The sequence below is a fragment of the Pleurodeles waltl genome, chromosome 6, assembly GCF_031143425.1.
Source record: "Pleurodeles waltl isolate 20211129_DDA chromosome 6, aPleWal1.hap1.20221129, whole genome shotgun sequence".
In the NCBI taxonomy this organism is placed as follows: domain Eukaryota; kingdom Metazoa; phylum Chordata; class Amphibia; order Caudata; family Salamandridae; genus Pleurodeles; species Pleurodeles waltl.
In genome coordinates, this window is record NC_090445.1 from 825,459,881 (window position 1) to 826,516,399 (window position 1,056,519).

A 1,056,519-nucleotide genomic window follows, 5' to 3' on the forward strand; every position below is an offset into this window, starting at 1 on the left:
AATAATAAGGGAAAATCTATGTTAATAAACACAGCAGTCACTGTAAAGAAATTTTGATCAACAAACATTTTTGCCCTGGACTTTACTGACCTGACCATTACTTCTAAATTACCATCACAGACTGATATGTTCACTATGTTACAAGTTGTTCTGACATTTGAAGCCCAAAAGTCCACTCCACTGGCCTCCATGTTCTTCCATGGGCCTTATTGAAGCAGACTTCCCCTGGCGTTGTTTGGATTCTTCAGCCGTGCTAACAGCCATGATCGGTTAGGATAAGTTTAGTCACCTATATGAAAGTAAAAAAATATAGTGAGCAAAATATTTCGTCCCATTTTACTTTCCTAAACTATGATTAAAGCAAATGGTCCTCATGTCATATTGTACTTAACATCAAGCCAGGCCCTTCCAGGTCCAAATTGTGACATTTATGGGGGTATGGTTCTTAGTTTATTGAAATATTGAAACATAAAATTTCACAGCCAAAAGTCACAATTTAAAAAAACTAAAGTTGAAATCCCTAATACAAACAGTTTGCTGAGTCTTTCGGAAATTCGTCCACAGAAATTGCAGTGCACCACTATTTAAATAACAAAAATTCTAAATCATATAAATACGTAAGTAATTAATGTGAGCTTTAAACAGTTCAGTATTAGAGTTAGTTAAAATTAAAACCTTATAAAAAGAAGGAAACCCTTTCTACTGAAGGCTGGGAAAATGCCTATATATAAAACTTCACAGATAAAACATTGTGTAAACATTGATGATGGTAGAAATAAAAATGTAATTTTCGAACTGTTGAGACAAGACAAGTATGTAAAACTTACGGCTTCAGGCTGTGTGGTAAAAACAGCTATGAACTGCATATACATATCAAATATAAAAGCCGTATAAATAGACAGTGCAATCTTAGAAATTTGGTTTAAATGGAGCCATATAAAACCATTCCTTCCATGTGCAAAACTTCGCAGAAAAATCATTAAATGAGCATGGATGATAATACTATAATATAGTAGAGAGTTTCTTTTTCTAGTCTATGAGACTGGTACAATATCCCTGAGCAAAGGAGCGCAAAACAAGAGCTTGTTACTTAAGCATACCACCCCAACTGCTATAAAAACTCTTTCCCATTAAATCCCAAAATTCTTATTCTGTGCAGTTCCCTCCCAGTGCTATGAGGGCCCTACGGCATATGGACCGGGCAGCTGACAGTTATTTAGTAACTGCCCTTACTACCAATGTAGATGTATCATTTTTAAAAATTCTGTAAGCATTGGCATAGTCATATCAAAACAAGGTTTTGCAAAGTGGGATGATCCATTTTTTCCTAGGGATCTTATATAAAAGGCAGAAGAAAAGAAGGTGTTCTTTTTTTTCTACACATTATTTGCACAATTTGCATTAGTTACCTTCAGAGCTGTTTGACGACCATCGGGCAGTAAAGGTATTAACAGGTAGAGTACTGTATCTAAACTGGAGGAATATGGAGTGAGCATAGGCCGGTATTGTCAGATCAAAAAATTGTTTAGCACATGGCTCCTGATTGACAGGCAAAAATTCTGATGTTAGTCGTCCCGCGCCACTCCTATGGGAGATCTGTTTATTTACCTTACCCCAATATTTCTGCTTAATAAGCGTAGCAGCATTGGTTGGGATTGAATCGGGTTTCCCCCCAAACTGGAGGGAACCCAGTTCAACCAAAACAGATTTCATTACCCTTAGCCATCTAACCTTATCCCAACTGCTTGAGTACCCTAATAAGTCTTTGACTGCCTCCCGAAAAGGTTCCAGTTCCTCTGTCTTCCAGAGATGGATCCATTATAAGGGAGGCTTCAGGGCCGCATGATCTTCAATATTGTTCATCCCAAGATCTAATCTAAGGGGTATTAGTGGAGTGCTCTTCCCCATCATGGCTATGTATCTGATGAAATTATTTTCTGTGACTTGTGGAATATTCTGCTGTCCATTAAAGCCCCACAATTCTGCCCATATAGGTCAGCTCCCCTAACCTGGCCTTTATACATTTTTACAATAGGGTTTAATGGGGGTCTAACTACAGCTTTAGCTTTACAGCCCAGGGTCCCCCTCTATGACAAATAATATGGGCACTTTTACTAATGTGTGTATCCCATCTGCTGGGGACAATCAATCTGATCCCTAAATAGTCGATCTCATTAACTTTTTCTAATTTAATAGAGTTCATTGTTATACTGACATTCACTTTCTTCTTTCCCTGGCAGTAGATCATCCATTTTCTTTTACCTACATTGACCTCCAGGTCATAGTCTTTGCAAAATAGGCAAAATTTATCGACTAAGTTTTGTAATCCCATAGGCGATTTTGCCATGATAATGGTATCATCTGCATAAAGCAACCCTGGAAGTTTTTGACCAGCCAACCCCGGTGAATCATTCTTGCAGCTGTTTAAATACTTGCTGCAATTATTTAAATACAGAAGAAAGAGGGTGGGGGCAAGAACACGGCCTTGCCGCACTCCTCTCTCAATGATGACTGGGTCTGTCAGTTCACTGTCCGTGCCACATCTGATACGGGCAAAAGTACCTTCGTGAAGTAGGGCTATTAGACTCAAGAGTCCACTAGGAGCTCCCACTTTCAATGTCTGCCACAACTTATATCTGGGAACCAGGTTGAAGGCTGCACGGAGATCAATGAAGGCAACATATAAGTTTCTGCCATTGATATCCACCATCTTCCATCTGATTGCTGCTAACCTCATTATTTTATTTATTGTACTGACTGCAAGCCTAAGTCCTGGCTGCAAAATAGAAATAGCCCCACTCTCTTCAATCCACTCCTCCAGGTGAACCAGGATCTACTTCGCAAACTTTTTTTGGAGGTTGTCTTAAAGGTTTATAGGCTGATAATTGGATGGATCACTGGGATTTCCCTTCTTGTAAAGGGGGACTATTTCTGCTCCGTTCCATGTATAGGGAACTTGCACGCCTGCAGCCATTGCAATACAGATCTTATTTGGGTAGGGTGCCCCGATGTCAGTGTTTGATTTATAGAAGTCACCTGGTATTTTGTCAAGCCCGGGGGCTTTGCCCCACTTGAGGGATGCAATTGCTGCCCTACTCTCAGCTAAGGGAAACTTAGTTGGGGATACACTCTCTTCCCTGTTAATATTCTGCGCCATTGAGTTTAGTTCATCTCTCCCTGAGTAGAGTGAACTAAAGTGTTTGACCCATACATCGGGAAGAATTGATGCTCCAAGTGGAGGCTGGGATTCACCACTTTCATTCGAGATCACTTTCCAAAACTTGCAGGCATCTTTATTTCTTACAGCCTCTGAAACGGCTGTCCAACGCTTCTCTTCCCAACTTCTCCGTACCTTATATAACTCCAACCTATAGTTCTTCCTCAATTGTTTAAATGGGTCTCTTATCCCCCTTCTGAGATCCCTCAATAGCTTGTTCTTAGCTTCTCTACATGATCTATTGTACCACCTATCACTACGCTTGGTTCTCATTCTGCCTGCAGCTTCTTTAATGTATAATTCTTTCAGGCAATCAAATAGTTTTGAATGTCCAACCAGTATCCTTCCCTCATCCTGCCCAAGTTGGAGCATAAGTTCCATTTGGTCTGCCAGTAGTCTGTTTATGGTTGAAGTGGTACATGGGGAGGAATTAATAGTTTCCCACTTAACATTCCGTTTATTATTTGTCATAGTGAGATGCCGGTCAAAATCCCTAGAAACAGGGGCCCCAATTACAGGTAGCAAACTTCTGATGGTAAGTATCAATGGGTCATTATCACTTTCCTCGTGGTCCTCTACCACCCTGTCTACCATATGTCACCACAAATGTATATCTAGTAAGATGTAGTCAATATGACTCCTATATGCTCCTCCTCTAAATATAGGAGAGGGATATACATCTGAGCGAGAGCACCCATTGCATGCACGAAGACTGTGGGCTAGCATAATATTAACAATTTGACGTGCCGCCCTACTCAATCTATGACCTTTGCTCTTTGGTCATTGCAGGATGCCCCATAGACTATCCTCTTCTTGATAGAGCTGCTGCGCCAATGGGTAAGGCTCAAAGGTGGCATTAAAGTCCCCGGCAATCAGGATATAATTGGTACTATATCTACTAACTAAAATATTTTCCAAACCCCTCAATAACTTCAGATTCACAACTTTTACCCACGCTCTTGCTATAGATGTTTACCAGTAATAGTGATTGTTCTCTTGTTCTCTGAGGGTGGACAGAAGTAAGCCATGTTGATCAGCACAACCCATATCCAATTCTCTCACTTGGCACTTGAGGGAGCAACTAATCCAAATAAGTAAATCCCCCAAAGGTCTTCCAGAGGACACCCTGCTTGCTGGGACCCAGTAACGCTTGAATCCAGGTCTATGCATGGGCTCCATGGCGCAAGTTTCCTGAAATAGACAAAACATATGTTCATCTATAAAAAAAGAAACATTCTGGGGTTCCAGCCCGGCTAGATTCCAACTAATGACCTTGGCTGGTGTCTCAGCCAATATTTGTGATGGGGTCTGCGTTAAACCCACTAAAGTTAAGTTTCCAATCGATTCTGCCTCTGGGCTACCGCCTCAGCGCGTCTCTGTGCCTGGGCGCATCAGGCATGCCAAGGGCTACCATCAACTCCCTGGAGGTCTCTGCTCAGCCCCAATTTTGAGTCAACCTACCTCTGATAATGTGCATGAGGTCTGCCAACACTCGATCTGTTGGAAAACGGGATCTCTACTTTGGGCACAGGAGTCTGGGTATGGTACAGTTCTGTAGTACAAATGAATCATGTGTTGACCCTGGGAAACAGGGACACACACTTGAGATGTACAAATCAGGTAAGCTGACTACCTGCACATTAATTGAATGGACGTTCTTCCGATTGCAAGAGACATGCGTGTTGTGGCACAAAGGCAATATGTGTGGCATGAATTGCTCCAACTACATGTAGGATGCCACCCAAAGCATAAAAATCTCCCTTCACATTGGCAAAATCCTGATGTCGTGGAAACTGGATGAAGCTGTTGATGTGTCTCATTATTGAAGAAAGGTCTTCTTGTAGCACATCACTAAAAGTTAGTTGTGACATGCCTCCAGATACTGCCAGAGTGTACTGGAAAGATCCAGTGGCCAGCCACAAAATGAAGTGCTGCAATGATTTTCATTATTGGTGTTATTGCTGTTGTATTCCTATTGTGAGGCAGAAGATCAGGCTCCAGCTGGTGACATAAATCCAGAATAGTTTCCCTATTCAATCTGTATTTTTTATGATGTTCCTTTCCTCCATGGTGGCAAGTCCTGGAAAAGGTCTGAGGATTTGAGGCTGTCGTCTTCTACCCCTGCCTATGTTCATATGTCTGCAATTAAGAAAAGGCAAAAGCCTGATTTAGAGTTTGGCAGATGGGGTTACTTCGTCACAAATGTGGCAGATATCCTGTCTGCCGTATTTCAATGTCATTATATTCTATGGACATTGTAATACAGCGCACGGGATATCCATCACATTTGTGACAGAGTAACCCATCCGTCAAACTATAAATCAGGCCCAAAGTATCACTTAAAACGGTCCTACAATATGTTGATAATCAACACACATCTCAAGTCTTTTTAACAATACATATATGTACACATCAATTACTAGTGATTTTGTAACTTAGTATAACATTTTTTGACATGTCATTTTTTTTTATGTGTAAATGATACATTAGAAAGAACTTCAAATGGATATGAGAGTCAAGGTCGTACATGCACAGGGGGCTATCATAGGAATAAACAAAACTATGACCAATTGGTTTCTGAGAATGTGCCCTACATGCATGAGATAATGATAATAAAGAAGCATAGTTTGAGAGCTTTGAAGCAGGCGAAATCTAAAAACGTGGAAAAATGTACTTTGATCAATGTTCATGATCAGTTCTATTTACACAGATATATGAAAACAGTTGTATCTGTAATTTCAGTATCATCTGGAGCAGGGTAAGGGGACAATGGCCACGTAGGTAGGGAAGCAGCTGGCCACTGTGGCTCTGTGCTGAGACCACTGACACCGAGGGACTCAGTGGCATGAAGGAATGAGGGGACTTGTACAGAGGCCACAAGCTCCAGTACATCATCTTCAGAGGCTTCCACAGAAGACCAGTACCTAGTGGTAGTGGACCCTACTGCAACTTTACCACCAGAATCCTTGTCTGCCTCCCAGAGATCCATCTCCACCCTCCCTCTTGCTTCCCCACCTCTTAGTTGGCAAAATCCACCCCCCTAAAAGGGGTGGTGTCTCCTTTGCTGCAGGTACCTTCCCCCTAACCCCCAGCTGCGCTGAGTGAGGAGGCTACTGACCTCCTACAAAACATCTCTTTAGGCCAGACTGCACATCTGAATGCCATCCAGGGGCTTGGTTGCCAGATGCAACAAATGGTGCTTACATGGAAGGCATTCAAAGTGCTATGTCTGGCCTACACAGGGGTGACCCCTCCGTTATGGCAGAGGAGCATCACCCCACTGCTGAAAACAGAAAAATAAAGGGATAATAACAGCATTTCATTATCCCTTTATTTTTCTGCTTTCGTAGGGCAGGATGGGGCCAACATCCTCCACGTCAACAATTGGAGGAGGACTGGTGGTGCACTTCTAAGTGTGCATGTCAGTTTGGCCACCTGTCTGAGACAGCAAAATTGACATGCGCACTTAGAACTCTCCAACTGGCTGTGTTGCACAGCCAGGTGGAGACCAAGAGCAGTGTCCCACTTCCTCCCTGAGCAGCATTTTTGCCCGCTCAGACTAGTCCCAGCCCTTCTTTCATGCTGTATAGCAGCATGAAAGAAGCATATGGATTGGGTGAGGAGGGATGAAGATGATGTTAGGCGGCTGGAGCGGCGGAATATGGAGGCAGCAGGTAAGTTTTTTTTTTTTTTTGCACCCCATGCTCTTCATGCTGCCCCCGCCACCACCTCTTCCTGGCAGCAGCCGCTACTGGGCCTACCAAGCTAATTTCAAGGTCTACCCTCCTCACCGACTGCAGCCTTCCAACAATCCCAACCTTGTGCCCCACCTCCTGCCCCATCCCTATCCCAATTCTCCAGTCCTGTCCAAAGCACACTCACTCCTTTGCATGCACCCACTCCAGCACACACAAGCAGCACGTCCACACATAAACACAAAAACAGCAAAAACACATGCATGTACACAAACAACATACAGACACCACACCCACCACTACAAGCATACCCACAGACTCCACATCCACATGCACAGCCACCACAGCACACACATGCACCACCACCACCAGCACACCTGCAAATACCACATCCACCAACACACCTACATGCACCACCACACCTGCAGACACCACACCCAACACCACACCCACCTGTACAGTCACCACCACACCCACATACACCACCACATCTGCAAGCACCAAAACAACACCCAGCACCTCAACAGCACACCCATCCACACACACACACATATACATTAGACACAACACCCACTAGACACAAACGCCCACACTCACCTGAACATAGACCCAGGAAAAAACACATACCCAAACGTACACCAGATACACCAGACCCACAGGCAACTGCACCCTTAACAAACACACACACATCAGCCACTGCCACTCCCTCTACCTCCCAACTCCCTGCCAACCATCCTACCCATTTTACCAAAGAAAAACTTTTATTTGCCCTGGCCTTGACCCTTTCCACATCCCAAACCACCCCTCCCAAATGTAAACCCACCCATTTCAAACTCCAAACCACCCCTCCCAAACTCACCCCTTCTAAAACCAGGCCCACAACTCCCAAACCCACTCCTCTCAAAACCAAGCCCACCCCTCATAAACCGAATCCCCCTTCCAAGTAAGATCGTTGAGGTGCCTGCTCTGTGCCCAATTGATGCCCTTTCCTTAGGAGGTTGTACTTGGCAGTGCAATTAGGAGAAAGGTTCTGGGCCTGTAGCACACAGCTCATCAGCTGGACTCCTTGGACTATTTTTCCACAATTTAATTTGTCTATATATATATATATATATATATATATATATATATATAAATATTTGAGAGAATTATCTCATTGTTCAATTAAAATGTATGTTATATCCAATACCTTTGTCCTGGCATTAAATTGTGGTTAATAGTAATTGTTTGCCGATGTTATTTATGCAAATGTGTGTGAGAGGTACTTAATCTAATTTCTGACAGTGACATCCAGAGGTTTTATTTTTTATATATTTATTTGGTGCATACATTAGTCTTGTAAATTTGTGATGGACTTGTTAATTTTGGTTCAATCATTCATCATGTTACTGGACAGATACCCTACAATTATAAATGTTACTATTTTTGTAACTTGAGAATGTACGTGTGTTTATTTTAACACAATGGCCCTCATTACAACCCTGGCGGTGGGTGTTAAAGCGGCGGTAATACCGCAAACAGTCTGGCGGAAAAAAAATGGGATTACGACTGTGGGGGAAACCGCCAACATAGACAGCCACTTTAACACTCTGACCACCACGGTGGTAGAAACAAACAGCGCGGCAGACACCGCCAACAGACAGGCAGAAGACAATGTACCGCCCACCCTATCACAAGATGCCAATCCGCTACCTTTTCCGGGGCGGAACCAACGCTAACAAAAACACGGCGGAAACAGTACACAGAAGGGAAAACACTCACCTCTCCACACCTCACGAGGAACCAGGACGCCATGGAGCCCGAATTGCAGATACTGCCGATAATTGTCTTCTTTCTCTTCTATCAGGAGCACCAATGACGGCGGCGATGACCACAGTGAGTACTGCACCTACAATACAGGGGAGGGGGGAGGGAAAAGAGAGTGACACACACGCAACACCCCCACCCACAACACCATACACACAAATACATGCAGTTACAGTACACATACACCCCCCCACCCCCGGTAGAACGCAAGGACAAAAGGAATCGATTTGAACGAATGTAATCATGTGAAATCTCATTATCAAAGTTCAAAATCCAGTAAACACAATTATGTACACCAACTACACAAGTCCGGATGGTGCACCAATCATTGTCCATGGACCACTGGGCCCAAAATGCATGGGCGAAGCCCACACATGACACCTGACTGGAAACGGAGAGAACACTGCAGGGGCATCAGCTCAAAATGAAACAGGCACCTCAGGGGAAGGGGGGCACCTCAGGCAGATGAACGCACGACGCCACTGCTGCACGAGAGGGCTCCATGCACATTGCTGTATCCTGGGGAGTGCAAAGCCACAGTCTCTCAAGTCTCTCCTGTGGGTGGTTTGCCCATGGCTTTATCCTGGGGAGTGCAAAGCCACAGTCTCTCAATTCTCTCCAGTGGGTGGTTTGCCCACTGCTTTATCCTGGGGAGTGCAAAGCCACAGTCCCTCAAGTCTCTCCAGTGGGTGATTTGCCCACTGCTTTGTCCTGGGGAGTTCAAAGCCACAGTCTCTCAAGTGGATGCCTTTCTCCACTGGTTCTGGAGGGGGCTTGGTGCCCAGAGTGCCTCATCCTGCCAAGGACTGAGGTAGTGGATACCTTTCTCCACTGGTTCTGGAGGGGGCTTGGTGCCCAGAGTGCTTCATCCTGCCAAGGACTGAGGTAGAGGATGTATCTCTCCACTGGTTCTGGAGAGGGCTTGGTGCCCAGAGTGCTTCATCCTCCCAAGGACTGAGGTAGTGGATGCCTTTCTCCACTGGTTCTGGAGGGTGCTTGGTGCCCAGAGTGCTCCACGTGCAGTGTGGCCGGTACAATTCCCTCACCTGGGTGTGTGTGCCACAAGATTGCCGAGGTACAGGTAGCATGATACGCTACGGAGGCTGCGACATACCCCACACTGCTGCGGCTTTGCATTCCACCTGCAGGTGACAACTGTGATGACAGTAATGCTTCATGGAAGCTGTCCAGGGTCCTGAAACTCACCACCAGCCTCGGACGACTGACCACTTGGGATGGTAGGCATGTCTGCGGTGGTCCCACTGTCCGAGGATGTCACGGGCTGCTGGCGGTGCTTGCGGCGGTGTCAGTCGTGGCGGTGCTTGTGGCGGTGTCAGTCATGGCGGTGCTGGCTGTGGGGTCCATCGTGACGGTGCTGGCTGTGGGAGGGTGTGGCGGCGGTGCTGGCTGCGGGGTCTGTGGCGCCGGTGCTGGTGGCGGCGGTGCTGGCAGCGGGGTCTGTGGCGGCGGTGCTGGCGGCAGGGTCTGTGCCGGCGGCGCTGGCGGCGGGGTCTGTGGTGGCGGCGCTGGCGGCGGGGTCTGTGGTGGCGGGGCATGTGTCAGCACCTGCTGAGGGAGAAAGCTTGATGTCTTCTGCAGCTTCGAAAAGGCTGCCCACTGGGGAAGAGGCTGGGGACTGTCGCATCAGCTGTAGACTTCCCCGAGGTGGTGCAGGTGGCGGTGCAGGTGGTGGTGCTCGCCGCCGTACAGGTTGGGGTGGATAGAAGGTGTGACACTGGTCCGTCAGTCTGTGCCACCATGCCCTCTCCTGACCTGTCCTTCAGTTTTTGGCCCTTCCCCACCTTTGATGGTGGCGCAGTTGTCTTGCCACTATCCCCTTTCGTTTTCGCTGACCCCTTGGTGGCAGGTGTTTTTGGCTTCTCCCTCCGGGATGTGGGCACCTTTTTAACCTTGGCAGGTGGCGGAATGTCCTTGCCCTCGCTCTGTGGCACACTGGCAGCCTTGATGGTTGGCGCACTCCATGACCCTGCAGTTGCTGGCACCACTGTGCCCTGGGATATGGTGGCTGAGGTGGTGGGCTGGGACCTTGAAAGCCTGGCCCTAGGGGAAGGACGGGGGGATGTAGGGAAGAGGTCAATGTTAGCCAGGAAAAGTTTTTAGACACACTGGGACGGGTAGATGGAGGGGGTTTGGGAGAGGAGGAAGAGGTAGTAGTTGTAGGAGGTGTACGTCTGCTGAATTTGGGTGAAGGTGCATGGGCTGGAGGCTGTTGTGAGGTGGATGGCTGTTGGGTGGGTGTGTCCCTGCGTTTGTGTATTTTGGGAGGAGGGCTTACTGACACACTGGAAGAGGACACTGGGGATGTGTGAATGGTAGTGGGGGTGGTGAGTGCATGTGAGCGGTGTGTGGTGATGGGCGTGCTGGTGATGGAGGTAGTGGCTGAGGATGTAGTGCATTCAGGTGTGAGTGGAGACGAGACTAGGAGGGAGGCATGGAGGAGGGGGACACAGTGGAGGAAGTGGATGTTGGTATGTGTGCATGGGTATGATGCTTGTGTGAGTGCCTGTGGGATGTGTGGTGCTTATGTTTGCCTGAGCCACTCTTGTGTGTTGATGTGTGTGCATGCTGGTCTGATGGTGTGCTTGGGATAGGCTGAGGTACAGGGGATTGGGTCTGGGTGGAGGAGGTTGGAGGGAGGAGGCTGGACACAGGGACAATGGCTGCCATCAGTGCTGAGGACAGAGCCTGAAATGCACTCTGTTGGGCTGCCTACCCAGAATGAATGCCCTCCAGGTATGCATTTGTTTGTTGCAAATGCCTCTCAACACCCTGGATGGCATTCAGAATGGTAGACTGCCCAACAGTGAGAGATCTCGGGAGGTCAATAGCCTCCTCACTGAGGGCAGCAGGGCTAACTGGGGCAGGGGGTGAGGTGCCTGGGGCGAAGGAGATGCCTACCCTTCTGGGTGAGCGGGCACAGGACACACGCTGAGGGGCTGCTGGGAGGGCGGTGCAGGTAGGGGGGGGTGGCGGCTGTACCTGCTGATGCGGTGGGCACAGAGGGGCTCGCCACCGCAAGGGAGCTCCCATCAGAGGAGGAGTCGCTGTCGCTGGTCTCTGCTCCTGTCCCCGCCGTGAAGCTCCCCTCGCCCTCCCTCCCACTGGTGGCTTCAGACTCTGTTGCTTCACCCTTCAGGGCCAAGTGGGATGAAGCTCCCTCCTGCTCCGGTGCCAATGCTCCTCCGCCTGATGATGCTATTGCACACAAGAACAGCGAGACCACAAAAAGGGGAGGAAGACAGAAGAAAGACATGTTAAGTGCATGCAACACCACTACCGTTGGCGGACAGAACAGACAGTGAGCAGTCCTCTGCACTACGCCATGCACTTATAGTTCCTAAATTAATCATATTCCCATGGGGTACGAGGCCTAAGCCCAATTGCTGCACACCTGGAGGTCACAGGAGCCTGACTAGGTGTAGATTGCTCTAACCACTAGTGGGGTAGGGATGCCACATAGCCTCCCTCGCAAGGGACCTTGACTACCAAGATCGCCCTGGCCTAGGGGTACCCACTGCCCACCTCCCCTGCTCACACACCTCGTAATGCGTGCAAAGTCAGCTGAATGAGAGTGTACTCACCCCCTTGTGGCTGCTGTGATGCCCTCAAGCACCCATCCAACTCCAGATACGCCACCTCCAGGATCCGGAACATCAGGGGGGTCATGGTGCGACGGGCACCCCTCCCACGTTGGGAGGCCATCCCCAGCTGGGCCTCCGCCATCTTCTTGCTCCAGCAGCACAGGTCCTTCCATCTTTTACGGCAGTGGGTGCTCCATCTGTGGTGGACCCCCAGGGTCCGGACGTCCTTGCCGATGGCACGCCAAATACCCTTCTTCTGATGGGCGCTCAACTAGAAGAATGGTACAGGGGAAAGGACATTACTTACCCGTCCAGACTGTCATACTCATTGCCCCCAGTTCCCACCCTTGCCCTGACACACATACAATCCCCATCCGCACAAGCGGGCCTCAGCCCCCCCATGTATCTTCCATCCACACCACTCAAAACAGGCATTGCCCATGCAGCATGCTCACACTGTACTCACCTGTTTGTCTGGAGAACTGTACAGTTGCGTTTACTGGGGGAGGACCCCATCCACTAGTTTCTCCAACTCCTCCGAAATGAAGGCAGGAGCCCTTTCCCCAGACACATGAGCCATTGTCGCTTCCAGACTGAGGTCACAGCAGCAGTTGCAGTGTAGGTCCTCTCCTGTTGAAGGTCAGGTATCAAGTGAGTGAACAGACAGAAAATGGCGGTCACGTCCGCGGCGGTGCGTACCGTCACCACCAGCATACATCGTTATTGGCTCCTCGGACCCATAGGGCCCAATGATAACCAATGCAGAATTTCGCCGCGGTCTTTGACCGCCCACCGCGATGGTGTACAATGCCAGCGCAGTTACCTCCCCTTGTCCCACCTTACAGGTCAGACAGCCGCCATTTCAGGGGGCCACCTGGCATTAATAATAACTGCGTCACACCTATGTAGGCCTGTAATACTCACAGTTACAGGCACATTGCGGATTAATAAATTTGTGCAAATTACATTTTGGGATATCTCAGTGTTGGCTGACTCTCTGCTCACTGTTCTCGTCCATAGAGCACGTCTGCTGGGGCAGGTGATGAGATGGCGGCATCCTCCGGTGTACAGACCGCTGGTGGACCTGACGACAATGGAAGAGAGACACATAATAGTCACATACAGACTTGATCGTGCAACAAACCAGTAACTGTGTGCCCAGTTGGAGCCAGACCTGATGTCAGCTATCCGCCATCCCACTGGGATACCCCCTCTAGTGCAGGTCGTGTCAGCACTCCATTTCCTGGCAAGTGGTTCCTTTCAAACAACAGTGGCCATTGCATCAGGGATGACCCAGCCAATGTTCTCTAACGTGTTGTTCAGAGTGTTGTCTGCCCTGCTGAAACACATGCGCAGCTACATCGTGTTCCCTCAGGTGGAGGATTTGCCTACAGTGAAAGGTGACTTCTATGCCCTGGGACATATCCCCAACATCATTGGTGCCATTGATGGGACACATGTGGCATTGGTACCCCCCGAGGAGTGAACAGGTGTACAGAAACAGGAAGAGCTACCATTCTATGAAGGTGCAGATGCTGTGTTTGTCAGACCAGTACATCTCCCATGTGAATGCCAAGTTTCCTGGCTCAGTGCATGACACCTACATTTTGAGGAATAGCAGCATCCCTTATGTGATGGGGCAACTCCAGAGGCACAGTGTGTGGCTAATAGGTGAGGCCAATACAGTGTGAATAGGTGTCTGGGTATGGGGTTGTCCCTAAGGGTTAGTGTGTGTCTAACAGTTGTCCCTCGATATTTGCGGGTGACTCTGGTTACCCCAACCTGTCATGGCTACTGACCACAGTGAGGAATCCGAGGACAAGGGCAGAGGAACGCTACAATGAGGCACATGGGCGAACTAGGAGGGTGATCAAACGGATCTTCGGCCTCCTGAAGGCCAGATTCCGGTGCCTCCATATGACAGGTTGTTCCCTCTACTACTCACCAAAGAACGTGTGCCAGATAATCGTGGCCTGCTGTATGTTGCACAACCTGGCTTTGCGACGGCAGGTGCCTTTTCTGCAGGAGGATGGGCCAGCTGGTGGTCTGGTGGCAGCTGTGGAGCCTGTGAACAGTAAAGAAGAGGAGACAGAAGAAGAGGATACCGACAACCAAAACAACATAATCATGCAATACTTCCAGTGAGACACAGGTAAGAAGATGTCACTGCCTCCCACATCTCATACAATTTCTGGAGCTAGTATAAGTCTGTCATTTTCACTCAGTGTATGGACCCTGACTTGTCACTTTGCCTTTCTAATTCACAGATGTGGGTCCCACCTTGTGCCCTCTGCTATATTTACTCCAGGCCTACAGCTGTGTTACATCAGTATGTGCACAAGTAAATTGACATTGCTATATTCCATGGGTATTGCAATTAAACATTTGTGAAAGCACAGACTGACTCTAGATTGTTTTGTGATTGAAATGTGTTTATTTCTGTGCTAATAAGTGGAGGGGGTTGTAAAATGGGCTGGGGTGATGGTGGAGGAATGTCCATGGCAGAGTCCAGTCTATTTGTTTCACAGGTGCATTGTCCAAAGGGGCATAGGAAGTGGAGCAATGGTAGTTGAAGGATGGACAGGGTGACATAGTGGGACAGAAGGGTGACATTCAGGGGGGGGTCTCATTTCCTGGCTGGGGTCTTGGCAATGTTCTCTGTCTTGTTCCTGGATCTCAGGGACCGTTTGCGGGGTGGTTCTCCATCTGCAGGGGGTGGGGTGCTGGTGTTGTGTTCCTGTGGCAGTGCCTCCTGTCCACTAGCGCCGGCAGAGGTGGAGGGCTGTTCATCATCCAGGCTAGTGTCAGGGGCCCCTTGTTGTGGCACTGTGTCCCTCCTGGTTCTGAGAAGGTCTGCCAGCACCCCTGCAATGGTGACCAGGGTGTTGTTAATGGACTTCAAGTCCTCCCTGATCCCAAGGTAGTGTTCCTCCTGTAGCCGCTGGGTCTCCTGAAACTTGGCCAGTACCGTTGCCATCGTCTCCTGGTAATGATGGTAAGCTCCCATGATGTTGGAGAGTGCCTTGTGGAGAGTGGGTTCCCTGGGCCTGTCTTCGCCCTGTCGCACAGCAGTCCTCCCAGTTCCCTATTTTCCTGTGCCTCTGTCCCCTGAACCATGTGCCCACTGCCCCCAGGTCCCTGATCGTCCTATGTTAGTGCGGTTGCCTGGGTTCCCTGTAGTGGTGGACACACTGCTGATTGACGTGTCCTGGGGACAGAGGGATGGCCCGCTGGGTGGGTGCTGTGCTGGTGTTTCCTGCAGGGGGAGGTTCAGTGGTGGTTTGGGACTGTGTCAAGGGAACCGACTGTCCCGAGGTCCCTGGTGGGCCGGGCTGGTCATCTTGATCCAGTTGTGCAGAGCTGCTGCCTTCACTGTGGGTCTCTTCTGTGGGGGAGACTGGCTATGTCTGGCACCTCCTTCTGGTGACGTTGGGTAGGGGTCGTGTAGGGGTGTAAAGGCATGATTATTGCATCTGTGTGTGCCATTGTGTGCAATGGGTGAGTGACCCTGTACTCCAGTGCTTGCATTCTTGGCTTGGTCCTTGTGTAATAGTTGGTTTGGGGTCTGTGTGGGTATCTGTAGTGGACATGCTTTGGTGATGGGTATCCATGCTTTGGTGTTGCATGCAGGACTTGGTATTGGGATGGCTGGGTTGTGATAGTGGGGCATATGTGAGGTGTTGGAGTGATGGGGGTGAGGGTGAGGGTGTGGGGGATATGATAATAAAGATTTGCCTTACCAGAGTCCAGTCCTCCTGCTACTCCTGTGAGGCCCTCAGGATGCAGTATTGCCAAGACTTGCTCCTCCCATGTTGTTAGTTGTGGGGGAGGAGGTGGTGGTCCACCGCCAGTCCTCTGTACAGCAATCTGGTGTCTGGAGACCACGAAACGCACCTTCCCCCGTAGGTCGTTCCACGTCTTCCTGATGTCATCCCGTGTTCTCGGATGCTGTCCCACTGCGTTGACCCTGTCGACAATTCTGCGCCATAGCTCCATCTTCCTTGCAATGGAGGTGTGCTGCACCTGTGATCCGAATAGTTGTGGCTCTACCCGGACGATTTCCTCCACCATGACCCTGAGCTCCTCCTCAGAGAACCTGGGGTGTCGTTGAGGTGCCATGATGAGGTGTGGGTGATGTGTTTGGAGGTGTGTGTTGTGATGTGTGAGGGGATGTGTTGGTGTGTGTTGTTTGAGGTGCGTGGATGTTGTGTAAGTGATGGTGTTGTGTGTCTGTGGATGCTGGTGTTGTTTTAGGTAGTGTCTCCCTCTGGCCTGCTTTCAAATTTCTGGTAGTAAGGGTTTGTGGGTAATGTGGGTGTGTGTTTTATAGTGTTGTGAGTATGTGGGTGTGGTGTGTGTATGTGTATCAGGTGTGTGTATTTTGAATTGTCCAATGTGGTTGTGTTTTGTATATGTATGTGTATTTTGGGCGCGGCAGTGTGTACCGCCAATGGATTACTGCGGTTGAAAGACCGCCGCGTTGATTTGTGGATCATGATAGTGTGGGCGTATTCCTGTTGGCGTGACGGTGGAGGTTTTGTTATCGCCAGTTTATCGCTGACCTTTGGTGTGGCGGTCTTGTATGGGTGTCTGTATTATGGCGGATTCCGAGCTGTGGGTCGTAATAGCTGTAGCGGAATTCCACGGCCGCAGCGGTATGTTTGCGGTCTTCTGCACAGCGGTAAGCAGCATTTACCGCCAGGGTTGTAATTAGGGCCAATGTGTTAATAATATACACATGCATTACACAGGTAAAAGGAACCTTTAGATTTAAATGACATCTAATGTTAATAGAAATTGCACAAATCAGGGAGACGTGTGGCCTTAACACATCTCTGACATGTTTTAAGTTTAGATATAACATTGGGTGTACATTATGTGTATACCCACTGGTTGCATTGAGTAGTGCATTTACTACATTATATTGGATTTATGTAGTTCCAATGATATGTACTATTTATGTATACGATATGGTAGTTTAGGGAAAACGATTACACAAACCTGTATGAACATATTTGCATTTAGGGATAGATGCAACTTTTTGTGTTGGTGTCCATTGGCATGTAGGCAGTTAGTACCAGATTGGTGAGTGTTAATGATATATTGAGGTGTGTTTTTTACATTTTTCTAACTACCCCATTAAACACATATGCATTTCACATTGTTTGGAAGTATTTTTAAACATGCACGAGTCCAGAGTTCATGTACACTGACAATTTCCAGTATGTTAGGATAAACAGTCACTTACCTTTGATTCCGGTGACGAAGGGGTTGACTTTGGTCTTGGTCCAGTAGCAGCAACAAAGGTAGGACTTGTACGATCAGGTTCATGGTGGCAGAAATGGATTGCACTTATGTCCTTCTCATTCTGCCAACTCAGGTGTGGAGGTTTAGCTGCCACAGTTACGTTGGCAGGAAGGAACATCATGATTTGGCCGGCAGTAAAAGTGACTGGAGTCCCACTGCCAGCCGCTATTGCCTATGGCAGCCTCGATGTGGGTGTACAATCCTGGCAGTGACGGAGGTTCATCAAGAGACTTTCGGCTATGGATCCGCCAACATCTAAATAGAGTGGGCAGACTTCCAAGTTGTTGGACAGAAAATCCGATGGAAAATCAACGGCGGGACCAATTCCGCCAAGATCTAAATCAAGCCCTTAGTCATTGTTCTTTCCTAATACACATTTTTCAGCTGTAAGCCCAGCTCAAGAGGTGCATACTATCCACAAATCATGCTTTGTAATATTTATACAAACAACTAGCACTGACTTTTTATTTCCAAGATTGATCAGAACCCGTATTTGGTGAAACAAAGTTGTAAAAACATGATTTCAGAAGACAATTCGCTTCTGCTTCTTCTCAACTGTTATGTCACACTAAATTACTGTCCACAGGTCTAAGCATGGCCATCCATCCAAGGAGGTGGGCATAATTCGAAGAGGGTCTCAGCCACAACCATAAAATCCATCACCATCTGCATCAGGGAGCAGTAAATTCTTCCTGCAACAGTGGGTGGTGCCCTTGTGAGTGCACCAATGACCTGCCTGGAGAGCTCAGATGCAAGCCGAGCCTCTGCTGATCAAGGGCTCTGCTACGAGCAGCAAGTAGGGGGATGCAGCATGGTGCTGCGGAGAGGGGCCAACTGCATTGTAGTGGTAGGAACAGAGCAGCAGACACCAGATTGTGGGTCCCCCGGGATTGATCTGATAAGTGAATGAAGAGCAGTCCAGGAGACTTATTGAATCTTGCCTGAATTGGGGCCTAATATCCAGGATTCAACTGGGATTGTCCTTGGGGGTTCAGGCGTGCAGTTGTACTGAAGCTGCCCACGGGTGGCCGAAGCAAGTGGATCAACTCAGAGGGAGCCTGATGGCTCTCAGCTGAACTTTGCCTGCCATCAGGCACTCCCTCTTCATCTCTGCCTCTGGGTACCAGATTCTTGGGGTCTCCTGGTCTGTGTGATCCTGGGATTGACTACAACAGGGCCCTGAAAGAGCCCACCAAAACCAGGTGGAACTCTGGTGTCCAGGCTTGGCTGCTAGTGCTAGGCACAAAGACAGAGGCGAGCTTGGGGAAATAAGAGGACTGTAAACATAAGCATGCAAAGCATCTACAGTGCCCTTGGAGGAAGTGATGGTGGCAGTAACAATTTGTAAGTGTCCTGTCAATACAGCAATCCAAGATGGAGAGACTCTCACTAGCAACTTCCAGCTAGGCCCTTCAGTGTGATAGCTGTAGTGTGTTGCATGATTTAGAACAGAACCTTTCTGGCTCTCCAAGGACTTTGTATGTATGATGTAAATGCTATAAAGAATGTATGAAAGCTTGCTTTAAGATGCTGGGGAAGATGCTACAACTGGTGACAAACTAGGGGACAAGTAACCGAAGAAGAAAGTGCTCTCCTGGAGAGTTTGCTGTGGCCCAAGCAAACTGCTTGTCCATGCCACGTGTGTCTTCGTCGAAGTGCTAAGTCGATGGCTGGTGTATGTGGAGTCAAAGTGCAACTCCAGCGGATGTGAAGCGTGTGAATGGAATGAAGGCTTCACGAAAAAGTCTACACATCGTTGGTCAGGAAATTGCAACCAAGATACTACAAAAAAGGTACCACGCTGCAACACAAAATAAAGTTATACAATATAAGGAGTGTTAACGCTGAAGGCGGATTCAACCAGGTTTACAAAGTACAGTTACAAACAGTTATCAGATATCAAATAGTGCTCGCTGACAGAATAAGGAAACATACTGCTATTACTCTTACCTGTGTCTTGATAAGTGGGGCATTACAACCTCAGCACTGGGCGAGGAGACCCAAGAAAGCACTGGAGCTATGCTTACTGAGCTGTCCAATCTCTGAAGCAGCACACCATCAAAGCTGCCAGGTGGAAGCTCAGAACAACTCCAGAGGTCTCTATGAGTGACAGGCCTCAATTGGAGACTAAGAAGAAGGTAAAAACTACAAAGGCTGTCCTAGATGACCCAGAGGCTGAAACATCATTGGGCCTCTGTGATGATGCAGATTCCCAGGGCCAGTTGACAGCGTTTGACAGAGCTCCACCCTCGACGTCATCCACTCCCATGAACAGTTATACTGCTGCTGCCTTCCTCAAACCACCACCACCATTCAAAACTGCCACAAAATACATATATATTGGCAATAGGTGGACTGCATGGATAGAGACATTTGAAGATTTCATTGATGGATTTGAAGAGACTGGTAACAGGAAGATTATTAAATTCTTGCTGGTTATGGTGTGAAAGAAGTAATTAAGAAAAAGAAATGCCGATAACTGACAAGGAAGTCACATACCATTAGATTAAGAATGCGTTAAATCACAAGTTTAATCAGGTACACAATGTTGGCTATGAAAAATATGTTTTCAATCAAGAAGGTCAAAGAGTTGGTTGAAACAATTCATGAATTCATGGAAAGACTCAACACACTCATCAAACACTGTAAGTTCAATTAATTTACTGATGAAGAAGCTATGCATCTTAGAGTTATTGATTGATGTTTGTCCGATTCATTCAGAGAGAAACTCTTAATCTGGAGCGAGTGATGATGGCTGCCAGATCTGAGGAACGTGCTGAAAAACAAGCTGCCGCCAGGGAGGCCGGAGGAGCCCAAAGTGAGTCAGTCATGAGTGTGAAAAGTAATGTAAAACAAAAGTCTGAAGGACACAAAATGATGTCTACACACAAAAAGTTGTTTCAGATGTGGGTTTGCATTTCCACATGAAGGAAAGTGTCCCGCCATTGGTCAGACATGCAAAGGCTGAGGTGAGGAGAACCATTTGTGACAATGTGTAGAGTGAAGGAAAAAGGAAGTGCGTCACAGCACGAGGACAAAATGGAAATTGGAATGTTCCAGAAGCAATGTTAAACGTGCGCCCCCGAGGCCAAGCGGCTACATCATTTGGGGCAAATAGATACTAAATGAAGTTGTCTAAATCATCATCAAATAGTTCTTCAGCCTCAATAATAAGTGAAAGTGAAGAAGGTGATTGTGCCATATCAATGCTGATCTCAGAAATATGTGCACAATGTTGGACTGGTTGCCTGCGAGGCGAAAAGTCAGTCAAAGAAAAGTCAACATGTCAAAATAAAGAAATCATACAGTGTCCAAGATTAATAAATATTTGTTCAATATCTCTAATTATTGATAGTGGTGTTTCAATAAATATAATGCCTGAAGACAAATACAATGAACTGTCTTCATTACCGGGGCTCACGCCATGAAAGACTGAAGTATTCACTTGGGCTGCATCGACACCCAGGAAGAGTAAATGTTAATTTATGGCGACAGTGAAACAGAGGAAACCAAAAGTGCAAGCACTGATTCATGTACCTCAACGCAGAGCGGCAAGTGCCTGCTTGCTCAGTTTCAACACGGCTGCTGATGTGAGACTGATTTCAGTGAATTAAAACATGGATGATCACCACAAAATAGTGTCAATTCTCTTCATTGTTTCATGGTTTAGGAAAGTTGATGACTATGAAAGTAACGCTGCATATTAATGAGGATGTTCATCATGTTGCTCAGAGACATAAACAAGTTCCTTTTCATTCACAAGAAGCTGTTGAAAAAGAAGTTGAGTCATTACTTAAGTATCATGACGTTATTGAACATTCCACTGGTCCAACAACCTGGGTTTCTCCAATCGTAGTAGTGCCTAAAAAGGACCATAAAGGAGCTGTGTGCATATGAGTTAACATGTGCTAAGTGGACAAAGTGATTGGACGACAGTGACATCCAGGTCCGCACATGCGGACATGATTACACAATTGAATAGTGCCAACATATTTTCTTGACTTGATTTGAATAAAGGTTATCATCTGAACAATAGGAAAGCTGCAAATATATTGCAACCTTTGCTACACATATTGTTTTGTTTAGATACAAGAGACTTAGGCTGATATTTAACAAAAATGACACACAACAGCGCTAGCACAGTTTTGCGTCAAAAATATTACAGCTAGCTAACGCCATTCCGTAGCGCCATATGTATAAAATGACGCACAATGAGGCTAAGGAATGGTAAGTGTAAAAATAAATTACTCTAACCTTTGCGACATGCCATAAGTAAAAAAGATGCTAATGCTGCAAAAGTGGCTTTAGCACGAATAGCGGCATGTTTGGCAGACCAGAAGAGACCCCAGAGAGATCCTAATCAGCCCAGTACCAGCCAGGAGGGACCAGCAAAGTCCCATGAGAAGGAGAAGATGAAGCGTAAGTGCCACTTTAGTGAGAATGACATCTTGGTCAGAGAGGTGATGGAGCACCAACATCACCTCCAAAGTGCCAATAGGTAGGAGAAATGCTATATGGCAAGCAATAGTAGATAAAGTCAACAGCGTGGCAGAGGTGAAAGGACTGTCACTGATCCCTGATTGTAAGAAGCGCTGGCACGATTGCAAGCGCAGAACAAAGGAGAAACTGATGAGAAACCACAAGGTAGCACTGCAGACTGGAGGTGGAAGTCTTGCACCCCAAGAAGAACTGGATGAGCTGGAGGAGATGGCGGCAGCAGTCATCCTGGAGGAGCTGGTCACTGGAATCGCAGGACAGGACAGCGCAGACTACTAAGAACTACCACAAATGCCTGGTAAGTTGCAGGGGGGACTATCTGGAAACTTACAAATGGCAGAAGGGGGAGTCACATAGGACCCACAGAATGTATGCAAAAGGGTTGCATCAGGACACATAGGGCCAGAATAAAAAGGCCTCATTGCCACTGGAACCTCACTTTTAGTGACGCTCTGGTGACGCTATGCACTCCGGAATATACACCACGTGGTGTTAAGCTACTTACTGTGGCTTAACACCAACCTTGTAAATATGGCCCCTACACATGCAGCACTTTGCCTTGAAGGGGTGTGCAATCAGTGTGGCCATGGCTATGCCACAACAACACCTATTGCATATTGTTGTTGCCCCAGATCCAAGACTGCATGTTAACCCCAGGCTGTGACTAAAGTCAACACCACCACAGGGGTGGTGTTCGGATGGCGCAGCAAGGCAAAATGCTTTCCTTCCTCCTTGTGTCATTGCCCTTCTTATGTGTGCTGACACCTTGCTGCATATAAACAATCTATCCCCTCAACGCAGGCACCCTTACACTATGGTACAAGGATGCCTGCGTTGGTGCAGGGATCTTAATTCTGCGCAAATGCAGGGGGGAACACAGGGGTGAGCCATAGTACTGTAAATGCAGCGCATCCCTGCATTTCAAAAGTGGTGCAGAGTGGTGCAGCAATTTTGCCAATGCATCGAGCTGCGCCACTTTAGAGAAAATCAGGGCCTCAGTGTTTAACATGTCCTATGCCACTCACACAGGGTGGCCGAACAACTCTCACACACCTCCATGCACAATTTAGGAATGGGCACAAAAGTGAACATATACAACATATGGGGCATGTCTGTGATCATCATTTGTGCTTCTGTACAAGTAACTTCAATTTCACCATGTAACAAGGCTACCTGTGTTGTGGGAATGGTTGGCATTGTGCATAAAGGAACACCTTCATGTGTAAGAACAGGCACAAGTGGTATTAATGTTGCACTATGGGCACAATGTCACTAGCCCGTAATGCAGCAGTACCATCATACAAATAGTTGCCAATGTGGTTCCAAGCTGCCCATTCCCCTCATGCCACATTAACAAACTCTCAAAATGCATGCATTGATCCACATTGTACATCCTTACACCAAAATATGCCTGTGGCAGATATGCTGTATGCAAGGAAATGTCCCTAATGTAGGGAGGGACGAACTTAATGGGGCTGACAATCCATAAAGCTTGCACAGTGCCAATTAATTAGCACATGAATGGGCCCTGCTAAAGGCAGATGACAAAGTTACACAAGCATTGTAAGCAAAGAACCTCCCTGTGCTTTGCTGGACTAGTGCCATCATTCATGGTGCCAATGAAGTACGAAACCAAAATAATGACAACACTCATGACACTATTGTGGGAATGTCCACCATGGTGAATAGGAGTGTAAACGATGTGCTACCATGGTGCCAGTGGCTGGGCAAGGAGCTTGCAAGGCATATGGTGGTGTGGGATTGATGCACAAAATACTTTGAAAGGTTGCCCATGTGTGATGCACAATGCAACACATAATAAACAACTACAACCTGAGGACTATAAAATGTCACTGACCCACCCGTAGCAAGTAAATGATGAGCCATGTCAACAGCCACTACAGTCATAGATTGACATTTCACTATCCCATTCCAGAGAATGATGCCTTACCTTGTGCCAAACTGCCTGTCCTGGATTTTACAGATGGCATGGATGACCAGCTGCCGACCATCAATGAAGAGACTTTCCAGGATGTCCTAGGTTCCTACCAGACACCACCTCTAGTCGCAGGGAGGACACACAGTGTTGCGGGGTGTCCACATGAAACACCCAACTACCAACACATAGCACCACCAGTCCTGCCACAGCCCTAGACTCTGAGGATCCAGACATCACCTTTCCGAGGACAGTGGTAGGAGTCCAGCGGGAGCTGGCACAGCAGATACAGGTTGGGATGGAGACCATGGCAGGCAGCCTAGAGAGAGTGCAGAGGTGCCTCTGTCCAAATAAAGACAACTCTGCTGCCATCAGAGGCACCCACTCTCCGCAATGTGGACTCCAGCAGTCCCTGGCCAACATAGCTGCTGTCATGAGGCAGAGGCTTCAACAATTGTCCTCCCAAAGTGGCAGCAGCATGATAGATAATGGGCTGGGGGGTGATACAAAATGCCCTGGAGTCCATACAGCGGGAAGTGGCCTCCTCCAGGGACAACATGGCTGCCTAACACCATGATGTAGCTGAGAAATCAGCAGTTCCTTCTTCCTGCAGTGATGTCTTATGTGTTCCCACAAATGGCAGCTGCCGGGACCACATCTGCCACATGGACAGTGTCTCCTTAGTTCAGTGCTTGAGATCATGCCAGTGTTGTGACAACTGGCAATGTGCCCTCTTCACTCAACCACTGTTGACTTATCTACCATGGACTGTCATTGTCTTAATTCCTGCCTATTGCCAATTTGGACACCTCCTCACTAATGCACACTTCTCCTACCAAGTCTCATGACATTTCCCTCACCCTTGGACTCTGAATGTACATGAAATGGCTCAGGACCTCTCATGGGGTCAGGGAACTGGATATTGTACTGCATTGGAAAATAAACTTGCACATGTAAATACATCTCCATATTCATATGTAACATGCCATGTTGTACTGTGATCCATCGACTCATCTAAGTGTATGCATTGTCTGACGCAATGTCCATGAGAACAGAACCTAATTACATGTGTGGCTTACTGTCAGGCATAAAGCCACACACTAGGACTCTAACATGAAAAAGGGAACTGATAGTGTTGTGGACTACAACCAAATTACAAAGCCTTAAAAGCATGTATTGAACAGATAGCCATGCAAATTGACATATGGCATGTATGGGTCAGAACTCAAGTGTCTGGAATGTTCCCTGATGATAGCACTAGTACAAGAACTATGTGTGGAACAGAAGAGGCAAAATTGATCAATGATGGGCAGCTGCCAGTGTGCCAGGATACATACCCCCAATAAGGTGGAGTAAAATGTGCTGCACTTTACAAGAATAATTGTGACAGACCTCAGCGATGACAGTTGATGTTCCATTCTTACCTGTCAAAGATGTTGTATACATACACAATGTGATTGTCAGGAACAGAGAATGAAAAATGTTTTGAGTAACTGATGTCATATTGCAGCCAGACCAGACAGCTACTTGGTCATAGGGGATACACATAGGCCCTCATTACGACCCTGGCAGTCCGAAGACCGGCAGGACCAAGGTGGCGGTCTCACTGCCGACTGGCCAGCGATGAAGACTGCCAAATTACGAGTTTGTCAGTTTGGCTGAAGCCAAACCACCAATACCCTGCCCGTCCCACCGCTTTTCTATGGTCCGCCAGGCTGGAGGCCAGCATTTTTCTGGTGGTCACACCCCCAGAAAAAGGTGGTGTTGTATCCTTGCGACAGGAATCTGCATTCCTGCCGCCAGGATACACTCCCACACACGTCCACATACCTGCACACATGCACCCACATTCTCCCACACACAAACAACCCCCACTCACCCAGGCACTTGCGTCATACACCCCGATTCACACTGACATACACACACAAATACCGCACTCATGCACGCATTCACTCCCCCTGCCTCCAGCGCATACATACATTCACACCCTCCAGCACATACAAACATTCACAACCCCCTCCCCAGCGCATATAAACATTCACACCACCCTCACCCCTGCACCGCATACAGGCAGTCACCTGCTCTCACCGATTACTCACACAAACACGCACCCCCTTCCCTGTCCACTCACACAAACACTCACCCCTCTCTATCCACTTACATGCACACGCATACACGCACTCACCCCTTCCATCTGCTCAATCGCACTCACGCGCTCAATCGCCCACACCTGCACACATGCACTCCAGCACTCACCCCATCCACAAACACTCACTCAGCCCACACCCCAACCACACTCACACACCCCCTCACATTCTCCACAATCACTCACATACGCAGACACGCACCCACAACCCCCCTTACCCCACATTCACAACATTCACATATGCACTCACACACGCAGACATGCATTGTCAGACGATCCACTCACTTCGTCCGTCAAGAAGGTTGTCCAGGAGGGGACAGGTCCCTGCATTTCCAACGCCGGCAGCGCCTCGCCATCAGGATATCGCCACGCCATATTAGGGTCGTAATACGGTGTGCGGTATCTTTTTGGCTTGGTGATGCCGGCGGTGGAACTGCCTCTTCACTGCAGACTGCCAGCACGACTGGTGTCAGAATTCCACCCGATTTCGGAAATCCAAAATCCAAAATCAGTCATAATAGGACGGTCTTCAGACCGCCAGCACTGGTCTTTTGGTGCACGCGGCTTCAGCGGTCTTACGAAAAGACCGCCGAAGTCATAATGAGGGCCATGGTCATACATGTAAATCAACACAGAAAGCATACTCTAAGGCATTCCTCTAACTTGGCCAGTGCACACATGAGAAAACCCAGACACTCAATCATCATGGAAACCTAATTGTCTACAACTAACAGGATTTATTGGTACTTAAAAACAACCACTTATAGAAACCTAAACTAACCACTATCCTACACTAAGCTAACCTATACTAACTTATCTAAACTTACCCCTACAGTTATCTATCTTAATATAAACATATCTTATACATGTAACGCCACACACTAAACATCGCCCTCCCAGGCCCCTTAAGAGACAAGATCCGAGTAGGACAGCATAAACTAAAGCTACACATATAATAACTTAACCTATATTCTCAACAAATATATTTTTTTGTAATTTTTCTTATGTTTTTTACTTTTTTTTTTTTTTTTAAATCAGTGTCCCACACATAACCCCCCACCCAACCCCGTAAAACAAAAAATGAAACTAAAACGCACTCCCCAACTATACTTACTCTATCCTAAAACTAACCTAATCTATGCTATCTCAACTATTACTACCCACCTAATACCCACTAAAACTAAATACAAAATACAACAGGAGAAGGGAAGGAACTGAGAGGCTGTTGATGTCCTGGATTAAAGCTTCTTCAGCTTCTTTTTTACAATATTTTAAGAGTTTGAAATTGCGAGCATTGTCCTGCTCCAGTCTGTCCAACCTGGCCATAATAACTGCCATGTCCCTCCTCATGTCCGCCTCAAATCTGGAGGATGTAGATGCTGCAGGTGGCTGTTGTAGTACTTGTGTTGCCATTGGTTCTGTGGACGTGGAGGGAGTTGGACCAGCTGAGGCACCCCTGACCCTTGATGTGGTGCTGAATATGCTCTACCCTGTTGCGGCCTGTTTAGGAGGTCCCCATGTGGGAAGGCAAGCCAAACCCCTGTTGACTTCTCCCGCCGATATCTCCTGGACATCTTCCTGTACCCTGCTTGTGAGGTAAATTGGACTAGTTCCTCCTTGTGCCACATTTGCATCATCATACTTGTGAGGATCAAGTGGCCCAACAAGTCCCAAATCCCTGTGCCATAGTCACAAGTTGGCACAATGCATGGATTCCACCACTTTGAAACCCTTTGTGCTACATTATGCCTTGGCCAGGCATCATAAATGCAAGGTGGGGTTCACCTGCTAGGGGGGGCAGGAAAAATGGCACTGGGAATTCTCATAGATTCCAATACATCATTTATGTTTCCTTTGGTTAACACCTGCTCGCAGGCGTTACGAGGGGGCACACCATTGTTTACAATGTGCCCCTATGTAAAGTTCAGGGTTACTGCCAATATCATTTGCCCTAAGCCTGAACAGTGCATCTATATAGTCTACAGATTTGTACCTATTGCCCCCTACCATGTGGCATGGTGTGCAAACTTTCTTATGTGGCGCAGACATGGTGGCGATAAGGGTGCCCTGAGGGGCACAGGAAGAGTGTTGTGCACAAGGTGCAGTAACGGTTTACCTTATTATTGAACTACCTGTCCACATGCATGTTTTACATGCCCTACATACCAGGTAAACACTCACCATCCACATTCTATACACATGTGATGTGACCAAGTTCACTCACAATTGTCATGATGAGTAGATCATGTAGGTTAATCTGCACACTTCTTGCTTGCTACAATCCGTAGACACATCCCACATCCATCAGGAGCAGAACTGAAATCTCAATGTGTACTCAAATCACTGTTGGTCAGCACAATAAGGCTCCTTGCATGGCTGCTTCCTCGCTTCATTTCAGAAGAGTAGTGAGGCACTGGTAGTGCAAGTGTCTCTTTGATAAGCCTCCTAGAGACCTCAACCCATGTACATAAATTGTACCATGCCATGTGTAAATCAAAGCAACGTGTGGCACATGGTGCTATAACATGTACTGTGACAAATATGTTGGCAACAGGTGTGCTAATCAGATAAACAGCACCTCTGACACATATCTTGACTGACATCACTGTGGATGTGGGCCTGCTTTCCTTTCGCTAACACCCACAATTCCATAGCAGCACACGTTGGCACTTGTGCAACAATCAACTTAATCAACATCCTCAACATTGCATCAGACATGATGTCAATACCCATACTCAGATGATGTTATCTTATTGGTCACACATACCATTTTAACATTGCATTACACACATCATACCCTCTCACACACCCTGGAATGACATATGTGATGCACAAGGTGACCTTTACTGGCTGAATTGGGGTCTTCAAACTGGGACACCTCTCCAATTGTGTAGGGTGGTGGTCTACCTGCAAGACATGACAGGAACACATAGCTTTGTGATTTTTTCTAACATTTATGAGCAGAGACAATTGTTACACTGTCAACTTGTTTAGCTGAGTAAGCCAGTCAACTTTGTGTTAGGAATGAACAACTGCCAACCATTACAATTCTGTCTGTAAGACAAAGGGCCAGATTAAAGAGGCCCTGGCACCACCAGAGCGTCTCTTTCCGTGACGCTCCTGTGGTGCTATTCACTGCATATGTACAAGGAGCTGTTATGTCACTTTTTGTAGCATAATGCCTCCATGCACATATGGGGCAGCATGACATGGTAGTCTGCGACAGAGGGGTATGCAATAGTTGTTGCAGTGGCCGTCCCAATGTAACACCCATAGCTTTTGACACTGCCCCAGATTTACAAGACATCGTACTTACTGCCAGCACCAAAAGAGTAACAATATCCCTGGGGTGGTGTTAGCATGGCAAAGAGGTGAGGAATGCTTTAATACCTCCTTATTTCTTGCTTCTAATATGTGAGCGCCATTTGAAGGCACACTCAGAAGAGGTAAAATGCCATGGATGTTTGGTTATGTGCAGGTAGGCATCCCTTTCTGCACATTTGCAATCTAAAATAACGGATGATTTGGCACTATTATGTGGCCTACATTCTGCAGCACACATAGAAGTGGCATTGTAGAATGTTTATGTCAAGGAAGTGATACCTTCCTGCACATAAACACTCCCTTCAACACAGACACACTTGTATTGTGGTTCAAGTATGCCTGCATTAACGCTGGCTGCTGAGTTAAGTGCTGGTGCAGACGCAGATGCAGGCCTGCCCTGTACTCTAGGAAATACGGGGCAGGCCTTTGTTAAAAATTCAGCACTGCACAGTGCTGCTGATGGTGGCACAGCACTGCACTGCACCTGTTTCTCACATATGTGGCTCATAGTTATCACAAAAGAACATGCACAGATTTGGGTGGCAGATATATGTACATGTTTCAGATGACTGTACGACGAAACAACAACTTCAAACACAACTACTGCCTTAACAACGAGGTCGGAACACCGACCTCGTTGCTACTACTAATGATTTTACCACGAATGCCTTAACAACGATATTTCGTTGTATAGGCATTCCTGATAAAATCATTAGCAATAGGCACCATTCACCCTACATCCCTCACCCCACCCCCCCAACCCCACCCCAAAACCTAAAACCCTCTGACCCCCCACCCACTCCCCAAAACCAAAAACGCCCCACCCCCCCAACCCCACCCCAAAACTTAAAACCCCCTGACCCCCACCCACTTCCCAAAACCAAAAACGCCCCACCCCCCCAAAACCTAAAACCCCCTGACCCCCCACCCACTCCCCAAAACTAAAAACGCCCCACCCCCCCAACCCCACCCTAAAACCTAAAACCCTCTGACTCCCACCCACTCCCCAAAACCAAAAACGCCCCACCCCCCCAACCCCACCCCAAAACCTAAAACCCCCACCCACTCCCCAAAACCAAAAATGCCCCACCCCCCAACCCCACCCTAAAACCTAAAACCCCCTGACCCCCCACCCACTCCCAAAAACCAAAAACGCCCCACCCCCCAACCCCACCCTAAAACCTAAAACCCCCTGACCCCCCACCCACTCAACCCCACCCCAAAACCTAAAACCCCCTGACCCCCCACCCCCTCCCCAAAACCTAAACCCACCACTTACCTTCGCCAACTCACTTCTTTGTACCTTAACCACGCATGTTCGTTGTTCAGAACATACGTAGTTAAGGCACACAAAAAACGGAGTCGTGGTTAAAAAAAGCGTTGTTGCGCTTTCGTTAACCACGACTTTAGAAAAAAAAAGTCGTAAAAAGGATGTTCCCCGTTTCAGATACATATTTTTAACATTATGGGGGGACAGGATACTGTCCATTGGCTAAAGCTTTGACTCTTGTAGTTAATCTATGTGAAGAGCAGGCAACCACTCAGATGCGTGCCAGTTTTCAATCCCATAGCACCAACACATACCTCCATCACATGTGCCATATGTAACATGTGGCACACCACAGCGGATGTCAAGACACTGATGTTGGGAACCCTGTCAGTATGGTTGCATGTGTAGCACCATACATGAATATGCTACACCTGCAAAGTGGAAATTGGCTTTTTGATGACAAGGGAATAGTCAGGTAATCAACCAGCAGTAGGCAGAAATATAAGTTGACTCCAATAAAGGAACAGTGTAATCAAGTTAATGTTAAGGCTATATTTTTTGGGTGCCACCTATGGCAGGAATACACAGCTTGCATACCTCAAGCCTGGGTCTGCCATCATGTGGCACAAGCCTTTCACACTGCCACAATGCTTGCACTTGTCAAAAATTGACAAATGGTTAGGTAGTAGTGGCGTCCTTTGGCAAATTCACCTTCAAAAAATTAGACACAGATGTTGCATCATGAGGCAATCACTCCCTCTTACATTTGTGTAACAGTCATGTTACTCTGCACATACATGACTCCCGGCGCACATACATGACTCCTGGCATACACACACCCTTGACTGACAATCCTCCTGTGTCATGTTTCCCATCACTTTAACATTACTTACCCCATTTACACACTTGTAATGACCATGATGGACATGTAATTTTGTGCTTAGAAAACATGTACCCTTGCACCTTTGCACATATGTGTCTGATATTTGACAATTTATTGTGTACATGTGATACACAATGTACACAAAGAGGAATGTGTAATTTGTCTCCAACCGGTACATTGCTAAAGCTCTCTTGAATGCCGTTTGGTTTCGGCACTAAACATCCTGTCCTGACCCTTGACAAAACATGCTGCAGTCAACCTCATGTCCTCCTGTCATGAACATGAGTATGTTGCAATGCAAAAGGGGTACTTACCAACTGGTCCACCAATCTGAATCACCAAGTGATCCAAGAAATCTCCCTCTCGCGCAATTAGGTCTGCCCACCGGCGATTGAGTTGGTGCTCCATCAGCACGACACCAAAGATCCTTCATATGTGGTAGAGCACCTTGTCCCACCACAGCTTCCGTGCCTCCGTTGGGTAGCCCTGGATGACCCGCCCACCCATATTCAACATCATGGGGAGGTAGTGCTTCACCAAATAGATGAAACCTCCCAGTTCATCTCCACTCATGCGTTGGGCTCACCCCTTACCCAACATATTGCATTTTCCCTCCACTGCAAATATATTACCCCCAAAAATTATTTAACACTACCCCACTGTGGTGGGGGATCGGCAGTACAGAGGACTCTGGGTCGTAAGTAGAGTGCAAAAAGAGGTTTATTGTATAATGAAAGTTGATGTAATAAATAGAACTGAGTGAAGGATGATGACGGACCCGTTCGGTTAATTTCTTCTTCTTCTTCTCTTGTCTCTGGCCTGTGTCTTCCCTAGGTCTCCTGATGGTGTCAGCTCTCGGGACCTCCCAGGTGGAACCGGAAACATAAAACACAGCAGGAAAACGAAGGTAAGTGGTTTTCCGTATTCTGGGGTAGTTGGTGTATAGTCATGCTGGGGGGGGGGGGAAATTGTGGAAGAAAGGGGTAGGTGTGGTTATAGATAGCCCGGTAGTGAGTTTGTGTCAGGGTAGGGATATTAGTGACAAGCAATCTCTCGGTAGTGCTGGCCCACGTAGTGCTTTTCTTTATGTCTTTTCCCCTCTGTAGCTCCCTTCACACATGCTCTCCTTCCGCCCACCCCTCCGTTCCTCCTCCTCCTCCCCCTTGCGTTCTATAGATTAAACAGGGTTTTCCCTGTCCTTGTAACAAGGACTGTACCTTCTTAAGTCACAACCCTCCAGGGTCGTGGCGGCAAGTGCTCGTCTCCGGGTTTCGGCTCCCTCCTTCTGCACGTCCCTTCCGGCCTTGAGGGTTGTCTGTTTCCTTCTTCTCTGGTCGCGGCGTCTCCTTCTCGTCCTCTCTCGGCGGCGTCCTCCGGGAGAATTCCTCTCTCTCTTTTCCCGAGTCCGTCTTCCTTTTTAGTGAGGGAATCCGGAAATCAGCCTCGTGCGCGTCTGTAGGCGTCCCCATGTTTCCATGGGAACGCGTGAGCCCTTCAGCTGCGGCGCGCGAGAGGTGCCAGCCTGAGGCGGTGGTAGGCGTGGTCGAGGAGACCCGTCTACACTCCCCATCCCATGATCGGGACTGGTAGAGGACCGAAGAATCTGGGAACAGTGAAAGATAGTCAGCAGGGCCCTGTTGGGAGCCAGGAATGTGGCGGACCTGAAAGGTAAAAGGTTGGAGCTCCAGAAACCATCGTAACACCCTGGAATTTGTGTCTTTATGGGAGGCCAACCAGGTCAATGGGGCATGATCCGTGTAGAGGATGAAGGGTCGTCCTAGGAGATAATACCTCAAACTTTCTACAGCCCACTTAATAGCCAGGCACTCCTTCTCAATAGCGGGGTAGTGACATTCCCTAGGAAGCAGTTTCCTACTTATAAAAACAATGGGATGTTCATATTGTTCACTGTCGGGTTGAGTGAGAACCGCCCCTAAACCGACGTTGGAAGCGTCCGTATATAAGTGGAAGGACTTGGAGAAGTCCGGACATTTAAGGACGGGTTTGGTTGTGAGGGACTGTTTCAACTGATCAAAGCTGAGGAGTTGTGAGTTGTTGAATAAGGGTAGTTGGGAGGAGTACTGTTTTTTTAAGAGGTCAGTGAGAGGGGAGGCAATCGTAGAGTACTGAGGGATGAACCTCCGATAGTACCCCACCAATCCTAAAAAGGACCGCAGTTCCTTCTTTGTTTTGGGTACCGGTACTTTCATTATGGCCTCGACTTTATCTTTCTGTGGTCGCAGAATCCCATTACCAATAAGGTAACCGAGATAAGCGATTTGGGTGTTCCCTAAGATACATTTTTTTGGGTTGGCCGTAAGGCCAGCCTCTTTTAAGGCGTGGAACACAGTCTCGAGATGGTGAAGATGTTCAGACCAGGAGTCACTAAAAATCACAATGTCATCTAGGTAAGCCGCCGCATGCGCTTGGAACGGTTTTAAGAGCCGGTCCATTAGGTGTTAAATTGTGGCGGGTGCCCCGTGGAGACCGAAGGGAAGGACAGTAAACTGATACAGGCCGGACTGAGTTGCAAAGGCTGTCTTTTCCTTGTCTGCAGCGGCGAGGGGGATTTGCCAGTACCCTTTCGTTAAATCTAGGGTCGACATGTAACGGGCACTTCCTAACTTCTCTAATACATCGTCTACTCGGGGAATGGGATATGTGTCAAAGAGGGATAAGTCATTTAACTTACGGAAGTCGATGCAAAACCGAACAGACCCATCTGGCTTAGGAACTAGAACCACCGGGGAGCACCAGGGGCTTGTGGATGGCTCGATAACCCTTAAGGCTAGCATTTTCTTTACTTCTTCTTCAATAAGGTGTTTTCGTGCTTCGGGAATTCTGTAGGGTCGTAGACGAACGGTTTTGCCTTCTGGTGTTCTGATACAGTGTTGGATCAATGTGGTTCTACCTGGTTTCCCAGAAAACAATAGGGAATGTTGATGTAACAGGGTGTATAGTTGGACTTTCTTGGGTTCTGTGAGGGACTCATTTATACATGGACTTTCCCATTGGTCTTCTGTCTCGTTGGGATATAGGTCCATCTCTAAACCAGGGGTTGGGGTGATTAAGAAGCCAGAAGCAGAAATATTGGGGTTGTCATCCGGTGTTTCCCATTTTTTAAGTAAATTGACATGGTATATTTGTGTCCTTTTTTGGTGTTGATTTATTTCAATAAGATATGTGACAGGGGAGACTGCTTTTATTACTCTGTAGGGTCCTTGCCATCTAGCTAACAATTTATTTTCGGAGGTAGGTCGCATTAGCAGGACCTGGTCATTAGGGTCAAAGGACCGCAACTTGGTCCCCTGGTCATAATAAGCCTTTTGTTTAGTCTGTGCTTTTTCTAGGTGTTTCCGTACATCTTCCCAGACCGTGTGTAGGTGATATTTCAGTTTATTGACATACTCTAACAGAGGTTTTTCCTCCTCCCCCTCTTCTTCCCACCTTTCTGCCCCCATATCAAGCAAATTACGGGGCTGTCTCCCGAACACTAACTCGAAAGGACTGTGTCCCGTGGAGGATTGTTCATGAGTCCGGATGGCATAGAGAACCAGAGGGAGTTTCTGATCCCAGTCCCTTCCGGAGTCTTCCACCGTTTTCCTCAGCACATTTTTAATGGTGCGGTTATAGCGTTCTACTAGACCATCAGTTTGAGGGTGGTATACGGAGGTCTTTATCTGGGTGATCCCTAGTATTTTGCAAATCTGTTTCATAAGGGAGGACATAAATGGAGTACCTTGGTCTGTTAGGATCTCCTGGGGAAATCCGACCCTGGAGAAGAAGTTTATCATGGCTTGGGCCACTACCTTAGTGGTCATGCTGGACAAAGAGATCGCCTCAGGGTATCTGGTAGCGTAGTCTACCAGAACTAGTATGTAGGTGTGGCCCTTGGAGGAGGGTAATAAGGGTCCTACTAGATCCATACCCACGCGACTGAAGGGGATCTCAATAATGGGCAAGGGTTGTAAAGGGGCCTTCCTCAGGGCTCCTGGTTCTATTAATTGACACCTTGGGCACTGTGTGCAATATTTTCTAATGTGAGCATACACCCCTGGCCAATAGAATCTGCTTAACAAATATTCCTCAGTCTTTTTCTCGACATAACCCGGCTGGTTATGGGCTAAAAATAGGACCTGATTCCGATAAGGCTCCGGTACCACTAGTTGTTTCTTCTCTCCGTAGGCGGATGAAGTGATTCTATACAAAAGGTTCTTATGGATTAGAAAATAAGGACCCACCTCTTTTGTGGACTCCGTTTTGGCGTTTTCCCACGCGTGAGAGAGAGTGGGGTCCTCTTGTTGGCTAGCTCTAAAAGAGAGGGTGGTATTGTCGCTGCTGGCTACTACTTTCTCAGGTAATGGTTCAGTCCTTGAAGTCTGGTACTTGTGCTTCTCCTGTCTTTTCTCCCTTCTCGACAGTTTAGTGCGAACTGGGGAGCTCTCAATGTGACTGTTGGAAAAGGGTGCTTCCGACCACCAATCAGAAGATAGCCCCTGTTTTTTTATTTTTTCTAAAAGAGCAGTGAAGTGGATATAATCTGTACCAATGACACAGTCTTCAACCAATCTGTCCATAACCCCTACAGGAAGGAAGTCATGAAATTCTCTCCACTCTACCCTGATCAATGCTAGCAGATAATTCTCCTTATCCCCATGAATGCAACAGATGGTAACCCACTGACTCGGGTCGGATCAGTTTGATTTACGAGGTTGCTACGTATTACGGACAGGCTACAGCCCGAATCAATTAGCGCTTCTACTGGGGTTCCATTTACTTTGATGATCTGTTTGAACTTATGATGCCCTCTTCCAGTGCACAGTACCCTGCCCCGGGTGACCCCTATTTCCATAGGTTCTACCCGGTCACCTTTTCTGGGACACACTCTCGCAATGTGTTCCCACACCTCACAGCTAAAACATTGTGGCTGTTGCATGGGGTTTGTTTCTCCGGGTCTGTGAGTTCCTGGCTCTTCTACTGATCGTCGAGGAAGATATTTGAAAGTACCCATGGGAGGTTTGACACTATTTCGGGGACCTAAAGTCTTGACGTCAATGGATCTGTGATACGCACAGGCTAGGTCTACGGCTAGTTCTGTGTCTATCTTGGGGTGTTGTCTTATCCAGTTCCTTGTACTGCCTGGGAGGGAATCCAGTTATTGTTCAAAGATAACCGCTTTAATGATATCTTCTCTGTCGGTTCCTAATGGACCCAGTCATTTTAGTCCCAAGTCTTTTACCCTGAAATAGAATGTGCGGGGGTCCTCACTCTGTCCCCATTTTACCTTTCGGAACTTCATCCTATAATATTCAGAATCGGGACCCACTCTTTCCAAAATACTACTCTTGATATCTTTGTAAGGAGTAGTACCCCCGGGATTCGCGGCCTGGTATGCAGTCTGAAGGATGCCCGTCAGGAGTGGGGCAACATACTGTCCCCAATGCTTTTCCGCCCATTGGGTTGAGGAGGCCACACGTTCGAAATTTGTGAAGAAGGAATCAGGGTCCTCTCCTTCTTGAAATCTTTGTAGGACTGAGCTCGGGACATTAGGGTGTACCTTACTTGCTGCGATAGTGTCTGTTAATTTCTGGAGTGCAGTCTCATGCACCATCCTCCCGGTCCTCTTTTGCTTCCCTTCGATGCGCCTCCCATACCAATTGGAGGTGTCGTTGGTCTTCCGCCAACTGCTTGATCATATCTTCCAGCGTAGGCTTCTCCCCATCCTGTGTACCTCGTTGTACCGCCTAGGCTGTTTTCATCCCACTTCTGACACCACTGTGGTGGGGGATCGGCGGTACAGAGGACTCTGGGTCGTAAGTAGAGTGCAAAAAGAGGTTTATTGTATAATGAAAGTTGATGTAATAAATAGAATTGAGTGAAGGATGATGATGGACCGTTCGGTTAATTTCTTCTTCTTCTTCTCTTGTCTCTGGCCTGTGTCTTCCCTAGGTCTCCTGATGGTGTCAGCTCTCAGGACCTCCCAGGGGAACCGGAAACATAAAACACAGCAGGAAAACGAAGGTAAGTGGTTTTCGGTATTCTGGGGTAGTTGGTGTATAGTCATGCAGGGGGGGGGAATTGTGGAAGAAAGGGGTATGTGTGGTTATAGATAGCCCGGTAGTGAGTTTGTGTCAGGGTAAGGATATTAGTGACAAGCAATCTCTCGGTAGTGCTGGCCCACGTAGTGCTTTTCTTTATGTCTTTTCCCCTCTGTGGCTCCCTTCACACATGCTCTCCTTCCGCCCTCCCACCCGTTCCTCCTCCTCCTCCTCCTTGCGTTCTATAGATTAAACGGGGTTTTCCCTGTCCTTGTAACAAGGACCGTACCTTGTTAAGCCACGACCCTCCAGGGTCGTGGCGGCAAGTGCTCGTCTCCGGGTTTCGGCTCCCTCCTTCTGCGCGTCCCTCCCAGCCTTGAGGGTTGTCTGTTTCCTTCTTCTCTGGTCGCGGCGTCTCCTTCTCGTCCTCTCTCGGCGGCGTCCTCCGGGAGAATTCCTCTCTCTCTTTTCCCGAGTCCATCTTCCTTTTTAGTGAGGGAATCCGGAAACCAGCCCCGCGCGCGTCTGTAGGCGTCCCCATGTTTCCATGGGAACGCATGAGCCCTTCAGCTGCGGCGCGCGAGAGGCACCAGCCCGAGGCGGTGGTAGGCGTGGTCGAGGAGACCCGTCTACACCCACCTAACCCCAAATACCCCAACAGGCTACGTTACCCCAAGACAAACACCCGACAAAACAAATACTAAGACAAGACAAAAATACTACACAAAACGTCCAAAAATGACCAAATTGACAGGACAGCAACAGGACACAGCATAAAGATTGTAAAGTAAAAGTGAAAGTGAAATCACTGTACCATGTTTGCAGCAAGGAAATTATGTTTCATCACTTCCTGGGCGTGTGCATCACGCTTTCTGATATGCGTGTTTTTTTTGACACATGACGGTCACACGTGTTTAATTTTTTCAATTAATGCTGACAAGGCCTTGTCAACGAGCAATTGATGCGCAGGGGCCAGGCGTCATTTTCTTGATTCGCGATGTATCTAGAATTGCTGCTTGCGTCAAAAGTTTTGACGCATAACGGGAATGCATGGATTTTGTAGGAAAGGCTGACCGTGCACCCAGATTCACATTCCTTGTTCCAAAAGCTATGCATCTATGTAGTCAGTATGTTATGGCTGCGTGTGTGTGCATGTGCATTCATATATGTGACAGTAACATCAGAATGTCTTGTCATATGTTTGTATGTGTGTCTGATGTATGTGATGACTGTTACCATTTGCATATGTGCATGTAGACATTTTCCACATATATGTTACCACATGTGTACTGGGAGTGTACGTATGTGATGTAACACATATTTGTGGGTCTACAACATTGTCATGTCTGATTGCCAAATCTAGGTTTAACAACACCGATTTAGATATGATGTGCTATGTCCAATACATGTTTATGCATGTGATACCCTTGATAAATTGTACACAAAGGATGATGTGGACTACAGTTGGGTTGATTTCACGTAACCCATGGCAATGTGAGTGCGTTTGTGTCCTCACTGTGGTGTGTTGTATAGTTCAGGGTTCATGATGCTATGCGACAGGCATAACATATGGTTCTCCATGCATAGATGATGCAGGGGATGCTGCAGTGATATGTGTCAATGAAGGTCGGTATGTGACGTGTGTGGAAATATATGTTTTGTGTATTATCTATAATGGTTGCTAAAGCAATGTGTTCATGGAATATGACACCTCCAAAATCTATCTTTCAGCATGGACATATGTTGGCCATTGTTTCATGGCTGTGTATTCATATGTGTGCCACCTATGTGGGAACATATCTGAAGGTCATATAAGTCTATGTATGATCATGTTATATGTATCCATTTACATTAGTTGAAAGTTGACTTTTGTGCATACTCCAATACACAAGACCAAGCCTGAGCCATTGAAGTGGCACATGTGTGCAGAGAATTCAGACATATGTGTGAAAGGCTCACACTTGGTACATACAATGGACCAAAACATGTTTTTTTGACTGTTACATACAATGGCACACAACTGTATTGCAAAGTTGCTGTCTGGCAATGATGGAATTCTAGTCATCATTGCTCCTGTGGCACTTTGTGTGCCATGGTTGCATGTATTGACGCAGGTTGATAGTGCTCCATTCAGCTCAGTCCACTGTGCACAAGCAGCAGACCCCTGACTGTGTCAAGAGTCAATGTAACCTCAGCAGGGGAGTTGGGGGGGTAGGGCGGGGATCTACCTTCATCATGATTGCTCTTCAGCAGCGCATTGTGCAGTTCCCTGCAGACAGATACCTGCACAAATGTGATCCCATGGCCTGGCATGTTTTGTTTCCTTTGGGGTACTTGATGTCAGGCTTGCCATATCATTTACAGGGGACTGGCTGCTTGTTTGTGTAGGACATGTCTCATCATTTGGCATGGTTTGACACAAATGGTTATACATTGTTTGGATTTTCCATGTGATGTTTGGTTAAGGCATTTATATCTTGTGTAACTCGCTTATGTTTTGTGACTCAGGGGACAGATAATGTCATCTCTCACTGCCTTCTGTCACAATAGTATGCAATGGGCAAGTACATAGTTGTTGTTGTTGCCAACATTATTGGGTTATGTACTAACCTAGATATTCTCTGTGAATATATGTCTGGTGATCACATTGTAACATTGTTGTGTTGTACAGTCAGTATTGGTCTATGTGTGTTCCTTCTCCAACAGCAACGGCATATCTTGTTTGGAATGGATTTGGTCCTACATTGCTGGCATTCTTTAGGCTGCTTACCCTTTGTACACATCCTCTACTGCAACATTGTCCCATCATACATGGACAGGATGGTACATGTGACTTGTGTACTTTGTAGATGAACACTACTGGCTAGGCGATAGTATCCTTCCCATTCCCAGGCTTTGCTAGATTCCATGACTTACACACACACATGACAGTACATCAGCCAAAGCACTTGTGTAGCATCAGAGTGTCCTCCCCATGCTGTATCTCTGAGTGTCTGAGGGAGTCTCTCCGCTGTTCTTCCACATCCTTTGGTGTAAATGTGCATGCATTCATATCTGCATTCCACAACCTATGTCACTTTCCCCATGAGTGTATCTTGTTAGTGTGTGGAGTCATCTCAACTATGATTATATGAAATGTCACATGCAATTTTGGATGGGTCTCTGACATGTTTGGACATTGCCAGACTTACATGAACATCCCACACAGGATTGGCTGTGGGAGACCTAGACATTTTAGGGTTTTGGTCCCAGTATGTCACTTTCTCTTGGTCAGACATGTGTCATTGAGAGGTATGTTTTCATAAGTAAAGAGGGATAGTGTCATGCAGACTATATTGGGTTACCTTGCAGACACAAACCAACAATTGTAGGTAATCGCTAACCCTTTCCTACCTAGGCCATACACCAGTACAGCAGTCTTCACATGTATTTCCAGATTAGCTGCAGGCATATGTGAAGACAATACAATTGGTTGACGTGTCTAAGAACGTACATTGGAAGTGCTACAGACTATGCCTATATTCCAGCCACTTACCTTCTCTACAACAAAGGGATTGGGATACAAGTTATTTGTCCACATGTCAATGTAATACCAAGAAATGTTAAGGGCTAATAGACAACATGAGTCCCCCATTGTTGGATGTCCATCCTTTACAAACTTCACATACCCCATTGTATGATTATGCCATGGCAATGGGGACACCTCCTCAAATCTCATAGGGACAGTTCTATATTGGCCATACCAATTGCCTGAATGGGATGTCACCCTCACATGAAGTTTACAACTGTTTCAGGACACAGGTAACTAGGCCCTGTAACTAATACGTCAGCCACAATTTTGCACATTGAGCAGATCCATTTACATGGGAGTGGTCTGACACCTCAGAGCTACATTAAACACTGATTGGATGATTGGACCTGGGGACAGTAGGTGGGAAGGATGATACAGCAGCTTATAGACATATGTATGGCTGGGTAGAGTCACACATTTGGCTCAGTCACATGTGCATATCTACATGCAGTTATACATTTTGCTGGACACAGGTGATCAACATGTTTCACCTCCTCCACTAGCTTTTCCATCTCTTCAGGGATGAAGGCAGGGGCCCTATCACCTGCAGGACGTGGCATGATAGCTTCCAGCCACAGCAGCTCAGGTCGTGGAGGTCTATCTGGCAGCAGTGTCAGGAGTCAAGTGAGCAATACTGCAGAAGATGGCGGTCACGGCGGCCACGTATATGACCATTACTGCTGGCGGACATCGCCATTAGCCCAAGTCCACCAAAGGCAGCAATATCTTCCAATGGCAAATTACACTGCGGTTGTTACCGCCTACCACCATGACGACTTTCGCCGGTAGACTTAGGTCACTTCCACCTATCCAGTACAGTAGGTCAGGCGCCTGCTATTTTGAGCACATTTCATGTATGGAAGTGTTTCCTAATCTGCGTCATTGACTTAACCCTCTACTGTGCTGTACATCTGTATGTACTGCCCTCATGTTTAGGTGACATATTATGCATATGTACTGTGAAAGCTGTGTTGCTTGAGGACATGGGGTGATAGCTATGTACAGCTATTCAGAGGTTCCTATTTGTTGAAAATTTTCAATGAAGTCCCACAATATGTGAGAATTATGTATAACAGATTAGTCTTACACACATTGACAGTTACAGTTGTTTCATAAGTTCTATCCCATTGCTATAGTTGACAGCGTGCACCAAGGAGGATGTAATCAGATGCATAGCTATGCTGTACTGTATATGCCAGATGTAGTAGCCATCCTCTATAGCTGTTAGGTGTCAGGAATGTAATTAGCTGTACATGATGTGTGCACTCTGCACTTCTCATACTATGTTTACTTTATTCACATAGTTATTCTGTCATGAGGAGAGTAAGACAGCCACCAGTGTACTGTCCACTAGTAGACATGCACACCATGGAGGAAGGCATGTCATTCAGACATATCGTCTAAATTGTCATACCATCAGTAATTAGTTGGAGCCAGATCTGATGTCTGCCATTCACAATCCCTATAGCATACCTCCCATCGTTCAAGTCTTGTCAGTGCCACACTTCCTGGCCACTGGCTCCTTTCAGAATACAGTGGCTCTAACAGCAGGGTTGTCTCAGCCCATGTTCAGTCTGTTTTGAAGGATGTACTGTGTGCATTGTTGAAACACCTGAACAGCTATATCAGGTTTCCCACCGAGCAGATTTGGCCTATGTGAAGGCAGACTTTTATGAGATGGGACTCATTCTACATGTGGTAGGAGCCATTTATGGTACACATGTAGCCTTGGTCCATCCAAGTGCAAATGAACAGGTGATTAGGAACAGATAAAAACTACCATTCAATCAACATTCAGGTGGTGTGTCTGGTAGACCAGTGCACCTCACAAGTCACAGCCAAGTATCCAGGTTCTGTGCATGATTCCTTCATCATGCGAAACAGAAATGTCCCACTGCTAATGACACAATCCTACACAGAGAGGGCCTGGCTGGTTCGTAAGTTACCATTAAACTGTGTGTTTGTGATTTTTGTCTCCTGCCATCACAATATAACATGTCACACATACATGTTTGTGTTGTTTTCACATTGTGATCACAGATGACTTTGGCTATCCAAACTGCCCTTGGCTATTGACACCAGTGAGGTACCCAACCATGCCAGGGGAAGTTAGCTACAATGAGGCCCACGAGAGGACAAGGCGTTTAGTTGAGTATACTTTTGGGCTCCTGAAAGCTAGATTTAGGTGCCTGGACTTATCTGGAGGAGCCCTCCTCTATTTGCTCCACAAGGTATGTCAAATAATAGTTGCCTGCTACATGCTCCACAATCTAGCCCTGAGACGTCAGATACCATTGATAGTAGATGAGGGGGAGGCAGCTAAACCTGTGGGTGGAAATGCTGATATGTCAAGTGATGAAGAGCCAGAGGAAGATGAAGCAAGTGACTCTAGGGCAGATCTCATCAATCCGTACTTCAACTGACACAAAGGTATGTGATGTAACCTATTGTTGTGATGTAAATGTACAACCAGATGTAGATGGCTGGCATCACACCTTTCTTCCTTTATATGTGGGGGTGTAATGAGCTCCAATGCCTATGAGTGAGTTGCGAATGCAGACTGAAAGTCTGTATTGTGTACAGGTCAGATTGCTCTCCATTCTCATGTATTATTACAGGGGATGCTAACTTACACTTCTGGAAATGACTTCTCAGATGTGAGGTAGGTTTTGTGCAATGACCTATCCTCTTTCCCTTTCACTCACAGATTTGCCTTGATCCTGTTTGGCTCTGCAACCTTGACTTGTGGAATACTGTGTCAAAAGCAAATGGGAATTGCTGACAGACATGAGAAGTGTTCACGACAGATACCTGGTAATATCAGTTTTGTTTAAGTAGGGTGAAACCTTGATTGTTTAACTGTCATAGAACTGGGGTGGAAAATGCTTTATCCATTTATTTCACCTGTGGGGTAGAGAAGGATGTCAAATGGTGTATTGTGTATCTGGAGAATTGTCTGGCACATGTGTAAAGGTTCGATCATAGCCTCTTGCTTCACAATGGGTAGAGTACTTTGTGACCGCCATTGGACCTAGCTGTCATTTTGTTCATACTTTGCAGTCCAAGGTGCATGTCACTGTAGACTGATACAGGTGATTGACAATCCTACAGGTATGGGACCAATGTTAGTGCATGGTTTCAGTACTGGGTACCTCAGTTATAATCTTTGTATGTTCCATGTGATATGTGATTTAGAAGCTATGGTATGGGTATGTGAAGACCCTATACCAAGTGATACAGAGGACCTATCAGTGTGCCCCTGCTTTGTAGGTTGATTACCATGAGCCTGACATCTGCATCCTGTGCATTTGCATTATATGACATAATTGCGTACATCCTGATGGTACTCTCAGTCGTGCTCTATGTGCTGATTGCAATACTAACTATAAATTTGTGCAGAACTGGATTTCAACCTCTTTGACATCTGTCCTGTTATATTTCTATTGTAATAAGTCACCTGCTGATAGAGTTTCCATTTGATGTCCATTAAAATCGCTGTTCGATACAGGGGGGCATGACCACACCAGAGTTGGCATGCATAACTATTGTACCTGGGTTATAAAGGACACATACATAGGACCTGTGTTTAAGTGAGATTTATTGTGCATATCAAAAGGAAAGCTGTAACAAAGATACCAATATGAATAAGCACAACAGTGATGGGTGAAGTCATGGTGGATGATTTAATGAGGGTAGCTGCTACACCAGTTGGTAACACAAGTCCAGTGTCCTTGTACCATGTGAAAATGGAGTTAGGTTTCAGAACAGTCAACAGGGTGTATCTGTGGTACACAAGGGGGACTAATCAGGTGAGGTTCACTTCCTAGCAGTGGGGTTAGTCTTGGCATCTGCTCTTCCTGGATGTCTGGGTGGTCATGCACATTTATGGGGAGGTTCTTCAACTACAGAGGGAGTGCCTGAGGCATGACCTCCCCTGGCAGGGCCTCCATTCCACTAGCAGCTGCAGATGTTAAAGGGGCATATGTTACATTGCTAGTGGAAGGGACCAGATGTTGTGTACAAAAACTCATCAGGGTGGTATTGATGTCCCTCAGCACCCCTGCAATGGTAATCATGTGGGGAGTTTGAGCCTGCCACTGCTGCATGATGTCTTGGTGGTGGTCCCTCTGCAGCCCTTGATTTCCCCCAACATAGTGATGATTTGGCCCATCCTGTTTTGGGAACTTTAGTAGGCTCCCAGGACTTGGGGGATGGTTTCCTGGTCATTTATGAAGGCCCATCCTCTGGGTCCTGAAGGAGAGGTCGGTATAGGCGCACAGAGAGCGCCCACCTTTGATGCAAGTCTGACTATAAGGGGACGCTCCCTCTCCAGGATACCAGAGGCTATTAGCCTCCAGTGTTAGGGTCCTCCCCAGGTATTCCCTTGGTTAAGGTAGGCCCTTCCTCACCCCCTTTTTCTACTGTGATTATTTCTGCAGCGTGTAATAAGCATTTGCAACAGGGATCCAACGCCCTGATGAATGCCCAGAGACCCTCCATAGCTCAATCATAAGGGCAGAAACATGTCGGCTACTTCTTTTAGATAGGTGACCTTGTGAGTCATTGTTCTCACACTGGTTCCCCACTTCTTTTAATCACACCACACAGAACCTTCTATTAAACTCACCCGGGTATCTGAGTAGGTGTTTTTATTCCCATAGCATAGCTGGATCCCCTCTTTCCAGAAATCAAATTAATTTACGCACTCCCTCCTGTTCTTTTAACAGTGAGGTTGAGTCCGCCCAGGTGGTATTATCCTACCTGGGTGGGGCTAGGTGGTCATATGATGAAGCATGACACTATATAGTGTGTGAGACCACCTAGCCCGTAAAGGAAATCCCCCTCTACAGACCCCATACCACCCCACAATCCATCCACATTTTACCTTTAGTCGAGGTACAAGATTGGTCTAGTGTCGCAACTGGCACACTATCAATCTACTTATAGTTGCCAGAACCCCGTACTCTCTTTTGTGATTTGGCCCATCCTCTGGCCCACAGCATCCCTCCCAAGCACCCTTCCGCCACATGTCTGTGTGCCTGGCACAGTGTGCCCACTCCCACTGGTTACAAGTCCATCATTGTCAGGGGTGGCAAAGTTAGACTCAGCTACCTGTTTTGTGGGGCACACAATAGATGATGCAGTCCTTGGGACACAGGTATGGGGGCGAATGGTTGCCTGTGACGTCGATGCAACAGGGTTGATAGGAGATGATGTGGGCAGGGTGAGGCTGAGAGTCATTGACTGACCAGGGGTCCCAAATAGGCCAGGTTGTTCGTCAATGGTCCCCCTTCATCCTGTGGGGGACCAACAGTCTCAGGAATCTTCTCCATGGTGGCAATAGCAAGGTTAACTGTGGAGGTTAGAATATGTGTTTTGTTGCATTTGTGTGAGATGCAGACAGTGGCTTAACATGATTTCCCACAATGACATTGATAGCTGCTGCACAGCATACCTTTGTTGTACATACAAGTCTGTGACTTGATTTCCATACTACACGTTGAGAGTTTTATACTAGGTTGGTACAGATTGCACTGCAGATGGGATTTTATATTATCTGATTATTGACATGACTGTTCACCTCTTTTACCTAGTAAATAGTCAGGCTTGCTAGATGTCATACATTAAAGCTGCACAATGCACAATGGTGTCCTAATGCGAACACAGTATGTGAGTATGCAAGGGAAATTGTCCTGTATCTAAATTTTGTGCATGTGCATTGACTCAGCCATCTGACTTTCCAGACCAGGTCAGTCTATTTGTGGCTTGGGATATTTGATCCGTGGCCTTTGGGAATGGTCACTCAGCTGTAGGAGTGCTTTGCTTTGGTTGCTATTGTGAGTGTGCCATTGCATTGCTGTCATTGCCATGTACTGTCCCTCACTAGAACAATCTAGATGGTGTAGCTAGTAATTTAGTTGTACATGCATTACATGTGATGTGTTGGGCACATTCCATGTTTTCACAATGATAGGTTAATGTATTCTGGGAGTCATAATAATATGTTTAGACAGTAGCTAACGTGCCATTTCCAAAGGCTGTGAGGGTAGTTGGGCTCAGTGGAGAAGTGGCATGCCAGGGAGGGGCATTAGGTGATTTGGCGAGAGGTGTAGTAGGTAAAATAGTTAATTAGGGTGGGTTTAGGTGGTGAGGGAGCATGCAGGACAAGACAATTGTGTGACATAAATGTTGTGGGTACTTACCAGACTCCAGTCCCCCAGGTATGCCTGTCAGGCCCTTAGGATGCAGTATGTCCAAGACATTCTCCTCCCATGATGTGAAAGTATGGGGAGGAAGTGGGGGGCCACCACCAGTCTTCTGTACGGCTAGCTGGTTCCTGGATGCCATAGAACGTACCTTCTCCCTTAAGTTGTTCCACCTCTTCCTCACTTGTGCATGGATGACTACCTACAGAATTGACCCTGTTGACTATTATTTGTCAAAACTCAATTTTCCTGACAATAGATGTTTGTTAGGCCTGTCCTTAGAACAGGCATAGCTCTACCCTTATTATTTCATCCACCATTACTCTCTACTCTTCATCAGTGAAACATGGGTGTCTTTGTGGGGACATGGTAATGGTTGTGTAGACGGTGTATGGGTGCAGTGTTGGTTAATTGATGAGGTGTGGGTGCTGCGATGTGAGTTGGCGACTGTTGTAACGGATTGTGTGTGCTAGTGATGTGTGTATTGTGAATGTTGTGCTAATGTGGGGTGTGTGCTGAGTGAAATGTGTATGTGTGCCTATAGTATACAAGTACAAATTATTTTCTTTTTTGGTTTCTCGGTGTATGTGTATGGCATTCTGGATGCAAAGGATTGTGGGTTGTGTAGGAATATGTTATAAACTGGTGTGAGTAGGTGTGTCTGGTGTTTGGATTTGTGTCAGATGTGGGGTATTCAAACTATCCAATGTGGTGTTGTGTTCTGACAGAAGTGAGTTGCGACCACCGGATTTCGGATCGGCAATGGTTTTTCACCATGGAAGAACCGCTGTGGTGATTTGTGGATCATAAATTCGTGCATGGTATTTTATCGGGCTGGTGGTGGAACCGCCTCTTTTTTGTCCTCCAGTGTCCTGGCGGTTTGGGAAATTTGGATGTTTTTGACAGACTTCACAGTCTGACTCTTAATACGGCAGTCGGATTACCGCCAACATGGTAGTCTTTCAGTGCCCGCCACTGCGGCAGTCTTCCCAAAAGACCGCCAAAGTCGTAATGAGGTCCAATATGTGGTAACTATACAAAAGAGTTGACCCCAGACATAGCAAGGGTCCGTCCGGCTAACCTTGAAACCTGCTGGAATTAAGAAAACGCACCTGACACCCATTTGTGTCTATTGGCTACAGTAGCCACCTGCCGCGACATGGAAGTGTGGGATTATAGGTACATTCCTGAACCCAAGAATGTAGTTCTTCCTCTGTGACATTTAGGAAATTTGCCAATCCGTGAATTAACTGGTGTGGGGATACTTGGTGCATTAATTTCCTTTATTTTTGCTAACCCTGGGAAGGATGTTTGCTGAAACGTGACATTTAAAAATATAATTTGTACAGGAATAAGCCATGCTCTAAACAAAGCTTCCCTACCCTAAATTTGCTAGTCTTGCATTCCCCATACACTTTTCACATTGATAGCGCTCTTCCAGTATTCATAACCTTGTACAGCAAGTCGGGAAACAAAAGTAACTGAATAGATTATTTGGTGTCAGTTAGCAAAACTTGTCGCATCTTGGAAGGTGGTAGTTTCAAATAATATGACTGCATTTGTAGTGTCATGTCCAGAAAAGTATGCAAGGTTGTCTACAGATAATAGTGTCCCCAGATAGTAATGTCCCCAATGGCTGTTACAGAACATTTGCCCATAATTCGCTGTGTTCATGTACACATCATCACTTTCAAATACAGTGTAATCCTGCAGCTCACCAAGCACTGAATCAACATTTGAACATCCCAGTCATCAGAAACAACACCAGGTCTAATTACATCAGTCATTGAAATTTTGAAGACATATGGAGTTTGTATATCCTCAATAGGCCCATATATCAAAGGGAACTTTATCCAAAACAATTGCATCTGGAATTGGCACTTCTGAAATGTTCAAGTCTCTTCAGACCTTATGGGGGTCATTCTGACTCCCACCGGGCGCGGTCACCGCGCGCCCGGCGGGAGCCGCCAAAATACCGTACCGCGGTCGGAAGACCGCGGGGGGTATTTTGAGTTTTCCCCTGGGCTGGCGGGCGGCCTCCAAAAGGCCGCCCGCCAGCCCAGGGGAAAATGACCTTCCCACCATGAAGCCGGCTCGTAATCGAGCCGGCGGAGTGGGAAGGTGCGACGGGTGCTACTGCACCCGTCGCGTATTTCACTGTCTGCTATGCAGACAGTGAAATACAAGCGGGGCCCTCTTACGGGGGCCCCTGCAGTGCCCATGCCATTGGCATGGGCACTGCAGGGGCCCCCAGGGGCCCCGCGACACCCCCTACCGCCATCCTGTTCCTGGCGGGCGAACCGCCAGGAACAGGATGGCGGTAGGGGGTGTCAGAATCCCCAAGGCGGCGCAGCATGCTGCGCCACCTTGGAGGATTCTGGCGGGCAGCGGAAAACCGGCGGGAGACCGCCGGTTTTCCTGCACTGACCGCGGCCAAAGCGCCGCGGTCAGAATGCCCTGCGGGGCACCGCCGGTCTGTCGGCGGTGCTCCCGCCGACCCTGGCCCCGGCGGTCTGAGACCGCCGGGGTCAGAATGACCCCCTATGTGAGGAAACATAGGGTGTTAAAACGTCATCCACGGGCTGGACAGAAGAGCGTTCAGGAAGATAATGACAATTTATCAGGAGAAAGAAAACAGTCACTAAACCAATCCATAACAGAAAGGCAAGTATTGTCAGAAATACCCACAGATAGTACCATGGATAACCCGAATAGTTATTTCTAAGCCATATGTAGAGTGTACGTGTCTTTTAAACAGTTTTGGTTGCAGATGTAGATTAAGCTGTAGAAAAATCATCAAGGTCGATGAAATAACCAGAAGCAGTCTCTGCAAACACAGGAGCCGGTGCAATGCTGGTGGATGGAATCACTCCGCATGGAGGTTCATTGTAGACGGTGTCGTCCGTTTGCGTTGCATTGGAGTAGGAAACAGCCACATCTTGGACAGTTCTGTCAGGTGTAAGGGATCACACGGTCTAGGGCCCGCCCCCTACCATTGCTTCCACCAGTACTTCTTCGCGTATTTGCAGTACCGTTTTGATGCCTCCCTTAATTGTTCCCTCATGTGCTAAGTAAGTCCTAGACATCACCCTTGTGGCAGAGCTCATGTGGCTGCAGGGTCAGGTCGATGGTGGTTGCGCTGTCATTATCTTTGTCATATACTGATTTCTAATGCAGTTTCATGAGGAAACTACAGATTCCAGTGTCTCTTGGGCGACGGCCATCTTGGGGTGTGGCAGGCCTATAAATACCAGCCACACCCTGCCACACGTGCTCACTATTTTGAGGACTTCGACCGAGGAGCAGCTGAGGCATATTGAACTCTCTGTGCTACAAACATTTACGAGTAGGTGGTACTCGCAGCAGTAAGGTTAAAAGACGGGGTCTTTCCTTGTGAGTTCAGAGACCGGCATTTATACTAGGATACAATTGTATCTACCCTTTGTCTACTATCGGGAACTTCGACGAAGTAGTGGATGCAGTTGACAGTTTTGATATTGTAACATATTTAAAGGTAAAGACTAATTCTACAAATCATTGAACATTGTATCAGAGATCTTTTCTAGCCTCCTTTTTAAACACTGTTGCGCATAACTACAAAAAAACTCAACATTACAGGAAAGAGACAGCGCACGTTTAACAATTTCACTTTGAGAACTGTTTAATGATATAAGTAAGTGCGCAAAACACATGAGTTAGACATATGTATGGATTTCTGACATTTTGTGTTGGCTCTCTTTGTTTAAGAGTCTCAATAGACATATTTTTCGTTGATACCAAATGAACCTTTGTTGGCACATTCGAAGTCTTTGCGCTTTTTGGGCGGTTTGATATTGTGTTTGCTCAAATTGATCTGCGCCATTGAGACCTTGGAATCCCATGTCTCTTGAAAGGTTTAGTCTCCGCAGATATTAAGACATTTTGGTCCTCATTACAACCCTGGCGGTCGGTGTTAAAGCGGCAGTAACACCGCCAACAGGCCTGCGGAAAAAAATTGAATTACTACCAAGGCGGAAACCGCAAACATAGACAGCCACTTTAACACTCCGACCGCCACGGCGGTAGAAAGAAACAGCGCGGCGGTCACCGCCAACAGACAGGCGGAAGGCAATGCACCGCCCACCCTATCGTAAGATGCCAATCCACTACCTTTTCCGGGGCGGAACCAATGTGATCAAAAACACGGCGGAAACAGTACACAGAAGGGGAAATCACTCACCTCTCCACACCCCACGAGGAACCAGGACGCCATGGAGCCAGAAATTCACATCCTGCCAGCGATCGTCTTCCTGCTCTGCTATCAGGAGCTCCAGAGACGGTGGCGCCGACCACGGTGAGTACTGCACCTACAACACAGGGGAGGAGGAAGGAAAAGAGAGTGACACACACGCAACACGCAACACCCCCACCTCCACTCCCACCCACAACACCATACACACAAATACATGCTGCAACATTACATATACACCCCCCCTTCAATAACGCAAGGACAAAAGGAATTGATTTGAACGATTGTAATCAATGAAAATCCAGTAGTCAACTATAAATACAGTATATACAATTATGTACACCAACTACACAAGTCCGGATAGTGCACAAATCATTGTCCGTGGACCACTGGGCCCAAAATGCATGGGCGAGGCCCACACTCAATACCTGACTCCAAACGGAGAGAACACTGGAGGGGCATAAGATGGAAAATAAACAGGCATCTCAGGGGATGGGGCACCTCAGCCTGATGAACGCACAACGCCACTGCTCCACGAGGGGGCTCCATGCCCAATGATGTATCCTGGGGAGTGCAAAGCCACAGTCTCTCAAGTCTCTCAAGTGGGTGGTTTGCCCACTGCATTATCCAGGAGAGTGCAAAGCCACAGTCTCTCAAGTCTTTTCAGTGGGTGGGTTGCCCACTGCTGCATCCTGGGGAGTGCAAAGCCACAGTCTCTCAAGTCTTTTCAGTGGGTGGGTTGCCCACTGCTGCATCCTGGGGAGTGCCAAGCCACAATATCACAAGTGGATGCCTTTCTCTACTGGTTCTGGAGGGGGCTTTGTGCCCAGAGTGCTCCATCCTGCCAAGGACTGAGGTAGTGGATGCCTTTCTCCACTGGTTCTGGAGGGGGATTGGTGCCCAGTGTGCTTCATCTTGCCAAGGACTGAGGTAGTGGATGTGATACTCCACTGGCTCTGGAGGGGGCTTGGTGCCCAGAGTGCTTCATCCTGCCTAGGACTGAGGTAGTGTATGCCTTTCTCCACTGGTTCTGGAGGGGGCTTTGTGCCCATAGTGCTTCATCCTGCCAAGGACTTAGGTAGTGGATGCCTTTCTCCACTGGCTCTGGAGGGGGCTTTGTGCCCAGAGTGTTTCATCCTGCCAAGGACTGAGGTAGTGGATGTGATATTCCACTGGTTCTGGAGGGGGCTTGGTGCCCACAGTGCTTCATCCTGCCAAGGACTGAGGTAGTGGATGCCTTTCTCCACTGGCTCGGAGGGGGCTTGGTGCCCACAATGCTTCATCCTGCCAAGGCCTGAGGTAGTGGATGCCTTTCTCTACTGGTTCTGGAGGGGGCTTGGTGCCCAGAGTGCTTCATCAGTGCACGTGAGCGGTGTGTGGTGATGGGCGTGCTGGTGATGGAGGTAGTGGCTGAAGATGTAGTGCATGCAGGTGTGAGTGGAGACGAGATTGGGAGGGAGGAGGGAGACGTGGAGAAGGGGGACACAGTGGAGGCAGTGGATGTTAGTATGTCTGCATGAGTATGATGCTTGTGTGAGTGCCTGTGGGATGTGTGGTGCTTATGTTTGCCTGAGCCAACCTTGCGTGTTGAGGTGTGTACATGCTGGTCTGATGGTGTGCTTGGGATAGGCTGAGGTACAGGGGATTGGGTCTGGGTGGAGGAAGTTGGAGGGGGAGGCTGGACACAGGGACAATTGCTGCCATCAGTGCTAAGGCCAGAGCCTGAAATGCTCTCTGTTGGGCTGCCTGGCCAGAATGAATGCCCTCCAGGTATGCATTTGTTTGTTGCAAATGCCTCTCAACACCCTGGATGGCATTCAGAATGGTAGGATGACCAACAGTGAGGGATCTCAGGAGGTCAATAGCCTCCTCACTGAGGGCAGCAGGGCTGACTGGGGCAGGGCCTGAGGTGCCTGGGGCGAAGGAGATCCCCACCCTCCTGGGTGAGCGGGCACGGACACACACTGAGGGGCTGCTGGGAGGGCGGTGCTGGTAGGGGGGTTGGCAGCTGTACCTGTTGATGTGGGGGCACAGAGGGGGCCGCCACCGCAAGGGAGCTCCCATCAGAGGAGGAGTCGCTGTCGCTGCTGTCACCTCCTGTCCCTGCCGTGGAGCTCCCCTCGCCCTCCGTCCCACTGGTAGCTTCTGACTCCGTTGTTTCGCCCTCCAGGGCCAAGTTGGATGCAGCTCCCTCCTGCTCCGGGGCCAATGCTCCTCTGCCAGATGATGCTATTGCACACAAGAACAGGGAGACCACAAAAAGGGGGGGGGGAGACAGAAGAAAGACATGTTCAGTGCATGCAATACCACTACCGTTGGCGGACACTACAGACACAGCAGACCTCAGCACTACGCCATGCACTAACAGTTCCTAGATTATTCACAAGGCCATGGGGTACAAGGCCTATGCCCGATTGCTGCACACATTGAAGTCACAGGAGCCTGACTAGGTGTAGATGGCTCTTCCACTTCTAGGGTTGGGGTGCCACATAGCCTGCCTCACAAGGGACCTTGCCTACCAACTTCGCCCTGGCCTAGGGGAACCCACTGCCCACCACCCCCACCCAGACACCTCGTAATGCACGCAGAGTCAGATGAATGTGCCTGTACTCACCCCCTTGTGGCTGCTGTGATGCCCTCAAGCGCCCATCCAACTCCGGGTACGCCACTGCCAGGATCCGGAACATCAGGGGGTCATGGCGCGACAGGCACCCCTCCCATGTTGGGAGGCCATCCCGAGCTGGGCCTCCGTTGTCTTCTTGCTCCAGCGGCGAATGTCCTCCCATCTTTTACGGCAGTGGGTGCTCCGTCTTTGGTGGACCCCCAGGGTCCAGACTTCCTTGGCGATGGCACGCCAAATATCCTTCTTCTGGTGGGTGCTGACCTAGAGGAATAGTACAGGGGAAAAGTTAAATCTTTCGCCGTCCAGACCATCATAGAAATTGGCCCCACGTTCCCACATTTGCCCTGACGCACAGACACTCACCTTCCGCTCATGCAGGGCACAGTCCCCCCCCCAGGTATCTTCCATCCATACCACTCCAAACAGCCATTGCCCATGCAGCATGCTCACACTGTACTCACCTGTTTGTCTGGAGGACCGTAGAGTAGCGTGTAGTGGGGGAGGACCCCATCCACTAACTTCTCCAACTCCTCCGCAGTGAAGGCAGGGGCCCTTTCCCCAGACACATGAGCCATCGTCGCTTCCAGCCTGAGGTCACAGCAGCACTTGCAGTGTAGGTCCTCTCCTGTTGAAGGTCAGGTATCAAGTGAGTAAACAGACAGAAAATGGCGGTCACGTCCGCGGTGGTGCGTACCGTCACTGCCGATGTACATCGTCATTGGCTCCACGGACCCATATGGTCCAATGTTAACCAATGCAGGATTGCCTACCGCGACGGTGTAGAACGCCAGCGCAGTTACCTCATATCCCCTTGTCCCAGCTTACAGGTCAGGAAGCCTCCATTTCAGGGGGCCACATGGCAATAATAATTACTGCGCCACACCTATGTAGGCCTTACATACACACAGTAACAGGCACATTGCGGATTAATAAATGTGCGCTAATGACAATTTGTGATACCTCAGTGTTGGCTGACTCTTTGCTCGCTGTTCTCGTCCATATGGCACATCCGCTGGGGCAGGTGAGAAGATGGTGGCATCCTCCAGTGTACAGACCGCTGGTGGACATGTCGACAATGGAAGAGAGACACGAAATAGTCACCTACAGACTTGATTGTGCAACAATCCATGAACTATGTGCCCAGTTGGAGCCAGACCTGGTGTCAGCTATCCGCCATCCCACAGGGATCCCCCCTCTAGTGCAGGTCCTGTCAGTACTCCATTACCTGGCAAGTTGGTCTTTTCAAACAACAGTGGCCATTGCATCAGGGATGTCCCAGCCAATGTTTCTCTAACGTGCTGTCCAGAGTGTTGTCTGCCCTGCTGAAACACATGCGCAGCTACATCGTTTTCCCTCAGGTTGAGGATTTGCCTACAGTGAAAGGTGACTTCTATGCCCTGGGACATATCCCCAACATCATTGGTGCCATTGATGGGACACATGAGGCCTTGGTACCCCCCGCAGGAGTGAACAGGTGTACAGAAACAGGAAGAGCTACCATTCAATGAATGTGCAGATGGTGTGTTTGGCCGACCAGTACATCTCTCATGTGAATGCCAAGTTTCCTGGCTCAGTGCATGACGCTTACATTCTGAGGAATAGCAGCATCCCTTATGTGATGGGCCAACTTCAGAGGCACTGTGTGTGGCTAATAGGTGAGGACAAAGAGCCTATACCCTGTGAATAGTTGTCTAGGTCTGGGGTTGTCCCTACGGGTCAGTGTGTGTCTAACAGTTGTCCCTCGACATTTGCAGGTGACTCTGGTTACCCCAACCTGTCATGGCAACTGACCGCAGTGAGAACTCTCAGGAAAAGGGCAGAGGAACGCTACAATGAAGCACATGGGCGTACTAGGAGGATTATAGAAAGAATCTTAGGCCTCCTGAAGGCCAGGTTCCGGTGCCTCCATATGACAGGTGGTTCTCTCTACTACTCACCAAAGAAGGTGTGGCCTATATGCTGTATGCTGCACAACCTGGCTTTGCGATGACAGGTGCCTTTTCTGCAGGAGGATGGTCCAGCTGGAGGTCTTGTGGCAGCTGTGGAGCCTGGGGACAGTGAAGAAGCGGAGGCAGAAGAAGAGGATATCGACAACAGAAACAACGTTATCCAGCAATACTTCCAGTGAGACACAGGAAAGAAGATATCACTGCCTCACACATCTCATACTATTGTTTGAACTATCATGAGCCTGTCACTTTCACCCAGTGTATGGACCCTGACGTGCCACTTTGCCTTTCCATTTCACAGATGTGGGTCCCACTGTGTGACCTCTGCTATATTTCTTCATGGACTACAGCTGTGTTACCTCAGTATGTTGACAATAATTTTGACATTGCTATATTCCATAGTTATTGTAAATACACATTTATGAAAGCACAGACTGACTCCAGATTGTTTTGTGATTGATGTGTGTTTATTTTTGTGCAAATAAGTGGAGGGGGGTGTAAAATGGTCAGGGGTGATGGTGGAGAAATGTCCATGGCAGAGTCCAGTCTATTTGTTTCACAGGTGCATTGTCCAAAGGGGCATGGGCAGTGGAGCTAGGGCAGTTTAAGGATGGACAGGGTGACAAAGTGGGACAGAAGGATGACATTCAGGGGGGTCTAATTTCCTGGCGGGGGTCTTGGCAATGTTCTCTGTCTTGTTCCTGGATCTCAGGGACCATTTGCGGGGTGGCTCTCCATCTGCAGGGGGTGGAGTGCTGGTGTTGTGGTCCTGTGGCGGTGCCTCCCGTCCACTAGCGCCGGCGGAGGTGGTGGGCTGTTCTTCATCCAGGCTAGTGTCAGGGGCCCCTTGTTGTGCCACAGTGTCCCTCCTGGTGTTGACAAGGTCCTGCAGCACCCCTACAATGGTGACCAGGTTGGTGTTGATGGTCTTGAGTTCCTCCCTGATCCCCAGATAGTGTTCCTCCTGCAGCCACTGGGTCTCCTGAAAGTTGGCCAGTACCGTTGCCATCGTCTCCTGGGAATTATGGTACGTTCCCATGATGTTGGAGAGGGCCTCGTGGAGAGTGGGTTCCCTGGGCCAGTCCTCCCCCTGTCGCACAGCAGTCCTCCCAGTTCCCTGTTTTCCTGTGCCTCTGTCCCTTGAACCGTGTGCCCACTGCAACTGCCCCCAGGTCCCTGATTTACTTGGGGTGGTGGGTTTGCCTGGGTTCCCTGTCATGGTGGACAAAATGCTGCTTGATGTTTCCTGGGGACAGAGGGATGGGCCCGCTGGGTGGGTGCTGTGGTGGAGTTTCCTGAGGGGGGAGGCTCTGTGGTGGCTTGTGCCAGTGTCAGGGGAACCGACTGTCCCAAGGTCCCAGAGGGGCAGAGCTGGTCATCTTGATCCAGTTGTAGAGAGCTGCTATCATCACTGTGGACCTCTTTTGTGGGGGGAGTGGACATGTCTGGAACCTCCTGTCCAGTGACGTTGGGTAGGGGTCCTGCAGGGGTGTAAAGGCATGATTATTGCATCTGTGTGTGCCATCGTGTGCAATGGGTGAGTGACCCTGTACTCCAGTGCTTGCATTCATGTCTCTGTCCTTTTGTGATATTTGGTTGGGGGTCTGTGTGAGTATCTGTAGTGGACATGCTTTGGTGATGGGTGTCCATGCATTGGTGTTGCATGCAGGGCTTGGTGTTGGGATGGGTGGTTTGTGATAGTGGGACATATGTGAGGTGTTGGAGTGATGAGGGTGAGGGTGGGGGTATTTGATGGCATGCAGGTAGGGTGGGGGATATAACAGGTAAGAGTTGACTTACCAGAGTCTATTCCTCCTGCTACTCCTGCGAGGCCCTCAGGATGCAGTATTGCCAAGACTTGGTCCTCCCATGTTGTTAGTTGTGGGGGAGAATCTGGGGGTCCACCGCCAGTCCTCTGTACTGCAATCTGGTGTCTTGAGACCACGGAACACACCTTCCCCTGTAGGTCGTTCCACCTCTTCCTGATGTCATCCCGTGTTCTTGGATGCTGTCCCACTGCGTTGACCCTGTCAACGATTCTGCGCCATAGCTCCATCTTCCTTGCAATGGAGGTGTGCTGCACCTGTGATCCGAATAGCTGTGGCTCTACCCGGACGATTTCCTCCACCATGACCCTGAGCTCCTCCTCAGAGAACCTGGGGTGTTGTTGTGATGCCATGATTTGGTGTGGGTGATGTGTGGGGTGGTGTGTGTTGTGATGTGTGAGGGGATGTGTTTGTGTGTTGTCTGAAGTACGTGGATGTTGCGTGAGTGATGATGTTGTGTGTCTGTGGATGCTAGTGTTGTTTCTGGTGGTGTCTCTCTCTGGCCTTCTTTCGCAATTTTGGTAGTAGGGTTTGTGGGTGATGTGGGTGTGTGCTTTATATTGTATTGGGTGTCTGGGATCGGTGTGTGTATATGTATCAGGTGTGTGTATTTCTAATTGTCCAATGTGGTTGTGTTTTGTACATGTGTGTGTATTTTGAACGCGGCGGTGTGAACCGCCAATGGAATACCGCAGTTGAAAGACCGCCACGCGGATTTGTGTGTCGTGATAGTGTGGGCGTATTCCTGTTGGCGCGACGGTGGAGGTTTTGTTATCGCCAGTGTATCACTGACCTTTGGTGTGGCAGACTTGTGTGGGTGTCTGGATTTTGGCAGATTCCGAACTGTGGGTCGTAATAGCTGTAGTGGAATTCCGCCGCCGCAGCGGTGTGTTGGTGGTCTTCTGCACAGCGGTAAGCGGGATTTACCACCAGGGTTGTAATGAGGGACTTTGTCTGGGATTGTGACAGTTATTATTCTAACGTGGTTAAATGTGAATTGTCTTAACATTCTTGTTTTTCAGAACTCCTTCCCAGCAGTTCCCCTTCCTAATTTCCCTTCCCCTCATCTAGCACCTCCAAAACTCAGCACTATAACAGCATTCTGAGTTGGGGTTGCCGGGAGGTGGGCCCCTTGTTCAGCAACGTGCAGATCCAGAGGAAAGGGCATTGTGACAAGTTCTTCCCATTGAGGTGGCGACAGGAATCAGCAGAAACTCAATTTCCGCCCTCCCTATGCTTGAGGAGGCATTTGTAGCATTGTTGCATTGCTGGTACATTCAGAAGTGTTTGTTGTTTCTTTGAAGAGGTACATCCTGTTGGATAGTGAGAAGGGACCGGGGACTACCCAAGGGACTCCTGGGTCTACTGTGCACATGGTGCAATTTACTGTTGTCAATGGAGACAAATCTGTGTTCCCTTTGAAACCAGGCAGTGTTGGTAGGATGCCAGTTCTGGTGCCTTGCATTCCCAGGACTGGAACCGGTGCTCTGTAAGATAGGTCAAATTCCTTCTTCACAGCAATCTTCTCACAAACCAGATTTCCAATTTTAGGAATCAAGCCTGTAGAAGTTGTTGGCAAATCCCTTATTCCTAAGTTAACAGCACTGGCAGATGAATTATCATCACAAAATTGCTGAAGCACCTGTAAGACAGTGAGATGTTCATTTATGTCAAAAGGTGTGTCTGCTGCCACCATACCAGGGCCATATAGAACTGGGACATTCATAGGTATTCCAAAGACGACCTCTTAAGGAGTGCTTCCTCCCAAGGACCGTCTTGGCAGATTATTCAGTGCTCTCTGGACCCCATATAGGTGATGAAGCCAACTACGGCCTGAACCTAATACTCTAGCTATTAAGAACTTCTTTAGATCTTGATTACCCCTCTCCACGACCGAATTACCCTTGGGATGGTAGGGTGAGGAGTAATGGAGTTCAACGCCTTTTGTCCTCATGGTGTCCCTGAGTGCCTTAGAGGCAAAGGCAGGGCCCTGGTCCAAATGGAATGCTGCAACCGCAAATGTGCCGATAAAGATCAGCAAGTCTTTTCTAACAGTTTGAGCATCAGCCGACCTCTGTGGCCAGACCCCCAGGAATCGAGAACAAGAATCAACAGCTACTATGATGTATTTGTATGCACCATCAGGTTGTAAGGGACCACAATGGTCCAGGTATACACATTGTAGTGGCCTGTTGGACACTAAGAGGGATTTCTGCAGTGGGTCTTTGACGTTCTAGCCCTTTATTTGCTGGCAAATGTCACAGTAAAGGAAATATTGCTTGGTCTGTTTCTATAAACCCGGCAACCAGAAGCATTTTCGCAAGAGTGTTATTGTGGCCCTGACACCAGCATGAGCGGATGCAACACTTTCATGCGCTGCTTTGATGAGATCTAATCTCTGGTCTTGGTGGGGGATCACTCAATCTCCAACTCCAGGAATTGTTGCAAAGTCAACATTCTGTGCACTGATACGGTAAAAATACTTAATAGGGTATGCTTTTGAAAGAGGCTTGCCTTCAGCTGAAGCTCTCACGGCAGCCAGAATTTCATTATCCATTCTCGTGTGAGAACGACTCACTGCAGCAAATGAAGCCGTAGCTACTGCTGATTTTGCCACTTCATCAGCCAAAGTGTTTCCAATAACATGTATTCCTACTCGTTGGTGACCCAGTGTATGGACTACATCAGCCTCTGGCAGCTTATCCTTAAGATCATCCACCGTCCCCCACAAAGGTCTGTGTTTTATGGTGTTCCCTTTTGAATCTCTGAACCCGTTCAATCGCCAATGATTAAGATAATCATTGTGGGACTGGACATAGTAGTACAAATCACACACGATCAATGTGAGGTGTCCTGGATCTGTATGTTATAGTGCTAGGATAAGAGCTTTATGTTTAGCCAATTGTGTATTGTGAGGGTGGAATACATCATCCTTCATCACTCCGCTCACAGCTGCGCAATCGGCTGAGTAATGATGTTAAGTACTTACAGCTGGTTGTGCTGAACCATCAGTGTAAATCACAGTTTGGTGTCTATCAAGTGGCAAAATGTTAAGAGGTGTGGGGTACTCCTGTTCGTACTGGAAAAATTCTTGTTTGTGAAGTTTTGGGTCAAAGATGTAATCAACATCAGCGGCAGTCAGGGAGGTTGTCCATTAAATCCAGCGTGGATGTAACGCTTTAGCATTAGGAACGCTAGCTTTGGTGACAGCCTCTAAGGCTGGCACCAGGGTAACAGCAATAATACGTTTCCCCTGAGCAAGTAGCCTCTCCTTAATGACAGCCATCTGTACAGCAGTTATCAGTTTTTCTGCGGGTGCAAAGCATTGTTCTGCATTAGAGTACAAGTGTGATTTGTATGCTATGGGCACAGTGTGTAATGCTATCTGTATTTACCCACTGATTCCATCTTAACCACTGACTCTATTTTGTGCTTAGCTTAGCTTCAAATGCCGTCACAGCGGTGGCACAGGTATTTTTAAACACACAGCTTATTAACCTGTTTTTGCTTTTCTTACCAGGGAAAGGAACATGACATGGGGGATGCAACGCTAATAAGAGTGTACAAGGATGAGAATGTTTATAGCAGGGAAGGGTACGGCTCTGACTTGGAAATAAATCCTGGGATCTGGCCAATTCTTTGCCTGTTTTTCAACACTGACCAGTACAGCCAGCGCTTAAATTTCACAACTCACTCGAAGGGAGAGGGTCTACCAGAACCTTCCTCTTAAGTTTGTTTAAAGTATGTAAGGTGGGGAAGCTTGGTGCTGAGGAAGAGGTTGGACACACTGCTCAAGAAACTTAGAGTCCCATTGGGGAAATTCCTCCTGTCTCAGCTGTTCCAGGTTCCACAGCTTGACGTTGGCAAAGACAAGGATGATGTTGGATTCGATCCCCATGGTGATACATTTTTAATTCTTAATCATCTAGCTTTACTGTGTGCATGGATAAATATATATCTATTCACTGCATACATATTCATTATTGATATTTTGCATTTTCTCTGATTATTATTATTCAACTGCTGTGATTATTTTAGTAGCTGCACATGTTTTGCTGCATTCAAATTAAATACTCACGTTAATATTTTTGTATACTTATGTTTGAACGTTGGGAAGTGCCTGAATAAATTAATTACTCAGTCGTTCCCTTTTAGTTTGAAGCAAAGCAGAACACCGTGTCACCTTCATTAAAGATGATGTAGGTCAACCCAATGGCACCAGCAATTATTCTGATGACCAAATTTGTTTTGTTGTGTGAAAGTGTTTTGCTTATAGCGGTCATGCTGCAATCCTCTAAGGATGCACGTGTGCTCAACTGCCCAGTGTCTGCTTGAAAAAAACTCGGCAAAGTAAATAATAGAGTGGTTTTATGTGTTGTGCCTAATCTGTAATGTAAGCTCTGCCAAAGTTAAAGAAACCAAGTAAAGACTGAAGTTTCTTTCTTGACAGTGTTTGGTGATTGGAGTTGAGCACCTTTTTCTAAAAGGTGTTGGGCCAGACTCTTGCCCATTTGATAGCTCATATTCCAGGAACAATACACTGAGAAAGGCCATTTTAGTTTTCCTAAAATTGAATTTGTAGCCACGGGCTGTGAAAGTTAGAACGATCCGATCGACCCCAGCAAGATGATTGTTGAGGTTATCAGCAGGGAGATAGATGCTATCCACATAGGACAATGCCTCTGAATCAATACCATGCAATATTGATGTTACACGGGCTGAGAACAACCCTGGGCTGTTCTTGTAGGCTTGGGGCAAACAACAGAAGCGTTTTTGTGGCCACATGAGAATGCACTCAGGTCCCGACTTTCATGTGCTAAGTTCTGGGTGTAAAAAATATTGGAAATATCCAAGGTTGTTTTGTATTTTTTATGCACTATATTGTTAATTAGTGCACTGCTGTGTGAATTTTGTATTTCAAATGTGTGTGTGTGAGACTGTTTAAGTGTCTGTAGTCTAAGACTATCCTATATGAATGTTTTGGTTTTGCAACGGGGGATAACGGGTTATTTATTAAAGTTCAGGGTTCTATTACTCCATGGTACTCAAGCTGAGTAAAGATCTCTCTCACTGGAGATATTGTGGCTGAGGGTGGGGTGTAGACATAATGGATATTACATGGTAGGGGGAATCTATCCCACCCTATGTGGTTGTGTTAAAGCCCAGTCAACAGCATAGGCTTCTTTTACCGGTTCTGGAACAAGATCTGAGAAAGAAGGCAAAATTACATCTTTTCCATGTGGTAGCTTACGGACGTTTTCGAGTGGCCAGTCTCTTACTGCCAACAGGATATCACAGTCAAGCTAATCTCAGAAAGTACACTGCCTCTGGATATTTAAATCATAAATCCTGTCCGGTGGGAGAACGCGCCCGTCAGCAGTCTTGACTAAAAGAAAGTCATTAGTTGCTGTCACATCCAGATGATTTTTCAGACTCTAGCGACATATTGTGACTTCTGCCATGCTGTCCAGCAGGGTCACTGCCCATGTCTTGTTCTTCAACAATGTTCTCAAGTTTGCTGGCATGTTTAATTAAAATTGCTGCCACCTTTTTCTTTTTAAATTGTGGCTTTTGTTGTGGAGTCTTGTCTTCTTTCTTGTCTGAAGATGGCTGTAAGTCTTTCTTTTGTTTCACGTAATCAGGATGTTGCTCTGACCAGCCTACTCTTTCACTATGTCTATCCGGTGTGTCCTGAAAGGAACGAGAGGGACGTGAATCCGTTTATCTGTCAGGAGCCTTTATATTTTCTCAATTTCTGAGATTATGGGGGTCATTCTGACCCCGGCGGTCGGCGGGAGCACCGCCGACAGGCCGGCGGTGCCCCGCAGGGCATTCTGACCGCGGTGGTTCGGCCGCGGTCAGATGCGGAAAACCGGCGGTCTCCCGCCGGTTTTCCGCTGCCCGTGTGAATCCTCCATGGCGGCGGACCGCGCTCCGCCGCCATGGGGATTCTGACACCCCCTACCGCCATCCTGTTCCTGACGGGTCTCCCGCCAGGAACAGGATGGCGGTAGGGGGTGCCGCGGGGCCCCTGGGGGACCCTGCAGTGCCCATGCCTATGGCATGGGCACTGCAGGGACCCCGTAAGAGGGCCCCACTATGTGTTTCAGTGTCTGCTATGCAGACACTGAACTACGCGACGGGTGCCACTGCACCCGTCGCACATACCCACTCCGCCGGCTCCATTCGGAGCCGGCTTCCTCGTGGGGAGGGGTTTCCCGCTGGGCTGGCGGGCGGCCTTCTGGCGGTCGCCCGCCAGCCCAGCGGGAAAGCCTGAATGGCCTCCGTGGTCTTTCGACCGCGGGCGGCCATATGGCGGTTCCCGCGAGGCGGGCGGCTACCGCCGCCCGCCTCAATCAGAATCACCCCCTATATCTCCTTTCAGAGTTTTCCGGATGTGGTGAATCTGCTCTCTGACTTCATCTGTCTTTATTTTGTTTTTGCTTATCCTAGAGCTTTTTAGGACCATCTTGTGCTTGTTTAGTACTGTCCTTAGGGGTGGTACTCTGAATGTCAGTTCTTTTCAGCTTGACTCCCAAACTATCCGGTCCTATTCTAGTATAGGTGTTGGAAATAATATTCGGTAGCTGACGCTCCTGTTCCAACTGTTGAATCTCTTGGTGCCAACACAACCACTTCCCCTTTAATGTTACTGAGTATGATTGAGGAGACTTTGTTGACATTATGCATCAGTTTCAACCCTAAACCCAGGGCTGGAGCAGCCCTGTGCTCGTTTAGAATTTGTTTTAACACTTCCGGCAAGTTCGCAAGTGTCGAGGTACCATGTGTGGTAGTGTATATTGCAGCGAAGACTGTACCCCATGTGGTGTAGTCGTTCACTGAGGGAACCATTCCGAATGGCAAGCACATTGTGATAATTCTATGCTTTTACTGTGGTCCCGTATTGGGAAACACAGCTTCCAGCTGATTCTTTTTTTGTGCTATCCAGAAACGGTAGTTTCTCGTTCTGTTGGCAACTGGCTCATGATAGAATGTCCTGTTGGTGGGTTAATCCCAGTAACAGACAATTGATATCCAGTTGGTCTTGGTGGTGCTGCGCCCTGGTGTCATGTTCAAAGTTCACAATACAAACTGAATACATTTTCTATATATTGCTACTAGTTAATTGTAAAGATTGCACAGATCAGCTGCCTGCATGTTTTGTACACCTGGAGGTGGTATATACGTGGCAAACATTGGCCGCGTTGCTTTGTCATTACTTAAGGGACCTAATCTCACGAGTTGTATTACATGTGGTAGGGTGCCATTAAACCTTGATAGGTAATCGGTATTTCAAGATACTGGTAAGCGTTGTACCATTGTGGTACATTCGCTCTTTTATATGTGTTAAATGTGAATGTTGAAGGGTCTTCCTCAGGAAAGGTGACCCCAGAATAGAATGTTTCTGTTTGATAACCTTCATTGGCTTCCACTATGAATGTAACATCCCTGCTTTCATCTTTCAAGCCATGGGCTATTAGATGTAGGGTTAATGCATGTCTAGCATTTTCTGGACTATCTATGACGTGAGCCACGTTGGATAATGGGTAAAGAGATGAAACACCAAATAGGGAGAATGTTCTTGTAAGAGTTCAAGCTTCAACAACCTACAACCTAGTTAGGTGCTCCCTGTTCAGCTGAGGAGGATCAGCCCCAAGACCACAGACGTCTCCGTACAATGGTACTCAGGGTACCTGCTGTGTGCGACAGAGATACCCAGGATATCTGTAAATTAGTGCTACAATACCATCATAGGTAGCGCCATGTCATAGCTGGACTCTCGCTCCTATGAGAGACAGCTGGTTTAGGGATGACAGCACTTTTGTTTGTAGGCGACTAGGCCATTCCTATAACAAGTTACAACTGTCAGCCCAACCCTCCGGGCTCACAAGCAGTACCTCACTAAAAACCCAAACAGTAAAAGGTGATTTCTGGCAGCCCTACGCATGAACTCTAGAGTGAGACATTCTCAGGGGAGTAGAGGTGGAACAGAAGTTATCCTTTTCTCATGTTAGCAATTAGTCTCAGTCACACACAGGCAATAAAGGAGATGCAGGAGAGTTTTCAATATATTTATTAAAAAGTCTGCAATCTACGATAAAATGCATGAGCTGCAATAATTAGGATAATGCATAAAAAAAGAAGCATAATTGAAATGATGGGAGCCTTGAATACAAGGACCCCCACCATTTTGCAATAAACATGGAATCTAAAATCCCTACCATAGAGAACCTAATCCCTAGCCTCACAAGAACTACGTATGATAAACCTAATCTGCCAGTACCATGTCCATGAGAAGCGCCCCCAACCCTTGTTACCTTGGAAGGAGTTGAGACTCCTCGGTGACACAAGGCTAGGTCTGCATCAAGGCGACGTGCAGCATCTCGTAGGAATCACTCTGATAACCTTGTCTGTGTGAGATGTATTTATACAGATCTTGTAGGATCCCTGACGAAGGTATGTTCCCAAACAACAGATAAGAGGGCAGGCTTGTGGTGGCAATTATGTGAACAATTCCCACCAAAAGTACATTATGTTCCTGTTACATGTAAGTGGAAAAATGACATGATGTGAATACCTACGTACATCACTTAATTTTGACGCTGATAGTAATGCCTTCACAGTTACACTGATAACGTAAATCAAAACATTGCATTAACTCTAAACAAGGGCAGCCATTTAAAGAAATAATAAAATAAATAGGCTAAGTAGGTTAAAAGTTACTAGGTGACGGGGGCACAGGCCTGCAGGCAAGAAGGCTAAGCTAAACTCCTGAGACCAATTAAAACTTAACAGGATCCACTACAGTACTTAGTTCTTTCGTCAATCCCTTTGGCCCTTGTTCTGGCTAAATCACAGATAACACATTCAAAATCATCTCCTTTCTCATTAGTTGTTGGAGGTGGACGAGGGGTAGCCATCATTCTTGTAAGGGGATGGGCACTGGGTATGGTTTTCATCGCTTTCTCAGAAGCCTTGGATTCTTGTTGTGATTCACTGGTTTCTGCTATTTTTTGACAATTTTTTTCCAGGCTTTTTTTTTTTTTTCTTTACATTGTACATGACTTGCAGCACTTGTTGTTACAATGATAAACTATTTGATCGTCTTCACCCATCAGTTTTAATCTTTGGTGAACGTTGTCATGCCGTATTTCTGCACCATCTCGAATGCTCTTCTGAACCGTTGTAGTTGATGTTAGCTTCTGTTTCAGATTAGCTTGGCATTTGACACATTTTTCTTTGTTGAAGAAGTCCTCAGATTTTGTAATTAGCAACACTCTGTCAGGAGGTAAAGATCCTCTGCTACCACCCGCTTTGCTCATGTTTACGAATTTGAATCAACTGAAAACCTGAAACAAAACCATAATTGCCAATATGATGACTAAAATACATCATTATAGAGCCGCCATTTTGGAAAATGGCGGAAGGGTTGCTCTGAGGAGTTAGTTTCTGTCTCCATAAGACTACTTGACACCTAAAACCTATGTTTTGACACCAAAATGAAGTAGATAGATCTCATGGTTCCTAAAATATTACATCATCATTGCAACACATGTGCAATTTTAAAAAATGTTGTCCAGAAAACAATCAGCCCGGATTAGCAATGTCTACTCAGGCTAAATTACTTCTCTAGTGATACAAAAACACAAATCAAAAATGAATATCTCAGGACAACAATTTTTTACAAACTTATATCAAGTGACCAGGACTATGGCCCTCATTCCGACCCTGACCGCCAGGGCCGCGGGCAAAGGAAGCACCGCCAACAGGCTGGCGGTGCTTCAGTGCCCATTCCGACCGCGGCTGTAAAGCAGACAGTGAAAAGCGCGACGGGTGCAACTGCACCCGTCGCACACCTGCAACACCGCCGGCTCCATTCGGAGCCGGCTTCTGTGTTGCAGGCCCTTTCCCGCTGGGCCGGCGGGCGCTTCCTTGGCGGGCACCCGCCGGCCCAGCGGGAAAGTCAGAATGGCCCCGTGGTCTTTTGACCGCAGAGCGGCCAATTGGCGGTTCCCGCTTGGCACAACTTGGAATGAGGGCCTATGTATACAGTAGTAAGGGTGACTAAGCTTCAAGAGGTGGAACTACAGGCCCTGGGCCCATAGTTTCAAGAAGAAAAGGTGGGAGGGCCTCCACCTAAAGGATCAGATTCATCTCAGATGGTGGACTGCTGTAAGAGCAGATAGTGTACAATAAGGGAGAGGTCGGGGTCGCAGGCGAATGGTGGTTAACTATACCTGGTGAGAGCTGGAAGGAGGGGTAAGAGGAAGAATTTAATTTACCTTTATACCAGACAGTATATCACAACATCATGACAAAGTGAAAAGCACATATAAACAGGTTACTCTAGTTCAGGCAACAACAGGTAGATTCATATATATGAGTGTATCTGCGTTTGTGGAGTCACACTTGGTGAAGTCACTGGCCCCGTTGCATGTCGTCGGAGGGGAGAGTTTAATTGTCTGTGGTAAAAATGTGCACACCTTTGTTATCGTCTATCTAGACTATGTTGGTTCACATGGTGACGGCCACCTGTAAAGCCCGACGTTTGTTTTCTATGATCTGTTCCAAATTTGGGGGTGTCATTGGAGATGATCATGGTGCAGACTTTGTTTGAGGCTTACTCCACCACTTCAGGCTTGGTTTATGGGGAGAGGAGGTTTGGGCAGGGCGGTGTTGAGCGGTTGTGCCATAATGTTGGTCTGCTCAGTCCCAGGCATCTTTGGGACCAATAAAGTAGTGAGAAGTGCCTTCAAATAGAACTTTGAGACGTGCCGGGAACAGGAGCAAGTATTGGACTCCTAGTTGTCATAGGTATTGTTTGATTTCCAGAAAAGAGGCTTGTTGCCACTGCACTGCCCTGGTGTAATCTGGGAACGACATAACCATTTTGTCCTTGACCCGAAGTGGGCCATTATGGTGAGCTGCCCAGAAGAGGGCATCCCGGTCCTTGAAAGGGAGCCGTTTCGCCAGCATCGGATGTGTGGAGGCTGCCTGACTGGTACACAGTACGCTCTCTCCAATGTGAAGAAAAGGATGAGGTCTGAACTTGGAGTAAATTATTTGAACCAGTTTTCCAGGTATGCAATGGGGTCCTGGCCCTCCACTCCCTAAGGCAGCCCCAATATCCTCATGTTGCTCCTCTGAGAGCAACTTTCAAGATCCTCTGCCCTTTTCTCCAGGCAGTGGACTCGCTCCTGTAAATCTCAGAGAGCGCACTTGTTGTCAGTCACAGTGGGTTGCAGGGTAACCATAGTTTCCTTGCATTCTGCAGCTTTATTTGAAAATTTACCATGGTCATCACGGAGGAAACTGAGCTCAGTAGCGAACGCATTGAGTTGTGTCTCTACGGAGATGCAGGAATGTTCAATGTAGGCCAACACTTGGTCTAACTTGTCAGGTTGGGAAGTTGCTGAAGCAACAAAAAAGAAACAATCAATAATACATTTGCAAAAAAAATAGAGCCCCAACTGCACATACGCACCAATGAATCAGATATCAAATACATAATAAAATACTCAATGATTTATATATGCAAACCTCAGTAAAAGCAATCCCACAATGGTATCTTAAAACCTACAATTAAAAAAATAACCGGACCTCCACAAACCAGAACCCCATGTAATATATAATAAACAGGGGCGTCCACGGTGCTCAAGGTCATAAAGTGCTTTAGTGCATTGAATGATCTTAAGTTATCAACCAACAAAGATCAAAACCCATGATACAAAGTTTAAGCTCAACAACTCAACAACATTGGTACAAACCCAGATGTGGCAAGAGCGGGTGAGAATTTCAAACATAGTTATGCACTGCTTGCAGTGCCCCTAAATTTGGTCTGAGCAACTTGAATAAATTTGGTCAGTAAAACATTCAACATTGAGTTTGCAGGATCCAAAGACATAATAATAGCCTGCCGACAGGAGCAGATCCCCAATTTATTCCACTTACTCCGAAGCAGAGATCCACACTCCTTAAGCAGGGCTGGACACAAACAAACCACATGTTCAATTGTTTCTTCCCAACAGCCACAACCCCTGCACATCACCCCCTCCTCCGGAGTTAACCATCATGTGGGTAGATGTTTCAGAAAACCCCAATCGCCCATCCTTAAGGCCAAAAATGCCTCTTTCAGACAAAACCCGTATGAACAAGAACGATAGCCAGCTGGAGTACCTGGCTTAAATTAATTAATTACCAACCAGGCATGCTTGCATTTGGCAAGGAGGGTACGATCCGAATGGTACGAGTGTAACTGTATAGTCTTTTTAACACCCAGTTTGAAAACAGAATGGCAAGGGTTACTTGCCCAGAGGTCCTCGGCTTTCAATCGCCATTTACAATCAGCCAGAAAATGAAAATGAGACCCCTTTTTTTCCAGCCACAGAACTGCCTCCAAACTCCCTTCCTTGGCCCGGCGTAACTTATGACAAAGCTTCAAGAAGGTGCCAGCACCTACTGCCTGCTGATCCAAAAGCCCAAATTCCAACCGCACCTGCGCAGGAGAAGCAAGATGTGGTACGTGGAAAACTCTCTTGTAAATCTTATTAACCAGCCTATTTAATAAACAAGAGCCTTTACCCGCTCAATTTCCTGTCCATAAGTCGATGAAGGGATAATCTTTGCTCTCATAACTTCCATTAGGGGGAGGAGATTCGGCCCCTTTAGAGCTTTAAATACTTTAGAAAAGGCCACCTGAAGAGCCACAGCTTTAAGTTCCATCTCCTTCCTATGCTTAACAAAACCACCCCTAGAGTTGAAATGCACCCCTAGATACTTATACGACTGGTCTGAAACGAGTTTACTACTCTTGTAGTACCAACTAATTCCCAATTGCTTTTTTCCACCGAAGGAGACCACTTTGGTTTTGAGCAGGTTAACTTCTAATTGATTCACAAGTGTAAAAGATGCAAGTTGGTTAAGCAGTCATTGAAGGCCAATCTTGCTATAACTGAACATTGCCAGATCATAAGCATAGAGCAAGTGGCTGAGCCTAAGACCACCAGTCCTATTTGAACAGCACCTGTGGAAGACCGGTGGGATCTGGGGCTCCATTTCGCTTTGCCTAGAAATTATACGGAGGAGATGAGGTTGTACAAGGGTCTTCTCTTCAAGAGGGGGAAACACAAACACTGCAGACTGAGAACAAGGCTTGACTGCAACAGCTGTGGGGCAGTGGCGTTCCTGGAGTGGCAGTTGGTGGGGCTGTGCCATTTGTAGGGGGCCCGTGGTGGATGAGCAGAGTCTGTCCATGATGTGAGGAGGACCACAGATAAGACAGAGATGAATGTGTTAGGTCAATCCTACAATTCCAGAGGGGGGAGCCTCTATCTATGTATGTCAGACAGGTTAGCAACTCCTCAGCGTCTTGATGGAGTTGTTAATTACGGGGATGGGTGATATCTCCCTTCCCCTGGGGGCGTGATTGTGAGGCACCTGAGGGGAACCCTCCTCCTTTTCTATTGGAATCAAAGTAAACTGGCTGGGGAAGGGCATCCTGAAGGGTTTACCAGTGGCGAGGAGAAGCTGAGCGATGCTGACTCCTGGAGAAGCACCCCTGTGCGTCCCGATCTGAATGCTGATGTAAGGTGGGGTGTTAGGCTGCGTGTCTATATCGTGGAGCTCCAACAAGGGTCTCTGAGGTGGGTCCGGGTGGTCAGTGCAAGACATTCCCCCCACGCACACAAATCTGAGTGCAGAACTGGGGTTGGGAGGTTGGGAGATTGGACGAGGTGTTGGGTAAGATGATGCATATTAGCTGTTGGCAAGGAGCAGGCTGCTGTAGGGTCCTCAATGTCCCAATGTGCACCAAGAAGCGCCTGAGACTCGTGAAGAGTGTGTTTAAATGGGGTACAATGGCTCAAGCTCCACGTGCTGGTGTTTCCAAATCAAGTGGGCCTCCCACGCGTACATCGATGAGTGTGGCGATGCAAAGGGGGGATGAGATGAGGCTTTACATAGGCCCAGGAGGTTGCTGCGGGCCCCGGCACAGGTGAAGTTGCGAGGAACAAGTGTTTCAATTCAGCTAGGCTCCCAGGTTCGACTGAGGCAAAGTTGCAGCCGAGAGGGGAGCAAGGATCGATTTTTCACAGGTCTCCTAGGACCTTGGTGCGCAGTGGGGAGGGCCCTCGATGAGGGGTCGAGGACCACCAGGGTGCAAGGCTTGCTGTTATGCTTCAACCGCTAGGAGCAGGAGCCTCCGGTGTAGACAGGCCCCCTCATGCACCCCAATGAGAGTGCTGATGCAGGGATGGAGAGAAGGCCCAGGTTGTGAGTTCAGGGGGCCGGATAGGCTGTAGTGCGGGCCGGGTGGTGGAGGTAGGCGCTATAGCTCACCTGGAGTCTCTGTGTGTGGGGTAGACAAGGTCCGTAGTGTGTCTCAGCTGCTGAAGCTGAAGTGGCGATCACAGCCTGCGGTGCTCCTGGAATTCCCAACTGATAAGGCAATATGTGGCAGTGTCATGTTTGCCCAGGTCAGGCCACTGTGCTGGTGCGATGTCCCCTCATGCGCACTGATCAGAGAGTTGAGATAAGGGGGAAAGAGAATAGGCAACTCGTGGCAGTATCTTTCTCATCCAAGGCTGTTTACCTCATCAGTGTTCTGCCCCCTCGTGTGCATCTACCAAGGCGCTGAGACGAGGGTTGAGGAGATTCGATGTGTAAGCTTGGGAAGTTGGTAGCCGGCCTACAGCAAGGCGAGGACGTCAGGAGACAGATGCCACATATAAAAGCCCCCTCATGGTCCACTCAGGAACACCAGATGCATTGGGCTCCACAAAAACATTGCTCAAGGGCTACAGTAGCTGCTGGAGGGATCTAGGCCGTGGCGCTTCCCCTGTGAGTCTGGGCCGGAGAGAAGTCTGCCTCGAGCACAGTGCATAGGAGCTTGGATCTCACCTCAAGAGCCCCGGTGAGGAAGGGCAGGGGTGCCGACGTGCTGTAGCCCCTAGTGGTCTGTAAATGTAGGCCCACGTCCAGGTGGTAGATGATTTGCAGGCCGGCATGCAGAGCCTCAGAGGTTTACATCTGCCATCTTGGCTGGCCTACCCATGTCCTCGGAAGCAAGTGTGTTTTCCTAATTGTGAAGGTTAATTAGCCAAATTACGGCATAATGTAAACCTGATGAATTTCTATTGTTGGATTTTCTATGGGAGGGATGGTAAAATGGGCCTATTTTCTTTTCTTCTCTCTTTAGGACTAACGTCACGGTGGGACCACCAGGACCCTCAGGGAAACCGGAGAAGAATGTGGTAAGTATACTGTTGGCATTATTAGTTTTCTACTCTCCCTTCACCGTGACACCCGTAAGTAGACAATAGAATGTGATCCACACATGACTGCTTAAATCACCTCACCACCCTGTAGTGTGGTAATAATCATTTTAAATTATACCAGGAAGTGATGAACTTGAAGACACTTCCTGAAAACTTTGGGAGAAACAAAAGAAGAAGAGGATAAATATAGAGTAAAAAGTAAGAGCTTATAACTTTGCTCAAAAGTTTTTTTTTCCGGTATCTTTTTTGTCACAATAGGAGCACATACACCAAGTGGGCCTTATCGTGAAGTTTAAACAAGTAAATCACATGTCAAGGATATCGTGCATGTTATAAAACAAACCTCCATCTGTTTTGTGTAACTCCCATAAGTACCTGCCCCATGAGGCCGCTCCCCAGAAAAACCTAACCCCTACACATTAGGGCATCCCCACCCTTCACGGGACACTCCCTGCTCTGCCACAACAATCCTGAGTTGTGGACGGCATGTAGGTATCTCCTGGCGGCGTCCACCAGTCCTCCGTCAACATCTACGGACCGTCTTTGGCGTTGTCCGGTTCCTCCTCTTCTGATTCGGCCACCCGGCTCCTACTTTCCTCCGTCTGGTCTGATGGGGCTCCCTTAGGTGCCTGGGCTGGTCCACTTGCGAAGTTCTGCTGCTCTGTGGCATCCGCTAGGGAGTCTGCTGCTGTGCACCGGCTTCCTTCTTCCGCTTACTTTTCTTGGAATTACTCCACCCCTAAGGATCTCAAAGAGAGAGTTCTTCTTCAGTTTGCGTGATCCGATTCCTCAATCCAGCCCCTTACCTCCTTTAATGGCCTTCTTTTCTTTCCTTTTAAGGTTCTGATGGTATTCCGGGGACCGCGAGGAAGGATCACAGCATAATCAGCAGGTACCTTTGATCACTGGAGAGCGGATCTCTTACAGCCACCCAGAGACTGCTTCCTCCCTTCCTTCTAAAGGTGCTGAGGCATATTAGTGATCACCTTTGCCATGATCCCCCCTTTTTTTGCCGTGACCCTCCCTTTCTATATCTCCGGAAGATCTGATATCTATGTCCTTGCTATGACAATCCATTGGGGCTGCCCCCTTTCCTCTTCCCTTTCACCACCTCTCTGCTCCCGCATGGATGATTGGCCATGGTGCTTGCTCGTGATACCTATCTGTCACTGGTGATCTCTTTGGACCAAGTTATGGGTGGGGGAGTTGGTATTATTGGGATGGTTTACTGGTTATGTTGCGGTTTGAGCATACTGTAGGGGCGGCTCCTTTGCTATGGCAAGGGAGCGTCACCCCACTGGCCAAGAGCCAGGAGATTAAAAATAAAATGATAGTTGCACTATTGTTTTATTTTTCATCTGCTGGCTCAGCCAGCAGTACAGGGAAGGGTGGGGCAGGGCAAAGGTAGGTGGGAGGGGGTAGGAGGAGAGAGTGTGCACCTAAATGCGCATGTGTGTTTGGCCTGCCATCTCAGGCCGGCCAAACACACAAGTGCACTTAGGTTTCTCCACCCATGTTGTGTTTAACAGTCGAACTGGAGAAACTGCAGAGTCCCCAGAGCACTGTCTGGGTGGCAATGACTGCCACTCAGCCAATCCTGATGCTGCTTCCATGCTATGTTTAGCATGAAAGTAGCACGAGGATTGATGGGGAGCCTATACTGGTGCCCCAGGGAATGCTGGGACACCAAATGGAGGGAAGAGGAGCGCGAGGCGGCAGGAAACGGAGACTGTGGTAAGGTAAGTTTATTTTATTTTGTATCTCCCCCCCCCCCATCTCTGTTCCCTCCCCTCTCCCACTCCCCTTGAAATTTGAGGTGGCCACCACTGCATACTGTGTTGTGTGATGCAGTGTCAAGGGATCACGGACATTGTACAGTTTCTTTTTTCACCTGTCTGGGGTGCACATTGACTTCCCTGGCTGGTATAACTGGTATAAAAGTCATTGTGCTATGGTGGGAATATACAATTTGTGAATGTGCCACTGTCTATTGATTTTCAAGGAAAGTGTCTATAAAATGTGTTTAAAAAAATGTGTGAGTGTTCTTTGCAGTGTGTGTGAAGTAAAACTGGATGTATTACGGCTGTTGCAATATTCTAAAGATGTTGAACTTAATTTGATTAGAATAAATCTGCAGGAAGGATCGCTACACAGTAAGAACCTTAAAAGTGTTCTCCATTTGTGTTCCCAGGTTGCTTGCGATGTGAGTGTTGAAGTAGATTTGATTTTCCAAAATAATAAATGTATGCCTCCTAGAGGTATTTATGAACAGTTACTCAAAGTGTGCTATGCTGTTCACATGGGTATGTCTGAACTTAAGAATTACAGTGTAGTCATTACTGGTGGCCAGGAAATTGATGTTGAGGTAGACTGTATAGTTAGACAGTGATAGATCTGTTCTGCTGCCGAAAGGGGATGTAAATCAGAAGCTTCACCTATCAAAATATCCAACGGCGCAGGTTTGCATGGCAATAAGTAGGACAGGATGTTGCAGGCCCTTTTAAGAATCTTCCAGCCAATATCTAATATACAATTTACAATTGTTCTGATTGATTACCATTCGAAACAGCCAGAAGTTATATTTGTAGAAAGAGTAACCACCTCAGCTGTGTTGGAATTTGTGATGTATGTATTTAGTAGAGAGGGATTTCCAGAAATTCTGGTTGCAGATAATGGAGTTCAATTTATGTCATCCGAAATGTTTAGATTCTTGCTTGTGCGTAGTATCAAACATGTCAAGACAGAGCAGTATGATCCCCAATATAATGGCCATGGGGAGTACTTAAAAGAGACTATCCATTGCTGGTACTTTAAAGAGAGTATCCATTTCGCCATAGTTGAAAAAATATATTTCATCCTAGCCCTGTATGAAAAGCTTTGGGCCTGTAGAATCACTCCGCATTTTGCCGCTGGAGTATCTCTATTTTGTGTTGTTGAAAGTAAAGCAATATACTTCACGTGCTTGTCATTGGTGGTTTAAAACAAAATTTAACATGAGTGAACCCCCACTTGACAATATTGACCTCAAGAAAGTTAGAAAAAAACTCACCGATAAACAACCCACTTCTTAATTAAGTATGATTATTTACATGATGTTGCATGTTCTAAACTTAATGTTGGTGACTAGGTCAGAAATCGATTGCCCAAGTGAGTGGAAGAGGGTAAGAACCAATTTTTCAAGCATATGAAAGTGGTCGAGACCAACAATGGGAGTGTAATCTCCCAAGACGGTTAGTATTGGAGCTTTAAGAGATTGTCTAAATGTAAGGGACATCTAACCCCTATTAACTTGCAACAAAATGATGGAAATAAGTGCTGTGACAGTAGTGATTGTGATTACATGAATGTGTTTGATGCACCAGGCCCAGCATTATAGCAATGTCATGGCTGAACTTTCTTATGTTAACCAAACAGTTCCTGTAGGCAACTGCAGAGATATTGTTGCTAAAAGGGTAAAGAACTATCCAAGGTCCAGAATGTCATCCGGGAAGGTTGTATTTGATAATTAGTACTCATGTTGATTTATCTTGTGTTAAAGGATGGGGATGTGTTCTATGTGGAATGTTCCATTGTTCTTTGTCTATATTCCCTTACCTTTTCCCTTCCCCACTCACGCATCTCCCATTATTTGGTCTGTTCTTGCATAGAACATGTAATTATGTAAGTTTAATAGGTGACAATTGGGGTATTCGTTGAGATGCTGACCTCATTTACAGTAGCAGAATATAATCTGTAATACCTTTTAACTTGTGGGGCAAGATTTTTTTGCTTCTAATAATTTCCATCAAAAAATAAATATTACAAAGCAATGTGAAACAAACAAATTGAAATTGAAACAGTTGAAATTCTCACCCTAAAAAAAGGCTATTGTATACCTGTTTCGTGGGCTTCATGGAGGCTTTCTACAACATAAACAGAAATAATCTTTGGAGAAAGCTAGCAAGCTGGAACATTCCATCTAAATTGCTATGGGCCATACAACTATTATACTTAAACACATAGACAGTGGCGTAATAAACCGTGATGGGTGGACTTCAATATATGCTGAAGGGGCTCCCCACACGCATATCAGTAGGGGTGGCTATGTGAGCCCCTCCAATACGGGTAAGCCTGGGGGCCTCTCTGTCGCCCCTGCCCATGTGTTAGAGTCATACTCGGTTTGAAACAAGGTTGTCAAAAGTAATAACTAAGAAGGGTCTTACGCAAGGATGGGTCCTTGCCCCAGTGCTTTTTAACCTCTTTATTTCAGATCCTACCACACATCCGGACGAAGCCAAATCTCACCCACCGAGCCGGAGCCAACAACAGGTGTCCTCTCTGCAATATGCGGGTGATGTTGTCCTTATGAACATGATAGAACTAGGCCCGCAGAGGCTGTTAAATAAACTACACAATTACAGCATAGAAAACGAACTGACTGTCAATCTTACAAAAACTCAGGTTGTGGTTTTTGGAAGTATAATTAATAAGAAAAGCAGTTAGTCCCTAGGCGGAAACCCCATCTTCAGAAGTATAAACTACAAATACATTGGGTCTGGCCACAAGACTGCATGTTCCATTGCCTGCACATAAACTCAACAAAGCCAGGGATCGCTTCCCTGATCACAGCATTCCAATCCCTACAACATAAACTCCACACCCCAACTCTGTTCCCGCTTTTAACAGTTATAAAGTTAAGTTAATTTCAACAATTGCCTTTGGAATGGAAGCTTTCCCTGAAAAATATGGCTCCTTCTTGAATGTGGAACAAAGTAAGGTTTTCTGTCTCTTATTTCACCTTCCACAAAGTGCATCGCTGTTGCAGATCCGTTTGAGATTTGGTCTCATTAATCAATTCATAGCACAAAAATGTTCATTATTAAAGTACGTCATTACTGAGAATGTCTAACCAGGGAACACTGAGATCTCAGATATGGAAAGAAATACAAGTAGGCAGGGAGACAAATTCAAATAGCTGGGCACTGGCGTTTCAGACAGCAATGAAGGACCTAAATGAAATACAGATGTGGGAACAGCCCTACCTCATAGTTCTTTTAAAACAGCCCTTGTTAAACAAATATAGAGGATCTCATGGAGCAGGGACAAACAAATGTTTAGTAAAAGAAGCCATGCATGGATGTCTATCAACCTTTCTCATCAGGAATATGTAACAGCTTTACTTTAAATGCTTCTGTAAAATCAAGCTGCTCCATCTACGACTTGTTTTTTTTCTACAATTGATTAGTGCCCAAAATGGCACCCTTCGCCCAAATAACTAAGTGTAAGCTGTGTCATCAACAAGAAGAATCCCTAACATCCTATTGATATGCCCTGTTCTACTCACAGAACATAAGACCCCTATCTTTAATCAACACTGCATAAGGTCCTGCCGCCATGCTCTACTTTTCTGCTTGAAAGGAGCTTTCCCCCAAGCGGATGCATCTTTCATAAAATTCACGCTAAGGGCAAATAAACTGCTACCTGCTGAGGGGTCAAGCATATCATAAACCCTAAATGTGCACCTTCATTGCATGGTCTGCACATTCACTTTCACCTTTTCAACACTATCTGTGTAATTTATTTTGGAGCAATGTCACATGATGTGGTGATGTATGTCAAAAAGCACCAAAACGCCTCTCTATGATCTCAGACTTTTTATTGGTTTTATATCAATTATCCATTTTTATAGGGTTAGCGGCTTCTGGTGCCTCACTTTTTACTCTTTTTAACAATTTTGAAACTTTGAAAATTCTAATTATTATGATATGTTGTATAATATTTGATTGTGGGTGGAACACGGGCAGGCCAAGCACTATTGGTCACAGCCACTACGGTGGCCAAACGAGATATAGCGTCCAACTAGAGAGTTCTTGAGCCTCCCACGTTAATCCAGTGGCGATATGGGGTAGACTAGTGTGCCCAACAAGAGAAGCCGGTGTATGAGACAAGGGGGTGCCCTGCCAAATATACCAAGATATGGAGCAAGTGGTTAGGGGGCCTCCGGAGTGATCCCGTAGTGGGTAATCCGTTGCTACATGGACCCTCTGCTTACTCAGAAAGCCACCATGGGTGCTACTGTGTGCTTTATTGATGACAGTGATTATGACATGATGTTTGATATGGATGCGACTTTTTGCATTGCGTTGAAATCAATAAAAGTTGTTTAACAAAAATGTTTATGATTTTCACTAATCGAAATAAACATAGTTACTTAACAAATGAAATCGAGATATAATGGGCACAGGCAGTCTAGTTCTCACAGACGCGCTGCTCACTGAAGAGCAAAAGGGAGAAATCACGACTATAGTGTAACGACGGAACAACGTGACTAAGAAGAAAAGGATTCGGATTAAATAGCGAAAACATATCATGACGCGTTTTAATTCAGAAATTCACATTTACCTGTAGAACTAACGGTCTCTCGGCTTTTTCTGGCAACGCACCTGTCATCCCTCGATTACATTCGTATTTCTCACTAGATGAGCACTAAATGCACGAAAATTGTATTATTAAGTGTATAAATGCTAACTTTAATAGCAGGAGTCTACAGCATGCAGAAACGCTTGGGTAAAACTGTAATTTTGTAGCTTTTCAAATGTGATTACTGAAGACCAACACTCTACCTATAAATTAAAAAAAAAAAGTGAGAGCGTCTCTCCTCAGATACTCTCTCGCGCCACCTTTCATCTCGCTCTCATTAGCCTGGCCCACTCGCGGCAGCCTCGACCAATCGGAAGGCAGGGCGAGCCGAACTCACCTGTCACTCCGAGAACCAGCTGTCAGCGGAGTGGGCGGAGCGCGAGTGCGCCCCCTCCGCGCTCACGTGACGTGCGCGCTGTCGCTAGGTCGTTCCCTGTGATGGGAACTAGTCGCCACTGCACCGCTGCCTGCTCTGAACATGGCGGCCCTGGCGCTGCTCGTGCTCTCCTGCCTGGCCAGCTTAGCTCGCGGTGAGAACAGCAGCGGTAGCAGCAGCCCGGAGACCGTCATCATAGGACTCCGGCTGGAGGACACCGACGACGTGTCGTACATGGAGAACGGCGCGCTGCGGGTGAGCGAGCGCACCCGGGTGAAGCTGCGCGTCTACGGGCTAAACATCAACAACGAGACGTGGTCCCGCATTGCCTTCACAGAGCACGAGCGGAGCTGGCCAGCAGGCTCCAGTCCTGGGGTTGGGGAGGCGGTGCTGCAGCCCTGCGGCATCCGCACCTCGGACATCATCATCCTGCCCTCCATCGTGCTGCACCGCAGTACCTCGGGCATCGTGGAGATCGACATCAAGCCCTTGCGCAAGACTGAGAAGAGCAAGTCTTACTACCTGTGTACTTCACTCGCCGCCCCGCCGGGGGCAGCGACCGGACCCGGACCCCAGCCCTGGACAGAGACCACCTGGGTGTACCACGATGGCGAGGACACCAAAGTGATCGTGGGCGAGGAGAAGAAGTTTTTACTACCCTTCTGGCTTCAGGTCATCTTCATTGGGTTGCTACTGCTGCTGTCCGGAATGTTTAGCGGCTTGAACCTGGGCCTGATGGCTCTGGACCCCATGGAGTTGCGCATTGTACAGAATTGTGGCACTGAAAAGGAAAAGAACTATGCCAAGCGTATTGAGCCAGTGCGCCGACAGGGCAACTACCTGCTCTGCTCTCTTCTTCTCGGCAACGTGCTGGTAAACACAACTCTCACCATCCTGCTTGATGACATTGCTGGCTCGGGTCTGGTGGCTGTGGTAGTCTCCACCATTGGCATTGTCATCTTTGGCGAGATTGTGCCACAGGCCATCTGCTCGCGACATGGCCTGGCCGTGGGAGCCAACACCATCTTCTTAACCAAGTTCTTCATGATGATGACCTTCCCGGCCTCTTTCCCGGTCAGCAAACTTTTGGACTGTGTGTTGGGCCAGGAGATTGGCACCGTATACAACCGTGAGAAATTGCTGGAAATGCTGCGTGTGACCGACCCATACAACGACTTGGTCAAGGAGGAGCTGAACATTATCCAGGGTGCCTTGGAACTGCGCACCAAGACAGTAGAGGATGTCATGACTCCTCTCCGTGACTGCTTTATGATCGCTGGAGATGGTGTGCTCGACTTCAATGCCATGTCTGAAATAATGGAGAGCGGCTACACTCGCATTCCGGTGTACGAGGGCGAACGTTCAAACATTGTGGACCTGCTCTTCGTCAAGGACTTGGCATTTGTGGACCCCGATGACTGCACGCCACTCAAGACCATCACCCGCTTCTACAACCACCCACTGCACTTCGTCTTCAACGACACCAAGCTTGATGCCATGCTGGAGGAGTTCAAGAAAGGTGGGCTTCTGCTTTCTGTTCTCCTTTGTGCTGATGGAACTAGTAGGCCTGGCCTGACTGTTTTTGATTAACTCGAAACACGCACATTTTCAGGTGAATCTGAGTTGTCTGAATCTTCCAAACTTTTTAAAGTTTGAGCCTGTGGTCCAAAGTAATGGTGGAGTGAGCATTTATATTAGTTATTAAGCCCCTGCCAAGGAGGTCAGACCTGATGGGATTCCTGCACTGCATGGTTTGAGTTGAGCGAAGTGATAATCCTCCTCAGAAAAATACAGAATCTATAAATAGTCTTAATCCTTGGTAAAGTATAAAAAGCTCACGGTTGCTGTGTTTAGGCGTAAAATGTGCAATACACGCACAATCCAAAGCATTCTCTGAACTTGACTTGCTATTTGAGCATAGTTATCACACCAAACATATATCTGTCATACCAGAACTCCTCTTCGGAGGCAGCTGTGCGCTTTAGACATTGTTTTGGTATTATATAATCTTTAAATTAATAAGAACATTCTCAGAATAGGTACTGTTCCGTAAACAATGTGTAGCATGCATACGATTTTGACTTTTTCAGAACACAGCGGTTTTCCTAGAATTGCCTTGTTTAGCACTAAAAAGTAATTCACAAAAGCATAAATCTAATTATGGCTGCACGTTAAGCCTGCGGTGTAGCATTTCATGCACACTCTAGAGTTGTCTATGAAGATCGCATTCTGTTTATAGTTATGCGCACTGAACCCGCACAAACTATCTTGAACACACTCATTGAATTTGACAGTAACAGCACAGCTTCGCTCATTTCACCTCTCATTGTGGACATAGGAAAAAGTATTTTCCATAACAGTGGGCACGTGGGTAGTCCTCACTAATGCACATCGTGCTCAGGAACTACCAAGTTAGCATACACAGTGCAATGTGCTCTCTTTCCCGAATATTGCTTTATTTCCTAGAGTGATGTTCATGGTTAGCATTCCTGTAGACAGTGCACATAATTCCCACAGGAGCCTGGGGTCCAATATTTAAAATTTCTCGTGTCTGGTAGACGGACTTGAAGTCGCAGTGTGCCGGCATTGTAGTAGGAATGAATGATTGATACTGTAGGTCCCTTGTCTCAACTCTTTCCGATGCATGCTGTTAAGGCGCCCTGGTTGAAGAGGCGAGCTTTTGGAGTGTTGGTGTTCGTCTCTGACCTCTGCAGACTGCAGTCGCCAGCCCATGAACGACTATTTTAGAGCTACTTGATTTTTATAGCTGGTTTGACCTCTGCATACTTGCATCGTCTATGAATAACGTATTTATATCGCTTTTGTTGTTTGTTGCTGGTTTGATTTCTGCACGCTGTGATTATTTACCTGCCCTAGAATGGTCTGCTTATATCTATTTTTTTTTTTAACTAAACTTACCGCCACACACGTGGCTTGTTCCATGAATGGTTTGTTACTAGTTTGATCTCAGCACACTGTGATCGCCTGCAGATTAATGGCTAGTTTAAATTGTCCTTGTCTTTGATATTAGTATGATTTGCACGCAGACTGCCTGCTAGTAAATGGTTCATTTAGGTCGCTTTTATTTGTCGGTTGCTTGTTTGATCTGTGCACACTGCGACCACCTGCCCTTGACTGGTTCATTTATGTGGCTTTTGTTTGATACTCGTTTGAACACTGCTCACACTGTGATAACCCGCCAATGAATATCCCACTCGGATGAATGCAGGTATCCGCTGCCTCACCGATCTTCGCTGATGGGCGAGCACTGTGATCGCGGTCAGGTGCAGGGACAGGGCAGCCTGCAGGAGCCGGAATACTTCGGCTGACCCCTTGCTCGGCCCTTGACAGACACGTCTCTATTACATCTGCTCGGTTCGGCCCCCGGGCTGATTTGCCGTATCTCGGAGAGCCTCAGAATGCATGCTGTTGCACCAGCTCGTCCTGCTCCTCTCCCTCCAGGGCACTTGCTGGTCTAGGGAGGACTACCTCTGTCCATGCTGGTTTGGTGGAGTGTGGGTGGAAATTGACCATTCATGGTTTGATCTTCCCGATTAGATTCCAAGATAAAAATACCCGTCGGACTAGATAAGCACTGCCTTCTGAACCCGCCTTGTACCCTGTTATATTTTAATGATTTACCAATAAAGAACCTGATAGGTTTGGTTTACAACCGTTCAGTGAATGTCGGCATTGACTGTGTTCCTTTCAGTTGCAACCAGCCAGCTTCAACTGCTTTCAGTTAAGCTGCTTTAAATACCTGCGAAAGCTGCATTCAGCTAGGCCAATCCCACAGACCTGCCTCCCGGGGAATGTGAATCCAGCGCTCCGACTAAGTCAAGTGTCTTAATTAATATAGGAGCACGCCCCTGGGTGTGCAAACTTGCCGAGAACAGGAGGCATCTCCCGTGAATGTGGACGGCCTCCTAATGGGACAGGGCCCGTGCTTTAAATATTGCCTCTCGGTGGGAGCAAGGAGCAGTCGATGTACAGTCTGAATAGACTAAGTGCCGTCGTGGACATTCTGTCTTCCAGAGGGTGCAACTATGAGTTTATCTGCACTGCCAGATTAAAACTGGGTCTCATAGATTATGTACTGCTTCAGAATGGAAGTAGGTATCAGTTTATGCTGGTTTAGAAAGGAGCAGGAGTTATTCTCATTCATACTCGGTATATAATCCGTGAGATTTGTTTTCATTCCAGCACTTTAGGCATATATACACTGTTTATGAATGCTAGTAAATTGTGTATTGAATATAATGTCTCCGATAAGGAGGAGATATCCGTTTGTAATCTGTAATTGATTAGGAGTATATCTCACAGATTACACACTGGCTCTGAATGGGAGCAGGGCTAACCATAACACCCTCTGAATCACAGTAATTATCTGTTTGTATATGGTGTCTGAACGGGAGTATGTGTTCTAAATTATATGTGTTCTAAATTATATACTGCCTCTGAAAGTTAGCAAGTATTTATGGCGCAGGTCGCACATAATATATACTGACTCTGAATACCAGAAGGTATCCTTTTATGTATTGCTTCTGGGCAAGAGCAGTTCTCATACTGTACATGATTCACGAGAGCAGCTGTCTTTTTTAATTGAGTTTACCAGACAGCACAAGTTGTCTGCTTGCAAAATACTTATTGTGAGTTTATAGTATGCTTAGAGCCCACCCGTTGCTTTCCATTGGTTGGTTTTATTGTCACTCTCATTTGATTGCCTCTTATTCAGTAACCTAAATTCCTTTTCTTGTATTTGTCTCTCCCCCAGAGCATAGCATTTTTACACTCCTTTCGATTGTCTGACTTGTATCTTTCAACTGCTCACATTAAAATAACTTTTTTTTTTTTTTCTTTTTCATTCAGCACACCATGGGAGTTGACATGTTTTCTAGGTCTCTCCCTCGTGTGCTGCTTCTGCGTTAAATAGCTCCCACTCTGTGTTGTTCTCCATCCTTCACAGCTTGTCTGTAAAACCACAATAGTAGGGATATGGCTGAAAAACAGTCCTAAAGCGTTGTTCTTGTTTTATCCCCCGCATTCCACTTATTGCATGAGAGCACAGGCTTTGACACAGAATGGCTTTTTAGGAACCGGGGAAGTGCCATCTGTTGCACTCACTCTGCGGGTGCCTAAGGCAGAAGGTGGACTCGGTTAGACAGTTCTCCTGTAGGCTGTAAGTCTGTTTCCTGGGCTGATACAGAGGAGTAAATGGCTACAACCTGTGGGGAATAAATTAGGCTTAGCTAAGCATTTCTCTTTATATTCTTTAACTTCATTTTATAAAATTTCTGTTCAGTTCCTGAGTGAAAAATATTTGAGAATTAAATATGTTGTTCATAAAGATTGAAAACCTTTACATGTCGTATACGGCGTGAACTTCCATAAGATATGTTTGCTTTTCCTCCAGTATTTTGAAATGTTTTCTTCTTGTTTTGTTTCAAACAAAACAAGCAAACATTGCCAAAGCCAACAGCTCGCACTCAAGTTAATAATGTGAGACCTATTGGTTTTGCCAATGCTTGTTATATACAATGTCACATTTGTAACATTTCACATATTATACTGTCTTGCTGAGCGCATATATCAATTTATATACTATCTGTGAGTGGGATTACGTCTTTTAAGGTATTATCTCTGAATGGAAGTGTCATAGTTTATATCCCATCTTTCTAAAGGAGCTCAATGTATGTATTGTTTTTCAGATGGGAGGAATTCTTCCAGAATATAAACTACCCCAGAATGTCAGCAGATATTGAACACTTTTATTTACCTATTTCAAAAGGAAATATGTCATACACTGGACCAGATGGGAACTTGTCTTGCAATGTATTCTGCTGTCTCACAAGAGCTAACCTCGTATAGTTTTTGTACTGACTTCTGTCTGAAAACCAGGAAGCGATTAGTGGGAATGCTTGAGTCAGCACTTATTAGCAATTAGGAATTCCATTGGGTAGCATTACTATCCATTGATGTTATCCTGTTTGCGCAGTTAGAAGACCGGGCAAGTTAGTCTTGACCCAGTGCAAAGGAGCTGTCCGTGCACATTGCTAGACCCTGTTCCATGACGTACGAGAACCCAGGGAATACCAGACGAATGTCAGTCGTATTGACAATCACTTTGTTTGTCGCATTGAGACTCTTAGTGGGAGGGCCATATCTAGACATCTGTCCTTAGTTTGTGGTTCGTTAAGGACTGACATTTAACCAAGTAGTTGAGGCTCATCAAGGTCAAATACTTCTGGGGTTACTTGACTTTCAATGTACAGGCCTAACTTCCCAGACTGCACTGTTGCTTTTGGGGTGGAGCCTAAGCATATTTGTATATAGTTAGTTCCTTTCTGTAAACACTCAAAATAGAACGTTGCCTAGAGTGATGCTCAATAATTAAGAGAAGTTGGGTCGGATATTTTCATGCATCACTTTTTTTTGCTTTATATATGGGTGACTCACGTATAGTGTATGTAACCTAGTCTGTAAGCAGAACTTTAACAAATTATGTATGTTGGCTCATAGTTGAGGAAGCCTCAAATTTATATATGGAGTTCTGTACGTATAACACTCACTTAGTTTCATCTGCTGGCTCAATTGTCATTAATTAGCTTCTAGTTTACATACTAGCTCTTGTATGCGCAAGTCTTGAGCAATTTGTGAAATAGCTTGTGAGCAAGACCCAGATTATTCATATCCTGCCTCATACGTTCAGTTGCAGACCTCAGGTAATTGTATATACTGTCTCATGTGTAAGCTGACATCATAGTATTAAATACTGGTTCAATAATATTGCATGCATGAGCCAACCTCGGAGAAATTATGAAATAGTTAATCGGTGAACAAGACCCAAGTAGTTTACGGGCCTCTGGGGTGGCAAGCCTTGCAAAATAGAGTTCATGCTCAGTTTGAAAGCTTGCATTAGAGTTTATCCACTGCCTGGGAATAGGAGGAAACGTATAAGTCTCATACTTTATCCATGGGCTCTGAATAGACACTGGACTAAAATAGTTCCTTATCGAGTCAGATAGGGGCAACTAGAAAATCATTTGCTTATTGTTTTGAAATAAGTGAATGCCACAGACTGGAACATCCATATTCCAGCCTTATTTTTAGGTTATCATGGAAAGTATATAGTAATAACAAAGACTGTGATAACCACTTTACTGCAGAAAAAGCTTCAACCTTGTACCAGAAGATAGTTAGTGACTCTTATCTGACTATCCTAGCAGATCTAATCGGATCCAATGCTATGCACTTGCAACAAAAGAAACGTGTTGTTTGTGCATGGTGTATTAGAATGTATGTGGTAGGGGGTTTGAACTATGTTTTTGTTTCAAAAATATGATATCGTGATTGGTTCCTGGGGTTATCCTTGACTTGCCATTATCCGTTAATGTAAAGAAGCAAAATATCTCGTCTGTTTACTACAAACTAGAGGGTGTTGGAAAGTGCAAGCTGCTATTTTTTTTAAGCGTGTCATTATTAGATATGCAAACTCGTTGGAGCAGGAAGCATCAAACTCGCTTTTCTTTTAGGACACCTTTTTGTACTTGGTGGAAAAGACCTACAGATAAATCTGTGTGTCATTTTCTTCCCATCAAAGTGATTTATGCTACTTGTCCAGAAACTGAATTATTTTGTACATTATTGCAACTTTTCTAGTTGACATTAGAGTTGCCTTTGCCATTTGAGTTCCACCGTACACTAAAATCTCCTGTACATGGTCGTGCAGTGTTGTGCCTTGTAAGGACAACAGTAGTGTCTTAACCTTAGTTTCTGAGTGCCTCTGTCGTGTCTTTAAACGGGAGCAGGTATCTTTGTGGGCATGGTTTCTGAATGGTGCAAGCGTCAAAGAACACATTCTGTGTCTGAATGGGAGCTGATGTCACAGATTACATACTGGCTCTGAAAATTATGAGGTATCGGTTCAAATGCGGTTTATAAAAGGAAGAAGGTGTCGCAGATTATGTACTGCGTGAACAGAGACCAGGTATTGGATTTAACACTGCATATGAACAGGGCATGTGTCACAGATAACACAGATAACTTGGTCCAGGATGGCAGGGTTCCTTTTTTTTTTTTTTAACCCTTGAGACAGGTATATGTAAGAGATCTTTTTATGTATGGCTTCCCTTTTACTCCTCTGCTACTGTGTAGCAGTTGAAAGCAGGGCCATATGATTTTGGGGGACATACATAACATAAAATAATAGATGAGTGAGCAGTGAATTACACAGATGTTTTTCACCTCTGGGTCCTCCGTGACATCATCAACAACTCGATTTTCAATATTGTTGTCTTTGATGTTACTTGAAACCTCTTGGTGAAAAATATCCACGTAATTCACTGTTATCGATCTATAATTCTAAATACTGTGAATGAGAGGAGGTGTCACTCTATGTACTTTGTTTGGATGAGTAGATCTCACAGATTATACACTTATCTTAATGGGAGCAAATATTCATTTATATTCTGCGTCCTAAAGAGATTTAGTCTCCTAGTTTACTGAATGTGTCTGAATTGCTGTACGTTCTATCGTTTATGTGCAGTTTTTGTACGGGGGCACATACCAGTTTATATGCCGCCTCTGAATACAAGTAAGTCCCGTAGTATGATAAAACTTTCTCTAAAGGAGAACACATATAATTTATATAAAATATATGAACGAGACCATATCTATAGTGTCTCTGGATGAAAGCAGGCATCAATGTATATACTATCTCTGAATATGACTCATAATGTATATACTGTCTTTAAGAGCCAACAGGTGTCATTTTATATACTGTAGCTTAATCAGAGCGGTCCTCAGAGACTATATAAACTGTCTCTGAATAGAAGCAGGGATAACATTTTAACATGCCTTATAAATTATATTAGAACATTGGACTGTTGTGAGCAGCATTGAAGACAGCAGAGTGACTCGGGGTTAATAGTGGCTTGTATAGGTCTTCTGTTTCAATATTCCAGAATAGGTCTTTCTGTTTTTCAATTTTTCAATTCAGAACATTATACCCTTAGTGGGTGTAATGTTCTTATAGCCCTTTTGCCTCAAGCTATACCAGATGCTAAAGGCCCTTTCCTGTTTTATATGCCCTCACCTGCGCCTCAGCTCTGTAACTCTGGTTCAGAAACCTTTACAACTAGTATATAGCCCTCAGCAGCAGGTCATATACAGTTTTTGAATGGGAGCAAATCATTTATATGCTCTAGGAGTGGGATTTAGTTTAATAATTTATATACTGTGTTTGAACCTGAGAAGGTTAAACTGTCTCTGAATGAGAGCAGGTATCATAGATTTATATCTGGTGTCTAAAGGCCAACACGTCTAGTAGTTTGCTTTCTCCTAATACTTGAGCTCTCTAGGATTGTAGCAGATCTCAGATACTCTCTATATCTGCTTGTGAATCTACAGAGATTGAGAGAACCTTTGTTATTACACGAACTGGGGCCTAAATAAACCAAGGCCTGCTATACAGCTTTTGTGTTGATGATTGGGTTTGTTATTTTTTGACTCCCATATTTCACTAATGAACAATAGTTCTCACATCTGTTATAATCAAATCGATTTGTTTTTTATATACTTTGTCCTTGAGTGGAAGTGTTTCCAAACTACATGCAGCAAATATTTTAGTTATTTATATTTTCTGTGCAGAGAGGCTCAAATTAGATTTCAGGGAGATTTCAAAAGTTGAGCACTTTGGTGGGACCACCTCTCATGTACTTTAGGAAATTACTCATCAGAGTCTATAAACTTTGTGAATGAGGTCTGGTCAGTCAGTGACTTTGCACCTGTGATGTGTGTGACCCCGCTCCCTGGTTTCCCAGATAATGACTGTGTCGCCTGCTGCATTAGCTTAGATCAGCACTGGGAGAAGGCACTTTGCACCCTCTGTATCTAAGGAGAAAAGGGCCAGAGTTCAAAGATCATGTGATTCAGGGAAAGCAGTAATCTTCTAGGATTTGGTGTAGTGATGGGGCGCAGGGGCAGAATATGAGACCTACATTAGCTTGTTTCTATAATACAGAATCCCTTCATATGTTATGCGTCATGTTTAAGATCAAACATAAAAGAATGTTGAGCATTTGTTATTGTTTATACTGCAGCTTCTCTTTAGCCTGACAAAAAAACAAGGCACTTCTAAAGTTAATTATCAATTCTAGTGTGACCTTAATGGTCATATTACTTACTGTAGATATGCCTGCATCACATAAAGATTCTGATTACCCCAGAAGAAGAACAGGCCCATCTGAAAACAGCAATCAGCAGAGGTGAAATGTGGACTCGCACTTGTAGGTTTCTACTCCAGGGTATGGTTCGTGGTAGTTGGATCCCTCTTAATATGAAGGCTTGCAAACGTTTGGTCTTCTGTGTAATTTAAGTGCTGTACACATCACTAAAAAACTAAAGCTACTTGCTATGGTTAAGTTGTGTCTTTGGGTGTTTGTATTAACACTCATTGTTCCTTTGTCCGATCTTCCTCTTCCAGTCCTTGTGTACATTATGTAGGGACTGGGACAGGGAGAAAATATATTGAAGATTGCCCATTGAAGAGTCTCAAATTCAATCAGTACAGACTTTGACTCCCCCTCCCGCTCATGTTGTGCTTCAGTTTTTGGGCCATATTGTGGTCCAAAAAGTAAAGGTGGTGCTTGAGTCTTTTATCAATATTTCAATTCTGTTATTTGAATCTAACACTTAGTAACTTAATTGTTTTTTATGTCTAAAAAAGGATATGGTAAAAAGAGACGGTTTCTACCCAGTTGTTGCTCATTTAGGGCCAGATGTATCAAAGGGTTTTACCCATTGTGTGTCAATGGGAAAATGCTTTGATACATATGGCCCTTAGTTTTTAGTTTAGGGGTTATTTTAAATTTAGATAGCCAGCTTTCGAAATCTACTTTCCCTTAAAGAAATGCACAAATGTAAAAGTTAGTCTAATGAACTACTACCTGACCGAGGAACACATTACACAAGCAGACACATAATATCAGTTTCTGGAGTCTTACTGCCGTTTGTGCTGCTGATCGCTGAACCTTCTGCTTCAGAGGCAGGTATTGGTTTCACTGGTCTGACACTTCAATAGGTAACTTCCTGTGTGACCTCTGTGGCATTGTGTTGAAAACTTAAACATTGAGCAGTGTTTTTTGATAAAATTTCCTCTTCGCAGGTTCATTATTGTGTGCTATGTTGGTTTATTTTGGGGTATATTTTAAAATGATTTTACTGTTCGGACTACATTGTTATTACTAGTGGTCCTGCTATTACTTGTAGCTAGGGAGAAAGTGAGTCAAAGCCAATGTAAAACAAGCATTGGTAATGCCAATAGGCCTAGCTTTAGAGCAATGCAGTAAGGTAATGTGAAGCGTTACAAGTAGATAGTGTGGGAGTGGATGTGTATTTGTGTGGAAGCAAAGATCAGAAGAATAATATTTGTGCATGTTAAAAAGTTGGATGACAGTTGAACTATCAAGCTAGATCTAAAAATCCATGAAGGTTAATGGCTTCCCTCCTCCTATTTGTGCTGCTGACAGAGAAAAACGCCATAAAATATATCATTATCTAAGACACTTTAATATTACATTGTCATGTGTATGTCTATGAAAGTTCAACCTCGGGCAGCTGGATTTAAAAAAAACAAAATGATCACAGCTGTGTAGAGGGCAACCATTTTTTTTGTGGAAGCAAACAACCTCTGCCCATCAAAACGTACTTCTGGCTTCCAACGTATGAGTGGAGATGAAGCCCTTCTTCTGGTGATTATCACATAATTGGCAATAGCTGTCCTGTCAAGCCAGACCTTAAATATATCAAAAGTCATGTCTACATTAATCATAGCTCCACTGTGGAGAGTGAGAGATAACCAAGTACGTACGCATGCCTGTGATAAACCGCACAAGTGCAAAACTGCAAGGAAGAGGTTTGAGTGCATGCAACATGGTGAACTACTGCACCTATAAAGCCCATTCTTTGTGACAAAATGAAACTTGTCTAATTGATTGCATTAACTGATAGCCGTTTGGTGAAAATGAAGAAAAGGTTGCATTAACTGTTGAAAAAAAGTGAAAGAAACTGCACTTCATTAAAAGAGGATCACCAGTGTTTTATTACCAAATAGTTGACTACGAAGTTGATAACATGAGCTAAGCTAGGTTTCAATTTCTGTCTGATGAATACGCAGCTGTGTGCGGGGAGTCATTGCATTCTGAGGCAGTGTCTTCTTTGACAGGAGCTTTTTTAATCTATAATTTGATTATTTTCCTATCTATCAAATCCTTGATTCAGCTCTTTGCTATTGGTTCTTAAACAGCAGGAACGTACCTTGGGAGCAGCGCTGTTCTGTACACGAGGTGGGGATAGGGGAAAGAACAGGATCATATGTCTCTAGCTCAGTTCCTACTATACACCTCTTTCTTCAGTCTGCAATCCGTGTACATTTCGCCTTCATGTCTCTTGGCTCTTGTACTCTTTCATTTTTTTGTTACCTGATAATGTTTCTACCACCCACTTCTTCCAGTGCTTCCGTTCTATTGTGGGTCATGGTAAACAAAGAGCATCACAATTATTTTTTATTTATTGTATGCTTAATACAGTTCGAAATGTCACTTTGCTGTTACTTCTTAATACTAGCCTACTAGAAGGTTGTCAGACCGGTGTAAATTTGAGTTTGCAGGCGAAGTATACTCTGATTGCTCAGGCAAGGTGTCTTGCGGTGCTTAAGTTTCAGATGGCGTGAATTACCAAGTGAGTAGGTGAGGGACTTGTGTTGGAGAGGGCGGTTTTTCATAGGGGAACAGTAGCTCCAAACTGGTTAGCTGTTTAAAGAAGCACACAAAAACATCACTGCCCTCACCCCAAGGACCACTTGTCCCATGACCAGAAAACCTTTTAAAATTGTCACTTACCTCTTTGTAAATGTAATGGTGGGCTATGTTTGATGATCTGACAAAGGTGGCCGAGACCGATTTATTTTCAGATCTTTTTTTGTTAAAGACATAGTTCTGAGGAAAAAATGGCACAGTGGACATGAGCTACAAGTGAGAGACTTAAATATCCGACATCTAACAGCAAAAGTCCATAATATCTAAACAGCTTCAGTCATAAAGCATTCACTGCCATTCATCTCCAGGGTGGGTCACAGTAGGCCTGTAGGCCAGAGGACGGGGAATGTTACAAGCCAGACAAAATCAGCACAAAGAAAACATACATTGGCACAGCCAGTAGATCTTGCCCATGAGAGATCTATTGGCTTTGTTAATGTTTTTGTAGTCATGTTATGCAGCAGTGCATCCACTGTGCAACAAGGCTGAAAGTAAAGAAAATAAAAGAGCCATGGCACGGTCAACTGTGGCCCAAACATAGTGTTTTATTTTAGTACACTCAGCCTTTTTGTGTGAAAGATAGTTAAAAAAGCGCTATATAATGCAGCAGGGCTCCACATCACTGCATTTTCTTTTTTTTAAATTTTAGCCATGTGCACAGCAGCTCCTTTAAAGAGAATATGGCAAGTCGGATCACAGGATGTTTTATGCCTGAAGTTAGTCTGGCTATTAAAACATTAAATTAACTTGTCTAATGTAACTGGTTCTCATCTAAAGTGCCCCAATACTTTCTGGTCGGGTTGAGTTTGCGCTATATAAAAATGCCAAAAAAAGAAGTAGTACCTCAATCACAATTGATGTACAGTAATTAAGTAAAATCAGTCTGTACTTGGTCCATACTCCACACAAAGACAAGAAAATTACGCAGTAAATAAAATCTTGCATTTGCTGCCGAATTAGAAGGCAGCAAAGAAGCGTGATTAACGATGCCAATGAATGGTAAGTATTGGGCTGTTAAAAGCCCCCTTTTAGAGTTTTTTTCTTTTCTTTTTTTCTTCTTCATCATGTACAGTAGATCTTTACAAAACAACAGCGCATTGCCGCTGCCAGCAGGCTCGACCCAAAAAGAAAACACCTTCTCCACAGAACTGAATTATCTCCCACCTACATATTTCCTCTTGAAGGAGAACCCTAGTCCAGTAGTTATCATGCCCACCCACTCTTCAACCTCCTTTTTAAAAATCTGCACTAATACGCAGCAGCGGCCAGTAATATATTAAAGGGGTAGTTTGAGCGAAGTGCCCCACCGCATCAAAAAAAGTGAAAACGGCACAAAAGCATACACAATAAAAACACAAGCATGCATTATAGTAAAATTAAAAATAAAATAGTTGTACATACCCAGGCTGTATTGTCCTCTGTGTGCATCCTAATCTCCAACCGGCACGACTGGAAGCAGCAACTTCCCTAAGCAATCCTGACGCTGCTCTCATGCTGGTAGCCAGCATGAGAGCAATACCAGGATTGAATGGAGTGGGCTTGCCAGACGCTCTTTCATGCCCTTTTGGCCTGTGCTTGGTCTCCACCCAACTGTCCAAGGCAGCCGGGTGAAAAGCTTCAAAGTGCACATGTGAATTTGGCCGGCGCAAGTCTGCCGGCCAAACTCACTTGTGCACTTTGCAGTGTCTGGCCAGCACTGCTGTAGTCCTCTGCAAAAAGAAGACACGCCCCTTATTGCTCCAGGGCAGGCTGATGGCTGCGGCACGCTATCTAAAAAATAAAATGGCAATTAAATCATATAATTGCCATTTTATTCTTCATTTTTAGCGTGGCTCACAGCAGGGGGTGAGGGTGGTGGTGTGTGTGTGGGTGAGACACTCCATCCTCAAGGACCGCCCTCAAGGGAAAAAATACTGCTGCCAATACACTCCAAAGCCATCTGGTAGAGTGCTCTGCTGGAAGACCCTTCATAAATTTCCTGTCCGACTCCACCTGTGAGAAAAGAAATTACTTCCACTCCTATTCCATTTTTCAGCCAAACAGGGAAGCCATCAAGTTCTGTGATAAATCTCACTGCCAGTCTGTGTTTTAGTTCCATAAGAGCATGCTTCCCTGTAAGTGTTTTAGAGTGCAGGTCAAGGAAAAGCAAAAGTCTCAAACCTCTAAGCATGTTTCTCATTTTCAATAGTAGCTCATAGTATGTGTCCCCTCCATTCAGCAGCATGGGAGGTGACCAGCACAGTATCTCCTCTAGTCAGATTATTCCCTTTGTATATCCCGGTAATCTAGTCACATCCATCACCACCTGCTGCACTCTCTCTATCACCGGGTATAGCAGGTCACAGATAATTTTATACATTTCTTCCCGGAGAGATTCCTCCAGAATCTACTTGGGGACATCCATCACTTATATCAGGAGCCCAGTGTGTAAATTATCCAGGTATTCAAGATAAGTAGCAGAACACTACCACAGATCTAAAAGTCTCTAAGCCTTCTATAGCTAAAAAATACTCTGCTGCTTTTAATCCACTCCCTAGTGCCTTCTGTTCTTTCTCCATGCCTACCATTTTATTTGCAAGTTTCTCCAGTGCTCGATGTTATTTCAGACCTCATTTCTGAAATACTGCGTAGAAGTGTGCACTCGCCTGGGGTTACAGTCTGTTCGTTATCTGTTTCAGTTAGGACCTCTCTTTTGCCCATTCACCTCTCCTCTAGGTCCAAACAAGTCCTCAATTTTTTGCCATCTTATTCACCACAGTGTATTTGGACGGAAGCCCTAGAAAAGCAATTGCAGTGGTTTTTGGTGAAGTCCTGCACTCATCCCTGTGGAAACATCCAACCCACTTTCTCATCCCTTTTTAATTTTAAGAAGTCTTCAGTGATGTAATATGTGAGGTCATGAGCAGTGCATGAGAGGGAAGGAAGTTATCGTTTTTTTGACTGACTTATAACTGGTGTATCTCATAGGTTTGTGTGTGTTTTTTTTTTTTTTTATGTTAGCTGATGTACCGTTCCAAAACCTAAATATAGTATCACTTTAAACTTTGTTTTATTTGGTGAATTTTGGTGTTTTTTTTAATCATATGTTAAATTGGAATTAACAGCCAAACTTTTGCATGCAGCCCATCCTTACTACATATGGCTGAAGCCCTTGCGTGGTAGGTGTTGACCACAGGGCCAGGCCTTCTGCCATCCTCTGTGCCCCACCACTCACATGTGACTACCTTCCACTTTAAATGCCCAAATGTATTGTATTATTCTGCTCATAGCTAATATAAATAACCCCAATGTGATTAGAGTAGCTGTTAGAAATGGGGTCTCTAGTTGGCAGTCAGTTTGCACCCTGTCCAAGTAGGGACCCTCACTCTAGTCTGGATAAGAGAGATACCCGCTCAGATAACCCCTGCTCACCCCCTTGATAGCTTGGCACGAGCAGTCAGGCTTATCTCAGAAGCAATGTGTAAAGCATTTGCATATAACACACAGTAACACAGTGAAAACACTACAAAAGGACACCACACCAGTTTTAGAAAAATAGCCAATATTTATCTATTTAAAACAAGACCAAATACGTTAAAAACCCAACATACAGTAACAAAAATATGAATTCTACAAGATTTACTCAAAAATACAGTTCCTTGAAGTAGATAGCTCCACCTGGGGCTATCACGGCGTTGTGATCAACAAAACCAACAGTTCAGGCCGGCCGCGGCGTTGCGTGCCAGCTACGGTATCGGGAAGACCCACAAACAGAACCTTGGATTTGCAAGGTGTCGTGATCCTCGCGGTGCGCTCCAGAGAGCGGCCTCGCTGACGTGGCGGTGTCAGTTCCGGAGTCGGTGCAGGAGTCGTCGGGCCCTTGAGGTCACATGCGTTGCGGATCAAACTCCAGGCTGATGAAGTCAGGTGTGCCGGCGTGGATGGCGTCAGGGCTGCGGTGCGAAGCGTGACGATGTGACATGTGGTGCCTGCAGGTCACGATGCATGCAGCGACTCGGTGACGGCATCCAGCGGCGTCGGTGAGACCAGGGTTGCGATGTGAAGCGGAGCGGTGTGAAGTGTGGTGTCCACAGGTCACGGTGCAGGCAGCGACGTCATTGTTGCTGAAGCGCTGTCGTCGGTAGGCCCAGGCCAGCGGTGAAGTACGGGACAGTGCTTCGTGACCCTCACGAGCGGTGTCCACAGGCCACGGTGCAGGCAGGATGCCTGGTGACGACACAGGAGTCAATGATGCTGGTGCTGGTGGACCGGGGCTGCAGTGTGGAACGGGACGGTGCTTCGTGTACCTCACGAGTGGTGTCCATAGGCCTCGGTGCAGGCAGAGGTGCCGGTGCCAGCAGGAGCGTCGTCGTCAGGGATGCCCAGGATGTGGTGTGAGCAGGCGATGCCGGAATGCGGGACCCACAGGTCACGGTGCGAGCAGCGGCTCAGTGAAGTCGTCCGATGACGGTGTCGGTGAGACCAGGGTCGCGGTGCGAAGCGGGGCAATGTGACTCCGTGCAGCGTCGGCAGGTCACGGTGCAGGCCATCGGCGTCGTTGGTGGCGTTGCAGTGGTTTCTCCTCTTGAGCAGTACAAAACACACAGTTCACAGTGCTGCAGGTCGAGGAAACTGAAGTCGTTGGTGCCCCTGACACTTCCAACAGCAGGCAAGCTCTACTCCAAGCCCTTGGAGAACTTTCTCAGGCAGGACACACAGCAAAGTTCACCCTTTGCACTCTTTTCACGCAGAAGCAGCAACTGCAGGCCAGTCCAGCAAAGCAACACAGCAAAGGGAACTGTACTCCTCCTCCTCCAGCTCTTCAGCTCTTCTCCTTAGCAGAGGTTTCTCTTGATTCCAGAAAGATTCTAAAAGTCTGGGGTTTTGGGTCTTCTTCTTATACCCAGTTCTGCCTTTGAAGTTGGCAAACTTCAAAGCAAAGTCTCAAGTGTTTGCAAGATCCTTCCTTGGCCAGGCCCCAGACACTCACCAGGGGGTCGGAGACGACATTCTGTGATGGCAGGCACAGTCCTTTCAGGTGTCATCAACATTAGATACCTATTGGGGTACCACCATGTAGAGTGGAATCCCATGCAGAGTCTACATGAGGGACTATGTGCATGTAAAACAGTGAATGATGACTGTGCTTTATGGATAGTTGAGCCCTCTCCAGCAGTCACATGAGAGGTACAATGCAAACAGTAACAATGAGAGAGGTCACCATAAAGTCTGTGAGCTTGATGTATTTTCTTTATGGATAGTTGTGCCTTGTCTAGTTGCCACGTAAGAGATACAACGCAAGCAGGAACAATAAAAGAGGTCAACACAAAGTATGAGCCTGGATTATAAGAATGAGATCACAATCCACTTGCTGCCGCCTAGCCAATTACAGCTTCTGTGACTGGAAATGGAATTACAGTAACCAGCCAGGTCACATGACTCCACTGGACCTATCCCAGGTTCACATAATCGTACGTCCAAACCATTCCTACCTGTACCTTTTAAGAGCACTTGCCTATGGTCCTATTTATAAGTTGGGCATAACCGTGTGGGGTTTTTACTATACTATCTACCACATGTGGTAAATACTTTTACCCCAGGGTAAGATATTTAACACTTGTGATAAAAACTTCTTGCTCCAACTGTTTTTTTTATTTTTTTTTATTGACATGTTTTTGACACATAGAAATTACCATAGAAATGATAGCATACCATATTCAAACATCATATAATGGTGTATAAATGTACAGACCTATTTCTCCTTGTGGGACAATCATATATTTATTTTATTAAACGTTTTTTTTAATTGGTTTTACATTTCATACCTTCAAAACACGTTTTTTCAATGCAGTCACTACACAGCAAAGCTTTCAGCTGGTGTTTAAACATCATTAACAGCATTGCAATAAGCCACATATCTGACAGGCATCACTAACCCCCTTCAGTAGCTTTCATCATCATATTGCAGCAAAAGTTTCAACAGAACTGTGACACAAATTTTCAGTTGAATTTCACCACTATGTAGCCAGTGATCAGTAAACCTTGTTCTGAATTTCCATCAATCCCTTAAAAGCTAATTCAATATTTTATTGCCATGTCGGCACACCTCTCACAATGTTGTGGCAAGTTCTAGCCCTAGGTTGGTAGGTGTTCCCTGGGGGCACCCTCTTCTCGCTCACTGAGTGCTGCCAGCTATTCATTCTGTTTGCCAGCTATTGGCAATCTACGCATGCCCCTTTCCCCTTCCACCCTCAAGGCTGTTTCCTCAGCTATCGCCCATTTTTCAAATTCTGCCTTCCATCTGTTATGCAAGTGGAGGTATGCTCCGATGTCCTCCAGTGCATTGCTTTAGGCCGCTTAGATGTTAACTAATTCAACTATAAATCTGGAGCTGGTTTTCTGTGCCTGTAGCCTAGGGTACTAGCATACATGCCCCAGATTTTGAAGATTTATATGGTTCATCAATTGCTCCAGGTCTGTTACTACCTGGTGCCAGATGTCCACTATAATTGGGCAGTCCCAGACCCTATGTATGTAATCTTTATCAACCAAGGAGTACACAGGGTAGGCTTAATTAACGGTCCTGATAATTACGTTTAGCTTGTGTGGTTTCAGGTGTGTGATATGGAGGTAATTTATGAGTGTACCTAAACCTGGAGTTCCTGGACACCTGATTTGGGTAGTGAATGATATCAGTCCATTCCTTTCCCACCATTTCCCTGCCCATTAGCTCTTCCCATATAGTTTTTGGCTTGTCGATATAGGCCGTAATCCTAGAGAGTAAGGATTTGTATAACCAAGAGACCAGCCTTTGTCCACCTTCAAATGTGATTAAAGTCTGCAGGATATCATGTTTAGGGAGCTCCACTTGTCCTTCCTCCCACGTTGTGTGTATTGTGCGGGCGAGTGCACCATAAATCAGAAACTGCGATTCCGTCAGCTTCAAAGCTGTGCAACTCCCAATTACTGTAACAGTCCAAAATTGTGAAGAGTCCTATATCTGTCCACTTCTCCAGCCTCCAAGCCTTATGATACCCTCCCCTGGAAGTCAGAAAACTCACTAGTGGAAATGGACAGACACATAGCTGTCGTGTCTGGGTTTCCTTAACCACCTTTTTCCAGTTCTGCAATGCAATATTGAGCAGTCTGGGGCACCCAGACGTACTTACCTTTGTCCCTAACATTATTGCAATTAAGGTTTCCCTCAGTCTCAGCCTTCCTGACTGAGGCATGTCTTCCTGTCTCATGCCATGTAACCACCTGGCCTCCCACTGTAGCTGTGCTGCAGCGTAGTCGAACTCAACATCTGGAATTCCCAACCCACTGTCTCCAGAACGCCGTTGTAAAAGGAGGAGTGGGATTCTCTGCCTTCCTCCATCTCAAATAATTTCCCTCAAAAGTGTATTCTTATCCCTAAACCAGGATTGAGGTATTCGGATCGTCAGATTTGCAAAGTATAAAACTTGAGGGAGCATTATCATTTTAGTCAGTACTACTCTGGCCATAAGAAGGTGATACAGCACGCACCAGAACGCAACAGTGGTATTTAGTTATCTCAGTGCATTCCCCAGGTTATCATCTTTAATGCACTTATCAGCATGGTAGACCTTGCCTCCCAGGTGTGTCAGTATCATGGGTTCCCATTTAATACCTGTCCCTGCCACTGTCTGCAGTGCACTGCTAAACTAGCTTTTCTTAGAAATGTGCATGTCTTGTCCCAGTTAGCATACAATCCTGATGCCGCCCTATACTCTTTCAGCATCTGTTCACCCCCACCACTCTGGTGTCTGCATCCCTGATGTAACGGAGCGTATCATCTGTGTGCAGTGCAATACTGTGGTCTCCATCCTCAAAGGTATATCTCTCCCTTTGTGTGTGTGTGTATGTGCCTCTCTCTCACTCTCTCTTTCGCCCTCTCCCTCCCCCTACTCCTCCCCCTCTTCCTACTCCTCCCCCTCTTCCTGTCCCTCCCTCCCCCCTGCCAGTTCGGCAAATGGTTTTGAGTGCCAAAGCAAACAACATGAGCGAAAGTGAGAAGTGAGTAACCCTGACTGGTGCCCACGGTGATCTTGATAAAATCTGAGATACATTGGCCAGTACTCACTCTGGCCCATGCCCCAGCATAAAGAAGCATCAACCACATTTCCCAACCTGTGCCTATATTCATGCGTTTCATAGTTGACTGGAAAACAGCATACAAAAAGTCATTGCTGTTTCCACAGCATCTGCCTGTGCCTGCACTGCATGTTTTCAAGAAGGTCGTCTATTTGACGTTATAGTTAGGTTCTGAATTTGTTAGGTTCTGAATTTACACGCACAAAACCATAGAATTTCAGCTGTTATGGATAGTTATTTCAAGTAACTATAACTCGTACCCTTAGCTAACTATAACTCCCACTCCCACCATGCACACTTTTCTCATCAATAATTTTATTACAAATATTGCAGTGGTAATCTTATTGATGCCATAGAAGGTATCACGAATCATGTAATATGTTGGGTAACAAGCTATGCATAGCATGGGCACAAGTTATATTTACCCTAGGTCCCGAGTTATAGTTACTTGAAATAACTCTAATGATAACAGCTGAATTTCTCCGGTTTTGTGGGTGTGAAAGCAGAACTTACCTATTACATTCCTGGAACCTTTGTTTTTTTCAGTGAAATTCTAAGGTTTTTTCAACTACTAATTCCTAGCAAACCAGGCTGATTAGGGATTTCATTTCTAGGTTTCCCTTTTGGATAGGAAATTACCAGAGCATTCATTTTATGTCTCCGTGATGCGAGAGCTGTGCAAAGCTTTGTTTCAAGCAACACTTTTACTGTGCTTACCACCCGAATCTTCAGGGAATATAACAATTTTCAACTCTACTTAGGAAAACGAAATAGCTAAGATTTGTGCTGAGGTTTGGCTCAAGTGAACGGACACCCTCCTCCTAGCACTCCCAATCATCGACATCCACAACCAAAGGACTAAGTAAAGTGTGTATGAAATAGTAATGGTCTGAACTGTGCTGCTACTATCAAAGCCCCCATGCCCTCACTATGCAATGACTTGATCCTAAATGATAGTGCCCTCCATTAATGCAAACCTATTTGCTGCCTCTACAGCATCTGTTTTCATGACTGAGCTGCCTTACCTGTATGTCTGACCGAAGTGTGACACAATCTGCAGCCAAGGGTTTGGGTCCATGTGAAAACTCATCAATGGAAACCCACCCTCAACCACTGTTGGTGCGGTCACTTCCAAGACCTGCTTACCATAAACACAGGCATACCATCCAACTGCAAGAAAACCAACAAATCTAGAAGATCTAATCTTGCTGTTGCCTCTGCACCCGTGAGCCAAGTCTCCCGAATACATTGTAATCCTACTTCTGTTAACATCTGTACTTCATAAGCCCAGGAAGTAGCATCTGTGACCAACTTTTCTCTTCTCAACAGGATGCAGCCCCTCCTCCTCCCCAAAGTTACCACCTCTGGCTTCTTGATTTCTCAATGCATCTGGCTAACCTTTGTTGCTAGCCTTTGTGTCTGGTTCACTATCTGACTCTGTTTACAAGGACAAGATGACAGTTGCCAAGAGATCAACGGCACCCTGCCTTCCACCCACCCTCAAGATTGTCAACCTTTGTAGAGCAAGTACACATTTTTGCACTTCCTAGAGCAATACCAACAGCCCGCCAATCTTTTTAACTAGTGGATTTGTGTCCATTTCCCCACTGACACGCAATGGGTCTTACTCACAGTTCCCATTTCTTTTGACAGAGAAGAACAATGCCTCAAAATAAACCTGCTTGGGCACTTGCCTCGTGAAGCCTGCAAGGGCTTCTATCACTATCCCCTTAATATCCATGACTTTTGTCTTCCTAATCAAGATACCATGGCCCTTCCTATCTTGCTTGCTGACACTGCTGATGGAATGACTTGTGAAACTCAAAATGGCAGCATATATTTAGGCCACTGTGATTTTAATTTGTTTCTTGCAGCCTGATCTGTAATTGAACCTGACCCTTACTATTTTAACTTGCAAACAACTAAACACGACTATTGCTAATAGGAATAGTCTGGAGAAACTCCCTTCTGACAGGAAAATATAAGAATTAGCTGTTTTAGTAACGTGCAGTTCGTACTGGCTATTGCCTTCAAATGAATTAGTTTTGAGTTGCATCATAGTTATAATATAAATTTAAATCCATGATATAGGCAGACAATTCCCAAATATTGTTACCTATATATGTGTTTGTACACAGTTTTGTTTCATAATGTTAAATGTAGATTTTCCTAGTTTATGACGGAAAGTCTTAATTTTATTAAAGACACGGAGGCGAGTATTATGCGTTTCTCTTCTCGCTTTATTAACACAGCAGTCAAGAAAGAAACTACAAATCCCATGTGGCTAACCTAGAGAGCCAATAGGATTAGAAACGTAGTACATAATATGTTAACCAATAGGAACACCCTCGTGCCATTATGATGTCACTTGACTGCAAGCAGCCCTCTTTTCTTGCGAATGAAGTCAATTGTTGAATAATAACGGAAATAGAGAACATAGAATAAACAAAGCCATCAGGAAAGCAAAAACGTCTGAAGAAATATCCAAAATCCTACAAAGGAAGGAATGCTCCAATAAATCGGGAGAATACGATCCCATGCTTGTGATGAAAGAAGCCTTCCCAAGGTGTGAAGAAATCGTACTAGGACCCTGGTTGAGCGGCTGGAACTGGTGCTAGAAGAAAGGGAGAGAGAAAAACAGTGTTTAAACTAGAGGCGGGATAATACTCGCCTCCGTGTCTTTAATAAAATTAAGACTTTCCGTCATAAACTAGGAAAATCTACATTTTATGACAAGACCGGAGGCTCCTATTATGCGAGTTTAAAGCATATTAATTACATTTAATGAAACATCGTCAACAGGTTTGCAATAAAATACTCTGAAGGTATTGTCATTAGACCAGTCTGCAGATTTCAGAATATCCTCTAAACGGGAGCCTGCCCAAAAGGCTTTGGAGGCCATAGCCCCTCTGGTAGAATGGGCACCAAAACTGGAAATATCGATACCCGCTAGGGACATAATCCACCTGACCCAACGAGCTAAGGTGGCAGATGAAACCGGGTGATAGGGTTTCCTAAAGGAGATAAGAAGTTGGGAGGAGGATGTTCTCAAATCTGCAGTTTTCTGTTCATAAACTTTAAGACATTGGCCCACACATAATTTGGGATGCTGTGGGAAGTAAGGATAAAAAACTGACGATAAACTGGTCTTTGTACGTCGTACAACCGAAAATAGCACTCCCGTAGGGGTGAACTGTCGGTTGGAGACGTCCAAAGCCTTTACATCTGATAAACGTTTAATGGAAACTAGACACAGTAACATTGTTAACTTAGCAGATAACATCTTTAGAGAAAGGAAAGGATTATCCGGTAAAGAAATCAGAAATTTTAGAACAATATTAACGTCCCATAATTGGTTATATTTAGGTAAAGGAGGTTTGGAAAATTTTACTCCCTTTAATAATCTGGACACCAGCGGATGTTCGCCTATCGGTTTCCCATTGACATGTATATGGTTAGAAGAGATAGCTGACCTATAAAGGTTGATAGTACGGAAAGCTTTACCTTTACTGGCTTCTGCGGCCAAGAAATTAACAACAAAGATTACATCTGCTGAAAAGGGATCAAGATGCCTTCCCAAACACCAGCCGTCCCATAAAGACCAGGCTGACTTGTAGGCTTTTTTGGTACCAGGGGCCCAGGAGTTTGAGATATACTGGGAAGCTTCTGACGAAATGATAGGGAAAGGTTGGGAATTCCTGAGATCTTCCAAGCGGATAGAGTAAGAATGTTGTCCACAATGAGGGGATGAGGACGCAGGAGAGGGTCCAACAGTAATTCTGGGAAGGACGGAATTAACAATGGAAAATCCACTGATAGTTCCAGAAGGGACGGAAACCATACTTGGGATTGCCAAAACGGAACAATGAGAATAAGAGAAGCATGTTGACGTCTGGCATGAGCTAGGGCCCTGTTGATCATGATAAAGGGGGGAAAGGCATAATTGAGGGAATGAGACCAATCCTGTAAGAAGGCATCTGATGCCAAGGCTAAGGGATCTGGGCACCAACTGTAAAATTGGGGAAGTTGAGTGTTCAGTCGAGATGCGAACAGGTCTATCGAGAACGGACCCCATAACGAATGAATCTTGTGAAAAATTGAAGGGTGAATTCTCCAATCGCTGGAGTCTCGTAGATGACGAGAATGCCAGTCTGCGACCGAAATGAGAGCTCCTGGAAGGTATTCTGCCTGTACCGAAAGATGGTTTGAAAGGCAAAATTCCCCAAAACTCTTGGCCAAATCCGCTAGAGGTTTGGATTTTGTGCCTCCAAGATGATTTATGTATCTTACTGCAGAAAAATTGTCCATCCTGAGGAGTATTGCACAGTGCACTTTGTGCTTTGCCAGGCTTCTGATTGCAAAGGAGCCGGCAAGCATCTCTAAACAATTGATATGCAATTTGGACTCCTCGGAAGACCATGTACCTCCAGTCGAGATGGGACCACACCGTGCCCCCCAGCCTAGACGACTTGCATCGGATTCTAACACAAGATCTGGGGCTGATGGAAAGATACTTTTCCCGTTCCAGGCATCCAAATGGTCTATCCACCATTGAAGCTCTGTGCGGGACTCCATGTCTAAGGGAATGAGGTCGGAGTACGCTAGACCCTTCCTCAAGTGTTGAATCTTTAGTCTTTGAAGAGAGCGATAGTGAAGGGGACCTGGAAAAATTGCCTGAATGGAAGAGGACAGCAGGCCTACGATTCGAGCCAAAGTCCTGAGAGAGATAAGAGAACTGCGAAGGACTTGTAGAATCTCTGACTTTATGGATCTTATTTTTGCCGAAGGAAGAAGCAGAGTGGCTGATATGGAATTGATTTGAAATCCCAAGAACTCTATGGTTTGGGAAGGCACTAGGAGAGATTTTTCTCTGTTTATTATGAAACCCAGGTTCTCTAGAAGTGAGCAGGTTGTTTGTAAGTGTAGAAGGAGAGTCTGAGGAGCTTGACTTAAAATTAGGATGTCGTCTAAGTAAATTAAGAGCCTTATGCCCTGGGACCTTAGGAAAGCCACGACAGGCTTCAGGAGCTTGGTGAAGAACCCAGGGGCGGAAGATAGCCCGAAGGGTAGAGAAGTAAAGTGATAAGTTTGGTCGAGCCAGTAGAACTGAAGGAATTTCCTGGAGTCTGGATGAATAGGAACCACTAAATAGGCGTCCTGCAGATCCAGTCTGACCATCCAGTCGTTTTGAAGGAGTATATCTCTGAGGTGGAGAATTGTTTCCATTTTGAAATGTCTGTATACTACAAATCGATTGAAATGTTTTAGATTGATGACTGGACGCATCTTTTTGTTCTTCTTTTGAACAAGGAAAATTGGGCTGGTAAATCCCAAAGGATGGGGTTGGGCAATAGAGATTGCTTGTTTTTGCAAAAGAGAGTTTACTTCGAGAGATATTAGGTGGGTCATTTCTATGGAAAAATGGGTAAGAGGAATGGAGAACGTTTGCACTGGGGTAGAATAAAGATCTATCATGTAACCTTGTACAGTATTTAGTACCCACACATCCGCAGTAATTGTTAACCAATTTGAAAGAAAATGGAAGATGCGACCCCCTGTTGGAAAGGAACCAACTTAGGGGCTAACCTGTTGGATTGGCGGTCTTATTGTGTCTGAAGGATCTGGCACGATAACCTCTGCTGCGCTGGGGATAGAATTGCGGTCTGAAGTCTTGTTGGTAAGAACCGTAGTACCCTCTGGAGCCTTGGATGGTGTTACCTCGGCCGGTAAAGCGGCCCCTGCCTCTACCGGCCCTGGCAAAAACACGTTGGCTGAACATTTTTCTCATGGACTGTTGTGCTTTGTCCAAAGAAGTAAAGGTGGCAACATATTTGCTGAGGTCTTTGATGAATGAGTCCCCAAATAGTTGTCCCTCAGTGTGAATCTGAGGTTGAACCGTAGCCAAGTTGATTAATTTAGGGTCTAAATTTATAAGGAGACCCTTCCGTCTCTTGTGTATTAGGGAAGCGTTAGCATTGCCCAGAAGACAAAAACAACGTTGGATCCACAAAGAAAGTTCTTCTGGATCTAAGAAACTACCATCCAGTCTAGCCGTTTCAACCATGTCAAAAATTCTGGTAAGTGGACCAATGACGTCCAACAGTTTGTCCTGACAGGACGACCATGCTTTGTCTACCCTTTGCGAGGGTCTTTGCCCTGCTTGTTGAAAAAGGTCAGCATCTGTTGGTCGATGGAAGGGGTAGAAGTAGCCTTATGTGGAAGCACGGGGTGAGGGCATTCTGATTTGAGTTTAGCTCTGGTTTGCTTGTCAAGGGGAGAAAATAATTTTTGAGCCACGTAACGCCCAACATGGTCGGCAGGGAACCATTCCGTGGAATTGGGACGGAGTATGTGGGAAGGGTCAAACATGGGGAATCCTTCAGCATCAAAGAGAGTAGGGGAAACATAGGGGACTCTAGGCTTCTTATGAGGGGGAGGTGAAAAAGAATCGGTATCATCTTTATCAGATACCACGTAATCGGAATCCGCATCAGGGATATCATCATCTGAGTCAGGAGTAGATGCAGAGGGTATGGGTAGGGAAATATTGCGTTGTTTTGCTGTCCGTTTTAGGGAAAGTTTAGGAACCATATTATTATACTCCTTGGTAGGAGCCTTGTGAGGAACCGCGTCCTCTGTCATATGTGAGGTAAACTCACTCTCCATTTGAGTCGAACCCGTAGGGTTGACAGGCTGGCGTTGACTGCATTCCCCGCAGACTGGGCCGAAGATTTTGATAATAAATTAGAAAAATTTGACTCTAAATTTTTTGATAGTTTTTGCATGGATGGCGCCATAGCCTGTTGAACAGAACTCTTTATAAAATTTCGAAGTTCATTTCTAATATCCTCAATATCATTGGGCACACCTTGTTCCGCAGAGGAAATATTAGATTCCATATTAAGATTTATCTTTTTTAAAATTCAAATAAGGAGAACAACTCCTGAGAAAAAAAAAAACAGTTGAAGTTAATGGAAATTGTCTTGAAAAAAGGATATAGACAACCGGGGGTTAACAAAGTAGGAAAAAAATCAATTGAGCTATGGTAACCAAAATCCCTCCTATCGGAGGGCGGGCCCAAAGGAGGTGTTGTCAAACGAAGGGAAATACCTGCTTGCGTTGAAGGAATGGCTGTGGCAGGTAATTTGAAGCCGGAGCACATAAATTATAGTGGCCTCCTCGCGTCAGAAAGAAAACCGAGTGACGGTTATTCTCCAGACGCGAGGAAGAGCCAGAGCGCGTTGCGCGCGCAGCGCGCTTGAAAACCGCTTAATCTCCTGCCTCGGAACGGTTTAGTCGCCGCCCGAGAGCAGGAAAAAACGGACGCCAGCGCGAGGAAGCGCAGGATAAACAGTGCGGCAAACTTGCCGTCTACATAACAATATACAGGTTATAAGAATAATACCATAAATACCACATATTATCATAAACCGTTTTACAATGTTAGAGGAAATAAAAAGTGAACTTATCCTTGACTGCAGCAGCAAGAAAAGAGAGCTGCTTGCAGTCAAGTGACATCATAATGGCACGAGGGTGTTCCTATTGGTTAACATATTATGTACTACGTTTCTAATCCCATTGGCTCTCTAGGTTAGCCACATGGGATTTGTAGTTTCTTTCTTGACTGCTGTGTTAATAAAGCGAGAAGAGAAACGCATAATAGGAGCCTCCGGTCTTCTCATAAAATCTAGAGTTAAAGTACAATCAGCAAAAACTCATTCAATAATATTATAAACATTGGTTTGCATTATAGTAAAAGATATAGGCCTTTGTCAATATTGAGCCTCTTTGGAAATAAAGTACAAGGTGATATGATTGGCTTCCGTTTGGGGTAGTTTCTACTTTGTGTTAACATCTCAAGGGTTTTCGAAATCCTGCAGATCGCTACAAAAAAGTGGCACTTCTGCTAAGTAAATCTCCGAAATGTATTACCATTGCCTACTAGTCATATGCACAGTCTACGGCACCTAGAGATTAAGCTATCCTAATTTCAGTTGGAGAGTCATATTTCCTACACACATCACATTGTATTATACATTGATATAGATATATATATATAAAACGTAGAATTTATGAAGGAGTTTTATCTTGATACTACCAGTCAATTCTATGTTATGTGTATGTGTTACTGTAGCAGAGACATGACTATGTACACATTTGAATTAGCCCGTATCAGATAGCCAATTGTCTTGTTGCTGCATTTGGCTGAATACACTTGTTCTGAGCTTGTCTGTCAAATTAGTTGCTATAGAGAAGGTTTTAGTATGACCTGTAAGTTAGGCCTCTGCATGGCCATGTGTAACAACTCTGTAGATCCTAGTGCTTCTCGTTTATCTGTTCCAATTTCTTCCCCTGGTAATTAATTGGCTCAGCAGCCTCATGGTATCATTCGATGCCTTCTCAGTTTGTTCAGAGACCTCTCTAATGAGCTTGGATCATACAGTCTCATATGAAAAAGGTAGTTTGCATTCTTTTTATTTATTTCATTCTCTGTAATGATGTTTAGCTCCCACAAATTTCACAGAAGATATGGTATCACTTGTTTGTTGTAGGAGGCAACTTTCCATGTGAAGAAAAGAATCAGAGGGAGCTGATTTTCTGTAACAGGAAGTACTGATCAAGTTACCAATAATCTTAATGAACAGGTGACTTTAATAAAAGTATGGGTTTCCCAAAATCCAAATGAATTCTCATTTGGATCTGCAATGTATTATTTGACTATTTCAGAACAAGAAGACCATATAACAGGTCTTTGTACTGGATCCAAATTTGTAGACTTGTTAAATACATAGCTAAGTTTGAACTGCTCACATGGGTCTTCTCAAAATAACTACTGGCATATTTGCATAAGATTGGGCAAATAAAAAGCCTGTTACAGTTCCACCTCAATTGAACAAAAAGTCTACTTTGAATAGGAAGACGTTTTGTTGAATTATGAACCTTGCTATTTGTATACATGTCTTTTTGTGTTTGAGGAACAATACTGACAGGGTTGACATTCCGGATCCATCAATGAAGCAAGAGCACACCCACTGCCTTATCTTCCTCAGTTTTTTGATTTCCAGTCTGAAGCTACAGCGTATAACTTGTTTTTTATAATCTGCTTCATGCCACACTTCTGCTATTTTTAAGCACTGTAGAAAACAAATGTTACAGTTACGCAGTTATAGTATTCAATTTACTGACCTTTGGTAGGATGGAAAGCTGAGACGGCCTTGCCGGGATTCAGACTCATGATCTGCTGATCATTGCTTTGTTGCAACTGCAAACATTCTGATTGAGCTATCACTTCAGCGAAGGCTGCTGGTAAGCTTAATATATTCCGAAACTCTTAGTCGCCAGGTATGGTACCAGAGATGACTGTTTATAGTACTTCAGGTCTTTATTATTACGTAGTCATGCAGCTGAAGTTACTGAAAAGCTATGAGCTTTAGTGTCCTGTCCTTTTTGCATAGGTGTTTGATGATGTGTGCTCCTAATGCAGGATGCTATTCAGTGGAGTCAAGTGCATATCAAGGATGCTGGGCAATAGATTCTTTCTCAGCTCTGTAGAAGAAACAGGAAGAGCCTCAGTGGTAGACCTGAAATCAGCAAAGCATGGTCTGTTGCAGCCAGGACGCCTTCATTGCTTGCATAGCATGAGCCCTGAATCTGAATTTGGTATCCATGTAGAAGATCGGGTCTTGGCATTATTGACAAGCCAAAGAGAAAAGTTATCAAGATTCATCTAAGACAGACAACCTTGTAACTGATGTTTGTAGTCACATCTCCAATATTTCTGAAAAAGTAGGACTAAATTTGCAGAAAGTTATGATTAGTGTTTGAATTGGGGAACCTGTGGCTCGTGGCATCAATATAACTTATTAATATAGTCATTTTCCAGCGTTTTTCATAAGTATTGTAAAACCTTCTTTTCTTCACAGTTTTAAATTGGTCCTTGTATCTGTCTTTTGCTGTGTGAAATATGGAACATTTGTATTTGAGTGTTGTAGATACCATGAATCCATCAGTTGTTGTCACAGTGAGCTTATTGTACACATTTCTTGGAGTGTTGTATGGTTTTGAGGTATTACCATCCTCTATATGCTAGCTACATTGGTAGCCCCGATCAGTAAGGATGGGCGTGCTGTGCAGTCATAGTCATTGCTGAACTGTTCTAGTAGGCACCTTTTTTAAACCTTCACTATCTCCTGCATGATAGTGCTGCAGTTTATATTCCACGTCTGCTGGCAATAGTCACAGGGACCTGTCACGTTAGCAGTTTCCTGCACAATAAGCACCTTCGTTTTTCAAGGAATGCATTCACAAACAGCACCTATCTTCATTTTTATTTTGTATTACACAGTACTTGAACCAAATAATATTAAAGCTACATTTTCAGCCACATGATCTCTCCTTGCTTTAGCTGGCATCTTGCTTAGGGCTGTAACATGCACAGCATGTTGGAAACCCAGGTGTTGTGTTGTGTTGTGTTGTGTTGTGATGAAAGACTGTGGCCATGCGGCCAATACCGACCTTGTCCAGGTAAGTAAAATTCTATTTACTGCGTTTCTTCTTTCAGCATGTACAAAGAGGAGGTACTTGAAATTATGAAATACAGACGGAGCTTTGTATTCCTAAATCTCAAAATACAGAGTGCATAACAATTTAGTAAATAAAAAACATCTCAGTTTGCCCACAACTTCTACGTTTAGAGGTGGTCAGATGTCTCCTAGTTATGGAAAACCTTCCATTCTTTGGCCTGCACTCATGAGAATTGAAAAGTTGCCTTTTGCTTCGATAATATATGCATGGACCCCCTAAACATCCAAAACATAAAACATTTGACCATATTTGTTCCCCAGAGCTGTTCCTCATAGTGGCGATATTAACCTCTTAAACCTGAACACATTCCATGTTAGGTAGTCTATCATTCTGTCTACCTCTGGTGCATCACAGACCTATTTTCGCTCAGTGTACTTCAGCTTTTTTTACTTTGGAAAAAATAAAGCACGCTTTTAAGCAGGTACTTCCAAAAACAGGAGTTAATTGTCATGTCAATTATTGAGGGCAGAAGGGTTATTCCACGCAGTGACTTGTAATTAGAATGCAGCTAGTCTAGTCTTCAGATTACTCACTTCGTTTTCTTTCTGTTGCAGGAGAATTAAAACCCCATTTCTACAGATAATCCCATTAGGATGTTTCCAAAAACTTTCAGACCCACAGCGAGCAGCCTCTACTGAAACAGCACCATCTTGACAGTTCAGAATTTCCTGCCATTGTCTGGTGGCTGTGTTTTCAATGGAAGTTGGTCTCTGCTGCATGACTACGTTTTAGATAGTCTTACAGGGCCAGACTGGGAACCAGGTGCAGCCCTGGCAAAAATGTTTAAACCAGCCCTGCTCCCTTCCTCACTTTCTCATCTCTCTCCTCAGCCCACCCCTTGGCCTGCTGTAATTACCTGGGGAAGCTGGAAAAAGTGAAAGAGGTGCCAGCAGTGGCCACCTACCCCGAAAACCAGCCTCTAAAAGTTTCAACCCAGGCAGATGTTAAAAAAAACACACAGGTAGCATGAACCTGTAATTTCAAGTAGGGTAGTTTGCAGAAGGAAGATGATTGAAACCATCCTCCTTTCACAGTAGGTGACATGACTTATAGGCTGCTGAGCTGTTTCCAAAGGAAAGGGTTGTCATTGGTTTGCCACTACCAGGCACGTCCAACATTTTTGCTTTGTAGTAATGGCTTATGTTGAGCCCCCCATACCTCGTTTTAAAAACGTTTGAGACAGTGGTGTGCAACTGTAGTTATATTGATTGATTTTCTTTCATTATTTGGTTTTCTATATTTATCTCTAATTAAAATCTTCTCACTGAGAACAAAGACACCGAGGGACAGAAAACAAGGTATCTCCATTATCTCAGCCTGCTCCCATAGGATGTTACGAAATCTCCACCTTCCCGTTCGTGACCTTATCTTTTATGAATTGTTGTCACTTTTTTGTCACATTAATTTAACCAATAATGCAAGTATACGAATGTTCTTTTTTGTGAACCTAAAAGCCGGGACTGCAAAGGCGGGGCCCTAATGACATGGAACTGATCTAGTCACCTCCGGGTTATCTCTTTCAGGCTGGGTGGACAAAGACTGGATGCTATTTACAGAATATGGAAATGACGTCTGATACGCCTTCCCAAAACATGAGGTTGTTTAGTATATTTTTGCTTTTGAAAGGGTAGAATGAAAAAAAATAAGTTAGACCGCTTTTGCTATTCCACAATATTTAATTAACGAGAAAGCTGGTCTCTGTACGATGTAATTTACCCTTGAGTCCATCGTCACATGCAGGGCAGTGAAAAATGAACCCGTTTCATGTTGATGCTCACGTGCGCCCTACAATTTCCCCGATGGAAAGATAAGGGAATCTTGACGAGCGTGGTGGCACTTAAGTTTCGCCGCGCAGAATTATAGTTTTCTTTTGCTTTTTTGTGTGGTGCTTGACTCTTGTGAGGTAACGGTTTGCTCCGTTTTCGAATACAACACTTTAGGGAGTTGCTACAACATTAATTGCGAGTGCTTGGTGCCTTTAGGGTACATGTTGTGTAGCTGGGCGGGACATTAGCAAGTAGGTCACCGGAATGTTTTATGTACACTTATTTTGTCATCTATGCAAATGGTCAAATTCCAAGAGCCCAGCTCCCCCTATCGCCAGCAAGCATCGCGAACCTGCAGAAAATTACTCTCAGCTGGCACTGATTGCAAGTGTGAAAACCGCGCGCACAGATCGACGCGATAACTTTGCTTGTTTTCCTCTGAGAAACTAATTGCAAAGATAATCAGTAACCGGGGCTTATCTGCCCCCCTCCCTCGCGCCGATCTCCGCACAGGAAATTGAGAAGGTGTTCCGGACGGTCTTTCCTTTTGCAGGTCGGCTCCGTCGCTTGTTGCCCACTCAGGGTTTAAAGTTTGAAATTGAGTCGACATAACGGCGCATTTTTTTTTTGTTGCAAAATTTCTATGATTTATTATATTATTTTCAGAACGTTGATCGGGTGTTTGAGTAGACTAAAGGCCTTACAAATGTGAATCATGCATGTTGTTCGAAAGTGACAGGCATAGTAACAGGCATAGTTGACTTAAAACCGCAGTAGGGCATGTACACAACTCTGTACTTACCCTGACCTGCTGCACATGCATTCCTATCACGTCAGTATACTACAGGTCGTCTCCTGCTGGAATATGCTGTGAACTCCTCCCCTCCGGATAGCAGGGTCATGCGTTCTTTTCATATGTCCCGAAATATGAATTTTGAAGTGTGACTGTTACGATTCTGATTCTTGCCTTTAGACTTATGATAGCCTGACCATATTATGCATTGCTGTACGCCGTTGTATTACCCATGTTAACTTGGATAGAGGAAAAACTTTTTTCAAAAGAAACAAGCATAGTTATTGCCCTTTTCACCTCTAACGCGAGAAATAGTGACATTCTTGAAACACAGTTACGCAGGACCCGGGCTTGTCTGGTTCTGACTGCACTGTCCAGACTTTAAAAAAAAAACAGCCCTTCTTCACCTGGACACTACTTCGAGTCCTGGGCTTTCCCTTCACAGATCACTGAATCAAGACTACATCGCTGATGGTGCACTTGTTTGTTAAATCAAAGCTTAGTATTAGGAAAACTGTTGTTCAGATAACGATGAGTCTTGGGTGTAACACAACATTTATGGAATGAAGCCTCACTAACTCGCAGCACATGTAGAGTATGTTTAATAGCAGTGAACGTTTTTATGACACGCAGAACCTACACAGCTTGGGTAACATTAAGCAGAGAAAGTAGCCACAACATCTAGCACATAGTACATCACTGGCACAAACCAGGGAAGTGTCTTGCATCTTCGAACTTCAATATTGAATCATGTAAAAGTGAGTAAAACAATGTGAAAAGGGCATCGGGAGGGGGACTGTAGTGTGGTTGAGATGGGGACAAAATGTAACCCCTTCGCTGCCAGGCCTTTTCCCCCTCCTGTGTCAGGCCTTTTTCTGCCTATTTGGAATAGTTCTCGCTTAGGCCCTCATAACTTTTTGTCCACATAAGCTACCCACGCCAAATTTGCTTCCTTTTTTTCCAACATCCTAGGGATTCTAGAGGTACCCAGACTTTGTGGGTTCCCCTGAAGGAGACCAAGAAATTAGCCAAAATACAGTGAAAATTTAGTTTTTTTAAAACAAAAATTGGAAAAAAGGGCTGCAGAAGAAGGCTTGTGTTTTTCCCCTGAAATTGGCATCAACAAAGGGTTTGCATTGCTAAAATCACCAGCTTCCCAGCTTTCAGGAACAGGCAGACTTGAATCAGAAAACCCAATTTTTGAACACAATTTTGGCATTTTACTGGGACATACCCCATTTTTACGATTTTGTGTGCTTTCAGCCTCCTTCCAGTCAGTGACAGAAATGGGTGTGAAACCAGTGCTGGATCCCAGAAACCTAAACATAGCTGAAAAGTAGACAAACTTCTGAATTCAGCAATGGGTAACTTGTGTAGATCCTACAAGGGTTTCCTATAGAAAATAACAACTGAAATAAAAAAATATTGAAATTGAGGTATAAAAAACAGCCATTTTTCTCTACGTTTTACTCTGTAACCTTTTCCTGCGATGTCAGATTTTTTAAAGCAATATACCGTTAAGTCTGCTGGACTCTTCTGGTTGCAGGGATATATAGGGCTTGTAGGTTCATCAAGAATCCTAGGTACCCAGAGCCAATAAATGAGCTGCACCTTGCAATGGGTTTTCATTCCATACCGGGTATACAGCAATTCATTTGCTGAAATATAAAGAGTCAAAAATAGGTATCAAGAAAACCTTTGTATTTCCAAAATGGGCACAAGATAAGGTGTTGAGGAGCAGTGGTTATTTTCACATCTCTGAATTCTGGGGTGCCCATACTAGCATGTGAATTACAGGGCATTTCTCAAATAGACGTCTTTTTTACACACTGTCTTATATTTGGAAGGAAAAAATGTAGAGAAAGACAAGGGGCAATAACACTTGTTTTGCTATTCTATGTTCCCCCCCAAGTCTCCCGATAAAAATGGTACCTCACTTGTGGGTGTAGGCCTAGTGCCCGCAGCAGGAAATGCCCCAAAACACAAAGTGGACACATCACATTTTCTCAAAGAAAATAAAGGTGTTTTTTGCAAAGTGCCTACCTGTGGATTTTGGCCTCTAGCTCAGCCGCCACCTAGGGAAACCTACCAAACCTGTGCATTTTTGAAAACTAGAGACCTAAAGGAATCCAAGACAGGGTGGATTGTCGGGCTCTCACCAGGTTCTGTTACCCAGAATCCTTTGCAAACCTCAAAATGTGGCTAAAAAAAAGACTTTTTCCTCACATTTCAGTGACAGAAAGTTCTGGAATCTGAGAGAAGCCACAAATCTCCTTCCACCCAGCATTCCCCCCAAGTCTCCAGATAAAAATGGTACCTCACTTGTGTGGGTAGGCCTATTGCCCGCAACAGGAAATGCCCCAAAGCACTATTTGGACACATCAAAATTATCAAATAGAAAACTACCTGTTTTTGCGGGGGCACCTGCGTTTTTGGTCCTGGGCTCAGCAGCCATCTAGGGAAACCTACCAAACCCAGACATTTCTGAAAACTAGACACCAGAGGGAGTCAAGGGAGGTCTGACTTGCATGGATCCCCCACTATTTTCGTACCCAGAATCCTCAGCAAACTGCAAATTTAGCTAAAAAATCAAAATTTCCCCACATTTCTGTGTGTGATCACTGCACTGGGACAATTTTCCTACCACCCAACGTTCCCCTCAGTCTCCTGGTAAAAATGATACCTCACTTGTTTAGGTGGGCCAAGTGTTTGTGGCAGGAAAAAGCCAAAAACACGTCCAAATTGAGGGGGAACCAAAGTGGGTCCAAAAGGGCAGTTTGAAAAAAAACATTTTTAGGCTGACCAGTGCAGCAGAAATTTTATCGGTATAGATGAGACAATGCTGGGTGGTAGGAATTTTGTGGATCACTGCAGATTCCGGAAGGTTCCATCACAAAGATGTGGGAAAAATGTGTGCTTTCCAGCAAAGTTGCAGGTTTGCAGGGCATTGTGGGTAAGGAAATGGTGCGGTGTGCATGTGAAGCACACCACCCTGGAATCAACTAGATGTTTAGTTTTCAGATGTGTCTTGGTCTTGTGGATATTTGCACATAGCAGCGTCCCAAAGTAAAAAAAAAAGTGCAGCCCTCACCATTCCAAGTGGGACGATTTTGAAAGTTACCAAGCTCTAATGGCCTAAATGTAAAACAAAAACCAAAAATAATCAAATGTCCTCTTGCTTGCCATGGGATAAGATATTTTAGTGTGCGGGGGAGAGCTGAAAGACTGTTAGCCCCTTCAGTTCGGGTGGGGGCATAACCAGGCCCATACTGGTTGGTAGCCACCAGGTCCCCACTATTTTATTTTTTTATTCCCTGGCATCTAGTAGACTTTCTTTCCCCCTGGGGTGTGGATCAGGGTAATTGCCCAATCTGCCCACTGGTGGGAAGAACAACTTTGGCCCCATTTATTTGGGGTGGGGGTATGGCCATACCCCCAACCTCTTATTTTGAAAACAAAATCTTCCTTGGTCTCTGGTGGGCTTTCTGCCGCCCTTGGGGGCAGATGGGCCTTCCAAAATAGGCCAGTCTGCCCCCAAGGGGGGCAGTTATGGCCAACAGTAATGTGCCCCCATGGTGAGAGACCCTTGCCCAAGGGGCTGCCCCCACCAAACAAAACACACACATATATACACACCAATCCATGATGTCTAGAGGTTTCTGCCTAACAAAAATATGGCCTAAATACAATTTGCCCCCCAGGGGAGTGACCCTTGTCTAAGGGGTCGCACCCCATACATAAAAACATAAGGTAAATAAAAAAATATATATATCCTTGGTGTCTAGAGGTTTCTGCCCCCCCCGGGGGCAGATCCCCCTATTTATATTAGGCCGATCTGCTCCAGTGGGGGCAAAAAAGGCCTAAAAATATTTCCCCCCCTCCCCCCCCCCGGGAGTGGCCCTTGCTAAAGGGGCCGCTCCCCATATGCGTTAGTTTAAAAAAAAAAAAAAATCCCAGGTGTCTTGTGGTTTCTGCCCCCGGGGAGAATGGCCTAATAATAATTTGCCCCCCAGCTCCCCCCCAACCCCCGGAGCAACCCTTGCCTAAGGGGTTGCTCCCGAAACATAAAAAAATAAAAGTAAACCAAAAAAAAATGTATCCCTGGTATCTAGTGGTTTTCTGTCCCCGGGGGGGGGAGGAGGGGGGGGGGAGTAATGGCCTAGAAATAAATTGCCCCAGAGGAGCGGCCCTTGCCCAAGGGGCCGCTCCCCTTACTTGAAATAGCCCACACAAAAAAATATTCCCTGGTGTCTAGTGGTTTCTGCCCCATCGCAATGCTGATCTGCCCCCAGGGGGTGCAGAAATGGCCTAATAATAATTTGACCCCCTTCCCCCCCCACCCCCCCCCCCCGGAGCGACCCTTCCCCAAACATAAAAAAATAAAAGTAAACAAAAAAAAAATGATCCCTGGTGTCTAGTGGTTTTCTTACCCCCCGCCGGGGCAGTAATGGCCTAGAAATAATTTGCCCCCCGAGGAGCAGCCCTTGCCCAAGGGGCCGCTCCCCTTACTTGAAATAGCTGACACAAAAAAATATTCCCTAGTGTCTAGTGGTTTCTGCCCCCCCCCCCAGGGGCAGATCGCAAGGCCGATCTGCCCCCAGGGAGTGCAGAAATGGTCTAATAATGATTTGCCCCCACCCGGAACGACCCTTGCCCAAGGGGTCGCTCGCCAAACATAAAAAAAATAAAAGTAAACAAAAAAAATTATCCCTGGTGTCTGGTGCATTTCTGTTGCCCGAATGCTCAGAGAAGCCTTTCCTCTCCTTTCAGGCTTCTCTGCCCCTCCACGTGATCGGAGGAGAAATACTTTGCATTTCTCCTTCGATCGGGCGCTGGAGGGAAGGCCTCTGATGAGGTCAGCGTGCAAAAGCGCGCTGACGTCATCAAACGCCACAGGGGGTTTACGGGGGGAGGGCGGGGATGGAAGGGGAAGCGATTCCCCTTCCATCCCTGCCCAGTGGAGGGGTGTGCCTGGCTAGCGCTCCCTCCAGGTGCCCATAGCAGGACGCAGTGATCTCGTCCAAGGCACTGGGAAACCGGCGACTTGGACGAGATTACCTCATCCAAGGAACACAACAGGTTAAACTGGTTGAACAGGGGGCATAGTTAAAAATAATAATAAAAAAAATATATATATAAATCTGAAGAAGGACGCAAGTCGGTCAGCCCCAACGCGGCAGGCTGTAACAGGGTCGCAAACCCTTATGAATTCAACAAATTACTTCTTCAAAAAGAAGACAATGTTACAGCCACTGGTGTCACAATAAAAAAAAATGAATTTTATCAGGCAGAACAAACAAAAACAGCAAATACAAACTCTCTAACGCGTTTCAGGAGACATGGCTCCCTTGCTCACAGAGACATTCTCAGCCCCATTTCCCTCTCCATTTTACATAATACCCTGAGCATCAACATAAAAAACGGACTATATTTCATACATGCACTGAAGGCCGCCATATTTAAATATGTTTCTACTACCAAGGATATAACCTCATTTTCCACACCTAATCCACCATATTTTTTTAAACTCAATCCTTTATGTGTACTTTAACTTCCTATAATAATTGTAAACAATTTACTTTTTATGTATTTTCAAATTGAAAAATTATTTCAAATTACAACAGTTCCATAATATTTTACCTAAATGATCATACCTCTTGTAGTATCAATGGACTTCCTCCTAATCATACCGTTAATATAATCCTTGGATTCTATCAGTATAATAGCTCTTTTGCTTTTATGTACTCAATCTGACTTCCTGTCAAGAAATAGAAATGGGGAAACATTAATAATATCATGACCATACATAAATCATATGATAATTACAAATACTAAATAAAAAAACTAATGTTGGTTTCACGACAAGTTAATGCAGATGTACAGATAGTTCTTCATCCTTATTCATTCCTATGGGATTCATTGTATTACATTTGATAATCAGCCTTGATTCTAATTTTCTCAAATCCAAAGTCCTATTACCACCCCTCACTCTCATTGTGATCCTATCAAGAACCATAAATTGTAATTTATTTACATTTTTGTCATGATATTCCTTGAAATGTCTTGCCACAGGATATGACTTGTCTTCGTTCCTAATTGCTCTCATGTGTTCCAGAATACGTTTTTTTGCCATGTGTATTGTACTACCAATGTAGAATTTATTACATGGGCATTTTAAAGCATAAATACAGTAATCCGATACGCATGAAACATGCTTTCTTATTATGAAAGGTTTTAGTGTCCCCGGAAAGTTCACCTCCTTACAATTGAAACTGTATTTACCAAGAAGAGGTTTCAGAGATTTAAAGGAAGGTCCAACAGGAGTACAGACAAGGGGTCAATCATCAATGAAGTAACGCAGAAAATGACAGTTGTCAATCTCTCTAAGAGAAATATCTCTGATACAGAACATGAAGTATTAGCATTGGGTCTATCGGTTTGTCCAGTTATGCAATTTGATTATACACAAAGTCGTATTGATTTTTCTCATTTTGTGAGAAAATTAAAATTGAAAAATAGGTTTGAAACCAAATTGAAGGATGGAAGTAAAAGTAGTACCACCAGTGGCTGTAACATTGTCTTCTTTTTGAAGAAGTAATTTGTTGAATATATATATATATATATATATGTCTATCTATATATATATCTATTGGAGTTGTAAGATGTATACAGCGCCGTAAGGCCTTGGCTAAATAAGTGTAAAATGAAAATGACATACATCAACAGTGCTTCACGTCTGAAATATCCAGTTTCTTTTGCATCTTTCAAAAGCTTACAGGGAAGCTTACTAGAGTCCAACCATCGATTTAGGTTGTTGCATTACTCCTGGTTCATAAAGCCTACAGTACACTGTCAGAATCATTGGTTGATCTCATCAGTGTATGCCTCCACGTTCATAGGAGGATGCCGGCACTTTTGCCATACTAAACTGAATACTTACTGGTTGGCTGAATATTGATTGTCATCTTGTTTGACAAGAAGGACCACCAGACCTTATTGCACTATACCCATAGTCAGTTATCAACTAACCGTCCTCAGATTCACTGTAGCATAGGCTATCTTTCTGTTTTAAAATAGCCTGGAAAAATTTGGTGATGAAACGTGTGCTGTATCTGATGGTATGTAAAACTAGCGGGGAAACTTATCAACTCATAACACTGCCACTTGAATGTATTGTGTATACGTAACATGTATACAATTATCATTGAATAGAAGATACAGTAATTGATGTTATACACAATAATAAAGAATCCTCTTTATGTTCAGACAAAACAACTCTTGCATTGTGTTGTGCCTACCATCTCTCCCACCTTACTCATTCGTCACTTACAGACCTTAGAAATAGGGGATTTGACTTTAAAATTACTAGAATCTTTTCTGTCTGATATAGCCTAGATGGTGATTTTAGATGAATTTAGATCTGATCCTTTTTCCTTACCTCGTAGGGTGCCTCGGGGGTCTTCCTTGAGCCCAGTGTTGTTTAATCTTTACATCTCTCCTCTGTCCACACATATCCACTCCTTTTAAACTGCAGGTAGTGTCATATGCTGATAACACACTTGTCATCATACCCATTTCGAAGGAGGTTGATGCCGCAGCAGCCAATTTTAAGAGCTGCAAGGAGGCGGTGGCTTCAGGAATGAGCAAAAACTGCCTCAAGTTTAATGGCGAAAAAACTGAGGTGTCGATCTTTGGAAGTCTTTCACCAACCTGGAGTCAGAATTGGTGGCCCCAGGGCTTAGGAATGTTGCCCATCAAAGTCAGCAAAAAACCTACAAGTCATTTTCGACAGCGATCTATCCTTTGACCAACAGGATAGCCACATTGTGGCTACCTGTTTCTAGATTATTAGGTCTTTGCGGAATATAATTCCTTATATTCCTGTGACAGCTCAGAAAAAAGGGTCCTTGCTTTAATTTAGTCCGGAACCGACTGCAGCAATGCCCTTTGTGTAAGCAAACAAGACCATTCTGGCTAAACTCCAAAGTGGCAAGGCTGACATTTAGTATCCCAAAATATATGTCTATGTCTAACTAATTATGTAAACTCCACTGGCTCACCATTCAGAATCAAGTTACTTTTACGGCTGTGTATTGTGCACAAAGCACTGTATGGTGTCCTCAGTTGGGGGGGAAGGGGGGGGATTAAAACTGTTCCAATGGTACTCACTGTGCAGGTCTCTCAGATCGACAACTCAGAACTTTGTTTTCATCCCCAAAGTGTAGAGGAAGTGATAGAGGTGTTTTCAGTGGCTGCTGTGAAAATCTGGAACTCCCTTCCCCGTCATCTCGTCAAGATTAACTTGTATTTGCCGTTTACAAAAGCATTAAAAATCTGGCCTTTCTCCTTCTAGCTACTCAGCTTGGGGAGGGGCTCATGTCAGATTTTTTTATAGCCTTCCATTCGGTCTTCTTTGGACGGTAGATTTGTCAGGTAATGGATCAGGCTACCTTAGTGTTTGTACGTAGCATCTTGACGCCTTCGGGCTTTGTTGCGTTCTATAAATTTCATTTTATTTCTTTCTTTTCATTCATTCATTCATTTTATTATTGCCTTACTTTCTGTGCTCCAACCATTGTTATTTCCTATCAGCAATGTCCTTGCCATCAACCCTAGTACACTTACTAGTTGAAAATGTGTAGCCAGATATAGCATAAGCTAGACTGGGCTCTTGTTTATCTTGTGCACTATACTTTTAACCACTGTTACTTAGGTATTTGTGGTTAACTAGTGCCCCAATACCTTTGTGATAGTTTAAGTAATTTCAACAATGTTATTGGTTTAATGTAATCAGTGATGTCATTGAATATATCATTCAACTTGTCATGAGTGATGTAATATTTGAGGTCATAAGCAGTGCAACATGGGACACAAGTAATAGTTTGGTAAACTATAAATGAAGTATTTCAGTGTTTTGGGGGTTCTTCAATGTTAGCTTGTTCTCATTCCTACACCTAACTGTAACATTACTTTAACTTTACAGTGAAAACATATGTATGTATATATGCTTTGGTTACTCAGCCATATGGTGACAGCCAATGGATATCAAGAACCAAAGTGCAAGGTTGAAACTCAGTAGCTATACGTAAGTAATTCAAAACTCAACAGAGCAAGAACAGAAAGGGTTTCCACACATCATTAGTCCCTTTTTGCAGTGCCCTGAAGAAATTTAGCCTGAGCGACCCCAATAAATTTAGTCAGCAGAACATTCAGTATTGTATTCCTAGGGTCCAAAGACATAATGACAGCCTGCCAACAGGAACGAGCCCCCAGTTCATTCCACTTATTCCGCAATAGGGATCTGCGCTCCTGAAGCAAAGAAGGACACATGGAGACCATGTGTTCAAGGGAATCTTCCCACTGCCACAGCCCCTACACGTAACGCCCACCCCAAGGCAAACCGCCATGAGTGTAAATGCTTCAAAAAACCCCAATCGCCCATCCTGAAAGCCATAAATCTCTCTTTCAAATGGATGCCATAAGAACAAGAGAGATATCCGGCTTGAATACCTGGCTGAAATGAATTGATGACCGCCCAGGCGTGCTTACGTTTAGCGAGAAAGGCTCGATCAGAATGGTCAGACCAGAGCTGAGTACATATTTTAATGCCCAATTTAAAAAGGGGTTGAGAAGGGTTATTGGCCCAAAGACCGTCAACACTTAGTAGCCATCTACAATCAGTCAAAAAGCGGTAGAAGGACCCTTTTACCTCAGTCGCACAACCCAGGTGTCTGTATGTAATTCTATAATTACTCCCAAGAGCACAGCTGAAATTCCAATGTTACGTAGTTTAACCCACAGGGAGCTCCTTGCAACCCGATCAAAGGCTGCCTTAAAATCCACTAAGCAGCAATGCAACAGAGAGCCTGATAAAGTTGCCTTATCCGTCAAAATAGACAGGGCAAATCATTTCATGGATGTACCTGATGAGTACAGAAAACCCAGTTTGGGAAACAGGAATTAGGCCCTTCGACTCAGCCCAAGTTCAAAGATCTTCTAGCAGATGCCTAGCATAAAACTTAAATAACACACACACATGGGGGATGAGAGGAAATAATTCCTTGTCCAACCTCCCAATGAGTAAACCAATAACATACAAAGAACAAGGAATTAGAGTGGAGACCACAGAAATGATCCCACCAGCTAGAGATACAGCATATTAATTTTGAAAAAACTGCCCTCACCCACTAATAGGGGCATGCATGATCATAGGGCAATGCTAACACATTCCCACGCTAGCCAACGTAAGGAATGGAGCACAAGGGAGGGGAATATAATTAACATAAAACGACAAACGGGGATCAAACACATATGGGACACCTCACTCATATAGTTAAAGCTATCTCAAGTGATATCATACTCAATCTTTATTCTGAGATTCACTGTATAGGATTAAAAGAAATCAAAGACATGGTGATGAAATGGGGACATAATCACCCCTACACCCCAAATATCTGTTCAAAGGTCAGCATGTTTTGGCCGTTTCCATCGCCCATAAAGGTCTCTCGACTTTCATCAGGACCATCAATCCTCTCAATATTTCATACCCTACCTGTAGTGCACTCAATTCATGATCAATAATGCCTTTGGGTTCAATTGTCCCCCTTTCTTTTAGTACACTCACACTCCGGATTACCTACAAGGGAATATAAAGACACACATTAAAAATTTGCACAGAGCCTACTTAATCTACACCTTGCCTCTTGCTCCATCATACTGTTAAATTTGTACCCATGTGCCCTTAATCCCATCATAGTACATGCACTCCATGCTCAGTTTTATCCTGAACCGGGAATTATTGATACAAGTTTTTTGCAACAGCATCTTTCTCATCACCCCAAATCGTGACCCCGGTATCAGGTTTCTCAATATGTGTGAGCAGATACACTTACCAAGTTATCATTGTCAACCTCCAAAACTGGAGTTCGGTGGGAGCACATCCCTGTTTAAGTCACACACTAGATGAAAGCACAGGTAGATGTTAACAGGTATTCTTAAAAATTCATCCCCACCTCCTTAATTCCCAGAGGGTTTTGAGCTCTCCCTCTGTTGAAATGCCGGCCCCCATCCCCGCTCACCTCATCAAGGGACCGGTGCTGCCAATCTGCCAAACGCAACTCCGTGTAGGTCACAGAGCTGTTCACTGTTCCTCTTCTTATTTCCCTTTCCAGGTCCAGGTGATCGTGCCTTGCCTACAAAATGCTAGACTGTTCTGCCTCTGCGTAACCATAAGCGTCTGCCATATTGGAAGAATGTTATTTGTCCTCTTTTTCCCGTCCTAGTGAGCGCGTAATGCCTGCCGGCAATCAGAATAATCTGCCACTTATATCAGTCTGTGTTAATCAACGTCCACCCTGTTAAAGGGATTTAGTTCTTCCCTCTTCCACGAGCAAATGATCACGTGTTCTAAAAAGAACTGCTCGAATACTCTAATGTGTTTCTGTGAGGGTTCGCCATATTGGAAGTGCAAGGGCAAATCCATTACACAATGGTGGGGGCTATCTCAATGGATTATTTACCGCGATCAACATCTACCATATCGCGCAACTTGACGAAATTCACTGAATACCCTTTATACTAAAGTACAAATATCGCATATATTACAGCATCTGGGGACGCAGAGATCTATAAACATAAAGATATATGCGAATAGTCCTAGGTTGTGTATTCTGCACAATACTGTGTTCCCTGATGGTCGCCATATTGATCTCAGCAGAAAGCATCAGTAGTCCCAGTCTAGCTAGCCATGTGAGTGGCCTCTCTTACTATGATCAGGTAGTTCTAATTCTATAATTTACTTCATGATATCTCGCATACACCAACATTAGTGGGTATGCTAATTGGAATTATTGGAATTGGAATTATTTATACCACTTATGGTTATGGCATCAAACGCATATGTAAAACGCATGCCATTACGATATAATCCCAAGACCTGATGTGTTGAATAGGGTGACTTTCTTTGAGGTGCATGGTTTATTTCTAATTATTTATTTGATTTTTATTTGTAAGGACAGTCCCTGGGTCAGGGACTTACTGGTGGTTATAAAGAACAGGACCTTCAAGTGCTTCGGAGGTGTCCTGAAACAAGTTCGTATTTAAGTCCCCAGTTACCAGATAGTCAGCATGTGGATGATTCTCAGCTAAGTCACCTAAGATCTGCATTGGGCAGGATAGCTTCCCTTTTTTTTCCTTGGTACCTGGGGCAATATAAACATTGATCACAATGAGGGTGTGCCGTGCACTCCAGTTATAGATCTTAATTACCTGGACTCAATTCTCATCCCAAAGCAGTGGCGTAATAGGACCTTGTAATTTAACAGTGACATAAGTAGGTAACTCCCCCACCCCAAAAGCGCAGCCGCTTTTCTTCTTTCTTTAGTCAGATTTCCAGACTTCCAGAAACCCCGACAACAGGCAGCTGACCTCAGCCCATGTTTTTAGCAAAGTAATTGTATCATAACAGTTTAAAAAGGACATTTAGTGGGCTGATTCAAACTAAGGAACAACCCCATTAATATTCTAAGAGCATAAGGACAAACGTTCAGACTTTAACACAGAGGGCACCTCCCGCGGTGGTAATTCGGGTCGTCTATGTAGAAGAGCAGATGGCAATCCATCTGGACCAGATGGCAATCCATTTGTACCCCAGTTGATTACCAGCACCAGTCCTTCCTATACAGGTAAAAGTACTGGTGCTACCCTTAGCACCTTTCAAAATTTGAAAATGGCTTCAGCTCAGGGAGAGGATTTAAACTAGAAGGATCAGATAGAAACGCAGGATAACCAGGAATCTTAAGGGGGATAATCGTAATGCCCCAGGAATGGAGTGTGTCTTTTCTAGCGAGGATTGACTGCGCTAAAGTAGCAGAAGCCCTGACCATGAGCCCATTTGTGGCAGAAATTCGATAGAAACTATGTCACCAGATCCAATGTCACTCAGTTCTGTGATGGCTTTGAAAAGTCCTAAAATATTCCCTCTATTCAGAATGCCATGGGCACCCCTTGAACGATATTCCGGTATAAAGAGTAGTTTGGTAGTTATACATTTGAGTGGAGTCCTTGGAGAGTGTAATGGCGGCCTTAGATGAGACTGGACCATAAAGCTGGAAGAGCCTAAGGGAGTCTCTAGCCCTGTCACTGAGGCCTCAGTGGAAGGGTCTGATGACGAAGTAGTGGTGGGGGTGGGGGGGGGGGGGGGTGGGGGGGTGGGGACTGACTTCCTGGACTCTTAAGGGGCATCCCAAGGGGAAAGGGGGCTCTCAGATCCACAAAATTACAGCTAGCGGAGTCATGGAACACCAAAGGATTTGATAATGTAACTCTGATGCCCACGGAGCCATTCACTCCCGAGCTTGTAACAGTAGGAACAGGAAGACTGTCAGCTTTGCCTTTCTTGGCCTGACCAGATAGTTTTCTAGGAGGAGTTCGGTCTCCTTTGGTAGCAACACTGATCAATGGATCATGCACAGGTTCACTAGGTAGCAATAGGCCATCCTGATTATTCATTAAAGAATTAGACAACGGGATCGATGAAAATGTAATGCCAGTTATGGTGAAATGACGAACCACAAGAATTAGTCATTTGTACATTGCATCAGAACCCTAAGATGGCTTTTATCCGATCATATTATGTGCATTGTTGATTTAGATACTTTACACGGAAAATGTTTATAGAAAACAATTATTTAAACACTGACTTCAATGTTTGGTTGCCTCTAGTAAAAGAAAGAAATACTATTTATGTTCAGAAAGGGAGTCTTCAGTGAAGTTATGTTTTTGGTGTGCTAACTGGCATGTCCTGTCCAATGTTGGCTCAGCTAGCAATGGGTCCTGATTGGAATTAAAATTAGCAGATTGGGTTCATCTTTCAAGAAAATGATCCAAATGAAACTAGGGGCTGCTGTGAAGCCCAGCAGAGTGTTTATTGCAGTTCATCTTGCAGCGTTCGGCTAACTATGGGTCTGGGTTGCATTTAGAATGTTAAGGTGACTAATTAAACAATGGGCAATGCTAAAGCTCTGCAAAGTCAACCATTAATAGTTCATAGGTACCATTGGAAAAATGGGTTTGTATATTAGTGTGAAGTGCAGTAGAGCCCCTATAAAGAGAGAATATACATAAAGGATGATATATTGGAATATATTGCAGTTGAGGGTTTCTGGTGACATCATAAATGATGAGAATGGAAACTAGTTTCTAAAGGTGTATTGAAGCTGGGCTTAGCAATTTAAACAAATATTACATGCTACTGGTTGTATATTTTATGTAACGTATTTCCAACTGGTTGTGCTTTTTTTTGTAAGATGTTTATTTTAGTTGTCATGAAAACAATGGCATTTTCAAACGTGCTAATGTTTATTGAATACGGTGAAATACAGGAGTATACAATTTTAGCTGTAGTAAATAGGAGGGGAAATAGTTGCATAGTTAAAACTGCAAAGTGTTAGAGAAAACAAGCTTTGTTGTATTCATGAATTCATTCTGTCTATAGAAATCAACACGGTACAGTTTAAATTGTGCCCTGCTTGCAATTAGAATGTTCCGTTTTCATATAAACACCTGTTTAAACAGGCATTGGTTGAAATCAGTGTTCAGCTAACAATGGGCCTCAATTACAATCTGAATATGTTTTGTTATATAGAGGTTTCTAATTAAACAGCAAGCAGTGGAGAAGCTTCATAGAGTAATTGGGGTTATCTTTATGCAAATTGACTCTTATTCTTAAGGGCAAATTCACAGGCTTCATTGAAATATCATCCTATGCCTGTGTAAAATGAGTGTCTACACCAGTGTGTTTAAAAATGTATACATATATATTAATAATGCCATGTCAGCACTAATGTGTCCCAATACCACATTGTAAACTGTACTAATAAACTGTGCATTGCAAATGTATTACTATAGTGCAGAGGGCAAATTCTATGTTATTATTACAGTATAGTGAAATGTGCAAAAAAGAAAGCACTGATTAGTGCCTTACAGATTGCACTTTACAGTACAGTACACAGGGAAGCAAGTCTCCTAACTTTCAAAAGCCAGCTTCAGTGCGACTTTCCCACGCTACCCACATTTATCGTCTTGCTTCATCGTTTTGGTTAAAAGCATTTTTTTCAAACAAAAGCACTTTAAAAATGAGATTCCTTGCCAAAACTACCTAGATGTGTGAGTTGTAATACGCTCTATATTGCCATTGTTGAGAGTGGGGATGAGCATCATGATTCACTCAACGGATTGGCACTTTTAGGTCATGGCCCTTTCCTATGCTCAACATTAGTAATAATATTTTGTACTCTAAATACCTGCATAAATGCTGTGTGTAGATTGGAACACGGTATTTTTTATTTTGAGGGAGGAGTGAGGGTTTATGAGATATGAAGCCTCCAATAGGAGCAGGGTCAAGGCTGATTTGCGAATACCTAGGTCCAAACTGTGGTCTGGTTTGAGGGCCCAAGTAATTACCAGTGGCTAAGATCAGTTAAAGCATCCAGCTTTCACTTTTGTTGTTTACTTCAGTTTTTGTGTATTTTAGTGGACCATGCTGCATTTCCCTCAACTGTGGTAATAAACAAGCTATTACTCTCAGCAGATCTGTATACATTCTTTATGCTGTGCTTTTCTTTAATGTGCAGTAGGTATAAACATAAGTACAAGCACCAGCTAATTTCAGAGACCCAGTGTGAACCATTGAAGATTGAGTGTGGTGGTCCAGATAAAGCAATCATGCTATAATCGCAACACGCAATGTGACCTTTACACAGTAGTTATAAATGTCAGAATAAATATATATATATATATATATCACCTACTAGGTAGTTATAGTTAGGACCTAGTTTCCATAGAAAAAAGTTTTTTGACCTGCCTATTTCTTTGGCAGTGTTTTGATGAATCTCCACAAAATTTTCTAAAGTTGCAGGATGATCCAATAGGCGGGGGACAAGAAAAAGGAGGGGGGTCAAATAAAAGTGCATTTTCATTGTTAATTCCCATAGAGTCTTTAGACAAACCTGCAGCCCGAACCACTGGACGGAATTACACCAAATTTTGGGGAAAAGTAGCTCTTGATTTGGAAAGTGTCCTTTTTAGGTTGAGCGTAGCAGTGCGCAAGCGCTGCTTTTCTCTACATGTTGTAGTCTATTCTGTGGGCTTTAACCATCCCCATCTCAGGACCATCACTTTCATTGGTTCCTAGGCATGCCTTTCAAAAAACCTCTTCCCTTAATGCCATTAGTAAATGCTTTACATTTGTTCCACCTTGAGGCTCTTTTGTTACGCCTTGTAGACTAACCCTGTTACATGTATTATTGCACGACTGCCGATATACTTTAGCGTGGGCAAACTACATTTTTCTTTTGTCTCTCCCCCCCCCCCCTCCTCCGCTGCCCATGGCGGCTATGGCGCTTTGAAGTTTCATACAGCGCAAACTCGCTCGGCGGTATTGGAGCGCTTTGCATGACTACCAGTTCCGTCACACTGTTACCAAATTGGAGTCATTTCAATTTTGCTTTTGTCTCTTCCCTTCGTGCTCCATGGCAGCCATGGCAATTTCAAGTGTGAACTCGATCGGAGGTATTGGAGTGCTGCATTTGTATGTACACACAGGCTTTCTACCGATAAGCAATTCAGCCTTTTTTTCTTTGCATCATCGAATGCGGACTTAGTTTAAAGCAGCAGTGTGACTTAACTACAGGGAGTGCAGAATTATTAGGCAAATGAGTATTTTGACCACATCATCCTCTTTATGCATGTTGTCTTACTCCAAGCTGTATAGGCTCGAAAGCCTACTACCAATTAAGCATATTCGGTGATGTGCATCTCTGTAATGAGAAGGGGTGTGGTCTAATGGCATCAACACCCTATATCAGGTGTGCATAATTATTAGGCAACTTCCTTTCCTTTGGCAAAATGGGTCAAAAGAAGGACTTGACAGGCTCAGAAAAGCCAAAAATTGTGAGATATCTTGCAGAGGGATGCAGCACTCTTAAAATTGCAAAGCTTCTGAAGCGTGATCATCGAACAATCAAGCGTTTCATTCAAAATAGTCAACAGGGTCGCAAGAAGCGTGTGGAAAAACCAAGGCGCAAAATAACTGCCCATGAACTGAGAAAAGTCAAGCGTGCAGCTGCCACGATGCCACTTGCCACCAGTTTGGCCATATTTCAGAGCTGCAACATCACTGGAGTGCCCAAAAGCACAAGGTGTGCAATACTCAGAGACATGGCCAAGGTAAGAAAGGCTGAAAGATGACCACCACTGTGAGAAGGTAGCCTCTTTCTAGCCTTGTTACCCCCACTTTTGGCCTGTTTGTGAGTGTATGTCAGGGTGTTTGTCACTGTTTTCACTGTCTCACTGGGATCCTGATAGCCAGGCCTCAGTGCTCATAGTGAAAACACTATGTTTTCAGTATGGTTGTTATGTGTCACTGGGATCCTGCTGGTCAGGACCCCAGTGCTCATAGGTTTGTGGCCTATATGTATGTGTCACTGGGACCCTGTCACACAGGGACCCAGTGCTCATAGGTGTGCATGTATATGTTCCCTGTGTGGTGCCTAACTGTCTCACTGAGGCTCTGCTAACCAGAACCTCAGTGGTTATGCTCTCTCATTACTTTCAAATTGTCACTGACAGGCTAGTGACCATTTTTACCAATTCACATTGGCTTACTGGAACACCCTTATAATCCCCTAGTATATGGTACTGAGGTACCCAGGCTATTGGGGTTCCAGGAGATCCCTATGGGCTGCAGCATTTCTTTTGCCACCCATAGGGAGCTCTGACAATTCTTACACAGGCCTGCCACTGCAGCCTGAGTGAAATAACGTCCACGTTATTTCACAGCCATTTTACACTGCACTTAAGTAACTTATAAGTCACCTATATGTCTAACCTTTACCTGGTAAAGGTTAGGTGCAAAGTTACTTAGTGTGAGGGCACCCTGGCACTAGCCAAGGTGCCCCCACATTGTTCAGAGCCAATTCACTGAACTTTGTGAGTGCGGGGACACCATTACACGCGTGCACTACATATAGGTCACTACCTATATGTAGCTTCACCATGGTAACTCCGAATATGGCCATGTAACATGTCTATGATCATGGAATTGCCCCCTCTATGCCATCCTGGCATTGTTGGTACAATTCCATGATCCCAGTGGTCTGTAGCACAGACCCTGGTACTGCCAAACTGCCCTTCCTGGGGTTTCTCTGCAGCTGCTGCTGCTGCCAACCCCTCAGACAGGCATCTGCCCTCCTGGGGTCCAGCCAGGCCTGGCCCAGGATGGCAGAACAAAGAACTTCCTCTGAGAGAGGGTGTAACACCCTCTCCCTTTGGAAAATGGTGTGAAGGCAGGGGAGGAGTAGCCTCCCCCAGCCTCTGGAAATGCTTTGTTGGGCACAGAGGTGCCCAATTCTGCATAAGCCAGTCTACACCGGTTCAGGGACCCCTTAGCCCCTGCTCTGGCGCGAAACTGGACAAAGGAAAGGGGAGTGACCACTCCCCTGACCTGCACCTCCCCTGGGAGGTGTCCAGAGCTCCTCCAGTGTGCTCCAGACCTCTGCCATCTTGGAAACAGAGGTGCTGCTGGCACACTGGACTGCTCTGAGTGGCCAGTGCCACCAGGTGACGTCAGAGACTCCTTGTGATAGGCTCCTTCAGGTGTTAGTAGCCTTTCCTCTCTCCTAGGTAGCCAAACCCTCTTTTCTGGCTATTTAGGGTCTCTGTCTCTGGGGAAACTTTAGATAACGAATGCATGAGCTCAGCCGAGTTCCTCTGCATCTCCCTCTTCACCTTCTGATAAGGAATCGACCGCTGACCGCGCTGGAAGCCTGCAAACCTGCAACATAGTAGCAAAGACGACTACTGCAACTCTGTAACGCTGATCCTGCCGCCTTCTCGACTGTTTTCCTGCTTGTGCATGCTGTGGGGGTAGTCTGCCTCCTCTCTGCACCAGAAGCTCCGAAGAAATCTCCCGTGGGTCGACGGAATCTTCCCCCTGCAACCGCAGGCACCAAAAAGCTGCATCTCCGGTCCCTTGGGTCTCCTCTCAGCACGACAAGCGAGGTCCCTCGAATCCAGTGACACCGTCCAAGTGACCCCCACAGTCCAGTGACTCTTCAGCCCAAGTTTGGTGGAGGTAAGTCCTTGCCTCACCTCGCTGGGCTGCATTGCTGGGAACCGCGACTTTGCAAGCTTCTCCGGCCCCTGTGCACTTCCGGCGGAAATCCTTCGTGCACAGCCAAGCCTGGGTCCACGGCACTCTAACCTGCATTGCACGACTTTCTAAGTTGGTCTCCGGCGACGTGGGACTCCTTTGTGCAACTTCGGCGAGCACCGTTTCACGCATCCTCGTAGTGCCTGTTTCTGGCACTTCTCCGGGTGCTACCTGCTTCAGTGAGGGCTCCTTGTCTTGCTCGACGTCCCCTCTCTCTGCAGGTCCAATTTGCGACCTCCTGGTCCCTCCTGGGCCCCAGCAGCGTCCAAAAACGCCAAACGCACGATTTGCGTGTAGCAAGGCTTGTTGGCGTCCATCCGGCGGGAAAACACTTCTGCACGACTCTCCAAGGCGTGGGGGATCCATCCTCCAAAGGGGAAGTCTCTAGCCCTTGTCGTTCCTGCAGTATTCACAGTTCTTCAGCCTAGTAAGAGCTTCTTTGCACCAACCGCTGGCATTTCTTGGGCATCTGCCCATCTCCGAGCTGCTTGTGACTTTTGGACTTGGTCCCCTTGCTCCACAGGTACCTTCAGACAGGAATCCATCGTTGTTGCATTGCTGATTTGTGTTTTCCTTGCATTCTCCCTCTAACACGACTATTTTGTCCTTAGGGGAACTTTGGTGCACTTTGCACTCACTTTTCAGGGTCTTGGGGAGGGTTATTTTTCTAACTCTCACTATTTTCTAATAGTCCCAGCGACCCTCTACAAGGTCACATAGGTTTGGGGTCCATTCGTGGTTCGCATTCCACTTCTGGAGTATATGGTTTGTGTTGCCCCTATCCCTATGTTTCCCCATTGCATCCTATTGTAACTATACATTGTTTGCACTGTTTTCTAAGACTATACTGCATATTTTTGCTATTGTGTATATATATCTTGTGTATATTTCCTATCCTCTCACTGAGGGTACACTCTAAGATACTTTGGCATATTGTCATAAAAATAAAGTACCTTTATTTTTAGTATAACTGTGTATTGTGTTTTCTTATGATATTGTGCATATGACACTAAGTGGTACTGTAGTAGCTTCACACGTCTCCTAGTTCAGCCTAAGCTGCTCTGCTAAGCTACCATTATCTATCAGCCTAAGCTGCTAGACACCCTATACACTAATAAGGGATAACTGGGCCTGGTGCAAGGTGCAAGTACCCCTTGGTACTCACTACAAGCCAGTCCAGCCTCCTACATTGGTTGTGCAGCGGTGGGATAAGTGCTTGAGACTACTTACCACTCTTGTCATTGTACTTTTCATAAGAGAAAAATATACAAAACAAGGTCAGTGTATATACACATAGCCAAAAAGTTTTGCATTTCCTCTTTTCACTCTTTTCTAAGTGCTGAAAAGTACTTCTAAACTTTCAAAAAGTTCTTAAAAGTTTAAAAAGTTTTTTTCTGTCTTTCCAAAAAGTTCTGGAAACTTTTTTCTCTTTTTCTATCACTTTAACTCTCTCAAAAAAATGTCTGGCACAGGAAAAAATGTTGAACTGTCCAAACTTGCATATGATCACCTTAGCTGGAAAGGAGCAAGGAGTCTCTGCATAGAGAGAGGTTTGAGTGTAGGGAAGAATCCTTCCTTAGAACTGTTAATTAATATGCTTAGAGTACAGGATAAGGCCATAAGTGCCCAATCTGTAGAAAAAGTAGCTAATGGTTCTCAATCTGATCCAGGGACTCCCCCAGGAAAAGGTTCAGGAAAGAAACTTCTCAGTCTGCCCATTACTAGACAGTCTAGCATAGTTGGTACAGAGGTTGAATCACACCATACTAATGGTGTGCTCTCACATTATACTGGTAGCCAAGCTGTTAGGGTGCCCTCTGTAAGGGACAGGTCTCCTTCTGTTCATTCCCATCATACCTCTGTATCTAGAAATGTCCCTCCCACCCACCCTGATGACAGATTGTTAGAAAGGGAGCTCAATAGATTGAGAGTGGAACAAACCAGACTGAAGCTCAAGAAGCAACAGCTGGATTTGGATAGACAGTCTTTAGAAGTAGAGAGGGAAAGACAGAAGTTGGGTTTAGATACCCATGGTGGCAGCAGCAGTATTCCCCATAGTCATCCTGCAAAAGAGCATGATTCCAGGAATCTGCACAAGATAGTTCCCCCTTATAAGGAGGGGGATGACATTAACAAGTGGTTTGCTGCACTTGAGAGGGCATGTGTTGTACAGGATGTCCCTCAAAGGCAGTGGGCTGCTATCCTATGGCTATCATTTAGTGGAAAAGGTAGGGATAGGCTCCTTACTGTGAAAGAAAATGATGCCAATAATTTTACAGTTCTTAAGAATGCACTCCTGGATGGTTATGGCTTAACCACTGAACAGTACAGGATAAAGTTCAGAGAGACCAAAAAGGAGTCTTCACAAGACTGGGTTGATTTCATTGACCATTCAGTGAAGGCCTTGGAGGGGTGGTTACATGGCAGTAAAGTTACTGATTATGAAAGCCTGTATAACACAATCCTGAGAGAGCATATACTTAATAATTGTGTGTCTGATTTGTTGCACCAGTACCTGGTAGACTCTGATCTGACCTCTCCCCAAGAATTGGGAAAGAAGGCAGACAAATGGGTCAGAACAAGGGTGAACAGAAAAGTTCATACAGGGGGTGACAAAGATGGCAATAAGAAGAAAGATGGTGAAAAATCTCAAGATAAGCATGGGGATAAGGGTAAAACCAAAGATCCCACTTCAAATCTTAAACACTCTTCAGAGGGTGGGGATAAAACAAATTCTTCCTCTTCTTCCCAACCTGCACACATTAAAAAGCCTTGGTGCTTTGTGTGTACAAACAGAGGCCATAGGCCAGGGGATAAGTCCTGTCCAGGTAAACCCCCTGAGCCTACCACCACTAATACATCAAGCTCTAGTGCCCCTAGCAGTAGTGGTACTAGTGGTGGGACTGCTGGCAACAGTCAAGCAAAGGGTGTAGTTGGGTTCACTTATGGGTCCATAGTGGAAACTGATGTAATCAGTCCCAAGACAGTTTCTGTCACACCTAGTGGCATTGGCCTTGCCACACTGGCTGCTTGTCCCCTTACAATGGATAAGTACAGGCAGACAGTTTCAATAAATGGTGTTGAGGCCTTGGCCTACAGGGACACAGGTGCCAGTTTCACTTTGGTGACTGAAAACCTAGTGCCTCCTGAACAACACATCATTGGACAACAGTATAAGATTATTGATGTCCATAACTCCACTAAGTTTCTTCCCTTAGCTATAATTCAGTTTAGTTGGGGTGGAGTTACTGGCCCTAAGCAGGTGGTGGTATCACCTAGCTTACCTGTAGAGTGTCTCTTAGGTAATGACCTAGAGGCCTCAGGTTGGGCTGATGTAGAGTTTTATGCCCATGCAGCCATGCTGGGCATCCCTGAGGAATTGTTCCCTCTCATTTCAAGTGAAATGAAAAAGCAAAGGAGAGAAGGCCTGAAAACTCAGGATCCCTCTCCATCAACAGGTAAAAAGGGTATCACAGTATCCCCTAACCACCCTACCATTCAGGATACTATTCCTGTGGTGGGAGAAACCTCTCCTAGGGTGGCACCTGTTCCAAGGGAATCATCAGCTGGCAAAGCTGGACTCCCTGAGGTAGAAGTACCTCTCTGTGGGATAACTAACATTGGTGAGAAAAAGAGCACCATTTTAGTTAACATGGAGCATCCCTCCAACCCTCCCAGAGAAACTTTAGTGCAGAAACTCTGCACTGCCTCACAACACTTAGGACAGCATCCCTGCCCTAGTGTGGAGCTGATAGGACAGCATCCCTGCCCTGCTCCAACTCAAGAGAAACAGCATCCCTGTTCTCTCTTCCAGCCAGATGGACAAAGTTTTTGCCCAGCTATGGCTTTTCTGAGACAGCATCCCTGTCTGGCATTTCCATCACTACAAATAGGTTCAGTGGACAATTCCCACTGCTCTAAACTAAAACTTACTGATAGAAACTCTGAAAATACATCTTCACATTGTTGCTTAGCTAAAAAACTTCAAACAGGGTGGTTTACATCCCCACAGGGAAGTAACCATATAGTGGATGATAAAGGGAGTAACCAGTCTATTGCAGAGCTACTCTCTACTTATCACCACTTAGACAATAAAGTCTCAACTGGCCAAGGTTAGCCTTATTGTCCTTCGTTTGGGGGGGGGTTGTGTGAGAAGGTAGCCTCTTTCTAGCCTTGTTACCCCCACTTTTGGCCTGTTTGTGAGTGTATGTCAGGGTGTTTGTCACTGTTTTCACTGTCTCACTGGGATCCTGATAGCCAGGCCTCAGTGCTCATAGTGAAAACACTATGTTTTCAGTATGGTTGTTATGTGTCACTGGGATCCTGCTGGTCAGGACCCCAGTGCTCATAGGTTTGTGGCCTATATGTATGTGTCACTGGGACCCTGTCACACAGGGACCCAGTGCTCATAGGTGTGCATGTATATGTTCCCTGTGTGGTGCCTAACTGTCTCACTGAGGCTCTGCTAACCAGAACCTCAGTGGTTATGCTCTCTCATTACTTTCAAATTGTCACTGACAGGCTAGTGACCATTTTTACCAATTCACATTGGCTTACTGGAACACCCTTATAATCCCCTAGTATATGGTACTGAGGTACCCAGGGTATTGGGGTTCCAGGAGATCCCTATGGGCTGCAGCATTTCTTTTGCCACCCATAGGGAGCTCTGACAATTCTTACACAGGCCTGCCACTGCAGCCTGAGTGAAATAACGTCCACGTTATTTCACAGCCATTTTACACTGCACTTAAGTAACTTATAAGTCACCTATATGTCTAACCTTTACCTGGTAAAGGTTAGGTGCAAAGTTACTTAGTGTGAGGGCACCCTGGCACTAGCCAAGGTGCCCCCACATTGTTCAGAGCCAATTCACTGAACTTTGTGAGTGCGGGGACACCATTACACGCGTGCACTACATATAGGTCACTACCTATATGTAGCTTCACCATGGTAACTCCGAATATGGCCATGTAACATGTCTATGATCATGGAATTGCCCCCTCTATGCCATCCTGGCATTGTTGGTACAATTCCATGATCCCAGTGGTCTGTAGCACAGACCCTGGTACTGCCAAACTGCCCTTCCTGGGGTTTCTCTGCAGCTGCTGCTGCTGCCAACCCCTCAGACAGGCATCTGCCCTCCTGGGGTCCAGCCAGGCCTGGCCCAGGATGGCAGAACAAAGAACTTCCTCTGAGAGAGGGTGTAACACCCTCTCCCTTTGGAAAATGGTGTGAAGGCAGGGGAGGAGTAGCCTCCCCCAGCCTCTGGAAATGCTTTGTTGGGCACAGAGGTGCCCAATTCTGCATAAGCCAGTCTACACCGGTTCAGGGACCCCTTAGCCCCTGCTCTGGCGCGAAACTGGACAAAGGAAAGGGGAGTGACCACTCCCCTGACCTGCACCTCCCCTGGGAGGTGTCCAGAGCTCCTCCAGTGTGCTCCAGACCTCTGCCATCTTGGAAACAGAGGTGCTGCTGGCACACTGGACTGCTCTGAGTGGCCAGTGCCACCAGGTGACGTCAGAGACTCCTTGTGATAGGCTCCTTCAGGTGTTAGTAGCCTTTCCTCTCTCCTAGGTAGCCAAACCCTCTTTTCTGGCTATTTAGGGTCTCTGTCTCTGGGGAAACTTTAGATAACGAATGCATGAGCTCAGCCGAGTTCCTCTGCATCTCCCTCTTCACCTTCTGATAAGGAATCGACCGCTGACCGCGCTGGAAGCCTGCAAACCTGCAACATAGTAGCAAAGACGACTACTGCAACTCTGTAACGCTGATCCTGCCGCCTTCTCGACTGTTTTCCTGCTTGTGCATGCTGTGGGGGTAGTCTGCCTCCTCTCTGCACCAGAAGCTCCGAAGAAATCTCCCGTGGGTCGACGGAATCTTCCCCCTGCAACCGCAGGCACCAAAAAGCTGCATCTCCGGTCCCTTGGGTCTCCTCTCAGCACGACAAGCGAGGTCCCTCGAATCCAGCGACACCGTCCAAGTGACCCCCACAGTCCAGTGACTCTTCAGCCCAAGTTTGGTGGAGGTAAGTCCTTGCCTCACCTCGCTGGGCTGCATTGCTGGGAACCGCGACTTTGCAAGCTTCTCCGGCCCCTGTGCACTTCCGGCGGAAATCCTTCGTGCACAGCCAAGCCTGGGTCCACGGCACTCTAACCTGCATTGCACGACTTTCTAAGTTGGTCTCCGGCGACGTGGGACTCCTTTGTGCAACTTCGGCGAGCACCGTTTCACGCATCCTCGTAGTGCCTGTTTCTGGCACTTCTCCGGGTGCTACCTGCTTCAGTGAGGGCTCCTTGTCTTGCTCGACGTCCCCTCTCTCTGCAGGTCCAATTTGCGACCTCCTGGTCCCTCCTGGGCCCCAGCAGCGTCCAAAAACGCCAAACGCACGATTTGCGTGTAGCAAGGCTTGTTGGCGTCCATCCGGCGGGAAAACACTTCTGCACGACTCTCCAAGGCGTGGGGGATCCATCCTCCAAAGGGGAAGTCTCTAGCCCTTGTCGTTCCTGCAGTATTCACAGTTCTTCAGCCTAGTAAGAGCTTCTTTGCACCAACCGCTGGCATTTCTTGGGCATCTGCCCATCTCCGAGCTGCTTGTGACTTTTGGACTTGGTCCCCTTGCTCCACAGGTACCTTCAGACAGGAATCCATCGTTGTTGCATTGCTGATTTGTGTTTTCCTTGCATTCTCCCTCTAACACGACTATTTTGTCCTTAGGGGAACTTTGGTGCACTTTGCACTCACTTTTCAGGGTCTTGGGGAGGGTTATTTTTCTAACTCTCACTATTTTCTAATAGTCCCAGCGACCCTCTACAAGGTCACATAGGTTTGGGGTCCATTCGTGGTTCGCATTCCACTTCTGGAGTATATGGTTTGTGTTGCCCCTATCCCTATGTTTCCCCATTGCATCCTATTGTAACTATACATTGTTTGCACTGTTTTCTAAGACTATACTGCATATTTTTGCTATTGTGTATATATATCTTGTGTATATTTCCTATCCTCTCACTGAGGGTACACTCTAAGATACTTTGGCATATTGTCATAAAAATAAAGTACCTTTATTTTTAGTATAACTGTGTATTGTGTTTTCTTATGATATTGTGCATATGACACTAAGTGGTACTGTAGTAGCTTCACACGTCTCCTAGTTCAGCCTAAGCTGCTCTGCTAAGCTACCATTATCTATCAGCCTAAGCTGCTAGACACCCTATACACTAATAAGGGATAACTGGGCCTGGTGCAAGGTGCAAGTACCCCTTGGTACTCACTACAAGCCAGTCCAGCCTCCTACAACCACTGAACAAGACACACAAGCTGAAACGTCAAGACTGGGCCAAGAAATATCTCAAGACTGATTTTTCTAAGGTTTTATGGACTGATGAAATGAGAGTGAGTCTTGATGGGCCAGATGGATGGGCCCGTGGCTGGATTGGTAAAGGGCAGAGAGCTCCAGTCCGACTCAGACACCAGCAAGGTGGAGGTGGAGTACTGGTTTGGGCTGGTATCATCAAAGATGAGCTTGTGGGGCCTTTTCGGGTTGAGGATGGAGTCAAGCTCAACTCCCAGTCCTACTGCCAGTTCCTGGAAGACACCTTCTTCAAGCAGTGGTACAGGAAGAAGTCTGCATCCTTCAAGAAAAACATGATTTTCATGCAGGACAATGCTCCATCACACGCGTCCAAGTACTCCACAGCGTGGCTGGCAAGAAAGGGTATAAAAGAAGGAAATCTAATGACATGGCCTCCTTGTTCACCTGATCTGAACCCCATTGAGAACCTGTGGTCCATCATCAAATGTGAGATTTACAAGGAGGGAAAACAGTACACCTCTCTGAACAGTGTCTGGGAGGCTGTGGTTGCTGCTGCACGCAATGTTGATGGTGAACAGATCAAAACACTGACAGAATCCATGGATGGCAGGCTTTTGAGTGTTCTTGCAAAGAAAGGTGGCTATATTGGTCACTGATTTGTTTTTGTTTTGTTTTTGAATGTCAGAAATGTATATTTGTGAATGTTGAGATGTTATATTGGTTTCACTGGTAATAATAAATAATTGAAATGGGTATATATTTGTTTTTTGTTAAGTTGCCTAATAATTATGCACAGTAATAGTCACCTGCACACACAGATATCCCCCTAACATAGCTAAAACTAAAAACAAACTAAAAACTACTTCCAAAAATATTCAGCTTTGATATTAATTAGTTTTTTGGGTTCATTGAGAACATGGTTGTTGTTCAATAATAAAATTAATCCTCAAAAATACAACTTGCCTAATAATTCTGCACTCCCTGTATACCTGTTTTTTAAACCAATAGTCTAACCCGAAGAATACATTAACTCAGTTTGTATGCATTTTCTACTATTCTTCACTTTTCTAACGTTGTTTCCTGAATGTCTCAGACAAGCAGCTAGAAATACAGGGCTATCTCCTCCTCACCATGGAGAAGAGATTTGCTAGCCATGGCCATTTGCTGAGAAACAGTTTTCTCAGTTCTAGGACAGAATTCCCCCATCACCAACAGGCTGTGCCAAAAACCTAGTTGGTAGAACACCCAGTCGACTATTCCTCACTAAAATGGTGTTAATGGATGGAGCGCCCATGTCCGAGATCAGGCTCAAACATTGGTGCAATGTTTAACTGAATATAACTTTCTCCTCTTCAGAGAAATATAGATGATGGTATCCATAGCTCTTAATCACTTTAGACCTAATTAACAAGGTAATTAGATCTAATCTGTACTTCCATCGTGACATATAATTCGCCTGCCCACAAAGATGATCTTGATCTCATTCAGGTGCAAGAGGCTCAACAAATTGGTGCCTGTAGTTACGTTCGGAGCTGTTACCTGCTTTGTATTGACAACATTTCTCTGAAAATGCCAGACATTACTCACGTTAAAAATAAATTACAAGAAAATGATACTAAAAACAACCTAAGAAATGTTCAATTCAGAAGAGAGGAAGAGAAAGTGAAAATCACCGTAGAGGAGAAGAAAGTGCTTTTAGCTCAAGAGCGGAGCTTGAAGGAGTTGGATCTATAGATCAGGTCAAGCACAGATAGTGGCAGCAGTTCTCCGGTGCGGTCTGAGGGGAAGGTACATATACCCAAGGATGTGGTGAAGGATTTTGTTATGGGGGATGACATAGAACAGTGGTTCAGGAGTTATGAGGTAGCCCTGAGGATGAACAAGGTCCCTGAGACAGATTGAGGGGGAGGCCTCTGGAACTACTTCTCAGCTGAGGGAAGGGACACCTTATTGGCATTTGATCTAGAGAATCAGATGAGGTACCCTGCCATGAAAGAAGCCCGTACCAGGAGGTATGGTCTCACCCCAGAAAGTTACTGGGTAAAGTTTAAGGAGAGTGCTAAACTTGGTTCTCAGGCTTTGGTGGAGTATGTTGATTCCTTCTGCAGAGGACTGGATGGTTGGGTAAAGTGCAGCGAGGTAAGAGACTATCGGGGGCTGTACAATTTGATTGCATGGTAGCACTTGTCTAGTCGTTGCTTTCCATCGCTGCGTCAGCACTTGATTGACAGCAAGCTTACTGACCCCAGGAAGCTTGCAAAGGAGGTCGACCCCTGGCTCAGCAGGAGGTCCCAAAAGAAGTTGTATGTGGAAGACTCAGCCAAGAGTTGACAGGGTCCCCAACCAAAGAAGGAGGAGGTCAATGGAGACACAGACAGGGCTTAGAATAAGGGGAGAAAATAAGGTTCCTAGGTCCCTTCTGACAGGAAAGAGGGAGGTCGGGTGGGAGGTGGCTCAGAGTGACCCATTTTCAACCCCGATGCTTTGAGTGTTCCCAGCTAGGACGCAAGAAAGGGGACTCTGTCTGTCCTAAAAAAAAAAAAAACACTAGTGGCCCCTCTACAGGGTTGGCCATTGTGGCCTTAGGAGGAGGTAATCCCCAAGGGCAGGTCATAGACCATGCTGGTATTTCCTTTAGTCAGTTGGGTGTTGAACTCAGCGAGTGAGTTGGTGATCCCAGAGGGTGGGAGTCATCACTTCCTCCATGTGAAATTGGAGGGGGTCCCAGTCACTGCTCGGGACACCAGGGCCAGGTAGACCATGGTTATGGAAAGGCTAGTTTCCCCAGAGCAGTACACCGGTCAGGTGTGTAGAGCGGCTCCAACCCATGGGCAGTAGTTTTTCTGCCCTATGGCTCTGGTATCCCTAGAGTTTGGTGGGGAGGTGACCCAGAGAAGGGTCATAGTTAGTCCCCAGATGCCTGTAGACTGCATCCAGGGGAATGAGTTGCCCCCAGTGCCAGGGCAACTGGGAGGGGCGGCTGCCAAAGGCACTCTAACAGTTTAGTTTTCTGACGGTACCACTCCAAAGCGGAAGGTACAGGACTCCAGCAAGAGGGTCGGGAGGAAGGAGAGCCAACCCCTGTCCTCTGCTCAGCCTGAGGGTACAGACCCCAGCTTGAGTGACCAATCTCAGGATACCACCTCTGAACTGGTGGGTGGGGAAGTGGAAAAACAGTGCAAGGCAGATGTGGCCATTGCCCCCAAATTTTCAAAACCACAGAGAATAGAGACCTTGGGATGGCCTGGGGCCAGGCTCTTGACACTGACTGCTGTCAGTGGCCTCTGTTGGTTGTTGTCCTTGTGGTCAGAGTTTTCCCTGGGTGGGGACCAAAGTTAGACCCCATAGGTGGACTGGGCCAGATCATACTGTTGGCTATGGTAGTACTGTATGCCTGCTGGGATCAGTCTGTGAGCAAGGTAAGGTTAAGTGCTGCGCAGATGGAGTCCACAGATGAAGAGATGGGTTCCCCCTGCGTTAGTTCAGTGGGCTCTGAGAGTGTAGCCAGAGGGATCCACCTGGGTTCAGAGAGGCGTAGAACTTGCAAGAGCCTCTGCAGTGATGGGCCACTGTCCAGGTTCTACCACCCTAATCAGGGAAGTCCAGAAAGGTATTGATTGGCCTACCTTTGCTTTAGGCTGGGAGGGGGTTGTGTTGGAAAAGGCCCTTTTTGCATGGTTATCCCCAGCCTTTTTGCTTCTGACCTGTTTTTGATCCTGTGCTGAATTTCGTTTATGCTGGATTTAGGACTCTGGGCACTTTATCGCTGCTGGCCAGTGCTAAAGTGCAAGTGCTCTCTGTCTAAATTGTATTGGTGATTGGTTTATTCATGATTGGCATATTTGATTTACAAGTAAGTCGTTAGTATAGTGCACCATATGTGCCTAGAGCCTATAAATCAAATGCTACTAATGGCCTGCAGAACTGATTGTGCCACCCACATGAGTAGCCCTGTAAACATATCTCAGACCTGCCACTGCAGTGTCTGCGTGTGCAGTTTTAAACTGCCAGTTTCGACCTGGCAAGCGCACTCACTTGCCAGGCCAAAACCTTTCCATTGAATACATGTAAGTCACCCCTACGGTAGGCCCCAGGCAGCCCCATGGGCAGGGTTCAGTGTATTTGAAAAATATGGCATATACTGGTGTGTTACATGTCCTGATAGTAAAATACTGCTAAATTCGAGTTTCACTATTGCAAGGACTCTCTCTCCCATTGAGTAACATTGGGATTGCCTTGAAATACATTTTAACAGTAATTACCGATAGGGAGCACATAGAGATGTGGAGTTTGGGGTCTCTGAAATCACAATGTAAAAATATATCTTTTGGTGAAGTTGTTTTGTGTATTGTAAGTTTGAAAATGCCACTTTTAGAAAGTGGGCATTTTCTTGCATAACTGTTCTGTGTTTCTGCCTGTCTGTGGAAGAGACGTCTGGGTCAGAATGACAGTTGAGCTGTTTAGAGTGAATTCACAGACAGTCACAGAAAGGGAGCTGGGGTGTACCCTGCATATCCTGATGGGTCTTCCTGAGATAGAGTGGTGAGAGGAGCTGACACTTGGACCTGAATAAGGCTGTGCTTGTCCTTACACAAAGCAGTCTCCAACCCCCGGAGTGTATCTAGGGCCAGGGCAGGAAAGGAAGGGTCTTGTGCACTACAAAGACTTTTCTTTGAAGTTTGCCTACTTCAAAGGAAGCAATGGGTATAAGTACTGGACCTCTGACTCCACTTAGTTAGAATCCTTCTGATGGATACACCTACTTGTGGATTCCTCACCTTATCAATTCTTCCAATGCGCCAGCATTCGACTGCAACTTTCTTCCCAGCTCTTCATGTCGACGAGGATGTCACAATTGCACTGCTCCACACCCGACTCCGTCTGACATAATTGTGGCAATAAGAAGTCCTCGCTGACGTCAGTTCCCTTTTTTCTGGGCCTTCAAAGCTAACGGTTTTTCCTGGCTCTCGAACAGCTACTGTTTCGAAGGTGTTCTTTGTTTTACTAGCTAAAATGTCTCTGCCAAAGGAATCAGGTTTTAAGCCTTATCATGAGTGCGGGGGTCAAATGTTAGTCACAGATCCTCATGAGGACTGCTTGTGGTGCCTATGTTCGGTGCGTTATGGCCCTGAAATCGGTCAATGCTACCTGTGTGCTGGGGAGGTATGTTCATGCCCTGATGGACACGGCAAGAGCTGTGGTGCCAAGCTTGCCTCAGGATGTGCAGGGGCAGTTTGATGAGCTCCTTTTGGACACTCAAGCAGCACCCAAGCAGATTATCTAGTCGGTCTGGATACAGACTGTTTAGTGGCCAGGGCAGTGGGCACTTCGGTGGCGACCAGGAGGCATGCGTGGCTTAGGTCTTCTGGCTTTTCCACGGACATTCAAACAACTTTGTTGGACCTTCCATTTGATGGCGAGAAGTTGTTTGGGTCCAGGGCTGACTCTGCTTTGGAACATTTTAAAGACAGCAGGGCTACTGCAAGATCCTTGGGGCTTCAGGCTTCAGCATCCACACCCTTTAGATCCTTTCAGAGGTTTAGGGGGTTTGGCCGTGGATCCTCTTTTCGTGGAAGGTCACAGTCCAACACCCAACAGCCTGCCAACCCTCTCTGTAGGTCAATTAGAGGGTGGGGGACAGTTAGAACACGAGGAGCCACCAAGCAGCATCCTGCCTCATCCTCTTCCTCTGGGGGAACCCAACAAGGAAAGCAGCCCTAGTTTTCTATCCATCTTGGATCATGCTTCTCCCGTAGGGGGCAGAATATTTTATTTTCTCCAAAAGTGGGAGTTAGTCACATTGGACTCTTTGGTACTAAATATTGTGGGGAAAGGTCCTTTTCGGGAGTTTCCCTCTCCCATCCCTCCCATCATTCGTTTTGCTCAGAAGATCATCTCCTGCTGCTTCAGCAGGAGGTGCAAGTCCTTTTGTTAAAGGGTGCAGTGAAGTTGGTTCCAGAGCAGGAAAGAGGTCAGGGATGCTATTTGAGATATTTCCTGATTCCCCAGAAGGATGGTCGATTGAGGCCTAGCCTGGACCTGAGGATTTTGAATTGGTTCCTCAAACAGGAGAAATTCTAAATGCTGACTCTAGCACAGGTGCTTCTGGAGTTGAACAAGGAAGACTGGGTGGTGTCTGTAGACTTGCAGGATGCTCATTTTCATATCCTCATTCTGAAGTCGCACAGGAAGTATCTCCGGTTCGTGGTAGGGTCGCAACACTGCCAGTTTGCGGTCCTTCCTTTTGGTCTTACTTCCGCACCTCGGGTCTTCACAAAGGTGATGGTGGTGGTTGCAGTGGACCTCAGAAGGAAGAGAGTATCTGTATTCCCTTACCTGGACGATTGGCTAATAAAAGCCAAGTCCCCGGAGCTTGTGCTGCATCACTTGCACATGACAACACGGTTGTTGTTCAACCTGGGTTTTACGGTAAACGTGCCCAAGTCTCACCTGGAGCCCTCTCAGCGCCTCCTGTTCAGAGGGGCAGTACTGGATAATACATTGAATCAGGCCTATCCTCCGCCTCTGCGGATTCAGGACATTCAGGCGTTGATTCCAATGTTTCAAAAGGGAGCGGTTGTTCCGGTCCTCAAGGTCCTACGTCTGCTTGGTCTGTTCGCATTTTGCATTCTGTTGGCCTCTCATGCACGTTGGCACATGAGGGCTCTCCAATGGTGCCTCCGCAAGCAGTGGTTTCAACACAAAGGGGATCTCGAGGAGTCGATAACTATCTCCAGAGGCGCTGCAACGGATCTACGATGTTGGGCTGTGGACGGCAACCTTTCCCAAGGAAAGCTGTTTTGTCTACTGCCTCTGGTGGCCACAGTCATAACGGATGCTTCCACTCTAGAATGGGGAGCTCATATGTGGGACCTGGATATCAAAGGTCATTGGTCTCCAGTGGAACAGATGTTTCACATCAGTCTGTTAGAATTACGGGCAATATGTCTGGCTCTTAAGGCCTTCCTCCCGTCCCTTCGCGGTCAGTCAGTTCAAGTCTTGACGGACAACACTACTGTGATGTGGTACATCAACAAGCAGGGAGGAGTAGGATGTTACCTTCTCTGCAGAGAGACTCTGCGGCTCTGGTCCTGGGTACAGGACCATCGGATTTGCATAGTAGCAAGCCATCTGGCTGGAGTTCTCAACATACTTGCGGACAGTCTGTCGGCACTTCTTGGCCGATCATGAGTGGCGTCTCCACCCAGACCTGGTTCTTCACATCTACTGGATGTGAAGTTTTCCACAGATAGACCTGTTTGCCACGCGGGAGAACCCGCACTGCCCGTCGTTCTGCAGCCTCCAGTATCTGGTGCAAGGAGCATTGGGGGGATGTGTTTCAGATGTCTTGGTGCGACCAGTTTCCCTCCATACCCTTGATTCCTCGGGTTCTGAGGAAGATTCGTCAAGATCGGGCACAAGTCATTTTAATAGCTCCGGATTGGCCAAGAAGGGTGTGGTACTCAGACCTTCTCCAACTCTCACTGTGCCCTCCGCTCCGTCTCCCTCACAGGGCAGACCTCCTCTTGCAGTCGCAGGGGCAGGTTTTACACCCCTCCTCCCCCCCTCCAGAGCCTGCACCTACATCCCTGGAGGTTGAACGGGGCAATCAGAGTTCTTTTTCTCTCCCTACAGAAGTGGTGGATGTTATCTTATCGGCCAGGCGACACTCCACCAAAACTGTCTATGCCAACAGAGAGGCAAAATTTGTTACTTGGTGTGGAGGGAGGCAAATTGATCCCTCAAAGGCCCATTTGTCTAATGTTTTGCTTTTTGCCCTTTCCTTGGCACAGAAGGGTTGTGCAGTTGCGATTGTGAAGGGTTATTTAGCGGCGCTGTCGGCCTTTTTGTGCCTTCCTGATCCGCCTTCCTTATTTAAGTCTCCTATAGGTATTAGGTTCTTGATAGGCCTGACTAACAAGTTTCCTCCCACTCCGTTTCTCATGCTTCAATGGGATTTGAATTTGGTTCTTACTTTTTTAATGGGTTCACCGTTTGAGCCTATGCATTCTTGCCCGTTGAGATTTTTAGTTTTGAAAACAGTTTTCCTCACAGCCATCACGTCTGCTAGGCGTGTGAGTGAGCTCCAGGCTCTTAGTGTGAAACCTCCTTTTATATCCTTTCATTCTGACAAGGTGGTGCTGAGAATCAGGGCGGCTTTCCTTCCCAAGGTTGTTACTCCCTTTCCTATGGGGCAATCTTTAACACTGTCTTCCTTTTACCCTCCTCCCCATCCTTCAAAGTAGAAGGAAAGACTTCATCGCCTAGATCTAAGAAGGGCTTTGCGTTTTTACATTGAAAGGACAAAAGACTTTCGTATTGATGATCAACTCTTCGTTGAATATGAGGGCAGGGTGAAGGGCAAAGCCGTCCACAAGATAACCCTTTCCAGGTGGGTCATTCTTTGCATAAAGATTTGTTATTCACTGGCAAAGAAGGTTCCTCCTGAGGGTATTAGGGCCCATTCCTCCAGGGCTAAGTCTGCCACTTTGGCCCTGGCTAGAGGTGTACCAGTTGTTGATATTTGTAAGGGAGCAACTCGGGCTTCCCTCCACAGTTTCGCGAAGCATCATTCCTTGTATTCGCAAGTTAAGAGGGACAGCCATTTTGCACATTCTGTGTTGCAGGATTTCTTTGTGTGACCGGGCAGGCACCCACCTCTGAGTGCGGTACTGCTTTGGGATTCTATTCATAAGGTGAGGAATCCACAGGTAGTTGTATCCATCAGAAGAACAAGTTACTTACTGGTGGATACAGTAGCTACCTGTGGATTCCTGACAGTCCCACCCACCTCCCCGTTGCCTGTCTGTTCATACCAAGACTTCTTTTGTTATAAATGTATATACGTTTTTGATGTTTTTATATAAACAAATATTGTGGTTTATATTTGTATTTGGATTGGTATATATTGTTCTTGTGAGGTTGGTATTCACATGTTCGCCTCAAAGGCACATAAAAAATGGTGAAACTGACGTCAGCACGCCGGCGAGGACTTCTTATTGCCACGATGACGTCAGACGGAGTCACGTGCGGAGCCGTGAAATTGTGACGTCCTCGTTGACGTGAAGAGTTGGGAAGAAAGTTTCCGTCGAATGCTGCCACATTGGGAGACTTTGTAAGGTGAGGAATCCACAGGTAGCTACTGTATCCACCAGAAAAAGCATTACTGAAGGTAAGTAATTTGTTTTTCTGGACTGAGAACATTCTGCCAGGAAGAAGAGCTGTATGCTGTTGGAGGGACTGCCCTCTGCCTGTTGCTTTGTTGTGCTGGCCTGCTGCTTTCTGCTTCTCTCCTGGGAGTGAAAGGACTCACCTTAGCTTTCTATATCCTACTTCCAAAAGTTCTCCAAGGGCTGGGACTGAGCTTGCCTCCTGTTAAGAAGTCTCAGGAACATCAAAGACTTAATCTGCCAGCACCTGGGCTCGCTTGCTGACAGTCTTGACTTATCAAGTGGTGCCAAGTCCAGTTCCTGGGCCCTTGGGAGTGAGTTCTGGTGCAACCAAGAAGAAACCAAACACATCAACTCCAGAGGAACTTCAAAACCGGCACCGCTGTTTGCTTCCGCACCGCTGCCTGCACCGGAGCTGTGGTCCTCGCTGAGTGTTAAGGCCGTGACTGACGCCGCTGGTCCGACACCACTGCAGCGCCTCCAAAGTCCTACCACATGTGAGTTTAAAGCGTTGTGTCACCGCTGTCTGAGCATCTGGCTCCGACTCCGCCGCAGCATCTCTGGCCCCATGGTGTGATCTTGACACCACAAATTCTACGCCTTATGTCTTGACCTGTTAGATTCATTGACCACGCTGTGTTGTAAGGACCTGACGTCTCGCCGCCAAGTCCAAATCACCTCCCATGCAACTGTAAGCAACTGACGCCTCACCTCCCCTGCCTTGCAGTGAGCAACCTCACCTCACTGGTGGCAGTAAGGAACCAACGCCACACCGGCTTCAGTGATACCTCACCTCCCTGAATCAGTGCAACATCTTTTCTTCCTCCTCGTCTTCCACAGTACTGTACGTGGGGTCTGTGCGACTCCGTGACCGGCCTGCACTCCCACACGTTTGACGGTTGGGAGTGGCTCCGTCAAGATGCCGTGATTGCCCTAGGTGGAGCTATTGTGTTTCCTAGCACTTTACTAAGATTTAATCTTTGAAAATGTGTATCTTTACTTGTATATGTTGGAGTTTTGTAATTTTGGTCTTGTTTTACTCAGATAAATATTGGCTATTTTTGTTTTTTTTTAACTGTTATGGAGTAGTTATGTGCTATTTTCACTGTGTGTGTGTATGTGTGTGTGTGTGTGTGTGTGTGTGTGTACAAACATTTTATGCATTGCCTCTGAGATAAGCCTGACTGCTGGTGCCAAGTTACCAAGGGGGTGAGCACGGGTTATCTTAGCTGTGTGGCTCCCTTACTATGACTAGAGTGAGGTCCCTACTTTTACAGGGTACTAACCACTGGCACCTAGAGACCCCATTTCTAACAAGAATGTTAGCAATCTAGTTGTTCATTGGAATTTCTGTGGTGTGGCAGCGGTCAAGGTCAAGGAATGTGATAATTGAGGGCAGGGAGGATTGTAAAGACAGCAAGTTGACCAAAATGGGCAGGCTGGAGGGGAAGTGGCACCATAACGGACCATGGAGGACAGGGATAGCAAACCAAGCATGCAGGATAGGCAAGCAAGGCTCTAGCAATATAACATACCATTGAGGGCAGAAGGAAGAAGCAGTGGCAGTGCAACCATACATGCCAACAGACCCGATTCAGGTAGGAGACTCCCAATGTTTTTATCCTAAAAGACTATTTTTTATCTGTCTTCTACCTAAAAGTTCCTCTTTTTCAATGTAAGTCAATGGGGAAATTCAATTCCCCAAGTTTATTTTCAAAATCTCCCTCTTCTCAAGTTCAGAATGTTGGCAAGTATGGTACTGTGGATCATGGAGGCAGGAGGAATGGGGTAGGGACATGGACTCAGATAACACATGGCAGGAGGGAGATGGGCAGGGCAACCAAACTGACCTAACAGGGCAGGTGTCAAACGGTTGCAGCAGCACAATACAGAACACAGGGCAAACAGGATGGTAGTGCAGCACAACAGACCATGGAAAGCAATAGGTAGGGGACAGGGCCCTGCACATGGACATCAGAGAGCAGAGGGGAAAAAGACAAGGGTAGCAAGCTGACCATACCGGACAGACAGGAGGAACAGTTGCAGCGTAATGGACAGTATGGGGCAGGAAGGAGGAGGGAGGGGATAGGGGTACAATAGACCAGACAAGGCAGAAGGAAGGGTATAGGGGCCTGACCTTGGAAAACGAAGGGCAGGGAACAAGAGGGCAAGAGCATCAACTGACCCTGGAGGCAGGTGAGATGGGCACTGGAAGCACAACACACCTTGAAGGGCAACAGTGAGACTATAATGGCATACAAGCAGAGAACGGAGAGAAGGTGAGAGGGGGTCAGGGACAGCAAGCTTGACCACAGAGCTGGTGGGATGGCCTGTGACAGCACAGAATGTCTTGCATGGCAAGCAGGAGGGATAGTGGCAGCAAAACGGTCATGGTGGCAAAAAGGGAGCAGGCGGGGGTGTGCACAAAGGACCATGGAGGACAGAAGGGAGGGGTAGGGGGGAGAGGCTTCACAACATACCACGAACGGCAGGCAGGAGGCACAGTTGCAGCATGACAGAGCATCGAGTCAGAAGGGAGTGGCAGCAAAATGGACCATGAAGGATAGGAGGGAGGGGTTAGGGGCATGGAATTCAGACAGGCAGGGCAGAGGTGGCAGGGACAGGCGGCAGCCTTGTGACTATGCTAGGCAGGTGGGAGGGGCAGTGGCAACTCAACAGAACACTCCGAGAAGCTAGGAGGAGCGGTGACAGGTCTATGGAACATGGTGGGCAAAAAGGAGGTAGCAGGGGCATGCACACACATCGGCGAGCAAGGGAAGGAGGGTGAGGCAGCAAGCAAAGCACCAGAGGCTGAGCAGGAGGGCAATGATGGGGCATAGAATTGGGCAACGAAGGGCAGGTGAAGTAAGCAGGGACATCAAGCTAAATGTAGGGCAGTAGTACCACATCGGACGAGGCAGGGAAGGAGGCAGGGGGCTGGTGCATGAACTCTGACAACAGAGGGTAGGGCGGAGGTGGGTGAGGCAGGAAGCTAACTGTTCATGGCAGGCAGGAAGGGCAATAGCAGAACACCAGCCACACAAGGCTGTAAGGAGGGAGAAGGGGCATGAACTTGGATAACGGATGGCAAAGAGGAGTGAGGCCAGGAGCAGCAAGAATGGGTGGGGGCAGCACAATACCAGGCCAGTCCCTGCATCCAACCCCCGCCACCGTGCATTGCGATGAGCATCTTACTTAACATTAAAAAAAATCCCTAGAAATTCGCTGAGTAAATCAAAACCATAGAAATTCAGCTGTTGTAGTTGTAGTTATTTCAAGTAACTATAACTTGTGCCGTAAGGTAACTATAACTAGCACCTTCCCCATGGAGGAAGCAGGGAAAAAGAGGCAGAAAGCAGCTTAAGCACTCAGAAAAACAAGGGGAGGAGGAGAAGGTAGTGAGAATGAGGCAGCAAACCGGACAGTGATGCAGCAGCAGGAGAGAGCTGTTGTATGTTTTTTTTAAACATAAAATAATATATAATTACCGTTCCTTAATACAACCACTGTCAACCCGCCTGCATGCACCCAGCCCCACGCTGTGTGATGGGTGTATTTTTATAATTGGTCTTTGGATACCCAGATGCCTCACAGATTTAAATGCCGAGTGGGGGTGTGTGGCATGCTGAATGCCACAGTTAATCTGTGCATCACCCAAAAAGAAATAAAAAATTGGTCAATTTTTTTTCCCAAGAGTGTCTCTCAGAGACCCCTTTATCTATCCTATGGGGTCAGGGTACCTGTATTCTGACCCCTTGTGTCTATTTTTCATTGTCCTTCCTGGTCCAATCGAGAAAGAAAATGGAAGCTGCAACTTTACTCTCAACTCCACCAGCAGGCTTGGCCCTACGCCTCAACCCTGGTGGTCTAGTGGCCATCACTAGTAAGTATTTTCATTTTCTTTTCTTCTCTCTTTCGCTCTTTCATTTCTGAATTTTCTGCCTTTTTCTTCTATCAGCCCTTGTTTTTCCCTAGTGCTTTCAAAGCACTTTTCCCGCCCTCCTGCCTCCCAGCTGACTGCTTCCCTCGCCCCATCCCCTTTTTATTGGTGGCCGCATGCAGCGGGTGCGCCACCTACGCACCAGAGGCAAGCCCGTGTGCACCCATCCGTGCCTGGACCGTGCCCAGCAGCAGGAACCCTGGTGGCTTTTGGTTGAGGTCACTCACCCCCCCCAATTGCCCTGAGACCCTCACGGGTGAGTAGCCCCCCTTTATAAACATTGATTGCTTTTCCCCCAGATACGCAGATCCTCCATGAATGGTCTGCGTCACTAGGTATCTATATTTCTTTTTCCTTTAATAACTCCTAAATTTCTGAATGAATTTACACACAATTATGAAAAGTACTGTTTCTGGACCAAGATCTGCCTTCCTGTCTAATTTGGTGTAATTCTGTCCAGTAGGCCGTAGTTGTGTCTCAAATCCCCATGGGAAGTTGCATGGGTAAAACATGTTTTGCCCCCCCCCCTAAAACTCCTCCCCTTTTTCTCAGCCCCTGCTTAACAAATTAACTCGAAACTTTCCAAACAATATCAGAAGTGATGGCAAACTAGTTTTGAACATTTCGTGAAGATCCATCAAATGGCGCCAAGGTTATTGTCAAAACAAAAAATGCTTTTCCTATAGTAAGTAGGTCCTAACTGAAACTACCTAATGGCAACCACAAAGAGAGAGAGAGAGAGAGAGAGAGAGAGAGAGAGAGAGCGTGAGAGAGAGAGAGGAAAAAAAATCTTCCATGGCATAGTTTGCTCCTCAGTACAGAAAAAAAGCTAAACAGAATCACACCACAATTGGCAGATAAGTAGGACTTCTTCCCTGGAGAAAGTTCCTTTGATTCGTTTGTTGTAAATGTGAGAACACAAAATACAATAGCCAAGATGTCAGTGATAATTCCATTGTTGCAAAAAAAATGATTAGGCTCAGAATTCCACTGCTCCAATTAGCAAAAATATTTTTTTCTTCATATTCACATCAATGTGTTTTTTAAACACTTTTTATTAGGTTTTTGTCTTTAGAACACATACAGGTGACAGTCATGAAATGGAGCAGCTTAGACAACTTGCATTCAGTATTGCGAGCTTCCATTCGGAGAGTAACTTATTCAATAATTACAGTGTTTTTGTCTTATTACTGTGCTATATTGCAATAAACATAAACCTGATAAATGTATTGAGTAACAGTCTATAGGGCAATCTAGTGTACCAATTCTCCCCCCTCCCTAACCCAGCTGTGCTGGTTCCTGTGTAAAATAAAAGGAGAACAAATGGTGGAGGGGATCACAACAGTGGGCAGGCAGGGGAATCGGAAAGGTTGGGGTGGAGGGAGGACTAGTAGGGTATCATTTATATGGTAATTTTAGGAAAAATGTGAGGTGTCCGGCAGTGTCTTCTCCCCATAATAAGCTGTCAGTTGAGAAATCTAGGTGTCTGAGGTCACCATTCAGGGAGGAACTACTTCATATTCACATCATTATAGTGAAAAAAATCTTCAAAATCATCCATTATGATACAAGCCAATAGAGCACCTACATTACATCACACACACTTTTTCAGGATCATGTGACAGCTGTGTTATTTAGCATAAATAGAGTGAATAAGTGATTACAAATGCAACAAAAACTACTCTTACCAACTATTTTAAACTGAACACACCTGTTTGTCATGGCTAATGGTAAGGACAAAAATCCAGGACTACAGGTCCCACTCCGCATAATAGTCCAGTAACATAAAGCTAAGTGGAGCAATCATCTAATGTATTAAAAAAACTTAAATCATAATTTCCTTTAATGCATACACAATATGGTAATCTGGTGATAATTATCATATAGGTTTAGGTATGTATCAAAAACAAGTGGTCTACATTTGTTCAGTAGTTTTTTTTTTGGATAAATTAGCATTTAAAGTGTCTTGTTCTGTGTTATGTATAGGTGAAATTTTACGGAGATCTAGGCTGTTCATTCGCGGATTGATAGGATTCGCAAATCCAAATAACATTATTAAGGCATAGAGTTAGGTGAGAGAGCTTTTCCTCCCATTGTCCATTGTGGATTTGCGAATTGAGCCGCTGATTCCTGAATCTGCTGCGCTCCGATTGGCTGGCTGTCACAGAAAATATTCTCTGGCAGCTGCCATTACCTAGCATGGTGCATCAAGCACTGCATTGGAAAAAATAAACTTTCAAAGGGCATAAGAGGGCAGAATTACCCTACTCTGATCCTCTGGCCCATGTGACGGACCTTTAAGGTACCCACTCCCTCAAGGCATTAAAACTAATATAAAAAAATGTTTTGCTTTTTTTTTTATTACAGAAATCCCAAATCCTGGATTCACAAATCTGACATCCTCCCAGTTTCTCAAGGACATTCAGTGGGTTCCAGCACACGATTTGTGAACCTAGCATAAGATTTATGAATACTGTAAGAAAATATAGTAAAAAATAATTTGGTGCAGTGTAGTTGCACTTTTCCAAGCCGCACTGTGACCAGCTTTTAGCCTTGTATAGTGGGGGACTGTCTGTCTATGGCAAGTTGGTTGCATGGCCTGGCCACAGGTGAGGCTTAGTGGTCAATGCCTAGTGTGCACAGCTAAAGACCACACACTGCAGTGTTTGGCCCCTGAGCCTGGCCTTGAGTCCGACCTCCTCTGCACACAGCCGAAAGCCATGTGCTCTGGGAGTTGGGCGTAGCAGTAGGCCAAGCCCTGCAACCAACCACATCTGTGAATGACCTTCGATCGCGTGCACCGAAGGTGAGCTGCCCTAGTGGTTTTGGCAAACTTTCAGGGACTGTGGCCGATCCCTGCTGTGCAAGGTTTTCGCTATTCGTAGTGAGAATTGGCCACCCTTCGTCCAACTAACTGCATACATCATGGTTGGGTGCACGGCAGACAGTCCTTGCTGTGAACAGCTGAAGTCTTTGAACAGCTGTATCCCAACCCATGGTACAATACTCTCCTAATTTCACCTTAGTTTTTTTTTTTTAATTCATCATAATTTGGCAAGTGTCCTTAATGTTAAAACTAACTGTAGTGTAACTGCTGGACTATTAGTCCTCGTAATTTGCCTATGAACACACTATGTAATACACCATGTAATGCAGTGTGTAAAATAATATTGTAACCACTGCTATAGAAGCCTAGCTCTCCTTTTCACATTAACACACTTCAGTCTTATAAAAAAGTTTGGTTTAAAAATATATGCAGCAATGTTCAGACATATTGAAACGTGTTGTAAACCGCTATATCACTACCACACATGCACCATGACAACACAAAGCCAACACCTCAACAAATGACACAACTGCTGTAAGAAATGAAACTTCTACTACAATAACACGCATACCATGATTTAAAAGACTCGCATAAACATCCCACCAGTATCACAGGACCACACAATTCTTCTGCCACAAACATGAACATGTATAGTGTTATATACTCTATTACCATGTAGCATACATTAATATACACATAAGCATACAAACTGAAAAGTAGGACAAGTAGAACAAGCCTCTACCGCATCTCAATATGTAGTCATTCACAGTGCAACATAAATCTGTGTAAATATCATACAAAGATGTAGCTATTATTACCAAACAAGAAATCCACCATTATGGCAGAAAATAGCATACATGGAGATAAGAATGTATTAATTACTTTCTAAAAATACTGTCACAAAAGCACTTGTTCAAAAACAGTGCAATATGAACTTTGTTACTCATAATAAGTATAATATAATGTGAATACCGAAATCCAACTTTAACATTGTTAGAAAAAGCAAAATTAATGTTGACAGCATTATCATGGAGACAGTTATTTCAGATGTCTTAAGTTTTCGTCAGTGGTGTCATTTAACATGGTCCTGAGTGAGGTCATATGCAAAGTCATAAGCAGTGCATGCCGGGGCTCGAGCTATGGTTGGTTTACTGAAACATAATTGGTGAATTTCATTGTTTTTTTCAATAGGTTGTGTATTTGTAATCGTAACTGCACTTTTTAATTGTATTTTATCTATCTCTCTGTCGGTCTAGATATATAGCCTGATAAGCTATTTATTACCATCATGTAGTGTGGGTTAAGGCCATGACTCACAAGAGGCAAAAGCCTTGAATGAGTTACGATGCCCTCCTTGCTTATCAGTGGTAATAAGTAGCTTATTTAACTGTGCATGTGCATATTTGGTTTCTATCATACTAGTTTTTCATGTGCACTTGTTTTAACAAACATTATTTAATCAAAACCAAGTTGCAGTGGGTTAAATGTGTGCAGTATGGTAAAATCACATTGAAAAAAACTCATCACTATTAGGATAGTTGTTTCTTAGTGTAAGGTAATTTGTTACCTGCAGTCTGTAAGGCAATAAAATTGTTATGATCTTGTCAGTTCTGCTGTACTGTGGTAATAAACTCAAATTTGACCTTTCCACTGTCATAATAAATGTGTTTGTTAGCACAGATTAAGTAAATAACTGTTTTGGGATACATTTATTTTCAGTGCCATGCCATCAATAGCTGTGTGTGTATTTACAAAAACAAACTAAAAATGTTACTAAAAGTAAAAAGACATTAAAAGTTCATTAAAAAACCCAAAGGTTAAAGTAGTGTTATATGTAGCTCTTGTACTTGTAATAATATAAGAACTGATGTTGAAAAAAAAAAAAACTGAAATTCACCAGTAATGTTTAACTGAGCAAAGTATAACTTGCACCCTCATAGATTTGAGATTTCTCCAGTAATATTGTAAATGATGTGATTTAACTTATCAAGGTTGATGTAATATGAGGTCATAAGCAGTGCATTGTGAGGGTCCAAGTTACCGGCGGGAGCATCAGAACTTAAAAAATATATATTTATTTTAACCTGGGTGTTGGGGGTAGGGTGGGGAGACCTCGGAGTGCCTCTGTTTCCTCACCCCCTCACAAGAGCCAGGGGGTCAGGCTAGACCTACACTGCCCCCTTGAGCCTTAATTGTTTCTTAAATTCAGACAAAGGGACAAGTCCGCAATATGGTAGTTGTATCATTTCTGTTAATGTTGTGGCCTGTCAGTCAAAGTGCTCACCCATGTCCAGATATCGCAAAATTATGAACCTTAATTTCAAGAAGACTGCTAGGGGGGCTTGGGCTTTTGATACAGAGCATGTCAGAAAGCCAGACCATGTGCATGGATGGAGCACATGTGCTGGAGATTGCTATAGGAAGAGTGTAATGAGCTGTACACAAAGGATGTCATTAGTTTTGAGTATAAGTTTTGCGGCCAGAGCACACTGGGCGAGGCCTAAGACTATTGCCTAAGGTCTCTTGGTGGAAGGGTCTTGTAGGGCCTGACTAAAAGCCAACTCATTTACCCAGAGCTCACTGCACATGCTTGAATGCCTTGTCCAGTTGGTGTGGGCGAATAGGGGAGATTAGGATAAGACCTAAGTGCATGACTTAGACAAAACAAGGCCATGCACCCAATGAATAGTTGGCATGCCTAGAGAATTTATTGGGGTATGGATGATCAGTGCAGAGCGTGGTTGACTACCAGCCCTTTGTCCAGAGCCTACTAGCAACCCCTGAAGTGTGATTTGGCCTCAGCAACCTCTCAGACTGTAATCATGCATAACTCTGGTTTTATGGCAGGCTAGTCTCTGCTCCCTTACGTTTCTGGTAAAGCCCAGCAGAATCTGGGTATGACTTGAATGATGGTGTAAAATGGGAATATCATCCGTGATTGCATTGATAATGTCTTTTGGGGAGTGTGTTGCTTAACATCACTAGTGAATAGTGCTTCTCTTTAGGTTTTCAATTGTAACAACAATGTCTCTTCAAACAATGTTTTAAGGCAAATATAAGCAAAGGGTTCACCTTGGAATGTTTTTGCTGCCCTGTGAGAAAATGCCCAAGTATGCCATGTCACCCTGTCCCCTTTCCGCTCTATAATCCTTCAACACCACACTCTATCTATTTAACAGTACATGCAATTCATATAAATGCACTATTCAGGAAATATAACTAAAGTATTAATAATACTAAATTGTACCTATTAAAAACATTCAGCTGTTCACTACAAGTAGTATCAACTTTAGATGTTGCATATGTAAGTCATAAAGTTTTTTTCAGTCTAACAACAACTCAACCAAGCTTGCTCAATTTAATGTCCAATACTGAACTTACTACTTGTGAACTTTCTTTCCTGCCTGGGGAATTATCTGAGGCTAAACCTCAATGCTTATGTTTCTTCATATGCGCTCAGACCAGACTGGTCGTGCAGCTGGCTGTGCATCTGTTCACACTCATCACCCTCGGATAACCAATCAGTTTTTTTCATTGAAAGACCAGACACATCAACAGGAGTGGTGGTTTGTTGCTGTGTGTTCTTCTGTTGATTATACAACCTGTCCTCCTTTCACACAAAGAGACAGAAGAGAGATGCCAAACCTTTTCATCATTCAGCAGTTCAGAGTTACAAAGGACCTTTTAACAATTAATGGTTGTGAAAACCTACTTTGTCCCTTTTTCATTATCTCACTTCTTTTTATTCTTACTCTGTTGCCTACTGCAATGTGCACAGGCTTACATTTATTTGTAGTGTTGTTATGCTCATTTCACACATTCTATACCTGTTTCAACTTTCGCATAAGATTCTCTGATGAACAGTCATTTCCTTTTTTAAGTTTTTTTGTGTTTTTTAGCTATTAACGTAAAACCCACATTGTCCTTGGTAATAGATGTCCTCCCTCTCATCAACTCAAAAGAACTACACCCCATAGAATCGCACAGAGTGATTCTGTAAGCCCAAATATTGTGAAGCAACTCCTCCCTCCACCCCAAACTAATTGTTGTTGGCCAGTTTGATAATTCCTTTAATAACACGGTTAAATCTTTCTACTGCGCCATTTCTGACAGGATGGTACAGTGAAGTAGTTTTATGTGTGATACCATTCTTGCGTAAAAAGTTTTAAAAATTACTAACATAAGCTGGGGATCGTTGTCACTTAGGATGCATTTAGGCAACCCTTCTTTCAAAAATACTTTGTCTAAAAACAAAACAATATTACTCCCATCAGTTTTGTGCACGATTTCTATCTTAGGCCACTTGATGAAAGGGCCCACTATCAAGTATATCTGTTCACCATTTTCCCACACTGGGCTAAAAAAGGGAATGAAAGTTGCCTCCCGTGTATTCTTAGGGAATAAATATACAGATGAGTTAGACAATTAGAAGAAATCTATCCTACTTTCAACTGTTAGAAAATGCTGAAGATATAAGAGTAGCAAATATCAGGCTAATGATAAAAAAAATATATATCCAGCGCCCATGCACAAAATGCTCCAAGAGTGGAATTATTAGACATTTTTACAGAGTTTGACAGAGGAAAGCAGGGAGCTCTGTTAAGACTATAGATCCTGAAACTGAGTTTTACTCTAGTTCTACTGATGATACAGAGCTAAACGTGTGTGTGTGTGTGTGTGTGTGTGTGCTGAAAATAGATGTGGATATTCTGTGGGTAGATGAAAAGAATAAGAAACCTATGTGTGAAACCTATTGGTGGTGTGGACAGTTCTATTGTGGCGGACTCAGGTTCACTTTACACTATTTGGAATAAGAAAGAGTAATACAATAGGTTTGTTCCAGTACTAGGAGAAAATTTAGAAGAACCCAATATTGCACTTAAGACATTCACGAGTGAGCCCATTGACATGGTTGGATTTAGGAAGCTGTTATTTAAATTTAATGACAGAAGAATGTATGGCAAATTGTATGTTTCTTTCACAAAACTACTGGCACCAACCACTCTGATGACTCTATCTCTTCAATAAGTCCTATGTTTATCAACTAGTTCAGTTCTTCTTTTAAAAGTGCAAGCATCATGTTTGGAACTTTGTACACTTTATACACACAGAGGGTTTAGCATCTTTCTTCACAACTATGCGATGTTCAAAGTCCTTGAATAATCCTAATCTATCACTGAATACTTCTGGAAATTCTTTGTAAAAGTTTTCTCCATTTCCACATTGCTCAATAAACATGACCTGCTTGCGTGGGTTTTATGCATTGGCATTTAAAACAATGCAAATATCTCTTTGGTGTCTCCAACCTGGGACATTGTCTCCTCTTTTAGCAACATAAATCTTCACAGTGGTTTCCCTACCTTTGAAGTTGATATGTTTTACAACATAACCTATCACATTGATGCGTTTTCCGCTGTAGCCAAATTTGTTATCCCACACTTCATTCCCATCCATTGTAAAGGGAGAGCCAGAATCTGCCTATACTACAAATTTCTCTCCTCCAGTATCAACTTCACATTCCGGCATTATTATTACTCCAGCATCTACATCTTTACTATTGCTCGTCACATTCAATACTACTGTTCTACTACTGTCTGTTGTACTCTCTACATTCTCTATCATGCGCACTTTCCCAGCTGATTTGCAAAACTCTAGCATAATGTCGTTTGAGACCACATTTCCTACATGCTGAATTTCTAGCATAACAATTCACACTACTAGCTAGATGCCCCAAGTTCCCACATCTGTTGCATTTGAGCTTGCTTGTATCATGAGGTGTCTTATTTCTAGTTGTAGGAGTTATTTTTGTAATACTCTTTTCACTACTGTGATGTATTTCCTGTTCTGATAATTTGAGTATACTGCTTTGCATAGAAACAGAAGCGTTCAGTGTTGTGACATGAGTTTTCATTTCTTGCATCCATAATGATGTATTTTCTACTCCTTCCACTATTTCAATGGCTTCTTTAAGTGATAGATTTCTGGACAACAATGCCCCTTGCACCCTGCTACTATTGGTGCACCTCACCAATTGCTCTCTTATTAGGGATTCAGTTAGTTCTCCTAAATCACAGGTACGAGCAAGGGTTTTTAAGGATGCAATGTAGTTGCCCACTTTTTCATTAGGTTCTTCCACACTGACAAAAAGCTTGTGTCTCTCCAGTACTACATTTAGACGAGGGCTAAAATGCTATTCTAACATTTTCATTGACATCTCAGAAACATCAGAGGGTTCACCATCACCATTTACAATTGGTATTTCATCAATGCTTTCATAAATATTGCGACCTTCAATCCCCAAGTTATGTAATAAAATTGCTTGTTTTCTGTGTGCAGAAAAGTTTTCTCCTCCAATGGCTACTAAGTAAGAATCAGAAAGTTTTCTCCACTTTTTCCAAGGAAACATGGGTTCGCCTTTCTCTGATAGAAAAGCTTGGGGCTGTGATATACTACTGACAGACATTTTCACTGTAAGGTGGTTTAAAAGCGTATTACTGTAAACATTTTACCTGTGCAGATATGACCTTGTTTATTTTCTAATTGTTACCTTCTTTCTTCGTAATACTGGGAAGGTGTTGCTTCACTTTATTTTTTATTATATTGTTTTCTTGTTTAATGGTGGCGCTCGTCAATCTGCTTAGTAAAAACTTCCTCAAAGATATTGTCGTTTTTCCTTACATGAGGATTGGTGCTGTTTGTGTTCTCCAGTCCAAAATGGCACCTAACGTGAAGCGCGATGACGTGTACCGGACCTTTCTCGGTCCTAGTTAAAATGGCGCCCGTCGTCAAGCGTGATGGTGTCACCACATTAACATCAGTGTCAGAGTCCAGGTGCTTGTTTCCTCTTGTGCCGAAGTCAGGCACACGATTCGGTAGTTCTGGTACCTCCGGCCATGTGTAAGGCAGCTCGCAGGGCACCGTTCCTTTGCCTCCAGCCACGCGAACACTGGTTTCTTGTGCCAAAATAAGATCGTTCCTCAGTCATAGAGGTATTACAATAGATATAATAAATGTCCTTGCTTGTGAAACTGCTCCTACACATGTTCACTTTTCCTGGGTTTCCTTAAGATGATAAGCAATTCTGTGTGGTTTCTCAGTTAATTGCTGTGTTGTCCTCCTTGTGGTCATCTCGTTGCGTAGTGTTATGAGGACCCCGTCTTTATCCAGTTGATTTATAATTTATTAGATAAGGTGAAGTATTCCAACATTAAGACGTCTGCTCATCAGTATAGCTCCCAATCTCCAACTGACAAGCCATAGAACTTTATCAGCCAGAAGACTGTGAGCGTTCTTGGCATGAGCTGACAGTTCCGTTTAGAGGTACAACTTCATAACAATATGTACATATAAACAATAGTACATGACTACAACAATTTCCTCCTTCCCTTTTTTTCTCAGTAGAATTTATAATGGTCTACTGAAAAACATACAGTGGGGTTAAAGTAAGTATCTAAATATTCTACTGCATGGGAAAATACATCTACCCGGCCTTCAGGTTTTTTCCCAGTGCGATTATAAATCTTTAAACATCCAGGACCCAAACAGTGCATGCAAAAGAATATTCACAAACACAAGTACATAAGATTACCACCACACTGAAAATAATGAAAATACTGTTAAAATAAATGAAGAGGCGTAACAGGAAAAATGGGGCGTATTGTGTTGTTTCCCTTAAAATCGATGAAGAAAAGATTGCTCAAGCGTCATCTCGTATGATCAGATCGCCAAAATAATGTATTGTGTAAAACGTGTTACGTTTAACTATGTCCCAAAGCAAAATGGTGGCACGTTACGCTGCGTGTCCAGTATATGAGGCAATGCAAAGAAGATGAAGCTATGTGGCTCGTAGGAGATGTTACCGTTCAGTGATGTGAACTACACTCGATTGACAGTTGGTTGGTCCGATTGACTGCTGGAAATCCCCAGAATACCGAATTGAAAAAGTGGCATAAAAGCAGTCAAATGTAAAATATTTATGCAAATAGATGACATAAAGTGGATGTGGTCGCTGTAGAAAGGCGTCATTACCAAAGTTAAATCAAGTAGAGGTGGAAAGCACTCTGTGTGTCAGAGTTGGGAGATCCCATCCTCTGCCCGATTTTGTAAAGATAGATTTTGAAACCAAAATGTTTTTGCTTTTTGCCAATGTTTGTCACAGTGATGAGGGCCTGGCAGCTCCAACAACAATAAAGTGTTACAGAAGCCATGTCAAAGCAAGACATGCATTGACAAAACCAAAAGACTGACCACCAATGTCGGATTGATTGGCTTTGCCAGTGCTTATTTATTTTCATGTTTCTCATAATCTCATTGAAAATGGTTACACTGATTTTTCCATTATGAATACTTTTTGGAAATACTAGCATGCATTAACACATTTTACTATATGATGCTTCAAAGAAACAGTACCTAATATTTCACAGTAATTTAGGAAATATTTTTTTTCTGAACATTTTATTTTGAAAGCAGTAACCATCAATCTTGCTTACAAGCTTCTGCAAACAATTGCATTTAATCAGAGAGCATTCTGGGAGTATTATACGTAGCCTCATATTGTTAAACTTTTCACACGTGTGTGTCAATATTATTTTAATGGGACCACTGTCAGTAGTGCAGTGTGACCTTGAAACGTTTATTTACAGTGCTCACCGTAATAATAAAGACTTTGCAATAATGAACTATAATTACAAGTTCAAACAGCATTAACATATGGACACAAATATTACCTCAACTGCAGTCAGTTTCCTTTCCTGTAAACTAGCAAATAAAGGGTTTGTGGTGCAGGAGGTTTGGCCTACATGTCCCAAGGACAAAATAAACATGAAAGCTTGTTGTCCTTAACCCCAAAAAATATGTCATGGGCGTCGGGCTATAGGAATTCCACACCCCTGCATGTATGTATGGAAATAACATTTATTTAGGTTCAGTTTTGTTCCTGTATTTTAAATAACATGTATCTCTTACACAAATGAATGGATAACTGAGCTTAGAAATCAATCGAGCTGAAAGAAGTCTAGATAAGTGGGAAGGTGCGTTGGTTAACACATTTATACCACACACCTTTCACTCAGATTCAAGAAAGTGTTTGGCTTGGTTTTCTTGTATTGTTATTGTGTGCTATGATTGCGATATGACTGGATGTCACAGCCACATATATATTTCAGTTATCACTTTTAGGCACCCTACTAAGGTAATTTAACACCTTTACAAATTTGTTTAGACGTGGGTAATTTGGCGATAGTACAACCAGCCTTAAATATAAGGCTTTCCTGGGACTAAATAATTTTGCTGCCCATGAGTTCCTTTCCTCCCCAGGTAGATGTGTTTGCTTGCTAGGTTATAGGGCTGTCCCTCTCTTTCTTTTCAAGTAGTCTGATTACCAAACCTTGGATATCTGACAATTGCAAACCTAAATCTTCCAAAATGTGTTTACTTTTTTACCCGAGAGAATACAAACTGGGTTTGAAGTCCAGTGCCTCCACAAGACTGATCTTGTGTGATCTCTTGTGAGACTGTGATCTTGCTTAAGTCACTAAGGCCCTCCTTACGACTGTGGCGGTCTCAAGACCGCCACACTTGCGATGGCTGTTGGACCTCAGACAGGGCATTCCGACCGTCCTGTTATGACTGTGGCAGATGGGCCACTGTCTGACCGCCAGGTTGCCTGCTGCCTGTCAACAGCCTGGCGGTCTTGGTTGTCGCAGTCCGCCAGGGCAGCAATGCCCTGTGATTACGAGTCCCCTTTCTGCTGGTCTTTGCACGACGGTCTCACCCACCCATGGGGGCCCCTACACTGCTCATGCACTTGGTATGGGCAGTGGAGGGGCGCCCATGGACAGCCCCGCTGTACATTTCACTGCCCGAATTATGGGTAGTGAAATGCGCATTGGGTGCTCTTGCACCAGATGCACCACAACATTGCCGCCGGCTTGATTATGAGCCAGCATCACTGTTGTGAGTTTTCTGCTGGGTCTGTAGGCAGAAACACTGTTTTCACCCACTGGCCCATCGGAAAACTCCTAATAGGATGGGGAGCATACCACTAGCACTGGAGGTGTGCTGGCTGCAGCAGCTTCAGCAGTCTTATCAAAAAGACAGCCAAAGTCGTAATGAGAGTCTTAGTCTTCTAGCACTTCTGTATAGGGAGGCTGCAACTTTAGTCTCTTGTTCAGTAGCTTGTTGCCTGATACTTTCCCATTAAGATAATTGTGTTAGTAGTCTAGGACGGGCATCAGCACAAAAGAGATTACTAAAGTTGAAACAGCTTCCCCTAAACAACCAGTTTGTCCCATTTAGAACAGTGTGTGCTGCACACTGCTATGATGATTACATTCAGTTGAATTTTTAGGGACAACTAAATCAGGCGGCTTCACTGGGCTTAGCAGAAGCCTGCTGCTGCCAACACTAGAAGATGCCCCCTGGTGTAGAGTGAAAGAGAGATGGCCTCTGCAATCACTGATGGAAACATGGTCAGTTAACCCTTTTTATTTTAGGAAGTTAAGTGGCTGTAGATGTGAGTGTCAGAAGGACTGAAACTCAGAAGGATGGCGCCCCAGCCATCTCAGGATATACTGTCTCTGTTCCCGACAAGACTAAGAGCTGAACTTATACATCTGATAGAGACTTCTAGCCACAGATACCTTACAATATTACCCAGACACCAGACTGGATCTGGAAAATCTTGAGCAGCACCCGTGTGCACTGGTAGATGGGTTGTTCGACTCCACATCCACTGCAGTGTTGGTGACAAAAGTGACATGTGCGGTGCCTTATAGATGCCGCCTCAGTGTGCTGACATCAGTTGCTTCTCGTGGCTTTTCATGACAGAAGTGTGGAGCCACGAAGAATGATGATGCACTGGTGTTCAGTGCTAAGGGCCTCAGAACGGTGACCCTACACAGAAATCATTTTGCAGAGCGTGGAGGATCAGAATCTATTGCTAGTTGGAGAGACTACCCGATAAGGTAAGTAACTTGTTTGTAAGGCCTCGCTTTCTGAGAAGTAAAATAATTGTCCACACAGAAATGAATAAAGTATGAATAGACTATGCGATGGCACAAAATGTTGATGATCTGCTGTGTTATATGTAATATAATGTAGGTATGATGCGACTAATTATACTGGTGATGATGCTTAAAGCACATACCACAGCAGTAATTGTTTCTTTGGTATGTAATATAGCCGTGTAGCCCACCATAGCGGGCTATGCCAGCCATTAAAGGCCTGCTCCTGTGTTAAAGGCCCAAGTTGAAGGGGAGGCCCCTTAAGAGAGTGGGACATTAATGCCGGTATAGCCCATCTACGAAGGGCTGTTAGGCTATTAGAACATTCTGCCACTTGAGGGCAGAATGTTCTAGTAAATAAAACAAAAGCCTCACAGAGCCCAAGTGGATTGAAATCTCCTTGGGCTCCGTGGGGCCTTTGTTCACAAAAACATTGGAATGTTGGAGCTCCTGACTTCTACCAGCTGTTAGAAGCCCAGAGCACTCATTGTCTCCAGTGGAGCTCCCAACATTCCAATGTTTTAATAATAGGTGGTACTCATTTTGCCACCCTCATTTAAAAAAAAAAAAAAAAAAAGGCTTGATTTAGCCCTGCAAAATTTGAAACATATACTGTACATTATATGCTGGTATTTGCATGGTGTGTGCCTACCCATTCAGCTATTTCACCAGCAATTGAGCGTGTGGCCTGCTGGATCCACATCTACAACCTGTGCATGAACCCACAGAGTAGTCTTCTATTATTCAAGCAGGTGACTTTTAAATTAAACTTGCAACGAATGCCTTGAGTACCCCAGACCTGGATGCTGACATCTGCTTAATACACACACTTCTACTAATCCTTCAGGTTCATAAATGAATACCACTGAGTTGGGTAGTAAAACCTGTTAATTACAGTGCATTTTAACAGCATCACTGTGATAGAAAGCGCCCCTATAGGTGAGTGGACCGGGTTCTGAAAAGTGGCATGACAGTGTTTTTTCATGAACGCTTAAAGTCTGGAGTTTGATTAAATGTGGTACGCCTGCAGACAGTCCTTTCCAGGCTTAATGCTGTTCCATTCTAACTTTGGACTGGCCCCTAGGAAAGGAACAGGTATGTGAATTAGATTGCAGCACACTGGTATTAGCTTGCTTGATAACCTTTCTTCTGCCTAATGTTTTATCTATGAGATCCTGGCCATTAGGACCTGAACTGCAGATGATTGTGTCTGTTTAGGGAGTAGTTCTTTTTGTATAAAAATCTTGTAAAATAATGGTCAGAACACTTGTAAAGAGTCCTTCTAGCATTTGTCATATGCTGAGAAGCTTGGATGTGGATGTGTGTGCCCACACCCTGCGGGAAACCAATGATCCCCATGCCAGGAAGTTTTTCTTTAACCAGTCACAGCTCTTTAGTCAACATCACTTTACACTCTGGCACTCTTAGCTCACTTTTTCATACTACGTCCACCACTCGGAGGGCTTTTGCCTAACATATCAAGATTGGCTACAGTGGACTGTCATGTGTCCAAACATTACTCTTTTGTTATGCTATTCAGCCTCTCCCTCAATACGAGGGTTTGTGCTCAAGGATTTAAGTTCTTTGTGGTGTTACCACTTTTAAAACAAAATTACAGCAGATAAGTTGTCTCATTTCACCTACCACCCCAGGTCTCTACTGTTACTTGAATGGTTGGTCTTCAGCAAGTTCATTAATAGGCTACAGTTATGTAACTTACCAGATGCACGTCAGTTTGGCTTCACATGCTTTGCTTGACTAAGGTTACTCTTCCCCATATATTGAAATTCATTACCTCTGCCCTCCACAAACGCCTCTCGTCTACCTTCACTGTTTGCCTCATTCAATACTGTTGATCACAAGATCATATTTGGCACTTGGTTTTGTAAGTACTATTCTGAAAAACGTTGCTTCATATCTCTCTCAGCACTCCTCTTGGTCCTAGTAATCAACACATCTTTCATCCAACCCTCTTCTGGGAGTACTCATCTAGAAACTGTCCTGGGCGCATTGCTTTTCTCAGTGTGAACTTTCATGGTTGACTCCAGCATCTCCTCATGTGGCTTCTCATTTCATCAACATGCAAAATACACAACGTTACTCTCCTTTTCTCCAGTCACTCCACAACTCTCCGCATAAACCTTGAAATGCCTGGTCACCATTATTACAGTAAATGGTTCAATGAACTCTAATGCATAACATGTCTAAAATAGAAGTGCCCAAATTAGCAGCCTCGTCCAACCATACCACCTTAGTAGCTTCTTCCTTCTGTACTCCTTCCCCAGCAGACATGTACTATTTGATTCTAGGGTGTATTTATACTTTTACATTACTGAGCCTGCTCTGCTACTGATTCTATATTCCAGCTGCTCATCATCAAAAAGGTTCTTCTCCTTTCATTCAACATTACTAAGTCACTTATTGATTCACTGGTTATGGCAGATTATTGCAGTAGCCTGCTCATAGGTTTCCATAAATACTCCACCAGACAGGTTTATAAAATAATGACTTTGCTAAACACATAATCTTCAGTTGCCCACATCATCAATCCCCCCCTTTCATCTGTCAGCACAAGAGCTTAATAGAGGCTCCTCACCTTAGTTTTCAAGGTGATTGGTGGCCTCTTCTCGCTGTGTCCTGTTGATAGCCTGCCAGTGTGTTCTCCTGCCTAATCACTGCATTCTTCCACTCTCTGCCATGTAGCTGTGACCAACCCCTTCTCCCTTTCTTGCTTTTTTTGCCTTCATCTAATTGGACCCGCGTACTGCATTTCTTATTTCACTGAGCTCAAATCCTCCTTTTCCTCCACGCACACTTTCAGGACTGCCCTTGAATCCTATTGTTCCAACCTCAAGTCTAACAAGTACCCCCAACAGATATTTCAAAGGCTACTCACTCTGTGTTCCTATTTATCCACCCACTGGATTCACTGAGTTTAAACTGTCCTTTTGAGTAACATATTATCTGGATGAGTTGATCTTTATGGTCCAGAACCCCATCCCTGAGGGGAGACTCCTTCACTTTTAATCCCAGTGTTGTCATACTAGATGACTGCCCTCAAAAGGTATTGGTACACCTTCAAACGGTAGTTCTTATGTCTTTCAAAACGCAGTAAAGTTTTATTTTTTCCCACTCCAGGTAGATTACTGTTAATTTGCTTAAGGTGCAAGCACTTTTCAGCTTGTCAGTCACCTGTCACAGTACATGACTTTGGTAAACCAAGGAATCTGGAAAGACCGCTTTGAAAGCTGCATTGTATTTCTGAAATATTTCTTTTCAACGCCTTGCACGTTCTTGAAACTTCCCCCAAAGCAGTGATGTTATACTTCTGTTTACACTGGCTCTTTCTCAATGTCTTAGACACAGTAATAGTTTTTGTATTTGATTGTTGTGCCTAAAGGCTCCTTGTAACTTTTGTTAAGTGCAATCTTTTACTCTTTTGCTTCACCTTCTGAATTTCCACTTTTCTAGGAATATCAGCACCTTGGCCTAAACTACCTTTAAAAATGGCTATATATTCAACTAAATCTCTCATGGCAATATTTCCCATGCATTAGTTTTGTGTAAAAAGGCACTATGGCATATTAACTTCACGTAGGGTTGTTTATTATGCTGGCTTTCAAAGTCAAGCAAAAACTATAGTTTGAGTGAGTTAGTAAAACATTAATTTTATTGAACAAAAAGTTCAAAACCATAATTTGGGTTTTTGAGCTATTCAATTCCAATCCCCTTTCAAAACAAAATTCATTAAAATAATGAAAAAGCTGCTGGAGGCCCTGCGGAGATTTTGAGAGCAGCAGAGTATCATCTGCAAAGAGAAGTGCTGGCCCTCTCTGGCCACCCACCCTTGGGGAGTCACACCCATCCTTATTCAAGTACTTCACCACCCCATTAATATACAATGCAAAGAATGTTGGGGTCAAGACACAGCCCTGTCTGACTCCATGCTGGATTCTAAAGGGCTCTGTCAGTTGCCCATGATCGTCCCATCTTACTTGCTCATAGTTATCTGAGTGGAGCGTACTAGTATATCCAAAAAGTTTTCAGGGATACCCATTTCAACAAGGATCTGCCAAAGACTGACTCTAAGGACCAGCTCAAAGGTAGCTCATAAATCAACAAAGGCAACATATAGTTTGCCGGGAGAACATGGCGGCCGGCTAGAATGCGGGCTGCGGGAGGATCTCTCTGGGCCAGATTTCGTTTAGGATGATAGCTATGCAGCGGTGACCACAAAGGCGCGGAAGACACGTCAGTTTTTCCCCTTAACAGAACTGGCCAGCAGGTCGTTCCTTGCGCGTGATGCGTCGCGGTGGAGGGGGTGCGGCACGGAGGGAGCCTGAGACAGGCGGCGCTGGCTCTGTGGTCCCGGGCAGCGCGTGAAGTCCAATGCGTCATGGAAGCAGTGGCAAGGATCCCCCACTGGGGAAGAGGAGGCAGAGACAGCACAAGTCATGGTGACGCCCCAGAGGCTGGAGATTCATCAGATAGCAGACAAGAGGTATACCCCTTGCTGGCAGAAGAGACAGGCAGGCAAGGTAATGTGCACCCCCCCCCCCCCAGTTGTAGGATTGCTCCATTTAGGCTCATGCATGGAGGAACAGAAGTAAAGAAAAATAATTCTATCTGAATGCATGGCCCTAGGGGGTTGAGCAAAAGGAGAGGAGGGGCAGCGGGAGTAAGCAAACCAGGCCTAACATACTCTTTGAGGAGCGGCAAGAGGATCCCGGGGTCTAAGGGAGAAGATTTGAATACTGGTGAAAATTTTGGTGGCCAGGAGAATCAAATCAGGCGCTAAGATAGGAGGAGTGGAAAGGCCCCCCCAAGTTTAAAAGGAGGGAATTTACTGAACAAGGAGCACAGGATTACTCCCTCCTTAAAAACATATTTTAGAGTCTTACCCAGTACCTTAAGTATGGAGGTGAGTGAGTCTGACCAACGGGGCTTCCGGAAAATGGGGCAACTCGAACTGGGCAAATTGAATGTAGTTCGAATAGGTTTCAAGTTCTGGAAGGAACAGATGGGGGCGAGTTGGAAGTCTCTAGACCCCCTGGGCAGGATGCGTCAGCTGATTTTGCCAATGGGGTGCAGAATGGAGGATCGCAGGAATCTGATATGGATAACCTACCAGGACCAAAAAGGGACAATCAGCAGCACGGCCTGGATTGGGGACACCAGCTAGTGGATCAGAGAGGCGAGATACCCTTGAGAATCCCTTCCCAGGGTATAGAAGAGCACGAGCGGGATTCGGTAGAGGAACCCCTTAAGCAATCTATAACAGCAATGCTGATAGCACTTTCCCTGGATGTCAAGGGCGGTTTTGAGATCTAGAATGCTAATCAAAAAGAGATAAGAGGTTTGTGTGAGACCCTTGGAGAGAAGATAGATGACTTGGCAAGAAGGACGGCCGCCCTGGAGGAGGAAGTCGGAGATTTGAGGACAACAGTGGAAAGAAACAAGGTGGAAATACAGAGTTTAAAAACAGGAGAGGAAAGTGTCCTGTCAAAGTTGGAATCTCTGGAGAATAATCAGAGAAGGAATAATCTGAGGTTCTTAAAGGTACCGGAAGGTATGGAAGGGGGGGGCTTGAAAGGGTTTGTAATTCGCCTGATCAAGCATGGAGTACAGGTAGAAGATACGGAAGAAGCCATCGCGAGAGATATCCAAAGAGTGCGCAGGGATCCGTTTCGGAAACTCCTCAACAAGGATAAGCCCAGGAAAATCCTGGTCTGTTTTCAGGCATATGTAATTAAGGAGCGTATCCTGACTGCCGCACAAAAAAAAAGAAGTTGATAACGGTGGAAGGCACGAATTTTGAGATTAGATCAGACTTATCAAGTGTGACTTTAAATAAGCAATGGGAACTGGGGAGAAGAATTGATGTTTTAAAGGGGCTCGGAGCCACTGCCCAATTAAAATTCCCAGCTTCCCTGAAAGTAATGGTGAACAATAAAATGTATAATTTTAGAGATTGTAAAGAGGTAGATGAGCTGATCAAAACTCTGGAAAAAGGAGACTAAGGTAGGGTGAATGTGAATTTTTCTCACAGTTAAAATCCACGGGTCCGGGGGAGTCCTCCTGAGGCTATTTCGCCTAGATAAGGAAATAGGGTGGGTTCTCCTAGGGAGTAGGGTGTGGGGGTGGAGGTGGGGGTTAGATAAGGGGTGGTTAGGAGAAGTGGGGGTAATCACAGGGTGGGGAGCATGGGTGAAAAATCAAAAAAATATATCCTCATTCAGTAGATTTCTTTGCGGTTTAGATGATGGGTGAGAATGAGCTGACACTTTTGTCCTGGAATATCAATGGTCTCTGTGTAGTAAAAAGGCAAAGAAGACTGTTGCAATACTTTAGGGATGCCCAATTTAATGTGTTAGCTTTGCAGGAAACACATCTGTCCAACGAAGAGTGCATTAAGTTATTTAGACCATGTAGGTGGGTACAGCAGATTTCGAGTACTACTCAGGCCGGGGGAAGTAAAGGGGTGGCTATCATAATTAAAAATGACCCTAAAATTTCCTTCCAGTGTGGACCAGTCGATAAGGCCGGAAGGTGGGTTATCGGAAAACTGTTAGCATTTGATTTTATGTTTACCTTGGTGGTTTATTATGGGCCTAACAAAGATGTCCCTGCACCTTTGGAGGACCTATTTCGACAGTTGATTCAATTTTCTGATCCCATAATATGGATGGGAGATTGTAATGTAGTGTTAAGCTACCAGCTTGATAGATCCTCAGGTAGTAGATCGATATTCTATAAAAAGATGCGTTCCCGTCTACTAATCATGATGTCGCAGTTGGGCTTGATTGATGTATGGAGGGAAAGGATGGGATTACACATACAATACCAAAAAATATAGTCACCAATCAAGAATAGATTATGCTTTGGTAGATGGGAGGATAAGGGACTGCTTAGGGGAAATAGTTCATGTTGGAGTTCATCTATCAGATCACTCTGCAGTTAGTTTGAGTAATCGGTTAAAAGGCAGAGTAGCCCAGGATAGGTGGACGCTAGATAGAACCTTCTAATTGGACAACTATATAGTTGCAGGATTAAGAGCAGATGCAGAGGAATTTTTTAAGTTTAATGTGGACTCATCGTCATTAGCAATGGTATGGGATGCTTTTAAGGCCTTTCTGAGAGGTAGGTTGATAAGAGCGGCCGGTGTTAAAAGGAAAGCGTATAAGGAAGAGATTAGTCGGTTGGAAGAGCGCATACAACAATTGGAGCGGGAGCTGGTAGATCAGGCTCCGGAAGAAGGGAAATTTGGAAAACTCGCTAAATTACATCAAGATTTAAGGTATGACATTTTGGCAGTGGTGGATAAGAGGATTGTGTGGCAAATAGAGCTGCCCACTTCGAGTATGGGGAAAATTGTGGGAAATTGTTGGCCTGGAAAATAAGGACAAATCTAGGCAGGAATAAGGTGGTTAGAATTCAGGATAAAAATTCAGGACTCATCTGTAATAGTAATGACGAGATACGGGAGGTCTTTCGAAATCACTTTAAGGAGCTTTATACAGAAGACTTAGAAGTGTCATCAGAGAAAGTTAAAACATGGTTGAGGGATCTGGACTTAGCTGCCCTGGAGGAGAAGGATAATAAAGTTCTGAATGATCCTATCGGGCAAGAAGAAGTGGAGCAATGTATACAGTTAGGGAAGCTGGTGAAAGCCCCAGGGCCAGATGGGTTACCTTTTGAGATTTACAGAGCATTAGGGGGTAGTACAACAAAATTCTTAACTGGATTGTGTAATAATATTTTACTAGATGGGGGTATGTGTCCCGCCTCTTGGAAGGAGGCCATTATTACTCTGATTTTAAAACCAGGGAAGGACCCCAAAAGCTGTGACTCGTATAGGCTGATCTCCCTATTAAACTGTGACTATAAAGTATTTACAAAAGTTCTGGCAAGGAGACTGGGTGGAGCTGTAGGTAAATTGATTCAGGAAGATCAAAAAGGATTTGTAAAGGGGAGATACATGCAAGAGCTGACTCAGAGCTTGATCGGCTCCATAGACATAGCTAACGTATGTAAGGAACCGTTGGCCCTAGTGATGATTGACGCCACAAAGGCCTTTGACAGAGTTAATTGGGCGTATCTGGGTACCCTTTGTGAGGTTTTTAATTTGGGAGAGAAATTTACTAGGGCATTGCAGACAATATACAAAAATGCGGAGGCAAAAATCTTGGTCAATGGTACTTTAACGCGCCCCTTTAAAATTGGGAGGGGAACAAGACAGGGATGTCCGCTATCACCATTGTTATTTAACATGGATATTGAACCTCTGGCTTGCAAAATTAGAAGAGAACATAAGATAGTCCCGTTTAGAGGTGGGGCTTGGAGTAGGAAAGTTGCTCTGTATGCAGATGACTTGATGGTGTACACAGCGAATTTACAGCAAACCCTACCGGCATTGGAAGAACTGACAAGGGAATTTGGGGAAATTGCTGGATATGCGGTTAATAAGGAAAAAAATGAAATTATGACCTGGAACATGCGTGAGGAGAGTGTATTAATTAAGAAGGAATTGAAATATTTGGGCATTGTTATCACACAAGACATAGACAAAATAGCAGAAGTTAACTTTATGAGGGTTATGTTAGATGTCAGTAAATTAATGAAGAGTTGGGCTAATCTACCTCCTACTATTTCCGGGAGGGTTAATTTAGTGAAGATGACGATACTACCCAAGTTATTATTTATTTTTAATGCGGTCCCTTTGAAATATAACAAAGAATGGCTGGGTAAATTACAGGGTAGAATTAGCAGCTTTATTTGGGCCTCTAAAGGTGTGCGTATTGCATGGAAAAAATTGAGACGGTTAGCGTTGCCGGATCTTCAATATTATGCTTGGGCGGTTTTTATTAATAACATGAGAGGGGTATTGAATGGGTCAAAGATTTCAGAGTTGGGGCAGGTTCTTAAATTTATGATGGAATCCAATTATGATACACAGACAGGGTTTCTCTATAAATTTGGGGATCCTAAATACTTCAAAAAGGTGAGGTTTAAAATATTGCAAGACTCTGCAAAAGTTTGGTATGATCTAAGGAGGGCTACTAATTTACAGTTTTATAGTAAATATGCGCCTCTTTGGGATGCACCGGGCTCACCGGAATGGACTAGAGATACCTTGGCTAAACCCTTGAAGGAGGCTGGGCTTGTACAATGGGGACAGCTTTGTACTGATGGGGAGTTACTCCCCTATGAGGACCTTAATATAAAGGTCGATGGATATCTTTCCAAATTTAAATACCTAAAAATATTGAGTTGGGTGAAGAGCGTAAAAGAAGAGGTGGGTGGTTCGAACGAAGTGGAAGAATTATTATATCAAGACCTTTCGGGAACAAAAGAAGTTGCAAGATGGTATTGGACATTGATTGAAACGGTGGATGGAGAATTCCGCTTGCCTGAAGAAGTCTGGGGAGAATGCTTAACCAGGAATACAGATAAGAGAATTATGGCAAGTATCTACTACATTATTGTATTCTACAGTTAAACCTGCCTGTCTAAGACAAAATCATCTGTTTTCCATTCACAGGGCCTTCTGGTCCCCAGGGAAACTGTCTAAATTGAAGGAAGGTACATCGATTAGCTGCAAAAAGTGTGGCATGGATCTAGCCGGCGACATTCACATGTTCTGGGAGTGTCCCCAGCTCAGTTTGTTTTGAAAGAGGTTGGTGAGGTAGTGAACAAAATCATACCTTTAAAGTACCAGGTAAGCCCCTCCTTGGTTATTTTTGGTTGCCAATTGGATTCTAGGAATCTAACGAAAGATAATGGCAAATTACTTTTCTATATGATGCTGTTGGCAAGGCGGGAGATATGTAAGAAATTGATAAGTGCTTCTTCCCTGACGGCGCTAGAGTGGAAGGATTCAGTAATATATAATCTAATGTTAGATGTAAGGGGTAAAGAGGAAGTAAATAAAAAATACAAATTTTGGGACCCATTGAAAAGATGGTTGGAATCGCAAGAATGAGTCTTTGTCCTGTGATTACATCAAGGTGGGTTTCCGGCAGCTTTGAAGGCGGGCCGTTAAGGCTTCCCTAATCAGAGATGCGGACTTTCCTGGACAGGAGTCTCCAGGGGGAGATTGAATGCTAGCTGAACTGATCTCCCTCATCGAGAGGCCGGACAAGTGAATGAGGAAAAAAAAAAAAAATAACATATAGTTTGCCGCTGTTGATTACTGATGTTTTCCAAGTCGAAAGACCTGGTATACAATGCTGACTTCACTTCTGAAACCTACCTAGAATTCAGTTATCACTTCTTTGTCCTCTGTTCACTCTTGGAGGTGGGCAAGCACTTGTTTACAAATCCTGTAGCTGCCGGGACCACATGTTGCCCCTTTCTTCCATTTTCGAGAGGGTGGAATCTCCATACCTAACTAATTGACGTTGGACACAAGATTTATATATGTTCCCCAAACTTTCACGTTAATTACTTAAAGGTCATTGGGGATCTTATCAGGCCCTGGGGCGGTTGCTCTCAAACATTTGTTTATGGCTAACATTGTTTCTTGTGGCTCAAATTCCAGGTTCCTGGAATCATTGCCCTTGATGTATTCAAAATCTGGTATCGAGTTTGAGTCATCCTGGACCACGGTGCTATTACCCATGCAAGGTTGCTAAAGTGATTGACCCAATGTTGCAGTTGGACACAAAATTCTGAATTCCTTTTGATACCCCCAGTGCATACTGCAGCAGTCTTCCAAGAAGCTTTATCATCTTTGGTTGACAATGCATCTTGGAGGTTTGTCCACAGTGAACTCTTACACTACCTTTTTGCCTTGGTCAATTCCCTCCTATACAACAACCTACACTTCACCAGAACATCTCTAAATTAGGCTAGGGTGTTGTTAGAAGCTTGGAGTTTGCTTCCCTGCATGATTTGTTGTATCATGCATCCTCTTTAAGGTCATTTTTCTCAGCTTTCCCTTGAGTAGCTAGGAATCCTCTGATCTGGGTGTCAAGCAGGTCATGCTCTTCTATTAATACCTTTATTCTAGTGTCAGGAACGAGATCAACCAGATTTACTACTCCATCCTTTACCCTAACTAGAACTCCCTCGAGCAATTAGTGTTCCTCACAACCCAATACCACCTGATATTTTTGCCATTGTTGGAGTGTGAAACTTGTTGCAGATCCCATTAAACTATACTCTGGAGCATTATTACCATATTGCCTTCTTGTGTTAGAGACAGCACATTATGGTCACTAGCCTTACTATCCACTGCTTCCATATTCTTCAGGAAGGGCCAGAGTCTAACACTGATTAGAAAATAAGGAAATTGCGCTTGAGTGACCAACTCTGTTTTATGTTACCTTACCATCTCTATCCGATGCGGTCCTTCGTTAGCCGCTAAAGTCCAAGTTAAGTGTTAGTCCATAACCTGTGCTGCTCTAGCTGTCCACTTCACAGGAGAAATGTCTGCCTGTGGTATCTGTCATCAGGAATCTTGTTCTAGGGTCAACCCTGGAACATATGCTAATAATGCTCGATTGTGGTGTTAGGTCCCCTGCTACTGTCACTTTAGAATCTCTGGGTGGTTCTGCTAGTATATTCTTTAGCTCTTGTCAATACACTATCTTCAGCTGATTGCCCTTCCAAGCAGTTGTAGACTTTGAAGGTGTTAAGAGTCGTACCTGATGGAAGCATCTAGTTGACTGGTAAGAGATCTGGCGAGTCTGATCTAATAGGGGTAGTTACACATTGGAGCATAACCTTGACCCAAATTGCTAGGCCCCCTAATGGTCTTCCCCTTACGTGACTTCACTGCATTAGTACAAAAAGAAGAATACCCATTCCTATAAATAGGATCAATACTGCATGTCTCTTAAGAGACAGTTATCATGGGCTTTGATAAACTGCCCCCAATAAGGTTCTGGGAGCATGCATTTTATCCACATCACATTCCATGACAATATTTTGATCCTGTTTGGTTGATCTTCTCTATACCCATTGTCCCCTAACCTAACATCCCTGCATCTCTGAGGACCGTCTGTACTCTGGGCTATTTCTGTTATAGTATAACCAATGTCTTCCCCCAAACCCTTGCTACTGATCGTATCCACTGGTTCTAGATGTACCTGGTTCCCCACTTCATTTAGGTCAAGTGGGTACTGCTATTTCAACCTTATTTGTGTTTCCTGGGTTTGGGGGCTGGGGGCTTGCCTGTTGTTGGACATTCTAAAGCTGATTCAGATTTGTGTATTCGCATTACAAATTGTGCAAGTCTCAGTTGACATTTGGCCTTCCGCCAAATCCTTCCTGATAAGGGAAACCTTTACCACATCAAAGGGGCCCCCTGGGAGATTGATCCCCTTGACACTGCTAATATCGCTCCAAATGATAGAATAGCAGTATTTTACCTCCAAAAGCAAGTAGGTCACTTTATTAATTATATTAATTAAGAAATTCTGATCTTGCTTGACATCGCAGAGCAATTTGGGGATCTGGTGTAGGAAGATTGCAGATTGTCTGATATGACCACGATGTCTAGAGTAGAGCCCATTGTGCACCCTGCCCTATGGACCTGGCGGTTTAGAGTCCATGAATATAAGTTCCACAGTTCGGGGGAGGGCTTACAAGGGGATAAAATTACTGATCAAACTCGCACGGACCCCTCTATCCTCGCCTTGACTAAACACTTCTGGGCTACTTTCTCTGATTGATCTCAGAGTAAGCTCACCCCACGCTCAACACCTCATCTAGTTTGTTTGCTAAAGGAGGGTGAGGTTTTGAAAGAACATCCCCCGGTTGTACAGTAGAAGTGTGAGTGCAGGGTGTTTGGACATAGTTCCCAGAAGATTAGTTGCCCCATCAGTCCTCCCTCCCCCATCTTTCTTATGGCAACTTACACACTTCATAGCTATTACTTCCCCAACCCTTCTTTCTAGGCCTTCAACTATTTTTTAAGCAGGGAAACATCTTCTTTCAGGCCATTAATTAGGTCAAGAAGACATTCAATAGTTTTCTGGCCCTCTAGAGAAATACCCACCTTCTCAGTCATAATCTCTACCTCCTTATTTGCTTCTTCTCTACAAGGTGCTGAAAGTACTGAAAATCGTTATGACATTCCACTACTAGGTTATCATGCTCCATAGTTGGAGCCCCTGGGTCTACAACCTGCCCATTGGGCTTTCCACGATTTCTAGTCAGGTTAGCTGTTGCAGCCTTAGTTGCTGCTTTCTTGAACATTTGTGTTATGCGCTTGTTTTTAGAGCTTGAGGGCAGTGTTGAGTGAAAAGGAGATGATTTAGTGTTCCCTGGGGGCGAGGCATTGATGATTTTCGTCAGGCAGGGAGTTATTTCTATCTCGTATGCAGTTATCCCCTACTGATCTCAGGGATTTTCTTTAGCTCTCTGTGGGCCTTTTGCCCCTCCATCGTCTTCCTTTTGCCCTTTGGCTAAATTTTACTATAAACGGATGAGCAGCTACTACTACTTAAACATTTTCAACAAACTCTTTCAAGAATTAGTTTGGACAACAAGTACAAAGAATAAGACAATCCACCACCCAAAGTACTAAAGGACCAGTAAGACTTCACACCTAGGATCTCAGACAGGCAATTGACTTATAAAATTGGTTAAAAGTCCACCTAAAATAAAACACAATTTTAAACCACTTAATAAGTTCAAGGTAAATCAATGTAAGAAATACTAGCCAAGTTGAGCAAATGGACGGCATTGGGGGGTGGACCAAGCCGGACTCCTACGGAGTCCGTCCAGCGTGGATGGTCCCGCCCTTTGTCCGGGCTTATCCCAGGTGTGTCCCGCACTGCTGGTAAAGCAAATGCGCTTAATTGCGCTCATATATGAAGTTGCGAGCAATCACAGGACCTCCTGGGATGTTCTGGGACTTTGTGTACTAAAGTATCCGAGAGACTCCAATGAAGAGAATCTGTTTTATTTGAGTTGAGTTTTAGTTAATTGGAGTCCATCCAAAAAGTGACTTCTAAAAATAATTTCTTAAGCAGTGATGATTACTTGTGTTGGGATCCCGGCAGGTGTTCAGCTGCGTGTTAGTGGCATGGGAGAAAAACTCACACCATGACGGCTGATCGTGAAAGCTTTAAGTGGGTTGTATAAAGGTGCAATTTAGCAGAACTTCAGTTCACCCCTGCAGTGCAAATCCAATAAGCTGCATAATCTGTCACCTAAAACTCATGTAGTCATTCAAAAAAATTGTGGTGGTAGATTGCACAGAAGGATTCTATAAGGTCCAAGACAATAAGAGCAGCTGCACTGCCTTCATCTGTGATTCAAGGTGAGGTTTCCAGGACAAAGACTAAATTGGTGCTGTCCACAGTTTGTAAACTAACCAGTAAAGTATCCGGAATATTGCTGGTTTCCACAAAGTGGGATAATTGATCGTTAACTAGACTTTTAATGATTTTGTCAGATAAAGGTAAAAGGGTGGTAGATGGGTAGTTTGTAATGGTAATTTCCCAGTGTGCTTGAATATAATGTGTGTCCACTTTAGCAGCTGAGTGCAGAAAAAAGTGCCAGACAAGAGTGATGAGTATTAATTACTGAGTGCTATGGAGGGGCGATAGTTGTATAAACAATATTAAGGATACAGTAGATTATGGCAGACAATAATTTGCTTACAGTATTATGATACTGCACCTGCCAGGACTCTACGCCAGATCAGTTTTATACTGATATCTGAAGGTACTGGAATGCTGGAAAAATAATCATGCTGTGCTATACTTTGTACTTTCTACCATTTTTAGCCAATTTGTGCTGTTGAACATTGTGTACACCATTTAATGGTACTCATATCAACCGTTGAAAGATAATGGGGCGAGCCTTCCCTAGTAGCATGCTAACTTGTAGATTACACTGCACAGTGAGTTTTACAGCAGTGAAATGGATTCTGCTTGTTCGGAGTAGGTTTTATTTACTCAAGAAGCAATATATTAATCATACAGAGCAAAAACACTGGAGCAGTTCAATATAATCAGTACCTAATCGCTAAATGTTTTAGCAAAGTTTAAAAAAAATTAGTATTACATTTGTGTTCAACCTATACTTATTCTTTAGGAGTGTTTCTTATTCCTACCCTAAAATGGCTATTTCCATTCGATTTTAATTTCGAAGAAAATCCTAAAGGTCATTTTATGTACAATCAGCATTTAGAATCTGTTGAAAGGGACATGGTGAATCTCATTACTTCAGTGTTCTTGTGTTCGATAGGCCGCTGAAAAAGCCAGTAAAAGCTATCAGATTCTGCAGTTTCTTGGCCTGTTACCAGGGGTCACTTTCTCTTCTCACTAACAAATTGCACTGCTCCTGAAGGAAAGTAGCTGAGAACGGCCTCCTTTGTTTGGTCCTCATTACAAGCCCTTGTGACGGTTGGAGAAATGTGAAATGAGTAGGGCCTTTAGTCTTCTGTACAGAGTAACAGTTTCTGGTAGGTAAGGTGATCTCACACAGAGGCCCTCATTATGACCCTGGTGGTCTCCATGGTGGCAGTCTCACCGCCGACGGACCAGCGGTGAAGACCGCCACATTATGAGTATGGCGGGTTGGCAGAGGCCAACCCACCACATCCCCACCTGTACCGCCATGGTGGTTGGACAGCCGGGTCGGAGATTAGCCTCCCTGACCCGGGAGTCCAGTGAAGACCACCGGTGGTATCAAGAGTCATCCTTACACCAGGCTTTCTGCGCCGGTAGCACTGCACTGGCAGATGACTCCCCACCCCGCTATCCCAACACCCCCACCACCCCCTTTCCATACCAGAACCCCCACCGACCCCCTTCCATACCAGAATCCCCCTCCCTATACCCCCCTCCCATACTGGAGCTCCCCATCTCATGCATACATGCACATACACACGCACCCTACATACAGTCATTCACACTGACATACACACATTCACTCACACGCACCCATACACACACGCATTCAAACTCCCGTACACACATATATATACACACACGCATTGAAACATGCAGTCCAATACCATACACACACACGCATGCACAGACGTATTCAAACACGCATTCAAACTCCCATGGAGACACATGCACACACACATTCAAACACGCATTCAAACTCCCGTACACACACAAGCACACACACATCCAAACACCCATACACACATGCTTATACACGTATATTCACACACGCTAACACCCACCCACACACAGAAACACAACACCCACCACCCTCCCACCTACCTCCCCTGTCAGACGATCGACGTACCTTGTCCGGGCGAGGAGGTTATCCGTCAGGCAACGGGAATAGGCGATTCCACCGTCAACAGCCCCCCACCATCAGGTCACCGCCAGGCCATAATACAGGTCGTAATACGACTGGTGGAGTCCTTTTGGCCGGGCGGGCCAGTGGTGGAACTGCCCATGCACCTCCGACCGCCGGCACGACTACTGGAGGATTTCTGCCCAAATTGTGGCAGAAATCCTTCATAACTTGTAATATGGCAGTCGGAAGACCTCCTGCACTGGCGAACTTCTGGTGATCGTGGCTTCAGCGGTCCGCTGAAAAGACCGCCGAAGTTATAATGAGGGCCAGAAACCTATTTAGACCAGCTGTTCCGGAGTTCACCTCCTAAGTCTCTGCTGGTTTGAGGCTTCAGTCCCAGCTGGTAAGGCCCATATTTTCAATGTGCAAACTGCCAGGAACCCTTCAGTTAGGGGGAACTGAAAAAGAGTAAGGGTCTCTGACTGATGTAAATAATCAGAGCGAAAGCGAGGGACATCCACAGCTCCTCCACAGAAGGGCAATGCAAGCAGTGCATGTACCCGTTTTGTAGCCCGCCAGATGCAGAAAGGAAGTTAGCACTTTACCAAAATACACTAATTCTGATTTGTTCTGTTGTGTGTTAAAAATAAACCATTTTTAGTTAAGAGGAAATACCTCACCTCAAAGAATTTGGCATGCCTATTTATGCCATTTCTAACTTTCAAACGAAGCTCGACAAAAGTACATTGAAATAATAAAAAAAAATGCAATAATTTTTGCTAGGACATAACTTTTTAGGGATCTGAAATAAATCACTATTGATATTTGCTGTGATGATTTTATCCATTCGTTTTAAGAGCTATGCTTTAATCGTTGCACTGTTTTGCGCTTATCCTGTTTATCTTAAACAGCCACCAAACACTACTGCCTCACAGCAATGTTTTAAGTTCATCCCATTTGCTTCAAATATCGAATAAAAACTGCATGCTAGTGGCAAATATAAAGTTGAAGAAAAACAGAATGCGTTGAATACATTTCATTTAGATTAGCAACCTAAATCTCGTATGCTTGTTTAAAAAATGGCCGTGTGTCAGCAGGACAAAGATAAGTTACACTGATGAAAAAAATCGATATTTACATTTTGCTGCATGCCAAGTTCTTCCTTTTCCCTAACTCATCCATAATGGTTAATGAAAGAATTTTACTAAAGAAGCAGTTCATGCATTTGGCAAAAAACGTTAGTGTTCTGAAGTTCGCTCCTATGCAAAGCTTATTTTGTCCGAGCTACCTACCACCAGTAAATTCATCACACTTTTGTTGAGAACTTCGCATTTTATGTTCACCTAGTTCTTTCTGCTAATCGCGCAGAACCGAAGAGGCTCTCGTGCATGACTCGGGCAGGATGCAAGTGAAGCAGAAAGTGTTTATTTGAAACCGTCGAGGAATAGCAGCTGCGCACAATCCAGGAGTGCCTGTCTGGCTGGCATGAAGAGGGAGATTGCGCTGTCTTGCACCTTGTTGCTTTTTCTTGAAAGAGGGGGATTCATTGTTTTCTAATTAATGGAAGTTAGGGTTCCTTCTTTCTATGATCGGTTGCGCATGAGGACAGAAGAGGGCAGACTGTGCCCTTGCCTAGTGTAGTGGTTTTTATTGGCCAATGATCCAGAGTAGATCCTGATTTCATAGTCCCAATACTTTTTATAGTTTGCTACTGCCAAATGGCCCAGCTTGAAAGGACCAGTGTTTTTGTTTTGTTTGTTCTTTTTTGTTGTTGTTTTAGCGGGGAATGGGGATGAGGGTTGTCATGCTTCACAGGACCAATTAAGATCTGCAGCCCACAAACAGGCCCTTTCAAGCTGGCACATCTGGCCGTCTCGGACTGCCCGACAGGCCAATCCAGCACTGGTAATGAGTACTGTAGGAAAGAGGTCAAAAGAGTTGAAAGGTATTTCATTTTTTTTTTGTATGTGTCAACCATAAACTCAGTTATTTTCAGGCACTCTGACAACAGTGAAACTGGAAGTATTGTGTTTCTACTTTACAAAGAGGGAAGGTTTTCACAGCTCTCCTGAATTTCCATAGCTTAGGTCAGCGGTTCCCAACCTTTTGACTTCTGTATATATGAAATGATTTGTTTACGGCTCTTAGACATTAAAATCTTAATTTAACTACCGATCCGACAAATATCTTAAAACTAAGTCTTATACCCCAAAGGACTGCAAAGTGTCTTGAGTGGCAAAAGTAATCTGCAGCCCAATCATCTCTTTGGTGGCTGGCTATAAATCGGAGACATATATTTTTAGCTTTTTATCCCAGTAAAGAAGTTCAGTCTTTCCTCTCTTAAGTTTTAAGCCATTATGATTCTTCCTAATAGCCATCACTTTTAAGCCTTTTTTCGAATTTAAATATATATTGTGAGACACATATATAATTGTGAGTGTCATTGGCATAGTGTAAGCCTTGATTCTGGAAAAACTGTGAAGAGGGGTTTAATAAAGATATTAAATGAGAGGGTGGGTTGCTAGTGGAGATCGTTGTGCCGCTTCACATTCACACTTCTTGTTAGATGATTGATATAGTCCTAATTTGATATATTGAAACCTGTTCTCTAGAAATGAAGGTTTTAATGATGGCATATTGGCAGATTCAGACTGAATTAGAAAATCCTCATATTGTGAAAGTTATTGCAGGAACAGGTGGAGGGACTGGACTGGAACTAAGGACAATGGTAGCAGTGAACTCGATGTAGAACATCCAGAGGTGTTGTTTAATTCATCATCGATGCTATATCATATTGTGTAATTTTATAGGGGGTGTCCCATCTGTTGCATTGTGTTCAGTCCTGAAGCCCATCTGGTGTTTTGCGTCCAGTTCTCAGTGACTCACCTAGAATATAATTCATATTTTGAGATGCTACTGGTTTGAATCTCAGCATGAGCTGGTGAGTCTCTTAACCTCAGCTGCGAGCGACCTGGAGTGAACACCAAAGGAGAGTCAGAATGACTTATTCCTGATGTCGGTAGGAGGGCATTCCCAATGTAGACTTAGAAGTATGGTGGAGTTTGGGAGGCTGTCAGACGGGGACTTATTACCTCAGTTCGGCCTTACCTGCACTGCAAACCCTGTAGATGTTGGGGGCATTGGTGCATACACCCTGATAAATGCCGGACTGTATCAACCAAACTGGAAGGGAGGTTGAAGGATTTGGGCTAAGTGGCAGTGATCTGAGGGCTTTGCCCTAGGGCTTGATGTCTAAAGTGGCAGCCATTTTGGACTGGTACACTATAGTTTTAAAATGGCTCACAAATCTAGAAAGGATACAAAAGAAAATGTTTTTTAAGCCCTCTAGTACAGTGCATAATAAAGAATATGTGGGTCTTGTGACTGAGTAAACTTGAGAAGAGCAGGAAGTGGTGGTATTGACAAGTGGTGAGTCCTCACGTCTCTATTTCATCTTCACTTTCCACAGTGACCTGAACAAGACAAACTAGAATCTTCTTCTTTGCAGTAGTGGCTGTGGAACCTAGATTGGAAACCCTGGTCAGAGGCTCGGTCGCGGAGCAGGACCTTACACAACAAAGACTAGTCTCAAAGTGCTGGAGCAATGTAGAGTATCAGAGCTCTGTTTCTACAAGACACAAGAAGATTTAGGAGTTGAGTGTTAGCCTAATTAAACTGAATGCCTGGGAGGAGGGCTAAATAATCTGAGGAGAAGAGTTTACCTGGGGATTTTAAGAGTGCCATATGAGAGTCCTGCAAATGATTTCCTGTGGAAGATTGAGAATGTTCTGCAGAGCTTATCTGGTCAGTGGAGGAAAGTCAATAATTTGGGGATTCCAGCGCTTGAATTTGAGCTGGTGAGGGGGAGGTCGCCAAATGTGATGGAGCATATTTTAAGAGAGGCAAGTCAGTGGAAGGATATCTTTTGTTGACAAAAGTCTATATTGTCCTTTCCTGACTTCAGCCGAGAGACTTTGTTTAGTAAGAGATGCATTATTTTCAGTCTGAAAGGATTTAGCTGGGGTCTGTATTGTTCAACTTTCCTGGAAACGCTTAGTTTGAATACGAGGGCATCAAATGTGTAGTTACGCAAGAAGATGCAATTAGGGATCTTTTGAATAGCCTTAAGAAAGCAGATATCGGAGATGTATCTCATTTCCTTCATGTACTAGGGTTGCCTCAGTAGCTGTGGCGTGTTGTAGGGACGAATCCTGATGCTCTTCAAATGGGCTAGAGGCTCTCTTGGCTCAGGGTGGGGTTGATATTGGACTTGATTGGTCCACCCACAGATATTGATTTGTGGATTACCTTGTTTTGTGTTTTCCCCCGTTTTGCTCTTGCCCACTCTCTCCCTTTTCTCTTCTTTTGATGCTCTCTGGCCAGAGATTTCCTCCGTTCAATTTGGCTAATTGATGGAAACATTTTAAAAGGTATTTTCCCATGAAGCTGAAGGATTTGTGATATGTTTGGTGCTTTGTGTGTTCTTGCGAGTTTAGTCAGGTCATTTCACCTATAAAACAACATTGAAGATAGTATTGTGGGTCCCAGGAAAAAGATTTTTGTGTGTTGCCTCAACATGATTGACTAACCCCTACTCTGCAAAGTTCCACTTAGGCCTCTTTTAAAAGTTAAGCTTAGCAGTATTCCCAGGTGAATTTACTTAATTATAATTGGGCTGGTGTTCCTGCACCCAGATATTCCAGGTTCTGGAACACTGAACCCACTTTTACTGGCCGATAACATCACATAGGGAATGGGTCACAGTGAAGACCTGCTCTTGTCCTCGTCCTCTGTCTGACTTTCTATTATGCCACCAAGGGAACATGCAAACAAACACAAATGATGGATGGAATGCAGAACCAATCAAACATTCACCCTCAGTCACAGATCTGGGTTAAACCCATCAATTCTTTTGCTCACCATGAAACCCCAGGTTGGACTCAGCCATATGTAAATCAGTCTTGACCCTGTTCCAAGGGTCAACCGAGGGAACATGCAGCTCTTCTCACTGCCAGAAATCATTCTCCCCTTCCGGTTGCTACCTTCATCACCCCTCTCATCCCACAAAAATAGTTACCACCTGCTCAGGTCAGGTGGTAAGCACGTGTGTTAAATCTCAGGAAATTTTAAATTCTATGTGGAATTCTGCTGGGTGAATCCAGGTACACCAATTCATTCTCCAAAGTTATTCCTCATTGTAATATGCAGATATGTGCAGAGATACTAGCTGGAAAGAAAGGTAGGAGAAGGACCTGCCTCCTGTGGTGGTGCGTTGGTTGCGGGGGACTGTGGCTAGGGCGAGGTCGGCTGATCGGAGGTTGCGGGTGGGAGTGTGGAAGTTCACTCTGTCGTTGAGGTAGGTTGGGCCGGTGTTGAGAAGGGATTTGTGTGCGTGGATGAGGATCTTGAATGTGATTCTCTTGTCTGTGGGGAGCCAGTAAAGGGATTTGAGGTGTGGTGAGATTCGTTCGTGGCGGGGAGGGCCAAGGACGAGGCATCCGGCTGTGTTCTGGATTCTCTGGAGTTTGCTTTTGAGTTTGAGTGTGGTGCCGGCGTAGAGGGTGTTATTGTAGTCTAGTCTGCTGCTGATGAGTGCATGGGTGACTGTCTTCCTGGTCTCTGGGGGAATCCATTTGAAGGATTATTTTTTTTAGAGTGCGGAGTGTGTGGAAGCAGGAGGAGGTTAGGGCATTGATTTGCTGTGTCATGTAGAGGGAGGGGTCCAGGATGATGCAGAGGTTGCGTGCGTGGTTTGCAGGGTGGGTGCGGGGCCTAGGGCGGTGGGCCACCAGGAGTCGTCCCATATGGTTTTGTTGGGGCAGAAGATGATGATCTCTGTTTTGTTGGAGTTAAGCTTGAGGTGGTTAGTTGTCATCCAGTTGGCAGTGTCGAGGAGAGCAGCGTGTAGGTTGGTTTTGGCGGTGGTGGGGTTGCGGGTGAGGGAGAGGATGAGTTGGGTGTCTTCTGTGTAGGAGAGGATAGTGATTCCGTGTGATTGGAGGATGTTGGCTAGGGGGATCATGTAAATGTTGAAGAGTGTGGGGCTGAGGGAGGACCCTTGAGGGACTCCGCAGATGATCTTGGCAGCGGTGGAGTGGAAAGGTGGAAGGCGGACTCTCTGGGTCCGGTCGGAGAGGAAGGAGGTGAGCCAGTCTAATGCTTTGTGGTGAATTCCTATGTTGTGGAGGCGTGTGCGGAGTGTGCGGTGGCAGACAGTGCCAAAGGCTGCAGAGAGGTCTAGGAGGATGAGTGCGACTGTCTCGCCTTTGTCGACTTTGGTCCTGATGTCGTCAGTGAATGCGATGAGGGCGGTTTACGTGCTGTGATTCTTGGGGAACCCGGATTGTGAGGGGTCAAGAGTGTTGTTTTCTTCGAGGAAGTGGGATAGGCAGGCTTTGACTAGTTTCTCGGCAACCTTGGCGGGAAAAGGGAGGAGGGTGATGGGGCGATAGTTGGAGAGGGTCTCCGGGTCGGCTTTGTTTTTTTTTTTAGGAGAGCGGTGATTTCCGCGTGCTTCCAGGGGTCTGGGTAGGTGGCGGAGTCGAAAGAGGAGTTGATTCTGTCGCGGAGTATGGGGGCGATGATTGGGCTGGCTTTGTTGTAGATGCAATGTGGGCAGGGGTCGGAGGGGGATCCGGAGTGGATGGAGTTCATGTTTTTTTCTGTTTCTTCGTGTGTTGTGGGGGCCCAGGTGGTGAGTGTGGTGGGGGGGTCATGAGTGGGGGTTGAGTTGGGTGAGTGAGGGGTGTGTGTGTGGTATGAAGCTGTTGTGGATGTCCAGGATTTTGTGGTGGAAGTGGTTGGAGAGGGCGTCATATAGGGGGCTGTGTGTGTGAGGGGTCTTACACACATGGGTAAATGGAGGCTAAATGGTGATCATATTCAAGGAAATAGCTGTCTAATGCAGGACTTGTACGTTCTTTGTCCCTTCATTTTAATTTATGTTTATAAATGTGCATTAAGAGAGAGATGAAGGTAGCGTCTGTGTTATATTGTTTTGGCCCACTTCATCAAAAATCTCCTAACCACATATTTTGTAGAAGAACTTTGTTCAGATTTTGCCATAAACTTGTTATTGGAGAACCCCCAATTCCACACACCCTGTAGTCAGAATTAGGGAAAAAACATTTTCTAAGTACGTTGACGTAAAATAGTTACTAACGTTTCAATGTCTAAACTGTTTAAAGTAAGACAACAACAAAAATAATAATAAAATAGAAACAAATTTTTTGTTATGTTTGGTTCAATACAAAAAATATAACCTAGGACATTATACCGGGAGCAAGTATTACAACATTTTAAGGAATTAATGAAATTAAAAATGTATACATCGTGTTTTTTAAAATGTTTTATAAAGTTGGTATGTGGCGTAAACATTAAAATGCAGAACTAAGGCCTGGGAGGTGCATTGTGCAGAATGATACTATTATGAAGTAACCAGGGTGTTGTCCCCTGGGTACCTTTTGATGTCTGGGTGCTTAAATGAGTACTGTAGTCTCCAATCTCAAGTGGCTGCTGTTTGCAGAGTGATCATCCAGGGCATCGAATAGTGAGTTTGATCCCCAGCTGAGCTCATACAATGGTGATTATTAAGGCCTATGTTACGTACAACAGAACTTCGAGCAGAGGACCTTCAATCAATCAATCACTGCATTTGTAAAGCGCGCTACATACCCGCAAGGGTCTCAAGGTGCTGGGGAGGGGGGGGTGCTACTGGTCGAAGAGCCAGGTCTTGAGGAGTCTTCTGAAGGCCAGCAGGTACGGGGTCTGTCGTAGGATGGTGGGGAGAGTGTTCCAGGTCTTGGCGGCGAGGTAGGAGAAGGATCTGCTGCCGGCGGTGGTTTTTTGGATGCGGGGGACTGTGGGGAGGGCGAGGTTGGCTGAGCGGAGGCTTCGGGTGGGGGTGTGGAAGCTGAGTCGGTTGTTGAGGTAGGTGGGTCTGGTGTTGTGCAGTGCTTTGTGTGCGTGGATCAGGAGCTTGAAGGTGATCCTTTTGTTGACAGGGAGCCAGTGCAGGCCTCTCAGGTGGAGTGTGATGTGGCTGCGGCGGGGGACATCGAGGATGAGTCGGGCTGAGGCGTTCTGGATGCGTTGGAGTCGTCTCAGGAGCTTGTTTGTAGCTCCTGAGTAGAGGGCTTTCCCGTAGTCGAGTCTGTTGGTGATGAGGGCCTGGGTAACGGTTTTTCTCATGTTGAGGGGGATCCATTTGAAGATCCTGCGGAGCATACGGAGGGTGTTGAAGCAGGACGCGGAGACGGCGTTGACTTGCCTGGTCATGGAGAGAGTGGAGTCGAGGATGACCCCCAGGTTGCATGCGTGGTCCGTGGGTTCTGGGGCTGTGCCTAGTGATGTGGGCCACCAAGAGTCGTCCCAGGCTGATGGGGTGGGTCCGAGAATGAGGACCTCAGTTTTGTCTGAGTTCAGCTTCAGTCTGCTGTCCTTCATCCAGTCGGCTACAGCCTTCATTCCTCGGTGGAGGTTAGCTTTGGCGGTGTGGGGATCTTCGGTGAGGGATATGATCAGCTGGGTGTCGTCCGCGTAGGAGATGATGTTGAGGTTGTGTTGTCGTGCGACGTGGGCGAGGGGGGCCATGTAGATATTGAACAGTGTCGGGCTGAGGGAGGATCCCTGTGGGACGCCGCAGATGATCTCGGTGGTTTTGGAGCGGAAGGGTGGGAGGCGGACGCTCTGGGTTCTGCCGGAGAGGAAGGATGTGGTCCAGGCCATGGCCTTCTCTTGGATACCGGCGTCATGGAGGCGTGCTGATAGGGTGCGGTGGCAGACCGTGTTAAAGGCTGCTGATAGGTCCAGGAGGATGAGGGCGGCTGTTTCTCCTTTGTCCATCAGGGTCCGGATGTCGTCAGTGGCGGCGATGAGGGCGGTCTTGGTGCTGTGGTTACTGCGAAAACCGGATTGGGAAGGGTCCAGGATGTTGTTGACTTCGAGGTAGCGGGTCAGCTGTTTGTTGACAATCTTCTCGGTCACTTTTGCCGGGAAAGGGAGCAGGGAGATGGGCCGGAAGTTCTTGAGGTACTTGGGATCCGCCTTGGGCTTCTTCAGAAGGGCGTTGATCTCGGCGTGCTTCCAGCTTTCTGGGAAGGTTGCTGTCTCAAAGGAACAGTTGATTGTTTTCCGGAGGTGGGGCGCGAGGGCTGCGCTGGCTTTGTTGAAGACGTGGTGAGGGCAGGGGTCCGATGGGGATCCGGAGTGGATGGAGTTCATGGTTTTGATGGTGTCTTCGCCGCTGATGCTGGACCAGACGGTCAGGCGACTGGTGCGAGTGGTAGTTGCAGGGGTGGTGGACTCGGTGGTGGGTGCGGGGGGGTCGGGGTTGAAGCTGTCGTGGATGTCGTGATCTTGCGGTGGAAAAAGGTGGCCAGGGAGTCGCACAGGTCTTGAGATGGCGGGATGTCGTTGGTGATGGAGCTGGGGTTGGAGAGTTCTTTCACGATGCTGAAGAGCTCTTTAGTGTTGTGTGCGTTGTTGTCTAGGTGGTCCTTGAAGGCGGTCTTCTTGGCGGTCCTGATGAGTTGGTGGTGTCTGCGGGTGGTGCTCTTGAGGGCTGTGTGGTTGTCTGGTGTTCGGTCGTGGAGCCATTTCTTCTCCAGCTTCCGACAGGTGTGCTTGGAGATTCGGAGGTCCTCTGTGAACCAGGCGGCTTTCTTGTTGGTGTGGTTGGTTGCAGAGGTCTTGAGAGGGGTGAGGGTGTTGGCACAGTCGTTGATCCACTGTGTGAGGTTGGTCGCGGCAGTGTCTGGGTCGGTGGGTGGTCTCAGGGCGAGGGCGGTAGTCAGTTGGTCCTTTTGACCTTGCCCCAGCAGCGGCGTGGTAGCTGTTGGGTGCGGTGGTGTGTGGTGGGTTTTCTGAAGGTGAAGTGGACGCATCTGTGGTCGGTCCAGTGTGGTTCGGTGGTGTGGTTGAAGGAGACGTGGGGGCTTGCGGAGAAGATGGGGTCGAGCGTGTGTCCAGCGGCGTGAGTGGGTGTCGTTACTAGCTGTTTGAGTCCGAGGTTGGCGAGGTTGTCGATCAGGGCGGTGGAGTTGGCGTTGTTGTTCTCGAGGTGGAAGTTCAGGTCCCCGAGGAGGATGTAGTCCGTGGAAGCGAGGGCGTGGGTGCTGATGAGGTCGCCGATGGTGTCACTGAACTGTGGGCGGGGTCTGGGAGGTCTGTAGATGAGAGTTCCTCTGAGGGTGGTGTTGGGGTCGGTGTGGATCTGGAAGTGCATGTGCTCGGCGGTGGTGAGGGTGTCATCGGTGTTCGTTGAGATTTTGATGGAGTCTTTGTGGATGATGGCGATTCCTCCTCCCACTCCGTTGGTGTGGTCTCTGTGGGAGATCTTGTAGCCCTGTGGGATGGCTATGGCGATGTCTGGTGCTGAAGTGGCGTTCAGCCAGGTCTCCGTCAGGAAGGCGACGTCGGGGGCGGTGGAGTCTAGGAGATCCCAAATTTCGATGGCGTGCTTGCGAGCGGAGCGGGTGTTGAGGAGGATGCAGCGGAGGTGGTTGGGTTCTCTGGCTGGTGGTGTGGAGGGTTGGATGCTGGTGAATCTGCAGTTGCGGCAGGTGAAAGGCCCCTGGGTGCGTTTCGGGGTGGCCCAGTAGCAGGGGTGGTCTCGTCTGGTGTTGAGTGCGTGGAGGGTGCTTGCGTCGTAGTGCAGTCTGGCGTTGCGGGTGGTGCGGGTTCCATGGGTTCTGGTGCTGGGTGCGGTCCAGGCACGGATGGGCGCAGACGGGCTTGCCTTAGGCGCGCCTTCGGCGCAGCCTCCATATGAGGGCAGACGGAGGGAGGAGCTGCTGGGAGTGGGAGGTGGGAGCGGGCGGCCAATGGGAGTGAAGAGGGCGGGGCAGCAGGGGCTCAGCAGCGAGGGAAAAACCCGGGGCAAAAACTGCGGTTAAAGCCGGCAGGAGAGGGACAACAGAGCACAGGGGTACAGAAAGCAAAACACCGGGGCACAGAATGAAAAAACGAAGTGGCACAGAAGCCAAGCGCAGGGGTACAGAAAAAAGGGAGCGAGTAGTCAGGCGGCAACGGAGGTTCAACCCACAGGGGGCTGCGTGGCAGATGGGGGGAGCGACCTGCCTGGTGACAGGGTCAAAGGTCGCTCTCTACCACCGCTTCGCGGCCTCCATATGAGGGCAGAGGGAGGGAGGGAGGAGCAGCTGGGAGGTGGGAGCGGGGCGGCCAATGGGAGTGAAGGGGGCGGGGCAGCAGGGGCTAAGCGGTGAGGGAAAAACCCGGGGGAAAAATGGCGGTAAAAGACGGCGGGAGAGGGACAACAGAGCACAGGGGTACAGAAAGCAAAACACAGGGGCACAGAATGAAAAAACGAAGTGGCACAGAAGCCAAGCGCAGGGGTACAGAAAAAAGGGAGCGAGTAGTCAGGCGGCAAAAGCGGCAACAGAGGTTCAACCCACAGGGGGCTGCGTGGCAGATGGGGGGAGCAACCTTGGCACAATGCAGAATAACACTGGAACCTGCGAGGGAACCGTAAATAGAGCAGGCGAGTTTGTGAAACCATGTGGTTGTGAATACCTGTACACAAGAGCATTCATAGAAAGTAACATCTCTAGGACAATAAGCCAACTCAAAAGTCAATTTGCAGCGGGAATACAGGCTAGTGTTCTGCACATGGACATACGGACAGGGTTAGACTTCTTTGAAAATACTTTGCAGTAGGCAAAACAATCTGATGTACAAATGAACGAAAGACTGGGTTTGGCAGGCAATCCCTGGTTGACAAAAGACTAACCATATACATCATAGCATAGTCTAAACTCAAGCTCCTGAATTAAATCTTCAAGAGCTTCAAAGTTGAAAACAATACATCAGAATCACCTTGTATCCCCTTGGTTAGTTTAGTAATGACTGAGAAAATCAAAAGTCAAGCACACAAATATTACCTCATGAAAACTCAACCACAAGCACCCCTACTAGAACCAATGAGCCTAGAAGGCGAACATTGGCTAATCCTAAATCGATTCAGGCCTCCACAGAAGGAAATCTTTCTCCCAAACGAAAACCCACTGCTTGTTCAAGAGATATGGTGTAACAAAAGATAATACAGACACTTTTTTGAAGAAAAAAGAAAGGGGGGGGTCAGAGGTAATATAATGTACTCTCAAGTAGCCTGGCCCACCCAAACATGTGGCCACCTACAGTCAGAACCCCATGCCTCTGCACATAACCCAATCTGAGAAGAAACACGAGAAATCTGGAAAACCGGCATCCTTCAGAGAATGTGTACTTACGAGTTAAGTCCTCAAGAAGACACGCCCTGAAACCCAAACTTCAATATTGCTTAAATCATACTGACTCTGATTTAACTCCACCAAGCGGAAACTAACGTGCAAGCAAAAACATTCAGAGGAAGATAACTTTATAAAGTTGGCCTCATGAACATGCAGACTGCTATTAAAATGTTCCCTGGCACTTTTCTGTTTCATTGCAGAAAACTAATTGCAAATACTAGGTCTCTCCAAGAGGTAATTTACCAGAGGTGTAGCCCTCATTCTAAGTGACACTGTTTCATTGCACTACAAGATTATCCATTAGAGAGCAGGAAAAGAGTGACAATATTGTTCCAGCATTATGTCTTGCACCAAATGCGCATTTCCGCAGACTGCAAGTTAAATTTGCATTGCTTTTTATTTCTTGATCATCTGAAATTAGTTTGCCATTTTGTTTGTAAATAACCAACCAGGTTACAACAGAAACTTCATAGACCAGTTACTTGAACTTTTCTTATAACTCCCGAAGGCCTCACCCAATATGGGCATCCAGACATGAACGTGGTCTAATGCTCACCCCCAAGATTTAAGCCTCACATATTAGTGTAATGCTAGAAATATGATGGGATTATTCACTAATATACTTCCATCTAACCAATATGAATATTTTGGGTGTCAGCCGAACACCTTCAGAAAACCAGACGTTTACAGAAGGTAGACAAAGCTTATTTTCAAATTATGCTTTCTAGAGGAAATGTATCAAACTGTGGGTACATTTTGGTTCAGTTAAGAAATGTTTGAAAGAATGGACAGAAATTAGTAAAGCAATTGAGACACGTAAGGACAGAGGAAGGTAAACAGTAATTTAAAAATTGATAGGTTTATTTAAAAGCAACAAAATGTCTTAAAAGGTCTTTCTCCTCTTTTCGTATCAACAAGACATCTAATCAGTAGTCAGCATTTTCGGTAATCTGATCAACCCAGATGCTGAACAATCCATATTGTGCAATCTAACTACACCACAGGATGATGCACTCATTCTTTGAATACCAGTGAATGATTCAAGGACAAGGGAGTCCATAATAAGAAAAAACAAAATTAAAATTTCACCTCAGTGATATACCCTCCACCCACCTTACATTTATCCCTAACATTCATTCTCTCTCTGGAGGAGACAGTGATACTTAAGGACACGCACAGATTTAGAGAATCCAATTTACCATCAAAGCGATACCTTTCACCTTGTTTTAGATCTGTCTTTTTTATGAACTGAAGAAAATTAGAAAAAAAAGTCATTTTTAAACACCCAGGCTCTGAGAACCATATTTTGAAACAAGAGATTATCTAGCTGTCTAACCTTTCAACAGTAACTAATGGCTAAGGTGTAGATAGATTTAAGCGTGGTAGTTTGCAGGGGTGGAAACTCAGCAGCAAAAATAATCTTGTAGTGTTAGTCATGCATCAGACTATATCCGTTCACTCCCCTTTCCCCTTCGCTCCTCACATTCCCACAGAAAGTCCCATCCTCTGCCTTTGGACCCAGGAGCGCCTGTGACCCTGGTACAAAATCAAGCAAACAACCATAACATATATTCATAGCTTTTATCACAAGTGACCCAGGAGCAGCATTCCTGTTGTCTCTAGGAACCTTTGATGGCATGTTCCTGGTTAAGCACACATTTTTCATTGTAGTAGTTCACTTTCCGTTTTGCAGGAAAGTGTGTCATTGCGCTGATGCTTCTTAGTAGCCAGCATGGCCCTCTTCCTGGCTAGGGTGTCAGGGTGCACATTCGGAACCAAGGGGGCCCCACCCGCCTTCCTTATCTCTTACCTAATAGCCCAATTTCATAGGCACTTTGAGTGCAGTATCAATAGAACTGTCCCTCCCATTGTGGTTTAAAATGTAAACTTCCCCGTTTTGCATAGTGGTACGAACTGCACTTTGTTACTTAAAATGCATAGCGAATAAGCTCCAGTGTGGCTTTTATTCTTATCTCAATGCAATATAGCCGAAGGTTCAATGCACTTGTGATAGGAAGTTCAGTCTTGGGGTGTTTCCCATGCAAGTTTATACTGCAAAGTCGTACCTAAATGTGAATGATGGTCTATGTAACTGTATATTTAGTGGAACCTAAACCATTACGCACTTTATGCTTTTTTTGTACAAAAAAAACAAATGGGTACACAGGAAACACTTGTTATTTTTACAGGGCTTATGGTATTTCGAGGTACAAGGGAGCCTTGTACAGAACAGACTTCTCAGTGATCCACCTTTCAAAAGTCACAGGCTTCCCAGGAAGATAGTGTGGAGGTGGACCAAGATCGGTACCATATAGTACAATAATTGTCCAGCCCAATGTTTATCTTTTATAAAAATAAAATTAAAATAGTACTTCAGTTCACTCAAAAACAAAAAGCTACACATTAGGATATTCAGATACTAATATTCACGTGTTTGGGGGGACTGTACCCAGAGTTCAAAGTCCCCTTCCTCCCACCTTCTCTCAACTAGGTGAAAGCTGTGGTCCTATCAGGCACGTCACCCTCCAGGCACTCCAGGACAGGGAGAGAGCTCTTCATTAGGAAGTCAGACTCAAGTGATGTCCGCTCCCCTCTGGGTAGTTGAATGTCAGGCAGCACCAGCTCTGGCTGCACAGCAGTCCACTAGGTGGTCTGTGGGACACTTGGGCCAGCAGCTTCTACTTTTGAACAGATCAAGCAGACTAAAGATGTGGAGTCTCTCCACACTCAGACCAGTTTGGGTTGGTTCTTCTTCTTTGCGCCATTTCCAGGCTGTGTTTCAGACACAGTTTTTGGTAGACTGATGCTTTTCACAGCAGGGCTTTCTTCAGTTTGGAGCACCCACAACACATGCACAAAAAGGTGTACGCTCTCTGCACTTGTCTTTCAGCAGCCACTAAGAACAGTAATCAGGAAAAGAGACAAAAGGCAGTCCTCCCCTAAAGACCCTTCACATGCTGAATAATAGAGACTGCAATCCCAACCTTCAACCCCACCATCTACCAAATGGCAGTGGTCAGGAAGTCTTATCATCTCCTTGCAGAAAATGATGTATTCAAATTTTAAAGGGAGCCTTTCTCCTCCTTCCCAAACTCATTGTCTGTTTCCTCCCTCTAGCTTTAGGAATGTCAGCAATATAGTTCTGTGGTCTGGATCAGCAACCTCACCTCCATCCTGAGCATAATAACAGGCCTGAGGCTTCCAAAATGCTACCAACAGATCTCCATTACTGTGTCTCACTCATATAACCAAAGTATGCACTACATAGGCCACAAGAATGCTTGCATGCAACCACACTTGGATTTTAGTGCTAGGACCTGAGTTAAAGCATACCAGTGAACCTTTACATGAGTGAACCTTTAGGCCTCCACCCCTCTGACGCAGTTAAAAAGGTCTGGGCACAGTTATTAATTCACAAAATGTGGTACCCTGCTACTACCACTCCACATGATGAACAAATGACAGGGACTGTAGTTCACTGTTAAAGAAATAATGACCTACTTTGTGTAGGTCCAGGACCTCTTCTTTGTGAAGGGAAGGTCCAGGCCTTCGTGGATACACTAGATCATAGTGAGATTGGGACCAAAATAAAAAACCAGGATACCACATATTTGCAGTTGGGGGAATCAGGGCAAGTGAGCACAACTGTACACCGTGAAGGGTACATTACCACCACAACAATGATGTACTTTGTTCCTTTTGGCTTTTTAGGGGAAAATCATTAAATTAACTTGAATGTGTTTCAGATATTAAAGTTACATTTCATTTTCTTTTTTTGATGTGAGGTTAGAAAAATATTTAAATGATTGTAGTTTTAAAAATGTATTTGTGCCTGTTTTTTGGCTTGTAGCCAAATTATTTTTAATATTGATCTTGTCTCCTCTTCAACTGAAGTCACCTGAAGTATTGCCGGCGCCGTCTTTGAAGATTTCGGCGTTGCCGACTAGTCCTGTGCAATTCTCTCCTTTTACTGCAACAGATCGGGAGATTGAAAAATCAGGAGTCCAGTTAAGCTCACTCAGCAGGAGTATCCACGTTTTCCCACTCCGGGGACAGACCTGTCTGCATTTTTAAATGCTATGTTTAGCATTTTCAGTAGTGCTTTGGCCCCTGCTGGTGCCCCTGCAGGTCCAACGGGACCTTTGGCAATTAATCTTGGAGGACACCTGGTGCCTTATAAACAGGCTCCTTTCTTGCCTTTTGTGCCATCGGCTCTAACAACATCGGAGTTGACGGCGGTGCCGTTATCTATCTGACGTTGAGTCACTCCTCTCAAGGTTAGATCCCGGAGCTGACTTAATGGCTTTATTGATGACGAGACTGGAATCTAGACTGAGGTCTAGAAGAGCAGCCTTGAGGCTCTTAGAAGAACAGCAATACTATGAGGAGCAACAAGAACATGAGGAAGGAGAAATTCCTTTACCTTCTCAAGGTTTTGAAGGTATTGATGAGGCTAGTGGTTTGGATACCTCTCCGTAGTGGAAGTTGTAATCGCTTGGTGATATTCCTCCTCTGGAAGTTACTGGTTACCATGGGGTGATAAGGAAAGCAGCAGAATTTTTGGAACTGTAATTACCCACCTCGGAGTTAAAAACAAACATTCCAACTGAAGTGCTTAACACCTTTTCTGCTACCTTAGAGCCTTTGCTTCCTTTTAATGATGCTTTGACTGAGCCAGTCCTGGACCTGTGGCACAAACCAGTCACTACTCCGGCTGTGTCCAAGGTGACTGCCAGAAGATATAAAGCTGTGCCGGGTGACCCACAATTTCTAACTCCGCATCCTTCACCTGAGAGTCTGGTGGCCCAGTTTTCTTGCTCTTCAAAGGCAGCTCCTGGTTCCTTTCCTACAACTCCGGCGGATAGCGAGTTTAAACGCATGGAACAATCTGCAAAGAAGATCTTCTCCTCATGTAATATGGCATTTAAGTTGTTAATGCTACATGTGTGTTGGGCAGGTATATTCATGCACTCATGGACTCAGCAAGAGAGGTTGTTCCCAATCTGCCACAGGATGTGCAGGAACATTTTCAGGAATTGTTACATGATAGTCTAGCAGTTGATAGACAGGTTATTCAATTTGGCCTAGATCAGCCGATTCTGTGCCAGAGCCATGGGAACATTGGTGGCCAATAGTAGGCATGCATGGCTTAGAGGTTCAGGATTTTCCCTGGATGTGCAATCCACCTTGATGGACCTCCAGTTTGATGGGTCCAAACTGTTTGGAGAAAAAGCTGACTCTGCACTTGAAAGTTTAAAGACATCAAAGCCACTGCTAAGTCTTTAGATCTTCAATTGCTTTCATCGATGTATAGACCTTTCCGTAGGTTTAGGGGCTTTGGTCGTAGCTCCTCCTTTTGTGGGAGGCAGCAGTTCCAGAGTCAACAACCTGCCCACCCCTCCATAGGTCCTACAGAGGTCGTGGAAGATTTAGATCGTGTGGTGCCACACAGCAGCCTTCCTCCTCCTCCTCCATCCTCTGCTGGAAACCAGTCAGGGAAGCAACTCTAGTTCATGCCCCTTTCAGCAGCATGTGTTACCAGTAGGGGGAAGGTTGATTCATTTTCTCCAAGAGTGGAAGTTAATAACATCAGACTCGTGTGCTAAGCATTGTAGGAAATGGAAATGCCCTTCCCTTTTTGGAGTTTCCCCCTCTTTTCCCTTTCCAACATTCTTTTGGGTCAGAAGAGCATCTACTGTTGCTTCAACAGGAGGTGCAAAATCTACTGTTAAAGGGCGCAGTGGAATTAGTTCCACAGCAGGAAAAGGGTCAGGTATGTTACTCAAGATATTTCTTGATTCCCAAGAAAGGTGATCGTTTGAGGCCAATTCTGGACCTGAAGATTTTTAATTGGTTTCTCAAACAGGAAAAATTCAAAATGTTGACCCTACCGCAGGTGCCTCTTGTGCACAGCAAGGAAGACTGGATGATTTCTATCAACTTGCAGGATGCGTTTTTTTTCACATCCCCATTATGAAGTTGCACCGGAAGTATCTCCATTTCATGGTGGGGTTGCAGCACTACCAGTGTGAGGTCCTTCCCTTTGGCCTTACCTCTGCACCTCAGGTTTTCACGGAGGCGGTGGCAGTGGTTGCAGTGATCTCAGAAGGAAGGGAGTATCGGTATTCCCTTACCTGCACGTTTGGCTGATCAAAGCCAGGTCTCCAGAGTTAGTGCTGTACCATTTGCAGGCAACAACCCAGTTTTTGTTGAACATGCCCAAATCTCACCTGAAGCCCCCTCTGCGCCTCCTGTTCATAGGGGCGGTACTGGACACATCATTGTGTAATGCCTTCCCTCCTCCTCCTCAGAGGATTCAGGACATTCAGGCTATGATTCCAATGTTTCAAAATGGAGCAGTTGTTCCAGTCCTAAAGGTCCTACGCCTGCTCAGTCTGTTTGCTTCCTGTATTCTGTTGGTCACTCATGCACGTTGGCACATGAGGGCTTTCCAGTGGTGCCTCCGCAAGCAGTGGTTTCAACACAAAGGGGTTCTGAAGGATTTAATAACAATCTCCAGAGACTCTGCAGTTGACCTTTGATGGTATAGCATGGATAGCAACCTGTCTCAAGAAAGGCCGTTTTGTCTTCCACCTACGGTGACCTCGTGCTTAACAGATGCTTCCACTCTAGGGTGGGGGAGCACTTGTGAGGGTCTGGAGATCAAAGGTCTTTGGTCTCCAGTAGAACAGATGTTTCGCATCAGTCTTTTGGAGTTGTGGGCGATACGTGTGGCTCTCAAAGCCTCCCTCCCGTTCACTCGATGTTAGTTGGTTCAAGTCTTAACAGACAACACTACCACGATGTGGTACATCAACAGGAAGGAGTAGGGTCGTGCCTTCTCCGCAGAGAGGCTCTGCGGCTCTGGTTCTGGGCTCAGTTCATTGGATTTGTGTAGTGGTAAACAATTTGGCCGGAGTTTTCAATGTACGTGTGGACGGTCTCAGCCAGCACTTTTTAGCTGATCACGAGTGGCATCTCCAACTGGAGGTAGTTCTTCACGTCTTCCTGGTGTGGGGAGCGCCTCAGATAGACCTGTTTGCCACTCACAAGAATGCTCACTGCCCGTCGTTCTGCAGCCTCCAGTGTCCGATGCAGGGAGCATTGGGGGACGCGTTTCAGCTGAGTTGAAGCAACTGGCTGCTTTACACGTTTCCTCCCATACCTTTGATTCCTCGGGTTCTGAGGAAGATTCGGCAAGACCAGGCACAAGTCATACTAATAGCCCTTCATTGGCCAAGAAGGGTGTGGTGCATGGACCTCCTTCACCTCTCGCTGTGCCCTCCACTTCGCTCCGTCTCCCTCTCAGGGCAGACCTCCTCTTGCAGGGGCAGGTTCCACACTCCCACCTCCACAGCCTGCACCTACATGCCTGGAGATTGAACTGGGCAATCTCGGTTCTTTTTCTCTTCCCCCTGAAGTGGTGGATGTTATTTGATCGGCCAGTCGACACTCGACAAAGACTGTCTATGCTGGCAGATGGACAAAATGTGTTAATTGGTGTGAGGAGAGACACATTGATCCTTTAAAGGCCAATTGGTCAAATTTATTGCAATTAGCTCTTTCCTTGGCGCAGCAAAGTTATGCAGGTGCGACATTGAAGGATTACCTGTCTGCACTGTCTGCTTTTATTTGTTTACCTGATCAAACCCTTTTTGTTTAAGTTCCCTGTAGTATTAAGGGTTTATCTAATAGGTTTCCTCCCACTCGGTTCATAATGCATCAGTGGGATTAAAATGTAGTCTTGACATTTTTGATGAGATCACTGGTTGAAATGTTGCATAGTTGCCCCTTAAGGCTCCTTCCATTTAAAACTGTTTTTCTAATAGCTATCACGTCGGCTAGGCGTGTTAGCGAGCTTCATAATCTTAGTGTTAAACCCACTTTTACTTCTTTCCATGCTAATAAGGTGGTTTTGAGAACCAGGGCGGCTTTCCTACCTAAGGTAGTGAGACCTTTCCATTTAGGGCAGTCTATCACCCTTCTGTCCTTTTACTCTCCTCCCCATACATCGAAAGAGGAGGAAAGGCTGCATTGTCTGGATCCGAAAAGGGCCCTGAGCTTTTATGTGTAAAAGACGAAGGACTTCAGATCACATGATCAGCTCTTCATTGGCTACATGGGCAGATGAATGGCAAAGCTGTCCACAAGAGAACACTATCAAGGTGGGGTCATTCTTTACATGAAAATATGTTATTCGCTGGCTGAGAAGGATCCTCCTTTGGGTATTAGAGCTCATTTGCCCAGAGCTAAATCTGCCACTTTACAGGTGTGCCTGTTGTTGACATTTGTAAGACAGCAACTTGGGCTTCCCTCCACACTTTTGCAATACATTATTATTTAGACTCGGAAGTGAGGAGGGATGATCATTTTGCCCGTTCTGTGTTGCAGGACTTCTTGGTTTAACCAGTCAGGCACCCACCTCCGTGTGCAGGACTGCTTTGGGATTCTATTCAAAAGGTGAGGAATCCACAGGTAGATGTATCCATCAGAAGAACAAGTTACTTAATTTTGGTAACGCTTTTTCTGGTGGATACAGTATCTACCTGTGTATTCCTCAAGGTCCAACCCACATCCCCATTACCTGTCTGGTCAAACCAAAAATTATATCACTTGTATAACATAAAAATATATATTTATGAAATGTATACATATTCAAAATGAATGTTTATTTAAGGATGTAGAGGTATGTATTTATATATATATATATATATATATATATATATATATATATATAAAAAACTTTTTATGTATTGAGTTTGCACTTGTGCTTATGATGTTGGTATTCACCCATTCGCCTCGAAGGCACAGTAAAAAAGTGGGTGAAACTGACATCAGCATACCGGCGAGGGCTTCTTATGGCTCTGATGATGTCAGACGGAGTCGCGTGCTGAGACGTGCTTTTGTGACGTGCTTTTGTGATGTCCTTGTCGACATGGAGAGCTTGGAAGAAATTTCCATTGAATGCTGGTGCATTGGAATATTTCAAAAGGTGAGGAATCTACAGGTAGATACTGTATGTACCAGGAAAAGTGTTACAGAAGTTAAGTAACTTGTTCTTCGTTGCCAAATCATAATGTGGTTGATGGTAAGGCCTTGTTTAGAGCTCAATTCGTAAAGCTGTCCTTAGGCGGCTGATGGGTAGAGCTGTGAGGTGAATCGTGCCACAAGTATGCCTTCATTTCACAGTCGTGACTTCTCTTGACTGAAGGAAATTCCACATATATATATCCTTCATGAATTGCTAGTGCCTTTATTTTTATAACATGTTCCTGCTTTTCTGTTCTTACAGTTCTAGAACAGGAACATCCAGATCTATATTTCGGTGGTTGGAGAGAATAGTTTGAGGGTTGACTTGTGGTCTGTGAAGTTTAGTGGATTGGAACTAGTTGAATTAGCGGCCTTAAGTATAGTGGCTCTAAAACACATATCTTACTCCCGGTGCTCATTGTATACTGGTATGTCCCTTCCACATCCCCCTTTCTTCAACCAGGAAGTGACCAATTGTGAGCCCACAGACTACTGTGCAATTATTAGAAGGTAAGCTGACTTTGAAATCTCTGTTATGTTGTGTGCCCAAATGACCATTTGATCTCCTTGGAGAGTCAGTTGTCCTCTTTATAAAGCCTGACATGTAAGGCCACAGTTGCCAGCCTGATTATTGTCAAGTTAGAGTGGCCCATTGCTCTCCATGTGGGCATGCTAGCATACCAGTTGATCACCTGAACAAAGTGTAAAGTCCTGTTTGCTGTTAGCACTGTTTTAGAAAAAAGGCCTTCGCACTAACTCTAAGTTTTCATTGGCTGTGTCTGAGACCACAATCCTATTAAAAAACAGAATTCACTCTTGTAAAAGCCTGCCATGTGGTTGCCCAAGTACCTGCAAGAAAAGATCACCATCTATTTTTCTAATCAGTTTCTCCATTTGACTGACCAACCACTCATGAACAAGCTGTCCTCCAAAGGAGTGGGTTGAGGAGACAGGTGGTTATTCACTGTCTAAAATCATGTCTCAAGAACATTCAGCCATTTAGTATCAGCAGGCTGCTTCAAACTAAACCTTCCCAATGTGAACTATATTCCCCTACAGAAGGGTGTCTCAGAGACTGTAGTACCAAGTTGCCTCTTCAGTGTGACTCTGAGTGTTTCTTGACAAGCACTGGACAGCCAGATTGAGAAGCACATCTACTTTGAAGCACATGAAGACAAAATAGTCAAAATGCCTACCCCACATTAGTGTCTTTAATAAAATATTGCCACGGACCCCACACACGTATTGCGAAGCAACATCCTAAGTCCTTGTGCAGATAAAGAAAACCTCCATCTTGTTGGTCTTTGTGCCAATAAAGGTGTTATCCCATGCTACCATGTGCCAAAAGGTCCCTGAAAATTTGACCCTCTCACTCCACTTTTGAGAGAGGTATTTTGTCTCTAGCTCTCAGCATTAATCCAGATGAACATGCTGCACATCATCTATGAAGACCGTATCAGACTACTTTTATAGAAACATGTAGATTTTTGAGGTTCGTGTATGCTGGTTTGCTCGCCTATAAAATGACACGACTGCTGCGTCATAGCACTTTTGAAAGTTTATTGCTGTTAGCCGCATGCCTAAAATCTATAATCATTGGCAAAGCAATTCGGTCCCAAAGGCGAAACCTGTTGCCTATTGGCTTTGCCAGTGCTTGCTTGTTAATTGACTTTCTATGTGCATGTACAAACTGACATAAGAAGCAAGTCGTATGTTTCTGGATTTAAATATCCTAATTTGCACCACTCGTAGCTCTCTTTTTATGCTTTCGAACGACGCTTGCTGTGGCAACATATGAACGTGGTTTAACCTTGTTTTTTTGACCGAGCCTTTGACCCGGCTCACACTATGAAAATACCTATAGTTAAGAAAAACAAAAAAAAACCTTGACAGCTACAGCAGAGTGTTAACCACTTCTGGATAGCGCCGCGAAATTATTTATTTCATAGCATTTGTGATAGAAGTGACACGTTGGGTGTAACACGTCTGAAAAAGCACCGATATTTAAATCTTTGAATACAGTATGTTTACACTTGGCCACACAAGATCACTAAACAGTTATTTGACCAGTTAAAAAAAGAATACATTTATTAGCGCAGGTAAACTTCTGGATTACGTTTTACTTTGCTTTGAATCCTTTTGACGTGTATTGAAAAATACTTTTTATTCAACATGCTTTTGCACTTTAGTGTAGGTGAACGTTCCTCACGTGGTAAAGTGTTCTGTAGTACGGCCAAGTTCTTTGTCTCGAATAGATTTAGTGTGAGTGAAACTGCCGGGGCTGTGTCGCGCATTCTAATCCTCCACTGTCAAGGCGACTTTCCATTACATTTCTTGAATTTCTAGGCCGAATGTAATCCTGCAAAACCGCTTCAACGTTATAATTTCATATTTGCATGTTAAAATGATAGCTGAAAAAGAGCTCCCTGGCACTGAGCACAGCTTGAGCCACCATAAAACAATGGTTTTCCGCTGCTTGTGTGGAATGCGGCTTTTGGATTAACTGAGAGGTGTTTTTTAGGTTATATGTTTTCATGTGTGAATGCTGCTTGTTCCTCCACTGGCTGGCTGTAATTTTGCTTCTCTCTCTTTGATACATAGAGCGCATTTGCATTTTTATGGCTAGCCGCTGAAAACTGATTGTTTAAGCTCATTTCAATTGAGTACAAAGTCCTGCACTCCCCGATTGCCTGTTACAAGCATTCCATTCGGATCAGACTGAAGAACAAGGTGTTTCTTCCACCTTTGCCCCGCAGCAGTGTGGTGCATGAGAACTCAATGTTTCGGGTCCCGCTTATCTTAGAAGCACAAGTTGCAATTGGGCCAGTGCTCATTAACTCTGGCGATGTAATTGCCACCATACTGTTTTGTGCCAGGAGTGAATCTCTGCCAGAGATGTTTTGTTTATACCAGTACAGGATAAATATGATATCGAAGGGACAAATTATTATTATTTATAGTTCGTGTTTTGCAGCAATTCAGAGACCTTTATTACAGTTGCATATGTGGTTATTCAGTCAATAGAACACTATTTAGGTATATAAATTCCATAAAAGTACAGTCACAATATTAAGCATTACAATATAACACACACATTTCCAAATATAAAAGTCAGGGGCATTAAATAAGGTACATTAAGACAGCAGTTAGTTACTGAACCTAACTACGGATTTTAAGAGCCCCAACACATAAGAAACATTCAAATCAGACGGCATCTGTAAATGCTGTAAATCAGGTCTGCCTCTGATAAAACCACATGCTTTAAGCAACAGGATTAAACATCTTAGAGAAACATGTTTTACATTTACAAAAAAACAAAGTGAAGAAGTGATTGAGCTGAAGCCTCACAACAGATGTAATCGGAGCTGTATTGCCCCTTGTGAAAAGAAAAGATGTAGCAATTGAGGCCAACCTGAGGTGACAAAGGTGACTTCTCTCCCAGGGGTGATTAGCATCTGGTAATTATAACGCTGTGCTCACTGAGTTCTGGAACAGAGTGCAAGAAACAACTGACGATTTAAGAATCCTTGTGTGAGCTAACAGCTTTTTAAGAAAATGCTGCCAAACCCTGATTTTATCTAATTTAACCTAATTTAAATTCACTTCCGGGTTAATGAATCAATACAATCTGCCGAGATTGGTGAAAGATTTAGTACATTTCAGCCAAGAAATTCTACTTGCATCAGGCGAGGTAAGACGATCCATAATAATGGCCCTATGAAAAGGGCCATCTGAGTTAGACCAAGTTGATAGCCATAATAATTCTCACAAACAAATTAAAATTGTAAAGAGGAAACCAAATAACCTAGGGCAGAAGTGTTTATCTTCTTATTGCAATTTGGAATAATCTTAAATATTGGTGCCCTAGCACAAAATAGGGAAATATTTTGTTTTGTGAATCACCAACTTCTGATCAAGAAGTTTGCAACCCAGTTTACAGGCAGGATCGAAAACAGCCCCTACAGATTGGGAACATTTCATAATTTAAGATTACAGCAAGTAGACCAGGTACTAGCAGAATCAAATATAAACATGATAGAAGAGAAGTTGTAAACTCACTCAGTTATTTTGTTTTAACACAGTGTCTTGGTCTTAGTTGTTTCTGGCCCACAAATCATCTAATGGGTTTTAGAAAGATTAGTATCCAAATCAAGGTTATCCAAAAAGGCCATAAAAGATTCTACAAGTTTTTTTTCAGTCCGTTAGCAATGTGTGAAAATAAAGCATCGCTTTATGCCTAAAGAATTGCTGGAATAGCCCTTTAACTAGTATGAGCCATATCTTGTTTCTTAGAGAATACATAAGGATTAAGACTATTGATATAAAAATGAACAAAATTCGTGCCAAAACACCACCTCACCAACCCCCCTATTTAATCTAAAAGTTTGAGTATTAACCATATATCCTAATTGAACAGTAGCATGTAAGTCGGCATGTAAATATTACAGAAACCTAATAAGTATTACATCAAGACCAATAGATAATACGATCTGCCATACCTATTATCTATTAACATGATTGGAAGTACTGCCCAATTTCACGAAAGCTGGAAGTCCATTTTATCACATTATACTTATTAAGGATTATGTGCAGATTGAGGCTATGCTCCATGGTTCTTGGGCCCTCCTAAAGCCATATTAGATGAGGAAATGAATATTGTTACCCGAGGACCAAGCTTAATGTTTATTCTAGAGTACTCTCCCAGCTACTTTAGCAGTGGAATCAATTAACAAGGTGGCCCAATAACGTAATTGATTTAGTCCACCAATATGGTATTCTCGAATGACCTGCAGAGTTAAAGATGATGGTCAAAGGAGGGTCCAGCGCTCTATGAAAACATTTAAACAAGTCCATGCAAACACTGTCTGGCAGAGGAGCTTTACCTGATGGGCATTTTGAAAAAAATGACGGCTGTCACATGCTCATAAATAAGTGCTAATGTTTGAGCTCAAAGGAGAAAATGGGGGAACTGGACCAGCCAAAGTTATAATTTTAAGGTAAGGAATGCACAGTTAAGCTCAGATAGGGGAAATGTAGGCAAGTTCCAAATCCTCACCAAAGAAGAAAGAATTAACCACTTTCCACTGGAGTGCAATGTCTTTCAATCTTCTAGCCTGTTCCAACTGCATCTATGTAGCTGACCTGATATTACCCCTTATCCGCTTTAGGGCTGACTAATAAGCTACATGGCAGGAGATAATTTCAACATTACTTCTAGGGCATCTAGCAAGAGGAGCCCGAAGACATCTGTTGGCTGCAGAACAATTTGAGTCAAACCATTTACGGATGGGCTACTAAGTAAAACTAACTGATCTAGTTAGTACCTTTGAAATAACACCACAATGGGACTTAAAAGACCTTAAAATATAATTGTGATTTATACAAGACAAAAGACAAACACCAAATAGGAGAGAAGTGGAGCCCAGCAAAATTGCTAAAAAAGCTAATAGGATCCACAAAACGCCAGTTGATTCACATCCCCATATCCTTAGCAGTTTCACCGCAAATTGCACAGATGGGATAACAAACCTCATGACCGTTCAGTCAGTTTGGTAAGACAGCCTGTGTCCTGGGTGTTTCATTATATTTACACATTTAGCACTTGGCCTTTCACAATTCCCATACCTTTTTATTGCATTTTGACCACAGATTGGGACTGAAAACCTCTGAACGAGAGTTGGAAACACTTGAAAGATCACCCTCTTAAAAGTTGATGTATGCCATCATGAAGAACAACAGCTGAAAAATTAATGTGGGGAGGTTAAAGATTTATTTCGGTTACAGTAAACACACACAACTGCACATAGGAGCAGGATGATACCAAGTACCGTAACCATCTAGCATCAAAACCTACAGCACTCCAAAATGCCCGGGTCCTGGTAGCAATATGTGACATGTAAAGTGTAAGACATTGACCATTAACTTGTATGACTATAGTAAATAACATTGAGTGTAACAACAAGCATCCCATAAATTCATGTGAAACACTGGTAATAGTGAGCCTGTGTGAAGGAGCTGAGTTAAGATTTGGCACATGGTTTCAGGTCAGAGAGGGGTAGATATAACATTGTTTGTCAAGGGCAGGAAGGGCGAGCCAGGCTGGGAGGTTTCAACTTTTTAAAATTTCAACCCATAAGAGTGTGTCATGGCAATAGATTGCAATCAGGGTAAGTCTAAGAAGCTTTGATCAAGTGTTCTGGGTTTCCATCAAATCACCCTTACTGAATGACAGTCACATAAACCAGTGCACTCACTTTTGGAACACAAGGCTAAGATATAACATATTTTTTCATTGATTGACACGTTCACTGTATGATAAAAATATATTAATGTAAATATCTTATACGTTAGCTTCTTCTACAGCTGCTTTCCAGAACTGGCTATGCGTAGAAACCCAATGATGAAGAGAAATCCGCAAAATACATTGGGGGAATTTCTACAAATTATGTTTGAAATGAAACTGCAAAAGTTCCAACTGATTTAAAAAAAAAATTTTTTTCAAAAGAATAAAGAAAAGTTCCACTATGCAGCATTGCACAAAGTTGTGAAGATTTTTTTTTTAACTGTAATATTTACTGAAAGAAACCAAGCCTCCACAGTCCGTAACATGGTAGCAGGCCTACTGATAATGGAGATGAGGCTGGAGCACATAGGGTAGGTATTGTGGTGCACTCAAGCCAACGAGAATGCACCTGGTTGTACTGTATAACAAGAGAAACTAAAATGAAAGTCATAGACTTAAATCCTACACATAGGTGTTCTACATATAAAAGAGTCATTATGCAGGACATTCATAATTAAAGAACTGGCCTCTCAGCTCCCTCAGCATCAAATAACAAGAGCAATGTATTTTCTAGAAAGTGACATTATACCTTCAAACAAAAATACACCCTTACCCTTTACCCTTAATCAGATAAAAAAACCTCAAAATATCAATAGCCTATTCGAAGAAGGAGTTGTGGCTATAACAGGAGTAGGAACAGCACAAAAGAATAAGAAACTCTTGGAATATCATACAAAATCAACAAATGTTGTAGTTGTGCACATGTCTATAAAAATAACAACGTTTAAATGTTGGCAGATTCACACTTGCAGGAGAGTACCAAACAAAGGTGAATTATCCTTGACAGAAGATACCAGAGATTTAGAAAGTGATCAAATCAATACAGGAAGACAGAAAAAAAGCATAGTACAACTGAGTTAAAAAAACATGTACAAACAGATATCGTGGGATTAAGTACATTGAGAGAAAATTGTGATAATACTCTAAATGTGCCAAACAAGAATCCCTAACCAGTGGAGAAGCTCCATACACGTACCCATGTCAGCATCTCACCATCAGAAGTATAACAAAAACTCAACAAAAGAACAAGAGAAGGTTTAAGAAGAAATTAATAAAGGAGTCACACAAGAGCCTCATAATAAACATCCATAGTCATCATTTTACATATTTGGAAGGCACAGCATTAGAAAAAGGAACATTACTTGCACCCACATACAATTCCAGTAAATTAGAAGTATATCAGTCTATACAAATTTATTCGTCAGATCAGAATAAAACATTTTTTTCTCTATGCTAGAGATATAGTCGGGTTAAGGAAAACTGCAAGCGACAAAATAAAAACAAAAGATCCACATTTGTACATCCAGTGTGTCACAAACTATAGGACACAAATATAGACTTGATGCTATGAGAAATCAATAACATCAACTTCAAACCTAATACTTGGAATAGCCACTTAACAAGAAACTAACTATCCACTTTAATGAAATTACTCCAATTTGGTTATGAAATGTTCAGATAAAGAACAAGAAATTGTTATAATAGGCATGGAAATGTGGCTAACTAAATTAGAACAACGTCTTAATGATGAATTGATGCATGCAAAACTTGAACAAAATCACACAAAGGAATAGGAAAGCACAGAGACAAGAATTGTAAAAAGAGCACTGGCGATCAGTGGATAGCAGAAAATGTTAAAAATAATTTACTAATGACCATTCCACATTTTCTCATGTTTAACTACTATTGCCTTTTATACATAAGAACTTAAAAGACCCATGTATGAGGCCAATTGTCTCAGTAGTAAATTCTTCACACCAACCAATGGGTAAATATCTAGATTATTACTTGCTACCTATTCTGAAGTTGATGCCATCTTAAGTTAGTCATTGGTTATTTATAACGAAAATTGCAAGCTGTATAGCTTAATCAAGAAGAACAAAAAAATATATGCAATATGAATGTAAATGTCTTGTATACCTTAATTCCACACACTTGGCTTGGAAGCTATTTATAGGAACTACTGAGGGAACCTTTAAATGAGATTTATTCAGTATTTCATTTGGAATTACTCCTCTGCTATTTACACCATACTTAATTCTGTGATGATAATGATAATTTCTATGTAAATTTTCCAGGAACGTCTATGGGGTTTGGAGCCATGCCACCATATGCCAACATATACATGTGCGTATTTGAACAAGTGAAAATTCTATCACAAGAGAACTGGTTTTCTTAACACAATTTGGATCTGAGGATAATTGATGAAATAGTCTTGATATGGTCAAAAACTCCACAAAGACTGGTTACACATATTGCAGCTCTCAATCAAATTTGCGAAATAGACGGATACAAGACAGATTACTTTGATGTCCGAATCACACTGGAATGCAGTTGGCTTATAACCTGTATACCAAGCCTACTAATGACAACAACATGCTTCAATATCTGTCATTTTACCCTTGGAAATTGAAAAAACAACTTGCTCAGAACTTGTAAAAGGTAGCTAAAAGAATGAAATCCAATAGGGAAAATTTTGAAAACGCAAAATCTTTATGACGAAGACATTTGAAGACTGTGGGTATCCACAGGAATATCTGAGATGCTGGTCCAGAATTGATAATGTTGAAAGACATTTATTTAACCAAGAAAGCAAAGAGTACGCCAATTATGGTAACCCCATTCTCACAGCAAAAGCAAAGATTTCAGCAGATAATACGCGAGTATTGTAATATTGGTAAAATAGGTGAAATCCTGAACATAATACAAGAGCTTCCCAATGCTCTTGTGCAATGGATACAGAAATATCAAAGAAATTATATCTGTGAGAAAGAAAACAATGGATAGCAAAATGCAAAGGGCTAATACCATAAATAATCACAATACCAGTATAACTGATCTATTTACTTATCCTTCTCTGGAAAAAAAATACAAATGTGCCAAAGTGTATTGCACAGATGTGATAAAATGTCTTTCAGTTAGGATATGTGGGGAAAACAGAAAGGAAGATCAAAATAGGAACAGCTGAGCACAAGAATGTGGAATAGTAGCCCACTTCATAACAAGGGAACACAACCTAGAACTACTTACGTTTCAGATTTTGGAATACGTTTTCCAGAAGACATTAGGTGGTGGGGACAGATCAATAATGTTAATGCAGGAGTGATTTTGTGGGTCAGTACACCCTCCACTATAAATTAGAATTATGTTGTATTCTATTAACTCTGAGTCCCAGGAACACTTGAGTCACTTTATCCCACTTTATCCTAGTAGTTATCTAATGTCACACCACCATAGATGCGCATCTGACCTAGTGGAATAAATTAATGTGTACCCATGAGAGAGTCAACAAGGCATAGCTTCACCAACTCTCCAAATTAATTGTGATCTAACTGATTTTTAGGGTCGAGCACGCAAGCACTCTAGCCTGCTGTAGTCTCTCGGTGGGCTTCTAACCACACCCACCGCACACCCATCAGTTTCGTCGGTTCCTGGGCTTGTGTTTGAAAATTTGCTTGATTTAATTTGTGGAAGGCATGCATACGTCATAGCTTTTCTGGTGTTTAGCCCTGCTCGAGCGCACCGGTCAACTACTGAAAATTTACGAATCTCCATGTTTTCAGTATGGTTTCTGGGCTACTTTTTCTTTTTATTTGCTATGCTGCGCGATCTCGCTAGGAGGTAGTCAAGCGCTTTGCATGACATCAACCCTGATACATGGATAATTGCACTTTTGCCGATACGTTTGACTGCGAGCAAACTTCTGCTTTCTTTTGTGTATCTCCTTCATGCTCATGGGTGCCGTCAGCTGGCTTATGTAATACTGTATTACTTTTCATTTTCATTTTATGTGGCAATAAAAGTCTGGTTAGGACTTTACAACACTAATAAGTCAAGCAAATGCGAGACCTATTGCATTGCAAATGCTTCTTTCTTTCTGGGATGTTTGAACCACAGCATGAACCACGCCAGTCCACAGAGAAGAGCCTAATAATCTGATTACGTAAAATGTACCCACTGATAAACATGATTTAAAGAGATTGATAGTTCGAACTCCTACATGAATTAATTGGATACTAGAATATGAGCTATTTAGTTGTTCAGTGGATTCAAGATGGAAATCAACGGGTTATAGTTTCTTGATAAATCTATCCTGAAGTATGTTTTTAGAAAAGGTTTACCACATCATGGAGAATATTGAGTAACAACATATCGTCACTATTATGGTTTCCCTAGACACACTATTTTGGACATTTAGAATCTTTAGGAGTGCGCGTCTTTGCAGATTGAATTTTACTAACTGTGACATATACATATATTCCTTCATAGCTTATTTTCACCATTCTCCCACTCTAAGAAGTTGACCACGCAGTTTCTTCAATCAAATGTTTTCCATTAGAATCTGAACATGAAACAGGAACAATTTCCAGTTTTATTGCTGGGTCGAAGACATAAGACCATTTAAAAGATAAAAAATTAACAAGGGACTCTGACCCTGACAGGGCTCAGTGTTGAATGCCTGGATTGCACAAAGCATATACAAATGCTGAAATGAGCCGCTGAGGGCTTAGCCTGTGCAGAGCATGTACAAACTCTGAACTGAGCTGCTGCAGTCTTGGACCATGGAGAGTGTGAACCATCACATGCTTGAATCTTTCCGGAGTGGACTTGTTCCGTACTGGAGACAAAACTAGAGACTAGACACAGACAGAACACAGGACATTTTGCTTGAACCTCTATACAGCTTACTGTATGCCCCAAATGGGATCCTGTACGAGAGTAACAGTGGCCAGTGTTTTCCTAGAAAGAGGAACATATATGGGCACAAACACAAAATTGAATGTTATCTATCTGGGGTGATAAAATTCAACTGACTATGAGACAAAAAATTCTACTATTGAAATATGGAATTTCTGGGGCCCGTTTAAACAGCTAAACTGAAATATAAAGTGACCTATTCCATTAATAAGGCTCTTTGGAACATCAGGCTGCCTGATTTGATGACTCTGTTCATTCAGAGTTCCATTGAGCCCCCCATTTAATGATTGCATGATATATTCTTTTGTTTGACTGTGTTTTGTATTTTTGTTAACATTTAGTGAAGACTGCCTGATTTGATGACTCTTTTCATACTGAGTTCCATTGAGCAGCTGGGTTAATGATTGTAAAGCAAGTTTTTAGGTCGTGCGTATGTGTTCAACTTCGTGTGTACTTTCAGTAGACTTCTTATGGCTTAAAGCAATTTAATTTGTTGGTTGCAGTGTCCTTTAAAGATTCTTGCTCGCTAATGGTCAGTTCAGCCTTTTTCTCCCTCTTTTTTTCTGTTTCGAAGCAGTGACCAACTACTGTATTATTTCACTTTGTTTTTTTATCTGTTGCTGTGACAGACTAGTATGGTCATTCTGTTGGTGCTCCCCTTTCACTTTGGGTGTTTTAGGCTGGTAGCTGCCTGCGTTTTATTGCAGCATTCCGTTCCTCCCATCTCCTCCCATGTTGCTGACATTTGTTTCTGCTTTATTCCAGTGTTGTCCTGGTTTACCTCTGGCTCCTAAAATAAGCTTATTTTACAAAAGAAAAACCCAATTGTTAATCTCACTGCTCACGAAAGGAACAATATTCCATTTCTGGTAGAATGTAGCTAAACCTAGAAGCAATGATGTGAAACTTGCTTAGCCTTGCATTGCATCTGGAGTCTCTCTCTTCAGGCGCCCGTGCCAGAACTCACAACATCCACACAGGGTATTCCTTATCTTCTTTATTGAGGCCATAAATCTTCTCAGGCTGCTCTGCTTATTGAAATTGAGGTAGAAATGCTGGCAAAACCTTTCATTCTGTTAAAACAAATACAAAATAATTTTCCAGCCCTATTTTACAATTTCTGTTCAGATGTTTACAAATTTAGCAAAACGCTACATACATTTAATATGGTTGATTCTGCATCAGTATGTTCCAAATTATATTTATTGGTTCTTGTTGCTAGCTGGCACTCTGTGCACATGTTGTGCTCCATTTTTTTTTATTCCTAAGCCCAGATTGATTTTAGTATTAAACACAAACTTGCACCTATAGCATTGTTTTTACATGGCATTTATATGCTATAAAATGTAAGTGCCTTACTGGCCATTCAGTAATTGCAGATACATTTATATAACTGGTAGAAGTACTATCCCTGCTTACTTTTCACTCATTTTGACTTACTTTACTGGCAAATGCAACATCGCACAATTCAATGCCACACAATTCCACACCACTCAACATAATTCCAGTCCACACCAAAACTTCCACACCAATTCACATAATTCAACTCCAGGACATATACATCCAACACACACCACAAAATGCCACATCATGCTATATAATTCAATGCCATGCCACATTAATCCCCATCACGCCACTCCACAACATATACCACTCCACATAATTACACTCAACAACATACAATCCCACTCAACATAATTCCACTACATACAATACATATCCCCATAATTCCAATACACATAGCTCCACTCCGTGCCACACAGTTCAATCACACACAATTCAAAACCAAACAATTCCACTCAAACACACATAATTCCACTCCACATCACATAATTGAAATGCACACAATATAATCCAACATCATTACACATAGTTCCAATCCAGGCTACTCCACATAAATCCATACCTTACAACATAATTAGACTCAGACCTATTAAATGTCAACACTCCAAATAGCAAGGCTGCTTACTCTTGAATCCACCCCTGGCCTCTAATCCACTGCCAGACACTCTGTGCCCCTTTAACTTTAGTAGGTTCCTGTCTTCCTTTGTGAGTTTTCCATCTTTGACTTCCTTCATCATTTCCCCTTTGTGTGTTTTTCCCTCTCTTCCTTGCAGAAAATATCTGCCCACTGGCAAACACCGGATCAAATTAAGCACTGGGTGCTACTCCTCGTCACCAGGTCTGTGCATCGCCAATGTCTTAGGGTCTCATTCCGATGAGTTGTTTAGTGTGTGTGTGTGTGTGTGTGTGTGTGTATATATATATATATATATATATATATATATGTTTGTGGTTTTGTATATCCTATCGTTCAGTGTCTTTTTTTTAAGCTCTCTCATGGCTGGAACCTTTGTTTTACAGCTGAGAGTAGTTTGTGTTTTATGGGCCTTGTTGGTAATAGTATTTGAGTAGTCCTGCTAGGTTTGAAAATGTGTAAGGCACTACGCCCTTTAGGGGTTACACATGGTTACACTGTATCACTTTTTGCCATTCTGTTTTCATGTCGTTATGCCCTGGAGAGGCTTACTATATGGTTCCATTACAATGTTTCTTACAAATGCTATTTTCATTATGCCGTCCTTTAGGGGCTCTTCCGAACATTACAGTCAAGATACTACCTTATTTGCTGGACTCAGAAACTTGCCCCATAATGCTTTGCAGGGCATTCCTTTTACAAAACAATTTTACCAGTAACTCACAGTGTGATGGTCCTAGGACAATGGGGTCACCATCAAAAAATTTCAGCACGACACACTCTTTCTGTCTAGGTCATCTCTGGATCCCCACACTTGGTTGGTGGGGAGGGGACTAAATAGTAACCTCTCCCATCATTTGGTGTCTTTAAGTTCTCTCATGGCTGAAGCTTTTGTCTTATGGCTGGGAGTAGTTTGTGTTTTAAGAGCCTTGTTTGTAATATTATTCTAGTAAGCCTGCAAAGGTGTAAAGCACTAAGCCCTTTAGGGGCTAATTATATGCTTAAACTGCATCTCTTTCTGCCATTTTCTTTTAATGTGGTTATGCCCTCTAGGGATTGACTATATGGTTACATGATGATGTTTCTTTCAAATGCTATTTTTATTGTGGTGTCCTCTAGGGGCTGTTCTGAGCATTACAGTCAAGTTACTACAATATTTGCTGCACTCGGAAACTCATAATGCTTTGCGGGGCATTCCTTTTACAAAACATTTTTGACCATAACCCACCTTGTGGTGGTCCTAGAACAATGGGACCACCATCAAACCGTTCAGCACAACACACTATTTCCGCCTATGGCATTTCTGGGTCCTCACACTAGGTTGGAGTGACCCCAAAATAGTAACCTCTCCCATCATCCAGTGTCTTTTTAAGTTCTCTCATGGCTGACACTTTCGATTTACAGCTTGGAGTGGTTTGTGTTTTAAGGGCCTTGTTCGTAATATCATTCTACTATGCATGATAATACAAAAGGCAGTACGCCCTCTAGGGGCTAAATATATGGTTACACCGCATTACTTTTTTGCCATTTTCTTTTCATGTGGTTATGCTCTCTAGGGGCTGGCTATGTGGTTACATGTCCATATTTCTTCCAAATGCTTTTTTTATTGTGGTGTCGTGTAGGGGCTCTTCGGAGCATTACAATCAAGATACTACAGGGCAATGGGACCACCATAAAAAAAAAACGGTCAGCACAATGTGCTCATTGTCTGTCATCTCTGGGTCCCCACTCTAGGTTGGTGGGGGAGAAGGGGTGAAGGGGGGGACAAAATAATAGTATAAATAAATATAATAAACAAAATAGCATTTTTTTCATTTTTTGCGGTAGATAGAGCAAGTGCTTTAGTTATATGCAGGGCCACTAGAATTCTATGGCAGAGAGGACCAGATTATGCGTCAGGGTTGACCAGTTTACGTGGCAGGAAAAGTCTAGTTATGCACTTACAACACCAATAACTCTAACACAAGCAAATGCGAGACCTATTGCATTGCAAATGCTTGTTTATATTTGGCAGTACTTTGTACATATATTTCTACTAAATGGCAAACATAGTTAGATTGCTTAAATGACTGATATTCTTGTCAAGGAGCACTACTGAGTAACTTTTAATATCAATATATCAGAGTAAGTTTTACATGAATATTTCTGTCAGACAGTAAACATTTGTTTGTAAGCACTATGAACAAAGCTGATCATCTTAAATTTAATTCCTCCACCGATTCCGATTACAGATTAAACCCTAGAGGGCACTAACTGAAAATAATTTTGTGATGAGCATGATTATACTTTTTCATCTTTGAAATTAGAAAGTTTAGTTTAACCTATTAGGATTTTGGTATTGATATGTTTTAATGTGTGAGTTAAATTTGGTGTTATGCCACCATGTAAGAATTTAAAACCACAGATTAGCCAGCACGAATAATGCCCAGCTGATGTAACAGTGCCTGTACACCCTCTGCAATGAATGCATAAAAAGCACTGTAATAGAAAAGAAAAAAAAAAAACATAGGGAAGAGAAAAAGGAAAGACAAGAATGCTTGAAAAATAAATTGTGCAGTGGTAACAAGGCACGACAGGAAAAGTATGATAAGAAATTATGGTGGACTGTATGGAGGTGGCAGGAGAATAGGTTACTTAAACAGGGGGTAATGTGCACTGTAACATGGGTGGATGTGTGCACTTTGCGACAGGACTCACTACAGGAGGGGCACGTGCACTATAAATCTGTTGGATACGAGGGCCGCCATTCACTGATTTGCCAAGAGGTACACTATCTGTCAGAAGTGAGGGTGGCCCTCACTGCAGTGCAGGGAACAGTCAAATGAGGGAGGAGGGCACATGGTGTACTTTAACTACCCCTTTTCATACAGACACACAGATTTGTCCCCACAGACAGAAAAGTGACTGTCAGTAATAAAAAAAAAACAGGCATTTGCTATGCAGTGGGTCTTGCGTTTGCTCGAGTTAGAGCTATTAGCGTTTTAAACTCCTAATCAGACTTTACCTGCCACATAAACTGAAAAGTAAAACAGTTTCACATAAGCGAGCCGACAGCTGCCATGAGGGTGAAGCAGACACACAAACGGAAACCGAAGTTCGCTTGCAGTGAAAAGTATTGGCAAAAGTGCAATTGTCCGTGTAACCGGCAAAAGTTCAATTATCCATGTAACAGGGTCGATGTCATGCAAAGTGCTCGATTACTGCCCAGCTAGATCACGCTACCTATGAAATAAAAATAAAAAGTAGTCCAGAAACCATACGGAAAACATTGAGCCTTGTATGTTTTTAGTAGTTGGCCGGTGCGCTTGAGGAGGGCTAAGCACTGGAAAAGGCATGACGAGTGCATGCCTTTCACTAATGAAATCAAGCGAATTTTAAAAGGCAAGCCCACGAACCAACCAAACTGATTGGCGTGGTTAAAAGCCCATAGAGCGTTTACAACAGGGACAGGCCCCTTTCCACGCTCCACCCTAAAAAAGCATGCTCATCTTAGCCAACAAACAAGTTCACTCAGTTACACACTGGTTCTTTTCAATTCCATTTTGACACACACACCAGTTCTTCACACAGGCGGGTAAGTTCATCTTTGCGAACAAGTACGTCCTTACTGACACAACACAGACGCTTTAGATCATTCATCACAGGCACACACGTTCATTGGCAGAGGCACTGTATGAAGTCATCACAGGCACAGTGTTCATCACAGACCAATCAGTTTATTATCACAGACACACGTACATCCTCAAAGACACACAAGTGCATCCTCACAGATGCACGTATGCATGCAGACGCACTCGTGCATCCTCAGACACAGTATGTATTCAATACAAGTGCAGAAATTCATCCCTATTGTCATAGTACATAATCAATACATGCACACGCATTTGTCATTACAGACGTACAGTTTTGCCCTGATATATTCACCCTCGTAGATACACCAGTTCATCCTCAGAGTTCCTACGCACGCATGTTCATTCAGGCATATGTTCCTTCTCACGCTCCCAGAGAAGCACCAAGAGTTTGCTGTAATGGGGCCTCCAGCTCTGCTAGACACACTCGTCTTCAGCACACTGTATGGTTAGCCTCATGAGCAGGAGATCGTGTTTTGAAATGCTCTATTTCACAGATGCTCACGAAAACCCAGCAGATGTTGCCAACCGTAGCGGCAGCTTATCTCAAATGTGAAAATACTGTACTGTAGCACTACACCATAGGTGTACTACGTAACAGTACCTCGGCGCTGCGGTACACTGCGTACTGGCTTCTCTAGGGGTGAGAGGTGGGCGGATGGGGCCCTGCCCCAATTCTGTTTGGGTTCGGCCCCACCACCACAGCTGCTGAGTGTGTCAGGAGGCAACACAAATAAAACCACAGACCTTGCAACAAATAGGAACGTTCCCTTACTACATTTCACTGCGCAGCAATGCTGTTTGATTTCAGTGTTTAGCTCTAAGCAACTTCCGCTTTCGCTAGCAGATAAAATCGCACTTTTGAAAATGGTGGCCCTTCCGAGATTCGTGTACCTTTTCATAAATATTATATTACAATAATACTATCAAAGTACTTCCTCCATAGACTAGGTCCTTGTCACTGACTTTGATACAGGCGGGGAACCAACCACGAATCAAATGGAATATACTAATGCTTCCAAATGTCAGGGGTGGATTTAACGCTCCAGATTTGTATTACTTTTGTGTGCAGGCTCACTTTGCTTATAAGAGAGCATGCATATATCCCGCATATCGCATTTGAGCACGAAGTTGCAGATCCGGTGCCGCGTTGCGCTGCACTGACACGTGCATAAGAGGGAATCCTGCGGACAGAAACACACACAGTACAATCCACTACACATGCATGGCAGACACGTGGTAGAATAACGGAGAAATTGCCCTTATCTGCACCGGCACTCCCTTTAGATCACCATCAGACACTTACGTCCACACAAGAAGTCTCTACACTTGCATTGCTTTGTCAAGTTGGTCTGCACAGCATGGGAAATGGGAAATTTGCCGCCCTAGCTGATTTGCCCACTACCGGGTCATGGGACATGCTGTTCCGCTTCACGGGCTCCTGCTATACTGAGGGCCCTGCAGGTGGTACTCACTAGTGGCTCAGGACATGATTTGATCACTAAGCTATATGATGCAGCACACTCTGACATATAGAGTAAAACGGAGTGGGTGTTGTACTGTGCACAATTACACACACTAACTGCAAACTGCATTCACTTAAAATTTTGAAATGTACTACACCCCGTTAGGTTATGCAATTACGGTCTAAAAGCAGATGCTAAATATAAATGCTGTGGCGAAGAGGATGCTGATTTTCTACATATGGCACGCACTGTGGGACAGTTCTTGAGTTTTGGAGGCAAGTTACAGGGACTATGACTAAATGGTGTCAGAACAAATACCTTGTGATCATGTAGTATACCTACTGAGGCGGATACAACATTTCTCGTCTGCTGGGAGGCACTTTGCATCTATAGCTTTATTGCTGGCTAAGTAACGTGTAGCTCTCCATTGGAGGAGTAAGACGAAGCCTGTGATGAGCCACTGGCTACAAGAAATGTCATACAGTAAGATGCAATTGGAATTATATGCATTGGAACCACCTATAACGTTGAGACCAAAAGATATATGAGGGCCCTTAATAACCTATCTCATAGAGCATGGGGGGGGGGAAGAAATTCACCATAAACCAATATCATAAACCTCGATGGAATAAGATAATGTTAATATATGTCTGGCTAACGTATGTAACTAATGAATGGGATGAGCCAACTCTTGTGCTCTACGATGTCTATAATGCAGAGGCAATGAGGGTGCAACTTTATGTTACTGTCTTCTTTTTTATTTTTTTATTTTTTTAAGTAATTCATCTTCAATGTGTTATTACAAATCTGCAAAAACGTAATAAAAAAATGTTTAGTTCTGACGTATGCAGGTGTGTACAGATATACGCACACATATATAGAAACTCACTTTTAAACATTGCTGGTTGAATCCTGACTTTGTATGTGTATATCTCTTTTCACACATGCATAAATACACACACACAAATGTGTGTTTGTGTGTGTGTGTGTATATATATATATATATATATATATATATATATATATATATATATATATATGTTCGATGGCATGTGTAGCTGCAGATACACATGCTATGCACAGGTCTTGCCATCTAGTGTTGGGCTCGGAGTGTTACAAGTTGTTTTTCTTCTAAGAAGTCTTTTCGAGTCACGGGACCAAGTGACTCCTCCTTTTCGGCTCCATTGCGCATGGACATCGACTCCATCTTAGATTGTTTTCTTTCCGCCATCAGGTTCGGACGTGTTTCTTTTCACTCCGGTTGTTCGAGTCGGAAAAATCTTACAAACATTCTAAATTTGTCGGTATTGTTTTCGATCGCTTATCATCCATTGTCGACACCTCGGTACCGGCGGATTCAGATCTCTACTTGCCCACCTTAGGGCTGGTTGGCCCGACCAAAAGTATAGTCGAAGCCTCATTGACCGGACCCCGTTTAGATTCTGCCCTCAGTGCCACTCCAAGTATCCCTACACGGATCAACATCTGGTTTGTAACCTGTGTTTATCTCTGGATCATCGACAGGATACCTGCGAGGCCTGTAGATCCTTCCGCTCGAAAAAGACTCTAAGAGACCGAAGATCGTGAAGATTAGAGATGGCGTCCAGAAGCAACGAACGCCTCGATGCAGAAAAGGAGGAGATGATCCACACCGCAGTCTCCGTTCGGGGGTCCGATTCCAAACAAGAGTCCGATATCGACCGACCAATAACAGCTGGCCAGCACGTGAGTACGCTTGCCCTGACCCAATCCAAGCCAAAATACAAGGCCTCGGGGACGCCACTGCCAGAAGGCCATGGCTCCACCCGTAAGAAAGCTACTGGTGACCAAGCAACACCTTCGGCACTGAAAAAGGCCACGCCAACAACAAAGCCTTTGGACAAAAGCCGAGGCACAGGCTCTGAAATTATAAGGCGCCGACTCATCGAGTCCAAACCCCGAAAGTCACCTTCGGAGCTGAGGCCAACAAGTACTCCAGGCTCTTCGGTGCCAAAAAAGCCAGCTTCGGAGCCGAAAAAGCATACGTACACTGAGGAGCATGGACTTTTAAAGCAATTAAAAGAAAGCCATAGATTTGCTGAGGAATTCACACAAATAGAGGATTTCGATGAGAAACAGGCCAGAATACAAATCCACAAAGACACTGGCAAAATCCTCACAGCACCTCCTCTAAGAACAAAGAGGAAACTGGCCTTCCATGGACGTTTGGACACTGACCCGCCAACGGCTAAAGTGCCAAAAACAAGAGAAAAATCTCTGCCTCCTCAGTTTTCACCTCACCAGTCTCCTCCTCATTCTCCTCAACTAACTATCTCCCCGCCTGCTACACCCACTGCACAGTTTCCATCACACACTATACAATCACAACATGACACAGATCCATGGGATCTCTATGATGATCCAGTCTCAGATAATAGTCCAGAGTGCTATCCATCAAAGCCATCACCCCCTGAGGATAGCACCTCATATACACAAGTTCTAGCCAGGGCAGCGGCATTTCAGAACGTGGCCATGCACACGGAACCTCTTGAGGACGACTTCTTATTTAACACATTGTCCTCAACTCACGCCACATACCAGAGTCTACCCATGCTTCCTGGCATGCTAAAACATGCACAGCAAATCTTCCAGGAACCAGTTTAGGGAAGAGCTAGAACTCCAAGGGTAGAGAAGAAATATAAGCCACCACCCTCAGACCCCATTTTTATTACACAACAGCTACCCCCAGATTCTGTAGTGGTCAGCACAGCAAGAAACAGGGCTAATTCCCAGTCCTCTGGAGACACCCCCACCCCCTCCAGATAAAGAAAGTAAGAAATTTGATGCTGCAGGTAAAAGGATGGCGTCACAGGCGGCCAATCAATGGCGTATAGCCAATTCGCAGGCCCTAATGGCCAGATATGACATGGCTCACTGGGATGAGATGAGACATTATTCAGCATCTCCCCAAAGACCAACAGAAGAGAGCCCAGCAGGTAGTAGAAGAGGGAAAAGCAATCACAAACAACCAAATCAGGTCAGCGTTAGACTCCACAGATGCAGCCGCAAAAACTATTAATACGGCTGTCACCATTAGGCGACATGCATGGCTTAGGTCATCAGGATGTAAGCCTGAAATCCAGCAGGCTGTCCTCAACATGCCTTTTAACCAACAAAAACTATTCGGCACACAAGTTGATACAGCCATTGACAAAATGAAAAAAGGCGCCGACACTGCCAAAGCTATGGGTGCGCTTTATTCATCCCAATACAGAGTCTCATTTCGAAAGCCTCAATATAGGGGAGGCTTTAGACCCCAACCATCCGAGCCATCTACCTCACAAGCCAAATCCTTTTACCGAACGCAATACCAGAGAGGGGGGTTTCGGGGATCCTACAGAAGACAATTCTCCAGATCTAGAGGAAAATACCAATCCTCAAAACAACCCACTAATACCAAACAGTGACTTTACCACCACCTTCCCTCACCAAACTTCCCCTGTGGGAGGAAGACTGCAAAAGTTTCACACCCACTGGTTACCCATCACAACAGACAATTGGGTGTTTCCATTATCCAACATGGTTACTGCATAGAGTTCACACAAACTCCTCCAGACATTCCCCCAAACCTCACAAACTTCCATCTCAACACTTTTCAATGTTGCAAACAGAAGTACAGGCACTATTACTCAAACAAGCCATAGAACTTGTGCCACATCATCAAAAAGGAACAGGGGTTTACTCCCTGTACTTCCTCATTCCCAAAAAGAACAAAAAATTAAGACCAATATTAGATCTCAGGACTCTCAATCTCTACATCCGATCAGAACACTTTCACATGGTGACACTACAAGATGTAGTCCCACTGCTACAACAACAAGATTTTATGGCAACACTGGATATAAAAGATGCGTATTTTCACATGCCCATCCATCCAGCTCACAGAAAATAGCTCAGATTTGTAATACAAGGAAAACATTACCAGTTCAAAGTGTTACCTTTTGGGATAACAACAGCTCCCAGAGTATTTACAAAATGCCTTGCCGTAGTCACAGCATACATAAGGAGACAACATATACATGTCTTTCCATATCTCGATGACTGGCTAATAAAAGCCAACACTCAAAAACTATGACAACATCACACACGTTATGTAATAAACACCCTACACACACTAGGGTTCTCAATAAATTACCAAAAATCGCACCTACAACCAGCACAAATTCAGCAGTACTTAGGAGCCACATTAAACACCCAAAAAGCACCTGCAAGCCCAAGTCCACAAAGAGTGCAATCGTTCCACAGCACATTGCCCAAAATCCAGCCAAACCAACATTACACTGTCAAATTCGTCATGAAACTGTTGGGTATGATGGCATCATGCATCGCCATTGTCCCAAATGCAAGATTAAACATGCGGCCCTTACAACAGTGCCTTGCAAAACAATGGTCGCAGGCACATGGTCATCTCCAAGATCTAGTGCTGATAGACCGCCAAACACACATATTGCTTCAGTGGTAGAATCCCACAAATTAAAACAAAGGGCGGCCATTTCAAGACCCTGTGCCTCACGCCATTCTTACAACAGATGCATCAATGATTGGATGGGGAGCACATCTCAACAATCACAACATTCAGGGACAATGGGACAACAAACAAAAACAACTTCACATAAATCACTTAGAACTGCTAGCAGTATCCCTAGCACTAACAGCTTTTCAACCTCTTCTTGTTCACAAACACATTCTTATCAGAACAGACAATATGACAACAATGTACTACTTAAACAAACAAGGAGGAGCCCACTCATCACAACTTTGTCTTCTAGCACAAAAATTTTGGCATTGGGCAATTCACAACAACATACACCTGGTAGCTCAATACATTCCAGGGATTCACAATCAATTAGCAGACGGCCTTAGCCGAGATCACCAACAAATGCACGAGTCGGAAATTCACCCCCAAGTGCTTCACAAATACTTTCGCCAGTGGGGGACACCAGACATAGATCTGTTTGCCACTAACCACAATGCAAAATGCCAAAACTTTGCGTCAGGTACCCGCACCCTCAATCCAAGAGCAATGCTCTATGGATCAACTGGTCAGAGATATTTGCTTACGCTTTTCCCCCTCTCCCGCTCATTCCATTTCTGGTCAACAAACTGCGTCAAAACAGACTCAAACTCATGCTTATAGCACCAACGTGGGCACGTCAACCATGGTACACCACATTGCTAGACCTGTCAATAGTACCACACATAAAACTCCCAAACAGACCGGACCTGTTGACACAAAACAAACAACAGATCAGACACCCCAATCCAGCAATGCTCAATCTGGCTCCTGAAATCTTAAGAGTTTGGATATCTACATCTTCCACCAGAATGTATGGAAGTGATTAAACAAGCAGGAAAACCTACCACCAGGCAGTGTTATGCAAACAAATGGAAAAGATTTGTTTTCTACTGCCAAGCAAAACACATAACACCCTTAGATGCAACCATACAAGACATTGTAGGATTTTTACTCCATCTACAAAAAGCAAATTTAGCTTTTTCATCCATTAAGATACATCTCACAGCAATTTCTGCTTATTTGCAAAATAGACAAACCAAATCTCTATTTAGAGTGCCTGTCATCAAAGCTTTCATGGAGGGTCTAAAACGTATCATACCGCCAAGAACGCCACCAGTACCTTCATGGAATCTTAACATTGTACTCACACGACTCATGGGTCCACCCTTTGAACCCATGCACTCCTGTCAGATTCAATTCCTAACTTGGAAAGTAGCATTTCTAGTGGCAATCACTTCATTACGAAGAGTTAGTGAAATACAAGCATTCACTATTGAACAACCCTTTATACAAGTACACAAACATAAGGTTGTACTTCGCACAAACCCTAATTCTACCTAAGGTCATCTCACCATTTCATTTAAATCAAACAGTGGAACTTCCAGTCTTCTTCCCACAGCCAGGCTCAGTGGCGGAGAGAGCACTACATACATTAGATATTAAGAGAGCTTTAATGTATTACATTGACAGAACAAAATAATTTAGGAAAACTAAACAGTTGTTTGTCGCATTCCAAAAACCCCATGCTGGTAATCCTATGTCAAAACAAGGCATAGCCAGATGGATAGTGAAATGTATCCAAACTTGTTACCTAAAGGCTTAAAAGACAGCTGTTAATAACACCAAAAGCACATTCCACTAGGAAAAAAGGAGCAACAATGGTATTTCTAGGAAATATACCATGGTCAGAAATCTGTAAAGCAGCCACTTGGTCAACACCCCATACATTTACCAAGCATTACTGTGTTAGCAACACAACAAGCCACATTAGGACAGGCTGTACTAAGAACACTATTTCAAACAACTTCAACTCATACAGGCTGACCACCGCTTAGGGGAGGAGAACTGCTTTGTAGTCTATGCATAGCATGTGTATCTGCAGCTACACATGCCATTGAACGGAAAATGTCACTTACCCAGTGTACATCTGTTTGTGGCATGTTCCGCTGCAGATTCACATGCGCCCTCCCTCCTCCTCGGGGGCTTGTAGCCGTTTAAGTTACATTTACATTTGTACATATGTATATACATCTCTATTCCATTGCATGGACATCTCTTTCTTTACACTCTATCACTCCTACTTTACCCTCTGCGGGAAAACAATCTAAGATGGAGTCGATGCCCATGCGCAATGGAGCCGAAAAGGAGGTATCACTCGGTCTCGTGACTCGAAAAGACTTCTTAGAAGAAAAACAACTTGTAACACTACAAGCTCAACACTAGATGGCAGGACCTGTGCATAGCATGTGAATCTGCAGCGGAACATGTCACGAACAAATGGACACTGGTTAAGTTAAATTTTCCATATATATCTTCTGTGGCTCACTATATTCCCCATGTAACATTCGCTTCTAGAGATGCCACTGCCCAAGCAATGCCAGGCTCGAATGCCACAGCACAACCTATACACTACTGTAAGAGTGAACACCGTGAGCCACACTGTAAAAGTGCATAACCAGTGCACCGTAGGAAGATTACACACACGCATGTTGTGGCCTGGTCTGCTAATACCATGCCATACTGTGCATACTGTGTGCCCTGAGGTACAACTGTATGATGCATCCATAGTTAGTCAACAATCTTTGCCCTACTGTAAAAATTGTGCGTTTTCTGCTCTACAGCACAACACGCAAGCTGCTGCTCTGGTTTCTGCAGTAAACTTGGAAACCTGCGCTCTTCCCATAGCCAGCATGAATAATGCCCAGCTGCTACAATACAGTGTCTGGACACTCTCTACAACAAAGGTGTAACAAGACGGCTGCCCCATGATGCGAGACGTTAATTATGTCATTGGGCAAGACGTGTGACCACCTTCTTAAATTTGGGCAATATTCATTTAAATTCATAATGGTAGTGTTTTTTCTTTGCACATCGCCAGTGCGTAACTGGAAATCGATGTAAATAGTTGTGGTCACGATTCTCTGTGCGTGGCGGGGGGTGGAAACAGGCGGCCTGGAAAACAACCTCTAACATTAGACTTCGATCTTTGAATGCACCGCAAATGTAACAAGACAGGGATGTGGAATTCCTATCGCCCAACGCCCGGGACATATTGTTTGGGGTCAAGGGCAACAAGTTTTCATGTTTATTTTGTGTGGGACAAGTAGGCCCAACCCCATTCAACACAAACCCTTTGGCTGCCAGTTTACAGAGAAGGGAATTGTCTGCAGTTGAGGTAATATGTGTGTCCAAAAGTTAATGCTGTTCGATCTGGTATTTATGGTTCATTAATTAAAAGCCTTCATTATTAGGGTGAGCGCTGTAAATAAACTTTTTAAGGTCACACTTCACTACTGGCAGTGGCTACAGAAAAAATAATAATAATAATGAAGTGTACACACTTGTTTGAAAAGTTTAACAGTATGAGACTAAGTATAATGCTCCCAGTATGCTCTCTGATTAGATGCAATTGTTTGCAGCAGCTTGCAAGCAAGTGTGATTTTTTTGCTTTCGAAATTCAATGTTCTGAAAAAAATGAAAGTAGGAAAAAAGGTTTCGCATCTATGAAAGATGCTATTTCTTTGAAGCGTCATGTAGTAAAATGTGTTAATGCATGCTAGTATTTCCCAAAAATATTCCTAATGGAAAGCCAGTGTAACCATTTTCAATAAGATTATAAAAAGCCTAAAATTAAACAAGCACTGGCAAAGCCAACGATCTGACATTTCTTTGTGTTCTTCTTTTGGGTTTGTCAATGCATGCCTTGTTTTGACATGGCTTTTGTAACACTTTATTGTTGTGGGAGCTGCCAGGCCCATACAATTGTAACAAACACTGGCAAAAAGAAAAAAAGTTTTTGGTCTCAGAAAGCACATATTGCCACTAGCGGCGTAACAAAGGCCCTGCAGCCCCCTTCCAGGTGGCCCCCTCAGCACAGCAGCTGCCCTGAGTTAGTCTGGAGTGAGGGCCCCCTCCAGTTTTGTTACGACACTGATTGCCACAGTGGTTCCTGGCACTGCACAAAACTACTTTGTGTGTCAGTTTGCTCCTTGTGGAAGAGCAGAATGCAATCGCTCACACTAAAGCCAGCCAATAGATAAATAGATGTTTATTAAAAACGAAGGCCCAAATTTAAGGATTGCCTTGCGCCATCTAATGCCAGATTAGCGTCATTTTTCTGACGTTAATGTGGCATTAGTTTGCCAAAAACGCTGCACCATATCTACAAAGTTGCACAATGCATGCACTGTGCCACTTTGTGACCATTTGTGCCACATTATGCATGCACCATGCATAATGTATGCAAAGGGGGTGTTCTGGCACAAGGAGGCCCGCAAAAATTATGAAGATGAAGTCTACAAGATTTAATTGTGTCATTTTTGGTGTCATTTTTGCGTTAAAAGGATGCACCCATTGGAATCAATAGGACTCCTTGCAGTTTGCTCCACGAGCGTCAGATGTTTTGACGCAAGTGGAGCAAAGCACCACAATAGCTTAAAAAGTTTGACACTATTGTACATAATTCTGCCATGGTGTGCCGTATTCTAAATAGTAGCGTTAGGAGGGTGCAAGAAAAGTGGCGCTTTACGATGTGAAGCACCACTTTTCGAGAATCTGGGACACAATGTCTTTGTTAACGTCAGACCTAATTAGGGACCCAATTCTTAACGAATGTCACTAAAGTACACTCATGGTCTATGTTTCTGAATTAGTGGCTTTCATGAATTCACAATAACTTACAGAAGTAGACAAGGAAATCATACTCCTAGAAAATATTTGTGAACTGTATTTTAGCACAAGCAAATATGCATGTGTAGATTTGTTCATGTGAAAATCTATTGAGCGTTTACAAGTTCACTTTCCCTCCAACCTTTTTTTTTTTTTCCTCCAAACCTGGAAGAAATTCTACTTCTGCCCTTGTCAGGAGTAAATTTCCAACCTTTCTCATTATTGGAAAAGATTGGAGAAGAGCTGGTAAAAATCCTTTAACATGCAAGTTAGTAGGTTTGCAGACCAAAAGGCATTCCAGCCCTGGAACTATTGCTTACTGCTTCCTCCAGCCCCAGTATGTAGATCTGCGGGAAGTTGGAAAATATGGAAATTGCTATAGTAGGGATTGAATGTGCAAGTATTCAAGCCATACTATTGTAGAAGCCCTGACATAATCAGAGAGGCTATTATCAGAGCTCTTACATAATGAGATTGCTGCCATAATGCCTCGCTGCACTACATGGACCAAAGGGGACAAGTAGACTTTTTTTACAGGACAAGTAGAATTAAGAAGTAACCTGCCCCTTGGACAAGTAGATATTTTAATAAATTCCACACCCCTGCAAGAGAAGAACGTGATTTACAGCCTTGTTTACAGAAACATACCTGGAGTGATTGAAAATATCCAGTGCTCTTGTAAAATGCTTTTATAGAAAGGGAAAAGTAGTCCCTAAACAGATGCTACAATAATACAAGTGGTACAAATACTGGGGCGCTGCTCCATGGACTGAAAAGGACAGACAAGAAAGATTGGCCACTATCAAGCAAGGATTTTTAAAGGACACTGAAACAAGCCCATGAAAAGCAGTAAGGCCAGCAAAGAAATACATACTAAAGTATATACAAGAGGTCTTGACAGCTGGAACTAAAAAGAACTATAAAATGGAGACGAAATGTAAGCCCTACAATAACATCCCTTCATATTTACTATATTTCAAGATGAAGCACAAAGTGTGATTGTTCGCTGGATTCTTCTAGAATAACTTCAAGAACTCTTAGCATTAACCCACTTTGTGCGCATGTTGGTCACTGACTGCTGTGTGGCGAAGCTTTAATTGCCCATTATCCAGGGCAGAAAAAGTATAGAACTGTGGGCAAGAGTGGTACGCAGATCTTGACATAATCCTGACTGAAGAGCAATGTGTGTATTGTGTGTAATGTGACAGTCCTGTATTCACTATCATTTATTTTACATCCCTGTGATTTGTTCTTTTCACTAGCACTGAATGCCCCAGGTATTATTATTGTATGGTAGATTTCTTTAATTTGTCCAGGGCATGCCCTGGGATACTTGATTTGTGAGAGTGTGTGGTTTACTTCTAGTCCACAGGTATTGTTATGTGGAAGTACCCTACCCCACAAATTTCGTTCTAGAATATTTGTAGGATATTCTGAGGCCAGTCAGGAATCTTGCTGTGCTGGCTCTACTACTGGCCCTAATGGAAGTTGTATTGTCCTGGCTGTGAAAACTCCACAGATTTCAAGCTACTGGCATGACCTAGCGAGTTACAAAACTAATGCAGCAACATAAAAATATTTTATGCCAGTAGCAGTCCACACTTAAGATATAAAATGGCCTCTTCACTTGTGTTTATATTTGCATATGATTCAGATCCTTTAATTGATAGGCTACATGCTGCAGATGACCTGAAAGCTAATGAGGTGGAGCTGGTTATTGATACTCTGTCTTTGTAACACGTAGGGAGATGCTAAAGTATATGGTGGTGAATTTCCAGTGTCATTGATATGTCTGACAAGCATGGATTATAAGTAATTGAACTGACTACAATGGTTATTGGTGTGATTAGATTGTTCTGCTTTCTATGTGCTTAATTTGTAGATTGAAATCTCTGCAATCTGTACGCACTCAGTGGTGCTTGAAGTGTAGTGGCTATTGCAGAAAATATATATTTTTTAAATTAAAATGTAGAGACTTTTTTTGAAATTTATTGATATAAGTCTATGGGCACCCGGCCAAACAGTTCATCATTTTCCATTGCATGTCTTATTCTGTTGACCTCTTAAAAATTGCTGGGTTTAATGTCTATATATACATGCCTTCAAGAGAGCAGTGATATTCCCTTTTGACTTGACGGTGCAGACACATGCTAGAATTGTCAGAAGTGGTTATTGGCTAGTTTAACATCCATATTCTTAGAGCGCTACATGCAGTTGCTGTGTTACTCTATGGTATGTTGAAGATGAGAGCTTTAATAGGTACAGTACACCAACATTTGTATTGGCAGAGCATTGATAGTGGAAAGCAATCAACACAAGAAAGAGGGTAAAGAGAAAGAAGCAAATTCCGTACAGCTTCCAATCAAAACTAATCATTTGGAGTGGTGGAGAGAAGGAGGATGTCTCTTGGCTGTGGATTTATATCTGGGTGAGGTCTTCCTCACTTTCTGGCAGGCTCTGGACTCCTTTTACATCGGGAGAGGTCACTCTCTACAATTTGGCTTGCTAGCAACCACTGCAAAGAAACCCTGGTGTACTTCAGAGGTGCTGGGAGAGCTGATTCGATTGGGGGTGGGGAAGGTTAGACCTCCTATTCCCCTGTTCTATAATGCGCTCCAGGTAAATCTGGTGAAGGGTGTGTGTAAGACAAAGGCAGCATGGGAACATGATTTGGGGGCTGCCCTTGAGGATTCAAAATGAGTCCATGCATATGGACTGATGAAGGCCGTATCTTATAATAGCCAGTTCAAATTAATCCACTTTAATTTCGTGCACTGTATATATGTAACGCCTGCCCGGCTTAACCATATAGATCCCAGCAGGGTGCTGGATTGACCCCACTGTGGGGTGGAGGGGGTCAAATTCATACACCTGCTGTGGCAATGCGGTGGGGTGTGGGATTTCTGGAGAGTGGTGCTGCATATTGAGGCAGCAGTGGATATTGAGGTACCTCTGCCTCCAGAAGCATGCCTCTTGGGTACAGTGGTGAAGTCCAAGGTTTGCAAGACTTCCTTATAAGCTCCTGCATTTGGCACTCTTGCTCGCTAAGTGATGAATGGCTGTAAGTCGGATGGGAACTCTGATCCCAAGTGAAGTGCTGTGGGCACGAGATGTGTTGGAATCAGAAGTAGAATAAGAACAGCACATGTGGCTATCCCCGCACAGATGATAAGATCACAGATGACTTGTCAGCCTGGGTGGCAATGTTAACTCATTCAATGAACATAGTGCTTCAGAGCTAGAGGACAGCATGGATGATACAATGACGTTAAGTTGTGCAGACCATTCTTGAATAAGTGAGCTGACATGTCGGGTGGGAATTACTTTGACTATTTTTGGGTGTGTTCCTTATGTCGAACATGTGATTTTCTTTGCACAAAGACAGTTCTAATGCTTTCTGTATTGGGTTATTGGGGGGGGGGGTATGTGATACATACACTTGCTGTCAAGAAGTCGTTGTACCTATTTTTATTGAACAAATGCATAAATAGTTTTTTTTCTAAAACATAATTATTACATTAATAGCACTGTTTGCATAAGAAGAGTGCCCAGTATTCATGTTTTGAGGATGAAAGGCCCTCACCCACCTATCAGATGGAATGTTTCTTTATTTGGCTCTTTGTGGCATTGTTCTGAAAGATCTTGGTGTGAGTTGCCACCCAGGTGCTGGAGAGCTCAGCAGGTTTTTTAATTGAATTATAGGATGTGGGTTTATGATGAGCCTAGTAAGGTGTGAAAGGGTATAAGTGCACATGTGAGAGAGAGACCGAGTCTATACCAGGGGTCTCTAAACTTTCTGATCAGTGAAAATCATCATGAGCTACCAACGGCTAAACAACGTGTGCATTATTACCAGACACCCCCATGACAAACTTCCTTGACTTAAAGCCTAATGTTTATAGAGCCAAATGCCATGGTTTCAACAAAATACTTTGACTAGGAGCACTATGACATGGATGCCACGTGTCAGTGAGAGTGTGTTCTTTGGGGATGTTGAACATGTGTGCATGCATATGAATGGGATATGTGTGTATGGGTAACAGAGCTGGTGTTGTGTGTACTCGTGGCACAGGGCAAACCTTTCACCATATGTGGCACAGCTACAAGTATAACTCAAACATACTACCATGTTTTTAAATGGGAGAAATTTTAAGTGAAAAAAATGTTCATAATGTGGAACATTTTACTGCACTTTACATTTCTCCCATTTAAAAAAGATTGTATTTTTCTGTTTTAAATATTCCATAGTATTCTAATGGCCACTTGGAGCAAGAGGCCTGATATTTGTAAATGCAACACTTTGAAAAATATTTTGAGAAAATTAACTTGAAAAGTTAACTTAATTATAAGCTAAATTTTCATTTTCTATGATTTAAAAGCATTGAGAAACATAATTTTTTCTCACTTCCTATCATGAGTTGACAAGGACTTTTATTTAGGAGTTAAATACCTTAGTGCTTCTTCACTTCTGTGACCTGGGTCATAAATCTGACTCTAGCACTGCTCCTTATCAGGCCCTGCTATCTGCAGCCTGGTGATATTAATGTAAAATTATCATATCCTTCCCTTAATTTTAAAAGGAATATTGTGACCCTGTGCATATTTAAAAATGAACTCCAAGCTGTGAGCTTCTCTGAAGGCGTCTGGGAGCTATCAGTAGCTCGCGATTGACTGGTTGGAGACACATGTCTGTACTATACCTATAGGTGGACAAAAATAGTTTCATGGCGTCCCCAAGGGTAGGTCTAAAAATATTAGGGATAATTTGACCCACTTACCGAGGTCATCCTGTTCTACCTCTAAGACACCCTCAAGTGAGTTGTGAAGGCATTCTACAGGACGTAGTTGCCCTTCTTGCTAAATGAGTCTTTGTCAAATATAGTGACAAAATTAGTTCAGCTTGTTGCTGGAGATTAGGTTCCCATAGGATAACATCCTCAGAGGCCTGCTCCGGAGTGTCAAAGAAATAGGTTTAGGAGTTAAACATCATTTTCAGTCTGTCTGGAAAAAAAAGAGCATATATTGTAGGTTGAGAACGCAGAGTCTCTGCTTGACTTCCTTGAAAGAACGTCCGCGATGCTAGACTGCCCGAGTATAGTCAGGAAAACCATAATCTTCACATTTTGAAAGCATATATAGTTATGTAGCTCGGCCTTGAGAAGAATGGCATTGTGTTCCCAGTGGATGAGGACGGGGTGGAGTGGCTCCCGGTGGGGTTCGATAGGTCAAGGATTGATGTGCCCTTTCCATAACAAACTACTTTGAGAGTTTGGCAGAGGGAACCCAGGATTGCAGCAAGCACTCCAGCAGTTGATCTGCTTCTGATGTCTCTTCCTTTCCAGGAAGCCAATAAATTGGAGATTGGTGCCCCCAGGATTTGCTCTCTGTGTCTTTGGCTTGTTCCTCCAAAGACGTTGTGGTGGAAAGCAGTTTGGAGACTTGAAATTTGAGGGTGGTCAGTTCCTCCTCCACTGAGGACACCCTAGTCTCAGCCTCTGTGACGAGGTTAGCAACGCTGCAGAGGTTTTGGCACAGTAGGAATACTGCCACTTGAACCTCACCCACCTTAGTTTTGACTGCATCTCTGGACGCCTGAATGGCCTTAAGGATGATGTCAAGCTCACTCCGCCTTCAGGGGGTGTGCGGGGGGAGCAGCCAGCCTGGCCAAGAGTTAATTTGAGGTTCAACTCGAGCTTGCCCAGGGAGGATCAGGATAGACAGTGGTTCCACCTCTATAGAACCCCCCACACCCCCTGGAGCACCCCGGTGGCGTGCTGGTCCCAGATCATGCACAGTAGTATCCGAGGCGGCCCCAGCACAGTCTAGCACAGTAAGTGATGTGATAGGGGCTGCTGCTCCCAACACAGTTCTATGTGGGTCAGGAGGGGGCAGATAAACTTACTCCAGAAAGTAGGCGTCCCTCCTCCAGACAGCGGGGTGGAGAGGGGTGGGGGGTAGTTGGGTGTGGTGGGAAGGGGTGTACCACTTGCAGGAGCCCCCGCATATATTCACAAATGTTCCTCAGGTGATGACACAAAAGCAGAGGGAGGTAGCAGGCCCCCGGCGACTTGTAAAGTGGGCAGGAGTCACGGCGAGCATAAAAATAAATAAAAAAAAGTGGTGGGTGATAAAGGCCCCAGAGCATGCCACAGGTTCTAGCAAGAGCGGCGATGGAGGATCCCCATCCGTATGTGAATGGGGGCCGCTGTGTTCACCTCACAAGCATGGTCACTTGAAGACTGGGGTCCCAGCTCTAATGCTCTCCCAAATGCCTTGCTGGCCCCTGTGGCGACAGCCTGGGATGCCCCGTGACCCGCACCTCCAAGGCTCCCAGAGGCAGACAGCTGACATCACTGCCAGCGGTATCACCATCTCCTCACAGTGTTGGCCCTCGTCTGTCTCCTGGGGCAGCTCACCTCATGATGAGAGAGGCGCCAGGATCTCGAGTCATCAGGCCCCCCTGGCTTTGTGCCACAAACCCCGGGTGGGGACTCAGATGCTGGCCACCATCTTGCGTGCTCCTCATGTCCTGCGCTACCACATTACCACTTCCAGTGGTACCAACTCCTCCCTATCTGCCTTGCACCTCAAAGTGGTTGGGTCACAAGGGCCCACGGATACTGGGCCTCCCAGGCCTCCCAGGCTCTGTGCCGCAACCCCTCAGTGGGGATTCAGGTGCCATCCGCCATCTTGCATGCTCTTCACGGCCGGCACCTCAATGTGGACTCACAGCATGTCTAATTCAGCATCTATCGGCTCGATCTGGGCCCCCATTGTCCCCTTCTTACATTGCACAGCTGGGGGAAAGGTAAGCATTTCTGTCGGGCAAGGATGGCAATGGATTCTTGTGGAGGCTGCAGGATCTGGTCTGGAACATCTCTGCTATCTTGGCTGCCCTGGCCTCAACCCCATTCCCCCTGTTCCCCAAACCCCGACCCCACCCGTCCAAGTTAAGCCTACATCCTTGATCATTGGTTTGCCACCATAAACAACTGAGTCCTGTAGTACTGAGCATAGGGTTTCCCACAAGGCAGAAAACCCAATGCAAGTACAGTGTAAGCACACTATTTCTGCCCAATTAATTACTATACTAAGGGTAGTCAATATGTGGGAGGAGTCAAAATCCCTCTCTGATTAGTGTCTTGTAAAGCTCTTTCCCTGTGAACCGCATAGGGTTTGGCGACAGCTACCCTTTCAAGCTAGACCTAAAAAAGCAGTCCTTCAAAAATCATTTGCTGCCACTTATTGTGTTCCTCTAATATACCCAGTCTTGGGAAGACCTGCCTTAAATGTCAGAACTAAATTGTCATGACTATGTTGTTGCATGGTAGTAAATATTCTGATATGCTATGCAGTGCTGCTATTATTCTCTCAGACTACAAATATATTCTTTTCAGCAGATTGCAATAGTGATGCATGCGGAGAATCAAAAGTAATCTTTTCGCTAGAGCTCCGACCTGTTATTTACAGAATAGTGGATATTGTTTGGCTTGGGCTTTTACATGTTTGGATCAATGATTAGAACACAGTGGCTCCGGGCTCCTCTAGATTCTGGTGATTAGACTGTTAATTTGGGTGGAGCTCTTCTTTTTTTAAACGGATTTTAATTTGAAGACACCATTACAAAGTTAACTTTGTGTTAGTTTGTTTCTGGTCTAGTTAGTCAAGTCTATTGTCAAGAGTTTCTTTTCTTTATTTCTGTTCTTTTGTATTGGCAAGATTTTTCTAATTAATTTACTTTGACTGATCCAATTAATTGAAAACTTGAGTGATAACAAGAAAGGCTGCATAAAGCACACCATCACTTGTTAACATGTGCTCACAGTCACTATTTCGAGTGATAGGCATTGGATTGCGTTGTAGCCTGAATCTAGCCTGATCACATGGGAGAACATTTTCCTATTCAACAAGTACTTTCAGTTGCAAGAAGACCTCTTCAGTAAATGTTTTTGGTAACGTTCATAAGGGAGATTGGGCTTCTGTAACTTGACAAGTTCTTAAATTGTTGTAAATAAACAAACTAATGTTCCCTCTCAGCCAAGAGTGTGGGAATACTGTATGTCTACAGACCCTGTAAAACATAGCTGCTGATGAAATAGATCGAAATTCTTAAGTAAATATCTTTGAGCAAAGGATAATCAGGCTGACCGCTTTACCTTTTAGATAGAGAATCAATATGGAAATTCACATCTTTAACATAGAGAACAAAGGAAATCACAGCCTATACATTCAGATCTCTAACTTTCAGCAGATCCATCAAACAAAGTGTTCTTTTAAGTAAACTACTGACTTGAAAGTTAGAATTGAATCCTGAAATGTTAAGGATTATTTGGAGTATTAAAATACCTTTTTGGTTTACTGTTTAGATTGTCCAGTCTAAAAGAATCAGTGTGTTATTAGCCTTTTAAAACAAGTTTTTCTTGAAAGCAGTCTTGAGTGGTTGTCTTTCTGAGACCAGTAGGTTGTCTGCCAACTGACTGTTGAGGTGTCTTTTGATCTGCAGTTGTTGAACCCTCTTTTTTATTAAATGCAACATTGTTTTTCAAGCAGTCTGGCTCATGTTTTTCCTGGAATGTAGAGAACAGTTCCTTCAGAATAGTGATAGGAAGAGTGTCAAATTAACAAATAATGTTCTCAGCTGATTGAGTGGGAGTTATTACAAATCAAGACTTTTTAAAGCTTGGATCTGCCTTTAGCTGTTGTCACATCTAATCATTCTCTCGTAGGGGTATTTCCATGATAGTCATAAGTGGTGACTAATACCGCCCGCCTGCGGGACCCCAGAGCACTTTTTCCAATATAACTTTGTAAGTGTTCATGTTCGCCTTACTTCAGGAAGGCCAGTAAAGTCACTTAAGAATGTCCATATGCACCCTAGAGGAAAGACTACATTGTCCACAATTCTTCATCCGGTTTCCTTTAAAAAGGACAAAATTAAGGACCATGCCTTCAAATGCATGAAAGAGTTGAAAATAAAGGAGAAAACGTCTTTCACAAACCTTTTTACAATGCAAAATAATGATGGAGTGCAGGACAGAGTAGCCCATAGGCTGCCATTATAAATGGAGACTGTGACTTTAAGAACAGCCAGTCCTCCAGTATCCCATCATGCCTAGAGAGAGGCAGTTACCCAAGTTATTTTTTCCGCACCTGCTGACAGGATCCTGGAGCATTGAGCTTGACCTTTTTAGGTTTTTTTCCTCCAAAAAATCAGTGACATTTTTAGTGAGAACTGTTTTACTTGATGTCTTTTGAATTTCTTTCTTCAATTTGGTCTTTTTCTTATTGGAACTAGGCTTTTTTCTGAGAAAAAAATGTCTTCTCTATTCGACAAATGCCCAAGATGTGGCAGGAAAAAAGCCAAAACAGACCCTCATGATGTCTGTATTATTTGCCTACCATCCTCACATCTTTCTGCCTCATGTAATATCTGCAGGACATTTTTCAGACGGACCCTGCACGATAGGGAGAAGATTCGCCTTCAAGGAAAAGCAGAAAGGCGACGCCAGCAATAAGCCAGTTTGACTTCTGAGCGAGGTGAAGGTCAGTCTTCCACCAGAGCTCTTCCCTCAGTCTCCAGTGGACGTGGAAGGTCTGAGAGGCGTTTTTCGGGCAGAAAATGCTTTCGGTCGACGTCGAGGAGATAGACGTTGGGAGCAGGTACCGCGCCCACATGTTCGCTGTCGAAATCTGGATCAACGTCGCACAAATGTCATCGCACGACGTCGAGAGACCGCACGACGTCAAGACATTGCAGCATGATGTCGAGGACTCCAGTGTGCGACGTCAAGGAGTGTTTCGACGTTGGTGGATTTGACGTTGAGAGGAAGGAAACGTCACTGTCACAGTCCAAGGTCTAGATTGCCATAGACGACAAAGTGAGAGGTCGACGTCGAAGAGCCTCTCAACGTTGAGGAGACAGAAGACTTCTAAAAGGAGAAGGATTTATTCCTTGTCAGAGTCACTCCTACACCACTTCCAGTACCTAAAGCACAGAGCATCACTCCAACTCCCAGACCGCGCTCAAGATCGTGCCACCGGTTACACCATAGATATCGTACATCTGGCCATTCTGCAACGAGATCAAGGTACTCTTGTCACAGATCGCGCCAAAGGTTCACGCTCTTTCCGGCGCTACCAATGAGACTCCTCATAGTCTACTAGAGACTATTCACCTATCATATCTGACTCACTTCAACCTCATACGTCACCAGCGGACAACATTAATACCTTTCAGGAAGTCTTAGTTCGAGAAGCAGCAAAACATAACATTCCAATGGCTGTCCTGACACCTACTACTTCAGTAATTTTTTTAATGCTTCAGCACTGTTCGGCATCAAGACCTTTAGTTCCTCTGGTGCTGGGTCTCCTAGAACCCGCCATGGCAGTCTTCCTGACACCGGCCACGACAAAGTCTGCTCTTTCAGACTACTAAAAAAAAAAGTACCGTCCTCCTGAATAGGACCCTTTGTTTCTACGGTCTGACCCTCCACCTGATTCAGTGGTGGTCCTTGCGGCCTGTAAATCTCATGCCACTTCTCTGTCGGCTAACTCTCCGCCAGACAAAGAGTATAAAGGTGGCTTCCGCAGGCCGCAAAGTATGCAGTTCGGCGGCAACATCCATAAAGGCAGCAAGCGCCACAGCCCTCTTGGGAAGATATGATAGGGCCTTGTGGGACTCCCTTCTCAAATTTGCTGACCAACTCCTGAGGTATAAGAACAAGGATTTTTGGGAGATTGTGAAGGAAGATGCTATGGTCTCCAACCAGGTCATTAGCGCAGCAGCAGACTCATCCTTGCTCTCAGCACATGCATACCGCCATAGTATATCCTTAAGGAGGCATGCCTGGCTGCGTCTATTGTCCCTCAAGCCAGACGCTCAGCAACGTGTTCAAAACTTGACATTTTCCGAATACACACTGTTCGGCTCTCATGCTGATGATGAAATGGCAAGAATGAAGACAGAACTGGACATTTTGAAAGCGGTAGGTCTTGAAAAATCTAAAGACCGAGGATCCTTCCGTCCCTTTCAGCGCCGCTACCCTTCTCAGAGGTTTCAAACCCCTCAGAGGCCATCTAATAGATTGCAACAGCTGTTCCAAAGAGTCTATCAATCTCAAAGGAAACAACATAGAGGACGAGCGGCACACAAGTCTACTCAGGGTACTCATCAACAACCAGCCGTAAAACACTGAAAGTTTTCTTCCCCCAAGGCAGATATCCACTCCGGTGGGGGGAAGTATCAGCAATCACTTAACAGAGTGGCAACGAATTACAACAGATTCTTGGGCCTTAAACATTCTGCAGAATTGGTATTGTCTCAGATTTTCCACTCTACCACCAAGTATTCCGCCAAAGGCAACCACGTCTCATCTCACCCTCTTAAAGGCGGTGGTTTCCAACTTGCTAGAAAAGAAAGCCATAGAACCAGTTCCTTTCAACCTAAGAGGAAAAGGCATTTATTCCAGATACTTTCTGGTCCCAAAAAAGAGTTCAGACCCATTCTAGACCTGAAAGTTGCCAACCATTGGATCAAAAAGGAAAATTTCAGGATGCTAGCCTTTCACCAAATATATCCCCAAATTCACCAAGGGGACTGGCTTTGCTCAGTCGATTTACACAACGCCTACTTTCATATCCCAATTGCGAAAAAACATCGAAAGTTCCTGCAATTTGTGGTGAGGAAACAACACTACCAGTACACTGTCCTCCCATTTGGACGCAATCAGCAACCAGAACTTTTTCCAAATGCATGACTGTTGTAGCAGCGCATCTTCGAAAGCACCGAATATTTACGTACCCATATCTGGATAACTGGCTTATCAAGGCAGCCACCTTTCCAGAAGCCCAGCAGCACTTCAATTGGAGATGTGATCTTATGTATCACCTAGGTCTTCATGTCAGTTTTCCCAAATCCACAACAAAACCTGTCCAGACACTGCACTACTTAGGAGCTATCATAGACACGCTGCAGTGAAAAGTGTATCCTTCGGAGGAACAATGTTTATCGATCCTACAGAAGTGCTGCGTGCTCAAGACTATTCTTCGCCCCACAGTTCGCACAGTTTCCTCACTTCTAGGCTCCCTGGCCTCTTGCATTTGCCTAACTCCCAACGCTCGCCTCCACATGCAACCTCTCCAGGAGTGCCTGAAGGACCAGTGGAATCAACGGACGGGAAACTGGGAAGACAGAGTCAGTCTATCCCCCCATGCACTCCAATCCCTCAGTTGGTGGTGCTCTCCAGTCAATCTGCAACAAGGAATGCCTTTTCACCCACATGCTCCTTCTCAGACCATTGTGACGGATGCTTCTCCCCTCGGGTGGGGAGCTCATATGGATCACCTCCAAATACAAGGTCTCTGGGCTCCGAGGGAAAAGTCTTACCACATCAATCTCCTCGAGCGGTGGGTGGTTCACCTTGCTCTCAAAGCCTTTCTACCTTCGTTCAACACAGACACCCTGCTTGTCCAGACGGACAATACAACCACCATGTATTACCTGAACAGGCGGGGGAACCAAATCCAGAGTCTTGTCTCAAGAGGCCCAGACAATATGGCACTGGCTCCTTGCCAGGAATATAAAGATGATAGCAACTCACCTTCCAGGGGTTCAGAACGTACAGGTGGATGCTCTCAGCAGGGTTTTTAGGCAAGAACCATGAGTGGGTTCTGAACGACGACGTAGTTCAAGATATATTCAGCTTGTGGGGCACACCTTCCATCGACCTTTTCGCCACAGCGGACAACAAAAAATGCAGAGGCTTCACCGTCAGATTTTACGATCCAGAATCGCTGGGGAATACTCTGTGGATAGATTGGTCCAACAAATTTCTGTATGCCTTTCCACAAATTCCCCTTATTCCAGCAGTCCTAAACAAACTCTCATTGTCCTCAGCCAGAATGATCCTCATTGCCCCGCAATGGCCGAGGCAATGGTGGTTCCAGGACCTCCTTCACCGGTCGCTCCGACCACATCTTAGGCTTCCATGCAGATCAGACCTCCTCACGAAGTTCAGAGGCCAGCTGACACACCCCAATCTCTTCTCCTTGAATTTGGCAGCATGGCTCCTGAGCTAGTGCAGTATGGGCACTTACATCTTCCGCAGGACTGTATGGACATTCTGAAGGAGGCAAAACGGCCTTCCACCCGAGCTGCTTATGCCTCCAAATGGAAGAGATTTTGTTTCTGGTGTTCCTCCAAAAAGATAGACACAGCATCTTGCCAGGAGGTTGTCATCTTGCCATACTTGTTACACTTAGCAAAGTCTTGTTTCCAATTCTCTTCTATTAGTCCATCTGGCATCTTTGACTGCATACAGAAAAGGTCCTTCACAAACTTCTCTTTCAGTTGCCAGTCATAAAAGATTTTCTAGAGGGTCTAAAGAAAGTTTTCCCTCCACTCATGCGTCCTTCCCCACCATGGGAGCTGAACGTGGTTCTTTCACGTGTCGTGCAGCCTTCATTTGAACCCATACACAAATCATCTTTCCAGCACCTCTCTTGGAAAATGGATTTCCTTGTGGCAGTGACATCAACATGCAAACTTAGCGAGATTCAGGTTCTCATGAGCCCTACACAGTGTTCCACTCCTCCAAAGTAATGATGCATACACATCCTAAATTCTTACCCAAGGTTATCTCTGATTTTCATGTCAACTAAACGATTTCCTTACCAACTTTCTTTCAAAATCCTGTCACCCCAGCTGAGAGGGTACTACACTCTCTAGACATAAAGAGGGTTTTAAAATTCTATTTAGTCAAAACCAAATCTATTAGAAAATCACAACGCTTGATTGTCAATTATGGGCCGGTTCGTACTGGTCTGGCCGCCACTAAACAGTCCATCTCTCTCTGTGGATTGTCTCCTGTGTTCTTTACTGCTACCCGCTGGCTAACAAATCTCTAGCTGGACAACCAAGAGTGCATTCTACTAGTTGCTCTGGAATGTTCCTCTGGCAGATATCTGCAGGGCTGTGACCTGGAAGTCTGTTCACACTTTCACTAAATATTACTGCCTTGACTCTGATGCGAGGACAGATGCTCAAGTGGGACAAGCTTCTCTCAAGAACCTATTTGCTGCATAGCGCATTCCTGTATTGTTCGGTCTACTCCCCCACTGTTTCTGGGATGGGCTTGCTATTCTATTCACCACTTATGGCTATATATGGAAATTCCCTGCGAGAGAAGGAATGGTTTCCTACTTGTAACTCCAGTTCTCTCGTAGGGGTATTTCCATGATAGTCAAAAGCAACCCTCCCACCTCCTCAGCCGAGTAGACCGAATAATATTTTGGATATACCTTCACTGTCAGCAATGACTGCCTACAAAAAGAACTGAGATAACTGCCTCACTCATGATGGGATACTGCAGGACTGGCTGTTCTTAAAGTCACAGTCTCCTTTTTCTCATTTATAATGGCAGCCTATGGGCTGACATCCATGCATTACTCCATCATTATTTTGCATTGTGAAAAGGTTTGTGAAATACTTTGTCTCCTTAATTTTCAACTGTTTCATGCATTTGAAGGCATGGTCCTTCATTTTGTCCTTTTTAAGGCAAACTGGATGAAGAATTTTGGACACTGTAGCCTTTTCTCTAGGCTGCCTCTGGACTTAAGTGACTTTACAGGCATTCCTGAAGTAAGGCGAACATGAATACTTAAGAAGTTATATTGGAAAAAGTGCTCCGGGTCCCCGCAGGCGGAAGGGACTATTCACCACTTATGACTGTCATGGAAATACCCCTATTAGAAAACTGGAGATACAGGAAAGAAACCATTCCTTCCTGCTATTTCTATTTAGAACCCTATTTTTTACCAATTTGATTTGAGATTATTGCAAGGGTTCCTATAGAAGGTCAGTGTTGCTTTCCAAAAAGAAGCTAACAAACTAAAATTTCCTGATCACGGCAGCTTCAGAGATTGAGCTGAAAAAAAAAAAATGTTGTAGGGTGTCACAAAAATCAACAAAGACCTAATCAATTAATACAGGCCATTTTCCCAGAAAAGTAGTTGTGTCTGTGGATGGTTGCTCATTAAACTACCATTCTGTTGGCTTTGTGAATCTTTGGTTGAGTCCCTGTTGTGTTAGCTACTGTTTTGATTGAGACTGGGCTAGGAATCATTGAATATCTTCTCTTCTTCTAAGTCTGGAGCTGTGGTGAGAATTAATTATTAAAATTGTAAGTGATATAGAATACCAAAAGGGACTTTGCGGTTGTTTCTTATACTTTCATTTGCACTTTCCTTGTTGAGTATGGGGGAGCATCTCCCAAATTGGGTGTACGTTTCTTATCTACTAGGTCCTTCACTCAGAGCTTCAGTTTTCATCTGTTTTCTCTCTATATATGGATGGAGTGGTCCCTTGAAGGTTTACCCCTTGCTCCGTCACAGTCAAGATAAGTATTTTCATTGTAAAAAGGGAGCATAAGTGGCAGTGGTGTTGGGGAAGAAGGGATCATCCCTGAGAAGTGAATGAGCAAAGGTGTGAAAAAGAAAGGGTATCAGGAGTAAAGTATGATCAATACTAGCAAGGTATGAGGTAATGGAAAATGTAGTAGTAGTGACAACGTTATGAAGGGAAATTGAAGGCTAATTCATGTATAGGTAAGGCTCCATGTTTTCTATTTTTACTGATTTCTACACATAAATACAAATGGAAACAATGTTTGCTTCGTCAGTGTCTATTTTTCCAAACAGGAAGTCACAGAAGGAAGGTTTTCAGGGTAACTGTATGCTGTCAGTCAAGACTTCTAGGTCAAGATGTCTGCAGATTAACAGCAAGGGAATCAGATTTTGTTTAACTGCTGAAGTGGTGAACATTAGCGCTATAATGCTAGTTCTATAGATGTGTGTACTGTATATTATATACAGTTGCCTTTAATGTTAAAATTCATCATCCCATTACGAGTGCACATATATTGGTTAAATAAATGTGGAAATATGCTAGTTGCAACTTAAGTTTTTCATTGCACACAAAATGGATGTCAGAGTACTAATAATAAGATAAAGAAACAAATGTAAATCGGTGCTCTAATTAGTTATAACTTAAAAGCAAAGTAGGGGTTAGCCCAAGTTGACTGGTTAAATCATTGTTTGGTCAAAGTAGGAGATGTCGTGGTTGCTACATATCCAGACACAAGACTAGATAATCACACTGCTCATTTAAGGTGTTACCCCATTTCATGTCCCAGTTAAGCAGTATTGTGAAGCGCCAACAGGTCGCCTTCCAACCACTAGAGAGCATTTGTTTTAATAATCATGTGTCTAGAGATTAAACAGACGCTTATTTTTGTTAGGTATTATGTCAGTCTAAGACCGAATTCTCTGCTTACGCCGTAGAGTTATGTGATGACCATATTCATCTTTGAGGTTCAGTTCACTTTTTTCTTTACATTTAATACACTCAGCAATTTTTCTTGCATTTCTATTATTTACAGACATGTTGATCCCTATTTAAACGCTGATATAAATCCTTCTCTATGAAACATGATTGTTTTATTTTTTAATTTTGATGATGCATGACAGTATAGCACAATGGCATGCGAAAAGGAAAAGATACTTCATTAGTAGGGCCCCTTTTATAGTTAGATATAAAAACAACTTAACTATTACTTTTAAATTCTTTCCTTGTGTAAAGTCATTTGATGTCAACATTTTACAATGAACATTAAAACATTCTGCATGGATGCAGAGTATATTTTACTGTGTAAGTGTGAAAACGAATGACTGTTGTCTGAGTGGAAGTTAACACAATTCAGGTATCGTGCTGCTATCATATCTTCATATAGATTGTTTTTGAAACCTCTCATTTGGTTTTGATTAAACTCACATTTTTAGATGAACATGTGTGGGACACCTGTTATCTCCTGCCAATAAATTGTGGTAGGTGCATGTTTTTGAAACCTCTCATTTAGTTTTGATTAAACTCAAATCTTTTAGATGAACTTGTGTTGGACACTTGTTATCATCTCTAGCCTATACATGTTGCTAGGTGCAAGTTATTTGTCAGCCATTAAAGTAATTTGCCAGCATTCAAGAATGTGTATCATACAGTGCACAGCACACATAGTCTCTTGCAGAATATTCAAGGTATTTAGGGCTCGAAAAATCTAGACCATTATCTATGGCAAGTTGTGGACAAGGAACAGGTGTTCTGCCCAGTCAGAAAATGAATTAGCAATTAAGATACCTTTAAATCTTATTCTTGTCACATTTGCTCTGTGTTAAGAGATGGAGGTCAAAAGTCAGTTTGTCTTCTTGTAATACCAATACTTTTCCTTGTGACTGCAGAGTTCCAGAATTTTGTAGGGTAAACTGTCTGACCTATGTGATATGAAAGGCTGTTGGTATCAGGTTTTGCCTAACACATACAATTTCTATTCCTAAGCCAACTTTGCAAAGATTTCAAAGTAAAGTTAAGTAGCTGTGAAAGCCCATTTGTTGTGCTTCTGTGTGATGAAAAAAATATTTTAATAGGATAGAAAAAAAGTCAGAACACTTTACTTGGTGATGTACAAATGATAAATATTTTCTGAAACCCTGTTTTCACAGAATATTGTTAATACATTATATGGTTTTATCAGTAAAGCTGCAAGTTAGTGGGAAGGTTTTTGGACATAGCTTGGAAATTTACAGGCTGTAAAAGACAGTGCGCTTACCACATCATGCTTTAGTAATATATTTATTAAAAGTGAGTATTTAAACCTAAATTGAGAAACACTCCTTCCCTGATGGCAAAGCTATTAGTAAACTAACAGCCAAGTCATGCATTGATTATGTGTACCCTATATGTGGGCTTGATTTATTATACATGGATCAAACGTTTAGTGTATTTAATCAAATGAAAGAGGATGTGTTACAGCAGAAATGCTAAACTCACATATTTGAAGGTGCACTCATGTGAGAATGATGAAAAAGGTGACTGTAAAATACAATATTTGCCTAGAATCACACAATTTGAGACTTGTTTCCGTGGCAAGTACATTACAGTTAGGTAGAGTAGATTATTCAAGCTACTCGACCTGCAGGTCTAGTAACAACTTTATGATTTTTCGAGGCCTGATAGTGTGTATTTGATAGCATATGTGCAGGTTGCTGACAAACTGTCATTGTTTAATTTAAACCGCTCAGTAGCCTGATATAAGTTATTGCAGGTAAAAACAGTAAATACTCCCAGTTATTAACACTGGCCACAGGGGTGGTTCAAAGACTATACAGTGAATAACAATTTTTTTATAAAAGGAGTGACATTCCTAAAAGCTCTCATGTTTGTTTTTTGCTGAAATCCACTTGCTGGAATGCAGTATTGCATTTTGCGTCCTGCTTGTAGGTAATATAGTAGAGGCACTAAGGTGTAAAAGGCCACACCAGAGGAGAGAAATAACATGGAGAGGAGAATAAAGGGAGAAGGGCCATGTGGAGACAAAACAAACAAGCATGTGCAATGCAATGGGTCGCATGTTTGCTCGTGTTAGAGCTATTAGCGGTGTAACTGTTCTAACTGGACTTTTCTTGCCAGATAAATTGAAAATGAAAAGTAAAATAGTTGACATAAGCAAGCCAATTCAAAGCACCATGGCCAGCGTGAGCGCGAAATAACACACAAAAGGAAAAAAGTTAGCTTGCAATCGTGCAATTATCCATGTCACAGGGTCGATGGCCAAGGTGGTAGCAAAACTGCCCCAAGGAGGGGCAAACGTAAAGCATTTACCAGTGATGACAAAGGATTTTTGAAAGGCAAGCCCATAACTATGTGATAGTGGTGGGTGTCCGGTGGGCGTGGTTAAAAGCCCACAGATAGATTACAACATGTCAGAGCGCTTGCACGCTCAACGTAAAAATTAGTTGAGAGAATAGAGGCAGTTAGTAGAGAAGAGAAAAGATAGGCTAAAGAAAGAATGGAGGGTGTCAGGTGTGTGAAGAGTGCACAGCTAACATGAAGGTAGTGTGCTTTGAAAATTGAAGCTTATGAAGGTAGGTTTGTGACTCATCTCTCCCTGTCAGGGAAAAGAAGGGGAATGGGCAGATGCACAGAGAGAAGCAGCAATTGAAATCTAGATTGGCAGAATTTGGCCTTTTTTTTAGCAAAATGTAACCTCTTCTAACTAGATCTTCCTTCTAACTGCCCATTGGTTAGAAGGCAAGTGAAAATTTACACCATATTTCAGAAAAATAATATTCTGCTTGAGGTGGCCAGTCATGTTGCTCATGTAGCTCCAAAAAGTAACCAATAGTTAAATTAAGCAAATTTAGAGCATCTGTAGCAAAAATAAAAAAGTCGATAGTGAATGGATAATATCGGCGTACGAGCCCTGGTACAACAATTCTGAAACAATAAATTTACTTTGGCTATAGAATGCCACGAAAGGCACAGATAGAAGCTTCAGAAACAAATTCAAAGTCAAATCTTCCTCGTGAAAATGAATACAATATGGCTTACAAAAGTGTTATCTTGTTAGGCTAAAAAGGCTTGAAATCTTGCAACTAATAATATATATTATCCCACTAAAGGTATCAGTTTGATGGGGTCATATATTGTTTTTATTTAACAAAAGAACAAAAAGAATTGCCTACTCTCCGGATAGAATAATCACGACCAACTATTTCAATTAGCAACTGTGTTTCCATTCAGTTCAAAATCTTAATAAACATTATTTTAAGAGTGACAGCTACTTTTCATTTTAAATAGTACTAATTACAGACTTTTCTTGTAATATGTAAGATCAACGTATTTTTAGATAATCCATTATTCCTGGTTGTTCAGTTCTACAAATGGTTCTGATTCTCTGTGGTTGACCACTTACATTCCTTTTATATTTAAACATCTTGCCCCACCCCCCCAATATCAACATGATGCCTTTTGCCTCATTTTTAATGTATGTTGCTTTGCTTTTGAGAAACTGAGAGAATACTTTGACTTCAGATAAGCTTCAAAGTGTTAACTTTACTGACACCACCATACACAAATGTATAGCCAGGTTTCTATTTGCACTTCACCACCACAGAAATATCTAAAATTCTGATACCAGCTTTTGTCACTTGCGAGTAGAGAGCTGTCCTAGGGATCACCGAATGCTTTTCTCCCAATTGGTCTCCATTTCTTGTTACCAGAGAATCAGTGTTTTCTTTTTTATGAGGAAACGTTACATGCTTCCCTTACGCATCTGAGGTTTCAAACAGGGGTTTACAGATCCTGTCATCTCAAAAGAGGCTATGCTTGGTCTCCTTTTTAAGGAAACTTCACTTTTCCAGTGCTAGGCAGTAAACTGTTAATACTATGATCAGGCAGTTAATTTTAATTGTGGTAATCAATTTTACTTCTCAATTACAGAGTCCTTTTTTGGCAGCAGTCAACTAAAATGTGCCTTAAAATTAACTAGCTTGTTTTAGAAGGGTAGGATGCAGGGCATGGGCCCACAGTTTTCGGAAGATCACTGGCAGACACCTATTTGTTGAACACAAGAAGCTGCCTTTGATCTTATCCTAGGGTTCACAGTAAAGCTACACACCTTTAATTACACAAGTGGTCGACCTTCTGCATGCTATCTTTATTTGATGCACATTCATGCTGTCTGATTAGCATTTTGCTGCTTTTTTTGTTTTGGCCTTCTAAAGTAGCTTTGCATTTTCTCACCAACTGTACATTTGCACTTGTATCTTTTAGTTTACATGCATGCTTTAGTTTGACATAACCATTTAAATGTCTTGGATTTCTGTAAATGTCCCTACCAATTTCACTTACAAAATCATATTTGAACACAACATTAGAATTTTTCTATGGACAGCCTTAATATTTTTGGTTTGCTCTGGTATCACTGTCATTTAACTTGCAGGCAGGGTGGAGGAACCAGGGTTCAAATAAAGCAGTCCCTCGCCATTCATCTATAAACCAGTTATTCTATGTGATATCTTGAATGCAACCAAGAATAACATTGGCGTTTCCTGTTGCCATATAGTACCTTATGATTTTCCATACAGTGGGCCATTGGTTATTGTTGTCAGGAAAATGCTGCTGGGGTGCTTATAGAAATACACCTTGCCATTATTCCTGCATGAAACAGACACACCCATTACTAACATTTTGTGTAGCTCATTTGTGCACCAACAACTCATATTCTGCCTGAGAAAAGTAATGATACGTTTGATACGTATGATGCTGAAAATGTTATGTTTGCCTCCATAGCTTTTATTTCTTTTAACAGGATGTACAGGTCTCAGTGACAAGGAAAGGCTCGACCCGTCCTTGATGAGCAATTCGGTCAAAGGGTGTTACACTTAGAGATGGAAACATGGGAGGTCATCATTTCTGACATCATTATCTGATAACTTATCCAGCCTTCAAACTGCTGGTAAGATTGTAGTTTTTCTCAGTAACTAACTTATAGAACTAGAAGCTTCAGTGGCAGCTTAAAAAGAGGCTTTAACACTGTTAAAGGGTATTGACGGAAAATACTTGTGCCTTTATTAGCGGAGTCAGCCTCTTTCTGCCAATCTGTACCTCTAAGTAAATACCAATAATTTTGCAATATCTTTATCCCAGTGGTGTTCTAAGCTTGCCAACATTGCATTGTCTACGAAATATTACAGATATGTGCATCTTAGGAGGGCATCCGTATATGAATTCTTTAGGTTGTATAGTATTAACATAATTATTTGTAAACGGAATAGGAATAATACGCTTTAGTTGGAGTCATGGCCAAAAATGTCGATTGAAATCTATAGTGTTTGTATTAAAAACATATTTGGCATAAGAAGCTGACCAACTATAAAATGTAGCAAGGTACACTGATGCTTACCAAGATCTATAATGAACTCACTATGCAGACTATACTCCAAACCAAAAATTAAGTACTTGGGCTATAGGGGTAAGACAAGAAACCATTACATCGTTCAACACTAAGCAAATATGTAAAGAATACATATTCAGAATAGGCAATTTTTGTTTTTGCATGAAACATAGCTCTACTTAGACAGTGGCATTCATTGTTAAAATATAATTATGGGGACGTTTTCAGTGGGAGTTAAGGTGAGAGAGGCACCGTATTACAAAATCTTAAAAAGATTACATCTTCAAAACAAATAAAATATGTGTACTATGGTTATCATATCTATATTAGTGAATGTTGTGTGCTCATGTATGTTTGTGGAAAAGGCCAGAGTTAAAATTAATCTAATTGTGATTGAATGTGAGTTAAAGTGTAACTACAGTTTGTCACAGACTTTGCAACTATATAAATATTTATATTCCACAATATGTAGTTATGGTTCGGCCACACATTCAATTTATAAGGTATTTTTTGATTTGCTTATAACCTAGCAGCCCGTAAAGAGATTTGCATGAAAATTAGCAACCTATTAACTGAGTCATTTAAGTAAAGGCACGGAGTTTCATGAAGATCCACCCACAGGGAAAACAAGTTAAATGGGAACAGGAGTGAAAATGTATATAATTTCTCATTTTTATCTCCCACATAAAATGTTACAGAAAGAGCAAAAACCTCTAAATGGATTTACACTAAACTTGGCATGAGTCTAGAACTTTTCTCTACTTTTCAATGACATTGAATGTAGCTTTGTGTATCCTACATAAAGTAGTGCTTTGTATTCTGTATGCATTGTGTACGGAGAAAGTCTCAAGACAGTGCCCTGTGTGCAATGTGTAATATATGCAGAACTTTGTCCCAGTGCTGTAAGTTCTACTTAAATGCCAACTTTGAAGTAATTCCGGTCAGCCGTTTCTTCTGAATTGAGGAGCAACAGTTCATATTATAGTTAAAGTAGGCAGTGTTACTTTTTTTACCAAACCCATTTTTTTGGCCTGTGCTTGACAAAGCTGCCTAAAACATTCCAGCCCAAACCCAAAACAAAACAGAGGAACTTTTTAGTGGAATGTTTTGTGCAGATATTATTGAACAGATCAAAAGCTATTAAGAAGAAAATGCCTTTTCATTGGAAACTCAGATGTAACCATAACTACACAGGTGCTTTTGCTGCCTGTGTAATATATGTTGATGTCAAAATCATTAACAGCTTTTATGTCTCTTTTCTAAGATCATTAAGTATCAAACATTGTAAATAAATATCTAAAAGATAACTTCTCTAGAAGGAATGTTTTTGTTGTGACCTGGCCTAGAAACCACTGACATCCTCAATTGTTTTGGTAGTTTCACAATACTCCTAATAGTGCTACTTCACAAAGGACATCACAAATTACATAATTCATGAAGTATCTGGTATCATCACAGGCTTCTTCATGGGGCATTATTTTTTTAAATAAAACTTTGTATTAGAATCAAGCAATCCTTAAAAAGAGACCAACCACATAACATCAGACACTTACTTAGAGTTCTGAAATATATCAGACATCAGTTCAGTCCCCTCACAACCTACCTTACCCCACACCCGCAAGTGAAGATCAAGCAGCATTGCCACTGCGCTAGACTGGAGGGGTGAAGCACAAAGGCTCCCTCTGAAGTTATTCTGTTTGTTCCAAATCTTGGTCCACTTACGGGGACACCCCTGACTTTCGTATATCACCCTCTCGCCAACATGCACCAGCCCATGTCTTTTTTCCACTCTTTGAAGTGTGGAGCCTGGGGCCCTCCCCATAATTTTGCTATGTTGCGTTTAGCTACTGCTACCTCCTGAGTCATCCAGGTTTGGTCCTTACAGTTTAGGTCAGTCTCCCCCCCAGATATTTACGACACCATTTGGCAGAAGTGTCCATCGTGCTTCCTCATAGGTCATTCGTGCAAGTGAGTACTGACTCCCACAAAAATGAAATCACTGGATAATGTAGGAAAATGTGGCCACATTGTTTACAGCAGTTGGAATGTGTCTCTGTGCCCATCTTCTCCATCATGATGCATGCAAAATAAGATTGATGGAGGATTTTGAGTGTGTGTGTGTGTGTGTGTGTGTGTGTGTGTGTTGATTGACCCATTGGTTGATGACCAATAGTATTTTTGAATATTGGCCAAGGCGAGTCCCCCACTGTATCACAGTTTCATTTGATGAAGGCTATTCAGGCTGGATCCTCATTCCAAAGCAGTGATGGTAGCAGGTTATTAACATAGACCTGGATCTGGGGTGACAAAGATCCCTAGATATCGGAGCCCTGAGGTGTCTATCTGCGCTGCACAATCTCAGGATAGTCAAGGCATCCGCCGACTCGGCAGATATTTGGGACTTTGCCCAATTAATAGTGTATCCCGAATAGTAGCAAGGGGGCCAAGTCAGGTGTTCCTGTCGGGTGAAGAGGGCCCATATCAGTGTGGATGTGGTATGAAGTGCTTATTATAGAGAAAATAATGGAAAAAAACAACATTACCCCCAACTAAATCTCCTGTCCCTACCTCCATGCGTAGCAGACTTAGAACTGTCACCCCCCCACACCCCAACCAACCATGCAGAGTGCCTATCGCCCCTTCACTGGGCATTATTGACACCACAGAACCCACAAACGTGTGCAGTTGCAGACGTTGTTGTGTGCTATGTGGTAGTTGCTGTTTTTTTTTGTTGTTTTTTTTTTAAAGGCAGATGATATCCAGAAAAGGCTATTGAGGAGAAATAATGAGAGACCTCAGACTGAAACTAGTGTAAGAATTAATTAGAAATACAATTAAATTTAATTCTGGTTTAGCAGGAAGGACCTGGGATGGAACTAAAGCTGACGAGATTACTTTTATTGCTGGATTTGTGCCAGGCTCCTGCCAATAAACAGTTGAGTAATACTCATAGCGTGCTAAAACTATGTTTGCTCAATTTCAGTGTGTTAAAAAGTAACTGCGGCCGTCTGATCTCTAGCCTGCCTTTTTTAACTTCTTTTATTCAAAATTGATAAAGGCATAAACTTCTGGGTTAACAGAGTCGAAGGTTCACAAGAGTTTAGCAAACATGTTTTCAGTACTCTGGTTTAATAGTGAAAAGAAGGACACTGTCAGTGTTATAAAGCATATTAGAAAATTGGAATGTTGGGAACTCCATTGCAGACAATGGAGTGCTCCGGGCTTTTACTGACTGGTAAAAGAATGGAGCGTCAACATTCCAATATTCTCTTTGTTCACAGCAAAAGCTGTGGACAGATGCCTCACAGAGCCCGAGGGGATTTTAATCCCCTCGGGCTCCCTAAGGACTTCTAGTGGCAGAATGTTCTAATAGCCTTAAAGCCCGCCGTAGCAGACTCTAACGGCCATTAAAGGCCCCGCTCCCTTGTTAAAGGCCCTCACCGAATGCTGGAGCGGGCCTTAAATGGCTGGTAGAGCCCACTACGGCGGGCTCTAAGGCTATATTAGAACATTAGAATGTTGGGAGCTCCATAGAAGACGATGGAGTGTCTCTGTGCTTCTAATGGCTGGTAAAAGCCTGGAGCATCAACATTCCAATTTTTGTAGTTCGCAGCAACAGCTGTGAACAAAAGCCTCACAGAGCCAGAGGGGATTCTCTCAAGGGTCGGAATGTCCTAAAAGCCTTATAGCCTGCCATAGCTGGGCTATACCAGCCATTAAAGGCCCTTGCCTTCAGCTTGGGCCATTAACGCAGGAGCTGGTCTTTAACGTCTGTATAGCCAGCTATGGCAAGCTGTAAGGCTATAAAGAATAAAGCGATAGGAGATGGTGTTCACCGCAATCTAAATTTTTGTCTATGGCTCTGTGTGTGACACGATATTAATAACTGGTTTCCTTATAATTAAGGAAAATCCTAAGTTTAATTGTCACTACGGAACCACATGGAACCACCTCTCAGTGTGGTGGAGCATTGCTGAGAAAATTCTCTGGCACCTGGGGATTTTCTTATGGTGAGTAATCAACAGTTAGAGTATTCTGCATAATGAGCATTACCAGTGGTGAGTAACTTTTTTTTTTAACATAGCATTGGCGGTTCAGGTGGTTAAAAGAGGTAAAGTGCATGCAGAGAAATGCATAATTACGTTTTCAAACAATTGCGCATACTGAGCTAAGATTAGAGTTTGTGGAGAACTCCTTTAGAACAGACAGCAGCACAGAAAGACAGTATTAAATACTAGTTTAATACCTCCCCTAACAGTTAAGAGAAATGTATTGAGCTGATTGTCACAATTTAGGATAATTTAGAAGAATTTTGTTTATGTGAAAATGGTATATACATATAAACCTATTGTCCGTGATTGATCCAATACAATAATTAACTGGCATAAAGAGTTTTTCTGAAGCATCTTGGAGTTAATAAGTTGCAGAGTAGAGTGCGGTGATTGTCATTAATGGAGGCAGAGAGAGATGTAAATGCCAAAGAAAAACACTATGGGCCTCATTACAAGTGTGGTGGACTGGACCGCCTATGCGGAGGTTCGACTGCCACATCGGACCGCCAGGGAACTGGGAGCTCTGCCAGGATCATGGATGTCGGGGTTCTGGAGGTGGCAGAGATCCTAATCTGACAGGGCAGCGCTGCTCTGCAGATTATGACTTCGTTCTCCACCAGCCTTTTCGTGATGGTTACACCGCCATGAAAAGGCTGGCAGAGAACAGGTGCAGGTGGGCAAAGGGGGGCCTCTGTACTGCCCATGCACTTGGCATGGGCAGCGCAGGGGCCCCCTGCCCAGCACCCTCACAATGTTTTGAACATTGCGAGGGTGCTGGTGCACCCTGCTTGCTCCAGCATTGCTGCCGCTCGATTACAAGTCTGAGACAATGTTGTAGCCTGTTTCTTGCTAGGCTGGTGGGCAGAAACCTGGGTTTCTGCCCACCAGCCTAGCGGGAAACTCTTAATGGGTCCAGTGGGGAGGTAACCAGAGTGGCGGCAACCTCCCCGTCGGAAGTCCGGTGGACGATGAAAACAGTCTGCCGAACTCCTAAAGGCCTTATAGCATGCATCTGGGGGCACTTACCATGGTAAACACTTTAAAAAAGCATTACAGGGTTAGTGATGGAGTTAGAGGAGTTAAGATTGGCCAATAAGTAGAGTTGTTGTGAATTTACACCCCAAACTGTGAGCGATCATTTTTAGATACGCTATCAAGTATTTGGAGGAGGCTAGTGTTAAGAGAATACCATAAATAATGTATGGTAGGTAACCATAACTTTCAATTGAACATGAAACGCACATGTGCTTTGTGATGGTAGTTGGTCACTGTACTACAAACTATATTTCATGTGTGTGATGGGTCCGGACTTAAGACCCTTGGGTTGTCTGATGCATTATCAGTGTTTATTTATAGGAACCAACTTATTATTTCCTGCTAGTTATTTTCTTTTGTGTATCCTTAGCTCTCTGACAAGTATTTCTGCTAAAGCTCTTAATGATAAACTAATAATCTGGACAGTTTCACATTTTTATCCTTGTCACTGAAGTATGTTTAGGGAGGGAACATTCATGGCACGTAATGCTGCAACACAAGCATTAACAGCAAGACAAGAGTCGGTGAAGGAAGCCATGCTGCTCAATTGTAGTTTTCATTGACTTTTCTAAGCATTCAAAAGAGTTGATGGGGGAATTCTTTGGATGCCAAAACAAAATTTGCAGTGCGATGTAGTGCGAATGTATGCTAACACCAACTCTAAAACGCTTCTTTGATTGTAATTTCATTTTGTAGCCGGATGACCGGTTATTAACTTAGTGTGGTATGTGTCATTCTATCATATATATTTGTGTTACTTGCTATTTTGGTTGGATCTGGAATTCTGGTCGGATTTTCAAGTCTTAAGATGTGGAGGTCTGGAGCAGTTGGTGTTGGGACTCAAGAGCTCAGCTGGGATCCTGGCTGTTGTGGGCTTGTATTTGTTCATTTATCTTGATGAAATAAGGTAATCTTCAATTAAATAAGAAAACCTAGATTTCTTCTGCGTGTCATTTATTGGAAGATCTCACAACATATTGATGATGAGTAGCAAAGATTTATGTACATGTCCACCGAAGAGCAGGGGCTGCTTTCTGCTTTCACCATTTGTGTCCAGTTCGGAACACTATTGTGCAAGACTCAGGTGACATTGGTTTGAGAATGGTGAGTCTTGTGCTGAACCGGATTAGTGAATTTACCACACTGGATTTATTTTAACTTAATTTACTGTTACCGAACTGCTTACTAATTGAAATTGCACCATGAGCTTGGGTCTGTCTCTGGTTAACGCAGGCTCACTCCTTAAGCTCAAGGTTTAGCGCTCTTCAATGTTTGACGTAAAGTGCAGTGAGCTGCAAGCAACACGGATCTGATGTAAGACATAGCAGCGATTTTGCTTTGGGCTACAGGCTGAACATTTTGATTGCTTTTCTGCATGCATCTGATGCAAGAGGTTGTAGCCAGTTTGTCTTGGGCTGCCATTTTATCCACATCGAGCAACGATTGTCACAGGCAGACTGCAATTTTGTTAGCCTACACTCTTCAATGAACAACGGTTTGTCATCTCTTGTGAGGTAATTTCTCAACCTCCATTGTGTGGATTACAGTTCTCAGTTGCTTACCTTCCATTTGGTTTCCTTCTGTTATGGCTTCCATTCAACAGGTTATCCAACCACCTCTGTTTCTACTGCAACCTGGTCAAACTAGCTTTGGGTGGAGGCATTGGATTCACAGTTTTTAAAACTACTTACTGGCCTTTGATGCCTCAAAATGTTATTCTAAATTTAGAGCTGCATTATTGTTCAGTCATCTGGTCAAGGAGTTTTCAATAATCTTTCAGAAGTGGTTGCACAATTCAGCATGTGGGATGAATACAGAGAAGCCAAAGACAGCGTACGTAAACAGTTTTCTAAAAAATAAAAACAGTGTGCTTTTGGAGAGCCATAGTTTTTTTTCAAAAAGAAGCTAGATATAAAGTGTCAGAGTATGTGGCAGTATTACGCAAGCTGGCACAAACCTGAGTATTTGGGCCGAATGTAGTCATATAGTGGACCAATTTGTTTTAATTTGCAGTTCTAAGAAAACTCTGGAACGATTACTGATTGGTAAAACTCCTAGTCTATCTGAGGTCATTGATATTGCCAAAAGTATAGAGAGAGCTCAAGTTTCTTTAAGTTATTGTTTCACGCGAGTCAACCCTTTGCTTCATTATGTCTCAAAAGAGCAGGTATTTGCAATGTATTTACTTGTAAAAGCATGCCATCTGCCAAGAAAACGTTCCTCTCATCTTTCAGATGTGGGTCAAAAATTCATTTTAGCAATTATCCTGTGTGTCCTGCCATTGGGAAAAGATGCAATAACTGCAAGAATATAGGCCATTTTAGGTGGTGTGCAAGTTGGGGACTAACAATGTGAAAGTTAGCAATGTACTATTGGATGAATGTAAAGAGATTCTTAGCAATGTCATACTTATTCAGCATTGTGCTGAACATTTCTGTATGAATATTAAAAGTCCTTTATGTGATGCAATTATAAATGACTTATTCAGGGGCACCAAATACCATTTTGTCTGACAGCACTTTCTGTGACTACTCATTGCCATGGCTCTAGAAAGTTATTTTGCACAATGTCAATCCCAAAGCTTTTGGAGAGCACAAAATTGACCTTATAGGATTTTTTTATAGAATGTTTAGCTGGGAGTATGTTCACTTAAATTTATATTGCTGAAAGGGGCAGGAATCTTTTAGGTTGGAAAGGTTTTGCTTTATTAAGCATGTTACTTAAGCCTGGTTCTGACACTCCCCTATTTTTGGCTGAGGTTCCCTTCTTGAGGTGGACAGAAATTATTTTCATGAATTAGTTTTAAAATGTCCTTTGGTGTTTTCCTATGAAATGGGTGTAGGTAAAGGATATGAACATAAAATAAAACTAAAGAAAGTGGCTGTACCCATTGTACATAAAGATAGACATGTACCTTTGAGTTTCAGGAAAAATCTGAAAGTGCTTTTAAACAAACTCTGTTTGGAAGGTATTATTATCCCTATGCACTCTTCAGAGTGGGTATTTCCTGTTGTTCTTGCAACGAAACATACAGTTGATTTACACCTCTGTGTAGATTTAGGCACCCTGAATAAAAACATATTGATAGATGGCCATTCTGTACCTAATTCAAGAAATGTTGGCTAATTTAGGAAAGGCTAAGTTTTTTTTTCCCCTTATTAATTTGCACTCTGAGTACCATCAGGTTCTGCGTCATGTAGAATGTCACTTCTCAGAGGTTTACTGTATAGAGAATCGCAATTTTATGAAAGACAACGAGGCTATCATTATGCATAAACTTTTAGTTACTCCTTCTGGGCAGCACAACTTAAAAGCTTCCAAAAGAACCATCAATAAGGTCATAATAATATAGAACTCCAGCATTACATAACAGTACCAAGCCCTGGCATCCTCCTTCTCTTTTGTTCTGCTTTCTCAACTTCATATCTCGCCAAAATCTCTCTTCCTGAAGTCTCTTTTGTTACTCGTGTTCATCACTGTGTTTCTGAAAATAAATTGAAACATTACAATTTTAAAGAATTTCTCTCATATATATATATATATATTAAGCTATAAGCATATTGTTTTTAAGATCTTAAAAACTACTCCCTTCTCATAACCCTAAACAAGGGTGGGAAGGAGAGATAATGCTAGTCTCCTTGTCTTTAATAAAATTGTGATTCTCTATACAGTAAACCTAGACTCAACATTTTATGGCGAGACAGGAGGCTAGCATTATGCATGTTTAAAGCTCTTTACTTTTAGCTAGCAACATGCTCTATTGGTTTGAAATAATATTTCCTTAACACCTCATCATTTGACAGTCCACTGCCTTCATTATTTCCTCCAATTTTCCACCTGCAAAATAAGCCTTTGATGCCATTGCTCCTCTTATTGAATGTGCCTTGAACAAATCCAAATTCACTACATCATCTTTCATCGCATTCTTCACCCACCTAGCAATTGTAGCTGTGGAAACTGCTTCATATGATCTCACATAGGAAATCAATAATTGCTCTACTCCTGCACTCCTATGTTCACTCATTGTCATATCATACTCCTTTGTACATCTCATTACACACAGTTTTGGATGTTCATCAAACCTTGGATAAAAAGCAGATTCAGTCATAGTTTTAGTTATTTTACTAATTTCAAATAAAACACCAAGTGGTTGGTAAAACCTGCTTGTCAGATCTAACACTTTCACATCTGACACTCTTTTGAAAAAAATCATACAAAGTAAGGTTGCTAACTTCCAGGACAGATGTTTGTTACTCAGATATTTGGCCATTTCTCAAATAAGGTGAAAACTAATCCAACTTCCCAAAGAATTTCATATCTTGGCCTTGGAGGTTTCCTGATTCTTATCTCCTTCATTACTCTACAAATGTACGTACTTCTCCCAACCGATAAACCTTCCACAAGTGACTGTCCTGCCGCTGTAGCTGATCTGTAGCAAATTGTTCTATAACTCATACCTTTTCCATACAATTCTGCCAAAAAATTAGCAAGCATAACCTCATCTGCTTCTACAGGATCCAAATCATGCTCTGTGCACCAGCACACCCAGATGTTTAATGCAATCCTATATATCTTTCATGTTCCTGGTGCCCAAGACTTGTGTAACAACTTAGTAGCCTCTGCTGATAAATCTGAGATTTGTTTTGAACTCCTGAAATCCTCCAAACCAGCAGGTCGAGTAATCCTGACTCTACCAATGGTTGTTCTCTTCCATCTACGTCCTTTAAGAGACCTCTGCAAAACTGAATGATTAAATGGTCGTCTGTGGCTAGCTCCATGACTGATAGGAACCACGGTTGAGTCACCCAAAAAGGTGTTAATAATATCAACTGACTTTTGTTAGCGCGTCTGACCTTAATAAGGGGACGCGAATGGGTCGACGAACCTTTTGACTCGCATTTAAGATGTTCTCACCATAGATCCAGTACATAACCAATAATCAATATGCAATAATCATTAGTAATCAATAGATCAATAATCAAAGAAGTCAGTAATTGTTATGCACCATGACCTTTAAGTCATGAATAACCACACCTTTAGTAAAAGTTTAGAATATTTATTTCCCTATATTAACAATGCTAAGGTCATGTAGATGAATCTCAAAATCAAATGAAACAAATACAGAAATAACACTGGTTGTCCAGAGCGGCAGAAGAAACGTAACCTAATCATAGCTTGAACTACAACACATTCTAAAATTAGGGTGCAAACCAGTAGCAAAGTCAACTGCGTCAAAGTTATAACATACATAGAATTCAGCAGAGAAATTTGTCAAGCATTAGTCCCTGTTATCGTAAGTCATTTGTGAGAATGCTTAACTAATCTCAGATTAACATTAGCATGTTGGGCTTCATGCAAACAATTTAGTAACACAAATTTTGAAAAATCATCTAACTATGGTTCTATCACAACAGCGCAGTTGGTACCTAGAAAGAAAAAGCAAATGTGCATAATAATCACAGTCTGGATATCTAGAATTTAAAAGGGCAAAGTTTAAACATTTAAGTTAAGCATGTCTCTAGTAAAGACGCATAAGAAAGTAATAACCTCCCGTTCAGGAAAAATGGGCAGTAACGACTGTCTTCCCTCTGTGCAGTGTTGTTATATTAAAGTTACCTAACCTATCCCCTAAATCCCTACTGGTCAGTTAATCGTATGTTCACACTCTGCCCAGTAAAACTAAAATCCCAAATCTATGAATTCTAATATTTCTCTGTTCTCATATTTTTGATTGTCTGCCTTGCAATGTCCTCATCATCCAGCTTGTCAGGTAACAATATTGTTGCAGCTTCTACCCTAGTCAGTATCTCCATTGTTCTTGTTCTGGGAAAGTCAGTCTCATACACATTACACACAAAATGTTGCATTAGCAGGAACATCATCTCCTAGCAGTCGGTTCACACGAGAAGCTTCTGTTATGAGCACATTTAGAAAATACAATAAACATTCACAGTTTAATTCACTTGCTCAGCATTTTCATTAAACGCCAAGAAATACAGCTTTACATGAGGCCTGGCAAGTAGGCCAAGACACTCGCTAAGTTAAGGCCTACATTTAATAAAGCTAAAGCTTATAGCATCACCCTCAGTATGACATATTACTACATTAATCAAACATATATTCAACATTTCATATTATTAAATCATTGATTAGTACACTTCGTTAACATTGGTGGCCATTCTTCGTGATCACATTTTCAAATGCCTACATTATTTTTCAACGTTATTTTATTTTCTACATAAACTCATCATTAAAAATTCATAAACACTCATTAATAATTTTTATTAAAACACCTGCGCTAGCACATTCCTGACTCCTCACTTGATTCAAAACTCTCTGAATCATTGTGAATGGTGGGAAAGCATGTCCTTTCATCTCCTTGCAATTCAGACTGAATGCATCCACTGCTATTGCCCCTGGATCCAATCTTCAACTCACATAATCCAACAACTGATTTGTCAATTTCAAGCTAAATATATCCACTTCTAATTGTCCCTGGATCCTCTGAATTTCCTGGAATGCTCTTTCCATCAGCTTCCAATCGCTGTCATCTATCAAATAACAAGAATTCCAATCTGCTAATAGATTCACCTTTCCCGGCAGATACTGTGCTCTCAATTCTATGTTGTGTTCCAGACAAAAACCCAAAAAATCTTTCCCTAAATTTGCCAGTCTTTTTGATCTGCTTCCACCTATTTTGTTTATGTAAGTAACAGCTAACGCATTATGCATCTTTAGTAGACTAAATGCACCTGTTTCCTGGAACTGCAAACTGCTGACTCTCTTGCCTTCAACTCCAGACAAGTTATGTAATTGCTTTTATCCTCTGCATTCCACCTTCCCTCTTTTATCTGCATTTCCATTCTCGCTCCCCAACCCAGATTTCTTGCATCTGTTTCCAAGATAAAATCTGGTGTCGAACCAAATCTTGCTTGGAAATTCCATGTATGTAAATTTCCCAACCACCATTGAAGTTTGTCTTCTGCCTCGTGTCAACCTCACTTTGTCACCATACCATAATCCTCTGTTCAGACATGACTTCTTGAGACATTGCATTGCTCTTTAATTCAAAGGACCTGGAAAAATTGCTTGTATTGATGATGATGATAAACCTATTACACTTACCAGTTCCCTCAGTGATACTTCTCTCTTTCTAAACAAATATCTCACTTCTCTCTTTATTTAAAAGTATTTTTCTGTCTGCTAACTACAACTGTGACCCTAGGAATTCTATTCTCCGAGAAGGTACAGATATCGATTTCTTTGTATTTATTATAAACCCTATTCGCTGTAAAAGCTGTTGGGTCAATGCAGTATGATCCATCAGAATCTGAATTTCCTGACTCATCAAAATAATATCATCTAAATATATAATCATTCTCACTCATCTTTCTCTTAGATGCGCTGCTGCCACTCTCAAAACTTTAGAAAAACATCAAGGTGTCAAAGAAAGGCCAAATGGTAGACAATTGAACTGGAAAAAACACCCATTCCATCTGAATTGTTGATAGCCCTTACTTTCCTCTGCTATTGGTATAGAACAATACACATCTTTCAAGTCTATCTTTGTCATCTAATCCTTGTCCATCAAAATATCCTTCAAAAGATTTATTCCCTCCATTTCGAAATGTCTGTAAATGACAGACATTCAGTTCTGTCAAGTTGATCACCGGTCTCCAACCCTTGTCTTTTTTTCTCCACAACAAATAGTAGCCTGACAATCCCTTTGTCAGGCTCCTTTACCTTCACTATAACCTCTTTTTCTAACAGAGCCCAAATTTCCCCTGACACCATCCTCTTTGCATTCTCTTGAAAAAAGATTTGCTTTGATTCTTTCATTTGTACAGGTTCCTATCTGATTTCTGTTATGCAACCTTTTATAGCTCTCAACACCCATGCGTCTTTTGCTATTATTTTCCATTCTTCGAAATAATGTTTTAATCTCCCTCTTGTATTTTTTAGTATAAAACCAGTGCGATTCTTCATCCTCACTGACCTGAATGTGATCCTTTATGGGACCCTTGGATTCTACCTCAAGATGATCTGCTCCTTCCTCCTCTCCCTCTTTGAGGATAGAAGGAACTGGAATAACTACCTCCTCTGAACCTTGTCCTTGTCCGTAGATAAATCCTTGTCCACTTGGGCCCCTGTAGCAGGCACGGCCGAAAGATTGGCCCCTTCTTCTGGCCCCTCAATATAAATTTTCTTCTCCAAATACTTTACGCATATTAAAATGTGCCTTATCTTAGGCTGTGAATGTATGAGCATGTTTCCGATGTGCCTTAATTAAGTCTTATCCAAATAAAACTCCTTTACACTCCTCTGTTGTCTCTTTGCAAAGTCTCCCAATTTCGTACTTATTCTTAAGCTATAAGGCTAGCATTGGCATTACCCAAGAAACAAATTGCTCTCTGACTTCAGCCATCATAACATATTAATATCTAAATCTGTTCCTCTTATGTAGGAATCTTCAACCATGTCACACATTCTCCAAGATATACAGAAGTTTGTCTTCACATTGTCTTAAAGATCGTTCAAGCCCTTTTCTTGAATCATGACCCATTTTCAGCAAATTTGTTATTAAATCTGGGTCTAAATTCTGAGTAATGGTCTCCTTTTCATCTACTACAGGGCGAGAATATTCCGCCCTCATCAAATTTCGTTATGTTCAAAGGCCTTCTGATCCAGTGTTTGATCTACTCTGCAACGAGGTTCATTGGCCATTATCCTAAGCTGCGTGGGTGTCTAATTTCACGTGGACTAAACAGATTGATTCCTAAAGGATCTTTGATCTGTTTTGTAATAGTCTTGTTTGAATTTCCTAGGAATAACACCCCAACCATATCATCATTATTGCCTAAATCTATGATATATTCATCATGAGCAGCATCAGTGTCCTGCTCCGTCCAGGCAGGCTGTAAGACCCTCTGCTTTGCAGGGTGAACCTGCCTTTCATGTGTGCCACTTTGGACACCTTTATACATTTTTTTGTGTTCTCCCCATTCTAAAAGTTATTCTTTCTCATTAATAAGTTTTCTTTTCTTTAAGCATTTGCCACCTCTTTCTTGTATCTCTTCTTCATTGTCAGATGACCAATATTCACCATCCTCAAATGTCTCAAATGTCTTTGCTTTCCTTTTCCTTTCCTTTATAACATTTTTCAGTGTCTCTTGAATTGCATCTCCTATTTCCTTATTTATTAGTCATCTAATAATACCCTCCTGACATTTTAATATATTATTTTATATATATATATATATATATATATATATATATATATATATATATATATATTTATATTATATATATTACATCTCACTATATGAATGTACATTATTTTTTTCTTTTTTGTAACAAATGTTAACTGTTTATATTAAAACAAACTATAATTTGTAAATCTCAATCTTATTTCTTTTTTTAAACTATCACTCAAATTAAAAAAACAAATCTCTAACCTATTTTGAATGAATATTATCTAAAATATTCTTCACAAAGGCAGCTTGTCATGTAACCGGCAAAACTGTTCGTAGGCAACACGTTAAAACTGCAAAACACCATCACGTTTTACCAAGGCAACGCATTATGAGTTGCTTTGCTAATAAATCCTACCACCCTTTAAAAACAAGAACACTGCATTATATGTAATGTGCGCATACTGCTCTATATAAACTAACAAGCTCAATCACCTCACAAAAGAGGCTCTAGTGTTTTCCTCTTCATAACATCAACACCATTGTGCACGTATATCGCGTTCAAGACAGTACGAACGTCTCAGCGTGGGGCCCACCGTTACCTCAGAGGTTTCTTTAAAGCAGGTAAACCATTCTTTTTCTCTTTTTTTTGTTGACAGTCATACAACCCAATGTCAACAGCTCATCGTAAAACTAAATCCCGATATCTCTCTCATTCCAACTCATTTTCATTGTATCTGCAATTCATTATATCTATGAGAGTTAACCCTGCTAAATACCCCAAAATTGGGTATTGATGATAAAATATATACACACTGTACTAAAACAGTATTCAAATTCCAACATTCAAACTAGTAATACAAATGGTTATAATGATCTGCTCTGCCCAGAAGCAGCCAACAAAAGCAGAGGAGATGCCAGTGCTTGGGACTATTATGTGTTGCTTGGGTTCTTTTTTATTATGATCTCATTGATGGTTCTTTTGGAAGCTTTCAAGTTGTACTTCCCAGAAGGAGTAAATAAAAGGTTATGCATAATGCTAGCCTCCTGTCTTGCCATAAAATCAGACATTATGACTGTTGTAATTCCTTTGGAGCTTACAAGTATCTATGGCTGCCTTTTGGATTGACGTCAGCAGCCACTGTTTTTCAAAAGTTGATAAAGCACTTATTTTCTAGTCTAGGTTTCTGGCCCTCACCATACATTTCCAAGATGTGTAATGCTGATCAAATCCCAGGTCTGAAACCCACCTAGTCTTCCCATATGTGGTGATCTCAGTGAGAGTTTTATGTGTCAGTGCTTGGTTTCAGGTCACAATTGGTATCCTGGTGACAGGAGTTTAGGCATGTTGAAGAGTTGAGCCAGAAGGAGATCAGGAAGTCAAGAAGCTCAGGCAAAAAATTCACCTTTAAAAGGCTCCTAACGCATGCTGTTCATCATGTGACATATGTACACTGACTCCCTGTGTTTATTTTAATGGACAACATATACATGGAAATATGATCTGGCTTCCTTGCACACAGCTTGGAATAATTAAAACATTTACAACTTCAATGAAGATAACTACAATGTAGCACTAAGACTACAAGTAACCTTTTCTCACTCAAATATGTATTGCAATACTGTTCCCGGAAGCACAGAATTTATTCAGTAATTTGATCTGCTTAGTATATTAGAGCTGCCGATGTATATAAATTAGTCCAATGCCCTGAAGCAAGAAGGCTTTTCTTGAATTTTAGATTTAGTTATCTTCACAACCTGTGGTCTCTTGTAAGTGGCTTATTATTACAGAGAAGGACTTGGGGGTACCAAATTTGCAAGCCGTGTTACATAGTGAGTGACTGTGTATTATGTCTTTATTGCGCTACAAGTATGTTCCTCTTTGTGTATGTTTTGTATCACATGCTTATTTTGATATTATTTGAATGGGAAAACATTTTTTCACCTAAACTGGAAAATATTTATTAAAAACTTATCATCCCATTTTATCTTCCTTCCTGACATGTTTTAAGCTGTTTTCTGCTGGGTACTGGTATCAACAAGCTCTGATTTAATTTAAAACGTACAGGTTTTGTTTATCTTTCATGAGGGGGGTACTAATGAAGGGCTTAGCAACTTGGTTTGGTGCAGCCATTTTATAAATTTATTGGCAGGATGGTTAAACACACATTAAATAGCACAAACAATGTGATCAATAATATACGGTATTGTATGAGGATATTACAACTTGAATTAAACTGCAATTTTTTCAGAAATATTACCCCCCGCTATTCAGTAAGGAAACTAATTAGTTTTTGTTTATTAAATTAGATTTAAAATACACCTCCCATTAGATTAAATACACAATTCACTCACTAATCTCATATTCTCAAATTATAGAAAGTAATGTACATATGTCATTGTTCCAGCCACGTATGGGTTTTGAAACCGTAGCTTTTCTGGACTAAAAGTAGCCAAAGCTGTGAAGTGTGTGTGTGATGATCAGTTAAATGCTATGGGAATTACTTTGTGCTGCTCTGCATTTATACGCCGTTTATGTTTATTATGCTCTTCTTAATGTTGGTTGTTACCTTAGTTTGGGACTTGCACTAAAACGTGTCATTGAGCGAAGCCAATCATACAGTTTAGAATGTAGGTACTAACGTGCAATAACTGCATACATGTTTGTCCTGCAGTTGACTCCATCCTATACTATTTTACATTTCCAAAGCTGCTAATTGCCACATCTAATGGACAGCACTTTACCATGCTACTAGGTCTGTCCAAATCTGTCCACTTCAGGAACCTATGGGCAGGCGGTAGTAAGCTCCATGGAATAACTAGGCACCTCTTTGTAATCCTCCATCTTTTGCTCACTTTTCTCCCTCTCCCAGGAGCGGCATGCCATAAATAGACCCAGAGCAAAGCATTTTCCAGTAGTACTAGTAAACAGTAGAGCGAACTTTATTATAGTGGATTGATCAATTAGTTCCCTGACAACGTCTAACATAGCACTCAGGAACTGTATCTGGGAGAAATGTAATGCTTGGAAAGACTTTGCAACAATCCTTGATGGTTGAGTGATATTACCATATTACATTAAGGTGCAGAAGATGCCACGTGCCTGATTGTTTTAATCTGTTTTTGGTGTATGTGGGATCACCAAGCAACTCACTAGAAGACTACAAACCATCCAGACCTCTGCAGCCAGTCATCCTCAACCTCCTACACAGAAAGCACAAGACACTACACCTCAGGGAACTGCACTGGCTCTGAAACACAAACGTGCTAAATTTGAAGTTCTCAGACACACATTCAAGGCACTACACAACTCGGGCCCCACCTACCTGAATAGTAGTTTCTTCTTTCACCGACCAATCAGACACCTCTGCAGGGCTCCTGCTCACATACATCCTACGCAGAACAAGAGCAGGATAACTGGAGTGTTCTTACATCGCTCATAAAGCGTGGTACAACCTCCCATTCCACATCAGAGCACCCTCCTCTCTTCTTGAATTCCACAAGAAGCTGAAGACTTGGCTTTTCAATTAACCAACCTACCATAGACAATGCTAGGCACATACACCTGATCAGCGCCAGGTAACCCGTGATAGTGAACTTAACAAATACTCATAACTTAATCACACGAGTACATGTGCCTGCTTTAACTACACATTCATAAGATTGTTCTGCCCAACCTAGTTAGATACTTGAAAATTTCAGTATTGTAGATAACATCTCAAGTGTGTTACAAAAGATGTTTATTTATGGTTTCTTCTAACCTTTTCTAGTTAGAGGGGTAGAAGTGGCAAAAGAGTCAGAAAGTGGCCATGGATCGCACAATCCGTAGGAGCATGCCTTTGTTTTGGGAAGGTTCACAGTAATTTACTATACTCTTTAAAAACAGAACAGGCATGCATGCAAGTTTCTCTGCCTGCTTTGTAATTTTTTTGAGGCAATATATTTTGCTCACACACGCTTAGTGTATGCCTGTGTTTCTAAGCCTAAGAGAAGCATCGCTCAGCATACCAAAATTCACAATTTCTTTTGTTTTTTATTTTTCATGCCATTTTTTTCCCATCAAAGTGTTTTATGTACCCGAGCCCCCCTTTCAAAAAATGTGTAATTAGTGTCCACTTCCCTGCACAACTTGGATCTCGGTCATTCATGTTCAAGTTTATAAGGGCAGACTGGTATGGAAAAGGCATTGGAAATGTTTCTGCATACCCAACATGTTCAGTCCCTGGTATTTCCCGGAGTGTACCTACAACTACCTTTCTAGGCACCACCTTTGATGGTGCAAAGTGTGTAGGAGTAGAAGACTTTCCTCGTGTTTGTGGCGTGTTTGCATGCAGTAATTCATGAATCCGATTGCCAATTTTGTGGGATCACATCACAATCGAGCAGATAGAATAGCCTTCCCTTTGTGAGAAAAATTTAACTGGGTATCAGGCAGCACCATTTAATTCAAATTCAGAAACCGGGGAAGACGGAGTCCCAACTCATATTTACTTTAAATATTCATTACTGCACTTGATCTTAGCCAAAAGGCCAAGAAGCTATTGCTCTTACCATCTTTCAATAAAAGAATGTGGGAACGCACAGTTATTGTGGTTTCTTTCTTGAGTGCTTGCAGTCTGTGTGGATTTACTTTTAACTTGTGGATTTGTTGGCATCATTAGGGTCGAAACTATTGCATTGTTGTAGAGGAGTAGGAAGTGATATTAGAAGTTACATTTTATTCGCAGTAGCTTATGAAATGCTATGTATCAAACAGCAGTGCACATCCGTGTACACCCAGTGCAGTGGTCCTGCTTTATGGAAGTCTGTACATCCTTGTAGAATAATCTTTCATCAAAACGACCAACTGCAAGGCGTTTGTCTCTCTCCCAAGCGTACACAGCTTACAGTCAGACTGCATTTGAAAATATACACACAATTTCAGTGCCCCATAATATGATGGTGAAATATTGTTCTTCCTAGCATGTTAGACGTTTTCCTGGGGAGGAATTTACTAATCTGTAACGTTTGAAGATATTTCATCCCTGTGATTTTAAGCTTATTTGTGTGATGTATTTTTCTTCTAATGGTCTTGTGTGTATATTTTCGTGGCTGTACTCACATGGTAGATGGATAATGCTTGATAGTGCAGTACACGTTATACTGTGCCTGTGATGTTTTCACCCCTACAATGCCTACAAGACTGGCAGGTTGCTAAGGGACCCACAGTGGAAGCCACGCTGTGATCAACCAGGTTCGGACTTTAGAAAGTCCGACTGGTCATATTACTTCTTAAGTATATCAGCCCCATTCCTAGAGCGTTGCATTTGCTAAATGTAAAAGTTTCTCTGAAAACAGTTTGGTAGTTTTTTTGTTTTTGTTTTTTCCAACATGGGAGCATTTGTTTCAACATGAACAATCTAAGTAGGATGGATAGAAATAGGCAATTGTTTTCACACCACTTCAATACAGGAAAGGCAATGTGAGTGAGTAATGCAACATGTGAGGAAAAAGTGGTGAGGATCAGGTAAATGTGGAGAGAGGACTACTGCTGAGAGCAGGTCTCAAAAAAGGAGAGGAATTGAGGTGAAGAACTGGGAGGCATAGGGGCTAGATCAGGAGGAGAGGCTATAACTGGGGTGGGGCACGATAGTGCTTGTTTCGATTTTAGAAGCATGAGGTGGGCATAGAACTGGCGAGTGGGTAGAATTGCTAGATTTCACTGTTGGAACCAGGAAAACGGGGGGATTTGTAGGAGGTCTCCTTATGGGTAAGTTCTGGAGCTGGAACGGCATAGTATTTCAGGTGGGTGCAATTGGGCGCCTGTGTATGCGTTGTGCTTCCTCCCTGTGTAGGGCAGCACCTTCTGCTTTGCTCCAGCTGATGAGGATTGCCCTCCATTGGGAAAGATTGGCAGGGTGGGGAATCTCCACTTCATGGTGATTAAGCGTTTGGCTAATAAGAGTGCAAGGTTAGCGAACTGTGCTCTGACCTTTTGGGTTTTTCACAGTTTGGTAGTTGTCTTCTGGATTTAGCTGCTCCACTCATTCCATTAGAGTTCAGACTGTACACCCATAGTTCACTCAGTGGTCACCATGTCTTTTGCAGTATATTGGTTGAAGTGAAACAGTTGGACCTGGCCCTTTTGTAGGGTCATCCCCAAGCTTTTTACCTCCTTCCTCCTGTATTTTCTGACCAGTTTGTGCAGGCTTAAGGAATCAGGGCACTTTACCACTGCTAACCCGTGCTAAATTGCATATGTTCCCTTTGTAAATTGTAATGGTGATTAGTTTATCTATGATTGGCATATTTGATTTTCTAGTAAGTCCCTAGTAAAGTGCACTATTTGTGCTCAGGGCCTGTAAATCAAATGCTACTAGTGGGCCTGCAGTACTGATTGTGCCACCCACAGTAGCCCTGTGAACATCTCAGAACTGCAACTGCAGTGTCTGTGTGTGCAGTCTTGCACTGCCTATTCGACCTGCTAAGTGTACCCACTTGCCAGGCCTAAAGCTTCCCTTTTTGTACATGTAAGACACTTCTAAGATAGGCCCTGTGTAGCCCCATGGGCAGGGTTCAGTGTATTTAAAAGGTAGGACATGTACTGGTGTGTTTCACATGTCCTAATAATGAAATACTGGCAAAGTCGTTTTTCACTATTGTAAGGCCTATCTCTCCAAATGGTTAACATGGGGGAATTCCTTTAAATATCTTTTAAGTGCGGTTTCCCATTGGGAACAGATAAGGATTTGGAGTTTGGGGTCTCTGAACTCACAATTTAAAAATACACCTTTTGGTAGAATTGGTTTTTAGATTGTTTGAAAATTCCACTTTTAGAAAGTGGGCATTTTCTTGCTTAACCATTATGTGCCTGTGCCTGCCAGTGGAATCCATCTGGGTCAGACTGACAGTTGGATTGTCTGTAAATTACCTCTAGACAGTGACCCAAAGGGGGCTGAGGTGTGTCCTGCATTCCTGATGAGTCTTCCTGGGCTAGAGTGGGGCAGGAGAAGCTGACACCTGCATCTGAAAGAGCTGTGCCTGTCCTCACACAATACCGTCTCCGACCCCTTGGAGTGTGTCGGGGCCAGGCCTAAGCAAGGCTGGATCTTGTGAACAGCAGAGACTTTACTTTGAAGTTTGCCTACTTCAAAGGCAAAAATTAGTTTAAGGGGTGGACCCAAACACCCAGATTTTTAGAATACTTCTGTATCAAGAGAATCCTTTGCCAAGGAGAAGAGCTGAAAAGCTTTAGGAGGAGTACTGCCCCTATGCTGGTTTGGCCTGCAGTTGCTGCTTCTGCCTTAAAGAGGACAAAGACTCGACTTTCCTGTGTATCCTGCTTGTGAAGTTTCTCTAAGGGCTTGAAGTAGAGCTTGCCTCATGTTGGAAGTCTCAGGGATATCAAAGACTTCAGGTTCATCAGCCTACAGCACTGGTAACTGTGTGTTTTGTGCTGCAACAGAAAAAAAAACACCACGACTCCATTAACCACTTCGCTGCCAGGCCTTTTCCCCCTCCTGTGCCAGGCCTTTTTTTGCCTATTTGGGGCAGTTCGCGCTTAGGCCCTCATAACTTTTTGTCCACATAAGCTAACCAAGCCAAATTTGCGTCCTTTTTTTCCAACATCCTAGCGATTCTAAAGGTACCCAGACTTTGTGGGTTCCCCTGAAGGAGGCCAAGAAATTGGCCAAAATACAGTGAAAAATTCGTTTTTTTCAAAAAAATTGGAAAAAGGGGCTGCAGAAGAAGGCTTGTGGTTTTTCCCCTGAAAATGGCATCAACAAAGGGTTTGCGGTGCTAAACTCAGCAGCTTCCCAGCTTTCAGGAACAGGCAGACTTGAATCCGAAAACCCAATTTTTCAACACAATTTTGGCATTTTACTGGGGCATACCCCATTTGTGCAATTTTTTGTGCTTTCAGCCTCCTTCCAGTCAGTGACCGGAATGGTCATGAAACCAATGCTGGATCCCAGAAACCTAAACATTTCTGAAAAGTAGACAAAATTCTGAATTCAGCAAGGGGTCATTTGTGTAGATCCTACAAGGGTTTCCTACAGAAAATAACAGCTGAAAAAGAAAAATATTGAAATTGAGGTGAAAAAAACATCCATTTTTCTCTACTTTTTACTCTGTAACTTTTCCCTGCAATGTCAGATTATCGAAAGCAATATACCGTTACGTCTGCTGGACTCCTCTGGTTGCGGGGATATATAGGGTTTGTAGGTTCATCAAGAACCCGAGGAACCCAGAGCCAATAAATGAGCTGCACCCTGCAATGCGTTTTCATTCTATACCGGGTATACAGTAATTCATTTGCTGAAATATAAGGAGTAAAAAATAGCTATCAAGAAAACCTTTGCATTTCCAAAAAGGGCACAAGATAAGGTGTTGAGGAGCAGTGGTTATTTGCACATCTCTGAATTCCGGGGTGACCATAGTAGCACGTGAATTACATGGAATTTCTCAAATAGATGTCTTTTTTACACACACCCCTATATTTGGAAGGAATAAATGTAGAGAAAGACAAGGGGCAATAACACTTGTTTTGCTATTCTATGTTCCCCCAAGTCTCCCGATAAAAATGATACCTCACTTGTTTGGGTAGGCCTAGCGCCCGCGACAGGATATGCCCCAAAACACAACGTGGACACATCACAGAAAACAGAGCTGTTTTTAGCAAAGTGACTACCTGTAGATTTTGGCCTCTAGCTCAGCCGGCACCTAGGGAAACCTACCAAACATGTGCATTTCTGAAAACTAGAGACCTAGGGGGATCCAAGGAGGGGTGACTTGCGGGGCTCGGACCAGGTTCTGTTACCCAGAATCCTTTGCAAACCTCAAAATTTGGCTAAAAAAACACATGTTCCTCACATTTCTGTGGCAGAAAGTTCTGGAATCTGAGAGGAGCCACAAATTTCCTTCCACCCAGCGTTCCCCCACGTCTCCCGATAAAAATGATACCTCACTTGTGTGGGTAGGCCTAGCGCCCGCGACAGGATATGCCCCAAAACACAACGTTGACATATCACAGAAAACAGAGCTGTTTTTAGCAAAGTGACTACCTGTAGATTTTGGCCTCTAGCTCAGCCGCCACCTAGGGAAACCTACCAAACCTATGCATTTCTGAAAACTAGAGACCTAGGGGAATCCAAGGAGGGGTGACTTGTGTGGCTCGGACGAGGTTCTGTTACCCAGAATCCTTTGCAAACCTCAAAATTTGGCTAAAAAAACACATGTTCCTCACATTTCTGTGGCAGAAAGTTCTGGAATCTGAGAGGAGCTACAAATTTCCTTCCACCCAGTGTTCCCCCAAGTCTCCCGATAAAAATGATACCTCACTTGCGTGGGTAGGCCTAGCGCCGGCGACAGGAAACACCCCAAAGCGCAACGTGGACACATCCTAAATTTTGGAAAAAAACAGAGGTGTTTTTTGCGAAGTGCCTACCTGTAGATTTTGGCCTCTAGCTCAGCCGGCACCTAGGGAAACCTACCAAACCTGTGCATTTCTGAAAACTAGAGACCTAGGGGAATCCAAGGAGGGGTGACTTGCGGGGCTCGGACCAGGTTCTGTTACCCAGAATCCTTTGCAAACCTCAAAATTTGGCTAAAAAAACACATGTTCCTCACATTTCTGAGGCAGAAAGTTCTGGAATCTGAGAGGAGCTACAAATTTCCTTCCACCCAGCGTTCCCCCACGTCTCCCGATAAAAATGATACCTCACTTGTGTGGGTAGGCCTAGCGCCCGCGACAGGATATGCCCCAAAACACAACGTGGACATATCACAGAAAACAGAGCTGTTTTTAGCAAAGTGACTACCTGTAGATTTTGGCCTCTAGCTCAGCCGCCACCTAGGGAAACCTACCAAACCTGTGCATTTCTGAAAACTAGAGACCTAGGGGGATCCAAGGAGGGGTGACTTGCGGGGCTCGGACCAGGTTCTGTTACCCAGAATCCTTTGCAAACCTCAAAATTTGGCTAAAAAAACACATGTTCCTCACATTTCTGTGGCAGAAAGTTCTGGAATCTGAGAGGAGCTACAAATTTCCTTCCACCCAGCGTTCCCCCACGTCTCCCGATAAAAATGATACCTCACTTGTGTGGGTAGGCCTAGCGCCCGCGACAGGATATGCCCCAAAACACAACGTGGACATATCACAGAAAACAGAGCTGTTTTTAGCAAAGTGACTACCTGTAGATTTTGGCCTCTAGCTCAGCCGCCACCTAGGGAAACCTACCAAACCTGTGCATTTCTGAAAACTAGAGACCTAGGGGGATCCAAGGAGGGGTGACTTGCGGGGCTCGGACCAGGTTCTGTTACCCAGAATCCTTTGCAAACCTCAAAATTTGGCTAAAAAAACACATGTTCCTCACATTTCTGTGGCAGAAAGTTCTGGAATCTGAGAGGAGCCACAAATTTCCTTCCACCCAGCGTTCCCCCACGTCTCCCGATAAAAATGATACCTCACTTGTGTGGGTAGGCCTAGCGCCCGCGACAGGATATGACCCAAAACACAACGTGGACATATCACAGAAAACAGAGCTGTTTTTAGCAAAGTGACTACCTGTAGATTTTGGCCTCTAGCTCAGCCGCCACCTAGGGAAACCTACCAAACCTGTGCATTTCTGAAAACTAGAGACCTAGGGGGATCCAAGGAGGGGTGACTTGCGGGGCTCGGACCAGGTTCTGTTACCCAGAATCCTTTGCAAACCTCAAAATTTGGCTAAAAAAACACATGTCCCTCACATTTCTGTGGCAGAAAGTTCTGGAATCTGAGAGGAGCTACAAATTTCCTTCCACCCAGCGTTCCCCCAAGTCTCCCGATAAAAATGATACCTCACTTGCGTGGGTAGGCCTAGCGCCGGCGACAGGAAACACCCCAAAGCGCAACGTGGACACATCCTAAATTTTGGAAAAAAACAGAGGTGTTTTTTGCGAAGTGCCTACCTGTAGATTTTGGCCTCTAGCTCAGCCGCCACCTAGGGAAACCTACCAAACCTGTGCATTTCTGAAAACTAGAGACCTAGGGGAATCCAAGGAGGGGTGACTTGCGGGACTCGGACCAGGTTCTGTTACCCAGAATCCTTTGCAAACCTCAAAATTTGGCTAAAATAACACATGTTCCTCACATTTCTGTGGCAGAAAGTTCTGGAATCTGAGAGGAGCTACAAATTTCCTTCCACCCAGCGTTCCCCCACGTCTCCTGATAAAAATGATACCTCACTTGTGTGGGTAGGCCTAGCGCCCGCGACAGGATATGCCCCAAAACACAACGTGGACATATCACAGAAAACAGAGCTGTTTTTAGCAAAGTGACTACCTGTAGATTTTGGCCTCTAGCTCAGCCGCCACCTAGGGAAACCTACCAAACCTGTGCATTTCTGAAAACTAGAGACCTAGGGGGATCCAAGGAGGGGTGACTTGCGGGGCTCGGACCAGGTTCTGTTACCCAGAATCCTTTGCAAACCTCAAAATTTGGCTAAAAAAACACATGTTCCTCACATTTCTGTGGCAGAAAGTTCTGGAATCTGAGAGGAGCCACAAATTTCCTTCCACCCAGCGTTCCCCCACGTCTCCCGATAAAAATGATACCTCACTTGTGTGGGTAGGCCTAGCGCCCGCGACAGGATATGCCCCAAAACACAACGTGGACATATCACAGAAAACAGAGCTGTTTTTAGCAAAGTGACTACCTGTAGATTTTGGCCTCTAGCTCAGCCGCCACCTAGGGAAACCTACCAACCCTGTGCATTTCTGAAAACTAGAGACCTAGGGGGATCCAAGGAGGGGTGACTTGCGGGGCTCGGACCAGGTTCTGTTACCCAGAATCCTTTGCAAACCTCAAAATTTGGCTAAAAAAACACATGTTCCTCACATTTCTGTGGCAGAAAGTTCTGGAATCTGAGAGGAGCTACAAATTTCCTTCCACCCAGCGTTCCCCCAAGTCTCCCGATAAAAATGATACCTCACTTGCGTGGGTAGGCCTAGCGCCTGCGACAGGAAACACCCCAAAGCGCAACGTGGACACATCCACAATTTTGGGAGAAAACAGTGCCTACCTGCGGATTTTGGCCTGTAGCTCACCCGGCGCCTAGGGAAACCTACCAAACCAGTGCATTTCTGAAAACTAGAGACCTAGGGGAATCCAAGGAGGGGTGACTTGCGGGGCTCGGACCAGGTTCTGTTACCCAGAATCCTTTGCAAACCTCAAAATTTGGCTAAAAAAACACATGTTCCTCACATTTCTGTGGCAGAAAGTTCTGGAATCTGATAGGAGCCACAAATTTCCTTCCACCCAGCGTTCCCCCAAGTCTCCCGATAAAAATGATACCTCACTTGTGTGGGTGGCCCAGGTGCCTGCAACATAATAAGGCCCAAAACCTGAAGGGATAGAAGGGATAGCACAGCAAGTTTATAAGGGCATATTCTTTTATACATCTTTAGACGGACTCTGCTTTGGGGACCCACATAAGTGAGGTGTCATTTTACTTGGGAGACTGAGGGGAAAACTGGGGAGTAGGAATTTTGTGCTGGAGCGGTGATCCTACTAAGAAAAATCAGGAAAATATGCTTTTTTATGCAAATTGTGAGGTTTACAGAGGAGTCTGGGTAAGAAAATGTTGGGGGAGCCACACAAGCCACACCTCCCTAGACTCCTTGGGGTGCCTAGTTTTAAAAAGTTTCTGGGTTTTGTAGGTTTCCCTACATGACGGCCGCACCCAGGACCAAAAACATAGGTGGGCCCTCCCCCCCAAACACAGGTATTTTTGGAATATATCACTTTGATGTGTGCACATACGTCCGTGATGTGCCAAACACTAAAATTGTGAAAAGAAACACACTTAGGTTATGTGAAGAAGACCCCTCACCCACCAACCAAGTTGGTGGCATGCTTCATCATCGGGGTCCCACCTGAGGCACCTAGCGTGTCTCAAGTGTGCTGCGACGCCTGATTACAGCGGAGCAGGTTTTGTCATTTGTACCACACATACTGGTTGGATTTGGCACGAGGGTGAGTGATGGTTCAGTAGATCAAATTTTATTAACAAGAGATTTCACAAAAGTGAAATGCACTGGTAATAACTGAAAGGCCAAAAAACTGAACCAATGACTCACAGCTCGTGAGCTGTAAAGCCACGACAAGGCACCAACCGCTTTACAGTCCATTCACACACCTTTCATACATGACATGCACTAGACCATTCACGCCGCCAGCCACGGGCCCAGCACATTACAAGACTCGCACCCACAGACAGCGCCAGTCAAGGGCCCATCACTTTCATACGCCCACATGCCTGATACAGCAATCACACCAGCTGATGAGTGTGTGGACTGGCGTTTGGCCGGCACTGCCAGCCAAGCGCCACCCCACCCACACCACCAGCCAAGCGCCACCCCACACACACCGCCAGCCCAGCGCCACCCCACACACACCGCCAGCCCAGCGCCACCCCACACACACCGCCAGCCAAGCGCCACCCCACACACACCGCCAGCCAAGCGCCACCCCACACACACCGCCAGCCAAGCGCCACCCCACACACACCGCCAGCCAAGCGCCACCACACCCACGCCGCCAGCCAAGCGCCACTCTACACATGCCATCCCCTTTTTTTTGTTTTTAAACAACAAAGAAACCACTAATCATAAATTAGTACAAAACTACAAACAAAAAAGCTCTAACTGAATACATGACTAATGCCAACCGTGAAACCGAACATATAAAAATATAAAACACCAGTTTACGCTCACGGAATTTCCCAATAATTCTTCTGTGTGTGGTAGCTCCTGAAACAGCCACCCACACACAGCCCAGGCTTTGAAGGACAATCAGGGCAGTACATCCTAGTCTCCTTCCTGATACCTCTTCGAGCACAGACTCTACATCTCTTAGCAGGAAAGTTTTTTTTGGCCGTGGGAGGAATGTGCTCAGCAAAGTGACGATCTTTCAATCTAGCCACATCCTCCACCACTGCTTCTCTAGGAACTCTTGCCTGTTCCAGCACAACAAGGCTAGCTATGATAGACTCCTGAAATTTCACAAATGTCATCCTTGACTCTGGAGAACTATCCTTAAACACAACAAAAGCATTAAAAGTTGCCAAGTGGAACAAGTGAAGCGCTAATTTCTTATACCACACATAAGACTTACGAGCAGCAGTGTAAGGTTCTAACCTCTGATCTACTCTATCAACACCACCCATGTGCTTATTATAGTCTAAGATGCACACAGGTTTGCGCACTTCGGCAACCTGACCCCAAACAGCCACAGGTGAAGTACTCTCATCATGGATGGTGCTTAGCATGTATACATCCCTCTTGTCTACAAATTTCAGAGCTAGCAGCTCATCATTCCGCAAGGCACTGCACTGTCCCTTCTCAAGTTTTTTACAGACAAGCTCTTTTGGATAGCCTTTCCGATTAGAGCGGATTGTGCCACAAGCAACAGTGTCCACTCTGAACAACTCCTTGAACAACCGAACTCCAGTGTAGAAGTTATCTACATATAAATGGTGACCTTTGTTAAACAGTCGTCTACCAAGTTCCCACACAATTTTCTCACTAACTCCAAAAGTGGGAGGACAACCAGGGGGGTAAATATTGGAATCCCTACCAGTGTAGACCCGGAAATTATAAACATATCCTGTACTACTTTCTGACAGCATATACAATTTAATTCCATACCGTGCCCTCTTGCTAGGAATGTACTGCCTAAAAACCAAACGACCCTTGAACAGGACCAAAGACTCATCTACAGATATTTCTTTCCCTGGAACATAGATCTCTGAAAACCGATCTACCAAATGATCAAGGACAGGTCTAATCTTAAAAAGACGGTCAGAATCAGGATGATCTCGTGGCAAGGCTAAAGCATTATCTACAAAATGCAACATCCGAAGAAGAAGCTCATACCGGTTACGACTCATGATGGCAGGAAATATAGCAGTTGCCATCAAGGGACCAGTAGACCAATATGAAGACAGCGACGGCTTCCTTATCAGCCCCATCAAAAAAGTTAAACCCAAGAACTTTTTCAACTCTTCCAGATTTGTGGGAATCCACCGGCTAGCTCTAGAGTGTGGCCTAAGTCTGGCAGCGTTGTCCCTCAAAAACTGCTCTGCATACAAATTAGTCTGCTCAACAATCTCTTCCAAAAATATATCGTCCATAAACAACTCAAAAAAGTTGACGGGCAAAAAGTTTTCCGTATTAACTCGACACCCTGGAAAACCAGTAAACGCAGGCAACTGTGGCTGCTCCATGTTTGGTGCAACCCATGCGTCAGGTCTTCCAATGGGAAGCCTTTCAGCCGCTGGCTCCTGCACCATTGGCACATCACTGTCCTCCTCTAAAACAGGCCCTTCATCAGCACTGAGAGTGGCTTCATCATCAGATGATTCATCTCTGACAGAAAATTCACTTCCAGAATCCTGCACTTCCTTCTCCGCCTCAGATGCAGAGTCAGTCTCATATTCATGGTCAGAAGATGACTCAAAAAGCACACTAACAACCTGCTGAGCGGTCATCCTACGGCTGGCCATGATCCTTCCTACTAAAATTAACTGGACAAATACACCACCAACAACCAGCACTGTGTAAGATAAGTAACAAAGTATAGGTTTATCACTAAGAATTATAAACTCAAAAACTATACTGCTCACTTGCCTGAAAAAGCTTGACTCACCAGCAACTACTCTGCACAGCCACAGCAATCACCAACGATATCCCACTAAAAAGAGAAAAAAAAAAGCAAATTAGACATAAGACAACACAATAATCATTGTGCATAACTCTAAGGACAATTTCACACACAATCCTTCATTCAGTACACCACCTACAAACATGTCATTCATGCATTGCAACAATACTCACTTGGAGTAAATTTATTTACTTACCTAAAACATGCAACTACGCAAACCGCAGGACAACTACTGCCAAAACTGCAACAAGCCACAGCAAAGTCAGCAAAAGCTTTGAACTAAAACAAAAAGGAGAAAAACTGTTATTATCATAAAAGTAAATACTTCGCCAGTTGACAAACACTCCGCCACTAACCATTTTTTCATTTTCCTGTGTCTAGTCTTCTCTGCTTGGGGGAAGATGGGCCTAAAAAAAAAATAGGCCAATCTACCCCCAAGGGGAGGGGGCAGAAATCACCCAGATTACATTGCACCCTTTGGGGGGGGCGACCCTTGCCCAAGGTGCCACACCCCCACACAAAGCACACACACACATACATAGTATCCCTGGCGCTATGGGGATTCTGCCCCCCTTGGGGACAGAAAGGCCTAAAAAATAGGCATATCTGCCCCCTAGGGGGGCAGAACTGCCCAAAAATACATGTGGGCCCCTGGGGGCGACCCTTGCCCAAGGGGCCACCCCCCAACACAAAAAATAAAAATCAACAATAAAATCCCTGGTGTCTAGTGGCTTTCTGCCCCCCTTGGGGGCAGATCGGCCTAAAAATAGGGCCAATCTGCCCCCAAGGGGGGCAGAAACGACAATAAATACATTGCGCCCCTGGGGGGAGCGACCCTTGCCCAAGGGGCCACCCCCCAACACAAAGCACACATACATACATACTATTTCTGGCGCTATTGGGATTCTGCCCCCCTTGGGGGCAGAAAGGCCTAAAAAAAATAGGCCTCTCTGCCCCCAAGGGGGGCAGAACTGCCCAAAAATACATGAGGGCCCCTGGGGGCGACCCTTGCCCAAGGGGCCGCCCCCCAACACAAAAAATACACATCAACAATAAAATCCCTGGTGTCTAGTGGCTTTCTGCCCCCCTTGGGGGCAGATCGGCCTAAAAATAGGGCCAATCTGCCCCCAAGGGGGGCAGAAACGACAATAAATACATTGCGCCCCTGGGGGGAGCGACCCTTGCCCAAGGGGCCACCCCCCAACACAAAGCACACATACATACATACTATTTCTGGCGCTATTGGGATTCTGCCCCCCTTGGGGGCAGAAAGGCCTAAAAAAAATAGGCCTCTCTGCCCCCAAGGGGGGCAGAACTGCCCAAAAATACATGAGGGCCCCTGGGGGCGACCCTTGCCCAAGGGGCCGCCCCCCAACACAAAAAATACACATCAACAATAAAATCCCTGGTGTCTAGTGGCTTTCTGCCCCCCTTGGGGGCAGATCGGCCTAAAAATAGGGCCAATCTGCCCCCAGGGGGGGCAGAAACGACGTAAAATACATTTGCCCCCAAAGGGGAGCGACCCTTGCCCAAGGGGCCGCCCCCCAACACAAAAAATACAAATCAACAATAAAATCCCTGGTGTCTAGTGGCTTTCTGCCCCCCTTGGGGGCAGATCGGCCTAAAAATAGGGCCAATCTGCCCCCAGGGGGGGCAGAAACGACGTAAAATACATGTGCCCCCAAAGGGGAGCGACCCTTGCCCAAGGGGCCGCCCCCCAACACAAAAAATACACAGCAACAATAAAATCCCTGGTGTCTAGTGGCTTTCTGCCCCCCTTGGGGGCAGATCGGCCTAAAAATAGGGCCAATCTGCCCCCAGGGGGGGCAGAAACGACGTAAAAAGCATGTGCCCCCAAAGGGGAGCGACCCTTGCCCAAGGGGTCGCTCCCCTACACTAATATTCACTCACACACACACACATACAGAAATCCCTGGTGTCTAGTGGGCATTCCTGCTGCCCGATCGCATCGCGATCGGGCAGCAGGAATGCTCAAAGAGACATCGAGGGAAAGGAAAACCCTTTCCTTTCCCTCGATGCCTCTCTGAGAGCACCCCCACCCCGCACAAAGGTGAAATACTCACCTTCTCCCTTGACGCGCTGGAAGCAAATGGCTTCCAGCGCGTCATTCCCCGTTTCCATGAAATCAGCGCGCGATCGCGCGCTGACGTCATGGGGGGGGGGGTGGGGGGGGGGGCGTGAAAGGGGAAGGGATTCCCCTTTCAGCCCTGGCCTGGGGGTGTTGGGGGGCGGCCCTCGGGGGAAGCGCTAGCGCTTCCCCCGACTGCCAGTCCCTGGACGTAATGGTTACGTCCATGGCGCCACACGGGCGCTGCCATGGACGTAACCATTACGTCCGTGGCGGGGAAGGGGTTAATGCCGCCGCTGCCTGCATCCTGACCTGATGCCGCCACACAGTGCCATGTCCCACTCTGCACTGCTACCCTGGTCTTACCGACAACACCAACTAACGCATCACTGAGCCACTACTTGCACCGTTACCTGTTGGCTCACACTCTGCATCGCCTTGCTCACACCGCAGCCTTGGTATCCCCAACGCTGCCGATCTACTCTGACGCCGCTGCCTGCATCGTGTCCTGAGGACACCACTCGTGAAGTACTGGAAGCACTCTTCAGATCTCATCGCGAGGATCACGATGCCAAGCATTTCAAAGTACTATTTGCGGGTCTTCCTGACACCGTAGCTGGCCGTCAACCCCAGGGTCAGCCTGAACCGTTGGATTTGTTGTTCACAACGACGTGATCGCCCCAGACAGAGTTATCGACTTGAAGGAACTGTATTTTTAAGTGATTCTTGTAAATGTAATATCTTTATTACTGTGTGTTGGATTGTTCTTGTTTTGGTCTTGTTTTATGCAGATAAATATTTACTATTTTTCTAAAACTGGTGTGGTGTCCTTTTCTAGTGTTTTCACTGTATTACTGTGTGTTATGTGCAAATGCTTTACACATTGCTTCTGAGATAAGCCTGACTGCTCGTGCCACGCTACCAAGAGGGTGATCAGGGGACATTTGAGCTGAGTATCTCCCTTACCCTGACTAGAGTGAAGGTCCCTACTTGGACAGGGTGTAAACTGACTGCCAACTAGAGATCCCAATTCTATCAGAATCTATTAATGGTTTAGGATGAATGGAATTCTTTTTGGATAGCTTGACAGGGAATGTCACCACTCTTAGCAGATTAGTTATCTTCCCTTTCTAAGCCTAGAAAAATGCATTTCTTATGTGCTTCCTTGTTCCAAGACAAACAAATATACAACCAGTTGTTTAAGTTAAAAGTTGTTCAATAATTCCACATTTTGCTCAAGAATTATTCTTGCAGAATAGTACTCAATAATGATTGAAAACCAACTTCCACTTGTTGAAATAACAACACCTCTTAATCCACCTCTTGCAGACACTGTAATACATAGGTCTCATGCCATCAGTCTCGGGACATGCAGTGTACTAGGCTCTTTTTTCACTCCTGCTTAGAAAATGTGCTTTTTATTATTCTGGAACAGAAATACATAAACTTGGCTGGAATTTTAACAGAGCGATAGTTTACCTCAGTTCAGTGAGGATGCCAGAGCTGTGGGGATTACATGTTTTGTTTTTGGTAGGAATAGAGGAAATGCTGTGTGTCCCTTACAAGTGGGTTGGCTACTCATTCTTATCATTGATAAAACATCAACACTGTGTATCATACCGTTGGATGTGTCTTGCTTTTTCCAACTCAATAACAGCATATTAGCACTTACTAAGCCTTGTAGTACCTTTAATGATCTCTTAATTATCAGCTGTACAATCACATCTTTGTTCCTCAAGATGTATATTGGAGGTGTTATAGAACTGTTATACTTTGTCCTTCCAGACTCTTATCAAGAACCAATTTTCACTTCTCCTAATTACTGATGGGCAACCAGAAATGTTTGTGAATGTGCTTTTCGATTGAGTTCCCGGAATTGTTCACTCAATCTATTATAATTGTAACTAATTGAGATAAATGTTTCCCAGCGCCTTTAGTCTGTGAATTCCATATAAAACTGATGTTTGTGATGGGTAATATTTTCAGTACAGTATTCTTTTGGGGTTCGAAGGTCTTTTCACATAATCTTATCTAAGCAGTGCGTGTTAAATAAGAGTACATGAACATTTTTGGCCGAAGTTTCAATTGTGGTAGTAAACACTCTCAGTATTGAAGCAGACTTTTACCATTATATCTGGCATATATGATGCAACAAAAGTGATCAAACCCCAAGTTGGCTTTGTTCTCTGCTCAAGATAATGTAGGCAATCTGTAAATCTCAGATCTGTTGAGTGGTTCCTAACAACCCAGTCTGCTCCTGTAGAACTGCATACTAAATTACCAGGCATTCCATACAGTTCTTAAGGCCACTAATTATGGAGCAGGTTTGTTTTGTTCTGACATCCAAATAAGCGCTTATCAAAACTTCCAATACTTAATTATTGAACTCTCCTTTTCAAAATCTTGATTGAGTCTTGATTCAGTCTCTGTGTCTTCCTAGTACAACTGCAGATAGTATCTTGTATCTGTGTCTCCTATGTACAGAACTAATTCCGAGCCTTCTCTAAAATCATGCAAGTATTTAAAGATATTCAAAGATAGTGCTCAGTATTTGCCCTTCTTTACTAATCAACATTTGCAATTAATATACCCTTTGTGACCTCCACACGTTTTATCAATTCCTATTCCACCTTTGATGTATAAAGCTCTTTGTATCTATAGTTTTATTCTTTATATGGTACATTTTAATGTTCTCAGTCTTATGGTAGTAGTTAGTACCTTCCGAATCTAAGTTTATGAAAGACAAACTGACTGTGGATGAGCAATTGGCCTGACAAGGTTTACTAATTAGATACAACTCACCAGTATTTCTTGCTTGTTACAAACAGCTTCAGCGGACTGCAGGCACCCCTTTCATTTCCACTATATATCATGTAATTCGAGTAGGCTTTGGTTTTGGGTCAGTCCCTCGCTCATGATTGGGTGGCTTGCTGTTAATTGATGGCTTTCTTTCCTCTTGTGTTTGTTGTGCCTAGGAGCATTTTGGTCTCACAGTGCACTGATTAGATGAGTGGTATCCTTCCGCTGCTTGCTTAAGGAATTTTTGTTTTCTTTTTGGGTCAGCGCTTTATGAATGTGCATGACTTTTCTTGTTCTTCCGCAGTTTTTTATGTGGGTCCAGCAGCTGTAGAGTGCTGCTGGGCTCTCATATGCTCTTTTATTACTTTCAAATCCCAGTGCCAATCATAGTTTTGTTTATTTATTTAGAAGGGGCCCAGCAGGTGGAAAGTCCTGCCTGGCCACTCACTCCATTTGTTATCTTTTTATTTTTAGCACTAAGTTGAACTTTCTTTCCTTTTAATATATTTACCATTCAGTCATGGCCATCTCCATGTAAGAACAGTAAATTAAAATGGCCTTGATTATTAGGAATACAAACACACATACATCAGAATGCAACCCTCTATGCCCATTAAAAGATTCCCAACTTTGTGATTGCATTTGTTTTAATGCATGCAAGTGGCAAAACACATTGGCAAAGGCAGTAGCTTGGCTTTCAGAGCCAAGGCCTGTTGTCTTTGCTGATGCTTGGTATATCTTGCATCCTGAAGATAGCTGTGGCACATCTTTTGTTCTGTAATGTTTTCAATTTCATGAACTACGTAGTTGCAGTTCCCGCTTTAATACAATTGCCTTCATGGATGTGAATAACTCACTGAGAAATTGTTGATGTAGCATTATACAAGGATTTTAAAGTGAAGTTGTCTAATCACAGTTGTTGTCAATCTAGCCAGAATTATGTATTTTATATTGTAAGAGAATTCTACTGACTGGAGATCTAAGTGTTGTATGGTAGCTCTTGTAATATGCTCTACAAATTGAGGAGGTACTTGAACCAACCATTACAGCTCGAATGTTACCTTTTATTTGATTGTATACACTTCCTTGTGCCCTATAAGGCTCCTGTGAACATCCCAGATGTGACTGTGCCTGACCTACTTTTCAAATCCAACGTAACGGATATACTGCAAACCCACACTTACTTTAATGTACTTTTAAACAAGTATAGTTTACCTATGTTGAGGACAACTTTGTTATCTAAGGTACTACCTTGACCAGATGCATTCACACACAGAAAGGTGTACGTTTCTCAGATATTTACATAAAAACTGACTCCAAATAACTGGAAAATAATTTAATTCTGTGAACGAACTGGTGCCTTCAGTTTTGTTGGTTTTTGTGTGGGTGTCTCTAAAATGGCGTAAAAATGTCTGAATCTATGATTGGCAGATATATGTTTTACATCATTGATGGCATGCATGACATATTGATTGTACCATGTTTTGCCATGACAGATGCCATCATAATGTGACAAGATGATTTGTATATATTACTTGAAAAACTCCTACAATTAGCAGCTGCTCGCCATGATTGTGAATTAAGAGAAAACCCACTTTTTCCTTTCTAAGACTGCTACTTGCAGCTCAGTAGACAAGGCTAACATGGCTGCAGCTGAAACGTATTTCTATCACAGTGATGATTGCTTATGCCAAAGAAACAATGAGTTTATATGTTACGTCTGCCTTAACTGCCCCATTGTCTGCTAGAGCTCATGTAATGGGAACAACATTTTAAAGGAGGAGATGAGAGAGAGTTGTTTTCTTTGGCCTTATGTTCTTACTCTATGGCTTTTGATTGGACATCAGTTATGTTAGTCTGCTTCTTATGTGATTCAATTGTAAACACACATGCAGTTCCCACATTGCCTCCAGACTGCCATGCTGTGTGTTCTAGCTGCTACCCAGCCTGTTCAACAAAACATGCTGTGTTTGGGGATAACACTCAATGTTATTACAATAATTATATTGTTGTTTCCACTCACTGGCATTTATTTCTGCCCACTAGGAGCAGTATGGGCGTTCCTGCAGGCAGTGTTGAATGAAGTTGCTTGAAGACAGCCAAGTTCGCTCAGGGCATTCTGCTGCCCTGTTGTGAAATGGAGGTCGGGGGAGAACTGACACTAGGCGTAATAATATAAGCTCCACTTTCCTTTAGCCATGGAGTCTTTGTTTAGTAAGAATTGGACTCTCCTTGCTCTTGACAGAGCTCAAAGACCAGGACGAGGAAAGACAGAATTGCTGCCAGTCACTAGTCAGGGAGTGAGGTATCAGCCTTGCTGTGGTGATCGGAATGTTGGATAGCTACAATGGGAGTAGAATGCGGGGGATGGAATGGTCGGCAAGAAGAATGTTGTGGGCGGCAGTTGCTGCAGGGCGGTTGCTGGAGGATGTCAAGTTGGCGTGGCTCCCCTATGACAAATCTTGTTTTTTTTATTAAATTGAAATGGAAACGAATTTGTCTTGGTGGCATGTTCTTTTCTCCGCTATGGCAATGAGCGGGAGAGGAGCAACTCCACTTTAAAGTCACACAACTCTGTGTCTACTTTGCGTTTGGATTCTGCCGGCAAACTTCATGAACAAAAACATTTCCCGGAAGGAAAGGATGGATCGGAGGAGCCGGTTTGCCACTTTAGTGATCATACTTGTTAGAGGAGTATGTTTTGGAAGTGCAGGTGCGATAAACTTGTGCGTGGAGCTGTGCGCAAGCACTTATTGACATGTATAGTGAAGGGCACTTAGCGCGTGGAGCTGTGCACAAGGCCTTATTGACGTGTACAGTGAAGTGCGTTCTGGGTAAAGCAAGCCCCAATGCCTACGGACAAAACTTAAAATTACGTCTTGGCGGCCATCTCTGTTGTTTGGGAGGATTCCTTTTTACAGCTTTGGTTGTACGGCAAACTATAAATATATTCACTATGACTTTCCTTTCTATCCTGCATGTTTGGTGACGCGCAACCCTTAAATTACTGAAAGATCAGTAATCGTCATTTGGGTTGTATGGCAATCGGTACAACCATTTACTTTGACTCTGCGCTTTTGGTAACGTGCACACCCAAAATCCAGAAAATTATTATTTTAAGGGATGACACACACTTGCCACACACTCATACTTGGGGCAGTGGAAGTTGTGTTTACATGTGGAGTTTTATTGATTTACTTCTTATAATGGGATAGATATGTCTAGCATTCAACCACCACCTTTCTTTTTAGCTGAGCATGGAGACCCACCTATTCTATGGGAATTGTGGTTGGATTTGTGTGAGGCATATGTGGAAGTATTAGAGGATGGGAAATGTACACTGGAAAGACATTTGTCCTTACTAAAACACAGACTAGGTGCAATAGGTCTTAGAGAATTTAAAAATCTGCCGAAATTGGACAATGTTGATGAGAAAGATGTGAATAAATGTGCTCTCAAACAGTTACAAGAAAGGTATGGTAGGAAATTTAACATAGTCATGGAAAGATATAAGTTTTACTCAAGAGGGCAAAAAGAAGATGAATCAATTGACCAGTGTATGGGAGCAGTGAGGGGACTTACTTTTTGAACTAAATAAAAAAAAATCAAGAGAAACTATGGACTTCCTGTGAATTATCTTTAAAAAATGCAATGATACTATATGTGCTGTAGGGAGTGAGAAGAGTTGTAAGGAAAAAAATAATCTTGCGGTAGGTTAAACTAGAGGGCTACTGTATTTTCGATGCAGAGCTAATACACATTTAGCTAATTCTAAATTGTGCCCTGCCATTGAAAAGGCATGCAATGTGTGTAAGAAGAGAGGACATATTTCACGTGTGTGGAAAAGTGTGGGAAAAAAAAACGTAAATTGTATCATGGAGGATCCTAATGATGAGGAGCTTGAGTATGGAATGCGTGTTGTGGTATTAAGTGTGTAGAGCGAGAACAGCAAAGCGAAGAATGTCCAATTGCCTAAGTGTACATCAAGCATAGATGGAATGCAAGTCGAAGCTATGGTGGAATCTTGTGTGTGGTACACCATAATGGAGAGAAGGTTGTTTGACAAATTATGGCCTGGTAGATTGCTAGAGAATACTAATTCAAGCCCATGTAGTTATTTTCGTCATACAATTTCTATTGTGTGGTCTGTGCAAGGTGAAATTGGATTTGCCAGAAAAATATGTTTAGGAAATGTGCTTATAGCAGAACAAGGAGCTATGATTTTAGGTTGACACATGACTGAACTTGTAGTGAGAGCTGACCCTAAAGCTGACCCACCCATGTGTGCAGTGGGTGAGGGTAATATTAAAAGTACAAATGATACATATCCTGTCTTAAGGGAGGAATTTCTGAATGTTTTAGCAGCGAGTTAAGAACCTTGAAAATCTTTAAACATAACAAAATCTTAAGAGAATGCTATATCTGTGAGGAGAAAGTGTTGAAGTGTTCAGTTGACTCACAGAGGGAAACTAAAAGAAATTGTGTGTGATTTATGTGAAAGGGACATTATAGAACCAATTGGAAGTTCTGATTGGGTATCTCCAATTTTGATTTCCTTGAAATCCATTGGCGATCTAAGACTCTGTGTGGACTTGTATTCTTTAAGCGATGCTATTTGGGTGGATGCCTTCCTCTTACCAAATTTTCTCGACAATTGATTAAGCTAGCGCTAATCATCAAATTCTGCTGGAATAAACCTCTAAGCACTGCACAGCCTTCATAACACCTGAAGGTTTGTTCCAGTACAAAAGGATGCCATTTGGTTTAGCTAGTGCATCCGCTGTATTCCAAAGGGAATATGTAGAGTATTATCAAATATAACTGGTACAAAAGTTTTTCAGGATGACATTGATATTTGGGAAGGATAAAAAGGAACATGATTGCATATTGAGGGAAGTTCTACAAGCACTTATCGAAAATGGATTAACTGTGAAAGAACAAAAATGCAAATTTGGGAAACAACATGTGGAATATTTGGGTCTCGTAATTTCAGAGGATGGCATTCGTATGAAAATTAGCCATGTGAAAGCCGTTTGCGATGCTCCAGAACCCAAGAGCAAGGAACAGTTGGTATCCTTCTTAGGGTTGACAGAATTTTATGCACGTTTCGTAGAAAATCATGCATCCAAGGTCGAGAATCTTACAGCGCTTTTGAGGAAAAATGCAACGTTTTGCTGGGGACAGAGACATACTCAAGAATTTGCAGCATTTAAAAAAGAAATTGTAAATAAATTGTACCTAAGATCATTTGATGAAGATGCAAATTGTATCAGTTCTGTGGATGCTAGTGGATATGGCATTGGTGCTGTCTTATCTCAAAAAAGGAATAGGAATGAGTGGGTGATCGCATATGCATCCTATACTCTAACACAAACAGAGAGGAACTACTCTGTAATAGAAATGGAATTACTAGCCGCAACTTGGGCTGTGCAACTTTTTAGGATTTATGTGTGGGGGTCGCAAATTTAAGATATGTACGGACCACAAACCCTTGGTAAATATCTTAAGTCCTTGAGGTGGAAGAAATCTTACCCTCTGGTTAGCGAGACTTGCCTCACAACTGCAAATGTACCATTATGAGATTATGCACTTGCTAGGGAAAGGTAATTGGTGGTGGATGGATTATCACAGTTGCCTTTGACGTATGAAAATTTAGGAAGTGGATGATAATGAGTGTGAGGTGGCATTTACATATGACGATGTGGTATTTATTGAAGATAATGGGATGGAATTTGACTTTTCCGAGGATATGTCGATCAAGGAAATGCAAAAAGATGGAATCTTAGAAAAGGTAAAAGAATTTCTTATGAAGGGGTGGCCATCTGAGAGGCAGGCAGCTTCAAGGGGAATGCAGTACATTTTGAAATGTCATGGATGAGTTATCCATATGCAATAACATCGTCTTGAGGGGCTATAAAATAGCACCTCCTTATGGCATACGTGAACTTATTGTCAGGTTAGGACATGAAGGGCACTGTGGTATAGCAAGTACGAGAAGGAAAATTAAGGAAAGCTTTTGGTGGCCAGGGGTGAATAGTATGGTGGACCGTTGGGTGAGGGAATGCAATACATGCAAAGCAAGTGACAAGTCTGTCAAGCCAATGGTAGTACCTCTGCAGATGGTTGAGTTCCCTCAAGGACCTTGGCAGAAGGTAGCGATTGATTTCATGGGGTCTTTCGCCACCTTACCATCCAGAGAGGCATATGCCATTGTCCTTATTGATTATTATTCTAAGTGGCCTGAAGTTTGTATGGTTGGCAATGTGACCACAGATTTCACACGACTTTTTAGAGGTTGTTTTTTCCAGAGGAGGGACTCATGAGAGACTGGTAACGGATAATGGTGTGCAGCTCACATCTAGTAAAATGAAATAGTTCTTGGAAAATTATGGTGTGAATCACCTAAAGGTGTCTATATATCATCCAGAGGGAAATGGTCAAGTGGAAAGGTTCTATAGGGTAGTTAAGGAAGCTAAACAGCTGGCTCTGAAATCTAACCTGTCATGGAAGAAGGCTCTTCAGAGTATGTTACTATCTTATAGAATGATACCACATTCGGTAACAGGGAAAACCCCATTTGAGTTATTAAGGGGAAGGAAACCATCTTCCAAGTTAGTTCCATGGTGGTTAAAGAATCAAACAGTGATGATCTAATTAGGGAATGTGTGCTAAAACACCAAGGTCATGTGCTGAGTAGAGTCAACGGAAGGAGAACCATGCCTAAACTCTTTGCAGGGCAGTATGTACGTGCGAAGAACCCTGGGTTGATAAAAAGAGGGGCAGCCCGTTGGTAAACACCAATTAAAATAGTGAAGGTATTGGATGGAGCTGTCAAACTTTAGGATGGTAAGATATGTAATCTGTGGCATGTGAGTCTGTGTGAAGGTGTCAACACGCGTGAAAGCGATGATGAAATCGAGGGGGATTTGCTGGGAAGTGATTCTGAGTTGCAACTAGTTGTGGGTCCTGTTATTCATTTCGATATATGTGCTGACGCTGGTCACAATGCAAACAAGTATGTTTCGACCACCGATGGTATATCTCTTTGACGAAGTTAAAGGGAAAAGATTACCTGGGCATCTCCAAGAATTTGTCATGGGAAGTTGAGCAATAGTAATGTAATGTGAATACTATTAATCTGGTTAAATGAAGAAATGCAGCTCCTGCAAACTGCAAATTGGTATATCGCTATGTAAGGCAACATTAGTAATTTTGTTTTGGAGTTTTTTCATTTTTTTTGTTTTGGGGGAAGATGTGTGGTGATCGGAATGTTGGATAGGTACAATGGGAGTAGAATGTGGGGATGGAATGTTTGGGCAAGGCGAATGCTATGGGCTGCAGTTGCTGCGGGCGGTTGCTGGAGGATGTCGAGTTGGCGTTCCTCCCTTACGACGAACCTTGTTTTTTATTAAATTGAGTTGGAAACAGGTTCTCCTTGGTGACACGTTCTTTTCTCCACACTTGCCCTGTCCCAGCCTTCAAAGCTGATGAATTAGGTCTGCATGGCTTGGCCATCAGGAGTCCAGTGCTGGTGCGGGCAGCAGGAGAAGCGCACACAGGCAGATCCCAGAGCAATCTGTGCCTCTGCAGGTTTCCTTCTTTTGAATATGGATTTCTTAAATGCTGGTACAGATGTGCAGAGGAGACTGGGAGAGGCTCAATTGATGAGGTGCCAGGACTTATGGGAGGCACAAAGTGAACACACTGGCTCCTAGAGGGATAGCTGGAATGACGATTTCTCAAACAACCTCTCTTTGCGATCAGCAGTGGGAGCCCTGTGACCGGCCTGAATCTGAGACCCCCAGTGTCCATTTATCTGCAGAAAACTTGCCTGGAAAGAGAGTGGAGTGGGTGGATTGGGATATGTATGTAGCACTGGACTATACTACAGCTACAGGACGTGGAGTGGAGAGCAGGCATTGCAGTGGATGCATAGCATATTTACGTTTTGGTATGCCTACCAACGTCTATTCACAAAATAGTACTTGTACTTGTGTTGTTTTTGTGTGAAGTAACTCTGATTCCTGTGCTGGGTGGAAAGCTTAGTGTCTTTACAAGAGTGAGGGTCGATCTTGCATGTAAAGGGGATGTGGAGAGATGGAGACTGCATCGTTTATGGAGTGATAGACTGAGAGATGTGGGGATCAGAGTTTTTTCTATGTGAGTGTAGTTTGAGGAGTCTGCCTGCCTGAGTGCAGGGTCGGAGGTGTGTGAACAGACCTAGCTTCAATGTGTTCATTCAGTAATGGGCAACTTCTTTTTTTGGACGTACTAGGATTTTAAACAGTGGCGGCCCATCCTTTAGAGCGTAGGGGCCACACCCCCCACCTTTTGCCCATAATGAAGAATGTCTGTCAGGCTGGACAAAGGTCAGCCTGACAGACACTCTCCATGTTCAGCTCAGGCAGCCAGGAGCAGACATGCGCGATTTGCGCACACTCCTGGCTGCCTGAGCTGAGCTTTGCTGGGCTGAGGAGTTCACAGCTCCTATGGGCGTACCTCGAGGCCCTCCCCTGGGTAACGAGGAAAGCAGGAAAGCGTCACCAATTGACACTCTCCCTGGGCGCTTCAGGTTTAAGCCCTGAAGTGCCCAGGGCGAGTGTCAATCAGTGACACTTTGTCACAGAGTGGGGTGGGGTCAGCAGTCTCACTGACCCCATCCCACTCTGTGACCAGGCTGGGTCTGCTACCTTCCCTCATTGGCTGACCTAAGGTCAGCCAGTGAGGGAAAGCAGCAGTCCCAACCCTCCTGGGACCTGGAGGCCGAAGGCAAGTGTGTGTGTGTGTGTGTGTGTGTGTGATGTTTTGAATTGAATGTTTGGTGCGCGCGTGCATGTTTGAGTGTTATGAGTGTTGATGGATGTGCGTGCGTGTGTGTGTGTGTGAAAGAATGAGTGTGTGTGATCTTTTAAAATGAATGTTTGGTGCGTGCATGTTTGAATGGTATGAGTGTTGTTAATGGATGTGCACGCGTGTCTGTGTGTGAAAGAATGAGTGTGTTTGTGTGTGTATATCCCGCCCGCCCCCTTCCCTCCTAAAGCTGCCGGCCGCCACAGATTTTAAAGCCTAAGTTGTTGGTGTGCTGATACTTGTTCTTTTCAATTTCGAAGATGTCAGCCTTCTAAAAGAAATAACTTTTGGTAATTCTGTTGTAGGGGATTGTAAACGCGGAAGTATATGGAACCCACAACGTTTATTTAAATCCGCATTAACGGGAGAGTAAGTCCAAAATGACGCATTGATCAACACTTGCCAGGGTTCTGTGGTGGAAATCCATGTGCGTGCGACCTGTCGATAGAGGTTCCCGCATTCTTGCTCTTTCCCCTTCCGAACGTAGTGTCAGTGGCTACCACGATGGGGTTTTTCCCGGGAACTAGAAATAAGACAGCAACACAAAAACGTTCCCAGAGGGTTTAAGCCTTACTCACTCGGGTTATTTGCTGCGCCTAGCGACATTCCCACAGATTAACTGATACTGTGGAGCTTTTATGAGTAATTAGCTCGGTGTGGCTTTAGGTCTTTCAGGCACAAGTAATTGTTTTCATCGGGGGTATTAATTATGATTCCCAAACCTGTAAACAGCTGTAGCCAAGAATGTGCACGTCTGCAGATATGACTGTTGGGTTGTTCGGCGCTGGGTTAGAGAGACACACTGCTCTCATTGTATTTTAAAGCACCGTATAGAAAGCATGCTCTTAACCTCATACTCTCTCAGCAGCTATGTGCCTGTGGGTTGAATGAGCCACATCAATGCATATTATTATATTTATTTTACTTTTTGATACATTATTTATTTCTGACCCGGTGAATCCGTAGACGAGCGGGTGCCTTTTTGTCGGAGAATAGTGAAAAACATTCCTAAGGAATATGTAAATCCGTTATGTGCGCACTGCAAAAAACAAGGACAAAAAATCAAAACATTTGTTAACTGTATGATTAGAGTGGCAGGCGATCAAAAGTCTGAATGTTAAAAACAGTGAAAGCGTATAGAAGTTGAATAATTATTAAAGTATTTGTTTGGAAAACATGTTCTTACATGAAAGAAGCCAACGCCTGAAAGATGTGAAGTGGGATAATCTGCAAAACAACACAATTGCAAACACACTGTTTGTCCCCTCCCTGCCGGGGTCATGTGATTTCCCTAAATTGGCATGCTGCCGGTTGCACAGAGATATAGCAGCTATACATTATCTTCTTGGGAATGAATATTTCAAGGGCCTCCTACCGCTGTTCAGTCCAATAGTAGTAGCCGTTTTTACTTCCCTAATAGATGGTTTGAGTTTGAGTTTTAATGTACATCTGTATACTCCAGGCAGGGCCCTTTTCTCCCAGTTAGCAATGCATTCCGGAAAATGAGATGCAGCTTTCAAATGGTCCTGGAGAGAGGTTTTATCATATGTTTTAATACATATTACAAGTCAAAATCATTATAACAGAAACATCAGCAGATTATTTAAAAGTTATTTTGCTTTTGGCCAATGCGTGCTTCAACCCGTAGACAGCGTGTGGGCCTGGACTTTTTCAGGGCTGTAACTGGTAGTTTAAAAAGAAAAAAGGTAACAAAAGGGAAACAAAAGTTACATGTACTGTTCATCTAACAACAAGGCTGTGAGGACACACACAGTAATTCATAGCAAATATGATTAATTCGGCTTCTGGAGCCATTTTACTACACAAGTGAGAGGAGAGGGAACGACATTGGTGGCAAACTCATTACAAAATCGCCCACAGTAATATCAATGAATAGGTATTGAAAAGAAGCTTGAAGGCACAGTTTAATAGCGTTTTCACTCTCAACACCCACTAGTACTCCTATATATGGGAAATATGGGAAATAAGAGAATGAGTTTGATTGGGTAATTGCAAGTATGCCAATTATCAAAACACAGGAGCTTGGATGGAAAAATGTTTTTCTGAGCTGTTCATATTTAGCATTGTTTCTTATTACTGGGTCCTCTGAAATTATGAGGCAGTGAAGGACCAAATTATGTGACATGTTTGACAAAATTATCTTCCAAGGAAAACAATAATTGTGACAAAACTGTCTGGGCAAAGTTCCAATACATTAGTACCAGTTGCACATCTAAGTTAACCCTTGCAAAGGTTCTGCCACTGGTAGAACCAGAGGTAGCACTTTTTGTTTAGAATATTTTAATCCTTTTGAGGTGGAAACATTTTTTGTGAATTCTACAAAATATTCAGCAGATGGTTGTTTATGTGGCAAAGGCGGCATCTCCATAGTTATGTGGGAAATTCTGAGGCCGCATAATCCCAAAATTGCAGTCGCCCTGAGCATTGCTGTATACTCTTATGATGCAAGCATCCCTCGCAGTGTACCCAGCCACTTTACAAGTGCGTTGAAGAATCTGAGTATTTTTTTTTTTTTTAATTCATGAATAATCTGTGCGTTTGTTACAAACCTTCGTTGCATGAAAGGCAAATGATGTGCTGCTTCTTGTACATATTCTGTTTACTGTACATTCCGGGAGACATTGGCTACTTTAGCAAAGCCTTCCAGTTCAGCAATAGAATTTCATCCTCTTTTGGAGTGTTCTGGCACTGTACCATAAAAACCTTATGTTTAAAAAGGAATGCCTTAACTGGTAGCCAGTGCAGCTTTCCTAATGAAAAGGGATGCGACACAGTTGTGTACCCTTTTGGCACTACTTTTTCACAGCAGCAGTGAAAGTATATGTACAAATCAGTAGATTTAATTAGTGCATCCCAGTAGTCACAAGGACTAATTCCACAAAGTTGATTTTATGACAATTAGGTCTTCGTTACTACAGTGGAACTTGAGGTTAGTGTAGAAACCTTCGCAAGGTTTTAATAGGCATGCAAGCCATTTCTGTATATAAATATCTGAGAACATATCTGAAATGTAGAACATTTTGTTTAACCCTTTATACCTGGCACTCAAGCAAAGGAATTCCAATTTCGATTCTTTCTTCCCAATCAATATCTAAGGGTCCGTAATCAATCTGACCTTTTCCCTGTTCTGCAGGGCAGGTATTTGACTATCTTATGCTCAACGGTAGTCAATTTACGCAAACTGGAAACTAGAACCTCATCGGTATTTTGTTTGACATCATATTCGCAAGGTCCTCTGTAAGTTGTGAGTTCTCCCCATATTGACTCACCACCCATCAAGATCTATAAAAGGAAAGATTGTCTTTAATTAATTACGAAAGAACACGTGGCTCTTTAAGGGTATACATAAGTGGCCTGCGGTGGGAGAGCTTTGGAGTATCCAAACTTTTCCATAATATGAGGTGACTTTCCAACAATTCTGTGGTTTTCTTCCCATATGGGGGGAGTCCAGTATGACTTTAGAAGATGTGCTGTCAGTGGTGTGAATGGGTATATGTGGTACTATATTAATTAGTAAAATATGTCGGCATCATTGATCTGTTGGAGAACGTCCTCGGTGTTTGGTGGCTAAGCCTCTGGTTGTGCAAAATGTCTTACACATTTTGAACTTTGATAGGAATGCTCATTACCTGCCACTTGAAACTGCGTTTTTTTTCAATACTACATTTTTATTGTAATGCGTGGTCCTTGCCGAAGGTTGGATGAGCGCTCTACAGCATAAAAACGATCAAGTAGTAAACAAGTGCACATCAGTAAATGTTTAAACAAAAATGTACAATTCAATCACTTGTCATACAGTCGGATAGTAAGGAACTGTAAAACACTGGTGTAGGAAACATTTGGACAACAGTTTCCGTTCTTTTCTGAAAATGAAAAGAGGGGGGGAGCAAGACGAGTGTTGCAGACGGGAATTCAAGAGCTTCAGTAGACAAAGGGAACCAGCCTGGTTGTCCGTCTATGATTCCCTAACCAAAGAAAGACCGAGGCAAGCAGGAGACTTGCTGCGAGCAGTGCATGCTGCGTAAGAGGGTTGTTGCAAAAGAACTGCCTAATAAGTGACGCAGGTACATTTTAATTGAACGCGGGCTTCTAACTGCAACCACTGTAGAGATGTAAAAATAGCCCACAGTCGTTCTAACCACAGAATACAAAACAACTAAGTGGCAAAAGAGCATACCTTGGGACCCCAGTGAGAAGAGCATTACCGCAGTGTGATGAAGCAACATCTATGATTATATCGCCCTGGAAAAGCCTTTGCTGGAAGAAACATGCATAATAGAGAGCTGGCACTGATTGACCTGTGCTTTTCTGGCAGTGTAGCTACAGGGGGTCCCCTCAGCATAGCACCTGGCCTGAATAAGTCCAGAGGAGGGGTCCCCTCCGTCTGCTTTGCAAGGGGGGTGGGTGGAGGGAGGCTCCAGTTTCGTTATGGCATAAGTAACTCCAAACCGGTCTTGGACAGTTTGAGCCTCGTCATTAAAGTGCGCTTATGTCTAAAGTAACTGCGCATAGTGGTGGGCCAGGGCCTAGCCTGCGTCTCCAAGTCCTTCACCTATCACGCTGCTGGCAGCCTCATGTCTTGAACACATCTAGGGCCCTACCACGTGTGCCATGGGGCCGGACACTTGTCTCCTTGCACGTGTTTTTTTTTTATGCTGCTCTAAAGTCATGAATCATAATCTGTTTGCATATCAGTCACAGAATAGCGGCATTCGGGATCGTAAATTGCATTTTGATTTGAAAATCATCCTAGTGTAGGACTGGAGATTTCTGTGCCTCTAGGTAGCCCTGAACACTCCCCTGGGGTCGGACACTTTAAAGGTACTTTACAGTTGGCATGCTGGAATTTAGCTATATGAGTTTATCGATTTACAGATTTGCTGCAAATCCATCCCCAGGTCAAAAGTTCTAGGCAAAGCAAAAAATGCCCCTTTTCAATAGACAGCGCCACAGAACCATAAATAGGCAGTGACAACCATCACCACTGTGATGTGATATAGCGGAACGCATTTGGGGATGAAGAGATAATGGCATATTTGGGGGGATTTTGGATATATGTTGCCAATAATCCCCTCTTAACGCCGATGTCCCACACCACTATTCCCTTCTCTGTTTTAATTATTGCTTTAATAAACATGGCTTTACATGGGTACCTTCCTTCTTTGCCATTATCTTCTACCCATTCTGTAATCCATGCAATAATAAAAGATTATGGATTAACTCTAAGCGTGCCCTCTAAAGAGTTGCACATCGGACAAAACACAGCAGTTTCAGAGGCGGACTGAGGGCGTCAGTTTAACTAGAGTTTCTAAAAAGAAAATAGAAAGCAAAGGGAGCGTGGAAGCCACCATGAAACGAAAAGGCATGCTCGGCCTGCGGGGACAAGGACGTTTGTGAGGGAATACGTTTAGCAAGATTATTTTTCAATCAACATGCCCAGGGGACCGTTTTTCAAGATGTAGACTAATCTGCGATACACTTGAGCACGTAAATACTATAAATGGTCACCTGGGAGTTACACAAGCATGAATCCTGTGCCCTGTACTTCTCTGGTAATAGTGTCAGAGCTGCGTTTTACAGCCTAATTAGACAGACGTGTGGCATATCCATTCCATCCATGGCTGTGCAAAAAAAAATATATGAATTTAAATTTTCTGAATTATATTAAGGCAACATAGGCGAACATTATATTTAATTTTACTTTACTGTAAAATTGATAAGAGCCCGAAAAGGTGATATAACAAAGAACTAAATTATACGCCATTAAGAATCCGTGAACTGCTTCTGATAATATATCTTCATGTTATGCAGACTTCCAGAGTGCACTTGACACGAGAGGGTACCCTGATCCTGAGCAGGTGTGATTCTAGACAAACGTAGGGCCTACTGGCACTACTCTAACAGCCAGGTTTTTATCTTCTTGGGAATTCAGAAAGTGAGAAGGAAGCTCTTATTTGTAGCAGCAGGTCGTTCCACGCTTCAGGAGTGAAGTAAGAAGCTGCTTGACCACGTATGTGTTTTTTTATTTACGTGGGATGTGTGCAACTAGCAGCCCAGATGAGCAGAGGTGTCTGATATGTTTGCGAAAGAAGATGCGATTGTTGAGTTATGCTAGGCAACTGTTATGTAGTGCCTTGGAAATGTGGCTGAATAGTTTGAATTGTGGTTTTTTTGTGTATGTGGAGCAAGTGGAATTCTTTCAGGTCTGGTGTGATGTGAGTGTGCGGTTGAGAGTGATTCTTTTGTTGGTCCCGGCACAGAGGGTGCTCCCGTAGTCCAGCTTGCTTGTTACAAGAGCATGCATGATGTTTTTCCGGGGACTTATTGAGAGCCATTTGAATATCTTCCTCCGTTTGTTCAGGGTATTGAAGCATCGGGCAGTGACGGTGTACCCTGGGGTGGCCCTGTCATCTGTTCTGTCGATGATGATCTCAAGCTTCTTTGGTGTGGGTGGTGGGAGTGAGTGTCAATCCTTGCTCTGTTGACCACCCTTTGACTTCCATGGTGAGATGCTCTTCCCAAAGATCATGTTTTTGTACTTGTCAGTATTCGGCTTTAGTCAGTTGGTCTTCACCCAGTGGGTGATTTCAGTCATGCCGACATTGAACTTGATGGGTGTCTTGTCCGTGAGAGAGACAATGAGTTGATGCTGCTGACTAGAGGGATCAAGTATGTGTTAAAGAGGGTAGGGATCAGGGAAGATCCTTGCAGAGCAGGGTGCAGGCATCCAAGGTGTACGTTGTCAGGCTGACTGACTGGGGCCTTCAAGTCAGGAAGGAGCCTGATCTATTGGAGTGCGTGTCCTTGAATTCCGATGTTGTGTAGACATTGGATGAGGATGGGAATGGGGTGGGAGTCCATGTCAAATGTCACAGCTAGGTCCAGGAGGATGAGAACTGCTGTCTCCCCTCTGTCCAGAATCATGCGGATGTCATCCACGGCAGTGATGAGTGTAGTTTCCTTACTGTGGTTGGGTCTGAAACCAGACTGAGTACTGTCAAAATGTCTGTGGTTGTTGAAGTATTCAGTGAGGTGTTGATGATATTCTCTATGACCTTGATCGTGAATGGTAGCAGGGAGATTGGTCTGTAGTTGATGAGTGTTGAAGGGTCTGCAGAAGATTTCTTCAGCTGTAGGAGGACAGTTGTGTGTTTCCAAGCATCTAGGAAGATGGCAGAAGAGGTAGAGGTTTTCAGAATGGATGTGAGCATGCTGCTGATGACTATCAGTCTTCTGGAGTATGCATTGTGGGGGCATAGGTCTCATGGGGCTCTAAGTAGATGGACTTCATGGTGGTGGTGGTTTCTTCTGGAGTGATGACAGGCCATGTGGTTAATAGTGGTTCTTTGGATAACCTAGGGAGTTGTTTGGCCCGGTCTTTCGGGTCCTGTTGCAAGTTGAAATTGTTATACATGTCTTGTGAGAGGGTAACCGAGTTGGAGATGGCCACTGGTGAGGTGAAATACCTCATAATGATGAAGATATATTTAGGGGATGGCATCGATGTGGTTCACCACAGTGGCACGTTTGGTAGTCCAGCTCATTTAGTGGTAGCGTCTCAGGGCAGATTTGAACATGTTCATGTCTGCATTGTCTTGCTTATTCTCCATTTGCCCTCCAGTTGTTTGCAGTGACTTCATCAGTCTGAGGTCCCTCGTGTCCCATCTGGCCCGAGTTCTAGATCTTGTTTTATTTCTGTGTTTGAGAGGGGCCAGGGAGTCTATGCATGAGGTGATCCGATGAGGTGAAATTCTTGATGGCATTGGGGAAGCTGTTGCTGTGTTCGGGTCGGTGGGTGTTGAGAACAGTGTTCCAGTCCCTTGCCGGAGATGCTGTTTCAGTTTTGGCAGGCAGGTCTGGTAGTCGTGCATATGCACTGGACAGGGATGGAGATACTGACAAAGCCTCTCTGGAAAAGTTCCTGTTTTTGGGCCACTGCTGAAAGAGTTATGTAACCTTACTCCCCTATAACAATCCATCCGTCTCTGGGCTTAAACTTATAAACACTGATTCACCATGCACAGCAGAGTGTATTCCAGAATCCAGTTTATGCTGTCTGGCCTCGTGCAATTCCTTCAGATTGGTGAGTGCTGCAAATTGACCAACAGGGTTGCATACCCCTCTTGACTTTAGTAGAACGTACTTCCATTTTTTCACAGGAAGTCCAGTTATTACTGGCAACTGAGGCCACAGAGAAGGTCCAGGAGGCAGAGAGGGACACCAGCTGCTAATTAGTTTTTTGGGTGCCAAAAGGCCAGTTGTGGGCCTTCTGACTACCTGCTTGTGGAAGGACAGGTGGACGTGACCCAGGTCTTGTCACCCTAGATACAGGGACTGGATGACTTCCTTGCAGCGTGCTTACTTTTATGTGCCCTTCCTTCATCCATGGTGGGGGTCAGAGCATTAACAGTTTTCTGTTCTACTCTTCGGCCTCACCTCAGCCCACTGAGTATTGAAGATGTAAGCTGTGGTCACTGGAAGCAGACTTGCTGCAGTCAATCGCAAACCAACTACATACAGTTGTCTCCTCTCTCATTCCTAGACTTCTCCTTCAACAAAGTTTTACCTGCTCCCTGTGCAGGGGACTCCCTTCATGGTGGTCGTTATTGGATACATTGGTGTTCAAGGCATTTCCACCCCCAAAGTCCAGGATACTCAGGAGAGAATCCCAGTGTTTTAGATGCATTGCTGAATTCCAAGAAGCATGGTTCTGAGGCTTCCTGGCCTGTTGGCCACATGCGTTCTGTGAGTGACAATTGTCAATTGGTACATAAGGGCCTTGAGGTTAGTTTTAATTTGCATTGGCCTTTCTGACAACATCTGCATCTCGAAGGAAGCAGTCCAGGATCTTTTGTGGTTGGTGTTGGACTCCAGCCTGACTTAAGACAGACTGTTCTCTACCCATTTCAGAGCTCATAGTATTGATGGACTCATTGTCTCTGGGTTGTAGCAGTCTTCGGGAAGAGATGGTGATTAGAGGAATCTGGTTCCCAGGGGACCAGAAACTTCATGTCGGCTAATTGGCTCTGAAAGTCTTCCCCCTATCCATCTAGTGGAAGCCAGTTCAAGTCTTAATATGTAACCCAGCTGCCACGTGTTACTAAAATAAACAAGGCTGTGTGGGGTCGCAGATCGTATGCCAGGATCCACTACATCTGTAGAAATGCCTAGATCTTCAAGGAGTCTGCCTGACTGTAAACGATTCAGCTAGATCACTGAACGGAGGCACGGAAGCTCAGCAGATGCCATGTGGCGGACCACAAATGGCATCTCCATCTGGACGTAGTACAGGGCATTTTTGGCTGTTAAGGCACACTTTGTTTAGATTTCTTTCACTGCTTCCTACGTTTCTTTCAAGGGGTTCCTAAAGAGACATGTTCCATCTACAGTTGAATGCTGGTCTTCTGCACGCCTTCCCAACTCTGTCTTTACTGCTTAGAGTTCTGAAGAAAATCAAGGCATACTGGGAACAGGTCATCCTGATTGCTCTGAACTACTGGAAAGGGGGAGTGTGGTACTTCAAGCTGTTGAGCTTAAACACTCACCCCAATCTGTCTACCTCTTAGGATGGACTTCCTATTTCAATAACAGTGCAGGCTTCTTACACCTCAATGCAAGGAGATTGAATGGCAGCAACTTAACAGTTTTGATTTACTGCCTGCAATAGTGAATATTACTCTTGTGGCTAGGCACTAAGCTTGTGGCCTAGTGCTGAGATCGTCTTGTTGACCCTCTACAGGACAGGTTATCTGGCACTCAAAGGTTTTGCCATGAGTGCTGTAAAAGATTTTGTCAACCATTTTGGCCTTTCTATGTTTGCTCGAATAGCCTTTCTTATTTAAGTCACCAGCTGTAACACATTTTTTAAAAGGACTTGGGTCCAATGTTTCCACTTAAACCTCTCATTTAACCTTAATGGGACCGTAACTTGGTCTTTGCATTCCTTAGCATTGCTGATGTGGACACACTTCAGACCTATACACAGTTGCTTGCTGAGATTGCGTATTAAAGCATTTTTCCTCAATTCAATTTTATCACTGCACCTTGTCAGTAAACTACAGGTGCTGTCGGTGCATCCCCACACACCATGTACTTCATTGACAAATTGGTGCTGCATACTTGAGCTTCATGTCTACTAAAAGTCATGTCATCCTTTCACATGGGATAGTCTTTCTCTCGCCTTGCTTTTGTCTCTGCCACGTTCCTCTAAAGAGAAGGGGAGGCTCCACTAACTGGAACCAAAGAGAACTCTCTGGTTTTAAATCAAGTGCACAAGACCTAGTGAATGACCAGTTCTTCGTGGGCTTTGCTTGTGCAAAATAGGGAGGGCTGTGCAGAAGGGAACCATGTGCAGGGGTATTGTTCTGTGCATAAAAAGCATGCCATGCCCAGGCCCATTAGGAATCCCTGGGTGGCCTATGGGCTAATTCTACCTGAATCAAGACTGCCACAACAACATTGGCAAAGAGGTACACTGTTGTTGGACACCTGACCGATTGCTACCTGGGCCTCTGAGCACACCTTCACAAGACATTACTGTCTGAGCCGTTAGGTCTGCAGGAAGACCAATTTTCCCCACTCATTCTTGCAGGACTTCCTAGTTTAAGTCCAGGCCTTAGACACCTCATATTGTGGGAGGTCTGCTTCTCCCAAAACATGGGTGGATTTTTTGTTTAGAAATATCCATCAGAAGAACAAGTTAAATACCTTTAATAGTGCTCTTTCTGACCACAGATTTAGCTCCACCCTCCCTGTTCTTTGGATCGGACCGCTAAGATTTAAAAAAATTATCCAAGTTAGATTCAGCTCATTGTCATCTTCATTCAGTCTTGGTTGAGCCACCTCTGAGTGTGAGGAAACAGTTTAAGATTGCACAGAGTTAGCACCTAGATATGGCTCTGGGCAGTCACTTTCAAAGACGATACGCACTTGCTGTAGAGTCAGATGGTACCACCTGCTGGTGCACAGGCTCAATTGCTTGAAAAATAAATCGAGGTCTAGTCAAGTGAGGAATCTGCATCATATGAAATTCAAACAACATCCAAATAAATCTGTCCTAGTCAGAGGAGAAGAATCTTCCACCTCCGTCGAGCCCTTTAGTTCATGGGTCCCAGAAAGTTTGATTGACTGGATGATGCTAGCAGACCCACAATTTGTGGGTACCTTCATCCCTAAAAATGACTGCTTCTGCAGCACAATCTTTATCTCTCTGCTTATCTTTCTGTCCTTTTGACTTCTAAGAGACAGTTGTCATCACTATGTCAATGAAGAAACCTAAGAAGTTCACTCTCCTGTTGTAGGTCAGCACTGAACTGTCCTACATATTTTCCACAAGATGTACTGCCATGTTGACATGCTTGTTGTTCAGATATATTATCATATGAACTAACAGGATCCTAACCGTCACCAGCATTAGTTGCAAAAGTCTTGACAAAACACCAATAGTATGAGGACAGCCCGAATGAGAGACAAGTGAACTAACTCACAAACCTGCTCTTTCCAAGCAAATTGAAGGACTCTCCAGTGAGTGTCAAAGACGAGAATGACCAGGTACACATTTTTTAGGTCCAGCCTTGCCAGCCAGCTCCCTTTTTGGAGAAAATTGTCAAATGCCCTGCATATATTACCTTGTGGCTGCCATAATGGTGTATAGGTGTTGCCAGGTTGCTATTATGCTGTATATACGTCATAATTTTGTCTGTTACCCTAGATGGCACCTGTAGTTTAAAATTGTCTTTGTCTCCCCAGTGGGGACAAGCTGCTAGTGTTTTTTGTAAAGATAATGAGTTTGACAGTGCCTGATTATTTCAGTGCAGTGGCAAACGTCTGACTGAGGCCACCTGGTGCTCTCTTCTGGGCCACATAATCAATTAAATGTGACATGCTGGTCCTGGGAGGAATTTCCAAGCCCCTCCCGGGTCCCATTGAAGGATCAAGCTGGTGGGCAGGGCTATGGGACGGGCTAAGGGCAGTTATGTCTGCACCCAGCTCCTTCCCAGCCATGCCCACCAGCTTGATCTACTTGTTCCTGTTAATTGGAGGTTGGAGGGTGGGAGAAAAGCATGAGAAGCTCATTGCCACCCAGCTCCCTACCACCATCCATTTCACAACACTTCCCACCCACAGAAAATTTGAACCAGAAGGAAGGGAATTGAAAGGGATGGACCACGATCATTCCTAGTCCTCCTCCTTTCAATCCCTACTTCTTGAATCAGTTTGACACAGCTCCCTCATTTCACAATGCTTTTCTGCACCCCAGCAAAGATCCACACACATTTTGTATATTTTTTTAAAGAAAATATTCAAGCTCCTTATATCTCCTTTCTGGAGAATAGACTGATAGTTCTATGTCCCAACAAGGAGCCAGACACTGATTGATATTTTTAATTTCTTATTGCAAGAAAAAATCCCCTAAGTATCTGACTCTTTCTGTTCAGTTCTCTGCCGTAGAAAGGCAGTCACTTTTTCAGTTTTTGTCTTAGGGTACAAAAGTGCCCATGCACTGTCTTCCTCTTTACTGGAGCACAGACACACTCGTCTGTGCCCAAGTGAGAAACTACATCATGCTTTTTGGGGATTTATTTTATGCCAAGACCATTCACATAGTTAGGAGTAGACATATAGAACCTGCAGTGGTTTGGCTCCTTTTGTACATGGAAGGAGTGAATCCACTTATTCACCATTAATAAGTGCGCTGCCTCAGGAACTGCCATTGTAATTTCTCCTTAACAGTGTACTTGTAACAATTGGATTAGGACATCCGGTGGTGATTGTTATTCCACAGAAGAGATCTTAATAATGAAGTCTGAGTGGTAATTTTCAGGGTACAGGGATGGAAAAGGTTTTGAGTATGTACAGATTTTTGGGTAGAGTATCCATCTTCATTAATGGGATTCATCCCATCATAGAGATTAGAAGTGATGTCCATGCTTTAGATCTAAAATGGACAACATCCATCATTGGCACAATGTTGTCTGTTCTATCCACTTCTGTATCTTAAATAAGCTGGATCCCCAGGTATTTATTATTAGATGTGGCAACTTGAGTCCCATGTTTGTCAGCCTATGCTTCCAGCTGTTCTCTCAGGCAGAGGGGATAAAGTTTCAACTTATACCAGTTAATTTTAATTCTAACTAGTGACAGAATGTTTTAAGGATCTCTAATACCCTGGTCCCCAAAGTGGCGGGATAATTGATATAAATAAGGTCATCACATATATTATATTTTATCTACTAAGCGTTAGGACCAGCGTAACCAGTAACTTTATCTGCCTGTCGGATCTTCTGTACCAGTGGTTTGATAACTATTGTGAATAAGATCAAAATCAAAAGGCAATGAAAACATGTATCCTACTCTGATCTGGGCAGGCAGCCCTATGTACACTGCCTTGATATTTGCCAAAAAGTTTGACTCGTAACCCATGTGTTCTAGGAGCAGGAACAAATAGTCCTGGACACATTATTGAAAGTCTTTTCCAGGGTAATAAATAATAAGGCTAAAGGAGTGCGCAACCCAAGACCCTGCTGGAGAGCATTATCTGGCAGTTGAATATTATGTCTAGTCGTTCTGTGATGCATGAAGCCTCTTTGATCTGGGTAGATCATACTGGTGATAATGGTAGCAAGAAGTGATAAAATGTTAACCTTTATCAGAAACCTATATAGGATGATAATTACCACCTCTCCAGGGGTGAAAGCTTTTTTTGAGTGGAACTATGATCTCTCTAGGTGACAGCTGCAGTTAGGGTATCATGGAAATGGCGGCACAAGCATAACTGTGGCAGAGTAATCATTACCCTTGGTGAAATGGAACAGCAGGAAAGCATTTTGAAGTGGGCGTCTAAGATGGAGGTGACATCTATTTTTTCACAGATGTTAGTTCAGTGACTGATGCAAATAGAAAAGCTCTTCCAAAATGGAAAAGGGTTTTGTCAGTCTGGATTTGCCAGTTTTCAGGATAAAATAAAAGTAGTGGTTAGGAGCAACGTCTTGCTTTTTGAGAAGTTGGAATGGGATAATTGTACCCAGAGAAAACTCTAAAATGCATACAAACTTATGTAAAGTGTTGTCATTGATCTATTTTGCAGTTTGTCAGGTGTTACTGCCATTCTTCTTCATTTTTTGTAGTGCAAAGTCTTGTCACAGTCTTCCATAGTTCACACCTGGACTTTACTGCCTGCTCTCGCATGAGAAGTATACTTAATCCATTTTGTTGTATTAAAGATGGCTTCTGCACTTGGGTTCACTCCAATACTTCTTTTTATAGCTCTTTTTTGCTGCTGTTACTCTTATGAATATTACTGCTAGATTTTACTGTTTTTTCAGTGACTTGTACGTCTAAGTGATGGTTGCCATTTTAGATGATTCTTTATTAAAGAACTACAAACTAAACTTGAACGTTCTTAAAAAGAGAAATCATTTGAGATAAAGCAGATGTCACCGTATGTAACAAGTGTAGAAATATATTTAATGCCAATGTCACACTGGGACCGACCCCAACGATATTGTATTCAAACAAATGGATTACATTAGTTAGAATGTGCATATTTTCAGTGAGATAACAGCCCTTGGCTTACATTTTCACCCATAACGGAGCAAATATTTACAAAGAAGCAGAGATCAATCCATTTTTTGTATAATACTTAGCCATGACATTTTTTTTCCCTTTTTGACCTTGAAATTGTTTTTTGATTGGCCAACGTTCATATTTTCATTTCCTCATCATACACACATTACACATGCATAGTAATGAAGTAAATGTTTCGGACATCATTACTTGCACATTTTGCAACCAGTCAGGTGCAATTTACATATGGGGTCAGCTTTGGTGTCCCTCTTTAATACTTGTTAAAAAATAATGTTAGTGTTTGTAATGAGAAGGAAAGAAACATATAATTCATTCAAGTAAAATGAGATTCCACTCAATTGTGTGTTTTAGGCCACCAAATTCAAAAGAAGAGATTTTATTTTTTTGCCTAACTATGTACTCCACAAGAATTGTTAAATGAAAGAAAACAACCTTCATGGTTAACTTCAATTGAACAATATGGATGCTTCTCCTTCTGACATACATGTCTACGTAGAACATATATGAAAATCCTTGTTAGTGATTCTTATTTGTACAAAGAAAATGTACTTTTAGATCTGGATTACTGAAACCTGAAGATAAAGATCAATTACACCATGGCTAAAAAACGAATACAAAAATCTTTGACATAAGTGTAAATTGCACCGTCATAGTTTTCGGTTATCATCAGTGATGTTATGTGTGAGGTCATAATCAGAGCATCACAAAAGTGCAAGTTATACTTATGTTAATTACGCATAACTGGCGAATTCCATTGGTATATTTTTTTTTAACCAGTAGTGTTTTTTTTTTTTTAATGAATTGAACTTCTAAGGCTTTTTTAATGTAAGTTAAAATTTTACTACCTTCCTCACGTATAGTTCCACTGTAAACCTTGTATTTATCAGTGAGCTTCTGTTTTTTTTTGTTTTAGTTTTTTAAACATAAAGTAATATTATGATACTTTTGCTACCAACTTCTCACTTGGGAGAAGGGTTGAGGGCAAGGCCTGGCCTGCAGCTTGGCCCTGTGCCCAACCCATAGGTATGCATGCAAAAGTAATATTATGATACCTTTGTGACCAGTCTCTCACATGGGGGCAGGGTTGAGTGCAGGGCCTGCAGCTAGGCCCTGTGTCCAACCCAAAGGCACACAGGGCCAAAGGCCATAGGGGTGGTGGCCCTGCACCCAACCGATCAGCTTGAAAGGCTGTGTGCATCGGGTGTAGGGAGATTGGCAGAGTGCCTTGTTGCCCTCAACCTGTCAGCGTGCATGGCCATCAACTGTGTGCGGCTGAAGGGTTTGTTGGGGTGGGCGGTGTTGGGCGCAGTGCCTACACTCATCCACCTGCAAGTGGCCAAATCCCCCCACCGCAACAGACCCCCACACCTCTTCTTTCAGATGTTTTTTCCTTCCCACTGGACTCTTGCTGGACTACTCTGGAGTCTTACAGGAGCATACAAAGGACTACCCAGGCTCGATCATAAAAATCCCCCCAAAAATTCTTCTTGATTTTATTTTACTCCAGAGGGTTACCCTGACGTGCCAAAGGGGTCATGGTACTCCTACCCCTCCTCTAATATCTTATTCCTTATACATTTAAAGGACACTTGGGCTGAGTTTTGTGTCTTGCAATAGCAGGTGCAATATTCTTTCATATTGCAACCAGCCCCTCACTTCCAGAGGTCTGCGACTTCCTCAGGAGCGAGCTGTCTGACGGGGGAAAAAAATCACTTGCTGGTCAGATCCCTCCAGTTTTTTTATTTGTCTCTCGCAGGACTCCTGCGGGACTCCCATGCACCTATGTGTCACTGTATATATGAATTTCGAACCTTAATTTCTCAAAAACTACTGAACTGATTTAAACCATATATAAAAAAAACAGGCTTTCTGGGTAACAATATAGCTTTATTTTGTGGTAATTCTGTTCAGCCTTTTTGAATGTACTGTTATCTAATTTTTCCTAGGAAAGATGCATGGGAATTAGGTGTTTGCTCCCCTGCCCCCCTTTTTTGGCCCGACTTGCCAGATTACTCAAACTTTTTAAGAAGGAACTGAGGTGGATGAATGTTCTTTGTAAAGTTTTTCATAAAGATTTGTCGTACCAAAGTTATTAACAAAACAAAAAATGCTCTTCCTATGGTAACTCTTGCTCTCACATCCGCCGCCCTTCCTCCACACCCAAAGCTGTCTCCCAGCCATACTTTTGAAATTCTGAAAAGTAGTTCTGAAAATTATCCATGATGCAAACTGTTCTTTAGCCGTGCATTTCTCACTCTTACTGTTGGAAGATAATATTTATATCTAGTGTCATATATTCTGTTACATTTGATCCATTTTTTGTTTGGTAGCTGGTGGTTGGTAAGCAGTGAAAATCGCGAACTGAATTAATTCAATAGTTGTAAAATAATGCAAAGTTTTCTCTTTTTTTGTTTAAAGAGATACTTTTCCTTTTTGAAAAGTTCAGGTGTAATTAAGAGAGGCAATCCCAGTGTATTTATTGCATCAAAGGTTTCTTCCCCAGTGACCTTCACATTTGTGGCGCAGCATGGATGCTTCCAACATTTTGAGCTCTGGCAAAGTGCATAACATTAACTTTTAATCCTCTGACATTTCTTTGGGGTAATCAGCAGGGCTACCTACATAATAAATTAGGTCTGCCTAATTATAGACTCTTAGTTTCTTTTTTCTTCTCACTTAAAACTACATCTACTATTTAATTGAAGTAAACCAACAGTTGTGTCTGCCCTTTGTGTCTTTAACAGTGTTTTGTGCGTCTGAATGCCTGCTATTCATTGCGCATCACTATTATTTTCCTTGGAAAAAAGTGACTGATATGATGGTATTTAAACATCTAACCCGTCATTTTTTCAGTTTGCTGTTGCTGAGACAGTTGGCCCCTGCCATTTTTCCCAAGCGCTGGAAGAGAATTAAGAAAAATATTAATTATTTCTGCATTTGGTGGACTCCTCCATGACTTTCTCATTTGTTTTCTTTCCTTTGAGGAAACATAAGCTATACATTTACAAATTGAATGTTTTCACCATTTATGTATGTATTATTTGTCTAAGATTTAATACAAATAATAAAAGGCAGGGTTATAGAAAATATTAAACTTAAACTATTGAATATTAAACGATAACACATTCAAAAACAAAGAATGGTATAATTTAAATGGTATTATTTAAGTAGTAAATATTTTGAAAGCATTGCAAAACTGTCTGCAAATAATAGTTGTAAAAGTATTGGAAATATTTTTCGAAAATTAAAGAGGTTTAAATTAACTTAAATAAAGTAGAAACACGACCCAGCCCGCTTCTGGATTAAATTATATTAATTTGGTGCTACTTTTTAATGAGGGACAAATGAACATTGTCATTAATTTAACAATTGTTGGTAAATCCAATACATCTAGGTTGGCTCTCAACCTTTTGGCTTAGTCCAATGCTTGTTTTGTTTTACATGGTTTTTGCAAAACTTTATTATTGCGGAAGCCAGGTATCATGAATCTAAAAAGTGTATAAAAGCAAAAAGATATTTTTTGTCTCAAAAAAACCTATTGCCATCGTATTCCCTTGCATGTACCGTAACTACTTTGTGTGTGAATATGCTCATTGTGAAAGGTCAGAATCCCATCACTCCCTGTGAATTTAGCCAGTGGCTTAATGGGGCTGACCCACTGCCTCATGCCTTGTAGTGTAGTGGGGCAATGGGTTGAAGAAAAATATGAGTGACTCAGTAGCCTACCAATGGGTGAAGAGGGCTGGTTAAAAGTCTCTAGAAGTATGTAATGCGTATATTTTTTGGAGATTCAAAAAGTCCTGTCTAACACCAGACCTAAACATATTCAGTAATATAGGTCTGCTGGATGCTGTAAACATACATGAGTACCAGTGAGAAAGCTGCATGAGCCCTATATCATAATTAGATCAACACAAATGGAGTTACTGTTGGTTTCTGTGGAGCTGGGTGGGTAAATGATATACTTTCAAGGTACAGTATATAGTTTACACACACAGCAAGATATACTATATATCTAAAAAGGTACACATTGATCATGACTCCTGTCAGCAGGCAGTTCGTTGAGACAGAAGATTAATTGTCCACTCTTGTCATTCTCCTTCAGACAGCAGTTGTTCTCATAGAAGATTAAGGACATGCTGTCTTTAATTTATCAGGATGCATGTTCCTATGTAGAAAGGCTAATCGACGGAAGGACTGAAATCTGGATGTGGTGCTGTTTTTTTTGGATGGTTGGTATGTTTCAGTTGGTTGAGAACAGATTAAAAGCTGGTGTGTAGTGAAAGAACATAGGAGAGAGATAAACAAGCTGATCTATGTAAGGATGTAAAGACTGGTATGGACATTTTTCAAATAAGCATTAACAAAGCCAGTGGTTTGGGGTTTTGTGTGCTAATGCATGCAGGGCAAGCACATTAAAGCCAGACAATAAAAATGGTGGACTGTATTGAAATCTGTCTAGTTGTAAAGTTAGTGCCCCATGCAGTCAGTGCAAGCAATGGAGTGGAGAAGGAAGGATGCAGCCGTTAAACTGTAAAACTGTAAACTTCGTACTTGTATAGCGCACTACTCACCCTTTAGGGTCTCAAGGCGCTGTAAGCATACTGCTATGGAACCCCTCCTGGCTTTTTCCTGTGAGGTGCCTACTCCTGGGCAACCTCAAAGGTGAAGCCAGGCATCCCAGCGCTGTTGGGGCCGTTGTGGAGATTAAGCAAGCTGTTGCCCAGAGTTACAGAGTGGGACCCATGAATTAGATTAGGCACCGATGCGAGAATTATCAGGTCTCAGGAAATTGAGCCCAAGACCCGCCGAGGCGGGAATTGAACCCTGGTCCCGGGCCAGATTTCTGCATCTGGGTCTGCCGCTCTAACCATTGAGCCGTTAGCAGTAGGTGAGAGATAAATACTCAACTGGGCTAAGCAAATATGTGACAATCTCAAAACAATGACTGACCAAAGCTCTTTGAAGAAAGCCAGTGGTTGAAACAGGCAGACCAAGAGCCTATCCTATCTATTCTGTATGCTGTGCTGTTTAAGCTCAGATTCAAAACTTCACCTGTTTCTAGCAGAAAACCACCCGGCCTGATGTTGGTTTAGAAGTTTGTGATTAGCTGTGTGGAAGAAGCTCTACTTTTTCCAGCTGAGCATTCTTAAGTAGGTCACCGTGGAGACTTACAGTAATACACCATATTAAGGTGTTGCTTAGTGTATCTGGGCTCACATATAGATAAGGCACACTGCCCCCTCTGTGCCTCAGCACACACTTGTGTGCCGTATCACCTGCACTGGGAACAGTACATTAGTGAAAGACGGGCTGGCTATTTGAAGCCATCAGTCTGTCTCTCTCTGTGCTGCCAGTCGAAAGGGGCTCAGAGATCCCTCCTGAGGGCGAGTGATTAACTACACCTGCCTGCAGAGTTATAAGTGGAAGGCCACTGGGACCCTATCTCTTCGTGTGTCTATAATATGGGGTAGGCATAGAGGATCCCCTACCAAATGACGGAATGTCCCCTTGGGATAGTGCCAGTGGCTTTTTAGTGTCTTTGGCCCCTTCTGTAATGCCAAAGAGCTTCATGGGTGCAAAAAGCAGACTCCTGCAACTGTTGTGCCCCAGAGACACTTTCTATTATGTGGCCCCGAGATTTTTGGAAAGGGACATATAGATGAATTTAGTGGATATTCTACAGTTGGTATCCAGACTTAGATACTGGAACAGTGGCACTGGTATAAATGTTGTGGTTGAAATAATAATAAATGTCTAAAGTATACTAAAGTAAATCTTAAATTAAAAGCACTGCATTCATTTTGCTTCACAGTAAAGCTGGTAATTTAGGAAAATACTAGAGGCCAGTTATAATGTAGTTATTTTGGGTTTGTTACTTCCAATTGGACATGTTAAAGATTTTTTTACAGGAATATATCATTTCAACATTAAACCTGAAAAAGTTCTCTCTGTAGTATTCATGGGGAGAAAAGGGTATGTATGTGGGGAACCACATCAACTTGTCTGTACATGTACCCAAGCACATGCAAGTGCTAATCTCTGTGACAGAGCATTCACCATTAATTCTTAGTATGAGAAGTAATTTCTTAAAAATTGCAATTTGCTTTTAAAAAGAATGAGTGAAGTGCTGGCAGTTGGTTGTGTTGCAGCTTTGTTACAGGGAGTGTGTGTCATTACCAACATTCTTGTACTGGGAAAAGTGTAAAGTTTTTGAGCTGTAGTGTATGCAGCATATCTGAAGGAGGAGATGGTTGAAGGAATACAGATTTTGTTCAGTGTCTGTGTTGTGTTTTGTTGCAAATTAATATTTATGTAGATCAGGGGTCTCCAACCTTTTCTGTAATAAGAGCTACTTATGTTCGCCGAGCTACTTGTATTGTTAGAGATGTAGTAGCTACCACATCAGACAAGATTACGTTAATGGGCAACAAATGCAAAAATTACAAGTAGAGATCACTTTAGTGCATCAGGCACGGTTGCTTGCGGTATTGTAAAAATGGCTTGTCAACGTGGAATGTCTTTACATGTGTAATACATAACAGCCATAGGTGCAACGTTCCTGGTGCCAAGTTAGTATTATTTATAAATCTCCCCAGCAAGTTTTGATTTCTCACTAAGAATCAGCTTTAAATATATCTTGGAAATTCAACCATTTGTCTCCACACATGAGCTTAGGAGTTCTGAAAATACACACATTTCTGTCTCATATACATGCCTTTCAATTTAGGTGTACATATATTCCTTCAACCAAGCACAAGCTTCTAATTTACTTAATGACACTGCACACAGAAGAGCTACTTATAGGTAGCTGGAGAGTATATAAATGTAAAAACATGAATTGACTTAAAAAAATATTGTGGGTAAAGTTAAAATGTTAAGAAACTATTTAGATGAGGGTTGAAGCACTGCCTTCCGAGATGCCTGATCCCTGAGATTTGCCAACCATGGCCCTGAGCAATATTATCTGTTAATTACAAGGACAGCTGTTCTGTGGCAAGAGACTCTCAGGCTGGTTGAAGGAACCAGTGCTATTCTGATGTCCCTGTTTTCCCTGTGAGTGCCCCGTCTACTTGGCAGAAACCTAGGAGAGCTGGAGCACCATGGTAATTCTTTGGATTACTTCCCTTGGTTTGCATGAACGCCATTTAACTAAAAAGGAATCTCAGGCATTGTCTTGCCAGAACCCTGTACATGTACATTCCAAGGAATGTATGATCCCTTTAGGTGTGTGGGTGACTGGAGTATCTCTCCCATTCTGCGCTCTCTTGAGCTAATGCACTAATGTTGGAGGCCGGGGGCAATCCATGGGACTCCCTTGTCTTTGGGAGAGAAAAGTGTGAGCTGCAGCCCTGGCCTGTAGGGTTTCACCAACATGTCATCATGATCCTTGCTCCCTCCCAGCTCTTGTTATAATACACTATAACTGTGTTACGAAGTGATCGGATACGTTTCTTGAAAGAGGACATACACTCGTACGGAGATTGAATTGAATGAGTGTTTGATATGGCATCTATGGGAAATACTTGGAACAAAACATAAATAGATTCAATTGTTTGGCAAGTATGAATATGTAACAAATGAAGGGGTCAGAAGATATGATAGGGGACTCCCATCAGTTAGTCCTGAAGAAGACCCATTGTGGAGCAGTGATTTGGCCCAGGATATAAAGGGGTCGAAACGTCGACGTATATATATTTCAGTCTGGATTGGTTTCTGCATAGGATATTACGGAAGGACACAAGAAAGAGATTTATATTCCTTGATGACTTGAAATTGATTCAATGCAGTAAAAGAATAACCAACCGGCTGCCTTTAATTTTATGTAGTTTTTGGATTATTGGGATATTGATTATTCTTTTTCTCTCTTTTTATTGTCTATCACGAGCACTTTTTCCTCACACTGGTTTGTCCTTCCGTTTTTTTTATTTTGAGATGGGATGTTCCTATGGAATGATTATAGAGATATGATTTTAATGTTTATATGTAAATGAATAAATAGATTTTTTGTATGTTCATCTATGCTGTTTTATGATATGTGTAAATAATTTTTGTTTTCCCTTGGGGCATTGTAGTTTTTGATATTCAATGTTATAATACAAGCGGTTAATAACTCATTTCTCAGATGGTGCAACCTGGCGAAATCTACTTGTTCTCCCTTGTTTTGTAAGCAATGAACAGGAGGTGAATCCATGGTTATGATAAGCTACAGCTCTCCTTTACTTAGATTAGCATAGAGCCTATGAATATATACATTCGTAGGACAAAATAATGGTGATTTTATTTTTCAAGTTTATTAGGTCTCATGAATACATTTCTCACAATGACAGAACATTAATCTTAAGGTGGATAACCCATTAAGTTGCATTTTGAGCATGTTCCAGTTTTAAAAGAGATGGGGAGAGATACAAGTTGTTCAAATGAGTACAGTCCCTTTTATCCACCAGATTTAAATTAACTGATAGCACTTTCTTACATCTGTTAAACTGTTACCCACTGGTTGTTGGACTGCTTGTCTTTCCATTCCTTGATGGTTTTACATGAACAAATTTAATGAGGAAGGATTCAATGTAAGACTATTTAAATAAAAACTAAACAATTTTCCAAATCGTCCTTTTAACTCAATCATTTGCAGTTATTGAGTTAGAGAAAAAAACTAAAAGAGCCTCCATATATATATAGGGTTTTAAGCGCATGAAATCCGTATTTTATACCAGAGGTTTCCATTTACTATCAAATTGCTCCCCAGGAGCAGTACAAAAGATACATTAAAAAAAAATACGATGAAAATAGGAGAACTTTGTCTTTTAAAGCATTGCCACATCAGATAATTCACACATACTTTGCCTTCACCTGCATATGCACAGATTTGTAGCATTTAGTAGAACGATAACTATAACTAAAACTACTCATAATTCAGTTTAACTTTCTATGCATCAACACTAGTAATGCTAAAAATGTTATAGTTTTTTTGTTGTGTTGACCAAACTTACTGTACTGGAATGCATATTCTTGCTAACACTTCTTTCATGTTTTTACATATTTTATACAATTAACAGTTTCCAGGAGTTTAAGACTCAAAATGTGAATAAAACAGCCAATTGGATGAATTATATTGAGTTAGGTATCTTCACCTCAACTCACAACTTTTTCCCCAACCCTTTTTGTTGTCTGCTTTTCTCTCATTAATGTTTCACCTGGACAGGGAAGTCTTATGTTACTAAAAATAAATCTTTAAAATGACTAAGAACGCACACCTACTTCGCTCTTTACTTACCTGAAATTCCCGTTTGTTCATTCAAACGTCATTCCAACGTCGCTTAAATTTACTTACTTTTTATTGGCTAGCAGGTCACTTCCTGCGCCTCTGTTCTGCTTTTGCTGTGACGGGAAGTGTGGGTGGCATACATCTTCCAGCTAATGGTGATTGGTTACTTGTTAGTGTTTATATGCGAAAAGATGAATGAACACAAGCCAATTCGCGTTGTAATGGGTGTAAGCATGTCGGCCATCTTGCAATGTAGTATTGAGTGCAGATGTAAAGCAAGCAACAAGTGGGCTCATTAGGTTGTGTTTTCCAGTACTTAATAAATATTACAATTACTTGTGTGTTTGTTTCTTAAATTACCACTCAGTCATTTAAAAAAAAAAAAAGTCATTTGTATAATTGGGTGACGTTTTATTTCGAATTGTTATTCTCTCAGTGACTCATTAACATTCAGTCACAAGTACAGTTATCTTGCAGGCATTTGGGTCAAGGTTTGAAGGATGCAGCAGGTGCAGTGGCACCAGGGTCAAAGTTATCAGAACCCATCTAAACATAGACTATTGCTAAAGTTTACTACTAAACAGGCAGTAACAAGCGCAGTTATCTTGCAGGCACTAGGGTCATGGTTTTAATGGTGCAGCAGGTGCTTTGGCACAGGTGCCACAAGGTGTTAGAACACCTCTAAACACAGATTATTGCTAACGTTTACTACTAAACTGGTAGTCACAAGTGCAGTTACCTGGCAGGTGAAAGGGTCATGATTTGTTTGGTGCAGCAGGTGCAGTGGCACTGTGCCCAAAAGCTCTAGGAACCCCACTAAACACAAATTATTACTAAATTTCACTTCTTAACAGGCACTCACAAGTGCAGTTATCTTGCAGACGTTAAAGTCATGATTTGAATGGTGCAGCAAGTGCAGTGGCACCGGGACCAGAAGTTTCCATAGCTTTTCTAACACCAAATATTGCTATATTTTACTAATACACAGGCAGTCACAATTGCAGTTACCTTGCAGTTAAAAGGGGCGTGATTGGAATGGTGCAGCAAGTGCAGTGGCATTTTACTAACTACACATTACAATACTCTTAATACAATGCCATATTAAATATGGTACAAATTACAAGTTTGGAACTCTGGTATATTATCACAACATAAACAACTATTAATGGTTGATCTAATTTAAAACAACCATTATTATACCTTTTTTAAATATTTATAATCCAATTAGTAAGAATACAAATGGAAAAACAAAGACGACACCTAAAGAATGCAAACGAATAAACAAAGACGATGCCTATTTGCTTTGCCATTGCTTGTTTTTAAAAGGCTTTGCTCATTGAAAGATACATTGGTTTTATCTTTACATTTCAATGCACCACACTAGTTTTAGAACTGTAGTGACTGTAATACTATTTTGAATTGTATTTAGTCGTTATTTTTGCCAGGATCTGGGGAAAGCTGAAATCATATCTTTCAGAAACTGTTTTCGATTAAGTGCATCCTAAACTAAAGTTCTGTTCCTGCCTCTCATAAATCTCACGTGTTTTTCCAATGGGAAATTCACTGTTCTACAGAAGCACAGTTGTCTTTGGGCTTGCTTGGTCCGTTGCATCTTACGAATCTACTAAAAAAGGCTTGGGTATACCATAATAAACATCCTCTAAAAGATCTTTCCTTCTCTGAATCCTTATCCCCAGGGCCAATTAATTGTCCTCTTTTCCTACACGCTCAGCATTTATGGAATATAAATATTAACAGGTTTCACAGATAAGCGATATCACTAGTAATTTTATATGGGTTCTATGATTATTAGTACAGATTGTATCTGATATTTCTAAGGCATGTACTAAACTACATGTTCTGTGTATGGAACCTTTTGCTTCATATATTATTACTCTTCTAGAGTGTTATCTCAGATTTTGTTTCATGCAAATGTATATTTAAATTTAAGCATGCAACTTTGTGAACCAGTTGTGAGAATCTTGAAAAAGGGCTCTTTCAGATTCAGTAGAATTCTTACAACCCGCAAACAGCTCATTCATATAAAAAAGTTAAAGTGCATGTTATGAGAAGGTCAGAGATAAACAAACTAAAATATAAAGTCATTGGGTACATTGTCTTGCACATTGCTCACATTTCGGGCCACATTCGTAGACTGGGTGGAAGGAGACGTTTTGCAGTGGTACTCTGTAGACATGTGGGGGAGAGTCGGTGACAGGACTTAGGAACTGATTTAAACTCAGCGGATGGGTAATTCCGTCACAGCGGTGACAGATATCCCATCCACCAAAATCTAAATTCCATTATATTCTATGGGATTCTCTGGGATTTAGATTTGGGCAAACAGGATATTTGTCACAGTTGTCACAGAGTAACCCATCCACAGAATTCTAAATCAGGCCCTAAATTGGTTTGGTGGGTAGGGGGCTTGGCTGAAGGGGAATAAATGTGCTTAATTTGTAAAATAATATGTGCTGGGGCCCAAAGCTTGCCTCAGACACCTGAAACTGGTGATATCTAATGTCAGATGTGTTGAATACCAAGGCAGCCTAGTCTTGGGTCCACCTCATGCCTGTGTTATCCACCACCAGACATTACCTGCCCTTTTATCTATCTCTCACAATATCTTTTTCATCCTAGGCTTCCGTCTTTGTCACTGTTTTCTGCCTTTGTATTCCTCCTTCTTCCTCTTTTGCGTTGTTCTCTCACGTCCACTTGGTCAGAGTCTGATGTGGGAAAAAAGGGTTGATCCCCAGAAATGAATGCCAGCTGTCCCCATTGGATGAACGCTGTGAAGGGGGAGTAGGGCATTACATGGCATCTGGTATTCAGATGTGGGCCTTGACTTATTTAGGCTGGAAATTGTAATTTTTTTCATGTTAATATCAATGGATAGTGGTAAAATTGGAGACTATGGGCCTGATTACGAACTTGGCAGAAGGGATACTCCGTCACAAACATGACTGATAACCCGTCTGCCACATTACAAGTTACACATCCCTCAAGATCGTAATCGGGTCCTATATGTTTTTGTACTTATATGTAAATTGTATTATTTACCAGTGGACATAAGTTACATGGATTAGGTGACCCTCAGTGAGAAGCTGAATGTCTTGCTATCTCCAGTTATTGTACAAAGCATAAATATCATCATGGTAGCTCTCCTAATAGTTTTATGTTTTTCAGGGTCCTACACTGTTAAGTGATTTGCTTCCCAAGGGATTTGCCTTAATTGAATTGATTTTCCTGTACAGGAGTAGTGTGTATGAATTTAAGTTGTTAAAATGATTAATGATAGAAACATGGAGTTGATTTGAATAGTTTCACACAAACTTTATTTATACTTGTTACTAGTGACAAATATGGCAAGTCTGAAAGCTTGATATCTTTGTATTTATTAAACATCTTTCTGCGTTTGCAGATTTAACAAAAGTCTGCTTTGTATGGCGCTAGTGTATAGTTGTAAGTGCTCAACTGTTGTTTTGCGCAAAGCAGAGGTTATGAATTCAGTGGTAAATAGTAACTGAATTGTGCAAAGGTTGCTAGTTTCCTGGCAGATCAGTGCGGTAGGAGCTGGTCAAACGCTCATGTTTGAAGGCCACATTACTTACTCTTATTTGAGAGCATAGGAACACAACCTTGTTTTAATTTCTTTTGATATTATTTGTACATACTGCTTATTTAACACCAGTAGAAGATTAAGCACATGAGCATGATTATTGGTGTTTGCATGTAGGTAGCATTAGTTGATCTTATCTAATTGGTAACCTTGCCTTCACACATTGTCGCGTAGGCTCTCATTATCCTAATGAGACTACTGGATTTTTGGGTGGCAAGATCTTTCGCAGTGTGGGGGACTAAGTCTAACCCACGGCAGAGGACCCTTGTCACCCCAAATCTGGGTTGAGCTCCGGCTAACTAGCAGTGCCTCATCTCTCTCAAAGGGAAGAGACAATTGGGCTGCCGAGCGCATGACATCTTAGTGCTTCCCAGGGAAGTCGTGGTCACTCAGATCCCAACCAGTTCTCTCATACACAGTGTGGTCTCATATATAAATGACAAAGGCAGTTTGAGTTTTAAAGATTGGTTTAATAAAACGAATTTAGATAACAAGGCGTGAGCCGCAATAACCAGAACCATACAACACAGTAGGATTGAAATAGGAACGAGGAGAGTGAAACATAAGAATAACGTTATCATAATGCAACTAGATTACGTTCTGTTTCCTAAGTTCTATTTTGAGCACAGCATGTTAAGCTCTAAGCCTGCCTTTCAGGTTCCCCCTGGAGGACATCGACCCTCATACCTGAGCGGAGGCCTGTGATCGGGATCAGCATCTGCAACAGGGCAGTCAGCGTCTAGTTGTGGGTTCCTGGTCTGTATCTCCCTCTTACGTGTACTGGGACTAGAAAGTGTTTTTATACTATTGAAGTGAACTAACACCCCGATGTTCCTGCGTAAGAATGTGTACGTCTACGAACCACAAAGACTAAACTTCTACTACGTCTATCGGCAATGTACCAGACCGTATGCTTGACTGAAGCACAGAGTGAGCAAGAATGTATTGTTTGCGAACTCAGTGCTGAAGTAAGCTAAACAGTGTGATAGAAGGAAATAAAACAAGACCGTGAAACTGGTTATAGTAGAATAACAGTGCGAGGCTAAATAAAATGCATCTAGGGCAAAGTGCACAGAGGCCTAACACGGTAAGCAAACGCGCATAAAGCTACATTAAAAATGGCTATACTACAACATACTTCAAGCCTCATTTTCATAATAAAAAGGGGGCTTCCTTGGGTACACCATACACTCCGTAGATTGCATACATAGCCTGAGATCATCCAGACGCTCCTGAGGCAGTGAATATTTCTGGCTTCCCTCTCCCTTGTTGATGTTGAAGATCTGTCAATGCTGTCCTGATACTGCACACCTCCCAACGATAAAAGAAGAGGGATGCCTTCAACCTTTGGTGGCTGTGCATCTCATCATTCAGGCCTGCATGCACTGTATTAATTCCAATAAATAACGTCCGTTGAAGGTAAGATGTGGTCAGTTTAAAACCTAAAAACTGCTAAAATGTGTCAATTATGTGTCAATTATGGCGAGCAGCACAAGGATGACTCGCCCTCATTGTACTACTCATGACCTTACAAGTCATAGGTGACCTCACCAAGAAACCATAATATCCCTTCATCTGAAGTCATTTAAGGAAATTTCTATTTTTTACCATTGCGTGTTTGTGTTTAGAGTACCTAACCATTACTTTTTACTTTTCTTTAACTGTGACTTTTCATTGAGTTTTGGGATTTTGTTACGATATGCAGGGATGTGGAATTCCTATAGCCCAATGCCCAGGACATATTGTTTTGGGTCAAGGGCAACACGTTTTAAAGTTTATTTTGTCCTTGGGACAAGAAGGCCCAACCCCCTATAGCACAAACCCTTTGGCTGTCAGTTTACTGTGTCACATTGTGAAGCAAGAAGGGAAACTGTCTGCAGTTGAGGTATTATTTGTGTCCATATGTTGTTTGTATCCATATGTTAATATTCTTCCAACTTGTATTTATGGTTCAATAACACAAAGCCTTTATTACTAGGGTGAGCGCTCTAAATAAATGTTGTAAGCTTGGACTGCACTACTGGCAGTGGTTCCAGTAAAGAAATGTGTACACATGTTTGTAAAGTTTAAGAATATGAGGCTATGTATAAAACCCCCAGATTGTTTTCTGATTAGATGCAAATATTTGCAGAAGCGTTATTTTGCTTTCAAAATAAAATGTTCACAAAAAATGCAACTATGAAAAAAATGTTTTGCTAAACTATTGTGAAATTTTAGGTACCATATCATTGAAGAATCATTTAGTAGTGTGTTGATTCATGCTAGTATTTCCCGAAAATATTAATGAAGGAAAATCAGTGTAACCTGTTTCAACAAGATTATGGGAAACATGAAAATAAACAAGCATTGGCAAAGCCAATAGGTCAGACATTGGTGGTCAGTCTTTTTGTTTTGTCATTGCGTTTCTTGTTTTGACATGTCTTTTGTAAAACTTCATTGTTGTGAGAGCTGCTGGGTCCTCACTATCATAACAAACATTGCCAAAAGCAAAAATATTTTGGGTCTCAAAAAGCACACATTGCTACATTAGTTCCTGGCACTGAGGAAAACTACTTTGAGTGCTGAGAAGAGATGGTGAAAAGCAATAAAACATGCAAGCCAGTATGTTTTCAAGGACTCAAATGGACATTCCAACTCTGGAACTAATGCTTACTACTACCTCCATCATCAGTATGTAGATCTTCTGGAAGATGGTTAAAATGGAAATTGCTAGTATTTTAGTCATACTGTATAGTATGAGCCCTAGCATGTTCAGAGAGGCTATTATCAAACCTCTTATATAATGAGATTACTGCAATAATCTGTTGTTGCACTACATGGCACCAAAGGGACAAGTAGATTTTTCACAGGACCATTAGATTTATGAAGCAACCTGTCCAATTGACAAGTAGCTATTTTATTAAATTCCACACCCCTGGATATGTATTATTGACAAAGCACAGGATGTTGCACACAGGCTTTGGCCATTCCGAACAGGCATTGTGTGCAGAACCTAGTCTGTTTCCAGGCCCTTTGCTCAGCCACAGTGTGGACATAACTGCCTGTACATGGCCTTAGGCCATACACAGGAGCGGTTAGATGCAGTGACTGTCCTTTGGCCAAACCCGTTGCCATGTGTGGACATAACACCTTGGACAGGCTCCGGGCCAAACTAGTATCCAGGATTCATGAATAGGTCCCTAAATTTGCAAGCCTCCTATAGTTACCACCATAAGGTGGTGAATTCATCGCAATCTGAAGAGAACAGGAAGTCGCTTACCACACAATGGTTCATTGTGCATTTCTGGAGGAAGGACTTTAAAACTGTAAAAATGGACAACGCAGAGTGCAAATGTTTACACCAAAGGCCACATGCAGGGAGATATGTTTCCAGGTTCTCACAATGAACGTGCATCTGGCAAAGTTGTTTTTGGCTGCGGGGTTCTGGTCCAGCAGGGAGAGTATCAGTTGTGTGTCGTCTGTGTATGAAAGAATGTTGATGCCATGTGATCGGATGAGGTCTGGCAGCGATTGCCCGTTTTGGTCACAAGCCACTTCTCAAACCGAGTCAGGGGGTGACTTGCTCCTGGTTGCATGGAGTGGTTGGCAAGCCAATGTCTGACCTGTAGATAGTGTAGCCGCTCGGTTTCGGTCAAGCTGTGTATGTGCCTCAGCCAGTCAAATGGGATAAGGTCCTCCTCGGAAAACAGGAGCCCGACTGAGCAGCACTTTGTCTCCTGCCAGAGGCGGAAAGCGCCTGGGTCCAAACCTGGGGAGAAATCAGAATTGCCCACAATTGGCGATAAAGGTGAAGGGAAAGATGTCAGTTGTTTTGCAGTGTCACACCTGTGATCGGGGAGCTCCGGGGTTGCTGTGGTCTCTTATGAAACTGGATTTGCCACAAATGGGAACCTGCATTGGCCCGGTCCATGAAGAGCCAGGGCTTCTCCGAGTCTGGCTGGAACATTCCAGCAGGTAGCAGAGCTGCACTGCCTGGAAGTAGCTCTGTAAGAGGGGTGTACCCAACCCCTCTCCCCATGGGGGAGATAACTCTTGTCCTTACTCATTCAGGGTCGTTTTCCATCTCGTATATCGTTATTTAACTGGGCAAATGGGTGGTGTGACCCGCAAAGAGTCTGTCCTTCCGAGGTTTGGGAATTACGTTAATTGAGGCTGCCAGAATGGATTGGGGGACCGTGTCAGGGCCAGTGAAATAGTTATACAGTCTGGTAAGGAGGGGAGCCAGGACTGTGCAGAATGTTGTGTAGAACAAAGCCGGGAGCCCGCCCAGGCCCGTCAGCTTATGAGGTTTTTGACTGGAAATGGCCGCAATACGAATGGGTGTGTCAAAGTCTTGTGCTTGTTTGTCCGTAAGTGTCAAAAGGTGGGCACCTTGCAAATGCTGACGGGACTGCAGAGGAGATAAGGGCTGAGCCGGATAGAGGTCTGTGTAGCAATCGTGGAACTGATCTGCAATGAGGCGATCCTCCTTTCTATCCCTCCCTGGAAGAGTCTCACCCTCATGGACTGCCTTTGTGCTCTAAGTCTTGTTGAAGAGTGGAATCGGTGGGGGAATGACTGAGTTGCCAATCCCTGGGCATCAGATGTTTCCTGTAGGAGGTAAATGTTGATCCCTGACTTTTCTAAGAATGACAGCACGGTTCTCTGTTTAATTGGGTTATTCAGCCCTTTTATGTTCAGGGACAAGATCTGTAGTCTGTTGTTATTCAACGTCATCAGCCTTGGGGGTAATGGCAGGCTGTAGTGCTATTGCTGCATTAAAAGCATACTGTTGTGCCCTTACCGTGTCTCTAGTGTGAAGGACAGGGTGAAGCCACAAAAGACAGCTTGCTTGTGTATCGGAGTGCCACTGAAAAGAAAACAGACCCCAAATAACATTTCAAGAACAAACCAAACAAGTGTCCCTGGAGAAATCACCGTACCATACATAGAGATCGGTGAACTAGTGGATATTGAGGAGAATGGTCGGTGGTCCAGGCTCGCATCTTCCTCATCGTCTAGAGGACTTTGCACCTCCCCCTGCGAGAGACAGACAGACAGTCTCAGTCTCTCTCTCTCTCTCTCTCTCTCTCTCTCTCTCTCTCTCTCTCTCTCTCTCTCTCTCTCACTATCTCTCACTATCTCTCTCTCTCGTCTCCACCCATTACTCAGGTGCACTAAATGGCTGTTTCTTTCCTCTGGGATTCCAGGATAGCTTGCTGTTCCTGCGCTATGGAAACGGGGGTCAGGTTTCAGGTCGCCAGCTGTGGATACTCGCTTTAACCAACCAGTCCCAGCTCTCCGGGTCTGCCTGCTCGAGGCGGGCTGTTTTGCCGGCTCTGGGTCCAGACCCAACAGAGTGCTTGCCGGCGTAAAAGACCGCATAACGTTTCTCTTCCTACTTGAATATGAGGTGAAAAGGGTGCCCCCAGGAGTATGAAATGCTCTGGTTTCCTAGGAAAGAGGTCAATGGGTGAAAGTCCTTGGATTTCTGCAGGGGTAGGGCAGAGAGATCCTGATATACTATTATGGCATGTCCTTTATATTTTAATGGATGTTGGTCTCTGGCCCCGTTCCGAGGATCAGTATGTCAGCCGGCCATTCAGATCTGGATCTAGGGGAGCCAACCCTATGTGCTCTGTCTATCCAGATTGGCATGGAGTCCTTGCGGCCCAGGATCTGTGTGAATAGTGCTTGAACGTAGGATTCCACATCCTCATTCTCCATTCCGCTTGGAACCCCCCTAATTCGAATATTGTTGCACCTAGGTCTGTTCTCCAGGTCTTCTGCGTGGGACTGAAGATCAATGTGTTGTTCCTGGAGGCGCAGAACCTCCTGCCGCAGGTGTGCCACTTCTTCCTCTCTCGAGGTTTCTTTGTCCTCTGGGGCCAAGACCCTATCATCTAGCTTCGGTAAGGTCCTTGCTTTTATACCCTGAGCCAGTTCTTTTTTAATTGACTGGAGATCGTCTTTGAGCGACATGAAAAGGGCTTCCATGAAGAAGCGGGTCACCACGCCCTCCGCTCCTGCAGCCCCTTCAGATGTGGGCCGCGACAACATGTTCTTTAGGGAGCGGTCTATCTCTCTTTTTTTTTTTTTTTGCGTCCACCAGTCAGGACTTCACAGTGCGCATTTCTGGTGCTGTTTCGCAGACAATCCAGGAGGTCGGCTGGAGCAATGGGGGTGAGCTGTGGCAGAGCCAATAGAGCCGCGGATCCCACGGTAGCGTCACGAAAAGCAGTACCCCAAAGCCAAGCATGATCCCCGACAGCGACTCAGGCATTGTGCTCCCTTGGAGTCACTACAGTCAGGGATGCCAGGCATGCGTTGGCACCTAACCACCCCTAGTTGGTTTGATCATTCTTGGCTGCGCAGATTGCTGCGCCACAAAGGAGGCCCATACGGTCCAGAGGAGAGCCCACACCAAACAGCGGGCCAGACTGCCTTGTTCTGTGATGTATGTGCCCTTGAGAACTATTAGAGTGCAGGGGGGCCCGTTCCCCCACCCCCCCCCTACTCATGAGTTGACAGTGCAGGGGTCTCCCATATGGTGTGGGAAGAGTCAAGTGGCAGGGTCCAAATATGCAAAGCAGAGACAGGAGAGCTCATGCACAACAAACATCGACCAATCTTAATAAATTGCTATGCACGGCAGAGGTACGTTGGCATACGATAGTGAGTGGCTGAGAGACGGTTGACTCCTTCTTGAAGTGGTTCAATAACAACAGAGGTGCACTGGGCCAGGGTTCCATGGCTAAACAATTTCACCAGCACTCCAAGAAAGTTTGAGGCTACTCCCGAACACAAGTACTAGAATGTTAAACTTCGCAACCAATCCAAATTCCCCAACAAATCCATCACTGATTTCTGGGTAGGAATGATCTAAGGGATGCCATAAACAACAACAGCAGCACCAATCTGCACCGTCTTGCACTGGCTCAAAACTTCTCTGACCACCCTTCTTTATACCACCTGCTTCCGGTTAGGTGGCGGGAGGATCTTAGATTGCTGAACTAGCTGCAAGACACTTACTACTTCATCCAATTAAACTACAAGAGTTGTGCCCTTCTCTTTTTATTCTTCCCCCTGAACCACCCTTCTTCCACCACAATGTGCTCTCCCGTCGGAAAACACCTTGAATTTAGAGGCAAAGGTTCTTCCCTGATGAACATATGGGGTTTAGAGGTTGTGCCCCTGGAAGGAAGCAGCATAGCACTCTAATCCTTCACTTTTAGGTCCACAAGAATCACAGAGGAGTGAGACCCATTCTGGATCTTTGCCTCTTGAATCTCCTTATTTGTAAGACAAACCCAAATTGCTGTACTTGAGCTAGGTCCTACCAGCCCGTAATGCAGGGTACGTTGGTGTCCCTGGATCTCTACGATGCTTAATTCCACCTACAATCCTCCCCATCCACAGACATTGTTTTAGGGTCACTATAGGATCTCAACACTATCAGTTCTCATTTGGGCTGAAGACTTCACCATGTGTTTTTTAAATAGGTGTTGGCAGTTGTTTATTTCTGTACTTGGACAACTATTTCGCCGGTACTAATCAAGAAACATTTTTAGTGCACTATCATCCTTTTCCATGACTTGGACATTTATGATCAGTGTTCAAAAGTTTCATTCTACCCCCACAGAAGGTAATCTTCATTGGGTCAGTGCTAGACACAAACTGTATTGTAAATATTTGGGAAATGATTCCAGTTTTTGACATTGATCTCCTTTCTGCAAGTCTTATGCCCTCTGAGGATCTCATGTTCCCTGTTGGTGCCACAAGCAGATGGCAATTAGAGCCTTTCATTGTTGTCTGAGAAAGTAGTAGCTCTAGCTGTCAGGGAACCTCTCAAATCAGATGCAGAGCTTCAATTCAGTCCTTTCTGATCTGCGCTTATAGATGTTCCCTTCCGATCTGTTCTTGGGTTGTCCCTTCAGCTCCCTGCAGATAGAGGCTACTGTGGTTATGGACGTTCCCATTGCTGGGTTGTGATACTGGTCTGGGCAATAGGACAACATGGGCCTATGGTCCTCATTGGAGCAACTTCTGCACATAAATGTATTAGCACTGCAGGCAGTCTAACTTGCCATTAAGATCATCCTGTCATCGGGGATGCATGAGTACCCAGCCACAAGATGGTTGCCTTGGAGCAGCTAGTCAGACATTTACCTAGCTTTACTGGGGGCATCAGACTATTCCCTGATGGTGCCTGTGTTGCAGAATTTTTCCTGCTCTGAATTTGAGCAAAGCTGTGTCGGGATGTGAGCGGAAAACTACTTTTGCAAGGGAGCACCCTGTGGCCTACTTTGAGCCTAAGTCTTTGGGGGCGGTCCCTTTGGTGGCAAACACTACGCTGTGGGTTCCATACCCCCCTGACTTGACGGGCTGCCTGGTCCTTTCGTCTGCCACATTGTGGGGTCCATTGCTGGGATCTGGCCTGCTCATCCCCCTGGGACGGGATAAATGGGGTATGGTGGAGCCTGGGAGGCACTGCGGGGGTCCCGACCCGACTAGCAGTGTTCCCTCATGTTGATACTGCTAAGGATGTTGGCTGGCTTGTGACCGCTGGAGACATCCTTTCCTCATAGTAGCACTGCTGAAGAGACCCTAGTCTGCTAATGCCACCCCTAACCCCAAACACTGGGAACATCCCCCCCCCTGCCCCCCCCCCAATACGCCCCTCTTGCAACTTTGGGGGTGAGACGGGACCAGATAGCAGTGAGGATTGCCTGAAGAGTGTATGACAGTGCTCGCCCATCTCCTGCTGCTGCAGACAGCTGCACTGGCTGTGGTGCGAGATGGGGAAAACAGAGACAAAGCAGTCCAAGCTCTTCTTTGAGAATCGCAGGCAGACGAGAATGAGGACTCCACCTGACGGACATCAGCAGTCGGGTAAAGTGGAAGGGCTTTGCCCCTGACCATCGACAGGTTTGGTGCCTGAAAGAAAAGGTCGATAAGCACTTTGAAGGCATAGAACAACTCAAGCTTCGTACATCGGATCTGTAAGATGCCCACTCTGCGACTGGGGAGGAACTACTCCAGATTGAAAGAGTGCTAAAATGTATCTGAAACAAGAGCAAAGACTTGGAGGCCCGCTTCAGAAGAAATAACTTGGGCCTACTGGGAGTGTCAGAATAAACAGAGAACACATGGAAGACTGTGCTGAGGCGATGCTCTGTTAATTATTCTGAGGTGCTCTCTCAAACATGCTGATTGTGGAACGCACCCATAGATTGCTTGAACAGCCACCCCCTTGGTGTGCCGGTCCGCCCAATAATAAACCGACTGTTGAACTACAGGGACTTAGCGTCTGGCAAGAGTCTGTATTGGCACATCGGAAACTCACACATTTACACACAGATGTGGCTGCAGTCCTTTAAATGCTTAGCGTGGAATATAAGGGGGCCTCAATGAAAGGTGCAAGGCATGGCACGTTCTTGCTCATTTGCAGAGACATAACATTGATATTTGTATGTATGTTACAAGACCTACACCTCACAAAGGGTACAGAGGAGCATGTGTGGATAGGCTGGGTAGGCTAACACCACGCAGCATACAATTCCAGTGGCTATCCTGGTCTGCAGGGGAACGCTATGGCACACATGCAAAATACTATGTGATCCGCAGGGTTGATCGGTCCTGATTTCTGTTATACTGCAGTGACACCCTAACAGGCTCCTTTCCGACTATGGTCCTAATGTAGCTGATCCCCTTTTTTTATGGAGGTCTGGAGATTTGTGGGTACACTGGAGCTTGGGGCGATACTTGGGAGGAGGAGGGGAGATTTCATCTTAGTTTTAGACCCCGTAGCTGACAGATTTAGCGACTCCTGCCATCCATCGTAACACTTAGGAGGATAAAGGAAATAGATTAGATGAGTTAGACAGATTTTGAGCAAGAAGTGGCCCCTTTCCAGATTTTGCTGTACATTGATTGAGTTAGTGCAAGGTTGACTTTTCTGCTCATCTTTTAATAGTGTCTTAGTCAGGTATTTTGAACATAAAAAAAAAAAAAAATGGATATATTGAGAAATCCTTCCAGATTTAGGTGGACTCTTTGGTGTTGGTTGATTGTTTTGTGACCAGTTGTCTTTGGCTTCTATTGTAACCATTGCTCTTTGGTAGCAAGCGTTTGTCTTTGAACTTTTTGTTAAATTAAAAGGTGATTAAACTAGTTAAATCCTTCCATCATGTGATTATGCCTGATGAAACTAATTAAGAATCATGATACCACTATGTAACTATATACCACAAAAGTGATGTTAAGTTTAGATCATTGCCATAACAAATGCATCTGTCTGTTAACCAATTGTTCTTTTGTTGAGCTACCTATTTCAATATATTTGTTTACATTTCTCTTGATATTTGTGGCAAAGCTTAGGACTTGAGAGGTCTTGTAGCTGTTAGTAGAACTGAATTTTTAATAGTGGTATGGATTCCATTAGGGATGCGTCTAGTTTAACGTGTGGTGGTGCATTGTGGCTAATATTGTATTTTTGCCTTTCTAAGACTTGAACTATCTGGATTACTTCTTTATAGAGATGAATATAATTGATTTCTTGGTCATTTTTTGTCTTCTTTGTAGGGATAATTGCTGGTGGTTACCATTTCACAACAACGTTGTTAATGTTTTGTTGAGCTATGTTGATAACTGAATGGGCATCGTGTTAATCTGGTGTAAGATCTTCAAGTTAAGCATCATTTTAATTGTGACTAGTCTGCTGCTTAATAGTAGACTTTTGATGACTATGCTAGAACTCCACTTTTAATCTCTGATGGTATTTGATATCCTGTTTTGTTCGTTGTGCCGTATATGCAGTTCATGAATGGGATTCCTAAATAATTATCAGAGGCATTGCATTTGAATTTTGGTATCTGATGCTTTATACATGGCATAGTCAACAAGACCATCTCAGTCTTACCTTCATTTGGTTTGTTGCCAGAAATGCCAACATAGTCTGAAATTTCCTTAGAAGATCAGTTATATAGTTGTCTGTGCTTATGCTGTTAATGTACACTTGTTTCCTTTGATTTGAATGCTTTCTGTCTGATCATTGCTTCTTATTTTGTCTAGTAAATGAACTAGGGCTGGAAAGATGGGGCGAGGCACTAGAGGGCATCCTTGTCATGTCCCTCGTTCCCAATAGAATGACCCTCGTTCCCAATAGAATTACATTATTTGCCCATATGCTAGTAAGTTGGCTTTCAGTTGTGCATATGAGATGTTAGTTATGTTGATTACTTTTTGTAGGTTGCCTTGCACCATATTCTCTTTTGTTCATTCTCATCTGCAGCAATAATGTTGGTAAGGAGCGTGCTCTGAGCAGCTGATAATCTTCCATTTATGAAGCTTGTTTGATCAGCTTTTAAAAGGTGGAGAATAATATCTTGTAATAAGGAGGCAAGGATTTTTGCTGCTGTTTTGTGGTCATTGTCTATTAAGAGAGAAGCTTGTAATTTTTGGTAATTTTGTTTGTCCTTTGTATAAAAACTTTATTGTGACTTTGGAAAATGATCCCTGATGAGGGTGATTGCTCTCAAAGTGGCTGTACAGATAGCTGAGTTTTGGTATCAGCTCCTGTGTGAGACTTTGGTAGAATTCAAGACCGATTACACAAGGTCTCAGAAATTTCTCTTGATTCAGTTATTAGATGCCTTTTTTAAAATATCTCTCCAGTGATGTTACCCTTGATCCAGTAGTGGTTGCTTTGGCAACTGTTGGAAGTGCGTCTTGTTATTATCTTGTGGTAGTGAGACTTATCTAGTGTAGTTGGTTCTGTAAAAGTCTTGAAAACTATTGGTAATACACCTATCTTTAGTTTAGATTTGTGCAAAGCAGGTTGTGAATGGAGGTAATTGTGGAATTTTATTTCTTATAGTTGAGGTGGTTAGCCAAGGCTTTCCCACTATTCTTTGTTTTTGCTTTGAATTGATAACACTTCCAATTCACTTTTTTGCTTTCATTTGTTGAGCTCCTGCTCATTTAAGTGTATTTCTTTTATGTGTGAAGTATGTGCCAGTAAAATGCTGAGGTGACATACAATTGTTTACTTTTTTCTTCATTGCTATTTCCCTGCACATTCCAAGTTAACCATCCATTTATATTTTTGTTTGTGTCTGGTGTCTGTCTGAGCTAATGTTGCCTCTCTTGTTCTTAGATCTGTTCTCATAGGTTCCTGATTGCCACCTTTCAGTTTACTCTGGTTTCGTTCCATTCTGTACCTTATCATAGTTGTATTGTTGATAGTTATATTATTATTTTTTTGCTGTTCTAAAGAGGTTTTTTTTTGTTGGGTTTAGCATCCAGATGGTATGTCAGCTGTGATATACAGGACAACTAATAAGGCAACAGGGATGGATATCCAACTGTGGGTTTTTGAAAGTTGTGGTATTTCACATCAACAGTAGATACAATGAGCAGGAATGTTTCAATTGTCTTGACAGATTAGTTGATTAGTTGTTTTGGGCCTAAATTGACATTTACATTTCTCTGTGACCTTGAGTATTTTCTGATGAGCTTGGTATGTTGATGGATTTCCAATTTGTGTTCTGTGAGGCTTTCCAGAAATATTTTGAAGTCACCTGGGTCTTCAAATGTATTGATTCTTTCTTGCTAAGTCATTCTACTTGTTCCTGGGTATATAATCCCATACATACTGTTTTGCATATTAGTGATCTCATATCTATATCTAAATCTAAAATGTATTTTTCTAATTTCTATAGTCTTAGCTGTACCTTGAGACATATATATGTTGTCCAGCCTGGGTGATTTTCTTTTTGTTTCTGATGGCTTCTTGTGTCATGTTTGCCTGCGTGTATTCAAGTAAATACATAATTATGCCTCTTGGTTAGCCAGTGTTGTGCGTTTGCTTGGAAGGCCAGATGGAAATTTTCAGAAATACGATAATCTTGTTTTTAGTTCTTTGCCTTCCTGTTTACGATGTCATCTTAAAATGTTTTAGTTAGTTGTTTAGTTAGTTTCGTTTTTGTAGTGGTAAACTTGATATTCAATTTCTTTTACACTGTGTAGGAATCATTCTAATGTTTCAATGTTATTTGATTTCAGCTGTCTTTTTTCAATGTCTAGCTTTCTTTTGATAATGTGTGACTTTTTGTAGCGGAACGTCAGGGCTGGCTTTGGTCCTTTGACTTCAGCAATGATCTCCACAAGAATGTGTTCTTCATTTGGCTTCACAAGCAATAAAGGATCTTTTTTTTAAATCTTCTATGGTGTATCTGGGTCTGTCTTAAGCCTTGCGGGCTGCTCCTTGCCATTTTAATTGTTTTGCTTCAAATGCTTAGCATAATGTTTGGTTTAACTTGTTGGTTACCCATATGCCAATCAGTATCACTGCCAATGTCAATATCCCTGTCAATATCAATTCAGATCCCAAGTGTCATTTTTGATATCAATATTGACTATTCATTATGTAAGCAATGTCTGTCAGTGTCGCTTTCAATATCAATGCCAGGTATTTCATTCGTGTTCATTGCGTAGATGTAGATTTTAGCAGTTTCCTTTTTTCCTCTCTCTATTACCTCAAAAAATCCCATGCTGCCTTCAACTGCTGAGGATTCAGGGTTGCTCATGCCCTGTTGAGAAGACATTTGCATTAGGAATTTGTTTTTGGGGCTGATGTGGGTCATCGCAGCTGATGTGTGTTTGTATTAACATATATGGACATACACTTCTGTGCATTCATGCTTATTAGTAAAACACCATTTATTAGAACTAATAATAGATTTTTGGTACTATTCTGTAAGGATTATGATTATGACAAATGCATACATTTTTACTCCAGGTACTCCACCTAGAGGTAAATCAAGTGCCATTGCTGCCACTAGTACGTCTCCTAGCACAGCTAAAACTGGTGGTAGGAGTACTACTATTGATAGTAATAATACTAAGCGTAGTAGCAACAATAATGGTACTAGAACCTAAAATACTTCTTCTGCAGGACCTAGTGCTAACACTACTTCTAATAGTGCTACTATTAATTATGTGTCCATTGCTACAACATTAGTCCCCTGGTTCCATTGTAGGCCCAGACCAATGACTCAAAGTGAGTTAAGGCTCTAATGGCTCCCTGAGCGTTCCAGGGGTGAAGCGCCCAGTGGCGTAATTGGCAGTATTGTAGTTGGCCGGATCTGGAATTCGTCTTTACAATGTTCAGACGTCTTAATGAAGCTACCCTCAAACAAGTCACGCAGGGTGCGTCATTCACCCTCTCGCCAGCTGGCAAACAACTGTGGTTCAAGACCAGGCGTAAAGTCTGGATTGCAAGAGATTGGGGTATGTGGGGAAGAGAAGGTGGTGAGACCCTTTTTAATTGCTATCTTGTACCAGAATTCCAGGACAGTCCTAGTAGAGGTGGCGATGTAGGTGCTTTGCCATCTAGCATTTTTAGGGAGCCAGGCAAGATCCCAAAGAGAGCGACAAGCCATAGCCCTGTCCATGTGGAATTAGTGTTTTTCACTCTTGTAGGCAGTCCATTCGAAAAGGTCTTTGGGAAGCATAAGCACAGTGTTTGGAGAACCAGGCCTTTTGTCGTTCCCTCCCATATGAATGTGCGTATATTGGTCTGAAGACATTGAATGTGTTCCTGAGGGATGGAGGTGGGCAAGAATTGGAAGAGAGAAATAATTTTCGGGAGGATGGTCATCTTAATGGCATTAAGGGTTGCCAGCCAGGACACATGTAGTCGTTTCCACTGGCGAAAATCATCAAGAATGGATTCACAAATCCCAGTTAGCCTGTGTCCAAGAGGCAAGACGTTGAGTAAGATTAAGGCCAAGATAGTGGATGGTCTTTGAGGCCCATTGAAATGGGGCTAGAGACTAGGGCATGTAATTTTTTAACATTTACACTCTCAGTAATTCCTACACTTTCCGTTATTAGATCTGAAGTTAATCCAGGACCTTTTGATTTTACTAAAAACTTATATGTTTAATCTATTTAATTATTGGGAGCTTTCAGCCAGCCCTCTTCATCCATTAGTCTGTTATTGTTCCAGTAAAATTTTTCTTCTCCACCGCTACAGCATACAACGTGGGGGGAAATGGTCAGCCCACTTAAGCCATTGGTTAACTTCACTGTGAGCAAGTGCATTTTGCCCTTCCACAAGGAGCACATCCAAACACAAATTAATTGCTAGGGACTACATTGGCAATTTTTGCTTTTTGAGACCAAAAATATTTTTACTTTTAGCCATTTTCTTTAGTATGATGGGAATCCAGTAGCTTCCCCAACAATAAAGCTTTGCAAAAAAACACGTCAGGTCAAAGTCAATATTGACGAAGCCAAAAGGATGCCAGACAACGTCAGACGTATTGGCTTTGCCAGTGCTTGTTTATCAATTTTCCACTTGATCTCAGCCCTAGATTAGCACCATATGTGCTTAGTATGTTTTCAAAACCTGAATATTCCATTTGTCAAGAGACCAGTGCAAACATTAAAAAGGGTCTTTTTTTAACATGCACATAATTTATAATCTGAGCTGAGTACTGTAAATGATTGGGACACATTTTTAAAATCTTATGTAAGTGATGTGGATTGTTTATTGGAGGTGTTCATACCTTTTGAGACGCCCACCACTCAGTACTTGTTCATTGTAAAATGTTAATGATCTGATGACATTGTCCAGGGAATACCAAATTCATTATTGACAGAACGGGCAACTGATGATTAATGACTTTACTGGTTTCATCACATCTCATCTCGCCACTGACATTAGGATTGTGCTCTGGTAAGCAAGTTATGTTTGCTTTGATCATGATAAGATGCAAATTTCTGTGGCTTTTCGGTTTAACCATAACATCACTTCAACTTGAGATTTATTTAGGAATTTCTGTATTTTATTTTAACAATTGTTTTTGTCTGAGTACCTATTTAACAAACATCTGTGTAGCTAAATCTGTCTTTATTTACTAACTACATTGAAAGTAACCTTGACACACACAAAACCTATAACTTACCACAATTGACTCTGTACAGCGCTACACTGCTGTATGTGTAGATTTCTGCTATAGAAACACTATCCTCATACATACAATTACCCTGTTATAGTATGCTACGCAAGAGATAGCTCAAACCTCCTTGCACTGCACTGATCATGATCTCACACATGACCTTACTGATGACATATATAAAAAATATATATTAAAAAATGAGAAATAAAGTGTTTAGGGGCCAGATGTAGGAAGCATTTTGCATGGTGCAAACTGCGAAAATCGCAGTTTGCGCCATGCAAAATGCTGGTCGCGATGCTCATTCACATTTTGCGAGTCGGTACCGTCTCGCAAAATGTGAATGCGACTCGCAAATAGGAAGGGGTGTCCCCTTCTTATTTGCGACTCGCACCGCAATGCTAAATTGCTTTGTGACCGCGAACGCGGTCACAAAGCAATTCGCAGTTACCACCAGTGTCACACTTGTGGTAACCCATTTGCAAAAGGGAAAGGGTCCCCATGGGACCCCTTCCCCTTTATGAATGTTGCCAAAAAGGTTTTTTCAGAGCAGGGACCACTGCCTACTCTGAAAAAAACGAAACCAAATGGTTTTGTTATTTTTTTTTGTTTTGCAACTTGTTTTCCTTTAAGGAAAACGGGCTGCAAAATAAAATTTAAAAAACTGCTTTATTAAAAAAGCAGTCACAGACATGGAGGTCTGCTGTCTTCAGCAGGCCACCATCCCTGTGAGTGCAGGGACTCGCTATGGGGTCACAAAATGCGACCCACATCATTAATATTAATGAGGTGGGTCTTTGCGACCCCATAGCGAATCGCAGACGGTGTCTGAGACCACCGTTCTGCAAACGCATTTGCGATTCAGAAATTTCTGAATCGCAAATGCTGAAATTGCTACATCTGGCCCTATGTGAGAGCTCTTTATGGGCATATCCTAAGTCCTGCATCCAGCCTTGTGGAAATAAAAAACACCGAAAGATGCAGTGATTATGCCTCCACCTCCAGAACCAGAGACTTGAGGTCCTAAATACTTGTCCCTAGGTTTACAGGCCCCTTCTGGGTCAGAAAAAGCTTTGAATAGGTAGTCTCACCCAAATAATGTTGTATGTTTTATCATTGTCCACCTCATCTCACCCTGGTAGGGAACTATTACCAGTGTGGACTCAACCCCACTCGTTCTTAAAGTGTACCGTGAGTCTGGATAATAGTGATATCCAGCTGTTAGATTAAAAATACCTTAAGATATTCTTTATTTGGTGGTACCTTACGTATGATTACAATCAGATTTATTGGATGCTTAGGGGTTCCATAGTCCCATCATCCATGGAGGGTGCCAACTTGTTTCTGCTCACACTACATGCCATTTAACTGGTCATGAGCATTTTTCAGGGCTGTCTGTGGATCCCTAGTTTGAATAATATAATGTGATCTCTATTAGCTTTATTTTAGGAACGAAATGTGTTTCATACCTCTTTCTGTAAGCTCTTTCAACCTAGAGTACAAGCAGAAAGTGAGACATTCTGCTACCATGATACAGCTAGAATGGTAGAGATTCAGAAAGAAATTGTATACAGTGCACGTGGAAATATATGGTGGCACTGCACATCACACAAACATGACATGCATATCATAGTGAGGATTTTGTGCTAGTTTTCAAAATCACGCTGCGTTCTATTATCTTCCGCTTTTTAGGGTTGCATTATACTTCATGGTCTGGCAGGGGTGGGCTGTTCATCTAGTCACACACTTTGTAAATGAGATGTTAAGCATTAGTTGAAGGAAATAGTGTGGTTCCACTCATTTGTAAAATAACTCGTAGTTTGGCAGCATATCACCAGATGTATCCTGTAAGAGAATCAGTAAAGGCCTTATGGAGGGCTTTCCACTATTCTATCAAAGGTAATGTGGTCTCTGAAAAAAATTGGCCTGTGCAAGAGTCAATAGCGAGAAAAATAAAACCAAGTTATAACTAATCTCCAAGTTGTGAAAATATAGTTATTAGGAAGACCCTGCCCAAAAGGTCTGATATACAAAATAAAACAGGGTCCCACACACTTACTTGGTCAAGGTACATAGCCTGTTTTATGTACTTAATTTGTTCCAGCCAACTGTGTTCATTTTGGAGAAGTGGTTCCATCTGCTTTTGAAAGCCAGTCAGCACCATATGGGGCGAGCTGTACTTATCTCCTGATGCGTTACGTGATATTGTGTAATGACCTGGCCCGTCCTCATTGGATGTTGGCTCACAGTGGTGATAGTGCAGTGAGCTGTAGTTCCTAAGAGTTTGTTAAAACTTATTTATTATACGTTGGTTATTTCATGTGTAACCTCCCCAAAACGAAAAGGGCACATTTTTCATCTGATTGTGATCCAACTAGAGTAGGGTATGTTGTGTTGCAACACAACTGGAAAGGGGCATATTCTTGTCCAGCCGTAAAACCTTGTCAAGATAGTTGTATTTATTTGTTCATGTGTCTCAATGAGGCCTATAATATTGATATAAGAGGCAGTCCCTTATTGTCCAATTATTATTGGATCTATGAGATTCTCCAGTACTGTGAAAAATGGTAATCATGATATTCCATTATAGTGTGAGAATAGTAACACACACATACACCGGAGGACATGCGTTATGTACTGTATAAAGTGTACGCAGATGGAAGATCAGTGAGCCATAAGTGCTGTTGTGCCACCATACTATTTAGGTTGGTGTGTAATAAGATAAAAGCTATAGGTTACATAAGCTGTGGCCCCTATTTAACCTCATGTGATATCATAATTTAGGCCCCATGTGTTTGTTTGCAGTCTGTACACCCATGGTTCCTCGAATGTCAGCAGGGCTTCTGTCATGTCCTCATGAAGTGGTTGTAACTTTTTAATAGTATTTTTCTGTGTGTTCTTTGTCCAAACAATGCCTTGTAAATTTTGCATTGTCTTCTCTACATGTTAAGGTGCTTCTGTGTTCACTTATTCTCACTCGTATCTTCCTGGTTGTCATCCCTGTATACATCAGTCAGCAGGGACATTTCAGCATATAGATAGATTTTTTTTTTTGTATTGCAGTTTTTCAGTCTATTTACGCACCACAGGGTCTGGTGTGCCATATCTGCCATCCTTTATCTTCTAGTGAATTTACACACACGTAAATAACCACGAGAGAGTGAGAAGCTAGAAAGGGGTAGCCCTCGGCTTCCATGGATAGAACCAATAATTGCACAAGAAGGTTAACCTGGCTAGAAATGAACTCTTAAGGTATAAGAGGTCAGGTACTTAGTATCTTAAGAGGTCAGGTACTAGGTATCATTATAGCTTACGATGGTGGGGGAATCTTTGCCCAGGTAAACTGGTAGGCCCTAGCATCTTATGGATATAAGAGTAGCAGGGCTGTGGATTTCCTCTAGCCAGATGCCCAGGACATAGAGTTTGGGGTGAAGGACAAGAAGTGTTCAGGTTTATTTCGTCCTTGGGACAAGTAGGTCCAACCCCCTGCACACAAACCCTTTGGCTGCCAATTTACAGTCCCACATTACTGAGCAGGGAAATACATTGTTTGCAGTTGAGGTAATATTTGTGTCCATATGTTAATACTGTTCGAACTTGTATTTATGGTTCATTTATGCAAAGCTTTTTTTATTAGGGCGAGTGTTCTAAATAAATATTGTAAGCGTGGACTGCACTACTGACAGTGGTTGCAGTAACAAAATGTGTACACATGTTTGCAGTGTAAAAATATGAGGCTACGTATCATGCTCCCATAATGCTCTTGGATTAAATGCAAATATTTGCAGAAGCTTGAAAGCAAGATTGATATTTTGCTTTCAAAATAAAATGGTCACAAAAAATGCAACTAGGAAAAAAAGTTCTGCTAAACTACTGAGAAATTTTAGGTACCATTTTTACTTTTAAAAAAAACATAATTTGAAGGCTGTGTTACCAGTTTCAGAAATATTTTGGGAAACATGAATATAAACAAGCATTATCAAAGCCAGTAGGTCTGACATTGGTGGTTTTTGGTTTTGTCAATGTGTGTCTTCTTTTGACATGGCGTTTGTAAAACGTAATTGTTGTGGGACCTTTAGGGCCCTCACCGTTGTAACAAAGCAAAAATATTTTTCGGACGCAAAAACCACACTTTTCCACAGTAGTTCCTGCTACTGAACAAAACTACCTTGTGTGCCAATATGCTGCTTGTAAAAGAGCAGATTGCAATCATTGTAAGGTAATGTAACATGGAGAGTGCTGAACTTGTCACCCGTGAGGGTATCCAGGCTTCGAGTAGGAGCGGGTTCTGCAAGTAGGATCAGTCACAGTGAAGCTAGCCGATAGATGGATAGAGGGAGAAATAGCATTTTAATAAAACAAAAGGTCTTGGTTAACGCCAGATCTAATTAGGGTCCCAATTCTTAGCGAAAGTCACAAAAGTGCACCCTGATATGTCTTTGCATTAGTGCAGATTTCCATATCACATAAATTCACAAAAAGTCATAGAAGTAGACCACGAAATCCTAATTTGTGAACTGTATTTTACAGCGAACAAATATACAGGTGTAGATTTGCTCATGCAAAAAAGTGTTGAGCGTTTAGAAGTTCACGTTCCCTTTAACCACTTTTTTCCCCAACCCTGGAAGAAGTTTTACTTCTGACCCTTGTCAGATGTAGATCTGTGGAAAGGTGGCAAAATAAGGAAGTTTCTAGTACTCAAGCCCTACTATAGTATAAGCCCTCCCATAATCAAAAAGGCTATTATCACAGCTCATACATAACAAGATTATTGCCCTAACTTGCCTCTGCACTATGTGGCACCAAAGGGACCAGTCGATTTTTTTTTTTTTTTTTATGAGATTTTTTTAAAGTAGATTTATGAAGCAACCACTCCCAGGGATACGTAGATATTTTATTAAATTCCACACCCCTGTAGTAGGATCCTCACCCATAGGTACCACCAGTGGCATGCTTCATCATCCGAACCGCACCCACTGCACCTGGTGTGAGTAGGTAGGCTCATCGCAGATTGTAAACGGAGCTCTTTGTTTAAGGGATAACAAGTGCAAGCTAAAATTGCCCCTAAGCATCACATGAGAATCAGGCCTTACTAGATAATTGACAGGATGCACCTCCCTTACGAGTCGGGCACTTCAGACAAGGGATACTTACTGGAAAACAAGACACGTTCCTTTTCAAAAACTGATTTTTGTATTATGCCTTCTTTAAGCAGAAACTTGTAATTAGGATAGATGTACAGGACTGAATATAAGATGAGCATGTTAGGAGCTGCAGAAGAGCATCTGTTGGAACAAACAAAATGACACCCCACACATTAGTGACTGATATCAACCCCATGGACATAGAGGAGCATACTGCAACTGCCATGTAAAAGCTGGCAGAGAGGGGACTCGTAATCCCCAGGGCCGTGCTGCCCTGACGGATTGAGATTGCTGGCATGGCCAGGCCATTGGCCAGCAAATAAATGCCAGCGCTGGCGTTCCGACTGTGGCACGTTCGCCGTGGTCATAATGTGGAGGCTGGACCGTTGCATTGGTGGTGGCGGATCGCCAGACTCGTAATGAGGGTGCCAGGCAGACCAGATCCTCAGGGCTTGCGCATGTTCCCAACATGTCCACCTCTTGGCAGCTCCAAACTCCACTAGTTATATAGCACAGAGTTAAAGAATGGCCAAGTGGGGGAGTGGGTTTTTGGGTTGGGAACAGCAGGAAAGGAGACCTGTGGAAGCAAGAGTTAAACAACACAATTGCAAGATTAATCACAATGACTTTCAATAAGTTTTGTTTCAAATAAACACTTATGCTGAAAACATGAATGGCCTAAGGCTTCACTATATCTAGGTACCTGGAAATCAAGAAAGGTTATGCAAGATTTTGTTACGAACAGTCCAGAATTAACATATGATATTTTCGAACAATAAACGCTCTCCAAATAGTTCTTAGAATAATCTCTTATGCTCTGAACAATGAATAACACTCTGTTGGATCTGTGTTTCAAGAATACTATGAACATTGAATAACATTCTATTGAATCTGTGTTTTCAAGAATACTATGAACATTGAATCACACTCTTTTAAATCTGTGTTTCAGGAATACTATGAACATTGAATAACACTTTTCAAAATACTGCTTAGAACACTCTCTGCATTGTAGCAAGAATCAAAGAACACAAGTTTTTTTTCTACATTAATGAACTGTAGAAATACCATGAAATACACTCCTACGTCATTTTCTGATTAAGAGTTTCAAGACTTAAATGTTCAGGGAATATTATGCTCTTTAATCAAACCGCTCATCTAAGTTTCAATGCCTAAAAATGATCGCGCACTCCGCTGATCTGTATTTCAAAAGTTAAGCATCAGGAAAGAATTGCGCACTCTGTTGCTGATTCGAACATCTAGATTATTATGCAATGAAATGATTGCGCACTGCACCAATCTATGATTCAAGACTTAAATGCAGGGAAAAGAATCGCACACTCTGATGCCGATTCAGAATTCACGATACAACTGTCATGAAATGATCGCGCACTTCCGATCTGAATGTCACGAAGTAAATGCCTGGATGGAATCGCGCACACTGTTGCCGATTCGGAATTCACAAGGTAAAGGCCTGAAATGATCGCACACTGCCGATCTGAATGCTAAGAAGTAAATGCCTGAAAAGGAATCGCGCACTCTGCTCCTGATTCGGAATTCACGATTCAAAGACCATGACATGATCGCACACAGTGACGATCTGAATACCACAAAATAAATGCCTGGAAGGAATCGCGCACACTGTTGCCGATTCGGAATTCACAAGGTAAATGCCATGAAATGATCGCGCACACTGCCGATCTGAATACCGTGAAATAAATGCCTGGAAGGAATTGCGCACACTGTTGCTGATTCGGAACTCACAAGGTAAATGCCATGAAATGATCGCACGCACTGCTGATCTGAATACCACTAAATAAATGCCTGGAAGTAATCGCGCACACTGTTGCCGATACAGAATTCACAAGATAAATGCCATGAAATGATTGCGTACATGCAATTTCAAGATTAGGCCCAAAACTCGAAAGTTACTAGAAAACGGAGTCGTGGTCCTAACCTGACCTCCGCCTTACCGCCCTGCCTGAAGATCACCAAATAAGCAAGAGCAGGCTTGGAAATGGCTGGTTAGGCCTTTGGCACAGGAGCTCTGGAAAATGCTGCTGCTCTGCACCGGGACCTCTCAATAGTGAGCATGTGGAACTGGGCTGGCTCCCGTACATATAGAGACAAGCCCCGCCCACGAGCCACACCCAACCATGCTGCAAGAAAGGCTTCTAGAAAGTCTTAGAATAAAGGACCACACCCTGTAGTCCTGCAAACAAGCCTTGCAAATGAAGAATGAATTACAAACAGCATTAATGTCTTTTCAAGGTGAAAGTTCTGCAATGCAAAAGGTTAACATACTGCATAGAAACACAATGCATGAAATATGCCTCTGCATAAGGACTGGGTTTTTGCATTTACGTCGCCCGTAGAGCGTGCACTGTCCTGATGTTGACAGAGGGCCCTTTCTTCTAATAGATTTGGTAGGAAACTTCATGGGAAATGTTTTTGTAACAATACAATTTACACTAGGTGACTTTTCTTTTGTTTGTTCCTCATACAAGAGCATGAATTATGACAGATGCCTCTTGATATATTCTGCATGGCTATCTAGATTGTAGATAACTCAGGGAATCTATATTGGTGTAGATAGGAGAAACATATGTGATTATGTGCAGAATAAAATTGCCTGAACATGGAGCATGGTTCATTTCACATTCCAAAGGTTAGGAAGCTGAGGACAGCAGGGAAAACATACCAAAATCATACTGTCCTTATTTCATAGAATTCTGGGTTGAGTGGATGACTCAAATACTTCCTCAAAAAGAAACAGGTTATTCAGGATGGAGTACTCTACCTTGTGTTACCCTGGTTAATCCTGATTGTAGAGCTACCATACATGTACAGGTTCTCAGAGTCTGGATGGTTGAGTTACTTTGCTAAGAAATCTTATTCAAGCATAGTGGGGTTCCCCATATTTGGTGTGGCATATTAAACTCAAGGTAGCCACCAAATAATATCCATCTACTCTGCAGCAAACTGATTCACCCCAGAATCCTTTACTGGCAGTCTCACCTTGTATGATTCAGTGGCAGAAACGGCTCAAACACAGCTTTGAACTTGCCCTATGGCGTTTGTGGTCCGGTAGTTCTTCCACTTAATGTGATGTCTTGCTCTTAAGGAGAGCACATTGACTGTCAGCTTGTGGCTGCATGGACTTGAAACACACTATAGACGTTCTTATGATTTGTTTGAGAGTTGCATCATGGGATTGCCAGGCAGCAGTATTTTTTAAGCAACCTCACGGTTGTTGGCTGGATGTGTTGATGCATCCTAGAGTTGTAGAGGGATTCAAGTGCACGTTGAATCAGAGGCACCCATAGGTCTCCTGCATCCCCTAACTGATGGTCCTCAGAGCTGACGCTGTCTCCATAAGAGCTGATTATATCGAAGATATACTGAATCAGAGGCACCATAGGTCTCCTGCATCCCCTACTGTTACCTCAGCGCTTCAGGCACAGCACAGGTGTACTTGACCATGGCTGATTGTGATTTGGGTGATGATTATGGAATCCTAGGTCAGTGATATCCCTTAAAGAGGCAATATGCCAAGTTTCCTCAGTCAGTGAAGGTTAAGTATTTGCTGTTATTTATTTGTAGAACACTCATGCACAGCTGCTTCTTGGCACTTTATGAAGAGACAACCTTAAAACTTACTAGTAATGGTGAAAAAAAGCTGGAAGACTCCTATATATTCAAAAGCCAGATTATTGACTGGTTTCTAAAAACAACATAGGTTTGCTTTTGCACAAAGGGACAGGGTGCAGTACAAAAGAACACATACATTATGCACACTGTTGAAGGACCTGGGTGGCTGCCCGATATATCTTGCCATAAACACATGTCCCATTCCATTACAGATGAAACAGAGTTCATTAATTTTTTCTGTTCACGTCCACTTTGAGGAAATTGTTGACCATCCATCCCCGGGTGATGAAGAGTGCCAACTTTAAAGGTCCTGCTTCTCTACTTCCTGTGACAAGAATATTCTGCCTTAGGTTTAACTGTTGGTTTTTCTTCTCCTGAAAAGTACTTCATTCAAGAAAAACAAGCTATTTAAGTGCTTGGATATGCCTTGCTAACGTGTCAGATAGCTGCTTCTGGTTATGCCTTCCATAATGTATCCTGTCAAGACGCATTTCAGACTCACCTCATGCTCAATACAGCAGTAAAGAATAGAGGATGCCCAGATAGTATGTTTGATGATCGCTTATGGTAATCGCCTGCAACGTGCTTCATGTTGTGTGTTTCAGACATGCTTGTGCTTAGTGTGCATGCAAACATTTACAAGACAGTTAGTAGGTGTTTGCTATTCAGCTCTTGATGATGGTATAAAAAAGTTAGTCCCAGTCATGAGTTCATATTCACCCCTTTCCAATTAAGAAAAAAATTCCCAATTTATAGTGACATTTCCTGTCATCAGGCCCAGAGACTTTGTCTACTCACAGTCAGCATAATGTATTTTCCTTCAATGATTGCTTTCATCAGATCAGTTCAGTACCCTCCTTTTTATCTTGCCCTCCTCCCAGAGGATTTTTACAAAGTTATTGACTTTGATGCCCTTGCTTAAGGTTGATGAGATTCAACAGTTTTCTTAACTGGACAACTGTCTAATTGTGCCTCTTTTCTTTTCAAAAACATAAAAAACAAGGTGATGGATGGAATGCTTGAATCAATTTCAGCCAGTGGCAATTGCTTGCCACCACATCCGAATCCATCATTTTTCGTCCACCATGCCAACTCAGTTTGAACCCAGCCATATGCAAATCAGTCTTGACCCTACTCCATTGGGAACAATCCAACCCAAATTGTCAAACTGCCAAATAATGATTAATTTGTCACACAGTTTATTTAGTTTGCACCACAAATGCATCCTAGAATAATATCACAAGCCTCAGTTCAATAAATATCTAATTAAACAAATATATCACTTGGCAATAGAGACTACATATGCCTCACTCGCAGTTTTGAGACTCTGGCAGTGGCTTGGCCTTTAGTGGAACTCTCTGACAGTCACGCACCTAGTGTTCTCTCTGTGTCTGGGCAAACGGACTCAGCAAACACCATTGGTCAGACCATTACACAAAAAACCCTCTGCTGACCCCAGCGAACCCAAAAACTACTGGCCAAGCTCCCTGCTCCCATTCCCAGCGAAGGTACTGGAAAAGATCGTCAACAAGCAACTCATTACACACCTGGAGCAGAACCAGCTAATCAAAGCCTCCCAGGCCGGCTTCCACAGCAATCACAGCACCACAACTGTCCTGATCGCAACCACCAATGACATCCGAACCCTCCTAGACTGAAAGGAAACAGCAGCTTTGATCCTCATCGACCTCTCTACAGCCTTTGACACTGTCTGTATCCCACCACCTGCTGACCAGAAGACTCCACCACATCAGCATACAAGGGGACATGCTCATATGGATATATCTGTCCTCTCTGGAAGAACTCAGAGGATCCACCTCCCACCTTTCACCTTTGAACCCAAGGAGAACACCTGCAATGTCCCCAATGCTCTTCAATGCGTATATGACCCCGCTGGCCAACCTAGTCAGATCCCACGGTCTCAACATAATTTAGTACGCAAACGACATCCAACTCATCCTCTCACTCACTGATGACCGCTCCACCACCAGAACCAACTCCCACAGATGCCTGCCAAGCGCTGCTGACTGACTGAATGAAGAACAACTGCCTGCAACTGAACACAGACAAGACGGAAGTACTGATCTTTGGCAACAGCAGCAACACATGGAACAACTCCTGGTGGCCATCAGACCTAGGACCCTCACCCACTCCCTCTGACCACACCAGAAACCTCGGAATCATCTTTGACAACAAAGTCACCATGAAATCACAAATCAGTGCAGTCTCCTCCGCCTGCTTCCTCACTTTATGCATGCTACGTAATATCCTCAAGTGGCTACCCCTACACACAAGATGCATTGTGACACAGGCTCTCATCACCAGTTGACCGGACTACAACACCCTCTAAGTAGGAATCGCCGCAACACCTCTGACAGAATAGATGCTAATTCAAGCTGCTAACCCACGCACACAAGGCTCTACACAACCAAGGAGCCACGTACATTAACCACCACCTGAACATCCACCAACTGTCGAAGACTACGCTTTGCCTCCCTTTCGCTTGCCCATACTCCCCACATCTACTGGAGCAAAATCTCACATCGCAGCCAAAACCCACACACCTCTAAACCATTACCTCATTTCCGTAATTCCGAATTGCTCTCAAGACCTGGCTGTTCAATTAACCCTGTGGGCCCTGCAAGCACCTGGATACCCTATTGGGTGATTAGCCGCACTTTATAAATCCTTACTTAAGAAAGTATTCCAACTGATAAAGAGGGTTAAATTGTATGAGGTTAAAAGGACATTTCTGTGATTTAAAAATCTGTCTGTTTTGTGCCGTTTACTAAAAAAAAAAAAATTATATTGTCTTCTTGCTGCCCAGGCAGTGCCACAAGGTCATTTTATAGGGAGAGTAGATTTATTTTCTTCAGTGCAATGCACCTTGGTTAAATACAAAGGTATATGGCTCAGCTTTAATCTTATAACCAGGGTTCTCTCAGCAAAATGTTGTGTTCCAAATAATGTAGTAGTCATTAGCAGTTGAGATAGCTATAAAATAAAATGAGTTTTTTCCCCCAAAGGTTTCTACTCATCTCTTATCCAAGGTAAAATTCTACCGGCAGTTATAAAGTGTATCAAGAGTGTAATTATGAAGATTGATGGGATCGCTAAAAAGTTTTCAAATAATTTACTAAGATATCCAAACAAAGGAATTTATCCCATAATGTCAGAGTACCTCATTCCTTAGTCATTGAAAAGAGGAAAAATGGGGATTTAATAATCCAGACTGTAACCCAGTAAATTACATATTTAAATGCTATGTAGTCTGACAAGAAATCTATGCCCAACTTCTAGAGAGTCACACATTTACTGTCCTCTTATGGAACCCAAAAATTATTTTATGTAACAGTTTTCAAAAACTTAAATTAGGTGAATTCTTGCATATTCTCAGATTTCTGCTCCGTACAACACTTCCGGGTCTTAACCAACAAATATCTTGTCTTAAAGGATAATTTAAGGATAGCCACCTCTGTTTGTGCAAGGCCACATTACTAACCTGTTGCATCCATGTCCAATTGCGCCAAAATAATCATAATTTGCTACTTTATCCAGTAGGCCATATCACAGATCGTGGAGTTGGCCAGAAGATTTCCTCTGGCCAGTCTTCATTATCATAGACATGCTTGTATTTATTTTTAAGCTTTTGCTGGTAGCTTACACCCCAGCATTATCACGGAACACTCCGAAAGCATACCCTGTTTATGGCTTCAACACCACTTCATTTGCTCCAGTAGCATAACAAAGGGGGGGGGCAAGAGGGGTGAAGGGGGGCCTTGCACAGTACCCTGGACAGAGAGCTACTAAGTGAGTCTGGAGTTGGTGTGAGAAAGTAGCCTCTTTCTAGCCTTGTTACCCCCACTTTTGGCCTGTTTGTGAGTGTATGTCAGGGTGTTTTCACTGTCTCACTGGGATCCTGCTAGCCAGGGCCCAGTGCTCATAGTGAAAACCCTATGTTTTCAGTATGTTTGTTATGTGTCACTTGGACCCTGCTAGTCAGGACCCCAGTGCTCATAAGTTTGTGGCCTATATGTATGTGTTCCCTGTGTAGTGCCTAACTGTCTCACTGAGGCTCTGCTAACCAGAACCTCAGTGGTTATGCTCTCTCATTTCTTTCCAAATTGTCACTAACAGGCTAGTGACCAATTTTACCAATTTACATTGGCTTACTGGAACACCCTTATAATTCCCTAGTATATGGTACTGAGGTACCCAGGGTATTGGGGTTCCAGGAGATCCCTATGGGCTGCAGCATTTCTTTTGCCACCCATAGGGAGCTCTGACAATTCTTACACAGGCCTGCCACTGCAGCCTGAGTGAAATAACGCACACGTTATTTCACAGCCATTTTACACTGCACTTAAGTAACTTATAAGTCACCCATATGTCTAACCTTTACCTGGTAAAGGTTAGGTGCAAAGTTACTTAGTGTGAGGGCACCCTGGCACTAGCCAAGGTGCCCCCACATTGTTCAGGGCCAATTCCCCGGACTTTGTGAGTGCGGGGACACCATTACACGCGTGCACTACATATAGGTCACTACCTATATGTAGCTTCACGATGGTAACTCCGAATATGGCCATGTAACATGTCTATGATCATGGAATTGCCCCCTCTATGCCATCCTGGCATAGTTGGCACAATCCCATGATCCCAGTGGTCTGTAGCACAGACCCTGGTACTGCCAAACTGCCTTTCCCGGGGTTTCACTGCAGCTGCTGCTGCTGCCAACCCCTCAGACAGGCATCTGCCCTCCTGGGGTCCAGCCAGGCCTGGCCCAGGATGGCAGAACAAAGAACTTCCTCTGAGAGAGGGTGTTACACCCCCTCCCTTTGGAAAATGGTGTGAAGGCAGGGGAGGAGTAGCCTCCCCCAGCCTCTGGAAATGCTTTCTTGGGCACAGATGTGCCCAATTCTGCATAAGCCAGTCTACACCGGTTCAAGGGACCCCTTAGCCCTGCTCTGGCGCGAAACTGGACAAAGGAAAGGGGAGTGACCACTCCCCTGACCTGCACCTCCCCTGGGAGGTGTCCAGTGCTCCTCCAGTGTGCTCCAGACCTCTGCCATCTTGGAAACAGAGGTGCTGCTGGCACACTGGACTGCTCTGAGTGGCCAGTGCCACCAGGTGACGTCAGAGACTCCTTCTGATAGGCTCCTTCAGGTGTTGCTAGCCTATCCTCTCTCCTAGGTAGCCAAACTCTCTTTTCTGGCTATTTAGGGTCTCTGTTTCTGGGGAAACTTTAGATAACGAATGCAAGAGCTCATCCGAGTTCCTCTGCATCTCTCTCTTCACCTTCTGCCAAGGAATCGACTGCTGACCGCGCTGGAAGCCTGCAACACTGCAACAAAGTAGCAAAGACGACTACTGCAACTCTGTAACGCTGATCCTGCCGCCTTCTCGACTGTTTTCCTGGTGGTGCATGCTGTGGGGGTAGTCTGCCTCCTCTCTGCACTAGAAGCTCCAAAGAAATCTCCCGTGGGTCGACGGAATCTTCCCCCTGCAACCGCAGGCACCAAAAAGCTGCATTACCGGTCCCTTGGGTCTCCTCTCAGCATGACGAGCGAGGTCCCTTGAATCCAGCAACTCTGTCCAAGTGACTCCCACAGTCCAGTGACTCTTCAGTCCAAGTTTGGTGGAGGTAAGTCCTTGCCTCACCTCGCTAGACTGCATTGCTGGGAACCGCGACTTTTGCAGCTACTCCGGCCCCTGTGCACTTCCGGCGGAAATCCTTTGTGCACAGCCAAGCCTGGGTCCACGGCACTCTAACCTGCATTGCACGACTTTCTAAGTTGGTCTCCGGCGACGTGGGACTCCTTTGTGTAACTTCGGGTGAGCACCGTTTCACGCATCCTCGTAGTGCCTGTTTCTGGCACTTCTCCGGGTGCTACCTGCTGCTGAGAGGGCTCCTTGTCTTGCTCGAAGTCCCCTCTCTCTCCTGGTCCAATTTGCGACCTCCTGGTCCCTCCTGGGCCACAGCAGCATCCAAAAACGCTAACCGCACGATTTGCAGCTAGCAAGGCTTGTTGGCGTTCTTTCGGCGGGAAAACACTTCTGCACGACTCTACAAGGCGAGAGGGATCCGTCCTCCAAAGGGGAAGTCTCTAGCCCTTTGCGTTCCTGCAGAAACCGCAGCTTCTTCTGTCCAGTAGAAGCTTCTTTGCACCCGCAGCTGGCATTTCCTGGGCATCTGCCCATCTCCGACTTGCTTGTGACTTTTGGACTTGGTCCCCTTGTTCCACAGGTACCCCAGATTGGAAATCCAGCGTTGTTGCATTGTTGGTTTGTGTCTTTCCTGCATTATTCCTCTAACACGACTTCTTTGTCCTTAGGGGAACTTTAGTGCACTTTGCACTCACTTTTCAGGGTCTTGGGGAGGGTTATTTTTCTAACTCTCACTATTTTCTAATAGTCCCAGCGACCCTCTACAAGGTCACATAGGTTTGGGGTCCATTCGTGGTTCGCATTCCACTTTTGGAGTATATGGTTTGTGTTGCCCCTATCCCTATGTTTCCCCATTGCATCCTATTGTAACTATACATTGTTTGCACTGTTTTCTAAGACTATACTGCATATTTTTGCTATTGTGTATATATATCTTGTGTATATTTCCTATCCTCTCACTGAGGGTACACTCTAAGATACTTTGGCATATTGTCATAAAAATAAAGTACCTTTATTTTTAGTATAACTGTGTATTGTGTTTTCTTATGATATTGTGCATATGACACTAAGTGGTACTGTAGTTTCTTCACACGTCTCCTAGTTCAGCCTAAGCCTCTCTGCTAAGCTACCATTATCTATCAGCCTAAGCTGCTAGACACCCTATACACTAATAAGGGATAACTGGGCCTGGTGCAAGGTGCAAGTACCCCTTGGTACTCACTACAAGCCAGTCCAGCCTCCTACATTGGTTGTGCAGCGGTGGGATAAGTGCTTTGAGACTACTTACCACTCTTGTCATTGTACTTTTCATAAGAGAAAAATATACAAAACAAGTTCAGTGTATATACACATAACCAAAAAGTTTTGCATTTCCTCTTTTCACTCTTTTCAAAGTGCCTAAAAGTACTTCTAAACTTTCTAAAAAGTTCTAAAAAGTTTTTAAAGGTTTTTTTCTGTCTTTCTAAAAGTTCTGAAAACTTTTTTCTCTTTTTCTATCACTTTAACTCTCTCTAAAAATGTCTGGCACAGGCCAAAATGTTGATCTGTCCAAACTTGCATATGACCACCTTAGCTGGAAAGGAGCAAGGAGTCTCTGTGTAGAGAGAGGTTTGAGTGTAGGGAAGAATCCTTCCTTGGAATTGTTACTTAATATGCTTAGAGAACAAGATAAGGCTAAAAGTGCCCCATCTGTTGAAAAAGTAGCTAATGGTTCCCAATCTGATCCAGGGACTCCCCCAGGAAAAGATTCAGGAAAGAAACTTGAGAGCCTGCCCATTACTAGACAGTCTAGCATAGTTGGTACTGAGGTGGAGTCACATCATACAGATGATGTGCTCTCACATTACACTGTCAGCCAAGCTGTTAGGGTGCCCTCTGTAAGGGACAGGTCTCCTTCTGTTCATTCCCATCATACCTCTGTATCTAGAAATGTCCCTCCCACCAACCCTGATGACAGATTGTTAGAAAGGGAACTCAATAAGTTGAGAGTGGAACAAACCAGACTGAAGCTTAAAAAGCAACAGCTGGATTTGGATAGACAGTCTTTAGAATTAGAGAAGGAAAGACAGAAGTTGGGTTTTGAAACCCATGGTGGCAGCAGCAGTATTCCCCATAGTCATCCTGCAAAAGAGCATGATTCCAGGAATCTGCATAAGATAGTTCCCCCTTATAAGGAGGGGGATGACATTAACAAGTGGTTTGCTGCACTTGAGAGGGCCTGTGTTGTACAGGATGTCCCTCGAAGGCAGTGGGCTGCTATCCTATGGCTATCATTTAGTGGAAAAGGTAGGGATAGGCTCCTTACTGTGAAAGAAAGTGATGCCAATAATTTTACAGTTCTTAAGAATGCACTCCTGGATGGTTATGGCTTAACCACTGAACAATACAGGATAAAGTTCAGAGAGACCAAAAAGGAGTCTTCACAAGACTGGGTTGATTTCATTGACTATTCAGTGAAGGCCTTGGAGGGGTGGTTACATGACAGTAAAGTTACTGATTATGACAGCCTGTATAACTTGATCCTGAGAGAGCATATTCTTAATAATTGTGTGTCTGATTTGTTTCACCAGTACTTGGTGGACTCTGATCTGACCTCTCCCCAAGAATTGGGAAAGAAGGCAGACAAATGGGTCAGAACAAGGGTGAACAGAAATGTTCATACAGGGGGTGACAAAGAGAACAACAAGAAGAAAGATGGTGAAAAATCTCAAGATAAGCATGGGGATAAGGGTAAAACCAAAGATCCCACTTCAAATCTTAAACACTCTTCAGGGGGTGGGGATAAAACAAATTCTTCCTCTTCTTCTCAACCTACACAATTTAAAAAGCCTTGGTGCTTTGTGTGTAAAAATAGAGGCCATAGGCCAGGGGATAAGTCCTGTCCAGGTAAACCCCCTGAGCCTACCACCACTAATACATCAAGCTCTAGTGCCCCTAGCAGTAGTGGTACTAGTGGTGGGACTGCTGGCAACAGTCAAGTTAAGGGTGTAGTTGGGTTCACTTATGGGTCCATAGTAGAAACTGGGGTAGTCAGTCCCAAGACAGTTTCTGTCACACCTAGTGGCATTGGCCTTGCCACACTGGCTGCTTGTCCCCTTACAATGGATAAGTACAGGCAGACAGTTTCAATAAATGGTGTTGAGGCCTTGGCCTACAGGGACACAGGTGCCAGTATCACTTTGGTGACTGAAAACCTAGTGCACCCTGATCAACACATCATTGGACAACAGTATAAGATTATTGATGTCCATAACTCCACTAAGTTTCTTCCCTTAGCTATAATTCAGTTTAGTTGGGGTGGAGTTACTGGCCCTAAGCAGGTGGTGGTATCACCTAGCTTACCTGTAGACTGTCTCTTAGGTAATGACCTAGAGGCCTCAGGTTGGGCTGATGTAGAGTTTTATGCCCATGCAGCCATGCTGGGCATCCCTGAGGAATTGTTCCCTCTCATTTCTACTGAAATGAAAAAGCAAAGGAGGGAAGGCCTGAAAACTCAGGATCCCTCTTCATCAACAGGTAAAAAGGGTATCACAGTATCCCCTAACCACCCTGCCATTCAGGATACCATTCCTGTGGTGGGAGAAACCTCTCCTGGTGTGGCACCTGTTCCAAGGGAAGCATCAGCTGGCAAAGCTGTACTCCCTGAGGTAGAAGTACCTCTCTGTGGGATAACTAACATTGATGAGGAAAAGAGCACCATTTTAGTTAACATGGAGCATCCCTCCAACCCTCCCAGAGAAGCTTTAGTGCAGAAACTCTGCACTGCCTCACAACACTTAGGACAGCATCCCTGCCCTAGTGTGGAGCTCATAGGACAGCATCCCTGCCCTGCTCCAACTCAAGAGAAACAGCATCCCTGTTCTCTCTTCCAGCCATATGGACAAGGTTTTTGCCCAGCTATGGCTTTATTGAGACAGCATCCCTGTCTGGCATTTCCATCATTACAAATAGGTTCAGTGGACAATTCCCACTGCTCTAAACTAAAACTTACTGATAGAAACTCTGAAAATACATCTTCACATTGTTGCTTAGCTAAAAAACTTCAAACAGGGTGGTTTACATCCCCACAGGGAAGTAACCATATAGTGGATGATAAAGGGAGTAACCAGTCTATTGCAGAGCTACTCTCTACTTATCACCACTTAGACAATAAAGTCTCAACTGGCCAAGGTTAGCCTTATTGTCCTTCGTTTGGGGGGGGGGGGGTTGTTGAGAAAGTAGCCTCTTTCTAGCCTTGTTACCCCCACTTTTGGCCTGTTTGTGAGTGTATGTCAGGGTGTTTTCACTGTCTCACTGGGATCCTGCTAGCCAGGGCCCAGTGCTCATAGTGAAACCCTATGTTTTCAGTATGTTTATGTGTCACTGGTACCCTGCTAGTCAGGACCCCAGTGCTCATAAGTTTGTGGCCTATATGTATGTGTTCCCTGTGTAGTGCCTAACTGTCTCACTGAGGCTCTGCTAACCAGAACCTCAGTGGTTATGCTCTCTCATTTCTTTCCAAATTGTCACTAACAGGCTAGTGACCAATTTTACCAATTTACATTGGCTTACTGGAACACCCTTATAATTCCCTAGTATATGGTACTGAGGTACCCAGGGTATTGGGGTTCCAGGAGATCCCTATGGGCTGCAGCATTTCTTTTGCCACCCATAGGGAGCTCTGACCATTCTTACACAGGCCTGCCACTGCAGCCTGAGTGAAATAACGCACACGTTATTTCACAGCCATTTTACACTGCACTTAAGTAACTTATAAGTCACCTATATGTCTAACCTTTACCTGGTAAAGGTTAGGTGCAAAGTTACTTAGTGTGAGGGCACCCTGGCACTAGCCAAGGTGCCCCCACATTGTTCAGGGCCAATTCCCCGGACTTTGTGAGTGTGGGGACACCATTACACGCGTGCACTACATATAGGTCACTACCTATATGTAGCTTCACAATGGTAACTCCGAATATGGCCATGTAACATGTCTATGATCATGGAATTGCCCCCTCTATGCCATCCTGGCATAGTTGGCACAATCCCATGATCCCAGTGGTCTGTAGCACAGACCCTGGTACTGCCAAACTGCCTTTCCCGGGGTTTCACTGCAGCTGCTGCTGCTGCCAACCCCTCAGACAGGCATCTGCCCTCCTGGGGTCCAGCCAGGCCTGGCCCAGGATGGCAGAACAAAGAACTTCCTCTGACAGAGGGTGTTACACCCTCTCCCTTTGGAAAATGGTGTGAAGGCAGGGGAGAAGTAGCCTCCCCCAGCCTCTGGAAATGCTTTCTTGGGCACAGATGTGCCCAATTCTGCATAAGCCAGTCTACACCGGTTCAGGGGACCCCTTAGCCCTGCTCTGGCGCGAAACTGGACAAAGGAAAGGGGAGTGACCACTCCCCTGACCTGCACCTCCCCTGGGAGGTGTCCAGAGCTCCTCCAGTGTGCTCCAGACCTCTGCCATCTTGGAAACAGAGGTGCTGCTGGCACACTGGACTGCTCTGAGTGGCCAGTGCCACCAGGTGACGTCAGAGACTCCTTCTGATATGCTCCTTCAGGTGTTGCTAGCCTATCCTCTCTCCTAGGTAGCCAAACCCTCTTTTCTGGCTATTTAGGGTCTCTGTCTCTGGGGAAACTTTAGATAACGAATGCAAGAGCTCATCCGAGTTCCTCTGCATCTCTCTCTTCACCTTCTGCCAAGGAATCGACTGCTGACCGCGCTGGAAGCCTGCAACACTGCAACAAAGTAGCAAAGACGACTACTGCAACTCTGTAACGCTGATCCTGCCGCCTTCTCGACTGTTTTCCTGGTGGTGCATGCTGTGGGGGTAGTCTGCCTCCTCTCTGCACTAGAAGCTCCGAAGAAATCTCCTGTGGGTCGACGGAATCTTCCCCCTGCAACCGCAGGCACCAAAAAGCTGCATTACCGGTCCCTTGGGTCTCCTCTCAGCACGACGAGCGAGGTCCCTTGAATCCTGCAACTCTGTCCAAGTGACTCCCACAGTCCAGTGACTCTTCCGTCCAAGTTTGGTGGAGGTAAGTCTTTGCCTCACCTCGCTAGACTGCATTGCTGGGAACCGCGACTTTTGCAGCTACTCCGGCCCCTGTGCACTTCCGGCGGAAATCCTTTGTGCACAGCCAAGCCTGTGTCCACGGCACTCTAACCTGCATTGCACGACTTTCTAAGTTGGTCTCCGGCGACGTGGGACTCCTTTGTGTAACTTCGGGTGAGCACCATTTCACGCATCCTCGTAGTGCCTGTTTCTGGCACTTCTCCGGGTGCTACCTGCTGCTGAGAGGGCTCCTTGTCTTGCTCGACTTCCCCTCTCTCTCCTGGTCCAATTTGCGACCTCCTGGTCCCTCCTGGGCCACAGCAGCATCCAAAAACGCTAACCGCATGATTTGCAGCTAGCAAGGCTTGTTGGCGTTCTTTTGGCGGGAAAACACTTCTGCACGACTCTACAAGGCGAGAGGGATCCGTCCTCCAAAGGGGAAGTCTCTAGCCCTTTGCGTTCCTGCAGAAACCGCAGCTTCTTCTGTCCAGTAGAAGCTTCTTTGCACCCGCAGCTGGCATTTCCTGGGCATCTGCCCATCTCCGACTTGCTTGTGACTTTTGGACTTGGTCCCCTTGTTCCACAGGTACCCCAGATTGGAAATCCAGCGTTGTTGCATTGTTGGTTTGTGTCTTTCCTGCATTATTCCTCTAACAAGACTTCTTTGTCCTTAGGGGAACTTTAGTGCACTTTGCACTCACTTTTCAGGGTCTTGGGGAGGGTTATTTTTCTAACTCTCACTATTTTCTAATAGTCCCAGGGACCCTCTACAAGGTCACATAGGTTTGGGGTCCATTTGTGGTTCGCATTCCACTTTTGGAGTATATGGTTTGTGTTGCCCCTATCCCTATGTTTCCCCATTGCATCCTATTGTAACTATACATTGTTTGCACTGCTAATAGGCAAAAATAAACTTTTAACATTATAAATTAACTTTCCAACAGTAAACAAAATCACTCCCTCAGTCTGGATGCACTCAGCGTTTCTGCTGCGAATTAGAAAATGTATTTTACTAATTAGATTACTCACATCCATGGAGCAGTTCAAAGAGATATCTTGGTCTGCCCTAACCACGATGAGTATGTTGAAAAACAAAACACACACACTTTCTCAAACTGTTTATAATCTACCATTTGACTCTTTTAAAAAAACAAATAGAGAGAGAAAGAACAGGAAGGAGAAGACACCAGAGAAGGAGTAAAGGTGGAAGAAGACTCTCTTCTGGGTTCTACAAAGATGCAGCAGGTTGCTTGGAGGAGAGAACCTTAGAAGCTGATCCAAAAAGCAAAGAGAAACCAGGAAGGAAGTGGCTTGCACAAGTAGGTACCCTATTATGGGTGTCTAAACTGAGATGCCATAGTGGATTTAAAACAATGGATTGGGATGTTGCCAGAGCCATTTCCAGTGGCTGAGATTAATTCAAGCATCCCATCCATCACCTTGTTGTTATTGCATCTGCTGCCCTGTCTCATAGCATTGTACTCAGACCCATTGCACATATCCTATTAATGAAGAAACCTAAACCTGGCTCCCTAATATTATGGATAATTGTTTGCTGATTACACTCCTTCCAGATGTAGTTAAAATGCTTGAAAAGCTAAATGACTGTCATCCTATTTGAAAGAAAAAGTACTAGATGAAGCCAAGGTCCTTTCAAAAGGAGCACAGGGTCTGTTTTCATCAGTCACAGTTGATTTCTGAATGGCTGCTGATTGTAACAACGTCAGCGCTCTAATTTTGTTGGACTTGTTTGTAGCTTTTGACACAGTCATATTAGACATGTTGATCACTAGACTTTCCCATTGTGGAATCAAATGAACTGTTTTATCCTGGCTCACTTCTCTGATGGACTGGTCTGAGAAATTGATGCTTAAAAATTACAAATTCCCCCCATCACACCATATACACTGGGCTCACTCAAAGATCCATACTCTCTCCTCATCTCTTAAATATCTACATTCAACTTTTTGTATAGCTAGTAAGAAACTTTGGATGTAATTTTTATATCTGTGCAGGTGACACTGAAATGATTTTCTGTCTACATGACTCCCAAGTTTCACCATGCTATTGTGATTGAGTGCCAATATAATGTAAAAAAACGGATGAATAAAAACTGGCTAAATATTAACATAGATAAAACTGAGATTTTAGTGGTTGGTAATGACCTGGTGGTTTGGTCTTCTTTACTGCTCGGTCCTTCTTCCAGCCCAAAACAACTGTAAAAATTCTGGGTGTCAAATTCAATTTAATAATTGAAATTGACATCCAGGTTTCTGCAATTTGCTTGGCTTGCTCCTTTCACTTGTGCAAACTGAAGCCCATTCTCTTCCTCCTTTTTGGAGATGGTAGGAAATCAGCAGGAGCCGCCATCATTGGGCAAAGGTTTATTGTAATGTGCTTTACATAGGAATCTCCAAACTAGCTTTCTTTTTTTACTTCAAACGTTTCCTCTAAACACACAGGCACAGAGGGGAACGTAAGCTAGTGCATATCCTCCCTAAACATTAGAAGAACACACAACGGGTGTGGTAGCTGAAGAAGGGGTTTTACCCAGAATGGGTTTAAATCAGCAATACCATACTTGGGCTTGGAAATCCCTAGCAAAGACCAGTCTCTTTGGAAGAAGGTGCCTCACCTACATCATGTGGCATGCTTCATCATAGGCAGCCTCTCCCCACCCTGGTGGGATAGTATCACCAGGGCAGACTCAACATCGAAACAGAGGAGGGGAGAGTTCTTAGATAAGCTTTATTGATCTAGGCCCCCACTCTGAGCTCCTAACATTGCTGCCAGTCATTCATGATATTTGGGGGTATTGGGAAGGATGGGAAGCCTTCTTTTGCATTACTTAGTTGTTGGGGGAAGTTTGCTATATCTGTTTCTTGTGAGTGTACAGTGCAGATGGATCTACTGAACATCCATGGAAAATCTACCTAAACATCTACTGCCCATTGAAAATCTATGGTAGCTTTTCTGGGCTGAAGCTAAGTGGTGGATCTATCTAAAATGTGTAGGTCTGCTCCCTGGACCACCTCTCACACATTTGTGAATCACTGTCATTTGTTTTTGACTTCTTCTCATCCTGGTGTTTTCTCTGGCTGCATAATGTGATGTATCACTATGGATTCTTTCTTTTTGTTGTATTTAGTAATAAGCCCTCCGTGTGGCATTACATTAGTATCGTCAGTATTTTTGTGACTCTGCCTTGAGCATACTTGCTGTGCTTGTTATATTCTCGCACAGTAAGGACTGTGACAGTATAGGCCGCTAATGCCCCTCTTTGCTTACCCGTAATATTCATTACGCTGAATCCAGGTTTTCCATGTCACAGTCTTGCAATCATCTTCTCTTCTTGTCTACTGCCACCCTGAGCTTGGTATTTTTAGCTTCTCCTTCCTGTGGCTTGTAGATTTATGGACAAACATAGGAGGAGCTAAGCAATAGAAAAAAGAAAAGGACTAGGCCCATGTTCTTGAAATACCATAATTTATAGTGCAGGTAGGCATAGTAAATCTGTACTTCTTGTGGGTAAGGGCTGACCCACATTCAGTAAGGATTGTGACAAGTAGGACCTTGACTCAGAAAAATAAAGATCACCAGTATATAATGTGGACATTTCCAGTGTGCCCTTAGTGTTCGGAAGCTAGGCACATTCAAACGTCCATCCTGTATTTTTTTAGTAACCTTAGTAATGTTCTTAATCTATACAACTCATTTTTGTGACTGGAAACACCATAGAGATTAATTATATATTTGATAGCCCCCACCTCTTCTCTGCCTGATTGCCAAGAGACTTTGCTGAAAACAGTGCTCTTGCTTTTTAGGTCTTGCCTGAGACAACACACAAGCTGTTATTTGTGAGACATTTTGTTAGTTTAGAATGGACTTAGAGCCCTTCTATTGTTTACCATTGGTTAACTTTGTTGTTACACTTATTTGCTTGCTTCTGATATGTTAACTTGTGCAGGCTTCACGTCCTCTTCTTGTGTTTGACTTGCCCCTGGAGCATGGCCAAAATACTTTATGCCTTTCCATTGCTTGTGTTGTGGGAGGTTCTATTTTTTTCTTTTTGCGGAAGCACTTCATGAGAGTGCATTTTTGTGTGTTTATCTCAGTGCTCCCTGCCTGTCAAGCACACCCTCTCTCTCCCTCTCTCTCCATAGTGCCTCCCTCCTACCCCTTGTATCTGTGTTGCCTGCTGCCACCCTTCCTACTTGTGCTTCCTCCCACCCCACCCCTCTTTTTGTTTCCTCCCGCCTGCAATACAAAGATGCAGACAGCTCTGACTGTGTCAGTGTTTTTGTTTAGTTTTTTTTTTTTTTTTTTTTACTTTGTGTCCATGTTTCCCACCGCCTACCATTACTTTCCCTTACCCCACCCCCAAGCCTCCCTTCATCCCTCATTCTGTGTTGGCTCCTTCCGTGCCAGCAATAAAAAAAAAAGTGGGCTGTGACTGGCTGCTTCATATCGCTTTGTTTTTTGGCCATGTTGTCTACTAACAGAGGAAGGCTTCCTGGAAATAAACGTGATTATTTCACTTGTAATATTTCATGAAAGATACTTTCGCCCTACATTTATGTGATTGTGTACCTACAAAGTGCAAAATCGCCCACCTGTAGAAAATGTTTGCACTGGGCGTTATCAGTTCCTGGTTTGCCCAAGTGCAAACGCTAGTCATCAAACCTTGCACACGCTTTTGCACCATTAAAAAGCTGTTGGTAATCGCCCGTCTAAGCGTGGAAATGAGCGCAGTCCGTGCTGATCTCTTAAGCGGCGTTAGAGGTCACATGGTTTGCTCACGTTTTATCACTGACCTATGGGTCTAAAAGGCCTCGCTTGTCTTTCGAACTTACCGCCGCCCGCCAGCCCCCTTCATCCCTATTATTCTCCCTTTGACAGTTTAAAAGAACACACAGCTGCGCCTAGACTCGAATGTACGAGTTGCAGACACTTTTTGTGTTATTCCAAATAGACAGGCTTTAAAACTTGTACTAAGTCAATCTGCAGTTTTTTTTAAGGCTGTAAAATACGAAAAAACGTTTGCACGCAGCCATTGTTGCAGCGTGCATTATTGATGTCTTCTCGTTATTGTTAACCTTCACACTCTCGCGCTTTTGAAACCCTTAGCCGCTTCCAAAGGTAAACGTTTGTAAAATATTTATGGGTATTAATAATAAATCTGTATCCCATGCTGAGTCCTTTGCACATAACCAAACTGTCTAGAGCTCAGTGGTAATTTAAAAGTAATCCTCTGTCTTTTGCTTCCGCACATCGGAACGTAACCCAGAGGGATGTATACAATGCTAAATAGCTCTTCGGCCGCCAGACTGCGCCAGGAGAGAAGTGGACATGGGGAGCCGTGCCTTAAGCGCAAGGTGAAAAGAAAAAAAACAAGCATTGTCAATGCAGTAGGTCATTGCTGTGTAATGCAGTATTTCAAAATACTGTAGGAAAAGCAAACACATGCCTTATGGTACCTCATAACCTTACATTGAATTCAATGTTTTCAATTTGTATATATGTCATGGTTAATCTTCCAAATACTTTTCACTCCGAAAACTCTAAACAAAAGTTAAAAACATTCAGGAAGTGTCAACATGTAAAGGGGAAATGCTTCCCAAGACCTGATTTATTTTCCACAGGATTTAGCCATTTGCTTCTCTGCACTAGCTCGGGGAGCATATTTATGAACCCCTAGAAGTGTCATGCGCTGCGCACCTTCAGACTCAGAGGCCAGCTGAGTGTGTGCAGCAGATGGCCCTTCCTCTGGCACCATTAAAGTATGTGTGTGCCAGTTTGTGGATTCAGATACTATGTGGAATGCAGGAGATAAAAGAAAAGCACCCTTTAAAGTCTGCTTTTCAACCAAACCCTTGTAAATATGACAAGGGATTAATTATCCTACAGGCTATTAGGCCGTGGGAGTCAGCCTTCAATTTAATGTAAAAAAATGAACGTTTAAAAATTTATTTAATCCAGTCATATTTCGATCACACCATTATCAAGTTTCTGTGAAAACATGACTTTATCATGTATCAACAAGTTCAAGTGAAAAGGTGCTCAAGTGATGCAGACTGTGATAAAGTTATGCAGGTGTAGAATTCATAGTGTTTTATTTAAAAAAAAATGTCAAACAAAGTAGTTAATGACATTTTGATCCCTATAGATATGGGATCGCTGCCAGGAATGGGCAAATTTGAAGAAGGCCCGAAAGCAAAGTAGGATAATGGTGAGCCGGAAAATACCTCAACATGGTAATGGGCATTTATCCATGCCCTGACTGCCCAACTGTACAATTGTCTGTATAGCTAATGCTGATTTGTGTTGTAGTAGGCAAATTTATATCATGTGTATGTGCCATGACGTAGGCTTGTCTCATGGATTGTGGTCCTATTGGACTGGGAGGGACGACCAGATTGCTACCCTCATTGTGGTGGAGGACTACTGCCTTTGCCGGGAGCTAAGCAGCATGAGCACAGTAGTGGCAGCATATTGTGTAGTGATCAGTAAGAGAGAACAAGTCCTTTATAACCTGTGTCACTGGAGTGAGGCCTACTGACTCACTCACCTTTTTAGGTCGAGCATAAGCGTACAACCTCTTTTATACTTTTAAGTATACTTCTTCTGTGGGCATCCAGCTATTTCATTTGTCAGTTTCAGTGTTGTTTAAAAATAATTGCTTGTTAGTGGTCAGTCGTGCCTCTTTGTCCCTCCTTTTGTGTGGGAGCAGGAACCAACTACTGTATAATTATGCTTTGTCCTGTTTATCTGGTCTGTAGGGGACTTTTTTTTTTTACTTTGTTTCCTGCTTGTGTTTGGGGAAGCTTCCCTTTTGATTTGGAGAACATTCTTGTTCTGAGCTTAGCTGTAAAAAAAGGCTATAAATCAGGCTGTTACCTTAGTCGCATTTGGTCTGTGTGGGCTCTTTGCACCCTCTCTCAGCTGCCTGGCTCCGGCCCTTCCTTGGCTTGGATTTTCTTTTACAAGTATGCCTGCCTGTTTTCCCCGGTGCTGAGAAAGGGCAGAGGATCATTAGTAATTGCTTATAGCCTAGGCACCCAGCTCTACCAGGGCTCCGCAATCCTTAGAGACATTGCCCACTTCTGCTCCATACTGAGATGCCACTCGCAGCTCCATCAGTGCACCTCAGTTCCAACTCCAAGCCCTCAGCCGTGCCAGTGCCAGGAACCCCACACATGCTGTCTGGCAGAGCACCTCCATTCTTCCAGTCAGTACACACTGCTCCAGTACTGGGACCTCAGGCGCAGCTTCATCAGTTCACCTCATTTCACACACGCCAAGCCCCTCAGCTGTGCCAGAACCCCACACACGCTGTCCAACAGAGCACCTCAGTTCTTCCAGTCAGAACAGTGCTGTTCCAGTACTGGGACCACAGACGCAGCTCCATAAGTGCACCTCAGTTCTACCCTGGCAAGGTCACTTCCCATTACAAGCTCAATTTGAATATTCAGTCCCACTGCCAAGCCGATACTGGACCCAGAAGCGCAAAACACAGCTCAGCCAGTGCAGCTCAAGTCTAACATCCAGTTCCACTGTTGATAGGAACCACCACAGTTCCGCCAGAATCCATCAATTCTAATGTTCAGTGCACATTTCTTCTTAGTACTAAGGCTCACATACACGCCCTTCAGGACTCCTCGCTTCTGTGGTTCAAAGGCAATGCTGCTCCCATACTGGGCCCCACTTGCAGCTTCAACTGCGCACCTCCAGGCTAACACTCGGCAACATTGGCACGCCAATACTAGGTTCCACACATAGATCCGTTAACATGCCTCACTTCCGACCGTGTGTGCCAGTTACTATTCTAGTACTGCAGCCTACATGCAACTCTGTCAGAGCACCTCAACCCTGACCTGCAGTGCCCCATTATACCAATACCAGGAATTTTCTCATTTCTCACCCGCTGCCTTTCTGTTATTTCAGCCCTGGGCTGGTACACAACCCTTTCTACACCCCAAATCCTGATCTGAAACACCCCAATATTGCTGTATTGGGGCCCATATGCAACTTTGCTAATGCACCTTGCTGTTCTAAACTCTGACTTCTGTTTGAGGACGTGGGGGAGCCAATCAAATCTATTCTTACCTGACATCCTTATTTGGGAGGGTCTGTTTCACCTATCTCACTCCGTTCTTTCCTTTACTCCAGTGGTTCCCAACCTGCGATCCGGGGCCCCCCGTGGGTCTGCAAAGCCTCCTCAGGGGATCTGCGACTGTTTAGAAAATGAAATAATATTAACAGATTAGGCCTTCAACTTTCAGTAATGACTCAGTAGGGGGGAGGAGGTCCCCAGATTCCAATAATGATTCAGCGGGGTCCCCAGGTCCAGTAGTGATAAATTGGGGTCCACAGAAGTCAAAAGGTTTGAAACCACTGCTTTAGTCTGTTTACTCTGTTTTTTCTTTCTCCCCCACTTTTCTCTTTTAGGCTCTTAAAATCCACACATTAACACTTTTGCTCTTTCTTTCAACTGTTTGTTTATTTCTACCCCTTTCTTATTTTTTTTATTTCCTGCTTCCTCCTCTTTCAAGCTTGCAAAAGCTTGGTTATTTCTTTCCTTGTTTCGATTAAACTCTTTTTTTTTTTTTTCCTTCATCAGGCATTCATTCTTTCACTATTTTTTCCTCTTCCCTTTATTCTTTCTTCGTCCTTTTTATTTGCTCTTTCCTTTGACTCAGTATGCATCCTTTCACTTTTTTTCTTTGATCTTTCTTCCTTCCTTTCCCTGGTGCTTTTCTTATCTTTATCTGTCAATTCACGTTTTACTATAAATCCCTCTTTTTTTTTTTTTTGTCTGTATGTGAAAGCCACAAGTTACTTGTCAGGACCCGAAGTGTCAAAGTGGTTTTCCCATTCTGTGTATGTGGAAAATGTGTCAGTACATACATTCCCTGGTTCTTTCGCAGCTTGTTTCTCTAACCATCTTTCTTTTTTCTGTAATGTTAATTTTTCTCTGTGTTTTCACACTTTTTTCATTATTTTTTCCTCTATCTTTCGTTCCCTAGCTTCCTTCCCTTTTTTCTTTTCTCACACGTTTGCTCTATTTCTTCTTAGTTGTGTTTTAATTTTCTCATTCTTTCTTTCCCTTCTTTCTTTTATTTATTTGCAACCCCTTCTCTTCCTTTTGTCTGTTGTATTCCTTTCGCTTCTCTTTTTCTGTCCCATCCGCTTTCTCTGCTGAGGTCTAGTTATTAGTGATGAACAGATGCAGTGGCTCCAGGGCCCAGAGACCTATGGACCTCACTCAACTCTAATTACTTCTCTATTTTTCTAGCAAAATTGCAGTCAACCATTTTCCTTTCTAACTCCAGGGCCCATGACACCGCTACTACCCAACTTGTCCATCTTTACTCCTGACTCAGTTTTTCTTTTCATCCTCCAGTCTGTCCCAAATTATATTTTTGTTGTGGTGTTTTGAGCATTATGTTTTAAGATAGAGGAAGAAGGTAAATGGAAGTGCTTTATATGGCAGGAAAAGATAAAATTGTGAGGCAGGGTTGACCAATTTATGTGGCATGAATTTACAATGCCAATAGCCCTAACTCAAGAAAATGGGAGACCAATTGCATTGCAAGTGCTTGCTAAAATTACACTGCTGTGTGCTTAAATCACCCTCGGCCTGCATTGGGTGGATGTAAAGTGCTGTGCAGCACATGAGTGGTGACTGCGGTGGATGTATTTGGGCCTGGGAAGAGTACACTACAGGTATATAGCAGTGCTGTGCGGTACATACATGGGTGAGTATGTGTACTAGGTGTATGTATTCCTGTGAGGGATACATTGCATGAGGGATGGTAGTACTGTGCAGTGCATTCGCAGTGGAAGCATGTGCTGGGTGAATGTTGGCTTGTGAAAGGTTTAACACCTGAAGGGAAGATTGTTATGTAGCACACACATGGTAAATATATGTACTGGCAGTGTGTGTGTTTGCAGGTAGTACACCATGGCACAATACAGAAAGTCTTCAGAACTGAACAGTGCACAGAGCTGATGCGTTTGCTGAATCTGTCAGTGGCGGCTCCTTCGCCATGGCACTGTGTTGCTGGGCTGGAGAGAGCAGGCACAGGCCCCCAGTCTGCCTGGGACCAACCTGGCTTGGCACACCCAGCCAGTCCTAATGCTGCTCTGACCAGCATCAGGATTGGCCGCAGGGCAGGCTGGGAGCCTGTGCCTGCAGCCTGCAGGAGAGGAGCGGTGCGGAGTGGTGGTGGTGGTGGTGGTGGTGGCGGCGGCGAGTGGAACAAGTCGTCTTTTTTTAAAAAATTAATAACCCCTGCCCCCCCCCCCCCCTCCCGAGCGCCGCGCCACGCCTCCCTGCCCCTTCAAAGCCCCGCAAGCGGCTCCTGGAATGTATTTGTCTGTGAGGGCACAATATATGGAAGGAAACAGTACTGAATAAGGGTGTGTGCTGTGTCCATACACTGAGTGTGTGTGTGCCTGTATGGGTACATTACATGAAGGACCTTGGGTTCCATTTTGGAAGACTGGCCTGTCTGGTGAAGACATGAGAAGTAGAAGAATCCCTTCAGACAGATATGTGTATTGCTGCATTTGATTCAATGAGAGGTCACAAGGAAGGGAATTATAAAAAGTAGGGCGGGTAGCATGGGATTACCCTTTTGATAGACATATCACTGTGGCTGACAGTCTGGATTGAGCTCGTCACTCCCAGGCTTTGTGTTGTGTGACTGTCAGCTTTGGAGTCTCTCATGCTGTAACAGATAACCTTTCAAGATGAAGGGGGAGAAAGGAAGGGTACACTTAAAAAAAAAAAAAAAAAAAATTGAACCCCAGCATAAAGCTTCAAACACCCTAACCCTAAATTGTATTTGGAGGTCTGGAAATTGCCTAAAAGAAAAGAAGGTTGAGACCCCAAAAATAGTCATCTGCCAACCAGCCAAGACAGACTTTGTGAAGAAGTGAAACTCTGCAAGACATCTGCATGTGATCAGGATTAGGGACCAAAGGTGCGTATTCCACTTCTGGATGGTGGGGTTATCACCCAGGAAAACCAAGACCACCTGACTAGAAGCATCCATCTGGTCGCACAATGAGACGTTTTATTGCATTTCCTGGCCACTTGAGGTTTTATTACCAGGGCTTAGTTTGATTCCTTTGTTTTGGTGGATGCAGTGCAGAACCCCTGAGCGCCACAAGGCTGCCTGGTCTGTTTCACGTGGTGGCAGTGATTGATTTGTGTTGTAGGTTTGCACAAGCGAAAGGAAGGGTCATCAGTGTGGAGTTAGGATGCCTTTGTTTGTGGCTAAAGTACTTTGGAAAATCACTATAGTTTTATGAGAACAGCATCTTTATAATATAGATGGGCGAACAACTGAAAGCTCGAGCTGGGTTCCTGTATCTGTCTCTGTTGGAGGTTTTCTTGGACCTTTGAGCCAAAACGAGCTGCACTTTTGTGTAGCTTCTGCCTGCAACCCACCCTCTAATCTCATCCACCAAGAATTAAAAGGCAAATCATTAACTGTTGAAGTAAAACAGAAGAGAGAAATAGATATCCATAGTCGCTCTAGTGCACGATGTGAAACCCTGAAACCTGCTCCATAATGACATCCCTCCTTGAATACACTGGGTGATGCAATGCAAATATTTTATTTCACAGAGTCTCCGCGAAGGGCAAGTTGCTTCTGCATGTACTTTTTTTTGGCTGAAGTGACACCTGCTTTCACCTTCCATATGAGGCCAGTAAACTCATGCTTGTGCACTAAAACACATACCGTTACTGGCAAAGTAACTTGTGCACATTGATAAGACGCCATACCATTTGTAGATATGAGGCATTCAAACACAGATTACTCAATATAACTAGCTAATGACCCCACTTTCTCCTAGGGTATCTGCTATTGTCAGGAATGGGACTCAATCAATCAATCATAGCATTTGTAAAGTGTAGCACTTTCACCCCTGATGGTATCTGGCTGCTGAGGGTGCTGTGTCTCTGTAGAGATCCTTCCGAAGTCTGCCAGGTAAAGAGCTGTTCATAGGTGAAGAGGCAGGCTGTTCCAGGACTTGGCTGCTATGTAGGAGAAGGAGCGTCCCTCACTGTGGCTGCGATGGATGCGGGGGTGTGGGTGAGGTAGTTGTCTTTCTGGGGCATGGAAACTCAATCAGTGGTTGATGTAGAGTAGCCCTAGGTTGTGGATAGCCTTGAATGCAAGTGTGAGGATTTTGAATTGGCATCTTTTCTGGGCAGGAAGCCAGTGAAGGTTCCTGAGGTGTGTGGGGTGAGCATTGAGTGCTTGGGGGTGTTGAGGACAAGTCTGGCAGCGGTTTTGTGTAGAGTCTTGAGTCTTTTAAGTAGCTGCGCCGACACTCCAGCGTAGAGAGTGTTGCCATAGTCAAGGCGGTGGTGACCAGGGCATGGGTGACTGTCTTTCTGGTGTCAGTAGGGATCCATTTGACAGAGCATACGGAGGTTGTAGAAGCAGGAGGAGGCAACTGAGTTTACTTGTTGATTCATGGGTAGTTGGCAGTCGAGGATGATGCTGAGGTTTTGTGCGTGTTCTGATGGAGAGGGTGATGGTCCAAGTTCTGCTGGCCACCAGCTGTGGTCCCAAACGGAGGTGTTCTTCCCGAAGATCAGGACTTTTTTTTATCAGTGTTTAGTTTGAGGCAATTGTTTTTCATCCATGGTGCTACGTTGGTGATGGCAATGTGGAAGTTGGCTTTGGAATTATGGGGGTCCTCGTGAGTAGCATGTGTAGCATGTAAGCAATGCCAGGATTGTTGGTGAGCCTGTGCTGGTGTCCCAGTGAATGCAGGGACACCACATGGAAGGAAGAGGAGCGTGAGGCGGCAGGAGACGGAGTCAGCGGTAAGGTAAGAATTTATTTATTTTTTACATTTATTTTTCCTCCCCTCCATCTCCGTCCCCTTCCTCCCTCTGATCCCCCACCACACCCCTCCCCCCCTTAAGATTTGGTCGCCCACCGCTGACATAATGGCTGCTGTGGTCTGTGTGGTAATAGGGGATCAAGAGGTTATCGTGTGGTAGGTGTTTGCTGCTTGAGAGATGTTGTCTAGTCTGGAGGTGGCAGGTTGGGGGCCGAAATTGTTGTATATGGTGGTGATCTTGCTGTGGAAGTAGTCTGAGAAGGTGTCACAGAGTTCCAGGGATGGGTGGATGGTGGTCTCCGTGGCTATCGGGTTAGAAAATTCCTTGATGATTCTGAAGTGTTTGTTGGTTGTGGTGTTGATGCGGGCACTGATTGCTACTGTTTTTGCTGTCTTGATGTAGTGGTGGTAGTTGTTGAGGGCTGCTGAGTCCTTGGTCATGCGTCATTGTTTCTTGAGTCAGTGGCAGTCGCCTTTAGAGTTTGAGCTTCGGAGTGTAACATCTCACTGGCTTGGAGGTGTTGTTGGTTTCAGTATGTTTCAGCGAGGCAAATGTTGGCGGATTTAGTCATCCAGGTGGGGAAGTTTTGGATGGCCTGGTTGAGGTCTGCCCTGGGCTTGGGTTGTATGGTGCCTAGGGCCTGTGCCCCTAGGTTCTTGGTTACTTTGTCCCAGCTTCAGTGGGGGGGTGCTAAGGTGCTTGGAGGTGGTGTGCTGGGAATTGGAGATGGTAAAGTGGGTGATGATGTGATCTGTCCAGGTGAGTTCAGTCACATGGGTGAAATTGATTCTGTCATTAGAAGTGAAGATGGTGTCCAGTGCGTGTCCGGCTTTGTGCATGGGTTTGGTGACCATTTGGATGAGGTTGATGTTGCAGAGGTTCTCTATGAGGGAAGTGGAGTTGGTGTCATTAGGGGCATTAAGGTGGAAATTTAAATTACTGAGTAGGACGTAGTGGAGGGAGTGGATGGTGCTGGGGCAATTAGGTTGGCGATGGTGTGGTCCCAAGGGTTTGTACGCAATGGGGCCTCACATCATGGTGTTGGCAGCGGTCTGAAGTCGGAAGTTGAGCTGCTCCATGGCGTTGGGTTATCGTTGGTAATGGTGCATTGGATGGTTTCCTTGAAGATGAAGGCGATACCCCCCCCCCCCATGTTTGTTGGTGCGGTCTTAGTTTATCATCTTGTAGTCATCAGGGGTGGCTGTGGTGATGTCTGGGTTTGAGGAGGGTGTTAGCCATGTTTCGGTGATGAAGGCGATGTACAGGCTTTGGGTGGTGATGGTGTCCATGGCATGTTTGCATAAGTAGTGGGCGTTTAGCAGGATGCACTGGAGTGGTGCTTAGTTGTTGGTAGTCTTCTGTGTGGGTACAGTGAGGGTGTTATTGTGCGCAGGTGGGTCCATGTTGCAGGAGAATTGGCAGTGTAGACAGGTGAAGGGTCCTTTGAGCATGGGGAGGTTGGGAAGCAGCTGTTGATGGGGTGTCTGACGTTCAGGGCTTGGACCTCCTTGGTGGTGTAGCAGTGGGGTTGGAAGGACCATGGATTGTAGATCCAGGAGCGGAGGGCGATGACGGACTTGCCTTATATGTCTTTGAAGGTAGGAGGATCCACGGTGGGAATCGGGAGGGCGGGAGCGGCAGTGGCACAAAGGAGGCATTGGCAAGTGCGTCAGCAGACGCAATCAGGCTCAGGAATGCAGGCAGAGCTGTTGCAGTCAGGCTTAGGATTGCAGGTGGAGCTGTCACATTGCCCCAGGAAGCTCCACAAGTACCGGGGAGCTGGACCACTGCCTGTTGACAATGAGGAGTGCTCAAGCCTGCTCCCCAGATACTTTCAACAAACATGGGACTGGAGAATTAAGTGTCAATAAGGAATTCTGCTTGATTTAGGTGATTCCTAGTCTTTTGGTCACTAACTTGCTTTAAATATTTCCCGCCCATCTCACATTTCTCAAACCCGATCATTTTAGTTCAGCTTAATGAATGTGCTGCAGAACAGGGAAGTACTGGTGGGAAATAACCACTGCAGACATTTGCACAGAGTGGTCCATTCAGGTTTTGAATACAATAAGCATTAGCAAAGCCAGTAAGTGTTGCCTGTGCAAGATATATTGGCTTTATCAATATTTTTTTTAGATATGTTGTGCAGCAATAACTGTGCTTCTGTACAACATGGCTGAAACTAAAGGCCGCAACCACCCTGGTTAGGCCCATTAAACCTCTGTGTTCCCCATGCCCTCTGAAATGAGTTCTGACAGATCCAAGATCGGTCAGAATAAGAACCTTGATAGGAATGAACTGGGTTATACTGAGTGCTCTGAATGGAAAAGGTACGACTGTGGAGGCTCATACCACTCCTGAACCTAATAAGGTGGTATTGACCCTGGATCTGTCTGCATGATTCCCATTTTTCTCTTGGGTCTTTTTCAGAATGAGGCTAGTCCTGCTGATTATCACTTATCTACTGGATTGAAATATTCTCTAGTATTCCTTACCAACCTTACTGATCCAGTCTATTTATGTCTGATATGGTTGTTTGAATATACCACTTTGTAATGCATAGAAATTACCTTATGACAGTGTGTGGCACATTTAGCACCTTTTCACATAAACTTGGTGATACAAGAGCAAAATATATTGTCACTGAAACTTGCTAATCACATGATCAAATTATAACTATGGAACAAAATAATTGTGTTGTGTGTTAGTTGATGTAATGGAACTTTGTGGTCAAGGTTCTATTAGAGTGTGGTGATTTGATTCCTTGGTCAGTTGGTGTGGAGATCACACCGTTGCAGGCTGATTAAAGGATTAATCTTAAGCTATTCAACCATTGTGTCAGCATAATTTCTACAACAATTTTGTCGACGACCTTTCCAGCCTCACTACCTCATCCTGCCCTGTGATGAAGTTTGGACTTGTGTTCATGGATGGAACACCTAACACCTGCTGTGATAGGAGTACAAGGCTTTACTTATATTAAATAGCCTATCAGGTACTGTTTTTGTCTTTCAGTGCATCTGATCCAGTGAAGTGATGGGTAATGAAGAGAGTGTGGAGGGAGCGCAAGTGATTTGTTTAAAGATGAATATTTACCATTAATGATCCTAGCGGAGCGCGAGGACCTTGCACAAGCTTTGCCACGAACGCTTCCAGTGTGGAAAGGTAGCACAAGTGTATCTCACCCTATTCTACTGCACGACAGTTGCTCCTGCATGAGTTCTGCTCAGAAGGCTTACACAAGTGTGCTTGGACTGTCATATGTCAGACCGCATTTCCACATTTGCGCTGTGACACGCACACCTCTATTTTTAAAGTTACAGTGCTTCATTTCACACAGCGCAGACCACAAACATTGGAGTGTCTCTCCGCATCAGCGTGTTAACATGCACAACTTGTTTTTAGAGGTGCAGTACTCCATTTTGTGAAATACAAAGCACGGTGACGCACACTCCAGTGACATATTGTACCAAGCATATAATTCAAGGCGCAGAATCTGCATGTCAGGGTGGTGATGCGCACACCAAATTTCCTAAAACTGAAGTGCCTCTGTTGGGAAGTTACACAGAGCTCTCACAAACTTTTGGTGGCATGCACACCTTGAAAGCTTATTTAACACTTTCCCTACATATATTTTTTTTTCTGGAGTTACCTGCGTGCCCCAGTAAGCATTATTGTTTGTTGGGGGTGTTTCAAAATATATAAATATATATATATATAGTGCTCTTAAGTTCATTACATTGTACTTCTAGTTTGGGTGGAAAAAATGGAGAAGCTGGCGATTGCAGCACCACCACCGTTTTTACAACACCAAGTACTCCAAATATTCAGTGGGTGGATTGAATTGACATGTTTGACAATTATTTGTTAGCATTGGACAGTGAGGATTTTACTTCCGAGAGGAAGAAATCAATTCTGTTGAACTCAATAGGCTCTGAGGCTCAAAGAACGTTTACATTTTTACCTCCTGGCGCAAGAATTAGTCATGTGTATAACGAGGCTAAAATTAGATTGAGTAATAGATTTGCAAATGAAACAAAAGTAGCGATGGCTAGATATAAGTTTTATACACAACCTCAGCGTGTGGGGGAAATGATTGATGAATTTGTATTGAGGTTTAGAGAGTTATCAGTCAAATGTCAGTTTGGGAGTATGTTAAATGAGATAATAAGGTATCAGCTTATGGTGCAGTGCAAGAGTAGGAAAATACAGGAGCTGACAAGAACCCTTCATTAAAAGATGTTGTTGACATGGCACAAATAGTAGAAGAATCAGAATTTTGCATGCACGAGATGAACAAGTGCTCAGTTACCAGTTCATATGAGATGGATGCAGTGGCAGAGGTTGGAGAACATGATAAAACGAACAAGATAAGTGTGGTAAGAAAGAATTTGCAGAAAATCCCAAAACTTCAGGTAGCAGGTTTAACTTGAATCGGTGCAGCAGGTGTGGAAGTAATTTTCCTGGGAGGGACTCCAAAACATGGTTTGCCATTGGCAAAGAATGTAGTAAATGTGAGCGCAAAGGACACTTTGCATGCATGTGCAGAGATTGGCCCAAATCAAAAGTGGCTGTAATAGGTGGTGACATGAATTAGTGTGTTAATGACTGCAGAGACCGAGTCTTGAGTTTAGGGGAGGATGAGAACACAAAAAATAGAAAAAATAGACCTAAAGCATGGTTTACGATTGAAGAGTCTAAGGTGGAAGTCATGGTGGACACAGGTTCAAAGTACTCTATTATCCTGAAAGATATTTTCTACAACACATGGTCACACAGTGATCTGTTGCCTAAAGATATTTGTCCAGGGGGGTATGAAGGTAAAGAAATTGATATCTTATGATATTTTCTTACGTCCATAAGGTTCAAAACACGTGACACAGAAGGAAAAGTATATGTATCTGACAGTGGATCACCTATTCTTGGGTGGATGCATCAGTTCGACCTTAGTATTAATGTAAATCCAAGGACAACTGAACAAGTTATGGTTGTGGAGGAAAACAATATCAAAGAAATTTTGAATGAGGTGAGACATGTATTTCGTAAAGAGTTAGAGGGTTTGGAAGGACACGTACCCAAGATTTGTGTGAAACGTGATACTGTGCCTGTAAAACATAAAGTTTGAAAAGTTCCAATTGTGGTGAGAAAGGAGGTCAGTGTTCGGGAAATGGTCAAGGAAGGCATGATCGAACCAGTAGAGGCTTCCGGTTGGATTTCATCTGTAGTCATAGCGTGGAAATCAGATGGCTGATTAAGATTTTGCATGGACTTACTTAACGTGAATCAAAATGTAATAACTAACAATTTTCCTCTCCAGAACATTAAGTTGCTCCTCTTGCTCAATAGAAGTAAGTACTTTTAAAAATAAGATCTGAAAAGTCCTTACCATCAGATTAAATTGAATGAGAGTTCTATTTGACGGTGTCAATCACCATGGATGGGACATTCCAATTCACAAGGATGTAATTTGGACTGTCTTCGACGGCCAATGTTTTTCAGAGGATGATGTCGCAGATTTTTAAGGATTTTGAAAATGTTACATTTTTTCAGGATGCCATTTTTTTGGAGCTACTGTTGAACAACATAATCAAATTTTGAGGAAAGTCAAGGATGTGGGTCTTACGCTGCGAAAGGAAAAATGTGTATTTTTGAGCAAAGAAATAGAGCATCTGGCTCATACCATTTCTGGGAAAAGACTGAAGCCTAAGAAAGATCTTTTGGAAGCAATAAAGTTAGCTCTTCAACCCAAGGACAAAGATCAATTAAGGCCATTTATGGGGCTGTTAGAATATTATGCTAAATTTGTGGACACTTTTGATACTAAGACAAAAGATTTAAAAGTACTATTGAGAAAGGGGTGCACTTTCAGATGGATCGAGACCCAACAGACTTGTTTTGATAAGATCAAACAGAAAATGTGTAATGCAGGGATTTTAGTACTCTTGATACATCTTTGAGTACTGTTCTTACTGTTGATGCCAGCACGTCCGGAGTGGGTGCTGTGTTGTCTCAAAATCGTAAGGAGATAGAAAAAAATACAGCTTTTGCGTCACGCTCATTAACCGAAGCTGAGAAAAATTATTCGATTATTGAGCATGAAGTGTTGGCGGCAGCATGGTTTGCTGAATATTTCAGAACATATTTGTGGGTGATAAATTTCAAACTAAAGACGGATCATATGCCGCTGATGATAGTATTTGACGAGTGACAGATTTGCACCTCCTGAAAAGTTGAGAGGGAAGATCATCCAGATGTCACATGAAGGACATCGTGGGCAGACTATGACTCAAAAGAGGTTGAAAGAAAACTTTTGGTGGCGAGGCGTGGATGTACAAAGTGCTCAATGGGTAGAAAGACTTGTGGTTTGCAAGGAGAGTGCAAAAAGACTAAAGGTGGGTAAGCAGTCTGTGATGAGTCATATTCAGACTTCTAAAGAGGCGTGGCATACGTATGTATGGATTTTGTTTTTGGACCCATGGCAGGAGTAAGTCAGGATTTGAGGTTTGCAATGGTGTTGGTAGATGCTTATTCCAAGTGGTTGGATGTAATATTCATGAGAGATGTCTCTACTAGGAATACTATTATCAATCTAAGCAACATTTTTAGGAGGGAAGGTTTTTTTTTTCATACGTTGTTAACAGATAATGGCACTCTATTGACTTCTGGTGAAATGAAGGAATTTTTAACTATGAATCAGATCAAACATCGTACAGCATTGTATAACCCTAAAGGCAATGGTAGTACAGAAAGAATGAATCATATGGTCAAAGGGACCATACAGTTAGCTGATGAGAGTGGTCTGGATGTTGGTGAGGCAGTACAAGGGGCAGTTTTGGCTCATCGCACCACATCGAATAAAGAGCATGACAAGTCCTGTTTGAAATAGTAAGTCGCAGATCCAGGACCAAATTAGTTCCTGGGTGGTTGAAGGGTGAGTGAGTAGTAGGCACACCTAGGCAGGATTGTCAAGATTACAAGGGCATAAAATCCTAATTACAAGTAGAAGATTGGGTGAAGGTCCGTTCAAAGACAAGCAAGTGTTGAGTGGTATGTGGTATTAGAGATGGAAGTAAATGGAATAGACACAGAGTAGCGTTGTATATGAAGGGGGCAAGTGCGAAAGACAGACTAGCGAGTATAGTAATGGGTGGAGTGGATAATATGCTTGCCGAAGGGAATGTACCTAATTCCATTGCCAAAGTCAGGGAAATAGTGCTCCAGAAGAAGAGTGAGAGGAAGGATGGTGAGCCTGAGAGGAGAGAAAGGAAGATCCTCCTCGTATTTGCGGGACTACGTGATAGAATCAACGTGAGCATTGTTTCCTTCAGGCGTTGTTTGATGAACTGAAAAAAAATTGTATTATTCAGATGTAGTTGTTACACTTTTGTGTTCTTATTTCTTACTACCTACTTTTCTGTGCTTTTATTGGTTGTTGTGGAAAAAAAAATATTATTGCTATTTTTTTGTTATGGTCAAATGAAAGGGGTGCGATGTGTTGTGAATTCGTTGATGTAATAGAACTTTGTGTTTAAGGTTCTAGTAAAATGTGTTGATTTGATTCCTTGGCCAGTTGGTGTGGAGGCTGGCAAGGAAAAGTTCACGTCATGGCTGGCTGATTAAAGGATTCATCTTAAACTATTCAACTATCGTGTCAGCATCATTCCTACAACAAATTTCGAAACTTTCATTGTAGGATAACCTTTAATTGCATCCATACGCACATGGAGTAAGTACGAAATGCTGCCCTTTCAGAATTTTTCGTCAGATATATGTGCATTCTGGTCCTAGTAGGGAGGTAAAACAATGTAAGGTGCTTGCTCAGCCAATATAAAATTTGCAAACATCCGAGCCTTGACAAATAGCTATTAAAAGTGAGATTGACTTTGCTGGCGGTATTCATTTTTAGATCGAGCTTGCAAACACTCTGACCTGGTTTAATCTATCTGTGGGCTTTTAACCACATCCACTGCACGCCTCTCACTATCACTTGTTTGTGGGCTTGCCTTTCAAAAATCCTTTGTTATGATTGGTAAATGCTTTACGTTTGTCCCTCCCCGGGGCTGTTTGGTTACCGCCTTGGATACCGACCCTGTTACATGGATAATTATGCAATGGCCGATATATTTGATTGCGAGCGAACTTATTTTTCCTTTTATGTCTCTTATGTCTCTCCTTCGCGTTCATGCTTATGGCGGCCTTGGCGCTTTGAATCGGCTCACTTATGTCACCTGTTTTACTTTTCAATTTAAGTGGCAAGAAAAGTCCAGTTAGGAATTTACAACATTAACAGCTCTAACTCGAGCAAACGCGAGACCCTTTACTTTGCAAATGCTTGCATCGCTGGCAAAATGCCTTGGATGTTTTCTGCCTTTAAGCTAAAATTGTGCCACCTAGTCCCCGGCCTCTTCAAAGCTCGTGAAAGTAGTGGGCCAGCCCCTCTGGGTTACACCAGGATCAGGCAGATTTATCGAGTTTTCAGTATGAGCTAATGTGACATTCCCAAGTAAGCCATATAACCACGTCTGACATTTTCAGGTATCCTGTACAGCATTCACACTTGTACATCATGCAGGATTTCATTTTTTTTCTTCTCCAAAATGCTCATGCGCAGCAACTTATACACTCCGTTCCCAGTTACGCTCGTCATTATATCTATCGTTGTTTACGCACGTTATAAAAAGATTAATACTTTATTTTCGAGAACATTTCACTTTCTTTGTAAATGGCAGTCCGTGAAGAAGATCTCCATTTTGAATGGTTGCCTCGGTTACCGTGATATACAGTTAGTTGCAGCGAGGGAATACCAATCTACTTTGTGAAAAATCAGAACACTATACTATACTATGCACAACGACATGACTCGTTCAGTCAGCGTCGAGCATTCTGTGCATGTTTGCCTCGTGATACCAGAGCAACGGTTTTCCGATATTTTGGCGGCAAACTGAAAAGAAACCAGTTTTGAATTATAATTTGATCTACAGCACCAGGTGTAGACATGACGTTGTGTTAAACCAAGAGTGATATAATTTCGTAGTGGTGTAAAGACTACTTATTGCTTTAAAATGGCACTCAATTTATGAACCTAAGGGAGCATTGGAGGCCAAGCAAGTGTTCATACCTTTGGCGTGCCGGTTGCCCACAGGCCTCAGAAGTAAGCAGTCGATTGGCCGAGCTATGTTTTTCCGTTTATGAAATTTAGGGTATTGCTTACTTATTAACGTTTTTCTTCTGTAGAAAATGATTTGGTGTTGCCAGTGCTTTATGGTTACTTTGCTACTAGGTTATTTGGGTATAATTCCTTACATAGGGGCGCGAACGACACTTGTGTGCTTAAAAGAACAAGTGCTTCCTTCACACCCGATGATATCTGATTTCGGGAAAAGATGAGACTGCGGAAAGGTGACTTTATATGGAGTAGTTCTGAATTGGCCCCCCCATCCTCACCTCCCATTCTCATTGCTTCTTGTAAAGGTTTCGCCCCAAACCTTATTTAGCCATTTATCAGCAAGTGTACTTTTGGCGAGTTGCATGTGAGGCGTCTTTGTCAGACTTCCTCTGATTTATTTGCACTTTATCTTTTCGTTAATTGCTCCATCTGTGTAGCAATTAGACCAACAAAGAAAACTAATCAAACAACGAATCTCTTCTAGATCATAAAATAATCTGTGAACCCCTGACCTCCAATCCCTAGAACCACACCTACCCCTCCAGAGTAAGGGCAGATGCAGTAGTTACCATATACATGTAACAGAAAATAGCAAACTAAGTGACTTTCTGCTTCCATAACAGTTTTCTATCGAAATCTCAGTTACTGTCATAACCTTCAGAGTACTCGGGCGAATTGTCCTCTATAGATTTTCCATTGATCGCCACTAGCAAATCAGAAGGAGTCTCTGTGGTTAATCTGAGTTGCATTTTGCGAAAGGGTGGTGTGCTCAAGTACAAAGTTTTTTTTCCCTTATTGCGAGGAACGCGCCCTTTCCAGAAGTATGCCTACGAAATAGATATAGGTTTTCTTTTGCAACTATCCTCTGAGCCCGTTTCTCGTGTCTGTGAAAAAATTGCTGAAACCCCAAAATGCAAATCTTTTAATAATTCAGAAAAAGAAAACTCCCTAAATTTCGTCGTCCTCTACGCCCAAAAAGTGCATATTGAGGTAACTATATTAGCTATCTTCTAACTAGGCATGCTCTACTTTCGTAATTTCAAGAGGAGACTATAGCAGTGATGTTCTATTTTTCCTACCTGATCTGCTTTATGAGAGGTTTTCATATTACCCAATGGGGTAACAAAGTCTACCTTATTACCTTATTGACTCATCTATTAAGGATGCACTGCTAATGAGGTCTGCTTATTCGTGTACCTAACAGCAACCTAACCCACGAACTGAATTGCTCTGAGAAATTACAACACACATGAAACAACAGCATTGTGAGTATTAAAATTGCCCTCACCTAGAATGTCCCTGGCACCTCCGGTTCTCCCACCAGAACTCTGCACCAACCCTTTCCTTTTCTACCGCTGCTCGAAAGAAAAAGTCCTCCGCTTCAGAATGTTTCTTTTGTAACTAAAATCTCCTTCTAGTCAGTCCTCTTGCCTCCAAAACCACATAATTCTCCTGCTCGTCTTCCTGCTCTGATTGCTCACAACTCGATCTTCTCCCCACCACTCAGGACAAGTTACAAGACTTGCTACCTGGTAATGCTTGTGGTACTCACTTTGGCAACCCCCAAAACTAGTCAGATAAGATATGTTAATATTTCTTATTAACATTTGTAGATGTGAACTAGGCATTGCAAACGTGTGTATGTTTGGTAAGTCAATATTTGGATAATGTTTTTATGCCTAGTTTAGGTTTGCAAGGTACGCCGGAGTATGTTATCCTGTATCTACTATAAGCACAACTTGTAGCTTGTAGCAAATAAATACAGGGTTATAAAAGGACAATAGACCTACATCACTTTATGATATTACTGTTTACAGTATCTTGGTACACTTCAGATTCTAATCTCATGATATTATCGTCATTACTCCAGTGAGAACATCAGAGAGACCCCCTAAAAGAATGGAGTACTGATTTTAGGAATGTTTGTTGTACTGTGCTATGATATGCAGAGCTGATAATTGCACATTTCTTTTTTTGTAGAAATAAATTACTTATTAACCTCCGTCTCCAGAAGTTCCTGCACATTTATTGTTTCAGGAAATTCTTACACTCAAGCATGTGTTCAGCATGTGGTATTCAAGGCGAAAGTTCTCAAAGAACATTTAATTGAACTCTGTTTTCTTTCAGCCAAGAGCTTAGGTAGCGTTGAGTCACACTACACCAACTTTAGTTCAATGACCTCAAAGTCGTACATAATTGATCCTTGGTATAACTTCTTAGAATTTGACCTTATACGCTTTCTGCAGCAGGTCGTCTTTTACTTTAGCATGCCGTCTCACTATTTTCTGTAATCTGCTCTTCTCCAGCAACCCAGCAACGGAATGTCTAATGAGTATTAACTTCTTACCCTCCTTATTTTAAATCCTTTGAGATAACATGGGCGTCACCAAACATTTCTGGTAGATTTTTTTATCTGAGAAGGTGATCCAAGTAATTTTGAGTGCAAAACTACAAATCCAAATGCAAGCGGAAGTGTTTTGAATTCAAACGACCGGAAATTAATGAGAAATACATTTTCAAATTTATATTTTAATTGAACGGACCATTTGGGTACATTTTTGAGTGCAACATACATTTCAGGTAATTATGTGTTTGAGTTTTGGGCACTCTGTCACGCCTATAAGTTGTTGTTTCTTTTGCCTCTATGGCACTGTAGTTACTATTTCTCTATGTATCTGCTGTAAGTGTGTTAATGCATGGTTTTCAAATCCTGCGTGGTCTTGTTCTTCTATTGATTTAAAAGCACAATGAAACACATAATTTACTTCGAGCCTACTGACTCTTGCCAGTAAAGAAGTTTTGTTGCATCACAAATCCAAGAAAAGATTCTGATGATTGTTTTGCAATATATTTTGGACAAAAAAATGGCAGATACGAAAATGAAATAGTCATCAGTTTTGGAGTCTGTATACCTTCTATGAACTAAAGAAAGAGCTTGTGGCTGACAAGCCAGGTATCAATGTTTGAGTATCATGCTGCATTTTTATGCATGTGTAAAACTTTCTGGATTCCTTTTTTATGGGTGAGCACAAAGTGCTTAGTCCATTCAGTAATCTCTCTTTGGGCTTGAAACCACGCCCATGCCACGTCAGTCACTTACATTGGTTTGTGGGCTTGCCTTTTAAAATCCGCTTGCTTTAATTTGTGAAAGGCATGCATATGTCATGCCTTTTCTGGTGTTTAGTCCACCTACACAGCACCGGTAAAGTACCAAAAACATACAAGGCTCCATGTTTTCAGCCTGGAGTCCGGACTACTTTATCTGTTTATTTTAAACGCAGCGCAGTCGCGCTGCATTTTACATAGCGCCATCTCAGTGTTTTGTTTTACAACAATAGTAACTCTAACTTGAGCAAATGCGAGACCCGTTGCATTGAAAATGCTTGTTTTAGGTCTGTTCCTTTTGTGCATTCTTAGCATTGGATGTGCTTGGCTTCCTTAAATTTTCAGTTATCAGAAGTGATTTTTTTTTTTTATCATCCGAAACCTTTTCCGATTCCCAAATGTTAGTATTGATGCACCGCCACTCTGGCATAAATTGGCCAGTTTTTTTCTAGCTCCTACATTCGGCATTTAGCTTGTTTGTAAGCGCTCTTTATGTTGACAGATGCGGGAAACTGAAATACAGATAGCTAAATGATTTGCCTGGGTGTGCAGTGTTCTCAAGTAAGGGGAGCTGGACGTAGAACCATGGTTTCTAGAGTGTTCAGTCAGTTAAGGAATAAACCACACGTCCCCTCAAAAGAGAGGGTTGGTGGCATAGATGGAAAGGGAGAGATTTCCCAACGGTCAGGTACCTTTAAAAGAGGGCTGGTAGGCTTGTTTTTTCCCTTTGGCCCATCTGCCCCAGAGCCATTGGAACACCTAAGCAGGAGCACTGTTAGGCCTGGCATCCTTAGGGTGGTCTTACACCATACTGTATCTTTTTGTTGGCCTTAGGACTCTGAACACTTTACCACTGCTAACCAGTGCTAAAGTGCATGTGCATCTCCCCTAAAACATGGTAACGTTGGTGTATCCACATTTGTCATATTTTATTTACTGATAAGCCCCTGGTTAAGTGGTATCCCATATACTCAAGGCCTGTAAATTAAATGCTACTACTGGGCCTGCAGCACTGATTGTGCCACCCACTTAAGTAGCCCAGTAACCATGTCTCAGGCCTCCCACTGCAGAGCCTGTGTGTGCAGCCTTGCTCCTACCACGACTTGGCATTCAAAACCTCTTGCCAAGCATGAAACTTCCCTTTTTTGCATGTAAGTCACACCTAAAGTAGGCCCTATGCAGCTCGTAGGGCAGGGTGCCATGTAAGTAAAAGGCAAGACATGCACTTTTAAGTCCTTCACGCCCTGATAATGAAAACCTCCCCAAAATGTTTTTCATTACTGTGAGGCCTGCCCTTCTCACAGGCCAGCATTGGGAATTCCTCATAATACTTTTAAGCTGTAATACCTGATCTGAGAGGAGTAGCTGCATCAAGTTTACTACCATTGAACTGGTAACAATAATCCTCTTTACTGGTAAAGTCAAATTTATCACTGTTATTTTTGAAATGCTACCTTTAGAAAGTGGAAATTTCCCCTCCCTCACTGTCCTATGTGCCTACAGCCTATCTCCAATACACGTCTGGCCTGGCCTAGGTGACAGCTCCACTTATATATTCCCTTCAGACACCCACAACAAAGGAAACTCCGCTGCATCTGCATTCATCTGCATAGTGATGGGGCTTCCTGGGGAGGAGGTTGGTTAAGGCTCCAACTTACATCTCAAATGGTAGTGGCCAGAGCCCACACAAAGGGGCTGATTACCCCCAACTGATAGTCTTGACCAGGGACTGAGCTGAAAGGGGGGAACCTGTGCACTTCACAGAAACCTTTTGAAGACATCCCGCACTTCAAAGGCACTTATTAGTGTAGGTACTAGATCTCTGACCCACTCAAGGTAGTACACTGCTGGGCTCAATTAAAGTGTGCTGAAGTAAAGGCTGCTGTGTGCCGGGATTGCCTCTCTGCCAGATTTGACTGTCCCCAGAAATTGCTGCTCTTTCCTCTTTTGCTGCCTGCTGATCTTTGCCCTGCACCCCAGGGACTAGAAACAACCTCCAGAGTGTCTCCAAGGGCTTGCTGGCTTGCCCTCTGTTCTTCCTCGAGTTCTCTGGGACATCAAAGACCTCGGCACCCCATCTCATCACCATCAGGACTTCACCCTGCTGAGAGACTGAGCACAGTGCTTCCCCTGTGGTACCTACTGTTGTGAGCCGTCCTGGGACCAAGTGTGTGATGCTGACACAGTGAGACACTGTTGGGGTCTAAGGTTTTGCGAGGGCTGCATCTCACTGGTTTGACTTTGCCGACATACTGAGTGCATACCTGCAAGATCCATTCCTTGGGGCTGAGGGACTGCTTTACAGGCCTGACACTGCCGCACTGTCTGCCCATCTCCTCAGAGAGAGCTGTGCATCACAGCGACTCTGCCCGGCAGCGAGGAACTCTGGGTGCAAAGCCAATGACGTCCCAAACTTGTCATCCGCTGTGCCCGCAGCTCAGGAAGCCGTGCAGCAGCCGGACTCAGCCTGAGCCGGCTAAGTCATTGCACTGGGGCTTCCAATGTTGTAGCGTAACCCTCATATTGAAACCTGCCCACATACTTGTTTTCCCTTCAGACACTAAGGCCCTCACAAGTCCACCAGACTCGTGGTGGCGGTATTAGTGCTGGCGGTAAAGACCACCATATTACGAGTTCGGTGGTTTGGCCTATGCCAAACCACCGAAACGCCACCGGTACCGCCAATTTTGAGCTGTCCCACCGGGCTGGAGGTGAGCATCTTTGGCCCGGCGGCAGCCATAATATCGCTAGCAGTATTACTAGGCGGCAGACCGCCAGCATTTTCGTGGCCGTCGCACCGCCACGAAAAGCTGGCGGTCCTGCACCCAGCAACAGGAATCTTCATTCCCATCGCTGGGAGACACCCCCCACACACGTCCGCACACAGGTACCTGCACACTTTTACACTCTTACAAACTCACCGACACATTCTCTACATACACCCCATTCACTCGAGCTCACACACTCAAACACACACACATACACACAGAAACACCCATTCATGCACGTACATGCACTCAGGCACACCCATGCACAAAAATTCACTCGCATACACGCACATATACATTCATATACACACGCAAAGTCACTCGTATACTCACTTGCATACATGCACAAATCCAGTCACTCGCATACACACATGCATACATTCACATTCACTCGCATACGTGCATGCATAAACTACACCTCCCCCCTCCACATACACTTACGACGCATACACCACCCCATCCGCATACTCACACATGCTGCACCCCCATCCCCATCGCGTACTCGCACTCACCCCCATCCGCATACTCGCACTCACCCCCATCCGCATACTCGTACTCACCCCATCCGCATACTCGCATTCATAAACACAACACCCCTCCACCCGCATACTTGCACGCACTCATGCAGGCACACCCACTCCTCGCATTCAGTACATTCACACACACACACTCACACAACCCCCCCTTCTTCCCTGTTGGAGGATCCACTTACCTCGTCCATCGAGGAGGTTGTCCGGGAGAAGAGAGGTCCTAGTGCTTCCACCGTTGGCAGCGCCTCGCCATCAGGACACCACCACACCGTATTACGTGTCATAATACGGCTTGCGGTCTCTTTTTGGCATAGCGGTGCCGGCAGTGGAACCGCCTCTTCATCGCCGACCTCCAACACTACTGATGTTGGAATTCAAGCCTATTTAGAGCGGAATTCCGAACTCAGTCGTAATAGGGCGGTCTTTCGCCAGCCACAGCTTCGACTGTCTTACGAAAAGACCGCTGAAGTCGTAATGATGGCCTAAGTCATTGGGTGCATTACTTTATCCCTGGATAGTGGCGCACCCAGCCAGGACGCTTTTCTCTGCACTGGTATTTTAGATCGCTACAACACAGTTGACATTCCCTGTATCTATTCTAAAGGCATTACCATAAAACCTCAAAGCACTGCTTTTTCATTGATTACTAAAACAATTATATCTCCTGATTTAATGATTGGATTTTTGTTGTTCTGGTCTCGGTTTACACAGTTAAACAAGCTCTATTTTTCTACACCTGTGTGGAGTTTCTTTGTTGTGTATTCACTGTGGTTACTGCATATGTGATGCACAAATACTTTACACATTGCCTTCTATGTTAAGCCTGCTTGCTCTGTGTCAATCTACCAGAGGGTGAGCACAGGTTAATTAAGGTTGTGTATTTGATTTACCCAGACTAGGATTGTGGTCACTACTCGGACAGGGTGCGTACCTCTGCCAACTAAAGGCCAAATTTCAAACAAGCACCAATAGCTATTTGTGTTTCTTTATATCCTACATGAGATTTGTACAGAAACAGCATCCATCCATATATTTTAAGAAGATCATAATGAAAATAAGGCAGCTCTGGCTCTGTTTATGGTTTGCTTATTTTCCTTTTTTGCACGTTCTTAAAACAAAATATAAGGTCCTAGTTCGATGTGTGACTGCATTTATTCGTGTAACTTTTGAAGTGTATTAAGGCACTACTATGTTCTGTAGAGTCGAAATCCTACAGGGGCCACAGCACATTTACTGGTTTTCTCCTCAGAATGCTCAGTGCTGTAGCTGCATTATTGGCATCCTGTCTAGATGCTCTGTGCAGACTCTGCACTACTGATTCACACAGGAGCAGCGTCCCTGGTTGTTTTAAGCTACTCAGCACTGCAGCAACATTAGTAATCGTAGTGTATTATTAATGCATGTTTCATTTTGCTTCTAAATTTAGATATACACTTAGACTTTGACTAGGATTACAGATGCAACAAGGTAGCAACATACGGTGAAAATAAGGAACTCAATGTAGAGATTAGGTTAGTTTATCAAATAGCCCAGCAGCAGTCAACTCCGTTGAGTAGGTGAGGTGAAAGAAGGTGATTATGCCTCAGTTGGCAGCTCTGTGTCAAGTGCAGGCAAGTGAATGAAATTGAACATACAGTTGCTTTAACTCCAAGCAAAGCTTGGTGACATTTTCAGAAACCAGACAAACCAAGTATACCTAGCAGAATTCTGTTTTCTCAATCTCCTTGATCTATGAAGAAGCTCAGTAACATCACAGTGTGTTGTTTTGTAGCATTTGTTTAAGGTGTTATCCCTCTCAGCAAAGTCCCGAAGCACATCTGGATGGTGAATAGGTGGCTATGCCACTGTTTATGCTGGTGGAGTGTGAATTTATACAGTTAGTCATATGGAAAATATTTTGGTGTTGTGCGTGCGGTAGGAAATGTGCTCCATGGTGACCAGTTGGCTGTGCTTAAGCATGGATTTGGCCACACAAGATGATAGACAAGAGTGTTGAAACTTTTCAAACAATCCCCCAGTCACAGATCTGCGTTGAATCCTTCATTCTTTAGCTCACAATGCCACCCCAGTCTGGACCCAGCCGTATGCAAATCAGTCTTGACCCTGCTTCCCATGGGAACAGTCCAGCCTGAACTGCCAGGCCAGGTCCTCCCTGGACCGGAAACAAGCATCCTGGGACCGGTTTCAGGGTATCACCCCCTTATTAGCCAGGCTAGCTTGAATCCACTGGCACAGTGAGCAAGAGACTCATGTCTGGGCATACTCTGGCCACTTAGGGCGAACATAGCATCACAACAAGATGATGGGCGGAGTGCTGAAACTTTTTGTGGTGTATTTTCGCAGGGTATTCCCGGACGTGGGTCCTGTGCTCGCTACGCCACCGGTTTCAAGCAAGCCTGGCTGATGAGGGGTTATACCCCAAAACTGGTTCCAGGATGATTGTTTTTCGATCCAAGGAGAACCTGGCCAGGCAGTTCGGGCTGGACTGTTCCAATGGGGAGCAGAGTCAAGGTTGATTTGCATATAGCAGGGTCCAAACTCGAATGGCGTGGCAAGCAAAATAACAATGTTTTGAACCCAGATCTGTGATTGGGGGTGAATGTTTGACCATGTTCAGCATTCCGTTTATCAACTTTTTGTGTTGCATAAGTATGCAGTTATGCAGGGAGTTTTATTGCATATAAACTCCATAGTTACCATCTTTGTCCGAGTGGTAAGAAGCTATCTCAATGTTTGTGGTTGGTTTAGGTACAGATTTGTAGTGTGCTCTATAGAAAAGAGTTTGATCATGATCATGAAAGCTCCAGTCTTCAGTGGGTGCACTCAGAAGCAACAGAACAACCTACTGTAAGTTGCAGATGCCTAGACAAACAGATAATGGTTTTAGAGCAAGCTTCTCCAACAAGTAGCCTGTAAGCTCCTGGTAGCTCTCAAGCGATTTGTAAATAGCTCTCCTGTGTGCAGCCCAGCCGACTAAATTAGAAGCTTTTGGTTGCTTGTATGTATATATATCAACATTGAAATGTATGTATAAAAGATGAGAATGTGTGTGGTTCGGCCCTCATAAGCTGATGTTTGGAGAAAAAAATCTTGAATTTGCAAAATACATTCAAAGCTGATAGTTGAGTGGTAAATTATACTGCATTGGTAAGAATTATTGCATTGATGCTGGGACATTGCAGCTATGGCTGTTTGTAATATCCATGGATAAGCATTCCAAATTGATAAAACCTTTTTTTGTTTTTTTACATTACTGCTGGCTTCCCTGCCTGGTGCACATATGTGATTATTGCTGACAATCTTGCTTCAGGTGGCCACTAAAGTAATCTGGTCTGAAACAGTCATTCTACAACACTACTAATATTAGTAGCTCAGGATGATTTTCACTGAGTTTAATTAGATCTTATTACAGAAAAGGTTGGAGACCACTGATCTAGAATATCACTCAGCAGAGGAGAAATATTTTGGAGACTTAGCTACCCAATCCAACTGAATGGATGTGATTCTGTGGGGTATACCCCTATGAGGTCTACCCCACCGCAAAAAAAAACCCTCAGCTGATGTTGCTATAAACTAGAGTCGAAACTTGACTTAGGTGGATTAGATTACGTAGGAGATGTGGATTGATCAGTATTAGCGAAGTGGAAATCTTTAGGAGATTGCAGATATTAAGATACCTGATGAAGTTCTGTTGGCGGGACGAAATGCTTCAGCTAGACTGAGATTTCTTGTTTGAAGAATAAAATTGGATAGAATGAATCTTGGCTCCTGTAACTCAACGGACTGAATGGACAATGGATATATATTGAGACTCTTAATGTACTATTTGGGAAACTGTTACTATTAACTTTAGTGTTTCTTTATGACTCTTGAAGTGCTCCCATTTTCAGTGTGCACATCATATACTAAGCATCTGCAGTTTTACTCTTGTTCCTGACAGTTTTCCAGGAAAATTTACACTGACGCTTTGTGCAAAAATAACACTTGCACCAAATGGCTAGTGTAGAGAGAATATTTTGTGGATGTTGGCTGGAAGAAATGCTGATTTAAAACTGTTGCAGAGTTGCAAACAACAGCTAAAAACTCTCCTGCATTGGTGCAATTTATGTGAGCTTGTCAAATGTGTCTTAACCTACACAGTGGTACCATGAGGCTGAAACTAATTAGCTCTTAAGCATTTATTGACCAACAGCGAACTGTTTGGTTTTACAGACAGCTAGCCTATTAAGAGGAATTTAGCATTTATTGCTAAAGTAATGCACTGAGTTCTCATAGTGCCTGAGAGCTGGCTGTGTTCTTAGTGGACTTTTCCCTTTTCTTCGAGTGTTACAGCTGCATTTTGTAAGCCACTGGTCCTGGCACGGCATGCAAGTTGGGATCAACCGTACACAGTAGTAACATGTGAAAAGTGTAATAACTCCGGCCCACATAAACCTTTACTTCCCTTGTAATACTGTATTATGCACGAATTAGTCCCAGAAACCTAAGGTTGTCTGGGCATTCAACTCTGCTCCACAATACATACTGTTCTGTATTTATAATACGACAAACAGGGGAAAGGCATGAGCCAGAGTGCAAAAAAAAACCAAACTGGATGAGCTGGTCAAGAATGGAACATGCCCGACACGGTAACAAATATATTTATATTTTAACATTTACAAGCTCCTGGTAGTAGCTATAAGTGAGCTGAGCATGAATATAGGCACTGATGGTTGCTTCATTTGAGATCTCAGGGACAACCAATTGGGTTTAAGCTGTTGCGCCCGATCCATTTGCAAATGTTTGTAAATTGCTAAGATTAGCTTGCTTTCAACGTGTGAATGGTCCAGTTGTAGCTTTCAAAATTATATAGTCCCCTGACAAATGGTGTTTACGGTCCTCCAGCTGTCAGCATTATGGTATCCCATTATGGCTGATTCCAGGCCACACACAAATGTTTTGACAATTCCTACTGTACTTAAATGAGTGGGTGCCCTTGTCCTTGTAACCATTAATAGCTCCAGTGTTTTCCACATCTTGTTTGGGTTGAAAGATGTTTTGTTTATTAATTGAAATGTATTCATTGTAGAATTATCTTGTTATGTCTTCCTCTAAGATTCAAAGGGGTATTTTTATTTCTAAAACTAGTGATAATTCATAAGCAAAACAACAGATCTTTCTTAGATTTGTTTATTTCTTAAAAATGTCATAACATGCTGCACATCACCTATGCCCTTCAGAGTGCTCACATAACTTGCATTTTTACAAAAGGTATCACATGCATTCTCCGGAATTCAGCATCTGTTAGGAGTGTTACACTGATACAATCACAAATTGCGCTGCATAGGGATGTTTACGTCTCTGAAACTGCTTACTGGAGGATGCATAGTATACACAGGATATTTCTAGACTTGAGCAGTAGAGTTCATGTTACAATACCTGAGCCAAGTTCATACATATTGCTCTTTGTAGGTTTAATATACTTTTGGAGGACGGGCAATAGGGAGACACGGTGAGTATCCCCAGAGAGTGTGATTTGAAGTTATGGGAATATGGCTTCAGAGCGGCATTACGAGTTTAAAAGTTTCAAAATAGAGAGGAATTTCAAGAGCCTTGAAGACTGTTATGTATTTACAGTTGAACGGGGTCAGTGTCAAGCAAGAGTGTAGTCTGACCAGATGATCTTCTTTTACCTAATCTGAATTAGGGAAAAGTGGCGTCTATTCAGCATCTGTGGCTGATTGTGTAAAGTGTAGTGTTCAGCTGAACCTTTAGAACCTATACATAGCAATGCTTTATTTCCAGAGAGTTTTTGTGCCATAGAAAGAAGATGTGACTCTTTGTTATTGAATGAACAATCGATGATGAGTGTAGATTAATGGTTTGATGAGTGCCCAAGGCTTTACACAGTGTCGCTTGTCCTGTGAAGCTGCTTAATGGCCAATTTTGGTTATCCAAAACGTCATTCGTTTCTGCTATTCAGTGTACACAAGACTATATGGCTGAAACACAGCATGACTAAGAAGTCAGGAGTGGGGCTGTATGCATGCTTTTATTACAGAGTAGCATGTTTTAATACTGATTTGCTTATCAAATCGCAGGAGTCAATTTAAAACAACTGCTACATGAGTATAAGAGGAGGTTGATTTGTTCAGGGGTGGCCCCTTCGATATGGCAAAGAGTGTCGCCATACTCGCTGAGCCAAAAGCAGAAAAATAAAACGATAGTTTACTAATGTTTTATATTTCTGCTTCTGGCTCAGCCAACAGCATATGAAGGGGGGGTGTGAGGCTGGGCCATGGGAGGTGGGAGGAGGGGAGAGTGCACCTAATTGCACATGTGTGTTTGGCCGGCCTTCTGAGGCCGGCCAAACACACATGTGCACTTAGCTTTCCCCAACCTGCCTGTAGCTATCTAAAGCCTGTACTGGAGAAATTGCTCAGACCCTAGGGCTGTGCCTGAGTGGCAGTCATTGCCGCTCAGACTAATTCTGGTGCTGCTTTCTTGCTAGGTTTTGCATGAAAGCAGCATGCTGGGGAGCCTGTGCTGGTGTCCCAGCAGTGAATGCTGGGACACCAGAAGTAGAGGAGCGCGAGGCGGCAGGGACGGAGGCAAGGTAAGTGTTTTTTTTATTTTATTTTTTTAACCTCATTCCCCCACCCCTATGTTGTGTGAGGTGGCGGCAGCCGCTGGATTTCTTCAAAACAGACTAGCAGAGCAAAGCTAGACACATTACCAAGTGGTATAAGTTTTGTTGAAACGGTGTACATAACATTTCAAAACACATCTGCCCCTGTTGGCTGTACTACAGGGTGGGCATGCAGCCAGGCTCGACAATGTCTTGCTGACCTCCCTCGCGTTCAAGCCAGCAGTAGTGCAGTCTACAGCTAGTCACATTTCAGATTTAGAAATAGGTGGGGGAGGGACCTTCCTGGAGAGGGACACAATAAAAGCTTATATTTACCTAATTATAAGTCTAAGTGCCTCTGCCAACCTTTGGTATCGCCATCCCTCCTTGGAAAGTGCAATTAAGGCTACATGTTTCTTCCACTAAGTGCTCGCCCTTACCAGGCCACCAGAGTAAACACTGTAAGCAAACCGTCTCATGAATTGTTCTTGGGCTGAATCAGATAAAATGCAGCTGGCCTACATATGAAGACTGTGAAAGGAGTTTAAAGGTTGAAAGACGTGAAAAGTGGTGTTCCAATAAAAGGACACATTACACCCTCAGATGTTATCGAGTGGGCTTATAAAGCCATATAAAAGTTGCTTTAATGACACGTTGCTACATTATGTAGTTGCATTCCCCATACATTTCACAACACTGTTGAAAACATAACCCGACTGACAACCACATTTGAATGAGAAATGTGGAGCAATTTAAATGTTAAGTTAGGAACCCAACACTGGCGTTTCTATTTTCTTCATCTTATTTTATTTTTTGCTAAAGATAAAGCAAAGCCAGCTAGAGCAACCAGGAACAGCCCTGGTAGGCACACCGACCCACGGGGATGCTGAGGCCCTTGGCGAGTGCAATAAAGATGAGTTCAGCGGTTTTCAGATTGAGTGGAGCGGTGCACGTGTACACATATACACGTATCTCTATTTTTGTTTATTTTATACAAAAAGCAGCTGCTAACACAATCGTGTTATAAATCTGCAGATGTATAAAATAAAGCAATAAAACGTCAGGCAAGGGAATGTAGTGGTAAAGAAGGAAAGGAGAAGGGAAAAAAACGGGAGTAGGGAAGAAGGAGACCAGAAGTGATAGAAATTGATGTGTACTGGGGAAGGGAGAAGGCAAGGGTGGATGGAAGAACTCGTGGGACAGGCGAGGAAGATGGAGAAGCCTGGTGAGTGAGAAATAAACGAAAGGCGTGGGCATCAGTGTGTCGGAAAAGACTTTTGTTTAGAATGTTTTTCTAATCGTTATGTGTAGGAAGTTGGCTCTGTATGTACTATTTCAAAGTAAGGAGTAGTATGCACAGAGTCCAAGGGTTCCCCTTAGAGGTAAGATAGTGGCAAAAAGAGATAATACTAATGCTCTATTTTGTGGTAGTGTGGTCGAGCAGTAGGCCCCATCAAAGGAGTAGTGTTAAACATTTGTTGTACATACACAACCAATAAATGAGGAACACACACTCAAAGACAATTCCAGGCCAATAGGTTTTTGTATAGAAAAATATATTTTCTTAGTTTATTTTTAGGAACCACAGGTTCAAATTTTAAATGTAATACTTCAAATGAAAGGTATTGCAGTTAAGTACTTTAGGAACTTTGAATAATCACAATAGCAAATAAATCACATATAGCTATTTTAAAACTAGACACTTAGTGCAATTTTCACAGTTCCTAGGGGGAGTAAGAGTTTGTTAGTTCTTGCAGGTAAGTAAACCACCTACGGGGTTCAAGTTTGGGTCCAAGGTAGCCCACCATTGGGGGTTCAGAGCAACCCCAAAGTTACCACACCAGCAGCTCAGGGCCAGTCAGGTGCAGAGTTCAAAGTGGTGCCCAAAACGCATAGGCTTCAATGGAGAAGGGGGTGCCCCGGTTCCAGTCTGCCAGCAGGTAAGTACCCGCGTCTTCGGAGGGCAGACCAGGGGGGTTTTGTAGGGCACCGGGGGGGATACAAGTTAGCACAGAAAGTACACCCTTAGCAGCACAGGGGTGGCCGGGTGCAGTGTGCAAACACGCGTCAGGTTTTCAATAGAAAGCAATGGGAGACCAAGGGGTCTCTTCAGCGATGCAGGCAAGGGGGCGGCTGCTCGGGGTAGCCACCACCTGGGCAAGGGAGAGGGCCTCCTGGGGGTCACTCCTGCACTGGAGTTCGGATCCTTCAGGTCCTGGGGGCTGCGGGTGCAGAGTCTTTACCAGGCGTTGGGATCTGAGAAGCAGGCAGTCGCGGTCAAGGGGAGCCTCGGGATTCCCTCTGCAGGCATCGCTGTGGGGGCTCAGGGGGGGGGAAACTCTGGCTACTCACGGTCTCGCAGTCGCCGGGGAGTCCTCCCTGAAGTGATTGTTCTCCACAAGTCGAGCCGGGGGCGTCGGGTGCAGAGTAGCAAGTCTCACGCTTCCGGCGGGAAACGCAAGTTGTTTCAAAGTTCCTGCTTTGTTTCAAAGTTGCAGTCTTTGGTGAACAGGGCCGCTGTCCTCGGGAGTTCTTGGTCCTTCTAGAGCAGGGCAGTCCTCTGAGGATTCAGAGGTCGCTGGTCCCTGGGGAAAGCGTCGCTGGAGCATTGTCTTTAGAAGTGGGGAGACAGGTCGGTAGAGCTGGGGCCAAAGCAGTTGGTGTCTCAGTCTTCTCTGCAGGGTTTTTCAGCTTAGCAGTCCTCTTCTTCTTAGGTTGCAGGAATCTGAGTTCATAGGTTCTGGGGAGCCCTTAAATACCAAATTTAAGGGCGTGTTTAGGTCTGTGGGGTTAGTAGCCAATGGCTACTAGCCCTGAGGGTGGGTACACCCTCTTTGTGCCTCCTCCCAAGGGGAGGGGGTCACATTCCTATCCCTATTGGGGAAATCCTCCATCTGCAAGATGGAGGATTTCTAAAAGTCAGAGTCACCTCAGCTCAGGACACCTTAGGGGCTGTCCTGACTGGCCAGTGACTCCTCCTTGTTTTTCTCATTATTTCCTCCGGCCTTGCCGCCAAAAGTGGGGCCGTGGCCGGAGGGGGCGGGCAACTCCACTAGCTGGAGTGCCCTGTGGTGCTGTAACAAAGGGGGTGAGCCTTTGAGGCTCACCGCCAGGTGTTACAGTTCCTGCAGGGGGAGGTGTGAAGCACCTCCACCCAGTACAGGCTTTGTTACTAGCCACAGAGTGACAAAGGCACTCTCCCCATGTGGCCAGCAACATGTCTGGTGTGTGGCAGGCTGCTTGAACTAGTCAGCCTACATAGATAGTCGGTTTAGGTTTCAGGGGGCACCTCTAAGGTGCCCTCTGGGGTGTATGTTACAATAGAATGTACACTGGCATCAGTGTGCATTTGTTGTGCTGAGAAGTTTGATACCAAACTTCCCAGTTTTCAGTGTAGCCATTATGGTGCTGTGGAGTTTGTGTTTGACAGACTCCCAGAACATATACTCTTATGGCTACCCTGCACTTACAATGTCTAAGGTTTTGCTTAGACACTGTAGGGGCACAGTGTTCATGCACTGGTGCCCTCACCTATGGTATAGTGCACCCTGCCTTTGGGCTGTAAGGCCTGCTAGAGGGGTGACTTATCTATACTGCATAGGCAGTGTGAGGTTGGCATGACACCCTGAGGGGAGTGCCATGTTGACTTACTCGTTTTGTCCTCACCAGCACCCACAAGCTGACAAGCAGGGTGTCTGTGCTGAGTGAGGAGTCCCCAGGGTGGCATAAGACATGCTGCATCCCTTAGAGACCTTCCCTGGCATCAGGGCCCTTGGTACCAGGGGTACCAGTTACAAGGGACTTACCTGGATGCCAGGGTGTGCCAATTGTGAAAACAAAAGTACAGGTTAGGGAAAGAACACTGGTGCTGGGGCCTGGTTAGCAGGCCTCAGCACACTTTCAAATCAAAACTTAGCATCAGCAAAGGCAAAAAGTCAGGGGGTAACCATGCCAAGGAGGCATTTCCTTACACAATGCATATTGCGTTTTTCAAAGTACACATATTTAATATCTGTAAGAAATCAACCACGAAGAATCCAAATCCGTAGATCTATAATGGCACAAATAGATACGTTTAGGAATATGAACAAGCATTTTCAATGCAATAGGTCTTGCATTTACTTGAGTTGGAGCTGTTTGCAGTGCAAATGCATAACTGGACCTTTTTTGCCACATTAATTGGTCAAGCAAGCCACATATTTTGGTCCTTTCTGCTACGTAATTCCAGTGGCCCTGCATATAACTAAAGGGCAAGTAGGCCTTCTCCAATATTTTTCTTAAATAAGTCCCTTAAAACACAAACTACTCCCAGGTGCAAAACGTATTTACTTACAGTTGGTTCAAGCAACATTGACCGCAGGGCAATGAATAAATAATTGTACCCAAGAATGTGTGGTTACTGGATCACTGTCCCTTTACTGCAGTTTCGGGAGTCCAACAAAATACCCATGATTTTTTCACATACTTGAGGAGAGCCATCCCACATGATATTAATGATCCTCAGTCTTGAACTGAAATATTAGTTATAAAATAGTGACCATTGTACAGCATGATCAACTGTAAGCTCTCCTCAAGGTTAGTTTTCTAAATAAACACACAGCTCAAGTTTCACAGACTCAAACTTGTGTACTTCATCTAGTCAGGTTTCTGCTTTGTATTTGCAGCTTGTATCACGTTATAAAAGTAAAACTACAAGTCCCAGAACGCAAAGCAGAAACATAAATTAAATGAGCGAATCACGCATCGACCTAGGGAGCTGAACAACTCTACAAATACTACTCCAAGGGCTAGTTTCAAGCTTGTATTGTGGTATAAAAATAAAAGTACAAGTCCCAGAATGCAAAACAGAAACATAAACTAAATGAGCGAATCACGTTTTGAACTAGGGAGATGGACAACTCCACGAATACTACTCCAAGGGCTGGCTGCCAACTTTATGATAATGAAGTTGGACTGCCCTCTAGAATAGTAGTGTATCATGGTAAAAACACAGCAAAGCCAGGATTTCAGCACCTTACTTGACTGTTTTCATGACAGACTGCAGCTCATGAACTATGATTGGCTTCCTGCACAGGGTTGGAAAGCGGCCGCAGTGCACAAATTTCAGAGGTATTTATGGAGGAGTTCAGTAAAGGTGTAATATTGTGCTCAAACAAATAACTAATTATTCCTGGAGACCCAAAAAAACAAAGGTCTTCAAAGCAGAAAATAGCTTTAGAGCTCTATGCAGTAACACAGCTGCTGCAAATCACAAAGTGCATATAATGTAAAAAAAACTCTGGTGATTAATGTACTTTCTGGAGAGAGAACGTACTTTTGTCTAGTGGAAGCTTGGAATCATGATAAGATTGTGCACAGGGTTAATGTGCCTGTTGAAAAGAACATGTACTAGGCAGATCACAAAGTGCATTTCATGTAAAATGGCAAAATAAATCTGGCGAGCAATGTTATTTCTGGCGAGAGAACTTACTTTTGTCTAGTGGAAGCTTGGACTCACTATAAGGTAGCGCAGAGGGTTAAAATGTCTGCTGCAAAGAACTTGTACTAAGTAGATGAGAGTGCATATAATGTAAACATGTCACAATAACTCTGGTGACTATTGTTCTTTCTGGAGAGGGAAAATACTTTTCTCTAGTGGAAGCTTGTAGTCGACATAAGGTAGCACAGAGGGTTAATGTGCTTGCTGCACAGAACGTATAGTAAGTAGATGAGAATGCATATAAAGTAAGAATGTCAAAATAACTCTGCTGGTTAATGTTATTACCGGAGAGAGAATGTACTTTTGTCTAGCGTAAGCTTGGAGTCATTATAAGGTGGGCCAGAGGGTTAATATGTCTGCTGCAAAGAACGTGTACTTAGCAGATCAGAGTGCATACAATGAAAAAAAAAAAAAAAGTAAAAATAACTCTGGCAATTAATGTTCTTTCAGGAGAGAGAACGGCTTTGTATTTCCGCTTCCGGGTCAAATCTTGATTATGAAGTCACTCAAGCTCTCTGCTACGTGTCCTGGTGACCCTTTGTTTTGTCCATACTCCCTACCCCCTGCTTCGGACTCCACAGAGACCCCTTTTCCCACACTGGACACAGTGACACCTGCCTACAACTTGCCCGGGCAGGACGGTCAACAGTGCTTTTAACACGCCTCAGGACCTGGGAAGAAAATTATTTCCAATATGCCTGGAAGCGATGAAGAAAAAAAAAAAATCCATAAATATTTACCATGCATTATCCGAGACGGTAATCTGATAACCTACACATCATGCAAATAGAAGCCAGAAGCAAAAAATAAATGACTATTAGGTAAAAATGTGAACAATATGAGCAGCGCTCCATTACCGCTGATCGAGTTCACACTCTGAGCTCTGTGAGCGCCATGGCAGCCATGGAGCACAGACAAAAGAAAAAAAGTAGTTCGCCCAGGCTGAAGTATGTTGGTAATCGTGCAATAATCCATGTAACAGGGTCAGTCCCCAAGGCGGGGCAAACGTAAAGCATTTACCAATGACAGCAAGGGATTTTTGAAAGGCAAGCTCACGGATGAATGAAAGTGAAGGGCATGAGGTGGGCGTGGTTAAAAGCCCACAATACTTAGAACAGGTCAAAGCACTTGCGTGTTAGACCTTAAAAGGAGAAGGAAAAACGAAAATGGAAAGGGAGAATTAAAGAATCCTGGTGAAAATAACAGTTCCTTTACAAGTTAAACACGTTAAAATTATGGAATCAAAATTTTTATTTTTCATGGAATCCATGTCTATAGTTTCATATTATTTCATGCAAAATAATTATTACTACCTTTGAGATGAATGAATTGAGATTGAGTCATGCTGTATAGTGCATAGGTGGCTTGTGCGGCATTAAGATTGCCTTGCCTTAGAAGGAATACTTATCATTGTTGAAACAGAGGAACCTCCTCATCACTATCTGGGTCCCCCTCTTTATCTTCTGAAAAGCCAGATATTTTGTGTGTTTCACCTTTATGTATAAGGACTGAAACCTGTGGGGATATTTTCCATCTGCTCATTTGAACTTTAATAAATATTTAGAATAGCGCACTGATCTTTTCATAGCAGAACGTTTTATTTAAAGATGGCATATAACTTCTCCAAGGCATAGACATGCCAATATGTAGATGACCAGATCTCTATTGGGCAATGATTAGTCGTCCTGCTAGAAGAAGATATGTATTTTCTATGAGGACTGTATTGAGGCTGTACATTCTCTTCACTTACGAGGCCCAATAGTATTACACCAAGATTCATAGGCAGAATCCATCTTCATATCTTTCACAGAGTTGATAAGTATAGCTTAGTATGGCTTAATTTTGGAGCACGACCTCCACACATGGCTCATCCTACCTTGCCTCCAACATAGGTCAGAGCTCCCATACAGGCCATGCCTGGCCCAACTGTTCTTCCCACCGTGCCATGTAGCTGTGTCTAACAGTGGGTGGAGGCTGAGCTAGAGCTTAATACATAGTCTAACGGCGCATCTGTGTCTGAGAACACTTGCATGTGAAAAACCTCATTCCATTGGAGCCATTTCTTTTCTTTCCTGTGTGTGTCTGTCCCCTGAGCTCGCCCAGCGTACGTCTTGTATTATTTTCTAACCTTTTCATAGTAATAGCTGAAAATGTTCTAGGCATTGTATTCTGTCTCTTAGTTCCCTCTGTATGGAAATCCTCTTATCTCTGTGGACCTAAGCCTTCAGGGCTAGTAAAGTTTTGATAACATGCGGCCTGTTAAGCCCTAGGAGAAAATTTGGGTTGAAGAATGTGTCATTGGGAAGGGAAAAGTCCTCAATTTTTTGCTTTGTGTAAGATTATTTCAGTGATTGAGTACAGTTTTTGAGATCAGGAGTATGTTACCAGCTTGCAGTCTAAAATGTGCTGGACCACTGATGGTTTTGTGCTTTGTTCATTCATCCTGTCTAGGGATAGCTTTATTTGAGAAGGTTATCATTTTATAACTGTTTCTGGGAGTCCTACACCACCGTGGGTGTGTTTTCTTTAAAGTGCTGATTTCGCCACTGTTGGTGATTTGTCAGCCCATAGTTAAGTAAATGTTTCTGCAGTTCTTTTAACGTTTGTTTTGGAACCTTGAGTGGGATAGTTTGAGCCACATGAAGCCACCCCGTAAAGAAGTTCATTTTGATGGGATTCATCCTGTTGATCAAGAACAAGTCTGGGTGACTCCACCTGTGAAGGTCTTTAAAAAGAATATTCAATACTGGTGAAACATTGGACTTACGTAGAGCATTATATTAATTTTGAATGATGATTCCCTGGTAGAAGATTGAGACCCTCATTACGAATTAAGCGGTCTTTTTGCAAGACCCCCAAAGCTGCTGCTGCCAACAGTCTGCCAAGGTTGGCGGTCCGAAGACTGCCATATTTGGAGTTGCTGAGTAAATCAGACCCCGTCAGACTGGCTGGCGGAGAAGACAGGCGGTTCCACCACTAGCACTGCCAAGCCAACAAGGCTCCGCCCGCCGTATTACAATGCGTAATATGGTGCTGCAGTGTCCTGTATGGCGGTGTTGGTGGTGGCAGGTGCAGGACCTACCCCTCCTGGACGACCACCTCGCCGAAACAGGTAAGTGGACTGTCTAAAAATTGGAGGTGAGGGTGAGTTAGGGGGTGCTGGGTGCATGTGTGTGGTGTGTATGTGTAGCAGAATGGGTTTGCGTGAGTGTGTATGCATGTGTGCGTGGAGGGTGTGTGTGTGTGTGTGCATGTATGCGGAGGGAACGGGTTTGTTGAGGTGCGAGTGAGTAGGTGGGGGTGCATGTGTGCGAGACTGCGAGTGGGGGTGTCTGTGTATGCGTGCGAGTGAGATGGGGTGTCTGTGTGTATGCATGCGGTCAGATGGGGGTGTTAGTATGGATGTATGTGGTGTCTGCGTGTGTGTATGAATGCAGGGGGGTGTCTGTGCATTTGTGAGTGCGTGTATGCCGAGGTGGGGGTGCGAAGGGGGTGTGGAGGCGGTGTTGGGTGTGTGAGTGCATGTATGTTGGTGTGAATGCGGAAAGGCGGAAGGGGGTTTTGTTTGAGTGCATGTGTGCGAGTCTGTGTCTGAGTGCATTTGTGCGAGTTAATGGGTGTATCTGAGTGCGTGTTTGGGTGCGAGTGTGTGGGGGTGTATGTAAGCAAATGCGTGGGGGTGCGTGAATGTAGGTGTGTGTGGGGGGGGTGTCTGCCAGTGATAGGAATAGATTCCTGTCACCGGGTGCATGACCGCCAGCATTTTTGTGGTGGTGCGAACGCCACGAAAATGCTGGCAGTCTGCTGAGTCGTAATACTGATGGCGGTATTACGGCTACTGCAGGGCCGGAGGTGCTCACCAGTCATAATATGGTGGTCTTTACTGCCGGCCTGCCAGACTTGTAATAAGGGTCTGAGTTTTTTTGCACAGATAGAGCCCAAACGTGGATATGGGCGAGTTGTGAGCAAAGAAAGGTTCAGCCACTCTTGTACCCTTGGAGTTTAATATAAATGATTTTGAACCCAGATACTTTTTCCGATTTCTTGAGTTCATTAATTAGGGCTGAAATAGAATAAGCCAGGCCAGTCAGGATGCAGAATATTTAATTGGTGAGTAATAGTTTTGTAAGCTCCATTTTTAGTGGCCATCTTTTTTATTTACTGGTTGTTATTTTTTTTGAATTAGTGATTCCATTGTTTGAGCAATGATCAGGGATGAAGGATGACACCCCTGTTGTGTACCTCTATTGAAGTGTATCTGTTGAGACAATTCGCCATTCATTTTGAAATGGACAGCTGGCTGTATATAATTGGCCCACAGAAACAAAGTCATTGTTGGCTATAAGATTGTTTTAGGCAATACTTTTTGTAAAAATTGCCAATCCTTTCTATTGGAGGCCTTCTCCACGTCAAGTGAGAGAAGTACTAGCAATATGATTTCCCTGGCTATCATACTTTGCATATTGATAACCAACATTATGTTGTTAGTAGTGTGTCAACTATGATCGACAAAACTGGATAGCAGTGGGGAGAAAAAATCTGAAGTCAAATTGTTAGAATGTTTGCCCTGGGGTTCTACAAGGATATCTTAAAAAGGACAACCAGCAGGTCCTTGGGCTTTGTTACGCAGCATTCCCTTATTTCTCTGAAATGAGCATTTGACATCCTTAGGGAGATATGGGGGCTTTGAATTCCTCTGTCGATCTGAGAAAGGGTGTCATTTTCTCTGAAAGAGTTCTGGAGGTATTCATAAAGATTTCACCTCAGATAAAGAGATGTTTACTAATTAACAAATGTGTGCAGAATGTCTACTGTTCTAACATAAAGTTTCCCTCCATCATCTTGTAATTTTATTATGTAATTGAGAGTTTGGAGTGTTTTAGGTCAGTGGTTTCCAACCTGTGGTCTGGGGACTGGAGGTCCACGAAGCCTCCTTAGGTGGTCCGCAACTGCTTAGAAAATTAAGTAATATAAACAGAATAATAAAGTGTATATAAATATAGTGGCTAATGTAAAATTGAAGATTTAAAAACATACTATAAATGTCAAGGAATTTAAAATTGGAGACAAAAAATTAAATTAGTATCCTCAGATTGATTCGTGGGAGCAGTGCAGGTGCTTCAAAAAGAATACAATATGGACAAAGTGTAGCTTTATTTGAATTTGGAAAAGCTCCAACTTTCCTATTAGCCCCTTCGCTGTCAGACTGACCGCAAACACAAAATGGGCACATCAGATTTTTACATTGAAATCTGACGTGTTGTTTGGAAAGTGCCTAGCTGTGGATTTTGGCCTCTAGCTCAGCCGGCACCTAGGGAAATCTACCAAACCTGTGCATTTTTTAAAACTAGACACCTAGGGAAATCCAGGGTGGAGTGACTTGTGGGCCTCTCACCAGGTTCAGTTACCCAGAATCCTTTGCAAACCTCAAAATGTGGTAAAAAGTTCTGGAATCTGAGAGGAGCCACAAATTTCCTTCCACCCAGCATTCCCCCAAGTCTCCCGATAAAATCGTACCTCACTTGTGTGGGTAGACCTAGTGCCCGCAACAGAAAATACCCCAAAACACAACGTGGACACATCACATCTTCCCAAAGAAAACTGACCTGTTTTTTGCAAAGTGCCTAGCCGTGGATTTTGGTCTCTAACTCAGCCGGCACCTAGGAAAATTGACCAAACCTGTGTATTTTTTAAAACTAGACCCCTAGAGAAACCCAGGATGGGGTAACTTGTGGCGCTCTCACCACGTTCTGTTACCCAGAATCCTTAGCAAACCTCAAACTTTGACAAAAAAAAAAAAAACTCCTTTTCCTCACATTTCAGTGCTGCAAAGTTGTAGAATCTGAGGGGAGCCACAAAACTGTCTTCTATCCAGCATTCCCCCACATCTCCTGATAAAAATGGTACCTCACTTGTGTGGGTAGGCCTAGTGCCTGTGGCAGGAAATGCCCCAAAACACTACTTGGACACTTCAAAATGATCAAATACAAAACTACCTGTTTTTGCAAGGAGGAGGAGGCAGTGGGGTGGGTCCTGCATTTTTGGTCCGGGGCTCAGCAGCCATCTGTGGAAACCTACTGAAAACTACACACTCGAGGGAGTCCAGGGAGGTGTGACTTGCGTGGATCCCCCAGTGTTTTCTTACCCAGAATCCTCAGCAAACCTCAAATTTAGCTAAAAAAAAAAATCAGATTTTCCTCACATATCTGTGTAGGATCACTGCACTGCCACAAATTTCCTACCACCCAACATTTCCCTCAGTCTCCCAATAAAAATGATACCTCACTTGTGTAGGTGGGCCAAGTACCTGTGACAGGGCAGAGCCAAAAAGCATATAGAAATTGAGGGAGAATCAAAGCGGGTCCAAAAGGGTAGTGTGAGAAGAAAGTTTTTAGGCTGACAAGTGGGGACGAATTTTTATCGGGATAGATGCGACAATGCTGGGTAGTAGGACTTTTGTGGACTCCTGCAGATTCCGAGAGGTTCCATCATAAAAATGTGGGGAAAATGTGTGATTTCAAGCAAAGTTAGAGGCTTGCAGGTCATTGTTGGTAAGAAAATGGTTGAGGGTGCATGTGAAGCATAACACCCTGGACTCACCCAGATGTTTTGTTTTCAGATGTATCTAGGTCTCGTAGATTTTTCTACATGACAGCATCCCAAAGTCCAAAAATGCAGCCATCACCATTCCAAGTGGGATGATTTTGAGAGTTAGACAAGCGTTTATGGCCCAAATGTAAAACCAAAACCCAAAATAATCAAATGCCTTCTTGCTTGCCGTTGGGATAAGATCTTTTAGTGTGCGGGAGGAGAGCTGAAAAACTGTTACTCCCTTCAGTTTGGGTGGGGGCATAATCATGCCCATACTGGTTGGTAACCACCACCCCACTATTTTTTTTATTTTTTTATTCTCTGGCTCCTAGATAGCTTTCGTGGAGTGGTTAAGGAAAAATTGCCCCATCTGTCCCTGGTGGGCAGAACAACTTTGTCCCCATTTATTTGGGGTAGGGGTTGCTTCCCGTCTGTGGAAAAAAAAAAAAACCCTGGTGCCTAGTGGAGTCTTCCCCCCTTGGGGGCACATCAGCCTAGTAAAAATAGGCCAATTTGCCCCAAAGGGGGTCTAAAATAGTCTAAAAATAATTTGTCCCCCAGGGGAGAAAACCTTGCCTAAGCGGTCGCTCACCATGTGTAAACAAAAAATTAAAATAGGCTGATCTGCCCCCAAGTGGGGGGGAGGGGCTAATTAAAAAATGCACCCCTTGGGGCTGCCCCCCTTATAAGTAAAAATCATCAGATGTCATGGGGTGGGGGGGAACGTACCCTAGGCCCACGGGGGAGCACTGTGTCGCGGGATGTAACCATTACGTCCCCGGCACAGAAGCAGTTAAAATTACATTGTTTTTTTTTTTTAAATATATATTTGTTTGCAAATTCAATAAAATGTGTTATTGTTTGTGTATGTGTTTGATCAATACTTGTTTCTGTATTTTTTGTGTATTGCTTTGCGTTTAAAATCATCAACAGGGACCTGTGTATCAGTGTTTGATGCACGGGCCCCTGGCACCCTGTAATGACTCTGTGGGGGGACCCCGTACTCCAATTATGATTTATTGGGGGTCCCCGGGTTCCACTAATGATAAAGTTGGGGTCCACAGTAGTCAAAAGGTTGGCAACCACTGTTTGAGCTTATGGGCCAGAATGTGATTTCTCTTCCCACGCATAATATTTCCCATAGTGCATGGAGTAATACCTCACCTATGCCATTCTTACCAAATTAGTGACCTATGGCCTCAGCAGGATAACTTAAGGTTTTAATTCTAATTAATTGAGACACCAAACCCTCGAGAATAGGTTAAAGCCCAGGGTTATTGTGAGTGGGTAATGGTTACCCCTATTCTGATTTCATCCTCTAGCAAGGAATCAACTGCCCCTCTGTTCACTAGGAAAAGGTCTTTTATAGAGTACGTTTTATGAAAACGTGAGTCGAACGTATAATCTGTTTCTTGGGTATGATTCCGTCTTCATATATCATAAAGTAATACATCTTTAGTTTCCCTTTGTAGTTACTGTGGTGGTTGCAAGGACCCTTGTCCGTTGGTTGGTCTGTGTGTATTAGTGTTTAGCACTGTATTCAAGTTGCCATCTATGAGTAAGAAGCCTCGTGTAAAGGCGGAGATCTTTGGGAGTAAAGATGAAAACAATTTGTTCTATCGTCATTGGGGCTCTAGATACAGAAGATTGTAAAGTGACAATTATTCCTCTTGCTTCGTATTGCCCTTCCCAGATTCTATTGAGTTATGAAAGTGAGTTTAAATTCCATTCTCCTTCTCCAAATAAGTGAAATCCCTTTGATTTTAGATCTCACATGGAGCTGACTAAGCCTTGGTGCGTCTTTTTCTAACAGTGGGATTCTTGTAGCAGGGTTAAGTATTTCTCTTTTTCGTTTAGCCATTTTTGTACCCCCTGCCTCTAAATTAGACAATTTAAGCCATCTACTTAAGTGAAGTTTTAAGTGGGCCAGCCCCTCAGACGTTTTAGAGGTTGAAGCATTAGAGCTAAAAGAATTTAACCTTTTCTCTCATTTGGCTTGCTCATCATTAGGACTCTTGATTTTATTTTATTGGAATAAATCTTATGTGCGCCTCATGGTTGGTAGTCAGCAAAAATGTGTTTGATTGTTTCCCTGTCATCCTCATTTACACTGAAACAAAACTATAATCGTAAACATTTTTGAATATCTCATGTGGAAAACCAAGATAACTTTTAAACCTTTTCTGCTGCGTATAACTCTCCTCGTGACTTAGCTGCAAAGCTTCACACTTAAATGGCATAGGCCAGGCCCCACAAGTCAAGCGACCCCAACATAAAAGCTTTGGAAATAAATTAGTACGAGTAGAGAGACCCACACCTGATAATGTTTAGTAGAATTGCTACATGGTGGCCGTAAATCATAAAAGGACTAAAATAAAGTGACATTGCCAGCTTGGGTTAAATTGGTGATGCCTTTAAATGTACCTAGTATCAGGGTGAGAGGCTCTTAAAAGTACTTAGTTTAGGTGTGGGGTAGAGTTGATCAGTCCTCTGCCTGTGAACTGGGAAGTGCCTCGGGAACATCCCTTTTTCATTGTTTCCTCTCTTCTCTGCACTCTGTATGGGTTTGCAGTCTTTTCCAATAACTCTATTACCAGAAATCATTAAGATCACTGGAAAGGTGCTTCTAAAGTGACTCACTGATATTCTGGAAGACGTGTACTTCCTAGAAGTGTTACAGTTGGGCTTTAGGCAGGAAAAGGAACAAAACAATAATTGCTTTAGAGTTAGATGAGCTACGTCTCATCGTAGTTGATGGTGATTCCGCTGTACTGATTATGTTGGATCTGTCTGCAGCATTTGACTCTGAGTACCATAAGATCAAGATTGTGTGCCTTAAGCATTTAGGCGTTAAAGGAATGGTACTTAACTGGTTAATTTCCTTCCTGAAAAGCTAATCATATACAGTGATGACGGTCTGCTGAAGTGTGCAGTGTTCATCATTGTAATTTAGGCTATTTAATATACATACAACCGCTCATCCTGATTATTAAATCATATGTTAGTATAGAGTCTCGCAAGTGGCAACACTGTCTCCTCCAGTATATCTTTTTAATGTGTCTGCTCTGGAACAAAGATTTCATCTTGATATATTCTGTTTTATGTTTTTTGAAGCTGATGATCTAAGTCTAGTATGGGTTCCTCCATGTCTTGTTGCAAGGAAAACAATTCAAATTTAAAATTTCCTTTTTAGGGTTGAGCATGCAAGTGCTCTGGCCTGTTGTAATCTGCTATTCATTCTATGTTGTGCTTGTCTTAAATGCTTCATTTGTATTGGTGCATTTTGTGAAATGTCCCTGCTTTGTGTGCTGACTTCCCTCCCATGTGATTTCACAAAGTGAACATTTTTGTTGCCCATCACACTAAGGCAGACTTCCTCCTGTTACAGCATGTGATGGCCCCTCCTCAGGTTTCGGTTTGCCTTTCATCCCAGTCACAATCTTTTCTAGACATTTACGCAGGGAGCCGATATCTCTTGCACGCATGCTCATGGCGGCCGTGGTGCTTTGAATTGTCCTGCTTATGTCAACTGTTTTACTTTTCATTTTCAATTTATGTGGCAATAAAAGTCCAGTTAGAAATGTACAACGCTAATAGCTCTAACTCGAGCAAACGCGAGACCCGTTGCATCGCAAATGCTTGATAATACTTGTGTGTTTCCTCTGTTGCCAGTGACTACAGGTGTCAGAGGGATCTCATTTTGAGCTATCTCTGTGGAGCTAAGACCTCCTGATTGCTGCCTCTTCTCCTTTATTTGGCACCCCAACATAACTTTAATGGGTAGATTTTGCCTTGCTTGCTTCCTGATAAGGCCATGCTTGCTTAAGCTCTTGGTCAGCTCTAACCTGGACCTGGACTGTTGCTCAAGAGGGAAATTTAATTCCAGGCAGCTCCACCTGTCCTAGCAGGCCTGACTGCACCCCCTTACCTCAACTCACCAAGGATGAGTGTTGCTGACTCCTCTCCCCAGCTTCATCCCGTTTTTCATATTTATTATGTCATGTTGCTACCTCTATTTGAGATATTGGGATTCAGTTAATGTCACTTTATGGCGTTAAATATTAGCTAGCTAAAGGTGATGGGATGCACTCACCTGCTTTTTTTATGCAGTATACAGAAGCAAAACTACTATTCCTACGGAATTGACCTCTAGTTCAATCAAGGGAAGAATACATAACAGAGAAGAAATAATAATGAGGCCTGAAGACGTGTGCTTTCCTTTGCAGAATATGAACTTCCCTCAAATAGATCATCTTGCTGTCAGACCTGATGATCTTCTACTCATTGGGAAATTTGATCAGTATGTTGATTACGTAAACAGAGTAGCAGGTGTGCTGAGCTAGTGGCGGCTCTTGTTTTGATACGAAGAGAGTCTGACATCTGAGATAATCAGGTAGGAAAACGTGCTGTGTGCCACAGAATGACTTTCAGTGGATGATAAATGCTCATAGGTGTTGCGTGGGACACCTCCAACTAGCCACATCAACACTTTTCATTCTGGGGCTGATAATTTCAGATTTTCCATTATAGATGCTGCATTTATGAAGACCAGCATATAAAGCACCTTTAATGTAACTACATTTGCAAGCGGGACACTATCTAAATACCACAAAGTCTGATATGTTGACATACATCCAAAGGGTTGTACAATCACAAACTAGTCAATATTGTGTACTTCTTACATGCCTCTATAGCTTTGCAAGAGAGACAAAGCAGTCATTTAATGACTGGAAGAATGAACACTTACTGACCTATTTGATCTCGAGCACCTGCTGTTACCAGTTCATACATAACAGGGAACCTTATAATTTGGCCAAAACATTTCCATAGAGAGGTTCCAGTGACATTAACTCTAAAGGCAGCAATATGGTAGTATAATCTGTTAGTTATTTTGATATTCCATGGAAAATTATAGGAATTATAACCGGTAGTTTGTGTTCACCTTTGATTAATAAATTGTTGACCATTGGATTCATGCCATTTTGAAGAGGCAGTATTTAGCTCATAATTACTGATTAAATACATTTGCCAGATAATTGGCATATTTCTCCAAAAAATTGTTTCTAGACCAAATGGATGAGCATAAAAACCTATAATTTTAATATTTGCTGTATACTTTAGATAGTCTTGCTGTGTAATTTGATTTTCCATGAGGCATAATCCTAGTAGCCTTGACAGAGATGAAGAATTCAGAGTGGTTTAGGGGCTTTCATGATGAAAAAAAGGTATCTCACAAGAAAACATTTAACATTTTTCTTATAGTTTTCTTTACAATATGGATTTTAACACCTCTGCACAAAAAGCATATCAAAGCTATATATGTTTGTGAAGTTGTGGTTAGAATTGGTTATAAGAACTTAGTTTAACAAAATACCTCTGACAATCATTTAAAAAACACAGTTAAAGTACAATCATATTTACCAATTAAAACAAAAAATCCACTCACAATTACAATTCTTTATTGATTTTACAAGTCAGATTACATATTCTTTATTGGTTTACATATATGTTGTTATTCTGATAGAGAATCGTAGCCTCAGATTCCTCTTCTTTTGAATACTCCCCAAACTTTTCTGCACACCGTAAGGTGGTGCCTTGTCACTCTGAATGGATACAATTCTGCTCCCGAAATGACATGCGGGTATGGTCTCTCTATGTAGGCACCACTCCCATGTGCTGACTTCGGTTCCTTTCTTTCTGCACTACCAGACCCGAATCAGGACCTCCTTTTATGTCTCTCAAAGACATTTCTCCTCAAAATGTCTTCAATGTGCAAAGTAGGTCCCCCCCCAAAAACTAAAGTTTTGAAAGCCATGTAGGGGCTGTTGCAAGCAAATGTCTGACAGATCCCCCACCAGGTATGAGTGTGGTGCCTGGTGTCGAGCAGTGACTCCAAGCCATGCACCAACTGTGCCTCAGTTAACCTGAAGGCCATAAGAGAATGTGAGGTGAAACTCTGTGTTGCTAAGCATAAGTAGACTCCGTGTCCAGGATGCTCCAAGTCGCTGTCTACATCCAATGTTTGTTTCTGACCTTGTTCTCATTCCTGGACTCATCTGAGCTGCTCGAGAGGCCCGTCTCCATCACACTCCAAGTTATCCTGTATATCTAAAATGAAACTAAAAAAATTGAAGCGGAACTCTGCGCTCTTGCACCACGTGTGTTCACCTTAGCAGTCGGCAAGGGGGTCACCACCGTTTCGATTTCGCTCCCAAATTCTGCTTACTTCGGAGCTGAACCTACAACTCGTCCCAGCACAACTTGAGTTTCTGGGGGCGAATGCCACGTCTCTTCTGATTGAATAGTTCCTTGCAGCCATGCTCCTGTTATTCAGATCCCTACTGACTCCCTCTGACATGCCTCCTGACCTCAGGTTACTCAGAGGCCCTCTATCTATTGACGCTTGTGGGTTTGCCTTTAATGGTAGTTGAACTATCTGAGCCCACCTTGCCTCTGGCTCCACTTTTGACCCCGTTTCGAGCTCCAAGAGCTGGACCATCCTGGATTCCTCAACGCCATTGTTGACTCCATCTACGTTTTGAGGAATGGAAACCGATTATTTGCTCGATGTTGAGTTAATGCCGATCCATCCCTTATCAAAGTCATGCCCGATTCCAACTGAGGCACCTTTTTCTCCATGCAGTTCCTCAATGGAAGCATCTCACCTTGCATAACCTTTTTGGCACTGATTCTGTCGACTTTGACCTGAATAATGAGTTTGCCCAACCCTAGAATGATGACAGTTGGTACAAGGACTTGCAGGAGGCTTGTGGCCTCAATATCTCTCCAAAGACAGCTCTTAATGCTCCCCCTGGACCAGCCATGGAGAAATCCACCTCTTACACTGTGGTTATACGTAGGGCGGCCAATGTTCTTGATCTCCTACTCACCACCATGGAGGTAAAAACTAATATTCCTACCGAGGTTCTGCAAGCTGGAGAGACTTCTGCTGAGCCCCTTCCCTCAATTAATGAGGCACTTGCATATTTTATTAGGGGTCTGGACAAATTCTTGCTCTAGGCCCCCTATCTTACAAATTGCCAGGTCCCGTTGTCCTTCTCTAGGTGATCCTGCTTTCCTGTCGCAGCACCCTTCACCTGACAGCTTTATGGTACATGCCTCCACGGGTTGGTTTAATTGGAACACATTTCTTACAACTCCCCCTGACAGGCAATCGAAGGAAGTGGATGCATTCAGCAAGTGAATCTTTTCCTCCACTACCTGGCCCTCAACTCTGTTTACGCCTACTGCTTGTTGGGGTGCTACTCCCATGCCCTTTGGGATTCAGTGGCACTAGTCTTCCCTGGTGTGCCTGACAATCTTCCCCCTGTCCTGTCGTAAGCAATTCAGGATTGTTGTGATGCAGCCAAGTTCACAGTTCAATGTGGTTTGGACACCACCGATTCCATTAATAAGATCACAGGTCTGGGACTCTGCACACTGTCTATCCAGTTTGATTTTGTGGCTCTACTTTTGGGGATACGGACAGTCATGAAAACAACTGACATCAGCATGCTGGAGTAGCCCCTATATAAGCCCCACACTCCATTTTGGGAGTGTAACAGTGTCCGTACGGAGCTGCAAGGCACCACTTAACGGCGTGCAGAGGTGCTGCTGAAAAGTGTCCGGATCCAGTTTGATGCCTTGGAAGAATTCAAAATGTGAGGAATCTACATTAGAAAGAGCATTAACAAAGGTAAGTGACATGTTTATTTACATTGTGCTATTAGGTGATGTTATAAGTATTGTTACATAGGGCTATAATCAGTATGGGTCATGTGATCTTTATCAAGTTTCTTCATATATCTTACAGCTGTATGGTTTTTACTGCAGCTCACATTGTAAACACAAGTGCTGCCTTGGCACATGCCTTGCTTAATGTGCAATTCATGATACTTCCAATGGCTGCAATTGTAACAGTAAACAATCTGCAGTTGACAAGGTAATGGCAAACAGGCATAGGAGCTCCATATGAGTTTTACATGAGCCAACAAGTAACCTAGGATTAGTTTGAAGGTGTTGACACAGTCTTACTCAAGGGGTGAACTAGCTGCTCCCAGCTGTAAGTCTGCTATTTGGTGGCACAAGCAAAATATATATTTAATTTACATATCCAATCTTCCATTAACATTCCACACGATCAGACTTGATATGGAAAGTGACACTCCTTTATCCACTTTGGTTGCAGGACAAATATGGCACCTGCACGCCAACTGAGACATCATACTTTGCATGGTTCACACTTGGCACTTGCTTGCATGACATGCCTCAGTGGACAGGTTGTTCTCGGCCTGGTTTCCTATTTGCAGTACCGCCCTTCTTCTCCTGTCCTTTGAGCCAAAAGCACAGAAACCGCTAACAGCACTATGTCTCCATACACTCAGGAATTTTCCATCAGCAAAGAAGTCGCTAACAGTGGAAGAGTTTAAACGGAGGGGAGGAATCCCCCTGGATCTATTCCTAAAGTAATTTTGACCTCCTGTTGTTTACAAACTTAGAAAGTATACTTGAATAGGAAGCACAGACTACTTTATTTCAGATTCCTACACCACATATGCTACACCCCTCCATATGTGAACTGGCATTATAATCCTGCTAATGGTGTCAGTAACCTGTGTACTGATCACAACATTCTCATGCTTACAAGCCATGAAACTTGGATCTGACTCATTGTGCCCAAGATGTCACCTCCCTGTGGCTGATTTTGTTTACTTGGCATTGGCCATTCCATCAGTATTCTCTTAACGGGAATCACGGTATAAATACCTTTCTGTGATGATCTCCACCTTCTTCCTTCCACCTCTTCTGCAGACATTACTAGGCCTTGTTAGAACCATTCTCAGACACCTCTAATGATCTATGACATTGGTCTTGCTGTTGGCAAAACGTACACTTGCTCTACTCTGGGGCAGGGGTCCCACTTCTAAAGTGAGAGACTAGATCAGTGATCTCATTATTATAATAAAACCATTTTTGTATGTATGCAGCCGTACTGCCTCTTGCGTCCCATTACTCATACATCTGGTGCCCCCTTTGGAACATTCCTGCTCTCTAATGAGTCCCTACTAAATCACATCCGGTTTGAGGTTTGAGAACCTACTTCTCTGCTAAACATAACGACCTACTGTGATCCTCTGGTTTTCCACTGCCTGTTACTGAGCGATGTTTTAAGTACACCTATAATTAATGATATGTATAATACGTTTCCTGCGGTCACCATGATGTTGTAACGTTTTATGTACCAAAATGAATCCTAAGTTGATGGAATGTCTTGTTACTACTACTGGTAAAAAACGGACTTAGCAACCATAAGAGCTAAAATAGGGTACCTGTTGGTTAAGCATCCGCTGTGGAGATTGTTTTTACTCTGCACGTCTAAATTGCGAATCAAGACCGGGCTGAGGTTGGCTTTTGGAAATAATACCAAAGATTTAAGTAGCAAGAGAGTCCTGTTTATACTGACCTTCTATACGTTCTACATATACACTCAACAATTATTATTAAGTGCATATGTAGAACTTATAAATGGTCAGTATAAACACACTACTCTAGACGGAGGGTAACAAAAACAGAGTTTTGGAGAAAGTATGTATATGGTGTTTTGTTATTGAACTAGATTGTGACAATTCTTACTGCGACAAAGTGAACACTTTCTATACACTTTGGGCTGTGCAGAGTCAGAGCACTCCTCATGTCTGACTCTTTCACCTTATTCTTTGGAACACTAAGAGCAGGCCATGAATTATCTTCAGTTAGCTACATGACGTTTGCGGGGCAGCAGAGGGACTGTGAACTATGTGTCTAGGCTTCGGGAGAAAAGCGCTTGGTACGCTGTATAATTTCCCAAATGGCACAGAAGTAATTTTTCTATTGAGGGGATTATGTGTGTTTTGCCACTATGGCAGTTTGACCACCCAGGTTTTGCCAGCATGCTTAATGTGTCAGGCCAGCATACGTAAAGTGGCAAGTAGCCAATAGAATGCAGTCTTGTTCAGAGACAAATCTGGTCGTGTTTTTACCCGCATTAACGTGTACCTATACCGTAAACACAGTTAATCAGGTACATTTAATATGTGCTTTAGGCTGATTTTCCCAGCTAATAGTGAAGGAAAGACCTGATTTTATTAAAGGCTCTGAGGGAGTAGTATGTATTACAGCAAGTCGGACACGGTGCTGAAAGTTCTAATTTTCTTTATTGGCATCCACCATACAGAACACAGCCGAACACTGCCTCTCCTGGATCAACCACCACTCAACTTACCAAGTGGTTACCCAGGTCACTTAGTGTTCTATGATGCCTTTGACACTCCATAATCTAAATATCATTAAAGGGCAAGTTACAACACATTTTCCCCTTTAACAAATATTACAAACCAATATATTGAAAAGTGAAAGGTCAAAAGAAAACAGAATAATATATATGGGGTAGGGTTAAACATTTATGGGATAAGATGTGTGGGAATAAAAGTAGCAATCATACAGCTGTTGAATATCACTTCAAAACATAACCTTGGAGAAGAGTAGGTGATTTCCTCGGCCCACGATTATTCTTGTTGTCTCATGCACTTTTTTCCAACATCACTCATCCTACTCTGAGTAGGATTAGCTTTGGTGTCTTTTGCACTTTTTCCTACATCGCTCATCGCACTTGATTTATTTATTCCTTCAGTATTAATTCTCTTTCCTTCTGAATTAGATATTTCTGGGTTGTAATTACATATTGACAACCTTGGCATGCTCCATATCTCACCTCGATCCAATTTACTACATTTCTCTTGACATCAATTGTGCGTTTTGGTCCCAGGAATTTTCTTTCACCTTTAGGGTACCAAACTCGTTTCTTCACGTAAACCATTTCCCCTATCCTCCTATTACTTTGTTTCACTCCATGATTTACATCAAGGCTTCTATTGTATTTTTCCTGGTGCCCCTTAATCTTATGTGAGGATGGCTTATCTCTGTTCTGTTACAATGTGACCACGCTGAATTAAGTTTAGTGCCGACCACTCTGCTCTTCAACCTTTGGAATGGAGAGATACCTGTAACACTGTTGGGTGTATTACAATGTGCCCACAATTTCTGTCTTAGAAAGCCTTTCAATTGCATTCTCCTTTCTACTGCCACCCGCGCACATGGCCTTACTAGCCTATTCATGCTCTCCACCAAGCCAGTTGCTTGTGGTGCTTACAGTGCTGTGGTGTGTGATTGACAATTCTTCAAGAAACTCTACCATCTCCTGTGAAATAAATAGGACAGCATTACTTGTCACAATAGATCTTGAAATGCCTTCACGTGCAAATGCTTCTCTTAGGAATCCCAAAACACTTTTTGTGGCGATGGAGCTAACAGCATGCTGATACCCACTTGGAGGTGTAGTCAACTAACACCAATATAAATCCGTGGATAGTACATCAAATAGTCCTACAATGTCCAGAGCTAATTTGGACCATGGTTCATCTGGAACTTCCACAGGAAATAGGGGAGTTGCTCTGATTGACCTTGATTTGTCATTGCTTGCACATAATATACAGTCACAGACAACTTCCTCTACTTGTTGGTCAAATACTGGCCACCAGTAAGTCCCTCACTCTAGCTTTGGTTTAATTCCGACCCAGATCAGATGACCTTTGTGGACCAAATTAATAATTTTTCCATGAAGCTCATTGGGAGGAACCAGTCTTTCAACCCTATACAAATCCTTGTTAAGTATGTTTAACTCATCACACGCATTCTAGAATGCCCCTGCGTTCTCCGGTACTTTACTAAAGATTGGCTAGCCTTTCACCACAAAGTCCATTATTTGTTTGCGTATCTCATCTTTGAACCTTACAACTTCCCATTCCAATTTGGTGAGAGCTAGTTCCTTAACCTAACAGATCAACATCAAACATCACTGCCTTAAAGGTATTCTGGAAAGGATATTGGTCGGTTTGCTCTTATTCCACCTTCAAATTATAATCCCACAGTCCTTCAATCCATTTTTTTATTCTGGGAGTCGTGTTTTCTCCATTTCTGCAGGCGAATATATGGACTAAGGGTCCATGATCGGTTTTCACAGTAAGTGGTAGTCCCCACATAAAAACCCCAGAAATGCATGACGGCACACATGCATGCCAAATCTTCACGCTCCATCACCGAATAATGTTCCTCAGCCCCTTTGAGTGAACGTGAGGCAAAAGCTATAACCTTTTCTCTACCATCCTCTACCTGTGAGCGTATTGCACCTAACTTTGTTAGCATCTGTTGCCAAAATATGTTTTTTTGTTACATCAAAATGTTCTAATGTTGGCATTCAAGCAGTTTCTCATTTTATCTTGTTAACTGCACTCTCACATTCTGGAGACCATGAGAGTTCTACACCTTTTTTAAGTAATAGTGTCAATGGTTGTTCCATATTGGCAAAGTTATTAATGAATTTTGAGTAGTATTCAGAAAGATCAGGGAACGATCAGACCTGGTCTTTATCAATTGGTGCCTTTGAGATTGCTTCTGTCAATTCAGATTTAGGGCTCGTACACTCTCCTGAGGTGGTGTGACCCAAATAAGAAACCGTGCCCACTCTGAATTTACATTTTTCCATTTTTAAAGTAAGTGTCTACGCTCATTCACCCTGGATAGGACCTTTTTGAGTAGTTCATCGTGACTTGTCTTTACCATACACCAATATATAGTCTTGAAAGTACATTACTGAACTTATTCCAGACAAAATCTTTTTCATCAACCTCTGAAAACATGCTATGCTGCAGCAGAGGCCAAGCCAAATGGCATTCTGATGAATCTGAATCCCCCCAGAGGTGTGATAAGAGGTTAATGCTCTTGAAATCCTCATGTAATAACACTTGGTGATGCGCTGATGACAAATCCATAACACTGAAGACACTTGCTACTCCCAACATTGCTAATGCTTCATTAATGTATGGTAGGGGTTCCCGGTCAACCCAGATCCATCTGATAAGGTCCATCAAGTCCACACACATTCTTATCTTCTTTCTATTGTTCTTAGGGACCAAAACAACTGGGGCCAACCATTCGGAGAATTGCGTTTCCTCTATTACTCCCAGTCATTGTAACCTATCTGGTTACTTTTACAGAGGTTTCAGCATGAGATTTGGCACCCTCTTCACTTTGAGTACTTTTAAATACTTTTATTAAACTCTGCTTTTCCTTAGCAGAGGTTTGAAGTTCAGTAAAATATTTACTTGTCCATAGGACAGGTTGCTTCATACGCCTTCTTTTCCTATAACAAAATCTACTTGTCCCATTGGTGCCATGTAGTCCGGCAGCAATCTCATTATATAAGAGCTCAATGCCAATGTGTGTCTTGTTTTGACATGGCTTTTGTAACACTTTATTGTTGTGGGAGCTGCCAGGCCCTCACCATTGTATCAAACACTGGCAAAATTAAAAAAGGGTTTTGGTCTCAAAAAGCACACACAGCCACCAGTGGCGTAACAAAGGCCCAGAAGCCCCCTCCAGGAGGCCCCCTTAGCACAACACCTGCCCTGAGTGAGTCTGGAGGGAGGGGCCCTGCATGTTATGTGCTAGGTGGACCCTCCAGTTTAGCTACGCCACTGATTGCTACAGCGGTTCCTGCCACTAAACAAAACTATTTTGTGTGCCAATATACTCCTTGTGGAAGAGCAAAATGTGATCACTCACAGTAAAGCCATCTGATAGATAGAGAAATAGAAGTTTAATAAAAATAAAATGTCTTTGTTAATGCCAAACCTAATAAGGGACCTAATTCTTAAAGAAAGTCACAAAAGTGCACCAGTGTATATGTCTTTGAATTAGTGGCTTTTAGGAATTCACAAGAACTTACAGAAGCAGACCAGGAAATCGTACTTCTTGAAACTATTTATGAACTGTATTTTAGCACAAGCAAATATGCATGTGTAGATTTGCTCATGTGAAAAGCTATTGAGCGTTTACAAATTCACTTTCCCTCCAACCACTTTTTTCCCAGACCTGGATGAACTTCTATTTCTGTCCTTGTGAGGAGTAAACTTCCAACCTTTCTTATTATGGGAAAAGATTAGAGAAGAGCTGGTGAAAACCCATAAAACATGCAAGATAGTAGGTGTGCACAGACTCAAAAGGGCATGCCAACCCTGGAACATTTCCTTCCAGCCACAGTATGCAGATCTGTGGAAAGGTGACAAAATAAGGAAATTGTTAATGTTCAAGGCCTACTGTAGTATTAGCCCTGGCATAATCAGATAGGCAATTTTTAGAGCTCTTATATAATGAGATTGCTGCCATAATTTGTCGCTGCTCTGCATGGCACCAAAAGGACGGGTAGATTTTCTGCAGGGCAAGTAGATTTATGAAGCAGCCGGTCCCATGGACAAGTAGATATTTTATTAAATTCTCCATCCCTGTGTGATGTATTCACCACTTGGAAATGGCTCCTCATTTGTTATATTAAAGGAGCAGACATCACATATTCTATGGGTAAGCCACCATCTTTTAAAGGGCTGGTTATGGAGCTTGACCAGCCCCCTCCCCCCCTTTTTTAATAGAAAATATAGTGCTCCCAGTTGGATGAGTAGGGAACTTAAGTTTGACTTCTCCTGATGAACTGCCGCCATTCAATGCTGATATTCCAACTAGCTCATGGGACATCCCTCTGGGAAGCCACAAATACTGACAAACAAGGTGGTTCAGTTGGAACCCCAACTCTATTATGTGCTGTTTGTTTGGTGTGGTGGGGGGGTGCTCGAGCTCAGCACACAACAAACACACATTAGCATAATAAAGACTTGTACACCTCTAGTGCCTTTCAAGAATAAAAATACTTTAATGCACACTAGAGCTAAGTATTACACATACATGAGCAAGATGTACATTAGTGTTCGGGACGCCCAAGGTTGCCTGTGCCACAAATGTCAAGTGTGATTCGGCTCAGGTGCAGATTACCCCAATACTCTCTTAGTGTGCACTGCCTCTCTCTCAGTTTACTTTATCTAAACAAGCAAGATTTCTTTATCCGTGTTTGGGTCTGCCACCAGCTCCTGCTCTGCTCACCAGCTCCCCTTCCTTTGAGAGAGCATGAGTCAGTTGCGCCTCGCAAGGCAGCTGCTCTGCATCCTCAGATGACTGGGATGGGTCTTTGCAGTCAGTCTGAGATGCTCTGGATCGCACACGGACTGGTTAAGCAGGTGCTGTAAGAGTGGTGTAGCCCTGCTTGGGCCTTTCCAGTCCAGGATGGTGTAGACACACTTGCGTCTCAACTCATGCCACAGTTTTGTCTTTGGTCACAGCAGCTCAAGTCTCACCCCAACTTCTTTGCTGGCACAGTGGTTCAGGTCATGTCACAACTTTTCTTCTAGCACAATGGATAAGTTCAAACAGCTGAGGTTCATAGTCCCAACTAGGGCCCCAGCTAGGCTCCGAGGATTTTTGGTCACAGTACATGGTTCCTTCCTAGAACTGTAAGGGGGTAAACACTGGCACTCAGATCACTCTTTATACTCTTCCTTGTCTGATAGACTCCACCACATTGAGGTTGTGCTACACCTTGCTCCTCCGAGACTGCCACTCTTCCGGCTGAGTTGGGCGGTTGCTTTCTTCTCTCAGTAGAAAGGCTGGTATCTTCGTGCTGCGAGAAAGGTATACAGCAAGAGATAGACTAAAATGATCAGCTCTTGGGAATAGGCTGTCAGGCAGATGACAACTCTTGTTGCACAGCAGTTTTCTGAGTATTGTGAGGAGCACTCTCTTTGTTGGTCACAGAGAACTTGGAACTTGAGCAAACAGGTGGGTCAGTGCCCGCCCCTCCTTCATAACTTAAAGACAGGCAGGAGATGGTGATCCACTGTCTGCACTTTCAGAACTTCTTTCAAGGGGTTCTCCGTTTAAAGAGTCCTTCCTGTGCTGCTCTTCATACACATTGTTTGTGCAGAATGATGCTCTGCACAGTAGCGTTGTCTTCGGCCTTCAGCACTCACATCAGAGGCACAGAGAAGTGTGAGTTTTATGCATCTGGTTGTCATCAGCCAAACCGAAGGATGTGATCAAGGAAAGACAGAAGGTAGGGTCTCATTGAAGGGTTCTCCTTCACCTTTCAGTCCCTCTCTTCACTCCCACCTTCTACCAAATGACAGTGCTTCACTTTAGAAAGATTAATCAGCAGCTACTTGTTGAGCAAATGGCTAATTGAATTTCTCAAGGAGTCTTGTCTCCTTTTCCTTCACTTTAGTGTCTAGATTTCCTCCCTCCAGCTTTAGGAATGACAGCAACACACTTCCACTGTCTGGGAAAACAGCCTAATTTAAGTCATGTGCAACGAGTAAGAGTTGGCATCCAAAGTGCATCCTCCATTACACTGGCTCATTTACACACGTCAAAGCGTGTGTACCACACATGCACTTAAAATACTCCAGTGACACATTCAAATGACTGGTCACAACTATGGATGCACAAATGTAGTACTGTTATGACAGGAAAAGTAGCCCAGGTGCAGTTCAACGAGGGCATACTTGATGTGCCCCTCTCGGTCACAAGACACGTCAAGGACATCGCTCATGCCAAAGGACAGGCCTATGCACATAAACAAGATTAGTATGAGGCTAGAACAAAAACCAGGATTCCAGATACACACAGCCAGACACTCAGGCAGTGAAACTATAATGTTCACCATGCAGGGGAGATTTCTAACGCATCAAACTGTTTTCAGCACATTGGCATTCCTAAATCTGTTATGACAAGGTTTAAGGAGCATCTAGCTCACAAGCCACACTTCCATTAACCTCTGGCTGCTCCCCTCACTTCCTATGGATACGCCTTCCCCGATTTTTATATTGTTTGGTGAGGTCATTGACAACACATGAAAACATGCATGGTAGCCTGTTAAAGCTAGTGCCGCAGCTCCTAAAAATAGATCATTATCTGCTTACCTAGCACCTTTCTGGAGTGTCTCTGTATTTGACAGATACTAGGAGTGGTCAATTATATTTAGTTTTCTATTCCTGTCATCACTTTAGCAGTGGCTGGAAAACAGAGAAATATGTAACCTATTAAAACTGTATGAAGGTTTGGAATTTGGAAACTGTGCTTACAATCCCACAATGTTAGCAACTATATGTTTTAATTAATTAGCATTTTTATCACAATAATTAAACACCATATAATAAACCAGGTTGAATAAAATAGTGATTGTTTATTAAAGTGTGCTTGCGTAAAGCAGTGTGATGTGCCTCTTCAACTTCTTGCTGTAACCACTGTGCTTACTCGTGGAATATCTGGATCTTAAACGGGAATGAACTTGACAAACTATTCTGTGTAATGTCTTGCATTTGTATGTGTCTCCTGCCGGCTCACGTGAGAACAGAAGGCTGACCCTCTTAGGTTCCATGGAATGTTGATGCTCAAATGGCACTGTTGAAGCTGATTAACTGTTTGAGCTGACCTCCTGCCTGTTGTTCTACTCCTTGATCTCATTAAATGAGTTTTTTTAATTACTCATTCCGCTGTACCAGTGCATCATTACACTCCATACAGATGGATACAGAAATGCACCCTTCTTCTACTACCAGTCCTCTGTTTCCATGCTCCAGTCCAATCACTTCTGTAGGTGTGAATATGTACATGAACATTGCTTCCCAACAGTCTCGCTGAGTCTCTTTGTGCCACCATTAGTCCTAAGTGACAAAAAAGCCATGTGATTTTCGGTAGATCAGTCTCCCCTTTGCTCCCCAACAGTGTCAGCCGTAGGGTCAATAGCAACTGGGTATCTAGCAGGGACACCATTTCCCCATGTACTGATTCCCAAAATCAATGCATCTGTTCACAGTTCAGCAGAGTCTTTACAAAAATGCCTACCTCTCACTGCCATTTTATGCATGTCATAGTGTGGTGCCGGTGCAAGCCACACGGAGAAGCAGGAAGCAGAAGCAGGAAGCAGCCGCTTCCGAGACAAGCGCCCTGCCTGCACCGGCTCTGCGCCTGGAGCGCGCACCATGCGCAGCTGATTGGCCTCGGCAGACCCGGCTTCTGCCGCCTGCAGACTGAGAGCACTGGCACGAGACCCCCCTCACGAACAGCAACTTATGAATGAAGGCTTTGCTCTGGAACTGAGAATATCCCGCTTAACTGACCTGAGTCCAGGTTAGCGGCTGAATCTGGGGGCAGGAGCGGCGCGAGCCCCGACCTCAGTGTGTGCTGCGAGCCGAGGGCTGTGCGCCGGAGCCTGCGGGAGGCCGGCCTCCCACCCCCCCTCCAGAGCCCGCAGCTCCCCTCACTCCCCCGTCCGGGACCCCGGCCGGCAGCAGAGCCGCCCCTGCTCCGCCCAGGGGTGCCTGCAGCCAGGAGACGGAGCCGGACCCCCAGGCCTTTCTGATCAGTCCTGAGGGAGCCGCCGGAGCCAGGGCAGCGCCAGAAGCTCATCACCGAGGGGTGGAGGTACGGCGTGGGCCGGGGACAGTCTTGCGACCGGCTCTGTTTACAGGAGAAACAAGATGGCTGAGGCTAGCCACTGATCCTCAGCCGCGCGTCGGAGCTTTCGGGGGGAGAAGCCGAAGGTCCGGAGCTGTGCGGCCGGCGAGTCCCGCTGCGTATCCTGGGAGCTAACTGCCTCCACTAGCCTGCGTCCGCCTGGCTGTTGTACCCTCACACTCAACGTCGCCATCTGGGGCCCGGGAGGAGAGCGCCCCCAACTCCGCCTCCGGTGGTTTCAAGACTGGCCTCGGGCTCTCGTTTGGATTTCAGTTTGTTTTTGATGAAAACATTGCATAGTGCTTTTGTTCCCCCGCCCCCATACAAACAAACCGGATAACAAAAGAAATTCCTGGCAAACCTGAAGCTCTCCCCGCTCCCAGAGCCGGACTCTCACTTGGGATCGCCCGCTGCACTAGACAGGTAGTCCTCATCGATCTGCCTCTCCTGGACAACAAACCTGGCCCGTTCTGCTGTTCCCCTCTCCTGCCCCCGGATCGGGCTGCATCAACTTTAAAGCGATAATTTGTGACTGTTAAGCATGTCAAAGCAAAAAGTCCCCTCTATACCCCAGACATTGGATAATTATTTAGTGAAGATTGTTAGTAAAATTAATTGTGAGAGGAGACAATCCCTAGGGCTTAGTAGCCCCCCTCCCCCATTATCTAGTGTGCAACTTTCACCTGCTCCATTGGTTCTGGATGACAGTAGTAGTGTCTGCACTAATTCCGGTGTTCCTGATAGGGAAATGATTATGCAGAATACTTCTACCTTAGCCGATCTAGAGGTTTCTACTGATCCCATAGTGCAACATCCACCCACCCCACTATCTAGAGTGGTTAGAGCATGTAGAAAGACCCAGACTAAACGTGGGGGTGCTCGGCCCGCAAAAAAAAGATTAGTTAGCCCCCTCATGAATCCAGATAAGGATGAGGATAATACGGCAAATATTGACGACGACGTTAAACTAGATGCAGAAAAAACAAAAAACTTAGTAAGTATTATTGACTTAAAGATTAAGGGTATTGTCAAACCTCTTATGGTAAAAATTGATCAGCTAACCGCGGAGGTTAATAGATTAGGCGATCTCCTCAAAAAAACACTGGTGGAAGCAGATAGTGTGTCAGCCCCAATAACAATAAGCAATCATGATACTCAGGTTGCCCCTCCCGGTGAAGTTACAGGTTTAGATATTAGTAGGAGTGTTGTACAGAACTACCCGACAGCACAGTCCTTAGCCTGTAATGATAGCCAGGTTGTTTTAATACCTGATAGAAAAGAGGATTGGACTGAGGTAAGGCGAAGGCGCGCCATTAATCTCCCCCCTGACTGCGCACCATATGTGGTAGTTTTAGCTAATGTTCCCCCTGTTGCAAAGGGGAATCATCAGGAAACCCACGAGTCTTTAAAAAATAAAACCGTTTCCTGGATGCACAGGCATTGTGGATTCCCAACTGAACTCTCAGATCAAGTTCTGACTACCAGAAGGGTAAATTGGATAGGGAGCTCTAAGAAAAGTTTTAGTGGTGACTGTGTCATTATAAACTTTAAACACCCTCAACATGTTGCCACTGTATTATTAAGAGCTGCCTCATTACCAATTACTGATAATAATGTGTGTGCCCGCTCGCTTGCTTTCTTTTACAGCCATCATAATAATGCCCCTTATGGGAGTAGAGGAAGTAGATTATGCCCTGCTACACACAGGCTATACCCTGATATTTCAATGCAAAACCGATTTCAACCCCTAAGTTCTTTGGATGCAAATGATTGACTTAATGAGGGAGGGCAGTTCTTACCCCAGGTGATTATTATTCCCTGTGTGGATATTGGTATAGACAATACCATGGCCCAAGAGATGCCCAACAACACAGAAATCGAATTGGCGGTGGATATAAGGGCACCGCCTGATTGTGGGGACATAAGCAATTCAAACCAGAATGCGAACTGGGGACGAAACAATGGTATGGTGCCTGATAGTAATTGTGTTAGGGGTAAGGATACTATTTCTATTGTTTGTTGGAATGTGGCAGGGCTGAAATCGAAGGAGAGGGATCCGGGATGGTTAACGTTTGTTAATGCCCATGACATTTTATGTCTTCAAGAAACATGGTGTAAAGATGAAGTTAACTATGAGGGATTCGTTTCTTACAATTTACCGGCGTTGGGAGGTGGTATAGGTAGAGCGAAAGGCGGTCTCCTTATACTTGTAACGATCTGTCGTCCTATTGTGGTTAAAAAGTATATACCTGTAGGGGACCTTGTGCAGATCCTCTGGCTTGTGGATGACAAAGACCATAATGTTTTATTGATTAACTATTATAATAACATTTTTGATGTTACCCGGGTCAAAGTAGTAACGGACTTAGCCGGCGCTGTCGAAAATCTATGTCTGGAACAGAATGTTGTATTTGACTTCATCTGGGTAGGGGACTTCAATACTACTTTGTGCGACTTGTCTACACAAAGGGTTTGTGGGGTCACTAACAGTGCCGGCTGGGATGTCCCGCATTTTGGACATAACAGTTATGGGGAAGCACTGCATAAGTTCATGGGCTGCTATGACCTGGAAATAGTGGAGTGCTGTAAAGATGTAAATGGATTACCCATTCCCACTTTTAAAAATTGGCACACCAGCTCGGTCATTGACCATGTGATCACATCTTCTAATATTAGTTCTTACTGTGATCCACCAAGAATTGAAGTAACTACCCTAAGTGACCACAACCGTATTATTCTGGACACTACCCTTTGGGCTGGTAGTTCGGTGGATGTGGGAATTATTATTTCTAATGTAGAACCACATAGGACTAACGGTGTAAGGTTAAGATGGATTGGTGAAAGAGCCGATGATTTAACTAGCTCCATAATTAATGAGAGCCTGCTGGACATTGCTTCTATTTTAAAAAATAGTTCTGACTCTGAGAGGGTTTTATATTGTTTTAACCAAATTAACAAAACTATTGATGCCAAGTTTACCAGTTGCAATAGTAGGCAAAGTAGGAACGGACCGAGATGGTTTAATCACCTTTGCACTTCCGCACTAACTGGCCTCAAGCAGGCTTTAGCAGCGAGGCCCAGGGACAAAAAACTGGTAAATAAATTAAGAATGGAATATAAATGTGCGCTCAAACAGAGGAAGGGTGAACTGCAGCAACAGGCTTGGGATTCCCTCAACCAAGCTGCTGAATTATCAAATTGTACATTATTCTGGGCCACGGTCAACTCGCCTTTTCTAAGGGATGAAAAAACACCACAGTTGACCTCTAATGTTTCTAGCGAGGGTTGGATTGCACATTTCTCTAGCATTTTTGACTCTGATAAAGTCAATGATCCTAGTCCCAATAAGTTGCCTACTCTGCCTTTGGATATATCCGTTAGTGAGGTCAAATATGGTATACGGGCTAGCAAAGGAGGGAAAGCTCAGGGTCCGGACGGGGTACCTATAGACGTTTATAAAGCTGCGCCAGATGTCTGGGGCCTCCTTTTAACCATTGTTTTTAATGTTGCCGTGTGTGCCGAGGCCCCTGTAACTTGGGGTGAATCAATCATTGTGCCAATTCATAAAAAGGGAAGTAGATCTGACGCTAAGAATTACCGCCCGATCTCTCTCCTTGACTCTTCAGTCAAGGTTATGAGTAGAGTGATGTTAGTAAGATTAGAGGAATGGGCTGAGCAGGATAGCATACTGGCTAATAGCCAGTATGGTTTTAGGAAGGGACGAGGTACGCTCGACCAGTGCATCAATCTTGATCTACTGATCGGGAAGTATACTGAAGCGAAACCCGGTTCCCTGTATCTTTGTTTTGCTGACCTGAGCAGCGCATTCGATATGGTAGATCATTCCATTTTATGGCCAACTTTGTTAAATTTAGGAGCCCCAGAGGCATAATCTTTTTCCTCGCTAGGTTATACGAGAAATTGAAAACCAATGTACGTTTTGGAACCAGAGGAGAATGTACTCCAAAAATCTGTGTTACACGAGGAATTAGACAGGGTTGTGTTTTGGCACCTCTTTTATTTATTTTATTTATTAATGGAATTGATTATATTTTAAAAAAGGTTAATGCTGATGCTCCTCAGATCAACGGTGTTCCGGTGCCGGTGTTACTATATGCCGACGACGCTGTTTTACTCTCTCGAACACCTGTTGGATTACAATGACTAATGGATAGTTTTTCCTCCTTTATTAAAGATAGAAAACTAGTAATTAATAAGGGAAAAACGCATACCATGACCTGCGGTGCTAAAGCCAAAACGTTAAATGCCTTTTTTTATAGACGGCGAAAAGGTGCAACAGGTGGATACATTTTGTTACCTAGGTATTACCTTCTCTAACGACAGGAAATGGAACAATTAATTTAATAACATCCGGAATAAAATGGCAAAAAATGCTTATGGTATTTATAGATTTGCTGCAAAAGTTGGGGATCGTCAAACCAGGGATATGCTAAAGATTTACCAAGCTAGATGTGTGACTATTGCTCTGTATGGGGCAGGAGTATGGGGTTATAGCTGTACCTACAACTTACAGTTGGAGGAAAATATGTTTTTAAAAAAGCTCCTGTTTTTGCCCATCTCTGCCTCAACTGAATTAAGCCACCGCGAATTAGCCATTAATTATTTAACTGATCTGATATCACTTAGACCATTGATGATCTGGCGGTCTTTCTGGCTTGGCGATGAGAAGCTACTTAACAGAACTATTGTTGAGGATTGCTTACGTTTGGATAAATATCGAGATATTCCCTGGGTTAAATATGTTGTTGTCTGTTTTTCAGACATTTTTTATCTGAATATTTTAAATAATCCTAGTGCAGCAACCACGATCTCCAACTCAGAAATGAAAAGTATATTTCTAACTTATGCAGAAAGGAAACGAGCAACCATAGCCGGATCATTGTCCTCCGTCATTTTTTATAATAGATACAATCTAATGGAGGGTTTTCCATCTTACCTAACTATGGTGACTAGGAATTCACATAAATTTGTGCTAACCAGACTAAGGTTTGGGATGGCACATTGTTTAGTAGCCCATCCAAACATTAAGAAACACCCGAATGGGCCATGTAGGTGCGATAATGTATCTACACAGAGCACTGTGCACCTTCTGCTGTTCTGTAAACTGTATACATGTTTTCGTATAGTATTTTTGAAACCTCTGTTTGTTAAATACAGAACACGTACAGTTAAACATGCCATGGCTTTAATTTTTAATCTGCAATCGGCAGATATTTGTTTTTATACTGCCACCTTTTTAAATCAGTGCATCAATTCCAGGAAAAGTATGAGTTTTTAATGTATTTTATTATTCATTTTATATATTTATGAATGACCGTATGTATTACTCAATGAGCCATTAACTATAATTAATAACTGTAAGTTTTAATTGCAATGTCTTTGTAAATATGTACTGTTGTCTTTTTTTTTTCCTTCCTTGTTCATGCTTTCATGGTCATTTATATGTGCCGAATAAAGCTTTATGAATTGAATTGAATTGAATTGCATGTCATAGTATATTTTGTGGAGGACTTTTAGTTGTAAGTGTTACATTATACTGGATGGCTACCATTCTTACTTGAGTTAATGGTTCCTCTCAGCCTTTGTCGTTCACTTGTCCTAGGTCCAGTTCCATGGCCTTTCTTGCATAATGTCTGGGATGTTCTTAAGAATTGTTCTATTTAGGTTTTTACATTGATTTCCCCTTCAGTTCGTCCATTACCACTGTGGCTTCTAGGGGAGAATGATCTTGAATTTCATCTTGTCATATTCCATGCGATCCAAGGGCATATCTAATTTGTAAAGATTTTAAACATTTGGGGTCAGCTAAGTCATATTCTGGACCGAGAATGGTGTTATTCCCCTCCATCCCAGCCACCCACTTTCATTCAGTCTGTCTGGTTTTCTGTGCCAATGAGGCCCTTGCTTTGCAATCTTTGTCTCGTCACCACCCTAAGGAGTGTTCCTACCATTACAGTGTGTTTTTAATGAGTTCCTTTCCCCAGCATATGACTTTGGGCGCAGTCCACTAAGCTACTATCCCTGTGGCTTTCGCCTTTGTAAGATGATTGACAGTTTCCCCAAAGATGGAATGCAACTAGATTATTTGACCCATTTCCAATCTGTCCCCTCCGGCAGAGCGATGGGTAAATATGTCCAGTATTTTTAAGCCATCAGTTAGGCCTCCTGATAATGTTCCCTAAGGTTTGATAATGTGCACCAATCGTGTGGTGTGGCAGAGTTTGTGAAGAGCTTGATGTGGGATCTTGGACTTTAGGAGGAGCAATCAGAGAGCCACCTCTAACTGTTTTAGACAGATTTCCTCCTGTTCTCTATAGCATATACAAATTTCGGCAGGGTTATCACTGGTATAACTGTCGGAGTATAGCCTCCAGCTTCCGGTTGTCGCATTCAGTTTTGCCTAAAGTAGTTACCGACCTATCTTCCGATGACTGCATTACATTTGTAAAAGCAATTGTAACTGAAAATAAAGCAGTTTTTCAGTTATCTGAGGGGTTGAGTAAAGATTTCTTACATTTGTTCAGGTTATTGTCACCAAATGAATGGAATTTTATCTGGTTAGATCTCACTTAATATCGCTACTGGCTGAAAAAAATGATGTTGCAGAGGACAGGGGAGAGTGGAGCTTTGAGTCTATGACGGAGCTTGTAATTTGGCATATGTGTACAGGATTATATAATGAATGCTCCTAAATGTATTTCGGTGATTTTACACTTCGTATAAAATACATTTTAGGCAGTCGAGTCAACTACACTGATGAAATGTCACACGCAGGCAACTCCACAATCGTTTGGAATTATTTTAAGTAGCTGGCACCTCTCTCCTCTCTCCTAATATGGAGTGCGTGTGGAATGTTTAGGTCTGTGAATGGATGCAAAGAGGCCGACCCTAAAAAAAAAACATTTATAAAGGGAAACATGCTGGGAAAAGCAAAGTTGTAGAGTCAAAATACTAGTCAAAAACAGATGTTTCGAATAAATAAACCATACAATATACTATCATGAAATGTGTCATTATGATACAATATGTAAACAATGTCCTCTGCGTTATAAAAATCATGTTGTGAAAACAAATACAAAACCTCTTGGTAATATTGAATTCACCTTTACTGTGTCCCCTTTTCTTCGTTTGTGCCATTACTGCAGTACATTTCTGTCTTAGCCCTAACTTTACACTGTCCAAAAGATTTCCCTAACTTTAATTCAATTTTAATTTAAATACATTAAATTTCATTATCAACGCTTGCCCTAAATCTTATTCTAACTAAATGAAAAGTATTTTATATTGTGAATATATTGATAAAAGCTCAACCCCTTTTTATTAAACAGTGTATTTAAACAAAGGAATTAATAGCCTTGTAGTATAATTGTAAAACTTATTGCAACATTTACACTACCATAGGTCTATATCTATAAATTAATTAAGCTTATTTTAATCAGTTCTATTCAGTAATAATACTAGTTGCATTACAGCCTCATTGTAACTTTTGTTACTGAACTAAATGGATTTAAACTAATCAACAGTATTGTAACACTGACCCTCGTTAATTATTTTTTATTAGGTTACTTTTTAATTACTTTCAGTAAAACCACAATAATCCCAATTGTTAATTTAAAGTATCATTTAAAAAATATTCAAAATTAACAATTGTCAGTGATATATTTGTTATCGTAACGCTAGCTGATACCTACCTAAATTGCTGTTGTGCTGATGCCTTGTATAAAGTTATCAGACAACTCTGGGAGCGCTGCCAAAGTAAATGGCTTACAAAGCAAAGATTGGACACCTCTAGACAAAGAATCCCACACGAGCCTTGGAATTAAACTGCTGGCCTGAGTGATCACATAGAAAGATTACTGTGGACTGGGTTATACCGTTGTTTTGGTGGTGGATTTTTTGGGTTATGTGTGGATGTTTTTGATTGTCGATGCCCATTGATACCGGGGGGGTTGTACTAATCTTCATCCAATGAGTACACTGCAAGCACTCAATACCTTCCTGTGGGACTGACCTTGTGGCACCAAAGGTGTGTGGTACCCCATTGTCCTTGAACCCAATTTCACCACAAGTAACGGACTGTGCGGACCTTCATTCTGCTTTAACCTGTTAAAAGCTTAGGATAGCTAAAAGGAAATTGAACACTGTTTCTGCCGTGCTAGATAGTGCAAGCACACAGGGCAGTATCGGATAAGAGTCAGATACTGGCAAACTATGATATTTTACGATTGTATATGTAAATAAATCATTTTGTAAAATGAAAAGCATGAGCTGTACAATCTGTTTGTAATACTCATACATCACCTATGTTTTACTTATAAACCTACATTCCTCTCGGAATAAGGCCTTGACCTCTTGACCTTACATACAAAAAAGTATTAAGACATTTTAGTGAGCAGTTCCCAAACCCTCAGTTCTAGAAATAGGAGGCAATTCTTACAACAGTGATTCTCTGCTTCCCTCAACTCATCTGAGTTATTAAAATAAAATAAAATGATTTTATCATTCCACTGCATTATTGAACATACCGAACGAACAAGCAGAGCTAGGCTCACTGGGAGTTCTTAAAAAATCTAAGCAGTAACAACCAGCTCAGTGAGCATCCAAACAACTCCAAAACTCGCATATTGAATGGGAAAGTAACTTTGCAGTCCTAAATTAATTTACTAACACAGAATGTTATGCTAGAGCTATGTAGTAGTATGTGAGATTAAAGATGCTCCTACGGGCAAAAAGTGAAATTCCACAGTGGAATAGCATGAAACTTCACAAAATCATTGCAAACTTTGTGAGATGTTGGTTATTCATAAGTTTTCCTAGGCACATTACCACTCTGAATGTGATGAGTTACTCGTGCAAGAGTGAATCCATATATCCAGTTGGAATGGGGAGGCTTTGATGCTAACATATACGCAAGTGTGATTATACACAGTAAATAATGTGAACGTGCATACACATGAGCATTTCTAGAAAGCTGCGACTGTTGCATCTTACCAGAATTCTCAAGCAATACTGCAAAAATTGTAACAGACTCAAACTAGGTGTAAACATATGGTTGTGGATATCTTATGTTTGTTGGGCCCCTTGTTTCATCTTCATTATAAAGTGAAATAAGCAAGCTAAGAGAAATATATATCCTTTATCTGTGTACAGTATAATTTATCTTAACATTTTATATTTATACACCAAGGGGTATTATGGCATTGATGCAAAAACTGACTAGGGCCCTTCAATAGATTCTGTGGCGGGGTCTAGACAGAAGACTGGCAAGGAAAAACAATGAGCCCAAAAGTCAGTAGCAGGTGTTACTGAGAGATTTGAGAATAAAAAAATATGCTATAATTCCTTATGCAGTATTACTACAGCCTCTGCATTTTCGAGGAAATATTCACCACGTATAACCCTGCAAAAATCTCTCTGGATAACACCCTGGTAATAAGGAACTACCTATAGAAATTTGCGTGGTGATACTGATGTCCGTGGTAGTTCCCCATTCCATACCTAATTTGTAATTCGGCAGTAATTCTTCATCCCAGAATTACCATATGTTTGTGGTTTTGGTAAATTCAGATGTGAGATTACTGTTGTGGAATCATTGAAAAGAACATGAAAAATAATAAACTGAACGCAAATCACGACTTCCTAATCATCATGTCAAACCTTTACACTCTAAAAAGTTGGTCCTGCTGCTTTGTAAACACTTGTTATTGAAGGCTTCCAATTGCATTTGATCCGTTTTAAAGTGCTTTCGAGGGTCTCTTCCTGTTTCCATGTGAATGCTGTGAAACGTGCTGGTGTTGCAAGCCAGGTATTAATTGCCCTGATTGCTTGAAATTACATTAACAGTGAGGTGTTACCTAGTGGATTTGTTGTATTGTTTTGCTGATGCTGACGAAAAGTCCATGCAGGAATTTTGGAAACAAGAAGAGAAGAAAATGAATGGAAAAAACTGTGTCTTTTGTAGAAGTCAGGGATATCATTAAAATCCTTAGCTCCAGAGAGTTGTCTTGTGGGGTAAGTGATCTTGTGTAATTCACAAGGAGTTCTTGGCACAGTTATTTGAGCTCGCAACAGCTTTTTGATGCCTGTGATTGCATGATTTAATTGATTTTAAAACGAACTCATTTTTTCTTTCCTCTTTGCAATTCATTTGGAATCTGCAGTTGGACCCTTCCTTCTGTGTTTAAGGAGATCAGCTAGATCTGTACTTTGAAACCGTCAATTGGTCATACAAACGCAACGACTCAATGGCGAGGATAACAGGCCCCTACTAGAAGAGATTTGTTCATCTTTATTTTAAATCTTACTAAGTATTCCACAGTCAGTTCCGGGCAGTAGCGCCATCCTACGTGCTTTTTTATTGAAAATTTGATTGCAAGTATTGAGATAATATAAGCACTTCTCTTTTGCCATAAACAATGAAGAATATGTTTTCAGTCTTTCCTAAACTGGTCTTGCTCAAGTCTCTTTAATAACATACAATTGACTGTTATAAACTCTTGCTAGGAGATGGACATAAGACTCCAAAAGGAATCTTTTTGTGTCGACCTGGGATCAAACTTATTTTAATAAAGTGTCCCCTAATCAGTGGGAAGGTCAAGTCATATAGTGAGTTTACACTATGAGCAATCTCTCAGAAATGCTCAAAACAATATTAGGACAGAGGAGAGAAAAAATAGTTTATCTCCATAGAGTTCTTAGATACGCTTAACTGATTCGACCAGCCTCCCACCAATATTTACTGCGGGGACATTGATTGTTTATGGTAGACAGGGGTGTCAGTCTCTCCTCTACCTCAAGCCTTCCGCCAATGCTTCTGATCTCCTTAAATTGGTCCCCAATTTAATAAAATTGCTAAGGACATCCTCTGTCCGATATGCTGTTTCCTCTACTTGTATGCACCAGTCTATAGTCTAAGCCCACTGATCCACTTGGGGAATCACCTGTTATTTCTCTTGCATTTGAAAACAAGATCATGGCATCAGCAGCACTGTTGCCTTCCTGATTAGCTTGACAATGGTCTATCAATATGGACGACTTTGACCTCTGAAGAAGCAAAGCTCCGTTTTGTGGCATGGCAGTATATTCGGACATCATTTTAAATAGGACTGCATGTGATAATATAAGCAAGATTACTTTTTTTTCGAATACAAGCAATACTTTTCATTTCTGTCAGTAGACACCTAAAATGTTCCTTCCCTCATATATAAAGCAGATAGCTGATATAGGCTAAGTGGTTGGGTTAGGTTAAATACAAAATTCACACATGATTTTGGAAGTAATGTTTAATTCAGTATTAATCCAGACTCAGGGGTTATAACTGTTTTTTTTTCGTCACCATGGGCCTGATGTACTAAAGAAGTTTTCCCATTCTGTGTTTATGGGGATATGTGTTTATGCTTATGTGCCCTAGTATTTAACACTTACATGTCTTAGGGAATTTGCGTTATAAGGAAATTTGGACTACACACAATATCAGACCTTTGCTGTAAGAAAAATAGTAAAATTTGAGATTGACTAGAGGACTAAATCTCAGCATGTTTCAGATGACATCTGTTGTGTACACAGAGAGGTCTTTAGGAGCAAAAAATGGTCTCCTTCCTGTGAGCACCTTCTTAAATAGCACCCTTGACACAATATGGAGATTTAACTGAGAACAATAATATTCATAACAAATTATTCTATGTGACGATGTTTAGAGGACCAGGTATGAATAGTGCAGAGAAAGTGGTTCTTCAAGCCTTCCTGTTTCAGCATAAGTCCAAAAGGTCTGATTTTGACAATAGCAAAAGCATTTACATACAATGCTCGGGTCTGTCGTAGGCAAACTTTCACTGGATTTAGTGTGATTACTGATGTGTTACTGCAGATATCTGGTTTGTGGTTCAAACAACTAGTGCAAATGTAATCAGCAACATTTCATTAGGCTATGTCCTCTGTATCAGAAAGAACAGTTGTCACCAGTTAGTAAAACCCTTTGAAATCCTCAGCACATCCAATACATTTTACAGGGGGATGTGAAGACACACTGAGATGCAGAGAAAACATAATCTGTTCTAAAATAGAAATCTAGCAAAAAGTGCAGAAGAGCCTAAGAACTTCAGAGAAAAAAGAGATGGAAATGCAACTGTGTTGTCTGAGATGGAGAACTTGTGCTGGTGGATTGAGTAAGGCAATTCAAATACTTTACACATGTGACCAAACCACTTCATAACTAAAGAGATGTTTGGCTTGGGCTACTGGAAAAATTCTTTACCTTCCCTTCAGACTGTGCATTTAGGCTAGCACGTTTTTGTACACTTTAATACTGCTTCAAGAACTTGCTATGTGTGCTTGTGGACATGTACTCTCACCTCTGTGCCGAGAATGTGTGGATATAAGCCTTATCAGACTACAGTTGTTTGATTTGTTCATTGGATCACAAGTTGTAGCATTTCAATACACTTTACATTCCCCAGCCTTTTAGGTCTGGACTTTGACAGCACAACTGTCAAACAGGCATATTGATAACAATAATCATAGAATAGAGCTGTCCCTTTCATCCCTTAGCTTCTCTTGACTAGCCTCTTTTAGCCATTGACTGGAACTTTGTCAGACATTACTTAACTCAGCCCAGTTACGTATTCATCTCTCACATTACGTGATGGCTATTTAGGTGTATCCTTCTGCCTCCACTTGGGTACTTCCATTAAATTGCATGAAGAACTTTAGCCCTCTGTTTTCTCAGCAGGCTTCCTCTATTATGCCTCGCACTACCATGTTAACACTGTTAACAGTAGCACATTAATCTCAAACCTGTTGGCTTTGCAATTACTTGTTTTTGTTTGCCCATTTTCTTGCACCGGGAGCACTGACTGTAGGTGAGACCTAAAACATTTAGGGCCTGATTTAGATCTTGGTGGAGGAGAGTACTCCGTCACAAACATGACAGATATCTCGTCTGCAGTATTACGATCCCATTATATCCTATGGCAGCGGTTCCCAATCTGTGGTCCTTGAACCCCCGGGGTCCGTGACACATTCTCAGGGTCTCTTCAGGCCTGGGTCTGGAGGTATGCACTTATCCAGCTGGGGCCTCTGACATACATGTGTGTTTTATATTTATTACTTCCTTTGTGCAGCAGTTTTAAAAGCTTCAATAGCACTAGCTCCTTTCCAAATGGAGTGACAAAAACACATTTTTGACATTTTCAGAACTTTACGTGATTAGAGAGGAGTTTGTGAATACAGAGAATACAGAGAATTCAGATGGCATTCCAGCCCTTGAACGCCCTCTTCCTACCATGATTGTAAACCAGGTACCTTCTAATGCACACTTGAATTCTATCAGTCAGGCAAGAACCTTCCTGCAAATAATCCCTTCCCCACCCCCCCTCTTTTGTTCAATCCTGTTGAATTCCACCCCTGTTCAGAGCGGGAAGATTTTGAGGAGGGTAAAGCACAGCCAAGTCACTGGGTGAAGGTTTGCAGCACACCCCCAAGTGAAGGAGACGGGATACACATGAGGAATCACAGATGACCTGAGCTTCTGATGCCAGCCTATCTCACCCGTCCTACTCACTATAAAATGCTTTCTCGTGGGCTCTGATAGCTGTTTAATCCACGGCATGGATTGGTCAGTCTATGACCACACTTTCATCTCTTCTTCAGTTGATTCTGAAAAATTATGTTGGTGACTTGGTGTTTTTTATCCCTCTGCCCTTTGAATTCCTGGGCTGGAATTTTTGGTGCCTGTGTTCTGCTATTGTCAGGCATATTAATTTAAAGGGTTTCCGTTGGCTGCCTTGACTCAGTAATAGTTGACACCATGGACATGTGATACGGTATCAGCATTTATATAGCACTTTCTACCCCAGACGAAGCCCTGAAACGCTTTGCAGATGTGTTGCATGTTACCCCATGTGATGCTCACATTAAAAAACATCATGCATAAGGAATAACAGTTTGTCTTGCTGTTTATCACATAGTTGTCATTTGGTTTGTAAAGAATATGTCAAGCAATGTGCCATATATAGGTGGTACAAAATGATATATAATTTGATTTATATGGTTGTAAAGACAGTCATGTAGACTTTACGTACACTGTTGTGGAGCATGTTTTGTAGAGATTAAAGAGCCCAGTCATTCATGGTGCACAGTTAGATACAGACAAATGAGTCAAAAACCAGATATGGTACTTGATAAATGAACATATGTATGTGAAGTCTAATTACTCCCTGTTATTAGATCACTACTATTCTAGTCATCTGGTTTGAAAATGCAGACTCCATCTGATCAAGGTAGTGGCTTTGCCAACTTGTTGTCACCTATCCTGGGGTTAGATTATGTATTAAATGTGTCATGTGCCAAGCTAAACTCAGTTCTTACACTGCAGTGCTCGATCCACTCAGTCATTCCTATCACATTACGAGTTTCAATATAACTACTGTGGAACAGTCTTTCTAATACTGATTCCCATGTGAGGCCATGACCCCACTCTGACTTGCTCGCTAGGTGCCACAACCCAGGTTTCCTTGTTTATTCAAACTCTTAACACCTCTGTCTTGGATGGATCTGAGACTAACCGAGTCAGACACATAACATGGTTCCAGCAGTCATGCTCGTACTAGTCTGCATGACATCATGCATTCTACAATGCAGGATTTTGCTTGGTGCAGACACCCTCATGGTCTGGAGGTTACCTTGGTTCAAGAACCAAAGACTTTCATCCCATAGCTCAAAGGTCCTTAAGCAGGCATTGGCCTTGGATGAAGACCATTTCATAAATTGCTATTTTGTTTGGACAAAACCTTCATATTTTCCAAGTATGCCAGTGTCTTTGTGAATACGACCTCTCCAGTTCAGGCTGTGATGGGCATGGTGGCACAACTGACGAGAAGAGATTTGCCCTTCCACAAGGACTAGTAAAAATAAAAAAAAATAATGTCTAGAACTATGTAAATTAGATTTACTGATCTGACTGTAGTCTCTTAAATGGGATAACGTAACTTCTGCCACATCCACTGACAAATTGCACCGCTGACATCATTGTACTGCTATATCTCCTTCCAGTCTAAACCAGTCCAGGAAGGGTGTGACAGATTCTCAATCTTGCCAAGAGGCAGGTTGTCTGAGGCTGGTTTCCTCTCCAAGACCAGTTTTACACTGCTACATGATCCCTGACTACTGAACGGTCTATAAGGCTCCACAGTTGGCTTAAGTTTTTGAAATTGTCCAAAGCATCCTGTTTAAATTCTAGTAACTTGACGTTTGACATTCTGGCCTTGCATGTGATCAGGGCCAAAAGACTGAGTTTCTTCCAAGCAGCTTTGGAGAAACCAAAGGCATTTTTTCAATAAGCTAAGACTTTTCAGGGTTTCAAAGCAGGGGCTTATTTTCACCACACACCTAGCCTCATTGTAAGACACAAAATGCAACTGACTTTCTAGTGGCTTGTTTCCATTATTTTTCCTTAGGAGATGTCCAGTACTCTCTGGATGTGGGGGGGGGTTGGCTTTCTCTCCACTGCCAGCATTTCTTTCGTATTCCCAGTAACTGCCGGGTGCTCTAAGTGATAGCAATTGCTTTACTTTACAGGTCAATTATTCATTGTAACCAATCAAGCCTTTCACTCTACAGAATTCATTGAACCTGTCGAGGAGTTTTTGTAAGCCCATTGGTTATTTGGACAGGAGTAACGTGTCGTCAGTGAACTTCAGGGCAGGAACCCTTGTGGGTGGGGAGCATCAGACTCTCAGTGATCTACGTACCTCACTAGATCATTTATAAACAAAGAGATTAGCGTGGGATCCAAGAAACACCCCTGCCTGACGCCCCTATTAACTGGGAAGTGATTAGGCACCTTCCTCTTCTACCCGTATCTTACTTGAGCATAGTTGTTCTCATTAGCCTGGTGGTCATATTCAACATATAGATCGGAGCCCCAATATCTGCCAGAGTTTGTCATAATTTCACGTGGTGGGGGGGAGATTGTTGGATTTACGTCGTCAAGCGCAAAACTCATGTTCTATTGTGGGCTGCTAACCAAAACTAGTGATCTAGTGGTTAGTTGGGAGTGATTGTGACCAGCTAGAGCATCATTGCTATCAGCTAGATCAGACTCAGTACTCCTTGGCAGAATACAGATTAGTGAAATGTGCAACCCAAGCTAACATTCAGATGTGGTTTTCCACCGGGATAAGCCCATCGCAAGAGCCAGTTGCAATAATTTTCCAAAATGCCTGTGAATCTTTTCACTTCACTGCTATGAGGAGGCCCTCATATTTCTTGATTTGCCACTTCCTCTTGCCTGCTTGTTTGGTGACTTTGTAGGTACTTCTGACTGCTTGAATTGCTAGTTGTCTATCACCCAATTTAACTGTGCCTGTTAGCACCTTCTGGACCTGACTACAACCTGCATTATATCATGTTCGAGGGCTAGGCCTCCTAGCTGTATGGCTGGCCTTTACATAAAAATGGCATTTTAGTTTTGAGAACAATTGAGAATGGATGAATGCCTCCTGGGAATTGCATCCCCATTTGACCTATGCCCCCCACCCGTCATACATAAAGAATCTCATTTTAAAAGTTCCACCGGCTGCCGACATTGTTATTCAACCAGTGAGATACTTTAATCTTTAAGGCACTGGTAGTTTCAAAAGAGTCAATTGCCAAGCTAGGAACGTTAGCTATAGTAATTATGTAGGGGCAGAAGGCCAGAGGAAGGTCAATCACTGGGAGGATAGTATGCATAGGCAACGATTTTCAGGTAGGGTGCCAGAGGGAACTCCGAGCCTGGTCCCCTGAGGCACAAGGTTAACAGTTGCTCCTGGGGGAGTCATGCCTGAAGACGAGGTTGCAGTAACAGCAACACTTGTAGGCCTGACACCCCTTGCAACTGCTTGAGCCTGCGTGGCTGGTACCATACTATCAATCAGCAAGTGAGCTGTGGCAGGAGTGAGGAGGCAGGGATACGTTCTCTTTGTTTTGTTAGCAAATTCAAGTTAGCCTCAAGGATGGCGATCCAACTGTAAATCGGACAAAGATTGGTAACCAAGAGTTTACTAAATCTCATGAGCAGATCGTCCCAGGAGCTGGAACTCAGGGGGCACAACTGGTCTGGTCCGTTAAACCTGTTGGAACCAAAGTTAGTTGAGCTGATCTTAGGTTAGACATTTTTACCTTTTGAGTCCTTTGAGACCTACTCCTTCGCTTTGCCACAGGTTCAAGTTTGGGCTCGAATGCTGACTCAGGTGAACACACTAAACTGCTGAGTTAATTGCCGGCATCGATAGCTAAAGTAGCAGCAGCCACCCCATCATCCGAGTTAGCTTGCACAGAACCCCCATTGGTGCTGGCACCTCCTGCAAAGGGGCTAGGATCACTGAGAGCACTCAGACCCCGAATGAGGGATGTGTGTGGGGGTGCATCTTGTCATAGGTGTATTAGCCAACGATAAGCTATCTAAATCCTCAGATACAAGAGAAAGGTTGCGCTCTGCTGGTTTTATCTAATTGGAGACTAAATCCACAGCCACCATCAGACAGTTGTCAATAGTTATAGGGGTGTGTACTTGTGTGGCCAAGGTGCCCCCTGTTGTAACCTTTCGTTTCCCCATATTACAATCGATATAACTGGAATGCGATGGATGCAATGATCGATGCAGTGACGAGGCCTCGGACCAAGACCAGTGGCCAGGTGTCCAAATATGGTAGTGCAGGTGGTGAAGATAATGCAGGTTTAAGAAAAACACCATTGGGAGCAGGTAAAAGTCATAGTCACAGCCCAGGTATAGAGGTGGCAAAGATGGTCAGATAGGCAAGTAGTCGGTATTCAATATTCAGTAACCAGTGACTAAAATATTCAACTTAATCAGTGTCCTCCGCTGTTCCCGACGTGATTGAGGTACTGTACTACTTTGTTATTTTTAACTTCTAGTGCCCGGCAAGCAGAAGGTGTGTGACTGGCAAAAACATGCCCAGTAGAACAAACAAAATTGCAAAGTTTTATTTTCTATAACTTAATTTTATTTTATTTTGCCAAGTCAGCTTTTCTCACTTTGCACTCATGTTTTCTTTTGTTTGTGCTTGTGGGTGCTGTTCTCAAAAGATGGTGATATCACTCATCCCAACCCAATCCACTCCAAGTCACCCCACTCCTCCCAACCTACCACATTCCAATCTTTCTCACTCCAATTCAACACAATCTGCCCGCTCCAATCTTAAAATTCTGCCCCACTTCAGTCTTTTGCACTCCAATCTGCCCCACTCCAATGCAAAACAATCTGCCCCACTCCAATCCAAAACAAGCTCCAGCAGTTCAAAACAATCTGTCTCACTCCAATTCAATCCAGTATGCCCCACTCCAATCCGAAACAATCTGCCTTACTGCAATCTGCCCAATCCAATATAAAACAATCTGCCCCACTCCAATTCAAAACATTCTGCCCCACTCCAGTCCAAAACAATCTGCGCCACTCCAATCTGCTGCACTCCCATACAAAACAATCACAATCTGCCCCACTCCAATCTGCCCTACTCCATTCCAAAACAATCTGCCCCATTCCAATCCAGAACAGTCTGCCCCATTCCAATCTGCCTCAGTAAAACCAAAACGATCTACCCAACTCCAATCTGCCCCACTTTAATCCAAAAACAATCACCCCACTCCAATCTACCCCAATCCAAAACAATCTGCCCCACTCCAGTCCGAACAAATCGGCCCACTCCAATCCGGTCTACCTAACCCTAATCCGGTCCACCCCACCCCAATCCGGTCCACCCAACACCATCCCAATTCACCCCTGTCCAGTCAAGTGCACCCCGCTCTAATCTAATCCACCACAATTCAGTCCAATCTGTCCCACTCCAATCCAACCCACACCAGTGGTGGTTTCTTCTTGAGTGTGGGGGAGCATCACCCCGCCTCCCCCCGCCTGCTGCGAGCCGCGTAGGCAAAAATAAAATGGCAATGAAAAGATTTCATTGCCATTTTATTTTTACAGGCGCAATGCGCACCAACCCAGCAACATGCTGGGCGTGTACTTGAGCAGTGGCTTGACTGGACGCTTCAAAGTGCGAATGTCACTTTGTCTGGCTGTTTTGTGCCGGCCAAAGTGACATGCACACTTTGAAGCCCTCCACTCACCTGTCTTTAGACAGCTGGGTGGAGACCAAGCACAGGCCTCTAAGGCCTGAATGAGTGTCCAATCAGACCGCTCCAAACCAATTCAGTCGCTTATCTCATGCCGGTTAACAGCATGAGAGCAGCATCTGGATGGTTATTGCAGCTTTTCTAGCATCGGAGAAGAAGAGCATGGAGGAAGACGCACAGCCAGTAGTGGGTAAATGCCGTTTTATTTTATTTTAAATGTGTAATGCATGTGTGTGTAATGCATGTAAGTTTAGTGGTTGTGTTTATTTTGTGCTTAGTGTTATAGTTTTATTTGGGCATTGAAGGGAGAGGTGGTTTACTTTGGGGTTTTGGAGGGAGGGGTGGTTTGATTTTTTTTTTTTTTTTTTGGGGCAGTGGTGAGGCACTTCAGTAGCCCCACCACTTTCAAAGGGTACAAGCCACCTCTGCCCCACACCGACACAATCCACCCCACACTAGTCCAATCCACCCCAGTCTAGCCCAATTGAATCCACCCACTCCAATCCACCCCTATCCTCCCCACACCAAAATAATCTGCCCTACTCCAAAAGAATCTGCCCCACTCGAATCCAAAATAATATGCCCTGCTTCAATCCATTTCAATCTACCCCGCTCCAATCTGCCCCACTCCAGTTCAAAAGTCTGCCCACTCAAGTCTGCCGAACTCGATGTGCCCCACTAGAATCCCAAACATCCTACTCTGATCCAAAACAATCGGCCCCAATCCAGTACACCCTGCTCCTTCCCAATTCACCTCACTCCTATCAACTACAGTCCAGTCCACCTCATACCAATCCACCCCAATTCAGTCCATCTACCCCACTCCAATCCACCCACCCCACCCCAATCCACTCCAATCCAGTCCATCCCATTCCCCTCCAATCCATCCTACTCCAGTCCAACCCATCCCACTTTAGTACAGTGCTTAATTTGTGCTTGCTGTGTCCGGTGCTGAGCACCGGCACTTATTATTGAGGGCCTGGGCTTATTCTTCTGCCTCAAGCGTTTGCTGGCTGCAAAAGACACATATAGGAAAGATGGATGAAGGGAAAAACGAAAAAGCGTCACAAAGGGAGAAAGTAGAAAGCTGCAAGAGTGAGCTGAAGGGGCAGGGAATGGCTTTATATGGATTGAAGAGGCCGAGACAGCTTCAGGGTTACGCTGCCTCAGTATTCAATTTTCACACATTTAATTGCAGCAGCTGCGTGTTTGAGAGGAGGACTTTGAGCACCAGCACCTTTTTATTTACAAATTAAGCACTGCTTCAGTCCATCCCAACCCATCCAGTCCACCTTAATTCACCATACACCAACCCACCCCACTCCAAACCTCCTTCATCCACCCCACTCCAAACCATGTTAATCCACCCCACGCCAATCCAATTCATCTGTCATTCCAATTTTATCTACCCCACGCCAATCTAAACCAACCCACTCCAGCCCAATCCACCTCACTCCAGTCCAGTCCAATCCACCCCACTCTAATGCAGTCCACCCCAATCAAATCCACCCCACCCCAATCAAATCCACCCCACCCCTATCCAATCCACCCCACCCCTATCTAGACCACCCCAATCCACTTTACCCCACTCACCCCAATCCACCCCACTCGGTCCAGTCCACCCACTCAATAAAATCCATCTCACTCCAATCCAGTCCAGTCCACTCCGATCCACGCCACTACAATCCACCTTATTCCAGACCAACCCACTCCACTCCAGACCAACCCACTCCAGTACACCCCAATCCAGTTCACCCCATGCCAATCTAATCCACCCCACCTCGGTGAAATCCACACCACTCCAGTCCACCCTACCCCAATCTATCCTACCCCATTTCCATCCACTCCACCTCACTCCAATCCACCCCACTCAACCTTACTCCAATCCACCTCATCCCAGTTCAGTCCACTGCACTCCAGTCTATCGACCCTTCCCCACTCCAGTCCACCCCACGCCAATCCAATCCACCACACCTAAATGCAACTCATCCTACGCCAATCCTCACCACCCCATCCACCCCATACCATCCCAGTTCAGTCCACCCCACTCCAGTCCATCCACTCCACCCTACTCAATCCAATTCACCCACCCAGCCCTAATCATATCCACCCATCCCAATCAAATCCACCAACCCCAATCAAATCCATCCCACCCCACCCAAATTCAGTCCACCCCACCCATATTCAGTCCACCCTACCCCATTTCAGTCCACCCCACCCCATTTCAATCTACTCTAATCCAATCCACCCCACTCCACTTCAATCCACCCCTCTTCACTCTACTACACTCTACTCCAGTCCACCACACTCTACTCCAGTTCACCCCACTCTACCCTACTCCAATCCACCCCATCCCAGTTCAGCCCACCCTACTCCAATCCAATCCAATCCATCCAGTCCACTCCATCCAATCTATCCACCCCATTCCTAGCCAGTCCACCCCACCTCAGTCCTATTGATCCCAGTCCGGCCCACCCCAGTCCAATAAATCAAATCCACCCCACTCCAATCCAATCCACCCTACTCCAGTCAAATCTAATCTACTGCATACTAATCCACCCCACCCCACTACAATCCAATCCACCCCAGTCCTATGCACCGCCCCAGTATTATCCACCCACCCCAGTCCTATCTATCCAATCCACCCACCCCATTCCAATCAAATCCACTCTACTCCAATCCACCTAACCACATTTCAACCCACCTCATTACAATCAATCAATTCCACTCCAATACACTCCGCTCTACGCTACTCCAATCCACCCCACTCTACTCCAGTTCCCCCACTACTTCAGTCCACTGCAACTCACTCTACCCTATTCCACCCCTCTCTGACACTCTCTGCCACTGAACCATTGAACACTCTTCCCCTACGACACTCTACTCCACCTTCTCCACTCTACGACACTCCACCAAATCCACTCTGACACTCTACTCCCCAATCCACTCTGACAGTCCACACCACTAAACTTTAGCCATGCTGAACAGCACCCACAATGGTGTGCAACAGGGCAAAAACACATTTCCAAAGCCAATAGCTCTTGTATAGGTGAGACCTATTTGCTTTTCCAATTCCTGTTTTTGTTGTCCACCGTCAATTGAACACCATCCTGTGGGATTTGAAATAGACAATGACGTACAGTTCTATGGAGGCAGAGTTTTGGATTTCTACAGTTTAGTCCCTTGATCGAACACTGAGTACTTTTCATTAAAGATGCCTTAGGGAATTCCATTTGAAATGTTGTTGCCAGTCCACTGATGCCATTGTGACCATAATGTATGATAAATCAATCAAGTCCAAATCCACTGCACTAAGATGAGGAATTTTACATACAGTGCAGGTGAAATTCTGAAAATATTTGAGAGCAGACGCTACAGCTGCAAGATATCTGGACAGAAAGAATATGCATAACTGAATTATGCAGGGTCCTGGAGAGCTAGATGACGATGGAGAAAACAGATCGTAATATGTTGACATTGTGTATACACTATAGTAATCACTTGAAAGAATTTACCAATATTTTGAAGCAACGTTGACCTGTGCTGGCTAACCTGAGACCCTACGTTACAGAAAGTTATGCCTCCAAAAGCAGCCCTTTAGGTATGTGTAGGCACCTAACCTCAAAGATAAGTTGACCAAAAGGCTCTATCAGACAAAATACATGGTTACATGAAATCTGATTCTAAAACCTTGGCAGATGCCATACTTGTAGTGCATCCATGATTAAATGTAAATAATGCAAAGGGTGTAAATTTAGGATTGTATTCGTAAAGTTTTACATTAATTGTAGAACTTAATTTATGATCTGAGCACTGGAATGCCCTTGTGGGTTTTTGTTGTTGTTGGGAAGACCATACGCCGTTTGAAACTTCACAGAGAACATATTGGTTTCCCCAGATGCAACTGAGACATGGGTTAGTATTAATTTACAGAAAGATAACAATATCATTAAATTGTAAATTTTGGGGACTTTGCCATATCTGAGAACACCTATGCACAGTTGATCTAATGCCAACCTGAGTTACAAATGATAATTTCTCTGTGAACTGTGCAATCCAGTGACTTGAATACTTAAAACAAGCATTGGCAAAGCCACTAGGTCTCGCCTTTAAAAAGGCTGAGATTTGGGTTTGCCACTGCTTGTTTGCATTCGCATTAGTAAATACTAAAGTGCTTGCCAGTGCATTGTGCTTCATGTGCAGGCATGTAGACAGATGGACAGCCATTTTGGAATGGGTTTTCTACTAAAGAACAGTGGTTTCAAGATAGCGGTTGATTTGAATGTACGCATGCACTAACTTTGTGAACATGTGGCCTTTTTGGCACATTTTATGAAACTTTTTTTTACCATTCCTAGATGCCAAACAGCCTTTGTTAAATAGTCAATAAAATGTTTTAAAAAGTATGTGGGATAACGCACAACTCCAAAGAAGCAAGTTGACCTTTAGGGTATGCTGCAGTAAAATTGGGAAGTGAGGGATGCGAGAGCAACAGATGAGCAAGAAGTGGTCATGAGTGTGCCGATGAGCATTCAGGGACATGGAGGAGAGGGAAAAAAATGTGATCACATAAGCTGGGTCTAGGGGAAGTGAAGAGAGACCAATGGATGAGCCGAAGGTGCTGCGGGGAGGGAGTGCTGAGCTTAATCGGAGGTTACAGCGAGAGAGGAAATGGAGCACTACATCCTGATGTCCGCAGTGGAAGGCTACAAGTCATCCAGTCTTAAGGATGGTGAAAATTAAATTCATCCATTGGCACGAGAAACACAAGAAAATGGTTAAAAGCCAACTCATCTCTCTGGCATAGACCATAAATCTATCCCATCATGAGCAGGGGCTGACACAAAGCCAACTCTGTGCTGTGTTGAACTAGAGACAATAAATCTTCGACAGCAGATTGGCTAAAACTGGGTGTCGATTATAAAAGGGATAGCCGATCACAGAAGAGTAAGCAATTTAAGAGAAAGTTGTTGATTGTACTACTATGATGCAAATAAGAGTTTCTACAAGTAAGTGATAAGATTGTTTTTTAAGAAAAGACCGGTCGATGTTTATTTGTAATGTCGAGGAGTTTGCCTGTTTTCATCTTGAAGCTTGGCCAGTTATTTTGAATGCTTTAAATGGATACAATGTGCTGTTTTCTTTGCATCATACTTATTTTGTATATGTTCTTGTCAACACTGTCTGTAGGCCTCTCCAAAAGGTTTGGGATATTTGTAATTTAGCATAAGTGGTTGTTTGTTAACATTGATGGAAGCTTTCAAGTTCTTCTTAATTGAGATTGAGTTTCGTGCTAGCATGTGGTCTATGTGTGTAAGCTTGTTTTTTATATGGCAGAGGGCATGTACTTTTGCGAGAGTTGACTTCCGTGTGTGTACGCGTACATGCAAGTTTGTGCTCTTGTCCGTTAGCCTTCTTATGTGCTGATATTTTGTTGACTTTTACTGTGTATCCTCACGTGTGTAACTTTGTGTGATTATATAAATGCCATTTTGTTGATGTGCGTGGGTAATCTAACTCAAGACCAAAAATTTGTCAAAAAATACTTTGAGAATGTCATACAATAGAATTGATGGACTATGAACAGGATACAGTGTAAACGCCAGTTTGTACAGTTATCTTGTGTGTTGTCAGGGAGCTTCTTCTTATTGGTAATATGCCGTATAGTGCACATTTGTAGCAGTGGGTGAGGAGTGATATGCCAGCAAGAAACACCCTGCGTAGCCCACGTTCTGGAGAGGGCTGACGCAGCCTATTCCACAGTTAAAAAAATAAAAACGTAAATTATTACTCTCCTGTCCGAATCCTGCACATGTAGAGGTGGTGCTGAGAGAGGCGTTGTTTCTTGTGGATAGAGCACAAAGGTAGGTGCGAAAAATAGGTATTGGAAAATAAATAGATATCAGTAGCAGGGAGGCTAATACAAATCTCCCTTATTTGCCCTTGGTGACCCCAACACATGCAGTTTTCTTTTTTGAAAGCCATGGTAAAGTGCTTACCAGATATTACCTTTATTCCCAAGCCCGGCTCCTGAACAAAGGTAACAATAATGACACTTTCACATTTTACTGCTTGTATTAAAAAGCTAGTTGTAAAGCTTATCTCACCAAGATCTTTTCTCCCTAAATATTTTCTAGCAGTTGTTTTAGACTTCGTACTCAGTCTGAAAGGGTCATACATGTTACAAGCCAATCAAATGGCAACAATGTTTTGTTTCTGTTTATGAAGATATACAATCGGATAATTGTATCTTTTGTATGCACGTTACAAGTACTACGGGTGCTTACAAAAATACATACTTGTAGCTGACCACACAAGGAAAGAAAAGATGTACCTTTATTAAAGCATAAGAGTACTCGTATGTCAGTGACCGATCAGTAAGCCAGGATGCCGCCTACATTGGCCCAGGCTATCATAAACCAGGTTACCTACAGGCAAGATATGATTTTTTTTTTTTTTACTATTGTTCAATAGCCTGACTCATTCTAGGACTATAACACGCCAGTCTCGTTATCTCTCCAGCACTTCTATCATTCACTGGGTTATTGCTCAATTCCAGATCATCTTCCACTTTCTCATCACTCCTCACATGCTTCAGTCACAAGGCCACAGGCCATTCCGATAAATCCTGGAGTCAGTCCGAGTACTGTGTGTGGAGGGTGGGGGCCTCCAACTATTTTATGGCAGTGCAGCGTTTTGCAAGTAGAAGTCCCTATAAATGGAATTTTCTACTCAGTTTCTTATTTTTCGGGGTTGATATCAAACCTAGCAATACATTATGGGGAGAGAGCCGTAGGTCCCACCCCGCAGCCTCATTGAGATCCTCTGCATCACAGCTGCCATCTTTCCAGTTTTGTATTGACATTACCTCTGCGATTTATGCAGGCAGTTTTAGGTCCCAAATCAGCATGTTTCTTGCATAAGAGACATGCTTCAGCACACTTTTGACTGTCATTTCCCATATACGACATACCTGTCCTATTATATAGGGTGTTTCTGGTGGCACCACCTGTCCTTCAGAAATTGTTTTTCCCAGTTACCCTTCTGGGTCCAGCCAGTTGGCGGTGTGCTGTAAATGTGTTGCCATATAAAAGTTCTATACGTGGTACCTCAGTTCCTCCCTGCTCCCAGGTCTGTCTGAGCATAGGTAAGCAAATTTGTTTCTTCTTGTTAGCCCAGAGGGGATCAAGAATCAGATGGTCCATTTCAAAAAGATAACACCTGGGGATTTCATAGAACGTACCCTGCAACCCATACATACATCAAGGGAGTATCACCATTTTTACAATTGACGCCCTGCTCATTAGAGATAAAGGAATGTCCCTACAGAACTGAATTGAGGCTTGAAGTCCCTCCAACACCTGGCCAAAATTGAAGCCTATAAAGGTCTGCTCTGTGTGAGCCACTCTGGTTTGCAGACACCGGACCACCACTGATATCCATAGGAGGCCCACCAAGAGGAGAGCCTGAGGTGCAATATCGGCCAAATGTCCCTAGGGAAAGAGTTGGGATTCGTTACAATAACTCTCAAACTTGAGGCACCCCCAGACAGTTGTAGTACACTTAAAAGTATAGGGACTGAGTATCTGGGTTCCTGAGATACAATAGGACATCTTCCATGTTTCGAGAGATCACATGGGTAGTGTCCCCTACCCCAATTTTCCATTGTTTCAGCGCGTATCATGCAATCACTGCCATTGGTTCCATAAGACCGTCCACCAGTATGCACCCTGGCTCCCGGATTAGTGTATAATAGTTTGATCCAGCCGATATAACACGGGCGTAGGCCCACATTTTTCAGGACATCTCAGAGGTACTCCCAGTATACGAAATCAAATGCTTGTTCTATATAAAAAAAAAAGCCAGGGAAAAATCACCCTCTTCTTGGCGTGTGGCGTGGTAAGCATGTGACAAGCGGCGAAGATTGTGCATAGTGCTCCTTGGAATAAAACAGCACTGGTCGGTGTTTATTAATGTGGAGAGATATGGCAGCAAACGTGCTTCCAATAAGGTTTTACACATCCACATTTAAAAGTGAAATCAGCCAATAGGAGGAAGCTTTCAATGGGTCAGAAATATAAGGGCTTTGTGCATAGGGTCAGGTAGGTAACCCTACTGCGTGACCTCCTGGTACACCTTCAGCAGCGTATCCCCCAACCTGGTCTGCATATTTTTGGTCAAATTCTGCCGGGAGGCCATCACTGCCTGGGGAATTTGCGGTGTTAAATTTTTTTACGGCAGCCACGACTTCCACTCGGGTAATGGGCTTCTGCAGTGTGGCTCTACTTTCTGCCATTAATCGTGGAAGGTCTATCTCAGCTAATAAGGCTAGCCCATGATCATGTTTGTCCTCCCCTCGTGACATGCATATTGCTCTAAAGTGTGCCTGGAAAACGCCATTAATGGCCGCCTGGGAGTGGACCAAGTTTCCCACACCATTTCGTAATGTCAACAATGGATCCAGACTCTCCTGTTGTTTTAGCAAACCGTCTCGCATTGCTCCCGTTCTATCGCATTCAGCATGTAACCTTTGGCTGTACACTGTATAAGTTTGTTTCTCCAGCCTGAGGCAGATACCTAGCAGATCCTTGCATGTTTGTTCATTCCGTGTGTTTTGGCTGCTGTGTTGGCAGTTGCTTTTCTAGCTCGCCTAAGTGAGTCTCCTGCAGGCCCAGGTCCTGCTCCAGTTGTTTCTTAATGCCATAGGAGGTCTTGAGGCAGATGCCTCTAATGATCACCTTCATTACCTCCCAATCACAAGCCCTACTTCCCGCACTACCCTGATTCTAAACAAAGTAGGTTTACCACTCCTCTCCTACTTCCATTGCAAAGTGAGGAATCTGTGAGGGCCTCTGCTCTAAGGCGCCAGAGCAGGATCTCCAGCCGTTCGCCTCCCTTCTGCAAGCCCTTTAAAACTGGAGAATGAGCTAACAAATAGCGGACCAAGTAGGAGATGTTTTTCTCATCCCGTGCCAAGGTGGATGATAACAAACAGTAGTCCAGCCGGCTATATGTTCCAGTCCAGGTGTATAACAGGAGTACATCCTCATGTCAGGGTGCCTATTCCTCCAAATATCAGTCCGTCGTAGACCCCGCATCACGTCAATGTATGCTTGTGTCATGTTAGGTTTGGTGTGGGCCTTTGGTGATGCATGGTCTAGTGACCCGTTAAGGATACCACTTCCATCCCCAGCCAAAACAATATCAGCCGTTAAGTACAGTGCTGCAGCTGCCATGACCCCTGGGTACTAGATAACACAATTGGTATTGGAGGAATACACATTTATCAGACACATTTCCCACCCATCCACGTACCATGCAAAATTACGTAGCCGCCCTCTGGATCCAGTACATGACGCTTATGTTGAAAAGGAACCCCAGGGGTCACCCACATCTAAGTACCTTGTGGATATCCGGAGTACAAGGTGACATATAGTTACCCATGCATCTCTTCTGGTGACTAGGGATGCATTGTTTCTTGCAAAAACGCAAGGGAAACACAATAACGTTTTAAGTAGGCATGCACTCTGGCTCTTTTCCAGTTTCCAGTTTCCAGTTTTTTCAGACCTCTAATATTCCATAGCATAAATTTAAACCAGTCAGTTGCCAGTCCCATGCAATGGCAAGTTAAACAGCCCCACTACCCTCCAAGGCTGGCCATTCTACAACCATCTCACCCAGCACCAGAGAGGAAAATACCAGACAGTTTCAGGAAGAGAGCAGCGATTAATACCCCAAACTCTCAAAACATAACTCCCCCCCTCCACCCCTTTCCCCCTAACAGCCCCCAACCAATGGGCAGTAGTGCGAATTTGCCCTGTCCAAATCTGGGCATCTCCTGCCCCATGTGTATGTGTAAGATTATTCCAAACTCGAAGCCCAAATACTTAAAGCTGCACTAGAGGCTGGAGCACAGCGAGGAAAGCGAGGCTACACCCTCAAGCAACACCCAGATGCCCGAACCCCGCCTTGCCCTAGTTTCTCTGCTGGCCACAGATTACTATGAATATACCACTTGCAATAATCCTCAATAATACATACAGTATCAATCTCAGGCTGAAGGAGAATTAATACATAGAAATACTGTAACAGAAACAGAATGCATGAATTGTCAACCCCCATCTTTGTATTAGTGTGAATCTTTGGGTCTGGGTGGTTCCCCCAGCCTCAGGAGGCCTTTTTTTTCCTATTCCTCCAGGAGCCCTCTCTCACATCAGTACTATACTCACAGTGCCACGTACACTCATTAGGAGGTGCCCATAAGCCTGGTCTCTAAAGTTGAAAAAAATAAGAGCATGGGGTGGCGCACCCGGCCGGAGGGAGACATCAGAGCCCCTTTGATTTTGAGCATAAAAATGTTCAAAGTCTCCAAGGGTGTAGGGTGCCAGTGACCCAGTCATCTGATTGTCCCTTTGCCCGTTCTAGGAACTCCACAAAGCCAAGATTATTTCTCCTGTATTCTCCCTCTGCGTCTTCAAGATGTTCTTCTATCTACATAGTAAGTTTCTGTAGAGAGGAGACAGTCTCTTGCAGTGCCGTTACATCCTTCTGCAGAACAGCCATATTGTCCACCGTGACCGTAACTCAGTCTTCTACATTCTGGAGGTACATGTGAAGTAGATTAACATCGATGGCCACCAACTCAATCTTGTTAGCCAATTTAGCAAGGGTGTCCTTAATGGCTGTCATCACATCCAGCAGCGATGGTGCTTGTTCCACCACCCCCTGGAAGCAGACTCAGAATTTTTAGACAGTCCATCGACAGGCGGATCGCCTGTCAGCACAGTCTGAGTGTAGTTGCTAATTGCATTGGTTTGACGTCACGGGCTGATTTATCTTTCACCATGGTGTAGGAGTCGGGACCAGGAAGACCCTACACACACACCACACATCTGCCCTGTAAATCCTTGGTCCCTAGTCTGCAATCCAGTGGGCCAGGAAGCCCATACACTGCACTCCGTCTCATCAGAATGGCCCAGACCACTGCTAGTACCTCCAGGCAGCACCCTTCTGGCAGTTCCATAGCACCTCCAGGCAGCACCCTTAGGGCAGTCCCAGACAGTACCTCCCCCATTCTCTCAACAAGGGTGGGGGTGCCTTTCAACTAGATCACTGGCATCCCTCTTTCAATGTCCCTTACACAACAGGGCTGGAAACTCTGGTTTTATTTTATGGGGTCCAGCTACTTTTAGATTAGCTGGACCCTTCTAGAGCAGACAAAGAACAGGTGTTCTGTTCACTCAAAAAGTGAATTAGTAATTAAGATGCCTTTAAATCTTATTCTTGTCACATTTGCTGTGTGTTCAGAAATAGGTCAAAAGCCAGTTTGCCTTCTTGCAATGCAAATACTTTTCCTTGTGACTGCAGAGTTCCAGGATTTTTTAAGGTGAACTGTCTGACCTATGTGAAATGAAAGTCTTTTGGTATCAGGTTTTTCCTAACACACAACATTTATATAACTAAGTCAACTTTACAAACATTTCAAAATATAGTTCAGTAGCTGTGAAAGGCCATTTGGTGTACTTCTGTGTGATGGAAAAACATATTTTAATAGAATGAAAAAAAAAATCAGAACACTTTACTTGGTGATGTGCAAATGATAAATGTTTTCTGAAACCCAATTTTTACAGATTATTCTTAATACACTATATAGTTTTATCAGTGAAGCTGCAAGTTAGTGGGAAGGGTTTTGGACATTTCTTGGAAATTTACTGTCTGTAAATGACAGTGGGCTACTACATCATGCTTTAGTAATATATTTATTAAAAGTGAGTGTGTAAACATAAACTGAAAAACACTCATGCCCTGATATCAAAGTTATTAGTAAACTAAGAGGCAAGTGATGCATGGATCACGTGCACCCTTTATGTGGGCTAGATTTAATATGCATGGAGCAAACGTTTAGTGTATATAATCAAACAAAAGAGGATTTTTATTTTTTTACAGCAGAAATGCTGAACTGACGTATTTGAAGGTGCATTCATATGTGAGAATGAAGAAAAAGGCAACTATAAAATACAATATTTGCCTAGATCACACAATTTGAGACCCCTTTCCGGGTCAAGTACATTACAGTTAGGTAGAGTAGATTATTCAAGCTACTTGACCTGCAGGTCTAGTAACATGTTTATGATTTTTTTAGGCTTGCACAAGAAGCCATAAAGTTGTACCAGGCCCTAGCAAATGGCCAGGCCCTCCTCCGTCTCACTGTAGAGCCAGGTAGGTATAAGGCGCAAAGGGCCACAACCCAAATGGAGAGTATGGCCCAAGGGGGTGAGCCTCCCCATTTTGTCCAGAGGTGGTGGTGTTGGGGGTGGGGGGGGAGAGAATGTATTTTCCCATGTGGCAGTCCAATCCCAATGGATTCCTTTTTTGCGGGGTTTCAGAGGCCTTGACACTGACTGACCTCTAGGTGCTCACAACTAAGAGGCACTGGTCTGAGACCCTCACAAAAGTGTTAACGTGCATGGGTCCTTCAGCAAAGGAAATATGCCTGCACAAATTTCTTCACTGCAGTTCAGCATGGTCCCAACTGGGCTCATGAATAGTCTCAGATGGGCTCCTCTGTTACTGGCCACTGGGCACCTTAATCAGCCATCATGTGGCGGATTCCTCCATCGAGCTGGCACTCCTCTGCCCTTTGCTGGTGCCGCTGTATATACATGCATGCAGCTCAGACGGGTCAAAGTTCACACTTGCGGCCCAGGTCCGGAACTCCTCCAAGGCTGCACCTCACTGTTTGGTGCATCACCTGCACAGGCCCCATCTTCCCAGAGGCCCGCCCCCAGCACAACAGGTCCCGGCTCCTCGCCACAAGGGAGCCAATCCCTTGTGCCGAGCTGGCAGCCTCCGGCCACAACCCAACTGAGCCTGCTGACTTTGCTTGGGAAGCCTCTCTTCACCAAGGCTCTGCATGCCACTCTGAGATCAGGCCTTTCTTCCACAGCCCGGCTGGGACAGTGCGGAACCACCATCACCGACAGCAGGAGCCTCTGGCTGCACTCCGGGCCCCGGCGGGTCAGACCAGTATGTCTCTAACTCTCCCCAGTAAGAACTGGTTATGTTGGGGAGGACATGGCCTCAGATTATGGCTGAAGATACAGGATTTTGTTAGCGACTGGCCAGAGTATAGAGACGCATGACTAGTCACCATCTTGGTAGGCCCCGTCCCCCAAAGGGTAGGATATGCATATGTTTCACTTTACTGTTGAGGACTAGCATATACAGAAAGAAGACTTGCATTCAAAAGCCAATCTCAAGACGTGAACCGTTGCTCTCAAATTTTTCTTTTGGCTTAATACTTCTTTCTTTCAATGTTAAAAAAAATAGCTGCTCTTCAGAGCGTTTGCCTGTTATGTGCAGTGGAAGCAGAAACTACACAAGCATTGGCAAAGCCAGTAGGTCTATTAATGTGAGTGGCGAGCTGTTGAGTTTGTCAGTGATTGTAAAATATTGTTTAAAAAAAAAAGTCAACATTCTAAAGCAAAAGTAAGCATTCCTTATTGTGTATATTGAATTCAGTCTTTATAAATAGCACAGTTTAGTTTTCAATTATATTTCACTACGGAAACAAACAGAATTTGAAAACATTATAGAGTTATCAGAACGTAAAGGAACAAGATTACAAAAGCTTAATTTAATTCCTACAGGATTCAGCAATTTTCTCCTTTGAAGTAGCACATGGAGCCTATTTATTGGCCTTCTAATAGAAGTGCTACGCTATTGCTAACTATATATTTTGGCTCAGGGTGCTTAAGCTCAGGGCTGGGTGGATGGTATCTTGGGTGGGTTTGAGCTGAGAAGGGCCCACAGACATTTCAGTAGTTAAAGGGAGAATACATAACCCTGTAAATATGACAGTCACATAAATTTAAACCATGCTTTTACATAAACATATGAACAGCACTTTTGCTGTTTGTAAACACTATAAAATAATGTACATAAGGAAACAAATGTGACCTGTGTTGGCTAATACTATTTTATTTGTATTAAATTATAACTGGATTTATATACATCTTATAACCCCGACAAGCTAATAAACCACTTTAAGGCAAGTAATACACTTCTCTGGAACGCATTATTTCTGGTTAATCCATGGTTATTGGTTATTGCTGGTGGGTTTTCGGGATTAGTCTTCTGCTTCCAAGGAAATCATTCCATACATTTGCTCCAGTCTCTCCGTGGAGGATTAGATTAAATAGGGGTTAAGTGCGATTGTCAAGTAGTCCTGCTGTGTTCAATCCTGGCAGCATGGAGAATGACTAGAGGAAAGGAATGTGATCTTAATTTACTTCTTTTGGCTTGCTGTTTGAACGATCAAACGCTAGGCTTCGTTCCTCATCATTTACATGGGATCCTTTGTCAACACTTGTTAAGTTGACACTACTTGTGTTTTTTAATATGCCTCTTTACCTTCTACTCCATTTAGCACCATTGATGCAAGTGTTTCTGGAGCATTCCTTACAATATTTACAGCAGAAAAGAAGTGGGAAGTCCCGACGCAGGCCGAGTGGTGCTCTGTTTACCAGAATGGGCTTTTGGCTACTAGTGGTTCCAGGTGAAATGACTGTGCAAAACCACATTATTAACTGTTAGAAAATGTATATTCAAAAGAAGTTAAGACAAAAGATACCCAGCATACTATGTATAAGTTATAAGTTGCAGCTTTAATTTATAACACAAACAATATTATTTGATTCACTTTATAGTTTTAGTTCCATGTAGCTTTTTAAAAGGGGAAGTTGAGTTAAGGATTTTTCATGTAACCACATTCGCTGTATTTTATGATCTTATAATACAGCATTTCACCTCATACAACATAAAGTCAATTACATTTGGGCACTTTCAGAACACAGTAGAATATGCTTCTAGGTAGCTTCAGACTAAACACCGACATACTTTGGCCATCATCAGTTTTGGCTAAGGGACCCGAAAACATGTTTTTCATCTCTATTTTAGAAACCCTTCCAATGACATAGCAAAATCAGTTGCTCCTGTCTAAAGATGCAGTGCCTTCTTTCAGTTTACCAGAGCTGTTGTCAATTGTACATTTGGACCGGATGTATCAAACATTTTTGTGATGGCAAACGGCCCAACGGGCCATTTGCGATCGCAAAAATGCATTTTGTTATGTATCAAGTCCACTTTGCGATTCGGGAAACTTGTTCCCGAATCGCAAATTGGATTTGCGACTACATACCGATTCGATATTAGAAAGGGGCATGTCAAGGGCATCCCTTCCTAATACTGAATCGCAAAGGTATGTATGATTGTTTTGTGACCGTGATTGCGGTCGCACAACAAGTTGATGGTAACCCATTGAAACCATGCAAAAACATTTTTTAAGAGCAGGCAGTGGTCCCACGGACCACTGCCTACTCTTAAAAAATGAAAAGATAACTTTTCATTTTTCTTTTTTAAACGCATCCCGTTTTCCTTACAGGAAAATGGACTGCATTTAAAAAAAAAAATGTATATAGCTTTATTTAAAAGCAGTGACAGACCTGGTAGTCTGCTGAGCCCAGCAGGCCACCAAACCTGTGATTGTAGCCATTTACAGTGGGTCACAAATTTGAATATAAATGAGGTAGGTCCATTTGCGAGCCCTTGCGAATCGCTATATGAAATACATTCCAATAGCAATTACTTAATTGCGATTGGCAAAAAATCACAATTTGGTAATCATTATTGGAATTGATGATACATCTGGCCCTTAGTCATTTGGTAAATGCACCCAGCGACCTGATTGACAGTCTCGACATAACCAATGTGAACACGCAGAGAAGACTTAAAGGGCGAACATGCCCTGCGTCTGAACATTTAATAAAAAGCAAGGAGACCTTCCCCCTTCGGGAAACAACCTTATATCAGTGTGCTCTTCTGACTGGTTTTCATCTAATCGTTAGCTAAATAATGAAAAGCAGTAGATTATATATAAATGTAGGGGAGCACATTACTACTATCGGTCTCTTTATTTTTCTGAGTCCAGCTGCATAGCCTGTTGGCATACACTGAAGGGAGAATTGGCTTTGAAATGGTTTAGCCTACTTGGCAACTATGATATTGTACCTGTAGTGTCACTACCTAAGATACATTGTTTTTTTTCAGACGGGGGAAAAGGTTTATTGAAAGCAGTAAGTTAAATACTGGACTGTACAGTTTGGTTGTCTTTAGTAAAACAAGCATTGGTAAAGCAAATAGGTCTCACCTTTGGGACCTGTTGGCTTAGCCAATGCTTTTTTGCAGTGTTGTGCGGCATTGTTAAAAAGCAAGAGCCCTTTTGCTGATGCTGAGCGTCATTGGCAAACAAAAAAGAAAAAGAGAAAAATATGCTTCATGACGAGATGCGTGCACAGCATGTACAAATCATAACGTTGCTGGCGTCTTCATCATTCAATAGGCATGCACATTGTGATGGTGACCACCAGTGAATGATGTAGGTACAGGTTAAATCAATTATATACGGATCCAATATGGTAGATGCTACTTGGCGGGCTCATTAAAAATACATTACAAAAATTAGATCGCCCTGAAGCACATTTCAGCAAGTGGAGTAGCACGGCAACACCGGGGAGCTGATGGGCCCTCCAAGTAATATAAAAAGTTTAAAACGAAAAGGTTAAAAGGGCCATGATTGTTAGATGAGCAATGGAAGAGTCGGAGAGCTGGGGGGGACCAATAAGGAGTGGTTGGGGCAAAGGGGGGTTGCAGGGGTAAGTATAAATAAGGCCAAGTAGGGGGCAAGGGACAACGGAGGGGGGAAAACAGCAAACTGGGGAGAGAACAAGAGAATGGGGGGCAGGTAGGAAAAGGGGAGTAGCACATAAGGAAAAAAGTAGTTCCCTAAAGGTGCGCAGTAGAATTATACAGGTCAACCAATCAAATGTATGGGAAAGAAGTTATGATCCAGGTGAGGTACAAATTCAAGTAGATGATGGAAACCCATTGAACAAGATGCAAGAAAGTAAGAGTGACAGCAAAGCCAACCAGTGTAAGGAAGGGGCTCTAAGCACACTGTAAGTGTTTGGATAGTTCACAAGGTGTTTTTTCAATTGTCTGCTACGAAGGGCCTGAGGAAGAGAAAAATGTTTGATAGTTGCAAATGTAGAATTTTAAGTTTGATTTGTTAAAACGCATTCTTTTTGTAGTAGGGAATGTGAGTTATGGTGTGAGTGGCTGTTGTCTGTGTAATCAATTGCTAGTTGACCATAAATAGTGAATTCCTGGGGGCCTTTGGTTTAAGTCCTAACTATAACGGCACTTTAACAGTGGTTTTTAAGCACTGAGTTTTTTTTTTAAACATATAGGCTTACCATAACTCCACTTTCAATGTGTTTTTTTCTGTGAATTGTTTTGATGATATACTACATCCAACTTCCAACTAACATGAATGGCCAGATGTGCATACCCTGCATGGTCGACCCCGTATAGCCTGTGCTAGCTCCCCAGGAACAGCCAACCTGAGCTGTCCACAGTTTTAGCTGTATGCAGCATAGATTGACTACAGTAACTGACCCTCTTTCCGGTCCTGCATTCAAACATCTGCGGATGGTCAACAAACACTGTGCAAGGCCTTTGGTGGTGCTCAGTGGAGGATGCAGCTGTAAAGCTGTAATATCGTATATGGAATAGTAAAAGGCTTTTGTCAGTTTTCAGCTCAGGGTGGATGGCACTGCGCTAATCCTGTGCATAAAGACTTTGCAGTAAAAATGTCAAAAGGCTTTGTCACTTTCTAGCTCTGCGTGGAGAGCACTGTGCAATTCCAATGCTTAAAACTATACCAAAAAAAAAAGCAGACATTTGAGGTAAGCAGATTCAGAGTGTCGCTGGTGTTGTAGGGTTCTTTATATAAAGGATCTGCTTTTCGCCTAAACTTGGAAATTACCCTGAGTTGTGTGTGTGTGTATATTTTATTTATATAAAACAATTCCTTTTTATTTGTAGAAGAAAGGCAAAGGCTGGCAGCATCACTGCGTAACGTGAGATGCTTTATTTCAAGACTACTACCAAAATGCAGCCTTGATTACTTGTGATTTAAGGATGCGGCGAAGCAGGCAAATGTCTTCATGGCAGTTGCCTTGAAATAAAGCATCTCACGGTATGCAGTGGTGTCAGCAGCATTTTTTCTATGAATAAGAAGGAAGTATCGGATGGGGAACAGAGTTGCTTACTCTACTTTTGCTAATGCCCCCTGCAGTTTGGAGATCGACAGGGAATCAGCTGCAGAAGGGATTTGACGATCCGCACGAAAATGTCCTTGAAAAAAAAATAAAGTGCATCCACGTCAGCTCCCTCATTGAAACATTTGGGGTGATCCATCAAACAAAGTTGAGAAAGGTGGAGGGGGTCTCAAAATGCGAATTCTTTTTCCTGATGCCATTTTCCATTGGAAAATTGAACAGCGATGTCACAAAACTGAATTACACCAAAATTGGCAGAAAGCTAGATCTTGTCCCAATAAGTGTGCTTTTTGTATTCTTTTTGTAAATCCTTTCAATAGTTGTTGAGAGTTTAAGGTTTAAAATATACATATATGTCACGCTGTAGAGGATCTGTGGATCCAGCAGATCAGACCTAATTGGCTGCCATCACATCAACAAAGATGTGGCAGCAGCCATTTTAGGACTGAGGACTCAGTTCTCTTTTCTGAAAAAAAATAAGAAAAACGTATAGAGGGTTGGGGTACTATTACCCTGCTACCGTGACCTAGTGGTGCGGTTAAACCCTTGGCCAATTCCCATGCCAGCACAGTGATCTATTTTTTTAACTTTATGTTAAAAAAATAGAAATTGAATGAAAAAAACAAAGGTGAAAGTTAGTAAATGTAATACCATCTTACATTTTAAAAAATCATTAAAAACTTCGAAGTATAAAGTTGCTACTAGTAACTTTTCCACAGTTAGGCAGATATCTCTGCCACTGTGGCAAAGATTACCCTGTGTGAAAGTATAGGAAAAAACAAAGTTTGAAAATATGAAAACTATTTTAATAATATAAAATAAAAATGTGAATTAACTTTCAAAAATTAACTGTTAGCTAGAAAATAAAATATAACAGCACATTAACTTATTCAATTAAATGCTTTTTAAATAATTAATTGATAACAATTATACATGACATTAATATGTTTTAATTTTAAATACCTTAAGAAATCCTACCCTCTCTACTTTAATTATACTTAAAAGGTATTTGTTTAAATACGTTAATTATATTTTGTTTATATAAAATATTTTTATATTGAATATAACACTTAAAATGTGTGTATATATATATATATATCTATATATATATATATATATAAAATAATATGTGAATTAAGATTAGAAAATTATTTTATTTAATATATCTTATGGGGTGTCCTTTTTAGTCACTTTCTGTAGCGATGTTTTGTGTGGTCATGCGTGGTGCTGGACTTACTACAAGGTTGTGCTAGAGCACATTTACTACTGGTTTGGATCCTGTGGTTCGAGTAACTTTACAAGTGCAGTTTGTGAAAAAACAATGGGCTTACTCTTATTTGGGTGGGCATTTGTATGTGCATGACTCCCCTGAAGCCCCTCCGTAAATATTCCATTTATTCCAGCCACTCCCCCAGGTTCTTTCTACATTAACTGTTAAAAGTACATGTGTGGAGTCCTCTGCAGTGAGGGCAGAGAATGATTTGTAGAAAAGATAGAGGAGGCACAGGAAGACCTCAGCTTGAAGGTTTATAATAGCACTTTGTACAACATGAATAGTACTGTTGCAGTGCAGCTAAATTACCTGTAACACATGTCTAAGAGGTACCCAGCACTGCCTGAACCAACAATGTTGCATACCAAAGAATTTTGACTAAGGTTCATGGTATCATGCACTGCATTTACCACACTGCATCTGGACGACCTGTGTGATGGTATGTTTGTTAGTTTGCTCCCTCCCCCTTTTTGTGATTGGCTCCTTGTTGAGGTTTTGGGCTGACGAGCTCATTGGGATGCATCTGTGCTCTGGGAGCAGTGCAGAAACACGAGAGTACTAATAAGTGTACTACAAAATATAGGTAGTGGCTTCTGTATTATTTTTGGAAAGCCTTCAACCGAGAAAGCTGATAGTAGGGTCCTGAAAGGACTGAGCCCACTGAGTGAGCATGGAAATCTTAGACTCAACACTACACGCCAAGAATGACTACCACTCGATAATGATAATGCCTTGTACCCAGCGCTACAACCCATCACCAGATCAGGAAACCGACGAGAAAGTAAGTGTAGTGGAACAGAAATAAACATGTATATTTGCAGCATGGTTATTTTTGCATTGTTACTCTGTTCTAGATTCACATCAAGTGCATTATTCAGCTTTTTAGAGGATGGATGAGAAAATATTCTTAGATTTAAAAAGTTTTGTTTGATTACCTAATTTTCAACTAGAATTATTCAGTTCAGAAGTGAAGAGGAGAGCTGTGAAACGGCAATCAAAATAATCATTGAAAATAGACATTGGAAACCAATGTCAGTAGCTAAAGATGGATGCTTCAAATACTGAAATAGATGCAAGAAGTCAAGAGACGAGCTCATTGAAAGAACTAGGTTATTGGGAAGTTCTTCGGCCATTGGACTGGCAGGTGGGAAAGAGCATGCTTCGGGGGCTATATGTTTTCATGTGTCTTTTCAATGTCATTTAAGGTGGATAAATTATGAAGAATAAGCTTTATATTTTGTCTGAAGTATCAAAAATGTGTGAGTAGTGCTGAGCATTCTGTATGCAATCTATGCCTACACTATGAACATCAGTCTGATCATTGGGATCGATGCTCTTTATTCAAAATGAGGACATTAAACAATACACATTGCTAGGATTGCCAAACAACTAGATAAAAGATGACATAAGTAAAACAAGCTACCATGTCAGAAATGGGGGTCTCCAAAGGCAAGGATGGGCCAGATGGCAGTGAAGAAACAAGGGGGACTTTTCCATGTTCCTGATAGCAATGATATATCATCATGCAGTGTGAATATTCTCAAGATGGCTGTCTTTCATCCAAGCAAACAATCAGAAAGAAAAATGCATACTTTGATTGTTAAAGAAGAAGTTATGTATCATATGTAGAAGACTAAGGAAGGAATTTAGACACTTGCAGATTGCCTACCTGTCCAGGTTAGTAGAGGGCTATGGCTTCTGCTCTCCTGGCTGAAGACTGACCAACTTATTTAGAGATTCCTTCTAGGGAGGCTGAGATCTTTGTGCCTTCGGGAGATTCACTGTTGCTGTGACTCCATTGAAGCACTGCAAGCGGGTGCCATGTTTGGTGCACCCACTCAGCAAAGCTTTTGTTTTCAAGAAACAAACGTCCAAAGCTTGCGCTTGTTGCTTGAAACCTCAAATGCAGTTGCCAAAGCACATAGGGAGCTTTCTTACTGCATGTGGTGGCAATTGTGCTTTTTCAAACCTTAAAGCGATCTGCCTTGCATGGCAGTCTCATACAGGGAAATCAAGTGATGGTTATCCTGTTTGAAATAGAGTGGGGCACTGCCACTTTAATCTGAAATGTCTGTGGCCCACTGCCTGTAAGGAGGTGAGATATTTACAGTGGAAGAATCAGCATAGATGTAAACACAGGTTTTCCTCAACTCGAACAAGTGCTGGGCGACAATGGGTTTGTGGGGCTGCTCCTACTGTCAGCTGGTGAAACTTCCAAAGCTGGAGCTTGTTTCCTAAAGCCCAAAACATAATTGGCTGCACGAGGTAAAAACTTTCTCAGTGTGCGTAGGGGCGACAGCCCTTTTGCGGCGCACTGTCAGGTCAAAGATTCACCCCGTCAGAGACAGTCACGGTTCTGTTGGTGTAAACACAATGCTTCCTCATCTCTAAATAGAGGGGCTAGGAAACGCAACCTCTTTGTGCTTCAAGAACCACAAGTGCAGGGAACAGCAGTTACTAAAGGAACCATGGCAGGATAGATTGTGCAGTCCATTTGGGCTACTCATTGTCAGATTTCTTAAGGGATAAAGCATAGGGTACTCTCAATGAGAAAGAAAGGAGCTAACCTCAGTATATTTAGGTAATGTCTGCATTTACAACATTCAGCAACGTGATCATCTACACACGTTTACTTGCCATCAATGCGTAAATGTACACACTTAGGGGGAAGCTGAAGTATGCATATTTAGCACTGCCAATACTTTACATACTACTCCACAAGAGGGTGGGAATTTTCACTTCATAATCTATGCACAGCTTGTGAATCTAGAATAGGTGCCGGCTCTATAGAAACTAGTTACCTTTAACAGTAGTGTTACAGCGGTGAATGAGTGTTTGTGCATAATAAATGATAAAAAAAAAAGTAAAACGGATTTACTCAGTACATACAAATAATAAAGGGATAATTTAAAGGTGACATCCATGTTCTGAAGCACTGTGATCCTAGTGAATCATATGACTCCTCTGATCAGCACCTAAAAATAAAACTTTTTTAATCTAATAATATTTCCACACCCAAAAACTAGATGGCAGAATAATGCACAACATCTGAAACTAGAAGAGTTCCAAGCTGCAAAACTATTGTAGCAATAAAGTAACTATATTAATTTCAAATCAAACTCCTGGAATTTTTTGTGAATCGCCAAAAAAACAGAATTACACAGGAAATCATCAGAGACGGAGTGATTGAGCTAAGATTTAGATATTAGGAGGGGCATGGTGACCTAAATAAGATGAAAGTTCTCACTTCCCTTATATTACATGTGGGCACGAATCCCAAACTATCTTTATGGAGGGTGAAAGTTTAGAAATTAGATTTACAACTTTCACTGGAGTCACAAAACCCCCAACACCAATTATATTTTTTTTTAGACCAGCCCAGGCACCTAAAAATAACTTGGCGCCTCTGTTGACAGGGACAAGTCAAGCAATCAACCCTTCTTAGCTCTGGACAAAAATGTAAATAAAGGGAGATGCCTGCAATGAGTTGAACATTAATTGACTTGTTTAGCGTGCGGGCATTCTGGAGCCCGAAGAGGAGGTTGGAGGAAGTATAGTAAAATCATGCACCAGAAAAAAAGGAATTGTTTCATACATAAAGAAAAGCAGACTTTGTGTAAGGCCAGACTCTCCATTTACACTGAGGCTTGAAGAAGAGAAGAGCCTACTCATAGACACCACTAAATTATTTTCCGGTACAAGAGCACACTATGAGGAAGAGCTGATTTTTTGTGTATGCGTAAGGACCAAGTGGTTGCATCTACAAAGCCACACTGTCCCCAACACAGTATATGTCTATACGTAGACCAGTGCAGCAGCCCCAGCTAAAACCTATCAGACTTTCATGAATTGTAATGGGTATATATTTTATTTGAGGATGTCATTATGAATAACTGTAATGCTAGCTCCTCATTTATGTTGTCTGTCAGCATGGATGTGTTTGTAACCTTCAGGAAATAAAAAAAATCGATAGATTGTGACTGCATATTCAGAGGGGAATCAATGATGCATAGGATGTCTAAATCAAGGAGAGGATTGAGATTAGGATGATGAGCACTGGCTGACTTGCCATCTAGCAGTATGCATATTAGATGTGATGCAGAGCTTGATCTGATAGGAATTTAACAGTGAGTCCATTTGCTTTTGAAAAGGTAGTTTGTGTTGCTTCATTTGTTTGGCGAGCCTTTGGGTGGAAGGTTGATAACAGGCCGGTACAAATAGGAAATGGGCTAGGTTAAGGTGTTTTATGGTTGTTGAGTCAGTTTAACAGAAGCTAGTTAAGTTGAGATTTTTATTTTTTTTAGGTTAAAGGAAACTTCCAGAGAATTGAATAACTCTTGTAACCAGCTATTTAAAGGGGAGGGGCATACATGCGGCTATGGCGAATCAGCCATGCTAGTCATTGAACTTAATTTTGTGGGGTTTTAATTTTTTTAATTAATTTTTAGTACGTATTGGAAAATACAAACATTTTGTAGAGGCATTAATAAAACCCTTTCAGCATGTACATCAAATATACGGCTAGAGCAGTGTGGCATCTTTCACTGCTAGGACATAAAAATTAGCAATACACAGTATATGTTAGGTACACCTCTACAATACATAAGACCCATCATCCATCGTATACAACCTGGTTCTATAATGTCTGTTCACGTTTGGCTGTTCCTGTTTATTGGATAGGTGAGATCTAAAGGGTATATCAGCAAAGATTTCGTGCTTGCTCTCTACTTGTGGCAACATCCCACAACCACTGAGGATAATTTTGCCTCCTTTTAAAGCAGTTTGCCTTAAGAGCAATGAAGAGTCAGTTGCAGTCAGGAAAAGATGGCATCGTTCTCTAGTTAAGAAAGAAGTACACAGGAGAGGAGTATAGAAGGAAGGACTACACCAGTTTGAAAGTGAGTGGAATTAGGGGGTAGAAGTATTCATAGCAGTTAAGGCAATACCAGTAAGTAAAAGTATTAGACAAGACAGAAGGAGGTGCAAAGGAGTATGCATTTGGAAAGAGGGTAACATAGAAAGAGTAGGAGTATTAGAGTACGAGGAATAGGAGCAAGTAGGAGTAAGAACATGAGTAAGATATGGAATGGGAAGTATAACTAATAATAGCTCTAGAGTTATGAACTGGGGTAGGAATGGGAGCATCAGTAGCTTAATGGATAGACAGAGGGGTACCAGTACTCCTAGGTTTGGGAGCGCAAGAGTAAGGGTTGGAATGGGATAGAGCTAGGAGTGACATAGGGGTAAGGATATGCGTAGGAGCTGCATTAGGGTTGGGGGTAAGTGCACAGTTATGTGTACGTTGAGAGTTAGGGAACAGATACTCCTCTGTTGTAGTGCACTGATGCTTCAAGGTTGATTGCAGTGGAAGCACGCTTTAGTTGGACTAATGCACCTACGAGTATAATAGAAAAGTGAACATTTTCTTGAGGGCTGATCTGAAACGGGAATTACACTTTTATCAAGCTGTGTTTTGAAGGAGCTTACCCAACCCCCCTCTTGATGTACCTCTTTTGTATCCCTCAAATGATCTCTGGCTAACAATTAGGACAGTCTCTTGGCCGAGCCTAGCAGTAAGAAGAAGAAAGTATAATAGTAAGACTATGCAATAGTAGGACTAAGTAGGGTAAAGTGGGCTGGGGTGGCAGATCAGCATCCAAAATGTTTGTGATATCACTTAGAGTTTAAGATGGTTGTGCTGAGTTGTGCCCTTGTCACTTAATCACAGTTCTCAAGTTGGGTGCATGGGGTCCTACAAAAGTCCCTCTGCTGGGAGGAGATCTTGTACACACTGCACCCTTGGGCAGTCTATTGCAGCAGTTTACTGTGCTGCCTCTTCTTATGCCTCCTGGGCTTCAACGTGCTATGGAGCCAGCCAGCCTGTGCTGCCCACTCTGCCATGCTCTCTCCTCAAAGCACATCTGATACATGACATGGATTAATCAGCAGGTATCAGAATGGGTACATAGGACTTCCCAGAACTTTGGTCTCGGAGAAAGCAGGGGGAAGAGAGGCAGCATCCCAGCAATGTTGGTGAAGGCTGGTGCGTAAGACTCTAAGGTTGTTTCTTGTGGGCTTCTCTGGCTGGTAACTTTATTTGTGGTGCTACTTTCTGAGGGATGTTGCGGCTTGAGCATACCTAATCACATACACATCCAGGAGCTACTACTGCCTACCATTTGGGGGAGCGGAAGGGCAGTTCACATTCTGAGTGATCAAAGCTGAGTGATACACTTTGCCCATGCTCTGTCTCTGTATACTGAGAGGCCAGTGACATGTATAATCATATTACTGAAGCAATCAGGATTTATGAAGCACAGTTAATCGCCCGATAGGGTATCCAAGTGCTTGCAGATGCCGGATGCTTATCCGAACAGCCAGGTCTAGAGGGCAATTTGGAATTCCAGAAGTGAGGTGATGAGCCCGAGATGCCTGGGAAGGCTGATACAGGTTTTTGCTACCATGTGAGAGAAGGAGCGCCCTCCACTTCTGCTTCGGTAGATGCAGGAAGTATGGGCAAGTGAAAGGGAGACAGAGAGTAGTCTTCTCTAAAGTTGTTGGAAGTTCAGGCTGTGGTCAATGTACAAGGGTCCTTTGTGTAGAGCCTTGTGTGCATGGGTCAGCAGCTTGAATTGGCTTCTCTTGTGGAGTGGTGGGTGGGGAGGATGAGTCTGGCTGCGGCACTGTGTATGGTCTGAAGTCTCTGTAGGAGGTGTGCTGCACTCCCTGCGTAGAGGGTGTTGCTGTAGTTCAGTCAGCTGGTGATGAGGGTCTCTGTCACAGTGTGTCTTAGCAGCCACTTGAAGATCTTATGTAGCATGCGCACAGTGAGGAAGCAGTTGGAGGAGATGGCGTTGAACTGTGATTTCATGGTGAGCTTGTTGTCAGTGATGATTCTGAGGTTTTTGGTGTGGTCAGAGGGAGTGGGTGTGGGTCTTAGGTCTGATGGTCACCAGAAGTTGTTCCATTTGTTGCTACTTTTGCCAAAGATCAGTACTTCCGTCTTATCTGTGTCCAACTGCAGGCAGTTGTTCTTCATCCAGTCAGAGGTGCTTGTCATGCATCTGTGGAAGTTGGTTTTGGTGGTGTAGGGGTCTGCAGTGATTGAGAAGATGAGTTGGATGTCGTCTGCGTAGGAAATTGTTGAGACTGTGGGATCTGATGATGTTGGCCAGTGGGGTCCTATATGCGTTAAAGAGCTTGGGGCTGAGGAATGAGCCCTGGAGGACACCACAGGTGATCTCCTTGGGTTCAGAGGTGAAAGGTGGGAGGTAGATCCTCCGGGTTCTTCCAGTGAGGAAGAAGGTAACCCATCTGAGCGCGTTCCCTTGGATGCCGATGTGGTGGAGTCTTTAGTTCAGGCTGTGGTTGGATATGGTGTTGAAGGCTCCTGTGAGGTCGAAAAGGATCAAAGCTACTGTTTCTCCTCGGTCGAGGAGGTGTTCAGATATTGTCAGTGGCTGCGATCAGGGCAGTTTCGGTGCTGTGACTGCTACAGAAGCCGGATTGGGAGGCATCGAGTAGCTGGTTTTGCTCCAGTTATCTCATGAGTTGCTTGTTGATGATCTTTTCCAGTACTGTCTCTGGAAATGGGAGCAGTGGGATTGGCTGGTAGTGTTCCGGTTTGAAGGGGTCGACAGAGTTTTTCGAGTAGTGGTCTAATTTCTGCATGTTTACAGCTGTCAGGGAATGTTGCTGTGGTGATAGAGGTGTTGAGCAGGGTGGTGAGTTCCTGGCCGATTCTTTGGTTTCCAAGGTTGAAGGTGCAGTGTGGGCATGGGTCTGTGGGAGCTACAGAGTGGATGGATTTCATGGTGTAGGTGGTGTCCGGGGTGGAGAGGATGTTCCAGGTGGTCAGTGTGTGGTTTGTGTTGGTTACAGTGGTGGTCTATTTGTCGATGACCCATCGTAGGTGTGGGTTAGGGTTCGAAGTTTCTGCATATGGTTGCAATTTTGTCTTGGAGGAAGTGGCCGAGGTTGTCGCACAGTTCCTGTGAGGGTGTAATGTTGTGTTAGCTGGCTGCCGGGTTGGAGAATTCTTTAACAATGTTGAAAAGTTCCTTAGTGTATTGGCACTGGTTTTGATGCCTGTGGTAAGGTCTGTCGTCTTTGTTGCTCTCAGCACGCGGTAGTAGAGGTTGAGGGAGGTCTTGAAGGCTGCTCTGTCGGAGGCTTGCTTACTGGTGTGCCATCTCTTCTCCAGCTGTTTATTGTCTCAGTTCGCTGATCTGAGTTTTTGGGTGTACCAGCTGGCCTTATTGGACGATTTTCTCTGAACGTTGCTCTTGATGGGGACAATGATGTTGGTGCAATTGGTGATCCAGATGTTGAAGTTTTTCACTCCCCATTTGAGGCTGGCAGCAGTAGGCGGGGTTAGACATGCTGAGGGTGTCCGCCCAGCTGGTCTCTGAGATTTTGTTCCTCCTCTGGTGGGGGGTGCTGGTGCAGGGACTGGAGATGCTAAAGTGGATGATGTAGTCATCTGTCCATGTGGGTTCTGTGGCATGGCTGTTTTTGACATCCTTGCTGAGGGTGAAAGTGGGGTCCAGCCTATGTCCTGCAGGGTCGTGGATGATCTTGGTCAGTCTGAGGCTGCTCATACTGTCGGGGAGGTGTGCAGTGTTATCGTTGTTGTTGGGGTTGCTATGTGGAAATTTAGGTTGCTGAGGAAGATGTAGTCCTTGGAGCCTAAGGCTGGGAGTGCAGTGAAGTCTGCAATGGTTTTGCAGAAGCTGGAGCGGGGGCCTCGGGGGTCGGTATGCGAGGGTGACTGATGGTTATTTTATCATCCGTGTGGAGCTTGAAATTGAGAAGTTCCACGGGGGGTGGGGGTGGGGGTGGGGGTGGTGGTGGTGTAGGTGGTGGTGCACTGTATGGTCTCTGTGGATGATGGTTGTTCCTCCTCCTGGCTTGTTGCTGCAGTCCTGGTGAGTGTTTTTATATCCGTTGGGGATCGCTGGGGCAGGTGTGGGATTTTGCCAGGTCTCGTGACAAAGACAATGTCTGGTGCAAGAGTGGCGATGAGGTCCCATAATTTGGATGAATGCTTGCATAAGGAGTGTATTTGGAGAAGGTCGCATGCAAGTTGGTAATTTTGTTCAGGTTGTGTCTGTGATGTGTTTGGGGTGGGGCTGGTTGGTGGGCTGGTGTGTGTGCTGTGTCAGGTGAAGTGGCAGTGGGTGCAGGTGAAAGGTCCTAATGTAGAGCATGAGTTGGCACAGTGGCAGTGTTTTTTGCGGTGTCAAGGGTGTAGAGCTCGGATATGGTGTATCTTCGGGGGGGAGGGAGGGTCATGGGTCATGGCGCTGGGCACGGTCATAGACTGTTGAAACATGCTTTGCACACAAGCAAGGTTGCTTGAGTGGTGCCACTGTTTAGAAATGCTTGATGTGGGCTCCCATTCTCGAACACGTGCTGCTGGCTTGGATCCGTGGTTGTACTGGAGCAGCTGTCATGGCATAAGGAATCTAAAGCTAGGCTGGGGTAAGGTTGGTTTAAAATGCTGTACTGATTTGGTTAGCTGTTAGTCTTCTTGATGAAGTTATATTTGAGGACCAACTGGTGCCCTTATGCTGCTCTTAAGTGGCACTATGTTACGTACTCTTTGCCATGTTCAGCACTTCTGTGTCTAGGACCTGTTTTAAAAAGTTTTCTAGTTACATTTTAAAGGTAGCTCAAAAACATTGGAGCTTTGTTTTAGCCCAGTCCCTCATTTATAAACTCATATGGAATTGGTGTCCTCCAAGGATAATGAAGCTGGATTGTCAGCCAACACAGCTGTTGCCATGGCTTGTTCAAAGCACCGGATTGCTTGATGTGATTTAACGTAAACTCGCTCTTCCTATAAAAAAGTATAAAAAGAACTGTCAAATACACAAGCAAAGTTTTTAGAAATATAACGCATTTGTCTTCAAAGTTGGGCCAATTCCCGCAAACTAGAAAACCTCCTTTCAAGACTAGGGCAGGAAATGGAGCACTTTGAAGAAACATGCTCATCATGGATACTGTCCTGTCAAGAATGTTACTTTACCTGGTTTTTATACATTAGGGTAGGTGTGTCCACTTGTAGGCTAATGGTTGCTCCCTCTTTCTGACACTAATCTGATTAGGCAATTTGCACACTGCTTGTACACCAATGATTACACTGGGAATCACCCAACAAGTCTGAGCAAACAAGCCTGTGGTCTACCATATTTTTCCTTTAAAATCATGGGTGTTAAGAAATTTGTGGTGCATGCACAGCGAGTTAAGGTTGTCTTTTTGGCACTACCTTTTTTTTTGCAGACTGACGGAACCAAAGTCGCTTTGCATAGTTGTTCTGCAAGCCCTGACTGCTATGGCGTTATGCGGGTGCCTCATCACACCCTCAGAGCCCCTCACAAACGGGCTGGCCCGCTTGTAGCTTCCAGTCTCCGCCAGACTAGTTTCACCCACCCACCCTCACTCACGGTAATCCACTGGTTGTTTTTAAACTTTTTGTATTTCTACTTTTACACTTGCTTGTTCTCCAACTTAAGCTTACCGACACTGACTTACTGTTACTCCTACTTACTTTTCTGCTCTTACGTACTCCTCCTTACAGCCAACCAGTCGTCTTTGTGCGTCCATCAACCACTCCTACCCAAGTCCATACCAATCAACCCACCTCAAGCATTCATCAGTCAACCCAAAACTAGGCATTCAGTCATCCTCTTAGCGAGCCAAGCTACAGATTTCCGTGGAGGAGGGCTAAGCCAAGGAAACAGCCTTTGACTTCTGTGACAACCTTGGAAGTGACTTTCCCACTGGCAGTTCAGTGGCACTGAGAAGCTCCTGGTCATTCACATATTTAAAATGAAGCTTGTTAACCTACACAGAATGATAACGATAACTGGCAAAAATAGCATCCCTCTACAGCAAGCAAAATCTAGAACCATATTTAGAAAATTGGTTCCATTACGGAAGTTGCAATCTGTCCACTTGCTCCCCCTGTACACTACTTTGCAACTCCTAAGATTCAGCTATTTAGTCATGTTATTGTGGATAACTAAATGATCTGGTAGGGTAAAATAGATTTAACCGTGACATGTTTATCTTTTCTTTTGGGGAATTTGATATCCATGTTCGCAAGTAGCTCTGTCATGTCTACCAGGACTTGCTTTTAACCCAAAAATTGCATTCTGGGACATGTCGTTTTTTTTTCCATTCTAAATATGGATGCACAGGTATCTGTAGCATACTGGAGCCCTTGAGTCTGATTATATTACTGCATCCAAGGTTCTGCACTTCAACATATTGCCATTACAAGAAACGACACACAGGCCATGCTTATTGGTTTTATCCGTGTTTTTTCTGGTCTCCTGTTCGCTTTTTTGATGATATTAGCTTTGTAATACTTACAGGATGCTCCTTGTTTAAGGTTTATTTTTATCCAAAGGTGCAAGGACACTCGCGCCGTAAAATGTCTTGCAGCGACCAAGGAATCCCTTAGTACTCATGGCATTCACAAACTGTTGCATGTTTACCAAGCCTGTTCAAAAGTTAATTCTACTAATTCCAGTTTATATATATATATTGTCTGATGCTGTGAAGGGGCTCCGCTGCCAACTCACGATGCACTATAAAGAAATGTGCACGAAGGTGAACACTTGGTGCCTGCTGCAGCTCACCACTGAAAGGTCAGTATCGTCCACTCCGTGTACCGTGAAGGACTTGCTGGAGGGTGACTCCTAAGCATGAATGCCATTTAGACGTGAAGCCTTGTAACACATCAGTAGTGGCCGAGAAGCAGGTAGATCCTGACCCAAGCAGTGCCGGCCTTAATGCCTGTGAGTGGAATCGTTTACTGGAAGCATTTTCCATTGGCAGGTAGTCTTAAGGTAATTGCAGCAGGGTAGCTCGAACTGCTGGAAAATTGGATGAGCAATGGAAAACTAAAGGTCGGCCAGTGCTTCACGGGTTAACGGAGAGGCTACTGTTAATTTGTAAAGAAAGGTACTGCAGGTTAAGGTAGGGAAGTAAGACTCCCGAACGTAATTCATCTATTTTTTTCATGTTTATTATCCTGTCTTCTGCATTTTACTATCTTTTTTCATCTCTATATATCCTGCCTCAGTCTCCGTGTCGTGTCACGTTTAGTCCATTAATGTGTAGTCTCCGTAACAAAACACTTATTTTCTCTCCCATAGGCTACTCGCGTTTGATCAGTGTACATTTGAAAGGGGAGAGTGAACTGTGACTTACTGGGAAAGAGTTGTTTTTACCCCTCGTCCTGCCTCCCTTCCCCATAATCTGCTTAGGCAAACGAGCCAAAAGCAATGTTGGCAAAAAAGCAAACATTGGTATAGCCCAGAGATCTGCAGGACACAGGCCAGGGAGCCAGCAGGAGCCGAGAGAAAGGGCTGTAGTTGTAAAGTAGTCCCTCTGGCAGTTTAATGCAAGCACGTGAGTGGGGTGAGGGATACACCCAGACAGATAGCTTTAACTGAGAAATGATTATGCCACAGGGTTGAGGCAAGACGTGATGGACAAAGCCTCTGGTCAATGACTAAAAGAGGCTGGTGGAAGAAAGAGTGGTTGAAAGGGAGGACCCAAAGTCCACTTAATGTATAGTGTTAGCAGTAGATTTGTGTGATGGCTGTCAAACCCCAGACCTAACAGCAACACATACCAGTCATACACTGAATGTGTGAGCGTAGCATGCAAATCAACTGTTGACTCGGAATTACCTGCCCTAAAAAAGTTGTAAACGTGCAGCAGAGTGGTGCATTATGCAGCACAAATTTCCAAATATATTGGTCAAAGGCCATAGGTTTTGTAAATTGATCCAATGGAGAATTCATCAATATTCAGTCTGTCAAATTACTCAGGAGCGCTGTTTTTCATAAGTATAAATCTTATTTCCACTTGTGACAAATGGTGCACCCAAAATGTTGTTTTCAAAGCAAGCAAATACATTGGTGCCAAGGTTTGTAAAGCACCATGCTTCTCTATCCAAATAGAAATTACTTGGTTTTCTTGCTTAATCTATTAGAGCCAACGTTACAGCAGCTTTAGTAATTCTGTAGAAATTCAGGAACCTTATGTTGGAAGACAAAATAGTCCACTAGTAAGCTGCCTGCCCTGAAACCTGTTGCCCAGGGCTCCTGGATCACTGAGTCTGTTTTGGAAAGTGTCCTGTAAACCACAAATAGGATGATAGTAGCTTACCTCAGATCCCAGGCCGCTGACTTTAAACGCTGTCTTCTCTGCCATCAGTGTAAAATAGTATTGGATTTGGCTAATGAGAACCAATGGAGTAACAATGGTAGAGTGGGTCGAAGTGCAAACAATGAAAATAAGCTCACCATTCATATACCCTATTGGTTAGCAGTAGACAGTTATTTATATACACACACACCCTGCTGGGTTGCATTAAACATGCATAATTTGAGTTCAGTGGGTTCCTCATATTCCTGGCCACTATGCCACTGCACCGGCTGCAGCAGTGACAGCTACGCTCCTGAATGAGGCTGTAAAAGATGGCTTACAAATAACAGCAAGAGCGTTGGTATATACTTTGATAGTTAAGTATCAAATCAAAGGATAGCATAGACTTGGTTTACATTGTTGTACTAACAATTCAAATGGCGCTTTAGTAAATAACGTGCATGGAAAACCTGTTCTTTTAGATTACTGCTATGTTGCTGCCCAAGCGGTGAGCACAGAAGTTATTGATAATCTCAGATGATGGCCAGAAGACCTAAGGCATGAAGACAGTCCTCAGTTAGCCAAGATTCTGTCAAACATAACGGCTTGAGAATTAGATTTGAAATAAGATAATAAATCACACGTACTGTGAGCACAAGGGAGTTCTATCTATTTTTTCCTTGGCTGGTATCGTGACTCTGTACTGACTGGACCAGGGAGTTGTTAGCTGGTCAGAGAGAAATGTGAAGCAATAGACTTCCCCTTTTTAGACGTTTCTCAAATCAAGAGGCACCAGGTTATTGGAGGAAAAATGAGAGAGTACAAACTGTTCACGCTGGAGAAGCAGTATTTATTTATGGGTTCTTTAGATGGGAGACAACTTAGGCTGCATCCTGTCTGAGTGCTTTACACTAGCTTGTCTTTGACAGCTCAGTGGAATGCCTGCGGAGCATCATCTCTGTTCAGTGATTCTGGCATTCTGTCTAAATTCGCTGTAAACAATTTACTGTAGCCGGTGACCACTCAAAGTTTCAAATTGGTAACTCCACCCACAGTGAGGTGGAATTGTCACGGTTCATTAACATACCTACCAACTTACTCTGTGCCACTGCCTGTTATTCCATATCTGTTGGTTCCCTGCACAGTCTCCTGGTGACACACCAGTATCACATGGTGAGCCGGAAACTTCTGCAAATAGTGAGTTTCCAGCTCTGCAAAGCTGATATTCTTTACTGTTAAAAACCTCACGGGACATCAGTGGTGCCTGAGGGTTTTGTTTCGGGTGATGGGAGAGGTGTGGGTATAAGTGCCCGTGGCTGCCCTCGGGACACAGTCCCGTCCCATTTCAGGTCTCACCCCCTCATCTCACACAGTGAAAACTTTAAAGAAGTTGGCAAGTCCTCAGTCAGGACCAAAGCAAATCCTCCCCCCCCCCCCAAAAAAAAAGGCCCATAGAGCCAAAATTGAATACATGAGGGAATGTGCTGAATATTTAGATGCAAGAATCGTTAACAGCAGTCTCAACTGTTTAATTGTAACACATTTTATTGAGTTTTAACACATGAACAAAAGGACACACAGGCCATACATTGCACATGATCACTATAAAGTTATAGCTACCAAATGAGTATAAGGCATATTTAGTTGCAAACATGTGTGACAGTTCTAGACCAAGTCCTCCATCTTCAATCATTACAGTTCTGAGGAATCTGCCCCAATCTCTTTCTCCACACAGGGCCGTGCTTCTTAGGGCAACCCCTGGCCTCATAGACTGATTTCTCCTGTTGAGAATACCAATCAGCCCATCTGCGCCACTGGGTTAGAGTGGAGGGAGCATGGGCCTTCCAGTGAGCAGCAGTATCCTGTTTAGCAATCAATAGGGCTGTTCCTAAAAAAGACTTCTGAGCTCTCGTGCCAGCCACATTTTCTTGGATCCCTAGCAAGGTCACTAAGGGGGACAAGAGGACCTCCCACCACTAGATGTTGATGAGTTCCGCTGTTATGGTGGACTGGTACTTTTGAATCTGGGGGCATATCCAAACCATGTGATAAGTTGGCTTGGGTGGCATTATATCAGGGGCAGCTAGGTTCCAAAAGGAGACCCATCTGGGGTAGTCTCTGTGATGATAAATAGGCGCCAAGTAGATAATAGGTTGAACGCGCCGCAAATGGGAGGAAATAGTGAGAGTTCTGGGTGCCATGAGGGCATCTTTCCAGTCGTCCTCCTCAAGGGTGCCCATCCAGTCTTCTCAGCGGGTTCTAAGATGGTCCAAGTTGCCCTGGGGTATTTGTGATGAGTGCACAATAGATTTGGGATATTTTCCTCTTGCCCAGTGCCCCCATGAGAAGTTTAGCTTCTGGGGGATTGAATTCCAAAAGGGGGTCGGTGTGTGGGATCTGAGCATGAAAGGCATGGTATAATTGTAAGTATTTATAGAATTGAGGAGGTGTGAGTGCATAGTTGTGTTGAAGATCTTGAAACGACTTAATGTGCGTTCCTGTCCAGACGTCCCCCAAAAATGATAGTCCTATGAGATCCCATCTTTCAAAGCCCTGCAGTTTTGTAGATTCCATGCCAGAGAGGGGTTTGTTTTGTGAGTTTGCCCAGTGGATATGTCGTAGTGCAGCTTTCCAGGAAGACGGGGCTAATTTAGTAATTGAGACAGTGTTTTGTGGGATTGGAGATCCATACAACATGGATAGAATTTGGGGGGAATCACATAAGTGATAGTTCTAGACTGTATAAAAAAATGTTTTGGTCTGTCTAGGGGAAGTATATGAATTAACCTCCACAACCACAACACGGTTGTACTATAAAGAACTTTCTGTTCCGTTGAGGTTTATGGGTAATATATTACATTTATTGGAATCTTAAATTCAACAATTTAAAGTAAAGTAATTGAGGTGCTCCTGTATAACGGTGCAGTGTGAGTGAATTGTGTGTTAGTATAAGTGTTGCAGTGCTATTTATATGAAAACTAAAACCAAACTGTGGTTAAAAGCATCAGGTCTCAAATAAGCACCTATAACCATAGGTACTGTGAGCCTGCTGAATTTTTCAAAGTCAATCCACAATTTCTAATACAATGTCGAAATTTCAACCCTATTCAAAGAAATTAATTCAGGCGGGTCATCATCAGGACAGAATATTGAAATCAGAAGCACCTTCTGTTATACTTAAGTCAAAAGCAGTGGTACTTATAACCAAAATACAGCCAAAGCTCTTCTCACAAGCCAAGGTGATAAAGTCCATGATCCTTTTATGTAGCAGAAGTTTGTCTCGAATCCTCTAATGTGTTCAATATAGCTCTCTCTTGGATAGAAGAATGCCATTGTTGCCTTCTCTTGGTCCCATCCTCACATGTTCAATCACTTTATGTCATCATTTTTATGCTGTAGGCTCTGGTAATGTTCCACAAGAGGTGCTCCAATGGTCCCGCATTTGATCCTACTTCTATGTTGGAGAATTCTACATTTCACTTTTTGTGTTGTTTTTCCTACATACAGTAGTTGGCATGGACACCATATAGCATAAACAGCATCTTTCGTATTACAAATTAGTGAACATATTTAAATTACTCACAATGTTATCATGAATTAAATTATTGGTGTTGGAACTAAACTTACAAACCGGACACTTCCCACATTTATAGTGTCCAACCACTGCCGGGAGACCCCACAAAGCATTTAGAGTTGTTTTAGGTGGTTCCAGTAATTTAGCTCCCACTAAGGAATCCCTCAAGTTCCTCCCTCTCTTGAATGAAAATAGCGGTAGTTCTTTATTGTTTAGATCAGTGGTTCCCAACCTTTTGACTTTTGTGGACCCCCACTTAATCATTACTTGAACCCGGGGACCCCCACAGAATCATTATTGGAATCTGGGGACCCCCCTAATGAGTCACTAGTGGAGCTGGGGACCTAATCTGTTAATATTATTTCATTTTCTAAGCAGTCGCGGACCCCCTGAGGGGGTCCCCGGACAACAGGTTGGGAACCACTGGTTTAGACGGTCTTCTAACAAACTCCAATGTCGTTCAATGATTTTTCTTATTTCATTGCTAACAGGGTTGAAAGTGGTCACACAACTAATATGTCCATCTCTTCTTTTCTTTGATTAGGTTGCAATAAAAATTCCCTATGATTATACCATGCTCTTTTATTTGTATTTTTACTTTTTTTAGCTCTTTTCAGCAGTCTTTTGCAGTACCATCTTTCTACAAGTCTATTCATGAGTAGTCCTGATTCCCTAAAGTAATCACTCTTCTTGGTACATTTTCTATGAATACATAAAAACTGATCAAATGGTAGAGTTTCTTTTAAGCTTCTAGGGTGCCTAGAACTTATTTTGAAAAAATGGGGCAACCCAGTACCCTGGGACCTGGGTAAGTAAATAATATATAAAAAAATGTTTCATAGTAAGTAATCACTCTTCTTGGTACAATTTCTGCTGTTTCGCTCTGTGGGTTTCCTATAAAGGGACACATAAATCTTATTATTATCAGTCCCCACTCTCAAATGCTTTTTGATTTGGAGGGGCACAGCCTCTGAACTACAGTCCTTCCATACATAGCTCAATATGAGATCCGCAGATATTAAATTTACAGTTGAATAAAGCAAAACAAGTATCCCTTTTCTGGATTTGAGGGTGGGGACTGATGATAATAAGATTTATGTGTCCATTTATAGGAAACCCACAGAGCGAAACAGCAGAAATTGTACCAAGAAGAGTGATTACTTACTATGAAACATTTTTTTATATATTATTTACTTACCCAGGTCCCAGGGTACTGGGTTGCCCCATTTTTTCAAAATAAGTTCTAGGCTGTAGGCAAGATCTGTCCAACCACCATTAATCCAGTGGTGTACCACATCAAGGTGGGAGGCTATGCAATAAAGATATAAATTAGTCCTCCCCAGGCACCCTTCATATGGGTTACATTGGCAGGTTTGAAGGGCCATGTGGGACCGAGTACCTTGCCACAAAAAAGTGGGTGCTATACGATCTTGGAGTCAGAAACATATCTGAGGTATGGTGAGTGGAATATTTTGGAACAGGTACAGAAGCCTTGGTAGAATCATCATTTTATAAAGAGCGATTCAGCCCATCACATTTAGTGGAAGGAAGTGGAAGGAATTGCCACTTGGTGAGGTCTTGTTTGGTCTTTTTCACCAGTGGTTCCCGATTGAGATTCCAGGTGAGTTCTGGATGTAGAGTCACCCAGATGTCCAGATATTTAATACTAAGTCTACGGAGGGGTATAGTAGTTTGCCAATTGAAACAGTCCTTTGTTGTGCATAAGGGCATCAACACTGATCAACACCCTCTTGTGTCTTCAAGGAAACACCTTGTAAGTGATCATCCCACAAAAAATGTATTCCTGATTAATAGGGTATATTAATAGTGGTGAGAATTCCTTACCTATATGTATGTGTCTCACCTTCAATAAAATGATGCTCCATAATAACTCATTTTTATAATAAATAGCCCATAATTGATATTCTTCAGACTACGGTTTCAACTACTAAAAGAATAAACAATGTGTAAATACAATGGTCGCCCCCTCATTGTGAAGAGTAGCCCATTATAGAGGTTTAATTAATCTAATACCTTTTTGTTTGGGGTCTCTCCAAAAATCATGGGAGTCAAGGAGGCAGGTCTTTCAAAATAGATTAAGCCACTTATAAATGTCCCCTTTCTTTCAATCAATCAATCAAATAATTTCTTAAGCACACTACTCAAGGCGCGGGGGGAAGGAAGGAAGGAAGGGGGCGATTACTGCTCAAAAAGCCATGTTTTTAGGTGCTTTCTGAAGGTTGGGAGGTCCTGGGTCTTGCGTAGGTTGGTGGGGAGGGAGTTCCAGGTTTTGGCGGCAAGGTTGGAGAAGGATCTGCCACCGGAGTTGGTGTGTTGGATGCAGGGGATTGTAGCGAGGGCGAGGTCGGCGGAGCGCAGCTCTCGAGTTGGTATGTGGAAGATGACTAGTTCGTTGAGGTAGGCCGGTCCAGTGTCGTGGAGGGCTTTGTGAGCGTGGACAAGGATTTTGAAAATGATCCTTTTGTTGATGGGCAGCCAGTGTAGGGATCTGAGGTGGGTGGATATGTGTTTGTGGCGAGGGAGGTTGAGGATGAGACGTGCAGCTGCGTTCTGGATTCGCTGGAGTTTTATTTGAAGCTCGGCTGTGGTCACTGCGTAGAGGGCGTTGTCACAGTTCTGGTGAAAACAGTGTAATAATTAGTAAAATCACCCTGAACTTTATTATAATCACTCAATGCCTCGTACTGATTTGGCTGCTGCTGTCAGTCCGCACCAAAGTAAGTCAGGTATGTGCACTACATTACTTTGGATCCTTAAAAAAAAGACCTGCACCCACTGTGGAACACCATATATATACTAAACACTGTGCAAATAACGAGGCTCACCTGAGATGTTAGGTCCTCCATGCCACTGTGGGGAATAAAACCTAAAACCAGGAACTTCCCTGTCTCAAATTAGAAGTATGACCTCATACAATGAACACAGACAAACTTTGAAACACCCACCATCTTAAAATATTACCCCCTTCATAGCAATGGGGGTAAAACTGGAGCGAGGACCTCTGCAGTTAAATGTTGAAAGAATGGCCACATATAATACATGTCAACACACCTCAAAACACCTGCCATCTTAGAACAGTCACCCTTGATGGAAAAAGACTACAAATGACTAAAACGCAATACCCCTCACTATTATAGGCGAACGTTAATATCACCATTTTTTATATATAGACCATCCTTACCATGTGTTGCAACATACATGAACACTCTAACCTTTGAGTTACAGCCATGCATATCTATTAAATAAACATCTAGAAGTATTTCATAAAATCAGGCACTGTTACCAATCCGCCTACGTGTGTTAAATGTAAATCTTACTACAACTTTCTTCCAGCTTCTTATTTTTGCCCCATTTAATTGGAATATCTTTTGCAGGTTGTTCAGAATTTCATTCACAATTGGTCCTGGATATTCCATACTGGGATCATCAGCCGTATTTTAAGGGTTTAATTTGAAACTGGTGTGCCGTCCATCTTTGAGGTGTCCAGCCTCTAGTGATTTGTGTTACTTGTTTTTTCATATTGGGTAGGTGCTATTGTTCTAAAATGCGAATTGCATGACATCCTGGTGCTGAGAGCTACTGGTGTTTCTAAAGCTGTTTGACATGCTCCAGATGTTCAGTACTGCAGTGAGCCTCTAGGTTTTAGTACTTTCCTGAAAGCCAGGCAGTCGGTGGTGGCTTGTATTGCCAAAAGTACGTCTGTCCTTTGAAAGTCTGTGAAATTAAACTTAATAGTAATATGATCCCTGACAGTAAGAAGGTCTTTTAAGTGTAAACCCTTGTTGCTTCCTTGCATAAATCGCCACCATGCTTTGTACGGAATGCTTAGTATGTTCTTGACGGGATAGTTAACTTTCCTTGGGACACTATATTATATGCTGGATACAACGGTATTTTTATAGACTGTAATACAGCTAAGAGACAAGTTTATTTGTTAGGTGATGAATTGTTCTCCAATTACTGCCATACCAATTTGTCACTGGTATGGTAGCATTTATCGTAGCACATAATTACCTGCTCTTAAGTATGGATTTTTACTTACAGATTCACAGTGCTGCATTTAGTTTGAGCATTATATCTTCATATGCCAGTTTAGCAATAGGTCACACAGGGAGGCCCGGGGAATGGGGGTTCAACAGTTTAGAGGCTTTGAGCCAGCATGCAATGGTCTGGAACAATTATCTCTGTTAAGGGTTAAAATAATCTATTTGTGGTTTAGAATGGTAGAATACGTTGATGTGCATGACTGTGCTCAGCATACACTGTCGAAATCAGAACTTCAAACTGAGGTGTAAGAACAGCAACATACTAATTGCATATCTTGGTTTGAGTAATAAACGAGCAAACAACGACCCAGGGAGCTGAATGTATCATACGGACAGCACAGCCATTAACACCTTTCTTGCAGTTGTTCCTGCCCAGCAACCCTTAAAAGTGATCTGCCTTTGTTTGCAGTAGTCTGATTACCAGAACTAGACACAGGCAATGATTAACAGGCTTTTCAGATATCCTGCCCTTTAGTACACTACTAAATAAAGTAGCCAGCAAGACATATTGCTGATAGAGGTCATCTTAATGATTGAGATAAAGATTTCGGAGTATAGATGATTATTTCAGTAAATGAACGTTTGTAGAATTTAAACAAATATATCAAAACTAATATTGCTGAAACACCCCTATTGCTTATAGACGATTTCAAATAAAAAGCCTGGCTTGTGGAAAGCCTCTTGAGGAAAATGTATATTTATTTTAACCTGATTTGTGAAACCATCAGATGCATTGTAAAGCAACACGTGTTAAGTACAGAAGTATTTACTTACTTCATTTGATGGCCTAAATGTTGTCATGGAGGGATATCATTGGTTGATCACTGAGACTAAGGTGGAACATAATATTCTGCATGTTATGCTTTACGAGGTATGCTCAACAATAATACCCTTGATAATTGTAAAGTGTTCAGTGAAATATTTTGTTGTGTGTTTTTTATACAAATCCCACCTCGGTATTGTGTTATGCCTTATGTGTGAAGGAGGCTTTGAGTGCAATTTTACGGGCAAAGGGAGGTGATTAAGGGATTACATGGCTAAGTTGATAAGTTATTTCAGGCAGACGTGGAGCAAGGGGAATGTTGCATTTTATTCTCTGCATGCAGAAGGTGGGGAGTTCCTCTGATACATGTTGATTCTTGGCTTAGCAGCATTTCCTTTAATATTGCGCACAAGGAGTCCACATAAACCCGTGAAGTGTTTAAGATCTGTCCAGTATGGGATTTGCATATGCCAAATTTCCTACTGCACTTCTCAAGTTCTGTTATTAACCGTGGTGGGGTATCTCCTGAGTTTTGAGCAAGAAATAATGCATCATAATCAGCAAATGGTGACACTTTTTGTGGTGCGTTTTCTGCTATGTAATCCTCCATTTGAGTTGCTCTTTCTGATTCCTTGAGTAAGGGATTCTGTTAATCAAGACACCTTTAGCAGCAGTAGGGGACATGGCATATTTCTTTTTCCTAGAAATGCCAATTATCGTATACATTCCTGATTTCATAAACTCTTGATTGTGTATTCTTTGGCCTGTTAACGATTCTTGTTGAAGACAATATGGGCCATGTACAACTTTGAGAAGGGCTAGTTTGAGAAATCTATTTTATATATCACCAAGGAACTCTTCTCTTTGGAGCATGTCACATTCTCAATGAGTAATTATACTCAACCTGTTCTTCATATAAAAACGTTACTGTTAATATTCGTGCGGTCTCTTGCATGTTTAATTTCAATATGCTCTAGTTCAACAAATTTTCCATTGAACTGGCCATTAGTACATTTTGAAAAGCACAGAACTGTTAAGGATGAATGTATTTTTTATAAAGACAAGGAAAGGAAATAAAAAATTACAAACCACCCAGTTGTTCATGGCACAGAATCATTAAGCAACAACATAATTAGTGAAAACAAACTAATCATTGAACCACTAAAATATTCTACTGTCAGTATCCAGCAATAGCCTATGTGGAAAACCACCACAATGGATCAACCTGATGTTGATTAATTCAAAATGGGTAATATCATATTCAAATGTAATTGTTATGCATGCAGCTCAAAGCCCTGAGTCTCAGTATGCCTGTGCATCGCCTGCTGGTGGTATTCTCCTAAAATGTTGAATATTCTCCTTCTGTTCCTCGAAAACTCATACCTTTATAGTTTATGTCATATTTCTCTTTCATATAGCGTTCTTTTAGCTCTACGTGCTCCAAAGAAAGGCGTTTCATAGGATACATATACACAAAGTAAATTAAGGTTTAACAGGCTAATATTTTGTTTTATACAGTTTATTCTTTGACCTAGCTGTAGAAGTGACCATTCAACCTTATCATTCACTTCCTCATTTATAAGCAAAATTACTGGAATGTGTCTGAGACCACTTATCTTACTACGTTTGATAGACTTATGCCATTTTATTTTAATTATACTAGATTGGTCTGGATTTCATTTGGCGATATATTTTCAATTTCGCTGGTTAGTATTTTAGTATACATATTTTGTTTACAAACTACACAGTGCAGCGTGCTTTTATGTGATACATTATGCAAGAGCATTTCAATGCATTATGTTATTGTGCCTCGTATTAGAAAGGAATATATTAATTTTGGCAACACCTAAGTCAATTCTTCGGAAGAATGTTATTAGAAGTCTTCTTTTAATCTACTAGTCCATGGTACTTTGGTAACAAAGGTCATTAAAAGTCTGGCTACCTCCGGGGGTGTGGTCCTATCTTATGTCTAGTAAGCACCTCTGCTCATTAGCGATCTGTAATGCAGATCTGTTTCATAAATAATTTCCTTGTGCCGGTTGTGAAGTTGATACTCCTAGCTGTGCCTTAGAAATTCACCTTCACCTGCTCTTGAAACAAGCGTTTTCCAGATCTAGCTTTAGTAGTAGAATGAAGCATTTTTACTGCCTGTTATTTTTAATTTATTAAAGTACAACTGATATATCGAGGTTAAATAGATATAGACTACCTAGTTACTTTGCCTGAGGTATGTTTAAGTCTTGTTATTCTCGGTCATGTGTTTTGAGATTGTTTTCAGTGCATCTCTGAACAGTCTTCTTGCCCCTTTACAGGTAAGGATAGTAATAAAGATAACCTGTTTTATTTAGCACTTCGTACTGCATTTCTGATGTAGCTATATCATGTAAATAATAGGTGTTACTATTAACCATTTTAATGGCGTTAATGTACGAAAGGTTGGGTTAACCTTGGCAGGATTCACATTTGCGCTTAGTAAGCATATGTCAGCAGTGACCGTTACCTCACTGAGTCCTTTGACAGCTAAGGTCATTGGTGAAGGAGGTGTCCCCATTGTCATTTTCTTTAACACTGCTATCGGATATTTGTGAAATTTCTGTTTTCCTATTTGGGTCTTTAGGAGGCCTTTTGTGGAGTCTCCTAGCTTCTGCCATAAAAAACAATAAATACATTGCAAATATAGGTTAAGAGTAACATTGCAAAATTCACTCCACTCTATCCCGGATGACACTTTTAGAATCTTCTGGCTAAAGACAGGTACTTGAATAACAGGACACAGGGTAATGGACGCCTCAGATGTTTTATTCAAAAACCTTCCTGACACTCCTTATTTGTGGTCTCTAACACAGGATCAAATTCTGGCACGGCCATCTAATTCTTACACCCCTCGAGTTCGTCTCTTCCCGCTTGCGCACACATTACAAGTGATACATATTTTTTTAATAATTTGTTTTTATTAAACCATTGCTTAGTGCACAACATGTACACTTAAGAACTGTTTGATCAATTAAAATTGTTACAATATAAAAGCAATATTAAATCTAATTCATTAAAACCATAAACGCCTTGACATATGATGGCAGGAGTGTATTGTTAATCGCTGTTCAATGTCCCAGCTGTAAGATTACTATCTGATTGTGCAGGAAGACAAAAAGCCATTTAGCATGTTTAAAAGTGTAAAAGTGAAGGGCTTTGTGCTAAAAGGGGGCCAATGCAAACAGTAAGTAAAATGCAAAGAGTAAACCAAGAGTTAGGGGCTTTTTGGTAGAATAGGTAATTTTTCCCCATCTCCAACTTGGACTGAATGTCTTGGCAATTGGATATGTGCGGACTGACAAAATGCTTTCTTTACAGCCTGATCCACACCCTGATATTTTACTGTTCGAGAGATTACATGAGGGGCCTCAGAATTTAGGCAGGCTGTTACTGATTATCTGCAGGAATCATGTACTTGTACAGTTGGCAAATCAATAGTCGGATAGACATTCCAAGGTTACAGGTCATCACAAAGTCACAGGGATCATTCATGGCATACACCAATTAGCCACATTGATTTGAAAGAGTTGCATTTCTGCATCAAAGGGAGACAACAGCCCAGGCCCCAATCCCTGCAGGAGACACACATAGTACTTCCACCAACTCTATACCCTGTAGGCCCACCAGTTGTTCCAGACCTTATCCCATTTCTTATGGCAGCCCCTACTCTGATACAGCACATGATCCGCGTTCTGGCACCAGTCCAGGGCCTCCTCCCAATCATCAACCCTTTGGCGTCTGTCCACCCCACAGGCTCTTGCTATATTACGTTTCACCGCCCGCCGCTAACCGAGCCAGAATTTCTGGTATTTAGGCCACACCTCCTCATCAATTATATGCAGGAAATGCCATTGAGCTTCCAACGGGACTGTAAATCCAGTAACCTGAGTCATAATTCATATTACTCCCTCCAGTTCTGTTGGATGATCGGGCATTCCCATAGTATGTGGAAGTCACCAGTCTACAGCCCCGGCACACACATCTGAATCACATCTACCCAGTCGGTGCATAAGTATTTGTGAATAATACGACCTATGTAGGATCCTCAACTGGACCAAGAGAAAATTAGACCGGATGGCCACCTCTCAAGGGCTCTGCACTGCCTCTTCCCAATCTCATCCAATCTCATCCTCAATAAGGCCAAGGTTCCCCTCCCTTGACTCCCCCAAGGGGGGGTCAGGAGAATTGTTCATCGATTTCCCATATGTCAAGTTGATGGCTTCGTCTAGCATGGGGTCCAAGAGGAGGAGATCCTCCAGGGTGCTGCCTTGGGCAGTTGTTCCCCTACCAGAATATGACGCCTCAATGCAGCACCTCAAATGTCATTAGTGCTTGATCCCTCCAGACATCCCCCAGGTGTTCAATACCAATCTGTTCCCTTTTAAAAATCCCCTTAAGGGTTCCAACTGCTTTAAGAATGTCACTGCCCATAATGGAGTCATGTCCATCAGTTTGCCTTCGCATCCTAAAAATCCTACAAAATCTTGTGGCTTCCCTCCAAGTCCGTACCCCTGCCTGCATGTAGGTTGGCAAAGTGCTCCCACGTGCTTTCCTGTACAACACCGAAGGGTAACCCCAACACCCCATAGCCTCCTGGTTGACCCAATAAGCAGATTCCACATGGTCTGCGAAAACCCAATCATTCCCAATTATCAGCTGGGCTACCCAGTTGTATTTGTGGACTTTGAGGACTGCCAGTTCTTCTTCATATACCCCCCTAAGGAGTTTGCTGAGTGCTATCCGTGAGCTGTGCCCATCCCAGATGCAGAGTTCATGATCCACTTGTAGTGAAATATGTGTTTTTGACCACTGACTTTGTGTTGCACCACTTTGCACCTTGATTAGCTGGCTAGTGTTCACCAGTTACAGACTACATTTTGTATTCAGTTTAGCTGCCTATTGACTTTATCGTGGCATTAGATCAATCAATCAATCAATCTAAGAGACTTATAGAGCACGCTACTCACCCGTGAGGGTCTCAAGGCGCTGGGGGGGGGGGGGGGGGGGGGTGTAAGGGAGGGGAGCGGAGGGGAGGGGAGATCACTGTTCGAAAAGCCAGGTTTTAAGTTTTTTTCTGAAGGAGGTCCTGGGTCTTGAGGAGGTGGGTGGGGAGGGAGTTTCAGGCTTTGGGGGCCAGATAGGAGAAGGATCTGCCTCCAGTGGTGGTGTGTTTGATGCGAGGGACTGTGGCGAGGGAGAGGTCGGCGGATCGGAGGTGGCGTGTGGGAGTGTGGAAGGTCACTCTTTCGTTGAGGTAGGTCGGGCCGGTGTTGTGGAGGGATTTGTGTGCGTGGATGAGGATCTTAAAGGTGATCCTTTTGTCTATGGGGAGCCAGTGGAGGGATTTGAGGTGTGGTGAGATGTGTTCATGTCGGGGCAGGTCAAGGATGAGACGTGATGCTGAGTTCTGTATTGGTTGTAGTTTGCGTTTGAGTTTTAGTGTGGTGCCGGCGTAGAGGGCGTTGCCGTAGTCAAGCCTGCTGCTGATGAGTGCATGGGTGACTGTCTTTCTGGTTTCTGTGGGGATCCATTTGAATGTCTTCTTCAGTGTGCGGAGTGTGTTAAAACATGAGGGGGTGAGGGCGTTGATTTGTTGGGTCATAGAGAGGGAGGGGTCCAGGATGACGCTGAGGTTGCGTGCGTGGTTTGCGGGGGTGGGTGCGGGGCCTAACGTGGTGGGCCACCAAGAGGAGTCCCAAGTGTTTTTGTGTGGGGCAAAAATGATTATTTCGGTTTTGTTGGAGTTGAGTTTAAGGTGGTTGGCTGTCATCCAGGCAGTGGTGTCAAGGAGTGCAGCGTGTAGGTTGGTTTTGGCGGTGGTGGGGTTGCGGGTGAGGGAAAAAATGAGTTGTGTGTCATCAGCGTATGAGAGGATGGTGATGCCGTGGGGTTTGAGGATGTTGGCTAGTGGGTCCATGTAGATGTTAAAGAGTTTGGGGCTGAGGGAGGAGCCTTGTGGGACTCCGCAGGTGATTTTGGTGGCAGAGGAATGGAAGGGTGGGAGACGGACTTTTTGGGTTCTGTCGGTAAGGAAGGAGGTGAGCCAGTCCAGGGCTAAGTGGCGGATCCTGGCGTCGTGGAGTCGTGTACAGAGTGTGTGGTGGCAGAAAGTGTCGCAGGCTGCGGAGAGGTCCAGGAGTATCAGTACTACGGTCTCACCCATGTCGACTATGGATCTGATTTCGTCGGTGCAAGCAATGAGAGCGGTTTCCGTGTTGTGATTCTTGCGGAACCCAGATTGGGAGGGGTCAAGTGTGTGGTTTGTCTCGAGGAAGTGGGATAGGCGGGAGTTGACTAGTTTTTCCGTGACCTTGGCTGGGAAAGGGAGGAGGGAGATGGGGCGGTAGTTGGAGAGGTCGTCGGGGTCGGCTTTGTTTTTTTTTTTTTAGGAGTGCTGTGACTTCTGCGTGTTTCCAGAGGTCAGGGAAGGTGGCGGTTGCGAATGAGATGTTGATTATGGCTCACAGTTTAGGGGCGATGGTGGGGCTGGCCTTGTGGTATATTCGGTGGGGGCATGGGTCGGAGGGGGAGCGAGAGTGAATGGAGTTCATTGTCTTTTCAGTTTCTTCGTCGGTGGTGGGGGCCCAGGTGGTGAGTAGGTTGGGGTGTGTGTTTGGTGGGTTAGTGTTGGGTGGGTGGGGGTTGTGTGCGGAGGGTGTGTGTGGTATGAAGCTGTTGTGTATGTCCTGGATTTTGCGGTGGAAATGATTTGAGAGGGAGTTGCAGAGGGTTTGTGTGTGGGTGGGGTCTTGGTTGCTGGCTTTGGGTTTGGAGAGCTCTTTGATGATGGTAAAGAGTTCTTTGCTGCTTTGGGAGTTGTTTTCAATACGTTCCTTGTAGTGTGCTCTTTTGGTGGTGCGTATGAGTTGGTGGTGATGTGTGTGGTGGTTTTGAGGGTGGAGAAGTTTGTGGCGGAGGGTTCTTGTCTCCAAGTTTTCTCTGCTTTGCGGCATTTGCGTTTGGACTCGTGGAGTTCAGTGGTGAACCATGGGGCATTCTTGATATTGCGGGTGGAGATGTTTTTTTTGAGGGGCGCAACAGCGTCAGCACAGGTGGTGATCCATTCGTTGAGGTTGTGTGCGGCGATGTTTGGGTCGGTTGTGTTGGGTGGGGGGTTTGTGCCAGTTGGGAGTTCAGGTGCTCCGTGGGGATCTTGTCCCACATGCGGTAGGGGGTGGTGTGTTGGTGGTGGTGTGTGGGTGGTTTGTTGTAGGAGAAGTGGACGCAATGGTGGTCTGTCCATTGAAGTTTGGTGGTGTGGGTGTAGGTGACTTGTTGGCTTGAGGTGAAAATTGCATAGAGTGTGTGTCCAGCCGAGTGGGTGGGGGCTGTAACCAGTTGTTTGAGTCCCAGGTTGGTGAGGTTGTCCAGGAGGGAGGAGGAGTTGTGGTCTTGGGGGTTTTCCAGGTGGAAGTTGAAGTCGCTGAGGAGTATGTAGTCTGTGGAGGTGAGAGTGTGCATGCTGATGGAGTCAGCTATGGTGTCGCAGAAGGGGGGGCGTGGTCAAGGGGGTCTGTATATGAGTGTGCCTCTGAGGGTGGTGGTGTTGTTGATGTGGATGAGGAAGTGCATGTGTTCTGCATTGTTGAGGGTGTCAAGGGTGTTGGTGGTGACCTTGATGGTGTCTCTGTGAAGGATGGCGATGCCGCCTCCAGGTTTGTTTAGGCAGTCTTTGCGTTGGAGTTTGTAGCCCTCCGGGGTGGCTGTGGCTATGTCCGGCTCGGATGTGAGGTTTGTCCATGTTTCTGTGAGGAAGACGATGTCGGGTGAGTGTGATGTGATGAGGTCCCAGAGTTCTATGGCATGTTTGTGTAGGGACCGGGTGTTTAGTAGCACACAGCTGAGATGGTTGTGGGTGGTGTGGTTGTTTTGATGTGAGATAGCGTTTGCGGGGGTGCTTGTGGTGTTGCTGTGGGTAGAGGTGGCATTGGCGTGGGGCTTGTGCGGGTTGTGGGGCTTGTTGGTGGGTGCGGATGTTGTGTGGGGGCTGTTGTGTTTGGTGTTGGTGTGGGGTGCGTGGGAGGTGGAGCAGGAGAATAGGCAGGTGCGGCAGGAGAAGGGGCCTTGTGTGTGTGTGGGGCTGGTTAGTATGCAGTTGGGGCGAGCACCGGGGTTGAGGGAGAGGAGGGAGTGGGGGTGGTAGTGTAGTCTGTTTTTTTTTGGGCTGGTTGGGCAAGGGGGACTGGCGCTGGGCGCGGTCCGGGCGTGGACGGGCGCAGACAGGCTTGCCTCTGGCGCGTCCGCACAGTGACTTCCATTAAGAGGGGGAGGTGGGAGGGAGGGGCAGCTAGGAGGCGGGCGGGAGAGCGAATGGGGGTGGGAGGGAGTCGGGCCGCAGGGGCGCAGTGGCGGGGAATAGACAGGAGCCGGGGGAGCGCACAAGGGTCGAGATGGCCCAGAAAAGAAGGAACGGTGAGGGAAAAAAATGAAAAAAGGCAGTGAAAAAGTCACAAAAAACGAAAACACAATGCACAGGCTAGTAAAGAGAAGCAGAAAACAGAGGGAAAGTGGATGAGGTCAGGAACAGTGGAAACAGGCAATACAAAGCACAGACTAACAGCGGAGGACAGAAGGAAGGAGAAGAGGTCAGGGAATGGTGGAAGCAGGCAATACAAAGCACAGACTAGCAGCGGAGGATAGAAGGTAAGGAGAAGAGGTCAGAAAAGCGGTGGAAACAGTGCAAACAGGCAATACAGAGCACAGAGTAACAGTGGAGGACAGAAGGAAGGAGAAGAGGTCAGAAAAAAGTGGAAACAGGCAATACAAGCACAGACTAGCAGCGGAGGATAGAAGGAAAGGAGAAGAGGTCCGAGAAAAACGGTGGAAGCAGTGGAAGCAGTGGAAACAGTGCAAAAACAGGAGACACAGTGCACAGATTAGTAAAAAACTTACCAGCGTACACTGGACACCAGGGATGTGGGGGAGGGCCTCAAACACGCGATCGGTCGCGTAGGTGGGGGTCGGGGAGGAGCGGCACAGCAAGGTGGTGCTGTCGGCGCAGGGGAGCGAGCTCTGGCCAAAAGAGGTCAGGGGTCTCTGCCATGTTAAATCTGTTCGTACGTTTCCACATTGTAAACTGTGCTTGTTTTCATGCTTTTTCTCACCAAGGGCTTTGGTTGATAAGGATGTACTCAGACGGGAGGGAACTGCCTTGTTTTGATTTGACATCTTGGGATTGTGGCCAAACCCCAACGTGCTATTTTTCAAGCAGACCTAAACTAGCCAGCATGTTTGAATTGCTAAATGAGGTTTTTTTTCCAGAAAGCTCCTTTTTGGTTCTTTAAGATATAAAAAGACCCAGTACGACAGTGAGAGTGAGAGTGGCCTCAATCAGGATTCTTAACGTCAGATGCCTGATATCTGTCCCGTGAGGATGAAAATCTCTTTCTCGCAGTCGAACGGGGTCATCGTCCTGCTGACATGAGAAAGATGAAGGGCTTGGTAGGCCCTATGGTGATTCATTTTTTACTTCATTATTTGCTTTGCATAATATAATATAAATACATATATTTGCTTTGTACATTGCAGTGGAGAATAATTTTGGTATGTTTTTCTTTCATTGCTGTGACTATTTATAAACATGTGCTTTTAATATGCTAATCTCCTTTTAGGAACCTCGTGGTGAAATAATAATAAATGTCTTCTTTGAACTGAGGTGTGCATTCCTGAGATTTTTGTCAGCTCGGTCATTAGTGAAAGCAAAACACCACCTCACCCAAAATTTATTTTAGGGGTTATTCTGCAACACATAGAGCAGATGTGGGAGGGCTGTCATCTTAAAGAGTACAGCCCTACCCATCAGGTTCAGTGGGAGTGTCTATCAGTGAGCTACATCACTTTTGAGGGGTCCAGATGAGGCAGAGGTTTTTGCTCAGTAATTCTGCTGCATCCTGAGTAACTTGGATACCCATGTAGCGAAATCCACCTATACTACTACGGCCATACTTCTCAGCAGCAAGCGCAGGCAACCCCTCCCACCCCTCCACCCCCACCACCACCACCAGAGGGTAGACTAGATACTTCTCCCAATTAATCTGGTATCTTGGGTAGTCTCCAAAGATGTGAAAAATATGTAGTGTCATGTCCCTGTCCCCACTCCCACCAATACAGCATATCAGTGGGTCCTAACGGACCCAGGCTGCCAATGGCTGAAGAGCAAATATAATCGGGGACAATGGGTAGCCCCGTCTCATGCCCCTACGAAGAGTGAATGGCCAGGACAAGGCGTTGTTAACCCGCATCCTGGCCAGTGGTATGACTTATCTGCAAAAGTTGGGACCGAATCCCAATCTGGTAAGTGCTGCAAATAGAAAACTCCATTTGATACTGGTGTATGTAATTTTTGCATCTAATGAGAGCAGCACAGAATGTTCAGCGTGGGGGGTCACAGTGAGGTGGAACACTTCGTATAGACACTGGAGGTTTAACAGTGTCCCCCTAAGGGGCATAAAGCCCGATTGATCTGGGTGTATAATTGTGGTGATTACTCTCCATAATCTGGTCATGAGGACTTCTTCTCCTACCTTTGGCTCTAGTTTTAAGAGAAAATAGGCTGATATGACACAAAGTCCATTGGTGGCTTGTATTTTTCAGGGATTACCACTATAGGGGCCGTTCTTTGATCCTCAGGGAGACTGCCTTCCTCCTGAGCTGCTCAGAATATATACATTTATATAGTTGCACTGGCAGGCTTTTGGCCCAGCTGCCTTTCCCGAATTTATATAATCCAGTTCCGTCCTCTGCCTCCTTTGTCCAGCCAGGCTATCAGTTTGCTAGTTTGTCCCCTGCATTGTACAGGTGGCGCTGAGTCACCAGCGTATGAGCCCAGGCCCTGTTCTCTGCAACTTCCTTCAACTCATGTTGTTTGAGTTAGAGTTTATGATAGAGTCTAGGATTGATAATCCCCCCACAGTATGAAGGCATCAATGGCATTGATCTAATGCTTCAATATTTAACTTCTGTTCCTTCTTTTGCCCCCTTCAGGGCCTGTACATATCTGCGGGTCACTGTCTTGAAGGCCTCCCACAGGACAAAGGCGGAGTCCACAGTCCTTTTATTTTCTAGGAAGTATTGGTCCGTCCTTTCTCTAACTTTGTCACTAACGGTTTTGTCTTTGAGAAACCAGGGGTTAATCTTTGGAGGCAGCACAGATGTCCCGGTGCGTCTTGACAGTAGCACCTCCACTGAGGAGTGATCCGAGATGCCACTCGCTTTAAGGGTAGCATTTCTGAACTGCCCAGCATTGGTGTGGTGGTTGAAGACCTAATCTAATTGTGATCTACTCCTATTTGCCTCAAAAATGTGTGTGAATATGCACTCGATCGGATTGTGTTCCCGCACATTTTGTTCCTACTATGGGTTTGTGATCCAGCAAACCCATAGCATCCACAAAACCCTGGTGGTAGCTCTAACAGCAGAGCACTGAGTGCTGAGAGAAATTCTGCGTGTAGGCATGATGGTGAATAAGACAGAGCAAATGTTGAGGTTAAACCCTTCCCATGTACCTTAGTGTGCCCAAAAGCACCCAAGTTGGCCGTGTCATGTACCCAGTGAGATAAATGGAACCAAGTTTTTTATAAGGATCCTAGCTCCTCTAGAGTTAGAAGTGAATCCACTAGGGCTAATAGTGTGTAATCAAAGCCATCTAGCTCTTTGTAATGATTCCTCCTATGGTGTGTCTCCTGCAAGAGACCCACGTCTGGGGGATGTCTACAGAGGTATTGCAGCACTACAGTTCGCTTGATTTTACTATCTGAGCCAGTGACGTTCCACATCAAAATTTTCAAGTTCAGATGCAAGTTTGTCCCCATATTATGTCTGGAAACAAATGTGTGCACCCCCATGGCGGATGCAAGATTAGCCATGATGCGTATACCCTAAGTGTCTGTGACCCTCTACATTGGATGCCTAGCATTCCGGACCCATTTGAGTACCTGCATAGTGTCATTGAGCTAAAACATCAAGAACACTCCATTAGAACCAGAAAATATCATGTTCACAGTACCCAAGCAGTATATTACCCACATCATGCTACCCTCCATTGCAGGCTCAGAACTTCCCACCTTGCAAAGCATCCAAACTGTAAAATACAAAACAACGGGGTGGTCTGCTCTGCCCAGATTGGCCAGACAGATATACCCAAAATATTGTACATACCCATGTGTCACCAAATAGCATGCCAGTGTTTACACCACTGCCACATTATCACAACCAAGGCCATCCCCTGCCCCCCAAGAGCATGCAATGTCTCTCTCGTCACCCAGACGTACAACCACGTACAACCACAGAGCGCCCTTCATTGTCAGCATTTTAGTTGGCAACACCAGCACTGTCCCTCACATGATTCAAGCAGGTCACATGTGTTCTCAGGCCCATGCCGCTGTATCAGTCCAGTCAGTTGCCCTTAGAGGTGTTGCCTCCCAACTGTGTCTCCCGAATGCCCGCAGAAGCAGCAGCCGACTCATTGTTGTTTGTTCCTTGATGGTTCCTCGTTGATTCCACTGGCCAACCACGCACCAGCCCTCCAGTCGGCCCCTGGCCTCCGTCAGAAAAGTAAAATGCCAGGATTTGCCCTTTGCCACCACCAGCAGCCTCGCTGGGTATAACATCATATACTTAAGTTCTTCAGGTCACAGTGCTTTTTTCACTTCATTGAAGCTGGCGCTGGACCCTCAGAGTAAAGTCTGGAAAGAACAGCACAGTGGCATTCTCGTAGTGGAGGTCACAGCAAGAGTGGGCTGCCTGCAGGATCGGGTTCCTGTCCCAATAGTTGAATATCCTAATAGTGATTGTTCACAGAGGGGCCGATGGCCAGGGTGGGGGCGCCCGCTCTGTTTTGAAGAAGTTCAACAGGCATTTGGGTTTGTGGGTGTTAACGATGAGGTCCTCCAAGAACGATTCAACACTGGGGTCTTGACTCCCTCCGGAATCCCCAAAACCTTGATATTGTTCCTGTGTGCTCAGCCTTCGTGGTCTACCAGTTTGGCAGTCACCATGGTGGGTATTTAGGGAGGAAGCCCACAGGTATTCAGAGTAATTACTCAACTGATGAAAGTCATGGGTTAGTTGATGTCTGGGAGAGAGTGAACCCTTTGGAACTTGGATACACATATTTCTTGGATTCCCCACACGAAGTATGCCCGGTTGGATTTTTTTTCTGGGCTGGGCTGGTTGTCAATGAAGCTGTCAGGAAATTGCTTTATATATTGACCCACTAATAAGTTTCAGCCACTCACTTTGAATGGGTATGACACAAAAATATTAGCATACACAGATGATAAATTTGCTGTTAACGCTGGACCCCCAAACAGCATTTCAGGAAGTTGAAAAATTAGCCATGGTCTTTGGAGCACTCTCATGGTATCTCCTTATTAGGGGGAAGGCTCAGCTGATTTGCACTAGTAATGTTGATCTGGTAGACAATCGCTGGGTGGGTAATGCCACTTACCTGGTGATGAAGATTTCTGCGACAGTAGAGACTATTCACAGACTTAACATGGAACTCCTGTTAGGGAAAATCGGCTAGGACTTAAGAAGGATCAATGGGTTACATTTAACACTAGTCTGTAGATGTAATGTTCTGAAAATGAGTGTGCTGCCACAAATTCTGTATCTATTTAGAACAATTCCATTAGAGTTAGAAGGTCAGTGGTTTCAGAAGCTAAATACCCTGTGCACTAATTTCTTATGGCGGTATCCGCGGGCAAGGCTGGCTCTCAGATATATGGTTCTTTCAAGAGATCGGGAGGCTGGGCAGTCCCATGTTTTAAGCTTTATTATTTTGATGTACTGTTGCAAAATATAGGAATTCTGCTTGTACCTAAAGATCAGACCTGTCAAAGCGGCCTATCGGATACCTCCCCCACTGAGTACATACGAGCTGGCGTTGGGTGGAGCAGCAGCTGGATGTTTGCTATGGTAGATCGAGCCTAGTTAATACAAAAAGGTAAAATTTAAGGTGGTTGGAGTAGTAGCCAAAGTCTGTCTTGTTAAGACAATGTTTGATAAAACTAAATATAATCAATATACTCCACTGTGGCATTCCCCGTTATATCCTGCAGTTTTTCACTACTCAGTGATTTATATTTCCATGGCCAAATGTGTTCCGTCTTTGTTTACAACAGGATTACAGCCTGGAAAATATAAATATGTGCTGAGATTCTGTGATGAAATTGTCAGGCAATCACCTGTCGCTCGAGAAGAATACTTTGATAGACTTGATTTTGTGCCCGGACGTCAGGATCGGCCAAGTCTGTGCAACCTTAAACAATCAGGCCAAGGACAATCTAGACTATCAAGGTGAAAAGTGGGTGGTAAAATTGGGGAATCAGGACTTTGACATTCGGGTATCCCTAGATGTTGCAAGGAGAGTGTTCTTGACTGCAAGCCTAAGGGCTCAGCACTACTCAACAGTTTTCAGGCTGTATTATACTCCTGGTAAATTGTTTAGCTGGGGCGGAAGAGCGGATAGCAACTGTCCACGATGTGGGTACAGCCCGGCACATCTTGACCATATGTTCTTTGAGTGTATTACACCGATCCCATTAAGGGAGAATATTGAGGTTTGGTGGAGTAAGCTGTTTAAGTAGAAGGCTGTTCTTACTTTGCCACTAATGTTTTCGGGGGTGGACTCTGTTGTTATGTGGGATACAGGGTAATTGTATTTCATGTTTATCTCCATGGCGGTGACACGTTTATTAATAGCAACTGCTTGGAAGGATGAGGAGCCACCAACAACACAACAATAGTTTTCGAGGTTAATTAAAATGCATAACATTGAGAAGGTTTTATACAACTGTAAGGGGAAGGGTGCAAAGAAGCGAGGGACGATGATCTGATCTCCATTGGCTGATTGACAGGCAGAGAATTATGGATGGAGGACCAGACCCACTTGGGGGCTCTAAATAATATAGGTTTCTTGTTGCCCTCTAGGTTGTGCTGAAGATGTTTAATTAAGTAATGTTAGCTAGTCTTTAATTATTGTATGAGACAATCCGGTATTAATGAAGTGTTCTGATATGTCAACTAGCCGGTTGGCTAATGCTTAAATGTGCTATCATTTGTATGATATTATAATCATGTTGGATTATGCTCAAATAAAAATAAAAAAGTAATCTGCACCACACTATTCCACTCCACTGAGGTACCATGCATGCTACCACACAGCCACCAACACCTACCAACCTTACCCTACAATTCTAGCCTCCAACACTGCACTACTAATTATCAGTCTTGCATTATCACCCACAGGTTCAGCATTTTCACCCAAAGTGCAGCACCTTCACCCACAATTTTCACAACCACCAAACATCACCACTCCACCATCAGTCCTCTTAATCACCCCACATCTCCACCATACCTTCCCACCACATTATTACTTCACATCAGACTACAAATGCCTGCAACTTCCATCTTATTACCATTCTGCACTACAACCACCTCACCACAACTCCCTCACTACCCCCTTCCAATGCAGCGCTTTCACCTGTAGATCTACAGTACCACCTTACAGTACTACTATTCTCCCCACATTGCTGTAGTATCACCGTATAGCACTGTACAAGTCTAGTGTTTGTTATTGTTTTAGGAAAACCATATATCTTTTATCTTGGATCCAAGGTCTGTAATCACAGCGGCATGTACACAATTATTTCACTATAGTGGATCACAGACCACAAATCAGTTACAAATGGTTAGAGCCACTGTTTTGTAGAACTTGGTGAGGTGATTGTAAGATTTCACTAATATGAATTCTTTTGGAACCACTCCAAAGATTAAAGGAAAGTTGGTATGCATCTAACCTTAGCATCCATGAAATGGTTAAATCACGAACATTTCAATATTTGCATTTCAGTATTGTGCGGGAAAATATCTCATAGTGCACACTTTAGCTTGCAATTTGTAATTAACACTATGACATTATGATGTCATTTTACATCTGTTTGTATCCTGAGTTTTGCTAAATTCAACATCTTGATTGATGCGAAAAATATTTCTCACTGCTTGTTTACTAAAAATACATTCACAACCCCCAAAAAGGTGACATGGAGAAACATAGCTATGTGTACCCTATTTATAGCTGAATTGAAAATATGGAAAATGTGCATCTTTAAATAGTTGTGGAATGATGGAAAAAGATCAGTTCATTTTCCATGGGGTCATTGGACTTTCTCATGCATTTCTTTGGTGCGGCCTGCTTTTAATGTTTACTGCTTTTAGTTGCAATACAACAGGATTCATCATAGTTCCCGTCTCGTGCACGTCTTTGTAAAAAGGTAACCATTGAGTGTTAATTACGTGTTTTTAGAAGCATAACGAAGCCTAATGGGGTCTAGACCGCAAACGGGGTGCAAGACAGTGTGAAAATGTGTCAGGAGGAACATGTCGGTTAAACCATCATGGTCTTTCCTGAAGTCAGACCTTGACTTCAGATCACCACATTGATTGACCAAATGTTTTTGTGGGTAATTTCTGACTATCTCCTACTGTCTTCTGCATCTGTCCTGCTGAATTTATGTCACAGTCTGACTTTTATTCTTTCATATGCTTTTAGTTTTTGTTATTTCAACCTTATTTAGTGGAAGATAGCATGTGCTGCACAGTGCTGGTATCGCTTTCCTGGCAAATGTAATTGAATTAAGTTTTATGGTTCAGTTAATTAAATCATTACAATTAAGTTAAACTAATTTTTCCCAGAAGGGAAAAATCAACAAGTTTCATCAAAGCCCATAGGTCTTGCCTTTGGGAAGTATTGACCCTGCCACTGCCTATTAGTGATGCTGTACATCATCTGCCAAAAGGAAAAAATGAACAAGGATTTTCAATGCAACGGGTCTCGCATTTGCTCGAGTTAGAGCTATTAGCGTTGTAAAGAAAAAAAACGCAGCACGATCACACTATGTAACATGCAGCATGGAAAATAAACAGATAAAGTAGTCCGGACCCCAGTCTGAAAACATCAAGCCTCGAATGTTTTTAGTAGTTTACCGGTGATGTGTAGGTGGGCTAAACACCAGAAAAGGCATGACATATGCATGCCTTTCACAAATGAAAGCAAGTGGATTTTAAAAGGCAAGCCCACGAACCAATGTAAGTGACTGATGTGACATGGGCATGGTTTGAAGCCCGAAGAGAGATTACAGAATGGATGGAGAACTTTGCGCTTGCCCAGAAAAAGAGCGTTGACGTGGCCGCTGATGGAAGATGTGTAATTTTGTAAGTACGCTTAGGTGTCACAAAGCATGTGCATGCCTTCTAAATGATGCAGACGCGTGCATGCGTGGTGACGCACGCAGAGGCCAGCAGGAAAAATAATAACAAAATACAAAAAAATACAAAAAGGACCACAGGGATAAAGGAGCAGCTGACTAGTGGATGGGGGGAAATAACATAAGAATGAAGCAGGGTGGGGAGCGAAGCACACGAGGGCGACATCACCACATGGAGTGAGTAGCACACATGGGAGAGAGAAATATGGAGTGGGGGTAAGCTTGTTGAGGGCAAACTGTGAGAGAGCGCAGCATACGAGGGAAAGAGCCCACTGAGGATGGGAGCGAAGTATTCAACGGAAGAAAATGGAAAACACATGCACTCTCATTAAGTGTGTAAATAAAAAGAAAAATTTAGTTCCATAAAAGTGGGGAGAGGAAGGATAAAAGCCAGCCTATCAAAAAGATGGTAATGAGGTTATGCTGCAGTGGTGGGATAAGCACAGGATGTGGAATGCAAGTAACCACAGGCCAATTAATTAGAAGCAAAAAAGGAAAGTGACAATAAATCCAACGAATGGTAAGCAGTGGGCGGGCTTTAATCCATCTTTAAGTTTTTGTAAGTTCACAATAGGTGTTTTACAGCCAGACAGCCTGCTCTGTCTGGTAGCTGAGACTTAAGAAGATGCAGATTTGCTGTGTAACGTTAAAAAAAATGTGTTGACTTCCACCTAAACATGGTCATAAATAGTTTATAAAATAGTTTATAGAAAAATATATCGATCCATTATCATAAAGTCAAATTTCTCATGTCGTACCTGACTGAAGTAATAAACAGTCTTTCCTGTTAAATATAATGCGTCAGGTAAAAAGTACGTTACATGTAATAACTTAGCCATAGCAGCTTAAAGCAAATTATAATACGTGGGAGCTTGCAATCACACTATAAAACCTGTCTCTAATTGTTAAATTACAGTCTAGTTGTGACATGACATGTTACCCGTCATAAGAGAAAGACATAGGGTCTCATTTGTTATACGTTTTTGCAGTTCATTTGTGACATCACAATGCGTGCTGACGCTGTCAACAATGTGAAGGTGAAGTCAAAAGTCAGAAATATGTATAACATTACTTTAAGGTAACTATGAATAATGGAGCTGTTTTTCACTTAAGCATTCTGAATGACACCAGAGAGACAATGAGTGCAGAGCTTGTGTTGTCTATGATGTCGCTCAGTAGCACAAGGTGGAAAACATCCCCTTTAGTCACAGTTACCATGTTTGTTTTTATGTTAGGTATGCATCCCCCTTTTCATCTCTCACTGCTGTCCTCAGCTGTACAGGATTGGAGAATCTATGGGAAGCCACACATACAATTATGACCTCACCTGTGTCCATCTCTGTAAAATACTAACCCTAGAATCCTGCCACGCTCACCTACCACGCTCTGGGCTTCCCTCCACCCCCAAATTGTCAAATGATACCAGCTGTCCCGGCACCCTCCTGCTCCACCCCTCCTCACTTACCCTCCTGTTATGCACCAAAATTAAAAACACCTGGTATTTCTTCCAGGCATCCAGCCCACCCTGTCGCCAATACGTCCCTCTCCCCACTCAAATATTTAAAAACGTGGCTTCCTGCTACCCACCCTCCATCTCTTCCTAGACAGGAAAACAGCAGAGCTGGTCTCCTCCCACTCACGGTAACCTGTATTAAGTCCACCTGCTCCCACCACCTGCTCCCACGCCCAAAGTCACTTAGAACCCGTAGATGAAAACTATCCCTTGATATTCACAGTAACCCATCTATATTCCATAAGTTATGTGTCTCCCACTGAAACCCTTAGCATGGAGTGCAGGATTGACGTCTGGTATGATATAACAAGAAATGAAAGGGAAAACAAAGTTGTCGTCGTCTTTTGTTACATCCTCAAAAAAAGCATTTGCTTCTTGCGTCCCTCTTCCTCAACCAGATCTGTGGAGAAATGGTCTTTGATGGTATCATAGGCCTTTCAGCTTTCCTGGATCTTCAGAGACCAAAGCGAGGCATGAGAAGGCAGGTGGTGCTGCACCTGTGCCGAAAGCGACATTCTCCTGTCTGCGTAGACCTCCGTTTAGACCACCGCTGGCAGCGGGAAAAGGACGAGCTGCGCTGCCCAACATAAAATGGGTAAGAAGCGAATAATCTAGCGAATAATAATAAGTGTTTCATCTGGATGCTTCCACCTCGGGGTTCTGATGCCAGGCAGAGCGGAGAGGCTGTGCCACACCGACAGGCTTCCCGGGAGACTGCCAGCGTAGTACGGTGTTCCTTTCTGAAGTACCAACGGAGGGACACAGCTTCTGTTTCCCACAGTTGCCGCGTCCTAGCAGCGAATAACTAGGTTTAGAATTCATGCTAACAGTTCCCTCAGTGAGCCATATATCATGCGTACACCTAGATATGGGTGGAAAATAAATTTGTTTTTCTTCAAGGGGCTCTACGTGAACTGAACTAGGCAACAAGAGTGAGATTGGAGTGGTCTCTAATGTTACTCGGAACCCCGAGGTGGAAGCATCCAGATGAAACACTTATTATTATTCGCTAGGGGGAAGAGGGACGCAAGAAGCAAATGCTTTTTTTGAGGACGTAACAAAAGACGACAACAACTTTGTTTTCCCTTTCATTTCTTGTTATATCATACCAGACGTCAATCCTGCACTCCATGCTAAGGGTTTCAGTGGGAGACACATAACATATGGAATATAGATGGGTTACTGTGAATATCAAGGGATGGTTTTCATCTACGGGTTCTAAGTGACTAATTTATTTTATCAAATTTCTCGGAGTACAGAGGTGAAAAACATCCCCTGTATGTAGAATTGTAACTTGTTTGTGGGTCCCATTACCCATATGCTATTGTGAGCAGGTATGCAACCCATACCTGTAGGCAGGCACCAGGATTGAGCTTTGGTACATCACATCAGTGGAAAACAAACTTTGTTTCTCACCTGTGAGACAAAGTTTCTGTGAATAACAGCATTTAAAAAAAACTTTTTAGGATAGTGGTTGTTGTGGGACCCATCTATAACAACTGCTATTTAAATAGTGAAAATAAGAAAGAGCTTTTCAGCTTTTCTAGCCGTTTTTCCTGAAAATAAGTCATTTGCAGAAAGAAGCCATTTATGGTGGTATATTTATTTTTTTGCATTTTTTTTTTTGGGGGGGGGGGGAGGAGCTGCTACTGCTCGAAAGCCAGGTCTTGAGGAGTCTCCTGAAGGTCAGTAGGTCCTTGGTCTGACGTAGGTGGATGGGGAGGGTATTCCAGGTCTTGGCAGCGAGGTAGGAGAAAGATCTGCTGCGGGTTTTGTCCTGTAGATGCGTAGGACGAGGGCGAGGTCGGTGGAGCGGAGCTGACGGTTCAGGGTGTAGAAAGTGAGACGATCATTGAGCAAGAGTCTTACTGAAAGTTACTGCACATTTTAACCTCTAGATGTTTTTGACAATGACTGACGTTAACTCCTTTGGTGCAGATGACTCTGTGCCATTCTTCACACCAGTGCTCGTGTGCCAAGGATGGGTCCAAGCCGTCCTCACACATGAGGCAGAAAATCCCTCTGGTGTGATAGAGGGATTTCCTTTTTTTTTTTTTATTTCAGTCTCAGGGGGCTGGGGTAAGAGCTTCCCCAGCAGGACGAGGCATGTTTTTTTCAATGTAATGACGATTGTCGTGCATGGCTTGGTGATGTCATTACATTGAAAGTGAAATTGAACTGAGCCGATTGGCACATTTCATTTTCATTGCATCAGTGCTGGGGGAGGGCATATCTCAACCCCCCTAAGCAAAGGTTCAGACGGGGTGGTGCCATTGAAAAGGGGAGAATCTCTGCTTTCCAATGGAACCATTCCCCAGTGGATCCACTAGGTCTTCGCAGCAGGAGGGTGATCTTAAAGCAGGGATCCACCCACTAGACACCAGGGAGAGAGGTGGCAGCCCCTTGGGCAAGGACTTGTGCTCCCCCCCGGTTGTTTTTTTCAATAATCTTTCTGATTCCCCCTACGGGACAGATGGGCCATTTAGCACCATCTTCCCCTGTGGTAGGGATGGGGGCTTTCCTGCATGGGCAGGTCCATGCCCCCACTCTCATAAAAATGACGAAATAGACTTTATGGAAATGATACCCATCTATCTCCCCCATCCCCCTCCTCCTTTCCCCCTAAATTGGCAGAAAGACCACTAGACACCAGGAATTATGTTTTTTTAAATTGTAGGGGTGGGGGCTGCCGATCATGGGCATGGCCATGCCCCACTCCCATAAAAATGGCAAAAGTCTTTCTGGCCCCCTGGGGGCAGATTGGGGCAATTACCCGATATATAAAGCCAACTCTATGGCAGCAATATATACATTTTTATAAAATATATGGGTGTGTTTTTTGAAGCCTAACATCATGCCCCACTCTCACTCCTAAAACCTCAACAGTCTTTCTGCTCCCCTGTGGACCAAATTCCCTTCATAGTGGTGTGCAAGAGGACATTTTTTTTTTTTTTTTCTGTGCTGTTTTTACAAAAGGACCAGGAGAGTTTAGTTTACTTCCAGTATCACCCAACTTGCAGTGGTGAATGGCTGCACTTTTTGGGCTTGGATAGGCTGCCACATGGAGAAACCTACAAGACCCAGGCAGTTATGAAAGCTAGACATCTGGGGAAGTCCAGGGTGGTGTGCTTCGCCTGCAACCCATACCATTTTCTTACCCACGATATCCTGCAAACCTCAAACGTTGGCTAAAACACACATTTTCCTTACATTTCTGTGAGGAAAACTTCTGGATTCTGTGGGGAGGCACACATTCCAACCATACAGCACCCCCCCCGCCCAAGTCTCATGATAAAAATGGTACCAACTTGTGTGGGTAGGCCAAAGACCTTGAAACAAAAGGCCCTGAAGTGCTACGTGGAGAGATCAGCAATATGGGTAGCTGTGGGATTTGGGGACATGCTCGTCCGCCACCCATGGAAACCTACCAACCTCAGACATTTTAGAAAAGCAGACAGCTAGGGGATTTCAGGGTGGTGTGTCATGTGTGGATCCCCTGAGGTTTTCTTATCCCCAATGCTCTGCAGACCTTAAACTTCACCTGTAATTACACATCTTCCCTATATTTGTGTGATAGAAACTTCCGGAATGTGTGGTTGGGCCTCGTGGGAGGTTGGGCTGGACTGTTCCAATTGGAGCAAAGTCAAGAATGAATTACATATAATTGTGCACACTGAGGTGGCATGTGTAAAATAAAAATAGGCTGGGTTGCGACCTGAGTAATTACCTGTAGTTGAGATTAATTCAAGTATGCCATCCATCACTTTTTTGTTTACTTTAATTTGTCGCTCTAAGTGGTATGAGTATGCCCAGGCGTGGGTCCCATGCTCACTGTCACTGGAACAAAGCTGTACCTCTGCTGATGAGCCCATAACGAGGGCAAAACCAGTCCTGGGTTGCTTTTTATCTGATTCAGGGTGGACCTGGCCTGGCATGCCGGGCTGGTCTGTTCCATCAGTTGCATGGTCAGGACTGATTAGCATATGGCTGGGTTCAAACTAAGGTGTCATTATAAGCAAAAGAACCAATTGTTGGTATGCTACCTCGAATAATTGCCAGTGGTTAGACAAATTGCAAGAACTGCTCCCATCACCTTTTGTGTGTTTCATATGTGACACATGACAGAGTCAGAGTACAGTGTTGATGTCATACATGAACAATGGGTCACGTACAGTGTTAAGCTGTTTTGCTTGTAGTTTTGGAAAGCATTGATAGCAGTGCAGGGTCATTTAGAAGGGTTAATGTTATCTCTAGTTAGCCCCTATAAGTCAGGATGGCTCAGTGAGTTAAATGCTTGCAGGTAAAACATGCAGTGATCTGCAAATCACATTTTTAAATCCCAGCAAGGCTGACCGAGCTTTCCATAATTCTGAGGTGGATAAACTAGGTAACGTTACATTGGGTAACAGTAACACCTACTATTTACAGTGCTGGTACAGGGCAAATTTGGTGTATGAAGTGCTAGAAAAAAACTTTCTTATATTTAGGTCAGTATTTTGTAAGGCAGGATGCATCATTGGTGTTTGGTTTACAATACGGTTGCTCGCAGACCCGACCTAACAAACAGCGCTGTACTAAGCAAGTTCTACCCTGGTACCACTCCATGGGTTGTCTTTGCCCCATCTAGGAAGAAGAGCAGTTGAATACCAGGGAGATTTTCTGTCAGTGCGCATTTATGCTTAGGTAACCAAACCAGCTATAGGGCACACTCACTTTTATCACAGTTTTCCATTGTATTCTCTAGGTTAGAGAAAATGATGGCACCAGTTCAACGCACAGATTATTACGTATCACACTACCCTCTCTGTTCTCCTGTGTTCCACCAATGACTTGATTAACCCCAGGCTGAACTCTGCCTCTCGTCTACATAAACGCCCATCTCAGGGGCTACCACCATCCGCAACATAGATCACCAGTCTTTTAGTGTGGCTTTTATTTTTGGGCCGCAAGAGACGGTAAGGAGTCACAAGCAGGCAGGGCCATTGGAATTATGCGGCTAGGAAGGGCCAAATTATGCGGCAGGGTTGAGTAAATTATGCATCAAGAAAAGACAAATTATGCTTCTCATTCTGTTGTTGAAATACCTCATTATATTGTCATTTTACACTTACTACTGCTTGAGCATTGGTTGCACCTCATTAGTACCAGTTTAACACCCAAATATAGCAATAATCAATAGAAAGGTGACCAGTCAAGCTTTTCAAAGGGCCATCAACTGTGCAGCAACATGTGTTGCTGCCTTTTTAGTAGCTTTTGAACCATTTGAGCTAGAAACATTATTTTTTGTTAAAATCTGCAGATTATGCAGCAGGTAATGGATTATGTGGCAGAAACGGAAACGATATAATTATGCAAAAAAAAGCTACGTAGGCACAATCCCAAGATTCCATTTGGCCCTGTACGCAGGTAGTATGCCATAATCGGAAGACTTCACCACTGCTTCAGGCACTGCAGTGCACCCTCGCTCACTACAGACCACGGGAGCAACAGAAGTCCCTAGAGGGTAGGTGTAGGCATTGTAATGGGAGACCAGTTTAGCAGTATCAAGAGATCACAACCATCCTGGATCCCTTTCCAACTATCCATAGCATAGGTGAACCTTTAGAGCAATTTCTTAATGTATTTTAATTCTTTATTTTTTCAATTTCTATCTCACCTGGCTTCATTTGTTGTGGACCTGGCAAGCTAGTGCTTTTCACATAATCTTTATTATGTAGCAGATTTTCTGTTTGTCTTCACTGATTAATCAGAAGCATTCTTTGTTTCCCCTTCATACAGGGCTGGCTTTAGTGGCGGTGGTGCCCAGTGCAACTCTCTTTTTTTGCCTCTCCCCCCCACGATCTTCTCCTCTGATTCCCTCAAATTCACTCTTCAGAAGTGCCCCTCATCTCTCCAAAATCCTCTCTCACACACATTTCATTTGTTTTGAAGCACTAGTAAAGGCTGACTTTAATAAACCTCTCAGCCATCCACATAAAATACAGATCTGTTCTTTGCAGCAGGCATATTGACCCTCTGTACTGCTTTTCGACGAGTCAAAACTGCCACTGGAAAAAACTCTGTTCTCTCTCGCACAAACATTAGTCACTGGAGTTATCTTGACATCTGTATTGCTACCTGAAAGCTGGATGCACAAGGAACTCTGCATCAGGTGCTCTTAAATCATAAGTTGTTGCTAAACACAGCGCCCACCTGAAGTCAGCGCCAAGGGTGGTGCCCCCCTAGGCCAGCCCTGCCTGTTGTGACCTCAAATGCTGAGTTTCTTGCCTTCCAGACTTTGTTTTTGACCTTGTGTGATCACTGTAACAAGTGATTTTAAATTTTCTGGAATATGATGCGAATTGGCAAAAAGATGCATTTTGCTCATAATCAAATCATAAAGCGAATTAGTGAATGTGCAAAATGAGATGAATGTTAACAGATTGGCTTACCCATGCCTGGCATCAAAAACTTTTGCCTGACCCACAAAACAGACCCTGCACATTTACGTGGGTAACAAATGTGGGGGTGGGCATAGTTCTTGAGTTTAGAAGTCCTGATTCACATACGGGACCTGCAGGCCGCAGGAGGGTGACAGATGCGCACATGCTGTGATTACATTGATTGTTCAGCCCCTTCTGCTTACCAAAGTAGAAGACAGGCAGGTGCCCGTTTTGCTAATTGGAGACTCTTCAGAGGTCTGGTGGGACTGCTAATGACAACATCCTCCTAAAAGCAGGTGACGTTGCCCATGTGGGCAGTATTGACATGCAGGGTTGGACTGGGAACAAAATTAGGCTTGGGCACAAAATGAACTAGCATTTGCAAAGCAATAGGTCTCGCATTTACTTGAGTTAGAGGTATTGGCGTTGTAAATGCATAACTGGACTTTTTTTGCCACATAAATTGGTTAACCCTGCACATATTTTGGTCCTTTCTGCCACATACTTTTAGTGACCCTACACTTAACTAAAGGGCTAGCAGGCCTACTGGAGTATTTTTTTCTAACAAGGCCCTTAAAACACAAATTAATCCCAGGTGCAAAACAAAACGTCCAGCCATAAGAGAGCTTAAAAATACACTGAATGGTGGAATGGGTTATTCATTTGGGGTACCCACTAATCTAGTGTGGGGACCCAGAAATGACCTAGACAGAAAGAGCACGTTGTGGTAAATGTTAGTAAGAGGTGGTTCCACTATCCTAGGACCACCACAGGCTGAGTTATGAGCAAAAATGTTTTGTAAAAGCAATGCCCTGCAAAGCATTATGGGGGTTATTTCTGGGTGCCGTAGATATTGCAGTATGTTGACTGTAATGCTCAGAACAGCTCATAGAGGACACCACAATAAAAATAGCATTTGTTAGAAACATGGTCATGTAACACATTTGAGGCCTACTGCAATGGTTGTACAAACAAGGCCATTAAATCACAAACTACTCTCAGCTGTAAAACAAATGTTCCAGCCACAAGAGAACTTAAAAAGACACTGAATGGTGGAATGGGTTATTCATTTGGGGTACCCACTAATCTAGTGTGGGGACCCAGAAATGACCTAGACAGAAAGAGCACGTTGTGGTAAATGTTAGTAAGAGGTGGTTCCACTATCCTAGGACCACCACAGGCTGAGTTATGAGCAAAAATGTTTTGTAAAAGCAATGCCCTGCAAAGCATTATGGGGGTTATTTCTGGGTGCCGTAGATATTGCAGTATGTTGACTGTAATGCTCAGAACAGCTCATAGAGGACACCACAATAAAAATAGCATTTGTTAGAAACATGGTCATGTAACACATTTGAGGCCTACTGCAATGGTTGTACAAACAAGGCCATTAAATCACAAACTACTCTCAGCTGTAAAACAAATGTTCCAGCCACAAGAGAACTTAAAAAGACACTGAATGGTGGGAGGGGTTATTATTTTTGAGTCCCCACACACAGTTTGGCATGCTCAACGTTTTTGTGGCTGTCCCATTGCCGTAGGACCTCCAGAGGCTGAGTTATGGGCAAAAGTGTTTTTAAAAAGAAATGCCTGCAAAGCATTATGAGGCGAGTTTCCCTGAGTGCAGTGAATATTTTAGTATTGGCTCTACCGCACTGCTGGGAGTGTAGCTTTGATTACTTTGTTTTTATTTACATAAAGCATTTACCAATTACAAAGTTTTTTTTTAAAGCCATGGAGCACGAAGGGGAGAGGAAAAGGAAAATTGAAATTGCTCCTATTAGGTAACAGGGGGAACAATATGAGGAGCACTCCAATATCGCCAATCAAGTTTCCGTTGTAAAATGCCATGGCCGCCTTGGAGCGCGAAGGGGCGCCACAAAAGAAATAAATAGTTTGCCCTCCCGAAAGTATATCAGCAATCGTTCAATAATCCAAATGATAGGGGCAGTCTTCAAGGCGTAGCAAAAAAGTCTCAAGGAGGGACAAACGTAAAGCATTTACCAATGACATCAAGGGATTGTTGAAAGGCAAGCCCAAGACCGAATGAAAGTGATGGACGTGAGATGAGCATGGTTAAAGCCCACAGAATAGATTACAACGGGTCGAAAAGCAACGCTTGAATGCTGCTATGCTGAACATAAAAAGTCGCCCACACTTGTGGATGAAGATGTTTCATAAAATGTTGCTAAGTTAGTATCAGGGGAGTTATTTTCCTCACCCTTAATTTATTTTTCTCTTCCCCTCTTTTTGTCATTCTTCTCCAATCTGCATGTCTTACTTTTCCTTTTGTCTCTGCACTGTACCCCTCTTTCAATCCATTTTGTTACACCCCACCATGTCTATTCTCCCTTTCCTTTGGCATTTGTCCCAGGATGTTTTTTGTTGCACTGCTGTAAAAAAAAAAAAAGTGTTTTCAGTTGTCTAAAAAGTTTTCTTTTTGCTCAGTTTGGTTGTTAGCCTTATTTTTTCTCAGTGTTAAAAGTGACACCCCCACCCCCTCACAGTTTTGAAGATGAAAGGGTTGCAGCAGACACCCAAGACTGATCCATCTGCTGCTGGAGCCAAAAGTAGAGCATTTTAAATGGCCACCATTTGTAATCTGGCTCCTTGCATGCACAACCCCCTTTGACCCTCCCCCACGTGACAGTGCTAGCTGTGATAATCAAAAGCAGCATGGACACTCCTTGAGTCCTCATTGTCATGCTCGCTGACTGTGGATGAGGGGAGACCCGCCACATGCTGTGTATGCTCAGTTTGGCCCGTTGTCCTTCTGCACATGATAATGAGCCACTCAGGGTCTGTACTTGGTCACACTGTGACCGCGTTTTCTCTTTACCCTCAGCAGCCTTTCGCGTTGTGTGCCAGCGACCAAGGCAGCCCACACAACTGTTGGGAGTTTATTTGCAGCTGAATAAAACGCCCATCAGCTGGCCGTTGCCGCAGACCTCTCGGGCAATGTGTGGTTGCCTGCCTGCCATTCCGACCCTTTTAACTTGTGCGGTTCTTCAAACCCCATGCACATGAATGTATACATTTACATTCACAGCCCTAATAATTTACAAGTGGGAAATTACGGTTTGCGCTTCATGAGCAGTGGCACAGTGGGTCTACTCATTACGGACTTCTGCCTGTAGTGTGGGTTCTCACGAGTCCTGCCGCACTGGAGCAGGCCTGAAAAAGGGGAATGAGAGATGCATTAGGCACAGGTTCCAAAGCGTTTCTCTGTGAGTAAGAATACACCTGCCACACCAGCTAAAACTTTCCTCCGCCAAAGCAACATAAAGAGAGTTCTTCACTTGTGGGTACACACGATTTTACATTGAAATGTGCCAAAGAACATCGGACTCAGCTATTCTCATAAAACAGATGAGATGGGTGTTAAAAATGTCATCTCAGATTTACATTATCCTAAAATTGGATTTTGGTCAGGATTTTTGCAGCTTGAAGACTTGTGGATAACTAAGTGAACATGTATGTTCTTAAAAGGCGTGGTGTTATTTTGTACACTGGCATTTAAACTATTTACATCTGCATGTTAACCAGTTGCTCCAAGACAATCAGATTGTGCACTACTTACTTCAGTGAGAATTGTACCCTGGTGGAATGGAAACTTCATTCTCAGTCTAATATTAGACCCAGCTTTGGAAAATTCCTTCTAAATGATCACAAGCTGAGAATAGCAAAATAATTTTATTTTCGAGTGGACAGATTTTCCGAAGAATTTTTTTGCTTATGATAGTGCATGGGAAAGCAGACAGAAATATATATATTATTTTAAATTGAATTTACTTGACTTGATTGAATGCTTATATCAATATACTGATAAGCACTGTGTCCTGCCTGGCAGAACTGTCATGGGGTATTTGCATTCTTCCAGCATTAGCATGTCTGTCTTGTGATAGTTTGCATACCTTCGAAAACGACTCATAGTGTTATGTTCCCAGCCATCACTTGAACCACAATTTGCAGCAGACTTTCTGTGTCTTGGTTGTACCATCTCACTATCTGCATAGTACTAGTTCTAGCAGCAGTTCACTTATAGTTGTGCTGCATCTCGTGCTTTGCAAACTAAAGAATCTCTTTGCAGTCTCCAGTGTGTGTGTGTGTGTGTATATATATATATATATATATATATATATATATATATAGTGCTTAAATTGAAGTGCATCTGGTCCCCTATGTTCTCAAGCAATGTGCCTAATGAAGAAACAAAAAGACAGGCTGCAGATATATTCTAAATAGTCCTCCAAACACTGAGGTGGAGTTGTGGTTACCCATTCCAAAGAGTATATTTAGAACAATGTAGCAGCTAGCGCCTCGTCTGACTATAGGGCTAGATGGCACACAATCATTTACGTGTCATTCTTGATCACAACAGTGGTGGACATATTAATGCCATTTCTGTAGTGTGAGCCTCATCACGTGGGTAGCTGAGTTATTAACAGTGAACACGCAGAGTTGGCTAAGCCAATAGGTCTGAGTTAAAATGCTAATGCTTGAGGCATAAGCACATCAGCACAAAGCACACCTGAGGGAGTCAGAGAAGAAAGCAAGGACTATGGTTGTAAGGTAGTCCCTCATGTAGTTTAGCGCAAACACTCAAGAGGAGGCTGAAGGGTGCACCCTCACAGCCAGTAGCATTAGGTGAGAGATGATTTCTCTAGTCGGCTGAGTCAAGATGTGTTTGATAGGATAATGGCTGAAATAGGCTGTTTGAAGAACAGTGGAAAGGGAAATAGTTAAAAGGAGAAGACCCGAAGCTCACTCCTATGTATATTGTTAGCTATAGGTCTGTTTGTACAGATTTAAAATGTATTTCAAGTAGGTATATATGACAATGAATTTATAATTTATATAGTGGGTCATACCCTAGTGTAGGTGTCTGAATATATTATATGGGTGTCGAACACTGAGTCACAGAGGTAGTGAACCCGCATACATAATTAAGTATTCAAAAGGTGGGATTCATTTTGGTGATTCTGTAGGGCCTGCAACAGTAAATGAGAGACCTAAATAAATCTCTTCTGAAACAATGGTCCTTATTTTTTGGGCGCTCAATGCTAATGTTTGTTTTACTGTCTTTGTTATCTTATCATGTTGGAATTTCTAGGAGAGCTAAAGTTTGCTTCTCATAGTTTGGTAGTCACAAAAATCGAACATAAATTGACCTAAAAATATTTAGTCACTTAACTGTTTTGACCTGATTTTGCAAGAGCATCTCAAATACCCCGCGCCTCAGTTTACCTTCTAATATCTGATACTGCGATCATTTAATCAGAATTGATTTAGGAGCCAGGGGGAAAGGGGACTGAATAAGAAAAATAGAAAAGGAGCTTTTCACCTGGCCTTCAGATGGTCAATAATGTCTCTGATGGATCATATGGCCTTCAGAATGAACACAACCCTTTAAAACCAGTCAGATATGGGTTCTAAATTAATAGTAAACAAGGTGAGGGCTTTAGTGAGTTAAATATTAACCAGTGTATCCCTACTACACTTGCTGACTCTTATGTTTCTACGTTGGTGTCAGTTACCGAGAACACACAAGAATCATCAAGGAGGTACACACAGTCTAAGCTTTGCACAAGCAAGATAATGCTTACTATTATGCTAAACTTTGATTCTAACACTGTAATTAAAAATCTGAAACCTTTTATATTAATAACTGCATATATTTAAATAATAGCATACCAGCTGCCATGTGTCTAATTCTGTTACACCACATAATAGTTCAATTTGAGGTTTGCAAAACTTTAACACCGGATTATAGTTACTCTATGATGGCAATTAAAAACTTCAGTTTTTTTTTTTTTTTTTTAAACAATACTAACTGAAGTTCTTCAGAAGAACAATACATGAGGTTGAGATGTGTTGAGCTGCTAAAAACCATGTAGCGAGAAACAACTTGAAGATGGGACTGGAGGTCTGAGAAAGCTATTGAGAAAGACATAGGGCTTTTTAAAGCCACATAGGGAGAATGGCTTGAAAGAGAGGGGTATAAAAATGGAAAGAAGAGACTGTAAGCTTTTGGAAGCCATGACGTGAGTAATGGCATATCTAGTAAAATAACAGAAAACAAGTGAGAAGCTACGCTGTGCCTGTAATAGTTTGCATACCTTTGAAAACAACTCACACTGTTATGTTCCCAGCCATCACATCAACCATAACTTGCAACTGAAGACTTTGTGTTTTGGTTGTAGCATCTCACCATATGCAAAGTACCACTTCTAGTGCCATTTTAAGTAAAGCTGTGCTGCACCTCATGCTTTGAAACAATAGAGAATCTCATGGCGTTTAGATTTGAACAACTCTCCGGGTCCCTCCAGATCACAGTGTCATTCCTGGAATTTTGAACAGTTTCCGACCTTGCTCCCAATGCACCCTGACTTCCCTGGGCCATCTGCAAAGCTCTATGACTGAGACTGGCCATGGACCAGATCTTTGGTGCCCTCCAAATTTCTCTGAAGTGCCTGTGGGCCCTAATTATCAAGGTGGCCTCAAATCTGATAACCTGACTTATCAGTCCCCTACACTGACTGTGCCCCTCACCCAGATGCCCTCCCTCCTTTTGAGCTTAGCTCTGTGAACCTTAGCCCCAGCACACAATGTTCGGCACCATAAAGAACACCACCAACCAGTTTGAGCTTCAGTGTCAGAAGTGGAGCCGGTAGTTTTGCAGGACTAGGATACTCATTTTTCAATGCAGACAACACGTCTTAGTTGCCATTCAGGCCCTGAAATACCCCAACAAATTGACGATGACAGCTATGATGAGAAACTTTTTCATGATTTACAAGATGCCTGTGGCCTGGATACCGCTCCAGAAATTGATCTTTCCTCTACTAATCCTGCTTTGGTGAAGGAAGGATCGGTCTCCTTTGCAACTATGATGAGAAGAGCGGAGCCAGTCGAATCCTAAGGATCATGGGCAGAAAATTATTGGCAAATTGCACGTTTCTTGAAGGGATGTAATGGGAGATCCCAGAGGACAGGTAGTTAGGTCCAGCCTGATATGTGCTCTGTGTATCAGGAGGGAAGTCTTGAATAAGATCCACTTATTCATAGGAAGCCAGTGTAAGCTTAATAAATGTGAAGGGATTTCTCCCCTATGGGGAGACTGAGAGCAAGCCTAGCGGCGTCATTACCTACCATCTGTAGTTTCCTCATCTGGTACTGCGGAAGGCCAGCATATAGAGCATTAACATAGTCCAGCCTGAGCATCACTAAGGCCAAGATCACAGTAGTCCTCATCGAGACCGAGAGGAAGTGCAGGAATTTCTTTGCTGTGTGCCCAAGCACAAGGCGACCACTGAGTTCATGAGTTTGGAAGGACAAAGTTTTGTCATATTTGGCCCCTACGGTTTTTACAATTTCTGCTTGGATATTAGGTGGGGAGGCTCCTTCTGGGCAGTGAACTTCCAAATTAAGATCAAAATTGTGTCCTACTTTGAGAACCTCGGTTTTTTCAGTGTTACATTTCAGTTTATTGAAGCTCATCCAACAAAAGACAGCAGACAGACAAGGTTTAATGGCATCCTGATCTACTGGCTTCCCCTTGCCACAGAAAAATGTGTGTCATCCACATAAGATATTATTTTAGCTCCGAAGGATTCATCCATGTCCGCAGTTGTAGGTGATGCAATGGGATTTTATTGGTTTTCCATGCGATTGTTTCAGGCAGCTGCCTCTGGCCATTGGGCTGGGAAGGAGGAGGGAGCACACCTGTCAGAGAGGCTGATACGAACAGTTGCAGTGACTGCACCGCTGAAGTGAGGAACATGAAATAGCAATATTCAAGCATGGACACCAGGAAGCCGGAGGCTTCTGGAACACCATTCTGAGAGATTGCTGTCACAGAAGTGAGGGGGTTGCATCTGGATACTAAGGAGTGCTCTGCATGTTTAAAGCCTCCTGCAGTCAGATTTGTTTGCCTTGATCAGCTTCTTCTATGGAGAGCTGATTTGGTTTGGGCTGGTGGTTCAGCCCGCAGGGGTGTTGGAGGCCAGATGATTCTGCGGGGAGTGGATTGCGCATGCAAGAAGCAGACAAAGGATTGGGATGAAGGAGGAATTGTGTATATTTATATTATTATGCTGTAGTTGCTCCCCAGCCACATTATTTACGTTTTCTCTTGGCAGTGTTGGTTATAGGACACCCCATACACCACATGGATAGAACACATCCAGACTCCAGGTCACTTATCTAGCCCAGATACTTATAAGTCTGCTAAGAACACGTATATGAGTTGGTGGAAAAGGCAGTCTGGGAGGCATTAGGGCCTGTTTAGCTGAGACTGGATTTCCTTACAGTTGAAGTGATATGTTCCCGAGCTCTGCCTTGCAGTAGAACCAGTTCTGAGAGTGCCAGTGGGTAGTTAGCATCGCTGAAAGAGTACCCTATGACCGAAGAGCCAATGAGGGGAGGGGTACTTATGGATCTCAAGAGGAGGGGCTTCATAGAAAAAGACATTGCTGTGATATTCAGTGCAGTCCGGTCAGATACTCTTTTACAAGAAATGGATCAAAACAGCATGGTCATTTCGGCCGATGAGGCCTGCCATTTTCGTGACATACTAATTATCCCGCCAATCCAAAATCAACTGAAAAATCTTCACATTCCATAAAGGAGAATATCTGACTTCAGGCAGCACCATCTGGTTTACCTAGGATGTGAACCTCTTCTCATTTTCCTTTTTTCCAGTCCCCGTAGACAACAGACCCTTAAATGTCACAAGATTCCACATCTGAAGCATGGTTTGTCATGCACAGAGTTGATGGACGTGTTCAGGAAGACAGGACAGAGCCCCACTAGTAGATGAACGGTTTGGGTGCAATGAAAGGACTTTCTGTTTTTGTGACTTTCCCAAATGTGATGATAGCATCAAATACCAGCTTACCGGGTTTCAGAAAGAGCTCCCAATGCATATCAGTCCTCTGAAAAGACTGGTGTGTTCCTTTGCAGTGAGGTATCTATCAGGGGACAGTGTTATGCTACCTTCTGCTCAAAAGATAGCATTTCCCAAGTCACATATGTCAATTATGTATGCGTTCATATTGAACTGACAGATGATTAGGTTCTTCCGTGTAAACCTTTATATGAAAATGTTGTTTTGAACCGTGGAGACATGAGGAAATTGAAGCACCATACTGTACGTCCTCCATTATTCCAAAAGTATCAACTTTAGTACAGTGGTCCCGGTAGTGGAAATAAATACTCATTTTTTCTCGACTCTGCATCTTGATTATACTCCTGCAGTAACTGTATCGGGGATCTTTCTTAAAAGGATGCTTGACTAGCTGTTTATTATTGGCTTTACTGTCGGCTCCAGGTGTGAGTGTATGTGGCAGTTGGTGAAATGTTTTTCATTGTGGGTATGTGGCAAGGTGTTTCTGCCATATGTTTAACCTCTTTAAGTCTAGAGCATTTGTCTTGACTAGATCCCTATTCCTTCCCTTTTCAACATATGTGTATAGGGAAATCTTTTTCCTGCCTTATTGCCTAGTTCAGGTTATGCCATAGACCATGCTTACAGAAAAAAGCAATACTTTGCCAATTGGAGACAGGAGAACATAGTCACTATTGAGTTAAGTCTGCTTTCTATGTTTTGCCTGGTCCTTTAAAATGGGGGGTTGTCTTGCTGTAGGGAGGGCAAAATATAGTAATTATCTCCTACCATTATGCAGGCAAAGAACACTGCCTCAAATGTTGTAGGCAGTTCAAACCATTACTTCTGGAGGAGGTCCCCATTCATTGAGAGTTGCGATTCTAGGGTGCGCACACAAAGGCAGTGGCTATATGGCTTCTGCTGAACTGCTGATGTCTTTGCTTATCTTTGAAGAGGACCTGGTAACACCCCCTCTTGCAAACATCCAGTCACACCCAGAGAGAGGTAGTGTTGTGACTGTGCTACCTGTGGACAGAGTCTCTGGACTCCTCTTCACCCCTCTCAGAGGTCTCCCACAGTAGGCGAGCTAACAAGAATCTTAGTTGGAGTTAGTGTAATCCCTCAATTGCCTTTTTGTCCCTGCACGAGTAATATGGCATGGAAAATGTGCACTGACACGTTACAGAGGGGCTGTAAAGTCACATTTAATATAAAAGGGTGCCTGCATCAACATAAACTGCCCCGAACACTGTTTACACTAGTATCCGTTTTATTAATTGACCCCACAGAGTATTTCTTCCTCTGAATCGAGAAATTAGTTAATTTATGTTTTTATGCTAGAAAACTGCTTACCTGTGTGATGATTACCTAAAAAGTTATTAATATATTAGGGGTGGGCGGAACTCGCAGAGTTTCACTCCTCAGAATTGCACGGAGTTACATGAAAACATGCGAATGGGCCCAAATCGTAACACTGTACTGCTTGCGCTGTTTTTAGTGCCAGGAGTCTATTAAACACTAAAAATCAGCCAGAATCCCACCATGCAGCATGCCAGAGGATGCTGCTGCTTGAATTGATATTGCTGCTGCTCGAGTAGATTTTCTACTCAAGCGGCAGCTTTCTCACCAAGAACAGTCACAACCGCCGTAACGGTTCGTGGTGGGAAAATATTACTGTGTGCCCTCCTAATGCCTGGACATCTCGGTAGAGGATGCCAATTCGCGCTCACCAGCTTACCGTTGGTGAGCCGTGCTCAAGAAAGAAACATTGTCATTTGGCGGAATTTAGCCAGAACTCTGCATTACAAGCGCAATGCGAGTGGCCAAAATTACACTTACTCTGTCGGTGGAGTGGAATTTATCGCCCACTTCTAATTTCAGTGCACTGGATTCTGAATGTGAATGTTCAATTTCCATTTTTCTGCATCAAATTAAAATATATTTTTGAACACTGTAGACTGTCGGTATTAAGCACTTTGTTGAAAAGCTGGAAATCTTCTGAAATACTATAATTTATTCCACAGGTAAATCCCATTTGGCCATAGTTCAGAGGGTTAATAACGAGGGCGAAGGAGATCCGTTTTATGAAGTTCTGGGGATTGTCACATTGGAAGATGTGATTGAAGAAATTATCAAATCGGAAATTCTCGATGAAACAGATTTGTATAGTGAGTAAAATTATTATTATTATATTACAAGCCATGTAAACTTGTTCTGTGTTTTATTATTGTGTTTTGTTAGATATCCGGTCAATTACATTTTGTATCAAATACTGCGTAAATAATTTGTTTCATTTTATGAACTTGCAGAGAAATCAAGTGGAAAATAAGATATAAAAGTACAAAGAGTGTCTGTTCTCCAAGTGAAGTCTTTCAACTCTTGTCAAGGGCAACAAGTCTTTCACACGAGAATCGTATCTTATTTCTGCCATTGTTGATGTTAAGTTAAAAATTGTTGGACATGGTCACTGATACTTTACAGTAGATTTTTTGTGTTAAATGTGCACTCACTGTAAATGTTCTCATATTTATCTCTTTCCTACATACACCCAAGAGATTCAGAAGTGATACTTGAAACCTTGGGTAAAAATAGCCTCTTATATTTTCTCCTCTTTTGACAGTAACAAAGCCTGACCCTTCTGCATGAGAGCCCATTTATGGCCTGGCTAGAGACAATTAATCTTCATTATTTTGAATCATAGACTTCCTCGTCACAGTCATAGCAACATAAGGCTTAGCTTTGTTACCCAGACTTACTTATACTAGCTCAAAGAAACCTTAAAATATGTAACATTTCTCTGATGCACAACCTAGGCTCCAACTTTTCCTGGATGCCTAAAACTAAGAACCAGCCACCATAACTTTCTAGTATGCAAAGTCTCAATAGACCCTGTGGGCCCCCCTCCCAGGCTGGCAGAGTGGTAACCCAGGTCGGTGATAGGGGAGACTAGAAGTTATAAAGATAACTGGTAAGTAACTAGGTGGTAACCTCCACTACTGTCTTCCTTGTCCCAGTCCTAACAACATGAGGTTGTACATGAGCATAAATGTGCCCATTGAGCTACAAAAACACACACACACTTTGTATAAACAAATACTGCACCAAGTGAAATTTTTACTTAGCGAAAAATATAAGAACATCACGAGTGTCTAGAACTTACAGGCACTTGTGAACAAGCTGCTGTTGAAAACCTCCGCCACTTTCTGCCGGTAATGAGCCATCAAAGTGTTATGGGATGCCCACCCAGGTGGCAAAATTGTATGTGTCTTTCAGGTAAACCTCCTGAACGCTGTGCATTAAATGGATACCCCACTAGGAGTAGGCCCCTTCGATGCTGTAAGGATTAGTGTTAGTCAGATGAGGTCAGTGAATGAGGATTTGCTAGTCTTTGTCCTGCCTGGCCATAAGTGACAAGAAGGGAATTAAACTTGTGGAGCGAAGCCAAGTGGGCCAAGTAAATGGAGAGGTTTCTTTGAACAGGAATGTAGACAGACTTCATTAGTCGAGAAAGGATAGGGGAAAAAAGACTGACAGGTCTAAATTCTGTGAAGGAACATTGAGGGAGATCCCAACAAAGTACCCTTTTGTAAGGAGAAAAAGGAACAAATACAGAGTAAGGTTCATAGTTCTCCAATCCTACATCCTGAACAGACTGCTGATGGGAAAAATGAACTTTAGCAGAAAGAAGCTTTAAATCTCCATGAATCCAGACATTCAAAGGACATCTGAAGCACTAAAGGAAAGTCCCAGCCCGGCACAGAAGAATTAATTACAGAACGATGAAGAAAAGAACTCCAAAGCCAATTCGACAATAGCAGAATCCATGACATCCTAAATAGTGGCCCACGGCATGTAAACTGTTCAGGTAGGTATAAACCTTTCTCTCTACCCTGTGGAGTCCAACAGGAATCTTCTCTTAGTCCAACACCATTTAATGTGTATATGAAACGTATTTGCCAAATTGATTCAATCATATGTCTTTAGAGTATCATCCTCTGCAGATGATACTCAAATTGTAATTAACATCTCAGAAAATACTCTAGCAGTTGAGAAATCTCAAGAATATATGCTTGAGATAGAGAGGTGAATGATGAGCAACTACCTACAATTAAATGGAGAAAAGACAGAAGTCCTGTTATTTGGCACTGTCATATCTTTGGTCCAACCAATATTGGCCATCTCAATTGAGAGCTTTGCCCACAGCTATGGACTCTGCTCGGAATGTGGGGGTAGAGTATAGTAAAAACAAATCTTTCTTCAAGACACACTACAAGCAGCTCAAAATGCAACTTCCACATTGATACTGGGAATTCTCAAATATCAGTTAGTCTCTGAGGCCAGAAGGAGCTTACACGGGCTGCCTGTCCAAAAATAATTCATTTTAAAGTTCTTGTGCCTGGCTCACACGGCTCTACATGCTGCTGGACCATCCTCCTTCACGGTTAAGTTTAAGTTGTTTTCTTACTAGCAGAACAACAGCTACGCTATACTGCAGGGCCAGGAAACACCCAATCAACCTCACTGACAGATTGACAGATGAACCCAACAAAGATCAAGGCTAAATCATACAATAGACCGTCATAGACACAAGAACAATACTCCACAATACATCCAGCAAGAAACACAGACTATACAGCCCGAGTACGGCCGGTGACCCCAGTCACCAATATGACAGCGTAACAGCCCCCCCACAACTTATGTAGTCCAGTACACCCCAGGAACTAGCCCGATTAGCTGAACAAGGAAGGATATCCCTGACCCGCTTCCATACAAGATGACCGAAACAACCCCCTCCCCTGCAAAAAAAAAATCCTGGCTCTGTTATGCTGGTTAAGCAGATTGACACACTTCTGAAAGGCCCTTAGGTGTCATTGTTCTATGAAGGTCCTTATGTGTGTCTGCCTTAATGATGTTGCTTGTCACGAACAATTGGCAAAAGACAAAAGGCATCAATGAACATCTGAATTTATAACATGTTAGCTTATCCTATTGCATGATGTTGATGTGACGATCTGCTAAGTTGAAAAACCTAATAAAGAAATATTAAACAAAAACAGTTGGTTGTTTGCTCTAGGGAGACCACTCAGGTCTACTGAGATGTTGTAGTTCCCAGAATTAGACAAAGTAGATGAGACTGGAGATCGTTCATTTTCTTTACCTGTAAACTTTGGAATTCCCTGCCCAAGGAAATAAAATTTAGCGACTACCACTACTGTTACAGAAAGCTCATTAAAACATGGCCCTTGAGAGTATTGCTCCTCAGATTTGGTTAGCTACCCCAGCGCCAATATGCTTTTGGGATTAAAGCATGCTTTGGAAATTTACTATTCATTCATTCACTTAATGACTCGTCAAGGTAGTAAGAGCCCGATTAAAGAGTAAACAATGTTGAAGGAAATCTTAATTCTTTTTCAGCTTTGCAAGAGGCAGCCCGGTAACCCCTTCAAAATTATGCCTGTGGCATGCATAGAACGTGGGGTTTGTTGGATGGAACGTAGAAACAGAGAGAGAGCAAAAACCGATGTTAAGATGGCCGGTCTCTTTTTAGGTATCAAGGGAATTTTACACATTTTAAGGTTTTTTTGTTTTCTAGGTGGGATAGGTAAACTGGCTCTGTAACAAGATAAAATGTATGTTCTTATGATTGGGTCAAAGGAGTAATTCACATTATATACGTATCTTCCCACAGCAGTAATGGAAAGGATCTGGATGATGAAAGTGCTGCTAACAACGTCGTGAAGAGTTTGAATCCTGTCAGAGAAACGTTTTCTCAACATTTGTTGGTTCTTTTTTTTGTGGCCTGCAGCTTTTCTCCTTTTAGTGTATATTAATTTTTAATGTACTATTCACATATGTCATTACTTTCACAAATCAGGGTGTACGTACCAATCCTATAGAAGGGCGCACTGTACACTGAAATACATTAGTAATATTTAAATATAACATAAAAATTTTGAACAACAGTGCTAAGATATGAGAATGTCTTGTTCAAGAGGCAGCATCAGTTTTATCATATAATCGCTGTGATCACCTTATCCTCCGGAATAACTAAATATCAAGCATGGGTACAATACCTATTTATTCAATGTGAATCATGCCTTAAGACCTTCTTTTGCTTGCATGCTGTGAGTCTGGATCTAAAGGATGCTCCATTCAGCAGCGGTTTTCTAATGTTTGTCAACCCTCTGCTCCCCACCATTGTTCTTTCATTCTAATCAGGAAACATTTTATTCTCTCTTCTATTTAGTCCTTCTTTCAGGCCTCATGACTTGCCAATTGCTTGACAGGTCAGGTAGAAGTGAAAAAACATTTTGATCTCTGCTCCCATCTGAAGCCAGTAAAAATGGCTTGCCTGTCAGTCTTGAATCATGTTCACACCAAAGTACCCAGTCCAGCAGTATATCGTGACCGACTACAAAACGAAACCCCACAAAAGGAAATCCCCCCCCCCCCACCCCCCCCACACCAAACACAGAGCCGTCCTGTGTGTCCTGCTGTCCATAGGCTCATGTCCATTGTAGTGAAGTTTCTTTTCCCAACCTTGTGCAATCATCCCTGATCATCAGAGGTTGGGTGCTCTCTCTGCACCTTGATTAAATCAGCCGTGCTGGCTCCTGCTGCAGATTGCAGAGCGGCAAGCTCAGGCAACCCTTCCTGTGCATAAAGGTCTTTCTCGTTAGTTACAGGATCTTTTGCATTATGGATGGACACCATATGAATCTTCCTCTTCAATCTTCTTTTCCGGACTCTGAGCTATCTCTCCTCTTGGGTACCTGAAGTCCCTGTACATAGTTAGTATGATCTTACTCCTAAGATCACTGAGTGCAGTGACCCTTAGAAGAAACCTGAGTTACTTTCTGGGCCCTTGTAGCCACTACAGCATCGCTACAGCATTCACGTTTGGTATCCCATGCATAGCTGTTTGCTCCCTAATATTGACTGTAGCTCATTCTGCTTGGCTAATCATTGCACTGCAGACCTACAGACAGGTAGGGGCAAATTGCTGCTATTTTGCCCCTCCGACTAGCTTGGGAGCTTGTTCAAACTTCATTGTGAACATTGATTATCTTATGGAGCGGTCCAGTCTTGTGTCAAGACTTTCCTCTATCATGGTCTGGCTTATTGCTGCATCCTAGATAGCAGTCTCAGGGAACTCCCTGAAAGATACTTTATAAAGTTACCGGACAGTGTTGCTATGCATCTTTTCCAGAGCTTCACGGTCAACGTCAATCTCACTAATGAAAACAAGAGAAATTCTCAACATTCCCTACTGACCTCACTGGGCCACACAACAAGTGTACAAAACAGTGATGGATGGAATGGCTGAATTAATCCCAGCCACTAGTAATCACTTGAGCCTCATCCCAACCCATCGTCATTTTGCACACCATGCCACCTCCTTTTGGAACCAGCTGTATGCACAATCAGTCTTGACCCTTCTCCAATAGGAACAGTCCAGCCCAAACTGCCAAGCAAGGTCCTCCCTGAACCGGAACACAAGCAACCCAGGAACGGTTTCTCCTTGTATCTTTTTACACATTCTGGTTCTGACCCATCAGATTGATGCCTTTGCCAGCACTGTATAGCTTGAAAAAATGGCGTAAACTAAATGATGATTAAATTATTTAAAACATTTTCTCCACAGCAAACATGTTAAATTAAATTGTTTTTTTATTGCTCCCATTGATCCATTCATTAAATGTGTCTAGGAAACACACTTTCCTTATCTGGTCCAACTGTGTACCACAGTAATTGCATTTCATCAGGTACTTCTAAATGGCCATTCCAAGCTTCAAGAGCAGAGTACTGCCTGTGGTGTTCCTGTTTTAAAGCTAAAATGGCTTTGATCCATTCTTCAGGTCACCTCCTTAGTGCCACAGCAGCCAAATGCTCCTTCTTAGTCTGAAACATGCCACATTATATCTCTGAAGCCTATAATCAGTTGCCAATATAACCCCCAGTAGATGGGTTTAAACAAGCTCAAATCTTCACTCACTGGGATGTTGCTACTGCCAAGAGTGCTGGGCACTTCAGCTTGCTATGCCATCCAGAACAAAGGCTCAGCTTTGGTCCAAGAAACCATTTGCACCTTCATTGATTGTTTGTGTCCATTCTTACTACTTGCACTAAGTCTTTTCTCTGGTCTTGGACTGTTTCAAATCATCTATGATCAGTACCAGGCCCCTTTCTGTTTTTTGTCCCTCAGATCCATTGTTCTGAGGGCCACCTTGCAGAGGGTGTGTTTCTGGCTATAGTAGGCCACATGGCGATAATGACAAGGAAACGTTCAACATAGCTCATTCTTGCATGCAGTCACCTCAAACTCAGAAGCAGCAAAATAGAATACAGTTACATTTATCCTTGTTTATGGGTCTTCTCCTCCTTATTTGTAGGACTTTCACTTTGGGTGCTACTGTTGACAGGCTCGAAAGGTGTTCTCCAGTTCTCTGCTCTTCATCTGAAAACCATGATAGAGAAAACTCTGTGTTTTCCCCATACTCTAAAACGTAACATTTAACCTTGTCTGGAAACGTATGCCTCTTGTGCCTAAGCTGCTTAGTAGTTGGAAAGAACTACACCGGGGAGTCGGGTATTAACTCAAGTTGAACGAAAATAAGATTAAAATGATCATTTTCGGACTTAGAGTCTCGCTAAGCAGCTGAATCTTGCCATTATTAAATCCTTGAATTAAGATTGGATACTGACCTGTTACTCAGACCACACGTTTAGTCCTGTTCACTATCATGATGTTTTTATCTACAAGTGTTAGGAAAATACTTTTCCACTTTCCACTTTCCACTTCCAATTTCAACATTATTGGGTTTAGGTGAGTTTCAAGTTTATATGTCAGTATCCCTGTTTAAAGTCAATCACTTAAAATATTGTAATCATGGAAATCATAGCAATATCTACCCTTGCTCCTTTTTAAATACTAGGAAGTGTTCCTGTTGAGGGACAGTAGACACCTGCTAAAACCTGACTAGGAAAACAAAATAATTCAAGCAAATGAAGTGCATACCCATTGAGTTGACTCCAGAATAATATTGCTTTTTAAAATAAACATAAACATTCCATATGAAATGTATGTTGGTTTAATAATAGATTGAGTAACCTTGAACGTTGAAAAGGTTCTAAAATGATAGGAAAATGTATAAGAACATATTCAATTGCTTCATATTTTGCCCAATCACATTGCAAAAATAAACTATTATACAGTATCTACTATGTGAGTAATCCATGAGTATCTGATTTTCAACCAGTATGCTCTAGATTGGCCTTTCCCTATTCGCTTTGAAGTACACATTTTTATAAAATTATGTATTGATATTTTCACTTGCCGATAAAATTCACCATGATGAAAGCTACCAACAAATACAATTTAGGAGCTAAAATGTTACATTAACCATTTTGCGCTTTGAAATCCTATCGACCAGTATTTGGAGAGTAATCACAATCATTTGTTCTTGTGGACTCAGAAATAAATAGCTGTACTATTTTCATTATATCATTTGATGTAATAGTGATTTTGATGGGGTAAAAAAATAAAATCTGTTTGGTCCTGACAGTGTGGTCAATTTATTATGAAGAAGTTTAAACTATTGTTTTTAGTGAATAAATTATTTTCTAAAATTGATTTTTATTCAGTAACTCACATTGCCCTCTGTAGCCTGAGAAGGGCAATGCTGAGCATTCAGGAAATATACCGGCAGTATCTTATTCTCCCTTATGCTTGGTATGGAATGAATGCATACACCTCAGAGAGTAGTAAATAGACTGTGCATTCAAGATATTTGCTAGTGGATGTTTCATTTAAAGATAAGTCAGTTTATTTATCAGATTTTAAAAAGGAAGGTAGGATCAGAGGAAATTGGAATGATCATACAAAATTATTAAAATAAAATCATCAAGGAGCTCACCGTTTGAGGTGTGTGAACATTTTAAAGATTTTATGCAACTATGCAATCCTAGATTTGTTGCTCTGCCATCCAGCTTGGAAAGATTTTCAAGAATAAATTCACCACGTTTTCATAGTGTAATATGGGGAGAGCTCAATATAAGTTCTAAGAAATCACGTTTTCATCATCTCAGGCCAACAAAATAATGAAACTGCACTAGTAAAATAATTAGATTATCTTCGTTTGTAAAATAATAGTAGTGTTATAAAGGCTCTGCTGTTGGGAACAGTTATTTTTTTAGTTTTCAAGTAAGGAAGTAGGGAATACGGTTGTTTCATTCCTCAAATCCCATTCATGTGTCTTCAGTATACCATAAAAAAATTCACATATATAAACGCTTTACTTGGTATTTCATTGTTTAATGTAGATCTTGTGATCATACCCATCCAAATGTATTTTGAGTACTTAATACATATTTTATTTAAATGTCAATTAGCACATAGGCAAAATGAAAAACCATGACCCAGAACATCATAAACAACAAATATATATACCGGTGATAGTGATATAACTATCACACCTCTGAATCTCTGAGAAACAATGGTGGTGGGTAAAGTAACACAAAGCAAAACATTAGTCAATATTGTGCTTGTTGGGATTGCTGCCCTACTACCCAAAGCATGGAAATCAGTGGCCCCCTTGGGATTCACTGAGTCTTGTTGGTCACAAAGATACCAGAATGCACTCAAAATATAAGTCCAACTTAATTTTTAAGATCCAAATAGTAAGGATGCGTGGAAACCATATGAAATCCAAATATTTTATTAACATATGCAAAATCAATTTTTTCAAATATACACAATCTTTCCTCCACAGCTGACACGTGTTTCGTCACACCTGTGACTTTTTCAAGGCGGTGAAAGTACTTAAACAATACAATATAATAGCTCCTAAATGACAGGGATACACAATAAACGTGATGTCCACAAAGTCCCCATGAAGAAAAACAATACTTTTGTCAGAGAACCAAGTAATCCCAAGACGCACTGTGAAAAAAGAAAAGTCAAGATCACTAGTGTAATGCACATAAATTCAATAAAAAAAAACACTGAACATGATTGTGCAGGGTCAAGTGAAGCTTACTGGCTTCCCCACTGAATGAGGTTAGATCAAGTCCGAAAGAATTGGATAGGGCAAAAAGAAGAAAGAGGGAGTACAGGAGAGAGCGGACTGACCTAATGAGATTTCAACACCAGTCCTTTCTCGAATCGCATAGTGGTCTCATAAGACGATGTGTATATGTGTGGAGCCACAAAAATGTTAAATATTTGTTACCTTTGAGACATGTAATGACTCACATAATTTATATTCCTATTTACAATGTCAGTAGGCAACTTACCAAGAAGCCAGCTGGAAAAAGTGGAGTAATGTATCATGCCCCACAAGAAATGTTTTGAAGGCACCTGTTTCCAAAATTTGCTCGGTTCTGCCGAATTTGAAAACTGGGTTGCAAATATGTTAATAGTAAAGTCAGTTATCCCAAACATGCAATGTATTCAGTTACGGTAAACCACTAAATAGAACACCTACCAAGGAGGTTGTCTTGAGAATAGGCCATGTGTTCTCAGAATTTTGTGAGATTTGGGCACAAAGCCCAGTGATGAAACTAGTGTATGTTTGGAAAGAAAATCAAAGTAAAATGTATACTGTGCTGGAAACGAGGTAGCACCAGTGTTGTTGCCGTACCCCCAAAACATTTGGCATAACATTTAACCTACCCTAAAACTGTCCCTGAATAGAGTACGTTTGCTGAAATTATTGGCTCACTCAGAGTCTAGACCATGATAAGTCCCATTCTGAGTAACAACAAAGAAATTGCGTTTAAACTCCAATTGCTAAATATACCAGTCGCTTAATACAGCTGTCCAAAGCTCTCAGAAATCCATATCCTCTATACAATATACGTTATTAAAAATCAGATATATTATGGTACACATTACTACAAGACCTGAAATGCTGAGTTGTTGTCCAGATGCGGCGTTCCTAACAAGAACAGACTGAAGCTATTGAAAAGTCGTGCTTAAATCATAATTTTGCATTCATGAAATAGTATGAAGTAGAAAACTGACTCTTGCAGGAGCCTGGTAAAAAGCTGCAAAGTGCTGCCATCCTAATGTGTACTTCGTACTATCCCTACCTACCTTAGATGAGTGTTATACAAGAATATTGTACTACAAAATTATATTGTTCCTGCTGAAACATTCAGTAAGTAGTTACTAAAAGCGTATTACAAAGGTGTATAATGCCAATGTAAAATTACTGTGCCTGTTAAAATGTCATACAAAGACTGGTAAATTGACTCTTTCTTATCCACACTAAATTTACTCTTTCTCATCCACACAGTTGTATTAAAAACGAGATAAGCTCATCTGCTCAGAAAATGTAGTACCATCTGAATGGCCCAGGCATGTAAATAATGGACAAAATACAGTATCAACAACAAACATATAATATGCAGGCCTGTCAAGCAATGCAAATGAGTGCAGCCATCTAAGTGAATGTTGTGATGTGAGTTGCTGGTCAAGAATATGCTTTATAATTAATTCATGCTACATCCCTGCAAAACACATGTTCCCTACTGATCCCAAATTGTATCAAAAGAACTGTTCCACGCAAAATACTCAAAATTGCAACACCAGATTGTGAATTAAAAGTCAAGGAAAAAAGAAAAGAGGGAAAAGGGAAAACAAAAAAGAAGGATATTTAAAAAAGAAATGATTAGGTAAGGCCATGCATCCTGAAGTTTCAACAGTGATAACGTAGGGGGAAAAGGGAGGCCAGTGTATTGTAGTGGCAAAACAGTCCATTGCTTACAAAATAAAAGATAATGCCTGGACATTAAACTAATGAACAAAAAGCAGACAACAGTACCAAGATATAATATGCTACAAATGGCGCTAATGAATGTTCACAACTCTACCAAAGTCACACCTTAGTTATATTTTTTTACATATACACAGAAATATAGACAAACAATGCCTTTTCAGTTTTTGCACAACAAAATGTACTGAATGCTATGTTAGGAAAACATAATACACTTGTCATATCGGCAGGCCACTCCTCCTGTTTGAATTGTATAGGATAGTCTGGGGAGAATGGGCCATCATGCTGAATATAGTTAGCAAAACAATGTTCTCAGAACCCACAAATATTCAAACACATTCCTAACTCTGTAATGGGTCATACTGAGTCCAGTACTCAAGACTTAATCATTATTTTGTTAGGAACACGTGGAGCCCCTTGTTCACATTAAGTCCCGCTTCATCTGTGCGTAATCTTATTATCCAATGGCTTTTTAGTTTTCTAACAGTTTCAATCCTGGTACCACCCATAGGGTTAGCATCTACCTGTGCTATTCCATGAAACTCCATATTGAGCACCTCCATACCCTTATGAGCTGTATTAAAATGTATAGCCAATGGGTATTTAGGGTTATTGTTCTTGATTGCTTTAATGTGCTCCTGGATTCTTTCTTTTAGAGGTTGTATTGTACTTTTAATATACATTTACTCACAAATACAGATAATGCAGTAAATACATTTGGAGTTACAATTCATGAAATGTTGTATAGCATATACTCTCCCAGTGTTATATTTGAAATCCGTTTTTTGTCAACTGCATATCGACAGATATTACAATGTGTACATTTTTAAAAACCCTTAGGTTTGACTGATAACCAAGCATTAGGATTCTTCCATGGATCCGGTGAAATATAGCTCACACTATGAGTAATAGTAGGCTTATTTGTAATCAGTTTGTACAATGTATTATGCAGTTTAAGCAGATACCTATTTTTGTTGAGAATATGGTATAGCATATGACGTTTTGAACTGTATCTGGTAACAACAGGAGAACTTACGGGTGAGAAGAGAACTACGTGGTATGTTGGAAATGTTATCCCAAGCTTTACAAACTACATATTCAGAGTAGCCTCTAAACCGATTCTCCAATAGACCCAGTTCATACTCAAAAAACTGAATCCCATCTTAATCGTGCCATCTCCTCTAGAGGTATAGCATTAATCTGTGCATTGGGGTGTGTGCTCTGCGCATGTAGTACTGAATTACAAGCAGTTTGCTTTCTTTAAAATCCATACAAAATTTCCGAACCTTCCACATATATGATTACATGCAATAATTCTGTTTGTTTTCAGTCAATGTGGTGGGTGAATTTGACATTATATAGGTTGTTGTTAAAATGAGTCAAAATAATCTCCTATTCTGGTTGACTCCATGTCCAGAGGACAAAAATATAATAAACGTACCTCCCCCAATATAGAATATTATTTGAGATTTCAGGTGGGCAAGCTAGCCAACAATGATTCCTCTCAAATCCCTCCATGTAAAGGTTGGCGTACTTGGGAGAAAATGTAGCCCGCATGGCATCTCCTTGTGTTTGTCTATACCAGTTTCCATTGTGTAAAAACACATTGTTCTCTAGTACCAGTCTGGTAAGATCCAGTAGCATTTCAGAGTGTTCAAACAGTGTAGCATGTTGAGATGAAAAGGTGAGGCAAGAGCCTCTAGGCCCTTTTCTGGTAGAATGCATGTGTACAAGGCGTTGACACCAAGACATATTTGTAACTCAACAAACTGACTCAAAACAAGTAGAATTTTTGATGTAATCATATATGTGAAAGGTTCCAAAAAATGTCTCACACACCAATGCACAGATTAATGCTATACCTCTAGGGGCGATGATGCGACTAAGATGCAATTGCAGTACAGATCAGGTTTTTGAGTCTGAACTGTTGGAAATTTCCAACATGCAGCACAATTCTCATCTCACCTGTAAGAATTGTTGAAGGAGAAGGGATAAACGGTCAACGTTCATTACCAGGTACAGTTCAAAGTCATATGCTATACAGTTTTCTCAGCAAACTTTGGCATCTACTTAAACTGGATAATACATTGTCCAAACTGATTAGAAATAAGCCTGGTAATACTCACATTAGGGGTACGATTTTGACAAACATGCAGTGTTCAAGCTATATTCCACCTGATCCATGGAAGAATCCTAATGCTTGGTTACCAGACAAACCTGGGTTTTTATAAATGTACACATTGTAATATGTACTGATATGTGGTTTGATAAAAAAATAATTTCAAATATAACACTGGGAGAGTATATGCTATGCAACACTTCATGAATTGTAACTCCAAATTTGTTGTTTACTGCATTATCTGTATCTGTGAGCAAATTTATATTGGAAGTACAATACGACATCTAAAAGAAAGAATCCAGGCGCACATTAGACCGATCAAGAACAATAACTCTAACTACCTGTTGGCTGTGCATTTTAATACACCTCATAAGGGTATGGAGGGTCTCAGTATTGGGTTTATGGAATAGCACGGTTAGAGGCTAACTCTAGAGGTGGTAAAAGGATCGAAACGCTCTCTAAGAAAACTAAAGGGCCAATAGATTATAAGATTGCATGCAGTTGTAGCAGGACTTAATGTAGACAAGAAGCTCCATATATTCCTAACGGAATAATGATTACATCTTGAGTATTGGACTCACTATGGCCCAGTACAAAGTGAAGAAAGTGCTTGAATATTTGTGGGTTCTGAGAATTTTTTTTCCTAACTATATTCAGCATAATGCCCCATTCTCCCCATATTACCCTTTATATTATGTTTTCTTAATATATACCTTTACATCATTCCAGTACACTTTGTGCAGAGACCGAAAAAATATAATTTGTCCATATTTCTGTATGTGTAAGTAGGGTGTGATTGTGGTAGAGTTTTGTACTTCCATTAGTGACATTTATATTTTAGTGCTGTTGTCTGCTTTTTGTTCATTCGCTCAGTGTCTAGTGGCTCTCTTTTATTTTGTAAGTGATTGACTGTTTTGACACAAGAATACACTGGCCTTCCTCTTCCCCTTCATTATCACTGTTGAAACATCTGGATGCATGTTCTTGCCTAATCATTCCTTTTAAAAAAAATCTCTCTTTTTCGTTTTCCCTTTTTCCTCTTTTCTTTTTTCTTTTTTCTTGTAACTTTACAATTCACAATCTGGCGTTGCAATTTGGGGAATTTTGCATGGAACGGGTCTTTTGATATAATTTGGGATCAATAGAGAACATGTGTTTTGCAGGAAATCGGGCGTGAATTACAAAGCATATTCTTGACCAGCTGCTCACATCACAACATTCACTTAGATGGCCGCGTGCATTTGTATTGTTTGATGGGCCTGTGTATTATATGTTTGTTGTTGATATTGTATTTTGTCCATTATTTACATGCCTAGGCCATTCAGATGGTACTATATTTCCTGAGAGGATGAACTTGTCTCATTTTTAATGCAATTGCGTGGATTGGATTGTCAATTTACTAGTCTTCCTATGACAACGCTTTTACAGGCACAGTAATTTTGCTTTGGTATTAAACACCTTTGTAATGCTAAAAACATAATTACTTACTGACTGTATCAGTAGGGACCATTTACTTTTGAGGTACAATATTCATGTACAACACTCACCTAAATTATTAGTAGGGATAATGCGAAGCACACATTAAGATGGTGGCACTTTGCAGCTTTTTACCAGGCACCTTCAAGAGTTCATTTTCTATTTCCTACTATCTGACAAATGCAGTAGTCTTAATTAAGTGTGTCTTCAACAACTTGGGGCTGCTCTTGTTAGGAACACCACCTTTGGACAATAACTAAGCATTTCAGGTCAGGTGTTTTAGGAATTTGTTCCTTACCATCTCATATTTTTAATAAGGTATATTGTGTAGAAAATATGGTTTTCTGAGAGCTTTAGACTGCTGTGTGGAGTGACTGGCTAATTTAGCAATTGTTACACTGGGGTTTATACGTAATTTCTTTGTTATTACTTAGATGCAGACTCATCATGGTCTATGTGCTGAGTGAGCCATTACTTTCTGGGCACGTACTGTATTAACAGACTGTTTTAGGGTAGGCTCTATTTTATGCCTATACATTTTTTGGGGGTATGCCATTAACACTCGTGCTACCTCTTTCCCAGCTCAGTATATTTACACGTTTTTGTTTGATTTTCTTCCCAGGCATACATTAGTTCTATCTCTGTGCCTTATGCACAAATCTCACAAAATTCTGGAAACAAGACCTCCTTGGTATGTCTTCTATTAAGTTGTTTACCGTTACTGAAAACATTGTGTGATTAGTATTACTAACTTTATTGTTAATATATTTGCAGTCCAAGTTTCAAATTCAGCAGAACTGAGCAGATTTGAAAACGGTTGTCTTTACAACATTTCTTGTGATACATGATACACTTCTCCAACATTTTGCAGCTGGCTTCTTGGTAGGTTGCCTCCAATGTTGTAAATGAAAATATAAAGGATTTGAGTAATTTAAAATCTCTAAAATAATGATTATGGTGTACTCTTGTGTTTCCAGATGCATAAACATGATCTTATGAGGCCATTACCTGATTTGGGAAAGGACCGGTGTTGAAATCTCATTAGGTCAGTCCGCTCTCTCCTGTACTGCTTCTTTCTTCTTTCTGCCCTGTCTGCTGCTTTCTGGGGAGTCTAACTTTCTTCTTGGTACTTCAACTGACTTCATTCAGTGTAGAAGCCAGTAAGCTTCTCTTGACCTTGCACAATGGTGTTAGAGTGTTTCTTTTGGTTTACTTTTTGCACATTTCACTGGTGATCTTGACTTTTCTTTTTTCCTGGTGTGTTTTAGGATTACTTGGCTCTCTGACAAAAGTATTGTTTCAGTTCAGAAGAACGGTGTGGACATAATCTTTATTGTGTACCCATGTCATCTAGGAGATGTTCTATTGAATTTTTTTTAGGAACTTTCACAGCCTTGAAAAAGTCACAGGTGTGACAAAACACATGTCTGCTGTAGAGGAAAGAATGTGTATATTTGGAATAATTGATTTTGCCACATGCCAATAAAGGATTTGGATTCCATCTGGTTTCTATGCCTCCTTACTATTTGTATCATAAAACTTAAGTTGGACTTGTATTTTGAGTGCTTCTGGTACATCATAGAACTGTGTAGCCATAATTGAAAGATCCACAGTGGCAGGGGACCATAAAGAAGTTATTTTGCTTTAAGACCATAGTAGCTGGGAGGTTTGCTCTCTAGTGATTAGCCATCCACCCTTTTTATGGCAGCTGTGAGACGGGTGCGCAGCAGCTGCACCGATGGTGTGTCGAAGGCATGCCAAAGGCAAGCCCATCGGTGCCCGTCTGACCGAATGGGCCAATTCACTAGCCAATTCAGAACTTACAAAGGTGAGCAATTAGTGGCTTTGAGACCAAGGAGCACAGAATTATTATGCCCAGCATTTGATTTATATGTCGATTTAGGGGACAGTTGCTGCTCTGACCTTAACTTTGAGTTACATCCTACGCCATCTCCCAAAGACGGGACAGGAGGGCCTTTCACACTCAAGGAACACCGGAGGATGGAAGTGATCAATAGTAGATCATTCTGTAAGCATAAGATAGAAATCAGATGTCTTGTAGAAGGGCAACGTTTGGACATCTTATGTGTTACTGAAACCTGGCTTAATGACAGTGTGTGGTCCCAGATACGGTGATGGCCCTTCCAGCTGGATACTATAGATGTAGGCTCAATCGCATGGGTAGAACTGACGATGGGATTGATTTAGATGTGTCACAACTCCATTACCAATTACCGTCTGTGATACTTTTCAGTCTGAAATCACATTTTCCCCCAGGCACACCTTCTCTGGAGAATTAATGTAACGACCCCCAGCCTCTAGCGCCACATTTGTGGAGGCATTGACTGAGATATTAGCTTACCTAGTGGTTAAGAAAAAAAATTATCACTATCCTTGGCGATCTCAATATACCTTTGGATGAAGAAAAGAACTTGTTCTCTAAGACAGTGGTTCCCAACCTGTGGTCCGGGGACCCCTTTTCTGCTTAGAAAATTAAATAATCTTAACAGATCAGGTCTCTAGCTTTAAGTAATGACTCAGTGGGGGGGTCCCCGGATTCCAATAATGATTCATTGGGGGTCCCCGGGTTCCAGTAATGATAAAGTGGGGGTCCACAGAAGTCAAAAGGTTGGGAACCACTGCTCTAGGAGATTAATACTTGACCTAGAGGGTGTCCACCTTACCCAAAAAGTGAGGTCCCCCACACGTGAGAGGACATATATTGGATCCTATTTTTGACATACGGCTTCAGATGAAACAACCTGTTCCTGTGCCTTGGACAGACCATTATTTGATACCTTTCTGGCTAGAAAAGCCCCTGGCAAAATCTGTGAACCACTGTCCCTCATCTCTGTTGCCTTTGGTCTAAACTCCCTCCCACGGCTTGGATGAATACCATAATGGCCTCTAGGCCTGTGTTTTACTTCACTTCTGACCAAGCTGAAATAAACATTCACTGAAAAAGAATCTCTGGTATGCAACTCTTAGTCTAGGAAATACATTTATTAAACCACTTTGCAAGGCTCGTAAAGGAAGGTCAGTACAACTGAAAGTGCGTATTTAAAATGTGCTCAATAATGAAATGAAAACAAGTACAAAGAATCTTTAATCTATAAACAGCAAATGTATATGCAAAGAGACACATATATATATATATCGCATATAATAGGAATTAAAAAATCATCACCATGGGGCACAGTGGCTTCATCTTTCTCTCATCAGCACGAAGTTGTTGAACCCAGATCGACTGTGAAGATTAAGAGATCTACCCTCACGGGAAGATTGACAGGCATCGGCGTCCCGACCCTACCAGAGGTCTCTTAATCGCTTCACTGACAATCTTTGGTCTCTTATAAATCTTAAACAAGACAGAGAGGAGATTTCTAGACAATTCCTCCTGCTCCACAAGTTGTTGTTCAAAAATGCTGGCTCCTTCAGGTCAGTTTTCAAAGGAACACGTTGGAACTGGCCAGGTTCCCAAGGTGCTCTTCCCAAAACCAAACTGTTCCCTGCCGTACTATATACATCATCCTAGTACATGCTTATCTTCCTGCCTCCTCCATGTTATGCCTTAGCCCTTGATGAAAAGGACACGCAGACACATAAACACATGTGCAAAAAGCACATTGCATAACATGGGCACAGAAAAATACTTGTAGCTTCCGCACTTGTAACGTCTGCACCTCAAACGTGGCAGTGGCTAACGCTAAAATAAAGTCAATAGGCAAAATGAATTGGGTGGTCACCAATGGGATGTGTGCTGCTAGGCTAAGTGCGTCGTGGTGTCAGTGGTCAAAACACAAATATCATTACAGCTGGTGCTAAAAGAAAACATAGATAAGGCTTATAACCAGTGGAAACAGTGGCTCGAGCATTCCTTAGATGCTAGTGCCCCCAAATAATAGTAGGAGCTGAACCTAATTCAAAATGGCTCCCTGGTTTAACACTCACCTTGCATTTTTGAGAAAACAGGGCACTACATTGGAGAGGGGTTGGAGGAAAAACTGTGACCCTAAGTTTAGGATTGAATATAACAAGCAGTTTGGCTCTGCCATAACAATATTAAGAAAGCCCAAGCTTTGTTTTTCGAGGAGAAGATCAGTCAGGCATTTAATTCTCCTAGGAAGTTGTTAAGGATTGTCAAATACTTGAGGATCGGTGAACAGGGGAATGCAATGCCACCATACTCACGGACCCACTGCAATGTGCTAGTAGCTTTTTTCCCCGATAGAAAGTTATGGATATTTATCAATCTTTGGCAGATAATGCACTAGCTCCTACTGATAAAATAGAAGCACACCTTATTCATAGCCCTCAGCTGTCCTTTCTTATTTTCCAGAAGCAGATGAGAAAACTGCATGTGTGCTGATTAATCAAGTTAAATCGGGATCCTCCATAGACTCCTTCCCTCTAAACATGTTATCTAAGGGACTGCAAGTATTACCCCCAACCAGATTCCCTTTGATGAATTCATCATTAAGAATGGGGATTGTCCCAAAAAAGTGGAAACATGCAGTGATAAGACCCTTGTTGAAGAAGGTTCATCTTGATCCTTCCATACCAGGCAACTATTGACCTATTTCCCCATTAACAGGATAGGAAAGTTACTGGAAAAGCATGTGAATCATACACTGTCAGGCTTTAGAAGACAATCAATTGCTGCTCTCCACTCAAATGGGTTTGGTTGTCATCATAGCACGAAATTAGCACTCTTAGTAGTGACTGAGGAGCTTAAATGCTTACTCGACCAAGGAGGCTCTGCGGCCGTTCTGCTTTTAGATCTAAGCACAGCGTTTGTCACCGTTGACCATAGAACCCTGGTGGGAAGGTTTAAAGAAGTGGGGATCCATGACAAAGCCCTGGAGTGGCTGTCCTCCTGCCAGGTAATGGAAAATATATGCTTTTCAGATATAATGCCTACTAAGTGTGAAGTCCCACAGGGCTCTTCTTTGAGTCCCACCATGTTTAACATCTACATGCGTCCGCTTGCCAACATATTACAAGACTTGGGTTATCTTTAGTCTCATATGCGGATGATAGTCAGTGAGAAATCACCTCCTAGTACCTTGTTTAGAGAAAGTGGCAGCATGGATGGCCAACTAAATGGGGAGAAGACAGAGTTAATGTTTGTGGGAAACAATACCCATATTCAGTCCATGATCAGCTGGCCGAGATGTTTGGGTCAGCCCCCAGTTCCCAGCTCCACAATAAAGAGTGTAGGAATGTGGCTTTGTCCAGTATCTAACCATGGAAGTCCAGGCGAATAAACTTGAAGCAGCCTGCTTTCGGCTACACCGAACAATTCGGAACATATTGGATCTTATTCCAAAAAAGGCCAAAAGAACAGTGATTCAATCCTTAATGGTCTCCCGACTAGATTATGGAAATTCACTGTTCACGGGCTCTCCAAAATAGGTCTTGAAAAAACTTCAGATAGTCCAAAACACAGCAGCTAGACTGTTGCTTAAAATCACAAGCCGAGAACCAGTGAGTAATAAGCCTTTAATAAGTCTTCACTGGCTACCTGTCGAAACAAAAAACAAATTTAAAGCTTTATGCCTCGCACATAAAGCCATTCACAATAAAGGCCCTGTGGAGATTGTAAACTTCCTTTCCCTTTATGTCCGGACCACATCTTTAAGGTTATCCCACCAGCAATTACTGAGTGTCCCAAAATTTAGTAAGTTGAGATGGGAAGGTAGCTCCTTCTTTTACCTGGTCCCCAAACGTTGGGACTTTATACCTCTTCCGTTAAGGCAGATGGATCAAGAAATCCGTTTTAGGGACAAGCTGAAGGCTTGGTTTTTTTCCCCCCTGTATTTCTTCCTCAGTCACACACCCTATCGCCAGTAGCTATCTACTCAGCACTGGAAAGTCCTTAAGCAGCCATGCGTTCTGGAGATTTTATAACCTACCATCATAACCAAATACAAATGCAAAGTACCCAAGTGTCATTGGCCTAGCTAAGGGTATCCATAAATATCCTACCTAACCAAAGAATGTCTGTAGGATGTTGGCTCTGTATGTGCTATTTCAAAGTAAGGAATAGCATGCACAGAGTCCAAGGGTTCCCCTTAGAGGTAAAATAGTGGTAAAAATAGATAATACTAATGCTCTTTTTTGTGGTAGTGTGGTCGAGCAGTAGGCTTATCCAAGGAGTAGTGTTAAGCATTTGTTGTACATACACATAGACAATAAATGAGGTACACACACTCAGAGACAAATCCAGCCAATAGGTTTTTATATAGAAAAATATCTTTTCTTAGTTTATTTTAAGAACCACAGGTTCAAATTCTACATGTAATATCTCATTCGAAAGGTATTGCAGGTAAGTACTTTAGGAACTTCAAATCATCAAAATTGCATGTATACTTTTCAAGTTATTCACAAATAGCTGTTTTAAAAGTGGACACAGTGCAATTTTCACAGTTCCTAGGGGAGGTAAGTATTTGTTAGGTTAACCAGGTAAGTAAGACACTTACAGGGCTTAGTTCTTGGTCCAAGGTAGCCCACCGTTGGGGGTTCAGAGCAACCCCAAAGTCACCACACCAGCAGCTCAGGGCCGGTCAGGTGCAGAGTTCAAAGTGGTGTCCAAAACACATAGGCTAGAATGGAGAGAAGGGGGTGCCCCGGTTCCGGTCTGCTTGCAGGTAAGTACCCGTGTCTTCGGAGGGCAGACAAGGGGGGTTTTGTAGGGCACCGGGGGGGACACAAGCCCACACAGAAATTTCACCCTCAGCAGCGCGGGGGCGGCCGGGTGCAGTGTAGAAACAAGCGTCGGGTTTGTAATGGAAGTCAATGGGAGATCTAGGGATCTCTTCAGCGCTGCAGGCAGGCAAGGGGGGGGTTCCTCGGGGAAACCTCCACTTGATCAAGGGAGAGGGACTCCTGGGGGTCACTCCTCCAGTGAAAGTCTGGTCCTTCAGGTCCTGGGGGCTGCGGGTGCAGGGTCTCTCCCAGGTGTCGGGACTTAGGATTCAAAGAGTCGCGGTCAGGGGAAGCCTCGGGATTCCCTCTGCAGGCGGCGCTGTGGGGGCTCAGGGGAGACAGGTTTTTGTACTCACAGTCTTAGAGTAGTCCTGGGGTCCCTCCTGAGGTGTTGGATCGCCACCAGCCGAGTCGGGGTCGCCGGGTGCAGTGTTGCAAGTCTCACGCTTCTTGCGGGGAGCTTGCAGGGTTCTTTAAAGCTGCTGGAAACAAAGTTGCAGCTTTTCTTGGAGCAGGTCCGCTGTCCTCAGGAGTTTCTTGTCTTTTCGAAGCAGGGGCAGTCCTCAGAGGATGTCGAGGTCGCTGGTCCCTTTGGAAGGCGTCGCTGGAGCAGGATCTTTGGAAGGCAGGAGACAGGCCGGTGAGTTTCTGGAGCCAAGGCAGTTGTCGTCTTCTGGTCTTCCTCTGCAGGGGTTTTCAGCTAGGCAGTCCTTCTTCTTGTAGTTGCAGGAATCTAATTTTCTAGGGTTCAGGGTAGCCCTTAAATACTAAATTTAAGGGCGTGTTTAGGTCTGGGGGGTTAGTAGCCAATGGCTACTAGCCCTGAGGGTGGGTACACCCTCTTTGTGCCTCCTCCCAAGGGGAGGGGGTCACAATCCTAACCCTATTGGGGGAATCCTCCATCTGCAAGATGGAGGATTTCTAAAAGTCAGAGTCACCTCAGCTCAGGACACCTTAGGGGCTGTCCTGACTGGCCAGTGACTCCTCCTTGTTGCTTTCTTTGTTCCCTCCAGCCTTGCCGCCAAAAGTGGGGGCCGTGGCCGGAGGGGGCGGGCAACTCCACTAAGCTGGAGTGCCCTGCTGGGCTGTGACAAAGGGGTGAGCCTTTGAGGCTCACCGCCAGGTGTTACAGCTCCTGCCTGGGGGAGGTGTTAGCATCTCCACCCAGTGCAGGCTTTGTTACTGGCCTCAGAGTGACAAAGGCACTCTCCCCATGGGGCCAGCAACATGTCTCTGGTGTGGCAGGCTGCTGGAACTAGTCAGCCTACACAGACAGTCGGTTAAGTTTCAGGGGGCACCTCTAAGGTGCCCTCTGTGGTGTATTTTACAATAAAATGTACACTGGCATCAGTGTGCATTTATTGTGCTGAGAAGTTTGATACCAAACTTCCCAGTTTTCAGTGTAGCCATTATGGTGCTGTGGAGTTCGTGTTTGACAGACTCCCAGACCATATACTCTTATGGCTACCCTGCACTTACAATGTCTAAGGTTTTGTTTAGACACTGTAGGGGTACCATGCTCATGCACTGGTACCCTCACCTATGGTATAGTGCACCCTGCCTTAGGGCTGTAAGGCCTGCTAGAGGGGTGGCTTACCTATACTGCATAGGCAGTGAGAGGCTGGCATGGCACCCTGAGGGGAGTGCCATGTCGACTTACTCGTTTTGTCCTCACTAGCACACACAAGCTGGCAAGCAGTGTGTCTGTGCTGAGTGAGAGGTCTCCAGGGTGGCATAAGACATGCTGCAGCCCTTAGAGACCTTCCTTGGCATCAGGGCCCTTGGTACTAGAAGTACCAGTTACAAGGGACTTATCTGGATGCCAGGGTCTGCCAATTGTGGATACAAAAGTACAGGTTAGGGAAAGAACACTGGTGCTGGGGCCTGGTTAGCAGGCCTCAGCACACTTTCAATTGTAAACATAGCATCAGCAAAGGCAAAAAGTCAGGGGGCAACCATGCCACGGAGGCATTTCCTTACACAACCCCCCCCCAAACGAAAGAGGATGAGACTAACCTTTCCCAAGAGAGTCTTCATTTTCTAAGTGGAAGAACCTGGAAAGGCCATCTGCATTGGCATGGGCAGTCCCAGGTCTGTGTTCCACTATAAAGTCCATTCCCTGTAGGGAGATGGACCACCTCAACAGTTTAGGATTTTCACCTTTCATTTGCATCAGCCATTTGAGAGGTCTGTGGTCAGTTTGAACTAGGAAGTGAGTCCCAAAGAGGTATGGTCTCAGCTTCTTCAGGGACCAAACCACAGCAAAGGCCTCCCTCTCAATGGCACTCCAACGCTGCTCCCTGGGGAGTAACCTCCTGCTAATGAAAGCAACAGGCTGGTCAAGGCCATCATCATTTGTTTGGGACAAAACTGCCCCTATCCCATGTTCAGAGGCATCAGTCTGCACAATGAACTGCTTAGAATAATCTGGAGCTTTTAGAACTGGTGCTGAGCACATTGCTTGTTTCAGGGTGTCAAAGGCCTGTTGGCATTCCACAGTCCAGTTCACTTTCTTGGGCATTTTCTTGGAGGTGAGTTCAGTGAGGGCTGTCACAATGGATCCATATCCCTTCACAAACCTCCTGTAATACCCAGTCAAGCCAAGGAATGCCCTGACTTGAGTCTGGGTTTTTGGAGCTACCCAGTCCAGAATAGTCTGGATCTTGGGTTGGAGTGGCTGAACTTGGCCTCCACCTACAAGGTGTCCCAAGTAAACCACAGTTCCCTGCCCTATCTGGCATTTGGATGCCTTGATAGAGAGGCCTGCAGATTGCAGAGCCTTCAAAACCTTCTTCAGGTGGACCAGGTGATCCTTCCAGGTGGAGCTAAAGACAGCAATATCATCAAGATAAGCTGTGCTAAAGGACTCCAAGCCAGCAAGGACTTGATTCACCAACCTTTGGAAGGTGGCAGGGGCATTCTTTAGACCAAAGGGCATAACAGTAAACTGATAATGCCCATCAGGTGTGGAGAATGCTGTTTTCTCTTTTGCTCCAGGTGCCATTTTTATTTGCCAGTACCCTGCTGTCAAGTCAAAGGTACTTAGGAATTTGGCAGCACCTAATTTATCTATGAGCTCATCAGCTCTTGGAATTGGATGAGCATCTGTCTTGGTGACAGAATTGAGCCCTCTGTAGTCCAAACAAAACCTCATCTCTTTCTTTCCATCTTTGGTGTGAGGTTTGGGGACTAAGACCACTGGGCTAGCCCAGGGGCTGTCAGAGCGCTCAATTACTCCCAATTCCAGCATCTTGTGGACTTCCACCTTGATGCTTTCCTTAACATGGTCAGATTGTCTAAAGATTTTGTTCTTGACAGGCATGCTGTCTCCTGTGTCCACATCATGGGTACACAGGTGTGTCTGACCAGGGGTTAAGGAGAAGAGTTCAGGAAACTGTTGTAGGACTCTCCTACAATCAGCTTGCTGTTGGCCAGAGAGGGTGTCTGAGTAGATCACTCCATCTACTGTGCCATCTTTTGGGTCTGATGACAGAAGATCAGGGAGAGGTTCACTCTCTGCCTCCTGATCCTCATCTGTTACCATCAACAGGTTCACATCAGCCCTGTCATGGAAGAGTTTAAGGCGGTTTACATGGATCACCCTCTTGGGGCTCCTGCTTGTGCCCAGGTCCACCAGGTAGGTGACCTGACTCTTCCTTTCTAGCACTGGGTAAGGGCCACTCCATTTGTCCTTTGTGTGCCCTGGGAGCCACAGGCTCCAGAACCCAGACTTTCTGCCCTGGTTGGAACTCAACCAGTGCAGCCTTTTGGTCATACCAAAACTTCTGGAGCTGTTGGCTGGCCTCAAGGTTTTTGGTTGCCTTTTCCATGTACTCTGCCATTCTAGAGCGAAGGCCAAGTACATAGTCCACTATGTCCTGTTTAGGCTCATGGAGAGGTCTCTCCCAGCCTTCTTTAACAAGAGCAAGTGGTCCCCTTACAGGATGACCAAACAGAAGTTCAAAGGGTGAGAATCCTACTCCCTTCTGTGGCACCTCTCTGTAAGCAAAAAGCAGACATGGCAAGAGGACATCCCATCTCCTTTTGAGTTTTTCTGGGAGCCCCATGATCATGCCTTTTAATGTCTTGTTGAATCTCTCAACCAAGCCATTAGTTTGTGGATGGTATGGTGTAGTGAATTTATAAGTCACTCCACACTCATTCCACATGTGCTTTAGGTATGCTGACATGAAGTTGGTACCTCTGTCAGACACCACCTCCTTAGGGAAACCCACTCTGGTAAAGATACCAATGAGGGCCTTGGCTACTGCAGGGGCAGTAGTCGACCTAAGGGGAATAGCTTCAGGATACCTGGTAGCATGATCCACTACTACCAGGATATACATATTTCCTGAGGCTGTGGGAGGTTCTAGTGGACCAACTATGTCCACACCCACTCTTTCAAAGGGAACCCCCACCACTGGAAGTGGAATGAGGGGGGCCTTTGGATGTCCACCTGTCTTACCACTGGCTTGACAGGTGGGGCAGGAGAGGCAAAACTCCTTAACCATGTTGGACATATTGGGCCAGTAGAAGTGGTTGACTAACCTCTCCCACGTCTTGGTTTGTCCCAAATGTCCAGCAAGGGGAATGTCATGGGCCAATGTTAGGATGAACTTCCTGAACAGCTGAGGCACTACCACTCTCCTAGTGGCACCAGGTTTGGGGTCTCTGGCCTCAGTGTACAGGAGTCCATCTTCCCAATAGACCCTATGCGTTCCATTTTTCTTGCCTTTGGACTCTTCAGCAGCTTGCTGCCTAAGGCCTTCAAGAGAGGGACAGGTTTCTTGTCCCTTACACAGCTCCTCCCTTGAGGGTCCCCCTGGGCCTAAGAGCTCAACCTGGTAAGGTTCAAGCTCCAAAGGCTCAGTTCCCTCAGAGGGCAGAACTTCTTCCTGAGAAGAGAGGTTCCCTTTCTTTTGCTGTGTTGCAGTTGGTTTCCCAACTGACTTTCCTGTTCTCTTGGTAGGCTGGGCCATTCTTCCAGACTCCAGCTCTACTTGTTCACCCTGTGCCTTGCATTGTGCTCTTGTTTTCACACATACCAGTTCAGGGATACCCAGCATTGCTGCATGGGTTTTTAGTTCTACCTCAGCCCATGCTGAGGACTCCAGGTCATTTCCAAGCAGACAGTCCACTGGGATATTTGAGGAGACCACCACCTGTTTCAGGCCATTGACCCCTCCCCATTCTAAAGTAACCATTGCCATGGGATGTACTTTTCTCTGATTGTCAGCGTTGGTGACTGTGTAAGTTTTTCCAGTCAGGTATTGGCCAGGGGAAACCAGTTTCTCTGTCACCATGGTGACACTGGCACCTGTATCCCTCAGGCCCTCTATTCTAGTCCCATTAATCAAGAGTTGCTGTCTGTATTTTTGCATGTTAGGCGGCCAGACAGCTAGTGTGGCTAAATCCACCCCACCCTCAGAAACTAGAGTAGCTTCAGTGTGGACCCTGATTTGCTCTGGGCACACTGTTGATCCCACTTGGAGACTAGCCATACCAGTGTTACCTGGATGGGAGTTTGGAGTGGAACCTTTCTTGGGACAGGCCTTGTCTCCAGTTTGGTGTCCATGCTGTTTACAGCTATGACACCAGGCCTTTTTGGGATCAAAGTTTTTAGCCTTGTACCCATTGTTTTGTGAAGAGGCTCTGGGCCCACCCTCCTGTGCAGGTTTTTGGGGGCCTGTAGAAGACTCTTTACTATTTTTAGTTTTGGTTGTCTCATCACCCTTCCCCTGGGGAGTCTTTGTGACCCCTTTCTTTTGGTCACCCCCTGTTGAAGTCTTGGACACCCTTGTCTTGACCCAATGGTCCGCCTTCTTTCCCAATTCTTGGGGAGAAATTGGTCCTAGGTCTACCAGATGCTGATGCAGTTTATCATTGAAACAATTACTTAACAGGTGTTCTTTCACAAATAAATTGTACAGCCCATCATAATTACTTACACCACTGCCTTGAATCCAACCATCTAGTGTTTTCACTGAGTAGTCAACAAAGTCAACCCAGGTCTGGCTCGAGGATTTTTGAGCCCCCCTGAACCTAATCCTGTACTCCTCAGTGGAGAATCCAAAGCCCTCAATCAGGGTACCCTTCATGAGGTCATAAGATTCTGCATCTTTTCCAGAGAGTGTGAGGAGTCTATCCCTACACTTTCCAGTGAACATTTCCCAAAGGAGAGCACCCCAGTGAGATCTGTTCACTTTTCTGGTTACACAAGCCCTCTCAAAAGCTGTGAACCACTTGGTGATGTCATCACCATCTTCAAATTTTGTCACAATCCCTTTGGGGATTTTTAACATGTCAGGAGAATCTCTGACCCTATTTATATTGCTGCCACCATTGATGAGTCCTAGGCCCATCTCTTGTCTTTCCCTTTCTATGGCTAGGAGCTGTCTCTCTAAAGCCAATCTTTTGGCCATCCTGGCTAACAGGAGGTCATCTTCACTGAGAGCATCCTCAGTGATTTCAGAAATGTGGGACCCTCCTGTGAGGGACTCACTATTTCTGACTAACACAGTTGGAGACAGGACTTGAGGGGTCCTGTTCTCCCTATTTAGGACTGGAGGAGGGACATTGGCCTCCAAGTCACTAATTTCTTCCTCTGTGAGGTCATCATCAGAGGGGTTGGCTTTTTCAAACTCTGCCAACAGCTCCTGGAGCTGAATTTTGGTAGGTCTGGAGCCAATGGTTATTTTTTTGATATTACAGAGAGACCTTAGCTCCCTCATCTTAAGATGGAGGTAAGGTGTGGTGTCGAGTTCCACCACATTAATCTCTGTATCAGACATTATTTTGCTAAGAGTTGGAAGACTTTTTAAAGAATCTAAAACTGTTTCTAGAATCTAATTTCAAACTTTTAACAAACTTTTAAACTCTAAAAGACAATGCTAAACAGGGACTTAACACCCAAGGCCCTAGCAGGACTTTTAAGAATTTAGAAAAATTGCAAATTGCAAAAATGAATTTCTAATGACAATTTTGGAATTTGTCGTGTGATCAGGTATTGGCTGAGTAGTCCAGCAAATGCAAAGTCTTGTACCCCACCGCTGATCCACCAATGTAGGATGTTGGCTCTGTATGTGCTATTTCAAAGTAAGGAATAGCATGCACAGAGTCCAAGGGTTCCCCTTAGAGGTAAAATAGTGGTAAAAATAGATAATACTAATGCTCTTTTTTGTGGTAGTGTGGTCGAGCAGTAGGCTTATCCAAGGAGTAGTGTTAAGCATTTGTTGTACATACACATAGACAATAAATGAGGTACACACACTCAGAGACAAATCCAGCCAATAGGTTTTTATATAGAAAAATATCTTTTCTTAGTTTATTTTAAGAACCACAGGTTCAAATTCTACATGTAATATCTCATTCGAAAGGTATTGCAGGTAAGTACTTTAGGAACTTCAAATCATCAAAATTGCATGTATACTTTTCAAGTTATTCACAAATAGCTGTTTTAAAAGTGGACACTTAGTGCAATTTTCACAGTTCCTAGGGGAGGTAAGTATTTGTTAGGTTAACCAGGTAAGTAAGACACTTACAGGGCTTAGTTCTTGGTCCAAGGTAGCCCACCGTTGGGGGTTCAGAGCAACCCCAAAGTCACCACACCAGCAGCTCAGGGCCGGTCAGGTGCAGAGTTCAAAGTGGTGTCCAAAACACATAGGCTAGAATGGAGAGAAGGGGGTGCCCCGGTTCCGGTCTGCTTGCAGGTAAGTACCCGCGTCTTCGGAGGGCAGACCAGGGGGGTTTTGTAGGGCACCGGGGGGGACACAAGCCCACACAGAAATTTCACCCTCAGCAGCGCGGGGGCGGCCGGGTGCAGTGTAGAAACAAGCGTCGGGTTTGTAATGGAAGTCAATGGGAGATCTAGGGATCTCTTCAGCGCTGCAGGCAGGCAAGGGGGGGGTTCCTCGGGGAAACCTCCACTTGATCAAGGGAGAGGGACTCCTGGGGGTCACTCCTCCAGTGAAAGTCCGGTCCTTCAGGTCCTGGGGGCTGCGGGTGCAGGGTCTCTCCCAGGTGTCGGGACTTAGGATTCAAAGAGTCGCGGTCAGGGGAAGCCTCGGGATTCCCTCTGCAGGCGGCGCTGTGGGGGCTCAGGGGAGACAGGTTTTTGTACTCACAGTCTTAGAGTAGTCCTGGGGTCCCTCCTGAGGTGTTGGATCGCCACCAGCCGAGTCGGGGTCGCCGGGTGCAGTGTTGCAAGTCTCACGCTTCTTGCGGGGAGCTTGCAGGGTTCTTTAAAGCTGCTGGAAACAAAGTTGCAGCTTTTCTTGGAGCAGGTCCGCTGTCCTCGGGAGTTTCTTGTCTTTTCGAAGCAGGGGCAGTCCTCAGAGGATGTCGAGGTCGCTGGTCCCTTTGGAAGGCGTCGCTGGAGCAGGATCTTTGGAAGGCAGGAGACAGGCCGGTGAGTTTCTGGAGCCAAGGCAGTTGTCGTCTTCTGGTCTTCCTCTGCAGGGGTTTTCAGCTAGGCAGTCCTTCTTCTTGTAGTTGCAGGAATCTAATTTTCTAGGGTTCAGGGTAGCCCTTAAATACTAAATTTAAGGGCGTGTTTAGGTCTGGGGGGTTAGTAGCCAATGGCTACTAGCCCTGAGGGTGGGTACACCCTCTTTGTGCCTCCTCCCAAGGGGAGGGGGTCACAATCCTAACCCTATTGGGGGAATCCTCCATCTGCAAGATGGAGGATTTCTAAAAGTCAGAGTCACCTCAGCTCAGGACACCTTAGGGGCTGTCCTGACTGGCCAGTGACTCCTCCTTGTTGCTTTCTTTGTTCCCTCCAGCCTTGCCGCCAAAAGTGGGGGCCGTGGCCGGAGGGGGCGGGCAACTCCACTAAGCTGGAGTGCCCTGCTGGGCTGTGACAAAGGGGTGAGCCTTTGAGGCTCACCGCCAGGTGTTACAGCTCCTGCCTGGGGGAGGTGTTAGCATCTCCACCCAGTGCAGGCTTTGTTACTGGCCTCAGAGTGACAAAGGCACTCTCCCCATGGGGCCAGCAACATGTCTCTGGTGTGGCAGGCTGCTGGAACTAGTCAGCCTACACAGACAGTCGGTTAAGTTTCAGGGGGCACCTCTAAGGTGCCCTCTGTGGTGTATTTTACAATAAAATGTACACTGGCATCAGTGTGCATTTATTGTGCTGAGAAGTTTGATACCAAACTTCCCAGTTTTCAGTGTAGCCATTATGGTGCTGTGGAGTTCGTGTTTGACAGACTCCCAGACCATATACTCTTATGGCTACCCTGCACTTACAATGTCTAAGGTTTTGTTTAGACACTGTAGGGGTACCATGCTCATGCACTGGTACCCTCACCTATGGTATAGTGCACCCTGCCTTAGGGCTGTAAGGCCTGCTAGAGGGGTGGCTTACCTATACTGCATAGGCAGTGAGAGGCTGGCATGGCACCCTGAGGGGAGTGCCATGTCGACTTACTCGTTTTGTCCTCACTAGCACACACAAGCTGGCAAGCAGTGTGTCTGTGCTGAGTGAGAGGTCTCCAGGGTGGCATAAGACATGCTGCAGCCCTTAGAGACCTTCCTTGGCATCAGGGCCCTTGGTACTAGAAGTACCAGTTACAAGGGACTTATCTGGATGCCAGGGTCTGCCAATTGTGGATACAAAAGTACAGGTTAGGGAAAGAACACTGGTGCTGGGGCCTGGTTAGCAGGCCTCAGCACACTTTCAATTGTAAACATAGCATCAGCAAAGGCAAAAAGTCAGGGGGCAACCATGCCAAGGAGGCATTTCCTTACAATGTCATATAACCAAATCTTCACATTCTTTTGTGAAACACCCACATGATCTTACTTTTGTTGTTTTTATGTACGTGTGATAACGTTAAAAAGGGGACATCCTCGATCCTATTCAACACTTTTCACCCATCAAATAAGAATCTGACATAAAACTGCTAAATGTTACTTCTTGTGAATCCTATTCTTCATATTGAGAAACTTGTTCCAGATCCATTCTCCCATCAGGAGTCTAGCCGTTAAATCACAAACATTCAAAACTATTTTTCACAAGAGTAAACACTCCTTGTAGTCGCAGGCAGAAAATGCAAATTCAGAACTATTTCAGCCCTTTAAAAAAAAAATATTGCCAAAAGCAAATGCGTTCCAGTGAGTGATTCCGTTTTTTCCTGCTTCAAATGACAATCATGTCACATTTTATCAGCTTCAGTCAATGAATAAGTTATGTCCAAACCTCTGAGCAAAACTAATATTTGACACTTTTGATTCCTTTGCCATGATAGGTGTGTTAGATGCCTTCAACCTAGCTATGCTAACTTTATTATTCTAGCCTTGTGTGTAGAATCTTTTACAATCCTGGTCAAAGCCATGTCAAAAGAGAGCATATTGTTATCAATCTTTACATTTCTGTTGTCATTCATGTTTATAAATCCAGTTTTGTGAAACAATTTGTCAACTCACACTGACCTTGTTGTACCCCTCTCAGGGCCATGTCTTCTCCTGCTTCCTTTATTCTCTCCATACAAAGCCTTTAAATTGTTTTTATTTATGTAGCTTTGAACAGTAAAGGTGACCCATGAATTGTATAAAGGCTCTTAGAGAGAATGCACATTATAATCTGTTTCAGTACACCACCTATTCTGAAGAAACTGAACACTAATCTTCTGCTATAAACTAATTGTTGATTGATTTTGTCTTTTCCATATTCTGTCAGAGTCACCAAAATTGAGATTAATTCACAGATATCAGTCTTCGTTGAAAATAATGGCATTCTCAGCATCCCTCAAGTGGGCTTTCGCCACTTACATGGCAAAGAGGTGGCTCTCCTAGCAGTTGTAAAACATGTCTGCAAGGAGGAACTACAGCACTCATCAGCCGTTCTCAGATAATTTGTATGAAACCTTATTGTTCCAAGTAGATTATCTTGTCTTCAGAGGTCTGCAGGTCTCCTCTGTAAACCCTACTTTACTTAACATCTGTATGATTCCTAGTCCTGATGTCATTCACAGCTATATCTTTGATGTTTTGTCTTATGCCGATGATACACAGATAGTCATCTCTTTTGCAGACAAAACCACCACCTTTGAAGCAAATGTTAATGCCTGCTTTGGATGAGAAAAATATTTTCTTATACTCAGCGGGGGTAAAACAGGGATTTTGCTATTTGGTGCAGTCTCCCCTGTCCTGCTCCCCTTCTTGGTGGCCCACTGAGTTCAGTGACCCTCCTGCACGTGTGAGTCAGCCAGAATTCTGGGTGTCCTTATTGATGTGTCACAAAGAAGATCAGCATGGTAGATTCTACCTATTATTTATTTTTATTTGCAACTGTTGCGCAATGTGCTTGCACTGTTACTTACTGATTGTCACTGTTCTGTAGTTCAAGCTATGATTTAGTTGCCTATTGATTATTGCAGTTCTCTTTTCTTGGGTCTGCCCAATAAAATAAAATCATGCCTTCAGGTAATTCGGGACTGCACAGCTAGAGTTCCATGCATCCTTGTCTTCCCATCTGAAGAATTTGCAAGACATTATGCATTTGCCTCAGAGCCTTCTACAAAACAGGTATGAGATGTATCCATTCAAGAATTATATTGTATGCTCCTTTGTATAGTCTTCGCTTATCCAGTGCACCAGTTCTATGGAGTTCACACATCAGATTGGAAGATGGAGACTTTCCCTGTCTTGCACTCAAGTAATGGAATCCTCTCCTTTTTCTCTGCGTTCTGAAACCAACTACCTGAAGTTTCACAAGGTCCTGAAAACCTGCCTGTTTCACCTGACTACGGTCAGTTAAGTCTTTTTTACTAGCTACTCCCTCTAGGACTGGGACACTGTTCTATGTAGCTGTTCACACTTCATAAATGTTCTCTCAGTCATTTACGTACACATTTTGGTTTATGTTCCTATCAGTTGAAATTCTCTTATTGTCTATAAGATTTTCTATGTTAATATTGATTACCTTGTGACTTCTCAAGCTATGCCAACTCAAGGATAAGTAAAACACTCCCCTGCCCATGAAATAGCCATTGTATTAATTTTCCTAAACCCTGTTTTCTCTCAAATCTGTGTATTGATTTTTGAAAGTTTTTGAACATTTTGTGAACAGTGATGCAGTACAGAATAGCTGTCCATTCTAGTGCCACTTTATCATCCTCTTTGTTTTTTACATTGAATGTATATTTGAATTGTAAATTTTACGTTTTCGACTTATTGATATCATGAGTTGATGTCTTCCAGATTTATCTTTACTTTAACAAAATAAACCATGTAGCAGTTCGTGCCTCTGACTGACCTTCTGACCAATAGACTAAACACTTCTTTGAAAATCTACTTTCATTCATTGAAGTCTGAGTGGGCAGTTGCATATCCCCCTTTGGACTCGCTCCTGGTCCGCATCCTGGGGTGTTTTCAAAGGTGCAAAGTATCTGGTCCCAGATATGCGCTATTAGCATTCCACACAGATCCCTCTTTGTTCTTCTACTTGTAGTGATATGCTTTCACTCTTTGCTAATGTGCATTTTCCACCAGTGGTAGCAGTAATATAGTCTGTGCACTTGGTCTCTGAACCTGTTGCCAGCTTTCTTAACCTTAGAACTGGGTAACAAGCCTAACAAGCCCTTGGTGTGTGTATACATTTTCCCTATCCGGTGTTACCCCTAGCTGTTGTATTAATCCTCTCCAGAACTCAATATTGTCATCACAGTTCCAGGCCATGTGGAAAAAGTTTGCACTAAGGAGATCACATCTGGACAATTTGGATTTGGTGCCAAGAACTACAGCTATCCTCTTAGGGGTCATAAATGTGCTGTGTATGTACTTAATTTGGGCGTGCTTTAGCCTTTAATTATTACATACCTTCTAAGCATGCTGTTGGAAATTCCACTAATCCCTATCAATCGGCTCTCTGCCAATGTTATTTCTCCACTTTGTCCCGGTCTTCTGTATTGTAAATGGTAATTGACGGACTGCATGTGTCTGGAGTTCTCCTTGTCCCACTCCGCAGCTATAGCCCTATACATTAGTAATTTTGATGCAGGTAACATATTCCTATACTAATGGCATTAATGGCATCAGTTCTCCTTTTTGGTAGCAGTCTCCAAGCATTGTTTTGACAGTCTCATTCAAGGTTACTTGGTCGCCCTAGGCAGTGCCTGTGATCTTAAAGGCTGTTTAAGGGGATGGTGGGGACTTATTATTATCGTCTGAGTCATCTTTTTCACACACCTGTGTCAGCATCATATTGCTCTTCTCACCAAGCTCGGCTGCTCAAATGCTCCTTGTTTGGGGCCTCAGTAGATTCTTTAAGGCCTAGAGTTATCCACTTTATCTGAATGTCTCCCATACCCATTTGTTTATAAACCTCAAACAAGAATTTCTAACACAGTATATATAATGTTTTTTCAAGATCCACAGATTATTCCAACATCCCCACCCCAATATCTGTTGGAGTCTCCTCCGAAATTCTGAATAGTAATCTTATGTTCATGAAAGTGGTTCTGGTGAGAGTAAAGCCATTATGGCCTCTGTGTATAGTAACTGTTAGAAAAGCTCATAGTCTAACCACCAACACTTTGCTTAAGATTTTGTAATCTTAAATTGACATTGATAGACGTTTGTAGGTGGCTCTGTACCTCTGTTATCTGTAAGGTATGGCCAGCAATACTATTAGATCTTCTCTCTGTCACTGCTAATTTACTTGATTATTTCGCCACCTTGAACATCTTAGCCTGCTAGAGTAGCACAGTATCTGTATACCTTAGTCAAACTTGGTTGGCAGCCCATCAGGGCCCGAGGTCTTCCCTCTGGCCATTTCCTTGAAGACTTCCCTTAGCGCAGCCTTATTTATTTGAGCATCCAGCATCTGGCTTTCCTCATGTGATGCTTCTTTAAATGTGACCTAGTCAAGATAGGCTGCAGTCTCCTTTTCATCTTCTTCTCCCTCTGTGCATATTACTCTTTATAATATATAAGGAAGGTGTCATTGAGATTGTATTGGGTGTCATCCAACTGTCCATTCCCACTCATAATTTGAGAGTGCATGGGGAATGAAAAGCATTCTCATTCGGCGTAATAAAGACATCTTAGTATTTCTCTTATGGTCGCATACCTTTCTCTGTCTCTTAAGTTTGAGCACTTGCCTAGTTTCAGGATGTTATATGACTCGTCTCCCCAGGGTGTGTAGCCTGTCATCTTATTTTTTAGGTTTACATTATAGCGTCTTCCAGACACCCGCTGCCTCACTAGTGTAGTGTTCTGTTACTTTGATTTTAAATGCCTCCCATTCCGGTGTGGCGTTTGTTGCCCTTCCCTGATTCTCAATGAAATACTTTGGGATCACCTCGTTGAAATTCCAGAAGACCTGATTAACCAGCAAAGCCCGCTGGACATCTCCTCATGAGAATAGATGGTAACATCCTCTCCCATCATAATCCCATTATCAAAGGTTTATTGTCTGACTGGGTGCGCCCTAAATACTCTGAATGTGTTACTGCTTTAGAAATCTCTCTGGCCCCAGGAACCTATCTAATCGAACACCTAGTTTGTTTGCTGGTGTATAAAAGGAGTACTCTTTCTCTTGCATGACCTTGTTTCTAGATCTCCTTTAAGCATTAATCATTTAACCATTTTGGGAAACCCGGGACCAAAAATCACAAATTAATGATTTGTCTCAGCAGCCAGTACAGGATTACTGTCTTCCCTGCGGCTAGGCTGGCTTCTAATGAGAACAGTTAGACCACTTGAGCATTAGGGGCATATACACTTTCCAGAATCCAAGCCAATCGGTTTTCCCCTCACCAGCAAAAACCTACCGTTCTTTTCTATCCTTAACTCAGTTTCTTCAGATGGGATGTCGGGTCTAACCCAATAAGGCCCCCTCTTGCTTAAGCGGAGAACTAAATTACATATATCATCCCCCCCAATCTGCAGTGCAGTTCATTGTTTGTGCTTTAGTCAAGTGTGTTTCCTGGAGGAAAGCCATGTGAGTCCCTTTCCTCTTAAAATGAGTGGGTTATATATTGTTTTACTGCTGTAACCATTCCTCTAGCTTTACATGTGTAATTATTTAGTGAGGACATCTGTGGTCCATATACCGCTCTCTCCTCACACTTGTGTGGAGTTAGCCCAGTTAATCATAATATATACTCCCCATTAGGAACTCCGAGAACACTCCGGATGCCTTACTAAAATTAACATTTGATCCACATATTTGCTATCTCTTCAGCGAATGCAATAAATTAGTCCCCAAGTTGTAGAATGAAGTCTTAAGCTAAATATCAAGTTTATGGATGCTCGTATGTTTCTGAAGACGAGAGAAAAATAAAATGTTTGTGTGTATGACGTCAGATGTCCTTTGGTACCTTTGATATCTGTCTACATGTTACTTTTGATAAACCGATGAATTAAGTATACCCGATATAGGGTAACACTGCATAATTTAAACAGCGAATGGCTCCGTGCCCTGATCAGAAGGGAATGAAAACATTAGAGGTTCCCGCCCTGAACCCTCTTCTAACAGAAGGCACTTTAATTATTATTCTAGATTGTGCATCAGTTCCCATAGTACCAAACAGATTTCGAACGTAAACGTTAGTCTGTGTCAAAGTGTTAACTAGAAAAATATCCAGTTTCCTGTATCAGCCCAAATCAGCAATATGAACAAAGGTTTGTTACATTCATCCTTTCCATACTGTTGTCAGCAGGGCACTTCCTCTCTCCTCGACGAACCCCTCTGAGCAACTCCTGCATGCCTCCCTTCACAGAATGTAATCTACTACACGTGCTTTTGAAGGAGCATGTAAAATTGCCAGTAAGGGGTGTGTGGCAAGGCAGCACAAGATGGCTAACACTCATTGTTAGAGCTCTGCTCCACCTGCCCTGCAATCTGCACTAATCTGGACTCTGGTCCCGGCAACTTCAACTGCCCACCCTGCGGTGCAACCACTGCTACTGACACAAACCAGCGATGTTGATTGGAGCACCTCGGATGCCCCCCGAGTGCTCCTGACAGCGAGTGGCAGAGTCTACCTGGAAGGACCATGGAACCGACCTGGCTGCACACAGAGGCTGAGATCAGAGGCGCCAGTGATGCACTATGTCAGCCCCTAGTGGCATCAGCCCCCACACAAGAGCGCAGTCTTACGCAGCGGCTGCTGAGGCGAAGCGGTGTGACGAGCCAGGGTTCAGGTGGCTGGCAGGAACCACTGAAGTAATGCAGACTAGAGGCGCGGCAGTCAGGTGCAGCATGCCTGGTTGACGCTGCCCCTAATATATCGGCTATTATAAAACACAAGGGAGCCCAAGGATAAGTAGGGACCAAGGGTAATTATATATTTTTTAAGGGAACAGAAGTCCCTAACTGACAATGAAAAAGAAAATAAACTGGGAACAAAAAATAATGCCCATGTGATCTTTTAATCACAGTTGAAATCACATTTATTATATAATATCAAATTTAGAATAAACAAAACTTGTATCAAAACAAGCACAGGCAGAAAATTGTGTGACCTGATCAACAATTCCAAGTCACAGCTTAACAAACACTGCTACACCCTTTGCCAAATTACAATCAAAATCCACCAGCCGGCGTGCCACACACATATGTTGACTCTTCGGGCTTTGGATGAGGTGGACGCAGGGGAAATACACAGCGGAGCATGCCACTTTGTTTACCACCCAAACCCCCAGTCACTTCCATTCCTGAGTATTGGAGGCAACCTCGTGGAACACCAGTGCTGCCACCTAGGGACTCCCGCTCCCTCAGATTATCTGCAGAGATTGCCTTGCCCCCCCTGACTTTGGACCCAGGGAGTGCAGTGCAGTTAGGCAGGGGCCTGCCTTAGTTTTCCCGGTTACGGGTGACCTCCAACTGTGCTTTCAGGTCCGGCCACCCTCCAGCACAGTGACCCATAGTAATTGAAGGCCGTACTACCCGCTCGCTGTCTGCCACTGCTAATATGTGGATACCTGGGGCATCAATAACTGGGGCTGCTGCAAATCATTGAGTGGGGGTGGGACACACAGACATAGGCAGGCAGAAGTTGACCGCACTGACCCTGAAACCAGCAATGACTGAACCCCCATCTAAGATACTGGATATTCCACTACAGTGGACCACATAGCATCTCCCAGAGCCTACACCAGGCAAACTAGATAAAGTCTTGATCACCATTAAGAGCTGGATATGTATGGAGTTTAACTTTTCTCCCTAGTTGCAGAGCTGAGTTTCCTGCTTGATGATCATTAGAAACTGGGGACAGGGTCACTGAAGGGAAGAAAATGCTAGTCTAACTACAATAGCTAAGTGCTGATAATAAACCTTTTCTTCTAGACTTAAAAGATTGTGTGCGAACTCTAGTGGAGAGGGCAGAAGATGCCAAAGGATGCTTTCGTAGAAGCAGTATAAGGATTCTGGGCTTGCCAGAGGGGCTGTGATTCCCTAGCTTTTCTGGAGACCTAGTTCTGCTCCTTTGTTCCTGCTTCAGACCTCACCTCGTTCTTCTGGCTGGAGAGGGCACACTGGGTGCTGGTGCACCGTCCCCTCCCCGGAGCCCCCTGAGACCCATGCTAGTTATGCTCCTACACTTCAGAGACCAGGATTCCATTCTATACACTGCAGGAACAGCTGGACCCTTAGAACTGGAGGACAAAACTGTCATGCTATTCCGTGATTATATCCAAACTGTGCACGGGCAATGCACTACCTTTCTGGAGGTCAAAAAGCGACTCTTGCAAAAGGGGATTGAATATTTCTTGCTGTTTCTAGCCCGACTTAAGATCCTCACCAATACCAAGTCTCTTCTTTTTTACTAACCCCCCTTTCCCCCACACACAAACACAAAAAAAACTTGGGATTGGGCTGACAGGTACTCCAAGGCCCCCTTGTCTGGGGACCCAGATAAACCTACCTGCGACTCCCTACCCCTACCCACCCAAGCCAGAAAAGAGGGAATCATTAACAAGGTCTCCACTGTCAAAGGCCCCACTCCTTCCTTCCCCCCACCTGGAGCAAATAGAGTTCCGTTGCCAGGCCCTCAAGGCTGCAGCCAGCACAGGGGCTGAGGCTCGCCTCTCAGTCGGTGACAGTGGTCCCCACATTTGTTCCTCAAATGAAGAGTTCAACTCGTCTCTGGCCTTCAACTAAGAGTCCAAATCTAAACCGCTGGTGACTCCACAAACAGCTGACATTATAACATATACTGAATACTCATTGTTGTGCCCCAAGCAGGCTGACCCTCCGCTTGCATCCACATCTGCTCTTTGATGGCTGTTTCACTTATAAATTATTCATTGAATTTTATGGCCATGCCTTCCCTCGCCACCATAGTAGAGTTGTGACCACCGGCTCCCGCTCATTTCCTCTCGTGACTCCGAAAACCATTGCCATTATACTTTGGACTGACTACTCATTGTTATGGCACAGGCAGGATGACTCACTGAGAATCTGATAACTCTCTAATTTGTGCACTGCTATTTCAATTTTACGACCATGTTCTCCCCAGCTGCCAAATCAGCGGCATGGCAGCCTGCTTCCATGTACTTTGTGCAACTGGGCCCATTGGAGCTTATATGTGGACAAGCAGGCCGATGCTGCTCTTGAACCTTCACCGTGCATCATTAGGCCACCACCTCACGTTACTTGATGGTTAACTGCAGTGTCCAGTTTAGGTGTACCCAAGGTTGCGGTGTGCTCTGTAAGTTGTAGTTTGTTCCCGTTGTGTCCCATTTAAGAATCCCTTCCACACAAATCGTTAAGCCAGATAGACAGCAAGTGCCCCATGTTGTTGGGGTGGCTGGCCGCTGACACACGTGGGGCCTCTCCAGAGGCTTCACCCTCCCAGACATGGGATTTTCTCCCTATCCCTCTCATGACTCCACTCACTACTACTAGATGCTTCACCCTGAACATACAGTGTATGCACACAGTGAGGAAACATTCCTTTGTATACTCCTGCTTTAAAAGACAATATGCACAAATAGTGTTCCTTCAGGAAATGCACACCAAAACTGAGGAACTGCTGTGACTCCAAAAGTAGTGGAGAGGGTTTCTGTACGCCACTATGTACTCTGCTGACGCGAGGGGGGGCGATGGTCTGGATCTGTCCGATGGACCCTTTCCAGGTGTTTGACATGACCATTGACAAGGAGGAGTGCTAAGCACTATTCGAGGGCCGACTATGCCCTGAATAGTGACCAGGAGAAGTAACACACAGAACCCAAATGCCATGGTTATTTGGCGGAGATCATAATTGAGTTCTTGATTTACACCTTGATTGCTGTCACCCACTGCTTCTGCGTCCTGCTCTCTACACTTGGACTCAGTGTTTTGCTGAATGAGTTTGCCGCTGGGCAGTAGCAGATGTATGGAGGGTCAAACACCCAATTTCCCAGTCTACTCCTTTTACTCTGCATCACATGACCTGCACATATGCCTGGACCATATCTATGCTCCCTTACTCTCTTGGCCTCAGTTGGCAGTGTGGACTATCTTGCCTGCCTTGTCTCCGATCATGATGCAGATGTAGTTGACTAGCCATGGAATGCCCCACACCCACCAATACCCATGTGTAGACTTCTCTGAGACTGCCTGGAAGAACCAGTTTTTAGGGATTCCCCTGGAATCCCACATAGTAAACTACTTTGCTGAAAACACAAATCAGCCTCTACTAGAACAATCATATGGGTTGTCTTCAAGGTGGTCACAAGGGGGATTTGAGTAAGGAGATACAGTGGGGGTTTGCAGGACACTTGACAAGGAGGTAACCGAGGGGGAGGGACGCTTGCTTGGAAAGAGCAGCTGAGCATGACATCGCCCACAGCGTAGAGCTAACTAATGCCAAAGGCCATCATGCTGCACTATTGGAACACATAAGGTGCTTTAATCTTTGTGCATATGTGGCCAAGACCCACAGGGAGGGCTACAAGTCTTGCCACCTCCTTGCAGGGTTGTTTTGATAGGAACATTGTTAGAGTCCCATTCCTGTGTCACATTACACACTCCACATCCTGCAGACATGTCACTGCTGCTATTCTTGCATATATGAGGCACCCAACTGAACATCAGAGAACAGGGAGGAGCTGTTACTATCGAATTTCGCCCTCCCTTTGATCCCTGACGCTTAGAGAGAGAGCCTGGATGCTGTGATCAGAGCTGACGATATCAAACAAGTAATTCAGGATCTTGCTAACAATAAAATACTAGATTTAGATGGATTTCCAAAACATTACTAAATCACTTTGGCTAGCAGCTTAGCACCTTGTTTAGTGGAGATGTTTAACGATGCGCTAAAATCCGGAAAGCTTACCACCTTCTCTCTGGGAGTCCCTGTTAGTACCCATTACCAATCCTGATAGAGACGCCACTCATCTGTCCTCATTTCAGCCTATTGCCATAATAGGGACATATATTACAAAATCCTGGGCAAAAGTTTATCCAGCAGATATGCTCAGGTTCTTCCCGAGCTTATACACCCAGATCAAAATGGATTTATCCCAGGGTGCAGTACCTCTCACAACATCAGGTGCCTGTTTCACATCCAGGATGAGACACAGGAGCAGTTCTCTCATGCGGCATGCCTGGTGGTGGACCTGGAGAAGGACTCTCTAACCTAGGACTATCTTTTCCAGGTCCTGACTCAGATAGGAGTGGGCAAACGCCTCTTGGCATACACATGGCTACTATATAGAAAGTCCTAACTCCTAACGCCGCTTGGGTTGGTTCATTTTGCCAACCTTTCTACTAGAATGCAGCACAGCAGGAATGCACCCTGTCTCCCTGCTGTTTGCCATGGCAATGGAGCCGCTCACCATCTGGCTGTGAAGGGAAGGTCAAACCTGGAGAAATCCTCCTGATGGACAGAATCTAGTGATATACCTTGATACTGATTATTAGCTCCTGTACCTCCGGGACATCCACTTGTGACTGTCCCCCATACATAATACGCTCCATGCCTTCGCCTGGGTAGCAGGCCTCCAGGTTAACTGGGCAAAGTCTATATTTCTTTGCCCCGTGAGAAATATGCCTTGGTTGGACTCCGCTGAACTGGTGTGAATCCACTTAGCTGTAGTGGATGGCCCGATGGCTGTCAGGACGAAGTCTGGAGGAGACCTGTCAGAGGTTGAACCCCCTTTCGTCAACCGTGCTTAGAGGCTTCCTGCTTACCAAAGTCATATTTTGCACCCTGCGATCCTTGCAGGATACAGGTGGCGTGTAAATGTGTCTCCCACACTTCTCGGGCACATAGCAGCAGAATTGCAAAGTTGGCATGACCAATCACTGGTCACAATTGCCGAACTTTTTTCTGATCAGCACCTCCTACCCTTTGACCAACTCTAGACTGGCCATGACCTCCCACCAGGACAATTTCTTACCTACCGGCAACTGCAAAACAAATGTCAGACTTTCTGGTCCACCCAGGGCAAGGAACCAACGACACATATTGCCCTCCAAGCACTTCTCACTATGGGTGAGGGCAGTCACCTGATCACATGGATCTATAAAGCAATACGTAACCATACCGGTACTTCCATAGTGCCTAGTCCCAAAATAAATGGGAGGATGACTTGGGGAGGTTATGAATGACACTGAATAGGATCAAACTCTGGTGTTTCTGGAACAGGTTTCTAGAAATGCATGATTAAAAAAATATACTATTCTCCACCTACACTGCGCCTACTTGACCCCCCATACAGCTCATCTGCTACTTCCCCATAGCGGACCTTCATAACCCCTGATGCAACTCATGGGAAGCAGATCTCCACCACATGCCGTGGTCCTGTCTGGCCCTCATGACCTACTGGCAGGCGAAACATGATGCAATGTGGGAGGTTAAGACATTCACCAACGTTTTCACCTGGGAGGTCTGAGCTTTAAGGCATATATAAACTAAAGACGCTATATAAGGTGAGGGCACACCTTACAGGTTTGGCGCTCTTGCTTGTTAAAAGGACACATACTCTTGAGTGGAGAGAACTTTCTGTCCTGCCAATGGTGGCAGGGCACGGTGCAATGCTTAAACCAGAGAGTGAGGCCAGTGGTTCCCAACATTTGGACTTCTGTGGACCCCCTGTTTATCATTACTGGAACCCGGGGACCCCCACTGAATCATTATTGGAATCTGGGGACACCCCCACTGAGTCACTACTGCTGAAAGCTGGGGCCCTAATTTATTAATATTATTTAATTTTCTGAGCAGTCTCAGACCCCCTGAGGAGGCTTTGCGGACCCCAAGGTCCCCCCGGATCACAGGTTGGGAACCAATGCCCTATGTATGAAGAAGTACGCCACCTACGCAAGTGCCCAATTTCAGAATGGGAGACTCTTCTCACACACTTGATACAATTTATGTCAAATGACAACCTCTCTCCATGAGCCTAACAAGCCTAGTCTATCCCACCACCGCAACACCCCCCCCCTTAATCCCCCAGGATCCCCTTGTGCACTTTCATGGCCGTCCTCGCTCGGTGCATCGCAAATCCTATACCTGCCTCCTTTCTCCCCCCAACCAACTGCTACCGAACAGATACCCCAATACATAGCCTACTCTGCCCCCATTCATACCCTCCATAGCCTGCTCTGCCCCCATTCTTACCCCCCTGTTCAAGGATTTCAACCTGTTGAATACATACATTAATTGCTGCAAACATTTCTGTTGATAATATCCTGCTGTTTTATAATGCTACCCCTATAAGCCTTCTCTTATCAGAAGTACAAGCATTCCAATGATAACTTTCTCGATAATGTATTGACTAGTCAGTCATTGCTCACTTATGTCACCCCCTACCCAGGGGATCTTATTTCTGAACTCCTCTTTTTTTTAATGAACTCAAATAAAAAGTTTTTAGAAAAAAAAAAATCGCCAGTACACATTCTTCTACCTCAATGACTAATCTCCTAATTCCAGACTAATTAATAGTTCTATTTTAAAACCAACCTCCCTCCTAATTTTCTCCCCTCTTCCACCTCTTTCTTCTGGAAAGGATGTCAAACGTACTTGGGATCAATCTTTAACATTTGCCATGCCTGAGTCACCCAACTTTAAAAAAAAAACCCTGTTTTTTCCCATTTTGCTCACAGTTTCCCTAGTTCTATCTGTCCCTCAGCTCAATGGTAATGGGCTTGTAATACACTGGTGGTTCGTCATGTGGCTTTTTTAATCCCTTGGATTCCTTGGACGAGCTGGTCTCGCCCTCGACCACGGTTGCCGTGTGCCGAGGACGAGACCAGATCGTCCTGCACCCGGCCCTGGGCCTCCCACCCCCCTCCCCTGGGCAGGGATGGAAGGAAAATCGATTCCCCTTCTACCCCAGGCCCCCGTGACGACTAATGATATCAGCGGGCGATCGCACGCTGACCTCATCAGAGGACGCCGCCATTGCGCTGGAAATTGGAAGAGAAAAGCCTGCATTTCTCTTCCGATCAAAGGAAAAGAAAGGCTTTTCCTATCCTTTGATATCCTTTTGAGCTTTCCTACAGCACAATCGTAGAGCGATCGTGCTGCAGGAATGCCCACTAGACACCAGGAAGTTTTTTATTTTTTTAAAAATTAAATAAACAATGAAGGGGAGTGACCCATTGGGCAAGGGTCTTTTCTGCACCCCGCACCATTTTAGTACCCACAATGCCCTGGAAACCTCCAACTTTGCTTGAAATAGCACAGTTTCTACACACTTTTGTGATGGAACCTTTCGGAATCTGCAGGAATCCACAAAATCCCTACCAACCAGCATTGTCGCATCTATACTGATGAAAAGTCTGCCCCACTTGTCAGCCTAAAAACATTTTTTTTCAAACTGCCCTTTTGGACCCGCTTTGGTTCTTCCCTGTCACAGGCAATTGGCACACCTACACAATTGAGGTATCATTTTTATCAGGAGACTAAGAGGAACGCTTATGCCAGTGTGGTGATCCTACACAGAAATTTGTTTTGTTTTTTTAGCTAAATTTGAGGTTTGCTGAGGATTCTGGGTAAGAAAACACTGTGGGATCCATGCAAGTCACTCCTCCCTGGAATGCCTTGGGTGTCTAGTTTTCAGAAATGTCTGGGTTTTGTTGTTTTCCCTATATGGCTGTTGTGCCCAGGACCAAAAAGGCAGATACACCCCCCCACCTGCAAAACAGGTAATTTTATAATTGATGATTTTGATGTCTCCACGTAGTGTTTTGGGGCATTTCCTGTCGCTGGCCCTAGGCCTAGCCACACAAGTGAGGTACCATTTTTATCCAGAGATGTGGGGGAATGCTTGGTAGAAGGAAATTTGTGGCCCCCTTCAGATTCCAGAACTTTGCAGCACCGAAATATGAGGAAAAAGGTTTTTTTTGCCACATTTTGAGGTGTGCTAAGGATTCTGGGTAACAGAACCTGGTCAGAGCGCCACAAGTTACCCATCTTGGGTTCCTCTAGGAGTGTAGTTTTCATAAATGTCCAGGTTTGCTAGGTGTTCCTAGGTGCCGGCTGAGCTAGAGACCAAAATCCACAGCTAGGCACTTTCCCAAAAAAGACATCAGTTAAAAAATTTGATGTGTCCATGTTGCGTTTTGGGGCGTTTCCTGTCATGGGCAGTAGGCCTACCGACACAAGTGACGTACCATTTTTTATCGGGAGACTTGGGGAAATGCTAGGTGGAAGGAAATTTGTGGCTCCTCTCAGATTCCAGAACTTTATATCAGCGAAATGTGAGCGAAAAGGTGTTTTTTCCATGATTTTGAGGTTAGCAAAGGATTCTGGGTGACAGAACCAGGTGAGAGCCCCACAAGTCACTCCATTCTAAATTCCCCAAGGTGTCTAGTTTTAAAAAAACGTTTAGGTTTGCTAGGTTTCCCTAGGTGCCGGCAGAGCAAGAGGCCAAAATCCGCAGCTACGCACTTTGCAAAAATCAGGTCAGTTTTCTTTGGGAAAATGTGATGTGTCCACGTTGTTTTGGGGCATTTCCTGTTGCGGGCACTAGGCCTACTCACACAAGTGAGGTACCATTTTTATCGGGAGACTTGGCGGAATGCTGGGTAGAACAAAGTTTGTGGTTCCTCTCAGATTCCAGAACTTTGCAGCACCGAAATCTGAGGGAAAAGTGTTTTTGTTTTTGCCAAATTCTGAGGTTTGCAAAGGATTCTGGGTAACAGAAACTGGTGAGAGCCCACAAGTCACCCATCCTGGATTCCCCTAGGTGTCTAGTTTGAACGAATGCACAGGTTTGATAAGTCTCCCTAGGTGCCGGCTGAGCTAGAGGCCAAAATCCACAGCTAGGCACTTTCCAAAAAACACGTCAGATTTCAGTGTAAAAATTTGATGTGTCCATGATGCGTTTGCTGTCGAGGGCACTAGCCTACCCACACACGTGAGGTACCGTTTTTATTGGGAGACTTGAGGGAACACAGAATAGAAGAACTAATTTTATTGCCCCTTGTCTTTCTCTACGTTTTTCCCTTCCAAATGTAAGTCAATGTGTAAAAAAAGAAGTCTTTTTGAGAAATGCCCTGTAATTCACATGCTAGTATGGGGACCCTGGAATTCAGAGGTATACAAATAACCAGTGCTTCTCAACACCTTATCTTGTGCCCATTTTGGAAATACAAAGGTTTCCTTGGTACTTATTTTTCACTCTTTATATTTTACCAAGTGATTTGCTGTATACCCGGTATACAATGAAACCCCATTGCAAGGTGCAGCTCATTTATTGGCTCTGCGTACCTAAGGTTCTTGATGAACCTACAAGCCCTCTATATCCCCACAACCAAAAGAGTCCAGCAGAGGTAACAGTATATTGCTTTTAAAAAATCTACCATAGCTGGAAAAAGTTATAGAAGAAAACATGGACAGAAATGGCTCTTTTGTTTACCTCCATTTCAATAGTTTTTGTTTTTTTTAAGCTGTTACTTTCTGTAGGAAAACCTTGAAGGATCTACACAAATGACCCCTTGCTGAATTTGGAATGTTGTCTACCTTTCAGAAATGTTTAGCTGTCCGGGATCCAGCATTGGTTTTACACCCATTTCGGTCACTAACGGGAAGGAGGCTGAAAGCACAAAAAATAGTAAAAATGGGGTATGTCCCAGTAAAATGCCAAAATTGTGTTGAAAATTTGCTTTTCTGATTCAAGTCTGCCTGTTCCTGAAAGCTAGGAAAATGGTAATTTTAGCACCGCAAACCCTTTGTTGATGCCATTTTCAGGGGAAAAACCACATGCTTTCTTCTGCAGCAATGTTTTCACATTTTTTTAAAACAAAAAAATCAAGTCTTTAGCTATATTTCAAATAATATTTTGGTCTCCTCCAGGGGAACCCACAAACTCTGGGTACCTCTAGAATCCCTAGGTAGTTGGGGGGGAAAAGGATGCAAATTTGGAGTGGGTAGCTTATATGGACAAAAATCTTACGAGGGCCTAAGCTCGAACTACCCCAAATAGCCCAAAAAAGGCTCAGCACCTGAAGGGGGAAAGGCTTGGCAGGGAAGGAGCTGAAGGTAAGGTGACAACAGGAGCCATCTGAAATCCGCAGATGCAGTGATTATACTAATGCAGTGCTGAGCAGAATATATGGTTTCTTCCACCTGGAACCTAACGAAGGCTGTTATATCTGTCTTCGCTCCATGGGTTCATGTCCTCCATCTCACATTATTAATGCATCTATCATTGCATCCTGTTTTATCCTGCGTCAAGGCAAGCTCTCTATCAAACTTAAATACCTTTAAGTTACCAACAAAAATGTAATTCCTTTATCAATGGATTTTGCATCTCCTTATAAAGGCCTTATTAGTTTAGTTTAGTTTAATTAATTGCTTAAGATCTATATTAAATGTTGATATTACATTCCTACTCATAAAAGCACTGATAGTTCACTGCTTAAAATATTTAATAAATACTGATTACATGGCTTCTACACTACATTCTTTAAACTATATGCACTAACAGCGCTGAAGACCTTCACCATCTTGCCTACCATCAATGAGTCTCCCACAATAGATATCTTTACAAATGCCAAATGCTTTTTAAGAAATGTTTTATTCTTGTTCCAGTCAGCTCTATTGATCTCACAACGTTCGTCAGATTAGTTAGATTTTTCTATACATTCCACTGTTAAATTCATATATGCATGTGCCAATCGCTTTCAGACACCCAATTTCATCTAAGTGCAAACTAGCAACTCTTTCCTTTTAATTTCTCTCAGTCCATGTACTCAATGCACAAATAAATATGCATGCTCGAAAAGAAAATCCTTCAAATTAAGATGACAGTCTCTTCAAGTACCAGCTAAATGATTTACCATTCATTTCTCCCTGAAGAATAACATTATTCCCAGCCCAATTTATGCCACAGAAATGTATCCCTATTTCTGTTCTGCGATGTAGAATGATATATCTCCAGTAAATAATTAAATCGAGAAAAATCTGTCTTTGGTTGCTTATTTATCTTGCCTAACCTATTGCTCAGGTCCTTTCTTGATAATATATTTATCTTCACTGGGATTTGGAGTGGAGCAACTATACCATCCCCTATCCTTTTATGTCCTTTTTCTTTTGGATGAGCTTTCTGAAAATAAGCAACATCGTGTTTTTTCCAGTTCCAAGGAGTTCAAATGTATTTTGTATCCTCTGCATATTGAGAGAACTGATCTGTTTAGCAATGAGTGCTTAATTATAAATCCAATGCTGTGAAGTATACAAAAAGGTGACTCTAATCTCACTGATCATACAACATGCAGACTATAGAAAGCTGTTCATGTTAAAATTACAGCTCCCCCTACAGGACACCTCCTGAAATGCATAGCGTGTTGCAAAACGAATATGACACACACCAGAGTCCATGTACTGTGTGCCAAAATAATTATCATACCTGGCAGAGTGAATCTGGATTGAACCAAAACAAATATGAAACCTGGCAGAGTGACTACTTAGAGATTAATATGAATAACACACACACCCTATTGAATAAGAAATATACTGAAATATATATCAATCTTACTGAAATTAATATGGCCCACTGTAAACAATAAAGCAAAAAATACAATATTCATCACAAAGAATGGCACATTTCTTTAACTGACTGACATATGCCAAGATACATTGAAATTAATATGATTGATTGAAATGAATATAAGGTACTGAAATGAATATATTATATTCTGGAAAGAAAATAATGCACATTGAAAATAATATAACTTACACTGAAATGCACATTAAACATGTTGCAATGAATTTGAATTGAGTTGAAATGAATATTATCCAGATGGTATTAAATATGAGACATATAGAAATGAATAGGAGATGATTGAAAATGAATATGGCTTATGTTGAAATGAATGTAAGCCCCATTGAATTGAATTTGACATTCCTTCAAGTGAGCATGACGAAAGCTGAAATTCTCATGACATTTGTCAAAATGATTATGGCGTGCATTGAAATTAATATGACACTTTCAAATGGATATGATTTATATTAGAATGGATAAGTTGCATCTTAAAATTAATATGGTAAGTGTTAATATGAATATGACATCCATTGACATAAATACAGCATTGATTGAAAGTAATATAACACATGTTAAAATAAATATGACGTGAGTCGAAATGAATATGACCTTCATTGAAATGAATTTGACATGTTTTAAAATAAATGAGGAATGTTAAAATAACAAATCATCACAATGAATACGGCTTGCATGGAAAGTAATAATATACATTGACATGATCATATATGTTGTAATGGATATGATTCAGGTTAAAAGTAAGACATGTTAATATGAATGAGTCATCTATTCAAAGGAATATGACACATGCTAAGATGAATATGACATGCATTGAAATGGATATGAACCTCACTGAAATGAATTCAATATGTCTTAAACTGAATATGACCAATTGCTTTGAAAGTAACATGATACACAGCAAAATAAATATTGCATATATTTAAATGAATATGGCCTATTTTGAAATGGACATGATCCATGTTAAAATTAGGATGAGGGGTGTTAAGGTGAATATGACATTCATTGAAAGGAATATGACACATGTTTAGATGAATGAGAAACTTTGAAATGAATATGACACCTAGTGAAATTAAAATTGCCTGCATCAGGGCCGTGGCATGGACAGCCAACATGGCAGTCGCATCCTAATCCGCTCCACAGCAAGCTCCCTTTAATCCACCTACAATCCTGAGATATAACTGCCTTCGCCTGGCCCAGGCTAGCTCCCCAAGTCGGGGGGGGGGGAACAAGACAACACCCTTTCTACCCACAGGGATCACCAGAGCAGAGGACTGGGCCAACTGTGCGCCACTGTGATCTGGCGGCTCTGGTGAAAGAGTGGGGCACAGCCGCCCCCAGACCCTGACGGCCTGCTGATCGAGAGACGGCCACATCCCGGCCTCGTGGTTGGCTGGCAGTGGGGTGCCGAGAATGGGGAGACTAGCGGAAAGTGACCGGCTGTGCGACGGGGCCCGGCTCGGACCAGCGGCCCTAGCCTCTGTTGCGGCATTTGCGTGCAAGGTGCTGCCTGGAATTTGGCCTACCTGTGGATCCTGCCTGCCCAGGCCATCGCCATGAGCTGAGGCGTGCCCATCCCCACAAGGAGAGGGACTAGCGTTACAACCTTACTGTGGGGCAGCTCGGGAGACAACATAGCCAGGGCTCGCAACAAGATCTGGCTGCTGACCCTATCTGCCCTCCCAGGATTTGATGAGCGGTGTGACCAGGCCTGAGCTCTGTGATCCGGAAAAGCAGACCTTGCCTTCAAGCCAGTGGGGGTGGCCCTGGCCTTTCTAAAGCGCCTTCGGCCCAGAGGTGCGGAGGGAGAATGTGACAGGCCTTGCCCTCGTGGGAGCTGCCGGGACTGCGGCGTGGGCCCAGGACTGGTGAGTGCCTGTGGGAGTGATGCACTCCTCCCCCCTAAATAGACTGCTGCCTGCTGGGGAGGCCACTTGAATGTTGACTGTTGGGGACAGTACCTGGCACCCAGGATTGAGCTTTTGGCCCCCTTTCGCTTCCCTCTACCCGCCTGCATTGTGATGCAGGCTAATGTGGGTGGTTGGTGGCCCTGCTGCTCGTTTTGGTCCTCCCCACCACCTGCTACTACCAGTATCCTGCTGGAGAGGACGGACCCTATCTAGGGCCTCTGATGAGCTGGAATCCTGACAAATGAGAAACCCAGGGAGGCACAAGCTAATATCTATTGCTGCTGAGGCTGACTGGAGCCCCTATCCCAGTGCTGTGTACCAACTAAATGTGGAGGTCTGTTTGAAATGAGGGCCTAACGTGCGCAAGTCTTTCCCTAATGGTCCTCCTAAAACAGCCGGACATGATCTGACCCTGTAAGCCCTGGACGACCCAGACACCCCACATTGCGCCGATTCCAAACCCATCGCCTGGCCGAGCCGTGTGAAAATCAGCTGAGGTCCACTGCAAGAGGCCATACTGTGGAGGTGGGAAGAGCCTTCTGAAAAACCCATTGACCTGGCCTAAAGGAGATGCGTGGCAGGTGATATGCTCCTGTGCCCAGGTGTTGACCAGTGAGAGGTCTGTTTGTGGACCTTAAGGGACCAGCTGCTTATGCTGTTACAACCCCATTGCAAGCGGGCTGCCTCCTTCCTGCGGCAACCATAGATTGCCCCAGGCTCCCAACGTGTTAGTCAAAGATAGACTTGCCCTGTCTGCCTCGTTGCAAACCCTCATGGATCAGTACACCACCAGGCCAACCCCTGCCCCACCTGGACCCTTGCCAGGGCTAAATCTGCCTTCCAATGCGCTCACCACTATTCTTCAGGCCTTCCATGAATCGTAAACTGGAGTGGAGATGAAAATTGGAGAAGTGAGGATGGCTGTGGCACTGCTCCACCAACATCTCCAGAATGCCATGGTGTGCATAATGGAGGCTGAGTCCCAGATCTCCACAGTCGAGGACGATGTCTCCAACTTCAAGACCCAGGTCTCTACACTTTTCTCCCGGTCGTCCGAGCTTCACACACATGTTGAAGATGCCGAAACTGATCTAGGCATAATAATGCGCGCATAATAGGAACTCCTGAGGATGCAAAGGGCTCTGGGCCCCAGATGGTGACGGATTTTATAGAACAGTAGATCAAATCCTGGACTCCTCTAGTGGAACTGTCCTCTTGGTTTGCTGTAGGGAGGACACACTGGGGGCTGATGCCCAGACCTCCTCCGGGAGCCTCTCTCGGCCAACAATCACTTGCATCCTTAACTACAGAGTCAGGGATGCTATCCTCCAAGGAGCTCGGAGGCAAGCAGATGCTCAATATGAAGATGCTTCAATATGCTTGCTGTTTCCGGCCAGGCTTTGCGTCCTCCATGCTAATAAATCACATTTCTTTGACGACCCAAAGTCCGCCTAGCAAAGGCTAACCGAGGATTGTCCACTTTGTGACCGGACAACGTCCTCTTTGAACAGATCAAAACCTGCAGACCCAAAGGCGTTGCTGCTCAAGCCCGCAGGACATGCACACACTCCAGAAGGCGTGAAAAAAAACATTCGATCAGAAAAGCCTTCCCGCTCTCCTCGTTCACGACAGGCACTGCTGTCTGATCCCAGTTCGGGCCCGATGGCTGAGGAGATGAAGAAAGGGCCAGACTTAGATGGAACTCCGGGCCTGGGGTCCCTCACACTGGCTGTTCCTCATACTGACACAGATCTCTCTTGCAGCCCTGCGATCTGATTGGACCAGAATCCCTGAGTGCCCCATGATTTGACCTCCACGGGCTGCCCCACTTGAGCTTTTGCAGGGGGAGTCTGTTGCAAGCCAGACCTGCCGTTCGTGAGCTCTTCCTGCAGACACCCCAAGTCATAAAATGGAAATTTGACGATATCTCCACAATGCAATTGTTAACATGGTTTGGGGGGGGCTCTTCCCACTGATGCTTCTAGAATGTTATGGATGTTCCTTTTTCTAACAAACTTAACTGTTGGGTTTTCAACATTCTGTGGTAAATTGTACAAATGTTTAATTTTCCTCCTTGGGTTCTGACACACAACCTTACAGTAGATATGGTGGCAGTCCTCTGACCGCGACCTCTAGTAATACCTTATCAAGCCTCTTCTCACTTAGGCATGGGGCTGCATTGAGCCGCCGCCTTACACTATGTTACCACGTCCACCCTTCACAATGAGGACCTTCTGAATACTGTCTTGTAATGTTAGTGGTCTACTAGATCAAGTAAAACAATCCGCAGTTCTTACCTTTACCCACCGCCACTCCCCCTAGGTGTTGTTATTACAAGAAATTCATCTTATGGGGGAACAATGTCCCTTTTTGGTGTGGAGGAGGTACAATAGGGTCTTACATGCAAGGTACTCCTGAGGCACCTGTGGTTTCCCTATTCTGTTTCAACGCGCCTTCCCCTCTTTCTGTTGCCCAGGCAACATGTGACCCACAGGGCTTCTTCATCACCCTCATGGGTACGCTGGACAGTCAGACGGTCACCTTCATGTGTCTATGCCCATACTTGTCTCTAGGACCTCTCCGAGCTTCTCCTTACCCTCCCCCCAGGGTACCACCCTAATAGAAAGTGACTTCAATGCTGTACCAGACCCTACGCTTGACACAAAGAGGTCCCCTACCAGCTCCAGACGAACTGGAGCACACCTTCTTTCCGAATGGACTGATACCATGGGCCTCTGCGATGCCTAGAAAGTATGGCATCGTCGATTATGCCAATTCACTCATACCTCGGCGGCCCACCACCCTCACGCGTGCATAGATCTGGCCTTCTTGCTGGCTGCTGATTGTCAGGCGCTTACCCAAATCCAAATACTACCTCGTTGAATTTCTGATCACTCCCCTTTACTCCTGCTTGTGGGGCCCTCCACGGCTGCAGGGCTAAAAAAATCTACTCAACCACTCGCTGTGGCGAGTCATATCTTATGAGGTCGAGTTATTTTTAGAACCTGCTCGCCCCTTTTGGTGAGAGGACAAAGGATAGGTATTCTGTTCAGTCAGAAACCGAATTAGGAATGAAGATGCCTTTATATCTTATTCTTGTCACATTTGCTCTGTGATCAGAAACGGAGGTCAAAAGTCAGTTTGTCTTCTTGCAATGCAAATACTTTTCCTTGTGACTGCAGAGTTCCAGGATTTTGTATGTTTAACTGTCTGACCTCTGTGAAATGAAAGGCTGTTGGTATTAGGTTTCTTCTAACACACAACATTTATATAACTAAGTCAACTTTGAAAACATTTTAAAATATGTTTCAGTAGCTGTCAAAGGCCATTTTTTGTACTTTTTGTGGTGAAAAAAAATATTTTAATAGAACGAAGAGTAAGTCAGACCACTTTACTTGGTGATGTGCAAATGATAAATATGTTTTCTGGAACCCAATTTTCACAGATTATTGTAAATGCACTATATTGTTTTAACAGTAAAGCTGCAAGTTAGTGGGAAGGTGTCTAGACATTTCTTGGAAATTTACTGTCTGTAAATGACAGTGTGCTACCACATCATGCTTTAGTAACATACACTGAGAAACACTCCTGCCCTGATGGCAAAGCTATTAGTAAACTAAGAGGCAAGTCATGCATGGATCTTGTGTACCCTATACGTGGGCTAGATTTATTATACATTGAGGAAACGTTTAGTGTATTTAATTTAATCAAACAAAAGAGTATTTTTTACAGCAGAAATGCTGAACCCACATATTTGAGGGTGCACTCATATGTGAGAGGGAAAAATTAAGGTGACTGTAAAATACAATATTTGCCTGGGATCCCACAATTTGAGACCCCTTTCAGGGTCGAGTACTTTACAGTTAGGTTTAGTAGATTATTCAAGCTACTCAGTCTGCAGTTCTAGTAACATTTTTATGATTTTTCGAGGCCTGATCTGGCTCTCGCCCCAAGTGGCACCTCAACGCCTGGTACCTCCACGACAGGTCCTTTGTCCACGCACTGCCTGCGGAGCTCTGGACTTACTTTGACAACAGTGAAGGGTCAGTCATGAAAACGAGCACCCTGTGGGCAGCGAGTAAGGCAACCATACAGGGCTTTGCCAAGGGATGTATTGGAGCCGGAAAGTTACTCTACTGGTTGGCCTCACGTCAGCAGGTAACCAGAATCATAGCCAAAATAATCAGTGTCACTGGATGCTCGAGATATACTCACCCCGAGATTGCACAAACATTTGCTCACTTCCACAGGAACTTATATGCGGCCTCGCCAAGCGGTGCTATAGAGGCTACCAGTGGTTTCCTCAATACAATCCCTCAACCCCGTCTGTCCCCAACGGAAAGGCAGGTGCTTGACAAAACCTTTACAGCAGAGAAAGTGAGAGAGGCGCTATCCACATTAGTACCCAGAAAGACTCCTGGCCCCAACGGCTTCCCCATGAAATATTACACTACATTTCATGAGCTCTTAATACCCCGCCTTCTGGCATTGTACACAGAAGTGTGCCAGACTGGTGCCTATCCACCGGAACTGGATGCGGTCACCAAGGTGGCAATCCCTAAGACGCAGCCTCCCTCAATGTCCTGTGCAGATTATTGACCAATATCCCACCGTAATGGAGAGGTTAATGTTTTTGCCACTGTTCTGGCTAACTGACTTAAATGCGTCCTAACTACACTGATACACCCAGACCAGTGCGGTGTCATGTCGACCAGGGGCACAAGACATTGTCTTCGGAGGCTCCATGTGTCCCTGGTCCACTGTCATTGGTTGCCTCAAGACCTGGCCTTATTTTTTTAAAATAGATTTTGAGTAAGCTTTTGACACGGTGGACTGGTTACCTCCACCAGGTGCTGTCCCAAGCCGGCTTTACCTTCGATTCTGAGGTATGATCAGTGCCCTGTACCCTTATCCCACTGCCCAGGTCCAGATCAATGAGGTCCACTCCGAAGCCTTCCTTATTGGATGGGGGGGGCGAGACAGGGCTGCCCCCCCTCTCCCCACTTCTTTTCACATTAGCAGTTGAGTTGCTAGCTCAGCTTGTCCAGGCAGATGCCCAATTTAAAGTATGGAGGTGGAGAGATGGTCAGGAGGACCGCATTGCGTTGTATGCCGATGATGTACGCCTGTACCTAATGAACCCCGCAGCCAGCGGTTCTTGGTGTCTTCATTTGTTGAAGGGCCTTGAAGACGTTTCAGGTCTCAAGATGAATCCCTCTACATCCATTCTGGTCCCCCTGACCCCTTCTAAGGATTGTTATGATTTTATATTGTGAGTTCAGGGACCCACAAACTCCATATTTCTATATGCTTCCAATAGGAATGACACTTAAAAGATATTGCAAGGCAATCCCAATGTTACCCTATGGGAGAGAGAGGCCTTGCAATAGTGAAACCCAAATTTAGCAGTATTTCAATATCAGGGCATGTAAAACACACCAGTACATGTTCTACCGTTTAAATACACTGCACCCTGCCCATGGGGCTGCCTTAGACCTACCGTAGCGGTGACTTTCATGTAGTGAAAGGGAAGGTTTGGGACTGGCAAGTGGGTTCCCTTAGGTCAAAACAGCAGTTTAAAACTGCCTACACCGACACTACTGTAGCCGGTCTGAGACATGTTTACAGGGCCACTCATGTGAATGACACAATCAGTGCTGCAGGCCCACTAGTAGAATTTGATTTACAGGCCCTGTGCACACAGGGTGCACTATCCTAGGGACTTACTGGTAAATCAGATAGGCCAATCATGAATAAATCAATCATCAATATAGTTTAGACATAGAGCACTTGCACTTTAGCACTGGTCTGCAGTGATCAAGTGCCCAGAGTCCTAAAGCCAGCAAAAACAAAATACATCACATAGTCAAAAAGATATATTAATTCTAGTTAATTAATTTTTGTTCATATTGTATCCTTTCAGAATATGTAATATTAATTTCAATATGTAATCATAATTTTAAAGCAGATCAACATCAGTTCAGTGCAAGCCATATTCATTTAAACAGTGGTCATATTCATTTAAACATGGTTTGAGTTCATTTAGAAATGTGCTTTTATTAATTTCAATGCATGCTGCATTTATCTCACATTGTTTCATATTCATTTCAAAAAGTGTCTTATGCATTTTAATGAATGTCATATTAATTTTGATATGGGGTATATTAATTTCACTAGACGTCATATTCATTTCAAAGTGGTTCATATTCATCTTAACATGTGTCATATTCCTTTCAATGAATGTCATATTTATTTAAATGGGTGTCATACTCACCTTAAAACCTGACATAATAATTTTAACATGGGTCATGTCCATTTCAACATAGGTCATACTTATTTTGATGTGTATCATATTAATTTCAAAGCTTAACATACTAATTTTGACAAGTTTTATTTTAATTTCAGCATTGTCCATATTCAATTTAAGGCCGTTTATATTACTTTCAAAAGGGGCTCATTTCAATGCATATTATATTCATCCTAGCATCTGTCATGTTCCTTTCAATGGATGTCTCATTCATATTAATACATCATATTAGGTTTATCATGAATCATATCCATTGCAACACATATAATCACATCAATGTGTATCCTATTACTTTCTATGCAAACTGTATTCATTTTGATAAATGTAGTGTTAATTTTAACAAAACTCGTATTCATTTTAAACCATGTCACACTAATTTCAGTGAAGCTCATAGTCATTACAACACGTCATTTTAATTTTAACATGTATTATATTCCTTTAAATCAATGTTAGATTTATTTCAATTGATGTCATATTCATATTAACACTTGCTATATTAATTTTAGAATGTAACATCCATTTTAATATATCATATTCATTTGAATATGTATCATATTAATTTCAGTGCATGCCATGTTCATTATGACAAATGTCATGAGAATTTCAACTTAGGATGTACTCATTTGAAAACATGTCAAATAATTCAGTGGGGCTTATATTAATTTCAACACAAGCCATATTGATTTTTAAATCGTCTCATTCATTTCTGTATATCTCATATTCATTGCAATCTGGGTATTTTTCATTTCAACGCAATTCATATTCATCGCAACATGTGTAATGTTCATTTCAGTGTATATTGTATTATTTTCAATGCACATTATATTCTTTTCAGATTAATACATTTTTATTTCAGTACCTTATATTCATTTGAATCTGTCATATTCATTCCGAGATGTCATATTCCTCTTGGCACATGTCAGTCATTTCAAGAAATGTCCCATTCTTTTTGATAAATATTGTATTTGTTTTAGGGATTGCTTTATTGTTTACAGTGAGGGCCATATTTCAGTACGATTAATCTGTCGTTCACTATATCTCTTATTCAGTTCGGAGTGTGAGTTATTCATGTTAATCACTAAGTAGCATTTACACTCTGCTAGGTTTCATATTTGTTTTGACACATAGTACATTAATTCTGGTGTGTGTCATATTCATTTTGAAACACACTATGCATTTCAGGATGTGTCTTAAATGGGGAGCTGTAATTTTGACATGAACTGCTTCCTATAGCAGACCTTCTTCAAGAAACTGACTTTAAATATGTTTCCTTACAGCTGTTTTACCAAATGGAATTGCCTTCTCTACAGGCTTTTCAGGCTGGTAAGCGATTCTACAAAAAATGCACTGCTTCTGGATAAGGCGTGCCAGCTTTCATTACACCTGTAATCATGCTGAGAATCTGTTACAGTCAGCAACAAAAACACAGTAGACAAGACCAATGCACCAGGAAGAAAAGGCAACCATATAAAATGTTATGCATAACATGAAGACTCCTAGAAAAAAATCATTCAACATATTGTTCTTGTATATTAGATAAAATTACATGACATGTACTGAAAAGGTACATCCCCATCCCCAATCACAATGATATGATATCAGCATTCTGAATATAGGCTAACTGCTGTTGAACATGAAAATGCTAATTCAAGAAATGACTGGTTTGCTCTTAATGAATAGTTTAGTATTCTTGGTATCACAAAACTAAGTTGGAATCGACAATTACAACGGCTAGTTGCAAATTGACTATAAGACTAAGTAAATCAACCTGGGAAAAAGCACACAGCAGGTCATTGAAAATAAGTTGTGTGAGGATGTACTATGTGGTTTGGTTGGGAAGCCCTATCGTGCAGTAAACTCACAAATACCGTCTTGGGTCCAGTCATGTACATTTATTTAACTGTGTCACTGTGGCTGCAACCAGTAAAACGTAGCAAAGAAACAATTTGTAAAGCATGTAACAGAACCAAACAACAGAATAAGAAAGTCACACAACACAAAAGAAACAAGACCGTGATTTATCAAAATAGAGCAGATTGTTACACATTTTTAGAGACCTTAACCATCAAAATCCATTGGAAGGTTCCAGAGATACAGATTTTAGAAACAATAATTATTGCTTCTACCTCAACTGCAAACATGGATTGGCCAACAAAAAGTTTGTAAAAGTTAGTTCAACAACTCAGGCCTGAGTTGGAGGACCACGATCCACAGGACAGAGGTCTATGGGGAAAGTAAGGCCTCTTTGGACAGTTACCAAGAAACCAGAGCTTTTGTAGAGCAAGATCCAAATTTTACAGGATGACCACTATAGACAGCAATTGATTGGTCCCGATCCTGAGGGATGCAGGCTCAAGGAAGCGCCTGATGCTTTGCGGTCGACAGTGGTGAAGTCCAGTCGAGTTCTCGGTCCACAGTTAAGTGGGGGCAACTCTGTCCACAGATCTCAGGCCCCACTAAGTCCTTTTTGCAGGGTTCCAAGGGCTGCTGATGCAGGCCTTCCGCTTTTGCAACACAGTGGTCACAGTGCAATTTTTAGGTGAAGAGTGACTCTGGTTACAACCAATACCCACAGGTCCAGCAGACAAGGGTGCACCTTTTGGCTATCTTCAAATTGTCCTTTGGGGTGCCTCTTGTCCAGTAGGGGCAAAACTTCTGCGATGGCTACCAGAGGTGGGTCTTAGGCTGTTTCATCTGTGATGTCCCCAGTGCTGTTCTGGGAGGACAGCCAACTGACCCTTGGAGTATCAGCTTTGGACTGGGGTCAGGAATTAGCTTTTACCCAATCCAGGTATGAAGAACAGGGTCCAAACTCCAAAATGCAGCAGGTACCATTGCTGCAGCCTCTCTTTGTGCGCTACCAACAGTGCAAAGTGGTTGTCTTCTCATCCTTCTTCCAAATCCTGCGAGTACTGAGAGTCAATGTGCCTTGGGTGCCATAGTTATCCCAGGAAGGTGCCCTGAGAGGACCATGCTGTCACTAGTCAATGAGCTACTGGGTCCCCTCCTACCCATTGACGAAGTTCCTGTGATGTGTATCATCTGGTTATTCCAGAATGCCGCATACTTGCCCCCTCCAAGCTGGCACAACCCTTCCTTGGTCATGACGAGCAAGGTAGCCCAACTTAGAGGCATGGTTACCTGAGGGCAACATGTCCATGATAAAACTGGTTTGGGGCCAGTTTTCCCTCTATTGCCCTGTCTTCAAGCTGTCTGGAGGAATAAAAGGCATCCTCCTCTGGGGTGTTGGGCCAGGCAGCACATCAATGGCGGTTTCCCCTTTGAAGCATGCCTCTGGGCTAATCCCCGAGCGGCCATCCTGGCAAAGTAGGTGACACCTCCCTGCTATGGCACTGCCTTTGTTCCTAAGCCTGGGAGTCGTTTGCACATCTACCAAGGCAGACAGAAAGCTGTCTGTGTGTGTGATTGTGCCTTTGTGAGGCCACTGGACGAGCAGAGCACAGAGTGGCACACGAAGGGTGGCACAAACAGTACTGCAGTCCTGAGTGGAGACTATCTTACATGCCCTGGATACCATGTACTAGGGATTTTTATTAAGTCAGGCCTTGCCAATTGGGTTTATCTAATTGGACATGCAATTTGTATAGGATTAAAACACTAGCACTGAGGTCTGTTTAGGAGGCCTTAGTGCACGCTCGGAGTCGAAAAACCAGCCGCTAGTAGTGGCAAAAGAGTGGGGGTGGGGGCTGCAAAATGCCTGTTTCTTACAAGGTGCAAATTCTAGAAGGACATACAAACTTTACAAACGAAGGCTAAACTCAATCACAACCCATGCCAGTCTCTACATATAAATGTTTTGTATCCTTTCCAATACATATCAGACAAACACTAAACATATGTGTTTGTCCCAAAAATAACAGGCAGTTACAGTTCCATGCAAGTATAAGATGATATTTTATTTTCTGCAGTTTCCATTTTTAATCTTTTGGGGATCTCGAGATTTACACCCACACCAAATCTGTACCCTTAAGCACCTTGCAACCAAGCATTCCATTGACACATTTTTCTATAATTTACTTGTTCAAAAGACATGGGTCATGGTCTGTCAAATATAGTCAAGGTAAACCTCGCTGCAACTCCCAGTAAGCTTTGCAGTTAAATAGACTGAGGCCCTCATTACGACTTTGGCTGTCAATGAGCCAAATCCGCCAGACGACCACCAGTGCTGGCGGTCAGTAGACCGCCATATTACGAGTGCTGGCTGCTGGCTGCTTTCTACTGTTATTGAGGCGGAAAGCAGCCAGCATTTGTGCTGGCAGTCGGCGCTGCAGAGGCGGGTCCCTTGCCAGGCACCGCCACGCCAGCAGGACTCCACTCGCTGTATTATGAGCTGTAAATTGGCTCAGCAGTGTCCTGCTGGCATGGTGGTGGCAGGGAGGGAAGACCACCAGGACCCATCCCATCCCGGACGTCCTTCTCGACTCAGAAGGTAAGCGGGCATTCGAAACGGGAGGGAATCTGTGTGTTTGGGTGCGTGTGTGCTTGTCTATGGAGTGGGGGGCTGGTGAATGCATGCATGTATGCGAATTAATGTGAATGAGTGTGTGCGTGTATGGGGGTGTCTGAGTGGATGCATGCGAGTGAGTGGGGTGTCTGAGTGAATGCATGCGTGTGCTGCATGTGTGTATGTGAATGCATATGTGCATGAAGGGGGTGGTTCATGAGTGGGTGGAGGGGGATGTGTGCATGTTAGGGGACATGTGTATGTGTGTGCCGGCAACAGGAATGGAGATTCCTTTCGCCGGGTGCGTGACGGCCAAGGTTTTCATGGCGGAGTGGCTGCCACGGAAAGTGTGGTGGTTTGCAACCTCGTAATCCGGACGGCGGCCTGAGGCCTGCTGCCGGATTGGAGGAGATCACCGCAGGCCACAGCAATGCGACCGGACCAGTGGGCCAGGCGTAGTTGTGGAGGTTTGGCTTCAACCAAACCCCACAACTCGTGTTACAGCGGTCTTCACTGCCATGGCGAGGCTGGCAGTTTCATGACCGCCAGACTCGTAATGAGGTCCTGAGTGTCCTACTTTTTAGTGCTGCTCAAGATTGTGTCCTTGTGCTAACGGACCAATTTCTAGAAAATTGTGTTTATCATTCAGTCAAACATGAATGGTTGAAAAGATTGACTACCAGTTGTCACACTAAATATCACCCTCTCAGTTTGAACCACTTCCATCAAACCTGCATGTGTATTTTTTGTTTTTAGTAAAGTTATTGCTTTACGGATTCCCAGTATTATTCTTTTGTCCAACAAGACTCCTTATGAGTCATTTTTTATACAGTCCTATATTGAGCCACCATTGAGCAGCATTACCATCTCGCCAATTGTTATGTTTAGATCAGTTAATGTTAAAAGTATTCTATGCAAAATGTCCAGCATCAAAGAAAACTACTTAGCAGGGTCAGGGAACATGTGATGAAGATTTGCTCCTGACATTTTTCAACACCAAGCCTCGTTTCTTGTCAGAAGTTTCAGTTTTTAAAATGTTGTTCATCATTCAAATTGCATATGTGAATATTGTTTGCTGTGTGTAGATAGTTGCCATTGTAACGAGTGTCAACAATCAATGCGTTCTGCATTTGAATAGAAAATACATGTTGTCATCTGATATTAGTTTGAATATGTAAGAGGCAGGCAAGATAAATCTTTATGGTAGGGACTGTTAGTGTACCTTATAGTTTGATCTCCTGCCATAGATAATTCTGGTATTATTAAGAGCAAGTTTACTCCATTGGTCATTAGATTTCTGCAACACCTTAATTACCAGATTATAAGAAGCCCGTTGAGAATGAATGGCCATAATAAACCTGTGTACCATTAGTTGATTGACCATAAGTATTTCTCTACAAAATGACGTTGACCAATATGGGCTTTATTCCCTGTGAGGATTTACACATAATAGAGCATTAAGTGCTAGATAAACCTCTCATTTATCAACTATAGTAACCTGTCTGCATGAAAATTGTTTAATGGCAAAGGATCCCAATTTGCTGGCTGTGGAACTGCGTGTCCCAATCAATTGCGCCTAAAGGAGATGTTCAACTTGCCAAAACCTATGGTTCACTTCACTTTGGGTAAACAAATATTTCTACTTAAAAATATAGAATTTATCATGCTTTGAGTTCTTATAAGCAGAGAAAACTTTGAAGAAAATATAATCTTTAGTTATTAATTTAGCAGCAATAGCATTAAATTAAAAAACATTTTACACAGCAACGATGGTGGTACATGGGTAACAAATATAATAAGGTTAACATAGTTTACAGTAGCAAATGTTTTGTTTAGGTTTGGTTTAATTGTTCCAATATATTAATATGATTGGCTGAGGCAAATATTTATGTAGGGTCATGCCCTATTTCTGATTAAAGACCACAAATGCTTGTAATGTTTATAAGTACATGGGAAATGGGTACTTATAATATTGGATTTTTAGTTTGATCAGATGTATTTTCTATGCTGTTTTGAACTGTTGAAGAGGGTGAGTGGCATGGTTCTTAGGTAGTAGATAGGTCCATTACAGGAGGTGTACAACATGGAACAGCTTGTAGCTTAGAGGTGGCAAATGGTATTGCTTGGTGAATAAGGTTGGTGGATCTTAGGTCCTGAGTTAAGGCGTAGCATGGTGTAAGGCATGGGTACTCACAAACATTTTCCCAGGGGCCACAAAGTTTGGTCTGTGGTGTGACCGAGGGCCGCACTGATGCTAGCAGCGTGGCGATCAAAGGTTGAAGGGGGCTCTCGATGGGGAGGGGTTGTGGCGTTATGGTGGGTGTAGGGGGCAGCAAAGCATATAGATCTAGTGGCTGAATCGCTCAAAGTGAAACCAGAAAACCTGGCATTAATCCCAGCGTCCCCACTTTACCAAATTGTGTGATCCCAGGCAATTGTTTTATTTCACGTTCCCTTTGTTTTCTTCATTATTGTATGTAGGAGGACCTCCAAATACATGACTTCAGTATGTGCGCTATGCAAACCCTTCTCCTGTGTTTGATTTAATAAACTATGAAGTTGTTCATGTATAATAGCAAATCAGGCCAATCAAAGAGTGCATATAACAACTGACTTGGCTCTTAATTCACTATTGGCATTGTTATCAAGGTGTGGGTAAGAATGATTGTTTCTGATTTTATGTTTGAAATATATTGTTCTTAAAAAAAAAATACTTCTCCATACACTGATATAATCTGATGCAGTAAAATGAAATGGTCCTGCGTGTATATGAAATACACTTTTTGAATTTTTAAGAACCCTTATCATAGTTGCAGACATTTGCTGCACGATTTCTTAAAAAGTGAAAGTGTTCCTGCAAATTAAGGCATTCAGGACACATTCCTTACTTCCTTTCGTTATCTTTAATAATGTTTAAATAAAGTATTGCCTGTTGAGTCGAGCAAACAGCAGCCTAGTGCTACTGCTGCCCTAGGGGCCGCATGTAAGAGTCAAAAGGGCCGCATGCGGCCCCCGGGCCGTACTTTGAGTATCACTGGTGTAAGGTGTTGGAGAGATTGTTGGAGAATAGGTCATTTGCATCTTTGAATCCAGGTGTAAGTAGTTTGTATATGGACCTGTTCTTGGCAGTGAGTGAAAACAGGAGTATGCCTGGGAAGTTATAAAGGGTTCTGGTTGCAAAGTCGGGAAGCTTATCTAGAGGCAAGTAATTGGGGTAGCCTAAAAGACAACTATTACGGTGATCCAACCTATTGAATACTACAGAATGTATGAGAATTTTGTTAGTTGATTGGTATTCGTGAATGCATCTGTTCAGTAGCTGTGTTAGTAATAAAAGTTCAAATAGAACTCCAGGTTGATAGGCTAATTTGCACTGACTCCGGGGAAAAGAGAATCCAGTTGATAGTCAGGTGAGGTGCAGTCCAGCATTTGCTACTCGTGATGCAGCCTGAGATGTGGGATTCGATGTGAAAGTTGAAAACGAGAACACCATAGGGTGTCAGTAGTGATAGGAAAACCTAAATGAAAGCATGATGTTGGCAGGAGAGGTAGAGGGAGCACCACAACAAATGCCTAGGGACTAGATCAAATGCTGCCCTCAGATCGTCAATCACTTCGTACAAATGATCTTTTCTTATCTTTTTATATACTTCCAGATAATGATGGAAAGCCTAAACACCTGGTCTAGTGTACTGACCTTTGGTCTAAAGCTCACCTAATATGGTGATAGAACCTTAATATCCGCCATCTACTTATTCAGTTTATTCAAGATCTGCTTTGGGGAAACCTTTTGCAGACTATCTAGCAACCTAATAGGTCTGTTGCTAGGTTTATTATTAGCTCCTTTTTTAAAGATCAGGATGATGTCCATCCCCTCCCATGTTTTGGGAATCAGCGCTCCAAAAACGATTGAACTGAACTGGACAACAAATTAACTTAGGGGGTCCATATATAAGAATCATGCTGGAAGAGATCCCCTGGAATTTTATCGTGGCCAGGCGCCTTACCCAATTTAATGATCTCAATAGAAGTCTTGGTCTCTTCTAAGGAAATATGTATTTGATTTTCTATATCAGATGTTTAACCATTGCTAGAGCATTTATGGGAGACTTGTATGCATTTGCTGATCAGTCTCCAAACCGTGCAAGTAAATGTTAGAAAAGTGTTCAACCCACTCTCCAGGGTATACAAAGTGGCCAGTCTGGCTGAAATTGTTTTACTTCTGTCTGCCATATCTCAACCAGAGAAATCCAGTTTGCATCATCCCAATTGCACTTTGCAATTACCAGCGCTTTGCTTTGTCGAGCCCTGGCCTCACGAACAGCAGAGGGTGATTTGGACGTTAGCATCCTTACAAATGCTTTTTTAGCTGAGCAACACTCCTCAGAGTACCAGGGTTTTCTCTGTTTGGCAATTTCTACATTCTCAGGGTTCCTTAGGAGATCCTTGGTAAATTGTTGCTTTAGGTTTGCAACTGAAGTGTTAACATATCTACAATATGATTATCCTGTAGTAGGAGATCAGCATTTGGAGCCAAAGCTTTAGAGTATACATTATAGATCTTAGCGAAAACAGCCATACTTCCCAATATTTGTGGTAATTTAATAGTCCTATGATTACTCCCATCAGTTGGTGCTACAGTTTGAGAGCCAGTAGGACAACAGGACTTTACCAGGGAGATTATCATCCTAAATTGCAATGGAAAATGATCGCTATCTGTCCTGGTATCTGTTTTGAAATCCAGAAATTTGTCCCATATGGAGACATCTGCCTATAAATTGTGGACCTGCTGCTCCCTCTCGTGAAAATACATGTGCCCAATTTGTCCGGTTTTGACCTACCATTAGCTACTGCCATAAGGACCATCTGTAAAGCATCCATGGTGCAAGGAGCATATGGGGTAATATCAAGGGATGGGATATCCCACATCTAATTTTCCTCCTTTGTTACCAAATCAAAGCCATACAATGACTCAAAAGTAATGTTAAAATCTCCACCTATGGTTGAAGGTCCTTTGATGTCTAGGCTAATCAACATAGAAGTTATAAATACCACTGTTTAAAGAAACGTTGACCCAAATACCAAAGCCCCCAATGGTATTCCCACAGGAGATGAAATAGTACTAACAAATTATGTTTTGTAGCCTAACCTATAGGGGAGTAGGTTAGCCAGGATTCCTGCAACATACATACATACATACATGGAGCTGATCAATGTATACCAGCCGATCAGGATCATTATGTTTTTGCTTAAGATCAGCAACATCCCATGAATATAACTGAAAGAACTACTATCAACGTTTTCTACTTGATTAAAGGATGTTCAAATGTTGTTGGGATTGGCATATTCAGTAGAGATGCCTTCATTAGCTGAGATTAGGGAACAGGGGGCCGCTATAGATGATGATATAAAGGCCATGCATTGTGTCATTGTGGACAGATATAAACTCTCCAAGGAGGTCATTGACACTCGCCAAATTGCCAGATATAGGATCTATATTTGGGGGAGGTGCTAGGCTACTGACGTGCGCTGGAGTTCTCTGGCTAATTAATGGACTCTGCTTTCCAGGTACTGGATTTGCTCTGCTTTGCTGGTACTGGATTTACTAATGACAGTAGATTAGCTGGAGTTCTCTGAATTCGATGTGAGGGACTTGTGTGTGCAGACTACTTAAACCAGTGCTTAATTTGAGCCAGTGGTTTCCAGTGGGGGGGGGTACCAGTGCTTATTTTTGAGGGCCGACAATTACTTTTTCCTGCATCAGGCCTTTACTGTGAGCAAAATAACATATGGGAAAGACAGAGGAAGAGAAAAATGAGGAAACCTCACAAAGGGAGAAAGCAGAAATCTGCAAGGGTGAGCTGAAAGGGTAGAGAGGGGCTGTGAATGGATTAAAGAGGCCCGAGATGGCGTTAGGATTATGCTGCCTCAGTATTCTGTGCTTCCACGTTTAATTGCACACTGAAAAAAAGAGGTTTACTCTTTTAACCCTACTAGACCTGTGTAATGAGAAAACAACAAGTGAACATGGTCCACTAATAGGAAAGACTCTACAAATTAAATTCATACACTAAGGTGTTATTAATACTCCCTTGGTAATCAAAAATCAATATCAACATTCATTTATTCATTAGAAAAATTTAACGAGAAATCATTAAGAACAAGCATCCTAAGTAAAAAACAGTGCACACAAATACAAACATTGTAAATTCAAAAATCCTAAATGTCACAAGAATAATGTACAACATTGCTCTTCTACATTTGCAAACAATGTGGCTATATAATCCCCTAAAGCAATAATCCACGTATCTGCGATGGTTGTGCTCTAAACAATACGCATCTGACACTCTATAAACTTTTCCTTCTGAGTCATCAAAGAATACATGGTACATCCCTTAAAGGTTCAATAAATCTTTCATGCAACCTTGCAATCTAACAAAAAAATTTGACGCGTTTCGGCCCCTTGTGTTTGAGCCTCATCAGGACAAATAGAGACAACAATGCCTATTAAAAATAAATAAACAATAGGAAATAATAATTGTAACAACTGTTAAAAACAATTTGTAATACCCCCACCTTGCAAGTGCTAATTTAAAAACAGATGCTGAATTAAAGAATAATCACTAATGTGGAAACTCCATGGTGAGTTATCACATACACCACATCTTCTCGTTGTCAAGATGGTACTCATTGACTGGTGCTAAATGAGCCAAACAGTGTCATTTATCCTTACTTGTGTATATCAGTCAATTAGATGTTGTGGACAGATTATCTCCTAATAAAAACGTCAATATCATTACCTTTTATTCACTGCTTTTTTTTGCATCCACACTCTTTGTTCTGGCCTTCTAAATATGATGTAAATATGATAAATGATCGAATATATCAGCCAGTGTGGTGGTAGCATAATAGAAAGGAGTTTGTTTTAAAAAACATACTTATCATATCTTCCAATAAATCCAGCGGGGGGAAAAACAATCTTTAACCCTCATGACTTGCAAATGAACTTCTTGGGCATACATCGCCTTCAGTGTATTTTCCATATATTCTGTCCCTCTGATAGTTGCTTTATTGCTATAGCCCTGAAAGCCCTATGAAAGCTATTCCTTCTATTATAAAAGGTGCCGATCTCTATATAGGGAAAACGTTTTAGGCAATGGAAAAACCATGATCTTATTACCGCTATGCAAATGTCTATGTACAGCATACAGTCTTAGCAGTTTTTATAAAGTCCTGTCTGAATAAACCATATTTACCTGTTTTCCAACCAACCATATCTACATTAATGTTTATACTTTGAACAAACATCTACATTAATCGTCAGTTGACATATATACTTATTGTTGCAGACATGCATACTTTGGAAAAAAACTTTTTTCCAGCCTAGACTGTGCAATACATTTCTTACTAATGTTTTTCGATAGGTAACAAAAGAGAAAAGAGAAAGTCTCTAGATCAGGGACCAAAGTTCATCCAGGTCGTTTAGGCCTTGTCTGGCTGTTCTATATTTCTCAATGAATCTTGCCTCCATTCTTGTTAGTTTGCCTATTATTGGCTGGCCATCTCCTTTCGGATGTATCACTGCCAATACAGACAACCGGATGTCATCTGGTTTATAATTTAGTTCCCCGAAATGTTCTACCAATGGCGCACCTCGTGTTGAACACTTAATCCTTGATCTGTGCTGCAAAATTCCCAGCTTCACCGGTAGTGATGTTTGTCCCATATACACCTGGTCACGCTTAAACAAAACAATTTACTACTTACTGGTCAGCGACTACGTCTGGAGAAAACGTGTCTGCGCTCGCATTCTGCACGTGTTATCTAAACATAAGGTTCCCAGTAATCTGCTTATCGGAGGATTGTATATTTTGTCCATAGGCTTATTTCTCACTTAAACCCCCTAACGAAAACAGTCTTCCGACTGCTTAAAAAATGTATGACTTACCCCCAGTCCCAATCATGCTTTAAATAAAGATGGAATCACATTTAGTGGAAAACCATATTCATTGTATTGTGGAACCTCGAGACCTGTACAGTAACGTCTTAAATATATATGACCCTCATCTCATGTCTGTGTTGGAAATAACAGTCTTTTCAAATACTAAACATAAGGCAATCTATCAATATACATGATCCCCACAAGTCATCTGACATTCATCGTTCTAGCATTAATACATCTGAAAAAAAAAAACTTTATTGGAGATCTCAGATGTACAGAGCAATCAGTTAACAATTATAATTCACACATACTATGGACAGACATGTATATGTATTCTAAATTCTTGGTACAGTCTAAGATGTACAGTATACTTTATACTTATGTTTTCAAATGAAGATGCTTGATTAAATCAAAGAGTCTCTAGATTAGGGACCAAAGTTCGTCCAGATCATTTAGGCCTTGTCTGGCTGTTTCGTATTTCTCAATAAATCTTGCCCCCATTCTTAGTAGTTTACTTGTGATAGGGCGGCCATCTCCATTAGGCTGTATCACTGTCAGTACAGACCACAGAAAATCATCTGGTTGATGATTTAGTTCACAAAAATGTTGTACCAGTGGTGCACTTTGGGTTAAACACTTTATCCTTGATCTGTGTTGCAGGATTCTGGTCTTCACTGGTTGCGATGTTTGTCCAATGTACACCTGATCGCAGGGCCACTTAATGCAGAACATTCTAGACTACATTCTTGGTATTGCAGTTCGAAAAGTCTTTTTGTTGATGTTCCATTCCATTTAATACAATTTCTTTGTACTCCTGTGTAAATTGACACGCTAGACAATTTTTACATCTATAATGTCCCTGTACAGAGGGTAGCTGTAGCATCTTCCTTAAATCTTTTTTACGTTTAATTGGAAATGCTGTTTTCACCCAGAAGTCCCGCAAATTTTGTGCTTTCTTAAATGAGAACAGGGGTTTTTCACTATGCTCCAATTTCTGTCAATGATTGACCTTATTTTGTTCGCTTTAGGACTATAGGTGATGAAACAAGTTAAAGGAGTCTCCCTTACTCGTTGTTTGGGGATAAGTAATGTATCTCCCGATGTATACCATGCTCTTTTCAATGCAGCTTTAACTAATTTCCTTGGATATCCTCTATTAGTAAGTTTCTTAGTCAGTTAAGTAGCGTTAGCAAAGTAATCATCTTTATTACTGAAGTTTCTTCTGATGCGAAGAAACTGACCGTAAGGTAGATTTTCTCTTAATGTTCTGGGATGGCCACTCAAAATATGTAACAAAGTGTTACGATCTGTTTGTTTTTTTAATATAAATTAACTTCTATATGTCCTTCCTTTGATAGGATACATAAATCTAGAAAGTAAATTTTCTTGGGATCACAATTCTTTGTGAACTTAAAGTCAAATATGCATTGATTAAGCCATTCATGGAACAATGTCAACCTTTCATGATATCCTTCCCAAATCATCAGTATATCATCAATGTATCTGAACCAGTTAACAATGTTATTGCCAAAGGGATTAAGCTCTGTGTATATCCACTTGTTTTCAAAGCAATCCATTAGCAAATTTGCTATTTTTGGTGCAAAGCTACAACCCATGGCTGCTCCTTTGATTTGGAGATACATAGTCTCCTTATATCTAAAGAAATTCTTTTTAAGGCACAGTGATGCTAAAGTTACAAGAAAATCTGTTGGAGTGTCAATCGACAACTGCTGTGATTCGAGGACCTGTCTGATTACTTAAATTGCCTCATCTTGTGGAATGTTAGTATAAAGGGCTTCTATATCAAAAAGCTGTTTACTTTCGTCAAATAGAAGATTTTCTATTTTGTTAATAATATCCATGGAATCACTGACATATGCCTTAGTTTCAACTACAAAAGGTTTTGAGAAGATATCTACAAATTGGGCCAAAGGTTAAAGAATAAACCACATGCTGAAATGATTTGTCTGCCAGGTGGTTTCTCCAAATCTTTATGTATTTTGAGCAAAATGTAGAAACAAGGTATTCTGCCCTCATTCTGATTAAGGAACTCAAATTTCTTCTTACATATCCAGTTATTGTCCAGAGCTTCCCTTGTAAGGGGCTGAATTTGGGCATGCAGTACTGTTATTTCATCTGAGTCTACATTGTGGTAATGATCTAGATTGTCTAACTGCCTCATCACTTCCTGGTCATACTGATCTACATCCCTGATCACAATCCCCCCACCTTTATCTGCTGGTTTAATGATATAATTTTTTTGGGCCAAGCCGATCATAGCTTCTTTTTCTACTTTGGTGTAATTATTTCTGAAGAAAATCCGTTTAGAGTTAAGATTGTCTAATTCTTTCAATATCACATCCTCGAAAACATTAATTTCCTTCGGTAACTCGTTCCTATCAAGACAGACGGAGGATTTTGGTCTAAAGCTGCTACTGTTTACCTCTATTTCGTTAGGGGAATTACGAAAAAAGGCTTTTAGCCTCAATTTACTTATGAACCGTAAGACTTCTATCTTACTGTCCAAAGGATCTTGATTTTTTTAAGGGCACAATTGATAACCCTTTGGATTTCTGCCGGTGAAAGGTGGTGCATAGATAAATTGTAAATACCTACCTACCGGCGCAGTGGTCACAGTATACACTGAGGCAGCCCTGGGCTTGTCAATGCAGGAGACAGAAAGTGGGTCTAGGCCTGCTCCCAAACGCAAGCGGAAGACCAAAAACATGGCCCTTAAATAGTATCATGGGTTTTACGTCCAGGATTCTGGCTCTTCCATTGCTCAAGGTGATGCCTCTCTTTTTCCTTCAGACGTGCAAAATCTGCAAACCTGGGCCCCTCTCTTGTTTCTATTCTCTGATACGCTTAAAGCCCATCTGTATTTAAAATACTTGACAAAACTGAATCTGAGATTCTTAAAATGTTTAAATCATGGGAGTCTCAGGTGGTCATTCTGGTCCCTAAGGGTCTGTCTGCTGAACTGCCTGTTATACCTGTTGTGTCTGCCGTACCCACTTCAGCACCTCCTCTACTATGTCAGGAAGACATTGGGACAGTTCTGGCCCCTTCTGGTTTGGGACCGCAACCTATCCCAGGTGTGCTTTCTGAAAGGTGCTTGTCTGCCATTAACTTGGGTGATGTCGTAGCTGATCAGAGGAGCAACCATATTCCTAATCATCAGCGACCTTGACCTACCTCGACATCAGCTCATGGCACAAAGAGCTCTCTTCCCTGTGTCCTCATACTCCCCAAAGTGTTGTCTTTTCACAGTTGTTTTGGGAAATGTCCCTGGTTTGGATGACCCTGACAAAAAGTCCTTTGACCAACTTAAAAATAAAGTAACTAATTGGTTATTCCACCACACTCAATTTTCTGTGGCAGACTATTGTAACATTATGATGGTGAGGTGTGTGGACTGGATTGGCCCTATGAAGAAAACCAGTCACAGGGATTGTCATTATTAATTTCAAATATCCATTTATAGCCAAACTGATATTGAGTCACCAGATGAGATCGTCAAGTGAAGGGACCCGACCCCATACCCACTACTTGTATCCCAGAGGCTAGATCTTGGCATTCCATGTCATAACAGGTTTTCAACACTGGAAGGCCTTGACGAGGCAGATTGACTCCCCCTAGATTCGGATTAAGCAGCAACCTCCCCTAAGAGGTCAGTCTTGCCATCATCCGTCAGTTCTACAAATCCATTTGTCTCAACCATCAGTGTACTCTCTTGGAACCTTTGCTGTCTTAGGGTCCAAACGGATGTGTCCACACTGCTGCGGATTCAGTGACCTTTTAGACATTTGTTTTATTCAGGAAACATGGGCTTTGACGCCAAACTTTGACCCACAGTTCATTTGCTGTGACTTAACTGCACTATCCTCGGGGAAAGGGCGACTTTAGAGGGGATTGGCACCTTGGATCAAGTCTACTCTTCAATATGTGTCTAAAGCTATTGACCTTGGTTCGCATTATGTCCTGTGTGTCCTATTGCCATTCCCAACAGGAGTCTATTTATGTGTATACAAGGTTTAATGTAAAAAATGGAGGTATCACAGAGTATTTATGCGTTATTGATCTAACTATTGCCCACCTAGCAACCCTCTGTGTAAGCTGTCTAAAAATAGTGGTGAGTTAGTTTCATTGCAATTTTGAGCCACTGGGCATTGAGTCTGAAAACATGACTGGGGAGGAGAATACAATCTGGTCGGTACCAGTGCTGACTCATCCCCCTTTCAAGAACTGGTCAGCAGCAGTACTCCAGTTAAATGCCTTTACATTGAACAATGGTATTAGAGCTTGTTTTGGGAGATCGATAGCCACACCGAGGGGAGGCACACATTCAACTGTCAGCATAAGACCAGATTTATAGGTTATATCTTGCTCAATCTTAGATTATGGGCTAAAATTATTGATAGGACCATAGTAGACCGCTATGACAGTGATCATAATACCCTGAGCCTGACTTTGAGACCACTTGGACCCAATAGTCCCAGCTTCCAATTGATCTTCTTGACCGTAGGCTTACAGTCTCAAGTAATTGCCGCCGACTAAAATGGAGCTCTTTGGCTAACTCCCTGCCCATTTTAAGACAGGTTTACGAGGTGATTGCCTCAGGATTAGAGGTGGTTCAGGCAGAGGGTCAGAACTTGTCGTGTACAGACTCCCTGAGGAAAATTAGTGAAATCCATAATTCCATGTTTTCCTCCATTAGGAATCTGTTCCTGGTTGAGTGTCAGGCTCAAGAGATAAAAAAAAGAAAACCTGGTACTGGTAAATCTTGCAGATCTGCAAAGCGAGCCCTCTCTGCTGCTATTAAAGGAGAAAATGGGAGCCAGATACAAGTAGCTAGGTCCTGCTATTAAGTGGTTATAAAGCAGGCCAAGAGAAGCTGTCTGTTTTCCAGCTGGGAGGCTGTGTTAAATGCTGTTAAGTGGAAAGATCAGCATTCCTTTTGGAGAATAATAGGTAATAGTCACCCCAACACTAACACACTCACTGATAGCAATATATCTGCATAGGTGTAGACCATTTTTCCAACCTCTGTTCAACGGACACCAGTCCCTTAAGTGGGAGGAAAGTGGCTTACTTTCGGCCAGTGGATGCATCAGCACTGCTATGGGTCCTCAGTCACTATTTCTGATGCTTCTGCATCCTAGGCAATTACAGTAGACAAGGTCAGCAAAGCAGTCAATTGGATTTTGCCAAATAATTCTCCTGCTTTAGACAAAATTCCCAGGGACCTTTTTAAGACTGAAAAGGTTATTTGAAGCCCATATCTTGCTTTATTTTTCAATCCCTTAATAAGTGGTGCGCTATGACTCCTTCTTGGGCTGGGACTGAGATTATTACAGTTTTTAAAAAGGGGTCAAGGGATCTTCCGTCCAATTATAGGTCCATCAACCTAATTGACCGCACGCAAAAAGCTGGGTTTAGGGGCACCATCAGCACCATAGACCAAGTTTTTCACCTCCAGCTGATTTCCTGGAAACAAGTAACATTGGGGGAAGGGTGATTTTAAGTGGTGTTCATTGATCACTGGGCAACTTTTGACCTGGTACCCTGGGCTTCCCTGTGGAGGGTCCTGGCTGATTTAGACATCCCAAAATACTTCCTTGATATTATCATCAGGCTACATTACAACAATTTTGCCCAGTTAGATGTGGCCCGAGGGTGCATTAACCCCAGCAATACCAGTCATGAGGGACGTGAGGCACAGTTGTGTTTGCTCCCACCCTCCTCCTTTTATATATGAATGATTTAGTATCTCTGCTTGGGTTGTGCAAAAATGATGCCCCAAAACTCGCCAGTAGGAAGGTACCGGCTATCTTGGTTGCAGATGACACGCTTTTAATTTCCAAATCTCCAATGGGGATTCAGAGGTTACTGGGTCAATTTAGAGTTGTCTCCATAATGAGAGGCCTGGAGGGCAACATAGGTAAGACCAAATATATGGTCTTCAACCCATGCCCATCTGCTCGCTCCCCTCCATCTCTCAACGGTGTCCTAGTGGAGAGGGTACACATATTCAAATATCTAGGGGTCACGATTACTAGACAGTTTGATTGGTTATCACACATAAGTGTAGACTCAAGATGGAGCAAAGCATAGGGGGTATATCACGGTCCCATCATGGCTCTCCTTTTCTCCCAGTCTCCCCCCACTCCTCACCTTCATTTTTAAACACTAGGAGCCACTCTCTATGCTGGGGAACTCTGAGATAACATGGACACCTGGAGCTTGGAAAAGGTAGAGAACAGATTATTGTCTTCTCACCAATCTTCCAGTTAGCACCCCCTAATTCCCTTGCGGTTTGGTGTGGGTCTTAGACCTTTTTCCAAAAAAGAAAGCCTCAGACCACTACTGAATTGGCACAGGACCTGGGCTTCCCCATCACTGATGCCATATCAGCAAGATCTGGAGGATGTATTGAGACTGTCAGGGGGCTTCCAGGAGCTCCTGGCTTAGATATGTTCAATGGCAGCTGAGTGAGATGGTTCGTGGGAACTTGTGGCTCACTCCCAAGTAAGCTCAAGGGTTGCTGGAAAAGATCACTGAAGCTCCTATATTGGCAATACATTGATAACTTAACATTGGGCTCTGCCAGTATGGGTTCCCTCACCACTGCCTTCCTAGAACAGAAACATAGCTACTTTGCAGAGGGTTGTATTGATGAGTTTAAACCCCCCCAAACCCAAACCCTTTACATGAAATTTAGGTTTGGGATATTGCCTCTATGGTCAGTCACAGCCAAATGGTTGCATGCCTCCATTATTTCAGACAAGAACTGCCCCTTTTTGTCTCAAGGTATTGTCCATGTTCTAATCTTTTGTCCAGTGTATGTTGGGTTTAAAGGGAAATGGATTGTACCACAGTGTCACAATTTGGGGTTCAGAAGCTGTGGCACCACAGTCCGTGTCAGAAGTGATGTAAGACCCTCTATTGTTTTTGTGGTCTCTCGATTTTTACTGAACATGTGGAGGCTCAGGAATTAAAGGCTATCCTCTTGATAACTATTTTACAGAGTATGGTTGAGCCCTAATCCTACCTAGGCCTCAAAAATACAGGATTATGTAAATGGTTGCAGAATCTTTTGTGATTTCTTTTATGTGCTTCATATGGTTCAGGGATGGTTTGTTCTTAACCTTTTAATCTGTCTTCTTATTTGTGGTACATATATTTTATGATCATGCCTGATATAATAAGGATGCTGATTTATGTGTTCAAATTGTATGTGGTCTTTTATTGTTTGTTAAACATCAACTGTACAGACCCATGTGTACTTTTAAATTGTTAACTGAATGGCTTTCAGTAGGTATTTTATTTTTGGGATCACTAGTAGTGTATTTATGTGTACTGAATTCTTTTATGGAATTTTATTCCGAATAAAGGTTTTTGATGATGATGATATCCACATGTTGTTTGAAAATTAAAAGTATTCTGTGGCGACAGCACATGGTGTGAGTGTTAATATGTTTATTCTCCTCAAAGGAGTGCAAACAACTGCCATTCCAATAGTCATGGAACCTGGACCAACTCGCACTATAAGAGCATGCAGGGAACCAAACACGCGTAGACAAAAGGGAGGAGGAACAAGGGAAAGAGGGAGAGACTTCTGAAAACAATAACAATAAATTCAACATATACAAGATGATGACAGTGAAATACAATTTGCCTCTTATGAAAGAAATCAATGCATGGAATACCTCGTAAAATGTAAAAGGGGTGCAGCATTTCTCTTGGGTTGCCCTTCCCACTCTGCGAATTCCACTCCTTGTTACAAAAATCCATTTGTGAACCGTCCACCATCAGACACTGTCAATGAGGCTTCACAACCCATTTCATGCATGGGTCCATTCTGAGCATCGATGGAGCCGGCAAGAATTTAAGTGATTTTAGCACCTTGAAAGATTGTCTGTTACCCGAAATCACAGGTTTGGTAATAACAAAACGTTAACCATTCCACAATTGTCCATTTGCCAACAAAAAAGGTTTTCCTCTTCTTTGCTGAACACCTTGGCTCACTTTATTTGCTCCCATTGGATCTCTTTTCAAATCATTTAGTCTCATCCGCTACCTACACAGTTAATTTCTTGACTGCACTTTTGACAATATAATTCCATCTTGCTTTGTTTCTCTGAAGCATCCTCATGCTATTTGATTCTCTCCCTTGTGAGTTTTTCTTTCTACCCCTTTTCTACACTAATAACCAAAAAGGCTGCAATCTGGCAATGTCCACCATGCCCCAGACCAACTCAAATGGAGACTGCCCTGTAGTTCTGTGTTTGATTGTTTCATCGGACCCCAATCTGGTTCTGAGTGCTGCCTCAATAAAGATATGAGATTTTAGTGCCATTTAAACTCTCACATTGATAAGTCGATTGGCACTTTCGACGTGGCACAATACACGTCTGGCGAAAGGCATTCATCCATCCAATAAAGTCCATTCCAACTTTCATCAAAGGACCTTTAGGCAACTCAACTAATGTCATACATTTATATATCTTCAAGATTTTGCCAGCATTGTTCCACATTGCAGATTTTCTAACATAAATGTCTACATCTCAGTCCATTGATGGCCACAGATGGAATTGTGTGCCATCAAGGCATCACACCTCTTTATGATCTCACTCATAAGTATGTTTCTCTTTCACTTTCCAGAAGGGTTGAAACTTTTCATCCAACACTTTTTCATGAGCCTACCCTCCTACAGTTTTTTTTTCACTCTCCTTTATTTCTCATTTGGGTGGGTCCCCTGATTATCAAATCAACAATATTGATGGGACAAGATATCAAGGAAAGATTATTGAAAATGAAATGTTGACAGGTAAGTAAGTCTGGATTTTTTATACTTGACAACACAAAATGTACCTCCGCTGTACCTATATCTTCAAGGTGTGTAGATGCTGAGTTAGGAATAGTAAATCTATACTTCCGTATAAGTAATTGTCTTTTGATATTTTGTCCCTTGATATTTTGTCCTCAGTATAAGTATGGCACGATATTGCTGGTGTTGATATTCAGTAGTAAAATCTCATCTGTGGCACTGGCATCTGGCCACTCTTTTTATGGTAACTGCTGCTATTACATCACATCTAACAACTATGCTACTGTCAAAACCTCCTGATCATTCCACTCAGTTTCATCTACTACTCTTCTTCACATTGCGCACATGATAAGTATGCAGCTTGTACCTTCAGTAGCACAGAGATATGAGCATTTTGAACTGATACTCTTGTAGCTGATGTCATTCGTAGTTTAAAGAATGGATAAACACTCTTGACATTTTTGTGTGCAAACAGCCACCCATAAGAATTCTGGCTACTTGCTTTCCTGATCAAACAGAAATAAGGGAAAACACTGACTTGCTCATGTTTCGCCATTTCAGTTTGCCCATCTGTTTCTGGGTGATAACTGGTGAACAGTTTAGATTCAATACCTGAGCTTTTCATAAAGGATCTGTAGAACTGTTAAAGGAAAGAAAGCCCCTATCTGATATCATCACATGTGGAATTCTATGGACCCTGACTGTGTTGATTAAATAGTTGATCAGTAGTCTATCATTTGGAATTTCCTTTCAGTTAACAGAATATCTTATATCAGTGACAGTGTCTAAAAATACCAAAATGGTATTATAACCCTGCTTGGAAGGTAATTTGATGTTTAAATCAGACCATTGGTAAGGGGGTATAGGTAAAGACTGTAAATAATCCTGGGGGCCTGTCTTGTGGAGTCTCTTCTGGAACAGATCTCACAAGTGGATATATATATATATAGTCAAATGTGAGAAGTCATGTCTGGATGTCAAAATAAATAGAAAACAAATGCTTAATCAACTCCTCACTTTTGTGAATTCCGTTATATTTAGCCTGTGGACAGTCAGGACATTCTTGTAAAGTTCTTTCTGGAATTGGTAGGCAAATGTAAGGCTCCCTCATGATAGGGAAGTTGGTTCTTTGGATCTTTTCTGAAGTCCAGACTAGACCATTCTAACATTTCTTTCTGTGTCACGGCCTCTTGTGTCTTCTTCACAACCTCCTGATGTAGCAGAACAAATTATTTTAGGGTGTGGAATAATAGGCTGTGGATCCACTGAGTGGTCACTTGGTTCTGTTTAAATCCTAGATCGGGCATATGCTTTGACATTTTTACTCCCTGGACCAGCCGTTCTTAACCCTTTTACTTCTGTGGCCCCCCAATGAATCACTAATGGAATCCAGGGACCTCCACCTAAGAAAGTCTATAATTAGAACCGCAAAACAATGCAGAAATATATAGAAACAAGTATAACTCGAACAAGTACACAAATTATGGAATCATTTATTTACTTCAAAAACATTTTTAAGCAAAAAATTGAAATTTGAATGGCAAAGTTAGATCTTTTCAAAGTTGAGTTTTATTTCTAAAAGATTAAGTGATATGACTCCAACATATCACTTTGTCTTTTTTGCTTCCAGTGCCTGCTCTCATTTTTCGGTTCATAACAGTGCTGCTTCAAATAAACCACCTATCGTTCATACTAGGTTTCAGTTTCTGTACTTGTGCTGCTCCCACAAATGAAAATAAGGGCACTAACTTGATTTTTAGCTTCCAATTTAACATTCCTTCTCATTTACAGGACATTTTAAACCTTTTAATTCAAATTTAGCTTTTTTATGTATATGTACTTTATTAATCTAGTAATATCATTTCATTTTACAAACAGTCACTAAACCCTCGCCCTGCATATATGTTGCGGACCCCCAGGATCACAGACTATAGGTTTAGAATCACTGCCCTAAACAATAAGTAGTTGCAAAATCAGAATTAGCAAAATATAGTGATCATTGTAATTGCTCATGAGTGAGTGTTTTAGCTGACTTAAATAACTGAAGGTTTTTGTGATCTGTAGGTATAGTAACTACATGTCTGGCTCCTAATAAATTTCTCCATTCCTGAAAGGCATCCTTGATTGACAGTAGCACCTTTTCTGTAATTGTGTGGTTAATCTCAGCAGGTGTTAGTTTCTGTGACTAATAGGCCACTAGATGTAACTGGCCAGTGATCTTGTGTCGCTGGGATAACACTCCTTCAAAGGTTTGCCCAGAGGCGTCCACTTTTAATTAGGGCGGTTTCATGAGATCAGCATGAAGGAAGAGTTGTACTGTTATGAAAGCCTCCCTCAAAAGTTGAAAGGACTTTCAGCTTCCTTTGTCCACTTGTTAATTTTTGGAGTCCTTTAGTCACTAGCACAATCTTTGCGAGAATCCATGCATTATTCTGCTATGGAAGTTGCCAAAACCAAATAAACTCAAGCTTTCCTTCACGTTTGCAGGTGACTGCTATTCCATTACTGCCTTTACCTTCTTTTTATCCATTGAGATTCCATTGGCAGACCAGGAAAATCACAAGAACTTCACTGATCTTACATTCAAGGCCTGCTTCTCCAATTTTACATACAAGTGATGTTCCCTTGATTTTTCCAGCACCTGCCTATCATATTTAGTGTGTTCTTCTTGGATGATTGAAAAAATTAAGATATCATCCAAGCATACAATTGCAAATCTATTAGATCATTCATTATACCAATAATGCAGTGTTGAAAATTGACCCAGGAAAATTGCATAAACCATATGACTTCACTTAGTATTCAAATAACCCATTCTTTAAAAAAAAACAGTCATCCACTTGTCACGTTATTTGACAGGTCCCTCTTAAGTCAAGTTGTGTATATATTTGAGCACTCCTAAATTGATCCAGCAGAACTGATATAAGTGAGAATGGTATTGGTTCATAACCATAATTTTGTTGACTGTTAAATAGTAAATTCAAGTTCTCAATTTCCCTCCCTCCTTCGGTGTAAAGAAAAAGTGGGGATGAGACTGGCCCGACCTAGTGAACCCACTTGCCAAGTATTTATCCAGATATTATTTTAAAAGTAGATTTTCTGCCTCAATTTATGTGTGGATATATATTGCATCAGAGCTCCAAGTTCTAGCTCGTTTTAAAATTATAACACTGATGCAGGTGTAGTTTGTCTGCTTTCATGTCTGTGAAAACTTCTTGAAATTCTTAATATAGTATTGATTAAAAATATTGGTGTACTTCATCAGCAAATAGTATTGATTGGGGACACATTTAACTGCTTGTTATTCTGACAGCAATGTTCTGAGCAATAGTTCTAAGTCATTGCCACTGTTCTTTTTCCCAGTCGGTTAACAGATTATGCTGTGTGAGCCAGGGCAACCTCAACTGAAATTGGGATGCATTAGATAAATGTAATTACTTTTCAGTGGCCATCTGTGTTGCACGTCATTTGACGTAATGTGGCAGTAATTGGCCCTGATAATAAATTTGTTCCATCTACTGCTCTCACTGTCTTATTCAACCTTGGTAGAAGATATTTCCAGGGGCTTCTGAATATATCATAACTGTCATGCCTTTCAGTTTCACAAATTAGAGGTTCATTGTCATCTGTAACACCAGATGAGAGGAGGAAGATTGCATGGTATTTGCCAAAGCATGGGGTTGCTCACATTCTTTATCCATCACGTTAAGTCCTTAAACTGCTGATGCAAGTCTACTCCCTTCAGTGCTGATTTAGTTTTTTGTGACAGTTCTTAATAAAATGCCCTGTGTTTCCACAATATAAATATAGATTTCCCTGCCTTCTTTTTTTTTTTTTTTAAAATTTAGTTAGCAGATTGCTCCCAATTGCATAAGTTCTATTCCCTCTTGATTGCTTTTTTGAAGTCCAATCATTTGTGTTCTCATTTGTACAAATTTCAGGATAATGAGCTGTGTAGGAAACCGGTATTTTGGGATTTGTTTTGGGCCCTATAGTTTTGCTTGCTTTATAAGGTTCTGCACTTTACCCCGGCTATGCAGTGTCTATGTAAATAATAATGAAATTTCTTGCATGTTACAAAGAAACATTATCTAGAACTTGTATTTCTGAGAATATTAGCTTTCTGTTTTTGGATTGAAATAGAGATAGTGGTTTGGTGGATGGGTGAAGAATTTGACCCTTGATAGCACTTTCATCACATCACTTCGGATCACTGTAAACTGCTTGGTGTCATTTAGATTTTGATAGAGTGAGAGCAATGCCTTAAATTGGCTTATGGTTTTTCTTCTCTATTCAGAGTCAGGGGAAGCTTTAGATTTACACCACCTGACTTCAATGAAGTAAATCTTTGACCTGATGGGCCATCTGCAAAAAGGCTGTCAAGTCATAATGACACTCACCCTACCACATTTATAGCTCGGTGATAGTCACTAGTTTTCCTTATCTGACACTGCAGTGTCTTATGTAATGCCTACACTATCAGTGCACTAAGATCAATCCATTTTTGTTCTTTTCTCACTTCTGAAGTTGGTGTTATCAAACATTATCAGTGCTTCGGGGCGTGGCCTGACCGCCGGGCAAGATGGCCGCCACTTAGTGAGTCTCTGCCTGGCCCGGGCCGTTTATCCGATAATTTCCACATCCGACGGTGCTGGCGGGAGTGAGCCTGGCGCGCCCGGTTCAGAGAAACCCCTGGGCTGCCTTCGGCGGCTCAGGAGCAGCGGAGAGGTCGGAGCAGCGGTAAAAGGACGCGGGCGGGCCTGCTGACGGCCACGCTCGCGCGGACAGACCGCGGTGCGGGCGAATGAGAGTGGAAGCCTTGGCGGCTTCTGGGGAGTGCGACCGTGCGTGGAGCTGCACAGGGCGCCGGGCGGGCGGACTTGAGACCCGCGGCTGCTCCCGGAGGTAGAAGATCGGGCGCGGGACCGCGCCAGTGAGCCATTCGGCGACGTGGTTGCGTCGCAGCCCCACAACGAGCTTGGCCCTGGTGACGCTGGTGCAGGGGAGGCTTCGGCGGGCCCCGAGGCGGTCTCTGGGCCCGGCGGCTTAGACGGGCGAGGAGGAGGCCCGTAAGGAGACTAGCCGTCGAGGTAATACCTCGAAGGGGCCCCCTGGGCTCGTAACTGCACTTGCTTGGTTCTGGAAAGTTGTCTGAACATTCGGGTGGGCCCCTCGGGCCGCCAATTCAGCGATGTGAAGTGAGGCTTGGTGGAGAGCGGTGAAGGCTGTGACCGCGGGGGCCTGAGGAGGGTGTACGAGTGGCGACTCCCGGATGGACAGTGCGGGCTGACTTGGCCTGCGAGGATAGGCTGATGCTCTCGGACCCCGTTGCTTGACAATCCCTGCTCCTGGTGAAGGAGCCCACGGTGAGCCCCACGCTAACTTGAGAGGTCTCTGAGGTCCGGATCTTCCTTCGCTTGGCTTTACTCACCTGGACCTTGTTGGAGGTGTTGGAGTAGGGTGGAACTATGGGCAAGGCGGATCAACGTCAGGCCAAACTTACCTTCGAAGGGGGGAAAAAAAGAACGCTGCTGCCAGCTCCCAGCCCTGTGAGGAGCTGAACGGAGGGGATAGCCCTGAGGCATCGGTGAAGTCCATGTTTTTAGACCTTAAGGCCAGCCTGGCGGGCATTGACACCAAACTGGATCATGTCACCGAACAACTTGATCGCATTAGGGCGCGCGTAGACGATCACGACACCAGGCTTGAGGCCTTGGAGTCACGTACGTCTGAGATAGAGGATGCACGCCAGGGTGATAGGGATCGGATCGCACGTATGGATCGAATCCTTGAGGTCATACGTAACAAGAACGAGGACTTGGAATCAAGATCACGCCGCAATAATATTCGAATTGTGGGACTGCCGGAGGTGACCGATATGGGGCGAATGGAAGACTTAATTGAGCAGATGCTGTCTGAGCTGTTCGCCGGTGAGCTCTCTCGGATGCTGGTGGTTGAGAGAGCTCACAGATCTTTGGGACCCCGACCCCCCCCCCCCCCCAGGGACTCCCCCACGTACAATTATTGCACGTCTGTTAAATTACCGTGACCGTGACGCTGTACTCCGCCTGGCAAGGGAGAGACGTCCGTTGCTCTATAAGAACTCCAAAATAAATTTCTTTCCAGACTATACACTTAGTGTGCAGTCCCAGAGATGTGCTTTTCTGCCGGTTAAGCGACTGCTATCTCAGGCGGGAGTGAGCTTTCCCTGTTGTATCCTGCCAGGCTGACGGTGCGCCATGAGGGTAAGATGCACTACTTCACGGACTTAAAACAAGCGACCAAGTTTGCTCGACAACTGCCGAGGGAGCGGGGAATCTGCAGAGCGCCGCGGCAATGACGGCGCTGCCTTAAGTGACAATGACTAACATGCTCCGATCGACCTGACACCCATTGTTGGAATCGCGGGGGTGTGCCGGCTGCTCCTTCCTGGCCCCGTTTGGCTTAGTGACTGGCGACTGGCCCACGGGCCCTCTCTCCCGATGCTTCCTGGGTGGAGAGATAATAGGCCGGTCATAGCCCCTGGGATGAGTCCTGTTATTCACTGTTCTTGCTTTCGAAGTGGAATTTGGGGTCAAGTTGGGTGGGCAATTGGGTGGGTCTGATTGGGGGGCCTGAGTGGGCAGGGGGTGGGGGGCTTCTCACATGTTAGTGGGGTACTGTTTCTTCATTTATGTATGAATGTTCTATTTGTTTCCTTGCAAACTTTATGGCAGGTGGGGATTGGCCTTTGCGTGCAATACTGGCTGACTGTGGATGGGGCCGAGAGGTGAGGAAGTATCTGGGATCAGATGTTTGACTTGGAATGTGCGGGGGCTTAACGACAGTAGGAAAGCTCGACTTGTGGCTGCATATGTTAAGAGACATGCAATTGATGTATGTATGCTTCAGGATACACAGCTAGGGAAGTCCACAACACACAGACTAAAATCCGGGTGGGTAGGTGAGATGCATTGCTCAACATACTCAGGTTACTCCCGTGGAGTCGCAGTCCTTGTACGCAAGGGTCTGCAGTGGCGAACGAAAAAAGTATTGGTGGATCCAAATGGCAGATACGTACTGATGAGTGGTGTGTCGCCTAGTCGCTGTGTATGGGCTGAATGTTGATGATCCAGGTTTTTTCCTGGAGCTGTGGCGCCTGGTGGAGTCGTTGGGGCCGGGTGCGATACTTTGGGGGGGAGATTTTAATGTCGTACTTGATGCCAAGTTGGATAGGGAGAGTAAAGCCAGGATGCAACATGTTGCGGCGGCTAAGGCCTTGGAGGCCGTGATGCGTGATGGTGCACTGGTTGACTTATGGCGGCAGCGGCATGGAGTGGCGAGAGAGGGTACATGTCTGAATTATGTGCATGGTAGCTGGTCTCATATAGACCGCTGGTTGGGCTCCAGGGATATGTTGGCCTGGACGAGAGCGGTTGAACATCTTCCTCGTACGCTGTCAGATCACTCGCCGGTGTGTCTGGAATTGGAGATGCCGACTGAACTTGGTAGATCTATTATGTGGCGGCTGCCTAGGGGGGCACTTCGCGATCCGGCCTTCCGTGAGGAACTGCGGGAGGCGATTAAAATGTACTTTGCAGAGAATCAGGGATCAGTGGAGTCCCCAGGAGCCCTTTGGGAGGCATTTAAAGTTATTATCAGAGGGGTTTGTATCTCGAAACAACACGGTATAGTTAAAACCCTGAGACGAGAGTTGGCTGAAATTGAGTCACGGCTTGCTGAGCTGGAAAGACGACTAGAATTTAACTGGTCTAATGAAGTTGTTGCGGAGATCCGCCAAGCGATATCGCTGTATGAGGAGGTTTCTCTCAGGGAAATTTGCTTCCTCGGGAGGGAGGCTCGCGCGCGTCAGTACGGGGAGGGCAAAAGGGCTGGACGTACATTGGCAGCTTTACTTCGTAAACCTTGGGCCAATGACTATGTCTCTGAGGTCATGGATGGGGGGGGTGAGAGTGTATTGGGATCGGGATCGGGAGGAATTATGCAGGTGTTTACTGAATTCTACGCTGGGCTCTATGCGGCTCCGACGGAAACTGGTGTGACTGACGCACAGATGCCCTTTGAGGATATTGCGTTAATATGGTTTGACGAGGTGCACAGGAAATACTTAGATGAACCTTTTTCAGTGGAGGAGGTGACTGCGGCCATTCGTGGCCTACCTGGAGAGAAGTCTCCTGGATTGGATGGCCTAACCTCTGCGTTCTATAAAGAGTATGTGGATATATTAGCTCCTCGACTATTGGAGGTCTATGCAGAAGCCCTGGAGACGGGGTCGCTCCCGACCTCGCTCCGGGAGGCACTGATAGTGACAATCCTGAAGCCTGGAAAGGATCCAACTCGGTGCGACTCGTATCGCCCACTTTCCATGATAAATATTGACAACAAAATCCTAGCGAAGATGATTGCGGCGAGGCTACAGCCTCTTGTCCCTAGTATGGTGCTCCCAGATCAGTCGGGTTTTGTCCCGGGAAGGTCTACGGGTCACAACTTGCGCACCTTCTTCGCGGTGGCGGGAACACTAGAAAAAGATGACAATGAGGCGGCTGTTTTTCTGGACGCAGCTAAAGCGTTTGACTCCTTAACATGGGACTATATGTTTGCCCTGTTGGGTCGGGTGGGAATTAGTGCGCGCTTCCTCCGCTGGATTAAATTGCTGTATACATTGCCCACTGCTAGATTGCGCCTCAATGGGAATGTATCTGCTCCGTTCCCGGTTGCGCGCAGCACTCGCCAGGGTTGCCCGTTATCTCCTCTTCTTTTTGCTGCCGCAATGGAGCCCCTGGCGGCCCGGCTCCGACAGAATTATAACGACAGAGGATTGCAATTCCGGCGGCGACCAATTTTGATATCTCTGTATGCAGATGATATTGCATTATATATACGGAATCCCGACCAGAATCTGGATATACTACTTGACGAGATTGTGCGTTTTGGTACCTTTTCAGGTATTAATATTAATTGGTCTCAGTCAGTGGTGCTGCCTTTGACCCCCAGGGTGCCGCGATATGACTCCCGATATCCTCTGATGTGGGCGGATGGGCCGGTGAGGTACTTGGGTATACAGCTGTGCTGTGACGTGGAGGAGCTGTGGCTGGCTAACTACGGTGCCGCTCTGACGTGGCTGGAGGGGAAGGTAGAGATCTGGCGTACCCTCCCGCTGTCGTTGATAGGACGTATTGCTATTGCAAAGATGGTAGTCCTTCCGAAATTTTTTTACTTATTTGTGAATCTCCCTCTCCCGCTTCCGAGAAGTTATCTGAGGGGTATGCGCTCAGCACTGATCTGTCTGGTGTGGGCGGGCCGACGCGCGCGTATTTCATGGGAGAGGCTGACGCTGCCATTCGAACTAGGGGGGCTCGCTGCGCCGGATATGGAGCTGTATTATCTATGTGCTCAGGCGCACTTTGCGTATTACTTGCTGAATCCTGTTCGTTATCTGCCGCACCTGGCGCCTGAGAGCGACTCTGTGTGGCCGGACGACCTGGCGAGAGCATTTGGTGGACGTGTTCCGTCCCGGGTGCGGGGGATTGACACGGTGGCATGTACGATGCGGGCGTGGGGTGTGCTGATGCGGCGATCCGGGGTTTCGGCCCCGTTCGCTCCTTCCCTACCGGTAATGGCGATAGCTGACGAGCAGCTGTACCGTGATGGGGGAGTACGTGGATTTCTCCGAGATGCTGGCCTAACCGAGCTGAGAGATTGGATGATGGATGATCGATCGCTTGCTTGATGTATCTGAGATACTGGCCGGTCGCGAGTGCACGGTGCTTCAGCGTATGTATGTGATCCGAGTTCGCTCTTAATTGCGGAACCGCTTATGGAGCTCGGATGAGGCCCCGGTAGAGTTCCGCGCGCTGGAGATTCTCTGCTGTGCGCTGTCGCCTAATAGGCTGGTCACCAAATTATATAACTGCATGCAGGAACAGAGGAATAATCTCCGAGAGCCGTCCAGACTAGCGTGGGAGGCGGACCTGGGAGAGCCCATCTCGGAGGCTCTGTGGCGCGGCTGCTGTGCGCATATGAGAGCGTTGACGCCAAATTACAGGTTCAGATTGCTGCATTTTAAATTTTTGCACAGACTATATTATACCCCAGTGCGGATGTACTCCTTGGGGCTGCGCGAAGATGCGAGCTGCGCGCGCTGCCTGGCGCCGGAGGCTAGTTTTTTACACTTGGCGTGGGAATGTGCGGATGTTTACGCTTTCTGGGTGGCAGTTTTCAACGCAATTTCTGAAATGGTCGAAATAGAAATCCCAGCCACTCCTAGAATCGCGCTGCTTGGGTGTGTGGAGGACATCAGGGCAACACACAGACGTTTAGTGGGCATACTATGCTGTTAGCCAAGCGCAGAGTGGCCATGTGCTGGGGCGGGACGAGAGTGCCGCGCCGTTCTGAATGGCTAAGAGATGCAGCTTTCTGTCATGATCAGCTTATAGTCTTCTGGAACCTAATGCCTGAAGGGTCTAGACCCAAAGATATTTGGACCCCGCTGAATAATTTCTTAGCGGCCCAAGACGAGTGAGTGATATAACCAAAGAAGCACGGACAGAACACTGACCCCTCTGTACGTTGGCATCTACGTCAGAATAGGTGAATGGCTGTTGTGGACTGGTTGTATTCCCCACCTGCTCCTTTTTGTTTATATTTGTTGATGTCCCTTATTCAACTGCATGTTATATCTACTGCATCTCTGGCAGAAAACTGCCCCGTGGTAATTCCGTACAGATCATGTCTTCAATCAATAGATGGGAAATTTGCAGAACAAACTGAACTGTAGTAATTAATGCGTACCTGTCTGATTTCTCCTGTACGGAATATATGTTAATATCGCAGTGGGGAGCTTTTGCTCTTTAGAATATGGTGCTCTGTAGGGACTGTTGTTTTATTTTTATATGTTTGATATGATAAAATCAATAAATAAATAAAATAATAATAATAATAATGAATGATAGTTTACTTTTCACTCTGACTGTAATACAAAAAAATGGAGCACCATCAAGTACGGGACCTTCACTGGTAGCAAAGATAAAAAATAAATTAAAAAAAAACAAAAAAAAAACATTATCAGTGCTTTAAGTGGGCCCACTGAAGGCCCAGATATGGGGGAGTGTAATTTGCTTGTTTGGTGTCAAGGACAACAGGTTCTCATATCCATTTTGTCCTTGGAACAAGTATGCCCAACCCTCTGCAGCACAAACCCTTTGCTGCCAATTTACATTATGGAGCAGGGAAGGGAATTGTCTGCAGTTGAGGTAATATTTGTGTCCAAGTGCTAAGGATGTTCAAACTTGCATTTAAGGATCATTTCTGAAAAGCCTTTATTAGTAGGGTGAGCGATGTAAATAAATGTTGCAAGCTCGGACTGCACTGCCAACATAGGTTTAGTAAAACAAAAGTGTACACTCACATTTGAAACGTTTAACAATGTGAGACTACTTATAATGCTCCCAGAATGCTCTCTGATTAGATGCAAATATTTGAAGAAGCTTGAAAACAAGATTGACCGTTCTTTGCTTTCAAAATAAAATGTTCACAACAAAATGTAACTAGGAAAACAAAATGTTTTGCAAAATTACTGTGAAATTTTAGGTACCATTTCTTTGCAGCATCATTCAGTAAAATGTGTTGTTGCATGGCAGTAATTCCAAGAAATATTCATAATAGAAAATCAGTGTAACCAGTTTCAACAAGAATATGGGAATCATGAAAATGAACAAGCATTGGCAAAGGTCTTAGCATAGTTATAGATTTTTCGCCTTTGCTACATCTTCCATCATCTGCCACATAATCTGCAGATTTTAACAAAAAAATTGTTTCTAGCTCAAACGATCCTCAAGTTACTAAAAATGCAAAGACACGCTTTGCCACTCAGTGGAAGGCCCTTTGCAAAGTTGGATTGGTCATCTTTTTATTGCTTATTGCTATATTTCGGTGTTAAACTGATACTAATGAGGTGCATCCAATGCCCAGAGTATCACCAAGTTTTACAAACATTTGCAATGCAAAAGATCACGCATTTGCTTGAGTTGGCTGATGCATAATTTTGTTCTCTCTACCACATAATTTCAGTGGCCCTGCATATAACTAAAGCACTTCATTAACCTTCTTCCTCTGTCTGCAGCAAAAATATAAATATTGCCATTATTTATTATATTTTTTAGATTATTATTTTGGGGTCCCCCCAACATAGTGTGGGGACCCAGAGATGACCTAGACAGGAAGATCATGTCCTTTGGTGAGTTACAGGCAAAAATGTTTTGTAAAAGGAATGCCCAGAAAGCATTTTGGGGCGAGTTTCCGAGTGCAGTGAATATTGTATTATCTTGACTGATATGCTCAGAAGAGCCCCTAGGGGGTCTGCCATAAAAATAACATGTTGGACCTGACGGCCTTAGGGTGGTCACCCCCAACCTTTTGCCTGCCTCTCTCCACTTTTTGATACTGTTTTTGCTGGTTTTAGGACTCTGCACACTTTAACACTGCTAACCAGTGGTAAAGTGCATATGCTCTCTCCCTTAAAACCTGGTGACACTGGCTCATACCCAATTGGCATATTTAATTTACTTGTAAGACCCTGGTAAAGTGCACTGCATGTGCCCAGGGCCTTTAAATGAAATGCTACTAGTGGACCTGCAGCACTGATTGTGCCACCCACATAAGCAGCCCCTTAACCATGTCTGCCATTGCAAGGCCTGTGTGTACAGTTTCACTGCCGCTTCGACTTGGCATTTAAAAGTACTTGCCAAACCTTAAACTCCCCCTTTTCTATATATTTCACCCCTAAAGTAGACCGTGATAACCCCCAGGGCAGGGTGCTATGTAGGTAAAAGGCAGGACATATACCTGTGTGTTTTTTATGTCCTGGTAGTGAAAAACTCCTAAATTCGTTTTCCACTGATGTGAGGCCTGCTCCTTTCATAGGCTAACATTAGGGCTACCCTCATATACTGTTTGAGTGGTATCATATCAGAAAGGGGTAGACTGGTCATATTTAGTAAGGCCAGAATGGTAATACGAAATCCTGCTGACCGGTGAGGTTGGATTTTATAATACTATTTTAGAAATGCCACTTTTAGAGAGTGAGCATTTCTCTGCACTTAAAATCCTTCTGTGCCTTACAGGCTGTCTCCAATCTGCGTCTGGGCTAGGCTGGTTGACATCTCCCTTGTGCACTTTACCCAAACAACCACAAACACAGGACACTCAGTCACACTTGCACACATCTGCATATTGAATAGGTCTTCCTGGGCTGGAAGGGTGGAGGGCCTGACACTTACATTTCAAAGGACAGTGGCGTGACCTTGCACAATGGACTGCTGTACCCCCTACTGGGATCCTGGCAGACAGGGTTGTACTGAAAGGGGACCTTGTGCACTTCAGAACCACTCTTTGAAGTCTCCCCCACTTCAAAGACACTTTTCTGTGTGTATCTAAACTGGGTCCCTGACCCTTCCAACTTGGGCACTTCCTGGGACAGATACTCTCAACCAGATCCTGCAACCTGCCAAAAGGAGCTGCCTGGCTGCCCAAAGGTCTCACCTGTACTGCTTTGCTGCGAAGGATTGCTGCCTTGCTGGCCTCTGGCTCTGCTGAGAAGTGCTCTCTAAGGGCTTGGATTGAGCTTGCCTCCTGTTTCCTGAAGTCTCACGGTCAAAAAGGCCCCACCTCTGCAAAGGAACTCCTTGTGCAGCGAAAATCGATGCACAGCCTGCCGGAATCGATGCACAGCCTGCCTGGTGGTGAAAGAATTACTGCATCGCCGAACCAGAACAAAGCAGCCCGGCTCCCTGAGTGTAGATTGACGCAGCGCCAGCGTTGCGACTGGAACTTCGACGCACAGCCCACTGGATCAACACATCGCTGAGCCAAACTACGCAGCCTGACTTGCTGCAGGAGAAATCAAGGCTGCGTCTGCCGTGTGACAGAAACTCAGACCCATCGTCCACCGGATCAACACAGCACCTGTGACTTCATCCCGCACGCCCAGGATATCCATGCATCATCCCTGGCATCAAAAGACCCAGCATCGCAGAGAAGATGCAAGACTGCATGCCGGAATTCGATGCGGAGTCCTTGCCGAGTGGAAAATAAATGACGCATCATCTGTGGGCTCCTGGAAATCCGACGCACACCATTCGTTTTCCTTGCAAACCCTCCTCTGCGGTCTCTGTGCTAGTAATTTTGACACATACCAGGTACTTTGTTCTTGCAAGAGACACTTGTTGCTTTTTAAAGACTTAAGGGTCTTCTTATCTTTACAAAATTGATCTTTCAACTTGTTCTTATCAAATCTTGATCGTTGTGACCTTAATCCACTCAGATAAATATCTCTTTTTTTTAAAAACCTGTGTGGTATATTTTGTGGTGTTTTCACTGTGTTATTGCATGATTTATTGCACAAATAGTTTACACATTGCCTTTTAAGTTAAGCCTGACTGCTCCATGCCAAGCTACCAGAGGGTGGGCACAGGATAATTTGGGTTGTGTGTGACTTACTCTGACTAGGATTGTGGTCCCTACTTGGAAAAGGGTGTATACCTCTGCCAACTAGAGACCCCATTTCTAATATAACATTTGTAAGAAACATGGTCATGTAACCAGAGGACACCATAACAAAAATATAATTTGTAAGAAACATGGTCATGTAACCATGTAGCCAGCCCCTAGAGAGCATAACCACATGAAAACAGAATGGCACCTAGTAATGCAGTGTACCCATGTATGTAACCTGTCGAGGACATAGTACCTTACACATTTTCAGGCCCAAGCCGTTTGCCACCTGCTAGTACAAAAGAACTCTCCCGGTGGTACTTGACTGTCTGTACTCCCATTTTCCAACAAGAAATTGAGCCATGTCAATGAAGAAAGTGGCTGAATAACTGTCTATGTTTGTCCTTCTTGTTGGCCGCATTGTGAAGCAGGGGGATATACTAAGTTCTGCTAAAATGGCATATCATTGAGACTGCATGAATGCTGAACTAGTATGATTGCCACCATTTTACCCCCCCCCCACTTAAAATTCTGAAATTGTGGATCTCGGAAATGTTAGCAAATTACCCATGAGAATGCGACATGCAAAGAAAGAAAATCAACTAACTTCTAATCATAATTAGATCTTGCTACTTGCCTGTCTTTCAACATAATTGGCTTTAAAGTGATGTACAAAAGAATGACAAACCTAAACACCACGTCTTACACAGAGCTTACGCCACTAACTCCAAAGCAAACATCGGATAAGATATAACTTACATCAGGACTAACACCAGCTTAGCCCTTTAGCTGCTGTGCCTTCCCCCATCCTGCCACCCCGACCCCCCGCCACCCCAGCCCCCTCCATGCTGAGCCAACTTTGTGCTATTTGGGGTAGTTCATGCTTAGGCCTTCATAACATTTTGACCATATAAGCTATCTACACCAAATTTGCATCCTTTTTTTCCCACATCCTAGGGATTCTAATGGTACCCGGAATCTGTGAGGAGACCGAGAAACTAGCCAAAATCCAGCTAAAATGTAGTTTTTTTTAGATAAATGGGAAAAAGGGCTGCAGAAGAAAGCAAGTGTTTTTTTCCCCCTGAAAATGTCATCAACAAATGCTTACAGTGCTAAAATCACCATCTTTGCAGCTTTCATGAACAGGCAGACTTGAATCAGAAAACCACTATTTTGGCATTTTACTGGAACACACCCCATTGTTACTACTTTTTGTGCTTTTAGCCTCCTTCCAGATAGGTGCAGAAATGAGTGTGAAACCAATGCTGGATCCTGGGCAGCTAAACATTTCTGAACAATAGCCAAAATTCTGAATTCAACAAGGGGTCATTTGTGTAGATCCTAAAAGGTTTTCCTACAGAAAATAACAGCCGAAATAAAGAAATATTGAAATTGAAGTGAAAAAACAGCAATTTGTTTCGCACGTTTTACTCTGTAACTTTTTCCTGCGATGTCATATTCCATATTCCTGCGGCGTCTTCAAAGCAATGCACATACTTCAACTGACGTTTTTCAACTGTAGCTTTTAGGCCGCAATAAAAACGTCAAGTAAGTCTTGTGATTATGTTTCTGCTACAAAAGGATCTGACTTTTCTCTAGTGGCAGTTTTGATGCCATACAGTAGCGCAGAAGGTTTATATGCCTACAGAAAAGATCAAATCTGTATTTTATGTAAATAGCTGAGTAAATTAGTAAAGTCAGCCATTGCCTGCGCTATAATACAAATTAAATGTATGTGCTGTATGTCTGTGGAGAGATGAAAGGCACTTTTGCTGGATGGTAGTGAGGGAATCCGAGGAAGGAGGTGGTCATGGGAGTGGGAGCACCAATAATGATTGTTAAGCTGGGCGCTAAAGACTGTGACGATTGGTATGTGACAAGGAGAAGTAACAGTGTGTCTTTTTTGAGTGTCTTTAAAGAACGTGCTGATTGAGGGAAGAAGCGAAGGTAAGGTGACCTCTACTGTTGCACGTATCAAACACACACCCACCAGCAATTTTGTGACTGTCTACGTAGCTAGTGTTTTACAGCGACAGTTTAGCCAGTAGCAGAGATGACATCTCGTTAGATGACTGCTGCTCAAGCCAACACTGAGGTTACAGAAGACAACTCTGACGTAGGATCAGAGACTGAGACAGCAGATACTGAGACAGCATCTGAGGGGCACAGACTCTGGGAGTGATTTTTCAGTCAGTCAGAGGAGTCCCATTCGATAACTCCTCTTCCACAGATTATGAGTGAGGTGATGAGGACAGTTCTGGTGTCCCTTCGTAAGCACAGTCTTTACAGCAGGACAATAGTGGGTTAGCCCAACCCAGAGAGAAGGTGCATGTGGCAGCAAGCACAGAGAGAGTGCTCTCTAGGGAGTTCCCCAATTTAGTTCAGCCCCAAATTCAATAGCCCAAATAGTATTGTGGAGACATCAAAACTATCTAACACAAAACAACCTGGTTTTGTAAGGCAGGTATGGGCTCGGCGGCCATATAGGGAAACCTACCAAACCCAGGCATTCCTGGAAACTAGACATCCTGGGGATTTCACAGAGGTGTGACTTGTGTGGACTAACCAAAGTTTTCTTACCCAAAAAACCCTGCAAAGGTGAAATGTTTCTTGCATTTCTGTCACACAAACTACAGGAATATGCTGGGATCCACAAAATTCCTACCACCCAGTGTTTCCCCACCTGTCCTGATAAAAACGCTACCCCACTTGAGTGCCTATACCTAGTGTCTGCGTCAGGAATGGATCACCCCAGGGTCAACAGCTGCCTCATGTAAGGACCAACATTGACCATTGTGTGATCTATTCCTGTCGCGGGCACCAGGCCTACCCACACACAAGTGAGGTACCATTTTTATCGGGAGACTTAGGGGAACGCTGGGTGGAAGGAAATTTGTGGCTCCTCTCAGATTCCAGAACTTTCTGTCACCGAAATGTGAGGAAAAAGTGTTTTTTTAGCCACATTATGAGGTTTGCAAAGGATTCTGGGTAACAGAACCTGGTCAGAGCCCCACAAGTCACCCCATCTTGGATTCCCCTAGGTCTCTAGTTTTCAGAAATGCACAGGTTTGGTAGGTTTCCCTAGGTGCCGTCTGAGCTAGAGGCCAAAATCTACAGGTAGGCACTTTGCAAAAAACACCTCTGTTTTCTGTCAAAAAAAGGGATGTGTCCACGTTGTGTTTTGGGGCATTTCCTGTTGCGGGCGCTAGGCCTACCCACACAAGTGAGGTATCAATTGTATCGAGAGACTTGGGGGAACGCTGGGTGGAAGGAAATTTGTGGCTCCTCTCAGATTCCAGAACTTTCTGTCACCGAAATGTGAGGAAAATGTGTTTTTTTAGCCAAATTTTGAGGTTTGCAAAGGATTCTGGGTAACAGAACCTGGTCAGAGCCCCACAAGTCACCCCATCTTGGATTCCCCTAGGTCTCTAGTTTTCAAAAATGCAAAGGTGTGGTAGGTTTCCCTAGGTGCCAGCTGAGCTAGAGGCCAAAATCTACAGCTAGGCACTTTGCAAAAAACACGTCAGATTTCTATGTAAAAATTTAATATGTCCATGTTGCGTTTCCTGTCGCGAGCATTAGGCCTACCCACGCAAGTGAGGTACCATTTTTATCGAGAGACTTGGGGGAACACAGAATAGCAAAACAAGTGTTATTGCCCCTTGTCTTTCTCTACATTTGTTCCTTCCAAATGTAAGAAAGTGTGTAAAAAAGACGTCTATTTGAAAAATGGCCTGTAATTCACATGCTAGTATGGGCACCCCGGAATTCAGAGATGTGCAAATAACCACTGCTTCTCAACACCTTATCTTATGCCCATTTTGGAAATACAAAGGTTTTCTTGATACCTATTTTTCACTCTTTATATTTCAGCAAATGAATTGCTGTATACCCGGTATAGAATGAAAACCCATTGCAAGGTGCACCTCATTTATTGGCTCTGGGTACCTAGGGATCTTGATGAACCTACAAGCCCTATATATCATCGCACCCGGAAGAGTCCGACACACGTAACGGTATATTGCTTTAAAAAATCTGACATTGCAGGAAAAAGTTACAGAGTAAAACGTGGAGAAAAATTGCTGTTTTTTTCAGCTCACTTTCAATATATTTTTATTTCAGCTGTTATTTCCTGTAGGAAAACCTTGTAGTATCTACACAAATGACCCCTTGCTGAATTCTGAATTATGTCTACTTTTCAGAAATGTTTAGCTTTCTGGGATCCAGCATTGGTTTCACACTCATTCCTGTCAATAACTGGAAGGAGGCTGAAAGCACCAAAAATAGTCAAAATGGGGTATGTCCCAGTAAAATGCCAAAATTGTGTTGAAAAATGTGGTTTTCTGATTCAAGTCTGCCCGTTCCTGAAAGGTGGGAAGATGGTGATTTTACTACCAGAAACCCTTTGTTGATGCCATTTTCAAGGAAAAAACCACAAGCCTTCTTCGGCAGCCCTTTTTTCCCCATTTATTTTTAAGAAAACGAAACTTTCACTGTATTTTGGCTACTTTCTTGGTCTCCTCCCCTCCAGGGGAAACCACAAACTCTGGGTACCATTAGAATCCCTAGGATGTTGGAAAAAAGGACGCAAATTTGGCGTGGATAGCTTATGTGGACAAAAAGTTATGAAGGCCTAAGCGCAAACTACCCCAAATAGCCCAAAAAGGGCTCAGCACAGGGGGGGGGGGGGGGGATGTCCAGCAGCTAAGAGGTTAATACCAGACCGAATTAGAGGCCCAATTATTAAAGAAAGTCAAAAAGGTGCAAGCATCGACTATGTTGTTGCATTAGTGCAGATTTCTGAATTTCATGATTTCACAACAATTTACAGAAGTAAACCAGGAAATTGTACTTCAAGAAAAAATTTGTGAAATGTATTTTACCACGAGTAAATATGCATATGTAAATTTGCTCATGCAAAAATCTGTTGAGCATTTACAAGTTTACTTTCCCTCTAACCACTTTTTCCCAACCATCGAAAATTTTACTTCTGCCCGTGTCAGGAGTAAATTTCCAACCTTTCGCAGTATGGGAAAAGTTTAGAGAAGACTTGGTGAAAACCCTTAAAATATGCCCGTTAGTAGGTTTGCACAGACTCAAAAGGACATTCCAACCCTGGAACATTTACTTACAGCAACCTCCAGTATGAAGAGCTGCAAAAAGGTGGCAAACTAAGAAAATTGCTAGTATTCAAGCCCTATTCTAGTGTTAGCTCTGGCATAATCAGAGAGGCTAATATCAGAGGTCTTATATAATGAGATTGCTGCCATATTATTTTGCCGCACTACCTGGCACCGAAGGGACAAGTAGAATTTTTACAGGATAAGTAGATTTATGAAGCAGCCTGTCCCATGGTCAAGTAGTTGTTTTGTTAAATCCACACCCCTGCAGATACTCCCACCTCCCTGATGGGACCTCAACATTTTACAAGTGAATCTCTGCCTTGAGTGTAGAGACTGCTGCTTGCGCTAACCTAGGGGACACTAGGGCCTCCTTCCAGGCTCTAAATGAGCCCTTCTGTCTCTAATAACAATGTTGTTTTATGTTTCCATACCATAAACCTACACAATGGGATTCTCAAATCAGTCAGGGGCAGCTAAGGAAGAGGAGCGTCGCCCCAATGGATTGTAGAAAAAGGAAAAATAAAACGATCATGCTATGTTATTATAATTTAATTTATTTTTTCAGGAGTAAGGGGCTGGGGTGGAGCGGGCCGGAGGAGGGCTGGAGAAGGGGTATGTGCACCACAAAGTGAGCACATCTGTTTGTCCGGCCGTGTTGGGTTGGCCAAACGGACATGCACACTTTGCATGTTCTCTACCCGGCTGTATTGCACAGTCGAGTGGAGAACATGCACTCCTCCCACTCCCAGTCTGAGCGGCGAAGCATGCTTCTCTGACCAATCACTACGCTGATGTCATGCTGTTGACAGCAGCGCTGTGATTGGCTGGGAGCCTGTGTGCAGCCGTGACGGGACAGAGGGGAGACAAACACGTCTCCCCAAGAAGGAGTTTTTTAAAATGAATTAATTTTTGTAATGCCCCCCCCCCCCCCCCCCCTTGTCCCGCCACCCCCGTTCGCTGGCAGCCACTACTGAAGTCAGCACCAGTCAGTCTTGTACAAAAAATGTAAAAATATGCTTTGTTATCCACAAAATGGATAAATGTTTAGAACCTTTTGTAAAGTTCTGCAGTTTTGTGAAACCCAAAACTTTGTATTCTTCCATGTCTGGTAGCTGCAACATGTGAATCTGCAACCCTTCTCAAATATAATACCGTTCCTCACAGCCGATAACAGGACGAAAAAGAGAGTGACTCATCGAGAGCGGAAGCAGGACTTCTCAGCCTTCAAGCAAGCGGACAGCGAGATGAAGGTGAAAATATCACCACAGCTTCTTCTGGCAATGCACCGTTTCCTAGCAACAGGCAAGTGCCGGCTTATCACAGTTTGACATCACTTACAATCCAGGGGCCAGTTTCTCACCGGAGATTGAAAGTGTACGATGGGGCAGCAGTTTGCAAGTGTGAGCAAGTATAACAAAACTTTTAGCTTCATCTTTTGTTTTTTTGCAACTCTTGCATTTCGATGAGTAGTAAGTACTTGTAAAAATGTAGTTATTTAATAATAGCGACATTCTTGTCATTTTTAAAAATGTAAATTGATAGGCTTATGGTATTGTATTCGGGAAGGTTTATGAAAGAATTGGCAAAGTCAGTAGCACTACTTTTTGCTAGATTGGCAAGGTTAGAAATGGAAGTAGTTTTTATTCTTTCTAATTTTAATACACACATTAATGTACATTTGAAGTAGTGAATATATTTTGTGGATATTTGTGTTTCACATATTTGTTTGTGCAACTATGTAGGTTTTTTGCTGACCTTTATAAATTAAACATCTCATATTGCAAGTGCTTGATGTCTATATGGCCTCGAAGTAACCGACTTTCCTGTTGCTCAGTGTAATTAATGAATTAATTGGTCACGGAAGAATGAAAGGCCAAGTTAATTTAATTTAAGGCATTTTTTTTTCAGCTTTATTTTTGCATTTTAATTATCAATAATAAGCATGACACATTAATCAAAACAATGGACCTACGGGAGACAAAGCAACATATCCAAATAAGACGGAAAGACAATCTACATTATCAATGACAGTATGTTGCCACATTGGATGGGAGAGATAGCACTAAGTACAGTGATAAGCAATAAACAATGAGCAGGGCCATGCGTTAATATCCAACAGCCTAAACAAAGAAACATGAGCAACCATGCGGGCGCAGTGTGGGCTCTTGGAAGTCCTGCCCAGTGTAAAGCTTGAACTAAGTGATATGACGCGTACCTGGGTAGACCAAACTTCCCGTAGAGAGTCACCTGACTTCACGGACCCATCAATGTAGAAGGCCTGCAACCACGGGGCCTCATTATCATTCCAGACATATAGGCCAGTATGAGTAGCCCCAGGTGGGAAGTCAAAGTTAGGGGCCAGTGGCGTGAGAGGAAAAGGGTAAGGGGGAACACACGTTTAGACCTTATTTCCCCCAGTATGTCAATAATAGGCAAGTCAGTGGAAGAAAAGGGGAACTCAGAAGGTCTCTCGTGAGAGGAAGCCACATCAGGCCATCTACGGGCACCAAGGTGTACGCTTGTTCGACCTGTACCCATGGTTTGTCAAGGTTGTAATTCCAATCAAGGGTGGGGTGTAGCTGCGCTGCAAGCGTATAAGTACGTATGTCTGGAAACCCTCGGCCTCCATCAGATTTAGTGCAGCTTACAGTCGCCCTTGCCACTCTTGGAGATTTATTGCCCCAGACAAAACTAGTCATTTTAGCATGAATATGGGCTAGTGTGGATTTAGGAACAGGGAGAGGAAGGGTCTGGAGAACACAGTGAAGACGTGGCATGAAATTCATCATGAGGCATTTGAGTCTGCCTAACCAGGAAATCTCCAGCTTACCCCATCTGTAAAGATCTTTAAATAAGGCATTTAACAAGGAGAGAATGTTTCCTTGAAACACCTCAGTGGGAGGGGTTGTGAGCAGGATGCTGAGATATGTAATGCTGTCCGATGTCCATTGAAACCCCACCTGTTGCACGGGTTGTTCCGAAGTGCTACGGACATCAGCCACTCACATACCCCAAGATTTTGTAAAGTTAACTTTGAAGCCAGAGACTGCCAAAAAGGCATCAAGTTCCTTTATCAGAGCTGGGATAGAAGTGGAGGGCTGGGTAAGGAAGCCAAGATCATCATCCGCTAACACAGCCAATTTATGCTTCCTGTCCCCCACTTTGATACCCTGCATGTCAGGGTTTTCCTGGATTCCAACCACCAGGGGCTCCACAGAGAGTGCAAAGATATACAGGGTAAAAGGGGGCAGCCTTGACAGGTCCCACTCATGAGGGGGATGGATGCGGAGACAGTTCCTTTTATCTTCAGTTTTGCACTGGATCAACGGAAGTTAGCCTGGATATAGGTCATCAATATGGGGCCCACGTGGAATTTACCCAGAAGTTCAAAAAGGAAGGCCCAGCCCACCCTATCAAACTCCTTCTTGGCAGCTAAAGAAAGACAGAGCAGGGGCTGACCAGTGCGTTCTGCCACTTACATAAGGGCTGTAGCCAAGCGTGTGTTGTCATTGGCTTGGCGATTGGGTGTGAAGCCCGACTGTTGTAGGGCGATTATGCGGGGATAAGACATGTGAGATGCCGAACCAAGACAGGTGCAAAAATGTTAACATCACAATTGAGGGCGATGGGGTGATAATTTGTACATCAAGTGGGAGATTTGTTCGGCTTTAAAAGCAGAGTGATATGAGAATCCATCATTGTGTCAGTGACCGATCTGGTAGTTGAGAAATAGTTGTCATGTTAGGGGTGCGGCTAGGAGATGAACAAAGGCCTTGCAGAACGTAGCTGAAACCCAACGGGGCCAGATGCCTTCCATGCAGGTAACCCAGAGATGACTGACTGGACCTCTTCCGAGTTAATCTCGGACTCAAGTCGTAATAAATCTTCCCCTCAATTGGGGGGGGGTCAAAACCATCCAGGAAGTACTCTGAGGGGTTTTAGTGCAGTTGGTCATCATGGCCTTGGTAGAGCTAAGAAGGTCCAGGTATAGCCCTTGCACTGGGCCAGGAGTCCTTGAGTGTCAAAGTACATATGTGGTGGCCCTCGTTAAAGCTAGGATTCCCCCGGAAAATATTTCATCAAGCCAAACAGGCTGCGTGTAAGCGGAAGAGCTCAGCGCGAGCAACAGCAAGCAGCAAAGTCACACCAAAGCAGTCACAAGAAGCAATAGATCTGGGCCAAATAATGCAAGGGAGGCGCACACAGGCCTGGGGTGCCACCACTCGAGCCAGGAGGGCATCCGCGGATGGCTGTGAAGACACTGGATATGCGACCTTGGATAACTTCAATGCCCTGTTACAGCCAAAGCTGGGAGAAAGATGCAAGATGTAAGATTACGGTCCACATGTTAGAAGCAGCAGCCTAGCGGGGCGACATCCATCCACAGTGCCTCAAGCAGGCTGAGTCGTGTATGGCAACTAGAGAAATGCACCTCAGGGACACAATGTAGCGCCCTAAGCAAAGGGCACAGCGCTACAGCGGGGTCCTCGGGGGGTGGGGGGAACATACCTTGAGTCTCCATGGCTGCCATGCTGCCCTATCCTCTGCGAGGTCTGCAACCCTTTTCACTGCCTCCTCGTCTCCCGCTTCGCCACTTGGCTGTAATTTCTCTTCCAGCAGCCCTGCAGCCTCCAGTCCATCGTAGGAGCGGGCCGTGCCAACTGGCCGCTGGGCCGCAACGTCTCCTTCAGCAGCCCCAGCTGCCTGTACTCACCACCGATCCCTTGTAGGAGCGGGCCGCGATACCTGGGCCCCACTCTGCAGCCCACTCCAGTGCTGCAACCAGTTAGGTCCGGTGGGATCAGCCCACGCCACGGCGGCGCGCACCACGAGGCCCAGCCTTGGCTCCAAGATAGACTGCGCCACCCAGCACCGATGGTCTGCTTGTCTCCGGGATCCCTCCATGGGGTTCACCCCTCTCTGGGCTCCATCGTGGAGGTGGCATGGAGTGGGGATGCCCTCTTCCAGCTGCGGTAGTCAAGGGTGGAAGGGGCACCAAGCGGGAGCACAGGGGAGACGCATATTGCCCACACCCCAACTTAAGGCATTTCTAAATCCCGAAAGTTCACCCATGGGCCTACTGGCACTAAAATGGTCTATGCTCCTACAGTTCAGTATTAACGAAAGAGCCATGTCTCTTAACACCTTCCTATAGTTGAACAAAGATTTCTATTCGTATGGTACTAGACAAACTTCCACGTTATCAGTCCTGCATCTAAAAATGATATACCTCCCAAGATACATCTACAGAAACTGGGCACATTTACCAAACTTTCTTTTTACGAACCCTGGCTACTGGTCGGAATGTATGGTATGAACCTCTTGGTCAGTGGGCTGGTCCTGTATTCGTGTAAATGTTTTGTGAAGTAAGCATAATGACCAACTTGATCCTCTGGAAGACAGGGAGCCCATGGAGTTTAGCTAAGCCCTTTGAAACTGAGTCAAGTGTTCTGATATTCAGAACAATTCTAGCAGCCTCTTTCTGGTCCAGGTGTAATCTGTTTAACAATTTAAATGGTACTCTGAAGTAGACCATGTTTCAGTAGTTCATTTTGGCAGCTATAAAGGATATTAAAAAGGTGCACATTCCACTTCGGTAACCTGAATGAAAACATGCAAGTCAATGTCACTTCTTTTAGCTTCTCATCCATAGTTAGACCAGACTCTATCCGATTCCAAGCTTTTCACTTTCTCCTCTGGAATCGGATTCCGGCCTTACATAGGGGACCAAAAAACACGGCTCCACTTGGAAGATTGTCAAAAAGTGACTCCACTCTTTTCATCATTCAGCATACAGGGGTTTTGCCCTATCCACCTTTGCACCTCAGGGAAACAGTTTTGAAAATGTAAGTTAGGGTTACCATCTACTGAAAAAAGCCAATCTGTGTATCAGAATCAGTATTAACTTTATTCAGGCGCAATTCACGCCCGTAAAAGAGACATAAAAATATACCAAAACTTACAATATGAAACAATCAATAAGATAGCATATCTCCAGATAAAACAATAGCATAAAATAGACAAAATTTGCAGTAGATCAAGAAAGCATAGTCCCACGGGCCCTTACGCCACGTTTCAGAAAGGAGCCAACATATAAGGTGACTAAATCTGATAACTGCAATCTGTGTGTCGTCTGAAAACATGAGTGTAGTAAGTCTGAAATGTTTAATAACTTGTGCCATAGAGGTCATATAGAGATTGAAAAGGAGGGGCAAAAGTACTGAACCCTGTGGGACTCCACAAGACAAGAGTTTCAAACCAAACAGTTGCAGGCCTAGTTCGACTTGCATGGTTTGGTGAGACATCTTTAGGTTCTGCGGCTTCAGGAGTGGTCCCCAACTGGTTCTCCACCGGCATGTCTTCCCCGGCACCGGTCAGGACCCTTGGATCCATTGATCGATCTGAACCAGCACCGGTGTACCATCTCGACTTTCCTAAATGCAGGTTCTGATGTTGAAGCTCGTGACAGTGTCCCCATTCTCATCCCAAACTCTGACACACAGTCGGAGGGCTGTCTCCTTACTGGAGCCATACCCTCCAAAGTGGAGCCTGAGCCCTATTCTTGGACTTGGGGAAGACTGGAAGATGCCACTTGGCCCTAACGAATACGAGCCCCTAGACCCCAGCATGGACTGGTGTGAGGAATTAGCGGAGGCCAGTGGACTGGACACCTACTGAGATAGTGGAATGATCTCTCCTTCTACTATAGCTACAGAGAAGGGAGCTTCTTTTGCTATAGTGGTGAGAAGGGTGGCTTAGGTCATGGACCTTAGCCTGCCTTCAGTTTTATTCAAGACTAACATCTTCACAGAGGTGTTTGAGCCGGGAGTGAGCCCCTCGGAACCTCTTTTCCCATTTAATGAAGCCCTTATGGACGTCCTGCTTGGGTCCTGGTCCAGACCCAACACAGAGGCTTATGTGAACCAAACTATTTCCTGGCGCCAGTGTAACACCACCCCCCCCTCTCCTAGGAGGCCCTAATTCCCTCACATAAGGCCCCACCCTGAAGAAGCCACCACTTCCCTTTGTAAACTCTGATAACTACAACTCGTGCCCCCACCATGCACTGCTAATTACCCCACATAATACATCACTCATGAAGTCTTTAATAGCATCATTGATAATATCAGTGTAGAATTTGTAGTAAAAGTATTTGGCAGAAACTGTGCATGGCGAGTGCTTGAGTTATAGTTACCTTCGCAAATGAGCTATAGTTACGTAAGATAATTCTAACTATAACAGGTGAATTTCTATGGTTTGATACTTTTAAAATGTGAGCCTAACTATAACGTCTCTGTAACCTTTCGTTTTTTTAATATACATATATAAATATCCATTCATATATCGATGTTCACTTATAATGTATATCCTGGTGTACAACCACTTGGGCCTCATCGCATTTTGAGAGAGCTATCAATTGACAGGACTGTCTCAGATTGATACAGTAAGATGGACATATATTATGTTTTTAGTTCCATTCCAAGCCACTTGGCACCGTGATATCCTTATCGATTAATGTAGTATTCTGCTTGTGCCGCACTACTTCATTTATTATGTTGAAATTCAGATGCTGTAATTCATGATGCAAGTGATGCCTTAATCTTATTACCCAAGCATGCCCCATGACAACACCCCACACGGATACGGTTAATATGGGTATTGTATTGGTGAGGTCCATTATGGGACTATGAGGCCAGCTTGATCGGCAGATGATGTCACCATGATATTCATACTTATGGATGTATGATTCTGTCCCCGTCGGTTGGTTATTTCATTTATCTTGAAATTTGGATGCTGTATTGTATGTTACAGTTGATGAACAATTGTTCATCCTCATTACGGTATAAGACGCTGGCAGTCATGCAACATGAGGATCTATTGCTGAGGTGCATCATGGGACCTTGAGGCCAGCTACAGCGGAAAATATTATGTGCAAACAGCGCTGCAATTGTGGAATAAATGATTACATTTTATATCCTGATTCAAGACAGGCATTGTATTGACATATGATTGCACAGATTGTAAGAGAATTTTTTGTTGTCTCTGTTGAGCTTATTTTAACACAGTATATGTACTGTGTCTTGTAGAAAATAGTGGTTGGTTTGTTGTATATATTTTCAATGGGAAATGTGTGTGTGTGTGTGTGTGTGTGTGTGTGTGTGTATATATATATATATATATATATATATATATAAATATATATAATTCACCAAATGGTCACTCCAAAAATCGCGCGCTCTTGCTGCCGGTGCTGATGACAGAGTTAGTGACCATAACTCTTGTAATTATTCACCAAAAATGAAGCATCTCACTCCGAAAAGTTCCTCTATTCTCGACCATGTAGTATTTCTTGAAGACATCTATCAAGAATATTTTTCTTTTATATTCTTAACTTGTATTACACCATTCTCTTACATTCTATTATAATGTACCCATGTCTTGTAACACTGTGTCATTTTTAACATGTATACATTCTTACTCAAATATATATATTTTTATATTACCATCAATTTAGCCTTTTCGTTGAAAAAATGGATACTTTTACATTTATATTTCTAAACATTAAGTATATAATTCAATTTTCACAATTTTGCTATCAAAGCAACTTTCTATATTTAATCATCATTTATTCACTAACTTTATATTTAACATAAGTGCCCAAACTGTTCCAATTCTACATTCTTACTACATAATATCCAATGTTTGATGTCTTCAATTTGTTCCTATTAAGATGTGGGTGGGCAGTGTTGTTTACATAAAATCAAACAATATTTACACCCTTGTGAAAACCATGAATTTAAAACCCAACAAACATGTGGTTACATTTGTTTCTGTTCTTTCTCATTGTATGAAATTGTTCAAAGTTCATTCATACTGCTGTCTCTTTCTATTTTCTTCCTATTAATTCCTATTATTGGCTATAAATGTACAAAAAGTTCTTCATCTGTATTTAGCCCAAATGGAATCTTTGTTTTGAGTTTAATGATATATCTTGATTCCAAACAACATAATTTGAAAATTCTATTGCCCCCTCTCTCATCTTCTGGGACATATGCCACTCCAAAATATCTCATTTGTTTCCAATGTTTTTCCTGACAGTGTATTTGATGTTTTACCATTGCATATCTTAAATCACCATTATTCGCTGCCCTAATATGTTCCAATAACCGTTTCTTTAATTTGCAGGTTGTGCTCCCTACATATTTTAAACCACATCCACATTTCGGTACATACACTACATGGGTCATTTCACAAGTTATCTTTTTATCAATCGTAAAAATTTGACCCATGGTATCTTTAACTGTTTTTCTGTTTTCACCAATTTGACAAACTTTACACTTCAGACATTTGTAAAACCCGGTTACATCCTTGTTTAACCATGTCTGTGGGGCCTGTTCAACAAAATGACTTTTCACCAACTGGTCTTTGATGGTGGGTGCCCTTTTTAAAAAAAAATTTACAATATTTTTTTATTAACATTTTGTTGTTTAATAAACAGTATCTTCGTTACAGTACCATCTCGTTGGCATCATATTTATGCGTAACAGTGTTAACATCACCATTGTCTACATTGTTTAGTTGCTCTACTTCATTGCTCGATAACCTTTATATTTTAAACTTATGTAGGAGCATAGCATTAGTAGTGCATCTTCTCTGTGTGATGTCCTAATGGCTGGATGCTGTAGCGCCATAGGTCTCTAGTTACTATACAACACATTTAACTCGTGTCAAACCATTATTAACTTAAACTTGAACCTGATGGCATTGTAGGGGGTGGTAATTGCTTACGCAGGGGTGTGCCACATCCTTGTTTTTGTCTTTTTTGTTTGTTTTTATTTTGTTTATATGGTGTCAGTGCTCCTAAACTTTGTCTAATTTCAGGTGGGTGGGGTTCCACCATGTCCAATCTGTCTGTTACTCAATGTCCCGGGCTCTATCCATTAATGATCCACCTCTTATACAATCTTGGTCTCATCATTGTCCAACCTATCCATATCTTGGTGGGTGTGGTAATGTCCCTTCCTCCCCAATGTTTACCCACTCTCCACTACTGTTGGTGCGTCTGTATCTGCATTCATTACTCTCACTATATTGCTCCAGCTTGTCAGTGCTATTTCCCATTCCTGTGCAATAGGGTGGCGGCGCAGTCCCTTCCCCTCCTCGCTCTTCAGAACCTGGAGTTCAGCTCTGGCCCATGTTGTAACGACTTGTCTCCACCTGTGGGCGAACCTGTGCTTTCCAGTTCTTCGCGATTTGTCTCCTGTACAGAACCAAGGCCAGGTTCAGGAAGCAGATCTCCACCCTTCCCCGCGGTAGATCATCCCCATAGCCCAGTAAACACACGTCGGGGGTCGGATTCAGGTTCGTATTGAGGAGTCTTGATAGGTCAGACATCACCTCACCCCACCCCTGCTGGATCTCAGGGCAGATCCATACCATATGGTCAAAGTTTCCGTCTACGTTTTTACATCTAGGACACGTCCTAGGATCTCCCCCATAAATTACTGTTAATCGATGTGGGGTGAGGTACGTTCTGTGTAAGTAATTGTATTGTATGTAACGTAGTCGCGTGCTGCGAGCGACAATCCGGGGATAAGCTAGGGCTCTGTTCCACTCCGCATCAGACGGTTCCTTACCGACTATCCTCCCCCATCTCTCTCTCAGTGGCCGCAGCAGAGTCTAGTGCATCCTCAATTTGAGCTCGATATAGTTTAGTGATCAGATGGGTCTCCGCCCCTGATGTCAATAGGTTCTGCATTGACCGTGATCCAATGCGTTTTCAACATGTGCATCAATTTATGGAACAGAAGGAACTGCCCCGGGGAGATTCCATCATCGACATGGTTAGCGAAGGATCTCAGTACTCCCTCATGAAACAGGTCTCCCATAGTTTCTATTCCCACTCTCCTCCAGGGTCCGATACTCAAGTCCCCCAAGTTCTTCCCTCCTGCTTCAGTCACGAGTGCCGCTAGGGGTAGGGCCGAGGAGTAGGGGGGGGCCACACCTATCCTTTTTGCACACCTCTTCCAACACGCCAGTGCCACTCTTGTCATCAGGCTGTGCGTGTGGGGAGGGAGCTTTCTATTCGTCATTCGCTCGATGAACCGGTTTATATCCTCAATCGCTGGGGCGGTGCAGCTCTCCAGCTGACCCTTACCTTAAGCCTTCTGGCTACCCACTGCAACTGGGATGCCAAGTAGTAGGCTTCAAAATCTGGGGCTCCTAGACCCCCTTGGCAAGTTGGTCTGCATAGTATCGAGAGCGAGGTGCGTCTCCGCCCATCATCCCATATAAGCTCCCTGAATAGGGTGTTAAGTTCACGGAACCATGCTGCTGGTATCAGAAGGGGCAAATTAGCGAAGTAATAACAGAGGCGAGGTAACATGACCATTTTAGATAATGCTATTCTGGCCATTATCGTTAATTTTAGCGATCGCCAGAACCCAACCGAAGACTTCAGGGATCGTAGTGCTCTACCCAGGTTACCCTGGCGCAAGTCTGTCCTATCATGAAATACCTGTATACCCAAGTACTTGAAGGTTCATGGGGCCCAAATCATATCCCCAGGGCATGTTGTCGGCGTTCACCACATGATAACAGGGGGAACACACATGTTTTGCTACGGTTAAGGCGTAGTCCAGAAATATTCCTGTAGTTTTCCAGCACTCCCAATGCCCATGGGAGGTCCCCCTCTCCATCCCTAAGATAGACAAGTATATCATCAGCATACAGCGAGATGATATGTTCTTGGTGTCCCCATTCCACTCCTCTACCTACGCCGTCCTGTCGCATCTGGGATGCCAGCGACTCGATGGCCAGGGCGAATAACAGTGGGGATAATGGGCAACCCTGTCTGGTTCCCTGTAAATCGGATAGGTGTTGGATACCGTCTTGCCTGTCCTCACTCTTGCCAGCGGTGACGTGTATAGTAGGTCCACCCATCTGACCCAACCTTCATCCATTCCCATACGGAGCATCACTGCTCTTAAGTAGTCCCACCTAATCGAGTCGAACGCCTTCTCAAAGTCCACCGCCAGCAATACCCCCGCTGCGGGTCTTGCATCGCTAGGCATATTCAGGACCGCAAAGAGACGCCTCAGGTTCAAGGAGGTGCTGCGATTCGGGACGAAACCATTCTGATCTTCATGTACAAGAATTGGTACATGGTTAAGCAGATGGTTAGCCATGATCTTGCTTAGTATTTTAAAATCTCTATTTAGCATTGACAAGGGGCGGAAATCGGTCACCGACGGCTGCTTTGATTTTGTCTTAGGGAGTGGAATCACCAGTGCCTCTCTCATGGTGCCTGGCATTATCCCAATTCATAGCGCTTCTGAATACATCTACCAGCTGGGGAGCCAGCTGTTTCTCAAATTTTTTGTAGAAGTCCATGCGCTATAGCTTCACTTCACTCCGCCAACGTTACTGGGCCCCCCAGGCTATCCCTGTCTTCGGCCGTGAAGCTCGGTATGGGTATCTGTTGTAAGTAATTATCAAAGACTTCCGTTCTGATTTCAGCTGGCTTCCCATAGAGATAGGTATAATATTCTTTGAATGCGTTATTTACAGTACCTGGTCTATTTCTGGATATCCCTTCCTTATCCAGCACATTTGTTACGGGCTCGGCCTCCCCACCCGGTCTTAGCAACCACGCTAGCATTTTCCCGGACCTACCCTCTTCAGACTGTAAGGAGGCTGAAATATTTTTGTGTATTGTGGCATCTGAGTTGCTCTTCGATCTGTGAGTGGTCCCTTCTTGCCTCATTGTATTCCTCGTTTTCTGGTGTGTCCGCCCCCTGTCCCAGTTCCCTCTCATGTATTATCTTCTCTAGCTTGGTCAGTTCTCTTTCAAGTGTGCGACGAACCCCGGCTGATTGTCCCAGACAAAAACCCCTTGTCACCACTTTAAGGGCTTCCCATTCCATTGACCTAGAGGTGGTGGATCCACTGTTAGTTTGAATGTGATTAGTCAGATGCTGTCTCAGGGTGTCTCTATATGCTGGATCCTCAAGCGCTGCAGGGGTTTGTCTCCAGGCCGGGATGGGGGGGCCTAACCTCTGTCGCCCTCCATGTTACCAGTAGGGGTTTGTGGTCGGACAATGTACGGCCCAGATATTCTGAGTGAACCATCCCCTGCATAAGGTCTGCTGTGCACACCACCCTGTCAATTCTGGTATGGAGCCGGTGAAGGCCCGAATAGAATGAGTAGTCCTTGTCGTACAAGTGTTGTTCCCGCCAGATGTCCACTAGCCCCCACGAGTCCAACCATTCACCAAGCTTCCCGGCTATCTTGCTTGTCACTGCACCCTGCAGCGGGGGAGTTGACCTATGCAAGTCTACATCTAATATACTATTGAAGTCCCCTCCAACCAAGAGCTCCCCTCTCCTCTGGCGCGTGAGGTGGCTCTACAATCTCATCAGAAAGCGGATCTGGTCCTGATTGGGGCATACATGCAACATAGGACTATCGGTATACCGTGCAACCTTCCCTCCAGAATCACAAACCTCCCCTCTCGGTCTATGTTGAAGGCCTCTATCTCTAGGGGGACCCCTGCCCGGACCCAGATCATCACTCCCCTTGCGTATGCTGAGTACTCTGTTGCAAACACCCGCCCCCTCCATCTGCGTCTCAGCCTCTCAAGAAGTTGTATTCTGTCATGTGTTTTGCAGATTTATATCGGCTGCACCTTACCACCTTTACTTTCAGCTCTCCCCTGCTCATAAATGGAATTCTTGTGTGTTCTGACCACTCTCCACCCCTTGCCATCCTAACTTGTAACTGCCTTTCCCAACTCCCCCTCCCCAGGGCGCCTCTCAAACACTATGCTGCCCCAAAAAAAGAAAACCTGTGCAACAGTGCAGCTTGTGTCAACTTTTAGTTGCTGTTCTCGCCAGTCTGCCTGTACGGGCAAGATTCTAGTAGAGGGGTGGCCCTGCACGGAGAGGCCTTTAGTACATCAGTTTCAGCCGCCCCGGCGTTGTCGAATAGGCCTTTTGGCATCAAAGATCGTCTGCAGTCTGTGGGGTTACTATTGGGGCTTGCACGAGCTGCCCGAGCCCCCCGTCGACATCACGGTCTCATCCGATTCTCCTCCAGAGCATTCCGGGGGGGACCCCTCTCCACTCATATGGGCCGCTGCCTCTAGTGCCGCTCTTCTGCCACTCTCTTTTTGGTTCTGGGATGGTGCCATACGGGGGTGGCTCCAGCCACGTCGCCCCCTGGGGGTTCGGCGCGGTCCGCCTCTATCCGGATCCCCCCCTGGAGCCGCTCCATCTGCACCCCACAGGCTTCCAGCAATTCCCATGCCTCCTCAGGGGATTAAAGAAATTTTGTTTTACCGTCTAGCATTACTTTCAGTCTAGCTGGGTACAGCTAGGAATATTGAATACCTTCGTTCCTCAGGGCCCTTTTGACTGCAATGTATGAGGCACGCTTGCTCTGTACCTCTACTGTGAAATCTGGAAAGAGTGTGACTTTGCCATTTGCTACTTTAAATGGGCCCTCTTCTTGTGCCCTTTGCAGTAAGATGTCCCTGGCTCTGTAGTGTAGTAGTCTTGCGATCACCACCTGGGGGGGCCTGCCCGGCGCCAGGGGTCTCGAGGGCACCCGATGTGCTCTTTCCAGGGTGTAGAAGGGGATCAGCCGACCCAGCGCCACTACTGTGCTCAACCATTTTTCAAGGAATTCCACCATATTCGATCCCTCGGCCCCCTCCGGGAGACCCACCACTCGCACGTTATTCCGACGGCTTCTCCCCTCTGCATCCTCTACTCTTTGCTCTCGGCGTGTCACTCTGTCTCTGAGGTGCGTCATTTCGGCCTGCAGGTCTTTTTGTTTTGGTGCGATGTCAGCCAGTGTGGTTTCTGTCTCTTTGACTCTGTCTGATAACTTGTGGTGGTCAGCCCTCAGGAGGCCCATCTCAACCGCGACCTGATTGATGTCGTGTTGCAGTGTAAATTTAGTGTCTTCTATCGCACCTAGTATTTTGTCCAGGGTGTCCTGTACTCTGATCTGCGGTGGGTCCTGTGCGTCCCCCCCTCTGTTCTCGGGGGCCGCCGCGCTGTCCATGACTCTAGCCTTGTGGCGGTTCTTAGGGGACATTGGGTGTGCAGGTGATCACACCCCCAGGGGACGAATCAAAGTCCAGTGTGCCAGCACAGGGGTTCCTCCACCCAGAGCCTCGGTCTCCAGCACAATTCAAGGCCCGTGAAGGTTCCCAGTCCCGATCCCATTAGCACCGGGACCGGTGCTCCCTCGCTCTGGTTCACAATAGGCTCAGGGCGCGCTTCGTTTGATCAGAAGGAACATCACTGACCTGACCGTGGTATTCTCCGCCTCAGGGCTCGATCCGGTCCGGATAACCAAGGCGCCCACTACAGACCACTATCATGGGGGGGGGGGCAGAGAGAATCATCGTGCGAGGGACCGTGGACCGTTCCCGTCCTATCTCCGCAAGCAAACCCCGTCAGGCAGGCCATCCACCTCCAATGAGGCACCGCGAAACGCTGCCTCGCTGTACCTTACTTCTGGGCCGGTGGCTGTCCGTTGATACACAGTTCCTCAAGGGGCGCGCCCCTGCTAGGGCCACTCCAGGATCCTCCTCACTCCAGACGCTGCCGGATGAACTCAGACGTCTCTCCGCCCAGGGCCCCTCGGTCAAGACCCCAGCCTCAGGGCAACCCCATCGCTCCCACGGGGTCCATTCAAGGCCTTGTCGCTCGCCAAGAGGCTTCTTGTGTCCGCCCCTCGCCTCACGCTGCCAGGACCCCAATGCTCTCCTCCGCCAGGGGGGGCACCCCAAATGCCAGGTCCGGCCCTCAAACCTGTCTCGTCGCTCGAGGAACGTGTCCGCCGCAGCAGGGGCCTCGGCGCCTTGTCAGGTCTCCATTTCAATCTGGCCCCCAGCTTTGCCCCGGGGCCCAGGGCAGCACAGGTTTCTGTCCCAGTCGCCCCCGGCCCGCCTCCTCTGAGTTTGGAGGAAAGGGGGGCAGAGGGCCCGCCCCAGCTCGGTCCGCCGTCACCTCGGCCCCGGGAGCACGAGAACCGCCGGTTCGGCGGCCCCACCCACTTTTCCAGTAGCCCTCCCGGGGACCCTTCCGCTCGCCAGCGGGAGGGACGGGGGGGCCACCTCGATCTTCCTATACGGTTCAGGCGGTGCCTCCACAAAGGCACGCGGCGGCAGGGCTGGCCGCGCACCGGCTCTCTCCTCTGCCCGGCTCCCGGCACCAGTGCGGAGGCAGGCCCCAGGCCCGGGGACTCGCCGCACGCCACTGACGCACCCAGGAGGGCTCGCTCCTGGCTCCGCTGATGCCCAGCTCCCCCACGCGGGTCTCCGCTTCTTTTCTTTTTTAGTTTGCCCCGGGGACGGCGCAGGATAAAAGATGAAGTTCTGGCCCCTCCGGAGCAGACGAATTAGGCGTGCGCCATCTTCGGCTGCTTGGCCACGCCCCCCCGGTGGGTGCCCTTTTATAAGTAATATTTGGTCTTTGTCCCACTACATGTGTCCAATATCAGAGTCATTATATATCACGTTCCAATGTTTCTGAAAGATCTTTATGATGTCATTGTGTTCCTTATTATATAACATTATCATCCTTATTGGTTGGTCATCATTCTGCTGCAACTTTTTTGATTCCATTTCTGATAGAATGTGTTCTCTACATGTGTTCAGTGCTTTCATTTTACCTATATAGATGTCCTTTTGATTATACCCTCTCTTTTGGAAGCGATTTGTAACTTCCTCACATGTCAAAACATTTTCTTCTGAACAATTGCGTTTCAGTCTTAAAAATTCCCCATAGGGTATACTTTTTATCAGACTTTGTGGGTGAAAGCTTGTACCATGTAGAATGCTATTAGTAGATGTTGATTTTCGGCACATGGTCGTGTGTAATGTTTGATTATGTACATAAACCTTGATATCTAGAAATTCTATTTCCTTTTTATTGGTTTTGTTAGTAAACTTTAGTCCCAAATCATTATTGTTCAATATTTTGAAAAATTCTTGAAATTCCTGATCTGTTCCCTTCCGAATTATGAACAGATCAAAAATAAATCTCAACCACAATGGTATTTTGCCATGTACTGATTATTTTTCTCCATCCAGGCTACTTCTCTCTCCCACAATCCCATTGTTAGGTTGGCATAATTCGGAGAGAAGGATAATCCCATTGCTGTCCCTTGTGTTTGGAGGAAAATATCATGATTAAACATGAAAGTATTGTTGTTTAAACACAATTCAATCATAGTTATCAACATCTTTGAATGTTGTAATTCTTGAATACTTTGTTGACTCAAAAAATATTCCACAGCCTTAAGACCAACTTCGTGTCTAATGGACATATATAAGGAAACTACATCCACTGTCACTAGCAAGTATTCTTCCTGCCAATTAATGTCAGAGAGTATCCTAAGGAAATCACCTGCATCCTTAATATATGAGCTCAAGGTTGGAACCAGAGGTGCCAGATAGTAGTCAATATAAGATAATAACCCTTCATATAAAGCCCCACAGCTTGAAATAATCGGTCTCCCTGGTGTATCCTGCAGGGTTTTGTGTATTTTTGTCAAGAAGTAGATTGTAGGTATCACCGGAAATTTGTTACTTACGAAATTATATTAATTCTCACTAATCAACTCTTCATCCTGCCATTGTTTCAAAGCACACTCAAGTTGGTTTATTAACTCATCCATAGAATTCTCCTTCAATCTACAATAGTTCTTGTCATTTAGTTGTCTATATGCTTCTGGTTTGTAATCTTCTACATCCATGATTACTATATTTCCTCCCTTATCCGCTGATTTTATTACTATTGTTTTATTCCTTGCCAAATTATCCAGTGCTTGTCTTCCACTCACTGTTAAGTTTTCCTTTCTACTTTCCTGGTGTTTTATTTTCCTCAATTTCTCCAGATCCTTGACCACAAGCTCATGGAAAATATACATTTTATTTCCAGGACTTAGAACTGGACAGAATTTTGATTGTGCTCTTAAAGTAGTATATTGATGTTTATTCGTATTTATATCCAATAAATCTAGAATTTCCTTCTCTGAAAATGCTTGTTCATCCAGATTATGTAGAAGATCATAACATGTCTTTAAGTCTTGTACTTGATCAATATTCAAGTTTGTTTGTTTCTCTTCTATAGAGCCATCATGAATATATGTCTTTTCGTTGTTGGCAAAAAATTTCTTTAGTTTAAGTTTCCTTACAAATTTATAAATACCAATCCATAGTTCAGTATAATCAAAATGTTTCTCAGGACAAAAGGATAATCCCTTATTAAGTAATTTCTTCTCATCTGTTGTTAATTCATGTTTAGACAGATTTATTATTAGATTTTCTTCTTCTCTTATGGTAGCTATTTCTTTTGGCGTTCCCGTAGCTGGTACCTTTTCCCCCCTAATCCCTCTTCTCCCTTCTCTGTCTTGTTTTCTGATGGGATTTTTTCTCCCATCTCTGTATCTCAGGGTACGTTGATCGATGTATAGTAGCTGTAACTCCTCTAAAAAAGAAGACAGTCTTCCTGTATCCGATGTGCTGGGTTGCTCCTTTTCCACAGTTTTCACATCAGATTCACTCGCTGTATCCGATAATGCTGCCATTGTAGATAGTTTTCCTGAGGCCTATTGTTTTTTCAAATTATCAAATTTTTTAGCAAATGTCAATATTGCACCATTTCAGTAATCCTGTTCGGCCCTCGCAAACTTCCTCTGCTTCCTTTCTTCTACTTCTTTTTCATATTTCTCAAGCCTGATTTCCATTTGTTCTCATAACCTCTTGCTTTCACCTTCTTCCAATTTCTTTATTTGCTCTTCTATCTCCATAATTTGGTGTAAAGTTTCTTCCAAACTTAATTTGCCATATTTAATGATGATTAGGATCATATTTTGTGAGCACTGCATACTATTTTCTCCCCATTCCTGTAACATTTCCGGTTTTGTGTCTGCTTGATTTGGTAAAGTAAATATCCTCCGTCCTCTTTGTATTCGTCCTACCTCAATATATTTTTCTAAAGTAATGATCTCCCAACTTTTTGTAATCTCTTTTTTTTTTTTAAAGTTTCTCCAATTGCCAAAAAATCTGTTTCAAGGTATAGGCTTTCCCTTTTTGATTAACTCCTTCTATATTCCTAGTTTCACCACAAAACATTAATTCTGCCTTCTGTCGTCTTTTTGCAGCTCTCACTTCCATTTTTGCCCAAGCCTTTAATCCAGAGTCCCACTCTCTATTTTATATGAGAGCTATTAGCTGTTATTACCTACTTTCCTGGGGAATAGCAATTATTTCTCAAGGGTGTAAATAAACACTGCCCACCCACATCTTAATAGGAACAAATTGAAGACATCAAACATTGAATATTATGTAGTAACAATGTAGAATTGGAATAGTTTGGGAACTTATGGTAAATATAAAGTTAGTGAATAAATGATGATTAAATATAGAAAGATGCCTTGATAGCAAAATGGTGAAAATTGAATTATATACTTAATGTTTAGAAATATAAATTTATAAGTATCCATGTTGTGCAACGAAAAGGCTAAATTTATAGTAAAAAAAATCTATATATATTTGAGTAAGACTGTATAAATGTTAAAAATGACACAGTGTTACAAGACATGAGTACATTATAATAGAATGTAAGAGAATGGTGTAATACAAGTTAAGAATATAAAAGAAAAATATTCTTGATAGATGTCTTCAAGAAATACTACATGGTCCAGAATGCATTGCTAGAAACGCATAATAGGGACTATATAAGTGTGATGGAGGGATAGTGTTGTTACCTGTGATCAAGACCTGTTTAGGTCGAAACGCGTTAGGTGGTGGAGGCACTAACTATAAAATAATTAAAAGCAAAATAGAGGGGATTCTCGGGGTGCGATGCTTCATTTTTGGTGAATATATATATATATTTATACACACACACACATTTAGATTGTTTTTGTTTTTATTGAAGTTTTATTCTTACACCCAATGGAAGTGAGTGAAACAAAAAACAGTAATAATCATGCGGTAACCCAACTAAGAGCCATACAAAGGGTTTAGGAAGTAGTTGTAGGTAAGGAAATGGCGATCTTCAACTGCCTGTGTTCCAATAGATGGGGTCTATAATAGTATGTAGTCATTGAACCAATCTTTAAGTGGCAGTGATGCAAATCAGGTGCCCCTTTCCCAGAAAAATAAGTACTAAGGATCACACCCATGTTATGCATAGGAACAGACATCATGAATTCCCAGAAGTGTTACATGTCCACAGGGGATTCAGTGGGTAGCTATGAATTTTACACTCTTGACTTGTCTGTGTCCGTCGGATGGCCAGTGACGAGGTATACTTTGAAGGGGTTCCGAATATCGCTGAAACACAAAGTAGTAGGCTGCTTTAAAGCAAATGTCTCTATTCAGCCATTACAAACTGCCATGTCCTGCAGCCATTTCGAACTCTTAGAGACCTTGGTCTTCTCCCAGATCGCGGCTGCTGTCCTTATTACCTGTACGAGGAAGATTGCAGTGAGACAACATGTACTTGGTGGGAGATTATTTTTTTTTACTTAACCAAACTGAGTAATGCAAGGCTCATCCTTTTATTGGTGTGTAGTTATATCCCAAACTATTTGCATTTTAGTCCTCCAATATGTATTTGTGGACACTCCCAGGCAAAGTGCAGAAAACCAGCATATTCTCGCCCACAAGGGAACAGACAAATGTGTGAGAGTTAGCAGGACTGATTCTAGGCTGACCCCCAGTGGTATATATGCCAGATGTAGAAATTTGGAATTAAGTAATTTGTGTCAATAGTTCATGGAGATGAGTTTTGTTTGTGTGCAGCAGAATGGCCAGTCTGGGTTAGAGATTTCCAAATTTCCATCTCCCAAGCTGACCTGGCCTGATCTGAGTGCTTCGGTCTGCATTGTGATATGATAGTATATAATTTAGAGACTAACCTAATACTGTCAGGTGAAGTAAAAAGTTGTGTCAATGGGAAAAGGTCTGACGGTTCGTCATGGAAGATAGGTATTTTCCCTCTGCTGTTACTTCATAGCCTTTTTTTTATATAAGAATATCAATAGCTGAATTCTATCAAGGGCACTTTGGAGTGAATGTTTTGTACTATGCATTATGCTGTAAAAGTAAGTAAGGGTTCTGCTCAAGTGTAGGTGCAGGGGACCACAAAAAGGTCCCACCAAGCCTGCGGTGTAACATTCTCCATGCCGAGCAGGTGGTCTGGGTAGCCCTCGTGTCAGTAAGGAGGCCAGAGGGATTCCTTCCGTTTGGTCTTGATCTGGAAGTGAATAAAGTATGCGGGTATCTGGGTTGTACCAATATTTGGAAAAGTTGCATTGGGCAGTAAAGTAGTACATCTCAAGGTCCGGCACGTCAAACATCCCTCTGGAGTGGAGAAGTACCATGATATGCCAGGCTATTCTGGCAGGTTTGCATGACCAAATGAAAGTGGTCAAGAGGGCTCTGAGGATGGCGAAGTAGTGTGTGCCCTAAGGTGTGGGGATCTTCATGAATAGATATACTAATTTAGAGAGAACAGCCATCTTTGTCAGGGCGTTGCGTCTTGCCCAAAGGTTAGGGCAGTTTTAGCGACATGTATATTTGGTACATCAGTTGATCCACAACTGTGCCATAATTAAGTTGTACCATCTAAAATAGAGAGTGTTGGACAATTATTCCCAGGTACTTAACAGATGTTGCCCGCATATATAGACATCAGTAGGCAGCCGTGGCAAAATTGCAGACCTCTGTGCACATGCCTCTGCTGTAGGAATTTAGCCATGGGGTCCATGTGGCAGTATTGACAGCAAATGTAAAAGGGGGGCAGCCTTTTCTCATAACTGTGGCCACTGGACAGACATTGTATGTCAGACCATTGACACACACCCGAGCCATTGGCTAATAGAAACTGTATCATAGTAATTGTTATGCATTATGCCATACTTTTTCAGAGTTTCCCACAAGAAGGGTCATTCTAGGAAATCAAATGTGTTCTGTGCATCCAGTAGTGCAGCAAGAATGGAAATGATTGCCTCTCACATTGATGGAGGAAGCTCCCCATCCTGTTGTACCTTTGAATAAACTGCCATGCTGTGTGAGGCTAGGATGTGTATGAAGTCCGTGGTTATTCCATTGGATCCTGGAGCTTTCCCACCCATCAAACCATTGATGACTGCAACCCTTAGTCTTGTTGTATAGAGAGGAAGAGAAACTGTGATAGTCCTCCATCCAAACTGAAGTAACATCATCAAGGTACCTGTTAATATTATCCAGTGATTGCGTCTTGTTAGAGGAGTATAACCATTTGTTATAACATACAGATTCCGCCATTATGTCCTCATTATCTGTAAGGTGGGCATCAGTGCTGTCCTCTATGCCGTCAAAGCTTCCTCTGTGCCTCTTTCTTGAGAAGCCAAGCTAGTGTACTGCCTGGCCTTTAACCCTCTTCCTACTGTTTGCTCAGTGCATATCTTCCCAAGCACATGATTTCCCTATATGCTAGGTCCCTGTACTACTGCAGGAAGTGGTTCTGCTCATGTAGGTGAGTGTAGAGTGCCTGGGTGGAAATTCTTTGTTTCAGTTCTGTTAGTCCAGCCTTAGTGCATGCTAGTTGTATAGGAATATATTTTTTAAAAACCCTTGAATATTTAGCTATGACCTCAACCACCCCCACTCCCACCCCCTTATGGAGGCCACCATACATCCTGCAATCCAAAAAGGTCAATAATGCCATGTAGTGCCTTTGCAGCCTGTGTGTGAAGTGAGCAACTGGTCCCCGAACAGTCTAGCTGGGTATCTAAGACCAGGTTCATATCTTCAACCCATATCATGGTTTCTATATTGGGATATCTCAGCTTGGTGAAAATATTCAAAAGGAAGGCTGGGTCATCGATGTAGGGGGCATAGACATTGACCAACAGCAGTCAAAGTAAACTTAAGGGGCCCAGAAAAATGAGGTAGTGTCCCTCTGTATCTTTTTATTTTTGGTGCGTTTTAAACAGATTGTGTGGTTGTGTCAATATGCACACCACTCTAGAGTAGTTCATATCAACATGCAGACCCATTTGGAGTAGTTACTGTATGTTGAGAAGTACCTGTGTGGGGCCCATATGACAGCAAGTGTGATGTGGGAACTTAGGGATATGTGGGTTTCCTGCAAAAAAGCAATGTCCGCAGTGTGTCAATCTAAATAGAAGCACACGCTGCTAACCTTGCAGCAATCATTGCCGCCCTGAATAGTCCATGTAAGCCAAGATATAATTTTTCTAAAGTGTGATATGATGCCAGGGGAACATGAAAAAGTAGAGTATATTTACAACTGTATTACCGGCGTGTAGGAGTTCAGTATTGGACATAATAGTAGAAAACATGACTGCATGAATTAACTCCCAGCCAACTCACTCCCAGTCTGAACAACCCCATTTTTCTGAGCCTTTTTGCCCATGAAACCCCTCAGGAAAAACACACAAAGTATGTAATAGAGTAAAATAAAAGGGATAAGGGTAAGGTCAACATCAGGTGATCCACACGGTGAGACGTGGCAGTGTTTTAGGGCATGTTGTATAAAGTAAGTTATATGTTGCTGTAGTGTGGCATGAGAAATAGTCATCTGGCATTATGACCAAGAGTCAAATCTCGAAGCAGTGGCAGAGCGGGGGATCCCCCTTTGGGGGGCAAGAGAGCGGCCATGCTAATTCATTGGATGGCTTACATGGTTGCGTTACAGTGCCAGGCCCATTTTGTGACGTACATTTCCTTAACTTCTTCGGGGCCAAGCACAGAAAAAACAGTAATATTACATTTTCTCCTTGTGGGAATGTTCTAACAAACTCTTGTGGCCAATCTCTTTACACCAAGAGAAGATCATAGCTTAGTATTACATTTTCCCAGAATACTTCTTTAATGTACATGTTATACACCACTCAATTTGTGTATTTAATATGTATATTCTGTCTGAAGGGGCAACCTGGTGATCTGGGATTTCAACTTTTGTAAAGTCGTTAGTTGCTCTCACATCCAGAGACTCTTGAAGATTCTGGCAAACTGTTGTGTCTTCTGCCACGATGTCTAGCAGAGTCATTGCCCATGTCCTATTATGAAGGAGCATTCTCAGTGTGTGACATATTTAGCTGAAATTCCCTAACACTTTCTTTTTGAATGGTGTTTTTTTGTTGAGGAATTTTCTCTTCCTTTTTAGGTCGAATGCGCAAGCGCTTTGACCTGTTGTAAGTATTGTAAGCTTTTAACCACACCCATTTGACGCCTATCACTTTCATTCATTTGTGGGCTTGCCTTTCAAAAATCGTTTGCTGCCATTGGTAAATGCTTTACTTTTGTGCTGCCTTGAGGATGGTTTGTTACCGCCTCCCAGACTACCCCTGTTACATTAATAATTGCACTACTGACAATATGTTAGACTGTGAGTGAACTATTTTTATGTTGAGCATAAGCGTTCGACCTTGTGTATACTTTTAGTATATTTCTTATGGCTTAAAGCAAATTCATTCGTTGGTTGCAGTGTCCTCTAAAAATTCTTCTTCACTAGTGGTCAGTCCTGCCTTTTTCTCCCTCCTTTTTCTGTTTCAGAGCAGTGACCAACTACTGTATTATTCCACTTTGGTATCTTTATCTGTTGCTGCGCGGGGGTACCTTTTGTTATTTCTATGGTGGTCCCCTTTCACTGTGGGTGTTTTAGGCTGGTAGCTGCCTGTGTTTTATGGCAGCATTCTGTTCCTCCCATGTCGTTGACATTCGGTTTGACTTTATTCCAGTGCTGTCCTTGTTTACCTCCAGCTCCTAAAATAAGCTTATTTTACAAGAGAAACACCCAGTCGTTTAGCTGACTGCTCACAAAAGCCACAAAATGCCCTTTCTTGTAGAGTGTCACTAAACCTAGAGGCAGTCATGTGAAACTTGCATAGTCTTGCATTGCATCTTGCTCTGCAGAGCTCCTCCCTGCCAGCACTCGTGACATGGCACACAGGGCATTGCTTATCTCCTTTAATGGGGCCATAAATCTTGTCAGGCTGCTCTGCTCGTACAAATGCGAGGCAAGAATGCCTGCAGGACTTTTAATTCTGTTAAAGTAAAAAAAAAAAACACTTTTCCTGCCTTATTTTCCAATTTCTGTTCAGACATTTAGACAACTCAAGGTAGTGCAATCATCTTGTCATCTCTCCTCAAGGGCTTGTGATTTCTAATTTCAGTAGCCACCAGTCGCCACCAAAACATGGCAGGAAAAGACAAATGTTTGAGACAGGGTTGACCAATTTATGTGGCAAGAAAAGTCCAGTTCTGAATTTACAATGCCAATAGCTCTAACTCAAGAAATGCGAGACTTATTGCATTGCAAATGCTTATTTTCTTTTGTGTCTCTCCTTCGTGCTCATTCTCATGGCGGCAATGGCGCTTTGAATCGGCTCGCACTGCCGTCCCCCAGCACCTTACGCCCCTCCCTCAGTTTCCTATTGTGTCTGCCCGTCCTCCTCACCCCTTCCACGTCGTTGCCAGTTCTGTTCTGCTACCTAATGTTGCTATTTGGGAATTTTAATCAGTTTGCGGATAGGGGCTAATTCAGGTTGTCGGGAATGTTGTGTATTTTTGGTCCTTCAGTGGAGTACTTGTGAAGTATTTGTGGTAGGGGAGTCATGGCAACAGATCATTTTTTGAAAATGTTGCTGAGAAAAAAATGACCTAAGTTGGTTCTCAATTTTTGTATTCTTTGAGGATCATTTACTCTGGGGAAAACTGGTCCAAACCCCCACTTGATGACCCACTGTCTAAACTCATAACTTTGGGCATTCGTCAATGGAAGGGAGCATTGGACCTTGACCATTCATACCTGATCTTTCATAAAGTCTCCCTCCCTTTAAGCCCAATAAATTATTAATATTCTGACTAAATTTATTCTTTCGAATCAACATGGCAAACAGCTCAAGCAGATGTGAACTAAGAAGTAGTAAATTAGATCAAGTTTTTAATACGTCTTGTGCTGGCCTGAATCGACTACACACGACCAACTGGTCCTCTGCAAAAAGCACTTTTCTAGCCCTAGAACGGGCGGTCAAGAAGGAAACATCCAAATGGTGGGAAGCAGCTTCATTAAAGAAATATCTTGAACACGACCTTATACCACGGGCTTGAGAATTCAAATTGTTCCTCCAATTGACACCACATCTCAAGAAAGACTCCAACAGTGGGAAGCAAAGGAAATTTAGACGGGCTGTTTCCTCATGTTATCTTCAGTACAATTATAAGCTTGGAATCAATAAACAGATTTGAACAAAATACCTGAATTTAATGGACTATTGCCTTTCTGTGATCTACATTCTCAGCAACAGTTTCAAAAAATGACCTATGTGGGTTCTCAATTTTTGTATTCTTTGAGCATAATCTGTGATGGTCTATAAAGAAAGCTGAATAATTATAAGGACACAGTTTATGGCTTTAACATCTGAGGTTCACTGGGCTGCTGGTTTAAGAACAGCATGTTGTAGATTCTTTGACCAAGTTTGAAAACAAAAAGCTTGTCTGAAAAAACTAAGTATTTTATTTGAGCTGTTTTTCCTTCTTATTTTGTTTCCCACTTGTCCTCGCCTTCCATATCCATTTCCAGGCTCTGCCAGATGCCTGGAAGTGTGGCAAGAAGACGAAATATGTTATAGTTTATATTGAAATTAAATAAAAGTGGAGGAGGTCAATTAGTAAAGTTATTTCTGTTATGTGTATCTGGAAAGAGCACTATCACATGTGAGATTATCCTGGTGCCTATGGCAGATTAGTTAATTATAAAGCCTGGTCTAAAGCTTCTTGCTGACTTAAAGAAGAGTGGAAGAGTCGCAGATGTCAAATAGGAGGTCGTTCCACGCTTTAGGAGGATTGTAACTGAGGGCCCGTCCTAACCTGGTTCTCTGTTTGCTTGGGATGGGATGTGTGCGACTCAGAGTCCTGGGGAGCGCAGATTTCTGGGTGGTTGATGGAAGATGTTCAAGTAGATCAAGCCAGAGTTGTTTAGTGCCTTGAATGTGTGTGTGTGAGGAGTTTGAATTGACTGTGTTTGTGTATCTGGAGCCAGTGAAGTTCTCTGAGGTTTGGTATGATACGAGTTCTTTGTGGGAGGTTGAGGATGAGTCTGGCTACTTTGTAGTCTTCTAGTGAATTGCTTTGTGATTCTGGCGTAGATGGTGTTCCCATAGTCCAACTTTCTGGTGACAACCAAGTGAGTGACACTTTATCTAGTGTTGCTTGGGAACCATTTGAAGATCTTCCTCAACATCATCAGAGTGTGAAGCAGGAAGCAGTCATGTCTTTGACTTGAACAGTCATGTCCTGTTGGCTGTTGATGATTATTCTGAGGTCTCTGGCGTGAGTTCTGGGTGTGTGTCTGAGTTCATCCCGCCACCAGTTTGAGTCCCATGGTGAGGTGTTCTCGGTGAAAATCACTACTTCTGTCTTGTGCGAGCAGTTGACTTTCATACAGTTAGTGGCATCAGTCATGCAGGCGGTGAGCTTTATAGCTTATGTTAGGGGTCTTGTCTGAGAGGATGAGTAATAGTTGCATGTCATCGGCTTAGGAGAGGATGTTTTGTTTGCGGATGACATTGGCCAGAAGGATCACATTTGCATTGAAGAAAGTGGGGCTCAGCGAACAACCTTGAGGCACTCCACAGATAAGCTTGTGTGCTTCCAAGCAGTAACGTGGCAGGATGACAGCTTGTGCTCTATCCGTTAAGGCACATATCCATCGTAGAGCGGGTTCTAGGATGCCTATCTAATGCAGGTGCCTGATGATGATGTGGTGTGAGACCATGTCAGGTGCTGTAGAGAGGTCCAAGAGAATGAGGCTGGATGTCATCTTTAGTGGTTATGAGTGCTGTTTCTATACTGTGGTTTGACCTGAATCCGGACTCCCTGGAGTCAAGGAGTTGGTGGTTGCTAAGATGATTTATAAGGTGTTGATTGATTTCCAAAGCCTTTACCAAGTATGGTAGAAGGGAGATGGTTTTGTAGTGGGAATGGCTGAATCAGTATTTGGTTTCTTAAGCAGGGGCATGACAGTGAAATATTTCCAGGTGTCCGGGCAAGTAGAGGTTGTGGTTTGGTGTTAGTGCTTTGCTGATCGGTAGAAGTCCTTAGGTAAAGGTGTGGTGGGGGTCAATGGTGGAGCCCCTGAGTGGATGGCCTTCATGGTAACAGCAATTTCAGTGGTGGTAACAAAAGATCGGAAGGTCAGGGATAGTTAATCTTCTGTGATGGTAAGTTGAATTGCAACATTGACGGGGTCTGGTTGAGGTTCGAAGCTGCTGTATATGGAGGCAATTTTGTTAAAGAAGAATTCCGAGAACTTGCTGCAAAGGTATTTTGTTTGGGGGTAATGTTGCTGGAGGCAGCAGGAGGTGCAGTGACAACTTTGATGATGACAAAGATTTTTCCTTGCTGCTGTTAGTTCTGGGATTGATACGATTCGGAAGAGCTGCATGCTTAGTGTTTCGCATGTGCTGGTGGTAGCGTGTTAGGGCTGATTTGAAGAGGTCTTTATGTGCTGTGTCATGACCTGTTCTCCATTTGCACTCCAGTTACTTGCAGTGGTGTTTTATCAGCCCGAGTTCCTCTGTGTACCAGCTAGTGGGTGGTCAGGCTGTTGCGGTTCAGTTGCTCTTGTGGGGAGCCAGGGTGTCTGCACATGCGGTGATCCAACTGTTGAGGTTCTTAATGGCTTTCGGCAAATTACTGGTTTGCAGGGCGGGTACTCTTCGGAGATGCTTTTCCAGCTGCGGTTGGCAGTTCTGGTGGTGGTAGGTCTGTGGTTGTGTGGGGTGGATATTCTGAAGCTGACGAGGGCGTGTTCCAAGCCATAGTTGCTGGCTCATCAACTGTAACATTGCTGATTGAGAGAGAAAATCAGGTCCAGTAGGTGTCAGGCAGTCTGGGTGGATTCATTAATGTGTGGGGTGCGGCCACGATTTCTATGGTTTTCTAGAAGGTCTGTAGAGTTTGGGTCAGTACAATCTTCTAGGTGAGAATTCAGTCTCCAAGGTAGATGAAGATGCTGGTGTTGATGAGGGGTGCGACAAAGTCTGTGATGCTGCTTGCGAAATTGGTGCGGGGTCCTGGTATACGTATACGAGGGTTCCACTCAAAGGGAACTTGGGTGTGATGCGTACTTGAATGCGTGGTTTGCCATGTAGCTGGTGGGGGTGTCTGTGTATGTGGTGCACTTGATTAAATCTTTGAATACAGTGGTGACCACATCCGGGCTTGTGCTGATGGTCATGTCTGGCCATCTTGTATTTCTCAGTCATGGTTATAGAGATGTTTAGAGATTGAGTTTAGCAATATTCTGTAAGAACCAGCGGGCCCTGAGGGTGGCCATGCAATAGGTTTCACATCTCCGTGGCATTTTTGGTGAGCGAGCAGGTGTTCAGAAGTATGCATGTGAGTGTGGTGTGTTATTTGGGTGGTGTTTGGTCTGTGTGAGCGGGTCTCTGGTTTGTTAGTGTGAGCAAGTGAGGTTCTGTTGGTGTAGGAGTGGTGGCTATATGGTGTGCCAAAGTGCATGAGAACTTGCAGGAGGCGCATGTGAATGCTCCTTCCATGTTGTGTGGTGGGGTGTGGCAGCAGTGCGGTGAGCGGCAGGCAGGGTTAAGAGCTCAGAGGAGCACAGCATGTTAGCGATGGGTGGGGAGAGAACCAGGGTTCCAGGCGCCGGGTGAGGTCCAAGCAGGGATCAGTGCTGATGCCATTAAATAGGTCCCGGGACGAGGTAGGAGCGCAGGTACTCTCAGCTAGAAACCAGTGATGCCACTTCCTGTGCAGATGGATGATGGGAAATCTAGTGATTTAATCTCCTGTGCAGATGGGCAACTATAAAAGTGATTAAAGATACACCATACTAATTAATGTTACATAGAAAATGACACTTCATGTCAGTATGTGTCTTATGGTGTTCTGGCGACAATGAAAAAAAGCATTAAAAACCAAATAAATACTCAAGAGTATTTTTGTATGCCTGACAGTCGCAATCTTTCTGAAGCATTGGTCCAGATAAAGTTTCTAAGGAGATTGATAATGCACCTGTCTTCAAAGCAGCAGTCTCAGTAACCTTTTGTTTTTTATGAAAAACTCCTTAACAAGTTATGTTGCATTCTGTAGAGCATAAATGCATTTGTGTCACTGGACTAAGTCTAAGACTGCCACCTCCTCCAACACCAGCTCTCTCTTTTGCTGCTAAAAATGTTTTTTATTAAAAGTACTCACACTTGTGAAAAACACACTGGAAGAGTTGTTCATTCACAGATCTCAGTTATAGTGGTGAACAATGTGGCAATAAAGTGATGTATTGTAAGCAAACAATTAAAGGTGAGGGGAATAATACCAGTATTAATGTTTTAAATCCTGACTTCAAACGTATCCAGCAGGCCATTGAGAGCAGGCACAATTCTGTTTGAAGTCTAATTCTACAATTGTATTCTCCTTAGATTTTTGTTTAGTGTGCCCTTTTCTATTAGAATTAATGACTACAAGACAAATCGCCTTAAGGAATAGGTTTAGGGACCAAGGCGATTTTTATGCCTTTCCTATTAACTCGAGTAGTTTTCCCCTCTAGACATATCACTTTGGGCTTATTTTCTCCACTAGGCTTTTGTCTTGCTCTGTTACAACGCTTTCTTTTTTTTTTTTTTTTTAGTGAGGTTTGGTAGTCATGTATTGTTTTTGCATTTGCTTATCCGTTCATTTCTAACATGTAACACCCATTGTTATTTAACATAAACATACTTTATATACATTTGATTATTAATACACAATTATTTTTTGTTAAACTTCTATGTTGCCTGTCACTACCCATGCCCATTTGATTTTGTTCGGTCATTTTGTCATCATTGAGTCTACCTCCTTTGAATTTCATTGTTATGTATTCTTAGCTGGATAACGTCAGATTTATATTTTTTCACTTAGTCACAATAGCCTTCATGTTTGCTTGCACTTTCAATAACGTTTTTTCTTCTGTTTTGTGGGGTGAAGGGCCTTTGTAATTAAATATGACACAGGTGGTCCCCAAGGGGGAAGTGTAACCCTAGACTTCCATGGCAATAGTTTGATAGAAATTCTTCCCCAGAGAAATAATTATTTGCATATTTCATGTAATATATTTATATTTTAACAAATCCATCTCAAAATTACTGAGCAGTAAATATTATAAAATGTGCTTCTACGCAGTGACGGTGCGGTACAAAGTGAATGAAAAGTGCCCCGCTGCTACATATAAATATATACATGTGACTGTTAAGGGATAGTATGATGTCCTTTCTGGGAGACTCGCTTCTCAAGTATCCCAATCCACATGGAAAATTAAAAACAGTTCACATTAGAAATTGTTGTCCACGTTTCAACCTTAAATGCCTGAAAAAACAAAACAGTATCATCATCAGGACAGCTAATTTCAAGGAGACACCTTAAAATAAAACCGAGCAAACATCCAGCATAAGACAGTAGGAAATAGGAATCATTAGGGGCATTGATAATCCACCCAAAATGGCGTATGAGATACCAAAGGATATCATATGGATCTCCCCATTTCTTCATGTGTACTTCAAGTTTACATATACTCCCTGTTAATACTGAAAAGCGGAAAAGAACACGTTTCACATGATGTGGAATGTAAACAAAAGACTCATGCTCCAAACTGGTGGAAAAATAGAAGCAGAAGATGTGCTCGACAAAAACTCATGCGGGTAACCATTTGTTCAGTGGCTGACAACCCGAATAAATGTGAAATAACGGTAACATCCTCACAGTGAATGCACGAGTTAAAAGAGCCATTTGAAATCTTAGAAAACCTTGTTTTTTATTTGCTGTATTTATGACAAAAATCGGGATGCAACACAATCGTGCAGATGCTCCTAAACATGCACCAACATTCAAAATGGCCCATGGAATGTTCGAACCTGAGATCAGAACCCCTGTAGCTCCACACCGCACTGCATCCTTTTAGTTTCAGCATCTGTTTAATGAATAAATTACCGGGTTGAGCCACACCGGGTCAGTATGCGAGTGAAAATGCGCTAGAAAATCTTTCAACGCCGTATTTATCTCACCATAAACGGTACCTGACACTCACGTGCAGTGGACTCCTTAGTGAACTCTGTCATGTTAAAAGGGCCAAGATACAATGTAAATTTTAAAAACTCACAAACGAGCAATCGAAACACGACCACTGATGACTGAAAGATAAATACATCACTTTCAGACGGCCTCCTTAAACCTAAAGTAAGAACCAAAACAATTGCATGTTCCAATAAATACTCACATCTGCTGAGTGCCTTGCCCCTGCCAAATACAAGACAAAACTCGGGACGCGAAGCCTCTGTCCAGCTAAAAGCGTCAATCCAGGTGCACGTAACGTGCTGATGTCAGTCACAAGGAGTTTGAGTAACACAAACTTTGCCGTCTAGGTGCACCGATCCTATTTGTTACCTTACTAGAGAGGATGTTCAAAAATAGCCTTACTAAGTTATAATGCTACATTGCATATGTCATCCAATTAGGCCTAAGGACATCGTAGAACCATTGCATCTAAAAGGCTTTGAACATGAGAAAAAGTCTCAAGGAGAGAAAATGTAACACTTAATGAAGCATTACACATTGTAAATAACCAAAATCGACAATGAATTAGGCATATGCAATAAACTTCAATTTTGCAACACGGTTGGTCATAAGAAAAAAGAAAACTTTTTTGTAGATCCTCAATATTGTTTAAAAGAAAATTGCTAAACCTTATTCTTGTTAAATGTAAACCAAAAAACATTGTGGTGATGTCAGTCATATCAGAACAGCCTGTTGCCAACCTTCAAGGGTATAAGACCATGGGTCACCAAATCACATTTGTCAGTCCAAACCAGTTCCCTTCTAGAGAGCAGACTGGCTATGTCACCTCTAAGTGGTCCTGATGAGATCTGCTCAATCATTTGCCATTTGAAATCATCACTGTTGTGTTGGTGTCTCTGGTAATGCTCCACCAGTGGGGCTCCTGTTGTGCCACATTTTATTCTGCTCCTGTGTTGTAGAATCCGACACTTCACCTCTGTGTCGTCTGCCCAAACTAAATAAATTTGCAAGGACACCAGACTGCATAAATAACATCATGTGCATTACAGCTGGTAAAAACCTAGAAGGGCGATAGCCACATTATTATGTCTGAAGTTGCTGGTATTTTTACAAAGCTTACAAGCCACACACTGTCCATTTTTTAAGTGTCCCACTAATGCCAGGAGTCTGCATAGTGTGTTCATGGTAGGCCTGTCAGGTTGAGATAACCCTGATCTTGGGAAAAACAGTCTGGCAAAAACACAATTAATGAACATAGTGGCTTACTTCACTTTTCCCATCAGACATAGCCCTCCCCTGCTGGTATTTTTTTTACCACTTCTCTAAATATCCTACAGTGGTGGAACTGACTCATAAGCAGTGTTGGTTTTTATGTGCTGGGTTCCGTTTCTAACAATGTCTGGCAGTGTTCAATCATCTTCTGTATTGTCCATTTTCACAATTTTCTGGAAACACTGATTCCAACACGGATGTTACACCTAAGGAGTGCCTCAGGGAGCAAGTTGTCCATGCTTTTTGGTCAGCTAACGACCTACAGTCTATAAATTGAATCTCTTTGTAGCAGGTTGACAGTGTAGGGCCGACAGGGTTAGCAAAATTTGCAGTTGACCCGGGATGAGAGGCCGTATTCTGGGAGTTCTGACTTTGGATGAAAAGAATGTTGGGTATCCCAAAGAAAAGGTTATTCCTGAGGTTAGAAATAGGTACTAAAACCGCCTCTCTGGAGGTCTCTGTTTTACCCCTTGATTACAGGCTTAAATTCCGACCTGTCCTCTCAACATGTCATCATTTGAAGTTAATAAAATGGGAACCATTGTGTTGGTTAAGAACAACATTCCTTCTGTTAAAACACAAATATGTGTGTTAGATGCTGATACAGGTTAGGTTTAACCACAGCTTTATTCCAATACCACCAACCCAGGACAGAGCGGCTACACTCGACGCTCACTCTGTCCAACTGCCAAAGAACCTCCTTTGCTCATCACTCGCACAAGGAACCCTGATGAAGTGAGGGTTCTAATATGTGCCTTACATTGACAGAATCATAACCAGGTAACTATAACACATCTCCTTACCCCAAATCAAACACTAAGAAAAGATAGGGAACATGTTTTAAAAGGAGAGAAAAATAATATTTACATACTAGGAAGGAAATATAACTTACTACATATTGCTAACAGGTTTCCACTATGATCTACATGTTACTATACAGATTATACTATGTTGCAATTATAAGCAAGGCACCATGTGTTAAGCACAGTACCAATAAATTCTAATGCACAAAATCTTTTAACTATTTTGGTTCAGAGCGTAACCTGGAAGAAACCTTGGTTTGAACCCCGCCCTCGGACTCATGACTATTTTTCATTCCTTGGTTCTCTGGAGAAGTGGAATCTTTCACAATCCTGGACATACTCCACACATCTCCATTATCCAAAACAACAACATTTTTTCTTACATCCTTAATACTGTAAGGACCATTGAATCTCGATCATCCCTTTGTCACAAAAGTAGGATCCTTTACCAGCACCATGTCACCAATCTTCCATTTAACATTAGAAACGCCCCATTTTGAGTCATAACGCAATTTGTATTTCCCTTGATAGTTCCTCTTACGGTCATACGCCTTATCGACCCTCTTAAAGTCAAAATGATCAAAATCCTCCAGCTCCAATCTATTTTTCATCCAAGCTGGAAACATTTTGGTGCACCCTGACCTGCCTCTCATATACTCAAAAGGAGCAATGTTGGTAATACTATTAGGGGTATTCCGATGTGCCCACCACAAGTCTCTGAGCAAACCAGCCAATGGAGCTCTGGTCACAACAGCCTCTTGTACACATGATTTAACCATTCTATTCATACGCTCTGCAAGACCGTTAGCTTGAGGTAAATAGAGAGCTGTCCTTAAATGTACCACAGCCAAAGATTCCAAGAAAAGTTTCATTTCTTGAGATGTCAGCTGTAACCCATTGTCCGTGACCAAATGACTTGGCACACCTTCCCGAGAAAATTCTTCCATCAGAAACTCAATAACCGTTCTGGTGTCTATAGAACTCACACACTTCGTTACCACCCATTTCGATGCATAATCAACCAACAACAATACATACCGTTCATTGGCAGGCAAAAGATGAAAAGGTCCCATGAAATCAAGACCCAATTTCAACCAAGGCTTCTCGGTTGTTTCTACAGGGTACAGTGGAGCTTTCCTCATAACCTTACTTTTGTCACTGCATGCGCAAGATACACAATCCTTCACAACAGCCTCTGCATCTCGGTCAAGCCCAGGCCACCAGTACACAGCTCTCAGTCTAGATTTGGTTAAACTTCTGCCCAGGTGTCCTTCATGAGCCAAGTTAATTATTTTACTTCTCAAAGCAACTGGAGGTATGGACTTAGAACCCCTAAATAATCCACCTTCACTCAAACTCAGCTCATCTCTTACATTCCAATATTTCCTCAACGAATCAGAGATATCTTTATACTCTGGCCAACCTTTCACAATGAACTCTGCAAGAGATTTCCTGTCAGGATCCTGCTCTACTGCCACCTTCCACTCGTCTTGAGGTATAGCCATTTCTCTCACCCAATTGATCACCATCGATACATCAGAAGAATCATCAATGGAATCATCCTTACAGCTGACAGAAGCACGGGACAAAAAATCCGCTACCACATTCTTCGGACCAGGTATATATTCCACCAAAAAATTATATTCCATCAGCCCTTCCACCCAGCTTCTTATCCTAGGTGTGAGGTCATCTCCTTTTTTTGCAGAACAAATTTGGACAAGGGGTCTATGATCTGATCTGACCACAAAAGGTAAACCCCATAAGTAAAACCTAAAATGTTTGATTGCCCACATACACGCTAGTGCCTCTCTCTCTATAACTGAATAGTGTTGTTCAGCTTCTTTAAGAGAGCGAGACGCAAAGGCAATGACTTTTTCTTCCTGGTCTATCCTTTGAATCAAAACAGCTCCTAAACCCTTGACACTTGCATCCGTGTACAAGAAAGTTTTTGCGAAGGCATTAAAATGCCCCAAAGTGGGCATTTTACTGATACTATCTTTGACAGACGTGAAAGCAGAAATGCAATCAGCAGTCCAATTAAACTCAAACCCTTTCTTCAGGAGAGATCTTAGTGGTTGAGTTACACTAGAAAAGTTAGCAATGAACTTGGAGTAATATTCTGCCAATCCCAAAAAGGATCTGACGCCATCTTTATCCCTGGGCTCAGGTGCTCGGATGATGGAATCAACTAATTCTATCTTGGGCTTAATTCCATCACCTGATATGGTGTGATCAAGGTAAGCTACTGAAGTGACCCTGAATTTGCACTTCTCTTTCTTAACAGTGAGACCTGACTGGGCAAGCTTCCTCAACACTTTCCTGAGAATTCCATCATGGTCACTTACAGTCTTACCATGGATCAAAATGTCGTCTTGGAAAAATAAAATCCCAGAGATCCCTTCAAGAGTCTTCTTCATAACCCTTTGAAAACATGCAGCTGCTGAAGCCAATCCAAATGGCATTCTTAAGAATTGATATGCTCCCACTGGTGTTACAAAGGAGGTGAGATGCCTAGATTCAGGATGTAAGACAATCTGATGGTAAGCAGAGGATAAGTCTAACACACTGAAGATTCTCGACCCTCCCAACTGCGATAATTCCTCAAATATGTTCGGAAGAGGTTGGCGATCTACCCAAATATGTCTGTTTAGATCTCTAAGATCCACGCACATGCGAATCTGTTTTCCATTATCCTTGGGAGCCAAAACCACAGGGGCAAGCCATTCTGAAGATTCTATCTCCTCAATTATTCCCGCATCCAACAACTTATTCAATTCAGCCTTGAGAGGCTCCATCATCAGTCTCGGAACCCTCCTTGCCTTGTGCACGGATGGGACTGCACCCCTTTTTAGTATTATTCTGTGCTTGAAATTGGTTAAACACCTTAACAAGTCACAGAAAACTTCAGGAAATTCTTTGAAAATCTCTAGGTCAGCATTATCATCACTCACCACTGAAACTTGAGAATCAGAGTTGGGATCCAATCTAATTCCCATGTCACGCTGGTGACGCCAACCCAGAAGATTATTCCCTCGCTTGGCTACATAGACTTTACCCATAGTGGATTTATTCGGAAACTGGATTTCCATAACCTTATAACCAATTACATCTATTTTCGTACCACCATAACTGACGGGGTTAATGTCCGGTTCAATTAAGGAATTACAGTTCTCACCAAATACTGCTTGCCAATTCTTGTCGCCTACCATGGTGTACGGGGAACCTGAGTCTGCTAAAACTGTAACAACCTTGCCATCAAGACGAATTGTGCATTGAGGCAAAATAATGGGCCCATCATCAACCATACCCATGCTAATTCCTACATGATTAATATTTGGCTCAACGCATAGAACCATCTTATTAATATTATTAGTAACAGCATCTACTGTACTCTGTCACTATTACAAATTCTTGCATAATGGCCTTTTTTCCCACATTTCCTACATGTTGATTTGCGTGCAAAACAGTTTGGGCTATTCGCTGAGTGCCCAGTATTGCCACAACGATAACACCGTAGTCCTGAATGTTTCTTCTTCTCCTGGGATGATACATCAAAACCAACTCTTGAAATCTCTTCCTGAACTCGTGACGCTTGTGCTAAGCACAAATTATCTCCTTCATGATTGTTCATTTCTTTGATCCAGCTATTGGTGCTCTCCATACCTTCTACGATCGCAATAGCCTCTCGCAAATTGGGATTCTTTGTTAAAAGCTTCTCCTGAACCCGCTTGCTGTTAATACAGCAAACTAATTGGTCGCGGATAAGAGAATCAGAGATGTCTCCAAAGTCACAGGTACGTGCTAGAGTACGTAAGGCAGCAACAAAGTTCCCAACACTCTCCAATTTACCTTGAGATCTCGCAAAGAATTTGTGTCTCTCTAACACTACATTAAGTTTGGATTCAAAATGAGCTGCCAACATAGTTATAGACATGTCATAAATATCTCTTGGTTCACCTTCCGCTCCTCCAAAGGGTAATGTTTCAAGACTGTCATAGATGTTCCTCCCTTCAATGCCCAAATTGTGTAAAAGAACAGCTTGTTTCCTAGCTGGGGAAAATTTTTCCCCACCTATTGCTATTAAATATGAGTCAAAAAGATTTTTCCAACGCTTCCAGGGTAAAATGGGCTCACCTTTATCAGAGAGAAAAGGAGGAGGTTGAGACATCGTGGTTTTAGACATTATTGTAGCAGTCAGTAAAATCCCTAACACATTCCAATGATAAGGAAACTCACAGAGGTCAGCAGTCTAGTTTCTTTTTCCAGTCCCCTTGGTAACAGGAATACAGTATGAAGCAGTTGAATGCAGAGACTCTGCAGTGCTTCTTGGTGGTTGCTAGGCAACACAAGTGCATCGGAAACACACAAACAACCGTGTCACGAGACAGGATTGTGCGCAGTTGCCTCACGCGCAACAATCAACAGATGGCCCAAAAAAAACCTTAAAAGTTCATGAAATGTCGGAAGGAGATGCCAACGCCACCACGGACTAATATATGGCCACAGGGAGAACTGCTTCAACTCGCGGCGGACGCACAGAAAGTCTTACCGCGAGCCGTGGCGGCCGCGGCGTCTCTTCTCAGGCAGCAGGCAAGAAATGGATGGTCCCGCAGGGACAATCACGGACCGGAAGGACGGCCCAACAGGAACGACCCTACAGGACCCGCTCACATGCGGCCGCAAATACCGGAATGAAGCAAGGCAATTCCAATGGTGGGTCCAGGGTTGGTGGCAGCGCTTGTGACAACCAGGCTCTCGTCGCCAGTGTTAAGATGCTGATACAGGTTAGGTTTAACCACAGCTTTATTCCAATACCACCAACCCAGGACAGAGCGGCTACACTCGACGCTCACTCTGTCCAACTGCCAAAGAACCTCCTTTGCTCATCACTCGCACAAGGAACCCTGATGAAGTGAGGGTTCTAATATGTGCCTTACATTGACAGAATCATAACCAGGTAACTATAACAATGTGCCATAGAATACTTGCAATGTTATTATCAGGAGATTAATCTTTTTCCTCTGTCACCCCGTTCCTTGCCCTGTATGACGTTTGCCGTTTTTTATCTCTTCAGGTGCTTCATGCTGCTAAACAGACCTCAGCTACTTTCTCTCTGTTTAATAGACAATAGTTTTTTCTGCCTGATATGCTACTCTTCTGATTGAAATGTATTAACAGTACCGCCATGCAGTTGTAAAGAGAGGGCAGATGTGGGGTGCACAAGTGAAGGATCTACTTTTCCCGTCTACATTTCAAATATGGGACGATTTTAGGTTACATGTTTTTATAGCAGTCTGCTTCAAGACCTGTTCAAAGTTTGTAAAAAGCATTTAAACCATTACTTTGTTCAATGAAAATGCCATCATAGCCATATTTGTAGCTTACATGTAATCGTATTTGAAGAGGTAAAATACAACTACCAATTACCAATGTTGTACTTGCTTGAATTGAGAGAGTCTAGAGACATATTACCTAGGTCCTTCTACCAGTTTGAGGATATGGAATGGATTGTGCTTGGGCTCAACTGAAGAGATTACTGTAATTTATCTCTGGAGTCATATCTCTCTAACACCTTCTGGGAAGTTGGGCATGCCATTCCTTGCATTAAAGGACTAGCCACACAACAGACAAGAAAGGCAAAAGAAAATTACAAATAGTTCCAGTGGAACATCTTGTATTACTAACAAGGTATAGACAAAAGAGAGTTCCATAAACTGAGCAAGGGTCTTATATTTTTGTTTCGGTGTGCATGAAAGTAATATTGCTACAATGTATGTTACCGTTAAATGACATGCTTTGCATGCATTGTATTACTCATACCAAGGCAGTGGGAATTATGTGAATTTAATTAGACTTTATTTGATCTCATGACCCGTAGCTGACTTGTTCACCTAGCTGACTTGTTCACCCTTTGCAGTACTCAGCTTGGGCCTCTCCAAAGGGCCGGTCCACCCCCCCCAAATAAAGGATTGTAAATTTCTACACTTCTGCTGTGCTGAAGAACATTCCGGCCTGCCTGCCAGTGGTGCGGTGCAAATCGTCTCAGACTTCTGATCCTGCTTTTTTTTCTCCAGGGGTGCCAGCCTCCATTTTGCCCGAACGGCTATATGGGTCCAGGTCCAGTCAGTGATGTCCGCAAGCCTCTTTACATAGGATGTGCAGAAAGTCTGCATGCTGTAGAATATTTTAGACTTGTGTGATATGGACATTTCGCTGTCGACCTGAAAGTGGAGTTTGGGGAAACGTCCTGCAACCAAGACTTGTAGACTGGGGACCAGTTGTGAACATTTCAAGACTTTTTGTGAAGGTAGCAAGCTACTGAAAAAATGTGACTTAGACAACAAATTAGCCTGCTGTAAAGTAAAAAATAAAAAATAAAAAAAGCAACCTCAGAGGCTTAATTTTAGCGTTTTTGCTGCATGCACCATTGCGTAGGCAACTTAGCACCTACAGCTCATCTAAAGGTGAAAAAATAATTAGTCGGACTGCCAGGTCGTGCCTTTCTGAAGCCTCTCTCAGATAAGCCACAGAGGGTGCTTAGGTTCCACGTAGCCACTTACATGACAATTTGAATTATTTTCACTTTCTGTTGCATTTCACATAGGATATTATTGAACCCCTTGTTTCAACCAGCATGTAAGTGTGCACAGAACATGAGTTACAAACTAAACAGTAGTACATACGGTTACTTTTTTGGTATTTAAAACTACCTTTGTACAATTTCAGATGGTTTGGGAGCCAACATGGATGTGTTTAAATACGCAACAGGTGTGAAGAAATGTCAGATAATAAGGAAAAGGAACTACCTCAAATGTTATGTTTTTTTATTACATATTATTAACCCGATGGGTATTTTTATCAATAAAAAACAATTCACAAAGTTTGCATAACAGTGCACCCTAACAAAGTTTAGTGGTCTATTTGCCTCCTATATCTGGAGCAGTTCAGCACACACTTTGTTTTTAACCTTTGCCTGAGACAGTACATGTGTTATTACTTGGGAGACGTTTTGTTAACTTAAAAAGCTGCATGCCATTGGTTGTCTTCATTGCCACTCTTATTTTCTGACTCTGGTGTGGTCAGCATGTGCTGGTTTCACTTCCTCCTCCTGTATTTCTCCCTCCTCTGGAGCATGGACCAAGTACTGATTCATTTCTTTGTGATTGTCCTTCCACCGCTCGTGCTTTCTCCCCGGACTACTTTTTTTTCCCAGCACTCTCTAAAAGTGCATGTGGTTGCAGGCTCTCTCCTACTGCACCCCCTGTCCTGCTCCACGTCCACCTCCCCCACTCTTTTTGTTGCACCATTGTCATTGCCTGTCTCATCCCCTCCTGAGTTGTGGTTGTTTGACCCATTGCCTCCTCCTCCTCCCTCACTGCTTTCCCTGTCCCCCACTGTCTTCCCCCATTGATACTTGCCTAGTTCCCCTGCCCTCTCCCAAGTTGTTGCCCTGTTGTCATGCTTGCCCCTCAACCTGTAGTGTAGCTTAACTCGGTTGCCCCTGCAGCCCTCTCCTGTATTTGTTTCCCCATCACCCCGTCAATGCTTGTCCCATACCCCCTTCCCAATTGTTGCTTGCCCCGTCCCCTGACTTCCTCTTCATTGTTGCTTGCCCTTCCCCTCCTTCTAGAAAAAAGTGCTTTTTAAAATTACTTTTAACCTGAGATTCCCTCCGCCCCGTCGTTGCTTTCCCTACACCTCCCCTGTAATTGCCCTGTCGTTGCTTCCCTCGTCCCCATCACCACTCCTGCTTTAACCGTTCCACCCCTTCCCCTTTTGTTATTTGTGCCACCCAGCTGCTTTTTTCCTCAGTCAGTACTTGCCCCATCTCCTTGCTGTTGCTTTCCCCTTAACCCCACCTCTCCCGTCATTGCTTGTCACATCCACCAGACCCTCTTCCCAGTTGTTATTTGCCCCTTTTCCCCACTCCCGTCCATCAGAATAAAAGCAGTATGATGCGGCCAGTGCTGGCCACATCATAACCCGTTTTTACCCTAACTTTTTATCCATACACCATGGCAACAGCCTTGCTGTACAACATGGCTAAAACACATTGACAACGCCAGTAGCATAGGAAAAGACTTGTTACTTGTTACTAATGTCATAGAGAGTGATTCAGCCCCACTCATTCGACCAAGATGCAAGAAACAATTGTGACAGCTTAAATTGAAAAATATTTGATTTTGAACTAGAAATCCAGGAGTTGCAATAGCTGAAAATCACACCTTCAGACAAAGGAGGAGATCGAGATTTCAAAGGCAAAATGGATATTCCAAATTTTAATTTTTAATTATGGTCGATTCATTATTTGTCACATTTCATTAAAAAATATAATTGTGAATTCACTTAAGTGTTTTGTGTGGAATCACTGCACCTTTTTTGGGGGGTTCTGAAATCGTGAAGAAATCGAGTAGGACCTCCAGACTCGGACAACTAAATATTTACTTGATATTAGCATAACTAGATAATGTTATTAATGTTAGATTCGGGCAGTATATAAAACACAATAAATAAATAAAAAATAAAAAGTTTTTAGGTGAAGACCTTGTTTACTGGACTGTGCTCAGATTTGGGTGTCTTAAAATATAGTGAAAACCTGGGGTGGCAAAAATATCAAATGGTCCTTAATATATAACCTAGGAAAACATTTTAAAGTGTAATATATTTATTTTATGTTACCGGAATTTATATTGCACATACTTGCCATGCTTATGGTCCCCTAGGGCTTTTGGTGTCCCAAAGCTCTATATGTTTCTGGAATTCTCTTTGATGGTAGACAAGTTGTTCTCGCAATTGTGTTGGCTTAGGAACACAAATTTGGTATTGTTTATTGCTGGAAATATTTGTCGGAATAGGAAGCATTACATCCTGCTAGGGACCTTTCCAGTGTGTTGTGTACATGAATGTTTTTACTAACATAGTTTGCTGGGTTTTTTCTTCCACCAGGATACACAAGGTCCACTGGACGCTCTTTAATTAAGAGGCATTCAGTAGCTAAGAAGGCATTTTTGAGGTAGAGATGTGTTCTTGTGGGTGTAGTGTGCTTACTCTAACTTGTTCTGAATGATTTTCATACACAGAGATATTTGAGGATATAATATACAGTTGACCTGGCAGTGCCTAGCTAACAATATGGCTTCTATTCCATGTTGAACGCATATAGGTCCAAGTCACCCGTTTAATGTGTTCTGTTGATATAGGGCTAGAGACACATACATATACATCTGGACGTAACTAATAGATGCAATATTGAATGTTAGAGTTAGAAGTTAGCCAATTATTTGAAGTATCAGAAACATGTTGATTATATGCAAGATATGTTATTTGATGTGTTCTTTTGAGGAAATGTCCTGTTTTTGTGTTTGGAGAATAGCTGATTTTAGGGCATATCTGCACATAGTTAGATGCACGCGAGATGGTGCGTCTAAAATGTTCTCTTGAAAAGTGGGTTTTCCTATGAAGGAAAAGTGTGTGATGGATACAGTGTAAGCCATATATCATGGATAGATTGGCTGTATAGTTGAGATAAAACAATGAATAAATAAGATGATATGTTTCCAGATCTTTCAAATGAGGAAAGGGCTAATTATGGAAGGGTGAATTTGATAGTAATAATTGTGTCAGTAGAGCCACCTGAATGTATCTGTAAACTTGAAAGCAGCAGGATGCAATAACAGTGTGTTTAGGGCACCAACAGCGCAATTGGCTATGGAGACCATTCAGGAACAAATAGTTACAGTACAAAAAGCACCTAAATGATACATTATTGATAATGTCAAATCAGTCATAAAAATATGGGTCTGCCCGGACATGACCTAAATACTACAGAATTGAGAGGGTGCAACAGAAAAACAATTACAATACAAGGGCCAGATGCAGCATGAGAGTGGTTATGATGCTGTTAAACAGTAGGCCACACCCTGGCTCAGTCAGCATGTAGGTACTACCCAAAACAGCAGATAGAACAGCCAGTAGCTTAAATAATTTCCCAACTGTAATTACAGGGCATTAGCACAGCAAATTCCAAATTAGCTACATCCAGTAATGATGTGGGTGAAAGAGCCCGATTTAATTCATAGCCTATTATATTAATTTGCGAATCACAAAATAATGTTAGCAATACCACTGGGATGGTAGAACCAGGACAAATATTATGTAGTCTAATAGAGATAGTCATCAACGGTCAACATGAATGTCCAGAAAATTAGCCAGTTATGTTTTGAGCCCTAGGATTGAGGGAGAACACCTCAAAGATGCATTTAAGAAAATCGTTTTGATTTTCATTCCCAGCTAAAACATGTCACTGTTTATAGTACGTAGCTTATTACAACCGGGTAGCTTATTTAATTTGTAAAACTGTTTTGTGGGTATAAAAGAGAAGCAGTTTCAGTGTTTGTTCAGGATGCATATTGGCTTCCCATTTTATGACATGAAATATATAGCAATGCCATTTGTGTGCACCAGATGTTAGAAAAGCTCAAGTATAGAAAGAGTTGCTAAATTAGGAGTGTACCTGGTTATGCAAGCTTTAAACTGTAGACAAGTCTTAGTTAAGCCAAACAATAAGTAACGTATGTCTGTGTTGCTAAAGATGACATGAATTATGCGATGCCCTAATATGGTTGATCGAAATGAAGAATATTGTGCGTTCTTAGTTGGATCATTGGAGTCCAAATTAAGGGTTCAAAGTATGATTTAGTTGGAAAGGTGGAAAAGTCTTATCTGATTTATATTAAATTGAATGTGGGCATTCTAATCTTATAAAAACAATAATTGTGAAGTAAGTTTAGAAAGGGTTTGAGGCTAGTATAGAGAGTTACTTATTTCCTAGGAAACGTGTTTGTAGTCAACCCAGATATGCGACCTCAAGGGTGTAGACAGATAAAATGGTGTTTTACCTAAGTGCGATTGATAGAGAATGTATATTTATAAATTTTCAGACTAACCATCACTATGTGACCACAAAATCTCTCAGAACAAATGGGTCTACCGCTCTCAAAATATCTTTCGAAACAACCAGCTGTCATAATTTCAGAATAGCACCGCAGCCCACAAACCATTCAGTTAAACCACATGAACATTGTCAATCAGGAATAATGCAAGGAAGAATTCAGAGACTGGTTTTCTATCAAGGATATTGAGGAAGCAGTTGAAATGCTTTCAAATGAAAATGCTCCAGGGTCAAAACTCCTTTCAAATTAACTATTCAAATACTTCTCAAACTGTTGGGCAAAAATGTTTGCAGAAGCTCTTTCACTTTGTATTGAAACTTGCTCTTTTCTGCACTCATGGCCAGGGCCTCTGGATTTAAATGAGTTTGAGCCGCAACATTTTCTGATAATTATAGATTTGCTACATTTCTTACATAATCCATCATCATCTGCAGATTTGCGGCAAACAAAAACTGTTTCTAGCCCAAATGGATCAAAAGTTACTTAAAAATGTGGCAACATGCATTGGTGTGCAGTGGAAGGCCCTTCACAGAGGTTGACTGGTCACCTTTCTGTTGCTGATATTTGTGTTTGGGTGTCAAAGTGGTACCTTTGGCCAATAGTGTTAACATGTAAAAATCTGAAAACTAATAAAGTATTGCTAACACAAAATGTGCTGCATTACACTACATAATTTTCTTTTTCGTGTAGTATAATATATTCAAATCTGCCACATAATTTGGTCCTCCCCTGCCGCTTAATTCTAGTGACCCTGGTCATGATAGTCCTGATTTACATGCAAAGCAAGATATCAGTCAAGATCATATAGGCCAATCAGTTTAATAGACAACAAAGCCAAGTTCTTCACCTACATAACAAAAAAAAAAAAAGTTCAAACATGGGCATCCTGTCTATCCATGAAAGTGGATTCTGAGGTGGCCTCTCCACCATAGATCAGGCTTTCGACTGTAGATCAGGTCTTTATGCTCCAACAACTAGTGCTGCAGTACAAAACAACAGAAGAAGGGCTGCCTACACACCACTTTTCTGGATTTTTCCCTGGACTTTGACCAAGTTGATAGAAATAACCTGCAGACAAAGCTGGCAGTCATAATCTCTAAACCCGTTCTGATTCTACTTTACACAGACAGATCCATAAAAGTGAGATCAGATGCTAACAGCTAGCAAGCTCCAAAATTCCCCGTCAAATCTGGCATCTAACAAGGCTGCCTCCGCGCCCCTTTCTTGTTCATCATATATGCTAGTCTTCTGCCTGATAAACAGTGGCTGTAGACACACCAAAAAACTAGAATATCCCTATCTCCATCTTTTCTACGTGATGACTCAGTTCTCCCGCCACGCTCAACAAATGCCCTAAAAATTATTTTCTCCCAAACAGTGATAGCATCATTATCAACAAAGGAAAAAGCAAGATCCTAGTTTGGAGTTTCCATTCTATGAAATTCAAGAGTCAAGAAATTTTAGCTAGAATCGAAAGATGAGTGTGGTGCTGGTTGTGATAGCTTTGTAAAATATGCAGTTGGGTTTGAAGATGATGCGGGCCAGCAAGGGGTTCCATTGGAATTTTATCAGAATGGAGGTGATGTTGTCCTATTTCTTCAGGTCTTGGATGAGAGGTGCTGTGGTCTATATGATGCCCTTAAGGGGTGCCAATGTGTGGTCTGGGAAGCCATAGAGCCAGGACATTAACACCATCTATATGCAAGAGTACAGGTGCTTGAACAGCAGTTCTGAAGTCACTTTCTGGAAAAGTGATTTGACTCTCTTAAGAAAAGAAGCTGGTATCACGCCATCTTTGTTATTTTAGCAAAGTGTTTCTTGAGGGAGAGATTAGTGTCCAGAGTGAATCCAAGTGGTTCGGTGAGAGATGTGTTTCGAAGCCATCAACGTTCATGTCAGTAAGCCAGGTTTGCACTGTATCTTATTTGTTGTTCTTGGCAAATAATAGGAATTTGGCCTTGGTTGGGTTGAACTTAAAATAGGACCGGGACATCCAAGTCAGGATGACGTGCAAGCCCTGTCTGAGGCTTTGGATGTCTGATGCAGAGGGATTTTCTATTAGAATTGTGTATTATAGACATATTGGTGAATTTTGATGTACCATCTGTGAGTTGAGTGTTGAGCACAAAGTGGCTCCTTGTAAAGGTTGAAAATGACAAGAAACAGTATAGAACCCTAGTGGACTTCACATGTGATGGGGATCTTTTGTGATCTGGGCGTGTCCGTATGAACAAACTGGTGGTAATTGGAAGATTCAACGTGATTGCTTACAGTGTACTATGGCCCTGAAATCACCCAGAAAGTTGCAGCTTTTCTCAGGAAAATTAGAAGGAACAAAAGCTCACTGTCAGCCTCATCCATGAAGGAAGTACCAAGAGGATACAAAATCTGTACTCTCATCAACACTTAGCCCATGACCACCTGTGCAAGCATGATCAGAAAGCAAGGTCAGGACTTCAAGCTAAAAACAATGCCTACCTCCAGCTGCAAAATTCTCTGTGCTCACCCACTCCTTGGCCTTCACACAAACCACTGGTACCTTGTGGGAAGAAAACCAGATTCATCTGATGAACAGACTGGACAACACCAAGGAACCTGACACTAAACTGAGACAATGCACAGGAACTCTGATCTATCGCTATCAATTCATGGGTTCTGTACTTCTGCAATCATGATCACACAAACAGTGCTGTGGAATGCAAAAAAAGACTTGGGGGGTTATTCCAACTTTGGAGGAAGTGGTAATCCGTCCCAAAAGTGACGGTAAAGTGACGGATATACCACCAGCCGTATTACGAATCCATTATATCCTATGGAACTCGTAATACGGCTGGTGGTAAATCCGTCACATTTGGGACGGATTACCACCTCCTCCAAAGTTGGAATAACCCCCTTAGACACAAACTTATACTTTCCATACATGTGGCTGTATACCCTACACATTTTCATGTGCTATCCACCACACGCCTTCAATACTTACAGGGCTCCTGACTTGATTCCATAGCACTACTCTGCCCTATTAAATCTCATTTCTCACTTCTGACATGTTGACGAGGTCTAGGAAGGGAGGAGCCTCTGATGCTCAGCTTGCTGCCCAGCGTTCAGTACTCCAGCGCTCTGCAACCTGTTCTGTAATCCTGCAACTGTGATTTCAACTGGGGTGGGGAGGAGGGCTTCCCCGATATCTGTCTCCTGCTAGTGTCTTTTGCTCGCCCTGCCTCCTGTTAGTTTTCCCTTGCCTCATTTGGTGAGAAGGCAGCAAGAAGGACAAGAAAAAGCCTGTCAAGTTGGGTCCGGCGTGGCTGGACAGAGAGCTATCTTTAAACCTGAAGAGGCCAGAGGAGGCTAAGCGGCACTGGAGTTGGTCCAAGCCGGAGATGCAGAATGGTCCACTGAGGCCTCAAGAAATTAGAGGCACGGGAGAGAGGGGGCAGTAACGGTTTCATTGGTGACAGCGGGGAGGATGGGCAAGGAAACCTTAGGCTGCAGGTGTCTGGCATTGGGCCAATGCAGCTTGTTTGGGCAAGGCTGCCTGTTCTGCTCTGCCCTTGGCTGCATCTCCACACCCCCCCCCCCCCCACACCCCCCCCCCACTGAGTCCCCTCTGCTTTTAAGCCTCTGTGTTCTGTTGATAATTGCCACTCTGCCCTACCAACTGCTATAAAACCTTTAAAACAACTTAAAAGCCTAAAGACCTACAAGCTATATTATAAGCCTTTTTCGCAAGTGACATCTGTGGCCCTATTAACAAATCAGCTTTCCATCAAGCACCTAACATTTTGGAGTCAGTCACACTCGTCAACATTGAGTTGACGAGTGTGACTGACGCAAGACGAAAGAGGAGGAAAGGGGCTTGAGAACTGTGCGCTGAGGCGCAGTGAGTGTGATGCGAGTTCCTGGTATCAGGCATTTTGCTTCAAGGGAGAGGCATACCCCTGTGGAAGCGGCCTGGCTAGGCCAAGGTGCGGCTTGTGGGAGTGTTTGTCCTCCCAGCCTGCTCTTATCCAGTCTTGGATCTTTCATATTGGAAATTTGGTTCTGAGGGGAAGTATTTCTAGAGTACGGAGGCACTAAAGTATTCCTAGCAATTTGGCCACAGCTGCCTGGGCGGTGGATTGGTCGGTTGTTGTGCCGCCCTGGGGATTCTTGTATATCAAACCTAGGGTGCTGTGAATATTTAAAAGGCAAGACATAAAAAATGACTGTAAGAAAGCTGAGATCGGGTTGTTTGCTTGCTAGCTAGGGCTTGCGCAAAGACTAAATCAAATCCTCTCTGGAACAAAGATGCCTCTTTGATGATGCTGCAAGGGAAAAATCAGTTATTCAGCCTGTGGGAAAGGGTAAACCACTGCAGGAGGAGGCAGACTTGTCTGTGGAACTGAATTGGGAGGGGGGGACTAATGTGAATGCTAATTTGTATCCCATTGTTTCTGTGGAGTCTATGTAAATGGGAAAAGTCATCTACATTGCGGAAGGATTCCATTCATTATGTTGAAGATGTTCATTGATCTCCCCCACTGGTTCACCTCCCTTATCACTCCATTAAGACCCCACCTGATCAGTCCCTGTGATGGTAACAGAATACTTGCATAACCACACAAGAAGATTTTCAACCTCCTATAGCGTCATATGTTCAAGAGGACTTTCCGCTCCCTGATCTGGATATAGATTTGTATAGGCGGTACGGTCTGTAGGAGGCTGGCCTGGCTTTTAGTGGGTACCCTGTGGTACTTACTCCCTGTGCCAGGTCCAGTTATCCCTTATTAGTAGTATAGAGGTGTTTCTAGCAGCTTAGGCTGATAGAAGGTAGCTATGGCAAAGCAGCTTGGGCTGAACTAGGAGACATGCAAAGCTCGTACTATACCACTTATGTCATATGCACAATATCATAAGAAAACACAATACACAGAGTTACTAAAAATAAAGGTACTTTATTTTTATGACAGTATGCCACAAGTACCTCAGTGAGTACCCTCAGTAAGAAGGTAAGTAATATACACAAGTTATATGTACACAAACCCAAAACAGGTAAGTAAGAGTCAGAAAAGTAATGCAAACAGTGTAGAATTACAATAGGTTGCAATAGGCAAACATAGGTCTAGGGGCAACACAAACCATATACTCCAAAAGTGGAATGCGAATCACGAATGGACCCCAGACCTATGGGAGCTTGTAGAGGGTCGCTGGGACTGTAAGAAAACAGTCAGGGTGTCCAAGATACCCCACCCCAAGACCCTGAAAAGTAGGAGTAAAGTACACCTACTACCCCAAAAGGACACAATAGTCGTTATAGGGGGATTCTGGAAGAACCACAAACACCAGCAAATCACTGAAGACGGATTCCTGGACCTGAGGACCTGCAAGGCAAGGGGACCAAGTCCAAGAGTCCCGATAGTGTCCGGGGGTGGGGTGGCAGGAGCCCAGAAAACCCCGCATGAAGGTGCATGGAAGCTGCCTCCGGATGGAAGAAGCTTGGAATTCTGCAACAACGAAGAGGACTAGGAACTTCTCTTTTGGATGGAAGGTGTCCCACACACGATGAAGGTTGTAGAAGTGTTCCCATGCAGAAATACCGCAAACAAGCCTTGCTAGCTGCAAGGGTCGTGGTAGAGGTTTTTGGGTGCTGCTGGGGACCAGGAAGGGCCAGGATGTCGCCCCTTGGAGGAAGAGACAGAGGGGGTGCTCAGCAACTCAGAGAGCCCCCACAGAAGCAGGCAGCACCCGCAGAAGTACCAGAGCAGGCACTTAGAAGATTTGTGAAGCGGAGTCCACGCAGAGTCACAAAGGAGGGTCCCACGACGTCGGAGGCCAACTCAGAGGGTTGAGCACTGCAGGACGGAGTGCTGGGGACCCAGGCTAGGCTGTGCACAAAGGAAATCCTGGAAGAGTGCACAGGAGCTGGAGCAGCTGCAAATCACGCAGTACACAGGTTTGCAGTCTAGCGTAGGGAGGCAAGGACTTACCTCCACCAAGCTTGGACTGAAGGATCACTGGACTTTGGGAGTCACTTGGATAGAGTTCCTGTGTTCCAGGGACCACGCTCATCAGGATGAGAGGGGGCCCAGAGGACCGTTGATGCAGTGTTTTGGTGCCTGCGTTAGCAGGGGGAAGATTCCGTCGACCCACAGGAGATTTCTTCTTGGCTTCCAGTACAGGGTGAAGGCAGATGACCCCCAGAGCATGCACCACCAGGAAACAGTCGAGAAAGCCGGCAGGATTAGGTGCTACAATGTTGCTGGTAGTCGTCTTGCTACTTTGTTGAGGTTTTGCAGGCGTCCTGGAACAGTCAGTGGTAGATCCTTGGTAGAATCGAAGAGGGAAGTGCAGAGGAACTCTGGTGAGCTCTTACATTCGTTATCTGAAGAATACCCCAGAAGAGAGATCCTAAATAGCCAGAAAAGGAGGTTTGGCTACCAAGAAAGGAGGATTGGCTACCAAGAAAGGTAAGAGCCTATCAGAGGGGGTCTCTGACGTCACCTGCTGGTACTGGCCACTCAGAGCAGCCCAGTGTGCCCCCAACACCTCTGTTTCCAAGATGGCAGAAGTCTGGGATACACTGGAGGAGCTCTGGGTACTGGTCGGGAGTGGTCACTCCCCTTTCCTTTGTCCAGTTTTGCACCAGTGCAGGGCTGGGGGATCCCTGAACCGGTGTAGACTGGCTTATGCAGAGATGGGCACCACCTGTGCCCATCAAAGCATTTCCAGAGGCTGGGGGAGGCTACTCCTCCCCAGCCCTTCACACCTATTTCCAAAGGGAGAGGGTGTAACACCCTCTCTCAGAGGAAATCCTTTGTTCTGCCTTCCTGGGCCGGGGCTGCCCAGACCCCAAGAGGTCAGAATCCTGTCTGAGGGGTTGGCAGCAGCTGCAGTGGAAACCCTGGAAAGGAAGTTTGGCAGTACCCGGGTTCTGTGCTAGAGACCCGGGCGATCATGGAATTGTCCCCCCAATACCAGAATGGTATTGGGGGGACAATTCCATGATCTTAGACATGTTACATGGCCATGTTCGGAGTTACCATTGTGACGCTATACATAGGTAGTGACCTATGTATAGTGCACATGTGTAATGGTGTCCCCGCACTCACAAAGTTCAGAGACTTTTGCCCTGAACGATTTGGGGGCACCTTGGCTAGTGCCAGGGTGCCCACACAATAAGTAACTTGGCACCCAGCCTTCACCAAGTGAGGGTTAGATATATAGGTGACTTATAAGTTACTTATGTGCAGTGAAAAATGGCTGTTAAATAATATGGACGTTATTTCACTCAGGCTGCAGTGGCAGGCCTGTGTAAGAATTGTCTGAGCTCCCTATGGGTGGCAAAAGAAATGCTGCAGCATATAGGGATCTCCTGGAACCCCAATACCCTGGGTACCTAAGTACCATAGGGAATTATATGGGTGTACCAGTGTGCCAATAAGAAATGGTAAATGTAGTCAGTAGCTTGCAGTGACAAATTTAGAAAGCAGAGAGAGCATAAACACTGAGGTTCTGGTTAGCAGAGCCTCAGTGATACAGTTAGGCACCACACAGGGAACACATACAGGCCACAAACATATGAGCACTGGGGTCCTGGCTAGCAGGTCAAAAGTGGGGGTAACAAGGGTAGAAAGAGGCTACCTTCCTACACGGTCTACAAGGTAATAGGAAGTCTGTGGAGACCAGGGGTGCACCTTCTGTGAGTGTCCCCACAAGACTGCAGCTTTATAGTAGCACTCCCACCGATAACTCTGTCTTGAGATCACATTGTTCCGTAACCCCTGATCTTGATGTAAGTGGTTGTCAACTATGCCACCCACCTGAGGAAGAGATAAAAATAACAGCTTCTTTATTGTGCTTAACAAAGGCTTTTGTCTTCAATTTTAAAGTTGTTAGAAAACATTGTTTGTAGTTCTGATTGTGTTCTTGACACTGTAACAAAACGTTTAAGGGAGCTTGTAAGCAATAAAGTGAAAAAGGAAATAAGCCCAGGTGACTTAGAGGGAACAGAAAGGGCTCCAGTTCTAAGTTCGGAAAATTATCAGAAAGCTACTGCCTGTTAAATGGATTTTTGCTCACATGCTGGTAAACCTCAATGTAAGAAGCCTATTAAGAATGTTTCCCACATTAAGAGCCCTGTATATTATGTAAAATGAATTTTTAATACTACTCCCAATACAAAGAATCTAGAAGGAGACAGGCAGGTTGTTGAACAGAATGTGTTCACAATTTTTAAATCTCGACCTAGACTGGAAGTGAATGAGGGTGCGCCGGTGGCTCCATGGGTAAAGGCTGGGGAGAGGAAGGAAAAGTGAAGGAGGTAGAAGAAAAAGCCTCTCCGCAGATTTCTTAAAATGAGTTGGAGGTTACATTTTAGAGAGGGTATGGATGTCATACAGAATGTAGACTTTATAATACGATCTCCGCAAGTATCACATCAAGCCATGGATTCCGATCATGGTCTCGCTAATGTTATGGCTGAAGGATGTGAGTTGTGTTAGCAGTAGAGCATGGGTTGTGTCCATATTAGAGATGAGTTCAAAGAGGGGTATACCAGTGCAAGAAGTGTTAGGTTCTTTATGGTGTACTGTGGATACTTTTAGGTTGGACTTTAGTCCCATGTTCAGTGCAGATGTAATTCTAAATATGGATTTGTTGCTAAAATGCTTTTCTGTGATAGAGAATTTAAAGCTTACCCAAGGTAGCAACATTAATTTGATTTCCCCAATACCCTTTGAAGCTGGTTTTAAATCAAGAATAACCTTTTATTCTAATCTTATGGCAAATTTGGTTTTAAGATTCTCAGAATGCCTGCCACATCGGGGGATCGATGTAATTCCAATATCAGAAGAGGATGGGTTGCGTCCTACAAATAAAAGCTTTCTATCTGGCCCACCCTCCTTGGTGGGAGGTTGGTGTCTGATCTAAGGGAGATAAACATCTATTTGGATAAGCATAGTAGACAAGAGTCTATTAGGGAATCCCTAGCACTTCCTGTCCAAGGAACATTGAAAGAGGATCCCCCTAAATGGAACATATTAGCTGGTGCATTATCTAGTGTTTCACAGAGCAGTCACCTGCTACAGCCTGTTTATTAGCAATGAGCTAAAACTCATATCTTGGAATGCTGCCAGAATAAAGAACAGTAGGGAGAAGCTGCATTATTTGAGCTCGTTAGAGGCCAGTGTGGTTTGTCTCCAGGAGACCTGGTGTACTGAGTATTTGGTTTATGAGGATTATATTGTTCTAGACTGTAAAGCATCCCTGTCAAGGAGGGGACAAGCAAAGGGAGGGGCTGCATGCCTTTTGTCCAGTACAATTCAGTGGAGATATGAATGTTATAAAGATCCTAGTGATTCTTTCATGGCAGTAACCTTGTTCATCCTTGGTGGAATTCAGAGAACTCTTCCACTAGTGCTGGTAAATGCCTGATTTCTTCCTGAGGCCTCTTATGATGTTCTTTTAAGTGAGGTCTTTTCTTACATTAAGAAACAGTCTCATAAGGATCCTTCCCCACTTTTAATTCCGGTTAGGGATCTTAATTGCAAAATATTCATTTTTGTGTTAGACCAACTACGGGAGCCTAAAAAAGAAGTCGTCATGGGGATACCCCCCATCTCCTTTTCCCTCTCTATATAAAAACTGATAAGACAGGGAAACGTTTAGTGACCCAGTGGAAAAAAGTTGAAGGCCTTATAGTGAATGGGAGGGTTCCCTCTGATTCCCCAGCATCATATACACATAAAGCCTTTTGGGGGGGGGGTGGTCCTCCATATTGGATTATGTAGTGGTGGGATGTGCCGCCTTCTTTTTATTGTGTGATTCAAAGGTTGTTGACTCTTAGTGACTATAATCCCCTAATCCTCTCTGTAAATTTTTATACATTTTCTACTGGTTCTCGGAGATTTGATGGGATTAGGTTTAGTAGGAGAGCAGAAGGAACTCACTGGGAATTTAAGGCAACCGTAGGCCCCAGAAACACCTTAGAGGCCACCCTCGATAAATTGATGGTGAAGGAAATCGAAAGCGGAGAGATCGAAGGAGATTCCCCGGCCCCTTCTCTTGTTAAATCGAGAAATGCATCAATGAGGGAGCAATATCTAGATTATGTTCCTGAGAGGCATGCTAAGGTGCAGTTATTAAAAAGGAAGAGGAGTCTGTTGAAGGTTTGTTATTAAAAAGAAGAAGGGGATAGGTTTTGGATAAAACTTAGGGAAGCGTATCAAAAGTTCAGACGAGGATTTTTTGGGCACTCATAGTGGAGGGTTTTGGAACAAGGGCCAGATCTTTCCCTGTTGCCTTTGAAGAATCAGGATTGGTTAACTTTATTCAGGGTCTCTATGCGACAAATGAGGGAGTCACAAAGAAGCTTAGAGTAGAGGAAGATTCTACTGTGTATGGCCCACCATATCAAAGAGAGATGTTCTGATCGCCCATCTTAAAGAGTTCTATCAGTAAACGATGGCTCTTCTTGATGTGGTGGATAAAGTTTTTGCAAAATACTCGCTGACCCCGATTAACCAATCGTCGGAAGACCATAAAATTATCCCAGTGGAGCAAACTAGGATTATGGGTAAGCATGGAACGATGGATAATATGCCCACCCTTCAAGTAATTAAAGAAGAGTATGTTAAACTCAAGTGGGGAAATTTCTCCACAACATTTGGTAAAGTAGACCGTCTTTTGTTGTGGAGTAAGCTTTCTAGTTTGGCTATGCCTGGTCCCCTCCTGGAGTTAGTTCATCTCCTTCACACTGATACCTGGTGTAGAGTTCTCCTGGGTGGGTATAGGGGTCTATCACAAATAATACCTACTCCAAATGGGCTAACACAAGGGTGTTTGCTTGCCCCTCTCTTTTTTTCCTTATGTATTTCTGACCTTCCTGATTTTTTTGGATCGGAGCTGGGGTATTCCTCTGATAGTAGGGGGAAAGCCTATTGTTTGCTTACTGTAGGCAGGCGATATGGTCATTTTTGTTCTCACGCCGAAAGGTTTAAATAACCGTCTGCAGGCGTTGGAACAATTTGCAGAGACACATTACCTGAAGATTTATGTATCTATAAGCAAAGTTATGTGTGCTCATAGTAGGAAAAAGCCAAAATATGGACATTTTGCATGGTTCCTGTGTGGCCAAAAACTGGAAATCATAAAACAATATACCTTCCTTGGGAAGTTAGCGTGTGGAAATGTAAGTGACAAAGCTCATATGGAATATAATACAACTAGAGCCATATTCCAGGCTCAACGTTTGGGCTCTTTTTATAGGGCTATTGGGAGAAGGCACTTTGCACCTTTATTGGATGTTTATCAAGCTAAGATTCCTACTTCTTTATTGTATGGCATAGAACTGATTGATAGATATGTTTCTAAATGTTTTTTTTAAATAAAATGGAAGGTAGAGTCCTCAGTAGCCTGGCCTCAGTTAATCCAGCTCCGTCTGCTCCAGCCTTAAGAGGTTAGCATTTGGGTTGAGAAGTGCTTATGCCCAGGGACTCACAGGGGTGGTGAGCTGGATTGTATGCCTAGCAAAGGGCGATCATTAATCATTAAGGTACTGGTTAAGAAAATACATTTTAGATGGTCCAAAGAAGTCTCATTAATTTATAGAAACTTTGTGGCTGCAGCAGAGTTACTGCAACTAGATCCCTCTCTGATCTTTACTCTGAGTAGGCCGCAATTTAAAGTTATTTTAACACAAGCCGCCTGGGCTTTGAGGTTTGATTGGATAGGGTGGCCTTATTTGAAGGAGGTGCCACCACCTGGCGATCGACTCCTGTATAATAAATAAAGCACTGACTTATATTTCTTGGGATCTGCCACATTGAGTGGGTCGTTTCTGGATTCTTTTAAGGCAGGATATGCTCCCTCTGAACATCCTTTTGTCCAAGTGGTATGGTTCTTCAGCAATCTGTAATTTGTGCCAAAATGGCCTCCAAGATCTTAGTCATGGTTTGTTTTCCCTGCTCTTCAGTGCTGTCGGCGGATCTTTTTGAGGCCTATATGTGTGCAGTTGTCCATTCTTTCAGCCTCAGCAGTGCTAGTCACTTTATGTACACCAAAATGAAATATTTTTTAATAGAATTTTTAACTTCTTTAAGTGTTTTTTTAAAGTTATACTAATGAGGTATTAGTAGTATGTTTTACAATGATGGCACACACAAAAACAATACATGTATTTTTGGATAAATACTCTCTTGCTTGAGAGGAATTTGTTTTAAATGATAATTTTAGAACCATTGATATCTTCCATGATTGTTTGTCTGTTCTTTGATGGGAGGCCTCGTACTGTATACTTTGTATTGATGGAATAGAAGGTACTTTTATGTGCTCTCGGGTATAATTATATGCTGTTCGAGGGGAAATTGTTTTAAATGAACGTTTTAGAATTCAGGATATTCCTCGTGACTATTAGGTAGTATGGGAAGGGTGGGCTGTTTTATTGTGTGTGCATTTTTATTTATTTGTATTCATTTTGAGATTTTATGTGGACCTCCATGGATTTCTGCAACATAAATAAACAAAACTATTAAATCTTCCTTACATCAATGAATACGTATTTTTACTGTTTGTATGCAAAGGTCATAATGATGAAATGCAGTAAAAACACTGAAATAAATTAAGAACGTGGAGAGTCATTTGCTTTCTTGCAAAGAAATAGTTGGAAAATGTATGTATATGTGTTGTAATTGGGAAAGTGTTAACACCCAAAGAAAATATTTTTAAGGACCACCCAGATGTAATTCATAAGAAATGTAGAAAATTAGGTTAGAACAGACATAGTTCTGAAAAATGTGTCTTTTAGTTAAGGGTTGTGTTGGACCTACCCATGTTAACTCGTTACAGATAGGGAATGGACGGCATAATGACAACTTTATTTTACTTTATAACACTCTGTAGCAAGGATGTATACTTAATTTGTTGATAAAAGTATGTTACCAAACCCTTTATTCACGAGGGTGGGTCATTTTAGTCCTGGATGTAATAACTCTACTATTCTTTTTTGCTGAAAGAAGTGTGGCAGATCTTTGAAGGGACATGGGTTGTGGGTCAAAGGTCTAACAGACAAAAATAGGAAGTCGTCAAAGGAAGTCACCTTTTAATGTGCTCTTAAATAAGAGGCCAGAGTCACCTGATATGCATGTTGGTACAGTCTTGCCAGTCAGTACAAAAGGGTGCTGAAATCGGGAATCAGGGTAGGGGCATACACAGTCGACATGCTTTTGCGTATGAGAAAAACAAAACTTTAACTTCCAGAGATGTTGAAAATTGTAAAAGAAAATAGTAGATTTCTCCATGTGTACTTTGAAATTTGTATAAACCTGAGAGAGAGAATATTCACGACAACTATTGGAATTACTTGTTGGAGGGAATGGAAACAAATGCAAGTGACAGTGGTTTAAACTGAGGGGAAAAACTGTATGATATCAAGAAAGGTCAACTAATCTTCACACTCGCTAATGCCACCCTCCAGACTTCTTCAACCATATTGCGGATACATTTGTCAGCAAATATTTCTTCATTATAGAATACTTTGGCCAGTTATATTACTTTGTATTCCCACGAAAACTGTTTTCTGTTTTTGTTTTTTTTTGTTTTTTTTTACATTTATGTACTTTGTAAAATTACTATGATCTTTTAGTTCCAAATTAATATCTTACATTTTTGTGTATATATAGAGGTAGAAGCATTTTGCCCAACGCAGATGTCAGAAAAGATCCTTCTGAGGCTGCTTAAGCATCCCAATGTGATCCAGGAGTTGAAATATGATGAAAAGAACAAGAAGGCCCCTGAATACTACCTCTATCAAAGAAACAAGCCTGTTGATTATTTTCTCCTCATTCTACAGGTGAGATTTGATGTAACTTTTTTCAATAAAAATGTATTAGTATTTGTACTGTACAACATATAACACAAAATAATCCAGTAACATGCATCAGTGTCTCACTCTCGTATCATTAGCAAGGACATTAATGTGGACAAGTAGGCTAATCCTGTATGAGTCTCTACGTCTTGGTCGTCTGCAAAAATGTTTCTTCATTTGAGTTCTTAATAACATTCACTACCCCAGTGGTTTTAGGAGCATCATTCTAATGCTATATACATGGCAATTATGGCTCTTCATTTGATTATACTTGGGGCTTCCAACTGTCTTGAGTTTTGTTCTGTGCCCCTCTACTAAAAGACCCAAACCCAGAAATACTGTCTAATACATATTGACACCCAACCCATCTAGGATATTTAGCAGCACTGTCTGTGGTGTGAATGTAGTATGCCTGCATGACCTCTCAGCTAAGGCAGTTCCAATTGCTTCTCAAACATTTTGATAAGATTACTTATTCTACACTACATGGTAGGAATCCCCTAAATTCACATCACGTTTGGGGCACATGGTAGAATGAATTCCATTTTTATGTCATAGCCTCTGCCTGGTGAAACAAACTTGATGTAGAAAATCAAATTGTGAAAGGAAGATAGAATCTTACCAAAGTGGTTATTAATTTTGGAGTGATGAGAAGGACTTGCCAATCTGCATGTTCAAAAGGGCCCAGGTCAATCAATCAGTTTTTGTAAAGCGTAGCTACTCACCTGTGAGGGTCTGAGGTGCTGGGGAGGAGGAAGATGTGGGGCGGGGCCTCATCCAAAGAGCCACGTCTTGAGGTTCTTCCTGAAGATGGTGAGCGACAGGCTTTGTCTGAGGTGCCTGGGAGGTTGTTCCAGCTCTTTGGTGCAATGTAGGTGAAGGATCATCCTCCTGCTGTGGTTTTGCGGATGCAAGGGATGGTGGCCAAAGCCATCTGGGCGAAGCGGAGGGATGATCTTGCGGGCGTGTGAAAGGAAACGCAGTGGTTCAGGTAGGCTGGTCCTGTGTTGTGTATGACCTTATACTTGTGGGTGAGTAGCTTGAAAGTGATTCGCTTCTTGACCAGTAGCTAGTGGAGGGTCCTCAGGTGCTGGGAGATGTGTTCTCGGTGTGGGCGGTCCAGAATGGGTCTGGTGGTGGCGTTCTGGATGAGTTGTAGTTTTTTTATGTTTCTAGCTGAGGTGCTGGCTTAGAGGCCGTTGCCATAGTCGAGCTTGCTTGTGACTAAGGCGTTGGTGACTGTCCTGCCATAGTCTGCTGGGATCCATCTGAAGATCTTCCAAAGTTTGCCGAGTGTGCCAGCTGGGGGAGGCGACCGAGTTTACCTGGCATGTCAGGGTTAGGGTGGAGTCATGGATGATGCCTAGGTTGCGGGCGTGCTCAGTCAGTGCAGTGGGGGCACTGAGGGATGTGGGCCAACAGGAATTGTCCCAAGCTGAGGTGGTGTTTCCGAAGATGATGAGCTCAGTCTTGTCGGAGTTGAGCTTGAGGCAGCTTTCTCTCATCCAGGTGGCGACAGCTTTCATTTCTGAGTGGAAGTTCCGTGTTGCAGTGTCCGGGTCTTTGGTGAGAGAAATGATGAGTTCTGTGTCATCAGCATATGACACGATGTTCATACCGTGGCTTCTGACGATGGCTGCGAGAGGGGCCATGTATACGTTGAACAGTGTGGGCTCAGTGAGGATCCTTGGGGGACTCCCCAGTTGACTCCTGTGGGACTGGATGTGTAGGGCAGGAGGCTGACCCTTTGCATCCTCCTGGAGAGGAAGGAGGGGATCCATTCCAGGGTTCTTCCACGGATTCCTATGTCGTGGAGTCTGGTGCGCAGGGTGCTGTGGGAGACTGTGTCAAAAGTTGCTGAGAGGACGATGAGTATGAGCGCTGCGATGTGGCCGAGGTCTGGGAGTAATCGGATGTCGTCTGTGGCTGCTGCTGGGAGGGCTGTCTCTGTCATGTGGTTGCTGCGGAAGCCAGACTGAGACCTGTCCAGGGAGTTGTTGGCCTCGATGAACGTCTGTTGATGTACGTTGATTGCTTTTTCCAGTACTTTGGCGGGGTAGGTTAGCAACAAGATGGGCCGGAAATTCTTTAGTTCTGATGGGTCGGATCTGTTTCACAGGTATGAAAATGTAGCCTGGCATACCATAGATGTCTGCTTTTTAATGGATTTCTATAACCGTTGTGACAGCAGTTCATTCAAACCCGTAGAGGTCACTGCAAAGCTAGAGGTATACCATAAATTTGGTGGGTGGCGTAAAGGCACGGTGGCAGGCGTAAAGTCCTACGCCACCCTGACTGTCTTTACTCCTTCTACCAAACTTTACATAAGGCCCTAAGTTATGACACATAATCTCTGATGCATCTGTTCTATATTGTGCTTAGAGGTCTAGGACTACTTTCTCCAAGCTAACCATCACTTTTGTAGCTTTATGTTTGAAGTGTGAGACATATCTGATTGTGTTTTTCCTCATTATTGGTTTGAGAGCCTCTCCATAAGGACACTTGGGGTTTGACAAAATCAGTGTTGGCACTAAATTATTGTGTTATTTCTTCTCTCAAGAGGTCTCTAACTTTGTATTAGGTTATGATATTAGCTGCCACATACCTTTCTGTCTAGCTAGTGATTGAGCTATTGTAATCTCCACTGGGGCATGGTCTGACAGGCAATGTGCATGGATGCTGGCAACAGTAACCACCTCCTTACTAAACAAGGGGATGAAAAAATTGTCGATATGTGATAACGACTTTTCTTGTCCCGAAAATAAGGTATATTGTGTCTCTTTGTAATGGTAGTGTCACCAAATGTCACAAAGATGAGAGAAAGCTGTAAAGACTTTGGGTCTTGGGGACCTTAGTGGTACATCTGTCATCTTATTCCTGAGCCCATTGAAATCACCTCTGTAATAAATTGGGTGGTTAGTTGACTGGGGTGCAATTCCTGGTCAAGCAGCAACCACAGTCCCTATCAGGGTGAGGCACAAGCCATCCGTAAGTTAACCTGTGCTTAACCCTCTGGTAGCATGGCACAAAGCAGTTGTGCTCAACTTAGAGGCAATGTGTAAAGTATTTGTGCAACACTTCAAACATTAATAAAGTGAAAAACACCACACACAAAAGCATTCCACACAAAGTGAGAACAATTAAGTGATTTTAATAAATAAAACAAGGCCAAAATGACAAAAATCCAATCTGTAGAACTGGAGATATGCAAGTTTAAAGATTTGAGTGAGAATATCATCAAAAAGCAAACCGTGCAACCTGCAGACATCTGGTCGCACCTCCGGACATCTGGTTGCACCTGACTGGGGCGCAGTCCAGAGTTCAGGCCGACTGAGCTGGAGTGCGGCCCAATTAAGCCTGCTGAACGAACGCACCTTAAATACTGATTTGTTGACCATTGCTAGGGTCCACATCAAAGATGCATTGCCCCGTTGAAGCAACGCATCATTTCCGAGATGTGAGTCCCTGCATAGTCAATGAGGATCCCGTTGACAAGGGCTTGCAATGTGAAGTCTGGTGTCGAGCATGCGTCTCACAGTTGGGGCGATGCATCGGTTTGGGGGAGCTGCGATACGGAGTCCGGCCTCATCGTCGAGGCTGCAGTCCACAAGGGATGTGAGCGCCTATGATGAGGATGCATTGCGCAGCGACAATTCCGATGAGGTGGCGGGTTGCGATGCAGGACTTTGCAGTGGTGCAGATATACACAAGGGCAGGGTGCATCAGTTATGCTTGGAGTTGCACAGCAGAGGAGATATGTTGGTTCCACAGAGGCTGGCAAAGCACCTTAGGTTCACTTCCAAGGGTCCAGGACTAGGGTGACACCACTTGACAGGGTAGACTCACAGATGACAGTGTCCAGGTGCTGGGGCGAGGTTGTTGGAACATTCTGTGCCTGAGGCTCAAGTCACGAGGCCAGCCAACTTGCCCTTGGAGTCACTCTGGGGTCCCGGGTTCAACAGACGCAGGTCCAGTCCTTCTCACCCAGGAAAAAGGGCAACAGGTCATCACAGCAGGGTAGCAATTCTTCAGAGCATCAGTCCAGCAGGTTGTAGGCCTTTCAGCAGCACTGCAGTATCTCTTCCTGGCAGAGTATCCACAGGTCCAGAAGTGTACTGAAGAGTTGGTGTCTGAGGACCAATATTTAACCCAATTCTGCCTTTGAAGTGGAAGAAGTCTTTGACGTGCACTAGTGCCTTGGCTTCGTTGCCCTGGCTCCAGGCCAACCAAAGGGTGAATGCAGCCCCTTGTGGAGACAGGACTCATCCTATTGAAGTGTAAATGAGGCTGTGCCCAGCTTCTCTCTCCCATGCTGCCAGTGATGTCTCATCCAGGCACACAAAGCCCAACTGCCAACTATACAGTTTACATGCTTGTGGCCCAGAGAGAGACTGCAGGTACCAAATTGCCAAGGCAGGAAAAGGCTAACTTTCTAAAAGTGGCATTTGAAAAATTCTAATGTAAAATCCGACATCACCATAAGCTAGGATGCAAAGATGATGTCTTTAAAAGGGACCCAATTACATTTTTGGAAGTCACTGATATCTAAGTTGAGGCATACACATTTAATATTGATTTTGTTTCTGTGTGCAAGACTCCTGGTATCACATACCTATTTTGATTTTGGGACCATGTTTGGGGTACTTCAATGGGAACCTAATGATTAAGCTACACCCCTAGAGTCTCAGCAAAGCCTGCGTGATAAACCGATGTCCATCCATACAATATGTAAAAAAAGAAGAACCTTTAATTTTCTATTAGGCCAAAATATCGTCAGCTAAGCCATGTTATTCCTTGTTGAGAGTAATACGGTCTCTCTTAAACTCAAGAATGGGAAAAGCATAGGCAAATTATTCTGAAGCCCATCGAGTGAGTTAACACATCCTTCAATTAAGCCTGCTGCATCCTGCACACATTAAATTAGCCAAGTGGTGGATTTCATTTGTCCAAACCTAATATAATAATTTAGGGCCTGATTTAGATCTGGGAGATCTTGGTGGAGGGGAATACTCTGTCACAAACATGACGGATATCCTGTCTGTCATGTTACGATCCCATTATATCCTGTGGAGATCTTACCATGCCAGACGGGATATCTGACACATTTGTGACGGTGTATTTACCTCTGCCAAGATCTAAATCAGGCCCTTACTCTCAACTGTAGTAAAGGTTGATCCGATTAAAAGGCCTATGAGCGTTAACATGAATTTATTCTTGTCCAGATATATACAGCTTTCAGTTGCTTTAGTGCAGCCTCAAGATATGTATCCCAAGAATTTTGAGGCTTCGGTTATGTTGCTGCAAATTAGATTTTCAAGAGAGAGCCAACAAATGTTGACCAAAAGGGGCATCATAACTTTATATAAGAAGATACAATCACTGGATCGTGTTTCAAAAATTCTAATTAGAGGCACAATTTGGACTAACTTGTGCAGTATGGAAGTTTAAATTATTTCTATAAATATTACATTAATAAATTAACTTTATTCCGTTAGGAATTAAATTTACATAGAAGACTCCCAGACTATAAGTAAATGAGGGAAGAAAGTTGGTTTTGAGGAATTTAATAATGAATAGCTTATGTGTTCTGCTGTTCTTCTGTTCATTTGAGCTTTGCTAAATGTTACTTAGGATAGCTAATATCAGATGTACAGATTCACAAGTAAGTATCATTGACAATCTACAAGGAACCTCAGACTTTGCAAACTTTAGAAAGTGCTAGAACCTGTATCGTAGGACTTTTCAACACCAATTTATTGGCCTAGTTATATACTTGTAGTTCATTAACAGTTTGATAATGTACAATATATTACCTTTATATTGTTTACAGATTGCAGTGCTCACAGTTGGTAACCTAACAATTTTGAAGAATGCTTTCACCCTGGCTAGCGAAGAGCCCATATCTGCCCATTAGAGAATAGAGGATGGTTGCCAAAAATGCATCCATGCTTTTGTCCATTATAAACAGTCAGATAGAAAGGATCTACTGTGACATTGTATTTTAACCCATGTACATCTGTACATCGCTCCAACGAAGATTCATATCAGAGACCCTTGCCATTAACTTGCACAAGAGGAAGCCCCATTCTGCATCATCAAAGCCTGCACTGTAATCAGTGAAACAAACCTACTGATTGCTCCTGATGATATGGATGTAACAGTAGTAAATAAATAGCCCGTAAATTGTCTATGGTGCTACACTTTGTGTGAGAACCAGTTTGATAATAAGGAAGAAGCCCCCTTTTATTTGTCCTTTCTTCAGATTCCTTGATTAAAAATGTTGTATATGCATTTGCATGAACATCTAGAAGGGCAAATTAAGCAGTAATTCCTTGCATCCTCCACATTACCTTTTTTTTTAAATGGGGTGACACATGGACATCACATATACAAACACTGCACTAAAAATTGACCAATCATATTATCCTTAATTCTTACTCCTGAAAACAGACATAGATAAGCCATTTGCGCGGAAAAAGTATTATGCCTGCTGCTGGTTAAAAGTTTAGAAATCCGTTCAGAGCTAAAAGGTAGTGTAGTCATGTGAATGTTGCATATTACTTTATCTGAAAGAGGTAATTATAAGCTTTCATTTGTTAACCCAGCATCCATGTTTTTCAAGGAGGGATCTACTTAAAAAGACTCTGGGCCTGATTTATAGTTTTGCAGACGGGGTACTTCGTCACAAACATGTCGGATATCCTTTCCGTCCTATTACGATGTCAATGGGATATAATGGAATCAAAATACAGCAGACGGAATATGGCGACCTATCAAATTTATTTTCAAAATCCAGCATTGACATTGATCCTTTTGTTTAATAGTAGCTGGTATTTCCAGTCACTGTAACTCTAAGTTACTGTTTAGCACCCCCAATAGCTTTTTATAAGTTTTTTATTTCACCTATATTTGCTTGTGGTTCTATGGAAGATATGCAGTGACGTATTGATCGTGGCAACTTGAGATTTCCTTTCCACTTCACTATTAAATTATTGCTTTTGATGACTTTCTTTTGATTTTACAGGAATTCCCTTAAAAGATGAATAGTTTAAATCAGACAGATTGTTTAGAAGGGAAGCTGTACCTATAAATGTCTGTAATATTATCTTATGGCTACCTAATTGTTTCTATTTCCCAGTGACCAGTCTTCTTCTCTACTAATCAATGGCAACTATATCTCACTCCACAGCAATAGGCTGCCCTATTTCAGTGTTACTTAATATCTGACCAACCAGTGAATATAGATCATGTTCTTCTCTTGGTACAACTTTCAGGCCAAGCTTCTGGCAAAGCAATGTGATGCTTGAAGTATCCAAGACAAGGTGCACTATGTTTGTGAATGGTATGGTAGGAACCCTACATATTTATACCAGGCAGTGACACCCTACATATTTATACCAGGCAGAGGATTTTTTAGGACTCTCACCTACAGATTATCTGTGGCATGCTTCATCATCGAGTTCCTAATCAAGAATGATAGTACTTCAGGATGGGCTTGACTCCGTGAGGGAGCTCTTGATATCATGCTTGGTATCAAGCTTGAAGATAAAATTACCTAGGGAAAAACACCTATGTTATTGATGGGTTTCCCTGGTAAGATAAAAAGATGGTACAAAAATGTACCAAAAGGACATAAGAGCTGATTATTACTCCAGCACCCCGGGGTCTACATGTTATGGCCATGTTCTGCCCCATAAGTCAGTCTGCATTCATCACGACCGAAAAAGAGTTGGTGGGGCAGGGGAGTCTCTGTCAGTGTTAGATGAAGCCAGTTGTGATTGACAATTTGTAATAATGATGCGTCACGGTGTACTCATGCATGCATACAAACATTCCTTTATCTGGCAACTAGGTATAAATCTGTAAGGCAGGGATAAAAGACACTTAAATATTGTCTTCATCATGCCATTTATAGCAGAGCATGCAAGTGAAACACTCAATAGTGCGCCATACTCAATGTTTACACAGCAAACTTGACTCAGTAGTGTGATGAAATTTAACATACAGAACACACAGGAAGAACAGATCATAGACAGATATTTTTATGTGGTGAGGAATAGCTGTATGCTACTTAGTATCACGTATGGTCAGGCTTCTTAATGACCCATAGAATGCAAGGGTGAGTCGACCATGTTTTCATACTCTGTGTTTTTTTTAAATAGAGAAATAGGATTTACTTTTTACAAGATATTGGCAGAGATTTACTGTTAGACCTAGCATCTTTAGGATAGTCTTAGCCCAGACTTTTTTAGGACTTTAGCACTGGTTAGCAGTGGTAAAGTGCTCAAAGTGTTTGTGCCTCCCCTCAAAACATGGTAACATTGGTGTATCCACAATTAGCATATTTAATTTAAGTGTACATCCCTCGCAAAGTGGTATACCATATACCCAGGGCAGGTAAATTAAAAAATACCTAGTGGGCCTGCAGAACTAATTGTGCCACCCACTTCAGTAGCCCTGTAAACATGTCGCAGGCCTGCCACTGCAGAGCCTGTGTGTGCAGTCTCACTGCCACCTCGACTTGGCATTCAAAATCTCTACCAAGCCTTAAACTGTCCTTTTCGTGCATATAAGTCACTCATAAGGGTGGCCCTAAGTAGCCCATAGGGCAGGGTGCAATGTAAGTAAAAGGCAGGACACATACTTTTTAGTTTTACATGTCCTGGTAAAGAAAAACTCCCAAAGTTGTTTTTCATTACTGTAAGGCCCTACTCCTCTCATAGGCCACCATGGGGAATTCCTTAAATACTTCTAAGCTGCCATTCCTGTTCAGAAAGGAGCAGCTGCATCATATTTAGAAGTACTAGAATGGGAATGATAAATCCTCTTTACTGGTAAATGTGGATTTATCATTACTATTTTAGAAATGGCACTTTCAGAAAGGGACTTTTTCTCTGTTCTCACTGCCCTTTGGGCCCCCAGCCTGCCCCCAATGCATGTCTGGCATGGACTAGGTGACAGCTACACATATGCATTCCCTTCAGACACCCACAACAAAGGATACTCAACTGCATCTGCATGCTCCTGGGTCTTCATGGGGATGGGGCTGGGAAGGGCTCACACTCACACTTCAAAGGGTAGTGGCCTGACCCGACACAAAGGGGCTTATTACCCCTACAGATAGTCCGGAGCTATGGCTGGGCTCAAAAGGGGACCTGTGCACTTCAGAGAAACCTTTTCAAGTCATCCCCCATATAAAGGGCACTTTTTGGTATAAGTGCTGGCTCTCTGACCCACTAAAGACAGTACACTTCTGGACTCAAAGATACTCTGCTGGAGTAAAGACTGCTGTGTGCCAGGATCGTCACTCTGCCAGGGTTGGCTGTTCCCAGGAGCTGCTGCTCTGCCTTGTAGTGCTGCCTGCTGATTTCTGCCTTGCAAACAAAGAGCCAGCAATCATCCCCAGAGTGACTCCAAGGGCTTGCTGACAAGATTCTGTTTCTTCTGAGGGTCTCCGGGGCATCAAAGACCCCAACACCCTGTGAGTCTCCATCTGGGTTGCGCACCGAGAGGTGGAGTGCAGCACTCCCCATGCCCCTCCTGTGACCTCCATACCGGAGTGCCTGTCCCCAGTACTGCGCATGCTGCACTGACCTGGTCCCCACCTTGCTCGATTGAGGCAGCGCGAGGGCCGCTCTCACTTACCTGCACTCTTCCAATACACCAAGCGTGAATCCGGCCAGCAGCATAAGTTTCTGGAGCAAGACCGCTGGTGATCAAGACTCTAGTCGCCAGACACCCCTGCAGCACCCGGAGCCATGCAGCACTGTGCTGCAACATCGACACGTAAGCCTCACGAGGGAAGCTCAACACCATAATCCTCTGCCTAGAAGTGCATGGATGCATCCAATGCAACAGCAAAAGTACTGTTGACATTCTGGCCTCTCTGGCTCCAAATGGGAGGCAGCTGACGTTACGAAACAGGATTACTACAACTACTGTAAAGGGAGCGCGCCGTTGTTTGTCAAGGATAGCAACACCATCGGATTGTGGTCACTATTTGGTCAGTGTGCATACCACTGCTAGAGACCCAATTTCTCACCGTTACTTATGGCATTTTAAAGCCGGGTTGTGTCCTGCTCTCCTCATGCACCCTTAGGACAGTGTTAAAAGATAATGTATGGTTATGCTTAGTCTGCTTACTGCATCCAGACACTTACCTGTACCAGAGTCCTTCCCGTAGTCCCTGCATATTAAAGATAAGCTTTGCAAGGTTGTACTTAAACTCTTAATATTGCCAGCATTAGTTTCTGTGTTGCCCGGGCACTCCTTCATAGTTACATATTGAGCATAATGTGATAATGTTATACGCATGTGCGTTATCAGAGTACATGGGTGAATGCTTTGAATTGGCCAGCTTGTTGTGCATACAGTTGCAATTTTTTCATGTTAAAGGAACCATATTTAGCAATGTTAGAAGAAAAAGGAGAACTAAACTTGTGAGCAGTTGGTGCTCTTGAGCAATTGTGGAGAATACAGCGGGTTTAATATCACCTAAAACCCACTATGCGGGGCAGATGTAGTGAATAGAAAGAGCTCAAAGATACGTTTGTATCAAGTAGGTCTGTATTTCTCAGTAGACAAAATAGCATTGTTTAAGACCAAAGTGCCAAACTCATCTAAATAATGAGGGGTGTATTTTAGGGCATTCCTAAATTATTTTGTATCAGAGGGCTCAGTCACTCTCAGTAGCGCCAGGTAAATGAAACGACTAGCATGATTCTGCTAATAAAAAATACTTGTTTCAGGCACTTCTGTTTGTATGTGAGATACCTACTTTGAAGACATTGTTTGCATACCAGAATATGTCATACTCTCCCTCTCGGACAAGACTCCCAACACAATAAACAAGTTCACCTCCTATATGACTGAAGTTACTAGCTAGGTAAAAACTAACTGTCTCACACTCAAAACATACAGGACAGAAGTATTAATCTTCAGCAAAAACATCTGACCCACAGGACTCTAACTGATGGCTATCTGAACTCAGACCCACACTGACACCCAGAACCAGGACCCAAACTTACACACTGAACCCACGTCAGGAACCTTGGAAAAATCATCTGCAGCAAACTGGACATGATGGCACAAGTCAACACCGTCACTGCATCCTGCTTCCAAACCTTGAAGAGGTTGCTGAAAATCTTCAAATGGCTCACGAGCAAATGTACAAAAGCTGTCACTCATGCCTTAGTTACCAGCAAGTTGGTCTATGGGAACACCCTCTACATTGGGACAACCAACCACCTCACTAGAAGACTACAGACAATCCAGAACTCTGCGACCAGACTCCTCCTCAGCCTCCCACACAGAACTCACATTATAACATACCTCAGGGAACTACACTGGCTACCGGTACACAATATATTCCTAAGTGGACAGGTTTTAGGTGACATTCATCCCCCTTTATTCACCACGATACCTCAAGCTCACAAATTGTTCACAAGTTTAATTCTAATTTTTCTCTAAAATCAAATATGGTCCGTTGTAGGCATATTGGACGTCAAGCTGATTAGCAATTGTTTGGTGGAGTGTTGTTGTTTTAATTTTTATTATTCTGATCCCCCAATGGGCAAGTACATGTTTTTGAATTCCAGACACAACATTTCTTTATTCAATTTTCAAAATGATATCAAAGATAACACAACAACGCATACTTTGTTATATGGGCCCTAGGGCAATGGACCCTCAGACCTACATACCCAGGCAAGTTTCCCCCACTCATCGTTTCTTTACGCACAAGCATTCACACGTAGTAGTCTAAGAAGTATCTGCGTATGCACCACTGACCAGGAACGTTCCAAATGGTGCTTATATGTCCTTTGGATGCGTGATTTTGTACAGTGTGTATGATACTGCACCAGAAGGTCTGCACCTCGCCACGTTCCCATACCAGGTGTAGGAAACCTGCTTCTGGGGCAAAGCATTGCTCACAATTATGATCCGCTTGCAGCCCTCATTTGTGCAGTGTTGTTGGGGTGTAGTTTATGCAATGCAATTGTTTGAAATGCATTAAGGAAAATCTGCTACTAGGCATAAGCTCCCCTGTCTAGGAGCAGCAATATTGCGCTGTGGTATCTGCTAGGGATACTCTCGTATTATTCTCTCACTTCTTTCTAGGTGGGGTCCCCTCAGGGGGTGTTTAAGTTCTTTATTTATCCAAACAGCATCATTACTAGTTTCTTAGTGGTTTAAAATGATTACTGATTGGAGTTGTTTAAAACATTCCAGTTCTTGGGGAAAGCCCTGAGTAATCCCCTCACTAATCTAACGGGTTTGGTGATATAGGAAGGTATCAAGAGGAGTCCGCCCTACCTATACCCCAAATGTGTCAACTGTGATGAATACTTTGTTCTCATATAGCTCTCCCCACCTACCCCCAACATTTGCATCTGGGATTTTGCCTCAACCTCTGTCAATTTAGGGAATCATGAGTGTTTATCAATGTCTGGCAAATACAATATTGAAAAACTGGCCCGTTTCCCAGACCAGGACTGTACTGTGCATGGTGTGGATTTGTTTGCAGTGGTGGGTTTTGCAGATCAGAGAGTGGTATCCTGAGTGGTGGGGTGTACCATACTCTGCTTGACCTCCAAGTGGGCTTTATATTTAGTTGGGTGTATCCAGTAAAGTGCATAGTGGGCCTATGCACACAAATAATAAAGTTCCTTATAAGGAGCAGTGTCTTCTTCTTAGTTAAAAGGTAAGGTCAGCGTGGCCAAGAAATTGTGGGAATGTTTCTACCCACACTAGTCTGTTAAGCAGACCTTGATGTTTGAAAGAAGCATTTGTTCAATGGGATGGGTATAACTTGTTTGGGTAGCGATTATCTGTTCTTAGTTTTTTCTTTGTTCCACCATTTAAAAATTATGCATGTTTTTCACAAAAAATCTAAAGAAAGCTCTTGGCAAACTGCACCAGTTATTCACTTGCAGGAGCACTTGAATGTTGAAAATGTGCACATGCATATTATCCACCAGGTGTAAGAAACTTTATGGGGAAAGATTCCACAAATGTGTATTTGAACAAATAACTTTTTTTAGTTCTCGTGAGAAGAAACTTATACTTGGCGGAATCAATTTGTGTACATTCTCAGGGTGGGAAACCTCCTCCACAGGTATTTAAGCACCCATGTAACTCCAAGTTTGTAGGGAATGCCCTGAATTTGCAAAAGCAGAAAAAATATACTATTGGTGGAATGTGCAACCTCACAAATTAGCACATATACTAAAAAGTTCACTCGTTTTCCTGTCCATTTTGGTAAAGTTTACTTTGATTGTTTGTACTAGGGAACAATGAAAGAATGCCCTCTGTCTCTTTCCTACCAGAGAAAACATCCTAGAAACCTATTTTAATAGCACTTTATATTACAAAAGGTTTACTGCAGTTATGTCCTTTCCTATAAAATTGCACAATAGTTCCTAATGTAGTCTTGGACGGTTTTTCACATTCTTGAGTCACACCTGTCTCCAGTAATGAAAGCTGATCAGACTGTGCTATCTACTACATTTAATCAATATTTGTATTAGCACTATTACATAGAAATGTGTAAAAAAATAAATAAAGAAAATTGGTTTTTCCAACAACCACGGTGTCACTTAATTTGTTTTTTTGATATACAGTAAAAAGACATAGGTTTAATGCCTGTCTTTAATTGCACTTATATAGCGCTTACTTCCCCCGATGAAGAGTTGAAGCGCTTTGTGTCAGGTGGCATATTACTCCATAGTCCAAAATTAGTGGATAACACAGTGGTTATTAATTATTGTTGTAAATTTGTTGGTATTGTGTTAGTCTTGTGTGTAAAGATGTCAGATGAAAGGCTCATCACATGACTACCAAGAAGGAATAAACAAGTAGGTTCTTTAATCAGCACCTCATCCACTGCTCGCTTGGATTAACTGACAAGTTAAAAACACAGGATGAAATCCTGCACGTATCATAATAGGAAACATCCCAAAGAGCCTGGAGGCATGGCCAAGATGTCGGACCCTTTCTTAGAGAGCTCCCTGTACCTCCATCAAATCCTGAACTTTCAGGCACTGTATCTGGCATCTAGGAGGTGTTAAGGTCCTCTGAAGCCATCTAGTGCCTAGTGTTGCCTGCAGGATCTCCTGAGCTGGCTGAACCAATGCGCTGTGGGGAGAGGAGAGCAGAGCTCTTTGGTGACCCTCGTGGGACTGGGACTTGGACAGGCCTGTGGGACCCATCGAGTTACCCCTTTGGCCTGGATGGATCCGCCTTGAGACTCTAGAGATAGGACCATGAGTCTTTGGGGCCCAGAGTGTGAGTGGCCCCGGGTGGCTTAGGACTGTCATGCCTGAAGCTGGAGGAAGAGACAGGGACCCGTCTGGGGTGGAGAAGCACTACTGAGGAGCATCTGCACACAGGGGTAATCCTGCATGCGGAGTGAGCCTTGCCTTCCCCAGTGGCAAAGCCCTGGTATCAGTGGGCTGAGTCCCGGCCCACATCCCATTGAGCCCAGTCTATAGAAGAGCGGATTGAGAAATGTGAGATGTGAGATCTAACCCTCCATGGGACCTTCACAGACCGTGACTAATGGAGAGCACAACTATCAAGAGGGGCTATCAGAAGACCTCTCCAATTCGGGGGCTGCATGTGTGGCTCCCAGTACAACCTCTCTTACCTCCACCCCTTGATGAACCAGACCTAGAAATCCAAAAGGACTGGGCGCCCACTGCTCCTCAGTCCCCACTTTATCCTCCAGAGGAGATGGTAATAGCAGCCCCCCTATCAACCCAGACTGTGGTGGGAGACCCAGTCCTGCGGCTGATACTTCGTGCTGCCCCATTACTGGATCAGCTCTCTGTGCTGATATGAGGTCTGGTGGGGAAAGCAGATAGCTCCATGGCGGCTGAAGGGCTGAACTGATCCAACTGACATGCAGTAGACTTGGGACCCTCTGGATGGGGCCCTACATACCTGATTCCACCCGGGCACCTGAGATCCCTGAAGCGAAAAAGGTGTAGAGCTGGACCCCTGGGGATGCTGCTCTAGGTGAATGCCCAATTGCTCATGCTGTCCTGTCTTATAACTACAACTTCATGTGGAGCAAGCTGGTTGGATCCATCAAACTATCCTCCTTGCAACTGAGATATGCGCCTCCATCCAAACACAACACCAGTCACCCTACAGGGTGCTCCTCCACCGCAGCAGACAGGGCCATCATGACTACAGACCAAAGAGAAGACATGGGCAGAGAGAAAGGCCATTAAACACAAAACAAAATCAACAGATCCACCCCTCCTCCAACAGGCGCTGGCAAGTTGCGCCAACAGATAGGTCTCAAGGCCCCCTCACCCCCCTGTCAGAGCCTGCGGACACCAGGACCCTTCTTCAGGCAATTCAGGCCTGGAGGGAGGCTGAGGAAGCAAGAATCAGAGAGGTCAGGAAGGCTGCGACTCCACTCAGAAGACCTCCAGAACATGGTGATCTTTATTACAGAGGCTGAAAGTTGGGTCTTCCGTTTGGAGGACAAAGAAACCTTCCTGAAGTCCACAGTCTCTGAATTATTTCTTTAAACGATACGACTTGAGGCAAGGTCGAAAGCAGGAAACAGATCACACTGGAATAACCTTCAGTTTGTAGGGTTCCCTCAAGAAATTCTTGGAAATCTGGCTGCTATCCTGGATCTCAACCGATCTCCTTTCTCCATGGTTTGTACTCGAGCGCATCCACAGATCCTTAGTGCTGAAACCTCAGTGACCCATGATAGTCCATGTACTCACCTTCCCGGACCTGAACTTAATATTCATACGGATTATACTGAAGCTCGTAAAGCCGGAGACCTCATGTATCAATCCAGGCGTGTCATGATTTTCCCTGACTACTCAAGACTGGTCCAGCAGAAACAAAAATCCTTTGAGGAAGTTGAACAAAAACTGAAATCCATGAATCTCCAATACATGTTGATGTTTCCCACCACCCTGATGGTACTGCACAAGCTCACTTTTTCAGCCCTCCAGAGGAGGCTTGGGACTGAGCAGCAGAGCAGAAGAATGTCACCTATAATATGGGAACCGGGGTGGGGGGTGTTGTAAATAGGGTGACTCACATTCGAACACCCCAGGCCCTTGATTGTGGAGGAAGCAGACGTCTTGTCAGCAGTGCAACTTACTCTGAGGGTCTCCTGACTTCTCTTGATCGGAGATGAAACCGTGATGAACCGACACTCGAGAAGGCGGTGCTGGTCTTCTAACCCAGGACTATCCGATGAAACACACCTCGAGATCCTCAAATGCGGCACTCTGGACAAGGGATAACCTTCACACTCTGTACATCACATAGTCCTGGATTACAGGGCTGGAGCAGGAAGTCTTGACCCCCTTTCAGCCCTAAGGCGTAGATGTAACGCTACCATTACTAAGATTCTGGAGGTCTCCAAGTATGACCCCCCCATGCACAGTGTTGGATTTTCAGGGACGTTTATGGACAACAGTTGCTTTTGGGAGGGAAGTATGAAGAGGGGAAGAAGATCGGGGAGTTGAAGTTTTACTTGGTTTGCATTCATTTACCATAACCTGAACACAAGATCCTTGATAAATATGTCCCAGACAGCACATATGATCAGTACCCATTCCATGCCCCATAGCGGTTTGGCCGTCCACCGACAGAGCACCCCAATTCATGATCTACAACCCCCAAGTCACAGTGGTTTACTTTTCTGTACTCTCCTAGAACGTTAATGGTCTCCTAGACTGCATAAAAGACCAAAGTTTAATACACAAAGAAGAAACACCCGGCAGTCCTTATGCTACATACGACCTACTAACTGGGTACTCAATACCCCTTTTTATTCAGCTTTGGCTATGACAGTGTGTTCCAGGCAGGCTTCTCTAGAAGTGCACAAGGCGTGGCAATAGTCCTACACAGTTCCTATCCCATGGCACACACAAAGATGCATGTTGACGCAATGGGCAGAAAGCACTCTTGGAGGCACCCTTTAAAATCTCCTTAGTGTATTTATCTCACCACATCAAAAAGGTTGCTGTAAGTGGGCCAGGTATTCCCAGACGTTGACCCCTTGCACACACAGTCTCTCGAACCAAGCTATATGTGACTGATGAGCCCATAACAAGGGTGAAACCACTCTTGGGTTGCTTGTGTTCCAGTTCATGGAGGTCCTGAGTTGGCAGTTCGACGAACGTTTCGCGTTGGAGCAGGGTCAAGACTGATTTGCATACAGTTGGGTCCAAACTGAGGTAACAAGGTGTGCAGAGTATTTTTACAAGTGGCTCAGTTTAATTCAAGCATTCCAACCTTCTATCACCTTATGTATACTCAAATTCATCCCACTAGAGTCACCTAAGGGGCCCTTAGAAGACTGCTGTGCGTTAGTCATGAGGACCCCCCACCTCTCGGGATGACCATAACTGTGGGCCTCATGACACGCAGGATTGGTAGCTCTAAGTTACTGGAGTCCTGTATTGTCTCCTTGGGTCTCTACAATGTATGGAGAGAATGGCACCCACATGATAAAAAACGTACACATTCATGAGCAGCCTGCAAAACTTTCTCACATTGACTTGCTATTGCTCCCTGCCACTGACTAGAGATTCTTCCGAGAGGTATCTTCGATCATTCCCTGGTTCTTCTCCACATAGGGACCCCAGCAGCAGCCCATAGGCCAATCTGGCTGGTTAACGCCTGGTTCGTAGCCGATAACTGATTCTCAGATCACCTGGGAGAAGAGATCAAGGTGTATTTCAAAATCAATCAGGGCTCCATTTCCTCCATGAGCATCTTGTGGACAGCTGGTAAAACCATGGTGCAAGGCTGGGCCAAGTCTCTGCTTTGCAGTCAAAAAAAGACTGAGAGAAGCACTGATGAAAGACTGCCCTAGAGACCCAGATCCTGCACTTTGAAAAGCCACACGCAGCGCCCCTCTGCCTCTCTCGGCCCACGTGCAGAAGTTGGAATTGGCCAAGTCCACTCTTAGCCAGCTCATCTTTAATGAGGTTCACCAATGCTGGTGCACTTCTTTTCATTGAGTCTACGAATTCGGAGAAACTCAACCTACTTTACTGGCTAGCCACCCAGACATGTCCTCTAGCATAGTGGCCGAATTCTTGATAATAAAGGGAAGAAACATACGGCTGTGGGTATCACACAAACCTTTGCTTATATTCCTCTCCTCTGTTACCTTAGGATACTCTCACCACCTCAATACTGGCAGACATCCCTCTTCCACAGATTTCTCTGTTCCAATGAGAAGAACTAAACTCCCCCCTCACACTAGAGAAGGTGTGGCCACAGGCTAGCCACTTTGTCCAAATATTATATTGTTCCCCAGAGGAAATCAAACATCTTCAATCACTTAGCTCTTAATTAGCTTCCTCCACCAAGGTAAAGTTACATAATTGGAATATTCTAAACTGCAATACCTTTAACAACCCTGGACTTGCCCTAGAAATACCTAACAACTCTGGCACCCCTACACCAACCAAAGTTCAGTTGTTTATCTCGGAACCAGATCTATGATCTAGCACCAGATCGAAATATTCAATTTTCTCAGTGCTGAATCTCCAGACATTTAGTTTCTAACGGAAACTTGGCTAATAGACGGATCTCTCTCAGGCACACTAGCTGCACTCCCAGTAGGTTATTGCCAACTCCAAGCAAATAGATTCACTGGTAAAACTGGGAGAGGAGTGGCAGCTGTAATAAAGAAACATCTTAGATTTTCTAACCTTGAATCCTTTAATATCCCAATGGTTGACAGCCTGCTGATCAAGCTTGACTCCTTATCCTGTCCCCTTGTTAATGCAGTAGTGTACAGACCTCCGAGCCGTATACAGCACTTCCCGCAAACGTTAGGGGAATCCATGTCTCCCTTAGTCACTGACCACGCTAGAATCCTCCTAATAGGTGACTTTATTGGGCAAACAGGGAAGCTGGAGAACCCTCCTCTGTTGTGCTAATTGACCTGCTTAGCAAACTTTCTATCAAACATGTGTTCCTACCTACTCATAACAAGGGCCACACATTAGACGAGGTACAGTCTACCAGTTTTACTCTGGTTAATCTTTGTCACTCCGTGTGCATGGCCCAACCACCATTTATTTAAATTCTCTCTTAACTGATCTTACCACATTGAAAATTCCTGCTTGATCTGACCTCATTGAAAATTACTGAATGCCCTGGAATTCATTCCAGAAACTGGTCCCGGGTGGACGCCAACTCTCTCTGCGAATCCCTATTGTTCACTTTACCCAAATCACACAATAGTATAAATTGCCACAGGGAAGAAACTACTAAAGATTGATAGCCTTCCTGGGATGGGGAGAGGGAGGGTCGTTCACACCTTACATGTGAATAGGCTGTGTCCTGCCCTCACACAGTGCATTGATTACCCCCTACTGATGTCTGGAGAAGGGCTGGGTTGAAAGGTTGTTGTGTTTGACTTGAAAGGACTCATTTGAAGATGTCCCCTGAACAAAGGCATTTTTAATTATAAGTAGAAGGGACTTGGCCCCTGATTGTTAGAGCACTTTTGGGGACTGGGACCGAACCTCTGCCAGAGGGACTAATCTGAACTGCTCTTCTGTTTGTTGCCCTGCTGGGTGGCACAAAGGGCTCATCGGGATTGCTTTTCTGCTTGTTGCCCTGCTGCCCGTTGCTTCTCTGACTTAGACTTCCCTGGCACTGCTGGACTGCCAGGAGGAACCACCACAGTTGCCCTGGTGGACTGGCCTGTCTGGCCCTGTATGTCCCCTGTTCTCCCCTCGAGTGTTCTCCCAGGGGCCAGCATGAGACCTATGTGCCGTTGCTGCCCCTGAATCTGCAAATGTGTATATAGCACCTGGGGAGCGCTATACTTTGGATTTATGCTTGGTGATCAGCGGTGAGGATAGGATTAGACTTGCACAATACCATAGTGACTTATTTTGCACTACAAAACTCTGCAATTAGACCATTACATATTGTAATTTGTGATTCTCCTGTTCTCTCACATCAGTCATTTTTTATTTATAACCCCTACTTCATATCCTCACAACTTGGACTCTTGTGTTTTGTTGCACTCACCTGGCCAAAATGAAGCCAACCTTTAGTCTTGAAAGGTAGTGCTACGCAGAGGAAAGGTTAAAGGGCTTTTGCAGGGAGGCAGGGTTAACGGTGAGTGGTTAAGCCACCCAGCTGGACCTCTGGAAAACCCTGCTAGCTTCTGAGCGTAAGGGGACAATACCAAGATTGAACCAGGGGGGTGGTGGTTTTGAGAAAGACCCTGAGGAGGACCCCAAGATTTGTGAGGACTCTGAGGGAGAGGGTTCCCAGTCCACACCCCAGTGGGACAGTGGTTACGAATAGTTTAAAGCAGAGGGAGAAAGTAACTGGGCAGGGATTCCTGGAGAGAGTGAGGGCCCCATAGACGTGGAGTCCGATACTGGGTCCAGTGCCAGGATCAGTGTCACCTCCAAAACCATGTCTTCTGAGGAGCTCAAGGAAAGACAGGCTGAGAGGGAGCTGAAGTTGCAGCAGGCACAGCTGGCTGTAGATGAGAGAAGGCTAGAGGCTGACAAAGTCTTAGTGCAGGAGAGGATGACTGAGGCTGAAAGGGCCTTTGTCAGGGAAAACTTTCTTTTGATAGAAAAACACTGACCATAGTTTTAGAGTTCTGGACTCACCAGTGTTGCAGGTTGAGTCCAGTGGTGGCAGCAATACTGAATCTAGTGTGGAGGATTTTTGCAAAAAAAATAGATGGATGGGTGAAGGGTAGCACAGCAAACAATTGTGAAGGGCTGTACAATTTGATTATCTGAGAGCACATGTTCCGTTGTTGTTTTCCAGGGCTGCGCCAACACCTGTTGGAGTGTAAGTTCTCTGATCCCAGGGAACTTGCAAAGGAGGTAGACCTCTTGGTAAATACCAGAGGGTCTGGTGAGGCACTTGGGAGTGATCCTGAAGGGAGTGGCTCAGGTTCCCCCAACCGAGGGCGGGGGGAGATTCAGAGTAGCCCAGAAAGGTCCCCTTGTAGTGGGGTGGGTGCAGTTTCCCATGGCTCTGCTCAGAGGAGGAGAGGTGGGGGTGGAAGATGTCCGAGGATGCCCTGTGCCCAAACGCAGAGCTGTGGAGAGTACCCCAAAGGGGCCCCGGGAAGGGAACTTAGTCTGTAACAGGAGACCATCCACTTGGGGGGGGGGGGGTACCCATAGTGTCAGGAGAACTTGGGAGGAGGCGACTGAAACCAGCGTCCAACCAGTTCTGGTCTCTGACTGTACCACTCTGCAGAGGAGGGTACAAAAGCACAGATGGAGGAGCTTCAGGGGGAGGGAGTGCTCTCCACTAACTCCTGTTCAGCCCAAGGGTATAGACCCTCGAGGTCTAGCGTATCCCCCCTGACCTGGGTGGAGGGGCAGCTGGTAGAAGCATCCTTACTACTTTGTTTTCTGGGGGGGGGGGGGGCACTCCAGGTTGGAGAGTGCAAAACTCTAGAATGAGGGGTAGTGGGAGGAAGCCTAGCCCCTGGCCTTGCCTAGACTAAGGGTACAGACCCTGAGCTGGAGGACCAGTCTCAGGATACCACACATGAACTGGTGGGAGGTGGAGTGGAGAAAGGATGCAGTGCTTCTGGGGCTACCGCCCCCCACTCTGAGAAACCACAGAGACCCCTTGATGTTCTGGGTCCTGGTTCTTGACTCTGACAGCTGTCAGTGCCCTCTGGTGGTTGCTGCCCTTATGGACAGAGTTGTCCTTGGGTTGGGAACAGATGGGGCCACATGTAAGTAAAAGAATTCCCCATGGGCTAGCGTAGTGGGTTTTGAGAGCATGGATTGGGGGCTCCAACTGGGTACAGAGTGGCATAGAACTTGCAAGTGTTGCCCCTGCAGTTGCGGATTATTGCTCACCTTCTATCACCCTAAGCAGGCAAGCCCACCAAGGTATTGATTGGTTTACCCTGGCTTTAAGCTGAAGGCGGGTTCTGTTGCAAATGGCCCTTTCTGCAGTGTTATCCCCAAACATTTTGCCTTCCTCCTCCTATTTTTCCTGACCCTCTTTTTATTAGCTATAAAACTCTGGGCACTTTACCACTGCTAATCAGTGATAAAGTGCATGTGCTTTCTTCCCTCCAACTTGGTATATTTGGCTTACACCTGTTTGCCTTATTTAATTTACCTGTAAGACCCTTGTAAAGTTGCAAACATATTCCCAGGCCTGTAAATTGAAAGTTATAGTGGGCCTGCAGCGTAGATTTTGCCACCCATAGAAGTAGCCTTTCAAACATCTCAAGCCTGCCACTGCAGGACCTGCACGCGCAGTTTACTGCCACACTGACTTGACAAGCCTTACTAAGGCCTAAACACCCTTTTTCCTACACCTAAGTCACCCCTAAGGTAGGCCCTAGCTAACCCTATGGGCAGTGTGCTGTGTATGCAAAAGGTAGGATGTATATCTTTATGTACTACATGTCCTAGTCGTGACAAACAGTCTATTTAGTTTCTCACTACTGTGAGTTCTGCTCCCCTCCTAGGACTGCATTGGAAATGCCCTGACATCTAAGTGGTATCTTCTGATTTATGAGGAATAGCGTGGGCATGTTTAGTATGTTTGGAATGGTAGTGAGAAATCCTGCTTATTGGTATAGGTGGATGTTTTATTACCATTGTAGATATGGCTTTTTTTAGAAAGTGGGCATTTCTGGGTGCTTATAACTCTAGTGCTTCTGCAGCCTGTTTCCAGTCCATGTGTGGGGTAGAGTGACAGCTCCACTTGGTGCATACTTTCCGGACAGCCATCCCACAGGACGGGCTGGGTGTTATAGAAGAGGCATTAGCATACTGACAGTCTTCCTGGGCTGGGGAGAGGGAGGGTCTTTCACACTTTACATGTGAATAGGTTGGGTCCTGCCTTCACGCAATGGACTGATTAGCCCCTACTGATGTCTGGAGACAAGTCTGGGTTGAAAGGGTGTTGTGCTTGACTTGAAAGGACTCCTTTAAAGCCGCCCCTCTGAACAAAGGCATTTTTTAGTATAAGTAGAAGGGACCTGCCCCTGATTGTTAGAGCACTTTTGGGGACTGGGACTGAACCTGTTCCAGACGGACTGCTGGACTGCAACAGAGCACTATTGTACTGCCAGGAGGAACCGCCACTTGGACTGCTTGCCCTGTCCGAGTGGTCTGCTGCCTACTGATTGTTAGGTGGCTGGAGGACTAACAATACAAGTGACACTGTGTGCTGGCCTGCCTGCCTACTGCCCCCTGAGTGCCCCCACCAGTGTTCTCCAGGGGCGGGTGAGCTTTTTCCCCCACCCCTGTTAGCTTGGATGCTGGGGGCCTAGGAGGATCCAGAAGAGATTCGTCCTTTGGTTGCCTCTGGCTCAAAACAAGCATGTAGTGAGCGCTTCACCTTTCCGTCCTTTAACATGTGCTGGCGCTGTGTGTTTTCTGTGCCTGCAAGCTGTTTGCTGCCTAATGCGACACCCCAATTTGCCAGGGCCCAACCAGTGCAGCGTGAGGCAGCTGAGACATAGCGCCTTCCTAAAGGGGCATCAGCTGACTAGTGTGGAGCAGTGCATCAGGAATCTCTACTCCTGCGGACCAAGGGAAGACACTGGCTGTCATTGGGGTCGCAGAGACCTGATCTTCTGACAGTGAGCTTGGCTCATCTGCCGCTGCATCCCCAACTTAGAGCAGTTACTCCTGGGGGGCATCCACTCTGTTGCGGCCCCGTCTTCCTCCTGAGGCCTTCCAGATAGCTATCGGACACCACTGGGCCATGCGCTGCCTGCCCGGAGGGTTTCCAGGACCACTGAGCGGCCCCCACTTCGATCGCCGGAGGGGCTGCCATGCCCCAGAACCTGCCAGCACCTCTTCACATACTCTGCTCACCAGCTCCGGAGGAGCCCTCCACCCCAGCATGCCACCCGCCTCAATTCTTTCTCCCCTCAAAGGCTGATGGGTGCTGACACCCCAGCCAGCACCCCATTCCCCGCCATTCAGCTGAGGGCATCGTGGTCGGGGAGAATTGCCATAGTGACTTGAGGCGAAGTGCCTCCAGATATTGCCAAAACCTGTGAAGAGAGCCTCGTGTGTGCCCCTGTGCTGGGGAATACTTTTATGAGCAATTCTGCCTGACGCAGGGTCTTGTTTGTCATTTAATTTCCCCCCACGGGTGCCACCCTTGTGTTACTAGGAGATCTGGAGCGCCTTGGTTGGACAGGGTGCTCATCGGATTACCGTATTTGCTACGGTAGGAGCGCAGGAGCTCCTTAGATGGATGGGGGGGGGGGTTGTTGTGTTGCCACCCATTGTGGTGAAGCTGCCCAGGTGCGCAATGCAATGTCTTGCATATAGAAACTACCGTGGATGATCCAAATAGAAGTTCCATTTCATTGCGGTACTCTTGCCGTCACCTTTTGTCTCCTTGGTTCTGCACTATTTTCTTTATGACCTGAGGTAAGGATATATGTTGTGCTTGCCATGTTGGGGGGACGTATATACTCTCAGGATCCCTGATACATGAAGGGGGGAATGTTTTCATACTGTGTGCATTTGTTTTAGTAATAATGCTGACCTGACTACTGCTGATGCTGCAGACTCTTAGTAACCTATGTACTTACCTGGGATCTGCTCATCTTTGCGGAAGGCTTGTAACCTTTATGATAATATGTCCACTGCTGGAGTAGCAGGGCACTACTGATTCATGTCGTTTTTGGTCTAATGATGTTTTATGCAATACAATATATTTTTATATGACTGGTTGTGGAGCCTCCTTTGTGGTGTATTGTGTCACTAGTGTTGTGTAAACACTCTACACATTCCCCATGAGATAAGTAGACTGCTCATGCCATGCTACCAAGGGGGTGAGCAGGGATTATTTTAGGTGTGTAGCTCCCTTGCCTTGACTAGAGTGTTGGTCCCTGTCTGGATGCGGTGCATACCCTAGCCAAACATGGACCCCATTTCTAACAGAAGCTGGTGCAGTATCGTAGATCACATTTGTATTGGGAGTTGTTAGTGACAAGTGGAGGGAGGGGTTATATGAGTTTGCATAGGGAGTTGGGAGTTGAGGTAGGTTAGAGTAGATAAGATAGAAGCGGGATAGTGTGCATGTTTAGGGGTGGGGTTAGTATGCTGTGTTTGGAGTAAGACTGGCGTGAGAGGAGTAGGAAGAGCTAAAGTGGTGTAGGTTTTCATGGGAGGATGAACAGGGAGGTGATTGATGGTAGTGATATAATACATGCCAGTTTAAAATATGTGATGATGATGAATTACTGATAAATCAGTGTCCGGTGATGTGATGTGTTGCAGGGTTGTGTAGTGGTTATAAGGGTGATTCACTGCAGGGCTAAATAATTATCTTACTTTGCATGATGAGGAGGTATATCTGTTTACCTGTTGTGGGTGGGGTTTTTTAACACAGTTTCTGACCCAAGACATTTTCCAGGCCCAAACAGGCAGCACCTTTTTCCTGACACCCTTTATCTGGGCGCCCTCAACCCACAGTTTGAATAACTTTAGTGAACAAGTGACCTTGGTTAATGGGAACCCTAGCCCTATGAACAAATAGTACTCTACAGGGAGTGCAGAATTATTAGGCAAATGAGTATTTTGACCACATCATCCTCTTTATGCATGTTGTCTTACTCCAAGCTGTATAGGCTCGAAAGCCTACTACCAATTAAGCATATTAGGTGATGTGCATCTCTGTAATGAGAAGGGGTGTGGTCTAATGACATCAACACCCTATATCAGGTGTGCATAATTATTAGGCAACTTCCTTTCCTTTGGCAAAATGGGTCAAAAGAAGGACTTGACAGGCTCAGAAAAGTCAAAAATAGTGAGATATCTTGCAGAGGGATGCAGCACTCTTAAAATTGCAAAGCTTCTGAAGCGTGATCATCGAACAATCAAGCGTTTCATTCAAAATAGTCAACAGGGTCGCAAGAAGCGTGTGGAAAAACCAAGGCGCAAAATAACTGCCCATGAACTGAGAAAAGTCAAGTGTGCAGCTGCCACGATGCCACTTGCCACCAGTTTGGCCATATTTCAGAGCTGCAACATCACTGGAGTGCCCAAAAGCACAAGGTGTGCAATACTCAGAGACATGGCCAAGGTAAGAAAGGCTGAAAGACGACCACCACGGAACAAGACACACAAGCTGAAACGTCAAGACTGGGCCAAGAAATATCTCAAGACTGATTTTTCTAAGGTTTTATGGACTGATGAAATGAGAGTGAGTCTTGATGGGCCAGATGGATGGGCCCGTGGCTGGATTGGTAAAGGGCAGAGAGCTCCAGTCCGACTCAGACGCCAGCAAGGTGGAGGTGGAGTACTGGTTTGGGCTGGTATCATCAAAGATGAGCTTGTGGGGCCTTTTCGGGTTGAGGATGGAGTCAAGCTCAACTCCCAGTCCTACTGCCAGTTCCTGGAAGACACCTTCTTCAAGCAGTGGTACAGGAAGAAGTCTGCATCCTTCAAGAAAAACATGATTTTCATGCAGGACAATGCTCCATTACACGCGTCCAAGTACTCCACAGCGTGGCTGGCAAGAAAGGGTATAAAAGAAGGAAATCTAATGACATGGCCTCCTTGTTCACCTGATCTGAACCCCATTGAGAACCTGTGGTCCATCATCAAATGTGAGATTTACAAGGAGGGAAAACAGTACACCTCTCTGAACAGTGTCTGGGAGCCTGTGGTTGCTGCTGCACGCAATGTTGATGGTGAACAGATCAAAACACTGACAGAATCCATGGATGGCAGGCTTTTGAGTGTCCTTGCAAAGAAAGGTGGCTATATTGGTCACTGATTTGTTTTTGTTTTGTTTTTGAATGTCAGAAATGTATATTTGTGAATGTTGAGATGTTATATTGGTTTCACTGGTAATAATAAATAATTGAAATGGGTATATATTTGTTTTTTGTTAAGTTGCCTAATAATTATGCACAGTAATAGTCACCTGCACACACAGATATCCCCCTAACATAGCTAAAACTAAAAACAAACTAAAAACTACTTCCAAAAATATTCAGCTTTGATATTAATGAGTTTTTTGGGTTCATTGAGAACATGGTTGTTGTTCAATAATAAAATTAATCCTCAAAAATACAACTTGCCTAATAATTCTGCACTCCCTGTAAACCCCACACTCGGACCAATAAAAACCCCTAGCCCTGGAAAGCAATGGGAGCCAGAGCTGTATAGCCAGAAGAAGCCCCAGCTCTAGAAACCAATGAGAGAGCAAGCCTTAAATCCTACATACTTTTGAAACAATAGTTCTGGGAACCAGTGGGAGCCCACGCCCTAAACCTTACAGGAAATTGAAACCCTAGCTCTGGAAACTAATATGACCCCAAGTCCTAAAGCCCATGGCTACTAGAAACCCTAGCTCTGGGAACCATGGAGCCCAAGCCCTAAGTACCACAGCCAGTAGAAACCTTAGCTCTGGGAACCAATTGGAGCCCAAGTTCTAAATCCTAATTATATGTTGTGCTTGCCATGTTGGGGGGACGTATATACTCTCAGGATCCCTGATACATGCAGAGGGGAATGTTAGCCAGTAGACTATCTATTCTCTAGGATGCAGAACTATCTTTCCTTCAGGAAGTACTCAAGACATTCGGGTTGCTTATCTTACTGGAGAAGGAGGCGTTACCTTTCGCTGAATTACTCTTGTTGTAGTACCACCTTGACTGACGTATATTTTGTTGGTTGTAGCAGAGTGAGGAAAAATATAATGGATTGTAATGCTCCCTAGGGTTATGACCAGTGGTGAGATTAATTGGAAAACCTGATTTGAGTGACCAGCAAGATGACCTGAGGCTATGATGGGACAGTTGCTGTAAGTCTCTCGACAGCTACAATCATTTTTAAGGGACACCACCAGGATTTCACAGCAGTACTTCTGTACTTTTATGAGGCAGTACTTGAATTCGTAGAGAGGATTGCTGGACATTTACTGGGCAGCTCCTGCATGTCTTAGTAAAACTGCTCTCAAATTCAGACCGTCTGGTCACCAATATTAAGCTGTTTTTAAATGTAATTTCTAAAAAACATGCCTGCATGATTTTACACTATTTTATTGCAGCGCACGGCATTTCACATATGTGATAAAGTGATGTCTGCTGTACATTACAAGGATATTGCGCTACCATGTAGTGGAATGAGGTAGAAACCTAAGTTTCTTTTTTAGGTCACGAACTCCGAAGAAGCTTGTACTGTTGCTGCTGTCTGTGGTGTGTATATCAGTGAATGAAAGTTAAATGTCACACGTGGTCTGCAGTGTACATTTACACCACCCACATGAGTGAGTTGCAAAGACTGGCACCATGCGTATCATTGCAGTTGTGGTTTTCTGTGTGCAATATTACAGCAGCCCCAACCTAAGGGACACACCATTTTGATAGATAAAAAAAAAACTACTTTCAGACATTTGCCACTTCACCCTTCAGTTTGAGTTGTAGCCTACAATCCTCGATTTATAAAAGTGGGTCTTGTTAAATGTTAAGAATACTGTGACTCTGTTGTGACAGCATGCACGTTATTAGAGTCTTTATCAAAAACCTACTTTGGTAGTGAATATGAATTTTTGTTAAACATACTGCATATATGGTTTTATGAAAACATGTTTGTGTCTGCTTAGTAAGTCTGGCAGTAGTAAACCAGTTCTGCTACCCTATCTTCCATCTGTGATAGTAATAAACATATTGATTTTATATATTTTTTAAAAAGTCTTCTGGGAAGAGAACCATCAACTTGGCTTTTCTGGCAGAAAGACTGGGAGAAGTAATTAATCACGGACTACTTTTCTTGATACGTAGGAGAGGGGAGTGAACTTTAATAGATGGCATCACAAAGGACCATGCTCGAGCCTGGACTTTTAATATGTTTAAAGGAAAAAGTCCCTGCTGTGAGCAAGGAATTTGAAGTATTTAAGCATCTTGTCTGTGCTCATAGTTTGGAGCTTGGGTCTAAAATAGCCACTTTTGATTGTGATGGGTTCTTTCGTAATGTCAAAAATCAAGTCCCGGGAATGAAATTTGGTGCACCAGGCAATGGGGGCTGGGATCAAAGCCCCAAGTAACTCAAGAAATTAATACTCTTGGCTGTAGCAGAAAAAGGTGTAAAGAGGCCTGTCTCCTCCCTGGAACTATGGTTGGAGTACCTCAGAGGAGCACAAGGAAGCATGTGTACCAACTTGAATGTTAACTTACATTTCACCTGCTCACCTTGCCTCTGTGAAGCAGAAAAATTGTTGTAAACATTTTATTGTTTTCAATTTTGGTGCAAGACAGGCCTCTGGAGGCCGCTTTTGGTAATACTTATGTACTCACATTGACTTTTACACGCCCATTTTCCTTGGGGCCTTTTTGGCCTTTTCTTTGACAGTTAATATGTCCACTTGTCCTGTATCTGTTAATTTATCGTTGCTTTTATTAAAGTGTTTTGGGAACTTTACTGTTTTGTTTTATTACTTTAATATTGTTTAGTGCTCTTTAAATACCTAACCTGCATTTCTCCAATCTCTCAGGAAAAGCATTCACCTTCCCGGCATAAGCCTAAGGTATCTTATTGAAACTGTTTCTCTAACAGGCCAACTCACTAACTTTGTTATTATACCTACCTGGTCCCTTCTCAGTTAATAATTCAGAAACGCACAACTGGTGTATATGTAGAATGCACATAAACAGCACTTTCTGATGGCTACTTCAGACTGCGGATAGATGTCAATTCAAGCTGACTAGTCATGCAAACTGATCCATGTCTAAATTATGCATTATTCATGATTAGTAAAAACTCTCCTATGTACCCCACCGCCATCACTCACCGATGTATTTTTTAATGATGATCCTGGCTGATGGAAGCATTTATGTATTTTGAGGTGTAGAAACTGCATTGTGGGATGATGACTGCTAAACTTACGTTGTAGTTTTTGTCCAGTGACCTCTGGTAACCAGAATCTCTTTATGATTTCTAAGAAAGCTTTGCAGATATTATCTAGATTGTATTTATAGAAATTGTCATGGCCATCTTATAAGTTGGATGATAGCCTAATCATGATCAACTTGTTGCAGTTAGGACGTTGGTTGCATCTTTTTGTATCAATGGTGAACGCTATGCATGCATTAAATACAGGGGTGGGAGGCAATATTAACACTGGCATACATGTGGGTTGGGCTTTATATATTTGGGCATAATGACAGTATTTGTAACAGGATCTGTAAACCTCTCTCGGAAACCTGAGTGTGGAAGATCCGTATCCTTGGGGTAATACCTGCATGTTCCGAAACACCCAGAGCTAGCAGCCTTGGCATTCAGACCACTGGCCAACCTGGACCCACCTCCCATACTGAGAGGGAACCTCTGACACAATCACTGCTGCTGGCCTCTTAGAATATTGTCAGTCGTCACTGACATGTAGAATATTGGCGGTTGTCCTTGACATGCTCCCACATGGATCCCAGCTCTGCTGTATTTCAACAGCATCATTGGTAGAGTGACATGTGGATCATCTTAAAAAAAAGAGGTAGTAAAATATATTTTAACTGTACCCTTCAACATAATTGTTAGTACACTGAATTGTTTGATCAGTGCTTTTGGATGTGCCCGCATATATGATGGTAGGTCCTGTCCTAAGTTCTGATGCCATTTTATTTTCTTGCAACAGCATGTTAATGGGCTATTTAACCACGCCTGAACAGTGATGGGCAGTGTGTCCTGGCTCAATATTTAAAATAGGTGCTATTTCTCATGGCTAATGTTGTTTGTCATTTTATTTCTGTGGGGTATAGTGGCTAGGTAGGCATAGGTTCTCCTGTGGTACACTTATTTGGCTTTACTCACCCATTGGTGTATGTTAGATGCATAATTTGATCACAGGCACTTTCATGATTACTGTGTATGTTAACAGTTAACAGCCGTGACCCTGCATGTGGGTGTCATTGTTGAATATTCCCGGTGTGAACTGTGAAACAAAGGATCAGACCTTTGGGGGTGTTTGTACCCCTTCTGTCTCCTGGAGTCTTTTTTTTTTTTTTTTTTTTTACTAGGGCATTCCGTCCTCAATGGGCTGAATGTTCTAATAGCTTTATAGCCTGGCCTAGCAGTCTATATCAGCCATTAAAGGTCTGCTTCATTCTTATAGACCCTTGGCTTTGGCTTGGACCTGTTACACTAGAGTGGGCCTTTAATGACCAGGATATCCTGCTATGGCAGGCTCGAAATCTATAGTGTATGTCCTTTTAGATTATGTATTTGAAAATATTTTCTGTTAAATACACCCTATCGCCTCATTGTTTCCAAACTTTAATTGGGGGAAGAACCTTCACTTAAGAGTGCCGGGCTTAGTTGCAGTGTTCATTCACTTGTTTTGAATTGGTATACATTTTTGACAAACTTTGATTGAAGGCACTATTCCACTTGAGAGGATTAGGCTCACATAGTGAAGTTTTTAGTTGATGTACATTTTTAGCAGGGTTTTTTGGTTCTCTGTAGGGCACTCAAAGAAAAAAATGCCTGAAGGCCTATTGTGATATATTGAGGAGGTCAAGCTTCTGGGATGTCTTCTCTCTTCTGAAACCTATGGAGACCATATCCACAGGCTATTCAGAGAATGGATGAGGAGTAGCATTGGGCTGCCTCCATATGCCTGGTCTCAGGGCTTGATCAAACTGCACTCCACATAATCATGCAAGCTTAAAAGACTTTCAGCATGGCAAGTGAGAATTGATCCTTCTAGCAAAACTAAAACCACTCATACCAGACTTTCTGCCTTGACATTGACCTGTTAAGCTGAGCTCCCTACCTGTATTTAGGGATACTGTCCATTCACCCCGCAAGCAGTGCTGAGTGTGGAAGAGTGAGGGTCTATGGTGATCTTCATGTGTTCTTTCCCTGGGTTAGAAATACCCTCTCTCGGGTGTGCTTGCCTTTTAGACTGGAGGAGTTAGTCCATGTATTTTTGCCAGCTTATCCTCTTGTCCACAAAAGCAGATCTGATGCTCCATAACTGCAATGTCTGCATGAAGCAAACTCTCCATGGTCTGCTACAGTTACCAGGTCTCTACTTTCCTTCCCTCTGACAGAATGCTTTTCAATTAGTCTCCAGCCTGTTTTTGGTAGCTTAGGTTTCCAAATGTAAAATATTGATATTTTTTCCTGTTATATCTAAAGCGTGAGAGGTGGCACTGGAATTTGTGGCAATCCTCATGTGGTAGAATCTATGGGATATCATCCTCTCTTAAACCACGGGCCTCATCCATACACCTAAATTCGTGATGTCACTCTTGTCCCTTAATATGCCTGGTTACGGTCCCTTCGAAGTGAGATTCCAAAGAGAGCTAGCTCGGAATATATGATGTGCCCTGTGTAGTGTAGTTGGTGGGGTGCTATCTAAGACACCCCTTACCTTTGCCATGTCTGGCTTGGTGGTGATGCACTCACTTTGAGGTGTATCTGGGCTTCCCTACACTGATTGGTTCCACTTACGGTGTTCCAGTCGTCCACTTTATACAAGCGAGAACAGGCACAGCATTTAGAAATGGCGACAAACATGTCCCTTGCAATGAAGTCTTCCTAGTGAATGATAAAAAGAACATTTCATAAAATGTTATTAGACCTGCAGGTATTTAATATTCTACTCGACCATAACTGTAATGTTCTTGACCCGTAAATGGGTCTCACTTATTTACTTTACAGAGTCGCCCTTTTCTTCTTTCTCACATATAAGTATACCTTCAAATATGTGAGCTCAGCATTTTAACATCTTTGTTTGGTTAACTGGACTAAACGTTCATGCATAAAAATAGTCTAGCCCCCATATGGGGGGACAAATGACTCATTACGTGCCTCTACGTTTACTAATAGCATTGCTAACAGGGCAGTAGTGTATTTAGGTTTATGTTTAAACACTCATTTTATAATAAACAGATTACTAAAGCATGATCTGGTCGCACACCATCATTTACAGAAGGAAATTTTCCATGAAATGTCAAAAAACCTTCCCATTAACTTGTAGCTTTACTGATAAACACTGTAATGTGTTAACAAATCTGTAAAAAACGGGTTTGAGAAAACATTTATCCTTTGCACATCACCAAGTAAAGTGTTTTGATTTGTATTCATCCTATGAAAATATTTTTATATAACACAGAAATACAAACAATGGGCTTTCACAACTACTGAAATATATTTTGAAATGTTTGTACAGTTGACTTTTGACCACTGTTGCTGAACACAGAGCAAATGTGACAAGAATATGATTTAAAGGCCTCCTTCACTTTCTGACTGAACTGCACGCCAGAAGGGTCGAGTAGGTCCTAAAAATAGCCCGACCTGATGAAAGGCCTGCATTTGTAAAAGTTTACAATTGTTGGGGGTCAGAAACAAATACAGTGACATTTGGGGAGCTTTGAGGTGTTTGGAGTAGCAGCTGCATGTTGTGCTTTGGAAAAGAAGAAACTGACATGCCCAATATTGTGGCCTTCTTCTCAGCCAAGTGTGTTTGCAGAGAGTTTTTGAGAGCAGATGGTTCAGCGACACATTGCAGGTTGTTGTACATCTATGAAAAGTAAATGACAGCCACCTCTGAGTAGAATGTTGAGAGTGAGATCTGGTGACTAGGATGGTAAGGAAAGATGGGGAGAAATTACCCATTAATGCTGAGCGACTGATAAATGCAGCTAGAGATAATTAGTTAAGGTATACCTTGTTGTTGGTCTGAAGTGTATTGAAAAAAAAGACAGTGATTTTAATGGGATCAAAACCAGGAGAATCGGGCAGGAGAACTGGTTTGGAGTGGATTCCTTTTGAAGTACCTCTCTAGGCTGGTTTGCAGACAGAACTTTGTGTGTGGTGATGCCCTTCACAGCAGGGCAGTCTCCAGTCTGGAGCACCCTTAGTAGAGGCAGAAAGAGGTGTGAACTATCTGCACCTGGCTATGTCCAGACACAAAGACAGTGATTAGGAAAGAGACAAAAAGGTGGTTTTACCTAAAAGACCCTTCTCACTCGGAACAGCAGAGACTGCAGTCCCCTTCCCTTAACCTCCATCATCCACCAAGTGGCAGTGCTACAGGAAGCCTAGTCAGGAGCCCCTCTCAGCTAAAGGACCTAATCAAATTTCTATGGGAGCCTTGTATCCTTTGTCCCCAATTCATTGTCTAGGTGTTTTCCTTGCTGCATCCTGATACACTTCCACTCTCTGGGAAACAACTTCACCCCCCAACTTGTACACAAGAACAGACCCAGGGCGGTCCAAAATAGCCTTCATACCTCGGCTTCTCATTCATATACTACAATAGTCGCATACAAAAACACGCACAACATACACTGGAGTGTGATTTGGTGACAAAACAGGATATAAATCTGTGCATTGGCTAGACACTCTGAGCCAAATAACTCATTCTTAGAAAACCTTTAATTTGCAGAATAGTGAGGGGAGATTTTTAAATGAGACCTTTTCTTTTTTCTGTCCAACTCCTCTGACCCAGACCCTGTACTGAGTGGAGTCTCCAGGCTATATTTAAAAGGCACTGTCATAGGTTTGAGGCACAACAGGCAAGGGCTTTAATGTTTAAGCAATGTGTACACTTGGAATCACGTTTAGGTTGCCTCCCCGGATACAGAGCATTATGTATAATGTTTCTTTCTACAGCTTATAGTTTCCAGTTGCTTACAAACTCGGAAAGCTTGGTCCCAATCTACTAAACGCCTGCTTGAAAAGTTGACCTCTACCTACTTCCACTTGATTCCACTTGATTCTTCCCCTTTATATTTTCAGTGACCACCTTCTTACCTTCGAGCCTCTGCATACCTTCTTCATCTGAAAACCGCTTCTTCCTAGTCACATGCCTGCCCGCCCCAATCTTTCGTATTTTAACTCTGCGATTGACTGATACCTCAATTCATAGATCACAACCTCTCCTCTTTTTTTAATCTTTATTTCGATTTTGAACAACCATACATAATGACATTGAGTAATTGGGTTGGCGCAGTCCGATCAGTGTCATGGTATCCAAAGGCATGATATACAAAGTAATGAGTCACCAGGGAAACAATCAGTGTTTTCTATAAATTAATCCAGAAGTTATGACATAAGAAGTGGTACGTACTTGTTTGAGTATGCCGTAAGCATAGACATCTCACCCCTCCCAGGTGGAGCACCTACACAGGCATCGCCCAGCCTAGGCAAGCAGCTAGCACAGCCTTAGATGTCAGGCACTTTCCAGTCTATGCAACTCCTTACACAAGATATGAATTGAGTGCTTTCAGGATCACGCGCTGCCCACATGGCTCCTACTGGGCTGCCAGGTCACCCCCCTCTTCATCTGTTGCCTCCGCCTCACTAGTTTGAGCCAAAAAGGCCTGATATTACCCCCATATATCTTTCGGATGGCCGCAGACTGGTAGCAACTCGCTGTAAAGGTCAGATTGCATGTTGCAGAATGCCATATCCACATTGCAGTCCTCCAGAGTCAGTAGAGTCCCTCTAGCCCAGCATATTGCTATTCTGCTTCTATCAAGCAGTAAGCCAATTGCCCACTAGCTGCCTAGAAGTGTTTGACATCCCTGTCCTATCCCAGCAGGGCTAACAATGGGGTCAGTGCTCTGCCCAGTAATCTCTTTAAGCTCCGCAGCGCTGCCTGCCAGAGCGGCTGCACTTCCGGACAGTACCAAGCCACATGGGCGAACTCCACCTTGCCACATCTGTGGCAGCAAGAGCTGCCTCATAAACGATACCGATGCAGACTAGCCGGTGTATAGAACACCATGTTTAGATTGAAATGTAGTAACCTGTGACGTCTGTTCAGAGAAACAGACTTCACAACAGAGCAACATCAGCCCCACTGCTTGTCACTGATAAGATACCCAGGTCTCTTTGCTAATCAAGCCTGACTTTTGTGACTCCCAGACATCGTGGCTCTTGTGCAAACGCATAAAGATTGGCCGTTATGCAATGTGGTGCAGTCGTTTGTAACAGGTGTGTTAAAGCCAGTAACTATGGGGGGTTTAAGTAAATCCTCCCCAAGGACGTCACTTATTGTGTGGTGGGCTCCCTAGTAATGAAACCGGGCCATGGCAGAGGGCTTTGCGCAATGCTCACTGACCTGTTCCCAAATGCACATCACCTCATCCCGGAAGAAGCTACTCATAGTTGTCAGACCTTGCGCATTGAAGGCGGCATGCAGCCCTCCTTCAGTATCTCTCCATAAAGAGTCACTGTATGCGGGACAAGTGTATCATCATAGGCTTTATAAAAGGTCACCGTCAACCCACTGGTAACAGGTGCTTTTCCACTAGGCATATCTTTCAATGCTGCAAGGATTTCTGTGGGGGCGCAATGGGGCTTTGAGGTGCTCCCCGGTCTTCACTGTGAGGATTTCATGGCTGTATGAGCGAGATAGTCTGATGTTGCACAGTCATCATGCGCACTGTGTAATGTATATAACTCCTCAAAATATCGGCAAAAACGTTACGAGACCTACTCCACTGAACATAGGAGTGATCCCTGCTCGTCCCACACCTCTAAAACTGTATCACCTTCACGCCTAGGGCACAAGAGTGTTGCAAACGTTGCTCCCAGATGCTCACCTTCACCATACACCTTCGCTGCCCCATATTTACCTAAGTGATTGACTTCGCTCTGTGCCCCATAATGATACTCTGCCATCATGACCTATACATCTCTCAGCAAGCTCCGCTCAGACATCTCCCTATGCCTCTGTTCTAGATTAGCAATTTCTGTCCCCACGCCAGCCTACCACGCAGTGACCAAAGCACTCTGGCATGTCTCGAAACTGTAACCCGACCCACCCCCCTAAACATGGACCTTGAAGGTCTCCTAGGCCATTGTGAATTTTGCTACTGAACCGATGTTGGCGGGAAAGAATTCCTTTATAGCCTGCGCAAGCTCCTCCTTAAACACAGCATCCAGGAGTGAGTACGGTGGGAACTGCCATGCAAACGCAAGAGGCCATGCATGGGCTGTGTAATTCCAGATCCAGCAGTACCGGTGAGTGATCAGAGTAAGTGTGGTTCAGAGGCTCACATCGATGCGCACGTGGCATCAGGCCTGCGATACTAACTAGAAATCGATGCGTGTTATGTACCTTAGAGTAGTGGGTGCACCTTGCCCCCATGGGGAATTAGTATCACCAGACATCTAGCGTTCCACACTGCGCCACAATGTCATTCATGGCATGAGCCGTGGCCAAAGGCCGACGGACAGGCCCCTTGAATGATCCCTGTCTGGACACAGCACACAGTTGAAATCACCACCCCAGATCTGGGGTGAATCTTCCCCATTGAACCAGGCAGGTGCATAATCTGTGATAAAACTGTGGGTCATCATAATTAGGCCCCTACACCTTTACAAATAGTGCCGCCACATCATCTTTGTAACAGCGCGCCACCACATACCTGCCACACGGGTCCAATGTGTATTTTTTTCCCTGTGTCCCTCCGAGTTCAGATCAGCGCTCCCCTAGCTTGTTTGGTAAATCCAGCCGCACAGCAAACTCCCTGCATGCGATGCTGTGTCAGTGCTCTACTCCCAGGCGCAAGGTGTGATTCTTGGATTACACGTATGTCTATTCAAAGACTGTAAGTGTGCGACCACCTTGCTAATCTTCCTACAGGCATTCGGACCCTCGACATTCCAGTTAAAAAATTTGTAGCAGCAGGTGGCTCTGAACACACGCTACTGCACCGCTCGCATCATCCACCATCGCCCCATGATTCACCCTGCCAAGGCAACCTTGCAAACAAAGTTCTCTCAGACTGCATCCAACACCATTGTGCATATAGGAACTGAAGTGAACAAAACCCACCACCACCCACCCACACTGTGAACCCCAACAACATACACAGTGACACATTACTGCCCCCCCCCCCCCCAAAAGACCCACCCATTACCCATCCAACAAACCCCCAAGCAGAACTAGGTGGTGCACACATGGGGGCCTGTGTTACCCAGCCAATTACCCCCTGCCACTTGAATTTGCATGGGACCGTGATACAAGCATAGTGTGTGTTGCAGCAAATGAATGACCATTCCATATGACAGACCACCGCAGCTCCCAACGCCGCCTGTCCTTGCACATTGTCAAACCCAAACTGAAGCTCTGCAAAATCCCATCTAGGGTCCATGTTGTAGCACCCCGATCCAAGCAGTGACGCCGTCCTGCTAGTGTCTGTTTATCCCCCAGGGAGCAGTCTGCCACCAAGCCTCTAGGGTTGTGCCCACATCGGCAGGAGTGATGATAGCAGTCAGGAGGAAGGGCCAGGCACCCCTCCCCCAGCATGGTCGGGGCCAAGGAAAAATACCCGTTAATGCAAAGGTGCAATCAGTCCATCCCTCTGTGGGAAACCACAACTACCTATCCAGGAGAAGACAGTTCTGTTCTTCTAATTCCTGGGAATCCTCTCATCCAAGTCCTCTGACCTGAGGGAGCAATGCCACGACCCTGCTGGCTCATGGCACTTGAGGAACTGCTGTAGTTTTTTCGGGTCACCATATATCATCACCTTTCTGTCAACCATGACTTGCAGACGTGCTGGGTAGAGCATGCTGTATTCCATTTGTAGTTCCTGCAGTTTGCGGCTGGCCGGGATAAACTGCCTCCAAGCCTCCTGGATCTGCTTTATTGAAGTCTTGGTAGAGCAATAGTTCTGCACCCTTGTGGTGAAGCACCTTTATTTCCCTTGCTTTGTGGAGTGCAGCATCTCGATCCCTGTATTTTAAAAGTCTTGCTGTGATAGGACGAGGTTTCACTCCAGGCATGTGGTGTGGTGCCAAGGAGCAATGGCATGCTCAACTATGAAATGTCTGGGAAAGCCACTCGCCCCAGGAGACAGACGAGGATCTGCTCCACAAAACTTTCCATGTTGCCAATGTTGGTAGACTCAGCCCACTGCCCAATTCTCAAGTTATTGGAGCGTGACTGGGCCTTAGGATCTTCCGCCTTAGCCTGTATCGTGAGGAGAGCTTTCTCCATCCGTTTCAGAGTTGCCGATGCTGTGACCTGCTTATCTTCAGCCTCTCATACGTGCATTTCAGCCATGTTCAGACGCTCACCATGCTTGTCCAGATGCTCCAACATGCAATCCATTCGGAAGGTCAGTGCATCAATCTTGCCCTCTATCTTTATAAGACTGTGTTGCATAGCCAGGATCTGTCGCTGTTCACATCACACCTAGTAGGGTTCCATCATAGCAACGCTCTTGTCTTGAGCCCTGGGGGTCTTTCGCATGTTTAAGTGCAGTATGGGCTGCAACCTATCTGTTTTGCCCATGATGCAGGGTGTTCACGCAAGTCTCTCAGAGCTCACAGATGCATCAGGCAGCAACTCGAGTAGTGAGAGTCGTAGGGATCTGCAGTACTCCGCCGTCTTGGGCAGGAAAGGGTTGTCAGTCCCTATGTAGTCAACAACATTGACCTGTGCGGCCCCTCCTGATGGAATGCACTTACTCACAATGCACTCACGGGCCCCATTGATCTCCCTTAGTGCCTCCTGCACGGGGCTGTAGAATCCGACAAGAAACACTGCCCACAACAAGTGAGGCCACCGCAAGAAAGTCTCTGTTGCAGTGAGGCCCGATGGGAGCACACGGTAGTCCACCCTGCCTCCAAGCCAAGGCACAGCACGGGCCACTCCTAGCATGCCATTCCAATATGGTCATGTAGAGGATCACAGGGAAGCTCACACTGCTGAGGCGAGAGAGTCATGCAATCGCGGGTGCAACATACTGTCATCAGTCCTCTCCAGGAGTAGTACACAGAGGCTGTGAATTCTCCTCTGCCACATCCTCTGTGCATGGGCCTCCTTGCAGAAAGGCCGCAGCACAGGGGTGTCCAAGTGCTTCACACCTCCCTCCGCTGCCATAATAATCTAGTGGGGGTCCCACTCTCCTCAGGGAGTCTCAGGTCGGCCTCTTGGAGGCCATACTTGGGCTGTGACCCCAGTCAGGAGAATGTAGGTAGGTTTCAAGGAGGTCTCTGGTGCCTGGCCACCCTCTGCAGCCTATCTGTTGTTGCTGTTGGCTGTACAGGGCTCCCATCTCACATGTGGAGCTCACCGACAGACTTGCGGGCTACCTGCATGCATTGAGGGATCGGGCTTTACTGCATTGGTCTTCAAGGTGTCACGTTTACTGCTCCAGAAATGGGTGCTTCCCACTCACATCCTGGTGCAGCAGAATGCAGGATGGCGTCTCTGATCCCCTTGCGGGTTGCTCATTGTCACCCAGGTACCCTGCTCAGGCTGCCACTCCAGGCACGTGCGTCAGGCAGGTGTAGACCTCACGTTTGGCCCAGGCCGTCAGCCATCTTGTGGCCTTAGCCTTTTGTCCCTCTATGCACGCCGTGAGACACCCGCATTACTCTGACTCAGCAGGATCCAGACGGGGTCCCACGATCACCAGGGGTCAGGATGCACAGCTGTCCTCTGCAGCTCGTAGACCACAATGCGTGGACAGGACACATCCGCATTTACAGGCGAACTACGACTCCGGATAGGCCATTTTTCTGCACACAAGCGATCTTTGGCGAATTTGCTAAATGGAGACTCACTGGGATGATGCAGGATCGAGTAACTGCAGAAGGAGCTCGCCTAGCTGGATGCCATCTTCTGGCCCGGCAAGCTCTGCCCCTCCTCCAAACACCTTCCTTTTAAACATTATCCCTTTAATCCAACATGATTTAATTTCTGCCAGCCTTCTTTGACAACCTATCTATCTGGCCTAAAACCACGTAGCCCCCACTGATGATAATACCTATCTGGTATATTAATACATCACAAAGTAACTGGAAAAATACATGAAGTTTTTTTTTACTTGACAGCACATGATTAATCACAATAACAACTAGATTAACCACTAACCTTTGGTTCCAGGGTAGCTTGCTACTCGTCATAAAGCTGTTCAAAATCTCGTCAGGGGTAGTAGATTTAAATCCAAACCACATAAACGCGACCTCAAAATTGAACATTACCCCACTGTGCCTATTTATAACAGTAAATATGGGTCAGGGTTTAAATCTTCATTATTATGTAGTACTTGGTCTTCCTTTAAAATGCACAACTTATCAGCTGAATTATTCCTTTACGATTTACATGAATTTAAATAAATATGGAACGCCGAACATAAACAAACCAGACGTCTTTCAACATAGGATTATTCAGTCATCTGTTTTATATAAATGGCCCACATTCAGAGGTTCCTAGTGTGCGTCTCTTTCTACCTTTAATCACCATACATCCCAGCACATGTAATTCACTGTAATAAACATAGTATCAGTAGGAGTTCATATGTTCTATTTAAAGGCCTTGTTTACATGTGCGTGGCACCTTCATTGTTTCAATGTCTGCTTTGTCTCGGGCGGCTAAGATGGCTGTGACTGCTTTTTTGTTTTTTTCTGCAGGGGAAAGTGGAAGTGGAGGCTGGGAAGGAAGGAATGAAGTTTGAAGCGGGTGCTTTTTCATATTATGGGGTGACTGCCCTGACAGCATTGCCAGGTACTTGTTGTTTTTCATTACTAAGTCTGTACTCATGCCCCTGGACAGGTTGATACTTAGTGCTTTGTATTAGCAAGAACGGCCTATGTATGTTGCATGCTTCTTTTCCACACTTGCTTATAATCTCTTTCAGAAAATTACAGTGTTTAGTCATTGTAGTTTATTGAGATTTTCTAATTTCTGGCATCTTGAAAATAAGCGGATTTGATAGCGGCATTTGTTTTGGTGTGTAGAGACTAGCTTTTTGTATGTCGTTTTTTAAAACCCAAGCAAATAGGAATGTGTATTACAAGTTGCAAGTTTCCACTGCTGGTGCTGATTTTCTTTTTGACTAATTACAAACACAGACAATGGCTTTATGTAGCTAAAGGGGTGAGTAGTTTCAGAACTTAAACTATTTTTAGCACAAGATCCTTAAGATCAAGTGGGATTCAACCCTGTAGGAATTTTGATTTATTTGTAAGAATCACCTGTTTAAAATACAAACATATCTACAAAGTATAATGCTCATCTCTAAGTTCACACCCTGGTGCAAATATTTCTGCCCGAGTTGCAAATGTTAAACTAACATACAACAGCGATAAAATTGAAAGTTGAGGTGTGGAAAACGGTGTCTTAGGGAAACAATGTTCTTATTAAGTATGAGACTTGAAACCCATTTAGGAGCTTGCTTTTTGTTTATCCATTTCCCCTTTTGTATCCCAACCTGCCTGAAATGTTTTGCCTGGAATCTGTAAAAAATGCTTTGCAGCGCCAATAGGTGTGATTTATCAATCCACTGACAAGTCAGACCTAAAAATCCATGTAGGTTAATAACTGCCATCTGTGCAGCTGCTAGTAAAAGATGCCAAAAATTACAGTTATCCAAGATACTTTAATTGCATACAATGTCATGTGTTAGTCCATGAAGGTCAACCTCAGGCAGATGGATAAATGAGCACAGCCTCGCGGAGGGCAAGCACCTTTTTTGTGGAAGCACACAACGTCTTTCCAATCAAAGCATGTACTCTTGGCTCCAACCATGCGGGTGGATCCAAAGCCCCATCTAGGGGTGCTCACATAATTGTCTGTTGACAGCTCTGTTTAGCCGGACCATACAAATTACTGTACTGAAGTTGTAGTGTTGGTAGATGGTAGTATACATGATATCTAAAACGTAATATATATATTTTTTTTAAGTTTAACAATAGGTGGTGCTTTTACAGTGGTTCTTCGCTTCACAGTCCTGCTACTCATTTGATTTCCTGCCATATTTGCTTTCCCCTCTGTCAGCAAAGGCATGCTCATATCACAATTTTTAGGTTGAACCTACTAGATAACTGAAGCTGTCTGGTTGCAAAAGCTTGCATGTGGGCTTACCAAGAACTTACATAAGTTTACAGCCTGCCTATTGTTTACAGTTTGTTGGCTTTACTGTCCCTCTCATTGGCTTGCTTCATTCTTTGGCCCACCTTAGCATAGCCCCTTTATCAGCTCTCTTAGTGGTTAGTTATACCCTTCCACTGCTCTCTTAAAGTGAAATACTTGTTTCTAAAGCATGCCATGAGAGTGCCTGAGTTCTCCAGCTCTCTCCCTCATATCCATTTTCAGGTATCCCCGTATTTCAAGCTCTCTCCTGTGCTTCTCGCTGCCAAACTCCCTGCCTCCCTAATCCACCATTTTTAGGTTGAGCATAGCAGTGCGAAAGCGTAATGTATTTGGGCTTTTAGCCATGCCCACCTCACGCCCATCACTATTGCTTGTTCATGGGCTTGCCCTTCAAACATCCTTTGTTATCATTGGTAAATGCTTTACGTTTGTGCCTCCATGGAGTGGTTTGGTTACCGCCTTGGCCATTGACTCTGTTACATGGCTCATTGCGCTATTGCCGATACGTTTGACTGCGAGCTAACTTCTTTTTTCTTTTTTGTGCCTCCTTCACGCTCATGCAGTGGCGCTTTGAATCGGCTCACTTGTGTGAAACTGTTTTACTTTTCATTTTCAATTTATGTGGCAAGAAAAGTCTGGTATTGAGTTTACTATGCTAATAGCTTTAACTCAGGTAAATGCAAGACCCATTGCACTGCAAATGCTTGTTCTTTTTTTGCTCTTGTGTTACTCCTCCCACCATTCTGTTTCTCTTTCTTTACTGTTGCTTTTCATTCCCCCCTCCACTTATTCCTCACACCCTCTCCTCCACTGCCACCTACGCACACGTCTTTTTTTAAAATATTTTATTTATATATGTTTTTATTTACTTATTTATTTTGGGAGAGGACCAGGCAGCAAGTTGTTGCTGGCCCCTCTGCCTTCAAAATAAAAAAAAAAGCTTTCTCACTATTCACTTTTTTTATTTACTGATTCATCTCGAATCGAAAAAAATCTAATAAAATTGTGGCCTTGTCATTTTGTAGACACTCATGCATAACAACGCATACACATGCCTACAAAATGACATGGCTGTCGCAGCCGTATCATTGAGCATTTTTTCTTTTCCTTTTTTGTTTTGCCCATGCTGTACTGCATCTTGCTGATGCTGTAAGGATTACCAATAGGACCATAATGCTGTACCTACAACTAGATTTTGCCAATACACATTCATTCTGGAACCTGTTTTAATAATAGTGCTGCATCACATCAAACGTTGTAAACGTGAAGGTTCTCAAACTAAAATATATTTGAAAATGAACATCTGTCTGCCCTAGTGCAACTTTCTCACATTCACAATTGTAGCACAGAGAGTGAAGGAACTGTCCCCCCAGTACATCCACGTATTTGATTAGTAACACAGCAATATTAGATTGTAGTAGCTAATTCTAATTTACCAACATTTTCTTTTAATTTTGTATTTTATAGAACAGTTTAAAATGTACACATTAATTCATTCTGTTACACTGTTAAAGGATTCAGTACCCAAGGTAACCATTTATTTATATTAGGTTGTATTGCAATATTTATTTTATAAAAAACAGCATCAATTAAAAAAGAACAGCAATGTTGGTATGCCTTTTTGTATAGCAGGTGATAATGGTTGGTTCCCAGGAAAACTCTCTACACCAGTTTTGCTTAACATTTTGGAACTCAGGTACCCACATTGAATCAGTATTGGTATCTTTGGACCCCCACTGAGTCTATACTGGAAGCTGGGGACTCTGGCTTAAGCAATGTCCATGATTTGAACAATGCACAAAAAATACACAAAGAATCATTCATCACACAAATGGTGAAATATTTTATTGACTTCACAAAGAAATATAAAAAGCAATTGTAATTTTGATGTGAAGCTTGGAGCTTTTATACATTCAATTGAGGCCACTCATTGTCCATACTATAGTCTGTTTGATACACCTGCACCACTCCCACAAATCGATCTGAGGATACTAACTTAATTTTCAACCTCCAGTTTCAAACTGCTTCACATTTACAAATGTTTTAAATTTTTTAATGTTACATTTTGCTTCTTTTTTTTTATAAATATTTTCTTTATTTTTTAATATTATTTAATTTTCTAAGCAGTTGCGGCTCCCCTGAGTAGGCTTCGTGGACCCACAGCGGTCCCGTACCGCAGGGTAAGATCACTGCTCTCCTCAATACTGTTTGCACATCTTTGTTGAGGCAGACCTATGTGTGTGATTTGTGTCTAAGACGTTCATTGGCTCACAACCTGGGCGTTATATGCTAAAATATCCAACTAGTTTGGAATTAAGTCCCTTTTAATTTTATGCTATATATCAATGTTCCTGCCTACCCATTGTAACACTTAACGTTTTACTGAAGAACCTGAGGATCCTTTATCATCAATATTTTGATGCTATTCAAAAGATCTTCTCTGGAAATTACATTTCAATCTTGCCGACACTCTAAACACAGTTAAACAATGGATGATCACCCATTGTTTAAAACTGAATCCATTTAAAACATAATTCCTCCTTCTCTCCTCATCCGATTTACCACTGCCAGTTCAGTGATTGATGGATTCAATCAACATCCTCAATTGCAAATATGCCATTGTCCACACAGCCAAATCCTGTAAGTCGAGTTTGATAAAAGATTCAACTTAAAGTCTCAATTCAACATCATGACCAAAAATGTATGTTTGCAATGTGTCTGCTGTGAGGAATTTGTCATTTTGTTCCAGAACGAGAACTCAAAACTCTATTACAAGCACTGGTGCTGCCTAGAATACTTCTGCAATTTTCTCCTAGCTGCTCTTGCCAAAATGCATCTAACTCCACTAAAATCAGTTTTGCAGTCGCCAGCATGCTTTGTGTCTGTGATCAAAAGGAATAACCGTATTTCACCACTACTTTTTTTTAGTCCCACTGAAGCCAGAGTTATTTACAAAACTGCTTGCAACACTCCACAAGCCCCTTCACGCCTTCATGCTACACTGCCTGGCGCCAAGTTAATATTATTTAGTGGGTCAAGACCATCACAAAATGCTGATTATTTGTGTCTGGAACCCCTGGCCTTTAAAAAGGAACAATTTAGGGCCGAGCCCCTATGAGGGTGTGCAACCAGAATTTGGAACGCTTTACCTCCAGGCTTACACACCACTGCCCACTGATTATCATTAAATCAGAACTAAAAGCCCTTCTATTCGAAAGACACTTGAGTTATTCTCCCCTCTCCAATATACATCGATGGACTTGATTTTGCAATGTCTCTAGTCTTGAGGAGTAACTCTCTACCTCAACATTGTACAGTATTTTCTTAAATCTTAGTTATTGTTATTTGTTTGTTATGTAATGTTCTAATTCTTATGGAAAGTGTGCTAACACCTTCTGCTAATATCCATGTTGTGTAAAACCACATACATAAATACACTGCTTTTGTAATTTCTAAAGACCACCCAGCCAGTTGTCTCATAGGGCTAAGACAATTCGTTGTCCGCAGTCGAGATGTGTGCAAGCATTTTTTAAGGCATTTATTTCCACGACATCACTTACCTACTGGAGCCAGCGCAATGGAATGTCGTGTTGACTCTGACACTCCTGTGTCAAGCCTTTTGGTAAAGTTTCAAGTTTAATTGGTGAACTGTAGTGAACCTTCACAAAATGTTGATTTATTATTTCAGGTAGTGTGGAACGTGAAATAAGTTTAGCAAAATGTCTGCAAGACCATATAATTTTAAGAAGCTATAACTTCTAGATTGTGGATTAAGTACACATGATTTGGACATGTGGGTTTGTGTTGGCATTCTGGGGCCAAGTAGTTGCACAGTTACACAAGGAACGTGGGAATGTGATAAAGCTAGACACTGACTAATATGTTTTAGAACAACACCCATGTCAAAAGAAAAAAACATGTAAATCAAATAACTGCCTTGGGGCTCCTGTTAGAAAGAGGCATAAAGCTTTTTTTGGATGCAGACAAGGGGCCAGAGTGTGACCTTTGGTGTAGGGAGTGAGAGAAGGAACACTTGCAGAGGACATTTAAATCTAAATGGTATGCCCAGGCCCAAAAATGGGTAGTGTCATTGAAGAATGGAGAGAAATGTGTAGAAGATTAGAGTTATGGTGGAATCGGTTAATTCTTCTTGAGATCTGTGGTGTCCTTGCCCTCTGGTAATGTGATTGGATGAAAGCAGGCATGTACTCATGTCTTTGAAAATTGGTCTGCACTCCTCTTTATATCATTAATAATATGCTTGTGTCATTTTACAAAATGCCAATAAAAACTATTTAAATCAAAACAAGCTATAAAACTTCTCAATTCGAAAATAAAGCTGTGTGACCAATCAACTAGGTCCAAAATGAACTACATGACGTGTTGTATTTTGGACGTTAAAAAAATTATCCGTGGTTGACCTTTTCCGTGGTTTTCTGTTATCACACCTAATTATGATGCAGTCATCTTTGTACCTTGAACTGTTTTTGAGTTTTGCATGTAAGTATTTCCCTGACCCCTCTTGTCTCACAACAGTGTCAGAATCTTATTTTGTAGACCATCCCTGATCTTTTTAAAAGTGTAATTATCATCGTTGATACTATCTTGTAAATTAACTCATTGGTATTTATGTCTTTAGCCAGAGGCATTTTGTGCTTATATTTCGTAGAGCTCCCTGGTAGGTCTTTAACTGTCGGGGATCATAATAATTTTTCTGTGAGTGGGTGAAGGGCTTGTACCCTGGAGTCATCACCCACTGTGTTTTGTAAGGCTATTTAGATTTGGGACTGCATGGTGTGTGACAAGGCTTATTTTTCGTGGCCACAGTGGACCCCGCTGTTTTTGTTTATTCTTCTGGATTCTTTGCCATTTGCCAGTCTTGAACCTCTCCAAATGGGACAACAATTATTTCGTATTTGTTTACAGTTTGTGTCGGGAACTTGTCATCATTAAAGAGCCTACCGACATGTTGCGATGTATTTCAGCGATTTCCTTCACAGTTGCGTCCATCACCTTATGTGGTTTTACAGGATTGCATAACGATCTGTTAAATTCATCTCATTCAGAAAGGGCGAGCTACTCAACTGCTTAAATTCTGCCCTTGCTGATTATGCAGAGGCTTTATTTTCTTTCCCAGTAAGCATGGCTTTAGTCTCTAGAGGTTGAGTTAGAACCAGGCCCGTCATCCTGCCTTTGATGCGGCCTTTCCCTGTATCCTTATTGTGTTTTGTTTGTTCTGCTTCCAGTAGACCTGTATGGGGATGGGCTGCAAGTGATTTCACTTTCATTATTTCTCTTCTTGTTGCCCTCATCTAGTATGTCATTCAAGACATTGCGGCGCGTGCCTGCCAACTAGGAAGGTTTACCTTTACTCTTTGTATGCCTGACTCTGGAACAGGTCCATGGTTTAATTCTCACAGTTTGTAACAAATGCATGCTGTCTTCCATACCTTGCAAAACACCTGTATAGTGGGTCTTTACAAGTTCAAACCTACCCTGATTTGCAAATGTGGGACACTTATTTTTTTTACTCTCTAATGCGGTAATGGGCAATACTAATTTCGTGCAGGGCCTGTTTACTGTCCCAGTCTGACCCGGATTATTCCCAGACGTGAAGCTCTCTCTATAAGGAGAACAGCAGTTGCTTTTTTAGGTCACAGCCTACCAGACAGTGCAGCAAGCTGGTTTGCTAAAGGCTCCTTTGGGAATTTAAGAAAGTTCACCTAAGAATGCATTCCGCCCGTTGATTGCCATTTGGCTTTGTGGTCTGTAACTCACATGGCTTTCTATTTGCTAGCTTTATTGTTTTAGGCTCTCCAGGTTCAGTTCATCCCTACCGTTGCCTAAACAGTGTTTACTGAATACTTCCATGCACTCCATTTCTGCAGTCTTCTTCTTATCTTGTCACATTTGCTGTGCATTGAAAGGCCAGGGTCAAATGTCAAGCGCTGCCTTCCGAGGGCACTTGATTACTTTTCTCACGCTGACTACAAAGTGAGAGGATTTATGTGACAATCTTGCTGGATACAGGGGGTAGAAAATACTTTTTTCTAACACAACATTTAAATGAACTGTACAAGTATTTCAAAATATATCTGAATTAGTAACACTAATGAATCACATTTTTTGTTATGTCTGAAGTGTGTTGGATACAAATATTTTAATATGATCAAAACCAATCATTACACCAAATTATGCAATTTTCACACATTTTCATTTGTGCACTGTATAGTTTTAATAGTAAAACTGCATGTCTGTACAAATATAATGGTCATTTCAGGTGAACATGTGTTGTCTGTAATGGCAATGGGCTACCATACCATGCATACTCAATTTTACGCCACTCCACTCTACTCTGCACCACTCCACACCACTGCACTCTACTCTGCACCACTCCACTTTCCATGCCCCTGCACTCTGCACCACTCCACGGGATGCCACTTAACGCTACCCTGTACCACTCTACTCTTTGCCACTGCACTTTACACCACTGCAGTCTAGGCCACAGCAATCTACCCTCCACAACTCCACTCTACACCACTGTACTCTATGCCACTCTGCAACACTGCACTCTATGCCACTTCACTCTTTGTCAATACATCATACGCCAATGCACTTTACTCTGTAATACTCTACCCTATGCCCCTGCACTCAATGCGAATCCACTGTATGCCACTTTAATCTTCTCTGTGCCATTCTACTCTGTGCCACTGCACTCTACGCCACTTTACGCCACCACACAATGGCACTCTATTCAACTGCATCCGATCCTGCATCACTCCACCATATGCCATTTCACTCTACTCTGAAACAGTCTACTCTGCACCACTTCACTCTGTGCCACTCCACTCTGCTTGTAACCACTGTGCTCTATGCCAGTATACTCTATGCCCCTCTACTCTACTGACACTCTCCACTACGGAGCTCTACACCACTCTCCTCTGCACCACTCCACTTAATGTTACTGCACACTACACCATTGCACTGTATGCCAATACATTCTACGGTACTGTACACTACTCTGCACCACTCTGTGCTACTCAACCCTACTCTCTGCCACCCGACTCTACTCTGCGCCACTGCCCTCTCCATCACTCAACTCTGCGCAACTCTACTCAACGCCACTCCCCTCTACTGTGCACCACTCTAATCTGCACCACTGCATTCTATAACACTGCATTGTATGTCACTGAATTCAATGGCACTACGCTCAATGCCACTGCACTCTATGCCACTATAGTCTGCTTCCATCTATGCCAGTGCACTCTACTTTGCCACTCCAGTGTATGTCACTGTACGCGACTCCACACTTAACCACTCCAGTACACAACACTCTCTGCTACTCCACTCTACAATACTCTGCTCTTCACCATTCCTCTCTACAACACTCCAGACGACTCTCCTATACTCCACTATCCTTTAGCCATGCTGAAAGGCAGCCATGCTGGTGCAAAACCTAGGTAAAACACTTTGGCAAAGCCAATAGTGCATGTGTAGGTGAGACCTTGTTTCTTCTCTATCCAGTGAAAAATCACATGGGTGAATTTGCATCAGAAACTGTCAGAATTTCTCTTTAATTCTCTCTAGGGTAGTCAAGAAAATCAGGGATGACTGCATCCGAGTTATAGTTTCTGCTTGGACAGAAAGATTGGCTTCACAGCGGTGCAAGTAGTGTCTTTGGTTCTCATTTTTGCCAAGATGTAGTGCCCCACTTCAAGGGCAGCACCCCTTTTTAACCGCTAATGCTAAGTGTATGGTTTATATGAGCGTCTATGCTTCCTACAGGTCTGAGCACAGTAATTTCTGGGTTAGTTCTGCGCTGTGTCTTACTGTAACTCATGCCAAGTGTCCAACTGGTATTAGTGTTCAACTGGTATTTGGAAATGTCCTTCCAATTGTAGTTACTTCTCAAATGATGTCTTTCCATACCAAAGTTAGGCCTTCAACGTAGCACTATTACTTTTATAGTAATCTTTATTTGCTTTGGAGTGTTAGCAGCATGTAAATAAAAAAACAGAGAAGATAATGACATCATATTACGGCTCACACGGCCAGTCCATACTTTAAGAGTTTTTAATATGAGTAGTTTCACGTTTCCCTTGCATGGAATGCAAACCCATCGTTTTCGCCAATATTCTTGCCAGTCATCCTAGTTGAGATTGTGTTTTAATGGACAGCCGCCGTTTTCATGCACCTTTTTATCCTAGTTGTGTCCATGTATTGAGGCCAGCCCTCTATTTGACGATGTTTGGCCCGATCTCTGCACGCCATGGCTGAACAGGATTTATTTGGGCGATCACTGAACAGTTTGTGCATCTATTTTCAAATCCGTGTTTTCTATTGCGCAAGAGTGCCCACTGCGGAGAGAGGACGATTTTACTTACGTAACCCTTGACACGGAACATGCTATTTTGAGCCACTATTTCTGTAACTAACTATATCCCCACGCGGGTGCGACATGGTAAGGCTGACCTTAGCGCTGATGGTGCGCGCGCGCAACAATCTTTTTTGGGCGCCACACCCGTGACCTTCTCCACGAATTCCCTCACTGCCACTCTCCGACAGTGCACCTCATCTCTCCATCGACGCTCCGTGACAAACATTTGTTTTTTATAGCGCTATTCATAGTTTTCACACACCCAGTTCTGTGACCTGCGTAGTACACGCTCTTTGCTGCAGGCACATTAACCCTCTGCCCTACTTTATGATGAGTTAAAACTGCCACCAGACAAAATTTCGATCCCTCACTTTTAGGAACATTAATCAGCAGAATTATTTTTCTATTTTTGCCTGAAAGCCGCTGGACGCATAAAGGAAGTTCACGTGCTTCCGAACCCATAAGTTATTTTTAAACTCGGCGCCCCCCACCAGAGTCAGCGCCAGGTGCAGCTGCGCTGGTCGCACCGCCCTAAAGCCGGCTCTGTGACAACGCAAGAACACAGGTGACGACTCCCTCCACAGCTGCTCTCTAGCATAACGCATCTGATTTGAAGGCTTGGGTTGTGTTAGGCTGAACCTTGCAGCTGTTATTTAACTCGGCCGCGCCGTACGTGCTTATTGCTACTCCTCCGCCTACAGTTCTCTCGGGTTTGCCTCTCCATCCCACCTCAGTTGCAAAACGTGCCTGGCGTGAATCATGAATGCTTTATATATTTGGGATATTTTGTTGGTGCTTAGTGAGTTCAAGGTGATTTTTGCTTCGAGTAGGGTGAGTTCTGGTATTTCGTCTATTTCCCTCGTATATGGTGTGAAAGCATGCCTGAGCCGGAAGTAGCGTCAAACATGGGATTTAAACAGGCCGAACTCTTCTTGCAGTCAAAAGGACTAGGTTCTGATGTTCTAATTACATGTCGCAAATTGTGACCAATACGTTTGTGACAGGTAAAGAATTTAACGAACCAACCTATAAACTGATAGTTCTGTTAGCTAATTTCTGATTCAGAGGGGGTTGTAACTCGATGTACCTCATGAATGATAATGGAATAGCTCACACATTGCAAGTAAAGCAATCCCATTTTAACAGTCGGTGAAAGTTCACCAATTACTAAAATGGGATTGGTACATTTGTGTTATTGCAGAGTCCGAATCAGAGAGTGTTTGCGTCCTTATTGGAAATCTGCTGTACCCAGCATACCATCACATGGTGATTTATAGCACTTCATGAGGCAGATTCTGAATTTTATTAGTCTATATAAAATATCTAAATATGTCAATCAGCTGTTTGGAAAAAAATAGTGATTTTGAAACTGGACATTGTGGATGCTCTACAGTATTCTTGGCAGGACATCACATAGGCTTTTAGCCCACTGCCGGAGGGCTATACTGGTTGTTAAAGGCCTTGAACCCGATCTGTAATGAGGGAGCAGGCCTTTAGCAACTGGTATGACCAGAGGCATAAGGGATATGAGAACATTCCATCCACGAAGGGTAGAGTGTTCTAAATTAAAAAGGGAGCCATTATTAGCCCTTACACACTTCATTGTCATCAATGGAGCTCCTAACTTTTCAGTGTTCTAATCTTAATTAAAACCCTTCTACTGATTAAAAGAAATGGATAGTGGCATCTAGTGTTGGATATTTTTCTGAAGTTTTAACATTCGCAGCATTATATTATCCTTCCATACCCACTCGGTCTGACAAGGTATAGGTATATGAGTTTTTTTTTTTATACCTTCTATAACTGTATGAAAGGAGTGCATTTCTGCTCAACCATTAACAGCTACCCTATTGGACCTAAGCAGGATTTATTTCCAGTTGACATGGAGTCCTGTACAATTACCAAAGTCATTAAGTGTGTGCATTACTTGTGGCCTGAGTTCTCAGGATCTCTCAGGTGTATGAGAAGATCATCTAAATAAAGTGAGACATTAACTACTATTCTCATGGCCAATTTGAAGCTTTTAATCTCTGGGTTCGCTCTAACAAGTGCCACAAGCGACTCAACTGCAATCACAGAGAGCAGTGACAAAAAGGAGCATCCCTCATGAGTTTCTCCTGCGATGGGGAAGAGCTTCGACATAATGCCAATAATTAGTGTTCTCAGTTTCTGGTCAGTGTATAATAGTCGGGTATATGTACTCAACTTAGGGCCCAGCCCTTTGAGTTCAAGTAAAGTGAACACTTAATTCCAATCTAGGGAATTAAATAACTTTTCAAAATCTATTTTGAGTATGGCTACCAAATCTTCCAGTCTGGGGGCTAGTGAAAGCGGCCTTGAAAAGTCTACAGATGAGTAGGAAGATAGAGCAGTATGAATTGCACCTCTCCACTGGCTTTCAGGGTTTTAGAATGAAATGATTCCTCTGTGTAAAAGGCCGGGTTTGAGAGACCTAAGTGCACAAGTGTGTTTGGCCGGCCTGAGACCAGACAAACACACATGCACACTTAATTGCACAGATTCCACTTCCCGTTCCCTCAACCCATCCCATTGCCCAACCCGCCCCTCTCTTCACACACTGGCTCATCTGAGCCATCAGCTGAAAAAAATAAAACAATGGTGAAATATCGTTTTGTCTTTCAGCTGCTGGCTTAGACAGGGAGGTGACACTCGTTTACCATTGCGAAGGAGCCACCACCCTGGTGTGAGCTGTGCCATAGCTACCATTGGGTTGAGCACGTATTAATTTAGTGACTTTGAGGGTTCACCCTGACAAGTGCTGTGATTATTCCTTGAAGTGGGTAATCACTCACCCAACATATTAATCCAGTTGCTTACCGGCGCCATTCCCAGTTTTATCAGGAACTTCAGACATGTCAAGTTGATTCCAAGTATTTGAGTTACCACAACAAAGTAACTTTTTGTAGTATCCATTACATGTTTTACAAATGCTTTGATATTAACGTTGCATCACGGATAGCAATAAAGTTATGGTTCAAGTTGCACGCTTCTGTGTTAGCTTGTTTGGAGAGATGCATGCAGTTCTCTGATTCGTGTGTGGGCAATAGATTGTGTCTGTTCTCATTCAAGAGTGAAACTAAAGTACCAGAGAGATATGAGACAGTTGCTTTGGAAACATATTTCTAATGGAATGTCTATCCTGACTACTAAACCTTATTTTAGTGAAAGCAATTTTCTACTTATGCCCATGTCATTAAATGCTTTGGGCTTGGCAGGGCTTTGTTAGTTAATTAGCTACTATGTAACTTACTTGAATTTTGTATTTGGCTCGCTATCATTTGATTTCATTCATTATTTCTGAATCTCTTTCTGTACTATGCTTAAGAGCTTTCACTGCCTTCCTACTTAACAAATTATACGTGGTCCTGTCTGTATTAGTGCTCCCAAGTCTCAGAGGCCCTAACCATAAAACTAATGGCATTCTTGAATATCTGTCTGGCAAATTGCTTCATGCCATCTTGATCACACTTCAAAAGCCTCCTCTCTAGCGCTGTTTCTTAGATCTCCTTAAGCATTCTCTCCACTCCTCTGTTTCAAGCCTCTTCTTTACCACACTCTTCAATGGTATGATTCATGTCTTCTTGAATACGTTTTTTTCTTACATTGTTTGATGGCTGTGTCTGCCACATTGCTTGCTATCCTCTATTATGAATTGCCTCACACTTTCTTCCCCAGCTCTCGATACTTCACTTATTTGTCACAGTTATTCGCAACTGCCCTCCATCATGTCTGCGTGGGTCAGGCTTGCCTATATTCCTTTTTGGGCCGTTTTTGCGACACCGGTCTTGATATCTTCTCATTCATGTTGCTTCCTGTATTTAGCTCCTTAGGACTATTTTTTGTTGTTGCCCTTTTTGTTGTTCCAATTTCTGAAAATGAAAATGTGACTTCCGGTTATGTGGCCGCGGGTAACAGGGGCCACATCAACAAATAGTGAACGGTAGCCCTTCGGCCAGCATTTTTCCCATGATGCCCTTGCCTTAATATAGGAGGGTCTTTCGCCAAGTGTGGCGTTTTTTGCGTAGCTGTTGATTGAAGTTTCATTTTTGTTTTTTTAAGTAGCTAAGGTTTTTTTTCGGTCCCGATGAAACGCCATTGATCCTTAGAGATGCCTGAGGCGTGAAACATGTCGACCTAATAGGTAGGGCTGATGTCAGTGTCCTTTGTCCTATGTGTTTTTTGTTAGAATAGAGGAACATTATTTCCCAGATACTCCTCTTGGTGTTTAACCTTGACCGAGACCGACCATTCACAATAAACTGGTTGTAGGGTGGCTCCCGAGCCAATTTTAGTTGTTTCTAGCTCTCTGTCTCGCTTAGTAGGTCTGAATTCTTTCCTACTCTCTTTGATGGTACGCACTCCTAAAAGATCTCCTTATAGAGCCCCCTCACAGGGGCCCGTTGGGCATTGCAGCACCAGCCCGACGAGGGGCAAACCTGAGGATGAAGCGTGACATCCAATGGATGTGTGAGGGTTTTAGCTTCTAAAGCTAGAAGTGCCCTATATCTTTTCTCTACTTGTAATTTAGGAACAGTGTGCTCACTTATTTTCATACCAGTTGTTCAGGGAGATTGCACACTGGACCTGTACTAATCCTCCCAATCCCTCATATATTGATATCAAGTTCCAATATCTGACCCTCCTCTGCTCCCTCTGTAAAGCTGCTTCTCTGCTCCATCCATCATCCTACCACTCCCCTTTTTGCTTTGATGTGTGGGTTACGCCTTGTTTTCAGTGCTTTAGTTCCTCCATTATTTAACATGTTTCACTGACACATTCTCATGACATCTCTTCATATTATTTATGCATCTCTTTTTTATTGCTAGTTATTAAACTCTGATCCTTTGTGAAACACATTTGTTCAACATTCCTCTGTTCACTGGGATTTCTTTTCAGTTCTTTTTTTTTTTTTTTTTTTAGAAGTAGGTACAGAAACTTTATGAATTCTCTTTTCATGTAGATGTTTTAATGCACAATTTTAGAATTACTCACTATAGCCCTTCCTAGCACACTAGTGTTGCATTAATTATTCCCTTATTTTACCATATCATTTTTTGGCAATGTGTCTAGCAAGTAAAAGCATTATATTTCTCAACAACACTGCAGTGTTCCCGTTGACTAACATCTCCCTTAACCAAGTGTCTTAATTGTGTCTATTCTATTCCCCTGTATTCTTCCTATTCTTCATGTCCGCAGATTTCGTCCAGGCCTCTCCTCGCATAAAATAGCCTTATAGCACACTGGAGAAGCCTATACCAGTTGTTAAAGGCTCTGAACCTGAGTTATAGGCTGCAGACAAGGGCCTATGGCGAGAGAGAGGGGCTTTACAAACCAGTGTAGACAGAAGGGCTATTAAGGCTATTAGAACATTCCACCCACTAAGGGAAGCATGCTCTAAATTAAAAAGGGAGAAGCAGAAAGACAAATATTGCAGTATTGAAGGAGAAGGCTTATACCAACCATTATTTCCCCAAAGCCACTTCATTGTCTACAGCAAAGCTCCCTATATTCCAATTTTTTAATTAGTGTATTGTTTAAATCCACACTTTCCATGTTCATTCAGCCATTTGCTTGTTTTCATTTTACCTCTGTCCACATTGATGAGAAATCACCTGTCGTCTTTGTCCTCAGCTGATTACAAGACTTTGCGACACGAGCAGATAGAATTTTATTTGGACTCTCATTTCTCTGGTCACTGTCTATTAAAGTTGATTTTTACTTGTTCCATTTTAATTCAGTTTGCAGTATCGTTTTGTAAACATTCAGAGAAACTGATGCTCATTCTAAATATTGGTGTTTCACTGCAAGATAATACAACAGTTCACGTCTAGTGTCCAGGGCATGGGATAATATGGCAGTTCACATCTAGAGTAAAGGGCATGAGAAATAAATATGTTTTACTGGGTGGTGTTTTAACTGTTCAGAAATTCTGGAAAGTGGGCGAATGTTAATCTTTAAAGAACGTCTAGCAAGATCCAATCTAGTCAATGAAACACATGCCTGTTGTAGTCGCTGAGAGAGTGGTGCATTCTAAGTTGAACCACTTCCTTTTTAGCAGCTGACTCACCAAAGTTGGCTGCAGGTGTCTTAATAGGGTGACAGCTCACCCAAAAGTGTTCTAGGAATGCTTGAGAATGGTGAGAAGTCAGAACGTCTGCATATCTTGCCTTTCTTCATGAAGATGCCGTTCAGAACTAAATATTCCCTTCCCGAATTACCAATAACAAGACACCTCCCAGTTCCCAGAACGAAGCATGTTCACACTTCATCCTTCAGTGCACAATCTGAACTTGTTTGGTTATGTACTGCAAGGGGTCGGTCTCATGGCTGTCGAGTTCTAGGCCGCACAAGATAAAATTTGTGTTGTTTTCATATTGAATAATATGGTATCAGTACATGATGGGAATGCAATATGGATATCAATGTTGGTATTTATAAGAGGAGAAATAATGTTCCTTACTAAAAAGTTAGAAAATGCAATAGGAGACTGTGACTGTAGGGTCTGGGTTTAAATAATGTTATTAAAAACCACAAAGTGAATTGAACAAAAAGAAATGGGCAACAAAAGCATCTTTTCCGATTCCTCTTCTCCTGACAGTTGGAACTCTGACCAAAATGAATAAAGGACTATTCACCTTTGTTGAGTGTGGGTAGGAATATTGGTGGAGAATAGTGTTGTAAGCAGTAAACTGGAGCTACACCAAATAGAAAAGTCAACAACAAAACCAAAATTCTTCCCCTCATACCTTGACTGAATGCAAGATCAGACATCACGCACGTAAGAAATGTTGAGTGCATAAATCACTATGCCAACTCCCTATATATTTCTTATATACTAGATCATGTTGATCTCCTTTTATCTCCCTAGAAAGTATGAGCATTGTATTTAAAGTTTGCTTTCCGTAATTATAACCACCTTGACACCTTTCATAACTCTGAGCTCTGCCAGACACGACAGGTAGGATGATCAATTCTTGCAGAGTAGTTCCTTTTTAATAAAAAAGGTTTCTGATGCTTTCTCAGGTCACCTGACCCAGATCTGGGAAAAATAAAAATGTTAATGTTTCAAAAAGTCAAGACCATCAGTTTAGCAAATGCTCTGGTTAAATATTCCATTTATGTTGTTTGCCCAGGTCTACACTGATGGTGCGAGCACCCAGATCACTCTGTCCATAAACCCTCTTGCAAATTTGTGTTATCTTTTGCATTTCTGCTGAGATTGCGGATCTGTTTAAGAGTTGCTTGTCCCTAAAAAAGTAGAGCTTAAGTAACTTCATCATGTGGCAGAGGTTGAAAACCATGTCCTTGATTTATTTTCCAGTTTTTCTGTTTCACTTTCCAGCATTAACATTGCAGATTGCAAATGTTGCGAAATTATTGTGCTGTACCATGTCACCTCAGTGTGCCTGGGTCCAACTTTCACGGCATCCTCTATTCAAGTTCTAGCATCCTCTATTCAAGTTCTAGCCTCTGAGTCTTAGCATTGTTGAGCCTTGAAGTTTGCCCCTAAAACCAAGTATCCATCACCAACCTCCAGCAATCCATACTACTTTTTTGTTACTTAATTCTTGTAATAAATCCCCTAGTAGAGCTGATGGCCTATACAGGGATTTTCCTCATCACATGCTGCCGCTTTTGGCAACCTACTTCTGGTACCTGTATGCGGATGGGCGGGGGGCTGGGGGCATGCTTATCTTTTAGCCCTGAAACCTAATTCCTTTGGCAGAATGTTCAGATTCTGTAATTATCACCCTGTAATCTTGGGCAGATGTCCTGCTGTAGGTATTTCTTCATGTCACTCCACAAAAAAAGGGAGGGCCAGCTGTCACTAGCCACATCAACTCTGATTATTGTCACCAGTCAAGGGGTTGGGGGAGTGTCCAGATCAGGCCATCCAGCCCGATGGCACCCCAAGTACTTGTTCTGAGCATGAAGCCCCCACCAGTCTCTATTGCCACAATAGATGGGTGTTGGTGGGCAGTTCTTTGGGGCTAGGCTTTGAACCAGCCCCAGTTTGTTTGCTTGTGGTCTTCTGAATGGTTGAAATGATCCGCACCACATGCTCTGTAAAGGCCTTTGATGCTGCTTAGCTTTACATCAGCATTTCTGTTGCATCTTTTGGTGTATCCGAGAGATTAGGGGTCCTGTTTAAAAACAAATATGCTTATTTCATGCCCGACTGAACACTGTAGCCCACGTTTGCTGGGCTTGTCCCCAGAAAGTATGCCACACTGAATCCCCAAAACGAAGCATTGTGGGTGTTGGGTTGACTCCACCCCTAGGTGGCTTGTGGCTGGCAGGCTTAGAAGAGATCGAAACATCAAGATGGATATTGTGAATCCAAGAAAAATAGCAAAAAAAAGTTTCCCATTTTACAAAAAAGGTTGTTTCATGATACAAATGTCGATTTGCCTTGCTTGTTTATGGACAAGAAAATGATGGATAGTCCTGCTGCAGTGCTTCAAAGTAGAAGGCTGTAGTTGCAGTCAATATTAAGTTAGCCAAAATTATCCTAGCTGGAAGGAATATCTGAAAAAAAATCATTTATTCCATGACAAATGGTACCCTTTTAGTAGAGACCTGCATTACATTCACTCATTAATAAATTCAGCAAGGGCTCACCCGAAATGTTCTCATATTAGTCCCATATTGTTACTTAATATACTAGAACATATGTTATCTAATAATAGTGCCAGGTAAAGTCTAAATTAATGCATTCATTCCAAAGGGGTGTTTTGAGTGGGAAATATGCTACTGACGATGTAGGAGAATTGATTAATAGAGTGATCCTGTTTAAAATGTAGCAAATGCCAATCCCTTCCATACTTTGAATTTTAAGAGGGTTTCAAAAGTGGTGGGAATATTTACATCAGCTTTTTCATAATTTACTTTTTGGTGGTTATATTGTTAGGGTCTGATTCACAAAACTCTCTGGAGCATAAGCTGCAGTTGTAAGTGTTATTTAAAAAGCAAATTATTTTACTTAAAATGGATTTGCTCAGACATATAATTAAAGCAACATGGGGGCTGAAATCTTTCCTTTTTCCAAAGATGAGTTAGAGAAACATGTTCATATTTGTAAATCTAAGTGGGCAGGACAGAACTTTTAATATTTAGGTACCAAACTTACTAGAAATAGTAAAAACGTAGTGGTAAGTAATTTGAAACCTATTATTAAGGCTGATGTAAAGCTTGCTCTTTATTAATGATTTATGAATGAACATTTCCATTTAATTCTCATACAGTGGTTTATATTTTACATTTCTTATAAGTACTTTTGAGGCAAATGGAAATAACATTTATTGAAGGATTTCAGAATGTATTTTCCACATAGCCTGCAGTATAATGGATGATAGATGGTAGATGATGGATGGTGACAGTGGATAATGGATTAATGGTGGATGCTGGATATATTGAGTTAACCTGGTGGTTGATTATGTGATATAGAAGACTGGAACCTAGTGGGCATTTGCAAAACGAATGAGAATGTTTTTTTTCTCAGTAGATCTGGCATCCCGCAAGGGGTTCCAATCTTGGGGGTGGAATTTGTTGTTTATTAAAGAAGCAGCAGTGCGGTCATAGCTTATGGCAGTGGTTCCCAAGTGGACCCCCACTTTATCAGTACTGGAACCCGAGGACCCCCACAGATTCATTATTTAAATCCAGGAACCCCCCCAGTGAGTCATTACTGAAAGCTAGGGACCTAATCTGTTAATATTATTACATTTTTTAAGCAGTCACAGACCCCCAGGGGAGGATTTGCGAACCCCCAGGAGCCCCCAGACCACAGGTTGGCCCATGGAACATCTTAAGCAAGGACCAGACAGCCCCAATTGACTGGGTCCAAACTGAGGCTGAACGGTGTGCAACATAACAATGGATTTAAATTCTACCCCCAGTACCTACCAGTGGCTGAGATTAATTCAAACATTCCATCCATCACTTTCTTCAGTGTGCCAACTGTGATGGGTATCCCCAGATGTGGGTCCTGTGCACACTTTGTCTATGGAACCAAGCTATACCTCGCTAATGTGCCCAACCAGAGTGAAACCGGGTTCTACTTGTGTACTGGTTCAGGGAGCACCTGGCCCTGCTGTTCTGTCTGACTATTCCCATTGTATCGGAGTCAAGACAGATTTGAATATGGCTGGGTCCCAAACTGAAGTGACACGGTGTGCAAAAAGAAAAATTGCTTCGGATGTGGCCCTGAGTAATTACCAGTGGCTGAGATTAATTCAGGCATTTCATGCATCACTTCTTATATGCGTTAGCATAATTTGAACAATGGCTGTAGCGCAGATATGCCATCTTGGCTTGTCATCGGATTTATCCGGTAGAAACGACTTGTGTGTAATGAATAAATGACTGAAATCTTACCTTCTGTTGTCTTATGGTATGTCTTATACCTTGGTATATTAGTATAGCTTATCAAAATTTTCTAACATTTTTTGTCCATCAAGATTTTCTAACTTTGGATGCTTGAAATTAAGAAACCTAGATCGGTGACATGTTTTCCTTCATGTCTCATGTATACCCGCTGGTTAAGTCATGAAACTGCACCTCCTTTGCTGAGGAATCTCATACCACTTTTGCCTTTTTATCCCAATACTGCAATGGCAACACACTCAACCTTGGTCTGCCCCTGACTTGTCGTAAAAACAGAAACATAAAAAAAAACTCCAGGACATTCAAAACCAGTCTACAAGGTTTCTTTAAAACTGAAACCACATGCATATACTAGGGGAGCAGTAAAATAACTCCCTGTAGTTCAGAGTCTTCAGCATCGCTCTTTAGAAGAAAGGGTCTTTATTCTTCAAGCCCTTACCACCAAACAAGTCATCACACAACACTACAGTCTTAGAAGTTCTACAACTTGGTTTTAAGGCATGGGTCAATTGGAGCCTTGTGCTTGACTCCAGCATTATGGAGCTTCCTTGAGGTAGCCATGTGAGATTAACGTGGCCTTCTGAGATTCATGAACTACCAATTGAATTAACTAACCATTTCTCCGCCTCTTTAGAAAAACTCCTTTACTTCCCACTGTACCACCTTCTATTTTGCCTTGTGTGGCTCCTTCCCACAAGGATGTTTAAGTGCCTAAAATTTTACTGTATGGACCATGTGTGTGCTTTGCCTATCTATGCTCTAAAATAAAAACATATTCAAAATGTGCAGTTATAATGACTGTGTAAAACAGGATTGAAAAAGAAAATAAACTATACAGAAAGATAGTAAAACAAATTACCAGCTTTGGAGAGAATATCCCTTGTACAGACTATTACTTTTTTGCTTTTCGTTTGACAATTTTGACATGTCTGCTGTATTATAATAATTTTAGGCATTTATTGGGACAAAATACATGAGTTTGAATGTGTCAGTAAGGTCGCTTAGCTAATAAATTAAAAAACCTTCATAACATGATTGTAAGTGTTTTTTCATTCATATGATATTTGCAGATCCTTCACCTCTTGAATGTTCGCAGGTGTCAGACTGGTTCTGGAAAAGTTGAAAAGACACCATACTCAGTCTCGACCTTAGCAAAACCCCAGTCATGACCTTACGGGTGCCACCTCTGCGCACCAACGTCACCGCACTTTTCCACACCCTTCAACGTGGACCTGTAATGCCATCCTGAAAGCCTTTTCCTTAAAAAATAGTTTCCTTTAGTGCTGGCAGCATGTCATCCCCCACAAACAAATCAGGTTTAAGCAGTGCCAATCCTACACAAGCAGTTGTCCATTTCGCGTGCCCATTGGGAATGCTTGTGACATCTGTGGCTGAACACAATTCCATGTCATGTGAAAGATAGGAATCTATGCTCACCAGATCCCTATAAGAGTGAGAGGCTAAGCTGTTCATGCCGCAGGGCTGCTACGCTTGTACGCTACACAGAGCGAGGTCCCATTACAGATTTAGTCAAACTCGGCTGACCAGTAAGTTTTCTAGGACTTCAAAAAGGCAAATCAAAGTAGAGGCACAAGCAGCTTTAGAGAAGGTATTAGTTGGTACTGAAACATTGTTGCTGTTCACCGAGGAGGTCTTTGTGCAGGTGGTGTGAATACTTGACTCAGAGTGTGTCTTCAACCCAGAGCTAATTGATGCAATACTGACGCCAGCTCCTATCCACACCAAGACCTCATGCCCTGTGACACCTGTCAGACTCGGTTCACCTCTAACTAGTAGACCTGAATGAAGCTGCTGTAATAATGTTGAACCAACCAGTCTCCCCTCCTGTCGACACTGCTGAACACACTCAAGACTGAGCAGTGCACTGACAGTGCAGTGGGGGTGTGAAGGTTAGGGATACAAGACAAGGCACAAAAGAGACGTCTGGTTGTAGTTACACAGCTCATCTTGTCAGATGGAAGTTCTCTCGGCTTTTCAGCAGTCTCAGAGTGATTGATTTTTTTAAATTATAAACTAAATGCTACTGTTAACTTCTGCTCTTCATCAACTTAAAACTTACAGTTTTCAAATTCATGAATTTCAATTGAATGTTAACATTCTGCAGAAAGTGAGACATACAAAAAAGTTATTTACCTGTAACTACAGTTTTGCAGCATTGGTTTCCTTTGCAAGTTCACATGTTTGATTTATTCCCAGACATCAGGCTGGAAACCTTTGGTAGTCAATGTTTCAATATAGCAATGCGCATGGAAAACAAATGTAAAAACCTTCCTAGGCATTAAATATAGCCCATTTACCTCATTAGGTGACCCGAAGCTTTGCAGGTGGAGGTGCTGAGGGTTCCAATCCTCCCCAGAGACGCCAGTTGCCAGATTTTCATACCTTGTTATGGAATACTGTAGTATGTAACCTTTTCTTTTGCAGCATTGGATCTTTCATATATTCACATACTTGAATTCAGTTTACCAAAGCAGTACTTTTATATAGAATAATAGGGAGGCATAAGGCTTACCTTCATAAAAATGTTTGTGCAAGACTCCTGATCCCTTGTTGTTTGTTTTTGTCTGAACATTTAGGCATTAAACTCCGGCAGTGGTGTGGGTTGGAGATCATGTTGCCACTCTGCAGGTATCTTGCAAGGGCTTCTTACTGAATGTGCCTCAACTATGTCTTAAATGTCTTGATGCCTTAACGTGGCATAAGAAAATACAGCAGGATCTTATCCGTTGGGCCAATCTTGTTTTGCTGGCCGCCTTTGTTCATGTTTCCATAAAAAATTAACGAATCATTCTTTTTGATATTCTTTCTTCTTTTGATATAAAACCTTAAACCTCTTTTATGTCTAAGGATGTTACCAAGTGTTCAGCTGTAGTTACAGGCTGCGGGGAAAAAATACAGCACCTTAATCTTTTCATCTGAAGGAAATTATATTTGGTACCTTTGGAATAAACTTAGAGTTAGTGGTCAATGTCATTTTGTTTTTATCAAGCCTCAAAAATGGCAGCTTACAAGGGAAAGCTTGAATTTTTGTTACTATTCCTGCTGAAGTTATAGCAATTATGCTGTTTCCACAATGATAATTGAAGGGAGGCTTTATGTATACGTTTGGAAGGCTAGTCTTTGAGTTGCCCCAGTACTGTATTTATTTCCCACAATTTGTTTCGGTAACGAGGATGCTTTTGAAATAAATAATCCATGTATTAATTCTTTAACCACTCTTGTTGGGGAAAAAAAGGAAGGCGCCATTGGGGTTCTTAAGTATTTTTGATGTAGTTTCTAAGTGAAGTCTCATGAAGACACTACTATGTCGTCACACTGCCAGGTATAACAGGTAAGGTAACATTACATGGGGATGCAATGAAAGTGAATTTATGCGGTTCCTGCCCCCCCCAATTGCAAAAACTTTCCCCCTTCAGGTTGTATTTTTTTGGGAGTGGTTCTCACAGGTTGCAGAACCTTCCTGCAAGCCAGCGGAATATTCAAGGATCCATACTCTGCCTGTAGAGGCCAGCAGTTGTGTGCAGAGAGGCTAGGTTGTGATGCAAGATTTCACCTTACTTCTTGAATAGTGTAACCTTGTAGAAATATCAAGTAGGCACAGCAAGACTCCGTGACAGGAGATTTACTGGTCATGTACCTGCATACACCGCTCTATGATCCCTGTCTCTCCACACCCAGTAACCACCAAGCATTCTAAACCTACATTGTTGGGAACCATATCTTTTCTCTTAAAAATTCTTTGTTGCCGATACCCATCTGTGATTTTCATGGGCTAAATCAATCACACGTCTTTGCAAACTCAAAGGACTGAGTAACCTATTTTCTCTCAAGAGGTTGCCAGATGAAGCCATGGACAATTTAGACTGACTATCTTTGAATGCAAGATTGTCTCTTTTTCTTATGTTAAGCTGGAATTGTGTTGCACTATTTACTAATGTCTAATTTTTTTAAGTTATATATTTTTTTATCTAGTGAATTGTTTCATCCTTTAGTGAAGCATCAATTAATTCTTTCTCTGAAATTAGTTCTGGTACTGTTGACCTAATAATAAAATCAAAGAACTCTTCAGCTTCAGACTCTTAGTTTCCATTGCTCAATTTGTTTTTTTCTTTGGATTTTCAAAAATAGTAGTCAACGTTTGACGAACCATTACTATTACAAAAGGTTTGTCTTATAAGAAATCGTGGTAATGCTCACAAGCCCATACCACAGCTAAGCTTCTTTTTTTCAGGTTGAGAGAACTTTTTTCTATGTCAGACAGGCTTTTACTAGCATGTGATATTACATGTAGAGGTGTTTCTCTGCCTGGGTCGTGTTGAACCACAGCGACACTAATTCCCACAGGACTAGCATCCACTACTAATTCTGTGCATAGATTTGGATCAAAATATTTATAGTTGTCAGCGGCAAATGTATCTTCTTTTATCCTTTTAGATGCTCAGTCACTGTCCCATTTAAATGTTTGCCTTTTTCTGGTTAGTTCCCTAAGTTGCGCTCTCATAGCGGCATAGTCTTTATTATATCTAGTACAGTAACTAGACAACCCTAGAAAAGAACATAATTTGGATACAGCCTCTGACCTGATGATAGAATTTCAAGACAAAACATTTACTGGATCTGGTCACATCCCTTCATGTGAGAATATGTGTCCATAAAAAGTTAGTTCAGGTTTGTCAATTTCACATTATTCTAGATTGTGTGACACCAACATTCATACATTGTTGACTTTCATCACTCAAAGCCTGAGCATTGTTCTCTTGTGTTCTTCCATAAAGTAAAATATAATCACTATAATTTATAGCATTCTTCACTGGTAGTATTTCAATCTTTATAATTTCTTGAAAGATCTCTGCAGCTGGACATGTAGCAATATTTATCCTCATATATCAAAACAACTTAAGATGTGAAGAAAATGTATGTATCTTGACTGTTCATCAATGTTAAGCTGGTGATAACCATTCTATTAATTCCGCTAATCTTGTCATTCAGAGATGGTCCTGGATACCTGTCCTGGTCTCTCTCAAATGCTGTGACAGGAAATAGGAAATACCTATGGTGTTGGACCAGTAGTGGGCTCATTGATATCTCGTAGAAGTAATTAATGTATTTATTTTTCTAGTTTGGCTAGAAATTGTATTAGTACCCCTCTGTGTACTTGTGCTACCAGCTTTACTTTACTGATTCATTGATATATGATGTTATTGTCTTATCCTTTAACTTTCCTAGCCCTTTAAATAACTCTGGGTATTTCTTAAAAATTCGATGTTCTTTCATAACATTATAAGTCGTTGCTAATAAACCAGTGACTTAAGCAGTGATATCACTTAACAGACAGGGATCAGGAACTTCACCTTATACAACATGTATTTCCTCATTGTTGGACACATTTCCATATTTCAAATTTTCCTCGACAAGAAACAGGATGCCTGGCTTCCCACTAAAAATTACTAACATTTGAAGGAGTTAATAGTGCTTTCTCTTCTTATAACAAGTTAATTTGATTGTCCTCAGTTTAATCATACATAATGTACAATTGTTCTGATTGTTCAGATTTAGCAATATACTCCTGTTCAGTACTTACCATCGGTCTTACATGTTTGGCATTTCCTTTAGTTTGTTTGTTCTAACTTCTGATGTTTTCCTTTTTGTCACGCTTGAGTCTGCATACACTTGCAAAATGATTTGGCTTTCCACAATATTTAGATGTGTAACATTTGTAACACAATTTGTTTAATTTGTTTTGAAATTCTGTCTTCTTTATTTTACTATCCTTCCTTGACATTTGCAAACTTGTTCCATTGTCTTCATCCATCTTTGTTCCATATAATTAGTATGTTTTGTTGCTTGGGCCTCTGTTTGAGCCATCCGTAAAATCGTTTGCCAGTCATATGTTGTTTCCAACAACGTGATCTGAATTCTACTGAATTACATCCTTGAATTATCTTCAATCTTATTGCTTCTTCACTACTGAGCTTTTTAAATTCACAAAAGGTGTCTAATTTTCTTAGTCTTGTTACATAGTCATCAATAAATTCATCTTTGTCTTGGTAAGCTATATTAAAATTTTATATTTTCATAATCCTAGTTTCTTTGTGGATCAAATCTCATATTTATGCATTTCACTAGTCCTTTACACATGTTTTTTTTCTTGTTCTGGAAGTGTTATTTTTAAATCCTCCACATCATCATCCACAAAATTTAGCAATAAATCTTTTGCTTATGAAAAAAAGATGAAAAATGTGATTTTTAACATTTGCCTGACTGAAAAACAGCTGCCTCAATGTAATTCTATGTAAGTTGCCTGACTTAAAGATGGAAGCCAAGATCTGGTATTCTTGTGTTGTTTTGTGCCCAATTTCAAAATGGCAGAAGGGAGGATGTTATTGATTCTCACGTTACTTTATTTGCATGCATTCATGTAAGCAAGATTGCCAGTGTCTGCCAAAGGAAAAATACTGAAATATCCAGTAACCTGTTTTCTTTTATTTTGATCTCAATGTGAGATATCGATCCGATGCAACAAAAGATGCGTTCCAGAAACTCTGCTTAGATTTGCTTCCTTAGGTGATATGTGCTCTTACCACTTGACATGTGGTAGCGGCGTAGCACAGGTTGCCTGTCATCCGTCGCCAGACGGTAATGCCATGTAAATAACAGGCAGGCACAGCAGGACTCCATGACAGGAGATTTCTTGGTCATTCTAAATCTACATTCTACAGCAATTTCATTCTAATCTAACCTGGCATTGCATCATTACAAACAGCTGGATTGGATCCACCTTAAACCGAATTAGTATTTGGATTGAGAGATCCCACTAGTTCACGAACTACCATTGTCTGGCCCATGCTGTCTCTTTTTTCATCTTCCTCAGTACCTTAGGGATGAGTGGTATCTAGTGTGTGAGGGGTAAAGCGTAAGCAAATTTACATAACCAGGGAATCGAAAATGCTTCCCCTTGGGTTCAGGATGCAAACAGCTGCTTGTGAAGCATTTGAGGCTTGCCCCATCTTTGGAATCTATGTCTAGTTGTTGCCAGTTTATCTCCCAGAAGTGGCAGTCTAAATGTTTCCTATTGAGGACTTCTGCTGTCTGGTGTTGCAAACCTGGAACCTGATCTACTGTGAGATTAATGTTGTGACCTAGAGTCCAATGCCATATCTGCTGCTCTCCTCATAGTAATTGTTTTGATATTGCTCCTCCTTGCTTTTGGATATAATATAAATTGGTTGTATTGTCTATTCTTTTTCCTACGTCTTTTTGTTTTTATGACGGGCAAGAAAGCTTTCAATGCCATCTTGCTATTCTCAGTTCTAGCTGATTTATGTGTAATTGCTGTCCTTACATTGACCATTTCCCAGTCACTGAAAGGTTTCTTAAATATGCTCCCCAACTCATCATGGAGCCATTTATTGTTAGATTTAAGCGTGATTTGATCTCATACAAGTCTTGACCCATATGTATGTTTGGTTTGTCTTTCCACAAAATCAAAGTCGTCTGCTTCAGTTGTTCTGGTTTCTGAAAGTAGTTGTCCCAGTTTCCAGACATTTCTTTCCAGTGTTGTCTAACTTCTCATTCTGAGGCGATACTCTGGGATAAGAGGAATGCAAGGAGATAGTGTTCCAAGATGTGCTTTGAATTTTTTGACCTTTGCTTTTATCTGTTGAATTTAGTGTAGCATTTTTTCTCTTTTCTTGTGGTGGATATACCTTTTGTCTGACCATGTGTTAGCCCTCAAAAGTAGTATCCTTGTTGACAACCTTAGGATGGACTTCTTGAAATAAGGAAGACCAAGGAGTACACATGTATTATCTGAGAGAGTACATCCGGTACCTGTTGAAATGAGGGGACATTTGACACCCAGTTGTTGAGGTAAGGGTACAGCTTTATCTCTTGACAACGTAAACAAGTGACTACTAGAACCAATCATTTAGTCAATACTCTGGGTGACAATACGAGGCAGAATGAAAGTGTTCTGCTCTTGTTGTATTGTATATATACCATAAAAAAGATATATTCTCAATTACTATGATGTATTAAAAGATAAAAATATGCATCCTCCAGATCTGCTGATGCCATGAAGTCATGGCTGCTTTTGGATTGCAACACATTCAGAATTGTTAACATTCTGAATGTCTGTTTCTTTATATAGTCTGTCTTCAATTGGCCTTCAATCGTTTTTGTTTTTTCAGATGAGAAAAAAAATGTGAAAAGTACCCAGATTCTTTTCATTGCATGGTTCTGTCACTTTTACAGTTTATAAAAGAAGTTTATTTAGCTCCTGTTTTAGGACCTCCAGATGTTGGTCTTGTTCCCTTTTTGGAGGTGAAATTGATGGTATTGTAGTAAACTCTGTTGCATGACCATGCTAATCTTTATCATGGTAAACATTCCTGCACCTTTCCTCCCATCGTTCTGGATGTTGAAGAAGTCAGGAAAACCTGGAAGTCAGGTGCTCTGGTGTCTGCCTAAACAATTGGTGATTGAAGGGCCTCTCTGATTCTTTTGCTTTGTTCCTCCTGATTGTTGTCTACTGTATGGCGTGCAGCCCTGTACCTTGGAATAGCAGCCTTATCTGTTGGAATGAAAGGATGTGCATTCCACTGACTGGAAAAGAGGCCATACTGTTGCTTCTGGTAATACGGCTATGGCCACCTTCTCTGCTGGATTACTAAATATGTAGCAGTATCAGTGTCAGTTTTAATTGTGTGTACAGTTTGCCCACGTTTTTTGTCAAAGAAATGTTGCCCAACAGAGGGTATATCAATTGCTATGGACTGTATCGCCATCCAAAAAAAGGTACTGTGAAACAACCGCAAATTCTTAAAATTAGTTCAGATTCCATTTTTCTAATAGCAGCATTAAAAACATCTAACAGAGTGTCAATAAAAGCAGATGACATGTCACTGTCTCTTGGTATCAATTTTGTTTGCCCCCTCCAGTCTTGTGGTAGTCTCTTGAGCTATTCTCCTGTATCGATCGATATCTGTCTATCATAATGCGACAAAATTGCCCCTGTTTTGGCAATCTTAAATGTTGTTCCTACAAAAATGCTGATATTTATTTTTGCCAATTTTGTTAACTCTTTTATCCTGTTCATCAGTTGTGACCACACGTGGTGTCACTGGATTATGTGACAATTGCACTGCCTCTCCGTTGACTGAGTCGCCCTAGACTTGTTTTTTTAAACATGAAGGAGCTGTGTCTGGAATTTTATATATCTTCTCCAGACAGGCAATGAGAGTTGAACATGTGCAGGTATTTCTCATACAAGACATGCCCTCTTCCCACAAATAGTCAAGAAGAGGAATGGTCCTGATGGATCTTTTATTCAAGTCTTAATTGAGTAGAATTTTTTTTTTCTCTGGAATGATAAGTGGGTTAACCTTCTGGGCTGGTCTGTCTACTAGCTAGTGAAAGCTATATGTGTCACCCTACAGTCTCTCACTGTTCTGGGCTTGGTTGTTCCTCCAATAAATAATCCTTGCAATTTGTGTCTTGCATATCTCCTTGAGAGGTGTTTGAATCAATGTTGATTCGCTTTTATGTATGTCTGAGATCTTCCACATCTGAAGGGTTGTCATGTATGGTCCCTCTGGGTTCTTGAGTATGTTGTGTTGATGAATTTTGGTCATGGGGGTCAGGTCTTCAGGTATGCCTGAGATAGAGATTGTAGATGTGCTTTGTCAATCTTCTATAAAAAGAAATCCAGCATCATTTGCATTATTGACTAAAGAAAGTTCATGGGTGCCATAACCATCTGTGGTGCTGACAGCTGAGACATATTATGGTGTGGTGGCTGACCATAATAGGTCCATTCTTGATAACCATAAGGTGACTTGAATTCATTGTCTCATCTTTCATGAACAAATTGGATAGTCTGACCATGTGGGCCTTGCACTTACAACGCATTGTCCAAATGATCACCATCATCGTCTGGCTTTATCTGCTCTTTATCTGATTCTTCCACCATTTGATGATTGAGTCATCTTTTAATTGTACTAGTGGTCCCCGACAACTGAGCAGGAAAAGGAAGCAGAGTAAAAGGAGACCATATGCTGAGCCGTCGCACCTCCTCACCACTTCATGGATTGTGGAGGTGCCTGGCCTCTTCCATGCTCCCTGAGGTGCGTGATTTGCACAGGTAGTTGCAAAGTTATGGGGCTAGAGTAATGTTGGGGAAAACCAAATGTTCATGTGACTCTGGCAACTTAAAAGGGCAAGGGATCACAGCAAAGGCCATTTGCCAGAAAACAAACATTAACACTGTTCAGGGACCTCCCATTAAGGAAATAGAAGAAACTCTAAAGATGAAGACCAAAATAAGATGGGTCTTCCTAACCGATACCCTTTGTTAACTTATTTTTCTTAACTAGTTTTTTTCTTTCTGTGTTTATATAATGTACAGGTAAACTCAGGGGAAAAAAGAGAAGTTACCTCAGAAACCTGACAAATTAGGTAGGAGAGTTTAATATCTCTCTTATTTGTTAATGAGGTTAATAATTGGTTGTAGGAAAAGATAACAGGAAGACAAGGAAGGATACTTCTTAAAGTTAAGGAATTGATCACTTACCTGTCACCATTCTTCTTTCGGGGTCTCTGATCTGACAACAGTGGTAACTGTGAAAGAGAGAAATAAGTCAAACTTGTGCAAGAACATCAAAGAGAGGAGAGTCTGGACTGTACAAAACAAAAAGGACTTAACAAAATGTAAAGAAAAACAAATTTGAAGATAACTTCAAAATTGACTTTACGCTGTGTGTTAATTGACGTGAGCCTGTCTTTTCCCAAACGGTATCCTCAGCCAGATGGCACTCACTTTCACCCGACGTCTGTCTCTTCAGTGCAACAGCAGAGGGTCACCTGATGAGTATTACAAAAGAAGCCATGTACTGCAATGGGGTGCTTCTATGTTTCACTTCTAGCTGACAAAACACTTATCTGTGATGATACCCTGGTGACTCTGCATTTAGGAAAAATATCAGTTTGCCCTCTTGATCTTTAAGGCTGTTAGTACTAAAAGTAGCACATATGCCAGCCTCTTGGCTTATGGCTTGATATGTGCAGTTAGGAAATACATTTAGTGTGTGGGTCATCAGTATAGACCTTTCTGGCCTCACAAATTTCACATGGTTTGAAGAGAGTTCTTGAACTTGAGTATTAAGCCATCATCCTGTATGAAAGTATCACAAAAACTGTACCTCAGCTCCAAGTTTGAGAGAGTAACAGGTTTGAAATGTAGATTGTAGTAAAATGTTCAGTGAGGTAGCTCTTCAGCAGAGCTCAGAGGGGTATCCTGTTTCTGATACCAAGCATTAGAAAATCTCACAGTTGGAGCCTCTGAGGAGTGTTTGAACCCTAATGCCCTCTAAATGACGTAACTGGGCTATTTAAGGTATATGAAGGTTTTTCCATTTGTTTCATCTGCCAATTGCTCTGTTGAAACACGTCTATGGTAAACTGTCAATGGATCCCAGCGTGGCACCTGGGAATAATTCAAGCATGTGAATCTATGGAAAACCCAATGCTGCACAAATAATATTCACTCTAGTAAATTATGTACTATGGTAAACATTGAAATTGTCAGTGGCACGCACATTTATCTTTTTACAACCAAATGAATCGTCATGAGACTCACCTTTTTCCAGGCTCCTGAATCAGTTGTCAAAGCACCACAACTTCAGACACTGATCAAAAACAAAGGTTCACACAGAATCTGCAGATACCCAAGAGTCAGTCAGCACTGTGGTGAGGCTGTGACAGAATCCCAATACTGAGTTACAGGGAACAGTACAAGGGCCCACCAGCAGTCCCAGAATTCACAAAAGTAACATCTAACTCTTCCTTGCTATCATTAACCTGAGGATGCAAGGAAGGTTTTTAAGGTGAGACTGTAGAAAGAATTCTGGAATTGCTGCAAACTGAAAATTACTGACTTAAGCCTACCAGGCTCTCTGTAGTGCACCTTCCGGGCCCATGGAGCTGCTGAATGTTGTGATAGGGCTTCCACTGGCAGGTATTCTGTGTTGGTGGTGCCAGCATTCTCTCTGAGCCCCTTCATTTAGCAGCAAATTTTCCTAAGACCAAAGCAATCCTGATAAATGCTATATCCCAGGCTCACTGGTTATTGGGGAAATCTCACTATACACCTGTGCCAATGCATGAATACTTTGACAAGCTGCACATCATATAAGACTCAGACTCTTATCATATACATATGCCTGTCATTGTGGGAAATGAAGATGACAGCAGTAAGGCGGGTGATGGTATCCTGTCTGTAAATTCTAATGCTGAGAACTATTTGGCCCTGCAGAACACACGTGACCTGGATCCCTCTTCTGAAGTTGACATGGTGCCCCTCTAGGTCACCCTCAAAGGAAGTGACACCATTTACCGCTGTTGTGAGAAAAATGGCCAAAAGTCTGGATCTACCCTGGTCCATGGAGGAAAACAAAGCAAACCCTCACTGAAAGTAGCCTGCTTCTCCAGCCTCTGAGCCCTTGCTTCCCTCTACTGAGGCTTTAATGGGCTCATTCTTATTGCACAGGGCAAGTTATTCTGCTTCTGCGCTGAACAACGGATTTGCACCACACCCGAGGAAGCAAAGTTCCTGAGGAATCATCTCTCACTTGAGAGCCTTGGTGTGCAGACGTAGTTCTCATCCATGGAGAACCAATGCCCATTTCCTATGTCTCCCATGGACTGTGAATTGAAGAAAATAGAGGTCAGGATTAAAAATGTCAAAGGGGCCATGGGACTATTCCTGAAGCACGAGATCTGGGAGGGATGTTACTTCTGTTACTTATTTGTTACCAAAAAAGATGGAGGTCCTCGTTCTGTTTTAGTCCTATGGATCTTGAACACCTTCCCCAACAAGGAGAGATTCAAGATGCTATCTCTTTTACACGTTCTGTTGACTCAGATGCTGGGAGACTTGATGGTGTTCCTCGACTTTCCGGACGTGCATATTCACTGACCGGTTTGGCAATGTCACAGGAAGTACCTGCGCTTCGTAATAGGATCCTCCCAGTACAAGATCACATTCCTGTCGATTGACAACAGCATCCCAAGTCTTTACCGAGATGTTGTTGGTGGTTGCAACACATCTTCAAATGGTGGGGGAATAACCCATACTCTGGTACCTCTGTGTCTGGCTGTTAATGTCCGGCGTACTGCTACTTGTTTCCGACCACCTGAATTCCACTGCATCTCTGCTGTTTAACTTGGGTTTCTCCATCAACCAGCCCAAAACTCACTTAGATCCCTGTCAGCGACTCCTATCTATCAGGTGGAGATCTACACAACATCTGTCAGGGTCTTCCCACCACCCCATAAGATTCGGAACATTCAAGATATGATTCAGATGTTTCAGGAGGGGGCTATTCTGACCTGACAGATACACATCTTCTGGATAGCCTGTATCCTGCTAATCATTCACGCTTGTTGGCACATAGCGTCCCTTGGTGTTTCCATATCGATTGGACTCAGTACTTGGTGGGGAAGAGGGTGCTCTGACTCACACATCCGGATTTCCTCTGAGTAGTAGCATGTCTTTTGGGTGGTCTCTAATGAGCAGTCCCCCTTGCGGGAGACTCTTCTGCCCTCTGCTAGCAGTGGCCTGATGGTGGTCGATGCCTCTATTCTCAATTTAGATGCTCATCTGGAGGCTTTGTAGATCCGAGGCCTTTGGTTTCCAATGGAGCAGAGCTGTCATATCAACAATGTTCCAACTGTGATTGATCCACCTGCTTATGAAGGCGTATTTGCCCTTCATCTCCACCAGTTTTATCGTTGCCTTCCAGACAAAACAACTGCAATATGGTACACCAACAAGTAAGGCTTTATAGGTTCACACAATCTATGTCGGGAGGGATTGAGGGCGTGGGCTTGGGCTCAATCATAACTTGTGTGGCTGGTTGCCAAATATCTAGTGGGTTTCTTGAATGGGCACACTAACGACCTCAGATGGTGTCACCTTGCTGACCACAAGTGGCTTCTATACTCGGATGAGGTTCAGTACATATTTGTCACTTGACACTTGAAACGCACCTTTCCGATGTCTGTAGCTTTGCTCTGTCCTAAGCCCAGCAGGACTTTACAGTTGGCCCAGTAAATGTCTCTCACTATGCCCTTTTGCATTCCTTTGTTTGCCTCACAAAACTTCTTTGTTTGAGTCCCCAATTGTCATGAGGTTCTTTAAGGGATTGACGAGCATGCTCCTGTCTTCCCATTTCATTGTGCATCATTGGAAGCTTATTTCCATTTGTACATTGTTCTTAGACTAACCGTTTGAGTCCATGCATCAAAACAGGTTTTCTGTTTGTCATTACCTCAGCTCAGCGAGTAAGTAAGCTGCAGGCTTTGTGTCTGCCCCCCATTCACGTCGTTTTTGACAAATTTGTTCTAAGAACAAAGGCTTTTTTCCTTCTAAGGGCGATAACTTCATTCAACATGACTCATTCTACTACTCTACCTTGTTTTTATCTTCCTAATTTCACCAGGAGGAGAAAAGGCTCCTCCATCTGAATCCCAGCAGGGTTGTGAGCTTCATCGTGGATAGGACTTGAGAATATCAGAGTGATGATCAGCTGTTCATTGGCTATGTGGATGCCAAAAAGGGCAGGGCCGTTCAGGAGAGAACACTTTCTAAGTGGAGTGTCATTTTCTATTTCATTCCTAGTTTTATGCCATTGTAACTGCATATTTTGAGTTTAATTTTATTTTAGAGCATAGATAGGCAGTCCAATTATGATCAATACACTACAATGTTAACCATGGTAAGCACTTAAACATACTTGTGTGAGAGGGGAACATGGGTCAAAAACGAAGGGTAATACAGTGGTAATTATCACCCCTGGTCTGTTGTATTGTTATCATTTTAAGCCTGCATTGGGACAAAATATATCTGACAAAGGGATGATTGACTATTACTTCAGAATCGCCATTATGGAGGGTACTGCTCTAGATTCAGGAGGTGATGTATCTGGTAGAATTATTCATTAAAAGAGCAAGTTACTTTCTTGCTTTAATGATGTTTCTAGTGGATAATCTGTCTACCTGCAGATTCCTCACTGGTCCCGCCTGCCTCCCTGTTCTGAGGACTGGTCTTAGGTGTGTTAATAACATGTCACTTTAGTAATGTCATGTCCAGGATAGTGCCCACATTTGAGTGCCATCAGCCGTCACAGGAAAACTGTTTAAAAGTTTCCTGATCCAGTTTGGTGCATGAGGAAGAGTTGAGAGGTGAGGAATCTGCAGATTCTAAAGTATCTACCAGAAATATTTTTGCACAAGGTAAGCAACTTTTTCATTACTGCTATAATTTTCTTCTTACATCTTTTGCATTTCCAAAAGCCACGATAACCTAGAATTCTGATATTTGTTCTTATATCTTTCAAGTACTGCTTACTTACTTCTAAAAATGGAGGTTAGGTCCCTCTTCTATTTTGTTTGCTCAGTTTCTCTAAGCAAACCTTTTCTGTTTAAATTGAACAGGAAAACAGTTATATGACACAAAACCTAATGGAAAATGCCTAACCTTGTATTCATTAGGAGTGTGTATTGTGATAACTTATCTGTGCTCATGTTGGTGCTTAACTACTTGTCTACCTTATTTATTGTTTTTCACCCAGTAGCTATCTCTTCATTCTCTATAGTTCTGGAACAAAAATACTTACCTCTGATCATTAAATGTCCATTCATTTGGTAACATTCGAGAGGAATGAATTATTATTTAGCCATATCACGGTAACTCTTATGCAGGTCTTATTTCTACATAGAAATCAAAGCAGACTATAGCTTAACTGGATGGAGCAAAGTTCACCAAATTATTGGTAGGGCTCATAACAAGTAATACGATCAGCTTCAATGAAGCTAAACGCTACGCGCCTTTAGGATGCCCTTACCCATGGTTCCAAATGGCCCATGGAAAATATCTAGGAAGTACTGCACCCCGATTCCCTCACAAGCATCAATAAAACACTAATGCAGTGGTTCCCAACCTCTTGACCTCTGTGGACCCCCACTGAATCATTACCGGAATCCAGGGATCCCCCACTGAATCATTACTGAAAGCTGGGGTCCTAATCTGTTAATATTGTTTAATTTTCTAAGCATTCGCGGACCCCCTGAGGAGGCTTCACGGAACCCCAGACGTCCACGGACTACAGGTTGGGAACCACTGCACTAATGTATTCATTTTGTTTAGCACAAGCCTTCGACAGACACCAATTGTTGCACCTGGCCCTTTTGGCAGGTTCATCCCCTGACTTTTTGCCTCCTTCCTTCTATTTTGTTCTGACCTCTCGCTGGTGGCTCTAGGACTCTGAGCCCTTTATCACTGGTGATCAGTGCTAAAGTGCAGGTGCTCTCCCTTCTAAAGTTGGTAGGATTGGCTTATACTTAATTGGCATATTTAATTTACCTGTAAGTCCTTTGTACAGTGGTATCTCTATACCCAGGGCCTGTAAATTAAATGCTACCAGTGGACCTTTAATGAGAAAGGGTTATTTTGCAAACATATGTGACCTTAATACTTTTCTGAGATTATTTAAATATACAAGCATATTTATGACGCACAGTGTGCATCTTCATATATAAACCATGCATGTATTTGTTATTGTAAATCACATGCATCATTTCCACGTAGTAAACAGCAGTTTTGCTTATAAATGGCGAAGAGGGGGAAGACTTTAGAATAAAGGTAAGGTAACTTGGTTGACAGATTTCAAATAGAGGTGTTTTTCAAATAGTTCATAAATAATGTGTGTAGAATGATAATGCTTTGTTGCTAATACTCTGGTCAGAGTAAGACATGACTTGCTGTTGCAGTCTCATACAATTCTCCAATTAATCCAGCATCCTTAACCTTTTGCCATGCTAATTGCCCCATTTACACTTGTATATCTCCTTTCTAGAGGAAGGCCCCCGGCAGTATGCCAAAGTGAAGACTAGGCTCCTGTGGTCTTTTGCTGTCCTGTCTCATTTCCCTCCACTTTCAGTTCATTCGGACGATGCCACATCGTCCCTCAGCATCGGGCATGTTGGACCAGTGTGAACAGCGTGAAGGGTCCTGACATGACCCTTGGGTCATTCCAAGAATTAATACTCAAGCCCTGCTCCCCCAAATCCATACAACTTTGCACCTATTAGGTGTTTGTGTGATAGTTAAAACCCTTGTGCCTTAATTTTTTAATGGTATTTAAGAGATGCTGGACAACCTTCCACATGCTGCCTCTTGTTTGACATTGTCTGCAGGGGCTCGTCACACCCCGGCCAAGAGCCAGGAGATGAAAAGTAAAATAATAGTTTACTTTTGTTTTATTTTTCATCTGCTGGCTCAGCTAGCAGCGCAGGGAGGGGTGGGGCTGGGTCATGCGAGGTGGAAGGGGGAAGGAGGAGAGAGTGCACCTAAGTGCGCATGTGTGTTTGGCCGGCGGTTTCAGGCCAGCCAAACACACATGCGCACTTAGATTTCTCCAGCCCAGCTGTGATGAGCTGGGCTGGAGATACTGCACAGACCCCAGCAGTTTCTACAAATACCATGTATTTTCTGGCACATTGCCCCTTTGTATTAATGTAGGATAAGTCCTGAAATATTTTAGGGTGGATTTTCTTTTTTTCCTGTTTGCTTTCTTGCCCTTCATACTCTGATAAATTCACCTAAAATTGTCATTCGCTTTGATCAACTAATTGATTAAATTGTGCCTCTTGTGTTTTTGTGCACTAGTCTATAAACGTAGAGTCAGATTAGTAGTACTGTGCTCTAATGTCTACAAAGACATTTCAGAACTCAACATTGATATGAAAGTATGCCTGGAACAGTGGTGGCAATGAGCAAATGATAAAAATGATGCTTGATTACGAACAGTTCACCATTATGACTCTTGCCAATCTTGTGATGCAAATTCGGCAAAAAACGTAATAAGTGTGAAGATTTGGAAAATTGCCTTTTCCGGGACAATGGGTGCAGAGAAGGAAGACAGTTCAGGAGATGGCCATCACTGATGTGTCAGGGAGCTCTTCAGCCTTGTCTCAAACAAAATTATCCTTCCAGATGTCCTTTGAGCATCTCTAAAGTGCTAGCAAAACAGCACAAAATATTCTGACAGAATGTGGAACATCTTAGTTTAAAGATCCTCCTCCTTCATAGAAAGATGAATCAGAGAAGGACGAGTGCAGGGATATATGTACTATATGGATAATGCAGTCACTTTGCTTGAACGACTGAACTATGTACCTAAAAACCTCCAATATCACCCGATACACGAGATGGGGTTGCACTTCTAGTGGGCAGCCACAGTATTACCATGATAATGGTATCCAAGTAGGAAAAACAATAGAAGATAATAATGAAGGGACCCCAAGACAAAAAGCCTCCTACATACATGAGAAAGGGTTGCGGATGTCAGGAGCATTCAAAGGTCAGGAGGGCAACAAGTAGAAACACTTAGTTCAACCTAAGAGGGGACGGCTGCGCTCAGCAAATCCTTAATGGGGTGGTGACAATATTGTTTTACATTAAAGTTACAGTGGAATGAGGGAACTTGGGAATGTTCGTTGCTGAGCGTCTAGTCTAATCACACTCTCATGTTAGAGGCTCTGTACCTGATGATGACATTATTTAGAGTGGTTTGGCAGATTTGGATTGCAGAGGGAGGTAGTTGGTGAAGCCCTAGTTACTCTAATTTTACTGCATCTAAATGCAATATAAATATGAAATTGAAATACCTGAATAGAGGTAGTTTAGGGAGGACTCTGGAATGCTAAATTTGTGATGATGGTTCTGCTCTGTTCTTTTATCATTTATTTTGTTGTCCATTAGTGTGTGTTGGGAGGGCTGCCACTTTCACTTGGGAGATTCGTGATTCTGTGGACTGTGCCTGGTTTCATTTATGCTTTATTACATTGCCACCATAATCCTTTGACATTCATTCTAAAATGTAAGTGGATAGCATTCATCAGCAAAGTGACATTCTGGCAACACATTCAGTCCCTTAAGTTAGATGTTGTCCTCATTCAGGAGATGCACATTTTTGAGAAGGGTCCGTTCAGGGAGTGTAGAATGAGTCTTGCAGTGCAGAAGATGAAAGAAATCATATTCTAATTGTTTATTCTTCACCAAAAAAAAAACACCTTATGTTGGACAACACCCTTTTCAACCAACTGCTGACGTGGAGCTTTGTAAGTGTGTCTTTTTCTAATTGTCCCATTTTAGCAAGACATATGTTGGGCTGAATGTACTCCCTATGAAGAGTATGTGTATTTTCACATTCCAGTAAGACATGGTAGCATAAGTTTACTGAGGTGTGCTCAGCCTCGCTTTCTTGCAGAAAAGAGTCCAATATTTCCGTATGTAAATTCCTTTTGGAATATAATGCATCCCACACATTTACTGCTAAATAAAAAATCTGTAATTCACTGACATGAGACCTAAACGTGCTCAATCACTCGGTTTCTTTAGGCGATAGTCTGCAGAGAGAATTAGTTTAGGAAAAAATCTGCTTTTTACTAAGAAATATTTTTTTAGGGAACAGATACCAGGTACGAGACAGTGTATCATAGTGTTCTTCCATTGCCTAGGTTTGCATTTCTGGGTCCTTGCTATTTTTGTGGTTGGAAGTGAAATAGCAAACCATTGATATGTGACAAAATGTTTTTATTTTACAGCGAGACAGATATCAAAATGAAAGAGTTATGGGAAAAGCTATTACAAAATCTAAAAGAGCTGTGATCTCTGAGAGCTTGTTTAAAACATAGTAACCATTCTTGTGTTTTTTATTTAATGATCACTCTACGTTTTATGTGCTATTACACAAATTACAATATATATATATGAAATATGTAAATTTGCCAGCTACCTAACATTGACTTTTGTTTGAATGCAAACATCAAGGGCCAGTTTATCCTATCTTTATCTTGTCACTCTTATGTTCTCTGTATTTAATTAATAGTTTCAGTGGTGTGCAATCTCAAAAGTTAATGAATGATCTGTGATTTCTTATTGAAAGCAGTCAATTTCTCCCCATAAATGTATGATTGTTGTAGTCAGTTCTTGGTCAAATTCTAACTTGGATTCATTGGTTTTGTGGACCTCTCTCTTTCCAGATCATACCAAATATCCACCTCCTGTCCTTATTCTGGTTATGGTTTCTGTGTCTTACCTTTTTTCTCTCCCTTTCAGTTCCTTTGTCCCTGTCCCGTACCTTTGTTGTCAGCAGAACTGAGTCGTTAGCTGGTTCCCCAGGTAAATCTGCATGCTTCATTTCCTGATTCTTGTGGACCGTTAAGATAATAAAGTTAGTCCCATCTTCATCTTATCTGTTACCTTTACAGTACTTGTTGGCAGCAAACCTACAAAATAAGTAGGCCATGCAGGTAAGATGCCTTGGGTTTTGTTTGATGCAGGGAGAGAATGTGTCACACTTATGAACTTGATTCCAAACAGAGAGAGGATCGCCTTTTAATGTTTGCATTATAAATGTAAGCACTCGGTCATTTCAGACAAGGGCACTAATACCTTTCTTCTTAAAATATAATAGCAATATTATAAGACATTGTATCACATTATTTGTTACTGATGATGTCTTCCCCCCCCCCCCCCGGAACCCTTGCTACTTTAATTTTCACCTCCCTGAAACTAATTTTTTTGCTTGAAACTAATATTTTTGATAAAAACATAATATACAATGGCACCACTAACCCACCTTCTCTAGAGTATACAGTGTTGCATGGCAATGATTTAACTGTTTTTCTGCATCGATTTCACTGAGGTTCTCACATGTTAATTGCTATAGTAAACATTTTATGTAATTTACAGTTGATTTTTTGTACGTCTGAGATATTTGTCCGTCGGTTTTCTCTAGCTGGAGGGTAGTAAAATATTTTCCGCTAACCTCTTAAAGGTGATAGCTGATCTGGGCTCCCCTGCCCCACCTCCTTTATTTTGTTTTCTTTTTTAAAAGAAAATGTTATTATTTTTTCTCTTTCTTTATGGTTCCCTCTATTCTTTGTGAAGAGCGGACCTTTTACATCAATGTTTTCAAGATCATTATTTGGTTTGCAAAATTCTTACTTTACCATTTCAGGACATTTTAATAAAGATTGGTGATAATCATTGTTCCAAACATTAATTCTAGTTTGTGGGGTTTTTACAATTATTGGAAGCTCCAAGAACAAAGTATGTTAGTTTACAGTACAGTGCACGACCACTTGGGATTTGTTGCATAAATGTCATATGATAATGTGTTTCTGTTTTAGTTACATTACATTCCCACTACTTTTAGTGGTCTGACTTGTTTGAATATTGTGTTATTTAGAAATGTATGGCAATCCATAGTTCAGTGAGTTCCAAAAATCTGGGTATGTGCAATGGATACGTGCTGAATGCTCTTGCATGATCTTAGTTGCATTCATAAATGTTGCGTCTTTCCTTTTACCATCTGAAACTGTCACTGAAGATGTTCCTCTTTCGTTTTCCAGAAACATGCTCTTTCTTTCATCTGTGTAATTTTAAATGTTTGTAATTTATGGCGGGTTTTAGGGGATACTTTTAAAGCATTTGACATCACCACTGTAGCAGAGTATTTTAAAAGAACAATAAAGCAGGAAATGGTGTTGCAACACATAGTCTGCAAAGCAGTGACAAAAGATCCTTTTTCTTTAAAACTCTGAAAGCCGCTCTATACCATTAAGCTCAGCAAGGTGTCATGCAGCTTACTATTTCCATTTTGATTTTTTGGTTGCTTGAAAGTTGTGTTTTGTTGACTTTTGAGTGGTCCTCACACCTGTTCTATTGGGGTATATACTTGCCCTCCTTACTCCTCACAGTCATTCTGCTACTTTTGTTGGGCGGTATCCTTCCAGTAGTGAGAAAATCTTTAATAAAAAGTATGGCCACTATGGGGTCATAATCTCCTTTCTGGCCTTCTGAATTCTCAAACTAATAAGGAGTGTGGCTTTTGTCAAAAGCTGACTGTCAACAACAGTCTGAATGTTTATAACTGTGCAAGAAAGGCATTCCTGTGCTCATTCAGTCTTTTTCAAGTTCAGTTAAAACAAAAATAACAAATAGTTGTGTACTCTAGTCCTTGATTGTATAAGGTGGTTTGTTTACCCAGATAGATCAAAAGTGCAATCGCCCATAATTCTTGACTTATTTTGTCATAAAACACACACTTCATCTGCAGAAAAATGTTTATCTAATCTGAAAAACTGTTATCTCTGTTCAGTATAAAATATTTCTTAAACAAAGATGTCTATAAATATAATATCCCAAATTTAACCAACATGACCCTTCGTATTGAAACTGTTGTGTTCATGTGACATGCAAAGTCCTTGACATTCACATCTGCATTACTCCACCATTAGTTACACAATTTTCTTATACACATATTCAGTCTTTCATCACTTCTGTATATGTTATCAGTTTGTAATTGCGCTAGACTCCTTACCTCCCCTATACTGCACAAATTAATTGTCACCATTTTTTTTCGGTGGTATTTAGTGAACTTTGCCAATCACGTTTTTATCATATGGGTCCTACAGAAAATAACTGAAAGTATGTTTATCATTTAACTCGTGGGCACTTAAAGTTCAAAAACAAGATCTGCCAACATTCTTATTGAAGTAACCTTTTTGTGATATTTTTTCCACTTTCTAATTTCTGAACTAACAGTGGTACATTATACTTCTTTTCAAAAGTTTTTAAGCTAAAAATGGTTTACCATATTGATATTTAGTTGAATAAATACCACCAAAGTAGCCGATTTATCCCAAAGTAATGTAGTAAGTGATCTCCTTATAAACTTGGAATTTGTTGGAATGATATACTGAACTGAAATTTTCTTCAAGCATTCGATCTGTTTGAGTCTCTTCAACCAGGTTGTGTTTTGCATTCCTCTTGTTCCCTGAGTACTTGGAAGCAACAGTTATTTTGAATATTTTTATTTCCTCTGCATGAACAGGTGAGATTTATGCTGCAATTTTAACCTAAAAATTTATATAAAAGTGATGAGTCTAAATATGCATGAAGAAATCATGTGATAAATGTTAGACTAACAGAGCAGGGAACACAATGGACTTTGAGTATCACATGAACACAGCAAAGACATTAAAAGGTTTACGTTGGTTATACTTGACATGTTATCTTATTAATAAGTATGTTTAAAGAAGTAACTTATAATGAATATACATTTTTTTTTTTATGAACGGTTAATTGTAACCTGAAACATGTAGAATGCTGATAAGATTTATATGAATTTATAACCTGCTTGTTACATTGAAGGGTTAGTTGAAATTGAATAAGATGAAAAACACATTTGGAAGGACTCTTTAAGAATACTCCTTTTGCTGTTTTTCTTGATGGTCACCCCTTTGGCTCAGAGGTTTTAAGGACCACTTGGAATACAGTGGTAATTTGATTTTGTGCGTCAAAAGATGTCCTACATGAGGCTGAAGGATAGAGACAGCTAGGAGCCAAGAAAGATAACTAGCATCAAGAGGTCACACCTAGCTGATCCACTAAGACCCACTTGTCTCCTCCAGTGTCCCTAAAAGGACCAGTTTAGACAGCCTTAAGAGTGAGTGCAAAACTTTTAAGTGACTGCTGCTCTTGCTCAGTATTGAGGTGTCCAAAGCTGTATAATTTTTATCTCTCGATGGAGAGATTGTCCAAAGTCTAGGGATACCTTTGAAATTGACTTTGTCACTGCCATTTAGAGTCTCTTGCGTTGACATTGAGATAATACTCCTGATTGTCGTCAGGTTACAAATCCCAGAAGAGGCTGAAGTTCAAGTATCCATCTCCCCAGTTTCCAGAGTCTCTCACTGAGGACATTGTTCCTTTTCCTCTGTCTGCGATTGTCCCATATTGCCTGTCCCTCCATATACGAATAAAGGCATTTCAGAAGTGGGGTGTCCTTCTTCATAAACCTCAGCAGTGTCAGACCAACAGGCCACTTTGCTTCCACCTCATCCAGCAATTTCACAAGTATCACTCATGACTATGATTTTTTATAGGTCTCTCAAGAATCCCTATGAAAGGCCAAAGGTGAAATGTCTAGTTTCAGAGGACTATCTCAAGCACCATCCATGTGATGATCAACTGAAAGATGTTTGCCTGGTGTGTCAAAGGAGAGAAAATCGTCCAAGCATTGTGACCCCTCCTAGCTAATGTTACAGACTCAGAATGTCTTCTCTGATTGGTGCACATTCCTCCTGTTATTCCATTTACAGTTTCACCTATAAATGAACTAGAGTTAGTTCACGAAGTGTGCAGCAGAGATGTGATGAAAATCGGTGCTTAATCCTTCTGTCTGAAAGTTCAAATCTCAATACTTTTTGAGACACATGAAATAAAGCAACAGGCCAGACCCATTTTTCTGTTTAGAGTAACTTTCATGCAGAAAATGTAAGTTAAAACATGAAGGTGGAAATGGAAACAATCAAATCTGTGGGCCTTAACCAAATAAGGGACTTCCCATAGGGGAATTACAGGTGAGATTTCAGGGGTTGCCATCATTTTCACAAACCATACTGGAAGTGGCAATTCCATGAATAATGCCAACTACAAAGCAGAATGTTCAGTGACAAAAGCCAACTAATACTAGAGATACACAAAAACACTGTTTTGTGGTAGAAGGTCGCGGCTGCACAAAGGAACTATTCAGCTGTTCTTCTCTCACCTCTGCCATGTTATGTTACTTTATGTTATGATGATTTGTGTAGCACACTAATCACCCAAGAGGGTATCCAGGTTATTGAGTAGGTGTGTAGTCCCCAAGGGGCTTACACGAAGATTCAGCAAGAAGTAGGTAGGATAATCTGATGTGGTGAGGGAGGTTGTTCCATGTCTTGGGTGCCATGTAATAAGCAACCTCCAGTTTTATGAGATTGAGAGTGAGGCAGAGCATAGGTGTTTGGTGAAATGGTATGCAGCTGATCAGTGTACTGGTCCTGTGTTGTGTAGGGCTTTGTATATGTGCGTGAGAAGTTCTATTTAGCTGTGCATGTGAAGAGATAGAGGATAGTAAGATGGGTAGTAGAATTTGGGCAGAACGGATAGAAAATCTGAATTTCAGTTAATCTCCTGCAGCAGATCCCACAATAGGGGTTGAACACCTCTTGTCTGCTTCAGCTGGTTCAGGATGTGGACCACATGATGAAAAACAAAATAGTAAAGTCATTTCTATCAGTGGGCTGAGGGCATTTACTGTCAATATTTCCTGAGTGAAAAACAGGTCTGGTAAACTATTTGGGTCAAACAGGAGAAATTCAGTTTAATGGAACTTTGAGATCTTCCTTATCTATGGAAGGAATACTTGATGGATCCCAGAGAGCTATAGAGTTAATTCTTTCATATCTCAGTTTGCACACAGCAGAGATATTTCCACAGATTGCAAATTAGCAGCATACATTACTGTTAAAGTAAAGTGCTTCAGCTGTATCAACTTAGTAATTCAACCAAACACACTTGGACCACGCAGAAAAACATCGCTTTTGAGTATCTCTCCACTAGGAAGTAAATTGTGATCAAGAAATTGAAATTAATAACTTAAGCATTTACATTTTTTTACAACTCAAATTAGTATAGACAGTCAGTATGCCTGAAAGATATTTGTAATAATAAAATAACTTTAATTCTAGAATTGCTTTATTTTTTTTATATACTAATTGCCAGACATTATTACCTCTTTCACCCTGAAATATCACATATTGAGCTGTTTCAGAGTAAGACTGGCACTTTGTTCACGAGTATAATTAATTTTATGTAACATAGAGGTGGGTTCAACAGAGGCTATTATATGCAAAAAATCTAGCTTGATTAGTTGAAGCAGTTTTAGAGATTATATTTTTGCAAAGCCAATTTTTTGTCCCTTATCAATAGGGACCAATATATTTTTTAATCCGATCACTGTTATCTCAATTATAACTTCATCTTATTTCATGACTCACTTTCTATTTACTACAGGATTAATCAGCATTTCTCTAAGTGTTTCTGAAAACATTTTTACAAACACTTCATTTTCTTTCTGCTTCAGTTGATCAGAATTTATTATCATTCCATTGTCAAAGTTCCAAATAAATTACACAAGTCTGGTGCTTTCAAAAAGAGAGAAAGAGTATAGGATCATGATTACCAGAAGCACCTATATATAGAAATGGTTAAGAAATTATTTTGCAGCATTTTTGTGTCTATTGAGCAAACTCACAATTGTTAAGCAGTTCAGTCCTCACGTGGTTTAGGGAGGCAATTTTGATCTGGTTAATTAAATTACCTTTGCACTTTGAAGTTTTTCAGGGCTCATTTCACTCAAGTTTTAGCTCGACACAAGTGATAAAAAAGAAATTGGTTATATTGCCTCAAATTGGCTCTCTGATATACTTATATGTATGTTTGATTGGACATACTTTATACCCAATTACAGAGCTACAGAGCACTCTGTTTGGAAAGTCTTATACCGATGAGGTTCACAAAAAAAAGAGGAGAGCTGTGGAAACATGGATTAGGGGAGCTTGTTTTACAGTGTTCACTTGGGTGCCATAGGGATATGCAGAGTTAGGGGTTACAGAACCTGTGATGACATTGGGAGGGAGAGGGGTGAGTTTTTGGTGAAGCCCAGAAACCTGAGAAGAACTTATGGGACATGATTGTTGTGATGAGTTAACATCCAATTAGCTCTTGTGGTTCGTGTATTGTTTGTTTATCTGCAGAACTGTCTCCACGGTTCCCTATAATGCAGAATGATTAACTTCTCTTTTGACTGCCTGGCTGAAAGCAGATGCTGTGCTGCGCTAAAAGAGCTGTCAACGTTATCCTGGATTTTATTACTTTGCAACAATTATCAGTGAGTTGTAGAGGTGTAGCTGTCATCACAGCGCACATGAATGAACCCATCTGTATTTATGGACTCATCTTTGATTTCAGCGTGTGACTATGATTGCCTGTGTATACTTTCCAGGAACCTTTTGGCAATACATCGATGAACTACTACTACTACTACTACTACTACTACTACTACTACTACTACTACTGGGGACTGGTTTACCTTTCCTTTCCACTTTGGCCATTTCGAAATCGCTCAAGAGCACAGAGGTAACGGCTCAAGTGCAATGTTTTTATTGGCAAGAGGAACTTTAAGTGCTCCACCTGGAGTGCACTCGTAAGCATGGAGGGACCGTTCCAAGCATACACCATCCTGTGTGGAGTGTGTGGATTTGAATTTACATTGGATAATGCTCAAAAGCACGGAAGGAGGACAAGCTCAAGTGTTTCACTCACTCTGATTGGTGCAAACTACAACCTCTTCTGTTGGATGTCAGATGTCGGAGGAATAAACTGAAATTGCATCGCAAAAGTGATCTTATCATTGTGTTCATTGGACAATATTGTTTGCTTCTTGTTTTTAAAAAAAATGGATTGGCTGTACTTAACAAGATGGAAGGAAGAATTGGTGACTTATATGAAGGACATTGATGGGAAAAGGAAGAGGAGAAAATTATTTTGCTCTATTGTTTAACATCTGAGGGTCAAGTTGTATTCAGATTTTTACCACAAGTTGTAGCATTGGAATTTCAAGGAGATATTTATGCTTATGTGGAGGCAGTATTGAGGACGGAGTATTGGGTTAAACCCTCTGTATGTATTGCATTGAATAGATTTAAATTTGATACCCGTCCTCAGATGGAAGGGGAGTCTTTTTATGAGTTTCTCACTGCATTTAGGGCCCTTTCTATGGCATACCGTTTCCGTTTCATGACAGATGAGAGGATTAGGGATCAAATAATTACATGTCAAAAGTTGAAAATAAAAATAAAAATACAGGGACAGTTGTGGGTCATGGGGATCCCAAATTGCAGGATGCCATTGCCACTGCTAAGGCATTTTCTGGTTAGAGCAGTCAGAAAAGTGGATGTTATTGATAAATAATAAGGGTGTAAATGTCAACAGTCCCAAATCAGTCTGTAAGGTAAACAAAACTGATGTGTGTAGGGTGAACAATGCTCCCCAAATAATCCTCTGGGAAGAAAGTTGAGAAGGTTGGTGTATGTTACAGACGCTGTAGCAATAATCATATTGCTTCATTTGCATGGTGTCTTGCAATAGTCAAGGAATGTAAAAAGTGTGGACGTGTGGATCATTTTGCCTGTGTTTGTAAGGATGTAAAAAAAAAAATGTTACGCCACAGGATACCAATTGTGAGTGTGGGAAGAAAATGGAGAATTACTGTATCATGTTGTCTGTCGATGATGCCTGTGTTGGTGAGGAGAGTTTGCTAATCAAGATTCCTCCTAAATGTAAAGTTGTGATCTTGGGCATTGAATTGGAGCTTATCGCTGATTATGGCTCACCCTGGACCATCGTCACAAAGAACTATTTTATGAAGAAGTTTGAAAATGTTTTGGATCCTAAGAAACTACGAGGTTCTGGTATAATTGCTGAAATTGTTGATGCTACCACTATTGATATCATTGGTTTCAAATGGGTCAAGATTGAATTCAAAGGTAGGAGTGCTAACATAAAAATGTATGTGGCTGAAAAAGGAGTCAGTGTATGAGGGCGGATGGACCAATGGAAGTTGAGAATAATGTTGGGTCTCAAAAGTAAAGAAGCAATGTCAGTTATTATTGATGTGAGTAACGATTCTTACGTAATTGAGAAATTTCCAAAAGTATTCAATGACACTTTAGGGAAGTTACCAACTTTTCGCATAGAATTAAAATCAAGAGAGGCGTGGTGCCTAGCAAACAAAAGCTAAGGGGGACACTAATTAATGTAACACAAGAACTGCGTGCATTGCCAAATTAGCTTCAAGGCTACAAGAGTATTGTTTTAAAACTGAATTTGTTCCTGTTAAGTGCAGCATGATGGCTGATTGCTTATCAAGGCTACCCTGCCAGCTGGAGGATCTGAATGTAAATGTGAATGAAGTGGACATTGCTACTACAATAGATGTAGTCGCTGGTAATTTTGATGCCATTACGGAAAATAGGCAGAGTGTGAAACGAGGGATACGTTATGGCAAGAGGTAAGGAATTGTGTGATGGAAGGTTGGCGTAGGAAGGAGTTGATTTCTCCAGTGTTATTACAGTTGTGTAAAGTTTCATGAGAATTGGATGTGGTATGTGGATTATTGTTCAAAGAAGTCAAGTGTGTTCCTCCGGTTGATATGCAAAAAGTGATTTTTCATCTGGCTCATGAGGAACATATTGGCATGTCGGCTAAGAAGAGACTTATCAGAACACATTTTTGGTGGCCAGGTATGGGCAGGATGGCAGACAGAGTAGTAAGAGAATGTGATCCATGTGTTAATGGCGAGAAAGCCTTAAAGGATAACCCTGCACCTTTGAAACCTGTTGCATGGCTGAAATGTCCGTAGGGAGAAAATAGCCTTTGACATTTCTGGTCTATTTTCTCCTTTACCTCAAGAAGCTAGGTTTGCTTTAGTGATGATAGCTTATCACTCCAAGTGACCAGAAGTAACATTTGTTGCACAAATCACCACTCAAGTAGTAATAGAGTTTTTAGGGAGACTTTTGTTAGAGAAGGATGTCCTGATTTTTTTTTATTACAGATAATGGATCTCAGCTTAATGCGAGCGAAATGGAGAGTTTTCTTAAACAACGTGGAATATGCCATGTCACTACCATGTTATATGAACCTAGTAATAATGGATTAGTTGAGAGATTCAACTCTTTTTTTAAAGGATTATGCGGTAGAGGCACATAAGACTGGTTGTCAATGAAAGAATGTGTTAAGGGAAAAATTGTGGCTGTTTCCCATTAAACTTCATACTGTTATGGAAGTTAGTCTGTTCACGTCACTTAGAGGTAGAGATCCTTTTTCCAAGTTTTTTCCACGATGGTTCAAAAAAAGATGTGATAATAGCAGATAGGAGTATCATGTGGATAGTGTGCGCAGGAGAGTGGAAGAGAAGCAGACGAAGATTAAAGAATGGTATGATGTCAAATGGAATGTTAAAGAACCCATGCTTGTTGTGGGAGATTGAGTGAGGATTCTCAAACCTGGTGTACTCCACAAACGTGAGCCCAAGTATGGCAAGGCGATGAAGGTCATTAAGATGTTTACCAACAGCAATGTTATGCAAGATGGTAAAGTGTGCAATGTTAGAAGGGTTGCAGAGTTATGGTGAAAGTGACAGATTTTTTCTAAAGACTGACAAAACTGTACCACAGCAGGACGTTTTTTATTTATTTATTTTTTTACATTATTTTTATAAAGCAGGTACATTGATGTTAAGACATTTTTACTTAACGCATCAAACTTAAATATCATCCAATTTGTTTCCCCTACGATTGACTAAATAAGTCTGCTTCCTCTACTTCCACTTCCCTCCATCTAATCTAATTCCTCATTTTTGCCCAGATCCAATGATATCTTCACATGGCTCCTGTTCGCTTAGCGTACAATTTTTCTCTAAGCCTTATAGACTCCATTTTTGCCTCCCATAATGCATAAGTCGGAGGGATGGATGATTTCCATGCTTGTAGGATAAGGAATAGAGCTATCACCGAGCCCGCGAAAATCAGTTGTCTGGATACGATAGTAAGATTTGTGGTCTGCGTAATACCCCAAAGCGCCACCACAGTTTTGGGGGTGATCACATAATCTGTGCAAGAGCGTATCCTCTGAAAAATCTGCTCACAGTATCTTCCCAAAAATATACAAGAAAACACATATGCATCCAATCTCCCTTAGAGTTTTGGCAGCGTGGACAGGAGCCTGATGACTCAGGATGCATGTCTCTTGCAGGGGTATAGTACAGCAGCCACTTAGAAAATAAAATAATCCTTTTAAAATTGGCCCCTCTAAGAGCTTTGTACGTCACCTCGTTGTGTTTTCTCCACTGCTGTATTTCAATCTTGCATCCTGTCATGTTAGCTATCCGCGCCAAAAGTTGGGTAGTTAACTTAGTTGCCCCTGCATCCTGAAGTAATTTATACCACTCTCCAATGCCAGATTGATTATCATAAAAGGCCTGGGCAATGGGTTTATTCATACAGCTCAAGGATCTAGGCGCTAGACGTAGTGAGTGTTGAATTTCACAATATGAAAATTTTAAATTGTCTGGAGTAACGCTTACTCCTACTACAGAATGTGCCCATGTTTTAAAACGATCCGCTAGAAAAAAATCCTCTAAAGTCGTAAAGCCCAGTGCTTACCATTGCAGAATATTACCTTGACTTATTTCCACTCCTAAACACCCAATATCTCTCAGTCGTAGGAATGAAAAATCCTCATCAATTTGATATTTACGCTTTAACAGTAATATAATTACTTGAATCATAACCGGTTATTTATACCTAACCCTTTTTGGTAGGCGAGGGAATTTAAAAAAACGCAAAAGATGTACATTACTTTCTAGCATCATCTGATTGAGATAGAAATTGCATTCTGACTTTGGCCGTACTCTCGACACCCAATCAAATATCGCTGCTTCATAGTAAACTGCAAAATTAGGGAGAGCTAATCCTCCATCTTCCACTGCCAATGACAACTTATTCAGTTGGAGCCATGGTTTCTTATGATTCTAGATGATTGTCTAATTGCTACATCCAGAGTCACAATTTTTTTTTTCGGGACTCGCAAAATTGCACTCGAAAAAACAAATAGTAGTAGAGGAAGAATCGATATTTTAACTGAAGCGGCCCTTCCTATATTAGTCATAGAAGACTCTTGCCATTTGCGTAGCAGCCCTTGAATTTTTTTCAATACTTTCATATAATTCAGTTCAAACAAATCTGCCGAACTCGGAGATACATATATACCGAGATATCTAATAGGATGGGAAGCTGAAGATGCAACACGAACCGCCTGCGGCAAAACCGTAGGCTCAGCATTGTATAGCAAGGCCTCTGATTTAGATTGATTAATTTTATAGCCCCCTAACTCAGAGAATGCCCTAATCTTTGCAAATGCTCTATCGATATTCTGTTGTTCTGCCCTGAGATACAATATCATATTGTCCGCAAAACGTTGTACTTTGGGTTATGTTGGCAGAGGAGGTTTGATACTTGAATCTTGTCGAACCGCTGCAGCTAAAGGCTCAATAAACAGTGCAAACAAAACTGGAGAGAGGGGACAGCCCTGTCTCATGCCTTGTGTAATTTGTACTGATCCTACTACCCGTGCATTAACTAAAATTTTAGCTTGAGCCCCTTTGTACAGAGTCCGTATAATCTGAATACATTTCCTTGGGAAGCCAAACTTTGCAAGTGCCGAAAATAACACTTGCAAATGAACCAGATCAAACACCTTTTCTGCATTGAGCATCATATTAGCTGCCGGAAGGAAGCTATGCAACAGATAATCTATGGCCTGTATTAGGAAATTTGTATTGGTGGATAGTAGCCTACCTGGTAGAAATCCACACTGATCCTCGTGTATCAATATTTGGGCTACCTGCGTTACACGAGCTGCCAGAATCTTAGTAAAAAATGTATAGTCCTGATTCAACAAGCTGATTGGACGATATGAGCCAGGATATTCCGGTGGTTTGTCTTTCTTAATAAAACTAACCACCCTTGCACATGATAATTCAGAAGGAATCTCTACTCCCTCCAGTATTACATTAAATAACTTTGTTAATATATCAACTAATTGATCTTCCAAAACTTTATAAACTTCTGCCGGAAGGCCATCTTCCCCTGGAGTTTTACCATTGGAAGCATCCCTTATTGCTTTAATAACTTCCTGGGAAGTAATAGGGGACAGTAATAAATTCTGTGCCTGAACGTCAAGCCTTGGTAGAGAAACTGTATCTAGATACTGATGGATTTGAAACTAATTCCCTTGTGATGACTCTGTGTATAATTTATCATAATGTAAAAAGAATATTTTTTTGATCCGTTCTGATTGTGTAACCATCCTAGCCTGGTCTTCATCAAAGATGGCTTTGATCAGACTACTCCTAGCACGCTTTTTAATTGACCAGGCTAGAAATCTTCCGGCATGCTCACTTTCTTCGTATTGACGTTGATATGTTGTATGGCTATTAAGTATTTCCTTAGATATAAAAAAAATAATTTAGATTAGCCTGGGCCCTTGCTAAACCTGCTGTTGACTCAGGGCTAGGAGATAGTTGCTTTTGTCTTAGTGCCTGCTCTAGTTCCTGTTGCAACTTGGAACTTATCTCACAAGCTATTTTTCCTAAATGAGCTTTAAAAGAAATAGCCTTCCCTCGTATGAAGGCCTTAGTGGCCCCCCAAATATGAAAAACCGGGGCAGATCCTTTATTTATCTTCAAAAATTCTGTTACTAGTACTTTGAGGTTGGTGACCCAGTCTTCCTCTGGTAAGAGAGATCTGTGCAGGCGCCATTGTAAACGGTGGTGCTGATTGACCGAATCTTTGAAGTTCGACCCAAGGTACGGCATGATCTGAAAAAGAATTTGCAAGAATTCCTGTTCGATGCCATTTTAATATAAAAGAGACTAGAATAAAATAAATTCTTGACGCCGTGTTATACCTTTTGGAACAGCACGTATACTGTTTAACATCAAGATGATCAGCCCGCCACACATCTACCAGGGCTATTTCTTGAATTAGTTTTGCCAGAATTTGCGAAGTTTTAGATTTCTTCTGTGCTTTGTTCTTACATGATGAATCCCATTGAGTATTTAACATAACATTAAAGTCCCCTCCTATTATGAAATACCCTTGAAGAGGGGGGAAAGATGCTTATATAATGTCTGCATCAGCTTTATATCATCCTCTATCGGGCCATATTAACTTACAAAATGGCACTCTTTATTAGCTATCGTTGTAGAGACTATTATCTGTCTTGCCTGTGAGTCGCGGACAACTCTATTGATTTTCCCTACAAATTTATTTGAAAACAAAATTGCCACACCCCATACTGCGGCTTCCGCTGAAGCATAAAAGCAATTGACAATATGAGGCGGAAGTCTAGGTACCTTTGAATTAAGCTTTAAGTGAGTCTCCTGTAAGAGGAACACTTGAACCTGAGCCGTTTCCAGCCAGCTAACGATGGCACGAAATTTCATATTATTATTTGCCCCGTTTAAGTTACAGGAGGCCGCTCTTAAATTAGGTCTCATCCTTACACAACATGTAGATCTTGCCTGCCATACTCCGTCGCCCTTGAACTATTAGTTTGATAGAACCTCTCCTGTCTTGTGTCTCGTCTTCAGTTAAATGCTTAAATTGATTAGCTGCCACCTGCAGTTTTTGTTCTAGCTCCCTCCTACCTTCCCTCTCCCCTCTATAGATCTCCCCCCCCATCCTCCCCACCCCAGCCCCGGCCGATCAAACCCTTCATGGAACCCTCGGACACATTATCACCCCCCTCCCCACACCCAAAAACCCCAGCAGTAGAGTGCATTGATGTGGCACCCCCTACACCTTAACCTCCAAAGAGCGGCAAGGCGGAGAGACAACACTGGCCCCGTAGATACGAACTAATCTTTCCTACTCATTAAATACCTTAAGCGGCATTATCTTGATCACTTCCCCCCCTCCCCTTGCCTCACCCTCCTTTCTACACATTTCCAGCCTCATATTCCTCTTTTCAAGGTCTATTATCCTGATGCCCTAAGTTCTCTGAGGGGAAGCAGATGAAAATGTATACTGGACCTTGAAAATGTACATGCACAACATGTAATAGGTAGGCGTCTAAATGACAGCCGAACTAGCAGTAAATAATACATTAATACACTAGGAATGTAGTGGTCCTCTTGACATAGTCTAGTTGATTAAACCTTCTCCTCTCAAAGGACAGTTCTTTGCTTTTCTTGCTTTTCTATATGCTCCAGAAAGTTCCTTGCTTCTTGAATTTTTTGGAAAACTTTTGCTTGACCCTTATAGAGTACTTTCAAATTTCCCAGTTGCACTATACCCGTCGGATCCCCCAATCTTTTGAAACCGTCAATTAGTCCCACAAACTCTCGACGCCGGTGGACTGCTGCCACTGACATGTCTGAGAACACCCGGAAGGTAGCGTTCAAGGTGTCATCCAGCTTGAATTCACGTACTTTCCTGGCTTGAGAAAGGATTTGTTCCTTAATTCTAAAGTCACCGAAATTAACCAGAATAGTGCGTGGATACTTTGAATTGGTAGGTCGCACAAAGGGTACTCTGTGGGCCCTAATGATAGATAGATCCCCTTCCGATTTTGCCCAGTCCGGAAGAATGCTTTTACGAATAAGTCCGGCAACCACCTTAGTTACTGATGACCCTGCTTCCGTCTCCTCCGGGACCCCGTCAAATCTAAGATTAGAGCGTTGTGATCTATTTTCCATCTCATCCAACTTCATTTGGAGATTTTCCAATTCGGATTGAACCTGAGATGTTGTTGACTCCACTTGGTTTTTGGTATCCTCCAAATCCAAGACCCTCTGTTCCACCTAGTCGAAAGAAGAGTTAAGTGAGTATTAAGTTGAATCAGCTGTTCTTTAGTCTCCCTACGAGTTTCTTCCTGAGAGACTTTAATGGCTCGAAGTTCCATTAAAATCTGTCCCATCATCTCCTCCATTGTTGCAGTAATATTTATAGCGGGTGCAGTGTTTTCCAAACTGCAGGGATTTTGTAAGGAACTGGATGGCGAGTGCATAGTATTGGCTATTGGACTCTCTGAGGTTGAATTGAGCACCGTTAAGCCACTTAATACCCTAGCAGGAACATTGGCGGGAAGTGTAATGTTATTTTTTTGCAAATCATTTTCCTGACGGGGTTATTTTCTCATGACCTCCCTCTTTCAATGTGTCTCCCTCGACCACTTTAGATGGTTGTTTCACATTGCTGGTAGTATTTGAAATAAGCGAATAGGAAAGTTTCGCGATGGATTTCTCCTGGAGTTTAGGTGATGCCATTAAATGAGGAGGAGGAGGTAGAGTGTCTGGTCCTACTAAGTTTAGTGGTGGAGAGGGAGTTACTACTATTGAATCGTCTTGGGAATGCAGCTCCGCGGACCACACCGCTGACTGTGCAGAACAGTCCACCATGCCAGGGTCGAGCATGCCAGAGAGACCCAATAGAGACGGTATAGAGTCCTTGCTCACCATAGAGACTCTAATGGAGCCTAATCCATCTAGCTGCCGAGAGCTGTGCCTATGCCTGCCGGGGGCCGGAATCTGAGTTTTCGATTTTGCTCCTTTCGGATTCTTTGGTGCTATCCGTGTTTTGAATCCTCCGTCTCCCGTCATACGTTTCATGGCAAACTGGGAAGGGGGGCCCTCTGTTGAGGATAAGGTCAAACGAACTGGGAGTGGGGGGGAGAGGTTGAGATAAAGGGTGATAACATTTCCAGAGGGTTGTAGCCGAGCAGGTAGTTTTGGGAGCCTTAAAAGAGCGGGGGGACCAAATATGATGACAGACTCCAGAAATAACGGGAGTAATGAGGAACCCCCAGGAAAGACAGCCACAACCACCTAAATGCTTCCGTCATACTCCCATCGATCCAGCCAGTTCGTGGTATGTTACTGCCCCACCTAATCCTACCACACAATGGGCCCCTTACCCCCTCTCTTCTGCCAGGGACCGCTGTTCACACGGATTCCCATACAATGAGTTTTTTTTTTTTCCTTTTTTAGTTTTTTTTATCCCTCCTTAGAGTCAGTGTCCGGTACACCTCTGCAGTCGTCTCATCCTCCTCACACCAGTCTTCCACAAGTTCCTGCGCTGCAACCCCTGTCCACCTGAGGAACACAGTGCTGCTCAATACTCTGAGACTCCAATCGAACCCTCTACTTACTGTGTGGTAGAATAAGTTAAAGTTCTCATCACTCTCCTCTCCCCTCTCTTCATCGCTCTTCACTCCTCTCTTCTCCCCTCTCCTCCGTTCACCACGCAACCGAGGGCTGCTTGTCCCGGAGGTGGAGTTCCTAAAAACAACGGCATGCTCATGCTTGCAAAAGCTCAGTGGAATTATTTTCCCTCTGCAGCTTCCGCTCCCTAAAGCACTGCTATGGGTAAATCATCAGCCCACGTCTCCGACAGCTTGGGGGGGGGGCATCACCGTAGCCGCTCGTCTCAGTGCGGAACGCTCTCCTGAGCGTTTCGCTCTGCTGCCATTGCCGCTTGATGTAGGTCTCAGTTGCGGTCACGGAGCATGACGGGAGCTCACGTGACCCGCTTCTCTGATGACCACAGCAGGAAGTTGTGAATGTTTCTTATGATAATGGCAGTAGAATGGACACTGGGGTTGTAGTTATTGTTGTTCGTGTATTGTTTGTGTTTAACTGAGCAACTGTCTCTGTGGTTCCCTATTAGAATGTAGACTGTTTAAATTGATTTCTCTTTTGAGTGCCTGGCTGAAAGCAAATGCTGTGCTGCACTAAGCTGTCTATGCTGTCCTGGATTTTGCATAGGATGGGCCTGATTGAAAATCCACGCTGCGTGCAAGGTGCTGCACCATGCACTGATTTCCTGCATCTTTTGTGGGACTGCCCTGATGTGGGGCACTTCTGGTTTACTGTATTAAAGACTTTTGAAGAGATCATTGGACACCCTATGGTGCGCTTTCTACTAGTTCCGCTGCTAGGTTACATGAAGGAGGTTCCTCAGGTAGCACTCAGACTGACAGCGATTCTACTTTTGTCCGCTAAGTGACAGGTGGTGCTACATAGGGGGTCACCGCCTGGCGTCCCAGAGGTCTGAGTGGTTGTGGGACACTGCCTAATGTCAGGAACAACTGACCGCTTAACGGGAGATGAAGTCTGCGCAATGCCTTCCTAAGGTCTCTTTTCAAGCTGTTCTGAATGCACAGGTTGAGGAAAATGGAAACGCCGCGAATCCTGGCACTGAGGCGGCTGACTAGCAGTCGGCCTGCATTGCTGTATAAAAAGGGCTTTTTTTGCTGGGAGGATGGATTTGCCACATGGTAAGCCCACCGACTTGTATCTCTATGGGCTTTGAGGTATTCCTTTTAATTGGTCTGCACCTGTGATTACAGTGCTGAGTGGCTAGTTTCCTGTTATTTCCCTTATTTTCTTTTTCCCCTTCTGTTGTATTACAGAAAAGTGATTGACTGCACAGTAAATTGTTGGAATTCATACACTGAAAAAGCCATTCTGTCTCTAACTGTATATTAAACTGTATTGGTCCTTATGCTTCATTTTGTAGCTCTGTCTAACTTTCTATTAAAATAATTAAAATAAAAAAGTAAAGACTTTATCCTGGATTTTATTACTATGCACTACTGGTGTTTTTAGGAGTGATGTGTCATCAGATTTGTTCCGCTTTGGGGAAGGGAAGGAGTCCACTGGACCTGGACTCAAATCAAGTTTCACATTCTAAAGGAATTAGAGTAGAAAGTCTTTCACCTTCTTTTCTCCTTCCTGCAATTCTTTCAACCTGTTGATGCTGCTGCGCCGCAAGCCCTATCGTAGATCTAAATCTTTGTTACCATGATACTGGAGTATTTGTGTTACAGGCCCTGAATGTAATGCAGACAAGGAAATGGAGCCAACTTTCTTTTTGAGTGCAGATGTGAGTCTAAATCTCTGAAGGGCTTTAAAGAAGCAGGCCAAAACACAGATAGGTCACTTGTGTTGCAAGAGTGACACCATCATAATCTGTTCGGGTAGCAAAACTTTATTTGCAGAGCACAGATGGCTGTATTGGACACCCTGTGGTTTTCTTTCCGGACAAATGCTACTTGTGACGCTGAGGTTGGTTTCTGTATAGAAACCCTGTGATGTAGTGCTGCTGCAGAATTGCTTAGTGAAGCTGGCAAATTTCAGTGTTGAGAGAAAGCCTTTCTTCCCATCATTTGTGAAGAATATACATTCTGTCTTTGTAGTACTGACCTTGAAGTAAGTATTTGACATTCCTGCTTCAGTTGTGGTGAGGTATTCTGTTGGACCTGGCCCTTTTTGCAGAGTCTTCTTCAGATTTATGCCTTCTGTTCTGTTGCTGAATGCATTTTTGTTGAGTTTTAGACTCTGTGCACTTTATCCCTGCTAACCAGTTGTAAATTACTTGTGCTCGCTCCCTAAACCATGGTACAATTGGCATTCACTCAATTGGCAGTTTTGATTTACTAGTAAATAAATTGAGAGAGGTAGTAGTGGTCAGAGAAACTGCACCTCCTTGTTATGTCCACAAGTACGTTATTCTAGTAGTCAAATCAAAATGGTGCTCAATGGTCAAATGCCCTACTACCTTGAGGCAAAGAGTTTCATCATATATACAAAATATATATACAATACACAAAAGATACAGCTAGGACCACAGCACTCATAACACAAACATTTGTAAATACAGAAATAGAACTCTGATGTACAAAGTACGAGCTGTGAAGTACAGTAATCCTCTTAATGTTCATGAAGTGATTTATTCGGATCGGTAAGTAATTGCGATATAATTGTGTTCAAGCACAGCCAACACGTGTTTCGTCAAACAGTGACTTTTTCAAGGCTAGACTGTAGACGGGAATATATGTCCAGGAAAGTACTGGTGACTGTAAGATGAATCGGGATACTTACCTGTCCGCTCCAACTTTGTTAGAGTTTGTCACAAATATCAGGACTTTCCATGGTCCCATTATTGATTCTTGGATGATGATCTTCTCTCACCCTCAGAAGATTCATCTTACAGTCACCAGTACTTTGCTATACCTGTACATTAGACTTCTTTGTTTGCCCAATTTGGAAAGATTGTCCTCACACTTTTATTTAGAAGGACATCTACTCCCATTTACAGTCTAGCCTTGAAAAAGTCACTGTGTGACAAAGCACGTGTTGGCTGTACTTGAACACACTTCTAACGCAATTACTTGCCAATCAGAATAAATCACTTCATGAACATTAAGAGGATTACTGTACTTGATACCTCGTACTCTTTACATCAGAGTTTTATTTCTGTATTTACAAATGTTTGTGTCATGAGTGCTGTGGTCCTAGCTGTATCTCTTGATTTACTAGTAAGTGCCTAGTACATGGTACTACAGGTAACAAGGGCTTGTAAGTTTTATGCTACTAGTAGGTCTGCAGCACTCTTTGTACTACCCACTAAAGTTGCCTTTTAAAATGTCTCAAGCCTGCCACAGCAGCCTGTTGTGTGGTTTTAAACTGCCATTTCGACTTGGCAAATTAAACCTATCGTCTAGCCTAAACCTTCCCTTTTAATACTTACTAGTCACCTTCAAGGTAGGCCCTAATTACACATAGGGTAGGGCATTGGATTTAAAAGTAGAACGTGGAAGTGAATAACTCCTCAAAGTCATTTTTGCTGTTGTAAGGCCTATCTCTTCTCTTGGCTAACACTGGGTTACCTTATCACATTTACTAAGTGATAACTTTGGATTGGAAGCAAATACAAAATATACTGTTTGCACTCAAATGAATTGTAATTTAAAATCTTCTTTAATGTTGGAGTCAGACTTTGTCACAATTCTGAAAATACCATTTTTGGAAAGTTGCCATTTTCTTCTCCATTTGTGCCACCTGCCAGTACTCCGGGTCACTTAACTGTGATGGGCTCTACTATTGGGGTTGTGTACTCCTGTCACAGTGACAGTGACACAAAGAGGGCTTAGGTGTGGACAGGATGCCCATCCTGGCAGGATGACTGGGAGGAACTGCACCTAGCCCCATTTGCATTTCAAAGGATTCTTCCTCATACAAACACAAAGGAATCTGAGATCAGGCCTGCCTTGTATGTTGTCACCCCAAACTTCTTGGAGCCTTGCCAATGGAGGGGAAGAACTTTCCGGAACCAGATGTGAGGGGAGTATACAGGACCCCCCTCTCCAAAGCTGGCACCAGGTATAAAACTTGAGCCTTCAGAGCCATTCATCAGAACACTCCCGGACCTGTGGCCATTGCAGAAGAAGAAGTGCCCTGCTGCTACCAGTGGAGTGCCTTGCTCTCTAAGACTATAAGAAGGAAGACTGGAAGGGCTGGCTTCATATCAGGGTAACCTGAGTAACTCAAAGTGTCTGTTGGCAGACTTTCTGCTTAAGCCACAGGAATACAACAAACTCCAGAGACCTCCCTGCAACTGCCAAGCTGATCTGTTCCACTGTACATACCTGGACCTGCCAGAGCCCTATTGGTCTCTGCTTGTGTCAGTTCCTGATCCTTAAGCGGTACCTGGCTGGCATCAGTTGAACTCCTCCTTAAGAAGAAAGGAAATCCTAAAGTTTGGGCTCTTGACCACGAACGGGCCCCTTCTCACTGAGCCTCTTTTGCCTTCGACAACCGCCAATGTGAAGCTCTGGGTGAAGAGATGCACTTCACACTACAGCAAACGCCAGAGATAACCAGCAGTGGGAGATCTGACTTGACACTACACCAGTGATAACCTACTGTGACTACCAATGCGAAGCTCCAGTAATGACTGTCCATGACACCCGACCGGCTCTGAGTACTACAGGGACAACAGCCCATGCTGCTCAGCCTGCTCTTCGCGCTACAGCCATAATCATCTCTCTCCTCACTGCCTCCTCCACCACGAACAGAACTCTTTGCGCCAGACTTTGAGAAGGTATATTTTTTAGCAGTACTAACCTGGTCTCTTTATCCAGCCTGCACTTCACTACGGTCGGCTTAAACTTGTGACTTCCCCCACGTCTAGCCTGACCAGATGACTCCAAGTGGCACTTTGAGCTTTTAGACATAATATGAGCCTAAAACTTTCAAATTCAGTGTCTCCGGCTTTACTGATTGAACTTTTGTTGTTTTGGTATCATTTTATTCATTACAATTTATCTTAACTTTCTAAATTGGACTGGGAGTTTGTGTTGTGTTTTCACTTTATTTCTGTTTGTGTGCTGCATAAATATGTTACACTTAGCCTCTAATTTAAGCCTTTTTGCTTTGTGCCATGCTACCAGAGGGTTAAGCACTTGTATATGTGGAGGATGACAGCCTTCTCAGTTATCCTACTCTGGAATTACATGTGCCTGCACAAGGGTAGGTTATAAGGTGATCCTTATTTAGACTGGTCTTCTGTCTATGGGAAGGGGAAGGACCTGTCCAGCCTTGGGGAAGTCCAGACTAAGGCCTTGGATGAGAGTGGTCTTTAGAACGAAGAGCATTCCCGTCCAACGAGCTGCCTACTGGGTCGATCAAACTCTGGAAAACAGGCAAAGCAACTGGTTGCTTCATGGACCTAGCTCTGCTATTAGCCAGGCACATGATCACAATGCACTGGAAAGCCCCGTCCCTGCCACAGGTCACACAATGCGATCTATGATTACACACCAAGGGACAGCCGAACCTGTGTCTCCCCAATATGAGGAGTTACGGGCCTCTGTACACTCCAAGCTGCAGCACTATAGGACGATCTAGTTCTTATGTTTTGAAGTGATGCCATTGATGATACTAGTCTGCCTTAGATTGGCCACATTATCACCTTTTATCTATCGACAGACAAAAAGAAAAAAGGGAGCACACTGCCTCACACTCAAGCAAAAAGTTAGCCCCAATGCATCATGGTAAATGCAGTCACTTCGTTTTGTGCTGAAAAAGTAATCAAAAGTCTTTCACCTAAGTAGGTGCAGCAAGTGCTGTGTATCTCTGGACACGTGTTTCTAGGTTTAGCCCGTCATCAGCAGAGAGCAGCCAAGTCTGTGGGGTTGCTTGAAATGCCGCCAAAAGTCTTCTCGGGTTTATGTACCACTCACTGGCGCACAGGTGCCTCTCCAGAGCTCGTCAGCTCGTTAGCTCAAGGGAGCAGTCATTGGACAAAAAGAAAAAAGGGAGCACACTGCCTCACACTCAAGCAAAAAGTTAGCCCCAATGCATCATGGTAAATGCAGTCACTTCGTTTTGTGCTGAAAAAGTAATCAAAAGTCTTTCACCTAAGTAGGTGCAGCAAGTGCTGTGTATCTCTGGACACGTGTTTCTAGGTTTAGCCCGTCATCAGCAGAGAGCAGCCAAGTCTGTGGGGTTGCTTGAAATGCCGCCAAAAGTCTTCTCGGGTTTATGTACCACTCACTGGCGCACAGGTGCCTCTCCAGAGCTCGTCAGCTCGTTAGCTCAAGGGAGCAGTCATTGGACAAAAAGAAAAAAGGGAGCACACTGCCTCACACTCAAGCAAAAAGTTAGCCCCAATGCATCATGGTAAATGCAGTCACTTCGTTTTGTGCTGAAAAAGTAATCAAAAGTCTTTCACCTAAGTAGGTGCAGCAAGTGCTGTGTATCTCTGGACACGTGTTTCTAGGTTTAGCCCGTCATCAGCAGAGAGCAGCCAAGTCTGTGGGGTTGCTTGAAATGCCGCCAAAAGTCTTCTCGGGTTTATGTACCACTCACTGGCGCACAGGTGCCTCTCCAGAGCTCGTCAGCTCGTTAGCTCAAGGGAGCAGTCATTGGACAAAAAGAAAAAAGGGAGCACACTGCCTCACACTCAAGCAAAAAGTTAGCCCCAATGCATCATGGTAAAGGCAGTCACTTCGTTTTGTGCTGAAAAAGTAATCAAAAGTCTTTCATCTAAGTAGGTGCAGCAAGTGCTGTGTATTTCTGGACACGTGTTTCTAGGTTTAGCCCGTCATCAGCAGAGAGCAGCCAAGTCTGTGGGGTTGCTTGAAATGCCGCCAAAAGTCTTCTCGGGTTTATGTACCACTCACTGGCGCACAGGTGCCTCTCCAGAGCTCGTCAGCTCGTTAGCTCAAGGGAGCAGTCATTGGACAAAAAGAAAAAAGGGAGCACACTGCCTCACACTCAAGCAAAAAGTTAGCCCCAATGCATCATGGTAAATGCAGTCACTTCGTTTTGTGCTGAAAAAGTAATCAAAAGTCTTTCACCTAAGTAGGTGCAGCAAGTGCTGTGTATCTCTGGACACGTGTTTCTAGGTTTAGCCCGTCATCAGCAGAGAGCAGCCAAGTCTGTGGGGTTGCTTGAAATGCCGCCAAAAGTCTTCTCGGGTTTATGTACCACTCACTGGCACACAGGTGCCTCTCCAGAGCTCGTCAGCTCGTTAGCTCAAGGGAGCAGTCATTGGACAAAAAGAAAAAAGGGAGCACACTGCCTCACACTCAAGCAAAAAGTTAGCCCCAATGCATCATGGTAAATGCAGTCACTTCGTTTTGTGCTGAAAAAGTAATCAAAAGTCTTTCACCTAAGTAGGTGCAGCAAGTGCTGTGTATCTCTGGACACGTGTTTCTAGGTTTAGCCCGTCATCAGCAGAGAGCAGCCAAGTCTGTGGGGTTGCTTGAAATGCCGCCAAAAGTCTTCTCGGGTTTATGTACCACTCACTGGCGCACAGGTGCCTCTCCAGAGCTCGTCAGCTCGTTAGCTCAAGGGAGCAGTCATTGGACAAAAAGAAAAAAGGGAGCACACTGCCTCACACTCAAGCAAAAAGTTAGCCCCAATGCATCATGGTAAATGCAGTCACTTCGTTTTGTGCTGAAAAAGTAATCAAAAGTCTTTCACCTAAGTAGGTGCAGCAAGTGCTGTGTATCTCTGGACACGTGTTTCTAGGTTTAGCCCGTCATCAGCAGAGAGCAGCCAAGTCTGTGGGGTTGCTTGAAATGCCGCCAAAAGTCTTCTCGGGTTTATGTACCACTCACTGGCGCACAGGTGCCTCTCCAGAGCTCGTCAGCTCGTTAGCTCAAGGGAGCAGTCATTGGACAAAAAGAAAAAAGGGAGCACACTGCCTCACACTCAAGCAAAAAGTTAGCCCCAATGCATCATGGTAAATGCAGTCACTTCGTTTTGTGCTGAAAAAGTAATCAAAAGTCTTTCACCTAAGTAGGTGCAGCAAGTGCTGTGTATCTCTGGACACGTGTTTCTAGGTTTAGCCCGTCATCAGCAGAGAGCAGCCAAGTCTGTGGGGTTGCTTGAAATGCCGCCAAAAGTCGTCTCGGGTTTATGTACCACTCACTGGCGCACAGGTGCCTCTCCAGAGCTCGTCAGCTCGTTAGCTCAAGGGAGCAGTCATTGGACAAAAAGAAAAAAGGGAGCACACTGCCTCACACTCAAGCAAAAAGTTAGCCCCAATGCATCATGGTAAATGCAGTCACTTCGTTTTGTGCTGAAAAAGTAATCAAAAGTCTTTCACCTAAGTAGGTGCAGCAAGTGCTGTGTATCTCTGGACACGTGTTTCTAGGTTTAGCCCGTCATCAGCAGAGAGCAGCCAAGTCTGTGGGGTTGCTTGAAATGCCGCCAAAAGTCTTCTCGGGTTTATGTACCACTCACTGGCGCACAGGTGCCTCTCCAGAGCTCGTCAGCTCGTTAGCTCAAGGGAGCAGTCATTGGACAAAAAGAAAAAAGGGAGCACACTGCCTCACACTCAAGCAAAAAGTTAGCCCCAATGCATCATGGTAAATGCAGTCACTTCGTTTTGTGCTGAAAAAGTAATCAAAAGTCTTTCACCTAAGTAGGTGCAGCAAGTGCTGTGTATCTCTGGACACGTGTTTCTAGGTTTAGCCCGTCATCAGCAGAGAGCAGCCAAGTCTGTGGGGTTGCTTGAAATGCCGCCAAAAGTCTTCTCGGGTTTATGTACCACTCACTGGCGCACAGGTGCCTCTCCAGAGCTCGTCAGCTCGTTAGCTCAAGGGAGCAGTCATTGGACAAAAAGAAAAAAGGGAGCACACTGCCTCACACTCAAGCAAAAAGTTAGCCCCAATGCATCATGGTAAATGCAGTCACTTCGTTTTGTGCTGAAAAAGTAATCAAAAGTCTTTCACCTAAGTAGGTGCAGCAAGTGCTGTGTATCTCTGGACACGTGTTTCTAGGTTTAGCCCGTCATCAGCAGAGAGCAGCCAAGTCTGTGGGGTTGCTTGAAATGCCGCCAAAAGTCTTCTCGGGTTTATGTACCACTCACTGGCGCACAGGTGCCTCTCCAGAGCTCGTCAGCTCGTTAGCTCAAGGGAGCAGTCATTGGACAAAAAGAAAAAAGGGAGCACACTGCCTCACACTCAAGCAAAAAGTTAGCCCCAATGCATCATGGTAAATGCAGTCACTTCGTTTTGTGCTGAAAAAGTAATCAAAAGTCTTTCACCTAAGTAGGTGCAGCAAGTGCTGTGTATCTCTGGACACGTGTTTCTAGGTTTAGCCCGTCATCAGCAGAGAGCAGCCAAGTCTGTGGGGTTGCTTGAAATGCCGCCAAAAGTCTTCTCGGGTTTATGTACCACTCACTGGCGCACAGGTGCCTCTCCAGAGCTCGTCAGCTCGTTAGCTCAAGGGAGCAGTCATTGGACAAAAAGAAAAAAGGGAGCACACTGCCTCACACTCAAGCAAAAAGTTAGCCCCAATGCATCATGGTAAATGCAGTCACTTCGTTTTGTGCTGAAAAAGTAATCAAAAGTCTTTCACCTAAGTAGGTGCAGCAAGTGCTGTGTATCTCTGGACACGTGTTTCTAGGTTTAGCCCGTCATCAGCAGAGAGCAGCCAAGTCTGTGGGGTTGCTTGAAATGCCGCCAAAAGTCTTCTCGGGTTTATGTACCACTCACTGGCGCACAGGTGCCTCTCCAGACCTCCCCCACCAAAAACCTCCCACCTCGAATATTGATGGTGAACCAGGAGTGAATGCCTTTGGTTGAACAAACTAGCCCTCTAGCGCCACGACTACTTACCTTTAGACCATACACCACAAGATCAGCTTACTATTTCATTGTGTTTTGGTTTGAGACCTTTGTTGTGTTTATATATTGATATGCTTTATTGTATTCTCTACAGTTGTGCAACTGTTTCTACAGTTCCTTTTTGGCATAGATAACCACTCAATCCGGTTTTAAAATGTCAATAAATCTGGTTTCAAAACTTACAATGTTGAGCAATACCTTGAGAGTTTCACCTGTGATATCCCGCTTTATTAACAAGATGTCATCTTCATAGAAGCTGGCCATGAGTGAGTGAATGACACTTGTGAGATTCTCAGTCAAGAGATTATTTTTAAGTTAGTCTGCAGGGTACATCTCAAGAAGGTTTTCTTGCAATAATCTGTCTTATATTTGCACAGCTGGGCTTTATCAAGTTTGTCTTTATAAAATAGTTTATTGCTGATAGCTTCAACTGTAGGAGAAGCTCCAGGCAGGAAAAGTTAGAATACAGTGCCACAAAATCTACCTTGTGGGTTTTTCCTACTTGCATCTCAGGTGAAATCATGCACGTTTAGTTGTTGCACGGTTTGATATATATATGTTTCCGCAAGAATGCCACTACTGACTGTTCCAAGGGGTGTACTCCAATTTGCTGCAATGATGGAGCCACTAAAATCACGTTCCAATGGGAATTAAAATCACACTTAGGTCAGTGACTCAAATGCATATTTGTACTTTAGTTCTGTGCAGGTAGAGAACCCTGTATTTTGGGTCCTGCAAAGAAACAAGCATGCATTTGTTTTGTGAACGTTGTCGCTAAGTGAGGGAAACGTATTGTTTCTAATACTTCAAGTGCACTTCTTCCAGCTTCTCTACATTTGCCTTAACAGCTGTGGGCTTAACTGGAGCTCTTCTGCCAGTTCCCTAAGACACGCCATGGCTACTGTGGTGGCTACTTTTCTTAATCTTTTTGAAGAGGAACTGGCCACCACATCTGCTATTAGACACTGTCATAGAGCTTTCACAAGCACATGAGCTAAGGTACCAAGCTAGGTCCACAGTTTCATTGATGAACATAAGGTCCCATGGTTTTTAGGGTGGCATCAGGGAAAAGATACATTGGTCTTTCAAAAATCTCCATTCTGTCAGATCTTAGGCAAGAGGGGCAGAGGGCTACATTATAAAAGGAGGTTCCAGTATGTGGTGACTAGTTTAGCATTTTGTAGAGAAATCCTACTGTTCAATTGCTTGAAGTTTTGATGATGTACTTAATTAACCAGTAGGAATATTTTGCCCTGTGATACTCTCTCTTTTCAGCCTAGTATCTGTATTTCTCATGTGAATTGACTCACTATCCAGTAAATGTTAACACATTACTTCTGTATGATTAGGATGCCTTTTGATAAGCCTTTTTAACCAATATACATCTTCTTCCCTTATCACGTTCTGTTTTTTTAGTAAAGGCAAAAACACTTGTTAGTCACTGGGCTGTAAATTCAATTGTGCCCGAAACATGAGGCTGCCACAGAAGGCATGCACCCACTGTACCTCAATCTTCACAACCACATACCAACAATGGCCAACAGCACACGTTTAGGCGTTTTTATTCCTTAGATTAGCTGGATCCCTCTATTTCCAGAACCAGAATTAATTTACGCGCTCCCTCCTGTTCCTTTAACAGTGAGGTTGAGTCTGCCCAGGTGGCACTGTCCTACCTGGGTGGGGCTAGGTGGTCATATGATGAAGCATGACACTATATAGTGTGTGAGACCACCTAGTCCGTAAAGGAAACTCCCCCCCTGTTCTCCAGACCCTCTGCAGTACCACAGCTTACTGATACCCCACCTCCATTAGAGGACCACGAGGGATCTGGTGGCACAACTGATGCACCATAGATCCATCCCTCATTGTCATAAAAGAACCCCGTAGTCCTTTTTGTGTTTCAACAGCACACAACATCAACTTAGGAAGCTTTGGGGCATCAGACGTTTCTGGAAAAATTCCTCAAAACTAGACTATGCACAGGCATTCCCAAAGTTCACCTAGGCCCACTGAGAGCAACACTACTTGCTGCAGCACTCTTTGTCTTAGGTCTCAAGAAATGTTACGACATTTCCCCTGCCCTGCTAACCCTCCAATAGCTCCCCATTAAAGAGAGAGCCCAATTTAAAATCACTTGAATTACATACAGAACTCTGCACTCCTCCTCACCCTTCTATCTAAACGAGAATCTGGAAATCTCCGGAGGAAATAGGGGTTCCAGAAATGCCCAATCCCTGCTCTTGGAACCCACCTCCTTCAGATGAGAACTATACATGAACCAGTCTTTCGTTTGGAGTGGCTCTAGAATCTGGAACTCTCTGCTTCCCTCACTCTGTCTAACAACCTGACCAGCAACCTTCAAAAAGGACCTCATGTTCCTCCTATTTGACAGACATCTTGGTTAATTCTCCCTTGACCAGACTTATTTACTTTCTCCACTTGTTTAAATGTTGATGTCCTCTGCCCTATTGCTGTAACTGGCTCTTGTAGTAACTCCTATATACATACACTGATGTAACCTAACTACTATTAATGTAACCCTGTATCCTATGTGCTGTAAAGCGCTCTGGTGCCTTCAGGCCTTGCCCACGCTATATAAAATTGCAAAAACAACAAATAAATAATTAACAGTTCTCATGCTTCTTTTTGCAGTTGAAATGGTTATCTTTTGGTTTTACAAGTTCATTTGACACTCTTTGGAGCTGATTCTGCTCCAGCTTGCCTGGGAGATATTAAAACAATTTTTTCATTAATTGTTTTCTAAAATACGGCACTGCTCATATCTGAATATGGACTGCCTATTTTTGCCTTCCACTGATAATTGATCGTTTTGTGAGGTTTGCCTCCCAGAACACACGTCTTACGCTGTCGTAACGCTCTCTAATGCTTTTCGGTCAAGACTGCGCCGTAGGAAACTCAATATAAATAATACATTGAAACAAGTGAATTATCCTTGTCCATCCAGCAGTTTTCACCTTACTGCGCCCCCGTCACCACACTTTTCCCACTCACCAGGCTCCGTTTCACGAATTTCAATACTAGACCAAGCCTGTGTACAATGTGAATGGTTTAGGAGCCACGCAGCGTTTTTTCCGCAGGGATGATTCATATTTCTATTTTGTTTAATAAGAATTAAATGTGAGTTAAACCAGCGGATACATAATAAAACCTGTAAGAAAAGACAATTGCCTGTTTCTCTTTGTGCAATGAACATGCCACTCTTCACTCCACTGGTCCACAAAAACACAATTTCCCGGATTTTCCTGCATATTTTTTTCACTTATTTCTTTGAAGTGTTAGTTCTGTGATTGGCTTTATTGACATTCCAAACTGCGGGTTATCGCCACCCCCAGCGGACTTTTTCGTGCTTGGCTGACCTTTCCAGAGACTAAAAATGTAATCTCTCTTTAATTAAAAGTGTGATGTCTACTTTTTGATACTTGCTTTACCTTTTATTATTTTCTGTTTGGCTTGCTTTTTTTTCTTATTTCTTGCTATATTGGCTTACCATGCCTAGACTATCTTTTTTCCACTTGCAATGTAACCACAATGTAAACTAATAGCTGTTTCCTAATGAAAATATTTCCCATTGGTTTCTGGCTTTTATGCAGTGTGTTTAATAATCGATATTTTTCTCAAAAGAAATCACGTGGTATCTATAAAAACATTTACGTTACGCTGTTTACCATTAAGGTTCTCATATTATTTTTGCTGCCCATTTAAACTGGCAGATAGATGTATGTGCTAAGTTAAAATATATTTCTGCCCTAAGGCGCTCTTTAAAAGAAGATAACGTGAAGGCAGCATCCCAATTCACGCTCATATTTATCAATGAAGACCACCAAGCAGGTGCAATCTCCCCACAGAGGAACTCCTTGCACCCCACTATTTTTGTTGGAGGTCTGATCCCTTTTCCGCCATTGAAAGGTATTTATTCCTGTCTTAATCAGCGTTTGCTTAGGAAGGGCGCCATGGGCCCTAATGCAAGCAGAATCAGTGATGGATGCTGGAAGCACTGGTTGCCTGGGTGGATAATAAAATACTGTCATAATAAGTGGCAACCCTGGGCCCCTGTACTAATTACATCATTGACAGATATGTCCCTGCTTGATGGGAGTAAATGTCAGATCTTTTCAAGGTTTGCGAGGGGTTGAAGAGAATCTCACAACTGGCCATAAGCGTGTATGTTTGTGGGTGTGCACAAGCTCACAGGGCATTCCATCCTTAGAATGGCCAGTCGCCTCGTTCGTCTAAGAGAATCAATTTATGAGTGCAAACTCGGCTTTCATGGATTCAAAAAAAAGTTTTGCACTTACAAAAAAGCTGATCTGCTAGTACAAGTCAAGTTAAAACACAAATTGATTTGTTATGTATAGCTCTCACTGAGAGCCTTTAGCGTATATGTCCACTCTACATGTGATAATTCACTGCTGTGCTACCGGTGGGTTACAGATCTCATAACTTATTATTGGTACATCATAAAGGAATTCCAAGCTGCTCTGACTGGGCTTTGTGGGAGCCTTTCAGAGCAGTGCTGGAATGAAGGGGGTGCAGCTTCTGAAGGAGAGGGAAGGGAAAGCACCTAGGTGGTGGGGATGGGTGATTGGAGGTCAGGTATTTATTATTTTATTTGGGACTGAGAGGAGAGGACATGTTATGTATGGATCCCCCCATTACTACTCTGCCCCGTATAGCAAGTGAAAGCAGGGGTAGGTGATTTGCATGGGCCATTAATAGCTTAAATTATAGATGAATAAAAAGCGAAGTACAGGGATGTTTTTCACTTCAGAGTTCTGAGTGACATGATAGACAACTGGAGCTTCGCGCTCGTCTATTTCATGTCACTCAGAACACCTCTGTGAAAAAATCCCCTCAATGCTCTGTTACCCATCTATAATTCTATATGCTACATATGGATGTCCTATTACTTCTCTTCCCTTGCGTAGCAGCTGAAAACTGGAGTAAGTGATTTTTTGGGGGACACAAAACAAAAAATAATTTTAGATGGGTAAAAAGTGAATTAGTGATGTTTTTCACCTCAGTGTTCTTAGTGAGTTCATAGACAATTTGAGCTTGACTTTCATTATCTATTTGATGTCACTCCAAATCCCTCAGTGAAAAATATCCCCATAATTTACTGGTTGCAATCTATAAATTCTACATGTGTATCAGGCGATACAATTGTGGAGCACATTATGTGACTCCCACAATGATAACAAAAAGTTAAATAAGGTGCAAATGGTTCACGCTTAATTGATAAGATGTATATTGAATGCTAGTATTTGTGGAGGAAATCTTTTCAGCAGTTTACTCCATTAGTAAGCAGGCGAAGGAATGTTAAAGATCTTTATGCGTTTATATTTTTGTGCATCATTAAAAATGTTAATAAACGCTCAGTTAAAAATTGATATAATACTGTTGCTTTTTAAATAAATTCTCTATGATGTGTAGACGTACGTTTTTCTGATCGTTGTTAATTAGGCCTCAATTTAATACAAACTCCATGTTTTCCAAGATGGAAGTTCCCCCATTTTATTCACTCCCCACCCCCAATTTTTTCACATCTCTTACAATTTCTGCAGCACGCAGTCACGCTGAAATGCACTGGTTTAGTTTTACTATCATTGTTTATGCTGCTCTTTTCTTGGCTCAGTTATAAACTACAGAATTAACCCCAAGACCCTTTCGCTGGTTCACTGTACCCTATTTATTTATATAACACGTTATTGCAAATGTATATTGTTTGTTGTAGCAGTATGACATTAGCATAAAGGGATTAGAATTATTATTAATGTAGTGGGATAGTGCTTAGGTGTTAAGGCAATGTGACATTTATTTTTCGTGTGCTCCGATTTGCTGATGAAATGATACACTTGCTCACACTACAGTGATTCTGCAGTTTGTTAATTTCATATGCAAAATAATATATAGAAACCCTTGATTTGGCTGTGTGCCAAAAGACTTTCCTGTTCATTACTTTCCTGAATTTGCTGTCCACTTGGAATTTAGCGTAATTTCTGATTTTACAATTCTCTGTTTTATAGTAAAAAGAGAGCCTTCATGGCATTGACACTGTGTATCACCTTACTTTTGAATTCTGTAATAAAACCCTTTATTTTTTCTTTGATGTGGAACCCAGTTATTGAGCAGGCCCATTTACTTGATTTATTTCCTTATATTTTGTTGCATTGGAAGGTGCCTGAATGCCGGGGCTCTACTTTTTCTGTTCAGCAATAAAACTTGCATAATATTACTAAAACAAATTTCTGACCGAGCGACATAAAAGCCAGCAACTTTTTGTGGCTTTCCTGTACCCATATAGTTGTTGTTTTGCATGTGGAATTTAAGTCATATTGCACCAATGTTCATTTGATTTCTTTCCTAATTTGACTCATAAAATGTGTTGGTTCAGAGTTTTTAGGTTCCGGGTAGTGCAGAGGAGACAAAGAAAGGTATTACAATGTTTTCTTATGCTATTACCTGGAAGACTTGTGGGGACTGAATGGATACCAGCTTGTTAGCCTGACATGATGCAAGGTTGTAATTAATATAAAGAATGAATTGGGACTAACAGAACATTTTTATATACACAGTCAAATAATCGACTGCAGTATAGATAGCTGGAAGTTTCACTCCTGGTAAGCCTTGGCCCTTATAGCTACTGAAGGTCCCTGACTTTCCCGGAGTATGATGTCCAGTCTGACAACTTTCCTGGACACTCACACGCATGGTCCATGGGGAAAATTTTCAATACTGATGTTCAGCAACAAACAGTACTCGAAGGTCTTCTCAACAGACTTCTGTTTGGATGTTAGTTTGAGATAACAAAAGAGTTGCGGGGGGTAGGGAGTACTTTAAATTTCTTTTGAAACTCTGGAAATTCCAATGGGTACTTTTGCATTACATTGGAATTTGCGCTTTTTAATAAGGGAAGCAACTGTTTCTAAGACAACCTTGAAGGTTACAGTGGGGGTGGGACTCTACCGTCTGCAACTGGGCAGACAAAAGCTCATAATTAACGCTCTAAAGAAATATTGTGTGAATAAAATATAAATCAGGAGACGGGTAAATTGAAAAGGGAAACAAGGAAGAAATATTGAAAGGAATGAAGGGTAAACAAACGAAGGAAGGAAGGATGGATCAGTGGATCAATGAGTAGGGGGATGGATAGGTGGATGCACAGGTTAAAGGATGGCAGAGTAGAGGGAAGATGGATGAATGAGTGAGCAAATGGGTAGGTTGATGGGCAGGTGAATGAATGGCAAAGTAAACTGATGGATGGACAAGTGGCAGACTAAAGGGATGGATGAGTGAGTGAATGAATAGGTGGATGCGCAGATGAAAGGGTAAATATATTGATGGATAGATGTATGGACAGGTGAATGGATGGCAGAGTAAAGAGATGGATGGATGAGTAGGTGAAAAGATGAGTTGATGGATCAGTGGATGGATGACTGGGTGTATGTATGAATGGATGGCAGAGTTGATGGATGGACAGGAGACTGGATGATGGACAGAGTGGATGGTTATATCTATGGGCATATGGGTGCTGAATGGAAGAACTAGTAGTTGGATGGGCAGGTGAACTAATAGGAAAGTAAAGGGATAGATGGTTAAGTGAATGGACAGGTGACAGGGTGGCAGAGTAGATGAGATGGATGGATGAGTGAATAAATAGGTGGACGGGCAGATAAAACAACGTGAAACAATCACTCCTTTAACTTTTCAAACATTTTTCCCTTCGAATTCTGCAATTGACTACGCCAAAATGTTTGAGCTGAAAACAATCTCTGGAATGCACTTCTTAGTTTAAAGAAGACCCTTATTATTACTTCACCACGAGGTTCCTGAGCGAAGAGATAAGTAGGTTGGAGGCACACGTTTAAAAATAGTCACAGCAATGAATGGAAAATATATCAAGGTGATTCTCAATTGCAATGTACACAGCAAATATATGTGATTATATTATAGCATAACTTCAAAGCAAAGAATAAAAGTCAGAATTCATCACTGTAGGGCCTATCACTGCTCTTCATCTTTCTCATGCCTGCAAGTTGATGACTCCTATTCAACTGCGAGAAAGAGATTTTCCACCCGTATGGGACAGGTCAGGCAGCTGACGTCCGCTCCTGACTGAAGTCTCTGAAAATACCCCCTCGCTGCTGCCCAGGGACACCTTTTATAATGAAAAAAGCCTGCTAACAGGCCCTTCCCTCTAAAAGTCAATACATGCTGGCTGCTGTATTTCAGAGTTGGAAGAAAACAAGCGTGGAAGGTTGGCCAAGTCTTCAAGGCTTGTTTTTCCCAAGGTTGCACTAGAGAAAAACACAAAATATGGTCTTCCTTATCATGATTAGTGTTCGGTGAGAGAATCTACGAAAAACACAGCTTGGTTTACCATGTGGAAAAACACTAACGCCACGATAAAGCCAATAGGCAGCTAAACTGAATACAAAATGTCTAATGCCACGTTAAATCCAATAGGCAGCTAAACTGAATACAGAATGTAATGCCTAATGCCACTTTAAAGCCAATAAGCAGCTAAACCGAATCTAAAATGTAATTTGCTACTGGTGAACATTGAACAACTAATATACACAGTGATGAAACACAAAGTCAGTGGTCAAACATACTTAACGTCATTACAACATGTGAAACAATGGCAGAGTAAAGGGATGGTTAGGTATATGGACAGGTGAATGGTTGGCAGAGTAAAGGGGTGGTTGGATGAGTGGGTGAAAGGCTGAGTGAATGGATGAATCAAAATGGATCCCAGGGTGGTGGGTGTGTGAATGGATGGCAGAGTGGATGAATGAATGGATAGATGGACGGCAGAGTCGATAGATGGATGAATGGATGGCAGAGTGGATGAATGGATTGAGGCTAGGAGACTGGATGATGGATAGCAGAGTGGCCGGATGGATACTGGATGGATGAATGACAGAGTGGATGTGTTGATGAATGGATGGCAGAGTAGACGGATGGGGGTGATGGATAGCAGAGTGAATGGATGGCTGACTTGATTGATGGATAGACAGAATGGATGAATGGCAGGCAGAGTGTATGGATGGATGGGTTAGTGGATGGATAGATCGATGAATGGCATTGTGGATGGATAGATGGACTCGGTAAAGATTGAATGTTGGTTGAAAGAATGAATGGTTGACAGAATATAAATGTGAAATAGTGGATATCAGCCGGTCGATGGAAGGGTGAAAGTACGAATGGATAGATACTTGGGTGCAGGAGCCAAGGAAGCTCTTCTAGAGAGGGATGGGCCGAGTTGCTTTGCTTGCTTGGTGCAACCAGAGATTTAGTTCAAATTCGAGGGGGTTACTTTAATTTTCTGGACACTCCCTTGCCTCCAACACAGTGCTTAGTATGTGCTTGTTGTTTCCGGTGCAGAGCACCGGCACTTATTTCTGAGGGCCAGCACTTCTTTTTCTGCCTCAAGCATTTACTGCGAGCAAAAGACACATATGGGAAAGATGGAGGAAGACAAAAACGAAAAAGTGTCACAAGTGGAGAAAGCTGCAGGAGTGAGCTGAAGGCGCAGGGGGTGGCTGTAAATGGATTGAAGAGGCCCGAAATGGCTTCAACATTTAATTGCAGCAGCCGCGTGTTTGAGGAGAGCTTTGGGCACCGGCACGTTTTTATTAACAAATTAAACACTGTTCCAAATTAGTATAGTTTGGCTTTTATCAGCCATCTTTACCCACAGTGTCATGCAGCTCTAGTAACGCAGTAGTTCCTGTGGCGCTCCCCACCCAATGAAGAATATTTAATAGAAGGTACATCGTATTTATCGTAAGATTTACCCAGATTCCAGTTGGAGTAACGGATTATTTTTCTATTTACCAACATTGATAAGGTATTCAGACGTTCCATTAACCCCAATTTATAGTGTACTCAGAACTTTCAGGCGTTGGGTACTAACAAAGTTATGTTACAGATGAAAGCAGGCAAACTACTTGCCAGCACTCTGCACATGATACTATTTTATGACAATATGCCCTCCAAGTTCACTGTTTGATGGCGCCAACCCAGTTTATTTTCAGATTCCATAAATGAGTGAGGCCTCTTATAGTTAACCAGGTAGTGTGAACGTAATGCTGAAAAGTAGGCGGAGCTATAATTTTATGATTGCCTTAAAATACCGTGAGTTGGTTTTATCTGGGCATATGGACATCTAAATACTAATGTCTCAGCCATATGGTCACATTTTAAAACAATATATATTATATTAGCCTAAGCTCGTGTCTTTTTAAACTAGTTGATTGCAAGTTGTTAAGCTGTACGAGTAAATTTTATGTTGGGTAAGCAAAGGTGATAATGCTGAATCTGACAATTACTTCAGTTTTTTTTGGGATCGATAATTATACATTTTGAGTAAGTAATGTTTTAGAGGAATTTAATGTATGATGTCATGTTTGTGAATATATCTGAAGTTAAAATAACTCTGGGTTTTACAGTGTTGGGTGTTCAAAGTAAGGGAGTCTTTCTCAATTTTTGTAATTTTCACTAGAATATCATGTTTTTGTGGTACCCGCTACACTTCTCTAAGGATTCCAGAACCACGTGTATATGGTATTTTATATATTCAGTGTGTAAAAGGCAGTAATAGTATATATATAATAAATTTTTCATTTGACAAAAGTGGTTATTTATTTTTGACATATGTTATGTATTCAATATGTAAAGTGTGTTTTGGTCTGACATCCACTACATTACAGTTCCAGATTATAAACCTACTTATGGAATTGGCATCAAAATAATGTACTATTTTAAAAGATGTCAATATACATAGCTTCATGATCTTCCACCATAATTGTTTTCTTTGCGCTTTGGTGAATATAATGAAAATATTGGAAAATGTCCAACGTTTCGAGAGCATTTTGTTATTTATTTGAGTGCTTAAGTTTGACTCTGTGTACTTGAAACCGTGTCCCATAATTTTACCCTATTCCAGCAGAAAACAAGTCCCCTCCACGTCCATGTGGCTTGAATCACTCGGAGTCTTTAAATCGAAGTGACCGCATTGACGCAGTGACACCAACGCTAGGGAGTAGTAACAACCAGTTGAATGCATCGTTCCTGCAGATCTATATCCCAGACTACACAGTGCGAGCTCTTTCTGATCTACAGTTTGTAAAGGTATGCGAGAAACACCATTTGGATTTTTTTGCCCTAAAATGAAGGTAGGCTGTGTTACGTTTAGTGCTGATGCTTTTATTTAGAGGTGATATTAGACATTGCATAAAGTGTCGATGGTCAACACAGTAGATGTTGCATTGAATGGATATATGTACTTTAGCTCAATGTAATGAAATGTTAAGGTTAAAACAACTTTACAATAATTCTGTTGCTAAGAATAAGCAGCCTGCAATTGTTCCCAAAAACTTTGAAAGCGCTAAACGCCAAGGTCCCTAACTCTGTCCTTAGTACATTGACATCAACACTACTAACAGTTCTTATCTTGTTTTCATCATTCGTAAATCGTTGTTTGCATACTTTCATATAACAGTTCAAGACAAGATGGAGTAACAGTACATCATTCAAAACGCAGTCCGCATCTTTTTTACAGCAATCTTTTCAAATAATTGTACAGTTAGATACAAGTTTGAGAAGTTATAAGAACTAAAAAAAATAAGGACCTCATTTCATTGAGAAACACCGTTTAAAGTCAGTAAGGCAACTAGGGAATATACCAATTAATATATGAAGGATATTAATCTAACAAGGTTGCATTAAGAATATGCTTGTAACTGTAGGTTTTATAAGTTATGCAAATAGTGAATAGACAGTCCAGCTTGGTAGGAACGCACGGTTTAATAAATTGGAAAAAGCACAAGGCACACTTGAGAGGAAAGCTATCTCATGCCCTTGTCAATCTCCGCACAAGGAGACTCTTTTTTTGTCACTCTTTAGTGGCTGGCGTGCAAGTGTTTTAGATTTGGCTCTAACAGCATTTTAGGCCTATTTGTTACAAATGGTTCCTTAGGCAACACGTTTATTGTGATTTTACAGAAATAGTTTGAGATCCGTTGGTCAAACAATGTATTGAACAAAATTATAGGAAATGTATTATAAAGGCAAATTGACTTTCACTTCTAATCCAGCATGTGCGCATCTACCTAAATCAGCCTTCTGGCTCCCTGCTGAGACTCAGTCTACAAAATAATGTTCTTCTCTAAACGTAAATAGCTAGGTTGTTCAAAATGGGACTCTTTGCATAGAATAAGCAATTTGGGGAAAACAATCCTTCCAAATTTCGTTTGCATGCCAATGCTGCAAGTGGAACACCCGTAACTTTGTAATCTTTATCCATAGGTAAAAATAAGTTCAAGGGTGCAAGGTCTCTTGTATGTAGTTAAGTTTAGATCCTCTTGCTGATGGGTTACGTTATCACCTAACATAAATCCATAATAATATGTTACTCGTTCTTTAGGAATCCAAAACTGCAACTTGTGTTTTCCTGATAATTGTTTATGCTAGTATTTTAGATTCACTTCTGGCATTCTATAGTTCCTCAAAGACAATATAACCTTGATACATTTGGCCAGTAGCTGTAGTGGGTATTTATTCGTAATGTGCTAAACTTGGGTAAGTCTAACATTTATGAAACATTACCTTTTGCTTGCAAGGATAAGTTTGTACAACACTGAAATTTAAGACTAAAATCATAAAGTGTTTTATTGCAGAAGCAAGTTTTCTATTATTACTTCAAGATTAGGATGATCATGCTATAGCCATGGCATCTACAACTAATCATTTGCATGTGTGACACCCTTTTAAATTCATCTTCATACATAATCTGTGAAGATTGTTTACCTTCCTAATGAATACTTTAAACATGTCAAAGCTAACTTTCTGATATCATTCATTTCTACAAGTGATAACCATGTTTTGCTCACAGACTATTGTATGTCTAGTGATTCTTTTTGTACTTCTTCATACTAAACTGCTCACATTATACTTCTAACACTTCATAATGTCACAAACCTGCATACTGCTCTGACATACACAGAGACCAAATTTGTTTTTTATAGAATACATTTAAATAAACACATAAATGTAGGTATTCACATTTGTAGTAGTCCGATTTTTGCCTTCAGTTACACATCAGATTTCAATTATTCATGTGAACTTTAATTCCTACTTATCTCAAAACGCCAATCACCCATTTAAATTGTTATTTAATATAGCAAATGTTTGTATAGCCCCCTCAGTGCCCTTTAGCCGATCCTCTCTCTATACGTGTGTGTGTGTGTGTGTGTGTGTGTGTATATATATATATTTTTTTTTTTTTCACTGAAGAAGGTTAACACAATGTTATTGTTAGGTGTATCTATCAGTGACATTAACGTTTTGACTAAAACAAAAAAAAAAAAAGAAATTAACCAGAGCTAGCAATAACTTGCATGTCAATGATGTCGTTTGAGATGCCATTAGTGATGTCATAATTGATGTCGAACATGTCATGAGTGATGTCATATGTGAGGTCATTAACAGTGCATGATGGATGCTCAAGTTACTGTCCCCACCCCATTATGAAGAAGTTCTGGCCTGGGGGCGGGCTCCCTGGGCATTTAGAGGCAATGGATGCTCAAGTTACTGTCCTCACCCCATCATGAAGAATTTCTGGCCTGGGGGCGGGCTCCCTGGGCATTTAGAGGCATAGGCTTTGCACCCCTCCCTATTTACAATATTTTTCAGCCCCAGGGTGGGCTCCCCCCTGGCCTCTGGTGTCTTTGGGAGAGAGGCCGTGTGTCCTCCCTCCCCATATAAGATGTTTTTGCCCCCAGGGATTGGCTCCCCAGGGCCTCTGATGGCTCTGGTAGGGGGCCACGCTTCTTCACTCCCCAAAAATATCAATGTCGGGTTAAGCTCTCGGTAGCCTGTAAAGGCTCGGGGACGGAGATGCCCACCCTCTTTCATTGTTAAAACAAAGCAGCCCAAGCCTCAATTTTTGTTTTTGTTTTTTTTTCAGTCCCACAGGAGTCTAGAAGGATCTCTGCAATTTTTGTCAATTGTGTTTTTTCGTTTTTGTCCTCAGCAGGGTCTCTCAAGTCCCACAGGTGGGGTTTAGGGGATTCAGGTTATCCCTATCTTGCACCTTTATATATTTTGTTCAACATCTTTAGGCCAGGGTACTATGTCCTAGAATCCTCTCGAGAGTCTCACAGACCCAGCAGTCCAGATATACATTGTTTTTAACCTTCATTTCTCAAAATCTACTGAATGGATATGCACAAAATGACAAAACATGCAATCTGCAGACCAAGATCTAGCATACTGCCAAATTTGGTGTAGTTCTGTTTGCACTTTTTGCTGTAGCTTTGTTTAAAGAAGTCTGTGGAAAATGAATTTGCATTTGAGGACCTCCCTTTTTTCTCAGCCTCTTGACCCATCACCCCAAAACTGTCCATGCACAAGTTAGTCAAATAGTTGCACCTTTAAGAAAGTTTTGTGGAGATTCTTTTAATTGGGCAAAAGTTCTTAGCAACACAAAAAATGCTTTTCCTATGGAACAGCTGACTGAACTATAACTACTTCGTAATAAATATATATATATATATTTTTGTGTATATATACATATATATATATATATATATACAGTGCTTTAAATGGGCCGGTACTCTCCGGTACTGAGTACCGGCACTTTTTTATTTTGAGAGGGAGAGTACCGGCACATCTCAAGAAAACCGCAATACTTTTAATTGGAGAGTACCGGCACTTCTCAGAAACAAGCAGGTACTCTGCTACAGAGTACCTGCACTTCTATTTTTCCATTTAAAGCACTGTATATATATATATATATATATATATTTATATATAGATACACACACACACACACATACACACACATACACACACAATAAAAATAAAAAAAAGGCAAAGGTTACCGGAACATTATAGTTAGGCTCACATTTTAAGCGTACAAATCCACAGAAACTCTCCTGTTATAGTTAGTTATTTCAAGAACTATAACTCGTGCCCTAAGGGAACTGTAACTCGCGCCCCCACTATGCACAGTTTTCTCATCAATAATGTTATGGCAACTGTTACAGTAATGTTATCAATGATTGTATAAAAGATGTAATGAGTGCTGTAATATCTGGGGTAATTAGCAGTGCATGCCGAGGGTGTGAGTTATAGTTACCTTAGGGCACGAGTTATAGTTACTTAAAATAACTCTGTAACAGCTGAATTTATGATTTTGTATGTTTAAAATGTGAGGCTAAATATAACGTCCCTGTAATCTTTGTTTTTTCAGTGAATTTCTATGTTTTTTTTTTTAACATAAAGTAATTTAAATTACTATACCTCAATCCAACTACCACCTGCGGCCGGACCCTGTGACAAACCACCTATAGCCCCATGCCATGCACCACCTCCCTTGGGATACCTAAAAAAAAAAATGTTCAGGGGCCACAGATCCCCAAGCCCTGGGGACCACCACCTTCCCTTGGCTACCTAATAAAAAAAATGTTGGGGGGCCACACAGGCCGTCCCGGAGACAATCACCTCCCTGGGGCTACCTAAAAAAAAATTGTTGGGGGACTGCGCAGACCCACCAGGGCCCTGGGGACCACCACCCCACCAGGGCTACCAGTTAATAGTTAGGGCAGGTTGCGTGAACCCCCCACCCCGCTCCAGAGCCCTCACGGACCACCACCTCCACTGAGCCATATATTTACTTTGAATGGGATGGGGGTCACACGGCCCCCCTCCCTATGACAATTTTGACCTTGGTAAACCCAATCCACGGGGCACAGCAATATCCTCCTTGGGGCCCTGAGGTGGTGGTCCCTTCTTTGATCTGCATCAACCCCGGGGAGGTGATGGTCCTTGGGGCCTCATATGGCCCAGGAGGGCCTACCCTCCCTTCAAATTAAAAAAAAATTGATTGGCCCGAGGATGATGTGGTCTTTCGGGGGATGGGTGGATGGGGGGAATGGGGTCTGTGCAGGCCCCCCTCTATTTTTTTTAGGTTTTTTTTATAAAATAGCCCTGGGGACGTGGTGGTACCTTGTGGGGTCATCAGGGCCCCCCTATTTTATTTTTTTCATCCGTAGCCCCGGTGAGGTGGTGGTCCCCATGGCCCAGGGTAGTCTGCGTGCCCCTCCTGCATAATTATCTCATATAACCCCGGAGAGGTGGGGGCCCCCTGGGAGGAGTCCGCAGGGTCCCTCCTGTTAATTTTATTTTGTAGCCCCAGGGAGGTGGTGGTGGTACCTGGGCGGATCCATTTGCCCCCCTCAGCCTATTTATGACACTTTGCCCTGGAAAGGTGGTGGTCACTGGGACTTTTTAGATCCCTAGGAGGGGAGCCAATTGCACCCACTCCTCATTTTTACTATGAAATTATGCCCCGGGACCTGTCCCACCCAGGGGCAATACTAAAACCAAGTGCGGGCAAAAATCGACTGAAGCCGAGTCGCAATATGGCTGCCAACACTTCCTGGTTGATGTGTTTGGCAGCCAGTCAGGTCTCTGCACGAGATTGGGAAGGCTTGCAAAGGGTTCGCACCTCTAGATATACAAATTTCTTTTTCCTTTAACATTTCAAAAACTACTGATCGGATTTACACTGAACTAAAAAAGGGGGCTTTCTGGACCAAAAGCTACCTTTCTTGCGAATGTGGTGTAATTCCGTCCACCGGTTCGGGCGGCAGTTATGACTAAAATCCCTATGAAAATTAACATGGGAAAAACACTCTTTTTGAACCACCCTCCTATTTCTCAGCCCCTGCTTGACAGATCACCCCAAAACTTTCCATGCAAAAGAAGACTCAACTTGATACTTATTTTTCGAACATTTTGTGAAATCGTGGTCAGTGCAAGTTATAGTTGCCTTAGAGCACGAGTTACATATAGTTACTTCAGCTAACCATAACTTTAACTGCTGAAAGTCTATGGTTTTGTGAGAGTAAAGTCAGATCCAAAATGTAACATCCCTGTAACCTCTGTTTTTTAAATATATATATATACATAGATATGTATATATATATATATATATATATATTTTTTTTTCACTGGAAAAAAACAAAAGTTACAGGGATGTTATAGTTATGCTCACATTTTATACGTATAAAACCTTACAAATTTGCCGGTAATAATTAGTTATCTCAAGTAACTATAGCTTGTGCTTTAAGGTAACTATAGCTGACGCCCTCGCCATGCACTGCTAATTAGCTACAAATTATGCCACTCATGACATCTTTGATAAAATCAATGTAATATTAGCAGCAAATTTTTGCCAAAAAACTGTGCATGGTGAGGGAGCGAGTTACTTTAAGGCACGAGTTATAGTTACGTGAGATAATTCTAACCATAACTGGTGAATTTGTAAGGTTTTGTACATTTAAAATGTGAGCCTGAATTTATGTTTTTTTACATTCTGTTTACTAACTATAATGTCCCTGTAACCTTTGTTTTTTTCCAGTGAATTTCTATGTTTTTTTTAGGTATGGTAATTTTCATAAACGTTAATCCTACCAGCCTGCTGCCAGTCATTGTAGCCAACCCCCTATAACCACCCAACCTTTACACCGTGCACAAGCCCTCACCCATGTGCAGCGGAGGTTGCTCGTAAGACCTGGACTGCAGCCAGGCCCTGTGGCCAACATCCCTAACCACCCAACCCCATGCTGCACATTACCCACGGGCTGTATGCAGCGGGAGTTGTCCAAGGCCTCTCTGGGTGTGTAAATAGGTGTGAAAGGGTGTGTCAGATTGTGTGTGAGATGGCGTACATCAGTGTTTTTGTAGGTGCGTCAGTGTGTGCATGGGTCTGTGAGTGGGTGTATGAGGGTGTCACCGGGTCTGTGATAGGTGCAATAGTCTGAGTGGGTGTGTAAGCAGGTTCATAACTTTCTGTGTGTCTGTGGATGGGTGCGTGAGGGTCTAACTGGGACTGTGAGTGAGAGCATGAGGGCCTGAGTGGGTCTGTCAGTGGGTGCAGGAGTGTCTCTGAGTCGGTGCTTAAGTGGCTGAGTGGGGTGCGTGAGTGGGAGAAACTGATTTGAAATAAAGTCTGAAAGAGAGAAAGAAAGTGAGGGAGAGAGAGAATTTTTTTAGGGATTGATGTCTGATATACTCAGAATGAGCTTTATGTAAAATTTTAAATCACAAATCTATTTGTTATTCAAACAAAAATATATTAATTTTATTTAAAAAAACAAAACAAGAGTCCAACTGGAATCAAACCCCCAGTGCACAATGTGACCTTCACATTGAGCCATGGGTTTCAGTTTTTTTTTTTTTTTAAAGCCCTTCATGGGCTTTCTGGGACCATAAGGGAGCTCGGTCCCTATTTATTAATTAATTTGTTAAAAAAGATTAAAAACATTATTTAAAAAAAATGAAAAGCCTATTTGGGACCGCAAGTCCCTATAAATGTAATAATAAAAAAAAAGTAAAATAAAAAGCACATGTGCAGGGGACAGAGATGAAAACTTCAGATTTTGACAGCAGCACCACTATGAAAACCTGAAGTGTTTGCTGTGGCTTGGCTTTCAAGACAGAAGCTGAACTTAGCAAAGTATAAGTTTTGAAAATTTTGTGAAGATTTATCAAATGGCTCCCAAGCAGAACAAAAAACTATTTTTCTATAGAAACTAGGTCCTAACTATAACTACCTTGTGGCGATCGCCACTACGTAATATATCTATATATATATATCTTTGTGTGCGTATATATATATATATGTGTGTATATATATATATATATATATATATATATATATATATATATATAGATATATAGATATGTATAGTACATAGAGCGACCTCTGACCTGTTTTTGGTCCAGAGCTCGCCCCCCACGTCCGCAGCACCAACCTGCTGTCTCCTGCCTCTGACCCCTGCCCACGCTGCTGCTAGCGTGTTCGAGGCCCTCCTCCACCCGCAGGCATCCTCCTGCGCCTCATCCCTGGTGTCTAGTGGGCTCTAGTAAGCTTCACTGACCCGTGTGCCGCTTTCCGCCGTCCAGTAAGTGTTTCTATTTTTTCAGCGCCTTGCCTCCTTGCGCTTCTGCCCCCGTCGTGCCCCTTCTGATTGTGCCACTTTTCGCCGTCTTGTAAGTGCTTTCTATTGTTTTTTTCAAGCACCTTGCTTCCTGCGCATCTGCCCCCGTTGTGCCCCTCTGATTGCTGTACCCCGACTGTATTTTGTGCCATTAGTGTATTTTTGTGACTGTTTTGTCAATTTGTGCCCGACTTGTTTCTGCCTTGTTTTTCTTGTTTTCGCCCCTTGTGCACTCCCCCTTGCAGTCCTCTCCCTGCCGCTGCCTCCCTGCGGCCCGCCCCCCTCGCGCCCCCATTCGCCGCTCCCTCCCGCCTCCCAGCTGCTCCTCCCTCCCACCTCCCTTCTTAATGGCTGGCGCTGCGCGTCGCGAGTGAGCGACCTGTGAGCTGTTTTTGGTCCAGAGCTCGCCCCCCACGTCCGCAGCACCAACCTGCTGTCTCCTGCCTCTGACCCCCGCCCACGCTGCGGCTAGCGTGTTCGAGGCCCTCCTCCACCCGCAGGCATCCTCCTGCGCCTCATCCCTGGTGTCTAGTGGGCTCTAGTAAGCTTCACTTGACCCGTGTGCCGCTTTCCACCGTCCAGTAAGTGTTTCTATTTTTTCAGCGCCTTGCCTCCTTGCGCTTCTGCCCCCGTCGTGCCCCTTCTGATTGTGCCACTTTTCGCCGTCTTGTAAGTGCTTTCTATTGTTTTTTTCAAGCGCCTTGCTTCCTGCGCATCTGCCCCCGTTGTGCCCCTCTGATTGCTGTACCCCGACTGTATTTTGTGCCATTAGTGTATTTTTGTGACTGTTTTTTCAATTTGTGCCCGACTTGTTTCTGCCTTGTTTTTCTTGTTTTCGCCCCTTGTGCGCTCCCCCTTGCAGTCCTCTCCCTGCCGCTGCCTCCCTGCGGCCCCGCCCCCCTCGCGCCCCCATTCGCCGCTCCCTCCCGCCTCCCAGCTGCTCCTCCCTCCCACCTCCCTTCTTAATGGCTGGCGCTGCGCGTCGCGAGTGAGCGACCTGTGAGCTGTTTTTGGTCCAGAGCTCGCCCCCCACGTCCGCAGCACCAACCTGCTGTCTCCTGCCTCTGACCCCCGCCCACGCTGCGGCTAGCGTGTTCGAGGCCCTCCTCCACCCGCAGGCATCCTCCTGCGCCTCATCCCTGGTGTCTAGTGGGCTCTAGTAAGCTTCACTTGACCCGTGTGCCGCTTTCCACCGTCCAGTAAGTGTTTCTATTTTTTCAGCGCCTTGCCTCCTTGCGCTTCTGCCCCCGTCGTGCCCCTTCTGATTGTGCCACTTTTCGCCGTCTTGTAAGTGCTTTCTATTGTTTTTTTCAAGCGTCTTGCTTCCTGCGCATCTGCCCCTCTGATTGCTATACCCCGACTGTATTTTGTGCCATTAGTGTATTTTTGTGACTGTTTTTTCAATTTGTGCCCGACTTGTTTCTGCCTTGTTTTTCTTGTTTTCGGCCCTTGTGCGCTCCCCCTTGCAGTCCTCTCCCTGCCGCTGCCTCCCTGCGGCCCCGCCCCCCTCGCGCCCCCATTCGCCGCTCCCTCCCGCCTCCCAGCTGCTCCTCCCTCCCCCCTCCCTTCTTAATGGCTGGCGCTGCGCGTCGCGAGTGAGCGACCTGTGAGCTGTTTTTGGTCCAGAGCTCGCCCCCCACGTCCGCAGCACCAACCTGCTGTCTCCTGCCTCTGACCCCCGCCCACGCTGCTGCTAGCGTGTTCGAGGCCCTCCTCCACCCGCAGGCATCCTCCTGCGCCTCATCCCTGGTGTCTAGTGGGCTCTAGTAAGCTTCACTTGACCCGTGTGCCGCTTTCCGCCGTCCAGTAAGTGTTTCTATTTTTTCAGCGCCTTGCCTCCTTGCGCTTCTGCCCCCGTCGTGCCCCTTCTGATTGTGCCACTTTTCGCCGTCTTGTAAGTGCTTTCTATTGTTTTTTCAAGCGCCTTGCTTCCTGCGCATCTGCCCCCGTTGTGCCCCTCTGATTGCTGTACCCCGACTGTATTTTGTGCCATTAGTGTATTTTTGTGACTGTTTTTTCAATTTGTGCCCGACTTGTTTCTGCCTTGTTTTTCTTGTTTTCGCCCCTTGTGCGCTCCCCCTTGCAGTCCTCTCCCTGCCTCCCTGCGGCCCCGCCCCCCTCGCGCCCCCATTCGCCGCTCCCTCCCCCCCAGCTGCTCCTCCCTCCCCCCTCCCTTCTTAATGGCTGGCGCTGCGCGTCGCGAGTGAGCGACCTCTGACCTGTTTTTGGTCCAGAGCTCGCCCCCCACGTCCGCAGCACCAACCTGCTGTCTCCTGCCTCTGACCCCCGCCCACGCTGCTGCTAGCGTGTTCGAGGCCCTCCTCCACCCGCAGGCATCCTCCTGCGCCTCATCCCTGGGGTCTAGTGGGCTCTAGTAAGCTTCACTTGACCCGTGTGCCGCTTTCCGCCGTCCAGTAAGTGTTTCTATTTTTTCAGCGCCTTGCCTCCTTGCGCTTCTGCCCCCGTCGTGCCCCTTCTGATTGTGCCACTTTTCGCCATCTTGTAAGTGCTTTATATTGTTTTTTCAAGCGCCTTGCTTCCTGCGCAGCTGCCCCCGTTGTGCCCCTCTGATTGCTGTACCCCGACTGTATTTTGTGCCATTAGTGTATTTTTGTGACCGTTTTTTCAATTTGTGCCCGACTTGTTTCTGCCTTGTTTTTCTTGTTTTCGCCCCTTGTGCGCTCCCCCTTGCATCCTCTCCCTGCCGCTGCCTCCCTGCGGCCCCGCCCCCCTCGCGCCCCCATTCGCCGCTCCCTCCCGCCTCCCAGCTGCTCCTCCCTCCCCCCTCCCCACTCCCTTCTTAATGGCTGGCGCTGCGCGTCCGCGCCGCTGGCGCACCAGAGGCGCGCCAGAGGCAAGCCCGTCTACGCCCGTCCGCGCCTGGACCGCGCCCAGCGCCACCCCCCCTGGCCCTCACGCCCCCGTGACCCATGCCTTCGCTACTCGGCCAGCGAACTGCTCGCCCTCAACCCTGGCCCCTCCTCAGAGTGCTTCCTGGCCACCCCGAAGCACACCAAAGGACCTTTTTCCTGCCGCACCTGCAACTTCACCTGCAACAAAACAACGAAACCAGCAACAACCAACACAAACCACCTGCACTGCATCCTCCTCAACACACGCTCCGCACGAAAGCATGCCATCGAACTCTGGGACCTGCTCGACACCACCGCCCCAGACGTAGCCTTCCTGACCGATACCTGGTGGAACGACTCCTCGGCCCCTAACATCGCCATCGCCATCCCTGATGGCTACAAGATCACCAGAAGAGATCGCACCAACGGAATCGGCGGAGGAATAGCCATCGCCCACAAATCTACCCTTAAGATCCACACCCACACGGACGACACTCTCAAGACAGCCGAACACCTCCACTTCCAGATTCACACAGACCCCAACACTACCCTCAGAGGAACCCTCATATACCGCCCTCCAGGACCTAGAGCCCTCTTCAGCGACGCTGTCTCTGACCTCGCAAGCACCCACGCCCTCGCCTCTTCAGACTACATCCTCCTGGGAGACCTAAACTTCCACCTGGAGAACAAGAATGATGTCAATACAGCATCGCTGACCACCAACCTCTCCAACCTCGGACTCCGTCAGCTGGTCAACACTCCCACCCACATCGCCGGCCACACCCTTGACCCACTCTTCACTTCAAGCAACCACATCTCTTTCAGCCACACCTCCGAACTCCACTGGACCGACTATCACTGCGTCCATTTCTCCTTCAAGAAAAACACCGAACACCACCGCACTCCTCTACCGCCGCACCGCCGCTGGGGAAAAGTCACAGAAGATCAACTTACCAACACCCTCGCCAAAAACCCACCACCCGACCCCACCGACCCGGACTCCGCCGCCATCAACCTCCAACAATGGATCCTCGACAGCGTCAACATCCTAGCCCCGCTCAAGAAACCCACCGCCAACCAAGAAAAGAAAAAAACAGCCTGGTTCACAGACGAACTAACCACCTCCAAACGCACCTGCCAGAAACTCAAGAAAAAATGGATCCTCGAGCGCACACCCGAGAACCTCGCTACCCTCAAGGAAGCCAACCGTGAACACCACCAACGGATCCGATTCGCGAAGCGCTCCCACTTCACAGAACGCCTCAACAACAACGCTCACGACTGCAAGGAACTCTTCGGCATCGTGAAGGAACTCGCCAACCCCAACGCCATTGTCAACGACATCCCTTCATCCCAGAAACTCTGCGACGATCTCTCCACCTTCTTCTACCAGAAAATTGCAGCCATCCACGACAGCTTCAACACCTCACCTCCGCCAGACCCCACCCCCAACAACTCCTCCCACGCCGACCACATCACCCCCTGGACCCAAGTAGACGACGCCGAAACCCTAAAGACCATGAACTCCATCCACTCAGGATCTCCCTCTGAACCCTGCCCACATCACGTGTTCAACAAAGCCGACGTCACCATCGCCCCCGCACTCCGAAAGATCATCAACCTCTCCTTCTACACCGCTACCTTCCCGGACAGCTGGAAGCACGCAGAAATCCAACCCCTCCTCAAGAAACCTAAGGCTGACCTCAACGATCTCAAAAACTTCAGACCGATCTCTCTCCTCCCTTTCCCAGCGAAAGTCATTGAGAAGATCGTCAACGCACAGCTCGCCCACTACCTAGAAGACAACTCCATCCTTGACCCCTCCCAATCTGGCTTCAGACGAAACCACAGCACAGAGACTGCACTCCTCGCCGCCACAGATGACATCAGACTACAAATGGACAACGGCGAAACCTCAGCGCAAGACCTCTGGCGGCAGATCCTTCTCCTACCTCGCCGCCAAAACCTGGAACTCACTCCCGACCTCACTGCGCCAGACCCAGGACCTCCTCACCTTCAGGAGACTCCTGAAGACATGGCTCTTCGAACGATAGCCATAGCCCCCCCCCCACCCCCCAGCGCCTCGAAACCCTAACGGGTACATAGCGCGCTTTATAAATTATTGATTGATTGATTGATTGATATATTACCTAGTGGCAGTCGCCATTCAGTAGTTATAGTTAGGTCTGCTTTTTCCATAGAAAGAGCGTTTTTGGTTTACTAAAAACTTTGTCTCCATTTGACAAATCTTTGCAAAACTTTCCAAAAAAGATCCATTCACCTCAGCTACTTCCCCAGCTGAACCTTACTGCCTCTCCAGCTAGAACCCGTAGTGGGTGCCAGCGGGACCAGCCCATTATTTTTCTGTAGGTACCCACCTGGGGCAGCAAGAACATAGTGAATATTCGTGGGTGTCAGGCCAAGCCCCAAATCTCCTCACAGTCCCTGCCATCTCCCTTGTCAGCTCCCATTGTGGGTAATATTTTGCTCAAGCCTGAGCAGAAGTAGCTTATTTTTATGATCCCACCCGGGTCAGAGCAAAATTGTGTTCCCTACCTGGGATAATGTGGGCAGGCAATTATATGTATATTCCCTGCTCTGAACCTCAAAGGTACCACAACCGGCGGCAGATCCTTCTCCCACCTCGCCGCCAAAACCTGGAACTCCCTCCCCGTAAACCTACGTCTGACCCAGGACCTCCTGACCTTCAGAAAACGACTCAAGACCTGGCTATTCGAGCAGTAGCAACCCCTCCTCCACCCCCAAACCCCTCCCCCCAAGCGCCTTGAGACCCTAACGGGTGAGTAGCGCGCTTAACAAGTGAGTGATTGATTGAAAGGTAGAAAACAATAGTGTACCCGAGGATGAGTTTGCCAGGACACAGCTGCTATCAGCCCCTAGGGGGGGATAGGGTACCACGTGGCCATAGGATGGCTAGGGGCGGAGGAGGGGGCTAAAATTTCTTCTGCCTCCACAGACGGGGATGGCAGTTCCAGGGGTCCTAAAAGGCTCAAGCGCACCCTCCCCCCTCACCCAAAAAAATGTTTTTAAGCCAGCCCCTCCATTGGGGATGGGATCCCTGGAACCTAAAAAGGCCCAGGGAAGGGGGCAGCAGGCTTCCTTCTCCCTGAAAGTTAAGCAGCCCCAGGAAATGGCGTCCACGTGCCTATCAAAGGCTCAGGGAGGGGTGCTGCACCACCCCTCCTACGAAAAATGTGGATGATCCTTAATAGACGTTCGGTACAGCTAAAAAAAAAAAAAAAAAAAGAAATTGCCTGGGGGTGGGGTTCAGGGAGTACCTCAGTTCCTCTGTGACACCTCCCCCCCTAAATACCGATTCACAAATCCAAACAGGAATAGTGGAGAAATGTATCCTTACTCTGGCCCCCTATTTGTGGTTAGTTTTTTTTCTCAAGACGGGACTGAGTCCTAAAATGGCTGCCTCTTCTTTGAATGTATTTACACCCAATCACTAAAATCACACTTTCTGGACCGAGATCTAGCATTCTTCCACATTTGGTGTAATTTTGTTCATCTTGAAGAATCATCCCAAAACCTTCCAGGAAGGAGCTAGAGTAAGTTAAATGAGACTGTATTTGGGGAAGTTTTGTGAAGATTTGTCAAACAGCACCAAATGTATTAGCATACCAAAAAAACATTTCCTATTGAAACATGGGTCCAATTAGCACTACCCAATGGCAACCCTTTATAACTCTTGGTAAATTGGTGTTTTTGAGCATGGTGGGTAATATGAGATATGGAGTGTATTGTCTGTTTTGGTAGCCATAACTGGCAAATTTCAATGGCTTTGTGTGTTTAAGCAGAACTATAACATATTTTTAAACTGTGTTTTTTTTTAGGGAATTTCTTTGTTTGTTTTTTTAGAATGTCCTGAATTTAAAGCTGGCTGCAGGGCTTGCTCCTAAATCAACATAGGTGGTCAACCCCTGCTGCCGATGACTTTTGACTGTGTGCAGTAGGGGCTGGCTGCAGGGTCTGGCCTGAGGCCAGGCCTGACATCCAACCCTCCTTTAGTTGTCAGTCACCACTGCGTATAAGGGTTTTACCTTAGAGCTTAGCCATTAGCCTGACGTTATTTGTTCTTTCTTTCTTTATGTTTTTTGGAGATACGAAGATCCTAATTTGGAACTGCAGATCCAATGCAAGCTTCATGCTTCCCCATTACAAAGGTTTGTGAATCAGTGACAGGCCTGCATGGATTGGAGAAGCGTGTCCTGGGTTTGCAGTACCTGGACATAAATCTTGCCTTGCCACACTGTACCTTTTCAAGATTTGTGTATCCTGTTACCTAAAATAGCATCCGGCTTCCACAGTTCCTGTTTTGTTACTGTGGACCTTGGCCACTACTTTAGGTGTCAGGCATCCATGAATCCCGAAAAGGGACTGCAGATCCCGCCACTCGATTTAAAACCTAATACCTATGGTACAAAGTTTGCATCCACTGACCCAAAAATGGATTATGGTAGAAAAGGTGCTTTCCTCCAATTGGTTTCCTTTGTGTTTTTCCCCAAAATTTCTGGTCTCACGATCCAAACGGCACAGATATACAGATGTATTAACCTGCTAATGACAACTTGGGATCTTTTTTAAACAATTATATCTCAATAACTCTTGAATGGACTTATACTAAACCAACATAAGCACTCTTTTTGAGTAACATTTTGCTTTCATGGCAAATTTGGTGTAAATCCATTCATTGGTTTGGACTTTAGGCACTAGCAAAATTTCCTATCTTTTTCACTCCCATGTAACAGCTTTTTCCTTCATGGGTCTTCTGAAAAATTGTCATACTGTGCTAATCATTTGCCAAATTTGGTGCAACTCCGTCCTGTGGGTCAAATGTTACAAGTAAAGAAAAAAGAACATTCAGTGTAAAGTGCAGTTGACTTCTGTGTGTATGAATGATAAGTTTTGCTGTATCTTCTTGGGCCCATCGATGGCTGTGAGGTCTTATGACCAGGGTGCAAGTCTAAATGCGTTAGGACCGGTTTGCCAGGTTTTCATTAAAAGCAGTATTTTTTTACAACACTGAATGTGTGTGTTCTACTTAAAAATCATTGGAGAGTTGTTTTTGGGGGAGGAGGGGAATATATATTTTTTTTTAACCCAGTGGCAGTTGTTTATAGTTTTGCTAAAAACATTGGCTCCATTTGACGAATCTGCAAAAGACTTTACAAAAAACATTCATTAACCTCTCCTTCATGGAAGCTTTCACGCTGATCCATCAAGAAAGGGCCATGAAAAAATGGGGGTCCCAAAACGTTGATTTCCCATACTAATTTCCATTGGAAACTCTGCTGTCCGTTGCAGAAAAATCAGCTTAAAGAAATCATACAAAATGTTAGACCATTTCTCAGAAAGTGTGCTGTTTATGATCTAGTGTAGAAATGTTCAGCCGTTGTTGATAAATTAGTCTTCAAGAAGAATAGAAATTACCTTACTGACATGCTCCCAGGATTTTCTTAATCTTTGTACAGAGATAGTAAGTCAGCTGCCACATTTGGTTTTGGCATATGTTGGAATAGACAAAGGAAGTGCAGGGGTGAGAGGCAAACAACTCTACCCATGTTTCCTGCACTTGACTTGATAGATCTTGCTCTTGATTGTGCCCAAATTATTTCCTCTACAATGCACAATCATTATATCAGGGTGCTCTCAGTTTGAAATGCTTTCCATCACAGGCAGCAGCTGATGCCATTTCATCCCTGTCTGGCCAATCCAAGCGGTGTTCACTTTCGGAAACATTAGATCTTTGTTAATGCAGCAGTTTCTGACTTACTCAGTAGCCCAAAGACAAAGGAGTGGCTCACAATCCAGATGCAAACCATAATGCTGATATCCTATTGCAACACAGAGAAGGAACCAGCAGTAGAATAAGCAGTGTTTTGGTAGAGTATGTAATTTGAAGATGAAACAAGCATTTGTAATGCAACGGGTCTCGCATTTCTCCAAGTTAGAGCTATTAGCAGTTGTAAACTCCCAACCGGACTTCTCTTGCCTCATTAAATGAAAAACAAAAAAAACGAGAGCGATCGCCCTGCTAAACAAGCTAGATCGTGCTGCGAAAAAGGAGAAAAAGTAGTCCACAAACCGGACGGAAAACAGCAATCCTTGTATGTTTTCAGTACTTGGTCGCTGCGCTTTAGGAGGGCTAACCACTGGAAAAGGCATGAGGTATGCATGCCTTCCACTAATGAAAGCAAGCACATTTTAAAAGGCAAGCCCACGAACCAATGAAAGACACTGACGTGCCATGGACGGGCCTCCGAGCCCTTTTATAATTACTACAGCGTCTCGCAAGCGATACACATGTGCAAGCGCATGTACGCAGGCTTGACCCAAAAAAAAGTCAGAGCTTTGTGATCGGTTAGTGAGGAAGCAATTAACTGTCATCTGCTTTGTAAATTGTGATTAGAAAAGAAAAGATGAAATACTAAGTATGAAGTTTCTTGCTATTGGTTTAATCTTATGAGCAGAACGAGAGTACTGCCACACATAATATTTAGAGACATCTGTGGCACACACTATTATTGGTGAACGCTCGAACTTGAGATAAGTCTTGGCGGAATGTGAATCTGTCTCTGCATTTCTGTTCAAGTAGAATTGCAACAAAAAGACGTTAGTGAAAAATATAACAAAAGACAGGGAAAGCGAACAGGGCCATCACAAAAAAAGAGACTAAGGGCCTCATTAGAACCCTGGCTGTTTCGGCGATTGTACCGCCAACTGGCTGGCGGTACAATTTTGCTGATTCCGACTGCGGTGGAAGCGCTGCAGTCGCACTGCTGGGACCGGCGGTTTCCCGCCACGGTTGTCCCGGCGGTTGTAATCCCAGGGGATTACGAGTCCCCTTCCCGCCAGCCTGTCATGGAAAGGCTGGTGGGAAGGGGTGTCGCGGGGCCCCTACACTGCCTATGCACTTGGCATGGGCAGTGCTGGGGCCCCCAGGCACAGCCCAACACTGCTTTTCACTGTCTGCACAGCAGACAGTGAATAGCGTGACGGGTGCAGTTGCACCCATCGCACGGCCGCAACACCGCCGGCTCCATTAGGAGCCAGCTCCCATGTTGCAGCCGACATCCCCCCTGGGCCGGCGGGCGGAAACTCTGTTTCTGACTGCCGGCCCAGCGGGGGTGTCATCATGGGCACGGCAGTTACACCTTGGCGGTCGGCGGTTGCCGCCCGCCAAGGTTGTAATGAGGCCCTAAATTAGTAAATTCTTTATTGCAGATTAGTAAAAATCATCCCAAATGTGCACCACAAAAGTAAAAATGTTCAAGTTATCAATAATTAGAGCAACAGCACCCAGTTTGTTAAAATAAGTGTAATGAATAGAACCTATAGACATTTTAAAAAGATGCTAAAATTGACAGACTTCTAGACAGCAGCAGCAATGGCCGAATCACTAAAATGGGATGTAGCAAAAAGTCATATTTCTCGAAGATTCACAGTTCAGCCTTCAATTAAGAGGCCTATACATGGATTAATCGCTTTTGGAGCGGTGAGAGCGAGGAACAGTCTCTAAAATGCAATGTGGAGAAGAGTACAATGTAGTACAAAAGAATCATGTTTCACGAAAATTCACAATTCAAACTTTAATTAAGGGTCCTGTACTATAATTAATTGCTTTTAAGACGACAATAGCCAGGGACAATCTCTAAAGTGCAATGTACAACAAAAGGTTAAGATTACGCATGAAAATACGGTTTGCAGCAGTAACGGCAATGGCCAAACACTAAAGTGCGATGTAGTGCGAAAAGATCTGTTTCACGCTGATTCACAATTCGCCTTATAGTTAAAAAAAAATCCCATTCTAAGGATTACTGCTTTTCAGACATTGACGACAAAGGGCAGTCTCTAAAATGCAATATGGGACCAAGAGTTAACAAGCCTCCAAAAATCATAAAAATATTACTAGACCTGCAGGTGGAGTAGCTTGAATTGTCTACTCAGTCGACCTTTTCTTCATTCTGATGTGAGTGCACCTTCAAATATGAGAGTTGAGCATTTCTGCTGTAAAAAAAATAAATCCTCTTTTGTTTGATTAAATACACTAAACATTTGCCTCATGTACAATAAATCTAGCTATAGGGTACACATGATCTATGCATGACTTCCCTCTTAGTTTAATAATAGCTTTGCTATCAGGTAGGAGTGTTTCTCAGTTTATGTTTAAACACTCACTTTTAATAGATATATTAAAAGCACAATGTGGTAGCACACTGTCATTTACAGACAGTACATTTCCAAGAAATTACCAAAACCCTTCCCACTAACTTGCAGCTTTACTGATAAATCGACAGTGTATTAACACTAATCTGTGAAAATTGGGTTTCAGAAAACATTATGACTTGCACATCACTAAGTAAAGTGTTCTGACTTTTTTTTCCATTCTATTAAAATATTTTTTTCATCACACAGAAGTAGAAAAAATGGTCTTTCACAGCCACTGAAATATATTTTGAAATATTTGTAAAGTTGAGTTAGTTATATAAATGTTGTGTGTTAGGAAAAACCTGATACCAAAAGCCTTTTATTTCACATAGGTCAGACAGTTCACTCTGCAGTCACAAGTAAAAGTATTTGCATTCCAAGAAGACAAACTGACTTTTGACCTCTGTCTCTGAACACAAAGCAAATGTTACAAGAATAAGACTTAGTCATTTTAATTGCTAATTCAGGTTTTTTTTATAACTCTGTTTTTATTGAGTTTGAAAAACATGATCAACAATAAACATACAGCGCAGTGCTGGTTATTGCGAGACATGGCCGTATCATTATGTTCGATGGCATCTGTCGCTGTAGATACACATGGTATGCATGAGCTCGCCATCTGGTGTTGGGTCGGAGTGTTACAAGTTGTTTTTCTTCGAAGAAGTGTTTTCGAGTCACGGGACCGAGTGACTCCTCCTTCTGTGCTCATTGCGCATGGGTGTCGACTCCATCTTCGATTGTTTTCTTTCCGCCATCGGGTTCGGACGTGTTCCTGACGCTCCGAGTTTCGGAACGGAAAGATAGCTGAAACCGGAAGATTTTCGACGGTATCGTTGCGATCCGGTTCGAGATAGACACATACGACGACGCGTTGAACATCGAAGCGCTTCGGTGCCCTTCGGGGTAGATTTCGGCACCCCGTCGGGGCCTAGTCGGCCCGACCGCGTGGAGAACAACGCCGATGGAACGGACCCCGTTTCGATTCTGCCCCGAATGCCACAACAAATATCCTTATACGGACCTACACTCGGTCTGTAACCTGTGCCTGTCACCCGAGCACAGCGAAGAATCCTGTGAGGCCTGTCGGGCGTTCCGGTCCCGAAAAACTCTGCGCGACCGTCGAGCGAGAAGACTGCAGATGGCGTCCACGCCAAAGGAGCGTCGACAGTTCGAGACAGAAGAGGAACAGGAGGAATCCTTTTCCATCCAGGATTCAGACTCCGACGAGCTAGACTCTACAAAAACTGTGAGTAAGACGTCGAGATCAGAACTTAAAAAAGGAAAGAAGGCCCAGGGGACGCCACTGCCAACCGGCCATGGCTCCACCCAAATTCTCGGTGACCAACAATCGGCACCGAAAAAGGCCCATTCAGTGTCGAGATCGTCCGACTTCGGTCGAGACACCGGCACGCAGCCTCCTCGGGACCGAGAGAGTGCTAAACAGAAGCATCGACACCGAGAGTTCGGTGTCGACACGGATCGACGCCGAGACAGTGGCGCCGAAGACCATAGAGGCCAAGAATTTTCGGCACAGAAAAAGAGGAAGGTTACCTCGGAGCCGAAAAAACAATCAACAGGGTTTTCGGAGCCGAAAAAAGCGACATCAGACCCTGTTTCAGGCTCCTATACTGAAGAGCATTCTATGTCTTCACAAATGAAGAAACATAGATTTGAACAAGAACTGCAATCCACTGACGTGGATCACACGCAAAAGCGTATCTTTATTCAGCAGGGGACTGGGAAGATCAGTACCCTTCCACCTGTCAAACGAAAGAGAACGCTTCAGTTTACTCCTCAGCAACAAACAGCACAAAAGGTAACACCTCCTCCCTCGCCTCCACCTGTAACTCCGGCTTCGCCAACTTACACCCCGTCACATTCGCCAGCTCACACCGCCATGAGCCACGATGACCAAGATCAGGATGCGTGGGACTTGTACGACGCACCAGTGTCTGATAACAGCCCAGACACATACCCAACTAGGCCATCACCACCGGAAGACAGCACAGCCTACTCACAAGTGGTGGCTAGAGCAGCACTATTCCATAATGTGGAACTACACTCGGAACAAGTAGAGGATGATTTTTTATTTAACACCCTCTCTTCAACCCACAGCTCCTACCAAAGCCTGCCGATGCTCCCAGGCATGCTACGCCATGCAAAGGACATTTTCAAGGAGCCAGTTAAAAGTAGGGCAGTGACGCCTAGGGTGGACAAAAAGTATAAGGCGCCTCCTACGGACCCTGTATTCATCACCTCTCAGCTGCCACCAGATTCTGTGGTGGTAGGGGCTGCCAGAAAACGGGCAAATTCACACACTTCTGGGGATGCACCTCCCCCAGATAAAGAAAGCAGGAAGTTCGATGCAGCCGGGAAGAGGGTTGCTGTCCAAGCAGCAAACCAGTGGCGCATCGCAAATTCACAAGCGCTGCTAGCGCGATACGACAGAGCCCACTGGGATGAGATGCAGCATCTCATTGAACATCTCCCAAAAGATCTGCAAAAAAGAGCAAAACAGGTTGTTGAGGAGGGTCAAAACATTTCCAACAATCAAATACGCTCCTCCATGGATGCAGCAGACACGGCCGCAAGGACCATTAATACGTCGGTTACCATCCGTAGGCACGCATGGCTCAGAACGTCTGGTTTCAAGCCAGAAATTCAGCAGGCAGTGCTTAACATGCCAGTAAACGAAAAACTTCTGTTCGGTCCGGAGGTCGACACAGCCATAGAAAAGCTCAAGAAGGACACTGACACTGCCAAGGCCATGGGTGCACTCTACTCCCCGCAGAGCAGAGGATCTTATAACACCTTCCGCAAAACACCTTTTAGAGGAGGGTTTCGGGGTCAGGCCACACAAGCTAGCACCTCACAGTCCGCACCGCCCACCTACCAGGGACAGTACAGGGGAGGTTTTCGGGGCCAGTATAGAGGGGGGCAATTCCCTAGGAATAGAGGAAGATTTCAAAGCCCCAAAACCACTACCAACAAGCAGTGACTCACACGTCACTCACCCCTCCCACACAACACCAGTGGGGGGGAGGATACGTCAATATTACGAAGCATGGGACAAAATAACTACAGACACATGGGTCCTAGCAATTATCCAACATGGTTATTGCATAGAATTCATGCAATTCCCTCCAGACATACCACCAAAATCACAAAATTTATCAAAATACCATTCACAGCTTCTAGAGATAGAAGTTCAAGCACTACTGCAAAAAAATGCAATAGAATTAGTACCAAGCACACAAATAAACACAGGAGTTTATTCACTGTACTTCTTGATACCAAAAAAGGACGAAACACTGAGACCAATTCTAGACCTCAGGGTAGTAAACACATTCATCAAATCAGACCACTTTCACATGGTCACACTACAAGAAGTGTTACCATTGCTCAAAAACACGACTACATGACAACCCTAGACCTCAAGGACGCATATTTCCATATACCAATACATCAATCACACAGGAAATATCTAAGGTTTGTATTCAAAGGAATACATTACCAATTCAAAGTATTGCCTTTTGGTTTAACAACCGCTCCAAGAGTATTCACAAAATGCCTAGCAGTAGTCGCTGCACACATCAGAAGGCAGCAAATACATGTGTTCCCGTATCTAGACGACTGGCTAATCAAAACCAGTTCGCTCACACAATGCTCAAACCACACAAATCAAGTCATACAAACCCTCTACAAACTAGGGTTCACCGTCAACTTTGCAAAATCAAACATTCTGCCAAGCAAAGTACAGCAATATCTAGGAGCCATAATAGACACGACAAAAGGAGTAGCAACGCCAACTCCACAAAGGATCCACAATTTCAACAGGGTCATTCAACACATGTCTCCAAACCAAACAATACAAGCAAGAACAATACTACAGCTCCTAGGCATGATGTCCTCATGCATAGCCATTGTCCCAAACGCAAGACTGCACATGAGGCCCTTACAACAGTGCCTAGCCTCACAGTGGTCTCAAGCACAGGGTCACCTTCTAGATCTGGTGTTGCTAGACCGCCAAACTTACCTCTCGCTTCTATGGTGGAACAGTATAAATTTAAACATAGGGCGGCCTTTCCAAGACCCAGTGCCACAGTACGTAATAACAACAGATGCTTCCATGACAGGGTGGGGAGCACATCTCAATCAACACAACATAAGAGGACAATGGAACATACATCAAACAAAACTGCATATAAATCATCTAGAATTATTAGCAGTTTTTCAAGCACTAAAAGCTTTCCAACCAATCATAACCCACAAATACATCCTTGTCAAAACAGACAACATGACAACGATGTATTATCTAAACAAACAAGGAGGAACACATTCAACGCAGTTAAGCTTGTTAGCTCAAAAAATATGGAAGTGGGCAATCCACCATCAAATTGGTCTAATAGCACAGTTTATTCCGGGGATCCAGAATCAGCTGGCAGACAATCTCTCTCGAGATCACCAGCAAGTCCACGAATGGGAAATCCACCCACAGATTCTGAACACCTACTTCACACTCTGGGGAACACCACAAATAGACTTATTTGCAACAAAAGAGAACGCAAAATGCCAAAACTTCGCGTCCAGATACCCACACAAGCAATCCCAAGGCAATGCCCTATGGATGAACTGGTCAGGAATATTTGCTTACGCTTTTCCTCCTCTCCCTCTCCTTCCTTACCTAGTAAACAAATTGAGTCAAAACAAACTCAAACTCATTTTAATAGCACCAACGTGGGCAAGACAACCCTGGTACACAACACTGCTAGATCTGTCTGTAGTACCACACATCAAACTGCCCAACAAACCAGATCTGTTAACGCAACACAACCAACAGATCAGACACCCGGACCCAGCATCGCTGAATCTAGCAATCTGGCTCCTGAAATCCTAGAATTCGGACACTTACAACTTAGCCAAGAGTGTATGGAAGTCATAAAGCAGGCCAGAAGGCCATCCACTAGACACTGCTACGCAAGTAAGTGGAAAAGATTTGTTTGGTACTGCCATCATAATCAGATACAACCACTAGACGCAACTCCAAAACATATAGTAAATTACTTGCTCCATTTACAAAAAGCAAAGCTAGCCTTCTCTTCTATTAAAATACACCTTGCAGCAATATCAGCATACCTGCAAACTACATATTCAACTTCCTTGTATAGGATACCAGTTATCAAAGCATTCATAGAAGGGCTTAAAAGAATTATACCACCAAGAACACCACCTGTTCCTTCATGGAACCTAAACGTGGTTCTAACAAGACTCATGGGCCCACCTTTCGAACCCATGCACTCTTGCGGAATACAATTCCTAACCTGGAAAGTTGCCTTTCTCATCGCCATTACATCTCTAAGAAGAGTAAGTGAAATTCAAGCGTTCACAACACAAGAGCCTTTTATACAAATACATAAAAATAAGGTCGTCCTACGACCTAATCCAAAATTTTTACCCAAAGTTATTTCACCATTCCATCTAAATCAAACGGTAGAACTACCAGTTTTTTTCCCACAGCCAGATTCTGTGGCTGAAAGAGCACTACATACATTAGATGTCAAAAGAGCATTAATGTACTACATTGACAGAACAAAAAACATCAGAAAAACTAAACAGCTATTTATTGCATTCCAAAAACCTCATGCAGGTAACCCAATATCAAAACAAGGTATAGCCAGATGGATAGTTAAATGCATCCAAATCTGCTACCTTAAAGCAAAAAGACAACTGCCCATTACTCCCAGGGCACATTCAACAAGGAAAAAAGGTGCTTCAATGGCCTTTTTAGGAAACATCCCAATGCAGGAAATATGTAAGGCAGCCACTTGGTCTACGCCTCACACATTCACCAAACACTACTGTATCGATGTGCTATCCGCACAACAAGCTACAGTAGGTCAAGCTGTATTAAGAACTCTATTTCAGACAACTTCTACTCCTACAGGCTAAACCACCGCTTATGGGGAACTAACTGCTTACTAGTCTATGCATACCATGTGTATCTACAGCGACAGATGCCATCGAACTGAAAATGTCACTTACCCAGTGTACATCTGTTCGTGGCATCAGTCGCTGAGATTCACATGGACCCACCCACCTCCCCGGAAGCCTGTAGCAGTTCAGAAGTTACCTTCAATTTTGAACATTTGTATATATATTATTTAATCCTTTAATAGGTACATACTTACATTTTTCATTGCGCGGGCACTATTACTATAGTACAACTCCTACCTCACCCTCTGCGGGGAAAACAATCGAAGATGGAGTCGACACCCATGCGCAATGAGCACAGAAGGAGGAGTCACTCGGTCCCGTGACTCGAAAACACTTCTTCGAAGAAAAACAACTTGTAACACTCCGACCCAACACCAGATGGCGAGCTCATGCATACCATGTGAATCTCAGCGACTGATGCCACGAACAGATGTACACTGGGTAAGTGACATTTTCAATCCCAGTACCAGAGGGCCTTATTAACATAAATCCAAGCCAAGAGACAATACCAACCACCGTGGCTGAATTTCCCTCAGATCCCCCTCCCCCGCCGAAGATCCACATGATACCAGTCATTACACAAATTGTATAAAGTAGAAACATGTCCTCACCATAGTTGGCCGTCACATGCCCAATGGGTTCAAGGCGTACTCTCATCCCCCTCATCCTCCGTGCTTCCTTTAGAACTCAAGTCCTGCAATCCAGTGAACCATTACAATAATGTGCCCCAACCCACCACATCTGTTGAAGCCCCCTCATCCCTGCGTGTCAGGCGCATGTGCTGTTCCTCCACCACGCCCCATTCCATTAAATCTCGCTTCCAACAGGGGATCGAAGGACTCCGAGCACTTATCCAAACAATAGCTACCCTGCACCTTGCCAACACCATTGCCAACTGAGCGAGCTTATATGAGATACTCCGGCCCGTGGTCTCTATACTACTACCAAAAGACACATCAGTTGCGTCGCCTCCAATCTCAATCCTGTCACCTCCTCAACTCTCCCTACCACTTCCTGCCAGAAGTTAAACACCACCCTACAGGTTCAAGCGAAATGCAGGAAGGAAGCACCAAAAGCGCCACACCTGGGACACCCTGCCCTGCATCCCGGGTCGATCCTGTTTAGTCGGTTGGGTTTGAGGTATGTCCTGTGCACAAAGTTGAAGTGCAAAAACGTAAACCTATCGTTACACAACACCGGGCGCACCAGCGATAACGGCAGTTCCCAATCAGCTTCTTCTATGTGTTCCCCCAATTCATTCTCCCACATCCTACGTGCTACACTTATCGCATCCGGCTGATCATCCCGAAAGGCTTTTTAAAACCGGGTGATCAAGTGAGTCCCCTCACCCCAATTAATCAGTCCATTCAGCACCGCGGAGGCCTGCGGGGCCATCGCAAAACACCACCAAATCTCATGAGCCACAATCTCCATTTTTGTATACTGCAAAAACTGCCCAGGACCCACACCATACGAATCCTGAGCTTCATTGAAGGAAATTAACTTTCCATTGGGGTACAGATCTCCATCCACTTCGCAGCCTCCAGACCTCCAGTCCTCCATGGACATCAGATTTTCCATTTCCGTGAATGGTGCTAAGTCCCATACCCTCAACTCTCTGTCAAATGGGGCCCGTCGGAGTACAGTCTTAACGGCCTGCTCCCAGATCCAGGATGTGGTCTTGACCAGATAGGGGACGACCAACTCAGATCGACCACCAGACATCAATACATGCACCAACATCCTCCCATCCAGCATTCCTGAAAACAGACTCTTCTCCCAATTGTCGGACTCCGTCATCCATTCTGCAGCGTGTTGCAAGTGCGCCCCGTAGTAATAATGTCTGATATTGGGGATCGCCAGCACTCCCCCCTCATAATCCCTCTGCAACACAGGCAGCGCCACCCTACTACGTCGACCGGCCCACACTAAAGAGATCAGCAAGCTATCCAGACATCGGAAAAGCCGAGCGGACAGCGGAAACAGGAAGTTCTGAACCAAGTAAAGGCACCTCAGGAGGGAACTATTTTAGCTACAGAAGCCCTGCCAATTACAGAAAGAGGTAATCTGTTCCAAAACGAGACCAAACGCTCCAGGCCGGGAACTACTCGTTCTACGTTATGTTTATGCGCTGCCACCGTATGAGGGACCCATATGCCAAGATACCAGAAACTCTCAACCTCCCACCTGAGTCCTACACTTGGCAAATTATCCTGGGGGACACTGTAAAGGGACCCCACAGGAAACAGGAGTGACTTCTTCCTATTTACCTTAAGACCTGAGACGACTCCGAATACACCCAGCATCTGCAGCAGCAAAGGCACAGAAACACTAGGTTCCCGAAGATACACCAATGCATCATCTGCATATAAGGAAACAATGTGCGTAGTCTGCCCCACCCAGATACCCCATGGTCCTAGCTCCTTCCGGAACCAGATCGCCAGCGGTTCCACTTCTAGGGCAAAGAGGAGTGGCGAGAGCGGGCATCCCTGTCTATTACCCCAGCCAATCTCCCAGGAGTCCGATAGCTCTACACCTACCTGAACACTTGGAGAGGGGGCAGTATACCGCAAACTCATCCATGCGCAAAAACCTGGGCCAAACCCCATGCCCTGCAACACCTCTAAGAGATAGCCCCACTCAGTCGTGTCAAAGGCCTTCTCCAGGTCCAATGATACTAGTGCCAACTCGTCGTCCTCACCCTCAGTTTCATGCAGAAAATGTGGCAGACAACGCGAGTTATAGGTCGTGCTACGTCCAGGGATAAACCCGCATTGATCTTCATGCACCAATCTCTGAATCACCCCAGGAAGCCGAGTAGCTAAAATCTTACACAATATCTTTACGTTACTATTCAGCATGGCAAGCGGGCGATAGTAAGAAGGGTCTCCAGGATCCCCTCCAGGCTTAAGCATCAAGCACACTTTGCCCTGGCACATTGTTTCTGGCAACATGCCTTGGAATCTGGCCTCCTCGATCACCGCCAGGAGCCTCTCCCGCAGGAGCAGAGAGAACGTCTGAGGGCCCCTAAAAGATTTTCAGTGTCTGCCATGCATGGAGGGAGCTGCACCCGGAGGGCAGGGAGCACACTTGCAACTCAGAATGCCCTTGGGAGCACCGCCAGCCTGTTGGCGGTGCTCCCGCGGTCGCTGACCCCTATATGTGTTTTTGAGTGGCAAGTGTGCTCCCTGCCCTCCGGGTGCAGCTCCCTCCATCCATCCCATAATCCTAAATTACTCATAACTTCTGTGGAGATTTCACTATCAAAGGTTTAGTCCACAGCCTCGGCGGGAGACGGTCCATTTCCCCATTCAATATACAGTTTTAATCCCCATCAACACCCTCCCCCAAGATCTCTGGTATTCTGGCATAAAAGGAGTGTTCATCTGTATTGGGCGCATAAATGTTAAGTATAATGATGGGGGATCCATCCAACATGCCCTCTGTGAGGACGTACCTACTCTCAACATCTACTTCACTGTACACTTAGGTGAATGGGACCCCCGGAGCTACCCATATGGTCACACCCCTTGCGTAAGAGGAGAAGGAGGATGAGAACATCTGACCCCACCATTTCTTGGATAGCTTTTGTGCTTCCTCCTCAGTCATGTGCGTTTCCTGAAGACAGGCAACATGAACCTTATGTCTCCTCAGAATGGAGTGTACCCTGTAGCGCGTGGTGTACCTCTTCAACCTCCTGACATTCCACGTCAACATATTAATCTGTCAACCCACACCAGTAGTTAGACTCCATCCCTCCCTCTGGATCTCCACCCCCTACCACCCTCACAATCGTGGTAAGACATGGAGAGTACACATGGCCCATCTCGCCTATATGCCTGCACTGCTGAAGAAAACTTAAAATGTTGATAAACTTCACCAACCAAACACCCCAGACCCCCAGCCCCAACCCTGGATAAACAGTAAAACAAGCACAACAAACCATACTGTAGATGCTGCTAGGGCAACAGCCTAATCTCCAACTACCCAGATATGAAGTCCTACCACAGCTGTGGAGTGACCACCCTCCACCCCAGCTTCAACATACAAACGCCTGAATACCAACCCAACATAGATTGATATTATCATAGCCCTCCCATGTCCAATACATTCCTGAGTTCAAATGACGCCCCATCAGGACCTTGCTTGTAGACTAGCCGCACCCCTCCTTGCAGAGAGAGTGCTTTCACATTGACACAAGCCCCGATAGAGGGCAACTGTAGCTGGCACAACAGCAATTTCCAGATATTAGTAACATAGTCAGACCTGCACAGAGACCCTCTCTGCTCCCCGCTCCAGCTACCCATTCAAACCCTACACCGATCCAGCAGTCATAACCGCCGTTGTCCCATCCTGTTGTATCACAATTCTATGGGCAGAGTTCGTGGCCGCCACCTGAACCACAGTATCCTCCTGCTGACCGTCATCCCGGGTCCTCCAGTTCGGGCCATCTGCTTCAGAGGTCCTAGGAACCACCCTACCTGTCCTCTCTGTTCTGCCCGGAGTCACTTTGTCCCATATCTCCAGCCATCGCCATACCTCCTCCGGACGCTCGAAGAAGTGGGACCTGCCATTGGACTGCACCTTTAAGTGCGTTGGATACAGGAGCATATATCTGATGTTCATGGCACGAAGCTTCGCTTTCACCTCCAGGAGCCACTTGCGGGAGGTCTGAACATCGTTTGTGTAATCATGGTCAATTGAGATTTTGCACTATCGCTCCACCACAAACACCCTGGACAGCCCGACCGGCTGCAGCACATCTCTGATCCAACTCTCCACTAAAGTTTCAGCTGCGGACGCCTCCACACATTCCGAGAATCCCAGCAGTCAGATTTTATTCTGCCGGGACTTGCCCTCTGCGTCCTCCAGGCTCCCCTCCAGCTGTCCAACCGTGGAATTGACCTGCACCATCTGTTTTCGGAGGACCCCCACCTCCGTTTGCAGCTCCACTATGGAGCCCTCCGCCACTTTGACATAGTCAGATACCTTCCTAGGGTCCGCCTAAAGAAGCTTGACCTCAACTGCCACTGTTTCTATCTTTCCTTCAAGGGCCACCATAGAACCTTGAATAGCCGCAAGAAACTCAGCTTGTGATGGCTCCTCAGTATTCGACGGCGCACGCAGGCCGTCTCCGGTCTCCCCCAGTTGGGCCTGGTGCTGCGGTAATGGCACCGGAGTGGTATATTGCTCCATGGTGTTACCTTGTGACTTTGTGTCCGCCCTTACTGCCCCATTCCGCCGCAGCCCTGGAGCCAAACGGTATCTCCGTCTCGACTGACTCAAAGAAGCGGCAAAAGTGTCCGTAGTTCACATTGCCAGAGGCTCAGGATCCACTACTCCTCCAGCCTCAGGGTGCTGCTGTACGCCGCCTCCTGGCAGGCCGCCTCAGAATCGGGCGAATCGGGTACCCCCAGTGCCTCCTTTCGGCAAGTCCACGGCCACCAGTCTCAGAAGGCCCAAGTCCAGGCCTCGGACCGTTTACCCGAGTGTCCTCTTCGCCACGCGCTGTCCAACGGCCATCCCTCGCCAGGCCGTGTCGCAGTTCCTCCGGCCTATCTCGGACCCCTCCTAGGCCGTCTGCCACCTGACCAAGGGCTCTACAAACTCCGGCTCTCCCAGATAGACTACCAGTCCACAGGGGCATGCCCGACAGCGCAGGCCCGCACCATCTGATTATTGCGTGTGGGCGCCATGAAGGATTTCTTGAGCCCACCATATGCCTCCCGCAGCACCGGGGCCACGCTGGAGGAGGACACGACCCCTAATGGGGAGCACAAGGCCAGGAACGGGCCGCAGCCACCCAGCAACATGCACCTCCGAGGCTCGTCAGCCACATCGTGCATGGCCCAGAAAGACCCGCCGATACAGTCTCAATGCTGAAAATCAGAGCCTCAAAAATGGGGCTGCTTCGTAGCGACGGACTCAGGGCGCCGTCCCATGACAATGGGGGGGGAGGGGGCAATCACCTCAGGTGCCCCAGGATTGATGAAGGATTAAGCCAGGATGTGGGAGCTCACTAGAAGCGCGTCCCGTCTGCCATTTTTCTTGGCCACGCCCCTCGCTAACTAGTTTTTGAACACCTGTTCTTTGCCCACTGGACCCATGGAATCTAAAAATAGCTGACCTCATAAAATAATACTTGCCAGGTAGATTTTTCAAGCCCTGGTTATGTTACACATGGGGTCGCAGTTTTGCAGTAGGAGCAATCTTTTGACTTGCGGTAGGAACTTTGTAGTCCTGCAGGCGAGCTTGAATTTGAGCCCATATAGGAGCACTGTCACTGTGGAGCATCAGAATCTAACCTGAAGAGACCCTACAGCAGAACATATCAGTTTCTGTGTGAGGTGGGACGCTTTCTTCTAAAAGTTCGCATCAGCAGCAGTAGTAGTCTGGCCAGGTTTGCTTCCAGAGTGGAACCTGATCTTTTATCTTTTGATGAAAAGGCACCCATGTGGAATAAAAGGAGATAATGTTTAATGAGTGTTGAAATGTGATTTTTGAGGCATGGTTGGGGACTCCAGGTGGTGTAGGACTGCCCATCTGTGCCTCTTTCGGGCCAATGCTTGCGTCATGTCAGTGATCTTTTTTAAGGCAGTCAAGTTGATGTTTGTATCCCATACTTTGGCCAAGTTTAGGTTGTTTAATGCTTGCTGAACTACAGTTGGCCAGGAATTTTTATGTTTTGGCTGAGTCTCCATTTCTGATCAGCACAGAGCAGCCAGTTTAATCAATTGCACCCATCCTTACCAGGGCTTGGTGAAATAAACCAAACTCCAGTCTCAGCTGTTGTTGTGAGATGTGTTGCGGGAGGCGAAAGATGTGTTTGAACAAAGCAGGTTAAAATTGTTTTAGGGTAGTTGCATCACACCCCTTTAATAGTTCAGAGCCATAGGTGAGTGAAGGGAGGAATTTTGCCCCGATGAAGTAAGTAGTGCTGTAATGTGCTGCCGATGTTTTTTTTTTTTTTCTTTTTTTTTCTGCAGCAGGTTTGGGGATGTAACTCACAAAGATACAGTGTCTTTGAACAGTTAGAGGTGGAGGGCTCCTCTTCTGGGGTTGTGGCAGAGGTGATTGTGAGCCTATTTTGATCAGGAGATGTGAGTCCCTTCATTTTGTGTTTTCTCAGATTGTATTATGCGGTTGCTCTTCTGAAGCTTAATCGATGAAAGCAGGACATTATAATCATGGTTGGGGCTAGAATTAGTGCTGATCCCTGGCCTCTTTAAAAGGGCTCATTAGGAGCTCTTGCCATGCTATTAAAGCCTCCAGTGGCCTTTCAAGTAAGTTGTTGTAGGCGTTTTACCCCATATGACATTGTCTGTGGGGGTGGCTGGTTTGCAATTCCTGAGGGTCATTTTGTTTCTTTGAAAAGTGCAGATCTTATAAGGATAAAGTAATAGGGGGTCATTATGACCGCGGCAGTAAAAACAACCTACCGCCACGGCGACGGCCGCCAAAAGACCATCGCCACGGCTACCAGCCGTCTGCCGGATTGTGACCACAGCCGGATTTCCGCCAGAAGTATGGCAGACATCCGGCTGTGGCCATGCCGGCGGATGGTGGTAAGGTGGCGCTGCTGCCAGCAGCAGTGCCACGCCAGTAGACAGCGGCCGGCTGTATTATGAGAATAATATGGCCTGGTGGTGCTCTGCTGGCTGACGCTGCTGCTGGCAGCAGCGCCTGTCCCGTCTTCTGCCGGAGGACCCCCTGACTACAGGTAAGTCGGGTGCTCCGACAGGGGGGGTTGGGGGGGGCGGGTTGGGTTGTGTGTGTGTATGTCTGTGCTTGCGTGAATGTGGGTGTGTGTTGCGTTTTGTATGTGTGTGCATGTTTGGGGGTGTGAGTGCATTTATGTTGAGTTGAGTGAATGCGTGTGTGCGTGTATGTATGTGCGGATGTGTGTGTGAATGGATGCATGAATGCGTGAATGAATGTGGCAATGGCTGTGTGTGTGGGTGTGTGAAGGGAGGGGCGTGTATGAAGGGGGGTCTGGAGAGGAAGAGGGGGTGGGGGGAACCTGGGGAGGGAGAGGGGGTGGGAAAGACCCCTATCAGTGACAGGGAAGGGATTCCCTGTCACTGATAGTTCCTACCACCATGGTTTTTGTGGCAGTAAGGAAGCCACGAAAACCATGGCAGTAGACGGGGTCATAGTCCCAGAGGCGGCCAAGTGACGGCTGCCGGGCTGGAGATTGAAGTCTCCAGTCTGGTGGCCGTTACCACCGTGGTGGTCGGTGTCTAACATTTAAACCACCAATGTCATAATATGGAGGAAAGTACCATCAGCCTGTTGGCAGTACTTTCCTCCATATTTCCACCGGGTTCATAATGACCCCCATACATTTTTCATAGGGTTGTGCTACGCTAATGTAGGGTTTGTTCACTCAGTCCATATACTACTAGTGCTTGTACGAGTGTTTTAGATCTGATCTATAAAGAAAATGCCTGATGTTACTTACTGTGCATAAATTAGAGGGATGCACATTTGGCAGTAACTTTTCTGTGTGTTTCAAGGCTAAATTTGTAATGCAGAATGGTTACTAGGGACTTCCTTGATTCAGTGGGTTTGGGGTAGTACCTAGTGTTCTAGTTTTTCAAGCCATATTGGTGCTAATCATATGTTCACCTAAGAGGAGAGAACACAATTCAGTTTCTTGTGCATTTAGATTATTTTATCTGACATATGCCTTCAAAGCAGTGTTTTAACATCTGGAGGTTTTGGGAACAGTCTATTTTCCTGTAGACTTTGGTGTCTGAGTACTAGTACAATTTCCGCTCAATTTCCTTACTGCCTTTTTTTTATCAAAGCTACCATAGAAATGTCACTTCCCAGGTGTAGTCATTTGTGGAAATCAGCAACCTCTGGGAAGCATCATAAGCAGGCTTCAAATCGGGGCATGGAACTGAGCGGTTGATTACCTCAGTTATTGATTATCTTAGAAGGATGGTAGTTGGTGGAGGTTCTGGAGTATTTATACACCTTCACCTATTCTTGTCCTTCATTACTGTCGACAATGATATTATAATAATTCAAATAGAAGTCTTATTATGAAGGGGAGGATTCTCTGTTGGTTAAAAGCCTTCATTTCAGAGCAGACCCAGCAGGTCCAGCTTGTTCTATTTCCCCCAAATGCTGTGCCAATGTGTTAGGGAGTATCCTAAGCTTCAGCCTTGCCCCCTGTTTTATTTAGTCCTCATGTTCTTATGTTAGCCTTAATAGTGAAATGAATTAATGCAGTAACTTAATTTTATGCAGATGATACCAAGAGGATAATCAACTTAAACGTTGAGGCGGCCAACCTCTCTATAGTTTTAACCCTCATATTGATTACTGTGAGTAATTGAATGCAACTGAATCAATGTAAGCTGAACCCCTCTAACAGAAATCTTCCTGTTTCAAAATAAACCAAATTCCTGGGACTCATCTGCCTGGCCTCCTTTGATGGGTGCATGCCCTGACTAGGTCCCCTCACCAAGAGACCTGAGCATGCTCCTAGAATCAGAACTTAGTGCTTGATTTAGGGTTTGCGAGACGTGTTCCTTTGTCACATTTGTGACAAATGTCCAATCCGCAGTATTACGATCTCCATAGGCTATAATGGGATCTTAATACAGCGGACGGGATATCCTTCAGGTTTGTGATGGAGTAACCCCCTCTGCCAAACTCTAAATCAGGCCCTTAATATGGAGCATCAAATCTCATTGGTCACTTGGTTTCTTCCAACTATACATCATCAAACACATTTACTTTTACTTTATTCGCTTGTAGAATGATTGTTCATCCAATCATCTTGGACCCTCTTCTCACCATGACCAAGCAACTCAACGCCGTGTCCTCCGCCTGCTTCCTCACCCTCCGCATGCTCCGCAAGATCTTCCGCTGGATCCCCGCCGACACCAGAAAAACCGTGACCCACGCCCTCGTCACGAGCCGCCTGGACTACGGCAACACCCTCTACGCCGGGACCACAGCCAAACTCCAAAATCGCCTGCAACGCATTCAAAACGCCTCAGCCCGCCTCATCCTCGACATACCCCGCAGCAGCCACATCTCCGCACACCTGAGACACCTGCATTGGCTCCCAGTCAGCAAAAGGATCACCTTCCGACTTCTCACCCACGCACACAAAGCCCTCCACGACAAGGGACCTGAATACCTCAACAGACGCCTCAGCTTCTACGTCCCCACCCGCCTCCTCCGCTCCTCTGGCCTCGCACTCGCTGCTGTCCCTCGCATCCGCCGCTCCACGGCGGGTGGGAGATCTTTCTCCTTCCTGGCGGCCAAGACCTGGAACTCCCTCCCCACCAGCCTCAGGACCACCCAGGACCACTCCGCTTTCCGGAGACTCCTAAAGACCTGGCTGTTCGAACAGCGATAACCCCCCCCTTTTTCCCCTAGCGCCTTGAGACCCGCACGGGTGAGTAGCGCGCTTTATAAATGTTAATGATTTGATTTGATTTGATACTTGCCAAGGAGCAAAGTTCTTCTTTGCTTAAATATAAAAAATCATTAAAGAGGGCATGGCCAGCACCGGCCCCCAGGAAGGTGGGTCCTGCTGAGCTCCCACATTGGGCTGCAGCTGGATCTACTGGGACTTAGCAGGACTACCCAGATTCAAGTGTAAAGAGTATCTGCTGATCTAGAAGAAGGGTGGGTGGCCTCCAAGGGGAAATCCTCAGTTGAGAAAGCCTTCTAAGCCGAAGTGCCAGGAGGACAGGGGTTTATAACAAGATGGCACGGATCACAGTCTGTCCACTTTAGGGAAAGAGGAATGAAATGGACTGAACCTGAAACCGAGGTACATGCCAATAAAAATGAACTGGCCTGAGTTCAAGCAAAAGACAGCAGAGTTGTATGAGACCAATGGGGTGCTGGTCCCTGGTGGAGTGGTGACTTGTGGGAGGTGCTCTGTGTAGACCAATGAGCCTCACAGGCGCAAGGAGCACGGATGTTTTGTGGATACAGAGGGCTGTTTGCAACAACTTATCTAATGAAGGTCTGAGGCACCGGCATTTATCATTTATCAATAGAGCACACCTGCTCCATAAAAAAATTATTGATGATTATTTCTAATGTCTTCAAGGCTCTTTACAGATGTAACATCACCCCATTGCCTGATACTCTTTTAAATGATGTATATAGATGTGCTTTGCCTGTTTGTGCTTGTTTTATTCTATCAATTATGTTTCTCTTGATGTTTCCATTCTTTCTGACTTTGAATATTTGTCTCCTTTACTTTCCTATGTAGTTTATCTCTACACAGTCAACTGCCTTTGTAGCTTCAAACTGATGAAAAGGATAGTGATGTTTCTTCTTGGTGTACATGGTTAAAATCCTAATAATTACATTGTTGGGAAAAAAAAAGAAAATAATTAAAAAAAAACTAGCTACTTACCAATTAATAAATTGAAAGAGTCCACTTTTGTCTTGTTTATATACTGTAATCTGATAAGAATTCTAGCCGCAGATTCCTTACCTCAGAATATTACCCAGGCGTCAGACTGGATCTAGAAAAGTTTGGTGAGCAGTATCCCTCTTTGCCAGTAGATGGCATCATTCGGCTCCTCAAGACATTGTTATTGTTGGAAATGATGTGTGTGGTGCCTATATAGACACCATTCCAGCGCACTGACATCAGTTCTTTTCTGCCAGTCAGCACAGATCTGGAGAAGGACTACCCTCCAGTCACTTTTTGATTGACCTTTTTTCACCTTTTGTTGAAGATTTTTTGAGCTTTTGTCTCATGATGTGCAGGATGTCCACCAGAAAGGCAGGTTTTAAACCATGCAGCACTTGTCACCGACAGATGTTGTGACCGGCCCACATTTGGTTTGTCTCTGGTGTATTGAGCAAGGCCACGACGCCAAGACATGCAAGTACTGCGGGCCATGCACCATAAGGCGCTGAGGGAGTGCTTCATTAGGCTCCTCGCCGCCTATCGTCAGTCGACTGTGTGACGTTCCAGGTCTCTGCTGCGGGGAAGGTCCTGGAGATTATTCACAAAGTCGTACCTTGCGTTTATTGTCCCATTCCAAGTCATTGGGTAAGTCGGATATATCCCACAAAAATAAAAATAAGTGAAAGAGGTCTTCGACTTCACCGTGCAAGCCTTTAGATGAGTTGCTGGGTGAGTAGCGCGCTTTATAAATGTTAATGATTTGATTTGATTTGATACTTGCCAAGGAGCAAAGTTCTTCTTTGCTTAAATATAAAAAATCATTAAAGAGGGCATGGCCAGCACCGGCCCCCAGGAAGGTGGGTCCTGCTGAGCTCCCACATTGGGCTGCAGTTGGATCTACTGGGACTTAGCAGGACTACCCAGATTCAAGTGTAAAGAGTATCTGCTGATCTAGAAGAAGGGTGGGTGGCCTCCAAGGGGAAATCCTCAGTTGAGAAAGCCTTCTAAGCCGAAGTGCCAGGAGGACAGGGGTTTATAACAAGATGGCACGGATCACAGTCTGTCCACTTTAGGGAAAGAGGAATGAAATGGACTGAACCTGAAACCGAGGTACATGCCAATAAAAATGAACTGGCCTGAGTTCAAGCAAAAGACAGCAGAGTTGTATGAGACCAATGGGGTGCTGGTCCCTGGTGGAGTGGTGACTTGTGGGAGGTGCTCTGTGTAGACCAATGAGCCTCACAGGCGCAAGGAGCACGGATGTTTTGTGGACACAGAGGGCTGTTTGCAACAACTTATCTAATGAAGGTCTGAGGCACCGGCATTTATCATTTATCAATAGAGCACACCTGCTCCATAAAAAAATTATTGATGATTATTTATAATGTCTTCAAGGCTCTTTATAGATGTAACATCACCCCATTGCCTGATACTCTTTTAAATGATGTATATAGATGTGCTTTGCCTGTTTGTGCTTGTTTTATTCTATCAATTATGTTTCTCTTGATGTTTCCATTCTTTCTGACTTTGAATATTTGTCTCCTTTACTTTCCTATGTAGTTTATATCTCTACACAGTCAACTGCCTTTGTAGCTTCAAACTGATGAAAAGGATAGTGATGTTTCTTCTTGGTGTACATGGTTAAAATCCTAATAATGACATTGTTGGGAAAAAAAAAGAAAATAATAAAAAAAAACTAGCTACTTACCAATTAATAAATTGAAAGAGTCCACTTTTGTCTTGTTTATATACTGTAATCTGATAAGAATTCTAGCCGCAGATTCCTTACCTCAGAATATTACCCAGGCGTCAGACTGGATCTAGAAAAGTTTGGTGAGCAGTATCCCTCTTTGCCAGTAGATGGCATCATTCGGCTCCTCAAGACATTGTTATTGTTGGAAATGATGTGTGTGGTGCCTATATAGACACCATTCCAGCGCACTGACATCAGTTCTTTTCTGCCAGTCAGCACAGATCTAGAGAAGGACTACCCCCCAGTCACTTTTTGATTGACCTTTTTTCACCTTTTGTTGAAGATTTTTTGAGCTTTTGTCTCATGATGTGCAGGATGTCCACCAGAAAGGCAGGTTTTAAACCATGCAGCACTTGTCACCGACAGATGTTGTGACCGGCCCACATTTGGTTTGTCTCTGGTGTATTGAGCAAGGCCACGACGCCAAGACATGCAAGTACTGCGGGGCCATGCACCATAAGGCGCTGAGGGAGTGCTTCATTAGGCTCCTCGCCGCCTATCGTCAGTCGACTGTGTGACGTTCCAGGTCTCTGCTGCGGGGAAGGTCCTGGAGATTATTCACAAAGTCGTACCTTGCGTTTATTGTCCCATTCCAAGTCATTGGGTAAGTCGGATATATCCCACAAAAATAAAAATAAGTGAAAGAGGTCTTCGACTTCACCGTGCAAGCCTTTAGATGAGTTGCTGGGTGAGTAGCGCGCTTTATAAATGTTAATGATTTGATTTGATTTGATACTTGCCAAGGAGCAAAGTTCTTCTTTGCTTAAATATAAAAAATCATTAAAGAGGGCATGGCCAGCACCGGCCCCCAGGAAGGTGGGTCCTGCTGAGCTCCCACATTGGGCTGCAGTTGGATCTACTGGGACTTAGCAGGACTACCCAGATTCAAGTGTAAAGAGTATCTGCTGATCTAGAAGAAGGGTGGGTGGCCTCCAAGGGGAAATCCTCAGTTGAGAAAGCCTTCTAAGCCGAAGTGCCAGGAGGACAGGGGTTTATAACAAGATGGCACGGATCACAGTCTGTCCACTTTAGGGAAAGAGGAATGAAATGGACTGAACCTGAAACCGAGGTACATGCCAATAAAAATGAACTGGCCTGAGTTCAAGCAAAAGACAGCAGAGTTGTATGAGACCAATGGGGTGCTGGTCCCTGGTGGAGTGGTGACTTGTGGGAGGTGCTCTGTGTAGACCAATGAGCCTCACAGGCGCAAGGAGCACGGATGTTTTGTGGACACAGAGGGCTGTTTGCAACAACTTATCTAATGAAGGTCTGAGGCACCGGCATTTATCATTTATCAATAGAGCACACCTGCTCCATAAAAAAATTATTGATGATTATTTATAATGTCTTCAAGGCTCTTTATAGATGTAACATCACCCCATTGCCTGATACTCTTTTAAATGATGTATATAGATGTGCTTTGCCTGTTTGTGCATGTTTTATTCTATCAATTATGTTTCTCTTGATGTTTCCATTCTTTCTGACTTTGAATATTTGTCTCCTTTACTTTCCTATGTAGTTTATATCTCTACACAGTCAACTGCCTTTGTAGCTTCAAACTGATGAAAAGGATAGTGATGTTTCTTCTTGGTGTACATGGTTAAAATCCTAATAATTACATTGTTGGGGAAAAAAAAGAAAATAATAAAAAAAAACTAGCTACTTACCAATTAATAAATTGAAAGAGTCCACTTTTGTCTTGTTTATATACTGTAATCTGATAAGAATTCTAGCCGCAGATTCCTTACCTCAGAATATTACCCAGGCGTCAGACTGGATCTAGAAAAGTTTGGTGAGCAGTATCCCTCTTTGCCAGTAGATGGCATCATTCGGCTCCTCAAGACATTGTTATTGTTGGAAATGATGTGTGTGGTGCCTATATAGACACCATTCCAGCGCACTGACATCAGTTCTTTTCTGCCAGTCAGCACAGATCTGGAGAAGGACTACCCCCCAGTCACTTTTTGATTGACCTTTTTTCACCTTTTGTTGAAGATTTTTTGAGCTTTTGTCTCATGATGTGCAGGATGTCCACCAGAAAGGCAGGTTTTAAACCATGCAGCACTTGTCACCGACAGATGTTGTGACCGGCCCACATTTGGTTTGTCTCTGGTGTATTGAGCAAGGCCACGACGCCAAGACATGCAAGTACTGCGGGGCCTTGCACCATAAGGCGCTGAGGGAGTGCTTCATTAGGCTCCTCGCCGCCTATCGTCAGTCGACTGTGTGACGTTCCAGGTCTCTGCTGCGGGGAAGGTCCTGGAGATTATTCACAAAGTCGTACCTTGCGTTTATTGTCCCATTCCAAGTCATTGGGTAAGTCGGATATATCCCACAAAAATAGAAATAAGTGAAAGAGGTCTTCGACTTCACCGTGCAAGCCTTTAGATGAGTTGCTGGGTGAGTAGCGCGCTTTATAAATGTTAATGATTTGATTTGATTTGATACTTGCCAAGGAGCAAAGTTCTTCTTTGCTTAAATATAAAAAATCATTAAAGAGGGCATGGCCAGCACCGGCCCCCAGGAAGGTGGGTCCTGCTGAGCTCCCACATTGGGCTGCAGTTGGATCTACTGGGACTTAGCAGGACTACCCAGATTCAAGTGTAAAGAGTATCTGCTGATCTAGAAGAAGGGTGGGTGGCCTCCAAGGGGAAATCCTCAGTTGAGAAAGCCTTCTAAGCCGAAGTGCCAGGAGGACAGGGGTTTATAACAAGATGGCACGGATCACAGTCTGTCCACTTTAGGGAAAGAGGAATGAAATGGACTGAACCTGAAACCGAGGTACATGCCAATAAAAATGAACTGGCCTGAGTTCAAGCAAAAGACAGCAGAGTTGTATGAGACCAATGGGGTGCTGGTCCCTGGTGGAGTGGTGACTTGTGGGAGGTGCTCTGTGTAGACCAATGAGCCTCACAGGCGCAAGGAGCACGGATGTTTTGTGGACACAGAGGGCTGTTTGCAACAACTTATCTAATGAAGGTCTGAGGCACCGGCATTTATCATTTATCAATAGAGCACACCTGCTCCATAAAAAAATTATTGATGATTATTTATAATGTCTTCAAGGCTCTTTATAGATGTAACATCACCCCATTGCCTGATACTCTTTTAAATGATGTATATAGATGTGCTTTGCCTGTTTGTGCATGTTTTATTCTATCAATTATGTTTCTCTTGATGTTTCCATTATTTCTGACTTTGAATATTTGTCTCCTTTACTTTCCTATGTAGTTTATATCTCTACACAGTCAACTGCCTTTGTAGCTTCAAACTGATGAAAAGGATAGTGATGTTTCTTCTTGGTGTACATGGTTAAAATCCTAATAATTACATTGTTGGGGAAAAAAAAGAAAATAATAAAAAAAAACTAGCTACTTACCAATTAATAAATTGAAAGAGTCCACTTTTGTCTTGTTTATATACTGTAATCTGATAAGAATTCTAGCCGCAGATTCCTTACCTCAGAATATTACCCAGGCGTCAGACTGGATCTAGAAAAGTTTGGTGAGCAGTATCCCTCTTTGCCAGTAGATGGCATCATTCGGCTCCTCAAGACATTGTTATTGTTGGAAATGATGTGTGTGGTGCCTATATAGACACCATTCCAGCGCACTGACATCAGTTCTTTTCTGCCAGTCAGCACAGATCTGGAGAAGGACTACCCCCCAGTCACTTTTTGATTGACCTTTTTTCACCTTTTGTTGAAGATTTTTTGAGCTTTTGTCTCATGATGTGCAGGATGTCCACCAGAAAGGCAGGTTTTAAACCATGCAGCACTTGTCACCGACAGATGTTGTGACCGGCCCACATTTGGTTTGTCTCTGGTGTATTGAGCAAGGCCACGACGCCAAGACATGCAAGTACTGCGGGGCCATGCACCATAAGGCGCTGAGGGAGTGCTTCATTAGGCTCCTCGCCGCCTATCGTCAGTCGACTGTGTGACGTTCCAGGTCTCTGCTGCGGGGAAGGTCCTGGAGATTATTCACAAAGTCGTACCTTGCGTTTATTGTCCCATTCCAAGTCATTGGGTAAGTCGGATATATCCCACAAAAATAGAAATAAGTGAAAGAGGTCTTCGACTTCACCGTGCAAGCCTTTAGATGAGTTGCTGGGCCTAGCTCTGTGATGAAGTCTGCACCAGGGATGTCTCCGCGCCTCCCTGAATTTCCAGGAGCTGAAGCGACCCCCCACCCAACTTAGTGTTAGGATGCCATGCACCTCTATGGAGCTCCCTCGGGCCCCACAGATCCTGGAGGGGCATCTACTGGTCTTCTGCCGCAGGTTCACCCTCGGTGCCAGTTGGGCTGCAAGGATCCATTGACAGATCTCATATGGCGACGGTCGAGCAGCTTTGAACTTCCCCGGCGCCCACTCCACTGCCAGCACCACTGATGCCCAGTAGTGACACCCTCATTATAATTCCTAGCCCCAGTATGGAGCCAAATGCCCGTCATCCGGTGCCAGTGCCTACCGGACAGATTCCCCTTATCAAAACCAGTGCCTTATTCATGACAGGCCAGGACTGGGTGATGAATGGGAGGGTTCTACAGACCATGATGAATACCAGACATTAGAAGATCCTAAAGACAATTGCAGTGAGGATCTGATGGATGCCAGTCGACTTGAACCTCCCCTGACACTGGCCTTCTCTCTCCCCCAACCAGGGCTACAGAGGAGAGTGCCTCATTTTCAGTGGTGTTTCAGAGGGCCACTGAAGTCCCAGACCTTATGCTACCCTCAGTGCCAGTCAAGACGAACGTCTTGATGGAGATGCATCAGCCAGGAGCTGCCCCACCAAACGATTACTCCCATTCAGGGAAGCCCTTACTGACCTCCTACCTGGGTCTGGTCCAAGTCCTGCACAAGGACATCTATCCAAAGGAAAATTGCCTGCTGCCATCGCCAAGACCCACCATAACCACACACACGCCCTGGCAGCCAGAGTCTCAGCCTCCAAACCTCCTTTGTTTGCTTTCTGACCATAAAGTTAATCCAGTGGGGGACAGGATACACCATCCTCTGCACCACTCGAGGTCAATAACATCAAACAGTTGTTTTTTGCAGCTCATCCAAAGGGGCTACTCCCTCCCCTTTGTGACCACCACCCCCCCCCCCCACACCATCCATGCCACCTTCTTATGACGGAGGACCACCTTTCCTTGCTTCATCAGGAAGTGATAGGTCTCTTGGGCAAGGGAGCTATAGAGAGGGTTTCGGCATCAGGAATAGGTTTTGGTTGCTATTGGGCTACTTTCTGGTGCCCAAAAATGATGGAGACTTTCGTCCTATTCTAGACGTGCACCTTCTCAATCTCTTCCTGAAAAAGGAGAAATTTAAGATGCTCATGCTTGCACAAGTACTGGATCCAGGAGACTGAATGTTATCACTGGACTTGCAGGACAGATATTTTCACATCCCCTTCCTGCCTGCCCACAGGTGATGCCTGCGGTTCACAATCGCCCCAGAGCACGCTGAGTTCACCGTGCTTTCTTTGACATTACCAATGCCCCTCAGGTGTTCACAGAAGTGATGACGGTGGTCATAGCTCACCTTTACAGGTTAGGGGTTCCAATCTTCCACAACGATTGGCTTCTGAAGACAGGCTCACCCCAGACAGACGTCTCCCACCTCCAGACTGCAGTGAACCTTCTGTGTTTGCCTGGGTTCTCTATCAATGTACTAAAGTCACACCGGACTCCCTCTCAGACGCACCCTTTCAGTGGAGCTGTCCCGGACACAGTGCAGGTTAGGGCTTATCTGCTCAAGCAGCAAGTCGAGGATATTCAGCTTATGATAAGGATGTTTCAGCCTCTAACCTGGATTTCAGTGAGAGTGACTCTGAGGCTACTGGGCCTCATGGCCTCCTGCATCCTGCTAGTGACACATGCCCATTAGCATATGCAGGCTCTGTACTGGGTCCTGAAATTCCAGTGGGTGCAGCATCAGGGGAATCTCTCTGACATCTCGGAGGAAAATGTGAAAGACCTGCAGTGGTGGCTAACAAACCGCTATTGGATCATTTCCAGACCCCTGTTTCTTCCCCAACTAGACTGTAGTGATTGTAGCTGACTGTAATGATAGGTACATCTTTCTGTGGCTGGGGCCACCATATGGGAGAGGTGGAGATCAGAGGATGCTGGTCTCCAGCAGAATCGAGGACTGTACATCAATTTGTTAGAGCTTCGGATGATCCAGTTGGCATTGAAAGACTTTCTTCTTTCAATCAGAGGAATGCTAGTACAGGTGTTCACGGACAACACGATTAACATATGGTATCGCAACAAACAGGGCGGGGTGGGGTCATGGACCCTTTGCCAAGAGGCCTTGCACCTCTGGACTTGGTTGGAACACCAGGGTATATCCCCAGTGATTGAACACCTAGTGGGCACTCTGAACACCAGATCAGACAAACTTAGCCGTCATTGTCTAGCTGATAACAAATGGCGTCTTCATCCCAAGGTTATGCCAGGTCTCTTCCAAGAGTGGGGAGATCCTTGGTTAGATCTGTTTATCTCTGCAGAGAATGCACAATTTCTGCAGTTTTGCGTGCTGGAGTTTTCGAAGCAGCTCTCACTCGGACACCCTTTTCATTTCAAGTGGAACTCTAGCTTTCGGTATGCCTTTATGCCAACACCATTTCTGCCCAGAATTCTCAAGATGATGAGAAACGACTCAGCCTAAGTCATTCCTGTGGCTCCGGATTGTGCACGGAGAGTCTGGTAACCAGAGCTATTGAGCATGAGCACTGGCCCTCCAATCAGGCTGCCTCTGCGGCAGGATCTTTTTGTTTTTTTTGCAGCAACAGAGCATGGTTCTGCACCCAAACCTGAAAACACTTCACCTGCATGCGTGGAGTTTGAGCAGTAACATTTGGAACTTTTGACCTTCCACCCAAAGTCTGGAATGTTATCTTGAGAACCAGGCATCTTTCCACCAAATTGGTATTCGGCTGCCATTGGAGCAAGTTTGTTGCCTGGTGCACAGATAAACATTTGGACCCTTTATCTGCACCCCTTTCTCAAGTTATTTTATTCATTCTTACCTTAGCACAGCAGGGTTCTGCTCTGGGCACATGAAAAGGTTATTTTTCTACCATTTCAGCATTTCAGCCATCCCTCTTCAAATCCCCTATTGTACATAGGTTTCTGAAAGGTCTCCAGCATATGTTAACACCAACACCTTTCATTATACCACAGAGGGACCTCAACCTAGTTCTCAACCACATTTCTAAAATCTGCCCCCTTTGAGCCACTACATAACTGTCCACTCAGGCTTCTCTCCAACAAAAACAGTGTTTGTAGTGGCAGTAATATCTGCCCAGTGGGTGAGTGAGTTACAGGCACTGTCTGCACATCCTCCGCACTTTAACATCTACCCAGACAAGCTGGTTCTTTGATCTCATGCATCATTTTTACCGAAGGTGGTACCCCCCTTTCACGTAGGCTAATCCACTGTCTACCTTTTACGCTCTGCCTTGTCCCCTCTAAAGATAAGGAGACTCCATCGTTTGGACCCAAAAAGAGTGTTGTTGTTCTCCCTTGACAACTCTAAAGAGTTCCAGGTGGACGATCTCAACTCTTCTTTGGGGTAAGTCGATGCTAAGAATAGGAAGACAATGCAGAAACAGACCATCTCACAATAGATAGTGCCCTGCATTAAGATCTGCTACTCAATGGCCAAAAAGCAACCTCCTGAATGCTTGCAAGCTCATAATACCAGCGCCAAGGCTGCCACCACTGCATTAACTTGTGGAGTTCCTGTCTTGGATATCTGTCAGACAGCAATGTGGGCTTCCTTACAAACCTTTATAAAGCAGTACTGCCTGCACAATCAGGGCCAGTGTGACGGTCACTTTGCCCATTCGGTCCTAGAGGACTTCTTACTCTGATCCGTATTGCAACCCCACCTCTGGGGAGGTATTGTTTGTGTATCTATTCCAAGGAAAGAAATCTGCAGCTAGAAGTCTGTCAGATGAGCAAGTTACTTACTTTCAGTAATACCTAATGTGGGAGAGACTTCCTTACCGGTCTACCCATCCTCACCACTCTGCGTATGCCCTTGGAGTAAAGGGTTGTCCTCTTTTTTCAAGGGTCCTAGTTTAGCGCACCACTGGTCAGTGTAACTTGTGGCTCTGCTCTTTTGGCATGGAAAGTTGCAAAGAGAAACTGAGTGTGCTGGGGTGGTGCCTATGTTGGACCACACATGTTATTTCTGGCACAGACAATGTGACCATGCAGATCTGAACAACACTACCTACCGGAGCGCAGTGGTACTGCTAACCAAAAGTTTCGGGACCCAGTTTGACACCTGGGGAATATTGTAAAGAAAGGAATCTGCAGTTAGTTAGTCTATACCAGATAAGATGTTATCGAAGGTAAGTAACTAGTTCTTCAGTAACGACAAGAGACTAGTTTGTTAGTGTAAGTCTGCACCATACAAAGTGTTACAGTTAAATAACAAATAGTATGTACAATTTCTTCTCTTAAAATTGTTTATCGTCACTTGTAACAAAATTCGACTATTTTTGCCCTGTCACAGTGCTTCTCATATATATATTATTATGTAATGGAAGATAACAATTACCTAAAGATAACACCTTGCCTTTCCCGCTTCTTGTCCAGGATCATTTCGTATTTTATTAACTCATTAATGTATTGCTCAATTTTCAGCTTGAAGTGCTCACTTCCCCTATTTCTAAATAGTTGGCATGCCCTTTCTGCTCGAGTCTACTGGTTTTTGGAACCTTCACGTTCCTGAACATAAGAACAAAACGGTGTTAAACTTTTTGACAAGGTTGTTTTCTTTCATCTTAAAAAAACTGATTGCCTTTGAAAAGAGGATGAACATGGTCTATGCTTATTCACTGTGTGCAAAACACTCTTTATTTCTTCTTTTTTGTGGCCCTTTAGCATGAGCGACGGCCGAGTTCATGCATAACTGGGATATAAATTGGGCAAACCATTGCAAATTTTTCTACAAAACTGCCACTCCCTGATATTCTCAATAGAACCATCTCTCCTTTCGTCCAAAAAATAAATAAATTGTAAGTATTGTGGCATACTGAGGAGTTTCTGTCCAAATTGAGATTACAAGTTTTGTGAGAAAATATAGGCATCTGGTAATTTACTTTTGACCAGGAACAACCTCCTGAAATGTAATGTTCTTGGACATGGGTGCACAAACGCTATTTACCACAATTAAGTCTCATTGTGAGGATCAAAACTTGAGAGGAAACATCATTTAAAGCGATGTTTTAACCATGCAGTGAATTCAGTGCCTTTACCAGGCAGCTTTTACAGCACAAGTCTTTACCATGCATATGCCTTAATCACGCATGGTGTGTGTATGAATACATATTGAGATATATATATATATATATATATATATATATATATATATATATATATATATATATATGGGTTTAGGGGTGGGTATGAATATAGGGTGATAAGGTTTTTTTTTAGGGTTCACGGGTAGGTAAGAGTATGGGTTCTATGAGTGTTTTTTGAGTTAAGGGGTTCGTAGGGGCATAGGGTGGTAAGGGTATTTTAGGGTTTAAAGGTAGGTAAGGGCATAAGGTAGTAGGGCATTTTGGATGGGTAGGGGTATAAGGTGGCAAGTGTATTTTCAGGGTTAAGGGGATGGTAGGACCAACGAGTGGTAAGGGTATTTTTAGGGTTTAGGAGTTGGTAAGTGTAATGGGTTGTAAGGCTGTTTTTAGAGTTTAGAACTGAGTAAGGGTATTGTGTGATAATGGTATTTTTAGGGTTTGGGTGGCTAAGGTTAGTGGGTAATAAGGGTATTTTAGTGTTTAGGTGTGGTTACGGATATAGGGTGGTATGGGTATTTTAGGGTTATAGGATGGGTATTTTCAGGGTTTAGGAGTGGGTATGGCCATGGGGGTGTAAGGTTATATGTAGGGTTTAGGAGTGGGTGAATGTATTGGGTTATAATGGTGTTTGTAGGGTTAAGTTAAGAGCATTGAGTGATTAGGGTATTTGTAGGGCTTAGGGGTGGGTAAGTGTATCAGGTTGTAATGGTATGTTATGGTTTAGGGGTGGGTAGGTGCATAGGGTGGTAAAAGTATTTTTAGGGACTATGGGTGGATAGGAACATAGGGTGGTAAGGGTATTTTTTGGTGGCTGAGGGACGAGTATTATTAGAATGGTAGGGGTAATTAATAAAGGGGTTGGGGAGCTCCCCAACTAAAAATGTAATTTATTTATATAAAAAAAAAAAAAACTTGAGACCCAAAACAAAACAATTTATATATCACACAGTGGAGGTCACCACTGGGAGTTATAGTTGGGATGGTGTTTCTACGGTTCTGGAAGAAATGAATTTTTTTTGTTGCTAATAACTTTAGTGCCGTTTGACAAATCTCCACAAAACTTTCCCAAACAGTGCTCTTCTTTACCTTTTATTTGGCGCAAGGAAATTTTGGGGTGATCCGTCAAGCGGGAGCCGAGAAAAAGTGGCAACCCCAAATGTGTTTTCCCTATTCATTTTCCCGTAGGAACTTTCGAAACCACTACAGCGTAAACCGCTCAAGGGATTTACTCCAAATTTGGCAGAAAACTAGATGTAGTTCCAGAAAGAGTGTGTTTTTGGTGTTTTGGTATATATCCGTTCAGTAGCTTTTGAGTAATTGATGCTAAAACAAATTTGTATATCTAGGGATGCAGAGACTCTGCAGATCCCAACAGATTTCAAGCTGAGATCTGATTGGCTGCCACCACCTCAACCAGGAAGTGGGGGCAATCATCTTAGGATATGTGACAATAGGGTCCCAGAGAAGCATCCGCGAATCCGCTGAAAATTTTTAAAAATAAAAAACACAAAAAAAAGCGCAGTCATCCATGCTCTATTTCTAAACCCCGCAGATGGGCCAGGTTTCGGGTGAAAAATATATTTATAGTGTGGGGGGGAGGGGGTTCACGTGGGCCCCTACCCAAGCCATTTTCATCCTGGGAGAGTCCTCCTCCCAGGGCCCAGCCACATATGTAAACAGGAGAGGGCATGCTGCTCAACTCCTCGGGCCTCTTTTGACCCCAGGTACCTAGTCCCCAGGGCTTGGCTGCATTGGTAAAGGGTGATGGAGGCACTTGGACGCTTTCGGTCCGAGAAACAGCATCCCCTGCAACCTGGCTGAATTTGTAAAGGGGGTGGGGCATACCCCCGCCTCCCACTCCAGGCCAATTTTGACCCTGGAGACCCCATCCCTCGGGGCTTGGCCATGTAGTGTAAGGGTAAGGGGCACACAGCTCCTCTCCTTGGGCTGTTTTCAGCCCCAGGGACCCATCTCCCGGAGCCTGGCCACATTTCCAAAGGGGTGGGCCACACACACCCCTTCCGGAGCCAGTAACAGCCCTGGGGATCCCATTTCCCAAAGACCGGCTCATATGCTATGTCCCTGGGTGCCCACTGCTGGGATATAGTGATTGGCCTGCCTGCACTGGCGTTGGCTAGGAAACCTGTGTTTGCTCTGGATCAATTTCAAATCACCTGCCAAGTGGGAGCAAACCCCAAATCCACTTCCAGGTCAGGAGTTTGAAAAATGTGCCACCCGCTTGAAGTGGACTTTAGATCCGTTTCCCTGCCTGCAGTGATGCGAACAAGGAAACATATCTAAATAATGCTCTTCCATCATTTTTAGCTGCTCTCTGCCGACGGAAGCAATGCTGGCTCCTGCTGGATGTGGGGAGCCGGCAGAGACCTTGGGGGCCCTGGGGCTCCCCCTGCAACCCCCAACAAAAGTGTGGTGGGTGACCTGAATGGGCACCAGGGTACCATTTGTTAGGACCGGACCCAGGGGATGCAGTCCCCAGGCCCAAAATTGGCCTGGGGAGGTAGGCCACGTTCCCCACTCCCCCTGTCCATGTAGTGCTGGGGATAGGGTCTCCAGGGCCACAACTGCCCTGGGGAGAGGGACTGTGTGCCCTCCGCCCCCTTAATTATGTTGTTGGGCCAAAGGGAGTGGTTTCCCCAGGAACAAAAGTGGCTCAGGAATGGGGGCCTTGCTCCCCTCTCCCTAAAAGATGCACAGGGCCCTGGCGTCCCTGGGGCCAAAAGAAACCCTGGGAGGGAGGTGCATGCCAACCCTCCACTGCGCACAGCCATAGGCTGTCTGTGGCGTGGGGTTTGCTGCATGTGGGCGATTGGCTGCAGGCCAGACCCTGTGACGAACCCCCGCCATGCATGACCAAAAGCCCTGCGCAGCAGGGGGTTGGCTGCATGCTGGGGGTTGATTGTAGGGCCAGGCCACAGGCCACGCCCTGCAGCCAACCTCCCACTGCACATGACCGGAGGCTGTCCGCAGCGGGTCTTGGGTGAACATATGGCAATTCAATTTTACTTTACATTAACAAAAACCCTAGAAATTTACTAGGAAAAAACAGCAGTTAAGTAATATTATAATTAAGTGAAATGTTCAGTTTTAAACTCTAAAAACCACTGAAATTCACCAGTTATAGTTAAGGTTATCTCAAGCAACTAAACTTGTACCCTAAGGTAACTATAACTTGTGCCCTCCCATGCACTGCTAATTACCCTACATATTACATCAAACATGACATCTTCTTTAACATCATTGATAATATCAGTGTGCATGGCAGGGACGTGAGTTGTAGTTACCTTAGGGTTACTTGTGATAACTCTAACTGGTGAATTTCAGTGGTGTTAGAATTTAAAACTGAACATTTCATCTAACTATAAAGTTACTTTAACCTTTAGGTTTTTTTCAGTGAATTAATATGTGTGTGTATGTGTGTATATATATATGTGTGTCTGTATATATATATATATATATATATATATATATATATATATATATATATAAATATTTTTCACTTATCTTATTTATACTTGCCTAGCTGGTAAAGACATGCATAATAAAGTGGTATAGGCAAATGTGTGGTGAAGACTTGCATTCTGAAAAATGCCTGCTAAAGAATGCCTTTTAATATTGTACAACCAAAATGAGGGAATCTTACACCCCTTAATAACCGTATCCTGTGGTATTGATAATTAAAGTTTGTGCAATTTCAAACTGATAGTAATATTAACAGTAATGATCAATTGTTATAACTGTTCTAATTACTCTAATATATTATGATTACTGTATTACCTCCATTAGCAGAAAGTGCGGCATGTGGCTACTGAGGGGCTAAACGGCACAGATGGTAAAGGGATTCTCCCTCTGTTAAAGTAAATAAAAATGGAGAGATGAAAGATGAGAGCAGGTCTCTGAGGGCGTCTATTATTAAGTGTTTTAAAACGACCTGGAAAACTTGGTGAAAACTCACAGCAGTGTTTTTCGTATTGATATTTTACCAGTTATAGAAAATGTCTCTCTAATATTTCGCACTTTTTTTGTCGATATATTGCTAATGTTTTTTGGTAAATTGCAAACTAAGTGTTACAACATCTAAAGCAACGAAAATGGCAAACAAGCACGCAGTCTATGATCATTGCTTCACCCAGCCATTGAGAAACGTGTCTAGGGTGTCTTAAGCAGGGGCGGCTCCTCCATTTGGATGGAGGCGCATCGCCCCCCGCCAGCAGCTCATGCTGCAAATCGTTACAAGAAAACGATAATAAACAGTGTTTATTATCATTTCTTTATAAAGGGGCCGGGCCACGGGGATGGCGAGGAGTCAGAGCGCGTGTGTTTGGCCAGCTGTCTCAGGCCGGCCAAACATACATGCGCTGTAGGCTCTCGCTGGGCTGGAGAGAGACTGCACATGCTCCCAGTCTGCCTGGACAGCATCGTGATTGGCTGCAGTGCAGGTTGGGAGCCTGTGCCTGCCTGCAGCGACGAAGGAGAGGAGCGAGGTGAGTGTTTTTTTTAATCCTTTTTTTTTTAGTTTAATTTTTATTCCTACCAGAGCCTCCCAACACCTGCGCGCCGCCCACCCCTTCCATGCAGCGGGAGCTGCAACTGGTCTTAATACTTCATTAAAAGTGCTTTTTACTAGTGAAATGCATTTAATTTTCTGTATTTATAGATAAAATACGTTTTTGGTTAGAAGACATTTGCATGTTTAAACCTGTTCTGAGTGAATATTGCAATAAGTGGAAATCAGTTTTATTTCTAATGCGTTTTTTAATCTCCCTTCATCCCTCCTTTCCTTTGCGTTGAACAGATCACGCGGCAGCAGTACCAGAATGCCCTGATGGCATCTCGGATGGACAAAACTCCGCAGTCGTCTGACAGTGAGAACACTAAAATTGAACTGACTCTTACTGAGCTGCACGATGGCTTGCCAGATGAAATGGCAAACCTGCTCAATGAACAGAACTGTGTGTCACACAACAAGTCTAATCACAGTATGCACAATGAAGGCGCCATATAGTCCAGGAGGCACACAACCTCATCAATTCAGGACTGCTCTGTCACCTGCTCCTCTACCCTTTGAACTTCATCTCCAGATGACTGTCAGACTGGAGGATTCTGGGACTCGCTTGTGAGCCCAACTGCTCTAGCATTCTGAGACCAAAGACATTGTGCCCATTGTGGGGCAGGAGCTGTGGAGAACAATCAAAGACAAGTGAATGAAAGAGAGAGAAAAGCTCAAAAACTGAAAGAAACAGGAATCCACAGAAGAGAACATAGATGGCAAGCTTCCTAGCCTAGGAAAACCAACACTTTATATTTTCAGCATCTTTTTTTTCAGTGTCCTTCACTTCGGAAAATGTGAAACGAGGTGCAAAGCTAACACATTTTTATCTAGAGCTATGTTTAGAGAAATGTATTTTAATAAGTTTTGAATCCCTCTTCTATTTACGCTTACTTATAAATCGACAAAGTCTAGAGTACTTTTCCCCACTGCAATTCAATCAATGTTTGTAGTTGAAAATCATGTGTAAGAATAGTAACTCAATTTGTTCTACTTCATGAAATACGTAAAATAGCACCACCAAAGAGAAAATGTTAACTTGACTGATTGAAATTGTTTTTAAGTTTAAGGTAGCTGGGTATTACTCTGTTGATTTTTTGCCCATGGATTATGTTCTGGCAGTTAGGAGCCCATGCTGGGAGATTTCAGTGCCTTATGTTACGATGTGGTCTTCTTTTCCTCTGTGAGGTGAAAGAATGGACAGGGCTTTGTTCTATGTATCACACAAATTGAGTGAGATTTGAGTTGCAGTTGCATAATTGAAGCGAGGCTTTCAGCAGGTTAAGCACCTCAAAGTGGCGCTAGTCTTTTGGGAAAACAATGGATGATTTCAAAGACAATTGCAGACCCTTTTTTCACCAATCATATTTTGTGATGTTTCCACAGCCTTATGCATAGACCTTGTATCAGATGGCACGGGCCCTAAATAATTTGTGAGTATTGGCCTTTGGTTTAAAATGTTAACTTCCTGGTGAAGGAATGTCTTTGCACCCTAAAGTGACATTCTGGTGACATTTTTAATTTCGATGCTAAGAAATGCATTTGTCCTCAAGGAGTTGTTTCAGAATCATTATACTTGCCTTTTCTTTTAAATGTCTTGTTTTATTGATAAATACGCAAAATGTATGTCAGATGTGAAGTGTACCACTGACTCCCACCACTTGCATAATGAATATGTTATTATTTTCCTGATGGTAGCAACTAATAGAAACAGCTAAACATCCACTCAAAGAAAATATGTTTAGTATCCCACTCCATTTCATAATACATTGACTCCATTTGTAAGTTGATACATGTGACCCAGAAGAAATTGTCTGCACAGTTTCTTTGTCCTATGGGAATGGAAACAGTGGGCATATCAGATAGTATGGTCTGCAACACAAGGATTGAGGAACAGATATACAATTATATTCTGTGTTCACTGCTTACCCCTGAACATACTGATGGGAAAATATTCAAGAAGCTAAAGAATATCCAACACACGTCCTGTGGTACTACAAAGCTGATTATACTCTCATAGCTGTTCCCTTACTTCTGTTCTGGATTTGATCCAAGGTAAGAGGGTGGAATTCTGTAAACAATGTAATTACGGTCAGTGGATATTCATTGTTATTCTGTCCTCTAAAATCAAGGGTACAAATCACTGTTATGCACAGTAAAGTCAAATAACCAAATATCTAAATTATCATGGTTCTCAACCAGGGCTTTCCAAGGTATGTCTAAGAGTCAGGCACATGCTGGAATTTCAGAGTAACAACTAAATATGAAGATTCCTTTTTAAAACGTATTATGTGTGCACACCTGCAACTCTGGCATGAAATTCTGGCCTTTTGGATCTTTGTTAGAAACTCTGGGCTATTCTGATGACCTGCAATTTAGGGTATATTCACCACAGTCACAATAAAGGACATGATCATCCCAAAGTACTTATCAAATGCCATGCATGATGCTGCCTTTGTTCCTTATGCATGTAAATATCAGTACATGGTAATTCTCTTAGCACCTGCATATCGTGCATATGCAGACTGTGTCCATTTTGGTAGGGCATCTCCATTGTGTAGTATCTGAATGATTGAAAAGGCTGCACCTCTCATCGGTTATTATATCATAATTATAATGTGAATTTTGACAGCAGTATTAATATATTGTAGGATAAACAAATGCTACATATTTTTTAAGTTCACTTTTAGTACACAGTGCAACCAGACACTACATGAAGTGATTGTGGTATGTAGCACTTTGTGTTTTATTTGCCTGGTCAGGCAAATCTGTGACAATTTCAATTCTGCAATAATCACTTATGATGCACTTGTGCATTCCTCTTGTTACCCTTGTAGGGAGCATGTTTTTTTTGGCTGAATAGATTATTATTGTAGTTAAGTGGTACATTCCCTTTTCTTAATTAGGGTACATGGGGGCATGTTTACTTTGGCTACAATGTCTTTAATTTTAATTTGATGGTACATTCCCTTATCTTATTCAAGGTACTATAAGATGCATGTTCACTTTAACTAAAATTACCTTTAGCCATTGAAAGTAAATTTGAATCATTACGTTTTTAAAAGGTGCAATATTTAAATTATTCCTGCTAGGAAGATGCTCATGAACCGCGTTTCTGCCCCACTATTACTGAATGGCTGTTTTTTAAAGGTGGACCTTAAGACACATCTTGATTAACCCCTAGATGTTGTTCCTCAGAAACTTTATTTTGCACTATTTCAGGATTTTTAAGATACTGAATAATGGGAAATGTAGAAAGGATTCAGAACTTTTCAAGCTTATACCGTTATGCCATTTTTATTTTTATTTGTATACATTGAAGTATTTTTCATTTGCTTCCATTTACATCAGTGATCAGGAGTATGTTACTGTGCTTTTAGGGTACATGTTCTCATGTTACTGTAACTTGGTTAGCAACCTAACACTGTTTGTCATAAGAGGCAAATTGATTTTCTAGAGATGCCTTGTCTTGGATTTATACACAGCACTGCTAACAGACATTCCCTTTTGACTAAGCTTGCACCTCGCTACCTTTCTTTTTCCCATTTCCTTTAATGCTCCACTATAATTCCACTCATCTGTGTTTCAATTTCAAAACTATTTTTTGGTAGTCTTGCTATATGTGTTAGTATCACGACTAACTCAAAAACTTTACTCACAATTTATTCCGACCCACATCATTTTTAACATTTGTAATAGTATCTAACCGTCCAACTCAAACGTATTCTGCAACTTTCATCATTTTGATGTGAATGTCCATGGATCATTTTGTGTTTTAGATCGTTAACGCATTGTAGTTCATTAAAATGCTGTTACATCCATGGTTCATTCCAGTGGCAAGATTATATGCACATTTAATAGACTTTAGAAATATTGCACCTTAACAAAAGAGACTCCATTACAGTGATTGAAAATGTTGTGTATGCATCATTAAATATGACATGACTTGCTTTTCCAAATTAGAAACACGTAAGCTGTTTTGTGCACTGTCACTACTGTACACATGAATGTCAATTGTTCCTAACATGATGTAACATGTTATTACTGTAATGCAGTATCCTTATCGAAGTAGCATCTCATAGGGGATTTTGCATATGAGGCCTTTTGAATATGTTGATTTTTATTTAAGAAAACCTTGATAATTATGTTTGTTTAATCTGTTGTTTAATACATCAGAGGATGTATTATTGTTAGGGATGGGCTTTAGTATGAAGCATGTATTCTATTTCTTATCTTGCAAGTTGTGCTTCTGAAGTTGGTAATCAAACAAGATTTTGGTAAATGCACATTAATGTTGTTCTCAATATTAGTAACTTGAGAGTCTTCCCATGGACTATTGTGCCAATATTTGAATTATGGGCATATCTGTGTATTATAGCTGCTTCAAAGGTAATAGAGAATGTATAATAATATGATTTTCATAAAATTAGAATTTCACAAGCTGTGTTTCTCATGGAAAATTGGCTTTTTGGTAGGCCTCATAAGAAGAGAATCTGTTTGGAAACAGGAGGGGCAGATGCTCCATTTAGGTGAAACTGGTGTCTTCTGAGATTCCCACAAGAAAAACTCCATTTTGTAAACCTGTATTCAACAATAAATTTGTGTGTTCTTTGGATATTTTACTGTTTCGTTTTTAAACTTACATGTATGAAGTTAATAATCTCTTTGATACTTGTGTGTGAAGAGAAAACATGTTAACTTATGTAGAATATAATGTTTGCCAAATTCAATAGCATTGTTTTGTAAAGCTCAAACTTGAACCTGATGTCCATTTAAACAAATTTGTGATTCTTTAAACTTAGCTTTGATTGACTAATTCCAAGGATCGTGGCATATATGTCACCATTTCTACTACTGCATTATTATAAGTCAACTTACTAAATTATGGTCATCAGATTTCTAACAGAGTAAAAACACTTCTTGGCAGCTGATGTATTTGGTGCTAGTGAGTATGATTTTAATTGCAAAGTCACCTTGGATATATTCTGATTTACTGAAATGAAACTATTTCATATGTAAACCCATATAATATTTACCTGCCTTAAAGGCTAATGATTTTATAGTGGCATCACTAGAGGATATATCCATTTCACCATGTCATGCTCTTCTGATGAGAGCCAAGTCGTTCTTCAATCAAGTATTAGCAATTTGCACATTTTCCGTTAGCAAGGCGTATGTCTTCAAAGTAGGTTTGGTGCTTATAGAAACAGGAGCATGTCTTATATACGTCAAATGCACAGAGAATAAATAATTCTTTTACACAAGTGTTTTTTCAACCAATGCTCAAATTTTGAAACGTCATTTGGATAACAGTGAATTCGTTTTTGCTCTTCTAAGTCCTTTCTCTGTTGAATAGAGTGTGTTGTCAAATTTGTGTAAGGATTGAAATAGCAATACTTGTGGTCAATGCAAAGCATTCCCTTAACACACTACATGCATTGAAATCACATTGCAGTGTTTGGTTAGGTTAAATCTACATCAAACACATGCATGTGCTCGGCAGCATGTGAACAACATTATTCTTAATTTTCCAAACTAAATGATCCAGCTGTATCTGCATAGCTTTTTTGCAGTTGATTAAGCATTATGTTGATGAGATGTACCAATGTATTTGAAAAAGGATGTGTATAATATATTATTTAGGTACCTATGCAGGTAAAGTAAACATAAACTGTTAGCACATCGAGAACAACTACATCCTGAACAGCTCCCAATCAGGTTTCAGGAGCAACCACAGCACGGAGACCGCCCTCCTCGCCGCCACAGGTGACATCCGCTCACTCCTTGACTGTGGCCATACAGCAGCCCTCATCCTACTGGACCTATCGGCCACCTTCGACACAGTTTCGCACCTAACCCTCTACTCCAGACTCCGTTTAGCTGGCATCTGCGGAAAGGCCCTGCAGTAGACACACTTCTTTCTGTCTGGCAGAATACAGAGAGTCAGACTCCTGCCCTACATGTCAGAATCTATGGAGATCAGCTGTGGAGTTCTGAGGACTCCTCCCTGAGCCCCACACTCTTTAACATCTGCATGGCCCTGCTCACATCCATCGTCAGGAACCAAAGGCTGAACACTCCCAACCCCGGCACCAAACCACATGCGCAACCTTGGTCTCATCTGGGATTCATCACTCACCGTGACCCACCAAATCAACTCAGGCGCATCCTCCTGTTTTCACACACTCTGACTTCTCCGGGAGATCCACAAATGGATGCCAAAGGACTGCCACAGAACCGTAACCCATGTTCCGGTTACCAGCAAACTCGACTATGGCAACGCCCTCTATGCCAGCACCACCAAGCTGAACCAGAAGAAACTGCAGCACATCCAAAATACCAGACTTATCCTGGACATTCCGCACCGCAAACACATCACCACTAAGAGACCTCCACTCGCTATGACCTGCCTACCTCAACTACCGCATCACCTTCTACTCCCCTACCAGACTTCTCAGCTCAACAAGCACTAGCCACCGTACCCTGCATAGGGAAGACCTCGGCTGGAGGAAGATCCTTTGCCTAACTCACGGCAAAGAGCTGGTACACCCTGCCCCTGCACCTCAAACAGTCACCATTGTTACCTCAGTTCAGGAAGGGCCTTAAAACCTGGCTCTTCAACTGAAGCACAGAGGACAAGCCCCCTCAGCGCCTTGAGACCCTTACGAGTGAGTAGTTGCGCTCTATACATCCTGATTTGATTTGAATCTAAGATTGGACCGTGGTTCACTTAGTATAGCCACTCAGTTCTCCACCTAATTATTGCCATTGTAGACTTCGAAAATGCCTCCCCATTAAAGGTTTGTTATAATGTGCCCATGGTCCTAACTCAGGTTCGAGTGTCTCTTCATATTGAATGTAGTTAGGATTGCAGTCAGTAACAAGTAAACAGTGCAAACATAAATTTGAATTTTGGGTACTAAAAGTTAGAGTGTGATTTCTTTTTTTTTTTTTTAATGTTACAGATTAGTACAGCTCTTTTCATATCCCATTTGGAATTAGTGTGTGTTTTGTCATTCTAAAATATTATGCTTAAAACAGAGTATTTCACAAAAAGTGAAAAATTACTTTGAGAACTTACCTGCTTGGTCCTTATTCTTCCAAATGTGTGCTTCCTAGTTGAATTTTGCTATTGTTGCCTCGGAGGTCAGTTTTTTTCCTTTCTCATATTTTAGATTTTCTTCAAAATTCAAACATTCAGGTAAAATGTTTTTTTTTTACAGTTGAAGAACGTAGTATGACAAACGGTAAGTTGTGAAGTTGGGCTATATATACAAACATTAAGTACTCAATTGCAGCCTTATCACTGGGATTGCATTTTTTTTTGTGAACATTTTTATTATGTTCTCAGGTCCCTTGCAGGAAAATAGCACATTCAATACAGTAACTTGAGACCAGGACCCCCTCCCAACGCAACTTCACAGTACCTCATGTCTATTCTCATATCAAATCTGGACAGTGCCATGTCCCCGCGGCCTCACCTTGACTCACCCTTCCTGTTGTTTAATTAGTGTCCTCTCTTGATTGCCCCATATGGCCTATATTTTATTAAATTACTGTGGGCACCCCCTTGCTTTATAAATAGTATCTTCATCTTGTAGACACCAGTCCATAATCCTGGCCCAGTCTGTCATTTTTGTTGGATTCGGAGCACCCCAAATAAATTATGTCTCTCTTGGCAACTGCTAGGGCAATGTTGTACCACAACAGGGTCACCAATTCTGGCGTAAAGCTTATTTCCTCCCCAGTGGCCTCCTCCATTTTCAGTTGTATCCTGAACCAGAATGGTTGAATATGTGGGCAGCCTTAGACCATATATAATAGGGTTCCTGGGCTGCCACAGCCTCTCAAACATGTGGCCATGCCTATTTTGTTCATATACTGCAGTCTTGTTCTGGTGTAATATGCACTGTAAGTTTGTGGAACTTTGTCTGGTCTTCAGTGATATACATTCCTAAATATTTGAACCAATCTGGGACCCTCTGTAAAGGGCTCTCTTGGTTCCCATGGTGTGATCAAGAAGAGGATTGATTTGTGCCAGTTCATTTGAAGACCTGCAAACCTCCCAAATACCAATGTAATATCTAATTCTTGGGGAGTTGAATCTTCGATGTGTGCCAAATACAGGAGGAGGTCGTCTGTATAGGGAGATTCTGTCCTTCCACCTTATGTCCCAGCATATGCCCTGTACTTGGGTGTCCTTCCTGACACAGCAAGCTAGGAGCTCCACTGCCAGGGCAAACAGCATGTGGATAGCGGTCACCCTTGCTTGGTTCCCCCGTGTGTGGCAAACTCAAGCGAGTTCTTTAACATCTCCGCTGTGTTTTCTGCAGGATCTCCCAACTCTCCATTCTCTCTGGAGATCCTATGGACCCACCTTTGGCCCTCTCCTCACTATGCTAGCATCTCCCTATCTTTGTACCCTAATTGGTTTAGTCTGTGTTGCCTACCCCTGTATTATGCCCTAGCTTCACTATTTGTCAGCTCTCTGTATTTTTTCGTAGTCAGTGTCAGTCTGTGTTTAAGCTCTGGCCTTGGAGTCAGTGTAGTCTTCTTCCACCTATTAGAGGAGGGTCACTATTTCGATCACTTCTCTATCTCTTTCGTTTTGCCTGTGATATGTGAGATCAGGGCTCCTCCAATGGTGGGCTTTAAAGGAATGGTCTGAGATCCCCCATGCCAAGTGTTGCATATGTGTGAAAAGTCCCCTTTATGTAATTGGATCTAGTATATATTCCAATCTGGACATTATGTTTCTGGACATGCCCACATACGAATATTGCCTGAGCTGTGGATGTTCCTTTCTCCCTCCAGAGGTCCAACAGTCCCATTGCCTCTGTAAAATTAGCAAGTTGGTGGTTCTCCAGGACACCTCCCCTATTCCCATGAGATTTTTTCGAGTGCGTCAGGTTTGGCCCCCTCATCCAATTATCAAAGTGGAGCTGGGGAGGCAGTAATCCATTTCCCCATCTCATTCAGTCTTGTTGACTGGAGACCTGGTAGAAAATATCAGGATGCCACTGTGTAAGTCTTTCCATTCCAGTCCTTTGTTATTGCTGCACTGAACTCCCGGCTGTCAGACCAAGCTTTGGTAACAGTTAGGGGAAGTTTATTTTGGGACAATACCCCCACCCCTCTAGATCCCAATGTGAAACCGGGGTAGACTAAGACCCCGTAATTTCCCCTGCCCAGGAAGAGCATTAGTTGCCCACTAAGTGTGTCTACTGTAGCATTATGATGTCCGGGATCTGTCATGTCAGAAATGTGTTCATTTGTTTGGCCTTGTTGCCAGGCCATTAATGTTCCAGGATAGGATTGAGAGATCTAGTCATTATGTGTTACCTCTTCCCTCCATCTCGTGGCATTTGTGCCCTTTCAAGAAAACATAAGAGCCCTCTCCAGTCATGTGTTGTATGTCAAGGTTGTATTGGTCGGTGTTGTACAACTAACGTTCCCCATCAGAAGCATATCTGCAACTGGTGAGTAAAGAACAACTCTCTTCTCCAACGTCTGAGGTGTCTGTGGCCCCTCCCCAATCTGAAAATCTAACTTGTGCGGTGGTGCTATGTGTGCGCTCGCTGCTGACGTCTAGCAAACGCAGTTCGTTGGCATAGTCGAAAAAGTGTGTGAGTTGACACCAGGCCTCGGACCTCAGCCAGTACCATGGATTCAAGGACTCTGTCCTCCCTCCTGTTTACCTCCCACCTTATGCAGTGTGCTGCCTCTGTCATCTCGTCCCTGGATGGCGCTCTTCCCTGTTTTCTGCTTGGTTCCAGTGTTGACTTCTCCGTCTGACATCTGTGGTCTGCTAATCCTCTAGGCACTCCCAGTAGCTGGGTCTACTGAAGAACCACACTTTCTTTTCCGCCAGTACTCACAGCTTAGCCTAGAACAGCATGGCATATTGTAACTCCAGTTTGTGCAGTTCCCTTCTCACCATTCTACAGCTCATCCCTTACCTAGTCTCCTCAGCCCTTGATCCGATATTTCAGGAGGTCCTGACTACAGGAGTCTTCCCCCCTTCACAAAGGAAGGAAGCGACGGTGGTTCCTCTGAAAAAGAAATTAGATGGTAAAGCAAATGACTTTAAGAATCTTCGGCCTATCCCTTTGCTACCTTTTCAAACTAAAATCTTTGAAAAACACATTAATGAAGAACTTGCCAAATTTCTCCAAGATTCGGGTAGCTTAGATTCTACTCAACATGGTTTTAGGAAAGCCCATAGCACGGAATCAGCCCTCATAACTACATCGGATACTATTCGGAAACTAGTTGACGAGGGACTTGGAGCCATCTTAGTGCTCTTGGACTTGTCAGCAGCTTTTGACACATCTCTCCTCAAATTATGACACACTGTCTCCACCAAGCGGGTGTCAGAGGCACAGCTCCGTATACTCTGAAGTCTTTTTTAGAGGAGACATCCACGATAGTAACTTGCAGAGATTTTAGAACATCCTCCTATCAATAACTGTGCTGGGTCCCTCAAGGCTCCTCGCTCAGCCCCACTCTTTTCAATTTGTATGTAGCACCATTGGCCAGACTTATTCGATCCTTTGGCTTCCTGGCCACTTCCTATGCGGATGAAACTCAATCATTCCTGTCCATATGAATTGGGAGTAAGTGGCTGATTGTTTTTACCACTGCATGAGCGAGGTTAAGAGATGGATGGGCCTGAACTGGCTCAAGATGAATGGCGACAAAACCGAGGTTCTACTCTTTGGCTCTAGTAGGGATCTGGAGAGCTCACGCTGGTGGCCATCAGCGTGTGGAGACTTACCTGTCCCCATTAGTTCCACCAAGAATCTGGGGATTATCTTTGATAATGGCCTGTCTTTTAAGCCACAAGTTATCTCCATCACCAAAACCTGTTTTTGGACTCTCAAAATTCTGAAAAAAAGTTTTTCCTTATTTACAGGAGGAGCTCAATTATGGTGTCCCTTGCCCTGGTGATCTCCAAAATAGATTATTGTAATGCTTCAATGCTTAACATTGATACAGTCTCGCTCAGCAAACTTCAATGAATCCAGAATACTGCTGCTCGCTTAATACTAAATCTTCCCCGCTCAGCTTTGGCCAGTGGCAGTCTAAGACAGTCACATAGGTTACCTATCAAGAAGCGCATTATCTTCTATTCGATATGTCTGACAAATAAGTCCATATATATGCAAAGCTCTGAATACCTGTCATCTAGACTTCACTGGTATGTCCCAAGTCTTCAGCTTAGATCTACAGGATCCTACCTGGTCCATGTTCCTCGTACTCCCAAAGCCAGGTGGGGCGATAAAGCATTTATAGTGGCTGCTGCTAAACACACTGGAATATGCCCCCGTAACGATTAGGAAGGAACATAATTTCCTGGCCTTCAGGAAGCAGCTAAAAACCTGGCTTTTCCCTCAGTATTTTGTTTAATTCTTTACTCTATCTTCTTTCTGTCGGTCACTTCACTGCCTGTTGTTTAGCGCTTCGATACCCCGGCCAGAATGCGCTTTATAAATATGAAGAAATACAAATACAAAATACCTTGTTGAATGAGCACCATTGAGGCTGTACTTCCTGGGTGAAATCTGGGAAAACCATTATGATGTGGTTTTCGTATTGCAAGTGGCCTTGCTGTTGTGCAGCTCGAATTATAGTATTTCTTTCTCTGAAATTAAGGAGCTGCACTATGATCGGGCAGGGCCAACAGCCTTTCTTTTGGGGGAGGGGGCTGTCAGCATGTGATGGGGTTGTTCTACCGCAAATTGTGCTGAGAGGTCAATTGGCTTCACGGATTGCAAAATAAAATCATCTACAAATCATTCCACATTTCTCCCTTTGGCTCACTTGATTAGACCGCTCAGGCGAGTATTGTTCTTGTGTGATCTCGCTTCTGCATGGAGATGCAGCCTGTGGGTTGTGTCACCGGGGCAGTGCACCGCTGATTGTAGAACTTTGATCGCTTCGATGTGTTTGCCCAATGTGTCTTCTACCGTTTGCTCTCGAGTTGTGACTTTCTGCACATACGCCCACTATTGATATCAAAAGCCACGGTATCTATCGTATTTGTTAGTGTCTCCTTAGGTTCTGCAATTGACGCCAATGTTTCTTTTAGGGAGGGTTCAAGGCCCTCCAATCTCTCTGGGTCACTGTCTGAGGGTGGGCTGCCATCCCCTTGAATGTTGTGGTATAATGTAGGAATCAAGTCTATCGGCCTGTGTTGGTCTGGGCATGATACCCTTCATATAATGTACTGACGGGGGGAGGCCCTGGGCCGCTCCCCTCCTTCCCCCACTGTGTGTGCCGCGAGAGCGGTTCTGTGGTGATTGGTGACTCCTATCTCCTGATGTTTGGGGGACTGGGAGAAAGCTCACCTCTTTGGTACATGTGAGTCCAGTTTACACACGCCCCCCTCATGCTGTTCCAGACTCCATTAGGTTTAACACCTTTGCCCCTTCTCTGTCCTTGGGAGGCAGACCCACCACTTCCTCCTCGCCTCCCTCACCTGGGTTGAGTGTACTGTAAGTGTGGGCTAGTACTCCATGTCGAGTGTGCGCACAGTTCCTAGGGGGGGACATGGATAATTGCCACCTGATACCTTCACTGGCCAGAGTTCACAAGACCACACCATCTTGGCTCGAGGTAATAGTCGAGCCCCCGTGGGATTGCATTCCTAAACCCAGGATGGCAAAGTAGATTGATTAAGGAAGCATATTTGGGATTTTTTTAATGATGAATGAGAAACAGCACATTTAATTTTAATGGTAAACGTGGATTCAGATTCAGTAACTGCAATATTGCTGTCATATGTAAAGCAGAATCCCCTTCAACAAAAATGCAATTGATTATTCTTTAATATGGATGGGTATGCATTTATAACCGATTTTTAAGGAGGGAGGTTGTGGATCATGTAAATGTGTGCGTGATGAAAGAAAGCGCAAAAAAAAGTCGGTGCCTCAATTACGCAATCAGGAATGTTTATTTCCAAGTATTTGTGGACATCGGATTGCATCAGACTTCCATTAAACAATTTAAATTTAGTTAACCCAATCAAGGTATTGATGTGATGTTTTATGTCCAACATATTAGAGCTGTCTAACACAGTACACCCTATTTTAGCCAATGTATAATCCCTTACGTTTGGATTTTTTTCCAGTTGATTGTAGGTTTGCTAACAATGATCCAGTCTTTATTGAAATGCACATTCGGGATTATGGGGGTCATTCCGACCCTGGCGGTCCATGACCGCCATGGAGGAGGGCGGCGGAAGCACCGCCAACAGGCTGGCGGTGCTTCCTGGGCTACCGCCGCGGTCAGAAAAGGGGAACCGGCGGTTTCCAGCCGGTTTTCCCTTGGCCCAGGGAATCCGCCATGGCGGCGCTGCTTGCAGCACCGCCATGGGGATTCCGACCCCCTTCCCGCCAGCCTGACACCGCCAGAACCAGGATGGCGGGAACGGGTGCCGTGGGGCCCCTGGGGGCCCCTGCACTGCCCATGCCACTGGCATGGGCAGTGCAGGGGCCCCCTAACAGGGCCCCACAAAGATTTGCACTGTCTGCTTTGCAGACAGTGAAAATCGCGACGGGTGCCACTGCACCCGTCGCACCCCTGCAACTCCGCCGGCTCCATTCCGAGCCAGCTTCCTCGTTGCAGGGGCTTTCCCGCTGGGCCGGCGGGCGGCCTTTTGGCAGTCGCCCGCCGGCCCAGCGGGAAAGTTGGAATGACCGCCGCGGTCTTTTGACCGCGGTGCGGTCATTCGGCGGTAACCGCATGGCGGGCGGCGACTGCCGCCCTCTGCGGTCAGAATGACCGCCTATGTGTCAGCCTTTTGAAAGTCACATTTCGTGTAATCATAAAAAGTTCCTAGAAAAAAACAATCACATTTAGAGGACCACTCACATCAGAATTGTTAATTCAGTTCATATTAGCTCCAGTGAAACTTGCTTACGGGAATGCAGGTCACTCGAGGTATTATGCAGCTTTTTATATTTATTTTAAATTGAGTAATTGGCGGGGCATGGCTAACTAAGATAGCTGACTGGACGCACTTCTAAGAAGCTCTGGCTCCCTGCATCAAAATCCTGCATAATCCTGCCTTCCTGCATCAAAATCCTGCATAATCCTACCTTCCTGCACAAAGGTTTACACCCCCATGGAACGCTCTGCTCACTGTGAGCCTGCTGTTACTGTGGGGAGAGGGTGGGGTGTAAGGGGAAGAGGGGGTTGTTAGACTTGACCTGGCAGTGGTTCGTGTGGAGTGGCCTCACGAATCTTGATGCAGACCATGCTGCCCGAGGCTGATACATGCTGGTCCTTGCAGAAGGCACTGTGATTTAGCCTGATGTCTGGGCCTCCCTGAGGTCTAGGCACTATCTGAGCCCCATTCTTTTTGCTTCGGTCTTTGGGCGGCAAGAGTACAGCTGGAGCTGTGCACGGAGCCAGCCCATGACCCTCGACAGTGAGGGAGTGCACGCAAAGCTTTGGCCGGGAGCTCTGCATTGGCCTCTGCTCCTCTTCCGGTGATTCCCCATGCTCCACGGCTGCAGGCCTGATGGCGGCTGGGGCGGGGGAGTGAGAGAAGGCTGTATGGGCCCAACATAGTGAGGAGGAGTGCAGCGTAAGCCCCGTGGTTGCCCTGGCCTGCGTGGAATGCATCCTCCTTAGACATGGCTAACTAAGATGGCTGACTGGACGCACTTCTACGTAGCTCCAGTGAAACTTGCTTAAGGGAATGCAGGTCACTCGAGGTATTATGCACCTTTTTATATTTCTTTTAAATTGACTAATTGGCAGGGGCATGGCTAACTAAGATAGCTGACTAGACGCACTTCTAAGAAGCTCCGGCTCCCTGCATCAAAATCCTGCATAATCCTACCTTACTGCACAAAGGTTTGCACCCCCCATGGAATGCTCTGGTCACTGTGAGCCTGATGTTGCTGGGCTGCAGGCGTGACGGCGCCTAGGGCGGGGGAGTAAGAGAAGGCTGCATGGGCACAGCGTAGTGAGGACGAGTGCAATGCGAGGCCAGGTGTTGCCCTGGCCTGCGTGTAATGCCTCCTTCACACAGGTTTGGGAGTGCAGTAAACTCACCCTGCAGTTGTGCCCGACAGTTGGGGTTCTCGTCCACTGAGACCCCCCCTCGAACTGGTTGGGCTCCCTTTATTAAGGGTCTTGGAGCATCTGACGCTCGCCCTGTCCCTCACATCTGGAGGGATGGAGGCCTACAAAGAACATTCCTGGATCTGGGGATTGCTGGATGGGAGCCCTGGGAAATGGCTGTCCTCGTGCTTTTGGACATCTGAAGGTTGATGCCAGCAACACATATATTTGAACTTGGCTCTGGAATGATGGTGGGTGCTAATGTCATTAGCTTTGGAACATAGACAGCTGGTGAGTTTTTTCCTTCGGTGCCAGAAACGGGAGGACCCTGAAGTGTTCTTGTGGCTGCACTATATTGGTGCTCTTAACTGATGGCAGGAGGGCCTGACATTGCCTGTGTTGTTCCTTGAGCCGCTCCTAGACCTCACGGTGCCTGGTCCCATTGTTAATGCAGGATTTCACAAACATTCAGTTTCTCCTCCCTCAGCATGATTGCTCCGGGGATGTCTTCCTGTCCCACTTGGTCCTTTGGAAGCAGGGATAGGCACAATGTTTTCGTACTACAATCATGGGGAGATACAGGTCTCAGCCAAAGCAGGAGGGGAACACCATTACCAATATACTACAACTAGCAAGGCACACAAAACCTGCTTCTCAGGGTCCCTTGCATACACCGGAGCACTCCTCGGTGCGGCAGGGCGAGCCTTCTTGGGCTGCGCTGTTGGCAGCAATTCAGGGCTGGAGGGTTTTCCCGGGAGGGACAGGTCGCAGAGGTATCGATCGAAGTGAATCTCCTGCAGGAAGACCTCCGCAAAGTAGCTCACAAGGTGGAGACGCTTGAGTCCGATATTTGTACCCTGCAGACGGAGCTGCGACACCACAAGCAACAGGTCTATAAGCTGCAGGTTGTATCCAGCAATCTAGAGGAACAACTCGAGGATGCAGAGGGTATGTCTCAGTGGGACAACATGCGCCTGCTGGGATTTCCTGAGCAGGCTGAGGGACAATCAGTGGAACGCTTCTTAGAGCATTGGGTGAGGCACTCTTTCTCCAAAAGACCTATCCGACTGCTTTGTATTTTAAAGGGCTCATAGGGTGTTGCCACCTGATCCTCCTCTGGGGGGCTTCCCCTCACGCCCTCATAGCCAGGGTATTGAACTAAAGGAACAGAGATGTCATACTGAGGGCAGCTAGGAAGGCACCTGTCCAAAAGTTTGACAGCTGTTCTATTGTAATATACCCTGACTACACATGGAGAGCTCAGGAGAGCCTCAAGTCCTTTTTAGAGATGAAGAGGAAGCTGCACACCCTGGGCCCCCAATATATGCTTTTTTACCCAACTAAGCTGCGATGTCCCAGCAGGTAAATCACACTTTTTTTTAGCAATCCGAGGATGTTTGGTCCTGGTTAGACTAGACTACTAGGAGCAAGATAGAGCCATTTCATATTCATGGTGGGCGGCGTGGCTACTCGTACAAATACTCCGGAGGTGGTCCCGGATTGGCACGGGGGGGCACTGGTCACTTTGTTGTACAGGATGATAGCACTATGGATACTCTTGACCCGAAACACAATTGATGCCTGAGATGCTGCAGATTGAAACTGTGCCTGATGTGGGACTGCCCACGGCTCCCTCCCAGCTTACTGGAGTTATCTTAGACACTATACCCTAGTGAAGTAACATTGTGTTACCAGCACCTGCAGCGCGGGTCCTTGGTCTGACTTTCTGAACTGCACTCTGTGATCCGGGGGGGATCCCCAGGGGTCTGTTGCACTGTGGGGGTGTTTGGGAGGGGGCTTTCAGGGACTCCTTGACAGCTGTGTATGGGGGGCAACGGACTTGCTATGCAGGGCATCTATCGCTGGGCACTGTGTATCCTGTTACTGAGCATGTGAGCTTTCCTAGGACAGCTGCTGGCTCCCAAAGTCTCTGGAGTGGGTGTGACACTGATTATAGAGGTGCAATGTCTTTGTGGTTGTGCGGATTCTCCCTCAGCGGGGAAGTTGTGGGGTGTTGTTCTTTTGGGGAGTGGTTGGTTGTGATAGTGTACGTCCTAACACATCGAAGTTCGTGGGCTTGCAAAAAGTGGTATTTGGCTTTTTTCAGTTTGGGGGGGTTTCTTGTTTTCTCTTTTCTTTATTTCCTTAGGTTGTAGTTGCCATCATGTTGCCAGGAGAGGGACAGGGGTTGTCATGCTTTTTAATTTTTGGTGATGGATAAACCTGGAATTTACAGGCTCCTCACCTGGAATGTGCAGGGAGTGAGTTTGTATCAATAACATTATATTGTCCTATCCCTTCTTAAACAAAGTGGATATCTCTTGTTTGCAGGAGAGCCACCTGTCTGACGGGTAAGCTGCGAAACTAGCTAAAACACATAGAGGGGTTAGACATAAACTGCTACTTATTCAACTTAGTCCAGGGCCGTACTCATTTGGTAGCTCCAGGACTCCCTTTTGCCTTTTCTTATTTGAAGGCATATGTGGAAGGCAGTTACCTTCTTGTTCAGGGGAGACTCGATGGGGTAGATATTGTTATTGGTAACACGTATGGCCCCAACCTTGACGAAGAGACATTTTATCCGAAAGTACCTGACCTCACGGGGTGAGGACTCTCCAGGTATATTGGCGGGGGACTTCAATTTTGTAATGAATGGTAGTTGGATCCCCGGTTGAATACCAAACCAAAGATGACCACATCACTCGGGGAGATCACTGATCAATTTGGCCTGGATGACATTTGGAGGGCCTTACTCCAGATGACATGGCAATTTATATGTTCTCTCTCAGACTCACAGCACCCATAGTAGACTGGACTGTATTCTCATGACTGCCTCATTAGCGCCTAGTATCCATGCGATCCCCTACTTATCCCACTACTTATCAGATCACGCCCTGGTTTACTGTGAGATTAAATGGAGCGGTGCTCCTGGTTCGGCCGTTAACCTGGCGGCTGTCCCTGGAGGTTCGTGAGGAACCTGAAGGGTGGGAGATATGGAGCCAAGCTTTAACAGATTTCTTTGATCCTAATTGGTCTACGGTATGCTTGAGGTTGACTGAATGGGAAGCCATTAATGCAGTGATTCGGGGGCGCTGTTTATGCCTTTCCTGCAGGGTCAGGCACACGCTACAGGTGGAACTCATTCTGTGGGAGGACGAGCTGGCCCAAGTTAAACAAGGGATATTTGCTCGGGGGAGAGGGACAACTGGAAGAGTAGCAGGCTCAACAGAAGGTTGCGGAGGGTTGGGGACAGGCTAGAGAAGTATACTCTGAAATCCTACCGACAATTGCTCCCAGGTAGGGAGATAGCTCTGGTGCACTTTTAGCATGGATACTTCGGCGTGAGGCTCCCTACTCTCCTGTTCTTCATTTTTCGTCCCGGCCAGGTTGTTTATTCGCAGGGTGACATCTTGCAGATGGTGAGTTTCCTTCTGGAACAAGCATATCGAGAACCTTTCCCCCTGACACAGAATGCATTGATGACTTCCTAGCCGCCTTGGCATTTCCTTGTTTGGGGAGCGAGGTATTGTGAAACTTAGGCCCATATTTATACCTTATTAGCACCGCGCTTGCGTCATTTTTTCATGCAAAAGCAGCGCAAATGTACAAAATACAATTGTGTTTTATAACTTTGCGCCGCTTTTTCATCAAAAAGCGGCGCAAATGCGGTGCTAAAAAAGTATAAATATGGGCCTTAGACTCCAACCTTACCCTGGAGCATTCACACAGCTCTGGGGCAGTAGCCTAGTGGCAAGGCACCGGGTAGTAATGCCTCCAGGCAGAGTTCTAGCAGGCTGTGGCCCCTGTCCTTACTCCGCAGTTCTTTGTGTTTTACTAGAGGCGGGCCACTTACGGATGCTTCCCCTGGCAAAACGTGAAGGTCGCATTTCTGTAATTCTCAAGCTCATATCAGACCCTTCTGATCCAGCAGCTTCTCGACCACTTACAATGTTAAAATGGACCCAAAGGTCCTATGCAAAAGCCTTGTTCTCTGCTTGCGGCCAGTAATCATGCAGCTCATACATGATGATCAAAGCGGTTTTATACCTGGGCGCAATATCACTATGAATCTGTAGCAGCTCATGCATGTCATACACAAAGTGGATGGTCGGGAGGAGTAGTTAGCAGTGGTTTCTATTGATATTGAGAAAGTGTTCAACACTGCTAACTGGCACTATCCCATGAGGGTGCTGGAGGCCATGGGATTCCGGGTACAGTTTTGTGCTCGGGTGCGCTTATTAAATACTAGCCCTTCTGCCAGGTATGGGTGGGTCGGCTTTGCTCTAAGTGATGGGAGGTGGGCAAGGATACACGTCAGGGGTGACCACATTTCCCCCTTTTGTTTGCCATTGCTCTGGAGCCCACAGCTATACAGAACCAACAGGTTATGTCGGAGTAGGGTATCAAGGTAGGTAATGTCACTCATTGGGTGTCCCTGTATGCTGATCATACAGCAGCAGTCTCTTCCTCTTTTGTTATTTTACCGCTTTTGGTGAACTGTTGGGACTACGTTTCAACCATAGGAAATCCCTGATGTTCTCCTTGGGGGTAATGGCTGCATGCAAGGTGACCACCCTACCAACTGCCGCTGACCCCCCCCCCCCCCCCATTGGGAAACTGATAAATTCTGGTGGGTGGGGAGGGGAAGGAAGGCGGTGGCCCACTCCCCGCAGAAGCACCGCTAATATGTCATCAGGCAAGTCATGGAGGGCCTCCAGTCATCCATATGGTCCTGGAACTCACTTCCTCTCTCCCTTATGTGCCAGGTGGCCATTTATAAAATGGTGTTTTTACAGAGATGGTTATACTCTATTCAACATGCTTTCGATATTCTACCTCGGGCAGTCTTTCAGCTGTTACACTCTGTTCTTACCATGCTGATTTGGGCCAGGGACAGGGCAGAGTGACGAAGGACTTCCTGTTTCGAATATTGCAGGAGAGGGGCTTAGCAGTTACTAATTTTGGAGCAATATTACTTGGCCTCTCAACTCCAGCATGCAGCTCACTGTTGTGCAACTGAGGGCAATTCAGAGAAATCCCTTGGATGTGGCAAGGGTTGCACTGCTTCCACAACTCTTGATGTCGGGGGCAGAAGTGTTGACATTGTATGTCATATTGCATCTGTGTGGGAATGTGCTGTTCAGGTGATCTTGGGTAAAGCCCCCTTCACCTGGGACTTTGTATTCTGGGACCTTCCAGCTTTTTGGGAACTAACTGACTCAGTGGACGTCCCGGGCTGGAGGTTAGGAGGATGTGAAACATTGTAGTACCTCTTCTCCAATGAAGAATGTATTACATTTAAGGCTGCGCAGAGCACTTTTCAAGTGGGGCCGGGCCAGTTCCTCCATTATGCTAGTATTTCAACCTCTGTGTGGGAATTGTGGCATACATTCCCCATGGCCCTAGCCTCGTCGCAGACTTTTAGGGGCTCTGTAGAGTTGGCAGGGTGTCATCATGGTGTCTCCCTTTTATACAAAGCTATGACTGCAGATCAGCTGTCCACCCCGTTTCGTGCAAAGTAAGGTTAGAATGGTGATCTTGGGGTACAGCTTGATGATGTTCAATGAACAAGACTGTGGGGGTCATTCCAACCCTGGCGGTCGGTGTTAAAGCGGCGGCCAAACCGCCAACAGGCTGGCGGTAAAAGAAATGCAATTCCGACCCTGGTGGAAACCGCCAACAGAGACCGCCACTTTAACACACCGCCCGCCATGGCGGGACAAACAAACAGCGCGGCGGTCACCGCCAACAGACAGGCGGGAGACAATGTACCGCCCACCCTATCACAACCCACCAATCTGCCACCTTTTCCGGGGCGGTAGCCCCGCCGATAAAAACACGGCGGAAACAGACATTTCAAACGGAAAACGCTCACCTCCATACACCCCTCGAGGAATCTGGACAGCATGGAACCCGAACTACACATCCTACCAGCCACTGTCTTCCTGCTCCTCTACCAGGAGCACGAACGCCGGCGCAGAAGACAACGGTGAGTACTGCACCTACGACACAGGGGAGGGGGAGGCAAAAAATTACGGGGACACACATATGCGACACACCCACCCTCACCCTCAACCACTACAACACACACATCAATGCATAGCAACACATCACAGTTACACCCCCAAACCCCCCGGAAGAATGCAAAGGCAAAAGGAAATGATTATAAATATAGAATTATATTGTAAGACTGAGTATAAAATATATCACACATCTATAACTTTATATACATAAATTGTCCAGTCCGATATGTCTATCAGCCATTGTTCGTGGGCCACTGGGCCAAAACACATGGGCAAAGCCCACACAGGATACCTGCCTCCAACGGAGAGAACACTGCAGGGGCATCAGATAGGAAAACTACAGGCACCTCAGGGGGAAGGGAAGGGGGGGCACCTCAGCCAGATGAGTCCACGACGCCAGATCCACGAGGGGCCTCCATGGCCACTGTGCCATCCTGGGGAGTGCAAAACCACAGTCTCACAAGTCTCTACAGTGGGTGGGTTGCCCACTGTGCCATCCTGGGGAGTGCAAAGCCACAGTCTCTCAAGTCTCTACAGTGGGTGGCTTGCCCACTGCCATATCCTGGGGAGTGCAAAGCCACAGTCTCTCAAGTCTCTACAGTGGGTGGGTTGCCCACTGTGCCATCCTGGGGAGTGCAAAGCCACAGTCTCTCAAGTCTCTACAGTGGGTGGGTTGCCCACTGCCATATCCTGGGGAGTGCAAAGCCACAGTCTCTCAAGTCTCTACAGTGGGTGGGTTGCCCACTGTGCCATCCTGGGGAGTGCAAAGCCACAGTCTCTCAAGTCTCTACAGTGGGTGGGTTGCCCACTGTGCCATCCTGGGGAGTGCAAAGCCACAATCTCTCAAGTCTCTACAGTGGGTGGGTTGCCCACTGTGCCTTCCTGGGGAGTGCAAAGCCACAGTCTCTCGTCTCTACAGTGGGTGGGTTGCCCACTGTGCCATCCTGGGGGAGTGCAAAGCCACAGTCTCTCAAGTCTCTACAGTGGGTGGCTTGCCCACTGCCATATCCTGGGGAGTGCAAAGCCACAGTCTCTCAAGTCTCTACAGTGGGTGGGTTGCCCACTGTGCCATCCTGGGGAGTGCAAAGCCACAGTCTCTCAAGTCCCTACAGTGGGTGGGTTGCCCACTGTGCCATCCTGGGGAGTGCAAAGCCACAGTCTCTCAAGTCTCTACAATGGGTGGCTTGCCCAATGTGCCATCCTGGGGAGTGCAAAGCCACAGTCTCTCAAGTGGATAACAGTCTCCAATGGTACTGGAGGGGGACTAGTGCCCAGAGTGCTTTGTGCAGCCCTGCCCGACACAGATGCGGGCCTGCCCCTTCCGCCAATGGGCCAGCGGTGCTTGAGATGAAGGGCCCAGTTCAGCGGTGCTTGAGATGAAGGGCCCAGTTCAGCGGTTTTTGAGACGGCGGTGCCCAGCGGAGCGGTGCTTGAGATGAAGGGCCCAGTTCAGCAGTGCTTGAGACGGCGGTGCCCAGCGGAGCGGTGCTTGAGATGAAGGGCCCAGTTCAGCGGTTCTTGAGACGGCGGTGCCCAGTGGAGCTGTGCTTGAGATGAAGGGCCCAGTTCAGCGGTGCTTGAGATGAAGGGCCCAGTTCAGCGGTGCTTGAGATGAAGGGCCCAGTTCAGCGGTGCTTGAGACGGCGGTGCCCAGCGGAGCGGTGCTTGAGATGAAGGGCCCAGTTCAGCGGTTCTTGAGACGGCGGTGCCCAGCGGAGCGGTGCTTGAAATGAAGGGCCCAGTTCAGCGGTGCTTGAGATGAAGGGCCCAGTTCAGCGGTGCTTGAGAAGGCGGTGCCCAGCGGAGCGGTGCTTGAGATGAAGGGCCCAGTTCAGCGGTTCTTGAGACGGCGGTGCCCAGCGGAGCGGTGCTTGAGACGGCGGTGCCCAGCGGAGCGGTGCTTGAGATGAAGGGCCCAGTTCAGCGGTGCTTGAGACGGCGGTGCCCAGTGAGCGGTGCTTGAGATGAAGGGCCCAGTTCAGCGGTTCTTGAGACGGCGTTGCCCAGCGGAGCGGTGCTTGAGATGGCGGTGCCCAGCGGAGCGGTGCTTGAGATGAAGGGCCCAGTTCAGCGGTGCTTGAGACGGCGGTGCCCAGCGGAGCGGTGCTTGAGATGAAGGGCCCAGTTCAGCGGTGCTTGAGATGAAGGGCCCAGTTCAGCGGTGCTTGAGATGAAGGGCCCAGTTCAGCGGTGCTTGAGACGGCGGTGCCCAGCGGAGCAGTGCTTGAGATGAAGGGCCCAGTTCAGCAGTGCTTGAGACGGCGGTGCCCAGCGGAGCGGTGCTTGAGATGAAGGGCCCAGTTCAGCGGTGCTTGAGACGGCGGTGCCCAGCGGAGCGGTGCTTGAGATGAAGGGCCCAGTTCAGCGGTGCTTGAGACGGCGGTGCCCAGCGGAGCGGTGCTTGAGATGAAGGGCCCAGTTCAGCGGTTCTTGAGATGAAGGGCCCAGTTCAGCGGTTCTTGAGACGGCGGTGCCCAGCGGAGCGGTGCTTGAGATGAAGGGCCCAGTTCAGCGGTGCTTGAGATGAAGGGCCCAGTTCAGCGGTGCTTGAGACGGCGGTGCCCAGTTCAGCGGTGCTTGAGACGGCGGTGCCCAGCGGAGCGGTGCTTGAGATGAAGGGCCCAGTTCAGCGGTGCTTGAGAAGAAGGGCCCAGTTCAGCGGTGCTTGAGACGGCGGTGCCCAGCGGAACGGTGCTTGAGATGAAGGGCCCAGTTCAGCGGTGCTTGAGACGGCGGTGCCCAGCGGAGCGGTGCTTGAGATGAGTCCTGGTCAGCGGATCCGGCCCAGGCATGGATGTCACTCGCCACCTGACATGTGGCTGGCGGGGCCTTCCTGCCCATCTGTCTGGTGGCTTGCGGGGCTCCTCCTGGGCTGCAGTTCTCGGCCTGTGGGTGTCCTCCTGCCCACCTGGGACGTGGCTTGCGGGGCCCTCCTGGGCTGCAGTACCGGGCCTGTGTGTGTCCTCCTGCACACCTGGGATGGGGCTGGTGGGGCCCTCCTGGCCAGCTGGCCTGCTGCCGGACTTGTCGGGCGTGCTACCCTTCCCACACTTCCCTGCACGCTTGTGGCCCTTTCCCACCTTTGGCGGTGTGCCAGGTGGCACCCCACTTCCTGACGGAGCCAATGTAGGGATTTTGGTCCCTGGGGTCTTTGGTCGCTCGCGCCGGGCACTGGCAATCTTAGGATGCTTTTCCAGTGGTGGGCTGGCCGTGCCTTGGCTCCTAGCTGAACTGGATGCCCTTGAGGGTGGGGGACTCCACAGTCCATGGACAACAGTCTTCACAGGTCCCGGTTTTGTGGTGGCTGAGGTGCTGATTGGAGTCTTATGAGATGGAGGGGGTGGGGGAGTTGTTGGAAAGAGGTTAAGGTTGGCAAGGAAAAGCAATTTGGAAAGAGAGGGACAGGTAGGTGTAGTGGGCATGGGAGTGGAGGAAGAGGATGTGGTTGTAGGAGTGTGAAGTCTGGTGTCTTTGGGTGCAGGTGCAGGTGCTTGGGCTGGAGGCTGTCGTGAGGTGGATGGCTGTTGGGTGGGTGTCTGCCTGCGTTTGTGTAGTTTGGAGGAGGGGGTGACAGACACACTTGGAGAGGACACAGGGGACGTGTAAATGGTAGTGGGGGTGGTGACTGCACGTGTGCGGAGTGTTCTGGTGGGTGTGCTGGTGATGGACGTAGTGGCTGAAGATGTTGTGCATGCAAGTGTGAGTGGAGACGTCACAGGGAGGGAGGATGGAGACGAGGAGGAGGGGGACACAGTGGAGGCAGTGGCTGTTGGTATGTCTGCATGTGGATGTTGCTTGTGTGAATGCTTGTGTGATGTGTGGTGCTTATGTCTGGATGAGCTTCCCTTGGGTGTTGAGGTGTGTGCAGGCTGGTCTGTAGGTGTGTCTGGGATAGGCAGAGGTACAGGGGATTGGGTCTGGGTGGAGGAAGTTGGAGGGGGGAGGCTAGAGACAGGGACAATTGCTGCCGTCAGTGCTGAGGCCAGAGCGTTGAACGATCGCTGATGGGCAGCCTGACCCGAATGAATGCCCTCCAGGTATGCATTACTCTGGTGCACCTCTTTGTACACCCTGGATGGCATTCAAAAGGGTAGACTGCCCAACAATGATGGTCCTTAGGAGGTCAATGACCACCTCACTGAGGGCAGCAGGGGTGACAGGGGCAGGGCCTGAGGTGCCTGGGGCAAAGTAGATGCCCACCTTCCTGGGTGAGCGGGCAGGGGGCAAACGCTGAGGGCGGTGCTGGTGCGCTGGGTGGCGGCTGTACCTGTTGTTGCGGGGGGCACGGATGTTGCCGCCACCACAAGGGAGCTCCCTTCAGAGGACGAGTCACTGTCGCTGACATCAGCACGAGTCCCCGCTGTGGAGCTCCCCTCGCCCTCCGTCTCACTGGTGAAATCCGAGTCCGTTGCATGGCCCGCCATGGCCATGTGAGATGCAGCTCCCTCGTGCTCCGATGCCACTTCTCCTCCGCCTGATGATGCTAATGCACACATGAACCGGAAGACCACAAAAAAGGGGGGGAGGAGAAATAAAGACATGTTGAGTGCATGGATTACCGCTACCGTTGGCGGACAAGACAGACACAGAAGCCCCCTGCACTACGCCACGCACTTGGGGTCCACTACGCAATCCGTGGGACATGGCCTACATGCCTATGGACGACAACTGCACACATAGATGACACTGGGCCATGGATACCTGTACTTGGCACCCTACAGAGTTGGGGGGCGGGGGCACAGGGTCATGCCTTACGGAGGGGCCTAGCCTACAGAAATTGCCCTGGCCTAGGGATACCCACAGCCCTCCTCCCCCACCCAGACACCTCCACTGCGCGCAAAGTCAGCAGAATGTATTTGTACTCACCCCCTTGTGTCTGCTGTGATGTCCTCACGCGCCCATCCAATTCGGGGTAGGCCACCGCCAGGATCCGGGACATCAGGGGGGTCAATTGACGACTGGCACCCCTCCTACGTTGGGAGGCCATCCCCAGCTGAGCCTCCGCCGTCTTCCTGCTCCCGCGTCGGATGTCCTCCCACCTCTTCCGGCAGTGGGTGCCCCGTCTGTTGTGGACCCCCAGGGTCCGGACGTCCTTGGCGATGGCACGCCAAATCACGACTTTCTGGTGGGCGCTGACCTATGTGACATGTACAGGGAGAGAAAAATGTTCATCACCTTCTGCATGCTCGATGTGAGTGGCCCCCCATCCCCACCCTTGCCATGTGGCACATGCTCTCATCTGTTGTTTGATGCATGCCTCAATCGCTCCCCTCCCCACCATCTTTCATCCACCCGACTCAACCCAGGCATTGCCCACTAAGCATGATCCCAGTGTACTTACCTGTTGGTCTGGAGGACCGTAGAGTAGCGCATACTGGGGGAGGACCCCATCCACAAGTTTCTCCAACTCCTCCGCAGTGAAGGCAGGGGCCCTTTCCCCAGTCGCATGAGCCATTGTCTCTTCCAGACCGAGGTCACAGCAGCACTTGCAGTGTAGGTCCTCTCCTGTCGAAGATCAGGTATCGAGTGATTAAGCAGATAGAAAATGGCGGTCATGCCCGTGGCGGTGCGTACCGCGACCGCCGGCGCACATCGTCATTGGCTCCTGAAACCCATAGGGTTCAATGTTAACCAATAAGGCTTAGCGCCGCGGTCTTCGACCGCCTACCGCCGCGGTGTGCCACGCCAGCGCATTGACCTCACATCCCACTGTCGCACTTCACAGGTCAGGCAGCCGCCATTTCAAGGGCCCACATGGCCTAATTACCAACTGCGTCACACATACCTAGGCCATGCACCAACACTCATACAAGCCATTCAATACATTGGGAATCGTGCTATGTGCAAGCTGTGGTTACGTACCTGTGGGTTGCTTGACTCTGTGCTCGCTGTTGTCCTTCATAGGCACCGTCCGCTGGGACATGCGAGGAGATGGAGGAATCTTCCCGTGTACAGACCGCTGGTGGACCTGTCGACAATGGAGGAACGACATGTCATACTGACATACAGGCTTGACCGAGCCACTATACAGGAACTGTGTGCCCAGCTGGAGGCAGACATGATGTCACCCATCCGCCAACCCACAGGGATCCCCCCTCTAGTGCAGGTGCTGTCAGTACTCCATTTCTTAGCTAGTGGGTCATTTCAAACAACAGTGGCCATATCATAAGGGATGTCCCAGCCTATGTATTCCAAGGTGTTGTCCAGAGTGTTGTCTGCCCTGCTGAAACACATGCGGAGCTCCATCGTTTTCCCTGAGGTGGGGGATTTGTCTACAGTGAAGGGTGATTTCTATGCCCTTGGACATATCCCCAACGTCATAGGTGCCATTGATGGGACACATGTTGCTTTGGTCCCCCCCAGCAGGAGTGAACAGGTGAACAGGAACCGGAAGAGTTATCATTCGATGAATGTACAGATGGTGTGTTTGGCTGACCAGTACATCTCCCATGTTAATGCCAAGTTCCCTGGGTCAGTGCATGACGCCTACATCCTGCGGAATAGCAGCATCCCGTATGTGATGGGTCAACTCCAGAGGCACCGGGTGTGACTATTAGGGGACTCTGGTTACCCCAACCTGTCCTGGCTACTGACCCCAGTGAGGAATCCCAGGACAAGGGCAGAGGAACGGTACAATGAGGCCCATGGGCGGACTAGGAGGGTGATCGAGCGAACCTTTGGCCTCCTGAAGGCCAGGTTCAGGTGCCTCCATATGATAGGTGGATCCCTAATGTACTCACCAAAGAAGGTGTGCCAGATCATCGTGGCCTGCTGTATGCTTCACAACCTGGCTTTGCGCCGCCAGGTGCCTTTTCTGCAGGAGGATGGTCCAGATGGTGGTGTTGTAGCAGCTGTGGAGCCTGTGGAGAGTGAAGAGGAGGAAGCCGAAGAGGACGACATAGAGAACAGGAACACAGTTATACAGCAGTATTTTCAGTGACACAAAGGTAAGAGTAGACACCGGCATATTACATTTACTTAAAGACTCCTACCTCTCTACTGTCTGACTTTTTCCCCCAGTGTATGCTAACTGTGTTGTGACTTTCCCTTCCGTTTTCAGAGCTGTGGGCCCCACTGCGTGACATTGCTTTGTTTCTCCATGGACTACAGCTGTGTGACAGCGGTTTGTTACCATCACAATGTGAATGAACATTTTGGCACGGTCATGTCTAATACATTTGTTCTAAATCACAGCCAGACTCCAGATTGTTTTGTGCAATAAGTGTTTTTATTCAAGTGCTCTAAATTGGATGGGTGGTTGCAAATCGGTGAGGGGTGATGGTGGAGGATTGTCCATGGCAGAGTCCAGACTATCAGTTTCACAGGTGCATTGTCCAAATGCCTGTGGGAAGTGGAGCAGGGGCAGTTTAAGGTTGGACAGGGTGACAATGTGGGACAGTGGGTTGACAATCAGGGCGGTATCCTTTGCTGGCGGTGGTCTTGTCATCTTACTCTCTCTTCTTCCTGGATCTCAGGGCCCGCTTGTGGGGTGGTTCTCCTTTTGCAGGGGGTGGGGTTCTGGTGGCCTGTTAGTCTTGTGTCGGGGTCTCCTGTCCACTAGCGCCGGCGCAGGTGGTAGGCAGTTCTTGGTGCATGCTAGTGTCAGGGGCCCTTTGAGGTGCCACAGTGTCCCGCAATGTCGTGACTACCTCATTCAGGGCCACTACGATGGTACCCATGGCGGAACTGATGTTTCTTAGTTCCTCCCTGAACCCCATATACTGTTCCTCCTGCAGAAGCTGGATCTCCTGAAACCTGGCCAGGACCGTCGCCATCGTCTCCTGGGAGCGGTGGTATGCTCCCATGATGGAGGAGAGGGCCTCGTGGAGAGTGGGTTCCCTGGGCCTGTCCCCCCCCTGTCGCACAGCAGCCCTCCCAGTTCCCCTGTTTCCCTGGGCCTCTGTCCCCTGGACCATGTGCCCACTACCACTGCCCCCAGGTCCCTGTTGTTGGGGTGGTGGGTTAGCCTGTGTTCCCTGTAGTGGTGGACACACCGCTGATTGACGTGTCCTGGGGACAGAGGTATGGGCCCGCTGGGTGGGTGATGTGCTGGTGTTCCCAGAGGGGGGAAGGTCTACTGTGGCCTGTGGCTGTGTGAGGGGAACCGACTGTCCCGAGGTCCCTGATGGACCGGGCTGGTCATCTAGATCCAGGGAGACAGAGCTGCTGTCCTCACTGTGGGCCTCTTCTGGGGGTGGAGGGGACATTTGTGGACCCTCCTGCGCGATGACGTGGCGTTCGGGTCCTGCAGGGGTATAAAAGTATGGTTATTGCTTCTGTGTGTGTCATAGCGTGCAATGGGTGGGTGCCCGTGTACCCCAGTGCTGGCATTCCTTTGTGGGGGCTGTTGTGACGGTGGTTGGGGGGGGGGGTTGTATGTGTATGTGCAGTGGGCATGCTTAGGTGATGGGTGTCCATGCTTTGTGGACGCATGCAGGGCTAGGTGTTGGGATGGGTGGGTTGTGATGGTGAGACAGTTGCAAGGAGTAGGATGTGATGGGGGTGAGGGTGAGGGTGGGGGTATGAGTTGGCATGCAGATGGGGTGGGGGGGAGAAGTAGTTAAGATTTGCCTTACCAGAGTCCATTCCTCCGCCTACTCCTGCGAGGCCCTCAGGATGCAGGATGTTCAAGACTTGCTCCTCCCATGTTGTAAATTCTGGGGGAGGAGGTGGGGGTCCGCCGCCAGTCTTCTGCACCGCGATGTTGTGCCTGGATACCATGGAACGCACCTTCCCCCGGAGGTTGTTCCACCTCTTCCTGATGTCGTCCCGATTTCTTGGGTGCTGTCCCACAGCGTTGACCCTGTCCACTATTCTGCTCCATAGCTCCATCTTCCTGGCAATGGTGGTGTGCTGCACCTGTGCCCCGAACAGCTGTGGCTCTACTCGTACAATTTCCTCCACCATGACCCTGAGTTCATCATCAGAGAACCTGGGGTGTCTTTGCGGTGCCATGGGGTGGTGTGGGTGATGTGTAGGGTGGATTGTGTGGTGCTAAGTGTGGTGATGTGTATTGTTGTGTTGTGTGAAGTGCGTGCAAATATTGCTGGGTGACAGTGAATTGGGCGCCTGGGTGCTCGGATGTCTTTTCTCGGTGCTTGTTCACGAATCTCTAGGAGTGGAGGTTTGTGGGTGATGTGGGTGTGTGTTTTATATTTAATTGGGTGTGTGGGAGTGGTGTGTGTATGTGTCTCAGGTGTGTGTATTTTGAATTGTCCAATGTGGTTGTATTTTGTAAGTGTGTGTGTATTTTGAGTGCGGCGGTGTGTACCGCCAATGGAATACCGCGGTTGAAAGACCGCCGCGTGGATTCGTATGTCGTGATAGTGTGGGTGTATTTCTGTTGGCGTGACGGTGGAGGTTTGGTCATCGCCAGTTTCTCGCTGCCCTTTGGTGTGGCGGACTTTTGTGGATGTCTGTATTTTGGCGGTTTGCCTGTTGTGGGTCAGAATGACCGTGGCGGTTTGCCGCGGCGGTGTTATGGCAGTCTTCTGAACGGCGGTAAGCGCCTTTTACCGCTGAGGTTGGAATGACCACCTGTGTTCCTTAATGAAGACTGTATGTAGTAACACTAGGTCCAAACCTATTCACTTAAATATTTTACACTGCACCTACTTTATACCTGGAATGCATCACAGAATGGATCCCAGTAGGCCTCTGGGCTGCCCCAGTTGCTCCGCACCTGTGGCTACGTTTCTATATGTAGCACCGGGGGTGCGCACATCATGGTTTCAAGTGACAAGACGAGAGAGCAGGGTGGTGCATGCACTTGTAGTCATGGAACCTGTTGTTTGCTTGTTGGGTGACATTCCCTGGCCGAAATGTGGCTTATAAATTCCTACATCTACTGCTGCTTTTGGCCAAGAGGTGGGTTGTGCATACTTAGATGGGTGGCGCGTGGCCGAGTGTGGAGCGATGGGTGGAGGATGTGGCCGACTGTGCATTGGCTTTGGAGATTTGCATGAGACACTTTAGGCGCAACAATAAATCGGAGGAGGATCTGGGGGTGTGGGCAGGTCTCCTCACTAGGTTGTGGATCCTGGGGGCTCTATTCAGCCTTCTCTTTTGAAGGGGAGGAACTTCACCTACACTGCAGCAAAGAGCTGGAACAACCTCCCCCAGCACCTCAGACAAAGCCCGTCGCTCACCGTCTTCAGTAAGAACCTCAAGATGTGGCTCTTCAGATAAGGTGCCTCCCTTCCCACCACAGCGCCTTGAGACTCTCACAGGTGAGCAACCGCGCTTTACAAAAATTGATTGACGATGAACACTAATAACTCCACTTACATTAAGCTTCTGAGCTTCCAGTTTACAATTTCCAGACTTGTTTATTGTTACCACCATTCACATGTGAAAATGTATTTGGGGTGTCTTCATGATGTGTTATTGATTTGCATTGTCTGTACATGCCCCATCCAACTGCGACATTCTTATAATGGCTATTTTCTTGTTTTATTTTTCCCTACTGTACGATCTTCTTATTGTGACTGTTGATGTGCTCTGTCACAAATGCAAAATAAAGTTCTTAAAACAAAATGAGTAATTGGCATCGGTTTTCAGTGAATAAAGATATGTTGATTTAAACCAAATCAACCTTTATAACCTCCGTTTATTTTTCTAGAAGTGTTCATAATTTGCTTTTCCTTGTCTAAAGTCAAGCATAAACCAGCTTGTGAACAACCAATTTTCTATCAAATGTCATGGGTCTTTAATTAACCATAGGGTTCTATCACAGTGGGTTGCTGGATATGTGAAGTTTAATATATACGCAAGAGTACATTTCACTTTATGGTTACATATTTGTCGGATTCATATGATATCTGTGTGTGGTATTTTTATTTAAAGTAAGACATACATAGTATTGTGGTCCTTTACTTGGAGTGGAATGCATAATTAGTCTTTATCTGCTTTTCTATTATAAGTGCAAGAACTCTGCAAATCCCTCATGAGATATTTTATTTACCTCCACTGAGCATTTAAATCTGATAGAGATTTCTAGTTTCAGATTCCTTACCTTAGAATTTCCCCCTGGTGTCCGCCTGGATCTGGAGACTTTTCTTCAAGCAGTACCCTTGCACGCCGTTAGGTCGGATATGATGTCAGGGGTCATATATAGGTACCACCCCGGCACTCTGACTTCCTTTCTTTTCTCTCCACACCAGCCTACATGCTGATCCAGAGAGAGCTACCCTTACAGTCGCTTTGTGAATGGCCTGACTGTTTGTCAAATTTGTTTTACTTCTGGTGCATCAAGATGTTTTCTCGTAAGACCGGCTTCAAACCCTGCACTCCTGTCACCGCATGATATCAGTGATGGATTCACACCTGGTGTGCTCCAACTGCCAGGCCATGAACCCGACCCCTTTGAGTGAGTGGTCCCTAAAGCTGCTCGCGGCCCGGCGTACGTCTCTGCATAGTTCCTGGTCTTGGTCAAGAGGAATGTCCAGAGACCGCTTGCGAAGCCACCACCCCTCCTCCTCATCCCACTCAAAATCGTCAGGTCATTCAAGCAAGCACAAGAAGAAGTTGAAGAAGCACAAGCGTTCTTCAACTTACGCCATCGGTCGGAGGTTGCAATGCAGGCGGAGGAGTGTCCTTGCTCTGGGCCTCCATCCTCTGAGCCCATTTCTGATTTGGCTCTTCGCCTCCCCAAGTTTCCGAGAGCCAGGGCCACCCCTTTCCAACTAAAGTAATTTTATGAGGCCATGCACCTCGCCCTTGGGCCCACAGGGTTGGAAGGGCCCCTTCGGGTTCTGCACCAGAGGCTATGATCTTGGCTGTGAGGTGCACCCAAGGATCTGCCTCTGGACTGGCATTGGTCATACGCTTCAACGCTTCTGACGTCACCTAGGCCTGTGGGCATCATCGATCCTATACTCATCACTGACATGGAGTGGAGTCACTCAATGCCGATTCTGACCTCGGCAGGGACCTTTGTCCCTAGATTGGATCCCGACTCTTATTCCTATGGGAACAAATTTGGTAAGCATATGAAGGGGTCGCTGGATTCTTTAGAAATCCAGCTTGAAGCCCTGTGGACTGGACTCAGGAACTGGGTGATGCCAGCGGTCTGGATATCTCCCCTGATGCTGGTATGCTTTCTCCCCCTACTGTGGCTATGGAGGAGGACGAGTCCCACTCCACAGTGGAGCAGAGAGCTGCCAAGGTCTTGGGTCTCAAGCTGCCTTTGGTGGCTGTCAGGACCAATCTCCTGATGGAGGTGCTTCAGCCTTGGGCCTCCACATCAAACCCCTTCTGCTCTGTAATGAAGCCCTCCTGGATGTCCTGCTGGGGACATCATCCAAACACAGCACAGGGACTCATGTTAATAGGACAATAGCCCGCCGCCGTAGGCCTGCGCCTAGTGATCCAGCTTTCCTGACCCAACACCCCACTCCCAAGAGCTTGGTCAACTAAGCTTTAACGTCCCATGGCACGTTCATTCCGCTCCTCCGGATAAGGAGTCAAAGAGGCTCGATCACTTTGGGAAGAAGTTGTTTTCTTCCTCAAGACTGGCATTGGGGTCTGTGAACACCCGCATGCCTTTTGGGCTGTAACACCCATACAGTAGTTTATGGGACGCAGTGGCGCAAGTGCTGCTACAGGTCCCAAAGGAGGCGCAGGCCATTTTCTCCCAGGCTGTTGCTGATGGGAGAGACGCAGCCAAGTTCACAATCAGATGTGGGCTGGATACGACTGACTCTCTGGGCAGATCGGTCGCTTCGACAGTGGCCCAGAGGTGCCAAGCCTGGTTACGGGCATCTGGCTTTTCAGTGACTGGTATGTCCATTGTACTCTGATGGACATCCCTTTAATGGCTCCCGTCTCTTCTGGGACAAAACAGACTAGGCGCTCAAGCATTTTAAGGAGTCCCGGGCTACGGCCCAGTCCCATGGCTGCTGCCATTCGCCCCCTCAATCTGCTTTTCGCCCCTGTCGTGGCTATGGAAGAGGCACCCAACTACGTCTGTTCCCTGTCAGCCCCACAAATGCTGCTTAGCCTCTGCATGGCCGGGGATGTGGGATCCACCATCTGCATGAATCAGAGAACCAGTGGTCTAGCCAGTCCACCACCCCCTCTCCCCCCCACCTCCGTTGCAGACTCCAAACCTTTTTATTTTGTAGCTTCCTCACCAGGGACTAGTAAGTGTAAGGATTCTCTATCGCCAACTCCGCTGGAATACCATTACGTCAGACAGGTAGGTTTTGCAGATAGTCCAAAGGGACTACTCCCTCCCCTTCGACAGTACCCCTCCTGCTATATCACCCTCCTAAGATCAGATGATGGAGGATCAACTGGCACTTCTCTGCGAGGAAGTTACGTATGTCTTGGCCAAGGGAGCCATAGAGAGTGTCCCTCTGGCAGAAGAGGTCATGGTTGTTATTCCTGCTACTTTCTACTGCCCAAAAAGGACAAGGGCCTCTGCCCTATCCTCAGAAGATGTTCACAATGTTCATTCTTGCTCTGGTCCTATCTGCCCTGGACCCAGGAGACTGGATGTTAGCATTGGACTTGCAGGGTGAGGATTTTCATATTGCCATCCTGCCTGCCCACAGACCTTACTTGCGGTTCATGGTAAGTCACAAGCATTTTCAATTTTCTGTGCTCCCCTTTGGCCTTACCAGCGCCCCTGGAGTATTCACTAAACTGATGGCTGTGGTCGCAGCTCATCTGCGCAGGTTAGAGGTTTCAGTCTTTCCCTACCTCAACAACTCTTGAAGGCAGGCTTGCTCTAGGCTGTTGTCTCCCACCTCCAAACTACGGCGGAACCCCTGCCTTCACTGGGGTTCACTATAAATCTGTAGAAGTCACACCTGACTACCTCTCAGTGGGCCCCCTTTACGCCTTTCCTCCAATACCACTTCTTAAGAAGATCAAGAACAACCAGGCTCAATTCATTCTTGTAGCTCCGAACTGGACACAAAGAGTATGGTATCCTGAGCTCTTGAGCATGCCATTGATCCTCCAAACTGTTGCCCCTTCGGGAGGATCTTCTGTCGCAGCAGTGGTAGACGGTTCTCCACCCAAACCTGTCCAGTCTCCGCCTTCGTGCGTGGAGATTGAGCCGCAGAAATTGACAGCTTCTGACCTTCCACCCGAAGTCTGTAACGTTATCTTGGCAGCCAGGTGTCCCTCCACCAAAATAGTATATGCCTTTCTTTGGAACAAATATGTGGCATGGTGTACCAACAAGTCTGTTGATTCCCTCTCTGCCCCTCTTTCTGAGGTTATTTAGTTTTCTTCTTTCTTTGGCCCAGCAGAGCTCTGCTTTGGGCAACCTAAAGTGTTATTTGTCTGCTTCTCTCGGCTTTCCTCTGATTGCCTGACTAACCCTCCTTATTTGAATCTTCCATTGTTGGACAATTTCTTAAGGGCCTTACCCATCTCTTTCCTCCTCCCTGTTCATAATATTCCAGTGGGATTTGAACTTCGTTCTTAGCTAACTTATGTGTACTTCCTTTGAGCCGCTTCACAACTGCCCACTTTGCCTGCTTACTTTGAAAACAGACTTCCTCGAAGCTGTCAACTCTGCCAGCAGAGCGAGTGAGCTACAGTCTCTTTCTTCAAAGCCACCTTTCATCTCCATCCACCTTAACAAGGTGATGCTTTGTACTAGGGCTTCTTTTCTGCCTAAAGTGGTCACGCCCTTTCATGTAGGCCGATCAATCACCTTGCCTACGTTTTACACGCCCCCACATCCTTCTGAAGAAGATACTCCACTGTCTGGACCCAGAAAGAACATTTGTGTTATGTCGTGTTCATACAAAAGTATTCCGGGTGGAAGATCAACTCTTTTTGGGTTATGTAGATGCAAAGAAAGGTCTGGCAGTGCAGAAGAGAACCATCTCTAGATGGGTGGTTCTCTGCATTAAAATGTGCTATGCATTGGCTAAGAAGCAACCTCCAGAGGGCTTGTACGCTCGTTCTACCAGAGACACAGCTGCAACCACTGTGTTAGCACAGAGAGTTACAGTCCTGGACATCTGCCAGGCAGCAACATGGGTGTCATGCACACGTTGACTAAACACTACTGCTTGGACTTTGCCCGTTCAGTTCTGCAGGACTACCAAGTATGATCTTGGTTTGTAGACTCTCATACAGGGATTGTATTATTAGGTATCTATTCTAAGGTAAGAAATCTGCAATTGGAAGCCTCTACAGATGAACAAGTTACTCACCTTGGGTAACTAATTATCTGGTAGAGAAATATTCTAGTTGCGGATTCCTTACCGACCCACCCATCCTCCCAGCTCTGCGAACTGATTTCTAGGGACAGGGACTTCCATTTCAGGGCCCTAAATATGGCGCACCAGAGTCTGTGTTCTTCATGGTTCCGCGCTTCTGGCGCAGAAAATCATGAAAAAAAAGTGTTGTTAGCACATATGGGTGGCACCTATATACGACCCGCAACGTCATATCCAGTGACCACAACACCAGCAACGGACGTGAGGTCCACTGGTTCCACCTAAAGGTGCACAAGGGTACTGCTCAAAGAACAATGTCCAGATTCAGACTGGCACCTGGGGGGAAATCTGCAACTAGAATATGTCTCTACCAGATGATTCATTCCCGGAGGAAAGTAACTTGTTCTTTTGACTGTCTTCAATTGCAAGATCTTCTCCATAAATACTACACATTGTAAAAAAATGTTTTACTTCATTGAAAATTCATGAACCATGATCATTTTTTTCTACATAGTTCTTTATAATGCACTTCTTTGTTTCAGCTCACATTACGCTTACATTTTGAAATGTTATCATACCATCCAACCCAACTTTAAATAGCGATTTGATACTTGTTTTTCACATTGTTGAAAAATTTAAATTCACCGAAAAGCCAATAAGTTTTAAAGTTGAAAGCTATGCTCTGTATGTGTACATTTCAAGTGCAGTCCGTGATTTATATGGAATGTATTTAGTAAAGGTTGTGTTACAGTTGAAGATGGTACAGACCTTTTTCTAACCTCCTACTTACATCAGGGTTGTCCATGGGAAATTGAGCTGCGCCAGGTTTATTTGCAGACTAATGACTATCATTAGTCCTGTTTAGAGTAATTTAATGCACATTTATAGACTTAATGTTGGAAACCCCTTTTTTCAGCAGGCATAATGTGTGCCAATAGATTTTACAGTAACAGTGGAGCAAGAGATGGCCATGACTCCGGTTTCTGTGGTGCATTTATTCTCACCAATATGACATAAATAAACGTATTTGAAATATGTAGACACATACACATGGATGCACTTTTATCCATAGAGTATTATAGGTCGAACACATATCACCTTCATGCATTGCGAAAATTATCAGACAAGTCTGAATATATAATTCTATAAAAGCAGTGCCAACTACAGTGGTCTCCTGGCGAGGGCCCCGGCACTTATTTGTTTTTTTACAAATTAAGTATCGTGTAAAAGTATCTATTTAACTGTATAATTACCTAACGGTCAACAAATTCAAATGTACCATACTTATATATTTCTTTGTCGGATGTCTTTTGTAATTCAAAGAAATAAATTATCTTATATGCAAATATTACTTTTATTAAGTACTACAACTAGATTAAGTGCATTGATTTTTACAGTGCTGTCCCCTCAGAAATACTGCTACTTTTGAGGCACTTTTACTGTTCCTTAGGCATTTAGTGTAGGAACACTATTTCCATAATAATTTGAGATGTTATTGGAATAATATGGTGGTAAGACTTTACTAATAAGTTAACAGTTTAGTTTTCCAATTTTCAACATCTTTAGCCATCTTTATGTTCCAACCTAAGAAGGATGTACTAGTTGCACTGAAGTTAATGAGCTGCAAATACATTTTTATTCTTCCATGTTAACTCATTTGCCTGTTCTGGTCTGCTGGGATGACCCTATCCACATTCTTATTAACACTGGTTTTCACCAAGTTGAGTTGGACACTTATTGTAGTGAACTTATAAATACGAGTACTATGTCAGATTTACAATTTTAACTGACTTCAAAATAAATAATCTATGTGCCCAGACAACAATTAAAATGCAAAAGACTACTTGTCATTATTAAAGGGCAGAGTGACTTTGGTCCTTTACCATTGAATTACCAGTATGTATTTATTTGGCACCATTGAATATATCTCTGATAACATTAGAAATGTTCACAGGAGTTTGGAATACAGCATAAATGGATGCAGATGCCTGTAATAGACGTCTCTATCTTGCCCAGGCATATTTAAGCAATGTTATCTAGGGGAATGGCATTCTCAGGAAGTTATTCACCTGGATGAAGTCAAAGAGTCCAGAGACAAATCTGAGGGCTTTACTAGGCTCTGGGAAATACCTACTCTGCCATGCCTTACCCCATGAACAATAATGCTATTGTAAATCAGTACATTTGAACAAGGGTTGCAGTTCACAAAATTGCTGGTTAGATGGTGTGTTTTTCTTAGGTGGAAAGTTAAAAATGTAATACCTGATAGTTTTTTTTTTTGAGGGGGGATAAGGGTCCAACCTTTTTTGTCCCATTTATGAATCTTAGCGAATGCCTGGTTTTGAGAGTCATAAAAAGAAACAAAAAGAAACAGTGCCATCAATTTTAGTTGCACTATAAATCATTTATTTGTGGCATCATACTAATTGTAAGGTTTGTGGAAAGTTCTAAGGTGATATTCTATCCTGTGAAAAATGTTGATCCTCAGCTGGTAATTTGATCATTATATTGAGGTTTTTTTCAGTAATTTGTTAATGAAGGTTAAGGAAGGTCCTTGAGAAGCTAAAATGATAGCACATTTTCTATAAGTTCACACTATCTTCCTCACTCATGTTAGAATTAAGTCTAATATTCTGTGTAAAACATGTACCTTAAGCAGCAGCAGCCTGTCAGCTGATTAGTCTGCCATAGTGTTCCAATTAACAACTAGAGTGCTAATATTCCATATTTATGACTAAATCAATGACGATTTTATTGAAATCAAAGCTCTACAAAGGCGTTTGTTTTGTCATATACATTTTGATTAGTGCTGTAGGGAGTTAACATGGTGACACATTTTCTATGAGTTCTCCAGTATCTTCCTCACCCATGTCAGTAAAACATTCTGACATGCAGACTCAAACATACTTTCAACACCAGCAGGACTCATTTAACTGTTCTAGTGCAGCTCCCCACGGTGTTCTAGTGAACAACAAGACCACTAACATTATGTTCTGATAGAGACTTCTACCCGCCAATTCCGCACCTTAGATTATTCCTCAGGCATCAGACAGGATCCAGAAAATCTTCAGCAGTACCTCCACTACGTGCTGGTAGGTGGCACCCGTCAACTCCATATCATCATCATCTGCAGCAGAAGAGACATTGCAGTGCCCATATATGCACCACCCTGCATAAAGTTCCTTTCTTTCCATGCCAACAACTCAGAGAGCTACCTCTGACACTTTTTTGGCCACTTTTTAATTTTTTTAATTTTTTCATTTTTTACTTCTTGTTGACCCTTTTTTGTACAATTTCTCCCAGTATGCTAGAGATACATCCCCTGCCAAACCTATGGGTTTTAAATCTTGTGAGGAATATAACAGAAAGATATCTCTGATCCTCACTTGGTCAGTCTGTGATGTCTGGGGTTGGGCCATGACCCCAACGCCTGCACTGAGTGCAAGTCAATGCACCCTAAGGCGATTCATGAGTGGGTAGTGCTCATGGTGGCGAGGCAGAAGAAGGCTCTGCGTCATTCCCAGACCCCCTTCCAAAGAAGATCTTGAGGCCACTTTTGAAGCAGTTCTCACAGGCAGTCGATTTTACACTCGAAAACATCTTCTTCAAAGTTGGGTACGCCCAAGAAACACAAGAAGTCAGAGCATTCTTCAGCTTTCCTGTTTTTACATGTTTACACACTGTGCTTCGAGGCCTCGCTCTTGCACTCCACCTGCAGTGTTGATGACTGAACCTGCTTCACGCTTCCCTGAGTTCCCTGCACAAAGCAACTCCTGCCCAACTCAAAGAATTGTATGACTCTGTGCATGCCACCTTGGACCACCAACTCCTGGTGGCATGTCTATGGGGCTCATGTAGCTGAGCCCCTGCTGGGTTACCACCCGTGAGTTCACCCCTGATGCCAGCCAGCCTTCCGAATCCTTCCCTAGAACTGGCCTGACACGGAAACGGGTGCTACCACTAACACCAGCCCCCTTCATTCTGACGCCATCTTCCCGATCTCCAACACTGAGATAGTGCCACTTGACGTTGACTCCTGTGTCATCCAGGCCATACCAGCCCCCGGATTTACCATCTTTGGACAGACCCTTCCTATCTGAAGGAGGAAATGAGAAAGAGTGGTGTGGCCCTGTTGATATTGACCTTGGCCAGAAGGACAACTGATATAAGGAGCTGGGTGACGCAGTGTCTGGATACCTCCACAGACTCCATTTTTTTAGGATGGTGCATCTTTTACGACCATGATGCACAGGGCAGCAGAGGTCCTTGAATGCAACTGCCAGCCGTCGAGGGCAAGACCAACATTTTAACGGAGGTGCTTTATCCAGAGGTGAGCTCTGATGAGCCACTTTTACCCTCTGATGAGGCCCTTGCCAGAGTTCACCTGGAGAAACCTTGCATAGGTGCTCCTGTGCACCATATGATGCCGTTGCCATTGGCCCGTACCAGGAGAACCAACCTTCCTCTCCCAGCATCCCTTCCCTGAGAGCATGGTGGTGCAGGCCTCAACAACTAGGGTCAACCCAAGTGCATTCATTCCAACCCGCTGGATAGGGAGTCCAGGAGGCTGGATCTTCTCTTCAACCAGCTTGGCCTTGTGGCTGGTGAACATTGTATGTCTCTTGGGCCGATAGTCTCATGCTCTCTGGTTTCCTGGTTGCATAGCTGCTGCCCATGCTCCCTGAGGAGAGTCGAGCAATCCTGAACCAAGCATTTGGTAGATGGCTGGACGTAAGTTTGCTATCACCACGGGCTCCCTAGGCATGCCCTGGGCCTCTACGTGGCACATTGTTGCAACACCTGGTTGGTGTACACTTGATTTTCAAGGGACGTCTCTGATTGACATGCCCTTTGATGGCTGCCACCTCTTTGGCGACAAAGCTGACACAGCACTAGAACATTTTCGGAAAGCTGGATAACCACCAGACCCCATCGCATTGCCAGGTTCCCAAGGGTGTCCACAATACCAGCCTTACCCCCAAGCCCAGCTGACTTCCCAGCTTTTTCGTGGGCAGGGTTGCAGATCGTACAGTCCCCTGCCACTCCAAGCCGCTTTAGTGAGCCTTCCACCCAGCGCAACCATCCCATTTGCCGCAAGATCAGACACCACCTGCCCCAATTGTGCGTAATGACCTCTGACAAGAGGGTGATCCAAACTGTGCAGAGTGGTTATGCCCTCTTATTCGTGGAAACTCCTCTGCCACCATACCCACAACGGCTGATGAATGAACATCTGTCCTTTCTCTGTCAGGAAATGCAGGCTCTGTTGGCCAGAGTAGCCATTGAGCGGGTGGTTGTTTTTCCAGCTACCTCCTGCTGCCAAAAAAGGGTAGAAGCATTTGCTTAGTACTATATCTGGGCCCTGTATGCCATGTACCCTGGAGACTGGATGGTAGTATTGGACAGGACACATATTGCCACACAGCTCACAGGCGTTACCTGCATTTCAAGGTAGGCCACAATCCTTTCCTGTTCACTGTGACCCCCTTTGGCCTTACCAGTGCCCCCTGGGTGTTCACAAAAATGATGGTAGTGATTGCATCACACCTTCAGAGTTCAGGGGTTCCATTCTTCCCCTACCTCGACAACTGGCAGCTAAAGGTGGGCTTGTCCCAGGCAGTAATCTACCACCTCCAGACTATGGCAAACCTTTCTGCACTCACTGTGGTCACTGTCAACACACCTGACTCCTTCTCAGACGCTCCCTTTCATCTGAACCATTCTGAACACAATTCAGTTCCACGTCTATCCTCCGAGGCTGAGAGTCCAGGACGTTTGGGTTACAATCCTGATATTTGATTCTCAATCCTGAATTTCAGTGTGACTGGCTCTGAGGCTTCTGGGTCAGATGGCCTCTTGCCATCCTGCTGGTGAACAATGCCCAGAGGCACTTGCAGGCTGTGCACTGTGAGTCCCAGTGGAATCTATCCAACCTGTTCCAGATTTGGAAAGAAACTGCAAAAAATCTGCAGTGGTAACTGATGAACCGCAACTAGGTCAAAACATCTGCAGAGGTGACTGACGAAATGCGTTTGGGTCTGCGCCAGACCCCCCTTCCTTCCTCACCCAGAGCTGTCTCTTCTGGGTTGGTGCGGCAGTCTGTGAGAGGTGGAGGTTAGTGGACTGTGGTCTCAGGCGGAGTCTCAGCTCCGTATCAATCTCCTGGAGCTACGGGCTACCCGCCCGTCATTGAAAGCCTTCCTTCCTTCCATCAAGGAAAGGCTGGTGTAGTTGTTTATGAACAATGCCACTGATATGTGGAATTGCAACAACAGTGTGGGATCGAGTCGTGGACCCTGTACCAGGAATCTCTGCACCTCTGAATTGGTTGGAGTGCCAGGTTGTGTTTCCAGTTGTACAGCACCTTGTGGATCTCTAAACCAGGACAGGCAAACTCTGACTTCGATGCTTTGTGGATCACAAATGTCTTTTACATCTGGAGGTGGCACAAGGTCTCTTTGGGAGAATCTTGGTTAGTTCTGTTCACCACCTTCGTCAATGAGCACTTCTGTATGTTGGTGTTTCCACAGTGGCTCTCGCGTGGAGCTGTGTTCTAATTGCACTAGAACCCGGGACTTCCTTATGCCTTTCTGCTATGATGTCATCAGTGATGTCATTTGCGATGTCATTAGTGATGTCATAAATGGTGTCATAGAACATGCCATAAGTGATGCCATATGTGAGGTCATAAACGGTGCATGGCGGGAATGCAATTTATAGTTAGTGCTACTAACTGTAACCGGTGGATCTCTGTGTTTTTTGTAGCTCAAAACATTAACATTGTCACTGAGAAATTCACCTAACTATAACATTACTTTAACCTTTTTTTTTTTTTCAGTAATTTTCTGTTTTTAAAAAAATGAAAACATATTTTTATTACACCTACCTGTATGTTTTTTCAGTTTTTTTTTAACTAAATGAAAATATATTTATAAATACATAAAAGCTTACTACTCCAACAATGTTTGCACTGAGAATGTTCAGCTTCTTAGTTTTTGTAACTCACATTTAAAAAATATTCCCAGCATAGTTTTCATAGTCTTTGCGTTTATCATTTTTAAACTTCATAACTATAGTTCAAAAAGACATTGATCAGTTGTTCTATTCTGTAAAGTATGTGTTTTCACTGTGTGCATCAATTTTTAAGGTGTGTGACCACTCTAGCAGGAGGCTCCCGGGATCGTAAAGTTATAAATTGTGTTCAGATCTATTGTACAGAGATCTTTTTCGTGTGGTCAGTTATTACTGACTGCTAATCTTTAATAATAATTTCAGTACAGTATGTATTAATTAATCCATTTACAAACGTATGGCTCTGGTAAGAAGGTCGTGCAAGCTGAACACACAATCTTCTGCGTGGACTATGAGGGGGCTGTATTTCCTGTCCAGCTTTCACGATTTGCCCACAAGATCATACATTTGGAATTAAGTTCATAACTATGTATTTTTGCAGTTTTGAAGTAGGCGAGACATGAGAAGTTTTGTTCAAAGTAAAAAAAACTGTTAATATATTGTTGCATTTGAGGTATTAGGAAAGCTTTCTGTTTTTACAATAGCACAGGCCTCTCTCGAGACATCCCAGGCCTCTCTCAAGACACCTGTAAGACTCCCAGGAGAGGGAAAAAAATGTTTTTGTTGTTGTTTTTTTTGTTTAGCAAAGAGATTCCTTACTTGTTGCTTTATTTGGCTTTTAGGTTTTGCTGTGGTTAGACCTTTTCGGCTAGCTGTCTGACATTGCTGATTCTCTGTAACCAGAATGTCATCCTCAGATTCAGATGAGAACCCTACTGCTGTTCCTGCAACCCAACCACCCGAGGAGTTTTTTGGTGTGCATTTTTTTTTTAATGAGGCCTGGTGGGGAAAAAAGTATCTGCCAGATATGTGATTTGTAAAATATGGAAAAGGGAATTCAGAAGGGGTAGTCAGAATATGCAATACAGCAGGAGTACCACCGGGATGAGGCGACATTTGAGGGTTATGCACCCTCAACACCTTGCTTGAGCTGAGTTAGCCCATGCTGCAGAGGTCACTCATCAGGGGCGTCCCCTTCTTTTCAGCCTGGTAACACTGTGCCTGCCCAGGTACCCACCGCTCAAGCAGATACCAAACCTGCTTGTCTGAACAAAGCTCATTTTTGCTGCTTATGAAAGCAGATTATCTTTTCCTCTGACACAAGCAGGGATGCACAGGACAGGCTTGTCCAGGGTCATTAATGCCCACCTGACAGTAGTTTTTAAAGATGTCTTTTTCCTATTTGCTTCCCCTCTTTGTTTTGAGGGAGATGTTTCTGTACTCCCAATTTCTTGTTTAAAAAAAAAATACAAAAAAGTTAAAAATGTTTTTAAAAAAAACACAAAATACAGTTGTTAAATCAATTGAAAAAGCTCTCATGAAGGAATTTACTATTCCTTACTAAGTATGACCAGTACTAGCCTCCCAACTGAGACCTCTCCCCAGCGAAATTGCCATATTTATTAGTGTGGGGATGGGTTTCCCTGTCCCACCGCAGCTTTTCCCTGGCATGACAGATGTACACAGTAGTATGTAGGGAAACATTGCCGTCTGCACTAACACCTATCTCCACCACAACTTGGATGTACAGTATGTTGTAGTCAACCAGTGGCCTCTGTCCTCACACTTCTTAGAACAACAGCGATATGCAGTGATGTATTGGAAGGAAGTCATCACTCTGCTAGCACATCTTACCAGAGTAAGAGTTGTCTCCAATCAGGTTTGAGAGAAATGTATCTCTCTACTTATACCTCTTCTCATGCTGACAGATATGCATAATACGCTGTGGGGAGAAACTGCCCTGTTTCCTGACACACGTCTCTCTTGTATGATAACTCTGCATAGTACAGTGTGTGGAGAGACGGGCCTCTATCCTGTGGTGTGTCTCTTGGATATTGCTAGTGCAAATTAGGATGTGAAAAGTGGCTTACCTTTGTGGTCATATCTCCCCCCAGTGTGACATAAGTAAGTCTAAAGTAGGGAGTTGAAATTACCTTTATGCTCAAAAGAAGGTCTTGCATAACATCTATAGATCATGGTATGAAAACACACAGTCCTTTCAGGTGAGACATCTCCCCAGACTACAATGTGCAAAGAAGGCTGTGGGTAGAAACTGTTCTCTCTGCTCATACCTCACTTCATATTGAATGTCCATGGTAGAGTATAAAATGTAGTATCCTCTGTTCAGAAATTATGGAGATATACTTATCTGTGTTTCACACACCTCTCAATGGCTTCACCTATACATAGGAGGGTGTGCAGAGCAGCTGATAGCAGTGTGTTCTCTGTGTGAAGATCCCTCTTTTGCATTAGAGTTACCTATACTACAGCATGCAACACCTCACTGTTGCATGACAAGTAACCATATCTGCATTGCAAAATAATAGGCTCCTCTATTAACAAATCTCTATAGGACATAAGATATGCATAGTACCATTGCCATACATCTACATGTAATAGAATATTCACAGTCCCTCAACATTGTACTGCTAGTTTTACTGTATTTAGCAATGCTATAATAAACTAGAGATAGATTTTTCCTTCTGCAGTGCACACTGGATTTCACTGATAATGCACAGGCCTATCCCAGAGGCCATCCAGACTCTCATTATCTTTATAAAGTTTGGCCTGTGCTGGACCATTTTGCAGAGTTTTTGAAAGAAATGTATACATCTGGAAAGAGTATAGCTGGGGCTAAGTCCTTGGTCTTACGCAAGATATGGCTACTGTTTTAAACAGTGCGTCAAAAGCAAGAGTGCTCTCTAGGGTCTCAAGTTGTACGTATTTTCTGCAGCTGTACTTATTACACCTACATCTTATGAGTCTACACTCTGAGGGACTGTAGCATTTCACCACCTGGTTGCCCTTGGTTTATAGCTGTCAGTGGAAAAATAGTTTGTGATTCTGTGTGTCTCCTATTGAACAAGGGACACTACTTGTATCAAGATAATTTCTGTACTGTAATTCCACTTTGCAGGCATTTGTTTTCTGTGGCCACACCTACTTCTGGTACAAATAGGAGCAACAGAAAAGGATTTCCTACACAGCTAGATGGTGTTTAGGAAGCTCTCATAAGAGAAGTGCAGTGCTTTACATTGTGAAGAACTGCTAGGGAAGTGTCTCATTTACCCACCATACATGATGAGACATTACCTCTCTCCATGTGCATGCCACATACTCTCATATGGGTCAAGTTCAGAAACCTCATTGCATTCTGGACCTTAGCAAACACTTCGGTGGGACTGACAAGTAGAACCAGATTCATCTGCCTTATAATGCTGCACTTAAGACCTGTATCTGGTACTGCAAGCTGGTTGTGCAACTGATATAAATAGCAACCTACAACGCATATGTTGTATATTGCAGTTCAACTGCGGGACCCTAGAAGCACTTTCTTGAGTAGGCAGTCAGTAGCAGACCTGTTTTGATTGAAGCTGGAGCTATGCACAGTGCGTTTTAGTGTGATTCACGTTTGGCTGGGCGACACTTTTCAGAACTTCTTCCTCTAACAGACAAAAAACAGTATCGTCTGTGATTAGTCTCTGTTGAGTACGGGCTTCCCTTTATCTCAGATACGTGGCTTTGCTAGAGGGCGACCCGATGGGCGCGTGTCCTAGTTCTTATTTGTTCTGGCCACCCCTCCTTGCCACATCATCAAAGCTTTTGAATGTGCCATGATGCAACACCGAAGACACTGCACGCACACCGTTTTGCCCATCTACAGTTCACTGGAAACGGAGGCAGTGCATGAGCCAGCATGTTCTTTAACATGTTTATATACATATAGACACATTTACACGTGTGCGAACACACACACACTCTTTACAATTGCCCTTTGCAGGGATTTGTGGCCCAGAGTGTGCTTCCCTGAAAATCAGTTTTAGAGATGGCTCTGTCTCAAAACGCTCAGACTTGCTTTTATGTACCCAGGATAATGCCAGATAGAAATTAGCATTATATCTGCTCATTGTAGTTCTCTGTTGTTTGTATGAATACCACATATATGAATTCCCGCTATACTGCCATTTCTCTGTGTTCACACAAGACAAACTTTAAAGCAGAACAAAGATGGGTTGTAGACTTCACTTACAAAGTAGGCATACCCTGGTCATGAAGAGTAGAGAAAGCTTGTGCTCTATATTGCAACCATGAAGCACAGGTGGGCAGTGAAAATTGATTTACAGCTGATGCTGAAGTACACTTTATTCTCACCTGTGTCTGAGCAGGCTAAGGAGAGGCACTGGCTCCCTTCTGCTAGAGTATTTGAAGTTGAAATGGCAAGCCTCCGCAAAGATCAGTTCATGAAAAGCTCAAAAACGCCTAAATATATATGTGGCTGCAAATATATGTTTTTATTTTGAGGGCTGATCAATGAAGTTATATGTTTTCTCTTGTTGCTGATACAGCTATTTGAACTTGGGGACCAATGCCAATTGGATTTATAGCTATAGATGTTTAGACACAGGGAGAAATAAATCTAGATGTGGTGAAGCACATTTTTGGTCCGTATTTTTCTTGTGTCTTAAAGGATTCTCTGCATTATTGTGCACGAGTCGCATGATCCCAAAATGCATTCTACTTCTACATTGTTGTTACAGTAGCAGAGCATTCAAACTATTTGTTCACAAGTCATCATCAGTCAGGTGTTTGTGTTGCTCCATCTGGACCTTTCTTGTTTACAGCTCCTTCCCTTCATAACTTAATATGTAATCAGGGGACAGATGTAGCAAAGGGTTTTTCCCATTCTGTGTCAATGGGAACATGTGTTTGTACATATGGCCCGGGATTCTTTGAAAGGCCAACATAAATATTAAATACATAGACAGTTTCAAAATTTCACTGTGCAGAAAAATACAGAGCCACAACACTTCAAATAGAAACAGAACCATGGTGTAAGAAATACATTCTTATCTGTGTAACGTTGAATCCTTGCTTCAGACGTTGGTCAGGTTGCATATGACTAAGCACGTGCCTTGGATGCCTAGTTATTATTTCATTACAGTGGCCCTCTTTAGAGTCTGAGGTGCCCCTTCCCAACCCTTCCATTTGCCCCTTTCAAGTCTTTGGCAAATAACCACATATTTTTATGGGTACATTTCTGATTAATACTCTTGTAGTCATCTATAATACATGATGTTATCAGTAAGATAATGGTGCTGATTGAAAGTTGCTCCCCTCAAATCACATGAACACATATTTATGATTGTATATTTTGCATGTCAACATGAATAGTCAAATAATGCTAAAGTAGGCAAAAATATCACATATACTGGTGTATTTGTATTATGTACGTATCATACCATGTGATATATGTCTGTGATGTCATTCCTGGTTTTTGGGGGAATGATTAACTGCTACCCCAATGATTTACATAGTTTATAAATGTCAAGAGAACCCTATTATTTCATAAAGTAATGATTTGGACAAGTTGTTTCTTGAACCTAAGTTAAGACGTGTCTCTTACCATTTCTCGTTTTCTGTGTAGAAACTCTGCCAAAATAGATTTGCATGTCCTTTCAGGAGAGCACCTTGTTTTTATAGTAGCTTCCCAGTGTCGGATCAGCTTCTGGGTCTCTCAGCAATGGACAACATGTGGGCTGTCACACAGCAAGGGTCTACTCAAGTTTGTTGGCAATGACCATCGCAGGCACAGTTCTTGATTTTAATGGCGATGTCCACCGCAGACACAACTCTTGGTTTTTATGGTAACTGAACAGCACTCATTAAGAGACAGCACTCATGCTTTTAGGGCTCGTAGATTTCTCTCTACAGTCTTCCTTGTCGTGATAGACCCACAGCAACCGGGGCTGGATGCCTGTGGCACTCCCAGGACAGGCAGAGTTTGCAGATTCCTTCCCCCTCTCAATAGGCAGGGTACTTCCATGCGCTTCAGGTCAGGGATACAGTTCTTTAGCAAGGCAAGACTGTGCACAGCAGTCCTCACAGTGCTCTGCAGAGCCCTCCTTTCATTGGTCAAATAGAGCTTGGATTTGAAGCAAGTGGGTCAGTGGCTCCCATTTTTATACAGTCAGGGGATGGGGATTTTCTGTCTGCATTTTCAAAACCAGTTTGGGGTGGTTGTTCTTTCAGGTGTCCTCTCCAGGTTGTGCTCCATTCACATTCTTTCCTGTAGGGTGATGATCCTCACAGCAGAATAGTCTCCAGCCTGGAGCACCCATACCAGGGACACAGAGATTTGAGCTTCCTGCACCTAGCAATGAACAGCCACACTCAACAGTGATCAGTGGAAAGATAAAAAAAGGCTGGCCTCACATTCGAGGTCCCATTCACCTTGAACCACTGAAACTCTAGTCCCAATCTTCAGTGCTACAGGAAGACTAATTAGCAGCTCCTCTTATCAGAAAACTTAACTGAATTTCTAAAGGAACTATGGTGCTGATTATGATTTTGGTGGTAATTACCACCTACCGCCGCGGTGACGGTCTCCAGCATACCACCGCAGCGCCGACCATCCGTCCACCAGATTGAGCACTGCCTGACTTCAGCCACAATAAGGGTGGAAATCTAGCAGTGTTCATACTAGCGGACGGTGGTGACCTGGCGCTGCTACCACTAGCACCGCCCCACCAGTAGAACGCCGCCAGACATTTTTTAGCTGAAATACGGCCTGGCAGTGTTCTACTTGTGGGATGCTGCTGGCGGTAGCAGTGCCTCTTCCCGTTCCCTGCCGGAAGACCTCCTTACCCAATGTAAGTCGGGCTTCCAACAGGGGAGGGTGGTGGGAAGCTGGGTAGGTGTTGTGTTTGTCTGAGTGTGTGATTGCGTGTGTGAATGCGTCTGCGAATGCGTCTGCATGTGATGAGTTGTATGCTTGGTTGTACGCGTATGGGTGAATGCGTGTAAGAATGGTGAAGTGAGTGCGTGTCTGCTTGTCAGTGTGTGTATGTCTGGATGCCAGTGAATGCATGTGTGGAGTGAGGGCAGGTGTGTGGTGGGTGCGTGTGTGCGTTGAGGGGTGGGGCAGTGAATGCGTGTATGGGTGTTTGGATGGAGGGGGTGGTGTCAGGTGTGTGTTGGGGAGGTGGGGAGGAATTCCCTGTCACTGGTAGGGCCTATTGCCATGGTTTTCGTGGCGTTGCTAACGCCATAGAAACCATGCCGGTAGGCAGGCTCATAATGCCGTCTGCCGTACTCTGTGGGCCGCACAATCGGAGATTGATATCTCCGACCCGGTGTCTCATTCTGCCATGGCGGTATGAGTGCAGAAGTGGAGGGTTGGCTACAGCCAACCCGCCACACTCATAATGTGGTGGTATGTACCGCCAGCCTGTTGGCGGTACTACCGCCACACTAACCTGGCAGTCAAAAGACTGCTAAGGTTAAAATGAGGGCCTATATCTTTTTTTTGTACCAGTTTTTATTGAGTTTCGTCTTAGTATCACACAGACACATGATAAACACACATATCTGGGTTACATAATCACGTTTAGTAATCCCATCCTGGCGTCCTGTACATGCATTGCAATACATCTGGTCAGGCAGGAGTAATCGGTCCAAAGTATGAACAAGTAACTTTAGGTCATAACAGTTGTGTTTGTGAATAAAAGGATACAAGAGCAATACTATTGTCGCCCCCTCAGGTAGCCATTCTTCATGTGTATTCACTTCTGTTTACAGAGATAATGCTATATGCATGCAAACAAACACTACGCCACAGTGTTTCAGATTCAAGGATATGGAAGAAGGGGGAATAGGCAGGCCATTGGATCATGGTGTCGGTCAATAATCTGGCACTATTGCAATTTAGTTAGGGCGGTCCTCTTTAAACTCTTGTAACTTATGTAGCAGATTATCTGCTGCTATGGGGGGAGATTGCGCAATCCACTGGTTTCCTCCAACCTAAGTGTCTAATTTGGCTTTGCCCCATTTAAGAGTAACTGTGCACCAGTGTTTTAATCCAGGAAGTGTGTTAGCATTCCAGTGCATGGTGATGGACCTATAGGTTAGAAGTAGTGCCAGGTTCATGAAAAAGTTTGTTGCGCTCCCTGCTTTCTTGTGCTGAAACTAGCCTATGACTGCGCTCTCCATGGTGTACAGGTCTTCGCGCTCGAGACATCCGATAGTGCGTCCGTGACCTACCGCCAACGGACACCCCCAGAACATATGAGCCATATTGGCATCTGGTGGTTGGTGCTGAGGGCAATTTGAAGTTACGCAGATGTAGAAGAATCCTGTCCCATTCCTTTTGTGTCAATTCTCGGCCTATGTCTCTCTCTCAGCACTTGTGAGTCGGCAGTAAGGGGGTCCTGCGAGGTGTATGTCAGGGCTCGCGTGAGCCAGGAGCTGGCGGCCCTCGCTGATGGTATGAAGTGTGGTAACCAGTGGGTGTTCCAGCTGCTTGTCAGCCATCTTCTACAGTCAGCCCATCTCAGCTAGCAGCTGACCATGGTCCAAGAAATGACTCGCCGGTAATTCGCAGTCGACCGGTTACTGCTCGAAGGGCATGAGTACGCCATTCTGTCATAGGGCGCCTAGGATGCACACACAGGCAGCCTCCTGTGACGTCAATCTCTCCCTCCTGATTAAATCATGAAAAAAGGCATGACAGAATCACATATTGGGGGAGTATTGTAATATAGGTAGCAGTAGTCACAGGCTCCTGCGAAAGCTATCCTGTGCTACAAGCCACAGATATTTGGCTTCTCAGGAGATCCTCGCATGTGGCAACAAGGCACCTCATATCACATGTTGTGCGTAATCAGTAGAGGGCAGACCCAGTTCATCCAGCAGTCACCCCGCAAACCAGAAGGCAGGTCATTGTAGCTGCCCGCTAGATAATTAGGTTAAAAATTGAGGGCCGCAGGGTCCCCTTTGTTTAATGATAGCTTAATCTTTTACAAAGCAATTCAACGCATGCCTTTATTCAATTGAAACTCCCTAGCGTAGCGTGCAGGGCACAGAATGTGCTTCCAGCTATTTTCACTAGTAGAGTATGGAAGAAATATAGACAGTGAGTGGGAGGCATTTGGGGCAAAGGGAGATGATGGGCCTATAGAGGTTTCCCTAGTGCCCTAGTGAGGTTTGCTGTCTATGAGGTCTTCCATGATATGGTAAATGATAATGCCTAAATATTGAAAGGTGCTAGGAATGGAGAAGATGCAAGTCTACCATTACGTACTTTGGCAGACAATCCGGGTGGATCGGGATCAGGCTTGATTTGGCCCAATTCACTCCCAAGCCAGAGGTGGTCCAGAACCCATCAGGATTTTCCTGATCTCCAATATGCCACTTCGGATATCATGGTCAGGGATTAAAATCTTGTTGGCATACAGGTAGACAATATGTGTCTCTCCTTTTAATAGGATGCACCACATCTTTCCGTGCTGTTGAAGCCTTTGTGCCTATGGCTCCATCGCTAAGGCGAAGAGATGTGGGGACATCCCTGTCCTGTTCCTCTGCTCACCAAGAATGGAAGAAATGCATTGCCCAATTTTCACTTGGGCAGAGGGCTCTGTGTAGAAGAGTCTGATAAATCTTTGAAGTCTGATGATTATGCCCACGGTTGTCAGGGTCAAAAACATGTATCCCCAGTCCACAGTATAAAATGCCTTCTTCAGGTCGAATACTAAGCAGGCTGCTTAAGGCTAGTGGGTAGAGGCCAGCTCCATCACTCTGTCTAGCCTGCAGACATTGAGTGTAGTGGGCCTGCCAGGGATAAAGCCATTCTGGTTCTGTTGACCCAGGAATGCGCTCACGAAGGTGCAATGCGACAACTGTGCAAAGGATCGTGTAATACGTCCAAGGCATCAATAATGTGCGGAATGATGTCACCTCCAGCAGATCTTTGTCAGGCTTAGGTAGGGAGACAAGTAACAAGTCACGAAGCGACGGGCGGGAGCTGACCTTCTGTTAGTGCGGACTGGTATAGTTTCAGCAGCTTAGGAGCCAGGAGGTCCTCATAGGCTGAATAGAACTCAACTGTAAGTCCATCCGGTCCTGGAGTCTTGTTCGTAGCTGCACCCCTAATGGCTGGTGCCCGGATTTCTTGCACTGAGATGGGTGTGTTGAATTCCTCCCTGTCTAGAGGATCGGTGATGGCCAATGTGCTCCTGTCAAGAAAATCATATATGTGGGCCTGGTGGTGTGTAGGAGAGGGATCATAAAGAGTTTTATAGTGATTGGTGAATGCTGTAATGTATGTCCGCTTGGCTGGTAACCAGGCGTTTTGGAGTTATTCTAAGCATGGTGATAGGAGTGACTGGTGTTGCGCTCCTGAGGAGCCACAATAACAGGCGGCCAGACTTGGTTCCTTCTACATACATTTTAGGCTGATAGGCCCTGAAGTCCAGGAACTGCAGCTGTTCTATCATGTGGGTATGACGCTCTGTGGCCATCGCCAGAGCCACACGTGCTATGGGGTCTGCACGCACTGCCACCTCGAAGGTCCCCAGTGATGTCTCTGTCTGGACCAAGTACCATTACACTACCCTGGAGGTAGTTGTGCCCCAGTTCAAGTAGTTGGATAGCGCCTCTTATGTCGCTTTTCTAAATATCAGGTCCTCCAGCATGGTTGGTTGCAATCACCACGTGGGGGTCAGTGGGCGTGGTGCTCCTCATTCTATATGCAATTGGAGCAGTTTGTGATCCAAAAATGTTTTTCCTAGATACTCGGCATTTACGGCCTGTAACTGAGTGGCTGGGTGGTAGATTATATGATCTAGTGAAGATCATGGAGTGTGACTAGTAGGAATATTCTCTGGCGACTGGGTAAAGGGCACATCAGCTATCCAATGCTTGAGCCTTTGGGAGAGACAAGCAATGGCAGCCACAACAGGAATGGTCGACAAGGGAGTGTGCGAGCAAACTAGTTTCAGATCCAGGACACAGTTAAAGTCTCCACTGATGACCCAGGGGATGCACGTCCATCTGGTGAGGACGATTGAGAGGTGCACTAGAAAGGCTGGCTGTGCCATGTTAAGTGCATAGATACTACCAAGAAGAAGGGACGTTCCATCCAGCTGTTCCTCCTCCAGGAAATATCCACCCTCTGGGTCTATTTCTCGGTTATGCATCTAAAAGGCACCGCAGGTCTAGCCCATATGAGTCCCCTGGTTGAAGCCAGAATATGTAGTTCTGTAGCATTGGCCTCAACAGTGTTTCTGTAGGTGCAGGACATCCCCTCCATCTATATGAGTTTCTTTCAGAAGTGCAATCTGGGCATCTCGCCTTCTAATGTATTGTTGTACTGCAGGACACTTGTGTGCTGTCCCCAAACCAAAGACATTCCATGTTAGTTTGTGTAACCTAGTCATTACGCACTACAAGGGGGGGGGGGGGGAATTAGGGTTGTGGCCTCCATGATATTTACCCAAGTGTTTTGGCACGTGGGTCAAGCAATATTCTGGGCTGGACATTAGCACACTGTATGACCTTACAAACAAGAAAAACAAAACACTCAACTCTCAACCGAGGAACCCAGCGTGGCCCAGCAACCTCCAACTGCCCAAACAAACAACAAACAGCCCCATAAATGGAATTCCCCAGATTGTGCATTAGTGTGTAGAACATCTACCAAGGATAGTATCTGGGGGATGGTGAATGTGCAGCGGCCAGATATGGCTTGGCTGTAAATCACTTTGGCCATGTATATCGCAAGGGTGGGGCTGTCGGACCATTTTGTCATAGCAAGAGTCAGGAATACAAGCAATTTGAGGTGGGCCCTACTAAAGCCAGGCATTAGTTCCAGTCGTATATGGGCATTGTTAAGTGGTGGGGGAGAAATGGCGGCTCATAGCACAGTATCTCTAGGAGGAGGTAGGCAGACACCCACCCTCCATCATTTGTAGGACTGAATAGAACAAACCTCAGTCATGGTTCCACATGTCTTATCTGCAGTCCATGGTATCTGCAATCTGCGGTGTTACGTCCAGAAGGATCACTGATGTGACACTCCTCATCGAGACTCTCAAACCTGTCCAGAGTGCATGTCCTCGAGGGCCTGAGGCAGTGGAGAACACCACTCGGCCCACAAGGTAGTTGCAGTTGACAGTGCCTGGTTCTGTTCCTCTCTGGCCTGCACCAGAGTGGGGGTGCTATTTAGTCTGGGATCTCCATTTTTACAATTCTGGCATTTGCCATGCCACCTGATCTTGTCCGCCCTGGATTGTGGCATCAGTCGGAGAGTCATATTGGTGCTGTTCCACCCAGCCCCAGGCATCTGCCAGTTTAGTGAAGAAGTAGCTGAACCTATTTACCATGACCTTCAACTTGGCTGGAAACAGTCATGAGTAAGCCAAGCTGGCTTGTCTCAGTCGTTTCTTCACTCCCAGGAAGGAGGCTCTGTGGCGTTGCACTGCCTGGGTGAAGTACCAGAGTAGGAATATTTGTGCGTTTTCATATAGGAACTGCTCAGCGGCCTGAGTTGCACATAGAATGGCCCCTTTGTCTCTATAGTTTATCATTCTGGGTACCACGGGCCTGCGGGGTGCCCCCTGTGGCGTTCGTCCCGCTGGCACCCGATGGGCACGTTCCATTAGGTAGGGAGCTGATAGTTTCACGGGCACCACTGCTTGCATTAGCCACATCTCAAAGAACTGCACCTGGTCCGAGCCTCCTGCACCCTTGGGAAAGCACATAATTTGAAGATTGTTTCATCAGGATGAGTGTTCGGCTCTTCTGCCCTGTTCTCCAGCTCCCAAAACTGTGGGCTGGTCTTCATCTAGTGCGCTTTCTGTCTGTGTGACATGGGCAGTGAGTTTTCTCTGGTCATTGCTCTGTAGTCCCACTTCAAAATTCACTGTGTCAACTCTATTGTGTAGATCTTGCCTGGCTTCGGCAATAGCTGCTAGAATTTTATCTAGCTTTAGGACCACTAGAGTTGTGGGTGGTTCTTCTGGTGGTGGTGTCTGCTTCATCTGGCCAGTGGTCCCCACATCTGGACTCCCCACCAACTAGGATGCCCTCCCCCTTGTTGCCTCACCCTTGGATATGATACACCTGCTAGTGCTCAAGAAGCAGCAACAGGTTAGTGGTCTCTTGGAGGGAAGGCAACATTGATCGATGGATTGTTGCTGCCTACGGACACGCCTATCCCCCAGCCTCCACTGCCTAGGGCGGCATATGAGCTTTCAATTAGCCAGCATGCCTCAGTGAGTGTGCTGCATGATCTGGTAGGCAGTAAGCACTACGCAGAGAAAGGCAGGGCACCTGCAGTTGAATTCAGTCAAAAGTTTTGGTTGGGGCCCTCTGTCTATTTCAGGGCATCCGTGTAGTTGGGACCTGCCTGACCCATTGAGCCTTGGCAAGGCTCATTCACTGAAGGGGGCACGAGCAGTCCAGGCTCTTCATAGGCCCCCACAGAGGCAATCAGACAGGTAGAGGGGAAGAGTCAAGAGGAGGCACCCCAACGTCCAAGGTAGTGGTATCTGATCAGTCCAGGTCTCCCGGTGTATCAGGTCTGTCCGAGGTGATGAGTTCTATAAGTGTCGAAACTCCAGGCGTAAAGATTGTCCAGGCCTTTGGGAGCAGCAGAGTCTCTTTCAGGGACCTAGTGGCGCGCAGTCAACCAAACACCCCCGCAGTGTAGGACACTACCCAGGGTGACCAGGCATTTCAGGGTTCACTGGCCACACCATGGGTGCTCTGCGGCCTAAACATAGCTCTCGTAATGGGTGCCATCCGCCGCTACAGTGCTCATAGTCAATTAGCCCATCCAGGGCCTGAAGGTGCAGGACTCTATGAGTTCTTCTATGCTGCTGCTCTGAAAGTGCTCATAAAGAAGGGGGGGGCCTCTTTCGGGGCATCTGTGACTGTTAAATAATGGGTGTGATTGTTGCGCCTTGGGGTCCAGGCCCAGCTGGGCATTTCCATTATCCTCTCCTGCAGATCAAGCCACGGGGGACATGAGGAGACTCTGCCCTCCTCTCCTACTGGCCAACTGCAGTGGCCAGGACACCACACTGGCTGTGATGCTCCCTGTGTAGATAGTGTTTGGGGAGAATGCGGAAGGGGGTGGCTCCCTTCACAGAGCAGAGTTGGCTGCCCAGGGGCCACAATGAAACCATGGTGTAGGCCGCTTTAGCAACTCGCTCGGGCTCCTGCAAAGTTACTTACAGCCTTTGTCTGTCAGGTTCTGGGCCGTCTCTGGGGTGTAGACCCCTGAGCCGCTACCCGAGGCCAGAGAGACAGCTGTGATGCAGCTCGGGTGACCACTGTGGGTTAACCCGTTCACCCAGGCTGCTCAGGCCCATGCAGCGCCACCGCTCGCCAGTGTACACGCCCTGTGGTCACGGATGGGCTCAGGGAGTTATGTTCACTTCCTGGGACACTTTTCAGCCTCAGTTGCGGCCAGGTCGATGTCACCCGCCTTTCACTGCATGGGCCCCTCTTATCAGGGCACCAGTGGCTCAGGACATGGCAGATGGTGTCGGACTGTGGGTCACTGGCTGGAGCGATCTTAAAGCGCAACCGCCATCTGGCCACAGCTAGCCATGTTCCGAACTGTGTCTTTTATCCTCACTTCAGTGTCTACGCCCCTCCGTCCAGCTTCAGGAATGTCAGCAATCTATTTCCACTGTCTTGGAAAACAGCCTTAACTCTGTGTGCACGGGAAAGAACCAGAGGCTTCCATTACTGTGGTTCACCCTTACATACAATGCATGCACCATCCAGGCTACATACAAGCTTACACTTAGGATGTTAGCAATAGGATACCCGGTTTACATTTAGAGACAGATCTGACATGTAGTCCTCCAGTCCAATGAGACAGCAAAAAAAGATCTGGGTAACTATAGTTTCACAAGACATAGTATACTGCCACCACTGCCCTACATGCTAAACCCATGACACGGACAGTAATGCAGTCAGTAAAATAAAGTTACAGGGCAGGCCTTTGTCTAGATCCTTATTCATCTCAAGGGACAGGCGTAGTTAGGTCTTGGCAAACACCCTAGATTAGTGTGAGGCTAGAGCCAAAAAGCAGAAAATCTGATGCCAGATAGGCACATTCAAGAAGTCTGGGCAGGGAAACAGGACAGTACACGACACAGTGGACATTCCTGTCCAACCAATAACTTTAATATCTTCTGCAGTGAGGGTTGGTCAGGAAGCCTTCTAAACTGTATCAATCTGAATGGTGGTGTTCATATTTTGAGTGTGTCACTATATGGGCCTTTGAAACTAAAAATATATTTTTTTGTCTTTAGAAAATGCCATTTCTTATACCTGAGTCTGCCACTGTTCTTAGAAAAAAATGCCAGTTGTTTGTTTAGGTTTTTCTCTTCTGGAACAGCCAAGAGCTGGTAGGTAAAAAGAGTTTGTGTAAAATTGTAATTATTTTATGACATGCAATTATCCCTCTGTATGCATTAATGTTGGCTGTAAAATGAGTGAGACAGCGCTCAATATTTAGCCCATTTTTATTTTATGTGTTTCCTATTTTAGAATTGTTTTCTCCAGAAGGGCACAAGTACCAGCTTTCAAAACATTTCCTAAAACGGCCAGGTGGTAACACTAATTAAACCACATAATTATCACCATCAGATAAAGAGCCAGGCCACTATAATTCTTCACAGGTCTACGAACTAATAGAAACGTGAACCAGTTTCAAGTGGAGACCGATACACATGTTTAGTGAAAAAGTATTTACAGTAGACAGGAAGGGTTCATAACTCAGAGTTTTTCACTTGATCTCCTCAGCGGCTGACATCGCCATAGCCATCCCGGCCGGCTACAAGATCACCTGCATGGACCGCTCCAAAAAACCAGGAGGAGGCATCGCCATCATCCACAAGAACACCCTCAGAATCACGACCAACACCGAAGACACCCTCAGCACTGCCAAACTCCTGCACTTCCAAATCCACACTGACCCAAACACCACCCTCCGAGGGACCCTCGCCTACAGGCCCCCGACCCACGACAGCAGTTCAGCGACTCCCTTACTGACATCATCAGCACACACACTCTCGCATCCACCGACTACATAGTCCTAAGAGACTTAAACTTCCACCTCGAGAACAACATCGACAACAACACCACCACCCTGCTCGACAACCTCTCCAACCTCGGCTTCAAACAGCTCGTCACAACACCAACCCCACTCCGCAGGACACACACTCAACTCTATTTTCTCCGCCAGCAATCACGTCTCTTTCAGCAACACCACCGAACTCCACTGGACAGACCACCGCTGCATCCACTTCTCCTTCAAGGAACCCACAACACACCACCACCCACAGCGGATCTCCCACTGCAGGTGGAACAAGGTCACCAAAGACCAACTTATCACAACCCTCTCCCAGAAACAACCCATCGACACTGAAGCAGCTGCCCGCAACTTCAAGCAATGGGCCAACACATGTGCCAATACTCTCGCCCCGAACAAGAATCCCTCCAATAGACGCACCGACAGAAAGGCCTTCTGGTTTACCACCGACCTCCACGAATCTAAGCAAAGCTGCCGAAGACTAAAAAAAAAAGTGCCACCAAGATCAGACTCTGGACAACCACACAGCCTGCAAAAACGCCATCCGCAGACACCACCAACTCATCCGAGCCGTCAAAAGAACCGCTTTCAAAGACCAAATCAACAACAACGCACACAGCCACAAGGAGCTCTTCAATGTCGTGGAGGAACTCTCCAGCACCAGCTCCAACGCCAACGACATCCCGCCATCCCAAGACCTCTGCGACTTCCTAGCCTCCTACTTCCACCGCAAGATTGCAGACATCCACGACAGCTTCAGCACCCAGACCTCCCCAGCAACCACCAACACCACAGATTCACCTCCGACCAACCTCCTGCTCTCCTGGCCCCCCGTCAACGACAACGTCACCATTGAAATTATGAACACCATCCATTCCGGCTCTCCATCTGACCCCTGCCCTCACCACATCCTCAACCAAGCAAGCTCCATCATCGCACCCCAACTACGGAAGATCATCAACATCTCCTTCGAGTTTGCCACCTTCCCGGAGAGCTGGAAATGCGCTGAGATCAACGCCATCCTCAAAAAACCCAACGCGGACCCAAAGGACCTCAAGAACTTCCAGCCTATCTCCCTGCTCCCCTTCCTGGCAAAAGTCATCAAGAAGGCCGTCAACAGACAAGTAACCCGCTTCCTAGAGGAGAACCGCACCCTGGACCCTTCCCGATCCGGATTCCGCAGCAACCACAACAACGAAACCGCCCTCATCGCCGCCACCGATGACATCAGAACCATACTGGACAGCGGCGAAACCGTGGACCTCTCGGCCTCGATCGACACCGTCTGCCACCACACCCTACGCTCACGCCTCAGCAATGCTGGAATCCCTGACAGAGCCCTGACTGGGTCACCTCATTTCTCACTGGCAGAACCCAGAGAGTCCGCCTCCCCCCATTCTGCTCGGAGGCCACTGAAATTATCTGCGGCGTACCCCAGGGATTGTCCCTCAGCCCGACCCTCTTCAACGTCTACATGGCCCCGCTCCCTAATATCACCCAGTCCCACAACACTCAACATCATTTCATACGCCGACAACACCCAGGTGTTCCTCTCCCTCACCAAGGACTCCGCCAAGACCTACCTCCACAAAGGAATGAAGGCCATCGCCGAATGGATGAAGAGCAGCTGCCTTAAACTCAATTCCGACAAGACGGAAGTCCTCATCTTCGGCTCCACCCCCTCCGCATGGGATGATTCCTGGTGGCCTGCCATTCTTCTAACTGCTCCGACTCCCACCGACCAGGCACACAACATAGGATTCATCCTGGACCCCTCACTATCCATGACCCAGCAAGTCAACGCCACCTCCTCCTCCTGCTTCAACACCCTTTGCATGCTACGAAAGACCCACAAATGGATACCCACCAAAACCAGAAGAACAGTAACCCAAGCCCTCGTAATCAGCAAACTGGACTACGGCAATGCCTTCTACGCAGGAACCAAGGCCAAACTCCAGAAGAGGCTGCAACGCATCCAGAACGCCTCTGCATGCCTTATCCTGGATATCCCCCACCACTGCCACATCACAGACCACCTGAAAAATCTGCACTGGCTCCCAGTCAACAAGAGACTCACCTTCAAACTCCTCACCCACGCTCACAAAGCACTGCACAACACCGGACCAGAATACCTCAACAGACGACACTCCTTCTACACCCTGACCAGGCATCTCTGCTCCGCTGACCTCGCCTCGCAACCGTCCCACGTATCCGCAGAACTACACCCGGCGGTAGATCATTCTCGCACCTCGCTGCCAGAACGTGGAACACTCTTCCCACCCACCTGCGCCAGACCAAAGACCACCTTACCTTCAGTAAACTTCTCAAGACCTGGCTGTTCGGGCAGTAGCAGCACCTCCCCCAACCCTTCCCCCCCCTCCCCTCCTCAGCGCCTTGAGACCCTCACAGGTGAGTAATGCGCTTTACTAATCCCTGATTGTTTGATTCATTGATACTTCCACAACCCAGAAAGACAGGATATATTTTTGTTCTGTAGTGAGAGCAGTGCCACTTTGTATTCCTTCTCTTTAGCTTAACCTCCTCTTCAAGATTTCCTACTTTAGTATTTGACTATGACTTCATCCCACCCGAAGAAGATAAGTATCCATTGAGCCGCATAATTAATTTGCAGATTGAAGCATAAAGAAACCTGTCTCTTTAATTACCAAACCGATTGTTAATATCCTTTGTGAACTGGTTTTCTTTGGAAAGCTAGAAGATTCTGAGTGACCAGCCACAGGACCCCAAAAACATTTCTTGCACTTCTTAGTACAGTGTTAAGTATATGGGTATTTGGTGCCTTCATTCCAGCAGTAACAAAAATAAAGTGTTGTTTCCGGCTTCGCGCATTCTTCAAAGGGAGATCATAGAACTCTCACAAATCTCGCATACTTTTCATATCTAATGATAATATATGTTCGGGCTCAGGCAGACGGTAGGCTAAACGTGAGATTTCAGAGTGGACGTCGCTTTCCACACAACACATTAGCTGGAAGGGCATTCCCTTTATGGTGTCAGTGCACAGATCTTTTTTGACATTATTCCTACAAAAGGTGGACACAGTTTCTAGCTTGATTTCAAATACCACAAGCATGTAAAAATCAAGCAAGTCAGTCAAGGCCATATTAGCTAAAATATCACTAAAACTTACAGACCCAACATTGGTCGTCAAGAGATTTCCAGCACTGAAGTCAGAGTTTACTCAATGGGTGGGTGGAGGGAGGGCGCTCTTTGATGGTCCTCTCACTAAAGCTTAGCGTTAAGGGGGTGTACCCTACCCTGCTCTCTTATATTACTTTTTAAATTTTTGTTTAGGACACTGAGGCCGTAACATGCACCCTAAATTGGCCATGGCAAAATAACTTTATCTCTTATGGCAGCCAATCATATCAGAAAAGGCTCCCTTTTCCAATCAGCTTTCATTTTTTTAAATTTGTGAATAGGTGAAGAATTTGAGACTCTCAAATGGAAAAGATATGAGAAAGTGTTAACACTTTAAATTTCACTCCGCAACTTTTTACAACTCTTACATTGCAAAATCCAACAAAAAACTTTACTTCAAACTTATAAAGAGCACTTTTTTTACAAAAGTTCTACATTCATGCGAAGTCTGGTGTTAATCTTTTCAGCAGTTTGGACTGTTGGTGAGAGTTAAATTTCCTCTGGGAATTAAAATGGCAAAACACATATTTTTTCAAACAAGCTTCTGTTTAACTTTTTTTTTTCTTCTGCACAAAAATGATCATGACTGACCTTTGCTTACTACAGCATGCAGTTTCTAAATTTGGTGCAAATCCTTCCACAGCGTCAAACGTTAAAGGCAAATCAAAAAACATATTTTCAATAGAAAGAGTGACTGAACCATAACTACACTGTTATTTCTGTTTGTGTGTGTTTTTAATATATATGTACATAAATATATATACATATAGTCACTGAACAAAATGTTAAAGTGTTCTAGTATAAAAAAATTAAACTCAGAAATTCACTGAGAAAACAAAGGAGCATTATAGTTAGGAGAACATGTCTGTTTAAAAATAACTATAACTGGCACCTGTCATGCACAGTGTTGTCATCCCCATTAGACACCAATGACTATTTGTCTTCGCTTTGTGTGTCCCCCCTTCCATGTAGATCACCTTGGAGCAAACGTCATTGTGTTTAACTGTTTTATGTGTTATCGTGTGTATTTGTGATCTCAGTGTTTTTTTATTTTTATTGTAGTGCAAAACATTAGATTTTCTTTGTAGCATATCCTGCTTATACATTTGCCATTAGTGGATCAGCCGTTTGTATAATTGCATGTTTTTTTGGAACGAAACCTTTTTGTAAAGTTTATTTCAAATCACTTCTCTGTTTGTTTGTTTTTTTAGTGTTGTAAAAATAATTTGTGTATTTTGCTAATGTTTTATTGTCTTTCACATTTTGATTTGTGGAAGATCTGTAATGAGTTGTTCTTGTGTGTATTTCTTTGTTTTTCCTTTTTAGTGGTATTCCTTTGGTGCTTGCTTTGTCTGTGCAGAGTAGGTGCAGTTGATAATTAGTCTACTGGTCTGTGGCAAGTAGGAGATAACTGGTTATCTTTTTGTATTACAAAGTTCTTTGTGTGGCTTGCACTGATAGCTTCTTTCCAGGTTGTGACATGTCTATAGTTGTATTTACTGTATGATAAAGCCAAAGTTTGTTGAGTTCTAATTTGACACAGTTGTGTTTAAAGTTGTGTGTGTTTATGTGTATTAGTTTTAGTAGTAAGCAATATGGTTGCTCTTAGGCTGACTGCCCATCAGGCTGTTGGTTTCTTTTTGAGTCTGCTTCTCAACATGGCTCTGAGACTGACTGTGCAACTGAGGACCAAATGCAAGACTCTGGTAGCGAGGAATCATCTGATGATGAATCCACTATTAGCACTGATGAACTGCCACGTTTAGAGGAGGATATTGATGTGCCTGTTGTGAAGCTTAAGCGAGCTGAAGTGAAACCATGTTCTGGAAGGCTTCCCATTGGAAGTGCTGAACCCTGGTTGCCCCTAGCATGATGCAACCTGTTTTGCCTGCCTTCAGTGGTGTTGCCGGCTGTGGAATTATGTAGAGTTAATACAGAGAACATTTGGCTGATCAATTTCTTCCAGCTGTTTATTAATAATGTGTTTTTGTATGATGTTGTTGAGCAGACCAATGTGTATGGAGAGACGACAGTGCCACTCCAAAAGACCCACTATAGAGCTACCCAGTGTACTCCTATGAATCGCCATGAAATGCAGCAGCTCAGTTATGTATATTGTTTGACAGGATTGTTAAATAAACCCTCATTATCTTTATATTGTTCTACTAGTCCCTTAATGGCAAATTCTATTTTTCCAGAGTCGAGATAGGTATTTCCTTCTGCAGTAGATGCTGCATTTTGTGGGTAATGTTACAGCATTGCCACTGTGCAATGATTTAGCCTGTCGATTGACAATTTAGCTGATCGTTTATCATGGAGTATGTTCCAGGTCAGAATATATCTGTGGATGAGTCTCTGCTCCTGTTCAAGGGCCATTTGGTTTCCAGACATTATATACCCAGCAAGAGAGCACATTATGGTATTAAGATGCACACAGTATATAAAAGTGCCCACTGGATATGTGTATAATTTCAGGGTGCATATTGGGATTCTACAATTTACCCTCCGGTTATCCTTCCACTTTTGGAGTCAGTGAAAAAAATATGTGTGGGAAGTTGCGAGAGCTTTTCACAAAGGTCACCATTTATATGTGGATAAATTCTACACAGCTGTGCAATTATTTAAAGAATTGTTCAGAGTTTGCAACATGGCATGTGGCACAATCCACTGTAACCGTAAAGTTTACCCTAAGCAGTATCTTGCATAGTAATGAACTACTTGAGTTGAAATGTACAGAAAAAGGAAAGGTGCACATGCTCACAACTATTAATGATGAAAGTATTGCACTTGTGACTATTTGGGGTCCGGTTTCAGAAGTGCTAAAAATAGTGTGCATTCTAGACTACAACAAGCAGATGGGCAGTGTAAATAGAGTATATTAAAAGTTGGAGTCTTACAATGCTCTTCGAAATTCCTAAATGTGATACAAGAAGTTGGCTGTTGATCTATTACATATAACATCTTTCAGAGCTTACTTTATTTTTAAAGATCAGTCACAAGATTCCATCTTAACCTAGATTGACCTGTGCCTGTCACAGGCACTTCGCCCAGCCACAAAAGTGGGTTAGCATTTTAATCAGGGCAAGTGGGCAAAGGCTGGATGGTAGGAGTTTTATGGCTGCCTGTGGTTTCCAGAACTTTTGTCACAGATATGCAAGGAAAATGTTAAATTTTAGATCAAGTTTGCGATTTGCTGGGCATTGTGGGTAAAAAACTTTCATGGGTTCCACGCAGTCACCCTACCCTTGACTCTGCCTTGAGAGGACTAATGTGACTGCAATGAGGAGTACATTGCCCTGCCACATGTCCTCAATGGAAAGTGGGTTTTGGATAGAGAAAAAGAGAAAATACCAGCTTCTGCTTTGTGGACTACAGAATCGGACTGCTGGACCCTGGACTGCATGTCGTGTTGGGCATCAGGTCTGATTTCTCAAAATACTAGGTTCTTGGTTTTTAGGATTCTGGGCTGCAAAGGAATTACTTCAATAATACATTGAATTTGCATAAAATATTGCAAAATGCCATTCATTGTTCACACGTGCCTGCGTTTCTATGAAGTTGAACACTTCTCTTCCTCTTTTTACAATGCTGTCAGAGTCTCTGAAGCAACGTCCAAACTTAGGAACAATCAACTTGACTAAAGGGCCTCTTTGTGTTCTGGCGTCATATCTTGCCAATAATAGTTTTGATAAACTTGCTCTATTTCCGATCTCCTAATTCTCAGGGGAGAGCTTGTTACAGGAAATATGTATTTCCTTAATGTCTGTTTAGCAGTCTCTTAGATTCCCATCCAAACGATAAATCACGCTAGTTTTTGTTGTAATAAATTAGTTAAAAGACAGAGCTCTGTTTTGTTTCATTTAAGTGATTAATCTTTCTTTACCTTGAAGTGAAGATACTTTCTTAAAAATTTCAGAAGAAACCAAACTGGGCTTTTTCACCTTTCTTTTTTTCTCTCTTTTACAGGAAATATGGGATTGTAGGCAGAAGACAGAAAAGAAGAGCCGTGACTTCGCAGGAAGCCGACCATAGGGCGAGGATTGCTGGAACTCGACTGGAGGTTGTCTGGAGGACGAGAAATGCTGGAACTTGACTGCAAGCTGGTCGGAGAACGAGGAACACTGGAACTCGGCTGGAGGCAGGCTGGAGGACAAGAAACTTAACTTGACTGGAAACAGGTGAGCAGAGCAATAGGTACGAAGCCAAGCGAGGCCTCAGAATCACAAGCATCCTTGAATACGCAAATGTGCACCTGTGCTTTTTGGCAATTGATTGCTTGTTAAGGAAATGAGCAATTATCCTCTTGATTGTGGTACATATTCAATACAGATCACATTGTGAAGAGCACATGTTTTGGCAGGAACAGTTGAAGCAGGTGGAAAGGCAGTCGGTTGCTTGTTCGGGAAATGAGCAATTTATCCTCCTGATTGTGGCAAATTTTCAATACAGATCACACGGTGAAGAGCATGTTTTGGCAATTACAGTTGGCACAAGTTTATCAGGTGGAATACATTGTGTATAATCAACAAGCAAGCATTGGTTATAATACATGAGACATTTAACAAGCAATGGTTATTGCAAACTTGCTATTCAAGGATGTAATGAATATACCCAAAAAGGTTTGAATGTTGCAAGCTACAGAACCTTGCTGTAATCGAGCTCTTGGATGTGTTAGTGTACCCACAACACACAGCTACCTACATTGCAAAGAAAGTGGCAGTTTTTGGTGGAAAAATGTAATGTGTCTATGTTTTATTTTGGGCCCTTTCTTGTCATGGGCACTAGGCCTACCGACACAAGTGAGCTACCATTTTTATTGGGAGATTTGATGGAACAATGAGTGTTAGGAAATGTGTGATTCCCAGCAGATTCGAGAACTATGCATCATAGAAATAGGAGGAAAATGTGAATTTTTAGTAAATGTTTGAGGTTTGGTTTGCATGGGCTTCTGGGTTAGGGAACCAGGTCAGAGCCATGCAAGTCACCCACCCTGGACTCCCCTTGGTATCTAGTTTTTTTTAAAGTGCAGGTTTGCTAGGTTTTTCCTATGTGCCAACTGAGCTATAGCCCAAAATCCATAACTACTCACTTTGCAAAAAACGCTCAGTTTTCAGTGGAAAATGTGATGTTTATGTTGTGTTTTGGGTCCTCTCCTGTCCCGGGCACTAGGCCAACCCACACAAGTTAGGCACCATTTTTATCAGGAGATATGTAGGAATACAAAATAGTAAAACATTAGTTATTATCTATTGTATTTCTCTGCATTTGTGCCTTCCAAATGTAAGCCAGCCTGTAAGGAAGAAGTCATTTTGAAAAATGCTGCGTGCAACCCTTGCTAGCATGGGTAACCACAAATTCAGAGATGCTTCTAAACTCTGGTGTACATTTCAGGAATGTAGAGGTTTCCTTCATAACCATTTTTCAATCTATATACTTTACTATATGAATTGCTATATAGTGAGCACACAATGAAAAACCATTGTAAGGTGCAGCTCAGGTACTGGCTTTGATACCTCAGGTTCTTCAAAACCTTCAAATCCTATATATCCCCATGTCTAGAATGGTCTAAAGGACGTGTAATGGTATATTGCTTTTATAAATCGCCCTGCGAAAAAAGAAGTTACAGGTGTAAACCTTATGTAAGAATAGGTTTATTTGGGAATATTTTGAAGGATCTACACAAATGACCCCTTAGTGAATTCAGCATTTTGTGTAAGAAACATGGGATACCTGTTTGAAAGATGCGAAAACTGTGGTAGAATAATTATTTTGGGTTCAGCTTTGCATGCTCTTCAAAGCTGGGGAAATGGTGACTTTAGCACAGCAAAGCTTTTGTTGATGCCATTTTTAGGAAACAATAGACCCTTTATTCCTATTTTTCCTCCCAAAAAAAACAAAATATATCATAATTTTAGCTATGTTCTCAGTCCCTTTTAGGGGAATCTACAAGCCATGGGTATCTTTAGAATCACCAAGATATTGGGAAAACAAAGATTCAAATTTGGCATGGATACCTTATGTTATAGAGGCCTAATCTCAATCTACTCCATATCGCCAACAAAGGGCTAAGCATTCTTGGGTGGGGTGATGGGGTAAAAGGCTTAGCTGCCAAGGGGTAAAACAATTATTAGTCTTTATTTTACACTCTGCAAGCCAAATAACGCAGCCATAATACCAACCATAAGGAGTCCCTACAGTCCCAAGCTGAATAGAAACAGTTCCAACTTTCAGAATGCCTAAAAATATCAATACATTCTCCTTGAGTAATGTTCTATAGATCTCAGGAAGCATAGTGTTATTTTTTGTAAGTATTTCTGGGGGGCTGCTGTACTCCCTACAGTTCCCTCCCCCCAAAAACACTTAAAGAAAATATGCTGATTTTACACTTGCCCAGGTTAGGGCACCACCGGGCATCAAAATATATTTAAATTAGCCCCCAAATCTATGATGGAGTGCTTCTCCCTGGGGCAGTGAATAATAAATGAGCGGCTCCGATCGCTCATAAATTCTTCTTCCTCCTTTATTTTATTGTGGGTGTGTCAGTCCCACCCAGCACATCCACACCTATTTTTGGTTGATGCACAATTGGAGCCCAGAGCTCCTGCAGGCCCTACTGGCTCACTAGCCAGCACCCATTGTGGGTGTTGGCAGCAGCCAGCCACTTTTTTGGCTTTTGTAGTGACCTGATGCACACTAAGGGCACCCACATCTATAAAATCCTTTGCCGGGTGCAGTGGGAGTCCGTGGCCACCCCTGCCAGCTTCCTGGCCACCATCCTGGATTAGTGCTGGCAAGAACTGGCAACCAATAAATTTCTGCCCTGCAAGATACGATTTTCACTCTGCTCCAACAGCCAGGGCAAACGTTCTTCCCTGCCTGTGCCCGATGGCAGGGAAAAAATGTTTGCTTCCACCCAGCAGGAGCATTAATGATACAGACAGAGATGGGAGCTGTACACGAGCCATGGGTGATGGTGTCCCTGGGGCCATTGTTTGGCTCTTGGAGGGGGTGGACCACACACTCCCTCCTCCTAAATTTACATATTGACCCCAGGGCCTCCCAAAGGCTATGTGAGGAGGGCTGCACACCCACTTCCTTAAATAATGAGACATCCCCTCGGGGTCCTAGCCCAACCTGGGTGGCTTTTTGCTTTTTAAAAAAGAAGGATAGAGCCTGCCCCCCTCCCTTTTTTACATTTTACCACAGACCCTCTGTGAAGTTGCAGAAAATGTAAATAAAAAATTAAGTTTTTGACCCCAGGGGCATTTCTAATGGACCCTTCACCAGGCCTTGAGTTTTACTTTTTCCAGGACAGGTGACGTGAGTTTTGAGTTCTAAAATGACTAGTGCCATAGCTTTGTTGATCTGGTGGCAACCAAATAGATCATTATCTGTGGTCTGTCGGGTCCGCAGTGTGAAATATGCCTACATTTTAAGCCTTAATTTGTCCAAAACTACTTGATGGATTTACCCCAAATTTCCAAAAAGCACGCTTTCTAGCTTTCTGCCTAATGTGGTGTAATTTCGTTCAACTTTTTGGCTATCACTGTGTCTAATTTTCCAATTTTCCTCTCTTTTTCTCAGTTGCTGCTGGATGAGACTTGTTTTTGGAAAGTTTCATGATGGCTCGTCAAATGCCGGCAAAGTTATTCGCAAACCAAAAAATCTGTTTCCCATGTTACTGTGGTCCTAACTGTAACTACCCAGTGGTGATTGTTAAATAACTGTTAGCCCCTGTGGCAGGATATCCTGCCCCTCAAGCACCTGTGGGTGGGTGGGAGGGGGTGGGGGGTGCATTTCCAGAGCTACCTCCCCTGGGGCTAACAGTTTTTTTGTTTTTTTGCCCCAAGCCTATGGTTCTCCCGCAGGATCCCAGAAAAAAAATGCTCAACACCTATTTTTTTATTTTCTTTTAATAAATGAACCCGGGGTGGTCCAGGAACCATGGGTCAAACCACTTTTTTTTTTTTTTTTTTTTATTATTGGGAGGTTCCCCCTCCCCAAGCTAATTTTCGCTCTGGGGATCCAATCCCCTGAGGCCTGGCACACTTTTAGAATGGAATGTGGTGTAGGTCCTTTCCCATGGACGGGGCATGGTGCTTCCCTCTTTGTGCCTCAGTGAGGCCCCTGGGAACATAATTAGGGTACAAGGACATGCAGCGCCCCTCCACATGCCATAGATCGACATTGTTAATCCCATATCTCTGTTCCAGATGTCAGCAGTATACCAGGGACCCCATTCCCTGGGACAATGCTGTTTTATGCCTGGGAGAGGGCGGGCATAACCTCCCTGCACTCTCCTGGGCAGAAAACACAACTTTGCTCACACCATGTGGAAACTTTTAAATCAGCTGGGTGCCAGGCTCTGCACCCAGTCCCCCGCTGCACACAGACGAAGATTGTGCACAGTGGGGGAGGGCAACAGTGGGGGACGGCCCATGGGGGTTGCCCGGGGGGGGGAAGAGGGGTTAAACATGGCTGCGCCCAACTTTGCTGCTCACGGGTGTTGGATGCAGAGCCTCACCACAGCAGGTGGTTGGCTGACTGCGGCGGGTTGGACGCAGGCCCTTCCGCCATACATGGCATAGGTGTTTGCATTACGTATGGTAATGAAACATTAGTTTAAGTTAAAGAACCCCTAGAAATTCACTAAAGAAAACTAAAAGTTAATGACGTTCTCATTAAGTGAAAATGTCAGTTAAAACATGCTATTTTAAACTAACAAAACCATTGAAATTCATCAGATACATTTATCTCAAGTAACTATAACTCGTGCCCTAAAGTAACTTTAATTGTGCCCTTGCATTCACTCCTTATGACCTCACATATTACAACACTCATGACTTATTCTATGACATCACTGATAATATCACTGCAACATTTGCAACTAAATTATTGATGAGAAAACTGTGCATAGCGGTGGCACAAGTTATCATTACTTTGGGGCACGAGTTAAAGTTACTTGAGTCAACTATAACTGGTGAATTTCAGTGGTTTTGTGCATTTAAAACGTTTTGTTGTCACTGAAATTCTCACCTAACAATAATGTTACTTTACCATTTGATTTTTTTCAGTGAATACATGCACAAAATGTTGGCATACAGTTTGAACTTTAGTTGGAAACCTGCCTTTTGTTACTTATTGTAAATCTGGTCAGCTGTTTTTGCAAGAACATTTGACGTGTTGCACTATGAGGTGGTGGTACAGTATCCCCAGAGGTTAGTTCTCAAGGCAGTTTAACAGGTAAGTTGCCTTTCAAAGCCAATTATAGTTTCCTTGCTAATGTAGTTGGCTCACTCGACTTGACCCTTACTCTGGGGATCATATAAGGATGACTTGTAATAAATGATGAAACTTGAATTGTAATATTCTGACATTTCTACTCAAAAACATGGATACTGTTATCACTACAGTATACATGGAGGAAAATTCCTCCCTGGAAAATATTTGTTTAAAGAACTCCAATATGTTTTTAGTTGTCAGATATTCTAAAAATTCTAAATCTACCCACTTGCAGTAATAGTCTAAAATGACTAAAGAATAGCACATTTCACAAGATAAATTATTCATGGGTCCAATTATATCAACCCCCTCTTTCTGCCAAGGTCCTTCAGGATGTGTGAGGGCATCTTTAAAGAACTGGCATTCTTGCACATAAATATCTATCACAGTTCATGTCTGGCCACCAGTAGTCTATTCTTGACTTCTTTTTGGTACCAGTCATGCTAGTGTGCCCTTTGTGAGCTCAGGCAACCAGGCACAGTTTTATTAAAATTGGGGCAACTAACATGTCATTTCTTATAATGACTTCATCCACAATAATCAATTCATCCTTCACCTTCCAGTAAGGCTCAGATTTACATCTAACCCATTATTCTTTGGCTAGCCATTAATGATAAAATTGGTGTTGGAAATTACCCTTTTTGCAGAGTTATCCCCAAACATTTCGCCTTCTTCCTCCTATTTTTTTATCATTTTTTTCTGGTTTACTGTTTCTGCACACTTTACCACTACGGATCAGTGCTAAAGTGCAAGTGCTCCCTATGTAACTTGTATTGGTGATTGGTTTATCCATGATTGGCATATTTGGTTTACTGGTAAGACCCTAGTGTACTGTGTGTGCCAGGGCCTGTAAATCAAATACTACTAGTGGGCCTGCAGCACTGATTGTGCCAACCACATGGTTAGCCTCAGTCCTGCCATTTGTCACAGTCACCAAGTACTTTCCTTTACATGAGAATCAGAAAAAACATTCCGACTAAATTTTAAACCAGTCATATAAATCCTGTTTTGAGAATGTATACTAGGACCATACAATATTGCATCTAGAAACTCTGGCCTTCTGTGTACTCTTAAAATGTTTCAACACAAATTGCGCATATTGCAGATATATATATATATATGTATATATATTTATATATATATAGTAAACACCATAAAAGGATTGTGCACCATGAATAACACAATATGGATTCAGGAAACAAATCACATAACTTGTCAATTCGAATATTACATAATAAATATCTTAGAATAGTGGCATACAATAAACAACATGAAATAAACTCGAGGAGAATATCGTGCGTCTGGCCGATTCGAGTGTCACCATGTAAAATACCAAGAAATGGTAGCACGCAATGAATATCAAAGTCAAATCATCATTAATCGAATCGCGCGTCTTGCCGATTCGTAAAACACGATGTAAATGTCAAGAAATAACAGCTCACAATAAATAACAAGATCAAAGTACAATGAAACGAATCGCACTTCTTTTGCCGATTCTTAAGCCACCATGTAAATGTTAAGAAATGGTAACGTGCAATGAACAACAAAGTTAAATCCTCATGAAACGAGTTGCGCGTCTTGCCAATTTGTAAAACATCATGTAATTGTCAAGAAATATTAGCGCGCAATGGACAACAATGTTTAAACACCATAAAATGAATTGCGCGTCTTGCCGATTCTTAAGCCACCATGCCAATGTCAAGAAATGGTAGCACGCAATGAATAACAAATTCAAACCTTTATGAAACAAATTGCGCGTCTTGCCTATTTGTAGACTACCATATAAATGTCAAGAAATGGTAGCGCGCAAGTAATCTGTTACTCGTTCAAGAATTAAACCGAGAACTTGAAAATTCTCAATAATGGTGTCGGAACAGTCCAACCACTGTCTTACCGCCTGGAACAATCATAATCAATGAAGGATGAAGGGCAGAAGACTGGAAGATCCAAACAGGCCGCCGGGACAGGAGCTCAGGAAGAAGCTGCTGCTCTGCACCGGGACCTCTGAATAGTGAGCACTGGGAGTTGGGCTGGCTCTCTTTTATAGAGTCTTGGCCCAGCCCAGAACCACGCCCAGGCATGTTGCAGGGAAAGTCTCTGGAAGGCCCTGGAAAGGGGCCACGTCCTAACACACTCTGAAAACCTGCAGCAATACATTGCAAAGGAACAGTATTTGCAAGCATATTAAAAATACGTTTTCAGGATTGAACTCTGCAATGCAAAAGGTTAAACCACAACATATCAGCACAGTGCATAAAGTACGTTGTTTTGAGAGTGCTGGGTTTTTGCATTTTTGTCGCCAATAGAGCGCGTACTGCTCTGGTGTTTGCAGTGTTTGTATGTGCAGTCTTGCACTGCCAATTCGACCAATTCAACCTGGCAACCAAACCTTCCGTTTTTACTACATGTAAGTCACCCCTAAGGTAGGCCCTATGTAGCCCTATAGGCATGAGGCAGACTATTTAGAAGGTAGGACATGTACTGGTGTGTTTTACATGTCCTGACAGTGAAATACTGCTAAATTTGTTGTTCACTTTTGCAAGGCCTATCGCTCTCATAGGTTAACATGTGGACTGCCTTTAAATATCTTGTAAGTGCAGTTTGCCATTGGGAGCAGATAGAGATAGGAGTTTGGGGTCTCTGAACTCACAATTAAAAAATACATCTTTTGGTAAAGTTGTTTTTTAGAATGTCAGTTTGAAAATGTCACTTTTAAAAAAGTGGGCATTTTCTTGCTTAAACCACTCTGTGCCTCTGCCTGCTTGTGTATTCCACATCTGGGTCAGACTGACAGTTGGGCTGTTGTGAATTCCCTCTAGTCAATGACACAAAGGGAGCTGACATGTAGCCTGCATATCCTGGTGAGTCTCCTGGGCTAGAGTCGGGAGGGAGGATCCAACACTTACAAACTGAAGGGGCTGTGTCTGTCGTCACACAATGCAGTCTCCGACCTCCCTGGAGTGTGTCTGGGGCTAGGCCTGGGCAAGGCAGGATCATGTGAACAACAGAGACTTTCCTTTGAAGTTTGCCTACTTCAAAGGCTGAAAGGGGTATAAGCAGTGGACCCAAAACCCCAGACTTTTAGAACTCTTCTGGATCAACAGGAACCTCTGCCAAGAAGAAGAGATGTAGGAGGAGTACTGCCCCTTTGCTGTGTGTGCTTTGCTGGGTTGGCCTGCAGTTGCTGCTTGTGCCTTAAAGAGGGCAGAGATTGGACTTTGCTGTGTATCCTGCTTGTGATGTTTCCCCAAGGGGTTGGAGTAGAGCTTGCCTCCTGTTGGAAGTCTCAGCGATATCAAAGACTTCAGCTTCATCTGTCTGCAGCAGTGGGAACTGTGTGTTTTGTGCTGCAACAGAAGAAAAACCACTGCGAGGCTGTCAACGATGCCACTGCCTGCACTGTGACCTGACGAAGCCACATGGAGCCATGCCCCACGTCGCACCGCAACCCTGGTCTCACCTCCGCTGCCATCTGACACCATCACCTAGCCACTGCTTGCTCTGTTACCTGTGCGCTCTGCATCGCCTTGCTCACACTGCTGCCTTGAAATACCTGACAACACCGCTCCACGCTGACACCGACACTGCTGCCTGCACCGTGGCCTGTGGACACTGCTCGTGAGACACACAAAGTACCATCCTGCCCTGCACTGCAACCCCGTCCACCGACACCAGTGCCATAGACTCCAGTGTCCTCAACACAGGCCCCTATCTGCACCGTGGCCTGTGGGCGCTGCACAAAGTCCGCCCAGTGCCGCGCAGCCATCTTGGGCTTACCCATAGCAGCACTTCAGTGACGACGACACTGCCTGCACTGTGACCTGGAGATACTGCATATCGCACCGCCTGCTTCACACCACAGCCCTGGTCTCATCGGCGCTGTCACCAAGCCACTGCCTGCACCGTGACCTGTAAGCACCGCACATCACATCATACTGCTTCACACCGCAGCCCCGACGCCATCCCCACCAGCGCTCCTGACTTAGTCATTAGCCCGGAGTTCGATCTGCAACCCGTGTGACTTCAAGGGCCCAACGACTCCCGCACTGACCTCCGGAACCAATGCCGCACTCCGGATCTCATCGCAAGGATCAGGACGCCCTACATTTCCAAGGTACTTTTTGCGGGTCTTCCTGACACCATAGCTGGCCCGTGACGCCACCGCCGGCATGATCTGTTGGATTTGTTGTTCACAATGCTGTGATAGCCCCAGATGGAGCTATCAACCTCAAGGAACTGTATTTTTCAGTAATTCTTGCAAAATTCATATCTTTATTACTATATGTTGGATTCTTCTCGTTTTGGTCTTGTTTTACAAAGATAAATATTGACTATTGTTCTAAAACTGGTGTGGTGTCCGTTAGTAGGGTTTTCACTTATCACTGTGTGTTATGTGCAAATGCTTTAGACATTGCTTCTGAGATAAGCCTGACTGCTCGTGCCAAGCTACCAAGGGAGTGAGCAGGGGTTATCTGGGTTGGATATCGCCCTTATCCTGACTAGAGTGAGGGTCCCTACTTGGAAAGGGTACGAACCGACTGCCAACTAGAGAGCCCATTTCTAACAATTGGAAACAGCAGCATACTTAGAATTGTTAGCAGTGGCTGTCATCCATTCTATTTTACCTAGTGATTATTCAATCCCAAGTTCATCCATCAAGCATGTAACAACAGCATTATTTTACCCTTTGCTTATGTTACCCTCACAGGATTCACCATCACGTGGCAAATGAGACAAAAAGTCAGCTGTAACATTGATTTCACTGAAATGTATTCTACATCTACCACACATTCATGCAATTTACATACTAGTTTGGTAACACAAGGTGGCACCTCGTCTGAACCACACTTAATTAGTATGCTCCCCAGTGGCTTATGGTCAGTTCTAATGAGAAATGGCCTACCCAACAAGACACTTTTGAGCCAGGACATGGCCCGCACACGTTTAAAGTTCACTTTCTATTAGAGAGTAGTTGGTTTAGGATCTGTAGGAAAATGGCTCCCTGTTGCAGTTACCCCCCACTTTTTGCCTGATATTGATGCTGACTTGACTGAGAAGTGTGCTGGGACCCTGCAAACTAGGCCCCAGCACCAGTGTTCTTTCACTAAAAATGTACCATTGTTTCCACACTTGGCACACCCCTGGCACACAGGTACCAGAAGTACCAAGGGCCCTGTGTCCAGGGAAGGCCCCTAAGGGCTGCGGCATGGGTTGTGCCACCCTAAGGGACCCCTCACCTAACACATGCACACTGCCACTGCAGATTTTGTGTGGTGGTGGGGAGAAAAAAAAGGCAAAGTCGACATGGCATCCCCCTCAGGATGCCATGCGCACAAAATGCTGCCTGTGGCATAGGTAAGTCACCCTTCTAGCAGGCCTTACAGCCCTAAGGAAGGGTGCACTATACCACAGGTGAGGGCATAGCTGCATGAGCAATATGCCCCTACAGTGTCTAAGTCCATTCTTAGACATTGTAAGTACAGTGTGGCCATATTAAGTATATGGTCTTGGAGTTTGTCAAAACAAACTCCACAGCACCATAATGGCTACACTGAATACTGGGAAGTTTGGTATCAAACTTCTCAGAATAATAAACCTACACTGATGCCAGTGTTGGATTTATTACAAAATGCACACAGAGGGCATCTTAGAGATGCCCCCTGTATTTTACCCAATCCTTCAGTGCAGGACTGACTGGTCTGTGCCAGCCTGCTGCTGAGAGACGAGTTTCTGACCCCATGTGGTGAGGGCCTTTGTGCTCTCTGAGGACAGAAACAAAAGCCTGCTCTGGGTGGAGGTGCTTCACACCTCTCCCCTGTAGGAACTGTAACACCTAGCATTGAGCCTCAAAGGCTCAGGCTTCGTGTTACAATGCCCCAGGGCACTCCAGCTAGTGGAGATGCCCGCCCCCTGGACACAGCCCCCACTTTTGGCGGCAAGTCCAGGAGAGATAATGAGAAAAACAAGGAGTCGTCACTGGCCAGTCAGGAAAGCCCCTAAGGTGTCCTGAGGTGAGGTGACCCCTGCCTTTAGAAATCCTCCAACTTGATTTTGGAGGATTCTCCCAATAGGATTAGAGATGTGCCCCCCTCCCCACAGAGAGGAGGCACAAAGAGGGTGTAGCCACCCCCAAGGACAGTAGCCATTGGCTACTGCCCTCCCAGACCTCACCCCCCCTCCCTAAATTCAGTATTTAGGGGCACCCCAGAACCTAGGAAAGAGATTCTTGCAGCCTGAAGAAATAAGAAGGACTGCTGACCTACAAGCCTGCAGAGAAGACGGACGACGACAACTGCTTTGGCCCCAGCCCTACCGGCCTGTCTCCAACTTCGAAAAACCTGCAACCAGCGACGCATCCGACAGGGTCCAGGAACCTCTGAAGCCTCAGAGGACTGCCCTGGACTAAAGGACCAAGAAACTCCAGTGAGCAGCGGCCCTGCTCAAAACCAGCTACTTCTTTGCAACAAAGAAGCAACTTCCAAAGACTGCACGTTTCCCGCCGGAAGCGTGAGACTTCTCACTCTGCACCCAACGCCCCCCGGCTCGAGATTCAGAGGACCAACACCTCAGGGAGGACTCCCTGGCGACCGCAAGCCCGTGAGTAACCAGAGACGACCCCCCTGAACCCCCACAGTGACAAACCTCAGCGCTGAAGTGACCCAAAGGTGCCCTCTGCCTAGCCCAGGTGGTGGCTGTCCCGGGAAGGCCCCTCTGTGCCTGCCTGCACCGCTAGAGTGACCCCCGGGTCCCTCCATTGTTTTCTACCTAAAACCCTACGCCTGCTTTGCACACTGCACCCGGCCGCCCCTGTGCCGCTGAGGGTGTGTTTTGTGTGCCTACTTGTGTCTCCCCCAGTGCTCTACAAAACCCCCCTGGTCTGCCCCCTGGGGACGCAGGTACTTACCTGCTGGTAGACTGGAACCGGAGCACCCCTGTTGTCCATAGGCACCTATGTGTTTTGGGCACCTCTTTGACCTCTGCACCTGATCGGCCCAGAGCTACTGGTGTGGTAACTTTGGGGTTGCCTTGAACGCCCCCACTGTGGGCTGCCTATGCCCCAGAACTGAGACTTTTTTTAAATATATATTTTTATTAACATATCGCTGTTTTACAGACACAAAATTGGTTACGGTATAATCATGTATTCATCTTGTTCATATTTAACAGTGTTAATATCACAACTGTCTTTTCTAAGCTTGGGAGTTTCATCACATTATGCATTCAATTTACGATTCAGACTTATACTGGATCAGAATAAGTGTGTTAACTCTTCTTGTTTGAACTACCCTCACATACGGGCATTGTATTACCATTTTGTTCTTATGACTACACAACAGACTTAACTTGTATTAAACAGTAATTAAACAGTACTTAAATATGATGGCACTGTGTGGGAAGATAATTACATATGCTGGGGTAAGCCACGCTTAGGCTTTTCCGATGTATGGGGTGACGCCATTCACTGACTTCACATAATCCTCGCTGGGTGGGCTGCCTTCCATGTCCAGCCTGTCCACTCCCCAGTGCCCTTGGCTAAGTCCGATTGTTATCACTGTGCCAGATTCACACTTAGTCTCGCTTTCACATCAGTTTAGTCTCACTCTAGTAGGTGTAGTATCATCCCTCACTTCCTACTGTCCTCTTAGACTCCTACCACTGCTGGTTCCTCCGTGCGTGTCCCCATCCCCCTCACTATGTTGTCCCATCTCGTCACTGTGACCTCACACCTCTTTGCTCTTCAGAACCTGCAGCTCAACTCTGGACCATGTTGTCACATCTCGTCTCCATTCAGTCAGTGGGGGACGACCCGGGGCCTTCCAACCCTTCGTGATCAGTCTCCTGTAAAGAACTAAGGCTAGGTTCAGGAAGCGACCCCCCACGTTCCCCCAGAGGCAGACCCACCCCGGGGCCCAGTAAAGATACAGCGGGGTCGGAGACAGGTCCACCTCAAATAATCTCGACAGGTCAGCCATTACCGCGACCCAGCCCAGCCGGGTCTACGGACAGCTCCATACCATGTGGTCAAAGTCTGCATCTACATCCTCGCATCTTGGGCATGTCTTGGGAGCTCCCCATATATTAGCGACAGATGGTGTGGGGTGAGGTACGTCCTATGAAGATAATTGTATTGTATGTATCGCAGCCGTGTGTTGCGAGATACCATCCGGGGGTAAGCTAGTGCTCTATTCCATTCCGCGTCTGACAGTTCCCTACCGACTGTTCTTCCCCATCTCTCTTGCAGAGGCCGCAGGGGGTCTAATGCATCCTCAATCTGGACCTGGTATAATTTAGTGATTAGGTGGGCCTCCTCTCCGGATGTCAACAGGAGATGTAACACCCTGTGGGTAGGGGGCTCTGCATTAATCCTTACCCAGTGCTCTTTCAGGGTATGTACCAGTTTACTAAATAGTAGGAACTGTCCCTGGGGGACTCCTCCGTCAGCAAGATCAGCGAAGGATCTCAGCACTCTTTCTCGGAACAGATCCCCAGTTATTTCTATTCCCGCTCTCTTCCATGGTCCCAGTCTCAAGCCCCCCAGATTCTTCCCCCCGCTTCAAGCGCAAGAAACGATAACGGTAGTGCCGGGGAGTATGAAGGGCCAACTCCCACCCTCTTCGCGCATCTCCTCCAGCACGTCGCTGCCACTCTTGTCATCAGGCTGTCCGTGTGGGGAGTGAGCTTCCTATTTGTCATGCGCGCAATAATCGGAGTTATGTCCACTTCTTTGTGGATGGTGCACCTGTCTAACCGTCCCTTACCGGCAAACCAACCGGCCACCCACTGTAATTGGGATGCTAGGTAATACGCTTTGAAATCTGGGGCACCCAGGCCGCCCAGGCAGGTCGGCCTGCAAAGTATCGAGAGCGAGGTGCGTCTCCGACCAACATCCCATATGAGTTCCCTGAGCAGGGTGTTTAGTTTACAGAACCACTCTGCTGGGATCAGGAGGGGCAAATTAGCGAAGTAATAGAGGAGGCAGGGGAGCATGATCATTTTAGATAATGCTATTCTGGCCATTATCGTTAATTTCAAAGATCGCCAGAACCCGACAGAGGCCCGCAGGGAGAGGAGTGCTCCACCCAGGTTACCCTCCTGAAGATCTGTCATGTCATGAAATACTTGTATGCCCAGGTACTTGAAGGTACATGGGGCCCAAATCACATCACCGGGACATGCCGCCGGACGCTCGCAACTCGGTGATATGGGGAACACGAATGCTTTGCCATGGTTGAGTCGTAGTCCCCACAGAGTCCCGAAATCTTCTAGATTCCTAAGAGCCCATGGGAGACCACTCTTCCTGTCCCTAAGGTAAATGAGTATATCGTTGGCGTATAATGAGATGATATGTTCAGAATGTCCCCATTCCACACCCATGCCCACGCCATCCCGTCGCATCTGGGACGCTAGTGGCTCAATGGCCAGAGTGAATAATAGTGGAGACAAGGGGCATCCCTGTCTGGTTCCCCTGTGTATTGGGTAGGTGTCGGACACTGTCCTGCCTGTCTTTACCCTTGCCAATGGAGATGCGTATAATAAGTCCACCCATTTTACCCATCCCTCACCTATTCCCATACGGGTGGGTTTCTCGCCATTGTGTATATGTAGGACCGCGAAAAGACGCCTCGGGTTCAAAGAGGTGCTACGATTCGGGACAAAACCGTTCTGGTCCTCGTGTACAAGAGTGGGTATGTGGCTAAGCAAATGGTTGTCCATGATCTTACTGAGTATTTTAAAATCACTGTTCAGCATTGACAAAGGGCGAAAGTCGGTCACTGATGCCTCCTTGGATTTTGTCTTGGGGAGCGGAACCACCAGAGCCTCCCTCATGGAGCCCGGCAGCGTCCCATTTTGTAGTGCTTCCGTATACATTTCTACTAACTGGGGGGCCAGCTGTGTCTCAAATTTTGTATAAAAGTCCATAGGGAGGCTGTCCGTTCTCGGGGTCTTCCCACGGACTAGCTGTGCTATAGCTTTGCTGACCTCTACTAACTTCACTGGGCCCCCCAGTCTATCCCTGTCTTCGATCAGTGGGATCTGTTGTAGGTAACTATCAAAGACCTCTGCACTAATTTCACCAGGTCTCCCATACAGGTGGGTGTAATATTCCTTGAATGCGTCATTTATAGGGCCCATCCTACTTCTACGCTCTCCTTCCTTATCCATCACACTTGTGATGGGCTTGCCGTTCCCCCCCCCCCCCCGGCCTCACCAACCAAGCTAACATTTTCCCAGATCTACCTTCCACCGACTGCAAGGAGGCGAAATATTTTTGCATATTGTGGCATCTGAGTTGTTCTTCGGCCTAGGAATGGTCTCTCCTTGCCTGGATATATTCCTCATTCTCTTGTGTGTCCATTCCCTGTCTCAGTTCCCTCTCATGTATTTTCCTCTCTAGGTTGGTCAGTTCCCTTTTGAGTGTACGTCTCACCCCAACCAACTGTCCCAGACAATAACCTCTTGTCACCACTTTAAGTGTTTCCCATTCCGTTGATCTAGAGGAGGTGGATCCTCCATTGGACTTAATATGGTCTGTCAGGTGCAGTCTCAGGGCGTCTCTATATGCCAGGTCCTCAAGTGCCACAGGGGACAGTTTCCAAGACGGGATGGGGTGGATCTATCCAAGTCTATGTCCAATACACTGTTGAAGTCACCCCCGACTAGGAGTTCTCCTCTCCGCTGGCGGGTGAGGTGGCTCGATAATCGCGTCATAAAGGGGATCTGATCCTGATTGGGGGCGTACACACAGCACAGGACAATCAGTGTGTCGTGCAACTTCCCCTCCAGGATCACAAACCTGCCCTCATGGTCTATGTTGGAAGATTCTACCTCAAGGGGGACCCCTGCTCGGACCCAGATCATTGCTCCCCTTGCGTATGCCGAGTACTCCGTTGCAAACACCTGCCCCCCTCCATCTGCGTCTCAGTCTCTCAACTTCACCAGCTGCTAAGTGGGTCTCCTGCAGCATTGCCACTTGTATACCCCTCCTCTTTAGGTAAGACAGTATTCTATGCCTTTTAGTCGGTGAGCCCATCCCCCTCATATTTCATGTTAGGAAATTGTATTCTGTCATGTTGGTGTTTCAGGTTTATGGTAGCTTCCCCTTGCTTTCCTAGCTATCGACTTCCCCTTGCGTTCTATCGGACCTCTGATATATGTCAACCACATCTCCCACAGTGCCATCTTAACTTGTAAATGCCTATCCCAACTCCCCCTCCCCAGGGCGCCTCTCGAACAGTAGGTTGCCCAGAAAACTGTGCAACAGTGCAACTTATACAAACTTTTAATTGCAGTTCTTGCCAGTCTGTCTGAACGTGCAAGATTCCGGTTGGGGGTAGGCCTTGCCCGTAGGGGCCTCATGTTCAACAGTTTCACCTTGCCCCAGGGTTCTCCCGACAGTTTTTAATTATCAAAGGTCATCCGCGGTCTGTGGGGTCACCCTTGGGGCCTGCGCCGAGCAGCCCGAGCCCCCAGCCGATGACATCACAGTCTCGTCCGATTCTCCTCCAGAGCACTCCGGGGGGTACCCCTCTCTGCTCATGCGGGCCGCTACTTCCAGTACTGCCTTCCTGCCCTTCTCTTTATGATTCTGGGATAGCACCAAGCGGGGGCGGCTCCGGATACGTCGCCCTCTAGGGGACCAGCGAGATCCGCCCCCAGCCGGACCCTCTCTCGCATGCCGCCCCGGTTGGGTCCTGCGGGCCTCCAGCCACTCCCATGCCTCTTTGGGGGATTGAAGAAATGTTGTTTTGCCATCCAGTATCACTTTCAGTCTAGCCGGATAAAGCAGAGGGTATTGAATCCCTTCTTCCCTTAGGGTCCTCTTAACTGCCATGTATGAAGCCCGCTTGTTCTGTACCTCCAATGTAAAATCCGGGAACAGTGTGACCTCACCATTCGCCACCTTAAACGAGCCCACCTCTCGTGCTCCTGCAACAGGATGTCTCTGTCTCTATAGTGTAATAATCTTGCTATCACTACTCGGGGGGTCTGCCCGGAGCAAGGTTCCTCGAGGGCACCCTATGTGCTCGTTCCAGTGTATAGAAGGGGGACAGGCGGACCGGTGCCACCACTGTGCCCAGCCATTTCTCGAGGAATTCCACCATATTCGATCCCTCTGCCCTCTCTGGGAGGCCCGCCACTCATACGTTGTTCCGCCGGCTTCTCCCCTCTGCATCCTCCGCCCTTTGTTCTAGGCGTGCCACTCTGTCCATGAGGTGTGTCACTTCGGCCTGTAAGTCTTTTTGTTTTGGTGCAATTTCCACCAGTGTGGTCTCCGTCTCTTTGACTCTGTCCAATAGTTTGTGGTGGTCTTCCCTCAGGAGGCCCAGTTCGACCGTGACCTGATTGATGTCATGCTGCAGCGTTGACTTGGTGTCTTCAATTGCCCCTAATATTTTGTCCCGGGTGTCCTGTACTTTGATTTGCGGTGGGTCCTGCTGGTCCCCCCCTTTGCGTCCAGAGGGTGTTGCACTGTTCATGATTCTGGTCTTGTGCCGGTTCTTGGGGGACATTGGGTCCACAAGGGGCCGTTCCCTCAGAGATAAGGTGGGGTCCAGACTGTTAATGCGAAGTCACCACCCCCGAAGGCCCCTGTCTTTAGCCCAGATCAGGGCCCGCAAGGGCTCCCAGGTAGTCTCCCAGTAGTCCCTGGGGAGTCGTACTCTTAATCGCTGGCTTCCAGTGGGCTCGATGTGTGCTCCACCGGGGTGGGAGGTTCGACACTATTCGACCATGGGCGACCACTGCTTCAAGGCCCGGCCCAGCCTAAACATTCACCGTGCCCACAGCAGGTTACCTCTTTTCAGGCCTCGACATGGGGTTACCCGATCCCTTCACGGCTGTCTTCATCAGGCGGTTCCCGTTGGGTGGCTCGTATACTCCCAGCGAAGCTACTGCTCCCCACCATCGATCCAGTATCAATTCACTTGCACCATCACCCGGGCGTCTGTACTCCCGCCAGGCCCCCTCCAGGGTCTCCCCCACTCCAGAGGCAGCCAGGTAGACCTCGGCGTCCCCTCGTTCGGTGTCCGCGGGGGTGAGTCACCGGAGCCCCAGGCCGCCGCACTTCCAGGGTGGAATATTCCCACAGATTTCACAATCGACGCGCTTCTCACCAGAAGGTCGCCATTATTACCACTTTGCCTTGGGCAGTTGGGGTCCTCCGTCTCTTTCCATTCACTGGGAGGCCACTGCACTGACCCGGTTTCGTCCCATTAAATAATGGTGCTACCCAGGGTATGCGCCCGGTGTGCTAGAATCCAACTGGGCTCCGCAGGGCCCTGCGTCCCGTTCCCCAGGCTGCGGCTTCCATTGAGCCCCATGGCCGCGGGGCTTCCAGACTCGCCCCACAGCTCGGGGCAGCGCGCACCCACCCAGCAGTGTGCCCGGGCAGCCAGCACCCCCCGGCGTCCAGATGGCTTGTCCGCGGCCCGGGCCCCGCCCAAGATGGGCCCACGCTGCCTCCGCCAGTCCTGGTCTCTGGGAAGTCAATGCCGTGTGGATCCTCGCGGCGCTCCCGGCCGCAACAGCGCTCTCTCCAGGGCTGCAGGCCTCCCACAGGGTCCCAGGCCGACAGGGGGCACACCTCTCTGCGCCAACCGCAGCACTTTAGCGGTCAGAGCCACTCTGGATCATTCTCGGAGCTCGCGGCTCCGCGGCCATCCGGCAGGCCCCCGCGGGTCTCCGTCCCAGCACCAGCGCTGATTACCCTGGGGGCGGCTCAGATTGTACAGAGAATCACAGGCCCCTCCGGAGCGAGGGGATTATGCGTGTGCCATCTTCGGCTTCTTGGCCACCCTCCCAACCTCCCACCCAGAACTGAGACTTGTAAGTGTTTTACTTACCTCCTAATCTAACCTTTACTTACCTACCCCAGGAACTGTTGATTTTTGCACTGTGTCCACTTTAAAAATAGCTTATTGCCATTTTTACAAAGACTGTATATGATATTGCTTTTATTCAAAGTTCCTAAAGTATCTAAGTGAAGAACCTTGAATTTAAAGTGTTTACTGCAAATCTTGAACCTGTGGGTCTTAAAATAAACTAAGAAAATATATTTTTCAATATAAAAACCTATTGGCCTGGAGTAAGTCTTTGAGTGTGTGTTCCTCATTTATTGCCTGTGTGTGTACAACAAATGCTTAACACTACCCTCTGATAAGCCTACTGCTCGACCACACTCCCACAAAATACAGCATTAGAATTATCTACTTTTGCCACTATCTTACCTCTAAGGGGAACCCTTGGACTCTGTGCACACTATTTCTTACTTTGAAATAGTATATACAGAGCCAACTTCCTATAGGATCCTGTTAACTTATAAGCAGCGAAAGCTATAAGACGATCACCATTTTGTACAGTTGGCTCAAAACCGCTCCCAGTCCTACTTGGCTGGCATCAGCAGTCACAAAAGGATAGAGAGGTTCATTGTATGGCTGATGACTGGGCCTCCTGTAACTTCTTTATTCATTGCCTGCTTTCATTGCACCTTTTGTTCCATATGAAGTCCACCTACTTTTTATTAAGTAGACACTTGCGTTCACCTTTTCAGCATAGTTTCTTATGATTCTTGCATAGAATTCGCACAAGCTTAAGCAAGGCCTAAGTTGTTCCTTGTTCGAAGACTGTGGAGATTGAACAATGACAGTTTGTTTTACGGATCACCCCAGCTGCGCCAACCACATGATCTGAATATTTCACTTTATCCTTGAAAAACCTGCACTTCTCCCATTTCAAGGTTAGCCACTTGCTTGGAGTGTTTTGAGCACTTCCAGTGAAATGTTCTGGCGACAACTGCCATTCCTTTGAAAAGCGTATTCATTGTTGTTTGGAACACACCTGATGCTGAATTGAGACCAAAGGGCATGCAACAAAATGTGAATGCCCCCTTGGACAGGTCAAGTGAATCTTTGTGCAGTACAAATTGCTAGTAGACAACTGTGAAGTAGGGTGTACAAAACACTGGCATCACCTGACATGGCACCATTTCATGTATGTCAAACAAGGGCGTACTTTCCACAACTACTTGTCAGTTCATTTGGTGTAGGTGTAAATGCAATCTTGTTTTGCCATTCTTTTGAGCTATTACAACCAGTGACACCCATGAAGACGCAAGATAGGTTCAATCATTCCTTCATTTAGCCACCTGCCCAATACTTTGTCAACTTCCGTGAGTGCAGAAAGTGGAACATTGCATACCTTCTATCTAATGGGCACAGCTTTCTCCTTCCGCTTGATGAAAAGTTGGGAATCCCTTCAATCACCCTAGTTTTCTGGTAAAGACATCTTCATATTCCTACCGGATATTATCGAGACTGACTTTGCAAACACTGAATACATAAGGTGACTTGCATGGTTTAACCAACATACAGAGGTTCTGCTTTTCAGACCAACCCAGATGCTGACTCATTAATTAACAATGTATACGTCACCTCCCTCTTGGCAGGCCTGGTAATTCTCAGAAGGTGGTTGTCATTGCTACCTCACTAATCACTCCAGCTATGTCAAATAGGAAGGACACAGTTCACTCAAAAATAGAAGTACACTATACAATTGTTGAGTGCAAGCAATAGTGGAAAAGACCTTACAGTGTTTCACGAATCAAACGTTGTGCACCAGTGATGGTGAAATGTGGAACTTCATTGTTACAAGATGAGCCTGTGGTAAACAGTGACTGCTGTTCCTGCAGTTCTAGATTATGGCCAGTAGATATCAGTAAAACGCCACGTTTCCAAAGCTTCACAGTTTAAGTAAGTAGGCTCCAGCACTGGACAGATTATCCACTGCGTTAGCCCACACCTTCAGCAGGGAACAATACATAAGTACAGAGGAGGCGGTGCACGGGCTGTGGGAGGCAGAACTTCGTCTCAGGGCATGGCTCAAAGGTGCAAACAGAGCGCAACTCCCACAACGCTATCTTGTGATGCCATTAATTGAAGCCTACAAAAGCCGCAGGAGCATTAGGAAAGACCCTTTTGTGACTTACAATGTGGCATTCCCTTACAGACTAATTCAGTTGCCGTTCCCCAGAGCCTTCAGTCCCCTGAATGCTCTAATGTCAGAGCACGGGTTGCTGTGCACACAGACACACGAGGAAGGAGAGCTAGCAAGGGAAAATATCACATGAGCAAAACAGCTCATAATGTAAGACGGTATTTCAATTTTCTATAAATTCACTATATCTTCCTCAGCCATGTGTGAGTAAAGTCTGATATTTGGAATAAAAGCTGTACTTCCAACAGCAGTAACAGAAGAATGTCTGTTGCTTCCCCAGTGTACTGCAGCTCCCCACAGTGTACTAAAGAATGACTAGAGTACTATGATTCAGTATTCATGACAGAAGTGTGGCTCACCTAAAGCCATCTTGATTGATTCAGAGCTGTAAAACTTAAATAATTTCCTTTGTAAATGAACAAAATGAGATGGGGGTTTATAATATCACAGAAATTATAGTTAGTGTTTTAACAAGCTAAAATGAGGAGACATCTTCTGTGTTCTCAAATGGATTTCCGCTTCAAGTCAGAAGAACATTCTGACTTGCAGAATGAAACATTTATTTTAGTCACTAGTGTCAGTCTGTCAATTAATTCCCCAGTGTGCTATTGAAGCTTCCCACAGTACTCTAATAAACAACTAAACCAGTAACATTTGACTTTGACAATCGTGTGTCACACATGAGGAAATCTTTAGGCCAACATGAAGAAATCTTAGTGGAATCAACGCTGTAAAACGTAAAGCCTTCCCTTCAGAAATGAACAAAATGAGGAGGATATTTCTGTTATAAAAATTATGATTAGTGTTCTAGAATTCTGTAGGGGGGGGCGTGGAGGTACAGGGTCAGTGGCAGCAGAAGGAATCATGGAGGACCAAAGGGAGGGGGCAAGCCATGCATACGGACAGCGAATGACAAGAGGGAGGAGGGGGCAGGGGCAGCAAGCTGACCTGGCAGGCAGGTGGCAGGATCGGTGGCAGCACAACAGACCACAGAGGGCAGAAGAAAAGTACAGAGACACACACATGAACAACAAATAGTAGGGGGAGAGGACAGCAGTCTGTCCAGGTAGGGCAAGGGCACTGTCAGCCCAGCTGACCACAGAGGGTCAGGACAGAGGGGGGCTAAAGATAGCAAGCTAAACAGATTAGGCAGTATGGGCAGAAACAGCACAACAGTCCATGCAGGGCAGGAAGTGAGAAGGGTCAGGGCATGCACTCAGACAATGGAGGAAGGGGGCCATTGAGAATCAATAAGGTAACCACAGAGGGCAGGCCAGCATGGGCAACACCAGCAAGCTACCCACAAACAGTAGGTGGGAGAGGGCAGGGTCACGCATACAGTGAACAGAGAGTGGCTGGGGAAGCATGCTGACCACAGAGAGCAGACAGCAGGGGCAACACAATGGACAACATAGGACTGAAGGGAGGAGACACAGGCAAGCACACAAAGAACAGAAGGCGGGGGTGGGGGGGGTGCCCAGGCAGCAAGGTGATCACAGAGAGCCAGCTGGCCGGGGCAGGACAATGGACCATGAAGTGCAGGATTGAGGTGGAAGGACACACACAAGGAGATCGTGGGCATAGGGTGGGGGCAGTGGCAGCAAGCTGACTATTGAGGGCAGGCCAGCATGGATGGGGCAGCAAGCTGACTGCACAGGGTAAGATGGAGGTATCAGGGGCAAGGGGAGAATGGAGGGCAGGCAGGAGGGGGCAGAGACAGCAAGCTGACCACAAAGGCCAGACTACTGCTGGTTGGCCACCTGCTGGCATCGGCCTGGGACAACACTCCCGCTATGCATGGCTTTAGTGTTTTCTAAATATGATTAAAACTATTCACTGTAAAAAAAAAAAAACGTTAGAGGGACATTATAGGTTTGAAATTAGTAAAAACTTTAAAAAATATAAAATAAAACACTGAAATTCACGAGGTGTAACTCAGATGGCTAACTGTGACTTGTGCCCCCACCATGCACTGATTTTGACCTCATATATTACATCACTCATGACGTGTTAAATAACCTCATTGAGGACATAACTGATACCATTTATGTTGCCACTGATGACTTTATCCACGGTACTGCTCCAGAGTCCCGGGGCTCGACTCGCAGCGGTCCGTGTTGGGTTCCGGAAGCCAAATATAAGACAAGCCTCAATCATGCATGAAGGACATCACGGACACCACCGGCTCATAATAAGTAGTTTATTCACCCGAAAATGTAAACACAACACGTTTCAGCCGTAGCCTTGATCACAGTAAGTAAAAAGGGACTGCCGATGTGTGTAAATGAAGTCTCAGTAGTAGCCTAAATGCATGAAAATTGCTCCTAATGATATAGCATATGCCGATGCAGTGCCTAAGAACTAAGTAATTACAACGATCATAACAGTGACAGATTTTGTACCTCATGTATCCTGTATAATGTATACCAATGACACAGTGGGTCATTGGTTGCATATTGGCTGGGCCTTATTACGGAACATAATGCACTAGAACCACGAGTTCCATAATTCATCACGTCTGCCACCACTGTAATGCGCCAGCCTAGTGACACGGATCTGGGCGGCAGTCTCACTATTCAAATGCTCATTAATGCAATTTTTCTTTCGGTGCACATGTGAATTTTTGTCAAATTAATGTTTGCACGGTATGATGGTAAATATGTAAACACGAGAAATATGTGAAAATATGTAAACCACAGTGTGATTATTGAACTGAGCTAAAATGGCGGCTGCTTTTATCTGAATTGCACACTGTTTTTCACATTTTGTTTTGTCCATTTTTGTCCCCATGAAATTTAGATATTTACTGTCTATGTCAGTCCCCTTTAACTTACCATGATCAAGGCTATGGCCGAAACATGTTGGTGTGTACATTTTTGGGTGAATAAACTACTTATTAAAAGCCGATAGTGTCCGTGACTTCCTTCATGCATGGATGAGACTTGTCTTATATATATATATATATATATATATATATATATATATATATATATATATATGTATATATATAATTATGAGAAATGTTAAATAATAGTTAAACAATTAATGAAAAACAAGAAATATAAGGCTCCAATAATTAAGCTTTTATAGATTTCAAAAATTTCAGTGAAGAAAAGTTTAGTAGTAGGCAGCATGCTTGAGAAGTCGAAAAAAATAATGACTAAAATAAAAACTTTACAAAGAAAGGACAAGGGAAATTGTTTGTGAAAAACATACAGCTTTACCTTCCATGTCAGGTCGGCAAAACAGGAGAGTTTTCTTTGTCACAGTGCGCTTCCCCAGGTTGAAGAGGAAAGGGGGGTGGGCTACCCGCTTTCTCTACAACAGAATCATGGGACAAGCTGGTCTAAATTGTAGAGGTATAGTCCCGAAAATCCCTATATATGTCTGCTTGGCAGAAGAGCTGCTGCCCTGTTTCCATTTCAATTTCTAGGATTGCTGAACCTCTCTTAGCTGACGTTGCTGGCCAAGCCAGCAGTGTGCCAGTACAGTCTCATTCTGCCTGTGACTTAATTATATAATTCCTATAGTCAAAGCTCCTAAGGCAAAGATTGGGTCTCTGGATGACCCAGTCACTGCAGTTCTGCCCTGTGCAATGCCTCCTCAGCTGCTGCAACCTCTAACAGTTAAGTACTTCTCACCCCCACTACTACTGAGATATGCCTGCCCCTAATGACGATTTTGAGGGCATCCCATTCAGTTTGCGGAGCAGAAGCGGTCCCCTCATTATATGAAATATATTGACATATGGTATCCCCTATGGTCTCTAGGAAAGCTAAGTATCGTAAAGACGCTGGATTCAGTTTGCAAGTCGGTATCCGTGGCCTGCCCTTCTCCCATGCTAAGGTCAATAGTAGTGGGTTATGGTCTGATAATGTGTGTGGTAAGCATTTAATTGAACTGATGTCTCCATGTACAGCAAGAGTGCGTAAAAAGGCATCTAGAGGTACATGGAGATCATGGAGGGCCGAAAGGTAGGAGTAATTCCTCTCCTGTGGATGTAAGCTCCTCCAGGAGTCAATTAGGACCTATTCTGCCTTCCAGTGTGGGCTACTCTAACTACTGGAGAATCAGCCAGTGGTGTATGAGATCTATCAAGCCACGGGTCGGGAACACAATTAAAATCCCCTCCAATCATTACTGTGCCTACTAAATAGGGGCCAATACTCAGGATAGTGTAGCAAACAACACCCTCTGGTCCATATTTGGCACATATATATTTAAAAACGTTATGTCCCTTCCAGTCAATCATCTTGTGACAACTGTGTATCTCCCTTCCAGGTCAATCAAATCTCGAGAGTGTTGAAAGGGAGTGCCGGGTCTAATCTAAATTAATGTGCCCCAGGCAAATGACGAGTACTTGATATAATACACATGCCCTCTCCACATTCGTTGGAGTGCGGCCCCTTCTTTAGCCGTTAAGTGCGTCTCTAGAAGAAACAGTATTTGAACTCCCCTCCTGTTCAGGTATGACAAAATCTTGTGTCTCTTAGACATAGTATGCATGCTCCTTATGTTCCAAGTCATTAGTTTATATGTGTCAAGCACTGTCATGGGAAACCAAATCCACTTCCAGGTCCCTCGGTTTGCAAACCTGCACAGTCCCACTCCAACAGTCATAAAATATCTTATCACTACAAAAGGCATCAGCTGTATCCCCCAACCAAGATACACGTCAGACAACAAACAAGTAACATCCCAACTCCCAAACCAGAGGACAAGCAGGCACTGTCTCCCCATCCAAACTTCCATACTGATTTTCAAGGCGCACAGGAGTACTCATGCAAACAAACAAGTGGGGTGTGACCCGCTGGGTCGCCACCCTCCCATCCCTGATTTTCCTGATATCTATCCATAGTAGCCCAGAGGTTTCCTTAATCAGTCTTGATAACATCGTGTTCAGACCCTAATCATTAACCCCCCAATGAGTAAACAGCATGTGTACATCACCATGTCCGTCTCATATTAACTCATCCGCCGTGCCGGGTATCACCACAGGCATTAGAGCATCGGAGTCGATGCAATCCTCAGAACCTGTCTCAGAGTCCGACTTACAGTCCATATCGTCTGCGGCATCAGAGGTCGGGCTCACTTCCCCGCTACACCATGCCACCACCACCTCTCTTGCCCTCTTCTGGTTCCTGATAGCCTTCTCGTTCGATGGACCCCCTCTTCAGGGGCTACAATGTCTGCTGTAGTTATTCCATCTGCCTCAAGCCTGCTGGTGTGGATCCCAGCTAGAGCCCACCTGGGGCTGCAGGTCAATCCAGTCCCACACAGCTTGTGATGTTCCAAAAAACTTTACTCCGTTGGGAGTCTGGATTCGAAGCCTAGTAGGGAACAACATGGCATGCGGGATTTCCATCTGTCAGAGGCTTTTCTTGGCATCCAAGAATGTCGCCCGCTGCTTTGGTCCTCCCTAGTGAAATCCGGGAAAATCATTATCTTACTGTTTTCTACTGTAAGTTTGCCCTTCTTCCTGGCATGAGCTAAGATATGATCCCTCTCCCTGTAATGTAGGAGTTTAGAAATCATCGGCCGCTGCAGGCAGTGTTGGGTGAGCTGGGACCTGGTGAGCTTGCTCTAAGACGTAGAAGGGGGAAAGACCAGCCAGTGCCACTCCTCTTTCAGCCGCTTCTCCAAGTAAGATAACATGTCCATTCCTTCATCCTCTTCTGCATACCCAAAACTTGGATATTATTTCTGCTGGACCTATTTTCTGCTCTGAACTTGAGTACTTTAACATTTTCTTCTAATGTCGCAAGGCGTTCGTGAAGGGTTGTCAAGTCAGTTGGCAGCTCCATGATCGTCCTCTTGGCTGTTGTAACCCTCACTGCTAAACATCGATGAACACCCTTGAGAATGTCCAATTCCGCACCCAGCATATCAATTTTGTTTCAAGTGCCTCCTTGGAAGTTGTGATTGCCTGGAGTATGCCCGGCAAAGTGGGCCCCTCCATGGTTCCCTTAGGGCGGGAGGGCAAATCATCACTCCTGGTTGTCATCACTGTGCCGTTGGACAATAAACCAGAGGCATGCAGGTTTGTCTTTTTGTCTGTCTTGTTCATTCTTCCCGTTAATGACTGATCACAAGAGCTGTCCTGGCAGTGTCTCGTCAAGGGCTTCCCTTGAATCCTTCCAGTTCAGCCTTATTGCCAGTGTTGTCTCAAAGGGTAGCTCCCAGTGGGCTCACGGCAGAACCTCTCCAGCATAGGGCGTGATCCCAGTAACTTCTTTTCTGGCTCACCCAGGATTTTCAGTGCCACTCCCACTTCCTTCTGCAAGCCTCCACTTGCTCCTCAGCAGGTTTATACGCCACTTCTCGGTCGACTGCAGCAGCCCCAACGCTCCCCTGGCACTCCAAGTTAGATGCTCCGAAGGACCCTAGTTCTCCATGGGGGGGAACAGTCCCCTACCATGCTCTCATCACAGCCAGCAGCTGAAGCAGCTTGTCTCCATTTTGTCGCCACTGCCTCCTTTCACAAATGTGCAGGTTGTGGTGCACTCCCTCTGCATGCCCTCATGGGGGGCAATTGCAGCGCAATGGTTCCACCTGCCTGCTCTGTGCCTAGTTCTAAAGGGACAATCAGCCAAGACCGCCTGGTCCAGTGCTCAGGGGAATCCCCATTCTGGGGTGCCGCCGGAAGGTGGGGCCTCCCTCTAGAACCACAATCCGCACTGCTAATATAGGCCCAGTCTGCTCAGGATATCACCACCGGGTCCCCAGCACCAGTGCAAGCTGTGGCAGTCAAGGCGGTCGCTGCTTCCACGCAAAATTAGCCCAATCAACATAGTCAGGGGCGGGCATGGAAAGCCTCCCCCTGACGCCGCTCCTGCCTCTCAAGGCTGCTCCATGAGCTCTGACGGGCCAATCTCTCACCCCAGGGGGCCCACCTCTGCAGCATCTCATCATAGGTCCTAAATGCTTTGAAGGAAGGTGCCTCACACTTGGTGACACCAGCCAGAGACCATCCTCCAAACCCTTAGGCCAGCTCCAGGGAGGAGCTCCCCTGGGCACTTTGCCCTCGTACCGGTCCTCAGTGTTCCTGCAGCTCCCTCGGTGTCTATGAGCTCTTTCCACTGCACTCATCCGGTGTGGCAGTCTCCAGAGACTCCAGCAATTTCACACTGCTTATCAGCACCACACTCAGGAGCCAGCCTGCCCTCGTCCGTCAACTAGGGCTGATGAGTGTTCCATGTAGGTGCAGGCACCTGCAGGGGCCCACCTTTTGCACCGCCGCCATCTTTTCTTCCATGAGGCCTGACCCGAGGAAATTGGGCCCCACCGTCTCCCGCTCTTTGAGGACTCCCAGTCCGGAGGATATTGACAGAGGGGAGAACAGGGTGCTGTGATTTTCTTTAGTGACACCACAGGCCCTCTATTTGGGACAAGATGGCACCAGATGGAAGGGTGTTGGCGTGAGCTCCAGATCGCAGCTCCTCACTCCATTGCTGCTTGGCCACGCATCCCCCCAAACTCCATCCATCTTATTGACATCTTACAAATTCTTGATTTGTCCTTGCATAATACATCATTGCCCTATCCTGATCTGACCAAATCTTCTTCTCTTGTGGTACCCCAGCACAACCTTACCAAATATGTACACCCAAATTCTCGACCCATGCGTTCGTTTCACCAGTCACTTCTAATTCCTTGAACGAAGTGTTAACCATCCCTGCGCCTAGCCTTCCTCCTGACATAACTACTGCCACAGCGACATGTGACTCCTGGATCTCTTTCTTGCTCAACTCTCTAGCTTTCGAAAACGTCATCTTCCTATAGAGGAACAGCCTATTTTGCTTGGTACACGAATAAACTTCTTGCAGCCAAATGACACTGCATATTACGGGAACATGTCTGGAGAAAAAATAATGATTCCTCCTCTTAGGTCACTTACAAAGGAGTCATTAAGTGTATCATAAACAACTAAGAAAAGTCTGCGTCGCCTTTTATGCCAATTCGATCACAACATCTATTAGCAAACCTAAAACCATTTTCAAATCTCTCTTGCTCTCAATCGCAAAAAAAACCCGCTATTACTCCTTTAGAAACACTTTGCATCAGTCTCTTAAATTATTTGTTCACAAAATTTTGATAGAGCAGATTCCTAAATAATAAATAATGATTATTTAGTGGCTTGATTGATATGCATATGTAACGAAATTGCTGCATTCTACGGAATTGTACTTCTCTAGGTTGCCTAAGCAAGACCCAGACTCCATTTTGAATTTTTAAAACATGACCATGTGTTCATTCTTACGCTCTCCACACGCAGCAAAATGTGCACTGAAATAGCATCCTTTGTGATTCACTCTCAAATTAGATGTTGTTCTTTGTAAACGCTAGAGTAAGCTTTCCTCTAGAATGTAACTGTTCAAGGTTCTCCCTGTTCTTCCTGCCTGAAAGTCATTGGGCCTATCCATTTCTTAGGTCTGTCATTGTTCAATGCATAGTAAGATTTGTACTGCCACATCTGACATTAGGGCAAATGGGCAATAATTATTATTCATTTAGGGGATGTTCTTAGGTATTGTAGCTGATTATGTCTGTGATATTTACGGTTATTTTTCTTTAAAAGAAGGTGTAGTGCCCTCCCTAGCCTCTGTACCCACCAATAACTACGCCACACACAGAGCTGTAAATCACGTCTTGATTCCTTTGCGTGTACCTGTGAACGCCAACATTCTAAACCAACCTTTCATCACATTCTATTCTAGTGATGTCATAGTGCTATGGAGTCTGTTCTGAACCACAAGGGTTCCGTCCTAAGTCTTGTAAAATACTACATTTCCCCCTCTGTTAAATGAATTTTTTTTAAAAAATGACTAAATCAGTATATATATATATATATATATATATATATATGTATATATATATATATATATATATATATATATATATATAGAAACATGTACACCTATATCTATATCTCTTAAATCAACCTTTTTGGCGTTTTGATCATATGACCCAATCTGATTACTGGAAGCTGTGAGTAGTCAGAGATTCCTAAGGATGGTGAAGAAGTAGCAGCAGTCACTGAGCTTTTAGGGTCTGTCTTTCACCATTTCAAGTTGAAGACCGATGAATCACAGGCCTGAAGTGAAAAGAGCTTCTGATAACAGCCTTCCTCAGGGTTTTGGGCAGTCACCATGTGTATTTTGGTAGACACCACTTTGAATGGTTCAGCATCATATGGAGCATCAGGTTTTCTTTTGCTAATCTGTCAGGCGATCACCCAAACCCTTTTTTAAATGTGATGTCCTTTGCATGTTGCCTCTTGTCAGCATAAGCTTTCATTTTCTGCTTCTTAACCAAGTCCCTTGTATGAATCATGTTCTCACTCTGGTCTCTTTTTGTGGTCCATTAAGATAACTTGGGTGCCATTGATCTTCCAAACATCAAAGTTGCAGAACTTTTCCCTGTGGGCATGTGGGGTGTTGAAAGATAATCTTGTAGGGTAGAATTTTAGTATTGTTTTTAAAATGAGCTTCTTTAGAGTTGCATGCTATACTGCGTTCTTTAGCACACTCATAACACGCTAAACACATTCATTGGCCTGCAGCCACAAAGGTGTAATCTTTTGAGGCTTTATGTTCAGATGCTCCAGGAATTCTTTGAATTCTTTACTGTTAAATGGTGGGCTATTATCAGACTTCACAATGGTTGGAATGCCCCAAATTGCAAAGATGCCATTAAGATTTTCAATGACTTGTTTGGTTTGTGAATTGTAGATAAGAGATCTTCAACTAAAAAAAACATGAGTATTCATCAACAGTCACCATCAGGTGTTGTCCATTGTCCAGTGAACTGAAGAAGACAATGGCTATTCTCGCCCATGCATGCTTAGGAAGTTCTGACATGTTAAGAGTACGCTGAGTAACATTGGTAGAAAGGCAGTGGCATATATGACAGGCTTTGGGTTCCTTTTCAGCTCTTTCATCTATGTAAGAAAACCAAATTGGGCCTGGGAAAGACCTTTGTGGCAACAATACCACAATGTCCTTCGTGAGCCACTTCAATTACTTTCTGTCGTAGACTCTCCAGAATCAGGATTCTGGACCCTTATACCCTACTCCTTCTTGAGTTTTGGATAATTCATCTTCAACATTTTTGTATTTTTGATATTCCCTGTCATTGGTGAAAGGATGAGTGTGTCAGTTCCAAGACTCATCTGAAATTACGTCCTTTAAATTCAGCATGTTACTATCATGGCTCCCGGCAGTGATAATCTGGGCTAACAAAATAGCAGCTGGTGTATTTGACTTGATGATCAAATTAATGTAGGCTTCAGCCACCTTAGATGGAGTAGGGTGACCTTGCACAGACACACTCAAGTAGTCTGCAGGATTCTGATCCTTTCCTGGATAATGCACAATTGTATAATCATATTCTTGCAATTGGAGTCCCCGTCATTCAATGCAAGGTGCCTTCTTGACTTTTGGATTGCTAAAGATGGTCGGTAGAGCTTCAAGATCAGTTAACAGTGTGAATGGCTTTCTGTACAGGAATACATGGGAATGTTCAAAAGCCCATATCACGGCCAATTGTCTTTCTCAGGTTGTGAGTAAGCACATTCTGTTTGGGACAAATTTCTACTAGCATAGGCCATAATATGCCATTGAGTATTTCGGCGTCCACTATGCTGTGCAAGGTTAGCACTTAACCCGACCAGGTTGACATCAACAACAACCTCTGTATGAAGCTGTTTGATCCCTTTGAGTACTTGAAACTTCTCTCACATTCTTGTGACCATTAAAAAGATACATTTTTCTTTGTTAACTCTTGCAATGGAGCGTTAACAGTGCCAAAGATTTGAATGTATCCTGAACAGTAACTCACTATGCCAAGAAAGGAATGTACCATTGAAACATCTTGTGGGGAACAGCATTTGACAGACCTTGCACTTTTGTAGGATCAGGTGTCATACCCCCATCAGACCCATCAGAAAAAATATGGCCAAATAATTTCAGTTTTGTCTTGTTGAATTCACACTTCTTTGCATTAAAGTCAATTCTGCATCACTGAGTAAAAAAACATACTTGTGTGAGATCTATATCGTGCTCCTTCTGTGCAGCTCCAAAAACTAACATGTCATCGCTAAAATTGAAGGCTGTAAGATGGTTCGAATGACGTATTGAAAAAGTTCTGTAGCTGGTGACACATCAAAACTAAGTCTTTTTTTCATGAAACAAGCCAACATGTATTGAAACGGTTGTAATGTATCTGCAATCTTCCTCACGTTCCAACTGATGATAAGTTTTATTTAAATCAAGGTGAGAAAAGACCTTTGCACCATTCAATTGCATTATTGTGTCGTTCTCATTCAATTGCCTTGTTTGGACACGACTACTATGGAAGAAACCAATGGTGTTACACCAGTGGAACTCTAATGTCATTTTTAAGTTGGGGTTCAAGTTCTTTTTCAACAGCTTGTAAATGAAAAGTAATTTTTTATGTCTCTGAGCAAGAGGATGGACATCTTCATTATTATGCAGTTTTACTTTCCTAAACCATGAAACAACAAAGGGGATTGACTTACTATTTCATGATGAGCATTCATGTTGTAGTTCACAGAAATCAATCCCATATCAGCAGCCATATTGAAGCTGAGTGAACAGACACTTGAAGCGGTCCTCTGGAGCACATGGATCAGTGCTTATACCTTTGTTTTCTTATATTTCACTGTCACTACAAATGAACATTGGCTTTTTATGGGCATTGATGTAGCCCATGTATACACTTCAATCTTCAATGGCGTAAGCCGCGGTAATGGAGACAGTCATTGAATTTCTCTTCAGTCATTATATTTATTGATGAACCACTGTCGATAATGGAAGGTTTTGAACAACTATTTATTTTCAGCGTAATCTTTAGACAGTGTTTGTATGACTTTACTGCTTTAGCATGTTGACTTTTCTGTGGTTGAAATTTTTCTTCACATGCGACCAGTCCAACATACGCACATTTCTCTGAGGTAAGCATCAATATGGTACAGTCACTTTCTTCACTTTCACTTGATATTTAAATTGAATAACTGTTTGCCAATGAATTATATGACAATCAACTTAATTTTGTACCAATTTGCCTCAACTGATGTCCCCGCTTGGACTTGTGGGCGCATGTTGAATGTTGCTTTTGGAATATTCAAGCAGCATTGTTGTCTTTGCGCTGTGATGCATCTACTTTTTCCTTTGCGCTATACATTGTCAAAAAATGATTCTCTTTTCCTCAGCCTTGACATATCTGTCCAATCGCAGGACAAGTTATTTTCCACATTGCCACATGAAAATCCACATCACAAACATAACTTTTTTTTTTACGTGTGGACATCACTTTGTGTCCTTCCGTCTTTTGCTTCAGCTTACATTTCACATTCAAAACTGATTCACTCTGGCCAGCTCTTGCCTCCATGCCAGCAGCTTGTCTTTCAGCATTCTCCTCAGCTGTGGCAGTCATCAACACTCACTCCAGACTAAGAGCTTCTCTTAGCATTTGTTGTCTGAATGAATCTGATAAGCATCTAGCTATAACTCTAAGATGCATTGCTTCTCCATCATTAAATTCACAGAGCTTACAGTGTTTGAGTGTATTGAGTCTTTCCACAAACTCATTGATGGTTTTATCAGCTCTTTGACATTCTTGACTGAAAATGTATTATTCATAATCACCGTTTGGTGCTGAATTGAACTTGATGTTCAATCATTTTTAATCTGAAGGTACGTGACTTCATCAGTTCTCCGCATTTTCTTTATGACTTCTTTTACACCTTCACCAGCAAGAGTCTTGAGATATTTGATAATCTTTCTGTGATCAGTCTCTTCAAATGTATCAATGAAGTCCTCAAGTGTCTCTATCCAAGCAGTCCATCTATCGCCAATATTTTGCCTTTTGGCGATATTCAAAAGGGGCTGGTTTCAGGAAGGTGGCAGCATTGCAACCTAGCATGAAACTTACTGACATTAAAAGTAGCATGCTCTCTGGTTCTGTTTGATCATATTCATGCAAACTTTCTCTAGAATCCTTTGATTTATGGCCCACAGGATTGTCTTTGACATGTATTGGAACTGTGTCTTCTCTCTTAGCTGCCATCTCAAATTTCAGGAATCCAACTGCTGCCCTCAACTGTCAATTTCATGACTCCAGCTGTTACCCTCAACTGTTTGCTCTTTGAAGACCTGTGAAGTTGTCCTGAGCCCCACTCAGCAGCCTAGTGAGCAACTCCTTCGGGTATGGACAGCTCTGTAAGGACAACACTGAGCAATTCTCTTTGAGGCACTTCCTTGAATGCTGTGGTACAATGAATCCCTTTAGTGGCCTTGGTATATTATTTATTTCCTCCTTCCTACATGTCAGCTTATATTTTCTGACACCTGTTTGCTCTCTGACTTGCAGCGCCTGTGTTGGCGAGTTCTAGTTCTATGTCAGGACTGGAGGCGAGGATTATGCTCTACTTTATTTCATTTAATACATTCCACCAGCCTTTAACAACATATAACAAAACTAACTTTCCCATAAGTCCTAGTACTACAACAGTCTATTTAATATACATTCATATCCTCCCATACAGGTGGACATCCCCAGCATATCTTTCTCTTTCTTTCCTGCTTTCCAGCAGACAAGTACCTTTTTGTGCTTCACTCACTGTTTGTGGTTTTAATGCATGTTTAGGATTGTGTTCTATTATGGCGTCTCACTGCTGCTGTGCGGCTGCAGGAATGCATAAGAGCAGTGAGGCCAGCCACCTGTGGGGGCGCGCGCTTGAGGATGTGCCTCATTGCTCCGCAGGGGACGCGCTCTAGTCAGAAAGTGTAACTGACAAGCCTTCATCCCTGCGGAGTCCACTCTTCCCCCGAGGCACCTGAAAGCCCTGAAGCCTGTTTCCTAACAGGTCCGTATAAATCAAAAGATAAGTGCTGAGCCACTCAAGAGAACAGCGCAACACCGGTTGAGCGGGTTGGTATTCTTTTGTCAGAGCATACAAGCACTTGCTTTGCTGTTCACGGGCTGGGCCCAGGCATTTCCTCACACCCTTCTGATGTTCCTGGTGAGTTGGCCTCAGGGTACTGCCCCATATTTCCCATGCAGCGCGACCCAAACACAGACCAGCTTACCCAGTGCCATACTAACATTGTGCTTCCATAACAGCCTTACAGCCTAGGCTGCTTTATTCTCTTGCCAGGTCCTTTTTTGTGCCCATGAATTTGCCAGGTCAACCTGCTGGTACGGCTTGGTCCAACTGACAGGCCTGCTGCAGCACCCATTATTTGGCAGGCACCTGCTGCTACATTACAGTGCAGCACCTATCACATGCTCTTCTTGGAAGGCCACCATTGGGCTCCTCAATAGCCATGGCTGAGGAATATGTGGAGGAAGATTCTATTCAAGTCCTCCCTATGGACAATTAATTTTGTGAGGTGGTGGATGCCTCCATTCAGCAGGCATCTGCCATCGAGCCCCTAAAGTGCCGTCTGATGGGGCTAGCCTATGCTTGCCCAGTCCCTCTTAATTTTTCGGAGGATTTCCGCCCCGTATTGGGGGCTCCCCCTTCACAGAGTCACGCAACCAAATGCAAAGCAAAGTGTGAGTGGACTTGGGGGCTTTTGAACGACTTAAGAAGGCTTTCCCTTTTCAGGCCTGTGCCCGCGGTGTTGGGTGATGCCTTTGGCGCATCAGCAGGGTTGCCTTTAGCCCCTAACTCCAACGAGGACAATGATGGGGACTAATCCATCAATGCGGGCCCCTCACACCTTTGACACCGTTCCTCAGTCCCGAACCCCTCTGGGTCCCGAGACCAGCAGGACGGACATGTTAGAGTCGGAGGACCTCACTCATCTCCAGTTGGCAGACTGGACCCCAATGGACAAAGTCTCCGGAAACCTCTAGACAAGGAGGTCCGGGCATGCCTAAAAGCTGAGTATCTCCTCCCTTCCCTCCCTGGCACGGTGGCCCTCTCCCTGGAACTAGACCGCTATATGGACACATTCTTGCAGAAATGTATCCGGCACTCCAAGCAAGAAGGGTATAGATGGGTCCTGGCGCTCCTGCCAGGACAACCTACTAGACGTCAGCGCCACCCTCAATAGGATCCTGGAACTGGCAGAAAATTCTTTTGGCAAACCCATTCCTCCAGAGGCGCTCTCGGGCTGGGCATAGCGCACTGTGATATTCTTAGGAAATGCAAACTGCGCCCTGTCCACTGAGAGGTGCTGTTCATTTATGCTAAAAATTGACCCCACCCCGAGTTGGGGGATCCGGCGAACTCAGAGGCCGGGGCGGTGGCACAGAGAGGACTCCTTGGAGATCCCTTTATGAAAGTGCTCGGCAATTCGTAGCCACATTTACCTACCTGGACAAGGCGCAGGCATCTATCAAGAAGATATTCCACCCTAGAATTATCAGGCCGGTCACGGCACAGGGCGCTTGGCCAGCCACTTCTATACCCAAGGCCCTCCCAGTGTCTCCAAGAAGATACAGAACCAGTCCCCTTATGGAGAATTCTTCACCACATGCAGATGACACTGGGGTTGTAACCTCAGAGGCTCTTCCAGAGGGCAGTTTCTGGCCCAGACAGGTGAGAGTTTGCCACTCTTCCCGACTACAGGTGGGAGGCAGATTTGCCCAATTCAGTCACAATTGGAAGAAGATCACATCCGACCCGTGGGTTCTCCAAACAGCCTGGGGCTTCCACATAGTGTTTTACAGGCCCCCAGTCCAGTCTTATTGACCGTGCTCAATGGTTTTTGCAGATGATCAAGCGGTCACACACCTACTGTAGAAACAGGCAATTACCCGAACCCAACTCCACCCTCTGGGTTTCTCAGAAACAGCTTTTTAGTGGAAAAGAGTGGTGGAGGGCAACAGCCAGTGATTAGCCGCATAGTTTTCAGTGGCTTGCTGTTTTTTCGCCGTTTCAAAATGGAGTGGATCCACCTTCTACACGATCTGCTCCACCCATGACTGGATGGTTCGACTGGACTTAAGTGATGCGTACCGGAGAGTTCCCATATTTCCCCCTCACAGCAATTGTCCCCAATTCCAGAGGCGGGTCAGGCATTCACAACTCTACCATTCAGTCTCTCCTCCGCACCTTGGTGCTTCGCCAAGGTGCTCAAACTGGTGATGGAAAACCAGATTAGACAGTCAGCTAATTCTGAATTAATGCCGACCCTGCTTGGTGGAGCAGTTGCAGATGACAATCCACTTACTGGAGAGTCTGGGTTTCATCCTCAGCGAGCGGAAGTCCCATCTGGTTCCGTCCAGGCAGGCAATGTTCCTAGAGTTTGTCTTAGACTCTGTAGAAAAGACTGTAAGCCTTCCATCCAGGAAAATAGCAAAAATTCACAGCAAATTGAGAAGGTCCTTGTCCAGGCAACAACCTCTCGCGGGCAGATGGCGCGAGTGGTGGGCTGCTCCCATCCTCCATCCAAGCGATCTTCCCAGACCCTCTCCACTACAGGGCCCTCCAAAATCTCAAAGCCTCCCATCTGTACAGGGGCTTACAGTATTCAGAGCAGATTTCCCTCACAGATGAAGTCAAGGAGGAAATGAGGTGGTGGCTGGCGCATATGGAGGCTTGGAATGGCAGGGTCATCTTTAGCTCTGACCCTGATCTAGTGACCTAGTCTGATGCCAGCAAGTCAGACTGGAGCGCCTGCTGTGAAGACTCCTTTACAGGAGGAAAATGGTCTGCAGAAGAGCAGCATCTACACATCAATTGTTTAGAGCGCATAGCAGGGTTCTTCGCTATCAAGTGCTAGGTGAAAGACGGGGTGCATTGCAGCATGCTCCTTAAGATGGACAACATCTCACCTGTCCGGTATATCAATCATCTGGGCAGCACCAAGTCAAAAGCCCTGGCAGACTTGGCAAAAGACTTCTCGACCTTCTGTCTGTCCATCAACATATCTGTTACTGCAGAATATCTTCCAGGAGCTTCCAATGCAGTGGCAGACTGGTGCTCCAAACATTGGTCGGACATGAGTCTTTGGCAACTGAACCCCGATGTTTTCAAAAGGTTGGAAGCCCTATGGGGTCCTTTCACAGTGGACCTTTTTGGCTCCAAGCTGGATCATCAGGTTCCCGAGTACTTAAGCTGGAAGCCGGACACTCTGGCGACAGCGACAGACTCCTTTTTACAGGATTGGTCGGCAGAGCGGGGATATGCATTTCCCCCATTTGTAATGATCACGAGGATGCCGGCCCAAGTGGGAAGACAGAAGGCGAAAGTAGTCCTAGTCACTCTGTGCTGGAGGTCTCAAGTATAGTTTCCAGTTCTACTGTAACTTTCTTGGGATTCCCCTACACTCCAGATTTCCTTCGGGATCCTCTGTGCAACTATCAACCTCTAGTGATCCAGAAACACATGCCACTATTGGCATGTCCGATTATGGCCAACAGTAGGGAGTCCCAGGACTTTCACACAAGGCTGAAGGAATGCTTGCTGCAGCCTGGGCAGGCAGCACCAACAAGCGCTATGAATAGGTCATGGTCCAGATGGCTGCATTGGTGTATTCAAAACAGTCAGGGTCCCATGGGGAGCTATGTGGTCCCTATCATGAGCTTCTTGGCATCTCTAGCACCCCAGGGATTAGCGTATTGGACAATAAATTCCTAGAGATCATTCATTTCTGCTGGTCATATTCCTTTACAGGGTTCCCCTGTGGGTGAGCACCCATTGGTGTGTAAATTGATGTGTGGGATACGCTTGGTGCTACCGCCTGAACCCAGATATTCATCTCTCTGTGACGTCAACAAAGTCTATCTCTTTCAGTCATGTCAGAAGAATGAATACTTATCACACAAGGAACTCTCAGCTAAATTCACCATATTACTGTGCCTGATGTCCTGTAGACGAATGTCACATGACTGAGCCCTCGACATCTCAGTTCGGAGTTTTGCTCCCCTGGGATTCACCTTCCATACCTCAAGATGAACAATGTCCAATTCAAAGGGACTGCCCTACCCAGCTTTTGACAAAGCCCCAAAGTTGTGTGTTGTGCACTGCTTAAAGGCACATGAGAACATGACGGAGGAATTCTGCCCGCCTGGAGAACGCCAGTTGGTAATCTCCCTCCGGAAACTTTTCAAACCAGTCACTCCTCCACTATTGCTAGATGGGTCCGCTGGGTCATGCAGGAGATGGGCATTGATGTCTCGCAGTTTGGTGCACATCCTGTTAGAGGGGCTATGGCCTCTAAAGCTTTTTCCTTTGGGGCCCGCCTAGAAGACCTCATTAATGCAGTGGACTGGTCTTCGGACTCCATGTTTAAAAGCTTTAATTTTAAATTGGTTCTGGACGTGGCCTCCTTGGTGGTGGATAAGTTTTGAGCAATCATAATTCTCTCCTCTGGTCATGACATAGAATGAAAAATGTCCTAGTAAACATTTAAGGAAAGTTTCAATTCTTTTAAGGACACCGATGCGAGGATTATTCCCTCCAAAGGTTCATGAGAATTTGTTTCCGCACCTAATTGGATACTACTTATTCTTCTCCTTGGGATTCATAAGGTCTAAGTATTTGGTTTTTCTTTTGTGTCAACCATCATTTATGGGGAGGAGGTTCTGTTTCACCAATGCTTTGTTATACGTTCAAGGTTCTTTTCATTCTCCACGAATGTTGTCTTGGTATACGTATTAGATGTACTCTAACTTTTATTAAGAATTTTGAATTACGATTTACGGATTCATGGCTACTGCTTTTGACTTGTTTCAAATTTCTGATGGATATAAAGAAGAGTAACACACACAAAAGGAAACACTCCTGTTGCACTCAAGAAAGAGTAAGATATGCAGGAGATGTCCTCCTTGCTAATTGGTTGGACTGTTGTAGTTCTTTCCCTTGGAATTATGGGAACGTTAGTTTTGTTCTATGTTGGTGAAGATTGCTAGAATGTAATAAATGAAAGAAAGTAGAACATAATCCTCGCCTCAGTGTCCTTAATAGAACTGAAACTTTCCTTCATGTTTATAAGGACATTTTTCATTATCTTTGATTGCGCTTTGTAAACATGGTTGTATCCATCTTCAGCGTTAACGCTCCGCACTATGTATAACTTTATTTTGCATGGCAGCACGGTAGCTTTTAGAATGGCTTTGGTCATAGTTTCTTGACCAAGGATAGGCTTCTCAATGAAGCTTTCTTTACCTTCAGAAGCTTCATACTGGCTGGAGTTGCGATTTGACTTCACATACGGCAACCAGTGACTCAGCACTTTGACGAAGGCACACATGGCATGCACAAGCAGTTTGGATGGACCTCAGCAAACTCGCTGGGAGAGCACTGTCCTTCTTCAGGTTACTATCACCCACCTCGTTGATAGCTGTTGCATCCTCCCCAGCCTTGGAACCCACCAATGACTACTCCACACACAGAGCTGTAAATCACTAGTCTTTATTCCTCTGCGTATACCTGTGAACTCCAACATTCTAAATCAAGCTTTCATTACATTCTATTCTAGCGATTATGTCACACTGCTACGGAGTCTGTTCGTAGCCAAATGGGTCCCATCCTAAAACTTGCAAGACACTAAAGAGGGCTCAATCTGGAGGTGAGCTAGAGTTACTGTTCTGATTCTTTCATGGCAGTCACCTGTTTGGCAGATCTCACACTGCGTCTACTAGCCCACTGCAATGCCATGTTTGGTTTCAACTACTTTTTCTGCATTTCTCTGAGTGTTATGGTAATTCCTTAGAAGATTGATTGATTAGCTACATTTTAGCTTTCTTTATGATTTGAATCTTTATTAGAACTTTCATAGTTTTCTCTCTTTATCTTGTTTCGAGAAGGCTTATTTAAATGATTACGCTGTTTGATTTGCTATCAAACTTAGGGTCTGATTTAGATATTGGCCATTGAGTTACTCCATCACAACGGTGTCTGATATCCCGTCGCCGAAATCTAAATCCCATAGGATATAATTGGATTTAGATTTCATCAGAAGGGTTATCTTTCACCCTTGTGAAGAGTAACTCCGACACAATATCTAAATCAGACCCTTAATCTATTCAAGGGCACTTTTCCTCATACGTTCTTGAGAACAACACCACCCCTGATGCTTTGTAGGTGCTTTATCTTTTGGTTATCAGATTATGAATCACTGCCTTGACTCCATCCCAATGTGGCTTTAGGCCCCAGCACAACATTCAGTCAGCTGATATTGAGAATTATCTTTAATCATGGTGGCTCTCTTCTGATCGTCCTCAACATTCCAGTCACATTTTATATAGTATCACATGACATTCTCATCACCTTACTCCAATGTATGGGCATTCTCCTCCCTTCCTGTACTAGTTATGTTCTTTTCTCTCTAACTGTTTCCAAGCTGTATCGCTCCCTCTTACATTTCTTGTGCCTGCTCTGTTCTTTTCATTGTCCCTCAGGGCTTGTCTTTAAGCCCTTCACTTTTCTTGCAGCTTAGCACCATTTCTTCAGTTTTGAAATTATTTCATAGACTGATGAGTATTAGATAATATTCTCCATCTCTGAGAAAGTCAGCATCACATAAAACAACTTTACTGCTTTGCATGCCCTCTTGTGCTAAATGGATGCATGGCAACTATCTAAAATTAAATTGTGACAAGGCAGAATTTCTCCTCTTAGGCTAAAACACCTCCACCTGGACCCCTGGTTGGTGACTGATCGAGCTGGGGATTACCACTAACAGCCTCATCTGCAAGAGATTTAGCTTCCTAATTGACTCCAATTTAAACTTTTATGTTCAGATGAACTAGGTCGCTGCCTCCTGTTTTGTTTTTATCAGATCTTTGTGCAGAATTCTTCCCTTTGTCCCTGATTCTTGTTGCAAGTCTGTGGTTCAGACCTTAATTACATCCCCTTTGGACTATGGCAGCAACCTTTATCTAGGTTTGCCTCACTATCTCATTTCTCATCTCCAAGAAGACTGAAATGCTGTAGCCCTGTAATCCTTTTCCTCCCTTCTACCTGTCCATAACGGTGGTTTTGCGTTCACTTCACTAGCTGCCTTTGCGGAAAAGATCGATCTTTTAGGCACTGTGCACCATTCACAAAGTCTTGTCTAACTGTGGGTCCATGTTTTCCTTGCACTAACTCTGGCTTTTATACCTTGTCACTAAGATCTGCCTCTCTTTGTTGTATTTTGCAACTGTGCACTAAAGATTTATGCATCACTTCTTTTTTCTCACCAAATAGTGGAACGTACTTCCTACTAAACTTCGCACTGCATCCACTAATGTATTGTTTGGAAATAACCCAAAACTTGGCTGTGCACTGCAAACATTTAGTCCTCCTCAGTATGCCCAATTTCCAGCACCACAATACCCTCTTTGGACGATAGCACAACTTATAAATACCACAAAGAAACACATTATGGGGGTCATTCCAACCTTGGCGGTCGGTGTTAAACCAGCGGCCAAACCGCAAACAGGCTGGTGGGTAAAAAAATGGAATTCCGACCCTGGCGGAAACCGCCAACAGAGACCGCCACATTACCACACCACCCGCCACGGCGGCACAAAAAAACAGGGTGGCGGTCATCGCCAAAAGACAGACGGGAGTCAATGAACCGCCCACCCTATCACAACACACCAATCCGCCACCTTTTCCGGGGCGGTAGCCCCGCCGATAAAAACATGGCGGAAACAGCCATTTCAAACGGAAAACGCTCACCTCCATACACCCCACGAGGAATCTGGACAGCATGGAACCCGAACTCCACATCCTCCCAGCGATTGTCTTCCTGCTCCTCTACCAGGAGCACGAACTCCGGCGCAGAAGACAACAGTGAGTACTGCACCTACGACACAGGGGAGGGGGGAGGAGAAAATACTACGGGGACACACATACGCGACACACCCACCCCCACCCTCACCCACTACAACACACACATCAATGCACAGTAATACATCACAGTTACCCCCCCCCCCAAACCCCCTGGAAGAATGCAAAGACAAAAGGAAATGATTCTAAACAATGGAATATATTGTATTACTGGCAGAATTATATATATATATCTACACATCAAAAACACTTATATACATATATGTACAAGTCCGAGCATTGTAGCAGGCATTGTCCGTGGACCACTGGGCCCAAATCACATGGGCAAAGCCCACACAGGTGCCCAGTTCAGCGGTGCTCGAGATGAAGGGCCCAGTTCAACGGTGCTTGAGATGAAGGGCCCAGTTCAGCGGTGCTTGAGACGGCGGTGCCCAGTTCAGCGGTGCTTGAGATGAAGGGCCCACTTCAGCGGTGCTTGAGACGGAGGTGCCCAGTGCAGTGGTGCTTGAGATGAGGGGCCCAGTTCAGCGGCGCTTGAGACGGCAGTGCCCAGTGCAGCGGTGCTTGAAACGGGGGTGCCCAGTTCAGCGTTGCTTGAGACGGCGGTACCCAGTTCAGCGGTGCTTGAAATGAAGGGCCCAGTTCAGCGGTGCTTGAGACGGCGGTGCCCAGTGCAGCGGTGCTTGAGACGGCGGTGCCCAGTGCAGCGGTGCTTGAGACGGCGGTGCCCAGTTCAGCGGTGCTTGAGATGAAGGGCCCAGTTCAGCGGTGCTTGAGATGAAGGGCCCAGTTCAGCGGTGCTTCAGACGGCGGTGCCCAGTGCAGCGGTGCTTGAGATGAAGGGCCCAGTTCAGTGGTGCTTGAGACGGCGGTGCCCAGTGCAGCGGTGCTTGAGATGGCGGTGCCCAGTGCAGCGGTGCTTGAGACGGCGGGGCCCAGTGCAGCGGTGCTTGAGACGGCAGGGCCCAGTTCAGCGGTGCTTGAGACGGCGGTGCCCAGTTCAGCGGATCAGGCCATGGCGTGCAGGTCATTTGCCACCTGTCCTGTGGCTGGCGGGGCCTTCCTGCCCATCTGTCGGGTGGCTGGCGGGGCCTTCCTGGTCTGCAGTACCGGGGCCTGTTGTTGTCCTCCTGCCCACCTGGGATGGGGCTGGCGGGGCCCTCCTGGCCAGCTGGGCTGATGGCGCTCTCCTCGGGCGTGCTGCCCTTCCCAGCCTTCCCTGTTCGCCTGTGGCCCTTCCCCACCTTGGGCGGTGTGCCACCTGTCTCCACACTTCGTGCCGGAGCCATGGTAGGGATTTTAGTGCCAGGTGTTTTCATCCTCTGGCGCCGGCCGCTGACTATCTTCGGGTGTTTCTCCGGGGGTGGGCTTGCCCGTGCCTTGGCTCCGTACTGAACTGGCTGCCCTTGAGAGTGGGGGACTCCACAGTCCATGGCAGACTGTCATCACAGGGCCCGGTTTTGTGGTGGCTGAGGTGCTGACTGGAGTCCTATGAGATGGACGGGGTGGGGGTGTTGTAGGAAAGAGGTTAAGTTTGGACAGGAATAGCAATTTAGGACCAGTGGGACGGGTAGGTGTAGTCGGTATGGGAGTGGAGGAAGAGGTTGTGGTTGTAAGAGTCTTAAGTCTGGTGTCTTTGGGTGCAGGTGCTTGGGCTGGAGGCTGTCGTGAGGTGGATGGCTGTTGGGTGGGTGGCTGCCTGCGTTTGTGTATCTTGAAAGAGGGGGTGACAGACACACTGGGAGAGGACACAGGGGACGTGTAAATGGTAGTGGGGGTGGTGACTGCAAGTGTGCGGGGGGTTCTGGTGTGTGTGCTGGTGATGGATGTAGTGGCTGAATATGTTGTGCATGCAGGTGTGAGTGGAGACGTGACAGGGAGGGAGGAGGGAGACGAGGAGGAGGGGGACACAGTGGAGGCAGTGGGTGTTGTTATGTCTGTATGTGGATGTTGCTTGTGTGAATGCTTGTGTGATGTGTGGTGCTTATGTCTGGATGAGCTTCCCTTGGGTGTTGAGGTGTGTGCAGGCTGGTCTGATGGTGTGTCTGGGATAGGCAGAGGCACAGCTGATAGGGAATGGGTGGAGGAAGTTGGAGGGGGGAGGCTAGAGACAGGGACAATTGCTGCCATCAGTGCTGAGGCCAGAGTGTTGAACGATCGCTGAAGGGCAGCCTGATCAGAATGAATGCCCTCCAGGTATGCATTACTCTGGTGCACCTCTCTTTCGACACCCTGGATGGCATTCAAAATGGTAGACTGCCCAACAGTGAGCGTCCTCAGGAGGTCAATGATCTCCTCACTGAGGGCAGCAGGGGTGACTGGGGCAGGGCCTGAGGTGCCTGGGGCGAAGGAGATGCCCACCTTCCTGGGTGAGCGGGTACGGGGCAAACGCTGAGGGGCTGCTGGGAGGGCGGTGCTGGTGCGCTGGGTGGCGGCTGTACCTGTTGTTGCGGGGGGCACGGATGTTGCCACCACCACAAGGGAGCTCCCTTCAGAGGACGAGTCTGTGTCACTTATGTCTGCCCGAGTCCCCGCTGTGGAGCTCCCCTCGCCCTCCGTCCCACTGGTGTATTCTGAATCCGTTGCATGGCCCTCCAGGGCCATGTGGGATGCAGCTCCCTCGTGCTCTGATGCCACTTCTCCTCCGCCTGATGATGCTAATGCCCACATGAACAGGAAGACCACAAAAAAGGGGGGGGGGAGAAAATAAAGACATGTTGAGTGCATGCATTGGCGACACCGTTGGCGGACAGGACAGACACAGAAGCCCCCTGCACTACGCCGCGCACTTGGGGTCCACTACTCAATCCGTGTGACATGGCCTACAAGCCTATGGACGACATCTGCACACATAGATGACACAGGGCCATGAATAGCTGTACTTGGCACCCTACAGAGGTGGGGGGCGGGGGCACAGAGCCATGCCTTACGGAGGGGCCTAGCCTACAGAAATCGCCCTGGACTAGGGATACCCACAGCCCTCCTCCCCCACCCAGACACCTCCACTGCGCGCAAAGTCACCAGAATGAGGGTGTACTCACCCCCTTGTGTCTGCTGTGATGTTCTCACGCGCCCATCCAAATCGGGGTAGGCCACCGCCAGGATCCGGGACATCAGGGGGGTCAAAGTCCGACTGGCAACTCTCCCACGTTGGGAGGCCATCCCCAGCTGAGCCTCCGCCGTCTTCCTGCTCCAGCGTCGGATGTCCTCCCATCTCTTCCGGCAGTGGGTGCCCCGTCTGTGGTGGACCCCCAGGGCCCGGACGTCCTTGGCGATGGCACGCCAAATGTCGATCTTCTGGTGGGCGCTGACCTATTGGAAATGTACAGGGGGAGAAAGAGAGTCATCACCTTCTGCACCCTCAATGTGAGTGGCCCCCCCATCCCTACCCTTGCCATGTGGCACATCCTGTCATCCGTCGTTTGATGCATGCCTCATTCGCTCCCCTCCCCACCATCTTTCACCCACCCGACTCAACACAGCCATTGCCCCCAAAGAATGGTCCCAGTGTACTTACCTGTTGGTCTGGAGGACCGTAGAGTAGCGCATACTGGGGGAGGACCCCATCCACGAGTTTCTCCAATTCCTGAGCAGCGAAGGCAGGGGCCCTTTCCCCAGTCGCATGAGCCATTGTCTCTTCCAGACCGAGGTCACAGCAGCACTTGCAGTGTAGGTCCTCTCCTGTCGAAGATCAGGTATCGAGTGATTAAGCAGATAGAAAATGGCAGTCACGCCCGCGGCGGTGCGTACCGCCACCGCCGGCGCACATCGTCATTGGGTCCTGAGACCCATAGGGTTCAATGTTAACCAATGCTGTTTTGTGCCGAGGTCTTCGACCGCCTACCGCAACGGAGTGCCACGCCAGCGCACTTACCTCACATCCCATTGTCACACTTCACAGGTTAGGCAGCCGCCATTTCAAGGGCCCACATTGCTTACTTTTAACTGCGTCACACATACCTAGGCCTTGCATCAACACTCATACAAACCATTCAATGCATTGGGAATCGTTTTATGTGCAAGCTGTGGTTACGTACCTGTGGGTTGATTGACTCTGTGCTCGCTGTTGTCCTTCATAGGCACCGTCCGCTGGGACATGCGAGGAGATGGAGGAATCTTCCCGTGTACAGACCGCTGGTAGACCTGTCGACAATGGAGGAAAGACATGTCATACTGACATACAGGCTTGACCGAGCCACTATTCATGAACTGTGCGCCCAGCTGGAGCCAGACCTGATGTCACCCATCCGCCAACCCACAGGGATTCCACCTCTAGTGCAGGTGCTGTCAGTACTCCATTTCATTGCAAGTGGGTCATTTCAAACAACAGTGGCCATATCATCAGGGATGTCTCAGCCTATGTTTTCCAAGGTGTTGTCCAGAGTGTTGTCTGCCCTTCTGAAACACATGCGGAGCTACATTGTTTTCCCTGAGGTGGGGGATTTGCCTACAGTGAAAGGTGATTTCTTTGCCCTTGGACATATCCCCAACATCATAGGTGCCATTGATGGGACCCATGTGGCTTTAGTACCCCCCCACAGGAGTGAACAAGTGTACAGAAACAGAAAGAGTTATCATTCGATGAATGTACAGATGGTGTGTTTGGCAGACCAGTACATCTCCCATGTTAATGCCAAGTTCCCTGACTCAGTGCATGACGCGTACATCATGCGGAATAGGAGCATCCCTTACGTGATGGGTCAACTCCAGAGGCACCGGGTGTGGCTATTAGGTGACTCTGGTTACCCCAACCTGTCATGGCTACTGACCCCAGTGAGGAATCCCCGGACCAGGGCAGAGGAACGGTAAAATGAGGCCCATGGGTGAACTAGGAGGGTGATCGAGCGGACCTTCGGCCTCCTGAAGGCCAGGTTCAGGTGCCTCCATATAACAGGTGGATCCCTATTGTACTCACCAAAGAAGGTGTGCCAGATCATCGTGGCCTGCTGTATGCTTCACAACCTGGCTTTGCGACGCCAGGTGCCTTTTCTGCATGAGGATGGTCCAGATGGTGGTGTTGCAGCAGCTGTGGAGCCTGTGGAGAGTGAAGACGAGGAAGCCGAAGAGGACGACATAGACAACTGGAACACAGTAATACAGCAGTATTTTCAATGACACACAGGTAAGATTCCAACCCGGCATATTACATATACTTAACCCCTACTACCTCTCTACTGTCTGACCTTTTCCCCCAGTGTATGGTAACTGAGTTGTGACTTTCCCTTCCAATTTCAGAGATGTGGCCCATACTGCGTGACATCTGCTTTGTTTCCCCATGGACTACAGCTGTGTGACAGTGGTATGTTGGCATCACAATGTAAATATGCATTTTGGGACGGTAATGTCTAATACATTAGTACAAAATCACAGCCAGACTCCAGATTGTTTTGTGCAATAACTGTGTTTAGTTCAGTGCTCTATATTGGTGGGTGATTGCAAATCGGTGAGGGGTGATGGTGGAGGATTGTCCATGGCAGAGTCCAGACTATTAGTATCACAGGTGCATTGTCCAAATGCCTGTGGAAAGTGGAGCATGGGCAGTATAAGAATGGACAGGGTGTCAATGTGGGACAGTGGGATGACAATCAGGGAGGTATCCTTTCCTGGCGGGGGGCTTGGCATCTTAATCTGTCTTCTTCCTGGATCTCAGGGCCCGCTTGCGGGTTGGTTCTCCTTCTTGCGGTGGGTGGAGTGCTGGTGGCCTGTTGGTCCTGTGGCGGGGCCTCCTGTCCACTAGCGCCGGCGGAGGTGGTAGGCAGTTCTTGGTCCATGCTAGTGTCAGGGGCCCTTTGTGGTGCCACAGTGTCCCGCAATGTGGTGACTACCTGATTCAGAGCCCCTACAATGGTGGCCAGGGCGGAACTGATGTTTCGTAGTTCCTCCCTGAACCCCAAATACTGTTCCTCCTGCAGAAGCTGGATCTCCTGAAACCTGGCCAGGACCGTTGCCATCGTCTCCTGGGAGTGGTGGTAGGCTCCCATGATGGAGGAGAGGGCCTCGTGGAGGGTAGGTTCCCTGGGCCTGTGCCCCCCCTGTCGCACAGCAGCCCTCCCAGTTCCCCTGTTTCCCTGGGCCTCTGTCCCCTGGACCGTGTGCCCACTACCACTGCCCCCAGGTCCCTGTTGTTGTTGGGGTGGTGGGTTAACCTGGGTGCCCTGTAGTGGTGGACACACCGCTGATTGACGTGTCCTGGGGACAGAGGGATGGGCCCGCTGGGTGGGTGCTGTGCTGGTGTTCCCAGAGGGGGGAAGGTCTGCTATGGGCTGTGGCTGTGTGAGGGGAACCGACTGTCCCGAGGTCCCCGATGGGCCGGGCTGGTCATCTAGATCCAGGTCGACAGAGGTGCTGTCCTCACTGTGGGCCTCTTCTGGGGGTGGAGTGGACATTTGTGGACCCTCCTGCGCGGTGACGTGGCGTTTGGGTCCTGCAGGGGTATAAAAGTATGGTTATTGCATTTGTGTGTGCCATAGCGTGTAATGGGTGGGTGCCCTTGTACCCCAGTGCTGGCATTCCTGTGTGGGGGCTTTTGTGACGGTGATTTGGTGGGGGATGGGTATGTGCAGTGGGCATGCTTTGGTGATGGGTGTCCATGCTTTGTGGTCGCATGCAGGGATTGGTGTTGGGATGGGTGGGCTGTGATGGTGAGACATTTGCAAGGAGCAGGATGTAATGGGGGTGAGGGTGAGGGTGGGGGTATGAGTTGGTATGCTGGTGGGGTGGGGGGGATGAAGTAGTGATGATTTGACTTACCAGAGTCCATTCATCCAGATACTCCTGTGAGGCCCTCAGGATGCAGGATCGCCAAGACTTGCTCCTCCCATGTTGTAAATTCTGGGGGAGGAGGTGGGAGTCCGCCGCCAGTCCGCTGCACCGCGATGTTGTGCCTGGATACCATTGAACGCACCTTCCCCCGTAGGTCGTTCCACCGCTTCCTGATGTCGTCCCTATTTCTTGGGTGCTGTCCCACAGCGTTGACCCTATCGACTTTTCTGCTCCATAGCTCCATTTTCCTGGCAATGGTGGTGTGCTGCACCTGTGTCCCGAAGAGCTGTGGCTCTACCCGTACAATTTCCTCCACCATGACCCTGAGTTCATCCTCGGAGAACCTGGGGTGTCTTTGCGGTGCCATGGGGTGGTGTGGATGATGTGTGGGGTGGATTGTGTGGTGATGTGTATTGGTGCGTTGTGTGAAGTGCGTGGAAATATTGCTGGGTGAAAGTAAAATGCGCGTCTGGGTGCTCAGTTCTCTTTTTCTCAGTGTGTGGTCCCGATTCTGTAGCAGTGGGGATTTGTGGGTGATGTGGGTGTGTGTTTTATATTGTGTTGGGTGTGTGGGAGAGGTGTGTGTATCAGGTGTGTGTATTTGTAATTGTCCAATGTGGCTGTGTTTTGTAAGTTTGTGTGTATTTTGAGCGCGGCGGTGTGTACCGCCAATGGAATACCGCGGTTGAAAGACCGCCGCGTGGATTCGTGTGTCGTGATAATGTGGGTGTATTTCTGTTGGCGTGACGGAGGAGGTTTGGTCATCGCCAGTTTCTCGCTGCCCTTTGGTGTGGTGGACTTTTGTGGATGTCTGTATTTTGGCGGTTTGCCTGTTGTGGGTCAGAATGACCGAGGCAGTTTACCGCGGCCGCAGCGGTATGTTGGCGGTCTTCTGACAGCGGTAAGCGGCTTTTACCGCCAAGGTTGGAATGACCACCTATGTCTTTATGATTGGCAAAATTAATTCTAATTCTGTATAGGTCAAATATTTTTAATAACTGTTCCTATATTTTTTTACCTAGTTTTGCACCCAGCAGTACACCACCTCTATTTTGTTTACCTACAGTTATTGACAATAATGTCATCAATTAATAGTATACTTTTCATTGATATTTAAGTTCTTGTTGTTGGCGTCCCTTGCTTATTTTCTGTCTCTCAAAGTGGTCAGTTGAAAAGTATTTCTTACCATTCCCATAATATCAGTCGACGAAGGGCAACCACTCTGGTTTGTCTTAACCTTTGGGCTTGCCCTGACATTCATATACTTTAAGGTGTGCACACAGCGTGTGCAATACTCAGGAATTCTCAAAGTGCCCACGTAATCCTTTTCTTTACTTACTTTCACTTACGTGAGAGACCTCTATCATAAGTGCAGCAGCTGCCCTCCATCAGCATCTCCTGTGCTTCAGCTTGTTGACCCATGGAACAGTAAAATTCCGTCAAGTGTCTCAGAATATTCAAAAAGTGACAATACTCTGCATTGAAATGTGTTGTTTGTGAGTTTTTCTTATGTATATTTTTTGTAGTTATCACCAAAATAATAGTGGACCTTCCTGCACAGTGAGTTGATTTTACTAATCTTACCCTGCACAGTCTAGCTCTACAGTTTACCGTTGTCTATCCTCTTTATCATTCTTTCTCTAAATCTTTTCTCTTTTCTTACTCTGACCTTCTTCTGGGAGGAACTTTACTGGATCCCAGAACAGAGCCTAGTCAAACATTAAATATGCATCTAAAGAGGTGCCTCTTAAAATCAGCCCACATGAGAAGAAGGTTAGTTTACACGGGTATTAATAATCACAGTCCAACTACTGCTGGAAAACAAGATCGCATATCAATATTAGTATATACTCAATTTCAAATAGCCTGTGAAAGTTATGTCTCTGTATAATGAGGGCCTAAATCACCTGATCAAAAAGAAGATAATCTCTGATTACTGTCATAAACTCAAGGAATCATTCACCTACAAGAAACAAGAATTGAGCTCACTAAGGTCCACAGTGTGCAGTACCCTTTGATACAAAAATGCACTTGTTCCCCAGTAAACAGAAAGAAAAATGCCATTCTATTACTCCTATCTAAGGTAACAGGGATCTTGGTCACTGATTCCTTTCACAACAACAAAGGAAGATGGTTCATTTTTAAACTTACTAAGGATGGCTTAGTTTTTATGTAATCAACATTTACACACCAATGTGCGATGACTGAATTTGGTCGTTCAGAGAGTTTCTCTCTGAACAAAAAAGTCTCTGAACTACTGAGCCATGGCAGCAATTTAGTGGGAGGTGATGTTAATCTCCATTGCAGCTAACTAACAACATGCTAACACCCACAAATCTAACCCTAAAATGGAACACATTTAGATCTCTGATCATGCCTGCATATCCATTGATTTATACATCACTGAAAACAGGTTAAAGACAGAATTTGGAGAATGGATGAAGAGGTACTAAATAATCCTGAGGTGAAAGACCTTGTTACCTTATTAATCATAAACGTATATTTTAAAAAGTAGACCCCAGAACATCTCTGGGATGCAATGAAGGTGACCATAAGAGGAATCATGTTTGACATCATGGATACTTGCAGAATCTGGAGAAGACTGAGGACTTTCCACTCCATATCCTATTCAACATTAGCCCTAAATGGCGAGCTAAAACATTGAAATATCTTTGAATAGAGTTAAAAAATTAAAACCTTGAGGAATTACAGATACACATTAAGAATACAGTTTGTACTAAAATCAGGAACATAACTGAACCAGCGCCTTAAGACCCTCCCGGGTGAGTAGCCGCGCTTTACAAATATTGATTGATTGATTGATTGAATCATGGTTTCCTAAGTATTTAGCCTGGTGTGAGGCAGAATAAAATAGTGTGAAATCATCATTTTCATGTAATTCAATTTCATTACAAGCATGTTTCTAGTTCAGCCAGCTCTCTATAAACATTTATAAATCACTATATAAGCTTACAGTATATCAGATTTTATCTGGAGAAATAAAATAGCCAGAATCTCTCTTGTTAAACACAAAATAAATAAAATAAGATGAGGGCTCGTCCTACTGAATTGCCTCAATAATAAAACTGCCCTTTTAGTGAAATAAGCCTTCTGGTAGATGCAACCAGATAAAATTAACCAACATCCTTTAGCTGTAACCGAAGCAGGCATGTTAAAACATATCTTTATCAATACAGTAATGATAACTTTAAAGTCTCCCATTCAATCAACAATTAAAAGATACTGTAGCAGCCTTAAATTGTTTGAACAAAACAATTCAATATAAATTACGGGAATCTGAAATATCCTCACTATGGATTAACCCACAAATCACAACAGATGTGAACAATATCTTTTTGCAAATTTTGCAGAGAAAGGAATCTTACATATTGGAAATCATGGCTCCACACACAACCTGCTTTTCTTTGACATGCTATAACAAAAGTTTAAACTTCCAGACACTGAGTTTTATAACTTTCTGAGCCTTACAGGCACCGTAAGATAGCTCAGAAAACCATCCACACCAGATATTATCAACTTCCTTGAGAAGATTTCAAAGCAGAACCACATAGGTGCTAAATCTATAAATTCCTGGATAAAAGCAGCAAATATATATTTGTAAGAAATTGGAAAATTAATGCGCCATAAAAAAACCATATAACTCACATCTAAAAGAAAAGGTGGAGAAACATTTGGAATTTTTCCATAATGCACAACATATTGCAATGTCTCTCCTAATCTAATGTCAATTCTGAACCCAATATAGATGCTTTTGGACCCTCAAAAGCTATTCAAGTGAGGCCTAACAAACTCTGATATTGAAATGCTCAGAATCAACAGGTAACATGGATTACATGTTCTTCCATTGTAAGAACATCTAGCATTTCAGGGAAAAGAGAGCAACATTTAAATGAAATCTTCCACTCTAAGATTATTCCTAACTACATGAATGTAACTTTGGATTCATGGACTGTTGACGCTGTCCCTAACCTTAAATTGAAGACCTTCTCCTAATGGACCTATTATGCTTGGTATCAAAACCATACTGTGTGAGTATAAGCACATCATCATCTCATACCGCACCTGGTGGACATGGGTATATTTTACATGAAGTGCTGTTAATACCTTTCACAATAGCATCTTTAACCTTAATTCTTCCAGATGTCTATAGAAAGTGCTAGACTTTTTTCTGCCAAAATTCAAACTGGCATGATCATCTTTACACATAAGATTTCCTCATCTCTTACCGGACTCTACATTCAAATTGAAACTTCTAGCTGCAAATTCCTCACCTTTTGAATACTCCCCAGGTGTCAGACTGAATCCAGAAACTTTTTTGCACTGCCTCGGCCTGCGGTCATGTAACTCCACGTAGTGCCACACTGATGCTGTTCTACTCTGGACATTATGTCTGGAGCCAACATATGCATCCACCTGTGCGCCGACATCGGGTGATTTCTTTCCGTACCACCAGACATGGATCCGAAATTCCCTTCATGTCTCTCGGAGACCGTTCCCTCAAATTTTTCTTCAGTGTGCAGTGTGAAGTTCTTGCCCTTCAGCTCCCTACATTTGTGGTTTAAACCAATGTCTTGACAGAAGACCTCCAACTGGGGCAAGCATCTTCTGAGCCCCTTCCTCCATTTAACAAGAGGCACTGACAGATACCTTATTGGGCACATGGGCCAAATCTTGTTTTGGCCACAAAGTCAATTAACATATTGTCAGGTGCCATTGTGCTGCTTCAGGCAACCCTGCTAATGTTTTGCAAATCCCTTCACCTAAAAGCCTAGTGGTTCAATCCTACACAAGCAAATCTAATCTCATCACATTTCCTACCACTCCCCCAGCAGGGAATCTATGCAGGTATAAACGTTTGGCAAACATGTATTTTCTTCCTCCAGTATGGCCATCAGATTTGTTAACCCCAGCTTGTCTTTTGGAACGCTACTCTCCACACTTTAAGATTCAGTGGGCCAAGCCCTCCTTGGTGTGCCCGGAGTCTTTCAACATTGTTCTCGTTCAGGTGGTTCAAGATGGTTGTGATGCAGCCATGTTCATGATTCATTGTGACTTGGACACCACCGATTTCATAGGTCGTGCTGTAGTCACCAGTGTTGCCATTCGCTGCCATGCGTGGCTGCGATTGACTTGTTTCTTAGGTGATGTCCAGTTCTCTCTGATGCACCAGCCCTTAATTTAAGGGTGGCTATCTTTGCTCCTTTGGTAGCTCTTGACAAATCATTGAGGATGCTATCTAATATCTGGAATGTGGCTATGGGTATCAGACACATGGGCACATATTTATACTTTTTTTAGCGCTGCATTTGCGTCATTTTTGACGCAAAAGCAGCGCAAACTTACAAAGTACAATTGTATTTTGTACGTTTGCGCCGATTTTGCGTCAAAAAACAACGCAAATGCGGCGCTAAAAAAGTATAAATATGGGCCATGGTGTCCTGGAAAATTTATAGAAACCTAGGGAGAAACACCATTGTAGCCAGGGAGATTCAACCCATACTGTAAAGGGGGGTGGGTCTTCCAGGAACTCACTGATGTCTGTAACCCTCTGTAGGAAGTTGGCTCTGTATGTGCTATTTCAAAGTAAGGAATAGCATGCACAGAGTCCAAGGGTTCCCCTTAGAGGTAAAATAGTGGTAAAAATAGATAATACTAATGCTCTATTTTGTGGTAGTGTGGTCGAGCAGTAGGCTTATCCAAGGAGTAGTGTTAAGCATTTGTTGTACATACACATAGACAATAAATGAGGTACACACACTCAGAGACAAATCCAGCCAATAGGTTTTTATATAGAAAAATATCTTTTCTTAGTTTATTTTAAGAACCACAGGTTCAAATTCTACATGTAATATCTCATTCGAAAGGTATTGCAGGTAAGTACTTTAGGAACTTCAAATCATAAAAATTGCATGTATACTTTTCAAGTTATTGACAAATAGCTGTTTTAAAAGTGGACACTTAGTGCAATTTTCACAGTTCCTGGGGGAGGTAAGTTTTTGTTAGTTTTACCAGGTAAGTAGGACACTTACAGGGTTCAGTTCTTGGTCCAAGGTAGCCCACCGTTGGGGGTTCAGAGCAACCCCAAAGTCACCACACCAGCAGCTCAGGGCCGGTCAGGTGCAGAGTTCAAAGTGGTGCCCAAAACACATAGGCTAGAATGGAGAGAAGGGGGTGCCCCGGTTCCGGTCTGCTTGCAGGTAAGTACCCGCGTCTTCGGAGGGCAGACCAGGGGGGTTTTGTAGGGCACCGGGGGGGACACAAGTTGACACAGAAATTTCACCCTCAGCAGCGCGGGGGCGGCCGGGTGCAGTGTAGAAACAAGCGTCGGGTTTGTAGTGTTAGTCTATGGGAGATCTCGGGATCTCTTCAGCGCTGCAGGCAGGCAAGGGGGGGATTCCTCGGGGAAACCTCCACTTGGGCAAGGGAGAGGGACTCCTGGGGGTCACTTCTCCAGTGAAAGTCCGGTCCTTCAGGTCCTGGGGGCTGCGGGTGCAGGGTCTCTCCCAGGCGTCGGGACTTTAGGTTCAAAGAGTCGCGGTCAGGGGAAGCCTCGGGATTCCCTCTGCAGGCGGCGCTGTGGGGGCTCAGGGGGGACAGGTTTTGGTACTCACAGTATCAGAGTAGTCCTGGGGTCCCTCCTGAGGTGTCGGATCTCCACCAGCCGAGTCGGGGTCGCCGGGTGCAGTGTTGCAAGTCTCACGCTTCTTGCGGGGAGCTTGCAGGGTTCTTTAAAGCTGCTGGAAACAAAGTTGCAGCTTTTCTTGGAGCAGGTCCGCTGTCCTCGGGAGTTTCTTGTCTTTTCGAAGCAGGGGCAGTCCTCGGAAGATGTCGAGGTCGCTGGTCCCTTTGGAAGGCGTCGCTGGAGCAGGATCTTTGGAAGGCAGGAGACAGGCCGGTGAGTTTCTGGAGCCAAGGCAGTTGTCGTCTTCTGGTCTTCCGCTGCAGGGGTTTTCAGCTAGGCAGTCCTTCTTCTTGTAGTTGCAGGAATCTAATTTTCTAGGGTTCAGGGTAGCCCTTAAATACTAAATTTAAGGGCGTGTTTAGGTCTGGGGGGTTAGTAGCCAATGGCTACTAGCCCTGAGGGTGGGTACACCCTCTTTGTGCCTCCTCCCAAGGGGAGGGGGTCACAATCCTAACCCTATTGGGGGAATCCTCCATCTGCAAGATGGAGGATTTCTAAAAGTTAGAGTCACCTCAGCTCAGGACACCTTAGGGGCTGTCCTGACTGGCCAGTGACTCCTCCTTGTTATTCTCATTATTTTCTCCGGCCTTGCCGCCAAAAGTGGGGCCTGGCCGGAGGGGGCGGGCAACTCCACTAGCTGGAGTGTCCTGCTGGGTTGGCACAAAGGAGGTGAGCCTTTGAGGCTCACCGCCAGGTGTGACAATTCCTGCCTGGGAGAGGTGTTAGCATCTCCACCCAGTGCAGGCTTTGTTACTGGCCTCAGAGTGACAAAGGCACTCTCCCCATGGGGCCAGCAACATGTCTCGGTTTGTGGCAGGCTGCTAAAACTAGTCAGCCTACACAGATAGTCGGTTAAGTTTCAGGGGGCACCTCTAAGGTGCCCTCTGGGGTGTATTTTACAATAAAATGTACACTGGCATCAGTGTGCATTTATTGTGCTGAGAAGTTTGATACCAAACTTCCCAGTTTTCAGTGTAGCCATTATGGTGCTGTGGAGTTCGTGTTTGACAGACTCCCAGACCATATACTCTTATGGCTACCCTGCACTTACAATGTCTAAGGTTTTGTTTAGACACTGTAGGGGCACAGTGCTCATGCACTGGTACCCTCACCTATGGTATAGTGCACCCTGCCTTAGGGCTGTAAGGCCTGCTAGAGGGGTGTCTTACCTATACTGCCTAGGCAGTGAGAGGCTGGCATGGCACCCTGAGGGGAGTGCCATGTCGACTTACTCATTTTGTTCTCACTAGCACACACAGGCTTGTAAGCAGTGTGTCTGTGCTGAGTGAGGGGTCTCTAGGGTGGCATAAGACATGCTGCAGCCCTTAGAGACCTTTCTTGGCATCAGGGCCCTTGGTACTAGAAGTACCAGTTACAAGGGACTTATCTGAATGCCAGGGTGTGCCAATTGTGGATACAACGGTACATTTTAGGTGAAGGAACACTGGTGCTGGGGCCTGGTTAGCAGGGTCCCAGCACACTTCTCAGTCAAGTCAGCATCAGTATCAGGCAAAAAGTGGGGGGTAACTGCAACAGGGAGCCATTTCTTTACACAAGCCCCCCCCAGCCCACAGGCCAGGAGACTCAGCCAACGCTGGAAGAGTCTTCCTAGTCTGTCAGGCGAGGAAGAGTAGAGGAAATGGCTGGTTTGTTGCAGGGCCTACTCTGCCTTACATCCTCCTGTTCAGGTCATTCCCTCTGGGGAACTGACCCACTTCCACAGTGATAGGACCTAGTCTGAACTGCCTCTTGTCTGTGCTTTTTATGTCTTCACCCATTCTCTCTATTTTGAGGTCAGAGGTATCCACCTCTGCTAATCTTATCTTAGCCAGGGTCACCCCTAGCTTACCCAAAGAGGTTACCCAGAGCTGGAGTAACCCCACCATGACCAACAGGGTCAGGGGGCCTAACTTGTTATTTGGCAGGGGGTCAGACCACCATGCCAAGGATAGTGCAGCCATAAAGGCTAACACCCAGCAGAGGCCACTGACAGCTGTCAGTGCCCAGAACCACACCCTTAGCTCTTCACCTACAAGGGAAGGGGCTAAGTTACAGACTTCTTTGGGTTCAGGGTGCCTGTCTGCTGTATTAGAGTGGGGGGTTACCACATCTTGTAGTAAACACCCTTCTTCCACTCTTTCTTCTGTTAGCTGAGGAGCCACCCACTCAGGCTTAACAGTTGCCTGACTAGCCAGGACTTCTTGTGGGTCAGGTTGGACTTTATCAGAGCCATTTTTGGAGTTCTCCCCTACTGGAGCAGAATCTCCTTGGCTTGCTGTAACCTTGGCTAAAGGTTGTCCACCCTTCCTACTCTGTTTTCTTTTTTTCTTCTTCTGGGGCCTGCTTGCATTTACTGCAGAGGCAGGACTTCCAGAATCCTTGGGAGAGGACTGGCACTGGACCAGTTCCTCTCTTGGGCTCTGACTAACCTCTGGGTAGTCATTTCCAAGGAGACAATCAAGGGGGAGGTCTGTACTGACTACTACCCTTCTCCAGCTAAGAGTGCCACCCACTTCTATGGGTACTAAAGCCACAGGCCTCTTAGTGACCCTGTCTAGGCTAACTCTTACCCTGGCAGTCTCACCTGGGATGTACTGGTTTGAGAGCACCAGCCTGTCATGCACAATAGTGTGACTGGCACAAGTGTCTCTCAGGGCAGTGGTTGGGATTCCATTCACCAGTAGGTGGTGGAAGTGTCTACTTCCCTCTGGAATCTCCAACTCACCTGTTGGGCCCTGTTTCCAGTTGAAGGCTATGAAGACCTCCTCATCTGAGGAGTCATCTCCCATGGCTACACTGGTTACCCCTGGAATCTTGTTCTGGGGTTTGTTTTTGGGACAAGAAGTGTCCTTGGTGTGGTGCCCAGACTGTTTACAGTTGTGGCACCATGCCTTAGTGGCATCCCAGTTCTTACCCTGGTACCCACCTTTGTTTTGGGTTGTGTCTTGGGGCCCACCCACCTGTTCTGGTTTTTGGGGGCCTACAGAGGACTCTTTTTCTTTGTTTCTAGTGTCACCCACTTTCTCCTGGGGAGTTTTTGTAACCCCTTTCTTTTGGTCACCCCCAGTGGAAGTTTTGGTTACCCTAGTCTTGACCCAGTGGTCTGCCTTCTTTCCCAATTCTTGGGGAGAAATTGGACCTAGGTCTACCAGATACTGATGCAACTTTTCATTGAAGCAGTTACTTAAAATGTGTTCTTTCATAAACAAATTATAAAGCCCAACATAGTCACACACTTCATTTCCAGTTAACCAACCATCTAGTGTTTTTACTGAGTAGTCTACAAAGTCAACCCAGGTCTGGCTCGAGGATTTTTGAGCCCCCCTGAATCTAATTCTATACTCCTCAGTGGAGAATCCAAAGCCCTCAATCAGGGTACCCTTCATGAGGTCATAAGATTCTGCATCTTTTCCAGAGAGTGTGAGGAGTCTATCCCTACACTTTCCAGTGAACATTTCCCAAAGGAGAGCACCCCAGTGAGATCTGTTTACTTTTCTGGTTACACAAGCCCTCTCAAAAGCTGTGAACCATTTGGTGATGTCATCACCATCTTCATATTTTGTTACAATCCCTTTGGGGATTTTTAGGATGTCAGGAGAATCTCTGACCCTATTTAAGTTGCTGCCACCATTGATGGGACCTAGGCCCATCTCTTTTCTTTCCCTTTCTATGGCTAGGAGCTGTTTTTCCAAAGCCAATCTTTTGGCCATCCTGGCTAACTGGATGTCCTCTTCACTGGGGTTATCCTCAGTGATTTCAGAGGTGTTGGTCTCTCCTGTGAGGGAACCAGCATCTCTGACTATTATTTTTGGAGTCAGGGTTTGAGGGACCCTGTTCTCCCTAGATAGGACTGGTAGGGGGGAATTGTCCTCCAAGTCACTATCCTCTTCCTCTGAGTTGCCACCCTCAGAGGGGTTGGCCTTTTCAAACTCTGCCAAAAGCTCCTGGAGCTGTATTTTGGTAGGTTTGGGGCCCATTGTTATTTTCTTTATTTTACAGAGTGACCTTAGCTCCCTCATCTTAAGATGGAGGTAAGGTGTGGTGTCGAGTTCCACCACATTCACATCTGTGCTAGACATTATGCTTCTAAAAGTTGGAATACTTTTTAAGAAACTAAAACTGGTTCTAGAATCTAATTCAAACTTTTACAAACTTTTAAACTCTAAAAGAAATGCTAAACAGGATCTAACACAAGGCCCTAGCAGGTCTTTTAAGAATTTAGAAAACTTTTCAAATTGCAAAAATCAATTTCTAATGACAATTTTGGAATTTGTCGTGTGATCAGGTATTGGCTGAGTAGTCCAGCAAATGCAAAGTCTTGTACCCCACCGCTGATCCACCAATGTAGGAAGTTGGCTCTGTATGTGCTATTTCAAAGTAAGGAATAGCATGCACAGAGTCCAAGGGTTCCCCTTAGAGGTAAAATAGTGGTAAAAATAGATAATACTAATGCTCTATTTTGTGGTAGTGTGGTCGAGCAGTAGGCTTATCCAAGGAGTAGTGTTAAGCATTTGTTGTACATACACATAGACAATAAATGAGGTACACACACTCAGAGACAAATCCAGCCAATAGGTTTTTATATAGAAAAATATCTTTTCTTAGTTTATTTTAAGAACCACAGGTTCAAATTCTACATGTAATATCTCATTCGAAAGGTATTGCAGGTAAGTACTTTAGGAACTTCAAATCATAAAAATTGCATGTATACTTTTCAAGTTATTGACAAATAGCTGTTTTAAAAGTGGACACTTAGTGCAATTTTCACAGTTCCTGGGGGAGGTAAGTTTTTGTTAGTTTTACCAGGTAAGTAGGACACTTACAGGGTTCAGTTCTTGGTCCAAGGTAGCCCACCGTTGGGGGTTCAGAGCAACCCCAAAGTCACCACACCAGCAGCTCAGGGCCGGTCAGGTGCAGAGTTCAAAGTGGTGCCCAAAACACATAGGCTAGAATGGAGAGAAGGGGGTGCCCCGGTTCCGGTCTGCTTGCAGGTAAGTACCCGCGTCTTCGGAGGGCAGACCAGGGGGGTTTTGTAGGGCACCGGGGGGGACACAAGTTGACACAGAAATTTCACCCTCAGCAGCGCGGGGGCGGCCGGGTGCAGTGTAGAAACAAGCGTCGGGTTTGTAGTGTTAGTCTATGGGAGATCTCGGGATCTCTTCAGCGCTGCAGGCAGGCAAGGGGGGGATTCCTCGGGGAAACCTCCACTTGGGCAAGGGAGAGGGACTCCTGGGGGTCACTTCTCCAGTGAAAGTCCGGTCCTTCAGGTCCTGGGGGCTGCGGGTGCAGGGTCTCTCCCAGGCGTCGGGACTTTAGGTTCAAAGAGTCGCGGTCAGGGGAAGCCTCGGGATTCCCTCTGCAGGCGGCGCTGTGGGGGCTCAGGGGGGACAGGTTTTGGTACTCACAGTATCAGAGTAGTCCTGGGGTCCCTCCTGAGGTGTCGGATCTCCACCAGCCGAGTCGGGGTCGCCGGGTGCAGTGTTGCAAGTCTCACGCTTCTTGCGGGGAGCTTGCAGGGTTCTTTAAAGCTGCTGGAAACAAAGTTGCAGCTTTTCTTGGAGCAGGTCCGCTGTCCTCGGGAGTTTCTTGTCTTTTCGAAGCAGGGGCAGTCCTCGGAAGATGTCGAGGTCGCTGGTCCCTTTGGAAGGCGTCGCTGGAGCAGGATCTTTGGAAGGCAGGAGACAGGCCGGTGAGTTTCTGGAGCCAAGGCAGTTGTCGTCTTCTGGTCTTCCGCTGCAGGGGTTTTCAGCTAGGCAGTCCTTCTTCTTGTAGTTGCAGGAATCTAATTTTCTAGGGTTCAGGGTAGCCCTTAAATACTAAATTTAAGGGCGTGTTTAGGTCTGGGGGGTTAGTAGCCAATGGCTACTAGCCCTGAGGGTGGGTACACCCTCTTTGTGCCTCCTCCCAAGGGGAGGGGGTCACAATCCTAACCCTATTGGGGGAATCCTCCATCTGCAAGATGGAGGATTTCTAAAAGTTAGAGTCACCTCAGCTCAGGACACCTTAGGGGCTGTCCTGACTGGCCAGTGACTCCTCCTTGTTATTCTCATTATTTTCTCCGGCCTTGCCGCCAAAAGTGGGGCCTGGCCGGAGGGGGCGGGCAACTCCACTAGCTGGAGTGTCCTGCTGGGTTGGCACAAAGGAGGTGAGCCTTTGAGGCTCACCGCCAGGTGTGACAATTCCTGCCTGGGAGAGGTGTTAGCATCTCCACCCAGTGCAGGCTTTGTTACTGGCCTCAGAGTGACAAAGGCACTCTCCCCATGGGGCCAGCAACATGTCTCGGTTTGTGGCAGGCTGCTAAAACTAGTCAGCCTACACAGATAGTCGGTTAAGTTTCAGGGGGCACCTCTAAGGTGCCCTCTGGGGTGTATTTTACAATAAAATGTACACTGGCATCAGTGTGCATTTATTGTGCTGAGAAGTTTGATACCAAACTTCCCAGTTTTCAGTGTAGCCATTATGGTGCTGTGGAGTTCGTGTTTGACAGACTCCCAGACCATATACTCTTATGGCTACCCTGCACTTACAATGTCTAAGGTTTTGTTTAGACACTGTAGGGGCACAGTGCTCATGCACTGGTACCCTCACCTATGGTATAGTGCACCCTGCCTTAGGGCTGTAAGGCCTGCTAGAGGGGTGTCTTACCTATACTGCCTAGGCAGTGAGAGGCTGGCATGGCACCCTGAGGGGAGTGCCATGTCGACTTACTCATTTTGTTCTCACTAGCACACACAGGCTTGTAAGCAGTGTGTCTGTGCTGAGTGAGGGGTCTCTAGGGTGGCATAAGACATGCTGCAGCCCTTAGAGACCTTTCTTGGCATCAGGGCCCTTGGTACTAGAAGTACCAGTTACAAGGGACTTATCTGAATGCCAGGGTGTGCCAATTGTGGATACAACGGTACATTTTAGGTGAAGGAACACTGGTGCTGGGGCCTGGTTAGCAGGGTCCCAGCACACTTCTCAGTCAAGTCAGCATCAGTATCAGGCAAAAAGTGGGGGGTAACTGCAACAGGGAGCCATTTCTTTACACCCTCCTACTTCCCTACTCATGTTCCAAGTGTATTATTCTTTTGGGTGTTTGGAGACCTATATCCCCAAGTGTCTGAAGCCAATAATTTCCCATTGTAAGACTAAGCCTAGGTCTGGGAGCTGGGCAACTGGCATTCTCACCAGTCCACACAGTGGCAAAAGTTCCAATTTGCCCTGGTTGGTACTCAATTCTGATATTCTTCCAAACATGTCCAGTTCGTCCTTCATACAAAGGACCAGGTGGATTGGATACTAATGCATCATCTGCATAAAAAGACAAAACAGGGCCTGGTTCCCATCTGGATTCCCCAGTCCCCCAAACTCTCCTGCAACTGCATGGCCAGAGGCTCCACTGCCAACACTAAGACCCTCTCACCTATGTCCATGCAGCTGAGACGCCTTCTCCCATCTAAATCCTAGCTGTTGGCTTAGCATGGAGCAGCCTCACCTACACTATAAACTTGGGGATACATTAATTACATATACGCTAGAATAACCCAAAGGTAATTCCAGCAGACTGTGTCCAATGCCGTTCTAGATCTAGGGCAGCCAGTGCTTAATCGTGTTCAGAGTTTGTCAGGATGTGCATAACATGGAGAACATTGTGCTCTTGCCCAGGATAAACCCTGTTTGATCCTCATGTATAAGGCCAGGTATAACACGGGGAAGCCATTTTGCTAAGGCCTTACTAAGTACTTTAGCATCTCTATTCAACAGCGATAACGGACAGTAGAATGAGACCGGTGTGTGGTCTTTGCTTTTCTTCAGTATCAAAGCTCTCATCACCTCTTATTGCAACCAGTACATGGCCTACCTTTCTCTGCTCCAGTTACACCCTCAGCAGTTTCTTCAGAAGTGCGAGTGTGTCATCTCGTGGTACAGTTCAGTAGGAATCCAGTTCCAGGATTTTTCCCCTTGCCATTTCCTTTAGAGCCTCCTTCAATCCGTGTAGGTCTAAAGGATCCTAAGCATCTCTCTCTCTCTGTGCTGCTGTGAGCCTCCAAATGCTTATCCCCCCCAACATAGGCCTTGATATCCCGGTCTGATACTACAATTGGACTTATATAATCTCCCTTAAGAAATTCCTGAGCACTTACCTCCCTCTCGTCTGACTGCTCAATGATAATATATGCATATGTTTTTTTTTTCTGTTTTAACATCCAGGCCAAGAGTTAGCCAAACTTGTCTCCCTTCCAAAACAAACAATGTCTGTGCTGAGTGTATGTGTATTTTCCAGTGTAGCCCATGTGTCTACTATCTTCATGGGTGTCCCCACTAGTTTGTGTTTCTTGTCAGGGTCTGTAACTTTTTTCTTTTCCATGTCAGCCATCATTAGTTTTGAGTCAACTAGAGCCTTTTCCACCTTCCTTTCACTCCAAACATTTGCAACATAGTCTTTCCTCAAAGAGTCACCTTATAAAACTCCCATCCAGTTGCCCTAGTTCTTGTTGATTCATGATAAACCTGGAAAAAACATTTGGTAAACTTTGTACATCCGTAACAAAAGCCGCATTTGACAACCTCAATCTTCAATCCCCATAAATGCACTCGTCGGCTGAAGCAGCCTGATTTTGACAGCATATAGCAATGGGGAATGTTTAGATAAGAATCTATTCAGGTTCGCCCCTGTCTCCTTCAATTCATTATCCTCCTGCCAAGTTAACCCCTTCACTGCCAGGCCTTTTCCCCCTCAGGTGCCAGGCCTTTTTTTGACTCTTTGGAGGCAGTTCGCGCTTAGGCCCTTATACTTTTGTCCACATAAGCTACCCACGCCAAATTTGCGTCCTTTTTTCCAACATCCTAGGCATTCTAGAGGTACCCAGAGTTTGTGGGTTCCCCTTAAGGAAGACCAAGAAATTAGCCAAAATACAGCAAAAAGTTCGTTTTTAAAAATAAAAATGGGAATAAGGGCTGCAGAAGAAGGCTTGTGTTTTTTCCCCTGAAAATGACATCAACAAAGGGTTTGCAGTGCTAAAATCACCAACTTCCCAGCTTTCGGGGACAGGCAGACTTGAATCAGAAAACCACATTTTTCAACACAATTTTGGCATTTTACTGGGACATACCCCCAATTTTACTATTTTTTGTGCTTTTAGCCTCCTTCCAGTTAGTGACAGAAATGGGTGTGAAACCAATGCAGGATCCCGGAAAGCTAAACATTTCTGAAATGTAGACAACATTCTGAACTCACCAAGGGGTCATTTGTGTAGATCCTACAAGGTTTTCCTACAGAAAATAACAATTGAAATAAAAAATATTGAAAGTGAGGTGAACAAAACAGCAATTTGTCTCCACGTTTTACTCTGTAACTTTTTCCTGCGAGGTAAGATTTTTAAAACAATATACCATTACGTCTGCTGGACTCTTCTGGTTATGGGGATATATAGGGATTGTAGATTCATCAAGAACCCTAGGTACCCAGAGCCAATAAATGAGCTGCACCCTGCAATGGGTTTTCATTCTATAACAGGTATACAGCAATCAATTTGGTGAAATATAAAGAGTGAAAATAGGTATCAAGACAACCTTTGTATTTCCAAAATGGGCACAAGATAAGGTGATGAGAAGCAGTGGTTATTTGCCCATCTCTGAATTCCCAAGTCCCCATAGTAGCATGTGAATTACAGGGCATTTCTCAAATAGACGTCTTTTTTACACACTGTCTTACATTTGGAAGGAAAACATTTAGAGAAAGACAATGGGTAATAACACTTGTTCTGCTATTCTGTGTTGCCCCAAGTCTCCCGATAAAAATGGAACCTCACTTGTGTGGGTAGGACTAGTGCCCGCAAAAGGAAATGCCCCAAAACACTATCTGGACACATCAAAATTATCAAATACAAAACTACCTGTTATTGCGGGAGTGGGGGGCACCTGCGTTTTTGGTCCTGGGCTCAGCAGCCATACTGGGAAACCTGCCAAACCCAGACATTTCTGAAAACTAGACACCTGAGGGAGTCCAGGGAGGTGTGACTTGTGTGGATCTCCCAGTGTTTTCTTGCTGGGAATCCTCAGAAAACCTCAAATTTAGCTAAAAAGGTCACATTTTCCCCACATTTCTGTATGGGATCACAGCTCGGCGACAAATTTCCTATTGCCCAACGTTCCCCTCAGTTTCCCGGTAAAAAGTGATACCTCACTTGTGTAGGTGGACCAAGTGCCTCTGACGGGGAAGAGCCAAAAACATGTCAAAATTGAGGGGGAACCAAAGCGGGTCCCAAAGGGCAGTTTAAAAAAAAAAAATTTAGGCTGACAAGTGGGGCAGAATTTTTATCGGTATAGATGAGACAATGCTGTGTGTTAGGAATTTTGTGGATTTCTGCAGATTCTGGAAGGTTCCATCACAAAAATGTGGAAAAAATGTGTAATTTCCAGCAAAGTTGGAGGTTTGCAGGGCATTGTGGGTAACAAAATAGTGCAGGTGCATGTGAAGCACACCACCCTGGACTCATCCAGACGTTTAGTTTTCAGATGTGTCTAGGTCTTGTGGATTTTTCTAGATGGCAGTGTCCCAACGTCCAATAAGTGCAGCCCTCACCATTCCAAGTGGGACGAAATGTAAAACCAAAACTCAAAATAATCAAATGTCCTCGTGCTTGCCGTGGGATAAGATGTTTTAGTGTGCGGGGAGAGCTGAAAGACTGTTACCCCCTTCAGTTGGGGTGGGGGCATAACCATGCCCAAACTGGTTGGTTGCCACCACCACACAATTTTTTTATTTTTTATTCCCTGGCATCTAGTAGACTTTCTGTCCCCACTGGAGAGCAGAACAACTTTGGCCCCATTTATTTGGGGTGGGGGTATGGCCATACCACCACACTCTTATTTAAAAAAAAAAAATCTTCCCTGTTCTCTGGTGGGCTTTCTGTCCCCCTTGGGGGCAGATGGGCCTTCCAAAAATAGGCCAATCTGCCCACAAGGGGGGCAGATATGGCCAACAGTAATGTGACCCCATGGGGAGCGGCCCTTGCCCAAGGGGCTGCCCCCCCCAAACAAAGCACACACATACATACACACCAATCCCTGGTGCCTAAGTGGGGGGGGCAGAAACAGCCATAAAATGAATTACCCCCCTGGGGAGCACCCCTTGCCCAAGGGGCCGCTCCCCTTATGCAGAAACAAAATAAAAAAACTCCCTGTTGTCTAGTGGCCATTTCTGCTTCCCTATCACATCGCGATTGGGAAGCAGAAATGCTGAGAAAGACATCAAAGGAAAGGAAAGGCCTTTCCTTTCCTTTGATGCCTCTCTCGGCCCCTCCACGTGATCGGAGGAGAAATACTGAGCTTCCAGCACGGAGGTGTAGGCCTCTGATGCGGTCAGACGCCACGGGGGCCAGGAGCATGGCAGGGGTTGAAGGGTAAGCGATTCCTGCCCAGGGGAGGCAGGTGCTTGGCCCTTGGGGGGAGTGCTAGCGCTCCCCCCTAGGGCCCATAGGAGGACAAGCTGGTCTCGTCCTCGGCAATGGGCAACCGTAGCCGAGGGTGAAACCAGCTCGTCCTGGGCAAGCAAGGGGTTATATAAAATGCTCACCTTGTGGGGGGGGGGGCAGGGCCTTGGAAAGGGTCAGACCTGAGTGGCTCTTTAGCCCTCACTCTGCCCCTTAGCCACTTCCATCAGAACAAAAATCTTGCTGGATGTCGACAGTTCGCCCAGTAAGCCCTGGAAAACAAGCTGAAAACCACTATTTACTATGGTTTTCAGCTTGTTTTCCCTGCCTCCATGTGAAATCTGCTCCTCACCGGGGGACTGTGTGATAGGAGCCGATATAGTGTATCACCGTGTGAGTTGGCAGATCTGCTCCCGACAGCCCACCATATAACCTATCTTGCTATAAGTGTCATGTGCTGAGGAGTAAAACTTATACACCTAGTCCGAAGGATGTCAGTGTCTCCATGAATCTACTAATTACAGTTTTGTCATATTTATAGTCGAAGCCTCCTTAATCCCCAGCTTTAGTCCTGGTCTGGGGGTAGTTTATCCAGCTATCTGTCCCCCACATAAGTATTGCCCCCCGACCAATGAACTTGGCAGCTATATATCTAGTTGCTAACTGCATCACAAAGAGAAAGAACTGCTTGTCTTGAGCATTTGGGCATATGTGTTCACCATGCATGCCTCCAGCCCTCCAAGACCCAAATAAAACAACACATCTGCCCACCAGATCTCCTATTTTCTTTTGTTGTTTGAAGGGAATGCCTGGTGGTATCAAGGTTAGGACACCTCCCACATAATTAGAACTTGCTGCATACATCTGCCCCCTCCTTTTTTTTTCCCGTAGCTGGGTCACCTCTGCCTATAACAAGTGTGTCTCTTGTAACATGGCTCCCTGGACTCTGTGGGCAATATTTATGGGCTTTTGGTGCAAGGCAGTGCATTAGGGCACCTAGCTGCGCTGCTCTGTGTCAAAGGGAAAGGGTATATCTGTGGCATAAAGCGCATTCCTGTTCTTTTCCACAGTGCCGGCGCCATTTCGGTAGCCCTGTGCCAATGCAGGCACCCTTGCACTATGGAGCAAGGATGTCTGCATTGCAGACAGGATTGTTTTTGTGCAGGAATGGGAACCTTCCTGCAAAAAAAAAAAAAAAAAAGAATACAATCCTGGGAGGCTTTTTCCAGCACACAGACAGGAAACAACGAGGAGAAATAAAGATATTTCTCCTTGTTGCACCTCCCCTGGGGAGGCGTAAGGTTTTGGCGCATCCCCAGGTTTACATAGTCTTGTAAATCTGGGGATGCATCAAAATCCATAGGTGTTGCTTGAGAGCATCCACCGCAACATCCATGGAATGCCTTCCTTGCATAGAGTAAGGCAAAGCAGCAATTTGCATTGCCTTGTCTTACTCCATATCTATGAGGTCATTCAAAGCCATGCAGAGTGGAATTGTGTGGCCTCATAGATATGATTTCAAGGCTTCTGCTGCCATTGCTTCACAAAAAGTAACACAACGACGGCACAATGGGCTTGTAAATATGCCTGTCTCTTCAGATAAGAATGAACACTATGCCTCTTGGGTAAAGCATTTCGTCCCCGTACTTTCCATGTCACAAATGTTCTCTTTATTACTGCCATTTGGTGAGTGATGTCAGGCCATACATACTAGCTCCCCACTGGTGACTAGCATGTGTGTGCTCCTCAAATTTAAGTCTAAAGGTTTATGTCTTCCTCTGCCCAATTCACCCAACTGTTTTCTTTTTATGCTCCCAAACTCAAACTTCAAACACCTCCCACCCTATGGGCAACCACTATCCCCACAACTCAGCTTTTGCCTTGGTGGGCGCTGAACCTTTTCACACTTCCAGAGGTCTCTGCACTTGTTCCCATTCCTACCCTGTAAACAACAATGGGGGTGATTCTAACCCTGGCGGTCGGTGTTAAAGCGGCGGCCAACCCGCCAACAGGCTGGCGGTCAAAACAATGGAATTCTGACCCTGGCGGGAACCGCCAACACAGACAGCCACTTTAACACTCCGCCCGCCACGGCGGTACAAACAAACAGTGCGGCGGTCACCGCCAACAGCCAGGCGGCAGACAATGTACCGCCCACACTATCACAACTCACCAATCCGCTACCTTTTCCGGGGCGGGAGCACCGCCGATAAAAACACGGCGGAAACAGACTACGAACGGGAAAACGCACACCACTACGCACTCCAGGAGGAAGGAGGACAGCATGGAACCCGAATTAAACATCCTACCTGCTCTCGTCTACCTTCTCATCTACCACGTGTACGAAGTCCGGCGCAGACGACAACGGGAGGGGGGAGGACGAAAGGTTACGGGCACACACATATGCGACCCCCCCCCCCCAACTATGTACCCACCAATGCAGAGCAACAAGTCACAGTGACACCACCCAAACACCCCTGAAAAATGCTATGACATAATCAAATTTGGAATAAATATTTATGTACCAAAAAGCTCCTGAAAATTATCGTACAACCATGAAAGATATTTACAAGAAAACAAATGATATACACATCAGTGTATAACTGAAGTAACAAGTCCTGCACATCCTACGAATTCATCATGTCCGTGGGGCAAAGTTTTGAGAAACAAGGGCAAAGCCCACACAGGAGACCTGAGTCCTTTGGAGAGAACACTGCAGGGGCATCAGATGTAAAAACTACAGGCACCTCAGGGGGAAGGGAAGGGGGGGGCACCACAGCCACATGAGTCCACGACGCCAGATCCACGAGGAGCCACCATGCCCACTGTACCATCCTGGGGAGTGCAAAGCCACAGTCTCTCAATGTCTCTACAGTGGGTGGGCTGCCCACTGTACCATCCTGGGGAGTGCAAAGCCACAGTCTCTCAATGTCTCTACAGTGGGTGGGCTGCCCACTGTACCATCCTGGGGAGTGCAAGGCCACAGACTCTCAATGTCTCTACAGTGGGTGGGCTGCCCACTGTACCATCCTGGGGAGTGCAAAGCCACAGTCCATCAGGTGGATGACAGTCTCCACTGGTCAAGGAGGAGGCAAGGTGGGCACAGTGAACCATAAACAGTGCTTGAGACGGCGGTGCCCAGCGGAGCGGTGCTTGAGAAGAAGGGCCCAGCGGAGCGGTGCTTGAGATGAAGGGCCCAGCGGAGCGGTGCTTGAGACGGCGGGGCCCAGCGGAGCGGTGCTTGAGAAGAAGGGCCCAGCGGAGCGGTGCTTGAGATGAAGGGCCCAGCGGAGCGGTGCTTGAGATGAAGGGCCCAGCGGAGCGGTGCTTGAGACGGCGGGGCCCAGCGGAGCGGTGCTTGAGAAGAAGGGCCCAGCGGAGCGGTGCTTGAGATGAAGGGCCCAGCGGAGCGGTGCTTGAGATGAAGGGCCCAGCGGAGCGGTGCTTGAGAAGGCGGGGCCCAGCGGAGCGGTGCTTGAGAAGAAGGGCCCAGCGGAGCGGTGCTTGAGACGGCGGGGCCCAGCGGAGCGGTGCTTGAGAAGAAGGGCCCAGCGGAGCGGTGCTTGAGATGAAGGGCCCAGCGGAGCGGTGCTTGAGATGAAGGGCCCAGCGGAGCGGTGCTTGAGATGAAGGGCCCAGAGGAGCGGTGCTTGAGATGAAGGGCCCAGCGGAGCGGTGCTTGAGCCGCGAGGCCCAGCGGAGCGGTGCTTGAGACGGCGGGGCCCAGCGGAGCGGTGCTTGAGAAGAAGGGCCCAGCGGAGCGGTGCTTGAGACGGCGGGGCCCAGCGGAGCGGTGCTTGAGATGAAGGGCCCAGCGGAGCGGTGCTTGAGATGAAGGGCCCAGCGGAGCGGTGCTTGAGATGGCTGGGCCCTCTTCAGCGGTGCTCTTCTCCACAGCGGGCCCTGTTCACAGGTGCTCCTCTCCACGGCGGGCCCTGTTCAGCGGTGCTCTTCTCCACGGCAGGCCCTGTTCAGCGGTGCTCCTCTCCACGGCGGGCCCTGTTCAGCGGTGCTCTTCTCCACGGCGGGCCCTGTTCAGCGGTGCTCTTCTCCACGGCGGGCCCTGTTCAGCGGTGCTCCTCTCCACGGTGGGCCCTGTTCAGCGGTGCTCTTCTGCACCGCGGGCCCTGTTCAGCGGTGCTCTTCTGCACCGCGGGCCCTGTTCAGCGGTGCTCTTCTCCACAGCGGGCCCTGTTCAGCGGTGCTCCTCTCCATGGCGGGCCCTGTTCAGCGGTGCTCTTCTGCACCGCGGGCCCTGTTCAGCGGTGCTCTTCTGCACCGCGGGCCCTGTTCAGCGGTGCTCTTCTCCACGGCGGGCCCTGTTCACCGGTGCTCATCCAGCAGGTCAAGGGAGCCAGACCTGGCCTGGACTCCCTGCTTAGTCGCCCTCGGACCGTGACGTTTCTGGACCCTTCGGGGACGGACTCCTGGCCTCCTTAGTGTCCTCCTTCCCAGCTGGGATGTGACATGTGGGGTCCACCTTCTCCGCGCTCCTGCTGCCCTTCCGCTCCTTTGATGGGGCTCTCGGGCCCTTGCCTCCCCTAGATGGTGTGGCTGGTGAAGTGGCCGCACATTGCTCCTTGGGGGCAGCCCTGTCAGTCCTCGCACGGCGGCCCTTGTTTTTGCGGGTCCTCTTGCCGGGGGGGGGCTGGACGTGTCCTTGCTGCTGATCGATGTGTCACTGCTGGCAAAGGGTGGACTCCAGATCCCATGCACAACAGTGACACTCGAAGCTGGGCTGGTGGTGGCTGCGGTGCTCTTGGGACTCTTTGCAGATGGAGGGGGGAGCTCATCGGAGGGAAAGAGGTCAAGATTAGCCATGAAAAGCTTTTTAGGTCCAAGGTAAAGGGTAGGAGAAGTGGTGATGGGAGTGGAGGAAGAGGATGTGGTTGTAGGAGAGTCAGGTGTGCTGTCATTGGGTGAAGGTGCTGGTGCTGTAGGCTGTCGTGAGGTGGATGTCTGTTGGGTGGGTGGCTGCCTGCGTTTGTGTGTCTTGGAAGAGGGGGTGACAGACACAGTGGGAGAGGACAGAGGGGACGTGTACATGGCAGTGGGGGTGGTGACTGCACGAGTGTGGACTGTACTGGAGGGTGAGGTGGTGATGGAAGCACTGGCTGATGTTGGGGTGCATGCAGGTGTGAGTGTAGACGTCACAGGGAGGGAGGAGGGAGACGAGGAGGAGGGGGACACAGAGGTGGTTGTGACTGTTGGAATGTCTGCATCTGGGTGTTGCTTGGGTGAGTGTTTGTGGGATATGTGGTGCTTGTGTCTGGATGAGCTGCTCTTGGGTGTTGAGGTGTGTGCAGGCTGGTCTGATGGTGTGGATGGGATAGGCTGAGGAACAGGAGACAGAGACAGGCTGGAGGCAGTAAGAAGAGGGAGGCTGGAAACGGGGACAATGGCTGCCGTCAGTGCTGAGGCCAGAGCAGTGAACGCTCGTTGATGGGCAGCCTGACCCGAATGAATGCCCTCCAGGTACGCGTTGCTCTGTTGCACCTCCCTTTGCACACCCTGGATGGCATTCAAAAGGGTCGTCTGCCCAACAATGAGCGTCCTCACCAGGTCAATGAGCTCCGCACTGAGGGCAGCAGGGGCAACAGGGGCAGGGGCTGAGGTGCCTGGGGCGAAGGAGACGCGCGCCTTCCTGGGCGAGCGGGCACGGAGCGTAGGCTGAGGGCGGGGCTGGTGCGCTGGGTGGCGGCTGTACCTGTAGAGGCGGGGGGCCCGGATGTTGCCGCCACCGCTAGGGAGCTCCCATCCGAGGACGTGTCGCTGTCGCTGCTCTCACCAGCGGTCCCCGTCGTGGTGCTCCCCTCGCCCTCCGGATCACTGGTGCCCTCTGTGTCTGTTCCTGGGCCCACCGGGGCCTTGTGTCCTGCAGCTCCCTCGTGCTCCGATGCCAAATCTCCTCCGCCTGATGATGCTAATGCACACATGCACACATGCACAAGAAGATGAAGAGAAAGGGTGGGGGGAGAAAAAAGAAGACCAGGTTGAGTGCATGCAATGTCAACACCGTTGGCGGAGAGGACAGACACAGGAGCCTCATGCACTAAGCCGCGCATTCGGGGTACACTACTCAGTACTACTGACTAGGACAACAGGCCAAGAGACGTCAAACGCGCACATGGGTGATGCTGGACCTTCAATGGCTGTACTTGTCACCCTACAGAGGTGGGGGCCGGGGGCACAGGGCCATGTCTAAGGGAGAGGACTACACTACAGAAAGCGCCCTGGCCTAATGTCACCCACAGCCCTCCTCCCCCACCCAGACGCCTCCACTGCGCAGAAAGATAGGAGAATGTGCTGATACTCACCCCCTTGTGTCTGCTGTGATGTCTTAAAGCGCCCATCCAATTCAGGGTAGGCCACCGCCAGGATCCGGGACATCAGGGGGGTCATGGTGCGACTGGCACCCCTCCTAGGTTGGGAGGCCATCCCCAGCAGTGTTTCTGCGGTCTTCCTTGTTCCGCGGCGGATGTCCTCCCACCTCTTGCGGCAGTGGGTGCCCCGTCTGTTGTGGACCCCCAAGTTCCGGACTTCCTTGGCGATGGCACGCCAAATCTCGATCTTCTGATGGGTGCTGACCTATTTGACATGTACAGGGTGGAAAGGAGGAAATCATCAATGACCTGCATGTTAGATGTGATTGGCCCCCCCCACCAACTTTGCCATATGGCACATGCTCTCATCTGTCGGGCGTTGCACTCCTCATTCGCCCTCCACCCCACCAACTTACATCCACCCCAATCCACACAGGCATAGCCCATTCCATGTGCACCCGGTGTACTCACTTGTTGGTCTGGAGGAGCGTAGAGTAGCGCATACTGGGGGAGGACCCCATCCACGAGCTTCTCCAACTCTTCAGACGTGAAGGCGGGGGCCCTTTCCCCAGTCGCAGCAGCCATTGTCACTTCCAGACCGAGGTCACAGCAGCACTTGCAGTATAGGTCCTCTCCTGTGGATGATCAGGTCTCGAGTGATCAATCAGCTAGGAAATGGCGGTCACGCCCGCAGCGGTGCGTACCGCGACCGCCGGCGCACATCGTCATTGGCTCCTGAAACCCATAGGGTTCAATGTTAACCAATGCGGCTTTGCGCCGCGGTCTTCGACCGCCTACCGCCACGGTGTGCCCCGCCAGCGCATTGACCTCACATCCCATTGTCCCACTTCACAGGTCAGGCAGCCGCCATTTCAAGGGCCTACATGGCTTAATTTTGACTGCGACACACAGGCCTAGGCCTTGCATTGCCACACATACACGCCTTTCAACCCATTGCCATTCTTTAACTGTGCAAGCTGTCTGTACGTACCTGTGGTTTGCCTGACTCTGTGCTCCATGTTGTCCTTCCTAGGCACCGTCCGCTGGGACTTGCGAGGAGAAGGACGAATCCTCGCGTGTACCGACCGCTGGTGGACCTGTCGACAATGGAAGAACGCCATATAATACTTCGATACAGACTTGACCGTGCCACTATCCATGAACTGTGTGCCCAGCTGGAGCCAGCCCTGATGTCCCCCATCCGCCAACCCACAGGGATTCCCCCTCTGGTGCAGGTTTTGTCAGTCCTCCATTTTTTGGCAACTGGGTCATTCCAGACAACAGTGGCCATGTCATCTGGAATGTCTCAGCCTATGTTTTCAAAGATTTTGAGCAGAGTGTTGTCTGCCCTGATGAAACTCATGCGGAGCTACATCATTTTCCCAGAGGAGGGTGACTTGCCTACAGTGAAGGGTGATTTCTATGCCCTTGGACATATCCCCAACATCATTGGTGCCATTGATGGGACCCATGTGGCTTTGGTACCCCCAAAAGACGATGAGCAGGTGTACAGAAACAGAAAAAGTTATCATTCGATGAATGTCCAGGTGGTCTGTTTGGCTGACCAGTACATCTCCCATGTAAATGCCAAGTTCCCAGGGTCAGTGCATGACGCGTATGTGATGCGAAATAGCAGCATCCCCTATGTGATGGAGCAGCTACAGAGACAACGTGTGTGGCTAATAGGTGACTCTGGTTACCCCAACCTGCCTTGGCTACTGACCCCAGTGAGGAATCCCCGGACCAGGGCAGAGGAACGGTACAATGAGGCCCATGGGCGAACTAGGAGGATCATCGAAAGGACCTTTGGCCTCCTGAAGGCCAGGTTTAGGTGCCTGCATATGACAGGGGGATCCCTGATGTACTCACCAAAGAAGGTGTGCCACATCATCGTGGCCTGCTGTATGCTTCACAATCTGGCATTGCGACGTCAGGTTCCTTTCCTGCAGGAGGATGGTGCAGATGGTGGTGTTGAAGCAGCTGTGGAGCCTGCGGAGAGTGAAGAGGAGGAAGACTCAGAGGACGACACAGACAACAGGGACAGAGTAATAGAACAGTATTTCCAGTAGCACACAGGTAATAATCACCCATGCCATTTTACATTTCCTGAAAGCCTCCTGCATCTCAACTTTGTCGATTTCCCCCCAGAACTATAAACATGATGTTTGATTTTCCCTTCCCTTTTCTGTGCTGTATGAGCCACTGTGTGACCTCGGCTTGGTTGGCCCATGGACTAATGCTAAATTACCTCGGTATGTGTAATTCACAATGTTAATAATACGTAATTGATATGTAATGTGTCATACATTTGTAAATAAGACAGGCTGAGTCCTGATTGATTTCAGTGCAATGTGTGATTTATTATTAGTGCATAGATATTGGTACATGATAGTGAAACAGTGATGGGTGGGGGTGGAGTAATGTCCATGGCGGAGTCCAGTTCTCAGTCTCACAGGTGCATTGTCCATATGCCTGTGGCAGGATGGAGCAGGGGCAGTTCAAGGTTTGACAGGGTGGCAATGTGGAACAGTGGGAGGACTTCAGGGGGTATGTGATGCTGGCGGGGGACTTGACATCCTACTCTGTCGGTTTTTTTGATCTCAGGCTCCTTTTGCGGGGCGGTTGTTGTTCAGCAGGAGGTGGGGTTCTGGTGGGCTGTCGTTGTGGTGGGGCCTCCTGTCCACTAGCGCCGGCGGAGGTGGTAGGCTGTTCCTGTTCCTGGCTAGTGACAGGGGCCCTGTGTGATGCCACATGGTCCCGAAACGTGTCCTCTATACGGTTCAGGGCCTGGACTATGCTCCCCATAGCGGTTGAGATGTTGCTGAGTTGGTCGCTGAACCCCATGTAGCGTTGCTCCTGCTGTGCCTGGATCTCCTGGAACCTGGCCAGTACCGTCGCCATCGTCTCTTGTGAGTGGTGGTAGGCTGCCATGATGGTGGTGAGGGCCTCTTGGAGAGTGGGTTCCCTGGCCCTCTTTCCCCCCCCCCTGTCGCACAGCAGCCCTCCGAGTTGCCCTGTTTCCCTGGGCCTCTGTCCCCTGGACGGTGTGCCCACTCCCACTGCCCCCAGGTCCCTATTGTTGTTGGGTTGGTGGGTTACCCTGGGGGCCCAGTAGTGGTAGACACACCGCTGCTTGACCTGTCCTAGAGACAGAGGCATGGGCCCGCTGGGTGGGAGCTGTGCTGTTGTTCCCAGAGGGGGTTGGGTCTGCAGTGGCCTGTGTCTGGGTGAGGGGAACCGACTGCCCAGAGGTCCCCGATGGTCCGGGCTGGTCGTCAGGTTCCAGGTCGACAGAGCTGCTGTCATCACTAGGGGCCTGTTCCGGGGGTGGGATGGACATTTCTGGTCCCTCCTGACCGGTGTGTTGTCGTTCGGGTCCTGCATGGGGTAAGAGGGTATGGTTATTGTTTCTGTGTGTGCATTAGCTTGCGTTTTATGGGTGCCCTTGTCCCCCAGTGCTGGCATTCCCTTGGGGGAGGTGTTGTGAGGGTGTTTTGTGGGGGGGGGGGATGGGTATGTGCAGTGGTCATGCTTAGGTGATGGGTGTCCATAGTTTGGGGATGGCATGCAGGGGTTGGTGTTGGGTGGGTTGTGCTGGGGAGACATTCTCAGGGAAGATGTGTGCTGGGGGGTTGGGGGTGAGGGTGGGGGTTAGCATGCTGGGGGGGGGGTGAAGTGGTTGGCCTTGTACTTACCAGAGTCCATTCCTCCGTGTACTCCAGCGAGGCCATCAGGATGCAGGATGTTTAGTACCTCTTGCTCCCATGTTGTGAATTCGGGTGGAGTGGGTGGGGGTCCCCCGCCAGTCTTCTGCACTGCGATGTTGTGTCGCGAGACCATCGAGCGCACCTTCCCCCGTAGGTCGTTCCATCGTTTGCGGATGTCCTCTCGATTTCTGGGATGCTGTCCCACCGCGTTGACCCTGTCCACGATCCGCTGCCAGAGCTCCGCCTTCCTTGCTATGGTGGTGTGCTGAACCTGTGAGCCGAAGAGCTGGGGTTCCACTCTTATGATCTCCTCCACCATGACCCGGAGTTCTTGGTCCGAAAAGCGTGGGTGCCTTTGTGGTGCCATGGGGTGGTGTGTATGAGGTGTGGGGTGGTGTATGTGATGATGTGTGTGTTGGTGTGTGGTGCTTTGTGCTTCTATGTGGTGTGTGTGATGTTGTGGTGTGCCTCTGTGTGTCTGGCTATCTATTCTCTGATGTGTCTCTCTCTCCTTCGTCTCTGGTTTTTGTTGGTAGGGGTTTGTGGGTGATGTGGGTGTGTGTTTTATATGGTATTGGATGTGTGGGAGTGGTGTGTGTATGTGTTTCAGGTGTGTGCCTTTCAAATTGTCCAATGCGGTAGGGGTTTGTAAAGGTGTGTGTATTTTGACCGCGGCGGTGTGTACCGCCAATGGAATACCGCGGTTGAATGACCGCCGCGTGGATTTGCGGGTCATAATGGGATGGGCGTATTTCTGTTGGCGTGGCGGTGGAGGTTTGGTCTTCTCCAGTTTACCGCTGGCCGCTGATGTGGCGGACTGCAGTGGAGGGCGGATTTTTGGAGGTTTTGCAGTTGTGGGTCAGAATGTCCGTGGCGGCTGACCGCGGCCGCAGCGGTATTGTGGCGGCCTTCTGACCGGCGGTAAGCGGCTTTTACCGCCGAGGTCAGAATGACCCCCAATATGCCTTAACTATGTTGTGTTGAGAGCGGGCAGGGTTCAGGCAGCCTAAAGACTAACCTACAAAACAGGATGGCCTCTCAGCCGATCCAACGTCCTTATCTATGGTTGTGGGGTAGAAAGACAACATTCATCCCCTTTACTCCAATGCAATGCAATGTAATGATCTATGTACCAATCAAGAAAGGACCACGATGTATTGTGTTTTTCCACAATAAGCCCTAAGGCCAGTTTGAAACCTTAGAAGTAGGTTATATATTTTGTTACTCAGTTCCTTATTCCCATTTCTTCCAGAGTTACTATGAAGGCTGGATGTGTGGTTTGGTATTATTTACTAATATAACCAGCCTTTAACATGTTCCTAAACACTTTCTGTTTGAGCAGATATAGCAGTGGCCTACCAGGGTCAGATTCTTAAGCTAAAGTGGGGAACCAGAAATTGAATTCAGGTTTCCTGGCTCTACAGCGAATATGGCTTTAGAATCGGACCTCACATCTATGTTAAAATGATCTTCCCCTATAAAGACATGAAGCAGACATTCCAGGGAAGGGCAGGGCATGGCAGAAGAGTGAGGTGCTGTTCCACCTCAGTGAAGCACTTAAGACATGATGAGGAGGGTGAGTGGTGATGGTTTTGATGTCTACCTTCTATAGGAAACTGCAGACTCTGGTTGCCATCATCTAGCCTACCCTGTGACACGCCTTTCATAAGCAAATTTCTCCATTCATTTAATGTGCACACAATTAGTAGCAGGTTGTCGGATTTGTTTTCAGAATTGAATACCTAACACAGACAAGCGTCGTCCAATTCTTTGGCTGTATGACCCTCTTTGAGAAAGGTCTTTGAAGTTGTTCTACATTTTAGTACAGTGCTAGGCATAGTAGCATTTCTTCGGAACATGGTGCACTACGCAACTTTGCCCTATATCCAGGCAGCAAGCTTAAAATATTTTATTTTGTTTACCCTATTTTAAATCCTCATTCTCTAAAGGAAGCCAGGCAGTTTGAATAAGTGTCAGTGTTCTTGGTGGTATTCCTCTTTAGGTTTCGCCTGCACAGCACTTGCAAAGTTTTATGTTACAATTTTTTTTTTAAAGGGACTTAAAAACCCTTTGCTTCTTACTTACCTGAATTTCCTATTTGTTCATTCTAACGTTGCTCCAACGTCACTTGAATTTACTTGCTGTTCATTGGCTAGCAGGTCACGTTCTGCTCTTCTGTTCGTCTTTCTGTTCTGCTTTTGCCGTTGCTGGAGCGTGTCCGAAGTACACCTTCCCGGTTCTTGGTGATTGGTTACTTGTTAGTGTTTGTACGTGAAAAGGTGAACTGAATGCAAGTCGATTTGCGTTGAAACGTGTGTAAACATGCCGTCCATCTTGCAATGGAGTATCAAGTGCGATGTAAAGCAAGCAGCGAGTGGGCTCATATTGTTGTGTTTTTCATTACTTAATAATTACATTTCTGATGAATAACAGTTCTAACATTAAAAGTACTTGTGTGTTCGTTTCCTAAATTACCAGTCACTCATTTTTCAAGAAAAGTCATTTGTATAATTGGGCAACATTTTATTTTGAATTTTTACTCTCTCAGTAACTTATTAACAGGCAGCGCAGTTATCTTTCAGGCACTAGGGTCATGATTTTAGTGGTGCAGGAGGTGCAGTGACACGGGGCCAAAAGCTCTAGGGAACCCCTCTAAACACCAAATATTGCTATATTTTACTACCAAACAGGTAGTCTCCAGTGCAGTGACTTTGCAGGCAATAGGGTCATGATCTGAATGGTGCAGCAGGTGCAGTGGCACCAGAGCCAAAAGTTGTCATAACTCCTCTAAGCACCAAGTATTGTAATATTTTACTACTAAACAGGCAGCCACAAGTGCAGTTATCTTGCAGGCACCCGGGTCATGACTTTAGTGGTGTAGCAGGTGCACTGACACCGGAGCCAAAAGCTCTAGGAACCCCTCTAAACACCAAATATTGCTACAGTTTACTACTAAACAAGTGGACACAAGTGCAGTTACCTTGTAGGCCCAAAGGTCATGATTTTGTGGTGCAGCAGGAGCAGCGACACTGAGGCCAAAAGCTCTAGGAACCCCTCTAAACACCAAATATTACTATATTTTACTATTAAACCGGCAGTCACCAGTGCAGTTACCTTGCAGGCAATAGGGTCGTGATTTGAATGGTGCAGCAGGTGCAGTGGCATTGGGGCCAAAAGTTGTCATAGGTACTCTAAACACAAAATATTGCTATATTTTACTACTAAACAAGCAGTCACAATTGCGGTTACCCTGCAGTTAAAAGGGGCATGATTTAAATGGTGCAGCAGGTTCAGTAGCACTTTACTAATTACACATTACTGTACTCTAATACAATGCCATATAAAATAAGGAACTAATGCATTACCATATATCACAACATAAACAACTATTTATCATTTATCAAATTTAAAACAAACATTATTATAACTTTTTTGCTAATATTTATAATCTAGTTACTAAGATAGAATGCAAAAGAAAAAATAAATGTGATATCTATTGGGTTTGCCAATGCTTGTTTTTGCAGTAGCAGGGAGATCTATAGACCAATCTGAAACAACAACAATTCATCCAAAGCAAAGAAGACAATTATTTTTGTTTGACAATATATGATTTGCTTATCCTGTAATCATTCATCCTCAAAAATCTTTAGTGTTTACAGTCAAATATTGCTTACAAAACCTACCTGTGATATAAAGCTCTTCTCCGTCTCAAGAGTCACCCCCAAAGTTAATTAATTATGAAACAAAATGCACCCTTTGGCCCTGATTATTTTTTTTAAAACAGTCAGTGGTTTATAGTGGAAACCTCTCCCAAGTCTACCTTGAAAAAGGCAGACTCACTAGCTTTGCTTGTTCACTAAATTGCAGATCAGGTCCTACAGCCTGCTTTGTGCTGTATTCGTGCATGTCAGTGGTTAGCAACACTTGTGCAAGTGGACAGCACCAGCAGTGGAAGTGAGAAGCGGCTTTCTAAGACAAGCATTGTCAAAGCCAATAGGTCTCTCCTGTACAAGAGCTATTGGCGTGTACTGCCATTTAATGGAGTTTGTTTGACCAATGACTTTGTGTTTCACCACTGCGCATATTAGTTGCTCAATGTTCACCAGTAGCACATGGTATGTTTTGTTCAGTTGAGCCGCCTATGGGCTTTGACATGGCATTAGCCATTACTTTCTGTATTCAGTTTAGCCGCCTATGGGCTTTGACATTGCATTAGTCATTACATTCTGTATTCTGCCTATTGGCTTTGACATGCTGTATCCAGTCTAGCCGCCTATTGGCTTTGACATTGCATGCCTATTGACTTTGACATGATGTATTCAGTTTAGCTGCCTATTGACTTTGACATGCTATTAGATATTCTGCCTATTGGCTTTGACATGATATCATATATTATTCAGCTCCGCTGCCTATTGGCTTTGACATGATATCATATGTTACACTTTGTATTCAGCTCCGCTGCCTATTGGCTTTGACATGATATTATATATTGCATTTTGTATTCAGCTCAGCTGCCTATTGGCTTTGACATGATATTATACATTGCATTTTGTATTCAGCTTAACTGCCTATTGGCTTTGACATGATATTATACATTGCATTTTGTATTCAGCTCAGCTGCCTATGGGCTTTGACATGATATAAGACATTGCATTTTGTATTCAGCTTAGATGCTTATTGGCTTTGACATGACACTAGACATTGCATTTGATATTTAGGTTAGCTGCCCATTGCCTTTAACGTGGAGTTAGACATTGCAGTTGAGAATCCAAGCTGTATTTTTCCAAGCTGTGTTTTTGCACCAGAGAACCAAGATGTTTTTCTCACAGTAGACTAGACATGATAAGAGAGAGTACATGGGTGTTGTTTTTTCTTCGCTTGAGCTTGGGAACAGGAGTAGTCTTGGAGACCTGGCCAGTCTCCAAAAGGCTTGCTCAGTTTCCCAGGTCTGAGAGGAGGGGGCACACCTTTGTAACGAATGACACAGGCTGCAGAGAGTCAGATTCGAATCTGCCGGACCTCGTGCTGGAGCTTGGCGCCAGCTGCCAGCCATCCTGTGTGGGTAGATGAATCTCTTTCTCGCGGCTGACAGGGGTCATCAGCTTGCAGACCTTAGAAAGATGAAGCTGTGAATAGTTCCCACACGGTGAAGTATTTGTTTTGCTTTGCATTCAATATCTTATAAATATAACCTGCTGTGTATATTGCAAACTGATATATTTTGTTTGATTAACGCGGACTTGAAAGCTACTAATTCGTCATTCATAAATATTGTGGTTGGGGAAGAATTAACAACAATAAAAGTCTTCTTTGACCTCACAAGTGCATTTCTAGTGTGTTATGTTAGTGCTTAGAAACTAGCTAAGAGGAAAGCACTACATGGCGTGACAATGCCTTTTTGCCACGTTTATACCAGTGTGGCTGCTGTTCAGCATGGCTAAACGTTAGTGGCATGGAGTGTCATAGAGTGTAGTGGGGGTGTAGTGTTGTAGAGTGTAATTCTTGAAGTAGAGTGGAGTAGGAGGAGTACATTGTCATAGAGTTGAGTAGAACTCAGTGGCAGAGAGTGTAGTAGAGTGTAGTGTCATGGAGTGGAATGGAATAGGGTCCACTGGGTTGGAGAGGATTGAGGTAGTCTGGTAGATTGGATTGGAGTAGAGTGGGGTGGATTGGATTGGGATAGAGTGGGGTAGATTGGGTGGAGTGGTGTGAATTGGAGTGATTGGACTGGATAGGGTGGATTAGGGTGGGGTGGATTGAAATGTGAGGTGGATTGAATTGAGGTGGATTGGATTAGGATGGGTGGAATGAATTGGGTGATAGAACTGGGGTGGGGGGGCTGGACTGGAATGGGGTAGTTTGGAGTGGGGTGGAATAAACTGAACTGGAGTAGGATGGATTGGACTGGAGTGGGGTGGATTGGAGTGGGTAGAATGGATTAAAGTGGGGTGGATTGGACTAGAGTGGGGTGGATTAGAGTGGTGTGGATTGCAGTGGGGTGGGCTGGATGGACTGGAGAGAGGGATGGACTGAACTGGGGTAGAGTCGGGTGGATTGCAGTAGATCGGATGGGAGTTGGGTTGATTGAAATGGGGTGGATTGGATTAGGGTGAGTTTGATTGGGGCGGATTAGATTAGGGTGTGGTGTACTGGAGTGGGATGAATGGGAGTGGGGTGAAATTGAATGGTGTGGGGTGGAATGGATTAAATTGGGTGGATTGGGTGAGGTGGTCAGTAGTGGGGTGGACTGGAGTGCGGTGGATTGGATTGGAGTGGGGTGAGGTGGGGTGGATTGGGGATTAGATTGCAGTGGGCTGGATTTGACTGGAATGGGGTGGAATGGATCTGAGTGGGTGGACTTGGTTGGATTGGATTCAAGTAGGTTGGATTGGTGTGTGTGACTGGACTGTGGTGTAGTGGGCTGGAATGGAGTTGGGTGGATTGGTCGGAGGTGGATTGCGGTGGATTGAAGTGGGGTGGAATGGATTTGTGTGGATTGGAGTGGGGTAGATGGGATTGGGCTGTATTAGACTGGTGTGGAGTTGATTGTGGTGGATTGGAGTGGGGTGCGATGGGGTGGGTTGGATTGGAATGAGGTGGATTAGAGTGGGGCGAACTGGAGTTGGGCCGATTGGAGTGGGACAGATTGTTTTGGATTGGAGTTGGGCAGATTATTTTGAATTGCAGTTGGGCAGGCCGTTCAGGGGGTAGATTGTTTTGGATTGGAGTAGGGCAGATTGTTTTGGTAAGGAGTGGGGGGCATTGGAGTGGTGCAGATTGTTCTGGATTGGAGTGGTGCAGTGGATTAGATCAGGTGCCTCCAACTGGTCGATCATGGGCTACCAACCAGTAGCTCCCAACCACCTTCAGAGTAGCTCATAGTCATGTGTTAATTTTCAAATAAGCACCAAATAAATAAGTGTTGTATTTTTCTTTTAAAGTTAAGGGCAAGTTGTGTTTACTTGACATAAACATCGGGCTGCAGATCGCAGAGCCAGCTAATGAGCAGTGCTCCAGATTAATAACGCAGGGCGTGTCCAGAGGTGACGAAGCAGAAGCACTGAGATATTTAACTCCTAAATAAAAGTCCTTGTGAACTCAGTATTGGAGCCAAGAACAAAATGATGTTTTTGAATGCTTTTAAATGGGAGAAAATTAAAATAGAGAGTTAACGTAATTATATGTTAACTCTTCATGTGCATTTTCTCTCATTTCAATCTGTCTCTTTTCCCAACAGCTGGCATCTTGCTCCCAATGGCCAGTAGACATGGTGCCCTACTTATAACTGAAAAATAGTAATTTATCTTTAATCGGAATATTTAAAGAGAAGAGAAAATGTAATGATTTTTAAGGAATCCATATAAACATAAAGTTAATTCTTCAGTTTAACTCTCTTGAATTTCAGTTTGTTGCATTTACACACTGTGGCTGGTAGGCACAGTGCCATATTCATAACTGAAAAATGCAACCATTTCTTTTAAATAGAAAGTGCAGATAAATCTTCCATATTTTTGCAGAACATTTTTCTGCAACTTAAATTTCTCCAGTTAAAAAAAAAGGTTCTGTGTTTGTGTTATACATCTAACAGTATGTCCTCTGCCTCATGTACATATCACACAGGCTCTGTCATCCATACACATGGCCTATTAATACACACACATAATAATACATCTCCACAGGCTATGCTTTCACTGATACACATGGCCGCTTGAACAAAGTGCCTCAAGTCACCCCATATTTTGTTCAAACCATAGCATTTGGCTCTATGGCTATTAAGCTTCAAGTCAATGAATTTGGGCATGGGTGTGTCTGGTAACAATGCGTGAGTCGCTTGGCCTTCAGCAGCTCACTATGCTTTTTGCTGATCAGAAGTAGCTTTCACTACAGAAAAAGTTGGAGACCCCCAGATTAGAGTGTGACAGGTTGAAATGGGGAAAATGTGGGAAGGGGAGAATGGATTAGGGTGGATTGTGGTAGACTGGATTGGAGTGAGGCGGATTTGATTGGTCTGAAATGAGTTTAATTGGATTGGAGTAGTCTAGATTGGAGTGGGGCTGATTGTTTTGGATTGGGGTGGGGGCACTTGGAGAGGGACAAATTGTAGGGGTGCATATTGCAGTGGGGCAGATCGCTTTGGATTTGAGTGGGGCAGGTCGCTTTTGATTTGAGTGGGGCAGATTGTTTTGGATTGGAGCAGATTGTTTTGGATTGGCATGGGACAGATTGCAGTGGGGAAGTTTGTTTTAGATTGGCGGGGCAGATTGGAGTTAGGAAGATTGTATTGGATTGGGTTGAGGCAGATTTGAGTGGGGAAGATTGTCTTTTGTTTGGAGTTGGGCAGATTGTGCTGGATTGGCGTGGGACAGATTGGAGTGAGACAGAATGTTTTGGATTGGAGTGGTGCCGTTTGGAGTAAGGCAGCTTGTTTTAGTTTGGAAGGGGCAGAATGTTTTGAATTGGAGTTGGGTGCAATGGAATGGGGCAGATTGTTTTGGATTGGAGTGGGGCAGATTGTTTTGGATTGGAGTGGGGCAGATTGTTTTGGATTGGAGTGGGGCAGATTGTTTTGGATTGGAGTGGGGCAGATTGTTTTGGATTGGAGTTGGGCAGATTGTTTTGGATTGGAGTTGGGCAGATTGGAGTGGGGCAGATTGTTTTAGATTAGAGTGAGGCAGATTTGAATGGGACAGATTGGAATGGGACAGATTGGAGTGAGTCAGATTGTAGTGGGGAAAATTGTTTTGCATTGGAGTGGGACAGATTGGAGTGGTGCATATTGGAATGGGGCAGATTGTTTTGGATTGGAGTGGGGCAGATTGTTTTGGATTGGGGTAGGCGGATTGTTTTGGATTGGGCAGACTGGAGTGGGGCTGACTGTTTTAAATTAGAGTGGGGAGATTGTTTTGGGTTGGAGTGGGGCAGATTGTCCTGGATTGCAGTGGGTTTTGGATTGGAGTGGGGCAGATTGTTCTGGACTGGAGTGAGGTGGATTGGAATGTGATAAACTGGTTTGGGGGCAGATTGTTTTGGAATGGAGCTGGGCAGATTGGAGCGTGGCAGATTGTTTTGAAGTGGAGTGGGGCAGATTGCTTTGGATTGATGTGGGGCATATTTGAGTGGGTCAGATTGTTTAGGACTGAAGTGGAGCAGACCTTTTGATTAGAGTGGGGCAGATTGTTTTAGAATGGAGTGGGGCAGGTTGTTTTGGATTGGAGTAGGGATTAGTTTTTTAGATTGGATTGGAATGAGTCAATTGAGATTGTGCAGGGCAGATTAGAGTGGAGCAGATTGCTTGGGTTTGGAGTGGAGCACATTGTATTGGATTTTAGTGGGGCAGATTGTTTTGGTAGGGGAGATTGTTTTGGATTGGTGTGGAGAATATTGGAATGGTGTAGATTGAGATTGTGTGTGGCAGATTAGAGTGGACAGATTGTTTGGGATTGGAGTGGGGCAGATTGTTTTGGTTTGGAGCAGGGCAGATTGTTTTGGTTTGGAGTAGGGTAGATTGGAGCAGGGCAGATTGTTTTCGACTGCAGTGGGGCAGGTTGTTTTGTATTGGAGTGGGACATATTGTTTTGGATTGAAGTGGGGCAGTTTGGAGTGGAGCAGATTGTTTTGGATTTGAGTGGGGCAGATTCTTTAGGTTGGAGTGAAGTAGATTGTTTTGGTTTGGAAGGTGCAGAATGTTTTGGATTGGAGTAGGGCAGAATGTTTTGGATTGAAGTGGGGTAGATTATTTTGGATTAGAGTGGGGCAAATTGTTTTGATCTGAAGTGGGGCAGATTGGAGTGGAGCTGATTGTTTTGGATTTGGAGTGGGGCAGATTGTTTCAGATTGGTGTGGGGCAGTTTGGAGTTGAGCAGATTGTTTTGGATTGGCGTGGGGCATATTGGAGCAGGGAAGTTTGTTTAGGATTGGCGTGGGGCAGATTGTTTTGGACTGAAGTGGGGCAGACCTTTTACATTAGAGTGCGGAATGGAGTGGGGCAGGTTGTTTTGGAATGGAGTGCGGAATGTTTTTAGATTGGATTGGAATGAGTAGATTGAGATTGTGCTGTGCAGATAAGAGTGGGGCAGCTTGTTTGGGATTGGAGTGGAGCAGATTGTTTTGGATTTTAGTGGGGCAGATTGTTTTAGATTGGAGGGGGGAGATTGTTTTGGATTGGTGTGGAGCAGATTGGAATGGGGTAGATTGAGATTGTGTGTGGGAGATTAGAGTGGGGTAGCGATGAGGAAACCACCAAGACCATGAGCACCGTCCACTCTGGTTCATCCACCGACCCCTGCCCTCACCACAAAGGTCATCAAGAAGATAGACAACAGCCAACTATCTCCCTTCCTGGAGGACAACAGCCTACTCTACATCTCCCAGTCCGGCTTCTTCAAAAACCACAGCACTGAGACCGCCCTTATCGCTGCCACCAACAACATCAGGAGAAGGCTCAACAAAGGTGAAACCGTTGCCCTCATCCTCCTTGACCTTTCCGCATCCTTCGACACCGTCTGTCACCACACCCTTCGCACACGCCTCCATGACGCTGGAATCCGCCACAGAGCCCTGGATTGGCCCACATCCTTCCTCTCTTGCAGAACCCAAAGAGTCCGGCTTCCCCCGTTCCTGTCAAAAGCCACCAAGACCATCTGCGGAGTCCCCCAGGGATCCTCACTCAGCCCCACCCTCTTCAATGTCTTCATGGCACCGCACGCCAACATCGTCCGATCCCACAGCCTCAACATCGTCTCCTACGCAGACGACACTCAGCTGACCTCTCTCTCACGAAGGACCCCACAACCGTCAAGACCAACCTCCACACCGGACTTCACGCCATTGCCAACTGGATGGAGGCAAGCTGCCTCAAACTGAACCCGGAGAAGATCGAGATCATCATCTTCGGCTCCAACAAAGCAGCATGTGACTTTCCCCAACGCCCATCGCCCATGCATGCAACCTCGGCTTCATACTGGACTCATCGCTCACTATGACCCAGCAAGTCAACCCCATCTCATCCTCATGTTTTAACACCCTTTGCATGCTTCGTAAGACCTTCAGATGGATCCCCATTTAAACCAGAACGGTCACCCACGCCCTCGTCAGCAGCAGACTGGACTACTGGACTATGGCAATGCTCTCTACGCAGGAACAACGGCCAAGCTCCAGAGAAAACTTCAGCGCATCCAGAACGCCTCAGCACAACTCATCATCAACCTCCCTCGCCACAAACACATCTCAGCCCACCTCAGAGACCAGAGACCTCCACTGGCTCCCCGTAAACAAAAGGATCATCTTCAAACTCCTGATCCACGCTCACAAGGCTCTCCACAATGCCGGACCTGCCTACCTCAACGAGCGTCTCAACTTCCACATCCCGACACTCCAGCTCTGCTCCGCCAACCTCGCCCTCGCCACCGTCCCCCAGGTCCACCGGACCACAACCGGCAGCAGATCCTTCTCCCACCTTGCTGCCAAAACTTGGAACTCCCTCCCCGTCAACCTATGTCTGACCCAGGACCTCCTGACCTTCAGGAAGCGCCTCAAGACATGGCTCTTTGAGCTGTAGCACCCCCCGCCCCAGCGCTTTGAGACCCTGCCGGGTGAGTATTGCACTTAACAAATTACTGATTGATTGATTGTTTGGGATTGGAGTGGGGCAGATTGGAGTAGGTAACATTGTTTTGGATTGGAGTAGGGCAGATTGGAGTGGGGCAGATTGTTTTGGATTTGAGTGGGGCAGATTCTTTAGATTGGAGTGAAGTAGATTGTTTTGGTTTGGAAGGTGCAGAATGTTTTGGATTGGAGTAGGGCAGAATGTTTTGGATTGAAGTGGGGTAGATTATTTTGGATTAGAGTGGGGCAAATTGTTTTGATCTGAAGTGGGGCAGATCGGAGTGGAGCAGATTGTTTTGGATTTGGAGTGTGGCAGATTGTTTTGGATAGGAGTGTGGCAGATTGTTTTGGATAGGAGTGGGGCAGATTGTTTTGGATAGGAGTGGGGCAGATTGTTTTGGATAGGAGTGGGGCAGATTGTTTTGGATAGGAGTGGGGCAGATTGTTTTAGATTGGAGTGGGGCAGATTGTTTTGGATTGGAGTGGGGCAGATTGTTTTGGATTGGAGTGGGGCAGATTGTTTTGGATTGGAGTGGGGCAGATAGTTTTAGATTGGAGTGGGGCAGATAGATTTAGATTGGAGTGGGACAAATAGTTGTAGATTGGAGGGGGAAATTGTTTTGTATTGGTGTGGAGCAGATTGGAATGGGGTAGATTGAGTGTGTTTGGGCAGATTAAAGTGGGGCAGATTGTTTGGGATTGGAGTGGGGCAGATTGGAGTGGGGTAGATTGTTTTGGATTGGAGTGAGGCAGATAGTTTTGGATTGGAGTGAGGCAGATAGTTTTGGATTGGAGTGGGGCAGATAGTTTTAGATTGGAGTTATGCAGATTGCTATAGACTGGCGTGGGGCTGATTATTTGGGATTGGAGTCGGGCAGATTGGAGTGGGGCAGATTGTTTTGAATTGAAGTGGGACAGACTGAAGAGGGGCAAATTGGAGTGGGGAAGATTGTTTTGGACTGGGATGGGGCAGACTGGAGTAGGGAAAATTGTTTTCGATTAGAGTGGAGCAAATTGTTTTGGATTTGAGTGGGCAGACTGGGGTGGGGCAGATTGTTTTGGATTGGAGGGAGGCGGCAGATTGTTTTGGATTGGAGTGAGGCGGATTTGAGTGAGACCGATTGTACTGGATTGGTGTGGGGCAGATTGTTTTGATTTGGAGTGGGGGAGAATGGAGTGGTGCTGATTGTTTCGTATTGGAGTGGTGCTGATTGTCTCGTATTGGAGTGGTGCTGATTGTTTCATATTGGAGTGGCGCTGATTGTTTTGTATTGGCGTGGTGCAGATTGTTTTGTATTGGAGTGGGGCTGATTGTTTTGTATTGGAGTGGGGCAGATAGTTTTTAGATTAGTGTGGGGCAAATAGTTTTAGATTGGAGTGTGGCAATTGGCTTACGTTGGAGTGAGGAAGATTAGAATGGGGCTGATTGGAGTAGGGCTGAACATTTGGGTTTGGAGTTGGGCAGATTAGAGTGGGGCATACTGTTTTGGACTGAAGTAGGACAGACTGAAGTGGGGCAAATTGGATTGGGACAAATTGGAATGAGGTAGATTGGAGTAGGGCAGATTGTTTTGCATGAGAATGGGATGGATTGGAGTGGGGCATATGGTTCTGGATTGGAGTGAGGCAGATGGCTTTGGATTGGAGTGGAGCAGATTGTTTTGGATTTGAATGGAGCAGATTGGAGTGGGGCAGTTGTTTTGGAGTGAGGCAGGTTGTTTTCGATTGGAGTGGGGCATTTTGCTTTGGTTTGGAGTGGGGCAGATTGTTTTTGATTGTAGTGGGGCAGATTGGAGTAAGGCAGATTGTTTTATATTTGAGTTGTGCAGATTGTTTTGGATTGGCGTGGGGCAGATTGTTTTGGATTGGAGTGGGGCAGATAGTTTTAGATTGGAGTGGGGCAGATAGATTTAGATTGGAGTGGGACAAATAGTTGTAGATTGGAGGGGGAAATTGTTTTGTATTGGTGTGGAGCAGATTGGAATGGGGTAGATTGAGTGTGTTTGGGCAGATTAAAGTGGGGCAGATTGTTTGGGATTGGAGTGGGGCAGATTGGAGTGGGGTAGATTGTTTTGGATTGGAGTGAGGCAGATAGTTTTGGATTGGAGTGAGGCAGATAGTTTTGGATTGGAGTGGGGCAGATAGTTTTAGATTGGAGTTATGCAGATTGCTATAGACTGGCGTGGGGCTGATTATTTGGGATTGGAGTCGGGCAGATTGGAGTGGGGCAGATTGTTTTGAATTGAAGTGGGACAGACTGAAGAGGGGCAAATTGGAGTGGGGAAGATTGTTTTGGACTGGGATGGGGCAGACTGGAGTAGGGAAAATTGTTTTCGATTAGAGTGGAGCAAATTGTTTTGGATTTGAGTGGGCAGACTGGGGTGGGGCAGATTGTTTTGGATTGGAGGGAGGCGGCAGATTGTTTTGGATTGGAGTGAGGCGGATTTGAGTGAGACAGATTGTACTGGATTGGTGTGGGGCAGATTGTTTTGATTTGGAGTGGGGGAGAATGGAGTGGTGCTGATTGTTTCGTATTGGAGTGGTGCTGATTGTCTCGTATTGGAGTGGTGCTGATTGTTTCATATTGGAGTGGCGCTGATTGTTTTGTATTGGCGTGGTGCAGATTGTTTTGTATTGGAGTGGGGCTGATTGTTTTGTATTGGAGTGGGGCAGATAGTTTTTAGATTAGTGTGGGGCAAATAGTTTTAGATTGGAGTGTGGCAATTGGCTTACGTTGGAGTGAGGAAGATTAGAATGGGGCTGATTGGAGTAGGGCTGAACATTTGGGTTTGGAGTTGGGCAGATTAGAGTGGGGCATACTGTTTTGGACTGAAGTAGGACAGACTGAAGTGGGGCAAATTGGATTGGGACAAATTGGAATGAGGTAGATTGGAGTAGGGCAGATTGTTTTGCATGAGAATGGGATGGATTGGAGTGGGGCATATGGTTCTGGATTGGAGTGAGGCAGATGGCTTTGGATTGGAGTGGAGCAGATTGTTTTGGATTTGAATGAAGCAGATTGGAGTGGGGCAGTTGTTTTGGAGTGAGGCAGGTTGTTTTCGATTGGAGTGGGGCATTTTGCTTTGGTTTGGAGTGGGGCAGATTGTTTTTGATTGTAGTGGGGCAGATTGGAGTAAGGCAGATTGTTTTATATTTGAGTTGTGCAGATTGTTTTGGATTGGCGTGGGGCAGATTGTTTGGGATTGGAGTGGGGAAGAATGTTTTAAATTAGAATGGGGCAGATTGTTTTTTATTGGAGTTGGGCATATTGTTTAGGATTGGGTGGAGCAGATGGGGCAGTTTGGAGTGGGGTGGGTTGGAAGGATTGAAAAGTGGCCATTTGTAGTGTGAGGTGTGTGGTTCGGTTTGGAATAAGGTGGATTTGAATGGGGTGGACTGGATTGGTCTTGGGCCAACTATATTGAGTGGGGAGGATTGGCTTGATTGGTGTGGTGTGGTGTGGGGTAGACTGGTGTTGATTGAAGTGTGGTCGATTTTGGTGTACAACATGATTAAATGTTAAAACAACATTTGGGAAATTACACATACGAAAGAGACAATGTTGCTTTGCAATATTTAGAACAAGATAATCCTCATCTTTTGAGAACAGCACCAGTAAGCAAAAAACAAAACAAAACAAAACATGAGTGTGAAGTGAAAAAGGAAGACTTGGCAAAAGAAAAGAGTTAACTATAGAAAATAAAACTTTGCAATTTTGGTTGTCCAGCTGGGCACGTTTTTGCCAGACATACGCCCTCTGTTTGGAGGGTCCTAGAAGTAAAAAAGAAATCTACCTTAATCACATCGAGAGCAGCAGACGGGCACTGATTAAGTTGAATCAATCAGCCTGGTCCCTGCTCCACAGACAGGAACGGAAATTACGATTGGCCTGGAGTGCTGAATTATGAGGCTGTAAAGAAGAGTGCCACACGAGCCAACAAATGGCTCAAAGCCCTTTTCAGTTAACAACAGATTCTTGCAAGTGAGACGCTAGCGCATGCTCTCACAGGCTCCAACCTAAGACACTTTTGTCACTTTTTTTTTTCTTTTTATCCATCCTACTTTATGTCCAGTTGGAACCGAAAAGTCCTCTGCATGGTAAAAGACATGTACACCTGCCCTGAGTGACCAACTATACTATTGTCACGATCCCTAATGCCGGTTTTTGTTATAGGTAAAAACGGATCATGTGTGTGCACCATGACATAGGCCTGTCTAATGGATTGCGGTCTTGTTGTACTAAGAGGGGTGTCCAAAGAGCAACCCTCATAAGGGTGGAAAGCTACCGCCTTCACCAAGAGCTAAGCAGCACAAGCGCAGTGGTGGCAGCATACTATGTAGTGAGGAGCTGCAGTGAACAGGTCTTTTTTACATTGTGTCACTTGAGTGAGGCCTATTGGGTTTGTGGTGTGTTAACAAATTACACACCATGGTACACTACAGAAATACTACAGTGCTGAACAGTGCGCTCAGGTTGAATGTGTGTGCTGAATTTATGTGTGTCCAAGCTGGCACAATACGTGAAGGGAATAGTGCTGGACAGACAATATGTGTGCTGTGTATATACACTGAGTGACAGTGTGCCTGCAATGATACATTACATGGAGGATCCTGGATTCCATTTTGGGAAACCCAGGCCTGCCTGGTGAAGACATGCAGAGTAGAGGAATACCCTCGGACAGGATTGTGTATTGCTGCATTCCTGTGATCTGGATGGGGCACACTGGAGGGAAAAGGAAGAGTCTCCCCTTACACTTCAAAAGGGTGCTCTTTAATTCAGATCACAAAGAAGAGGCCTGGACACATCTCAGGAAGGAGATGGGCTATTAAAGTCAATCAAAAAGGTTGGGGCTGGAAACCCTTTCTTAGCACTGGAGGCAGATGATCTATTTGGCCTATTCAAGGACAACCTTGCGACTGAGGCCTGATCCCGGTGCAGTCTTTTTAATAGGTATTCTGGTACTCTGAGTGCGTTACAATAGTCAAGCCTACTAAGAATGACACTTCATAAATAAAGGTTTTAGCATGCAGGGGCAACACTGGTAGAAGTTTCCTCAAACCTCAGAGAAAAGCAACTTATTTACATGGCATTTAAGGATAACTTGTTATCAAAGATGACTCCTAGATTGCGTACTGTGTCTGATTGTTTTATTTCACATTCTATAGTCAGTGGCAAGAAATTCAGAGGGAGTTTTATCTGGATATTTGGAGCTTGGCAGCACAAAAACTTGGTTTTGTCTCCATTGAATTTTAATGATTTGCTGTCAAGCCAGTTGACAATGTCAGTTATGCAATTGTAAAAGGAGGCTAGTGTGTCCAGTTTGTTACTTTCAATGGAAAAGATGAGTTGAGTATCATTAGCGTAATTGACCAGCGTGATTTTATAGGACTTGATGAGAGTTATCAGGGGCCTCCTGTAGATGTTAATAAGGATCAGGCTGAATGCCGATCCCTGTAGTACTCCATGCTCGATGATCTAAAGTCAGAGCAGTAAGGAGGCAACGAGACTGCTTGACAGCGGTCAGACAAGTAGGAGCTCATCCAGTTAAGTACTGACCCCTGACCCCGTTGGCTAATCTTGCCAAAAGTTTCTTATGGTTCACTGTATCAAAAGCAGCTGATAGATCGAGCAATATCAAAACCACTGACAGGCCACTGTCATCTGGAGCTTGTCCATGGCCAGGAGCAGAGATGATTCTGTGTCATATCCTGGTCTGAAACCGAATTGCTCCTCCTCCAAAAGATTTTGGTCTTCCATATGACAGGAAAGCATTTTATTCACAAAGCGTATTAGAAACTTTGCCAGAATAGGAGAAGCGATAGGGGCCAATAGTTACTGAGGACCTGGGGGGATGGGGGTGCTGAGGATTTATTAAGCAGTGGGTGATTATAGCCTTTTTACATGCTCATGGAGCTGTACCAGTTTACAGAGACAGATTGCATATTCTTTATTTTGTGGGGAACAGTTCATCTGCCTTGTCTTTTCTAGACTTTGTTTGGCAGCAGATCTAAGGGTCAGTAAGATGTAGTGGACAGAGCTAAAGCTCTAAAACTCTCATCGGTCATGGGTTAAAAACATTCAAGCTTATAAATGTGACCGGTAGGAGTATCTCCAGGGTCAGAGCTAGTTATATGTGGAAAGGCCCCAGTGTCTTTGATAATCTTTTTAATCTTGTTGTCAAAGAAGTCTGCCAGATTATCACATAGAGCCTGTAAGGGTTCTATTACTTGCTTCTTCACTCTGGGTTTGTCAGGTTGCGCATTATGTCAAAAACCTTTTTAGCGCAATTGGGGGATTCCAAAATTGTATTCGCAGAGTAATTGGCTTTTGCCTTACTAACCTTCTTCTTACAGTCATTAAGGTCACTCTTTAGGCAATTTTGTATCCTCATCTGTGTATGACCTGTACCACTTTCTTTCCAATATCTTGCAGACCAGTTTAGAGATTTTTAATAATTTATTCTACCACGGGGCTGATGGTGTACGTCATGTTTTCATGTCTTTCAGGGGTATTACTCTATCCAGTGTTTTGCCAATTTTATCCACTGTGGCTTCATAGTTGTCTTCTGTTGTTCTACTATAGTTGAATGTTGTGTCTAGATCAAACAGTTCTCCTTTAGTTGGTCTAGTTAATTTGTGCCAATCTCTTCCTTGCCGGTGTTTGCACAGTTCAATATCCTGAACATCTGGCGCTACATTGCATGTAATGCCACTTTTCTTGTGGCCCCTTGCGCCCCCCACCGTCACCATGTGTACACTGTATTTAATATACGCCGCACCATGGCGCAGGGTAGGGGCAATAGCTGTACTGTGCTAATCCTGCAGAGTACATAGGGGCCCTTTGGAATGCCCCCTTTTAATGCCTGCTCTGTGCAGGCATTACAAATAGTCGCTAAAAATGGAGCAGTGTGCCATTTTTGCATTCCCCCTAATGGGGTAACGCCCCCATGCATACATTATGCCTGGTGCAGGCATTATGCGGCGAAAGGGTTATAAAGTGCCACAATGCATGCATTGTGCCACTTTGTAAATATGGCAAAGCGAATTTGGCCTCATTGGGCCACAATAGCTTAATGAAAAATGATGCTAATGTGGTGCAAGGAGGCACTAGGCCCTCTTAAATCTGGGCCTCAGTTTCTTTATGTTAATGTGAAAAGCCACCAACGTTAGTCCAACACCTGGATATAATATTATCCACTAGAACTAAATCTTCTGGAGAGAAGATAAGATCCAGTGTGTGACCGCCTTAATGAGTGGGGCCGTGTACTAAGTGCAGCAGTCCCAGGATTTTGCAGATGCTCTGTGGTTCCTTAAAAGGGAGTGATGGGTCTCCTCCTGCCCACATATTAAAGTTTTCCAAAATGACGAAATTAGAGTGGGTTAGAGCTAAGTTAGAGATAAGTTCAATAAAAGATTGTAGGTCTTAAAGTGAATGCGTTCATCCACGGGGGCCAATGCAGCTTCGACAGAAGACCAGAAGCCAAAGAGAATTTGGGAAGGGGAAATAGCAGCTTAGCCGGAGCATTCTGGACAAGCTGTAGTCTTCTGGTGACTGCTTTATTGAGTCCCAAGTACAAAACGTTGCAATAGTCAAGTCGAGACAAAATGACACCCTGAATAATAGGTTGATGGGTAGGAAAATCAAAAAAGCCCAAGATCGGCTTTAAGGATCTCAAAAGCCTGAGACAAATTCCAGCTACGGTTTTGGCTTGTGCCTCAAAAGACAGAGTATTGTTCATCCAGACTCCTAGATGTGGGTAGGGTAGAGTGGAGTAGCATGGAGTGGCATAGAGTGGAATAGCAAAGAGTGAAGTGGCGTAGATTTGAGTGGCCTAGAGTGGAATAGCGTACAGTGAAGTGGTGTAGAGTTGAGCGGCATATAGTGGAATAGCGTAGCATGCAGTGGTGTAGATTAGAGTGGCTTAGAGTAGAATGGCAAAGAGTGTAGTGGTGCAGAGTGGAATAGCATAGAGTGGAGTCCCATACAGCAGAATGGTATAGAGTCGAATGAGATAGAGTCGAATGCTGCAAAATGGCCTACATTTGAGTGCCCTAAAATGGAATACCCGTAGACTGGACTGGAGTGGAGTGGAGTGGTGTAGCGTGAAGTGGCATAGAGTGGAATGGCATGGAGTGCAGTGCTGTACAGTGTAGTGGTGTACACTGGAATATCATGAAGTGGCATAGAGTGAAGTGGTATGGAGCAGCATACAGTAGTGTGGAGTGTTGTGGAGTAGAGTGAAATAGCATACAATGTTGTGGTGTAGAGTGGAATACCATAGCATGGAGCAGCGTGGAGTGGCATACAGTGGAATAGCATAGCATCGAGTGGTGTATAGTGGAGTGGCATAGGGCACAGTGGAATGGCGCAGCAAAGAATAATGTAGCATGAAGTTGCATACAGTGGAGTGGAATGGCATTGAGTGGAGTGGCGTTCAGTAGAGTGATAGAGAGTGGAGTGGCGTAAACTGCAGTGCCATAGAATCTATTGGTTGTATTGGTTTATTTATAAAGCGCATTCTGGCAGGATGCATTGAAGCGCTAATCTGAACGAGAACACAGGGAAAAGCACAAGCTACCGACCAAGAGCACCTATTGAGAGAAGAGCCAAGTTTTCAGGCTTTTCCTAAAGGTAAAGTGAGTCGCAGTTTGTCAGAGCGCAGAAGGCAGGGAGTTCCAAAGCCTCGCAGCTTCCACCATAAAAGCATGGTCTCCCCACCTAGCCTTGTTACAGCGAGGAACCGCGATCATATATTTAGAAGAAGATCTCAAATTTCTGGTTGGTTGGTAATATTGCAGAGAAGACTTCAAATAATTGCAGCCCTCCGACTGTAAGGCTCTATGAGTCAGACAGAGTGTTTTAAAAATAATTCTCTTATTAATAGGTAACCAATGGAGAGATTTCAGACTGCTACTAGCCGATGCAGACTGGGGAAGATTCAGAATAAGGCGAGCTGCCGTATTCTGGATGGACGAAGTTTATCAAGATAGGTTTAGTTCACATTTAACAGAAGAGCATTACAATAGTGAAGTCTTGAGGTGACTAGCGCCAGCACCACCGGCAGCCTTAGGTCCTCCTCAAGAAGATGCAGAATTTTCTTAAGCGTTTTTAGGATCCAGAAACAGACCTTCACCGTATGATTAATCTGTAACTTGAAGGAGAGGAAAGTGTCAAAAATAATACCTAGATTTTTTGCAGAGGGACAAGGAAATGGACAGCCCCCACAGGCCAAGGGCCACCAATTGTTATTCCAAGGAATGTTATTACGACCAAAAGACATAATCACAGTCTTGTCCCCATTAAGTTTAAGTCAATTGCTGGCCCTCCAGTTACTGATTGCTGTCACACAGAGTTGAAATTTCTCCTTTGAGTACTCCCAGTTATGGGAGACAGGCACAATCACCTGAGTGTCATCTGCATAAGAAACAATCTGGAAGCCAAAGGAGCGCACCAGGCTCGCCAGAGGCGCCATATATAAATTGAAAAGTGTAGAACTGAGAGATGACCCCTGCAGCACTCCGCACGGGAGTTGAAAGGGAGTGGCACGATGCTCACCACAGGCCACCGTGATCGTTCTATCCGTAAGAAACGAGCTAAGTAACTTCCAAGCCTTCCCCCTCACTCCAGCCTGGGACAAGCTTTGAAGCAGAATGGTATGAGAAATAGTATCAAATGCTGCCGACAAATCTAGAAGAACTAGAACCGTACCTTCTCCCAAGTCCCCTCTTCGCCAAATAATGTCTGAAATAGAAATTAGTGCCGTTTCTGTGCTGTGCGCACTGCGGGAACCGTGCTGGGATGGGTCCAGCCTACCGTTACTTTGAAGAAATTCAGCGAGCTCCTGATTAAGATGTTTTTCTAACAATTTTGTCAGACAAGGCAGTAAAGAGATAGGGCGAAGATTAGTAAGATCAGATGCATCTATTCCAGGTTTTTTAATAAGAGGAATAACCGTAGACTGTTTCCAATTAGCCGGGAAATTCCCTTCCAGAAGGATTTCGGCAAACACTGGCTCCAGAGCAGAGGCAACCAGAGAAGGGGCTAGCTTTAAAATGCGAGGCGGGCAAAGATCCAAAGGTGAACCGGATTTCACCGCCATTAATAAGTCAATGATTCTATTGGCAGAGAGGGGTTGGAAGCAATGTAACAAATTGGCTAACTCAGCATGTGAAAGGGGCACTTCACCCGCTAAGTCAGGGGAGGGGGGGACTAAAATCTGTCAACAATTTGGCAATTTTATTATTAAAAAAATCAGCCACCATTTGACAGTGCTGAGGGGAATTATCGGAGGGGACGTCAAAGCACGTACTGTTTTGAACAATTCTTTAGAGGAGTTCATAGCCCCCTCTGATAGCTTTAGAAAAATAAAGGGTTTTTGCTAACTTAATGGCCAGTTTGTACTTCCCAAGAGCTTCCCTGAGTTTACCTCTTTCCATTTGAGTTTTATTTAGTAACCATTTCCGCTCCTGCCTGTGATAGGTTCTTTGTAAATCTTTCAGCTCCTACGAATACCGTGGTGCAGAATGGGAACGTCGGGCTTTAGTAATTGACGAGGTTTGCGGCGCTAACGCATCAATAGCCCTTTTCAGACCAAGGTCAAAAATCTCAAGGTGTGAGCGACCTACTGCTTTCGCCTGGTCCCAACCTTCTTTAAATGCCTGTGATAGATTGGTCTTGATTCTTCCCTCTCCAAGACAATAGCCCTACTAGGGGATTGGGACACACTGATCGAACTAAAGAGGACACAAGTAAAAACAATATTACATGGGGCTGTCCTAACCGAGTATCTGAGGAAAAATGCAGCACCGAACGGACTGATCGTTACCACTGAGCCACGCATCTTCCTAGAAGACAAAGAATTTAGGAAGGATTGGTCACTGATAGCCTGGAAGTGCACACGTGATTGGTTGATCTTAATCATCAAAACTGCCTCCAGACTATCAGATGCCCTGGTGATCCAAATTAATGCGGCTGAAAGCAACCTAAAAACTGGACTTACGGCTGCAGCATTTAAAAAGAAACTAGAGGAAACAAATAAGACAATCGGCGAGTTCAAAAATTACTTGACTCAATGCAAGATTGCAAAATTCCAGAAAGACCTGGATAGGTTCTCCCTAGAGAGAGTACATCCTTACTCAAAGGAAGACTTTACAGCCCAACCCTCTCTACCCTCCGACACATCTTCCGGGGGTTATTCCAGCTCTGATTCTGACATCAGCCGGACACAACTAACACGGCCAAGGCGCAGCAGGAGGGGGAACGTATGGAACAATTGGCCTGCCTCATTTACAGGCCCTCCGCCCCCACTGCTTAACATGCCTCCTTGGACCTGGCCCTCTCCCTATGGGCCACCCAACCAATTCCAAGCCCCACTGTATCCCCAGCCACCGACGACCTGGACCTACCCAAATGTTCCTTTTTTTGGGAGAGGCCCCGGACGTGGAAGGGGAAGGAAAAAGGGAGTCAGTTGGAACCTAAAGGAAGGACCAACAGACGACGAGACCCCCAGCACAAGCAGAACATAAGTAGGGGGTCCACCACGGTTGTTAACTTAAGCACAAAAACATTGAATGAAAATGAGCTGCAAGCCTTAGAGAAAGGCTTGGGCTTCGTCCCTACCCCCAAACTTGACATTTTTAAACTAAGGATAGAGCTAGCCGAGTTCTTTCGAAAGATCAGGTTGAGAACCTTCTTTCTCCAGAACCCTGAATCCAACACTGAACGAGAAAAGAACACAGGGCTAAGTCCCAAATCGAAGTTCACTCCCATCTCCCACCTAATGCCACCCGAAGTCTTGGCATTCGAAAAATCAGTAAGCAGGAAAATCAATGACTTACAGAATATACAGAGGGAGATCTTCCATAATATTAGCACCGAAGAACTCGCAGCCCTCCACAATCTCAGTAATGACTCTTCTGTCACTATCAAACCTGCCGACAAAGGCGGGGCAATAGTGATAATGCCCACGGCGATGTACAATGCGGAATGCCTACGCCTATTAGACAACAACCACCACTATAGGAGACTGCAGAAGGATCCAACAGAAGATATTAAGGAAGAAATCACCTTTCTGGTGGATAAGGGTATTAATAATGGCTGGATTACCAAGCATGAGGCTGCCTTCCTCACTCAACCTGACCCAAAAACACCTTACTTCTATATTCTGCCCAAAATCCATAAGAATAAACATCCACCCCCGGGAAGACCAGTAGTCTCCGTGATTTGCTCCATCTTGGAACCATTGTCTCGATTCTGCGACTGGTTCCTACAACCATTTGTGAAACAGATTCCCGCGTATCTCAAAGACACTACAGATGTGCTTGCATTACTAAGCACTCTTGAATTTGACAAAGAAAAAGAACATCTAATGACCCTGGATGTGGAGTCACTATATACCAATATCCCACAAGAGGCAACTCTAGAAGTGGTCAGTGACCTACTAAACAGGGGTGCCTGGAACTACATTACCCCACCAGAATTTATCCTGGATCTAGCCCATCTGGCCCTTGCCAGAAATTTATTTGAGTTCGACAAGAACTTCTTACAGATCCAGGGTACCTCGATGGGGAGTACTTTCGCACGGAGCCTGGCATGCCTATATGTGGACCATTTCGAGAAATAAATGGTCCTCACAGAAGACAACCCGTATGTCAACTACATCAAGTTGTGGAAAAGATACATTGATGATATCTTGATCATCTGGAAAGGCACAAGGGAAGAAGCGACCACACTCATCACTTGGTTAAATACCCTAAACCCTTTCCTGAGGTTCACAGCCGCTCTGGGAGACCCGCCGGTCTCCTTTCTCGATCTGTTAATAACCGAAAGGAACGGCTCCCTCGTAACTGAGGTATATTACAAACCTACTGACCGAAACACTCTCCTTCAGTTTCAGAGCTTTCACCCACGCTCTCTTAGGGAGAACCTCCCAGTGGGCCAGTTCCTCCGCCTCCGGCAGAACTGTACCGAAATAATGGACTACAAAAGACATGCACAGCAACTCACCAACAAACTTCGAGCAAGAGGGTACCCGGATCACCTACTTAGGAGAGCCGATAAGCATGCCCGCATTAGCCCCAGGGAAACGCTACTCCAATCCAGCACCAGAACCAACAAGGGAGACCCACTGATCTGTGTGACTACTTTCAACCCAGCGTCCAATATGATCAAAAAAATAATAAACGAGGACTGGAAAATCCTTACCTCTGGGGGTCTCCCCTTTCAGGTCCCTATGAACGCCTACAGAAAGGCCAAGAGCATCCGGGATATGATCGTACATACCCGCCCACGGGTGATCCCCGCCACAAGTAGACAAAAGACCCTCTGGGATCTCCCTCCTCCCAAGCGACACTTCCCATGCGGCAACTGCAGTGTTTGTGCCTTCACCAAAAAAACTCTCACAGTAGACTTGGGCCTACGAACACCTTGGGAACTCAGACAACTAACGAACTGCAATAGCAAAAATGTTGTGTATATGATCACATGCCCCTGTGGCCATAAATACACTGGGATGACAAGAAGAGTGGGCACACGCATCTGCGAACATAGGAGCACCATTTGCTGCAAAAGAGATGCCACGAGACTCACAGAACACTACATTACCAACAATCACCATCCCGATCACATGCAATGGGTGGTACTGGACCAACTAAAACCTACAGCAACCAACGCCAAACAGAAACTCCTACTATATGAACAGAGATGGATATGGAGGCTGCGAACCGATACCACAGGACTGAATGACAATATCCAGTGGTCAGCCTTAGGCTAATGGCCTGATTACTAGTTCTTCCTTACTGAGATAGTCTCCGCATAATCCCCACCCGGCACATAACTACCCCTGCCAATGGCAGCACTCAAACGAATTCTATATTCCCTTTACTTTGGAATGTCCTGCTATGACAATCATCATCTAGCATTTCAGTGTCCTCAATTCAACTCAATAACCCCTTTGATCAAAGAGCCATTGTCATTTCAACCCCTTTGATACAAGAGCTATTGTCATTCTAACCCCTTTGATAAAAGAGCTATTGTCATTTTATCTCTCTTCTCATTTCCTTCTTTCCTTCACTTTATCCTTTTCTTTCCTTGCCTTCCCCCATCACTCTACACTTCTTTCTCATTTCCTTCAGTCTTTACTTTCTCCTTTCTCTCCCTACTCCTCGCTGCTTGACCGCTCCCCTTTCTCCCTCTTCTTCTTTTACAACCCTCCCCCTCTCTTTTTTCCTTTACTTCTTCCCCCCACCCCTTTTCTCCCCCCCCCTTTATGGCATAATCCCCCTTCCCTCCCCTTTCTTTTCTTCATTTTTCTCTTTTTCTTTCGTTTCCCTTATGTTCTGCTCAGCTTTTCTTCTTTCTCTTTGTCCTTATTTCCTTTATTTCTCCCTTCCCTCCACCTCCCATTCCCTTCTCTTCCCCCGTTTTCCCCTTTTTCCCCCACCTCCCCCTCTTCTCCCTCCTCTCTTCCTTAATTTTCTTCCTTTTTTCCCCCCCACTTCTGTGGCTCCCACCCATCGCGGTACTCGTGGGGTGCCGGGCCGTTACCGCGGGACTCTCCTTCCCAGAGTCCTGCGGCCCAACTTGATGCGCCGCACTACTCGCGGCGCGTCATCACTGGGCGCCCTACTGCGTCCTTTAGACACGACGCGGTTGGAGCGCCTCCTCGGGCCGCACTCTCCTGAGGCGCGGCCCCGCTCCGAGGGACTCCAATTCCCACGGGTCCCGCGGCGGGTCGTGCCCAACCGGGCCCGACGCGTCACCCCCAGGTGCCCGGCCGCGCGCGGCCCCCTCACTGGGCGCGGTCTGAACCCAGGTGTTTCTTATGCGTCCCAACCACTCAGGACGCACGTTGCCCGACGACGCCAGGCACACCCTTTCCTTATTCCACACGTTGATTGCTTGCTGCCTTTTGCCTCGCACTCATTGGCTATGTCCATCATAAATACCAGGCCAGCCCTCCACCTAGTACCAGAGCGGCCTGGCACCGGCATGTAGGTAACCCCCCCGGTATTCCCTTTGGAGTGGTAAGTTTGAGCCTACATGGCCTTTTGGATTTCTCCTTATTGTGTACCAGAGACAACCTCTCTGGCCAACATCCCTCTTGGCCTGCTGCCTCTTTTTTCTTGTGGCCTTTACTCTCCTTTTTTTCTCTTTTTCTGTTTCCTTTTTTTCTTTCTTCTTTTTTCTCCTCTTCTATTCTCTTTTCTCCCTCTCCTTAGCTTTTTTCCCCTTTTCCCCCCTTTTTCCCCCCTTCCCTTTTTGTCTTTTTCTTTCTCTTTTTTTCTGATTTTCCCCAGTTTTGCTTCCCCCGTCTCTTCTTCTTTTTTTCCCACTCTTTTTTCTTTTTTTTCTTTTCTTTCCCTCTCTTCTTTTTTCCTTCTTTTTCATTTCTTTTCTTCCCCTCGTTAAACCCTTAATCTCCTCAGAGTGTGACTACAAGGGAAACCCCCCCGGCACTAGCCAGACCAGAGGCCACCCGCCCCGACTCCGGGGTAAGTCACTAATGCATGTGTGTGTGAATGTGTTGTTGTTTTTTCCACACATTATCACTTTTTGCTGTGTTGTGTGCAGTGGTGTGCCACTTCTCACTCTTATTAACTTGTGGTTTACCTATCAGCTATTACAGACCTACCACACCATGAACTACCTGTTCAGGTAGGCCATTCATGATTCACTTTGAGCACTTTACCTACTGCTAGTGCTCCGACCCTGACGAATGCCCCTGACCTACCAGCTCTTTGTGAGGGCAGAAACATGTTGGTTATACGTATTTCTTTTTAGACTTTAAGAGACATTATCCTCGAATGAGCCTTCTCCCCTGTTCTTAACCTTACCAACATGCACCCCCATTAAAACTAACTAGTAGCAACCAGTGACATGTATGGTAATTTTATCTCCACCCCATCTGGATCTCTGTAAATTATCCAGCCAGTCTAATTTCAGCACTCCCTCTGGTTCTTTTAACCAAGAGGTTGAGTCCGCCCAAGTAGTATCATCTTACTTGGGTGGGGCTAGGTGGTCAAATGATGAAGCAAGACACTATTATGTGTGTGAGACCACCTAGTCCGTAAGGGAACTCTCCCCTCCCCCTGTAGGACAACACAGCGCCCCGTTGCTGGGACACTTCTCACCCATGCTTTCCCCGTTTCATAGCTTAAGGCGACCTAACTGACACCGCCTACCGAGGGAACACTGACCCAGTTCTACCCTCCACCTCTACTACCCCACACCCTTAGTGATTATATAGATTTCTCTTGGGAGGTGGTGTGGGATAGCAATACTCCCAGTACTCTCTCTTTGTGTTTTATACTTGTTCATTTTATGCCATGGCCTTTTTATAACAGTGCTCTAAGGCAATTTCAGAGCGGGGGCAGGCCAGGTTAGCTTAATGGATGGTAGGAAGTGATCAGTCCAATCTACCGCCCTATTACCATTTCTGGAAATCAGTCCTGATCTAATAAAGATAGCATCCAGCATATGGCCCACAGTGTGCGAAGGACAAATATCTCCCAAATGCCAATCCAGGCTCTGCATATAGCTAGTAAAATCTACCATGGCTGGATCGGATATCTCGTCCAAGTGTAGATTAAAATCACCTAATACCAAGGCATTCTCTGCTAAGAGCAGCGGTTCCAGCAATGAGGGCCAGGTGGCAAGGAAGGCATTCTTAGGGCCAGGGGGTCTATAGAGTAAGAGGCCTTCTATGGCCAGACTATTCTGGACTTTAATTTTAAAATAGGAGCCTTCACATATCTGCTGTCTACCACTGAGCGCAGTAAGCGTGTAACTTAAATGATTTTTAAAAATTATAGCTATCCCCCCCCTCTCTTTCCTTCTCTGTCTTGTCTGGAGAAAGAGTACCCTGGGAGCGTTGCAATTAAAAAATCTGGGTTGGAATCAGCTCTCGCCCAAGTTTCGGTGATAAAAAGACAATCAAGGTTAGATGAATTAATCAATTCACTAATTTCAAGAGCATGTTTAATAAGAGAGCAGGCATTGATTAGGCCCCAAGTCATAGCAGGCTTAGAGGACCTCTCATTGGCATCAGGGTCTAAAGTGGCGCCCTCTTCTGAGTGGAAAGAAGGCTTCCAATGACAATAATTACAGGGGGCACTTTTGTCTACGGCGAGATCTAGTCGCCTACAACGATGGTTGGGGGAGACCTTATGTAAAGATTGTAGTTCATGATTAAGGTAGGCGATACAGCGCGGAGTGTTAGAAGCATAATGGCTGGCCCTCGGGCCCTTCCGGACACGGATGGGCGCAGACGGGCTTGACTTAGGCATGCCCGCTTTAGCGACCGCATTAAATAACTATTGGAACCCCCCGGTATTAGAGGCGTCAGCCGGCAGCTAGACCGCTGACTCGAATGCCTCTCAAAATGTCCGCCCGCGCTGAAGGCCAAAAAGGAGACGGGCTCTAACAGGCCCTAACCTCGGGAGGCAAGCGGCAGACCGACAACAGTGATAATCGGCCGAGCGCCAAAAGGAAAAAGTGCCCCGGTTTAAAAACAGCAAAAATTTAAAAATGTAATATCAAATATTTAAAAAAGGTAACTTCATATCTTAAAAGCTAGTCATCCTGTCCAAGCACAACAAAATAGCTGCAAATACACACATAAAACTAGAGAAAAATAAAAGGTGGAAGCAAAGCAGATCCCTTACTCAACAGATTTTTGTAGATTTTGTAGTTTGTAGTGTAGTGGTGTACACTGGAATAGCGTAGAGTGGTGTAGCATACAATAGAATAACAGAGTGGAGTGGCATAGAGTGGAGTTGCATAAAGTGGAATAATGTAAAGTGATGTCGCATACAGTGGAGTGGGGTAGGATAGAGAGGTGTCGTAGGAAGCCGGTATCGTAAAAATTGGGTGTTTCACGGACTATGATTGGGAATTTTACTGCATATTTGTTTTATTTCTTTTGAGTGTTTATAGAGCCATAATTATTTGAATCTGCTAAAGTTCTTTCTGCCTTCTTTTTCTTTTCCTAGGTTGTTTCTTCGCTCCTCTGGATTTGGGTCAACCTCCAGACCGGTGTGCCTTGGGAGGAAGAGATGGAAACCAGGTATCAGGTAGGTTATTTTTATAGCACATATAGGGCAGGGTTCCGTGCCGTGGCATAGACTGGAATAGTGTAGGATGGAGTAGAATGCAATACAGTAGAGTGGAGTGGAATAGCATAGCATGGAGTGGTGTATAGTGGAGTGGCATGGAGAGGAATAGGGTACAGTGGAGTGGTGTTGCGTAGAGTGGAGTGAGGTACATTGGAGTAGGATGGAGGTGAGTGGAGTGGCGTACCGTGGGTGGTAGAGTGGAGTGGTGTAGAGTAGAGTACCACAGAATGTAGTGGCGTACACTGGAATAGCGTGGAGTGGTATAGAGTGGAATAACAGAGTGGAGTGGTATAGAGTGGAGCTGCATAAAGTGGAATAATGTACAGTGTTGTGGCATACAGTGGAGTGGGGTAGAGTAGAGAGTTGTAAAGTTGAATAGCGTAGCATGGAGTGGAATAGCAAAGAGTGGAATGACGTAGAGTGGAGTAGCATACAGTGGAGTGGCATTGAGTGGAGTAATGTGGCATGGAGTGTAGATTGGAATGTCATAGAGTGAATAGCATAGAGTGGAGTGGCGCACAGCAAACAACAGAGTGGAGTTACAAAAAAACAGAGTGGCATAGAGTTGAATACTATAGACACGAGTGGCGTATAGTTGAATACTATGGAGAAAAGCGACATAAAATGGAACAGCATAATGTGGAATAGCATGCAATGAGTGGCACAGAATGGAGTGGAATAGCATTGAGTGGAGTACAGTGGAGTGGCGTAGTGTGGAGTACACAGAATGAAAAAGTGTAGATTAGGGTTGCATAGAATCGAGTTTTGTAGAGTGAAGTGGTAAACAGCAGAGTGGCATAGAGTCGAATACCGTAGAGTGGAATGGAGCTGTGTGACATAGAGTGGAGAGGAATAGAGTGGAACAGAATACAATGTTTCGACATACAGAGGAGTGGCGTAGAGTGGGATAGCATAGCATGGAGTGGAGTAGAGTGGGATAGCATAGCATGGAGTGGCGTACGGTGGAGTGGCATAGAGTGGAATAAGGTTGAGGGAAGTGGCATACAGTAGAATGCTGTACAGTGAAGTACCATAGAGGGGAATGGCATACACTGGAATAGCATAGAGTTGAATAATGCACATTGTTGTGGCTTTGAGTGGAGTTGCATAAAGTTGAACAGCGTAGAGTGGAGTGTCACACACTGGAGTGGCATATAGTGGAATGGCGAAGAGTGGAGTGGAGTGGTGTGGTATAACATGGAGTGATGTGCATTGGAACAGCGTAGAGTAGAAAAGGCTTAGTGTTGTAGCATTGAGTGGAATAGCACAGCATGGAGTGGCATAAATTGGAATGGCGTGAAGCGTGTAGAGTGGAGTGGTGTAAAGTGGGATAGCGTACTTTGTCATGGTATAGAGTGAAGTGGCATAATTTGCCGAGGAATGTAGCGGTGTAGAGTGGAGTGGCAAGGAGTGCAGTGGCACAGAATGGAGTGTTGTATAGTGGAGTGGCATAGTGTGGAATAGCATAAAGAGGTATACAGTGGAGTGGCATAGACTGGAGAGGATTTGATTAGAGTAGCTTAGAGTGGAGTAGCGTAGAGTGGAAAAGCATTGAGTGGAGTGGCATAGAGGGAAGTGCATACAGTGGAATGCTGTGGAGTGGACTGCCATAGAGCGAAATGGCATACACTGGAATAGCACACAGTGGAATAGCATACACTGTTGTGGCATAGAGTGGAATAGCGTAGCTTGGAGTGACATAGAGTGGAGTGGTGTGGCGTGGAGTAGAGTGGAATAGCATACATTGTCATTGCAAAGTGTGGAATACCATAGGGTAGAGTGGCATACAGTGGAATAGTGTAGCAAGGAGTGACATAAAATGCAGTGGCCTAGAGTGGAGTGGCATGGAGTGCAGTGGCATACAGTAGACTGTTCTAAGGTAGAGTAGCATAGAGTGGAATAGCGTAGTCGAATGGCTTAGAGTCAAGTGGCATACAGTTGAGCAGAGTGGAGAGCCATAGAGTATAGTGGCATACACTGGAATAGTGTACAGTGGATTGACTTAGAGTAGAATAGCTTACACTGGAGTGGGGAACACTGATGTGCAGTTGAGTGGTGTAGACTCAAATGCCGTACAGTTGAGTGGTGTAAAGTTCAATAGCCTAGAATGGAATATCATACCATGGAGTGCCCTAGAGTGGAATAGCATATAGTGTTGTGGTGTACAATGGAGTGGCGTAGAGTGAAATAGCATAGCGTGGAATGGCATGGGGTGGAATGTCATAGAGTGGAATAGTGTAGAAGTGAGTTGCAAAGAGTGGAATAGCGTATAGTGTTGTGGTGTTCAGTGGAGTGGTGTAGAGTGAAATAATTTTGCGTGGAATGGCATAGGGTGGAGTGCCATAGAGTGGAATAACAGAGTGCAGTGGTGTAAAGTCTAATACATAGAGTAGAGTGGTGTTTAGCAGAGTGGCGTGGAGTGGCATAGAGTTGTGGCATAAATTGGAATACGGCAGCGTGGCGTAGAATACAATACAGTAGAGTGGAGTAATGTAGAATGCAATAGCTTAGAGTGGCGGAGAGAACAGTAGCATAAAATGGAATAGAATATAGTCCAAAACCACAGAGTGGAGTGCCATACAGAATAGTGGCATACATTGGAATAGTGGAGAGTGGGATGGCCTAAAGTGGAAGATCATAGAGTGGAGTGGTGGAGCGCTATAGAGTGTACTGGCTTACAGTGGAATAGTGTATAGTGAAGTGGTGTACAGTGAAGTGCTCTAAAATGGAAGAACATAGGGCCTGATTACAACTTTGGAGGAGAATGTTAATCCGTCCCAAATGTGACGGATATACCACCCGCTGTATTACGTGTCCATTATATCCTATGGAACTCGTAATACGGTGGGCAGAATATCTGTCACATTTGGGACGGATTAACACCCTCCTCCAAAGTTGTAATCAGGCCCATAGTCTGGAGTGCAGGGCAGATGAGTAGCATAGAGTGGTGTGGCATACACTGAAATAGCATGGAGTGGTGTTGAGTGGCACAGAGTGGTGCAGAGTGGAGTGGCGTAGAATGGAACAGCGTAGAGTGGAGCAGGTTTGAGTAGAGTGGCGTAGGGTGGAATAGTGTAGAGTGGAGTGGCATATAATAAAATGGGGTTGAGCGTAGTGGCATAGAGTTGAATAGCATAAACTGGAATGGCATATACTGCAGTGGAATAGTGTGGAATAGCATAGTGTTATGCAGTGGAGTGGTAAAGAGTGGAGTGCCATTGAGTAAAATAGCGTAGAGTGGAATAGTATAGCATGGAGTGGTGTAGAACAGTGGTTACCAACCTTTTGACTTCTGTGAAGCACCAATCTATCAGTACTAGAACCTGGGAAACCCCACTGAATCATTATTGGAATCAGAGGACCCCCCCACTAAGTAATTACTGGAGTCCGGGGACCCGAGCCTAAACACTGCAATACACAAAAAATACTTAAATAAGCATTCCATCACATCACATCCATTACATCACACATACACAAATGATAACACATGTTCTTTATTGGCAAACAAATACGTTTTTTTTTTTTAATGTTAATTTTAATAGGAAGGCTGGAGCTTTCCTCAATTTAATTGGAGCCACACATCATCCATACTATATTCTGTTTGATGCACCTGCACTGCTCCCACAAATCAATGTGGAAATACTCATTTAATTTTTAGCCTCCAATTTCAAATTCCTTGACATTTACAGTACGTTTAAAAAATGTAAACTACATTTAGCCACTTTATATATATATTTTATTAATCTGTTAACATCAATTTTCTAAGCAGTCACGGACGCCCTGAGGAGGATTCGCAGACCCCCACGGGTCCCCGGACCACAGGTTGGAAACAAATGGCGTAGAATGTAGTGGCATGGAGTGGAGTGGTGTTGAGTAGAATGGTGTAGTGTGGAGTGGCGTAGACTGGAATAGTGTAGAATGACGTAGATTTAAGTGGCATAGAGTGAACTAATGTGGAGCGGTGTAGAGTGGAGTGGAGTACTGTCTAATAGCGTGGAGTAGCATAGAGAGCAGTGCAGTACAGTGTATTGGTGTAGAGGGTAGTGGCGTGTGGCGTAGTAGAGTCTAGTTTAAACAGACATAACAAAAAAGTGGCTAAACATATTAGGATGAAATCTGGTAGAAATAAAGATTATTGGGTGGAAAGGGTATATTTTTGTAGCAGCTTTTAATTGCTTAAGTAGTGTTAAAGTTATAAGTCAAAGACCACTTAGTGATATATTGAGACGATGTATCCTGCAGTACCTTTACGGTATGCTGTGGTACATGCCGATCACAACGCAGTATATCATTGGCTAATGGCTGGATTTTCAAAAGTAAAAGGCAGCCATTCAGTTTTTGTCACACTTTGGCTGTGTTCTGGGTGACAGACTTAGATATAGGTACATTTAAAAAAAAAAAAAAATCCCTACCTTTGTCCACAATATTAAAGTGGTAATAGGTAGGCAATTTTGTTTAATATATTTTTTTTTAAACATTTACACAGTACTGCAGTAGTTATATGAAAAATAAATAAAAGAAATAACAAAAAAGAAACAATACACTGTAGTACACTATATTTGTGAAATATAGTGCAGTACAGTGTTTTGTTTTTGCAAATTATTTTTTTTAACAAAATGTATGGAACTAGTACAGTACTTTCTAGGTAATACTGCAATATTACATTAAAACTGTTAAAGTAAAAATATATAAAAAATTAAATATACAGTAGTTGACAATATTTGTGAAACAGAGTGTACTACGATATATTTTAAAATTTGTTACATACGTACTGTTTTAATGTCCTTTTTTTGTCAATTCTTTTTTATTGAAATTTTCCAACACAGAAAAGCATTACAGAGTTCGTATGAAAACCTCACCAACCTGGCCAAGACATACAATGGAGGCTATAAAAGAATACATCATCTTAAACATCAATGCTTGGTCAAGCTTTGCCATGAGTAACTAGAAATGTAAATGGAGAAATCACAGCTGGATATTGCAAACGTAAAATACAAAAGAGAAGGGAATGATGCAATCATACATCTGGGTAAATCTTAATACGTATTCAGTCATTCTCCAACTGTGGCTCCCTGCAAGCTTAAAATGTAAGCAAAAAAAGGAAGAACAGAAAAAAATCATAACATGAACATATGGATACATATGCTAACATACACTAACATATGGATCGGGTGCAGTAATGCAATCAGTTAGCCCCATAAAAACAGATAGGCGGGTGGTGTCAATGCCCAGCCCCTATTCGGGTCAAGAGGTCAGTCATTCATGTTCAGTAAGAGGTGTAGTTCAACTCTGGAATAGGTGCAAGGGTCTGGTTCTTGTGGGGAAGCCAAAAGAGGGAAACTACGGGAGAGGTACTGAACCAGGAACCCCCAAATGTATTCGAAATTCGTTCTATCATTGGTTAGGATGTCGGACATGTGCTCTAAAGTTAAGACTTGCCAGAATCTTGCAGGCCACTGTGTAAGAGATGGCACCTCTGATTTCTTTCACATTGCAGACTTAACATATTTTCATGAATTCACAAAAAGGATCCTTTCCATATCACAGTCTATATTCTTGCCAAATTTCATGAAACTATGTTCATTCAGTTTGGTGCTACGTCTGTCTAAAGAGTGTATGGAAAAGGCATTGAATTGCCCTTTTTTCTTTGTCCCTCCCCAACGAATCACCACTAAACCTTGCATTATACCCCCAATGTAGAAAAAGGAATAGGTCTGCAAAGTTTCATGGAAATTCATCAACCTGGAGCAAAGTTATTAGCAAGGAAAAATCTCAGGAATTCCTATCCCTGGGAATCCTAACTATAACTACAACGCTGAACTCAAGAAAGCTGTAACAAATCGAGGGTTTCATTGCTGTGGTTCTAAGCTGTAACAAATGGAGGGTTTCATTGCTGTGGTCCTAAAAGGTGCATTGTAAAAGGTGAATACCTTTTACAAACCATCAGAAATTAGTCTGGTCATGAGAAGAACCTATGGATTAAGACAGCATCTTACATTTGCTCAACATATATCATTTATGTGATTCAGTGCCAGCGTCAAAGGTGAAAAAAAGAATATGTAGGCCAAACAGTCAATGACCTCTGAATATGACTTGGAAACCACAAATCAGCAAAAATGTATAAGATACTTGACCAGCTTGTAGTCACTCATTTAACGCTGTGGACCATTTGCTATCAGATATGAAGATCTTCCTTGAGGAACATTTCTTACAGGAAGAACTACTAGATTCCAGAGAAAAAGTCTTGCTGTACCATTTAAAATCATTGCATCTAGGTGGACTGAACATCATTGACAAAACTACCTGATTACTTCATATCTCAAGAGACTGCTTTGATTCCGCATTCTAAATGGAAACTTCACTCACAATGCTTTTTGAAAATCCAGCAGTGTCAGTTATGCAGCCACTGAACAAACAATGTTGTACTACCTAGGAAGGCAGAAGCCGAAATGTAGTGGAAATATTTGTTTTGTTCTTTAATGAGTTTCTCTGCTTGAGTCACTTCTTTCTTATATATATCTATATATATATATATATATATATACTCACCTCAAAATCCTCAACTTGCAAAGAATTGCGGCACACTTTTGAAGTTGGAGAAACAACAAAAATGTATTTGTGACAAAAAAGATTACGCTGAAGGCAGAATACTAATTTTTGCAAAGCGTTTTGACTCACTGCAAAGAAATCTTAGAGTCAGTCACCAACAAAGACAGCAGGAAGTACTCTCAAATGGCTCAAGTTTGAACATTAGCACTGATCGTGAAGAATCTGCAAGGAGTAACCCTTTAGGCGCACATCCTTTGACTTTTTATCATGAACTGCAACTGCTGAAATAGAAGCAAGACACGATGACACAGAACCGACAGAGAGGAAGAGGAAGGGGCAATGGTTGAGGCACCTGAAAAAGAAAAGGCCAACATGGAAGTGGGGGCAGGAACAAGTGGAGGAAAGGGAAAATTAGATCACCACTAATTGATCCATCATCTCCCTTCACAGATAATTCATTAGTGAACTTGTCAGATAGTCCTTTAAATAAAGGAGTAAATGTACTCCAGTTGGGCCTATCCTTTTGTCTAAGGAACTTTATCATTTATACTGACACTCACAGAGATTTGTTTCTCTTAATCAGAAAATTAAAGTTACAAAAGCATTTTACAATTAATGAGGCAAGGAGCCAAATGCAACCCGGTCCTAGATTGTATACTATGGATACTGAGTGTCAGTTACAGAATATTGAGCCTATTCTCTCCATATATGAATTGGAACCTAATGAACAAAATGTACAAGTAGAAAATGTTGGGGAGGTTCTGAGTAACTTGGGCTTTACAGTGGACATGTTTATTAGCAGTGGTCTGAAACCCAGGTCAGAGTACATGTCTTCCACCATATCTGACAACATAGAAGCTTTCCGTAATGTAATACAGCATGGGCTGATGAAAATAGATGGAGAGATGGAAAGATGTAAATGGAACAACATCACACACAAACAAAGGGATTCTTTACATGATCTAGCAAGGGATCTCTTCATTATCATTAAGCCCTCAGATAAGGGCAGTAACATTGTGAATCTTAATATGGAGGATTATAGAAAGGAGGCCCTACATCAATTGAATCAAGACCAATAACACTATACAAACACACTAACATGCTGAATGAAATGATGACCTACTGCTTAGCTAACAACAAATTTCTGTTTGAGAACACATTGCACAGACAAAGGACAGGAACGGCAATGGGCACCTGCTTTTCCCCCTGCTTCGCAAATGTAGTCCTTGGCTCGCAGGAGGAGAAGGTGGTCTGGGTGGAGGATAATGAAAGATATATTTAACACATACCCTTGTGGATTCGTTACATTGATGACCTGTTCCTTATTTTGGACTGAGATATTTCTTTAGCAGTAGAGTTCATTACAAAATTGGGACACAATAGCCTAAATTTAAGTTTCACATATACCATCAATTGTGAATATATAGAGTACCTTGATATTGCTATTCATGTCAGAAAGAATAAACACAGTACCACCATACACCGAGTGGCCACAGCTGGCAGTAGTGTGCTAAATGCACACAGTTACCATCCCAGCACACTAAAATGGAGTATCCCTATGGTTAACTATTGAGGGCCCGTAGAAACTGTAGCAATGATTCAGATTTCAACAAACAGCAGGAGTTCATAATTAACGGATTCAAGCAATGGGGATATCCCAAAAGGATTTTGCAACAGGCCCAATCTAAGGTGCAGGACATGAAACAAAAGGAAGTTCTCTTTTTAGAACAAGGAGATTGTAGTCAACAAGAGGGTTACTGAAGAGATGACCCCTAGGTTTATTACAACCTTCAATTATAAATCAAGAAAAATTACTATCCCTTTGAAACAACATTGGGCCTTACTTAAAGCAAATCCTGTCATAGAAGACGAAATAGCAGATTTTCCTGCTATAACATACAGAAAACCTAGGACAATCAAGGAGAAAATTGTGCCAAGCTACATCTTGCCCAATGAATCTACTTGTTTGGCCATCACAGGATTTAATAGATGAGGCTCGTGGAAGGCCTGTAGTACCAGTAAAAACCGAGATCACTATATTCTTCCCTCTGGCAGTTTGAAGGAAATCAATAAGTTCATTACCTGTACATCGGATTTTGTCAATTAGGTACTTGAATGTCCTTGTGGTCTTATGTTGGCAGCACTAAACTACCAGTGAAAAGGAGAATCCTAGAGAATCACAGCGCCATAAAAAACAATGACCCTAGTTATCTGGTGGCCCGACATTACCACATCTACCATGCCAGCAATCATGAATTGATCACATAGCATGGCATTGATGGGATAGAAAACAATACTGGGGGGAGGGGAGGAGGGTGATCGTGAAAAATTGTTCAGAGTTGCAGCCTCCCGGTACATTATTCAGTTGATTGCCAAGTACGAATTTGATTGAACAGGGACGATTGGCGTTTAATCTGTGGATTTTCCTTCTAGCTCAGATTTCAGTGTCCTCACATATGATCTTTTCAGATTCGGTAATCAGTTGATATTTTGGCTTGCTACTTTTCAAGTCTCCTTAATTACACTCCATTATGTCATACCTGCAGGACAACCTCTAGTGCACTTTTCTATACAGAATACACAAGGTGTAGTGGACTGATGTTCCTTCACAGTCCTTTTAATTTCACTTATTCACTGAGTGCACTTATTTTGGGGACATATTGATTGTGTGATGCTCCTTTGCTTTAATCTGATATAATCTTTTGTGTTTCTATTGCTATTGAGGCATAGACCTATTCACTTAACAAAAACAAAGGTTACAGGGACGTTCTAGTTAGGAACTGAATTTACTTGTACAAAACCAGAGAAATTCGGTAGTTATAGTTAGTTATTTCATGTAACTATAACTTGTGGCCTAAGGTAACTGTGACTCGCCCCAGTCATGGACCGTTTTTTCTTCAATAATATGACTTTTAATGTTTTACTGATATGTTTATTGACGTTATAAAAGTTGTCACGAGTGCTGTAATATCTGGGGTAATTAGCAGTGCATGGCAAGGGTGCGAGTTATAGTTATTTGAAATAACTATAACTATAACTGCTGAATTTCTCTAGCTTTGTGCGAGTAAATTCAGGAGCTAACTATAACATCCCTGTAACCTTAGGTTTTTTTAAGTGAATTTCTATGTTTTTTTTATTCCATTTCCTAACTATAACGTCCCTGTAATCTTTGGTTTTTGCAGTGAATTTCAATGTTTTTTTAAAGTAAAATAATTTTCATTACCATACGTTAAACCAACCACCACAGTGTGCATGGACTTCAGCCAACCCCTTATAACCACCCAATCTCTCACACGGCCTACGGTCACCACTAGGTAGTTATAATTAGGACCTAGTTTCTATAGAAAAAGCATTTTTTGACTTACCTATTTCTTTTGCGCGGGTTGATGAACCTTCTCAAAGTTTTCTAAACCCCACAAGGGCAAAAAGCATTTTATTAAACTTTTGTGCCAAAAATCATTGAGGAGCTGTGAATCAGGTGATTTTTTTTTTTAAAGTGTGGACTCCCCCATTTGTTTAGAATACAGTCCCTGGGTGGGCCAGGTCCTGGGGGCATTTTTTAAAAAAAGGAGGAGGCACATGGGGCCCCGTCTAAGGCTTATTGAGCCCCAGGGACCATCACCTCCCTGGGTCTGACCCGTGCTCAAGGAAGGAGGTGGGCTGTGCGACTCCCCTCTTAGAGCCAATTACGGCTCTGGGGACCACCACCCTCCAGGGCCAGCTGCTGCTATGTCTCAGGGTGCACACCCCCTGGGCTTAGCTGTTTGCTCTGTCTTGGTGGGAGCTTTGACAGCTCCCCTCAAGACAGAGCAAACACGAACTGCGCTCCTAGGAAGCGAGAGCTGTGAAACCGCTCTTGATTGTTAGGAACAGAGTTTTTATCAGTTTCCCTTCCTGCAGAAATTGCGGCAGGAAAGCAGATGAAACAATGAAACGATTGCTCTCAAACACAGGGAGCTGAATGTTTAGCAGTTCCCTGTGTGTGAGAGCAATGCCGACTCCCGCAGGAGGTGGGGAGCCGGCTGGGACTGCAAGGGCATTCAGGCTTCCCCTGCGGTACCCAACACTGCTGACGGGGTGCCCTGGAGGGCACCCAAGAGACATGGCTGGACCCAGGGAAGGGGGCGCTATCAGTCCAGGGAGGGGGCGCACTATTACAGTCTGAAATCCTTCATGGAGGTCAATGCATCGATGATCTATTGGCGCGCAATCTGTACGTGACTGTGACAAGTGGGTTATTTCTAGTCCTCTCCTGGTGAGAGCAGAGCCCATGGATCTCCCTTGAAATTTATATGAGTATGCAAATATGCAAATCACCTGGAACGTCTGTCCGCTTGACCCCGCACCCTCTACCTTAGGAGTATGCAGAGGTCTCCCCTCAGTTTGCTTGGATGATGGCCAGTTTACCAAAGGGCCCCCCAGTGCATTTGCTGCCGATTTGGGTGGCTGGTTCTTGATGCTGAGGAATATGAGGACATCTCCACAAAACAAAGAAGCACTTACCTCTTATACATAAAAAGAAGGACCCTGGTTTGGTGTAAATTTACATCTTTGGAGTCTTGTTGACCTCTCTATAGGAGGATTCATGTTATTACAGAATTCTAGAGAAATATGCACCAGGAACAATCATGTTGGCAAAACACGCACAAGGTCACTGGTGACATTTCCCTGTGCTCCATTACACAGCTGTAGTGTAGAATACATACTGGACATTTACCCAAGGAGGCAGAAAAAACTCCACATGGATAGATATTTTGTGCAAAGCTGTGAACTCTTGTTGGATAAAAGGGCAGGTGTCAGGAATAGAAGCATGCACGGTCCAGGTCCCGCCCGAAACTCCGCTGCGCAGCTCTGCGGCGCTTTCTGCGCACCACTTGTCATCCCCTTTTGCTCCAAAGGTGGCCATCAACGTCGTCTGCCCTGTGGCAAAGCTCATAGAGCTGCAGATTCATGTCATTGGTGGACTAGATGCACTTATCAGTGCCATTTCAGAGGCAGCAGCCATCTTGGGGTGTGTCAGGCCTATAAAGTCCAGCCACACCCAAGCACGTTGCTCCTATTTTGAAGACTTTAATGCAGCTGGACTTCTTGGGGATTTCTCTGGAGAAGAGCAGAGTTCCTGAATGGCAGAGTGTCATCCAACCGAAGTATCCTTGTTTCCATGGTGCATGAAAAAACAAGTAGGTCGTACTCATAGCGGTAAAGCCTTGCTGAATCCAAGTTTGAAGGAAGTCGTTAACCATCTGTTAAGGTTGGTGACTAGGCAAAGGTCACTAACAATACATATCAACCTCTGTTTCATTCTGTTCAGCAGACAGGGGAGTCTATACGAAGGAGCTATGAGTAGTCATGTAAAACTGGGTCATGACAGCCAGCTACAATTTTTGAAATATGGTGACAATGCTGTAATTTTGAACACCACTGTTATTTGTCTACAGTCCAACTTTGTGAACTTTAACAGATTACAATTAAGAAGAAAATAAATACTTTAATTGGCAGTTTGATGACTCCTACATTGACATTGTAAATTCATACGATTAATTAGTCATTTAGTAAAATCAGACATTGGTCATAAAGCCAGTTGAATTTGCTGAAATCCAAGGCTTCATCTTTGACCTTTGCACTGAAAAAAGCTATATTTCAACTCACAGCATTTTTGTAGCCATCTTTTCATGAAGTTAGAAAAGGCAAATGCAGCACTACACTCATTTGTGGTTTTGTGATATCGTGGGACAAGTTTAGATCGTGGCTAGGTAAACCTATATGATTGTGAATTAAAAATGCACTGTTTCGCCCGGAATCGTGTTATAAAATGCAACAATAACCAGGACCTCATTTTGAGGGAACTCTTAGGGGCTTATTTATACTCTGCTTGCGTCACATTTGCGTCATTTGTTTTTTTACGGAAATTCGGTGCAAAGCTAAGACCATATTTATACTTTGACGCTAGACCCCGCTAACGTCAAAATATCTCAGTGTGCGTCATTTTCTGGATGCTTGAAACCGCCTTGCGTTAATGACATTCAAGGTAGGCGTTCCCATCCAAAAAATGACTTAAACACCTGGGCGGCATATTTATCCAACTGCGCAAAAATCCAGCGCGGCTGGGAGGCGGAGTCGAAAATGTGGCACTTCCCGATTTGCGTAAAAAATTAACACCTGGGTCAGGGCAGGTGTTAAAATGGCGCAAACACACCAGTACTTAAGGAAAACACACAGAAGCAACATCAGAGCTCCAAAAAGAAGACATGGAGGTGCTATCCATCCAACATGCACGAAGACGCAGAGCACGGGGGCAAGAGCAGCAACTTCCACCACACCAGCAGGGACCCCAAAGGCAACGCCAAAGGCAGGAGAGGATATTCCGTACCAGGACAACCCTTCAGGGCCTCAGGGAACATGACATCTTCCAGACGTACAGACTAAACTGGCAACCCATACAGCAGCTGCTGCGCCACACTGAGCCACAGTTGCCACCTAGCTTGCAGACACCCCACATCATTCCACCAGAGACTAAGCTGCTGGCTGTCCTCCACATGTTGGCAAGTGGCTCTTTTTAAACCACTGGTGCCCTGGTTGCCGGGATCTCACAGCCCTCATTCTCTGCCTTCCCACCCAAGGTACTGGATGCTATCATCTCCCTCACACCCCGTCACATCAGCTTCCCCAACACACAGCTGAAGCAGCAGGAGACCAAACAGGGCTTCTATTAAATCAATGGCTTCCCACACATGCTTGGTGCCATTGACTGCACACATGTACGGATTGTGCCAACTGCTGCAACGGAGCATCTATACGCAACAGGAAGCACACACACTCCATCAATGTGCAGGCCATTGTTGATCACCGGGGATTGATCTCCAACATCGTGGCAAAGTATCCTGGGAGTGTACATGATTCATTCATCTTCCGCCACTGCACCATCAATCAACACTTCCAGAATGGACGATATGGCAATGGCCTGCTTGTTGGTAAGTACAGAAACCTAGTTACATACACACAGCACAGCAACCCTGTAGGACACACAACACATACACCACTACATGGACACGTGGCCAGGAAGACACTGAGGTTGTGACACTGCTAATCATGTTTGATATCCTGACTCAATGGGATACACACCTATGGACAAATGACAGATGCAAATAACAGATGGCACTCCAGAGCCACAAGGGACCAATTGAAAACCACACAGTGACAATGACATGAGCTTAACTGGCAGTACAACTTGGAAGATGAATCTTACAATATCACATCAATAACACTCAATCACATACCCTTCCAAGCAATATGTACTGTGTAAGGGGTGTGTAATGTGTTTCACTGCAGGTCAAACACCATGAGACATAGCATGATGATGACTCTAATGAAGGTGACATGGAATCATTGAGGCAAGTGCCAACATCTCACATCACTCCTGGGGTGACATTGCCCGCTATCAATAAGGAAGTGGACTGTGCTAAGAACACATATTGATGTGACAATATTGCAAAGGGCACATTGCTACACATACGGATTGAGACAATTACACATATACACAACAGATGTGCAGGCACATGGACCTTACGACACTTAAACCTTCACCCCCACAACCAAGTTAGCCAGCTTACCTGGACCAGGTTCAGTAGTGTAGGTACACGTCTGAAAATGAGCCAACTCGGTGAGGGCACAAAAATAGGTTTGCATACAACTTGTCACACATGGAATATTTGTGCATTGTCAATTGTGAACACTTCAGTGCTGCAAACTTATGGAGATGTGTTGTACATTGTCACCTAGCCAAATCAAAGGGCCTCACTGTTGTTTTTCACATGCTATTACATATGTTGATTTGGATTGGATGTTCAGGCCATATAGTGCAACCATGTTACCACCACAGTGGAATCGATTCTGTGTGTGGAAGCATCATGTCACCTCCAGTGAAGGCACATGGACACTTCTTTCAAATGACATAATGCATGGGAGATACACAATGAACTGCAAGTTTAGAAATATACCGCTGATATCCAGTCAATTAGCCAAACACCAGTTTAGATAAATAAACAACCCAATGCTGAAAGAACTTCCTAGAAGCCTAGGATCCCACACAAAAACCCAAACACAGATGAGTCACAGACGACACAAGATAACAACTGCCATGCAAAGTGATAATCAAGGTGCAACCATCATCCAAATATTTACACTTATTTTCTCTTTCAGCTGATCAGGGTTATGGGATCCAGCCATGGATCATGACCCCATTTGCCAACCCAAGCACAGCATCAGAGCGTGCCTATAATGAGGCACATTGGAGGGCACGCACCATAGTAGAGAGGACATTTGGCTTCCTGAAGTCAAGATTTAGGTGCCTCGACATCACCGGAGGCAGCCTCTTATATTCACCTGAAATGGTCTGAAAGATCATTTTGACCTGTGCCATCCTGCACAACATTTGTGTAAGGAGGAGCATTCCCCTTTATGAACCAGACCCACAAATGCCTGAAGAGGAGGAAGAGGAGGATGCTGTACGTCAACATGAGGGGGACCATCCAAACACTGCAGCAGGATTACATTGGAGACAACACATTGTACAAAACTTCTTCTAACTATAGTCACCATCACCACTTTGTTACCATATATCCTTAAACACCTCACTTTATCACTCAATCATGGTCTGGGTAATTATGTATGCATCACATGATCCTTAGGAATCATAATCAGAGTTTAGCTTCATAGAGCATTGCAGAAATACAGATTAGGATACTGAAAAAGCCACATCACATGTGATGGGTATGAATGTACAGCCAACATCACACACAGTGGAAATGACATATGTCCTGTCTATTTCACATGTGAAGGGCAAAATCAGAGGACCACAGCTATGACACACATCCATGTTGCCAACATGGTTCATTGCAGCACATGACACACAACTAAGACACCATCAATCATAAGGTTAAAAAGTGTTTCATTCATGAGGCAGTGGATGTGCTATTGCACTGGTAACAGGAATGTATGACCAGACCCTTGACAGCAGTAAGTGTGACATCAGCTATCTCTGCAAGGAGCATGTGTGACAAGGAGTCCAACTACACTGAAAATGGATAGCACGAGTGCCCCAGGTACGACAAACATTGCTCACAAGATATGCCCTGCGCAGTCCATCCCAGGTAATAAATCCTGCCACTGCCATTTTTTCAGTCTCTGCCCACCCTTCTCTAGGGGGCCCTGTAAATGGACTATCTGTACCCTGATAACCTTCATCTACACACACCCGGACTCCCATTCTGACTCCTGTGTGCTTCACTCTTCAGTATGGCATGCCATAGTCATAGTTCTTCAGTCTGCATGGACTTCAGGTCCAATAATGCACTGCCTGGTAGTCGGTAGGACCTGTAATCAGCTGTCCATTGCTTCCCATGTGAAAGGTCCAGTTGGCCCTTTGAACTTGATTCTCAACTCCAGGACTTGTGAGAGACTGAAGCTGCACACACCTGTGAGGACTTCCATGCAGACCAGCCATTTGAACCTGCCCTGCCCTTGCTGCTGCCTGGAACTGCTTAGAAGCTGCCATTTTCTGAATATCCTTGTTGTGAATTGCCATATAAATCACTTGTGTACAGGAGCCCTTGGGGGACTGTGTGACGTTGCAGCCCACAGCACAAATACAGTTTTTAGTTCCCACAGTGTTTTTCCAGCTTTTCCCAGTCAGTCTGCTCATTGTGTATTTGCCTTGTCCATGTTTGTTTCTGACAGAGCCTGCATCCTCTTAGCCTGACTGGTTCCTGTCTTTGCGTTAACCATAGATGTTCCCTGTGGCTACATTTGTCTCATAGTTGCTTTCCATGCCCTCTCTTTCCTCCTGGGGTATTGTGTCTGGTAGGTCTACGATGAATCCTCAAATGTATAGTATAGTTTAATCAGTTTACTTATCGTATTATGGTCTGGGACATGTATTCAAATTGCCTAATCCAGCCCCCATCCCTTGTCTGGGTTTCATGTATTCATGAGTGCCAAACAGCGACAGTGTACTATGGCTGTATGCATGGATTTGGTCCGGTGCCTCCAGCACAACAAACAAGGGTTGCTAATGTGTATGAAAGGACAAAACATGTTTGTGCCCTGACGGTCCACAGACAGAGTCACATCGGCCGCAACCTATTGATGGGGCTTGCGTGTTGACTAGCTGTGAGATTAATCCTATTACTGATCCATAAAGTTTTTGAGCACACCAAGGTTGCCCTGTTGTCAGCCTTATAAAAGTTCTGCAGTGCCATAGCTGGACTATCCCCATGTGTGTCGTCAATTTATCTTTGGCTTTAGGTCAATTCTGCTTTGAAGGATACTCTATTAATGCAGGGAATGACTCCACAAACTCATGACTAGACCTGCACGTAACTGTGACAACATGGAGGCCAGTACTGACACAGGGTACACATGGCCACACACTTGAACTGGACACCTTTGTGCAATGAACCACTGGAAATATGTAAACACATGCAGCATGTCTGCTGGTCCTCCACTGCCTCAGGAGAAACATAGGTCATTCATATGACAAACTGTGGTGTACCATAACTTTTTTGTGTATTGGTGTTGGGACTGTCACAAACACTGTACCTACCTAGTATGTTCAAATGCCTGATTCATGGGTAGTATACACACAAGTGACCAGGAAGTGGTATCCAACATTCCAGTACATGTGATGGCTTACCCTTGTAACATTGCCATTATCAACCGTCCTCTATCTATACTGTGCATAGTTTGTCATGGGAGATGTTTTGTCCCCAAAGTCAGGGAAGTTCACACAACAAAAGACGCTACGGGTATGACAAACACATATCCTGACTGATGTACCTCAATGAATGGCATCTAATGGTTATCCACATTTACAACACATGCATACAAGCACATTATGCAAAATACGTCTTGTGATGTTGACACAGAGGCACAACAACAATTGAAATAGCCAATTCACAGACATAAACACACAGGCCATGAGTGAACGTATTAAGTTGCGTGGCCTTGCTATCCTCTTTTGAAGCACCACCTGCTCAAACTAGGGAATACCAATTTTTATTCCAAATATTTGGGTTGCTGTTGCGTCAGTTAAGAGTGCTAATCCGCACAACAACATGAGTATTATGGTCCGCTGTAGTGTGGTCTGCCACATGTGCTCAAACACTGGAACACACACAGCAGGCCCTAACAGCCTATCTCTGTATAGTTACAGCTTTCATGTATGTTAAAAATGAGAAAAATGACACAAACACAGTTAAAGACAGATATTTTGACGCAAACGCGTCAAAAAAGACACATATGCTTCAAAATATGCTGCATATGCTTTGAAAAATAACACTCACAGCCATTATACATCGATTGGTCCCTAGTGGTAAGTCCAAAACTGCACCCCATGAAATTAGTTATCCATGAAAAATATATTGATCTTTCAGTGCGGGGTAATTTTTAAGCATATGCCTCCATAAATATTGACGCAAAGCCCATAAGCGTCATAAAATTCTCACGCATCATAATATAAACACACCGCATTTAAGACAGGAAGTAATGTAATAGGATATCCTGTTTACAGAAATGGTACTGTGGGTGTACTTTCACTTTGCAGTCTGTGATTCTTCTAGACTGTGTAGCTGTGTTGAGATTTGTCTGTCCAAATTGTGCTTTTGTCTCCTGTGTGCCATTCCAGTTGTCATCTGTTGTTTTTGTAATTGTCTCAGTAAATCAGTGTAAGTGTGTTTTTGTAATTTTTTGTGTCTAATTTTGTCTTTGTGCTGTTGGGAGTGTGTAGTGGGTATTGTTAGTTGGGGTATTGTTGGCCTGTTTGTGGGTTCTTTAAGTTTCATTTTCCTACCTCCTTTCCCTTTCCTATCACTATTATTTTTGTTATGTTGGGAAGGTCACGTCTGGAGAGAATGGGTGAGGAGGAACTGGGGGCTTTCATTTGGCTGGTGTGCCACTTCCTCCCCCTGATGTTAGAGGCTGGTGGCAGGGTGATACAGGGGTATCACACCGAGGCGAGGAGGCTCAGGTGGTCCAAGGTGCTGTTCCACCTGAAGAGAGTATTCAACAGCCAGCGCAACGACCACCAACTCAAACATCGCTGGGCTGACCTTGTAGCCAGAGAGCAAGACCTGCTGGACCACCTGGGTGTGTGGTGATTGGTGGCCCTGTTGGTGAGTACAAATCAGAATAATGTGCACATTTAAATGCTCTGTAGTGACAGTAGCAGATTTGTTGACATGCTGCATGCAATGTTTATGGACATGTGGAATGCAAGTTGAACATACAGGGGGTGATTTTAACCTTGGCGGACGGCGGAGGCCGTCCGCCAAGGTACCGCCGTGAAATGACCGCACCGCGGTCAAAAGACCGCGGCGGCCATTTAAACATTTCCGCTGGGCCGGCGGGCGCTCTCCGAAAGAGCGCCCGCCGGCCCAGCAGAAATGCCCCTGCAACGAGGACGGCGGCTCAGAATTGAGCCGGCGTAGTTGCAGGGGTGCGACGAGTGCAGTTGCACCCGTCGCGTATTTCAGTGTCTGCAAAGCAGACACTGAAATACTTTGCGGGGCCCTCTTACGGGGGCCCCGCGGCACCCCCTACCGCCATCCTGTTCATGGCGGGTTTCCCGCCATGAACAGGATGGCGGTAGGGGGTGTCTGAATCCCCATGGCGGCGGAGCGCGCTCCGCCGCCATGGAGGATTCAATGGGGCAGCGGTAAACCGGCGGGAGACCGCCGGTTTACCCTTTCTGACCGCGGCTGAACCGCCGCGGTCAGAATGCCCTCGGGAGCACCGCCAGCCTGTTGGCGGTGCTCCCGTGGTCGGTGACCCTGGCGGTCACCGGCCGCCAGGGTCAGAATGACCCCCACAGTGGCCCTGATTTATACAATATTTGCTACGCATTACTGTCATTTGTTGACGCAAAAGCTGCACAAACTTACAAAACACAACTTGATCTTGTAAATTAGTGCTGCTTTGACATCAATAGATGATGGTAATGCGGCACAAACATATGTTTTATTCATGGTCTGTGAGTGTACCAGGAATCAGATGTATTTCACATGCTAAAGCAAGGAATGAATGTAGTCCCCAATAATTTTGAATACATGTCTGAACTGTATTCATGGCCATACGTACAAAGTTCTTCCTAACCTCTGGTAATATCTTAGGCTGATACTTTGACTTGGTTTGGGCAGCATTTAAATGAATTATGGATGCCAAAGTAATGCACATTGGATAATATCTAAATGCTTGGTGCTACTTTCCATAGCTGTAGCGTAAAAACATGAAGCAAATGCTACACATTAAAATATATATATATGTATATATATATATTTTAATCTGGCCCTATGTTCATTGTTCCTGTGTGTTTTAATTTGCCTTGGGCACAATTGCTGGTACAGAGCTGATGCATTTGCCATCTGTGTCACTTTATAGCCAAGCAATTTTCATAAGTTAATGGGTCATCATGGGATCCCTGAACTTGGTGGATGCATGGTCACAAATGATTTATTTGCATGATGTTGAGCAAGGGACCCCTGACTGCTTCCATCATACATTTAAAGTGAAGAAATTGTTTGCTAGTTTACGTTTGGTACACCCCTGCTGAACTAGTGCAGCATATGTACAATTGTTAACTTCTCAGTGTGAAGGCTATCACAGACATGGGTGTATGCTAAGATCAGCAGACCAGAATTCCTGTGACTGCTGCCATTCCCAAGGTGCATGCAAATTGAGACCTACCTCATCACGATTGCCACAGTAGGACATTTGCTAAACCATGTTTCAATTAGGGGACAGTGTCAGTTCGTTGTATAACCACAGATCACCCAACTTGGCAAATGTAAGATGATGAATGTGGCTAACTGTGATCTACAATACCTGATATAGGTACACAGGACCCTGAGTAACACATTTCAGGTGCAATGGCTATACCTGTGCCCATGCATTCTGTCATGGATGATCAAATTATACACTGTTGGCATAAATTTCTTTGCTGTATTGATTTAGATAAATGGCCAATCCATGTTTAGCGTAACATTGTCATCAAGTAACACACAGGATCCCTGCCATCATGGTGTCAAAGGGGACATATATGGCTCTGTGTACACTGGCAATCTGGCATATGTAACCTACAGACAACACAGGCCCACATATAATGGACCATAGAAAGCACAATAATTCATGAGCTAAACTCAACCCACATTAGCATCACACAGTAACTGATTGTCCCTTGATGCACAAGCCACAATACCTGAGTGACTGGTATTGCAGTGCACCAGGAATGTGGCTTTGCATGTCTCTCATAACAACAAATGAAGAAATGAAGTACCCTCTAGAAATAATTCTGCAGAAAATTGAGCAATCATGTTTGTCACCACATGATTGTTAGGGCCAGTGCATGTGTGCATATGTGTGTCTATCACTCACACTGTCTGCCACCACACACTCCGCACATGCCTCCATAACATAGGAATTTGCCACAAAGCATTAGACTGGCTCACCTCCTTCCTCTCCGACCGGACCCAGAAAGTCCGCCTTCCGCCCTTCCACTTCAACACTACCAAGATCACCTGCAGAGTCCCCCAAGGGTACTCCCTCATCCCCACACTCTTCAACATCTACATGATCCCCCTAGCCAACATTCTCCGAGCACACGGAATCACTATCCTCTCCCATGCAGATGACACCAAACTCATCCTCTCCCTCACCCGCAACCCCACCACTGCCGAAACCAACCTACACGCCGCTCTCCTCGACACCGCCAACTGGATGACCAATAACCACCTCAAGCTCAACTCAAACAAAACCGAGATCATCATCTTCGGCCCCAACAAAACCACATGGGACGACTCCTGGTGGGCCACCGCCCTAGGCCCCGCACCCACCTCCGCAACCCACGCACACAGCCTCGGCATCATCCTCAACCCCTCCCTCTCCATGACACAGCAAATCAATGCTCTAACCTCCTCCTGCTTCCACACACTCTGCACTCTAAAAGAAATCCTTCAAATGGATTCCCCCAGAAACCAGAAAGACAGTCACTCACGCACTCATCAGCAGCAGACTGGACTACGGTAACGCCCTCTACGCAGGCACCACACTCAAACTCAAACTCCAGAGAATCCAGAACACAGCCGCACGCCTCGTCCTTGGCCTCCCCCGCCACGAACGAATCTCACCACACCTCAAATCCCTTCACTGGCTCCCCATAGACAAGAGAATCACATTCAAGATCCTCATCCACGCACACAAATCCCTCCACAATGCCGGCCCAACCTACCTCAATGAAAGAGTTAAATTCCACACTCCCACACGCAACCTCCGATCAGCCGACCTCGCCCTAGCCACAGTCCCCCGCATCCAACGCACCACCACAGGAGGCAGGTCTTTCTCCTACCTCGCCCCCAAAACCTGGAACTCCCTCCCCACCGACCCTCGCAAAACCAAAGACCTACTGGTCTTCAGAAAGAACCTCAATACATGGTTGTTCGATCAGTGACCCTCCCTGCCCCCCCCTGTTTCCCCTCCCCCAGCGCCTTGAGACCTTCACGGGTGAGTAGCGCGCTCTACAAATCTTTTTGATTGATTGATTGATTGAGGGTCAATACATGTTTGCAGTGGTATGTCTGTTGGGGTGTCTACATGCCTGAGGTGCTGCTCTATCATATAGAATGGCACACACAGTGAGTTTTTGTTCCAAGTTTTGTACAGTGAGCAGACATTGAGCACATTTCACCCTTCCATTTTTTACAGGTGGACCAGTCCCCTACACAATTGGAGAAATGGCTCGATTTAGTTCTGTGTTGTGTTTGCAGCTGTTGTGTGATTGACTCCTGTGTGTTGGACACATGGCAAGGTATGATGTGCTGGCACATGATCTGATATGTGACTTGACTGGAGTTTGACATTTTGTTCCATGTTTGAGTTGGACAATCAGTGGCAGAGAGTCATATTTTGGGAATCTAGTGCTGTGCTGTAGGCATGGGCAGGTGAACAGGGTGATATTTATTGCTACATTCATGCCAATGAAACTTTTTGGAGGTAGCCATGTTCCTGATTTAGTCAGCAAGTCATACCCTGATTCACACAGACCTGTGATGCCGAAGTATTACCCACAGACGTGAGCCTCCCTGTTAACTAATGAACATGTAGGACTGTATGTTTGACTTCCTAGCAGCATCTAGCTCCACATGTTGTGCTACGTTTATGTGGCACTTGAGTAGAATGGCATAGGTGTGTATGCAGCTCAAGCCCAGATGGCTGCTTGCATCTTCTTGTTTTTGGAAAGGTATTAGTGAGATCAAATGATGTTGACAATTGTCCGTAATTAGGAACATAAATGTGTCCAATGTTTGAGTCAATCCTAGTTGGCAGCCCTCCATACCTGTGGTGGACTGACTAAACCCATGGACAGCTGTCCAAAGCTTCCTGGCTGTCCTTGATGTTTGAAAGTATGAGTTGCATCTCCATCACCCCCTGAGGCACAGGGTTAGGATTATTAAATATGTGTACCTAGGTGTGAGGATCCCAGTGTAGAAGACAGACATGTAATTCCAGCATTCCTTTGTTCCAACCTAGGATACCCCCTCATGATTAGCAACTGCAAACCGTCCTGGCAATTCCATTTACAAATCACAGATCTTATGGTCCTTGATTGTCATCCAGAAGATAGTCATTAGTTGGCCTGTCACATGTGGAGTACTTGCAGCATTTGTAATGTGACTAATGGCAGAACAAAGATGCACAGATCATTTAAGTAGGTACACACCTTTTTGAGCATTGCTTTGCTGTTAAATAGGAGATTTGTAGGCTGCGTTGGCATGTAATTCCTCAGGGACAATCTATGATATGTACTGTGATTTGGACTAATTGTTAGGAAGTGTTAGAATATCATCAGTAGATGTATCACACAATGATGTCACTAATGTTTGGCTTTCTCTATTTTTACAGCAGCCAACATGAATGCCAATCAGATCAGGGAATTCCAGAGGCAGGCGATGCGTTACGCCACATTCTAGATGTGGAGTCTGGGTTCCGTAACATGGCACGGCGTTATCGCCATGAGAGAGCCACAGGGGTCTGGAGGGCATTTGCCCAACGTGGGCCATCCTTGCCCACAACAGCCACCACCACCAGCACAATCGCTTCAACCACAGTCGCACAAAGGATGACAGCCACTGTTGCAGGTCCCTCTACCTCATCAGCTCCAAGCCCACAGACAGCAGCTCCTGCACCTCCCCCTCCAAGCACGGCAATGGCACCAGCACAACCATCCACTAGTGGCACACAGACAACCCCTGCTGGAGTGATAGACAATGCAGAATTCCAACAGATGAGACATGACATGCAACGGATGTTGCGCAGGATGGACAGGCTGCAGCAGGAGGTGTCCAGCAATAGCAGGTGGCTGCGTGGGATAAAGAAGATCCTGCGGAGGGCAAACTTGTGACTTTGTGACCCTCAGCCATGATTCCCTCCCCTCCCTCCTCTTTCCTGGTTCTTATATTTAGTGGGTTTAGGGGGTTTAGTGTTAGGTTAGACTAGGCTGTTAGTTTAGTTAGTATAAGTGGGTTGGGGGATGGAGAGGATTATATTATTACATGTGTTTTTTTGTGGGTGGGTGGGGGATGATGTTGGGGTTTAACAAATATAAAAAGAATACCAAAAGAATATATCTTTGTTTAGCATAAGATAGTATGTGTTTAGGTTAGTATATGTTGTCCTACATCTGCCCCATCATATAAGGGGGATAGGGGGTTGATGTTTAGAGTGTTTAGTTAAATGGGATAAGTAAATTTAGATTAGGGTAGTTAGGGCCAGTTGTGGGTAATGTGTAGTTAGGATGGGTTAGGTTAGTTAAGGTGTTTCCCCTAGTTTTAGTATCCTTTTTTACTGTTAAATAAATATTTAGGTACTCCTTTACAGTATGTGTCATATGCTTGGGGATCAGGGCCTTGGCATGGGTGTTCCATCCTGCATCCAAATCCCATTATTGACATGGTTATTCCCAATTCCAAATGAACTGTCACATTGGCAGCTACACCAAAGCTACTTCTCTATGCACCTGCCATCAATTGCACCCACTGCTCAAGGTTACTATGGTTCCCAATGTGTTGTTAAGTTTAAATGTGTGTTTTCAATCTGTCATCGTTTGAGACCTGATTTAGAATCTTGGGCACTGTGGTACGTCTGCCTGCAGCCTGATGTTCATGTGAACCCTGATAAGGTGAGTGATGGTATAATCTTATGTAGTATTGTATACATAACTCACACCTATCATTTCTTACATTGTACTCCCAGGTTACATATTTGTCCATACACTAGTACACATCCATTCCTGCTGTCTGGTGTGTGTGTGTGATGAAAGTTTATAGTCAGATGTCACATACATAAAGATTGTCTTAAAGGGAATTTTGAACACATTGATTTTCTGATAAACATGCCTTGAAGCGGACTTTTTCAGTCCAACACAGCAATATACTGTTAGTTTTCTATTTACTTCAGAAATAAGCCTCAGGAAGTGGAGATGATTATACAATCTAGACACAGTGCACAGTTATCAGCCCACAATCTTTCAATGCAGTTGTATTGACATTCTATGGCCACTGACATGTGTCATACATCACTAATCTCCTACACAGTTGATGTGTCACATTACACAGAGACAAAGTGGTTGTGTAAGTGCTATTTATTTTAAAGTGCAAAGTGCTGTAGTGCAATATTTACATAGTCCAGGATTGTGAGTCCATTAGTGTGACACCTTCTATTGTGATACTACACAGGTACAATGGGACATGTCATTGGACATGCTGGGGGGAAGTGTCATACAGTGCAGAGGAACATGAATTGCCAATGAGGTAGTGAGAGACAATCACAGAGCATAGTGTCAAGGTAAACAATGGACTGGAGAACATTGCATGTGAGCAGCTGTTGCAAGACTGGCATGTTAACAAGCACAGGACCTAGGATATAAGTGCCCATGTGGCATGGACTTTGCTACTGGGTACTCTTACGGGTGAAGGTGATCTGTTCCACGTCTTCATCTTCTAATGTGTGTGTCGTCTCCTCTGCCCTTGGTGGTGGTGGGTTTGAAGGGGCAACACACACTTCAGTGTTTGAAGACGTGGAGTCAGAAATCCCGGTAGCTGCCAACTGTGGGGCTATTAAGGGCAGTACTGCAGCAAGGAGGAGCTGCTGGTTCTTGAGGATAGCAGCTACATCACTGTGGTAGGCAGCCAGGTCGGCCTTGAGGGGGTCATGATTGCATTCATGCACGTAGTGAAAGGTTTGGGGTGCGAGGTGTTGTGGCAACTCCCTTACTGTAGTGGTGAATTCCTTTACACTTTGTTGAAGTCCTTGCAGGATATATGTTAGCGCTTGCATGGCTGCTGCCTGTTCTGCAGATGACATAATGCACTAATGCATCCCCTCAAGGCTTGCTGCCATATTTTGCATCCCAACCGCACCTCCTTGGCCAGCTCCCGCTGTATTCCAACTACAGTCCTCTCAAAGGTGGTGCCAGTGTCCTCAGAGTCCTCAGCTGGGTTGAAGCTGGCAGGTCGTACAATTGGGGTGGTGGGTGGGTCCTCTGTGATGGCTGCTACTTCTGTGCTCCTCCTTGCGACTGAAGGTGGGGTCTGGAGGGTTCCAAGGACATCTTGGAGGTTCTGCTGGATAATGTTTGCCAGCTTGTCATCCATGTCATCAGGGAAGTCCAGGACAGGCATATCCCCAGGAGAGCCATCGCCATCTGCAATGAGATATTGTACAATAAGTGCGTCTGTGTTGTGGCATTTGTAATGTGACGTGCCTGACTTCCTATTAGTTGCACGTTGTGATCTTGGTTCCTGTTCATTGTTACTGTCGTTAAGATTAGCATTCTCCCAGACCTGTGCCCCACCTGCATGTCACACGTAGTGTGGGCGGTTTGGGGAAATGTCTGCGTCGCATCCTCTAGGTGTAGGTTCTGCCCAAATTGTATGTTGCCACCTTCTTGTACTACTCAACCCTCCGCCTACTTCCATTATCATGGTGTGGCATTGCACTGGCTGTGGGTGTTCTGATGGCACTTGCACCACACTTAACAATCTGGAACTGACCCAGTCTCTGATATTTCACAGCCACCGCATTATTGCTGAGACCTAGCATATACTATGTATAGTATTGGCATGGCACGATATGGGTGTCAGCATTGGTAGTGTGTACTGCTGATGTTGGGGAATATGTGCTACATTGGATTGCACTGATGGTCCTAGCTGTGTTCCATTTCCTCTTATGACTGTGCGGGTGTGTTTCACTAGCTGGAAACATATGTCCTCCACCTCAATGCTATTGACTTAGCACTTTGACACTTGAGATGTTGCATGGTGGCATTGCAGCTACTGTGACACAGGCACAGGGTAGACCCTGACATGTGCAGCATGGGTATGACATTACTGCTGTGTACCTCATAATGTTAATTACAATACCTGATGTTTGTAGCGCCTATAGACATGAGCATTTGACAGGATTTGCACATTTGTATTAATTACAGGGGATTGATAACGTTGTCATCCTGAACCCTCTATTTTGGGTGTGTTTGATCCATGGGCACGTAACTGCCATTGGCTACTTGACCTGCACACACAGCAGAGGTGGTAGTGGCAACTGTTGTCATTGGTAAATACCACTTGCGGATATGGCCTGAGCCCTAGCTAATGTAGCGACAATACCAGCTGCTGTGTGACAGCAGGACAGTTTTACGTTGTACCCTACCCTCCTGGGCTGGCTTTGCCTTTCCAACATCCTTGCCATGGCATAGTACCCCCATGCAAAGGTTGTTGGTGTTGTGTTGTGCTGTGCCCCAGATTTCCCCTGCACAACCAATGCACCCGTGCCGTGCCCCTTTGCCCTCTCCACTACCTGATTATCATGCTGACATGCATTGTGTAGTAGGTATGTCCCCCCCTGCTTGCAGTTAACAATTAGGCATTTTTGTCCCCCATGCCACTTACCCTGCATCTGTGTTGTATCCTGGTAGCCTGCGCTGTCCTGTCCTTGAATCCCTGTGACAATCTCCTCTGGGATGATGGCTGCCACCATCTCCTCCATGTGGTCAAGGGCCTCCTGCGGTGCTGGACTCCCACCTCCAGTCTGCAGTGCTGCCTTCCTGTTCCTTGCCATTTTTTCCTTGGTCCTGCGCTTGCAGTCATGCCAGCGTTTCTTGCACTCGGTGACTGTTCTCCGTACTTCTGCCACACTGTTGATCTTATCGACAATGTATTGCCAAATTGCCTCTCTCCTCCAAATTGGCAATTTAGAGGTGACAAAAAGTTGATGCTGGTGTTGCGTCAGCTCTTTCACCAGTATTTCATGCTCTTCTGCACTGAACCAACACTTCCTTTCTTCTTCTCCCTCTCCTGGGTCTTGTGTGGGTCCTCCTGGCTGGTTCCTGGTCGGTAGTCATCTTCCTGGGGTCTCTCATGGCTTCTGGGATCCATTTTGGGGCTCCTTTGCACATTTTGCTTTGTTTGCGCCGCTTTTTGATGCTATTGCAGCAAAAAATTGAGCATATCCGGTGTGTGACGTCGTAAACCGGATGAAAGTAATTTTCGCCATGTTAACGTTGTTTTTCTTTAAGACGTGGCGCATTGGTTTGAGTAAAAAAAATGACTCTAACCAGTGGTTTGCGCCGCTGAGTGTCAAAGTATAAATTTGATGCCCGGGTGGCGCAAGGAAATGGTGTTAGCCGGCGTTAAACTTTTTGACGCAAAACTGCAGTTTTCCATCAAAAAGTATAAATATGGCCCTTAATCCGATGAGGCCAGTAACAGAAGTTGCTCGCCCCATCAGAATTACAAGTGCAGAGGAAATGCCACTGATCCAGTTCATTTTTAACTCATGAGTGACATAACAGATGAGGAGGAGGCATTCTGTAATATATTCTTGTCCCGACTCTACAAAGGACAGTCTAGACCAAACTGCAAGGCTAGGGTCCCCCTTAACCAGAAAATAAACAACTTCAATGTAGTCCAGTAGCTCACTGCGACACAAGACTCCAGCTGCCTCGTGTGTGGCGTGACATGACTGATTTGGATATGTCTGGTACTTGTCTCAAGTGGTATACTGAGCAACCAAACAATGGACTAGAATGCGGTCCAGAATGAAAACCAGTTGCTAATATTAATCCAAACGTTCCCCTTTTTTTATCTCTCATCCTGAAATTCTGACATGGCTCAGTCTCCTTCCTGGGCCAAAGCTATACATCCCTGCTGTATAAAAATGCACGAGTTACAACAGGGATTGAGCAATCTGTTCGGTCCTAGAAAAATGCAGAGAATTGAGACCAGGCGCAAAGACGTTTTATCTATCACGGAAAGAAAATAGAAAACAAAGCTTGTGTTTGGTAACAGGCCGCTCTCCCTGTACTGGTCATCCCAGCAATTTTGCGAAGTCCAGGTGAGAAGGCCACACAGTGAGGCATAACATTGATACAGGAAGTTAAAATACAGTTAGCCACAAGCTTTCTAAAGCTAAATTACTAGTGTACCTCAACAAACAAACGCCCATAGCCACTCCGGTTGTCAAAGGAAAAGAGAGAAAACAACTGCGCGACATATAAATATATGTAACACAAGGGGAAACAGATAAAAACAAAATTACAGATGGAGAGTCAGAGGAGCTAACCTGGAAATTATCAAAATAGAAGGAAAATGGCAGAACTATACATTTACTTTGTTACTGTTTCAACTGTGAATGAAAGATCACACTCGATAGTTGTATCTATTGAACGTTCTACCTACAGGTAGTATTCTGCTTTAATTAATTATCCAGATACCCTCAGTTTACAGCGTGATAATGAACAATGAGCATTCATAATTTCGTGATTGTACCTTATCTCCACTGAGTGGCGCTCTTTCCTAAAGTATTTCTCATTTTGACCAGCATAGGTTTTTGCAGTTCCCTCACTTGATGTTTTTATCAGAATTCTATGGATAATCGGCCCAGTATAGGAACAAGTCTGCCAACCTGAAATTTACAGGAAGCGAGGTAATTAAAAGAAAATACAAATCGCATACCCAATGAATGTGTTTTTTTAGCAAGTTATTCGATGCGAAAGAATTAGGAGACAGTCCGTCGCGGTATGGGATCAGGGGAACACTGGGGCAGATATTGGGGCCGATATTGGGGCCGTATGCAGTGGCGTAACAAAATGTGAGCCCCCTCCCCCTGCAAGATATGCTGACCGGGACCTCCACACTCGCATCAGTAGGGGTCCCCTCCATATGGTAAAGCTTGGAATGCCCCCTATCCCCGCACTGCGAGGGCTTCTGTTTCGCCTCTGGCCGCACGGCTTAGACCTCTGGCCACTTCGTTCACAACATTTGTAAAGCAACATCGGCGTTGGCAGCAGCAACTGACCACGAAGCACCAGCAATGGGAGGGCAGGGAAGTTTAAAGAGATTTATTCAACTGGAGCCTTCTCACAGGGCTATCTTGGACAAAGTAAACACTGGAAGGTGTCTGACAGAGTGATCCCCAAGTCAAAAAGGAAGATCTTCCTGGAGCCATTCTGAAGTCATCTATGACTCCAGCTGGGCTATTCCTGTAATGATCTGATGAAGTCTTCCCAAACCAACCTGAAGTATGTGTATAGGCCGAAATATTAAATGAGATGACTCTACAGTCATCAGAAAAACTACTCTGGGATGGTGTCCTGATTACTTTAATTGAATATGTGTGATGATCTTTCACTACTCCAAGAACACCAACTGACACTT

The 1,056,519-nt window shown here is 44.2% G+C and overlaps 1 protein-coding gene across 5 annotated transcripts; it reads left to right on the forward strand.

Annotated features, from left to right (window-relative positions):
• The first annotated feature begins 80,178 nt into the window (after positions 1–80,178).
• CNNM2 (cyclin and CBS domain divalent metal cation transport mediator 2) lies at positions 80,179–856,765 on the forward strand. 5 transcript variants are annotated; one of them, XM_069239487.1, is made up of 8 exons: positions 80,179–81,693; positions 523,796–523,939; positions 623,024–623,161; positions 680,650–680,819; positions 722,216–722,309; positions 762,662–762,724; positions 799,956–800,140; positions 852,397–856,765. In XM_069239487.1, exons 1-8 carry the CDS (start codon positions 80,277–80,279, stop codon positions 852,604–852,606), a joined length of 2,421 nt encoding a protein of 806 aa, XP_069095588.1. In that variant the 5' UTR covers positions 80,179–80,276; the 3' UTR covers positions 852,607–856,765. The 5 variants fall into 5 exon arrangements, with proteins under 5 accessions (XP_069095588.1, XP_069095590.1, XP_069095589.1 ...); XM_069239488.1 differs by having other exon boundaries at positions 80,218–81,693; positions 799,959–800,140; XM_069239489.1 differs by lacking the exon at positions 762,662–762,724 and having other exon boundaries at positions 80,200–81,693.
• The last annotated feature ends 199,754 nt before the right edge of the window (positions 856,766–1,056,519 follow it).

Bases quoted from the DNA above. Each gene is read 5' to 3' on its own strand.
- CNNM2 (XM_069239487.1), top strand. From the start codon at position 80,277: ATGGCGGCCCTGGCGCTGCTCGTGCTCTCCTGCCTGGCCAGCTTAGCT. The intron at 81,694-523,795 runs GTGGGCTTCTGC...TTTATTCCACAG, and splicing joins GCTGGAGGAGTTCAAGAAAG to GTAAATCCCATTTGGCCATA. The intron at 800,141-852,396 runs GTATGCGAGAAA...TGCGTTGAACAG, and splicing joins CTGATCTACAGTTTGTAAAG to ATCACGCGGCAGCAGTACCA.